Here is a 1,153,433-nt window from a genome sequence, read left to right as displayed (position 1 = left end):
ATTTATATCACCAGCACCTAGTATAATCCTAGAACATACAAAGGTGCTTAATACTTGCTTCTTGATTATTTGCATTGTTTTCTTTGTTTTTGTCAATATTTTATGAACTATCAGTTTGTTATAGGAACTTTTTATTACCTCCTATTATTCAGGAGGACCATTCCATTTTGCCTACCTAAAAGTCTTAATATTAACATCACCTGACCAAAACCTGACTCATGAAATAATAATATTAAGGAAAGTTCAATGCTACTTCTCCTAATTGAGGGGTTGTTGGTTTGACCAAAATCTGTCCCATGAAATGTAAAATTTTACTTAAATCATTAAGCATTTCTTATATAAGAAGTCAGAGAAGCCTCTCAATTATCTCTGATTCCTTCACAATGTGAAAATCTTCCAATTCAGTTTATTTGTAAATACTCTCAATGTAGTTTAATCTGTAACCTAGTTTAATTTGTCTATAGAATTTGTTTGGTGAGGTTTGTTTACTCAGAAGATATATGAGATTATGACCCTGCTTAACTAAGTTTGTTTGGCTTTTATGACCTAGAAATAAACATAGGTTTATAGACTATTTTCTCTAATTTTAATGACTTACAAGGGGAGGGAAAGAACAAATCATGTAACCTTGGAAAAATATTCTAAATTAATTAATAAACAAAAAACTAATGGTTTAAGAGAAATACACAAGATAGCAATGTGTAAAAGAATGATTTCTCTGCCTCTCTGACATAATTTTGGCTATAAGTAGGCTTGTGAGTCCTAATAGAGGTTCAACTTTTTTTTTGAGGACCAACCTATGTTTAATAATAAAACCTAGGTTTTTACCTGTATAATTCCTGCATTGTGCAAATATATAATTGGCAGCAGTGACCTACCATATGTACTTAGAGAAAAGATATTTCTCCCATAATGAGTTTTTATAATTCTTCTCATTCTTATTTGAATTATTCATACTCATTGATTCTTATATAGTGCATGCTAGGATAGCATCATCCCCCACAAGTAAAATTCCATTATATACAAGCTATTTCCTAAATTATGTGATCTGCATCTTCTCAGATCTTTATGACTACAAAGATTACTACTTTGAAGATTTTGGTGTTCATAGGAACTTTATGTCTTGCACTTCCATGGAATATGTGCCTCGTACTAGAATTTTGGAAACAAAAACTATGGACATTTTAATCATTTTAAAAAATAATTCCAAATTACTTAATTGAATAGTTAGAAAGGTACACACAGCTCCACCAGTAGCATATTAGTGTGCCAGTATTTTCTAAGCTGATACTTTTCTAAAAATTCTATTTTGACATTAAATTAAAAGCATTTGGGAAACTCCAGCACAATAGCCAAGAATTTTGACTAAAGCCAAAATGTGGAACGAAAGTGATTCCTCCATAATCACATGTCCAGTGGGGTCATGCCTGGCAACATTTAGTAGAGATTATGTGTCCAGCAGAGACTATAAGTCTAGAAGATATGAGCATCCCTGCATCATTGTAAGCATAAATGGCCCTTCCACATATGTGCACCAGCCATGTCTTCCCTCTATTTAAATATATATATGAAAGTCCTAGCTGTGTTTCCTATGTGTATGGATCTCCACAAATATTCCTTATGTAAAACCACTGATGATGTATGTATCCATAGATACATAGAAATATGTGCCCCAAGTTTATGTGAGAAATAGTATATTGCTGCTTTCTTTTACTATACCATTTCATTAAATGTTTCCCTTTGAAATTATTGTGTCTAATAAGAGTAGGCAAAGAGGAAACAAAAATATCATTTTTTGCAGATAATATGATATTTACATGGAGAACATGAGAGACACAACCAAAAAATTAAAACAATTAATAACTTCAATTAAGTAGCAAGATTTAAAATAAATTTACATAATTCACCAGCAAGAAACCCATGAGGAAAATATAGAGGAAGAATTCCACTTAAAATAATCACAAAAAGTACAGAATACTGGTGAATTCACCTACAGAGACACACAAAGGAACTATATGAATACAACTATAAAACACTCTTTGCAAAAATAAGGACAGACTTAAATAACAAGTGAAAAATTAATTGCTCATGAGTAAGCAGAGCCAAGATAATAAAAATAACAATGTATCCTAAATTAATTTACTTATTCAGTGCTGAACCTACCAAAGGATTGTTTTATCTAGCTATAAAAAATAATAACAAAATTCATTTGGAGTAAGAAAAGGTCAAGAGTCTCAAGGGCAATAATGATGATAAAGCAGGAAAGAAGAGTACTTTATAGCACTGGACCTCAAATTCTACTCCAAAGCAACAACTATCAAAACAATTTGTTTAAAATAGAGTGGTTGGCATTCTGGAAGGCAGTTTTGAACTATGCCCAAAGGGTGATAAAAGACTGTCTGCCCTTTGATTCAGCCATAGCACTGCTGGGTTTGACCCCAAAGAGATAATAAGGAAAAAGACTTATACAAGAATATTCATAGCTGCGCTCTTTGTGGTGGCCAAAAATTGGAAAACGAGGGGATGCCCCTCAATTGGGGAATGGCTGAACAAACTATGGTATATGTTGGTGATGGAATACTATGGTGCCCAAAAGAATAATGAACTGGAAGAATTCCATGTGAACTGGAATGACCTCCAGGAAGTGATATAGAGTAAAAGGAGCAGAACCAGAACATGTAATAAATCCAAATACCCCCAACTACTACAGAAAAAATTGATATTAATAAAAACCTTTGGGAAAACCAGAAAAGAGTCATGCAGAAACCCAGGGTAAGCCAACCTCTCACACAATATAGAAAGGTAAGTTCCAAACAGACATTAAAGTTATCATCATAAATTAGAGGAGCAAGGAAGAAATTACCTTTCAGATCTGTATATACAGACCATGACCAAACAAGAAAGAGCAGAATGCAGAAGATAAAATGAAAACTTTTAATCATTCAGTCAATTAGTTATGCTCTTATTGTGTGCCCTATTAAGGTCCTACTATGTGTCAGAAACTGTACTAAATGTATAAACCAAATCAATTTGAAGGGAAACAACTTGGTAGGATGGGAGAAAGTATCTTTATAGAAATCTTCTCTGATAAAGGCATAATATCAAAGTGATTTAAGGAACTGATTCAAAATCACAGGAATAAGAGCCATACTCCATTTGAAAAATGTTTAGATGTGAACAGGCAGGTTTTTTTTTTTCCTGACCCTACTCCCACTAAGTATTCATCTTTTCTAATCATGATTATTTTTGTTTATATTTTGCATTTACTTTTCTATGTACATGTAGTATAATTTTTATTTATTTATATTTTATTTATTATACTAATTATTATTTTAATTTATATTTAACTTTATTTGTTCATTTTCACTCATAACTAAAGTAAACACACACACACACACACACACACACACACACACACACACAAGCAAAATACTTCCTCCAAAGCTGGCTCCGTTTTCCTGAGGAACTGACTTGTTACATTGAATTAAATGCTGATATGATTCCTGGTTGACTGTGAGAATGCTCCCTAAATATGTGATTCCTCCAGGTAACTGGAACAATTTGAAAGAGGTAGTCAAGGAAGTCAGATGTGAACTTTTTAATGGCTATCTCTGAGAGCCAAGGTAGCAAAAGCAGATCCCTTAACAAGTCCCTTGATTTGCAGGGCTTATAACCTTAGATGACTGAAAACTAGCTTCCCCTCAGTGACACCATTGTTTTATATGGTTTTATGTGAGATTTGAGCTTTCCCCCAAAGAGGACATTACTCTCATTTGTTATTTGGCCTATTCTACTTCTTAGAAGTTCCTCAATTTCTGTCTGTTGGTTGCTTTGATTTATGGGTTTACTTGTTATTCATTACCTGTTAAATTTTTTTTGATCAGTTTTTGGTGGGAGGAAGCTAAATCTGGTAAAAGTAAGCTAAATTTTACCCTTTTGTGAGAGCAGCCAAGAAAACTGGTATTGATCCAAACCTATCAAAATATTCTATGACTAGATTTGAAATATGGTGTATAGATCTAATTCTAGCCTATACCACTCTGGGGAAATAGGTGAGAGAAGGCTTAGCCACAGCTTTCCTCCTGTTCCCCACTAAGGTAGAAATTATAGTTTCCTTTGCAAAAGAGTAGGCCAGATCTGAGATCAGATAACCATTCATGCTATATAGGAGCCCATTGTTAATGTAGATACCCAAGGAGAGAGAAGGGGAGTTAGGGGAGGGAAAGAGAGAGAAATATTTCATCTTTGAAAGTCCCTATGATAGCATATTGCACATAGTAGGTATTTAATGGTTTGTTTTTTTACTTAAAGGACTTAAATACTTTGAATACCTGTGTCACACCAAGATTAGAAGAATCAAATTTGTATGTTTTAAAACTATAAAATGCCATCAATTATAATTTTTACATTGACTAATCACGAATTTTAAATTAATAGCATAACAAATTGATTAAAGGCTTAGAAATTTCATTACTAAAATACTTCAGCTCTAAACTATTTCTTAAGAGTAATCAATGGTATTTATTAAGATTTGTTTAATCTATGATTTTTCCACGTTTTCCTAATCTTGTTGCTTTGTTTTCAATTTTGCTCTGCTGTCCAGGATCAGAAGTTGTAGCTTCTAAAGCCATGTTGTACTTCTGTTCTCTTGGATCTTTTCCATTAAATTCAACAAATAAAAAGAAGATAAGTATACAAAGGAGTTTATGATAAAAGGTTTAAAGTGTTGTGGGTACACAGAGGACTTAGAGATTACATACGATTCAGAACATCAGAAAAAGCTTCATGAAAAGGAGGCATTTGATGCCAGCATCCTACACACACACACACTCACACACACACACAAAGAGGCATTTGAAATCAAGCTTGAAGAATAGGTCTGATGTCAACAACTATAGGATAGGGGTTGGAAGAAGGCAGGGAGTACATTCCATGAAGAAGGAAAGAAACAGAAGTGGGAAATCATTGGGCATATATTTGAAAAATGACTAGTAGTCCACTTGGGGGCTGAGTATATGAATGATAACAGTGAGAAAGGGTACTAGAAGGATAAATTAGAGCCACATTGTGGGAGTTTTATAGCAAATGGATGATATGACCATGACCATATTTTTTGAATGATTAATCAGGTAATGGCATGAAACATAGGAGGGAGAGAAGAATGTGGTGGAGACTCATCATATATTTTACCTAAGACAGAAGGAGGAGGAGGAGGAAGACAATAGAATGACAGATTTAGAGGTAGTAGTGTCATGGGACCCTGGGTTTCCTTTTGTACACCCCAAATCCTAGAAGTGCTTCAGGTCAAACTATAAGCAGGAAAATTCCTTTCCTTTCTTGCTTCCTATAATTCTGAGGAAAAGGTGACTCTGCACATCACTGTCTCATGATAAGGATAGATCTCCTGAGAGAAATCTCCTTGGATTGTCCCCTAGGTTTTGAGATGGACACAGATATACACCATGTCCAGCTATGCTTTGATACCATCAGGTTGTATATAAGACATCTATTTACCCGCTAAACTATGCCAGTCACCCTTGTATCTTCAGGGCACAAATCCCAGTCAGATAACAAACATCCCCCACTCCTGCCTCACCTCATTCCATTCCCTCATCTCTGGACACAAAGTCCATGTTGTCTAAAAGCTATAAAAGACCCAGGACATCTCCTGGAGGAAGGAAGTATATCCCACCTATTCTGTCCTCCCAACCATTTCAACATGAATTCCAAATTAACAAATTTATCTTTTTATTTACAATCTAAGTTACGGAGTCTCACATTCTTTCAAAGGGTACCTGTCCTATATCCAGGGGTTCACCTCAAGCCCCCCTCCCCACAACAGTAGGACCTTTATGGGTGTTCGCTGTTTTTCTATCATGTCTACCTCTTAGTAATCTCATTTGGGGCTTTCATGGAAAAGATATTAGATTCCAAGTCCTCAAATTCCAACTCTCAGACACCTTCCACTACAATAAATTTCTTCTTTATTAGAGCTAGCTAACATTTAAATAGAAGATTAAGGTTTGCCAAATGCTTTGTAAATTTGATTCCCACAACATCCTTGAAAGTAGGTGCTGTTATCATTCTTGCTTTTTAGAGAAGAGGTTAAGTGACTTGTTTAGGAACAATTAGTAAATATCTAAAATTTTAACTCTAGCCTTCCTTAATTCAAGTCTAGCACTTCAGTCACTATACAGTAAGAGACTAAACTAAGGTTGTAGTAGTAGAAATGGGGGCATTTAAGTGGCCCACTATATAGATTACTGGTCTAGAATCAGGAAGACTCATCTTCTAGAGTTCAAATCTGGCCACAGATTCTTACTAGTTGTATGACCCTACACAAATCACTTACATTTCCTCATCTGTAAAATGAACTAAAGAAGGAAATGACAAAAAAACTCCAGTATCTTTGCCAAGACAATTCCAAATGAGTTCACAGTTTGACATGACTGAGAAACAAGAAGTGGAAATAGAAAAGTGAGAAGGGAAGGAAGAGAAAAAAAATAGAGAAAAAAATCTATAAAACTTGACAATGATTATATATGGACTCAGAAAGGAGAAGTCAAAGATAACATCAAGATTTCAAGTCTGGGTGACTGGAATTTGTAAACTCTGTTCTGAGATAGGAGAAACCTGACTTGGAATTCATCATCAGAATTTACTAGCTATGCAATCTTGGGAACATTATTTAAGCTCTCTGAGCTCTAGTTTTCTTATCTATAAAGTATTACTAATAATATTTGTATCATAGGAGTATGTGTTTAAAGCTGGAAAGAACATTAGGGGTCTTCTAGTCCAACTCCCTCATTTTACAGATGGGGAAACTGAGACCTAGATAAATTAAGTGATTTGTCCAAGGTTACAGAGATAAATGGTAGATCCAGGTTTTAAGCCTTGGTCTCTTGACTCCAATTCTGATCAATCAATAAAACATTTATTAAGTATTTACTATGTGCCCCACAATCTGCTAAGTGTTAAGGATTCAGAGAAAGGGCAAAAACAGTCCCTGACTCAATGATCTTATATTTTAAAGGAAGAGGCAACTTTTACATAGACAGATAGATAGATGAAGTCAACTAGAGGTAGCCTTAGCAAGAAAAGCAATATCATTGAAAGGACTAAGAAAGAAATACTGTAGGAAATGGTATTTAAGCTGAGTTCTAAAATAAAACATGGATTATAGGAAGTAGAAGCAAGGAGGGAGGGTCTTCCAGGCAAGGCTGGAAGCCAACATGAAAGGCATGGAAATAGGAGATGGAGCATCACATGTGATAAAGATCAAGGAAGTGAGTAAGACTGAAGGGTACCTGGAGGGGAGTAATGTGTAATAATAGTGGAAAGTTAGAAAGAGGTCAGGCTGTAAAGAACTTTAAAAGCAAAAGAAAAAGTTTATATTTGATACTTGAGATAATAGGGAATCACTAGAATATATTGAGTAGGAGGGCTGACTTGTTTGGCCTAAGTTTTAGGAAAATCTTTTTTTTTTTAACTTTTCTGTGTAGGATTAATTACTGTCAGATGATACTGGAGTCTGGAAAGTGATTATTTGGATATTGCAATATAATCCAGGTGAAGGGTGATGAAAGGCGTGAACCAAGGTGATAGAAATGTGAGTGAAGAAAAAAGAAAATATAAAAGAGATACTATGGAATTAGGAACAAAATTTGGCAACTTTTTAGATATATAGAATGAGTAAAAGTGAGTTCAGGATGCCTCTAAGGTTGCAAACCTGAATGAGTAGAAGGATTGCAACATTCTGGAGAGTAATAGAGAAGTTCAAAAGAGCATTGAGTATGGATGCTAAAATGATAAATCCCACTTAAAACATATAGAGTTTGGGGGGCAGCTGGGTGGCTCAGTGGATTGAGAGCCAAGCCTAGAGATAGGTGGTCCTGGGTTCAAATCTGACCTCAGACACTTCCCAGCTGTGTGACCCTGGGCAAGTCACTTGACCCCCATTGCCTAGCCCTTATCACTCTTCTGCCTTGGAGCCAATACACAGTATTGACTCCAAGATGGAAAGTAAGGGTTTAAAAAAAAACATATAGAGTTTGGGATGTTGATGAGACATTCAGTTTACAATGTCCAATAGGCAGCTAGTGATATAGAATTATAACTCAGAGAGGAAGAAAAGTGCTAGATGTATTGATTTAGGAATAATTATCTTCACTGAGAGCATCATTGAACCATTTGATTGAACTCATGGGAGCTGACAAGGTCATTAATTTAGAGAGAATATATAGAAAGGAGAAGAGGGCCCAAGAAAGAGTTTTGGGGTCCATTCATAGTTAGAAAGCATGTTATAAAGATCCAGCAAAGGAGAATGGGAAGAAATGGTTAGACAGGAAGAAAACCAAGAACAGTTTAAAAAAAAAATCAGAGAAAATACCTAAGAAAAAATGCTGATTAACAAAGTCAAATTCTGCAGTGAAGTCAAGAAGGATTAAAAAAAATCAGAAAATATGATTTAAATGACTAAATTAGGAAATTGAGTGATCATTGGTTCCTTTATAGAAAGCAATTTCAGCTGAATGATTAGATATGAAGCTAGATTTCAGTTTTTAGAAGAGAATCAGAAAAAAAAAGGAAGAACTAAGTTTAGTCAACTTTTCCAAGGCCTTTAATTGAAAAGAGGAGATATATAGGATGCTAGTAGATATGAGTAACTAGGGTTTCTTGAGGATGGAAGAAACATGGAAATATCTATTTGTAGTAAGGATAAAACCAGGAGGTCTGGAGAGATCAGAGAAGAGAAGAGAGGAGATGATTATGGGGACGCTATTGGAGAAAACAGAAGGAAATGAGATCAAGGCCATTTATAGAAGAGTTGGCTTCAATAAGAAAGGGGGAACCTCTTTACCAGTGTAAAAAATAGACTCGAATACAGGACTACAATCCCCATGAGCCTTTGCTCCACTTCCCCAGAAATGCCTTGTAATCTCACCTGGGCCGAGATCGAGAAGATATTTAAGCAAAGGCTTTTGAAGGGCTCGGCCCTTTTTGGACTTCCGTTTTTGGAGCAGAGGCGTCTCTTCCATGATGTGAGGTTATTTTGTCTAGGCCTCTGGCCTAGGCACATGTTTCTTACTTGTATATTCTTAATCTTTAACCTTTAATAAACCTCTAAAAAATATATATTCCTTGCAGAGAGAAACTAATTTCTACCTGCCTCAGTCTCCCCATCTCCCCTAAATTTTAACTGTTACACCAGAGACCATAGATAGTAGAGATTATGTCAAAAGGATATGAGATGTGGGGAAAGGTAGAAGAATTTGTTCCTGACAATTGATTTTACTTTTTTCAGGGAAGAATGAGGCAAGGTATCTCCTGAGAGGGTGAGAGATCTTTATGAAACTCACTAGTAGGTATGTGCAGAGAGAAAATTATGAGACCCAAGTGAGTTTTTCTACATGCACATATATCTACATACATATACAAATATGTATACATTTGTACATGCATATATATACTACTTTGTAAATCTTCAAATGCCATATAAACATCAATTATTGTTATCCATCATAATTGAACAGACACACAGATGCAAAAGTACCACACTGAGTATTAAAATATATTAATCAGAGACTTCTTTTAGATATTAAAGCAAATGAGGCTATATATGAAACAAAAACCCTCTCTCCTCTCCAAACGTTTTGAGATCTGTTAGGTTTTTAGGCAGCATTACAGTAGGATCCTACCTGGATGAGAAACAGACACTGAATTTTCTAATAAAGATATATCAAGATTTGCATCATATTTATGCTGATTCTAGGCTCATTTTCTCAGCAAAAATGAAGATATCAGCAAATGTTAAGGGTATATTTTTCATCAGAGTTAAACAACCATTGTATTTGATTTTCTCTTACAATATACATCTATATTAGTCATTGAATGCCAAACACAGAAAACTTGCCAAGTAGTTATTCCAAAAGACTAGTAAGGTAAAATACCAAATCTTTCATACCTATTCTGGTATTTAAAACATTTGGACAAAGTGCTGATTCAGGTGATTATATTTAAAACTATAGCAATAATCATCATTCTCTTTCTATAGTGGCTTTCTTTTAAAAGGATCCACATGTATTCCACATGCAAGGTAATGAATAACAAATACAACCTTATCAATTTTTTATTATTCTTACTAGCCTTCTAAGCAAAAGGGTACAATGATTTGTTAGGCAATTTAAGACAATGGAAACAGCTATGAATTTGGATCCAAATAATTTGGGTTCAAAGCAGGAATAGCATTCACTCTCATCGAGAGAAATCAATCTTACCCTACAGAAAAGTAAGAAAAGGAGGGAGAATAAGAAAAATGAGAGAACTAGAGGAAGCGGTAGTCAGAAACAAAAATATTTGTGAACAAGAAAAGACTGAAAGTGAAAGGGGGAAATTTGGGTAAATGTGAAGGGCCAGAGACAGGAGTGTGCTGGATACAGAATATAGAATGTAGGCAGAAGCTTGGAATTCTGAGTGAGGAGTTCTGTGTGCCTGGAACTGACATCTGGGAAGAGTGAGGTGTTTGTGGAGGATGACACATCTCCTGCCCTTATCTCTCCAAACTGAGTAGAAATCAACTCAAATTGCCTACATTGGTTCATGTTGTTTCTGAGTGATCCCAGACATCTAACTGACATCGGTTGACTCCCAAGAAGACTCTAATAGTGAAATTGGCTTGGACTTCTAAGTAACCTCGAGTAGGCTGATCCTACAGACTGTGGTGGCTAAGTCATTTCTGTCAACATCCTCCTGATTAATCAATGAGCTCTGACCTTAATTCAAAAATTGATTGAATGGGCTTAGCTTAGCTTATTTAGCCATAATGGTGGGAACTAGATAGAGAGGGTGACAGAGTAGGTCGAATGGTGTTAGACACAGAAGCAACTCCTAAGGGTCAGAAGGTACTGGGAAAGATAGTGTGGGCAAGATTAGAGATCTTCCTAGCCCATTATCCTTTCCTAAATTCCTGAATATCAACTTGAATGAACCTATTTTTGTTCAACAAGAAAGTCAGATCCCATTTTTGAGTGAACTTCAGGCCTGAGGGTATCATCTTGCCTTCAGGCCAGGGAGGAGCAGTTAAACAATGACAAGACTCAACCAATCTTATTACTGGTAAAACTTACCATTTAACAAAAGAAGAGGAAGAGAAGAATAAATGAGGTAAATAAGATGGAGAGAAGCACATTTGGTAATCACAATTGTGAATGTGAACAGCATGAACTCACCCATAAAATGGAAGAGAATAGCAGAATGGAGTAAAAGACAGAATCTCATAATATGCTTTCTACAAGAAAGGTATTTAAAGCAGGGAGACACAGAGTAAAGGTAAAGGACTGGAATAGAATCTACTATGCTTCATGCAAAGTTAAAAAAAGCAGAGGTAGAAAGTCTGATCACAGATTGATTATAACAGAATACTATTGTGCTATAAGAAATGACAGAGAAAATGATCACAGAAGAACCTGGAAAGACTTATATGAAGTGAAGCAAAGTGAAATGAGCAGAACCAGGAGAACATTTTATACAATAACAACAATAAAATACCATGATCAACTACAAAGGATTTAACTATTATCAGCAATGTGTGAATCTTGAAATTTCTCAGACTTGTGAATGTTAAAAATTTCCCCATTGAGGAATTCTCCATTGGAACAATTCCCTACTGGAACATTCCCCATTTAAATGTGAGAACTCTACTTGGATCAGAAATGGGAGGACCTCTACTCCACCCATACTTAAGACTGCTTTAGGTGAGAAAACTCCTTGCTGAACAATGAGAAATGCTTACACCCATACTTATGAGGCAAAATGTTCTTTAAGCCATGCCTATTTTTAGAATTAATACAAAAGGGTGCTAAGTACCTATTAAAGGTCAGGCAACTTGTAAACTTGTCAGGAGAAAAAGGTGAGAAACTTACTCAGAGATTCTAACCTACTCAGGAGTGGATTACTAAAAGGATTAATCTACTAAGCTGTGAATTCAGAATGGGCTGTCCTTTGGAAAACATCTACAGTGATTGGTAGATGGAAGAACTTAGGGGAGGTGACATAGGAGAAAACCCCCTATATAAGAGAGTCTCTTGAGAAGAAAAAATCTCTTATGAGGATCGCTTGAGAAGGAGCTCTTGGGACAGTCTCTTGAGGATAGTCAGAAGAATCCCTCTCTGGAGAAGGATGGCTGGCTGAACTGGTGTCTATATTCTTGCTTGTACAGATCTTGTGGTGAGTGATTAAGAACTGACTGATCTCTCTCTTAAGACTCAGGTCTAGGCCATGTTGGTTTAAGGCTCTTCATACTTATTCCTTTCTTATTCTCTCTCTCTTTCTTTAATTCCTCATTTGTATTAAAATCTCTATAAAACCCAGATGACTTGGGTATATTTGAATAATTGGGAATATTTCCCTGGCAACCACCTTATATTTGATTTAAAAACAAGACACTGTAGTGAAAACATATTTTCTGTGGTCACAATTTACTCACCCACTCTTCTATCTACTACAATTTATATCTTCCGCTATTTTACTCACTACAGTTTACAACTTTCAACCATTTTAATTATTACAATTTATGACCCCAACTCTTTTAACTGCCACAGTTTATGGCTTCACCAATTTTAAATATAACAAATGCAAGGATTCAGGACAACTCCCACAGATTAATGATGAAAAAAGATATACATTCCTATTGAAATAACTAATGAAGTCTAAAGACAGAAGAAGCATACCATTCTTCACTTTATTTCCTCCATTAATTTTTCTCTAGTGTAAGTCACATATGTCTTCTTTCACAACATGATGAACATGGAAATATATATTGTACAATAACACATATACAACCTAAATCATATTATCTACCATCATGTGGAAGAAGGAACAGTGAAAGAGAGGGAGAAAATGTGGATCAAAAAGTGTTGGAAAACTATTATTAAAAATTGTACCGGGGCAGCTGGGTGGCTCAGTGGATTGAGAGACAGGAGGTCCTAGGTTCAAATCTGGCCTCAGACACTTCCCAGTTGTGTGACTCTGGGCAAGTCACTTGACCCCCATTGACTAGCCCTTACCACTCTTCTGCCTTGGAGCCAATACACAGTATTGACTCCAAGACGGAAGGTAAGGGTTTTTAAAAAAAATTGTACCAACCTATAAACTAGAAAAAAATGATAATTAAAAATTTTTTAAAAATGCGGTTCAAGCACTAACCTGTTACTTACTATTTGGGCAAGTCACTCCTAGATTGTGGACAAATTATTTAGCCTCTAGCAGCCTCAGTTTCCTCATTTGTAAAATGAGAGACTTAACCACATGACGTTTGAGGTTACTTATGGCTTCAAATCTATGAAAAGTCATTGCAGTATTGATTTTGGAGGCAAAGTCTTGTGACTTCTGATTCATTTTCTTCTTTCCCAAGAACCATCATCTTCCCCATGCTTCTCCAAACTCTCAAATGAGCATTTTAACATCATCATTTTAAATATCAGTTTCTGAAGGTAGACTACTATGAGCTAAAAAAGACAATTCTATGAAGTGTAGAAAATTCAAAATTACCAGAATGTTCCACATACTTTTAATTTTAATTACAAAGTCATTTTTCATAATAAAGTGTTCTTGCTAGAGCAAAGACAGTTGAAAAATAATTTCTTACTCCAAAGAAAATGAACACATCTTCTTGATCCAAGTTTGACTTGAATCACTAGTTGTTTTTACTTTAAAGTTCAGTTAGCTAAAAAAATTCTTTCTGAAATGTATTACTATGATAGCATAAAGAAATGTCTTACATTAAAAGACAGACACAGAGACAAGAAGACAAGGTGAAATAACATTTTTAAAGGAAAATCCATCTTATTCAATACTTTAAAATTCCACATTGCATCATTATTTTGCTTTTGCCTCACAAGAAACAGATTGGAATCTACCTTATTTCAAAGATATTTTCATGGATGATCACTTGACAACAAAAGAAAGCAAGTTTCATTTCTCTTTCTAGCTGCTAGTTTCCCCAAGCTCAAGGGGAACAGTTCCTAAAAACCAAGTCTTTCCATAATAAAATTGCTTCTTAGAGGAGAGACATGGAGCCATGTATAGATACTTCCTAGGCCAACAGTGCAGGCCAGGGTATTAGTAGAAGGCAGTCCTTATCACCTAAGTTGTGGATGTGAATGTGACATGTCTATAAATGACAGCTATATATTATGGTCTACTCGGAAACATATCTGAAAGCAATTTTTGCACCTGGAGAAGGTGACACAAAGCACAAGATAAACATACATAGAAAAATACTCAAAGGAAGCCACTATAGTAGTAGGGGAGTTAAAGAAGATCGTAGGGAAAGGCAGAAGTAAGGATTTCTCTTGGGGGGCAGAGATAAGGTGAAAAAAAGATACCATATGACAGTTTTCTGCTTTAATTATTCTTGCTAGCTCAATGCTAAGAAATAGGTTCTGTAATCAGCTGTAAGACTACAAGTGCTGTCATCTTCCACTCTAAATTCAGTGTCTATAGTCAAGACCCTGATAGTTCTGCCTAATATGTTGAAGATGAATTATATGATACATCTTCGTGAAAGAAAGGTATCATGGTAAATCAGAGAGTTTACCTGAAAGGCAAGAAGAAGTAGGTTCAAGTAATGCCTCTGAAACATAATAGTAATAATATAAACATTTTTGAATGAAAAAAATTATTATTTTCCCAATTACATATAATATTTTTCTATATAGGTTTTCCAAAAATATAAGATCCAAACTGTCTCCCTCTTTCCCTCAATGTAGACATGGTTAGCAATTTGATATGGGCCATACACGAATTTTCATACAAAACATTCTTCCATATTGGTCATTGTTGTAAGAGCATACTCATACAAAACCAAACACCAAAATAAAATTATAAACTAATGTGAAACAATATGCTTTGATCTGCATCCTACTCCAATAATTCTTTCTCTAGAGATGAATACCACTCCCATTCATAAGTCCTTCAATATTATCCCAGATCATTGCATTGTTGAGAGTAGCCAAGTCTATCACAGTTGATCATTGTATAATCTCTTACTGTATATGATGCTCTTATGGTTCTGCTTATTTTACTCTGTATCAGTTCTTATAGATCCTTCCAGTTTTTTTCAAAAACATCCTGCTCACCATTTCTTATGCACAATAATATTCCATCTCAAACATACCATAATTTGTTTAGCTATTCCTCAACTGACAGAAATCCCCTCAATATGCAATTCTTTTCCAAAACAAAAAGAGTTGCTATAAATATTCTTGAACTAGTAGTCCTTTCCTCTTCTTCTATGATCTCCTTGGGACACAGACCCAGTAATGGTATAGGATCAAAGGATATGCACAGTTCTGTAGCCCTTTGGGCATAGTTCCAAATTGCCCTCCAGAATGATTGGATCAGTTCACAACTGTACCAACAATGCATTTGTGTCCCCATTTTGCCACATCCCTTCTGATATTTATCACTTTACTCTCATATTGGCCAAATATGATAGGTGTGAGGTGATATCACAGCATTGTTTTCATTTGCAAATAATATTTATATAGTACATTAAGGTTGGCAAAGTACTTTACAAATATTACCTCATTTGATCTTCACAACACTTGGATAAGAGGTAAATGATGTTGTTAAATCTGCTTTACAGATGAGGAAACAGAAAGAAACCAAGTGGCTTACCCAAGGTCACCCAGTTAGTAAGTTCCTGAAGCAGAATATGAATTCAGATCTTCCAAATTCTAAGTTCAATACTATCCACTGCACCAACTAGCTGCCACATAATGGTCTTATGACCCTGGAAAGATCGCTTAACAATTCACTGCTCTAAGCAATTCTCTAAGATTATAAGTTATAGCAATGGTGATGACTTGCAAAGGAAAGAGAATCACCTCACCTATGGTCCCCTGTATAAATGAATTAAATCACTGGTCCAATATATTTCCTGTATCTGCTTTATTGTCTGAACCTCTCCTTTACTTTCTTAATACTCTCCCCTTAAACTTTTCTATGAGGACAAAGACCTTATTTTATCACATTGGATAATGCCAGTGAAGCTCCCATTACAGAAATATGCACACAGATGATGATAATGAAGCCCTAATGTCTTCCAAAAAAGGCATAATATAGTCCATTTCTCAAGTGCCTATCTATACCTGACCAATTTTAAGGAAAAGTGACTGTTATTTGTTATTTAAATAGGAAGCATTGTGCATTAGAGTTAGGGAAAGATGTAAAAGTGAGAAAAATCATTGCCAAGAAAAACATTTGATGAATAGAGATGCCTAAAGTATTAGAAAGTCATTTCTGATGATATTGAAATAGTAAATCAAAGGCATGACACTTAGAGAGAAAAAAGTGGCATTGTTTATAAAGAATGCTTAGAGAAATCTGCATATATGCATAATCTCAAGAGGGTAGAGAAAGTACTGAAAAGACTATATGATGTAGAGACAGAGTATAAAATAAAATTATATCAGCTGACAACTCACATTGCAGGTGCAGGAACTTTCTTGTCTATTTAAACTCTGAATGACAAAAAAAAATAAGAATATTGTTAGAAAAATGATTCTCTTGTCTCCATTTGCCCATGTAGCTTGCTTAAAATTGAATTAAAACTTTTCTTTAGGAAATTAGACCAAACAGGGCTTTCTATACTGATCCAGGTAACCAGGATCAAAGATATTATTCACATTACTTGCAGGAAAAAAATCATTATAGCGTGCTAAAACAAAAGAACCAAGTATGCTCTAGGTATTAACTAAGTTATAAAATAGGAAGATTAAAGAAAATGAATAATAAAAAACCAGTTTCCTCATCCCAGTTCCCCCATTGTAGTTTCAATTTGAATTAATAGAGAGAGAAAAACCTATTTTTCCTCTACTGCTTCATTAGGGGAAGGTAGAGAAATTCTCCCACTGCTGTGTAAATCCACAAAGAAATCCCCTCCACAGGATGACAACTGCAGACTTCTAACCTGAGGGTATTGGGGTCATGTTGTAGAAAATATAATAGCCTTCAGATTGAAGCTAAGTATATCTATTTCTGTATCTCTTGGAGAACATACAAGATCACTTCTTTATTTTCATTGGGACTTTAAAAAATTCCTTTTAAGACAATTTTATGTGATTCTCTCATATCTTTCTATTCTATGACAGATAAGGAAGTGTAAGAATAGGAAGCATTATATGATTTACCCGAAATCACATTGCAATGAGATAGTTTTGATTCCATTAACTCTTTCATTCACCTGGCATTTTTTAAACATCTCTATGTAAGGCATGTGTTTGGAGCTATGGCGAACATAAGGATGAATAAGATATAATCCTTGTTCTCAAGAAGTTTATGGTGATTTCAAAAAGTTCTTTAGATAAGATGTCAAATCAACAAATAACTCTAATACACAGTAATTATGACAAGCTTGTATAATCAGGACTTCCCTGCTTATGCTCCTGCTTAAGAACGATTCAGTCAACAAGTATTTATTAAGCATTTGCTAATTCCCAGGCAGGCAGTTAAGTAATATAGTGAATACAGTACCAGGCCTAGAGTCAGAAAGATTCATCTTCCCAAATTGAAATCTAGCATCAGATACTAGCTGTGTGGTCTTGGGAAAGTCACTGAACCCTTTTTGCCTTAGTTTTCTTACCTGTAAAATGAGCTCGAGAAGGAAATGGCAAATCATTCTAGTCTCTTTGCCAAGAAAACCCCAAATGGAGCCACAACTGAAAGGACTGATGGAGAGCACTAAAAAATTTCCCAGGAATTCTGGTAAACACTAGGGATTTGAAGAATAGCAAAAAAAAAAAATGGACCTTTCCCTTCGGGTTTCTAATAAGGAAGCCAACATGAAAAAAAAATTCTATATAGATATACATAGTGGGTAAGTGAAAGATAATCTTCCAAAGCAGGTAATAGCTGTTTGGAGAATGAGGTCACAGTAGGGAAGTGAAGAGGAAAGTCCACTTGCAGATGGTGGAATTTAGACTGAGTTCAGAGGAAGTCAAAAGTTGGAGGTCAAGAGAGAAAACATTCTAGGTATGAGGGATAACTAGCAAAGAGACAGGAATGGTATAAAGTCCAGTGTCACCATATCATAAAGTACACAGAGGAAAGTAAGGTGTAAGACAACTAAAAAGCTAGGGAGAGACCAGGTTAGGAATGTCTTTAAAGCCAAGTGATTTTATATTTGATCCTGGAAATAATGAAAAGGTACCTAAGTCTAGACCCATGATGGCAGCTATGTGAAAAGAGATGCTGTGAAGATGGCAACCACTAACTGCAACAGACTAGATTAATGAGGTGAGTCAAAGGAGGAGTAAAAGATAACACTGAGATTCTTAGCCTGGGTGACTGGTAGGATAATGGTCCTCTACACTGAAATAAGGGAGTTTGGAAGAAAGTGGTTTAGGGGGAAAGATGAGCTCTATTTTGGACATGTTAAGTTTCAGTTGTTGACAAAACATCCAGTTCAAGATGTCCAAGAGGCAATTGTCAATGGAGATCTGGAGAAAGGTTAAAGCTTGATAAACAGATCTAAGAATCATCTGCCATGGGATGACAACTGGACTCCCAAAATCTAAAGAAATCACTAAACCAGAAAGTATATAGAGAGAGAAAAGAAGAGGGCCCCAGGGGTATCTAGGTGACAAATAGATTGAGCTCTGGGCCTGAATTCAGGAAGATGGGAGTTGAAATGTGGCACCAGATACTTACTAGCTGTGTGAGTCTGGGCAAATCATTTTACTTCTGTCTGCCTCAATGTCCTCCATTGTAAAATATAGCACCTACTTTGCAGGGTTGTTGTGGGGATCAAATAAGATAATATTCTTAAAGCATTTAGCCCATGGCCTAGAAAGACATAGAAAGCAATATATGAATGCTTATTCCCTTCCCTTCCCAAGACAGATGTGACCAAGGAATAATTGAATAATTCAATTTGATTAGGGTATAAGGTTTGTAAAAGAAGGCAAAAACAAAGTGAGAAAACTAGTTTTGGAATACATTCTAGGAAACTTTGAGTGCCCAATTATAGAGTATAGATTTTATTCTGAAAAGAATAGTGAAATACACACACACACACACACACACACACACATATATTAGTTGAGATTGGGGTGGTTAAAACTGTGATTGCCAGAATCATATGGATACAGCAGAGAAAAATGTATTTTTGGGAGGGGGGAAATCCTGAAGCTTTAGGTGCCATCCTAACAAATAGACATGTCATGCAAGAATAGAATCTGAGAAAAATTAATGTATTAATATTTTTACATGAAACCTTGCTTAAACATGAGGTTTTGAAGGTTAGCTTGCTTCCCAGCTAAAGTAATTTACTCCCAGGCCTCAAGGCATCTCACTAGACTGAATCCTTTTGTCCTTTGTTAGAGGCAGGGTGAAGCCTTGCTCCTTATTTTTTCTGTAAACAAGAACTCTGAGGTATTTGAAAGCAAAAGTCATTATTTGTCCTTGCTAAATATATCATCTAGATTTGGGGTAACCAGGTCCCCAAAAGGGGATAAGAAACTCTGAAAACTTGCTTTAGTCAACTTATTTTTTTCTAGCCAATGATTGCTAGAAGCTGAACTTCATGAACTCCCTGACTTTCATTTTCTTAGAATATCAGAGAAGGCAACAGTTGTCCATCCTATTGATCTTTGATCCATTTCAGCCCAGTGTCCCAAGCTAGTGAAGACATGGTATGTCCTAGTATTCTTCTTCTTTTGGCAAAGATCCACATCCTCTGTGATGAGTTAATAAGGGAAAATTTGAAGTCTCTAAGTCTACCTCCTCTTTTGAAATATCTACCAGTTGTGGGAACAGCTGTGTAGCTCAGTGGATTGAGAGCCAGGCCTAGAGACGGTAGGTCCTAGGTTCAAATCTGGCCTCAGACACTTCCCAGCTGTGTGACCCTGGGCAAGTCACTTAATCCCCATTGACTAGCCCTTACTGCTCTTCTGCCTTGGAGTCAATACACAGTATTGATTCTAAGATGGAAGGTAAGGGTTAAAAAAAAAAGAAATAGCCACCAGTGAAAAATGTTAGGGGAGGTCCAATGGTCAACCTGTCAGAACAGTTAGAAAGACACAATTGCCTTTATAAGCAAAAGGCAAGATTCACTCACTTTTTTCACAGAGGGAGGTTAGCAAAAAAGGATTCATTCTTTGTTGATGCAAATTACATGACCTCATTAATAAATAATGCTATTCTCAAAGCAATGGCCTCATCTTTATTGGTTAAAATCCAAATGCTATAAATATATTGGAATAAGTGATTGTATGGGGAGTGGGGGGGGCAAGACAAAAGGAGAAATAAAAAATGATACCAAAAATTCAAGTCTGTGTAACTAAGAGAATGGTGGACACATTAACAAAAATAGAGATCAGGAAAAAATTGGAGTGGATATTATGGTCACTCAGTCAATTTTCAGTTGTGTCTTGGGTTTTCTTGGCAAAGATACTAGTGTGGCTTGCCATTTCTTTCTCCAACTCCCTTAACATTTGAGGAAACTGAGGCAAACAGAATTAAATAACAGTCACATAGCAAGTAAATTTGAATTTCAGGAAGATGAGTCTTCTTGACTTGAGGCTGGCACTTGATTCACTGCATGCCACCTACTCACCCTGGGGGGACGGGAGGAAAATAATCAGTTCAGTGTGGAGCATTTTAAGTTTGGGATATTCAAGAGGAAATCAAGCAGGGAACTAGAGATGTAAGATTAGGCTGAAGAGTCAGAACTATAGATAGAAATGATAGTTTGAGATTAGAAAGTTGAAACTGGAAGAGGGAAAAATTAGCATCTTTGAGTCCAATCCTACCTACCCAATCTAATCTAATAACCATTTGTTCAGCACTTACTATATATAGTAAATTTTTAAAGCCACTAATATGCAAAGAAGGCCAGCAACATGCAGTTAAATGAAGAACATGCTGATCATTAAACATCACCTTCTTAAGTCTAGACAATCAACAAAACAATACATCAAACCCTGATTTGTAGTGCTGGCCAATTTCACAGGCATAAATGCACAGAATGGAAATTTAACAACCAAATTGGCTCCAACACACTCCAAGAAGGTGCCAATCTACATTAGTAGATAGAATTTTCTCATTTAGAATTTCCCCATGCCAATTAAATCATAAACCTAGTCCCTCTTCCTATCCTACCATATATAAGGAAAAAGAAATATAAGGAAATAGAACACAATACTTAAATATAAGTAAAAGAGATTATAGCCAAAGGAATTTCACATTAAACATATCAATAGGAACATATTTTGGGGAGGAAGACTTCCAATAAAGGTTGTCCAGGTGTTGAATTTTGACAGAAGCTGGTACTCCAAGATGTAACAGTCAGGAGGGTGTCAACATGGAATCTAGAATTCCCCAAACTTGTAGTTTGGAGGAATTTGGTGATTCCCAATTTATTTAGTTTGGATGTAGAAACCCCAAGTTTCAAACTTGTCACTGGAGTTTTCTCCCTGGGGGAAGGTCCCACTTCACCAGATAATAGACATCCACTTCAGGTGGGAGGCAGACCCCAGCCAAAGTCAGGTAGCTCTTTTGTCTCCAGAAGCCTTTCCCAGTATATCACACTAGGGACCTTCAGCTTGTGAGACTGATGCTCTACCTACTGGGCCAAAGCTGAAGTGGATGTCTATTGTCTGGTGAAGTGGGACCTTCCCTCAGAGGGAAACATCTCCTGTGACAAGGTCAAAATCTGGGGCTTCTACCCTCAAATCAAATAAACTGGGGATTTCTAGATTTCCATGTTGACACAGGCTAACAATAGACATCCTAGTAGTTTGGGTGGAAATAGCCAGTCCCATCAGAAGTATCTCTTTTGTCCCAATGGTTTCTCCCCTTAGGCCAAAGTCCTTTACCAAGGTGGTCCAGCCTTTGGCTGGATCTTTCCCTTTTGTGTCCATTGTAAAGCATCAGCCCCTCACTGTTATTCCTGTCTGGAACTCCTCCTTTTCCTTTCTTACCATTGTAAATTCAATCAACTGTCCATGTCATCCTCAGCCCCCATGTTTTACTTACAGAGGTATTTAAGCTCCTCCCCAACTTTAATGGCTCTTTGGAATTGTAATTCTCTTACTTTGGCATTCCCAGGGGTCAGTGCCCAGAGCAGCCAGAGTTAATCCTCAGACTCTGTGCAGTTGTGTGTGACACACAGCTCTGTGTTAAGGCCTACTAGCACTGAACCCCTTTTGCCCTTGATTAAAGAGTGATTTTGACTATTTCATAGTCCTGTGTTTTTTTTTCCCCAGTCAACAAAGGAGACCATTCTAGACATGAGAAACAACTTTGACATCCCAATCTTAGGGATGAAAAAGTGGGTCACTTTTTTTGTAGTGTTCAAGGGAGTAGTATGAAATAAGTCTAGAAAAATATTCTGGGGACCGCTTGTAAAGACTTTTAAGTAGGAAAAAAAAAGAAATATATATTTTATTCTAAAGACAACAGAGAACCAAAGAGGTACCTTGACAGTAGTAATGTATGGTTACTGAGAATTAGATAATATAGAAAGCAGAATGCTGCAGAATCAACACTTTCAAATTGTAGTGCCAGAACAGACTCCTGAAAGTTCTTTGAACAGCAAGGGAATCAAATCACTTTAAAGTTAAAGAAATTAACTCCAATTATTCATTGGAAGAACAAATACTGAAACAGAAGCTTAAATATTTTTGCTACATAAAGAGAAGACAGGACTTCTTTGAAAAGACTCTGATGCTGGGAAAAATTAAAGACAATAATAGAGAATGGTAGAGAATAAGACAGATAGTATTATAGAAGTAATAAACAAGATCTTGGACAAGTTGAAGAGACAGTGGAAGATAGAAGGACCTGCATGCTATCTTCCACAGATATATAGTCAGATTCTGACTGAATGAGTGAACAACAACAATAGGGCTATCACCTCCCAATTTCTGGAATATATGGAACTCTTAACATAGCCCAAGACCACATTAGCTTTTTCGTCTACCTTATCCCACTTCTGATTCATATTGAGATTATAATCCCCCCCCCAAAAAAAAAAATCTTTTCCAAAACTATTATCTATGTCTCCTCTTTTATCCTTTAACAATTTTTTGTCTCCAAGTGGAGAACTTTTACATTTGTTCTTCCTGAATTTCATTTTACTAAATTCACCATATTGTTCTAACCTATCAAGATCTTTTGAATCTTAATTCTTTTATTTTGCATATCAACTATTCCTCCCAGTTTTGTGTCCTAAGCAATTTGATAAGTATAAAAATCTATGACTTTGTTTAAATCAATGATAATAGGATAACCAGGAATACTATGAAAATCTATGATGGAGAGTGTATCACATCTGTAAAATGGGGATGAAAATAGCCTCTCTCTCTCAGGGTTGTTGAAAGGATCAAATGAGTAATATTTATAAAAAGTACTTAATATAGTGACAGGCACATAGTAGGTACTAGTAGTAGTCTCTCAGTGACTGAGAATGACTATTGTCTTTGTGCATTATCATCTATTGATGTACCCTCATGTGGCTTTGCAGTCCAAAGGCTGAGGCGCAGAGTTTGTGGCACATGGGGCCTGGGACGCCAGTTGTTACGGGAGGTGCGGTTGTGGCCTGGTGTCGGCGTTCACGCGCAGCGGCAAGACGTCGACGTCGCTCATCTTCAAAGGTGGTGGCGGCATGGTGAATGTGGGTTCGCCAGCTGCTTCTGTCAGAGGCAGCGAGTTCTAGTTGCTTTGGTGTCATGCCAGCCCACTTCAAGTTGGACTTTAGCTGATCCTTGAATCTTTTCTTTGGTCGGCCTTGTTTCCTGAGTCCAGCTGACAGTTCACCATAGAATACCTGTCTTGGTATTCGCGGTGGGTCCATGTGGATGACGTGTCCAGACCATCGTAGCTGGGTTTTGAGGACCAGGACTTCGATGCTGGTGGAGTTGGCTCTGTCGAGGACTTCCTGGTTGGTGATTCGGTCCTGCCATCGGATCCTCATGATTGACTGGAGAGAGCGTTGGTGGAATTGCTCCAGCTGTTTCATGTGCTTCCGGTACAGTGTCCATGTCTCGCAACCGTGCAGGAGCGAGCTGAGGACCACTGCGTTGTACACTTTGAGCTTCCTCGCAGTGCTTACACCTCTGTGTTGGAGGACTTTGCAGCACAGCCGCCCAAGTGCCTGGCTGGCCTTTTGGATCCTGGCATTAATCTTGTGGTCTAGGGACCCGTCGTTGGCGATGGTGCTGCCCATGTACTTGAAAGTGTTGACATTAGAAAGCTGCGTGCTGTCGATTGTGCACGGCTGGTTAGTTGGCCTCCCTGGTGCAGGTTGGAACAGCACCTCTGTTTGGCTGAGGCTGATAGTCAGGTGTGGCATTTAAAAGAGTGGATGCCATAAACTGTAAGAGTTAAAATGGTTGAGGTGTCATAAACTGTAGTGATTAAAATGGTGGAAGACTTAAATTGTTGTAGATAAAAGAGTGGATGAGTAAATTGTGACCGCAGAAAATTTGTTTTCACTACAGTGTCTTGTTTTTAAATCAATATATAAGATGGGCGCCAGGGAAATATTCCCAATTATGAATATACCCAAGTCAACTGGGTTTTATAGAGAATTTAATTAATAATACAATGAAGAATCAAAGAAAGAGAGAGAGAGAGAGAAAGGAAATAAATGAGAAAAGAATAGGCCGGCCCAGGCAGCCCTGGCCAACCCAGGCCTAAGCCCTAAAAGAAAAGATCAGTCAGTCCTTAATCACTCACCATAAGATCTGTTCAAGCGAGGATTCAGGGGGACAGAGTCTCCCCAGAGGGAGTTCTAGCCAGAGTCAGCCTCCCTTGAGAGACCTCCTTAGAGATTGTCCTTCTCTCAATAATCTCCTTAGAGACTGTCTTTTGAGAGCTCCAGAGATCCTGTTTTTCAGTTTTTCCTTATAAAGGGAAATTTTCCTTTGTCACCTCCCCTAAATTCTTACATCTACCAATCACAGTAGAGGTTTTTTAAAGGACAGACCATTCTTAGTTCACACCTTCTTAGGTGTGAACTTTTGAGTAATTCAAACTAGGAAAGCTCTGAGTAAGTTTCTCAGCTCTTTGTTCCTTGTAAATTCACAAGTTGCTTGACCTTTATAGGTACTTAGCACCCCTTTGTATTAGTTCTAAAAATAGGCATGGCTTAAGTATGGGTTTAAGTACTTTCATTGTTCAGTAAGGAGTTTACAACTTTATCTTCCCCTAAAGTATGCTTAAATATGTGTGGAATAAGGTCAGAGTTCTCACATTCCGGATCAAGTACCTTCACTGATTAAAATGGGGAATAGTCCCAATAGGGAATTTTTCCAATGGAGAATTCCCCAATGGGGAATTTTTTAACATTCACAAGTCTGAGAAATTTCAAGATTCACACAGGCCAAACAGTTTTGTTGAGGTATAGAACCTGTACACAATGGTTTGGAGATGATTTTCTTGGTGGGCCATGAGAGCACAGTCATCTGCGAAGAGAGCTTCCAGGATGAGTCTCTCTGTTGACTTTGTTTTTGCAGTCAGGTGGCAAAGGTCGAATAGTGAGCCATCCAGTTGGTATTTGATGTAGATGCCCAGGTCTAGATCCATCACAGCATGTCGTAATACTTGGGTGAAGTATAGATTGAATAGTACCGGAGGGAGGACATAGCCTTGTTTAACACCATTGGAGATGTTGAAGCGGTCAGAAGTCTCTACCAGATAGGACTTCCCCTGATATGTCGACATGAAAGAGCTGGATCAGTTTGACGAATTTTGCTGGGCAACCAAGCTTGCTGAGGATCACCCACAATGCGTCCCTGTTCACTGTGTCGAATGCTTTTGTCAGGTCTATGAAGACAATGTAGAGACTCAGGTTCTGCTCAAGGCATTTTTCCTGCATTTGCCTCACCGTGAAGACCATGTCGATGGTGCTGCGATCTGGTTGGAAGCCACATTGTGATTCAGGCAGGTTCTGCTCTGAAACAGATGACAGGAGTCTGTTGAGTATAACACGGGCGAGGATCTTTCTAGCAGTGGAGAGTAGTGAGATGCCTCTGTAGTTGTCACAGGCTGCTCGTGAGCCTTTGTTCTTGTATAGGGCTACAATGGAGGCATCTCTGAGTTCTGGGGCCATGTCTTCCTCTTCCGATATACTGGTCAGCACTATGTGGAATGCCTGAAGCGCCTTTCCATTTTAGGCCTTGTACACCTCTGTTGGGATCCCGTCTTTATCAGGTGTCTTGCCTGCACTCATTTGTTTAATGGCTTTTTGGACTTCCTCTATTGAAGGAGGGACGTCAAGTTGTTCAATGGAGCGGTTTTGGGGGATCTGGTCAAGGGCGCTTTGGTCGACTGAAGAAGGTTGGTTGAGAAGTTGACTGAAGTGTTCTTTCCACCTGTTGCTGATGCCTTTTTTATCTTTTATGAGAGTGTCACTGTCAGAGGATAGCAAGAGAGTGGTGGTGTGTTTTAATGGCCCATAGACAGTCTTGTGGGCACTGAAAAATTGTTTGTAGTTTTTCATATCAGCAAAGTGCTGGATTTCTTCTGCCTTTTTTTTCCCCCACCATCGGTTTTGCATTTTCCTGATCTCACACTGCTCCGTGGCTTGGGGAGACTTGAATCTGTCCTTCTTATGAGCAGAGTTTGGGTTATTTTGCCACTCCATAAAGGATTTGTTCTTTTTGCTCAATAGGTCTTCAGTAGCAATGTTGTTCTCATCGAACCAGTCTTGGTGGTTGTGTTGTTTGGGGCCTAGGACTGCCTTTGATGTTTCCTTTACTGCGTCTCTGAACTGGTTCCATTTCTCAGTTGAGCTTCCAGTAAGTGGTCCCTTGACAGTCAGCTTGTTATCCAGGCAGGACTGGAATGTTTGCAAATAAGATAGATCTCTAAGACAACTCACATTGTAAGATGCGCAAACTGTCTGGGCGCGTTTTGGATGTCGAGGCGCAATGCGCATTTGAAGAGTCACTCTAACTATATAAAGGTTAGCCTCTGTTTACCTTCTATAAACTAGAATAAAAATTGCATTTCTCTTGCAGGATTGGTATATCAAATAAGATAATAATTGTAAGTCATTTGCCACAGTCCCTGGCATTTAGTTAAGTGGGAGAGAGTACTAAATGATATCGAAAGGCCAAGAAGGATGAGGGTTAAGAGTAAGTCACTGGATTTAGCAAGTAAAAGATAACTAGGATCTTGAAGTGAACAATTTCAAGTTAAGTACTGAAGTAAAAAACCAGATTAGATTAGAACAGGCTGAAAATTGAGAGCAAAAGTAAGTAGAGGTAATGAGCAAATACTCATTCTTCTCTGCTGATCCAAATTATATCAAGGTTACGTACCTGTTCCCTAAGAAAAATAAAATAAAATCTCTGCCTTTAGAAGGATTATAAAGTACCAAGTTAGGAAACTTAGAGTCAGTTCAGTTGACATTTATCCTGAGCCAAATACCCGAATGAACAAGGGACTAAGCAAAAGTTTAAGTATAAATATGCCTAATTAACAAACCATACTGACATGTGAAAAATAAGCTATGCCAGGAAAATCTGGAGTACTTTTGTTTCATTCAAAACAAAGATAAGTCATACTAGCTTGATTTTCAATATTGCTACACAATAAACTTAGAAATTAGTTAAATGTTTCATACTTTTTTTCACTGTGGTAGAACAAATAGAGAGCCTGCCTTGGAACCAAGAAGACATGAGTGAATCGAAGTCCAACCTCTGATACATGCTGACTTTGTGACCCTGGGAAATTCATGTCATCTTACTGTGTTCCAGGCTAAACTGAAAATGCAGAGCACTTGTTAGTCCATGTGAATGGAAGTTTTTATACTTAAGAAATTATTGGTTTGGTCTAAAAAAAAGAAAAAAGATTTATGCTTGTATCTTATTTTAAAAGACATCATTTTGATAACCTGTGAATGGACATGTAACCAAAAGTCTCTTCCCACAATTTAGCATCTGTTTCTCAGGTGCCCAAAAGGCTCTAGAATAGAAAACATTCTATCTTCTGGACCTGACTCTAGAAAAAGGTAGCCAAAAAGATCAGAGCTGCCTAGAAGTCTTGCCTCCTTGATCCAAAGGATATTACTTTAGGAAAAAGCAAGAAAAAAATTTTTCTACTACCCTTTTTATTCCAGCTAGAATAATACTTCCACCAACATTACAGCCTGTGATGCCATTACAAAGGAAGAGGGAGAGGGATAGGCAACAGAAAGTAGAGTAGATAGGAAAGATGCTTCCTCCTCTTTTTTATTTTTAATAGGTACTAAATACTCTCCCTTCTGTAGAAAAAAGAATATGTTGATTTTCAATAGGTGATAAAGATGTGGATCTCTCCATGTAGCTCACTTTGGAGCTGTCTTTGACATTCTTTTTCTATCTTTCTCTTTGTGAATCCGCAGGTTGGTTCATGATGCTTTGGAGCCTGAGAGGCATCTTTTCCTAGTCCTCATGTTGCCCAATGGAGTTGTATTATAGTAACTATCATTGCTCTAGCAAATCTCAATGAAGGTAGTATATAAGAGTTATGGGTTCCCATATTCTGGGTCCAGTTTTGCAATTAACTCGCTTTATAACCTTTACAAAATCACTTTTATCTGAGCCTAACTTTCCTTGCAAAATAAGAGGGTTGGAACAAGTGATCACTGAGGTTCCTTCTACTTCTAAAATTCAATGATTCACATTCCATTTTAATTTTTTAAAAACACTAATTAAATACCTATAAGGAAGTAGGAATACTAATGGAAACTAAATAATCTCTTTCCTCAAAGAGGTTATATCCTATCAGACAAAAGGTCAGGGATGGGCATACAACATCAATCATATTGTCATAGATTTAGAGATAAAAGGAACTCAAGGGGTCAATGAGTCCAAGTCCAATACCCTTATTTTAAAAAGGGAGAAACAAAAACACAGAGAGATTATATCATTTGCCTAGCGTCACAGCCAAAAATTTCAGAATCTGGGTTTTAACTGTCAGTGTCCTACTTGGCCAAGGATTAGAAAGAAATTATAGCCTTTAAATACTATTTAATTAATTTTGGCTTCTTTCAATTTTATAAATTTGGTTTTAAATTAATTCAATATTATTCATATTTAGTTAATTGTTGGGAGCCATCAGGCAACGATGCCTTAACAGTCATGCATGGTAGCTGGGGAGACCACAGAGTGGCCCTTGGCAAGATGTGACTGCCCAGTCTATCCCCTTTACATGACCTCTTTCATCAATGCCCCTTACCTATGAATTGACATGATTATTATCCCCCCTAGTCTCAAAAGAAATAATGCAAGAGCAAAACACCTGTACCCTTATTCCCCAAAGCATCACCAAAAGATCAGACCCTTAAAACCAATCCCAAAAGACTATCATGGGTTAACTTACTTAGCTACATAGTTCCCAGCAAAACCTCAGCTATAGGCTAAGGCCAAAACTTTCCCCCTCACAGATGCCTATTCTCATGAAGCCAGCACACAAATCAATCATAAAGGCCCATACAATACACACAGGTACACTATAAGTACATCCAGCTGACTTGAGTATTTCATTGGGATTTAGAATTTAAATCCCTGTTGACCAACTAAAAAATATATTCAGTCTCAACCCTAAAATTTACCCTATACAGAATATAAAAGGAAGACTCTGTTGTTTAATTATGAGAAAAGTGGAATGTACAGGGCATTCAGGGGAGGACTAGCACTTTTGGCATAAAGGCTTGCCATTTTCAGAACTGCTCATCCACCTTTGATGTCACTCATCTCTCTCCTGTGGCTCTGAGAGCTATAGCATATACAGGGACCATATCCCAGCAAAGGCATCTTAACAGGCAGGTTAATCCAGGTTGAGGGTAACCAAGAGGCCTCAAACACCTTTGTGAGTTAGAGGGATGTCTAACCCAAACATATGAAGACTTCCCCTGGAGGAATGGGTGAATAACAATAGTTTTTTCAATAGCCATGAAGGTGGTAGAAGCAAGTGCTATGGAGAACTATGGAGTTTGATCAGATATTGAAGATGCTAAGGGCATCCACTGCTTCCTTGACCATCACCAGTAATCCTGACTTTTGTTTTTCCACAGAACTTCAATGACTCTGGAAGAGAGAGTAAAGCTGACAGCTTTGTGCAGCTCTGCCCGACTTAAATCCCAATCACCCATAAATTCCTCACCTTGTGATGTTGTCGGTCCTCTTCAAAATGAAGTAAAAGCAACAATGAAAAAGTTAATTTTACCCTGGAGAGCAAAGTAGAATCTTAAAGGATATCTTTTAACAATGACTCTTTGATGTATAAATTAAGATCAAGCAAGGTTCCTTAATTACAGAAATAGAAATAACTGTTCAAGAATCAATAAATAATATTACCTATCTGATAAAGTTATAAGCACTGAATGAAATAATATGAATGGAGCACTTTGCAAATGTTAAAGTGCTTTATAAGTACTAATTCTTAGTAGTTGTTATTAAACAATGATATATATCCTCACAAAAGGTAAAGGTGTCTCTGTCAGGGAGAATATCCTGTCCAACATCCAAAAAGAAATAAAGGTTGTCATCTAAAAAAAGGTATAATGGATAAAGCAGTTGCAATTGGGTTTGTCATGTAGAAAGAGAAAATAATGAATAACAAATAGCCTGAATATTTCAGTGAACCCACAAAATGAAGAAAAGACCTAGAAGGATGTTCAAGAACACTATTTAATTCTTCATAGAAGATTTATTGGAGAGCATAGACAACTGCAGAAAGCAAAAACACATAAACGGGTTGCAATTTCCACTAATTGAGGGAATACCTATATTATTAAAGTCATGACTCCAGTGAAAATTGTCTAATTACATTTTTTAACAATGAAACTGACTACTATCTAGCACATAATCCCTCATACATCTTTCTTGTGTGCTTACAAGGCAAAGTCAACAACATGTAGGAAATTATGGAACACAATTCTTAGGAATATTTCACAATCTGTTTTAAAAATCTGTTGATCCAGGAAGAGTTATTTTGAGAACAAAAAAAAAAATAGCTTAATACAAGCTTCTAGGTCCCTTATGGCAATTTGAAGCATATGTGGGCAAAGCTGATTGAATGAAAATTGGACCTACTAAACAATAGGATTTCACTCCAGCAGCGATGAGGAGTGAATATTAACAAGGATACACCAGTTCTGCCATGGCTGTCACACTAACCTGTAGTATGATTATAGCAGATTTTTGAGCTCTGGCCATATCAACTTAAAAGCTGTCAAAAACAACCAAAAAAATCCTTTCTTATAATAGAAAACATATGGCTTCCATGAATATAATGTAGCCTTCATTCTACTGTATCAACTGTGCTACAAAATATCAGGCACAACGGATTAGCCTAATGCCACCTTAAGATTCCAAAAATACATAGTTGACCTTGTTATGTAGTGATAAAAGTATCATAGGATATAAAGCTAGAAAGGATCATAAAACTTATTTGACCCCCTCATTTTAACAAGTGAGGATCCAGAAAATAACTCAAGAGGAAAACTATCTTAATAATCTTCAAATGAAAGTAAGAAGGGGGCAGCTAGGTAGCTCAGTGGATTGAGAGCCAAGCCTAGAGATGGGAGGTCCTAGGTTCAAATCTGGCCTCAGATACTTCCAAGCTGTGTGACTCTGGGCAAGTCACTTAACCCCCATTGCCTCGCCCTTACCACTCTTCTGCCTTGGAGCCAATACACAGTATTGACTCCAAGACGGAAGGTAAGGGTTTAAAAAAGGAAAGTAAGGATGTTGAATTTGGTGACCCATTATTATACCTCACTAAAACAACAGAACCAGTCACCACCTGACACCATCTCAATTCAACCATTCTACCCTCATTCATATTACTAATAAGAATTTGTTCCTGTTGTTTAGTCATGGCCGATTCTTCATGACTCCATGGACCATAACTTGCCAGGCCTGTCTAGCCTCCATTATCTTCCAAAGTCTGTTCAATCTCATATTTGTTGTTTCCCATGGCACTATATATCTAATCCTCCGCCATCCCCTTTTCTTTTTTATTTCAATCTTCACCAACATTAGCATCCTTTCTTTATCTCTGTGATCAGTATCAGCTTTAGTATTTGTCTTTCCAATGAACAGACTGAATTAATTTAAGTATTTATTATTTCCATGATGTCTGAAAGACTCAAAAGTCTTCTCCAATACCACAATCCAAAAGAATCAATTCTGTAATACTAATCTTTCCTTACAGTCTAACTTTCAGTCTTATACTGCTACTAGAAAAGCCATAGCTTTGACCATACAAAACTTTGTCTGCAAGATGATGTTTCTACTTTTTAGTATGCTCTCCAGATAGCTTTCCTTCCAAGTACCAAGCATCTTTTAATTTCATGGATGCAGTAACCCTCTGCTGCTCTCTTTGAGTTTAAGAATATCAAATTGACATTGCTTCTTTTTCTTTTCCCACTGTTTGCTAGGAAGCAATGAGATCAGTTGCCAAGATACTAGTTTTGGTTTTGTTGTTATTCTTAATGTTAAGCTTCAGATCAACTTTTATACTTTCCTTTTTTGCATTCATCAAAAATCTTCTTAATTCTTCACTTTCTGCCATCAAAATGGTATTGTCTGTATATCAGATTATTGGTATTTCTTCCAGCAATCTTAATTCTGGCTTTTGATTCCCTTGGCCACGCATTTTGCAAGATGTACTCTGCATATGCTTTAAAATAAGAAAGAAAGAAAAGAGGCAATGATATTCAACTATATCATCCTCCTTTTCCAATCTTAAGCGAATTAGTTGTTACATGTTCCATTCTAACTGTTGCTTATACAGGTTCCTCAAGAGACAAGAAGATCTGGATATTCCCAGTTCTTTGAGGACTCGCCACATTTTCTTATGATCCATATAGTCAAAGACTCCAGTATAGTCAATGAAGCAAAAGTAGATTTTTTTTCTGGAACTCCCTTGCTTTGTCCATAATCCAAACAAATTACATCAATTTGGTTTCTAGGTTCTCTCTTCAAAAACCGACTTGATCCTCTGGTAATTCTTGGATCACATATTACTGAAGTAAAGTTTGAAGAATCTTAAGCATAACTTTGCTGGTATTTGAAATGAGTGTTCTGTAATTTGAACCTTCGTTGGCATTGTCCTTCCTTATGATTGGGACATAAATTGATCTTTTCCAATCCAGTAGCCACTACTGAGTTTTCCAAAATTACAGGTATATTGAGTGCAGCACTTTAATAGCATCATCTTTTAGGATTTTAAATGCCTCAGCTGGAATTTCATCATCTCCACTAGTCTTATTGTTAACAATGCTTCCTAATGCCCACTTGACTTCATTCTCCAAGATGTCTAACTAGATTAGTTGCTATATTATTGAGGTTATAGGTGATTTTAAGATCCTTCTATTGTTCTGTATTTTTGACAACTTTTCTTAATAATTTCTTATTCTTTTAAGTTGTTCTCATTTTTGTTTTTTATCATGTCTATTTTTGCATGAAATGTTACCTTGATATGTCTAATTTTCTTGAAGTAATCTTTTGTCTTTTTAATGTTTTCTTCTATTTCTTTGTATTGCTCATTTAGGAAAACCTTATCTCTCTCTCCTTGCTGTTCTCTGGAATTCTACATTCTATTGGGCATATCTTTTCCTTTCTCCTTTACTTGTGCTTTCTTTCTTTCCTTAGCTATTTGTAAACCCTCATCAGACAATCATTTTCCTTTCTTGCTGTTTTTCTTTAAAATGCAAACTTTTATTCATAGTTTTTCAGGTACTAAACCAGATTTAATCATTTAAATGTATTTGTCATTTTCACTTGATATGCATAAGGAATATAATTTAGGTCATACCTATACCTTCTGATGATTTTCCTCTCCCCCCACCACCCCCACCCCCGTCTTCAATTTAAGTCTAAATTTTGCAATAACAAACTCACAAACTGAACAATGGTCAATTCCAGGTCTTGTTTTAACTGACTGAATAGAGCTCTCCATCTTTGGCTGCAATAATCAATCTGATTTCAATATTTACCATCTGGTGAAGTACAGGTGTAAAGTTAGGTTTGGGTCATTGAAAGAGAATGTTTGCTATAACCAAGTTATTTTCACAAAAACTCTATTGGTCTCTGCTCTGTACTCCAGGACAAACTTGCCTGTCATTCCAATTATCTTTTGATTTCCAACCTGAGCATTCCAATCTCCTAATGATTAATGTATCTTTTTTCCCTATAAGATGTCACAAGTCTTAATAGAACTTATCAATTTTGGCCTCTTCAGAATCAGTGATTGGAGCATAGATTTGTATCAATGTGATATTGGATGGTTTGTCTTGGATTTGAACAGGTATTATTTCATCATTTTGAGATTATACTTCATTATTGCTTTTTTCACCTTTCTATTGACTGTGAGATCTATTTCATTTCTTCTAAGGGATTCTTGCCCACCATGCTCTATGTAATGATCACCTGAATTAAATTGACCCATTAACATTCATTTGAGTTCACTGAAATACCAAGGTGTTAGTGTTTAATATTTCTATCTCCTGTGTGACCATATCCAGTTTAACTTGGTTCATAGATCTTACATTCAAAGTTCCTATGTAATATTTATCTGTACAGCAACACTTAACTTTCATCACCAGACACATCCTCAGGCAAGCTTCCTTTCATCTTTGGTGCAGTCATTTGGTTCTTTCTGCTGTTACTTGTAGCTGTCTTCTACTCTTCCCCAATCATATGTTGGGCATCTTTTGACCTGAAGGACTCATCTTCCCATACTATATATTTTTTTATGATTTAATACTGTCCATGTGGTTTTCTGGACAAAGATACTGGAGTGGTTTGCCATTTTCTTCTCCAGTGGATCACTTTTTATCAGAACTCTCCAATCTGACCTATTCATCTTGGGTAACCCTACATGGTATATTCATTGACAGGATGAGATATATCATAAGTCTGGAAGACACCTTATAATTCATCCAGTTCAACTGCTCGTTTTACAACTGAGGAGACTAAGACTCAAGTTGTCACTTGTGCAGGTTCAGATCTCCCAAGAGTCCCTGTTAGAATTTACTCCAAGTCTTCTTGACTTCAAGTCTGTATTCATTGTGAGTATGTGTGTTATGGCCCATTTGTAGTCAGTGTGTTTACCTATGAATGGACTCATCTGCTTTGGGGGGGGGGGGGAATATTAAAGGTCATTCAAAGGCAATTAAAATTTGGTCAGCATACTTTGAAAGAGGTCTATTAGTAATGCAAATGTGCAATTACTTGCATTTGGGTTGGGAGAGATAAGCAAAACCCATTACATATAAGATATTCAGGCTCTGAGAACTTGGCTTCCTAAGAAAGAAAGAAAGAAATCCTGTTACCTACTAGGCCAGAGGCATTTGTTAATCCTGGATGTCTACATCCTTTTAGCATCTACTTCTTCCAATTCTCTAAATATGGACATGGCTCAGATTTTGTCTGAATCTTCTGTTCTCAATTACTCTACTCATTTCCTTAAAGACTTCAATTTTTATGGCTTCATCAAGGGGCCATCTGAAAAGCCCTGGCCCCAAGTTCTCTCCTTTACCTCCATATCCCTCCTAGGCATATCCTGCTGATTATCTCACCACCACCTTGAACTCAATACCTAAAGACAAACTATTCATATTTCTTCAAAAATTCTCTCCAGATTATCCTTTTTGTTTGTGGCACTCTCACTTTGCCAAAATATCTAGCTCAAAATCTTGGGGTCATCTCTAACTCTTCCCTCTCCCTTTTTCTTCTACATTGAGACAGTAACCAAATTCTTTCAATTCTTCCTTCATAATGTCTTTCATTTGTTACTCATTTCCGTTTTTTCTGCTTCTACTCCTAGTATTGCTAGAAGAAGGCACAGAACTGATGAGTGATTCCATCACAAATGAATCATTACCAGCACTGCCAACTTTCCTTTAGAATGCATTTTGGGTTTACTAAGCCTCTTTGCAAACATTTTCTTGTTTGATTTCCATAACACTAAGATTTAGGTAAGACTAGAGGTAGCAACTTCCAATCCCTTTCATTTAAGGGCTAGAGATAATATTCCTAGAGGCATTAAATGACAAATTTCTAGGAGTAAGGGTCCTTAGGTAAATTATAATCAATCAACAAGTACTTATTAAAGACATCTTTTTTAAAAAGCCCAAATAGAAACTCAGAATAAAAGCATATAATTGATCACATGGTTCAATGGGAATATGATTGGGGATGTTGACTTTAAATGATCACCCTATTGCGAATAGCAATAATACAGAAATAGATTTTGAACAATGATTTATGCAAAACCCAATGGAATTGCTCATCAGCTCCAAGAAGGGGGAGGGAAGGAGGGAAGGAAAGAACATGAATCATGTAATCATGGAAAAATATTCTAAATTAATTAATCTTTTAAAAGTCCAGACTATGAAAAATTTCATCCCACAACCTTTTTCTAATCTCATTCCCTCTGACTGACCCAGGCTACCATGGGTTTTTTTAAATAGATTTACTGAATGTAAGAACTAAAAGAATAGTAACAATCATCTAGTCCAATCTATTTATGTTATGGCTAAGAAGATATGTACTTCTATATCCTAGCTTTGCTTCAGACTGTTCATATGCTGACCAAAGCAGCCCTTAAAAATACTCATTCTCTGAATTTCTATAGCACATGCAGAACCATTCCCTGGAACCTTAGTTCTATATTATATTTTATAATTTCACGTTTATGTCTCTCCAACCAGATTAGAAGCCCCTTAAGAATAGGCCCTCTAAGTTATACTTCTGTATTTCTAGCAACTATCACAGACCTTTATTGGACAGGCTCAGTAAGTGTTGATCATGATGATGATCTTCCAAATAAAAGCCTATAATCCAAAAGACTTTGACCATTCCTCAATTAGAATACATGTATGCATAAGATGTCCCAAAAATCATCACAGTTTTTGAAACTTCACTAGCTTAAAACTTTGATAAGACTTTGGGGGTAGTGGATATCTAGGTTCTGAGCTCCTTGTAAATATCTGTAAACCTTAAGCATAGGCTGCAAATTCCCTATAAACAAGCTATCTTTTGGCAGTGATGCAATAATATTTGATGATAAAATGATCATGTTAAAGAATCATTGACATAAAAACTGACTATAGTAAAGAATGATCACTGATTTTGAAAAAGTCAATAGAAATTTAACAAGTTCACTAAATCTAATCCTATTATATTTGTACTTTATCATATATTTCAATGAACTTTCCCTTCCAAATGAGGTTTTAATAATGATTCAGTGCTTCCTTCTAATCCCACTAAATCTCCACCTATAGGTTCACCTCTGATCTAGGCTCTGAGATCAATGCAACTCATAATCAGCGAAAGTATAAGGACTCCTGGCTCCCAGTTTAATTAAGTGTAAATCTGGCCTTGCCATTTTTCCTTCTCTTTCCTAGGACACTGCTTGTATTTGATTTCTTGGAATGTGGCTCTGGCCTTTCTCTTTGTGATGAAATCACCTGCCCTACACTTCCACCTAACTCTAGTAATCACATCTAAATCTTATCCCTCCCCACCCTAGCAAAAAAATACCCTTAATTCTGAGTCCTCCTCTAGAAGCTCAGTTCTCCTAGCACTACTGTTTTGAATGGTCCTTCCCCCCAAATCTTTTTGGAGACAAGAGTCCTGTCTCTAGACCCATTGTCCTTGACTTGGTCCCTGCTACTAGTCCATCATATGGTTTTAATGGTGCTTGCCTGGGTCTTTGCCTTTCTCTCTGCTGCTCTGATCTGCCTACCTGCTAAGACATCCACCTGTGGTCTACTTACTGCTGGACTTTGACACCTGTCTGCCTGCCTGTCAGTATTTTTCTTCCATTTCCTGAACCTGGTATTGTCCTTGAATAACCTGTTCTACTTCAACAAGCTTTTAAGTGACTGTTATCATATAGATATGCTTTATTATATTGTGTTTCTTAGATAAATATAGATATCTGGGTCTCATCCATCCTATTTGGGATTGTTTAGCCACCAGCAGAGCACAGTTCAAAAGAAAAATAATACATAATTGATTCATTTAATTTTACTTGCAAACCTAGAAGTTTGCTCATTTAAAAGTGGAATAGATAAGAGAAATCACAAGAATGTACTATTTATTCTTTTCTGTCACTATTCTCTATCCATGATATGTTACAATACTAATGCTTTTCTCTTTGGATGTCAATTTTGTCCCTTCAGTGTTGTATGGAAGTGGCTAGCAAGAGAACAGTAGCAATCGATGAAGGCAAAAGAATATATTCTTTTTCTTTAACTTAATCTAAATGTTCAAGATGCTCTAGAATGAATGCACCTGATAATTCTAAATTCCAAGTTTCTATCTATGATATTTAAAACAGATAATTGAATCCTTTAGCTACAAATCTGTCTTCTTAATTGAGTAATTTAAGTTACTACAATTTTCTCAGATTGTTTCCTGTCCTTCTTGATTCTACATATTGTTATGAATTAATTTTATTTCTATAGACTACTCTTCCCTGCTAAACAATCCACCCTTCTCTATGTGGCAAAATTTATTAAACCAATTGAGAACTCTAAGCTAAATAATAGGTTTATTGAGGAGGCCTACCTCACAATAAAGCTGGACCCTGATCCCATCAGAACCAGAGACTCCAAGCTTTAGAAGACGGCCTTTTTTAATAGAGAGAAATCTTATGATATAGTGACAGTGATACAGAAAAAAAAATGTTCATATCTTTCACAAAGGTGGTTCTTAATTAGTGGCAAGTGCTCATTAAGCTAGTAAATGAAAAAGATCACTTTGAGAGATAACTTAAGCCTATTATTATTGCTGTCCTTTCAATCTTGATGTCTTTTACTGACAATATTAGGAAGCAGCAATTTGGTTAGCAGATATGTAAAAACAAGAGTGGCCCTCCACCTCCAGTGTGACCATCTTGAGCTTGTACCCAACAGGGTATGGTGGGCTTGGTAGTAACTTTTGGTTATAGGCTTAAGATCAAAAGATGTAAACAAGATTTGAGACCACCCTAAACTGTAACTTTCTCAGCTAATCCCTATAATTTTATAAAGCCAACTCTACCACTTTGACTATTAACTCAAAACTAAAAACTAAAATAATCATAAAGGCTAATATTATTATAATAATAAAAGGGGGGTAGGGGACTTCACACTCATACAAGGGAAGAAGAGGGCAGGGATTTCTCACACTCAGTTAAAATCTTCAGAAAAAGACTACAAAGCCAATGTGCACTTTTATGCTAGAATCTACAAAGGAAAATAGGACACAGTTTCATTCCTAATGGAATTTATAATCTGGCATAAAATATGTACTTAAATGACAATAATATAAGCAGGATATTAAAGGGGTATTTTAAGAGGTGAAAAATGTTATGTGAAAGCAAATGAAAAATGAAAACAGCATTTGCTTAAAAAGATAAAGGCACAGGAGTAGAAAATTTACTACTTGCCCATTTCTTTCTTCTGGCTAAGAAATTATATTCAACAGTAAATCTTTACCACAATTTTTACCAAAAAAAAAAATTTTTTTAAGTCTTACCACTGAGCCACCTAGCTGTCCCCTACAAAACTAATATAATCTCTTCCTCTTTCACTATTTAGTCTATGATCAACAAAAAGTAATACTAAGTCTGAGGTCCTACCTTAAGTCCCTAATAATGACAATAAAAATTTAAAGGATTGCACAAATAACGAGAGTTGGCATCCTGAGCATTTTAGATTCATTAGAAATGACAAATTCAATCCCTGTTTCAGACAACCAAAAAAAATATCAATACTTAATCTTAGAACATATGTGTTCTCATCTATAAAATGGGGACCACACTGTTGTGTACTTAAAGCTCTATACTAAAGACTGAAGGCTTAGAAAGTTTAGAAACCCTACAAATAGTCATAAATACATTAAAAAGATAGCAATTTGGAACAGATCCCAATAGATTGTAAATGCTTCTAAGCAGCTATTGATTTGCAAGGGAACAAAAAGTATCTTAGGTTTGTGAAAAAGTATAGAATAACATCAGCCCTAGAAATACCTTAGAATTTGTGGAAACTATAGTCTTCTGAAAGGATTCTCAAAGAGTAGTTTTGTAATCAGAAACTAAGTATGCATTGCAAAGACTTTCTAACTCTAAGTCAGATGCAAGCACAGGCTAGAAATTTTGTCCTGAACCAGCAAAAAGAGGAAAGCCCAAAGACAGACTTAATACTTGCCAGCATATCATATGTTTTATATTCTAAAAGACCTTGGTCCCTAAAGCTGGATGCTCTCCTAAGGGATAAAACAGAAGTAAAATACAGGCAAGGTTTTGAGAACTGACAAATTCTCTTTATGGGGATAAAAGTATTGCTCTGGTATGATGTGTGTGTGCAGAGAGCCACTCTCTCTAAAAGTGCCAAAACTTTAAAGTCTTGCAATTTAATCTAAAAGAGTGTTGGTATGGCCAATGCCTTTTCCTTCAGTGAAGAGATAGCACTCTAGCTGGAAGTCAGTCAATGATCAATAAACATTTATTAAGTGTATATTATGTGCCAGGCACTGTGTAAAGTGCTTGAGATTTAGACATAGTTCTCATTATATATTTACATATATTACTATATTTATAATAATACATATAACCTTGTGCTAAACCTTGTGAGGGTAGCCATCGGGTCATAGTCCCCTGGTGAACTAAGGCTTTGCTCACCAAGCATGTGAAGACTGCTTTGACACTGTGGAGTGCTTAGGGCGTGTTGGAGCACAAAAGACAACATGGCCATCCAATGCAGCTGAGGAAGTCTCCAGGTGAAATGATTTTTAATGCCACTGGACCCAGGCTTCCAATGCCGAGAGAGTGGGACTGTCTCTGTGCATCGACTTTTCCACTTAAATCTCCTTCACCCACAAGTGTCTTTGTGCACACTCATCTACATCACAGATGAAAGAGCACAAAGACAATCGTCATCCTCGATTACCAAGAGACTACTACTAATATTATTATAAGCTCAATAAGCTTTAATCTAGTACAAAAGAAAGTTAAAAGAGGTAGTGGGAGGAGGTACTCAAAGAAGCATGATAAAGCCAAAGAAATATAAAGTGAAAACAAGCAGGTGAGAAATGAGATGTCAATCATATTTCTTTCCCCTTAAATGGAGGAGTTTATGGTTCCTCCCTCCAATCAGAAGGGAAGAGGATACTGATGAGGAGTAACAAGGCGGATTAAACTTTGAAAAATGATGATTTTGACCAATAATGAGTTTACTGGGTATATGGTTGAGAAGCCAAAGAATCCAAAATGAGTACTGTTGTGTAGGAAATGAGGGGATAACTGAAATATCAATCAATCAATACACATTTATTATATACCGACTCTGTTCCTGGGCTAGGTGGGACAATGGATAGAGTACTCAGTCTAGAGCATTAGCTTTAGAAACTTACTAGCTATTTGACCCTTGGCAAGTCACTTCACCATGTTGGTCTCAGTTCCTCATCTATAAAATGAGCTAGAAAGGAAATGGCAAACCATCTAGTAGTACTTTTGCCAAGAAAGCCCAAATGGGGTCATAAAAAATCAAGCACAGCCAAAAAAATGACTGAACAGCCAACGGGTTCCAATCTGGGGTTATATGAAAACTTTGCAGTTTGGGTTTAATTTAACTGTCTATCCAATCAAATTTCTTCTAAGATTCCTTGACAAAATTACAAACTATCAGTACATTGACAAGCCAGAAGCCTAACCTCTTGGGGAAGTCCAGTGTCACCATACCCACTGCACTTCACAGCTAAGATAATGAACTGAGTAGTCCATTTGAATTAACTGAGATGTACATCCACAGGTCTCTGAATGCTCTGTGGGTACCTATACATATTGCTTCTACCCAATGCAAATTGATATTCTCTCTGGCTATTCTTTCTTAGGCCCTCAGGAAATGACCACTGGTGCTTCCCAAGTAGCCATTATCATGAGCACTCAATGCCCATTCTGGTCTAGGTAGTCTCAGTCTATTCTCTACTTTGGACATACTGTCAATTTGGCTGTGGGTAGACATAGCTAAAAAGAGAGTAATTTAAATAGAATAGGTATTAAAGAGTTTCTGGATTTGTTCAAATTTTCTTATTTTGAAGACAAAGGGGAAGTTTTCAGACCTCCATAATTTCTGCTCACAAGGACTTCCATCAAGATCAGAACTGACCAAATATGTGACATGACTCTGTCTTCCTGACTCTAAGTCTAGGGACTTAATCACTATCCCTAAACTGGTATTAAATGCCTTAGGGAACTGACCAAAAAGAACTTCCTGCCCCAAATCCCACTGAACATTCAGAGAGAGTGTGCTCAGGGTGTAGATGTGGCTCCAAGCAAACAGTGGTCTCTAGAGGGAAAAAATATTGCCTTGCCTCACTCTCACCCCCCCCTCCAGGGCAAGGACCGCCATGTCATCTCCATTGCCATTATTAACAAAGTAGACAATTTAAGCATGTGAGGTAGATGGCCAGGGAGGAGAAATAAGGAAAACATCTGCTTCCTGCCCTCTTATCTGTGCATTAGTAGAAAGACAGACAAAGCCTCCAATTTTTTTCCCACAGACACAAAGACAGCTTTGTTGTCCTATCTTGTCAAATAAAATTGAGTCTTTAATGTGCAGCACGTGCATTCCATGCCCCCTCCTCAGCTCTCAATATCAAGGATACACAGTCACAAAGGAATAGCCCACACTCAATTTCACGAACCAATAAACACAGTTTTTGTGTTAATTACCATTTCCATCTCCTTCAGCTCCTTGGCAAATACTGACAAGGGTTATCAGGAAGATATTCATTATTGCCAGGATTTATCTGATGGAAATATCATCAGTCTTTCCAATTCACAAATAGCAGCTTTGTGAACTAACAGGCAGGAGAGTGGGACTGTGCCCTCCTTGTCCCTCAAAATATTTTATCAGCATTACCTGGCTAAGGGCAAGAGGATAGAAACTTGACATTCATGATGTGATTTGTGAACAAGCAATCAAGCCCCCTGCATATTTCCTAATATTGAGCTCAGTATTGGCGGTTCTTGCACTTGTAAATGTGTCCATCATTTGGAGCAAAATTCTTCTTTTAATTCAATTCAATTAAAAAATATTAAGTGCTTTTTAGGTAGAAAGCACTATCAGTCAATCAATCAATAAGGATTTAATATGTATCTACTGAGTGCCAGGCACTATTCTATGATGAGTTTTTTGCAAGGGAATGAGGCTTAGGTCTGTAATTTAGAGGGAGTAGGTAGCATAGTATATAGAATTTTAGACTTAGAATCAGGAAAGTCTGAGTTTGAATTGTGCTTCATATATGTAACACCTATGTGACCCAAAAGTAAGTCATTTCAAAAAATATAATGATATCCCCTCAAACACCCTAACCTCCTAATTCCTCAATTTACTCATTTCTCATGACCTCTTCCTCCACACTACTATAGCTATCCACAGTGAAGATCACAACTTCATTCTTTTCACTATCCACAAGTGTTCCACATGCATGTTCATGAACTCTGAAATTCTATTATCTAATCATCATGTGTTGTCATTCTACCTCTCCCTTTGCCTTATAATTATAAACCTTGTTCTTCATCCTCACCATGATGTCCAAACCTTCCAGCTCTCAGTTCTTTCCCTTTCTGTCACCCTGAACTGACTATACTTTACCCATCTTGCTCCCTGGGTGAACCAAATCAGCCCTACACTGTCTTCTTCTCTGGAGTCTGTTGCTCCTTTGTCCATTGAATATCGTGTTCTAACAAATGAAAACCATGGATTATTTCTACCATCCCCTGCCTTTGTTCCTGTTCATGTGCTGCTGAATAAAGCTGGAAAAATCAAGAAATTATTTTCACTGAGTATATTGCATAATCACAACTGAGTCCTCATTTAGTCAAGACATCCTTTTGATGCCTCCCAAATTAATTTACTAATCTACTCACCACAGCAGCTTTTCCAAGTTCTTTTATCCTTCCTACTTCCTTTCAGATGAGACACTAGTCTCCTATTTCACCAAAAAATGTTTCAGCTATTTGCTCTTTTCCCTGTTCCTCATTCCACATAATTTAACTATGTTCTATGTTCTGCTACTATATCCTCCTTCAGTCCTGTTTCACATAGATATGGTCATTCTCCTTGCTAACGCAAACTCATATACAAGCACAAACGATTCCACTCTATTCCACCTTTTCCAACAAACTGCATGCTCTATCATCCCCAATTTCTTACTTATCTTTGGTCTCTCAATATTTACTGACTATTTCTCTAGTATCTATAGGTGTATGTCTCCCATCTCAAAAAAGCCTCACTCTCAATCCATCTCTGCTATCTCTTATCTCTCCTTTCTTCCTTTTCAATCTGAACTCCTTAAGAAAGTCACCTATAAGAAAGAAGTCCCTTTCCTCTAATTCTCTTCTTAACTCTTTACAATCTGGCTTCTGACTTCATCATTCACCCAATACTGTTCTCTCCAGTTAGCCATCTCTCAATTGCCCAATTTAATGGCCTTTTATAACTCCTTTCTTCTTGACCTCTCCGTAGACTTTGACACTATAACATATCTTCTACTTTATACATGCTTTCGTGACAAGACTCCCCTGGTTATCTTCCTACTTATTGTGAAGATTAAATTAACTCTTCCATGCCCATTTAGATTTAATCACCCAAAGTTTATACACCCCACTTACACTTGAGTGGGGGAGGTCTGTGACCCACATGTGAAATAGTGGGTGATGAATCAGAATTGACTGACTGCTCCCTGAGCAGTCCTAAGCAAAGCTTTAGCTGTAATTGATACATGTAAAATGGAAGGAAGTCACAGGAAGTGATGAAAAAATGATCTTTAAAAATGCCAAGAACTTCCTGTGAGAAGGTCTTTAAGTCTTTCATCTTCAACTTGACCTTGGAGGAGTTCTGACTGAAGATCTCAGATATTTCTATCTTCCTTAGAACTACCACGTGGTGTGAGTGAAAAAGGCTTACTCCTTTCCTGGATTTTCTGAAGGGACTAGCCTCTGGAGAGACCTACCCTCTTGAAAAAGGCTTCCTGCATCACAGGCCAAGGTGCTTCTGACTAAGGACTAACTAGCTCGGCCTCAGTTGAGCCAGGGTTCCAAGCAAAATACTTAGTGTGTAGGTTAGATATCTTACCCTAGCCTCTCTGATTTTCTTACTTTCACTTTTTCTATATTTTATAAATAAATTGCTAAGAAAAACATTTGGAATTGATTAAATTCCTGGTGACCCTATTCTTAAATAATCCAATCCAACCTTTTATAATAACCCCTTACATTTCTGCCCTTCACACTCTCTTACTGCTCCTTCTTTAAGTCTTTTGCTGAAACTTCATTCACATCATTGCTTTTAACCACAGGGGATCCTACCACTCTGTCCCGAGCACTCTTCTCTTCTCCCTCCATGCTATTTCACTTGGTGATCTCATTAGCTGGATTAGTTGGATGTTCCATAGACATCTTAAAATAGACATGTCCAAAACCAAACTTATTATCTTTCCTCCCGAAACCTACCCTCTTCCTAACTTCTATACTCTCAAACATAATATTCTCCCAGTCCTTCTGACTTGCAACCTAAGTGTTAGGTCATCCTTCATTTCTCATTCTCTCTTACTTCTCATATCCAGAATACTTATTTGTACCTTCATAACATATCTTATTCACTCTTCTCTGACACTACCACCATCCCAGTGCAGACTTTAATTACCTCATACCTGAATTACTACTGATTCCTCTTCAATTTTTTTCTCTACTCTAATTCATCTTCTACTCCATAAGCAAGTTGATCTTCCCAAAATGTAGATTTGACCATATTATCCCCCTTTTTAATAAACTCCAGCAGGTCTTTATTTTCTATATGATCAAATATTAAATCTTTTGTTGGACTTATTCTTAAAACTTATTCCCTTCCACATTCTCTATGTGTGATCCAGCAATAATGGCTGCCTTGAAATACTTTCCACATGATACTCCATTTCTGACCCAAAGCATTTTCAACCCTGTGCCTGGAGTACTCTCTTCATCTGTGCCTCCTGATTTTCTTAGCCTCCTACAAATCTCAGCTAGTCCTGCCTTTGCAAGAAGCCTTCTCAGTTCTCCTTAACCTTAAAGCCTTTCATCTGAGACTACTCTCAACTTATCCTGAATCTATCTTGTTTATAAAGTTATTTGCATGTTATCTTTCCAAAAGCTCAAGCTCCTTGACATTGAAGACTGAGGATTTTGTTTGTTTGATTGTTTTTGTGGCCTTTCTTTGTGTCTCCAAAATTTAGCATACTGTCTGGCATATTTTAGCCATTTTTCAGTCACATTCAAAACTGTTTGGGGTTTTCTTGCCAAAGACACTATAGGGGCTTGCCATGTCCTTTTTTAGACTATTTTAAAGGTGAAAAAACTGAGGCAAACAGGGTTAAGTGACTTGTCCAGGGTAACACAGCTAGTAAGTGTATGGGATTACATTTGAACTCATGTCTTCCTATGACCAGGTCCAACACTCTATCCACTATGCAGCCTAGCTGCCTCATCTGACACATAGAAGTTCATTGAATTTTAAACAACTATCTGATCAATACAAAGTAATCCTATCCCAATTCTCTTCTACTGCCAAAAAAAAATTATCTTATCAGATGAAACTTGTTTGATCTATCCCTCTCTAGGTTATCGATTATGGTTTTGTGTTTTACACTTAAGAGGGAGCAAGAGATTTATGCTAAAGACCAGAAGGGCATATTAGAAATTACCTTGTCACTTTTTATAGATAGGAAAACTACTGAGACCTAGAGAAGAGGTCTTGCTCAAAATCACAGAGATAGGCAAGAATGGCAACCAAGGTTTCCTGATTCTTTATCCAGAGACTTTACCACTATACCAAGTTCTTGCCAAGAATGATAGTGGGCAATAAAGAATTAAAGCAATGGGACCACTATGTAGTAAAGCTTCAAGCAACCCACCACTTCTTCACTTGTACCTCTATCTAGAATAGGGGTCCTTAACCTTGTAGTGAATGCCATGGATCCCTGTGGCAATCTGGTAAGGTCTACCGATTCCTCAGAATAATGATTTTTAATACAGAAAATAAAACATCTAGAGTTACTAAGGAAACCATTTGAATCACATTTATCACCAAAACATTTTTTTTCATCACCAACTGCAGGTTAAGAACTTCTGCTCTAAAGGCAAGATAGGATGGTAACGAACTGCTTTGCTTCTTATCCAGAGTATCAGTTGCAGAAAATCTGCTCATTGCTCATAGTCTGTGATGGATTTTTCCAGCAGTAAAGCCATTCATAGCATCCCCTTGCATTCTATTTCTCTTTTCTCAGTCAATCAAGCAAACATTTATTAATTGTTCATCATAAATTAGACTCTAGGAATATAAAAAGAAAAATTAGATATTCCCTGCCCTCAAAAAGCTGACATTTTCTTTGGGTGTGACCAAGGTTCTGTTCTAAGTACTCTTCTCTCCCTTTATGGCATATCAGTTGGTGGTCTCATTAGCTTTCATGGTTTTGTTTATCAATTATTATTACTATCATCATTATTATGCTGACTTCTAATTTTGCCAAAATATATTCTTTGCACTTTAGATTAGCATATTAGTTTTCCTAGAGATCCTCCAGACACCATACTTCAAGAACTTCTTGTCCAAGAGGTATTAAGGTGATAAGCAATGGAGAATTTCTTATTATTATTAATGGAGATGAGAAACAATCTCCCACAATAAAGGCAGAAACCTTTAGTAACGGTTTCTTTTTCAACTTGTAGAACATCAGACAAGTCACTTGGCCATGCCAAGTCTCAGTCTGCTTGTATATAAAACAGAGATAATATTTCCTATTCTAGCTATTCCTCTCCAAGAGTTTTGAGACTCAAATAACTTAAAACTATAGAAACCTATATAGTTTTGCAAATTATTAAACATAATTATAGAAGGTTTTTAAAATGTCATTCAATAGATTCATTGAGAACTTAATATTTATAAGGTGATAGTTGCTAGAGGGGATAACAAAGTATATATGCATGCTCCCATACTACATGAAACTAATAATCCAGTCTTATCTCAAAAGTTTTGAGTTTTATCTAACTCTGAGTTACAGATTTTCTTCTTACATGGGGCTTCACTCTTTTCTATAGAAATAGGTTAATTTAATTTTGTTTTGTTTTAATTTACATTCAAAAGTACTTGGTAACATTTTTTTCCTGCATCTATATCTGTTTTCAATGGTTTGAAAAAAAATAAAATAATTAAGTTTTAAAAGGATTGAATACTAAATTATTACAAATGAGTTTAAAATTCAAAATTAATGCTCCTTTTTATACAAAATAATATTTCAGAATGTCACTTAAGACATCCATATGTGGTATCTACAAAGGTGAGGATGACAACACCAATTTGCTGGAATGAAGTTTAATGGATTAACTTCCTTCCCTTATCCCTGAACAATTTTTGATTTGCATCATAACTAATTAATATTCATACTGCCTTAGTACAAGCTCTGATCACTTATTTCCTGGACTGTTTCAATAGCCTTAATCCACCTTCTTTCTTGAGTCTCTCTTCCCACTTCAATCCCAGCTGTCAAAGCAATTTGCCTTAAACACAGTGATCCTGTTGCACCACAGGTCCTTATTACCTCCAGGATGAAGTACAAATTCCTCTTTCAGGATTTTAAAGCCTTTTATACCCTGATTCCAATATACCTTTACAACACTTCCATTCCAATACTCTATAATCCACCCAACTTGGTCTTCTTGAAGATCCTGGCACATACCTTTTCATTCTTCCTTTGTCCCTTTGGAATGACTAGTTTCCATGCATAGAACGTATTCCCTCCTTAGCTCCACTTCCTAGAGTCCTTCACCTTTCTTTAAGATGGAGCTTCAGCACCATTTTCTTTCATGATCCTCACCTTCTCCTCAAGACCCTCCAAAATCTTCTTTGTACTTATTTTCCATTCATTCTTTATATAGTTAATATATGAGAAACAAGTCCTGACAAGATGGTGGATTCCTCTCATGAATCCATATAATGGAGTAAGAAAAAAAATGAGTTGTTTCATGTTCCTACCTCCTTTTCCCTATATCCACATCAGCAGGAAATGTTGAGGAACAGATGATAAATAAGTCTCCTTTAAGAGGGTAACAGGTGAAGTTGCTTTACTTTAATGTGAATAATTGGGGTTATAAATTGTATCCTGATCAGCTGGCTCTAGTGATAAGATAATAACTCTATAGAATATCCAATGGTCAATGAGAGGAGGCACTGATTCATGTTAATAAAAGGGAGCCCCACCCTTATCCCTCAAGCTCCCATTCCTTATACTTGCTTGCTATAAATCCTGCAAGACTGACTCACATGTTCCCATTCTTGGGAGAATGAAATAAAAGTCTTTGTTACATTAATGCTAAATTCAAGATTCTTTTGAGTAGGTGGTCATTCCTCTCATAATCCATGTTGTCTGGTGGAATATAAACTCCTTTGAGATCAGGGATTATTTCATTTTTATTTTGTCTGCTCAGTACTCAGCTCAGTTCCTGGCACAGATCAGGCCCTTAATAAGTGCTTGTTGACTGATTATACAAGGATCAACAGCTGAAGCAGAGAAACTAGGTCCCTCTATGGTTCTAAGCCTAGGAACTTTGTAAAGAAAGGATCCAGAAGAAAGAGCTCAAGTCAGCACAATAGTTAGATAAAGGTCCATAGAAACTGTGAGACAGCATCATCTAATTGAAAGAGAATTGCTTTTTAGGGTCAAAACACCTAAATTTTGATCTTAGGACTGATTCCCAACAGCTGTATGATCCCACTTATCTTCTCTGGCCTCAGTTTCCTCATCTGTAAAATTGTCTTCATGATAACCATTGTCAGTCAAATGAAGTTTTAGGGAAGTGGTACATGGTGAACATGGTGATGAGGGAAGGTACAGTAGCGGTGGAAGGTTAGATGATGGTTTTCTCTCTCAACCCTGGGATATTGTGAATCTTAAAAATTCTCAGACCCTACTTCAGAACACTTGGTTAAGACCATTTTTACTTTAAACAATGAATGGACTTAGTCAGGAATGTGAGAACTCTACCCATATTTAAGCATACTTTAGGGGAAGATAAAGTTATAAACTCCTTGCTGAACAATGAAAAGTACTTAAACCTATATTTATAATAAGGCAAAAGTTCTTAAGCTGTGCCTATTTTCAGATCTAATACAAAAGGGTGCTAAGCACCTATAAAGGTCAGGCAACTTGTAGACTTACAAGGGCAAAGAGGTGAGAACTTACTCAGAGGTTTTTAGTCTACTCAGGTGTGAATTACTCAAAAGTTTAGTCTACTCAGGTGTGAATTAAGAATGGTCTGTCCTTTGGAAAATGTCTACTGTGATTGGTAGATGTGAGAACTTAGGGGAGGTGACATAGGAGAAAATTCCCTTTAAGAGGAAGTCAAAAAGAGGTCTCTGGAGATTCAGCTGGGAAAAGCTAAATTGGAGGAGGCAGCTGGCTAAAGCTGCCTTGAAGGGCTTGATGGCTGAACTTGATTGAGCTAGCTGAAACTGAACTGGTGTTTCTCTGAACACTAGAATCTTGCTTGGGACAAATCTTGTGGTGAGTGGATAAAAGACTGACTGATCTCTCTCTTAAGGCTTAAAAGCCTAGGCTGGCCCAGGCTGGCCTATCTCTTTTCTCATTGTTTCCTCTAACTCTCTCTTTCATTAATTCCTTATTTTTATTAATTAAAATCTCTATAAAACCCAGCTGACTTGGGTATATTTAATATTTGGGAATTTTTCCCTGGCGACCACCTTATATTTGATTTAAAACAATACACTGTCTTGAAACCATATTTTCTGCAGTCACAATTTAAGCCAACCACTCTTTTATGTATTTTAATTATTACAATATATCAAGAATGGTCTTGCAATGTTGTATCAGGACAACTGCCAAGATCTGCTACCTACTAGGCCACAGAAGAAGGGAACAATGCTGATAGGACAGTCAGTGTTGGCACTGGACTAAGCAAAGTAGCAGAACAAAAGGTGTAGGAAGAAGTGCCCCCATATGGTGGATTCTCTTTAGCCATGTTTAGCAACATGTTCATGTTGCCCCTTCTTAGTGAGGGCTTTACTGGATAATCACAGAAACCCATCTCCCACTTAAACCCTTTTACAAATTTAAACATACCTGATGCTATTAATATATAGGAAACTCCCTTAATTCATCCACATGACTTAATATGAGCCACAGGAATGGAGTGAGGGAGGTAAGGAAAGGAATGGAGGAAGGAAGGAGAGAAATGTTCTAGCCACCCACTGCTTTACCTACTTGCCTCTGAATCAAGAGAGTCTCACATTAGACAATGAAAATGCTCCTTTAATCCTGAAACTTATTTGGGGAACTTTCTTGGTATGTATGACCTAGGCTGAAGACTTACATAGTTATGAATTACTTCACATATACATCAAAAGAATGACCCTGGGATAATTATTTACTATTTGAATATGTGACAGGAATCCAATGAGGAAAAATCTAACTTTATTACTGGAGCTGGAAAAGACCTTAGAGATTATCTAGTCTTATTCCATTTTCACAGATGAATTAATAAACACAGAAATTTGTCCAATATCACACAGGTAACCAGTAGCAGGGGTGGGATTTGAACTCAAGTCCCATAATTCCAACTTTCAGTACTGCTTCCAATGAACATTATGCACCAATTACCAGCTTGTTCAATTAGAAGAGTATATTTCCCATGGAATGAACTAAGACTTTGAATTCTTGTGGAATTCCATGTCAATGATGAAGGGTGATTGTGCCAGGAGATTGACTAGGATGAGGAAGGAGAAGCTGAGAGCACTGTGGCAATAACAAGGGGTCCCAAGTCATCGAATCCAAGAGAAACAGAGCCATGAAGGGGTCTGATTAGTAACCTGCCTGCTAAACTCTGATGCTGACCCAGCAGAAATATGGAAATTCCCAGGGTCCATCAGGGCTGTGTGAAGGTTATGATGGGGTGCAAATATCAGAACCAGCCAGGGGCTGTAATTCCCTCTTGAACTATGCTGGGGAAGAGAGTAATGGGAAATTGCTTCTCTCAGAAATGGGCACTGAAGATGTTTTTATTGTTTCAGATTTTGATTTCTATTCCAATTAAATATTCTAAATTATTCTATGTAGTTATTTGCCTGGGTTTCTAGACAGATATAGTGAGTTTGACTTTAGAGTTTCTCAATTTATTTCTAAGTTGAAGACTCCAGGCGAGCGAAATTCTTTATCAGGAAATGTCGCACACATAATACAAATAACAATCTGTGAGAGGCTAGTAAGAATTAATACAGTAGTTCAAATCTAAGCTCAGCTATTTACTGTCTGTGTGACCCTGGGGAAGTCATTTTACCTGTTTGCCTCAGTTTCTTCATCTTTAAAGTGAGTATAATAATAGCACTCACCTCTGAGGGTTTGTGTGTGTGTGTGTGAAAATCAAATGAGATATGTTGTAAAGTGCTTAACATAGAAAAAGCTGTAGCTAAGTGGTTAGAGCACTGGGCCTAAAGTCAGGAAGATCTGAGTTCAAAACTAGCTTCTGACACTTCCTAGCAGTATGACCCTGGGCAAGTCTTTTTGTCTTCCAATTGCCTGACAAAATGATCCTCCAGATCCTCTCAAGAAGGAAACGGCAAACAGTTCCAATTATCCTTGCCAAGAAAACCAGTGGACAACTATGGACCATGAGGTCAGAAAGAATCAGACATGACTGAACAACAAAAAGGGCTTTATAAATGTTAGCTGGTTTTGCTTAATCATTTTACTTTGATACAAGAGAAATACCAATGGGAAATTTTTGCAATGTAAAAAATAAAATTAATCAATAAAACTTGGAAAAATTAGAAACAAAAACAAAATATAGTTATGAGACTCCAGATATGTGTAGACTGCTATTTTTGTAGGATACTTTTTGAGAAAATAGTTTTAAAAGTATAGAAAAAAATCTTTTGTCCAAACAAGGTTATTCTTATATTTTACTACTGTTAGGCAAGAAGCAAACTTCTTAATAATCCAGCATCCTTCTGATGTATGACTGCAGTTTCTCAGATTAGTAATGCTAATCTAGGCTGATGGTTCAGTCAAGCACTATTTACTTTAGAACAGGCTGATTTGGCTTGGTGGTGCATTATATTCTAGGTGGCTCCTGCAAAGCTGACTTACATGAATGATGAGCTGAGCATTAAGTTAGAGCCACCAAGAAGGAGCAGGAAGACAAAATCTGACTTAGTGGAACCTCTTAAGGGATTGGGAATAGCGATAACTCTGGATAGCCCTAGAAATCACCTGAAGCACTGCTGTCTCCATCAGTCATGCAGAAAAATACATCAGGTTCTGCCAAGCATAGGATAAAATCTTTTCGGCATGTGGTTCCTTTGAAGTGCTGGTACAAATATATCATTAATGATTTTAAAATATGTTTGACCATGGAAAGTAACACTAATCATTACTGCACTAGTTCTATAGCATTAGCACCCATTTTTGGCCCCTGTACCTTTAGGAGCATTCCACTTTTCATGAACTGCCTTAACCCCCCTGAATAATCCTAAAAGGATGTCAGACCTTGGGGATTTTCCCTTCATTCACCTAGGGGATGTGGCATCACCTTCCTACTCTAATTTAGAAGAGGCTACTTGAAAAGTAGGTCAATGCCTCTTGGCTTTGAGCTACCCCCTTCAACGATCATAGATTTTTAAGCCAAAAAGGACATTAGAGCATATTTAGTCCAACCATTTAATAGAAATAAGGACACTGAATCCTAAAGAGGTCAAGTGAGCCCAGGTCAAGCAGGCAGTAAATAGAAGAATTGCAATTTGAACCCAGCACTCTTTCCAATATACCATGATATTACTCAAAGAGTGACTCTTGGAAGCAAAGCTCCACTGACTCCATTTAATTGGTAGATAGACTCTCAGCTATTGTCTCCAATCACTGCTATGCCCTCCATACCAACTTCTCCATGTACCTGCTACAAATAGCCTGGGTCTATAATTTATAAATTTTGGTTCCTGCTCCATGTTGAAATGCTAGAATGAAGCTTAACTCTATGACTGCCCAGATTCCAAGTTTGACTCCATAATATTAACTCCTCTTCTAAAACTCAATGCCCTAGCTACCATCCTTCAATGCCCTTTAGGCTAGAAATCCCCATATACCTCTCATAACCCCAGTCCAACATCTCGCCTCCCACTTCAAGCTATCTAATCATATCTTACCTGCTGGCCAAGCTTGTAAATCTTGAAATTTCTCAGACTTGTGAATGTTAAAAATTTCCACATTGAGGAATCCTCCATTGGAACAAATTCCCTACTGGAAACATTCCCCATTTTGATGTGAGAACTCACCAGGATCAGAAATGGGAGGACCTCTACTCCACCTGTACTTAAGACTGCTTTAGGGGAGAAAACTCCTTAATAAACAATGAAAGTACTTAAAAAACCATACTTATAAAGGCAATGAGTTCTTTGAGCCATGCCTGTTTTTAGAATTGATACAATGGGATGCTAGGTACCTAAAAAGGTCGGGCAAGTTTTCTCTTAATGAGATTAGTCAACTCAGCAGTGTTTTCTCTGGTTCAGATTTACTGAGGGGATTAGTCAACTTAGCTGGAATTCAGATGGGCTGTCTTTTAGAAAACATCTATGGTGATTAGTAGATGGAAGAACTTAGGGGAGGTGACATAGGAAAAAAAACCCTATATAAGAAAAGGAATCTTTTGAGCAAAAGAGCCTTGGAGATAGATCCTGGGAGGCTTGGAGATAGGATCCTTAGGTCCTTGGAGATAGATCCTTTTGGAGGAGGCCCTTTGAAGATCTCTTGAGAAGAAGTCCCTTGGGAGGCTGACTCTGGCTGGAACTCCCTCTGGGAGACTCTGTTCCCCAGACATCCTTGCTTAAGACAGATCTTATGGTGAGTGATAAAAGACTGATTCTCTCTCTCTTAAGACTCAGGTCTAGGCCATGTTGGCTTAAGGCCCTTCATACTTATACCTTTTCTCTTTCTCTCTCTTTCTTTGATTACTCATTGTATTATTAATTAAATTCTCTATAAAACCTAGTTGACTTGGGCATATTCATAATTGGGAATATATTCCCTGGCGACCACCTTATATTTGATTTAGAAACCAAGACACTGTAATGAAATATATTTTCTGTGGTCAAATTTACTCACCCTTTCTTTTATCTACAACAATTTAAGGCTCCCACTCTTTTAACTGCCACAATTCATGGCAGAAAACTAATTTAAATGTCACAAGTTTTTCTTATCAGATCATCTTTCCTTGGGTCCTAAAGGACAAAGGGTTTATGGAGTACTCAGGGAGGAGTAATATCTTTGGTATGGAGAGCTTATCATACCCTCCTAGGGCAGCTCTCCAGCCTCTGACCCTCACCTGACACCCAGCTCTCACTTGTGGCTCCCAGTAGCTGCTAGCATGCGGCAGCGGCCACACCCTGGGCAATGGCTTCGACAGGCCGGCTAAACTTTGTGAGGGTAGTCATCGGGTCATCGACCCCTGGTGAACTAGGGCTTTGCTCACCCAGCATGTGAAGACTGCTTCGGCTGAACAGACGGAAGAAACCAATAAGAAGGTTCAATGGCTGAGAGGGCGACACAGCAAGGCACTGTGGAGTGCTTAGGGCATGTTGGAGCACAAAAGACAACACGGCCATCCAATGCAGCTGAGGAAGTTTCCAGGTGTAACGACTTTTTGTGCCACTGGACCCAGGCTTCCAATGCTGAGAGAGTGGGACTGTCTCTGTGCATCGACTTTTCCACTTAAATCTTCATGCACAAGTGTCTTTATGCACAAACGCACAAAGACAATTGTCATCCTCGGTTACCGAGAGACTACTACTAAAGGACAAGACAAATATCCTAAGATCTAGAGATTTAAAATAGCCAGGAATCATGGAGACCAATGGGGGCAATGACCTCATTTTAAAAGTAAAGAAAATGAAGCTCCAGTAAGTTAAATGACTTCACTAAAATAACCTAGTAAGTAACAAAGCCAGAATTCAAATGCAGGTCTCCCAATAGCAAATCCATTGCTCTTTCTGTGACAGGATCCTATGAAATATTGAATGCCATAGTGGATAATATGATTTTAAAATTGGAAGGAACCTTCAGGGTAATTGAGTTTCAACCCTTTCATTTAACTGATGGACAAACAGACCAAGAGAAATGATGTGACTTGCTGAAAGTCACATATGCTATAACTTATGAAACCAAACAAACTGACAGAAGACACTAAATACCCCAGGATCCATACATCACTTGCTACCCCATAGGAAGAAATGTGGATGCTCAGCTGTGGAAGTCTTTACTTACAAGTGGCTTGTGTTCCACAGTTCATTTCCAAAGAGTTGTTTAGAACTCAAGAATTTTCCATAGAAGCAGTGCTATAAATGGTAGAACCATTCCCAGGCCAGCACATAAAAGCCTATTTAATCCATCATGTAGTTGAAATATTGCTCATTTGCAAAAAAGGATAGTTGAAAACAATACCAGAGCAGTAGTTATAATTAAAACAGAAAATAAAATTGGTGAAGAGTCCTGTATTTATCTTAAATGCCATTACAGGAAAAGCAATTGTAATTAGAAAGAAGGGTGTGGAGATGGATGGCGATACTTAGGGACATTCTTAAAAGGACTTCTGGGTGCCATCAGAGGCTTTAGTCTAGAGATTAATGACACTGGTGTTTGTAATTTAACTTCACAATTTATGGTATACCTTGTCTTTGATACAGCTATCACTTACATTACTTATTATACACCAATCAGGCATGATTAGAAACATACAGGGTGGGAGAAGGAAGAGAAGAAACATAATCTGTCTTTAAAAATGGAACAAAATTATGGGACAGGGGAAAAGAAAAAAACATTCAAAGGCCATCAAATAGAAATTACAAGAAAGAGGGAAAGGAATTAGGGGACAAAAGATGAGCATAAAATTACATTAAAGAAATTGGCTTAAGGAAAGTAAATGGAGCTGAGAGGGAATTTTAAAAAAGGAAAATCTTCAGAGAAAGAACTGTTGGAGTCATCTTTCACATCAGTTTATTTATGGTTTTATTTGGGGATTGTGGTTATGCATGAGTTTGCTCTTACAACAATTACCAATATGGAATTGTGTTTTGCATCACAATAAAAAATGGGGGGAAAGGGAAAATAGGAAATATTTGATCTTGTGACAAATGGGCAAGTCATTTAATCTCTCTGGGTCTAAGTTTCCTCAAATGTAAAGTAAGGGAATTAGATTATATTGTCTATAATGCCTCTTCTAGCTCTAAAGTCTATGATTATAACACTTTCCTTCTAATGGAGAAGAAAGAATATGGTAGAGAAGAATTTAAGAGTTAAATAGTTCCCTATACTGGATAAAAATATTATTCAAACTCTATGCCACTGATTTCAAACAAAATTGATCATGATATGGCACATGCTGATTTTGGAATTAGGAGACCTAGACTCAAATTCTGGCTTGCCACTTAATATCTCTGTGAACTTGGGAAAAGTCACTCCTCTAATTTGGAACTTGGTTTCCTCATGTAAAATGAAAGAAGTAGGCTTTAAGTAGGCTTTATTGTCTATCTCCAAGTCCTCTGATTCTAAGATCGTATTAAGCACTTATTATATATGTTACTTTGTTAGGTATTGTTTAAACAGAGATGAACAATAACAGAGTATGTAACTTGAAAGTAGATGGGGGGGGGTAAGTGATATAAGGTAGGGAGATGAGGCACGTTCATACACAGATAATTAAAGGTTCTTGTTGGTTAGTTCTTTCAGTCAGGCCAGATTCTACATGATGCCATTGGAGGTTTTCTTAGAAAAGATAATGGAGTGGTTTGCCATTTCCTTCTTCAGCTCATTTTACAGATGAGGAACTGAGGAAAGCAGGGATAAATTACTTGCTTGGGGGTCTCAAAGCTAGTAAGTGTCTGAGGCTAGAAATAAACTCAAGAAAATAGTCTAACTGACGTCAGATCTGGCACTCTATCCACTATGCCACCTAGCTGTCCAAAATTAAAGGTAGAACTGTGAAAAATCAATGAGGGTTCAACAGAAAGGAAAGAGACACTCAAGAGAATAATCATTTCTATTTGGGGAACTCAGAAAAAAGTATTTGAGCAAAGGCTCAAATAAAGAAAAATAATTCATTAGACAGCATTGAAGAGAGCACATGACTCTCTTGAGAGGGGAGTTTCTGGACCTCCAATCACTGAAGACCTATATTTTTCTGTATTTTGGGGGGATACCAGGTCATAGACCCAAGTTTCCTGAGAACAGACTTTTCATGGAAGTTTGAGAGATTCCATGAGAAGGAGAATTCCCAAATTTGGTCGATCATTCAGAATCTGAAAGGAGGTTTCCCTAAATTTTCTCCTGAAAAGAGAATCCTTAACAAGATGCCCTTGTTCCTTTGAGAACAAAGTCTACTTTACTTCCTATTTGTGTCCTTAGCATTTAGCAGAGGGCTTAATATTTAAAAAGTGCTTTCCCCCCCACACACACTTATTCTTTCATTCATCATCATAACTTAGAAAATGGAAGACATGCTGAATTAACCTCTAAAGATGAAAGCCTAACTTCCTGTCAGGAACTCAAATCATGCCAGTTGTAGGTCAATGGGGAGAACTTGTTAAGTTGTAAAGGATTCTTTAATTTCCATGGGAGTCTATTGGACTATTTGGGTGCTTTATATGTTTGTACTTCCTCATTGACTCCTATGAGACATTTATATCCTAAGCATTATCTGTGGTGGAGGAAATAAAGTCTGAGAGACCACTGTTGGAGCTGGACACTCTGTTACTTAAATTTGGAGAAATCTAGGCACAAGTTATACTATACGTAAATTCATATATTTTCTTTTCTTTTTCAAAACCTTACCTTCCAATTTTAGAATCAGTACAGTATGTGGGTACCAAGGTAGAAGAGCAATAAAGGTGAAGCAATGGGGGTTACATGACTTGCCCGGAGTCACACAGCTAGGAAGTATAATGAAGTGCCTCCTACACTGAGCCACCTAGCTGCCCCAAATGTGTACATTTTCTTGTAGAATTCTGGGTAGGAGAAACAACTCAAAAAAAGAGAAACTCTTTACTTCTCAGTTCTAGGATGGAACCCAACCAAACCTTATGAACCAAGAATCCAGGAAGGGGTGGTGGTGGCAGCCTGCAGAGAATGTTTGACTCTCAAATCACACTTGTGCTAACACTTTCTCTAACAAAGAAAATAATCTTTGACTTAGCAAAGAAAGAACCACACTAATAGGTAATCACTGAAGTCATCAAAGACAAGTGAGGAAATGATTAAAAGAAGAAGAAGCACTAAGCGATCGTTAATGAGTTGAAGTCATCATGCCAGGAAGAGAGATTTTCCAGGGTTCTGAAAATACTACAAGAAGTGAATTGAAGTTGTTATAGAGGAATTTTTTTGTTCAGATACGGTTTGGACTAGATGATTTCTCAGTTTCCTTTCAACCTTCAGATTCTTTGATTTTCCTCCTTCAGCAGGGAGCCAAGTGTAAGCAGGAAAGTGACATGGTAAAACCTGTGTATTAGGAAGATTGTTTTGGCAGTTGTGTGAAGAATGAATTGAAGAGGGAAGAGACTCTAGGCAAAGAGAACAGTGAATAGTTATTACAGAGGAGCCCAAGTGAGAGATAATAAGGTTCTGATCCAGGGTGGTGACAGTGTGAGTGAAAAGATAGAGATAGATGTAAGAGGGATAGAATGGAAGGGACTTGTCAGCTCAAGTCATAAAATAGTGTAAATAAAATTTGATCCACAACAAAAAATCAGTTCAGTGAAAACTACTTTACTGCACTGAGTATCAAAATTGAGATTAGATTTTGTCTGGATCCTCCCATGTGGAACTTGTGGTGTGACTCTAGCAACTCTGGAACCATATGCTTTCTCAACCTGCTCTCATGCTGAGTCAATGATATTAAAGAAATATATTTCTCTTCAAAAAGATAATTAAGGGGGCAGCTGGGTGGCTCAGACATGGGAGATCCTAGGTTGAAACATGGTCTCAGAAATTTCATAGCTGTGTGACCCTGGGCAAGTCACTTAAATCCTGTTGTCCAGACCTTACTGCTCTTCTGCCTTGGAACCAATACATATTATTGATTCTGACAAAAGGTAAGATTTTTTAAGGGTAATGAAGTCTTTCTATTTCTCAGGGGGTCTTATAAGTATACAACAAGAAATAGTTCACAAGTTGTTAAATTGATGAGGCATCAAAGCTGATCAAGTTTGGTGTCTTCCAAAAATATTTCCCAAGAGAATCAATTTCTCCCAGAGGACTCCATTTGTAATTAGACCAAACCCATTATTTTTAGACCCATTCTAACAAAGAGGGTGTACATGTAATTTGGGGACCATTATTGATCCACATAGACTAGTCCACTGAACTGAAACTTAAGTTTTATAGCTTGCCTGAGGCAACAGTTAGTTATCTCTGGCTCCAGCCTAGGGTTAGCTGTGGCTTCTAGCTTTGAGTCCTCAAGTTAGGATGACTCAAGGTGATGAATTAGTGGTCTTAGAATAGCAATGTTTCCAATTTGCTCCTACTCCTGGTGCCAAGGTTTCATTAATGTACAAACCCTTACTGATACCAAAAGGTTTGGAAACCACTATCAGGAACAAATCCATTCATTTTTATTAGTCAGAAATGAGTAAGTCTAGGCCTATATGCCAAAGAGATCCCTCAAAAGAGGGGCAATGACATATACAAAAATATTAATAGCAACATTTTTTGTAGTAGCCAAAACCTGGAAAATGAGGGCATACTTACCTATTATGAAATGGCTAAACAAATTATGGTGTGTAAATATAAAGGAATATTACTATACCATAAGAAATTATAAAAATGAAGTTTCAGAAGAAATTAGAAAAACAATATGAAATTATGCCCCAAAAGTTACTAACTCCTTACCTTTGACATGGTTAAATTTATTAGGTCTATACCCAATAAAATTTTAAAGAGAGGAAAAGGACCCATATGTACAAAATTATTAAAATAATTTTTTTCATAGTAGCTAAAAACTGAAACTGTTGGTATACAGCTAAACAAATTATAATGTACACATTTAACAGAATATTTTTGTGTCATAATGACAACATTCCAATGTCCTCTAGAATTGAGAAGACTTCTTTGAATTGATGAAGGCTGAAGTGAGAGAAACCAAGAAAATAATTTATACGCTGTCCACACAATGATGAAGAAAACCAGCTTTGAAAGACTTTATAACTCTAATTAATGCAATGACAAACCATGAGAACAATGAACTGAAGAAGTACAGTATTCATCTTCTGCCAGAAAGGTGACAGACTTAAAATGCAGAATGAGATATGATTTTTGAACATGGCTAATGTGGAAATATATTTCAACAGAGTATGCATATATTGTTATAAGGAACTCAGATCACGTAGGTTGTGGGTCAAGGAAAGGAAGGAGTGAGGAAGAGAAGATACTAAACAATAAGGACTATATTAATGACAGACATCATAATGGTCCTTATTACGGTTGAGTCATTTCAATCATGTTTGTTTCTTTGTGAACCCTTTGGGGTTTTCTCAGCAAAGACACTAAAGTGGTTTGTCATTTCCTTCTCCAGTTTGTTTTACAGATGAGGAAACTGAGGTTAAGTAATTTTCCTTTACAGTCACATAATTTGTCTAGCCACTCCATAACAGGAGGGGCTCTCCCTCAGTTTCCAGGTTTTGGCTACTATATAAAAACAGATGCTATTAATTTTTTCATACACATGCATCTTTCCTCCTCTTTCTTTGGTCTCTTTTGAGGATGCACCTAGGGTTAAGATTAAAATTAAGGATTAAGCTAGTAAGTATCTGAGTCCATATTAAAACTCAAGTCTTCCTGACTTCGGGTCTGGTACTTTATCCTCTGTACCACCTAGTTGCCCAGAATAGTTCCATAACTACCAATTTCCAGGGCTCCCCAACCTCTTCTGACACATGCACACCTGAGAAAAGAGGCAAGCACTAACACGGTACTGTTAGCTTTTCTGATCTTGTGACATAGTCATCACTGTATAGATTCTTGGTATGTTTTGTGCCTAGAATATCAATCAGCATAGAGCACAGCTCAAAATACAAGATTTTCTTCAGTAATAAGCAATACAGAAAAATATACAGACACACAGGAAAAGCCACCCAGGTAGCCACCCTCTTCATAGTGACTCTGCCATATCAAAACAAGAAATTATCTGGCTCCCTTACTAGCCCTCGCAGTACAACATATCCCCAGCATTAGAGTATAAGGAACAATCTAACCCTGACCAAGAGATTCAAGCATTCTTTAAAAATGTTATACATTGTCTGCAGGTAGGCTCGGTAGGAACTTTCACTATATCTATGGGCAACAGCTGCTGGTTTCCTGCATCAAAGATCAACTGTTCTGATTCTGATTGTAAACCATGTAATGATGGTGGCAGCTTTGAAATCTTATGAAATTTCTTTTATTTTATATACTGCTGAGGAAAGGACTGCTCTCTTCTTCAATTTCAGCTTACTTGCTCTTGGGAAAGGGCTTTTGCTTCCTTGAAAAGAACTAGAATATATTATTAAACTCCTTCAAAAATAGATCATTCCTTGATCAAATGTGATAGACTTTGCTATTAATAGCAATAGAGTGACTCAAGACAAGTCTGAGGAACTTATGAAAAAGAATCCACATCAAGAGAAAGAACTGGGGGAGTAGAAATGCAGATGAAAACGTGATTTATCACTTGTTTATCTGTGTATATGTTTTGAGGGGTTTTGGTTTTATAAGATTATACACTTACAAAAATGAATAATATGGAAATATGTTTTGTGTGATATATAACCCAGATTGAATTTTTGCCAGCTCCAGGACAGGGAAGGGAAAAAGGGAGGGAGATAATGTGGATCATATGACTTTGGAAAACATGTGGAAATTTGTTACTAAAATAAAAAATTAGAATAAAAAAAGAATGGATCATTCCTTTTTTGATGTGTTTAATTGACTAATAGGTCATGGAAATTCTGTAGACATATCTGAAAAGTCTATCATACTGGTGTTCAGGATGAAGTGCTATGAGCTAGACAATTGTGTAGTTAGGTTCAAAAATGGGTAAATGGCCAGACTCAAAGCGTAGTCACTACTTTTTTTTTTTAACCCTTACCTTCTGTCTTATCAATATTATGTATTAACTCAAAGGCAGAATAGCAGTAAAGGCTAGACAATAGGGGGTCAGTGACTTGACCCCAGTGTCACAGCTAGGAAGTATCTGAATCCACATTTGAATCCAATTCCTCTCATTTTCATGCCTGACTCTATCCATTGAGCTACCTCACTGTCCCGAAGTAGTCATGTTTAGGTCTTTATTTTTTTTTTAAACCTTTAGCTTCCATCTTAGAATCAGTACTGTGTATTAGTTCTAAGGCAGAAGAGTGGTAAGGGCTAGGCAATGGGGGTCAAGTGACTTGACCAGGGTCACACAACTAGGAAGTATCTAAGGCTAGATTTGAACCCAGGACCTCCCATCTCTAGGCCTGGCTCTCAATCCACTGAGCCACCCAGCTGACCCCTCAACATAGGTCTTTAAAGGATTGCTCCAGGAATCCACTTGAACTTGTACTACATAAAATTTGATCTGTGGAGAAAAACATATGACTTATCACTTAGTTATGTGGGTGTAGGGTTTGGGGGTTTGGTTTTAAGATTACTCTATTGCAAAAAGTGAATAATATGGAAATGGGTATCAAGTGACATTTGTGTAACACAGTGGAATTGCTTGTCTGCCCTTGGAGCAGGGAGGGAAGAGGGAAGGGAAAGAAAATAAATCATGTAAACATGGAAAAATATTTTTTAAAAATTTATCTGTGAATCGGAGAAAAATATATATGATGCATACTTAACAAATTTTCAGATGACCCAAAGCTACAAGGACTAGTTCACATATAATGAGATGATGTAGTCAATTTATGAAGATATCTTAAAAAACTAAACCATTGGTCCAAATCTACTGATAAAACCCACGTATAAATGCAAAATCTTGTCTTTGATTTTTTAAAAAATCAGCTTCAAAAATATGAGAGTCAAGTCTATATAAGATCCAAGAATTAATATGAAAAAAACTCTAGAGGTTTTAATGGAGTGCAAACTCCCAGATTATACTATAGCAAAAAGAACGATCAGTAAATTTAAAGACTAAACTGATGGAGGCAGAGTGTTCAGGACTAAAGAGGTGATAGCATCACTGTACTCTCTCTGGCTCATCATTTCTGGAATATTATGTAATTCTGGATATGATGTTTTAGGAAAGATATTGATAACCTGGAGAGTATTCATAGGAGAGTGACCATCAGATGGTAAAGATTCTTGTTTTGAGGGGCAATTGAAGAAATGGGATGTTAAATCTGGAAAACAGAAGGTTTAAGTGGGACATGATAGATATCATGAGGAAATTGGACTAGACGTTCCTGAGAGGTAACAAAGATGGGCATAAAGAAACATTTCTTAACAGGGAATGTTGCTTCAAGAGAAAGTCAATTATTCCTTACTGGAGTTGGGTACACTAGGCAAGTAGAGGTTGAACTAGATGGTCTTTTAAGTCCCTTCTAACTCAGAGACTCTGTGTTTCATTATTTCTCATAACTGTACATATGATTCTTAAAAGAGATCATAGATCTAGAGCTGGAAAGGACCTACAACATCATCCATCTAGTCCAACCCTTTCATTTTATTGTTGGAAAAAACAAGAGATGAAGGGCGATTAAGTTCTTTACCTAAGTCATAAAGACAGTAAGTTGAAGAGTCACAATTTAAAACTATGTCATCTTGACCCTAAATGCACCACCTTTTCCACTACCCCATTTCAATTCAAATAAATAGGCTAAAGGGGCAACTAGAAGGTGTAGTGGACAGAGCACCAGACCTAGAATCAGGAAGACCTGAATTTAAAACTGGTCTCAGACACTTTCTGTTGTGTGATCCTGAGCAAGTCTCTTAATTCCACTTGCCTAGCTGTAACTAAGACAGAAAGTAATATTGAAAAAAAATAAATGGGTTAAATCCTATGTTTTGAGGAATATTGGCTGCTCTTCATGTGCTATTATAAAGCTATATATGAACTGCAAATCCCCATTTAAGGAGAGAGCTAATCCCATTTATCTTCTCTTATTTCTCCCCAAGCTCCACTACTTTTAAATGTTCTCTGACTGAATTCTCCATCATGTCCCAATTTGTGTGACTTCTCCCTGACTCCTGCATTTCTCCTTCATTTTGTGTTTTATAATCATCTGTTAGATTGTAAACTCAATGAGGGTGTGGATTATTTTATTGTATTTGTTTTTTGTATTTGCATCCTCAGTGCTTAGTAACAGTGACCAGGCACACAGTAAGCACTTAACAAATGTTTATTGATTATTGATATGAGAGTAGTTGCTGATGCTTAATATAAGATTTAGAATTGGTTTGACTAAATTTAAAATAATTGAATTGTGGTAGTCATTTGTAAAAAATAATTAACTTCTCTAGTCAGAATGACTATAAGTTTTTTATTTACAAGGTAGAGATATGAAAGTGGGGAATGAAAGAAAGAGGTAGGAAAAAAATCATCTAGCTACAAATACCCTATATCCTAATCCTGATGCCTGCCGACTGGGAATACAGATCAAAAAGCAAATCTCACCAGAATCCAATATCCTAATTAGGAAGTCAAAATCTGAAGAGCCAGGAGACACTGAAAAACCTGCAAATAACTTTCAGCACACATGAGGCTAAGACTGCCAAGAATCTCACCAAAGCTCACACTGAAGACAGTGTCCCTCCAAAGCACCAACCAAGAGAAGAGAGTCCTTGAGGAAGAACCAAGGAAAAGCCCCTTAATCTTCTCTGTCTTGCCTTTTATAGTCCTTTTACTCCATCATTTCCTGTATCTCTCCCACTTCACAGGAACCAATCACAGCCTCTCAATTTGCCTAGCATTGCCTAAGGGGGCTAGTGTTTATGTTATTTCTAGTAAATGACTTATGAAATCTTTTACCTAGTGACCTACCAAGGGCTAAGTAGGGGCACTTTAAATTCTTGATTGAGTAAATTAAATGTTGCTTATTGATTACATTAAAAATAGAGAGTTTGATTCTCTCTTCACATTAACATCTTCATAGAATTAGAGGGCAAGAAAAAAGTCCCCAAAGGAATAGGATTTTGAGATGGAAGTCTTTAGAGTCAGAAGACCTAGGTTCAAATCCTCACTCTGGGTAGTACTCTCTAATTGACCATAGGAAAATCACTTAATTTCTCTGGACCTCTGTTTCCTCATTGTGAAGGAGCTGAAATAGCTGCCTTTTAAGTAACCTTCTGATTCTAAATCTATGATTCTATGAGCTTAGTCTTCCCAGGAATGTCACTCTCTTTGCAACATGGATAGAATCACATTTACTTTGCAACAACACCATGTTATTGTGGAATGTTGCATTTTAAACACAAGATAGAAATTTTCACCATGTCATCTTGCATAATTAAAAGCTCAATTTAAATTGACAATATAATATGGAAGTCAAAAAAACCTAATGGTTGTGTCAAAAGTTATTAATGTCCAGAACAAAGGAGATGACAGTTCCTTCTGTCCTGGTAAGACAACATAGGCACTAGAGAGAAATCTTCACCATTATTAAAAGTTCAGTTTAAGTCAACAATACAATTTGTTCCTTCATTAATTTTTCTCTAGCATAATCAATATGTCCTCTTTCACAACATAATAAACATGGAAATATGGATGGAAAAATAATATACGTTCAACCTATATCAGAATATCTGTTGTCTTGGAGAGGGGTAGAAGGGAGAGAGAGAACTTGATCACAAAATGTTAGAAAACAATTGCTGAAAATTATATCTACATGTAATCTGGGAAAAATTATATAGAAGGAAAAAAATACAAAGCAGTCAAAAGTCTAATGGAAGTGCAAATTATATCATATTACCTGCCATGTTGAAGAAGAGGGAAGAGTAGAGAGAGGGAGAGAATGCATATCACAAAATGTCAGAAAGCAATTATTCATAATTATACCAACATGTAATCTGGAGAAAAAAAACTTTCAAAAAAGCCTAACAGTTACATTGAAAGTTATTAATGTCCAGAAAAAGGAGACAAGGATTCCATTCTCTCCTGGCCAGACCACAAAGGAGTATAATGTTAGGTTTTGGTCACCCCAATTTTAGAAAGGATATAAACAAACTCAAATACTTCCAGGAAAGAGGGACAAAGTTAATGAAAGGATTAGAGATCGTGTCATATAAGAATCAGTTGAAAAAAGGATTGTTTAGTCTAGAGAAGAGAATATACTAGTGGACACCAAATATTTGAAAGATTGTCATGTGGAAACCTTTTTAGCCACCTAGAGCAGGCTGGTTGAGTCCATTATAAGGGTATGATATTAAATGTTTAACACCTGGCTGATGGAGGGAGATAATATACCCACAACACATTTTTTAGTTTAATATACATTATTTCTCCATAACTTCTTTTTTTTATATAAAAACCCTTATCTTCTGTCTTGGAGTCAATACTGTATATTGGCTCCAAGGCAGAAGAGTGGTAAGGGCTAGGTAATGGGGGTTAAGTGACTTGCCCAGGGTCACATAGCTAGGAAGTATCTGAGGCCAGATTTGAACCTAGGACCTCCTGTCTCTAGGCCTGGCTCTCAATCCACTGAGTCACCCAGCCACCCCCTCCATCAGTTTCTTAAGTCTAAGCAATCAACAAAACATTAAATCAAGCCCTTGTTTGTAGCACTTGCCAATTTCCCAGATGTAAGTACTCACACTGAAAGTTTATTAAAAATTTGCTTTCCAGAGACATAGGTCCTGGTTTCTGTACACCCCTGGAACAATGGGAAAATCTGTGAAGAAACAGATTGAGGTCCAATGTAAAGAAATATTGCCTAATAATTCATGTTGTTCAAAAGTAGAATGGATTACCTGCAGGAGGTAGTTACTGCTCCATCCTAGAGTTCTTCCAGAAAATGGTTTAATGCATCTCAGCAATATTTTCAGTTCAGGAAAATTACATCCAATTAAGTGTTGAACTAAATGACATCTGAGGACCTCTCTAAGTACAAGATTTTGTGATACCTTAAAAGAATATTGCTTTCTTTCACCTTTTACTAGGCTACTTTGAATTTTAGAAGCCAAAGGGCAAATGGTAAAGGAAGGCAGAGGAAAATGTTAGTAATTGGTGGAGACTTGAGGGGAGTAAGAATAAAAGGAAGAACTCTTTGGTCAGTGGAAAAGCTGTGGTACTGATATGAACTTTTTAGGATCATTGTTTTTCTAGTTGTAAAACTCTCTGCCATGATATTGTGCTCCACTGGTATTATCTCTGAGAACCTAGAGAAATTTCCATGACACGATGAGACATAGGAATGAACTTTGATAGAAGTCATGACATATGAGTCATAGACAGGATATCCCAAGAGTTTTGTGCTACTAAAGTTACTAAAGCCTAAAGCTGCCCTTAAACTCTTGAGACACCCTGTATTTGTGCATGTATATGTGTGAATACCTCATCCATCTGTGATTTTTGTCAGTGTAAACATTTCTGACATCTCAGGTATGTGCTATCTATGAAGGAGATAATATGTAGGACGCCTACCTTCCATGCATGTTATGAGAATCAAATGGTATCATGTATAATGTAAAGCATTTTGAAAAGCATAAATGACTTTTAAAAAGTCAGTTATTATCATCATTGTCATCAGTCATGAATTTGAGTCAGTGCCAGGCTAATGGCTCATTAGTGAGACAATAAGGGTTCCAAACAAAAGCAATCCATGTGTCATCTGGCAAACTCATACATTTTCAAGGTGGCTCAAGGAAGAGGAGAAACTTTGCCAGTTCCTTTTGAGATTCCTTGGGTACATCAGCTCCATTTATACTAATACTTGTACCAAACTAATGACTTAATATGGGGGCAATTCCATTTTGCACTAAAAAATAAAAAAAGAACACATATATTAATTAATTCTCTTGTCAGACCATGGTAAAGGAATATGCTGACCCCTGGAATTTATGTATAGCCAATGACATTGGTGGATTCAAGATATCTATCATGAAAGAGAAAGCTAGAAACTAGCTTTTCCATCAAGAACTCAATGGAAAGGGAGGACTTTTTATTTCACCTAATCAATATTGACTCCAGTGAGTGATAAAATATATATATATGGGAGATATAAAGAAACAGGGGAAGCTGAACCCATTTTGATATTTTGGTCCATCTATGATCTTATTCAGCAGTTAGTCAAATTAGGCACAATGCTAAGTATTGAGAATACAAATAAAAGTAGAAAAATCTGTCCCAGTCCAAAAGGAATTTATAATCAAATGAAGGAAGATAACTCAGAAAATTATAATGGGGGGGGAGGGAAGACAAAGAAAAGGGAGGGAAGGGAAGAAGGAAGAGGAGAGAAGGCAGTGGAAAGAGGGCATAATCAACATTTTAGAAGTGTAGCCTGAAGAGGAATGAAGACATGGCTGACTTAAACGTCCCCCTTAAACAGGAGGTTCTGTTAGGAATCTGTCAATCAGAAGAGAAGACCTTAAGGGTAGAGAGAACTTCTAGTCTGAGAAGTCTAGGGATAAAGTGAACTTTCTGGGTAAAGAAGTTTCTATGGCAGGGGAAAGAAAGTCTAGGGATGCAGGAGTATAACCTAGTGAGGAATAAAATTCTAGATGAGTCTTTCCCAGAAAAGATGGATTTTTCTTTTTCTTAAATTCATATCTACTATTTAAAAGCCCATAGTTTTTTTTTTCTGAAATTATTAAGAATTACAGATTTTTTAAAAATCCAGATAATCTGGAGCAGCTAGGTTACTACCTAGTGAATAGAACACCAGGCCTGGAGTCAGGAATATGTAGAGTGGGAATGGGGGAGGAGGGTCTTGGTGTAGCAAGATGCACCCCCTTTAATTATTCAAATAAACAGAGAACCTAATATAAGATGAAGACAGACAGTGACTTTATTGCTTTCAGGCAATGGATGGGATATTACGAGTCAGAGATCCAAAAGCAATGTCCAAAGATACAAATGAATTCTGCAATTTATAAGAAATCAACCCAATGCCCTCCACCTGTCTATAAGAGTACCAATTAAAGGCTGGGAAGGGGAAGGTTAGAAGGAGAGCAAGGCTGTATCTAATTAAGCCAATCAAACTTACTCTCCACAGAGATATTGATCTTAAAATGCATTAAGAATAATACAAAAAAAAAAGAATAATACATTGATTTTTAATCCACATAGGATGACTCAAGTTCAAATCTGGCCTGAGACGCTTTCAAATGTGTGACCCTGGGCAAGTCACAACCGAAATTCCCAAGGCTTTCCTGCTTTTCTTAGAATCAATACTAAGATAAAAAGTAGGTGTTACAAAAAATTCCAAATAGTCTAATGAAAAATGCCTTCTGAAAACACCATTGGTCACAGATGATGTATTTCATCTTGGTTTTGTTAAAAAGGATTTACCCATTTGTCTGTGTCATAATACATTTACCCAGAATGGTCTCTCTATATAAAAACGATGATTGGTTGAATCAAATGACTAATTTAGGGAAAGGAATTATTTTATTGAGCTGGACAGTCTATTCAATCATGTTGCAAATCCAGCAGAACCCACCCCCCAAAAATTAAAAAACAAAGCAAAACCTGATTCTAGTCTCTGTTACATTGGAAACTCCTAAATCAAAGACTGCAGAGTAGAGAGGTTGTGCCTGTTTAATTCACTCTGCAAAGCACTCAGCACAGCAGGGCGTTCAAAGAGACAGCAAATGATTTTGATAATGATGAGGTGATGGGTGTAGTAACTGCATGTCCTTTGTCTGCTTTCTACAATACATACTCTACTGTAGTTATATCATCACGGAAATCTGGAAATAGAAAGCCCTCCACCCACAGAATAATTTTCAGCAACAGCTGCTACTATAAACTTTCTGGTGTCTTATCATCCCCAAACAGAAACACAGACCCTTGGGGACTCATCAGCATATATCTCAAGCTGCCTCAGGAGAGAAACCCAGGCTAGCCAGCCGGCTCCATAGCCTCCATGCAATGTTGCAGGATAATTGTCTTTGCTTCATTTCATCCCAAGCCATGGATGGGTGAGCGTGAATTTGTCTCCAGGTGCTTATGGCTGTCATACACTCATCTTCCTCACCTACAAAACTTGGACTCAAGTGCAAATACAGGACAATTTGGCAACTGCATGAAGTCAGAAGTGGTATGGAAATCAAGGTCAGATCTCATTCCAGTAAGTCTAGAGAAAGAATCCAAGTTCTTTGATGGACCTGGAATTTCTTGCATCAATTCCATTTCTTAATAATAACTAACGTGCATGGTGTTTTGAGGCTCACAAAGCACTTTCCTCACAACAACCCAGTAAGGTCAAAGTTACAAATATTCTTATTGCCCCCCCCCCCAAATGAGATTGAGAGTTAAAATATCATAGGAATACAGAGTTAGAATGGGAAGGAATCCCAGAGATCATCTTATCCCCCCATCTCATTTAAAAACAAAGCTGTTGGTCCCTCTCTCTAGAAATAATTTTATGGGTTTATATATTATATGTATATAATACACAAACACACACACACACACATATGAGGCAGCTAGGTGACTGAAGTCAGGAAGATTCATCTTGATTTCAAATACTAGTTGTATGACCTTGAGCAAGTCACTTAACCCTGTGTGTCTTAGTTTCTCTTCTATGAAATGAACTGAAAAAGGAAATGGCAAACCCCTCCAGTATCTTTGATAGGAAAACCCAAAAATAGGCTCATAAAGAGTTGGAAATGTCTGAAATAACTGAACAACACAATGTATACACACAAATCATTTCTTCCAATCAAATATAAACTCCTTGTGGGCAAAAACAGTTTCATTTTTGTCTTTGTGTACTTAGGGGGTACAATGCTTGTCACATAATGAGAACTTAATAAAATGTTTGCTGATTGACTGAAGATCAGAAAGTTTGATTTGTCCAAAGTCACATAGGTAGTAAGAGAGTTAAGCTTTGAACCCAGTTCATCTGACTCTAAATTCAGGACTTTCTTCCTTTCCTTCTTTCCTTCCTTCCTTTCTTTGTTTTTCTACCCTTACCTTCTGTATTTGAATCAAAACTGGGTATTGGTTCCAAGGCAGTATAGCAGTAAGAGCTAGGCAATAGGAGTTTAGTGACTTTGCCCAGAGTTACCAGATAGGAATTTTCTGAGGACAAATTTGAACCATTAATCCATTAAGCCACCCAGCTGCCCTCAATCCAGCACTCTTTCCATGATACCATACTACATCATCCTATGGATCATCTAATCTAACCCCTTTCTTCATTTTTAAGATGAGAAAATAGAGACCTGGAGAAGTTGTGATTTGTCAATGTTACCCAGCCAATTAATGGCAGAAGTTAGCTTTTTGAGATCAAGTCTTTTGGCCTCAAAGTGTTATTTTCACTATTCTATCCTGCTTCTCAATTCAATTTGATTCAAAGAACATTTATTAAATTAGGGACTATATGAAAGACTTTCTCCAGAAATGTCAGGGACATTACTAGAGCAGAGAAATCTTTTTTTTTTTTGTTATGTAGATCTAGTTGTAATAAGATTTTACCTGCAATCATGGAGGTAAACAGTGGCAGGAATGTACTGAGTGGCTGTCTTTCTTCCATACTAGGCAATTATAAATACCCCTTGTTAGTCCTGGATGGTAAGAGTGTAGGCAGAGAGGGAAGGAGGAGAGGGAAAGAGGGGAATCATATACACATTATGGAAAGTAAAATAAGGAAACAAGGGTTAGAGGGTGCCCTGAAATCTAAACACCACTGCCAATGGTTGCAGATTAGCCACTGAACTCCCCACCCCACCAAGATTCTTGAGTCCTGAAATACAACTTGGAACTAGGATGAGCAAGTACAAGAGGACACTCCAACCTGTAATCAGTAAAAAAATAAATAAATAAAACTTTTCTTTTAGTATAAGCTTGCCTCTGAGATGCTAGGGGAAAGATTGTAGGATTTGGAGAATGAGAGAAGAGAGGAAATATTGGAAACTCTATGGTCCCATAGCCTTGTGTTTCTTGCCTTAGAGGTATTTTTTAATTATTTATTTATTTTTTACTCTCTCTTTTTTTAAAAAGTGTTGATTTCCAAATTCTCACTCTCTTTAGCCCCTTCCCTACATATATGAAATCGGTTATACATGTGAAATCATACACATTTTTCATATTAACCATATGTGACTACAGATAGATTTGATTTCCTCTTCAGAAAACTGCTTGTCATAATAGTTGACCATTTGTCAGGTAGGGAAGGACTATTATTTTTATAAATTGGTTCAATTCCCTATATATTTGATGAACGAAGCCTTTATCAGATATGCTTGCTGTAAAAATTCTTTTCCAGGTTCCAATCTTCCTTCTAATTTTGAAGGTATTTTAGTTTTATTTGTGCAAACAAATTTTAATTTAATGTAACTGAAAGTATCCATCTTACTTTCTGTAATTCTTTGCCTCTTGTTTGGTCACACACTCTTCCCTTATCCATAAATCTGACAGGTCCATTTTCCATATTCCCTAAATTTGGTTATGATATTACCCTTTAAATCTAAATCATGTATACTTTTTTACTTTATCTTGGGATATAGTATGAGCTGTTGATCTATGCTAAGTTTCTGCCAAACTGCTTTCTAGTTTTCAAAGGAGTTTTTATCAAATGGTGAGTTCTTATTTCCAAAATTTGGATCTTTTGGTTTATTAAACCTCAGATTATGATGGTCATTTATTTCTGTGTATTATGTCTCTCAGCTATTCCACTAATCCACTACTCTGTTACTTAGCCAGTATCAGATTTTTTTTTTTTTTAATGAATACCACTTTGGTATATGTATGGTGTGAAATCTGGTACTACTAGGTTGCCTTCCTTCATAGTTTTTTTTTTTCCCCCACAGACTTCCTTCCTTGATATTCTTAACGTTATGTTCTTCTGCATTAATTTTATTTTTTTCCAAATCTACAAAATAATTACTTGGCAGTTTGGTACCACATTGAATAAGCAAACAAATTTAGGTAGAATTGTTATTATTATTATTATACTCATTATAAATTGATTTATATTAGCTCTTCCTACCCATGAGCAATTAATATTTTTCTAATTCTTTAAAGCTGTCTTTATTTTTGTGATTGTGTTCATATAATCCCTTTGTTTATCTTGGCAGGTAAACTCCCAAGTATTGTATACTGTCTGTAATTATTTTAAATGGAATTTCACTTTCTATCTCTTCCTGCTGGACTTTGTTAGTGATATATATATATATATATATATATATATATATATATATAGAGAGAGAGAGAGAGAGAGAGAGAGAGAGAGTGAGAGAGAGAGAGTGAAAGTGAGAGTGAGAGAGAGAGAGAAAGAGAGAGAAATAATGATGATTTGTGAGGGCTTATTTTATATCTTACAACTTTACTAAAGATTTTATGTTTCAACTAGTTTTTTAATTAATTCTCTTGGGCTCTCTAAGTATAGCATCATATCTATTAAGAGGCATGATTTTGTTTCCTCTTTTGCTTTAGAGTCTTGACAGATATTGATGGTCACAAGACTAAGAGAGAATCAAATCTTCTCAAGATCCTTCTGTGGTCACTGAGTAGAAGTGGACCTTTCTGAACAGTTGTGGGTTCCCAAAACAACTTTAGATATGAATATATTTTTCAAAACCTCCCTAGCTTCTTGGAAACCCAACTGTTCTTTTCTTTTTCTTCAGCTTAATACTCAGATGCCAAAACATACACACACAAACACATAAGAAAATCTGGGAACATGAATCTGTAGTATGATGTGGTAGCTCAAAATTCTAATTAGATCTTGTTATCCAGTCAGGTCTGACTCTTCACAACCCTTTTTTAGGGTTTTCTTGGCAAAGATACTGGAATGGTTTGCCATGAGGAAATAGAGACATGTAGAAGAGGGATACTGTTTGTTGTGATGACTAATGGAGGACTAAACTAATCACAGTTGATGGAAAACAGGAACATTTCTTTACATTTAAGAACATTTAAAAATGGAATTTAATGCCATGACAAACCACTATACAAAGAAAAATACAAAATAGCTCTCATCACGATGTGTTTTATTTTGAGTGGCAGCATACTTTTGTAAGTCAGATATGGTTCTTGGAATCAAGAAGACCTGAGTTCAAATGCTACTTCAAATCTTTAATAATTGAGTGACCATAGGCAAATCACTTAACCTTTCTAGGTCATATTTTTTTCATCTGTAAAAATTGAGGGGATAAAGCACAGTGACATTCCTTTATACCTATAAACTTATAATCCTATAATTTTTTCCAAGAAGAATGATCTTACAGTGGGGAAACATGGAACAAAAATTGCCAGGAATTTGAAACAAAAGACAAATGAGAAGATGAACCTAACTGCCTTAAACTTCAGCTATAAGAATCAGATAAACTATAACTCGGGGGAAAAAAACAGAACATTATGATGAATCTCACTTTTAACTTGTTTTTTCTTTCTTTTCTTTCTTTTTTTTGACAACTTGCTTTCCTGGTAGATCAAAGGAATCTCTTTAACTTAATAAGATAGATTTCAGCAAAGCATGAGATAGTATCTCTCATGCTATTTTTGTGGACTAGATTGGGACATATGGGCTAAATGATAATATAGCTAGATAAATTCAGAACTGGTTAAATGGCCAGATCCCAAGTGTAGTTATTAAAATGACAATACCAGTCCAAAGTGGAATTCCAAAAAGACTTGTCCTTGACCTGCTCTGTGATGGTCAAAATTTTTATTAATGATTGAGATAAAAATATAGGTGACTTACTTACTAAATGTGTAAAGGATGATTACAAATGTTGGACAGATCTGCAATCTGTAATAGAAATAGATAATCTGTTGGTAACTTTCTGGTGGTGGTAACTGGATACTCTGGCAGGCTAGATAGCTGCTACTAGGGGGACATACCTGAGGCTGCTTCATTAAATGGGGATAGGTGAGAGATGCTGCTTGAGATAGAAAAATACTACACAGGGGAATGCTCTGGGGTTTGCCTACTGATCACTATTTGATGGCCAATGGATCAACATTTTTCCTAACCTCCTCCTCCCTTCACTCCCTCCCTTCTTCCACCCTCTCCCTCCCAGTTTCTTCTGGAACTTGTGAAAGCTTGTGGCTTCACCCCTCCCCCCTGAGTGGACTATGATATTTCTGAGGGAAAACTTCTTCCTTTCTTTTCTCAGGTAAGGGGTTTATTGGGATAACAGGACAAGGAAACTGAGGTGAGAGGAATGAGGGTTTCCCTAATCTAAAATGAAGATTATGAGGGTTTGGGAAGTCACAGCTGTGACAGGGGAACAGTCAGAAAGATGGAGGATAACTGTCAAGTCTTCTTTTCTTCTTTCAATTCACAAACCACCAAGGTCTCTCAGCCTAATTTCAGAAGCACCCCCCCTTAGGGGTCCTTCAGCCTGGGACAGAAGCTAATAGGATCAGTTCAGCTTCTTCCCCCTTCAGTCAGGCTTGCCTCCCTTGGTCAGTAAAAACCCAGAGCAGAGGTTTCTCTCTCCTTTCTTGGTCAGTCAACCCAGAGAGAGAGAGACAGAATCCTTTCCTCTCCCCTGGCTAGCTTCAACTGCCTCCTCCTGGGAACAATCCATCTGGAATCTTCTCCTTGATTGACAGACAGGTCCCCAGCCTTGTTTCTTGCATGACCTGGCTTACAAGTCCTCTCTCTCTTCATGCATCTTCCACAAATCCAAAAAGATTTCAACAAGCTAGACTAAAGATCTAAGAGGACATTATAAGGGATATGGAAGCTACTATATTTAGATTCCAAAAATCCTCTAAAGAAGTGCAGGATCACCATTTTTTTTTGTGGGGGTAAAAACAATATACTAGTACATGAATCAGTAGTATGACATGGAAAGAACAAAACTATAGTATTATATGTAATGTTAATTGACAAAAATTATTAAATACCTAAAATGTGTCAGGTACTGTGTTAAGTCCTGGAGATATAAATATAAAAAATGAGAATCACTGGCCTCAAAGTGCTTACAATCTAATAGGGAAAACAATACACAAAAGGTTGAAAAAGGAAATGGGAGAAGTATATTCCTCACAATTGAGAAATTAGATATTTTGAGGTGAGCACCCTCCTTTAATGGAGATTTGGAGTTCATAGTCCCATTCTTCAATCAGAGGAGTAGGGGATAATGATGAGGTAGAATCTTAATATTGATGGGAATTTGTAGGATAATGAGGTATTCCCAATTATGAACTTTCTGTGACATATAGAGAAATCAGAAAAGTGCCAAGTAGTCAATCAAGAGAGAAATTAGATATAAAAAATATAAGAGAAAATAGAGAATTTCATGCCCATGACCCCACATTCCAATTAGAGGAGTAGGGAGTAGTGATGAGGCTGAGTACCTAGGCTAATGGAGTCTTGCAGGATGTTGTTGTTATTACTGTTTAGTCATTGTTGTCATATACAACTCTTTGTGGCCCCATTTTGAAGTTTTCTTGGCAGAGATGCTGGAATGTTTTGCATTTACTTTTCTAGCTTATTTTACAGATGAGGAACTGAGGCAAAAAGGGTAGATTTGAACTCATGAAGATAAGTCTTTCTGATTCTATGCCCAATGTTCTATCCAAAGGAGATGATGATAGTACTTAAATTAATTGATCACAGGCAATTACCATGATCAGACCATGGTTAGAGTACTATGCTTTGTTTTGGGTACCATGTTCTAAGAAGGGCATTAACTATCTGGAGAGGATTGAAAGGAAGTAGACCATGATAGTGAGGGAACAAGAGACCTTATCACTCAAAGACTTGTTGAAAGAATTAGGAGTATTTAAACTGTTTGAGATTAGTGGGGGAAAGAATAGAAAAACCGTCTTCAAGAATTTGAAAGGTTTTTATGTGAAAGAGATTTGTTCTGCCCAACCTTAGGGAAGAAATCTAGGTGTGATGGGTGGTAGTTTCAAAGAGGCAGACTTTAACATAAGGGGGAAAACTTGCTATTTAAGCTATCCAAAAATCAAATGTGCTATTTCAGTAACTAAGGGACTCTTCCTTACTAGAGGGTTCCAAGCAGACCCTCAAAGACTACTCTTGGGAGGAACTCCTTTTCCAATACAAACTGAACTCATTCATCTGTGAAGTCACCTCTCAAACTGAAGTTCTCTGACTCACCAATGTTTCTAGCATCAGTCAAATGGTGACAACAGATTTCAATAAGGCCTGGCTTGGTTGCTTGGTTCTTAAACATGCTAAAGATTGCCCAAGGAACTCATCTTCCTGAGTTCAAATTTCCAAAGTTCTAGCTGTTTGAACCTGGACAAGTCACTTAACCCTTTTGGCCTCTGTTTCCTCATCTGTAAAATGACCTAGAGAAGGAAATGGCTACTCACTCCAGTTTCTCTGCCAAGAAAACCCCAAATGAGGTCATGAAAAGTCAAACACAGCTGAACAACAACAAAAATATTGATTTAGATTCAAGATCTTATCTGATTTAAATCCTAGGTAGGAGTATCAGCCTCTCCTGAGTGATTGCACCAAGAATATCAGCAATATCAGATTCGCTCTCTGTTCACTAATACTTCAATAAGTACATATATTAAACATCTACCTGAGGTCCTTTAGGAGGACAACCCAGAATGATTCAGTAGTCAGGTAGGATGATATATGAAGAGAATGAGGGAGCTAAATTTATATAATATAAAGAGAAACTCAGAGGGACATAATGGTCACCTATAAATTTTTTCAAGGCAACAGGAAAAACAACAAAGAAAATTATTTGTAGCCTGAGTTATTGTCAGGACACAGAGAGAACTGATACAAAGGTAATAACAATTTAGTTTGAATTATAGGAAAGTTTCATTAAGAGGAAAATAATTGGTCAATTTGTCCTCCTGAGAAAAACACTCAAGTTCTCAGTACTGGATATCAGTGGAAATGAGATGATGAGAAGCCTTGCTGAAAGAATGGAGCTACCTAAGAATTTTTGTTATGCTTCTACAAATTGGAATGTATATATGTGTATAAAATAAATATTACAGCATAGGCTCCTTAGGACCAGGGACCTTGTTATTTATTTTTCCAGATGTTCTAGGCCTTAGCCCAGTACTTCACACACAATAAGACATTTAACAAGGTCTTTTGAAAACAGTTTAATTGTCCATATTGTCAATAGTAAAATAGTCAAAAGTCAATATGTATTTGTCTTTTTTTCTTTACTAAAAGAATTTTATTTTCACAGTTACATGTAACAACAATTTTCAACATAACATTTTCCAAAATTTTAAGATCCAAATTGTTTCCCTACACCCACCTTGGAGATAGTAAGCAATTTGATCTGGGTTATTCATACAAAACATACTTCCATATTAGTCATTGTTGTAAGAGAATGCTCATAAAACTAAAACCACCACAGTAAAATAATAATTAAACTGTGTAGGTTTTTATGCTTTGTAACTGTATCCAGCTCCAACAGTTCTTTCTCTGGAGGTGGATAACATTCTTTGCCAAAAGTCCTTCAAAATTGTTCTTGATCATTGTATTGCTGGGAGTAGCTAAGTCTTTCACAGTTGATCATTGTACAATATTGCTATTACTGTGTACAATGTTCTCCTGGTTCTGCTTATTTCATGTAACCAGCTTTTTCTGAAATGTTCCTACTTGTCATTTCTTATAGCACAATAGTATTCCATCACCAATATATACGACAATTTGTTTAGCCATTTCCCAATGAATGGACATCCTCTCAACTTCCAATTCTTTACCATCAAATGAAGAGCTGCTATAAATATTTTTGTGCAAGTACGTTTCCCACTTTTTAAAAATCTCTTTGGGATATAGACCTAAGAGTGCTATTACAGAATCAAAGGGTATGCACTGTTTTATAGCCCTTTAAGCACATCAAGAAGCATTTTTTAAGCACTTCCTATGTCTTAGGTACTGAGCTAAGTGCTGGGGCTACAAAGAAAGGCAAAAATATTCCCAGTCCAAAAGAAATTTACAATCATGAGAGAATGAAATGTACAAACAGAATTTATACAGTATAAATTGGAGATAATCTCAGAAAAAAGATGCAAACATTATGGAAGACTGAAAATGGCTTTCTGAAGAAGGGAAGATTTTCAGCTGAAAGTTGAAGGAAGCAGGGAGGGAGAGAAGAAAGAGAGAATTCCAAATGGAGACCAGCCAGTGAAAACACATATAGTTGAAATATGGAGTATCTTGTCCAAGGAATAAGGAACCATTAGATCATGGGAAACATGAAGAGAAATAAGGCATAAGAAACCTAGAAAGGTAGGAAAGATTCTCTTTTGAATATAGATATGAAATAGTCTTCAAGAAACTAAATTTGGAAGGAGATTTCTGAATAGTAAAGTCATATATAAATGTATGTAGTATTTACATTAGGTAGTATAATGATCTCCATGATTTTTTGATCTTTAACTACTTTCAATATTTTTTTTTGTTGGTGGGTATAGGGATAAATTTTCCCAAATGCACTTGCCCAGATGCTGGGGTGGATTTAGGTTATAATTTTGTTAAGGGATGATACTTAACTAAGGAAGAGAAAAGTTGAGAGTTCATATAGCTGCAGGGGGAAGTGTAATGAAGAAAAGTATTGAGCTATAAAGGATGAAAGATAAGTGTAATCATGTTGGAAAAAGCCCAATTGTTAACTCTGGGGGAGTTCAGAATGTGATCCATTTTTCTGTCCTCCATGTGGTTGATCATACAACCCTTCAGATAAAGTAGCAGGCCTCTTTAAGTTATATTAAGTAGTATAGTAGATAGAGCACCAGACCTGGAGTCAGGAAGACCCAAGTTCAAATCCAGCCTCAGACACTTACTGTGTGACACTGGTCAAGTCACTTAACCCTATTTGCCTCAGTTTCTTCATATGTAAAAGAAATGACAAGCCACTGCAGTTTGCCAAGAAAATCCCAAATGAAGAGTCAGACACCACTAACACAATTGAATTAGCAATAGCAAAAAAGCTCCTTAGGAGATTCCTAGCTCCAATTTTGGAAACTATTGATATAGAAGTAAAGGACTAGAACTAAAAGACTTGGATTAAGTCTTGACTTTACATGATTTGTTTTGTAAACTTCAAGTTTCAGTTAAAACCCCAAGGGGTTTTAGGCTTCTGTAGAAGGCACTCCATGATCCTTCCTAATTCTAGTGCTGGCAAGTGGCCCAGCACTAGGTGGGCAGGAAACACGCTGCCTGGAAATCCAAGAATTTGGGCTTTCTTTTTGGCTCTGGTCTCTTCCTGAACTCAAGCCTGCTCCTTGACTGGCATATTATTTCCAATTTATCTTGTATATAGTTTTTTGGTACATAGTTGCTTGCAGGAAAGTGAGTTCCTTGATAGCAAGGAACTGACTTTCTTGTACATTTCTCTGTATCCCCAGCACTGAGAACCAGACACTTAATCCTGTCAGTGTCCTTAACATCTCTTTAAAACTTTAGAGTGTAGAGTTATTGCTGATTGGCAGGGAAAGAATTTCCTTATGAGGAACTCCCTACTCCAATGAAATCATCATTCTAGAACAATATAGACATATATATGTAAATATCAGCTATTATTATTATTTATATTGTCCCCTTACCATACTTCATTATCAGGCACATTATGATTTGTCATTGAATTCATGTTTATAGTTTTTTCTGACATAGTTTTACAGTATTGGTAACCACATGATTTCTATGGATATTATTTGCATGACAACAGCAGGACAAAATGAATTTTGCTGCCTTGTTGACAAGATAATCATGAGTAATTCAATAGAGTCCACATACTGGGGGATAGAGATTAAATTACACTGAGGCTACTATTTGGATTGCATACAATTTGATTTTTGCTAGCTGGCTTGGAATCTGATTGAAAAAGGCCCTGTTAATGACTTGTGCATTTTGAGATTCCTGGAGATATTAGAAAGATGTTGACTGGAAATCTTTCTGAGAGCCTGAATATTGTTTTAAAGACTACTATGCATTGAGCCCATAACTCCTCAATGGGTTTAGTCTAGAACATTCAAATGATTTTTTAAAACCATTTATAATAAACAAACATCCATCCTTTGTTTAAATGTTAAAACAATAATGTGTAATCCTTTAGGGAATGTGGCACACAGGTTGAGAATCCAAGAAATCCAGAGCATAGCATTTGTGAAATTCAAGGAACAGAATTTGTTGATACCTAAATGGAAATAAAAGTATAATTAATAAAAAATTAATCTTGGAAGACTTTATATTAGATTTGAAGTATTTATTAGTAAAGAGAAAGAGAGAGAAAGAAGGTATTACCAGCCTAACTACCCAAAGTCTCTAGCCAAATTGCTGCTGCTTCATCAGGTACTAGATGCACAACCTGCCCTGGTCCATTTTATAAGCGGCAGCAAGGGGGACCCAGATGTCTGGCCAGACACATTAAGGCCAGACAAATTAATGCCAGTCAAGGAGCAGGCTTGAGTTCAGGAAGAGACCAGAGCCAAAAAGAAAGCCCAAATTCCTGGATTTCCAGGCGGCATGTTTCCTGCCCACCCAGTGCTGGGCCACTTGCCAGAGATGGCTTACATAGATAAGGCACTGTGCTAAGTACTACATATGCATTTTAAGCAAAATAAATTCCATCATTGTCCCTATACAAAAATGTATATGTCTCATTCTGTACCCTCCTTTTTTTTTGAGAAAAGAATAGTAGTGTAATGGATGGGGAAATGGAGTCATCCACTATATTTACTTAGGACTAGAGAGTGAGAGAGATGGAATGGAGCAAGAAGGTGGAGAGGGGCTCCCCTCTCTTTCCTCAGTAAAACCAGTATTAGTTGTCTTCAGAATTACAGAGTGTATCTCTCCAGAGACTGGAATGAATGTAAAGTCAAGGTCTGAAACTGATTCTTCTTCCTTGAGGAGAAAGTATAGTTCTTCTCCCCAAGCTTCAGGTCTCTCTCCCTGGATATTATGAGGCAGGCACTTGATCTAAAGAATAACTATTTATTCTAAAGGGACACACACAAGATAGGGTAAATAGAGCATTGATTAAGGAAGTGGAAAGTGGGAAATAGGAGATCCCTAAGGCTAACAACTGACCCCCTCCGCAAATCCTGAAGGGTCAGGCTGCCTGCCTGACCCTCCTAGGTCAGTTGTGAGAGCTGTCTTGACTTCTATCTACCCATGTTATAGTACAAAGTTCAAAGACAGACTTCAGGGGATGGAGAGGAAAGTCTTCTTTGGATGGATGGCTTTATAATATCCACTCCTTTTCTCATAAGCTGGATCCAAGGGGTTTGAGTTCTCAGAGAGATGGTCAAATTGCTCAGATATTTCTGCTTCAGAGATTTCTCTTAGACCAACTACCTTGAAGAGTTCCCAAAGGGAAGTGAAGTAACTGCTTTTAAATCTTCTTAGCTCCTCTGTTCCTTCCTGTAATTCTGTCTTCCTTGCTCCTCCTCCCCTTGAGTTGCTCTTTTGCATGTCTGACTTTCCTCGCTTACAGTAGGTTTCTTCATTGGACAAGCCATCTGGAATCATGGATGGTCATCATATTGATGACGATTCTTACATCTACTTGGAAAAGAATTCATCATTTGATAAAAAATGCTGAAAAAGTTTAGACAACAATATAGAAAAATTTAGATTTAGACCAACATTTTACACCTAATACCAAAATAAATTACCAAAGGATTCATGACCTAAATAGTAAAGGTTACAATATAAATAAAAATTAGAGTAAATGGGAAAAATTACCCCTAAAAGTGGAAAATTACCTAGCAGACCTATGGAGAGAAGAAAAACTTATGACAAAATGATGGCTAGTAAACATCATAGAAGATAAAATGGAAAATTTTGACAAGTTCTTATCCGAGCAAGAGTGGAATCTTTGAATCAAGTATCTTTAACAACTCACATTTCCAGAGTATTTTAAGGTTTCCATATGCTTTTCATACACCAGTCCTGGAAGTTCATGTATTTTTAATCCCTATTCTATACTTAAGAATTTGAAGTTCAAAGTGGACAATGACTCATGGGCACACAAGTAGCAACTTTCAAGAGTTAGAATTTAAATGCAGACTTCCTCCGTGAATTTAGCTCCTCTAATCTTACCAATTAACTATCGTCCTTATTGAATACATATAAGTGTTGGTTAGATGTCTAGAGTTCATGTAGGCCACTCAGTCTTCAGAGAATAACATAAAATCTAAAATATCAAAAACAGGTACTGTCTCATCTAATATAAATATTTCTAGGGAAAGAATTAGCAACATTTTCATTAGTAATGCTTGTGGGGATTTTTTTTTTTGCCAAATATATGATAAAACAAGAGACAGAAATGATCAAAGGATGTAAGATGGATAATTTTGATTACATTAAATTAAAAAGATTTTGCACAAACAAAATGAATGCATCAAAAATTAAAAGGAAAGCAAGAAACTAGGTGAGGAGTGGATCTTGATAGCAAGTTCCTCTGATCAAGGCCTCATTTCCCAAATATAGAGAAAATTGAATCAATTTGGTAAAAAATAGATGTAATTTCCCAATTGAGATTGTGAAGATTAAATTTAACTCTCCCCTGATTGTGAAAATTAAATTAATTAACTCTCTCCTGATTGTGAAAATTAAATGAACTCCCTTTCCTATTTTTAGATTTAATCACCAAAAGTATAAACACCCTACTTAAAAGTTGTGTGGGGAGATCTGCCCATTTTTAGATTTAATCACCAAAGGTGTAAACACACCATTCATACTTGAATGGGGGACATCTGTGACCTACGTGTGCAATAGCGGGTGACAAATAAGAATTAAACTAAATGCCCCTGGGCAGTTTTTTTTAACCCTTACCTTCTGTCTTGGAGTCAATTAACTTCAAGGCAGAAGAGTGGTAAGGGCTAGGCAATGGGGGTCAAGTGACTTGCCCAGGGTCACATAGATGGGAAGTGTCTGAGGCCAGATTTGAACATAGGATCTTCCTACTTGGAGTTTTACTTGGAGTAGAGGATGAAGAAGAAAATGCTGACTGGACCTGAGACCCTGTTCCTGATGAGGCTGTTCTTAAATATCTTCCTTTTGGACTGACATGTGGTGAGTGAAAAGGTTGACTCCTTTCCTGGATATTTTCTGAAGAAACTAGCCTCAGGAGAGACCTACCTCTTAAGAGAGTTTTCCTCAGATCCTCAGCTTTGCCAAGGTTGGCTGAAACTAAACTCTTCCCGCCTAGGTTGAGCCAGGGACCTGGAGTAAATTACTTAGTGCTTAGGCTAGATATCTTACCCTCTTCTCTCCCTGATTTTCTTACTTCACTCTTTCTGTATTTTGTGAATAAATCTCTTTGGAATTAATATAAATTCCTAGTGGCACTATATTTAAATATAATCCAATCCAACCTTTTTATATAAATAGCCCCTTCTCTCCCTCACAATATATGGTCAAAAGATTTGAATAGGCACCTTTCAGAAAAAGAAATCAAATCTATCTTTGATCATATGAAAATATTACCTAAATCACTGATTAGGGAAATGCAAATTAAGAAAATGGATGTACTACCCACACCTATCAGATTAACTAATATGACAGAAAAGGAAAATAAAAAAATGTTGGAGGTAATATGGAAAAATAGGTACACTAATACATTGTTAGTGGAGCTATAAAAAAAATCCAATCATTCTGAAGAACAATTTGGAATGGTGTCTAAAGGACTATAAAACTGAGCATAGCTTTTGACTGAAAAATACCACTACTAAGTTCTGTATATCAAAAAGATTTTTTTAAAAAAGGAAAAAACCCATATAGAAAAAAATATTTATAACAGCTCTTTTTTGTGGTGATGAAGAATTGAAAATCAAGGGGGATGCCCATCAATTTTGGAATTACTGAATAAGTTGGAGTATTTGAGTGTAATGGAATAATATTGTGTTATAAGAAATAACAAGCAGAACGATTTCAGAAAAACCTGGAAAGACTTACATGAACTGATGCAAAGTTAAATGAGAAAAATTAGGAGAACATTTTAGATGTAACATCAATATTGTACAATGATCAATTGTAAATGATCTGACTATTCTGATTGAAACAGTGATCCTACACAATTCCAAAGGACTTATAATAAAAAATTCTTTCCAATTTCAGGGAAAGAATTGATAGTCTTAGTGTACATAGAAGTACAAATTTTTTAGCTTTATTTTCTTCTTTTTTTGAAACATGGTTAATATGGAAATATGTTTTATATATCAAATATATAATTTTTATCACATTTCTTGCTATTCCAATTAGTGAGGGAGGATTGGGCAAGTGGGGGAGAATTCAGAACTCAATTTTTTTTAAATGAGCATTAAAAATAGATAATGATTTTTGAAATTTCCCTAACATCTAACATAGTACATTATTCATTTTTCTTAACCCTTTTTTTCCTGTTATCATTAGAGATAACAGCCTTCTTTTTATTTATAAAACTCCATATTGTATTTGACTACTCTTCTCCAGACAAAATATAATTCTTGTTGGTGGGCACAAAGATAAAGCTTCAAATCTCTGTGAAAATATGCAATGGCATATAGTATCCTTTATGAGACCAAATCACAGAAGGGTTTAATTCACTGACTGAATCTCTGAAAATTGAGACTGTCAGAGTAATTTTCCAAACACTGAGAACCAAAATTGGAGTTTTGGAAAACAGTATTACATGACCAAGAAAATTAATCTCATACTAGACACAATAGGAATCTCATGAATAATAGAGTAATGAAGTCATATTGGATGTTACAGATGAAAGGAATCTTAGAAATGACCTAATCCACACTCATTCCTTTACCATACACATGTGGAAACTGAGGCAAGAAAGTTAAGGTAATTTGGTCAGACTAACAGCAGGATAAGGACTATATTATGCTTTGTCCAGGCTTTTGAATGTGGTTAAGTGTAGGTATGGCATAATTAGTCAACAATAGTACAAAAATTAAAGCTGGAACTGAAATAACTCTGACTCCTATTCATTTCCTGAGATAATAGAGTCCTTCATAATTTCTAACAATGAGGAGTTCTGGACAAAGAAAATATTAACAGAGTTGAGGGTGGGTATGACAGATGTCATTACCAAAATTGCTTCAAGCTGTATCTCTCAATCCAAAGTTGTGTTTTCTTTTCCATTAAAGTGCTGCCTGGTCAAAAGGAACTCACTTGTAATACATATATAACTTAGTAGAATTGCTTGTCATCTCTGGAAGGGGGGAGTGAAGAGAGGAGGGAGACAACATGAATCATGTAACTTTGGAAAATGTATGTGTAAATTTGTTAATGGATAAAATAAAGAAAAAAAATAGAAATAGGAAGTCACTTGTATCTCTGAAAACACAAAAAATGCCTGTAGTGGCTAATCAGATATTCACTATTGCATTAGTTGCCTTTGCTTTTTACCCAGCTGATTAGATCTACTTATAAGCAATATTGATAGAAAATACACGCTTTCTCACCTCCCCATGAGTTTCCTTGAAAAGAAATATATATATATTTATCAATACATATTATATATATATACATATATTTTTTAAAAACACACATTTTTAAAGATTAAAAGTCATTTTTAGGTTTTATACAGGCCAGATTGAGGTTGTAGAGATGAAAAATACAGCTTTTATGAGTACCAATATGGCACCTGGCTGGTAGTAATTTGTAGTAGGATGCTGCTACTTACAATAGTTGACATTTATATAACACCTTCAATTTTACTAAGTGGTGTATATAAGAATCCTTCCTTCAACTTTATGAGGTAGGTATTACAGGTGTTATTATCCTCATTAATTTATAGATGAAGCAACTGAAGCTCTAGGAAATTCAGAGAAATATTGGATATATGAGCTTCTTGTGGGAGGCAAAATGGTATCTATCCTGACAGGGAAATATATCAGCAAAATTTAAAATATAAATGAGAAATATTTAACAAAACAAAAATACAATAAAATACAGTTGATGTTAATTTGTGGTTTTCTAAGTCAATATGCCAACTCAGGGATACTGTATCTCTTTCAGTTTAACTCTATTGCCCCCACACAACAGCATATAAATAACAATGTGCTTACCATGTCTGTATAGAAATCAGGACCATGAAGCCTGGGGTTGCCTTCAATATTCTTGAACACTAGCCATATCGTTTCATTGATGCTGGAAAGAGCATCTGCTCAGGTTTCTCATTGACTGTGAACAGCTTGTGGACCTCCCTCCCTCCCCTGTTGCCCATCCTATAAGAAGTTTACATTTATAGCTTGGAAATAGCTTTGTTCTTTTCCCTTAGCCATTTGGAAATAGATTCTGTCTAGGGACTCTTCCAACTTCTGGCATAGGTGGCAAGACAGTATTGGAATTTAACAGAGCTGTTAAAACAGATTGAAGAAGCATTTGCTTGGAAGGGAAATCATTGTTCTTGGTAGGGTTCCTGGTTAAAGAGAGATTTTTATGAAGAGATGGAGAAGAAAGGAAAGAGATTGAGGGTAAACCAAGAGAAAGACCAAGACAGATATAAATTAGAGGGGAAAAAAAGCTTCTTTTCTTTTTCTTTTCTCCAGTACAATCAATTAATTAGTAAAAAGCAAATTTACCAATAAGTGGGATTTCAGATTCCTCGGCAAAGCTAAGACCCCAAATAAGGGCATAGACCTCTTTTATACTTCAGGGGAGTACAGAACACAGAACAGGACCTCTTAGGTGGGCACCAAGTTATAATTGCTTAAGAGTTTGACATCATGAATGGTGCATTGATATGACTGGTTACAGAGCTGTGGCATAAAGAATTGAGTATAAGGAGCTTTCAAGGACCCCTTCCTTCCCTCCTATGGCTAAGAAATATTCATTGTTTGAATCCATCTGCAAGGTTAGAGATAGAAGAAAGCTTATTTTCAAAGCTTAATTAAAAAAAAAAGACTGGAATTTGGTCACAAAAGACCACTTAGCAAGAAAAACTATGCAGGAGAATGAATAGAATTAAGATCCTTCAGAAAACAGTGGGTAGGAGCCATTGACTGGATGGAGATGACATCCCTTTCTATGAAGAGAAAGGAAAGCTGCTATCACTATAGGCATTCTCTTAAATACCACAGCTGGACTAAAAGTAAGTGAAGTTTACTAGAAATGTCACAAATATGAATAATTACTCCTTTCTAATTCAGAGGAAATTAAGGGTTAAAAATCTCCCCTGTGATGTAAAATAATCAATCACCAAGAATTTATTGAACACTTATTGGCAGGCACTGTACCAGGTGCTGATGATATAAAAAATTAAAATGAAAAAATAAATCCCTGACTTCAAGGATCTTATATTCTAATATGAGAGACAGTGTACATACAAGTTATAGTCAAGTTATATAGAAAGATGACCTTAGGGAGGAAGGCATTTGAAACTAAAGAGAACAAGAAAGGTTTTCTGCTTAAGATGAGTTTTGACAATTTCAAGACTATTGTTTTTTTTTTCCTAGACATCCTCACTGAAAGAATGACTAAAATCTAGAGTTAGTAATGAGCAGCCATTCATTCAACAAATATTTATCAAGTTTCAACTGTGTGCTAGTGGAGAAGAATGGAAATGAGAAAGAAAATCAGTCAGGTCCCAACCTCTGAAAAGGATTTATTTCAAAGTTATTATTGATCTGAGCCTTGAGGCCTCAGGAATTTTCTTTTCTCTGCTAATGTGACAGAACCCTTTTTAAAAGTTCTTGGTCTCCCCCATTTTGCTATGATAACCAAAAGAAGGAGAAAGAAAGAAAAAAGCAAAGACTAGAAAGAAGTCAATAAATAGATTTAATAACTCAGCAATCTTGGAAGTTCTCATAGACCTGGCAACAAATTCTAGGCAAAACATATGACAGAGATTTATGAGTTAGAAGGAAGACTCACTTCATATCAAATTAACAGCATGCTTCTTGACTCCAGAGTTATATGATAGAGATTTATGAGTTACAAGGAAGACTCACACTATACCAGGTTAACACCATACTTCTTGACTCCAGAGTTATTTGTGAGGTACTATTAGTTATAATTATAGTAAATTTAAAAATCCTGGATTTTGAGGCAAAAGTCATGAATCAGTCTTTGCTATTTAGGAGCTGTGTAACTATGGGCAAGTTCCTTGTGCTGCCTAGACTTCAATTTCTTCAACTATAAAACGAGGAATTTGAACTAGATGATCCAGACAGACAGTATAATGGAAAGAATACTGGGCTAATGCCAGAGACTTTAAATTCTGTTGATAGCTTGGTGGATAGAACATTGGACTTGGAGCCAGGATCTGAGTTCAAATCCAGCTTCAGACACTCACTAGCTATTTGATCTTGAACAAGAAGTTTAACCTCTATTTGTCTTAATTCACTAGAGAAAGAAATGGCAAACCACTCCAACATGTTTGCCAAAAGAACTCCAGGGACAGTATTGGTATTTTAAGGTTCATAGAGGCATCAAGAGTCAAACACAACTGACCAAGAATAAGCAACTCTGTTATTTATTGCCTGTGTGACCCTACACAAAACATTTTATGTACTTGTTTCTCAGTTTCCTCATCTGTAAAATGAGGACATGGGCAAAGTTCTTAGCATTAATTACCAAATATGTTTCAATGTTCCTGACCAATTAATTATGTGACATAAATAAGGGAGAGGGATAAGCATTCAATTTTTGTTATAGCAATTATTGTTTAATTTTCAGGATCCTCTCAATAGTCAGGAGTGGGCCCAGATGTCCAATGCCTCATCATCCTCCTAGAAATGGGAAAGAAATATAGTCCATACTTTGTTGTTCATACTTTATTTCAAAGAGGACCAATGACATCATGAATCAATGCCTTGACTTGTGCATGAATTGGATTTAAGTGAGGCAGAGTTTTGAACAAAGTCATCAACCTCTACCTCTCTGCAGAGTCATCAAAGTCTAGTGGCAGACACAAGTTAAGACAATTGCTAATGACTTGGGATACAGTAAATTATCTTGGCATCTTTCATGTTTTATTAAGCTCTAGGCTCTTCATGGCCCTTGTAACAAATTGTTTTCATCTACCGATTCTGCCAGAAGTGGACTTCATATGCTTAAGGTAGATACCCCCTAACTCACCAAGGGTTCATGATCTATTGGTTAGCCTCAACCTGGTTTAGTCCATCTGCCAAGATGGTTTTACTGGGATGTGGCCCCTGCATTTGCCAGAGCTCCTTGGAAACACAGTTGAGAGTTGGAGAACAAGAGGACACCAAAGGTGGATGATCATTCCTGAAAATGATTTGACAAGGACTTGCCCTGAAGGAGCTAATCATCCTGGAACACTCCATACATGCCAATCCCTACCTAAGATATACTATACTACCCAAGAGTAGTATAATCTCCTTTGGCTTTTGGAGATGTCAATCAGTTTTGTTCAATAATAATGTATATCTAGAGTAGATTCATGGGGAAGCACAAATTCAAAATGGGGGAATAAATAATTCAAGATGGAAGCAATGCTAGAGTTAAGATAAAAAGACAGACTCAGGTATATTAACAGCTACAATAACAGTTACATTAACATCTTATCACTTTCTAGCTTTTTGGAATACAGTCAGGATGGAAATGTGAAATGTGGGAGAAAAGACATAGAAGCAACTCACATCTTCCTCTCTCAACTCTATAAAAGAAATCTCAACACTGTCTAGACAGAGGATCCCACTTTCCATTATGAATATGGCAAGTATCCCTTGGTTTAGTACTACCCTGTCCCTTGGGAAAGGGAAGGGAGGAGAATTCACTTCTGGAAGAATTTATAATGAAGATTCAATTCAATTCAAAAAACATTATCTAAGGGTTCCTTAGGAATATAATTCTCACCCTAGAGGACCTTAAAGCCAAGACAGGGTTAAGGCAGTACTGAAACCTGGAAAATGGATGATAGAAGAGATAGAAAATTTGCTTTTCACTGGAAATATAGCAAGAGTAGAGTCAAGAGAGAGTTTTCCAGAACTTAGCCTTAGTGTGTGGAGGATAAAATGGCCCAGGATAAATATTTTGAGGGTGGGGATCTTGGGGAAGGGGAATTAAAGTTAGAAGGGAAGGTGACTCAGTGAGAACCAGAACTGGAGGTGGGAGGTTCTGGGTTCAAATATGGCTTCAGACACTTCCTAACTGTGTGACCCTGGAACCACTTAACCTCAGCCTTACCAAAAATCTATTGCCTTAAATTTGATATTTAGTGTTAATTCTGAGACAGAAAGGTTTTTGTTGTTTGTTTGTTTTTTAGATTAGAAAGGGAGCTCTGGCCCAGGATTCATCTTTCATGTGAGGCCTGGAGAAGCTGATTCTAGAAAGCTGAAAAGGTTAGCTCAGTCCAAATAGTCAGGCAACAACCAAGAAGCATTTTTGCTAAGCCCCGGGAGTACAAATGCAAGTAAAAAGAAAGAAAACCTTATCTCTCAAGAAACTTACATTCTAATCAAAAAGAGGATAGATAAAGGGAAGGTGGGGCTTAGGGGTAAGGTTTGGTATGAAGAGTTGACTGGCTTGGGCATACTCCTTAAATTGAAGTTCTTTGGAGAAGTCATCCCAATCCAAGAGAGGAGCCCCAAGGACCAAGAGTATGCATTTTAGAGCTGAAGTGACTTTTCAGGATGAAGACATTTCTGGAACAACGTGGAGAAGATCAAAGGGGTGTTTTCTTATTTATTTATTTATTTATTTATTTATTTATTTATACTTTTAAAAAATTAATTAATTAAGAATATTTTTCCATTGTTACATGTTCTTTCTTTCCCCTCCTCTCTCCCCTCTCCTTGAGCCAAGGAGCAGTTAAGGGGTGTAGCCTAATGGGAAATTAAGGATGCCAAGGAAATGGGGTTGTTCCAAAGATTTAAAAATACTCTAATACCAAGACGGAAACTGAGAAGGAGGGAGAAGCTAAAAGGGGGAAATGTTCTATAGTATAGGACCAGATTTAGCTGTATGTTTAACTATAAGCATATTTATAAATTGTGACTTGCAAACCTCTTCATAGTATTGATATATGCCCCTTCTATTATATATTCCTCTGTTTACTTTCATAATTACTATTATGAATAGGTTTGCAAGTCACAGTTTCCATAGATGTTTATATCTAAAAATATAGTTTAACTATTAACAGTGTGCTGAAGGAGTCACCTGGAAACCTAAACAAGGAATTTCTCTTAGATCTGAAAAATAAGGATACAAAGTGCCTTATTGAATACAAAAATTCCTAGATATTTTCATTGTGTGGTATTTAAACTATTTAGACCTATTGGGTATAATCTGATTCATTTTATTTTGAACTTTCTGGGAAATTTCCAGGGTAGATTAGGACAATGTTTAAACAGATATTTGTGTTCCAAGGCTGAGATACCGAGATTCTCCCCAGGGATACAAGGAGAAGAATTATAGGTAATGATTCCAAGGGTTCACCCTATTGCCTAGGCAACAAGGGCAGAGTAGCACTGTTGGTGGTGTATTGGATAGATGACCCAAGCAAAGTGAATTTGAATTGAGTTCCAAAATAGATTAATAGTTCTGTTGTTTCTATAAGCCAAGCGAACCTGTGAACCTCTCTCCCACCAATTCTAAGAACAGGGCATATTTCCACTAGAACAATTGTTTAAATATGTCATACATAAACTACAAAGCCAGTGCCTCTAGCTCAATATTGGGGTGTAATTGATAGAGTCCCAGGCTTCAAGTCAGAAAGACTCATCTTCCTTAGTTCAAATCTGGTCACATATACTTGTCAGCTTGAAACCTGAAGACCCCAATTTTGCTGCTGTCCCCTGAGAACTCACTCATTTCAGACTGAACAATAGACCTTAAATACTTGATGATCTCAGCTTAGATGGGGTTAGCAGACCTAATCAAATGTCAAGTACCCTTTTAGTCTTAGAAGTTCCCCCATTCTATCAGAGATCCATTCCCAAGAAAACCAACACTTGTGTAGGAACCATCCTTTTATACCCTTTGCAAAGCATCAGCCTCTGAAGATCTTGTCTTGGACTCCTCATTTCCTTGTAGCCATGGTAATGCCAATCAATCACTTCCCTATCTTTAGTCCCCCAAATGGTATATAAGTTCCCCAAGTTCTATTATTCTTTGGATAATCTTCTAATACATTGATCCTCCCAGAGATAATATCCCCAGAGCCCCAGGTTTTGGGGTTTTTTGGTGCTTGACTGTGTAATGCCTGATTATATCTGGATCTCTCTCTTTCCTAATGAAAGACTTGGTTGTTCTGACTACTTTAGTAGTTCAGTGTTTTTCCAAGTTAATATACTTATTAGCTGTGTGATCCTGAGTGAGTCACTTAACCCTGTTTGCTTCAGTTCCCTCATCTGTAAAATGAGCTAGAGGAGGAAATGGCAAAGCACTCCAGAATATTTGCCAAGAAAACCTCAAATGGGGTCACAAAGTTTTGGACATTACTGAAATTACTAGACAACATCATTTTCTCCAACACTTTCTTAAGTCTAGACAGTCAAGAAAAGTATAAATTAAGCCCTGATAAGTAACCACTAAAAATTTAATATTCTCACAAGCCACTACCTTCAACATATTCTTGGTTATTAATTATCCAAACCAGGAATCCAGATCCTACTATTACAACCTCTATGAACACCATACAAAAGGCACAAGAATCCAAAGCCCAAAAGGTATTTAATTTAGATGGAATAGTATGATAAATAAGGGTAGCAAACCTTCTCTGAACTCATGCACAAAACTAAGGGAAAGAAGGCATTCCTCTGTTTGCCAAAGAATACTAAATAATTACATTTAGTTAATTTTTGTTAATAATAATTAGCTAATAAAAAATTAAATTAAATACTGAAGTCAAAGAAAGAAAATCAAGTGTTTTCAAGTCCAATGAATCAGATCAATAAGACTGTTTGCCTGCTGTTGGCACCCAGATCAATATGAGCGTCCCAAGAGCTTTTTGTGTACCAAGAGATGAGGATCATCCAGATTTCTAGTTGAATTTCACTCTTTCCCTCTAGAAATCCAGCAGTTCAACTGGCCTAATTCCAATCTTCTGTAAAAGTCCTTCGCAGGAAGGAGAAAAAGGACATTGAGATTCAAGGAGACTTGAATTTACAAGACTTTTCTGTCATCCAGTTCTTCCCTTGGGTAGATGTACAAATTCAGTTCAGGTTGTGATGATTTTTTTTTAAACCTTACCAAGGTGAAGACTTAGGGCTAATACATCAGGGAGGGTATATGTCACAAAAGTCAAGCTACCAGATGGACTCATATCAGTCCTTGCCATATGTCTCATCTTCTTTTAGAAAATAGCATGTTATCCTGGCTTTCTTCCCTCATTTTCTTTCTTTTTTAAACATGTCTCATGCACAATTCAAATCCTGAGTCACATAGGACTGTAGGATTTTCATACCCTCTAAAACTAATGGTGAATTTGGAATGCCTCAGGACAACATATCCATTTCTAATAGAGTAGAATACAAAAACAGGAAGTTAGAAGAAAAAAATTATTCCATTAGGAAGATTTATTCATCTTCACAAGAATCTTAAAATTAAATCGTATTTAACTTTAAAAAGAAAGCTGATTTTTTCTTTTCTGGTTCAATATTACTTTGATGGATAATTTAAAAAAGGTTAACTTTCTTAATGGGGAGGGGAAAAATACCTGTTAGAAGCTAAAAATGCACAGTGTTCACTTCATGTCTTTCTAGAGAAACAAAGCTAGATGTTCTGTGCATCAACCAAGTTGTTTTTAAAATCCTAAGCAAGTGAAGGGAGATAATAGTGTTGAAAAAAGGAGGAATTTCAAGGGAAAAGATGAGTAAAAGACATTCTGGGCCTCTACAAGGAGACCCCAGCAAGAAAGCCTTAAACATTAAAACTCTTAAGTTCCATAATGTCTTCTAAGGGGTTTGGGTGAACTAGGTAAGGAACTACCTGTTCCTGCTTTTACCAAGGGTGTATTTCCATTTCTGTTACTACTGAAAAATAATAAAAAAAAATTTTTAAATGGCCCTGAGCATTGCCTTGGGGAGGTGAGAGAAAGGGGAGAGAAAAGGCAGAAATAAAACCATCTCTGCTTTCAAGGAGTTTGCACTCTATGGATTCCAACAGGGTGTTAGCCATTTGGAAGAAGCAAGTTGTTAAAGCAGTCATTGTTTTCTTCCTCTCTTGCAATTTTTCTGGCACACCCTCTCCTTCTTAGCACCCCCCAAAAAACTACTACAAAGCTACAAATAGTCAGGCAAGATATAGTCAAGATTGTTATGGGGTTTAGATGAGTACCCCTGGAAGGATACCTTTTGCAAGAATGCAAGACTCCAAAACTTAGCTTAAAAACAAAGAGAAATTTATTAATTTAGAAAGTAATGTTGAGAATGGCCAGGAGGATAGCAAGGTGGGACAGCAAGATGGGGAGCAGTTCCTGGGAGGACAGCATGAAAGGAAAGGCTGTTCCTCCATGGGGGCAGCATGGGTGGAAAGACTGTCCCCCAGATGATATCAGTTCTGGGGATTTTATATGTTATGTCCTGGTGTGGACATGACTTGGAGAGTGCTAGTCCCTCAGGCATTTGGTGGGGTGAAGTAGTCATCTGATTGGGGTCTGCCTGGAGGTATAAAGATTCATCTCTTTGTGCACCTTAAATCTAGAGGACTATCAAAGAGGATAAACATCTCAGGACCCTAGGGGGGTCATTGGGTGTTTCTAGGTTTAGTCACAAAGGATGCAAGGGAGCAAGGGAATTTCCCTGATAATAGTTAGCCTGGGTTTCTGGGGGTACAGTGCCAATGTCAAAGATCAGGGGATAAAAATAATAAGGTTTTTATAATAAATTTCCCTGCTTTTGGACCCTGGGGAACTTATCCTTTTCTTCTAGCTCTGGACCTATGTGCTAATTAGTTGTAAACCTGTTCCTAAGAGAAAAATCCAGATCTGGTTCTTTTTCTTAAATTTTCTGGCACCTGACACCACAGTCCAAGAATCCCACGGAGAATTGGTTAAAGCTTAGAGTTGGCTCAAATCAAAGCTCCCCCCTCCCCAAAGGAGTAGTAGAAAGGTACCCAATATACTGTGTAGGTCAGGGACAGTACAGCTATTTCTTTCCTACACACATAAATGCTTAACATGAATGATTCATAAGCAAGCATTAACAAAGACTTAAAAAGTTCCAAAGAGAGAGAGAGAGAGAGAGAGAGAGAGAGAGAGAGAGAGAGAGAGAGAGAGAGAGAGAGAGAGAGAAACTCCTAAAAGTGCTTAAAATAATTATTATAGTACTTTCCCAGGAAGTTGGTATTTAAACCATCAAAATATAAAGGATTTGTCAGGAGGACTGCTCAATTGGCATTCTATTTTTCAATTCAACTGGGCTCTGTCTTCTTTAAGATACATGTATTCTGGCAAGTGTAGTAGTAGAAAGAAAAAGAGGTGTAGTGGGTGAAGTTATTTCCTTTAAGATTAAGTAGGCAGCTCTTCCTAGCCTAGTAATCGATCCTTAAGAGGACCAGGGGACTCTGCATAATTCCAAATTATCAAATTCTTCCACTCTGAGCTACCAAATCGGACCACTCATAAGTGATCAGGATCCAGACTCAGTAATTCATGGGATGATTATGATTGCACTTACGAAGCACTGTTTTCACAGCCCTTTGAGATAGCTAGGCTATTATCCTCATTTTAGAGCTGAGAAAACTCAGGCTCAGAAAATGTCACTAGTCTCAGAACCAAATTCTTTTGTCTCCAATTCTTTCTTACGCCAAGACTGATGTTCTTTCCACTGTGACACACTGCCTTCTTTTGCTCTTTAATTTCCCATTTCTCTATTCCTGGGTGTTTCACTTTTAACTAAGGTGCTAGAGATGGAAGAAGGAGAATTAGGGTTTACCCATGCTCAATCTTTTAGGTTGAGCAAGTATTTATACTGAACCCTTGCAAGAACTGGTGCCCACCTTACTTTTTCTACTCTTGCCTGTTGATTGAGAGATGATTCCCCGCATAAAGAAAAACAGGAAAATAATCTTGTTGCCTGGAAATAAAGGACAAGTAATTGAAGGGGATAAATGATAGAGATGCCTTTTCCCATCAATCTCAGGTCTACCAATCTGGTGGAAATTGGGAAAAACAACCACTTACTCAAAGGAACATGTTAAGTAAAATATGATCTGGACAAAAAGAACACTGCAAATTTTTCATGTTCATATAGATCAAGAATAAATACCATTAGTAAAAATTATTTTTAATGTACTTTTTAAAAATTCTCAATTTAACTGTTTTCATTGTTTCCCTTCTTGTCTGAATTCAGCTTGTTTTCTCTATATACTGTTGAAATTTTATTTAAATTTGGCTTAACATATTATGAACCTTTTATGATATTAGTGCTTTGAAGAGTTTATGTTCTGGTATAAGTTCCCTTGCAAACATCTTATTTTGCCTTTCTTCCCGGAAATTATAGGACAACCTCTAGAATCTGGCAGTTACATCCTAGGTACTAATGGGCTACATTCTTAGGTACTACTGATCACATTTTATTGTCTTGTCCCATCTGGCTCAGACCAGGGTGAGAGCCTGGCAAATGGGGAACTAGCTATCTTCCATGTATTTGGAATAAAATGAGTTGGCCCCTAGGAGTACTTGAAATTAAAAAAAAAATTTTTGATAAGTGTATTTCAGCATACTTGGTTTCCTATATTATCCCATGTATTTTGTTGTATGTATTTTAAATCATCACTCCATGAAGGCTTCCAGACTAGCAAGGGAATCTATCACAAACATACACCCAAGAACAATGAAAAGAACCATGTTTTAAAAGAGTTCATTCTCTTAGATAATGTTTAGTCCATTTGTTTGTCATTGCTTCATTTTCAGCAACACTTTAGAATTATGATCTGGAAATTGTTTGGGATTTTATTATATTAAATACATTATTAGTAATTTATCAATTTTTAATATTTTAAATAATTTCTAAAATCTATAAATTATTATATATGTAGTATATTATTATAGACTTATTATTATTTTGAATAATTATTATATTTATATTAGTATATTAATGATTAAATATTGGAGTTAGCTTCTCCAACATTTGTCATTTTCCTTTTTTGTCAATCTGATGGGTGTGAGGTGGACACTGAGAATTTTTAAATTTGCATTTCTCTAATGGTTAGTGATTAAGAGAATTGTGGGGGGGAAGGGGGATATACAACAACTTTACTGAAAGAAAAGCATAATTACTCAAAAATTTGAAAGAAGCAAAGAGATTTAGACACTTCCCTTCAGGTAGAGGACCAAGTACAGAGTGCATTTTTTCTGGATGTTCTAATTGTACACACCCATCAGTGTACACACCCATCTTCTAGATGCTTTCTAGCAAAGATCAATCTCAGATGATCTGGGGGAATGATATTTTGGTCCTAGATCTTTGCCTTTACATTTTCAGCGGTATCCGGGTTTCTACTTTAAGAGCGATGATTTTGCTAGTCAAGATCTTCACCCAAATCTGTATCCTATCCCTGAGCCCAAAGTACAGGGTGGATTCTTTCTGGATATTGGAATCAGATGAGATTCTACTTGTTTCTCAGAAAAGATCAGTCTCTGGTGTTCTGGTGGAATATTTTCCTTGTCTTGGATTTTGGACTTGACGTTCTCAATGGAATCACCAAACTCCAGTTCAAGGATGATATTTTTTTTTTCCATGCAAAGTCTTCACAAAGATCTTCATTGTCAAGGGATGGTAATAGCACAGAACACAGTGAATGATAGATTTAATACCTGTCCTTAGCAGATCTCTATTCAGGAATTTTTTTTTCATGGTGCTATTTATTGATAACTTTGATTTCTTCTGTTGAAAACTGACTGGTTGTTGATTCTTGAAGTGCTGGGAACACAGCAAACCACATCTCCCCAATTAATTTGATGAACCACGATTTACATTTTAAAAAATGCAAATCCTAGAATTTGGTTGTTACTTAATAAAATTTATAATGTCTGGTTATTCTTGAGCTCATGTCTGTGGGGAAAAGTTTATAAAACATGGCCAATATTCCTAATAATTCTGTACTTGGAAGTGATTATTTCACTAGTAAGAAAATATGTCTCTCTAAAAAATGGCCTCAGAGTTTGAGCTTTCAGCCCTCCACCAGAAAAGGTCACATTTATGTGCAATTCCTGACTTGTTCTCATTCTGTAAACAAAGGGATACTAGAAAATAGAAGGATACGGTCAACAGGTGTTTATTAGAAATAATATTAAACCTGGTAAGTATATTATTTTATAGAATTTTGCAAAAACATAATCAAGTAATAGTAAGATCACAGTCACAAGGCAGGAATTACCTGTGGTTGTTTTGATTTTTTTTTCTTCGATCCCTTCTGTTACTGGAGTGAGTGAACTGTGGTTTATTAAAAATAAAACCAAAAAAACCCAAAAAAAACCAGTCCCACACCTTTCTGCCTTGTTTATTTTAAAATCATCTTTCACGACCTTAAAGAAAAGAATTGTGAGGCCAGGGTTGCACTACCATGGCATGACCAATTGACACTTTTTCTTTCTTCTCTCCTCAGAATTTCTTAAAATCCCCACTAAGAGCTGTATGTCAAAGATTTATGATCTCCCATCTGATCTCTCATTTGTCTCCTCTTCTCTCAAACTGGGAAATCTCATTGATTTTGTGTCCAGAAGTTGTTACATAATAGCAAAGAAAATAAAAATGATTCTTCTAGATATAATGTATGATTCTGGGTTTACACAGACTAGGTTCAATCTTGGTAGACAGCAACAAAATATTCTCTTTGGTTCCTTTAGCCTTCACCCAGATTCTTCCAGAAATCAATCTCAGAATACAATTTGTGTACACAGATATTAGTAAAAGGATTCCCATTTCTTGTGCAAGAACTTGAGGGAACAATGTATGTTGAGGATTTTATTCTGCACTACAGAAAATACAAACAAAATAAAGGAACTCACAATATCCTATTTAGAAATATCATTACAGTTCTCTCTCCTTGATAGGCTCTTAGGGTACCTAGAGTGATTCATAGCACTATTCTGTGACTTGGACTCCTCTTGGGAGGAAAAAGAAGGTCAGGTTTCCAGAGAAGTAACTCCCTGACATAATTCCTATTTTCACTCCAAGAACTATATAGTCTGTCTTCTATATAGTACCTGTCTGACCATTCCTCAGTTTTTTTTGCTAAATTTTCATCCATGTCATGCCCACTTGCCAGAAGAGTTCCCCAAGGTTATATCCTGGAAAACTTGTCTTCTTCTATACTTTCCAATTTGATCTCATCAATAATTCTTATCTACCTATCTAGCCCTAACCTCTCCCTTGAGTTCCAGTCCTACATAACTGATTGCTTTTTTGGAAATCTCTAACTCCATGTCCTATAGACATCTCAAAATCAACCTCTCCAAAACTAAGATGATTATCTTTTTTAGCTAACCTGTTAATGTCGAGAGCACCAACATCTCCTCAGCTATTCTGGTTCATATACTGGCTTTTTGTCAATACACCTAGCAATCATTGGTTTTGTTCTCTTTTCCTCTTATCCTAAAATTATTGTAATTTCAAAGTTGGTATGTTTACAAGCCCCAGCAGAAAGACTAATCTTCCTTGGGCCTCGGGGGGGGGGGGGGGGAGGGGGGTAATAGAAAATGGAGATTTGAACCTAAGACTTCAATCCCCAGAAGTCCTTGGTACTTCCCAGAATTCCCTATAATCTCACGTGAGTCCCCATCTGGGCGAGATCACAATTTGTATTTAAACTGACTGTAATGCCTACTTCGGCCTCTCTCTCTTCCTCTTCTATGCTCACATGTGGCTTTCTCTTCCTCTCCCCGGCAATTGCAACATGTAGTGAGTAAAATATGAATGGGCTAATGTAACAAGGGAATCACTTTAAAAGACTGATATATATTAATTTAAGGTCGCCAAGGAATCAGCTATGTAATTCCTAAATGAAAAACTCAAGTCAGCCGTCAGCCTTTTTTGGAGTTTAATTACAATAGGAGTAAGAAAGGAATTAGAGATAGAGAGAGAGAAAAAGGGAGAGAAGGGAATAGGGCTTAAATACCCCTTCTGTTTAGGCTGGGCCAAAAGGCCCAAGCCCTTAGATAGCTAGGGCAAAGAAAAGAGATCAGTCCCTATTACTCACGTGTCCAAAATGGAGAAACAGTCTCAGAGGCCCCCACCTTCAGCTTCCTTCAGAGCAAGCCTTCTCAGAGCCCACAGGAACCACACCGACCAACTCTCCACCTCTCCTGGAGTCTTCAGACCCCCTATCTTTAAAGAAACCATCCAAGTTCCTCCCCTCAGTTCTCCCATCTACCAATCACTGTTCATCAATTTCCCTGTGCCAATGGAGGCTCTAGCTTAACCCAGGACCGCCCAGAGGTTTCTGGCTTTTGCACATGTCAGTTGAAGGTCATATTTTCAAATGATTAAATCTTTACTCCTTTGCTACAGCCCTTTCTAAATCCTGTTAACTTGAGTAGGGTAGAGATTGGAATAATTAAATTTTGATCTAGGCTGCAGCCCTTACTCAATCCTATTAGGACTGAATAGGGTGGAGATTTATTCCAAGTATCTCCATTGTATCAATTCTAAAATCAATCAAGACTCAAAGAAATTCCTGTTCTATGCTTAAGCATAGGTCAAAGTCCTTTCCATTGTTCAGCAAAGGGTTTCTGTCCTAAAGTAATCTTAAGAAGGGAAGAGAAGGAACCTCCCATGCCAATGGGGTTCCCATTCCAATAGACTATCAGTAAGAAATTTTCCAAGTATGAAATATCCCAATGGTGAAATTTCCAACATTTATAAGTCTAAGGAAATTTGAGGTTTACACTAATCAGTCCTAGGCATGTGGTTTATTATTTTGTATCCTTGATTTCTAATAATCTTTAACAAACCTCTTAAAATATAATACTTTTATTTACTAGAAACTAATTTAATTTTAACAATATCTTTGGTGTTCTCTTCAACTCTTCACTTCAACTTTGTTTAGCTAAAATGACCATCCTAAGTGAGAGTCTTGATTATGTCCTACAGAAGCCAACTCAATAAACTCTAGAGGCCTCCTATTGCCTACAGAACAAAAAAAAATCCTTAGTTTGGCAATAAAATCCCTTCATAACATGGTCCCTTCCTCCCTTTCCAGTCTTCTTATATTTTTCTACTCTTTACCTCCTCTAAAATGCAACATCACTGGCCCTTCTATTATCTGTATAGAACACTCCATCTCCTAGTGATAGCTTTTCACTGGCTCCTTTTCATTTCTGGAATCTTCATGTCTGCTTCCATCAAGATACAAACCAAATCCTACCTTCTGTTGGATGCCTTTTCTGGTACCCTTTTTGATATCCTCTAGAGCCTTTCTTTTGAGGTTAACTTCCATTTACACTATATTTGTCCTGTATGAAAATAGTTGTTTACATGTTGTATTCTCCATTAGAATGTGAGCTTCCTAAGGGTAGGGATTGCATTTTAGAACAGTGCCTGCCACATAGTAAAGACATAATTAATGCATGATGAGTGGGGGTGGCCATCATTGAAACATTCCCAAAAGGGACTAGACATCCTTGAGAAAGAAACAAAATTGGGGTAGCTACAAGAGGTAGCTTCTCCTTGTCTCCATCTCCATTCTGATGATTAACCTGCAGAAACTTGTTTGACTTCTAAGCTAATGCTTCTTCTCTAAGTGTTCAAATTTCCCTTGGCTTCTTGGATTGTTAGCAAGGCCTTTTTGGGATATACCCTCTTTACCTCAAAGATCTCTACAGGTTTCAAGACTTATGGTATTATCTTTAGAAATTAGATTCCTCTCAGATAAAGAATAAAGTGAAATTCATATAAAGACAATACCTTTTCCATTTGGACTGGTACCCTATGGAAACCAAGGTAATAGAGAGTAAGATATAAATTTTTGTACATCTTTATCATGGAACTTTAAGAATTCTAAATTCTCTAGGAAATTAGAATTATTTAGGAAATAGTTTTTCCCTCTATTCAGGAGACTGGATATAGTTCCATTTTCACCATCTACAGAGAATCCTGATTTGGTTTAGACTGTACTTACTCCACTAGATAAGAGAATATATATGCATATACATATGTGTGTGTGTCACACACATAGATAAAAATATTTATCTCCTTTTTTATACTACATTTGATATTGATGGTCAAAGAGTCATCAGACAAATTTATCTCTATTGTTAAATATTCCAATAAATCTCATATAATTTTGATGTATGCATGGGAGACATCTTGTTGGAAAAGAATCTTTAAAATTTTGCTTTTCACAACAATTTCCCCAAAACATAGAATTTAGTTACCCAAGACAGTAGAATAGCAAGACGTGCATTTCTTCCCCACCCCCAAAATAAACCTCTTCTAAATAAATCCTGAAAATATACCCAATTGAATTCTGCATTCACAATTCTGATTAGGACATCCAAGGAAAAATCATTATGACTCATTTTTCCATCCCAAGTCAGCATGAGGAGAAAGAGGAGTCTGTGGACATTGGGGATGGAGTCTTGACAATGAGCAGTATGGCTCAAAAAGAAGCTTTGAACTTGGGCATAAGTAATTATGGACTTCCAGACCCATACAGGGGCATCATTATTTCTTGTAGCAAGTAGGAATAAGCTTATGTGAGTGACTTATAGGTCACTATATAGACATATAGGCTTATGTTATGTGAGTTGAATAGCTAGGGAGCCTCCATCCCAAAAAGACTCAACATAGGTGTCATAAAGTCATGTTTCTGTGCTATGCTATGGAGGCCAGGAGACCAGGAAATATGACATATGATGACCATGAGCCAAACCAAGGCTCAGAAGGGATCCAGGGGAGGAGTTTAGGGCTAAAAAGCCAACACCAGAAGCTGAGTGGCTCTCTTTGTTTCCTCCCTGTTCTCTGGTCTAAACCTCTCTGGGCTTGTTCTTGGGGGGCCTTTTATCTTATCTCTTAATCTCTGGCAAAAGGTGACCCAAAAGGAACCAAGCTGGCTGCAATGGAGGACAGGATCTTTACCTTAAGTTAGAAAGGCTGAAAACCTTATTTCTCTCTTTCTTTCTCTATATGGATAAATGCTAATAAATTTAGTAATAAGCCTCCAGGATTAGTTTTTATTTATAACAGTGCCAACTAGCAATTTTATTACCCACTAATAGATACATGGTAGAATGTATTATGGGATATGATCCCAGGGGAGATGTTCTAGAATAAACAATGGTCTCAGGTCACAAATGGTGTCATGAGAGAACAAGTTTGTAAACTACTGGGAATCCAGGAGTAGAACAGGGTCTCAGTACCATCTTTTAGCCTAGTCTGAAATGTTCAGAAGAATAACCAGGAGAGGGATTGTATACTTAGTGGGAGTCTGAACTTTTGTCACTCTGAACCAACTTAGCTTCTCAGCTAGCTGATAGAAACTGAGTCTATCAGAATTCTAAGCTTGAGCTATTTTATATCAGCAGAAAATGTGCTTAAACATTTCAATGGGGAAAAGTTAATAGAGGGTAAGTAAGTGTCATTCATAACAACTATTGAATGTTCAAAATAGCTGGCAGTTATTCTATCAAGGCACACTTGAGACTTATAGAAACAATTATAATACATTTCCTAAAGTAATAAAGAATGGCAAATAATTGGAGGGAAATTGATTGTTCGTGGTTGGGTCAATCCAATATTTTTAAAAAGGGATATTACTTTAATTTGAATTTTTGGTGCCACAAAAATTAAATTAGATATTTTATTGAACTTAAGCAATAAAAATTCATTTGAAAGAACCAAAGGTCTAAAATTCTAAGGCTAAAAAACTCAAAAAAGAGGAATGAAATAAGGTGTGACTTAATACTGATTAAAAGGGGGAAAAGTTGATCAGTGAAATAAAATAGATAGGTAAACATCAGAAACAATGGAAATCAATAATCCGGTGTTCAATAACTGAGAATAGAAATTGATTGAGGAAGAATACTCTATTTGACAAGCTCAATATATAGTTAAGAAAACTATACGGCAATTTAGTAGAAATAAGATTCAGACCACTTTTTATACCATATACAATTACCAATTAAAAGGAGCACTTGCCTGAATAGGAAGTCACATCATAAAAAATTAACAAAGAATGAGATCAGGTCCCTTTTACAGTTATGTAAAGAAGCTTTTCATTTATTTATATTAAAGAAGCTATAATCAAACAAGAGACCAAGAAGAAAATAAAAGAGGTTATTTAGATGACACGGCATTCTAAAAGATCCCAATTACTGGGGTAAGGACTCAATATTCACCTAAACTGTTGAGAAAATTGGATAGTCTGGCAGAAACTAAATTTAGAACAAAACTCATGCCATATGCCAAAAAAAATTCTAAGTAAATACAAGGTTTGATTATAAAAGGTTATATCATAAACAAGAAGAAAGGACAAGGAAATTATCTTTCAAAACTATGGAGAGGTGAGGGATTCATGTCCAAACAAGAGTTGCAGGCAGTTACAGGATGAACATGTTTGATTACATAAAATTTAAAAGTTTTAATACAAACTTTAGATAAAGTTTCTATGTAAAATAAATGAAATAAAAAATTAGAAAATAAACATTTACTTGGAAAAAATTTTTACAGAGAATATTTCTGTTAAAAGTCTCAAACCAAATAAGGAACTAATTCAAATTATTAAGAGTCTTTCTTCAATGATTAAATTGCTAAAAGATATGAGCAGATATTTTTCATAGGAAAAAATACTATCAACAGCCATATCAAAAATGCCTTCAAATCACTAGTTATGAATGAAATAAAAATCAAAACAACCTAATGTTTCATCTCATATCCAAGAAATTGGAAAAATGGAAATAGTCTATGTTGAAAGGAGTCCAGGAAGGGAAGAAAAATGATCAATGTAAAGTAGAGGTTTGACTTTCCTGATACATGCTGCCTCTGATTCTGCCACAAGATGCTAATTCAGGTAGGCTAGCTTGTCTGCTTTATGAGTATCAGTTGACTAGCAGTGAGCAGAGATATCTGAATCCTTATTCACAGGAATTCCTTCCCCAGATGATGGTTGTAAGGGCTGAACCAGAAAAAAGACTGGCAATCTGGTAGGTACTGCCATAGCCAACGCTCCTGTCCCTATCAGTTCGGTGACAACTGAATAGTAGTTATTAATAGTGATGATGAAGTGGATGGACTCTCTCTTGACAATGATTTATTGCCATCAAAGATGGTTGTGGGAATGTTGATCAGAACCTGGGTCTGGTATTTCAGAGAACACAGCTATTCCTTAAGGTCAGAAATCTGAGCTGTTTCCATCAGATTTTGAGCAAGGCTATGCTGGGAAATATTTTAACCACTGGCCCTCCAGGAAAAAATACTATGCACAACACACTTTCAAGTTTAATCTACATTGTTAACAACTTCTCCATCACTTTCTTAAACCTAGACAGTAAACAGAACTATAAAGCATACCCTGACTTGTAATATTTGCTTATATAGAAGGAATAAATGCTCACAAGGAAAATTCAATAGTCAACTCTTATGAACCAGTATAAGACATTAAAGTGTGTGTGTGTACATATGTATGTCTGACAGTATAAGATACACCACTGGGTCTAAGGATAGGCAGTGATCAGGGTGATGATGGAGGTTTGATTTGCTTCCCATCTCTCTCATGGTACCTTGATGGGTACCATGGCACATGGGATAGGGTAGTCCCTTCTTCGCAAGAGTTCCTTTCCTAGCTAATGGCTGTAAGGATTGGACTAGAAGCAGAACTAGGGATTTGATACAGATAAATAAATAAAATTAAGGTAATGGAATTATTACTGTACCTTAGGAAATGAAAAATGTGAAAAATTCATATAGCATGAAAAGACATATGAAGTAATATAGAATGAATTAAGCAAAAACCAAGAAAATAATATTTATAAATACAACAATCTAAATAGAAAGTACAATTAGAGATACTAAATATTTATAATGCCATACTTGGTTCCATAGATAAGCTGAGAAAACAGATCTCCTTCCCTTAAGTGAAGAAGAGCAGGACTATCAATATTAAATATTTTCTACACTTCTAGACTCAGTTAGTTCAAATGGTTTAGCCTTTTTCTTCTTTTTCTTTTCTAATTTGTATTATAAGTATTATCCCAGTGGTTAAAGGAGGAGAGGCAGAATATTATAAGGAGCTGTAAAAGCAAAATATTAATAAAAATAAGATAATTTTTAAAAAGAACATTGCAATTTCTCAAAGGAAATCAATGAAAATACGTGTATATAACAAAGGAGGTGACATGGGACTGAATATAATAGACTTAGGAGCAGAAATATATACCTAAGAAACTCTAAAAAAAGAATGGCAAACCCCAATTCAATAAATTATATCATTGATGCTCCTTATTAGTGTATCATGGGAGCTAGAACCAATCCTGGAATGTGAACTTTAAGAACTTAAAAGAACAAACAAACATTCATTGTTTCCATAGGATAGCCTCAGCACATAGGAGCCCCAGCTTCCAAATATTCTGATAGTCTATCCTTTGCAGAATCTCTGAAAAATGCATTTGGGTCCATTCATTCAAGATCATCTTGAGGATTGAAAGCAGATCCATAATTAAATCCGCCTATTGGGCTACTCTTATGGATGAGGCAAAAGGAAAAATCTTTCAACTGACCCCCAAATACTGGTTGGTTTGTGCCCTCAAGCAAGAGGGCTGAATTCCCTCTCCAATTTTATTACCCTGCTGTTGCTTTATTTGCATAGGAAAAATATTTTTTTTTCTTTAAATCCAAACTACTTGTTTCAGTAATACCCTCAATAGAAAGTTTGATAAGTTTAAGACCAAAATATGGTGCTAATTGGTCTAAGGTTTAGGGTTAATTCTCCATAGAAGTCAGTTAGTTTTATTCAGAGAAAAAAATCTCCTTTCATATTCATACAAGCATACCTGATTCCAGGCAATACTGGAGAGCTAGGAAAGAAGTCTTATTACAAAATCATTATCTTATTTTAATACATGATACAGAGAGAAAAATGATGACTGGAGCCTGAAGTTCTGAGTTCAAGACTTACCTTTGACTTCCATTACATATGTGATTTTGGCCAAATTATTTAACCTCCCTTGGCCTCAGTTTCCTCATTTGTAGAGAGTATTCAACTAGATGGGCCCCCAAGTTTCAGCTCTAGACGTCTAATTCAATGCTATACTAAAGCATGATTTCATCCATCAACGTACATCTCATGATTCTCTCTTTGTCATAATAGGACTTCATAAGTACCTGAGACAAAAAAAAAAATTACCCCCTGATAACCAAATTTCTAATGCTGATGACCTTCTGAATTTAGCCAGTCTGGTCTTCATACTTCTGACCTAGTGTACTATTAGGACAATAATCAAAGCTTTTCCCACTTGAGAGTTCCCCTAAGTATTAGCATCTCCATTATAAAATTCAGAAACTTCTCATATAATTCAGGATAGAAATAAGAATGGAGTTAGGGAAAACTCATCAGTATTACAAAAAAAAATCACATTATTACCATGTGGCATTACTTGTCAGAAGTTGGAGAAAGGACAACGGATGTTTTAATGTTTTTCTTAACAGTAACTGTGTCTGCTATCCTAGAAGTAACAGAATTATCTTTGAGAGTCTGTTTTATATTGTGGACCTCAACCTGCCATAAACCAGAGCCTGAAAAATCAGAGAACTGCTTCCTTCAGTTTCAAAGTCTGAGACAAGAAGTGACACTACATTTGAACTTATGTTGAGGCAAGCTTTGATGATGATCCCCATCTCTTTTAATGTGAACAGGAAAACATGTCTGAGAAGATGAAAGTGAGTGGCTTCCTTTAATAAACCTCTCCTCAAAGGGTGAGGATTCCTGTTGCTTCCATTACTCAAAGTGCATATGTTAATTCATCAGCCTTAGAGAAATGTTTCTGGGTGCTTGAAGCCAAGTGCCAAGCCCTAGTCTTAACCTCTGTGAGATATAGTCAGCCAAGCAGCTTAAAAACTCATCTATAACGTTCTTAGAATTATCAGAATAGTTTCTTACCTTCCAGATTTCCTCTGAAAATCAGTAGCTACATGTTTTAGCAAAGCAGGTAGGAACATTGGTAGGAACATTGCACTTTCAAGGCAGAAATCTCCAAATACAGGTAGATGGTTAAAGTGAGGAATATCTCCCATTATGGTAGCATCCCACACTCCTCACTTGGTTTTGTGAACATATAATCACTCTTTGAGTTGGCTTACTTATTGAAATCTGCTCTCAAATGAGCCAGTCTGGGATTCTCAGAAAAGGACTACCACCACGTATTTTCATTCAAACTCTCTCAGGCTCCTAGGAACAACCATTTTGATGGGAAATTACTCTTTACTCACCATTTGGCTACCACTCTCATCAATGTGCTTCTATTCATGCAAAATAATTACATGTTTAGATCTTTTAATATAACTATTTACTAAACAACAAGACAATAGAAATAACAATATTGAAAATATTCTTATGCTAAAGTACATTCTAAAATAATTATGTCACAATCCATTTATAAAACTGAGTCATGTTCTCCCTCTAAAGTATAAAGTATCTGCAGGGGAAACTGGCAACAGAGTTTTCTAACAGAGAAGCACATGAGGAAGGGGGAAAATGCTTGAGGTTAATTGATAACCCTGAACTGAAGGATCTGACAAGAGTATATGCACCATTTAAAATTGCTTTTCTATTCACTATTTGTCTCTTGGTTTTCATTGCTTCCCAGCTTGACAAATATTCCCCTTTTTTCCTCAAAATTAGCTCTTATCAACTCTTTCAATCCACAGTAACCCTTCAAAAGGCAATTAGATAGTATTATCTCTTGATTTCTATAGTAGTTCCATTTAAGACATAGAATTGCAAAGTTAAACAGGGAATGGACTATACTGATCACAAGGAAACTGTCAGCCAATAGCTCAGGTTGATTCTCTGGATAAGGCAAACTGGACTAGCCAATTCTACTTAAATGACAAAGAAGTACTTGTCATTCCTTTTCCTGTTTTTCCCTCTCAGAACCTAGGAGATAGAAAAAGACTGCTCTTCTGCTAAGCTTCATCACTCTTAAACTTTAGGTGGTACAAAAGGGCAATAACCAGAATTGCCTTCATTCAGTCAATTAAAAATTGGCAGCCAAATCCTTGTCCCCCCTACTCAAGTCCAACAGCGCCAAGAAACAACTTTTAGTCTCCTTCTATTTCTTTCATCTCCTGTCAAATTCTTGTCTTCAATCTCATCCTCCTTTCCAACCTCCTAAAACTTTCAATGGCTTAAATCAGAGCCACTCAAGTAAATACCTACCAAATCAATGGTCCTTTTATAAAGATATCGCGGACTCCAAATAGTTATGTAACTGTTCACTGTTTCGGTTTTACCATCTTTAGTTGTGAAACAGCCCTGTTAAGTGAACTATGGGACCATAATGTTCTAAATTCTTGTTTTCAACATGACCCTCCATCTCAATTTTTTCTCCTTGAAACTGTTTCTTTGCACTTCTTATTCCCATTTTAATAAATAAATTCAATAAATAATAAATGAAAATTTAATAAACAACATAAATGAAAGCTAAATACTGAATGAAAATTAATAAATTAGTTAATTTGACAAATAACCTGATAAATAATAAATTTAATGAATAGAATTCTTTAAAACATCAAATTGCTCACCTAAAAATGAAGCATCTTTCCATATCTAGTACAAGGTTATTTGAGTCTTTTATTTATATTGTTGTTCATTTCTGAATTCTAAGCTATGTTTCCATATTTCAGCAGTTCTTATTAAATTCAAATTCTTTTCCTGATCCTTTTAGGCATCAAAATGTTTATCTATAATAGTGACAATATACTATAGTCATTATTATTTTATTTAAGTACATTTTCTGTGTTTTTCAGCACTTAAATGCTCCTTAGGAAAAGAGACTGGCACCATGGAACAGATACAGAAATTGTACTTGGATTTTCCTAACTAAAACCCCAGAGCTTTATCTACTTGTAGAAGGTTGAGGCAAAGAAAGAGATTTCTTGAAAGAAATCTCAAGATTGGTCCAAGTCCATTTGTACCCTAACCTATTTTTCTGGGAGTAAGGGGCATAGGTGATGTAATTATGTGGTTTAACCTTATAAATAAATAGATTCAAGAAAAACCCTTATGATCACAGAGGTTAGACTTGAAAGGCAATTTAGGGCTCATCTTGTTCAATTCCTTTATTTTACACATTAAGAAACTGGTCAGCAAAAAAAAGTGAAACCATTTATTCAAACTCACCTAGAAGAGTTGAGATTCCAACTCAAGTCCCCTGATTCAAATCCAGTTTATTTTTTTTTTAATGCTACACCATGCTGCCATAATGTTCAGTCCACTTTATATACAGGTTGTATTTTATAATAACCAGGTCCTCTGCTTCTTTACTGGACTTCATCCTTGCTTCCATATGAAATACTATAGATAAATTATTGACCACATGCTTAAATTTTAACCCTTAAAGGATGTAATCTTAATTTTATCAATGGAAAAACTGGAAGAAGAAATTGCCCAACTTGTGCTCATAAGCATAAAACTAGAAATATTTTTCCAATTAGTCTGTTCCCTCTCCCTAACCTGGTTCTGATACACATTATGTAGAAAAAGTTTTTGTAGCTAACCTCAGGACAAGACATCCAAATTAATTTAGAAGCTGGGAAATATGGTCATAAGGGTTCTACAAATTTGTGATCTTTAAAATTGATCAGTTATATAAAGAATTCCACTTATTCTGCTTTACTTTCTGACCCACTGTGAAGAACAGGTTATTACTAACCCACAGAGGAAAATGCTCTGGGTCTTTGCTTTGAAGAAAAGGAAGAAGGGCAAAGACAGGAAGGAAGCATCTTTCTTATTGTACTTGAATAGAGCAGCTCCCCACTCACTGGTGGCTCTCCCCTAGGAGATGAGGTGAAAATTGGAGTGAGAGACCTTGAGGGCTCCCTATGGAATTTTTTCCTGTAACAGAGATGGGAGGTGGATAGAAGCACTAGTGTTTAGGTTATTAACTTGATCCTTCCCATGAAGTTAAGTGGGTTTCAAGAGAGAATGAATTGTACTTAAGGCTGTACCCTCTCCTTCACTCCCCAAAAAAGACTGTCCTCAAGACTGAAACAGGCTATTCATTGGTGAAAGTTTGTTTTTATGTTGTTTTTTTCCCAATAACAATAGCTTTTGCTCTTTCCAGAGCCAACCTCCTTTACTGTCTCATCCTTCTATTGGAGAAATGAAACAATCTACTTGCAGAGCAAAGTCGCTCTCAGAGGTCACAGAGGTCTTTCAATCTAGCTTCAAGACATTCAGAGTTTATGCTTTATCATGCCCTGACAAGGCAGGAATATTTTTTTTTCCCCAGGTGTTGGCTCACAAAGGTTTCCTCTCACCAACATAATCTAATATCATCCACAGAGTGTCTTAACCCAGTACATCACCTGTCATGATTAATTAAAGGGAATATCTTAAGATTAGGCAATAGACAGTTCATAGGCACATACTATGTCCTTCATATAGCAAAAGGAGGTGATGCAAAGGTAGCTAAAAAACCTCCATAGCTAACTAGTCGCCATTAGGTATAGATCCCACTTGTCCCTTGTCTTTCACCTTTAAGCTTAAATATTTTTGTTCAGAGCCACAAATGGAGGGAAGAAAATGAGACAAGTGATATTGGGGGGAAAGGCAGCATAAAGCATGACCACTCCTAAAGTTTAGTGGAGACAGAAGTCCTGAACCTTGTGACAGTCAAAGAACTAGATGGTCTGAATCTTCCTACAGAGTGGAGACCATCCAGAGGCTTCTAGTGAATGTTTTAGGGAAGAGGAAAAGGCTATGGACAATGGGATAGTATGAACCTTAAAGGAGGAGAACTGGATAACAAATTATATTCTCCTTGAGAAGAGAGATTGTTATTTTTTGTATTTGGACTTACCACCCTTATCTTAAAGCTTGCAGCATTGGCTCGTCCTTACCACTCTTCTGCCTTGGCTCCAAGGCAGAAGGTAAGGGTTTTTAAAAAAGCCTGCAGATTGGTGGATTGATTGCTGAAAGATGGTAACAGAGCAAGGCTGAAAGTGACTGAAGGTGACTAAAAGTGGGAAGCAAAGAGAATAGTAGCTCCTCTTTCTGGTCCTGGGTATCAAGGGAACATGAAAAAGGAAGGCAGTCTTGGAGATGGTACTCAGAGAGTTTTGTCCTCAAGAAAAAGCTGTCTCATTGAGCACCAGAAGCTGGGAGGAATATGAGAGGGAAAAAAGGCTAAACTAGAGAGGAAAGCTCTAAAGTACATATGGGAAAGGGAGGACTTTAGTAGAAAAGGATAAGGGAGTGTTAGATCTGAATTAATTATAAGGATGGGGAAAACTTCACATTAACTTAAATATCAGTAACATCCTTCTTTTTCCTCACCAATCTTCATTAGCACAGTTCCCCCACTTCTCATGCTCTAACCAGCCATTGGTAACCCAGTATTCATAAAAATATTCCAACAGCTAGTCACATCTGTGGGTCAAATGGCCAAGCCTATGGGGACAATATAAGGCAGCTAGAGTGATAGGCCACCAGATGATGGATGATTAGAATCATCACCAACTGATACTACACAGATTTGTCATGGCAATAATTCGGGAAGCAAAAGCAATTCTGTGGCATTAGGGTTGACAGTTTCATTACTGTACTTCCTCCCAGTGATTTGTCTGGGCTTCTGCCTTTTTTATTTCTAATGCCAGTGGACAGGAGCATTAAAAAAAAAAAAAAAGCTAATACCTCTCCCTCTTGAATTTCTTGCTTAGAAATAAATGATTCTCCATGGGAGCCTGAAACCAAAAAGGCAACCTCTAGTGATGAAGATTTCACCTGCAGATATCAGCCTGTCATCCTGCTCCTCTCTGTCTGCTCCCTCCTCCTGTAGCAGAGGAACATCTGTAGGTCAGTGGCCCACAGCCCTGTTCTTTCCCTCCTGTGGTACTCTGACTTCCCAAAATAGGCAGGCAGGTGCGTACTACAAATCTAAGTACGGCATGGTATTGATACATGGCTTGGCTCACCCTTTTCCTGTTCATGGTGGATGCCAGAGCATTAGGCACAGAGCATTCAATTAAATGAGATTAGAGCTCAGATGTTTCACTAAGCAGCCTGCCCTTTATCGAAAACAGCATTATTTCCAGCCTGGCCACTGAAAGGATGTCCCTTGAAACATGCACTAAGCCAAAGAAGGAAGGGCAAGGTGGATGGTAGTGAAAAACATAATCAGCTATTACGGTTTTCTTTTACCAAAGAGGGAAGATTCCGATTATGAAAAATATAAATTATATGAAAGGATGAATATTCAAGCTAGCAAAGAATACTGCAATTTGTGGCCCCAGTTTTGATTTGGGGAGCATTCTTATCTGTAGCCACAATTGTGCTTTCTATGAGAACAGGAATGTCAGTCCTATGAGGAGACTTAGGCAGAAAAATAAAACTTTTTAAAAAAATCACTGTTTTTTTCTGAGTCACCCAGTGAGTCTCTGGCTATGCCAGGATTAGATCTCACAGACTTCAACGCTCTGGGCCATTGCTTTTTATCAACTACTAGACCAAACTGCCTTCTGGGCTGAAAAACAAGGAGCAAGAAGAAAATTAGCTTCAGAATGACAGCTTAATCATTAGAGAAAAACAAACTGTAGTCCACAGGGACTGGGTCACAGGAGGACAGAACAAGAAAGAAAAGGAAATGCTCAACCCCTAATGAAAATCACTAAAAATATGACACAGTGATAGAAGACTTCTCCCAGTCTGAAGGTGGTAGGTTGGAAAGTAATTGTCTTCCTTGCATCAACACCTTGAGGACAGGCACATTTTAACTTTGCTAAATTTTATCTCCTCCTTGTACCTGACACAATTATATGTAGAGAGGAGCTTAATAAATATTTGTGGAGTGATTTCTTGATTGACCTTGAAGCTAAATGGATCTTGGTTACATATTTGCTAATAAAATGATGTGTTCCTATCTAAATCTAATCTATTGTTCAAAATAAGACTGTCTCTTCCATTAAATCCATTCCAGCAATCTCCTGAATTCCTCTATTTGTTGCCAGTATTCTATACTAAAAGGGCACTTAGGTATTATCTTGCACTGGAAATTATTTTATTTTGTATATATGTCTTCTTTCTCTAATTAGATTACAATTTTGATAGATGATGTAGATATAGTACCTTGAATATTAAGTAAGCATGTATTCATTATTATCATAATTTATGAAGTGTATATTATTCAGATTGGTGGCAGGTAGGTTGATACAGCAGATAAAAATGCTATGCCTGAAAAAATTGGAAAATGAGGGGATGCCCTTCAGTTGGGGAATGACTGAACAAATTGTGGTATATGTTGGTGATGGAATACTATTGTGCTCAAAGGAATAATGAACTGGAGGAATTCCACGTGAACTGGCACAACCTCCAGGAATTGATGCAGAGTGAGAGGAGCAGAACCAGGAGAACATTGTACACAGAGACTGATATGCTATGGTACACTCGAATGTGATAGACTTCTCCATTAGGGGCAATGCAGTGATCCTGAACAACTCAGAGGGATCTAAGAGGAAGAACACTATCCACATTAAGAGGAAAAACTGTGGGAGTAGAAACACTGAAGAAAAACAACTGCTTGATCACATGGGTTGATGGGGATATGATTGGGGATGTAGACTAAATGATCACCCTAGTGCAAATATCAATGCTATGGAAATGGATCTTGATCAATGACACATGTAAAAACCCAGAGGAATTGTGTGTCAACTATGGGGGAGGGTTTTGAGGGAGGGCTGGAAAAGAACATGAATCTTGTAACCATGAAAAAATATTTTAAATTAATTAATTAAATAAATACAACTTTTTTTAAAAAAATGTTATGCCTATAGTCAGAAAGACTTGAGTTAAAATTTAAGCCTGAGACACTTACTAGCAAGTGTCCTCTGGATAAGCTCCTTAATCCAGTTTGCCTCAGTTTCCTCATCTATAAAATAAACTGAAGAAGGAAATGGTAAACTACACTAGTATCTTTTCCAAGAAATCCTCAAATGGAGTCACGAGGATTTGGACATGACTGAAATGATGGAACAACTAAGCCTCCCTCACTACTCAGTTGTAGATATGAAACTTGCAGAACTTTCCCAAGTTATTACAGTTTTTTTTTTATCCAGTAGTTCCCCAAAAGTTTTCTCCTCCTACTAGAACCCTTTATGAATACCAGTATTCCCAAGCAAAGAGGCAGCTGATGGCTCAGTAGATATAGCACTGGGCCTGGAATAAGGAAAACCTGCATTCAAATCCAGCTTCAGGCATTTCCTTGGTGTATGACCCTGGGCAAGTTGCTTAACCCCAAATGCCTTAGCCTTCCTGGCTCTTCTGCCTTAGAAATACATAACAGTGAATCTAAGATAGAAGGTACAGGTTTTTTGTTTGTTTGTTTTGTTTTAAGCCTCTGAGTGTATTGGCCAACATGACAGTAAAGGAAAGTGATAAATGTTGGAGGGGATGTGGCAAAATTGGGACACTAATGCATTGTTAGTGGAGTTGTGAACTGATCTAGCCATTCTGGGGGGCAATTTGTAACTATGCTCAAATGGTTATAAAACTGTGCATACTCTTTCATCCTGTAATACCACTACTAGGTCTGTATCCCAAAGGGATTTTTAAAAGGGAGAAAGAACCTATTTGTACAAAACATGTTTATAGCAGCCCTTTTTTGTGGTGGCAAAGAACTGGAAATTAAGGGGATGTTCATAAATTGGGGATGGACTGGACACGGTATATGATGGTAATGGAATGAAAACTATTGTGCTATAAGGAATGATAAATAGGATGATTTCAGAAAAAAATCTGGAAAGAACTACAGCAGAACTAGGAGAACATTGTGCACCATAACAGCAATATTCACTGTGATCAACTGTGAAAGATTTAGCTACTCTATCAATGCTATGATCTAAGACAATTGTGAAGGACTTATGACAAAGAATGCTATCCATCTCCAGAGAAAGACCTATTATTAGAGTTGGAATGCAGATTAAGGCACACTGTTTTTCACTTTAATTTTTTGTTTTCATTTTGAAGTTTGGGCTTTATATGATTATTCACTTACAAAAATGACCAATATAGAAATGTTTAATGTGATTATATATATATATATATATATATATATATATATATAAAACCCAGATCAAATTGTTTACCATCTCTGGGAAGGACAAAGGAAGGGAAGAAGGGAGATAAATTGAATCATATAACTTCAGAAAACTTGTGTAGAAAATTGTTATTACATGTACTTGGTAAATTAAAATATCTTTATAAAAAAAAGTCCCTGAGCTGATTCAGCTGAATGAAGTTCCCATGGTAATCCATCAGTAAAGCAGATAAGAACCCTCCTGGACCTTATGACTGCTCTATATTTCATTAATAGTTTGAGCACTTAGTCCTTCATTCATGTCAGTGGTATCGGACTTAAATAGAAGTGAGGGTCACTAAACAATATTTAAGGATTCCTACAAAGTTCATTTTGACTAGGAAAACCACATATTGATATTATTTGTATTTTTTCCTCCAAGATTTATATTGATTCAGAAAAAACATTAATATTATTTGTGTTTTGCTGAAGGGAAGCTAGGTGGTACAGATCTAGTGCCCAGTCTAGAATCAGGAAAACTCATTTTCTAGAATTAAAATCTGACCTCTGACAGGTACTTACTATGTGACCCTGGGCAGTCACTTAACTTTTTTTCCCTTCATTTCCTCATTTGGAAAAGGAGCTAAAGAAGGAAATGGCATCCATTCTAGTATCTTTGCTGAGAAATCCCCAAAATGGGTCACAAAAAGTCAAAAAACCAAAATGAATGAACAAGTGTTTTATTGCATTTTTATTTATTTTTGTTAAATATTTCCTAAGTACATGTTCATCTGTTCAGAGGCACACTTGGAAATGTTGCAGGTCACATTTGACACTTCTACTCTAAGCCAACTTACTCTTCAGTAATGTTTTGATGATTTTTTTCATTTTCTATTTCAATCTATATTTTTTCTTTCAAATTTCCTTATTTGGCTTATAAAATTTTTCAGGCATCTCACTGCTTCCCTTCTTTTCTTATATCAAAGAAAGCATCAACAGACAAAATAATATATATATATAAATTACTTCTTTCATGTTTCTATTTATCAATTCACAAGTTATCCTTCAAATGCTAATTCTTTTTAATGTTTTCTTGGTTCTATTTGTTTTGACCTTCATTATTACATGTAAGTCTTTCCAAGTTTTTCTAAAATTAACTTAGTCATTGTTTCTTATGGTGCAGTCATTCCATCACCATCTTTTTCTGCCATTGCCCAGTTGATGGACATCCCCTCAATTCTATAGCCACAACAGAGAGCTGCTCTAAATGTTTTGGAACATACAGATTTTTTTTTTTCCTTTTCCCCTAACCTCCTTGAGAAAGAGACCCAACAACAGTATTGCTAGGTATAAGAGCACACAGTTTTATAATTCTCTGGGCATAATTCCAAAATGATTGGGTAATTCACAGTCCCACCAGCAGTATGTTAGTGTCCTCATCTCAATATCTTTTTTAAAGACAATATTACATTCCCTGAATAGGAAGGGATTAGTATATAACTCCTACCACACTCTACCCCTTAATGGTATGCTTCCTAAGGTCTTCTGAAGAACCTTCCACTACTTTAAATGGCTTTATGACTCTCCTTAGATATTCATGACCTTTTGTATTAAAAAAAATTGATACAGGCAACACTAAATAGGTCACTGCAGGAGTGAGTAAATCTGGCAGTCCCAGCAAAGACTAAACCCCAGTTCTAAATGATCAGATTCATATGGTGGCAATTGCCAAATCTTTGCAGTTCACAGTGGGTCTTTCAATATAGAAATGTGACCAAAAGCAGTAATAGCACCAGAAATGGGCTACAGCAAAGATGATTTTACTGCCTCGCCTCTGGTCCTCATTGCAGGGCAGGAAGAATTCCTTTGATCTACTACCTACTTAATATCACAGGGCCACTCAGCCAGGACCTCAGCCTCCATGGGAGCCACAATGAAGGGACTCTGAGGGACTTCCTCCATCTGTAGGAGCTAATTAGACACCTTCATTTTCCTTTTGTTGCCATAAAACAAGCAAACTCCCTCCCAATGGTCCCCTGGTCCTTTATTCCCATTCTTCAACCACTGTGCTATTATAATGGTGGGAGTCAATCTGTTGTCTGCTACCACTGATGCACATATCACTTTTGTTTTTGTTATTCAGTTGTTTCCAGTTGTTTCTAACTCTCCATGACCCCATTTGGGGTTTTCTTGGCAAAGATGATAGAGTTATTTATAATTTTCTTCTCTAGCTCATTTTTCAGATGAAGAAAACTGAGGAAAAGTTAAGTGACTTGCTCAGAGTACACAGGTATCTAGTAAGTATCTAAGGCTGGATTTGAACTCATAAAGATGAGTCTTTCTGATACTAAACCCAGGGCTCTATCCACTATGTAGCCTGGCTGCCAATGTCTCTCCCAACTTCAGCTGCTAGAAACTGTCTGGCCCTACCTGCTTAGAAGTCGTCTGAAGAGTCATGGGATACTCTTGGTTTCAAATGAACATGTTGTGTTTGCTTCCTCAAATGGAGGTTCAGAGAACAACAACAAAAAAGCACAGTGAGAATGTTCCTAAGTGTAGTAAGAAGACTTTGGGGTCAAAGGTAGATGATTCATTAGCAAAGGAAAGGAGTTAGCCAGACAAATAGGAGAATCAGGAAAACCCAAAGTAGAAAGGATATCCAGGAAGAGAGGATGTTCAAAAGTATGGAGAGAAATCAAGAAGGATGAGGACTGAGAAAAGGACCATTAAACTTTGCAATTAAAATACCATTAATAACTTTGGAGAGAGGAGTTTTAGCTGAGTGAAAAGATAGAAGGGTAGATTGCAAAAGACTGAGAAGTGAGAGGTGAGGGAGTGCAGGCAACAAGTATTGGTGATTTTTTTTCTAGTAGTTTGAGAGAAGAAATAAAAATGAATAGCATGTGAGGATAGAAGGCCTGCTAAAGGCTTCTTTTTAAAGAATGAAAAATATTTGCATATATCTGTAGGCCAACAAGGAGGAAAGAGTGTTAGGGAATTATTAAAAATCAGAAAGAAAGAAGGGATGATGTCTGCTAGAGAAAATGAGAGGTGAGGAAATCAAGGGTTATGGAAAGATTTGGCATTATTAAGGAGTGAGGCTACTTCATCATCAGACTCAAAACAAGAAGTGAAAATGATAGGCAGTTATGTGTCTAAGTATATAGAGTACTGACATAATAAAGCAGCTCTGCTAATGATGTCAGGCAAGGTGTGTGTCAATACAATTCTCTGTATTGGCACCACTGAGTAGTCACAGAGACATTAATAACTCTTCTAACTGGATTGGATTACACATAGTAGGTAATAAATAGTAAGAATGATAGTAATAGCTAGTGCTTATATAGCCCTTTAAGTTTTACAAAACACTTTACAAATACCTCATTTTGTCTTCATAACCATCCTGAGAGGTAGATGTTTTAATATCCTCATTTTACAGATAAGAACAATGAGGCAGGCAGCAGCTAAGTGACTTTACCCAAGGTTATACAACTTGTAAGTTTCTGTGATCAAATTTGAACTAGAGTCTTCCTGATTCCAGATCCAGTGCTCTATTCTCTGGGTCTCTTAGCTTTCTCCATAAATAAATACTCAATAAATATTAAGAGTAAAGTAAGAAAATGTAAATAAAACCAAAAAAAATTCTAATATGCCAGTCTCTTAAGATTCTAAAAGATTCTCTTAAAATCAAATTTCATTTTCTTCTCAGGAGCAGCACAGAGAGGGAGACAAAGCCTATGGTTTAGTAACAGGTTTGAATTCTCTTTCTATCAATACTACTGAGTTAAAGCATTTCCTTGGCGAGTTGTTTCACTTCTGGAGCTTTGGTTCCTCTGAAAAATGAGGACATGACCACTGACCATCAGGTAACATTTGCAAATTAGTTTAAGATAATTAAATGAACCATAGGCATGAGACAGTTGAATAATGACTAGAATCATTAGACAAAGCAGGTCTTCCAATGCTTGAGGATGATTAATAAAAAGAAAAATAGGAAAAAATAATCAGGAAAAGATCTTTGCCATCACAACTGGCTCACTTGGAATCCATGGGAGGCTTTCCACTCAGAACCAGAGGAATGACTTCCTTAGAACAGTTTGCCTGCAGCCCTGTTCCTTCATGGGTCTCTCAGAAATAAACTGGGCTTGTATGATTGCAGGTACTCATTGCTGCCAATCAGTAGATGGAGCACAGATGAGAAGAAGAGGGAGTTTAAAAGCCCAAACCAAGGGTAACCTATTACCTAAGATCATTTCTTGTCATTTCAGTGGAATGTGGGCAGATGGTAAGTGATAACATGCTCCAAAGCTTCCATCTTCCAGAAATAGAAATAGGGCAGAGGAATTCTGTCATATTGCCACTTTTATATTATAAAGGCATCATGGAAAGAACATAGCATTTTATCATTTGAAACCTGGTCTTGATCCCTGGCTCTGTCATTTATTAGCTTTGACACTAGCCAGGTTACTTAAATTTCCTTTTTCTCTTCTATAATACAGTTTAGGGATAATAAAGAGGTTGATTAGCCATTGACCATATTGTTTTCCTCTGATTTGACAACAAAGAATAAAGAAATATTCCAATATACCTCATAGAATTATGGGACTTTGGCTATTTATGGAAAATTAGCGAGGCAACACAAGGAACTTCTGAAGGTCATTGATGAAGGATCAACCATGACCTGAGTGGTCTTTAAAAAGTTATGGTCAGGAACTTCCGGGTAAACATGGCAGCCGTCTAGACACAGGACTCTTCCTCTCCTCACCACATACCAATACAGACTACCTCAAAAAGCCCAAAACACCCAAACTGATATGAATGAAGCGACTCTACAGTAGGGTGCAGTGTTGAAGGTATGTGGAATTTGGGCATTTACACACCATAAGGGGATAAAAAAGCTCCCACCAAAACGTGAACTGATCCACCCTCCCCCAACCCACCTATGGAGCCAGAGTCAGAGCCAGTGCATGGTAGAATCAGTGAGTGATCAAGGGGCAACTCTGGAGTGAGTGAGGGGCACCTCTGGGTCCTTAGCAGATGACTGAGACCACTGAGGACCTACCCTTGAGAGCAGCTAGTCCTGAGCCTTCAGCAGGCTGAGGAGCACAGATCGTGGGCACCGGCAGGGAGATAGCACAGAGAGGGGGCAGCAAACAGCAGCAACTGCAGAGACTCGAGAGCTGGTCTCAACCAAAATCCTTGCTCCTTAGCTCCATACACAGAGAGCCTGACCAACTCACTCAGATTTCTAACCGGAAAGGGAAGGAAAACCCAGCATAGTGATGGCAAACAACACCCAGGAAAAACAAGTTCCCAACACCAAGAAAAACAAGAAGAAGGGGTTGACCCTAGATGATTTTTATGGAGGAAAAACCCAGGCTACAGAGGAAATAGAAAAGGAAATACAAATAAATGCACCAAAATGATCCAAAAAAATGGAAATTGTCCACAAAATCTTGAAGAATTTAAATTGGAGCTTATCAAAAAGATGGAAGCCTTCTGGCAAGAGAAATGGGGAATAGTTAAAAAAGAAAATAATAGTTTAAAGGACAAGAACTCCCAGTTGGAGAAATAGTTAGAAACCACAAAAGGCAGGATAGACCAAACTGAAAAGGAAAATCAAAAGATTCTAGTGGAAAAATCAGTCCTTAAAGTCCATAATTAGGCAATTGGAAGCCAATGACTTTGCAAAATAGAAAGAATTAATAAAGTGAAGTCAAAAGACTGACAAAATGGAAGAAAACATAAAATATCTCATTGAAAAGATGACAGATCAGGAAAACAGATCATGATGAGACAATTTGAGAATCATTGGTCTACCTGAAAACCCAGAAATAAACAGAAATATTGACATCATACTACAAGAAATTATCCAAGAAAACTGCCCTGATGTTCTTGAACAAGGTAGCAAAATAGACATCGAAAGAGCTCATAAAATACCCTCAACACTAAATCCTCAAAAGACAACTCCAAGGGATGTAATTGCCAAATTCAAGAGCTTCCAAGCTAAGGACAAAATTTTGCAAGAAGCCAAAAAGAGAAAATTCAGATACCAAGGAGCACCATTCAGAATTACACAAGATCTAGCAGATTCCACAATAAAGGACCACAAGGCTTGGAATATGATATTCAGAAAGGTAAAAGTTATGGTCAGTCAGCTCTCTGACCCTGGGCTAGTCACTTAACCCCCATTGCCTGGCCCTTGTCCCACTTCTGTCTTAGAATTGATACTGACAGAAAGTAAAGGTTCTAAAAAAGAAGTTTTGATCAGCTCCATTAAAGAAGAGTATTGTAAGCAAGGTGTAGAGAGTTCTCCACATACCTCTCCCAATCAGCAATTGCATCTTATAGAACTCATAGATGATTATAGAAGACACTATACCCAGAAATGGAATCAAATTGTACTGTTGGTTAGAGAAGAGAGACAAAAATGTCTGAAAATTCCAAGAGAAACAGGATAACTGCTGAATTGACAGTAAAGGATGTGTTTCTTTCCAGAAAAAGTCATAGGAATATCTTAGGCTACACATGTCAAACATGAAGTCAAATGGTTTGAAACACTCCTGAGTGCTATCTTAAGCAGACTAAAATATAATTGGGAAATATTTAATCAAATATATAAAAATACACATAGAAAATGTTAATTTGTGTTTTTCTAAGTCAGAGTGAATCCCTTAGGGCAGTGATGACAAACCTTATCAGAGTGAATCCCCTAGGGCAGTGATGACAAACCTTATAGAGTCCAATTACCCAAACTGCAATCCTCACACTGCATGTGAGCCCCCAACCCTACCCCAGAAAGGGGAGGAAGGAAGTTCTTCCACTGGGCTGCTGGGCAGAGGGGCAAGTGCTGTGAGAAATGTCCTTAGGCATTGGGGGGTGGGAGGGACAGCCTGTGAATTTTAGATTTTCTCCCTTTTGCTTAGTCTAGCACCCAGGAATGTAAACACCCACACTTAAGGATTAAGTGTCAGGGAGGAAGGCCTATGACTGGCATGTGGTAGGAAGTGACAAATCAGAGCCAACTGACTGTCCTAAGCCAAGCGTAAGCCACCATTGGCACATGTGAGACACAGGAAGTGATGTAAAGAACTGCCTTTATATTTTGCATCACTTCCTGTAGGGAGGGAACTTTGGTGGAGTTGATCCTGGAACTTGAGCCTGGAGGAGCCCCTCAGATGGTCCTGAGGTGGTCACGTGGTGATGGTAAGACTGACTCCCATTTCAATTGGCTTTCTGGGGAGGCCCCCTTGGCCAAGGCCTCTGAATTCCTGCCTGGCTTAGCCCAAGCTGAAGCATTTTAAATTCTTTTCCTCTCTCTCTCTCTTTCTTAATTCCTTCCTCCTATTGTAAATAAACCACTATAAAATTCCATTATGACTTGAGTGCTTCATTGGGATTTAGAAATTAAATCCCTGGCGACCAACTAAATATATATTTGGTCTCAACCCTAAATTTACCCTTAACAAGCCCCCACCAGGACATGTGTTCCATAGGTTTGCCAAATGGCTCTAGGAATATTTAAATACAGTTTTGTAGCCCTATTTCTATTTAAGTTTGATCCCACTGTATTAAATCAGGCTTGGCAAAGCCAAAAAGTTGGAAGCAGTGAGTAGAACTAAATAGTAAAGGAGCATACAGTGGAAACAGTGACAAGGTTGGCAGCCCTGCATCAGCAGCCTTATATCATCAATGGTGGCAGTTGTTTTTCTTCAACCATACTGCCATGCCTTGGACACATGATTCTTCATCCCTATCATTCTCTGCCTAGAAATACAGTCTTCCCACTAACATGGTATGTATTTGTGAAAGTATTTGTCCCAGGTTACAGTGAGGTTGTTTTGTTGTTAATCTTAATATAACAACTTAATAAATGTCTTTGTTTTAAGCCAGAGAGTTTAGTTTAGTTGTTTTATGTTGTTGTTATTTTTGCAACATGAATCCATTTGAAAGTTTGGTTAAGTAAATAGATCCTTTCCCAGAATGATGCTTTTTTTAATTCATAGAATAAAATACATAGATTAGAAAGAAAACCAATTATAATGAATTAATTACTATTTTTTAAAGGTCATGAACACCTGGTTAAGAACCTTTTCTTGAAGTTGATTCTATCCTGTGCCTGACTACAACTAAGAAAATCACACTGGTGGGGCTCTTGAGTTATAGTTTTAAGAGGGTAAATCCCCATAATACCTTGAACTTGGAATAGACATTCTCATTCCTGTTCTCCACTATGGGGGACTCCAAGCTATGAGGGTAGGTCAAGGGGATAATACAGAGGAGTACTTTTGTTGGATACTATATATTTCAAAAGGTTGTTGTGAAGAGAAAAATGAGATCATTGATACAAAGTGTTTAATAAACTTTAAAGGCAAGAGTGTGTGGGAGATAGCTTGTTAATTTTCAGTGTGATCATTTACACTTCGGAATTTGGCAAAAAATGCTACAAATCAGGGTTTGATTTGCTATTTTGTTAATTATCTAAAAAAAGAAAGAAAAAAACTTAATAGTGAAGAATAAATTTTAAATTATGCCATGCATTTTCAGAAAGTTACTTGTTAAATATTTACTAACACTCTTGCCTAAAGACCTATGTAAGTGGGAATTATCACTATTTTATCCAAAGGAAAATAACAGTCTACAATGCTGTTTGTAACCTTTCGCAAGCCATTTATTATTTCTGAGTTCAGTTTTCTCATCTGTAAAATGGGGAGAATAATATCATTAATCTCATAGGATTATTGTAAGAATTAATGCACCTGCATTTATGTATGTAAAATTATTTTAAAATCTTAAAGCATGATAAATAAGTGTACGATTTTCATTAAGGAGAATTGGAGAAGAAATCATATAGGAATTAGGAGAAGATAAAAGCAAATTCAGGGTCAAAATATCAAACCAGTTCTAACATTGGGTTAGACACTATGAGGACTCTTAGTGCATAGTCTTCCTTATTCTTACCTGGCCTACTCTGGGATATCTCTAAGTTCTCTATAATGTACGTAGGAAGTTCATTATTGAGAAAATATAATCATTTTGCAAGATCCTATCAGTCTTTGTACTCCACCTATGAATTTTAAAAGTCTCCATCTTGGTCTAGCACCCAAAAATTGTGAACACACACACTACACGGGCATGTGATAGTCAATGACAAATCAGAAATAACTAATTGCCCACCTGGGCTGTCCTAAGCCAAGCTAGAGCCACCACTGGTACTTGTGAGGCACAGGAAGTGAGGTAGGGAACAGCCTCTGGAATTTGCACACTTCCTCTGGAGAGAGCTAGACGGCAGTTCGTGTTAGAAGCTTGAACAGAGAGGAAGCCCGCAGAAAGCTTCCCTTCAGATCGGTCATGTGAGTCAAGGACTGATTCCTTCCACCTTGGCCCTTTGGGACTAAACAACCTCTGCCTTGGTCAGAGGTTGAGTAACCCCTTTCCCTTTTCTCCTCTCTCCATCTCTCCCTCTCCTTTTCCCTACTCCCATTGTGATTAAGCCTCCATAAACTACATTCTGACTTGAGTGTTTCATTTTAGGAATTTCATAAGTAAATTCCTTGGCAGCCATTGTTCAATATTATAACAATCTTAAAAGGTGACATTTTCACCACAATACACCTTATCTCCATTCTCTACCCCTTTCATTGAAGAATGAAGCCATGAATGCCAAAGCCTCAATTAAAGGAGGATCAGAATATCTCCTCATTTCTCACCTGGCTGTATTCTAAGACATCTGATTTCTCTACAATGTCCCCCAGTCATATATCTTCCCCCACACCCTTTTCAATTTCCTTTTATGTATTTCCTTCACCCATTAGGTTGTAAGGTCTTGAGGGCATGGATTTTATTTTTTTCCCCATTTGTATCCCTAGTGCTTAGTAGAGTACCTGGTACATGGTAAGTTCTTAATAAAAGTTTATTGGCCATTGTCAGTTTCCCAAAACACAGGCTTCCCAAAGATGATGATGATGATGATGATGATGAATGACAGGGGTGGGACAGAGGGAGGGAGAAAAGGAACACCAAAAAAAAATCTTTCATTAGAATTTAGTCTCCTGAATAACTGTCCTACTCAATTAGAAGCTAGTCTAGCTGCATCTTGTGGAGTGTATGAATTGATATGGGCAAGGTGTGCTAGAACCATTTCTAATCAGGGAATTGATGTGTTAAATCAGTGAGTGCTGCTTCTTAAATTTTCAGTGGGGACATTTACAGCTCTGATATTGTCAAAAGCTACAAATCAGGACTTTGATTTATCGTTTTGTTGATTGTTTAAATGTTAAAATTGCTAATCATGCATATTAAATTTAAAACAGCATGTACATACATTTTCCCCCAAAAAAGCCCAGTTGTTAAACATGCTTATAGAGGGTAGTTCTCTTCTATCTCTTTTTCTCTCCCTTTTCCTCCCTCCATTCCCCCCACCTCTCTCAAAAAAAATTTTTTATAAAGAGAGATAGAAGAGAGAGACAGAGAGGAGAAAAAGGAGAGAGGGAGGGAGGGAGGAAAGGGGAGAGAGAGAGAGAGAGAAAGATAGAAGAGAAATACCCTCTATAACCACTGCTTGAACTATGCAAGAGTATAGTAGAAGGCACAGGGAATGAGTAATCATCAGACTGGAGGTCAGGTGACTAGAGGTTAGTAATACTACTAATAAAAAATATATTTATATAGCACTTGTACTTTACATCACTATCTCATTTGAACTCCTAATCCCTCAACATCACTGAGTTTAGCTCTTTCTTTTTTACCCTGTTTTTCAGATTAATGGCTCAAGATGAGATGGTTCAAACAAACTCCAGGTCATTCCTGGTGTAAGATTTAAATTAATATCAATAACTCCAAGTATTATATTTTATAAGATTTATCAGTAATCACTTGAAGTAGAAGAAATAAAATAATAAAAGTAAAAAAAACCTAGATAAAAACAAGTGGGTAAAATTCTCCTGCCTGGCTATCACTCAACCTCCAGAACTGCCTTCCTGGGAACAGAGAGAGAGGTAGAACTACACCAAAATATATCCTCCCTACATACGTATACACACAGTGTTCACATTCAGAATGAATACACAAATGGGATGCTGGATAAGAGAGTCCTGGGGAGAAAATTCTATCTACACAAGCCCCTTGGGAAGCCTCCCTCCTCTAGTATGAGACTGAAACAGCCATAAAAGGCATGAATTTATATGTCCCATTCTTTGCAATGTGGAGGAGAGAAATACAATAGTGAAAATCACTTCTGATACCTCATCCATTACATTTTTTATAAATGTGGAGGTGGGGAATACAATAGTGCTATTGTCCTTCACTTCAACTACTAAATGCATCCTTACCTCTTGTTACAAACAACTCAAAAGCAGGCAAATGATCAGTCAGAGGTAGTGGTACTCCTAGATACCTGAAAATCACTTCTGAAAACCTGTTAAAACCAAAGGTTACTAAAACAGGTTGCAACTAGTTTGATGGAGTCCATCTATCATCATCTATGTGATAATTAACAAAGGCAAAAAGGAACAAAAGGCCATTAAGGCAACATGTGACCTCAATGGATCTGGTGACAAACTGAGCATCTATAAGGACCTATGGTTTTGCCATAGAAAAGGGTTTGTCCAAGTTGTTTATGTTCTTTTACAGTGGTATTTTGTCCCTTCCAGTCACAGGGGAGGGTACAAATAAAGACAATGTTATAGAACATATAGCTAATGGCCAAAACACAGTAGCTGAAAATGACAGATATAACAGAATATTATAAATTAGATTGAAATGTAAATTCAAAAGCAAAATTAAATTTTAAAACAAACAATCAGCAAATATAATATATGTGACAGGATGTGAGCAATGAATTCAAGAGTCCTTTTCTCCAGTTCTGATAGTTGAGTTACAGAGACTTCTTCACTATTTGGAGGGGAACAAACTGAAACAGATAACATCAATAAGGCAATGGAGTCTGAAAAGGCTTAAAATTCACCTCCAGACTCATTAAGGTTCCTTCCCCTCCTGAGTATCATCATCCATCTAGATTTCTTTGGTCACACTTCTGGGGTTCCCAATACCCAGGGGAATTTCCACACTGAGTATAATGTGGATGAACCCCATATTGGATGTGTTGCAGAGACTTGATAGAATCTCCCTTCTGCATCTTGATTACTCAAGACAACAGCAAGGTATCCCATTGATACAAATACTCCCGGGAAAGGTAGTAAAAAAAGACATCCTAAAGTGGTGATGCACTGCTCTTTCATAGAGTGGGCCATGCTTTTAAATTTAATTATTAAATTGGTTGGAAACCTACTTCCTGTCCATAGGTGGCTAGTCTGTCCTGGCTAGGAATAAAAACCTCACAAGGCTAGTAGATGGAGACACACTCAAATCAGTCTTTGAATGGAGGGTGGTGTTAGGTGTAAAATTTAGGGGTTATTGACTGAATATATTATACTAGTGGTTGCCAGGGATTAATTCAATCCCAATAAAATACTCAAGTAAGTTTGGGAATTTTATGGTGGTTTAATTATAATAGAGGGAAGAAATTAAGAAGAGAGAGAAAAAAGATTTTAAACTGTTCCAGCCTGGGCTAAGCCAGGCAGGAGTTCAGAGGCCTTGGCCAAGGGGGCCTTCTTAACCTAGCTGGGCAACCAGTCACAAGGCCTCTTCCAAGATGAGGGGTCTCCTAGGAGGATAGCGTTTTAGAAGGTAAAGGAAAAGGGGAAAGGAAGAATCACTGACCGAGGTCTTTAAGGAAGATTCCTCACCTATGTAAAAATTATATCTCTAATAATACAAATATTATATTTTTTGAGGTTTATTAAGGATTATTAGAAATCAAGGATACAAAATAAAAACCATGTGCCCATGGATGATTAGCCCATTCAAAATCCCCATGCTTAGCTTACCACTATATTTGCTACATCATTGCAATGGAAGAGAAGAGAGCATGGGAGGCGTTACTGCTAGTTAAATACCAATTGTGATCTCGCCAAAGTGGAGACTCAGGTGAGATTATAGGGAATTCTGGGAAATATCAAGGACTTCTGGGGATTGAAGTCTAGGGTTCAAAATCTCCATTTTTACACCTAATACACACTTACAGAGTTTCTCCCAATCACCTCACCGGCAAGCTGCAAAATGCAAACTGCCAAGGCACCCAGCACGCTGCCATTAGCCACATGAGTCAGAGAGAGAGCCACATCTCTGCGAGAGAGGCCAGAGAGAAGTGATGCAAAATATATAGACTGTTCTTTACATCACTTCTTGTGTCTCACATGTACCAATGGTAAGCTTAAGCTTGATTTAGGACAGCCCAGGGGGTCTGTAAGTTGTTTCTTATTCATCACTTGCTAGTACATGTCTGTCATAGGCCATCCTCCTCAACACTTAATCCTTAAGTAGGGGTATATACATTCCTGGTTGCTAGGATTTTAAAGACTAATCAGGGTGGAGAAAATCTAAAATTCACAGTGGGTGAAAAGCATTAGCCCTAGATTAAATTTAGGAAAGGCAACAAGAAAAGTCAAAAGCTTTCTATTACAGGAACAATGAAGGTAAAAACTCCTCAGAGCCCTTAGCTGAGCTGGTCAGGGAAAGCAGAAAGGTTTTATGGGTATAGAATACAGGCTGTTTGGATTTGAGCATTAAAAGAGTCTATGAAAGCTTCCCTTGGTTAGTTTAAAATCAGCTTGGAAACTTAATGGGGTGGGGCTGTGGAAAGGGCTGCTCTAGGTGCAGTGGAGTAAAGGGCATACATAGTGGTCTAAGAGCCACCTCAACTGAAAACTGGAAGTACAAGCTGCTACCCAGCTCTTGAGACCCATGTAGGGGTGGCTTTTGGGACTGTAAGAGGCAAAAGGCCAGTGCCAGCCACTTAGTTATTAGTAATATAAAGGAAATTTATATTTTATCTTCCTTGTAGGAAAAATGCCTCACTCAAAAGACACAGCATGTAGACTGTGGCTCCAGGCTCTACAAGTACCCCCAGGATCAGTCCCACAAACCACACAGGTGGGTGGAAACTCCACTATCTGGCTTCCATCATGGGTATGTCCCCACCACCAGGGAAAACTCTGAAGAGAGTTCCCAGGAGGAAAAAGACAAAAAAGCCACAGTAGGAGAGAAACGTGTTTTTTTTTTTCTTCTCCAAAATAATCTACTCTCTATCTTTACTCAAAGGCTATCTTAAAAGAAGATCAAGGATTCTATCACTTCATAGCTCACCAACAACATAAGATTTAAATTAATGTCCAATAACTCCAAGTATTATATTTTATAAGATTTATTACAATCACTTGAAGTATAAGGAATAAAAAATAGAATTACAAAGTTTAAGTTTGACCACGTGAATACATATTCCTACCAAGCTCTCCCCCAGCCTCCACAGCCACTTTCTGGGAAGAAGAGAGGAAAGGAGGAGCTACACAAAAATAAATCCTCCCTACATTAGCATATAGCTTGAGAAGGAAAATGGGAAGCTGGGAAAGAGAGTTCTGGGGAGAAAATTCTAATTACACACTGGTCTTAACTACTCTGAAAAGGCTGAATTTGTTCTAAATGCCTGTTGTTAAGTAACCCAAAGCATAGTGGATGAAATCTGGGGAGCCCCAAAAATAACCCATTCTCCACAAAGGGCAATTGGAGAACAGTTTAGAAATCCCAGATCTATTGACAGTGAGACTTGACGTCCTCTGGGTTTAATCTGGACCATACTAGAGTGATCCCGAGTTATTACTGCATGCTTTGTATCACTCATTGTGGTCAGCCACACAATATTGACCTAAAGAGGACAGATATATACAACTCTGGTTTTATCACCTGCAGCTTCCATACTGAGATGTTTGACCAATAGAGTGGACTAGCTTTCTCAAATTTAGGCATGTTCAAATTCAGAATTTCCCTATAAACAAATGGACATTTTCCTCTTTTTGTATGGGAGCACAAGCGTCTTTCCTGCACCACTCATGCAGACAGCTAATTAAATGAAACAAAAGCAATAGCAAACACTGGAAGTTTCATTAGGAAGCCCCCATGGATGATTCAAGTAATTATGTCTGTCAAGGGAAGATATTACAGTAGGAGTGTAATGTTCAGAGAGCACACAGTGTTATTAGTGTTATATTTTGGCAATCAGAGACATGGTAGCATCAGTTAATGTGCCACTGCCTACGCAGAGATGAGGGAAGGAAAAAACCTCCCCTGCCTGCCTTTGCCGAAGGAAATGGAACCAGATTGGAGAATGGAATGTCGGCAGCAAGAAAACTGGAGAGCGAGGTGGGGAATGGCCAAGGGACATGTTGAATTTCATCGGCTCTGCTCTTAATTTCATTTTATTCACTTGAACAATTCCCTTAACCAAAAGCAAGAGAGAGTGGCAGTCTCTTGCCTTTGGGAGGGCACTCTCTTGGTTCAGTGCTCCATTGGCATCTCCAAATCTGCTCCAGGAAGCAGATTCTCAGAGTTCAATCAGAAGGAAGCCACTGCATTAAGCTTATAAATACACACACACACACACACACACACACACACACACACACACACACATACACCTACTTAGAAACCAAGAAACATGTAAATGAGAAATTTTTTTTTTTTCTGAAAAGGTAAAAAGTAATTTAATGGCTTTTGGAAATGAGTGAGTAAATACGGGAGCATTAAAAAAAAATTTTATAAGTTAAGCTCTGACATGTCCTCCAAAGAGAGAAGAGAGGACCTTGTCAGACCCATTCATTAATAAAATAGTCACCTCAGAAAGACAAAGGCAGGACTAGCTTTACTAAAAGGTAAATAAGGAAGTATCAATGTAGCATAATTTCAGTGCTAGATAGGACCCTCTTCCCCATAGAAAACACCTCCGTATTTGCCTCCTGATGTATGAACTTCTTTTAATATGGCTGAAAGCCTTGTAACTCATAATCAGTGGTGAGTTTTTAAGTGAAAATATCCTTGGGAGAAAGAATATTGAAATAATTCATACTGTGATATAACCAAGGGTGTGCTGAGCTGACTTTTATCAGTAGAGCTGGTTGTTAAATTTTCAGTGTGATTGTTTATACCTCAGAAATCATCAAATGCTCTAAACCAGAACTTAAAGTATTGTTTTGTTCATTGTCTCAACTTTAAAAAGTGATAAGGAAAATGGTAATCATTTCTATTCCACTTAAAAGTTCATTCTTTTGGGAGAGCTGGTTTTTAATTGTTTACCAGAATAGCACTGGGTATAACTTAAGCCTCCTAAACATTTTGCTCAACAACCACCTAGCTTCATGGTTATAGCTTTTCCTTCTTCCCATACCTTCACTCCATTTCTGGACTGAATCATGATCAAATAAACTTTGCCATTCAGAATTGAGGTGGGTCATTCTCCTCTCTGTATTCACTATTTCTATACTTTTCTGGATCAAAGTACCCCTCCTTGGATACCACTGCCCTATATATATTGTGTGTGTGTGTTGTCTACTGTGAACCTTAAAAATTCACCCACCCATGCTTCCAATCTCTCACCCTCAACTCTAAGTACACACCCCACCCATGCTTCTCACCCTAATACCTCCACTTCACACCTTACTGATTCCCCCAATCCTAATACCTCTGTATCCTTTCACACTTCTTCCTTGGCTCCTCCTTCCCACTTTGCTCAATTAAATTCTCAGATCTTTCCTACCTCTGATTTTTCTGGCACTATGGGACAACAACAAACCCTCTCCCTTAGTGTGCCCAACTCTTCTATTTCTCATACTTACCCAACTGAGAATGGAGCAAGCAGCCTAGAAACAAGAGTATCAAATAATTCAGATAGCTTATTTCCTTTAAGTGAAGTACCCACTTTTAATAAAGATGGAAACTTGGTATCTGTGAGATATCATACACCTTTTAGCCCCAAGGATTTAAAAAAAATTGAAGGAAGATACGCCATCATTTGAGGATGAACCAATATTAATTATAAAAAAAATTAGAGAACATATTCAGAACTTTTGACCCCACTTGGTTGGATGTTGAGAATTTATTAGAAGCATTATTAACAAAGAGAGAGAAAAATAATATCGTCTCTCTGGCTTATCAAAAGTGAGGTAGAAGAGGACATTATTGGCCAACTGAAGATCCACATTGGAACCCCAATGTTGAACTAGATCACACAAAACTAAACCAGGCCAGAGAAGCATTATTGACAGCCATGAGAGCTTGTTCTGATAGACCTGAAAAATGGTCAAAATTTGAAAGAATCCGACAAGATATTGATGAAACACCCTCCCAGTTTATGGACAGACTTATTGACATAGGAAATACATATATGGACCTAGATTTATCCAGAGAAAGAGACATTAGACAAATACGTAGGCAATCCATTGAGAATTGTTGTTCAGTGGTAAAAGACTACTTTAAAACTAGCTGTCCTAATTGGGACTCTATGGACCTTGAAGAATTGAGGAGAGTAGCAACCTATGTTTATAAAGATCGTATAAAAAGACCCGAGGAAGACATCAGTGGAAGATTTAAAGAAAGAAATTGAAGTGTTAAAGAGACAATTGAAAAACAAGGGAGAGACTATAGCTCCTTTGCGGGAATTCACAAATAAATCAATAACTTGCCACTTCTGTGAGAAGAAGGGCCACAAAATGATGGAATGTAGAACCTTTCTTAAGATGATTGGAAGAAATACACAGTTTAATAACAATTTTAGAAATAACAACTATAGAAATGATGATAATGGTCATAGAAACCAGAATTTCAGAAATTTTAGAACTTATAATAATGACTATGGAAATAACTATAATGAATATAGAAACAAGAACTTTAGAAACCAAAATTATAGAAATAGGAATTGGGAAAATAATGACTGCTCAAAATGAAGAAAATTATAATGATAACACCCAACAACAAAATATAAGAAATGGAGCTCATCCAAAAAATAGTCGAGGTTCCCTTCAGGAGGGTGCCCAAGGAACTTCCCAAATATAATGAAGGTGATTCTTCTTAGACTCTATTGATTTTGTTGATATTAATTAACATTTTTCAGTTTTTTCTCCCCTCCAAATAGTAAGAAAGAATGAACAAAGAACTTAAAACTATGATTGGAAAATTATGCACTGAGACACATTTAAAATGGCCTGAAATTCTCCCTCTGGCCCTATTTTATCTTAGAAGCAGGCATAGAGGAGACCTACACATCTCACCATTTGAGATGCTTTTTGGACATCCACCTATACAGGCTAAACCTTTTTCCCCTGCATATACCTCACTATTAGGGGGAGATACTACTATTGCTTCCTATATACAGGAGTTACAGAACAAACTACGTGAACTTCATGAATCCAGAACTGCAGTACAAGCCAGACCTCTAGACTTTTCTCTTCATGACTTGAACCCAGGAGACAAAGTGTATATTAAGAATTTCAAGTGTACTGAAGCAACTCAGCCTTTGTGGGAAGGACCATTCCAAATATTGTTAACTACTCCAACATCTATAAAAGTTGGAGAAAAGGACTCTTGGATTCATTGCTCACATGTGAAGAAGGCATCTTTTGTTGAGACTGATTGACTCTACCCTATCACATGAATTAGAGATAATAATCCATAGACAAATGGATGCTGTTTTTCAAAGACACATTGAATTACTAATTTTTTCCCTTATTTTTATTATTGCTTTTCTTTTATTTTGATTAGAATATTTGATTTTTTCTCATTTCTTGTACTGAAAGTACATATAATTAATATTATTCTTTGCAGTAATACAAGTTTAATATACATTCATGCTATAATGTCAATGCATACCCAAAAGCTTTAAACTATGGGAACCTGCCATTTATTGATAAAATATTATGAGACTATGATTAGTGTTTATGTATGATTCCAGGAAAAGGGATAAAAAATAAAGAGTACAGATTTAATCTGAAAAGTGCCAAAAAGAGCACACATGAAATACTAATGTGAGACTCGAGGTTGCAACACTTGACATACGTTAAGTCATAGGACTTCCTTGTATCTACACTCTTTGTGAAGTACTCATACAAGTACAAAATTTGACTATCATGCTGGCTCCCTATATCCCTGGGAATGACAAAAATCAGATGCTTCCCTATCAAAATAGAATTCTAATTCTTTCTCTTCTTATATTATGGCAACTTCCTGTAGTCTTGGCTACAAATGGCTAAATGAAATATTACTGCATTCTGTCCTACAGACTTGTGAGATAGAAATTACTTTAAATTGGACCTATACAAAGGCCTATTTTGAATTTTTTTTTCTCCTTATGTTTTTGATTGTGCTTTTCTTTTGATAATTGACTCATACACCCCCATAACTTAACATTGCATCCTGAGCTGAACTGGGTGGTTTTTAACACCTACTTCAGGGGGGATTGTATTTTAATTTAAAATCCAGGAATTTTTGATTTTTTTGTTTGAGATTGTATTTTTACATAAAATCCAAGATTTTGATTTTGTTCAAGAAAAGATCTTCAAGAAAGAAGCTTGCTAACTCCTAAATCGAGAGAATGAATTGTTGCAGAAAGATGCTGGAAAACCTACACTACATCAAGAAGATCAAGAATGAACTTTGGATATGGTTGATTGAACTGAACTTTGATTGAACATTTATTGTAATTGTACACATTTATGCCAAAAGGGACTGCCCCTAATTTGGCTTTCTATCAATGCGCCTAGCAAAACATTGCTTTTGCTTTCTTTCTCCCTCACTACTCTAATTTCTCTTAGAAAATTGAATATTGTATATATCTGTAGTTAGAAGTGCATTTAGGACTATAAGATGATTATGTTAAATGATCAAAGGGGAGACTAGTCTCCCAATGATCATTCAGGGGGAATTGTGAACCTTAAAAATTCCCAGACCCTACTTCATAAGATTGGATTAAGACCATTCCCCATTTGGGCAGTGAACTCTACTTAGATTAAAAATGTGAAGACCTCTACTCCACCCGTACTTAAGCCTGCTTTAGGGGAGAAAACTCCTTGCTGAAAAATGAAAAATACTTAAACCCATACTTAAGCCATGCCTATTTTTAGAACTAATACAAAGGGGTGCTAAGTACCTATAAAGGTCAGGTAACTTGTGAATTTACAAGGAGCAAAGAGGTGAAAACTTACTCAGAGATTCTAGTCTACTCTGGTGTAAATTATTCAAAAGTTCACACCTTCTTAGGTCTGAACTAAGAATGGTCTGTCCTTTGAAAAACATCTACTGTGAATGGTAAATGTAAGAATTTAGGGGAGGTGACAAAGGAGAAAATGCACTTTAAAAGGAGATGAAAAGCTCTCTCTAAAGACAGTCAGCTGGGAAAGGCTGCCTTGAAGGGTCTCTCTTGAGACTCTCTTGGGGACATTTCAGATTAAAGATTGAGCTGGTGAAGTCAGCTGAGATGGAGCTGGCCTGGTATCACTAGAATCCTTGCTTGGACAGATCTTGTGGTGAGTGAATAAGGACTGACTGATCTTTTCTCTTAGGGCTTAAGCCTGGGTTGGCCAGGACTGGCCAGGGCTGGCTTATCCCTTTCTCATTATTCCTTCTTTTTCTCGATTTCTTTAATTCCTCATTTTGCATTAATTAAATTCTCTATAAAACCCAGCTGACTTGGGTATATTTCATAATTGGGAATATTTCCCTGGCGACCACCTTATATTTGATTTGAATCAAGACACTGTAGTGAAAACATATTTTCTGCGGTCACAACTTACTCATCCACTCTTTATATCTATCACAATTTATATCTTCCACTATTTTAATCACTACAGTTTACAGCCTTCAATCATTTTAAATATTACAGTTTATGGCTCCCACTCTTTTAAATCTCACACTACCCAATTAAACTATAAGGCAGAAACTATCTTTATTTTTGTTGTTTTATTTTGTTTTTATATCTAGAGCTTAGAACAGTGCTTGGTGAATGGTAAACTCTTTATAAATGCCTTTTTATTCATAACAATAAGAACAATGGGTTTTTGTTTTATATATTAAGTATTTGTTAATGTATGCTTATAAGTCTTACATTTAAAGCCTTTATTCTCTGGTAGAAAAAAACATCAAATAGTTGTCTTATACCTAATAACATTAATCCATACAATCCAATACACACATGGTAAGTACCTACACATGCCAGTCACCATTCTAAGCATTGGAGATGCCATTAATCAAAACAAAGACAATCCCCATCCTCAACAAGCTTTTGATTTGAAGCAGGAGACAACAAATAAAAGGGGGCAGGAAAAGGGTAGGCAATTTAGACAAAAGGCAGTACCCAATACAGGAGCATCTTGTTCTGGGAAATTGAAACTAGGCAGCAGATGCCAAGTGGAGAGTGTACAATGTATGAGTAGCTTTTAAGACATTCCCCACCCCCAGTTCCTTTTGAAGAGAACCTTCACAGGAATTATACCTAAATTTTGTTCAAGAATTTCTCCCCAAACAAGACCTGCTCCCAGCTATGAGATCAGTGTAGCCTCTTCTGATAACTGCATTTAATAAGAGTTTTTCCCAAAATCTGTAGTAGGAACAATAAGCCAGAAAATGCAAAAAAGGTCAAATGCCCTTCTCTTAGAAGTCAGGAAATATGTAAGGAAATAAACATGTATTAAGCACCTACTATATACCAGACCCTGTGGTAAGAACTTTGCAAATATCCAAAAATTTAAAATAAGCCACTTGACTCTGACCTGGACCCCTTTCATAGGAAGGGGTGTCCCTGCCTTGTTGGTGACAAATTTATCAGGGTATCATGTGTGATTTTAACATCTGCATAAGAAACTTCAGGTTGGAGGAGAGCCTTTAAGATATTTTGCTCTACCAAGACAAATGGTTCTACACATTAAACAGCAAGATCTTTTATTATCACTTCTTTCAGTCAATTGAGCAGCTGTAAAGCTAATATGCAGTCAATTTCGATGGGGAATTGAAATCTAAAATAAGAAGGGAGATGTAGAAAGAGCATCTTCCTGCCCTTGATGAAGTCACTAAACCCAATAACCAAGGTACTAGAGAACCTGAAAGATGTGATTATTGATCCACTCTCAGCGATCTCTACCTGACCCTAAAAAATGAGACAGCCTCCTCCATATTATTGATGAAGGACAAATGTTGTCCTCATTTTTTTAAAAAAGGAAGAAAGATGAGTCTGCAAATAAATATCTAAGAGCTTGACTTTGATTCCAAGGAAAAGGTGAAAATATATTATTAAAGAGATGGCTATAGAATATCTCAAAACAGAAGTAGTGATATTTTTATCCCATCCTCCCCCCAAAAACTACAAAACAGAATTATTTTCCCTTCTATTCTCATCCTTCTACCTCATTCATCCTTAAAAAAATAAAAAGAAATCACACACACACACACACACACACACACACACACACACACACACACACACACACACACACACACACAAAGAAGCTTGATCAGAAAGGGAAAAGTTAGTTTCAAGAAAAAGAGCTCTGTTCAGAAAGCCTTACCTATCAAATACACTAGGCTGCCACACACTGTTGGGAGACTGTAGCCCCAGGGAATTTAAACTCCCTGAACTTAGGTCTAAGGGTTCTAAAGAGAGAAGTTATCAATAGAAGCAGTCATAACCTGGACTACTAATCTAGAATGTCAAGGTAAAAAGATTAACGATGCCTTTGGCTTTCTCCATGCCCCACCCCATCAACACACATGCATGCACACACACACAAACATGATAAAGGAGAAAACAGTTTTTAAAAAACATACAAGAAAACAAAAATCACCCAAAAGAAAAAACAAAAGCATCAAGACTATAAATGCTATAGACTGAGTGAATCAGTTAGGAAGAAATGACACATATGAAAATCAAAACACACAACAAACTTTAGAGATGACATTAAATGGATAAATAGTGCATTCAAAAAATTAAAATTAGATTATGAAATATTAAGAGATTAACAAATCTAACTGAAATAGCATGAAGTAAAATATTTCATAAGTATTAACAATTGAGGTTAGAAGGCACTAAAAAAGTCAAGAAATCATGAAAAAAATTGCCAATGGGAAGAATATCATAGAAAACTTTTTTTTAATCACAGAAGCAACAAACAGTAACTTACTAGAGAAACAGAATCATAAATAAGGCAAAGGAGCTAGAAATATGGATTCAAAAATCACTGAATTATTCAACAAATGTAGAGCACCTAGGCCCAAATGACTCACCTGGATTATGTCAGAATAATCTGAAGATTATTGAAGGTGCAGAGAATATAGAAAAAGAAAATAATATGGGCATTATATTTCAGAAAATTCCCATTAAACTGGAAAACAGCTTATGAAACATAAAAATAAAGAATCCATAGGACATCCACAAAGAAAAACCAAATTGATTTCCAAGACAACAATGAGGAAAAATATAGTATGATCTCTCAGAAATAGAGAAATTATTTATCAAGGAACAATAATAATGATCAAATCTGACATTTCAAGAGGACCAGAATAAGATTACATGAACCAGAACAAAGCATTTATAAAATAAGGAAACACATAAAATGGACCCAGACATAAAAATACACCAAAAGCAAACCAAATAAAAAATCCTTAGGATGCTCTATGAATACAAGAGATTGGTATTTGAGATGGGAACAGACTTTGAAAAGTTAGAACTTCCACTTTAAAAGATGTGTGAAAACCAAATAAGAATCCCAGGCTAAAGAACTAATATTTTAAATGTGATAAAAACAGTAGTCTTCAGAGTATACTATATTAGCTAATTCACTAAAGATTTTAGACAGGTATTTCAAATAAACAGAAGAAAGAAAAAAGATCCAAGAAGTGCATTGTAATCCTAAATTCCAAAATTCAGTCACACTGACCTTGCTCTCTCTTGCACGAAGACACTCACTGATCTGATTATTTTCACTGGCCATCCCCCTTTGTCTGGAATGCTCTTTCTCTTCATTTCTGCCTTCTGGTTTTCTTCAAGTCTCAGCTAAAATCTTCTCTGCATGATCCCTTTACTGGGTCCCTTCTTAATGCTAATGCTTCCCTCTGAGTTTATCCACAAATGTTTACCTGTCCCTATTGGACTATGACATCCTTGAGGAACTGTTTTCATCTTTTTTCATATCCCTGGTTCTTGGCATAGTCCTTGGCACAAAGGAAGGCTTATAAAATGCTTTTGAACTTGGTACTCTGCTACTTACTCCCTCTGTGATTACAGGTAGCTAGGGGGATAGAATGCTGGGTTTGGAGTCAAGAAGTCATATTCCTAAAATCAAATCTGGCCTCAATCACTTAGTAGCTGTTGTGACCCTGATCAAGTCACTTAACCCTGTTTGCCTCAGTTTCCTCATCTGTAAAATGAGCTGGAGAAGGAAATGGTGAACCAGTCCAATCACTTTGCCAAGAAAACTCCAAATAGAGTCACAAAAAGTCAGATACTAAAACAGTGGAACAACAATCCCATATGAACATGGGCAAGTCATTTCAACAATCTAGGTCTCAGTGCCCTTATTTTATAAAGAGGATATTATATAAGACAAACTCTAAGTTTCTTTCCAATTCTAGGTCTATGATCCTATCAATTGATCCAGAAGGAAGAAAACAGAGAAAATGAAAGCACATAAAGTGATAACAATGTAAAATCTGAACATTAAGACAAGCCTCAAATCAAATAAATACACTGAACAATATTGCTGTTATGACTTTAAAAGGTCACATCATTCTGTTCCGTTTACAAGTCAGAAACTGTAAAAGTGTAAAGTGACATTGGTTTCAGTAACATTTTTAGGCAGGTTCCCTTAATTGTTTTCCAGAAATATCATCTGCTGGGGTTAGGAATGGGTTTGTAAAAGTCTGTAGTAGCAAAAACAGAATATTTTTCTTTCTTCTTTTGAAAAGAAAGCATGTTAGGGGTGGGCAAAGACTTTTCTCAATTTTTTTCATTGTATCTTAAAACACAATAAAATTCCATCATATTCATATACCACAATTTGTATAGCCATTTCCCCAACTGATATGTATCTAGTTTGTTTGCTGTTACCACAAAAAATACTGGTATAAATATTTGGGTGCACATGGAGATTTTCTTCTTAGCAATGATCTCCTTGGGATAAAATCCTAGTAGTAGAATCTCTGAATGAAAGGGTAAGGACATTTTAGTCATTTTCTACATAATTCCAAATAGTTTTCCAGAATGGTTCCACTAATTCACAACTGCCAAAATTATTTATTTTATACTAATTGCCTCTATCTCAGGTTTAGAATTCATTATCTATCCATAGCTATGAAATAGGATGTAATCTTGTTTTCTTCTACATTTACATTATGATCTTTAATATTCAACTCAGGCATCTGTTTTGAACTGTGTAAGATAACCAGTGTAGAAGCTTATTTTATTTCTAAGTCAAAACTCTTTCTAGCTTCCCCAGCACTTATCAAATAAGGAGTTCTTTCCTTGGTAATTTCTGTTTTGTTGCTAATTGAAAAGTGTGTTATTGTATGTAATTATTTCTGATTTAACCTTGTCTAGTCTGTTCCATTGATCTGTTTTTCTAATCAATACCAAATTGTTTTGATGACTGCTGTTTCTAATATAGGTTGAGGTTTAGAAGTACTATTCTCCTTCAAATCTTTTTTTTCATTATTTACTTTGATATACTAGATCTTTTTTTACTCAAGATGAACTTTGTTATTATTTTGTCTAGCTCTATGAAGTATTCTTTTGGTAATTTAAATTAATAAAGCATTAAATCTATAAATTAACTTACGTAGCACAGTCATTTTTTTATGTTGTCAGTGATTGCCTGAAGAACCAAATATTCCTCTGATTATTTAAACTGATCTTTATTTCCTTAAGGAATAGTTTTCTTCAAATATTTTAATTTTTGCCAATTACATATAAAAATTTTTAATAGTTTTTTTTTTCTAATTTGGAGCTCCAAATTCTTTCCCTCTACCATCTCATTGAGAAGTCAAGCAATTTGATACAGGTTAAATGTGCTCTGATAAAAAAAAAAAACATATTTCTATAGTAGTCATATATAGGCCAAAGAAAAAGAAAGATTTATTTAAAAGTATCCTTCAATCTATTGGTTCTTTCTTTGTAGGAGAAGAGCATTTTTCACTATGAGTTCTTTAGAATTTTCTTAAATTACTCTTTTTTGATGACAATAGCTAAGTCAGAGGAATATTTTATAAATTACTTTATGCAGGTATGGAGGTTGCTTTGGTAGCACTTGATTCCAAAATATTTTATGCATTCCATAGTATTTTGTTTTAATCAAACTTCCTTTTTTATTCTTGGCTCCTGAGTATTATTATTATTAGCAAATACTATTGATTTTTGTAGATTTATTTTATAACCTACAACTTTCCTGAAGCTGTTAATTCTTTCAATTAGTTGTTTTGGTTTTTTTTGGCCTGGGATTTACTATGTAAATCATTATGTCATCAAAAGATAGATATAGTTTTATTTCATTTTTACTGAGCATTTTGCCTTTAATTTATTTCTCTTGTTTTACTGCCATTGCTAGCATTTCTAGAACTACATCAAATAATAAAGGTTAAAGAAAACATTGTTACTTTACTCTTGTATTTATTGGAAAAGCTTCTAATGTTTCTGCTTTTAACATAATGCTTGCTTTTCATTTTATGTAGATAATTTTTCATCATATCACAAGATCACTCTATGCCTATTCAATATAGGGTTTTTTTTAGCATAAATGTTATGCTTTGTCAAAGTATTTTTTCTACATCAATTAAGATTATATTGTAGTTTTAATGTCATTTTAATATCAAACTTTTAACATCAAACTATCTTTATATTTCTTTAACACAGGACAAAACAAAATTTAATAAATAATTGACTAAAGGATTCTTCTTTTTTAGAGCAAATCTGTTTGATGGATCAATACATGATTGAAAGTCTTACTTGTAAATCATGCAATGGTTTTATTTTTTTTTTAAGAGACACAAGGAGGGGATAATAGCTTTATAGGAGTTTTAGTGTCAGTTTTAGAATATCTTAAGCTTTAATGGAAAGAGGGCTTTTTTCTACATCAAGCAGTATGGTAGAACAAAGGTATTCATTAATTTTCTCTATCATTACTGTTTAGTGTAAGCTTTTATTTTAAAATTACCCCCCCTCCCCCCCCGCAACCACTAGCCATATCATGGAGGAATAGTGTGCCTAGAATCACTAGGAAGCTTCACCTCTGAAATGAAATTTAACACAAAGATTGTGGTACAGCTGTTTTTCATTAGAACTAAATGAAGAAAAATAAGCACAGGATAATGTTTAAAAATTGATGTATGAGGTCACATATTTGCTTGAGGCATTTACTAATTTGCAATGCTTGTACCGGTACCTAGCCATAGGCTTTCTCCCAAATACACATTTGGATTCTATAATCAAATCTTACTCCAGCTAATGACTAGCTCAGCAGTTAGAGCCCTAAACATAAGAGAAGTACAAATATTGGTGGTTTTCTTGACATTAGCCACTTCTTAGCTGTTATGAGGAGTGACTTTCTTTAGAGGAGTGATTTCTAGTATGTAAAATTGGATTGAATTATTGACGAATCTTCCTCTTCCTGTACTACCTTCTCTTCCCATGGTTTATTGGAATTGACCTGTTTTTCTAGCTCTTGGTCACATCTGCTATCTGTTGTCTGCTATATTCTCAGTAAAACTGGTTTCCCTTCTAAGGCTGCTCTTGTCCCTTTGTTTCTAGCTGGTTAAGATAAGAGTCAGAAGTCAGTAATGGGCATTATCATGTTGGGCTAATCTTGACCTTAGAGCTGAATCATGAGATGATAGATTTATAGATGAAGGGGCTGGAGGCTTCTAAGACTCTACTCTCATGCAGTCAGAAGGCAGAATTTAAGGAAAATAATTAGAAAATAATAACATTTGGGTTATTATTATTATTAGAATAATTAAACATTTTAATGTTAAAGTTGAATTTAGGTTATTAGAAAATATATCAGAATATTAATATTAAAAATAATAAATGAAATTAAGATAATGTCAAAATCTTTAAGAAAAAACTTTTAGCAGAAAACAAATTTTAGGACCAAATCTTTATTGTAGAAAAGTAGTTTTGAGTAAAATAACTTTGGCAAAAGCTTATGTAGTTAATCATTCTGTATTTGCTATTTAGGGTTATTTTTCCCCTGATGTAATTGCCCATTAGGCTTACCAAAGCACATTTTTCATGTCAGACAAAAAATAGTTTCAGAAAAGAAAATGAACAGGGGAAGTGGGGGGAAACCCAGTTGATACAGAGAGTGTCAGAACTGCATAGCCAAACATCAACTTTTCACCTTCCATCAATCACTATAAATATGTCAGTCTGCATGAGGCAATGTTTAACTGTCAGTAATACAAGTGAAATAGAAATAGATCATTTAAGCCAAAAAGGCAGTATTCACAGAGCCCAGCATGCCTATAAGGGAACTTCTCACTGCATCTCACCACCCCAGAAGAGATTATATTATTCAAGGGTTTACCTTAAATTGTATCAACTCACATTTACATAGCATTTTTTAGGTTACAGTAGTAAAATAGATAGTCAATTATGGTCCTCATTTTGTAAATCAGTGGTTTTCCAGCAGTCACCCAATAGTTATATAATTAGTATCAAAACTAAGCCTCATCCTCAGATCTTCTGGCTGCCAAACTAGTCCTTTTCCTATCCTACTATACTATCTCTCTTATAATGGATCCAATCCCATCCAATTAGAATTAAAGAAATGCCTACTAAATGCTTGCTATTAGGGATATAAAGACAAATGAAAACAGTCCCTGTTTCTAGGCAGCTTACCTTCCACTGGATGGATATAATACGTAAATTGATCCATGTGCAATGTATAACCAAAGGAAAATGCCAAGGGCCCAAATGTGCAATAAATTGTTGTTGTTGATTTTAAGTAACATAAATTAAACCAGATATTCTTAACTTCTTTCCTATTAAACTTCTAAAGTGATAGGCTCCTCTCTCCTCCTTTCCCCACCAATCTCTTCCTCTTCCCCTTCCCTGCCACATTTATCCCAAACTTACCACCAGATGGTTAACCATTTAGAATAATGAACATTTTTGATCATAGCAACTTACAAAACTTGTCTACTAATGTATGACCTTCCCTGGATTCTGCACAAATAATACCTTTGATGGCATCAATAATAATAATAATAATAAAATTGATACAGTAATTATTATGTCAGGATCTTCCATTAGTTCCCTCCAACCATTTTAAACTATTTATCAAGTCAACTACACCTATTTACAGGTCTTAGAAAGCTTTTACACTGGAATTAACTTTATACCCAGCAGGAAGAATATAAGAATTCTTGGTTCTTGATTCTGGGAGGAGTTACATTATCTTAAAGATTTTTGTCATTTATATTTCTCAGGTCTATTATCTTCTCAGCTTGTCTGGTTACTTCAACCACACATGCTTCACCTTGACCTCTTTTTCTGATCTTTGACTGATTCTGTAGTACCTAGAAGGTACAACTAAGTCCAAGACATTGAATTTGGGGGAACATAAATTTGCTTTCAACGTGAAGCACATTTACTCAGAGTTATACCAAATAGGAATGCACTACATCAAGCTATGAGCTTTCTATCACTAGAGCTTTCTGACAAGACACTTAAAGATGAAATTTTCACCTGCCAACTTCACTTGAAGCCCTTGCCACATCTAGAATTTTAAAATTTTATGATCCATAGTTTCACAGTGGCCCTCAACACAGTTATTGTGATAAGTTCTAGGGATATGAAAAAAAAGATAATTATCCCAAAAGAGCTTATCAGGGAAAGAGGAAAAGAACCTATATGTTCTGAAATATAACAACTCTGGGAAACCGGAAAAAATCTGGAAATTGAAAGAATGTCTATCAATTAGGGAATGGCTAACTAAGTTGTGGCATATGATTGTGATGGAATACTACTGCACAGTAAGAAATGAAAAGCAGGTCAATTTTTTAAAAAAATAGACCTACATGAAATTATTTTAAAAACATACAGAACCAAGAGAATATTATATACAGCAACAGAAAAATTGTTTGAAGAATGACTTATGCATGATCACCCCCAGAGAAAAAATTGATAAATAGAATAAGCAAGACATAGTTTTATATTTACATTTATCTTTTTGTCAAGTGCTATAATCTGTAATGGGGTGAAGAGAAGGGGGGAGGGAATTATCTGGCTATTTTAATGTGGCAAACAAATAAGTAAAATTCCTCACTTGATGGGGGAAAAATTCTGATGGGAGAGACAAGATGCAAAAAAATATATACAAAGCAAGTGATATACAGGATAAATAGGAAATAATTAAAAGAGGGAAGGCACTGCAATTAAGAGGGGTTAGGGAAGGTTTCCTATAGAAAGTAGAATTTTAATTAGGACTTAAAGGAAGCCAGGGAGGCCAGTAGTCAGAGTGCTGGAGGAGAGACCAAGAATAATCGACAACCAAGTAAAATGCCCAGAGCCAATGGAACAGCCAGCAGATCATTGACACTAGATCAAAGAATAAGTGTTGGGGAATAAGACCTAAAAAGATTGGAAAGGGAAGAGGAGCCTAGGTTATGTAGGACTTTGATTGTATTTTCTCTATTCTGTTGTCCTTGAAGTTATATAAATCTCACATCCAGGGAACTTCATGAAATCACTTTATTGTCCTTGACTTTGAATGCTTTGTTCACACATAAAATGGAACTTTTATTTTCTCAAGATGATCTCTATAAGAGCTTAAATTATTTTTTCCAAGTTTTTATTACTTCCTTGCTATAACTTCAAAACAAAAAATAAAAAAAAAACCATGAAATAACTGAGTACTAAGGATAGTTTCAAATTCTCATTCATTGTTTTAGTATTGTGGACTTTTATTTGGTATACAAAGCAAATTCCTCTCTGTGGGAGAATCTTCTGCTCAGTGTTTTTGATGATGCTCACAAATAATGAATTCAATGGTTCTTTAGAACTTCCTTCCAGCCCCTCCTGTGATCCTGTGATCTGCCATAGTCTACCACCTTGTTTCACCAATAAAGAGAAGGTTGGAGTCCTTACAAGAGTCATGCAAATATTTATTCTTTGAAATAACTCTACAAAAAAAAAATCACATCAATTTCAAAAGTCCCTTTTGACAATCTCATTTTATCTAATACTCAACAGGAGCTCTGCCAGCTGATTCTTTTGAAAATCATGAAGCAAATTTAATAACTCCTTTCAGTTTTGATTCTTTAGTAGTTTAACATCCCACAGAATTTTTCATAGAAATATAATTTGCTCTGGAAACATCTACAATTGCCTGAAAGTTCTCTCTTAATACTAGACTTGTAACTTACTAGCAACATTCAGCTGACACCCAGACTCTGTGATAGATCTTAGTATTAATGGGAGAGCCAACCTATGGTGTAGGAAGGGTAGGGTGGATATAATTTCCAGGAGATTCCCTTTCCCTCACTCCACATAGTCAATTTGTTGCCAAATCTTGGTAAGCCTGACTCAACATCTCTCACATCTGACCTTTTACAGCCTCCACTTTAATTTAGGATCTCATTACTTCTCTCCTATGGTATTTTGATCGTTTTCCTAATAATTGGTCTTCTTGCCTTAATCTCTTACTACTCCAGTCCATCCTACATTCTGCTGCTAAAATAATTTTCCTTAAGTACAGATCTAACCATGTCATTCCCCTACTCAACCAACTCTAGGCTTTCCTACTGCTTCTAGAATAAAATAGAAAATCCTCTTTCTACCTTTTAAAGCCTTTTACAGAGTGGTCTCAATCTATCTTTCTAGCCCCAGTCGCTATTTCTCTCATTCCCACAGCCTAAGATCTAAACAAACCAGTCTTCTCTTGTTCCTCAAACTATTTCCCAGCTCCATTCTTTTGCTCTGGCTGCCTCCCAGGTCTGGAATGCATTCCCTTCTTTTCTGGCACATAGTAGGTACCTAATAATACTTACTGATTGATTGAGACTTCTTACTACCTAGAAAGCAAATAGGAAAGAGGGCAGAGGATAAAGAGTATTATATTTATTTAAGCCTGCTAAAGGGCAACTAGGTGGTACAGTGCTGGGGTGCTGGGCCTGAAGTCAGGAAGACTCATCTTCCAGAGTTCAAATCTGGCCTCAGATACTTACTAGCTGTGTGACCCTAGACAAATCACTTAATCCCATTTGCCTTAGTTTTCTTATCTGTAAAATGAGCTAGAGAAGAAAATGGCAAGGTACTCCAGTATCTTTGACAAGAAAACTGCAGAAGTCACAAAAAGTCAGATGATTGAAAAATGACTGAACCACCATAGGCATACATGAAACCTTTGAATAATGCAAGTTACGTACCCAATCTTTAACTTAGTCCCTAAAACCTAGTTCCTCCTTCTTTATTTGGTATTTTCTTGACTTTCAGATCTTTAGCTTGCTCTGGACCAAGGTAAGCTGCTGACTTTCTGCGTCTAAACCTTTCAGATTGTTCTACAGTTGACCACAGTGATCCTGTGATGCCCTTGCCCTTATATTTGGTCTCTTGGCTCCTGGATATCTTGCTGATATCCACACTTGAAAATTGCCCTATTATTTCCTAGCCCCCTGCCTGATCAATCTATTCCACACAAGCTAACACAAAGACACTGACAAAATAATTTAATCCAAGCCTTGTATTGCCTCCAGCTGGAAAAGAGTCAAACTGTGATCCCATGGCCTAGATTTACTATTTTTATATATACACATTAGGATATACTATCCAGTGAACCACCTAGCTGCTCCAAGTTAGGACATACTTGTAAGGAGCTGTTGATTCTGACTAGCAAAATAAGCAATCATTGCTTCAGCTCAAAGTAAAAATTCTTTTCCATCACTTCTGTGTCTTGCCTTCACAAAAAGCTTATTAATCTATGTGTGGCAAGTAGAAAGACAAGTCAAACAAATTCTACACAAATGTAGAAAAGCATCCCCATGCTTATATCTTTTCTTGAGCACTGAATTAACTCTAATTTTCAGGAAGGCTATAATGTTCTTATTCTATCCTAGGCACTATAATGCTTGGGTTCTCAAGAAGAGTATTATTGATCATAGCACAGTAAAGAAGCAAGGTTTCTAAGGAAATATTCTAACTTATTGAAAGTGAGACTTCTCAGTCAATTTTCTATCTTTACCTATAAAGGTTCCATCCAAAAAATGTCTGATGCAGGTATTTTCCAGTATATGTGAATCTTATGTTATTCCACATAATAAAACAAATCTATTGAGAAGTCATATACTATATAGATATTATATATATATATATATATATATATATATATATATATATATATATATATATATATATATACTATAGTTAACAGATGACCACATTCAATGTTAGGAATACCAAGTATGTATGTCACACTCCATGGGAGTTGCTCCCATCTAACAAAGGCCATAATAGTCTAGCATCTGATCAAATGGATAATGGAGTCTGGGGAACAACCCCACAAATAATTAATGGGTTCTTCTAATTAGTCTTGCTAAATTATGATCCTCTGAGTTAGAAGAATTTTTAAGGTTGAACCAACCAATACTCAGCCACCAATGGAATTATAAGGAACCCCAGAAACCCCAACTTTTGACAAAGGCATAGCTTTTTCACTCACTAAGCCTTATTGGTGTCCATTGTCTCCAATCAATAAGCTCCATCTTTGTCTACATCTAGCTTCAAATTCTATTTCTCAAGACTTTTAACTTTTCTTAAGTACCTTCTATTTACTCAGCACTGGTGATACACTAAGCACTGGGGATACAAAGAAAAGCAAAAAAGAAGTCCCTGCTCTCAAAAAGCTCTTAATCTAAGAGTAGAAACTACTAGTTCATAGGATCAGAGAATTTTCGAGTTTAAAGAGTCCTCAGAGAACTTCTAGTCTAACACTTGAAAAAAAATTATCGTTAGGGCATAGCTGAATAAGTAGTCTAGCATTGTATAAATGCTTCAAGGGAGGTGGCAGTCAGTCAATAAACATTTTTAATTAAATTTTTCACATGTTAAAACAATTTTTAAACATTATTTTATTTGGTCATTTCCAAACATTATTCATTGGAAACAAAGATCATTTTCTTTTCCTCCCCCTCCCTCCCACCACCTTTCCCATAGCCAACATATGATTCCATTGGGTATCACATATAAAACAATTTTAATAGTTATTTTCTGATATTTTACAATCTATGTTTTCTCCCTCCCTTGCACCCCTTCCCAAGATGGCAAGTAATATGATATAGGTCATACATGCCTTATCAAACAATATATTTCCATGTTATTCATGTTGTGAAAGAAGATATCACTTACATTAGACCAAAAATTCTTGAAGGCAAAAAAAAGTGAAAAATGGTATGCTTCAATCTACATTGTCTCATCAGTTCCTTCAATGATGGTTGATAGCATTTTTCATCATGGGTCATTTAAAATTCTCTTGGATCATTGTATTTTTGATAATAGTTATCATTCAGAGTTGATCATCCTACTTTATTGCTGTTCCTGTATACAACATTCTTTTGGTTCTGCTCACTTCATTCTGCCTCACTTCATATAAGTACTTCCAGGATTTTTGTAATCATCTTGGTCATCATTTCTTATGACACAATAGTATTCCTTTAGAATCATACACCACAACTTGTCCATCCATTCAGCAATTAATGGACATCCCTTTAATTTTTGGTTCTCTGCCACCACAAAAATGAATATTTTTTGTTCATTTTATATATATATATATTTTGTGTGTGTGTGTGTGTGTGTGTGTGTGTGTGTGTGTGTGTGTGTGCAGATGGGTAGTTTTCCCCTATCTTTGATCTTTTTGGGATACAGATCTAGTAATGTATTTCTGGGTCAGATGGTATGCATAGTTTAATGGCCCCATTGGGCATGGTACCAAATTGCTCTTCAGAAAAGTTGTATCAGTTCACAGTTCCACCAATAGTATATCAGTGTTTCAGTTTTGCCACATCTCTTCCAACATTTGTAATTTTCCTTTTTTGTCATATTTACCAATATGAAAGGTATGAGATAATAGCTCAGAATTGTCTTAATTTGCATTTCTTCAGTTAATAGTGATTTTGAGCATTTTTAAATGACTAAAGAGAATTTTAATTTCTTCATTTGAAAATTGCCTGTTCATATCCTTTGATCATTTGTCCATTGGAGAATGCTTTGTGATCTGATAAATTTGATTCAGTTCTCTATATATTTGAGAAATGAGGCCTTTGTCATAGTAATTTTCTTTAAAAAAATTTTTTTTCCTATTTTGCTGTTTCTCTTTTGATCTTGGGTGCATTGGTTTGTTTATGTAAACCCTTTTTAATTTCATGTAGTTGGTTATCTATTTTACATTTTGTGATGTTCTCTATGTCTTGTTTGGACATAAATCTTCCCTTTATCCATATCCAGCTAAACTATTCCAAATTCCTCTAATTTGTTTATATTACCATTTATTTATAAATAAGTGTATCCATTTTGACTTTACCATGGTATATGGTATATGGCATACCATGGGATATGGCAAGAGGTGTAAGTTTGTACCTATTTCCTGCCATACTGTTTTTTTGTTTTCTCAGCAGTTTTTGTCAGATAATGAGTTCTCTCAAAAACTTGGATCTTTGTGTTTGTCAAACACTAGGTTACTGTATAAAACTTCCCGGCCCGTGAGAAGTTTTATGGTAGGAAAATAGAAACAGGATAGAAGTTTTGAATCCCACAAAGGGCGTGAAAGAGCCGACCTTTGAGATATGAATAAATGAGTCAGTAATCAATTATTAATATTCGGGAGCCACAGCCCTGCTCCGACCACTGGATGTTACTATTAAGGCTATTCCCATCCAATGATCCCAATTTAACACTGCACTGGTCAGAGGATAATACTAGCTCAGTAGGAAAGGAGATTAGAAACTAAAGGAGTTAGATAATGCTAGGTATTAGCATTGGAAAAGAGAGAGAGACAGGAGGGCCAGGCCTCAGGGAAAAAGATAGAGAGGAGAGAGAAAGGGGAGAAGTTGCTCCTTGGCAAACCTGTTGATGTCCTGGAAGTGGGAGGAGCTGGCTGCTTCCCTTTCTTTTATTCTCTTTGATACACAAATGAGCTCAATACATATTGATAAGTTACATGATGCCTCAATACATATAGATGAGTTACATAGTGTATTGCCATTGGATAATTGCAAATTATGACAAGGTGAAGGTGGGATTATTATCCTCAGGTGAGTGAGACAAAGGGAAGCAAGGTTTCATGCCCTAACTTCAGCCACACTGGGAATAGAGTTCATTGCCATGCGCAGAATGGCCATGTGCTCACTCACAATCCTTGTCTCTCCATAATACCTATGGGCTGGACTGCTACACTGTAGTAATTTACTACTGCATGTTGAGTTCCTAATCTATTCCATTGATCTTCTTTTTGATTTCTTAGCCAACACCAGATAGTTTTGATGGTTGCCACTTCAAAATACAGGTACCATTTTTTTCTAGCTCTATAAAATAATCTTTGGAGAATCTGATTGGTCTGATACTGAATTGGTTGTCATTTTTATTATATTGACTCAGCCTATCCATGAGCAATTAATGTTTTTCTAATTGTTTGGATCTGACTTTATTTGTATCAAAAGTGTTTTGTAGTTGTGATCATATAGTTCCTGGACTGTCCTTGGCGAGGAGACTCAATAAATATTTATTAGGCATCTACTATGTGCCATGAGCTAGTTCTAAGCACTGGGGAGACAAAGGAAGGCAAAAAAAAAAAATAGCCCATGACCTGGAAGTAATCAATAGGAAGTCTATATGGCAGCTTTCAATAGTACTAGTGCTTAGGAATTATGCCTCCACATCAAGTCTAAATTTGCTTCTTTGCAAATTCTAATAATTATTTCTAGTTGTGCCTTCTGGGACTAAGCAAAATAATCCTAATCCCTCTGACATGTGATATCCCTTCAGATACTGGAAAATTACTGTTACATTATCTCCAAGTCTTCTGTTCTCTAGGCTAAACATATCAAGATCCATGTCATGCATTTAACAAATATCTATAAGTCCCTGCCATGTCTAAAACATTATACAAAGCACTGACAGGGCTATAAAAATGAATAAAACATATAGACCCTACCTTGGGAGATGGGAACAAAACAAGTACACAAATAACAATGAATAGTAGTTGCCAACTTTTAATTTCTTGGAATATTTGAGAATTCCCAAGTTAGATAACCAAAAGAAACTATAAGGAACCCCACAGTACTATAGATGTATCCATAGAGTTCCTAGAGACCATTTATTAGCAATATCATGGTAAAATGAAAGAAATCATATTGTGTCACTGACATACCTTACATGAAACTTTCTGGTCTCAGAAAATTAGAGTAATGAAAGATCTTTGGGTTTAGTGGCAAAAGACCTGAGTTTTAATCTTACTTGAACTATTTGTTCTGTAGGTAATCTTGAACAAGTCACTTCTCTCAGGACCTCATTTTCTTTGTCTATAGAATTAATGAATATTTTCTAGCTTGAAGTCCTATGATCCTAGGTAAAGATTTTTAGAGCACCACATTCCTCAATTCCTCTCATTCCTAGAAGAGAAAAGAACATTCCTTTTTTCTCTGAGTTATTTCTAAAATTGTCCAATATTTCTACACTATGGATCAAAAAAATGACTAATGTGATTGTCAGTGGGAGAGATAGAAAGAGAAATGTGTTTGTAAATGAGGTCTTCCAAATCATATATTGGAGCAACTTGCAATGGTACTCAATTTCGTTTCAATACCTAAAATGCCTTCCCATCAATCCCAAACTGTTGAAATTCTTCACAAAAAGCCCCTTATCATTCTCCATCAAATTATCAGAAAAGACAAGAGGAAATAATAAGATTTGGTTAACCCTTGGAATATGTTCTAGACATCAATTTATCAACAATTTTTATTTACAAAAGTCCCTGAATTATAAAAGCAAAGTTACCTTTTGAATTGCATGATTACATATATGGGGGTGGGCAGCTAGGTGGTGAGCCAAACTCAGAGACTGAAAGTTCTGGGTTGAAATCTGGCCTCAGACACTTCCTCACTGTGTGACCCTGGGCAAGACACTTAACACCCATTGCCCAGCCCTTGCTGCTCTTTTGCCTTGGATACAATACACAGAATCAATTCTAAGATGGAAGGTAAGGGTTTAAAATAATTATATATGCTTGCATAATTGGGGCAGTGTATAGAGTACTGGGGCTTCAAGTCAGGAGGACCTGAGTTCAAGTCCAGACTTAGACATATTAGCTTGTGACCTTGGGCAAGTCACTTCATTCTGTTTGCCTTAGTTTTCTCATCTGTAAAATGCACTAGAAAACAAAAAGTCAAGCTACTTCAGTGTTTTTTTGCCAAGAAACTCCATATGGGGTCACAAAGAGTTGGACACAATTAATTGACAAAACAAAAACAAAATATATAAAAGTAACATATGTGAATGTATTTTTTGTTTGTTTTGTTTTGTTCCTTTTTTTAAGGATCACTAACTAGACTTAGAGACAAGGAAACTGGGTTCAAATATCATCTGCATGTCTTAGGAAGTTTGTGATTCTGGACAAATTAATTCCTTGTCAGAAACATGGTTATACTAGATAATCAAAGATCCCTTCAAACGCTAAACCAAATCCTGTGATTTGTAAGTTATGATTTATTTATAAGACATAGCGTAAATGATATCAACCTGAAAATGAATTACCTAAGGAAGATGGGCAGAGAGCATGCAGAGGAAAAAGGGGATGATGGGAACAATTTGATTGCAACATAAGTTCCCTCAAACTATTAAAATATCAATACACCCAAGGAAGGCTTCTATCATGTTGACCTACTCTTTTATGGGGGGCATTTAGAAAGATAAAGACAAGGACTATAAAGAGGAGGAAGACATTAACAGACTGTAAAGAAGAAACTGAGGGTATCATAAATTAAGCTAAGCTATGAATTTTCAACTTTGGGTCCATAGACTCCCAATCCCCAAATGGTTTATAAATAGATTTCACAGTTTCAGTGAACTTAGATGGGGGGGACAGGGAAAGTACATCTTTATTTTCACTAATCTTTGGGGGTTCTTGAATCCTATGCATTTTTCTGCATTTATAAACATTATTCTGAGAAGGGGTCCATAGGCTTCATCATGCCGCCAAATGTTATTTATGATAAAAAAAAGTTAAGGTTCTCTGATCTAAGCAGTTTATATAATATTGTAGGGGGTCCTTAACCTTTGTCTGATGTAATAAATCTCAGAATTTCATTGAAGTTTTATGATCATTGCCAGTATAACGTTGGGAGATGGGGAAGAAGTGGGGTAAAGGATGAGGAAGGGGAAAAGAAAAGAGAGAACCACAGAAGCTTAAGACTGAAGGTCACCAATTAGTGGGGGGACAACAACTGCACTTCCTTCCCTTTTGGGAAGTCCCAATCATTTTGAGGAGGACAGTAACTGTCTTGGCTTTCCATGATATGAGGCTTTGAGATTGAACAGAAGCTTAAGAGTGACCCACTGAAGACTTCTGATAAAAGGATTATAACATGAATACTTACTATGCAATGGCAGTCTATAACATATTGTGTTGGCAATCCCTAGGATAATGGTTATTGATTAGAAAGAATTAGGGAAAGACCAGAGGAAGTATGCGATTATCTGTGTTGGAGAGTCTTTAATTGTCTCATAATGTCCAGGCAGGTGTCACAGTGGATAGAGTGTTGGCTCTGGAATCAAGAATTTCTGAATTCAAATCCAGCCTTAGACACTTTCTGTGTGAGTCTGGAGCCTGGACAAGTGACTTAACCACTTATCCTGAGTTTCTTTATCAGTAAAATTAGTTGGAGAAGGAAATGGCAAACTGCTCCAGTATCTTTGCCAAGAAAACCCCAATAGGGATCAAGAAGAATTGGATACAATCAAACAACAATAAAAGCCCAGTTTTCATTTTGCCTTACAGTTGTAAATGAGAAATCAATAGAGAGACCTTTTCCTATCACCTACACCTTACATCATTTGGGCTCCCCTGACCCTGTCCTCATTGATAAAGCCAACTCTCAGGGAATCCTACTAGGTATAAAGATCAAAGTCAAAGCCAAACATGGCTTATAATGCTGGAGTGGACACAGGCAGCTTTGGCTGCCTTGTAGGAAGACTGCACTGGACCAGGCTCAGTGATGAGATGATCTGATCTGAGGCAGTACATTTATGACTCAGGGGTATCTTTTCCTAACACTGCAAATCAAAGTTGGAAGGCTCAGGCAGTCAAAGGAAAAAAAGCTCCAAATAGCCTGTGGACATGAGTTATGCTTTGTCTTGGCCTGAGGCTGTTAACCTTTACCAAGCCCATGTCTTAGAACTGCTTAGGGACTAAGTCCTGTCATTTAGCTAATGGTATCTAAATTATCTTGGGGAAAGTAGAAAAGGTTGTGCTTCTTTGGAATTCTTAAGAAGATAAAAGAAATCAGTCTTTTCTAATGTGATATCCCAGATTCCAAGAATAAGTATTTAGTAAGTGTGTACCATGTATGTGTCAGGAAATGTGCCTAAGCACTGGGGATTCAAAGAAAGGGAAAATCAAACCCTGTTCTAAAGGAATTTGCACAGCATATGTATAACTACACCCATACATATATACAAGTCATATTCAGAAGAGCTAGACCAGGGATGCCCTCCCTACAGAATGTAAACTCTTTGAGAGCAAGGATTGTTTCACTTTTTGTCTTTGTGTTTCCAGTGCCTGAAATAATATTCAATAAATGTTCATTTTTTTAATGTATTGATTGGCCACAGGCTTAATGGCAATAAGAATTCCTTCTAAGCTTCAGTGGCATTAGAGCTGGTTATAAATACTAAGGGGGTCAAAGTAACCTCAGTAGAGAAGATATTAGCAATTAGGGGGATCAGGAATGGTCTTCTGCAGAAGGTGCAATGTTAGTGGCCCCTAGAAGAAAGCTAGGGATCAAGATACAGAGATGAAGAACACTTCAGGCAGAAGGGACAGCCAGTATAATCGCATATAGAGGGGAATCAGAACATTGTTTGTGAGATAGAGCAAATATTTCAATGTAGCTAGATTATCAAATGAGTGAAGGTGTGTAAAATCAAAGGTTACTTGAAAGGTAAGCAGAAATAAGCTTTGAATGGCCCATTGAAAGATTTTATTTTCTATTCTGAAGGCAATAGGGAGCCAAAGACAGTTAGGTACAGTGATTAGAGCACCCAGCTTAGAGTCAAGAGGATCTGAAGTCAAATCCAGCCTCAGCCACTTATTAGCTTTGTAGTATTGTACTAGGGCTTGGAACTTCAAGGGGTAGATGTGGAGTGTTCTGCTGTTGGCTTAGGCAGTATATTGCTATTACTAGGTAGGGGACCCTGGGCAAGTCACTTAACCCCTATTTGCCAAAGTTCTTCATCTGTAAAATGGAGGCACACTAGAGAAGGAAGTGACAAACTACTCCAGTATCTTTGCCAAGAAAACTCCAAGGGTTCGTGTAGAATTAGGCATGATTCCTCTACTGAACAATGGTAGCAATGACAAAAACAATAGGGAGCTATGGGAATTTATTGATAGGTTACTGTGTAAGAAATAAGGAGGCTAATCAATGGAATAGATTTCATACCTAATATCCAGAAACTAACAAAGTAATCTAATGTTTGATAAATCCAAAGAGGCCAGCCATCAGGGAAAAAAAATCACTCTTAAAAACAAACAAACAACCTGTTGGGAAAACTGGAAAGCCATCTGCAGACTAGCATCTCATATCATATGCCATGACAAACTGCAAATGGACACATAATTTAGATATAAAGTATCATATCAAAAACAAATTAAAGAAGCATGAAAGAAATTACCTATCAGATCAATAGCTGGGGAAAGGGTGCATGATCATACAGGAGATAGGAAGGTTGTCAGGAAATAAAATGGACAAATTTGACTGATTACAAAATATGTTTAAGTTTGTGCATAAACAAAATCAAATCAGCTAAAGTTAGAAGAAAAGCAAAGAGTTGGGGGAAAACCTGAGAGGCAAATTTCTCTGAAAATATTCTCATTTCTAAAATATAGAGGGAACTAACTTAAATTTTAGGAATAAAAGATATTTCCCAGTTCATAAATGATATGAATAGGCAGTTTTCAGAGGAAGAAGTCCAAGTTATCAATAGCCACATGGGAAAAAATGCTTAAAATCATCCATATTTAGAGAAATTCACATTAAAGCAACATTGAGGTCCACATCATTATACTCCAAAAGCCATTAAACTGTATACATATTTTGACTCATCAAAAGTATTACTAGATCTATACCTCAAAGAGATTAAAGAAAGAGAAAAAGGGCCCTATACACTATATAGAAAATTTTATAGCACCTTATTATGGTGGCAAAAACTGCAAACTTAGATGCGCCTAATTGGGGAATGACCAAATGAATTTTGACATATTAATATGATAGAATACTATCATGCTGAAAAAAATAATGAAGCAGATAGTTTCAGAGAAACCAAGGACTAATTGTGAATTGATACAAATCAGGAAAACAATTTAAATAATGACAACAATATTATTTTAAAAATCTCAAAAGACACAGGAATTCTGATCAACATAATAACTAACTACAATTCCAGAGAATCATGATGAAACATGGGAAGGGTTTGGGAGCAGAAAATGTGAAAATTGAATTTTAAGATGTGATTTGTAAACTATGGCTAGAGACTAGAGTTACAATATAAGGAATGCCTAGATAAGGAAATTCCCTTCATAATTGCTGATTGGCACCTTATCTGAAACTTATAATATTACTTAGAATTCACAAAAGTGAAGTGACTTTCAAGGGAAAGGACTTAATCCAGGTCTTCCCATCTTTGATAAGAATTTCCTATGCCTTAAATTTATATATAAATGTTAATTATTATATGCTGTCAGACTCGGTTATTTTGTTGGTTAGTTTTAATTGATTGTTTTATTATAAGGGGAAGTTCAATGGAAGAGGTATACTAGGAAATGATTGTGATATAAACAAAAGGCATCAATCAATAAAACATAAAAAAGAACTCTTTCTAGCTGTTTGATTCCTCGTACTTCTCCCCTAATATATACTCCCATCTATACTGAACATATATGTCCTAGTATGTCTCAAAATTTTTCTGAACATCCAGAGATCATGGCTTCTACTAGGAATACACTAGGAGCCATTTTCCCAGGTGTCTACACAGTGTCTTATCCACAAGAGATTGATTTGGCAAATAACCCATCAGGTCAGTATCAGAGATACCATACATCCTAGAGTTTTTAAAAATATAACTCATAATGGTGTACCAGTAACACAAAAAAGGCTGAGTGATCTCTGGGTTGTTGTTGTTGTTGTTGTCATTGTTTTTGTTTTGTTTTGTTTTTAACTTGGCTTGAGCCTCCTATCCAGGGACTTGAAGAAATCACTAAAATGGATGTCTTAGAAGGCTTGTTCCAAATTTGCACAAGAAGGCACAATGATCTCATTTATAAGAGTTTTAATTAGGCACCCCAATAGAAATGCTATTCTGTTCACTCAGCATTAAAAGGTTGAATTCTCCTGCACAGGTGTTGTTTGGAGTCTGATGGTATTTCTTTCTGTTTTTTTTTTTTCATATTTCCATGTTTGTCATGTTGTGAACTAACGCATATATTGCTTGCACTAAGGAAAAATCCATGTAGGAAATAAAACAAAGAATCATGTGCTTCAATCTGCATTTGGACTCCATCTGTTCCTTCTATGGCAGTGGAAAGTCTTTTCCATCATGAATCCTTTGGAGTTGTTCTGGATCCTTACATTACTAATAATAGTTTTCATTCATAGGTGATCATCATACACTATTGTTACTGTGTACAACATTCTCCTGGTTCTGCTCACTTTCCTTTGTATCACTTCATATGAGTCTTTCCATGATTTTTTGTCATCATCTTGTTTGTCACTTCTTATGGTGCAGTATTATTGCATTACAACAAACTATAACTTGTTCAGTCATTCCCCAATTAATGGGCATCCCTTCAGTTTCTAGTTCTTTGCCACCACAAAGGTTTCTATAAATATTTTTGCACTTGTAGGGGTGAACTCTTTCTAGATGCTGCTCTTCAACGTCTTCTGGCATCATTGAAGTTTAATTTCTTTTACTTTACTCAATTATGGATCCCTTCTTTTATAGCCAATCATCCAACAAATATTTTATTAAAATGCTAAACATTAAATTATTGATTTATTATGTGCTAAGTGCACAGGATCCATCAGTAATCATTAGGACCCTACTCTATATCAAACACATTTGTAATACATATACATGCACAAAATGGTTAAATATTACACAGTCTGGAAAAGAGGGCACTAATAGTTTGGAAATCAAGAATAGGCTTCAGACTGAAGATGATTCTTAAATAAAAACTATGAGTAGAGACACAAGGAGGGAGTGCCATACTGAATGCAACATAAATGATTTTAAAATAATAACTGCAAATGAAGTGAAGAGAACCAGGAAAATAATTTACACCTTAACAGCAATAGTATAAAGATAATTAGCTGGGAAACTTAGTAACTGATCAGCTCAAGGACACTCCACAATTCCAAAGGACTCGTGATGAAACAAGGACTTATAAAATATGCTGTCCACTTCCAAATTAAGAACTGATGGGCTCAGATTGCAGATTGAAGCATATTTTTCCCTCTTCCTTTTTTGTCCCCCATCCCCAAACATGGTTAATATAGAATTTGTAATGGGTTTTATACTTCTAGCCTTCTCCAAAGGTAAGGGAGGTGATAAGAAGGAGACAATCTAGAACTAAAAATAAAATTGAATGAAAAAAAAACCCCAGCATTTCTCTAGCATTTCAAATTTTACTAAATCTTTCTTTTGGTACATTGTCCGAAAATAACATTGCCATTTTACAGATAAGAAATTGAGAGAGGGCAAAAGTGACCACTTTAATCACAAAACTAGTCAATACCAATATTCAAATCAAAGTCTCTGGATTACAGGTCCAAATCATTTTACATTTTGTTAAAATAAAAACCATCTAAAGTATAACAAATTAGAGAGAGTTAGGAATCAGGAAAATATGGTCCAACTTTATTAGTGATAGAATCAGAACTTTGATGTTCACCAAAGTCTTCCAAAGGGGCTCAGAACCAGAATCACTCAGTCAATAAACCCGAATAAAGTGCCTACTGTGTCAGATACTGTGGAAAGCACTGGAAATACAAAAAGAGACAAAAAACAAGTCCCTGCCCTCAACAAGTCCAGCCTAATAGGGGAAGACAGCAAGCAAACAAATATATACAAACAAGCTCATAACAAAAGAGGAAATAATTAAAAGACAGAGGGCACTAGAATTAAAAAGAGTTGAGACTTCCGGGTAAACATGACAGAAGTCTAGACACAGGATGCTTCCTCTCCTCAGAACCTATAAATATAGACTACCTCAAAAGACCAAAAAACTCAAATTCATATGAACAAATGGACTCTACATTAGGGTTCAGCATTGAAAGTACATGGGATTTGGGCATTTCCACTCTATAAGGGGGTAAAAATGTTCCCACTAAAACATGACCTGATCTACCCTCCCCCACTCCACCTATGGAGCCAGAGTCAGAGCCAGCGCATGCCGGACTCAGTGACTGAACAAGGGACACCTCTAGAGTGAGTTAGGGGCACCTCTAGGTCCTTGGCAGCTGACTAAGACCACCAAAGACCTACCCCAGAGTGCAGCTATACCTGAAACCTTGCAGGCTAAAGACGGAAGACCATGGGCTCTCGCAGGAAGATAACACAGAGAAGGGTAGCAAACAGCAGAAGCTGCAGAGATTTGAAAGCTGGCCTCAGGCAAAATCCTTTCTCCTTAACTCCATACACAGAGAGCCTGCCCATCTCACTCAGATTTCTGACTAAAAAGGGAAGGATAAACCTCTACAGTTATGGCAAATAGTGCCCAGGAACAACAACCTCCCTCCACCAAGGAAAATAAGAAGAAGGTGTTGACCCTGGAAATTTTTTACAGAGGCAACCCAGCCTACAGAGGAAATAGAAGAGGAAATTCAAATAAATGCACCAAAACCTTCCAAAAAATGGAAATTGTCCACAAACTCTTGAAGAATTTAAATTGGAGCTTATCAAAAAGATGGAAGTCTTCTGGCAAGAAAAGTGGGAAATAGTTCAAAAAGAAAATAACAGTTTAAAGGATAAGAATTCTCAATTGGAAAAATAGCTGGAAGCCACGAAAAACAGGAGAGACCAAACTGAAAAGGAAAACCAAAAGATTATAGCAGAAAAACAATCCTTAAAGTCTAGAATTAGGGATTTGGAAGTCCATGACCTTGCAAAATAGCAAGAATTAATAAAGCAAATTCAAAGGACTGACAAAATAAAAGAAAACATAAAATATATCACTGAGAAGATGACAGATCAGGAAAAGAGACCAAGGAGAGACAATTTGAGAATCATTGGTCTACCTGAAAAGCCAGAAATAAACAGAACTCTTGACATCATACTAGAAGAAATTATCCAAGAAAAATTCCTTGATGTCCTTGAACAAGGGGGCAAAATAGACATTGAAAGAGTTCATAGAACACCCTCTACACTAAATCCTCAAAAGACCATTCCCATGAATGTAATTACCAAATTTAAAAGCTTTCAAGCTAAGAAGAAAATTCTACAAGAAGCCAAAAAGAAAAAATTCAGATACCAAGGAGCACCAATCAGAATCACACAAGACCTGGCAGCTTCCACACTAAAGGAACACAAGGCTTGGAATGTGATATTCAGAAAGGCAAGAGAATTAGGTCTTCAATCAAGGATCACCTATTCATCAAAACTGACTATATACTTACAGGGGAAGATGTGGGCATTCAACAAAATAGAAGATTTCCAAGTATTTGTAAAGAAAAGACTACAACTAAGTGGAAAGTTTGATATCCAAACAAACACAAAGATCAACAGAAACATGAAAAGGTAAATAAGAAAGAGAGGTAAAAGGGGGAAAATGTTTGTTTGTTTTTAATTCACACTTTCTTCTTTAAGGGCTTCAATAAAATCAAATTATTTATATTAATATATGGGGAAAATGTTATTTGTAATTCTCAAAAATTATATTCACTACTACAGTAATTAGAAGAATCATCCAGCAGAAGAGATTGGGATAATAAGTGCTATAAGATGATAAGAAAAAGGGAGTGGGAAATTGGAGATGGCACTAAGAGATACTTGAAGAAATAAAATAAATAGGATAATCTCTATCACACAAAGACACACATGGGAAGGGGAGGGGAAGAATACACTTATAAAAAGGAGAGGAAGAGAGTGCTAATAGGCAATACTTAAACCTTACTCTCAGTGAAATCAATTTTGAGAGGGAAGAGCATCTAGATCCATTGGGGTCTTGAATTCTATCCTATCCTACAGGGAAAGTGAGAAGGGAAAACTAAGGGGAGGATGGGGAAGGGGAATACAAAAAGGGAGGGATAGAGAGGGGGAGGGAACTTAACAGACCCTAAAAAAATAAGAAGGGAACAAAAAGGGAGGGGCCAGAAATGGAAGCATATTAAGGGAGGGGATTAGGGGGATTAATTAAAAGCAAACCACTGGTTTAAAAGGATATAGCAAAAGAAGAAAGGCTAGAACTAGGAGAGGATATCAAACTACTAGGGGATACACAAGTGACAATCATGCCTTTGAACGTGAATGGGATGAACTCATCCATAAAACAAAAACAAATAGGAGAGTGGATTAGAATCCAAAATACTACCATATCTTGTCTACAAGAAGCACACCTGAGGCAGGTAGTCACACACAAGGTTAGAATTAAAGATTGGAGCAAAACCTATTGGACCTCAACTGATAGAAAGAAGGCAGGAGTTGCAATCATGATATCTGACAAAGCCAAAGTAAAAGTAGATCTTATTAAAAGAGATAGGGAAGATAACTCCTCATAAAAGGGAGTATAGACAATGAGGAAATATCAGTAACCAACATGTATGCACCAAATGATATAGCATCCAAATTTCTAAAGGAGAAACTAGTGGAGTTGAAGGACGAGATAGATAATAAAAGTATACTAGTAGGAAACCTGAAGCTACCACTATCCGATTTAGCTAAATCGAATCAAAAAAATAAATAATATAGAGGTAACAGATGTGAATGAAATCTTTTAAAAATTAGAGTTAATAGATATATGGAGAAAAATAAATATGGACAAAAAGGAATATACCTTCTTTTCAGGAGCACATGGTACATTCACAAAGATTGACCATATACTAGGGCATAAAATATGGCAAACAAATGCAGAAAAGAAGAAATGATAAATGCAACATTTTTGGATGATAATGCAATAAAAATAATGATCAGTAAGGGTACATGGATAGCTAAATCAAAAATTAATTAGAAATTAAATAATATGATTCTCCAAAATTGGTTAGTTAGAGAACGAATCATATAAACAATTAATAATTTCATTGAAGAAAATGACAATGATGAGACATCCTTTCAAAATCTATGGGATGCAGCCTAAGCAGTACTCAGGGGAAATTTTATATCCTTGAGTTCATATATTAATAAACTGGGAGGGCAGAGGTCAATGAATTGGACATGCAAATAAAAAAAAAAAACTTGAAACCAAACAAATTACAAATCACCAGAAGAAAACTAAATTAGAGATCCTAAAAATTAAGGGAGAAAGTAATAAAATTGAAAGGGAAAGAACTATTGAACTAATAAATGAGACTAGAAGCTGTTATTTTGAAAGAAAACAAACAAAATAGACAAAGTACTGGTCAATCTAATTTAAAAAAGGAAAGAAGAAGACCAAATTGATAGTATCATAGATGAAAAGGGAGACCTCACCTCCAATGAAGAAGAAATTAAGTAATCATTAAAAACTATTTTGTCCAATTATATGGCAATAAATATGCCAATCTAGGTGATATGGATGAATATTTACAAAAACATAAATTGCCTAGATTAACAGAAGAAGAAATAGAATTCTTAAATAATCCCATATCAGAAAAAGAAATTGAACAAGCCATCAAAGAACTCCCTAAGAAAACATCCCCAGGGCCTGATGGATTCACAAGTGAATTCGATCAAACATTCAAAGAACCACTGATCCCAATATTATACAAACTATTTGACATTATAAGCAAAGAGAGAATTCTATCAAATTCCTTTTGTGACACAAATACGGTACTGATTCCAAAGCCAGGCAGGTCAAAAACAGAGAAAAAAAACTATAGACCCATCTCCTTAATGAACATAGATGCAAAAATCTTAAATAGATACTAGCAAAAAGACTCCAGCAAATGATCACAAGTGTTATTCACTATGATCAGGTGGGATTTATACCAGGAATGCATGGATGGTTCAATATTAGGAAAACCATCCACATAATTGACCATATCAACAAGCAAACTGACAAAAATCACATGATTATCTCAATAGATGCAGAAAAAGCCTTTGACAAAAGACAACACTCATTCCTATTGAAAACACTAGAAAGTATAGGAATAGAAGGGTCTTTCATAAAAATAATAAACAGTATTTATCTAAAACCATCAGCCAACATCATCTGCAATGGGGATAAAGCATTCCCAATAAGATCAGGAGTGAAACAAGGATGCCCATTATCACCTCTATTTTTTTAACATTGTACTAGAAACACTATCAGTAAAAATTAGAGAAGAAAAAAAATTGAATGTATTAAAATTGGCAATGAGGAGACCAAACTATCACTCTTTGAGGATGATATGATGGTCTACTTAAAGAATCCTAGAGAATCAATTAAAAAGCTAGTGTAAATAATCAACAACTTTAGCAAAGTTGAAGGATACAAAATAAACCTACATAAGTCATTATTATTTCTATATATCTCCAACCCATTTCAGCAGCAAGAATTAGAAAGAGAAATTCCATTTAAAATCGCCATAGGCAATGTAAAATACTTAGGAATCTATCTGCTGAGACAAACACAGGAACTATATGAACACAACTACAAAACACTCTCCACACAATTAAAACTAGATGTAAACAATTGGAAAAAACATTGATTGTTCATGGGTGGGATGAGCTAACATAATAAAAATGAGAATCCTACCCAAATTAATTTACTTATTTAGTGCCAAACCCATTGAACTACCAAAAAACTTCTTTATTGAATTAGAAAAAAACATAACTAAGTTCATTTGGAAGAACAAAAGATCAAGGATATCCAGGGAAATCATGAAAAAAAATACAAAGGAAGGAGGACTTGCAGTCCCAGATCTCAAACTATACTATAAAGCAGTGGTTATCAAAACAATTTGGTACTGGCCAAGAGACAGAAAGGAGGATCAGTGGAATAGACTCTGGGTAAATGACCTCAGCAAGACAGTCTATGATAAGCCCAAAGATCCCAGTTTGTGGGACCCAAATCCACTATTTGATAAAAACTGCTGGGAAAATTGGAAGACAGTATGGGAGAGATTAGGTTTAGATCAACATCTCACACCCTACTCCAACATAAACTCAGAATAGGTGAATGACCTGAATATAAAGAAGGAAACTATAAGCAAATTAGGCAAATATAGAATAGTATACTTGTCAGATCTTTGGGAAAGGAAAGACTTTAAAACCAAGTAAGAGCTAGAAAAAAATCACAAAATATAAAATAAATAATTTTTATTACATCAAATTAAAGGGTATTTGTACAAACAAAATCAATGTTACCAAAATTAGAAGGAAAGTAACAAATTAGGAAACAATCTTCATAAAAAAAAACCTCTGACAAATATCTAATTACTCAAATTTACAAAAAGCTAAATCAATTCTCCAATTGATGATTGGGCAAGGGACATGAATAGGCAATTTTCAGTCAAAGAAATCAAAACTACTAATAAATACATGAAAAAGTGTTCTAAATCTCTTATAATTAGAGAAATGCAAATCAAAACAATTCTGAGGTATCACCTCACACCTAGCAGATTGGCTAACATGATAGCAAAGGAAGGTAATGAATACTGGAGGAGATGTGGCAATGTTGGGACATTAATGCATTGCTGGTGGAGTTGCGAATTGATCCAAACATTCTGAAGGGCAATTTGGAACTATGTCCAAAGGGCACTAAAAGACTGTCTGCCCTTTGATCCAGCTATAGAGCTGCTGTGTTTGTACCGCAAAGAGATAATAAGGAAAAATTCATGTACAAGAATATTCATAGCTGCGCTCTTTGTGGTGGCAAAAAAACTGGAAAATGAGGGGATGCCCTTTGATTGGAGGATGGCTGAACACATTGTAGTATCTGTTGGTGATAGAATACTATTGTGCTCAAAGAAATCATAAATTGCAGGAATTCCATGTGAACTGGAATGACCTCCAGGAATTGATGCAGAGTTAAAGGAGCAGAACCAGGAGAACATTGTACACAGAGACTGATACACTGTGGTACAACCAAATGTAATGGACTTCTCTAGTAGTGGCAATTCAGTGATCCTGAACAACTTGGAGGGATCTATGAAAAAGAACACTATCCACATTCAGAGCAAAAACTGTGGGAGTAGAAACACTGAAGAAAAATAACTGCTCAATTACATGGGTCGAGGGGATAAGGCTGGGGATGTAGACTTTAAATGAACATCCTAGTGCAAACATCAACAAGATGGAAATAGGTTCTGATCAAAGTCACATGTAATACCCAATGGAATTGCATGTCAGCTACGGGAATGGCAGGGGGAGGTGAGGGAGGACAAAATATGATTTTTTTAAACCCAGGAATAATATTTGAAATTGACCAAATTGAAAAAAAAGTAAAAAAAAAGAATTGAAAAAGTCTTGCTGTGGAAAATGAGATTTTAGATGATTGAAGGAAGCCAAGAAATTCAAGTGGCATAAAATTAGGAGGGAAATCATTCTAGGCATGGAGGACAGTCATAGAAAATGTCCAGAGTTGAGAAGTGGAACCACAAGGCCAGTGTCATTGGATTATAGAATATGTGACAGGAAATTAGGTATAAGAAGATTGGAAAAAGAGAAGGGAGCTAGTTTATAAAGACTCCAGAACCCCATTAGGCTGCAGAAGCCCTGAATCCATAGATGTATATTCAGGTTGTCTATCAGTTGAAATATAGCTGCTATTGTCCCATGTTGAGGAGCTGGCCAGCAGGGAACTTCATGCTGTTACATACCTGGTGACAGCCCATTAATATTCCATGTGAGTTCTGTTTGAGAAAACAAGAAAAATTGAAACACTGAAATGAGGAAAATTTGTCTTGATTTTGAAAAAAGAGAAAGTTGGCTCCAGGAAAGAGTCCAGTGAGGTTGATGTTGTTCTATTAAAACTGGTACTTAACAGGGTTATCTGTATTTTTAAGTGGTATTTATTAAGTGCCTGTTGATTGAATAAATGAATAGTTCTTGGTATCATGAAAGTTAGTAGATAGAGCACTGTACTCGAAGTCAGGAGGATTTTAATACCTCCAAAGCAAGTCCACTATCCATAATTTAAGTTCTAGGCAAAAACAAACCTAGAAGAGGACATAGATCCACTATTTGATCAATATAGTCCTTTGGGGTTGCCAAGAACTGGAACAATACTTAGAGATCATGATCTATTTTATTTCAGTCATTTTTTTTATCATATTCAACTCTCTGTGATCCCATTTGAGGTTTTCTTAACAAATACTGAAGTGGTTTACTATTTCTCCAGCTCATTTTACATATGAGGAAACTGAGGCAAATAGGGTTCAGTGACTTGCCCAGGTCACACAGCTAGTAAGTGTCTGAATCCAAATTTGAACTCAGGAAGTTGAGTCTTCAGGTTCAGCACTTTGACTTCCTTGGGAGATCAGATTATCCTTTCCTTTTCTAAGTGAAGTAGCAAAAACCAGAAGTGAAATATCCTCTCCAAAGTTACACAATTTACTAGTGCCAGAAAGGGACTAGAATTGGGTATCCAATCAGGTCCCCATTGCTAAAGAAAGTTATGGATTTTCATCTAAGGAAGGCTTTTGGAATAGAATGGACCTGGAGGATTAGGATTAAAAATTTAATCTTAATAAAATTAACCCAGGAGAACCCAGGTTTAGATCCTACTTCAGACATTTAATAACTTTGTGACCGTGGGCAAATTATTTAATATTTCTGCACCTCAGGTTCCTCATCTGCAAAAGGAGGGGATGGGAATCACTGTTCTCCAAGCTCCCTTCCAGTTCTAAATTTATGACCCTAGGGGCATTCCAGAATGGACTGTTTCCACTTTGAATCAGACCTTCAAGAAGGCAACACAGAGAATAAATTCTACCTGCTAGGAAGAGAAAGGAAATTGGGGCAGTTTTCCTAATTCAGTATTGTAATGCTCCTGAATTCTGGTTCGAAAGTAGAGGGAATGTGGCATATAGTGACACAGTCCTGTCTCAAGCCTGTTCCCAGATGTCCCCTGGGGTATAGACTGTCTGCTCCTGGTGCTGCTGCTCTTAATGTGCCCCAAGAGCACCAATCATGTGTATCAACAACAGAGAGAGAGCAGTAGAAAAAGTTGGCATTTCAAACAGAACTGGTGCCAGTGCAAAAGCCCCCTCCCTATCCATCATGCATCCAGCCCCCAGGATAACTCATTTCTGTGTGCCTGAGGGATGTTTCTTCATAGCCGTGCAGGTGACAGAAGAATACAAATGACATGCTTATGGATATAAGCACAGCCCAGTAGGTAGACAGCACAGGGATGTGGAAAGATTTTAATATCCTCCTGTCTAGCCATGGGGACATACGCACACATCTTTAGACTTGTCCACAACCTTGGAAAGGTCATTGAGTGCTTCCTGCCACCTTCAGCATGAGAAAGCTTTAAAAAGCTCAGACGTAGCAGCCTCCCTAGATGGAAATCCACAGCTCTCTTTGGCAATGCTGATTCTGGTGCCTGCTCTGTCACCAATATTTGGTGTGACCTTCGGTAAATTATTTCACTTCTGGCCTCCCTTGTATCACTTTTAAAAATACCTTCTGCCTTAGAATCAATGCTAGATGTTGGTTCCGAAGCAAAAGAGTGGTTAGGGCTAGGCAATGAGAATTAATTGACTTAGTCAGGGTCACACAGCGAGGAAGCATCTGAGGTCAAATTTGAACCCAGGACTTCTGGCCTCCAGCCTTGACTCTCATTCACTGAGCCACAGAGCTTCCTCTTGTATTATTTATAAAGAAAAAATAGTAACCTAATCTGCAAGCCTCTTTCCAAGGGTAACTAGTTGGGACAGAAGAGTGCCAGGCATGAAGTCAGGAAGACTCTTCATTCTGAACTCAAATCTGACCTCAGACACTTACTAGTTGAGTGACTAAGGGGAAGTCACTGTTTGCCTCACTTTCTTCATCTGGAAAATGAGCTGGAGAAGGAATGACAAACCATTCTAGTATCTTAAGTAAAAAATAAAAATTAAATTTAAAAACAAATAACACCCCTCCCAATTACATGATGATACAATTTTTAATAATCATTTTCTGGCATTTTGTAATCCATAACTCTACCTCTTTTGTACCCTTCCCTCTCCAAGATGGCAGCAATATAATTTTCATACATTATATATTTCCATGTTCATCATATTGTGAAAGAAGACATATATCACTTATACTTGAGAAAAATCCATGGAGAAAAGGGAGTGAAGAATGGCATGGAGAATTCATCAGCTCTTTCTTTGGTAGTATATAGCCCTTTTCCTCTTGAGTTCCTTGGAGTTGTCATGGATCCTTGCATTGCTGATAATAGTTAAGTCATTCACAGTTGATCAACACATTTTATTGCTATTACTATGTCCAAAGTTCTCTTGGTTCTGCTCACTTCACTTTTGAAATATTATAAGATTGAAGGGGTTTTTAGGGAAGAAACATATAAATATTTTGATTTTATTAAACAAGGAAAGAGAAGGTAAAAAAGGAAGGAGGGGAAAGAGAGAGATCTTATTTTTTAATTTTTGTTCATAATTTCTTATGCCACAAAAGTATTCCCTTGCGATCATATACCACTTGTTCAGCCATTCCCCAAATGGTAGACATCCCTTCAAACTCTAGTTCTTTGCCACCACAAAAAGAGCTGCTGTAAATATTTAGTACAAATAGGTCTTTCCCCCATCTTTGATCTCTTTGGGATACAGACCTAATAGTTGTATTGCTGGGTCATCAGAGGTTATGCACAGTTTTATGCCCTTAAGGAAAAGGTCAACCCAGTATCTTTGTCAAGAAAACTCCAAATGTGGTCAAGAAGTTGGACATGATTGAAAACTACAGAACAACAACAAAGTTTCCTTCTGGGTCTTGGCAACCTTGATCATCATCAGATAGCTGATCCATGTCCTACTCTTGGCTCGTGTTTGCAAAGAATTTAAATTATGGATAGTGAGCTGGCTTTGGAGGCAAGAAAGATTTTAGTTCAAATTCTACCTGTGGCATAGTAGTTGTGTGATTTGGGTCCAATTCACTTAATCCTTAGTGCCCTAGGTGGATCTCTAATCTTATAAACAGTAGAACAGATCATAATCCAAAGAGCCATGTCCATCACTGAGGGCTCCTTCACATGAATGAAATTGGGGTCATCCTGGTGGCTCTGTGGACTCGGAGTCAAATTAGAGATGGGAGCTTCTGTATTCAAATCTGGCCTCAGACACTTCTTAGCTGCATGACACTGGAGAATTCATTTAACCCCCATTTCCTAACCCTTACCGTCCTTCTGCCTTAGAACCAATACAAAGTGTTGATTCTAACACAGGAAGTAAAGATTTTTTGTTTCGTTTTTTTTTTAAAAGAAACCATTAATGAAATCCAACATGTGGCCCAAAACAAATGAAAAAAAAAAGAGATTTTTTTTAAATTATAAAAGTATTTAAAGTATCTCCATTGATCTTCCCAACAACCATATTAAGTTGAAAGGGTGCATGTTATATAGCCATTTTATTGATGAGGAAACTGAAACTCATAGAGCTGTACTGGCTTGTCCCAAATTAAGCAACCAGTATGTGGAAGAACCCAAGAGGTGTCACTGCCTTCTAAAAAAAAATCATATTTTCAGACTATTATGAAATTTCTGTCTGTCAGTCTTCTCTCCACTAGACTGATTAATATTACATAACACTTTCTGATTCTTAAAATAAACTCCTGCCCTTGGCATTCAAGGTCCTCAACAAGCCAAACTACTTATCTGGTCTTATTTCAGCATCTCTTCCACATCACAACTTCCCCCATCATAGTTTCTTTATATCAGAGATTGGCATAAGAAATGAAATGGGAATTTGGGGGAGTTTTGCAGAAGCCACAGATGGCATGCAAAAAAAGTTTGGAAACTCAGAAATGCATAAAATATATGTATGGTATTGTATGATATCAACATATTTTATCTCTTAATACCATAAAAATATACAATTTCTTTTACTGTAAATGCAACATAAAAAATGAAAAAATTCAGATTTCTTCTCTGGTAAGGAGATTCAAAAATTTTATTGTGGATTTTCTTTAATATGGGAATTGGACTATCCTGGGGGAAGCTGAGTGGCTCAGTAAATTGAGAGTCAGACCTTGAGCCAGGAGGTCCCAGGTTCAAATCTGGCCTCAGACACTTCACAGCTATGTGACCCTGGGCAAGTCACTTAACCTCCATTGCCTAGCCCTTACCACTCTTCTGCCTTGGAACCAATACACACCATTGATTCTAAAACAGAAGGTAAGGGTTCAAAAGAAAAAAAATGGACTCTTACTTTGTGCTCATTCTACTCTTTCTCAGACCAGCATCTTTGATTGTACCATTCTGAAACAAACTTCTCTCCCTCCCCTATTTCCATCTGTCTGATTTTTCTGCCCCTCTCTCTTTCTGTATGTACAGCTGTGGCATCACTTTTTCCATGAAGCTGTTCCTTGAATCTGAGACTGTTCATGCTTTCTACATATTCACATATTAATTCTTTATGTGGATCTCAATTCCAAATTCATTTTTTTAGGAAATAAAACATTTTACTGCTAATTACTGTTCAGATCTCTCTCTGACTCTCTGTCTCTGTCTCTGTCTCTGTCTCTCTGTCTCTCTCTCTGTCTCTCTCTCTCTGTCTCTCTGTCTCTCTCTCTGTCTCTCTCTCTCTGTCTCTCTCTCTCTGTCTCTGTCTGTCTGTCTGTCTGTCTGTCTGTCTGTCTGTCTCTCTCTCTCTCTCTCTCTCTCTCTCTCTCTCTCTCTCTCTCTCTCTCTCTCTCCGTCTCTCTCTCCCTCTCTCCCTCTCTCTCTCTCTCATTCTTTCAGTCCCCCAAAGACCTTAGTTATACTCTTCAATAGCCTGGCCCTCTCCATATTCCATTTGAGCTGTCTGCTTTTCTTTCTTCATTGTCCTGCCCTAAACCTGTCTGTTTCCCTTCACTCTGGTGATATTGTTCACTTTTTCCAATGGCTCCACTTTCCAGATGAAAGTCTAATTCTGTCTTTCATGTTGCTACCATCCCACCTGCCCCTTTGCCTCTCAGTATTTGAAGAGTATGCTTTGTTTTCCATCATCCATATCACAGATGGAAATATTAATCCCTCTAGAACATTGGTGATGTCCCCCACCTCACAGATTAGCACAGATTGATCAATAAGCATTCTCTGCTTTAAATCTCCAGCCCATTGTCCACCCACCTGACAGCTGTATGAGCCAGACCATATGTTCATTGTCTCAGTTTACTGATGAATATGCCAAGCAGGCCTGAATCGAAAGCCTTGTGAAAATCAAACTAAATTGAGTCTACTGCAATCCACTAATCTGGCAGACTGGGTATTCAGGAAACAAAAATAGATTATTTTGACAAGACCTGTTTTTTATTAAAATCTCTATGGTCAGGATTGTCTTGTCTTTAAAAAGTTTACAACTGGATTTTAAGGTTGTTTCCCCAGGTAAAATAGAGACGTTGTTCCCATCTTCATTTTATTTGTTGAGAGTTTATTCTACCCCTTTATATAGCATAGAATTCTGAAGTAGTGGGACTATTCTCATCAAATATAAGAAAAGATCACTTTAGAAATTCTACCAAATTGGTTTCATTTCCAGTCTATTTGTTCTTCTTCTGCTTGTGCCATCTATAAATGTTCCTAGGATGATCTGGCTTATGTGGGTTTCACAGCAAGCTTTCTGTAGGTCCCTTTTCACCTCTGCTGGGTTTTTTTCCTGAAGGTGATAGAAAATTACTCGTAATTGTTCCAATATCTTGTTCTCTTGGGCCAGTGGATAGAGCACTGGGCCTAGAATCAGGAATACTTATCTTCCTGAGTTCAAATCTGGCCTCAGATACTTACTAGCTATGTGACCCTAGGCAACTCATTCAATCCTGTTTGCCTTAGTTTCTTCATCTGTAACATGGGCTAGAGAAGGAAATGACTAACCACTTTAGTATTTTTGCCAAGAAAATCCCAAATGGGGTTATGCTTGTTCTTTAATTTTCTTTTTCAGAAAAGCTTTTACTCAAACCAATATTGTACTTTATTACAATGTCTCTTTTATTAACAAGATCATCTTTTCTAGCTAAGGCAGTTTTTATACAATTTTGGCTTTCTCATGATGACTATTAAATAAGAAACTACTCTTAAGAATAGTAATTATCAGTCAATATTTTTGTATGTGTCTGTTTTTAGTAAACTTATTAAAGCAAAATTAGGGCTCTTCTAATTGTGCATATGTTGTTATCTTTATCCTTTATTGTAATTTAAAAGAATTTGTTTACCTTTGCTGAAATCAGTGTATCCACAGTATAACTGCACATAGTCTGATTCTGAGATGATTCACACATCTGTTACTAGGTTGACAGGCTAGAACGGAAAGGAACTCTAGAGATCATTGAATCCAACCCCTTCATTTCACAGATGAGGAAACTGAGGCCAAGATAGGTTAAGTAGTCCATTCTTGTTTGATGTAGTCAGTCTCAGCTTTTGAAAATAAAGATGGCCTGAAAAGACAGCTGCCCGAGTTCCTGAGCTGAGCGGTCTGGAGCTCAATAAGTATAGTGAATTGCAAACACTTTTGCTCAACTATTTACCCTATCAGACAGTATCATAGGTTCATAGAATCTAATATTTAGAGATTAAAGGGTCCCCAGGGTCCTCTGGATCTACCTCCTTTGTTTTGCAGTAAAGAAAACTGAGGCAGAGAGCAGTTAATCAACTTGCCCAGGATCACACAGTTCATTAGTAGGAGGCAGAATCTAAATCAAAACCCAGTGCCCTAGTCACTATAGCTCTAGGATGGAAGACCTAAAGCAGAGGTATTGAGTCCCATGGAGGACAGTTTCTGATAGACAGTCCAGTGGTTGGACCAGAAGCTACAGTGAGAGTGTAGATGGCAGGAAGATGATTAAGATGTAAAACTATTGGTAGAAACACAGAAGGCTACTGTTCAGGCTTTTTTCAGGTGTATCTGACTCTTCATGAGCCCGATTGGGGTTTTCTTGATGATGATACTAGAGTAGTTTGCCATTTCCTTTTCCAGCTCATTTTACAGATGAGGAACTGAAGCAAATAGGGTTTAAGTGACTTGCCCAAGGTCATACAGCTAGTAAATGCCTGAGAGTCAGATTTGAGGTCATGGAGAGTCTTGTGATAGAGGCTGGCACTAGAGAAAAAGCACCAGACTGGAGTATATGAAATTGATCACCTCGATGGGGGGGGGGGGTCTCAGGAGGGGGAATCCGGAGGAGAGAAGACTCTGGCTGGGAGAAGAGTGAGGTCTCTCCATCTTGAGACATTGAAGAGAGAAGGTGGAAAAAGACTCTCCTGAGGGTTCCCCATTTTTCGTGCTGGTGACTGGAAATCTTTCCCTCTGACACTTCCCAATTGAAGGGACTTTCTGAAGAGAAATCTGAGCAGATTTTACCTCAGCTCCTGTTGCCCAGGAGAGAGTCAACCTGACTTTCTCTGGGGGGAGAGGGGGCTCAGGCTGCCAAGGCCCGAGTTCCCCCCAAACTTCAGGAGGGAGGAAAAGGGTTTAGATAGAGACAGGGACCCCCTTTTCCCACTTTTCTTTTCCCATTATTCCCTGCCCATTATTCCTTTTGATTGATCTGATTGAATTAATATTAAATAACCTGATTAGATAACCTGATTGAGTTAATATTAAAAGTTATCTATTCCCCAAGCTGAGTGTGAATGAATGGAATTGAGGCGAGACCTTTTGGTCTCCAGTACTGGAGGGGGGACAAGAGGGACAAGAGCAAATTGGGGAGAGCAGCTTTAGCTAAGAAGGGAAGACATAAGGGGGAAAAATCTTCAAACCCCCTTTCCTCTCTCTGAACGAACCCTGTTACAGATGCTGTCTCCCCTGAACCCTTCTTTGTGCAGAAGGGGGGGTCTCTCTCATCTCTTTCCCTCTCTATACTTCCGGGTCCAAGCCCTCCCTCAGGGGTACATTACATCCCTTCCCTTTTCTCTTTTTATTTTTTTTAAACACTCTCCATTGTGATATAGCCAATGAGCTCATAGACATGCCTTTGCTTCTGTCTCTATTATGTCTAGTCTTTCATGCTTTTAGGTAAAGGAGTTGAAGATGTCTCTGACCTGTGGAGTCTCAGAGGTTGGAAGAGCAATTCACCAGGAGGATGGAGAGTCGAATCTAGACTGGGTTTTGCAAGTAACCAGTTCAGTATCAAAAGCCTTAAGGAACCCAACCCAGTGGTAGCTGTAATGAGGAGTTACTTTAATTTGAAAGTTAGCTTGGTGGGACCAATGCCATGTAGAAACTGTTAGCCCACTTTCCTTAAGGACCAACATGGCATAAGGGAGAGTTTGTCCCAGACATGTTAGGGGGAATTTTGTACTTCTTTCTTGTTATATCTTCAAAGTAAATATTCCTTTGTAAAAGCTAATTTCAATTTGTTAAATATAACTGGAAAACAAGAGAAGGCAGCCAAACACATTGAATCTATCTCTGATGCAGTATTTATGGGACTACACAGACAAGAATTATACAGGATGAAAAGGTGGGTGGGCAGAGACTGGGGTAGAAGTGGATGGTCTTTTGTGGTGCAAATAAGGAAAAGTACCCACCCCAGTAATCTCACAAGTCCACAAAATAGTGAATGATCCTCCCCACAAGTATTAAAACTAAGCATACAAGATTGCTGTGTCTTATGTAACTTTTAAAGTCCGGATAGTATTATAATGGGAAATTATATATAGGTTTGTTTTTTTTTTCCCTCCTCATCACAGATGAACTGTAGGAATCTTTAAAAATTTAACCATTTTGGCATGACCATAAATAATGCTATTCCCATATATTAGCTTCATATTTTTAATGACTGCTTTATTTTTTTTTAAGCCTTATATCACTAGGACTCATGCAAAGAGTGCTGAGCAGGCACAATCGGCAATATACCATAACTGGCAAAAAAAGAAAACAACTTTCATAAAGCCTGGGATTTCAATCTCTGAGACTTATCCTCCCTGTCCCCTATTCTTATGGGAACACAAAGCTTCTGGTTTCCAGGGCTTATCTATAGCCCTCAAAAATCTTTAAAATTATCATTAAGTTATTGTCCCCATTCAATCTGGAATTTTAACCAATACTGCCCCATTCATTCTCTGTTCAACTCCTCCCTTTCTATTTATATAGATTTGATACATACATGTAAAGTTTTAATATTCTTTTGCCTTCTTTCCTACTTCCCTTCCTCCCCACTCCTCATCTCCCATCTACATTTCTGTATAATTATCCCACTATCTATTCAATTAAATGAACACAAAGGTTTTAAAATCTCAGCTTGGACACTTACTACCTGGATGATCTTCAACATGTCACTTAGAACTTCCTGGCTGCCAGTTTCTCATTTAAAATAAAGAAGTTGGACCAGATGGTCTATGAAGAATCTTCCAACTCAAATTCTATAACCCAGTGGCCTCTTCCTTTGCTCAGAGAGAAGTTTTATTGTCTGAACTTTGGAAGTGATGAGCAGGCCTATGTTACAAAGTAAAATAGATAGAGCACCAGGAACCGGCTATACTTTCAGGGAATCCCTAGTTAGTTTAGTTTATTCATGGAATGAATAAAGAGCCAATGGGTTCAGTCTAGAAAGCCCAGATCATTGAATCATACTTTTTGCCATTTAAGTCTGGTACCTGTGAAGATTGGATTTAGCTATCTCCTGATTGTAACAATGAAGATACTTAGCTCTTCCTTTATTGTGAAGATTAAATTGTAATCCCCTGATTGTAACAATGAAGGTACTTAGTTCTTCCTTTATTGAGAAAGATTGAATTGTAATCCATAATCTATTTTTAGATTTTAATCCCCAAAAGATGGTAACTCAGTATTTGAAGTAGATCTACTCATCTTAATTACAAAAGGTGTCAATTAACCACAAAAAGGTGAACTAACCAAAAAAAGGTGTTAAGTAACCCAAAAGGTATAATCTAATCAAAGAAGATGTGAACTAAAGAATGGGCAATCCTAGAGAAAAGTGTCTACTGTGATTGGTAGACGTGAAATTTAGGGAAGGTGACACAAAGGAAAAAGATCTTTAAAAAGAGGACCAGAGGTCAGAAGGAGATATTCCATATGAGATCTCTGACTCAGAGTTGGACTGGAGGGTCAGTCTCTTGAGCTTGGATTTGATGGAGGATCTTGGACTTGGAGTTGGACTGGAGGAACTGGACCCCAGGAGGAACTCTTGCAGGAGACCTCAGACTACTTTTTCCTTTCTGTTGGGGAGTGAAAGGCTGACTTAATGACCCTGCCTTTATAGAGGCATGAAGCCTCCAAAAAAAGGCCCATTGTCTTGAGACTCTCTTCCCCTGGCTGGGGTAGCAGTGCAAGCCAGAGCTCTCTCTCTCTCCTCTCTCTCTCTCTCTCTCTCTCTCTCTCACTCTCTCTCTCACTCTCTCTCACACTCTCTCTCTCTCTCTCTCTCTCACTCTCTCTCACACTCTCTCTCTCTCTCTCTCTCTCTCTCTCTCTCTTTCTGTCTCTCCCCTTTTCTCTCTTCATTAATATCTTCCCTCTATTGTAAATAAACTACCATAAATTCCATTTACTTTAGTAATTCATTTTGGGATTTAGAAATTAAATCCCTGGTGACCACCTATATAAATATTCAGAGTCTAACCACAGTTAAATTTAATATACCCCAAGGCAAGTACAAGTGCATGGTTTGGGTCTAAAGAAAAGAAAGTGGTGGCCTGAGCCTAGAAAATATTAAATATTCATCAGAAAGCTTTAGTACTACCTAGTCTGAACTGGGATAGTTTTTTATTCCAAGGCAGAAGAGTGATATGAGCTAAGCAATGGGGGTTAAGTGACTTGCCCAGAGTCACACAGCTGGGAAGTGTCTGAGGCCAGATTTGAACCTAGGACCTCTCAAATCTAGGCCTGACTCTCAATCCACTGAGCTACCCAGCTTCCCTCTGCATATATATTTTTTAAACCCTTACTTTATGTCTTAGTAACAACTTTCAGACAGAAGGGAAAAGGGTAGGCAAATGGGGGTTGTGAGTTGCCCAGGATCACCTAGCTAGAGAGTGTCTGAGGTCAAATTTGAAGCCAGGTCTTCCCTACTCCAAAACTGGCACTATATCCACTAAGCTACCTAGCTTTCCACATGCACATACATATCTTTTTCCCACTTTCTTGAATTGCATACTCTATATATAGAGGACTATAAAGAATGTTAGTTTAATGGAAATTACAAGCTCCCTAGATGAATTTGACTGATTTGTTTTTGTTAAACAAATACTAGTTCCAGATAGTTTCCCCAGAGTTTTCTTTGATAAAGTGAACATTGTTTTAACACAATTATTAGTTTTTTTCCTGTTTTTCTCCATTAAAGAACTTCTACTTTTGTTCTAGTCATTCATTCTTACAAGCATTTTTAAGAATCTTCTACATCTAGATATTCTGGGAGATAGAAAGATAAAATCAAAGCAGTACTTCCCCTCCAGGAGCATACAGTCTAAAAGTGGAGATAAGTATGTTTGAGTATGAGTATATTTGCTTTTGGATAGCACAGTGTAGGCAAAGTCATGATAAGTATGTTTTTAAAAATTCTACTCCATCCACCCTGGGAGGAATAGAAATGCAAAGATGAGAAATAGAATGTTGTATATAGGAGGAGTGGCAAATAGGTAAGTTTGGCAGAAACAAATTCATGAAGGGAAATAATGTGCAATCAACCTATAAGAGTAGGCTGAAACCAGGTTTTTAAGGGATCTAAATGCCAAATAAAATTTGTACTTTATCCTAGTGAATCCTAGTAAAGAGCTTTGGCACCAGACTAGCTCAGACAGTGGCACCCAGGTGGGAGATGCCAGGGACCTGCTTCTGATGGTGGTGAACTCTCATGTGTATGAAAGAAGCCTCTTTCCATTGATTCTATAGCTAGAACTGGCTATGGTTTTAAAACCACCAAACTGGAAACATCTCACTTTTTCTTTTCCATGGCATCTGGTCATGAAGGTCTCTTTCAGCCACAACACAAGTACCACAAAATAAGTTAGGCAAGGAGAAGTGCCTTTGCTCCCTCTCCCTATGACCCTGAGAAACAGGCAGAGAGTTTTCATCTGTCTTGTTTGACCTTTTCTAGATGTAGGTTCAGGAAGTAAAATCCCCACATTCAGGAGTTTGAGTCATGGTGCCCTTGAAGTCCAGGATTTTAAACCAGAGGTTGGAACCAGCCCAGCATAGAAACCCTGACAAGTCAGAAGGCTGGGAGGCAAGTCTGGAGTGGGAGTAGTGATGTCCTAGAGGAGATTTGGACTTGGAACTTGGTGGACTAATGCTAGTGAGTAATAAAATTAAGCTGTAAATCTAGTCTTCCTTCTCTCCCCAAAGACTAAGGGGATGTAGGAAGGATTAGGTCCCTAAATATTTGGGAAGGTATTTGGTTCTTTGATTTTGCTAAGCCTTTGAAGGAAATATTCCTTTGCAAAAACTGATCTGAGACATCCTTTCAAAACCTATGGGATGCAGCCAAAGCAATATTCAGGGGGAAATTTATATCCTTGAGTTCATATATTAACAAATTACGAAGGGCAGAGGTCAATGAATTGGGCATGCAAATGAAAAAATTAGAAAGTGAACAAATTAAAAATCCTCAGATGAAGACTAAATTAGAGATCCTAAAACTCAAAGGAGAAATTAATAAAATTGAAAGTCAAAGAACTATTGATTTAATAAATAAGACTAGAAGCTGGTACTTTGAAAAAACAAATAAAATTGACAAAGTACTAGTCAGTCTAATTAAAAAAAGGAAAGAAATAAACCAAATTGACAGTATCCAAGATGAAAAAGGAGACCTCACCTCTAATGAAGAGGAAATTAAGGCAATCATTAAAAACTACTATGCCCAATTATATGGCAACAAATATGGCAATCTAGGTGATATGGATGAATACTTACAAAAATATAAATTGCCTAGACTAAAAGAGGAAGAAATAAATTACCTTAACAACCCCATTTCAGAAAAAAAAATTCATCAAAGAATTCCCTAAGAAAAAATCCCCAGGTCCAGATGGATTCACAAATGAATTCTACCAAACATTCAAAGAACAACTAATCCTAATATTATACAAACTATTTGACAGAATAGGCCAAGAAGGAGTTCTACCAAATTCATTCTACAACACAAACATGGTACTGATCCCAAAGCCAGGCAGGTCAAAAACAGAGAAAGAAAACTATAGACCAATCTCCCTAATGAATATAGACACAAAAATCCTAAATAGGAACTAGCAAAAAGAATCCAGCAAGTCATCACAAGGGTCATCCACTATGACCAAGCAGGATTCATACCAGGAATGCAAGGATGGTTCAATATTAGGAAAACCATCCACATAATTGACCATATTAACAAGCAAACTGACAAAAATCATATGATTATCTCAATTGATGCAGAAAAATCCTTTGATAAAATACAACACTCATTCCTATTGAAAACACTAGAAGGTATAGTAATAGAAGGGCCTTTCCTAAAAATAATAAACAGTATATATCTAAAACCATCAGCAAATATCATCTGCAATGGGGATAAACTAGAAGCCTTTCCAATAAGATCAGGAGTAAAACAAGGATGTCCATTATCACCTCTATTATTTAACATTGTACTAGAAACACTAGCAGTAGCAATTAGAGAAGAAAAAGAAATTGAAGGTATTAAAATTGGCAATGAGGAGACCAAGATATCACTCTTTGCAGATGATATGATGGTTTACTTAAGGAATCCTAGAGAATCAACCAAAAAGTTACTCAAAATAATCAACAACTTTAGCAAAGTTTCAGGATACAAAATAAATCTGCATAAGTCATCAGCATTTCTATATATATATATATATATGTATATATATATAACCCATTTCAGCAGCAAGAATTAGAAAGCAAAATACCATTCAAAATCACCCTAGACAATATAAAATACTTAGGAATCTATCTGCCGAGACAAACACAGGAACTATATGAACACAACTACAAAACACTTTCCACACAGCTAAAACTAGATCTAAACATTGGAAAAGCATTGATTGCTCATGGGTGGGACAAGCTAACATAATAAAAATGACAATCCTACCCAAATTAATTTACTTATTTAGTGCCATACCCATTGAACTACCAAAAAACTTCTTTACTGAATTAGAAAAAAACATAACTAAGTTCATTTGGAAGAACAAAAGATCAAGGATATCCAGGGAAATCATGGGAAAAAAATGCAAAGGAAGGAGGACTTGCAGTCCCAGACCTCAAACTATACTATAAAGTAGTGGTTATCAAAACAATTTGGTACTGGCTAAGAGACAGAAAGAAGGATCAGTGGAATAGACTTGGCATAAATGATCTCAGCAAGACAGTTTATGACAAACCCAAAGATCCCAGCTTTTGGGACAAAAATCCATTATTTGATAGAAACTGCTGGGAAATTAGAAGACTGTGGGAGAGATTAGGTTTGGATCAACACCTTACACCCTACACCAAGATAGATTCAGAATGGATGAATGACTTAAACATAAAGAAGGAAACTATAGGTAAATTAGGTGAACACAGAATAGTATACCTGTTAGACCTTTGGGAAGGGAAAGGTTTTAAAACCAAGCAGGACTTAGAAAGAGTCACAAAATGTAAAATAAATAATTTTGACTACATCAAATTAAAAAGTTTTTGTACAAACAAAACCAATGTAACTAAAATCAGAAGGGTAGCAACAAATTGGGAAACAATCTTCATAAAAACCTCTGACAAAGGTTTAATTACTCAAATTTACAAAGAGCTAAATCAATTGTACAAAAAAATCAAGCCATTCTCCAATTGACAAATGGGCAAGGGACATGAACAGGCAGTTCTCAGCCAAAGAAATCAAAACTATTAATAAGAACATGAAAAAGTGTTCTACATCTCTTATAATCAGAGAGATGCAAATCAAAACAACTCTGAGGTATCACCTCACACCTAGCAGATTGGCTAACATAACAGCTATGGAAAGTAATGAATGCTGGAGGAGATGTGGCAAAGTAGGGACACTAATTCATTGCTGGTGGAGTTGTGAATTGATCCAACCATTCTGGAGGGCAATTTGGAACTATGCCCAAAGGGCAATAAAAGACTGTCTGCCCTTTGATCCAGTCATAGCACTACTGGGCTTGTACCCCAAAGAGATAATAAGGAAAAAGACTTGTACAAGAATATTCATAGCTGCACTCTTTGTGGTGGCCAAAAATTGGAAAATGAGGGGATGCCCTTCAATTGGGGAATTGCTGAACAAATTGTGGTATATGTTGGTGATGGAATACTATTGTGCTAAAAGGAATAATAAAGTGGAGGAATTCCATGGAGACTGGAACAACCTCCAGGAAGTGATGCAGAGCGAAAGGAGCAGAACCAGGAAAACATTGTACACAGAGACTGATACATTGTGGTACAATCGAATGTAATGGACTTCTCCATTAGTGGCAATGCAGTGTCCCTGAACAATCTGCAGGGATCTAAAAAACACTATCCACAAGCAGAAGATAAACTGTGGGAGTAAAAATACTGATGAAAAGCAACTGCTTGACTACAGGGGTTGAGGGGATATGACTGAGGAGAGACTCTAAATGAACACTCTAATGCAAATACCAACAACATGGAAATGGGTTTGAATCAAGAACACATGTGATACCCAGTGGAATTGCGCGTGGGCTATGGGAGAGGTGGTGGGAGGGAGGGGAGGGAAGGAAAAAAAATGATCTTTGTTTCCAATGAATAATGTTTAGAAATGACCAAATACAAATAAAATAAATAAATAAATAAATAAATAAATAAATAAATAAATAAATAAAAATAAATAAATAAAAATAAACTGATCTGATTCTTTGGTGGGGTGCTTAGAACCTCAAAATTGGGGCATTAAAATCAATGTAGGTTTCAGTCAATGGAAGAGATGAGAGACTGCACTCAAAGGCACCAGAGGACCCTGCAGGAGGTATGAAATGTAACATAACTGACCTTCTGGCAGGACAGGAGCTAAGGAGGACTGGGCAGAGAAATCAAGAGGGAACCATTAGAGCTTCCTGAGTAAGAGACCATTTAGGAGTCTTTTGTAAAAGTAATAAGAAACACAAGTAGAGTGGTAGCTAGGTGATTAGATAGATGGCTTCACAAATCCAGGCTTGGAGTTAGAACTCAGTCATAACCCCAGGTCAGGAAATCATTTATTCCATCCCTTGGCTTCTGAGGTGGGTCTACAAAGAGACCTTGGTTCCAGGGGCAGCCTAAATGTACGGGTTCAGGGGAATGAGGAAGACTCCTTTAACGCAACATTTCCTTGTGCCAGCTCTCTTCAGCTGTAGACTTATTTTCAAAGACTCCTCAACCACTGTAGAATTAGGGAAATCCCCTCTGTTTTTGTTATTTTCCCTGGGGATATCAACAGGATGAACCTCCACATTCTCATCAGCAGTCCACCCAGAGTCCTAGGGCTCCCCTTCTGCCATGGAGAGCTCAGATGTTCTGTACTTAAGGGGTCTTCTAGTTCTATCCACCTCTACAGCAGCTTACAATTCTCTCTCTCCTGGGCTGCTTCTGACATCCCATCTGTATTTCTTTTGTTGTGCTTTGGAGCATGTCCAGTTGACATTTTCTATGCAAACCTTTGAACAGAAAGCCTTTGCAAGATGTTTGTGATTCCAATTATGCTTCAGTAGACATGATGCACCCTTCTTCTGTCAAAACCTCTACAGATGGCAGCTTAGGATGCCTCAGTGCCCAATCCACTTTGGTTATTGCTAACTCATGTTCTTAAGTCACAACTACACATGCACCTGCTAATTTTAGAGACAGGTTTAAATGATTTAGCACATTTGCAAATGTCTTCTCCCTCTCCCCACTATGAGAACTATGCTAGCTTGGCTTCCTTGAAAAGTATCTGCCTGGGTCCCTAACACAATATAACAAGCAAAGCACTCCAAGTGAGCTGCACCAGTAGAGAGCTGTTGTTGGATGCTCATTCCACTCAAGTGTAATCCACACTTTTATCTTAAGGACTCTTTAATGCTATCTTCCTAAGCATTTCTCTAAGTAGATAAATGGTATGTTGAAAGTGCATCCCGTCATTTGAAAAAATGTTTGTTTTTGTGTCTTCTAAACATCCCACATTATTTCCAGATTACTGAGATCACCATTTCTAGTCCAAAACAGAACCATCATGATGCTCCCTGGCTATCTTCATCATATATGTTGCTTTTCCTACCCCACCCTCTCCCCTCAAAACTTTTATATCTAGAGATCTGGGACACAAGTTAAGTCAACACTACCATTCCTGGATGGAAAGTGACATGATTCCCTAGAACAAAACATCTCTATGTCTAGGGTATATATAGTGATTGCTGTTGTTCATCCTTCATTTTCAAAGAAGACCAATGGCATCACATCGATCTTTGCATGACATCGAATGACATCTTTACTTGCACATGGATTGGATTTAGTGAGTCAGAGTTGCACAAAATTGTCAGTCTCATTCTCTTCCAGAGACATTGAAGTCCAGTGGCCAACTGGCAACGACTGGGGATACAGTGGATGATCTTGGAAGCTTTGATGTCTTCCCAAGTTCTAATTTGCAGTTCCTAATGCTTGCTTCAGCCACCTTCAAGATCATTGGAACAAATTGTTCTGTCAGCCCATTCTGCCAAGAAAAGTCTTCACATGCTTGGGGTAGGCATCTCTCTAAATTGCTGACAGTTTTAAAGCCTTTCAGGATGTCTGAGGTGTTTAGGGAGACCCAGCATCTCTAATGAGAGGACTTGCTAGCTATTTTCAGGATTGTTTATCCGCCTTTGGTGTCCAATTGTTACCAACTTCTCGTCTTTGGTTCCAAAAAGTTCTAGCATGCATAGTGGCAAAGGAGATGGCTAAATTGGATTAAAGGGTGGTGGCACCCATATATAGAAGAATATATGTATGCACAAGAGTGTGCATGCACACAGTCATCCACGCACACAACCATGCAGTACTGAATGATGGCTATATTAGGGTGGAAATGTCCAAATTAAGAGAGGTACTTCTTCCACCATTTGGGGAATTCCAGGAAGAATTATCAAAGTGTTTCCTTATTCATACCCCTTCACAGAGAGCTGGAAAGGTATAATAAACAGAAATGCCTCAGTAACTTAAAGAATAATGCAATTCTCTCCAAAGGAGGAGGGAGAAGGCTGTCCTCATATGCAACATGTAAATTCTAATTTTCAATCAAGTGAATTTAGCCAAGTGTGGAGGTAAGGAGAGACAGCAAAACCAGAGAGGTCCCTGGATACTTCTTGTCTACTAAAACTGAATCATGACACTTCATAGGGAAATGCACTTATGTTGCTTGATATTCTTTTCTTTCACAACTAGGTCTGGGTTCTTTGCCTCTGAGGGAATTGTGTTCATTATAGTTACGAGAATGGGAAACAAGAGGGAGGAAGTAACGTTTTTATTCAATCCCCTGTCATGCTTGGTCAAGTTTTCTTTCTCTTTTTTTCTCCTTTGCATCGGTCCTTTACATGGAAACTGGATTGGAACTCTAATTTTATAGCCTTTTGGAAGGAAGTAGTCCAGAACCACTCTTTTGATTAAAGAGAAGGCCAAAATGGAGCCATATCAAGGGATAGATAGACACCTGGACAGTGATGTCTTTTGCTGAGTTTTCTCTCATTCTGTCCATTCAAAGTTTAACACTTTCATACATCAACATATCATCAGTGAAAATCCAGGAAATGTAGGCCTAGCCATTTGCATAACTACTATCTCCCCTCTCCCCCCAAAGAAACAACAGATGAACAAGAAGTTATCCTCATCAACTATACCACTCTCCTACCTCTCTCTACTTGCCTTATCCCTCAAAGCCTAAAGTGATGTCCATTATATTCATTCCCCATTTTTAAAGAAAGGATCTAAACTTAATCCCCCAGAAAAAAAATTACCAGCTAGCACAGAAAGGAAGATTGGCACTTCTAACTTACATTCTGCTGTTGTAGCTCTCTACATATCTGAAAATGCAGGCAGCAGGCTAAAAAAAGTGGGCTAACCCTTTTCTTGCTGTGGCCACAGGCAGAATGAATTAATCATGAACTAGCTTTGAACTTAAAGCTATCAGGAAACCCAAAATGAGCCTCACCAACTATTCACTACCCTGCTCAGGCTTCTCCTTCCTCTCTCTTTAACATGGTCCCTATAAACCAAACATTTCGATGATCTGTTCCCCATAGTCCTATATGTCCAATATGACCAAAGTCATATTGATCCAGCAATTCTGGTGCCCTGGACAAATAAAACAAAATGTTCTTTCAAAACAAATTTTCATGACCAATTTAATTATTGGGATAGAGAAAGACAATGGATCTTGAGACCCAAGACCTTGTGCAGGAAGAAACTTGGGATATCATCTATTGGTGGGGAGAGTCGGAATGCCCAGAATTTCACAAGTTGGGAAGGAAATATGGTGGGGCAGTTAGGTAAGAGAGGCCATCACCACCACAGTGGTACTATAGGAGAGAGGAATTTTTAGCTCTTCCTGCTTTAACTGTTCTTGCTAATAAGGTACACTAAGCTCTCTTGTTTCATTCTGCTGAAGGAGTACAAATGCTATCAGTGCCCTCTAAATTTCAGTGTCCTAGTTAGAGGTTTACCTTCTATTTCCTTTACCCTTTTAATCCCTAGCCTTTCATTAGGTTGGTCAGTGTGATGTATTTTTCTATCACAACTTGCAAAGATCATCTATTAAGATAAGGAAAGGTTGTAAGAGGCAGTACTTGTACCAATGAAATCCCTCAGCTTTAGACAACCACCTTGCCCATTTCATTTTTCTATTCCTTGCTCTCTAGCTATCTAGCACTTAAAGAACAATGGTAACCAAAGTAGGGACGTTATACCCTAAGTGTTTGCAAGATGATCCACTGGGGCAAGGGTACAACCAACTGGAAGATGAGTCACATTCACACATTCTGGGCATGCCTCAAACATGCCTCTATTCTTTCTTCAATCAATTAAGCGATAAACATTTATTAAGTTCCTACAATGTGTCACAACACACTCTTTACTCATTATAACCCAATGCCTTTATTACTGATTTGAAGTACTACACAAGTTCTCAGTATCTTCCCTTCTGATCCAAATGTCTGATAGTTGGGGTAGTTAAAACCTGGGCCAGGGGCATATGATCAAAAAAATTTAGACCCCCTCAAAAAGTTTGGCGGAATCATTGGAAGCATAGATAAGTAATTTGTTATAGATTGATGCTACTGAGCCCTTGCTAATGCCCAGAAATCATTTTATATATCATATCATATACTATCATATGGCTCACAGATCTATTCCAAACCCCTTCAAACCCTGAACTAAATCCTCACCTTCCACACTGATTATTACATGACTCTTCCTTTTTTAAATAACAGTTGACATTCCTATAGAACTCATGACTTTTTGGCTTGCCAAAGCAATTTTTGCATACATTTTTGACCCTCCTACAACATCTCTGTGAGGTGGGTATAATTATTACTCCCATTTTGCAGATGAGGAAACTGAGGACAACAGGGCAAATGCTTGGTCATAACCATTCATATACTTAAGTAGCTGAGGTAGTCATCAAGAAGATATGTATTGGAATCCATTATCCAGCACATTGCCTTTACTGGTAAGTTTCTTCAGCTCCCTTCTGTATATTAGAAGCTTTCCTCTGCTACCTGACATAAAAAGATGGCTTCTCCTTAAGGACAAGGATCACTCTTCCAAAGGGACACACACTCCCACTCCTTGCTATCTCTGACATCAATTATACCAATTTGTTGCCTCCTCAATTTTTATTCATCCCTTACCCTCCTGACCGCATCCCCAACAGAATTTAAGATACTTGTGAGCAGGGAAACACGGAAAAGCCAGGTGGAGGCTCAGCTCCCATTGTCACTGTCTCCAAGAAGATGCATGTCTGAAATACATTCTGTCATATCAGAATCCAGAGCCTCCATTCTGTGCAGTTTAGCTTCACAAACACTCATTTCTTTGATATATTTTACCCATCCATCCTACTAGTTTTGATGAAATCACACAAATGGAGGTGATATTTTTTGTCAATTTTTGCCAGTTACCATCTTGTACAATTCCATTGATAATTGTTTGACATTTCCCCCAAAGCTCAGAACACATTCTATTGCATTAAGTGTACTTTCCCAGTCATCTTACTCTGGCTTCTTGATGTCTGGAAGGAAAATCAGCCACCTTGTTGGTTCTGAAGTTTCATCAGCTTCACATTATGTTCCCTTCCCTCAAAAGATTGGGGGAGGATATATTTGACAAAGTTCTTCAATGCCACATCATCCCAGTAGACCTGAGTGAGTAGATTGCTCTGTAGAGTCACTGTGGTCTCTTTGTCCTGGTTCTTCCCAGGACATAGAAAAGTTATGTTTATACTATACTTATTATGTATCTGATTATTAAGTATTCAATGATATTATGTCTCAAAGAAATGGGGAGTCATTAGTTCTCTTGCATGAGCAAGAAGGATAAAGTTGTCCTAACAGCTGAAGGAAGGCAGGTGGTGGCTGTTCCAATGATAGGATGGAAGAGAATGTGGGTTAGTGGAGGTGAAGGCAGAGAGGAGGATTATGGTGGCTCTGGCCAGGGAATTGAATAGCTTTTGTTTAAGCACTATAGAAGGAAGAAATCATGTTGGCTCTCCATCCATGTCTTAGCTTCCCTGAAAAGAATGCTACATTGTTCTTACTCTAAGTTTCTTTGTAAAGAGCTTAGTAAAATTTTGCTAAGATTAACCTAATATTTAGATAGTCATGTAGCATAAAATACAGAACTGATATTGCAAAAAATGAAATTGTAGGAATTGGACCACATGATACAAAAGCGTCCTGCTTATACTCAATTACAACAATCAGTAAGAGCAGTTTCTCTAACTTTTGACCCAAGAAATCTATTTTTCAAAGGCTTTATCATCTAGGATTCCCAGAGGAGCACCCTTAGTTCTTGTTCTTCATATCAGAAAATGTAGCTGTGAGCCACTGAATGCTGTAAAACGTATGTGTGATACTTGGGAGTTGTTTTTACTTAGATATTTGATAATGATGAAATAGAAAAGTTCCCTGGTTTCCTAATTAAGAAAACTGAGAATATTTTCTGATAAAAACAGGAAAACATTCTGTATTAAACATAAGCAAATATATATTCATAGGCAGCTAGGTGGCGCAGTTGAATTCGAAGCCTGGAATCAGGGAGCTCTCATCTATCTCAGTTCAAATCTCATTTCAGACATTTATTAGTTATACGACTGGCCAAGTTGCTTAACCCTATTTGCCTCAGTTTCTTCATCTGTAAAATGAGTTTCAGAATGAAATGGCAAACCACTCTAGTATCTTTGCCAGTAAAACCCAAAATGGGTTCAAGAAAAGTTAGTCATGACTGAAATATCTAGACAACAATATATGTATGCACACATACATATATTCATATAAATATATCTATATGCACATGTGCATATAAATATATTATACACATACATATAACATTGTATGTTTAAATAAAAATTTATATGGATATGCATACTCACATGTGTACATAAATATGCTTATATGTGTATATGAATATAAAAATAAATATGTGTATTTTAAGCACATTTCCATGCAAAAATATTTATATTTCTAGAAATATATTTACACATGCATGTGTATATATGTAAGCATGTTTATATAAATATGCATACATGTGTGTATGTGTATATAGAGAGGGAGAAAGACTCACACAAATGCCTCACTTTATTGCCTTTTGTTTTATTACCCTTTGCAGATATTGCTCTTTTACAAATTGAAAGCTTATGGCAACTCTGAGTCAACCAAGCCTACCGGCACCATTTTCCCCGCAGCATTCCATGTGCTCTTATTATGTCTCCTTATCACATTTTGGTATTTCTGACAATATTTCAAACCTTTTCATTACTATTAAATTTGTTGTAGCAATCTGGGATCAGTGATGTTTGATGTTACTATTTGATTGTTTTGGGACTCCACAAATCATGCCAATACAAGATGATGAATTTAATCAATAATTATGTGTATTCTAACTGCTCTTTTCTTCTCCTCAGGCCTCTTCCGTATTCCCTGAGACACAACAGTATTAAAACTAGGCCATTTGATAACCCTACAATGGCCTCTAAATATTCAAGTGAAAGGAAAAGTCAATTTATGTGGCCAACTTCAGGGTTTAAGAAATTGCCACAATCACCCTAGACTTTAGCAGTCACCATCCTGATCAGTCAGCAGCCAGGCTCAGATGATGGTTAGTATTTTTAGGAATAAGATATCACATTATTTTTTGAGATATAATATCATTGGATACTTCATAATCAGATACATAAGTATAGTATAAACATAAGTTTTCTATGTACTGGGAAATACAAAAAAATACATGACTCTTGATATAGATATATAAATATATTTTACTTCTTGTCCATTAGAATTAGAAATGTGTAACTCTTCATCTTCTAATTCCAATAGATCCTGGTGACCGGGAGTCTGAAGTATTGGGTAAGTCTTTTTTAACAGTTAATAAAAAAAAAAAGGGTTATTTTGCCCTAACATACAAAAGTATACTGTGACATTTAGCTTCATTAAAAAGAGTCCAAAGAAATCAGGCAAGGTCCCAAGCTTATCATGTGGACCTCTTGGGAAAACTTATGGAAGAATGTAATAATTGTGGAGGATGGACAGGTATAAATAGTTATGATTTGAATTACTGGAGGAAATATTTAAATCACTAAGATCATAAACCCATTTGAGTATCGAGGATCTCTTATAAATGATACTTTGTTCAAAAACAAGTTAGATTTTGTATCTATTAAAATTTGTTTTACAAACATATCAACCAGTATCGTTATGAGGAAAGGGTTGTGCATAAAAGGCACATATGTGTTTTCAAGTATAGGGAGAAAGGTTTTTTTATTGGCTGAAATATGGCTTGGCTGCTGCTGACAGTTGTGTATGATAAAGGTATCCATGTAGAAAATAAGTTAAATAATTTTTTTAAAGAAAAGAAACTAGGTCAGTAGAGCAAGGAAATATTTGTGTGATCTTCAGAAAACTATCTAACCGGAAAGGCCTGAATTCCATATGATTGGGACTTCTTATGCCATTAGAAGACTAGGAGATTGTTTCAGGGAAATTGGAACCAATGAAGTTTCAGGGATAATTATTTCCTTGGCTATAATAGGTTGGAGTATGGGAGGAAGGCAGGGAAGGAAGCTACATTAGGAAAGCCGAGGCCAAACACAACCTCGTGGGTGAGAGGAAAAGAGATGTGTTAGGGAAATGGTGGTTAGATCATACTGAGTAAAGTTTAAACTACTCTATTAAATAGCATGATGAAAGGAGGACCACTTAAAATGAGTATATCCTTGTTGATAGGATTTTATAATCTAGTGGAGAATTAGTTCCAATTACTCTTAGACCTTTCCTTGTTCTACCCCTTCCTCCTATTCTGAAAACTATTCATCTTAGTTGAATGGCATCACCAGAAAATATGGACATTTAAAGCAGTTTCAGAAAATTTCCCCTTTGCAAAAATGAAATGAATGAGTTGGCTTACTCTGGAATTCCTTCCAGATTTAAATGTATGAATTATAAAAGGAAAATAAAGTTTCTCTTTTGTTAACTAGAGACAATAGGGTGTGAATGGTGTAGGCTATGGAGTCAGAAGATCTGGGCTCAAATTTTAGCTCAGCCATATATTTAATTTAGGATCAGTGAGGTGATACAGTAAATAAAATGCTAGGTCTAGAGTAAGAAGATTCTTCCTGTATTCAAATCTGGCCATGACCCTTAATAGCTGGATGACACTGTGTAAGCCACTTAACACTATTGACCTCAGTTTTCTCACCTGTAAAATGAGCTGGAGTGGGGGAAAAAAGCAAACCACTCTAGTATCTTTACCAAGAAAACTCCAAATGGATTCATGAAGAGTCAGACATTACTGAAACAACTGATCAACAAAAATATATTTAACCTCCTGATTTCCTCATTTGTAAAATGATAGATGAGATGAGTTCTTGATTTATAATCTGCAAGTTAAATTGACATTCTCCATGTCCCTAGGTCTCCAGGTTTTCCTAAGGACTCAGCTCAGATCCCATCTTTTATAAGAGGTCTTTCCTTCTCACATTGCCTTCCCTCTAAGATTACCACCTAATATGTCTACTTATTTGCATAATGTCTCTCCCATTCAAATGTGAGCTCTTTGAGGACAAGGACAGTCTTTGTTTTACTCTATATCTGCAGGGATTAATCTAGTGTCTGGCACAAAGTATTGAATAGATGTCTACTGACTGACTGCTTTCACCTAGCTTTCTAGATTTCATCTTCCTTCTAGAGTGCTGTCTCTTTTGTTGGTGCAAATGTTTAGAGAGAGAAGTTTTCTCCAACATGGCTACATTCTCCAAATCGGGGTACGCCATCTCATTGCTGTCATTGTCTTGACGTTGCTTTTGTTCAGTCCTTTGTCAGTGATGACTTACTCTTCATGACCCCATTTAGGGTTTTCTTGGCAAAGGTGCTAGAGTGGTTTGCCATTTCTTGCTCCAACTCATTTAAAAATAATTATATATATATTTTTTTCTTGATTACATGTAGATACAATTTTAAATAATCATTTTCTGACTTTGCTATCTATGTTCTCTCCTTCTCTCCTTTCCCTCCCTCTTCCCTGAGACAGTAAGTTATATGAGAGAGGTTGTACATGTGCTTTCATGCAATATATATTCCCTTATTTTTATGTTGTGAAAGAAGATACATATCAATTATATTTTTAAAAACTCATGAAGAAAAAACAAAAGATGATTTGCTTTGATCTGCATTTGGACTTCATTAGTTCCTTTTTTGGTAGTGGATAACCTTTTCTGTCATGAGTCCCTTATCCAGCTTATTTTACAGATGTGAAACTGAGGCAAAGGTTAAGTGACTTGCCTAGGGTCACACAGTAAAATGTTTCATATAAGTGGCTTAGATCCACTGCCTTCATTGCTTTATCTCTCACCATCTCCTCAGTCCTCTACAATCTGACATATTCCTAATACTTTTCTGAAGCTCATCCCTAAAAGGCCAGATATCTACCAATCCACCAATGCCATTTTCTTCAGTCCATATTCTCCTTGGACTTTGTGTAATATTAAATACCTAGAACTTCTATTCCCTTCTGAAAAATCTTTCCTTACTTGGCTTCCATAACATTCTGTTATCCTAAGTCTCTAACAACTTTTTTTTAATCTTTTTTCTCTGTCTTGTCTTCCTTCTCTGATTACTGTAACAGATGATATTGGAGGATATATTTGATGGATACTAGATAACTAATAGATCAGGTATTTATCTTCCTTTGCCTACCCTCCTCCCTTTTATACTTCCCTTCCTCCCTCTTCCAATCTCCCTTCCTCCCCTCTTCTTCCCTTCATTTTTCCCATCCCCCTTCTTCTTCAGCCTCCTTCTAAGTCACTCAGAGTGAACTATGATGTTTCAGAGGAAATACTCTTTTCTTTATCTCAAGTAAAGATTTATTGGGGAAAACAAGACAAGATAGAGGATGAAGATAATAGGGGAGGAGGTTTCCCTATTATCTACAGAGAGCCATAGGTTGGAGGATATTGAGAGAAATGGCAATTCAACCACTACCATGAAACAGAGCAAATCAGAGAGATATATATGTGGACTATTGTCCTTCTTCTTCTGACTTCAAATCAACCAGGCCATCCCCAGCTTGATTATTCCAAGTCCCAGAGATAAACCCAGTTTCTTCCTTCCAAATCACCACCATCAGCCAAAAGTCCAGAAAAAACAGTCACTGTTGGTTTGGCTCCAAACTGCTTTTCCGGTCACATTCCAAATGGAATTTTCCTTTGATTGACAGCTGGTCAATCTCCAGCTTCTTGTCTTTTGCATGCATGCCTCTTTCACATTACCCATCTATGGGCTTCCTCAAGCTTCATTTTTCAGCCCATTCTTTCTTTTAATCCCTCTGTTCTCTTCTTTGGATATCTCATCTACTTCTGAAGCATTTAACTATTTGTGTTGTTGAGTCATTTCAGCTGAATCTCACTCTTCATGATCCCATTTTGAACTCTTGACAAAGACACATTTCTGTGACTGATATGTAGTCTCTCTTCTTCAAAGCTATCTAAGCTGAGTTTTATTATTATTATTATAATCCATACCTACTCTCTGTCAGGTGCTATGGACATAAACTTCTTATGCTTTCAAGGTGCTTACTTTCCAATGGGGAGATAATAAGGGCATATGTTTCAATACATACATATATTTTTCATATATTTATAATATATGTTAATACACTTACATGGAGCCAGGTAATGAAGCAAATAGAGTGCAGAGCTTGAGTAAGGAAGATATCTTCCTGAATTCAAATCTGACCTCAGACACCAGTTAGATGACCTCTGACAAGTCACTTAGTTCTGTTTGCCTCAGTTCCTCATCTATAAAATGAGTTCAAGAATGGCAAACTGCTCCAGTATCTTTGCCAAGAAAACCACAAATAGAAATTACTAAACAACAATTGTGTATATATAACGAGAGAGAGAGAGAGAGAGAGAGAGAGAGAGAGAGAGAGAGAGAGAGAGAGAGAATAAGCAAAAATAAAGTAGTTTAGCAATAAGCGCAACTAAAGTTGGTGGGACTAAGCGGGGCTTTATGTGGAAAACAATATTAGACTGAAATCTTGAAGGACTCAGTAAGGCAACAGTAAAGAGGGAGTGCATTTAAGGGTCAGGGGGCTCCCAGTGCAAAGGCATAGAGTTAGGGTATTGAATGCCACATGTGAAGAACCAAGAGAAGGGGGTGACATAGTTAGACCTACACTTATGTATAATTATTTTGGTAACTGTGTGGGAGAGACCTGAAATAGTGAGACCAATGAAAGAGATTTTGCCAAAACATAGGCCATTTCTAGAAGAGATGTTGAGAAGATTAAAAATGGAAAGATTTGGCAACTGATTGGTCATGTGAAAAGAGAGAGTGAGGAGTTGAGGATAATGCTGAGGTTAAAATTATGAGAAAATGGAAGAATAATGGTACCTTCCAAAAAAATAGAAAAGTTTGGAAAGAGGTGGGGGAAGAAAACTAATGAATTAACATGATTCCAGAGGAAAAATAATAAAGATGGCCCCCCCATCTTCTGACAGAGAGGTGATGAACTAATAAGCAAAATGAGACACTTCTTTTTTTATATAGTCAATATGGGAATTAGTTTTGATTGGCCTGAACTGATTTGTTATGAAGTTTTCTCTCTCCTCTCTTTGGCGGGAAGGAAGGAAGGTTGGGAAAGAGAAAAAAAATGCTTGGCAATTGAAATAAAACTTTTTTTTTTAACTATACTTACCTTAAGGTTAGGAACTTTTTTCATATTGGTATTTGTATCCTCAGAACATTTAGCACAGTGCTTAAGACATTCTAGGAGATTAATATATGTTTGGGTTGTTTTTTTTTAAAGACTATGAGTTCTTTCATATATGGTGACTGCAATATTGTATGATGGGCAACTGTGAAAACTTGGCTCCTCTCAGCAATGTAATGATCTGGAACAATTCTGAAAGACTTATGACAGGGAATGTGGATCAAAATATACAATAGTGTATTATATGGTTTTATTTTGGGAGGGGTGGTTATGTATTCATGGGCTCTTACAACAATGGCCAACATGGAAGTGTGTTTTGCATGAAAAAAATTTTTTTAAAAGATGATGAGTTCAGTTTTGGACTTGTTGCATTTGAGATATCTATGGCATATCTGTTTTAAATGTATAATAGACAAATGGTGATGCAGGACTGAAGTTCAGGGGAGAGATGGGCTGACTCACACACTACCATATTCATCTTTCTTAAATTGTACCATATTCATCTTTTCTAGATTCCACTTTAATAGGTCATTTTTATCCTTTTTTATTATTAATATTGTTTATTGTTTATACATATTTTAGTTCCCCAATTACATGTAAAAACAATTAACATTTTTTTCTAGAATTCTGAGTTTCAAATTCTCTCCTTTCCTCTCTCTCCTCCCTATCATGATCAGCAATTAGATATAGGTTATACATGTGCAATCATGCAAAACACATTTCCATATTGCCCCAATCACCTCTCTTTTTAACAAATTTCCATGGCTACTCATTGTCTACAGAGTAAATTACAAAATCTTGCCATACAAGGTCCTCCACAATATACTCAGGACACCTCACCTCAATTTTAACTCCTCTCCTATTCACTATCCATAGAACATGCTCAGTACACTGTAAAGTATGTGACTTGCCTTCCCTCCTTGCTATTTGACTCCTATTTCACCTCAAATACTTCTGAAGTAGATCATAGAATCATATAGAATCATAGATTTTAGGACTGGAAAAGATATTAGAAGCCATCAATCTGATTCCCTCTTTCTAAAGATGTAGAAACTGAGGTTGATATATTACATGACTTATCCATGGTAATACAGATTCTAAGAATTTGAGGTAGGATTTGAACTCAGGGTTTCTGACTATGCCTATCATTCTTTCCACTGTATCACCCAAACTGATGCTGTGTGTGTTTGCCTTGAAAACCCAAACCTATAAAATGCCAGCAAAAGTTGCCCCAATTCTTTAAGATCCACATGAATCTCTAGGACCTCCATGATTCCTTCCCTAACTATCCCATCTCATAAAGACCTCTCTCTTATGAACTTCTGTGGCATCTCAAAAAACAAATACAGGGTGTCCCAAAAGTCTTAAGTTACTACAAGCCTGCCCTAAGACTTTGGGATGCCTCACATTACATTGTATTTTTGCTTTAATATGTTTAGGAAGTCTTGATTTATTGTTTGAAGACACCCTGCAGGTCAAAAACCCAACCACTCCTTCTCACTTTGTGCTCTTATAGTCTAAGATTCTCTACCTCTTTTATATAATGTCTACACAATTGATACAGTCTGGTTAGACGAGGTCCTTTTCCTCCATGGAGAAAGCCTATTTGGAGAGAGAAGCAACTAGAATGATCGATAAATCCTTGAGTTCTGCCACTAACCCCAAAGATATTCGACCACCTCTTTATTTAGCCTTATTCCCCCACCCCACCCCCATGATTGATGTACTCAAAGTGCTTTGGGTCTGGGTAGACTAGATGGGTACAGCTGAAAATCACTCCAGCTCTTTTGTCTCTCTGCTTTTAAAAGAGGGCTAGCTCACCAGACCAATCAATCCACAGCTCTGGACAATTAGTTTTCCAGCATTGTGGCTAAATGCATTGCTTTGCTTCTTAGGTCCAGAACAAAGGCTAGGACAGGAGATGTTAAATAAGGTAGTAAAGTGCTTTCATTACAATACTTTTTAAAGCCCTTTTGCTCCAGTAGAGAATTCACACCAGCATACCTACTACTTGTAAATGCTCCAGTAATATAGGTTATTTTTGGCTTTTTTGGGGGTGGGGGAGTTGATGTAGACCCCTCTGGAAGTCCAGTCAGTGAAGTCTCAGAACCCTTTCTTAGAATTAATGGTTTTTTTTAAATGTCTAAAATAAGATGTCTGTGATTATAAAGAAAACTGTATTGATACAGTTATCAATTATTTTTAATTTGCCAACCCTTGGTTAAGAACCCCAGAATACGAGGGTTGTGTCAATGTTTTTTGAACTCCTAATTGGGACTAACACACTGAAGTACTGAACTTCCTCCTCCAGGTCTCTTAGTGTTTCATGAATGCTAGTCAACACGTGAGTTGTCTGTCTATTATCCCATGTTCTAATCACATTATGGCTGACATCCTATCACATGTGTCCATTATAACATTGCTATCACCAATCATGTTTTAGTCATTACCAGTACTATGCTACAGCCTCCTTTTGTGAGTCACTCACAACTTTGAGTCTTCAGAGATCACCGTTTTCCTTGATTCACAGTGCACTGTTATTTACATTTACATTTTAAGTATATGCTTTATTTTCTCAATCAGACAGTAACTTTCTTGACCAGATTGCAAAAACTAGGTCCTAAGTCTTTCTGCCCCATCCTTCTTTTAGCAACCCAGATTAGAACACTGCACATAAATGTTTTTAGTAAATGTCCATCTTCAAGAAAGCTCTTGAGTTTAAAAATTGGCCAAAGGGACTTGTAAATAGTGTAAATATTTGGATTTTATTGGCCTTACAAATCTCTGATATCATTTTGTAAAACTGCCCTTTGAATGAGCAGAACTGCTATAATTCTCTGAGTCTTATTGGGTGTTTAAAACCACTAGGCGAAGCCTCTCATTCTGAAGAGCATCATTCCACCTTAAAGAGATGGTTTTAATCAGTAGATATTTCATTAGACCTCTTAAAATATGAATTGGTATTAGTTATTGGTTAAAAAAATAGAAGGGTTTATCAATGAAAAATTAAGTCAGGGAGAATCAGAAACAATGACATTCAATTGCTCAGTATTTAATAAACCATAAAATATATATTGCTTAGAGAACTCTTAAAAAAATCCTTACCTTCTGGCTTAGAATTAACCCTGTATAATTGGTTCCAAGACAGAAGAGCAGTAAGGTCTAGGCAATTGGAGCTATGTGACTTTCCCTGGGTCATATAGCTTACAAGTGTCTGAAGTCAAATCTGAACCCAAGACCTCCCATCTCTAGGCCTGGTTCTTAATCCACTAGCTACCCTGCACTCTCTAATTAATAAAAGTTTCTAGGAAACTAGAAAGCAGGCTGGCAGAAATTAGGCTTAGACTAACATCTTAGAGCATATTCCACAACACATTCTAAGTGGATATGTGACAATATTAAAGATTATTCTACAAAAAAGTTAAAAGAGAAGCATTCTTTCAAGTATTTCTTAATAGTTTGGAATCTTTTAAAAGAAATGTTTGTTTACATTGGGGACCGGCCAAAACAAATTGTGGTATGTTAATGTAGAGGAATATTACTGTGCTGTAAGGAATGATGAATGTGATGACAGAGCATAGAAAGATGTTCATGAACTGATGCAGATTGAAGTAAGCAGAGTAAAGAAAATAACATACACAGAAACCAAAACAATGTAAATGGAAAGAAATATACACACAAATCAAAAGTGAATGTTGCAGAATCATAAAGAACAAACATCGGGACTCTGGGTGGGATAAGAAAGAAGAGTATACTAGAAGATGTAGGTAATGAAAACCAAAGATATCAACAAATTTTTTAATTTAGAAAAGGGAAAAAAATAGAACAAGCAGTGCTCAAAGCAAGAAATATGAGAACACTTCCAACCTATCCTTTTGCAGAAGTAGGAGCTCCACAGGTGTGACACAGTGCATATATTTTCAGACTTTTTAAGTACATTGACTGTGCTCTTCTTCTTCTCCTCCTCCTTCTCCTTCTTCTCCTTCTTCTCCTTCTTCTCCTCCTTCTCCTTCTTCTCCTTCTTCTCCTTCTTCTTCTTCTCCTTCTTCTCTTTCTTCTTCTCCTCCTCCTCCTTCTTCTTCTCCTTCTTCTTCTTCTTCCTCTTCCTCTTCTATCTCTTCTTCCTCTTCCTTCTCCTTCATGGTTTTGCTTTACAAGGATTATCAGATTTTTACTTTCAATATAAAGGTATATTGTGTTGCCTTATACCTAACCATTTGTTTGCCCATTATTAGCACACTAACATTCTGAAATAACTATGATTTATGATTTATCCTAAGAGTTAGTGAGCACAAAAACAAGCCATTGCTTCCCCCCAAACACTAACAAGCTCCCCCATGTAAACAAAATGTTTCATGTTCAAGATTGTAATAGTTCAAAAGCAAAACAAGACAAACAGCATAATATAATCCTTATCCAAACTGAAATTTATGGCTAATCTCCTGAACATAAGGACAATGTCAGCACCAAGAGCCTAGCTGTTAAGATAAAATGGGGAATTCATTTAAAAATTACCTTTTACAATATCTCTAGGGTTCAAAAGGAGTGTCCTTTAAATGCTCGCTTCTAAGTTTATTGCTTTTTCCATTCAAGTTTCTCAATTTTAATACAATGATATGCAATTATGTTCACAGGCCATTTCGTGAAATTGGAAATGTAAACATTGATTGCCACCCAGACACTGGCTCAGGCAACAGCTGTTTGTGTATCTTGTTTTCAATTCACAATTATGATAGCTGTAGACACGTGTTTGGTAACCAAAATGAGATACTTCATGAGACTTGGGTCCATTGAGCTTAGGAAAAACGGTTTGTTGATTGCACTGCTCTAGCATTTAATAAGGGCCTGGCCAGAAAAGATGTGGCTTTAGTCTCTATTCTTGATCAGAAATTGCAGGATTAGATTTGTCGATAGGTTTGAATTCTAAGGGGTATACTTTTTTAAAATGCAGAAAAATCTTATCCTTCAAATTCATAACATCTAGATTCTAACCAGTGTTGTACTATAATTTTTAAAAGTGGAATAAAGAATTGTTGAAATGGTTCTAAAGAAGTATTTTACACATCTTTTGTTTCAACTTATTAATTTTCAATCTTGTTAATTCAAGTATTTTAACTTTTCCTTCTAGTTATTTTTTTTCTTATTAATATAAGCCTCTTAGCCCACCAGTTGTGTTATTAGAGATAGAACTCTGGATATAGATTAAGAAAATTTGAATTCTTATACTGATCTTGATCGCTTTTGTGATTTGGGACCACCTACTTTTAATTTTTGAGCCTCAGTTTATTCATCTGTATCCTTGGCATAATAGCAGTCTCAAAGGCTTGTTATATGGATCAAATTATATGATGAAAATTATTGTTTTTTCCATTTTATAGGGTAGGTGGGCCTTAAACATTATAAGCTTTTCTATTTAGTTAGAATTATCCGTGTCTAGCTCAGGCCATCAATGATTATTTCTTGGCTAGTGTCTAATGCTTTGGCTTCTAACCCATCATCCCCTAAGCAGTTTTGGAATTCATCTTGTCTAGGGTACACTGGATAGGATTTATTTGCCTATTGTACCATCACATCATCAATCAATCAAACCAATCAAGAGGCTTCCTATTGAAATTGTGGTTTGGGGGCATTTTATCATACTTGCTATCCAACTTTTCTTTCCCTTGAACTAAGAGAAAGACAACCAATTAGATAAAGGAGACAATGGGTTCCAGTTACAACTTAAAATCAGAAATAGTTCAGCTTGATGAACTGCCTCAACATTCTCTACAATATTCTTTTCTTTATTTAAGAATGTAATATTAATAAGATATCTATAATAAATATTGTTATAACTCATAGGCAGGCCAAATGACTATTTTTCAGGATTTCAGGGTGGCTGTCTCATATGGGGTCTGGTCCTCAAATTTATCCTGTTCACAAATCTCAGGGAAACCAAATCCTGACTTGTCACAAAAAGCAAATCTGTGAGATATTTATTTATAAATCAGAAGATGAATTCATTCACTGGTAATGGGATATTTTCTTTTTGGGGGGAATGTAATATTTGTGACTGTACTGCTAGTACACTTTACTATCAAGACATGTAGGAAACTGAATTAGTAGTCAGCAGATTTCTCTGCTCTAACACTCACCATAAAAAGGGATTAGATGTTTTTCTTGGGTAGTTCATTTCGGACTTGAGAATGATCTCTATTCTGCTACAGAGTAGACTTTTTCAGTGACTAGAATTCTTGTCTGTCACAATAACTCTTTTCCATTGACAATACTAAATAAGGGCAATTCCCTACCAACTGTTTTTGTGTGTTCCATCAGGACCACTGCCATTTTTATTACTTGCTATTACTTTATTAAAATATCCACAAATACTGTATTAATGAAAGGTCTATGCCTGCTCCAGACCAGCCACATCGTTTCCTCAGATTTTGGTTTTCTTTTCCTTTAGGTAAAGGTATAAAAGTCAGATGAGCCCTAATTCTGTAACAATAAATGCACTATAACATTTTAGAATAATTGCTTCCTGGCTCTGGTAATTGTATTGGTAAACCATCTCTAAAGAACAATGATAAACTCATGATTTCTGGAGTGATTCTGACAAATGGTAAATCTCATCCATGTTGTACTGGTGGTGATTCTACGTAGTCACTATATTTTGTAGGTAAAATTTACTTTGGGGGCCAATAAACTTTTATCCAGTAACTAAAATTGGCATATATACCTCAAAATACTTCAAAATGCAAATTTTTGATTCACAAATAATAGTCTCAAGTTATCTTTGAGACTTTACACTTCTATCTTTGATTAAAAAAATTTAAATGTCACATATGGAACAGTAGTATAAAATAGAACATGTACTTGCATTTACATATTACTTTAAATCTTACAAAATGCTTCCCTCATGCTTCTGTAGGATGGGTTGTATTTGTATTATTTTTCCCATTTTGTACTTGTCAAGAATGTAGAGACTGAAGTTTGAAAGTTAAAGTGACTTCACTGATAAATAACACTTTACAACCATTACTTCATTCAGCCTCACCTCCCTAAGAAGGAAGTACTTTTTTTCATTTTTGATACTGTTATTTCAGTCATATGCAACTCTTCATGAACCCATTTAGAATTTTCTTTTCTTTTTTTTCTTAATCCTTACCTTCCATCTTGGAATCAATACTGTGTATTGGGTCCAATGCAAAAGAATGGTAAGGGCCATGGGGGTCGAGTGACTTGCCCAGGGTCACACATCTAGGAAATGTCTGAAGCCAGATTTGGACCTAGCACCTCCCATCCCTAGGTCTGGCTCTCAATCCTCTGAGCTACCCAGCTGCCCTTCCATCCCATCCCTCAAATCCCCCCATCATTTAGGATTTTCTTGAAGATACTGGAGTGGTTTGTCATTTCCTTCTCCAGCTCATTTTACAGATGAAGAAACTGAGGCAAAAAGGGTTAAGTGGTTTGCTCAGGATCACATAACTAATAAGTGTCTGAGGCCAGATTTGAACTCAGGAGGATGAGTCTTCCTGACTTGGTGTCCGGTACTCTAACCACTGTACCATCTAGCTGCTCTATTCTCATTTTATAGATGACGAAATAGTGATCCCCAGAAGTCATGCACGTAACAGTCACCCAAAAAGTTTCAAAGCTGGAACTGAAATCCAAATGCCCTGATTTGAAGTACTGTTCTTAGTATAAACATGTCACTTTTTTTGATGATGGGTAGTATATTATAGGAAAAGCAGACCCCAGAAAATTAAAGTTTTAATTAAAGTTAAAATTAAGTTTTAAGAAAAAAGTAAGACTTGGACCTAGAAGGGTATTTGAAGAATAATTACCTGCAATGCCCTCATTTTATAACTGACTAGTCTGAGACCTAGAGAAGTCATACTGGTAACAAGGAATATAATTACAGGAGTTGTGCATAAAGTTATTTCATGAGTGTGCTGGTAAATGCTTAATAACCATCTAAGGGCAGGGAAGTACACAAATGACATTAAAGCTTAATTTTCATTATTTAAATTTTCTCCATCATGTTCTAAAGTCCAGACAATCAATACATCAAGGATCAATTCAAAAATAACAAGGGAAGTTCAATTTCCAAGGCGAAAATACTATCACTGAAAATTTAACAATCGGCTCTTGCAAGTCTGCTGGAGCAGACTCCAGCCCACTTCTGCATGGTTTCTTACTTGAGCCCAGGTCCTACAAACTCCAAAGCTATTCATTTGTCACTCATTCAATAAATGTTTATTAAGCACCCACTATATACCAGGCATAGTGCTTAGTGCTAAACGTATAAAAAGAGGCAAAAGTCAGGCTTTGCACTCAAGGAATTGATAATACAGATCTCACATGCTTGATGTATTGAGAACAAAAGCCAGGAAGCACCAGGTGCCTTGACCTACTCCAGTTCTCAGGTTTAATTTCATGAGATCCGATTTATGTCAACATGTAGCTGAACCCTCATCAATTATTTTAGTCCATGATATTAAAAGATTATCTTCTTGTTGTAACTTTAAAAAGAGAGTAAATGCTAAAAATTATGAGCTTGTCTGTTCCTGTAAGGAATTCTAATACGTCTTTTAAAATCAGTATTGAGAAATGAGTGCTATTGAAATTAAATGTGCAGGTTGCATATTTGTGTTTTAGCAATTTATATTTATTTTCTTCTAATTTTTGTTTGTCAGAAAATGCTGGCAAGTTGATGCATCAAAACTGAACAGAATCTGTGCCCATCTCAACTATGGACATGAGTAGAAATAGCAGTGAATTTGGAAGTAGGGGACCCGAGTTTGTATATGATGCTCCCAGTGCAAGAAATATAGTAGCCTTCTCAACAGGCTCCAGGAATACTCAAAAATCCCATCCAAAAATGTTTCCTTGTCTGAATAAAACCAGCAATAGCAATTCCAAACCACCTTTCCTGCTGTCAGTTATCTTGGATATCAACTATTTCTCCATCTAAATCTAAAATCTAAAATCTAAAATCAGGATCTAAAATCAGGCAGACTTGAGTTCAACTTTAGTCTTAGAGACTTTCTAGTTATGACAGTGGTTGTCACTAAACCTCTGCCTCTGTTTCCTCAACTGTAAAATGAGCATAATAAAAGCACTTAGGTTCCATGGCTGTTTGGAATATCAGAAGAGACAATTGTAAAGCACTCACCCTGGTGCCAGGCTAATAAAAGTTGGTTGATAAAAGCCCATGCCCTTCTCTTCCATCCTACTAGCACAAATCAGCACCAGTACTCAGATCCAGGATCTTCTACTTGTCCTCAATGTCTGGTATTACCTGACATAGAGCCCAATTCACCCTTGTTCTCAGTGGATTTGTTTCCATCATTCTTCCGGAGCTCTATGTTTCCTTGTGGGAAATTTTGATATTCCAAATCATCCTAAGTCTCTATTAAAACAATTAGCTTTGTGTCTAAGAACAATGAACCTCTCAATGCCTATAAAATGGGGATAACATTGGCATACACTAGCTGCCTTAAAAAGGAAAGAGTGCATGAATTCAGAAAGCATTATATAACTGTGATTACTATACATTTTCTTAAAAGTGGCAACTAGAATTCTTGAAGCATAAAAATGAAAAGCACATGTAAGGATTATTCAAATAAATGTTCATATTATTTGTAGAGAGGAAGACTTACTTTGGAAGCGTAAAGCAACATGGTCAGTGTGGCCAGATTATTAACAAGAGTTCAAGCCTACGTGGAGGATTCCTCTCTTAATGACAGTCTGTCATCATAGTTCTTCATTTTTTATCTTTTTCATTTTTTATTCAGCTTTCCAACAACAGTCCTGGAGAGATTTTTGCTCTCCAAATGGGTGTGTAGCAGCCCAAATTCAGCTACTCCAGATTTTCTTGAGAGGAAACCAAGGCTTTACAACCCCTTAATATGATCATTTTTCCTTAGGTTCTTTGCCTAAAGAGATATACCTAGGGACTTGACTAGCCCTTTGATCTAGACATAAAGATTCTTCCAGCAGGAGCTTATCAGCAATCAATTTCAATTAGCAACAGGAGGACCAGGATGTTGGCCTTTGTACCATAATGAGCTATGAACTTTAGCTGAGGGAAATTTTGGAAAACTATACATACATACATATATATGTATATATATATATATATAAAAAGATATATAGATATAGATAGATATATGTTATCAAAATACAAGGAAATAATTTTAAGCTTCGTGGTACTACATTCTTGTTTCTTTCCACATTCAAATATTAACCCAACCTGCTACTGGAAACCAGTCATTTTTCTTCCTTTAGTTTGCTTTCAATGAAAGTTACTCTAGAATGCTGGCTAACTTGAATTTCTTTGTTTTTCTTTATTTTGGTAATGTTTTCTTTGAGGATTGGAAAACCTTCATCTCAGACAGAAACAAGCAATATTATTTCCCTTTTAGAAAAGTTCTATTAAAAAGTATATTAGCAATTCTTGATATTTATACTATATAAAACACATGGGTTTGATTATATAAAATATGCATTATTTGAATTCAAGGCCAAGAAATAAAGTTGAAATGGTAATCTATCAATGTGGTGGCATCTCTTATAAAATTATTCACTAGCTGATAGGCTCTATACACTCTTGGCAATATCAATATCACTATAATTCCACCTAAGTCCCATAAAATTGACTATTTAATTTAAATTTGAAAAAAATCCAAAAGTTGCGTGTGTATATAAGGGCAAATGTATGTGTGATATTTGTAAGACAGAGGGGGGAGAAAGAGAAATCACAGAAAATATGTAGATTTATTGAGAAACATTATCTGTATGTATTTTATTTTCATAAATGCATTTTCAAGCTTCTAGTTCTATCACTGAACAATAGCCTTTTAAATGTAATTTATTTCTTAGCTAAGTAATATCAGAGCAATCTTGTGTTAAAAATTACTTTTATTCTGGATGAAAAATAGAGCATGTAACCAGATTAGATGGTGGTGTACGATCCATTCTTTCCCATATACCTCAAAAGAACTACATAACTTTTTCTAATCATTGCTGCAATATATTCCTTTTTTATTTATTATTACTCAGAGGAAGAATGTTACAATGTAGTGTTTTAAGTAGCTTTTACTCAGTAGCAGAGTAGAGGACATACTTTGCATACAAATACAGGCAGAAAAACAATTTAATACATAACCTCTCAAAGTAATAACAAGAAAGACACCAAATCTACAACTGTGAACTTCAGTGTTCAGGGATATTTCTTTTTCCTTAATTAAGAAGGGATGCTTTTCTTTTTCTTGGCTACAGTAGGGTCTGGTAAAAGCTATAGACTTTGCAGAATACAGTAGCATAAAGCTATTTCCAATACTATGAATGAAGATGGGTTTGAGGTAGAAAGGTGGTCATGGCTTTCCTCTTATATAAAACAATTTTTCTTTTCAAAATATCTATGCTGCAAATAGGCCCCAACCCAACATCCCCCCCACCCCCCAACCCCTTCCAAAAGAACAAATTTTGCTAACTTTGCATCTGGCCACATCCCAAAGAATGAGAAGCAAAAGTTAACATGTCCTGATGATTCAAAAGCACACATTCTATAATCCAAGGACTCTAGTTTTGAGGGAGAAGAGTCTCAGTTCATTTGGGGGTTTTCTTATGCATCGATGACTATAACCTTGGGCAGGCTTTTGTATTGTCTGCGTTTGGTAACTATATAGTTAGTTGATTGAATCAGGTATCAACTTGATGCCAAACCAAATGCCTAAATGTACTCAGTGCAGCAGAACCCATCCTCCAAGTGTTCATTTAAATTTTATGTGATCTCCTATAAAATGTTCTTCCCTAAGTATGATAATCAATGAAGGGAAATTAAAAGTCTTCCATTAATTAGACTTTTAAAAGTATTTTTAAAGTAGTCATGTGATTCATGTGATCTACACACTGACTCAAATTCTATGGTTGACCATAGCATTCAGCAACAAGACTTTCAAGTACTGAAAAGGGCTTATTTTTCTTTTCTTTCTTTTTTTTAAAAATACAAAACCAAAACAAAACTGCAAAACAACAAAAACACTCTCAGAAGGACTACAGGACATTCTTTTGCTTTGATAGCACAGTTAGGTATGAGACTAGTTTGTACTTCATGACTGAAAATCCAGACCTTGGAAAGCTGAGAAGGATATTTAAAACTTCGTTTCTGAGTTTTAAAAAATGCTCCTTGGGAAAACATCTATTAAAAAGTTCTTTAAGATTGCACTTATACAATTAAATCTTCTTTTCTTTAGAGCAAAATTTGACATTAATCTTGAAGAATGGACATTTTCTTGTATGACTGGGAAATCAAATGAAGAGAAAAAAAAGATATTCCAAGAGAAACATTGTTCCATGTAGTGAAGGTTTTGGAGGTGAGTGTTCAATTATTAGTGAAGCGAAACAGTTTGCTCATAGCTGCAGTGAGAGCCTATTTCTTAATAAATAACTGAGTGACTTAAGTGAACCTGTTAACACGATCAGTCATGGAAACAATTCCAGGCTCTTCAGACACTAACTTGGTCAAATGGCTGATGTGTATCAATAATCTCAACAGCGTGGTCAAAATGTCAGTAGATAAATGAAGTCGTTGTCAAAAGGAAATGTGAGGAGCAGAAAGGAATGTATAAATGTAACATTTTGCTTCTAATTATTTTATGCAATTCTCTTCCTGGTTATCAAAAAAGAAGGTACAATATATAAAGCCCCCACCCCCTCTCCCAATGCTGTATATTTATACAAATCAAGGACAAATGTATAACCATTTCCAAATAGCTCTCTTCATTAATTTACAGTTGCATAGAAAGGGAAGAAGAAAACAAGAACTTATTATTATAAAAACATGACAACCCCATCTTTGGATCTTCCATATTTTACTCCTTCAGTAGAAGACAGTCAGAGTGAAAGTGTGGGTTTCAAGGTGCCATGCAGAGTCTGATTCAAGGGAACTTGGACTTGGCATTTGCTGAAAAGGGCAGGACTGTATGTCAGGAAGTGTTGGCTGGCCAGATGAAGGCTTCACATTGCCTGTGGGGATGAGAAACAGCATTGTCAAGACAGTATTTCCAAAGAGCATTATAGGTAGCTCAGACCTGTCAACTCTTCAAAGGGAAAAAAATGACGCAGTCCATTTCTCTTTAAGTAGGTCAGGCATTATTTTCCTATATCCAAAAAACAGACCGTCTAATATTGCCTCACTTTTGTTTCTTACATGACTGGCTTCCTTTCCACTAGCTTCATCAGCTAGTCATCTAGTCACTGCCACATTTGGAATCATTCCCTCCTTTTTGGGAGGGAAAATTATTTTGCTAGGAATACAACTGCCCTAAGGTTAGAGCATGATCATGAAAAGTGACAATAATAAGTTAGCATGCATGTTGTACTTTAAGGTTTGCAAATCACATTACATGTATTATAATTCATTTGATTTTCACAACAATCCTGTAAAATAAGTGCTACTATTATCCCCATGTAACAGATAAGAAGTTGAGGCTGTGAGGGATTAAAGATTAAAGATTTCACAGTTTATCAGTATTGGAGTTAGGCTTTGGATTCTGATTTTCAGGTCTCCAATCCAGTACTCTAGACACTCTGCCAACTACCCAACAGGTCCTGTTCCTTTTTGCTGGAAATCCTAATGACCCTCATGAAATTGTTTGAACAAGATTGAAGAGCATGAACAAGTGTCTTCAATTTCCAATGGGTAAACATTACTTCTGGAAAATGGGGAACCTGCGAATTCTAACATCTTTCTCTGAGTAAGCATGAGGTATGCAGTTGTAGATGAAGAGATAACTAGAGAACAGGGACCAAAATAAAAAGTGATTAAAGTTGAAGGGATGAGGGACTGCTATCACTTTGAAAATCTAGGAATGAGGACAAATCTGAATAACAAGAAGGGATCTAGTACAAGTATTTTTCCAGAGTATAGAAAAGTGATGGTCTGTGTTTTGGTTATATCTTCCAAATCAGGACGGTCCTTCCAGGACATGGAGAAAAGCAACTCTGCAGAAACCTGATCTTTCACCTCTGGCCATGTTACCCTCTCTGCATTATCTAGTAAACTGGTTCTGTTAAAAACGCAAGGTGGTACCATTCCTTTCTTCCCTAGTTTGCTTTCCATGTTCCACATAGAATTCCTATTGAGTTTGTACAGCAGAGGGACACATGGCTATTCATGGACAGCTACCTATTCTGCACCCCACATAAAATCACAGGAGGATTTTTACAAGTCCAGATACTCCCAAATGGGAGTAAGTCAAGGGAGACTTTTGTCCTGTTTGTTTTAGAGTTTTATGTGCATTACAGACAATTTACTCCAAATGATTGCTCAAATCTAGATTATTCAGAAAATTTCCTTATTCCCCTCCTCTCCTCATGTGTTACCGCTCAGAAGTAAAAAATTTCCAAGGTTTCTACCCATTATCAATGTTGGCAAAAGTATAGGGGTTATAAAAGAGTTCCTGAATTATTTCTGCAGACATGAGGGCAATGAAATATAATGGAAAGGATGACAGAACTGGAATCAGGTGAGATCTGGTTATGAATCTCCCTAAAACTTATTAACTGTGCAAGCAGGGGGAAGTCACTTAACCTGAGCTTCAGTTTCCTCATTCATTAATAGGGACAATAATAGTTACATTCATAATGGTATTATAAGGATCAAATAAGAATGTATATAAAAGAATGCATCCAGTGGTACAGCTGAAAGAATGCTGAAATCTGAGTTCAAATCCTGATTCAGACATACACTAGCTCTGTGACTATATGCAAGTCTTTTGAACTCCCTAAGGTACAGTTTTCTGAACTCTAAATTAGGGATAATAATAATAATACTGCCTAATGCACAAGGCTTTTGTAAAGATATGTAAAATGCTTAGCAAAACTTAAAGTACTATATAAGTTATAGCTACTATTACTGTTGTTATTAATAACAAAGAACATTATAAGCCTTAAAGCACTTCTTTATTTTATTATTATGAAGTCAATAATCTATGCACATTTTTGTCCTGAATAACTTTAGATGTATCTAGTTTTTTTAAAAGGGCCTAAAATAATATATATTTTATACAAATATTTATATATACATATATCAATAAAAATGGATAATTACAACACTGCAACACTGGAAAGTTAAGAGGAAGCCAATTATGTGATAAAATTCTGTTTTTTTGAATTTTCACTGAAGAAAACACCTGATAAATTTCTTTCTTTTATTTCCTTGCATTATATCCATCTCTCTCTCTCTCTCTCTCTCTCTCTCTCTCTCTCTCTCTCTCTCTCTCTCTCTCTCTCTCTCTCTCTCTCTCTCTCTCTCTCTCTTTCTCTCGTATTTTATCTATTTGTTTGCATATTTTCTATCCTATTAGATTGTATACTCCTGGAGGGTAAGTACTGCCTTTTGGCTCTTTTCATAACCTCAAGGCTTCAGCACAATAGATAATACATAGTAGGTTCCTTAATAAATGTATATTGATTAATTAATTCACTTAGAGACAGAAATAGCAAAACATAATGAAAAGCAAACAACCAAGGAGTCAGAAAACTGGGGTTGGGTTTACTTTTTTGCAACTAACAAGCTTGATAAGCTTAGGGAACTGCCAGCCCCTCTAGGCCTCTGTGCTAGCACATAAAACAAGCAGAGTTGAACAAAATGATCTGGAAGGTTTCCCCTTTTTGTTCTAACTCTGACTTGAAATTTTTCAAGGCTTCAAATTAATGTTAGCACAGAGGTCAATTGAAAAAAGTTTTTACTTCTTTAGTGAAATCAACAGACGAATTCATGAAGGAAAATACTTTTTTAAAGGCTTTAACAATTTTGTGTGGCATTTTTCTATTACAAATTATAACCATGATCTGTTATAGGTAGGGCAGTTATAAATATTGCCATTTTATGAAACAAACTGAAAGTCATAAGGCGAAACCAGTGAAGGGTTATATCCAAGCAAGATTGAAAATTAAAACTGGTTTTCTTGAGGAACAAAAGCATTTTTGTGACATTCTATTAATTTTTTTTTAAAAGTCAGCTACTGTGACAGCTGCATTAGATTGATGTCTTCTCCAGAAGAGGACTCAGAAGAACAATAGTCCTGCATTTTTGTTCTGGGCGATTGCACATCTTGTGCATAATACCATCGGCAAGTCCTCTAATACAACACAGAGCACTGAACACACGCTACTTGGAAATTTCTCTACAATGAAAAGGCATCTTGAGGCATTGACTTTATAGCTTTTTCCCCTCCTCTTTGACAAACTACCATAATGAGTCAAGCAGCATTTAAATGTCAAACAGATTTCCTTATTTATGTGAGCAGCACGGCGTAGGACACTATGAAAAGCGCCACTGAGAAAGCAAATGGAGCCAATCTGCCTCTTCTATCAGCAAAACTAAAACAATCAATTCAAGAAGCTCATTTCTTACCTGTGGCCTGCTAGGGAGGTTTGCTGAAAATAAAAACAAAAGAAATCAATTAGGGAAATGTCAATAAATACTGAATCATCAGGGTTGTCTAATATGCATCTGGTTTGCTGACAACATGATTTCAGATATGCAGATGTACATCATTTACCACTGTGTGTAAGATAATGGCCCAACTGTTAGGCTGAAGATAATAAGAAATAGAGGGTATTTTTGTTGTTTAAATGATTTAATGAATCTTAGTTTTTTTTCAAGTTAGCTTTCCCATATGCTTTAAGAGGCAAATTTCCCATCAAACTATGCAAAACATATGCTAGTCTTTCCAGATTAAAAAAAAAGGGAAAGAAAACATTCAATGAGCACTTGCTTTGCAAAAAAAAAAAAAATCAGTAAACTCCTATTTTAGTTACATCACTTTCTGCCCTGTTAAATAGCTAGTACATCAAAATAGAGCTGATCCCAAATAATGTGCTCAATGGGCAAATTCTGAGCATACTATTTTGGAAGAATGAATTATTTATTATTTATTTTCAACATCTCTTTCCAACAACAAATTTCTAACTTACCATTTGTTCCCATGATGGGCTACATAACCCTCCCCATATCTACACCTTCTCCCATTCACCCACTTTTTTTGCTACCCTACTGGGAAGATTGAGGAAATTTAATACAAGCTCCTCATGTTCACTTCAGATATTTCCAAACTTTTTTACATTTTATTCTATCCTTTCCTTAGTTTAAAAACAAGTCTGGTTCTGCTAAGTTCTGGGAGTTCATTTAAGTGTTATTGTATTAATATGATGAAAATCACCCTAATTTGTTGTGGTCTTCCCACTCCCCTAAATGAGTACACTTTCAAACATGCCTCAATTATACCTTTGGGGCAGAGTACAGAGGGTGTATGACAAATGAAAAGGGACCAGATATTATTTGGATCCCTCTAGTACCACTTTCTTCTTTTTAGTCTTAAGAGAGTTGCCTGGAGGCACTGAGAGATTAAGTGATTTACTCAGTCACACAGACTGTATGATGCGACATATTGACATCATACAGTCAGTATATGTCAGTGGCTAGACTAGATGCTATGTCTTACCGGCTGAAACCAAATCTCAGATTCTTCTATACCTCAAGGAGCAACATACTAATGGTTTGTCACGTATACAATTTCTTGGGGGATATATTTATGTTTTTGCTGTAAGTGACAAATAAGCATGTTAAGTAACCAAATCTATAATTTAATCTACTTTTCACCTTGTCATCATTTCTTAATCAGTAGAGCATACCAGTTGCTTTGCCTGTATATTGTTTATAGGAATTTATTTTTAAAAGACAAGAAGGAAATTACTGAATTTACTAGGATTTTAGTTTTGTATGATTGATACCAACATATAAATATATCTGGTCACAGTCAGAACAAGTCAACAGAGCACAATTAAAAAAAAGGCATTTTGTCAGACCACCAGAAAAAGTCTTGGCATGCTTCATTCAATCCCCAGTCTCTACTTCATTAAAATGGCAGGAGGAAAACAAGAAATGGTTTTTAACAGAAAAAACAAAACAAAACACCCAAACCCAACAAATCCTTTAATAAGTTAAACACGTTCACAGGTGAATAAACCAGCACCACTAAGAAGAAATTTGTTAGCTCTCTCATTCTAAAGTCCAATGGTAATGACCAAAAAAAGAGCCCTATAAAGGTAGTAAATAAAGAATAATTTCAGGATTTGTGGAGTTATCTTTTCAAAGGAAAAGAACAATCATGTGACAGATGTAGATGCATTCTGTTGAAACCATTTCAAGTCAAAACAGTCACTGATGTAATTAAAACTTATGAACTCAGAACTCTGTTTTAATATGAAGATTTCCAACTTATTTCAGAGTAATAACTAACATATTAGTGTTAGCTTTTAATCCACAAAAGAGATGAAAATTCAGGATTAACATGTGGATGAATACAAGCTTTGTCAGGCACGTGACATTTTCTACCTCTCATTAGTTACAGTTGCTATAAAGAATGGTATTCTAGAAAAGTGTCAGTTTTACTTGTTTGGAAAAACCTTCTGAAGAGATCATTGTGGCTTTATGAAATGATTATTCAAGAACTATGACATTCCTTTGAAAATGACAATAGAAAATAGACTCTGCTTTTTTCAAACTGGATAAGCAATAAATGTTTATTGGTGATGACACTGATACAAATTCTATCAGTGAAGCATCTTTAATAATACAAAATCAGCAAGCATTTACTAATTATCTACTGCTATGTGCCAGGCACTGTGCTAGGAGGCCAAAGATATAAAGACAAAAGACAGATTCTGATGAAAGGAGCTTAGATTCTGATAAGGTAATTGTGAATATGTAAGAGTACATGTCAAATTCATACAAAGTAGGAAGGGATGAGGGAGAAGAGAGGGTACCTAATACCTGATAATAAAGGGAGAAGTCTCAGGCAGTATATGGTACCTGAGCAGAGACTTGAAGACAACCAGAGATTCCAAGAGACTGTGATAAGGAGATAGACTTAGTACTGACACATGGAGACAGAAGCTGGAGTTTTTGTATGTAGAACAAGAAAGCAGGCATGGCTAGATTACAGGGTGTGTGGAAAGGAGTAAAGTGGGATAAAGCTGGGAAAGTCAATGAAGTCACTAAAGGAATGTATACAGAGAAAAGAGAAGTGCAACTAGACAGAGCCTTGGGCTATACCCATAGTTAGGGAGTGTAACTTGGATGAGGAGCCAGCAAAGGAGATTCTGAAGGAGTTATCAAGACAGGTAGGAGAACCAAGAGAAAGCATTGTCATGAAAACCATGAGAGGAGATATTATACTGGAAGACAGGGTGATCAACAGTATCAAAAAATGGTAGGAAGAGATAAAGAATGGTGAAGACTGAAGAAAAAAAAATTAAGTTTAGCAACTCAGAGATAGCTGCTAACACTAGAGAAAAAAAAAAGTTTTAGTTTAATGATGAATTTAATGAGGAGGCCAGACTACAGAGGAGTTGGAACAGTCAAGGGCGAAGAAGTGGGGAAAAAATGAGTGCAGTCAGCCTTTTCTAAGAAAGGGAAAAAGAGATAGGATGACAGTAGGAATAGTATCTGGAGAGGATCTAGTAAAGGATGGAGAAGACTTGAATGTTTTTGTAGACAGAATGTGAATAGGAGCAAGGCATATGGATGATGAGAATAATCCAAGGATGGGGACTGATTGGATAAGAGGATAATGGAACAAGGTATTCAAGAATAGTAGATAGTATAGAGTTGAGCTGGTTGACTAAGAGTTCACAGTTGCTGAGCAGGGAGAGTGAAGCCAGAGCAGAGAAAGGGAAGAAAATTTTGGAGACTGTGCTCAGACACAGGAATTTCAGAGTTCTTCATCTCTGAAATGGAAACTTGTGGGTAATGTCAAGATCAAGGTTGTAACTATCCTTGTGTGGAGATGAGGTAGAGTGGAGGAGTGTTATGAGAGATAAGTCGACTTTGGGACTTAAAGGTTAGTATATCTGAAAAAAAAAAAACAGTAATATGTTTGTTGAATTTGCCTAGTTCTTTCGCTGCCTGTCTGTCTCTCTCACATACACACATTTAATTTTATTTTATGACCTTTTTATGTACTAGTTGCAAAATTTTGTGCAAAATTAAATTTTCAAGCAATTAAAATTGTCTATTTTAGTTTTTTTTTTATCTCCTCTATGCCTTCTGGTTAAGAAATGTACTATTAGAAAGTTTAATTGATGGAAATTTCTATAGTTTGATTTAATTTCTTCCAAGAATTATATTTTAGTACTTATTAAAATTTAAAAATTTTCCAAATAATTACAAAAAAGTCTAAACTGTCTCCTTTTTAAAAATAAAGAATTGTTCCTTCCCTAGGAGATAGTTATTTAATATAACATAAGGAAAGTATATACCAAGAAAGTAAAACTAAGCCCCAATTGAGGTTCATTAATTCTATCTAATACTGTCCACTTTTCAACATTTGCAGGATGTGCAGATTATATCAAAAATAGCACGTACTTTGGCTCTTCACACCAGTAAATATCTGTGATCAACACTCTCCATACAGAGTACTGGAATAATCTTGAAGGCTTGCAATTTCGCAGCTGTAATGCCTCCACATGTTGCCCATATAAAGGAGTGAGACTCATACTGAGGCATCTCAGATGCTAAAATCTATTAATAGACCCTGGATATCCTGAAGATCTGCTACAGGTCAATGGGATACTGAGTTAAGTTCCAGTGAAACTTGAATAATTTGTGGTTCTGGAAATTGTATTTTTTAAAAGTCTGACAATATGGGTTATAAGTATCTCAAAACCCAATTTCATAGCCAATGAGGATGCTATCATTTCCTTTGCTGGGATCATTTTAGGTGTGGGAAGATGGCCAAATTTAACCTTCAGGATCTTTTCTTGGTTTATAATAATGTGATTATAGTCCATTGTGGCTTTTAATTAAAATTTTCTCCTTTATTAGGTTCTAAATCCACAGTGCTAAAATACTTAGACATCAAAGTGTATTGTTCAGCTGTTATTTTTTATACATGATTTAACTTCTAGAGAATGAGGTTGATTTACCACAATGATGGAAATTGTAACTATGCATTTTTATTACCATAAAAGCTAGATATTCTTGAACTTTTCATTAAACAACACTGCCAGCTTATTATGGAAGTGAAAATTTCCACAATGGCCCTTTTGATATTTTATAAGGATTTGATTTGTGATCTTTACTTTGGTACAGTAGATATTAGTTTGGTAACATAAAAAGGGCCCTCAGCTGGGGTTTGTAACCTTTGAATGTTTGAAACTCAGCCCTGTGACTTTATCTCTTCCACTATAAAACTTGAGTGTCTTCATCTGAAAAATGGGGATGAGAGTACTTAGATGTCTTAACTCATGGCTACTGTAAAAATTCAATGAGATCATGTATATAAAACATTCTGTAGTCATTAAGCACTACATAAGTTGAATCTATTATTATTAATTGATATGAATTGATGTAAATGTGTCATTGAGTGGACTAATTATGCTAAAATTTCAACCACTCATTAAGTAATTCAAATTCTTACAGCACAAACACTAAATGTGTTAGTGTAACAAATCTGATTTATTTTCTATTGTAATTGATATAATGACTAAAAAGCCACATCCTTTAGAATCAGTGTAAACTACTCATGGTCAATGATCTTAAACTTGAGTTCTTCAGTGATCAGTCAAATAAAATGTGTGTGTGTGTGTGTGTGTGTGTGTGTGTGTGTGTACACTGTGTGTTTACATGCACACGTCCATGCTTTTCACCTTTAGTAAACTAATTGAGAAAATATAACCTTACTTTTATAAGTTTCTTCAAAGTCAAAGAAAGGGCATGTGGAAGGTAAGGAGAATATTTTAATAGGGTTCAGTAGAGTATGAGAAACAGAATAAAAGGATTACATTTAACTGCTTTGAAAGAGATCATACACATATATCTTTTTTGATGGCCATATTTTTCATGTATTAGAGATTATTAAAAAAGAAATCTTTGACATCCATGACTAGATACCAGATGAGTTTACCTTTCAAAGTTAAGTTTCTAGTATTCTATCCTGTCTTTTTCCAAGAAATGACAGATTTCACATGGCTAATAATGTATTTTTCATAATTTAGGATGGTGTTTGCTGGATAGAAAGGGAAGAAATGAGATGCTATTGTTTTAGAAAACAACTCAAGTTTATGTATTTTTACAGTATATATTGTTTTCCCTCACAATAACCCCATGAAGTACATGGATCAATCATTAAATTTAACAAATATTTATATCACGTAAAGAGTATACTATTCTAGGTGCTAAAGATATAAGGATAAAAAAAAAACATAGTCCTTGGCATCAAGGATGTGGACCTTGAAGAACTGGGATGATCATAGGTAAATGGGGGAGCAGGTTCAACTGGGGTAGTGGGATAAAGCATGAACAAAAGTATGAGAATGACTATGATATGGCATGTTCAAAGGTGATTTACATAAAATATAGCTAAGAAATTAGGCTAAAGTCAGAATGCAGAGCATCCTTGAATGCTGAGAAAATGATAATGCAGAGGTAAGAGATAAGCCACAGAAGTATTCTGACCAGGAGAATCACTTAAACATTAAAAAGACAATTCTGACAGCATTTTGTTGGGAGAATAGAATAGAGAATGAATTGGAGAAGGTAAGAATGGTGAAGTACAGAGACCAAAATCTGAAAAGTGTCAGAGATTTCTAAGGCTATGAGCCCGGTGATAGGGTGGACTGTGATGCCATCAATAGAGATGCGAGTACCAATATCCTTATTGATTAAACCCCAAATGACTGAAGAACTGGGCATGTTTAGCATGGTGAAAACTCAAAGGAGATATAAAAGTATATGCAGGGCTGCCATATTTAATAAGGATTAGAATGGTTTGGTTTGATCCCAAACAATAGATCCAGGAATAGTAGATGTAAGCTGCCCAGAAGTCATTTTAGGCTAGATGCCTAGAAGAACTTCTTAACAAACAGTGACCTAAAGTAGAATGGGCTGCCTTGACAGGTGGTAGATTCTTCTCGGAACGATTTGGTTGTTGGTTGGACAATCATTTGTCAGGTATGTCATAGAAAGGAATGCTTTTCATACATGAAATGGACAAAATGATAGATGAGGGCCCTTCCAATTCTCAAATTTTATGATTCAGGAAAAGAAATTAGGAGAGAGAAGTGTTTTTGCAGGTCACTTTCTAAAATGTTGAGTTCGAGGGGGGTCAATATATATATATGTCTAGTTGTAGCTGGAATTTCAGAAACTATGCTCAGGGAAGATTTTGGGGAGGAGATTCAGGTTTAGGTTTCTTTTAAATAGATATATTACTATCCCCATTTTCCTGCTAAGGAAACTTAAAGTTTCAGAAAATGTCTGGAGGATATAGGACAAGTTAATCAAGAAGAAAGCAAGAGTTTGGAATTAAGGTCTGCTAACTCTAAGGTCAATGATCTATTAAACTATATCATGTAGGTTCAGTTAAGATGAGACAATAACAGCTAACATGGAGTACTTCCATACTCCAGGTACTGTTCAATAGTCCCTCCAATTAAGTGCTTTACAAATACTATTTCATTTGATCTGCATGACAATCTTGCAAGATAGGTACTATTTATTCTCCTCATTTTATAGATGATGATGCAAACAGATCAAGTGATTTGTCCTGAGTAAGACAGAAAACCTAGACTGGTTTCAAAGAAATCATTGTCATCTAATCATTGATTAGTGGCTTTCTAGATTTTCCAAATACTTTTTTTCTGATAACCCCCATCAAAATAGATACCAAGTTTTGGTTCTAGAAGAGGGGTAAGGGCTGGACAAATGGGGTCAAGTGACTTCCTCAGTGTCACACACATATTCAAATATATTTTAAAAACAGAATAATATAAAAATATCACAAAGACAAATGTATTTTAACTGATCCCTTGTAAAATTAACATCATGAAGAAAAAAAGTTTTAAATGATTTAAATGTAAAACTACTCTAACATAAGAAATGTTTTTTTTTTTAATAACAAAAGCATTTCAGGGGATTTATTGCTTAAATTTCAAAAGGAAGAGACAGCAGTGTGAGGAAAGATGAGATTTAAAATATTGGGTCAAAAATAATTATCCAGGTCCAGTAATTAATAACACCAAAAAATTTCCTTTTAAACTGTCTCCTGTCACTCTTTTACCCAACTGCTGCCTTGCTCATAGTTAGATCTACAATACTACTCAACCTGTGATGCTCAATACCAATGCTTCCTACCAAAATGGTCCTGTTGCAGGGAAAGAGTGAAAGAAACAGAACAAGAAAATAGGCCAAGTCCTAAAAAACAACCACTTTTTGCAGCTGAATCGGATGATTGTACCTCACAAACTAAAAGGCAAGCATTTCTGAATAGTAAATAAAATTCCATTAGAATCTTGTTCTCTTCTTTGCCATATTACTAAAAGCTCCTTTTTGAAGGAGCGTGGTTTCCTTAATATAGTATATATTAAGGAAGACTATTCCTTCTAAAAAGCCTATCTATGATTTTATCTGGCTTCATTTTGCCATTTGCAGAGCATACCAGACAATCTAAAAAAGTATAGGATTATATTGTCATTTCATCTCCACAATGTGATCTTATCCAGGTTAAGCTCCAGCTTTCTTTACTCACAGAATGTGTTTGTGACTTATTCGCACATAATATTCAGTCTTATTTTCAATATTGCTTTTTATTATCTTACTAAAGATAGGAGAGGGAGGGTGAGGATGTGGGGAATAAAGAAAGGAAAAAATAAATAAAAGGTTCCATGATACTGAACACTTACAGCAGCACGAGGGAAAGGTACTGTGGATTTGTTCCATGACATCTGTCAGATCTGTGCTGGTATTGTGAGGTGGGACCAACAAGTCATCTGCAACTATGACAACCAGGTGAAAAATGAATTTAATGCATGAGGAAAAAGGGATAACACACATTTTGAAACCAATCTCTATTCAACTTTCCAGTTGGACATGACTGGGGTAAAAAATGCTAGATCTCTGTGACAGTTTACTGTTAAGACATCTCACTAAGAACTGGCAGCCTTTGGAGATAAAAGGAAAATTGAGAGATTTCAATATATATATATATTGTAAACCTCAAAATTTCTTAGACTTATAAATGTTGGAAATTTCACCATTGGGAAATTTCATACTTGAAAAATTTCCTATTGATAGTGGGTCTTGGCTATTGGAATGTGAACCCCATTGGCATGAGAGTTTCCCCCTCCTCCCTTCTTAAGATTACTTTAGGACAGAAACCTTTTGCTGAACAATGGAAAGGTCTTTGACCTATGCTTAAGCATAGAACAGGAATTTCTTTGAGTCATGATTGATTTTGGAATTGATACAATGGAGATACTTGGAATCAATCTCCACCCTACTCAGTCCTAACAGGATTGAGGAAGGGCTGCAGCATAGATCAAAATTTAATTATTCCAATCTCTACCCTACTCAGGTTAACAGGATTTAGGAAGGGCTGTAGCAAAGGATCAAAGATTTAATTATTTGAAAATATGACCTTCAACAGACATGTGCAAAGCCAGAGACCTCTGGGCGGTCCTGGGTTAAGCTAGAGCCTCCATTGGCACAGGGAAACTGAGGGGAGGCAACTTGGATGGTTTCCTTAAAGAGAGAGGGGTCTGAAGACTCAAGGGGGTTGTTTTAGGAGTTTGTCGGAGTGGTTGCAGGGTGCTCTGAGAAGCTTGCTCTGAAGGAAGCTGAAGGAGGGGGAAACTCTCATGCCAATGGGGTTCACATTCCAATAGCCAAGACCCACTATCAATAGGAAATTTTTCAAGTATGAAATTTCCCAATGGTGAAATTTCCAACATTTATAAGTCTAAGAAATTTTGAGGTTTACAATATATATTGAATATATATGGTATAAATCGATATATATATGGTATAAATATTTTGTATGAAGGCTCAGCAAATGTAGAAATTTTATTATGGGGAATTGTCTATCAGGATTTTGAGAAAAGGGGAAAAACAAGCCTATTAATAATTTTGTTAATTCCATTTAGCAGTTACAAATGTTTTAGTTTATTTACTTTGAAATACTTTCCAAGCATGAAGGCATATTCTCCCTCATTTCTTCTTGCCTTTTTTTACTTCCCTTTGTTCCCATCTTGTATTTTACTTATAGCTTATGCCCATTCTATATGGCATTTAATATTCTCTTTAAAAGTGGCCATGATTTACAATGTTATTCCAAAGCTAGGAAAAGGTTATTCAGACTTCCTTACTCTGACCTAAGACCTGTTATACATATTACTGATGGAGGGACGGAGGGCTGACATTGACCTGGACTCTTTGGCAAGTACTACCTGGCCTGTGGAAGAATCAAACTTACAACGTGGCCAGAATTTTCACTGTACTTTTCACCAACTAATTGGCCCCAAGTTTGCATGGAGAAAAAGGCCAAGTGAATGTATCAATCACTGTGTATGAGACACACTCACAGAAGCATCTCTATTTTTCCTATATTATTTATTATGCTTCTATGAATGTGTGGAAATCTTATATTTTAGAGGGAAAATCAATAGATGTTTAGTTATAGAGCCATAAATCAAAGGATCACAGATTTAGAGCTAGAAGAGACCTCAGAGTTCAAATCTATTCCAACCACCTCATTTTACAACTAAAGAAGATGAAGTTCGGAAACAGTAATATTATAATAATCATAGCTAGCATTTACATTGTGTCTACTATGTGCCAAGTATGGTGTTAAGCACTTTATAAATATTATTTCATTTGACCTGTATATTAAAGGGAAATTTCAGCTTCAGTGCTCTATCCACTGAGTCAACTAGTTGCCCTCTCACCATGACACCTAGGTGCTAATAAATTACTAGTTGAAACATGAAAACACAGATTGTAAGGATTGGTCTTAGATAGCCGTGTTAGGTATTTTTTTTTCCTTAAGCATTTCTTAGAGTAAAACATGTCCATTTTTGTAGATTAGAGTAAAACAATAACAAATAAATGACTTATTTTGTTTTTGTAGACAAAGAAAAGAGACTTTGAAATATGGACAGAAATTTAGGGTAAATTTCCAGAGCAAATCAGCTCTACACTACAAACAAGGCTAAAATAGCCTGCCACAATCAACAACCTCCTCTTCTGCATTGTTAGGTGACATTTCTGTTTACTTTAGAATATATGAAACTTCTCTTATCTAGAGTCTCCATTATGTGCCTTCTATGTGAAATGATCATAATCTGTTTGTTATTGACTCACTGCCCCTCTTGGAGGATCTGTTACAACACTGACCTGCTGTTTGCAACTGGGAGCTGCTATCTTGATCCAGTGAATAGCCAAGTGCTGAATGTTGTGGAGAAGACCAAGGAGAGACTCCATTGATTCTGGCATCTGATTCAGGCTATAATAAAATCCAAAATACCACCCATGATTCAGAGAATAAAGTAGTATCACTTTAATTCTAATTTTAAAATTTTAAAATAAATGGCTATCAGCCTCAGCCTCATTTATTGAAACTCCTTTTAATGAAGGTAACCTGTCCCAGAGCAACCTAAAAATGAGGATCATAGAATCATTTTTTCCTTTCTTTTTTAAACCAGCCTATCACAGACTTCCTTAGGCTCAAAAGTACATTTAATATTGTCTTGTTTATCAAATAAATACCATACAGGTGGGGAAAGATCATGTGGTTCTTTTGTATCTTTTATAACGTGTCTATTTTGTAAAAAACCTTATGATAATAACACATTTAGGTAGCCCTTCTCATTTTTGTAGAGCACTTTCCTCACAAACTCTGTGTGACAAACACTGTAAGCTTTATTTTATAGACCAAGAATCTGAAGATTACTTGCCCAATGTAACATGGTGAGTGTCATATCCAGAACTCAAAATCAGTTCTCATGGAATGATGGAGAAATTTTGATTTGCAGCCAAAGAAACTGGCTTGACATCCTGGTTCTCCTGGAAAGACTTATAATAGAGAAAAAAAGGGAGTTCTCGTACTGCTACTTACTTTTTGGACTTGAGTACATTACTTCACCTGTGGGGCTTTGATTGCATATTAAAAAATGGAGTATGAGATGAGGAAGATGTGTTTTAAAATATCCAAGAGGACTTAAAGTTAATTCTATGAATCTAAGATCATTGTTCTTTTTAGTTCCCTTTATTACCTCTCTAAATATTATTTAAAATATAGCAGTCACTTAATAAACATCTGTTGGGCTACTAAATAAAAGAAGCAGAAATTTATAGGCAGGAATGTCTTTTTTTTTTAATAACTTATTTTTTCCCAGAAAACACAGAGAGAATTTTTAACACTCATTTTCTGGCATTTTTTGGTTTCATGTTCTTTCTTTTCCTTCTTTCTCTAACTTTGAGTGCTTAAAGGCAAGATTTCAATTTAGAAAGGGAAAAACTTTTGTGTTATATCATCATCATTGTTCTTATCATTGCAGCTAGCAATGAAATAGCACTTACCACATGTCAGGAATTGTGCTAAGGGCTATACATATATTATCACATTCAATCATTACAAGAACCCTGAGAGATACATAATATCATCTCCACTTTACAGTTAAGTCTATAACAACAACAGTTAACATTAACATACCACAGGTATCCTGTCAAGGGCTTTACAATCTCATTTTATCCTTACAACAACAGCCTGAGGAGGTGGATGCTATCCCAATTTTACAGAGAAGGAAAATGAGGCAGATAGAAGGTAAATGGTTTGCCCAGGATCACATAGCTAATTACTTCTCTTAGTTTCTCTAAGATTTTCAAATGTTATCAAATATCATCCCCAAAGACAATCAGTTAGCATTTCAGAGAATAATCTTTACACCTCCTGGAATTACAAAATTACCTCATTTGCCAGCAGCAAATGAATGATATATACAAGCTCCCTTCTCATCGTTATTCTTTCAGAAACTGTATAGAGAGAAACAGAGTTAATGTTTCCTTTGTTGGACTACTTACTAGTTCATTTAGTGAAAGGGGTCTCTCTAAGGCACTTTAAATACATTTTTGGAAGTTAAATTGTTTTAGACAGACAAGGGCACTGTATCTTTTGGGGGGCAGGAGGCTGCATGTCATACCTGCTCAAGCAGCTGTCGGAGTCGGTGAAGCTGAGACTCCAGCTGTTTATTGTGATCTTCCAAAATCTGCATTCTGGCCTCCAGCCGACCTTTGTGCTGCCTGAGAAGCTTAGCTTCTGCTATGAGCTCTGAGTCTTCAGCAGTATGATGGGGAGGTGCAATGGAATCTGGAGGTGAGCTGAGGGGGCTCATTGCCCTTCGAAGGTGTTGCTCCTTTAACTGCTCGTATTCCACTTGCAGGCTCCTAACATGGAAACAGGGGAAGATGAAAAGGGATTTCATTTGGTACCAGCATCCGTAAGTTCCCTTATCACCTGCCTCCTAATTCTACACATCTTTCCAAACATACATTTGAATTGAATAAGAACAACGGAACACAACTGCCATTCTGAAAATAATCTTGTTCTATCTTCAACTTCTTAATTGCACCTAAAAATGTCACCATAAACAGCAGTCAATTTCCCAGTATTCCTCTTCCCCACAAAACCAGTTTCACTGCCAATTGGACTTTGTTGTTTCGTGAACAAGAACAAAAACTGGACATCGGATTCATCACTTAAGTCCAAGGTATTGAAAGGTTGCTGTTATTTTATTGAAAAGTTGTTTTGTGGTTGTTTTTAAAAACTCTTTCCCACTGGGAGGATTTATCCTCTGCAAGGAATAACCCACCTTTGCTCTTCCTCCAAGTCGGCAATGATACGCTCCAATTCTCCCCTTTCTTCTCTTTCCACTGATTTCAAGATCTGTGCTGGACTTTGAGGTTGACTCACAGGGGACTCTCCTCCCAGTGTCTGACAGTACTGCTGGATGAGGGCATGCTCATCCTCTCTAGTGTAACAAGAGCAACAAAAGCAGAAACTCATGTAAGTGTGTTGGCTGTAAAGATTAAACGGGCATGATCGAGTCTGACAGCATGGCCAAGTTTGCCTTGCAGACTAACTTCCCCTGTAATTCTTCTTTGAAGAGGTAAGAACAAATTCACAAAGCAGGAAGTGTACGTATACTAAACACATCCACATTTTCTGGCTCATTTTATTCTAGCAGACATGTCTTATAAAATGCAAAATGAACAGATGTTTTATATACAGACGAGAAAAAATACTCCCATTTAGGGCACATAGTTCTAAATAATTACAATAAAATAATGGATGCTGTTATGCCCAAAAGGAACAAAGGGATGATTTTTGAAAAGAAGATAAAATATGGTAGAGAAAAGGCTGATTTTGAAATAGTTTCTATTTCAAAACTTACAGGTATTTTTTTTAACATTATTTTATTTGGCCATTTTCACACATTATTCATTGGAAACAAAGATAATTTTCTTTTCCTCCCCCCTCCCACCATCCCTCCCATAGCTGACGCAAGATTCCACTGGGTATCACATGTGTCCTTGATTCAAACCCATTTCCGATATGGGTGTTCATTTAGAGTCTCTCCTCAGTCATGTCCCCTCAACCCCTGTAGTCAAGCAGTTGCTTTTCCTTGGTGTTTTTACTCCCACAATTTGTCCTCAGCTTGTGGCTAGTGTGGTATCTTTTTTTAAAGGCTTGAAGATTTTGATATTAATTAGCTACGTCTCATTAAAAGAAATAAAGCACAAAAAAGTGAGGAGAAATAATGCGATCAACCTCATGTATTTGCATTTTTTATTTGCATTTAAATATAATGTTGTTCAATTCACTAACAGAAGACCCTGAAAAGCATCACTTTAACAAGGTATTAATTGACAGGTAAAATTTTGTCTTAGAAATCATAGGGAGTTATGAACAGAAAAATGATATAGTCAGATCTGTGTTTTCATAAGATTATATTGACTTATTTAGAAGTTAATCATTTTATCTCATCTAATCATTTTAAGTTCTTTTTATTTTTCTATTTTCCAGTAGTTAAAGGCTTTAATTGAGGCAGAAATTCTGTGCTGTCTATGCTATGTCTGCTCCCAACAAGGCTGTATGTTCTTTAGTTGATCAACCAGATAGGAAGGCAGCATTGGGGAAGGAAGGTATGAAGATGTTGATAAAAAAGTGATAGTATTGATATTAGACCTAGACAAAAACTTATATAGCACAAAGTAATAATACTTAATTCTTCACTGAAGTAAAAATCAAATCACGCCCCCATTTGTTTTGAATAACTTTATACTGAAAAGAAAACAAAAGCAATTTTCTTTATTAAAAGGAGGGTTCAATGGGAATAGTGGTAGATAAGAACATGAGTAAAAACACAGTAAAAACACTAATGGAATTTTAAAAAAGGAGAAGCATGGCATGTTGTGCTGTCATTTGTAAGGAAGAAATAAAAAGCAAGAGTGGTAAGAAGATGAAATTCCAAAGGAATCATTTAATATATTTGCTTTGTATATACTTGTACATACCCATGTCAAGTCAATAAAACTGACTGCATTTCAAATATTTTTTTTTCAAAAATAGATAAAAAATTTTGTAACTTGGCCTAGCAATAGGAGAGGAAGGTAGTAATTTAAGATCAAATCTTATGGCCCTGGTGCCTGAAAATTGTAGCTTCATAAAATCATTTGCTGCTCTGAAACCTCCCATAAAACACTAAAAAATTAGAGGCAGGACAATATAAAGAAGTGAAAACAATGAGTTAGTTTGAAGAGTTAGAGGATTTTTAAAAGAAATGTAATTGTATTTCCTTGAAAAAATGTGTGTGTGTGTGTGTGTGTGTGTGTAAAATTCAAACTTTTAAGTAAAAACACTAAGTGGAGGATCTTCAGGGCCTTATAATAAATATAACAATATATTTGTAATTAGTACATTCACTATATGTAAATGAATGTGGATAAAGCACTTGAAAACAATGTATTCTTTTTTAGTATTTTGCACATTCTAGTAATTTTGTTTACTTAATAAGTTTTCTATTGCAAGTCCTTTCTTTGTATACAATATAAATGTAAGTTTCATCTCTGCACTGAATTACAAAACAAAAAATGGACAAAACCCACAAACATTTATAATGCTGTATCTTCTATTAAGGTTTATGAACAAAATAGGTTTTAAAAAACTGATTCTATCTAACCAGACAACAAAATATATTCAAGTATTACACCTTGCTGATCAAAAAAAAAACTGTTTTCCTTATACATTTGTGTTCAATTAAAGATCTTCAGAAATCGACAATAAATTTTATCATCAACTCTATTACATTAATTAATCTGAACATTATTTGTACTCTATAGGGCAAAATAAAAATACTTTTGTGAAAAATAGGTACATATTTGTTGGAACATGTTTGTTATCAAGGGAGAGCTTGATAGATTATGCTCTATTAGTATCCATGCCAAATATGTCATGGCAAAACATATAGAACTTCAGGATGTTTAGTGGATCATTTGTCTAGGACTTACAGGAAACCATGAGTAAAAGTTGGTGGGCAAATATGAACATTTTCCCATTTTATTGTTCAAAGTAGCATATATTTGGAATATGGTACTCTTTGGACACATAATAATGCTAATGCCTATTTTTGAAAACCTAAAAGGGAAGCCAGGTAGTAACAGTTGATAGAGTGCCAGTTCTGGAGTTGGGAAGACCTGGGTTCAAATCTGGTCTCAGATACTTCCTAGCTATGTGAGACTGGAAGTCACTTACCCCCAATTGCCTAGTCCTTGGTACTCATCTGTTTTAGAATTAATACTAAAACAAAGGGTATGGGTTTAAAAAAAAAGAAAAGAAAAAAGAAACCTCCAAAGAGTTTGGGTTATAAGCTATGCTTAGAAGTCCTTCATTCCACTGTCCCTTTGCGTAAGAACTCAAATATTTAAAAGGATGTGGGATTTTATGGATTCTGAATGTTCCCTTGACCCTAACCTTCAGCCAATCCTGAGTACCTCTTTTCCATGTCCTCCTATAAGGTTATCACAAACCTTACTAGGTCTTACAAACCTCACTAGGTCTTCCTTGCTTCCTCTCACCCTCAGGAGAAGATCAGAAGAGTACTAGGTCTGACCACTTATTATCCCTGACCCTCACCACATGATTAGCTCATCTGCTTTTCCTGTCACATTTCTCTAATGATGTCTTCTATTCTTCCTATTCTTTGAAATTCTTCACTAGTATTATGTTGCCACATGTTCCTTTTCATCAAATACTTCTCCATTGACTTCTCTGGAATACTCATTTTCAATTCTTTGAAGATTTGAGTTCCTTATCTCAGTCATACACTACTGTCAGGAGAATACTTGTATTTAAAAAGTGATCTTTTTTTTTTTTACAAGAGGCTTGAGGTCTTTAAAGCTGTTTTGTCATTTTCTAAAAGCAATCAGCCCATATTAAATTCTGGGCAGAAGTCATTACCTTTTGGTACTTTTATTCCCAGGTATACATGTTGATGAACAAATTCTGTAGGATATTTTTGCACCCACATGAAAATCAGGGAAATAAATATTCTGCATCCACCTGGTCTATACTATGTGGATGAACAAGGTACACTCATATGGATATTGTCATGGGCATGGATATGAATATTTCTGTAATGTTTCAAGACTTTATGCACCTAGAACAATGCAAACAGGCATATCTAAAAGACCTCACTATTCACAGGGAACCCTTTTTGGGAGACATCTCTGCACTGGAACTTTTCCATTTCAGTGGCAAATAACCTTTGTTAAGTTTACATCTTTGTTTTATTCGTGTCTCACCTAATGTTTATAGTCAGCTAGTTGTTTAATTGGGTTATTTCATTTAAGCTTCAAGGAATCTTTAATGTTCCTATAACTTATGAGTGAGGACACCTTATTAGGAGAAAGATTTTAAGGAATATTTTGCTTGGTTGAATCAAATGCTTTTTGATAATTCACCAAGTATTGTTAAATCTCAAAATCTCTAAATCTTTTAGTCAGTTGTGAAAAACTGCTTAACTAATAACCTTGTTGAGGATGCACTTGATCTGTGAATATAAATGAGTCTCTTGAAGATTTTGTATTGATGAGAAAATAGGCTGGGAACTGCCGATGTTCTCTGAGTCACCTTTTTAAAATATTAATAAAGTTTGAAAACTTCCCCATACATTTTGAATTTCCTATAGATACATGAATCGATCTTTTAATGACCTCATAATGTGCTATCTCCCAAGGATTTGTTCTTATAGTTTCATCTCTACCTCCCCTAAAAGCACATCTGATGATATTAAAGTCTGAGTAACCTCTATTATTGTTCATGATGAAAACAGTTTGCTGTAAAAATGTTTAAAAATCTCTTCTATTTATCTTTTTTGTTTTTGTCTTCCTTTCATTTGTATCCTTAAATGCTCTCAGGATGACTTTAGTTTCACACTTTCTAAAAACTGGTTTTACCCCTTATGGATGTTTTCTTCTAAATGAGGTGATATCATTCAATAATCATCCATCATTCTTTTTAATAAGATTTGAAAGATAAGTTGATGTCCTACATCATTGGCTGCCACCTTTCTTTTTTGGCAAGAATTTTAAATGCTTGATGACTGAGGTGCCTTGTTAAGGCAATTGATTTAGATTTGTTAAACGTTTACATTAAATTATTATATCTAAGGATTGATATAGTTTCTGCTGTCAAGTTCCTATTTTTATTAATATTCTTTAATTTCTTTAATCGGCTCAAGAGTGAACAAGTTCAAGTATGTGCCACATCTTTTTCTCACTATTCTTCCTTCTATTTTTTTAATTGAATCTGATTCTTGTTCTGAGAGGCTGGTAGACTAATTATATATACAAACAGATGATTCAGGATAAAGGAATGAAATAATACAAAGATTTGTACACTACAAAGAAGTCACAAGACTTTCTTTATATCATGGATATTTTTTCAAAGAAAAGAATTGATACATTTTGGATGTGACAAGCACCAAATAGCACAATGAAAATGAGCCATATAATATAATATTGCAGGTAGAAAAAAGATCTATTATTGGTAGATGAGTTATAAGGTACAAATTGATATTATGCTATTTTAAATTCATGAAGATTAGTCTCATGACTAAAAGCTAATGGGAAGTCCTTATACATTTAATGCCATATCAGTGAAATACTAAAAAATTAAAAACTTGATGGGTGAAATTTCATAGTCAAGTCCTTCAATTGGGGGAATGGCTGAACAAATTGTGGTATATGATGGTGCTAGAACACTACTGTGATATAAAGAATGGTGATCTGGAGAATTTCTATATAAACTGTGAAAACCTTAATGAACTGATGCAGTGAAATGAGCAGAACCAGGAGGACATTGTACACATAAAATAAAACATTGTAGAATAATCCAATAAAATGGATTTTGCTACTAGTAGCAATGCAACAAGCCAGGACACTCCTCAAGAACTTATGGGAAAGAATGCTATCCACATTGAGAGAAAGAATTATAGATGTAGAAATGCAAAAGAAAAACATTACATAACTTATCATATGTGTGTGTGTGTGTGTGTGTGTGTGTGTGTGTGTGTATGAGATTTAGTGTTTAGGCTTTAAAAGACTACTCTATACCAAAGATGAATAATATGGAAACAGGTATCAAGTGATAACATTTGTACAACCCAGTAGAATTGCTTGTCAGCTCTGAAAGAGGGGAGTAAAGAGGGCAGAGAAAGAAAATAAATCATGGAAACATGGAAAAACATTTAAAAATAAAAAATATTTTAAGGAAAAAAAGAAGAAATTTCAAGTTCAAAGCTCAGAGCATAAATCAACTTACATTGTTCTCAAATATCTCTCAGTAAAGAGATTCTAGGAATAGCTGTCAGCTTTATGACTTCTTCCTAAGCCTAAAGCTCAAGGATCAGTGAAGTTGCAAGTTCTTCCAAATCAATGAAGAGAAACCATATAATTCAAATATTTTATAGGAAGCTCTCATGCTTAAGAGTTTTAATTTAATGAGGATGATTTTTTAGGATGGGGGGACTATGGAATGGGGGAGTGAAGACCAAGAAAAAAAATCTAAAATCAAAGAGTAGGAAATATAGTAGGAAAGAAAAATAAATATCTTTCTTTTACAATTATCCCTCATTCTAACAACAATGAAGTTTTCCCAGTTCTTAGTGGTTAAGAGAAGTTTGCAGTATAAAAGAAGTAGGTCCAAGTTAACTAGTTCTATGGGACATGAATTATTGAAATTTGAAGATGAATCTGGGATGCTGCAAGAATAAATATACAATCATTTGATGACATTTCTTAAATTAATTGGGCCAAATGAGAAAGGTAGAAAAGTAGAATGAGTACTCCATTTATTCTAACTGAAGCAACTTGATTTCTTTAGGCAGAAATGTTGACAAATGTAAGGTGTTTCATTTAACATAAATGACATATCAAATAAATAAATGTAGGCAATTTATCCTATTATGGCTCAAAAGCATAAAATTTATGCAGACTTTTTTTTTAGCAACCTCACTTATCTACTTTGATTGGGATCAAAATTCAGAGCCACAATCAATGAAGATTACTTCAGACAGCCATAATCAAATGAAATAGCCTTTCCCAGCAGCTCTAATTACATGATTTACTTACACACTTCCTGTGGTAGAACTGCTGTCTGTGAGGAAGGAGCCATTAGTCCTTTCCATCTGGGCCAGTCTGAAAAATGAGAATGAGAACATTAAAAACAGGGTTAAGAAAATTATGCTCATTTTACTTGGACACATTCACTGATTAGAGTCGTTCTTATTACCCAAAATAAAAGACAAGACTTTAAAATTACTTGTAATTCACATAATATAAATTTCTAATACTCGGTTGTTAAAATGGCAAGGCTGCTAACATATTTCTAAAATGCTTAAGAATTCCCAGAGTTTTATTGGATCAAGAGAGATTATGCATATTAAGTGCTTTTTAACCCTAGAATTCCTGCATAAATGCCAGTTAATGCTGTTTTGTAAGGGAGTATATCCACTCACATATTACTTGCTCTTTTTGGAATTAAATTCCCAGAAAAATTGTCCATGAGTAAAATGCTAGGGAAAGTTTTGCGAAGAGTGAGAAACAGAGTTGGAAAAGTATGGGTATAAGCTGGGGTGTGATGGAAAGATGATTTTAGTAACCTCTGGAGTTTTGGTAACCCATATGGACCTCTATGATGACCGGGTAGCTGTGGCCTTAAAGTCTAGTGTCATGGAAGATGACTGGGAAGATGCAGATGCATCTGGATTATCTTACTTTGAAATTCTGAACTAAAGAGATTGGTATACTACGAGTTCAAGACATTACCTTGAATTATACGCTAAGCAGTTGGGGGTTTCACCCTTGGAACTGCACAGCTGCTACTTTAAGATGTCCATAGCAGAAGAAAAGAATAAAAAGTTGGCCTTCATCCTCCCAAAAAGATTTTGCCAGCATAAGTGCATAATTAGTAAGGCATCTAACACTTTCATCTGTAAAACGATGATAATAACAGCACCTACCTCCCAAAGTAGCTATGAGAATAAATTTAGATGATATTTGTGAAGTGCTTTGCAAAGCTTAAAAAACACATATAAAATGCTAGCTATACAGGAAATGAGAAAAGGATCTGATGATACAAAATTCTTGCAAATGTTGATACATTTGGAAACACAAACATAAACATACACACACACACACACACACACACACACACACACACACACACACACCACCACCACCACCACCACCACCACCACAAATACTGACTAGTAATGGATGAATTGGAATATAATGGTCTGAAGCTGTCAGTCACTAAGATCTTCAAGGCACCTACTAAGTGTTTGGGTCATGTAAGGTCTGAGCAGTGAGGGGGTACACAGACCCCAAAAGAGGGGAGCTTGCCAACACGCCCCTTTAAGAAAAATTTTTTTTAAATTTTGTATACCTTTATTTTTAAATTTTAATTAATTAAATTAATTTAGAATATTTTTCCATGCCTACATGATTCATATTCTCCCCCCCCCTCCTGTAGCTAATGAGGAATTAAACTGAATAATTTTTTTGAGTGAAATTTCTACAGTTTAGGAGCTACTACTGGGTATTTGCAAAGAATTATGCTATCAAACCCCCAAATGACTTCATTTGTAGGAGGAGCATAAGAAGGGATAACTTGGCCTGAATCTTCTGGAACAATCTAGAAAGAATGAAGAGCAGAAATGTAAATGGGATTTGGTCATCTGCCTCACATACACTCTGGGGTTGTCTTCTTTAGATTTAAGCAAGTCTTCTGTTCCTCACTGTTTAACATGACCTTGGATAAGTCGCTCAACTCTGGGTCTGATTTTCCTCAATTATAAAATGCAAGTTGGACTTGATAACCTTATCATAGAGAAACTGGGAGTGGTTTTATACCAAGAGAGCAATGTTAACCCAAAGCTTGCATTGGTTTATACATAACCTTCTTACACTGATAATTGTTCCTGCTTAAACAAACTGAAATTCTTGATATTTAAATGAACTTTCTCATGGTGCTCAAATTCAAATTTGACTGGACAGCCATCCACTGAATTATATTTTAACATAATGTTACTGCAGCCAAGCAGGTCATCAGTAGGCATCACCAGCCCAATGTGACTATAAATTAGAGATGGGGTGAAGAAGCACAGCCACTGTTTCACTCCCCTCAGGTTGGTGTCAAATACTCAAATAAATCACCACTAGTCAAGACTAAATATAATATCTGTGAAGGCTGTAGAGTGCATTTCTTTATCTGGGAATATGAAGAAATAGTACCAGTGCATCTCTGGATGACAGAATTGGGACTCAAAAGATGTACTACTTACAATGATTATCTGAAACCAACAAGACATAATCGAATAGGATTGAATGTAAAACACCAGTGTAGGTTAAGATTTATACAATTATACAAATGCTCAAGGGTTGAACCCTGCCAAAAAGGGGAAGGGGGTGACTACATGTTTAATGGTAACAACAGGGTGATGTGGCTGTGAAAAAAACAAACACTACCACCACCTATTCCAGTCTTACTTCACATTGTATTCTTCTTTATGTAGAGCCAAATTGGACTACCCTGCATAAATAATTTCATTTGATTGCCTCAACTGCTCCAGCTGTAAAATGGTGGGGAGTAGCACCTGCCTCTCAGGGAGGTCCCCTCGTTACATGGTTGTGAGGATCAAACGAGATAATATTTATAAAGCACTTAGGACAGTGCTTGGCACATAGTAGCAGCTTTACAAATGCTTGCTCCCTCTCCATTCCTCCCATTCATACTCTCTCCTTTTCTATCTCTGTGATTTTGTTTATATTGTTCTCTATGGCAGGGATCCAAAACAGTTCTTTTTTATATATCTTTCCCTCTAAAGAGAAGCAACACAGAACAGTATATAGAAAACGACATCTTGTCAAGAAGATCTGTGTTGAAGACTCACCTTTAATAGATACTGGCTGTGTGATCCTGAGCCAGCCTCTTAACCTCTTAGCCCCAGGCAACTCTCCTAAGTTTTTAAATTTTAAAGGAGGTTTTGATCTGCACTGGTAGAAGGAATTTCCTCAGTGGAAGTTCCCTATACCAATAAAGGCAGAAGATCAGACCAGACTTTTAAAGTTCAGATAAAAGACATCTTTCTACAAAGGGTTCATCAGTTTCCTCAATCAGTAATGACATTTCCTCCTCCGAAGAATTCACCAAGCACTGACCTCATAAAATACTTATCTATTTTCATTATTTATACGGGGATTATATCTCACCACTAAACTCACTCTGTGAGAGCAGGGACTGTCTTATCTCATATGTGTAGCCGTCCTGATACTTAGCTTAGATATTTAAGAAATGCTAGCTAAACAAACAAACAAAAAAAAAAAGCAGCTGCAGTTTAATGAAAAGGGAAAAGGATTATAGGCTTGCTATATGTAAAATTGTACTTTGATTGGACTTCATATGAAGTATTTAGATGATCTCAGTTCAGAGAAGAATATTTTAAAGCAGGAGAATTGACGAACTGTAGTGTGTCTAGGAGTAGATGACCAACATGATTCAGGGTTAGGAAACTATACCAGTTATAGAATGGTGGAAGGACTTGGGACTGTTTTGTCTGAAAAAGAGCTTTTTTGGAGAGAAAAAGGTAATGGTGGCTAGGTCTAAATATTTGGAAACATCACACTTGTTTTATGAAACTCAAGAGAACAGAATTGAGGTAAATGAGTTAGAGGCAGGCAGGTTTGAATGCCATGTATGTGGTGAGATTTTTGCAACAGTTTTAAAAAATTGGTATATGGTGTCTTGTGACATTGAATTTTTTATCACCTCTGGGAGATATTATAGAGGAGATTCTTGCACTCAGTAGTATATCAGACTAGATGTCTTCTAGTTCCCTTATAAGTTTGAAACTTAATTATTCATTTACTTAACAAAAATTGAGGAAGCTTGCTTAGTACAGTGGAAAGAGCACTGGTTCTAGAGCTAGAGAGTATGGATTCAAATTCTCTCTCTAACATTTTACTGCACGGATGACCTTGGGCAAGTTATTTAATTCCATTGATCCTTAATATTCTCAACGATAAAAGAATTAGGTGATTGTACTAGACAGATGGTTTCTGAGGTTCCTTCCAGCTTTTGATCTGTGATCCTATGAATTAAACTACATTAAACATATACTTTTTCAATAAAAAATTTGTAATGACCTAGAAGAGGGATTTTTAATCTTTTTTTGCCATAATCCTTTAGGTAATCTGGTAAAACCTATAGACTATTGCTCTGAATAATGTTTTAATGTTTTAAAATGTATAAAATTAAAGATATAAGATTAAAAGGAAAATCAATTATATTGAAATATTATCAAAATAAGTATTTAAAAAAACTAAGCATATGGACCCTACATTAAAAACCTATTCACTAGAGAATCAAGGACTTATTGTGAATAGTCTGTCTAACAAAAATGAACTGTTCTCATTAATATTATTTCCTTCTAGTATTACTATAGAAGAAAAAAATATCAAAAGACTCACTTGTTATACTTTCCCTTTAAATTTAAATTTAAAAAAAATTTAAATTCAATTTCTTTCACCCACTCCAAACAAATCTTTACACTTTGTTCAAGGTTTAACTTAAACACATTTCCTTGAAGCCTTCCAGCTGGATCACATATAGATTTCTGTCAAATGATTTTGAATCCAAAGTGAAATCTTAAGTAACAGGTATCATATTATCTCGCATAAGAAAAATTACAGGATCATAAAATATTAGAGCTGAAAAGGTCCTTCTTCATCAAGATCAGCACCCTCATTTCATTATGAGGAAATGGAGGTCCAGAAATCAAGTGTCTTGCCCAAGGTACTAGGTTATTAATGGCAAGGCATAAAATCCAGGTGTTCCAATTCTCAAAGCCTAGCCTTAATCACCAGATCTTACAAAGAGTATAACCCAACTTAATGGAACTCTGTGCTTATGAACTATTTGAGAAGAGACAAAGTCAGACCAATAGTCAGTCCCATCTCAGATTCAGTCGGACTAAAGACTACATACTTTTAATCCTAGAAGGAACCCAGCTGAAAATTGTTGTCCTCCTCAATCCCCCAATCCTCCTCTACCTCTTTCTCTGGGGATAGCAATCGAAGCAAAAGTATGCTTATGGAAGAAGCATATCAAATGAGTTCCTGATACATCAATTCACTATCCCGACTGCTTGCCAGACCAGCAGATCTTTTCCTGGCTGCAATGCCCCTATCTATGCATGTTATCTTTTACATTCCTGTTAGAATGTAGCAAGATTCTTGAGGGTAAGGATCATTTCTCTTTTTGCTTTTGCTTCCCCAGGACTTGGCACAGCACCTGGCACATACTAAGCACTGAAAAAAAATAGTTTTTCATACAGTCATAGAAGCATGGTATGTCCTGAAGATGGGCATTATCATAATGACCAGTTTTAGCAATGGAGAATCAACATCTCTAACTTCCTCTAGATCTCTGCTATAGAGCGTAGCATTTAGCCAACACTTAAGTGGTTGATACGTGCAGCCAAGTATTTACCTAAACCTTCTTGAAGGTATTTTCATTTTCTGCCTGTGCTACCTCTTGGAGTAGAATGAAGTCTACAGAATGTACAACCAACCAACCCATTGGGTAAAGCTGTATTCGTTTCCTCAAGGGGCTAAAAAGCATCCTCGTTTGGGCTCACATGTTTTAAGGGAGAGGGTCCTTCTGTTAAACAGTTAGCTGTGTAGTTAGTATATTAAGAAACAAGTTTGCTCTCCACTAAAAAGTAGTTACTTCTTAATGCATGTGGAAGAGAAGAATGAAAAGAGGTAGGAGAGAGTCCTGCGCCTTCAGCTGAGGGGAGATCTAATTCAAATCCTGTGTCTAATCAATACTAGTCATGGGACCACAGGAAAATGACTTACTTTCTCTAAGGTCAAGTTACTTGTTGATTAGGGGAAGAACAGAACCCCACCAAATGGGCAGAGAGGTGGCCCAGTGGATAGAATGCCCAGGGTCTGGAGTCAGGAAGACTCTTTTTCCCAAGTTAAAATATGCTCTCGGACACTTAATAGCTGTGTGACCCTAGACAAGACACTTGATCCTGTTTGCCTCAGTTTCCTCATCTGTAAAATTATCTGAAAAAGAAATGTCAAACCACTCCACTACCTCTGCCAAGAAAACCCCAAATAGGGTAACAAAGAGTCAGATACAACTGAAAAACTGAAAAACAACTGAACAATAACTCCATAACTAACTCACAGGTTATGGGAATATACTATTGAGTCCCTAGGCAGGGCTATATATAATAAGGATCAAAGGAGATAATTATATAAAGTCTCTTATAAATTTTAAAGTGCTAAATAAATGAAAGCTAGTATTAACTGTAGTTCTTCCTGTTAAGACACATAGAATGCTTCCTTCCTTTGGCAATTTTTGACACTTTCTTTTCATTATATGCATGCATGCATATATGTGTGTATATATATATATATATATATATATATATATATACACACACACATAATATTCCAAAAGTCTCAGTGAAGTTTTATGCTTTAATAACTTTAAGTTTTAAAAGCTTAAAACTGCAGTGGGACATTTGGGATACACTTTATAGCTATATGTAACATGTTTATTAAGTGTCATTATTTATTATAAATATGTGCAAACATTTATTAATAGGATAATTGAGTTAGGATGGGAAATCCTATTAGAGAAAGGAAAAAATGGTGTAAATTACTTGGGTAATAACTTAAACAGTCCAGTTGTGCTATGCTGGATGCCATTTGAGGTACTTTAGTAAGGAATTCCTAGAAATTCTTGACAACAACTAACTTTATTTATATTCCTTATTAACCTAAAACCTGAGCAAGCCTAGACCGTTAAACATTGCTTGTCTGGACTTCTTGGACATGTAGTATTTCTACAGCAAGCTTCTCAGATCTTTTTATTTGGAAAGTTCAATAGATGTGAATTGGGACATCCTGGAGTGCCTTTCTTCCACATATACATACGGCTCTGCTGAGAGCAAAGCTGCAGCAACATTCTGTTAATTGTGTTAAAATCCAGATTAACCAAGGCTGGAGAGGAATGTTAAGGACAAGAAGGACATTTATAGCTATAATGGGGTGAAAGAAGGGAGAGAAATGCTGTTCATATTGGATGGTATGACAAGAACAAGGTCAAGCAATTAGGATCCGACATATGATTTCACAGAGGACTGAAAGAACTGGCAGATGTAATTGCTGAATTGTCAGTTATTTTCAAAAGACCATGGAAAATAGGAGAGGTGCTATAGGACTGGAAGAGGGCAAATGTTCCCATTTTCAGAAAAGGGAAGAGAGTAAAGTCTGTAAATTATAGACCAGTGAGGTTGACTTCAATTACAGATGATAACTAAGAGCAAAGTCACTTCATCAAGAATAGGTCATACCAGACTAACCTCATTTTTGTTTTGGACAGGATTTCTTAAATAGAAAGACCAATTTCATATCTCAAAATTGGCCTAGATTTCAGTTTGGTATTCAATAATCAACCAGTTCATCCAGAAGCATTTATGGAGCACCTATCATTTGCCAGGCACTTTGTTAGGCACTGAGGACACTAAGACCAAAGTGACAGTCCCTGCCCTCAAGGAATCCACATTCCATTGGGACATCATTCACACATATAGAAAGGTACAAAACGCACCTGAGGCTGATATCAGTTAATCTTGTGAGGGTGGAAAGGGAGGCACGAGGAGCTGGGGAGTAGAGGGAGGTCTCATGCAGAATGGGGCACATGAGGAATAAAGAAAAATGACTCTTCCAGGAGGCAGAGGGTATGAGTGAGAATTCTAGCCAGGAGGAATAGCCAGAGAAAGGCCAAATGGTAGGACACAAAGTGCCATGTGTACAAAGCAGCTGAATGGTGGAACGTTAGACTATACGGGGCAGCTAGGAGGTTCAGTGGTAGAGTGTTAGGCCTGGAGCCAGGAAGACTCCTCTACCTGAGTTCAAATCTGGCCTCAGACACTTCTTAGATTCATGACACTTGCAAGTCACTTAACTCTATCTGCCTCGTTTTCTTTATCTCTAAAATAACCTGGAAAAGGAAATGGCAATTCCATCTGAGTATCTTTGCCAAGAAAATCTCATACAGGGTCATGAAGAGGTAGAAATGACTGAAAAATGACTAAAAAAACATAGCTCAACCACAGGATGCATGGAGCAGAATAATGAGTAATACAGCTGGCCAAACTGTAAAAAGCTTTAAATGTTAAATAGTAAAGTTCCTATTTGATCTTCAAAGCAAGAGAGCCATTGGAGTTTGATTAGAGGGGACCTACACTTTAAGAAAATTACTAAAGAAGCTGAGTGGAGAATGAGTTGAAATGGAAAGAGCAGGGGGAACAATGGTGGTATCATAACAGTTCCAGCAAGAATTCATAGGATGGTTGGTGGATGTGCAAGTGACAAGAGGGGGACATGGGCAAGAGGTGTGATGGGGAGAGCAACTAGCTGTGGCAACCGTCTGGACATAGGAGTTAAGGGGCAATGTCTAGTCAAAGCTAGGAAGCGTCTGGAAGTGGTACCATTTGTAGATGTAGAGAAGTTCAGATCAATGGATGAAATAATGAGTTCTGGCTTGGATAGCTTGAATTTGAAATGTCTAAATGACATTCAGTTTGAAATGTCCAAAATGAGGTTGGCAATCTGGGACTGGAATTTGGGAGACAGACCACAGCTGGCGATATAGACTTGGGGGTCAGAGACATCAGTGCCTAGGCAATAGTGCAAACAGGAAAGGGAAGAGAGTTCAGAACAGTGCCTTGGGATGAACGAGAAAGTGCCATCAGATCGACAAGAAATCATTTGTAACTTTGGATGGGACAATTTCAGTGGAATGATGATCTTGGAAGCCAGATGATAAGGAGTCTTGAAAAAGAATATGAAGAGAAGTAGCGGCAATGAGTCTAGACAATTCTCTGAAGGAGTCTGGCTCAGAATGTTAGACCTCTTGATCTTCAAAGTGTGACATGTGTGAATAATGGCAAGCTCAAGGGTGTGACTATCCTTGGGGTAACCGAGATAGAATAAAGAAGTAGGTCACTGTGATTGAGAAACTGGGGAATGAGGTGGTTAGTGTATTTGAGAGACTCTGAAGTATATAAGCTGAAATCCCCTACTTTAGGGTCAGAAACTGCTCTGATCAAATTTTCAGTTGCTATTTTCACTCATGACATGGCAGACTTTGGAGGGAGATGGTTAGTAATACCTGTGACTTACCTGAAAGACCCAGATGAGAGCACAACCTTTTAAACTATACTCGGTTCATTGCTGTATGGAAATTACAAATTCATAACTTCCTGGCTCCTGTGACAGAACCTTATACAGTTATAATCGAAAAAATTTCTTCTAGTAAAGAAAAGTCATTCTACTGGCTTGGTACAAGTACCAGAACTTAAAAGAGGATTGTAGCATATAAATTTGCATTGATATTCATTTTATAAATTTATTATAAACATAATTTTATAATAATATAATTTTGGATTTAGGCATAAGATAATATAAGTAATTACATTATATGTATATAGAATAACATTTTCTAAATTTCTAAAATGTCTTTGGAAATATTTTCTACATTTTTTTCTTATAGAATTATATTTTCTTTGAAGCAGAATGTTCCATTTACACAACAGTGATATTAAAGAAATTCAGGTAAGCCTTCTTGTTAAAAGTCCCTTACCTGGAGGCATACTGCTCTATCCTGGAATGGGTATCATCGTGAAATAGCTGTGGAGACTGGGACGGGCTGCAGAGAAAAACAAAACAAAACATCATATTACATGTTCAAATATATGTTCATTACATAAATAGAAATGTTAGATCAATTAGAGTAATAAATTTGCCATGCAAAGAGACCACTAGGATTGTTAACCAGGGATATATTGTTATTCATACCAAGAGTTTAGTAATTACCACATGCTAATAAAAATGATCTGAGCAGAGCATTAGCCTTCTGCATATAAGGTCTGCATATACTCACTCATATTGTTCTGGCCACATACTGATGAGTGTGATAGGACTGTAAGGAGGGGAAAAAAGGAAAAAAACCACAGAACAAATACTTTAATGCAATTCAAAACAACTAGGGAGAAAAGAAACACTTCTTAATTATGCCCCACCCATACAACTGGATTCAGTCAGGCCCCAAATAAGAAAATCAAGAGAAAGAGAAGCCAGAGTACAGTTACAGGAGAAAGGAAACTATCAACAATATTCTCATCGAAAGGAAATACAATGGCTTATTATTGCTGAGAACTACATTTTAAAATAAGCTAAAATCAAAATTTATAAATATATTCTGGGATGGAATGGTCATTACTGTTCCATTTTCTGTTCTTGTTTTTAAAAAAGAATAGTAGGGGGCAGCTAGACGGCTCAGTGGATTGAGAGCCAGGCCCAGAGACAGGAAGTCATGGGTTAACATTTATCCTCAGATGCTAGCTGTGTGTCCCTGGGCAAGTCACCTGACCCTCATTACCTAGCCCCTACCATTCTTCTGCCTTGGAACCAATACACAGTCTTGACTCTAAGATAGAAGGTAAGGTTTAAAAAAAATAGTAAATTTTAGAAAGCTAAAGGTGGTGGAAGGGAGCAGGTCAATTAAGGGTTCTGGAAATAAGACTAAGTCTTGGAAATAAGAAGGATATTTCTAAAGAGCAAGTCTGATCATGTCTCCCCTTCTACTGTATGAACTTCAGAGGCTCCTGATTATCTCCAGGATCAAAAATAAAATATTCCTGCTTTTAAACTTCATTATCTGGTCATGTCCTATCTTTCCAACCTTCTTATGCATTACTCTCCACCATGTACTCTTTAATCCAGTAGCACTGGCTCCTTTGTTCTTCTTTGAACAGGACAATCCAGTTTTCTACTCCAGCCATTTTCATTCCACCATGCCTGGAACGTGGAAAGCTCTCCCTCATCTCTGCCTTTTGACTTTGACTCTCACACATGTCCCACCTTCCTCAAGCTGAATTTCTCATTCTCCCTTAACATTAGGACCTTCCCTCTGTGGATTCTCTCCAATTCAACCTGCCTATATCTTCTTCACAGAACACAGTTGTTTGCATGTTGGCTTCCTGTTAGACTGTGAGTTCCTCTAGAGCAATGACTGTCTTTCCCTTTCTTTGTATCTCTAGCATTTAGCACAGCGCCTGGAAGATAGTAAGTACTTAATAAATGCTAGAGGATTTATGCCCAAGTTTAATGTAGCACACAAATGAGACTAAACATCCACTCATTTCTTTCAACATTTTCTAAAATATGATCCCTAAAAAACTGTGTATTTCTGCAAATCATCTCAACTCAACAATTGTTTACTAGGTATCTTTGGTGGTTAAAATTATTTTAAATTGTTGACATATATCATTCTGTTCATCTCTAGGTCAACACCTTGATACAGATTTAGATTCCAAGACAAGAAAATGGTGCTGAAAGAAGGAGATTTGTACAAAGTAATCTTGAAAAGGAGTAAATTGAACCAAAGTGAAGACAATACACAATGGTCTTAATAATAATGTAAAAAAAAACACGCATACATATCATTCAGGTCAAAGTAATGATCAGTCTTGATTGTAGAGGGCACACAATTAAAGACATCTCCTTTATTTCAGGAAAGGGGTTGTTGTTTATTATTCATTTCTGAAGAGGACCAAAGATGTCTGGTCTTGACTTGCACTTTAATTGAATTTAAGTGAAGCAGTTGCACAAATTCCTCAGCTTCAGTATCTCTTCCAGAGTCATTGAAGTCCAAAGGCAGAACAAAATTCAGGATGACTGGCAATGGTCTGGGTATCTTCAGTGTCTGACAGAACAAAGCACTTCACAGTGCCTGCTTCAACAACAAACTGTTCTTATCTGCCCATTCCATTGGGGGATATCTTCACATGCTTGTAGTAGAGACAACCTCCTACCTCGCCAGTGGGTTTGTGGCCCATTAGATACCTTTAACTGGATTAGCCCATCTGCAAAAGTGGTTTTCTGGGGTTTGTCCACTGTGCATATAGAGCTATATAGTTTCTTGAAGTTACAAGTGAGAGTTGAGTGCCAGGTGGGCATCACAGAAAAGGGATGTTAGGATACTGATTGTCCAAATATGTGAATTTCTGGACAAGGTCAATGTATTAGGCTTGCTTCACGTAATAGTCCTCCTCTGAGTTCCTCCTTGAAACCTCCATTTCAGAATAAACCCATATCAGCCATGCTCACTGGCCAAGTACCTGACTCTCCCACTCCTATGGGTAATGGCAAGCAAGTTCAAGAGCATAATACCTGTATGTAGGTAGCTAAAGTAGAATGAAAGAGCTGGTCATTATGACTAAGAAACTGAGGAATAAGGTGGTTTATATATTTGCATTTCCAGTGCTTAGTCAAGTGCCTATTACAAACTAAATAATAAATGTTCTGTTCATCACTCCATTGCTCCATCCATCCATCTGTATGTCTATTAATCATCTATCCATCTGTTTGTCTACCTCTCTGCCAGTTCCTGTCTATCACCTGTCTATTATCTATCTGTCTGTTTGTCTATCATCTATCTATTTTTCTCTTCTATCTGTATGTCTATATATTTGTTTATCAATCACCTATCTACCTATCTATTCTGTTATAAGGGAGCATTTGGGTGGCAACAGCAGAGGGGGAACAGTCCTAAGAAATGATAGTGATGAGAACACAATAAAAATAGAGAAAACAAAACCAGAAAGAAACAATAACTTATAGAAATGAGATTCCAAAGCCTCATAGTATCTGAACATCATTTAACCAAATTCATACTCCAGTTTTACATATAAGTACAAATATAAAACATGTAAAAATTAACTATTTGTTCAACTAAACTTAAAACATCTCAACAAAAGCTTCTCTTAAAAAAATTCAAGAGAAAGAAGACTTTGAATTATTTCAATAACACCTACTTTTCCCATTTCTATTATACATTCATCTACAAAGGATAATTATTTCATACTATTATAAAACTAGAGTTAGGCTCAGTAGAGCAAGAACTTACAAAGAATGGAGACTTTCTGATTCAAATGAGGAATTGTAAATTAATTTTCTTTGGATCTATTTTCAAAAGAGATTTTTCAGATGTTGTTTACTGGTAAATCTTAATATCTCCAAGATACTTGTCTATTCATAAAATAAGTATAACAAAGCATAATATAAAGCTCTTAATGTTAAACAATAGTTTTCTGCAATCCTTTTTTTTAACTCTCAAAAAACTGGGTGTACAAGTAGCAAGTAATTATGTGAACAATTTCCTATGCACAATACTTTGGGGCTCTGTAATTTGTATTTGCTCTATGCTTTCCATAAATAGAGACTGAATGAGAAAATGTCTCAAATTCAAATGTACTAGGGCATTTCTCACAAGTTTTTAACATTAAAAAATTCATTTTTGATCTTACTGGAAATGGGAAAGGCTTTGTGAGGCTGCTTGACTAGTTCTTGTGAAGTTAATTCAGCTGGCACAAAGAATAACTCCCTGAACTGAGATAGGAATGGTAGAGACAAGCAGTTGAATGGAAAAATGTTCACAGCTCTTCATATATCTGGGCAAATTTATTTTTAAAAAAGGAAACACCATTGGAAAAAAATTAAGTCAGAGAAGCTAGGCTAGAGGCTCTTACTATATGTCAACTATATCATAACATATTGACATTTTTGCTCAGGGTTAGGAGTAAAAACAAACTAACAACTCAAGGTTAAATCCTTCTTGTATAATTAGGAGGTACCCTTAAAAAGTGTGGCTTGTATATTTATGAAAAGGGGAAGTTAAATAATAAAATGTGTTTCCATATAGCCAAGGTGTGTTCTGGTTAATGGGATATTCTAGTTGGCATAAACTACTAATTTTCAAATATAATGTAATAAAATACACTTAATATAATTATTCTGAATAATTTAATTTTTTCATAATTCATAAAATAAACTTGTGGCCACATTGGAGTTCCCTAGAGTACTCATTATAAACATTGATTCTCTTCATGTTCTAAAGCAGATGGCATGGAAAAAAGGGTTTTGAATCTCTCCTGGCCCAATGCAATTCCCTGTAAGTTGTTTTATTTTAATAAGTTTTTGGCAGTTTTTTTTTTAATTCCTTTTGCTTCTATCTGATTAAGTGATGTAAAGACTATAAAAAAATTTTAGTCATTTGAATTCTGTCCCTGTTTACAGTCAAGAGAAATGAGTAAACTATACTGATTATTATAAATACTGATTAATGATGGCTAAAATAACAATGATGATCTTCTGTACTACAGCCTCATTTTATTTTTTTCAAGGCTCTCTGACATTACAAAGTTATTTGATTCTTATGCATGTACCAGTCAAGAGGATCTGAAGGCACATATTCAGCCAGCTTGATGATGAGGCAAGATGAGGCAGTTAAAATGATTATCCAAATTGAAGGTGGTAGTGATAGTGTTTTGAGGAGCCCTGCTTCTCAGTGCCTGGGTCAGTTGTGACATTAAAAATATCTTTCTCCTCAAGTATCTGAGCATGAGGGATTATTGAAAGAATCTTGAAGACTAAATTGCTCAGGATGCTTAAAGCCTAGATCCTGACCTTCATTTCTTGGTCAGCAGAGGACAAAAACCACAATAAAACTTTCCCCTTCTGCTTGATTGCTATACAGAGGCAGAGGAGCTGCTGTCATCTATATCAGCTTAAGTATCCTGACTGATATCCATCCTCTGCTAGGCTAATTAAATCTCCTTTCATTAACTGTTAGATCTTTCCTGGCTTCCTTTAAGGTTCAGATAAGGCACCATCTTTTATGAGCAGCCTTTCCTGATTCCATAAGATGCTAGTGCCTTCCTTCTATGATAACCTTCAATTTATTTTCCATAAAATCTTAAATGAACGTAGTTGTTTGCCTACTCACTCCCTCTTTTAGTATTTGACATATCTGAAAACAGATTCTGTCTTTCTTTTTCCTTGTATTTGTATAACTAGCATTTAGCATAGGGTCTGGCAATTAGCTTAATAAATGTTAACTCAGAGAGTTTCAATTCATTCTAATATAGCATTTAAATTACCAGTAGAATAATCTAGTCAGGATTTAATCCCATCATAAATGCTTTATAAAAAAATCTTCTCCCAATTTCATTTAATTGTATATTTTAAAGACAAAAAAGTGGGAAAATTAGTATACTTGATTAATATACCAAAAGAACTCTGAAAATATGTACCATATGCAATATTAATAAACTTCCCCCACTCCAGCAAAGGGTAGATAGGGTTGGGGTCTCTCCACATCTTCTTCTTTCAAGCCCTGCATGTTCTTTGTAATTCTTTTTTAACTTCTTTCCTTTTACATTGCTTTAGTCACTGTTGTGTTGGTGAGGGATACTGAGAGAGGGGGACTAAATAGATGTTGACCCCAGGAAGCAGGTTGAGGTAGGGGACTGAATTCAAAGGAGCACCTTCTTTCTTGTTCTCTCTCTCTGCTGGACAGCCCTAATGGAGTCTGTACCTAACAGAGGGTGAGTAACCCCTCCCCAAACCTTCTTCTTTTGAATAGTTTAAATTTTCACTCCTACTACAAAGTTTGAAGACAGTTTCTTATAGTTGAAGGTCTCATTTATTTTCTTTAGGGAAAAGGGAATAAAAGAAATAAAAGGAGAAAAAAATTCCCCTACCTATAACCCCTATCTCTGATTAAAGGCTTCAATTTAATGACTCTTCAAAGAAATAAGATTGACTTCCCCTGGGGGGAAAACAGTTATATATCAGCTGGGATCTTCACTGGGCAAGACTCTTTTCAGTTCAGCCAAGTAAAGGAGGGTAGAAGCCAAGCACTTCTTCAGCCTTCCTCCTTCAAGTGGTGAAGTGATCCGACCAGACCACAGTTCTGGCTAACTGCTCCTCCTCTTGAACTTTCCAATGGAATTCTCCATTCCCCTGCTGGATCTGGAGAATTGCATCCATTCTTCCTGAGCTCATTTTCTTTGCTTTTCATTTCTTTTCTTCTGTCTTTGCCCATTTCTCTCGATCACACTGTATATATTGTTTTCTTGGCTCTGCTTACTAGTATTTCCCCTCTATAATTATACATATGATAGAACAATCTTCTTCTAAGATGAAAATAACCATAAAGAAACTCATGTATTATACCCCATAGTCTCCTGGCTGCTCCAAAATAGGAGGAGAAAGTTTGTGTTTATTATTAAAGGTATTTGTGGAAAGCAATTCTACTTTCTTAGGAGTCAGTAAATATCTTTCTAAAGTGAATAAAAATTTCTTGTTTACCCTGTATAACTTTTGGAGCTCAATTTCCCTTGACCTAAATTGGGGGGAAATGGAAAATAACTTAGACAGCATTTTTAACCACTTCTGACTTATCTATTTTCATTTATTTAGGAAGACAAAGCTGGCCTATCAAGGTATAAAATTCTGCAAACAAATCTTAGAATGGGTTTCCCTTTCCTATTTCGGCAACTGATCTTAAAAAAAAATTCTCAGTAACCAATTACACTTCCCAACACAGTCATGTATAATTATTGGCCACTAAATGATAGGCTGCCACATGGTACAAATAGAAAAAGTCACAATAGGCACTATTAGAATGTCTAATCTGCTATATAAATAACTACAAAACAAGTCACCAGTTCACTGATTTCCTCCCAGTCCCCAGTCACTCCACCCTGACAAGGGCAAAATAAAAGAAATACTATTCATCCACATAAATGATTATTCACTCTAGAAGAGTACAAAAGTGGTTGCTAGACCTTATGAACTTTAGCAATATGACATATTAAGGACGATTAGTTTATTCTAGGCACTAAAATATACTGCCTACTATAGTCAGTATTTATATCTTTTGTTTTTAAATCAAGTATCATTGTTTTTAATTAAGTTTTGCAGAACTCAGGAGAGATCTATTTTCTTTTCCTAATATAAATGTCAGCTGGTCACTGTGTAAGCAATGTGAAGCATATTCCCCATTACTCCCCCCCTCCAAATTATTCAGAATAGCAAAGATCAGATTTGTCATCATGCTTGCTTCTTCAGTAACCTCTGGAATGGCAAGTTAACAAGGAATGACACAACTAATAACAACATTAAATTTGACACAAGAAAGAAAATGATGATACAAAAGTCCAAAATGCTCAAATCCACCCTGACAAATCATGTGAAGAATGTTGGTACTGGGGGCACAAATGTTAACAACTTCTCCAAACTGACATTGTATTTAGCTCAGACTCCTCAAATGATCTCTTTAAATGGCAGTTCTCTGGGATAATGTTTTACAGAATCATAGGTTTAAAGTAAGAAGGGACCTGAGGGGTCATTTAGAGATGAGGAAACCAAGGTCATGATTGGTTTTAAAATTGGTAGTAAAAGTTCCAAACCTACAGCAAGGTCCTGTGAAGATTGGATTTAGCTATCTCCTGATTATAACAATAAAGTTGCTTAGCTCTTCCTTTATAGTGAAGCTAGAATTGTAAGCTACAATCTATTTTTAGATATTAAATACAGAATGGTGTTAAGTAATTACAAAAGGTGAACTTACCAAAAGAGGTGTTAAGTAAGCCAAAAAGATATAATCTAACCAAAAAAGGTGAGAACTAAAGAGTGGGCAGTCCTAGAGAAAAATCTAACCAAAGAAGGTGTGAACTAAAGAGTGGGCAGTCCTGGAGAAAAGCAACTGCTGTGATTGGTAGACGTGAAACTTACACCCAGATTTATTTCCATTTAGACTGTCACCATTGGTGAGTGAAAGGCTGGCTTAGTGACTCTGCTTTTCTTTTCCCCTGGTTGGGGCTTAGAAATTCTAACTGATATCAGAAGAAACCAGAGTTTTCTCTCTCTCTCTCATTCCTTAATATTTTCCCTCTATTATAAATAAACTACCATAAATTCCATTTACTTTAGTAATTCATTTTGGGATTTAGAAATTAAAATCCCTGGTAACCACCTAATAATATATTTCAGTCCAACCACAATTAAATTTAACAGTCCTCTAACTCCCAATCTAGTGCTCTCCTGATTATTGAGGAAGATGAATGAAAAATAATAGCCAAGGAAAATCACTTACACGTAACAGAGAGAATGATGTGTCAGACAAGACATTAAAACAAACAATACTATATATAGAAAGATGAAATAGTTACATATAGGTATAGAGATGCCTAAATATGTAAAAGACAAAAAAAAAATACAAATTAAGGCGATTGAAGTACCATTCCTTTCCTTGTGATTTTTTTAAGGCTAATTCCCTGGAATAATTTTTATTGGTGGGTAAACTTTTAATACACTGAAATCGTTTCATCAAAAACAAAGCAACAAGCTCGGCATGGTGGTATATGCCTGCTACCACTCTGGGGTGGCTATGGCCTACTGTGGAGGTGGAGACTGGCATATCTCATGAGTTCAAGTGGGTAACATAGACAGGTGTCCACAGTGAAGTTCAACATTAATTAATATTAATAAAATTAAAATTAATTTAATAATAAAATAATACTTTGTTTATGAAGAGGACCAATGCCATCATGAAGATGATGTCTTAACTTGTGCACGAGTGGTAATTTAAAGGAGGCAGAGTTGCCCCAAGTCTGCAGAGGGGCTTCCAGGTCATCTAACGAGAGGAAAACTAGTCCTCCTTGATAAGAGTGGAAGTCAAAGCTCTCATGCCTTTAGGAAGTTGGATCATTCTTGTGAGTGTTCCAGGCAAGATAGGATAGAGAGACTAAATCTTAAAAACCAAACCAAACCAAAGCAATTGATGAGACAAATGATTCAGGAAGGTTTATATCCTATTAAGGATTCAGGAAGGCATATATCCTTTTTAGGCTGCCCTGTTTCATTTAAGACAAAAGTTCTGAAAATTGAGATCCATGAACTTGTTTTAAAAATATCTGATGTGAATATTTCCTTTGTAATTTTTTTTGCATTTAAAAACAATACTCTGAGAAGTGGCTCATAGTTTTCAGACTGCCAAAAAGGTCCAGGATGCAAAAAAAAAAAAAGTTAAAAACCTCTGATTTAAGGCCATTTTCAAATATAGGTATTAGTGAATGTATATTTATTTATATTAAAAACAAAAGAACAATACTTTATGTTGTATAAGTAGTTCTCTAGCTAGACAGAAAGGCAAATAACTAAGATTTATGTAGCATTTTAAAGGTATGCAAAGTGCTTTAGCTATATCACCTCACATGTAAATCTCACATATAAACTCTATGAGACTAGCACTACAAACATTATCTCTATTTTATAGATTGGGAAGCTCAGATAAGAGGGTTTAAGAGATTTGCAGGGGGTCATATAGCCAGTGTCAAGAGGCTGGCTTTAATTACATCTCTTCTAGAAGTAGAAAGATGGTGCAATGGATAGAACACTGGACCTGGAGTCAGGAATACCAAAATTCAAATCCAGTCTCAGATTCTTATAAGCTATGTGACCCTGGGCAAGTCACTGAACTTTTTCCTCCTCAGCAAATTGTAAAATGGGGCTGATAGCACCTACCTCACAGGGCTGTTACAAATATCAAATGAGGTAATATGTAGGTATAAAGCATTTAGCACAGTGTCTGGCACATAGTAGGTGCTTAAAAATGTCTGGTTCCTTCATTTCCTCTCTAGACTTCAAGTACATTATGCTTTACTGACAGTATCACCTTTAAAATTTTTTAGGGAAATAAAATTATTTGGAAAATTTTTGCTATAGCTTGTATGGCATCACATGAAAATAAAACAAAGCATTCTATGATTGTACCCAAAGTGAAATAATACTCTTTTTTTTTTCTTCATGTAATATATCCTTGTTTAAACCCAATGGTTTTCCTAACTGATTTCAAAATCTCTAAGGAATTATCTATGAGTTACACTAGAATCTTGCATTTTACCAGGGGATTTTCACCTTTCATTGACAAAATAGAATTAGCTCTGACTTTTCGAAAGGAAAGAATTTTACTTCAGTCAAGGCATTCCAATTATTTCTTTACTATAGACTTTTCCATGGGAAATAATAGAAAAGAGTTATTTTCATTCACTTTAAATGAAACATTGAAATTATAAAAATACATCACCAGGCATTTGACATACTCTTTTCATTCTCTCACTACAAGTGTTTCCTGCTACACTGTCATGAACTCTGATGATTCCGCTTAATGAAAAAGAATGTTTTCCAAATATTCCAAGTAAATGAACAGGTGCCCCAATAGGCGTACATACTTATCTTGATTTTTGCCTGAGTTTCTCACTTTGTTCTCAATAGGATAAGCTAGTCATCCCATTTCCTTTAGTTCTACAATTCATTTTGGGGGAACATATTTTAAACTCAGGTATTTCTTCTCAATTCAAATCACGATCACTTATTTTCCAAATAAACTTCTGCTTTTTCATTTTGTAAAGAGCTTTTTTGAGTGTTGACTTGAAGTATTCCCTTAGGTTATGTAAACCAAAATTCATTTTACTATTTTGAACATTATTTTTATATGGTCTCCAATTGTAGTCTTTTAGTCTATTGTCCTGTAATGTTCTACTCCTTTATTCTTTCATTGGTTACAGAATCAAGACCAAACATTTTAGTGATAACTGGAATTTTGTAACCTTTAGTAAGTTTAATAGCAGAGATAATAAACATATGAACATAATAAAATGCAAAAAAACAGGAGGCATACAATTATTAACAAATAAAAAATAGGAAGAGAACAATTATTTAAAATAAAAATTCACTTGTAACTGGAAGAAAAGAATACACGTCAGGAAAAGGTGGAAAACCAAACATAAATTTCATGAGATAGAGGCAAATAAAGAAGACTAAATTCACATTTTGCACTGATTTTCCAAAAGAAAATGGTAAAACCTTTCCATACATAATGATTTTTACAAGTTTACTGAAAAAATATTTGTCAAAGTTCTTAGTACTGATTTTTTTTTTTGGTATACCTACTGTAAAGAAAAACACTAATGAAGTTTAAGTCAAGGTTATGTAATAAACTGAAACTTACGTTTCTAAGTTGTCACCTTCAAGAACTGTCTGCACAGGCAGGTAGCCAAGCCGGGGGTGTTTAGCAAAGTATTTCTTTGACCTGAACTTATTTTTTAACACCTTTGTGAAATCTCGTACATCTTCTCCCGAAGTTGTCTATGAAAATAAATAAGTTAAACATCTCTAATTAGAGTTACGAAAGGTAATTATTCATAGTAACAGCATAGGAAAGGAAGAAGGATCATGTCTGAAGGCAGCTCAGTTCAGCAGGTTTATTTGGTTCTGAAATACGACACGATTTAAGTTACAAAAGCATAAAGCTATATGGTCTCAGGGATTATTACATATGCTAGCTAGTTTATGAGTTTCTTCTTTCTGTTCAGAAGTAAATTATAAGTGGGAACTTTCTCTAAAGCTCTGATAATAGATCCAGAAACACCAAAATTAAAATTTAAAAATGTAGGTTTTGGAAGTTCTTGTTGCTAACTCTTAAACATACTTTTTAAAAAATCATTAAAATTAAGCTTGACAATGACTGCTTCTGTTTGACAGGCTGAATCATAGTTCCTCTGGTCATTCATGACCTAAAACAAGCAGACATCAGATAATAATAATGATAATTATAACAGTAACTGGCAATGATACTGTATTTTATTCTTTCCCCCTCTGGCTAAACTCCTTTGAACTGAATTCTATCATTCCCACAGGATCCTCTTCATCAGGAAACTCATCATCCTGTGAGTCTGCATCAGCCCTAGTATTTAGACCTCATCAATATCCTCTGCTCCTCTGATTAGAGGGCTGGAGGCAAGAAGAAAGAGCTCCTCTCAAAGTTCCTTCATTTAAAGAGGGTTCACAGGTCAGCCATCTCTTCATTCCCTACATAGCTGCACACCTTCATGTCTCATGCCAGGTATCACATTCCCTTCCTCCCTTTCCAATTTCCTTTTTGGGGTTGTCTTTCCCATTACATGGTAAGTGATTTGAAGGAAAAGTCTAACTTTATTTTTATATCCCCAGCACTCAGCATAGGTGGTTGACACATAGTAGGCATTAAAAAAAATGTTCACTGATTAAAACTTTCAAAGAGCTCTATATACAGTATCTTATAATCGCCATACTGCCTAGTACAGGTATTATCCTCATTTTCTAGGTAAAGAAACATCAAGAGTCAGATGCAGGTTCTGAATGCAAGCAGGTCTTCCTGGCTCCATGTTACTTGATATTTTCCTCCATGTTGTTTCTCTTAAGGTAATGATGGATTTGTGGCAGTTTTGTATGCTCATACAGTGCTATAGAGGATATAAGGACTACCCTAGTAAAAGGGTTGGGAACCAGAGTGTAGTCATTTTGCAAAAAAAATTACTTTAGATCTTTTGTTTTCCCAAATCCCCTATGAGATGCAAGATATTTAACTAAATGAAAGGAAAAGTTCACTATGCTGAGTTTAATTAGTCGTTTATTATTTTTAAGTGTATAGAAATTCTACTAGTTACACTTGCTTCCTTTCAGTGTCCCTCCAACCAATCTACTCTTTTCAATCCAAACTTTTATCTCTGAGAGTTTGAAATACTTAACAAATTCCATTAGTTTCTTAAAGTAAGTCAAATTAGGGCACTTAAGGATAGGGACTGGCCCAGGGATTTCACTGATAAAAGGGAACTTCTAGATCTGGAAACTTTCTCCAGCAAAGTAGGTCAACACTTTCTCCACAGTGTAAATAAAGTATTAGAGTCCCTTAGAGCAATGAGGTTAATTCACTTGTCCAGTCACATAAACAACAAGTGTCAGAGGCAGGACTTGAACCAAGATTTTCCTGCCTCTGGGACCAGATCTCTATGCACTATGCCACTATGCCTATCTCCAAACAGGCAAAATATTATTCTCTCCTTTTGCACAATTATTAAAAAGCATGATAACTTGACTAAGACATTCACAAAGGCAGTGATAAAGCCACTACTAGAAAACTCGCCCCTCCTGATTCCTTGTCCTGTAACCAATGCAATTTAGAAACATGTTAAGCTGTAAATACTGGGGACACAAAGATGAAACAGCCCTTATCCTTAAAGAACCTTCATTTTCAAGGAGGGATAAAACAAATAAGCACAAGAACTGAATTCTAAGTTAAATATTACATTGTAAAGTTTGAAATAGAGTGTCTGAAATGTGAAAAGAGATTATAAAGGTAGGAATACGAGGGAAGGTTTCATGGAAAGTGCCAGACCTTTAAATAAGAAAAGATTTCAGCAAGTAGAAATATGGAGAGATATCATTCCAGATATGGAAGCCAACATAGGCAAAGTCAAAGAGCATTCAAAAAGCATGAAAAGATCCTATTACAAATTAGATTATGGAATAGGAAAGAAAACATTTATTCATCTAGAACATATGTCAATACTCTGCTAAGCCCCAGAAGATTGAAAAAAAATAACATCTACCCTCCAGTAGCTGACAATCTAATCAGGGAAATAAGTAAACAAATATCTGAAAAGAAGCTATAGACAGCATAAACAGGAAATAATTAACACAAAGAAAGCATTAGAATTTAAAAAAAAATGGGAGGCTACCAGTAGAAGGGATTTTAGTTGGGACTTAGGGGATCAAGGAAGGCTAAGAGACAGAAAAATTTAAAAATTAAACATTTTTTAAATTTATGTAGTCTAACCTAGAAGTTACCAATCTATAGGCAGACAACAAATTACTGCAAGGTTCTATCAAATTATATGTTAATACATGTTTGAGTAAACACATCTTCAATAGAATCAGTAATTTTTCTATACATATATTTATTTTTCAAAGCAGATAGCTATTGCTGTGACTAATACAATAAAATGTCAAAACTATTTTAACTATTTAATATTGAACATTTGAAACTATTACTGATATCAGAGCAGCCTCCTGTCTTTATGTATTTTCTCAGTAAATGGATGTTAATTCTTAAGCTATAATATTAGAAATCCATTATTCTGATGTTCTAAAATACTGGTAACTATTGCACTAACTTTAGTCTCTAAGTATCAAGCCATCATAATCTGTGATTTAGCATTGAGTGCATAATTCCTGTATTCTGATAAAAAAAGAATACCTTTGCTTTTTGCTGCCTTTAAAGTTACAAAAGAAATTGGTAAATTTTACAAAGTTTCTCCTTCAGTTAAACATTTTTTTGAAAAAGAAAATGACAAAGGGTGAATTATATTCAAATAAAATATTTGTGCTCTTTTCTCAAGTTTGTGTGAAATATAATTATAAAAATGTGATGAACTGTTCAAAGAATTAAATCAGAATATGTAATTATGTTGTAATATATCTTTATATGTAATATATTGAAAGGAAAATAGGTTTTTGTTACTTTTAAATTATTGATCATAAACCAAGTGATCACATATAATCCTTTAGATAAATGCAGTTATAATTTAAAGAAAAAGTTAGAGCCAGCTAGTAAACTAACTGGGTATAAGATGTCAATTATAACATAAATTAACCATGGTTTTAGAAAGGATCTAGTTTGGTGTATTAGAATATTATAGCAACCAAAAAAATTAAGACTTTCTGAAAGAGGAATAAAAACTTTGGTTCTGTATAGTTATCTAGGAAAGCCGAAACTCATGCAGCAGAAAATAAGCTGTGCTCATTTGGAATGGTGAGTGCACAGATGACCTGATGAGATCACAGGAGAACAACCTTGGCATGTCCAGGTGTTCTTTGATCCTGTGAAGATTTATGCCAACTACAGGCTCCCCAGAATATTATGGCCAAGAGAGGTTACTTTGACCTCACCCCTCCCAGAAGTCGTATGACAGTTCTGGACTAGTAATTAGAGAATTAATAATTTAAATTTCTTATCTTTACCTTGTACTAGAATTTATTACTTCATGTCAACTGTTATAAAACCTTGCTTCCAAATGTTAGCATGTTTCATAACAAAACATGTACCTTCTGCCTTGTTAATGACTCCTTATAATTAACTGTCAAAAACCTTTAAAACATACTGTTGTACATCTATATAAAGTCTTTGCCACAGACTGGATGTGGTGAGGACTCCTGCTTTAACATCCACAATTAAAGTTTGGATCTTCAGCTCTGAATGATGGCCCAGAGATTTCTTTGTTTCTTATAATATGTATGTGTACATAAGCTGTATATAAGTATAAAGATATTAGATGATGGATGGATGGATGGATGGATGGGTGGATGGATGGATAGATGGGTAGGTGGATGGATGGGTGGGTGGATGGATGGATAGATAGATAAGATAGTTAGCCTATGACTAGCAGGTAGAGGAAAAAGAACTTGGGTAACAAGGAAAAAAAATCAAGGTATAAGCAATAAAACTGCATCAGTTGGGCTTGTGAAAAGATTATCATCTTCCTCTGTAAATCCCCAAAGTAAAATAATTTTTGAATAACATCATCATTAAAATGGTTTACTTCATAAAAAGACTATAAAGACAATTTCAAATTTTCATTTATAAGTATCACTGGTTCCAACATGGTGATGTTTAGAGGACAGAGCTCCATGAATGAGAAGAATTTAGTCAAAAATCTCAAAACTGTAAGTCTTATTGGAAAATGCAAAATAGAAAGGCCACTATCAGCAGATTTCAGCAAGTGGCTAAGAACAAGTTGAGTAATAAGTCACCTCCTGTAAAATGGATCTAGTCCACGCTGCACCTCAAAGGTCTAATATAGCACCTTAAAATGCTCTAGATTTATTGAGAGACCAAAGTAGGGCCAGCAATTGAAAAACTACCCCAGTACATTGAGGTCAAAGAAAATTGCAATGATGCTGCATTTTTAACACACTGGCAGTCATCCAGGGTTTCATCAGGAGGATCACAACTGCCAGCAAGAAACTATATTAATTCAATCTGGGGCTCTGAAAAAAAATGAATAAGCACTTTCTTATAGTTTATTTCCATAGCAACAGAAATACAATGATCCTGGGGCCCAGGGTGGGGAACTATTGACAGTATCTGAAAACCATAAATACAAAATCTTTATAGAAAAAATGTCTAAAAATATTTTTTTGTTTTTTTAATGAGTCATTTAGTAGAAAACACATTATATTTAGAGGCAGTAGACCTAGGTTTAAGTCCTGCCTCTGATACGTATAAGTGTAACTTTAGGCAAACATTTAGGCTCTGAGATTCACAATTTGTAAAATGGAGATTGTAAAATTTGTACTGTATTTAAATAGGTCACATATGTTTCTTTTCAGTGCTCCTAAAGGATTCCCAGGGCATAAATTTTGCTTCACGTTTCCATTTACTAATGAATATTAAGAATGTTTAGTTCAACATTGAATGACATAACCAAAAGGACTAAAAAGAAAAACCCCAAAAGATTTTTACAGTAAGGCATTAGATTTCAGCATTTTATAAAAGAGCCCATTAGACAGTGACATATTAAACAGAAAGATAAATAAGCAAATTATGGCTCTCAGCAGATTAGTGAAAGAAATAGATTTTAAGAATTTGCTGAATAGAAATCTAAGCACATAGTTGATATGACACTGTCCTATAAATTGAATCCTATATCTAGCCACTTATCTAGACCCTGTATCTAGAACTAGCTTTATAAAGAATCCACAAATTTAGAAAGGGAGAGATAGATTAAAAAATACAGAGTGTAATGAAGATTAAAATATACACACATACATATATACATATACACATATATAGCTTAGATGTTGGATCTAAAAACTGACCTAACCAAGTCAATACTTTACTCAACAAACTTGTGGTCCTCTTTGGCATCTAGGGATCAAATGAAAATGCTTAAAACAAATACAAAAACAAATCTTCTGTCTTCAAATCCATACCAAGTGTCAGTTCCAGGGCAGAACAGTGGGAAGGGGTAGGAAATTGGAGGTAAGTGACTTCCCCAAGGTCTCACGGCTAGGACGTATCATGAGATACTCACTTGCTCCTTCTGTGGTTCTTATAATACCCTTCACAACTTGGTCTTAGTCTATATTCCAGGATCATTATGCTTATTTCCATTCCCAGACTCTGCAGTCCAGTCAAATTGGATTCTCTCTTCTTTATATTTGAAATTACATCTCTCTTCCCCTATGCCTGCAAATCCTAACCTCTAACTCACAAAATTCTTCTTTTCTTTCAGGACAAAGCTGAAAGATCATTCTCTATATGAAGCATTTCCTGATTCTCCTTAATGACCAGAGCTTGGCCTCCCACACTACCTTGTATTTGTTCTCTTTATATTTTTTCCTATCTAATAGAAGGACCTCATTTTACACGAATTCAACACACAACCAATTCAGTCACATGTGACTGGCAACCAAATAAAAGGGCAAAAAAATACATATAATAAAAATTTCTAATTAAGTACTAAATCCGAGCTACCTTTTGGCATAAAGTCTTGCAGCACTTCACCCAATCACACTCAATCTCACCCTGAGAAGCATTAGAGTGAATCATTACATTGTTTTCCATCAAACCTTAGCTCCCTCATCAGTCTTCACCCAGAAGTTTCCCTTCTAACAAGTTGTGTCCACGTCGGAGCAGGGCTTGTTTTTATTTTACTAATAGTATTTTATTATTAACAATAATACTTGTAGAAAAGTATAGAAGTGGTGATGTTGGTACTTCTGATAAGCCTAAGAAAACTTGTTCAAAGGAACTTGGAATGTACCAGTCACGTAAAATGAGGTTTTAGTGCTTATGTACTTTCCATCTTCCTCATCAGAATGTAATATCCTTTGAAGGCAGCATTGTATCATGTTGAATTTTTATTCCTCATACCTAGAGGAGTACACGCTTAATAAATACCTGTTGAAAGAACATGTTTCGGCAGGATGAAGCATGGGAAAGATATAATGAGTCTAGGTTATATTCAAATAGAGGAATGCCATAGTTTTTAATTAAGAAAGTGGTATGGTGTGGCTGAGATGGAAAGTCCTGGAACTTATGGAGACAGAGGAATTGGAAGGTTAAGGAGTTTGAGGAAACATCTAGATAGTATATAAATATATATAAATATGTATATATATATATACTTTGTATTTTAAAAAATTAAAATATATATTATTTATGTATATGTATACTTTTAAATATATATATACGTGTATATATATATATATATATATATATATAATACATATCTATATCTACACAGACACACTTAGGCAACAACACTCTTAAGAAACCATTCATTGTTAACCCTATGCCTGCCAGTCTCTTTCTGGTCTTTCTCCATAGCTCTGTATTATATAATTATTGGTGGCATAGAAGCAAACTGTCCCCAAACCTGACCTCTCATTCTCTCATCCTCATCCTGCTAAACTCTACCCCAACCAAAGCTCCTGTTCCATGGAAAACAAATATCCCTCGTTGTCCTCACTAAAACCTGGCTCCAATGGGCATCTTCTCCAGCAATGACTAGACCTTCATTCATTCACTCACCCCAGCATGAAGCCACTCCAAATATGGCATTCCTAAAGTAAAAACTCCCAGTACAGATGACTTTACCAATGCATGCTATCAAAAATATAAAGCATAAATAATCTGCAAGCTGCTATAATGGGGAGCAGTTGTTGGTCAGGAGACTCGAAATTAAAGTCAGAAAAACAAAGGAGATGTCCATTTTTTAGGGGACAGTGAAACAAATTGTGGTACATGAGTATAATAAACTGTTACTATGCTTTAAGAAATGATGTGTGTGGGGCAGCTGGGTGGCTCAGTGGATTAAGAGCCAGGCCTAGAGATGGGAGGTGCTAGATTCAAATCTGGCCTCAGACACTTCCCAGCTATGTGACCCTGAGCAAGTCACTTAATCCCCATTGCCTCACCTTTACTGCTCTTCTGCCTTGGAACCAATACCCAGTACTGATTCTAAGAATAAGGGTTAAAAAAATAAAAAGAAATCATGTGATGGAAAGATCTAAATATACGAATGCAAAGTGAAGTAAGCAGAACAAAACAATGCACATGGTAATGACAACAATGTAAATAGAAAGAACAAAGGCACACCAAAAAATCAAATCTAACCAAATTATAAGTTCAAGCAAGACTCATATGAAGAATTATGAGAAAATACCCTTAAGCTACCTCTTTGTGGAGACAGGAGATCCACAGGTATTACACAATCTACATGTTTTTGGACATTTCCAATGCATTGATCAGTGGTAGTGATTTTTTTTTCCTCTAGAAAATACAATTTCTTATATGGGATATTTTTCTGTGCCGGGATACGAAAACAAATTCTGATTACTTAAGAAACAGAAAACAACAATAAACAATTAAAAAAAATTAAAGCCAGAGAGGAGCACATAACAGTGACAAAGAGGTGTTAAGGATTAAACAAAATGCAAAGAAGTGTTTGTACACTGTTCCCTTTACAAGGTGAGAAGTTCTTTAGTCAAGCTAGACAGACTTCATAGCTTAGTCACTGGCTAGCCAGAGTATACACCAGGTTCCTCAGTGGCCTTTAAAAAAAAACAATAAAAGCTTCATTAATGGCAGATCAGGTTGTGAGAGATAAGAACAATACCAGGGATAGCAGTATAAGAAGGGAAAAGGACATTTGGATTCTCAAGAGCCAGAGGTATGCATTTGCCTTCTGTTTCTTTGGTGTATGTTTCTCTACTAGTTTATTTTATGTGTGCCCACATAGTTGTGGGAGATTGCAATTTTGGTAAATATTATTGCTTTGAGAAAATTGTGTCCTCTGGCTGACAAATAAAGTGGATTACATTGGCAGGGTATTGTGAACTGTAGTTTTAGGGCTGTGTACCAAGAAAATACAAGGAATATGGTCATTGCCCCATTGAGACCCAACCTGAGAGTATGAGTTGGGGAGTATAATCAAGAAGGGAAATTGTACCATATATACTACTCTCAAAAATAGAGATGCCATATACCTTCTATGAGACAAATATGATCCTGAAACTTAGATATTATTAAGTTGTTAAAGCAATCTATTTCATGTTTATAGGAATAAGAACGTCCTTCAAGGATCTAATCATTGGTTAGTTTCTTACTTGCATGAATTTTTGTTTACCTGCAGAGACAGAGAGAAGAAAATAATTTAAAGAAGATAAAATCATGGCAGACAATTTGAGGGAGTTTGTATATTTGGGATGATTCTAATCAAATGCCTTGAAATCATAACTTTAATATAAAAAACAGCATTTTTTAAAAAACAAAGATAAAAGCATAACTCACGCTGCATTGATTACATATAATGATAGAGAGAAGAAAGGATTTTGTTAGGTATATGGATTTATGGTTGTTTTTTGACTGGCTCTTGAAGGAGAAATTAATCACTTTAAAGTATGAAATATAAAATTTGATCTATCATTTTAAATATAAGCGGCTTTCTTCTTTCTTCCTTGAGTTGTTCCTTTTCTTTTTCATTAAGGGGGAAAATAATGTTGATTAAAAAAAAGATTCAGCTTTATAAGAATCAATAAATAGTAACTGATGAAAATGTTTTCAGGATCACCTATATAGGAATGCTGTGATATTTAGAAATGATGGAAAAATAGAATGGAACACTTGGGGAAATTACTCCCAAGTTCAAAATAGTAGTAAAAAAACCTTTAGGACACAGCTGAGAGAAGTTAAAATAGTCAATATGGTAAATTCTATTGCTTTTGATAATTGTGTAGCCTAGGGGTTAAACCTTCAATCATGCTAATAAACTTATTAAACTTATTTCTCCCTTCCAGTGTTTTGTTTTGTTTTTTAATGTGTGGCATGCTACCTGTTAACCTTAAGTGGATTAAAAATTCAGCCACCTATACCATTCTATGATTCTTTAATGTGGTGCTTTATAATTATTTTAAATGAACTTTGTTTTTTTATACTTTGTCTAGTCTATTATGCACATCTTTGGGGAAAGATAATTTTAGTTAACTGCATTGCAAATGAAATATTAACAGTACTTATGAAAACCAACTTGAACAACACTTAAGTCATCTTCAGTTCAGAAAGATATTACCATTATAGACTTGTCAAAAAAGATATTTTTAAGTATAACTTTGCAGGGAACAAAGTTCATTTAAAATAATTATAAGCCACCACATTAAAGAATCATAGAATTGTATAGGTGGCTGAATTTTTAATCCACTTAAGGTTAACAGGTAGCATGCCACACATTAAAAAACAAAACAAAACACTGGGAAGGGAGAAATAAATTTAAACAATAAGTTGTTACTTAAGTTCTTCAGAATCACTGTCCCTCATATAAATTATGTAAATATCTGAATTTTTATAGAATCTCTAAATAAAAAGGGACATCTAGTCCAAGTGGAGGAGAAAGGACCCAGTTTTTGCTTGTCAAATGAAAAGAAACCCATTACAACAACTGAAATAGTCATGCCACTATTGGTTAATTTCAACTCAAAATCTATGGCCTATGAGTTCTGCTAGGAAGTTAATCTTTGTGTAAAAATTAAATTTTACTTTTTTCAATTTCCAACCATTGTGCCTACTTAGGCTATCTGGGATCACACAAGTATGATCTCTCTTTTGTGTGACAGCCCTTCAAAGACTTAAAGACAAATACTGCATCCTTGGACTCTTTCCTTCTTCAGGTTAAGCACTCCCTTCAATCAAGCCATTCATATCATATTGATTTCAGTATCCCAAATTCCTTTCTCTGAATGGCCCCCAGTTTGCCGAAATGTGATTCCAGAATCGAACCCAGTACTCTTGGTTTACTCTAACCAAGGGAGAACATAAAAAAAGCTAAAAGCTATCTGTAGTCTAGGAAGTGCCAGAGATCAGTACTGCTATTTGTTTTTTCAGGAATCTAATTAATTCTGCAATTCTGCTAACTTGAAAGAATACTCTTAAAATGAAATTGTAAATTAATGAAATAATATCTAACATATATTGACTAAGTGTCTAAACTTCTTACTTGAAGTGAAGGACAATTGAAAAGTGAAGATGGTGTCCTTTAGGTCATTAAGGACGTTATAACTCATTTGAAAATATAAAATTTAAAATATCTGAAAGTTACCCAAAAAAAGCATATGATAAGAAATACACAATGAAGTGCCAAGTGGTATGGCACAGAGAAGAATATTCAAAGATGCCAAAAGTTGGAAAATAAAGTCAAGAGGACAAATAGATTTTTTTTTTTTTATGTATGGGGAGCTTCATAGATGAGATGGGACCCAAGGTGGGCTTTGAAGGACAGTTGGGATTGATCAAAACAGGTGGAAAAGACAGAAGGAAGGACAAACAAGGAAGGGGAGACTATTCTAAGCACAAAGGTAATCACTGCTTCTTGAAAATGGCATGTTCCTTAACCTAGCCAAAAAAACTCCAATCTGCATGGTAAGAATTCTCAGGATGGTAAGAATCAAAGGAATTTTGTGAGCTTTCTATCAGAATTTACCAGGAATTTTCATGAACTTGTTGGAAAATAATTTTATTTCAAATTATATCCATAAAACCATCTAGATTCCAAAATGCCTCAACAGATATGATTTCCAATTCACAAAGTAGACCCTCTAAGAAAAATTTCACATGTATAAAAATAATATTATCAGAATCTATTGTAATAAAGAACATGACCTGAAAATCTTTAAAGAGGAAACACCTTTGAATAATGCATGGGGGCAAATTTTCTTCAACTTAGAGCATTCAGCAGTTGTCTAGAACATTAAGAGCTTAAATGACTTGCCCAAGGTCACAAAGCCAGTAGGTGTTGGAAACAGGATCTGAACCTAGATCTTTCTGTTCTGAGGCCAGTTTTCTATCCATTAGATTATGTTGCCTCTTGTGATACAATTGAAAAAACAATAATGGAAAAAAACCCTAAAAAACCTCTCCAAATTTGGCCCTGCCTTCTTTACCTCCAAATTCTTAAAAATTTGAACTTGATTTATAATAAGTTAATGTAAAATAGGAAAACTATAAAAAACTGTGACGATCATGAACATCCAAATGTAGTAGACAGGTTTAGCAATTATACGACATTAAAGGCAATGCTGAAATTAAGTTCAAAGCTGTGACAGGAAAAGAAGCATTTTCCTAACTACAAATGAAGGTGTGTTGTATAACATAGCCAGATTGGAATCAAGGTTGGCAGGCTAATCTAATTCAGCACTCATGTAGTTCTTATTACCATCACACTGAAAAACCTTCTCCTGGTGTTCATTTTCTTAGATGGATGCTAAATCAGCTTATTGAACTATTGTGTAAAAGACAGATGAATCTTAAATATATGGAAAACAGAAAAAATTTAAAGTATTTCTAAGAATGTAGGAAGAAAGGGGAAAAGATGGTTTTCAGACACTGAAAAAATCAAGCAAAACAAAAGAATAAAAAATTATTAATTATAAAATTCAGTTTAAAGTCTATATTAAATAAAAAAACTCAGGAGCCTATTTCTGTTGATACAAATAGTTTGATTCAAAGCCATATTGTTTTTTAAAGGGGAATAAAGGATAATAATTATTAATAATGTATAATTAATAAACCAGAGGCTTGTTTCTTAATTTATAGGCAACTTTTCAGACTCAATCTTTCTTTATGAATTGAGGTCTTCTCATTTTTCTATAGTGGTGCCAAGACAGTTAGTGACTTCAAACATTCCTCTCTAGTCTCACTAGGTAGTGTAGCAAGGGAAGTTCTTTACAACTTCCCTTGCTACAGTAGCATAGTCACAAAACTAACTACACAGCTCAGAGGTAAAATCATGCCTTGAAGAGGGCAACAACTGATGTGACAGTTATGTAGCAGCTGTAAAACCCAGTATGGGACGTTTTCTTGGGTTTCTGCCTTGGTTGGTGCTATATAGCTTCACTGCAGAATCATCTGCAGAGCAGTCTCTGAATGAGATAGATAATACTAAATAGTTCATGTTGTATATAACTGTGGCTCTTCTAAGAATATACTGTGGGCGTCTCTTCCCTCTGTGTTTGTCTATCTATGTGTTCATCAGTATTTATTAAGAAGTGCCTATTAGGTATCAGGTTATTTGGGAGAAAGGAGAGGGGGGGAAAGGAGAGGAGAGAGAGTCAGAAACAAAGACAGGACAAAAGGAAATTTATATGAGAAGGAGAGGAAGGAATGGAGAGGGCAAGAGAGACAGGGGAAACAAGAGACAAACAGAGGATATGATTAACTTCGTGTGTGTGTGTGTGTGTGTGTGTGTGTGTGTGAGAGAGAGAGAGAGAGAGAGAGAGAGAGAGAGAGAGAGAGAGAGAGAGAGAGAGAGAGAGAGAGAGAGAGAGAGAGAGATTCCATGATTCCATTCAGGAGATAAATCCCACTCTTCATCCCTCAAGAAGTAATAAAAAGTCTAATTCTACTCTTCCGCCTTCATTCCCTATGATGGAATAGTAGGGACTTTTAAAAAAAGGGGAAAATGAACAGAATGGAAAAAACACATTAGTAACATTAGTAATCTTTAATAACCTTTTTAAAACTGGATTTTTAGCACACATTCTTTTTTAATTTTAATTTTTTGTGCTATAAAACAACTACTCATTTGTATATTTTCATTTATAAGCATTTCTTTTCATTTTAGATTATTATATCTACTATAATAATCATTACATTATTATAATCACCAGTTTGAATTTTAAGATAACATTATATAGACCAGGAACCTAAATTCTTCCTCTTCCAAGAATGTGAGAAAAAATATCTCCAAGTGCACTGTTAAAAAAGGTAGGGAAACAGGATGTTATCAACCCCCTCCCACTCCAAAGGTTACTTTCATTTGTAGGGATTTAATTAATGTCATCTTGATGAAATATCCTCTACATCTTCACAGAATTTTTATGATAGTTATTTCTATTTGAGAAAAATGTACATATTGTGTATTTATATTTTATAGGAAATACAAAAGTGACAGAGGAAGTTTAACTTTACATAGCATGAAGAATACCTTGAACCCTGAACCACAGGAAAGTATCTATCTCTATGATCATTGTAATTCTCAGTTAGAAGAAGAGCTAAGCAACAGATGTCACTAGGAAATAAGGGCTATTTGAATCCCTCTAATTTCAGCAAAAATTATTTAAGTTTAAGAATATAAGGAGAAATAGAATTTCTAATGAAATTACATTTAAAAAATAGATCAAGATTGGGTTGCTACAGAGAATAATTCCAAAATCAAAACACAAATGTGCATAACAGACCTTGATAGACTAATTTACATTAATGATTGAACAATATTTATTCGGTGTACAGAAAAGCACTAAATAAATGTATGTATGTATGTTTAGTTGAATAAGCATATGTAAACAAATTTTGATTTGTTTTTCCAAATAGTAGGAAAATAATCTGATTTACTGAAACAAAAGTAAGAGAGATTTAGACTTTAATGCTAGAACAATTCATTTGAAATGTCCAGGAAATCAGTACTCACAGGTATACAGTATTCCACCATTGGGTAATGCAATTTGTGACCCTTTGCCGTTCGACCCGAAAAGAAACAACTCTGGCAGACATCATAGTTGAAATGCTTTAGGCTTCTATACCTGGAAATGAAAAGAAGTGAACTGGTGAACACTGCTCTAATTTGCCCTTTAATGAGCAACATATATCAGCACAGTACAATAATTTACTATAAGAAATCTCATTTCTCAAAATCAGGATAGTAAATATCAAAGAGAATTTCCCAATCAAAATGGAACCCTTGCACTGACCTACCTAGCAGTTCATTATTAAAAAAAAAAAATAGGTAACACTGAATATTTCAAAGGCAATTAAAGGAAACATTTCCTTGAAATATTTGAAAATAAAGGTTGAAAATACTTAAGTTCAAGATAGTATGAAAGTTTCCATATGTTCAAATATGACATTCAAGGAGCCAATGCCTATATGTTATTAACATTTTGTACGATTCTGAATATGAATACAAAATGTCTGGCCAAAAGTAAAGACAGATTTATAATTAACTATATATTCAGAATGTGTGGAAGAATAAATTATACTTTTTGTAAGAACAATTCTCAAAAACTCAAAGAAGGCTGTTCTTGGTAGACATATTCTAATGGAAAGAGCTTTTATCAGACTACATGGGTTTTTCAAATTCTGCCTCTGACACTATCTTTCTGACCTTGGACAATTTAGTAATCCCCTACGCCCAAGTTTCCACATCTATAAACAGAAGGGATTTCCTGGAATAACCTTAAAGGTCCATTGAAGCTCTAAAATCATAATGTTACCTACAATAGGGATATTTAATTAAATCAGTTATTTGGCATAGTTCTTTTTTTCTCTTTTCAAAATATATGATAATTGGACATGAAAATAACTGGAATGAATTCTGTGAAAAGGAAAAAAATACATGTGAATAAAATTTGGAAAGAAGGCTTAATTCTAAAATATAATTGCAAAGAAAGAATGCTTTGAAATCTCTGGCATGTAAATGACATTTAACACTTACTCTTTTAATTGGACAAAGATGTTGTAACTTAAATTTCTTATTATTCTTAAAGCAAAATTACTTCCAAGAGCATTTCTGAGATTAGTTGAAATGAACACCATAGATTTGTCCATATCTTCTCTATAATTTTATTTTAATGATAACAGAAATAACAAGATGAATATTAGAAAATTAGGAAACAAAGCTGAGTGAGAATAATATTGGATTCTATTAAGAATGTAGATGCCTCATCAAGGAAAAGTGATATAAGGTCTACTACTTAGTAATTAAGAAAAGGATCAGAAAAAAGTAATTGGGAAACCTTTCAGTAATTTGACAAAGGCACTGATTGGTTATCTAAAAGGAAAACCTATAATTAATTATAATACTTTTTGACTTCGTATGACACTTTGGTCAAATAAAATATCAGACATTTTCTTTTAAATTATAAATTTATTTTCATAATTATAATATTCATAGAAAACATGGCTTCATATATATCATCAAGTCAGCCCTTTCATCATATATTTCAAATGAATCTGCTTAATCATTTGTAAATGCCACTAAGTTGATTTTTTTTCACTATTGGTTGTTTTTTAAAAAATATTATATTTATGTATTTGATGTAAAAAAGGGAGCCCTCAATAAACACTTTTGACTTAAGGATTTCAAAGCTCATTTTTTAAAAATAAAATTAATCATTTATGGTTTGAAGCTCATATTGGCTCCAATGATATATGGCAAATATGAAAGTTTCCATATTCCATACCAAGAAATAACTTGAAAAAAATATCTTAGAGTAATTATTGAAACAAGTATGTCTCTCTCCCTCCCTTTGTCTGTCTCCATCCCCTCCCCCCGACATATGCGTTAATTTTAAGTCATCAGAATTGATCCTATCAATGAGAAGAACCACTGGTTCTTATGAAATTGAATAGAACATTATTTACAACAATGTCTAAGGCACTGCTAACGTTGAAGTACTTTTAGAATTCCCACTCTCTGTCTCAGAAGCATTGACATCGTTTTTTTTGTTGTTGTTGATCTTCAGTCTTAACAGAACTCTGCTGGTAAAATATTAAGTCCCATCAGAAAGGCAATGTTGGCCAATGTCAAAGGATATTACCAGCTCCCTTCAAGAGCTGTCTGCTAAAAGAAGTCTTTCCTAATTTCCCCACCCCCAAAAGCTAGTTGCTTCCGGACCAAAACAAAACAAAAATTTGTATTTATTTCATATGTGTATGTGTGTATGTGTGTGTGTGTGCTTAGATAAAATAAAAATTATATGTGTTGTTTCTGATTACTATTCTGAGGTGCTTGAAGATGAGCACATGAAATTTTGAGTGGCACTGTTAAAAACTCTGAGGTTGCAACTTTCATATTTCTAAATTAAATTTGTAAATGCTTATTATTAACCTTCTTGAATGGTGTGTGGAAAAACCTGAATAAGCTTCTTAGAATGATCTCCCTTGGATACATGCTTTCTATGGAAGGGGACTTGTGAAAAGGTCATTGTAACAAGCAATATTAGCAAGGTCCAAATCAAAGACAAATGAAAATAAATTTATTTTAGGCAGAGGTATTGGGAGACTCAAATGAGATAATGGATATAGAACACTTTTAAAATATTTAAGCTCTCTATATAAATACCATTTATTATCATTAGCCTACAGTTAATAATTATATGGGCAGCTAAGTGGCTCCATGGATAGAGCATTGGAACTGGAGTCAGCAAGATCCGAGTTAGAATCTGGCTTCAGACATTTATTAACTTTTTGACTCTGAGCAAGCCATTTGACCCCATTTGCCTCAGTTTCCTCATCTGTAAAATGAGCTGGGGAAGAAAATAGCAAACTACTCTAGTACCTCTGCCAAGAAAACTCCAAATGTAGTCACGACGAGTCAGACACAACTGTAAAACAATTGGACAACCACAACAGTCTTGCTCTGGTGATGACTTCATAACCCACATTTTCTCAGCACTCCTGCTAAGCTCATGAAATGTTTAAGGAGAAATACAGGAGTATGCTGGTAAATGTCTACATATCCGGCTCTTGAGGGGGAACAATACATATGCATGCACACTTTTAAGGTTAGTCTATATTAGTAATACTTTCTTAAGAATAGGATCATCAACAAAAATTTAATCAAGCCCTTATTTTAAACTGACACTTAGTAGTTATAAAGGCTTATAATGATCATTTGACAATCGTCTTTCCCTAGTTAGAGATGGCTCCAGGACACTCCGAGCTTTGGAGGATCAGAAAACAATGATTCCTGGCACAGCGCCTACATTTAATGATACTATTTAGTAAAGCACAACACATGAAATTAAGTAGTAGACTCACTCATTTCTTTAAAGGAAAGTTAAGTATAATTTTAGTACTTCTCAAATGTGCACATCTGGTTGACTAGGAATGAACCGAAAGGTCTCAAGCTCATGTCTCAGAAATACCTCAGCTTTGCTGTAATATGACAGTTTAGTGAATCCCAGTAAGGGTTGTTGCTGTTAACTCTTGTTTGGTGTATTTTTTTTTTCTGTCAGTCATGGAGTAACCATGCATGAATGCTCTAGTAACCTGTGTAAAGGTCAGGGGATGCAAAGCGATGCTGGAACATGGCAGTTTTGCAGAAATACTTAGAACTTCTAAGTCTGGGGATGGCGACGGTGGAAGGAGAGAGTGAGGAAAAATGTGAGCTATAAGGTTAAGTGTCATTGTGATAGGGAAGGGGAAATGCCACAGATTAGAGCCAAAATCTGGCCTTCTTTTACCTGAACCCAACGATGGGACATTCTTTACAGATGTTGCATTTTGCCTGATGTTTGGCTGTCTCTGCAGCTGCTACCCGATGTAAAACAGGCAGCCATACCATGGACTGTGGCTCCAAACGCATCCAATCTATAAATTCTTTTACACTTATCTCTGGCTTATTGTGATTCTGTTAAAACAAAAAGTCTTTTTTAAAATAAATGCTTTAAAAATAAAAACATTTTAAAAGAAATATTTAATAAAATATTTAAATAAATAAATAACAATCTCTGAAAGCAGAGATAAACATTTAACATATATATCAAAATTTATTATGACTTCAGGGGCAGCAAGGTGGCTAAGTGAAAAAAGTGAGATCAGAGGAAGATCCTGGGTTCAAATTTGACTTTGGACACTTCTTAGCTGTCAGGCAAACCATTTATAAAAACAATGCCTAGTTCTCACTACACTTTTGTCTTAGACTCAATACTAATATCATTTAAAAAATTTTATCACAATTTCATATTTGTAAATTTATAAAAACTTTGCAAATCTTAGAGCTTACAATAATGGAAAGCTTAGTGACCCTGGATAAAATCATTTGATTTTTCTGGAGCTCTACTTCTTGATGAGTGAAACAAGAGGTTTGATTTTATGATCACTAAGTTTCTTTCTTCTGCTAAAATTAAATATTTTCATAACTAGTAAGAGCAGAAACAGTCATACAGAATGAAAAGACAATCCTGATGATTTAGGATTCATTTCTTAATATTTTTTAAAAGTGCCTTGAAATTATTGCTAATGCACTTGGTCCAGCCACATAACCCCCATATTTAAGAAGCTCTAGTGGCTTCCTATTATGTCTAAGATCAAATAAAAAAATATGTCTGGTATCCAAAATCCTTAAAACTTACCCCCTAATTGCCAATTTTTGAGTATTTTTACCCATTACCACATCCTGCCCCCACATACTCTTTGATCCAGTGACACTGGTCTCCTTGTTGTTGCCTGAAACTACACTCTATCTATAAACTATGGGTATTTATTCTGGCTGTCTCCCGTTCCTGGAATATTAAACTCCTAATTTCTGCTTCTTGGAGTCCATGGTTTTCCCCAAGTCTTAACTGAAATTGCAGCTTTTATAGGAAATCTTTTCTAATCCTGCATAATTGTAGTGTCTTCCTTCTATAAATCATTTCCTATTTATCCAGTATTTAGCTTGTACATATTTTATTGGCTTGTTATCTCCCTGCATTACATTATGAGCTTCTCAAGGTCAGGGGATATCTAATATCTTTCTTTGTATATTTAGCACTCTGCACATTGCCTGGTACAGAATGGACACTTAATCGGACTGATTATTCCTTTTCACAATTTCATGATCCATATGAAATTTCAAAGATTTTCTCTACGGTTAATTAAATATTTACTAGACAAAATATCCAACATTACCAACACATTTCAAAGGTTGGTATTTAAGCTACATTTGGCTATATCTTCAAATGAAATTTGAAATTTCTGTGTTACCTAACAGGAAAAAATTCTTACTGCTTCTGAAAATGCTCCAAACCAGTATGGGGTTGGACTGGAAGCTGTACAAAATTCTTCTTCTCTGAATTTATTTAATAAAAACTTATAGAGGACAGTATAAAAAATTTTTTATAAAACTTGCCAGGGCTCTGGCCCTGATGCTAAATAATGTCAAAATGAACGAGATTAAATTTTAATAAATTTATTTTTGGTGTCTGAGAGCAATTCCTGTTCCTGTGTGTGAAAATGAATCACACTTCCACAAATAATTTGTGAAGATGGAAATTGCAAGTATTTTCAAATTTGCAACTTCTTTCTTTCCTAACGAAGTTAAGTACCTTGCTGTAAAAACAAACAAATAAATAAATAAATAAATGAACAAGAGTGCCATTAAATAGTAAAACTCTTTAGGTCTAAGAGAAAGTCTATACAACCCCCCCCCCCCGAGAATGAGTTATACATTTTTATATCCTTTGATAAAATCTTGACCATATGTTTTGGATACATGTACAACAGTAATACTATCATTTGAAAATGCTAATTATACATAATGGGGTTCTTCTAATTTTGAACTATTTTTGCTATCTAAAATTTTATAATAGCATTTTTTAAAATAACTCTTTTATCTTAGTATCAATTCTAAGACAGAAAAGTGGCAAGAGCTAGGCATCTGGGGTTTAGTGACCTGCCCACCAGGGTTCTACAACTACAAAGTATCTGAGGAGATATTTGAAACCCATTCCTCCTGATTCTAGAATGCCCCCATAATAATCTGGGGTTCTGGCTCAAATTTTAATTGAATGACTTACTAGTTCTGTGATTTTCTAGTTTTGCTCTTTATCAATTATGAGATCTTAGGACAAACTGATCTTACTTCAATGGACCTCAGTTGGACTACATAATCTCTAAAATCTCTCTCTCTCTCTCTCTCTCTCTCTCTCTCTCTCTCTCTCTGTCACACACACACACACACACACACACACACACACACACACACACACACACCTTTGATCTTCTGTTTTTTAGAATTATTTGGAAAACTTAATAAAGACCAAATGATACTTTCACAGTGAGCCTACTTTTTATTTTTATTTACAAAATGCTTTTGCTTTTTTTTTTTCTGCATGGGGCATGTTGGACTGGAGGCTACACAAAATTCAGTTTCTATGAATTTATCTTATAAAAACTTTTAGGAGACAAAATGATAAAATTCCACAAAACTTCAAGTAGATCCTCATAATTCTCACAACATCCCTAGGAGGCAAATACATTCAAATCACTAAAGAGGAGCAAACTGTGTCACAGTGAGCCTTGGGAATAGAAACAAGAATGGTTAAGTCCACTTCAGTTTCACTTTTATGGGGGAAATGGAAGCCTGAATACAAGGATGTAGGAAGTGGGTGATGAAGAAATATCTGAGTGTAGACTAATCTTTGCAGTTTGAGAGTGAAGAAATGAGAAAGAAATATAGCTGGAAGAGAGACAGATAAATCAGTGGAAATGTTTCAATATGAAGACATTCTTTTAGGTGCTGTTTTTACCTGTTGGAAACAGCTTCTAACACTTGGTTCAATATTACTACCCCCAAAAGCTGCTACTTCCCCCAGCTGCCGAGGGATCTGGATGGCATCATGAAGTAAAAGGCCAAGCTGCCTTTGGTCACACATCTCTGTAGGTCCTGCCACCTCCTTAAAGAGACCTATAACAGAGAAATGTATGAGTTTAATTTCAACCTTCTTAGAATCCTCTTTCTATATATGTAATGTATGCATTTAAACATCTATGTCTATACACACACAAATATGAAAATTTACTTTCCTTTATAATATAATTCAAGTCTAGAAACTAAAACATTTTCAAAGAAGAAAGAACTAGGGAAGTCAACTGATGAGCTCCAAAGCCCCCAATAATGTGGAGTCTATTAATATCGAAAGATATCTGACCATCAGGTAATTGGCTAAATGGCACCTAATTTTGCAGAAAATCAGATTCTGTATGTCAATCATAATTATGAGCTTATCACTAACTAAAATATATTCGTTCAAAGTCACATTATCAGTCTGTGACCTAATTTTATGGACTCAATATGGGTGTACCTTCCTATTCAGAGACAGTGTGTCAAAACAAATTTTCTTCTTCAACCCATCAGAGAGAGATTCTGAATAGTAAACATTTAAATTTTGACAGATCTGTTTTCATTCCAAACGCCAAATACATCACTTGAAAACATACCACATGTACTTTACTATACAAGAATTATAATTAAACATTTTTGCTTCCCGAGTTAACTTTCTAAGCTTTTCAGTCTTCCATTGTTTTAGGAACCACTATCATTCATTCTACTAAAAGAAATACATTTGTACAGATATCAAAGAAAAATTGCTAACAATTTGTGTAAACCCTTAATTCTAAGTCCTTTTTAATCATAGAGAGTGAAACCATAAGCTAACAGCTTTTTAATTATCTTGGCTCAACAACAATTAATGAGCTTTCGTCTTTCTAGTTTTGGCAGCATAATTTATTTTCATTACAATACAACATTTCAAATGCAAAAATGCTTACAATATTTCTAATAATTAAAGCAAAATCGGGCAAACAAGTAACTTTTTTTGAGAGAGGAAGAATTCCAAAAAAAAGAAAATTTCATTTCATGAAGAAAACAATTTCTAGAAATGAATTTCTAAATGTAGGGAGAACAGAAATATGAATGTTCTCCATATGAAGCTTTTGTGGAGAGAAGATATTTCTCATTTACTTACGTAATCTTAAAATATCCTCAAATAATACTGGAAAAAATCTTATTTTGTTGTATGTCTGAATATCAAGCTAACATTCATCAGTCTTGATGAAAAGTAGGCTAATGATGGATCGAATATTGTCAAAATTCTACTCTCAAAGCAACTGAGCCAAGTGTAGGGATATTGACACAGTAATTACAATGAAATATGGCTTTAATTATAAGGATACAAAGGGAAAGGAAATTCAATTAAGAAAAATTTAATTTTCATCATCATTTATTCACATGTATTTGATTAGAACTTCAAATTGTTTAAAATTTAAATGCTAATATAACAAAAAAATGCTTTCCATATCATTTTGATATTGATAGTATTTTGTAAATATTTTATGTCCCTGCTTCTCACCAAAAAAGACCCATCTATTTAACATTCAACTGGTGGTATATATGGCTATAAGTCATGAAACATGACAGTCAGTGAAGAATTAAGAATACATCACAGAGTTCACTGGAGAGTTAGATGGCGAGTATAAACAAGCTACAACATATAATTAAGAAGTTTGAGGAAAAACTGAATTTTTTCAGGGAAATAAATGACTAAAAAAGATATCATGTGGTAAAAACTAAGGATAGCCAGTAGAAAGCCCATGCATTCCACTTCTAGCCTTACAAAGATAAAGGGAAGAAAGGAAGGTTCTACAAAGCTTTGGGTGTCCTCTCTGTGGCAAAAACATTGAAAAAGAGATGGATAGAAGTTGCATGGAGGGATAGGTGAAAAGGGAAGGCACTCTGCACTTCTTAGGGGAAGATTCACCCATTGATGAAAACACAGATCCCTTTGAGCATTTATATCACTAGGAACTTAACATTAAGCCCACAAAATTATTTTTCTCCAAAAAAGAATGTTTCCTCAAAAGCCAAGATTTACTGACTAAATATATATGTATAATGTGTATACATATGTATTTTTACGTATGTATAAAATCATTAAAAATACTCAATTATCAATCAGATTTGACTTTCTAGAACTAAGAATAGTCCCTTTGATAAGACAGATAATTGTTCTGCTGAAGAAATTTCTTATAAAGCAGAAATTAAAATAAAAATTTCTCTTAATCTTTGTAATTTTTCTAAGCATTTTGGTCTGTTTCAACTGATATAATTAGAGCCTTGACTCATGTCCTACCCCACAAGGAATGAAAGTGACCGCACTTCTGTGAAAGGTGAATACAGATGGTGTCACAACCTTTAGGCCTTGAATATGGGAATGGGAATGCAACACGTTCCGAGGATGAAGCTTAGTTTAGAAAAGGTTATCATTAGATTGACTAAAGAGAAGTTAATTCTTCATTCAGGGCAACCCTTGAAGACCATCTACCAAGTTACAGATGGTCTGGAGCCAAATGGGCAGTACTTATGGTGACAAAAGACTGAAAAACAAGTAAAAATTCTTTGTATTTCATCAATTTTTGTTTGGTGGAAGGTTAAAAGATGAGGTTGTTATTTTCCCTTTCAGAATCTAAAAATATGTTTCCACTATGGGAACCTTTCTTGCTAAGACAACTCGGGGGAAAAGAAAAGAAAACAAAAAAATATACCATATATTCTAATTGAAAATATTCATAAAAAATATACATTAAGATTTACTGTTTGGAGACGTCTGCTATCCACTCAGAAACCCTGGATACCTATTTGATTTGGGATTAAACTAACATTTTCGTGGAAGGTGCATGGAACAAAAAATTCCAGTGAGTTCAGAGTATAGTGGATAGAGTGCTGCATTTGGAGGTAGAAAGTGGAAATCCTGACTAAGATACTTGCTAGTTGTGTGACCCTGGAAGTAAGTCACTAAACATCATTCAAGTTCAGCTTCCTCAGATGTAAAGCGAGGATAATAATGGTACCTAGCTAACCAGGTTTGTTATCGGGTATCAAAAAAGATAATACATGTAAAACACTATGCAAATACAACTATATCCTTATTATCATTAGTATTATTTCTACAATCTATTTTCCATAATCTACAATCAGCTTATAAAAAAGTGAAAAAAATATTTACTTAATTTTCAGGGTTCACGAGAAAATTCTTCTATAGTACTAATGTCGACTTCATTTACTAAAACGAAGTGGTGATTTTTACAAAAAGGGAAAAAGACCAAAGTTTTATATGTCTAAAATTCCACTAAAATATTTACATTCTATAAAGAATTAACTCAGTGCTAATTATGTGCTAGGCATTGTACTAAGCACACTTTAAATATATCACTCTAAAAATGACAAAGTAAAAAGAGATGTGATGAAATTACTATTTCCAAACATTTACATAGCAGATTTCAGCTTTCAGGTTGTAAATGAAATAAGCCAACATAATAAGAATAGAAAGACAGAATGATTTGGGGGGGAGGTGGTATTAAATTGGAAGAGAGATGAAATAGTCATATATTATAAGAAAAGGAGATGGTCCATTTTCCATACCCATGCTGATCTATGGTTTCATAATATTTAATAAAATTCATAATCATTAAGTCCAACCCTGGGGATGGCAAAGGATATACATGTCATTTGTACTTGTTTATGTCACATTTGATGCAAAAAGAAAATGAAGATACTCCCTCAAACTTTTTTTAAAAAGGCAAAACTTCCATAATTAGGTTGATATGAAAGAAAAAGGCTCAACTCAAGAAATCAAATGAAAACTTTATAGGAGGAGAGGACACTGGAACGGGATGCTAGAAAAATCAGTGCCAAAGTTGATACCAATTGACCCTGACTGAATTGAAGCTCTGTCATTGAGTTTCAAAAAACAAGATGACTTGAATACTAATGCTACAGGATCTACATGAGGAAGGCAAATAGCATCCAAAACTTTTAAAGGACTTAGAGGAAAAACACATATGATGTTTTAGGTTTCATGTCGTCAAAGTAAAAATATCTCACTTCTTGAATGGAGAAAAAAAATGAATTAATACGCCACAGGACTATAGAATCTAATATCTGAAAGTGAATTCCTTTGTGTTTGTTATACAATAGGTATTCAACAAATACTTTGTGTATCATTAGCTAGGAGGGCAACTAAATTTGCCACAGATGAGGGCTTTCTGATTTGATGTATTCAGCTTCAGAACCACCATATTTTTGATTCATATAAGTTCAGTTCAACAAGGATAAAATATTTACTGTATTCATTAGAGATTCTAAGTCAACTCAAACTGGATCACACCATGTTAAATTTTCAGTGTGAGCATTTTAAACCTTGGTAGTCAGGAAACACTATAATTGGGAGTTATTTTATTGCTTTTGTCGATGTTTTGACTTAGAGGGGAGAAATTGGTAATAATGCAGATTAAACTTAAAAAAATGTGTTGTATATATTTTCCTCCTGGAGAGCCAATTGTTAAACATTTAATCTGTGTACTAAGATGAAAAACATCACCACTGCCTTTCCCAGAATCTTATTATTTAATAGAGGGATAAGATATAACACAGAAAGAAGTATGAAATAAAATTAAATGTCATATGGACAAAGCAAAGATCCAGACAAAAAAAAATGTACAAAATAGATATCTGCTGGGGATCAGGACAGGAATCACAGAGAAAGAGGCATCAGAACTGGGTACTGAAAGGAAAGAATTTTAACATCTACAGATATGATAGGTAGGCACTCTAAATTATGAAGGCACAAATACAACGGAAGAATAAAGTGGAGTAACAAGTTTGGTAGCACAGCTGGAACATTGGAAATATGGTTAGACAAGTAGACAGGAGGGAGAATGTATAGGGCATAAAACATAAAACTCAGTAAGGATACTTTATTCTATAATAATATCTGATATGTATATATCTGCAAAGCTTGCTCTTTTTCTGATCAGAGTATCACAATCATTTTTAAAGTAAAAACTACTGGTACTACTGTCTCTGTTTTCAAATGGGAAAAATGAGGATCAGAAAGGCAAAATAATTTGTTTATTGCCCTAGAACTAGTATCCAAGGAAGGATGTGAATCTGGAAAAAAAAACACAAGTTAGATATCAAAGTTACTGAGAAAGGTGGGTGGGAGATTGATGTGGGAGTTGGAAGATGGCAGCCATAAGGAAGGCTGGTGAGTGATGTGGAGAGGAAGGATCTGAAAGGGGCGGTGAAGAGCGGGAATGCTGATATGTCTACCTGTCCCTGTGTTTTAGGATAATGTGAAAGAAAGAGTCTCTCCTGGAGAGGGTAGTAAGAGATAAGAATATTCAGGAAAAAGCCACGATTTCTGTGCACTATCTTGCATGGAGGCACTTAAATAATGCTCTGAATTGCTTGAAAGACATAGAAGATAAAAGGGTGAAGGACATAATGGAATTTTTTTAATGTACTTTTTAAAAAATACAGAAGGGATGGGAGAGGACACAATGCTTCAAGAGGCAGGAAAAGAAGACTCAGGACTTGAAAAGAGATAGGGCTGAGGTACATGGAATAGACTAAGAACAGAGTATAAAGAGAGGTAGCTGTAGAAAGGAATGGTTTCCTTCACATGGGAATTTAGGGCTCGGTGTATGCATGCATAACTGAACATAAATGGACGCTTCTGTTGTTGTTCAGGAGTTTTTTAGTCCTGTCCTACTCTTTGTAATCCCATCTGTGGTTTTCTTTGCAAAAAATACTGGAGTGGTGTGCCATTTTCTTCTCCAGCTCATTTTATAGTTGAGGAAACTGAGGCCAACAAGATTAAAGACTTGCCTAGGGTCACATAGCTAGAAAGTACCTGGGGCCAGATTTCAACTATCAAAGATGATTCTTGGCTGGGCACTCTTTCCATTGTATCACCTACCTGCACAATAACAATTGATAGATCATTAGTAAATTTGAAGAGAACAGTTTCAGTTGAATGCTGAGGTCAATAATGAAACTGTAGGAAGGCAAGAGAGTGAGAGGACATAAAGGAGGAACACCTACTGTTGAAGCCTTCTCAAAGAATATAGCCTTGAAAGGCAGGAGAGATAAGGGCCGACAGATGGAAGGAAAGGATGGATCAAACGAGGGTTTATTGTTGTTGTTTTTTAGATGGGGGAGACTTGGGCATGTTTGGAGAAAGTAGAGAAGCAACCAGTACACAGGGAGAAAGATAAGATATGTGGGGAGGGGGATAACAAAGGACATTCTGCTGTTTGCCTTGGCAAGCAGAAGGGTCATCTCATTATGTGAGGCAGAAGGAGACAGATGGTGAAGGTGAGGCATATGGGTGAGATAAGATGAGAAGGCTGAGACCTATTAAAAACAGGATCAAGGATGTACTAAGGGGGCAGAGGTTTATTGAATCATCTAGCCCTAACATTTAAATTAGAATTTTGGTGTGCTAAACGTTTTACAGTTCCTTTATACCAACATAGATTCAGATTGAGTATTTCAATATAAAAAAGGTTTTTGTTTTTTTTTTTAATTTAAATCGGAGTCTTAAAGCCATGCAACATGGGCCTTCACATTTCTTTGAGTTCCCTCCAAGAGTCAGAAAGCTTGCAATAATCAATTCTTTGCTGGAATTAAAGCTCTAAATCACTTTGCAAAAAGAAAATTAGTCTCCTGACTGTGTCACATAGTTATGTGTGGCTTTCATGTAATGTTTTTTATTTCTTAAAGTGATACTCTGTTAAATATGCAATCATGTTTATGACATGTATATGATCATCCTTAATATTTGAATTAATTGCCATATCTATTTTCAAATTTCCCATAGTTTCTTAAGATAAGCTTTAGAGCTGAAATTTGGTTTTCCAAGCCAGAGATATGCAATGAGAGAACTTCTCATGGCACCATAATTTTATAGTCTTTCCAAAATTCATGAACATTTGAATAATGGATTTTTGCAAAAATGCTTCTTTTCTATTTTTGACAATTTTTACTTCACTATTTTCTTTTGCCACTAATCATACAAATGACAATTTGTATTCTATAGCTTTGGCAATAATAGCTTTTTGTTTTTCTGTTCCTGAAAATAATTTTTATTTGGAACAAATACTCCACAAAACAAAAGCCTTGTGGAAACCTTTTTTTATATCCCTGAATTGCTTAGTTGACTTGCTCTACCAGGGGTATCTGACCTCTTGATACTGAAATAAACTTTTCATTTCACACAAATCCCAAATCCCATTCCACTGACCCCCCTGGCTGTCAAGCTCTACAAAAAACAACTACCCTCTTCTAAAATAAAACACAAAATCAAATGAACTCAGAAGGTTCCAAATGTTCCATACACACATTTCCAAATTGATTATACTTAGGGTATATTTCTTTTTTTTTAATGATATTTTACATTCCCTATCCACAAAACTTTTAGAAAATAATTGACCATGGTATCCATAAAGACTACTTTTTAAAGAGAAAATTCCTTAAATCTGCATAGGAAAAGATTTTACTTACATCTGTACTTTTCTTCCAGGAGACCTTTGGAGAGAGACATTAATCCAATCTTTAGGGATTGTACTCGGATTTTTCCAGTCCGGCCCCTAAAATCATAAGATTCACAATATGCAAGATGTAAATAAATCAATGAAGAGAAGATTAATTTCTCTCTAAGTATCTATTTTCATAAGAATTATTTGTAAAAACTAGCAATGATAAAAATAAATGCTCATTTATTTATTTCTACAGTTTATTTATATTTCATACTAACCTCAGAAAGCAGGAATTAAAATGGTATATCTTCATGTTGAATTTTGATAATGATATCTGTTTATCAAGTCCAGAAGAGCACACAAACCACATGATAAGAATAAGTCAGGAAGCATGAAATAGCAACAAAATTTCAATTGTCTTTCCCCTTCAGCTAAAACACTTTCATGCTGGAGTACATAGGAATTTAAAGATTCAAATGAAAAACATTAGAAAAATTGAAGGGATTTATCTTTCACAAACTATCAGGGAAACCTGATTTTTGTTCCCATGTTAAAAAAGCCCACTGTTAAGATACTACACCAGGGTCCATTGTGCCAGAGAGGTGTCTGTGGATTTATGAAGGCTAGATCTCAGAGCAGAAGTCCTATCAAAGGTTTTCTGAGGGTGATAACTAAACTGGGTGATATATGTCTTCTGAGGACACACATACCTGACCTAGGCTAAATATGGAGCTGGGTACCAGGTGTTCTACAAGAGAAAGGTCACCAAGTTCTGATGATGGCAATTCTCAAAGGCCATCTAACAAGTTACAGAGGGGTACTATATATTGGTAGAGCAATGGTACATTCATACCAAAAAAAAAAAAATAGAGATCTGAAATATTTAGTGTTTAAAACGCCAACTTCCTTCATAGTTTATTAAGGATATTATTTTAAGATGCCCAGAAAAAGGTTATTTATTGATTAATTGCTTATTGTTTACTGAGTTTAATTTTAAAGACAGTGTCCAGAGAACGACTTATCCAAAGAAATGTCAAAAGTCTTTTAAATACTTAAACTATTTAATGACTTCACATTGTCATTGCCAATGCAATTTGTTCACATCACTATTGCAGTTATAATAAGCTGGATACTGTAATCAAGAAAAGGTTAAGTCTTTCAGTATAGAGAGCAAGAGAAAGAATAGAGACATCCCTTCTCAAAACAAACAAACAAACTCTTCCTTTAGTGCCAGCCTCTGTCATAATACTGGACAATCAGGTATGGAATTCTTATTGACGGAATATCTATCAAAATTTGAATGCAAAAAGCATTTCTAAATCCAACCTGGGAATGGTTTCATACCATGCTGATGACATACCATTCCAATTGCACTTATATAGTGGGCTATGATAACTCATCTCTATATCTTGATTACCAGATAATTTTTAGAAATAACATTTATTCCTCTCTTTAATAAATTATATTAAACAGGCCATTTGAACATGGTAGAATTTAATTAAATATTATATTTGAAGATGGAATGTACATTTTTACCACTTCCTTAAATTTTAAGTATTTTACCTGGCAAATGAAACTCACAACATGGGCATTTATTTTCACAAGTATAAATGAGATTCTTTGATTTCAAAATTATGTAAACTCATGAGTTTTTCATTCAATCAGTATTAAGTGCTTACTCTTTGCATGGCTCTATGGAGGATACAAAATTATTTACCTTCAATATCATTTAGTAATCACTTATTGTGTTCAAAGGCACTTGTACAAATAGGACTAGTCTCTAGGAGGGCAAGGACTATTTCTTATTCACCTTTGTATCAGTCATTAAACAAAGAATGTGCCCTACAGTCACAATGGACTAAATGCTGAGGATACAAAGACAAGCAAAAAAAAAAATACTCTCTGCTCCCAAGGAGCTCACAGATTAAGAGAACATGGGAGAAAACAGGTAAGTGATTATATATGAAGAGGAAATGTATGGGCTAAGTTGAAGATAATCATCTCAGAGGTCTATGGTACTATTACTCGAAGAAGATGGGAGTTTAATTGAGACTTGAAGGAAGCCAGGAAAGCCAGGAGGAAGAGATGAGGAGGGAGAGAGTCATAGTCATGGGGGACAGCCAGTAGAAATACCCAGGCAGAAGATGGGTGCCCTATGTGAGGAACAGCAAGGAAGCCAGTGTCACTAGATCACAGAGTACACTGGTGGGGCTTGAAGGGGTGATCATCATGTATGCGTGCAGTGGTGGTGTTGGTAATGTAAAATATGGGCAGTTTGGAAAGGAAGGAAGGGATCAGAATATGAGAGATTCTGAGTGCCAAACTGCAGATTGTATATTTGATTCTAGAGTCACAGGTAGCCAATGGGGTTCAATGGAAAGGTAGGTAGTGTTGGTAACACAGTCTAATTTGATATTCTCTGAAGCTTGCCATCTGCACACAGTAAAAGATTTATGTTTGTTAAGTTGAATTCAGTGAGACATTAGCCCTCATTCTTAATATATTGAATATATATACATATATATTTATGAAGAAATAGAACTAAATCTGTTTGAGAATTTAAGACATGAAATGTCTAAGAATGTTTTATAAATTATTCTATAAAAATAGACTAAAAATCTTTCAATTCTAAAGTCAATACAAAGCAACATCTTCCAAACTACCAATAAGTTCCTAGGAATGAAACTCTGAAACTTTATTACTAACAGCTCAAGGGATTATAATCTGGACTTGATTTTAAGGTATAAATCAAACACTAAGTGCTGGAACTATATTGAAAAATTCATTTCAAAATAGTTCCCAAAAGTTGAGGATGAGTAATTGTATTATTATTAAAGGTGTTTGAACTCTTATTTTTAAAAAGTGATACTCATTTCTCCTCAAGGACAGCTATGTATAAGAAGAAAATGAGCAACAAGGACAAGGTAATTCAAGCAGGAAAAATATTCAAAACAAAACCAAAGGGAATGAACTGTGTGTGACCTACTGATAATATCTCAAGAAAGGATCTTGAAATTATTTTTGAATATTCTCTTAAGACTTTTTGTTCAATATGTTACCAAAGGAGGAAAAAACTTTCCACTGCAGCACAAAAGATATGGAAATCTCCTTTCATTCAATCAATGGGCACTTATTAAGAAGTCTACTGTGTGCATGAGATTAGTCTATGAACTGTAGAGATTTTAAAAGATAAAAGAAAACATAATTAAGGAGGTATAATGCAATATTTTAAGCTCTTCCTGTTGACTACCTAGATAACTTCATAAGTATCTCAGTTTAAATAATATTAAAAGTATGTACTTCCTAAAATTAATACCACATCTTCACCTACATTGTAAAGAGTATATGTTAAAGTAATAAGCTGAATTGTACAGAATAGTGCATAAATAATGATTTAAATAGTCCTAATTTTGGTTATTCTCCAAAGAACAAATCTCTAAAACAGAAAACAACTTTCAATTAGGAAAGACAAAGATAGGACATGAATTTAATGAGAATGGACTATTCATTAGATATACTATTCTAGGATTAATTCAACATTATTCAGAATAACAAAATTCAGAAATATCTTTTAAAGCTAGAAAACATGAAAGGAGGAACTATTTTATTTAAAGTATAGTAAAGACAGAATGACTTCATGGTAAAAAGCAATGAACTGAGGGGAGGGCTAAGAGAGGTTAGATCCAACTTTGCCAATAACTTCTGAGTCCTTGACTATTTGATGAATTGCATTTATTTATAAAGAGCTTTAAGGTTTGGGAAGCACTTTGCATATGCCATTTCATTTTAAAATTCAATTTCACCATTCACAAAAATGGGCTCCTTTTAAGGTCTAAATTCCATGGCCTATTCTCTAAATGTATGAAACAAATTACTCTACAAGGTGGCACCAACTGAAAGAATAAATACATTTTAGGAGGTTTTCCAACCTTACAGACTATGTGAGCAGGAAGAAACTTCAGAAATCATTTAATCCAACATCTTCATTTTAAAGATGAAGAAAATGAGGCCCAGACATGTAAAGACATGCTTATGTGCATTTATTTTTTTTAAATGGAGGGATATTAAGAAGACATGGAAGACTACGTGAATTATAGTAGTATAAAAGACACTCTCTTGTATAAGATAATAAGTTGGCTATAAAAAATCTTATTTACCCTGGCTAATGGGATATTTCAAAAGTATCATTTGTAGATATAAAAAAAAATTTATGGATGTAAGCATAATTTGTAAGAAGAGAAGCACCAAGAGTTTTTTTTTAGAGAACGTATCATGCCTGCTCTCCTGCTCTGCCTCTTCTCCATTCCCTCCAAATCATGACTCTTTCTCTCCCACCTAAATAAAAACTGTATTCATAGAGACTGCAGGAATACCTAATCTACTTTTGAAATGTTGAGGTTGAAAATTTTTAAATATGGATTTTTGTTTGAAAAAAAATTCAACAGCTTTCAAAGGAAAGGGCAAACTAATTTCAAGAGGATGCTAAAAGCATGTTTGTCAACTCCAACAGCAGCTAAATTGTTGGTGGGAAAAGAGCAAATTTATTATTTGTAATGGTAACTGATAATGTTACTTGTTATAAGCACTTTAATAACTAAAAGCATTCAAGATAATTGCTACTTATCTATCAAAATACTGAAAATTCAACTCAACTGTTTCTCTAGAAATAAAAAATTTTCTTTAAAATGGCAAAGTTTTCAGGAAGATTGCTGCCAGACAAGTGATATTTCCACCTCTTAGTTTCTTGCATCTAAATTTTATTTTCTAAGCTCGAGTATTTCCAAATTATCCAGCTGTTTTGATAGACTTGAAAAGTAGGGTGGGGGGTAAGGCTGATAAGCATATAGGTAATCAATTAGAAGTAAATTTTGGGAGTTGAGAGGAAAAGTAACAGTCAAAAGAATCAAATTTCACTTTTTATATACTTTAAACCCTTAAAAGAAAAATAAATAATTTATACTGTGTCAAAAAATGGCAGTCCATAGCAGGTCTATTTGATATTGATTGTTTTACTAATGCATTGTGTTAATTCAAAAAGGAATAGAAATAGCTGTAGATGAGTGTTACTGTGAAGTCAAAAGAATCCTTTATGTCAACTAGTGAGAACCAATAAAATCCCTGGAATTGATATGAATATTTCTTCTAGCTAGATTCATTACTTAGAAACATTAGGCGACCATAACATGACCATAACAGCAATTATGGAAAAGTCAAATTGATTTCCCCTAAATAAAAACTTTTAAATGCAATTCAAGTGGCATTTTAATCATCCTAGTGAAGAAAGAAGACACACACACATACAAAAGATATAATTCTAACCATTATTTTTTTTTAGTCTAAAATTTGCAACTTTGTCTCATCAACATATTTCATTCCAAGTTGGCAAAGACATATAAACTTACGTGTCATATACATTGAGCAACCAGTTGAGACACATATCTACACAGAGTGGAACATTGACCAGGTCCTTATGCGACTGCTCCAATCCATCATAAGTCGTGGTTAGACAATTGATGACATCAGGGACATTGAGGAGTTGATCATTTTGGTTCAGTTTATGCTGTTTGAAGATCTCATTTGTTGTGTTCAGTTCCAAGAGATCCACTAAATCAAAAGAGGAGAGAAAGAATTCCATTAGTTGACAAATTAGATTCAAGGAACATTGTCTAAAACAAATCAAATTATTAGCTCTCCCAAATTCATATGTTCATCAAGCTTACCTAGTTCCCAATCCTTTTTGCTAACATTTGTTTTAGTGATTTCTTTTATCTCATTCCTTTAAAATGTGGCATTATTGAAAGAATACTGGACTTCAAAGTCAAACACTAATCTGAGTAGGGGAAATGGGACTTGATTGTGTGAGATTTAAAATGGTTGATGTCTTAAACTGTAGTGAGTTAAAATGGTGAAAGATATAAATTGTGATAGATATAAGAGAGGGTGAGTAAATTTAACAGCAGAAAGTATGTTTCACTACAGTGTCTTGTTTTTAAATCAAATATAAGGTGGTCGCCAGGGAAATATTCCCAATTATTCAAATACCCAAGTCAACTGGGTTTTATAGAGATTTTTAATTAATAATGTAAAGAGGAATTAGAGAAAGAGTAGGAAAGGAATAATTATGAAGGGCCTCAAGCCAATATGACCTAGACCCGAGTCTTAAGAGAGAGAATCAGTCAGTCAGTCTTTTAACACTCACCACAAGGTCTGCCTAAACAAGGATTCTAGTGACACCAGGCCAGCTCCATCTCAGCTGACTTCACCAGAGAGCCTTCCAGCCAGAGACTGTTGCAAAAGACCTCTCTCCAGAGCCTCCAGAGGGACAGAGACCCCTTAGAGGAGCTGCAGTGAGACCTCCTTAGAGATTGTCCTCCAAGAGCTTCCCTTCTCCAGAGCCTCTCTCAAGAGATTCTTCCCAAGCAATCCTCATCAGAGATCCTCCAAAAGGGTATCTATCCTCAAGAGATTCTGCTTTTTCTTATATAGGGGTTTTTCTCCCATGTCACGTCCCCTAAGTCTCTATATCTACCAATCACTGTAGACGCTTTCCAAAGGACTGCCCATCTAAATTCCTGCTAAGTCGACCAATCTCCTCAGTAAGTCTGAACTAGAGAAAACACAGCTGAGTCAACTAATCTCATCAAGAGAAAACTTGCCCGACCCTTTTAGGTACCTAGCATCCCATTGTATCAATTCTAAAAACAGGCCTGGCTCAAAGAACTCCTTGCCTTATTATAAGCATGGGTCCAAGTACTTTCATTGTTTAGCAAGGAGTTTTCTCTCCTAAAGCAGTCTTAAGTACGGGTAGAGTAGGGGTCCTCCCATAGCAAGGAGTTTTCTCCCCTAAAGCAGTCTTAAGTACGATTGGAGTAGAGGTCCTCCCATTTCTGATCCTGGAGAGTTCTCACATCAAAATGGGGAATGTTTCTCAGTAGGGAATTTGTTCCAATTAAGAATTCCCCAATGGGGAAATTTTTAACATTCACAAGTCTGAGAGATTTCAAGATTTACAATTGTTTTGAGTCTCAGTTTTCACAACAGTAGTACAAAAACATTTGTACTACTTACATTAGACTAGGAGATCCATTAAGTGATAAAACATTCAGAAAATATGACTTTTAAAAAAGAAAAGTTTAATGAAATAATCACAGAGCACTCTATAGTTAATTAATGACTCAATGCAGTATTTCTCAGATATTTACAATTTCTCAACAGGAAAACTGAAGCATAGATTGTGATGATCCGATATATTAGAGATGATGTCAGGATAAAAATTACAATTAGTTTAATCACAGGGATATAGGAGTCTGCTTTATTCTTCATTCCTATTTATAGCAGTATAATCTGTTTTTAACTTGAAGCTTCTAAAAGACAGGAATTTTGCCTCTGTATAGCAGTATACACACATAAAAATTTATAAGAAATGATATGTGTAATATGGCATGTCTCCATAGTTATTGAGAAGCAGTCATATAAAAATAGAGAAACTGCTAGAAGCCATTTGAATTCTAAAGCTAATTAATTAATCCAGTGACAGAGAGCTATTTTTATGAGTAAAGTACATTCTGACTGCGTGGCCCAAAGCTTTAACCAGTGCCAGCAAGTTCTAAGTTTCCTGGATCATCCTGGATCACGCTTGCATTTCTTCCAGAAAAAGCCTTCTCAGCTACACCACAGTGATAGTAAATTTGCCATGTTTAAGAGTCCAGGATGACTTCAATTTCTAGTGATTCACTTTTACAATTTCTTTGCCTCAGTGCCTAAGAAGGCATAAGATTTTCTGATGTAAATCACATTTAGAGACCTTTAGAGACTGACCACATTCGAATCACTGAAAAATGTGGTTTCTTTTTTCCAAATCAAAAATGACAGGTTGGCCTCAATGTAAAAGAAACATCAGAAAATTAGTCAGCTTCTCTCAACAACTTTCTTAAAACTGATGATTATTTTTGTCTTCCTATATATAATAGAGGATTAACAAGCTTTAAGCTTCTAAGGTCTTAGAGATACAATCCTATGTAAAAGGAATAAGCTATTAATTAACAGGGTTTTAGAAGACATAAGGGGTCTGGGGCAGGCCAGTGCAGTTTCTATCCAAGGGAAGAGAAAGTTGGAAGTAAGCAGCAAAAACCTATGGAGGGCTACAAAAGGAGTACCCCCTTGCTAGTTGAAGTTATCATCATGCTTCTATTTTTTCTTCTTCTAAATTTATTACTTACTTTTAAACATTCTTTTCTTTAAATTTTGAATTCCAAATTGTCTCCCTTCCTTTTGCACCCTCACTTACTCATTGAGAAGGAAAGCAATATAACCATTTATATATGTGAAATCATGCAAAACATGTTCCTTTATTAGCTCTCTCTATATATATATACACATATATACACACATATATATGTGTATGTGCATGTATGTATGTATGTGCAAGAAAAATAAAGCAAATGAGAAAAGTATACTTCAAATTGAACTCCTTTTTCATTAATTATCATTCTAGATGTGGATAGCATTTTTCATCATGAGTATTTTGGAATTATCTTTAATCATTGTAATGATCTGAGTAGCCAAGTCTTTCAGAAATGATCATCACTGCAACACTATAGTCACTATGCACGATGATCTCCCTATTCTTCTCACTTAACTTTGCATCAGTTCATATAGGTCTTGCCAGGCTTTTCTGAAACCACCTCCTTTGTCATTTACAAAGCAAAATTGTACTCCATCGCAATCATATGTTACAATACAGTTATTCCAAAACTGGTGAGCATATGAATTCTTTACCAAGAAAGAGTTGCTACAAATATTTTTGTATATATTTGTCTTTTTCCATGTTCTTTCATCTTTTGGGGGGATATAGACTTAATAGTGGAATTCCTAGGCCAAAAGAGGTATGCATAATTTTATAGCCCCATGGATTTAGTTCCAGATTGTTCTCAAAAATGGTTGGACCAGTTTATCTTTCCATCAATAGTTCATTTCTGAACATATTTTTCTTTTATCCTCTCCAGTAATTGTCATTTCTGATAGGATAAAGTGATATCTCAGAGTTATTTTAATTTGCATTTCTCTAATCAAATAGTGATTGAGCATTTTAAAAATATAAATAGTGAAAGCTTTGATTTCTTCTCAAAACTGCATAATTGTATTCTTTGACAATTTATTATTTGAGGAATGGCTCTTATTTTTATAAATCTGACTTGGTTTTATAATCAGAGAAACTCGTTAAAGACATTTTTGATAGTACTTCATTGTGTTACCTTTTGGTATGATGAAGCTTCTCTGATTAATGTTTTAATTAGATTCATTTTTGCTTCTTTTTTATATCCCATCCCACTTTTTAATCCCCTTTTCCTCCCATTTACTACTGGGTAAGTTACATGTCTATACACAACTTAGTGTGTTTATATATTCTTCCCTTTCTGTTGAGAGTGAGGAACAAGCATTGACCTCCCCTCTGTTATCCCTTGTTCTAAAATCTCTTCCTTGCATGCCTCTTTTTTATGAGAAAGTTTTCTGTTCATCTACCTCTCCTTCTTCATTTATTTTGGGAGATTGTTTCTAATTAATATACTCACACCTATTCCTTCTATGTAAAATTTTTGAAAAAGACCTATTAATGACAAAATTCTTAGGAGTTACATTTATAATCTTTCCATAGAGAATTATAAGAAATTTCATTTCAGTGAATCCCTTATGATATTCTTTCATATTTATCTTTTTATGCTTCTCTTTAGTATTGTATTTGAAAGCCAAATTTTCAATTCAGCTCTGGTCTTTTCATTAGTGATGCTTTAAAGTCCTCTATTTTATTAAGTACCTATTTTTTCCTCCAAAAGATTACACTCAGTTTTGCTGAGTACATTATTCTTGGCTGCAGTCCTAGCTACTTTGCCTTCCAGAATATCTTTATTGTGGCCCCATCTTATGTCAATTGTGTTTTTCTGGCTGCTTAAAGTATTTTATCTTTAACCAGGGAGCTATGGAATTTGGCTATAGTATACCCAGCAGTTCTCATTTTTGGATGTCTTTCAGAAGGTGATTGGAAGTGTTTTCATTTCAATCATGTCTAATTCTTCATTACCATGTCTAGGGTTTTCCTGGTGAAGATACTAGAATGATTTGCCATTTCCTTTTTCAGTTCATTTTACAGATGAGGAACTGAGGCCAACAGGGTTAAGTGACTTGCCCAGAGTCCATATCTGAGGCCAAATTTTACATCTCATCTTCAGACCTGGCTCTCTATCCACTGAGCCACCTACCTGCCTTCCTTCAACTGCCTTTTTTAAAGGAGCTCTGTTTTTAAATAAGTTTTTATAGTTTCTTTTCAAGAATTTCTTTTTTTTTGGTGACTTTTTGTTCCTCTTTTACCATTAAGCCAATTTTGTTTGAGGTGTTATTTTTTTTCATTATTTTTCTGTCTTTTACCAAGCTATTAATTTTCACAATTCGTTTGCAATTGTTTTTCCTCTGTCACTTATTTTTTTCTTTAACTTTTTAAGGAATTTTTGTTAGGTTTTGGATCCAATTAGCATTTTTCTCTGAGGATTTTGTTTTTTTGGGGGAAAGGGAGTAGCTGTTTTCATATTGTTGTCTTTTGAATTCATGACTTCATCTCCCCTGATACCATAGTAACTTTTCATGGTCAAATTCTTTGTATTTGTTTGCGCATTTTTTATTTGTGTTAAAATTGGGCTCTGATTACCTTGGGGTAAGGAGGCAGTGTTGCAAGCTTTAGGTTTTTTTTATGCTGTTTTCCAAACTAGTTCTGAGGTATGTGTGTGTTTGGGGCAGGGGGTGAGTGGGAGCAGGAGTGTTTGCAAGTTTTAAAGTCTTTCAAGGGTATGTGATATTGTGAAATGGAGAAAGATATGTTCCCTGCTCTTTTGAACTGCACTCTGGTCTTTACTCAGGAAGACCCTGATCCCCTGAATCCACGAGTGTTAGTGATCAATTTGCCTTGGAAAGACAACCAGGATCCTAGCCTCTTTGAGAACAACCTCCAGGGCTCTTTTCCACCCTGGAATGGAGACTCAGAACAGTGTATGTACAATAGAGTTGTCAATCAGTTCCAAATGTACCCAGTGCTAGTGAAGGGTGCTAATCTCTTTCTAACCAGTTGCCCAACCTCTTTACCATCTCTGGGCTGACAGCTTCCAAAGTTACTACTACTGTGTGGGCTCTGGACATGCTTCCACTCCAGTGTCACAAACTTCTGTTGACCTCCTAAATTTTCTTAGGCCAGAAAAATATATTACCCTGATCCTTTGATGGAACTACTGCTTCAAAATTTGAATTGAGGCATTGTTTTAAAGTTGATTGGAGATGGATGTTGAGAATACAACGAGGTCGCCTGTAATCCACAATCTTGGCTCCCTACCATCCTATTTTCATCAAAAATAAATTTCTGTTATCTAAGATGAAGAACTCCAGAACTTTCTTGGCACTGGGCAGAGTAGTAAGAATTCAACATATTTGGCCAACTTTAGCCATCCAAACACATTTCATTGCCATTTTTCTTCTTCACCACTCCTGTCCTTTCATTTCCTGCTCTGGAACCACTATTTAAATCAATATTACTATTGTTTCTAGAAAGGGCATGTGAACCAAGAGCCAATAACCATTGTTTATCTTATCATCCCTGGGAAGTTCTCAAACCAAAAATGTTCTTCTCTGGACACTATTCTCATATGTATATTGTCTTCAATTTAAATATAAGAAAAGAGACTATCATTTTTGTAAAATGTAAGGATTGAGAAGAGAAGCCAATAGGATCCTGCAGTCTTATGCAGTCCTTACAACTAGTATACAAAAACAAAAGTGAGTTATAATGCTTAGAACATAGTCAATAAATAATAAATGTTATTCATTCATTAAAGAATCAAAAGAAAGTTTGTCTCTTTGAGTGCTGAAAATACAGACTCACACTCAACTCTGTTTCTTGCCAAGGCCTGTGAATTCTACCTTCACATCACATCACAGATGTGTCTGTCCACTTACATGGTTGCCAGACCCTCATGATATGGATTATCCTTCTTCCACTTGGCTGCCAAAGTGACTTTCCTTACTCAGGCAATGCGGTCATATGCAAAGGGTGTACAAGGAGTTAAGAAGGTCTAACTGAAAACCCTGCCCTTATTTGTTGACTAAAAAACCTTAAGCAAATTATTTCACCTCTGTCTGCCTCAGTTCCATCCATGTATAAAAAGAAGGGGTATAGCAATTGGTGTCTGAGGTCTCTGTTGCCTAGGGAATAATACAACTTTCTCTGCTTTGACCTTTCAAGCACATCATAATCACTTTACATTCTCTCTTTCTCTCTGCTCACTACATACTGTCTCATCTCTAAGTTTTGGCCAAGCTGGGCTAGTCTTCCCTATGTCAGACATTAGATTGTCCACCATATGCCTTTGCTGAAGTCATTCCTTCTCTCTGAAAAGCTTTCCCTTCTCACCTCTGCATTTGAAGCCCAAGGATCAGTTCAAGGGCTCCCTTGTGTAAGACACGTTTCTAGCTGTAGTTTGTCTCTGCAGTGAATTTACTTTCTAGTTAATGTTTATTTGTCTTGTATTTATTTATCTGTCAACATACTGTATCTGCAGAGTAGTAAAGATGGGTTCCTTGAGCATATCACCCAATGAGATAATAAATGTCAAGCACTTTGAAAACTTTACAATACTATATAAATACAAGCTATTATTACACACTTATTTTTTCTCATGCTAACCTCAACATGAAGCACAGTGCATATAGTAGTTACATAAATAAATGCTTGCTAAATTGAACTGAAGTGTTAAAAAATACCAGTTAGCCTATATTTTAGCAACCAAGCATGTCACTACATCTTTAAGCTTTAATGAAGAAAGTGTGGAAGCATATTTAGAAAGCATTTGGTCAATTCAGAATTCCACAGCATCAGCACTTTATGCATTCTAGCTATCTTGGGGCATCATTCTAGATGCTTTAAAGATTCACTTAAGCAAGAGATAATCCTGGCTCTGGGTCAGGCAGATGGCACAGGGATAGTGTTGGGTCTGAAGTTAGAAATACTATCTTTCCAAGTAGAAATATGGCCTCTTACACTTACTAGCTGTATGATCATGGGTAAGTCACAACCCTGGCTTCCTTAGTTTCTTATGTATAAAACAAGCTATAGAAGGAAATGGCAAACGATTTCCATATCTTTGCCATGAAAACCTCAAAATTGGGACACAGAGAGCTGGAAATGGCATGGCTAAATTGACTGAACAACAACAAATCCTGCCATGAATGTAACTTATTATGGATGCCTAATTAATCTCCAATAAACTAATGTTAACATATCTGATTAATAAAAACTACATAAAATTACAAACATAAATAAATGTTAGCAAAGGGGTTTGTGGATGGAATATGTAAATAGAACAAGATTAACTGTGCTTGGAAAAGGTTTTCTAGAAAGATGAGTTTCTAGTTATTTTATAAATCCAATTTACTAAAAGCATTTATTAAGTAACTAATATATATAAAGTATTAAGCCAGGATGGAGGTACAGAAAGTTTAGATAAGAAACAAGTGATGACCTTTTAAGGAATTTATGATTATATAAGCTTAGTAGGAGATATAACATGAACAGATAATTCTACCACAACTCAAATGGGACAAAGAATCCATAACTGTCCCAGAGAGGCCAAAAACAAAGTGGTTTTTGTTACAGGTTTGGGGAAACAGCTGTTACTTATTAAGGAATCAAGGAAGGTTTTGTGGAAGAGTTTATAGTTTTCAGTTGGGCTTTAAAGAATGTGTAGAAATTCAACAGAGGAAAAACAAAGACATCTGAGGCACAGGGAATAGAAGAAGAGAAAGTGCTTACAGAAGTAGGTAAGCCCAAGGCATCCTCAAAGGACATGGGCCAGTTTGAATGAATCAGTAAACTCACAGAGAGGGAAAGTGGTACTAGACTGTGTATGGTGATGAACTGCAGAGAAGGGAGTCTGAATACTATTTAGTGGTCATTAGAGACCACTTGTGAAGGTAATGAAGACTTGTGAAGAAAGAAGTGATCTAACAAGACCTCTGCATAAATTTATCAGTTGTATATAAAATGGTTTGGGAAGTGAAAAAGAGAAAATATCAGAGTAGCCCAGAATTGTGAAAATGAGCAGCCGTGTTAGAGTAGTGGCAATATGATGAAGGGTGGGAGAAGGGCGTTGGGATCTGAGAGAGAATTTGTACAGTTCTGTAAATGACGTTATGAGGTCAGGACAAGAGGAGAGTCAAAATTATTACAAACAATGAAAACTAAGTAATTCTGAGAATAAGAAATAATGAAGTCAGTAGGAAACAAGTTTAGTGGGAGAATAACAACTCTATTTTTGAAATGTTGAGTTTCTTTGAGATGCAGGGCTTCAGCCAGCTAGCCATCAAGTTCATGAATATTTTTAAATGTCTATTATAGATGTTGGAGATACAAAGACAAAAACAAGGATCTCAGCCTTCAAAGAAATTCTGTTCTATGGGGAAGTACAAATATATGCCAATGAAGAAATATGAAGTATATACTAAGTAATACAAAGTGATTTTAGGCAGGACAAGGTGCTATAGGGAATTCAGGACAAACCATAAGTAGAATCAGATCATTATAGATCTAGATATAAAGGAATGAGGAAGGCATTGAGTTAAGCCTTCTGGTCTTATTAATGAGGAAACTCAGGAATGGGGAAAATAAATGACTTGATGAGAGAGTCACAGCAAATTAAATGTGTGATGCAAGATTTGATTTCAAGTTTCCCAGGGTCCAAACTCAGAGCACTCTTTACTCTATCATACCTCTTCAAGAAGTATATCTGAGTGCTTTACAATGAAGCTGGAGATTGTGTAGATAAAGATGACAAGCAAATGCATCCCAGGCCACAAGACAGAAGGAGGAATTTTATGCACAGAGAACAACAAGTCAATATGACTATAGGGAAAGAAGTGTAGTAATAAAGAAGTCAGGAAAGGAAAGATTTGTTTACAGATGGCTTGTTATAGATCTGTGTCTAATATATCTATCATATCAGGCTGAAAACCACTAAATATTTCTGGGCAGGGGAATTCATGGTCAGATCCCTCTTTTATGAACATCACTTGGTTAGCGGTGTGGAAATTGGATTGATATGATGAGATGTGAAGCCAAGAGATGAGTTAAAAGACTAGTCAATTAAAGAGTTGTTTAGGGTCTTTCTCAACTATGATGATGGCTATACAAGTGGAGATAAGGTATTATATTCAAGAGAGATCAGTTGGAATCTCAGACGAGATACAAATCGAAACTAGTTCTATTAGTCATTTGCAAAGATGTCACAGTTGAATCCAAAATTCAATAGATTTCCAAGGTAGAGAAGGTTGAGAGAGAAAAGGAGTAGAGAACCCAAAGAAAACCCAGACCTTAGGAGGTCAGAAAGAGCTCAAAGAGCCAGCAAAGAAAATAGAGATAGAACAGTTAGAAGTCAGAGGGAATCCAGGAACAGATTATCATGTGGATAATGAGGAGACAACAGAAGGATGGATAGTTGATAGAATCAGATGTTACACAGTTGACAAAGATGATGAAGAAAGAAAATGGATGAGGATTTAAGGATGGAATCTGGCCTCCTGGAGAGGAAGAAGGCATTCCAGGTGATTTCAAAAGCTTGGTGGTTCATGTAGGTAAGTACTTATGTGATTAGCACATGGGACAAAGCTGGAATGCAGAGATGGAGAGGACAATTAGAAAAAGGCAGATGGCAAATGAATGAAGTATTTAAAGCTCTGTATGCCCTCAGAGACATTCCAGACAAACATCACAGTATTTTTTTTCCTAAAATAAATGTGTTGGTAAAATTACATTCAATTCACTTCTTCAACAAGAGGAATTTTTAGAAGAGCTGATTTGAAGGAATGAGCCCTGTCTTTAATGGTCATCAGACTATAGAAAAAAAAAAGACTTTTAATATTTATATCCATCCATTTCAAGGCCTTGATGGAAACTTGGACTGTGAATTTAGACTGTGTGAAGCAGTTGCTGCCAAAACAGACTTTGTGGCTGAGTCATTTGTTCTCATTTTATAGCTCATAAAATCTTGGGAGACTGTTACAAACTTGCCAGCTGTGTACTGGATAGGCAGCTGAACCTCTTGAAAAAAAACTGCTGTCACTACTAACCCAAAGAACAGAGCCTGAAGATTCCTTCTGTATACATAGTAATCCATTTCCTTTTTCTCTTCTGGCTCAACATTGTCAACACTAGCAAAAAGGTTTTGTTTTGTTTTGTTTTTTTAATGCTTATGAATCTTCATTGGTTGTGTTGTCTATTGGCATGGAGCTTTCAAGGAAGTTAATGTAAATGGTATGGTGATGGCACTTATCCAAACGAAGGAAATTAGGAGGAATATGACTCAGGGACACATGGAATGAGACCAGTTGAAATCATTGGTTTGTCTAGCTTGAACCCTTCCTTCTTATCCAGCATCAACTCTTTTTGCCTAAACTTCCTCAAAGACCTTTGATTACTACTTTTAACAATGCACATATGTGCTTTAGAAATTATTTCTTGCCCTTAGATTGCCATTTGTTTTTCTGCGATGTCTGCCCAGTTCTTATCTTGGCTGTGACCATCTACACATTAATTTCTCTACTGGCCCCTTTCTCTTTGACCTGGGTGATGGTAAATGGAGAGGGTGACTCAATCAGCACAATGAGCTCTGCTCAGCCACAGTATTGGCTGTGGGAGTTTTGGAGAATAATCCAAGTTTTTCAACTATAATAATTTGATAATAACTTTTTTCTTTGCCATTGAAAATATGGTAGACCGGTTAATCTCATCTTCTGTTTTTCTATTAAAGTTTTCACCTTTAAAAACATTCCTTTTCTGGCTGCGTTGACAATGGGCAAGTCATTTAACCTGAACTATCTGGCCCTTACTGGTCCTCTGCCAATACCTAAGACAGAAAGTAAGCATTAAAAAAAAATTTCTTTTCACATAAGATTTAAGCTCATACACTTTTCCAAACTTTCTCATATTGCTTCTTCCAACTCTTCTAGACTGTTCTCTCAGGAATTTAAAAGTATTCTTCCTATTATTGTTTACAATTTCTCTAAGATTCTAAGAATGAATATTTCTATTTATATTGTTTTCACAAAGGGTGCTTTTAGAAGTTACTTTGAATTGCCTTTATATATAATACCCATGACATGTATGGAAAGAAGCAAATAAGAATATTTTAGGAATTCTTTAAGCATACTTTTTTCTTGAGTTTTAAAACCAAATACTATTTCCTGTTAACAAACAAATATCATTTCCTGTTAAACTATTTGGCAGATCTTACAAATTCTTTCTGTAAACAAAACAATAAAAATTTTAAACAAGGAAAGAACATGATTGCACACTTTACATTTAGCCAATTAGTTATTAAGTCAATAATCAATGAGCATATATTAAGTGTTTACTACCTGTCAGGTATTGTACTAAACACTGGTGGTACAAGTTTTTCAAAAGAGGAAACTATTTTGGATGAAATAATTGTTACAATAAGATCCGTTCTTTAGAAGTAACAAGAAATACTGCAATGTAGCACATTCTTTTCTAAACCATCTATTCTACTATAGACAATGGAACTAGTTTCTCAGGTTACTTTTATCTAGTGTTATTCAGTGCCTGCTGCTGAATGAAAAGGGTACCTCAATTCAGTTCAAATATGTAAAATGGTTCTAACTTCACACTATTCCCCAGACCTTTAAATGATCACTAAATACTAAAAAGACAATGACCTAGGCAAATTCCTATTTTTTAATGGAATCTTTTTGAGCTACATTAAAGCATAATATCTGGACAAATATTTATATTGCTTTTCTGGGTTATGGCTTGTTTAATTTGACAAATAAAAATGAGAAAAGTATCTCCTTTTATGCTGAAATGTTTCATAAGCAATTCCCATCATAATTGATGAGGCAAATGATACAAACTGCAGGGATATGAGCAAACTTTGATGTGCAGGGGGCTGTACATATCAGTCAAATTCTATGGCTTCATTTTCTTCAACATTTAGCAATGAGTAAGACTGATTTTGAAGAACAACTCACAACATAGGGCTTTCTGTAATCTTCGGATTTTAATGGCTGTACGGTAAGCAGAAAAGCGTACGTTGTTCAAGTCACCTGAAACAGAAGAAACACGGGTCAGAAAATAAAAAACTGTTATTTTGCAAATATAAGGAATATATGAGAAGAGTGGACTCTTTTTAAGCTGAAGTTAAAACACTATACATGACCCATAAGTTTCTAGTAAATAACATCCATCTGGCACTGGAAAAACAAAACAACAAAACTATGATCCAATTTTATAACCTGTTGCTTAAAAAAAAATCAAACCTTCCCACCCAGTTATTCAAAATAGCCATTAATATTGTGTTATATCATGAAAACAATTTTAAAGCAGAAATGTACACAAAAGTTTCAAAGATGGCCACATTGGATAAAGACCTAGTCTTGGAGTCTGGAGAACGGGTGTTCAAATCCTACCCCATATATTTAATAGTTCTGTGGATGATTCTCAGTTTCCTCCATGTGTAAAATACAGGTAAATATAGCTCCTGCCCCCCAAAGTTACCATAAGAATCAAATTGAATTTTACAAACTTCCTATTATTTCAAGTATAATCTAAATTTCAATTATTACTATAAGGCTTGGGCAGCCTCGAAGCATCATATAAAATGTGTTGTCTTTTTGTTTTGTTTTGTTTTGACTAGGATCTAAAATTTCATGGGTATGGGTGAGAGAAAACAGCTACTAGTCCAGAGAGACACGTTCTTACAATGTAACTCTTGCAAAGTCAGCTAGAACACTGAAGGGTTATGTGACTTTCCAGGGATCACAAAGTCAACATACATCAGAGGTGGTACATGAACTGAGGTTATCCAGTTAGCAAGATCAGATGTTTATACACTATTCCAAGTGACCTTCTTTGTCAGTCATTATTATTCTACCATTTTTATCTGGACATGAATGGAAGGATTGAGAGAGATGGAATGCAGCACTTTCATTTCCTGATTAGATGAAAAGATGTAGAAAGACAGTGAACTTGAGAGTCAGATTGGAAGTCTTAGCTTCCTACTGTTCACAACTGGATCTCAAGAGACATGCTTCCTGTCCTGGTGATGGCTTTCCCAAGTAGAGTCAAATCTAATATCAATCACCTTGTTCACTCACCTGGAAAATGGAAATTTTTCTGCTTTTTATACCCTGAACCTTTTTTTTTTTTCATTTCTATCTTGACAACTACTAGCTTAGTTTAGAACTTTACTATCCCTTTTCTGAATTTACACAAGATATATCTAACTATTAACACCCCTAACATCCCGCATTCTAATCAATCTTATAAAATGCTGCTAAATTAAACTTCTTGAAACCTTTCTCTAATGATATCATTACCTTGTTTAAAAGAATTATTTTCTAATTTCCCAATGGCTATTGGAACTAAATCTGTATATGAGTCAGGCTACCAGTATTTATTTTGCATTTGCAATGTGACAGCTACTGTAGTAAATACTAAAAAAAGAAAAACAAAAAAAGGGATGAGCAAGGAGCTCAATGTTGATAGATTATACAATGTGTGGAACATAATGAATTATGAGAAGAATGGAAAGATCAGAATACTTTAGGTTATGAAGACCTTTAAGTGGTAGAGGACTTCACATCTGATTCTCAACATAGTAGGGAGCCATTGGAACTAAATGAGGTGGATGGGAAAGGCCAGGAATTGGGGGTGAGAGGTTAGTGACATGAACAGTCTGTTCTTGGCAGTTGAGCAAAGGATGGATTAGAGTAAGGAGAAATTGGAAGAAGGTAAATCAACCAGAAAACTTTTGAAATAGCCCAAAGAAAGGTGACTGTGGTCTAAACTACAGTAGTAGCTCTGAGCATAGAGAAGCAGACAAATATGAGCGATAACATGAAGGTAAAATTACATTATGTGGCAATGTTCTTTATGAAATAGTAATAGTAAGTAATGATAAAGAAATGATGACACTACAATACAAGACTGGGTGACAAGGAAGATAGCTAAATTCTCTAAAGTAATAGGGAATTTGGGAGGAGGGATGGATTGGGTAGAAAGATATTAAGTTCTGATTTGGATATACTACAAAAGAGAAATCAAGTACAAGGTGTCCAAAAAACAGTTGGTGATTGGAGATTATAGCTTGGAAGACATATCAGGACTTGATGGGCTTCTCAAAGTAACATTCAGCATTCAATTCCCTGGCTCATCATTGTCTTTTCAATCTTAATGCTCATTTATTCTAAAAGTACTCTTCTGTTTCAGACAAACTAATCAAATTTCCTAGACAAAATTCCCTGCCTCTGCATTATGATTCATAATATCCCCACCAAGTGGAACACTCATATCTTCATCTCTATAAATTATCCATCCTCTCAAACTTTCCTTGAGATCCTTCCATATTGTACAAGATCTTTCAATCACCCCAATGTCTGCAGAATAGAAAGGCTATTAGACTTGGAGGAGGACAACCATCTGAATACATACATTACAAGGTGGTTGTGAGATGATTTGTGAATGTTAAAATGTCAGGTAAACATGACTTATTAGTATGTGTTGAATTGGCTATCTTTTTTCTAATGGAATTCCAATTTGTATTATACTTCCTTATATACTTGTCTTGTTTCCTTTATAAGATTGCAAGGTGCACAAGAGCAGGAACTACAAATATATCATCTAAATATCCACTCTAGCACCTGGGAAAAATTTTTTCTCAACAAAATGGATTTGTAATAAATAACTGTTGAATGACTGAGGCCCCTATTTCATTCAGTCCCATTTGTTTAGACTCTCTCTCTACAGTATTCTACTGTAGATTTCTGTGCCCTTTCCACTGGGTCCTCTGCAAAGTATGCCTTAGTAATTAACAAACTTTATTTCATCCAACATCTTTTCAATTCTTTACACTCATCCATCAACTGGCAATCACTGAAGTCTCCTAAAGAGTACAATTTAGTATTACTATGTAACTCACTTACTAGTCATAATAAATGATTTAGAATGGTCTTTGATCCCCAAAGGCACTTATATATTTTGTTCCTATCAGGATAACTCAGTAACACATCCTCATGAGGATCATTCTGTACAGCTTTTTAAGTTGTTCTTGATTTCATTAAGGTAATTTAATCTCTACAAGCCTTTTGTATGCTTCAGTTGATTGATTTCCACATGCTTCATATATTTTGTAGTTATTTGGAATGATATTTCCCTGTCTACTGTGGTTTTCTAGTTTTTATCATTATTATAAAAGAAATACAGTTAAGTTTTCAAAGTATATTCTGTAGCCTGTAACATCACATCATTCAATCTAATTATCTTGATTAGTATCTTTGACAATTCCCTGGAATTTTACAAGTAAACCATATTAATATTGGCAAAAGGAATAGTTTTATCTCACAATCTATTGCCTTTGAGAAATACAGGTCTAAGGGAACCAGTTGGAGATGTCTTAAAGGATGGTGAAGATGCAAGACCGAAAGTTAGAAGAAAGAGTGAGGCAGAATAGGTAGATTTGAGATTCTTGAGCATTTATGCTCTTCAGTTGTTTTTTAGTTGTCTGACTCTTCATGACTCCATTCAGGTTTTGGGTTTTGTTTTGTTTTTAATGGCAAGGATTGCTGGTGTGGTTTACTATTTCCTTCTCCAGCTCACTTTACAGAAGAAGAACTAGGGTAAACAAAGTTATGTGACTTTCCCAAGATCACTCCATCAGTGTGTGAGACCATATTTGAACTCAGGTCCTCCTGACTCCATATTACTGAATACTCATGTATCCACAGGACCATTTAGCTTCCCATCTTCAGCATAGAGATGGCAATTATATCCATGGGAGCTGATGAGATCATCAGATGAAGTAATGCAGAGGAAAAGAGAAGAGGGTCCAAATTAGATCCTTTTGGGGCAGTACAGTTAGAGGGATCTGGATGACTGTCTAGCAAAGAAAACTAAGAAGGAACAGTGTGATAGGTAGTAAAAGATTCGGGAAGGAGTCATCTGCTAGAAAGCAAGTTTTAAAAATTGAGGAGAGAGCAATCAACAGTGTCAAAGCCTACAAAGATGTCAAGGAGAATGAATAATTAGATTTGGCAATTAAGAGAACAGCTTCAGTGGAATGGTATGGTTGGAAGTCATACTGTAAGGGATTAAGAGAGAAAGTAGAAGCATCTATGGTAGATGGCCTTTCAAGGAATTTAGCCATAAAGAGCAGAAGAGAGATAGTATATGGGAGTGGGGGGAGAATCAACTGAGGATTTTTTTTCAGGACAGGGAGGCATTTTCTATATATATATATATCTTGTACGTCTTGTACATGTTTTGTCTCTCCCATTAGAATTTGAGCTCCTTGAATGCAAGAAGACTGTTTGTTTTTTTAATTTCTTTGTATTCAAAGTACTTAATATAGTGCTTGGTCTATAATAAGCACTCAAGGTTACTGACTGTCTTTTCAGCTATCTACACTGAAATACAAGGTCACATTTTATTATCAAAAGTCATTTGGGAGCAGAACTCATCTTTTGAATTTTCTCAGTGAATTTTCAAAGAATTTTCATTTTTATTTAATGAATGAATGAATAATATGGAATAATAAGAACTGGCATCTATTTAGAGTTTGAGAGTCAAAACTGCCATATCTAAATTATCTCAAAGGTTGGTCTCTTATGGAGCATACCTTTAACTTTAACCTTAATTATACTCTTATGCATAGGTAATGTAGCATTAGTAAAATAGAAAGAGTGCCAGAATATGCAGAGATGGAATCTTTTTTCTGGTACTAAATAGTTATATGTCAATTGAGCTAGTTACTTAATCTTTTTGAGTCTCAGTTTTCTCACCTGTAAAATGGAAATGTTTATCTTTCTACTACCTACCTAACAGGTCTAAGTGAAGTCAAGGAATATTTATTAAACACCTATTCTATGAGAAGCACTATGCTACATACAATTCCTGCCCACAAGCACTGGATGGGACTTGAGATGCAAAGGGGACATGGATGTTTCATAAACCTTAAAGTGTTCTATAAATGGAAGGTATATGATATCTTCAAAACAATCTTCTGAGATAGAGTCTGCAAATAATAGTATCTCCTATTTTTGCATGAGAAGAGAACATCATGCCCAAGGTTCCACAAAGAATAACAAGAATTTGAATCCAGATTTTTCTTGGCTCCAAAGCTAGCATTCTTCCTGGCAGACCTCAGCTAAAGATAAAAGAAAGACAATACAGCACAAAAATCTTTTCTGTTTAACACAGGTCGACTCAGTAGAATAGAAGAAACTACCCTGTACAGCAATCAGATTAACAGAAGTAAATCTTGTAGAAAGGAAACTGGGGGATACTAATGTCTTGAAACTTCTTTTTGACTCACTCAAATGCAAGTTATGGCTAACACTCAGAACAGAGGTTAAGCCAATACAGTATAAATCCTTTTGATATTAAATTGTTCTTCAAAATGAACACACAATAAATTCATAGCTTCTGTCTATTTCCTGACATGGAATTCTTTGTGAATAAAGCAGAGCAGGTGACTTCTTTTTCCCTTTTTAAAAAAACTACCTTCCATCTTAGAATCAATACAGTGTATTAGTTCTAAGGCAGAAGAGTGGCATAGGTTGGGCAATCCAGGAGAGTGGGGAGGTAAATTAGTGACTTGCCCAGGGTCACACAGCTGGGAAATTTATGAGGTCAAATTTGAATCCAGGACCTTCAGTTTCCAGGACTATTCTTTATCCACTCAGCAAACTAGCTGCCCTGAGTAGGGGCCTTTTGACCATGTCACATGATACCTGGCATGGTGGCAAAGAATTTCACTCGATGAAGAGGACACAGAGCTCAGTAGTTTAATAAAATTCCTTGAGTAACTATTATTTAACAAAATCATACTCACCAAGGGACTGAAAGAGTTCTGTCATTTTAGGATGATCCCAACATGTTGTCTGTGTTTGGTGACTGAAAGAAAAAGGTATATTTTTAGAAATATGCAAAAGTTTAAACAGAGTTATGTGACAAGAAAAATTTATTTCCGAAATGTCTTTGCATAAAATTCCCAAATAGTAAAACCTCCCAAGATGGCCATAATTTAAAAGATAAAAAGAACGGTTTATTATTTCCAATGTGCTGATTCATTATTGTTTTCAGTTCATTAAATAAAGTGTTGAGAAACTGGACAAAACCACAGTGTCATGAAGAAACCTGATGCTCTAACTGCTGTTGAACATTTGGGAATTTGATGATTCATTTGAAAGAAATAATGGAAGGATTTACTTCAACCACTTGAGAAAATTCCAGTTTCTAAAAATAGGTATTAAATATCAAAATAAAAAAAATTTTTGGTATTTGAATTTCAATTTTAATTATAAATATCCAGACTAAGCACCAGGCCTAAATTACATATCTCAGAATATTATAAGTCTTTTTTCTGCCCCAGTTCATGTGCCTTTCCCTTTGTGTTTATCTCAGGTCCTTTGTGTTTTTGTCTTTCTTTATTCCTTTGTCTAATTTTGCTTCTCCTTTTCCTTCCATTTCTTCTCTGACCTTCTGAAATAATCTTGATGACACTGTATTTATTGAATTGTTTTCTATTTTCTTGATTTTACATAAAAAGTAAATGTTTTATATTTTCTTTATCCTAAACAGAACTCTAACCCTCGATCCCTCCATTTTGTCTCTCATTTAAATCTCTTGTCATTATACTATGTGAAAACTTGGATAAATTCATGTTTCTGGTATGCAAATTCTTCACTTATAACCAAGGTCAATTGGTACGCCAAGGATCCAGTGATCTGTATTCTCATCAAATTTGGGTTTTCCTGCCAACATTGCAAACTATAAACTACCCATGATTGATGAACTGTGTAATGCTTATCCCTGTCCTACCATAAATTTGCCCAAGGAGGTCCAAATACCAAGCTGAGGAAGTCTCTCTCATTTTCCTGGTATGTGCATGGATATCAATAAGTGTACAAGCCATTCATTATAAATCTCTAGCTTTCACTAAGTAACTAGTCAATTTTTTTCCCTAGGACAGTCTTTCATACTGTCTAATTTCTTGCTTTTGTAGCTGCCTGATTATGTTCACCATATACTACAACTCTGCCATTGCCCTTTGGTGGATCCTCAAACTCAATTCTTTGGAGCATAAATATTCTTCATGGCTTAAAGTATTATATAGTTACAAGTCAATATAACTCTAAATCACATACACATGTTTTGATGGATGAACACAGTAAGTCATCTATCCAACTGCATATCATACTCTGGACAATAATAAGTCTTTATCTTTTTAATTCTATTCAGTGGCCAGACTCTTTTGAATAATATACTTTCCCATTGTTCCCAGCTTTTGATGCGATGGATACAGTATCGTCCATAATCAGAATCAGCTAGAGTTCCACCTTGACTTGGACTCTGAACAGGACTTCCTTTAAGACAGTGGAAAATACCTTCCATGAACAAACATCTTCATTTTTAAGCTTTCCTTGATGTTAGCTATTAGTCCTTTTGTTCAATCCTGGAAGGTACCTTGTATTTTTTTTTTTAATTTAAACCTTTACTCTCTTGTCTTAGTAGTAACACTGTACATTGGTTCTAAGGCAGAAAGCAATAAGATATAGGCAATGGTGGTTAAGTGACTTGTCCAGGGTCACACAGCTAGAAGTGTCTGAAGTCACACTGGAATCCAGGACCTCATTTCTCTAGTCTAGCTCTCAATCCACTGAGCCACCTAACTGCCTCCAGTTGTTTGATTTTGATGCACATATGATAGTGCTCATTGAAAGAGGACCCTGAAAGTGGCATATGATTCTACAAGTGAATCGGTTTATTCAACACAATAAACAAGGCAGAAGCTTATATGCTCTATACCTTATGGTCAGTTGTAGAGATACCCAGGTACCCAGGTGTAGAATAATACTTTTTTGATAACCTGCTTATTCCCTTTCACTGATCCTTTCAAGAAAACCTCCCCTCATTGAGAATATAAATCACTCCCATAAAAATGTTGTATAGATTGAAAAGCTGAATAATAAAATTTGTTAGCACTCATAAAATTTGTACACTGTGTAGGTCTAAATTTGTAATGAGTTTCTTGAGGATTGCTGGATTTTTTTGTTGTTGTTGTTATCTTTTGTACATAGCACAGAATACCGTATGAGAAACTTACTGAATGTTGATGGTAAGTAGACATTATTATTTTTTGGAATTAAATCATCAAATGAGAGAAAATGCTTAAAAATTAAATGTTTTAAGAAAGACACTGATAAATATCCAGTATCATGAATATACTCATTAACATGTATGCACAGCTGAAATTAAATACCACTAAAAGGACCAAGATATAATCAGTTGTTAGAGAGACCTCTAAACTATAGCTTTTCCAGAGTTTATATAGAAAAGTGAATGGAAATTAATTAAGAATGCAACTTTATTGTGTTGATAATTGGAATTAAATTATCTATTAAGTTTTATTTTGCTACATGTCAGAGACTTATAACTATAATCTAGAAACAGTTTCTGTCCAGTAGTTTTTCAGTATTGTCTGACCATTCACAACAGGCTTTGGGGTTTTCTTGGAAAAGATACTGGAGTGGTTTGCCATTTCCTTCTCCATCTAAACTGACAGACGAGGAGGCTGAGACAAGAAGGGTTAAGTGACTTGTCACATGGCTAGAAAAGTAGCTGAGGTCAGATTTGAACTCAGGAAGATGAATCTTTCTGATTCTAAGTCCAGTACTCTATCCACCATGCCAACTAGCTACCCAGAAATAGTTTTAAGAAGGTAAATTTAGAAACAGTTTGAAAGAAGGTAAATTTGTTAGTAGTCAGTATAAGTTCAATAGAAAATGTCCATTACCAGAATCATCAAATATTATATGAATATTATATAAATATTACATAAACATATTTACATACAAGGGGTATCCCTCCCACAAAAAATGTTCAACTTCCAAAGGTAAAATAATACTAATATTTTTAACCCAGCATATACTTATGTGTATGCATATAAACATATACCTATTATGTACATATACAATGAAAGGCCGGCAGGTTTACTGTAAACTTCCTAGATAAGAAGATCCAAGTCCTACTCTCACTTCAAACATGATAGTTTTGTGACCTTAGGCTAGACATTTTCTCAGTGATCCAAACAAGTCCCTAAGACTACCAGGTGCAGAGTAGGAGTTCCCTCACCTTCCTCCCTCCAATGCGAATAGAGAGGTGATTCATAGGGACATTACCTCTCCATCCATAATATCCAACTTTTTTAAAGAAAGTAAAAATATTTAATGAATGGATGAATAAACAAATCACATTGTCAAAATCTGGCTATGGGGAACTGAAAAATTCTCTAGATTACTCACTAAATCCCCGCTTTCTCTCCTGAGTTAGAAAATAATGAACAGCATCAAACCTATACTCTGCTTGCCCTGCCTCTGGTTTCGCAAGAAGGAAAGAGAAGAATTAAGGATCTGCACTGAAAATACTTCAGTGGGAAAAATAAAAGTCAAGGAGAATAATGAATTTTTTTTTTAATATATTTTATTTGATCATTTCCAAGCATTATTCGTTAAAGACATAAATCATTTTCTTTTCCTCCCCCCCACCCCCCATAGCCGACGCGTAAGTCCACTGGGCATTAGATGTTTTCTTGATTTGAACCCATTGCTTTGTTGATAGTATTTGCATTAGAGTATTCATTTAGAGTCTATCCTCTGTCATGTCCCCTCAACCTCTGTATTCAGGCAGTTGCTTTTCCTCGGTGTTTCTACTCCCACAGTTTATCCTTTGCTTATGAATGGTGTTTTTTTCTCCTGGATCCCTGCAAGTTGTTCAGGGACATTACACCACCACTAATGGAGAAGTCCATTACGTTCGATTATACCACAGTGTATTAGTCTCTGTGTACAATGTTCTCCTGGTTCTGCTCCTCTCGCTCTGCATCACTTCCTGGAGGTTGTTCCAGTCTCCATGGAACTTCTCCACTTTATTATTCCTTTTAGCACAATAGTACTCCATCACCAACATATACCACAGTTTGTTCAGCCATTCCCCAATTGATGGGCATCCCCTCGTTTTCCAGTTTTGGGCCACCACAAAGAGCGCAGCTATGAATATTTTTGTACAAGTCTTTTTGTCCATTATCTCTTTGGGGTACAGACCCAGCAATGCTATGGCTGGGTCAAAGGGTAGATATTCTTTTGTCGCCCTTTGGGCATAGCTCCAAATTGCCCTCCAGAATGGTTGGATCAATTCACAACTCCACCAGCAATGAATCAATGTCCCTACTTTGCCACATCCCCTCCAGCATTCATTACTTTCCTTTGCTGTAATGTTAGCCAATCTGCTAGGTGTGAGGTGATACCTCAGAGTTGTTTTGATTTGCATCTCTCTGATTATAAGAGATGTAGAGCACTTCTTCATGTGCTTGTTAATAGTTTTGATTTCTTTATCTGAGAACTGCCTATCCATGTCCCTTGCCCATTTATCAATTGGAGAATGGCTTGATTTTTTGTACAATTGATTTAGCTCATTATAAATATGAGTAATTAAACCTTTGTCAGAGGTTTCTATGAAGATTTTTTCCCAATTTGTTGTTTCCCTTCTGATTTTAGTTATATTGGTTTTGTTTGTACAAAAGCTTTTTAGTTTGATGTAGTCAAAATTATTTATTTTACATTTTGTGATTCTTTCTATGTCTTGCTTGGTTTTAAAGCCTTTCCCCTCCCAAAGGTCTGACATGTATACTATTCTGTGTTTACCCAATTTACTTATGGTTTCCTTCTTTATGTTTAAGTCACTCACCCATTTTGAATTTATCTTGGTGTAGGGTGTGAGGTGTTGATCTATTCCTAGTCTCTCCCACACCGTCTTCCAATTTTCCCAGCAGTTTTTATCGAATAGTGGATTTTTGTCCCAAAAGCTGGGATCTTTGGGTTTATCGTATACTGTCTTGCTGAGGTCGCTTTCCCCCAGTCTATTCCACTGATCTTCCTTTCTGTTTCTTAGCCAGTACCAAATTGTTTTGATGACTGCTGCTTTGTAATATAGTTTTAGGTCAGGGACTGCAAGGCCCCCATCGTATGTGTTTTTTTTCATTATTTCCCTGGATATCCTTGATCTTTTGTTCTTCCAAATGAACTTTGTTATGGTTTTTTCTAAATCAGTGAAGAAGTATTTTGGTAGTTCAATGGGTATGGCACTAAATAGATAAATAAGTTTGGGTAGGATGGTCATTTTTATTATATTGGCTCGTCCTATCCATGAGCAGTTAATGTTTTTCCATTTGTTCAGGTCTAGTTTTAGTTGTGTGGCGAGTGTTTTGTAGTTGTGTTCATATAGTTCCTGTGTTTGTCTTGGGAGATAGATTCCTAGGTATTTTATTTTGTCTAAGGTGATTTTGAATGGGATTTCTCTTTCTAGTTCTTGCTGCTGAGCTGTGTTGGAGATATATAGAAAAGCTGATGATTTATGTGGGTTTATTTTGTATCCTGCAACTTTGCTGAAGTTGTTGATTATTTCAATTAGCTTTTTGGTTGAATCTCTAGGATTCTTTAAGTAGACCATCATGTCATCCGCAAAGAGTGATAACTTGGTCTCCTCCTTGCCTATTTTGATGCCTTCAATTTCTTTATCTTCTCTAATTGCTACTGCTAGTGTTTCTAGTACAATGTCAAATAGTAGGGGTGATAATGGGCATCCTTGTTTCACTCCTGATCTTATTGGGAATGCATCTAGTTTATCCCCATTGCAGATGATATTAGCTGTTGGTTTTAGATATATACTGTTTATTATTTTTAGGAATGACCCTTCTATTCCTATGCTTTCTAGTGTTTTTAATAGGAATGGGTGTTGTATTTTATCAAAGGCTTTTTCTGCATCTATTGAGATAATCATGTGGTTCTTGCTAGTTTGCTTGTTGATGTGGTCAATTATGTGGATGGTTTTCCTAATGTTGAACCAGCCCTGCATCCCTGGTATGAATCCTACTTGATCATGGTGAATGATCCTTCTGATCACTTGCTGGAGTCTTTTTGCTAGTATCCTATTTAAGATTTTTGCATCTATATTCATTAGGGAGATTGGCCTATAGTTTTCTTTCTCTGTTTTTAACCTGCCTGGTTTTGGAATCAGTACCATGTTTGTGCCGTAAAAGGAGTTTGGTAGAACTCCCTCTTTGCTTATTATGTCAAATAGTTTGTATAGTATTGGGGTTAACTGTTCTCTGAATGTTTGATAGAATTCACAGGTGAATCCATCAGGCCCTGGGGATTTTTTCTTAGGAAGTTCTTTGATGGCTTGATGGATTTCAATTTCTGATATGGGATTATTTAAGAATTCTATTTCCTCTTCTGTTAGTCTAGGCAGTTTGTATTTTTGTATATATTCATCCATTTCTCCTAAATTGGTGTATTTGTTGCCATATAATTGGGCAAAGTAATTTCTAATGATTGCCTTAATTTCCTCCTCATTGGAGGTGCTGTCCCCCTTTTCATCTTTAATGCTGTGAATTTGCTTTTCTTCCTTCCTTTTTTTAATTAGATTGACCAGTACTTTGTCTATTTTGTTTGTTTTTTCAAAGTACCAGCTTCTTGTCTTATTTATTAAATCAATAGTTCTATCACTTTTGATTTTATTAATTTCTCCCTTAATTTTTAGGATTTCTAATTTGGTTTTCTGCTGGGGGTTTTTAATTTGATCGCTTTCGAGTTTTTTCAATTGCATTTCCAATTGATTGATCTCTGCTCTCCCTTGTTTGTTAATATAAGCTTTCAGGGATATGAATTTGCCTCTGATTACCGCTTTGGCTGCATCCCAAAAGGTTTGAAAGGATGTTTCGCCATTGTCATTTTCCTTGATGAAATTATTAATTGTTTCTATGATTTCTTCTTTAACTAAACGGTTTTGGAGTATCATATTGTTTAATTTCCAATTGGTTTTAGATTTGGTTTTCCATGTACCATTACTAATCATTATTTTTATTGCCTTGTGATCTGAGAAGGCTGCATTCATTATTTCTGCTTTTTTGCATTTGTGTGCTATGTTTCTGTGACCTAATGTATGGTCAATTTTTGTGAATGTGCCATGTGGTGCTGAGAAGAAGGTGTATTCCTTTTTATCCCTATTTATTTTTCTCCATATGTCTATTAATTCTAATTTTTCTAAGATTTCATTCACTTCTTTTACCTCTTTCTTATTTATTTTTTGATTTGATTTATCTAAATTTGATAATGGTTGGTTTAAGTCTCCCACTAGTATGGTTTTATTGTCTATTTCTTCCTTCAATTCTCCTAGTTTCTCCATTAGAAATTTGGGTGCTATATTATTTGGTGCATACATGTTGATTAATGATATTTCCTCATTGTCTAGAGTCCCTTTTAACAAAATATAATTACCTTCCCTATCCCTTTTGATCAGGTCTATTTTTGCATTGGCTTTATCAGATATCATGATTACCACTCCTGCCTTCTTTCTATCAGTTGAGGCCCAGAAGGTCTTACTCCATCCTTTAATTCTGACCTTGTGGGTGTCAACCCGCCTCATGTGTGTTTCTTGAAGACAACATATGGTAGGGTTTTGGATTCTAATCCATTCTGCTATTCGTCTACGTTTTATGGGTGAGTTCATCCCATTCATGTTCAAAGTTATGATTGTCATTTGTGGACTCCCTGGCATTTTGATTGCCTTCCCTAATTCTAACCTTTTCTTCTTCGGCTCTACCTTTTAGTCCAGTGATTTACTTTGAATCAGTGCCCCTTGTCCCCTCCCTTGATGTTTCCCTTTTTAGTCCCTCCCTTTTTCTTCCCTCCCCCTCCCCCCTCTCTTTCCCTCCCTTTTTGTTCTCCCTCTCCCCCTCCCCCCCTTGGTTTTCCCTTCTCCTTACCCTTGTTGGGTAAGATAGAATTCAAGATCCCAATGGATCTGGATGTTTTTCCCTCTCAGAGTTGATTTCCCTGAGATTGAGGTTTAAGTAAACCCCCCCCCCTCTTCCTCTCCTTCTTATAGGAGTTTTCTTCCCCTCCCCTTCCCATGAATAATGAATTTTTTAAATGAAGAACTTTATCACCTATAGTTAAGCAAAGCAAGATGTGCCTTAGACAAATTACAATTCGAATTATTACCAGTTAACTATAAACTTTTAAGAAGTAGAGCAAAGATTGGTGGTGAAATTACTTCTCTATTTTATAACATAGAAAAATCTCTTTTTTAAGAGATCAGAAAAGATACTAAAAAGCATTTTTATTTTCTCATATGTAGATTTTGAAAAAAAAAATGGCTGCAAAGAAGTTAAATAAGCAAAGGCCTCCTAAGTAAATCCTCTAATTAAAAAAAGGACAAGGATGCCTTTTCCCATTCTCTGTCACTCCTATCCACCCATCCCACCTAAAAAAACATATAAAAATATACTTTGGCAAAGGAATTCCTTACTCAGCATCAAGGACTTATAGAACAATGAAGGAATTCAGTGTTTCCAAGGAAGTGTAATTACTTTTCCAGCACTGAGGAATGCTCATTAAATGTAATTTGGCTAAGTTGGTTCTGTTATAGCTTGTTTACAGCACATAACAAATGGGTATGGCATCATGCTGAGCACTGCTAGAACGTATAAAGCTTCATATTAGATGGAAAGGGACATAGAAGGAAGATAGGTTACATACAGAAAGGAAAGCTAAATAACAGTTGGCAACAAAGCAGTCATTGGTACTAGGCAATCTTGAAATGCCCCATTCAAAGGAAAAGTTGAAACAGCTGCAACTTGGTTGTCTATAAAGGAGAAAACTATTCTGATGGCTTGGAGAGGGACCAGAAGTGAAACTGTAAAAAGAGGTCAGGACAAGGAAGGAGGCGGACAAGTTCGAAAAAATGTGACCTAGTAAGGATAAACATGTTAGGATCTCCTACAAATTTAGAATTTGGCTGATTTAAATATCCAGACTGCTACTTAAGCAAGAACTCGGACAGAAGGAATTTTCTAAAGAGCAACATTTTCACCTATTAAAGTCGAGAATGAGTCTAGGGGAGACACAGAACAATAAAATTTTAGAGGATGTTTAGAGTTGTTAAACCGCTTAATAATTATCTAGCACACTCCTTTACCCTCACCCATTTTTAGACATAAGGAAACTGAGGTCGAAAGAAGTTAATTGATCTGCCCCAACCAAGTGAATTGCAGGGCTTAGAGTAGAATTGAGGTCTTCTAGTTATAAAGAAGGATTCCTTTCTATCCTGGTATTCTCAGAAGGGCACACAGTAGGACCTTAGTGCTTGTTGACTGATAAATTCTGAGCCACAGGCTAGTATTCATAATTCCTCCTTGGAAAACAGGTCAAAAAAGTCTCTGTGGCTTTGTGTATATTTTGGGAAATCATGGCAATGAAAGAGGTCTCTTCATCTATAAGCTCTCTAAGTCAATTCCACTTAAATCAATTATAGTAATACTTCTTATAAAGGCCTATTTTACCCAAGGCAAGAGGAAACAAAATTCACAGTTAATCCCCAAACTGAAAAACTGTTCCTTAGATGATTCAAACATGAAATTTCTTTGATAAGGAAAGAAAGCTAAAGCCAAAGTCAATTTTCATGGTTTCTTTTGACAACTGCTCTGACCACTCCCTGTCAGTGCTGGAAGCTATTTCTCTCACATTCTCCTTAACTCACTTCCATACAGTGCCTGGAGAAGTCAAAGAACCTTTGCTCCCCAATGCCACTTCCAGGCTCTCTTTAGGACATTCACAACCTCTCTTCCTCTGAAGCACCTGCCTTCACTATGTACAGATGCTAGGTGCTGCCATCTTTCTATTCCATAATGACTTAAGAATCTGGCAAACAGGTCTTCAATTCAATCCTTGCCATCACCCTAGGCCAGTTTAATAAATAAAAATTAGTATTAAGCACATTCTATGTGCAGGGCAATGTCCTGAGCCCTGGAGATCAACAAAATAATTACTGCATTTCAAAGATTTATCTTAATGTCTTTTCTGACACTCTGATCTCTTACTTAATTAGCCACTTCAGCTGAAGAATACTATCTCTCTTCTATCTTAATCACCCATAGGTTGAAGGAAGAACTGGGGAACTCATGGACAAATCACATCTTTCATCAACCTCACCCTCTACCCCTATGTTTCTGCAAGTTTTGACATTTAAAAAAATCACTTTATAATGGAAATGGATTTGAATCAAGAACACATGTGATACCCAGTAGAATTGCGCATGGGCTATGGGAGAGGTGGGAAGGTGGGGGGGGGGGGGGAGAGGGAAGAAAAGAAAATGATCTTTGTTTCCAATGAATAATGTTTGGAAATGACCAAATAAAAAAAATTTAAATCACTTTATATATTCTAATTTCTCTTGAGCTGAAGAGGGCGAGATTATTTTCTTCAATCTATTTCTAGGCTCCAAACAAGGATAGGACTGTTTTTTTAGAGTGATTTTCTTCTATCTTTATTTTCTACCTCTCAAGTCTTAATTCCATCCACCTATTCTGGCAACTTCTAACTATGATAGTGGCTTTGTGATTGTCAGTTTAGTTCCATCTGTAGATGGAATATTGTAGAGATGATCACACACTCACTCACACACACACACACACACACACACACACACACACACAGTATTCTCCATCTGCCCACATTGCTTAATTTTTTAAAACTGTACCATTATCTCCAGGGAACTGAAAAACTGTCTGATCATAATCTTGTGTATTTGAACTTTTCCCACTGTTTATGCTTATTGAGCTTGTTTTTAATTCTCACGATAACTTTCAAGTCCTAGATACTTCCTTGTTTTGGGATTACTTCGTGCCCTTGGACCTACAATGAAGCATTTCAAAATGGTACTGTACTGTCTCTACCTTGCCTAATATCTTTCTGCTACTTCCACTCTATCATTCACTCATCTTCAAATAAAAAATATCATTCACTCATCTTCAAAGTACCTTACAATGTACTTTACATGTTGGAGAAAGTAATGAAAACAGGCTAGCTAGATCAACTATAAATTTATATCATCAATTATTTTAAAAAACATTACCTTTTGTTTTAGAATCAATATTGCATACTGATTTCAAGAACTAGGCAAGTGGGATTAAGTGACTTGCCCAGGGTCACACAGTAAGGAAGAATCTGAGGCAATATTTGAATCTAAGACCCATAGACCTGGCTCTCAATCTACTGAGCTACCTAGCTGCCCTCCAATTTTCTTTTTAGCTAAGTAAAAACCACCTTGAAAAAGCATCTTCCCCAGAGCTTAGATATTGTAAAAAGAATATCCTTTCCCTTCTTGGTGATTCACTTTATGCCTTCTACTTCAAAGAAAAAAACAAAATCTATGGCAAGCAGAGGACCAAGGAAGAACTCAGGAGTCAAACATTCTAGTCATGGCAGCAACATTACTATGCAATTGGTCCTTGAAAGCTAGTATAGTACGAACAGAACCAGAAAGAACATGCTCATTTGGCAACCAGATGGAAGAAAGAAAACCACATTTCCCTTTGTGAATTCAACACCAGTTGATTCATTAGGCAGAATTGCCAGTGCTGAAAATAAACATAGTCTCTGGTTACAAAAGTGCAACTGCAGTTTAATATAGAACATTTTAAAAGTAATCAAGGCTCTTGGCTATAGCTGTTTTTGTTTTTTTTTTCCTAATGAAAAATATCAATCCAACCATCAGCCTTATCAGAGCAGCTGTGAAGCACTTTTCCCTTCAGCCAAAATGATTCCCTTTCCTTCAGAGCAGGAACAGTCAGTTTCAGCATCTCAGGTCTTAAATTGAAATCCATCAGATTATTCAGCTTGAAAAGCTTTTGAAAAAAATAATGGAAATGAAGTCCATTTAAAGTGGAACTAATGCCAGTTTTAAGAAGAGAGATAGATAGTTATAAGACTAGAATAAAATAAATAATTAATTCCAGCAGAGCAGCAATTAACACTAAACACAAAAACTCGTTAAGCACACAAACAACACTTTAGAGCACCTAACATATGGTGGGCAAATCCGCAAATATTAAACAACAGAAATGATAATAATCAAGGCATGTCTAAGCTGTACCACTGAAATAACATTAGCATACACTCTTAAGAAGTAATAGGTAGCATGTGGATAGTTAAGTGGATGAGGTGCAAAATAGGAATATAATGCAAGAAATACTTATAATTCCCAGTTGCTTCTCTCCATGGCAATCCAGGTTTTTACACAATGTAAGACCACATCTTTGCCAGGCACAATAAACAATGTCTTTATGTCTATAATTTCACAAAGTTAACTTAAGATGCAACTTTACACAATAGCTACACAAAATAATTCTCTATAGAAGTAGATATTTTAACCAATTTTATTTATTAATAATTTTCTCACTATTCCCTTATGTAGCTCATAGATTTATAAGAAAAAATTAATATACTTAGAAAGGAAATTTTGCCAAATACTCATGTGTGGGATATATATCTGAAATTAAGACCCTCATTTCATGCTTTTGATTATTAGTTGTAATAATCATTATACCAATCTATGTGGACACAACTTCACATTTGAAGCCTATTTGATAGCAAATGGTGAATTGAACAAGTGAATATGAAAAAGATTTTTGCAGGTCAGTGGGCTAATTTTTTAAGGATGATGTAGACTTTAGAAGAGCAGATTGATGTCCCTCGGGTAAGACTTACAGGTCAGATGTTTATTCTTTACAATGTAAAGTTACATACTAGAGAAGGAGAGGAGAGATTTGTAAAATGGTGCTTGATCTTATGTACTTCAAACAGAGGATAGCTGGGGCCTGTTCCATATATTACCTCAATGTGTGTAAAAAAACAACAAACTTCATGGAAAAATACTCGACTTTGGGCTTAATATGATGGTTTAATTCTTCTCTTTATCTTGCCTAATGTCTTTTCATTCTAAACATCTAAAAAAGCACAGTAATTTTACATTCATTTAATTTAATTAAATAGCTTATTTTAGTTAAGTAAAAGTAATTTGGTTATCTCATGATTATTCCTTCACATAATTGTTTACCAATACATTTTAATTACCCTATCATTTATTCACATTTCTTGGTGCTCTGTTCACCTTGCCACCTTTAACAATTCATTTTCAAGGTTTAAAACAAAAAGCATCTCTTATTTGTGTACATATAAAAGATTATAATAAAACCGTTATACCCAATGAATTTAATTTGTTATTATATGTGCTAAGCACTGCTGCTATAAAGAACAAAAAAAGTAGTCTTTGCCTTCAATGAATTTAGATCCTTATCTTGGATAAAATCTGTATATAAATAGGTCTATGCAAGATACATATGAAGAAATACAAAGTAATCATAGAAAGGAAGGTGCTGGGTGAGGGCTGAGTGGGGGTGAGAAACCGCATTATGTCAACAAAGATCTAATATGCAGCGGCTATATGAATGACAATCAACTTCATGTTCAATGGTGGAGTGCTTTGCTATGGGAGATCATTCAGAAGTATAAGAAACAATCCCTGCCCTCAAAGAGCCAAGAAGTCCCTCATCTGATATTTATACACAGCTAGGTCTCACACAACACTAATACTGAATCCCACTGAATCACATGCACTTCAAATTTCGTTGTACAATGTTATAATTACATAAAATAAAGAAATTAGTTACAGCCCAGTGGAAAGATAGAGTGTAATTTTAAGTCATTTGACCACTTCAAAGGTTCCATTCTTTGCACTCTGGGAGACAAATATAAAAGTTTGTTCATAAATAAATCATTGGACCTTCATAGTTTTACAGTTACTAGAAGGGCATTGGGGGGAAAGTGGGGCAGGGAAAGAAGCTGAGGTTTTAGAGTGACAATGTTTTGGTGACCAAAAATGTCATCTTTTCACATTAAGAAACACCAAAGATAATGATTTAAAGATATCAATCAACTCTGGGAATTACCCAAAAGCAAACCAAATCAAATTAAAAAAAAAAAAAACCATAAAACCCCAAACCAAACTCTCAGGTCCCACCTAAAACCTCCTTCCAATAAGTCTCCAGAGAAGCCAGACTACACTCAGACAGTTTTTAGCCCAAACACCTTCTCCAGGCCTCAACACCTTTTAGAAGTACTAATAACAGTTAAACTCAGCAGTATGGAACTCACACCTATTTAACTCTAGCGCCAGGTGGTAATAAGTATTTTTTTAACTAGAAAACTGAGAGGAAAATAAATTGAGGCAAGCAGACAAAACATCACCATGGTATTCCAGTTGGAGATTTCCTCAAGATACTTTTAGCAATTATCCCTCATTCACTTTAACAAAAAAAAAAAAAAACATTAATTTTATGCCAAAGTAGTAGTTGTAGTTGGGGGAGGGTGGGGGGTTGGCCAGGGGATAGGTTTTGGGGAATGATTGGTAGCCTGAAAAGTGTCATTAGATTATAATGGCCTAAGATATGAATAGTAACAACTAGCTTTTATAAAAATGCTTTAAGGTTTCCGCAATAATCCAGTGAAGAAAGATTTTTTATCCCCATCTTACAGATTAGAAAACTGAAGATGAAATATTAAATAATATGACTAGGTTAATGTGGGGCAGCATTTGAATTCAGGTCTTCCTGATTCTAAGTCCATCATCCCTCTATTTGCAGTGCTACTTGATGGGAAAGGGTTTTACCTGTTATCTGATTAATCTACATAACAATGTAGTGAATAAAAATAGTCCTAGTATATGAATTTATAATTTATTCCAGAGAATGAAATAGTCTTACCTTCAAGAAGCTTCATTCTATTATAGAGGATGAGACAAATGTGCAGATAACTATAAACTATAGTTATAAACTATAAACAGCATCAAAGTTGTAAACAAGTCCAAGGTAAGCCCAAAGACAGCTTTAAAAGGAAACTGAGAGAACTCAGATAGTAATCCAAGAAAAAGGATGACTTTGGAAGGACAGGATCACCAATACTCCAGGCCACTAGTACCCTCATCCACATCTAAACTAGGACTATTTCCTTCCTTCAGGCTGTTGGACCTCCAGAATCCAGGAAGCCTCCCATGTAAGCCAAGGATACAAAGGAACATGGAGATGAGGAAACAGATAGCCCCTATCCTTTAAAAATCTTTTGAGGAATGTTTTGTTTTTCTTTAGTCATATCCAATTCTATATGACTCAATTTAGGTTTTCTTGGAAAAGATACTGGGGTGGTTTGCCATTTGCTTTTCCAGATCATTTGACAGATGAGGAAATGGAGGCAAACAGGGTAAAGTGACTTTCTCAGGGTCACACAGCTAGGAAGTGGCTAGAGCCACATATGAAATCAGGTCTTCCTAACTCCAAGACTGGCACTCTATCAACTGCATCACCTAGCAGCCCTCCAAAGAATGAGCTGAATACCAGACCTAAAGGAGAGAAAAGGTGAGGGGAAGAAAGCCTGGGCTTTACTCTATCATTAAGGTTTTGTGGAAGGCCAGTCCTGATTCCAGTCTTATCTACTACATGGTAGAAGGTAGGGGCTAAGTATCAGACAGAAGAGAGGGCAAGAGGAGCTACATGGGACTGGAGGGGACATCTGGTCAGATCTGGAAGAATCCTTCTCTTACCTCTCAAAGGTCTTTTTCCTTTGAAGCTGAGACTCCTCAAGAACTGGAAAAGTGAGTGCCTAAAACTGACTCTGAACCACTTCATACCTAAAGTCAATCTTTATACCCCACCAACATAAAGAGTGCCTGGAGTCATGCATATACATAGATAGGGATGGTGGTGGCTCCTAACTCATGCAACTGGAAATGTTTTCTTATTGAATTGAAACTGTTTTCTCTTAATTTTTAAATATAATAATTCTCATTTATCACCTTTATTTACCATGACACAGTTGAATATTCTCCCTCCTGGTTTTTTGGTCCTTTATTTGATTTTGTAACATTGCTCTCTCCCATTTCTACTTCCCAACTAGACAATCACTTCCAAAGAATCCTTTTCATGAATATCACTGATTTACAGTCTCTTAACTGTGTTTATTTTCTAGCCATATCACCAGCTCATCCAATGTTTTATTCCCACTCTTCTCTTCATCTCGCTCTATACACTTCTAAAGATCTTATTAGTTCCCATGGATTCAATCATCTCTTTGCAGGAGACTTGTAGATCATTTATTCAGTTCTACTGTCTCTCCTGAGTACTAATTATTCACTGTCTACTGGACATAATATGACAGATTTAGAAATGGCTTAATAGTCCAATACTCTCATAATTCTTAAAGAAAAGAGATTAAACTATTTGTTGAAGGTCATATGCATCTACAATTCAATGTCTCTCAGGCATCTCAAACTCACTATGTCCAAAATGGTATTAGTTATTTTCTCCATTAAATCAACTCCTCCAAACGTCCCTTTTTCTAATTAAAAGCACCACCATATTTCCAATCAACTGGATTCACATCCCAATTCTTCCATGACTTCATAATTTCATCTCTCTCACTTAACAGACCAGTTGCTCAGTCTTGTCTTTTCTCTTTATTAAGCCTTTATCTTCTATCTTAGTCAGGTATTAATTCTAGGCAGCAGAGCACTAAAGGCTAGGCAGTTGGTGTTAAATCAGGGTCATAGAGGTAGGAAGTGTCTGAGGTCAAATTTGAACCCAGGACCTCCCATCACCAGGCCTTGCTTTCTCTCAACTAGGCTACCTAACTGCCCCATGTTGATTTTAACTTTATAATAGCTCCTCCCCAAAAACATGGCCTCTCCATAGATTGTCATTGTACTTAAATTACTCTAATAGTCTCCTGAGTCTTTTTTAAATCACACTAACATCCTTTGTTAAAAGAAAAACAAAACAAAAAAAATTAAGTACTCAATTAATATTTCTCTTTATTCAAGACTCCATTTTAGAACCCGGGGTTACAAAGGTAAAGGAAAAATACAATACCTATCTCAAAGACAATACAGTCTAACAGTGGAACCAGATGTATATATAAATTACAAATAAAATTAGTTAAAAATTATTACATACATAGGAGATATGAGAATAGCATAGAAAATTCACAGAAGAGTCAATTCTACCTCATTGAGGCCCTTTAAAGAAAATCTTAGAAACCTTGAAAATAAAGTGCTACAGATACATTTTACTAATACATATTTAAGGCAAAAGTCAAAAGCACCTCAAATTTACTTAAAAATTATGATAAACAATTATTATTTCTTAATCAAAAGTTAAAGCAAATCCTCCAAAGTTAGAGAAAATTGAGGAGAAACCTTTTAAGCCAATAAATGTAGTCAACTTTCCATAATAAAGAACAAGAACACAACCACAAGGCCCAACAAATAATACCAAAGCATTTAGGTTTGATTTTGAAATCCAGTCAAAAACACTTTGGAGAGTTAGCAAGCCACATCATCAGACAGAAACGAATCACCACACATCTAGTACTATATACTGGCTCGATGCCAGTTGAAAATAAGGCTTCAGGTTACTACAAATAATCTTCAAAGCCAACATTCCATATGTTGATAAAAATGTTTCACATTTTAAGAACCCTGTGAGTTCAGTAATAGAATGAGCTCAAGAAAGATCATGTAGTGCCTTGTAAACCTTAAAGTACAATAAAAATTCTAGCTACTAGTCCTGTTACAGAATCACAGAATCTCATAACTTGGAAGACCAACATTCACTATACAGAAACTAACCTCAGTAGAGAAAAGTGAATTCATTTGGCAGAATTCAGAAATCTGAGGCAAAGATACAAGACTTCAAGACTAGATTTTCACTAATAAAATAGAATTTACATATGCAGATGAATTTTTTGATTTCAAAATAGATTGTTAGTATGTATTAGTGTATATCTGTATGCTTATATTTTCCCCATATCAATGATAAAATTATTTTCGGAATTTCTTGTTGGAATTTCCCTTTAAAAGCAGATTACAAATTAGCACTCATTTAAGAAGGTATCATTACTTTAGTTATATATTATATCCTTGATCTTGGATTATAATATTTAGCTTGCTCATTAATCTATTGCATTTTCATTCTGTTGAAAAAATTATGTTGCTCTCAAAGGGCAATGGTTACCCCTGGGAATAGTTACAAAAATATGTTAAAGGCACATAAAGTGTAAGTACAAGCTCCACCAGGTTAAAGTGATGTAATCAAAGGAGGTTGTTAAATTTCTCTGAACCTCAGTTTCCTTATCTTTAAATGGGAGGGGAAAGAGAATAAGCATTTACATAGTAGCTATCAAATGTCAAACACTATGCTAAGAAAGCACTTAAATATTATCTTATTTGATCTACACACACACACATACACACACACACACACACACACACAAAGGGGAGGCAGGCTAATATCGCCATTTAAAAACTGAAGAAACTAAGGCAAACAAAGGTTGAGTAACTGGCCAGAAGTCGCAGTGTGTATGTAAGGGTCAGGTCACATCTTAACTCAGATATTCCAGACTCAAGATCCAGTGCTCTATCCATTGCACCACCTATGTGCCAATATGGATAGGGATCATTGCCCAACTTTCCTTCCAGGGTTGCTATGAAGATAGACTGAGATAATGTTTATGAAAACAATAAATTGCAAAATATTATCAAATTGACCGTATTTGGTTTCTGGGGGTACAGGGGATAAAGTACCAGCCTAGAGTCAAGACTGACCTGAGTTCCAAACCCAGTCTTAGATTCTTAATAGCTAATTCAGTCTGGGCAAGTCACTTAACTCTCTTTGCCTCCATTTACTCATACTTAACTGAACTGGACAAGGAAATGGCAAACCACCCCCAGTATCTTGGCTAAGAAACCCCTCAGTGGGGTCACGAAAAGTTGGACATCATTAAAACAACTGAACGAGGCCAAGATTATGATTATAACAACAATCGGCTTACAGGCTCCCAAGATGACTAGTTGGCATAGAGACGGCTCATTTAGAAGCAAAAATTCTGTTATGTTTATTAAGCACCTCAAAGTCATTACCTCCTAATACCTGCTGAGACACAGAGGACACAGAGTTCTTCAGGGTTAAGGTGTTAAAAGCTACTATATATACAAACAGAGGTCATTGTCACTGCTGAGCCAAGGTCCCATGACCTTTGTTTTCCCTCCTCTTTAAATTAAATCTCCACACCACTCAGTCTTGATACCTGATTTTCTCTCAGAAGAGGAGCTCAGAGAGAGAGTGTTCAGGACACATTAACAAACAAACAAAATAGAACATGAAAAGACACAAAAGTCATCTAAATAACTAGTAGATAAATTGTAATTAGCAAATGTTTTTCAAGGAAGAAAATTCTTAAATATATGCTCTGTGAACAAGAAAAGAATCTTTTTAAAGAGATTTTTTTAAATGTTAGTATATTGCTGGGATAAAGCATCTGATTTTTAAAAGGTAAACTTCACTGAAAATATTTGTCTTTCCTTACAGACAAGCTTCAATTGGAAAATATTTACTTTCTCCTGTCACAGATCTTCCAGATTTACGAGAAGTGCTTTATTTACAGGGCTTGCAGAGAGTAAGCACTATTTTAATGTTGTTGTTGTTGTTATTATTATTAAATTGCTCAAAGTCAAATTCACCTTTATGTTTTGCTCACATGAGTTCTTGAAATCTTTCTCTTCCTTAAAAGTCCAAAGTGGGTGCCCAGGATATATTCTCTCACCATTCTAGCAGAAAGTAATCACTCTGACTTCTAAAATTTTTATAGTATGTACACTGGATGGTCTTCTTCCCTACCCACCCACTTGCATATACTATAGTTAGTCATTTATATACTTATTTTACATATATATAAAATGCCGATTAGGTTGCAAGTTCTTTAAGAACAAGGTCTTTGCATCATACCTGTCTTCATATCTGTGACTAGTATAGTGTCTTGCATGAAATAGGCACTTAATAGATGTATCCTGAATTCAATTTACAGGAGAAATGCTGTAGTTCTGATGTAATAGAGCTAATCCTATTCCTTAAAAGAAAGTAAGCAATTTGCATTCAAAGTAAATTAAGCTGTTTTGGGTATCACTGCAATTGATTCCTGTAAAGTGTAGGAAGAGACAGGAAGTGATGTGGAAAAAGGACTATAAAAAGTCCTGACAGGAGGGAGGGAGGGAGGAAGGGAGGAAGGGAGGAAGGGAGGAAGGAAGGAAGGAAGGGAGGAAGGAAGGGAGGAAGGAAGGAAGGAAGAGAGATGGAGAAAGAGAGACAGAGAGAGAGAAAGACACACAGAGAGAGAAAGACAGAGAGAGAAAGAAAGAAAGAAAGAGAGAAAGAAAGAAAGAGAGAGAGAAAGAGCGAAAGAGTGAAAAAGAAAGAGTGAAAGAGAGAGAAAGAAAGAGAGAAAGAGAGAGAAAGAAAGAAAGAGAGAAAGAAAGAGAGAAAGAGAGAAAAAGAGAGAAAAAGAGAGAAAGAGAGAAAGAGAGAAAGAGAGAAAGAGAGAAAGAGAGAAAGAGAGAAAGAGAGAAAGAGAGAAAGAGAGAAAGAGAGAAAGAGAGAAGGAGAGAAAGAAAGAAGGAGAGAAAGAAAGAAAGAAAGAAAGAAAGAAAGAAAGAAAGAAAGAAAGAAAGAAAGAAAGAAAGAAAGAAAGAGAAGGAAGCAACACTGAACTATACACAAATGTGACCACACAAATGTGACCACACAAAGTGGTGGAGAGAGGAGAGGAATTCTGGGAAATACTGAAAAACTTCTGGAGGATGAAGTCCAAAAGGCAGAAAATTTCCACTTATACATCTGAAAATCACATCAAAGCTGTAAAACCAAATTCTTGTATTCTTTTATGTGTTTTATCTTCATCTAACTCCAAAGATCTTACCAAACTCTTAACATTCTCTATTTATGAAGTCATCAAGAATTTATTAAGCATGAGCTGCATGCCAAGTACCCAGCAGCATGCAGATACAAACAAAGGCAAAGACAACCCTAGCCTTTAAGGAGTTTAAAGGTTAATAGGGGACAACATGGAAACAACCAGGAAGGGATCCATCTGAGATAAATGGAGATCATTTTGTAGGGAAGGCACTCCTGCATTGAGCTGGAGCAATTGAAAAGACTATTCTCCAACTGAGATAGAAAGGTTTTGAAGAGCTTCTCAAGGGCCCTTCTGGAGACAATGAACTTCATCCTTCACTGATCATTTCACAGGATCATACACTAAGAGATGGAAGGGTTCTCTGAGGTCATTAGTCTGATCTCCTCATATTATAAATGAGGGAACTGAGGTCCAGAAAAGATAAATAATTTATTCAAGGTCATAGAACTAGCAAGGGTCAGAGGTGGGTGTTGGTCCTAAGTCTTCCAACTTCAGAACTTGTGTTCTTACTGTACCATGAGATTTTGTTATGTTTCACCATTGGACTTCTATGCATTTTAGAGAATGAATACTATTTATCAAATGACTTTACATTTGACAACTTGCATTCTGACCATTGTTAGCTTCCTTTACATAAAATCAAGTATTTTCACCTGCAGCTCCTTCTGCCAGGAATATACAAAAAGAGAAGCAGCTACTTGCTTGGTCTCATTAGGAAAATACCAAGGAGAACTGAAAAGGTTCCTTTCACAATCACAGCTAACCTATAAGCTTTGCTTATGTTAAATAGGTATTTTTCACAAATACTAATAGTATTGGTAATCCAGACAAATGAACCATGTGTTTGTTATCAAAGAATAATCATCCTTCGGGAGTATATAATAGGGGAAAAGAAACTTTCAGAGTCCCAAATTCATTGACTAATATTAATTCAGATTTTGTAAAAGTTAAAACTTATCACATACCGAATCTTTCCATCGTTCCATTTTTCTAACTCCCTATTCTTATTCATAGTTCTATATATGCCAACACTGAAACCTAGTTAGCAGATCTTTCCACTAATGGCTTTGAAGATAGTAGATCTAGACAAGGATAAGTAGCACATCCTCTCCTGCCTTGTGCTTTCCCCCTTAGGACTACCTTGTATTTACCCTGTGTCTATAGCCTGTGTGTGTCATTCAGTTGTTTCTGATTCTTTCTGTCTCTATTTAGGTTATTTTTGTTGTTGTTGGCAAAAGTATTAGAATGGTTTGCCACTTCCTTTTCCAGCTCATTTTACAGATAAGGAAACTGAGATAAATAGTGGTAAGTGATTTGCCCAGGGTCACACAAGTAGTAAGTGTCTGAGGTCAGATTTCAACTCGGGTTTCCTGACTCTTGACATGATGGTCTATCCACTGTCCCCTCAACCCCCCAGGTGCCCACAGCCTATATCCTTAGTTATTTTTTTATTTCCCTCTGAAAAAGTGAATACTTCCATGGCAGGGATTAGAATCCTCTCCCATCTTTGGGGACTTGGGGGGGGCAAAGGAAGGGGTGGAGGCAGCAGGTCAGAGTTTAGCATAATGCCTGGTATGAAATTAGCCCTTAAGAAATATTTATTGACTAGCTAGCTGATCAATATACAGGATTAGGAAAATTTGAGCCAAAACATTCTCATTTCTCAATCTTCACAAAACTCCACAGGAGACAAGACCTTAGATCAAAGAAGAAAAACATTTTTGCAAGAATACTCTACCTTAATTTCTCCGTTACTCCTGTCACATTCTAAATAGCCAGTCAGGCAAAAAAGATATATAAAATTCTTACTTTGTACCAGGTGGCATGCTAAGCACTGAGGATATAAAAACATTGTTGGGGTGGGGGAGGAGAAGCAAAAATGTATTTGCTGCCCTCATGGATGTCACATTTTGTGGGGGAAATGGAATGTAAAAAATGTATATACAATATATATTTAGGGTTGATAGGTAGTGTTATCAAAGAGAAGTATGGAGGGATAAAAGAGAGAGGATGGTATCTAGGACAAGCCTTATGAACTATATTTACTTGATGCACATTAAGTTTCCCTCGATCCCCGACCCAGACTAAGTGCCTTGAGAGCAGAGTCCAGGAGGGTGTTTATATTTGCATTCTTTGCACCTAACAGAACACTTTTTTTTAAATCGTACTTGTGAGTATTGGGGTGTTCTTGGTGGGTAGAGATATAAGACATGATTTCATCAATGCTTGGGGATTCTTTGCAGTAAGAGAAGTCAACTTTATCTCTACCAATAGATGTAAAGAGATGCCTGAGGCATTGAAAGATAAAGTGACTAGCCTGTGATCACCCAATGAATCCATCAGCAAGTCTTAATTAAGGGTATACTATCTTGAAGACTCTGTCCTAGGGGTCAGGGTATAAAAAATTTAAAAAACAATTAAACAGTCTCTTTTCATATTCAATTATTTAGCCAGTATGAATCAGAAGCATGACACAACTCAATTTTTCTTAACTTGAAGGCTAATCCTTTATCTACATTGACTCATCTCATCATTGGTCTATTTCCCTGCACATGTATGGTCCAGATTTATGATTTCATTGACATAGGCAGATCCTGATGAGAGAGCTTACTCAGTCAATACAAATCAACATCTGTTCTGTAACTTCCATATTTATGAAGCCAAATTGCAGCAACTACAATGTGCCAGACACCATGCTAAGTGCTGGGGAGCCCCAAACCAATCAATCCCTGCTCTCAAGGTGCTCAAAGTCCAATAGGGGGAAAAATATTCAAAGAACTATTGTACAGACAAACTACAGGACATATAGAAAATAGTTAACAGAAGAGGGAATTCTCTTTCTTGTTTGCATGTTATGATATATGACCTAGTTTCTTGTATAATTTTTCACAAAGTGATTCCTATTAAGATATTTTCATTTACTGACTTTTTATTAATTTATTATTTAAATTTTATTATTCTAACAACTCTTAGAATGAGCTTGATTTAAAAAACAACCTATCCACCTGAAGTATTTTCTATTAATAGGTTCTTATGAAAAGATATGAATATATATTAGATTAATATTAATCAAAGTTTTCATAGAACACAAGAAGAAAATAAAATTGGATGAATAGCATATTCAGGGTAAATCTTCATCTAGTTCCACTACAGTCCCCAATTAAGATTATGTATAGGAAACCAAAAAGAAATGATGGAAGAAGAAACAGTATAATATCAGCAAGTATGGGAGGTATTCATGCAGACCTTAATTCTAGGAAAAGCAGAGCTTTAAATACAATTATCCCACTTTATTTTAGTGGAAAATGATAAAATACACATAATTCCTTTTGGCAAAGGTAGGATAAAGAGTGGGCAAGAATGTTGCCTTTGCCTTCATATCTGATCAGTATTACTTTATCTATATTCTTTTTATTACATAACATAGATTTACTGTCTGTGTATATATTAATCAAGTATGAAACCTATCTGAATTGGCAGAATAGAGCAAAGTTATAGGGTATATTATAATAAATTATTGGTTGCAATACTTTGTCTAGTAAAAGTCTTTATCAGCAAATGACTATGAAATTAAAGTAATTTAATTAAAAAAAAACAGCCAACTCCTAACCCCTTAACAACTACCCACTCCATTTCCAAAGGAAATGCCACAAAAGATATTGACCTCAATTCAGTACAATTAGGTATAAAATGGGGGAGAAGAGGTGACATTTGTCATACATATACATTAATTCATGTAAATAAACATTGATGTGATTATATTATATTAAATGAGTAAAAGAGTGAATAGGAAGAAAAAGCAAAGCACACAACAAAGAAAAGACAACACTCATACAATATAGATTTGTCTAAAGATTAGATGGACAGATTAGATATTTTTAATCTTTTTCTCTTCTTCCTCACCATCTCTAAGCACACAAATATTTGCTTTCCTAAGGAGAGAAATCTAGTATAAACTGAGGGTAGCATCAATCCATGTTTGGATAATGTATCATAAATAGTCTCAAAGAAATACTATATGCAGAAATATTATTTTAAGAATTTCACTGTAATACTTGATTTTATGTAACCAAGCACACACATTTTTAGATAAGCTATGTATAGCATAATAGAGATATAGAGATAGACTAGAACTATGATTTAATTGATACAGGGAACTCCAAAGAGGAGGAAATTTCTATCAATGCAGGTTGGCACCTTTTCTGGAATTCATACATAGTCTTAAGAGTTTCTGAGAGGACAGAGAAAGTAATTAAACTGCTCAAGGTCACACCCAGTTTTGTTTTTCTCCTCCATCCCTCTGCTACTTGTTGCCTGGCAACTACCCAGTCCCCAATTCTCACTTTACACCTCAGTAGGGGCATTTAATAATCCCACCCCACCTCCTCTGTCTCTCTGTCTCTGTCTGTCTGTCTCTGTCTCTCTCTGTCTCTGTCTCCATGTCTCTCTCTCTCTCTCTCTCTCTCTCTCTCTCTCTCTCTCTCTCTCTCTCTCTCTCTCTCTCTCTCTCTCTCTCTCTCTCTCTCACACACACACACACACACTGACACTCATGACACTCACACTGGTTAAGCCTATAGACATGTTTTTATATTGTAAAATAAAATCAACCCTGGAAGAGAGATGATGGATTCAGGGTCCAGAACAAGATATATTTTTTGAACTTTGTCAATAAGGACATTTGTTTTGCTTGACTAATCATATTTGTTACAGGAAATTTGTCTTTTTCTTTTTTCCTACTGGGCTGGGGGTAGAAAGATAAAGAGAAAACAAAAAGGGAGAGAAAACTAATTAAAAATAAAACTATTATTTAAAAATGCACCAAATTTCATAAAATTTAATTATATTGAAATATACTTATCAAAACATTGTTAAAACCACAATCATGGGACAGAGCTTAAAAATTCTTTTCCTGAAATATGTCCAAAGTAAGCTCAGTAAGGACATAACTAATAGCGGAGAAAGAGGGTATAGTGTGGGTCACTTTCTCAAACCCCCATTGATGGCTTCTCCAAGGCAAAATCTTGTCAGTATTACCCATAGATCTTCTTTGACCCCCTGAATTTTACTCAGAATACTCAAATTGTTGAATTGTTTTGGTTTTGCTTTGGTTTTGGCCATGACATCTATTTAATCTCTAAATGTCTGGGAAAAGACTGATTCTAGTATTCCTCTGCCATGGAAATAAATGATATATAATTCACCATTTGTATAATATAATCCACCAATAGAATTGATATGTAATTTTATGTTTCCAATGGGCCTAAATAAAGAAAAAGGAGAGAGAAATTAGAAAAGAAATTTAAGAGTTGTGGGTAATATGATATAGAATAAACTGGCTTTTATATTCTTTTAAACTGTGAAAAAACAAATGGAGATTATGCAAAACCAGTCTATTCAAATTACCACCAACTCTTAATGACATTACAATTAAATTTGTACTACATGAAAAATTTAAGTACTAAGCTTTCCCAATCAAGAATGTTCTATTACCATTAATAATTATAAAAAATACAAGAAACAATGATTATCCAGTACTTGAACAAATCCACTTCTTTAAAATTCTATTGAAATTTTGAGGTAGGAACATAGGATCAACTAATTACCAGCAAATATCTACTCTTCTGGTTTCAACATTTAAACCATGGAACTATGTTGAAAGATATAATGCAGAGAACTAAAAGATCTTGATATCAAATCTGGTAAGAAAACTTTTAACCTTTTCTTTAATATGTATTTTTTAAAATATCAAATTCCTATAAGATATTACAGTTCAGAAAGTGAGATACATTATAAAAATAATTTTTTTAAAAACTGGCATTTCAACAAAAAACTTTTTACATACATTATCTCAGTTTTCTGGAAGCCTAAAGAGGTTAAGATGTGCCAATTATCACATCTGATTCTTCAAATAGCCTTGGAAAGGACGTAATATTACTATCATCTATCTCCATTTTGCAGATGAAGAAGAATGAGGAAATGAAAATAAGGCTAGATTTAATTTTTTTAAAAAGTGAGGGAGAGGGTCATTTTCACAATTGGTCAGCATCTTTGTGAAAATATTAATACTTAATAATATATTTAAATTTTTAGCAGAAGGCATAATATCAATTTTATCTCACTTTCTATTGCCCAAGCTTAAGGGAAAAACCATTTTTATCATTTGGACCAATAATTTCTGCCCACTACCTTGTAATTTATAGTATTGTTGTAGAGTTGCATAGGGATCTTGAGATTTTAGGTGGCTTGCTCAAGATATTCCAACTAATAAATGACAAAGTGAGAACAATAAAATCGTATTCTAAATCATATGCTCTCTCAATTTAATCAATCAAGAGGTATTTGCTACTAAGAACTCCAGAAATTCAGAACTTTATGGAGGCTTTTTTTAGAAGCTTTGGCAAATCTAGACACTAGAGTGCTAAATGTATTCATCAGATAAGACAAAGACATGCCTTTCCAGAACAAAATTTTTCTACTGAAATATGCCATGATAAAAAAGTTGTGGATGTGAAAATAAAAGTATTACAATTATGTTGTGTCCAATTTTTCAAAGAATAGTTAATTTTTCTGACTGCCCTAGAAAAGTGTTGCTTAATCAATTTCCCAGAAATAAAAGCATTAATTGGAATACTACTGCCTAAAATGGTTTGTTTTTAAAAGTAAATTCTTATTTGCTATCAAAGAGGGACAGATAGAGCATTTATTAAATCCTTAATATGTGTCGGGTACTATACTAGGCACTAGAAACACCTATAAGAAAACAAGATAGTCCCTACTCAGAAAGAATTTACATTCTATTAATGGGAAGACAAAATGAAAGGACATTAGAAGAGTTGTCCAGTGGGGCCAGTCTGTTATGGAGGAGAGTTTAGGGAATGAGTTTAGCTGGAAATCATGTATATTTGTGTGTGCTGGACAAAAGCTGGAGCACTAGGACAAAGGTGGGGAGGAGATGGACGAGAGTTGTTTCTGTAATAATTGATATTTATAAGGAAATTTAAAGTTTATACATTTTTGAATTTTCCAGAAGAAACAATGTATATAAATCACTTGGAAATCTTGAAGATACTATCTATTTTAATTATCATCATAGTTAATATTATCATGATAGCAAGATAAGCTCTATAATCCATACAGTAGAATTTTGAACTCATATCTTTTTTACGTGGAAGGTATAAAATTTTACTGTTAGCAGGAAAAAAACCCAAAATATACTGACGCAATGACGGAGAATGGTCAGTGTGATGTTTACACCCATTTCTTTTCACATTTTTAGAAATTCATTTTCCTTCAAGATAGTACAACTGAATCTTGGCAGTTAAAGTCATGCTGTTTTCAGACTACCATTAAAGAGAACAAAAGGAAACTTACTTGATGTAGTATGGTACTTTGTTATGTGAAACAGACCTCTGCCATGGAAGCTGGACGGAAGCTGAGGAAACAAAGGAAGATATTATAACACTGAACTTAAAAACTCTACATATCATTCAAAGCAACTGATTTGGTTTTTATATAAAATTTGAGAGTGCTCCAATTTTCTTGTGAGGTTTCTGTAATTGTGTATAATTCTGTAATTATAATTATAAAATCAGTTAGATTAGAGCATGATATAATGTTTGGTGTCAAAGATGTATTTGAGGCAAAGCAAAAAACAAATGATTTATTCTTTATTACTCCCAAGAGGGGGTAGACATGCTATAACTAACTGAAAGAAAGATGAAAAAAATGTTTCTAGTTTCCAACTTTAAAAAATGAATAGCATGTATATTTTGAGAAATTATGATGAAGTATGTTGTTCCCAGAATATTCAAGGTAATGATGAAATTAAACCCAACTATATCTTTATGAGAAAAACTCAACTAGATTTTTGTGGTCATAATTTTTCAGGCTGTCTATATTGTCTAGTCTACTAGGTGGCACAATGGATAGAGTGCTTGGCCTGGAGTCAGAAAGGCTTCTTTATCTTCCTGAGTTCAAATCTGGCCTTACACTTACTAGCTATATGAACCTGGGCATGTTGCTTAGTCCTATTTGCCTCAGTTTTCTGATCTATAAAATGAGCTGGAGAAGGAAATGACAAACCACTCTAGTATCTTTCCCAAGAAAATTCCAAATAGTTTCAAGAAGAGTCAAACATAAATGAAAATGACGGAACTTGATTCTACATTACCTATTTGACCATATGTGAGCTTAAAGAGTTTAGGAGTACCTCAAAATAGGGAGCACCAAGCAATTATATAATAATGGAAATTAAAGGCTCCTGAAATTCAGCTTTGATGCCCCATCATGGTGTGAAGATGACTCTAGATACCGGAAGACAATGATTATAAGCTCTGAGCTTCTCAAGTTGAAAAAGCTCTGAGTATTCCCCCAGTGGTATGCTGGCTCGCTTTTATCAGAAAGCTAACCTAGCTAGGTCAAAGGAAAATCATTATTACCTGGTGATAAAAAGAGTGATGTGTTTGGTGGGGTTTGTCCAAAAGAACTCCTATAACTCTACTGAATATAAGGAGGAACGTAGTCTGAGTTAGAATATACAGGTGAAATGACAGTTCTTATATTAAAATATGAAATTGAAAAGTAAAAATTGGAATCAACTGGGTGCTTTTTGAAAATGAAAGTAATTAATTAAATTGTTTAGGTCTCAAATAGTTTTAAATGAAATATTAACATATTATAACCTCATAGTTTATACTTCAGTAAATTATTCTGAAGCCTAGCATATTTTTTGAAGTACATTAATTACTTATTGCTTTGCTTAGTCTGGTTTTGAGAGAATGCTGAATACTTTTGCTTTTCAAATAATTTTAAGAAGGCAAGAGACTACAATGATAGCCAAATACTATCGTGAAAATGCTATTTCATTAAAATTGTATGGAATATTTTTTAAAAAGCTCTTACCAATGAAATCCCTATTATGTTAACTATATTTTCATTTTACATTATAAATATTTGTCTATAAAAAAAGCATATTGACAATTCCCATCATCAGAAAATAATCTTATTATGAAAAAAAAACAACACAAAAAAGGGAACAGAACAGAAAGCAAGATTATAGTGTATTGGAAATTAAATTACTAATTGAACCATCTGATTTCTTTTTGGCACAAGATTATTGGGTTAATGTTAATTCCAAAGTTTAATCAAATGAACCTTTTACATAACCTATGGCTCAAGTCCAAATAATAACACAACTAAAGGCTGTAAGCAGCAAGGGAGATCAATTAGTAAATTAATTAAGGTCCTATTTATACTCCTTTTTCAACTTTAATTATTTGTTTGAATGAACTAACCTCCTCAGCCTCAATTAATATCTATAGTTTTAGGCAGTAAAAGGTAATGAGCTGAATTTTCACAACTAAATTCACAATGAATTTCATAATCTCATTCTCAATCACCCCTGATTTCAGATTTGCTCTGTTTTCACAAATGACAGGTTGGTCAAAGCTTAGAGTTTCATTAAAGTGATTAAATAATTCTCAGAAACAGAACTATAACCCATACTCTGACACTTGTAAGTTTACTATTTTCTTCTTTAATCTTTAATTATGAAATATATCATTTTTGGGATCATTAAATTTTATTTAAATACCAGTGTACTTTGAGCTTATATAAATAATAAAAATTTAAACTAATAGCAATAAAAATTGGCATATGGTTCTTTATTGAGATTAGCAAAAGTAAATTTAGACAATTATCTTAGATTTCAGTTCTCAAACAACAAAAATGTCTTAATCTTCATATAAACTAGATAAATTACATAATAGAAGATTAAGGTAAAAGAATACAAGCAGAAAAATTTTAATATTAATATATTCTAGTATAACTTACTGATGACCATGCTAGATCAACAAACTAAGGAAAATCCAAATAAAATAAGTCACAATGATCAGAAATACAAAAGTGGTAGAAAAGGGTAGAACCTAGGTTGTACTATTAAAATATTGAATTCTAATTAGTGATAACAGCTGAAAAAAATACTAATTTAAAGATATAAACTATAACTTATCTTAGCCCAAAACAGCATTAAAAAACATGAAAAAGCAAGAAATAAAGTCACAACTATAGCCGCTAATAACAAGTTTTTCATATCATGATAACAGGCCATGCCAAAAGTTTGAAACTTTACTTAAGAAAATGTGAATTAAACAGATTATACAATAGTCTTCCATTTTTCTAAACATATTGATAGCATCATAAAAGCTTTAAAAATATTAATTAATTACAGTGTCTATCCCAGAGCTCAGGAAGCATGGAAACAATGATCTAAAGGAAGGGGTGATGAAGGTCCTAATATAAGAGTAGAGCAAAGATTCTGGTTCCCTCCAGCAAGGGTGAAGATATGGGAGAAAGTCAGTTATGAAAAAATGGAGATTTGAACCCTAGACTTCAATCCCCAGAAGTCCTTGGTACTTCCCAGAATTCCCTATAATCTCACCTGAGTCTCCACCTGGGCAAGATCACAATTTAGTATTTAACAGGCTCTCTGCCTCCCAAGAGCTCTCTTCCTGTACTAGGAGATTGCAAGATGTAGTAAGTCTGCTAAGGGCAGGGATTCTGAATTGGCTAATCAGCCACAGGCACGTGGTTTTCTACTTTGTATTCTAAATTCTAATAATCCTTAATAAACCACATAAAATATAATATTTTTATTATTAGAAACTAAATTTAATTTTTACAGTTACCAGGAAGAGAAAAGGATAGCCTTTCTGGGGACAAATCCTCCCAGAACTTTCCAGGTTCCACAGTGGGCTTTAGAGTAAATGAGAAAAGGGGAAAGAGAAGAGTAACTTGCTTAAAAGAAAGTTTAAAGAATAGTGAGATTATTGTTTTGTTCTATACTGAATCTTTTAGATATAAACTGTTATTTATTATTATATTATATTTTATATCATATCATATCATATCATATTATATTATAAATTATTAAGGAATTAAGTAGCTATAAAAGAATTCCTAAGTGAAAGAAAACAAGAATTTAATGGTTTAATTATGAGTCCTATCATCCTTACTACTACTTACTGGAGAGAAAATGCTGAGAAGATGGTCCAAAATCTCGATGGGCTTCCTGAAGCTGCTTAAGGCGGTCTTCTACTGAAACCTATAAAGATCAATGCAAGAAAAACAAAATACATATGTTTTGAAACAGAATTCTCTTTATTACAAAGAAAAAATTACAAAATAAAATCACAACCTTAGATATAAATATGACAATCCAGGATATCTTTATGGTTCTACAGATTCTGCCTCAACAATTTTATCATATATACTGGGATAGACAACTGACTTCACAGAAGTAAAAGAGGAAGCCAGTGAGAGCTAGAGGAATTATAGAGCTGCAAAAGACTTTAGAGAGTATATAGTTTATTTAACTCACTCATTTTATAGATTATGGAATTGGAGACTGGAGAAGTTAAGAAACTCATCAGAAGGCAGACAAGTTAGGGGCATATCTGAAACCTAGAAGCCAGGTCTCTTGCCTTTATATCAATTATATTTTCCGTTCCATTTTAGCTCCAGGGAGAAAGTGAAAAAGCCATTCTTTTCATGACAATTTCTTGTCTTAGTTTAAATATCTGTATTCAGCTGGTTCTGTTTAGATCATCAGTTTCATACCTGCCTTTCTAAGAGGGAAACATTTGAGAACATGTATTTCTCTGAATTTCGATGGGTCAGGCTTCATCCTTAAGGGCTAATTAAATTACACTATGACTGGAAACCATCTACGAACCATTCATTATATTTGGAGAAACTAACAAAAAAGCTGTTTCTGTAGTGTTAACAACTTTGCCTCCTATGGCAGATTTCTCTCCAATATCTACTTAGAGGTTCACACTTGAGTTTTGTATCAGCATTAGAGACAAAGATGACAATGTTTTCTCTTTCAAAAATTACATTCTCTCATTTCTTATCTTATAAGATGAGAGGCAAGAAAAAGTGAATGGGAAAGAAATCAGATTGGACTATAAGAATACTATCCAATGAAGAAAGTTTTTTGTTTTAATATTTTTGATTTTAGTATTTATTCCCAAGGAAAATATAATCTTATTATCCCAAGAAATTTCAGCATGAATTAACTATCATATTCATCAACTACCCAAGAATATTTGTACATATTCAGCTTAATTTTGTCAATATCTTCATTCAATTAAGAAAATCCAATTTATCATGAAATTTTTTTAATTTAGTCACAATTTTTAACTTTAAAACACAGTGTGACACACAATAATTCCCTCCAATACTTCACATCACCTTCCTGCTGAGTTTTAAAATTTTTTTATTGTGCTTACCACGATCCACTGGAAATGAGGCAGTCGGCACACAAATGAATAGTCAGTGGTTTTCCCACTCTATAGCTTTAGAAAGACGTCTTTACTAGGTACCTTATGGATTGTACCTTTCCTCTGAGATAATCTCCATCTTATTATATATGTATATATTATGCTTATTTATATATTTAAATATAAAACATGCACATGTGAATTATATGTGTATTCATATGTATGCATTTTCATGTGTTTTTTTCCTCTATAAGACTGAATTCTGTGGGCAGGGGAGATTTTTTGCCTTTCATTGCATCTTTAGCACATAAAACAGTATCTGTTACACAGTAAAGGCTACATGAACTTTTCTTGACTTAAAAATACTTCACTTAATACTAAAATTATTGACAATTAATAAAATAATAGAGAAGAAAAAAGAAAAAAACTACCTGGAGAAAAAGAGGAGAATGGGGAAAAAGTCCAAGGAATATCTTTCCAAAAGTAAAAGAAATGAAGCCATACCTGTAAAAGTTTCCATCGCATATTAAGGTCATCTAGCTGCCGAGACATCTTTAAAGATGGGTGCAAATCAAGAGGAGACAACTGACTGGATAAATCATTCACCGTTTTAACTTTTAAGTTGATTGGTGCAATCTCTTCTCTAAATGCCTGGAATTAAAAATAAAAAGATGAAGACCATTTGAAAAGTCTATAAAAGTAGGTAACATCACATTTTCTATTTTCCCCCAAAAGGACAAGGGATATTTTAGGATAAAAAAAAGTTATAGTGTTATATTCCAAAAATATGGCAAAGATAGCCCTGTGGTGAATGGGGCTACTAATTCCATGAATGTTTCTGTACAACATATATTTAAAATATAACTTCAATTAGATTCTACATTGAACATTACTTTTTATCTATTCTTTGTTTCCTTAATTTTCCCCTTCTTCATAATCTTCAAAAGAATTCAATTGTACAAGAATTCTACTTCACCAGAGTTTCTATTTACATCTACACTGTTTTCTAATTATGGCTAATTATCCTTAACTTAATGCGCCAGATATTTTTTAACTATAACTATGAACAAAGTACTATGCAGGGCACTATTGGGAGTTCCTTGAGGGCAAGGGCTGTCTTTTGCCTCTTTCTATATAACAAGCCCTTATCAAAGTGCCAGGCACATAGTAAAGAATTAATGAATGTTTATTGATTTTACTGAACAAAGATGAACAAAACACTTTTGTTATCTTCAGAGCATAATCTAACAGAAGAGAAGTTCAAAAATAATAACATAAGGCAGAACTGTGATAAATGCTATTGGATTATAGAAAAATGAGAGATTATTTCTATTTTGGAGGGAGGATATATTTAGGAGATATATGTATAATATACATATATGAATAAAAATTTTATATTCCTGTAATTGTATTGTTTTCTACCACTTAAATTACTAACAAATAGTAATTCAGTTAAGTGGTAGGTTAAACAAATTTTTGTAAGGAAGCAATGGGAGGCTATTATCATTTATACCACTGTTAATATAAAAAATGTGTTCAAAATCCCAAAGAAATAACTTAGAATAAAATATCAAGAATACAATCTATTTTAAAGTAGGGAGTTTCCATATTATAGGTGGTGCTTTGTAAGTGATGAGTCTTGAATTAATCTAGATGATTATTAAAAGGATATGATAAGTGGCACAACTATCTTCAAGTGATAATAGAATAATAGAAATTTTCCTCTCTAAATCTAGAAATATGAGAACTATGTGAGGGAGAAGAATATCACCTTCCACTTACTTTCATGGCCCCAATTAGCAGCCATTAGAAATTCAGTTCAAAGGTGATGCTTCAAAATTCTTGCAGGAGGCACAAATAAGTAACTAATGAATTATTAAGAGAATTACTATAATAGCTCTGATAATTTCTTGGCAATCAAAGTGTACCATAGGCAGACTGATGATGGGGGGGAAATGGGAAAAATCTATCTAAGGATTATTTAGCCCTATGAGATTCAGTAATAGATCATTTAATGAAAGTGATTTCATCCCTAAAATTTGTTCAAAATCTCAGCTTAAACAAAACTTTCATCATCTCTCTTTGGAAGTAAGGGCATACCATAAACTAACTTTCAAGGCAAAGGAATATGATATGAATTACAATTACTCAATTAAATATTTTACTTAAGAGAAATTCAACTCCAATTAAACCCCTTAAAACATTAAAATAAGTTGTTATTTTTATAAATAAAATCATGTATCAAACAACTTTGTATTTATCAGCATATGAAAGTAACTGCCTGCTATGACATAGACTGTTACTAAATATTATTTTAAAAAATCAAAAGTTATTGGAAAAAAAGTGGAGTCTTTCTGGACAATTCAATTATTCCATTTTCTCCTGAAATCCCCTATAATCAATAGTATGTTGAAGAATGAACTCCTGGCAAGAACAGCATTTTTACTTTCAGATTTACCTAAAGACTACCAATGGGAGAGGGAAAAGGAGAGGGAGAGGGAGAGAGAGAGTTACAACAAAAATTAATAGAATTTTATTCCATCAAAAATGCCACTGAGATATGACAAATGGCTTCTTAATACCAGAACAAAGAACTATTCATATCAACTTGTTTAGAACTTGCTTAAATGTCAAACTTTAAAAAGAAGCTTTTGGAGTTAGGTATACAAAAGCTACCATGACCCTCTTGAAATGGAGATGAATATCCCCTTTTCCACAAAATAAAGTAATACCCCTAATTCTTTTCTCAGTATCTCCTTCCCCAGTGCAACATTTCTAACAGATGAGGGAAATCATTAATGATTCTTTGCATAATATATGTGCATATACATATTATGGAAATACAAATATTACATATTTAAAATTTAATATGATATAAAAGATATATGTATAACAATAAAGATTAATGTTTGTAGAAAAAATATTACTTTAAAAATGAGTGGAAGAACCATCACTTAAAGTAATAATCTCATAAAACCAAAATACATTTTCCAAATTATAACTAGTTGTCAGTTGTCATTTTTTAAAGCTAAGAATATATTGAAATTCTATAAAAATGCCAAAGTTCTATATAAGAATCAAATTCTTAGACATTTAAAAATTTCCAAAGAAAATAGGGCTAATTCAAACCACAACCACAGAAATATTTTGGGCCTTGAGAAAGGGATTATTCTGGAAGTGAATCAAGGTTTCCAAGAAAATTTGGCTCATATTCCTAATCATACATGGTAGGTAACAAAAAAAAGCAAATGAGATGTTAAAATTATCTTTACTGAATTTCTACTGTCTCTTTTTAGAGTATAAGCAAATTATGGCAGGGGAGCACAGACTCACAAAGTTTCTAACAAGTTAATGAGACATTAACTTAGGGCCCAATAATGAAACAAGTTTGTGTCATCCAAGGAGATGTCCAGCATAAGTAAAAAAAATTATCATGACCAGATGATTGGCAACTGCTAAACTTTAATTGATAAACTTTTATCTTTCCTGCCATGGCTGTCAATTCACCTTCTGGACCTTTCCTTACTTCTTTCAACAATTAAAACCTAGCTTCTATCATTCTCTAGTTAGCTAATGTAATGTGAAATAAATTATTGATGACTAATTGTGTACGTACCCTACCTCACAAGAAACATTTATGTTTTTAACAGTAAACTTAAATAATACAAATCAAATCTGTAAATATTTCAGGAATTTCAACTACCATTTACAGGGTCAGAGTAGAAGATAAACTGGGGCAAAGAAGCCTTTTTTAATGGCATCTAAGTCCTACATACCACTACCACCTAATCTCACACCACAATTGGCTTCTTAGTTCATAAGTAAAAATGGTTTTAAATAGAATTTTTAAGTTAAGTTCTCATGCCTTAAATCAGCAACCTCAAAAAAAAAGAGGCACTACCCCCTTGGAAAGTTGTTTTGTCACCTCTAGATGAAGGTGGGGGAATAAAGATAAATCAATTAATTAGAGGGCTGCAAGACAGGTGGCATTCTCACCATTCTCACCTTCATCACTGAGATAGCAAATGAAACTTGTTTCAAACATAACACATCTATCTTTATCAATTAACATTCTTACTCTTTGTTCCCTTTGCTAGACTAATTCCTTACCTTCCCAAATTTCCATTTCTATAGGCTTCTGGAAAAAAAAATTACCTAATCTCTCCATTCCCCTCAGAAGATTTGCAAGTGCCATTAGGAGAATTCCAAAGTAATTCCCTGCCCCCTTCTTCATCACCTGTTGGCAATCTTCAAAAATTGGGTTCATATTTTGGTGATAAGATAAGTAGGAATGACTGAATCCTAATATTATTCAGAAATCATTATAATATGATTCAAAAACTACTATTCTTTCAGACTTTATTACTGTACCAATCATTCAATTATTGTGATTTCTTCAAACTCAGTGCCATCTTTGATCCCTCACTTTCCTTTATCTCACATCAACAAATCCAATCACTATGTCACACAGTCAAGACCTGAATTCAAATTCAACCTCTGACATTTACTAGCTGTGGCAAGTCTGTCTCAGTTTCCACAACTGTAAAATAGTATCAATCTTCTCTTGTTGTGATAATAATTATAATAATCAAAATAATAATTGCAAAGCATTTTGCAAACCTAAAATCACTATATCAATGTTAACTTTTGTAATTATTTCTCACAATTGCCCAAACCCATATAAAGACTACTCTAGCTTAGGCCTCTATCTGTTCCCACATACATTATTGCCATAGTCTCCCAATTGATATTCCTGTCTGAAGTGTCTCCCCACTCCCATTCTCTTCTCAGCTGTCAAAATGATTTTCTTAAAGGGCAAGGCTGACCATAGTATGTCTCTACTCAATTTAATTCATTGGTTTCCTAATGATTTGGCTCTAGGATCAAATATCATTTCATATTTGCTTTTAATACTTAATGTCTATGTTTTGTGTAAGCTTTTCATTGTTGCTTTTGTTCAGTCATTTCAGTTGTGTCCACTTCTTCTTGAAACCATTTGGGTTTCTCTTGGACAAGATACTGGGCTAGTTTGCCATTTCTTTACCAGTTCATTTTATAGATAAGAAAACCTCAAGAATCAGGGTTAAGTCTCTTGCCCAGGGTCACATAGTTAATATGGGTCCAAGACCAGATTTGAATTGAGGAAGAGGAGTCCTCCCGACTTCATGCTTGCAGTTCTATCCACTGTGCAATGTAGGTGACTTGTGTATACATATATTTAATTTGTAAATTTTGTAAATGTTATACATTGAAAATAGCACACACATTATGACTGATTGATTAGAATTGTTTTCCTGAGGAGTGAGTGATCAAGAAAATTTAGAGGCCGTTGCCCCAAGGAACTGCCTTAGACATACCTTTTCTCACCAGGGAAGAAATATATAATGGGTTATTAGACCATCCCCATTCTCTTTCCTATTTAACCATAGAGCAAATGAAGGTAGGAAGGTAGAGATTTTAAAAAGTCTAATTTGTAGAGATCTTATGCCAAAATAAAATCATATACATTCTAAATTCTATCCCTTTTGTACTGTTTATTTTGCACTACTGCAAATTTCACTCCTTTTTTCCCCCTTAATTCGCTATTTAATGGATTTTCTTGCAATTCCCAATGTTGGTCCTGGATCATTGAAGTTCAAATCACTACTATTTGGCATATGTATAATTTCCCTAAGAAGCATGTAAACTAATTGTTATATTTTGCCAGAAAATGGAAGGCAAGACTGTCATCACTTTGGAATACTTAACTGTTTTCTGGGCATGTTCTAAGAAGGAAAGAGGGCTAGGAAAGTCCATATCCCCAAATAAAAATCTACAGTTTTCAGGGACAGCCATAAATCTTGAACAGATTTTCTAACAAACAGTCACACAGTTAGACTGGAAGTATGAGTAAGAAAAGGCAATAATACCTAGATTATCATGGTACCCCGAGACACTTACTGTGGTTTTTTCAATGTGATCCTGTAATGAGTCAATAAGTAAATCTCCCACTGGTTTCCATCCATTCCGTACAGTCTCAGCTTCTTTCAGGTCAGCATCCAGGTCATCCATGGCTCCTTGAAGGTCTCTTAGTTTCTCTAGTGCTTTATCAACTTGCTTTTGCCAACTACTAGTAACGGCATTCAGGTTCTCCCACTTCTCTTTCACTTCTGAAGACTGTTTGCGCATGGCTTTTGCAATCTTTTGGGCTTTCTCTTCAGGAGTCAATTCTATAACAAGAAATAATATACATTATAAGGGGAAGGATATTGCTGATAGTTGTACTGGTTTACCTCAATATGTAGATCTGAGATCAGAATCTCAGAGTTCAAATGGAACATAGAGATCATCTAGTTTAAAATAAATCTTTTAAAAACTGTATCTCCAGAACATATCCAACAAGCATAATTAGCTTTTGTTTTACCTCAAGCAAGAAAGAACTCACAATCTCTTAAGGGAGTCTATTTCAAATGTGGATATCTTTAACAATTAAGAAAGTTTTCTTTAGATCAAATGGAAATTTGCCACTCTATCCCTTGTACCTATTGGCCTCCCAAGGACATGAAAAACAAGTTTAATCTTTCTTTCATGTAAGCATGAGGGGAGTGGATTAGATGATTTCTAAAAAGTAGCTGAAATAGGAATGACTAACATCAGCCTTCAAAGAGAATCTGCTTTCTTGGAGGGGCAAGGGCAAATGGCAAGAGCCAAAAGAATCTCCTTGATACTTCTTCCTTTAATTTGAACTCTGGGTTAAACCAAGAAGTATCCTTTTTAGTGTGAGAATATTACACAGTGACTTAAGATCATTAAGTTGTGGGGAGTCTATGGTGACTTCAGAATTTTATTATATTGAGAAAAATATTTAGATACTTAAACGGATTCAATAGACCATTTTAGATTATTGTTTGTATTTGTATTCATCTGTACAAATAGAGATAATAGCACTTACCTCCTAGGGAAATTGTATCAAATGAGATAACACATGTAAAGCACTACTTTGTAAACCTCAAAGCACTATATAAATATTATTATTTTAAATGTAATAGAAGAACCCAAAGAAATATTTCAATATTCAGCAGTCCAAACAATGTCTTCATTTAAATGTACAAGGAAAACCCATGAAAATTATATTTCTTTTTAAAGAAATTTAAACTGCTAATACCATCAACCTTGCCATAAGAAGTCTCAAAAAACACAAGCCATTTTTTCTTTAGAAAAACTGAAGATTTTGTGTTCAAAATAATCTCCATCTCTTACTCAACTATAGAGTTCCCATACTTATATGATGACATTACTCGCATCTATAAGTCCAGTAACCTATTGTGCAATCTCTCCTGTGGTTCAGCATAAAATATCATTCTTTCCATTATACTCTAGAAAGCTTTTAAGGAGAAAGTAGTCAAAGCAGCAAAAAGGAGCAAGTCACCGAAGAACACCCCTTTTCCACCCCACAGTTTCAGACAGAATCCACTATTCTCATTCTGAATAGCTATAGGTGTACTGACTTGGGGATCAACATGTCTAAAGCCCTCTGAAATACAAAAGGGTCAAAATTCAAAAATGTAGAATGGAAAAAAAATGAACCTAGGGTCAAGCAAAATGGATCAAATCCAAGATGTTCCATTTATAACACAAGTCACTGAACTTTTCTATGGTTCAATTTCCTCATCTATACAATGAGGATGGTGGACTAGTCTACTACTTAGGGTACTTCCAGTCTTTCTGATTTTAAATCTATGATTCTATGAACTAAAACTACTTGTTTACATAACTAGATGATAATTTTTAAACTACTTGGCATAACCCTTATTATAACAATCACTGGTAACTGCATAAAAGTTAACAAAATATCAGTAATTTACATTTCATTCCAATTGCCAGACATGAACAAGAATAAGCTAAAAGATGGTTTTTCTAAGTAAATCCTGTCTTTCAATTTGTGCAAATTAATCTAGCTCTGCTTGTTTTAATTTTTCATCAATATGGGAATTTTTTTTTTCGTTTTTAGCCATAAAGCTATGATTTAGGTCATAGTAGGTCACTACCTTCACTGTAAATGATTAGTTGTCAGGCACATCCACAATGGGGCTTATACATAATGCTTTAAAGGTAATTTAATCTACTTAGCATCTATCCAAAGTCAGATCCTTACAATATTTTGATGAAAAAGAAACAACTTCAGGGTGTTTTTTCCCCTGGATTTTCCAGAAAATTGTAGTTATAAATTTATGTGTATTAGGCATGTTTAATGCTTAAGGTATGGTTAGTAGCAAAAGTATGCAACAAAACTTTAGAGACTGGATTAAAATTGATGCACATGTGTTTTGAAAAGGAAACCCTATCTTTATCTCTTCTGCAGAAAAAAATGATAATAATTGCTTACATTTACAAACTGCTCTACATATGCAATTGCAGTTTATTATCACAGCAATTCTCAAGTTGACTATTCAAATATTAGAATTTCCATTTTATAAATGAGAACAATAAGACTTGGATTGAATGACTTGTTAGATCACACAATTAATAAACAGTACAACTGGAACTCAGATCTGGTGATTGCAAGGCCACTGAGATTTCTATTATGCCATACTTAAACAAGAAAATACAATTTGGCTGTAAAAACAATAGTTTATAATAGTACAGAGCATTTTACACATTTTATCTTCTTGAGTATCATAATTAAGTGAGGTAAATACCATGGGTAACATTGTTCCCATTTTATAAAAAAAGAGAATTGAAGCTCAGAGGTTTTAAATACTTTGTTTATAGTCTAAGAACTACAAAGTGTCAGAAGCCAACTCACATCTAGATTTTCTTGACCTCAAATCCAAGTTGCTCCCCCTATTCTGATAGGCCACATTCTGATGGACCTGTGTTTTTACCAAAGTCCCTAAAAAACTCCTGAAACAACTTACTGAAAAACACTATGATGGAGATTTCAATTAAAAGAAAATGAGCATGTTGGAGAAATTCTGAACAATGGGAAGAGTAGTCAAGGTAAAGAGAACAAAGTATAAAGAAGAAAATAAAATAAAATTCTTTCAAAATCTTAATCTTTGAGAGTTAATCTTATGTGAAAATTCATGTTGCTAAAATGTAGACTTTGTTATCTTGCTTATACTTATCAGATGAAAATGATACTAGATAAGCCATAAAACTGCTTTTAAAAGTCCCCTGAAAGATAGAGATACCTTTGAGCCTTTTGATTTGATGATTACAATCCAACTGACTCTATAAGGGATATTTTACATGCTAATATTCTTTTGACTAGTGTAAAATTTCAGTGCTTAATTGATCTTTTTCAGATTAGGAGAACTCTTCTAATAAATCAGTCATTAAATAATTTGGCATTGAAACACATAATTTCTTTGTAATGTGACAAACATTCTACACTGTCCATTACTCTTATTGTCTTTGCTTAATATGATTTTTTTTGTTCAAAAGCTTCTTTTTTATACAGTTTATTGCATTATCTCCACTCCAGCAGCTATTCAGAAAGGGGGTGTGGAGAGGAATCTACATTCAACTAAACCATCTGCTTACAAAAAAGAAAGACTAATAATGGATTTAGAGAAAGTGACAGGCAGATGGAACTAAAATTGTGGTAATAGCTTCATCAGAATAAGGACCTAGTCAAGAACCCAAAGTTAGGTAAAAATTGTTTAACACTTTTGTATAATAAGTAATAAGAAATAACTCAAATATAAAATTCTAAAGAATTACCATAGGTTCATAGATCAAGGGCTAGACAGATCTTTGGGAATGTAGTCAGACACCATTACTTTATAGATAGACGATGGGAAAAAAAATGTGAAAGAAACAAAGATAAAAGAACTCCATATTTGAAACTTAAGGGGAAAAGGAATCTTTACAAATGATAGAATTCAAAATAAATTTTCTGTAAACATATTCCAAGATTACTTCCAAGGCCCTTGAGGAAGGGTAAGAATATTTCCATTCCTAATCCTTGGCTGTTCCTGCCCAAAATACAAATTAAGTAAGTCCCTTCTCTAGTGAGATCCTGTTGTAAGTCAGCTCAGAATATAATAAGCTTCCCAGGCTTGAGTTTAAAAAGCATTAAGAGTAGCTGAAGAGCTGACATTTCACGGGTGATAATAATGAAGTTTAGGGCAACAGCCAAATAAGGGATCCAAATCTCCAACTGGAGATCTAACATACATTAATAATGCTTTCAATGGAACATGATATTGTCTCCCTTAGCCCATCCTTCTTCCAAAATTCCCAATTTCTATTGGGAAACACCATCCTAACTGCTCAGGTTTCTCAAGTTTAGGGCTATTCGTTTCTTTTAATACTTACTTTCTATCGTAGTAACAATTCTCAGTGAGAAAAACTAGGCAAATGAGAGTTAAGTGACTAGCCAAGAGTCATACAATTAGAAAATGTCAGAGGCCATATTTGAACCCAGGTCCTCCCAACTCCAGGCATCGATCTAAATACACTGTGCCACCTTAGAATAATTCTTAACTCTTTGCTTTCCTTTGTCTCTGTGTGTAATCCGTTACCTTTGCATTACATTTTACAAAAGTATCAAAAACCATGACCCCTAACTTCCGTGTTAATTTTAACTCAAAAAAATTTGTGTCCTCTCCACCCCCTTCTCTCCACTCCCACTCCCAAACAGGCCTTCCTCACCGTTCAATTAGACTATTATAAGAACTTCCCAATTGAACTCCATGTTACTGGTTTCTTTCCAAATTCAGGTTGCAAGACGAGGACAGAGTAAGCTTCATTTTCTTATTAAAAAATCATTCAGTGGTACTCGATGGTCTTTAAGACTACCACCTCAGCCCTCAATGGAATTTAAAGTTCTTCAAACTGACTTCAGTTTAGTTTTCTAGACTCATTTCACATTACCCTCATGTATTCACATTCTCTGTTCTCTAAAATTACCCTGAAAGCTGTTCTCTAAACTTGGCATTCTATTGCCTGTCTCCATACATTTAGGAAGACCATCCAATATTTCTGCCTTCTCAACTTAGGTGTCACTTGCTCAGAAAAGCTTCTCCTCCCTTTATTTGCTAGTGTTTTATCTATCTTCAAAAAATCTTACATATTTTGTTCATATGAATGCCATTTCTTCTGAAATGAATTTAAGTATCTTTTTTTTTTTAAACTCTCACCTTCCATCTTAGAGTCAATACTGTGTATTGGCTCCAAGGCAGAAGAGTGGTAAGGGCTAGGCAATGGGGGTCAAGTGACTTGCCCAGGATCACACAGCTGGGAAGTGTCTGAGGCCAGATTTGACCTAGGGCCCTCTGTTTCTAGGCCTGGCTTTCAATCCACTGAGCTACCCAGCTGCCCCCATGAATTTAAGTATCTTGAGAACATTTTTATTACTTTGTTTTTTGTATTCCCAGTGCCTAGCATAGTGTCTTAACTTATTAGCTACATAGGAAACTCTTATTGAATCAATTCACTTTGTCCAACCCTTTTATTTTATTGATGAGAAAATGGAATCTTGAGAATGTCAAATTGATTCCGCAACATCACAGAGCTGGTTAGCAATAGATTTTGGACAATTAGGTATATATGGCTCTCAGTTCAGAGTTCCATTGTAGCAGACTAGCTTTCTTTCAGAAGAAAATATTGTAATTCTTCAATATATCCATTTTTACTGCACATGGTGAAAGCATCTTTATGTTTTAATGACTAACATGTAGCTGTTTAAAGCTTGCAAACTGTATTGCCTATATATTATCATATGTGAGTCTGGCAAAACTTCTGAGAAATAAGAGGTACAAGAATCATCAAACTGGGTATTAAGAAGTTAAGTGGTTTGCCCAGTAAAATATAAACTAGAAGGGACAAGATATAAATCCAATTCTTATTCCAGCACTATTTCCGCTCTCAAGTTAAGTTGCCATTCAATAAATAAATGCCACTTTTAATAAATCTATTGGTCATTGAGAAAACATAGTATTCCTACTCACACCACAGGATAGTCCCCTCCAATTGTTCATAGGAAGAGAAGAAACTGGCTTATGTTGTTAAATAGCACATTCTCTTTAAAGGTTAATATCTTGGAAATCATATGTTTCGTTTTAAGTATGTTCAAGATCATCAGACAAGAGTAGCAAGAATCCATATGGGAAGGGGTATTAGAAGAACTTGTCCAAAATTGCCTAGAATTTACTTCACATATATCTTGTTTACATTTATTGGGTTTTATTTTTTTTACCTCCAATAGAACGTAGAGACAGAAAACAGAGATTATTTCATTTTGTTTCTTTGTATCCCCAGGTACACAGTACAATATCTGGCATAGAACAGACACTTAATACTTTTCAAATGACTGAACTGACTGATCTATCAATGTCTATCAATGAATCTATCTATCTCCATTTCCTTCCATGTTAGAATCAATATTGATTCTAATGCAAAAAAGTGGTAGGGGGTAAGCAATGAAAGTTAAGTGACTTGCCCAGGGTCATATAGATAGGAAGTGTCTGAATCTATATTTGAACCCAGGACCTCCTATCTTTAGGCCTGGCTCTTAATCCACTGAGCTACCTAGTTGCCACCCTTATCTCTATACATTTTAAAATTCAGAAATACTTGTGATTTTAGAAATCAGACTGGAAAAGATTCAGGAGAAAACTATTCTCTCCTAAGCAATCTCTGCTGCCCAACTGATTTTGCTCAAAACAAAACAAATCAAGAAAAACAACAAAATTCTAATTTCCTCTTAAAAAAAAAAGAAAGAAAATCTGTTGACTAGGAGAATTTCCCTCAAGTGAAGGGCTATGGTTTAACATTTTAAAATGCAATCCTAAAGTCTTTTAAAATGTGTAATGTAAGGAATAGGACTACATAGGGCAAAGTACTCACAAGTGCTGAGAATTCCTAAACATGGAAGTTTATAATAATTCATGACTTATGGGGAGAGCTACCTGAGAGAAGATGGAAAGGAAGGAATAAAACCGTGGTGTTTTTTTTAAAGGCTTTTTTTTTTTCCTTTTTGAAAGGGTGAGAAAAATAACAACAAAGAAAACACTGAATAGGGACATTAAGAGGGAAGATGCTAGAAGAAAACGCAAATGCTGACAGTAAATATGAGAAAAAAGAGACAAAAAAAAACCCCAATATATGAGAAAGTGGTGAGATTTGTTTCTTAAGTTAAGAAATAAAGGGAACAAAAGCAGATAATGGCACTAGACAAGTCAAAAATTTTGCCACTCCAGAGACCAAAAGGAAGCTAAAGAGAAAATCAGTCTTTGGCCTGCAGTATGGAACCAAACTACATATATACAAATATTAACCTTAAGGGTCAAAGATAAAGGATTTTAAAAAGTAAATAATAAGAAAAAGCATTTGGGACTACTTAAAGCTTTAACATTATATCATTTAGTGAGACTATATGTGCTTGATAATGTCATTCAATGAATTCTAGTGGCTTCCTACTATCTCTAAGATTCAATACAGGACAAGCTCTTCCATTTTACACATTTAAATCCCTTCACAATTTAACTCCAACCTATGACTCCAGGCCTCAGCCTCTGACTCTTCTTAACTCTAGCTCTTCAGATATTGCTTGGAGACTAGAGGAGTATGTAGGTCACTTAATGAATATTCTTTGCTCTACCCTCATACCCTTCTTTTATGGTCAGACTTTTCTCAGGTTAGATCCTTTACTTAGCTTTTTCTAGATAATTTTTGGTCGAAATATATATAGTGCTTTTCCACTGTCCTTTGGCTGACCCGCAACTTTATCTTTTTGAGACACTGGTTTTCTATGCCCCGTGGGCACAGACTATCACCAGATGGACTTTTGCTTCTGGGAGATTATAGTCATTAAAAGCACTGTGCAATTTCCCAAAGAGAATGTAGGCTTGTCTTCTTTCCTTTTCAATTCTGGGTTCAACTCATTGTTTATGGACCAATGTAATTAGATAAGTAAAAGAAAGCCCTAAAGGAATAAAAGCCACTTTATATTTATTTTTTTTATGATTTTTATAAGGTATCATGGCAGAAAGATTCAGCACCATGTAACACATTCACAGATATAGTCCACAGTACTTACTAAATACTATGGCCCCCAGAAAATAATGATTTTGAGGATCACATTCAAAGTGTCCCAAACTTATTGGAAGCAAAAAAAAAAAGTTTGTGCAATGCTGGCATTGCCTTTAAGGACCCTTTAAGTTACCCTTACACTTTGATAAGGCATTGCAGTACAGCTGTAAGCAGGGTTTTTTGTTGTTGTTGTTGTTGTTGTTGTTGTTGTTGTTGTTGTTTGTGTTTTTTTTTTCCATTTCAAATCTAGGAATGGTTTTGACCCACTGCCATTTCAACACTGAGGTAGTAGATGTAGGAGGTATACCTAGAGTATTTGAATACAAGGAGGGATCTGCTCACTGGAATGTTTGAGGAATTTCTCTTATCCTTGACTAGGTACTTTCTTTTGATCACTTGATTCTAATATTTGTTTCTTTCATCTTACCCAATATCGCTGAAACTTAGAGGGAAAAAATGCTCACTCAAATAGAAACATTCATTTCATCTCTACATAAACTAAGCTGTTCTCTTAGCCATTGACTAGTTTTATGACTAATGTTGTATGAGGTCACTAACGGAGTACTCTAAGTGAAAAGAATTTACAACTGCACCAAAAGAGCATTTTAGAACAAGGGTAAAACCTGAAGGGTTCACTATTATAAATTCATGCATTGCACATAAGAAAAATACAATTATTTAGGAGTTCATGCCATCACATTAAGGGATCACATTATCCTTTTATTCTTTATGCTTGAATCAATAAGTAACATACCAGATGTTGACTACAATAAGAAACATACATGTAAATTACTGCCATCTTTTTTATGAGACAAATGTGATTTATGAGACTGGAGTTGCTATAGTAATTAGAAGACACACCAGATGGTGAACAATTAATTTAAAGTGATGTGTCCATTAAACTAACCTTTGCTATCAAGAAACTGCTCATCTAGACTGTTGATCTGCTTATTTAAAGAGATCTCTAATCTATCTCTACATTTTGGAAATTTTTACTCAATCAAGTGGCTTTCTGAGATGACTTAGTTTTCATGAAAGTTGCAGACAAGATTATTACATTATATCAACAAGAGGCTTCTTTATTTCAGGAAGGATACTGGTGATCTGTAGATAGAACTCCTGGGAAAGAAAATAGCTTTTTACTTTACTGTGCTTTTCATGCCCTGTAATTTTCCTCTCATAAGAGCAATTTTCTATAGTTATACCTTATAGATTTGAAAGAAGGTAATTATTTTCAAAGTTCTATATGATAAAAGAAGCCTCAAATAATAGCACCTTGGAAAAGCCTTCATTCAGAGTATGACTAAAACAAAAAGATCATTAATTGTCCTAATGGTGTATAAATTAAATGTACATTGAAATTTGAACTTAAAATAGAGAAAAGAAGCAAGAAGGCAAGGCATCCCCTCTGTAGATACTCATCTTTCAAGGAAATTAGGACAATAAACAGAAGTACAAGGGAAAAAAGGTCTATCTGTATCCTGTGGCTAAGAATATTGATGATAGCAATTAACATAAGCAATAAAGAAAAACAGAATTCTATCTATTAAAAATACTTGAAATGTTATTTGTTATTATGTTATTTGGTATTGGCAAATAAGTCCCAATAAAGAATTATCTAAAACATAATTGCAATAATTACATCAACCAAATCTGACAGTGATTTCACATTTTCATTCAATTGTACATTTAGTAGACATTCAGTGAGTGGCTGGGATTGGGTAATTAAAGCATGAATGGAAGAAGGATTGAGCTTTCAAGAAGTTTACCCTCCAATTCTGACTATAAGAAAACCACACAACCACAGAATACAATGCTATAATGTGGTACAGGTATTGTTTGTTTTTTAACTCTTACCTTCAACCTTAGAATTAATACTATGTAATGATTCTAAGGAAAAAGAGTGATATGGGCTAGGCATTGAGTTTTAAGTGACTTTCCCAGAGTCAAACAGCTAGGAAGTGTCTGAGGTCAAATTTGAACTCAGGACTTCCCATCTCTCAATCAACTGAGCCACCCAGCTGCCCTCTAGAATTTATATATATATATATATATTCCAATTAGAAGGATTAGGTATGACTTCATGGAGAAGCCAGAATTTAAACTGTTCTTTGTGGAATTGTTACAGGTCTTAATAGCCAGAAAGAAAGCATAGAAATTGAAGAGACAATTCAGGTGAGGGAACAAAACTGCAGAGATAGGAAAACATGACACCAAAACAGGTTATTCTACTCAGTGACTAGGTGCCACAATGAAAAGCATTGGGAAGGAAGAAAGTTTTAGGAAAAAAACCTCAGCAGTTCCATTTTGGACATATTCAACTTATGGGGATAAAAGGATATCCAAGTGGAAATGAGATGCCCTTTTCTCAATCTGATGGCACATCACGCGCACTGAAACCTCTACATATTAGTACTCTTCCAGGTTCCCTCCTGGGCCCTCTTTTCCCATTATATATTTTCTTGGTAACCTCATAAACCATCAAAGATTTAACTACCATTCCTATGCAAATAATTGTCAGATCTACATATATAGTCCAATGACCTATAGTTATTTTGAACTCATCTTGTCTAAAATTGAAACAGAGGTGAGAGGTGGCAAGGTGCAATAGAGGACAGAATCCCTGGTCAGTAGTCAGGAAGAACTGAGTTCAAATCCAACCTCATCATTTACTAGTTGTGTGACCCTGAGCAAGTCACTTAATTCTATCAGCCTCAGTTTCAACATCTATAAAATGAGCTGGGGAAATATACGACATACCTTGTCAACAGCTTTGTCAATAAAACTCCAAATGGGGTTACAACTGAAATGACTTAAAGAACAATAAAATTGAATCATTTAGTTCTTTTAAACCCTTTCCTTGTCCAGACTTCCCTATTTCTGACTTCTACTCTCTTAAATTCATAACCTCATCATTATACTTGACTACTCATTCTCCCTTACCCCACCCATGCAATCAATAGTCAAATCTTCACATTTTTATCTTCACAACATTTCTCATATTTAACTCTCCCTTCATATATTTAACTAAAAAACCCTCTAGGCTAGAATATTGCAATAGCCTCCAAAGTGATTTGTCTGCCTCAAGTTTCTTACCACTCCAATCCACTTTACACATAGCTACCAATATAATTTTCCTTCATTACATATCTGATCAGTTGGTTCCATTATTCAATCAACTACAAAGGATTTCTAATACTTCTATAACCTGCCCCCAACTACCTGTCTAAGCATACTAAATAGTATGTCTCCTCCCAAATTGTGCATTCCAGCCCAAACTGGCCTTTTTTAATTTTCATAAGATTTGATCTTATTGTCTGGCTTAACATGGGTACTTTTAAAATGTTAAATGACTGCTCAGAATTCACTCCCTCTTTAATTCTGCATCACTTAATGTTAGCTTTTTTTTTAAACTTTTAAACATTATTTTATTTGGTCATTTTCAAACAATATTCATTGGAAACAAAGATCATTTTCTTTTTCTCCCCCCCCCCACCTCCTGTCCACCCTCCCATAGCCGATGAGTGATTCCACTGGGTATCCCATGTGTCCTTGCTCTGAACCCATTTCCATCTTGTTGGTATTTGCATTAGGGTATTCATTTAGCATCTCTCCTTAATCATATCCCCTCAACTATTGTATTCAAGCAGTCGCCTTTCCTCAGTGTTTTTACTCCCACAGTTTGTCCTCTGCTTGTAGATAGTGTTTTTTATCATAGATCCCTGCAGATTGTTCAGGGACACTGCATTGACACTAATGAAGAAGTCCATTACGTTTCATTGTACCACAGTGTATAAGTCTCTGTGTACAATGTTCTTCTGGCTCTGCTCCTTTCGCTCTGCATCACTTCCTGGAGGTTGTTCCAGTCTCCATGGAATTCCTCCACTTTATTATTCCTTTTTGCACAATAGTATTTCATCACCAACATATACCACAATTTGTTCAGCCATTCCCCAATTGATGGGCACCTCTCATTTTCCAATTTTTGCCACCACAAAGAGTACAGCTATGAATATTCTTGTACAAGTCTTTTTCCTTATCTCTTTGGGGTACAAACCCAGCAGTGCTATGGTTAGATCAAAAGGCAAACAGTCTTTTAGCACCCTTTGGGCATAGTTCCAAATTGCCCTCCAGAATGGTTGGATCAATTCACAGCTCCACCAGCAATGAATTAATATCCCTACTTTGCCACATCCCCTCCAGCATTCATTACTTTCCATAGCTGTCATGTTAGCCAATCTGCTAGGTGTGAGGTGATACCTAAGCTAGCTTTTGTTTTAAGAGAGCATAGCAATCCCTTCTACATGCAACCTTTCCTAATACTTCACTTGAGAAGAATCTACCTTCCAAACAGACTGATATTTAAGTATTTTGAACGTATTTGTGTTTATATATTTCAGATATATATTTTCTTTATATTTAAATGTCCTCTATCACAGAATATAAATTCAATTCCAGAAATTCTTTAATTTTTTGAATTTCGATATCCAGGGCTGAGCAGAGAATGATATATTAATAAATAATTCTTGATTAGCTGACTAGTTGTGAGTCATTAGTACAGAGATTCTACCCAAAACCCTGAGTAGCAAACATATACATCCTGAGCAATTCATACCCACTGAGAAGAGAAAGGGAACTAGTCAAAAAAGACAAGGATCCAAAATGCTATTTCTCCTAGATATTCCTTCCTCCTTAAACCCTCAAGCCTCATACACAGCATCACACAATATAATTAAAATATAACATTCTCTGCTCATAAAAACCAATGGGAAATAAGAAAATAAGCAAAGAACCAGAATAATAAGAAACTAATTTGTGTGGTATGAAAATTAATAATTATAAAGAAAATTCAGTTTCCAAATGCTAAATTAATGATTAGTTTATTGACCAATGTAAGTATATAACCTATAAATGTCATAGTCTAATAAAATGCATACTTATATTCTTTGGGGGGGGGATTTCAATTCTTGTCATCAAAAGCAAATATTAAGTGAAGAACCATTATATATGTATCCCTATACTTGGGAGAAATAACAGTAAAAGTTCAGTTCCATGAAAACATCAAGATTTTTATACACAGAAACTATAAAAAAGTATGGTCGTATTTTCTAGGGAAATGATAGAGGTAAACCTGAGATAGGCATTAAATTTAATGATGTGAAATAATGTAAATAACAAAGACTGATTCCTCTACTTATTTTTCAAATCTCTTGATATTATGAGCACATTATATCCACCCAAACTTCCTTCCCACTACTCCAGAACACTTTTCTCACTTAGATCAGTCCTTAAAAAATAAAAATAAAAAAGATCAGTCTTCAAAATGTTTGACAAATGATGTAACTGTAATTATCATCATCTCATTTAAATTGGACTTTAAGAATGGCGAAGCACTTTACATGTGCTATCTCATTTAATCCTCAGGACAACTTTGTTAGATAGGCAATTACTATCCCCAATTTAAAGATGAAGAACTGAGGCTGAGGAAAAATGACTTGCCTAGGGTCAAATAGTAAATAAGTACCTTAAGTAGGCCATAAACTCAAGTCTTTCTGACTCCAAGTTTAGCATTCTATCCACATATACCATTCTAACTGATTTTCAGTCTATAACACCCTTCCTTCTCCTTAGTCAGTGGAAATCTTGTCCATCTCTCAAGGCTCAACTAAGATCTCATCTCTTCCATTCATTTTTTTTTAATATTTGGATTATTTATTCAGGAATGAATAGTTATCTGATGAAAACTAGTAGAAAAGGAAATGTTTTAGGAACTCTTTTATTTGATATTATTCCTTCAACTTATTCCACTAATTTTATTCATTTCTAGTATCTCATTGATAAAAATCATTTTTAAAAAAGCCAAACTCACCTATTTTAGACTGCAGGTTACGTCTTGGTTCATCAGGGGCCTCAATTGGCTGGTCAGCAAGGAAGACTCGAGCTTGGTCTACAGCATTCAATATAGAATGTTCTTTTTCTTTCAGTTCACGTCTCAGTGCCTTTGCAAAGTAAAACAAGAACCTTGTTAGAACTTAATGTTGTGTACAGAAGAAAATGGAACATCCTCTTCATTTTTACCACCTCTTCCCATACCTGCCGAGAGTGACTAATAGCCGGAATTTAATTCAGTTTACAAGTGAAAATGTAAATTTTACAAATCAGAGAAATGAGAAAAAAATGAACTTGGGCTAAAAGGATGACTCCTATAGGATGTAAATGTCAAAACATAAGAGGAATGATGATGTGTTTAAGATATTCACCTAACAGATATTATTGTACTTGCTGGAATTTATATAAAACCCACTTTTACAGTCTTCATTTCTAACTGCGAGATTGCAAAAAATATAATAGCCTATTTTAGCATACTTTTTTTTTTGGTTATACAGAATGACAAAAAAATTACATCCAATGGAACAGAAGAAGGCAATTTCACAAGTGGTAATGAGATCTCCAGAAGCATTTTACATCCTTTAGAATACATTAAGTAAAAGAAAAAAAATTAAGAGGTAGAAACAAATTAAACTACACAAAATTTAAACTAAACTAAAGAGAATACATTAAAAAACACAGTCTCCAATTATCTTAAAATATGTTCTAACTCACACTGAGGCAAATGCAATTTTTCCCTTGCCAGGCTTTTTCAATGCAAATTTATGATTCTCAGCACAGTTGGTCTTTAACACTTTTGTTCTTTCAAGTCAGTTAAACTTTAACCCCTGCACCTATAAAAATGGATGGTGATTAAGACACTAAAGGACCACAGGCCATGCTAGCTACTTTACTGAGCCCACATACTTGTCTGCATGTAATTTTAAAAGCTTTAAAATCATTAAATAACCAAAGCAAAAGATCTGAATAAAAATGTTTTCACCAACTAAATGGAAATTGCTTTTAATGTTTTGCTGTCCTCTTAAAATCACATGGACTTCTAGTAATGCAGAAGAGTTCTTTCTGGAGCAAAAAAAGTTTGCAAAAGATTTTAATAGATCATTTTAAGATTTCAACTCCCTTCTTTAAAAAAAAAGTTTTGCCGTAATGTCTTTCTTTATAACAATAACAAGGAATGAACTTTTGGGGAAACTATTTTTATTTCTGAAATACATTTCAGATTCTTTACATAGTAGTTGAGAATCTACAATTCTTCTTGAAATTTGAACTGTTTTGGTTGATGGCATCCTCTATTTACATACTTTACTCTTGATTAATTCCACATAAGGCAGACACTTAAGTACCTTATTCTTCTCAACTTTTTGGTCATTTGAAGTTTCCCTGATAGGACCTTAAAAGATCAACTTTTAAAATGCTAAGAATTCCATTTTGTCAGCATATTTTATTATCTCCTCAAAGAAATTTAGTAAGAGGAAGAAACTGCTACTAAAAATTTAGGTTGGTCAACTTTAAAAATCTTTGGGATTCTGATCAATGCAATGAACAACAACCATAATTCTGAACTCATGAGGAAACATGTTATCCAAATCCTAATTGAGATGTTGATATACTTAAAAAAAAAAACAAAAACAGATTGAGATACTTATTTTGTGTGGCAAGGATAAGATATGGCCAATGGAGGAATTTGTTTTGTTTGATCATACATATTTGTAACATTTGTCTTTCTAAATTGGGGGAGAAGAGTGAGATGCATGATGGAGTAATGTAGAAAATTTATTTTCATTGATTGAAAAATTACTGGGAAAAACATTCTGTGTAGAATTAATGGATCTTTAAATTTTTTTATTATTTATTTCATATATTTCCCAAGTACAGGGCAAAGAAAATTTTAATTCATTTAAAATTTTTTTGAGATACAAATTCTCTCCCTCTTCAATTCTCTCCCACCTCTTGACAAGGCAAGCAAAATGATATTGATTATGATGTGGGCTTATAAGTCCCACAAACCCAGCCAACTAGCTGTGCATAATCAAAAGAAGTTATAAATAATAACTAGTTGGCTATAATAGGGATATTTTCAAATAAGACACATGAGTTACTTAGATTCACAATTATGAGAAAATGCCTCACACATCAATGTTTAGACATAAACTGGGTCCTTGTTTAGGGTCTCTGGACAGCAAGTGCAGATGATTCATTTTCTTAGTCACACAGGACTAGGTTCAACAATTCTCAGTTCCCATACTCTGTGCCTTTCTTGGAGTCTGTGCAGAGTAAGGCAAAAATGACCTAAAATTGCCCCCAGGGTATTTAACATACCATTAGCATCCATTTACACTACAGTTTGATCCCTGCAGTGGGCAAACAGAGTGAATCATGGGTAAAATGATATCAGTTTCCAGGAAACTCAAGGTAACAACTGTCCAAACAAGTGCCCCCTTCCTTAGTAACTAATCAAGATAAAATGCATTCCTGAGAACTCCTATACACAGTCTATCTTCCCTTTATTCTCTCTCATAATTACCTTTACTTACCATATCTTCTTACCTTACCTTAATTAATTGCTTACTATATAGCTACTATATTACTATATTCTCTTATAAAGTTAATTCCTTAGAATGGAGTCAGTTTCAGTCATCAGTAAACCCTTTGTAGATGAAAACAAATAGCATTAATCCCATCAGTAACAAATGTAAAGTAGAATTAATAGACCTTTTCGATTCATGTTTTTTTTTTCCTTAAATAGAATCATCAAAAATTGAGATTTGATTGTCAATAATCACTGAATGATATATACTAAATACCAGGGAAAAAAGGAAGGCAAAAGATAGTCCCTGCCCTCAAGAAGCTTAGACAGTGTCTCACAAATAATAGGTGCTTAATAAATGTTTTTTGATCGACTGATTGAAGATTCTCACAATCTAATATTTTTTGCATCAAAAACAAATGGTCAAACTCCAAGTATGACAGTAATTTTAAATAAAAAGAACTACTATTCAATCATGATGGAGAAAAGGGACATTAGTATTTGTCTAGAAATGTAGCTTAGACTCCACAGCTACAAGAAAATACAGGAAAATTTTTGACTTCTACATATCAAAATTTAGAAAGCTAATATATATAGATATAGATATAGAATATATATATATTCTATATGTATAGAATATATATATTCTATATATATATAGTATATAGATATAGATATAGGTATAGATATAGAACTACCTACATATACCTGGCCAAATTAAATATAGGAGTCTAAAGAACATAGACTAAACTTTCATGTACCTTAGTACTATTCAAAGCTAAGTCAAGTAGATCCAAGGAAGTGAAAAGAGGTGAAATCTTAGAGCAAAAAAGCTGTCACAGGCTCTCCTTCCACTCCTATATTTTGGAGAACAAGAAGAAACAGCCCTAAATAATTTGCCTAATTCTGATGACAGGTCAAATCGGTAGAGAGAAAATAGAAAGGTGAATGAAAGTGAGCCTCTGAAATCTAAAAAGAGTGAATGAAATAAGCAAACACAAAGAGAACATGCCTTCCTCACCATTTCTAAAACTCATCCATTCTTTAACTATTGAAGGTCTTCTACTTCTCTGAATAGAATTCAGATTCTGACCCTGAGACATGGGTGAGAATGCAACTACTGATGGCCAGAAATGGGCAAATGGAACCATTTTAGTAAACTATCATCTATTAAGAGCCTACTATGTGCTATGCTTGGTGCTAAACACTGACAAAGAAAACAAACCAGTCTCTGGTCTCAAGGGGAACACATTTACAAACCAATTTAGAACATGTCCACCTTTTAGAATGCAAGCTCCTTGAAAGCAGGGATTATAATATTTATTTGCATTTGTCCATATAGCATTTAGCATAGTGACAGGTACATAATAAGCACCTAATAAATTTCTTTTCATTCATTCATTTATCCATTCAAATTGTAGACATATGTTCTAGAAGCTGGGAGCCTGAGAAGATAGAGTTAGTGGAGACAATATTAACTATTGATTCTACAGGCTTGGTACAAATAATTGTTTAGTTAATTATTTGAGAATATGGCCTTCAACAGACATGTGCAAAAAGGACAGACCTCTGGGTGGTCCTAGGTCAAGCTAGAGCCACCATTGGCACATGTGAGACACAGGAAGTGAGGTAGAGGAGAGCTCAGGAGTTCTCGTGACTTCCTGTGAGGAGGGAGAGAGGTAGTTGGAGCCTGGTGCTTGGAGTTGGAGGAGTCCACAGACTGTTTTCTCCATTTTGGTCACATGAGTGATAGGGACTGATCTCTTTCTTTGCCTCAGCTATCCAGGGGCCTTGGGCCCATTTTGGCTCAGCCTAAGCAGAGTGGGTATTTAAGCCCTATTTCCTTCTCGCCCCTTTCCCTCTCTCTCTCCCTCTAATACTTCCTTCCTCCTGTTTGTAATTAAAACACCATTAAAAAGGTTGGCAGCTGACTTGAGTTTTCATTTAGGAATTACATAGCTGAATTCCTTGGAGACCTTAAATTAATATATATCAGTCTTTTAAAGTGATTTTGCTATCACAGTGTGAGGTTACAACTTGAGGAAGATATAGAAAACATGACAGTATAAGTTGACAATATTGACTTAAGAAATAGAAAACATGACAAAGTAAGTAGAACCAAAAGAACAATATACACATAATATTTACAATAATGGAAACAAAAGATCACAGGGGTAAAAAAATGGTCTCATAGTGGGAAGTTAACAAAATGTTAGTTGACAGACTGTCACAAAGTAACTCTAATGATGAATTGTGGTCCCAGAAAATAAAGAAGCATGTCTCCTTCATTTCTGTAGAAAAGTAGATGGGTTTGCCAATGTCTGTCCAATGTTGTATAATGTGGTCACTGTTGATTAATTTTGCTTAACTATCTTTATTACAAGACAGAATAAAGTCGAAGCTAAAGAGGAGGATAGATTTAAAAGCAAAAGGTATGAAATAAAACTTTTTGTAAAAATAAAAGTATTTAAATGTCACAAAATTAATCATCTGCTTATTGAAAGTCATACTACACATTACCATGTGTAAATCTCAAAACCCCTTGAGGCATTGTTATCTTTAGTTTCCATGATTTTGAAATAAAGGATTTTTTTTATTTGAAAAGGAGACTTGGGAGTAGATTTTCCCATAAAAAAACCCCACTCAAGACTGTTCCATCTCCAAAAAACTGAATTTGACAGTTCTTTGTTACACAAGTTTAAATGGAATAAGCATCAATGACAACAGATAAAGTAAGCACATCAGACACTAGGTGCCAATTTAACCAGAGAACCTATGTTTATCTTTAAAATACAACAGGAAAATGATATGAATGGTGCTCAGCTCTGGCAAACTCAAACATTCAAAAAATCTGCTCATTAAGATAAATTGAATGCAACAGACAATATTTTAAAATAACCAAAGCCAAGTATGGTTCATTGGGAAGAGTAGTGATTTGGTTCGATTTCTACCTTTTCTAGTTACAAGCTATATGACCTTGGACAAATTGTTTTATCTCCTATAATTCATAAAACACAGTCTTTTTTTGTTCTATTTCTCAGGTCCTTGGTTCTCCCATCTAAAAATGAAAGGAGTGTAGCTTTGGAATAAATGATTGTTAATTTTTTTTTTCCCAGCTCTAGATATATGTACCAAAGTTATATGACTTCATTGATGACCCCTTACCAGACTTAAATCATGGCCTATACAAGACTTTAGTAAATAGCCTCCTTAATTCATTAAGACAAAAAAAAATTATTACCATGAAGCCAGCTGGGTGATGAGAGTATCTCAATTTAGGTGGACTGAACCTTAGACCTCTAACATAAAGGCCAATAGTGAAAGCATTTCCAATCAGGTAGTACCTGCCAGTCAGAGCTTAAACTGCTATAGCTAAATAAAAAAACCAAAAATGATTGCCAAAAGAAGTGAAAAAGGGCTGTTTCATTCTGAAATTTTGGTAGAGAATCTCCTGGTTTAAAATGACTTAAATTTCCTTCAGGATCCAAGAAAAGGAATTTTTTTCTTTTTCTTTTTTGCCATGACACATGATGAAAAATAATGAAACTAAAGAAAAACAAAAACAAGGATGAAGTAGAAGTATTAACAATAATGAACAGATTATTTGATGCTACTAATATGGGTTTATCCTTCAAATGTTCTATTTCTTCAGAGCTCATTCCCTTTTGACACTTAAGATGAAGGCAAAATCCTAATCCCTGTGCAAATACACAGAAAACTCTTTAAAAGAACCTTTGTAGCTTAATGGTCTAGGGATAAGCCATGTCAACTACTTCAGCAACAGAATTATAGGTAATGGCATTTAAAATTATAATTTATACCATTTGAAATCCTTAAAATAATAAACTTTAAAAATACCAGTGCCCTAGAGTGTCCATTTCTGAAATATTTCTTGGTATCTTAAACTTATAACATATCAAAATCTTTTTGAATTTAACATCAGAGATGTGTCAAAAGCCTGACATTTTAATGACTGTTTCTAAATAAAGGGGGAGGGGAATTAGAAATTAAGGTTTGTCACGGGGTGTTAATCTACAATTCAGAAAAAGCGTATTCAAAAATTATAAAGTATGTACAAAAAACTCTGAAAGTCACAATTGGAAGGAACATTAGAGTTCTAATCCAATTGTTCTCATTTTACAAACAAGTAAACCAGGACCCATATAATTTTATATTTAAGGCTGAAAGAAGCCTCATAAGTAATCTACACTTCCATTCTCAACCTCATTTTAAAGATGGGAAATCTAGATTTTAGAGACCTTAAGTTACTTAAAACAACTTCACACAGGAAATGAGCAACTTAGTTGGGATTCAAGCCCAAAAGTTGTTTTTTTGTTTGTTTGTTTTTAATTCAAATACAATACTTTTCCCTCCAAACAGTAGCTAGTGAGAAGAGGCACACTAGAATTCAGGTTTCCTGATGGTTGATATCTCATTTTTTTTGGATTATACTCAGAGTGCCTCCTTTCTTTTTTTATGAAGTAAATTATGTGTTTTGATGCTGTTTACAAAATTGCTAAATTTCAGAGTTGGAAGGGATCTGACTGCTTAGCTCAATTCATAACTAAAAAGAATCCCTACTTTAGCATAACCAACAAGTGTTCATCTAGCCTTCAGTAAATTAAGAAAGCCCAACATTTCTCAAGGTAATCTACTTTTGGACTATTCTAATTTTTTTTTTACATCAAACCTAATAATAACGATAACACAAGGAATAAGAACACACTAAAAACTCAGCAAAAGGCTTTTAAAACCTAAATGTATAAATAGCTTCCTAAAACACAAAGGATAAAGGAAGTTCAAAGAAAGAGTCAAGAATTGGGATTGTGAAGTTAATGTAGTAAAGAAGAACTACACATCATTATACAGTCAGGATGGAACAGAATTGGTGAAACATTAATTAAATCATAATCAAAGAAATCTGAAGCCTCAAAGCACTAGTTACAAGGTAGAGATAGAGGAATCAACCAAATCTTCTCACAAGACCAGGAAGGAACCCACTGGTTCTTATATTACTCACTTCCCCACAGTAAAAATTGTTCAATTTTTGCCTCAGAGTAAATACATCTAAAAGTAAGATGACCAGGCAGATGAAGTATGAAAAGTGGATCATCTCCAATATTTATGATGCGAATGGGAAAGATTTGTAAAACCGACAGTACAGAGAGGCAGCTTTACTTTTTTGCTCCTCAGATTCAGATTCTAAAAGTGTGAGGCTTCAGCATTTTATCTGAAGTATTTTTAATTTGCAGCACGTTAGACAATTTATTTAAATATTAATATGAACACACATTCAAAAACCAGATGCAGTTAAAGTGTTCCATTTATATTATAGATTTGTCTGATATATGAGAGCTCAAATCATATTATTCCTGGTATGTTACAATAATGCAAAAAGAAATAAAGTATTTTATCAAACATCCACATTGTTATCATATATGATGCTAAAAGCAGGAGCAATGATTTCACCAAAAATTAATAAAGTTATTGATAGAACAATAAAAAGGTAATCTAAAGAATGAACCACTGGCATTTTACAAACATAGATTCCATTAATCCTCATAATACCCCATACAAGGTGGGTATACAGGTATTATTGTTACCATTTTAATCACTGAGAAGTGGAGGCCAAGAGTTAAAGTCACCTAGGAAGAATTAAACTTGTTCTCCTAGAAACAATAGGCAGCAACTGGTGTTGTAGAAAGGCTGGAACTAAATTGACTTCTGAATTTCTTTCAACCTCTAAGACTTAATGATTCTATTTCTAGTCTATCTTTAGCCAAAAAAGACCATTTCCAAGTTTAAAATTATAGAAGCCATTTGTTTATATTATAATTTGTATCTATAATAAATGTATAATAAATCAAGGATCCTTATGCATGACCCTACTCATCACATTCACTTGCTCAAAAGCCCTCAGAATCTGCTCATTACCTCCTGAGTACAGTTCAAACATTTGTGCCCAACATTCATGGTTCTCCACAATCTATTACTATCCTTCCGTTGTAATATGCATTCTCTCATATACTGTCTGTGTGTGCTATGGTCAGACTGGAAAAACCACTTTTATCCCTTATATATCCTTGTATTTTCTCTCCTTTATGACTCTGGATGCCATTTGCTCATAAGGCCTTTCTTCCCTTTTTTTTCCATTTGTTTATTATCTACACAATCACCTCAAATTCCAGATCCTCAAGAAAGTAATTTTTGATTTCCCTAAGAGGAACAACCCATTTCAGAATTTGTAACTTTTTGTTTTTATATACTCTAATGCACTTAGTATGTATAAGTAAGTGTATGTTAGTTATCTATGAGTGTATTAACCCCTTCTAGGTTATAAGTTCTCTAAACTGTGTTCCTTACTCAAAGCTTAGTACTCTGTGAGCGAAGAGAACTTCGTAAATACATCTTGAGTTGAACTGTACTGACTTCATAGGACCAACTAGACCATAAGCAGAGACTCTGGAAACCTAGGGTCACTTCTTAGAAATGATGAGACTTCACAGAAGGTTTTTAATGAAAACTTTCTCTAAAAGGGATAATTTGTTTAAATATTAGAAGATGAAGGAGGAAAAAAATAATTCCCTATCTAGATGAGAAAATCTTCTGCAAAGGTACTCAAAGAGGTTTATGGAAATATACTATAGTACCTTTTATCTGACTATGGTCTCAAACTGCAAACTAAAAGAATTGATAGAGCCTTAGTGAAAATAAAAATAAGAAAGTGACTTAAAGTGATACCATTAAAGATATAAGGATTATCTCCTAGAGAATTAGAAGCAGTGAATGTGAATGCAAGGTTGTATATTCAGCTTGCAATGTTATGGTAATAAATTTGTAGTAATCACCAGCATTTCTAAAGCTGTAAACTATAATATATATATGAATATATATATATATATACACATGAATATATATGAATAAAAGAAGCTGGAGCTAAAATTACTAGTTGGAACCCAGATTTCTGATATCTGACTCTATGAGAGTCAACTGAGGCATGTAAAAAAAAAATCATTATTTAAATTGCAAAGTTTAAATTCCTTTTGAGAAGAATTTTAGGTAAAGAAGATGCTACCTCTCTGAATCCAGAACTGAACTGTTGGAGAAGCCACCATGAAGAAGCCTCCAGACCACAAGTTGCACAAAATTGAACTTTGGGTGTGGTTGATTGAACATTTATTTGTATGTATACTTTTATGCCAAAGGGGACTGCCCCCTAACTGGCTTTCTGTCAATGCGTCCAGTAATTATTGGTTTTATTCTTTTTTCTCTTATCCTCACACTATTGTAATCTTTTAAGTTTATTATGTTTTTATGATCCTTTTGGGGGAAAATTAATTTTTCCAAAATGATCACACGGGGGGGGGGGGGGGGGGGGGATGTAAAAAAATAGACTCGAATACAGGACTACAATCCCCATGAGCCTTTGCTCCACTTCCCCAGAATGCCTTGTAATCTCACCTGGGCCGAGATCGAGAAGGTATTTAAGTGGATTCAAAGGCTTTTGAAGGGGCTTGGTTTTTTTTTGGACTTCCGTTTTGGTGCAGAGGCGTCTCTTCCGTGATGTGAGGTTATTTTGTCTAGGCCTCTGGCCTAGGCACATGTTTCTTACTTGTATATTCTTTAATCTTTAGCCTTTAATAAACCTCTAAAAATATAATACTCCTTGCAGAGAGAAACTAATTTCTACCTGCCTCAGTCTCCCCGTCTCCCCTAAATTTTAACTGTTACAGGCAAAGGCCTAAACATTAATCCAGGAGAGAACAAAATACCCAGCAACCTAAATTTGGTCATTTGTCTATAAAATAAAATTAAGTTTTCACACTCTGTATCTCCAAATGTCAGCAAGGCATGCTAATGTTTTAATGTTAGAAATACAAAACAAATAATATGACACAGGCATTACTGAATTAGACTGATTCTTCCATGTAAGTCAGCTAAATCCCTCTTTGAAATGATCCACCCACCTCCTACTATCTAAAATTCCCAAGAGTTCATACTCAATTAGAATTTAAGCATCATATAAGAATCTACAACTCCTTCATTTCACCAATGAAGTAGTGAATGCCTAGAAAGCACAAATGACCTATGTAATGTCACATAGCTACTACATAGAAGAGTCTCTATTGGAGCCTTGGTCTTATCTACAAATCCAGAGCTCTCAATCTTCCACAACAGAGGCAAATACTTTTGATAGTTCCACTTCTGGATGTTTTGTGGAAAATGGGATTCATTATTAAAAAATATAATTTTGCTAACAATCATTTGATATCTCCCTGTCAATAAGAATTAATGACATTAGGTACTAGGTTCTGAACTAAGAATTGAGGATAAAAATAAGGACAATCCCTGCCCCAAGAATCTTATATTTAAAAAAAAAAATTCTTGTTTTCTATTTTTTAGAATCAATACTAAATTCTAAGGTAGAGCAGCAGTAAAGGCTATGCAATGGGGATTAAGTGATTTGTCCAGGATCACACAGCTAGGAAAGTGTCTGAGGCCATATTTGAATTAACAAACAGTTATATGACTGGGTAACTAGGATACTAACACAGGACCAGGAACCATTTAATCCCCTGCTTTTCCTATCTAGGATTCCACTCCTAGTTTGTTGTATGTCAAATTAAAAGGAGCATTTATTAAATGCCTAGTGTCATGCCTAGAACTGTTCTACATGCTGGCAAATACCAATACATGGCAAAAAAGAACGATAAACTCTAGCTCAGGGGAAAGAGAGAGGGGAGGAGAGGGAAGATGATGGTTTTGGCATAGTAGAGAAACTCTGAGCAGTCAGGAGAATAGGCTGGAGAGCAATGAAGATATGGTTGACCTGGGTATACATCTTAATATGGAGGTTCTAGGAGGAACCAGCCAATCCAAATGAGTGGTCACAGAGGGAAAGGGAACTTCCAATGTGAGATATGTCCAGGAGTTGAGTGAGCATTCAGGGCAATGAAATTTCTGTGGAATATATGGTAGAGAAAGTCTAGAGTCAAGAAAGCAGGCTACAAAGGGATATATTGTTTTCCCATTAATTAATCCCCTTCAATACAGGGGAAATATGGTCTGACCATGTCTCAAGATAGCAATATCTGTGGGTAGTTCATAGAGGTTTCAGCCAATGGGAAATGGCACAATAGAAAAATTAATTGTAATTATGTGAAAATGTGGTTCTGAGGCTCCTTGTCTTCAATTGAAAAGAATAACATTTCAGGAATAAAAAAGAAGCCTTATGCAGTAAGATCTTATTCATGATATCACATCTCTATCTGGCAACCTCCATATCCCAAATTAAGTAATCACTGCTATGCATTTTTTTCATCCCAGAGTCAGTAATGAAATTCCTTATATCTGCTATTGTCTAGGAATAATCCCAGATGTTCTGGGGAAGATAAAATAACAATTTCTTTAAGCTCTACATTTCTCGTCTGTGGAAGAAGACTCAGCAATGGTACAGTTCAAATACTAGAAAGTTTCTCTTTTGTCTCTGCCATCTAATTCTCCTTGACATCCTCTTGACACTGCCTTTATCAAGAAATACGTGTAGGCTTGTTGAAAGAAAAGAATTCTAAAGATTAAAGCTCTTCAATAAGGATGATGATAATGATGATGATTATCATAGCTAGCTTTTTAGAGTACTTTAAGGTTTGCAAAGTGCTTTATAATACATATATATATAACACATATGTTAACTCATTTGATCCAAAGATGAAATGAGAAAGTAGTGGGTTCCCTTTTAGTGAAAGTTCTTAGGTATATCTGGATAACAATATATGAGAGATGTTATTTAAGGAATTCTTGGTAATGTATGAGTTGGGCTAGTCCTTTTCAACTTAGTGACAAATAATAACAGTAACAGTCATTTATATAGTATTTCCAGGTTTATAATGTGCTTTATAAATATTTCATTTTCTCTTCACAACAACTTTGGGAGGCTGGTGCTACTGTAATTCTTCCTTTTTTATAGAAGTGGAAACTGAGGCAAACAGGGTCACATGACTAGAACAGTAACAAGAGAGTAATGGGTCACTCTCTTTTTTTCCTTTTGCTGCTAATTTACTAAATCTTAACATGGACTGTTAGTTTGTACCAGCTATAAGTCAATAACCCCCTATTCAGAAAAACCAGTAACATGCAGAAATGTCCCTGACAACAATATTTTGAAACTACTCCCTTCTTTCCACTTTTTTTTAATTTTTAAGCTCTGCTGGGTACCTGATGACAGTAGGGCTTCTGGGAACAATATCTTAAAGCTAATCTGACCTTCCTGTTACTCCTTTAGCTAACTTCAGTTAAGCTGCTAAATATTAATAATTATAACAGACTGGAAAAGTCAGACATATGTCACAATCACTCTATATTGTATAGTGTTTTAGTTAGAGACCCAAAATTCTCAATTTCTTATGCTGAGATATATTGTGAAGTAATCACTCTCTCTTTCTTTTTCAAACATAATGAAACCTATATCCAAAATGACCATTAGAAGAGTAGACCAATTTATTTTGGAAAAAATGCTATGCTGCTTATACACTTTTATTATACTCTATATCAAATGTCAATAATTTTAAAAGTTCAATATATAGGAATAGTCACACAAAATAAACATCCAACCAGTGGCACTTTCCTTTTCGCAGACAACTGCTATTTTTACGATACTAGAGTTTTTGTGAGAGATGTTGTTATTGCTCAGGAATATTCTCTAAAATTACTAAAGATTTATGGCAGGTTACTCTAATAATAATAGTCTACATGTATAGTACCTAATGTTTTCTAGGGAAATTAGATTCATTATCTCATTTTATCTTCCTAATAACTCTCTGAGGTGAGGACCAGGTTTACCAGTAGTAAGTTTCTACAATAGAATTTGAATGTAGATCTTTCTCATTCTAAATCTAGCACATTTTAAATTGTAGCCTAGTGTTATGTCGGCAAACATATGGAACATATGCCAGAGGGAGCTGCTCCCTTCCCCCCTCCATATGCCCCTCTCATCACCCTCCCCTCTACCTAGTAGCCCAACTGAAGCACTTCTTCCCTCCCCTGTCTGGGGTAAGGGTGCAGCTCACATGCAATGTAAGGGTGCAGTTTGGGCACTTGACCTCCAAAAGGCTCTCCATCACTGGCCTAGTGCTTTCCCTAGAATGTACTAATATTGCTTCTTGGGCAAAAATACTGTAGATTCCCTAACCATTTACTTAGATTTCCTTAGAAGAGAAATCAAAGCATATGAATATTGTTTGATTTCTGAATTCTTTTGATGCCATCTTTCCTACTTATGTTTTGTGTTTCCATTAATTTTATTTCACATGAGGGATACTAAAAATAAAGTTTAAAGTACATTTAAGTATTATATAACTCATCCATGAAACAAACATTTTACCTATTACTGACATAAAAGAAAAATTGAATTTCCCCATTACCTGATGAAGAATTTAAACAAGATATGTAGATTCCAGCAGAGCTATACAATAAAAAGAACTACAGAATGGCAGACAACTTTTGAATTCTAAAAACAAGTGGCTTTCATGTTTGCTTGCAACAGAGGAATACAATGAACCCCAATTTGAATTTTTCTGTTCTTAATTTGTATTTTCCTCCCAAATACCACAGTCCTCCTTTAGCGCATCCTCATTGAGAATTTTTATCTCAACTGGGCTTTCAGTATAGCAAAGCAATCCTTCTACATTCTCCCTAATCATTTCTCTATCATACATTTTAAAATGACTGATTCATATACCTTGTTAGAATTTCAGGTCTCTTGACAACACTATTTTCAGTACTCTTTTAGCAAAAGACTCCATTTTTTACTTCAAATTCACAAGAAAGGTCAATTGCCTGAGCTTCAGCTCCCTTTTATTCCTTTCTTCACCTTTCACATCTTTTGGACCATCATTTACTCCCTAATTCACTTATCTCTGTAGAAGGGGCTCTTCTTATTGCCAAGTTCAGTCTCTCTTGTCTCATAAACTTGATATTTCCTGTCTTCTCTAGTATACTGTCATGCCTTCTCCCTCTCATCTAATTTCTCTAATAAATCTTGGTAAGTCGGTTTTAGATGGTTCTTATTGGTAAAATAGGTTTTCAGTCATTAGAAGAGAGAAGTTTGCAATGAGTTTTAAAGGCAATAGGTTGACAATTTTTCAATCTACTTCTATTTCTATGATCCATATAATCAATTTGTTTGTTGTTGTTGTTGTTGTTGTTGTTGTTGTTTTTTAAGGATTAACTTCAATAGACATTCTTGGTAATTTATGGATAGTAACTTCAATCAGCTAGAGCAATATACTAAATAAAGTCCAATTCATGGAACGTTTTTGGCTAGCCCTAAATTTATCTCTGGTACAGGACTGTTAGATACAGTCCCAATCTGGCCAACCATATTAAAGATATTGTACATAATGTGTGTATGCTTTGCTAATACTAAATGGGGTAGTGGTGCAATGGATAAAGTGACAGGCCTGATATCAGGAAGGCTAATCTTCCTGAGTTCAAATCTTCAGTGAAGCATTTACTAACTATATGGCACTAGCCAAGTCACTTAATTCCATTAGTCTCATTTTTCTCATTTATAAAATGAGCTGGAGAAAGAAATAACAAGCAAAGGAGTTCAAGGAAACTCAAATGGGGTAACAGGGTCCTGTTTGCAATCACATCTGACTCTTCATCTGAACAACTACTAGTAAATAATGCAAATCACAAGCTCTGCTAATGAAAGGTCAAGAGCATCAATTTTATACGTAAGTGCCTGTCTGTGGAGAACTTGAGATTTAGACACATATGGCGGAGAATTTAGAGATTATCTAGTCCAATCTTCTCCATTTTAGAGATGTTGAAACTGAAATGTGAGAAGGTAAAATAACATGGTGAAGGATGAATGTAAAAATTATGGTCACTTAGGAATAAGAATCCATATGGTAGGACTCATTTGGAAGGGCTCTTTCCTCTATATTCTATGGAACATCATATTGACAAAGATAGAACATTGTCATTTCTATTTCCATATTCAAAAATCACTTCATCAAAGGCTAAAGTCTAGCAAATAGAAAATTTCAAACAAATGAAGTTTTAAATTAACTACTAATTTTTTACATTAGTGCTGCATCCAGTGTCACTTACTCAATGTATATTAATCAATGTATATTTTACTACTGTTATTGTATGTTTGTATCAGAATTTTTTACATTGTTTCTTATAAATCAAAGGCTCTAACACCATTAAGACATTTAAAATTCAATTTTTATTTTAAAATGTCAAAGTATGAAGTTAAACGTGTAATACATAAATGTAAATGTGAGCACACTAATTCAAGAATGTTCTTTGGGGCAGATTCTTTCTTTTATTTTGGTTTTTTAATAATGTTCCTTAAAGAAAACAAGTAAAAAGAAATGAAAAGATAAAAGTACAAGGAGAATTAATTGGAATGCTGTTCATTGCTGTTTAAATTTGCTTTCAAAACTAAATCAGCATATGAGTCCAGGCATTATTGTATGTCAGAATAAAAAAGAAAGAAGGAGAATCATTCAATTTAAAAGTACTAATAAAGCTTCACCAAAAAAGAACACAAGCTTATTTTATATTGGTATACCAAAGCAATAAAATATCTTCTTCTTAGTGCTTTAAAAGAAAATCATCTGGTTAACATTCCTAAATGAAGTGTTAAAGTATAAATTCTTTTCAGTTCTACCACTCTGACAGCAAAAATGATGTGAGTCAGGTTGTTGAGAATGCACATTAAAACCAGGGAGGAAGCCCTCCCTCTATGGAATCTCTGCAGTAGTAAAACACATCTCACAGATTTTGAAAACTGAAAATAAAACAGACTGTAAAGATTTGTGCTTGTTCTCTTTTCCATACCCAGAAGTGGGTAAATACAGTACCCTTCATTTTTGTCTTATTCTTTAAGATGAAACATAAAGTTATGCTAAAATGAATAATTTTATAAATATTCCTGTTGAATGCTTTTACTTATACTCAGTTGTAAGCTCAAATGAGATTCTCTTTTACACACTACTTTTATAATAGATTCAGAGATTCAGCAAGAGAAGCAAATACAGATTAAAGTACCATAATGACTTGCTACAGTCAAACAGGTTTTAGTAAGCATTGGAGACAGGATTTGAACCTGAATCTTCACTTTCATACTTCCATCCTTAGGGATGACCATTTTCCTATATTTTTGAAAATTTGCAGAAAAATATGTTGAGTATTGAATGTTCCTATAACTCATTTGACTATCACTAGTGCCTATTAACTAGTATTATCAATAAGGTCTTCCCCACCCATAATGGAGCATATTTAAATTATTGTATCATCTATTCTGACATGCAAGTAGATACTATGAAGGTTCAATAACATCTTCATTATTTAAAGGAAAATGGGGATGGGGATTTCCATGACTTCTTAATATGGTACAATCCTTTGAAAAAACCTTAACATTACGTATTTTGAAGATAGGGAAATGTATGTAGGAGAAAAGATCTATAGACTAGAAACTGGGTGGTAAAAGACAAACTTCATAATGTTGCCTGAGGGTCAACCTGTGTATCTTCAACTGAGACAGGGTAAACAGAAGCAAAGGAGCTATTTTTGGTATGCAGCTGCAAGAGCAGACAGTTTGGGTTTCCTATGACTTTCAAAGTTATTTTGTAATTTTTTTTCTTTTATTATCATAATTGTTGCTATATAAAATAGTTTCATTCATTTCCAAGAGATATTTTGATTGAGATTTCACTATATGTATTCCCACCAATCAGATCTCTTATTTTTTAAAATTTCTCTTTAACCTCTATCTCAGGCTAGTTGCCAAAAACAAAGTCTCATCAACTTCAATAAGAATTTTGATAAAATTCAACAACATTCAGTGCCCCAAAAGTCTTTGTGCAGTTTTAAGCTTCAATAAATATTTTTAATAAAGACTTTGGAGACACCTAGAAGACAATTTCAGAAGTAAATAAGCTGCTATTTATAAAAAAAAAATCAAAAGAATAAAGATATGCAAATTAAACCCAAAAATTATTAAAATTTCAGCTAGTTTTATAAATGTTAGGTAAAAGCACTAACAGGCTTAATCTTGAGCAACAAGCTTACTAGTAAACAATAATATGATAAAAACCATATATTTGAGATGATAATCAGAAGAAATATTGCATTAGAGGTAGCTAGGTGGCTGAATGGATGGAGAGCCAAACCTGAAGATGGAAAGTTCTAGGGAACAAATATGGCCTCAGATATTTCCTCCTTCTCTGACCCTGGGCAAGTCACTTAACCCTGATTTTAATGTTCTCACTTATCTTTTACTTTAGAACTGATACTTAATATAAACTCCAAGACAAAAAAGTAAGTGTTAAAAAAAAAGTAATATATTGTGTTAAAGAATAGACATGTTATAACTGTAAACTAAGTAAAAAGCTGTTAAATCTCAGTTCTCATCCATATACAAAAAGATATTCCATTTTTGACATTGTCTACTAAATGCATGACACTAACATAAGGTTATTACTCCCACACAACACTCCATCTCTCATCTTCCTGACTTTGTAGTGGCTATATTTCAAGCCTCAAAAACATTCTCCTATTACCTCAACCTCAATAAATCTCTCCTATAAGGATTCAGCAAACGTATGAAATGGTATTTGTAAAAAATATTTAGCACATGGGTGGCTCTATATAAATGCTTATACCTCCCACTCTAAGATAGTGTTTTCAGATTCCCCAATTGCTAGCTAAATCTGAAACAGACCACCTTGTATTCATTGTCCTTACTTTTATTCTTTATATATATTAAATGTTTTCCCCATTTGGAATAAAATTTTTCAGGGATCAAGGGATTGCATTCAGTACAATGCTGGGAATATAAGGAGCATTTAATATATACCTATTTATTGCCTGGGGACAGCTGCTCCTAATTCTCTCTCAGAAACTAAGAATGAAAGAATAATTGTTACTCTTGCACAGCACTTCAAATATATTAAGCCAGCTATCATTTTCTCTAACCCCTCATTGTCTTTTATTCCCTTTTATAACAATCAATCTTACAAAGACACAAAGTGGTTCTAGTTACCTTTTTTTGTATACTCTCTTACTTATAAACATCATTTCTAAAATTTGATGTTGAGAATTGCATATGCAATGTACTCAAGTTGTGGTCTGACCAGATCAGAGTACAGAAGGGCATATCACTTTCTTAGTCCTGGACACTATCCTCTTCTTAATTCCTAGCTCCTTTTTGGGGGGAAATATTCAAAATCAGTAAGTCCTAAATCATTTTAGATATTCCAAATTAAGTCACAGAAATATGTCATTTTAAAACATTTGATTTACTATTATTCCCATGTTTTTTTTTAAAGAAAAGTTACTGCCAACTGAAGTCACTGCCAAAGAGTTACAAAGAAGACAGTAATGAAGCTATATAAAATGGATGAGACAAATCACTTGTCAGCAAAACAATTTAATCTAATTTTGTATACAAGTCTATTCTATGATTTAATATAATCTTAATACAAATCTTTTGACTCCCAAAAGTAGATTTCATTTTTCTTAAGTCACACACACCAAAGAAGTAATTTATTTCTATATTTTAGGCATTCCTTTTGCAAATCATCTACTCAAGAGTACTTTTATAAAATCATGTAAGTTCAGAACTAAAGAAGGTCATGGGTACCATATAGTTCAACCCTATAATGTCAGAGGTTAAGAAAAATAAGATGCAGCAAGAGTTTAGTGACTTGCTTTACAGAACTAGTTTAATGAAGAGCCAGATATCTTGACTCTTAAGTCTAGCAATTCACTTTGCCAGTAAAACAAAATTCAATGATATCTCCATTGTTATATTATTATGTATATTAATGTTATCCAAACAAAAAAAAAACCTTATAAACACTAAAATGTGAAAAACCTTCAATTCAAGAGGTTAATTTTAATCATCAATAGGTACTGGGGCTATATAAATTTCCAAAATGGAACAAAGGACTATAAACATCACAAAAGGGACACATTGTTTTATTTAATTAAACTATGCTTTTATAATACTGGACATTCATCAACAAATACATAGATCTTCTTGTGAAAATGCAATAGTATTAAAAAGCATTGCAAACTCTTTAGTGCTATACAAATGCCAGCTATCACTAAATTATTCCTTTCATAATGTGAATGGAATAGTCTGAAGCTTGTTTTCCTAAGGCAAAAGGCTGACAAAGCATGTGTCTGCATTCAGCAGTTAAAATACAAGGTTAACTCCAAGTTTAGGTAGTCTAGACCTATTCTCACCTAGATGGGAATAAGTTCTTTGGAAAAAAGGCTCTCTTTTCTAAGGAGGCCAGGAATGATTGTTCTCAGTAGACAAATCAGATAGATCTCTCCATGGACTGTTAATCCAGGGAGAGGAAATAATTCTCTCCCTGAGATATATTCATATGCATAACAAGTTTCTCAGATTGAACAGTCTCTGGCATGCTGAAGTAACATGAGAGAAAAGTGTTTTTTTTTCTTTTTTTGAACTTCAATATTATTAGCTCTTAATAAGGGGGTATTTTTAATATTTTCAAAGGGTTATAAAGGAATGTATACCTTTTTATCCAGTAATACAACTACTAGGTCTGTATCCCAAAGAGATTAAAAAAAAGGGGGGTGGGACCAGTTTGTACAACAATATCTATAGTTGCTCTTTTTTGTGGTGGCAAAGAAATGGAAACTAAAGGGATGTCCTTCAATGAGGGAAGGGCTGAACAAATTGTGACATATGGTGGTGATGGGATATTATTTTTCTATAAGGAATGATGAACAAGATGATTTCAGAAAGAGCTGGGAAGACCTAAGTGAACTGATGAAGAGTGAAATTATATTCTGCATATTCAACATTATGCACAGTAACTGCAATATTGTAGAATGATCAAATGTAATAGATATTGGTACTAACAATAATACAATGATCCAGGACAATTCTGAGGTGTAAAGATTAAAATTAGGGAATATGGGGAGCCTGAGGCAGGTAGAAATTAGTTTCTCTCTGCAAGGAGTATTATATTTTTTTAGAGGTTTATTAAAGGTTAAAGATTAAAGAAAATACAGAATAAGAAAAAAACACATGCCTAGGCCACAGGCCTAGGCCAGATAACCTCAATCACAGAAGAGATGCATCTGCTCCAAAACAGAAGTCCAAAAAAGGCCCCAAAAACCTTTGCCACCAGCTTAAATCCTTCCTCGATCTTGGCCCACCTCAGAATTCCCCTGAGATTACAAAGCATTTTGGGGAAGTGGAGCAAAGGCTTGTGGAGATTGTAGTCCTGTATTTGAGTCTATTTTTTACAGAGGAACTTATGAAAAAGAATGCTATCCACCTCCAGAGAAAGTGAGTAGAAATGCAGAATGAAAATACATGATTCATCAAAACTTGTTTATTTTGATATACTGTGGGGATGTGGGGGGGGGGGGTTCAGGTTTTATAAGTTTATTCACTTACAAAAATAAATAATATAGAAAAAAGAGGGGGATGTCCCCACTTAGTAAACCAGTCAAATTAAAGGTAAGATGAGCTGATAAGAGAGAATGGGAATGTAGGAGACAGAAGAAAGCTTGGAAATATTCCAAGTTAGAAAAGTAGTCAGTCAGAGAAAAACAGGATTTCCCTTTAAAATTGAGAGCCCAGTAATCTATAACAAACAAATATCTACTCATTCCTTATCTATCTTCTAACCCACCACTGAGAAACTTTTTGCCAAGGTCACCAATGACCTTTCAAAGGCTTTCTAAACGTCATAGAATATCTTAAGGTCTTACCCTCCTAAACTTTTACAGAGTATTTAAAGTCCATTACTACTACTATTATTTCTCCTCCCTTTTCTTGACACTTAAGAATTGGCTTGTAAGGGCTGGTCAGATGTGGAGAGAAGCCCCCTACCTGTTAACCTGTGCATGCCTCTCTAAATTCTCCTACAATTCTGGCTGTTCCTTTATATTATCCTTCAATGTTTCATCATTATCCTCCTGTCTATAGAGATGTCATATCCCCTAAGATTCCATTCTAGCTTCTCTATATTTATCTTCTTTGGTGATTTCTAATATTCTCTTATGATTTTCATCAATTCTACATAGTTTATCCCCATTGCAGATGATATTGGCTGATGGTTTTAGATATATACTGTTTATTATTTTTAGGAACAACCCTCCTATTCCTATGCTTTCTAGTGTTTTTAATAGGAATGGATGTTGTATTTTATCAAAGGCTTTTTCTGCGTCTATTGAAATAATCATGTGATTTTTGTTGGTTTGCTTGTTGATATGGTCGATTATGTGGATGGTTTTCCTAATATTGAACCAGCCCTGCATCCCTGGTATAAATCCTACTTGATCATGGTGGATGACCCTTCTGATCACTTGCTGGAGTCTTTTTGCTAGTATCCTTTTTAAGATTTTTGCATCTATATTCATTAGGGAGATTGGTCTATAATTTTCTTTCTCTGTTTTTGAGCTGCCTGGTTTTGGAATCAGTACCATGTTTGTGTCGTAAAAGGAGTTTGGTAGAATTCCTTCTTTGCTTATTATGTCAAATAGTTTGTATAGTATTGGGGTTAACTGTTCTCTGAATGTTTGATAGAATTCACTTGTGAATCCATCAGGCCCTGGGGATTTTTTCTTAGGGAGTTCTTTGATGGCCTGTTGGATTTCATTTTCTGATATGGGATTATTTAAGAATTCTATTTCTTCTTCTGTTAGACTAGGCAGTTTGTATTTTTGTATATTCATCTATATCTCCTAAATTGCTGTATTTATTGCCATATAATTGGGCAAAGTAATTTTTAATGATTGCCTTGATTTCCTCTTCATTGGAGGTGATGTCCCCCTTTTCATCTTTGATACTGTTAATTTGCTTTTCTTCCTTCCTTTTTTAATTAGATTGACCAGTACTTTGTCTATTTTGTTTGTTTTTTCAAAGTACCAGCTTCTAATCTTATTTATTAAATCAATAGTTCTATCACTTTCTATTTTATTAATTTCTCCCTTAATTTTTAGGATTTCTAGTTTGGTTTTCTGCTGGGGGTTTTTAATTTGATCGCTTTTGAGTTTTTTTATTTGCATTTCCAATTGATTGATTTCTGCTCTTCCTAGTTTGTTAGTATATGCCCTCAGGGATATGAATTTACCTCTGATTACAGGTTTGGCTGCATCCCAAAGGGTTTGAAAGGATGTCTCTCCGTTGTCATTTTCCTTGATGAAATTATTAATTGTTTCTATGATTTCTTCTCTAACTAAAAGATTTTGGAGTATCATATTGTTTAATTTCCAATTAATTTTTGATTTGGTTTTCCACATACCATTACTGATCATTATTTTTATTGCCTTGTGATCTGAAAAGGCTGCATTTATTATTTCTGCTTTTCTGCATTTGTATGCCATGTTTCTGTGACCTAGTGTATGGTCAATCTTTGTGAATGTGCCATGTGGTGCTGAGAAGAAGGTGTATTCCTTTTTGTCCCTATTTATTTTTCTCCATATGTCTATTAACTCTAATTTTTCTAAGATTTCATTCACTTCTTTTAGCTCTTTCTTATTTATTTTTTGATTTGATTTATCTAAATTTGATAATGGTTGATTTAAGTCTCCCACTAATATGGTTTTACTGTCTATTTCTTCCTTCAATTCTCCTAGTTTCTCCATTAGAAATTTGGGTGCTATATTATTTCGTGCATACATGTTGATTAGTGATATTTCCTCATTATCTAAAGTCCCTTTTAACAAAATATAATTACCTTCCCTATCCCTTTTAATCAGGTCTATTTTTGCTTTGGCTTCATCAGATATCATGATTGCAACTTCTGCCTTCTTTCTATCAGTTGAGGCCCAGAAGTTCTTACTCCATCCTTTAATTCTGACCTTGTGGGTGTCTACCCACCTCATGTGTGTTTCTTGAAGACAACATATGGTAGGGTTTTGGATTCTAACCCATTCTGTGATTCGTCTACGTTTTATGGGTGAGTTCATCCCATTCACGTTCAAAGTTATGATTGTGACTTGTGAATTCTCTGGCATTTTGATAACCTTCCCTAATTCTAACCTTTCTTCTTTAGCTCTAACCTTTTTAATCCAGTGATTTACTTTAAATCAGTCCCCCTTGTCCCCTCCCTTGATATGTTTCTCTTTCTAGCACCTCCCTTTTTGTTCCCTCCCCCCCCCTGCTTTCCCCCCCTTTTGTTTTCCCTATCCCTCTACCCCCCTTGGTTTTCCCTTCTCCCTACCCTTGTTGGGTAAGATAGAATTCAAGATCCCAATGGATCTGGATGTTTTTCCCTCTCAGAGTTGATTCCCCTGAGCGTAAGGTTTAAGTAAAAACTCTCTTCCTCTCCTTCTGTATAAACTTCTTGAGAGAAAAGTGAAGGCCATTTTTTATAACCTTATCACCTAATGGAGTTATCAGTGCATCCTTATGATTGTTCAGTTGTTTCAGTATTGTCCTACTTACTCTTCATGACCCAGTTTGGGATTTCTTCACAGAGACTAGCGTGGTTGGTCATTTCCTTCCCCAACTCATTTAACCGATGAGGAAACAGAAGTGAACAAGGCTAAATGACTTTTCTAGGTTACACAGCTAGTGTATGAAGTCATAATTTGAACTCAGGTTTTCCTGACTACATAACTGGAGCTTTATCCATGGTACCAACAAGTAGCTCACACATATCTGAACATAGTAGTCTCTAAATAAAAGTTTGACAGAGTCAAATATAAAAGTTTAAATAGGAATCTAAATAATAAACTCTAAATCACTTAAGAGATAGGTTATCATTTTCAAAATGGACGACTTGAATGAAGAAAATACTGAGAATTTTTTAAAAAGCATCATACACACACACACACACACACACACACACACACAGTGAATGAACTCTAGGAAAGAGAGACACATTTTTCACTGTCAGAGAACAAAAAGGAAAAGGAGAGTCTAAAACCAGTAAAGAGTAACTTTTAGGCTACAGGTAATAGTGAAAATAATATTCTCTTTGGTATAATTTGTTCTATTCATTAAGACTATTCTCAATCCATAATTTCAATTCAGTTACACATTAACCTTAGGGAAACAACAGTTAATTATGAAATGTTCACTAAATATTCTTATGAGGAGAAAAATCTAATTTCATCTTCAGAATATAATAGATTAATAAGTACAATAATATTATAGGTATTCATTAATAAATCAATAAGAAATTTTATCAAAATCTATGATGCCCATATAAAGAGTTTCAAAAGTTTTTAAACAAAAACTCATGTTGAAAATGTCCATGTTAAGTAATGATTTTTAATTCACTAAAGAAACTATTTTTAAGTTTAACATTTGAATAGCAACAGGTAGATGTAAAAGTTACCAAATCATAACTTTTAAATAGTTTTCCCCTTCAGAGTTAGTCCAAAAAATATCAACTTCAAAGTCAAGGATGAAATGAATAAAATATTTAATCTTGAGTCAATAATATCCTCATTTAAAAAAAAACTGTTTAGAAGCTGAGGAAATCTGAGAACCTGGCAATTCAAATCATAGCCTGCATTATAATAGAATATAGAAAATGCACAGAAAATCCATTTATGAACTATAAACAATTTAAGAATGGATTAAAATAATATTCTGTGCTATAACAATATTATGTTTTAGATATATGTCTTCCTAATGGTAGATTTTTTGGTAAGGGATATTTTTAAATGAAGAAAAGTTATATGATGGAAACAACATAGGTAAAAAAAAAAAGAGCATTTTATGATTCATAGGCAAGGGACACTTTTTATCTCCAACTTATGACCTGGTCATAAGGAAGTTACTCTATGAATGCTGTTTTTCTACCATTGGGGACTAAGTTTCCAAGCCAAATAAAGAAGACAGCTTGCAATGAACAAAGGACACAGTCACTTGGCAAGGACATTGGTAAAAGAAATATGATATAAACTAAAATCATTGAGTAGACATAATTGACTGAGCTGCCTTTAAAACACTTAAGAGAAAGCAAACTTAAAGACCATAAGTAGGCAATGAGCTAATCAAAACCCTTTTAAAGAATTACTGAATCTAAAGAAAAGAAATTAAATTTTCCTGTATCAGATTTTAAACTGAAAGAGAATGTAGGAGAAAAAAGGTTATACCTGTCAGTGCTTGAAAGAAAACTGGAGTTTTAAATAAAAGCTCTAGGGGAGCCAATGGTTTTAGGCACACTGAAAAGTGTGATTTTTTTTTGGACAAAAGTTGAATTCTTTTGATTCTGTATTTAGATCAGTATAGTATCTCCATTACCTTATTTTAATTGACTCTTTTTGAAAAGTTAACAGTTATCTTTTCTTATGATATGAAGGAGTGATTAAAGAAAAGGGACAATGTTGAGAGTTTTTTATTTAAAACAACAAAGGGTAATGTGGAAAATCTCTCCTCTGCACTGAATTAACTTGACATGATTTGAGTGGGATTGTATGCTTAATGATGGCCTTGGCACATACTAACATAGGATCACATGTAGCTTAATTATAAACAAAATGTTTGTAATATCTTTAAAACTAAAAAGGAGGCTCTAGAAATTTCAGACATGCTCCCAATAATATTTTGTATCATGTATCCCATATCAACATATTTAGTTACTGTGCTACTTTGTGTAGCCTAAAAATCCACAATCTGGATGGGTTCTCACTCTATTGAAACTAATTGCTCCAAGGAACCCAAAATATGCTAATTTATAAATCCATTGGCAACTTTCAGTAATTATTCTCTTGTCATTTCAATAACATTTGCAACTACTGATCTCCTTGTTTGACTTTTTTCCTTCCTACTCTTTTTTAATATTTCTTTTTATTCTATAATTGCAGGCATCCAAAAAGCCTGACAAAGAATGAAATAAAATATAGAAAAAGAAGAGGATGGAAAATACTCTTTATTTATTCCCATAGTTTCAATGTTCACTTGTTCACTAATGTCCCCAAAACACATTTCCTCCAGTTATATATTTTCAAATATCTATTGCCAGCACATAAAATGTGATATATACGGCACTAAAATCTCTTACTACTTAACACAGTGTCTAGCACATAGTAGGGTTTTTTGTAATTGATAAATCAATCATCCGCTCCTGAAAATTTTCCTTCTCTTATTTTCCTATTTCTATTAGTGAAACTATCATCTTCCCATATCTTGAAACTACTGATCACAATCTACTCAAGACAATCTGGTTCTCAATCCCCTGGGTTATCTAGTTGTTCCCCATGATAGAAAACCAATATCTAGAGAGGTTTTCTTTCACTTGGTGACTCAGCTTCTTGGGGCCCATTTATCATCTCTGTAGATGACTAGCAGGTTGATATATCTAGCCTTAGATTTACGTGTACTCCAATCCCACATCACCTACTGACATTTCAAATTGGATGTCCCAGGGATATCACAACTTTAACACATCTAAAGTTCATTATCTTTACTTTCAAATCTAACCCTCTACTGAACCTCTCTTTTTTATAACCAAAATTCTTCCATTCTTCTAGGCCTGACTCCTCACAGCTTCACCTTACATTAAGTCAATCAATTATCAAATTTTGTTGTTTCTAAATCTATAACATCTCTTGCATCCTACCTGCAGATGACTCACAGCACTATGCCTTGCTCCAGATTGGTGGGTTACCTAGACTATAGTAATGATTTATTTTTATTCTCCCTGACTCAAGTTTTTTCCCAGTCTCTGGCATAGAGGTCAATCCTCTACACTCGTGATATTAAATTTAAGAAAGAGTTGTCATTAAACTATAAATGAAGATCTCCACTGGCTGTGTGTTAACTTGAAAAACCCATGTGAACATCTATAATTTCTTGTATTTCTATTAATTTTGTTAAATATTTCCCAATTATACTTTAATATGTTTTATTGGCACTTGGAGTACTGTAGAACATGTTTTGATAGTCCAGGTGCTCTGTCTTCCTAACTACATGAAAAAAACAACATCTTGTATTTAGTGATTTATTTTGAACATTATTTTATTTAATTATCAAAAGCTAAGAAATACACTAGGACTTTTGGTACACACTCTAACTGTGCATCCTCACAGAATGCAAGTTCCTTTTGATTGAAGATTTTTTTAATATATATTTTTTTTCTTTTGTAGCACCAGCAGCAAGCACAGTTCCTGGCACATATTAGTCCCTTAATAAATTTTGTCAAATACAAGACTGAACTGGGAGGAAATAGAAAAGAAAGGGTTACCTGAAACTATTGCTTCCTCCTCAGAAATATGTGATTAATTCATTCCTTCTTTGCAATCTCACTATCCTCTCATTTAAAACAATACCCCCCACACATTCTCTTAAATGACTCTGGTGACTTCCTATCTATTTTTCTGTCCAAATCTGCTCTGAGCCATCTTTCACAACACTGCTGGAGTAATATTCCTAATGTAGCATGCTCACCTTATATAAACTCTTTTTTGGCAATAAAGGTCTTATATAATCAAACTCTAACTAACCTTTTCTGAATAATAATAATATCTTATTTTTAAACACTTACATTTTAGTCAAATATCTTCTATTCATTTCAATTCTTATCTGGCCATACCGCTTTCTCACCATTTCTTAAGTTAAAATTTCAAATTCAAAAAGAGGACTTTACATTTAATTTGGTGAAACTGTTTTTACTTAACTAGACCATCCTCTTATACTATCTTAGATCTTTCTTTCACATGTAAACTATGCATTTCAATTTCTTATCATCTGCAAATCTGACAGGTATGCCACATAGGCCTTTAGACAAATCATGCCAAATCCACCTCCTGGTCATGTTGTATAAATCAGAATTTAATGTCAGATATATTAAATGTGTTCATTAACTTAGAAAGTTGTTACAGTACATTATGTCCAGTGTGTTTTTATATAATACTTAATACTTGTTTAACATTTAAATAATCATCTTCCTCAAAACTTCTACTCAATTTAATAAAATTATTTAGTTGGTACTTATTTCCCTTTTATGTCTGATTCCTCTGAAAATAAGAATAGCTAATAATAAATAGCTAATGATAAAAACTAACATTTTATATCATATTTACTTTGTGTAAGAGCCATGATAAGTAATTGATAATTATTATCCCATTTGATATGTTATAAATTAAATTAGCTATTTTCCAGTCTCTAGTCACCATAATACCCTATAAATCATCACAAATGAAAATAGTATAACAATAACTTCACCTAACTCCCTAGCACCCCAAGTTGTAAACTATCACCCAAGAGATTACCATTTCTACTTTGATCTAAACATATCACGTTATGAGAGGGACTTTATCGAGAATAATATTTACAGTCTTACAACATTCTTAATATATAACAGAATTAGAATTATTATATTTCTTAAGTCTACTTTTTAAATTGCTCTTTATTTGTAGTGGTAGGTCACTGAAATTTCCTAAGCCTCAGCTTCCCCATTAATTTGAAATGGTATATAGCCAGTCAAGAAATTCCCCAATGCCTAAATTTTAAGTTAAGTCATTTAACAATTGCAAAACTGTCCTGATAGAAGTTTTCTTACAAAGAAGCACTTTAGAACCACTAACTCAAGATTCTGACCTATCAAAACAAAACAACCTCCTTCCTATACAAAGCTATTGAGGTATGGGTACATTGTCAGCATTTTGCGAACATAAGCATTGTAACTTAACACTTTTAACATTTAACACTATCATTTTATTATATATCTAATTTTAAAGTCTATTTACTAAGTTCAACAAGCATCATTCTAGAATGAAAGTACAATGCAGTAGCACAAAGAGTAACAAAAGATAATATATCAGCAAACAGAAACTGTTAAAGGGATTTGAGAAAATAAGGTTCAAAAATTAATAGTCATTTCACCACAGAATGTGAGATATACTATTTCAGGTTAGATTTTTAGAATATGCCTTAGGCAAGGGAAGGACTAGCTTTGATTGGCTTTCTACAGTTAGTTCTCAGAAGACTGGTATTTACAAATGATAAAAAGGAATTATTTTATATCAAAAGACCTGAAGACTTAGAATATACTAGAGAGAGGGGGAAAATATTGCCCAAAGAATTTCTTTGGGGGGGTAGGGATTTTATCAGGAAACAGATCTCTAAGCTTCAAAACAATCATAGGGAAAAATCATGATACAGTAAATACATTTGCATATAGTTTTAATCTATTTTAAAGCATTATATTCCAGAAACGGGTTCCTTCTACGAAGAAAAAAAAAGGGGGGGGGAGATTTTATATCAGAAGGAAAGGGAAGACAGAACTAAAAACAATAAGATCAATTTTGTGCAGAATTCAAGAAAATTTAATAGAAGATGGGGTCCTGGAATAATTGGAAGCCTAAGACAGTGCCTAGCACCTAGCAGGTTATTATTAAATATTTGTTAATTAATATTAAGACAGCAGTGCTAAGACTAGAACTGAGGTTGTTTGAAAGCATAATTTTTCCACTAAATTATGCTTCTTATGTATTATATTCAAAGATATTTTATTTTCCAAATTATATACTTTAAATATATATTTTCTTAAATTATAATACCTAAATTGTCTCCTTCCCTTCCCAACCCAGGAGATGATAAGCAATTTGATCTGGGTTATACAAGTATTATCATGCAAAACATATTTCCATATTGGTCACTGTTGTAAGAGAATACTCATATAAAATCAAGCCTCAAGATAAAACCATAAATAGTTTACTTTCATTTGCAGTCTATCCCCAACAGTTTTTTCTTTGGAGATGGATAGCATTCTTTGCCATAAATCCTTCAGAATTGTCCTGAATCAGATGAGAATAGTTAAGTGTTTCATAGATGACCATTAAACAATATTTGCTGCTACAGATACAATGTTTTCTTGGTTCAGCTTATTTTGCCCTCCATCAGTTCATGTAGATCTTTCCAGCTTTTTCTGAAGTCTTCCTATTCAGTTTCTTACAGCACAATAGTATTCCATTGTCAACATATCCCAAAATTTGTTCAGCCATTCCCCAGTTGATAGACATCCCTTCAGTTTCCAATTCTTTGCCACCACAAAAAGAGCTGCTATGAATATTTTTGTACAGGCAGGGATGTCCTTTTTCCTTTTTTATGATCTCTGAGACACAGGCAGGGGAATGTTATTACTTTAAAATGTTGTAAGAAGAGATTTTTAAGCATTAATATGCAGGGTACACAGTTGGTACTTAATAAATATTTATTGTCTATTGGCCTAATCCATTGTAGGAAAAGAAGCTAAAAGAGCAATTAAAAGGAGTAACTGAAGTTTGGAGACTGAAAAACTGAGACAGAGAAGGGAGCTATCAAGATGGGCTTGTATAGAAGTAGCTGGTTATTATTATTACTTCTAGGACTAAGGGAAAATTCAAAGTCTATCTTTTCCTTAATTTCCCTCATCTCTGCCTGTCCAGTAAAAGGAAACAAAATATTTTCTGCTAGCTCCTTTCTACTTAAGTGTTTCTCAAATCTTAATTTTGCCCATAATTTGAGATCATAGGTTAGCTAGAATCATACAAAATTTAAATAAGAACAAAGAACCAAACCTCGATGTCAATATAAGTACTTTTCCTAATGGGGAACTCCAAGCTATCATGATTTAGTTAACTTTTAGTCTGATATAAATTCTACCCACTCCCCCTCAAAAAGTAAAGGCACCAAGGACAAATGTATTATTTTTAAACTAAAATGGAGGTAAGTGTTATAATAGGGTGTTTCTAATTAAAAGTCCAGAAAGGAAGGAGAAAAGGGGGCTTGGTAGGATTTTAAGAACAGAAAGCACTCTAAACCACTCCCAAGATGCATCAGACAAGATCTTTCTCTGCATCTTCCAGAAGGGAGGAATAAAAAGTTTCTCAAGGAGAGCCAGGGCCAGAATGAAAAAGGTAAATAAGGTAATGTGTTTTTGTTCTTCAAACAAGGCAACTAGATGATGCAGTGGACAGAACGCTGGGCTTGGAATCAGAAAGACTTGCTTTTGTGAGTTCAAATCCAGCCTCAGACACTTACTGGCTGACCATGAGCAAATCACTTAGCCCCCAAGTCCCTAGCCCTTACCAATACTTAATATTGATTCCAAGATCTTACTTAAGATTGATTCCAAGAAAATAAGGGTTTTAAAACATCCCTACTTCCTTTCTTCCTTTTCTCTGAAAGTCTGAATCTATGATTTTCCAGTTGATGGTACCCTGTGGCCATATAGTCAATTCACAAAGCTTTTCACATACAATCCTGAATTCAATTTTGCAGAAACGCATCAACCTTTCATCAGAAACACAAGCATCCGGGACTAGGACAGACTATTATAAGGTGTAGCATCAGACTAACAGCACTGAACCTGGACTCAGAAAACCTGCATTCAGTCACAGCTAGACATATAACAACAGTGTGATTCTAGGTAAGTCACTTAACCTTAACTATCTGTTTTGTCATTTGTAAAAGGAAGATAATAACAGATTGTGTTTCCAAGCTTTTAGTCCACTCTGTCCTTTTAGATTTCATGATTAAGTTAAATGGGAAAGCAACATGTAGGTTTAGCAAAGGATAAATCTGCATAATCCTTTCTCTTAAGTCCCTGGGTTAGAGGAAAAAAACGATCCTGGTATCCTTTCCTTCTTCCTCTACCCAACAACTCTTTCTTTCCTCTTCTACTTGCTATAGGAATTCTGTGACTAAGACAAGAAAAAAAAATTGATATTTAAAATAAAATGACTAAGAACCTTGGTGGGAGAGTGGACGGTTAAATGATTTAGAAACAGGTATGGTGAATAACTTAACTATCTAAACAAATGATAAATTTCAACACTATTGATAATATACCTGACAGTTTGGGGCTATGTATTCAGAGAATATAAGTACTTATTGGTTTATCACAAGGTTTAGTGAGGGGGGAGCCTTGGGAGCAGAGAGGAGGGTTAGAGGGTTTTGACAATGAAAGGATAATGAAACAATTTTTTTTAAAATAAGGGTATAGATAGAAAGGTCTGCAGGTTTCTTCTATTTTCATGTTCTCTAAGATTTAAACCGGGCCTATTTTCCACACAGTGACTGGTTGCCTCACATTTATTTTAGACTAAGCTTTAAAACTGACACCATTTTTTCTTATCACAGACATTTTGTATTTTTAAAGTTTTTCAACCCATTATCCAGCCATTTCAAAAGATTTAAAAATAGTTAAATATTAAAAATTCTAGAAATATTTCAGGATTATGAATAGAACAATAATTAACTTTATGGGGCCTAGGAGGGAACAATACATGTGGTGTTGAACTATGCTTAAAAATGTATTTAGAATTTCATATTTGGGTCTAGACTTTTTCCTCCAACTTCAAACAACTAAAGACAAATACTATATTAGTAATTTATATTACGGCAGAAAGATTTCCAATAGATTGCAGCAGACTTACTTTACAATGATCATACTGGAGCTGTAAGGCAGGTACATCCCCTCCAATGGGCATTTGTTTTTTCAGCTCATCATCTTTCATATTCAGCCATTTGATCAGCTCTTCTAAAGATGTCAGCAACCTATTCCACTTCTCAGCACTGGCCTCCAAATGAGCCCTGGGAAGATACAAAGTACATCATTTTTAGATGCCTTAATGGCTTTTACAAACAAATCAAAAATTTTCAGTAGCTTATAGACTCTGGAAAATCAGGGTGAATTTGCTACAAAGGAGGACAGTGACTGCTGTAAAGGAAAAAATAAGTATCTTAATTGACAAAATCCTATAATGTAAATTAGGAGGAACCTGAAACAAATTTAAGTCAATTCCATCTACAACAACAAACACTGATAGAGCATCTATTACATGTGTAAAGGACTGTGCTAGCAGTACAGATATAAAGACAGAAATGAAATAGCCCCTGCTCTCAAGGGACTTAGGCTTTACTAAAAGAGAATGTCATATCTACAGAAAGAGGGAGTGAGTGGGGTGAGGGGAGTATTTTGAGAAATACTGATCAAGGGAGACCCGCTTTCAGCTGGAGGGAGGGGCGGCATGTAAATCTGATCTTTTAAGAGAGAAAGTGAGTTTTGCCTGGCAGAAAAGGAGATGAGGAAAGTGTCTATTCAAGGCTTGAAGAAGAGTCTTGTTTAAATGCACAGAGGAAGAAGGAGAGAGAATGAGAAGTTCACAAAACAACTAGGAATGGTGGGAGTGTTCAGAGTAGAGAGCAATGTCTAGGAAGCCTAGGCAGGTACACCAGAGCTGTATTATAAGCTTCAAATATCAGGCTAAGGAGTCTGTATTTTATCCTAGAGACAATAGGTGACTGCAGAAGGTTTTTGAACAGCGGGAAGAAATGGCCCATTCTGTGCCTCAGAAAGATTATTTGGATAGCTATGTGAAGGAAGAAGGAGGGAGGAGTGAAATTAGAGGCAGGGGAGCCAATTATGAAGACATTACAGGCCAGATAGTGTAATGGCTAGAGTGGGTGGACAATAGGGGGCAGCTGTAAGAGATGTTGCCCAGAGGTTGTGGATGAGGTAAGGAAGGGAAAGAAGCCAAGACCGGTGTGAGGTGTTAAACCTAGGCTGACTGTGGAGATGATGTCGGCAACCAAAAACAAGGAACGTTTAGAAGGACAGTGATGGGGAAGAGGATGAATTCAGATTTGGAAATGCTAAACAGAGTGAAGATGCAATGATGTGGGAGCAGAGTTTAAGGAAGCTGAAGGTTACTTATAAAGATCTGGGTAGCTGCCTGGATAGAGGTGTTAATCCAATGTCTGGGAATACTTAAGATTAACAAGAGAAGAAAAGAGGAGAAGAATAAAGAAGGCCCAGGATGGAGCTTCAGGGATGGGGGAGGATTTGGAGAGGGAAACAGATAAAGTCACACATCATTAGGATGTGGGTGATAGATAACGAAAGAGTAAAGGACACAAAAAGAGCAATTAAGCCAGTTAGGAAAAGTAGATGGCAGTGTTGACAAAGTCAAGGGAAAAGGCAGAAAAATAATATAATAATGATTCCAACCACAAACATTCATAATGCTTGAAAATTATAAATTGCCTTGATTATATTATCTCATTTTAACTGAATTTTTAGCTATGTACTATAGGTATGATCTGAAGAATAATCTGAGACTTAGGAAGGAATGAAGGGGGAAATGGTCCTCCATGATATAAAATGTCAAAAAAAAAAAGGTTAAAAAGGTCAATTAATTATTACAAAAACATAAATGAAAAGACAGCTGATGTCTCAATGGAAAAAGAACTAGCCTGGAGATGGGGGGCTCAACGTTCAAATCTGGCCTCATACTTCCTAGCTATATGGCCTGGGACATATCATTTAACCCCCATTTCCTAACCATTATCACTCTTCTGTCTTAGAACCAATATATCATATTAATTCTAATATAGATGGTAATGTTTTAAAAATAATGTAAATAAAAGAAAGTTAGGTTCTGATGAACTGAAAACCCTAACAAAACATATCTCTAATCTAGGGAGAGATGGTGGAAATTATGAAGTCAAAATGTGGTATACCTGTCAGTTGTGGTCTAGGTGTTATTATAGTTTTTCTATGTTACAGAGAAGGGTTCAGTTCTGAGGCTGAAATATGATTGTGGATATTGAGAAGTAAAAACAAATGAATCAATGCAACCTTTTTTTTTATCTCAAAGAGAATACTGGTAATATTTGAGAAAACACTTTTGTCCAGGGGATGCAAGAGTGGAGGGTTTAAGAAGTAAGGACATAGGGATGAAAGCAATAACTCATTTTAGTTGTCTAGCATGAAGAGGAAGGAGATATTAAATAATTTAAGGAAAAAGCAGGATCAAATTAATGCTTTTTAAGGATGGGTAAATCTGAGAATGTCTATAGCCTACAGGAAAAGAGCCAGTATACAGGGAGAGAATGAAGATAGGATGGGATAATGACTAACCAGCAAACTACCAAAAGAAGGAGAGCATTAATAATAACATTTAGCCTTGAATATAAGGACTATTTCTGTCCTATGAAACTGGAACAAATGAGGAGATGAGTGAAGGTGGGCAATGAAAATACACTACATCTGGAATCAAAGCCTTGATTTTGACTCCTTGGTCTCCTTAGTATGTGTGGCTTTGGGCAAGTTTTGTCATTTCTCTGAACTTCATTGCCACATTTATGAAGTGTGGGATCCTAAGTTCCCTTTAGACATGAAATTTATAAAGTTATTTTATGTAGGAATTTCAAAACAAGGAATAGGAAAAATTAAAGAACTAATAAAGCTCTCAATTTTCTAAGTCAAGTAAGTAGGAGGCAAAGTCATCTGCTGAATGGAATCTTGAGGAAAAAAGAAAAGATCCATTATAGCTTCTGTAGGAAATATATTTAGTCCATCACTAATGGATAAAAGGGGAACCATATAGCACTTCTGGCCAAATAACATGAATTGAAGTTGAGTCAATTACCTTACACTGATGGCTTTCTCCAAAAGCATTAAATGGCTTGGGATGTTGTATGGTAGAGATTGATGACAATTTTTCCTTGATTCCTAGCTATGTCTTGGACTCCTCTTGAAAAATTAATGGTAGACCATGAATAGTATAGAAGAAAAAGTGGGAAAGGGAACCAAGGCTTATGGTAAAGGACAGGCTATTCCTGAACTGATCCATAAGAATAACTTTAAAACACAAAAATGTCATCAAACCTGCTGGCAATTTGGTGGGGTGAAGTAATACTTTGTTTTGTTGCCTAAATTCAAAATGAGAAGAGATGCCTAATTTCAATTTTAAGTTAATACAGATATGATTATTTTCCAATCCAAGTTCACAGACCTCTGGAAATCTAACAACGGAAAAATATGTAAAAGATGCCCCACTTCTCACTAATTGTTTTTTGAAAATAGCATTTTTTATGACACTTGTGCTAACATTTAATGGATTTGTTATATATTATTAATAAGTTAACAAATATTTTAAAATATGATACATATTGATATATATAACTATAGACATAGTGGAGCTAGCTTGAAATAGAACTGATTGTTAAAATTTCAATTTGAGCTTTTATATTCTGGAAATCAGGAAATGCTACAAATAAAGATTTAATATACATTATTTTTGGAATTGCTTAGATTTTAAAAAGTGATTGAAAATGTTAACAATGCAGTTTAAACTTAAATGGTATATACTTTTTATTTTCAGCAAGCTGGTTATTAAACATTCACCAGCACACTATAGGATATAACAATCATAAACAGAAGCTCATTACTATAAAGATGGACTGAAGTCATTAGAAGAGAAAATACAGAAAAAAATGTAGGAAGGGTGACAGAGGTAGCAGCAGACCAGAAATAGTTTTCTGAAAGGGGAATATTAGGGTATGATCATGGAGATAAAAGTTGGAGGTAATAATGACATATGAGTTCTACCTCAACCACTGGTTAGTGGCTCAGGAGGATTGGAAATAGAGGTTATCAGAATTTAGGAGATGGATAGACTGAAAATAAGAAGGTATTCCAAAGGTCATCAATGTTGAATAGGTTAAATAGTGTATAGCTAAAATTATAAGATTGAATGCATATTCATAGAGAAAAGATAAATCAGGAAAAATATGCATTTTTCATAATTTCTGCTTTCTAATTTGACAGCTCTACCTATTACTAATTGATACTCAGTAAACTACTTAGAGATATTCTGAATGTCTGTTTCTATCGTGATTTGAGGAAAAACAATGGCTATGAAACAAAAATAATATTGAATATATGACATTATAGAAACAAGTATTTTACTATCATACTATGAGAAAAATGTAATTAAAATAATTTATTTTGTGAAGATTTGCCTCTTAGCCCTTTCTACTGGTTTGACAGCTACTTTCATTAGAGCAGACTGTGGAAAAGGAATGTTTTACAAGGTTCTAGTTCTGCTTAAATTTCATTTTTTCTGTGTTCATATAGATTGATTCCAAGCCAAATGTGTAATTACTTTTCAATGGCAAACATTAATTTCACTTGTCACAGAGCAGAACCAAATACTTTTCTATTAATCTTTCTGCATACTATTTTTGCTATAATACCAGTTTCATAGAATGAAATCAACTGAGGTTCTGTTTATCTCTTTCCTATGTAGAGATGATGTAGAAAAGTCAGCTGAAATCGAGAGTTCTCTAGGCAAAAGAAAAATGGTTTTTAATAGTCATATTTCAAAATAGAATGTAAAATTCTTCATTGAATTTCATGACATTGTTTTTTTTGATAGCCACTATTTGAACAGTGTTTACCATTTAAGTATTTAAAATCAAAATCTCTTCTGTACTTATCTATACTAATATTAAAAGGCTTATACTCCATTGACCTTCTGGGGGGCCAACTAAACATTAGATACTTTTAAGAACATAATCAGCAGGGATGTGCACTTACGCCTTTAGAGAGAAATTTTAACATCCTCTTTTTTAAATAGAAGTATAAAAAGCAAAATTTATTTGAAAATTCAATAAGCAATAATAAGACAAAATTTTACATGGCATACTCTTTAAAAAATCTTAACATTATGATAATTCATAAACACCATACTTTGCTTCTTTCCTGTGTCTAAGGGGAAGCACATTGGTTTGGCAGGATCTCTGCTTTGCAGGATCTGCTCTGGTTATTCTCTGCTTGATTACAACTTTATGTTTAATGGATTACTACCATATGTCAAATCATTGCTTCCATAGTAGCCTACAATGTTCTAGATTAAAATTTGCCCTTTCATCTTTCAAGATTAAAGAGGGTTTAGAGCAATGTCTTAACTACTTCACAAGAAGAATCCTTCATTTTAGATAACACTGTAGTTTATTTTTTCTATTTTTCTTTGTCAATATTATTATGTTTGAAGTCATCTAAGAATACGGTGAATGACTTCTTCCCAAATCATGCTCTAATATCTTCATTCATATGTTTCATCATCTAATTTCATCAATGAATATACTTCTTTTATCTCATTTTTGAATACACATCTGCACAGTTCCATTAATGGAACTACATTTATATAGTTATAATTAGAAATCATAATAGTAAATCTCACACTCAACTTTTATTTTGTGACATTCTCTTATCAAAACACGACTAATGTTAATAAATCATAATGCAAAATATGAATATACTTTAATATGAAGTTTTTATCCCTGTTTCCTAATTAAATTTATTATAGTTTCACATGGGGCAGCAGAGAACATCTTTCAAAATTTTCATAAAGACCATATATAAACATTTTTATAGGATTAACTAAGAGAGAATTAAACATAAAAAAGAAGCTAATAATCTAAAATCAATTAAAAAACACAGTGTGGAGGAATAAGAACTACTTGATGTACTGCTCTAAAATGTATTTAATAGTTATATTAGGCTTTTATTATATGTGTGCGTGTTAACAGTAATAAAAGATCTATAAGAAACTCACTCAAAATACCTATCTGAAGGCAAGCTTACACATAAATAACAAAAGTGAGGTGCTATAGCAGAGGAGCATCACTGGGTTGGCCAGACAATAAGGATTTATTGAGTGACTATTATGTGCCAGGTTCTGGAGACACAAAGAAAAGCAAAAGAGAGTCCCTGCTTTTGAGGAGCTCATAGTTGAATGGGAGAGTCCCACTAACAGATTTCTCAATTGGTAGGAAATAAAAGAATAATGGGCATCTATGTAAGAGGCCATATTGTCTCCAGCAACATGAATAAAAGAACACTATAGACACTTGTTAATATTACATGAATTATGTGAATTGTTCATTATTATTTGCTCTTTTACTATATAATTAGAGCACCTCTTTTTTCAGTCACGTCTCATCAATGACATTCTTTATACCATATCACTTACTATAAACAGTAATATGTTCATATATAACTCGTTCATAATATTCAGTGTCAACATTGCCCTTTTGGTGATCGACAATGTTAATTTTTCAAATAATCTAATATTCTAAGACTCAAATCTGTAGAGAACGAACAAAACACTGATTATTCAAAAATATAGTCCTTTTTTGGGGGGAGAAATCTTGAGAGTGTCCAAAAAAGAAGAAAGCCTGGAGTCTGGGAAAGAATAAAGGAATGAACGTGGCTGGTCTGTACTCCTTCAAATTCCTCCAATTTCACAGTGTGAGCTTTGATGTTAGGGGCCATACAGGGAGGTTGGCTCCACTGTAACTGATGTAGAAAAAAGTTTAGTTGCAGGAATTTTAATTGCAACAATTAAATAAAAGTGTAACTCAAATACAAACCAGTCTGCATAGTGCAATCTTAATCGAATTCAGTTACACTGAATTTTACCATACATGGACAGTATATGTCAAAGATACATGCACTAATAAACTAGTACATTGTCTACCTAAATTCATGAAAAGCTACACAATATGCATTCTTCATCTGTTTTTTTTCCTCTAAGTTTAAAACTAAGCCAAATTCTGTTGTGGGCCATTCTCATTATTAAGTTCTTCAATATTCTAAGGCTTACTACAAGCAACACATTATCATTCATAAATAAGAGAACTTAAGAGAATTTCACCATTCACAAGAAATTCTTCTTTGAGCCTTGAAGAGCAACATAATGACAGCTACAAATTCTTTTTGGCAATCTCTTTTTTATGCCTCACTTGATGTTAATAACTATATTGTTGTGGGGGCTATCAAGGAGTATTTTTTTTTTAATTTTAAGTTTGTTTAAAATCTGTGAAAAACAGTATAATTGTAAGTCATCAAAATTATCCATTTTATCATTGATTATCCTTTACATCCCTTTTTGGGTCATCAACTTTCTTCTAACTAAAGATGTGATTGGTATTCTTTTTAATGTTTCCCTAAATTGATGATGTGACCTTTAGTTTTTAGGTCATATATCCTTTTGGAACTATATAGGGTATGAAATGTTGGTCTCAAGCTAGATCAAAACAATTTGGCAGGTGGTAGTTCTTTTTGCAAATGCTTATCATGAATGCTACAATAGGAGACAGACAGCTATCCAATAAAAACACCCTTAAAAACCCTGTTTGTTTTATACCCATCTAAGAGAAAGCTTCTCCCCCCACCACCATTAGCAGTACAGTTGTGCCCAATTACATTAATAGAAAAGTTTAGTCCTCAATAAGGACTTGTTCCAAATGGAAATGTCTTTAAGAGACCTTCAAGACAAAAAATAGGAAGTTTGCTGCAGTAAGTAGTTAGAGAAAGAACAGAATATTTCTTGTACATTGCCCAGTTTATATATTATTAGTTTGTGTCTTATTTCGAGGTGTAGACCAGAGATCAAGTAATTGAACAGGTTTAATTTCCCAAACATATAAGAAACTAATTCAAATTTACAACAAAGCAAGTTGTTCCCCAATCGACAAATGGCCAAGGGACATTAATAGGTAGTTTTCACATGATGAAATCAAAACTAAGCACATGAAAAAGTGTTCTAAATTCCTCCTGATTAGAGAAATGACACAGTCATTTGAGGACCTGTGATACTATATAAGGAACAAGCCTTTTAGAAACACTCTACAACATATTGATGTTTCCACGAATGCAAATTTATTTGGGGTATTGAGAGATTAAATACTTTGCTTGTGATTTCAGTTAACTAGTTATGAGAGGCAGAACTTTAACTTAGGTCTTCCTCAGTCCCAGGCAGGCTTTTCTACATCATGCCATTTTCACTATAATATCTCTTGCACATTTATTAATACATCAACAGATTCCGTCTACATAATATTACCCCCACCCCCATTCACTACTGATGTTGTTTGAACTTAACTAGACACTTCTTGGACATCATCAACTTTATGACACAGGGTATGACCAAAATATCTTTCAAAAGGAAATAATGCTAAATATCAAAATGCCAACCATTACTCAATTCTACCTTGGTTAATCAAAAATTGTTGAATCACCCAGACAGAAACAACATGGTAGGGAAAAATTTCTCCATCCTGTTGCCTCCCAAACAGCAACAAAAAAGCAAAATTAGCAAAAAAGACAAGAATACTCAGCCACTCTGCCCAGATTCACTATGGAGACGGGACCAAAGAACATGACCAAGGTGGATACCAACTGGTTGCATAAAGTAAAAAAAAAAACTAAAGTATTAGTAGTCTGTCTACATCATATAAGAATTTGATATTGCTAATTGGATAAGAATTAATATCACATCTGTATTTTGCTTCTTTTTTTTTAGTTTAGATCTTTTAATTCTGCATGAACAAAACTATTTTACCCCACTGATGTCTATCACAGTACTAGGTATGTTGTAGGAATACAGTAAATAATTGATGAAGAAAAGGAAGCTAGGAGGTTCAGGGAAAAGAGAACCAGGCCTAGAAACTGGACGTCCTAGAATAAAACACAACCTCAAATATTTCCTAGCTGAGTGACCCTAGGCAAATCACTTAACCCCAGTCCCCTAGCTCTTAAGAGTCTCCTGCCTAGGAAACAATACTTAGCATTGACTCTAAGCCAGAAAGTAAGGATTTTTTTAAAAATTAATGGAGAAAAACACTGAGTCTATACTTGCTGGAGATATTAAATGTGTAATTGTAATTTAGCACATAATATGCTTTTTACACAATGGCAGATATCATTGCTGACATCAGTATATTCCAAAGAGGTCCTTGAGGAAGAGAAAGATTCATGATTACAAAAATAATTAAAGCAGCACTTTTTTGTAAGAGTAAAGTGCTAGAAGGAAAGTGAGTACCTGTCACTTGAAAAATGGTTATACAACTGAAGTATGAAGCATTTAGAAATGCTCAGTCAGAATTTAATGAATCAATGAAGTATATGAAGATTCAGTAGAACAATTTAAACCATAAAACAAGAAAGCAAAATAATACTGAAATAATTCAGAACCTGAGATCAATGTAGAGATAAATTCTAACTTCAGAGAACTTACTAAATTTATTGGTAAAGAAGTGGCGGACAGCAGATGCACAATGAGGCATGGACTCTAAGGGAGAGCCAATGGGTTTATGTTTCTAGATAGCTCCTTTCTCTCCCTCCCGTCACTGAAGAGGAAGGCTGACTCAAATTGAGTATTAACAAAGGATAATAACTTATTAGGAAATCCTTCTTGTTTGGATTTGTGAGTGCAGTTCAAAAAAGAATATACTTGGATAGTCAAAAACACTCAAATGTTTACTTAATGGAGTATTAAATATTGCATCATCTAAATGACATTTTCTCTTGTTTATCTCTTTGATGGTTAGTATTTCACAATATTTCTCAACTAATACCATGTAAGTGACCACATGTGCGATTCATGTATATGAAAAATTAAGCTTCCTTACAACAGAAATCTCAAGTTCATTTAAAAAAATGTATTCCCAATTTAATGATGTAGCATAACTATTACATATATAGATATGTATATAAAGATAAATATAGATATGTACACAAAATTATATATATATTTTTTTATTCCAGTGTGTTTATTATATATATATATATTTATATATGTATATATATATATATATATATTTCCCCCCCAAGTGTTCAGGCTGTTTACACATGGTTTAATGGTATTTTAAAAGCCAGTAAAAGTAGATGTAAATGGAAGTGTTATTAAACCTAACTTTACATTAAGGACTTTTAAAAGGAAGTCCTGCATTTTTAAGAGATTCACATCAATGAATGAGAAGAGACATTTTATCTTTGAGAGGGCTTTTCATTAAAATTGAAATTTAAAGCTCTTCACAGTCTGGCTCCAGTCCACCTTTCCAGACTTTGTTCACATTGTTTTGTTTCATTCATTCTATATGGTAGGCCAAAAAGGCTCACTTAGGTGGTCTTCAAACAATATTCCCTCTGCTGTGTCCATGCCCAGAATGCCCACCCTCCTCACCACAGTCTTAAAAAATTCTTAGCTTCCTTCAAGACTCAATTGTGAAGCCTTTTCCAATCCCCAGGGTGCAAGTTTCCTCTCTATTTCCTCTATATATAATATAAATTGTCATCATCTAGTAAAATAAAAGTTCCTTGAGGGCCAACATTGGTTTTCTTTTTGTTTTTGCATTCCCTGTTGTTGGGCCTAGTGGGAAGTTAATAAATAAATGCTAGTTAAATTGAATTGATTTCCCAGTGGTTTATGAATGATGGGGTTGGCACCTCCCAACATGTGTTTCTATGATCTGTGAAACCATTTTTTAAAAACTTTATAATCAAATAATATTAATTTAACATATAAATAGACACTTGGTCGTACTAAATTATATGAAATTTGATGTGAATCTAAAATACATGTAGCTTACATTAATAAACTGTTTTATAGGTTTCCTAATTAGCAATTTTATAATAAATAACATGGCACTTAAGCATGTTACAATAGAAAACAAAAGATTTGCATGATTTTTTTCTCTTCTTTTTTCTTATTTTTTTAAGCCTTCATCAAAAGGAATGGCTCTCTAACATGGGAAATAGACGGATATGAGGGAAATTGGGTGATATGAAAAATAAAAAACAGCAAAAAACAAAAAACTTTTTTAAAAGATTTCTGTTCTAGAGGTGAATGACCCCATGCATTTCAGTTAACTTCTAGACTGGATGATCTCTAAGTTACTTACTAGAGGTAAAATTCTATTTTCTATAATGTAAACATTCTAATAACTACAAATACTGGTTTATTTAAAACAAATCTACATTTCTAGGTGCATGCAGAATATTTAGAGAAAAGTAGGTACAGAATGAAAATTAATAGTGAACTTAATCCTTGCATAGGCTTGAAATGGCTCATGTACTTCCCATCTCCATCTCGGAATCTTCACCCTCTTTCAGAGTTGAGCTCTGGTGTCCTCCTATTACATCTCCCTAATCTTCCCCTCTTATTCCGAGAATTGTTAGTTGTCTTTCCCTTCTCATGTCATTCTACAATAAATGAACTTGTAGACGTGGTATATATCCCAGCTATAACACCTTCTACAAGAACTTTCATGTAAAAGATGCTTCATAAATGTTAGTTTAATCTAAGTACAAAAGTTTAAAAACTGAGATAAAATAACACATCTACACTTGAGCTAATAAGCAGATTAGGTCAGAAAACTTCAGATATCAGTAGAAACAAGGAGACTAGATGTGCTTGGCTTGAGTGCAATAATACTCTTCTAAGGGAGGACACAGAAACATCTTTTATACTTTTTCTTAAAGACATAAAACAGGTTCTGCTGCAGAGAAAAGGAAAATCAGTATTTGTTTGAGGTTCTGATAGTTTTATTACTGACTAATGACACAAGAATTCATTCATCCCAGTTTATCCATATGTAAAATTGCTTTGTCAAAAAAAAAGGGCTAATTATTTTGTCGTTTTTCAAATTCCACAGCTAACCTTTACTTGTTTCTCTTTCCTGCTAATTGCCCATTAGTTTGTTCACTTCTAAGAAAAACATCCATGAAAAAATAGGTAGTATCAGAAGGAGGAAATAAAATACACCCTAGACTATAACAAAAAGGTTAGATACAGGTGAAGTGGATACTTTTAGATGAAGAACCAGAGAACAATGTATACAATAACAAAGCAATTTTGAAAGACAAGAATTCTGATCAATATAATGAACAGCCATGAATCCACAGGGATAGATTGGAAAGCCTGATGCACAGCACCTGGCAAAAATGAGAAGACAACATGAAGGCTAACTCAAAGTTGCAAAGATGAACATGAGACATACATGGTCAAACCCAAGTAATGAGGGAATTTGTATTGATTGAATATAAAACTTGCCCTCAAAAAAGGTATTGTTCTTTTTTTCTTTTCTTTTTCCAAAGGAAGAATTTTGAAAGTTACAAGACAACTTCATTATATAATGAAAAGGCAAAGTAAGGTATGCATACTAGGAATTTATTGGTTTTCTATACAATCCTCTTTTTATTTTATTTTTTAAGTATAAATACTCATTTTATGTGATGTTACTTAAGGTGAGAATAAAAGTGGTAAAAGTAGCTTAATGAGATTTGGTAAACGTTTTCATTATTTATCAATATAGATGATGGAAAGATAAATCAGAATAGCCAATAATTATGAAAACCATCTTGATGTAGTATGAAAATGATATATGTATTTTCAAAGTATTCACTGAATAGGAATGAACTTATTTTCCTGTGTATTTATGATTAATAATAATTATATTAACAGTTTAACCAAACTAATAAAAGTACTGAAATGAAGTCCAATGAAGCCCAGTCTACTTCAATTCTGATATTCAGAATGTCATTTATCCCAATCAATTACTATTTATGAGGCAAAGTATCTAGTAAAAAGAAGGTACTTTTTAAAAAGTTTTTTCATTCATTCCTTCACTGAATTATTCAATAATTTTTCTGATTTAAAGAAAGTGCTGATATAACATAGCTGATTTAAAAGGCCAGTGACACAAGTCCATTTTGTCATTCATCTAAGAAAGTGAATGAAAAAAATGCCTAATGAATGAAATGAAATAACTGAATGAAAAAAAATATATATATGAAATGAAAATATATATAATATGAAAAAACTGAATGAAAAAAATAACTGAATGAAAAAAATAACTAATTAAGATACCACTGCTCATCAATACCAGTCAAGAACTTGTGAGGTTCCTTTCATTCTTTGTCCAGGAAAAAAATTTCTAAATGAAACATAGCGGTAATTAGATGTTTAGGGTATTTTAGTTATATTTTAAAAATGTACCATGAACGAAATTTGATTGTAGTATTTCACAGACAATAAACTTCATATAAGTCTTTGCATTTAGTGTCATTCTCACGTCAGAGTTCTCGTGACTTGTTAGATTGAATGACAGTATTAGGAACATTAAAATACATGTTAGAGTTCAGAAATAGAAATACTATGACTTTTTTTCTGAGTATAAGGAATATAGGACTTTTGAAAAGCACCAACATTAGAGACAACATCTATAATAACATATAGTAAGACAAGAATACTTTTCTCATTCTGTGAATTAGTAAGCAAAAATACTACTAAAAGATTTTACTCCTATGATAACACTTCTCATACACACTGTCTCTTATTTTAGAAAGCAGAGGGTTTGGTCATAAGTATACCCCCACACCACCAACCATCACTGAAAAGAGAAAGCATGGTGGAGTACCAATCACTCCCACTCAACAACTTCCCAAAAAAGGCAAATAGGCATAGACTTCTGAAAGGTGCAATATCCTATGACCATCACCATTTTTGCTTCAAGCTGAACCCTCAAAGCTGTCTCCTAGAGGAAACAACCTCAGTGAAGAAGGTACCAATGAACCTGGCAACTGTCACATATATTTGAAGCAACATCTCTGGTTAGACCTTAATAGACATAGCCCAGAATCTTGAACCTATAACCCTTGGAAATAGCAATGCTTCCTGCAAAGATGCAGGCTGGCCACTCACTACTCCTACTGGTCTGGTCTAATGATCTAATACATCTAATGAAGACCCAGAAAAGAAAAATCTTGCCACCAAAGTCCTTGACAACATCAAATGAAATCAGAGGAAATTATATCAAGGAAGAAGCTTTAACACCAGCTTTATGAATACATTCTAAGGAGCATAAGGGTTTTATATCACATGGACCATTACACTGTGTGCCCCATGACAGCAGGGACTGGATTATTTTTCTAGCATTTAGCATACTACCATACTGCTTTGCACATAGAAAGCACTTAATGAATGTTTTAGTCATTTATTTCTTCTTTTTTTTATTTCAACCTTTACCTTCAGTCTTAGAATCAATACTATGTATTGTTTCCATGGCAAAGGAGTGATATGAACTAAGACAATTGTGAAATTTAGATTACTCCACCCTACATAGATCTTACTTTATGCAGAAGATGAAATTGTAATCTCCTGATTGAACAATGAAGTTACTTAGTTCTTACTTTATAATGAAGTTAGAACTTTAAGCTAAGTCTATTTTACGATCTTAATACAAAAAGGTGTTAAGTAACTATAAAGGGCAAATTAATCACAAAAAGGTTAAGTAACTAACAAAGGTGAACTTAACAAAGAAGTATTAAGTAACTCAAAAGATATCATCTAATCAAAGAAGATGAGAACTAAAGAAAGGGCAGTTCTGGAGAAAGGCCTCTGATGTGATTGGTAGATGTGAAAATTGAGAGGAGGGGACACAAGAGTAAAAGGTCTATATATTTAGCGTCACTTCCTCTCTCCGGTACCTTTGGCAGCAGAGAGTTGGCTGGTGGCAGCATGCTGGGTCTTTAGGCATGACTACAGCTATTATCCAGTTTGGTGGTGAGTTTCTGGCTGAGGTTTTCTCCTTTACTTTCCAACTTCATCCTCTTAGAAGCCTCTAATCTCCATCAGAGACCTAGCAGTGGAGATCTTGAACTCCCCCTGGCAGAGGCCAGGCGGGAGAAATGCTATACCCTCTTCCCTCATTCTCCTTAAAATCCTCCCCTCTATATTAATTTAAATTACCATAAATTTCCAGACTGACTTGGGTATTTTCTTTGGGATTTTTCCCTGGTGTCCAATTAATTTAGATTTTAAATCACATACCTAAAATTATCACTACACAACTAGGGTTAAGTAACTTGCCCAAAGTGACACAGTTAGGATGTGTCTGAGGTCTCATTTGAATCCAGGACTGCCATCTCTAGATCTGACTCCCATTCTACTGAACCACCAAGCTGTTCCCCATTCATTAAATCTTAAAACTCATCCTGCAGCTCTTATTCACTTCATCTCTAGAAACATCAAGTGTATTTGCAATTTTGTTTTATAATATTTTATAATGTACTTTATACATTAGATTTTCCATTAATAAATTTTTGAGAGACTCAAATGTGATCCTCCATATAAATTACTTTGCAACAAATATTAACAAACCCTATAGAAAAGCCAGCTGTTATTATTATTCACCTATAATCTATAGGTTTTAAGTCTGGTGATTATTTTCTTCTGAGCTTTCTACCATAGGCAAGCTGAGTTCAAGCAAAGTTTACAGAGCAATACAGAGGTAGTAGTTAAATGTTTAACAATTGAGTTCTCAAAGAAAAAAAAATATACACAAATTTTTGTGTTGAATCTACATTATTAACATTTTTCACCAAGGCTAGAAATCAACAAAACAATAAATCATGCTGTGAATGCTCATACAGAAAATTTTACAATGGGGTTTACCCAAGCTAGTTAGAGCAGCCTCCAGTATAGCTAAACCAGAGATGTTACCATCTCAGGAGAATAAACCATTATATTAATCAAGAGAATTCTTAGAACAATGTAGCATTCTAAAACTATACATTCCTAATGTGATATTATTTTTTAAATTTTTTAAAAATTAAGGAAATAAATGATGCTTCATTTGTACAACGTTTGAAGGAATCCATTTTGAGAATTAGCAGAAAAGTGAATAGGAAAACATCTCTAAGGGTAACTTCACAATACTATTTACATATTCAAGTATATAATTTTATGTAAAAATCAGATAATCTGTCTCTACATTTTGCAAGTTGGAGTAATATACAATGCCATAATATACTTTTAAATTTCAGTGAATGGAACTTAGCATAATAGCTCATCCCTCTAAACCGATTTTACTCTAATCCTTCATTCAAGACTCATTATCTGTGTAAGCTAACATTCTTGTCATCTAATACAATTTCATATTGATCATAGAATCTGTATGCCTTGGTGTTATTCCTGTTATTCCTTCAACCCATTGGAGTTCCTTCCCAGTTGGTGACTCTCCTGACTCCAATTCAACTTCCATTCAGCTATCAAGAAGATTTTCCTAAAATTCAGGTCTGACCACATCATTCCCCCCGCCCCTAATCAAAAATTTTGTTTTTTAAAGCTCTTTATAATTCAGCCCTTTCCTACTTTTCCAGTTTGACACCTTACTCTCCTCCACATACTCTGCAACATAGCATAATTGGCCTGATTTCTGTTCTTGAACAAAATATTCCATTTATGACTGAACATACATTGCCTGTCCCAAATATGTGAAATGCTTGCCCTTCCCATCTTTCTTAATATGAAGTCTTCCCCAACACTATAACCAACTGTTCTTGGATATATCTCGTTTGTGTGTAATTGGCTGAATGTTGTCAGGATTTATTTTGCTCTCCCCCCCCTTTTTTTAAATCTCCAGTGCATAGCATAGAAACTGACATATAGTAATAGTCACTTGATGCTAGTTGAATGATGAGCTGACCCTAAAAATCCATTTAAAATTCATCTGATGTCAGTGTATCTAGCCACAGACCCTAACAATCATCGTGACAGTACTCTATCAAAATCCTGGGTGATGTGTTGGTGATCCTGAGTTCTTAAATGTTGTCGATGAAGAACACACTATGAAAAGTCCTGCAAAGGAAAAAAAGGCAGAGAGTACAGCCTAGATAATAGACTATGTCTCTTGTCTAAGTTCAAGATGCTCATTATCAGAAGGTTAGCCACAAATTGAGGATGTTGGCCATAGTACCTTATGAAATGCATTTACCAAAGCTTTGCAGTATTTAACATATGGTAGTAGACAATCAATTTTGAGAAAATCACAGATCTTATTGGGGAAGATAAGAAAGAGAAGTAATAGTAGTAAGAAAAATAATGCCATATTAAAAAAGAAATTTTGCTCTAAAATAATATCTTAATATTTCTTTTACTAACCTGATGCTAGCAGACTTTGCTTTCAAATCATTCCACCTTTGGTTCATATCATCTAGTCGATGTTGGAGGAGGGCTGCTTCATCTGAGTTTCCCAAAGCTTTCACCATTTTCTGTCTGTTTCCATCAATACTCTTAAAGATGTCATTGTGGGCATCAATTTCAGCCTGTATGTCCTATGAAAATGAGTAGAGAAAAATGCAAATGTTAGATACTAATGTTAATGTTACCTATAACCAATAAGCACAGTTAATATAGTTTTATCTTATTTCCAGAACTAACTTTTTCGCTTATCAAAGTATTTCCCTTTATGCCATATTAAATTAAAAAACTGATGTAATTTTTTTTTTTTACATTTCTCTCTTGGAAAATTATAGACTTCAATGCTCATCAGTTTAAGCAGAACTTCAAATTTTTAAAAAATCTATCTGAATTTTACTTGTCTAAGGTCATCTCAAAGACAGTTTTCAGGTTCTATGTAAAGTGAGGATTTTGTTGTTGTTGTTTTATTGTTGCACACTTTGTAAGAAGTAATTTTAACAACTGTCACCAAATCACTTAGCTTTGATTTATTACTGAAGTCAAACCACTAATTCTTGCCAGAAAGAAACATCTACTCATTCTCTCCTTTACACAAATATTTTTAAAAATCTGTTAAAGTCTTATAAATGGATACTGTCAAATAGCATAATTATATATTGTTATTAAAATTTTTAAAAGCAAGCAAAAAGTTCACTATCTAATATGTAAAAAGACCTAAGAGCAAGAAAACAATTCATTTATCTCATTTCTACATTAAAAGAACAACAATATAATTACTTCCAAAGATAGGTAGACACAATCTTTTCATTCTAAAAGAAATATGGCAAGCAGACTAGAAATTTAGTATTTTCAACTGAAAGCTGAGTCCTTTTAACATTAGGCATCTTATAGAGAACAAGATGCAGGATCATTGATTTCAAATTGAAAGAATCTTAAAAGCCAATTAGTTCACATTATTCACTTTATAGATGAAAAAAAATACGCTTAAGAGGAATTCAATGGTTTACCAAGATGCCATAGGTAGTTTCAAAGCCAGGATTAGAACTCACAACCAGTGAATCCAAATCCCATGCTCTTTCCACTAAGAGAGATTATTAGAATGGTTCAAAGAAGATCATTATATAACTTTCTTTTTTTGAGTATTTGTCTAAAATGAACCTCAAGAACCACTAAATCATAATAACAACAAAGCCAATCTCACATTTTTCCTTAGAAGTAGAGCACTTAAAGAAGATACTGAATATTGCTATTTTTACTTAGGAGAGATGTCATCCACTGACACAATGATATATCAAAAAACAAAGAAGGAAATCATAAAGAACACTATATCTTCTCTGGAGACTAAAAATAATATGCCATCAATATGACACTGATTGCCAAATCAAAATAAAAAACTGGCTAAAGAGTGAGATTTCTCCTTAATTTACACATATATACCTATGATGAGAAAATGTATTTAATCAAAGCAATAGTCTAGAGATTTGCTAAATGGACAATGATAATATAATCAATTGCTCACACTGAATGACTGAATAGCATGGAATTTAGTTCTAGTAAAGATTTTGGACTGACCATAATTCTATGGCATGATCATAAAGCACCTTCATAAATGATTGGTGATGTTAATGACAGAACAAATTTTTTGACTTCTTAAGACAGAAAGGATTATTTCCACTAGCTTTATCATTTCAATGGAAACCCTGAATACATAATCAGATAATCAAAAACTCAATCAGTAGTCTTATTTTCAAACAAAAGGAAAACATCTAAATTTTAAAAACTGTTTTAAAATATACTACTTTAACTTTTTAGATTTAGCTTAGAGAAAGAAAATTTGTACATAAGAACTTTGTATATGATGCAATCATATTTTATAATGCATAGTGATCAAAACGTGAATTTAAAATGTAGCAATGAAGGCTAACTTCTTTTAAAGAAAGAATCAGTTTATGACAAACTAAGTAATGTGGGAACTGTTTGACAATTCCTATTTAGATATAAGAATTTAGAATTAAAAAAAAAAACTTGGAAGGACTCAATACAAAGATCTGGCCTGGAATTAATTCATTCTCTTCCTCTTTATTTACATTTTGTTTATTTTTGTCTGGTATATTTTCCCAACCTTCTATGTCATCATTGATGTTTTCTTCTGATGAGGTCCTGACCTTTTTCCTTAGAGTGAAGAAGTGATGACTGCTTAGAAACAACTTCCTTGCTCTATCCCAGAGTTCAGGCCAAACAAACAAAATTAGCTATTAGAGGATAATAAGTTTGCCATTCCTTTGCAAAAAGCAGACAGGAATTCACAGATCATGGTAACTCAGGGAATCACTCATTCATTACACATTCCCCAAAGTCCTTTAGTTTTTAACGTAGGAAGAAATGACTTTTAGAATAGTTAAATGTTACCCATATGAAAAAGAAAATAAATTTACATAGTTGAATATGAGCCATAATATGGTTTTACAAAGTAAATATGGTTATGGGACAGTTCTCGGTGCTGATTTTGGGTGTATAAGATTATTTGGTCAACCCTAATAATGAAAATAAAATTTAAAAAATCTGTTTACTTCTTTCTATCATGACTATATAGGTTTAAATGTCATGACATATAATTATGGCCAGTAATTCTTGGTAGATAGTAGCAACCACTACCACTTGGCCCACAAAAGCATAAAACCAAACCTCTTTTTTGTTGTCATTCTATTGTTTCAGGGTGTATAACTCTTCATGACCCCATTTGACATCTTCTTGGAAAATATTCTAGAATAGTTTGCTATTTCCTTCTTCAACCCATGTTTTACATTACGAAAGCAAGATAAAAAAAAAAAGTTTTGACTTGTCCAAGGCCACATGGCTAGTAATTGTCTGAGACCAGATTTGAACTTATGAAGATGAGTCTTCCTAATTCCAAACTCAATGTTCTATCTACTTTGTCACCTAGTTGCCCCAAACCTCTATAATAAAAAAGGGATTCTTTTCCCTTTTCCTATTAATCTAACTAATGTTCATTTCTACCCCAATACAATAACTAAAACATTAAACAAAGTTAAAGTACCCCAATTCTACCTACCAATTAATTAATTTAGAATTGCATATTTTGATTATGAAAAATCTTGAATCCCATAAGAATCAGCAAAAAAATAATACAGGTCAAATCATATTATAAAAATGACCAAACAAAAGTCTTGCTGTAGCAAAAATAAAAGTAAAATGAATTGCCAAACTCTAAAAAAGTAGCCCAGTTATTTGGAATATCAATTCTATAAAATCCAGTATAACAAAAATTACAATGTAAGTAATAATAATAATAATAGGATAATCACTGAATTTTACATAGTACTCTAAATTTTATGAATATTATTATCTTTGCAAAAATCCTAAGAGGTAGATAGTATTGTTTTTCCTATAGTAATACAGATGAGGAAAGCAAGACAGACCAGTTAAATAACATGTTCAGTGTCAAACAGCTACCAAATGTCTATAGGTGACTTTGAATTTGAATTTGAAATTGAATCCCATTCTTTCTGACTCCTACTTCAGAACCATGTCCACTACAAAAACAAACACCTTAGTAGACTGTAAGTAAATGTGACTTTATTTTTGGAGCAGGGGAAACTTTCTCCTTATCTTATACCACCTAGAAATCCAGTAGGACTATCACTGCTTAGAAATTTCAATCTACTCTGTTTTCCCCACCTAGGTCATTTTGCTCCACCTTAAGGCAGTCTTATGGTCCTCTACTTCTGGGTGTTCATCTCTTCAGTGCCAGCTTTAGGGTGGATACATTAGCTTTAGTCCTACTACAATTCAAACTTCAAGACTTCAGGGAAAACCCCAGTCTCAGCCATTCAAGTAGAAGGAAATACAGGTTAGTTCCACCATGCCTGGACAGTAGGTATTATTCTTATGGAACTTCTTTTCATTTATATTTCCTAACTCCATTAGGTTTCAAATGAGGTATCAAAACTACTAAATACAGGCTTAAGACATTCAATGCCAATAAAATTTAAACCAGTACTGCTAAGGGAAACAGTTGGCTTCTTTTATAAACTACTCATTTTAGCTGCAAAGGAGCCCACTTCATTGATGAAAAGAGCATACACTGGATTTTTCCTCTTAAAATACTATGTATAAATGAATCATATACCAAGATAGCTTCAATTGATTTTTAAAAAGTGGGGAGGGGGTGGGTCTTAAGATTGTTCAATAAGTCAAGTCGTTGCTTTTTCACAAAATAAATCTGCACTCTATATTTTCCTTATCTATAAGGCTGGGATCTTGCTATTGTCACTTTAGAGGATTTCGAAAAGATTCCCCAAGAGAATATTGCTACTTAGGCACAGAAACCCTTGAAGAGAATGACAATTACCATAAATCAACTAGTGGTAGAACTGTAGATATTAAAATAAGACATTAAGTTTCTCAAAAATGTCATTCAGATGGAACTGCCTATTATTATACTCACTATGATTACTATGTAAATGGATCAAAGACATACACAAACCCAAGTGGCTCAAGTGTGACAGTACATTAATTACCATTAAAGTCCTCAGATCCTTTCTTTCTAAAGAATTTTCAAGGGGAATTTAATTACTTTGACTCAGAGTGGGCAATAAAATTGACTTATCAGCAGGATTCAGAAGAGATGCTTTGGGGTAAAATTCTGCCATGAGTCAAATCCCATTTAACATTAAAAAAAAATGCTAGCAATGGCCAAAGGAATTGGAAAATGGCCTGGAATACTGGGCTATATCCATACATCTTATGCTATCTTCTCTTTAATAGCTAACATTTCTATTAGTTTGCAAAGCCCTTTCCATACATCATCTCATTTGAATCTCATGATGTCCATGTGATGTCAGTACTTTTATTAGTTAGATTTTAAAGTTGAAAAAAAAATGAGGCAAAATGAAGTGAGATGAGAGACATCACCATGGTTCATATCGCTGGAAATGCATCTGAAGCCACAATTGAACTCATAGCTTCCCTATTCCAAGTCCATACACTATCTACTACACTTTTTATTTAAACTTTTTTTGTGGAATATGATTTAATTAAAACTAACAAACATTTACTAAATGCTTTATAGTATGCAGAGCTCAGTGTAGGGGGTGATAAAGCACAGACTTCTGAAAAGTAAGTGTGAAAATTAAAATGGCTAAGAGTTATCTTTCTAGCAGCTCAGATCACTGAACCTGAAAAAAAAAAAAGACAACACAGACTAACCCACTTGAGTGTAATGTGATTCTATTTTTGCATATGCAAAGGCTGTCATTCAGCTTCTGGGGTTACCATCTGGCTTCTGCATTATAACCATAGCCTCAGTCTTTTCTTCCAAATGGCATTAGTGTTTCCGGAGTTAAAGCTGGGGGAGGTGCCTGAATTTGTGAGGTGGGAAAGGGGGATATTCATAAAGCAGAAACCCTTTCCATAACACCAGTTTCCCTGGCAATGAATCAATAAAGCACAAGATAGGCAGCATTTAAAAAATGGATGATTTTTTAACGAGTTGGTTTGGGGGTAACCAACCATAACTGCTATTCGCAAATGAAAGTCAGCAAAGGTGGTTCTAATATTCACCTACATTCCACAAAGGAGCCCAACACAAGACACAAAAAGTTATAGGCAAACTTCAGGCTGGGAATTGAAGCAGTATTTACTTTATTTCTAAAAAGAATTTTTTTTAAAAATACTTTGAAGAGGAAGATGCTAGTGAATTTTCTTTTATGATTGTATTTAATAAAGGAAAAAAAAAAAGATGAAAAGTATGCAAACAAGGATCCTGTGAATTCCAAAGAAAACATGAACTTATATCAGTTCTAAACTGTAGATCTATGACCTGAAGTCCAAGACAGTGAGAGGAATGAATGAAGCTTACAAAGCTCTGGTATCTGACCTAGGATCTCAAGACTAATAGCTGCAATTATAGTACAAAAGTCCAGCTATTGCCCACCATTATTGACTCTCTGGGGGACTGAGTATTATGAATTATTCATGAAAACACAGGCAAGAACACCTATTAAGGCAGAAAAAAGACACACAGACAAGCTAACAGACCCCTCTGTTGTCATAGTTTGTCACCTGCTGTTACCAGCTGCCAAGAAGAAAGCATTTCCACCTCCCACCCCACCTCACTCCCCCTCTCCTCCTAAATGGCAAGGATGTTGTACATGACCCATCTTTCACTCGATGGAATTTTGGTGCAACAATGTGTTAAAAAAAAGGTCAAACACCATGGACCATTTCAAACCCAATCCTTTCTACTGTACAATATTTAGAGAGAAAAGTATGTGGGAGGTCTTTCCTGGCCACATGTACCAATTCCACAATGATATTCTATTCTATTAATGAGAGGTGCAACTAGTTTGGTAAAGTTTTCTGATTTTTTGAGTGAGGAATGTTTACATCTTTTTCCTTTAGCAATTGTAACTAGTGAGAAGTCCATTACTTTTTTATAAGACTGTATATTCTTTTGTACATATAGGTTCCTGTAATAAGGAACACGGACTCCCATGTCCAAACCAGTGAATACATTTTATAAAATAACAGATAAAGCAACTAATTTATATATAGGATTAAATAGGAATTAGCACACATTATTTCTGGAGTCCCAAAGGTGAGAGAAGATTAGTAGTTGGCCCCTGCCCTCCCTAAAATGAAGATGTCTAGAGATGCTAAGCATTTTCTCCAGCACTATGAGAATTAGGTTGGTGTTTGGCAAACTCTAAGTCCTGCCTCAGTCCAGAGGAGTGCCAAGAGCCTTCCTGTGGGAAAAAAAAAGAACTAAATGCAAAATTAATAAACCAAATTTAAAAGCCCAGCAGCCTATGCAAGCACTCTTAAGTCAAAAGCAAAGACACTCAGACAAAAATTGAAATGGGTTTGAAGCATTTTTACATAATGACAGTGAAGTCAAGCATCTTACCTCTCTGAAATATCACCAGAAGGGTTCCTGAGAAGGGCACCTCTGACTGAATTTTTTAAGAAGTGAAAGGCAGGGGGAATGGTAGACAGTGCCCCCACCTGATGAAGTCATCCTACAGCTTGAAATATCACAGCTTTTTGTCAACTTAACTTTCAGATAAATTAGCAACAAGATTTACGGGGTGGGAATCTTGAAAGTGACAGTGAGAACAAAAAGTCCTCATCCCAGGAGGGCAGCGTATTTTCTATTTATCTTTAAAGATCAAATAAAAGAGTAGGATGGGGGGAAGGGGTAATCAATTTTTTTTTTACAAATTATTGCAAGAATAACAATTAGGTCATTAGAAATGAACACAACCTGATAAGTCCAATCAGAAAAAGGAGGGAAAACGAGAAAGAAGGGAGAAGAGTGCATTTACAAAGTCTGCTTTCTCCATACCTTTTCAAATTTTGTCAGCAACTCCCGCAAGCCGAAGTTCAGGCCAATCATCGTCCAGTATCCCTTGAAGCCTACATCTTTCTGGTAAGTGTCCAGCAGCCAGCAGCCTAAAACTTCTCAGAAGTGTGTGCTTTCAGGCTATACTTCTAAACCCTTTGTAAAATTCTGAACAAGCCTCTCCCTTGGGCTAGAGTCCCTCAGTCGCAGCATGGACTGAGACATTTTAGTGACCCTGCTATGTGCCCCTGTTTTCATGGACTAGAGGAGTTCACAATGGGTAGACCCCGTTCTAAGATTCCTGTTAAATACATTCCTCCAGTCTGGCATATTCCACCCCCCCTTTTTTTCTCTAGGAAGCCCAGGATTCCCTTCTGCTCACCTCACTAATGACCTGCAGGCCCCAACTGTTTCTCCTGGGCCCCAAGCTTAAAAGTTTGGTCTCAATTACACACAGAAAAAGAAGTTATATCCTGGAAACTTTCAAGAGAAGGGGGTTGGGGGTGTGGAACACATATTACAAACTTCCTCCATTCAGACAATTTTTCCACCCAACTTAAAAAAAAGAAAGAGTGAAAGAAAGAAAGAAAAAGAAAAAAGAAGGGGTGGGGTATAAAGGAGAAAAAAAAGAAACCACCCTGCAAGTCACTGGGTAAGGAGCCAGTTTGGAAAGAGTATTACTTGTTGAGTTTAGAACAGCAGCAGCAGCAGCGTGTACTCATCTGAAGAAACACCAAAACGCTGGACAAGAGGCCACCCCTTCTCACTCACACTCTCCTCCCAGACACCAGAGAACAGCCCAGGTTGCTATGGTAACCTCCAAGCTAGTTTCAGTCCATTTCCTGGGCCTGCCTAGCCTAGGGGATGCTGCTGGGGAACAGAACTATGGCCCATTAAAAGTTGCTTCATGGGTTCCGAGCAAGCTCCAGCCCCAGTCCACTATCCCTGGGTCACCTCGGCCAAGTGGGAGGGTGGAAGAGGCCCCTCTGCCTTCTGCAGTTCCCTTTGCTGATCTGACAGCAGTGTGGTAATCTACTTCTCTTTCCAGGAGTTGTTTATTATTTTAATCAGCATCCTCCCTTCCACCAGCCCTAACACTGCTCTGAAGTTAAGCATACTCCCACTTCCTGGAGGCCTCTCCTGGCTGTACATTTTAGTATCTCTAAAAAAGAAATGAGAAATTCTTATTCTAAACCTAAATGGTTTTGAGACTAACACAACAAATAATCTATTTCCCCCATCTCTAAAATAAGACCAAACAATAAAAAAAAAGTGTGAAAGTGAGCTGAGTCTGGAGAGGAAGGGCTCATTTGAAAGCAAGATTTTTTTTCCCCACTAATTTTATTATTTTAAAATAATTGAACTACATAGTAGTAATAAATATAGAAGCATCCCCCTTCATCTCATTACTATGGGTGCAATTAAGTTGTCATTTGGAAATTTTCCTCATTTATACTAGGAAATGAAATGCAACATTTTTGTTTTCCACCATGCTTTTTCTGAGCTGTCTCTTATTTAAATTATAAGCATCCTTCTTCACCTTTTTGGGGGAAAACATTTCCCTAAAATTCTAAAATATCACTTATTTCCTAATTTCAAATTATTATTATTACTATTATTATAATTGCTCACATCATTCAACTGAGGCATTGTATGAATTTTATTTTGCATTAATTTGACAGAAATGGCATGAAGGAGTTTGGACTTCTTCACTAGCAGCATACAGAATTTCATCAAAAATTTATGAGGCTTTTAAGGTGACAAAGTAACAGGAACTGAATGAGTTTAACCTTAATGTAAACCCTAACTAAATTCAAATTTAGTTTCCTGGTAGAGTATAAAAATCTGAATTTATGAAAGATATTTCCCAGGAAATAAAATATTCAACTCTTTTTGAACATTAAAATTACAGTACATTCTGCTTTTATTAAAAAGTAATTACTTTAACAATGCAATATAATTACAATTTTACAAGGAAGTAAAATACACTTAGTCACTGTATGAGATTGAGTAATAGGCAATACAAATGATCATTTCTAGGACCAGTAAACAGGGTGTTGTGTTATTTTTTTTCCCCTGGGCTTCTCTCTTTCAAGATATTCAGTGTGTAAATGCTTAAAATGCTAAAGTGATAATATGACACTCACACAAACTTCTATTACTTTTTAAGATAATTTCTTTAAATGCTAAAATGCTCTGATGACAGGAGTTTAAAGATATAGTTTCTAATTTTGATTCCTCTTCAGAGCAGGAGATATTAGCATGGTATTATGATAATTGTTTGACTACTCAGAAATTTATATTAAAATGGTTTCAGTTCAGATCTAAGAGGGCATTTCCAAGTATCACAAAATCTACCAACGGTGAGTGGGTTCATGAATAAAATGGGTTCATAAGAAATAAACGTTTTTGTGACTTTCTATTATGTACCTCATTCTATAAAGGCTCACAGACTGATCTTTGAACAACAGTAAATAAACATCTCCTTCAAATATACACACATAAAGAGGGTTAGGAAGAAGAGATATCCATATGGGCAAACTTCCAGATACCTACCACCCACAGTGCTTGGATTAAAGTTTGATCAATGACATGTGTTTACCTGCAATGCCCTACACAGCTATCAAAGGCCTGAATTAAGTGAAATGTTGTTAAACAAAGAAGATTAAGGAATTTTAATCTGTCTGCTCTGAAAGAACTTCGAAGGACTCTGGAGAATGGATGATGACAATGTATAAGCAAATGGCTGTGTCTAAAAAACTCTCCCTGACCTCATTAAAGATCACCTTCACCAAGACAGCTGGGAGCATGGGCACCGACCCCATAAATATATCAATGTGGTTTTAAACCCCACTCCTGGTACAAAGACAAGATGGGCAGTGTGTTGTGGTAAAGAAAACACCAGATATGGAATTAGAATATGGGTTTACATCGTGGCTCTGCCACTATCTACTTGAGTGATCTTGTTCAGTCATTTCAATCATTTCGACTTGTGCCAGGAACCTATACTAGGGGCTCATCAAAATGAGGTTATTTCTGCCTTCAAGGAGTTTAGATTGTGTAATACTTCAATTCTCTAGGTCTTATTTGGCCTATGGGCCAAATGATGGGTCTGGACAAGATCAAAGAGTTTGTAAACTAGGAAAGGAAAATTATTATTTTCTGTATGATTGGATTCCTTTGTTATCTTGTGTATTTTCTGTTATTCATTTTAAAACATAATTCTGAAAAAGGAGTCAATGGGTAATGACAAAAAATGGATGAGAAGAGATCTTGGCTGAAATGATCTCTTAAACCTTGTCAAATTCAGCTCTATGATTGTCTGATTAAATTGACCTCTAAAAATAAGGGATAAAACTCACAGAGTGACTAGACATCATGATATCTAACAATTTAAATCATATTATCATGTATTTTTTAGAATAAAGTATTAGAAGTATACAAAACCACCCAGAAGATTGTGGTAAAAACAATCATTTGTGGTCCTTAATAATAGCATGCCAATTCACTTAAATATCACTTAATAAGGATAGAGCAGGAAAATGCATTACTGACTCTATATAATTTTAAAGCATTTTCTTCACATGACTAGATTATTTATTCATTAAAATTACAGCTATTCACTGTATTCTTATAAAGAAACATTTTATTTGTTTTTTCAAAGAAAAGCATGTTGTGAAAAGTAATGACACCTTAAGTGTGAGACAAATGGTGGATTCTGCACTAAATTTTATAGGATTTAAAACAAAAATATGGAATTCTCTATTATTTCTATAAGTAAGAGCCCTTAGAAATTTAAAATTCCAATTCCCCAAAGATTTTTTTAAAAACACAACAGAAATTGATTTTAAGAGTTAAACATCAACAAAAACATTAAAGAACTAAATGCTAGAATTGAAGCAGTTGACATCCTGCCACTTTAAATTTTCATGCAAATATCTCTTTGCTAATCTTCCAGGGTTGAATCAAACTGAAAATTATCCTTACTAGGAAAGATCCTGGTTTTAATAATTTTCTCAAAAACAAAAACCACTACTGATGAAATCACAACACAGTAGCTCAAATTCTAATGCATTCAATACATTACTATTGTGTGCATTTCATCTCATTGTAAGAATTACATGTTAACATAAGAAAAGGAATCAGAACTTAACATTTCCTACTAGATTTAGAGAGTGAATAGATATTGTAATATGTATGTTCTAAATAAAACATTGTCCAATACATTAAACATGACAAAATGGGACACCGGAATGCCCAATGGAAATGACAGAACTGAACCATTCACAACCCAAGAAGAAGTCAATTTATCATGCTTAAAAGAATACATCTACCATGAACAACTCTAGGTCAGACAACTACAAAGAAGCTCATGAAAATAAACCAGTGGGATCAATAAAGCCCAGATTACTTAATAAAAACCATATTCTATAGTCACAAGGAATCTAAAAGGCTAGAGCTTTTTGGTAAAACTTTTAAATTTCAACTAAATTCAGAACTGTGTAGAGTTTTTAAAAATAATTTTCACACAACTTAGAGCACATTCCCTAACGTAATTAAACAAATCCTTCTATATAAAAGAATGATTTCTCATTCATTCAATATTGACAAATAACATTAATACCTAGTATTTATAGTGAGTTTTAAGGTTTGCAAAGCATTTTAAAAATATTATCTCATTTATCCTCACAATAACCCTGAGTGCTAGTTAAATCAAAGTGAGTACATCCTGTGCAGTGATTCAGTTTTTTTTTTTCATTTTTTTGCTTCAAACAATTAATAAAACCAACCCACATAGCCTGGCTCATAAAACATCTATATGATTGGTGGGTAGGGGAAAGTTCAAGTAAAAAACTTTGAAACCAAAAAGTCAGATTCTGTACATGGGCTAATAAGTTCCTATTTATATGGTTTAAAACAAAGAACAAAACATTTTTGGGGGCGCAAGGGGGGTTTGGGAAACAGATTCTATGGAGGTTCTAAAGGAAAGCATATGGAGAGGTCAATAGGTTGTTACAGCAAATCGGTACATCATGGTTTCACTCAGGATGTATAGCTCCAGGCATGGGTAGGAAAATTCACTTGTTGCAAAGTCACTAATTTTGTGAGTCAAAACTGTCCTGCCCCTTACTAAGAAAGGAAATATATACACAATCTCATTACCTTCTGACACAAGACTTTGCATTCAAAAATAGAATAGCTCCAAGTAGGTCCTAATCATTATATGAAATTATAATTAATTGTCTATTAACTATAACATCATAGTTCCATTAAGAGGCCCTTTCCCCCACTCACTGCATTACAGCTTTCCAGCCAATGTCAGCCAGCAGCCAACCCTGTCAGATGGTAGTTGTTTAAAGTAATATACAACCCCAAAGGAGGAAAAAAAAAACTACAACAAAAATACAGGGCTTTTGCCTCCTGGTGGGGAATATGGAAGTGGGGAGAATGTCCTTTTATTGTAGGAAATCTAGGGCAATGTTTGAAAAAATAACAAATTTTAATTCTGATACCTTTAATAATAACATTTAAAATATATTTGATGATGGCAGTGGAAATGTTGGGAAAGAAATCATGATTTATAAGAAGCAGCTTCAGAATTTTTTTTTTTACTATGTCTGTTTTAAAAGTTTTCCATAGAAGAGTGCCAAAATTTTTCAGTAAACTGGAAGAGAGAAAAAAGGAGGTGGGGAAGGGGGAGAAGAGAGAATGAAAAAGAAAGAATATGAGAAAGTCAAGGAAAGAAAAAGCTCACAGAACTTCCCATGCCCCAACCCCCTCCCATTAGCTAGCTAATATGCTTTTCAATTGGCCAACCAGGTGCAAAGGTCAGAACTAATCAACCCTCAAAATATTTAAGGATTCAGAGAGTCCTTTATTAGGTGACTGGAGATAATGCCAAGACAATTTAAGGTTTCAAAACTATATGCTTCTGTAAAAATATGCATCATCAGATAAGAGTGAAAAAAAAAACAACTCAAGGATCCAATGTGTCAGAATTCCAGATGTCTACTCAAGGCCCAACTAATTGGACAATACAACAAAACCACACAACACTCTTGTAAAGATATTTTTGATTTTAAAAAATTGTGTTTTGTATTGCCAAGTCATAAAAATAATATTATATTGAAGTATTAGATTCATCATTAGTAATAAAAAATCAGGTTCAATCAAAACCTAGAATTCTTTTATACAGAAGAATAAAAAAAAAGTTTCCATGAGGGAATTGGTTCGTAAATCACATTTTAAAAGGCAGAATGGAGATGAAGGACATGCATTCACCCAGCATATTGTAATAGATCACATAGGGACCTGAGACACAGGACCTGGTACAAATACTGAGCCTCTGACACTATTTGGATGGCCATAAACAAGTCACTATGTCTCAATTTCCTTATCTACAAAACGAAGTTACAATATTTTATTGTGGTCAATGAAATAATGCCTATGATTATTTCCAAATTTTGAACTGGCTACAAATATCAAAGATATATATATATATTTGAATCCTTGCTCTAATATTGACCAACTGTGGACAGGTCACATTTCCTATCTAAATCTCAATTTTGTCACTTGAACAATGAGGAAAACAATGCTTGCTCTGCCCTACCCTCACAGAATTGAAAGCAAAGTGTTTTTGGTAAATCCTAAAGGATTATATAACTGTGAGTTGCTGTTATTGGACTTCAGTGCATTTGAGGCAAAATTTGAACTGTTATTTGGTAAATATTGACTAAAATCAGAATAGGAATCTGAGAGCTGTGTCACTAGGTCAATCTAGGGGAAGTTCAAGTTAACACAATGAAATCGGCTAAAATCCTCCACAGAGCACCAAGAAGCCTGAACTCTCTGACCTGAATACTCTCAATTTATTTGCACTCCTCAGGCTCTACATGGCCTTCCTGGAACATTCCACTGGCTGTATAAATCTTATTTTATACAGAAAAGGCAGTCGATGTCAGGCAGAGTTAATTCATCAACATTCAAGGTAGCTAGGTAAACTTTAGAAGTAGCAAAACTATTTATATTTCATACCTACTATCCCACTAATTTGTTTTATAGTGCCATAATATGTGTTATGTAGATATGTAGATAATGTGTTATGTAGATATGTAGATAATATGTGTTATGTAGATAACTATGCAGATATAGATGTTTTTGCTCCTCCAAAGCACCTAACTAAAGTACCATTAACTGGGACCATAGGAACTGGTATTTGTAATATACTATATAAAAGACAATTATTACAAAATACCACCAACATCCATCTGAAAAAAATGTAGACTCTCAGTAATAGGACAGCTAGCCATCTGGATAACTAGGAACATTTTTTTTTCCCTGAAGCCCAAATCTCACAGAAAAAAAAAGAGAGAGAGAGAACGGTTAAAAAACATTAATTTACCCAAGTTATGCCAAATTATGTTACTAAATAAAAGAGTTAAATGTAACATATTTCATCTCCTTTGTTTTACAGATGAGGAAATTAACCTAGAGGAGGCTACATGAGATTTACCCAAATAAACCAATACTTTGAGAGAACAAAAATGTGAACCCAGATTTCCTGATTCTCTAAGTCAATGACTAATCATTTTTAATTTAGAAAGTAAGCCAAAGGACAATGATTTATAGCCTAATGAGAGAAAAAAATTATTTTGAAAGATCAAGGTTGAATTATAAATGAAAGAAACAGATTTATTAAAATCTATATGAAAGTTCTTTATACAACTAAATATCCTTGAAAGGGATCACCCTGGAATACTTTCCCACTTTTTCTAATCATGCATTGCTCAAACCATTTTGAGAAATCCTCTGCAAAAACTCTTCAATTTATAAACCACCAGAGAAACTAAGTTTCATTACTTTATTTATAGTCAAATCTCAGTTTTTCACAGAAAAAGGTTAACTCTTTATTCACCAAATGTAACATCAAAATAGGCCTGAAATAACAGCAAAAAAGTAAATTTCCTTGAACTAACCAAGATTAATCATGACTTGGAGATACTCAAAATTATGTTCTAGAAACTTGAAACAATTGCAAAAAAAAAAGGATTATAAAATACTTTTAGGGCAAATAGGTTGCACAGTGGTGAGAGCTCAGACTCTGTAGTCAGAGAGATATCTTCCTGATTTCAAATCTAGCCCCAAACATTTACTAGCTGTGGGACTCTGGGCAAGTCAGTTAACCGTATTGCCTCAGTTTCTCATCTGTCAAAAAAGCTGGAGAAAAAAATGGCAAACCACTTCAATATCTTTTCCCAAATAATCCCAAAAGGGATCAGACAGAGTCAGACACTACAAGTGCCTAAACAAAACAAAAACAGCAGGAGCAGAGCTGCAGTAAGTACAAAAATCAGGGGGCCCTCCTGAAAGATAATTCTAATTTAGATGTATAATATCAGATGTGGTTACTAAAATATCTTTATTGCCTTTACATATGCTTGGCTCAGGTACACCTCTGAAAAAATCCAGTCACTGTGACCTTCAGACCAGTAGCTTTCTGGTTTTGAAAGACCTTGTATCCCCAGTATCTAGCACAGTGTTTAGTGCTTAATTTGATACTCCTTGGATTGAACTGAAGCCCCTTAAAACGAAATTAGATTAAACAGAAGGGTGATAAAGTAACATCAAGAAATTACACCTCTTATGGATTCCAGGGATGCCAAAGAACAGAGAAAGGGGGCATTTGTAAGAGAGATAGCAGCATTTTTTGTGAAAGCAAATAAAAATGAAACAAAATAGATGGCAGACTCTAAATATCTATATGATGATCTGAGGCAAGTCACAACCTCCATAAATTCTCAGCTTCCTCATTTAAAGAAGGGACTTGGGCTACACAGGCCATCCAAGCTTTAGAACAACCATCCTGTCATCCTAAAATAGGCTCTGCTAAATTAATTTTTAAGTGACAACATACAGACTACATCTGCATTAGAAAGCCAGTTCCCCTTATTAACAGCTGTTTGTTTTGGCTAAAAACTTTTAGAATTAATTCTTCTCATCAAAATTAACATCCATCTCAGGTTTTCCTGACCAAATTAGAAAGTGCCAAAATGATCACAGCCATTACAAATGTCCCTAGTATGCTTTCCTTAAAAAGCCTCAAACATAAGCAAATAACTTTCACCTGAGTTAAGATATAATTCCTACACTTCAAGGAAATATTATTCATATATATTTATATATATTTATGTAAGTTTTAGGCAGCAAATAAAACAGAAGAATGATTTGGAGTCTGCTAATTTGGGCAGATTCCTATTTATATATTTTGGAAAATTATAATGTTTTAGCTGATTTGCATGACTTACTTTCCCCAGAACATTGTAAAGGCTTAATAAATGTTTATTAATTGATAGCTTCATTGATTGTCTTAATTAGTTTTAGAGAATTGCCTAGGGCACTTAGAGATTATGTGACTTACCCAGGATCATGAAACCAGTCTGTGTTAGAAGCAGGGATCTGAACCCAGCTAACTAGGCTGGCTCTCTACTATGCATATGGAAAGCCCCATCCTTACTGATATCTAATTTTAATTAAGGAGATATACTTCTCTTGTTTGTCTCTTTGTCTTCATTCATTCACAAGAAGACCAAAGATATTACCTTGAGTGCATTGGATTTAAGTGAGGCAGTTACCCAAAGTCATAAGCCTCACTCTCTCTTCCATGGTTACCAAAGTCCAGTGGCAAGTAAAATATGAAGGTGACTGGCAATGGTCCAGAATGGTGTCACTTATGTCTAAACAAGCTCCAAGTAACCACATAGCCTACACAGCTGCCTCCATGGCCACTGAAATAAACAGTTTCCAATTTACCCATTTCAGAGAGAAGTTTTCAAATACTTGGGGTAAACATCCCCCAACTCTGCAATAGGTTAAGATCTGTTGGTTCCCCTCCAGCTGGCTTAGCTCTTCCACTGAGATGGATTTGGTGGGGTTTAATCACTGCACATGCACATTTGCTTCTTGAAGCCATGGGTAGGAGTTGAGTGATAGGTGGACACCAATGGTGGATCAACAGCCCGGAAAAGAACTCAGTCAGCTTTTTCATGAGCCGGTTTTACTGGGATATACCCCCATGCCACAATTAAGATAAATAGCAGAGCACTCATATTGTACATATACTTAATCATCTATGGTAATATCTCAGTTTGGCTCTTGTATTTAGAATTCTATGAAATACTTCACAGATGTTCCAGATCCATGAAATTAATTTTAAAAAATTCTGATGGAATGGAAACAACGGTATACTATCTAACTCTTTCCTAACTGGTTTGAAAAGTTCATAAAAGTGATTAAAGAGGGTTTCCTGAAAGTAAAAGAATGATTAAAAGCTTTCCTGGTTTAATGAAGGTTTAATGAAATAGTAGAGGAGAGAGGTAATAGGATTCTGCCACTGACTATGAATTTAGTAGGCATCCTCTTCCTCACTCTACCCCAAACTACTTATTCACATCTCCATCGCTTTTAGCAAAAAAACATCTGCTAAAAGAGTAAGAGATGAGGGACAAGAGGCTTCCTTCAATTGGAGTTAGGAAAAACTAGGTTTAAGTTGTGGCTCTGATAGGTCTTGGCTGTATGATCATGGGCAAAACAGCTGATCCCTCAATGCCCCCAGGCAACTCTTTAAGACAATATAAATTAAAGAAGAGTTAATTACATGCATTGACTGAAAGAGTTCCCACTTCTGAAATTCAATATTTCTCTTACAGAGGATCTCCCTGCCACCCCATGTTATTTTCTACTTCACTATCTTTGTAGAAGTCACATAGAATAATTAAATACATGGACTCTATATCACTCAAAACAGCATGATGTGAAGGAGCATATCTTGAAATGGATGTCAGAAAATCTATTATGGCTCTATCATTACCCACCTAATTTACTCTGTGCCTCAGTTTGCATGAATTTCAAATACTTGGAGAGCTTACATAAGATATTGTCCGTGAGTATGTTATTCTACAGAAATAAAACAGTTATATTTATTTATTCCTTTGAATTAATCAATAATCAGCATGTGTTTATAAAGAACTATGTGCCAGTCACTGTGCTGAAGTGCTAGGAATAAACAGAAATGCCAAAAAGGTTGTGGCCCTCAAGAAGCTTATATTAAAATGGTCAGAGTAAGCCAAAGACCAAGTATTTTACATAGGAAACTAGAAAATAGCAATTTAAATCCTGCATCAGATGCATGAGCTATGTGGCCCTAGGGAAGTCACTTAACCTCAAAATCTGCTACCCTATGAGTAAAATAGGGAAAATAATTGTGCCTCGGTAAATCACTTAACCTTATTTGTCTATATTTCTTCATTTGTAAAATGAGCTGGAAGAGGAAATGCAAACCATTGCAGTATCTTTGCCATGAAACCCCAAATGGGGTCACCAAGAGTCAGACATGACTGAATATCAACAATGCATTGTTATGAGGAACAAATGAGATAATTGTAAAGCTCTTTGGAAATTTCAAAGGTATATTATAATAAGACATTGTTGAGATTGTATACTATATAAGATATACTCAAAGTTTGTCATTGTTTATTGGTTTCAGAGCTATCCAATTCTCCTTGATCCCAGAGTATTAGAAGCTGAGTGACATCTTGTAGAAAATACTGGTTGAAATGAGTCTTATAGGAATCAAGAATCGATTCTAAGAGGGAGAGGTAAGGAGCAAGCTTTAATTGCATTAAAACTTTTGGAACACACTATATATTTCACCTCTGCTATATCCCCTATACACTGAGGATATATTTACAACCTAACAAATATTTGTTGATGCATCAAAAAGAAACATTTGTAATTCATTGAAAATATGTCCTAAAAAACCCATTTCTAAAACATAAATTTGCTATCCTTAATGTGATTTCATCTGAAGAGAAAATTCTGAAAAAGAAACCCTATGGTGTCAAATTTTTGCCCACTGGATATACAAAAAACAAATGCATATAAATATAAAATCAAGAAATAACCCTATAGACAAAAATGTAATCTATGTTGCCATTTTTTTAAAAACTAAGATCACAAGTATCCTACCTAAGATAAAAAATTACTCTACTTTTCCAAGATTTCTATGGATAAAGATTTTCTTCTTTTGAACAATTAATTTCACCCAGTTTATTGAAACACCTAATAGAGTTAACATGAATTGGTGATAGTTCCCAATGGCTAAGTTTTGTATTTTGTTTTGTTTTTCCATAATAGCAAGAATATGAATTAAAAGGTCATAGTGCTACAATTGAATTGGCCAAGAAAGAAGGAACTAATTCAGGTCTTGTCAACATTGTATTTGTTGCTATTTGTGTCACAGTCATTATTAAAAATATCTCATTAGTCTGGCATGGTATGGTCTGGCATATCACATTTCTTATTGTCCCTCTTTCTTACTACATGATCAGTCCATTTCCTATACTAGTTGAACACAGACTACTAAATCCACCTGATTTTCCTGTCTCCTAAGTAAAGAGCAAATGAAAAAAGGGCAATATGCCTACAGGAAAACCCAGAAGCATAGCTTACGGAGCACTTAGAAGGCATCTTATAATTGGCTCTAACCCATCAAGACTCAATTAGCTTCCAAAGTATGCCATCAATAGTCCTTCTCTGTCTTATCTACAGGGTTCAAGGTCTAACTATGTTCTTTTGCACAGGTCATCTTCAATGCCTGTAATGTACTACCTCCTCTCACATCATCTCTTCAACTACCTCAAATAACATTTTATGGCTTGGATTAGAGACTATTCTTTGAAGATTTTAACTTTCATCTCTGAAACTTTTGTCTTGGGAACCCATTATCTTCATTGGTGATAGCCTCATCTTGCTTATTTCAAGGAGACATTCCCCCTCTAGGTCTAGAACCATGAAGAAATTGACACTGCCATTTTTCCTGGAAGAAGCGATTCACCCACTCGTCAGGCCACCATCCATCAAACTTTCTAACCAAAGTGTGCCTCCTTATCCACCATTCCCTTATATGTACTATCTCCCTACTTAGAATGAAAACTGAAAAGTAAGAACTGTCTCAGTTTTCTATTTGTACCTTCAACTCTCATCCTTGTACTTGGCACATAAAAAACTCTTAATAAATGTTTATCCATTCCATTCCATATATATTTACTTCCCTGAGATCTGGATTCTTTCCATTGGGAGATTGGGGTCCCCTTGTAAAGCCCACTGGTGTATGACAGTTCCTGGCCCATAATAAGACATTCATAAATGTTTGATTGATTGATACTTTTCAGAGGAATGATGGAGTAAAAACACTACTGTTCTTGCTCCATAGGGAAACTGTACATAGAGCAAAACAATCACTTCATTTTGTGATACATATAATTTGATATTAAAAACAAGGAATGCTTAATGTAAATTAAACCAAATTTTTAAGTAAAAATTGTTTCTGATAGTCTCAGCATTCAAATCTGTTTATTTTGTTCACGTGTAAGCTTTGTTATGAGCAGAGATTTCTAAAAGTAAATACTATTTCCAAGGATTAGTCAATATTTTAGTTTAAAAACTATGTCTAGGCTTTATCTTAACATATAATCATAAAGAGTTTCCTTAGGCTTTTAATGAGGAGTATTCCTTCTGAGAAGTCATTGCTGAAATTATTTCCTATTAGATCATTACTTTAGCCAGTGGAATTAAGCCTTTGAGAACAAGGGCAATCTTTCTTTTTTCTTCCTTTAAAAAAAAACAACTGTAACTTCAGCATAGTTCCTTTTCATACTAAACACTCAAATAATGTTTGTTGAATTGAATTAAAGGGAACAAAGTATAAAATGACCTTTTCCATTTTTTAAAGTCTCTTATAACCTAAGTTCACAGAACCTAAAAAACAAAGTTTTGTACTGGTAATATGATGCACTTGCACATAAGAGTCCAATTCCAACTCTGATTCTCGGAGAAACAGTTGGGGCCATGGGAAAATATAAAAGTTGTAAGCATAATAAACACATTTTTATCAAAAAAACATTTTCTTTGATTTTTTTAAATAAAGTTGGAACAGGAAAGCCTGATTATCTTACAAGTGTTTTCTATCTACCCTACTTGACTGGTATGAGCACTTTTTAAACCAAAAGGAATTATCTAAAAGGGAGCCAATAACTGAAGAGTTATATTACTTTGTTATATGAAACCTATGATGGAGTAATTCTTGAATTCTCTATTCACAGGTGTACACTTGACCTTAGAGAAGCCTTTAGACATCTTGATGTCTCATTTTGAAAAGGAAGATACCAAGGAATAGATGGACAGAACAATTATGAAACGTTTACTATGTGCCTGGTACTATGCTAAGCAATGGATATGAGAATATAAGCAAACTTATATTTTAATTCGGGAAGACAACACACAAATGGGAACCAGAAAGGGGTCAGAGTGCACTGTTCCTTGGAGCTGGCTGCCTTAATATGAGATGCTATAATTGTTATGGTGGCAATTATTTATTCACACATAAATGTGTTATACATACACATTTTCATATACATATGAAAATATATATTTAAATGTTTTCGCTAGGAAATTGTTAAATTTGTTTAAATATAGTCCTTACATTGCATGACACTGAAAATGAGTTACCTTTTCTTTGGTGACAATAAAAAAATCATTTTTACTTCAATATCTGTAATTACCGAATCCTGGGGTTTTAAGAAAACTATATCTTCTAAAAATTCTAGTGGGTATAAGTGTTGAAAAGAGAAACTATAAAAATAACCTGCATAAGAAATTTTACTAATTCCCCTAACACAAGGATTTTGTGTCAACTTGGATTATTTACAATTCAGTCAGCACCAGCTCTAATCCTCCATGTGACCACAGAAAGGTTATATATTCATTTTCTTTTACATACTTAAGGAAAGTCTACTAGGCCTGTAATTACTACCATAACAATCACTAGCTCCATCACACCCATAGGAAAATACCATAAATTTAGGCTGTGCATACTATCCCTTTAAAAGCATTTGTAGAATGTAGGACAATTTAAATCTACATTCCACATTTTAAGACAGCATTAAATGGTCTTTACACCCCACAAGGGAGGCAGATAACTGTAGTCTAGTTCCATCAAAATGTCTTTCATTTAAACTATTTTGCTCTAGTAAATCAAGGATTAAGACTCAACTGTGGTACCACTTTCTCTCAGACAGTTTCTGTATAACTATATTCCAAAGCTCACTCTGATCTTTGACTTTCCCCCCTCCTTTACATTCCACCCACTCCAATAATAAATCAAACCCAAGATTAATCATTAAATAAACATTTAAGTAAGTATATACTTTGAGCCAGGCAATGTTTTAAGTGCTGAAGACACAAGAAGGAGGCAAAAGACAATCCCTGCTCTCAAGAAGCTGATAATCTAATGGGAGAAAACACACACAAAAAAAGAGATGAATTTGCTAAAAATTACCAGTGAGTAAGGTTTTATTCATTGTCAGTCACTAAAAGTGAAGATGTGTCTATAATGTTCATGGTCTGAATAAGTGCTATGAAAGGCAGAAAGAAAAAGGCTAAACTTAATGTAGTACTTGCTTTCTATTAACAAGGTCCCTTAGGATAAAAAGAAAAATTTGAGATTTGTAAATAAAAGCAAAGCTAGTTAAATAGCAAACCCTTGACTTCTCCAAGATGTTCCAATTACCTCTAACTCTTAACTAAAATAAATCAAAATGACTAATTGTGTGTTATTTGCTCTGCCTTTCTACTACCACATCTTCAAAAAAATGATTTCTTAGGGTTGTTATGAACAGAAAAACCTAAATGATAATCAGATTCCCCTTAACTGTCTTCTCAGCTACATTCTTCTGAAAATAGAATGGAAGTGTAATGTACTTGCACAGTCAGTGAAAGATAGAAAACAATAAAGAAGTAGAATTGTCTCATTCATAAAAGTTAAGCATAAAGAATTCACAAATTAGATAACCAAACCCTGAATTAAATGGAAACCATCTACAGATAGAAGGTAGTCACAGAACAGATGAATTTTGTGATAGTCAAACAATTCTTTAATGCAGAAACTTAAAGGGATTCTACAGATGTATCCTTCTGTAAGACAAAGAAACCTTTTGTAATGTCAATAATCACCTCCAGATTTGTTTTCATAAATTAGAACTTTTGTGAGTTTTATTAGACTGGACACACCAATGATTTCAAGATTGTTAACAGGATAGAAAGTATAAAGAAATTAGATAAGCCTAAAGTCTTCAGAAATATTTTTAAAGACTTGCTTTAGATAAACTTACCCCTCTTATTGCTGTGCCTTTCCCATACATCTTCTGCTTCTTGACTTGTACAAATATAACCAAGATAAATTTACTGTTCCATTAATTCAATGGCTGTTTTTCTGATCAACTACTTTGAAAGCTTCAGAGACAGGGAGTAATATTTCTCTGATTAAATTGGGGGAAGAAGTTTCTCTAATTAAATTGTAAGAAAAGAAAATTAACATATGCCCAATCTAAAACATTTTAAATTAAATAATGCTCTGAACTTTATTGGATTTAGGCAAGTAAAATTAAAATTCATCATACACTTGAGGGGAATGATTGAGACAATTAAATGAAGGGGGAAAAGGGAGGGGGAAAAACACCTCACCTCACAACCCATCTTCTTAAGATTATTTTAGATTACAGTACACTAACAACTTTTAAGACAATTTTAATCTATTATAACACCTGGAACAATCCCAAATTCAACTGGCCCTGCAGAATAGTACAGTACAGTATTATGCTATAGGAGGAACCATATCTAATCCTCCTCACAGAGTATTTAATCAGGGTGAGCAGCAACTATGCAGTGACTCATTTAAAATTCAAATAAAAAATATTTCTAGCCAAATGAGTCCAGTAAAGAAGAGAACTGGAATCAAATGATTCATGCTGAGACACACTTTATGATGGCTCTTATTTTTTCTTCTGTAATAATATTAGTACACACTTAAGTGAAGATGAGAAAGTAATATATCGTAGGCATAGAGGGCATACCATCAGAGCTAAAGTGTATAGGAGAGACAGCGTTATGTATAAGGAACAGAAAAAAAGCCAAACAGGTGAGCCAGAAAAACGAAAATGATGGCAGACTTGCCCTTGGGGCTCCTAGGGACAGAATAACTGGCCTTTCTATCCCTGATGACTTGGAAACAACTACTGAGGTGGCCTTGATAGTGTCTTAAGCTAGATTTTTGAAGAAAAATCGACCTTGAGCGCAAACCTATATCTCTGGGATGCTATCAGGTCCACAGCACTCAACCTTCTTAAGTAGACAGAGGGGAGATTCAAAACAAGAAACCTCTTCTTCCTCTCTCCTATGCCATGAATTCAGATCTCTTGGCTATTTGTGAACTCCCACCAAAAAAAAAAGGCCATTCTAACATTACAGGAGTAGCAACAGCATCACCCTTTCCTGAGAAAAAAAGGATAGTGGAGGGTAGGGTGAGGGGGTAAAGAAGAAAATTTATGCATGATAAGTTTGAGACAGTGAAAGAGAAGAAATTATATCTGATACCAGAGACCAAAAGGGACTCACTAGATTTTACTGATTAGGTAATGAAAATATTCAGACCTTTAGGAAAATCACTTTAGCATCTTTCTATGTGGGGTAAAATGTTATGAGGAAGTACTTGGGGCATGAAGGTGGTTGAAGAATCAATAATTTAGGTGAGAGGAGATGACACCCAAAACTAGTCATGTGAATAAAAAGAACAAAAATATAAAAAGATATTAAAACAGATTTGGCAACATGTAGTTTGTGTGGCATAGGGGATATGAGAGGAGACAAAGATATGCCAAGATTGTGAAGCTAGAGTCTCTGGGAGAAGGTTGATAATCTTAACATAAAAGAGAAAATTCAAATAATGAGTCAATTTAGGAAGAAAGATAATGAATTCTGATTAGGAAATATAGAGTTCAAGATGCCTACAGGACATCTAATTGAAATATGCAAAGGGTAGTTTAGTGATACAAGACTGGACCTAAGGAGAAAGAATGAGAATTAAGAGTTCTGGTAAACATTTATATAGCAATGAAAATTGAATTCATGGGAACTGATAAGGTCACCAAGCTCAGAAACTGCAGGGAGAAAAGGCTGACATTAGAGCCATTAACACTCATGGTTAGGAAATGTAATACAGATAATGAAATAGAAAAAGAAAAGTCACAAGGGTAGGGAAGGAAAAAGAAAATTATATCACAAAAAAACTCAAGTTGAAAGTACAAGAGAGGGTGGTCAAAGGTGGTAAATGCTGCAGAGAGGCCAAGAAGGTTCAAAATTAAGAAGTGTAACAATTAATAGAGACAACCAGTTTCCCTTAAGTTATAAGGCTGGAAGATAGACTACAAAAAGATTAAGGAGAGATTCCATTTTTTGGTGCAGGGGTTGCAATGGGAGGATATCACATTTAGGTCTTAGGATATCTCCTATGCTAGTCTATTGCAAAACATATTATGACTGATTTTGGCTGATATCCAGGGCCCTCATGTTTGATGCTTCTACAGAATTCTCTCCCAGCTAAAGACATTTTTTCCAAAAATTCTGCTTAACTCCTAAAATGTCTTCTTATTTACTTTCACTTCTCACAAAGTCCAGTTACACTGCTTTTTGGTTTCTTAATATCTAAACAAAGTCAGGACAGATGTATACACTGACAACTCACCTTATACTGAAACATAAATATAAAACACATACGTTAAAGCTGTTAGATGTTTTGTTTCCCATCTTTCATTGCAGAAAAACCACCATGTTACTCAATAAAAATAACAAAGTGGTCTGAGGAGACATTAAGTAGAAGAGAAAAGCTTATTCAAAGCAAAGTATTTGCAAAGTAATTGAAGAGAGAAAGATAAAACCCTAAATAAATCAGTTGATTTATTAGTTACTAGATAGATCTTTTTACTAAATAGAGACTTTTTTCATATTTTACTCTTTGTAATCCTATTCTCTAACATAGTGACTAGTACTCAGAGGACATTTAATACACATTTATGGAAGTGAAATGAAAATTTGCTTGTTCTATAAAGCCAAAAGAAAGTAAAACTCAACTACATTAAAAGGAAACATGCAAATGCATAATTATGTTAGCACAACATACAATTTATTACTAAAAATGTTAACTACTTTCAGAGAAAAATGTGACTCAAAACCCTTGAGAACCCTTGATCCAGTCAGGTTAGAAAAATATAGTCATTTCATGGCTCAGAGAAGCCTAGGTTAATTTGAATCCATCTATACCATTTCCTGAGATTGAGACAAAGAAGACTTTTCTAACAAACTGACTCACAACATAACATATAGTTACTAAAATGCAGAGTTTCTGCTACCTTTCAAAATTCCTACCTATTGACAATATTAGACTTCAACAGGGGATGTGAAGGGAATCAGGTTGGCATTTTGATTAATGTTAAATTCTATCAATAGCAAAAGGAAATACATAGTAAACCTTTTGATTAGTATTTGTATTTTCACTTACATAATTAATTTCAAATGATTATTTCATCCTTTGATTACCTATGATCTCATTGATTTGTATACTCCCTCCACAAACTGCTAATCACAAGCTGTTCAAGCTTTCTTATTCTATGTAATTCCTTTCCTTGCTGTGGAAACAGAGAGTTGGCCAATGGAGTCCTAGCTAGTGCCAAACCTCATGGAAGAGTCTTAGCATATTGCTCTGGAAAAGTCATGATGATTGATATGTAATGGAAAACTCCTGTTCTCTAATTTGGAGCATGCATATCCTGAAACTGGTTTGAGACAGAAGGGCAAATATGGGGCACAGGGGATAGAGCACTAGGCTTGGCACCAGGAAGCACCATCTTTATGAGTCCAATATGACCTCAGACACTTACTAGCTGTGTGACCCTTGGCAAGTCACTTATCTTATTTTGCCTCAGTTTGTTCATCTATAAGATGGAGATGGAGAAGGAAATGGCAAACCAGTATCTAGTATCTTTGCCAAGAAAACCCTAATGGGGTCTGGAAGAGTTGGATACAACTTTAAAAAAAAGACTCAATAGCAAACCAGAGATAAACTTCTGATTAATTGTTAAGTCAGATAACAGAGTAGAATACATTCAGAAGTCACTAAAAGGCTAAAACAAATCTTGTGATTTTTCCACTACCTGATTGGTTGTGTTTGGGTATGGAGTTGAGCTGTCTCCAATAGAAACATGAATACTGTCCTTTGTTTTTGCTTACTCAGAAACCCCCATAATTCAAGTATGTATTTAATAAAATAATTGAAAAATATACATTTTAGGTAACAATCATATGCAACAGTTTAAAAAAAGATGACCTTTGTTCATTATTCACTTTAATATACAAAAAGTTACAACATTTACCAGTGAGGGCAATCAGGTACTGAAAAATCAGGACTTTTTTTTTTTAATCATGCATATTACATTTAGCAAGAACTTACTTAAAGTTTCATAATGCATTATACTACTTCAACAATTTTATACATTATATGTCATCTTATGAGATTTCGAATTGGAATTTGGCTAGGGAATACAACCAAGAATTATTTTAGAGTTGGTTTATAGAGAAAAAAGATATTATTTCTAAAAAAGGTATGGTTTTCTAAAATAATCTCACTTTCAGAGTGTCGGGAGAGAAAACTTTTAACCAATTTCCAATTTACCCAGATTGTTTAAAAATATTTGGGCATGTGTTTGTTTTCATTTGCACTGCTAATTTGCAAAGAGTTTTGCTACTTATGTTGGATTTATGCCCTTAGAGAAATAAATGTGTCAGGCACTGACAATAACAGAGGATATAATAACACAGAAGTCTCCATGGATTTTTATCCCTTTTCAAACTAATAAAAAAAAATCAAGTAACCACAAATAGGAAAATATTCAGCTAAAGCTGAACTAAGTGCTATGCCCATTCATTTGAGAAAGAATTGTTCTCAATTCCTTCTCAAAAACATTTAACTCAAAAATATAAAGGTTGAAGGCCTTTTTAAAAAATATATCTGCCAAACATATAGTACAAGTGAATAAACACTTGCAATGACTCCCTTTCATATAGTGAAATTAAATCCAAATTCCTTATTCTGACAATCTGGGTTCTTCTATCAGTTACTCTCACCATCCCTACCCAAACTTCTCTTAGTACTAACCAACCCCAGCCAAGTCTGCTCTAGCAAAAGGGATCCTGCTGCACTCCAGGAACATCCACTATTTTACTATCCTAACACTTTCCTTAATGCTCAACTCAACTGAATTCAATTCAATCAGCATTTATTAAGTGCCAGGGGAGAGTGGAAGTGATAGGGGCTGGGGCATACAAAGAAGAAAAAAAAAAGAAGGCTGTGGAATTTGGTGATATGTGGCAGGCTAGAAATTCCATTCTCTCAGTGGAGATACTCTGGGTGAAACTGGGCAGAACAAGCCCCTTTTCAATGAACAAATGGGAAGGTTGTGTCCAATACTCATCAGCACTACTCTTAAATTCCAGGATCTTTCCAGATGGTGAGATTTTTTACTTTATTAAGTTTAGTTGACTGGGATGTTTGAAGTGAGAGAACTATTTAAAAGGCAGGCTAACTAGGCTCAAGCTCAACTTTGATCACCTCTCCCCATCCCAGCTACATTACACATCAGAAAAATACAGAAATTGTTCGAAAAATATGATTTTAGAGTTGGTTTCCATAACTCGGTATCACTACTCTCAAATTCAGTCTCCTTGGTCATTTTTCAAGACCTTCATTACATCAACAAAAAGAGGAAGGCCATTACAAAGATAATCAAGATAATGAAAATACATGCTAGTTTTATTTGGGGACAAGCAAAAGGGGCATTGCCGTGTCTTATTTCTAGACTTGTTTTATAATCACCAGTATTTACAACAATTTTAGGAGATATGTCAGAATTATAATTAACTTTGATGGGAGTTAGAAAATCGTAATGCAAGGATTAAAAAAAAACATTCTGAAGGTCACAAAATACATCTGACTCACTAGGAATAAAACATCAGAAGCATATACAAATGGGAAGAGATGGTGTCGATCACAGTTTAGTTATACTAAGCTAGAATACAAAATTGTGTGGGTCTAGAGTTATCTTTGAAATATCAAATTCTGCTAGGTCTAAATATAATTACACCAACTAAAATGAAGATGAGATATTGAACATTAATATTTTAACATTCACTAAACAAAGCTACATATTAAAGCTAAAACAAACATTTACAAAATACAATAGGTCATGAGGCTTTAATGTAATAAGTAATAATTTCAACCTTCTCTACCTCCAAAACTTCCCTATCAGAAAACAACCTAATTTTATTCCTTCCTCTCTATCTGCTTCTCTGGCTTACTGTTCTCCTTTCCTATCTCTCCTAAATACAGCTATCCTCCAACGTTCTATCATTAGTCCTTTCCTTTCTCCATGGCAGGTAATTTTATCCACTCCATGGCTTCAAGTATCACTTCTACTGGGGTGATTTTGAAATCTGTCCAATTACATTCTCTGTCCTGATCCCCCATTCAGCATGTCCAATTGCCTGCTGGACACTTTAATCTGTATATCTAATATAAGACAAACTTAACCTATTAAAGCTTGAACATCCTAACTTTTCCCTTCAAATACTTTATTTTTGTTGAGGGTACTCAAAGTTTCAGAGCCATATTTGTCTCTCTTCTCCCAACCTATTCCAGATCCAATCAACTGCTAAGTGCTGCCAAATCCATTTCCCCAACAGCCCTCTAATCTATGCTCACCTCTCACCTCACAATGTTGTCACCATAACTAAAGGTCATTTTCATTAAATTAGGCAACTATACCAGGCTTCTAATCCTTTTTCCTGGATCCAGAATCTACCAAATAATTGTCCCAATGCACACATCTGACAACAGGATCATGAGATTATGGATTTAGAGCTGGAAGGGACTATATTATAATCGTCCTCCAAAAGCTTCAATGTTTCCCCACAGCATGTTAGATTAACAAAATAAAACAAAATTCCCAAACATGATATGTAAAAGCTTTTCATGATCTAACCATACTGTCCCTTCATAGCATTATTTCATATATTCCAGCAAAGCTGGTCCCTAATCTCAGTTGGCACCCCCCCTTCCTTCATGACAGCCCAAGTTATCACCCATGCCAGGAAAGTCTTCCCTCTTCATTTTGAACTGCTGAAATCCTTCTTCTTCAAAGCCAGGCTTGTGTCACTGTCTCTATGAATTTTCACTGATCTCTCTCAAAATAACATAACTGAATTTTCCTAAATGAAATCACCCTGAATGACTCTCTCACCTCTTCTAGATTGCACCTTTACCAGTAATTCTGAGTTGGAAGCATGCTGTATCCTTACTACCACATTTCAAGATCCTGGAAGACAAGGAGTATATTGCTTTTCCTTTTGGTATTCCTAATACCTAGGAAAATGCCTTCAAAGATACATAAAAGTAGTTTATCAAATTGAATTTTAAAGAGGTAGTAGGATCACTACTTGTATTACCTTGGGCATTTTGGGGTGCTTCCCCCCCCCGCATTTATAAAATGAGGTTGGGCTTCTAAGATTTTCAACTCTCAATTTATGATCCTGGGGGTTTAAAGGAAGAAAAGAGACATCAACAACATATTAGAGGGATGGCTAGATAGCACAGGGGATAGTGGGACAGGTCTCGTGTAGGGAGGACATGGATTCAAATCTGGCCTCAGATAATTCCAAGCTGGATGACCATGAACAAGTCACTTAATCCCACCTGCCTAGTCCTTGCTACTCTTCTGTCTTGGAATTAATACTAACAGAGAAAGTAAAAGGCTTTTTTTCCCCCTCTTCCAAATATATTATGCCATATACACATGTAACTCTCAATAAACCAAACTTGGATTTTCCCACATCAATAGATATGATCAGATTGTGAGACAGAGAAAAGTCAAAATGAATCTCTCTTAAACTTATTTTTATAAAACAATAGCTTGGTTTAAGCTATAAGAAAAGACAAACAAGTGTTTTCATTTGGTTAGCATTAAATATAGTTTCCAATTTCATATTTATGTAGATTAATACCTGCATTCCAACCAATAAGATTTCAGTGAATGTAAAAGTATATCATTAACCAATCACAAAAGATTATATTCATGAAAATATTCAAGTTCTGTCTGTTTGTTTGTTTTTTGGTGGATGGAAGAAGGATGTTTTTGCATGGGTTCATGTGAACTGCTTTACATTATGATTTTTTTCATATATTCATATAGTAAATTTTATTCAGTTAATTTAGTGAGAAGCCAAAAGACAGTTAGTGACTGATAAAAAGCATAATTTTTTTGTAAAGAAAAAATAGCCCCCAAATTTACTATAAGGACCTATTAGTTTAGGGTTAACTAAAGGGAAATCTTAATATTTTATCACGGTCTGAATAAGTTATAATGGATAGGATATCAAATTAGTTAAGTTCCTAGGGACTTTTTTTCACAAAACTTTCATAAATAGTGATAAATCACACTAAAGTAGGATTTTAAGCATGATAAAGTGCTTTCCTCATAATGACCCTTTAAGAGAATGCAAATATCATTTTAGAGATGATGGTTAAATCCCTTGACCAGTATGAATCAGGAATCAAACTTAACTTCTTCTAATTTTGTTCTAATACTTATGCTACATTGTCTCAATTTCCCTCTGAACTTTCCACTATCAAATTGACAGTTTGCCTAAAAACTCCTGGTGTCTTTAAAAAAAGAAAGATGAAAGTGAAGAAAATAATGAAAGTTGTGTAAAATGTGAAAATGAATCTTCTGACAATAAAACTTTTTGGATTCCAAAAATATCAAAGATTTTTAAGTAAGCCATTTCCTACAATATTTTGATCTATGATTAACTCAGTCATATTTATTATCTCATAATGATTGTTACTTAAAGAAATAAAAGGTACTTATTTAGTTGTTATTTTATTTTGTTTTGTTTCATGAAAATTCTAAAACTGTCTACAAATAGAGGTGACAGCCATTATCATAAAACCTTCTGGGAAGAAAAGCTCTAAAAAATAAGAAGTCAAAGAGAATTAAAAACAAGTCAGTCTTCATTTCTGGAAATTTTAATTTTACCTTATTGGTAAAATATTTAAATCATATCAAAATACAGACTGCTATTTTCTTTGTTTGCTACTATTTAAAAAAATAAAACATACATCTGTTTGAAACAGAGGAAAATGAAGTTTTCAGGACTCTTCCCCTATAAAAGTATGTTTCTACCTATCTCTTTTTTAATGTCAACTCTATAAAGTTCAAGCGAAATCTAAGTATTGACTTCACATGAAGATGTTGAATGAAAAGGAATATGATCACTCAAAGTGTTTGGTGTCATAGAAAATATCCTATGTGCCTTCTTCAGAAAAAAAAATGCTTCTAGTCAGGGGCATTCTAATTACATGAAGTCCTAAAATGAAGTTTCTTTTGTGGAAACCACAGCACCAAGGAAAAAGACTATTAAAACTATTTATACTAGGGGAAAACACACACAAACATACACAATTGCTCAAAATATGACTTGCAGTTGACATGGCAGAAACAATATAGGAAATTAAAGAAATCTCACAGATCCACAAAAACAACAAATAATCATAATTAGGAAGCCATAGGCTTCCTTGCCTCACACTGGAAAAATGTTTATTTCCAAACCAATCTGACTCTGGGCTAGTTTTCACTTCATTTTTCCCATTTGATGGAGAAAAAATAACTAAGTTAGCTGGTCATTTTAAAAATAGGCATTTTATATATATATAGTGTGAGACTGGTGCACTTTCTTGTCAGACTACATAGAAATTACAAGAAAAAATGTAAAAATACCTAAAATAGGTGCTCTTTGGTGAGCCAGTGCCAGAACACCAGGATGCTTTAGATATGTACCATTTTCAGGGGCCAGCAGAGGGTGGCAAAGATCTGATAAAACAGAGGGCAGCAATAATTTGGCCAAGTTGAAAATATTGCTTTCAAAATAGGAAGGTGGTAGCCAATTGTTTTAGAAAAATATTCACAAGCAAAAAATTTTATAATAAATCTAGCCTCTATGGATGAAAGAAAGAGCAGGAAAAGAAAGAGTTGGAGGAGAAGAATGGCAAAGCCTTAAACCTGGAGGGCAGGTGAAAAATCAACATGATTAGAATCATTTAAAAAAGAGAGAGAGAGTAGGAAGGAAAATGGGAATAAAGTGAACAGGAACCAACTCCATGGGAAGTATCTGAATTGAAGCGAAGGAACAACCAGCAAAACCAGACACATGGTCTTCATAGCAATAGCTAGACCAGATTGAATCACAAGATCTTAAAGCATCAGCTGATCCAGAACTCGATACTTTCCTCAGTAATTTACTTCCTAATTTAAAGCTCAAGAAGCAATTATTCCTTAATTTTAATAGGAAACAACAGCTAGACCAATGGTTTTTAAGGTATTTGAAACTCAAAGAGAAAAGATTCTATGAACCAATAGAAGTTGCTATCTTCTTTGAAACGTAAAGTATTACCTGCATGAACTGATGCAAAATGAAATAAGCAGAACCAGGAGAACACTGTACACATTAACAGCAATATTATATGATGATCAATAGGGAAAGACTTAGCTTCTCTCAGCTATACAATGATCAAGGACAATTTGAAGGACTTAAGAAACAAAATGCTTATCCACCTCAAGAGTGGGAGTCAGAAAGCAGATCAAAGCATACTATTTTTCAGTTTAGTTTATTTGTTTGTCTGTTTGTTATTTTGGAGGTTGGTTCTAAATGTGAATTCTAAATATGCAGTGCATGATAAAACATGTACAACCCAGATTAAATTGCTTACTATCTCCAAGAGGTAAGAGGGGAAAGGAGGCAAGTAGATAATTTGATCTCATTATAACTTCAGAAAATGTATATGGAAAATTATTATTACATGTAATTGGAAAAATATCTTTAATCATAAGATGAAATTAAAGTATATTTTAAAAGTTTATAGTATCTAGAGAGTTGCCTAGAACATTAAGGATTTAAGTGTTTTACCCTCAGTCACAAAGTCATTATGTGTGCCTGAGGTTGAACTTGAAAACTGAAGGTTTAATAAAATTCCACAGAAGTTACTTAATAGCAGTGGTCATATTTTAATTTCATGAAGTCTAAAGTACACAGCCAAGTACCTTTAAAGTTACTAATGGAGGGGGCTCAAAAAGTGATTGTTTACAAAATTCTGAGAAAACATTAAATGGGTCTATAATGTCACCTGCTGAAGCCTTTTTTTAGCTGAAGAAAAATCAACCATATTTCTAAAAAATTCCAAATAAAAATCAATAAATGATAAAGAGAGCATCCTACAGTTGTATCTAGGTATCCTGAACTAAAGTTATTCCTATTCAACTTTTCAAAATAGGTATAGGCCATGGAAATTTTTTCAGAAAGATTGATGTAAACACATACATGCTGAAACTGGGATAAACCTTATAGCAAAATAATCACTGAAATGAAATTCCAGTATATTAGCACCTGTGGGATTACGGGTAAGGGGAAAGTGGCCAGATAAGCAAGGGCAATATGAATGATATCAGGAATATTCCAAAACAAACTTCATGCCAAACAGGACAATAAAATCACACAGAAAAAGACACACCTATTTCTATTTTTAAGTGAAAGCCCAAACGCTAATATTATTACAAAAAGTTAGTAATAGAGAAATTATACTATTGGTAAAATGGAATTTACTATATAATTTTTAGTTTTCTGAAAAAAAAAATAAGTTCCTAAATCCTGAAAAAATAAGTTTCTGAAAAAAAATAAGGAAAAAAGAATTTACTGAATTAATTAGAGGTATGGGCCAGGCATAGTATTAAGTGTTGGGCAAAATAGTTCCTGCCCTCAAGGAATTTACTGTCTAACAAAGGAGACAATAAGTAAATAAATGAGATAGACAAAGAATAGGTGGCTTTTAGCCTTAGAGGGAAAGGGAAAGGAAGAGAATGAAATTAGCATTTATATTAGTGCCAGTAATATACCAGTTAGGAAAGTGGGGCCTGGGATAGAGCTTTAGACTGGGAAATATGAAGTTGGGACTTCAAATCCAGCATCAGAAACTTCCTACCTGTATGACCTTAGATAAGTTGCTTTTTTTTTTTAATTTTTATTTCCCAATGGAAAAGGAAATGGCAAACCACTTCAGTATCTTTTCCAAAAAAACTCCATGGACAGAGGTGTACAGAATAACAGTCAGACATGATTGAAATGACTGAACAACAATCAAAAATAACAAAGTACCAGGCACTGTGATAACCATTTCTTGTAAATATTTCATTTGATACTCACAACAATATAAAGAGACTGACACTCTAGCCATGGCACCACAATTGCCCCATCTCTAAAGGGACAATTTTCCAAGATGAAATGATCATGAATTTATGACTGAAAGGAACTTTAGAGGTCATGAAGTCTACCTCTCTAATTTTATAAATGACGAAACTAAAGTAGAGAGTGATTAAGTGTCACAGAACTAGTAATTAATTATATGAGTGGAGATTAGAACCAAGAACTTATTGATTCCAAATCTAACATTCTAGTCCACTAGTCCATGGTAATAAACATCTCAATCATCCAACAAGGTCTAGACTATAAATTCCACAAAGAGATAAGATAAAATAAGATAAATAAAAATAAATAAGTAAATTTTGTATAGCTGCTTCTCCAAACTGTTGTCAAAATTCTTTAAATGTTAACAAAATTTAAAAACTAATCATCAACATCCACTGTCAGAGTAAAGACTCTTAACTCCTGAATAATCTTCAACCAGATTAAAGCATAATTGAGAAGTATTTAATAAAATACAACATAGATTATGATAATTTGGGGGTTTCTAAATCTATATGCTTCCCCCTAGGAATCTTTTTTTGATACCAAAGACCGCTAAGTTAATCTATTGTGACTAGCAAATGACAATGCAAAAGTTCGTTCTCTCTCTCTCTCTCTCTCTTTCTCTCTCTCTCTCTCTCTCTCTCTCTCTCTCTCTCTCTCTCTCACACACACACACACACACCCCTACCTAACTTCAGTCCAGCTATCTTGCATCACATGAGGTTTGTAATAACACTCAGATTAATTATGAGGTGGATTGTGTGACCCAGCCCACTGTATCTCCAGGAAAAATTGTTCATATGCTTTTGCAGACAAGGGGGAAATTTGTTTGCCTTAGATAAGCCCTAGTGATCATTGCAGATAATGAAGGAATCACAAACAATACAAATAGACAGTTTCCCAGCATTCAGGTAGCATCCATTAGAATACAACCCTTAGGAGACCCCCTTAAACTTGATACCATGAGCATCATTCCCTTCACTACAAGCTCTTTGGATAAATGGTGTCATCCAAAACAAGGAGGGCAGAAGAAATGTTTTAAGTACAGATATAAGATCATGGGGGGGGGGGGGGAACCTTTCCAGGAAGGGTTCAATATCCAGTCATTTTTCCACATCTGAAGGAGATAGGGAATAGTAACAATGCTTTACTGAAAATCTTAAACTGAACACATCTAAAAAACTCCTGCCTATCCACCTTCATCTATTATTTTTTCCAACTTTTCTAATTTCACTCCAGGAGGGTACCACTATCCTTTATCAGTTTCACAACCTTACCAGTCAGTCATCCTCAACTCTTTAGTCTTCCCACAAACATACACAAATGCAATCCATTGCCAAGACTTTAATGACTTTCCACAGCATCGCTTCCATCTGTCCTCTTCTCAACATGTCCATCAAAACTAATGTAGTCCAGAATGTGATTAGCTTATACGCAGACTATGGCAGTGACTGTCTAATTGATCACCATGTCTCCTGCCATCTCCCTTCCCTAATTCATCCACTCCATAGCTACCAAAGTAACCTGTCAAAAAAAAGACAGCTCTAAAAATGACACTCCCCAGTTGAAGAATATTCATTGGTTACCATTGCCTCCAAGATAAAAAATAAACTCTTATATTGACATTAAAGGAACTTAAAGCATACCTTTCCAGATTTATTTCACAGTACTCCCTTTTATGTATTCTACACACTAGGTTATCCTAATTATTTATTGTGCCCCAAACTAAGCGTCACATCTTCCTCCTTGCCACATTTTTATTTCCCTTAAGTGAGATATGCTCTCTCATAATATCTTTATTACCTGTGTGAATTTCTGCAAGTCACAAATTTCCCGAGGCATCAAATTACTCCTCTGTAAAATGGGAGCCAAAAGAGGAAGGGATTAGAGGGCTTCTAACACATTGTCAGCTCAAGATCTATGATCTTCTGGTTAATTTCTTCACATTCTTCCCTCATGGCATGGTTGGTGTCATCTCCTCTAATCCACCTAATTGTTAGTCCTCTCTTTCTCCTTCTCCTTTGAATTAAATCTCATTTATATATCTGTTCACCTATTCCATCATCTAGCAGAATATAAATTCCCTAAAAATACGTATCATTATTCGGTTTTAAGACAGTACATTACGCACAGTGCTTTTGGACATGGTAGAAGTTAAATGCTTGTTAAACTGACATCATAATTTTCTATAAAAATATATTTTTCAGTTCATTAGTGATCAACTTAAAATATTAAACTAAAAAGGGTAAGTAGTGGATAAGACTAGTTAGATGCACTAAATTTTAAAACAAGTTTAGAAAACTTTGGGAAAGGACTCAGTCATAAACTAGCAATTTGAGGAAAGGAAGTAATAACTAAGTGGAACCCACATTACTCAAGCTCAGAAGTACTGGGGCTAAGTATTTCCCACACAAATGACAAATTATGATGTGAAATCATGGCTTTCAAAGTATTATGGACAGAAAAAATGGCATTAATCAGTCAAACCCTGCATAGCTATTCAGAGCCTCATTTGACAGTAATTCCAATAAAAAAGATAAAGACTCTATAAGAATTCAAGATGTTAACCTAGTATATCCTAGTAGAATATACAACTCATAATTATATGATGGAAAGAAATCAAGAGAATTGTGCAATAAGATTCAACACTGACCAAGTGACTTTAGAATTATAAAGTCAAAGGATATAGAGGTAGAGGGGAAATCTGAACCTTTCTAATCCAATTTTTTTCAATGTTTAAGGAAATCAAAGCTCAAATGTTCAAGATCACATGAGTATTAACAGGTAAGAAAGATTTTTTTTTAAAGTAGATAAATATCTTACTAAACAATCTATAACCTTTCCTGATCCTTCTTATGAACAAGAAATCTGTTGAGGACTTGATGGCTACAATTCCTGGAAATACCCCATGATGCCTAAACAAATTATAAAATCTGACTGAAAGATGCCTTCAATGCATCAGACACTTTACTTAGCTGTTTTTTGTCACCAAGAAAACTTGACTATAATAAAGGAACAAAAGACATTAATTATATGTGTTTTAAAATGAATGAAGTATGATTCACCAGTATGCTTAGTGGAACAAACAATTATTTGCTTAATGAACTACAAAGCAATTTGGAATATTTTCTTTGGTTTCTTACATAGTTGAAAGAGCTATGATTCCTCTACCTCAGGACCTCCACACATACAAAACAAATGCATAGAATGCATCTAGGACATACTAGATATCTACAGAAAAGAGCAGGATTCTAACAAAGACCTTTCTGACTCTGAGACAAGAACTCTACACATACTGTGCCTTTAGAATACTGTTCTTTTGTCATTTCAGTTGTGTCCAACTCTATATGATTTCCTTTTGAGGGCTTTCTTGGCAGAGATATTATAGTGGTTTGCCATTTCCTTCACTAGCTCATTTTACAGAGAAGAAAACCAAAGCAAAAAGAGTTAAGTGGTTTGTCCAGGGTTATAAAGGTACTAATTATATAAAATCAAATTTGAAATCATGTCTTCCTCACTCTTGGACTGCCAGTTTATTCATTGGGCTACCTAGTCACTGAAGATTTATAATATTATTTAATACAAATATCCAAGTTAAAAACTATCATTTAAAAATGTTTGTCATATTAAAACTTTTGTGAAAAATAAAACATCAATTAAATAGCTTTAGAAAAGTATAATCAGTATGAACATTCAATTTCTATAATAGTCTTTCTCTATCCTTTTCCCTATCCAGGTAAGCTACTTTCATGATTTAAAATCATAGAATTATATAAAAAAGAATTTTCTCTTGACAAAATCTCTATCAGAGAAATATATTGAGGACCAGAGAAGGTTTCCCAAGTTTCTATAGATGCCGTAGTCAGGAACAAAACATCATCCTTGGGCTCAAATTAGGAGAAAACATATTATCAGTGTATTAAACTATGAATTTATAAGGAGGAGAAACACTTTCAAACTAGAATGCTAGACCTAAAGAATTTCAGTTTAAGAGAAATAATAAATTGATAGCATTCATATTCAGACAGTGTTTTCTCTGGTTGACTGATATTTCAGATAAACCAAGGAAAAAAAAAACAGAAACCAATGAGAAAAATTATTGATAATTTTTAGGTAGAGTTGCTAACGTCTGTTCATTTAAAGCAAAATATATGCTAAAGGTGTGTGTGTGTGTGTGTTTTTTTTTTTAAAGAAAGCTTACAAAAGCAAGAAATTCTAGATTGAAATGACAAGTACTGATAGGGGACAGTTATTTCTTAAATTACAAGATACTAATAGAGATAAACCATTTCATCAACATCATTATTTATAGTAATGGGATTGTAAACAGGATGTTAAAATCCCTTTCAATATCCTAATTTACCAGAAACACTTTCTCCAATTCTTAAGTTATTGAGTATTTTTATCACAATAGCAAAAATAACAAAACTACCAATACAATAACTTTCCTTGAACTTCATTCAAAAACATCTTACAAAAAGACAGGGGTGGGGGAGAGAAACTTTATGCCCCCTAGGAAAAAACATTAACAACCAAAAATAGACACCTGTCAAGTAACTGGAACAGAGCTTCTCAAGTATTAGTTGGAATCAAGCTTAATAATAGGCCAAAACAGAAATCCAGTAAAAGCTTTTTCTTTTTTTTGGTCCCGTCAATAATGGAAGAAGATCTGGAAAGAGGAAATTTAAAAAAAAATACAGAAGACGGAGAAGTAAAAGAGCTGCTTAGTGATTAAGTATAAGGCAAATACATAAAATGTAATACAACAAAGATAAATTATTTGCCAGCCTTATTTGTACCCCCAACATAGCACTTGGTACATAGTACATGCTTAATAAATATTTACTAATGAATTATAATGCCAGGTTATCCCATTATGGAGACAGCAATAAGATTTATCAAAATAATTGAACAGATGGATAAAAGAATGATCTATCTAATTGAAAAAAATCTTCACTTAATCATGCTAATGAAACTTTCGTAGAGGTGAAACGACAATCACCAATCTCAGAAGATGAGTTTACAAAGATAGTCCCAAAATTATTGCCCTAAATTAAACTCAAGTACTTAAAAATCATGGTGTTATTAAAAATCATCATATTCTTCTCAAATGGTGACTGAGTAGTTTTGAAAACCTGTTGCTTCTTAAAAATGAAAATTTAACTTTATATGCTAATAATTGATACAAAATATGAAGAAGAAATTTATACTTAAATATATCAAGAAAATCTTCACATTCAAAGAGACTTCAATAGAAAAAATAATTCAAGGAATAACTTTACAGAAGCAAAACAAGGGGGCTAAAGAGTTTGGGACTGCTAGGTGACACACAGTAGATAAGAGTTTCATAGCTGGAGTGAGGAAGACTCATCTGAGTTCAAATATGTCCTCAGATATTTTCTAGCTGTGTGACCCTGGGCAAATCACTTTAACCTTGTTTGCCTCAGTTTCCTCATCTGTAAAATGACCTGGAGAAGGAAATGGCAACCCACTCTAGCATCTTTGCCAAGAAAAGCCCAAATGGGGTCACAAAGAGACATGACTGAAAACAACCAAACAGTATTTGCAGTGACTGCTTCATAGAACCCAGGAATATCAAATGTAGGATGGTATATAAAGCCTCTAATGTGCTATAGAGATGTCAAAATTATTATCAATTTATTATTTAAGTCCCTTCTAGCTCTAAATGTATATTGCTATATTGCTATCCTCCTCATCTTTTCCAAAAGAGAACAGCCAGAAATGGTATTGATGATGACAATGAGGAGATGATGATGATGATGATCTGCATACTTCATCTTAAGAAATAACTCTTTCAAAATAAAATCCATCTAGAATCTTATCTAACATAAGGATTACTCAGGGAAATGGGAGGTAATTAAGTTGGAAAAGAAAAGTATGAAGTAGGGCATAGATTTTCCTATGAATGGAAAATTAAGTCCATTCTACTTGCTAGAGGAGTACTACCAGTGGATGGAATTTTCAGGGAGGGATAGTTTAGCCAAGTGCAAGGACAAAACTTTTTAATGATTAGAACTGTCCCAACATGAAATGAGCTGGTGGTTCAAGCAGAGGCTAGATGACCATTTGACAGGAATGCAGAAAAGGGCATTCAAGTTTTAAATAGGGGTTACAGTAGACAATATTAAAGGTCTCTTCCAATTCTAGATCCAGTGATTGCTCAAGACATACTCAGGATTACCTTTCTTTTCAGACATTTCAGCATCAGTATCCCTTTTATTCTCAATTTTTCTCCCAGTTTTTCTCTTCTGTCAGGTAAATGACCCAGGGCCTTATTTCTTCCCCAACACATTAGGATTTCATTAGGAAAGAAAGGACACTAAACAAATACAAAAAGGAGGGGATGAGAAGAGCTCAATACACTGAACAAACAGAATGAGGTTTCAATAAACCATGTTGAAACTGATGTACAACAAAGCAGACAAAAGCAAAAAAAAAAACCTACTGTTCACTTGCAATCATGACAAATTTCTTTCAAATATCCCTGATTGCATGACATATCACACATATAAGTTTCCATTTTCCATCACAATTGCATGGCATTTGCTTACCATTTAATCCTGCAAATTGCATTGTAGTTTTGGAAATCTCTAGGGTAAATGAATCATGAACCTTCTACAATTTTGTAAAATGACTTGATCATTATAAGTGTTATGTCTCTTCCCCCTAAATATTTTGTCTTTTCTTTAAGGTGACTCATTTAAATAATTAGAGCTTGGAGAAGCTAAGGGTTATGGAAGAGTTATCATTGTGAGAGAAGGGCAACCATGAATCCAACCCCAACAGGATCATACATGAGACTGAACATATCTGGAGTCTAAAAGATGACCAGAGTGAATTTCACCCAGTAATGAGTCATAACTATGAAGAAAATCTATACCCCACAAGCCAACAAGTTTCCCTTTCTTTCTGACTTCATAAGAAGCAGCCTTAAAAAATGTGAAGTACTGAAATTTGTACCTAGAAGAAGAATGTGCAGCTGCTCCTATACCAAAGATTTCAAAATAACCTTTACTAAAATGATTGTGGCATTCTATCTCAATCAACTTCTAAGAACCTATTTTTGTAACAAAAATTTATAGTAATAACAACAATCCACCCTCACCCCCAATTGTTTAGGAATACAATGGCAGTAAAGGGAGGAAGGGGATAAAGAAAATAGGAAACAGAAACAAAGTTAGAGTTCTCTGGGAAGTAAGTTCTAAAGAACAAGTCAAAATAAATCTCCTATGTCCTTATTGTAAGCTTTCTGGTGGGCATATGAAGACAGCACAACAAAAACTCAATAGGATGTAAAAATGCTGCAAATCAGGCCAAAAGTCCAGATCAGCAAAGAGAAGCAAAAGAATTATCTATTACTTGGGCTAAAATACATCTTACTACAGAATCTAGATTTGAAATGAACAGGTTTTTCAGCCATTGACTTTTTTCTTTTTAACAAATCCACTTGACGCAGAAAAGATTCTTTTTGCCACTGAGAACAGGTTTCTGAGAAAAAAATGAGCAAAACTAAGGGGAGAAGGTGTCTTCCTTTTACGAGATTGTCTAGCTTGTTTTAAGAAGAATTATCAACTTACATTAAAATATAAACTTCTGGCAAGTAATAATTTTTTTTCATTTTTATGTATCATTAACACTTAGCATAGTTAGTGTGTAGTACAAAGTCAACATTTAATAAATGTTTTTAGGTTCCTTGGTTAAGATTATTCAAAATATTCAATACATACACACTGATTGAAATAATTGTGGAGTTATTTAGAATAGAGTCTCAAGCCTAGTAAGTACTTAATAAATGATTATTGAATTAAACTGATTTGACTACATATTCCTATCTCCTATGCAAACTGTCATCCATTTCCTCCTTTATCTTGCAAATATCTTTTTAAAAAGATCTATCTTGATGTAGAACAGTATTGCAGAAAGAGGGCTGGACTTAGAATCATAGGTTCTGAGTTCAAATACCAGATCTGTTATTTATCTCCTCTGTTACTTAGGGCAAGTTATTAACTCTTTAAGTCCAGGTTTCCTCTTCTGTAAAATAAAGAAAATGTACCAGATGAAAGCTAAGATTTGTCATCTGGCTTTAAACATGATTCTTTGATCTTTTTAGCTACCTCTAATTTCCATTAATGGTTTCATTTATCACATATTACTGTAATAGTAAGAACTCACATTATGAAATATTTATAGATCACAAGGTATATTCCCTGATGTTTTGTCAATAAATTAAGATTTATAGATTGGATTAAACAACTTCTAGTCCAGCTAAAGAAAATGAGGTAAAATTATTACTCTCAGGCACACAATTAATAAAAAGCAGAGCTAAAATTCAAACACCGTTCTATATAACTCCTATATCAAAGTTATTCTTTCAGTTATACAAGGTCTAGCAGTTCTTATAAATTCCTACCTTTTGGTCTCACATTTCTTCAATTAAGCCATCCTCAAATTGTCCTCTCCCAAACTTTCCTACTTGATCCTAATCTTGAAAGCCACCAATCCCAGTCTTGCTAAAGCTAAATCCTCCGCTTTCAACCTTGGTTCCCTTCCAACCAGGCTCTTTAACCACTTCTTGCAACCTTCTCCTGTGTGCCCTCAAGACATTCCTGGCAACATTCCTGCTTTATCTCTGCCCACTGTGTTCTGTCTCTTCCAAGGAGCTTCAGCTCTAGTGCTGACCCATCCAAGAAGCCTTCTTTCGTCTTTAGCAGATGGAAAAAATCCTAATCTCCCCCACATTTTTAAAAACATTTTAAGTACAATCTCTTCATTGTCATTTTGGAGGTCTAGTTTTTACTGTGCCTACTTGTGTGTGTGTGTGTGTGTGTGTGTGTGTGTGTGTGTCTATCCCCAGTAGTGACTACATTATTTGGTCATCATTCTTTAAAAACATTTTCTTTAATACATGGCATGAAGACTTGTACAAGAATATTCATAAGACTTGTACAAGAATATTCATAAGACTTGTACAAGAATATTCATAGCTGCGCTCTTTGTGGTGGCCCAAAACTGGAAAATGAGGGGATGCCCTTCAATTGGGGAATGGCTGAACAAATTGTGGTTTATGTTGGTGATGGAATACTATTGTGCTCAAAGGAATAATAAAGTGGAGAAGTTCCATGGAGCCTGGAACAACCTCCAGGAAGTGATGCAGAGCGAAAGGAGCAGAACCAGGAGAACATTGTACACAGAGACTAATACACTGTGGTACAATCAAAGGTAATGGATCCACTAGGGACAATGCAATGTCCCTGAACAATCTTCAGGGATCTAAAAAACACTATCCACAAGCAGAGGAAAACTGTGGGAGTAAAAATACCGATGAAAAGCAACTGCTTGACTACAGGGGTGGAGGGGAAATGACTGAGGAGAGACTCTAAATGAACACTCTAATGCAAATACCAACAACATGGAAATGGGTTTGAATCAAGAACACATGTGAAACCCAGTGGAATAGCGCGTCGGCTATGGGAGAGGTGGTGGGAGGGGGGAGGGAAGAAAAGAAAATGATCTTTTGTCTCCAATGAATAATGTTTAGAAATGACCAAATAAAAATTCAAAAAAAATACTTGGCATGGAGCTTTCATAAGGTGGATATTTAATTAATATTGGATTCTTAATAATATTCATCTATGTCTTGATTCAAGTTGCTAATGAGATCTATGGTCTTCTTTAACTTGGACTCTCAGTTAATTATTGCCTTATATTACTCAGATCTAGAGTTTCAGTTTATTTTTCTGAAAGCTTAAGTTCTTGTGGCCCACAAGTGTACACCACCTACCCACCTACATAGCATTTTATGTATTGTCTTCCCCAATTTAATATAAAATCCCTGATGGCAGAGCCTTTGCTTGCTTCCTTTTTCTATGTATCCCCAAGACTTAGCAATGTGCGTATCATAAAATAATTGCTGACTTACTCTATCTATTTATCTAGCTAACTGTCATATCTTATCCATATATCCATTTATTTAACTGTCTTATCGATCTGTTCACCTATCTTATCAATTTATCCATTTATCCTTCAAATTTATTTTTCTATATGCATTAACAACTTCTCTTGATTCTATTCATAGTTAGTGCCCTTTTCACCTAGTAGTTTTTCTTAGAGCTGAACATTTCATTACATTTTTACCCCTCACTTTGTCAGAAATGATTCCAAATTATTTATTCATCAGAATACTCCCAGAAATAGAAAGCTACGATAGAAAAGAAAGAGAACAAAGGCAGTTAAAATTATAAAACTCTAGACAAAATATCATTTGGCTGAATGATTATTGGGTATGCACCCTTGTGTCAGGCTTGATTTTATACTTTGATCAATTCTTCATCAAAAGTCTGACTGATGACTCAAAAAGTTATTTAAAAAATGTCTGTTCTAAAATTTCGTCTGTCTCTCAGTTGAAGATGATTTTTATTCACTATTCCCTACCTTATTGCATTATACTCTTCACAGGTCAAGTGATAAGAGGGAAATATTTTCAATTGACATAATTATAAATGCTTCATTGAGTTGTTAAAGTCATAGACTCTTTCTTGCAAGGCATGGTAGAAAATGTCTTGATCCTTGTTAGTAGGGAGGTTGAGGATAACAGATCCATTGAGTCTTATAATTGCCAAATGTAGTGGGGCTAAAGCAGATCAAATATCTACATTAAATAGAGTGGTAGTGGGGGAAACTGGTGAGCGACGGTGGGGAGAATTGGCCCAGTCCCAGACAAAGAAATTAAAAGTTTTCCTACAAATCAGAAGTAAGACACTGGTGTACTTCCAGCCTGACCAAAATAGGGAGACCTAGTGTCTCCATTCCCCCACTTGCAGGCAAAAAAATAAAACAAAAAAAAACAAAACAAAAAAAGCATCATATATGTGATGAGGAATTATTCAAATAAATATGATATAATATGGTTGCACACCCAGTAAGCATTCACCTCTAATATTTTGCCAATAGATCTTTTAAACATTTACATTCCACCTTGGAATTAACACTGTGTTCCAGCAAAAGAGCTTGGCAGTGGGGACTAGATGGCTTGTCCAAAGTCATGAAATTAGGAAGTATCTAGAGCAGATTTGAGCCCAGAATCACCCATTTCTGGGCCTGATTTGCATTCCACTGATCCACATAGTTGCCATCTTTCCTATAGTTTTAGCTACCTTTATAAGTACTTACATTAATATAAATCTATAAAAGTATGAGATTTATTTTTTAAAAAAAAGTCATAGGCAGTGGGTGAAAAAAAAACTTTCTTGACAAATTTTCATTAAAAATAACCAATCAAGGGCAGATAGGTAGCACAGTGGAGAGAGCGACAAGCCCAGAGAAAGGAGGTCCTGGGTTCAAATCTGCCCTCAGACATTTCTTAACTGTATAACCCTGAGCAAGTCACTTAACCCCAAATGCCAAGAGCCCTTACATCTCTTCTGTCTTAGAATTGAGATTCAGTATCAGTCTGAAGATAGAAGGGAAAAAAAAGCCATTAATGAGCTTTTAAATAATGATTTTAAATTTTTTTCTAAACCTCATTATTTATATGTAAATTGACCAAAATCCTTAATTATAACTAGTATGTTTAAATTAAACACCAAATCTCTACATACTTATTCATTGGATTTGTCTCACATATACATATTCAGACTTTTTACAAGTTGTAGTAGTTTAATATGATTACATATTCAGAATACCTAAGGATTTTTGCTTCCACAAAATCTTGGACTTTGTGCAAGACTGTAGAGAAGGAAGTTTAAATTTATAATTTAGCATTTGCAGCAATTAAAAGCTATCATTACTTTATAATATAATTATATTTCAGCATATGTGAATATTGGTTTCATTAGCTCAAAATTAAATGAAGTTTGCTATTCTTCAAAACAATGAAATGTTACATGAAAAATTAGCAATGAAAATATACTCCACTGAAGCTTGAAGATAAAGACATCATTTAATATAATATTTATGCTTCTAATAATAAAACTATTCTAATCTGAAATACAAAAACCAAAAGTACCATATGAAAATCTATACATATACACCATTTATAGTTATTAGAAAATTCTCAATGAGTCCAAAACTAAGTCTCATAGAGAACAAAATAACTGCAACAAATCTGTTATGCTCCTTGGTTATGCTCCTATACTTTCCATCTTGTCCATGTTATGATTTGGAAAATCAAAATGTATAATATACAGATAAGTCCCTCTAAACTGTATTTTTAAATGTCTCATTTTCTATACCATTCTCTCCCAACTATGTCAAATATGTAACTTTTCCAGATGTTCAGTAATTCCTACTAGCAATCTCAATTTTTCTAATCATTTAGGCAAAAAGACATTCAAAAAGCCGATTTTAATCCTCAAACTAGAAGTTGAAAAAAAAAAAAAACATTACCAAGGTTTCTGGCTTCTCAGTGCTTGTCTAAAAACCTCAATGCCATCATCTGAAACTTGGAAACTCAAGGTATTCTACTAAAATTAAAAATAAACTTATTTATCAAACTATTTAAAATTTTATTCTGAACTATAAGGAAGAATTCCAACCTCAAATGCAAAACTTAGTTGAGTTGGAAAGAAGGTGAGAAATGGATCATCACCTTTGTGAGATTATAAAATTGGGCAATCAGGCTGTTTGGAGACAGCAGAACGCAGAGGTAGAGAAGAAAATCAGTCAAGTTCTGAAGTTATTAGAAAGAAGGGTGAATACTCTGAAAGCCCACATAAGAGAGCCAAACCATAGTTGAAAAGATAGGATGAACTTTAAAGGAAGAGAGATGGTTGTTGATTAATGGCAAAATGTTTGAAAAAAGCAGTAAAGATCAAGGAGTATGTCAACTTCTTTTCCAACACCTATGTGTTAAAGAGTAGGGGAAAAAAATAACTAGACTTGGAAAGGATATGAAGAGATATTGTATTGTCCAGAAATAGCTAAGCTTCAGTGAGCACCCAAAGGTGGAAAGAATGTGAAAGGAAGAGCTCAAGCATTGCAGGATCATAAATTTGGAACTGGGAGTAATCTTGGAGGTCACTCAGTCCAACTATCTTATTTTATAGTATAAGAAATCTGTTCCTGGAGAGGATAAGTGATCCTCAAGCTCTTAAGAAGCAGAGTCATTACTGAAACACAGATGATCTCATTCTAAATCTGGAAACATTTTCACTCTACAAATCAAAGGGGAGATTTCTAAGGATGTCAGGGAGGGCACAAGAAGGTAGTGACTATGGGACGATGCAGGACTGAGTCTATTATTGGGAAGAGACAGATAGTGTTAATACCAGTTTATATAGAGCAACAGAAATGCCTTTTGGGGGCATCTTCCACAGCTGCTTGCACATTAATGTTGGTTTGTCATTAATTACTGGATCTCATGAATCAATGTGGAATAGGAAGATAACCTGAGAAAGAAACATACAGGATGGCCACAAGACCCTGGCAAGTAATAGCCTTTGAATCAGGGAGAACAACTGGCTCTAAGGAAAAGGAAACCCAAACTTCTAGGATTGGGACATCAAGGTAATGTCCATAGCCAACTCTTGATAATTACAATTCTTAATCTGATTTACCATTTTACTCCTTCCATGGATAATTTGCAAGTTAACTAGGAATCATGCCTATGATCAACTCCAATGATAAAATCTTAGGCAAAAGCAAAAGTTGTTTGATAGAATATTTTTATTTACATGGCATAAGTAACAATTTTGTCCACCTATCTATCATTCTAGAACTTCCTGATGTGCCAGCTCAATTAAAAATTTTTGATTATGGCATTTAAGATATCCCACAATAATATTTTATATCTTAAAATTAAGTAAATTTTGGCCATTCACAGAATTATTTGTCAGAAAATCACTATGATAGGTAAAGGTAAGAGGAGCAAATTTTAAGGTACTATTGCAGGTGGACAAATTCCTTTTACAAATTCCTTGATTTTGTGTCCAACTTGTCTATTACAACTCAGAAGCAGCAGAAGCCTTCCAGATAGACTTCAGAGTCACTGTCATTACAGAGAAAGACAAATTATACCATTATCTTTCAAGAAAAAAACTAATAAAAATAAAGAAAAAAAGAAAACACAAATAAAAGTGGTAGACATGAAAAAATACCATGTGCCTTTCTCTGGGGATCATGTAGCTATGAGAGAGATTCAACAACTTTGATTTTTAAAGAGATCTTTTAAAATATCACTCGATAAAGCATTCATATGATGCTTTAAAGCTTGCAAAGAGCTTTACAAGTATTGTTTTATTTGATCCTCATAATCCAAGGTAATAGATTCTATCGTTATCCTCATTTTGGATTTTCGTGGAAGAGATTGGAATGGTTTGCCATTTCTTCTCCAGCTCATTTTTCAGATGAAAAAACTAAGTCAAACAGGGTTAAGTGACTTGCCCAATATCACACAACTAATAAGTGTCTAAGGCAGGATATGAACTCAGGTCTCTCCCTGACTGAAGATCCAGAGTTCTCTCCACTGTACAATTCTAGGTACTTCAAGGCAAACAAAAGTAATCAGATAACTTAGATTAGAAATAAAATGACCAAAATACTTCTGAATTATAGAAAATAACCAGAAATAAACTCAGTGGCACCAATACCAACATCTCAGATAGTTAGAAGGGTCTCGATAAATATTTGAAGAAAGATCCTGTAGATATATCTTTCATAAAGTACCATTGATCAATATCCTTGGTTTTAGGTGTAACCTATCCTGTAAGTCAAATTTTGGGTTCTAAAAATATCCCTTAGGACAAATATCTGAGAGAAGACCCCTCAACACTAAGGCCAATTTATAGTCATGGCTCACCATAAGGCTTTTAAATGCCAAAGATATTAAATATTTTATATATGATGGATGAGCGGTAGATACACAAGAAAAAAGTTAACTGTTCAGGCAAGATGCCCCCTGTACCCAGCAACTAGTGACAAAGATCCTCATCTGAATAAGAACTCACTTCTCAAGGAATAAAAGAGCATTGGTTATTCTTTTTTTAAATTATGAAATATTTATCTTCTGTCTAAGAATCTATCCTTTCCAAAGCAGAATAATGGTAAGAACTAGGCAATGGCTGTTAAAAGACTTGCTCAGCATCACAGAACTAGGTAAAATCTGAACCCAGGACCTCTCACCTCTAGATCTGGTTCTCAATCCACTGAGAGCTACCTGCCCCTCCCAAAGCCATTACATTTTCCTCATTTCTTTTTTCTATTGGCTCTATAAACCTAATATTCTCTATTATTTTCAGATTTTTCCCCCCATAATTCTGATAGTTCCAACCCAAAATCTCATTTCTCTTTAAAACCTAATGCAAGTATTATTCTTCGATCACACTATACCTGTGAATATGTAGTACTCATATCTGAAATCTGCTGGGTCCTCTAGTTTATCTCTTTCACACAAAACCCAAGCATTACCTGCAAGTAGTCCTTTCCCTATCCTGATCCTCTTGCATTGCCATTAGTCCTTCATTAAAAGTCCTTCAGGGCTGCTAAAGCCACCCTTTCCCATTTCCATTCCTAGTTTTCCTGAACATACTCTATTAACTTATTCTTACTTTTCTTCTAGCTGATAAACTCTAAAGGCTTATATTTCTCTTTCCATTACTACTGTTGCTAGGTGAACAACATTTTCTGCTTCACTAACTTTGTCTTCAGATTTCATCAATCCCATGCCAAAATCTACTAGAGATGGCTTGGAGCTAGGTGCTACCTTTCAGGTGGGATAAATATCAAAAGGCAGATCTCTAACTTTAAGGTTCAGGGGAGATGTGTTCTTGCTCTAACTTGAGGTGTATTGTGGGTTTTTTTTTTTAATTTGACAAGTGCTAGGTTTTCGTTTAATACAGGAAACTCCAAGTGAGGGAGCTCCTCTACCAATACAGATCTGTATTTTCTATAAAACTTACTGTCTTTGAGTTATCTGGAGCACTGATATATAAAACCCACCTTCTCTGAGTCACACAGCCAGTTTATGCCTAAGGCAAGGCTGGAAGCCTGGTCTGTCTCAGAGTAAAGGTCCTCTGTCCTCTCTGTTGTGCTATCTTTTGTAGGCTGGTAGAAATTCATAGCATATGTCACATTTCTTCCATGACAAATATATTTTTACACATTTGAAACATGAAGAAAAAATACCTTCCTTTTATTAATAGTTCCTGTATTTTTGCTGCAAGGTCATATATTTCTGCAGACTTTCAGCCAAAATCCTTGAAGTCAGGTTCAATTCAATTTTCTTCAGGAATGGGGAAAAATATTTAATGCAGTATTCTCAGATGGGCATTTTCCAAATTACACTGCTTTCTCTTTTGGATAGCTCTATAATATAACTGAAAATGATGATGGGTACCACATAAGAACAGAAGTTTCTTTCAGAAGGAATACTTACACTGATTTAAAAAAAAAAAAAAAAGCAGGCATCCAAAAAGGTTTAAAGAAAAAGTCCAAAGAGCATTTAATTAAAAAAAAAAAAAAAACTCGACAAATTGTCTTATAACTATGTCTGAAATACCATTTTTTTAAAAAGTATATTGGGGGGCATCTAGGAGGCTCAGTAGATAGAAAACCAAGTGTAGAGACCTACTTAAGGAGATGTTTTTCTTATCAATTGTATAATCTCTGATGGGGACATCATCACTCAGGATCTTTTCTGCATAGATAAGCTTCTCTATGGACACAGGAAGGCTAGTGTCAAATTTCGCCTTGAGAGGTCCTGAGTTTGAACATGGCCTCAGACACTTTCTGGTAGTAGGATCTTGGGCAAGCCACTGAACTCCCACATTGCCTAGCCTTTAGAGCTCTTCTGCCTGGGAACCAATACACACTATTGATTCTAAGAAATTTTTTAAAATAAAAAAAAACCATTTTATTTCTTTTTATAGAAAATTACATTTACTTGCATGTATATATAGATGTTTATATAAATCACACATAAACACACACACAAATATATATCTTTATATATCTTTATATAGTTTAAACACAAACTAGAAAAATAGGGCTATGTTTCATTTAAATCAAACTAGATACCTAAGAGAGGGTAGTAATAATACATACAGCCAACAAATAAAACTGCTATGCTGACATCGAAAGGATTCTTCTCCACATAAAATAACATATACATGTATGAAGAGGGAGCACACCAACAATAAATGTTCCTCCAAATAAAGACTACCCATGGATGTGTGATTGAAAAGGCTGCCGTTTAGGATGCCTGTTGAAATTCCATAGGGTCTTTTTGTGGCATGTCAAATCCATCTTGTGAGACAAGCGAGCCCATGGCTTGGTTTCTTCTCTTAAAAAGTCAAAAGGCTGTATGGACACTGGCCAATGAATCACTCTATAGAAACATTCACAAAGATGTTGCCCAATTGTCAAGTTATTTTTTTAAAGCATTCAGTTCCTTTGAGTTAAAAGAAATATTCTGATGGCTAGAAGTAAGCAATCTTCCCTTATGAAGAAACAAACAAACAACATTTTTATTAATCCTAAATCCTATGAAAACCCGTGAGGTAATTTCTTTTTTTTTTTTAATCAATCCCTTACTTTCTGTCACAGTAGCAACTATAAAATGGAAGGCCAAGGGCTAGAGAAACTTACCCAGGATCAAACAGCTAGGAAGTGCTTGATGATGGATTTGAATCCAAGTCCTCCCAATTCTAGACCTGGTGCTATATCCATTCTGCCACCTAGCTGGACTACCCTCTAGTAATTTCTATCAAATTAGCATTGATCCTAAACTATAAAATGACTAAAACAATATTTTACTTTTATTCTCTTTTTTATGTTATAAAAATTTATGTATATTAACTAATATATTTTATTATGAAAATAAGTATATAAAATAAAATACTGATATTGATATAATCTTTAAATTAGTCATGTCATCATCAGAGGGTCATTCTTAACTATATTTGTTACATTTCAAAAAACAGGATTAGATCTAAGATAGGTCTGACCTGCTATGAAAAAATTTTACTAATTTCTACATGAAAGTGTAATTGAACTTGACTGTGAAATTAGAAAATAGTTCCTATTACCTAAGATCTATTTATAGAAACATTAGTAAAGTGTTGTATAATTCCATGGTGCAATTTCTGTGTCATTAACATCTGAATTACTCATTTAGACTATTATCTTCCTAAAACCTATACATAATTGGTATGAGATTAAAATGTGCTTCATCATTGAATACTTTCATATACCACATTGTATTTATATGAGATTTTTAGAAATAATATATAAATATATCATTGAGAGTAGAGATTATATCATTCTTTATATTTGTTTATTCAGTTTTAAAATGAAGACTAGCATATATCAGGGAATTTAAAAAATGATTTTGATTTCTTGGGTTTTGGCTCATAGCTATGATTTTATTGGTTTAAGGTACTCCCAATAAGAAAAGTACCCAATTCAAATTAGTATCAACTCTGAAACTTTAAAAGTCTTAAAAAATGTTATATATATATATATATATATATATATATATATATATATATATGCATATATATATGCATAATGACATAATTTTTAATACTTCTTTTCTGATGGGCAGCTGAGTGGCTCAGTGGATTGTGAGTCAGGTCCAGAGACAGAAAATCACTTAGACCCCATTGCTTAGCTCTTACCACTCTTCTACCTTAGAATCAAATCACAGTGTTGATTCAAAGATGGAAGATAAGGGCTTAAGATGAATGGATGGAAGGGATGGATGGATGGATGGATGGATGGATGGATGGATGGATACATACATACATAATTAGATAGATAGATAATTCTTTTCTGATATTTTGTGATCCATTTTTTCTCTCTTTCCCTTCCCTTTCCTCCACCTCCCCAAGGTGGCAAGTATTACAATATACATAGTATATGTGTTATCATCTTATACATATTTTCATTCTTATTATCTTGTAAATGAAGATACATATTGTTTACACTATAGAAAAATTCATAATTGAAATAGAGTGAAGAATGGTATACTTCAATCTGCATTTAGACTCCATCTTTTCTATGATGGAGGATAGCCTTTTTCATCATGAGTAATTCCTTGCCTTAGTAATTTGCCTAGGACACTGAAAGGGAAAACAGCTCACCCAGAGTCACAGTCAATGTGTAGCCATAATGACAGCTTCAGCCCAAGTCTTCGTAACTCTGAGTCTAGTTCTATATGAACTAGACCTTGATGGTTCTTTTAGAAATAAAAAGTATGGAAAATAAGGATTACACTAAGTAATTTCAGAAAGAAATTATGAGAAATTTAACCGTGTTTTTTTTTTCAATTTCCATTACTGAGAGAAGAAAATGAACATTCTTCCTGCTGTTTTTATCTCAAGTCTTTTCAAATGCAATTGAGCTGGAATAAAAGGTAATCTTGTTCTCCATATAACCTAAAGTTATGAGAGACATGAGAAGTCATCCAGTTTAATTCCCTCATTTCACAGATGAGGTAACTGAGGCAATGGATCAGACAGGCACAAAGTAACATTCAAATTCCAGATCCAATGCTCTTAGAACTCCACTGTAGAATCTACCAACTTGAGTCAATCATTTGAGCAAAATTTAGCATTTATTAAGCACTACATGCAAGACATTACCCTACGTGCTAGGAATAAAAGTAAAAAGGTAGGGGGAAAATTCTTCCTGAAAGAAACATATGCTTTTATTTTTTTTTAACCCTTACCTTTCGTCTTGGAGTCAGTACTGTGTATTGGCTCCAAGACAGAAGAGTGGTAAGGGCTAGGCAATGGGGGTCAAGTAACTTGCTCAGGGCCACACAGTTGGGACGTGTCTGAGTCCAGATTTGATCCTAGGACCTCCAGTCTCTAGACCTGACTCTCAATCCACTGAGCCACCCAGATGCCCCCAAGAAACTTATATTCTAATGGGTGGTGGGGACAGAAAGGACTGAGGGAGGGAGGGACAGAGGGGGAGAGAGGGGGGGGGAGAGAGAGAGAGAGAGAGAGAGAGAGAGAAGGAATAAATGAAAGCAGATAAATGAAATCACTTGGGAAGCATGTGCACATGAAGGGAATAAAAAATTCTTGATCATTTTTGGCTTCTGACTTCCCAAATCTTCATAAACACTAATAAACCCCCCTTTGAAGAATGACTGAGATGAGAGTGAGCTAACTATCTTAATGGATAGAGAGCCAATCCTTTCAAATCTGGCCTCAGACTTTCCTAGGTATGTGACCTGGGCAAATCACTTAACCCCAAATGCCTAGCACTTATTCATCTTTTGCCCTGGAATGGATATCAACTTATTATCAATTCCAAGATAAAAGGTAAGGATTTTTTAAAAAGAAAAGAAAAATGCCTATAATGAAATGGAGATTGATTCTTAATGTCACAATTTCCTGTATCATAATCATAATGAAAGCATTTATACAGTACCTGATAAATACCACTGTTCTAAGTGCTTTAAAAATAATGAATGTTGCTAGTAGAACCAATAATTTAAGAAAAAGCTAAACATCTTTCTGAGTGTATTCAATCAAAACCTTAAATTCCTAACTGATAAGTTCCAGAGTGCAGCCTAAAGATGCAATAGATAAATCAGTTATTATGTGGCAATTTCTCAGACAAAAAAATTAAAATCTACATCTGTGCTACATAGACATTTGAAGGACTTTTATTATCTATACTTATTATGATTCAAACATAAAAAAGCAGTTTGATCTATAAGTTTCTTTGAGAGAAAGCTCCCAAGTTAACTATATTTAACAAATTTGATTCCTCAATTGGGTCTTAAATAGACAAAAAGACAAATCAAGAGATAACTAAGTAAAAGGTTTATATGCCAATATGATGTCAGGAAATTTCATTATATAACTAATACATAAAACTTCCAGAATGGAGTGGAGTTTTTCAATATCAAAGATTTCATTTCTGCAATACTAGATGAAGACAAACAAACAAACAAACAAACAAAAAACCTAAAAATAGCTAATGGTTAATCCCATTTTTCCCCCTATTAAAAAAAATCCAAAGCAAAGCGTTATTTTAACTCCCAAGGTTAAAAGACTAACTTCAAAGGGTGAAAAGGTAAATGTATACACATAAACTAGCTTCATTTTTATTTCTTAATATAAAATTAACTTCTGAGACAGGTATACTCTTCAGTCAAAATAAAATTTCTCACATAGCTTTAATCCTGGATTCATAAGCTATCAATTACTGTCAGGATTTTAAAAATCATTAAAGATGAATAAGTAATAATTTTTTATTAATTGTTTCTCAACAATCTACTATCTTTACCCAACAAAATAAAAGAAAAAGAAAAGAAAATTGTAACCTAGTATAATCAATTGGGGCTTTTAAGTTAAGCTTTTAAAAATAGCTACAGTATTGGTTAAAAATTCATTAAAAAAACCAAAGGCATTTTTATCCATGTGCATATTTCCTGAAATAAATGAAGGGAAAAATAAAAGTTTTATGGAAAATAAATCAATATTCAAAAGGAAAACATATTTTTTAAGTTTGTATTCCTTTACAGCCTAGATTCTTTTAAAACCTGAATTATTTAAAGGTTCAAGCTTTATCACCTAAAAGAATTTCATTAGTAGTTCTTTTTTTTCCATAGAGAAAAGCTAAAAAGAGTTTTGCTTTAGAAAAGTAAAAATTTCTTATAATCAAATTTGTAACAAGATCAGAACAACTTAATGATAAATTCTATGTGGTCTTTGGGTTGGGCAGGGCTAAGGAGAAAGGGAAGAGAGGCATTAAATATGCTCCCTGGTGTAGTAGAAATATCCTACTATGTTCTGCTATGCAAATTAGGCTAGTTCTTGGGTCTTGTCCCATCCCCAGCCCCACAAATGCAACAAACTGTCTTTAGGATTTAATTAACCAAGAGGCCAAGGCTAAACTGGCATCACCCTTGAAGCTATTTCCATTTGGCATGGTTCTTGGTCATCTAAGGGCATATTGGTCTCCTACATGGTGTCAAGGTCCTTCAAACTTCATGGATGTCCCAACAGGCACCTCCCATAACCTACAAAGCTAAGTGCCAGAATCTCTTTTTTGAATATACTTCCATATACCGCTCAGTAAACTTCCTGTTCCTACATCTAACATGATTTAGTTAGTGGTCTAGAATTAGATCTGCCGCAAATAAACCCCATAATGTCCTTCAGATTGTCATTAAGCACAAAAACCCAATTCAAAGCAAGAGAATTCCTTATTAACTTGCACACACAGTGAGAAAAGAACACAGCCTTCTAATCTTTCCAATACTTGTTCAGATACTCATGTAGAATGAAATAGAATAACATTGGAAGAGTTGGAAGAGACATCACAGTCATCTAGTTCAAGTCATATGCAGCTAGATTGTACAGTGGATATAACCCTGGGCTTGCAAGACTCATCTTCATGACATCAAATATTCACAGATTCTGGTTGTGTAACTCACCCACAAGCCACTTAACTCTGCCTCAGTTTCCTTATCTGTAAAATTAACTGGAAGAAGCAAATAGCAAGCCACTTTCAGTATCTTTGCCCCAAAAAAGGGTTGGGGGACTACAAAGAGTCATATTTAACTGAAAAAACAACTAAATGACTAAAGTTCATTCCAGAACGTAAAGGAAATCCTATTCTAACACACCCAAGAAGCAATCATACATTTCTTTCTAAGACCTCTAAGGAGAGGCAAATCTGTACCTCCAGAGATAACCATAATACATAATTCTATTCACAAATAAATAAATAAAGAAGGATTTATTAAGTTCTTACTTTATGCTATGCTCTAGTGATACAAATAGATAAAGACAGTCTCTACTTCCAGGAAAAGACAACACAAATAGGAGGAATTCAGCTGCAAAATGCATGGAAAACCTGTGACCTATAGTCCTTAAGAGTACAATGTCAAAGCAGAGAGACAGAAATGAATCTTCTTTAATGTACTTTCTTTTAAGAAAACCACACTGATTTCTGGTGTTGAACTATTTCACAGTATCAAGGACTTTGATGGTAGAACTTTTTTTTCCCCTGAATCTTCAACAGTTGTGGCTACAGGGGAAAAGGGGGATCCAACAAAGTTGCCAAATTGCATGCTCACAAGGATCACAGCCCTTGATGATGGGTAGTGGGGCTGGGATAGAAGCAAGGTTCATGGCCTATAGATATTGCTACTCCTCTAAATCTGCCTCTGCAGCTTTTACCAATCAGTTGTGATTTTGTCCTGTGAAGTTACTGGAATGCTTTGAATACCTCCTTTCCTAAAAAGTCTTTAAAATTTTAAGGACAGCTATTAGATACCAACTGAATATGCTTTGCTCAATGGATAATGTCCCCATTTGCTACTTCAATCAGTTTTCATACAATGACTGAAGGCCCTTACGGATTCTGAATGCCTTTTCTAAACACTATACAATTTAAAAGACTGTTTTAAAACCTGAAGTAAAACTATTTCTTCCAAGGTCGGGGGGTCTGGGGTGGCGCAAAGAGAGGGAGAGGGGGAGGAAGGAGAGAGAGAGAGAGGGAGAGAGGGAGAGAGGGAGAGAGGGAGAGAGAGAGAGAGAGAGAGAGAGAGAGAGAGAGAGAGAGAGAGAGAGAGAGAGAGAGAGAGAGAGAGACAGAGACAGAGACAGAGACAGACAGAGACAGAGAGACAGAGAGACAGAGAGACAGAGAGACAGAGACAGAGACAGAGACAGAGACAGAGACAGAGACAGAGACAGAGACAGAGACAGAGACAGAGACAGAGACAGAGACAGAGAGATTTGGCTAATTTTCACACTACTTTCAGTACAGTAAAGCCCCTTGATCTTTTTCAGGACAACTGCTGCTTAACTATGTCTTCCAAATAATGTTCTTAAAAAATTGGTTTCTTTTACTCAAGAGTAAGAATTTATATTTATTCTTCTTAAATTTTAGCTTAGTAGATTCAATTCACTCCTTAGTCTGGTGGCAAGATCAATATGAATTGTTACCTTTGTGATCTAAGAATTTTTCCTCCTTCTAGCTATCACCTACAGATGTGATAAGCATAGTATCTATGCCTTTATCCAAATCATTGATGATGTTAAATGGTAAAGGGCTATAATAATGGGATGGACAGAGGGGCTTTAAATGCTAGGAACAGGAAACCTGCTGCTGGAGGGGGCTGATTAATGTGTAGCCACTTCCTCCTTCCTCCACTAAGCTGGTCAATCTTAATGAAATCTGAACCTGACCAAAAGTGAGTCAACCCCTCTCAACTTTCTTCTTTGACTTTGAAAATCTTCCCTCCTATTATAAAACTTGGAGACAATCTTCTGTATACTAACTGGCTAATTTGTTTCTTGGGAAAAGAAATATAGGGAGAGAGGGAGAAGAGGGCAGAGGGACCGAGAAGACCCTATTAACTGTTGAGGGCTTTTATCACAAAGTCTCTTCAGAGAAATGTTTTGACTTTCCCCAAGGAGAAAATGAATTTAAATCAGCAGAGGTCTTCAGTGGGCAAGAACTTCTTCTGCTCAGCCAGGTAGGAAAGGTATTGGAAAGCAACTTTCCTCCTTAGCTCTTGTCAGAGGCTCTAGTGAGAGAGTCAGTCAGTCAGTTTATTAGTGAGACAGTGAGTGAATGAGCCAGCGAATGACCAGACTCAACACTGGCCAACAGTTTTCTCCTCCTTTGAATCTTCAAATAGAATTCTCAAATGCTCCCTTCCCCTGCTGGTTGAATGTTCAATCTGCCTCACCTCACTTCATTAAATTTCAGGTTTTACTCTACTTTGGGCCATTCTTCCTTGATTACAGGGCCAAGTAGAAAGGCTTTGATTACTGCCCTGAAAGTTTCCTGTGTCATACTGATATTAAGTTTGCCCATCTGAGGGACATAAATAATCAATTTTCAGATAAAGAAATCAAACCTATTAATAAGCACATGAAAAAGTGTTCAAAATCTCTTATAATTAGAGAAATGCAAATGAAAACAACTCTGAGGTATCACCTCACACCTAGCAGATTGGCTAACATGACAGCAAATGGAAGTAATGAATGCTGGAGAGGATGTGGCAAAGTTGGGACATTAATACATTGTTGGTGGAGTTGTGAATTGATCCAACCATTCTGGAGGGCAATTTGGAACTATGCCCAAAGGGCGATAAAAGACTATCTGCCCTTTGATGGAGCCATAGCACTGCTGGGTTTGTACCCCAAAGAGATAATAAGGAAAAAGACATGTACAAGAATATTCATAGCTGCGCTCTTTGTGGTGGCAAAAAACTGGAAAATGAGGGATGTCCTTCAATTGAGGAATGGCTGAACAAATTGTGGTATATGTTGGTGATAGAATACTATTGAGCCCACGGAATAATAAAGTAGAGGAATTCCATGGGGACTGAAACAACTGCCAGGAATTGATGCTGAGTGACATGAGCTGGACTAGAAGAATATTGTACACAAGGATGAATACACCGGTAGAATCAAATGTAATGGACTTCCCTACTACACCAATACAATGATCCAGGACAATTCTGAGGGACTTATGAGAAAGAATATCTATCCATATCCAGAGAAAGAACTGTGGGAATAGAAACACAGAAGAACAACAACTGCTTGATCACGTGGGTTGATGGGGATATGATTGGGGATATAGACACTAAATGATTACCCTAGTGCAAATATCAATAATATGGAAATAGGGCTTGATCCATGACACATGTAAAACCCAATGGAAATGCATGTCAGCTACAGGAGAGGAGTGGGGGAAGGGGAGGGAAAGAATGTGAATCTTGAAACCATGGAAAATATTCTAAATTTATTAATTAAATTAAATATTCCAAATTTTAAAAAATAATAAAATAAAATTTAGCAGTTCATTTGGAGTAGAGTGTCCTGAAATATTTTATAATATATAAAGTAATTAAAATAAACATTGCTAAAAGTAATAGTAATTTAAACAAATAAAAAAATTAATTTGCCTATCTGACCAATTCTGAATTCGTGTAATTGTTTCATCATCATGTCTAGATCTCACCATCTAGAATCATCTGGAATTCTATAACTTTTATTGTCCTATTTTATAACCCAAATTTAGTTTGCTTATCAATGAATATTTTATGAAGTTAGTTAGATGGAGTCAATATTTTTATCCTTTGTGGGTAATATTTTATTCCCAACCCTAGAATCAAGTGCAATTCCACAAGTATTTATTAAGTAGGATACAAGGATATAACAACAAAGCAACAACAAAAGAACATATTACTTAAGAACTTTACAAAAGATTATTTGAAGAGAAGAGTATTAACAACTAGGGGGATCTGTATAATCTCCCAATAAGAGATAATATATAAGCTGAAACATTCAAGTTAAGAATTCTAAAGAGCAGGGGTAAGGAGAGAGGGTCTTCTTGAAGGGGGTTGATGAAGGGTTTGATTGTGAAAAGAAGAATTCCTAGATGTGTGGTGACTCCTAAATTAACAGGCTTGATTTTATTTTATTAAAAAAAATTTCCAGGAAATCGAGATTAAATGGACAAAGAAGCTATGCATACTCACTTTAGTATCATTTTTCTTCATAAGGGAGGCAGTGAGAAAATATATATGGGGACACTCCGTGTAGTGAATTCAATCCATAAAGTTGAGAACAATTCTGGACTTTTCTCACAGGTAATGTCCTCTACTCCCTGTGTTCTCTTTCTATTGATTGGATGGCTCTCCAAGAACCACCATTTTAGGGAGAACATTGTGGCCATCTCAGTCTTCCCTGCTCATACCCTATGGATTTTCAATACTATGCTTCACCGTTACAGAGTGTACTTATCCACCCTGACCCTTTTCAGGGTCCTTTTACCTATTCTTTTTTCAACATTAAGAATGTAAACTCATTAAAAACATTAAAAACAAGGATCATCAGTCTTGGTGCCCAAATTTGTATTGCTAGCACTTAGCATATGCTTAGTACATTGCTTTTTTTTTTTAACTTTTACTTTTCTGTCCTAGTATCTATTCTAAGACAGAAGAGTGGCAAAGTCTAAGCAGTGGAGAGAAGTGACTTGTCAGGGTCATATAGCTAGGAAGTTCTCTATTTAGCTGCCCCATAAGCTCTTAATAAATGACTGATGACTTAACTAACAATTAGTCCCATAGATATAAACTGGCAATTTTTGGCTTAAAGAACTGCCCTGGGTATTGAAGTTAAGGATTACTCATTAAATATTAAGAGAGAAGACTTGAGAATGAATGTTCCTGACTAAAAGGACCCTTTATCTACTCTTTCACTCTGCCATTACCTTCACAAAGGCTCTAAATATAACTAGCTTGAACCCCTAAAATTGTGTTCCAACTAGTCTCAGAGTTTCAAGATTAGTTTTTTCTTATGTACAGACTTGATCAAATTTTAACTCTGCTTAAATCCCTTCAATGGTTCCCTAATACATGATGAATCAAGTCAAAACTCTCCAGTCCAACATTTAAGACCCTTCACAACTGGACAGCATCTTACCTTTCAAAGTGTATGCTGTAATTCTACATGTTCTTTGTTATAGTCAGACTCAACAATTAGCTGTCACCTGAATACATTACATGCTTTCTTGTCACTTTACAAACTTTACTTCATAGTATTGCAATGTCTTCTACTATCTCTTTAGGGCTATTGAAATCCTACCTGCCCTTTAATGCATAACTAGATAAAAATTCCACCTCCTCCATACAGCTTTTTCCCAAATTCTACAGTCAATAATTGTCCTTTCTGCTTTGAGCCTAACATAACACTCTACAAAGAGAACTTAAGAAGTCTAAAAGGGCCTTAGGGAGATCTATTTCTTATCATGATTATTAAATATGAAATTAGTTTATGTTACCATTGTTAACACTGTCACAATGAACAGACTGTAAATTTCTTGAGAGCAGGGAATATTTTTTGCCTTACTTTGCATCACTGGCACTTTACACAGTCCACAGGACATTTGTTTTATATTCATTTAAGTCCTGGCTGACACTTCCTAACTCTGGGATTTTCTTGGCAAAGATACAGGAAAGGTTTGCCATTTCCTTCTCCAGATCATTTTATAGATGAAGAAATGCAGGCAAGCAGGTTTAAATGACTTGCCCAGGGTCACACAGCTAGTAAATGTCTGAGGGTGGAATTGAAATTGGGTCCTCTTGACTACAGGGCCAACACTCTATCCTCTGTGCCACCCAGCTGCCCTCAGAAAGGACCTCAGAGATCACCTGTTTCCATTTTATGCCCACATGGGATATAGTAGATGTTGAATAAATGCTAATTGACTCACTGATGGAAATGTCATAGTCTTTTTCCAGATGAGAAGTTACATAAAGTGTAGATTATATCTAATTTCATTTTTCTAACCTTTCCCAATTCATAAGATGTCATCCACTGATGTGAAAAATGGACACTTTTAAGTTTTTATCAAATCGTATCTAACATAATATTTCATATCTGAAATACATTTAGTATTCAATGTAGTGAACTCAGATATTCCCTAGGGGAAAGGATATAATCTATGCAAATATTTGTATAAACTCTAAGGTTTAAATCTCTCTTTTAAATCAAAAAACCCTTTTCTTCACTGAATTATATCTACATATCTAGCAATATTTAAGAGAAATTTTCCATTACTACCTAAAATGAATATATTTAAATTTATAAATGAAATTATTAGTGGTAGACAATGAAATATATTTATTTAAGTGGTACTATTTGATTAACTCCTCAAATTTATTCAAGAAATGTTTATTAAAAATTTCCTATATCATGAGCAATGAGCTACGGTGCTGGAGACATAAAAATATAAATAAAACATAGCCCCTGCCCTCACAATTTACAGACTAATGCAACAATCTGCTTTATATGTTCCAAAACAAGTAGCTTAACATGCATATGCATGCACAAATACACACATACCAGCATACATAGTAATATGGAAAGTATAATGATTGGGGTTGGGGTGCTGGATTTATATGCCATTTGTAATCTAAATAGTCAAAGAATCTAAAAATAAGCAAGGACCTCACTAGCCATCTACTATAATTCATGGAGAAAGGAATTCCCACTGAAATGTGCCCCACAAGTGCTCATCCAGCCTTCTTTAGAGACGTTCTATTTTTTGATAGCACTAATTATTAGGAACTTTTCCTGATACCTAATGTAAATGAGTCTCTTAATAACTTGCACCAATTATTCCTGGTTCTGCCCCCTCTAGAGACAAATAAAATAAGCTTCATTTTTTTTTTCACGTGACAGCCCTTCAAATACTTGGAAGAAACCTATCATCTACCCCTAATAAAGGGAATTTCTTCCCTAGAGGCTTCTTATACCAATGAAACTATAGCTTCAACAAAAATCAACATTCCCTTTCCTACTTGGATATCCTAAAGGTGAGGAATTTGTAAAATGAATACATATACCGAAAAAAAAAAAAGATTTTAACAAGCAGTTTATATGTAAAGAGAAGCAATTCCACTTTAAATATCAAGGCAATCCCATATTAACTTGTATTGTTATTTGTGTAAAAGTCATAGGTTCCCTGGGATTATAAAATGATAGTTCTAGAATAAGAAACTTTGAGGTACCAAATAAGATTTATTCTTTTTAAACCCGTACCTTCTGCCTTAGAATCGTAGTACTTAATATAGAGTCTAAAGCAGAAGAGCAGAAAGTTAGGCAATTGAGATTGAGTGGCTTTCCCAGGGATACACAATTAGGAAGTATCTGAAGTCATATTTGAACACAGGTCCTCCCATCTCCAGCCCTGATACTCTATCCACTGCAGTATCTAGCTGCTCCTATCCCATAAGATTTAAACTCTTTTTGCACTTATAAATACCTTACCTATTTTAAGGAACACCATCACAAAAAAAGAGGCAATTGCTAGGAAAAATAATAATAAAACTAACTAGAAATTTAAGAGATTAAACTAGAAGGATCTAACTGGAAGAGGTAGGTAAAAGCCCTGGAAGAAGTCAGAGGAATGAAATATTTTTCTAGAAGTCATTTACCATCCCTTGTCTTATCATTACAGTTCAACATTCATTAAAAATTGTATGAGCTAAGAGTAACTAAACAATGAGGTATTATGGTTCTTTCCATTTAAAGACTTTCTGAGCAACATATTCTGGGATTGATTAAAATAAAGAGGGACCTAATTTCCTAACAATTAAACAGATGGTACCTTTATCACAGAGTAGCAGCTCAAGCTAGGAGGGCAGAGATGTAGACACTGATTCATTTACACAGGTATAAAAAGGAAAAAAGGCATTGAAATTTGAGAACAAACATATTAGGACCAATAAAATTCCAATGGAGAATTTTATTGCACAGGTGCCAACTTGGAAATGATTTATACAAACTGGCACACAGCTATGGCATTTACCATTCTGCAATCACAGCCATCACAATGTGTTATGGTCTCATTAAATTCACAAGCTAGAACAAATGAAGGCAAGGCAGAACTTCTGCATAGGGTCTTTGATGTAATGCAAATACACAAAAGGAACCAAACCCTGTTCTCGATGTGTATATGATGGAAAATAGAAAAAAAAGGATAAAAGGATTAGTGATCAAATTCATAAGCCTGGCTCTAAGTTAACCCTTAGAAATGATACTCAAATACCGTCCACGGGTGGTATTCTATATTCTTGAGTTACTTTTAGGTAGAAAGCATGTCATTATAATGAATTCTTTCAGTAAATAACATTGATCATATTGGGGGGGGGGGTTGTATTCCCTTTACAGTGATGATAGGTGTCTCTTGTGGGACTTACCTCCCACCACTTTTCCCAGCAGGCATTATAGGAGGACTGATATTGGTTTAGAAGTTAGGTTTCAAATTTTTCTTTAAAATTCTTACTTCTACTTTCCTAGTATAAGCACAGAATATAGGGCATATCCAAGATAAATGAAATACAACACATACTTGAATCCTTCTTTCCTAAGACAATTTGAGTAGGGACATTTAACACCCCCTTTGCCAAATTCCCAGCAACTTCAACAGATAAGACTTTATTTCTTCATATTCTGGTTTTAAAATATAATGGAATCTTTCAAAATATAGGACAATAAATTACCAAGAAACAATCGCAATGGTTCAGAAAGTAGTTATGCTTATAAATTAATAGGAGTAAATACAATGATTTCTCAGATTAATGAAAAAAAACACTCAAGGTTCTCTAGGGAAGCAATATAGGAAAAGAATATTTAAAACAGATGTATTTTGAATGAATAAAGACATTTAACTAGATAGCCTATTAATATTCAAAAATACTACTGTGACCTTGCAGAAGGCATTTTTACATCTAAACTTGGTGACCATGATAGCAAAACAAAAGTAAATTATATTCCAGGGTAATGGGATATTTTCCAAGTGTCAAAAAAATTAAATAGTTCTATTTTTTATAAAAAGAGGCAAAGTTTTATATAAATGGCATATTGTGCTTGGTCAATCCAAACCTTTATATATATATATATATATATATATATATATATATATATATATATATATATATATATATATATATATTTTTTTAAACCCTTACCTTCTGTCTTGGAATCAGTGCTGTGTATTGGTTCCAAGGCAGAAGAGTAGTAAGGGCTAGGCAATGAGGGTTAAGTGACTTGCCCAGGGTCACACACCTGGGAAATGTCTGAGGCCAGATTTGAACCTAGGACCTCCCATCTCTCCTTTATATCTTTAATGAAAAGTTTTCCTTTGAAAGAAGCTAGGATGGGAGGAGGCAAAAAATGTACTAAATGCTCTAATAAGATATTAAATGAAAAAAAGTATGCTTTGTAAGGAGCTGCTTATATACATGCATATGCATATATATAAGGGGTAGAGTATAAATCCCAACCCTAATACGACTAATGTTGAGGATCATGTACATGAATAGTCTTAATCACAAAATCCTAAATAATCCTTGCAGGAGGGGAAGTTTTAAGAGAAGAATAGAAATCATAAAACTTGAAATGGCATTCAATCCCTACAAAATGTTTATTAGCCATGTACCATGAGTGCTGTCTGACTTTAATAAACACAAGTCTGAAAAATAATACCTAAAGCCCAATTTTAAATTACTTCATTGTTCAAAAGGTGTTATATAAATCCCAGTGATTACAGTTCACGTAACACACTATTTTTTGCTATAATTACAACCTATCTAATGAGCCCAAATAGACTGTAGAGAATTAGACATGTAAAAACCAGAGATAAAATCAAATGAATGACAATTTTTAAAATAAATATATGTCTATTCTAAAACATAATAATAGCAACAGCAACAATAACGATAACAATAAATTTTCTTGGTTACATGCTTTCATCAATTCTGAAGAATTATAATAGAATGAGCAGCAAAAGAAAAACCTTATGTGTCATTTCTCCAATATATTACAATAACATAAGTTATGACTAATTATAACTCTCAAATGGTTACCAACTACTTTCTTGAATGCTTCCTAAGACTCTGAATTTGCTATCAAAACAATGTCTGTCTATCTGTTAAGTTATAATCAATTGAAAAAAACTCTCACTGTCTTGATATTTCAAGAAAATTAAATACCAGAAGCTTAAAAACATGGACCAAAAAATTCTTTCTATTTTTACATATGAAAACCCAAAAGGTCCAAACTTCTCCAGTAAATTAATCCATCAAAGATGTCAACTAGATTTGAACCATTCTTTAATTAATTTGGAAGCAGGGTGTGCTTTGATCATTGTATTAAAGCAGATGACAGCTCACACAAGTAATATTTTGTGACTGTTTAGATGAAAATCAGTCATTTCCCATGAGATTTGTGTATAACATAGGAAAAAAGTATAGACGCTCAAAACACAGGTAGCAAGATTGATGTTTCAGGAGATTGAGAGCTCAGAAATACCTAGAGGAGGCAGCCTTCTGACCAGGGCTGCAAAGTGGAAGTATTACTATCCCTAAACAACTAACTATCCCTGCCAATGAATGAAAAACAATGAAAAAAGAAAGAGGTGATATATCCACCAGGAAGCTGAAAGACAGAGATAAAATTAAAGAGACAAAGTTAAGATACTTTTAGACTTTCTAAGATGGCAATGTCTTTGGAATAAAAGAGAAACCTATATCTAAAGGAACTTCATGAGGACTCCACTTAGGGAGAAAAGGACTTCCAGTAAATAGATCGTATGATCTAGCTCTGTGGCACCAATGAGCATCAGAAACATAGTTTTCTAAGCTTGAATCTGAATATACCGTGTGACAGTATGCTCGACAAATGTGTGGTGTTGGAGGGTTAGAGAAGGCGGTTTCAGTAGTTCTCATCATGACATAGTACCCATTTTAAATGGCTAATAATTAATGTGAAGCACAACAGTAGAGTCTGGTAGGCAAAAGTATTATAAACCGTAGTGGTCACTAACCTCCATTAATAGGACTCAGCTCATCAGTGGAAGTAATAAAAGTTAAAGTAGCTTCAGAAAACATGTACTTATGTTAAAATTAATGGGGAGTCAAAAAAACAAAAGATAAAAATGCTAACATTGCTCAGATAAAACAAGAAATTTACAAAATTGTCACTCAACTCAAGTTCTTGGTAAGAAGTAGCATCATAAAAGACAAAAATAACATCTTAGAGGCATTATGAAAACACTGCTTGCAGGTTTTATAAAGTAAAATGGAAATAATTAGCCATGTCACTTGTGATTTCTAAATATAAAATAACACCTCAAAATTAAATGGCTTCTTTTTATTAATATGAAATATACCAATAATGCTTGATTGAACTGGTCTAAAACTATTAACCAAGAAAGGAATTCATAATATACCTGTAGCAATATAAAGAATAACCAGAAAAAAAAAACTGAATGCTCGGTAATTATAATTATCAATGATGGCCCCAGAAATGAGTGAAGAAAATCTGTCTCCCTCCAATCTTTGCAGAAGGTGGATTGAGAGACTGCTGATGTTTTGGCTGGTTTTTCTAGTTTTGTTTTTTTTTTAACACTAGAAGGACTAGACATGTGAATTAAGACAAAAAATACAATTTGACATTGAAATATCAATTTTCATCCTAGTAACACTATTTACATTGCATTATAAAAATACTGTAAATTAATGCAACTAGGCTATCCGATGTATTCTATGATTAACAACTATTTTTAATTGCTTGATAAAATAGATTGCTTAACACAGGAGATAAAATTAAAATGAAGATAATGTGATTAAAATACTTAATTTTTTATAACTTATCTAGTGATAAGTAATTATTTTACTGAATTCCTCAAGACTTTCTCTCTATTAGTCATTTATTGGCCTTCATATTGAAAAAGGACCAGAATGACATCACTGGTTGATATTTTTTGTCTTCTGCATTAATTGCATTTAAGTGTCTCAGAATTGCACAAAGGGCTGGTCTCCCTCTCCCAGAGTCATCAAAATCCAGTGGCAAGGAAAATCTCAAGATGGCTACTGATGGCTCAGGATATAGTGGATGACCTTTGCTTTACCACATCTGCCTCTGATATCTTAATGGCTATTGGAACAAACTGTTCTCATTTGGGCATTCCAACAGCTGAAAACTCAGTATATAATGTCCGCTAACAGATTTAATTGGCAATTATTAAATATATTAAAGGACAGATCAAGCATACCTCCCCGCCCAAAAAAAATCATCAACGCTAAGAAAAAATAATATCATCTCCATGATAATTCTAGAGTTGAGGAGAAATGACCTCTATTAAAAATCAGTAAATGCTACTTGCTAAATACCCAGAGAATCAAGTAGTAAATATTATAAAAATGTACCCATACATTCAGATATTATGCAAGAAAAATTTTAAAGGAGTTGCTGTCCTCTAAGAGTTTATATTTTGGTAATCAAATCATATAAATATTTAATCTAGCAGATCAATTTCTTCACATACTGAAGAATACAACTTGCAGCTATTTCATAGTAAAATTCATTTAAAAATTCAGACATTTCACAGGGACCTGCTAGTTTTCACTTAGATGAGATAGTCTCCTGATCATACCTATTTGAATTTACTTTTCATACCTAAAAATATCTCTTCCATTCTAAATAGTACAGAATTTATAATTATGAGAGCTTGAGAAGATAAGAGCTGTTTTCAAAAAAAATCCCTATAATAGTGAAGTGCCCAAAAGGTTACACCATGGATACATATTTTGTAAGGAAAAATATGAATACATTGATTAAATGTTTACAAGAGTTTTTCTGTTTTCAAACTCACTTGGAGTAGTTAACATCACAACATATCTACAGATATTATTAAAATATTCAATAAAAATTAATAATTGGGTAGAAATAGCCAAAAGAATGCTAAATATATCTAATATTTGAAAGCCAGCCTAATGGATATTATAATTACATTCTTTTAAATTGTCCCATTATATCTTTATTAGATCAACTACATACAAAGTTTCTAGACTATATCATCTGAACTCTATATAAAAATGCCTTTTGTGATTATGATTTAATGTTATGCTCTCATCCACTACAAATGGTTCACATAATAACAGAGCATTCGAAAGGTGTTTGTATCTTTTCCAAAGCGATAGTTTAAAAGAGTGAACACTATTTCTCAGTGCCCTTGACACAATGCCCTACATGATGAATTCTTGTTTGAGTTTAGCTGTAGGAAGAACTACTCTCTGCAGGCAAATCTATATTTTCTTTGATCAACTCTTTCCCATTTTGCTTAGCTGCCAGAAATGTTAGAGCCAAATTCAGTGTCAAATGGTAGTAATGCATTTCTACCACACATCCTTGCATGAAGGTGAAGGGAGATGGAAAGGACATGATTTCTCCCCACCCACACTCCCAACTAAGCTAACGTAGTCTCAGAATACACTCACACACAATGAAATTTTAAATATATTGTAAACCTCTTTGCCTGGATCAGGATGGAAGAATCAAGAATGACAAACCGAACAAGGTACTCACATATATGAAAGTCTTTAAAAATTGGTAGATTTTCCAATACAGTTTATACAGTTTAGAAAAGAAACAAGAGGAACACAGATCTTCCACTCTCAACAGAAACAGCAACTCATCAACTGAGACTACCAGAGAGGGTGAATGGGGCTCTTTAGTATCAGAGGAGTGAGTTACTCTGGCCATGCCTTTTTCTTCTGTGATCTTTAATGATATATTCACTACATGTGTGCTTCTAGATGCATGTCATGTGTTCATATGCATTCTCTATATGTGTCTCTTTCCATCTGTTGACACGTTTAGAAATATACATGACAGATCTGGGTGAGGAGCCCAGAGAGGGATTTTCTTAAGAAAGGGGTTATGCTGATTATTTGACCTGGTAAAAAGAAAATAATAAGCATGTTAGTAGGACCTCTAAAAACTATAATTTTAAGTAGAAGTAACCCACAAAGTGTTTTGGAACCATCATGTGAGGGAAAGGCCATGATTTTTTTTTAAATTTAATGTGTAACTTTGTCATATTAATATAGAATGGGTATTATTTTTATGTATATATTGCCAATAAAGTAGATCTTTCTTCTTCACCCAAATAAAAATGAAAGTTTATTTAAATATTGATTTAGCCTAAATGAAAGAATGTTAAAATTATTCCTGTTAAAATTGTATAGTTAATCTTTAAACTAAAAGAAATATATTCAAATGATTTAAAGACTTGGTATAGAAAGGGCAATTTACTATGAGGGAAGGCCAGAAGGTATGACCAAATAAAAAGTATAGTGTCTGAATAAAAAGAAATTATGGAGTCCCTACCCTGGACCTGGAGAATGAACTCCTCTCAATCATTTAGCAGTAAACAGTCTCTTAAATAAGAGGAAAAGATATCATGACCCAAAAGGCAAGAGAATCACTCGCCATCATTTTTAATAATTTAAATAGATTTTCAGGGTTCCCTTAATCAACATTTAATATTACTAAACTAAATTTGAATTTTAAGAGGTTTTTTTCCTACCCACTTCAGTCATATATTTTCATAATCATAGTTTTCAAAATGAAGACTATGGGAAAAAAATGTTCAAGTACAACTCCACAGGTCACGGAGCTGAAAAATCTGACCATGATCACTACTATCTAATTGAAATGCTAAAATAAGAAGCTGATTTGGGGAGAAATTATGAGTTTTGCTTTGATGAAATTATGAATAGACATATAAGCAATTGAAGATAAAGGAACTAGTATTCTGAATAGTTATGAGAAATTTCAGCTCAATTAAAAATAGTTTACCCTTATTAAAAGTCTATTAATGAATTTAGTATCTACAGTACAATATTTACAGAAAAGAAGTATTACCTATGCTTAGGAAATTCACTAAAAAAAATCTTAACTAATTATCTATTAGCTATATAGAATAAACAGCTAGTTATATGCCTAATTGTGTTCCTGTAAATTGTAATTCAATAGAAATATGCAAAAGCTTTTGTTGCTGTTCTTGTTCTTGTTGTTGTTGTTGTTAACTTTTTCTTAGTCATGTCAGACGCTTCAGGACCACACTTGAGGTTTTCTTGACAAAGACAATGGAGTGTTTTGCCATTTCTTTCTATAGCTCATTTGACAAATGAGGAAACTGAGACAAGTAAAGTTAAGTGACTTGTCCAGGGTCACAGGTATAGTAAGTTTTCTGAGGTGAATATGAACCCAGGAAAATGAATCTTCCTAACTCTAGGCCTAGCATTCTATCCACTGCATTACCTAGCTACATATAAAAGAAAATAGAATTAATTTCAATAAGAAAGTTTTGTTAAGAAATAGAAAAAATTCTTAAACTAAAGAAATATTAATCTTTCTAGAAGCAGTTTAAAACCAAACATAACATAAAAGAAAAAATCAACTAAATGGAAAAGACTAGGAATTTTACCTGAAAGAAACTGACTTTGAAGTCTCTTCTGGATTTATAATTGTAAAGTCATATTACTTAGTATTTCACTCAATAATGTGTAAAACCAAATGGAAATGAGGATTCATTATCATTTTCACTGTTGTGAACTTTAAGTATATCCTTTATATATATGTATATATATATCACATTTCTATTTATCAATTCTGCCTTTAAAGGTGGACATTCACAAGTATTCCTTAAATATAAATTCTGGAGTTGTATAGGATGTTCTCATGTCTCCACTCATTTCATTCTTCATGATTGCATGTAGGTCCTTCCAAGTTTTTTTTAAATGACCGTGATCATCATTTCTTACAACAGAATAGTATTCCATCACAATCATATATGACAAATTATTCAGCCTTTTCCCAATGGATGGACAGCCCCTCAATTTCAAGTTCTTTGCCACCTCAAAGAGCCCAGCTATAAATATTTTAGAACACACATGTTCTTTTCATCAGTATAGCTTTTAAATCAAAACATTAGAAAGAAGAAAGAAATCAGGAGCATAAATCCTCAGTTGATCAAAATAAATCACTGACTCTAAAACATCTTATTTTCTACATCAACATTTGTTAAGCAACTAAAGATGAAAACTAAACATCCTTTCTTTTAGCATATAATACAAATACTAATCCAACCAACACTTAAACTTTAAAATAATTTTTAAATTGCATTATAAAAAAGTTAAAATCAATTTAGCCTGTCATCCTATATACTTAAAGTAGAATTAATAAATCTGGATCTCAAAATAAGAAAAGCAAGAAAAATTATAGTTCAAAAGAATAGAAACAAGATAACTAAAAAGATACCATATCACTTCCACATTTACTTGAGGTCATTAGAAATTAATTTTCAAGTTCATCTCCTAATGGGAAAATTTCTTAACACCCACTATTTTGTTGACTGATTTATCAACATGAAATTGTGTTGTACAATCTGTGATGACAATAACTTTATTGGAGTGTGGGGGAAGTGGGATAGAACTTCTCCACTCCATTACATATGCCTACCGTAGCCTAATTACCAAATAATAATTGCATTTAACAGTATATTACTTTTTCACACTGTCTCAGTTTCAATAGTCACTTCCACTACTTCTTAAAATATAAAGATAAGCATCTTTCCACTAGAGAATCACTTTCTTTTTCAAGAAAAAATGAGTAAAATTAAATGTTAACATGGTAAAAGTAAAACTTTCTCTTCTTGGAATCTTTTTTTAATTAAATAAGAATTTTTTATCTACTTGGAATGGTACAGGTATAATTCTGCCTAAAATTCCGTATCTTCATAATAGCACATAGGCACGATAATCTCTTAAGATCTTTTTTTAGTACCATGATTTTCTTTTCATTACAATCCTAATGATACCCAGTTTCAAGTTTTTTAAATTAAGATGTGGATTTCTGACACAATAAAAGGGACATTTGTGTCTCTTTACATTATTAACCTTTATAAAAAGTTATAAATTTGTGACTAACAATTTACATGATTATTACAGCTGAGCATTGAGTAATTTAAGTATGAGAGCTATGTAATTTTAGGTAGCAAAGTTGTTGTCCTGGTCTTCAAAATATGAAGAGCTTTGAAGAGCCTAAGAATTTTCTAAATGACACACTGGCACTAAATGGAGTGATATGATTTCTTTGAGGGACACAGTAAACTCTTGGAAAGTCCTAACATGTTGTGTTCCTTCTATGTGGATGATGGAATCCCCAGTAAAACTCTTAGTCCCTTATACTTCATGAGGAGTCCTTCACTGCCATGGTCTAGCTCCATTTTACTGGGGAAAACCTAGGAGAAAGATGTTTCACATTCCCTGTTACAAGCACAGTCTTCATCTTTGTCTCTCATACTCAGAATTACTTCATTTAGGGTCTTATGCTATTATAAGTGATACATAATATGGTTTTGAAAGCTAAGAAGTCAAGGGGAGCTGGGAGGTTCAGGAATTGAGATCCAGGCCCAGAGACAGTAGGGTCCTGGATTCAAATCTGTCCTCAAACACTTCCTATCTCTGTGACTCTGGGCAAATCATTTAATCCCTATTGCCGAGTCCTTACTGCTCTTCTGCCTTAGAACCAATACATAGTATCGATTCTAAGATGTAAGGTAAGGATTTTTTAAAACATAACTCATGAGTCAAAATATCACATTTATGTTATTTAAAGTAATGTTCAAGATGAGATTCAACTCCAGAGGTAAAAAAAAAGTGTAGATGTCAGTCAAACTGCACTTAGTCTCATGAAATCTATTTAATCTACTAATTGCATGCTTTCAATTTGGGATCTTGGCTTGATTCTGTAGAAAGTTAAACATTCAAACTGAGGATACAGGGGACACGAAAGAATTCTTCATATAAATTTCCCAGAGTAAAAAATCCAAAGCAATGAGTTAAGTATTGGGGGAGGGGGGAGAGAAATCACATCATTCTCCTTAAGAAGATTGGGGGCAGAACAAACATTCACAACATATGGACACAATGTCACATAATTTCTTTAAAGGAATTGTACCTAATCCGCATAATTTTGTGGATTTGGAGCAATAATTTTGGAGCAATACTTCAATGCTTTTAAAATCTAAGTAAACAGTTTTCAAATCTCCCTTTAATTGTCCATATAAATATGTATCATGGAAACTAATGTAACAGAGTCCACAAGCCATTATTCTATCCTCTATGAATTTGGAAAACAATCAGGTCTAGGATTGATTTATTTTCTAAAGATAAATTGAACTAATAAAAGAGCACATTTGCTGACCTGTTATAATTAAGGTACAATATAAATAGAAGACAAATACCTATTATTTATTCTCTCAGATTGACAAAATGTTAAATGTCATGAAATGGTATTTTATGGTTCTCTTAGAATCATAAATTTCTAAGAAAGAAATGATCACAGATAAGTATAAATCAGTGTTAGTATTTTAAAAGAAATAAGGCAAACATGCATTAGAGAACACTTTCCCTTCTTATAAATATGATTAGATAGTATGATTAGATAAGCCAGAGAGTCGTCCATTTTATATTCCATGTTGCAGCAGAGTTAGTCATTTAGGAATGAAATAGGTATGAAGACACAAGACATGACTTGAACAACCTACATATAAATCAAATAATATATCATTCCCACTTAATCCCAATATTTCTTATTTGGCACAGTAGGGAATTCCAAGCTAATGATTCTGTCAAAAGGTGTTTGACAGCTGCAAATACCAGGCCACAACAATTATGCACTTCTAGCCTATGGAATTTCCTATATCAGAAAAATTTGCGTAAAAAGGCAATTATATAGATCTCATTTTTAAGGCGGTTCTCAAAATAATTTTCATATTCGTATGTTTCATATACAGCATAATTTTAGAGTCACAACTCATTTGTAAGAAACAAAATTATTAACAGTCTTTCTAGAAAACAAGAGAACTATGATGTCATCAATGTTGCATTTCCTCCAATAGTACAGATCACTATTTATATACACCTTTCATCCTGAAAGACTGTTTTCCAATTATTTTTACCCAATTTCCTGGGTGCCTTCATCACATATAGTTTAAGTCATATCCATAGGCCAACACAAGCACATAAGGAAGAATATTGAAGTGTTATAACTTTTATTTTTTTCAAGCAATAAAATCATTAAATGAGTTGGACCAGATAGCTTCTGTGATCCTGTCCAACTCTGTGTGAATCCAATGTCAAGTTGTTAGGAATAAATACTTGATAAACTGAATTAACCTCATAGTACTATCTTTCATTATACTCAGAAAAAAATTAGGTATCCAAATAAATAAATCCTTATTCCAGACACCACCTCTAAACTAAGCTTTTCTCATTGCATCCTTTATTCCTACCACAAGTTTGAACTTCTCCTGGAAACCACTCAGGAACTCTCTGACATACAAGATTTTTGGCTTATCCAAACCACAAATCCACAAAAATCTGGCCTCTACAATTGCCAGGCACAAACCTGTTTCTACTCCCCAATCTTTATGTGTTATCTTCACCAAATGAAGCTCCATTGCTTATATTTGTAAAACTAGGGCCTATTAATCTCCCTCTGTCTGTCTATCTGTCTGTCTGCTGTCACTCCTTTGTTCCCTCTCTCTCCTTTTCCCTCCTCCTTCTCTCTTAACCATTTCTCCAAAAGCAACCATTTCTGAACATATCCTTTGTACTAATATATATATATATATGCATATATATATATATATATTCTTATATCAATATATATATATATGCGGTTGTCTTTTTTTTTTTTAACCCTTATCTTCTGCCTTGAAATCAATGGTTTTAAGATAGAAGAGTGGTAAGGGCTAGGCAATGGGGGTTAAGTGACTTTGCCCAGGGTCACACAGTAAGGAAGTATCTGAGGTGAGATTTGAACCCAGGACACCCCACCCCCCATCTCTAGGCTTGGCTCTCACTCCACTGAGCTACCTAGCTATCCCCTGATGTATTATTTATACACAGTCATTCTTCATCTTAGATGTCTACAGTTTTAGTACACATCAATTATATAGTTAAAATTATGTTTGAATATACGACAATCTGTGTGGAATAAAGCTACTCAAATTTTGGTTTGTAAGCAAGAAATACAAATAAAGACTACCTAAGATCAACTCTCAATTCAACTTATCCTTCCTTTCTTTGACAGTGTTTCTTCTTCTCTTATACCAGAGCTAGGGTCTAGATTCTAGACTCTAATTCTTGCCACCCCACCATCAACCCAAATTAATTTTCCAAGAAAGAATGTAAAGAATTCATGCATCATATTTCCTCATAAAGATACTTATCAATATCAAAGTTATGATTAATGATTTGGTGATGCTGACGTTTAAAAAAATAATTTTAAGCCAAACAAGAAAGAAGACAGTTATTGGGTAATTATACAACTAATACCAATAAACATGATTTTGTGCTTGCATACACAGTTGTTTCTAAATTGATTAACACTAATGGTTCTCAGACAAGTGGAGCCAAAATTCAATTTGACCTAAGTCCTTAAAAGCAAAAATCTTTGACCCTGGGGCAAAAACCACTCAAGGCATTCCAACAACTTATGAAGCATATAAAGAATCAGCTATGTCACTTGTGACATATTCAACTTTTGACAAGCTAATGCAGTTGAAGAGCGGAGTAGACACCCCTTTCACCAGTCATTAATGGAAATGGAGTACATGCGGATTTTTAAAAATCAGACTGACTTGCTACATTTGTAAGTACAAAGTGATGTTATATAGAAAGTATAGTATAAATTAGACTTTAATAAATGTATTATGCAGGAGGGAATTTTTTTTAAGATTCCTCCTCTCAGACACCCAAACCCCAAATCACCAAAAAGAACAAAACTACATAATCTGTTGCTTTGAAAGAATCCCATTAATTCACAAGGTCTAGTCCAACAATGTTTTCAATCAATGAGTATTTTTTAATAAATTAGGCACTCTAGTAAATGTTTATGGTATCAAGAAAAAATGAAAAGAAAGAAAAAGCCTTTCCTACCTTCAAGGAGCTCATATTTTATGGCAGAAAGAACACAGAGTATAAGAAAGTGATTCATACAAGTTCATAGATTCTTAATGGTAAAAATCAGTTTTCTTGGCAATCCGATGTTTTTCTTTTTATAACATGCTGTCTCACAATTTCCTATGCCAACTATATGGGTAACAGGTGATTTCTTTCATTATGTAGGTAGCACAGAAGTGAGAATGCTAGACTTGGAGTCAGGAGAAATTTGAGTTTAAATCCCACCCAATAAACTTATTAGTTTTGTAACCCTGGGCAATTCTGCCTAAGTTTCATCATCTGTAAAATGGGAGAAATAATAGCAGATTCTTTCCAAGGATGTCGCAAATAAAAAAATAAATGTCTAAAGTGCTTTGCTAACCATAAATGGCTATATTTGTTATTATTATTATTAAATAGGACCATGCACAAGGATATTATTTATTATTATTCACAAATTATTAAACAGGAATATTTCTAAACTAATATCTTATTCTAAAATGTCATTTTATAATTTATAAGAAATATTGCCAACCTCAATACTTTTTTTTTAATGGCACCAAATTTATAGAATCATGAAGAGTAAAGAAAATTCATTCTTTTTTCTAAAACTTTTTTCAGTTGGATATAGCACCCAGGCTTAGAGTCAGAAAAACATCTTCCTGAGATCAAATCTGGCCTTAGTCATCTACTAGCTGGATAACAGTGGGCAAGGCACTTTGATCCTATTTACCTCAGTTTCTTTATCTATAAAATGAGCCTGAGAAGGAAATGGCAAAGCATTCCAGTAACTTTGTCGAGAAAGCCCCAAATGGAGTCACAAAGAGGTAAAAAGAGCTATACAACAACAAACATTTTTCCTATAATTTATAAGAAATATTATTGTCCTCCTTCATTTTTTTCAATAGTACCCACTTCATAAAATCATAAAGACAGAATAGAAGTGAATCCTTTATTCTAAGCATTGATGCCTAATCCTAAATCATTTCATCTCAGATAACTTTAAAGTGCTTTCCATCTTACCATTAGTATTGTCTACATTCCATTTCTAACATAACTCCTCCTAATTCCTGGGTCTATTTATTGGTGGATACTAAAAGTACTGAGGCAGAATGCCTACTGGATTTGGAGTCCATGACCTGGGTTCAAAACTCAGCACTGCGCCTTATTACCTAGACAGGATAATTAACTTCTCTTGGTCACAATTAGGGAACTGGACTACATGATTCCTTAAGTCCTTTCTGGCTCTAAACTCTCCGATTTGTTAAAGAAGCACTTTTTGCTTCAATATTCTAGGTGCAATAGCCACCCCAGTCTGGTGCAGTCTCCAACATAGCATGGCAAAAGCCCATTAAGGAACTCTGCTGGCAAAATATATCTTATGGCAAAATTCCCAGTACCCTAGTGGGTTCACAGGCATAACTCCATTTCCCCTGCCAACAGGACCATTGCTCCAACACTGTTGGCAGGAGAGACAACCAGAAAAGCCTATGCCCAGTCCCTTGTGCATAGTAAGCACGAAATAAATATCCACTGATGTAAACAAGGGAAAAAAGAATGATTCCGGAGCAGATAATCAAGAGCAAACAATACACTGTGTAAAGGAAAGCTGTCCCAATCCCTGACCCTTTTATTCTGGGTGCATCTATATTATATTCAAACTTTGTTTCTCTAAAAGGATAAAATATTTGATAGACTTTGACAGAGGGAAAATGGAGAAAAATTTCCTCCCTCTTCCCCAAAGCAAAACTTATGACATCTTTTCACTGGCGAGAGGGGAAAAAAAATACTGACTATGGCAGTTTATGAAGAACTGTACATGGTGAGGCATACTCCTTAAAAATAATTAATTTAAGCTGATATTTGAGAGCACCATCTGCTGAAATAATTTTAAATGACCTCTAACCACCCAAAATGTAACAAATACTAAATTAAGAAAGTGCAGCTCCAAGTCACCCCTTGGCAGAAGTTAGGAAAATGTTACAAAAGGGACAGGCTCTTTGTAAGAGTTGTAGAAATTACTTCATTTCATTCATGTGCAAAGAACTTCTCAAGTGTCAAGGCTTATTTGTCTCTGTTAAATAAAAGTTGCCCAGTTGTGACATGGGCATCCCCCTTTCAGCCCCAAAGTGCACCTTGATGAATTCTACTGTTGTTAGTATGAGGACTCAATACTGTTTTCATAAAAAAAAAAAGGATTTTCACTTCTATCCAGGATTTGGGAAATGTTTCAAATGGTGGGTTAAACTATCAGGGTTGAGAGTTTTATCTGAATATTTACATAATTAATGATTCTTTCTACAAATTCTTTTTAATGAAAAAATTAATAAAGTATTAATAAATAGATTAATGAATAAAGGAGGGAGGAAGAGAGATGGAATATTATAGAAACCAGTAATCTCCCAAGTTGGGGAAACCTGCTTTTGCACATAATGTGTACATCATTCTTGGCAAATTACTTCAAGGAATTTAAACTCTCAGGGGTTCCAGTCAATGTTCTAAGGCTGTGGTTTGCACTGATGAAAGGTTTTCTTATCAGGAGTTGTCTGCACCAATGAAAGCACACGTGCATGCATATACACACACACACACATGAATACACACACACACTAGGATAAACAAAAGAATGAACAATATTATACAGTCTCACAAAGTCTTGCCATATATGTTTCTTAGATGGCTGCATGTCTATTCTGAAAGATAAAATGAAAGCTCAAAGACTTGTTAATTTAAAGAAGTTGAAGGAATACCTTGAGACAAGCCAAGTAAATGTTTGTGCAAAGGTAAGTCAAGGCTCATTTGCTTTTTCAATAATCTACATGTGCCACATTTTAACGGAAACTAGAACATATAAGTGCTTAATAATTCATTTTTATGATTCCAACCTTTGGAAAAGCTTTAAAAAATTCTGTTGAAACTTTCCTAATCACTTTTACCATATATATAATTGCTTTTAATATAATTACTCTAGGCATTACATTGCATCAGTATTTTGATTCTTCACTATCACTGTGAATCCATACAAATCTGATGTCTAAGTGATTAATCCTGTCTCTAATTTAAACTTTCATTTGGGAAAATAAATATGCAGGATGAGTATTAAAATTTTAGTTGAAGGAAGAATGCAAAGTATCATTTTTGCAATATTTTTCAACCATAAAAGCCAATGATAACTCATTAATAGATTGTGGTCAAAGGCTATAAACTATTTCTCCAATTTATAAGTAAAAAAGATGTAATTCTAACTAACCTAAAAACTCCTTTTATTATTTTAAAAGAATATACTCTAACTTATTAGAAATATTACCATACCTATTTTCTTTTTTTAAATAGCTCCTCCTTCATAAAATCATAAATATTAAGGAAAATGAATCCTTCGTTTTAAGCTGTCCCATAAACTAGATCTTGCATATGCCTTGAAACCAAATGTGTGCATTATTTGTTTAATGTTTGTAGTCATTACAATAAATCAAGTAGCAGGGTAGGAAGCGAGAGAAATAATTTGAAGGAAAAAAAGGTAGCATGAAATCCTAGCCAAAAGAAAGGCAATATAAACATTTTAACTTGGCTTTAGGTCAAGTTTAAGTTCTGAAGGAAAAAAAAACCATAACTGAGTAACTAAATACCAAATACAATAAGTTTACATTATTTCCCTGCCTAAAAGAAGTGAATAATGTAAGAAATAAATGCATATAGAAAAAAATTGTCTAGGAACACTGAATTCTCAAATCTAAATATAATTTAATGAATTCATGTTAATGTTTATCCTTATTAGTAAAAGGTATGATATAAATTTTTTTAAGTATATTTTGCTTTCTATACTCTACTTTCCTTTGGTACTATTAAAAGTGCAGACCTTTGGCATGGATGGATGGATGAATGGATGGCTCAAGAAGCTTAACTTTAAGCATGTGATTATATTAGAATGCTTAAGACTGTTGAAGGCCTTGATTCACATATAATTCTTGAAAAGAAACAATCAGAAGAAGGATTTGGTGGGGAGGGGAACACTCAGGGGTTATTTAATCCATTTCCCTTTCCTTTAGGAGGGGACAACACATAAATCAACCAATTATGTGGGGATTACGTTCTTTGGGGCTTTGCACCTCAGCAATCAATTTGAGTACATAACAATACCATCAGACTAATCTAAGTCATACTGCCAGGAAATAGTCTCACTAATAACCACACTTTGTATATAATAACTTCCCTAATAATAAAGACAATTATCAGGTTACTTCTCAGCATGCCTTCTCCAAGCTGATCAGTTTTCTATTTTTACATCCTTTAATAATTTTATGATAATTCCCTCAAAACTTCATATCCCTCAAGGTTAAGTTCTAGAAATTATTATAGTAGAGTAAGTTTGGAGGTTAATAGGATAATTACCAGGTATTTCCTGGATAATTCTTCTATTTGCTATCATTTTCACTTACTGACATAAGGGAATCTCTTCAATCTTCAATATGTCTCTTACAAAGAAACCTAGAACCCTTCCTGATAATTGACACAGACAGTTTTATAAATAAGCGTCCAATTTTTATTTGAATGTAGAATTATCTGACTCTCGTTCAAATATTTTCCATTGTCCTATTCTCTGTGACATCATTTGAGATTTTCTTGACAAAGATACTGGGATATTTTTTTCGTTTCCTTCTGTAGCTTATTTTATAGACAAGGAAGCTAAGGCAAACGGACTAAGTGGCTTGCCCAGGGTGTCCATACTAGTGTATAAGATTGGATTTGAACTCACGTCTTCCTGACTTTAGGACAGGCACTCTATCTACTATACCACTTAGCTGCCAGAACTTAATATAATTACTTTAGCAAATCTGAACTTGTAAGCATGTGTGTAATCAATCACCCAAGATTAGATCATACCTCTTTATTCTATGATGATGAATTTCATGATTTTAATATATTATTTTATCCTCTAGTTGATATATATCTACCAGAACCTAAAACAAGCAAGTCTTTTTTAAAATTACAACATGACTCTAATTTTAGAAGGAATTAATACTCTAGAACTTTTCATCTGAATACAAAAGGCATTGAAACCAAGGATCTGGCTCCAAAGATCATGAAAGCTTCTCTAAAGATGTCTCTCAAATCAACTTAAAGGGTTCTATGAGCTAAGAATGAGTATATTAAATTGTTAGGGAATTTCTTTTAGAGGATCTTATTTTATCCTTAGTGTGATCACAGTGCATAACTGATGATAAAGAGGTTTCTGGTTAATTAAGGTTAAATGACTTGCCCAGGATCACACACTTAGAAGTAGGATGTGAACTGAAATATTTCTGCCTTTAGGTCAGCTAAGTGGTACAATGGAAAGAGTGCCAAATGTGGAGTCAGAAAGACACATCTTTCAGAGTTAAAGCTGGTCTCAGATATTTACTAGCTGGTTGTCTCTGGGCAAATCACTTCACCCTGTTTGCCCCACTTTCCTCATCTATAAAATGAGCTGGAGAAGGAAACGGTAAACTACTCCAGAGCCATTGCCAAGAAAACCCCAAATGGGGTCACAAAGAGTCGGACAACTGAAAAAAAAATGGCTGAACTTTCTTTCTCAAAGGTTCACAGTCTAAATCCCATAGCAGCACCTCCTTAAAGACATTAAATAAATGTTTATTGAACTGTTGGACTGAATGTAGATCTCCTTGAAGATGCTTTAGATTCCCAAATATCATCATATAAATGAAAAAGAATTCCTTTCTCCAAAAAAGGAGTCCATTAAAGGGGAGAGTAGCATCCATGGATAAGTAGGTCTCTAAGCATCAATAGTGAGTGTAGCTCAAAGATTAGACAAGAATAGAAAGAGTAAATGAACACATTACTGCAATTGGTCACCTCTCCTAAAAGCTCCTGGAATTTATACAACTACAAAGGAAAAGAGGGCAGTTCTTTACCCCTCACTTCCTATCTGGGTTTGGATGGTAAATTCTCAGCCCGGAACTAACTATATGACCTTGCACTATGACATTAGATTTGAGTTGGTGGAGAAGGCTGACTAGATGATCTCTGAGGGGTCTTCTAGGACTACAACACCCCCACCTTCCCTCCTATTGGACACTATTTTATTTCTTTTTTCCATCTCTTTTGGAAGTCATTCTATGGGGCTGATGTTTTGAGTTGTAGCACTCTTTAGTACAATACTTCCCTGAGGCATGTTTGTTATCTTGCTAGTTCAAATGTGGTACCCTCAGGAGCAAATGAACTTATTCCACTGTGTCATCCTATCTTTCTAGGAATCATTCCAGTTTTTAAAGTAATGTAGGCTAATTTGGCACATGTGTTAATTATCCAATTATTCAATTGTCTAATGAGGTATTGATTCTTAACCACAAGAGCTACTTCCTTAGTTTTGGGTTCACATTATATTTTCTCAAGAACTCTTTCTCACAACCTAGATATCAACTGTGCTGCTAGGCTCTTAGACACATAATAAGCTATTGTTAAGGTTCCATTAGCAGCAATTAGTGCAAAATGAGCAAATGTTTTCCCATCTCTACCATCACACAATATATGCAGTTCCCCTACAAAGACAAGACATCTAATGAGTCGACAGCTAATAATTAATGTACAATACTGTCCTCAAATTAGTTATACATTCAGGGCAAACAAACACAGTGCCTTATGAAGTACCAAATCTTCACTTTATAGATGAAGGATACAACTAACATTTTTTTAAACCATTTTATTTATTTTTTAATTAATTAATTATTTATTTATATAACCATTTAATCATTTTTTTAATTTTTATTCATTCATTTGTTCATTCCTTCATTTATTTATTTATTTGTTTGTTTATTTATTTAACCATTACCACAATTCAGCATTACTAGACAGTATAATTGGACTTAAAATTAAGCCCAGAATTAAACCAAAAGAAAAATGCAGTTTAGGCTGACATAAGGAAATGACAAGGCTTCTTTCATGACATTAAGCTTTTCCCAGAAACAAAACATCATCTTTCAATATCAATCTCTTCTAAAAAGGACAAAAATTTTTAAATACTCTATACTATTTGAGGCATAGAAAACAAGTCACTAAAAAGTTTAAGTAATCATATGGAAAAGAGAGAGGAAGTGCTTGGTGGGTGTAGGCATGCTATAACACAAACAAAAAAGGAACTTTTAAAAAGAACAAGCATGTATAATATCATCAAGGTAACGTGTAATAGAAAGACAAAATGGCTGGTCACACAAGAAGAGTGAGAGATAACAGGAAGAATGAGCAAGGGCTCTATTGGTATCTTTACAATATCAAGAGAAAGACTCCACTATCTGGAGTAGACTTCCAGAGACAAAGTTATCAGATGAATGGGGTAGAAACCAAATGAGATGGACAGGCATAGATTGATTACAAGCTGAATCATAAAAGGGAACATCCAATTCTCTAAGATCACAACATCATCCGAGTATGAGTTTACTGAAAGGAAATTAGTCTAAATATGGAAGCTGGCTATATGCCCCAAGAAAGAGAAAACTGAAAATTACCCTGCATTGCGGAAAGACATGATGCAGTATTTGGCATTCCCCATAATGAGATGAGAGAAATAGAAGCTTTCAGAGGGTTAGTTATATCAGTAATCTAAAAAATTGTGTTTTCACCATGCTCCACTGCCAAAACAATCTTAAAAATGCTTTAGAAATCTGAGAACAAGTTATGAAACTCACTGAATCTTAAAATATGTATACTAATACTTTAATTTTGATATATAATTTATTGTGAATTTTTTTCAAATATCCTTAATCAACACAATAAAAAGAAACAGAGAAAATCAGCAATTGTAACTTAAGTGCTTAACCACCATAAATATTTCTGATTCTTATGATTAGACAGTCTGAGTTCAACAAAATTTTATCAGTATGTATACAATATTCCTCATTCAATCTTTCTTGTTTCAGCTTTTCTATAGTCTGCATATTATTCTAATTTACCATCTTTATGGCACAGTTCTCTGTTGATGTGTCCCAGATGATTTGGCCACTATTCAATCACTGAGTAGTTATTTCCAACTTTTATATAGCAAATGCCACAGCTATAAACATCTAAACAATGAATCTATTTTCTCCCTTTTACACTGTATGTTTTGAATATATATTCAAGTAGAATGGTCAAGTGCAAATGGTAAATTCCATTTTAAAACTTTTGCTGCATAATGCCAAGCATCTTAAAGAAGAATTATAACAATTTGCATTGCCACAAGCAATTTTAAATTTCATTTGTTACTGCATAGCCTAAAAGCCATTAAGACTTTTTTGTTTTTATTTATTTTTCCTAATAAATCATTGAAAGTATTTCAGTTGTTTTTAATTTGCATTTAATTATTAAAGAAGTTAAGCATTTTTCAACTATTCATTTAAAATGAAAAATATAGTATATATGCTTCTGCCTGTTAATTTATTATTTTACTAAATAAAGACTGTAGTTTTGTGATCATTAATTAGCATGATCTTTTAAAATTTATCCACTAATTTTAATCTTCCTTATAATATGTTATTATATATATATTATATTATATGTTATATGTATTACACAAGTATGATATAATATATATTATTAACCTTTTTTAAAACAAGTTAAATGTTTTAAAATAGAAATAGGGGATATCTTCAAAACCTGCCTTTTCTGAATTCCAATCCAGTCCAATGCAACAAATGTTTATTAAGTATTAGTTGTTATTATATGCAACATATAGAAGATACAGTAACTGATTTAAATGCAGTCTTCCACCTCAAGGAGTTGGTACTCTATTGTGGGGCTTCAACACGTAAAGCAATAACCATATATCTAACAAATTGAGAAAGATGCTACTAACTAGGCAAATTAAGATTGGCTGACCATTGCAGGTAAACTCAGTTCAAGTGAATCTGAACCAAATTCTGAATGAAAATAAGAAAGCTAAGACACAAAGATAAGGCAGTAATAATATATTCCAGATACAGAAGAAACCTAAATAAAGGGGCACTTTACAAAGAAGATAGGATACCAAGTCAGGGGAAAGAAAGAGCAAGTAGGCCAACCATCATTCCAGGTACAAGATATGAATAATATAACCTAGTGAAGGAGATCTAGAAGAAGCAATTAGGTGGGTAGGAGGAGAAAAAGAAAAAAACAGAGCCATGAAAACTCAGGAATAGGAACTCATCAACAGTAAAAATGCTAATGAGATATCGAGATAAGTAAGTTCCCAGAAAAAAATTACCACATTTAACAAACGAGATCATTAGTAACCTCAGATAGAGTGGTGTCAGTTTTTTTGTAAACATGGAATGAAGATTGCAATGTGTTAAAAATGAGTTTGAAGTAGATGAGTGGACAAAAATTCTACTTAACTTTTTTTTTCTATTTAAGATATGAAAGGGCCACAATAAAAAATTGAGACCATTGGTAACCTTACAGTTTCAGTTAATTGATAAATATAGAACCCAAACAACTATGAGTTAGAAATGGAGAAGCAGACCTAAGAACTCTACCTAACTTTTTCTAGTTAAGATATGAAAGGGTCATATTTAACAGCTAAAAAATCACTAGAGAAGCAGCAGCTAGCTGGCTCACTACATTGAAAACCAGATCTAGAGACAAGAGGTCCTGGATCTAAATCTGGCCTCAGAAACATCCTAGCTGGGTGACTGCAAAAGCCACTTAACCACCATTGACTAGCCCTCATCACATTTCTGTCTTTGGATCAATACACAGTAAAATGCAATACACAGAAGATATAGATTTTTAAAAATCATTAGAAACCTTATGGAAGTTTCCGCTTATTGATAAAGATGGAGCCCAGACTACGGTGGCTTAAAATGCGAGTTGGAAAAGGATAAGTGGACCCAAGAAGACTAGTTTATTTTTTTTTCTGGTTAAGTTATAGAAAAGTAAAGAGAAAAAGAAAGCAAGGTTCAAGTCTGGCACATAGATATTACAGATTTCCCTTAAAAAGAAAATATGAAATACAATTTCCTTTGGGAGCTTAAAAGTAATGTATAAACTAAAAAAGCTGTGCCACTTCAGAGAAATAACAGCTTCTCTGGCCTTAGTTTGTTCATCTGTAAAATGACTTCAAAGTAGCAGTCAGGAATCTCTAATGTTCTTTCTATCCATAAGGACATGAGTTCATATCTGAAAAATTAAACACCTCTAAGTGACAGGCTCAGTTGATTAACCAATCGATAAATATTTATTAAATCCTTATGATAAGCCAGGAGAGGTGCCAGGAACATAAAAAAAAAAAAGCAAAAATAGTCCCTTATCTGAGTGCTTTTATATCCATCAGGTTGGGAGAAAATGACAGGTCCACATCTAAGCATTTACAAAATGCATTCAAAGGAAGGCAAGAGTGATTTGGGAAGGAGGAAGAATGGGCACCTGAGAGGCCTGATGTAAAAGTGGTGCCTGGGCTGAGTTTATGAGAAAGTGAGGGATACTGAGAGGTGGAGGTGAAGAGGAAATCCATCCCAGAGAAAACAGGGAACACCATGTACTAGAAGGGCCCAAATATTGTGAGGACAAGGCCAGCAGGACTGGACTACTGGAAGGCTCATTAAAATGGAAGTCCAAGATCTATCTTCTTTTTCTAGATAGCACAGTAGATAGAGTACTAGATCAGGAAGATGAGTCTTCCTGAATTTAAATCTGGTCTCAAACATTTACTACCTACATGACCTGGAGCAAGTAAATCACTTAATTCCGTTCACCTCAGTTTCCTCATCTGTAAAATGAGTTGAAGAAAAAAATGGCAAACCATTACAGAACTGAAAAAAACAAGACAACTACACTTGAGGTCACAAAGAGAAAAATACAATTGAAAATATCTAAATGACAATTCTTTTATAGGCAATTGCTTTCAAAACAGCATCCAAACCTATCATGGCTTTTTTTAAGGTAAAGTTTCTCATTTTAATTTTCTGCTGACCACACAGCTTTAATTTTCTAAAATTTAAAAAGGTTCCAATAATATATTATTTCTTTTTCTTCTTAAGAGACATACTTTGTCAAATTAGGCTATGAAAACTTGTTATTTGTGAAGAATTAGAGAAAACTGCCTGCTTTCAAAAAATAAGCCTTGTATTAAATTTATCCTTTTAAAAATAACAAAGTTCAAAATCAATTAGAATGAAAATGAAAAGAAATCCCATGATGTGGTTCATCTGCTCCTCAATTCTAATTATTTGGGCTCATAGTCCATGCTCATGAGTGACTACTGAGTAATATTAAGCAAACTCCTATTGTTAGTTTTGTTTTGTTTTTTTTTTAAGTTTGGTTTTTTTAAGGAATATGTTATATGAAAGAAAGAAAAAGTTGACAATGTCAAGTATGAAAGATACCAGATACTAGATACAGGACATGAATACAATTTTAAATTTGATAGTGGATACTGAAGATAAATGTGAAAACTCTAGACTTTTTCATGTTTACTGAAACACTCAATAAATAGTATAAAGATAAGAGGCAGTGTCAATTATCTCCCTATTCTTAGAGCTGAATGACCTGTTCATAATACTTCAGGATCAAAATTGTTTTATTCGCCTTAAGGAACTATGGCTATACTCATTCATTCATTTGTTCAAATGAACATTAAGCCCAAATGTTTTCTATGCCTTGCAGAAAACATCCATTCTATAGAATATATATGTATGTATATATATATATTTTTTTTATAAACTTATACATGCTATCACCTACTCAAAAAATTACGTCTCCTTATTACATCCAAGCTAAAGCTCTAGAAATATTTTTAGTCTTTTGAAGCCCTCGACAGTCTAGTACCTTCCTACCTTTATAGGTTACTTACAGAAGCAATTGTTGGCACCTTCCTAAAACTGAATTTGATACTATCAGCCACCTAGTTGAATCTCACCCTATTGCAGAGAAGTAACAAATGGTTTGAAAATGGTCAGGAAATGTACAGAGGACACATCTTTGAGCTTCACCTACATTATTGACATTTTCTAAATCACTTTTTAGGTCTAAACAATTGACAAAAAAAAAAATCAATTCCTGACTTGTAATTTTTGCTGATTTTTGACATGTAAATGCTTTCTTGGGTTGAAAACTTAGCCACCAGTCCCAGCACACTCATGGAGTAACTCCCAAATCTATCTACCTGGTCCTCAATTCTATCTAGAGGGATGGTCAAGCATCATCAGTTCCCTACTGACCATTTTCAAAGGTGTTCAAGAAGGCATCTCAACTCATTATATTCAGAACAAAACTCATTATCTCTATACTGAAACCCATTTCCACAAACTTTGCTATTTCTGCTGAAGAGATCTGTCATCATTCTCATTAAAAAAGGTTAGAATCTGTCATCTTTGACTCTTTTCTCTCCCTTCCCCCTTATAGCCTAATAAATGTTTCAAGAGTTACCTCCATAATACAAGATGTTCCCCAAATTTGTGCACAATTATTCAAGCTTAGAATTACACAGACTTTTTGGACATTCTGTAGGTCTTCACATCCATCTGCAGCTCTCTACACACAAAGCCACCAATTTTGTTCAGGAACTCATAATGTAACCTTCTAATTGTGCTCCCAGGCTCTTCCTCCAATGATCCATGCTCCACACAGCAGCCAAATTTACATTCCTAAAACATGTCTGACATATCACTTCCTAGATAAAGAAAGCTTCAGCAGTTTCCTATTGCACCTGAGATAATCTACAAATCATTTAGCTTAGCATTTAAAGGCTTGTACAATCTGGCTTCCTTCCTATTTACAAATTTACTGTCCATTACCCATCTTCACACAGTCTACATACCTGCTAAATTAGCCAAGTTGTTGCTTCCTAAAGTTGGCGTCCCACCTCCCCCATTACTGTATCTTTGCACAGACTTCTCTCATGCCTGGAGTATATTCTCTTCTTCCTTCTTGCTCCCTTCTCTTTTCTCTCAGAAGACACATATACTTCCTTCAGTTAAATTAACTTCCTACAAGAAGCTTTCTTAATCTCCTAATTATTAATCTTCTCTCTCCTCAAATTATCTTCTATTTACTTATCTGTTTACATGGAGTATCCCTAGTATATTGTAAACAACTTGAGAATGGGGGAATTTCTTTTAGTTTTGCCTTTATATCCCCAGTGTATACAAATAGCAAGGACATGGCAAAAACTTAATGAATTGAACTGAATCAAAAAATGAACATTTTTGAGTCTTGAGCTCTAGTTTGGAGAATTCTCACCTTTTCATTTAACAGGTAAGGAAACTGAGACCCATAGGAAAAGAAAGCTTCAATCAAATTTATGTAACTAGTTGTCAATAGCAAGACTAAAACCCAGGTTTTTATAATACTTATTTGCCCAGCATCATTCTATCCCTCACCAAATATCAAAGCCTAAAAATGCATCACCATAAGGAAATGCGTCTTAAAAATGACAAAAGCATCCATTTTTCTCTAAGTCTTCCTTAGTGTTTCACTTTTAACTAATCTAGGGACAGACACATTTTTAAATGCATGTTTAATATTGGACTTACTTTGGAAATCTTGCATGATTGCTTAATTTATTCAGATGAGCTCTTTGATAAAAGATTTCCTATTTTGACTAATACTTTAGTTCATAGGTTAAATGAATGATGTAGCAGAAACAAGAAGAAATAAAGTAAAAGTGATACTTGACACATCCTTTTTTTACACATAAGTTTTAAAATGATCATTTAATATATTGCATTGTTCCTATCCTCTTCTTTCCTGATCTTCTTCATCAATGTCCCTAACCCATCTACATTTTTCATAGATCCACCCATTCTCATTTTATCCTTTTAATCTATTAAATATCACCTCTCTTTAATGTCAATAATACCTGTTCTCCCCACACTAAAAATAAAATCCCTTGTCTTTCTAATATATTAATGCCCTTTCTTTCTTTTTACATTCCACTCATAAAAGAGAGAAAAATCTATATTCCTTGCTCCTACTTTCTCACCACTTGCCCTTTTGGGACTTCTGTTCACAACTTTCTCTAAACCCTCGCTTTGCTTCTTACCAATCTTTTGGCCCTGCTATCACTAATATAGACAACACACTACTTCTCTTCCCATGTTCCTTCTCCTACCCAATATTCCTTCTTTTCTGTCCTTCCCCATCTCTAGAACTCCTTATACCCAGAATCTAATATTATAGAAGAGGCTCTTAACTTTTTTTTAATGAAATGGTCCCCCTCTGGAAATGTGGTGAAGCCTATAGACCTGATTCACAGAATAATGTTTTTAAATGCATAAAGATACATAGGATTTCAAAGGTTAACAAATGTATTCCAATAATTATTTTTAAAAATGTAAAACAAGTTTATTGGTATGTTAAAAGCTGTTCTACTGAAAGGTAACATTTTTCAGATTTCTAGCTGATTGGTGTCATCTCACGTATGTGATATCATGGGTGAGAAATCAATCAGAAATCCTACCTTCTTTATAAAAAACTGATTATAAAATAACTCTGATTCCTGAAGCTATCTCAACCTCCAAGCTAAGCCATTTTCTAGGACCCTCAAGATGAAAAAGCTGAACTGAAACACTGATTTCTAGGGCAAACTTGAGAGTTATCATGCACCGAGTACTAGAAGTAGCTAAAGTACCTGAAGTAGCTAAAGGACTTCTTCTTCTGACCATAGCCTGATGACAACTGATTCTAAAGCTCCCTGGCAACATTTCTCATTTTATACCTACATTCTATGACCATTCCCTGCCCTACTCTGAAAGTGCCAATCCTGGCCTCAGTGAGATTGGGGCATTAGAATGGGAATTAGAGGGTAGGAACTGAAGGAGAGCAGGTTTGCCTAGTATGCTGTTCTTTTCATTCCTGATTCCTACTTCCTTGATTTTTTCCAATTAAGCAAAGTGGTCTTGATCCTTTAGGACCTTCCCTTGAACACAATAATAGAAACTCTTATTCTTTAAGGTACTACATGACTTGTCTAATTTCTCTGCAAAATCTTTTTATTCCTAGCAATGGAAACAGACACCATTTAACAAACACAATAAAATGAATGGAATACAACCTCCTTGTTCATCTCTACATACTTTACAGTAGCTATCATAGCGCCTCTACAGTAGTCATTAAATGAATATTTCCTAAGCTGAAAAGTTTTCTTGGAAATAAAATGTCTTCATCATGGCAAACTATGGCCCTTGGGAGATGAGAAAAACACAAATAACGGGGATTGAATCCTGTTTCCTCTGGGCCATGGATATGAAATATTGAGCAAGGCATTTAACTTCTAAGACCTTGAAATCCTCATGTGCAAAATGGTCATCCATCAATCAAGTATTTTTAAGTACATACTGTATGTACTATGTGTGAAATGTTAAGAGCTGAAGATAGCTGAGGATACAAAGGCAAAAGAACCAGAGTGCCTTAAAATGTGGCCAGCAGTATTGTGGTCCATGGGGATCCTTAGGTATAGTTTATAGGCTGCCATTTTGATATGAGTTTGAAACCACTTCCTTAAAAGAGCTTACGTTCTAATTGGAAGAATAAAACCTGCCTATACCTATCTCTCAGAGCTCTTCTAAGCACCAAATGAGAGGAGGTATGTTCAAACACTTTGTAAAGCACTCTAAAGTGTTTTACAAAGAGAATCTATTAATTATCATTGCTACTAAGGTCTGTATGATTCTTTGTTCATTACTGCTCCCAACCATGCAATGGAGAGCCTACCACCACTTTTAGCATGACAACAGTGATGCCTTCAGAGTTTAATTAAATCTAAATGGCTATTTGCACCTGATACACTAAGGAGCCCTTCTCCCTTCAATATTATCCCTTTTCATCTCTGTCATTAAAGTGTTGGGCAGGGGCACAGTGGAGGCCTGGAGTTGGGAAGCCCCAGGTTCAAATCTTATTTCAGAAATTTTCTAGCAGTGTGACCCTGAGCATGTTACTTAAACCCCTTTGTCTAGCCCTTACTGCCCTTCTGCCTTGGGACCAATACAAAGTATTGGCTCTAAGATGGAAAGTTTTAAGAATAAAGTATTGTATCAAAACTGCATCCCCTACCTTTGTGGCTTCTAATCACATTTTCTTCCATTTTCTCCCATTTCATCTCAGATTTCTTGACTTTCACATAGAAGGGCTAGCTTTTTTAAAACCACTGCAAACCAGTGGGTCCCTTTCCTTCCATCACAAGATATTGTGTGTTTGTACACTCTTTGGAATCTGGCCCTCTTGGTTACTATTGGCGGTCCTTCATGCTTAAAGGCAGGTGATGCCATCAAAAGGTGGGGGTCAGGGTATGGTGTTTGGCTATGGCTGATCAGTTCAACAGGAGCTAGGAAAGCCTCCAACACGGCTCAAGCATAACTCATCCTTTAGAACACCTGGAATGGAGATGTCTCTATTTGGATTGTGTGCCTGTCATGTTTCCTTTGTTCTGCTGCAATTCTGCCTTGCTCAGGAATCATAGCTCCTTCTTTGATGCAGGCATATAATCCTGTGTCAGCTATCTGCTATCTCCTCTATCTCATGATCGATTCTAAAGTTCTTCAGAGAGACCTTGAGACTGTCCTTGTGCCACTTCTTCTCACCTCCACTGAAGCATTTGCTTTGTGTGAATTTTTTCAAGGGAGTTTAGATTAATTTTAACTTTCCACAACAAAAAATAATCTTTTAGGTAAATGTGCAATTGGCAATTGGGCTATGTGGTCAGCTCATGGGAGATATGCTCTCTACAGTTGAGTCTGGATGATGGAGATTCAAAGTATACATCCTCTCTGACAAGGAAATTTTTCCCTTTCTCCAAATTATCAACTCCCTCAGAGATGCAGAGCCATTCTCAAATCCTGAATGTCTGAAAAAGTTCATCTCCAGAGAGCCAGAATTTTAATGAAAGTTTAAACCTCTAAGGCCAAAGTGCTTTTACATACATAAAAGCAGGTAAATAAAGCTTGTATTCCTTAAGGAAATGTTAAAAATGAACACTTAATTGAAGGAACCAGGTATTTAATATGGATATTGCTAACATTTTCTTCTTTTGCCTGAAATAGAGAATTTTCTTCATCTGTTTTTAACAGATATTCAGTAGAAGCATTTCTTCTAATACTGTCTACTCTTCTATTAATTTCTGATGCAACTAGGGGAATAGAAAGGGAAGGCGAGCAGGATAAGGGAGGACATAAGCTTGTATATATATATGGCACCTGCTCTTTGCCAAGAAATGTGCTAAGTGCCTTTTTTACAAATATTACCTCATTTGGCTTACTAACAACAGAATGAAAATGTAACTTTTTTTTTTTTAAACCCTTACCTTCCGTCTTGGAGTCAATACTGTGTATTGGCTCCAAGGCAGAAGAGTGGTAAGGGCTAGGCAATGGGGGTCAAGTGACTTGCCCAGGGTCACACAGCTGGGAAGTGTCTGAGGCCAGATTTGAACCTAGGACCTCCCGTCTCTAGGGCTAGCTCTCAATTCACTGAGCTACCCAGCTGCCCCCGAAAATGTAACTTTTTAAAAAGAAAACAACCTATAAGTAAGTTAATAAAGTTTTCAGCTCATGAATTTTACTGGTGAAATATTTTACTAGCAAAATATTTACATAAGCAAAATATGTATACAGACCAAAATACAGCCAAACAAATTACAAAAGGCAGTGTGATGGAATTCAGAATGTACCTTTTAAGTTCATAGTTTCTAAAGTTAAATATAGGTTTTTAATTAAGTTCATAGCAGTACAATTCAACAGGAAAAACATTTTAATGCTATGAAATAATTAAAGCAACAAACCCATCAAATATATACCACAATTCACATTCCCAACAAAGGTCAAAAATAAAACCTCCAATGTGAAGTAATTATTTAAGGCACAAAGAATTATTAAGTTCTTTTTTAATTTTGTATAATCATATCTCCAGAGAAGTTTCATAAGTTCTAGATTCCTGATTAAGTTCTTTATCTTTTATTTTCACAACTATTCAAAGAAATGGAATTTTCTTGGTGTGGAAATATCCTACTACCACAGCAGATTGTAACCTATGTATTAACATAGAGACTTAGAAAGATGCCCAAATTACCCCATGGCCAAACCATTATGATGTGTCAGAATCAGGACAGGAATCCTGATGTATAAAATTCTCTTCCTCATACCACATTACCTTATGAACAATCTCTACAAAACTTTTTTTCTCTGTTTGTTAACAGGCAAAAAGTATAAATTAAGGAGAAAATAACTAGAGGGGTGCATTTATCTCTGTTTTGAAGTTATCAGTAAGTATAAGTACATTCCCTAACCAATCAACAACTCCTTTGCTGATGCCTCCATAACAGAGCACACATGTGTACATATACGCATACACAGAGAAAACTATTAGATCAAAATTTTTAATAGTCTGTACTTGTTAAAATGGATGCGTGACATGACATTGCATGCATCTACTATGTCCTTATTGGTGCTTTTATAATGAATGACCAAAACGCTAAAGTATCTGATGGAAACACTGAAGTTTTAACCTCTATATTGAGGGTGGAGAAGAAAAGTAAAAGAGGTAAAATAAAAAGATAGAATAAGATTAACAAAGACTGGCAAACACTATATTGTCATGCAAATAAGTTAAAATAGCTAATTTTCAAATTTAATTCCTCAACATCCTTTCCTATTCATCTTATTCTGCAAATATAGTTAGCTAATATAAATTGTTTCCACATTTTCATTAGGAAAAGGTTTCAATTTCTTAGGTTATGAGTTTTAATATATAACCTCACAGAAACTAAATTTAAAGGTAGCAAGGAATGGGGCTAGAATAACTCATAGGAGCTACACTCTATAGTCATAAATAAAGCCTTCTGAAGAAAAATTTACACAAATTATTAATATATTTATCCTCTAGCATACATGAAGATTGATCACAAAAGAAATGCAATTAAACTCTGTTATGGATGACAATACAAAAAAATTTCCTATGCTGCAGAAATTTTTTTGCGTCATCACTAAGAAAAATCTTTCAGAGGGGTAACAATGACTAAGCAACTATTAATACTAGCACTTAATGGTATCTCACTGACATCATATGTATTTCAATACATCAAAATCTAAATAAATATACCCAGTTCAGCAAAACGAATATCACACAGGCATCTCCCACTAGGTCATTTTAATTTACAATATTCATGCTTGTTTCCTTTTTGGTTTCTTGTGTCCTTAAACCTAAGCTCTGATATCACTGCCTTAGGTTGACACCTGCTGGAAAATACTGGGATTGTAATATTTCCCATTCTGTTAGCTGCATCAGCAGCTGATTTAACAGTGGTGCAAAAAGTACATGTCAGGAGAAATTCCTGCACAAAGTTACGTAAATGTCAGTTCCAGACTAAAACATCACATTTATTGTAAAAATATTCAAGTTATAAATAAATAAAACTTTCAATAAATCTACGTAAAAAGGAAACCTCTCTTAATGGCTGCTCTATTCCCACTAAAAGTCAGTGACAGTTCGAGGTAAATAAAATTTTCATATTTGGGACCCTTTATTTGTGATCAATAAGATAAATGATTCAAGAAAGCATCACTCTTTTCTTTATGGATACTGCTTCTGACCAATGCTTAACTTGCCAACTTTCATGGCTACACCTATTGGAATCAATCGACAGTCTGAGAGGGGAGACAAATGTTCAATTGTGCAAGTCTGTACAAATGTATCAGCAAAATGACCCAGCTACAAACAAAAAAGGATGCTTTATGTATTCATGCTTCTAATTTCTTAAGGGGGGGAAAAAAGAGCATGAGTGAATGAGCTTTTCTTCTCTATTAACAAAACTGCCTTATTTGCATGAAAAATGCTTTTAGCAGATCAAATTTATTCTGTGAAATGCACTGAAACACACCATACTGAATCAAACAGTTTGGGATTAATGAGAGAGTTAGAGATTCTCCCAGCTGACATTGTTATTAAATCCTATCTAAGAAGCCTTGCTTAACTGATAATGTGAGTGAGAAATATTTCTAAGGCTTCTTTCAAAGAATGGCTCACTTCTTAATCAATCATAAACTGCTACATATCTCCCAAGGAAAACTTTATATAAGGAAAAACCACTTTAGCCAAATTTTAAAGAAAAAAAGAACCAAAAACAATAAGTTTATCATTTATTTGGTTTTCCATCTCACTTTCAAGTACCATATAAACTAGTCGTGACAATAAAGTTATATATTTTTGTATTCTATATTACTTATATTAAGAGAAAATGTAAAAGCCCAGATTTTCATTCTGCTTAACAGGTGTGTTTGGCAAGGGTTCCAAAGCAAGTTTTTAAGAATATGAAATTTGAAAGTAATTTAAGTACAGTTACACTAATATTGAGGAGTGGAAAAAAGGTTTGACACTACTGCTACTGTTATTCTGAAGCAAGCAAAGCATTACAATTTTTAATTGCAAAAAGTCATACGAATATAAATTTCTAAATCATAAATAATAGCTTCACCACAAATAAAAGTATGACAGGGCTAACTTCAGAAGAGATGCAGAAATTCAAACTTATGGTTAAATATATTTTTTAAATGTAGGAAGTGACAAATTTAATTTAGAAAGTTTTAAATAATTTCTCTTTTCCAGGTCAACTTTTCTTCAATGATAAAAACTTGTTTTACTATGAGTTCTTCCCACTCTGTAGAAGTATTCTAAGTGAGAAAGAGGACCACCTGTCAAGGATGTTTATGAGAAACAGAGATAGAGGAAGGAGGAGAGAAAGACCATGCTCAGATATTGATCAAGAGATAGAACTACAAAACATCTGAGATCTTCTTCCAACACTTAAATATTATTATATTTTATGTAAATATTGACAAAAGTATCTTCCTTGTTAGGAAAATGAAGCAACAACAATTCTAAAACTGAGGCAAAAAGGTCTAAGGAGTAATTCTCCATGGTTCTTTAAATGTACTTCTCATTTAAAAAATAATCAATGTGATGATAGAATGGAAGATGTTTTAGGAAAGGGATTGATTTAATATAAAGAGAGTAAAATGACATTTTAGAGTATCTACCTTTTATTTTCCTGAAACTTATACCAGTAGAATATTTGCCCTAAAAAAATGTTGTTTAGAATAAAAAAGTATATTTCAATAAATATCATTTAATTGTATTCTCTGCAAACACTTCAGTAAGAACCTTTGAACAAGATAACCTTTTGTATATTAAAAAATAAAGCATGCATTAAAGTAGTAGCAGTACTTAAAATTCTTAGCCAAAATTTAAATACACAAACAACTCAGCCTAATGAATTTGATCAGACATTTGCAAAGTGCCTCAATGCCATCATTCTCATGATAGTTTTTTAAAGCTCAAAAGCGGTCAGTTAATCAAGACTTCTGAGGTGCTTATTTTCAATCTATCAATTACCTTACAAAGCTTCTGGTACCGAGGAGAGGAAACGGCCATCCTTTGTAAACGATGCAACAAAACCACAACTTTCTGAAGAGATGTTCTCACCACAGCCATCATTTTAAGTTTGCCACACTTCTGAAGACACCTCAGAATTTGCATTATAAATGAAGAGCAATGCTCATTTCCTCCTGGTCACTGGACAAGGATTTGCCAGTTTTCTGAGCATGCTCGTTTCCAGAAATACATTTGAGAGGTATAAGCTGTAGGTTCCCAAGGAGAAGACGGATTATACACCTTCAAGTTCTTCTCAATCTAAAAAGCACGCATAAATGCCAAACAGAAAGCCCCTGACAGATGCTCCCAGCCAGTGTTTGCTCAGCTCAGCACGGGTAGAAAAGGAAGCAAGTTGTTGAGCCAAGTGCTGTCTGTTGCCGTAGAGGAGCGCAGTTGGTAGCCAAGAAGGACATTAAGTGAAACATTAACGCTGCCGAGACAAAGCAGAAGCCCCTTGGGAAGACAGCTCCAACAGATCATAATAGTTCATCTCTCGGAGCTGGTTTATATTAGGAGATGGAAAGGCATTCTCTCCCTCACTCTGGAGAAGGATGTGTTCACTCCCAGACTAAATGCAGCTCTGGCAGAGCACTGTGGAGTGAGTGAATAATAGGCTCTGTTATAAATCTTGAGAGAACAGAGGGATACCTGGCTCTAATGATACCAAGCCATACGTTAAGGGCTAATCAATCACACAGGAACAGTTCTCAAAGCTAGATTATCCACAAAAATAAATAAATAAGCAAACAAATAAATAAATAAATGACTGCAGGGGGCGGGAGGTTGTCTTTGCTTAAGATTGAAGCAGATTTGTCCAATCAGCTATCAAAGATATACATTTCCATACCTGGGAAGTAAAGATATCACTAAATAAAATTTAATTCAAAATTTGCCTAGTTAAAAAGTAGAATGAATAATAGGATATTACAGCTTACTGGCCATTCTAGAAAACTATGATTCCTTTTTCAGAAAGCTATTTTATAGTCTCGAGTTTATTCCCACAGAACTGTTTTTTTTTAAAAATAGGAATAAGATTCCTGGGAACAAAAATAAGCCATAATTATATGATGAGACTTTATGGGATGTTCTAAACTGTCTAAGAGTCATTGATACGTGCACGCTTAAGACAGAGCACACTGCGGTTACAAGTAAAAACTGAAGTATGCTGAGATTTAATTCCCATTTTAAAGATGAGGAAAATAACAATGATTAAATGCCTTGGTCAAAGATCACAGTCAGAAATAGAATCCAGATGCTTCTCATTATCACTGTCATGCTCAAACTAATAACCTGTGTAATATCCCATTTTCATCATACTATGCGATTGTCTTATTTTCCCTTAAAAAGTAAATCAGAAAAGCAGACATTCAAGAAAGGCTAGAGCTTTCTTGTACAGTTCTAAGGAAAAACAAAATTCTTCTTTATAAATCTCAGAAAATTTTTACCTATTTCCTCAGTTCTCAACTGCCTTTACTTTACCATCCTTCAAATATTGAAATATGTTCCTGTAATAAGGTTTTTTTCCCCCTACTGAGTTACCAGCCAATTGTGTATCTTTTGTTTGTTTTTTGCATTCATATATAAGCACACATTCTGAGCCTATACTGCCTCCCTCTGCTCAAAGTGAATATGCCAAACCACTGATTATAGAACTACCAAAATGGAATGTCAATAATCCAACTAAACATCAAATGATAAAATACACACTGGAGTATTACTGGGTGAAGATACTTTAATAAAATCACTTATTCTACTAGCAGTGTAGGCACACATTAGGCCCTGAATGAATGTTTGCTAATCAGCTTATTAAAATCTAAGCTTTATTCTTAAGAGTATATCACCAAAAAAAAAAAAAGACACCAGAATAAAAGTTATATGTGTTAAGGGCCGAGAAAGATTTTATTTGCAAAATGAGATATACTAATGTCTTACACAAATCAAACAGAGAAAATTTTATATAAATTTCAAAAGCAGAGGTCACCAATTTTTGCCAAGAGAAAAATATGAAGTCATAAATTGGGAAAGATAGGAAAATAAACTACAAGTGAACTGAACATAGGCAATAAAAATACTTTATATTATGCAACTATTCCAAATTCAAAAAGCCCAATATGTAGTAAAAAAGGATAAAAAAATACCACTAATAATATCCTTATAATCTTCAGGATATTTATATTGAATAGCAGAAATTTTATTATTTTCAGATTTACTGATGGATATTGTACAGATTATTACTATATAATATTTACAAAAATCACAATAGAGCAAAATTATGAGTTTTAACCTTGTCTACAGTGTGACCATCATACTAGAAAAATCACTAAACAAAAGGATGACCCACCTATGTAGTAGGATACAATGGATTATAGAGTATCAAGACTAAAGTCAAGAAGATTCATCTTCCTGAGTACAATTTTGGCCTCAAATACTTACTAGCTGTGTGACCCTGAGCAAATCATTTAACTCTTTGCCTCAGTTACTCATCTATAAAATGAGTTGGAGAAGGAAAGGGCAAACCACTCCACTATCTTTGCCAAGAAAACTACAAATGGGTTCATGACGAGTCTGACATGACTGAAACAACTCAACAATTATGAAAATAAATGAAAAAATAAATTGGTCAATCAGTGTCATAATTGCTTCAACAAGCCAAGCTGAATATTAACATCTACCTAAAAAAAAAAAGTCTCAAAGAAGGATTGAAATTCCCAGAACTTCATGAAGAAATTTTTTAGATGATAATATATAATGTCATAGCCAAAATTTACAGCTTTTTTCATTCTCTTCTTCGCATCTGAGCAACCTCTTTTATTCTCCATATATTTATTAAATCATGTACCAACCTTGATTCCCACCTCCAAGCCCAACTCCCAAGAGAACCCTTTCCTAACTCTATCAGTACATATATGGGTTTCTTCTGAACTGTGGTTCACTAACTATACCAGTCAAGGAGTATTTCATTATACACAATTATATTTTATCATTTAATTTTTCATGAGTATACATGTCCTCTCCTTCTAGGGAGATGGAGAACAAGATAAAAGTAAAAGAAAAAGCAGTGACCCAGGAGTCAGAGAAGTTCGGTTCTGATCCAACTCTGGTACTTATTTATTTTTAACAATGGGTAAAAAAAAACACCACATCTCTGGGCCATAACTCTTTCACCTATTGAATAAAGATTTCAGACAAGATATCTCCAAGGTTCTCTCTAGCACTAACTAAACATTTTATAATCTTGTCTTTTCTATCTCTGTACCATTCAGTACTTAATGTTCTACAGTGAAAGTAAGCATAACTGAAAGCATGTATCATAGTAATATCAAGGAATACAATACGGAATGACCAGAATTCTGATGAAAGCAATATCCAATCAGAGTTTCAGAAGAGAACTAAAAAGAATTGGACAATTGTCTCATACCTTTATGCCAAAGAAGAAGTGTATGACAAGTGCAAAATGAGGCATGCATTTTCAGACATGGTTTAGAATTAAAATTACAATTAATTTGAATTGCTCAACTATATTTAGTTGTTATAATGCCGGATTCTATTGAGTGAAGGGTGAATCACTAGAAAGTAAGAGTGACATTTTAAAATATGAATTAATAAAACATTTAAAAAGAAAAATTTATCATGAACACAATTAAGTGTTTAAACTTTTATTAAGTAAGTGGAAAAAATTTTAAATTATTTAATGTAGAATAAAGCTATATTTTAAAATATTAGAGGAAATGAACAAATATAAGTTAGTACATAATCTCTTTATACTTTTTGAGGTCTTATTTCTTTTCCCACTTAAATCCTAATCAACAAAAATCAAACTCAAACATATATCCATTTAAAAAGGATATGCTGGGAGCAGCTGGGTAGTTCAGTAGATTGAGAGCCAGGCCTAGAGATGGGAGGTCCTAGGTTCAAATCTGGCCTCAGACACTTCCCAGCTGTGTGACCCTGGGCAAGTCACTTGACCCCCATAGCCTGGCCCTTACCACTCTTCTGCCTTGGAGCCAATACACAGTATTTATTCCAAGATGGAAGGTAAGGGTGTAAAAAAAATTTTTTTTTTAAAAAGGATATGCTTCTGCTACCAATCTATCACTAAGATATCACTTGAATTATTAAGCCACCTCAGACAGTCTCATAGTGAGGCAATGAAACAAATGTTTCTCAAAATTAAATACATGGCCTACAAAAGAATGAAGCATCCTTCCAGAAATGAAATTAACAACAACCCTGCTTTACTCTATTTCTCCCAAGATACATACCAACAAAGGAAAAATGTCCACTTACTCTTCACATATTTCTATCACAGCCATAAATCAAGCTATCTTAAGACCGAAATTATCTTAACCAGTGAACAAGCTACAGAATCAATTTAATTCTGTGCACTAAACACAAAATATTTGGGACTCCTTATGCCTGAATACAAATTATGCACATAAAAACAAACTCCAACATTGATTTAATTTGATTTCAATTTATTTCCTTTTAAAGGAAATTTCCCAAAATATCTACTTCAAATGTTTGCTTACTTAATAGGAAAATTAACTGATCCACAAATGCAAAAGAAATAAAAAAGTTCTCATGAGACATGTAAATAAGTAAAAGTAGTTTGTATTTTCCTAACAATGCCTCACAAAATGATATGAAATGGAGCAAAGAAAATCCTTAAAATAAAGCAAAAGGGGGAAATATTTTATAATACATTAAATGAAAAAGAAGAAAAATGACACATATTGAAATTTGAAATGGAACAATCTCTGGCTTTCTCTTTCGGTGACTAAATACAATATAACCTCTAACCCATTGTTTGTTTTCTGTAGTCACCCCAAAGGCATGGAGGCCCACCAACATAGTACCAGAAGTGTTCCCTACCCCACCTAATACCTTTTCTTTCATTGTCACTTTTCATCTTAACTTTTTTTTGTGGGGTTAGGGGGCTACAGAAGCCAAAGGAAGGCGCAAGGGAGATAACACATATAAAGGGGGTCAACAGATATTGACTTATATCTGTGGTTTTAGCAATCCATGGCTGTCTTAGAATGTATCCCTCACAGATATGGGAGCCCTACGGCATGGTTTTCAATGATTTTAAATAAGTATTGTACTTTTTGGAGTTTTAAAGGTTGTTAATAAAAATACAAATAAAGTATATGTGTAAATTTATGCCTAATGAGAATTCTTTTATTTTAGTCTACAACCTATATTCTAGCTCACTTTCTGAAAAAGTCCTGACATTAGCATGCTACTCCTCCATTTTTCCCACCAGAAAAAAATGACATTTACCAACCTCCTCTCATCTCCCCCTACATAATTAAGAACATTCTTTAAAGACTTTGAATGATTATGTGTCATTGTAAGAAAATGTTCCCTGACATAAGAACAGAAGAGGGAATAGTTAAACTCTTTAAATATAAAACATTACCAGTATCTAACATTTTTCTTAAAAACTTTTTTGGGATTTAATCACAAATTATTACTGTTTCAAATATATTCTTCTAGATCTCTCTTTAGCCCTGAATGTAAGATTGAGTACTAACCAATGATTACAGGTTAATCTCCTACACGTATTAGAGTCTTTCAAAATATATAAATGCCAAGATATGTCCAATAAAGTAAAAATTAAAAGGGCATGTTGCTTTAATGTGAATAATACAAAAACGGAGATTGTGCATCTAAATATTAAAATGACAAGTTGCATAACCCAGGATAAACTAGCCCAAATCTCAATTCTTTATACTACATCTGTACACAAAAATTATCAATTACATGTGTACAGGGTATTAAAACTAATGATCTCATAGGGAAAAGGGAGGAAGAAGGAGGTACAACGCAAATATGTAAATGTCCTGGACTATCTATCTACTGAGATTTATTTAAAACATAATACACTGTTTTAAAAAATAAGGGATGGAAAATTATTTAAATATTAAAGCAATCTGCACAACTTCTTGAGGCTAAGAGTCAAGTAAACTGGACCCTCTTTAAAGAAAGAATTATCCTAGGGAATAAACAATGTAATATAACATAGCCTCATGATGTAATGAGGTGCTATCTGAAGAATAAAAATAATTATAATCTTTTGACGATCCAAGGATAGAGAAATAGTAAAAGGACACAAAAAAATTTCAAATGAAGAAATGCAAACCAAAATATCAACAAATAAATAAAAAAGTCTAAATCAGCATGAATTAGTTACAACAGTCAACATTAAAGTGTCCCTTTGTATTTTTTTTTTAAGTCACAGATTGTAAAAAATGAAAAAATTTAATTCTGGAGGGACTATGGGAAGGCTGGCATACCAATGACATTTTTATTAAAGTTGAAGACCCAGCCAAATACTTATAAAGGAATGAGAAGCTAACCCAGAAAACTGAATGATTACTAAACTTTAACCCAAAATATGATATAAATCCCAAGAATATTTTAGACAGAGGGAAAGTCCTCTACACATACAAAATATTCATATCAGCAATTTTTAGGGTAGCAAATGACCAAAAATGAAGGGCTTTTTATTTATTCAGAAATGCCTGAACAAAATGTAGGATTGCAAAGTAAATGAAATATTATGGTATAATAAGAAAAGTTAATTATTAAATATTCAGAAAAAACTGATTTGGATAAACTAATGTTGAATATTGTAAGCAGAACTGAGGTAAATAACACTAAAATTATCCATACTCATAGCAATACAATGACTTTTATTTTTTGCTCTGTAGGATTAATGGTGAACAATACTGTCCTTTTTGAAGATGATATTCAAAAGGGGAGGACCAAGAAATGCAATATCACATGGCAGCTTCATTAGTTTGCATTGTTGAACTCCATCAATAAAAGTACAAAGGATGTATTCTAAGTGACTCTATATATTTGGAATATCTGGAGATATGTACATGTAGCCTTTTTTTCTGCTAAAAGGACCTTAGTAACTGTTTTCTTTACTTTTGTATTATTAGCACTTAAGACAGATCCTGGTGATTAATTAATGCTTACTGGTTGATATGAGGCAAGGAAGAGTATTCATGACAGTTTTTAACTGAAAATTTTTTTAAATTTAAATTAATATTCCAGAATGGATAGAGATTAGAAGAAAATAAAAGATTCCATCTCTGCCTCTGAAGAAACACAGAAACTATGTCTGAAATAATACTGTAAAACTGATTTTATAAGTGCCAAAAAGGAAAAGAAATCTGAAGCAATCTGAGGCCACTACATGTGAATACGGAGAAATTCTGAAGTAATGAGTTTTTAAGTGGAGATTTATGAATTAATAAGGAAGTAAAAGGAACATAGAAAAAATGGCACAAGCCAAGATTTTATGGAAATAAAAAAAAAGCATGTTTAGAATGACAGGTCATAGTTTTAACAAATATATCACAAAATGTTCCTATCCCAAAATATTTTGCTATGCAACATCATCTCATCTAGGAAGAAAAACAAAATATACAACAACCTCTACCTATAAACATCAACATAGTAGTCAAGTGAATATTAAACAGTTAATTGTTTAAGAAACTCTTTTAAGTCTGGTACTAGATATTGCATAGTGAACATGATGAGTGCTTTTCTACTGTCCCTGTTTATGATTCATAATGCAATATAAACTTGGGCAAGATACTATACTTTGGTACTGTAGTCTTTCATTTGCTCTCTGCAAGAAATCTAAAAATGGAAAATTGTAAATTCTGAGGTTCTTTCTGAAGGTAGCTAGGTGGGTCAGAGTGGAGTCAAAAGGAGCCCAAGTTTAAATCTGGCCTCAGACATTTACTGCCTATGTGACCATGGGCAAGTCTTAAACTTAATCCTGCTTTCCTCAGTTTCTACAAAACTGGCATCTAGAAAAGGAAATGGTAAACCACTCCAGTTCTTTGTTAAGATAACCTTGACCACTCTTCTGCCTTGGAACCAAAATATAAGCAAAAGGAAAAGGAAAATTGGGGAAGAAGAGATGACTAGATCAAGAATTCTTAACCAGTCTTATCTTGGACCTCCCCCAATGGCAGCCTTTGGACAACCTTCACAGGGTAGTGTTTTTAAATGAATAAAATACAAAGAGGGGAAATATGAAGGAAACCAACTTTAAATCAAAATATTAAAAATCAAAAAACACACTCAAAGGCCACAGGTTAAGAAATTCAGGACTAGATGATCTTTAAGGACATTTGGAAGTCTAAATATTCTAAACAGTAGAGGAAAAATATGTCAGTGAAATGAAAAAATCTACAAAGAGGGTTGCATATAACAATAAAGAAACTAGAGAAATACACATAATGAGATGGGCGCATGATTATCACAGAAACAAAATTATTAACGAATTTATAACAGAAAAAGATTCACTGCCTTCTATATCGATTCCTCCTCCTCCTAACAGGAATAATGTCCTGGGGATGCATTACAACAGAAAGTTCCAGAGAAGAATCAATGCTCTGGTTTCCCAGTCACTCACCTGAATCTGTTTTCTGAGCTCCTTGACCAAACCAGCATCCTGGAGAGCATTCTCCCGCTGAGCTGCATCTGCGAGCACATTCACTGTGGTTTCTGCCTCTGGCATCCACTTGAGGAAGCTCTCCAGATCCTTGAGGGAAGCCTGCACAGTCCTCAGCTCAGCCTCCAAGGCATTCTGTCGGTCACGAAGGCTGCAAACAACAACAGGACCAGCAAATTTTAAATAACTCTCCTTAGGATATCCCACGGTATGTAGATTGATAAATAAAAATTTAGCAGATAACCTGAGAAGAAAGATTCATTTCTATAAATTACCAAAAGTAGCTTTGAAATCTAAGCCTCTGGATGCTCTGCATCCTTTCTTCTGACAGATGGTACAGTGGATCAAGTGTGCTGGCTCTGGAGTCAAAAAGCTTTCATTTCACTTCAGACATTTAATAGCAACATGATCCTGGGCAAGTCACTTAATTTTTGTTTGCTGCACTTTCCTCAATGCTAAAATGGTCATATAGAAGAACACCTACTTCACAAGGTTGTTTTGACCATGTAGTACAGGAACTAGGCACTATTATAAATGCTTACTTAGCTTCTATTCTCTCACTTCTAAGAAGACCAATAAGAATTTTATATTTGCACAAATACATACTAATTTCTTAAATCCATGAAAATTCAAATTACAAAATGACTCCTATCACAATTTGAATTCTCATTCTTATTTGGGGAATAAAATTTCTTGTTTGTACAGATTCCAAAAGGGCACTTGAATGGAAAGAGCAAGTAATTTAGTCATTTAATATCCTTTCTCTAAATATCCAAGCAAAATAAAATTATATAAAGGGCAAATTTTATGTTTTCTCAATATTTCAGATAAATAAACTTCATCTCCTAAAATGGTTAAATAGTAACTTGAGAAGTTGTCAGCTCAACCAAATCTCTACAAACTGGTCATTAAAGATACACCCAAAATTGTTCATTTAAATGCAGAATTACATATTAGCTATTCCAAGAAGGTCCTACTTGTGAAGGTAGTACTTACACATTTTATTTTTTCATCAGCAATTAACACAAGATCTGGTAAATAGTTGATGTTTAATAAAAGGTGGTTGACTAAAGTCTAAAGATTTTTCAATATATATTCCATTACCATACCAGTACAAGGCCCTTATTTCTTTGAATCAGGCAACAATAGCATCCAAAATGTATTCCCTGAATGAAGGTTATCCCTGTTAAATTCATTCTAAACACCACCACAAAATTTAATCTCACCAAAATGCAAATTTCATCAAGTTTCATTCTCTGCTCTAAAAAATCCAATAGTTTCCGAATCCCTACATGAAAATTTCCAAGATAATTACTCCTATAAAAGCAAAACCCAGTGCAAACTTTATTGCCCAATATTGTCTAACATTAAGTTTTTAGCCCCACCAAATTATTGGCTATTCCCAGAACAAATTTTATGTTCAACTCTCTGTTTTTGTTCACATAGTTTTCCCCTACATAGAACGTACCTTATTGCAAACATTCACACATATACACCCATCCTATCGGGCTACCTAAATTCTACTTGTTAAGAGCAAATAAATTTCAACTAAAGGGGAGTCCACTGATTAGGGAATGACTAATAAAATTGTGAGATATGGACGTAATGGAACATAATTGAGCCATAAGAAATGAGAAACATAAAAAATTTATAAAGTTGTATGAGCTGATGCAAGTAAAGCAAGCTCAAAAATAGTACACATAATGACCAAAATAAAGGAACTAGAAAGAACAGTTTTTTAAAACTTGTATACTGGGATTATTCTGATGAAGGCTGATTTCAGATAGAGGAAGAAATGAACCTCCATCCTTTTCTTGTAGAGCTAAGGGGAACTATCAGTGTCAAATGATACATCTACTCTCAGAGAGAGTTTACCTTATTAATTATTTTTACACAATTTTTGTTACTTTTATGTTTCAAGGAAAGAGTCATAATGGTTATAGAAAAGAGGGAATGTATATCTGGAAATGACAAAATTATTAAAAATTAAAATTTTCAATGATTTTTTAAATGCACCCCATTTCGTAAAGTTAATTTCCCTGTTAACCTCTTCAAGGAAGTTTTCATATAACATTCTAGCACCTACTACCCCAAAAGAATAATAACACATCTTTTGTCCATGACATTGTAGTACTGGTAAACTGTCCTAACTTGGGTCATGTACTATCTTGTATTTTTGTGAGCACCTTATTCTTTTTAACATTAACACTGGTACTAAACTTCATGTGTGCATGTGTGTCTGTTTGTATATGTGTCTAATCTCCATCTCTGACCTCATTGTGTGACCCTGAGAAAGTCACTTAGACTCAACTGCCTAGCCCTTACTGTTCTATTGCCTTGGAATCAATACTTAGTATTAATTCTAAGACAGAAGGTAAAGATTTTTTTAAAAAATTACAAAAATAATCTCACTGAGGTTGCTGATTAGAGTGGACATTCTTAATATTTATATGGTCATTTCCTTTTTATATCACATTTGTTTACAAACTTACATATCTAATATTCTAGATAATCATATGAAGAGTGGAACATAAAGTTCTAAAACATAATTGCTAAGACCTCATAATAAAATAAACAAGCATAGTAATACCATTAAATGAATTAAATAATTTTTAAAATACCATTCTAAGTTATTAATAGTATACTTTGTAGACCAAGAGAAAAAGAAAAAAAGATATATGACATTGAAATTTCTTGACTTCTATCAATAAGATCTAGAAAACTATATAATAGAGAGGGAAAGAGATACAAATTCTTAATAGTTCATTCAAAATAAAAACTGAGATATATGGGAAAAATAAGGGAAAAAACTCAGAGGTATGGTCCAAATTCTCAGCAGGGACTACACTAATATTACATTTCTGCCCAGGCTCCAACTAATTCAAAACAGTTTTGTATCATTATTGTAAATCAATATACCTTTGATTTTAAAGTAACAGTAAAGATTTTTGTTTTACAGATTGATTCTGTGAACAACTTTCCTGAAATAACCAAGTTAATTAAATAAAAGTAATCTACATTTTTATTTCATATAAATAAAAGTTCATGTTTCCTTTATGTATGAAAATGAGTAAATTGCCACTGCAGGAGCTGAAATATTTCCATCTCTATTCACTACATTTATTATAATTTGTTTTTAAGAAAAAATGCTTGTTATCTAACATAGCAGATTGGAAAAATAAAACCTGGTTTTAAATCTGACCTTTGCCAATGACTAAATGTTATTTTAAGCAAGTCATTTAAACATTGTTTACTTTGATTTCTCCATATCTAAAATAGAAACCCGAAGTAAACTAGACAGTGATTTAGAAAGAAGGTAAATTTAGGAAGAGTTAATTAGTAAAAATAAAAATTTAATTCACTCAGCAGTGAACCTGTTCTCTCAAATTATCTATCAGAACTAACTGAAATTGAAATTGATAATAATCTTCCCAAAAAGACAAAATAAATTTAGGGATTATATAGCTAAAATGCAATATATTAAAGAAAACCAGAATGTTCAAATGTATGCCATTCAGTTTTTAAAGGTTCCTGTCCATCTAAAAAGAAAATATTGCCTTCTCTTATGGAAAATCTTAAAAAAAAGAATAGGGGCTCAACAAGCCTCAATGTGAATCAATCTTGTGACAGGGAACACACAAAGGAAGGAGGGGAGAGAAGGGAAGAGAAAGGAAATAGAATGAGTGTTTATAAAGTGCCTACCATGAGCCAAGCTCTATACTAAGCACTTTACAAATATGATCATGTTGATCATGTAACCCAGGAACATAGAAAGTTTGTTTTTTTTTTAATTTTGTCTTTAATATTATCAACAGATAATTACAGATGATTACAGAAAAATAATCACTACAGATCAGAAAAATAATACTGGAGTAACAATAAATGAAAACAACAAACAATACATAATGAGATTTCTGGGTTTGTAGTGCAACAAATTAAAAAAAAAACATGAATGGGGTGCAACCATGTGTTTGTTTCTAATCAGTATGAAGACTGGTTTAAGAAGACATATATATGCTGCCTTAGACAGGAAGAAAAAGGGCTAAAACAGGAAATCTTGGTAAAATATTGAACTTGCCCAGACCATAGAACATCTCATGTCAGGCAGTGTACACCTTGGGGCAAGTAACTTATACTTTTTTTGCCAAAGTTTTCTTATTTGTGCAAACAAGAAGGGGTGGGAAGCAGGGTACTGGACTAAATCATCTCTGAGCTACTCTGGAGAGCTATATAATGATCCAATAACATGTAGTATTTTTTCCTTCTTCCTTTGTTTTGGAATGATTAAAATTAACTCTTCCCTGATTGTGAAGATTAAAAATTTAATCCCTACCTATTTTTAGATTTAATCTCCAAAAAAGTGTAAATACCCTACTTAAAAGTTGAGTATGGAGATCTGCCCATTTTTAGATTTGATCACCAAAGTTGCAAACACCCCAATTCACAGTTGAGTGTGGGAGGTCTGTGACCCTCATGTGTGATAGTGGGTGACAAATCAGAATCGATTGACAGCCTCCTGGGCAGTCCTAGAGTATAACTTCAACTGTGATTGATAGACATAGAATTAGGAGAAGGCACAGGAAGTGACACAAGAGAAAAATGTCTTTAAAAGGGAGTTACAACTTCCTGAATGGAGTTCTACTGGCAGTTCTTCATTCTTTAAAGTGGAGGCTTGTGAAGAAATTGATGACTGGACCTGAGACCCTATTTCCTGGTGAGGTAGTTCTACAATCTCTTCCTTTGAACTGACACATATTGAGTGAAAAGCTGAATCTTAGCTGATGGATTTTCTGAAAAAAAAACTAACCTCAGAAGAAACTTACCTCATCCTTCCTCTGATTTTCTTATTTCACTCTTTCTACATTTTGTAAATAAATTGTAAATAAATCTCTTTGGAATAAATTAAATTCCTGGTGACCACACTCTTAAATAATCCAGTTCAACCCTTTTAAAATTAACCGCTTCCCCCCTTACAGTTTCTTTCAGGAAGGGGGTTAGGAAGTTGGAGTACAGATCTGTAACCTTGAGGATGACCAGACCAAAGTCTTGAAATTTAAATATGTTTAACACTCTACTTAATTAAGATTTTTAATAATGCCAGTGATTTCTCTGGTATAAAAAACTACTAGTGAAGAAACCCTCTTTACAAATGCAAACCACAAATTGCTCCACAAGGTACTGTCTTACATTAAAGAAGCAAAAAGCCTGGATCAGGGTCACCTGGACAGTACATGCTATCAGATGTGGGACTTAAAATCTTGTCATACTACTGAATATAAGTCTCTCTCCATGACACCAATGCTGACTGCCCAACTACTCTAATTTAGAGGGGGATGTACAATATAGCTAGGTACGGTTATCAAGTGGGTGATATGTCTTGAAAACATTATGTCTTATAGAAAGAAAAAAATATATATATACATGCAAACATACTTTGAAGGAGAGTGGGGAAGGTAGTAGTGAGTCAGAAGTAGTATGCCTCATTTGATAACTACTACCTTCTTTTCTTTACTTTTTTGATAACCAAGATGGATTCTACTTATAAAACAATGGGGTTACTGCCAAAGTATATTACATATTATATTACAAGGCAGACTGTCACTGACTCAAACGATATCTGGCAATGTCTCCAGAAATATAGGATGAAAACAAGAATGGTTCATGTCAGTACCTTTAAAATTTAAGAATTAGCATTTTCAAGGTAAAGTGCAAGATTATATAATGAAAAATAAAAACAAATTTGCTACTTTGTAGCTTTATAGTATGTTAAAACTATCAAAAACCAAGAGATATGGAAATTTAATTTATTTTCATTTTTTTAATATTTCCCTTCTCAGATCTGAAAAATGTGAAGGGGAAAACATTAAAAATAGAAACAATGATATGAAAATAAACAACACTTTTTAAAAGAAAAGCATTGGAGAAGATGAATCAAATAAATTGACCCAGAAATCTATACCTTAGCATAGGAGCTCAAACAGAATTGCTAACAGCTTTCTGTGGTTTTTGACTTAATATTAGAGGCAAAATGAAATAAGGTTTAAAGTACAAGAGGAACTGCATTCAATTCTTGTCTCATATATATGATTACTGTGTGAACCTGGGCAAGTCACTTACCTAAACTCTGTGCTTTAGATTCCCCATATATAAATTTGGATAAGATGACCTCGGAAATCCCTTACAATTTTCCATAATCTTAATATTCACTAACATGAGTAAAATAATTACTGTCCCAATAATTTTTAGAGATCCAGTATCAAGCTTGTTTATTGTCAAGCCAGAAAAGGCCCTCCCAAAGGATAAACAACTGGCCATAATTTAAGGAACAGTTAAAATTTGAAAAGATATAAATACTGAGGCATAAACTTCCATGTATTCTATTCTGTAAGGTTCCTAATCATTAGTACAGGAACTAACTAGAAAAATTTGTATAGAACATTAGTATAGGAACTAACTAGAACATTCCCCAAATGGTGTCACAGAGTTTGAAACTATTGAAAATGACTGAATAACAACAACATATACTGACATTGACTGATTATTAGGATGAAATCACTTCAATGATCCAAAATAACTTTGATTGTATAGCATGGATTTTGACTCTTCCAAGGCAGATTATAACCCTTTCGTTACCCAGTAGATAGTTTCACATTCATTGGCAGTCCCCAAAAGTATGTTCATTACTCAGTGATGCACCTTTATTCAGTTAGGCTGGTTCTTGGAAAATTGATACAGTTGGATGCTGACAGCATACTCAGAAACTTTCTCTTCTGTAGGGCTGCCAGAAAAATCTCTGTTGGCATAGCCTTTGAGTATAAAGAGTCATTATCAGGCCTGCATGAGTCATTAAAACAGGGATTTAATAAAGATATGTGCATGGCCATGAAAACCTGATCTGACCCCATTTCATCTGATTTCTGGAAGTAAAGCAGGGTTAACTTGTCAGGAGCCAGAATATAAGTCTTTTTTGTATCATATCCTCCTATTTCTCTAAAAGTTTAATAAATATATACTTCAATATTCAATTTTCAGCTGATTAAATTTCACAAATGGTCTTTCTTGGAGAGTGTTTTGTTTTGTTGGTTTGTCCCACATTATAATTTGCAAAGAACTCCAAGTGAAGAAGGTCTTGCTACTAATGAGCATCAACAATTGTTTTAGAGATGGACTAAGGTGCTGAAATGTTAAGTGACATGCCCAAAGCCAGCATATGTCTGAGGAATGACAAGAACTGAAAAATTCCTGAGTCTGAAGGCTGCTTTTTATACATTATATCACGCAGCATCTCTTTGAGAGCAAATATAGCCCCCCAAAAAAATAACTATGGAGCATAACTTAATGATGAGCCTCTCCAAATTAAGGTAGCCTAATCCTCATAAAGCAAACACATGATTCATTACTACTCTCACTTTCTATGTCCTTCTGACCTGCCAAGGACCATCCAAATGGAAACTCAACTAGTAAAGATTTTAAGAACACAAGATCATCTTTTATACCACTCTAAGTCATCAGAGAAGAACTCTGTTGGAGATTATAAATGAAGAGCTCAAGAAAAAGAGAAATAGGCCACTGTCACCAGACAATTCATTTGTATGCAACTGCATTTTAGCTAATGACTTCCTAATGCATTTCTGCTTCCTATCATATAATAACTAATAAGGCAGAAAACAAAAAAATGTGTAATCATATACACATACACATATATATATAAATATGTATGTATAAAAAAATCCAACAAATGCACTTACCTAATGACTAAAGAGCAATGGTCAACATACTCTTGGAAGTTAAAGATAGTATTATATAAACTAAAATTATGTAGCTCTAAAGAAAGTATTTCATGATTTAATTTCAAAATTAATATTTAAACTGCTTTACACTTAACCTTCTACATCACTCTGTAAAGATGAACAAAATAGCAGAGGCATTGCAAGGAAAATATTTAACATTGCTAAAATGAACAATGAGAAATGTGACCAATGAATTTAAGTCAAGGATACAAAGTATACATTACAAAAATAAATAATCTGTAGAGTTTTAATCTATAATTCTTAATCACTTTTCTCCAGTGGGGACCACTATGCGTTATTTATGGCTGTCTGTTTTCTTATAATATCTCAAAACTATTTAGAACTCTTGTTAACAATAGAAGAACTAAACCTATTATCCAGGAGAAGATGGGACAGTTTAAGACAAATTTAATTATGAAATTGTTTTGGGGTAATTATTCTGAAGAAATATTCTGATACTCTTTCATTCAAGGTCCTTCAATGTCTGAGAATATAGAGAGTTATGATAAAATATGGAATCAAGATCCTTAAGAAAGCAAAAAAGAGCCTAGAGGAAAATATGCCTGCAAAGATATTTCACAAAATTCTGGATCATTCAAATAATCAAATTAATAGACAGTTTAGGAAGACAGAATACATTTAAGAAAAGATTGTATGCCAAAGAGTTTTAAAATATTTTAGAGGTTAAATGGGAAAACTCTCAACTACCTAAAATCTCATATAACCAGAAATGATACTCCAAGCATTTAAGATTCCTAAGGATTACAAGGAAGTCTATGGATATTTTTTCAAACATAAAAGGGAAGGGATGTGAGGTAGCAGGAAAGGCAGGGAAGGCTAATGAGGAAAAAGAAAGGAGGAAGGGAGGAAATAAAGGAGAGAGAGAGAGAGAGAGAGAGAGAGAGAGAGAGAGAGAGAGAGAGAGAGAGAGAGAGAGAGAGAGAGGGCATATCTATTAAAAAAGAGTTCTCACATCTGCCTCCAGAAAGCAATAGAACCTTAAAAATCTACCATATGCCTTTTTTTAAAATAAGTACAAGTTTTTCAAAGATTGCTCATGAGAAAGTAGTTTTCAGCATTATTAGCAGCTGAAACTGTGAGTGTTGTGCTCCTCCCTGCTATGACAGATGAAAGATTACCTTTGAGTATAATCCATTTTTAATTGCCTACTCCAGCTAACCCAACTATTGCTGTAGGCAGTCTTAAAATATTTACAAAGCAAAGAGGGGAAAAAATTAGAGGTCTTAAATAAAGCAGGTCATGTACTTACTCCCAAGTGATCAATTTTTCAAGTTTGATTTTTTTCCCCTTTTAGATTACAACTCATCTGGTGTCATGTGGGAAAGAAATACTGAAGTAACATATTTGTTTGCTAAGAAGCGCATTCTGCCATTCTCTTTTCTCTGCGTCACGGGTTCCAGCTCACATGTCCAAGCTCGTTGCCATATCCAATAGGCATAACATCAAAGTAGACCTTTCCTTCAGTGAGTCACAGAAATCTTAATATTATACACTTATTTCTTCTAAAAATCACTTATGAAACATAGCATTTGTCCTTGATTTCTTTCTTGCACACCCAATCTCTTTGCAAGATAGCATGTCAATCAAGTTCAAACCTTTCAATGTGCCCTCGGACTCTGGGTAGGTAGGTGGCATAGTGGATAGAGTGCCAGGCTTGGAGTCAGAAAGACTCATCCCAGGGAGTTCAAATCTGGGCTCAGGGATTTACTGCCTATGTGACCCTAGAGAAGTCGCTTATCTGCATTTGCCATAGTTATTCATCTGTAACATGAACTGCGAAAGGAAATAGTAAACCACTCAAGTGTCTGCCAAGAAAACCCCAAAGGGATTTGAGAAGAGTTGGACATGAACAAAAAACAACTCAATAGCAACAAAAACTCTTATGTACAGAATCTCTACAGAAATTAGCTTCGTTTTAGCTTTTTTTTTCCCTCTTAAATAAAACATCATCCATCAGACTAAATACTATTAGTTTCAAGGCAGAAGAGTGGTAAGGGCTAGGCAATGGGGGTTAAGTAGCTTGCCCAGGGTCACACAGCTAGGAAGTATCCAAGGTAAGATTTGAACCTGAACCTCCAATCTCTATCTAAACCTGGCTCTCGATCCACTGAGCCATCTATCTGCCCTCCAAAAGTTGTTTTATATATTGTTGTAAGTAATAAAAGTTTTTTTAAATGAACTTTCATATCATAGCTGGCTATACTTTATCAATGTAAATATGACTTATAAGGGAGATAAATGTTAACCACCCTAATTGAAAGCAGAAAATTAATTCTGAAAGCAAATGACTTTGAAGGAAATTGCATTATGCATCTAGAGGTCTGTTTTGGGGTTGGTGGGGGACAGACTAATTTCATTTAGAAACATTTTGAGTCATTTTTAGAACCAAGAAACAAGTAAATGTTTTTGAATGATCATAAATATATATTGCATATTTTAAACAGACGCTAAAAACTGCTTGTGATTCTTCAAACCCTAGGTATTCAATGAGGTTGAAAAAAAGTTTTCACACCCAGAGAAAATGCCCCAAAAGTTGACTTAGCGGGGCCAAAAAAAAAAAAAGCTAATCAGCAAACTTTATTTGAGAAGTGCATGATAAGGGCAACAATGATCCACAGGGGATGGAATGTTAATCTTGGAGTCAGAAGGACCTGGGTTACAATCTGGCATCAGCAACTTCTTAGCTAAGTGACCCTGAGCAAGTCATTTAACAACATTATTTAAAAAAAAATACATCAGACTAGATGAAGCATTTTCTTTGCATATGAAGACATTTTAACTTAGAATGGCATGTTCACAGTGTACAGATAATGAATACTGACACAAGCCCACCTCTCAGCTGGCTTTCTATAGTAGGATATGATTACTTATCCAATGGGGTGAGGAGGTTAAAGGGGTGTGCAGTGACTTCACTGATAAAGGGAAATGCTGTTAAGGAAACTCTGCCAATAAAGATCAATTAATATGCATCTACTCATATAGAACACCTAACAAGATCAAAGGCATGGGAAAATGTTTTGAGCAAAGTTTACAGAGAAAAATATGAAAAAAGAAAGGAAATAAAAGTGGAATGAAGAACAGGTTTCAAAAATTGTTTAAGGAGACATTCCACAGCAGATGCCAATTTGATGCAAAGAAGGCAAAAAGCACTCTAAAAGGATGATCTAAACATAATATTAATTCCGTTTGCTGTGAAATGGAATAAAAAATAGCAAACTCGGGGAGGGCAGGTACACTATCGTAGGCATTCAAAAGATGGTTACTTATTGACTTCTTAATGACAAAAACTTATTGAAAGATTAAGTCATAGATAAATGGTTGCCTGAAGACATTTAGATGGCTCCATGGATAGAGCTTTGGGCTTGGAGCCAAAAAATGTATGATTTGTGAAAAACTAATTGTGTGACCCCATTCAAGTCACTTAACTTCTATTTGCCTTAATACACTGAAAAGGAAATGGTAAACCACTCCAATATCTTTTTGCCAACTAAACAAACTCTATAGGAGGTCAAAAAGATTTGGACACAATCAAATGAATGAACAACAAAATGGTTGCATAGACCTCTGATGGTTAAATCTTTGAAATCATTTATTTAAGAAATATCAAAAATTATCTTTGAGATTGACTTTCCATTATTAAACAACAAAGTCTTAAATTACCTTTGATTTAGGTTAATCCAAGAAGCATTCAAGTGGTCATAGGTTTCTTTCACCTTCCTTGTATCATCGCCACTATAGTCTCGAAGTAACTTCTTCAACAGATTACTGAAGGCTGCCATCGTAACTTCACCTTTATTCAACTCTTGAATTAGCATCTAAAACAAAATTTCAGAAAAAAATGGCATTAATGGAATCAGAAAACAACAAAATAAAAGACCATCCAAATATACTGATTTTCCCATACCCTGAATGCACTGTGAGTTCTATCATTGATTAACATAATCTGTAAAATACTAAAAATATTAATAAAAATAATAAAATAGTTACATATTAATCTAATTTTCATAGTCATGTATTTTTAAATAAATCTAACATCTTCTACTTTTAAAAAATTTTAGATGGAAGGGAAAAAATAAAAGCATCTAGAAACAAAGAACTACATTCTGAGGCAAATGCATCAATAATGCATAGATAGAGTACTTGTAGAGAGTAGTACATAGTACACAGAGTACCATAAAAGATTCACCAATAAAAAAGCAACAAAGAGAGCAATCTCCCTGCTTACAACCAGAAATATATTAAGAATAACTATTTAGTACATTTAGTACATCTATTTAATATGAATAATTTAGTATTTCTATTCCCAAGCTTTATATAACAAGAAACTATTGGACAAAAGAGGAAGCAAATAAAGAAGTTTGTGGCAGAGATAAATCACCTAGATGCTGGTATTAATCCAACACTTTAGGACATCAAAGTATTTTACGTTCATTAGGTCATTTGTTCTTCTCTACAATCCTGTAAGGTAAGAAAGGCAAGTACAATATAGATGTAGAGACTGGAAACTAGAAATGAAAATCTACCTGCCCAAGATCACATGGCTTATAAGCGGCCAATTCAAAATCAGGCATTTTCATTCCACTGATCTTTTTTCTAAATGAGTAGTTTCAGGAAAGGGCATCTGGATGGTACAGTGGATAGAGCTAAGTCTGGAATCAGGAAGACCTGAGTTCAAATCCAGATTCATACACTTACTAACTTCTGCAGCCCTGAGCAAGTCCTGTAAGCCTATTAGTATTTTTTTTCCCCTCATCCGTATAATGAGCTGGAAAAGGAAATGGAAAACCATTCCTGTATCTTTGCCAAGAAAGCCCCAAATAGGGTCACAGAGAGTTTGACATGACTAACATAAATGAAAAACAAGCTTTGGCACTTTTTTATAACCATCACACACCAAGCTTTTGACTGAGGAACATAGGTGTGTATATCGTTAAGGATATTTGAAATTAAAATGTATTACTTTGATGATGAAAACTGTCTTGACCGCACAGACACCCGGAAAGGGTGTTGGGCACTCTTGGTTACCCAAACCACACATTGAAAACTTTGCCACATTGCACTATAGCACAAGTGAGTTCAGACCAACCTAAAGTGGATGTGCTGGAGACAGCTCAAATGTGTTCAATTTTCAGTATGACCATTTACACATCAAGAAATCAACAAATGCTAGAAATCAGAGGATGATTTATTGGTCTGTTGACTATTTAGATTTCAGACAGTGATGAAGAAAAACATTGATACTACAGTGGATTGGGCATATATTCTTTTTACAAGGATTAATTATTATTAAACATTTACCAGCACCCTACAGCTTCAAATACTCACTGATTTATAAAAGTTCTTTAGTTGCTTCTATAGACAATTCCCATGAAGATATAAATAAATACATATGCAAAATAGTGACAATAACTATTTTAAATGTCCCTATGACATTCTATAAGTTCAAAAATTCAATATTTATTTTCTCCAAATGATCATCAATTGTGGTAGCCAGTAGATCACAAAGGTACAACAAAGTGTGTTTTACATAAAAAAGTAAATATTGTCTTTAGACATAGAAGTTTACACCTCAAATGGCCAGTAAGTATTTTTTAATCTATTTTTATGTGAATATGAGATAACAATAGAATGATATACTCTAAATAGGAAAAAAAACTCTATAGAATATAAATAAAAGTAATGCTCAAAATAAAAATGTTTCAAGTCACTAGGCATATAAATTTTTTTTTTAATTATTTATGTCTTAACAATTATCATGAGGGAGAGGGAGCAGATAGGGGGCTCAAGGAATGGAGAGCCAGGTTACAGAAACCTAGATTGGGGTCTTGGGTTCAAATTTGAACTCAAACAATTCCTGGTTGTGTCACCCCGAGCAAGTCACTTAACCTCCATTGCCCAGAATTTACCACTCTTCTGCCTTGGAACCAACACACAGTATTTATTCTAAGATGGAAGGTAAAGGTTTTAAAAAAACACAACTATGTGGAATTATCCAGTTTCCAGTTAGAAATAATTTGTTTGTTTGATTAATTTATCTTAAACTACTACTTCCTTCATTTCTCAACATATAAGTACATGAAAAGAGATAATTTAATAAATTTTAGCATTCCTACATCAAGTGTGAGAAAAATGAGGATTTAAAAAAAATAATAATTTCCCTCCAGCTTGCTGTTTCTAATTATTTTTAAAATAGTCTCATAAAATAAATGCTTGGGAAAACATACTGTTCAATACTAATCAATTCAAAGCCAATTATATTTATGATCTGCCACTAGAGTTATCAAATCAGTGGTCATCAAATAGGCTCTGAGATTTAGTAAAATACTGATGATAAACTATAGGACACTAACTAGGAACAGACTTTTGTTCCCCTATCTTTTAAATCAATTAATAAACAATAATTAAGTTCCCATTCTGTGCCAGATACTGCACTAAGCAGTGGGGATGCAAAAAAAAAAAATCTTTTATAAATCATAGATTTCCACTCCTCAGTTGTAATTTGCATGTCAAATCAAGACAATGTAAACAAAATAACCCTACTGATGATTAGAATATACTACCTAAATTGCATTAATTACATTTATTATTCAACATAATATTAATCCTATTTCATAATTTAAGTATGCAGGCACTACTTCTTTTTGAGACATTTAGAGAAAATGGGGAAAGAGAAGGGTCAGAAACATAAAACAATTTAGGAGATCTAGAGTTAAGGAAGCTATTTACTACAAGTTTGGGAAACTTGGAAAATACAGGAATATTGAGGAAATATAGGAAAATGGAAACAATGGAGGGAACATTTCTGTTTCTTTTGTCACAATGAAAAAATAAACTAATCATCAAAATATTTTTTAAAAGTAGAATTATGCTCCTTTTTTTAAAGATGAGGAAATTGATGTTGGAAATGGCTAAGTCCATGATCCTACATGAATCTGTTAAATGTGAAAGATGAGTGTAGAACACAGATCTCTATGATTTTCAAGTCTAATGCTCTTTTCTAAAATGACAAAATGCATGAAAAGATGACTAAATTATTACTGTGAGGTTTTTTAACTTTATCCATCTTTGTCATTAACTCACCTAAGCAATCCTAAAAAGGACCTTTTTTAGGTATATGTATAAATTTTCATATTTTGGATATATCTACCTGATGTACAATGAAAATTCAGTGTACAAGTTTTTTTTAAAAAAACATCAGAATTCTAAATACGGAAAGACTTTATAGGAAACCAATAAAATGATCCTTCACTGAAGAAAATGAAATGCAAACAATCTGATAAATCCTACTTTGTTCTCAGAAAGCTGTCTGATCAGTGGTTCCTTTGGGACCTTTAGGACACTGTGTACTTTGGCTTCATGCTGTGTAATAAGCTCTTCAGTTTCTTCCCTCAGATCATTCCACTGTTCGCTGTCAACAAGCATGTCTTGGAGCTGTTGCTGTCGTACGTCCACACCATGCTGAGTATTGTCCCACTGGTTTTTGACCTTCTCTACTGTGGGAAGCAATGCAAGAAGTTAGACCTTGAAGTTAACATTAATTGAGATCAGGGATAAACTGAATGATGTTTGTAATAAGGATGTCTGACAAAACAAAAAGATTTGTAGTTCACTCCAAGAGAATGAACCAACATGCCAACAGACTTAAAATGTAAGAAATGTTCAAAAAGATTTAGAGGGGCATAATAGGTTCTTACCTGTTGAAAACAGCAATCTAAAATTAGAAGGTAATAGTATACATCAAAGAGACCACCAAAAATTCAACCATAAACTCCATTCTAAGTTAAACCAAAAATTAGTGGATTTTTTTAAAAGTTGTGTGCCTATTAAAAAACACCACTAACTGGTTTTAGAGGTAATAGGGGAAAGATGCATTTGTGAGTTTTATAAATGAAGCACTGAGAAAACATATAAGGGAGTCACTCGTCTCAGATCTTGAAGGAGGTAATGACAAGAGATGATATGAAATGAATCAAGAGGGAGTTTCAGGGGGATTTATGAGATAGACAAAAGTGCAACAGACAACATTATAGACAGGTAACAGAAAAGCAGATGCAATTTGGATAAATCAGAAATATAATATTAAGGAACAATCAAAAGTTATATTGTTGTAGCACTCTATAGCCCAATGAAATACAAGACAAAAAGAAAATTGTGTTAAGACTGCCACATGATGAATGAGAAAACTGCTCGTCTCCTAGGGATACAATGATTCTTTAAGGGCAAAGGAATTTATTTGCTAAATTAACTTTTCCAATTAACTTATTGCTACCTTAATCCACAATCTTAATATACCTTTTAAAACAATTTACTCCAATCCCATCAGTGAAATGAGGCTCAGTAGTAATGCTTAAGTTATAGTAGCACTTTTCTATGACCCTGACTTTATTTTCTTGGTTGCTTAAAAATAAATGTAAATAAGATAAATCCAAAATGTAAGTAACTGTGATCCCCAATAATGCAACAAAAATTTAATTTTAATAAAAGAAAATCACTGCCTACTTTAAGTCAGTACATATTAATATTAAAGAAGTAAAAAATTAAAAGGACATGTTGAGTTTCCATACTGATCTAGCTCACAACTATTCTAATGTTGAAGAGATGAAAATTACTAAAGAAGAATCCATTAAGTTGAGAAAATCTGATGAGTCTCTTCAAATAAAGCTTTCCTACAACTTAATTAACACACAACCTTTCAAACAACAATACCATGCTCAAAATTTGCCATGAGATATCAGCAAAAGAAATGCTTCTGACCAATGAATTTATATATTTGTAAAAATAAGGATTCATATACTTCTTTGTACCAAAGAATTTTTATTTTTAAATTTGGTTTCTTATAAGAACCTTTGCCAAATTTTGAGAGTTCAAAAGAAGATTAAGAGCTTGAAATCTTATTACAGGGTTTCAAGGACACTAGCTCACTTCTTATAACCTGATGGAACATCTGAGGTGGACTTGGGATGAGATCTCAGTATATAACCAAAAACAAAAACAAAAACAAAAAAACATGAAGAATTAAAAGAAATAAGAGTGATCTGATATTTGATACTTAGTGAAATGAGTACTCATAAAAAGAATATTCTGCAAACAATTTTAAGTACAAAACTAAAATATAAATTCAAAAAAGAAATATACTAGTTTAAATATGTATATACTCAAACATAAGTATATTTGGATATGTGTATATGTATATGCATATACATATACATAAACATACATATATGCCTTTTAGAAGCATCATTATTGACAAAGGAAGACAACAGATGGTGTTTAAGAGACTTACATTTTTCCGTGATTGCAGTTCTTATATCTGAACTGGAAGTTTTATTTTTCAAATTCTGAGCCAAAGTAAAAACATAATCCAGTTGAGGGTGGCGTTGCTCTAAATCAGCCTTTGTAATCTAACAAAAAAAAATATACAGCATATTTTTATACTGATAGGCATGTAGAGATTAAATTTAACTTTCCCCTGATTGTGAAAACGAAATTAACTCTCCCCTGACTGTGAAGATAAAATTAACTCCCCTGACCATTTTTAGATTAAATCACAAAAAGTGTAAACACCTCACTTAATCACTGAATGGGAGAAGTTTATGACCGTCGTGTGCAATAGTGGGTGACGAATTAGATCACCTGACTTCCCCCTGGGCACTCCTAAACAAAGCTTCAATTTTTAATTGAAGACATGAAAGTGAAGGAAGGCACAGGAAAGTGATGCAAAAGAAAGTGTCTTTAAAAGGAAGCTGCAACTTCCTGCGGAGACTTCAATTTCATCTTCTTATGGAGTTCTGAGTTTGAGTTGGAGACTGATGAAGAATCTGTTGACTGAACCTGAGACCCTGTTCATGGTGAGACTATTCTTGAATCACTCCCTTTGGACTGACACATGTTGAGTGAAAAGAGCTGACCCCATACCTGGATTTTCTGAAGAGACTACACTCAAGAGAGACCTACATCTTAAGAGAGGCTCCCTGATCCCTGAATCCCCAGGTCCTCAGCTCAAGGTCAAAGCTTCTCTGGCTAAGCCCTGCCTCAGTTGAGCCAGGGGTCTGAGCAAAACACTTAGTGTGTAGACTAGATATCTTACCCTATCCTCTCTCTGATTTTCTTACATCATTCTTTCTATATTTTATAAATAAATAGTAAATAAATCTCTTGGAATTAATTAAATTTTTTTAATTAAAGACCCTAGTTTAAATAATCTAGTCCAAAATTTTTATAAAAACAAAACAAAACAACAACAACAAAAAAAAACATGCATCTCACCCCCCCTCCCTTACAGGCATTAGGGAACAGTGGAAAGGATGCTGACCTCAAAGATCAGCAAGACAAGGGTTCAAGTCAGCTCTGACTTATATTGGTTATATGATCCTACAGAGGTCAATTGAACACCTAGCTCTCTAGGAAAATGCCAACATACCATTTCCTCACCTAGAATTTTCCTCCATCAAGGAAACTATAGTTCCTATCTCTAGTCCTATGTATTATAATTGAACACAAATCTTAAATTTAATAAAAACACTCTAATGAATTTAACAGTTTTTTTACAGAAAGAGATGCATTTACTTATCTACATCCAAATGTGTGTTTAAGATAATTTTTCCAGTGCTTAATAAAGAAATGATGACAACAAAAATCAAGCTTAACCAAGCATTATAAATTTGATTAAAGAGTTCAAGTATATACTAAACTTCAGACTAATTATATCTATGATAAATCACTGCATCAGAAGATTTTGTACAATTTAATGTCATATTAAGTACCTTGATTTTGTACCATACAAAACTGATTAGTACTTAAAGAGAATGAAATTGATATTTGTGTTCAAATAATGAAAATGTATGTGTGTGTATATGCATACATACACACGCACAAATACATACATAAATACATACCAATGTAGAGTATAACGTTTTACAAATAAATGAAAAGGGGATTAGGTTAATAATTGGAAGGGTAAGATGTTTTCCAACATAGACAAATTCAATACAAAAAAACTCCCATTTTTTAAATATCAGCCTCTTTGATTTTAAATTATCATATTCAATATCCAGTAGTAAGGTGCTGTTTTACTGCAGCCAGAACACTTATATATATATATATATATACTACCTGTTTACTTTTTCATTTGTATCCAATTCTTAATCATTGCATTTGGAGGGTTTTTGTTGTTGTTGTTGTTGTTTGGGGGGGGGGGGGGTAAAAGGGTGGTTTTGCATTTCCTTCTCTTCATCAGTTCATTTCAATGAGTAAGGAAATTGAGGCAAACAGGGTTAAATGACTCACCTAGGGTCACACAGCTAATATCTAAGAAGAGATATGTACTCCGGTTTTCCTGTCTCAAAGCACTCAATCCACTGAGCCACCTAGCTATCTCTTATCTATTTAATATAAATTAAAAACTAATTTAAATTCAAATTAGGGAATGTGTCAAGCTACCCTGAACCTTGCAAATAAGTACCTTAATGGATGTTAGCTGAGTTTATGCATCCACTAATAAATAGGTATCCCTTCCACACTGCAACACTACCTATCATGGTATTCATATACCATGGGTCAGCATAAAAAATTAAATGGGAATTTGGGGGGAGTTTTGTGGAAGCTTCAGATGATATACAAAGTCCAGAAGATTACACATAAAAAAAAATTTAGAAGCTCAGAAATGCATTCAATGTATTTATAATATTGTGTGATATAATTTTATCTCTTAAAACCATAAGTTATGCAATTTCTTTTTTGAATTTAAAATAAGCAAAAAGTTTATGAAAGGGCAAACCCAAAATATTGTATGATTTTCCAGATTGCAGAGGTGCCATGCCCCTAATTCCTGGATACCTATATGGGATACCTGAATTAGCAGATTAATCAACAGAGTGAATCTAAAACATAATTTGGTAAAGATAGGTCTTATTTAACACAATTGTTTCAAGTGGGAAGATTTCTGTTCTCTTGTACCAAAAGCTTTCTGAACTCCATGATCCCACGGTTGATAGAACAAATGAGAAGAACTTTTTTTAGCTCAGTCTAATACATTTTTATGATTTGGGGATTTAACTTCACACCACATGCTTACTTTCATACGTTCAATTGTCTGTTTGATTTCTTCTGCATTCCCAACAGTGACAATGTTGGACTTGAGCATTTGGTCAATCAATACCAGCCAGTCGGCTAGTTCAGTGGTAGTTTTATCCAAATCAGCAGGCACTGAAAGTTCCAAAGATGGCTGTGTCTGGTCAAGAACTTCTGAGGTGGATGATACTAGCACCACCTTTTGGACAGCAGGATAAGCTGAAAAGAAATACAAATAAATCAGTAGAAGTTTTGGCTGATGGCCTTTTATTTTTATCTTTCAAATAAAATGTTGAAATTTTTATAAAGCAAATTTCCATTTTATAAACTTGTCACCATCTAATTCATATGTATCCGAAAATAGCATATTCAAGAAGCTGGAGATATGAGGTTTCAATAGATCTGAGTTCAAGTTAAAATCCTGGTGTCTATTACAATAGCAAAGAGTAGTTTGCCATTTCCTTCTCTTATGAAGTTCATGTTACAAACAAGGAAACTCAGGAAAACTGGATTAAATGTTTGCATAGGGTTACACAACTAATAAGTGTCTGAGGACAGATTCAGGTTTTCATGGAAGTCATCATTAGTGGAAAAATCAGAAGCTCTGAATTTCTTCCCAGCCACAACACTTTGTTATATAATTGATGGATTTTGTTTTAATATTAAAAAATATACAGATTCCAATGGTGGTTTTTACTAAAAAATCATAAAATACATAAATGAAATTTTAAAAATTATAACATAATGATTTCATCTAAAAGAGAATACATTCCACATCTGTAATAGCACCTCCAGAGATTTTTAAGGTTTTTTTTAGCAGATATCTCTTACACACACACACACACACACACACACACACACACACACACACACACACCTACCTTCCAGGTCGTTCATAAAAAAGGAAACAAAAAAAAGTATTTAAAAAATCATGCATATTCAAGCACTGGACATATTTTTTTAATCTATTCTTCACCCTAAACCTCTGTCAGACAATGAGTACTATATTTCATCATTTGTACACTGAAATCATGAGTAGTTACTCAATGAATCAGACTTCTACAGCTACCAGAGATGGTGCCTTTATAGTATGGTTTTTTATTATATAACTTGTTGCCTTCATTTTGCTCATTGCAATCTTCATCAATTCATGTTCTTCTATCATTTACTAGGTCTTTTGATGGTGCATAAAAAAGTGGCATGTAAATATGTAAAATTTTAGGGTTTTAATATTTTTCTTCTCCAACATTGGTTTAATGATAGAAGTGTTACCTTGCTAGCAGACAAGTTCTGAAGTATTTTATTGCTGTAAAAACACTATGTAAATATAAGTTGCTATTTTAACAGTGAAAATTTTAAAATGTAGCTTGCATCAGAGGGACATTTAATGCACTACTGGTGGAGTTGTGAACTGATCTAACCATTCTGGAGGTCAATTTGGAACTATGGCCATGATTCTTGTAACCAAGGAATAATGTTATAAATTGACTAAATAAAATTTTTAAAAATTAAAAAAAAACAATAGGTGATCCTCCCTGTGTCCCAGTCAGGCTCCAAAATGGTGGAGAAATTTTCCAAAGTGATAAAATCATAGATCTAGTTCCTAAATATAAGCCCATACTTTGTTGAGAACAATATACACATTTAATGATATGAAAATAACAGAAAATATCTCTACTGAAAACATTAACATCAGAAAGAATGTACAGGCATGATTAAAGATGATTGAAAACTGGCTAATTTAAAATCAAAAGAACTTGAATGCAAGAACTGAATCTCTTCCAAAAAAAAATGATTATACTCTTTGAAGGGAGAACATATGCCTTTTAATTCTTTTGCATCTCTGACAATACTCAAAACCATTCTACTATTTAGCTGGAAGCAATGTGTTGTGAGTTAACATGTTTGCTAGAAAAGTAAGAGACTTTTTCCCCAGGTTCAGTACTGATATAATTAGCTACCTTATCTTCAGCAAATGACTGAGTTTCCCTAGGAGCTAGTTTATACATCTGAAAAAACTAATGTGATATTTATATATTAAATGATAATTTTAATATAAGGACATTAAGTGTCCTTACAGCTATAAGGCAAGATGAGACTAAGGCAGAAAACACTGAGAGAAGTACGCTAGCATGAAGAACATTGAGTTGGATTCAGGAATTGGAAAGATCAAGGTTCAAATCTAAACTCTAACACAAACTAACAAAACTAGTTCATTCAGTTATAAAATGGAGATAATAATATGTAATACCTACATTACAAAGGTTTCGTAAGATTCAAATGAGGTTATGTATTGTTCAAATGTTAAGGTATTTTATAAATGTGTGCCATTATGGTCATTATTATTTTACATTTAAGTACATCTCTCTATCTAATGTGTTCATTGGTTTAATGAAAAATAAAATGTTAGATAAAATATAAAACAGATCAGATATATGGAATAAAATTTTAGATAAAATATAAAACAGATCAGATATATAGAAACAATTTCATAAAAGTGAAGGTATACAGGCTGATATTCTGAAGAGGGGATGAACTGAGGCCTAAAGAATAGCTCAGCGGCTGGCCAACTATAAGATTTTCCTTTCAGTCATCAGAATAATTTTCATAGGGATCCTTCATAATGTATTGTCAGTATGATGTTTGGGGTAGTGTCATGAAAATGTCAATATATAACACGAGAAGCTCTCATCCCAGTCTTTGTTAACTTTGTTAACTAATCCTAATGCTATTATTAACTATTCTATTTGAATAACCTTCACTCGATAGATAATATTTATAAAGACCCATTTGCTAAACTCCAAAAAAGGAAAATATCCTATAAAATTATACTTTTTTAATGAATGGGAAAAATTACTTTAATATGTTCACAGGAAAATTTGACTTAATACAGAAATAACTTAGAAGATTAAGTACCATATAAAATGAAACAAAGCTATGGCATTGCGTATTCTCTTACTCACCAGAGAGCTTGGGGTGCATCACAGGACAAGGTTCAGAAACATCTAATTCTCTTTCCCTCAGGGCGCTAGGGACTTCTCTGTATATCTGTAATAACACACACAATGAAGAACAGGAGAAAATATTATCTAGACAATGAATATTGTTTTTAAGTTCCATTATACTTGAGCTGAATGTTTATTTTAATTAGTATATTTTAAAACTATGCATATTGTTCATATATATTACTTAAAGTCATCAGGAGATAATTAAACCAGATAAATCTATGACTATAGAAGTAGCTATTGTCTCCTTTAGTTCAGGAGCAACTGATTTATAACTCTTCTTCTATGATTCTTTTTCATACGCCATTACATATATGCTTTAAGACTTTCAGTTAGCTAAATAGAGAAGAGCTTATACACTTAAAAATGTCTTAAAGATGAAAATAATTCATAATAAAAATAAAATGTTGTCCAAATGCATCATTTTCATTTAATTTTGTTATCAATAGCTAGTGGGCATCTGCACACAACTTAAGAAAACTCCTATAAGAAGAAATATTGCATTATTCTAAACAAAATAATGGAGAGGGAAGAAAGATGAGAATGGTTGGGATACTTGAGATTTTGCTTCAATTTGGAAATAATATCTACCACCAAGCACTACTTTGCCTATGGAGTCAAACAACATATATTATATGTTATTCAAAACAAATCTTTGTCACTATGCATATGATTAACTGCATACTTCAGTCCCCTTCCCCAAATTTTTGGATTATATAATAGCAGCAAAGGCAAAAAGAATACTTAGGATGGAAAAAATATATCTAAGGAAAAACTGAGATGAAGAGTTCAGATTACAACAAATTACTGGCAAGATGTGAAAAGCAGAAATAAATGCTAATAGATAAGTGAGGAGGACAGTGTCCATAAAACATATGAACAATAGTCCAACCATAAAGACTACATTTAGAGTTTCAGTCCTAAAGGCATCATTTTAGGAACTGCATATATAAGCTGAAACAGAGAATTCAACAACCTTAGAAGCTGCTGATTTAAAGCCTTCCATTTTACAAATGAAGAAACTTTGGCATACAGAATCAAATTAACCTTCACAAATTCACCCACAAAAGAGGAAAAAGGATGATTAGAAGACATGAAATTAGATCTAATAGGACCGTGTGAATAAACAAATATATTTATTTTGGGTAAGAATAAACTTTAATCAGGGAGAAGAGACAAGAAGGATAGAATGGTAAAAAGAAGGGAAAGAGAGAAGGAAAGAAAGAAGGGAAGGGAATGGAGAAGGAACCAGGATAGATGGAAGAGAAAAGCAAAAGAAGGGAAGAGGATAGTGAAGGAGAAAGAAGATAGAAAAAGGGAAAGTAAAAGGAAATTGAGCAAGGAGAGGGCAAAGGTAAATGGAAGAGAAAATGAAGGAGAAGGTAGAAGGGAAGGGAAGCAACAAATATTTATTAAGTTTTTACCATGTCCTAGGCATTGTGCTAAACATTAGACAAATATTATGTCATTTGAACCTCACAAAATTCCTGGGAGGCAGGTACTACTATTATCCCCATTTTGCAGCTAAGAAAAATAATTCAGAGAGAGTTTAAGTGACTTCCTCAGGGTCATACAGCTATTAGATGTCTGAGCCCAGGTTTGAATGAATATGTCTCCTTAACTTGAATCCCAGCACAATTCCTCTTAATGGCCACATAACAATGGTCTTAAGTGGGATCATCACAGGGAAGATGATTAAGATTTGTATTGTTTATTGAGAGGGAAAAACTAGATTCAATGGTAAGATACTTCAGAAGGAGACTTTGACCCAAAATAAGGAAAAACTTCATAATAGTTTCCGTGTCCAAAATAGGAAGGGGAAGTCCTGAGAGGTGGTGGGATTGGATCATAAATCCACTTGCTAGGGACATTGTAAAGGGCCTGGTGTTAATATTATATGATTTTCTGTTTCTTATGTGATAACAATACAGTTTTATACATGAAGTTTTGTCTGTTTTAGATGCTCTTTAAGAGAGTTATTATTTTGAAAAGATTAATTCAAGCCAGTCACTTATAGTTTGTTTCAGATAACACTAAGTATTCATTATTTAATCTACTTCATACCATCCAAATCTGTTATGCAAAACAAAACACCCAACACGTGAACATTTTTTTTACTATTTATCCCTACTAATTTTTATGCGAACCAAATAAAAGTTCTATTATATTCAATAAATATTATTATTTACTATTAAATGAACTCAAAAAAAGAAAAAAGAAGGGCATCCCTTAAGTTGTTTTTAAAAAAAGATTAATTATAGGATATCATTTCTTTACAAAATCATATCATATCAACAAATATTTATTTAAGAACTACAATGTCTAAAGCTTTTCAGGCATACCTTATTCCATTTTATATTAAGAGTTCTTAAATTTTCAGAAATGTAATCTCTTTCTTGAAGATTCAAGTTATTAACTAAAAGAATCTCAGGTTCACTTCTGTTCAACCACTTAAGATTTTCCTCTTGTACTTCTATCTGCTGGGTTAAGTCCTAAAGGGGGCAGAAGAGAGCTTTGGTTAAAACCTAGCCACATAGCAAAAGTAAAATAACAAAAAAACTGCATCTTTAAATCATGAGTTTTGCAGTTTACAAGTGCATTCATAAGTACACTACACTCTGATAGGAAATAATATTAAATATTCTGGAAAATAATTTATTGTAAATGGAAGTTCTTTTCTTGGGAAATAATCTCTAGTAAAAAACCAACACACATACCTAATCTATATAGAAATATACTTAGCAAATATAATACAGGAAAATATGATGCCTCTGGTTTTCCTCATATTTCTCTTACGACTAATTTGACCCAAATTGAGGTAAAGGAATTTCAAGGAACAGAACTATAAAGCAGCAGTTAAGAATCAAAGGGTAATAATGCAAGGGTAATTAATATGCCCATGATAGTATGGCTAAAAACTGGCAGGAGTTATTAGGTATGTAAATCAACTATTTATGAATTTCTTATACAATTCAATGCATATCATAATTGAAGCAGCAGGATCTAAAAAAAATGCAGAAAGACCATGTCTAAGACACAAACTATTACATGATACAAAATATCAGGAGTTGGTTTTGAATACTGAAATGGTGACATCAAGTTAAGCATTCTTATACTAACAAAATTTTCTATAAGTATTGGCATCAAATTTTCCTTTCCTTCAGATCCAAATTAACAAATACTTTTCAAAAAGTCTCTTTATAATATGTTTTAATGGTTTATGTTTACCTCCAAATAGAAAAATAACTTTTCCTACATATTGTCCAACCATAATTTTTCCATTGCTACATTTAAAGGCCAAAGAGGTATAAAAAGAAAGAAAAATATATAACTAGCCTTTAGTTCTTGGATGCTATCTTCATTCTCAGATGAAGGTATCTTTTCTAAGGTACTTTCAGTCTTTGATAACCAGCAACTCATTTCAGTCAGCCTTTTTCTGAATTCCAATAACTTTTCATTTTCCCCTTTGATTCTAGAAAAATCATTATTGAAAAAAAATTGAGTAAAATGACTACATTTGTAGAATATTATATGCAAATAAAGATGAGTTCATTTTTATTAAAAATATAAATGAAACATTTGTTAAGTGGGTTCAAAACTAATGAATTAGCATTCTTAAATACAGTGTAATGCATGATATGATCTTGCGCTTCTTAATTTTCTTTTCTTTTCTTTCCCAAAGCTATAAACAATTAAATGAGCCAAGAAAAACAAAATTTTCTTTTTAAACAGTTATTTTAATCTATGACTTGTTGTCAAATCAATAAATAATATATATTCTTTCAATATCTACAAGTTAATTTTAAAATAGAAAGAAATTATATGCATAACAATATAAATAATGGAACTAGTTTTTTCAAAGGAGCTTAATTAAAAAGAGAAAATGCCTGAGGCACTTAAAGGAAGAGACTTTCCTATTATAGTTATACAGTGAGTATTTTACTAGAGGAGGAATGTGAACTAAAATCTAATTGCAAGGATAACTTTCTAACCACTGTGTGAAAAGGTCTCTCACATAAACACACATAGGTATACAAAAATTATATTTTTGATTAATCCCTTAATAATGGGAAATGAATTATATTTAATTCTGCATATAAAGTACTTGAATGTAAATAGTTTATATTTTTATTTATATAAAGTACTTGAATTACCAAAAAATTCATAAAACAATGTACTTCCTACTCTGAAAGAGATTGCCTATGTATTTAAAGACATTTTATTATTCATTGTAATATATTAATATCTTTATAGGAGTATAATATCTCTTTAAGACTAAATTGGTCCACTATGAAATTCTCATTAATAAACTAGCATAACATTTCTTAGGAAATGATATTATTAGGTAGGTATAAAGAGTAATGGGCTAACCAGACTTTGAATATTTATTTAGCAAACAATGTATTCTTCAGTTCAGTCATTTTTCATTTATATCTGACTCTTCATGACCCTGTTTAGGGTTTTGTTTTGTTTTTTTTGGCAAAGATATTGGAATAGCTTGACATTTCCTTCTTTACCTCATTTTATATATGAGGAAACTAAGACATACAGGGTTAAATGCCTTGTCCAAGGTCACCTAGCTAATAAGCATCATAAGCCAGATTTGGATGCAGAAAAATGAATCATCCAGAGTCTAGCACTCCATTCACTATGCCTGTCTTGTATAGCTGTCTTGTATATTAGCTGTCTTGTATATGCTATCTAATTTTTTTAGATAGTACACATAATTTATTTCTGTATAGAATCTAGAATATCTACAATTATGTAGAGGAAAAAACTACATGGTACCTAAATATCTAAGCATTTAACTATAAGTCTTTAGTAAGTTAATTGTAGAATTGGAAATTTTTATTGATCGATAAAATAATTATGATATTCAGTAGTGATATCAAACTAAAATGGGTTCACACCCTGAAAACATATGAAATTAAAACTAGAAAATCAAATACTTCATACAATCAAAAGAATATTTAATTCATTAAATGCATGACCATTTTAATATGTGAAAGGATGAGTAATTGTAACCACCTCAGTAGTATCCACTCTACAAAGATTTATGAATTTGAAACACAATTTGGAGCAAATTTCCACAAACAACTTAATCATTCTGCCAGCTGGAAAACTTTTTTTTATATTTGGTGAAAAAGGTAGAGAGGAGGAAGGTATTAGTATTTCAAGCTCCTATCAAGTTGAGATTTCCATGATGTACTCCACATGTCTTTTCTAAGAAGTAATTAGCTAATTCAAAGGCATTCATTACAAAAGGATAACCCATCAAAGAATCTTGGTAGGGCACATATAAACAAAATTCATTAAGCCATTTTTTTAGGCATAATGGCTTGGGAACCAAATTAGTGAGGGAAATAGTCACAGGAGATAAATGTCAGATTCCTAAAAAAAAAAAAACTTAAAAAATCCGGGATTTGATAAATCATCAAATATTAGCTCATTATGCCATGATTGGAGAATAGGGACTAACATACCTGAGTCCACATATTTTTCCTATATAAAATTATTTATGAAAATTATCAAAGAAAAGAAGATCCAATCTGGAGAGAACATTATTAGTCAATCAAGTACTGTCCAAGTACTTCTACATGAAGACCTTCTACATGAGGCCTTTCCTTTCTATACTCATTGCTAATGCTATCCCATGCATGTCTCAGATTTCCTGGAATTTATTTTGTATTTAACTTGAATTTAGTGTCCACATTTCCCCTGATAGTTACATTTGTATCTTCTTCCTATTGGAGTGTACATATTATATATTGGAAAAGGTGCTTAATAAATGCTTATTCATTTCAAATGGATAATTATGAACTGATTAGTAGACCCTGATGAATAGATTATGAAATTTCTCTATACATTAAAAACAAAGTTTCATAAAATACTCTTTTACCTATATAGTAAAAATGGATAACATAAATATCTCTCTTAGAATTTCAGATTCAAACTAATGTTTTAAAATTCCCATTGTCTGAAAAATATGCCTTAAACATGGTAAAACTTGCAAATAAGTCTCTTTATCAGTTAATTTCCATAACTTGACTAAAAGTGCATCTAAAAAGATAATACACATAAAAACAATTTCTACTGGATTTACTTGCTGCATTCTGGGGTCATGGAGCCTGCTTTTGTAGTTGGAGTTGACACTGGTTTTCAAGGAAGTTGCTTCAAATTTTGACACAGCACCCCTATCCACCATCCAAGTCTCCCAAGAGTTGGGATTTGTCTCATTTTACTACTAACTTCAGTTTGTTAGAATTAAGAGAGAAAAGCTTGTTAATGCTAACTTAGCTCTTTCATCACCTAATCAAATATGAATGTATATGGTTTTTACTAAAAGAAAGAAGTTCCCTTACCCTTCAAGGGTCAGATTGTGCAGTTTGAAAACAATTTGAAAACTTCTAGGCAAAATAGCATGTATTTATATGCATATCTATGAGTGTTGGTGAATCTTGGATTTGAAGAATCTGAATCTTAGTGCCATCCTTTACAAAATTGTTTCTGAACTAGATGATCTCATAAAGGCCTAAGTCTGAAGACATAATCCATGAGACTTTATAAGAAATTAAGCATATGTCTCATCTCCCAAATAAATACAACATATCACATTTGTAACATACTAAGAAGCCCCATATAATGAGAATTTTCAACTTTATATACTTTAGAGAAATAGTCATGCTTATGATAATTGCATAATAAAAGTCAGACCCTGGAAATAACTAGACTTCTTCATATAGTCAACCTTTAGCAGGGAAAAAAGGAAAGAGAAAATCTGTAGCATATTTAGGTCCAAAACAAATGTCAGATAATTTACTAACAATGGAGGAAAAGATGATCTTAAACTCCTTAATTTGTACTCTAAAAGATTTTGCACAGAATGTAATTCTGAAGAGCCCCTGTTTCTGAAATACCTTTGCTGTCTCTCCATCACTTCTGTCATAATTGAGTTCCAACGTTTATTGAGTCCAGCCAGTTTGTCTTGCAAGAAGCTTCCATCTGCAGTAGAGAGTTTCTGGATGATATCTTCTCCAGTTTGGTTTAGTGATGAAAAGCTAGGCTGGTGACTGCTAACTCCCTCTTCAAGTTCCTGCCACAGATGGAAATGGCAAGATAAATCCTGATGTTTGATTAAATTATTTCAAAATTCTCAAAACACCTGAGTATTACAGTGTTCATTTAAATGTTGCAGAAGATATCAATGGAAAGATTAAAATACCAAAAAAAAAAAAAAACTCATTCTCATTAGTTAGCTCTGAAAAAAAGAGCATTTCAAAATGAAGATTAAATATACTTTTAAAGGAATTAGGTTTTTATTTATTTTATTAAATCAAAATAAAATTTAAAAGGGAAAATAATCAATATAAAATGGAGTATCAATCACACTTCAAAAATTTTAAAAAAGAATTGCTTCTATTTCTCCAAACCTGCTTGTTTTTCTTGAATTACTTTATAATCACACCTATGATCTTTGTTATTTTGATTACTTACTTTGACACAGTACCAATGAATTGTAAATAAAAAGCATAAGAAACTTTTAAAAAATTTATTTAATTCCAGGGTTGAAATTCATTAAGAATTCTTAAGGGAAGTGAGAAAGTCCAGAGGGTAATGGAAGAACAGAAAGACATGTTTACGACTAAGCAAAAAACAGGTGAAGATAACCAAAAACAAACAAAAAATATATAACATATACATTTCCTCTCACTACCTTTAGAATTATAAGCATTTGCCAAATATATAAGAAATTTAATTTTACTTTTACCAATAATATTAAATCAAAATTTCATTTACTAGCATTGTGATAAAAGACTAAACAAAAATGACTTTGCTGGCATTGAAAGTTTTTCTTGGTCTTAATTCGGAAATTATAGGAATATTCATCAAGAATATTTTCTTTCAAGATTAAAGAAAATACCAACAAACTTGCAAGTGAAGCACTTAAATATTTAAATCCATAAAATAAAAAGGAGCAAAACATTTTAAGTTATAATTAAAGTAACTTCATGGGCAAAATAATAAAAAACATGGGGACCTAAATTTGGTACACAAAAATATGTTGAGTAATAATTTCTCTTGAAGTAGCCATGGAAACTCCCATCTTTATTAATATTATTATGCAGAGAAAGCTCTAATCAAAAAGTCATTCCCAGCCCAACACCTCTCTCCTACCAAAAAAAAAAAAAGCTTTAAAATTTCTGTGTTTAAATTTTTGTAACTAACGAAAAAACTACAAATTGTTATATACACATGATCAGGAATATTTTTCATGAATAAAAGACCAAGACGACATGCATGCTGGCAAAATCTCATTTTTAAGTTATTGCATCAAGTACCACTAAAAATAAAGGGAGAATATGACTGGCAAATCCTACTCTGATAATACAGCGCCTACCTGCTGATGTATCCGGGCCTTCTCTATATCCAGGATGCCATCTGCAGTATGTGAATCAGCCAGTAACTGCTCAGCTTCTGCTACCCACTGGGTAAGGTCATTCAGGTCACAATGGAAGTGCCTCCATTCTTCCACAGCCCTATCAAAACAACTTTTAGGGAATAAGTCAAAAAAAGTGGTGGGTATTTTTTTCCCTAAAGCAACACACTTTAACATTTTGGTTTGTACAACAAGTTGTCATGAACTGTTACTTTTTTACTAGAAACTTTATAAAAGATTTGATTTCTCTAATTAAAAATTAATTTCACTGCATTCTGCAGAAATATTCCATTCTTGAAAAAAATTCCAATTTTCCCAGATCAACATCCTACAATGTAGAAAAGTTCTTTTATTTTAATTAGGAAATTCAGATACTTTTTAAACTCCTAGTCAAAAAGTCACAATTCATGAAAAATTGTTCTATGAACCAAAATGTTCCAAACTATATAGTTACTTCAGAAAATCTGGCCCCAAAGTATCAATTTTATGTAATCCCTTCATACAATTTATACATTGGAGAAAGCTCACTATAGCTTCATGATAGCAATTTTTCAAATTATCTTTCGCTCAGGAAAACAAGGTAGATTAATTAGTCATATTGAGCTAATGATCTTCAAAGCACATCAAATTTTTGAAATGGGATCACTTGAATGGAATCAATTGACTTTGTTAACCCATAAAACAATGTAAATTCAGGTTAATTTTGAAAAATTAAATGACTTAGTTATAAAAGTAAGCAAGAACAAAGCTTAATCTATGTTATCAAGCAAAACATCTCAAGGAAATACTTCCCACTGATTCCAACCATGTTCCCTCCTTCGATTTTATGTCTTCATATTTTTACAAAAAAATTCCACCAAGTGCTAAAACAGGGGGTAGGAGGGACTGGTTCATCAAACAAAGAGCAAGCCTAGGTAATGGCTACCCTGTGGAAACATTCACTAAAATATATTAAAATGTTAATGGGACCATCTGGCTGCAATAATGGAAATAAATACAGTGATTTCTGTTTCTGAACTCTTTTCTGGTGAAACCAACATTTATTTACCCTGCAGTTGTCTAGTGAGTCTTCTAAAACACTTCTTTTGTAACTGAAAAGAAATGAAATCCTTTCATTGTTTGGTGACTTGCATGATTAAAGTTCTCAGATACCCAAATTCTGCACTATATAAAAATCCCAACTGTTCCCATACCTAAAAAGTTCTAATTACGATCGTGAATCTGTTAAGGTTCATAACATAGCAATAATAGGAACGTTATTTAGGTCATTACACAGAGAAAGGCATATTTAGCTTTAATTACCCTGTACTATAAAAGAGAGATTAGTAGAAATGCTGGTACTTTGCCATGTTTCGAGAGCCTTAGTTATACACACACAATGCAAAAAGCTTTAATAGGCTAAGATTATAAAACTGTATTGAGTTAGTTAACCAGCATATTATTAACCTGTCCTATTAAAATTTATATTAGTCTGTGCTATAGAAACTAAGAAAAATAACCTGATTCAATGTACATCTGTGCAAGGTTCTGGCCTTGCCTCTGGTACATACTGGCTGTAAGAACCTAAACAAGTCATTCAACCTCTCAATATCCCAAAGAAACTGTCTACAACAATAATTTATAGATGGCTCAGGGCTTTTTGTATGACTAGCTCTCAACAATATGAAAACACAGTACAGACAATTTAAAGAAAAATTAATCCCTTCTCATATCCCATGACTATGGCTCCAAGATTTTTTAATTCTCTTCTTCCATGACAGGTTTCTAATATATGCAAACTGTCACTAAGTAGTCAGAGTAGCAAGAACTATAATAATCAGTATAAAATGACTAATGGAATTGTCCAGGAAGCAATGAAGAAAAGGAACTGAGAGCATCTGCTCCATCACAATTTTTAATGAAAACATGTATAAAATATTAAATTATGGGGGGGGGGGGACTCTTGAAAACAATAAATTCCTATTAGGCAGTTAAGAGATAGGGAAAAAGCAACCACAGCTTTATCACTGGGGAGACCATGGATGAGGGTCATAATCAAGCATCGGACATTCCAATTTGTGTGACCTTAAAGAAGTTACCTCACCGCATAAGCTTCATTTTACTAAACAGTTTTTAAAAAATGAAGGGTTAAAATGATAAATGAGATGGTAGGTAAAGTCCCTTCTACTTTTCAATAATCCAGTGTACATGATTATTCAAATTTTCAGAATAAAAATATTAAGCTAGTCAAACTTCACTACTTAATAAAGCACTAACAAGCTTAATCTCCAAATTATTCATGGAATATATGATAAAGGGATTCCTAAAACCATTGACCATGCTTTTCTATAACCAATTTCAAAGGTGAGGAATGAAAGAGGAATTCATGAAGCTTAATTTTAGGACTATTTAAATTAATCTAGTACAACACACATCTGAATACTCCTAAATTTGGTAGTTAACCTTTGTATGAACAATTCCAATAATAAAGTCAAATTTTAGATTAAACTGTTCAATTCAGAAAAAAATATTTACTGAATCGATAACTATGTAACTTTGCCCACAAATTCTGAGAAGGGGATACAAAGCAGAAAAATTTAATGTATTTTACTGATAACCACTTAAATATTTATATCCAAATATAAGCTACCTATATTCTCCTTAATACAACCCAAATATTCTCAGATACTTCAATCAATTCTAATATGGCACTGCTATCATAGTCTAGATATACTATGGATGGAGGGATAGTTAGAAATGAATAAACCATAAAGAAGGGGGCCTGACCACAATAAAAGCTAACAAAAGAATTCCTTCATATTTAATGCTCTGAATCCAGAAATGTACTCTAAAATCACCTAAGAATTTATTTTTGCCAGTCATATCAAAATGCTAACTGATATTAGGGTCAAAGTCCAAGTAAAATCTCTGTCTTCTAAATTCATATCTACACATACTGACTCACTGTAGCCTTCCTATCCTCTATACTAAGGAGTTGCTTTTTGGAAATCAATTTATTCTATGAGATTTAACTCCAGATAAAAGAACTTGTAAAATTTGTGAATTACAATTAAATAGAAAATAGGGGAAAGTAGCAATGAAATTATAGGCACAAGACAAAGATGGAATATTAGAGGTCTAATGTTAGAGGTCTTCTAATATGAGCACAATGAGGCTTGGTAAGTTTGGTGAACTTGATCCAAGTCACACAGCTAGTAAGTAGCAAAGTAAGTTGCTTGATGGTTCTATTATTTTCTTCTGTCCTTAAATTAAAATATCTTTATTTTTATGGAAAATTTTTGCTATGTATTATATTTATGTATGGTAGTCTATATTAAAATGTAAAGAATTAAAAGCATGGGAAACCATATGAGGTACAAAAAGAGTTTTGGTTTATCTGATTATTTGGCTACTAGTGTTATTGGTGTGGGGTATTCCCAGGAAAGAAATTCTCTCTAATAATGAAGACTAGAAACTGCTCTGTAGTCTTAGAAAGTAGTCTAACACATTGAGAGATTCTGTAATTGTCAGGAGCTTACAATCAGCATGAAGCAGAGATGATGCTTGAACCTTGGTGTAAGTTTAAATCAATGTCTCTCATCTGTGATACAATGAAGTCTCAAAAGACTATTATATAAAACACTATAAAATTTCAACACTTCCCTCTAAAAAACTTTTTGAGAGAAATCTTTTTTCCCCTCTCCCTAAAAAGCAAAAGTTCCAAATTCCTGAAATCTTGTTGTGGCCATGCCCTCAAGGTAGAAGAGGAAGCATTTTCAGAGGAAGCAATTGACTATACCTTTTTGGTTCTTGCTATTTGGTGAAAGGATTTGGAATTGTTGGCTTTTTTTTCCTTTTCCGTTGGAAAAAAATAAATTAACCCATACTGCTCTCTAATTTGAGTCTCAAATAATCATGAAGAAGTTGATTTAGGCAAAAATCTCATGCCTAATATTTCAGTTCATTAGTAAGTATTTATTATATATCTATTATATACCAAGAGTTTTATTAAGCTAGAGAAGAAAAAAAAAAGACAAAAGACAGTCCTCACTCTCATGGAATGCACATTGTAATGGGGGAGAAAACAAGTAAATAACAATGTAAAATAAGAGATAGGTAAATTAAATTGAAGATAATCAAGAAAGCAGTTATCAAAATAAAGAGGCATCAAGAAAGGATTTCTGTAGAAGGAAAGTTTTGACATGGGACCTAAAAGAAATCAGAGATGTCAGGAAGCTGAAATGAGGGAAGAGTGATTTTCAAGCATGGGAAACAGTATGGAAAAGATCAAAGTCAAGAGAGAAAAGTTTATTTTTCAAGGAGCATCAAAGAGGTCAGTGTTCCTGGATCACTGGGAGAGGGAAGATGTGTTATAAAGTGTAAGAAGACTGGAAAACTGGGTCAAATTATGAACAATTTGAATGCCAACAGATTTTATATTTGATTCTGGAAGTAATAAAGAGCCACTAAATTTATTGAGACAGGAGGTGGTGATAGGATCAAGCCTGCCCATATGGAAGATTAATATGACAGATGAGTTTTGAGGATAGACTGGAGTAGAATAATACCTGTGCCTGGGAGACCAACAAAAAGGCTTTGGAATGAGGTAAAGATTTACAACAAAGTAAGGAAAGTGTTAAGAGAGCAAGGGATTTTACAAAGGCAACAGATTAGATATAAGGAGAGGGGGACAAGAGAAAATGAGAAGTCAAGGAGAAATCCTACAATTTGAGAAAGAGGTACTCTTGATACTAATAGAGAAAGGTGAGGACAGGGCAGGAGATAATGAGTTCAATATTTTATATTCTGATTATGTCTATAGGACATCAAGTTGAGATGTCCAAAAGGCATCTGAAAATGAAAGTTTCAAAATCATCCAAGAAATTAGGGCTAGATAAATAGATTTAACAAAAGTATAGAAATAATCATTTAATACAGGGGAACTGATGAGATTATAAAGTGAAACAGTATAAAGGGAGATAAGGGGCTAGGACAAAAATCTGTGGTAGTGGGTATCACCTGGATAAAGCCCTACCAAATGATACTGAAAAGGTGTGGTAAGATAGGAAGGAGAAAAACTGGGAAAGAAGAGTATCATTTATACCTAGGGAGAAGAAGGTATCAAAGGATTTGGATTGAGACCTCCTTTTATTTATTTATTTATTTTGGGGGCAAGGCCAATATGGGAATTTGTTGTATGTAACTTTGTGTATTTGTCAGGAGAATTTTCTTTTTGTTTTGTTTTGTTTTGTTTTCTTGTTTTTCAATTCAAATGAAAGAAAATAATATTTATTAATTGAAAAAAAAAGCAATCGTTTAAAATGTTATGGGCTTTGAAAACTCAACAAGCCTCCAACCTTTCAAGTCCTCTGAACATCCTAAGTTACCAATTGTAAAATGGAGATTTGTACCCCAGATTTCAATTTCCAGAAGTCCTTGGTAGTTCCCAGAATTTCTTATAATATCACCCTGAGTCCTCACTTGAGTACAAGAACACAATTTGTATTTAAACTGACTCTCCGTCTACTTCGGCCCTCTCCCTGCTTCGGCTTCTAAGCACACACATCTCTCAAGATGCAGTAAGTGAAATTGAATGGGTTTTCAGCCCTCCTAGACATGTGCTTTTCTTATTTTGTATTTTCTTTATTTTTTAATCTATAATAAACCTCATAAAAATACAATAATTTTGGCAGATAAACTAAATTTTAACTGTTACACAATGGTACATGACATTCTGAAAGAATTTGCTGTATACAGACCTTCCATTTTATGAAGAAATAGTATTTAGTTAACACACAATTCTTATAAAATAATGTTCCTTAGGCAAGATTCATTAATTGAATTCTTCTATGTGACTCTTAAAATTCTAATAAAATGCCTAATTAAGTCTTTTTGGGAATAAAATATTAGGAGAACCCAAAAAAAAATCTTTGGGAATAATCATAATAATTTCTTTCAACTTCTCTTAGAGTCATAGTCCAACCCAAAATCTCTGCAGATAAGAAAACTGAAATGAGGGAGACAAAACTGATTTGCCCATAAATATGTTGTGGAAGAAACACACCCAAGTTTGTAGAAGGGTCTCACTCCAAGAACAGGAGACTCAAACTCCATTCAATCCAGATGTAAGAAAAGAATTGTATTTGAAGACTAAGAGGGGTGTGTGTGTGTGTGTGTGTGTGTGTGTGTGTGTGTGTGTGTGTGTGTGTGTGTGTGTGTGTGTGTGCAAATAGCTGTTGGAATAGTCTGGGGACTAATCAGGTAGATTAGGACTGATGGATAAGCCCAGGGGTTAGTAGAGCAGCCTCTCTGGGGCTGAAAAAATAGTAAGTCCAGCTTCCTGTGGATCGGGGTTGGCATATTTTTTACAGTCTGGGGGTTAGTGATCTTCTATTCCAGAGAAGGCTTCACCTTGTCTGAAAACCCTGGAAAGTGACACTTGTCAATTTCAGAGAAAGGTCTCACTGCCCTGCCATTTTGAAATGGGTTGAGCAGGGGTACAGTGAGCAAGAGGGAAAAGATGTGGTACATTGGAGGACCACTATAGGTAATTAGTTATGTCTTATAGTTTAGAACTAAAGTAAATATAGAACAATATGAATAATTAATAAAACAGACTACACACAAAGCTGATGGCCCAGTACAGAATATTACTGAAGAAGTACTAATGAATAATGTGTACAATTTAAGCTTGGCTAATACTGCAGTTTACATTTAACTAGTGTTAACTGGTGAGAAATGCAAGATTTTAGGGGATGAAGGTCTAGTTCCTATGACTGCCCAATGCCCATCGCCATCAGTCACACAGATTAAGGGTTAGAAGCAGGGTTAAAATCTAGTGCTTTTATTCCAGAGTCAGTGTTCTTCCTCCTGTACTACACAGAAAAGGATCATTAGCTTTGAGATAGTGAGTACATAAGTAACAATCTGGGCAATGAACAATAAAGCAGAAAATAGTATTATTATATAATTTTCCCATTTTGAGATTTAAATAACTGAAGAGGGAAAGATTATAGAAATAAATACATGAAGCTTTTGTAATTACAAATATTCAATCTGTACAAATTCCTAATTTAATAAAAGATAGCTTGTTCAAAGTTGTACTTATTCCTCCTGTCATGTGTTGATTAGCAAGTGTCTGAAATTGTTTGATAGGAGGATTATTTTGGCTTTTGCATTCCTTCTTTCTGTCATCTGTTACACATCCCTGGACTCTCTCACAACATAACCATTAGAGTTAGTATGTATGCGTAATGGAAAATCAAATCAGCTATCTTTGATACTAGCTTTGATTTGGTATAGTGAAAGTTAAAAGCACTGGCTTCAAAAAAAGTTTTCTGATTACAGTGAAAACAATTATTCATGAAATCTCATCCCCTTTTTTTTTGCAAGAGATCAGACCATAAATAGCAGATTGTATATGAATGTTAAGAAAAATATATATTGTTTTTTAATTAATAGGATATTAATCGTTATTATATTATATATAGACATATAACAACTAATATTTACGTAGCCTTCAAGACTTGTGAAATGCTTTAGAAACATCATTGTTATCTATATAAAAGAGGTGTTGATATTATTTTTCCATTTTACAAATGAAGAAACTGAGGAAGGCAAATGCTAAATTGATTGCCTAGCATCACATACCTACTAAGTATCTTGAGACTAGATTTGGAATTGGGCCTTCCTGACTGAAGGTCCACCATGCTAACTTTTAGGTGTATTATTAATATGAAATGCAAATAGTACTAAGCTCTGCCATAAATAGGTATAATAGACAGTCATGGCATAGTGGGAAGATAGAAGGGTTTAGAGTCAGAAAGATCTAGGTCTAAGATTCATCTCTAATATATACCAATGATGTTTCCATGGAGAAGTAACTTAAGCTGATTGTACCCCCAAAATTCCCTAAGACTATATATTGCAAAACACATGCAAAACTGATAGAGCTTCCATATAAAGCAGTTTCTTATACCAATGAAATAACAAATCCATCCTACTTCTTCTGAAACAGGACAAAGAAATTTGGATAACTTAGAAAAATAGGAATAGAAATTTAGAAAAAAAAAATTTTTCCTTTTTAATTACTGAACTATTCATTTAATATGAAATATTAATTTTAATTCTCCTTAATTTTTTACCACATTGGGCTTGTTATAATCTTTCCAAAAATACTGGCCATGAAATCTTATACACACACACACAATTATATGCTGGAAAAATAATAGCAATTATAGAATACACTCATATTTTCTGTAAGCGGATTTAGGAAAGAGACAAGAAATACAATCATTTGACAAATGTGGGAGGTATGTGTTTTTACTTCTTTTCAAGATCATTGAGCCCACTCACATTTTTTTAAAAGTCTTTAATACTAAATACTAAAAGCTAAAATAGACTTACCCTTTACGATCATTGTACATTCTATTCAGCCTGTCCCACTTTGCATTCAACTGGGTCAGTGTATCCCCAATCTGAATAGCTTCAGGTCCAGAGGCTTCAAGTATAACATCGGGCTGCTTCTCATGAATAACTGCAATCTGTTCCCCGAGTTTGTCCAGGTGATCTTTGATGTTCTATAAACAAAATGTCAGTAGAGTCATGGGTTTGGATATCACCTCAAACAATTATTATATTAATTGTATGACTTTGGGCAAGTCATCTAGCTTCTCAGACTTCGGTATCCTCAACTTTGAGATCAGAATATAAAGAGCAGGAGCACCTACTTCAAGGGGCTACTTGAGGAGCAAAGAAAAGAATGTATGTGAGTTTTAAAGTACTGCAGAAATGTTACTATGGACTATTAGAACTACTTTAGTTAGTTAGAACAGGCTACTATAGAATATTAGAATAGCTTTCTCTTGCTTATGTAGCCATTATATCCAGTGATTAAACTGTAAGCTCCTTGAGGTTTGCAACTGTGCTATTTTTCATCTTTATATCCTCAGGACCTAGAATATTTCCCTGTGTATTATATATTCATAATAAATGTTGTTGCACTGAAAAGTAGAGGCTTCCCTTTATGGTGAGCCACTTAAAGAAAAAGGCTCCCAAAATTTTATCCGGCATACATCTTATATCTATATCCTGAATATATCTACAATTTATCTCATTCGTACATAATTGTTTTCATGATGCCAACCATATGAGAATGTGAGATGCTCCAGAACAGTGACTTTGGGGGTGTTGGTTTTTTTTGTCATTCTTTATATGCCCAGAGTTAAGCAAAGTCTGTTAATGACGATAAATAACCAGTGGAATACCGTGTCTTTAATAGGAGCCACTAATATTCACTGATGATAAATAATTCCTCTACTCTTTGGGATACTATCAGGAATGAATCATTATCTAGTAATGCTTTCATCTTCATCTTAATTTCAGCACAATTCAAATAGTTAAACTAGAATTCAAAATGGGTAGAAAATTTAAAAATATAGTGGCAGAACAAAGGAATGATCATATAGGTTCGAAATTATGTTATCAAGGAGGTTGTAGAAAGTGGAAAACAGTGTAGCTATTGTATAAAGTATTTGTTTTCCTTTATTCTTAGTGGGAATTGAATGTTATCCTTAGTGTTTATATTGAGCTTTGGCGAGACTGCACAAATCATCAGGTGGATTTTCGTGAGCCCCTTCCTTTAGGGTGGGATGGGATGGGATGGAGTGGTGGCAAACAACTCAACTTCTCCAATGGGAAGGTGCTAGAGCCATTAGCTAATCCAAGTCAGATGTCAGGAAGCATGACTTGGCAGAAAATGTAAGAGAGGTCACCTCTAAAAGCATAAGTGAAAGGACATTGGTTCCAGATACTGCCAGAGGGCAAATATTAAGATAGACACTGTCCAGAAAAATTAAGGCACTTACCCAACTATGGTAGTGCAATTCAACGTTAAAAGGGGCAAAGTTAACCCATACAAGTTATAAAGGCTACTTTTATCGGGATGCAGGCTGCCTGAAAATATTCATCTGAGCTCTGCAAGTTTACTGGTTTTTTGGTCTGTGATGTTTTGTTTTATTTTTAATTTGATTTTCCCCCTCTCCCTCAGGTGCTAGTAAAATACTTTATTTAGAATCCAACCTGTCTCTTAGGTCAGCTGAGGAGAAAAAGGATTTGTCAACATCTAGGTCACAAAACTTGGCAGAAATAAGAGTGTCACCAGAGGTCAGGTTAGGGCTTCTGGCAGCAAAACAAAGAGAAAAGATTATTGTACCCAGAACTCTGGGACACTAATTTAGATTTTAAACATAACGAAAATATCAGCTGGGACAGTAAGAAGATTAGTTGTTTAAGTACAGTACCCTACTGTCCTGTCCATGGTTTTTATTTCACTAGCCAAGAAATTAACTATTAGGGCACAACCCTAAATAGCACAATATTCTGCAGTCCCCTAAAAGATAATCATTGTGTCCTTTTGGAGTAGATGTGACTGACTAGATCATATATGAACTCTATAAAATTAATACAAATTATTTCTTCAATTAGGGTCTAGCCAGTGGGCACCAATAATACCTGACTAAATGGAGGTTCAGAAAATCAGAGACAGCTATTAAGATGACCTAGGTATAAAAATAACCACTTTCAAATGGAGGAGCTAAATACAGGTCTGAGGTTGAGTCACAGCTCCATGACGCAGGCATAACGTAAAGAAACGTAGAAAAGCATGCCACAGTCATTTGAGGTTAGCTCTGAGACCTACTGCATTAAACAGAAAACTGTGCCAAATTCAGTAACAAAATCACAGCAAACAACAAACTGCTTTCAGTGGGGGGTAGCACATAAGGAAAAATAGGGTCACCAACCACCTATCTGTGCTTCACAGCTATCCAAAATTAGTTTCATATTGCATTCTCTCAAAATGTCCAAGAACAATTACAAAAATGCATGAGGGTAATGTGAAATTGCAGGCTAAAGTTCAAAGATCTTTGGGTATCAGAGGGCTTTTCAATTCAATTAAAATAATGATATTGATGACGATGATGATGATAATGATAATAAAACCCTGCTATGCAGTCAGGAATTTGTGCCTTATAACAATGATGTTTTCAAAAGCTATGCTTTGGAATGATGTTATAATTTATAATCATGGTATACCATGTAACAGAGTCAAAAAGAGGTTTTTCCTATTTTTAAAAAAGACAAAGATTATTTCTCTTATATTATCTTACCAAAAGACTCCAGCTGAATTCAAATGAGCAGAAAGAATTAAAAAAAAATAGACATTATAGGAGTTGGTTTTAATATTAGAAAGAGAAACTACATAGCCTAGTAGGTAACGAGCCTTCCTGAGAGGTAGGAAGAACTGAGTTCAAGTCCCACTTTGGATGCAGACTAGTTATGTACAGCTAGAAAAATCACTTAACCTCTTATATTCCCTGGTAACTCCCTAAGACTAAGTTACAAAGCTGATGTTAATTTGCATTGCAGAGTCAGTTTGCTCAGAGTTCCCTATACCAATGAAATCTTAATTGTATTTCCCGTTGCCACACACACACACACACACACACACACACACACACACACTCACACACACACATGCACACGCAGAAATAGTACAGATAACTAAACAGAAACAGTAGCAAGCAGAAAAATTCAGAAGGAAATAGCTATGATCATTAATCTTGGGAACCCAAACGAAAGGCACAACTGGGAAGCACTATCATTCCTAAAGGAGTTCATAATATATATGAAGCATAAGAGGAATGCATAAATGGGAGAGGAGGATTAGCAAGGAAGCAAATGAGTTGCTCATGCATGTGGAATTAAACATATTCAGCCATCTGAAATTATTATTGTTAGACTAAAAAGCACAGTCAATATTACCATTCATAGGGGCAAGAGGGAAGAGCAGAAGAAAGAAAATATACCTACTATATACCATTTAAAAACAAGGCAAAATCAAGAACACACAATCATAAGTAAAGGAAATAGAAATGATAATTATTTGAAGAATAATTCTCAAAGGAATTAAGATATATGTCCATATATAATTATCCTATATATGAACATGTGTATATATGTGTGTGTATATTCTCTATATACGCACACATAAAAATCATTGAGGCAAAAGTTAATATGCCATCTTACCTCATCAATGGGATGGTTCATATATTCAACCTGTGCAGAAATTTACTGACATTAAAATTTCTTGGTTCAGTAATTTAATACATTGAATTTAGGAAATTATATTAAGTAGTCTTTATAATGGTGTTTGTAATTTGTATAAATAACAATGTAATCATCTCTAGAATAACACATTGCAAGAAAAAGACTAGTTTGGAAATTGGGAGGCATGGATCTACCTTTGGCTAACTTAAATAAATTCTAAATTTTCTTCCATACCTGTAATTCAATAGATTTCTCCATAATATGTGCTAGTAAATGTAACACAAATAAAAATTAATACATTTTACTCCAATTTCTGCTATTACTATAGGTACATTCCTCAGTCATTTCCTCACCATGCAATCTGGAGCCTGAGCATTCTCCAATGCTTCCAAGAGAAACTTGTGCTGCATTCAAAGGAAGTCCAGCTCTGCTGAGCAAACTTTTTGTCTGATCTTATCCAAAACAAGGTTTCCACATCCATTCCCAGACATCTCATCAGGCTACTACATGCTACTCATCCCTCCAATGTGTGTACACACACACATTCAGTCACTCACCCACTCACTCACTCATTTGCCTTCTCATTTATGTATTCTCTTCCACCATTAGTATTTAAGCTAGTTGAGAGCAGGAAATATCCTTATTATATGTATGTGTGCTCAGCACTTAATGTGATGAATAGCACACAGTAAGTACTTAATAAATGCTTTCCTGTCATTTTTGCTCTGAATGTTGCTCGGTAGCTACTTGACCTTCATTTTATATTCTCTGGTTTCAGTTTCCTCATCTATACAATGGGGATTATAATACCTCAGGACTATTGTACTAGTCAAATTAGATTATATATGTAAAATGTTTTATATCTTGTGTCAAAAATTTTAGCTCTAATCATTTTCAACAATTACTGATTTTTAGTCAATTCATGAAATATAATAATAGTAATTTCAAGATACCATAAGTTCATTAGAGATACATACAAATACTTAGTGAATTATTTAACCTATTAAAAAACTTAACTTTAAGAAAACACAAAATACTTCTCATTTGTCCACACAGATAACCAAGAACCATTAAATGATGGCAGTTAATGTTACATATGATGTTATACATCAACTGACTACCAAATGCATTTATCAGATAAGTAATTTCATAACATGTCCCTAAATTTACAAAACATTGCAAAGTTTCTATAAACAAATAATATTAATTTAACTTATAAAGCTTTAGGAATAATAATGATACTTATATCAAAGAGATAGCAAAAAGTCAAGTTTATTACACCAATGATTTTTTGGTGCCTTTTAATATGCTGCAGGTCAAATATACATTGCCACTTAAACGAACTGCCATCTTAATATGTCATTTCACTGCTTCTCTGTACATATAATATTGATATTTACCTTCAGTGAATCTTCCTGCAAAGAAAAATCTTCATAGATGCCAGTGTTGAGTTCTGGAGAATTGAGTAATAGTTCAACATCACCCATGGCAAGTAAAACTTTGTTAATTTCAACAAGATAATCAACAGGGAGAGGTGTTGATCTAATTCCAGATGAATATTGATCTGTTACCATCTGCTGAATGGGGGTGGCCTGCAGAAATAAAAGAAATATATCAAATATTATATTTCTCTTAAGAAAGAACATTGCATATATATGCTAAAAGTTATGCTACGTGCTAGGAATACAAAATTAAAAATTAAATAAAACAATTCATGTCCTCAAGAAGCTTAAATTCTTATCAAATCAAAGTGGTAATGTTACAGAATACATTAACAATTTTTGAGAGAATATATTTACTAAAAATCAAATTATTAGAGACCAATTAATAAAGCATAATTGTACACATAAATACCCTAACATAATATTAAATATTTAAACTAATTTGCAAAGATTTAGCCATCTCAGTTCAGAATTCATTTAAAATAGACCATGAAACAGAATCAAAACATTATTATAATATTCAATCAATCAACTACATTTAGAAAGGAAAATTTGCTTCCAATATGTCCCCTTTTAAATCTAAGCTATAACACTTCTCAAATCCCTTTGCTACTACTTTGTAAAAAACTATGAAGAGCTTTAGTAAGTTTTTACATCAATTCTTACATATAGTTGTTTAAGAATTCCTATTAAGGGGGAATCAAGAATGGTGAAGGTACAAGTGGTAACTGACTGTCCTCAAATGACATTTCCTTTGATGTTGGTATCATACAAATAATCAGGGCAGAGACCTTTGGATTACTCAAGATTTCTTTTCCCCCTTTTATTTTAAAACAATGCTTTTCACCAACAGAAAGCTCCTACACTTCTCTGGAACTCTATAGTTCAATTCCAATTACTTTATTTTCTTGCCTTCAGCTATTTGTAACTTGAATTTTAAAGAATAAAATGAAATTCTATACACCATCTGAATAGCATTAGGAATTGCCACTAAATACATGGACTCGACAACTGGGTACAAGTTCGGTATAATTTGAAAACACATTAATTCATACTGGCTTGAAAATAAGTACAAAAGCAAAATAAAAGTATAAAAGGTAAAATCTGTCCCATATCATCTTTCCATCTCCACCTACTCTTCTCCTAATTAGTCTTTCTGGAGATTGTAAACTACAGTCTATGGCCAAATTCAAACTGCTACTTGTTTTCATATGGCCTGTTATGGGGAATTTTGTAATTTCATTCTGTCAAGTTTTAGGACAGAGGAAGGTTTTACATTTGTATGCTGTCTCCTTAAGAAAGAGCAATAGGAGGTATCTAGGTGGCTCAGTGGATTGAGAGCCAGGCCTAGAGACGAGAGGTCCAGGGTTCAAATCTGGCCTCAGACACTTCCTGGCTGTGTGACCTTGGGCAAGTCACTTGACCCCCACTACCTAGCCCTTACCACTCTTCTGCCTTAGAAACAATACACAGTATTGATTCTAAGATGGAAGGTAAGGATGAGAGAGAGAGAGAGAGAGAGAGAGAGAGAGAGAGAGAGAGAGAGAGAGAGAGAGAGAGAGGGAGAGGGAGAGGGAGAAAGAGTAATAGACAGCTTTCACCCTTTGTCTCTTTAAGAGGCAGTAGCAGACAGTATTGAACTCCATCTTTTTAAGAGAAAACCATAACAGAGAGAAAATGTCAGTTAGCAAAACTCCATTTTTCTCTGGCTTTGGTCTCAGAGCAGTTTGAAGGTACTGGGTCAGTTTTCTCTCTGTCCAGAGAAACTGGCAGCTTGGGTTTGGGGAGATGGATCTGTGAAGCTAGATTGAAAAGAAGTGTGTTACTGAGGGGGCTGCTGTTTTTTCTCAGAACTCAGAGAGCTGCTTCACTTTCTGTGTCAACTCTGACAGTTCCCATCACTGATAGTTTGAATTTCAGATAGTTTATTAAGGAGGTTGAAGAAGCTTTTATTAAATAGCTTAGGTTAGATAGATAGAGAATATTCATTTAAGATTGTGAGAATAGTTTAAGAAGGCTTGCTTTTTCAGGCAAGAAGAAACTGCAAGGAAAAAAGTTAGATTGGGGGGATTTATTAGATAGATTTGAGTATAAGATTTAGATGTACAGACGTCGTATAAGGATTAAGAGATTTCCTATTCTATTTCCTAACTCCTGTTTCCTATCCCTACTCTTCTGATAATAAGAGTTGTCAGTGGTATATCAAACTGCTTTTAGCCTTCTATCTGCCGCCTACAAAACAGCTTTAGTTTAACCATGACTGCTTGGCTATAATATTTATTAACCATAACAGGCCCCAAAACAAATCGTGGTTAGTTAGCAGGCCAAAAAGAAGCAAGATAAATTTGGATTTCAGGAAATGGTGACCTATTCCTGGTAAATATGCTATCAGAAGACCTTTCAAAGGCATCATCCAATGCTTCTGCATTTCCAAGAATTGGCAAAGGCAAAACTCAAATGCCAAAGAAGTCTTCACTAATATCTCTACCTACTGAAATCCCTCCCTTACATTAAAGCTATGCTCCAATGCCATCTTTTCTTGAAGTCTTCCCTAATCCTAGGAAACCAATAATTACTCTTTTTGTAATGAAATGACACTCTGATATCTCCCATTTGTAACTCACAGTCTAACTTACATTATTTTTATTTCTGTCCTTGTGTTAACCTATAATAATAAAAAGTTATATATCATTTGAGGATAGTGACTATGTTGTTCTTTATATTTCAAACTCCAGTGTATCACATAATGCATTAAACAACAAGCAATTTAAAATATTTATTAAATTATATTGTATTATTTTTCCAAGAAATAATATATGACTACAAGATGATCCTCATATTCTATTAGTCTCCTTATAGATGGCACTGTTGATTGGGAAAATTGAATAAAATAATTGATTTTTACCACTCTAGCCTTATAGAATATCTGACTATGAATTGTGGTAAGCAGATATTACCCCTCTTTTTTTTTCATTTTTACTTCCCATATTACTATTTTTTAATTAATCCTTTGAACCAGTAACCCTGATTCTGAACATTTTTGAAAGAAAATTAAGAGAAAAAGAGGTCCCATACATACCCAAATTCCATTAAAAGTACTTTTTTTTAACATCAAAAATAGTGGGAAGAGAACAAGATGAGTGTTCTACAATTGAGGAAAGGCTCAATAAACTATGACATTTAAATGTTAGAATGCTACTGTGTCATGTGGGAAGGGGTTTAAGAGTTGATGCAAAATGAAGCAAGAAGAACCAAAAGAATAATATACAAGACACAAAATGTGTAACCTGAAACAATATTTAGAAACTCTAGTCATTTGCTGTCACACAGGATTATGACATTGAAAGATCACATGAGAAATTATTGAGGAGTAAATATAGTATATCTAAAAAATATTCAGGTGCTTAAAAGTTTTATAGAACAATTAAAACAGTGATAAATACCACCACCACCCCAAAAAAGTGTACGTATTTCAATAATTTATCATTTAAAAGAGCTACTGGGGACTTCCGGTTAAGATGGCGGCTTAGAGAAAGCTGAAGTTCAGATCTCCGGAAAACCCTTCCCGACCGATCTCAAACTAGAAGCTCCTAAGGCGCCGAAATTCAAAACGATCAACAGCACAGACCCTGGGAACCCTCCTCCTGGACCTGGACCCGGTTCAAAAGGTACGGCTCCCCTTAAAAGCCAGAACCCGAGATCCCTCGGACCTCAGGGGTAGGAGCGCAGAGTCCAAGGCTCCCGGAAGCGGCAGCCGCGCCGGGCTCAGAGAGCAGGGTCTGAGGAACAACAACCCTCAGGGTCTTCTACCCAAGTCCCAGTCCTGGTGAAAGTTACTGCCTGGGGCCTCCGCTGCAGAGAGCTGGTCAAAACAACAGCAACCCTCAGGGCGGGCAAGACAGCCTCACGGGCTGGATCCTGCTATCCAAGTCTCAGTGAAAGTCTGTGCTCTCGGAGCTTGGGGAAGCGGCAGCCCATCCCCCCGCAGGCCGACGAAACAGCCTCACGGCCAGGGATTCTGAAGGCAACTTCCGGAAATCGAGCCAGGGGGAGAGTGTGGCCTCGTGGTCCAACCCTTCCATTCCAGTTCCAGTGAGGCATATTCAGTTTAACCCAGGGAACGCTCATAGAACCAACATCTGCCCAGGACTAAAGCCTCTGATCACCAGATAAAGACAAGAAAAGCCAATCCTCCACGTTCAGAGATGACAAACTCCACAGAAGCACAGAAGCCCCAAAATACCAAGAAAAATAAGAAGAAAGGGGCGACTCTGGACACATTCTATGGAGCCAAAATACAAAATACAGAGCAGATAGAAGAAGATATACAAGAAAATTCTCCAAAATCTTCCAAAGGAAATAGAAACTCTCCACAAACACATGAAGAATTTGAATCAGAAAGGACCAAAAAGATGGAAGCCCTCTGGGAGGAAAAGTGGGAAATGATGCAAAAGAAATTCACGCATCTACAAAACCAGTTTGACCAAACTGTAAAAGAAAACCAGGCTTTAAAGCAAGAACTAATAAAGCAAAGCCAAAACACCAAGAAATTAGAAGAGAACATAAAATATCTCACCGACAAGGTGATAGATCTGGAAAACAGGGGGAGAAGAGAAAATTTAAGAATAATTGGACTCCCAGAAAAGCCAGAAATAAACACCAAACTGGACATGGTGATACAAGATATAATCAAAGAAAATTGCCCAGAGATTCTAGAACAAGGGGGCAATACATCCACTGACAGAGCTCACAGAACACCTTCTACACTAAACCCCCAAAAGACAACTCCCAGGAATGTAATTGCCAAATTCCAAAGCTATCAAACAAAAGAAAAAATCCTACAGGAAGCCAGAAAAAGACAATTTAGATATAAAGGAATGCCAATCAGGGTCACACAAGACCTTGCAAGTTCTACGCTGAATGATCGTAAGGCATGGAACATGATCTTCAGAAAGGCAAGAGAGCTGGGTCTCCAACCAAGAATCAGCTACCCAGCAAAACTGACTATATACTTCCAAGGGAAAGTATGGGCATTCAACAAAATAGAAGACTTCCAACTTTTTGCAAAGAAAAGACCAGAGCTCTGTGGAAAGTTTGATACCGAAAATCAAAGAGCAAGGAATACCTGAAAAGGTAAATATTAAGGAAAGGGGAAAAATGTTATCTTCTTTTACTCAAACTCTCTTCTATAAGGACTACATTTATATCAACCTATGTATACTAATATGTGGGGAAAATGTAATGTATAAATAGGGGGTAAAGAAAGACCAAATAGAATAATGGTTCTCACACAAAGATTCACAGGGGAAGGGGAGGGGAAGAAAACTCCTATAAGAAGGAGAGGAAGAGAGGGGGGGGGGGGTTTACTTAAACCTCAATCTCAGGGAAATCAACTCTGAGAGGGAAAAACATCCAGATCCATTGGGATCTTGAATTCTATCTTACCCAACAAGGGTAAGGAGAAGGGAAAACCAAGGGGGGGAGGGGGAGAGGGAGAACAAAAAGGGAGGGAAAGAGAGGGGGGAGGGGGAGGGAACAAAAAGGGAGGGACTAAAAAGGGAAACATCAAGGGAGGGGACAAGGGGGACTGATTCAAAGTAAATCACTGGACTAAAAGGTAGAGCCGAAGAAGAAAAGGTTAGAATTAGGGAAGGCAATCAAAATGCCAGGGAGTCCACAAATGACAATCATAACTTTGAACGTGAATGGGATGAACTCACCCATAAAACGTAGACGAATAGCTGAATGGATTAGAATCCAAAACCCTACCATATGTTGTCTTCAAGAAACACACATGAGGCGGGTTGACACCCACAAGGTCAGAATTAAAGGATGGAGTAAGACCTTCTGGGCCTCAACTGATAGAAAGAAGGCAGGAGTGGTAATCATGATATCTGATAAAGCCAATGCAAAAATAGACCTGATCAAAAGGGATAGGGAAGGTAATTATATTTTGTTAAAAGGGACTCTAGACAATGAGGAAATATCATTAATCAACATGTATGCACCAAATAATATAGCACCCAAATTTCTAATGGAGGAACTAGGAGAATTGAAGGAAGAAATAGACAATAAAACCATACTAGTGGGAGACTTAAACCAACCATTATCAAATTTAGATAAATCAAATCAAAAAATAAATAAGAAAGAGGTAAAAGAAGTGAATGAAATCTTAGAAAAATTAGAATTAATAGACATATGGAGAAAAATAAATAGGGATAAAAAGGAATACACCTTCTTCTCAGCACCACATGGCACATTCACAAAAATTGACCATACATTAGGTCATAGAAACATAGCACACAAATGCAAAAAAGCAGAAATAATGAATGCAGCCTTCTCAGATCACAAGGCAATAAAAATAATGATTAGTAATGGTACATGGAAAACCAAATCTAAAACCAATTGGAAATTAAACAATATGATACTCCAAAACCGTTTAGCTAAAGAAGAAATCATAGAAACAATTAATAATTTCATCAAGGAAAATGACAATGGCGAAACATCCTTTCAAACCTTTTGGGATGCAGCCAAAACGGTAATCAGAGGCAAATTCATATCCCTGAAAGCTCATATTAACAAACAAGGGAGAGCAGAGATCAATCAATTGGAAATGCAATTGAAAAAACTCGAAAGCGATCAAATTAAAAACCCCCAGCAGAAAACCAAATTTGAAATCCTAAAAATTAAGGGAGAAATTAATAAAATCGAAAGTGATAGAACTATTGATTTAATAAATAAGACAAGAAGCTGGTACTTTGAAAAAACAAACAAAATAGACAAAGTACTGGTCAATCTAATTAAAAAAAGGAAGGAAGAAAAGCAAATTCACAGCATTAAAGATGAAAAGGGGGACAGTACCTCCAATGAGGAGGAAATTAAGGCAATCATTAGAAATTACTTTGCCCAATTATATGGCAATAAATACACCAATTTAGGAGAAATGGATGAATATATACAAAAATACAAACTGCCTAGACTAACAGAAGAGGAAATAGAATTCTTAAATAATCCCATATCAGAAATTGAAATCCATCAAGCCATCAAAGAACTTCCTAAGAAAAAATCCCCAGGGCCTGATGGATTCACCTGTGAATTCTATCAAACATTCAGAGAACAGTTAACCCCAATACTATACAAACTATTTGACATAATAAGCAAAGAGGGAGTTCTACCAAACTCCTTTTACGACACAAACATGGTACTGATTCCAAAACCAGGCAGGTCAAAAACAGAGAAAGAAAACTATAGACCAATCTCCCTAATGAATATAGATGCAAAAATTTTAAATAGGATACTAGCAAAAAGACTCCAGCAAGTGATCAGAAGGATCATTCACCATGATCAAGTAGGATTCATACCAGGGATGCAGGGCTGGTTCAACATTAGGAAAACCATCCACATAATTAACCACATCAACAAGCAAACTAGCAAGAACCACATGATTATCTCAATAGATGCAGAAAAAGCCTTTGATAAAATACAACATCCATTCCTATTAAAAACACTAGAAAGCATAGGAATAGAAGGGTCATTCCTAAAAATAATAAACAGTATATATCTAAAACCAACAGCTAATATCATCTGCAATGGGGATAAACTAGATGCATTCCCAATAAGATCAGGAGTGAAACAAGGATGCCCATTATCACCTCTACTATTTGACATTGTACTAGAAACACTAGCAGTAGCAATTAGAGAAGATAAAGAAATTGAAGGCATCAGAATAGGCAAGGAGGAGACCAAGTTATCACTCTTTGCGGATGACATGATGGTCTACTTAAAGAATCCTAGAGATTCAACCAAAAAGCTAATTGAAATAATCAACAACTTTAGCAAAGTTGCAGGATACAAAATAAACCCACATAAATCATCAGCTTTTCTATATATCTCCAACACAGCTCAGCAGCAAGAACTAGAAAGAGAAATCCCATTCAAAATCACCTTAGACAAAATAAAATACCTAGGAATCTATCTCCCAAGACAAACACAGGAACTATATGAACACAACTACAAAACACTCGCCACACAACTAAAACTAGACTTGAACAATTGGAAAAACATTAACTGCTCATGGATAGGACGAGCCAATATAATAAAAATGACCATCCTACCCAAACTTATTTATCTATTTAGTGCCATACCCATTGAACTACCAAAATACTTCTTCACTGATTTAGAAAAAACCATAACAAAGTTCATTTGGAAGAACAAAAGATCAAGGATATCCAGGGAAATAATGAAAAAAAACACATATGATGGGGGCCTTGCAGTCCCAGACCTCAAACTATATTACAAAGCAGCAGTCATCAAAACAATTTGGTACTGGCTAAGAAACAGAAAGGAAGATCAGTGGAATAGACTGGGGGAAAACGACCTCAGCAAGACAGTATACGATAAACCCAAAGATCCCAGCTTTTGGGACAAAAATCCACTATTCGATAAAAACTGCTGGGAAAATTGGAAGACAGTGTGGGAGAGACTAGGAATAGATCAACACCTCACACCCTACACCAAGATAAATTCAAAATGGGTGAGTGACTTAAACATAAAGAAGGAAACCATAAGTAAATTGGGTAAACACAGAATAGTATACATGTCAGACCTTTGGGAGGGGAAAGGCTTTAAAACCAAGCAAGATATAGAAAGAATCACAAAATGTAAAATAAATAATTTTGACTACATCAAACTAAAAAGCTTTTGTACAAACAAAACCAATATAACTAAAATCAGAAGGGAAACAACAAATTGGGAAAAAATCTTCATAGAAACCTCTGACAAAGGTTTAATTACTCATATTTATAATGAGCTAAATCAATTGTACAAAAAATCAAGCCATTCTCCAATTGATAAATGGGCAAGGGAAATGGATAGGCAGTTCTCAGATAAAGAAATCAAAACTATTAACAAGCACATGAAGAAGTGTTCTACATCTCTTATAATCAGAGAGATGCAAATCAAAACAACTCTGAGGTATCACCTCACACCTAGCAGATTGGCTAACATAACAGCAAAGGAAAGTAATGAATGCTGGAGGGGATGTGGCAAAGTAGGGACATTAATTCATTGCTGGTGGAGTTGTGAACTGATCCAACCATTCTGGAGGGCAATTTGGAACTATGCCCAAAGGGCGACAAAAGAATATCTACCCTTTGACCCAGCCATAGCACTGCTGGGTCTGTACCCCAAAGAGATAATGGACACAAAGACTTGTACTAAAATATTCATAGCTGCGCTCTTTGTGGTGGCCCAAAACTGGAAAACGAGGGGATGCCCATCAATTGGGGAATGGCTGAACAAACTGTGGTATATGTTGGTGATGGAATACTATTGTGCTCAAAGGAATAATAAAGTGGAGAAATTCCATGGAGACTGGAACAACCTCCAGGAAGTGATGCAGAGCGAGAGGAGCAGAACCAGGAGAACATTGTACACAGAGACTAATACACTGTGGTATAATCGAACGTAATGGACTTCTCCATTAGTGGCGGTGTAATGTCCCTGAACAACTTTCAGGGATCCAGGAGAAAAAAAACACCATTCATAAGCAAAGGATAAACTATGGGAGTGGAAACACCGAGAAAAAGCAACTGCCTGAATACAGAGGTTGAGGGGACATGACAGAGGACAGACTTTAAATGAACACTCTAATGCAAATACTATCAACAAAGCAATGGGTTCAAATCAAGAAAACATCTAATGCCCAGTGGACTTACGCGTCGGCTATGGAGGGTGGGGGGGAGGAAAAGAAAATGATCTATGTCTTTAACGAATAATGCTTGGAAATGATCAAATAAAATATATTTAAAAAAAAAAAGAGCTACTAACTCAGGCATTCATTCATTATAGCATGAAAAGATCACAGATTTAGACTTATATAGGACCTCATAGGTTATCTTGTCCAATCCTCTCATTTTATAGATGAGAAAATCTAGGCAGAGAGGTGAAATTAATTGATCACAGTCATAAAGGTTCAAAGCAGCAAAGTCAGAATTCTAAACAAGAACCTTTAATCCCAAAAGCAGTGTTCTTTACATTGGGCCAAACAGTCAATCAGGTCCATACTGCACCTGCAAGGTTTTATTTTAATCAAGGAGAAAACAATGCAAAGTTAATATACTGCATGTCTAGGGATTTGGATTTGTGTGTGAAAGGGGATGTGTTTTTCATTTCACAAGAAGGTATAAATATTAAAAGAAAAATTAGAATTACATATGTTTAATTTATTTAGAAATATGACTGAGAGGAAAACTTTTTTCTTCTTCCCTGATCTGAGAGTATATAAGCTTAGAAATGATTGCCCACATGTTTTAGTTTGGATGCATTATATTTTTTAAAAATCATAAATTACAACCAACTTTCTTTCTCTTGTTTTTGATAAGTCCAAGGCAAAAGGGGGGGGGGGGGGCGTAGAGGGGAAGCTAGATGATGCAATGGATAAAGATCAAGGCTTCAGTTCAAATCTGACCCCAGACACTTCCTAGCTGTGGGACCCTGTCACTTGACCCCCATTGCCTAGCCCTTACTGTTTTTCTGGCTTGGAAATGAAACTTCCTACTAATTATAAGACAGAAGATAAAAGTTAAAAACAAACAAGTGAATAAAAAGATGATATAAACATAATTTTGAAAACATAGGCAAATGGGGGAATGGAAGTTTTGGAGAGAAAGGACTTTTCTTCACAGTATTTTTGAGTCACAAAGTAGAATCACGTCAACCTCCAAAATAGCTGAACTCCATCTTAATTTTAAGAAAGAGACCTCCAAAGAGATTAAGTGACTTTTCCCAAGTTCACATGGGAAGTAAGTCAAAGAATAAGTTTGCAAAGTTAATTCCTCTGAATTCTTTACTGGTCACTACAATCTTCTCTTGTCTCTGCCAATCAATGTATGAAATTAAGCAAGTCATTTGGAACACCAGGTTAAGCATTTGTAAAATGGGAAGACTCAAACTACAACTATGATCTCAAATAGTTCTAAATCTTCAGTAATCTAAATAAGATAATAAACAGATTTTAACCAATTCAATATTTTCATCTAGCAAGATCCTAATGATAATAGTAATTAAAAGTAATCCTTACTCAAGACCTAATTCAGGGGCCATTCATTTTAGAAAATAATTATTCATAGAAAGGCATTAAATACAGTACTAAATATTCTTAATTGGAATATTTTAAACTAACTGGTTGTTTCCTCATTTATGCTAATTAACTATATAGTCACTAAATTAAAAAAAAAACCCTTTCTTCTATCCTAGAATCAATACTGTGTATTATTCAAAGGCAGAAAAGTCTGCTAAGCAATGGGAGCTAATTGACTTTCCAAGAGTCACACAGCTAGGATATGTCTGAGCCCAGATTTGAATCCAAGACCTCCCATCTCAAGGCCTGACTATCACTGAGTCAGTAAGTTGTCCCCCTGGTGGGTTTATTTTTAGGGGCATTTTATTTGAAAAAATTCTGCTCCACTGTTTCAGGTAGAAATTGGTACCTTATGGTATATATGCAAAGATTTATTTAAAATTAAATGGAAGCTCTAAACTCACTGTTCTAAAGGATTTCATGGCCTTGAGACACAGAAATCCAAGGATGATGTAATGGGGTCAGTTTGAACTACACCCAAAAAACCTTGCATATTAAACCTCAGAAAGTCAAATGTATTAAATAATATTTTCTATTCAGACTTTAAGAACAACCTAAGTGAGGAATTTTTTTTCCTCCTTAATATATTGATGGAGGCAGTGAGATGGTTTGGAGTAAAAATATATCTTTTATATGCTCAAAATAGCTCTTTCCCCCAAAGTCATCAATCAAAATGTCCTCTAAGATCTTATCTAGCTATTACTTCCAGGTAATTTTATTTTTGGAGAAAAATTCTAATACAAAGGGATCATAAAATGGTTTAGATTTTAGTATTTATATAAGACAGTAAAAATTACATAATGGTTTTTGGATTATGAAAGCCATTTAGTGCATTTTAAAAGGGTGAAATAATTCCATACCTTAAAGGAACTTAAATCAGATAAAGACAAAGGAAAATAAAAAGTAGCTGAGCAATTTAACAAATACATAATTATGATTATAAATGGTACAGAATTATGAATGATACATAATAGGTATTTTAACTACAAATTGACTTATTGATGGAAATGCACTTCATTTTATGTAGAAGATACTACAATAGAAAAAATCCAGAAAAAGAAAATTTGTATCACTTAATATATTTTAGAGCCACACCAGAAAATGAATATTTGGTGGAAGTTAGGAATAAAAGATAAAGGTATAAAACTCTGATTGACCAGCTTCTGTTTTTAGTTAGGATGCTAATTAAATGACATAAGCCATGGATTCAGGGGCATAGGATGAAATTTTATTCTGCTACTTATTCTCAGATAGATACAAATGGAACTAGAGCTCAGAGGAAAGAATACAGGTGAATAGATAGGATTATCTACATATAAGGGTGTTTAAACTAATAAGAGGTAATGTAATATATTAATTTACGAAGATAAAAATATATAGAGGGAGGAAAGAACCCAGAATATAATTATGGGGAACAGTAATAATTTGGTAGTTCATTTGGGATGATGGGCCAGTAAAGGAGACTAAGATGTAGAAGTCAGAGAGAGAGGAGGCAGATCAGGAGGGAACAGCATCAGGAAAATCCAGGAAAGAAAAAGTACCCAGGAGAAGAAGGTAAGGTCACCAGTTTCGAATAAAGACCATCTGATGAAGCAAGTAAAAAATACTTAGGCTACTAGAATGTAATTTTAGATTTTAAATTTTGAAATTGCAAAACCTTTGACCCACTAATATTACTACTGAGGCTATATGACAGAGGAATCATGGTCAGAAAGAAAATATCCATGTGTACTACCAAAAAAAAAAAAACAATTACAGCAGCTCTTTTTAAAGTAGCAAAGAACTAGAAACCTATGAGATGTCTCATCATATAGCTGAAAAAATAAGAATATGAGTTGAATGTAATGGAGTAACATGGTATCATAAGAAATGATGAAATATATGAGGACTTGCAGGAGTGAGCAGTCCATGACATTTCTTATAATAAAATATGAAATAACATTAAAAGGGATAACTGATAAACACAAATGATCATCAGTTATTTGAAGGAGAATTCATAAAGCATGTTACTCACCTCCACAAAGAGAGGTGATGCATTTGAGGTGCAAAATAAGACATAGTTTTAAGACTTAGTAAATTGAGGAACTGATTTTATTTGACTATGCAAATTTATCAACAGTTTTTCTATTTCTTTTTTAATCTGGTGGTCCAGGAGGGCAAGAGGAACGAAAATAAGTTCTAGCTAATTGACAAAAATACAATTTTTTTAAATCCTTACCTTTTGCCTTAGAATCAATACTATGTATTGGCTCCAAGGCAGAAGAGTGGAAAGTGTCTGAGGCAAGATTTCAACCTTGGACCTCCTATCTCTTTACCTAGCTGCCCTCCAAAATACAATTTTTTCCAAGAAAGATGATTGGTAAGTTTGGAGAGAAAGGATTCCGTTAAATCAATAGCTTTAACAACAGCAAAGGGTTAAGGAGTTTTAAAAAGATGCAGAAGAAATGAGTGTATAAAACGGTTTCCGAGTTTGGCTGAGAAAGGAAGGAGAATGATAGCCTGAGGAGATGGTGTTTTTATGTACTGGTGAGATGGGTTCACTGGAGGCTTCACAGAAGGAATTTATTGCTAGGGAGATGTTTAAAACTCAAAAGAAGGGAGTACTGATAATTAAGAATGCAATTTGCTGGAAATGATGAGAGGGGAAAGGATCAAGTACACAAGTATAGGGCTGGCTTTGGCAAAAAGGGTCATCTCCTTGGTGAATGATGTCAATTTATTCTGCAAATGAAGTCATGGTTCCCACCCAGGGGTAGAGGGAGAGGTCCTGCTAGGCTTTGGAAGGAATTAAGAAAATAGAAAAATTAAAAGGTATATAAGTACGGCAGTCTTTTCAGAGACAAACTGCCTAAATATGAAACTATTCTCCACAAAGCATGGTCAGACTGATATACTCCAACATCTAATATTAAAGGGAAGGAATAGTCTATAAATGCTAACACCACTGTAATATTCACCATTTACTCATTAAAGGAATGATTTATAGATATATAGACTCCTGCAGAGTCTATATTACAAAAGCATTTCCCTCTATTTATGAAAACACATCGTTTTTATGACTTTCACTCCCACGATGTAAATTCCAGAAGTCAATATTAGTACAGACTGCAATGCCAAAACTCTATCCCCATCTAGATATCGAATGTAAAATAATATAATACAGATATACAAAGGGAGTTAATATTCTGGGTAGCAAACACATCTTTCTATATTGATAATTCAAATAGGAAGGAGGTCTCCTTAGAGAAAAAAGAGGAAATTAGTTTAAGTAAAATATGGCTTCAGTTTGTAGCTGATACTACTGAAAACGTCTACTCTTAAAAATCAGTTGCAATTTTGAAGAACAATCATGCATTAACAAATTCCCTTACCAAGAGATATAAAAATTATCCAACTTAAAAAGTTTTCCCAAAAGGTCCAAGTGCAATAACTGATTTTTCCTTCCCTTTTTCTTACAATTCAGAAAAGACCCAGTCTGACAGCATATGACAAGGAAATTCAGATGTACTACTATCAAAACTTGTCCCAAAAACATAAAAACCATAGAGGTGTGATGAAACCTCGGTCTCTTAAGATCTCCTAAAGTATTACCATGAGGCCAATACAAACAAAGAAAAATAAATTAGCCCCACCACCACTACCACAACACACACACACACACACACACACACACACACACACCCAACCAGCTAAGAAAATAATGACCGGCATTCATGTTAAAGGCACAGTTCTGTGAGGTAGGTGCAAAAGGTATAATTAAATTCATTTTAAAGACAAGGAAACAAGTTCAGAGAGTGACCTACTCAACAATACACAGCTAATGCCAGAGATGAGTTGTGAACTCAGGTATACATGATTTCAAGTAGGGAATTGATTCATTATGTTATAAAATTCTCTTTGATGATTCAATTACAGATAAGTATGACACCCAGAGACAAAAAAGAAAAAAAAATTTTAACCCTTACCTTCTGTCTTGGAATCAATACTACGCATTGGTTCCAAGGCAGTGGTAAGGGTTAGGCAATGGGGGTCAAGTGACTTGCCCAGGGTCACACAGCTGGGAAGTGTCGGAGTCCAGATTTGAACCTAGGACCTCCCGTCTCTAGGCCTGGCTCTCAATTCACTGAGTTACCCAGCTGCCCCTTCTAGTTTAATATTTTAATGTGTTTTTAATACAGTTTAAGAAATTGCTGCTTCTGTCCTCTTTCTTAAACTGCTGATGCTTCTCCCAAACCAGACCTGCACCTGCTTCCATTTACACCTCAAGAAAAGAAGCCCAGAAAGCTCTTGGTATTACGGCTAATACCTATGGGTTTTCAAGGGCTCAGTGCCGACATTTTGATTTCCACTTAGTTGGAGGATCATAGAGCTAAAAAGAACATCAAAAATCATCTAGTCAAAAGTATCTTTAAAGATATAATTTGGGGGCAGCTGGGTAGCTCAGTGGATTGAGATTCAGGCCTAGAGACGGGAGGTCCCAGGTTCAAATCTGGACTCCGACACTTCCCAGCTGTGTGACCCTGGGCAAGTCATTTGGCCCCCAATGCCTAGCCCATACGACATTTCTGCCTTGGAATCAATGCGTAGTATTGATTCTGAGACAGAAGGTAAGGGTTTAAAAAAAAAGACATAATTTAAGCTTTTGAGACTAGTTACAAGATTATTTATATTTCATTTTTTTCTAAATTGTTATTGTTGAGTCATTTCAGTAATATCCAACTCTTCATAAACCCATTTGGGGATTTCTTGACAAAGATGATGGAAGAGTTTGCTATATCCCACTCCAACTCATTTTACAAATAAAGAAACTGAGGCAAATAGGGTTAAGGTGACTTGTTCAGGATCAAATAGCTAGGGAGTGTGAGGGTAGATTAAGACTTAAGAAAAGTCTTCTTAACTTCATACCTAGCACTCTATCCAGTACATCACACTTAATCAAATTAATGAACTAGGAAACAATTCAACTGATAACCTATTTTGATTAAAACAACGAATAGTTGATAATATTTTGCCTTCACTTACAAAACATTAATATACCCCAACCTTTCATCATCCATGACTTTATTTTGGCCCCTGTATTTTCAGTGAAATGTCCCTCATCTTCGCATCTATGCTTCATATACTATTCTTTGCAAAACCTGCCCAGACTCATTGATCATGAGATATCTATGGTTTCTCCACTCCTACAGTTCTTAATAATTATAATATTCACATGTTACTCATAATATAATAACCTAAGTTCGAGTTGTTTTACAGACATATTATATTCAAAAATAGATCATAAATACCTAAATGTTCAGTAAGTGTATCTTATCTTATATTCCCCTGAATGTCATTCTAAGTTAAAAGAATAGAAGAAAATTTTAAAAGAACATAATTTTTCTTAAAAAGGAAAGAAACAAACTCATCAAATAAATGATCTCCTAAATAAGTCAGGACAAGAGGGTTTTCTATAACAAAATTCAATAATACTAAAATGTTGCCATTTTCATTAATGTATACTTTATGACCATTTTTTTCTGTCTCAGTCTTTTAATTCCCCCATGCCTGAGTCCAATATAAAACAGCACAAGGAATTATTCTTTTACAGATAAAAACAAAACAAAAAAAGTATCTCTAAAATTCAATGATTCTTTATATAAAAGTTGCTGCTATTTAAAAAAAAAAGAAATAAAAGTTGGCAACAAGAAAGCTATACATGGAAAAAAAGAAAGTAAATACATTTATATTAAGAGAAACAAATAATAGCCAGGTAGGTTTCACTGCATCATAGCTTGCCTAAGTTTACACATTATCTAATTTTACATGCTAAAAATAAAATGGTGAGGAACATCTACATGGTGTAGTGAATAAAGAGTCAGGCCTGGAGTCGAGAATTCCTGGGTTAAAATCTGGCCTCAGATGCTGTGGGGTGGGCCAGTCTCCCACATGGGATGGGGTCTTGGAGGTGGGACTGTGTTAGCTGAATGATGGATGGGACACAGCTTTTGCATTCAATCCGTAGCACAGGTTTCACAGGATAAACTGATTCACCTTGGCTAAGGCTTGGCTTTATTTTATACCCTCATGATCCCACATCTATTTGGCAAACAGTTTCATTCTCAATATATATGTTTCCATAGAACCTAACAACAGAAAAGAAGCCTAGGGAGATAGTCAATGAAACATTGTTGCTAAGGTCAGGATCAGAGCATGTTGCTCTCATCTATTTTTCCTGGGGCTAAGTAAGAATAATAATCATAGCTAAGGGAATGTTAATGAGAAGAGTCACGTTGGGGGGGGGGGATGTTTCAGTGGGTGTTTTCATCCTTCCTGGGGGGTGCTTTGCAGACCCAGGTTTCTACGTGTGACTGTGTCAAAAAGCATGGTCTTTGATGGATCCTAGCACTCAGATACTTCCTAGTTATGTGACCCAGAGCAAGTCACTTAACCCCAATTGTGCAGCCCTTACTGCCCCATCTACCTTGGAACTGATACTTAGTAATGATTCTAAGAGAGAAGGGAAGGTTTTTTTTTTTTTTAATTAACTGGTGATATCAAACAAAGTATAGAAAATAAAAGCAAAAAGTAATAAAGCAGTTGTTCTTCACCAACTGGTAAAAACAGGATAGTCCATTATAAAGTTTTTTCAAGCTATGAAGATGAATGTCTGTATTTGTATGATGGATTATTATTTGATGGTTACTGGTTACAAGTTATATGTCTCTATAAAAGATAAAAGTTAAATTGGAATTACATGAGCTTTGTGAGACATAAGAACTCCTTTTATATCAAGTGTGATTAAATACTCTAGCAAAAAAACAAAGATTATAAAAACTCACTGCCTAATGATTCCCATTTATAACAGTTTACATATCTGCAAAGCATTATAATTCACAAAGCATTTCATATATATTACCTTATTCAAGTCTTACAAATTGATGAAGAAGATCATACAAGTATTATCATTCCTATTTTAAGGAGGTGCCATTTCTCTAATTTGATCTTATTCTGCATATATTTTAATTTGTACATATATCTTAATTTGGAATTTATAACTAGTTGCTTGCATTTTGTCCTCTCCATTAGGCTGTGCACTCTTTAAGAACAGGGAATGGCTTTCTGGTTGATTTTTTGGCTTTGCTTTTTATGTCTAGAGATGAGCAGAGTGTCCAACAAATAGTAAGCACTAAAATGCTTGTTGACTTGATGAAAGAGCCAGCCCCATGATCCTAACCAGTAAATGGAAATGGTGGAATTTGAACCCTAAATATTTTAAGTCTCTTTATTTTAAATCTGGCAACCTTTCCATTATACTGTTCTATAATTCTTTGAAAACTATGTGTCTTCATTGTTTTAAAGAAAGTAAAACAATATAAATTATTATGAATAGGTGATAGATAACAACTATAAATACAAAGCAATAATCATAAAATGTTGTATTGGTTATATAAAAAGCAACCTATTAAAGCAAATGAACTCAGTAGTCTGTGTTCTAGTAAATCCAAAAACCATTGCTTCTGGGGCAGGCAAAACTGGAAAACGGCCCTGAAATCAATAGGGTTTAAATGATCACATGATTGCATATGCCAAGATTAGTGGCAAATGGTTATACGAGTTGGGTTTAAAAGATCACATCATAAAGAAACTGGAAAAGCAAGGAAGAAATCTCTAATCTGATCTGAGGAGTAGAAATCATTCACTGGCTGATACCAGTGCTTGGAATGTTCTCCTTCATTACTGGCCTCTTCTGACTTCCAGGCTTCCTCTGAGACTCAGCCTCTCTCATTGAGAGTGCTTTACTTCTGAGATTAACACCAATTTACAGAACGCTTACATATTTACAAATACAAGCATATAAATTAGACTATACATTCACATGAGTGCATATAAGCACATATATATCCACACATAAATTTTGTATGAACATAATAATTTATAGGTGGCTTCCTCCATTAGAATGTGAGCTCCTTGAGGGCAAGAACAACACAGTGCTTCTTTTTTCCCCTTTCTTTGTAACACTAGTGCTTAGTACAGTGCCTGACAAAAAATCAGTGATTAAGGTATGCTTTCTGATGATTACTAATTAGCTTGTGCTTCCCATCTGCAAATCTTTACTTAGTTCTATTTATACTTCCCATTTAGCACATGGGGATCACTGATGGTAGAATTCAAATTTCATAGTTGCAGTATCATTGGTGAAAAAACAACAATGTTAAAATAACCTTCAGCAGTATTTTCTATTTCTGATTCTTTTTGTTGCTGTCAGTTTCACCTCTAATGCTCTCAAGATGACTGAGCTTAACTGAAACTTCTGTCACGCTTTTTATAAATTTCTTTTTCCTTCGATCTTATAATGCTATTTTTAAGTTGATGGTGTCATTAATCTTTTACCATTCCACCCTATACAATTTTACCAAACACATATACTATAAATCAATGTTGCACATGACTATCATCCCTCCATTTTGGAAAGGAAATTAAGAGGGTTGCCAACAAAGATGATTTCTAGAAATTCTTAGTCTCTTCATTATGAGAACTGATTTATAACAGTTAAATGACCTTGAGAAATGGTAACTCAATTCCTATGTCTCTTCCATTGTACATTTATCATTTTATCCATTAAAAGTTTAATATTTGGGACTGCATTGATTTCAGGATCCATGTTTCCATTTCTAGACTTCTTTTAATATGGTACTAATTTCTATCTCTTATATAAATAGTCAATGGGTTATCCTTACGTAGAAAGCTAATTCAGAAAGTTCCTACATTGATTACCAAACATGTCCTATCAGCTTCTACACAGGTAAATTTATTTTTAATTGAAAGTATGGATTTGGTTCTCTACATTCATTACATTTTGTACCTTCTAATGTTCTTTATGAGGAAATTATTTGTAATGTAATATATGTATATAAACACATATGCATATATCATATACATGCATATGTACCTATAGAGTTAATCTTGGTTTGTATACTATGTATAAGCTGTTGAAAACTTTTTAACTTTATTACTCTGGAAGACCATTTCAAACAAAGCTTTCACCATTTGATCCCAAAGGCTCACATATATATTAAGTATATATTTTATGTTTCTGAGTAAGATTTAAGTATGTAAATGTATGTGGATATGTATAAATATATATAAAAGTAAACTGTAATTTAATTTAGTCAGTCTTCTTGAGGAATCTTGGAGAATTTATAGACCCTTTTCTCTTCTTCAACTGAGAGTATAGCATGAAGTACAATTCCTTTCATGGGGGTAATTTTGCCAATGCTTAAACCATGAACATGGCAATTCCAAATGACCAACTGTTGCTTAAAAATAACATTTCTTCTCTATTTTGATACATGATAAAATCAACTTTATGAAAGTTGTAATAAAACACCTCAAAGTCATTCTTTCATGTAGGGCAATATGGATGTCAGTTATATTAAGAATATAAAGATAAATATGATTCATTGCTTTAATATTATGTTTATATACTTGACAAATGTGCCAAAGTGAAACAATTTTTTTAAAAAATCATCTGATGGAATTTATAGCATAAGAAATAACAGAAAATCTTAGCCAACAATACAAATTTTAATTCCGAGGATTTCTATAACAGATTTTCCAAAGTTCTTTTCCCATAGTACTCTCCTTATCACAGTCTATACTCAAGTCAAACTAGTCAACCAGATAATCAATTCTACCATACCATTTGTGTAGACAACTCAGGACAAATCAGCTTTTTGAAATCCTTCATAGTTCATATCAAGTGCTACCATCTCCACGAAACAACCTCTGTTAATAAAAGTGTTGTCTCCTTCCTCAAGTTTTGTGTGATTATATCAAATATTTTCCTGCAGCCAAGATCAATAAGCATGACACAAATTTTCCAATGATTATACCTTGACATTGTTATGTCTTGTCCTCAGAAGTAGCAACTGTAAACGTATCTCTTCTCTTCTGTTATCCTCCATAGGGTGCTGTAGCATCTGTTCTCCTCTCTGAAGAACTTCCTCAATCTGAGCTTTCTCCTCATCCAACTGAAAATAAAAAAGGAAAAAACTGTCAAAGATTCACTTTGATATCTCTCCAGCAATGTATGTTTCATTACTAGAAGGAATAGTTTCATCATGATGAACTGTTTAAAGAAAGCAAAAAAATATCCCATTAAAAATTTAAAATAACATTTTCATTTTAAAAAACTGATATTGTTCCAGAAATGTTTTAAATTCTGAGGGACCTTTTAAAAATTATTCCTAAAATTTTAATAGGGAATCTCGAGTGAGGCAACTATCTCTACAAACTCATATTATCACCTAATCTGAAAAAGCTTTCTGAAAAAATGAAAGTGATTTCCTCAGGATAACATATCTATGTAGATGTAAGAAGCAGGATCTGAACCTAAGTCTTTTAACTTCAGGTCCATCAGTTGTATATAACAGTAATATATCGCATGGTCTCTCTAAATCCTATGTTAAAATATTTTAAATTTTAAATCATGCACTAAAGTTTACACTTGAAAGGAAATCTACTTAATTTCTTTTAAAAATTAACTCAAAGAATTATATATAAATCATTTACCTATTACCATATCTAAACACAATACCAAAAAACTCAAATTAGAATTTTTTTTTGCCACATGGCCAATATTAACAAAGATATGAGGCATATTGTACCTTTTCATCTTCATCACTATGCTTTTCCACAACCTTCAACATATTTTGTAAATCATGTTCTAGTTTGTCTAGGTCTGCTGAAGGAACACCAGTCTCAAAAGGCTGTGATTTGACAAAAATTTTCTTTGAGAAAAGTTCCTGGTTGATTAACATCTGAAAGGGGCAGGGGGTGGGGGGGTGGGGGGTGGGGGAGAGAGAAGGTATAGTTAAGCTGAACCAAAAATAGAACATTAATAAAATTAAGTCCAATAATCAAAGCTAGAAGGAACAAGCAAATAAGATATAATCAAATTTGAATGATCAAGAAATTTGTAAATATGTAGAAATGTAAGTGCAAAAATTAATTTGTCAATCAAATCAAGTAGAGATAGATCATGATTTTATTATGCTTTGCACATCTGGAATCCTTTAAAATATACTTCATTCATGGTCCACAGGAATAAGAATGAAAATATGATACAAAATCATATATATTGGATGATAATCTAGTAAAGACCCTAGTATCTTGATGTAAACTATTCTAGTGATAGATATATTAAAAGCTAAATCTCTGTAACATTGTATTTTAGTGCCTAGTACAAGATCCCCAATAGTTACAAAAATTCCTTTTTGTCTTCTTAAAAATGGAGCAGACTGAATTACTGCACCAAAACACCAGCTAGAGCATTTAGTGATTATATAATAAAGCTATAGATCCTAACTTTAGAGTTCTTGAAGACAGAGAAGACTGAACCTGAAATTGGCATTTTATCTAAAATGTCTCTATGGCTTTTACTTTATTTAAAGTTTTTACACCTTAGAAAACTGTTTAAATCATATTTATGTCCAATTGATGGCTAAAATATTACATAAGAAGTGAGCAATAAGAACTTCATCAGGGGAACAATTATGTGATATTCAACATGTGTTTTCCACCTATTTCCTCATACTGGCACATTAACCACTTTCTTCATTCTGCCCTTTTAGCAATCTTTTTGTCTTTGGGGTCAAGGTCCATTAAATAATAAAAAGGATCTCATTTGCTCTATTTTTTTTTTTAATGAAAAGAAAAGCAAATATACATTTCTGCTTTATTCCAATCTATAACTATTAAGTCCAAGTAAATAATACAGACACAGAGAGAGAGAGAGAGAGAGAGAGAGAGAGAGAGAGAGAGAGAGAGAGAGAGAGAGAGAGAGAGAGAGAGAATATATGCCCAAAGGGCTCTAAAAGACTGTCTGCCTTTGATCCAGTCATAGCACTGCTGGGTTTGTACCCCAAAGAGATAATAAGAAAAAAAGACTTGTACAAGAATATTCATAGCTGCACTCTTTGTGGAGGCAAAAAATTGGAAAATGAGGGGATGCCCTTCAGTTGGGGAATGACTGAACAAATTGTGGCATATGTTGGTGATGGAATACTATTGTGCTCAAAGGAATAATAAAGTGGAGGAATTCCATGGGAACTGGAACAACCTCCTGGTATTGATGCAGAGCGAAAGGAGCAGAACCAGGAAAAGATTGTACACAGAAACAGATATACTGTGGTACAATCAAATGTAATGGACTTCTCCATTAGTGGCAATGCAGTGATCTTGTACAACTCGGAGGGATCTATGAGAAAACACACTATCCACATCCAGAGGAAAAACTGTGGGAGTAGAAACACAGAAGAAATACAACTGCTTGTATACATGGGTCGAGGGGATATGGTTGGGGATATAGACTCTAAATGAACATCCTACTGCAAATATCAACATGGAAATAGGTTCTGATCAAGGACACATGTAATACCCAGTGGAATTGCGTGTCGTCTATAGGAAAGGGTTAGGGGAGGGGAGTAACTTGTAATTGTAACTTGTAATAATAAAATTCCTTGTAACCAAGGAATACTGTTTTAAATTGATTAAATAAAATTTTTAAAAATAATAAAAAAAATAAAACTCACTAAGTAGTGAATGAAAAAAGAGAGAGAGGCATACAGATAGATAGATAGATAGATAGATAGATAGATAGATAGATAGATAGATATTCAGATAGACAGACAGTAGTGCAAGCTATATACATGCACAATAGAGGGAATGTTAATTAAAAGTAAAACTAAATATAAGATGAAGGAAATCAGCATTAAATAAACAAAATTGTACAGCCATGCTATTCAATATGCATGCACACACAAAAGGTTAATTTTATGTAATGTGTTCAACAGAATGTTTAATAAAATGGATAATATTTTAAACATATATTAGGAACCTAATAGCTGCAATTCACTGTAAAAGATAAAATTATATGTTTCCTACTTCAGAGAACTTGCAATCTAAAAGACAGAATAAGATGTTCACTAACAACAAAAATATTAAAATGCAACAAGATCCCTGAGTATAAAGGGTTAAAAGATTAGAGAAAGATTAATTTTAGATAAAAAAAACCAGAAGAAAAAAGAGAAGGCAATCAAAGATAAAGAAATAATTAAGCTAATATCCAAAAGATAAGCATAATAGCTATTAAAATAAGACCTATTATATAGTGCTTTAAAGTTCACAAAGTGTAATTCACAATCTCCACAGTTACCCTGAGAGGTAAGTATTGTCATTCTCTTCATTTTAGAAATAGTAAATAAGGAACCAAATTCATAGATTCTATATTATGAGAGTACAATATGACATGACTTGTTTTATATGACAATAAACATGCCTTGATAGTTTATTTGCTATTTGGAGATATGGGACAGAGTTTAGACAAATTCAAATAAATACTAATGAAGGTAGTTATTTATAAAAATAAAGGTGGCAAAGACAGAAATGAGGAAATCATGAAGAGCAAGAATTTAAAATGGAAGACAATACATTGAATTTTACATAAAAAGACATTGAACCCAGGATTTGTTTCAGTTAGAACTATCCAGTAGGGAATTAAAAGACTGAATCAGCAGAGAAGCATGTAAAGATTTTTTTAAGTCCACCAATTTGAAAGTTATCCATATAGACATCAGACTTGAAATTAGAAAAACTGATAATATCAATAAGAGCTGAAGGCAAAGAAAATATGGTAAACTAAACATAAAGTCATAGGGCAGACCTACATATAAGAGGCATGGGAGGAAGAGGTAAAGAAACAAAAAAAGAAATCGTTATGAGTGAAACTATAACTGTTTTCCACTAAATACTCACTTTAGCACTTCTGATGTGTTGAGACACTTTTTCAAAGTTTCTATTTAATTCAGCTAACTTTGGCTCCACCAGCTCACTACTTGCTAAACCACGGGCGCTCATCAGCGTAATGGCTTGGTCACGAACATTTTCAACTTGTAGGTTAACATCATCCAGTTCAGATGTTAATCGCTAAGCAATACAAAAACAAAATTATCACAAGTTCAAGAAATAATGAAGTATAACCCAATAAAAAGAGAAATTTGATCTTAATTTCCCCTGAATATGTTAAATGCCTATCTAAATCAAACACTGGAAGAATGTTTAATTTAATTAATGAATCTGGATGGTGGTGGGGGTAAGGGAAGGGGTTTGGGTTTTTCAACTCTTTCCCAGATGATTCATTATATCATTTCTGCATCTTCCACAAAAATTGAAATTCAAAATAAAAGACAAGACAATACATTTACAAACAAGATTCTAAACCCCAAGAAAGACAGTACATATTGCTATAACCGATCAATCATCATTGATGATCTTGGGCAAACATACTTTCACAATTTCTTCACTTTTATTCACTGGCTTCTTTTCAATCTCATCTAACAGAGCTTCAGCTTGGTAAAGCCAAGTACTTATATGAGCAACATTTCCATCAAATATCTCCAGCTGGCTCTGATGGTTCTGAAAAAAAAATGTTGTTTTTTTTTATCCAATCCCATAAATGTTCAATATCATGTACTTTCAGAGATATTTAAATAATCATGAAGTAGCAGGCAGAACTAGATCCAATGAATATTAGCTATAGTTATGAGAATTAAAGACTCTAGGTAAAAAGAATGTTCCTAAAAATTAGAATCATTTCAAAATAGAATTGAGTACCTCAGGATAAAGTAAGTTCCTCTCTTCTAGAAACTCTTCAAGGAAAGTCCTTGACATTTGTGGTGACTGTTACAGAAGAGAATCCTATACATGTATGCTTAAATAAATGGTCTCTTAATTTTAGTCAAATTCTAAGGTTGGTTCTATTATTGTTTGGCTGCTTCCTTTCCTGTCAAGTCTAGCATACCAAATTCTCAAAGGAAAGAATTTTGTTTAAAAAAAAAAGTAAAGTAACAGCAGTGAAAAAAAATGTTGTGGGTATCATGAAAAAGTAATAATAAATGCAAATAGATAAATGTGTGTGTATTTCCAGTTTTTCCACTCAGTACCAAGTCCACATTTTTAAAATTTCACACTGACAGTATCTATCAGGATATTCTACTGTCACTTCAATTTAAAATGTCCTAACTAAATCAAATTCATTCAAAATTTGCCCTCTTTCCCAAAATTTTTTGATGTCTTTTGGTAGCACCACCATCCATCCTCTAACCTACCTAGACTGACTCAAAATCAAGGGTTTAACTCTTTGTTTCTCCCTCACAACCACAACCAAAAATTTGTCAAGTTCTAGCAATTCTACTCATGATATATCACATGACCACTATTATCTAGAAACTCCCACTATCCTTGTTCAAGTAAATGAATGAAAAACTATTTATTAAGCACTATGTGCAAAATACTATACTGAGAACTAAGTTTACAAAGAGAAAAGTAAGGGTGGTCCCTGCTCTTATTAAGTACCTCACATTCCAAAGAGGAAGATAACACATAGGAAAGGTTGGAGCTGGAAGTCAGAAAGAAGATCTCATGGTCTTTATATGATACAGATTATAAAATAGATAGCAAAGCAGATAGTAATAGATCTTCTTTAAATGTTATTTACCCTCATAAAATAATATCCATCTCTAATGTGTAACCATTGGATATTTTTTCTGGGTCACTGCTTGAACTCTAGCACCTTTACCTTTATGAATCCAGGCAGACCTTTAAACTGAAAACTAGAAAGCACTATCTCCATAATTCTACCTATTTAAATATTTCTTTTTAGTTTAGGGTCAAACTCAATAATCAATTATGTCAAGAAACATTTTCTGATCCACAAGCTGAAAGTGATCTCACCCAATGCATATCTTATGTAAGATTTATGTGTTGGCTTGTCTTTTTTACCCTGATCATAGTTTCCCTGATAATATATTTATTTATAAATATCTTATCTCATAAGATGGTAAGTTCTTTGAGGGAAAGGTCACTGATTTTTGTCTTTGGATTCATCTAATACATAAATTAATGCCTTGTATTAGTAAATATTTAATTTGATGCTGTTTGGAGGAATGCTTCAAAACTACTGAATTGGTTCCATGATGTTTTATTTTATTTTAAGCCAAGTATTCTTCAGACTCTATGACTGTTAAGGAGAATAACAATCAAACATACCCTTAACTTCCTAACTTTGTCAATCACATGACAATACTTAATTTTGAAATAAACATCAAGAAAGTCAATGGATGTTCCCTTTTTGGAAATTTCATACAAATATGATTCTAGAATATATTTATTTATTGGTTTGTTTGTTTGTTTTAAGAACCCATAAAATAAATCTGAGTAAATCAGAACAATGGGCAAACTCTTAAAAGTCAAAATAATCCTGCTTTTCAGGAAACATATAACAATAAAAAGTTCTAAATTATAAGGTGCATTAGAAAGATGCATTGTTCTCTTTGTAGTGGCAAAATTTTGGAAAATGAGGGAATCCCCTCCAACCGGGGAATGGCTGAACATCTTGAGGTATATGTTGATGATGGAATACTATTGTACTCAAAGGAATAATAAAGTGGAGGAATTCCATGGGAACTGCAATGACCTCCAGGAAGTGATCCAAAGTGAAAGGAGCAGAACCAGGAGAATTGTGTACATAGAGACTGATACACTGTGGCACAATTGAATGTAATGGGCTTCTCCATTAGTGGCAATGCAGTGATCCTGAACAACTTGGAGGGATCTATGAGAAAGAACACTATCGACATTCAGAGGAAAAACTATGGGAGTAAAAACACCAAAGAAAAAGAACTTTGATTACATGGTAAAGGGGATAAGATTGGGGATGTAGACTCTAAATGAACATCCTAATGCAACCATCAATAGCATGGAAATGGGTTCTGATCAAGGACACATGTAATATTCAATGAAATTGTGCATCAGTGGCAGGAAGGATGGGAAGAAAATAATGTGACTCTTTTAACCAAGGAATAATGTTCTAAATTGACTAAATAAATTAATTTTTTTAAAAAGATGCATTGTTGCTATAAATTTAGAAATAAGATATTATAATAATAAACAAAAAACAAACTGCACTTGCATTATAAATGAGCAAATTATGTTTTTGATGTACAATTCATAACTCTTTTAATCTTCAATAAAATAAGATGACATATAGAATGTGCTATTATATATGCTACTTTCAAAAACAATCTTACAATTAGCAAATAGGAAGATTTTTTTAATGCTCTGGAACCACTAATTCTGGTGTTTTTTTTTTAAACCACATATGAAAAAGATAGGATTATTATATTTTACTTTCTTTAAATTTAACTTTATTTTCTTAAATAAGAAAAAATCTATTTGTTTTCCCTCATATGAATGAAAATGAAAAATGAAAATATATGAAATGAATGAAAAATAATCTCTTATAAATAAAATTATTATCAATCAAAATAAATTCCTACATGTATAAATCATTTTCAGTAAAACTCACCAATAATGTGTTACACCAATCTTCAGTCCATGTGCGAACTCTACTCCAACCAGCATTCAATACACAGATCTTTTCCTCCAAAGTTGCCTCACTGCCTTCTACCAAACCCTGTAGGGCTACTCTTATTTCAGTTATATTATTTAAATCAAATTTTCTCTTTTCCAGTTGCTTCAGCACATTCTAAAACAAAAGTATGTAAAATTTCATGATCTTTTCAATCATTAGGAATTTTGTATATATCTTTTAAATCAAGAAAATAATTCACATTACTCTATCTGATAATATGTAATGGTTCTAGTAAATACTTAAATTATTAATTAGATAGAATGTTTAGAATTATCCTGTAGGATTTAAAACCTCCCTCCTATACATGATTGTTCATAGAAAATTATGAATTCTAGAATTTCCTGAAACCATACAAATTTTTATACTAAAATAATGAACTTTCAAGCAGATATCAACATACCTTTAAAACATAAATGAATAAATTTAACCTTGATAATTATCATACATTTTTCAAACACAGTATGTCCTAGCATTTTAAAAAGTTAAAGTTAATTGCTTTATGTAGCACTTTGGGGAACATAAAAGTAGTTCAGTTCAGATGAATTTGAGCAAAGTGTACATAACATCTGGTCATTTAACATTGCTTCATTACTCTTCTGTGAACATTCAAGTACTGCTTCTAAATATCACACCACAGCACAACTACCAGTAATAAAGGAAGTATGGAACCCACAATTATATTTTGTGCCCTTGACATCCCTGCATTCTCCTAAGATTATTTATTGATTCCATGCAGCAAGTCTTTACTACAACCAATAAATAACTATAAGTAATTCAATTTAAGCAAGAGAACACTAAAAGCAGGGCTAACCTAAAAGGTTAATAATAATAATGATGATGATGATAATAGTAATAATAATAATAATAAACATCACAAAAAAGAGATTTCTGCATGGAAATAATTCTCATTAATTCCAACATACTCTAATAAACCAGGTTTGAAAACATGATGGAAAGCATATAGTAGTTAAAATTAATCATGATTAAGACAAAAAACTAATATGTAGTTTCTAAAGAATACTGTATATTTTCCATTTATTGTAAGTTACATCAAAAAGTATTTTAATTTTTTTTCAATTTTCAGTTGCACTTGGTATTCCACCTTCATAATCCCCTTTGTACCTCAATAAATGCTCATCCTACACAAAATTGCAATCTGTAATCTCAGTTTCTCTTTTTCTCTTACAATTTTCTTCTACTTTTTGAAAACTACCTTAAATATCAACATTTCTTCTATTATTCAGATAAATCTGATGAAGACCTACATACAAATCCTACACATCACAGGATGCTCTTGACCAGTGGAATAATAATTCAAACATTAATGTAAACATTTATGGTAAAGAGTTGGAATGACAAAAACCTGTCAGTCTTGCATGCACATCCAGATGTGAGAACCTATGGAAGCATTTAATCTCAATAGTTGACAGACAACTCTCAAAAACAGTAAACTGCAGAGGAATTTCTATGGGAGTTTTGAAATCCAAAGTTTCCCCAAAACAAAGAAACCAGGAGTTTTACTCTCCCTAATACATCCCAACACTACTCAAAAATCCCATCAAAGTAAATAAACTTAGTTTTAATTTTTTTTTAATTTCTCCGTATAGCTTCTCTAATAAATTTAATTGTTAACTCGGGGCAACTAATAATAATGTATTCCTAAAAATAAAGCATTGTTGTTCATAGTTAGGTGTTAAATAAGGAATGTTGTCCATTTAAATGGATAATCAACTAGAGCTTTTGTAGATGTGATTTTCATTCATCTTTCAAAGACATTGATATTCTTTTACAAAACATCACTTTTTTTCAGCTAAAAAAAGAATTGATTGTCACATCTGTTCACTAATTGATATCGATAATAAAAAAGAATAGACACCAAGTAGAGGTGACAAAATCACATTTTTACTAAAAATAACAAGATAAGCATTTTAAACATAATGACCATATACTCTTTACTTCTCTGCTTTTTTTCAATCCTAACAACTTTTGATAAGCATATAAAATTTCTCATTTCAGCAATCAATGGACCAAAATTACCTCATGACAACTGAAAATGTAGAGGATTCCTTCTGTTGCTTGGGAAGACATAAGCAATAAAAACCACTGAACACTATGAATGCTTAGCTAGGCATAATTTAACAAGAAGGGATGGGAAAGGTCTCCAGTGCAACCAACACAAGTGCCACTAATGTAATAGTAGCAATTCAATTGAATTAGAACTTACCTTAGCCCAGGCAATCTCTGTATCCAGGTCAGAAAGCAAACCTTCTGAGGTTGACTTCTGCACTAACTCCGCTTCAGTAACGGCTAGCCATTCAGAAAGCAAAGCTACCTCCTTCTTCATTTTGCGAGCCAGCTGAGAAGCTCTTTCCAGATCCTGCTTTCCCTCAGTAACCTGCAAAAAAAAGGAAGAAATCAAGAGCATTCCTTTCATCTTTCAAACTGCTTTGCAGTCATGCTCCAATAGGTGCTATCTTGTCTGTACGTTGCCTTGGGTTACATGTAACAGCTGGGTTCTTCAAATTATTCAGGTAAAAACTAGAGTGAGCTCCATCTAAAATGTGGAACATGTAACAGCTCAGTTTATTTAAATCTAATGAAATAGACATCTAAGAACTTCGCCACTGGCATACTTTCACCACTAAGAAAAATTAGACAAGGAGCTACATTCTTCTACTGCTTAAACATAGCCCAGACATTGATTTAGACAGTCACTGAGATGAGCAAGCTAAACATGTAAAAAGTCTTTTGAAATTCTTGGGAGAAAGGTATTACATGAATAAGTTGGTATGTTAGCCAAAGCAGAGATAAACTTGTAGAAGAATTAAATGCATTTAAAAAACACATATGATAATTTATATTTTAGGCAATAACAGATTAACTCCAATGCAATTCTGGTGTAACTTAAAAGAAAGGAAATATAGACCATTTTTTAAAATGACTCAATTCATGTTTAAAGATATATTATCTGTTTGGCATTTGTATTTATAATATATTTATTGTCAGCAATATATAAAACAGGAATTATAAATGTTATAGACAAAAATTAAAAGGGATATATAATCAATAAACAGCCAATCAATAAACATTTAATAAGTATCTACTAATTGAGATATTAAATATCACTGGACAGTAGAAGATAATTTAATCAATATTAATTTTGTAGAATATAAGTATTAAAGTATCATCTAAAATGGAGCTAATTATTACCCCACTGAATAAACAAGTGAAATGCTCCAGTAAATCTAAGCTTTTAGCAAAATCAGAGGAAAAATTTTGAATTCCCATTAAAGCACTAGATACCTAAATTGTCTAATTAATCAGATACACAGGAAGTAACATCATCTAAAAATATTTTTTTTGTCAAAAACTTTAAGAATCATGACAAAAATCCATTTGTGTTAGGCCCTGCAACAAGTTAAACTCGTGTATCTAAATTTCAAAATGTTCAATGTGGAATTAGGAAACCTATTCTTTTAAAACATTTCATTAAATAACTCTAAGAATCAATCAAAAAAAAAGTTTTTGCTTCCTGAGAGACAATAATGAAACTGCCATTTATAAAACATGCAAAAAATGATGGCCATAATGGAGTTTTATATTTAATTTTAACTGTCTGATAATGAGAAGATATTTCACATTGTAACATTTCTGATCATGATATCATTAAACTTATTTGGTCCCATACCTACAATTTCTTCTCAGCACAGTGAGGCTTTAATTAACTGAAAATTCAATGTACAGAGTCTTATTATTAAACTAAACTAAAATGAGGGTGAAAACAACATATTAACTATTTTCCTCTGGGCTAATAGAAATAGTTTGATCATTTTTCATCTGGGTGTATTTAATATTCAATAAACTGCAGCACAATTCAAAACAACATCTATATCTAAACAATGTTACTGCGTCAGAGTTCTTATTTCTTTCTTGATTTGAAGGCAGAGTCTAAAATGAGTCAATCCATTAAGCAAAATGATTTCACCAGTTCCTGAATACAAAAGATCTCACAGATTCTTAACCTGTAGTTCCCCCAAATGATCAATGTCTCTTAGAAGTATTTAAAACTACTAGCATATTAATGTGAACTGCCTATAACTTCTTGTTTAAATTGCAGCATGACTTTAAACAATACTACATAAATAGGACATTTAGGAAATAGAAGAATGGACCTGGGAGTTAAAAGATTTTGGCTGAAATCCTAGGACTTTAGGCAAGTGACTCAAAATTTTAGTGGCCCCTCAGAACTTTTAAATTGCAAGTAGCTAGGAAAAAAAAAAAACAGGGAAGAGGAGAAAGAAGACAAGAAGAGGAGAAACACATAAAGATTTAGAATTTTAAGGAACATTTTTTTTAAAGCACAGCTGGGTGATGCAGTGGTCTACAATTAGGAAGACCTTAGTTCAAATTCAATTTCAAGTACCTACTAGCTATATGACTCTAGGCAAGTAATTTAACCTGCCTCAGTTTACTCATCTATAAAATGAACTGGGGAAATAAATGGCAATCCACTCCAGTATATTTCCCAGAAAACCCCAAATGGGGTCACAACTAAACAAATGAACAACAAAATAACATCAAAATAAGCTAACTTCTTTGACACCTACTTTTCCCACAAAGGTAAAAGTTATTAAAATATCAAGCACAATGGCAAATAAGTGTTCTTAAAAATCATAATAAAGCTTATATTCAATCTGTAAAGAGAATATAGAAAGCAATTCCTTTGAAAATGATAGAGCATATTAATTAGTTTTCAAATGTTCCACAACTCAAAATTTCCAAGATTAGTAAAAAAAATAGAGTAAAATCTACTTTAAAATATTTCAAATGAAATTATCTGTATGTAACAAATAGGGCCTTATATTATCCTAGGAGCAGACTTTTTAAAAGTGGATATATTGTCCTTAATAAAGTATTTCACTTTCCTTACCTGTGCACCCAAGTCATTATAGAGGAACTTTAAAGAAGTTAGTTGTTCATCCATCCCTTTTGGGTTGTCCGTTTGTTGCTTTTGTACAATCTGCCTTCCAGTTTTGATTACAGTCTCTACTTCTAGTTTTACTTCACTCAAAGTTTTATACAGTTTCTTTATTAAAAAAGAAAGAAAATTAGGCATTTCAGGAAAAATTGCAAATCTCTGGCAACTTTGCTCAATAGCAAATATATGATTAAGAACAACATATTCTGAAGTATCCTTTTTTTCATTTCTTGAATTTTAAACTGGAAGTAAAATAAAATCAAGACAGTAAATACATCTTGATTGAAAGTAAAATAAGTAACAAAAAATAAAAATTTTACATTAAAAAGTAAAAATGTATCAAATGTCATACTATGTATTTGCAAGAAAACTAACAGTTCCATGATCTATTTTTCATGTTTTATGAATTAAGAGATAAGAATTTACTATCTTTGTATGAAAAATAAAGTTAACAAAGTGTTCTGACAAAATAGAAAAAATTTATTTTTAGTTGGCAAAAACGTTTCGAAAAGTCAACCCTTTTCCTAATAACTTGCTTTTCATGATTGGCAATGTGTATGAAAAATAAACACAGAAGCACTACAATTTTTATAGCCCCATGTCTAAGTATTATCAAGTTTATTCTATCCATGTACCACCATCAGTATTCAGAAATTTTTAAAGAGCTATATGTTTCTGGAGATGGGAGCTTTGAAAAGTACAGATATCATTACTCAAGGCTAAACAAATATAAAAGTGGAGCTAAAGTCAAGGAAAGAAGGTTTAGTGTTAGTAAATCGCACACATGGGACATCATCTCTAAGATTCCAGATGCTCCATGAGAAAGATTGTTTCATTCTTTGTATCTGTATCTCATGCCTAACATAGTGTTGGGCATATAATAGGTATTTACTGAAAATCTGTTGAATGATTTATTATTTTACTGACTTATGGAATTCACTATAAGAATAACTATGAGATATTACATAAATAATACTTCAGAATGGTAAAAAAAAACTAAGGACAATAAAGTATTTTTTAATGTTTTTTAAATTGATGGGGAGTAAAAAGAAGGCAAAGAACTGCTATCTGGTGAGAGCAAGACAATAAAGGAAGGAAAGGTTCTTGACTTTTTATCCTGCTTTTGTTTTTCTTTTTCTGCAAAATACAATGACCTTTGCAACAGAAATAACAGAAAAAAAAATAAGAGATTACCAAGAAAAATTGATATTATGATAAAGCCCAGGTGTCTTTGTTAAAGTTAAGTAACTGGGCCAGAATAAACTACATCTTCACTACCTAAAGAAATAGAAAACAGGATTACTAAGTCATGGTTAGTAATATATGAAAGATCATGGGAAATGAAAGACTTAAAAAAAACTGGAGAAGGGGAAATACTCCAATTCTGTGGAGAAAAAAAAGGTAAAAGAATGGAATTTGCAGAGTATAAGCCAATGGTACTAACTGTTGATGCCTAGAAAAACACTACAATATGCAACCACATTAACAAGACTTACATACTACAAATAAGCTTAAATTTTAAATGGTGCTTTTGTTCAAGAAAAAAAAATTAAGCAATACAATTACACAGATACATGCAACCCAACAGTGATATTGCCTTACCATGCATTTATCCAAATGACTCTGAATTATATCTGGATCAATATCCTTTACATCCAAAACATGAAGATCAGCCTTTACACCATCTAAAACCCGCTTGCAATCAAGCATGCGCTGCTCAAAATTAGCAGGCTTCTGGAAGAGTTGGTACTTTGTGGATACTTCACGAAGTTTCCGCTTATGATGATAATGATAACATTTACAATGAAGAGGAAGGAGGAGGAAATGACAATAAAATTAAATATTTTGTATCAAAAGAAATTTTAGACCTGATTTTATTAATTTAGCTGCTTTAGATCAACCATTCTTAGTATTACAAAACTTGAGTATAGTAGAATAAATCAAAATAACTACAATGAACCAAGTATAAATCCATATGTAATCAAGCCTTAAGAAATTACATGATTAAATAATCTCCTGAGTTAACTACAACCAATTATCATGACAGATTGTTTATCTTGGAAAAATGAATAATAAAATTTATTACAAAAAAATTGAACTTTGTCATTCTTAGGACTCCGTTTTAAAGGCATCAATTACTACAGCATGATTTTTTTCAAGCATCTCAGGGACAGGACAAATATATATAATATCAATAACTAAATCTGGGGACCCATTAAATTCCTCTAAACTCAGACTGATTGTCTTGGGCATAATAAAACAAAATGTGTATACAAAGTGATACAAGATATGAATAATATTTTATGTAATATATCCCTATGCCATGTCTCATGCAATCTAAGGTATTCAAAAATCTATCCTTAAACCTGCATCTACTATTCAAGGCTCCTTCTTTACTATTCATTTATAATCTGATACACTGGAGAGGAACTAGTTTATGAGCTCAAATCCCAGATGTGCTACTCCCTAGCTATGTAACTGGCTCAGTCCTTCAGCCTCTTAGGATATCACTTTCCTTAATTGTAAAATAAAGGGGTTAGACTAATTGATCTCTCAGATATCTCCCAATTATATCAGTCTATGATTAAACCACTTAACAAACGATCCAGTAATTCTTTGTGTCCACTGATCTTAAAAAGGCAAAAGCAGAATCTCTTGTTCCTTTACCTGCAGCATATCTATCTGACTTCCTCCTCGAGGAGACCTGCCTTCTGGAGAGGTAGGTGGCTGAGAACGGCTATTTCTTCTCAGTTCTTCCAATGTTAACTCATGAGCTGAGATTTCTGCATGAATTTTCTGGCAAAGGAAAATAGTGAAGAAGGTCAAAATGGGAGATGAGTCTTTTGAAACAGATCATTGGAAAGAAATTGTATAGGGAGTAAAAACAGAAAACATTTAGGAGATTTTTCCAATTTGGCAGTATTTGTCAGGAGGAACAACAGGGCTAGATATGAAGTCAGGGGATCTCAGTACAAGTCCCACCTCTGCTACATGGTACCAAAGGCAAAGTACTATATATATCTTTGACTTTCAGGTTTTTCATTTGTAAAATGAGGAAGTTGGACCATGTTTCTCATTTGAGTTTTATAAAACTTAAAGACCCCTATAAGTGTGATTATACTTCTTATTTTCCACAAAGTTCTTAATCAGAGAGGAAGCTAACACAAAGGCTGAAGAGCTAAACACTTGAAATAGATAAAGCCTCTTAGTCCATGACAAATTGCAATAAAATAAAAATGGAAGATGGGCATGTTAAAATTACTACATCTGCATAAAATGGATTATCTCCAAGAATAAACAGGAACTATTCATTGTACCATTATTTTAAGGCTCAGAAAAGTTTGTATAGCTGAAGAATTACCTGAGCCTCCTGTGGAACCTGGAAAGCATCTATCCTATCTGTCAAGTATGTTGTTAGCTGTTTATCCAGTTCTGTTAGGCTTTCCTGCAGGACTTGCAGCATGTGGTCAGTTTCCCTCATGGTCTGAAGTTGCTTTTCCAACAAAATCTGTCTGGACTCTGCCTACAGAAGAAAGTTAATATTAAGGCGCTAAGCATATATTTATTTAGATGCAGCTATCAGAATACAAAGGCCTCCATACATTCCAGGTTACCAAAAAAAAAGGAAAGAACAGAAAAGAAACAGATGGCAAAGCATCACCATTTAGGAGGCTATGGCTTGATTTATACAAGTAATTAACATCCAAGAGCACTCACTGAGAAGATGCTATTGACTCATAACAAAAACACTTATACTTTTCTCTTAGCAAACAGTAAAATACCACACTTCACAAAATTAGATTTTTTTATATAAACAACATTAAACAACAATATAGTATAGTGCAAAAAAGCATGACATGGAGTCAAAAGTATTGGGTTCAAATCCTGGCTCTGAAAAAGAAACAGAATGACACTGGGAAAGTGGAATTGCTTAGGGAGGAGGAAGGGAAAAAGGGAGGGAAAGAACATGAATCATATAACCATGGAAAGATATTCTAAATAAATAATTTTTTTAAAAAAGAATGACATTGGGAAGTCAGTTTTACTTTTCTATTCTTTACCTTTAACTTACCTTAAAAGGCAACAGAAATGTGGGTTATTTTCAGAAAATACTAAGAGGAAATCTGGGCTCAGGAATAATTGTTTATATTTCAACAGATTTTTCTTAATATCATTTCTTCTTACATCATTTAGATTTCCCCTTATATGCCTCCACCTTACCTCTTCCAATGTCATCACTTATAACAAGGATTGTTTTTTGTTTTTAAAGAAAAGGAAAAGGAGGCACCAAAGTGTCTTAATCAATAGAAAGTCAGGTCTGGAGATGGGAGGTCTTGGGTCCAAATCTAGCCTCAGACATTTCCTAGTTGTGTAAATATGGGCAAGTCACTTAACCCTAAATGCCTAGCCCTTAGCCCTTACTGCTCTTCTGCCTTGAAACTGACACTTAATAACAATTCTAAGATGAAAGATAAGGGTTTGTTGGGGTTTTTTTTTTTAAGGAAAAGGAACAATAATTCTACAAAACCAATTAATTCTTGAAAAAAAATATGATGACAAAGAAAATATTACAAACTCATAGATAAATTCACCTTTCTTCTATTGAACCAGACTTTTCTTTATACTTTTCAAATATGTATCATTATTCGGGGACTATTTTTCTTTTCATTTATTTTGAAGTAATCATTATGTAGATATGTTTTCCTGGGCCTCCTTACTTAACTTTGCATCAATACATATAAAAAATCTTCCATGCATCTCTTGAATTCATCATGGTAATCAGTTCATACACCAACATACTACTCCACTACATTTACTTATAATCTATTTAGTCACGGCCTTCAAAAACTAGGCATCTAAAAAAAAACAAAAAAAAAACACTAGGCGACTACTTTATCCCCAGCTTGTAGAAATATTTTCATGCATAAGGAGACTTTCTATTTGCAAATGACATCTTGAATATATATGACTAGTAATGTAATTTCTGGGATAAAGGGACAAAGGTTTAGTTGCTTTATTTGCATTATAACAAACTGCTTTGGAGAATAATTATACTAATTCACATTTCCAACAATAATACATTATTTATTGCATCTATATTTTCAAAAGCCCTCCAAAAAGAATATTTCAAATTTTGCATAATTCTCACCAATTTTTAAGATATTTTGTGAATCAAAATTAAAAATAATTTGATTTTTATTCTTCTTATTAGATAAGCAACTGTTCTTTGATATGATTGATAATAATTTAGAATTTAGAATACAGGTTATTAATAGTTATATTTTTCTTAAAATAATTGTTTTTCATATTTTTTTACTATTTCTCTAATTTGGAGCTAGCTTTTGATCTTACATTTATATATTATCTACCTTCATTATCAAAGGTTTGTGAAATATTTATGAAAAGATGCCAATTGATAGCTTTTAATTCTTATCCTAATTGCTATGATGCATATAATTTTTTGTGCAAAAGTTTTTTAATTTCATATAATCAAAATTGTCATTTTATCATTTTAGTTCTACATATCATTTGTTTGGTTAAGAATTTATCTCCTACCCTTAGCTATGAAATGTATATTATCTCATTTTGTAATATCTTATGTGTATTAACTTTAATGTTCAGATCATGTATCCATTTGAATTTACTGTATAACATAATGTAAGATATTGTTCTAAGTCTAATTTGTACCAAACCAGTTTTCCCAGGAGGTCATGAAGGTAACCGTGACTGGGGTGAGTAGGAGATGTCCTTTCCTTAGTAATTTATGTTTTTGCTTTACCATAGAAAGGGTAAGTGAGCTTCATTGTTTCTAAATGGACAGTACCCAAGTCAATTGCATTGATATCTTTTTTCCATATCTTTTACCCAAATCCAAATTATTTAATAACTGCTGCTTCAAAATATAATTTGAGTACTGGAAATGTTATTCACACACACACACATACACTCCTAACGTTTTTCATTTTTTATGATGATATATCTAGTAATTTATTTTCCCAAGGGACCTGTTATAATTTCATTTTTTCTTTTAAATTTATCTTTTTGATTTGTTTTATTAAAATTCCCAGGTAACTCCCTCATTCACTGTCCTCCCTGCACTACATAAAGTACATTTAGTTAAAAATTAATTAGTATAAAAAGCAGTGTCTAGCTTATTTCAATTTATCAATTCTTTCTCTGGAGGTACATTTATAAAAGTAATTCAAACAATGTTTGTTGCTTTATATAATGGTCTGTTGGTTCTGCTCATTTTATTCTTTATAATTTCATGTAGGTCTTTCCATGCTTTTTAAAAATTAACTTGCTTTGGCAGTAACACTTCATCATAATCATATGCCACAACTTGCTCAGTCATTCCATGATTGATGGGTGTCTGCTCAATTTCTAGCTGAAAATATTTTAGTACAAATATGTTCTTCTGATTTCTCCATCAACACCTTAGGAAATTTAATGAATAGTGGTATTGCTATATCAAAAAAAGTATAATACTTTTGGCATAATTCCAGATTATTCTGCAATGTAGTTAGATATATTCATAGTTCTACCAATACTATATTAATGTCTCCACTGCTCCATATATTATTCAATATTTGTCATTTTTCTCTTTTGTAATTTGAGCTAATCTCAAGTTGTGAAACAAAATCTCAAAGTTTTGATTTGAATTTTTCTACTCAAAAATTTAGAGAATGTTTTCATACAATTTTCTGTTTATAGCCTTTGACTATTCATCACTTGGGAATAGTTCATATTCTCATAAATTTGATAAAATTCTATATGTATTTTATATGAGACCTCCATATATTAAACTATGAAATAGCTTTTCACAATTTACTGTTTGCTTTGTAATCTTGGCTATATTCATTTGTACAAAAAATTTCTTTTTCTTGTCTTTAAATTATATACAGAATTCACTAATCTATTCTTTATTTCATTGATATAGGCATTAAGAAATATAAATTTTCCTCTAATTATTGCCTTTACTTTATCCTAAAGGTTTTGATATGTTGTTTAATTATTATTATTTTCTTTAATAAAATTATTTATTGTTTACATATTATTCTTTATGGTTGAGTGAGTATCCAATTAATTTTATTGTTTCCATTGTCCCTTATGAAATATCATTTTTATTATATTACAGTAGTTTCCCTATTTATCTCTTTTATTTTGATCTATTTTAGTTTTAACTTTGAAGAACCTTATTGCATCAATATTTTTCTGGCAGCTGAAGTATTATATATTTTACTCCATTCATTTATTTTTATTTTATGTGCTTCTCTCATTTTTTTTAAATGTGTTTCTTAAAATAACTTATTATTCAGTTTTAGTTTTTGATCCATTCTTTTATCCGTTTCCATTTTATGGATGTATTCATCCCATTCATACTTGAAGTTATAATTATTAGTTGTGTATTTGCCTCCATTTTCTTTTGCCTCAGAGTTTTTCTTTCTCTGCCTCTCTTTCTATCTTATTCTTTCTCAGAAGTCTAAATTTTCTTCTAATCACCACTTCCCTAATACATACTCCTTCTAAGAGCCCCTCTCTTATGCCCCCTCCCACTTAATTCTAAATCAATCTACCCTTCTAATTTAAGCTACCCTCTATAGCTTCTTCCCCAAACCTTTCTAGTTCTTAATCTATTCATCTTTCTAAGGGACCATCCTTTATCCCTCTTCTTACTCTCTAACTTCTTAATGTGAATTTCCTCTATTATTCTCTCACTTATCTTATTCCCTTAGCTAGTTTTTTCTTTATATCTACATACTGATCTTAAAATTTTGTCATTAATGTTTATCTCTCACCCTCCTATCTCCCCTAAAAGTTCAGAAAATTTTTATTCTTCTATGTGAATTATTTTTTTCTTTTCTAAGTTCTAATGAGAATAAGGTACTAGACACTACCAGCTCTCCATCCTCAACTTCCATTTATTGTAACATTTCTTTCATTCATGACTCTTATATAAGATAACTATTCCATTTTATCTCTCTCCATTGAATTTTATTTCATTTTTTACTCATTCCATTATATTTAAGTCAACCTTGAAGCTTCTATGTTTGCTGATTCAAACTACCCAATTAATATCATTCTTAAAGTTTGTATCATTTTTATAAAGATTAACCACATTAAATCCTTTATATTTGGACTTTCATCTCATTCTTGTATATCAAATTTTCTTTTCAGTTCTGCTCTTTTCTTCAAAATCTGAAAGTTTTTTTTTCTTTCATTAAACAACTTTTTTTCCATACATGATAAGACAGCTTTGCTACTTGGATTATTCTTGGTTGTAAACCCAGTTTTTTAGCTCTCTGAAATACTGTTTCCCTTCCCTTTGTTGTTTTAATGTATAAGTTGCTAAATCTTCTCTTACACTGATTACAGTTAAACAGTATTTAGAATTAGGGAATTTCATACAATAATTTCTGAAAGTACAAAATCTTTTTTTGATCATAACTTTAAAGTAGTCCAAGAATTCTTATATTGTCTCTACTCGATTTATTTCTCAGGTGACTTCCTTTTGCATTAAGAAGTTCCATATTCTCATATTTTTTTCATTCTATTTATTTCTTGTTGTCATAAAAAATTAATACCTTTTCTTTACCACATGATAATTTTTAAGAAGTTATTTTCTTCTGTGAGTTTTTGGATCTCTTTTTCCAATTGATCAAACTTTCTTTTATAATTTTCTTGCATTCCTTTTTAATTTTTCCTCAACTTCTTCCATTTTGTTTTTAGAGTTTTTTTTAAACCTCTTCCAAGAGTTTTTTTTTTTAAAGCTTGTGTCAAGTTTACATTTTTCTTTTAAATTCCAGAAGCAGGTGATTTAATTTCACTGCCTTCTGAATGGAAAACCCTAATCTTCTTTATTTCCAAAAGAACTATCTATGGTTAGGTTCTTTCTCTTTTATTTACACATTTTTTTTATTTTTGATTTAAAGCAATCCATTTCATAATTATTAACTTTATGCTAGGATTAGGCTCTTCATTCTATTTGTGTGAAATAATGTCTCAGAGTTCAGTTTTGGTATTATTATTATATCCTGAATTCCCTGGGGTCATTGACCTCTTTGTTCTTCTAACTTTTATGTTACAAAGTCCTCAGCAATGCTGTCACCTTCAACACTCTTAATCCTTATGGTTTCTCTAGAAAGTGTGGTCTTACCCTTCTGTCTTTGAACTAGGAACCAGGAACTATACACTCCCTTTAACTGCACTCACTTGTGTACATTCACTCTTTCTCTGGTGGGATCACAGCTCCATATAGAATCTAGTCAAGGCAGATAGCCTCTGAAATCTTCTCCAGTCAGTCACCCAACCCCCACGTAGTCAGTTGGTTGAAGGTTCCAAAGGAAAGACTACAGCCCACACAACTGCCTCCAAGCTCTTTCCTCTGTCGCTTATGTTAGACTGCCACCTAGAATCCTCCAAGCTTCTTCTCAAGTTATCTCCCTTGGACAACTATTGCCCTAACAACTATTTCCACTCCTTTAAAGGTCACTCAGAAGCATTATTTTTAATTACTTGTGGAGGAATTTAAAAACTGAGAAAATCATCTGTCCTATAGTGCAATCTCCCTACAATGAATTACTTTATTTAGATTTTAACATTTTTAATTCTACATTATCAAATAGCCAGGCAAATTTTGTTGATATCATTTTTATTATTATAGTATGACCCAGCAATAAGCACTGGTGCCTCTACCTATATAAATTGGGTTCTTTTTTTTTCTTTCTTGAGGAAACATTTTTGTTTTTAAAAATTGCACAAATATTAGAGATACCTTGGTAAAATTGCTCCAAAATGTTGTAAATATTTTATAGTAATACTAAAAATTCCTTTCTATTTTTTATTATATAAAAATATTGTTGATTTTACTGTTTATTATAAAACCCAGAAATATTTTGAAATTAATTGTTATATCAATTAGTGTCTTTCCTAATTCACGAGGACACTACAATTAAACTAACATATCATCAATAACCTAGGATAATCATCTCTTCTTAACCTAACTTTATGAGTTTAATTTCTTTCTCCTATCTTATTGATATTGCTAAAATTTCAAGAACTTTATTGAATAACAATTCTTGAGTTTGTCAGGGATACTTCATAATGTAACACTGGTGTATGTTATGATTGCTTTTGATTTTAGATACAAGTTTTTCAAAAAGCTTAATTTTGTAAATATAAATATAATTCATCATGTTTTTAAAATAGTCAAGATAGGAGAAAATGATGTAATTCTAGGTAGTTTTTCATCATGTTCCAAGTAAGCATTTATAATCCAAATATCATACAAACATCTACACATGTAAAATATAGATGCCAGGCCTGATTTATGTAATGTTTACATTAGAACCATGAAATTCATTCCCTTTCCTTTAATACACCTACTACTTTATGAAAGGTGTCTTTCCTGTTACCACACAATGCTCAGAAATACAATAATGAAATTTATTTCTGTTGATGATCAAAAAAAAAACAACTCAATGACATTCAGATATATCACTGGTTAAGTGAACAAATGAACTATTTGTTTTTTTAATAATTGATACAAAATAAAAGTTAAATAATAAAATTATTAGTAATAATAAATATTTAAATGTATTTCATCCTACTAAGACTGTAACATTCCCTATCCTTAAAGAAATGAAGATACTTAATGCCCAGAAATAATATCAAGGGCATAAATAATAAAAGTAAACTCAGAGAAGATCTATCTAATGGTTTTATTTAACTTCAGCCTATAGGGTAAAACTCTGCTTTCCTTAATCATCTTCCTTTCAACTGATATCATCATTTCTAAGTATTACAATTCTTACCAAGTGACTCAGTTCTTCATATCGACTATTGAAGGTCTCTAACTTTTCACTGATTATGTCATCAAGAATTCCACCATCAATTAAAGTTTGACCAAGTTCACGGATCTGAGTGCGATTATCTGCTGGGTGGCGTAAAACTGATTCCAAAGACTAAATAGGAAAAAAAAAATAATATTATTTCACATCAGGATTGTAAAACTCATAGTGTTGAAACATTCATAGTTTTTTATTGCATTTCATTAAATTTAACTGATTGGCAAATTACTAGCTACTACCAATTTGGGGAATTATCTTGAACTTCTCTATGACTTCTTTGCCCTATACCACTATTCCAATTTAGACCATTTTAATCACTTGCCTAAATTACAACTTTCTCTTCACTATATACCCTTCCCAAAAGTACAAGCCTTCGAATCTTCTAATACTTAAAGAAGAAAATAAATTGACTGATTGATTGTCTGTGGCTTTTAATACAAATGCCAACCCCACCAACACAATCAAAACATGGTATAAATAAACTCTATCACAACATGGTCCTTCTGGTACTAATGTCAAATAAACCTCTCAAATGGGAGACTTGACCAACACTATATCAATTACCAAAAAAAAAAATTAAATGGCTAAAAACAAATCAGCAATAGTAAATGCTGTTTATTATGCTAATTTAAATCACAACATTCCAAGGAACAAAACAATATCAGAAACTTTATTTTCACCCAGGATGAAATCCAATAGTAGCAAGAGGAAATTATCACACATTAAAAAAAGACAGCTACTAAGTACCTCAAGGGCTTCATTGAGAGCATCTGCTTTCTCAGGAAGGGATTCAGTGCTTTGTACTCTCTCTTCCAAAGTATTTAGCCAGGTTGTCTCAAGCTCTAGATAATGAAGTAGTTCAATCCAGCATGACCATACCTCCTAAAAGGAGGACAAATCAAGTTAGTCTGGAGGGCAATGAATACATTATTATATCTCCATATATCTCCATGTTTTACATAATCAAGAATAATTTCATTCAACAAACATAGTCCCACACATTACCATAATATGGGGGAAAATTTTATAAATTTATCCGGTGTGTCTGAACAGGAGGCAGTAAAAATTAAGAGAGAATATTGGGAAAAAAAAACACAATAAAAACATTCTTAAACATCCAGCATATTTTGGTCCACATTAAAACAGCATTTACAACATACTAAACCTCTTTATCAATGATAAGAGATTTTCCCAGACATTTCATTTTCAATCATTATAAGAGGGATAAGCATCAAAAGACAAATTAAGCAATTAAAGAAAACTACAAGAGAGTAAGTTTACCAACAAGGTTACATTAACAGGGATATATGAACTTAATTTTTTTTTAATTTCATAATTACTTAGTTCATTTTTTGTTATTCTCTATATTGTCTTTTTAAAAACAGTATTCTAAAAAAGAAAAAAGTTTTGAGCAAACAACAAAAAAGGGTTCATGAAATTAAAAAAGGTTATGAAATCCTGATTTCAGAAGAAAATCTACATCACAGCTAAGGTTAGAAGTTTGTTTTTTAATTATATTTTTTATTCTAGTCTTCATAGATTAGGCACACACACACACACAGCAAAAGATGATTAGCCATGAAAATGTAGATTACCATGTATATAGTTTGCTTTTCTATTTAAATATCTTGGCTATATACTTTGGAGGAATTATACATAGATGATGAGATTGATCTAAGATTGACAGAGCAAACTCAGTATTTGTGAAATTCTGAAGGAAAGTGAAGGAGAGAAAAGGTATTAGACTGCCTACCAAGCTGAAGGTCTAAAGAGTCACTGTGCTGATCTCATTAAGTGCCTATGAAATCTAGCCAGTATATCAGAATCATGCCAGGAAACAGAATGGCTTCCATTTGAATTGCTTTAGGAAGATTCTGAAGATCACCTGGGAAGATATGGTACTAGACACTAAGGTTCTTTCTAGAGCCAAATTGCCAGGCATTCAAACTGTACCACAAAAAGGACACCTCTTCCAGGCTGGCCACATTGCTCGAATGGCAAAAGTATATTTGCCTAAAATAATATTTTTTATGGAAAATACATGCAAGATGAGTGCTCAAAAAGAGGCCAGATGCAAAGACACTCTCAAGATTTCTTTGAAGAATTTTGATATTGATTGTTAAGACTTAGGAGACACAGGAACAGGAACTTCTTGTATGACATGCCTGCATCAAAAAAGTTGTGCTACTGTGTGAGTAAAGCAGAATTGTAGAAGCTCAAAAGAAAGATAAGATGCACAAATTTAGAGGGAATGGAATGGGTGAAAGGAGGGGGGAAGAGTAAGAAACCAGAGGCAGTAGGGAGCTGCTGCCTATTTTTGAGTAAAAAAATTATGTGACCATATAACAAAAGAAGAATGCTTAATGTGACACTAGGATAAAAATTATATTTTGGATTCTCATTATTAAGAATGATCTCTACCACATGTTCTACATTAAGGATATTTTACAACCTCTAAAAATTGCTACAAATCTTTCTAATGAAATTAAACAAAAGCTAGCCAGGGAAAAACAGAAAAATTTTTACTGTGTAGAAAAAAAAATTACCAAGCTCATCATTCTTAAAATTAAGGGGGGAAATCTTATATATCAAAAAAATTTTTCATATTTTCTTTCATATGAAATATCTTATTTTAGTTCTCTTTAGAATACAAACACACACATGCATGCATGCACATGCACACACACATATGCACAAAATACAACACCATAAGTATTATTTTACAATCATCAGCATTATTACTAGTATATATGTAGCATTTTAAAGATTTTTCCAAGTACTTTAGAAACATTGTTATGTTACAGAATAAAATATCATAATCAAGGAATAAGGTGTGATTTGTTCAAGGCTAAATAACCAGTTTTGCTTTTTTGTTTTGTTTTGAACCCTTGACTTCTGTTTTAAAATCGGTAAGTATTGGTTCCAAGGAAAAAAATGCAGTACGGATGAGGAAATTAGCGTTAAGTGACTTGCCCATGGTCACATAGCTAGGAAGTGTCTGAGGCCAGGACTTCACAACTCCAGGTCTGGACTCTATCCACTGAGCCGTCTAGCTGCCTCAAATCACTAGTTCATTACAGAACAACCACTACATTGAGTCAATGAGAATTCTATCTTTTCAACCAGAATGGAAATAATAATAGACATTCATAATATAAAAGGTCTACATTTTTCCACTAACTCATATGATGTGGAAGGATGCCTGTAATTTTAAAGCATGCTGCTTCATTGTTACTAAAATACCTAACCTTCCCTCTTACTTTTCTATTCTTAATTAAAATGGCTCATTAAGTATAGAAATAAGGAAAAATGTAATAAAAAGTGAAGACTAGGTCAAAAAATAAAAAAAGCAATAAAATATTTTAAAAAGAAATATGTACAACTGGGAAAAGGAGATGATTGAGTCACCTAATGAGAGCAAGAAGAAACTGGTGCCTTAGCCTATATGCTCTATTGCCATGAATGCATTCCCAAAGCATCCTGGGGAGAGCTCTTATAGCAATTTACAAAAAGATGGACAACAGACCAAATGGTTCAAAAGGAGTAGCTGGATTATAAGATGCACCGGTGGAAAATAGTATTTTCCTATCAATATGATCACAGATCACTGACACATTACATTAAAGTAAATATCCTGGGGGAAGCCCAGTGGCTCAGTGGATAGAGAGCCAGGTCTAGAGATGGGAGGTCCTGAGTTCAAATCTGGTCAGACACTTTCTAGCTGTATGACCTGGGCAAGTCAATGAATCTCCACCGCCAAGCCCTGGTGACCACTCTTCTGCCTTAGAAGCAATATACGTTATTGACTAAGAGAGATAATGAGTTTATTTAAAAATAAAAAACTAAATATAGGTAGAAAAGATGTCATTTGATAATTTAATTCTTAAATCTTGATAAATGGCTAAAAATTTAAGGTGGATTTTTATGAAATGGAAGAAAAAAGAAACAAACCTCTAGTGTATGGCATTTCCCTCGAATTCTATTGCAAAGAAGTTGGTAGTTTTCTAACACCACATTCAACTCAGATGTTAATTCTTCACCACCAGATGGCACTTTTGCAGCTAACAACTTGATGCTGTCTTTCAAAATCTTCACTCGCACCTCCTTCTGCAGCACATCCTCTTTTGCCCTCTGCGGAAAGAGAGGTTAAAAACTGAAAAAAAAAGTACTTTTAAACCACTTCTCCATTTAACAGCTATTTTGTAAATGTTTTATTTTGCTTGTTTCTCAAACTTAATTAGAATTCTAATATCTAAATCAGTTATCATAATTGATTGGATTTTGAGACATTATTTTCTTTCTTACACAATGTTAGAAATCATAAATTCAAAATTCTCATATCTGGAATTCAAAGACATTGTGCTCCTAAGGGGATGAGAAAACACAAATCTGAATATAAATCTAAATAAAATACATTCTGCTGAATAGTATAGTAGCATATTGCTGATGACTTCATGATCTCTTCTATAGTTTTCTTCATTCAGTGGACTTACAGATTTCAAAAAACATGTAAAAATTTTAAGTAAAAATTTTTATTCAAGTAGAGGGAATGTGCAGGCTTTTGATTTTTTTTTTGGTATTGTTTTGTTTTTAAGAATTAAGTATGTTTTTCAAATTTGCCCTCAGATATCTCCTAGCTGTGTGACCCTGGGCAAGTCATTTAACCCCCATTGCCAAAAAAAATTAAGTATGTTTTAAAATTAGTCAGTCTCCTAAGGATTGTGATAAAATTATTGACATTTTATGAATACCTAAGTTATGTTCAAGAGCTGCCAGAATTAATTTAGAATTAACTCAGTTATTCTAACCTCATCATTTTATATATCAAGAAGGTAACTCTAAAGGAATTAAAGGGGATTTGACCAAGGTCACAAAGGTCACAGGGTACATGGCAGAGCCAGGATTTGACCTATTCCTCTATTCACTGGAACATGTTTCCACTAAAAATGTTGGAGAAAAAGAGAACTTTATATAATCTCAAATAACCAAGAATTCTTCACATGAAATTTTCTCACTAATTGAAGAGACCATTTCCAAGGATAACACAAAATACCAGATACTCCCCAAAATCATCATATCTGGTTTGGAATTTCCTTCTTTTTATTTGCATATGAATATTGGAAGATGTTACATTATGAGAACTTCTAACATTGCAAACAAAATCATAAAAAGAAGACAATAAAGGCTTGACATAAGGAGTTAAAAGCTTTCACGTTTTTTTTCTTCTCTCTATACCCAAAACTTTTCTTATATTTTGTAAAAAAAAAATCCAGCATCTCATGGAATCCTGAGTATTCTAAAATTGCATTTATTTTTTAAATTTCTACAATTTCTCTACATTTTAATTTCCAAATTTCTTTGAGAAGAATTAAGCATAACCAATAAAATATAGGTAGAAAACAAATAAAACATGAAATTAAATATTTTATTCACACAATCACAATTAATCTCAAAAATAAAAAAGGTATCAGTGTAATGCCCGAAACTGTGCAGAACTTCAAATATTCTTTGTGATTTGAAATTCTTTTCATGCCTTTTATAAACAGTAAGTACTTTCCAAGGGCACTTCTATCAATAAGCACTTATTCCACCCAAAACACTAAGACTTTAAGCAACAAAACTAATTCCACATACAATTCTATTTTCAGCAAAGGTACTAGGTTGATGTTTTGTTCACCTTGTACATTCAGGCAGATTAAATTTTGGCTAAAAAGAGTCATTACTTGTTCTCAAGTGTATCAAAATGCCCTTTAAAGTCATAGTTTCTGTGTCAGCTAAAACACTCAAGGACAACTGAAGCAATACTTGAAAGCTGGGCACCTTGCCCAGATTATTTTTTTAAAGTGCACTGAACAATTTACATAGTACAAACTTGAGGGAAATAAATACTGTGGTTTGACGATAATAAAGTGGTGGTGAAAGGTTCTGTTGCCTTACTAAGTGACAGAGAGGCTATCAGTTAGACTGGCTAGCAATTGGGATGTCCCACGGGTCAAAGAAAAAGGAAATTGTTTCACATATTGAGGAAAGAAGAGAGGACTATGAGACTACAAATCCACAACTGGCTTTTAAAAGGTAAACTCTTTTGTTCCTGGAAACAAAATGATTCTCAAAACAAAAAAACTGAAAGAAATGGCCTAAATCCAATTTTTATGCAATTATATTCCTACCTTCATTTCTTCAACAGCACTCTCTAATTCTTCTGGTGATTTGTATTCAAAATCCTTTTCTAAATATTCTTCTTCAGCCTGAGTCATCCATTCCTGCATCTCTGCCAAGTCCTTCTTCAGATTCATGGCTTTTTCCTGACTTTCAGACAACTTATTCTTCTGAATAGCAATCTAGAGGGGGTGGTGTTACCCCAAAAAAAAATTACTCTGGTAAATGTTTTTTAAATTATTTTGAAACTTTACAATGAAAATCACACTATAAGAAGATCCATTATTTTGTAGCAGTGAAAAGTATAATTTCATCAGCAATAAAATACTACAAATTATTTTCCCAAAGGACAGAAGCTGATGATAAAAACCCAGAGTTGCCCACTGGCAACTTGTAGCACTGTGCTAAATTATTAGAAAGTAACAAATGTTCTTAAGCAAGTTGGAGAAAGTGGAGATAGCATGAACAACCTTTTTTCTCCCAGACTTGGTTTTTTCAAGATCAGGTATGACTCAGATGGAATGGTCATAAGTATTATTGATTTTTTATTGTATTGTTTATGTTGGGAACTGCTGGAATTTTTGATGTAGGAAGGGAGAAGAGCAAAGTGAATTCTATCTTATCATTTATCTTATTTTCTCTCCCCTATCCCAATGACAATTTAAATACTGTGAAATTAAGCCACAGATCTATGAGTGTTTACCTTGGCCCTCCATCATGTGGAAAACATGAGACACTAAGAATTTGCTACAATCAAACAAATATATATTAAGTGCCTCCTTAGGTGCTAAGGATGATGAGACAAAAAATAACCATATTATAACTTGCTAAAAGATTAAGTACATAATGAAGAAGAAATTGAAGGGCCAGAGAAGAACAAGGAAGGATAGGAGAATTCTAAACAGGTAGAATGGAGGAAAAGTTCACAGAGGAAGCAGTACAAGAACTGGAGTATGAGGGAAGGATTAGGTGTTTAAAAAGTAAAGAGAAGTCTTGTGTGTGTGTGTGTGTGTGTGTGTGTGTGTGTGTGTGTGTTCATTCCTGATTTGTTAGAGTATAGAATAAGGAAAAAATATTGGGTTTTTTGAGCAGGTTTAAGAAAATATTATGAAATAGAACAACTTGATGAAAAAGGGATTAGTTAAAAGCATATTATAATAGACCAGGATAAATATAATGAAAATCTGAATTAAGATAATAAAAGGCGAAGTAGAAAGGAGAAAAAAGGGTTGTGGGTTTATTTTATTTTTTTATTTTTCAAGAGACAAATTTATTGGTGTGTCATATCACCAAATTGCTTAGAATTACTTTATAAAAAAGAGAAGAAAAAAACAAAATTCATTTTATAAAAGAGAAAGCTAAGAATAGGCTGGCCACCAGGTGATGAAGGTGTGTTTTACTTCAACAGTTGTAAAAGACTATCTCTTAAAGTGTTGAGGTAATACTATAAAAGTAAATGGTAAAATCATGAAATTTAGTAATATTAAGCAAATGTAATCCTGGTCAAGTAACAATCTCTCATTTATCTAAGGAACTCTCTAATACTGGCTATAAGTTACAGAAAAAGTGATACTTAAAATTGATCGAGGGAGCTTTTTCATATAAGGGTTCCCTGGGCCAATGAAAGCCAAGTTCTCATCACCTATGCCTACATAATCTTTAAGGAGTTTTAGGATTACGACTCAGAAGCAACACTGGAAATCACATGCTATAACCACTCATTTTACAAAGAGATTGAAACACAAAGAGCTTAAATGTCATATGCCCAGTGTCATACAGGTGATGAATACAGGATTCAAACTTAAGTCTTCTAACTTTAAACTTAGCATGCTACAAATTATCATCATGTCATCCACTACAGCAGACCTTTTAACAACTATTGAATCAGAAGTATCCTTCCCAAAAATAATTTTTTTAAAGCATTCATTCCTACAAAAATATTTATGTTAGCACATTTGTGATGGCAACAGTCTGTAATAATTAATTGTGCCATAAGAAATGACATAAAGAATGGTTTTAGAAAAATTTGGAAAGCTTGTATGAACTATTATAGAGTAAGGTGAGCAGAAAGAGAAGAAAAATTCTATTAGACAAGTAAGAAAATATGTTATGAGAAACGGGGTGGGAGGAGAAGAAGAGATGATGGATTTGAGATCCAGAAAGAATGTGACACATCTTTGAACATGGTCTACATTGGGATTTTAAATTGGATATTCATAATTAGGACTAAAGCTTTATTTCGTTTTTATGTGTGTGAAAAGAGTGGTGAAAGGGAAAGGCAAAGATAAATGTTTAAAGATGGATAAAAATTTAAAATTTTTAAAAGCAATGAAGCATGTCAATGTTACAGCAATTGCTAAGTAAATGATCTATAGAAAATTATAATTATAAAACTTACCTGCTTGCTGAATTTTTCCCATTGTGATTGATGGTCTACGAGTATTGTCTGCACCCAAGTTTTAACTCCAGCAACTGGATGGCTTCGCAAAGCAGATTCTATTTCCTTCATTTCCTTGAGGGATGAATCAATTGTTTCCATTTCATTGACAAATACCTAGTTATACAATAAAAACACGTTTATGTAAATAAAACCAAAAGTAAAAAAAGAGAGAGAAATTAGAAGGGCACAAATAATACATTATTTGTAATATATTTGTTGTTTGTCTACTGTTTGTCTTTTTAGTCGGTCAATTAATTTATTCCTACCTGGTAAACTATTAAAAGTGCTCTTTGAGATTTTATTCCTTATTTTATAGGAATTATTGTTTCTATTTATAGAAAATTTTATAAAAAATATTTTTTTAAAAAACATAAAGCTTTAGAGTAAGTAGAAAGAACACTGGAACGAGTGTCAAACTCTTGTCTTCTCAGACTATACTCAATAGTGATGTAATTTTTAGACAAATTGCTTCACTTTTCTTGGGCGCAGTTTGTTGATATATGAAATCAAGGTGTTAGATGAGCTAATCCCCATCATAGACATATTTAAAAAAGCAAAGTTTTTTTTGTTTTTTTTTTTAAACTCTTACCTTCCATCTTCAAATCAATACTATGTATTGGTTAGGTGACTTGCCCAGGTCACACAGCCAGGAAATGTCTAAGGACAGATTTTAACTCAGGACTTCCCATCTCTAGGGCTGGCTCTCAATCCACTGAGCCTCCTCTGCCTCAAGAAGCATAACTTCTAAAAAGAAGTGATAACTCCTATATGTTCTGTCCCACCTAGTCAAACCTCTTATGAAATGTATTGTTTAGTTCCTGCCACCATTGTTAGGAAAGATGAAACAGTATAAAGAGTAGGGGAACCAGGATAGGAAAGGGCCATTTTTGTATATTATGGTTGGTTGTGCTCCTTTGCATTCAAAGAGGACCAAAATGAATCAGTGGTGAAATCTTTGGATTCGCATATAAATAGGATTTAAGTGAGGCAGAGTTGTACAAAGTTATCCATCTTACCCTCTCTTCCAGAGTCATCAAAGTCTAATGGCAAGATAAAGTCAAGATAGCTTATATGTTCAAGACTATAGGTCATATAATGATCAGTTAAAGGAAGATGTTCATCAGGAAGAAAGAAAACTGAGTGGTTGCTACTTTTTGAGTGCATAAAATGCTGAATTTGTAGTCAAGGAGATGAGTTCAGATTTTATCTAGGACAAAATGTATGACTTGTAGCAAAGCACTTAAGCTCTCTGCATTAATTTCCTCCACTACAAAATGGGGATAACAACAATAATAGCACCTATATCCAGGTTTGTGGTAAGGATCAAGTGAGATAGTATATGGTTTGTCCTTAACAAAACATTAAGTCATGATATAAATGGTAGGTAATTTTGAGACTCAGATGATGTGTTCATTATCAATAAGCATCAGAATGCTGTTATGTGGAAGAAAAATTAGACCTGTGTTCTTTAGCACTAGAAGTCAGAAGCAAGTCAGATGAATAATGGAAAGTGAGAAATTTAGACAGATGTTAGGAAGGTTGTACAAATTAATCCAAAAAAAAAGGATCAGATGCATTAAAGAGGAGAGAGTTCCCGCTCAATGGTCTTGAAATAGAAATAGGCAATGACTTCTTTGGTATAATTCATGTGTGACTTAGAATAGTCACTGAAATCTCATCAAACATTAAAATTCTGTAAACTTCTGTAATCAGCTGCATTCCTTGTAAAAAAAAGTAAAATAATGCTTTATTGGGAGGAAGAATGGGATGGACAAATGATATCCTGGGTATGAGGAATTCCTCATATGGAATCTACCTTCAAAATTATAGATCATCCTTCTCTCTGCAATACATTATCCTGAGAGTTGCCTATAATACTTAAAAAGTTTAAGAGACTTGCCACAGTAACAGTCAGGGTAGAATCTGAAACAAGGTATTTCTTATGCCAAGGTTAGTCTTTTGAAAATAGATTAAGCACCTACTATGTTCCAAGCAGTATGGTAAGCACTGAGGATAGGAAAAAGGAAAAAAAAACAACAAAGTTCAAAGAAACTCAAACTCTAATGAAGGAGATAGCGTGAAAACAACTACATACAAATAACATACATGCAAGATAAAATGTGATTAATCAAAAGAAGGAACTAGAATTAAATAAGAGGGATAGAGAAAGACTGGGGCAGCTAAGTGACATAGTGGATAGAGCTCAAGATCTGCATTCAAATCCAACCTCACGCACTTACTAAGTTATGTCACTTTGGATAAACCATTTAACCCTGTTTGCCTCAGTTTCCTCATCTGTAAAATCAGTCAGAGAAGGAAATGGTAAACCATTCCAGTATCTTTGTCAAGAAAGCTCCACATGGAGACACAAAGAGTCAGACACAACTGAAATGACTGAACCACAACAACAAAAAGGGAATGGCTTCCTAGAGGTCAGATTTTAGAAGGGACTTGAAGGAAGCTAGAGAAACCAGAAATAAGAGAGCAGTTTTTTTAATATTCTTCTCTTAGCTGATGGCTCTCTTTCTATATGAACATTTTTTTTAAAATGAGACATTTAACGTTAGTGGTGTTTAGTTATTATTTTGGTTTAGTAATAAGTTACGGGCCAAGAAGTATATCTAACAGTGCAGACTGGCACCTTCCATACAACTTATTATTATTTATAAAAACCCTTTACTCCTGCCTTAGAATTAATACTATCAGTTCTAAGGCAGAAGAGCATAAAGTGCAAGGCTATGGGTCTTGGGTGACTTACCCAGAGTCACACAGCTAGAAAGTGTCTGAGGCCAGAACATAAGTCAGGATCTCTTGTCTCCAAGTCTGGCTATCTGTCTATCTCCTAAACCAACCTTGCTGCCCCTTTTCATCAATTTATAATCTTAAAGCACTGCCTGGATCTCTGAGAGGCTTGACTTTGCAGGTTCAAAAAACTGGATTGTCTCAGAGACTTCAGGTGAGCCCCGGGTCTTCCTTACTCTGAAGCCAGTAGCTATTCCATGATGTCTCTCATAAATATGAAAATCATCTGTAAGTTGACAGATAGCATGTACAAAGACTCAAGAGAAGTTATTGTAATAACAATTACTGCTATTACTTTGATAGTTCTAATGGCTTTCTGAATAGAGGTCGTGGATGAGGATTGCTAGCAAGTGACTTGTTATTAACCTTTAAGTAATTAATTTTGCTTGAGTGCTTCATTATCTGTGGCTATCAAAAGGGGATGTAAATAATTATCCCTTACCAACAAATTGTGAAGAGCTAAGATTTACATATTCTTTAAACAATATACAGCAATCTAAAAAAAAAGTTCACATTTACATGCTGTTCTTAAGAGATAAAAAGAATATAATGAGACATAAAAAGGATCATAAATGTGTTAAGAAGTATTCTTTAAAAGAAAAATGTCAATTTCTTTTAATAAAAGCTAACATTTTTATAGTGATTTAAGGGTTCCAAAATACCTTTTAATTATAATTTTATCATTGCAACAAATCAGTGAAGTAGGGGATATTATTATCCCCATTTTACAGATGTGTAAACTGATGAAAACAGAAGTTAATTGATTTTCCAGAATCACAAAGCTGGTAAATGCCTAAGGAAGTATTCAAAATCAGATCTTCCCCACTCTCAATATAGCATTCCAAGTCTATCTCATTAGCCACCAAGATGTGTCTTCTATAAAATGAAAGGGTTGTATTAGATGATCTGCAAGTTCCCTCAATGCTATAAGTCTTATAAACTGATACCTTAGTTACGAAAACAAAAACAAAATTTAGGTATACCTCTGGAGGCACTTTCATTTTGGTTTTTTCCTGTGTGATAAAGGAAATTTGAAGTCATAATTTCATCAGAATAAAGAATAAGTCATTTGCAAACTCCCTCTCATGCGACAAATCTGCAATTTATATTCTTAGAGAGTTGCCTGGAGCGCTGAGGGGTAAATGACATGCCTTCACAAAGATATTATGGAATACAGGATGACTTGCAACCACATAATTCTTATACAAAACCTAGTTCTCTATCCACAAAGCCTAGCTGTCTCTGTCAACACAAATATGAAGATGAAAATGAAAATGTGAAAACTGCTCAAGTCTTTTTTTTTTAAAACTAAATTCAAAATCCTTTTACAAGGTTAAATATTTTACCTTCAGTTCATCGTCTCATGTATTTATATAAAAGCAGCAAATAATAATGAAGATAAAGCAAAATGTTATTCTTTATTATAGGCTCCTAAGTAGGCTCCTTAAAATGAGCAAAACTCACCCTGCATTGGTCAAGCTGTCTTTGAAGTCCTTCAGAATCTCCTTGGATGGCCTGCTCTTTCATTAAGAAGTCTTTCACACCATTTATCCACTTCTCAATGACTTTAGAATCAGCCTAAATCGAACAAAGTAATGAAAAGGGCTATCAGTCAGTGACAAACTCCTTCATCTCAAGATTGCTACTGAGAAGAGCAACTTTAGTAAACTTTCATTGTATCATTTCCTTCTTTTCTTGATTCCTGTTATACATTATCTACCACAGAATAATTTTCTCTATTCACGAAGGGGATCTTCTCATGTCCAAATGAATAGTTTTTAAAAATGCATTTTATTCTGCAAATTACAAACTATTATCAGCTGAGCATTCATTGGCAAAATTAAAAGCTAAGTTATTAAAAATGTCACTTTATAAATATAAGCACTGGTATACTTATAATACCTATGAGAGTCTCATATTTTCAAACACATGGCATCTTTGTTTAACATTACCTAAAATTTTTTACTATCACATTTAATTGGAGGGAAATCATCATAGAAGCATATTTAATTTTTTTTTTTCCATGAACTGTCCTTAATGGATTGGAATAAATAATAAATAAGTACTTCTTGGTGTCTTTTTTTTTAGTTGGGGTAAGAGGGATGGAAATGGAAAAGCAAATCTGGGATTACCAAAAAGCATCAATTTGTTCATAAATCAAACCATCAGCAAACATTGTTAAAACATTAGATACTATACTAGGCCCTTGGGTACAAGAACAAATAGAAACATTCTTTCATCCCAAAGAGTTTACATTCTGATGGGTTCAAAACAAGTATATACGGCATAAATTTAAAGTTAACAAATTCTCTAAGATGCTCCGGTAGTTTCTCTTGGGAAGGAAAGACAATTTTTTGAAACATTCAAATAGACATAGACAACGTTGAAACATTCAAAAGGATATTTTAATTCTCAGCTTCCTTAACAGCCTTCATTCCAGCATCTCATTCAGAAGATGAACTTACAATTTAAATCTATATAGATGATAACACACACAGAATAGTTTTAGGTTGTGGGAGAGTAGTGGATTAAAAACTCATACACACGCATGCACAAGCATATGCAACTTGCACAAATGTACACGCACACACATGCATGCACATACACACACAAATCTCTCTATAGAGATTATCCAAGTGTCTTAATATAGTAAAATTATTCCTTTCTATATCAACTTTGACATATGATCATAAAGTTTTTCCTCAAATCTTTCTAATGGCAGATAGTTTAGTATGACACAACATAGCTAATTCAATTTCAGGACAGATCAAATGCTTAAAACTGTTGTCCTTACACTGTTCTGAAATGTATTTTCTTTCAATTTGGTTCATTAATTACATACTTTAAAGCTTTATTGATGTATTTTGCTTATATATTATATACATTTACAGATTATTATCATTTTATGAGACACTCATGTGAAAGTAAATGCAATATTTCACATCTATTCCACCATTTACCTCTCCATATTTTTAAATTGCAAGAAATCTATTCATCTCCCATCCCCAAAGAGCATAAAAAATAGAAACATGAATTTCTTTTAACAAATATGCAGATTTGAATAAACCAGATTCCCTCATTAGTCACACAAAAACATATGTCTAATACCATACCCTGAATCCACCTCCTTTCTGTAATGGAGAGCACATTTCATCATTGGCCATCTGGAATAATAGATGACCATTAAAATGATCACACTTCTTAGAGTTTTCCAAGTTGTTTTGTCTTTTATATATAGTGTTACAATGTAAATTGTCTCCTGGTTCTGTTCATTTCATTCATTAACTGTTTACAAAAATCTTCAAAATTGTTCATTTTTAAAATCTTGATGTTATGATATAAATCATTTTTCTGGTTATGCTCAATTCACTCTTCATTAGTACATCAAACCTTTCCATGTTTTGTTGAAACCATCCATTTCCACATTTTTTAGAGCCCAGCAATAATCAAATGCCACAAAAAAAAACCTTATTATCTTATTCTTCAAATTTTAGTGCCCATTTTTTTGACATAAAAATAGCTACTACAAATATTTTTGGGCAAAAAGGTTCTTTTCCTCTTTGTTAAAGCTCTTTTGGTTATAAGTCTACTAGAAGTATAATTGAGTCAAAAGGCATGACTTGTTTAACAACTTTTGTGTATAATTCCAAACTGTTTCCCAAAATGGTTGCACCCATTTATAAATGGATCAATGTGCCTGTTTTCCTACAGCCACACTGATATTGGCATTTTCCTTTTTTTGCCATAGCTACTACTCTGACAGTGTAAGATGGAATATCAGAATTTCTTTAATTTGAATTTCTCTCACCAGTAATGATTTTGGAGGGGCTTTCTTCATATATATAGCTATAGATCACTTATATCTAAAGCTAATTTTTTAAAGAAGAGCTCCATATAGATAGACTCCTACTGATAGGCTGCAAGAGGAAGCTAGATGGAACAGTGAATAATCTCAACAAGTTTTGTTTTTCTTTTTGTCCCTCAATTTAAGTGTCAGGGAAAGAAAAGCCATAAATTTTCGTGTGTGTGTGTGTGTGTGTGTGTGTGTGTGTGTGTGTGTGTGTGTGAGAGAGAGAGAGAGAGAGAGAATCCTAAACAAATATCATTAATCCTGAGTAAGGGTTTCTAAACTTTTTTAAGTTAGCAGACCCTTTGATCTTATTTCTAAAAGAGGGACTAGAAGAGGGACCTTTTAAAACAATTCCTAAATGACTAAACAAACTAAAATAACTAAATTATTGAATATGTATATGCTAGAATAAGAATATCAATGTACCATAAGAAACAATGAATAAGAAGAATTTAAAGATACATGAAATACTCTATATAAACTGATATGAAGTAGAAAAAAACCTGAAAAAATGCATATACAACTATAGAATTGTAAAAGTAAAGAAATGTAAAAAACAAAAAGAAAAACTGTTGATATTAGACAATTACAATTACCAAAACTAGCCCAAAAGAAATGAAAAAAAAATGAATTGACCTCTTATTTTTGCAAAAGTAGAATATTACAGGTGTGAAACATTGTATATACATTATCCAACATGATTGGCATTTAGACTGAAGATTTAAACTAATTTTTCCTCTCTTTTCTTAATCTTTGTTATAATAGATGACAGTGTCATAAGAGTTGGTATTTATGAATAAATAAAGATGATATAAAATCAAAATGTGACATTGTAAAGTATTTTAAAAATACTTTAGCTAAAACCATAGTAATCTGAGCAAAAGAAATCCTTTAAAAGGAAAGAAGGAAAATTTTGCAGCTCAACACTTAGAGCAATAAATGATACCAATACAGACAAGTGATTTTAAGGGTTATATACTCTGTATCCCTTTGAGAGCTCTAATGCACCCTTCAAATTTTCAGAAAAGAGATCCAAAATTATATTGTCAAACAGTTTTTGTCATCTACACCAAATCTTATTCAAAAGTCCAAATCAAGCAGTAATTATTTTGATCCAACTCACGCGCTAGAAAAATCTGAGGTTAAATTCCTGGAATTTCTTTTGCTCCTCCTCCATCTGTTGGAATTCCTATTACTTTAAATTTTATTTTGTGCAGCCAATTCCTAAACCAGGCCGTTGGTGGAGGCAACAAGAAAAACCACAATCAGTTGTTTTAAGAGTGATGGTGGAAATGGTAATTTTTTCCCTGCTGTTTTACAGTATTCATTAACATTCAAAAAGCCTATGTTGAAAACAACTGTCCACATTAACAAATGAGAAATGTTATCACTAAGCTTTCTATCATGCTATGATAACATCAATCCTTTAAAATAGGCTACTTTAAAATATGGTTTAGAACATACCTGCATTTCAACTAAAAAAATTATTGAAAGTTATTACATACACAGATGTAACCACAAGTGAGATATTGATTTTATCTTAAAAGCCTATTAACTGTTAACATGACTCCTGCTTAGATGGTGGTGATGTTCATAGCTTTCTTTACCTCTATCAGTTACTTAGCCTGCAAGTTTTTTCATTTGTAGAATTATGTGCCATACAATAATATTAAATCTAAACTATGCTATACTATAGAACTCAATTATCAAACAGATCTTCAATATTTGGGAAAAGATGATTCAGGGTATGTAATACAGAAAAAAAAAGACAAATCCACAAGTTAATATTTACAGTGGTTGACTAAGATAGAATTTCTACTTATAATTGTTTAATGATAACTAAAAGCATTCTAAGAAAATTGCTAGATACTAGAGTGAAAAACCTTTTAAAAGTTTATGTGGTAGCTGTTTGAAGAGAGAAGAGGTATCAAAGAAATGTTGTAAAAAATAGACTCGAATACAGGACTACAATCCCCATGAGCCTTTGCTCCACTTCCCCAGAATGCCTTGTAATCTCACCTGGGCCGAGATCGAGAAGGTATTTAAGCGGATTCAAAGGCTGTTGAAGGGGTCTTGGCTTTTTTTGGACTTCCGTTTTGGAGCAGAGGTGTCTCTTCCATGATGTGAGGTTATTTTGTCTAGGCCTCTGGCCTAGGCACATGCTTCTTACTTGTATATTCTTAATCTTTAACCTTTAATAAACCTCTAAAAAATATAATACTCCTTGCAGAGAGAAACTAATTTCTACCTGCCTCAGTCTCCCCATCTCCCCTAAATTTTAATCTTTACAATGTTAAAAAAAGTAGAAATGATGAGATTTAACAGATTAGATATGAGGGATGAGTGTAAATGAAGAGTCATGGATTACACCAAAGTTGCTAACTTGGGTATTATCCACAGTTATATGGAAGTTTAGAGGAGAGGAGAGTTTGGGCAGTGTTATTATAATAATAATCTTGGTATTGGCTATGGATCTCTATAGCCAGCTAATATTGATTAGCTAAGCTGTCAGTGAGTTCTGATGATTGGCAGTTGATAACTTGCTGGATACAGTTTAATCCAACAAAATTTATTAATTACTATCAGGAGAGGTAGGGATAGAAAGAGGATATGTGAATAATACAGGATATCTTAAATCTAAACTAAAGTGTCTAACTGTAATCTGAACCGAACCCTTTGTACCACAAGGGATGTCTTCGTGTCTGATGAGAATAAACCTAACCTGACTTTCTCTCTATCTAAAGATCTATCTAACTTACTAAACTATCCTAATAGTTTATCTTAAATTATATAATTTTCTTTACTTATATTAAAAATCTTCCAGCTGCCTCAAACTGATGATCAGTATTTGTTCCATCTCCTCCCTCAGCAGGGGGCTGCAACTGACACTATTTCAGTGAGAGTTAAAAAGCACCCCCTTTCTGCTGCTTTTCCCTTTTGGAAAGGGAAAAGTGGTTACTTAACTCTCTCTTCCTTAGATCTCAAGATATTTTCTCTCTTCTTCAAATTAACTCTTACAAAACTCAGTTATCTGAGCCAACCCTCCAGTCACCTCCTCCCAACAAGGAAGTTCCCAGAGAGTGAGTCATTTCCCAACCATCTTTCCTTTTCTAAAATTCTCTTCCCATCACTCACAGAAAATTCCTTAAAGAGCCCAAAGTGATTTGTTTGGGGCCTTACATAAGAGGGGACTGAAGAAAAATCCTTTCTCTAGTATCTATCTCTCTGTATTCTAACTATTGCTATATAACTAAATTAGTAACAAATTAAGCCTAACAGCAGAAAGATTAAACTTGGTGGAAAACATTGTATTGTATATAATGTCAGATTTCTTTAACATGTTTGTTGCTTTTGAAACATTTTTTTAAATAAAAATTATTTTAAAAAATATATATACATATATTTATTAAGGGCAAGGGGGAATGGCTATGTCTCTCCATCAAAAATATGTAAATATACAATATGATGAATAGAACTAAATGTCCAATCGGGTATGTTTCCAAGGGTTATTCTACAAATTTGAAATAAAAATAGTGTCTGGCAGCTAAGTGAAAGACTGGATAGAACTCTGGGCCTGGAATAAAGAAGACCTGAGTTTACATTCAGCCTCAGACATTTACTAACTCTTTGACCCTGGGCAAATCATTTAACCTTTATTTACCTCATTCATTATCTGTAAAATAGAGATAACACCTACTGCCTGGGGTCATTATGAGGATCAAATTAGATAATTGTAAAGTGTTTATTTAGCACAGTGCCTAGCACATACTAAGCACTATTTAAATATTGGCTATAATTATTATTATGATCTAATTAGAATGGCTACAAGATTCACTAAAATAGAAATAATTCACACCAACAGTTAAGCTCAATATCACTGATTTCTTGGGCATTCATTTGAGCTTTGTGCAAAGATTTGTCTTTAACGTCATTATTTATGATGCTCATCTATAAGGAATACTTCTATAACAGTCAAATGTGCCCTTTGAATATGATACATTTATCCAGATCCCCATAGATTACTCTCTCCTGACCTAACCAGATCTCAAATCTAACAAAGATCACCATCAGAAAACACTGTCCAAATTGAAACCCAAATTTAGAAACAAAAGTAGATCTTGTTATTTAAATGTGGCAAACGCATGATGTTATACTGGGTTCCAAAAAGAGCAGTTTTAGAAGCTAATGAGAAATGGGTAGTAATCAATTTTTTTTTACATTGAAAAGAAGTCCAGCTGATAGCATAAGCTTGGCCACAAAATTTCACGCAAAAAAAAAAAAAAAGCACTCCTGGGAGATGCAAAGACTTGTTCTCTATAGGATTGACACTTAAAATGAAATTTCAGCTGAGAAATTAGGTTTCTGTCATCTGAGCTAGGGGATATTCTTGTAATCCAGCTTTCATTCTAGAATTTCGCTGGAAATCATCAGCTCAAAGGTTTCTAAGACTTTCCAATTCTAATGGTAGTTTCTTTTTTCATCTCCCTTACATCTTCCCATTGGCCCAAAAAATAGTTACAACCTTTCCTTTCACCAAGATGTCTTAATTAACAGTAAATACTGATAGTTTCTCAAGTCCCTCAGCAATATTCTCCTTACTTTTATAAAGATTCCTTTGGAGAACGAATACTAATTATGAAGCCAATTTTTTCATACTTAAGGCCATCTGACCTCACTTCCATACTACTTTCTTCCTGAGACAAGCAATGGCAAGACACTCTACATTAAAATTTGCAGAGCAATGAAGAAAGCATTTAATTATTCCACCAGAGTTCACTGAATCAAATACAAACGCCACCCTTATGGTGATCAGTAAGACTGCATTAAGTACACATCCCATTAGTCACAAAATAATAGCAATTTTTTCCTTTCTCATATCTGGCTCATTATTCTTAGAACCAAGAATGGAAAGAAAAATCAGGCTTGCCTCACCTACTTCCTTATCATTTCAGACCTGGTCAGCAGAGTACAGAGGAAAGAATACAGATTCCAGAATCAGAGAACTTGTTTCAAATGTCAACTCTGGGGCTACTTAGTATGACTTTTAAGTAAATTACTCCATTCCTGAAGGCTTTAGTTTCCTTAACTACACAAATGACAGTTGTACTAAATGACTATAAGGTCCCATAAAGTTCTAAATATTATAATTCTAGGCTCCCTGCCTGTATCTTATATTCGCCTATCTCTAATCATCAATATGATTACATTGTTCTCTTTTCCATGACAGCATCTGTTCCCGTGCTATTAAATTTGGACTTCTAAATCAATTTTCATTCATGTATACAATCCATCCAATAGCCCTGACTCAATAGAGAATGTGAGCCCATTAGCCCAAAAGTTCTTTCATTTTGCCTAAAAACCTAGTGCCTACATGAATCACATGTAGATACTTCATAATACTCAGTGACAAATAGTTTACTTCTCATGCTAACACAATGGAAATCACTAATAGTTTAAGTCACTATTTCTCTGTTAGTTAAGCTAAATTAATCATTGTTCTCTATATTCACTACTTAGCTGATCTAAAGTTTTTCCACATCAACCCAGAGCAAAGAGCCATTATCTATTCCTGCTCAAAAATCTCTAATGCACATCTCAAAGCTTGCCTTCTCTATAGAAACTTTCAAAGACAAAAGAAAAATGAGGCGCTTCTTACCATATAAATGACATACATTTTGCAAGAAAGTTGTGAATGCAGTTTAAGCACATAATTAACATAGTGTCAGAAACTAATGCCAAGTACTGACAAGTAAAAGGTTTCCACTTTTTAATTGCTATTTTACATTGTGAAGGAGCTTAATTAAATGCCTAAACGGGTTTATATTTACCTCAAACACTCTCAGTTTGGGAATAATTTCTTCTAGCAGATGAATATCTTTGGAGACTCTGGCCTTTAGCCTGTCCCATTTTCCTTGAACATTCTCAAATTCGTGCCTGTATTTATTCTTTATGTCATGAGGAGCACCCTGCTCCAGAGTCTTCGTTTCTTCTTCCAGTTTCCCCAGTAAAGGCTTCTGATCCTCAAGTATTTGTTCAAGAGCCTGAAAATATGATTAACATATTCTGATTTTCTGTAGCTCTAAACATGTATTGATATATTATAAGATATAGGCAGTGAGGTTAAAAATGGCACAGTAATAAAATAAACATGAGCAAAACAAAACACAATATTCAAAGAATAGTACTAAATGGTAAATATAAAGAGACAAAAATAATCATAAACCTCACCATAAAAGAACTTATCTTCTACTAAAGGTAGAGTAGATAAAGAATTTGAAGAGATAAAGATAACTTAAAGAAAATGGTGTATTATAAGATAAAGACATCAAGATGGGAAATGCATTAAAGTGATGAGGAAGAATCACCGTTGAGGGATTAAACTGGAAATGGTATGCAGCGTAGGGCCAAGTTAAATTTTTATTTTCTTTAAGAGGCAATAGAGAACCACTGAATATTTTTCACAAAGAGGAGTGATATGTAGTCAAACCTTTATTTCAGGAATATTAATTTGGTGGCTATGTGAAAGAGTAGACAAGAAAAGAGTTAGAAGGGAAACCAACAAGAAGGGCACTGAAAGATACACGAATAGGAGAGAAGAAGGAAAGAATCAGAACAGTGGCTCTGAAAGTTGAGAGAAATCTAAGAAGGTTGGGGAGGTTAATGAATAAGTTATAATAAAAGAACAGACCCTCATGTGAGGAAGAAAAGGGATTCAAGGAGAATTCTTAGATTATGAATCAGGGCAATTTAAAAGACTGTAATGCCCTGAACATAGTGTAATGGGAAAGATGATCCATTATGGTTTTGGTTGTGTTGAATTTGTGGTGTACATGACACATCCAAGAACAGATGTTAAGCAAGCAGTGGAGACAGACAGACAGACAGACAGATAGACAGAACCTTGAGGAACAGCCATATTTAATGGGTGGGAGGAAGATGTAATTATACAGAAATGGGCACCAAGGAGTAGCCAGACTAGAAGAAAAATAATGTAAAGACAGGAGCCAGTGCAGTATGGGAAAGGGGGCTATATTTTTTAATCCCAAGTCTAAAATTCAAATCCTGACTCTGCCAATCAATCACCTATATGACCTTAGATGAGTTATTTAACATCTCAACTTCACTTTATTCATACTTAATATGAAAAAAAAAAGGTTGGACTAGATGACTACTAAGGTCACTTTCAGTTCTAAGTCAAGGTTGCAGGGAAGTCTCAAAAGAGAAAGTATCTGGAGGAAGGGAGTGCTCAACAGTATCCAAACCAGGAAGTAAAATTAGAATGAAGAAAAAGACCCTTGGTTGAAAAGTGTAAAGATCATGGAGGCAACTCAGTGGCTTGGTGGATATAGTGTCAGGCAAGAACTTGGGAGGACCTGGGTTCAAATCTAGACTCAAGACACTTCCTACCTGTGAGACCCTGGGCATGCCACTTCACCCCCAAAGCCTTGCCCTTATCACTCTTCTGTCTTGGAACACATATACAGTATTGACTTTGTTTGTTTGTTTGTTTGGGGCTGCGGAGTGGGGGGTAATTATTTTTTTTTAAAGCATTGGCAACCATAGAGAGGACATTTTCAATGGAGTGGTTTGGTTGGAATCAAAATTGGAGTAAAAAATGAGTAGGATGTGAAGACAATGAGGCAATAAGGATAAATGACCATTTAAGAAGTAGGCTGCAAAATGGATAAAAAACAGAAAGTATCTCAATAGTCTTTTGACCCTTGGGTCTTTACATTTTTCAATTACCATTGGAGGGTAGGACCTTAGTCACAAAGAGATAATAATTTGTATTTTTAACATAGTACTCATTAGCTTTCTGTTTTTTGCTTACTCTTTATTTTTAAAAAATTTCAGTGCCTTTTTTAAGATTGTTTCTCAAAAGAGGTATATATTATGTGTAGTGAAAAGAAAGAGTTAGGTTTGAGTCCTGTCACTGTTGCTTACTAGTTTTGTGAATGTAAGTCATACTTCTCTCAACGCTTAGTTATCTCATCTGCAAATGAAGGATAATACTCCTTCTAGTACTTTCCTAAAAAGGTGGTTGAGGATCAAAAGCAAGAATAAGTGCAGACCTTGAAGTTTTAGATTAATAATAATATTAACCTTTATACAAGCACCCTGAAAGGCTTATGCAGCTTTAAGCTTTAGCAATTTCTAAAGTATAACTTTTATACCAAATTACAGAAAAGATTGGGAAGTTTAATTATGTGAAACTTTCACAGTTGTTTGGTGATTTTGAATAATAAATTTTAATTTAATTTTCTGGATGATACTTTCTAAGATTGATGAATCAGGAGAGAAGATCCACCTGTGTGGCCACCATGATCAACCAATCTATTGCGATTGGAGTTTTTCTTGTCATTTTGCTTCAGGACTCAAGTATGCCTCAGAATCAGGTTCTTTGAATGATTACAGTTACAAATATAATTACAATTACAAATGTAATTCTTTCAATCACTGAGCAGTAGATGATAAGATTTTTACAAAATTCAAAAATATTGTGTGATGTCTATAGCACAAAGGATGACTAAGTGGAACAGTGGAATAGCACACTGGTTCTGGAGTCAGAAAACCCAGAGTTCAAATGTGTCCTTAGACATTTCCTGGCTGTGTGGCCCAGGACAACTCATTTAACCCCTGCCTGAATAAAACTGGAGAAGGAAATGGGAAACCACTCCAATATCTTTGCCATGAAAAACGCATGAACAATTTGTTCCAGGGATACCAACTGAACAATAACCACAACACAGCACAAGATGGTGATTATATTGAATTTTAATTTAAAATATCAATATTTATAAAAGTAAATCCAATTAATTAATTTTTTCCATTTGTCATATTTATACTTATCAAGTTTCTAAAGTTTCAAATTCACACTCCTAAAAAGAACATTAATATTTTTAAAAATTAAAGACTAAGTAAATAACAGAGAGCTAATGGTCACTGCATTAATAAAAATTATATGTTGGTTCTACCCCTTTAAGCACTAATTGAAAAATATAAAGGCTCAAAGGTCAAAAGACTAATAAATGAAAAAAACAAGGCATAAAAACACATTTCAAATTGTTTTGTAATTTAGGGTAATAAAAATGGATTCTGATTTCTAAGATGTAACATAAGCTTACCCTTTTCTCCTGCAAGGCCTTTTCAACTTCTGAAAGGTCATTCAAGGCATTCAGAGAAACTTGAGTCTTATTTTCTGATTCATTTAACACATCCTTCACAGTCTTCAATGTCTGTAAGTAGTCATCTCCAGGTTGGCTCTTCAGATCTGTGTATTTTAGAGCAATTTAATTTAAGTTTCTTTTTTTTTATTTTAAGCAAATAATATTACAAAGACAGTATGTATATATTCCACATATTTCAATCATTTAATGTTGACTGAGCAGATAATCACTATGGATATGAAAGATTATAATTAAAACTAGCAATGTGTAAGTTAAAAATATGGTCAATGATTTAAGATTAACATCATAATTTCAGAACTATTATGACTGAGGGGCATAATCTTAATTCATCTTTCTTCTCTGCATTCATTATGATGAAAGACCTCACTGATGATAAACTTGTATTTTTTTAGCCCAAAATTTCCCCTTCTTTTCCTTTTTCCTCACCATAAAGCTTCAATTTGTAACACTAAAAAAAAAAAGTATAAATGTCTAAAGACACTGTCATTGATTTCAATCACATGGACAAACTGTCACCTACAAAGTAGTACAAACCATTCTCAAATTGCTTACTACCAGTTACTACTACTGGCCAATTATGAGATGTACATAGAATAACGTAGAGTGATATCTATCTATTGTAAGCTTTTAAAATGTCAGAAAAATCTATTTCATTAAGCTCCTTAAAAAAATGAACCAACAATACTTTGAGGGCAAAGGGACTTCCTTTTAAAGCATAAGAAACAGTAGCCAACAGGAAGTAAAGGTTAAGAACTTAAATATTTAACTTTGCCCACTGGTCCATAACAGGCACCAAAGGCTATTTTGCAAAAGCAAGCTGAAAGAAAAAAGCTGTTTGCAGTTCACTTCCCAAGCTTGGTCAATGAAGTTCTCTGAACAAAGAGCTCTAGCCTAAAAAATCCTGTTCCTAAAGGGGGGGTGGGGGTGGGGTGGAGAATGTGATCCATTTTTACCAACAAACCAGGACCATAGTGCCAATGCACAAGCTGAAGCAAGAACTTATGAAATTCCTGTATGTTTATACTGGAAACAATGAGGGAGAAATACTTCATGTCTAAAGGATATTTTTCTATAATTTGCGTACTTCAGCAGATTTCTGAACTCATCGATATTGGTATTCCCTCTATCTGAATAAAATTAATTGCCTAAAAATCAAAATCAGTAGTTGGAGGTGGAAAAATGGAGGAGATCTTAATGAAACTTTTAAAAAATTACTGGGTATTTTTAATATACCTCAAGTATAAGTACATCCACTTTTTTCAATGAAAACAAAATTGAAATTAAACAACAAAGTGAGACTAGCACTGAAATTTGAAAACAATAGTTGGAGGCAATAGAAGGATAGCCTACCCTTAGCAAAAAATATATATATTTTTTTAATTTTTTAAAAAATAAACCCTTACCTTCCATCTTGGAATCACTACTGTGTATTGGTTCCAAGGCAGAAGAGTGGTAAGGGCTAGGCAATGGTGGGTAAGTGACTTGACCAGGGTCACATAGCTGGGAAGTGTCTGAGGCCAGATTTAAACCTAAGACCTCCCATCTCATCACTCTTGTCTCTAGGTCTGACTCTCAATCCACTGAGCTACCCAGCTGCCTCCCTTAGTAAATTGTGTGCAACAGACCACAGCAGAGACAGTGAAAATGGGTTTCTGACCTTCCTTCACCTATTTCTCACACCAATCCTACTCCCCCACCCCAGTCTCCTTCTGCTATTCCTAAAGCATGGAGAAATGGCAAAAAACCCTCAGTAAGAAGAAAATGGTGAGAGGAATGTTTTCTAATGCCAAGGAGGTCCCCCTCAACCAACCAGAGAATGGTCAGAGCTCCCTGTGGACCTGGGATCCCCTGAAACTCCCCAACATTAAAAGTTTCATTGCTCCAGGAGCCTCCCCAGCACCAGATGAACCACATCCCTATTCCAGGACTGCCGACCCCAAACAGACTAATAACAATAATAATAATGACAATAAACAATAATAATGATTTATATAGAGTCTGTTCTATGACAGGCACAGCTCAGTCCTTTATAAATATTATCTGCACATCAACCTTCAGAGGCAAGAATAATTATCTGCATTTTATAAGAGTTAAGTGATTAGCTCAAAATCACACTAGTGAGTATCTGTGACCCTATTTCAACTCAGATGTTTCTAACTCTAGGTCTTGTGCTCTAACCAGTACACCACAAATTCCCCCTAAATTCCAGAACCTCCCCTGAATGAAAGGAAATGTTTGGAGAGGGTAGATTTAGGCACCCAAAGCCCTGCTTGAGGCTGCCCAAAAGGGACAGAACAACAGCCTTATGGCATTTCCCCACTGTTGGTCCCAAGTACCTACTCGTTGCCAGGGAGACGACAATATTGGGGGGTTTTCCATGCTCCATATTTTCCTCTTAAACTTTGTGAATAAGATAGCATGTTGTATTAAGAAGTACTGGATTTGAAGTCTGAAAGGAAGGACTCACATTTTGACACTGGCATTTACTACCTGTATGTGATCTCAGTTTTCCTCAGTATTCTGGTGTTGGGCTACATGACTTTTATGAATCTACCCATTTCTAATTTTATGATAATGATTGCAGTATGATAGATATTTGTGATTTTAAGCATTGCTCTATAATATATTCAAACTCACCCCATCTTTTGGGGGGTTGGGTAAAAAAGGGACAACACAAAATTTGAAAATTATTGCCTCAAAATGTGGGGTTTCATGTTAAAAATGAGGTGTTGTGTTCTGGGACTGATTTTATCTCCTTTAATGTATCTGGGTTTTCCCTAAATATTTATTGTCAATTGTCTTTTATCCTACATTAAGCAGGTTGATAATCAGATTACATAAATTCTCTTAGCTATACCATAGTCTTGGTCTTAAAAAACTAGGCTTGAGAATTCTAAAGTTCTAAATCACTAATAATTAGAGAAATGTAAATTAAAACAACTGTGGGGAACCATCTCATATCTATCAAATTGGCTAACATAAGAGAAAAGGAAAATGATTAATGTTGAAGTGGATGTGGAAAAAATACACTTATATACTGTTGGTAGAGTTATGAACTGGTCCTACTCTTATAGAGAAACAATTTGGAACGATGCCTAAGGGACAAAAAATTGTTCCAAGTCTTTGACCAAAGAAATAGCACTACTCTAAGAAACTATCCCAACAGATAAGAAAAAAAAGGAAATGGCTACTGTATAATTGAAAATCTGTTACGCTAAAAAAGAGCTACATTTCCCGGGAGCACATTGACTTCCTATTTTTAAGTACTTCCTGTAGACAGGGAATATTACACAGTGGCTTGGAGGATCCCAGGATCTTTGACTTCATGGCAAGGATGCCATGATCACATGGTTTTTATTTTGTATCGCTTTTATTCCTTTATTTCTTCTGATTATTAATAAATTTGCTAAAATATAATATTTTTATTATTTAGATCTAATTTAATTTTTTACATTTATGGCAACAAGAAGTTGGAAATGAAATTCTCAGTTTTTTAAGATGGCCTAGATAAAAAAAAAATTTTAAGCCACATTTCTCCTGCCAAGGCTTTTTGCCCACCCCACTCACCCTCTCAAACTCCAAGAGAACTTGAACTTTCTTTGGAGCTGCTGCCTTATTTCTTCTTTCCCTACTTTTTGACAAGGCACCCTCTCTACCATACAGGCACAGTTGTTTTTAGTTTGAGGGAGTTTGCGGAAAAGGGATAAACTGCCTCTCCCTCACCCATCTGCTTGAGCCTGCTCTAGCATTACTGCTGAGCCCCTCCTCCTGCTCCTGAATTCTCCTCCTGCTCTGGCCCCAACCACAGCTGACTGCTAGTAGATGCCGCTATATTTTCGGAACTCACAAGTTTGGAGCCACTCTCTGGGCAACTGGTAAAACTGAAGTGCAATTTCCCTAGGCAATAATTAGGCTCTTCGTGACATGGGAAACAAACTGCTACCTAGCATTTTTCCGGCAGGGGGAAGCGAGGAGTTTACTCTTCCAAATAAAAGTAAAATTATAAGCATGGTGTACTCAATGAAAGAACAGTACCTTGCCTATTCCAAACAGCTTCCAGTTTTGGGATTTTTTTTTCTTACCATTCCTGGGTACACTGAACCTTTCAATTATCTTGCCTGAGATGCAAGGGAGAAATTCATTTCCCTACAACCCTCTGCCATTTGGGTCTGCCCAGTCTCTAAGATTCATACAGTTTGGGATTCCTCAAAACCATGTTCTCCCTTGCTATGGGAGATCCCAGAGCTCTGACTAAAGGAATCTGAACAGATAGAGAAGGAACTTTAAAGAGACTGGAAGTGAAGGCTTAAAACCTTTTCAGACTCCACTGTTTTATGAAAGTCTGTATTTTGCTGGTCATCTGCTTTAAGATTTAATTTTGTTGTTTTTAAGTTCCTATATTAATCTTATCAATACTATTCTGTTATATTGGATAGTTTTAATTTATTGTGCTTTAACTATTAGATATATTCTGTTGCTTTTCCCTTATGACTACTGAACAAAATATTGTAAAATATTGTAAAAGCCCATAAACAGTCTTTTTTCTATTTTGGCTTTGTTGACATAGATGATGGATGGATTTCATCAAAACTGATTACAATTGAATAATAACCTTTGGAAAATTTAATGAGCTAAATATCTCAAATTTATTGTAAGGGGTCTTTTGACATGATTTTTTTTTCATCAACTCTGACTGATCATTTTGCCTGCCTCCGAGTTATTTGTATATACAAAAGTATTTTTAGCCCCTCTTTTTGTGATGAAAAAGAAATGGAAAAAATGAAGGGATGCCTATCCATTAGGAAATGGCTAAACAAGTCGTGGTGTATAATTGTGATGAATATTATTTTGTTTTAAGAAATTATGACCAGGATCATTTCTTCAGAAAAACCTGGGAAGACTTATATGAACTGACATAAAATGAAGTATGCAGAATTAGAAGAGTACTATATAGGAATATTGTAGCAATGCTCTGACAATTCCAAAAGACTCAGGAATAAAAATATTAAATAATTTCAGAAAGAAAACTAATGAACTAAGTGAAGATACAAGCAAAGTTTCTTTCACTTTATTTTCCTTGCTTTTTTTTTACAACATAGTTAATAGGGAAATGTGTTTTACATGACTTCATTTAATGGGTATTATATTTCTTGCCTTCTTAATAGGTGTGAAAGGAGAAAGAAAGAGGAAAATAATTCAGACCAGAAAAGATCTTTTTAATTTAATTAAAGAGATCAGAGAGAGAAAAATAGAAAGAACTAGAGCAACCAGGAGAATACTTGACTTTCTAAACATCCTAAGCGTTGTATCCATGTTGGAGCAATTTTGACACCAAATTAATTATGGATGGACTATAAAGGTTTTTATGGGCAATGGGCCATATCAGAGCAATCATCCTTACCTCCTCCTGACTTCCTTCTAATCCCAGCTAAAATGTGACCTTCTAAAAGAAGCTTCTCACAATACCCTCTAATCCTAGTACCTACCTTAGGTGCTTATCTTCAATTTATCCAGTATTTAGCTCATTTATACAATTATTGACATCCTGTCACAGCCATTAGACTGTGAACTCCTGGAGAGCAGGGACTATCATCTTTCCAGCACACAGCATACTGCCTAACACACATTAGGTGCTCAATAAGTATTTGCTGACTGACAAAATAAAAATTGTCCAGACTATTTAAGGGCTTGGGTACAAGCCACTGCATTTTCTAAAGAAATAAACAAAATCTAGCCTATTTTCTATGTTGTATCTGGTGTTTGCCATGCCTGAATGGGAATTGATGGATCTTCACTTTTTTTGAGAAGAGAAATAAATGGGATTCAGTCACAGGGGAAACCTCAAGTTTTCACAGCAACCAAAGAATAGGACAAGGAAAATGCTCCCAAGACCAAACCTAATAAGCATAAACCCTGAGTTTAGATTCTAAAATATGAGTTACAAATTTAAAGTTTTAAAAAACTAAGAGAGAGGTATCAATGTTGATACAAAAAGATAACACTAGGTTTTTTTTTTAACCTAAATCTTTATATTTAAAAAAGTCAAGTGAAAGATACGAAATGATCAAAATTTCTTTTAACCCTTACTATTAATTTATTTTGGTAATCAAATGTGGGATTCTTTGCCAACAAGATTTCTTAAGTAACTACTTAAAAACTAACTATTACCATAACTTCATTTTTACATAAGATTATCTGAATAACTCCAATTCCAAAATCAGCAAAAGATATTGAGATCACCATCAACGATAAGCACAAAGAACAACACTGTGATAGAGGGAAGAGGGGTTTTCCAGGAAATATGATGTCTTCTACATGAAAGGATGCCCTGAAGTATGATTAATAAGGATAACATGGTCAAAGACCCAAAAGCGATAGATAAAAGAAAACTGTAGATAAAAAAAATGAAAAAAGACAGAATATGGAATGATTTACCTTTCTCCAACTGTTTCTGACATTCTTCCAAATTCTGTTGCACAGATTTGTAGCGATCTATGAAGCTCTCCAGACTCTTCTGAATGAAGCTTGGAGCAGAAGGCTGAGACATAAGAGCCATACAGCTGGAACTCATCATTTCAATTTGAGGGCCCAGACTAAGCAGATGTGTTAGTTCCCACTGTGGAATAGAAAGATACATATATAATGGAAAGTGAGGTAAAAGGATCTACATCCAAAAATATGACCTGCACCAACATTAATTGTAGAAGTAAAAGATCGGTGAAAATTGAAACTGACTGAAGAATGTATCTGTGAGGCAAAGCATTTATCTACCTACCTGGCATGTGTCCTTCAGATTTGGTCCAAACTGCTGAGTAGTATCTGCAATGGAAGAATTTTCCACCCATTCTTCCTTTTCCTTGATAGCCTTTTCAAGCTCATACAAATCTTTAAAGAATGTATTTATATCATCTTGGAGTTGAATTTTTCTTGAAACATCTTCTAAATTCCACACCACATCTTTCCATTCTGACTGCACTTTCTCCAAGACCTTTTTAACATCATCTGCAGAAATTCCTTCTATAACAAATAAAAAAATAAACAAGTATAGTCTTAATTAATCACCAACTTGTCTTAAAGTGTTTATTAAAACTTTGACTAAATGAAAAAAAAAGGATGAAAAGGTGATCTAAACTCTGTGAGTATGGGTGGGTTGGTTTTTCTTTTTTAAAAAATACTATAAGCTAAAGTGGTTAAAGAACATTTTTAAACCTCTTGTCAAAATTTAAAAAAGAAACCTCATGTCAAACTAAGACAAAAATTATATAGCATTGTGGCTCTCTACTGAATAAGTATGCTTAAGAGTTCCACAAATATACATAAGCTACATTCAGGGGAAACATAACCAAATATTAATATTATGTACTATTATATTTTAAATTATCCTCACAATTATCTCCTTTTCCACTTTCTTCCTCTATCAAAAAGTAATTAAAAAATATTGCTATTCATGAACAAGGTTCCAGAGTGGTAGAGTCCTGGACCATAAGTTAGGAAGACATCTTCCTGAGTTCATATCTGGCTTCAGAGACTTAATATGTCCCTAAGCAAATCACTTAGCCGTGTTTGTCTTCATTCCTTCAATATAAAATGAGCTGGAGGAGGAAATGACAGACTATGCCAGTATCTTTGCCAAGAAAACCCCACAGCAATTAGCACTCTATCTATAAGTATTTGATTAATTCTTTTCATACATTCATTCATTATATGATCATAGAATGTCAGAGATAGAAGAGACCATAGACATTATATAGTTACAGCCATTCAATTCACAGAGGTTTTGTGTAGTAGTATTTGAAGTAGAAATACTAGTAACGATAGCAGCTAGCATCTACATAGTATCTACTGTGTGCCAAGCACTGGCCTAAGCATTTTCCATAAATCTCATTCAATGTGCACAACCACCGTGGGAGGTAGGTACTATTATTATCAACATTTTATAGGTGAGGAAATTGAGAAAGAAGTTAAGTCCAAGGTAAGAGAGCTTGTAAGCTAGTAAGTATCTGGGGCCATATTTGAACTCAGCTCTTCTTGAATAAAGCCCAAAGGCATCCACTGATCTATTTAACTCCCCTCAAAGTGACAGAGCTAATCAATCACAACAATTTAGGGTAATAAAGCATTTTATTAAGTTATTTGATTTTTATCCTCACAATAATCTGGGGAGGTAAGTGTTATTTCTATCTGCATTTTAAAGACTAATGCTCAGAAATAGTAAGTGACTTGCCCAGATCACACACAAAGTAAATATCATAGGAGAAATTTGAAGCTAGGTTAGGTTGACTCCAAAGTCAACAGTCTACCCATTCTAGTGGGCTCAATCTCTAGTAGTTAAGCAAGGACTGACACGTCGGTCTCCTAACTCCAAATCCAATTGGACTATCAATATACAAGAATGCCTTGCATAAAGTTTCCACGCCCTTCTTAATTTTAGTTCTTTCTCTATAAATTATTTCCTATTTTTCTTGTATTTAGTATCCCTAGTGCTTAGCACAGTGCTTGGAACATAGGATATACTTTAATTGATCATCATTACTCGTATCACTTAAGTCTGAGTATTGAAGAAAGATATCCCAAGTTTATATGCTAACTAGAAATATAATTTTATTTATTATGTACTTCAAAAAAATTAAACCATTGAACACTAACATTTTTCTCATTATGGTTTTGAAGGTTGAGATCCTTTCAAAAACTATTACAAAAAATATAAATACTGAATTAGAAATAAATCACTATGCATTAAGGGCATCAAGCATTTTCAGATGAATGGTATGAAATGTGCACTGTCTGAGTAGGTGGATGAATAAACAATTCTGCATTGTATACTCATGAAAAAATATCAGTGAGGAAAATCAGTTGATTTAAAAAAAACAGTAATATGCTCAAAGAATACGCATTTTTTTTCTACATAATGTTGTGCCCACTGAATAACTGAAATAACACATCACATAAAGCCATGCAATTTGAACATACTACTGACTTAATATGCTGTCTCCTTATTTCATAAAGTTTTTATACATTTTTATAAATATGACTCATGGACACATATTTTAACTACTTATTAAAGTTCACTTATACGTATTAAGAGGATTTTAAACAGCAACAATTAAGAAAATCAGATAATCTACAAACAGTACATAGTTTTATCAAATCTCCATAAGGAACATTTTATAAAAACAGTGAGAAATATCAAAAATAATATTGTTGGCAAATTTATCTCCATTCAAATTATGAATATATGTATCACCAGTCATGGGGCAGTTAGGGGATACATTAGATGGAGTTCTGGGCCTGAAGTCAAGAAGATTCATTTTCCTGAATTCAAATATGATCTAAGATAGCTGTGTGACCTTGAGAGAGAATCATTTAAACTGTTGGCCTCAGTTTCCTCATCTGTAAAATAATCTGGAGAAGGAAATGGCAAACCGCTCAGTTTCTCTGCCAGGAACACCACAAATGGGCTTATGAAGAGTGAGACACAACTGAAATGACTGAATAATAAACACTACTCATATACTTATAGTCATATTATTTTATTTCAAGCTGAATCAGTAATATAAAAGTAAATTTAAAAATTAATAGTCAATACTCCAAATATTGTAGTTAATGATATTTATTAATACTTAACTTGAAGCAAAAGGAAAATAAAAAAACTAGAGAAACAGATAAGAGCTCACCAGCCTCCCATGTAGAAAAAGAGAATGAGGGAGGCGTTACCCACAGCTTAAAAACCATAAAGTAAGGACACATGTAAACAGAAAGGGGAAAAGGATTTTTGGAATATGGGAAGAATTCTGGGAGATGAAGTCCAAAGGATACAAAATTTCCACTTATACATAATCCAATATACCTATGAATCTTTAATGACATTGATGCAAATAATCCATTGATTGATGCAAATCACAACCCACTCCAACTGGCAACAGCTAGGTGGCACAGTGAATTGAGCACTGGCCCTGGAGTTGTAAGCCCTCAATTCAAATCTGATCTCAGACACTTACTGGTTGTGTAACCTTAAGAAAGTCCTTTAACTTTGCCTAGGTTTCCTCAAATGTAAAACAGAGCAGGTAACAGCACCTTTTACCTAGGATGGTGGTGACAATCAAATAAGATAATTGCAAATTGCTTAATCAAGTGCCAGGCACATAATCTTGGGATAATTCAGTCATTTTTCAGTTGTATCCAACTATTTCTGAGAAATTTGAAGGATTTCCCATTTCTTGAGAAAACTGGGGAGAATAGGGTTAACTGATTGATCCAAGAACATACAACTATGAAGTGTTTGAGCTCAGATTTGAAATCAAGTCTTCTTGAGTCCAAGCCCAATGCTCTATCCACTGTGCTATCCTAGCTGCCCCTTGAATAAAATAAGCACCATATATGTCTGTTATCCTCATCCTCATCATCATCTTCTAACCAATAAGATTTTTGTCCATAACTACTCATAAACAGCCAAAAGAGTATCTACAAGGAGCTATAATACCAATATTTTGCTGGTAAGTCATCAAATAATGTAAGAACAGCAAAAATTGTAGCAAATTATCTAAAGTTTAAAGGGTACTTTATGGTTTCCTCACCACAATTAAAATGAAGGTTCAAAAAGCATAAGTAACTTGCCAATGGTCACACAGTGTAGTATGTGTAGTCCTAGATTTGAATGCAGGTATATCCTTGCTCCATGTCCATAATTCTTTGCAAGCTACCACATTGCCTCAACCACATACATTATTGCCAGGAGAGTGGACTAATTAAATATTTTTGTAGTAATCAGGCTGGTAAGCAGAGTTAATGTTGAAGAATAAACAAAGGCTATTTTCTCCAACATATCCTTCACACAACTTCTAGAATATTCTTGAACATGTATTTAACAATAGTATTCCCTTAGGTAAAAGTCTTTAATAGTTTCTATTACCTCCAGAATAAAATAAAAAATCCTCATCCCAACATTTAATGACTTTCAAAATACGTCTGACACCTACCTTCCTTTCCTATCTTATTTCATATTATTACCCCTTCACATACTCTATTTCATTCAAGTTGGATGTTAGCTGCTCCCTTTACACACAATTCTATCCTTCCTATTATGCCTGCTTTTTTGAAATGATTTACCACATCTAAGATGCACTGAGGTAACTCTATCTTGTAGAATTACTAGGGACCTTCAAAGCACAACTCTGATAAAAACCTCTTGCCCAACATCTTTCGTAATAACTTCCATTTGATCACTTTCCTAATCACAACAGTTGTACCTGGTGTGTCTCCAAGGAAGTAATTTTTTTATTACTGTATTATAATTTTGAACTAATTACTCTCCGAACAAGTTACTTATCCTCAGTAGAAGGTAAACTATTTGAAGGAAAGGAGCATTCTATTTCTGCTTCCATATCCCCCAGAATCTAATACAATGAATTTTTCATATATGAATGCTAACTGATTATTGAATCAAAGGTTCAGTAAAAGGGACACTAAAATATACTACCATGTCTAAAATGGCATTTTCTCAAAGTACTCCAATTCTAAAGGGGTAATTTTATCTTAATTATACAAAGTTTTCCTGTCTTTATAGCCCATACACACTAATATATGATATAGTCAAAATTCAAAGGAGGACTAATAACTTTTTTTAAGTTATACATGGCTCCTTATTGTAGTTTTGTTTTTTAAATTCCAGCATCACGTTCTCAGTCATAAGTTCCATAACAACTTTCTTTGTTCCATGTAACAATTTGTTCCATGAAGTTTATCAGTAAGAACTAAAATAATTAATTATACAAATACTAAAGTCATTGACTCATATTATAGAATATACCTATACAAAACCTAAACATCTCAAAACTAAATGACCCAAATCTGGCCTCAGCCACTTCCTAACTGTGTGACCCTAGGCAAGTCACTTGACCCCCATTGCCTAGCCCTTACCACTCTTCTGCCTTGGAGCCAATACATAGTATTGACTCCAAGATGGAAGGTAAGGGTTAAAAAAAAAAAAACTAAATAACCTTTTCATTGGTATGATATCTTTACAATACATTTAGAAAATATTTTTAAATATAAAACTTTCAAATTTCATAACATAATGAAAATATCCCCAAAGAGGCTACATAAAACTCATGACATTTGCCAGATGTAATGAGCTTCAATTTTTAAAATCAAAATTGTGTGGCTGCATAACTTTTATTAGCAAAAGGCATATCCATGATCTGGTATTACCTAGAGGTCTCTTGGAGGAAAATATTGACCCTGTCAAGCAAAACAAACAGTTTTCTCCAATACTTCTGTATAAAAAACGCAGCATGAGACCACTAAGTAATTAATGACTCAAATACATTAAGCAGAAAATTCCTCTCAATCTCCACTATGGTAGCATTTAAGATGGAACCAGTTCAAGAGGAACACCAGAGCATTTGAACATCTGTTTTGCTAATAATTTGATATGCTTTTCTAACTGATTTTTATCATTCTCATCTGCATCATTAACTAACTTGTCTTTGAACAAACTGAAGCTAAGCTTTACCGCATCTACATTAATTACCAATGTTCCATGAGAACACATTGATACAAAAAACCATTCATGATAATGAAAGCTTTACTTAGGTTCTATTTTTTGGCTTTATACCAGAATAAGTAATATCCCTACTGATGCTGGGAATTAGGAATATTGGATCATAGATTTAAAGCTAGAAAGAAGCTTAGCGCTCATCTAATCCATGAGTTCTTAATCAACAGTCCATGAATTTAAAGGGAGAGGGAAAAGGGAGAGAGAGAGAGAGAGAAATAACTAGCTTCAATATTACTGTTTTCCTCTGTAAGTCCATGTATTTTATTTTATTCATTTAAAAACTTTATTTTGAAAAGGGCTTCACCAGACTGCCTAAGAAGTCTAGACTAAAATGAGCAAAAATGAGCAAAAGGGGCCACTATACTGTACAGTATATAAGAATATCTGTGGGGCCACATATTAATTTAAGAAACCACAAATTAATAATAACCATGTTCTTTTATATTTTTATATTTATTGTTCAATGTTTTCAAATTACATTTTAATGTGGTTCGGTCCATCAGGAGGGTTGGGACCAAACGAGGCAGATCATATGTTTGATATGTCTTATCTAAACCAATCCTCCTCATTTTACAGATGAGGAAAATGAAGCCAATAGAGGTAAAGTGACTTTCTTAATTAAGATCACATGGATAGAAAGTAATATATAATATCAACCATCTATCTATCGATCTATCTATCTCCACTTCCTTAACAACTCTGCCTGTTTCTATTCAGTAAGTAAGCTGATATTCCAACTCGAATATAGTCACCTTTCCAGTTCACTAGACTGGAGTACATCAAAATAATTCAGCGTGTTCAGTGTGAGGAATGAAGTTCACATGAAAAATTTCTTTGGTTCCCCCAAAGACCAAAAAGCAGTTAAAGTTAAGGAATAAGAAAAAACAGAGGCCAAGTATGTTTGGTTTTTTTCCCCTTGTTTTACAGATGAGAAAATGGATGTTCAAAGAGACTGTGACAATCTCAACATGCATTCCTCCCCAGGGATGCTGTAAGGTAAATAGTTTGTAAGAGTAAAGCACTGTATGACTCAGAGGTATTATTATGGCCAGACCTCATCTGGAGACAATTAGTTCTAGGTGTCACATTTTAGGGGGTGCCCTGGCTCGTTAAGAGCATAATCACAAGAAGAACACTAGGATTTTGAAGGGATGACTACTCCATGTCAGAATCAGTTTAAAGAACTTGGGATGTTTAGTCCAGGAAAGAGAAGATTCAGCAGGCATTTGAAAGTGATATTCAAAAAAATGAAAAGCAGGTATGTGGAAGGTGGATTAGATGGGTTGTGGCTGTGCCATGGGGTGGGGGAAAAAAAACAGAAGAAGGGGTGATAGGTAGAGGTTACAGAGGAACAGATAACAAACTTAAAAGGAAAATCCTCTTAACAAATTGAAGCAGTGGAGTGTTTCCTTTACTGGAAAGCCTCCAAACAGAGGCATATGACTAATTGTCAGAGTTGTCAGAAAATTCAGAGCTATTTCAAACTCTAAAATTCAGTGACTATTATTTTCAAACTCTGAAATGATCATTGTTACTCTATTCACATAATTGTCATGTCAAATCAAGTTAGTCTTTCTGGTTAGAATTCAAATCAATTTAGACAAACATTTATTAGACACCTAACATATATAAGGTCCAGTAACAGAGATACAAAAAGAAAAAGTCTTGGAGCTCAAAGAGTTTATTTTTAGTGGAGGGATATGATGAGTACAAATTAAAATAAGAGATCCCTCTTTGGGACTATCAATGACTTATTCTACTATGACCATCTTGCTGTCTATGCACAAGACTCTCCAGAATACCTAACAAACTCTATCAGTTTTGGAACTCCAAACCTGGAACCCATTTGGACTTGAAATTTAAGTAGGAGAGCAAAATCAAAAGGCCAATTATATCTGGACATCTGCAACATTATCCCTCATATTTCAATCTAGATATCTTCTTGCCATCTTCTCAATGGGAATATATCTGTCACTCTATCTATACCCAATCATAGTAAAATCAATAGTGCCATTTCTATAATAAAAAGCATGTCAAGCCATAGGGGTAGCTAGCAGGCACAGTAGATAGAATGCCAGACTTGGAGCCAAGAAGACTCATCTTTATGAGTTCAGATCTGACCTCAAGCACTTACTGGCTGTGTGAATCTGGTCAAGTCACTTAAGCCTATTTGTGTCAGTTTCTTATCTATAAAATAAGCAGGAGAAAGAAGTGGCAAACCACTCCAGTTGCCAAGACAATTCCAAATGGGATCACAGAGTCAGACATGATTGAAATTACTAAACAACAACATATCAATCAACTCTTCCCTGGTTATAACTTTCATTCCCATTACTTTCCAAATAAGACTGACCACTAAATGCATTATCTTCTCCCATTAAAATTTGAGCTTGTTAAGGGCAAGAACTTGTTTTCATTAGTATTTGTATCCTCAGAACTTACGACAGAGCTTTAGGAATAAGTTCTTCAAAACTGGATATTATTTGACTGCTTATTAAAATTTTATTTCCTTTGCCATCTAAATAGACCAGATAAAAAAGGCTTAAGCTTTGGGCAATTTAGAAATATTAAGACCTGCTGTAGAATAACCAAGACTGGAATATGAGAAAATTCAGAATATGATAAGACACGAATGAAAGGGAAAATATATAGTCTAAGCCTTTAGGTCCCTATAATTTAATCATGCCCTTTACAAAATCAAAAGAATAATGTGACATTAAATTGGCATGTTATACTGCCTGAGATAAGAATGGTAGTTTTAATCAAAGACAATTACAAGAGATAGAGATTATATATGTGCTACCAAAATCCTGGTAACAAGACTTTTAAAAATTATTCTTATAGTCATTAAATAAATGAACCCATTATCAAATAATATAGAGAAGTTGGGTTCTATTCCCATACTCTCTCCCACAGAATGGGACTAAAGAGAATGGAGAACTGAAGATTTGGTCTTCATGTCATGAAAGACCATTAAAGGATAAAAAAGGTAGAAATTCTCAAAGTTAGAGGTGCCATATTAAGTCTATATTTATCTTATTATAATAATAAAGACAAACTAATTAATACCATGATAGTAGAGCTACAAATGAATCAAAACATTCTGGAAAGGAATTTGGAATTTTACAATAAAAATTGACTAAAATATCCACCACCTTGAACTAATGAACCCTTTGGCAATTATATATCTATGACATCCATTCAAAGAAGAAAGGACCCATATATTATTGAGATGTTCAATGTAGGCTATTTTGTGGTAACAAAGAATTGGACAAAAATAGTTGATGCCCACGAATTGGGAAATGACTAAAAAAATGTGGTGCATGAATTTAAAGATTAACTGTGTCATAAAAAGTACCAAATATAAAGACTCTGAAAAAGCAGAAGTCTTATATAAATGGAGACAATGTGAAAAGAAGCAAACAGGCAATATACACAATGACAACAGTGTCACAAAATGAACAATAAAAAATTTGAAAATGAACATGGTATAATTTTAATGACAAGCTTGGCCACAGAGATGAGCTAAGAAAATTTCTACCTCCCCTCCTTTTAGGAAGAGGAGGGCAATCAATATGAAACACTGCAAAGACTGTCAAATATAGGTCACATCTACACTGATATCCATCTTCTCTAGTGGTTAGGACCCAAAGAACGGGGCATTGTTTGGCAATGTGTCATGAGTGGGACAAGTCAAGAAGAATTCCAGAAAGGTCTTTTAGGAAGCAAGAGAAATTGCAATGGCAGAAAGCTGGATGAGTAAATAGTTTTCCTCAAAATATACTTGCCATCACAAACAGCTTGCCTGGAAAAGAGATGCCACCAGGATGAATTGCCTTCAAGGGGAAGTGATGCTATAGTTTTGGCCATATAGGGAATTTATATGGAGGCTAGAATAGGACCTGTGCAGTCATCCCCTTCACTGTCATTGGACTATCTAGGCCCTAGGTGAGAGGATTACATATGATCAGAGTTTTATGTATGATATCAAGCCCAGGGAGGCAGGGGAGGAGTAAAAGAGCACAAATTTTATAATACTAATTAAACAATACTAAGGTAGCAAGGAAACATACAAAAAGAGAGGCAAGGACTGAATCTATTATGACCCCAAGGTAGGAAGAAGGAACCAAAAATTACTATATTTGGATTGAATCTGAGCTCCCTCCCCCTTTTTATTTTTTATATTCTGGGAAGAAAAAAATGGAAGGATATACATGGATGTGAAAATAATGTAAAAACAAAATATATCCAAATAAAAAATTTAAACAATGGCTCTGTGAGCAGCTAGCCAAAGCCACCCAAAATATTTAGGTTCCCAGGAAAAAAAAATAATTTGTTTTCTTTAAGTTCAACTTGAGCAAAAAGGCTTTACCTGATTTCTCCAGATCTTAACCAGCCCACAAAAATTTATTTAATATATATCTATATATATATATATAAACAATAGCTACTCAATATATAATAAGACTTTACAGTTTATGAAACTGTTAACAAATCTTACCTCTTTTTATTCTTACAACAACCCTGAAGGGGAGGTGCAATTATTATCCCCATTTTACAGATGAGGAAATTGAGGCAAAGAAAATGTAAATAATATGTCTAGTATTATACAGCTAGTAAACATTCACAGAAAATTAAAATATTATGTCCAGGATCATACAGCTAGTAAACCTTTATGGCTGAATTATCATTCAGGACATCCTGACATAAAATCTATCCACATCTCATTTACCTGCATCTACAGGTTACCTACTCTGAAATAACCATTCTGGAGAGCAATGTGGAATCAAGCCCAACATTAAACTGTGAATATCCTTTGCCCAAGCAAAACCACTACTGGGTCAGTATCCCAAAAAGATCAGAGATAAGGGGGAAGGGACTGCCTGTACAAAAATATTTTTAGCAGCTCTTTTTATAATGACGAAGAATTGGAAACTGAGGGGATGTCAATCAATGTGGGGAGGGGGGAATAATCAAGTTGTAGTATATGGTTATAATGGAATACTATTGCCCCATTAGAAATGACAAGCCACGAATTCAGAAAAACCTGGAAAGACTAAAACAAATTGAAATGAGCAGAACCAGAACACTGCATATAGTAAGACTCTGTGCAGTACCAGAAATATTGTACGATGATCAGCAAAACTATTATCATTACCAAAGCAAATTCCAAGATATCCACAAAGGACTCAATGAAAAATCATAGTCACAGACAAAGAAAGAACTGTGGGAGGCTGAATGCAGATCAAAAGCATCCATTTTTTTCCCAATTTAATTCCTTCATTAGTTTTTTTATTATGTGTGTGACGTGTTTCTTCTAGCACGTCATGAGAAATACGGAAAGAAGTATTACATGAAAATACTAGTATAACCTATATTAGGCTATTTACCACCTCATGGGTGGTGAAGGTAAAGAGGGAGAGAATCTGAATTGTAAGATATCAGAAACAATTGTCAAAAATTGTTTCTATATATAATTGGGAGAAATAAAAAGTAAAAAGGGAACTAGAACAAAGGAAGTGCTTAATAAATGCTTTACTTAAAAAGTGAATGGAACTCTTAGGATTTTCATTTAAGGTTACCTATTTATGTCTTTTCAGTGAACATAAATCAGTAGAAGAAGCTATTTTAAACATAAATATTTAAATGCTGGTCACCTTGTTGAATGTCAATACACTTTGTTGAATTTACATATCTATTGTCCCCAAACAATTGCAAACCAACATGACTGTGAGCCTGAAATTACTTATGGAAAGAAAATCAGGTGAAAAGTAATATTATTAGCATCTTACAAAACTACTTATTTTACAAGAATTTATCAGTGGGAAATTATTTTATATGTATACTGACCAATTTGTTTTTCAAATTTGTAACCTCATGAGACAGAAAGCAGATGCTGAAGCAATAAAAAAAAATCATCTAAACTATACACACACACAAAATGTAAATATATGTTTTTTTTATAATCATGTTATCATATTGTTTAATACAGTCGAGATCTTGGAGGAATAGAAATATAATAGACTTCACCTTTCCCCATTTGCTCCACAAGATTTTGTCCACGGTGCTTTAATTCATTTAATTTGGGGATTCTTTCAGTTTGCTCTTTTTCTAGTACCTGAAAAGCGATTACAAGAAGAGAGTAATATATACAGTATTTTCAAAATGATCTTAATGACTAAGAGAATTTACAAAATACTAATAAATAAATGCATTTAGTGGTTTAAAGTTTATAAACACTATATAAATTATTTGATTTGATCATTCATTATGAGGAAAAAATAACAAGTATGACTATTCTCCACTTTACAGTTAAGGAAATTGAGAATAAGAAAGATTCAGTGACTAGGGGTCATTTAGGCATTAAGTCTAAAGAGATATTTAAACCCAGGTCTTCCTGACTGCAAATACAGTGCTGTATCCACTAAGGGATTTCTAACTGTTAAATGTTCCTATGTATAGTTCCTTCCAAATTCATTGATTCAATTATTGCCTCTATGCAGTTATCCTAGATTTTATTCATTCCTTTGTCTCTCTGCTGAGGTACAGTCTAGCATCACCAGATACAAATGGAAGTCCCTTAGGCATCTCAAACTGTAAAAGCACAACTCATCTATCCCATACAACCCATCCTAAGAAGGGCATCATTATCCTTCTTGTCACTCAGCCTCACAAGTCTGGAATCATCTTCAACTCCTTTCAGTCATATCCAAGAAGTTTTCACAATATAAAAAAGCTAGATCTAAATGCTAATAAATCACAGAAAACTACAACACTAAAAACATTTACTGTTTTTTTCCAACAGTATAAAATATGAAGCATGATAACTTCATTTTCTGTATATAGAAAGTTATCCTTGTCTTAGAAATGTGGCATTTTTATTAAATAATAAGAAGTATGGCTTTTACGTCTCTCTAGTTTTGATCTCCCAAACTCCTAAGCTTGTCTCTGGTCTGGTAATAGTAAGGAACATTCAGTTACTATACACTTAGCAACAAAGTTCCATAAAATCAATCTTCAGACCTTATGCTTTTCTTCTTTGTGACTCGTCTTATTTACACAGAGAATTTATCAACAATTTTATGTATCTTATATTACTTCCGTTAGACTTAATAAACAAAAGGTATCACTGTTCAAAACATGAACTAACATTTTAATCAGATCAGGTGCCTTCTGACATTAGCCAATGAATTTCCTTTACTATGTTTTAATCCTTATAAACTTTAAGGTGATTGGGGTCTTGCATTCTCACATCAAAGATCAATAAATACAAATCACAGAAAAGAAAAATGACAAATGTTGGCAGGAATGTGGCAAAGCAGGGACCAGAATGTACTACTAGTGGAGCTGTGAACTGATACAACCATTCTGAAGAGCAATTTGGAACTATCCCCAAAGGGCTATAAAACTGTGAATACACTCTAACCCAGCAATACCAGTACTAGATCCAAATGCCAAAGAGATATTTTTTTACAAAAGGATAAGGACCTCCATATACAAAAATGTTTATAACAGCTCTTTTTGCGGTGACAAAGAATTGGAAATTGAGGGGATGCTCACCAACTGTGAAATAGTTGAACAAGTTGTGGTATGTAATTTTAATGTAATACTATTGTGCTATATGAAAGAATAAGCAGGATGCTTTCAGAAAAACCTGGGAAGACTTACATGAAAAAGTGAAATGAACAGAACTAGGAGAAAATTTTACACAGTAAAAACAATTTTATACAATTATCAGTTGTGAATGACTTGGTTATTCTCAGTAATACAATGATGTTAAGACAATTCCAAAAGACCAATGATGAAAAATATTATCTACCTCCAAAGAAAGAACTTATGGAACCTGAAAGCTGATTGAAACATGCTTTACTTTCTTTATTACCCTTAGGGGTTTTCTTTTGGGTCCACATTATCTTTATCAACATGAATATTATGGAAATGTTTATCATAATTGCATATGTATAATCAATATAAAATTGCTTGCCTTCGTCAGGAGAAGAGGATGGAAGAAAAGAGAGAATTTGGAATTCAAAAAAATCTTAAACAAATGTTAAAAAATTTTTTGTTTACATGTAATTGAAGAAGAAAATTAAAATTAAATATGAAAAAATGTCATGATTCCACCATGCTCAACTTATAGATACTTTGAAGGGTTACATTGGTTTGAATGTAGGAGATAAAAAAAGTCTGCTTCTCAGGACAAGCAAAAAAGCAATTCAGAGAGATCTGGTTTATGGTGTAGTTATTCCTGAATTGACAAATGTTATCAAAGCCTGCAGTCCTAAATTATGAGTTATACAAAGTACATGAGTTCTCTTCCCTTGTATACATTCCTGCCATGATCTCATTAAGAGAGTATCTCACTCTCACCACTAGTTGTACACAGATGAAAGAATGTGATTCATGTATATGTGGGCATTGTGAATGTATTTTCTTAATAATGTCTCTGATAATATATCCATATTTGTAAGAGTATTATTACTTTCACTTTATTTCTTAGTAAATGGTTATGTTTAAAATAGAAGTATTTTGAGTTTCTATAAACCAAAAAAGGCATCAATGAGAAATCAAGAACTAAAGTGGTAAGCAGGGAAACTGTATAGTCTCTTACTGGGATTATCCTTAGGAATAAAGACAATTTTAGTGTATCGTGGGGTAGTGGACTTTCAGAATAACCACCATTTTATAAGAGCAGAATGGAGAAAGTATATCAATGCAGAGCCCAAGTAGGTTTCTACATGCCTCAGTGAGCAGTATGAGGACCCATAGTATAAGTACCCACTCTACCCAGGTTATATGTGTAACTTTGAACACCTTAAAATACCAGGGCCTCAGTTTACTAATCTATAAAATTAATGATTTGGCTAAATGACCTCTGCATTCTACCTTGCCACTGGATATTAATTCAAAGACTTTCTATATAAACTGCAAGGTATAATCTAAAATTTCATAGCTTACTACAGAATCTACATTTTACAACCATGACAACTTCCTTGATTTCATGATAATTTCAAAGAAAAGATGAAGCACTGAAAATTTTGTTATCAGAAAAGAGAATCCAATCTGAAAGCATTCCTATCAAAAATGCTGAGTAAAAAACTAATCATGGCTTAATCATCCCACAAATTCTCTTTTTGCCCAGCTCAGATGTTACTATAAAATAGAAAGGGGAAGAAAAAGAATTCTATTTTTCCTACTATGGATTTTTAAGCCAAATATTCAATTTGAGATTTAAATACAACATAATTAAAATAACTTATTAGTGCACTGTGCTATGAAGTTCAGTCCCCACTCTCTCCCTTCATGCTGACAGAAGCCACAACATAACAAAATATTTTATTCATAAGAAAGCATTTACTTTACCTTCAATTTTTTCTTCATGTCCAAGGTGTCTCTTGTCTTCTTATATTCTTTGATATCTATAGCTTGAATGGCACTGTTTGATTTTGAAATCCAGTTCAATAGTTCAGTGCTTACAGCATCAAACCTGGTTTTAAAAGTTCAGATGTCATTAGTTTTCTTCCAACTTTTCTCCCCTCTGGAACATGCATGGAAGTATTAAAAATACAAATTGTTCTTGTGCTATGTGACATCTACCTAACATTTACATAGAAAATAAATTCACACAATCATAAATTAGTCAAAATGGCTCAGCATTTTGATAATAGTTATACCTGTTGCAAATTGTTTTAATGTGTGCTAACTACACAGAATCACACACACACACAAATTAGCTCTAAAGAATTTCCCAAAAAAATCATAGCATATGAATATAATTATGTTATAAGAAGTGATGACTATAACAAATTCAAAGAAATACAGAGACACTTTTATGAAGTGATGGAAAACAAAGCACACAGGGGGAAAAGGACAATATATATTAGAAAGATAGTGTTAAAATTCCCTACTAGTTTCTTGATGTCCCAATGGTATAAAGGTAACCTTTCCAGAAATCACTGGAGATGAGTAGTTGCTCTTCTGAAGCCTTAGTGAAAGCATAGTTAGGCCCCCAAAATCACTTATTTAAGACCTTTCAAATCTTAAAAATATGTTGAGAGAAATTAGATGTCCTAGTGAAATACCGATCATATGTAACACTTTGAAAAAAAATGTCTTTTCCATTAAAAGATTATTTAAATTAGGGGTTAAAAACAAGCACATAACCAGTCATCAAAAACTGCCACAAAGTTATACAAATCTTGAAATTGAACTTCTAAACAAGAAGCAGGAAAATTTTCATTATAGCCTTCAAAATCCAGGGTTCTCAGAGAGGTATGCCAGGACCTCTTTGTACTAAAAATTCTCAAAAGCAATTTCTGTAAGCAACAGAATTAAATAGTCGTTCATAGATTTAAAGGCAGCCACCATTTCTCTTCCTTGCAGATGGAGTATCTCTCAGATATCTCTTTCTAAGAGGATCCCATCTCATCAACATTAAATGCTAAATGAACTCTATAGATTCTCTCCTTAATTATAGCAAGAAATTTCTCAAGAAAATTACTGGCTCCTTTTCTTTAATCAGTGCTAGCAGTGTCCCCACTCAATCTAACATTATGTCTGCTTGCCCTGGGTTTAAACCTCTTCTATGACACAAATGCTTTGAAAGCTCTAGAAATCCATTTTGGTTCTATAAAGCGCTTATTAAATGCATACATACTATGTAAACAGCAGAGTACTAAGGTCTAATAATGATATGTATATAAAATATGAAACTTCTCTTGCAATCAGTGAGTTTATACTTTAGTAGTGGAGTGAAAAAGACAAATACCAAAAAAAGACAGTAATACATAATAGAAAGTATTAAGTGAAAAAGAAGATATGAGTTCAAAAGAACACTTGTACAAGGGAGATATCATCAGGGAACGTTTTAAGGAGGAGGCGGCATATAAGCTTTATTTTAAAAGTTGGGTACAATTTCTACAAGAAAAGATTATAAAGAGAGCATTCCAGAAACAGGAAATTACATGAGCAAAAGCATGAGTAAGGAAAAAAGACAAGTATAGAAAACCAATGAATAATTCATTTTGATGTGGAGGGTGAAGGAGAAAGATGTGGAAGAAAACCACAATGGTTGGTTAGCCTTATATTGGTCAAAAGAATCTGGGTTATATTTGTTAAATGATTAGGAACAATTATATGTTCCTAGGCAAGGAGTGGCACATTCAGAGTTGTGTGTTATGAAAATTATTTTGGCAATGAATGATAAATAGGATAAATGAGAGCAGGCAGAAACTGGAAGAAGGCAGAACAAGCTGCTGAACAAGTCTAGGCAAGAGACGATACCGGCCAGAACTAGGGGAGTGAAAGTGATAGTGGAAAGGTGAGGATGTAGAGATAAGAAAGATATTTGGGGAATTTAGCAAATGACTTGATATAGAAGAACAAAGCAGAGAGAGAAATGTCAAAGATGTCTAAGACTCCACACCTGACAAAGTTTTTAAAAAATGGTTCTTTCATGATTAGGAAGAGAGGAGTGATGAAAAGGCACAGATTTGGGGAGAACTACAAATAGTTTGGTTTTTATTATGTATTAAATTTGGCGTGATGTCAGGATACCCATGTGAAGATATCTAAGAAGAAAATGAATTTCCATCAGAAAAAAATCTGGTTCTGAAATGTTTTTAAGTATAGGCAAAATCATGAGAAAATAATCTAAAAAGAAGCAATAATTAAAGCCATGGGAGTAACTTCAGCAAGAGCCCAAAGATAAAAATCAAATACTTTTAAGACAGAGAAATATTTGAGATTAAGAGAATGGGAAGAGGAAGATAAACTATTGGTAGAAGACAAAGAAGGAAGCAGAAGAAGAACCAAGAGAATTCAGTATTAGGAAAGTGAAGAGGGAAAATTAAGAAGAAAGTACTGGAAAATGGAACCAAATATTGCATAGAAAGCAGAAGGGAAAAGATTGAATTTAACAAGTAAGTGATGACTCACATTTGAAAGGACTGAGTCAAAGGAGTAGTGGAAACAGAACATTATTACAAAGAGTTGTGGAATGAGAGGAAAGGGAGGAAGAGGAAACATAGAACATAAACTATTCACCCTAGAAGTCTGGCAGAAAAAGAAAAAGGCAGTGGAGTGAGAGTCAGGGCAAAGAAACAGAAGATGAAGAAAGGAGGCTATTAAAAGGAGGGCACATTCCTGGAAAAATCAAAAGAAAGGGATAGGTAGGTTGCTCAGTGGATAGAGTCAGGCTAGAGACAGGAGATCCTGGGTTCAAATCTAGCCTCAGATACTTCTTAGCTGTGTGACTCTAGGCAAGTCACTAAACCCATATTGCCTAGCATTTAACACTCTTCTGTCTTGGAACAATAACATAGAATTGATTCTAAGACAGAAAGTAAGAGTTGAACAAAATTTTTTAAAGGAGGGAATAAAAATTAGAGGTGAAAGGTAACCTAGAATTAGTCTCTAAAGAAATATTGGTTACTTCTTTCTTTGATTCAGAGAGGAAAAAAATGAAATGAGAGATAAAATTAAAATCTTTGAGATAGAAAGAAGAGATAAAAGAACTCTTGATAGAGGGCTTTGATATTCTTTGGAGGATACAAGGTGATATCATGCACTGAGATAAAGTGAAGTATGGCAAATGAGACTGTAGTCAGTCACTAAGTCAATTTTGTAAGCATTTACTATGTTCCACATAGAAAGCCATGGCTAAAGTCAGGAAAAACTCATCTATTGAGGTTAAATCAAACCTCTAGCTATGTAACCCTGGGAAAGTTAATTAACTATTTGCCTCAGTTAGCTTATCCACAAGATGGGCTGGAAAAGGAAATGGCAAGCCATTCCAGTATCTTTGCCAAGAAAACTCCAATTGGGTTTGTGCAGGGAGATATGACTAAAAAATGATTAAATGAACCAGCATGGGAAATGGTCTTAGTCTGGGTATAGGGGAAGGGGAAGCAACTCTATTAAAGGATGTTTTTAAATTAAATGTTCATTATTAAATAAATATTTTCTTCAAATAATAATAAAAGTTAATATTTATGTAGCACTTACTGTATGTAAGGCATTATGGTAAACAATTTACAATTATTATTTCATTTGAACCTCACAACATCCTTGAGAAATGAGAAATATTATTATCATACACATTTTACAGATGAGAAAAAAACAGATTCAAGTAACATGGCAAGAATCAGAAAGCTGGTGTTTGTGGCAGAATTTGAATTTAGACCTTCCTGGATGCAAGAATAGTGTTATTTCTATTATATCACATGGCAACATGGCTACACTCTAATGACTTTGCAAAATAATTACAACGTATACAAATTAAATATGTATATTAATAATAATAAATAATAGCCAAATTAAAATTAATAATGTACAAGAATTTTATTCAAAAAATTATATCACTTATTCTTACTTTTTCTTAGCATCAAGGTCCACATGTACTTGTCTCTTCTTTGGTGGAGGAGGGGGAGGCAATTCTTGTTTGGATTTCTTAACAGTGACTTTTTCTCTAATGCCAACTGTTTCTAAAAGAAGCTTCTGAGGAACTTGGGACATCCCTAGCTTTGCTACTGCCTGAGTCACCTGTTTTAAAAAAATAAAAACAGAAACATAAAATCCTAAACTTTGATCTTACAATAAAATATTTTTGAATCTTTTATTATTTTAAGTTATTGGTATTTAGAGAGCAATAAACTATTGAGATGTGATTAAATGATGAGGTACAAATATGTTTCTATTTTTTTTCTGTTCATACTAAAATAATAGAAAAGTTTTAAAGGCCAGAAACTTTAAAAAAGAAACACATTCCTACTTTATGATAAACTAAATATCAGTAATCTAAAGGAGTCATCTTTGAAATTTATCCTAAAATCTTTACTTTAAAATAAGATTATATAATATATTTGACACAAAGCATTACCTGGTTCGAGTAGTCTTCTAGCCTCTGAACCAAGCTATCCCACCTCTGAGTCAGTTCCTCTGAATCACTATTGATCTTCTTAGAAGTCCTGGGATTATCAAGGAGTTGACATACATCTTGACCAATCTCACTTAGTTGGTCTAGGGTCTGACGTTTCATTTCCATGTCTTCCTTCAGAATCTAATATTTAAGATGTTGATTAGATGAGTTTGTCTTAACAGGAATATGTCTTCCTATTCTCTTAATTTAGAGTTATGACATAAAAACAGCACAACAAATGGTAAATGATATGATAGCACAAAGTAAAAAGAAATAAGACTTCTGCTACTAGACAGATTCAAAATTACATAATTAGCTTACACTAAAAAATACTAAAAAACCACAAGCCATCCTAGGCAGTTGCATAAAAGGGAATGCTGGCAAAGAGAGTACTCACTGCCAGTCGCCGAACACTGACACTCAGCTCCTTTTGGTCTTTGAAGTTGCTTGTCTGCACTTTATTTAAAGCCTCTTCTTTCTCAGTTAGCCAAGCTTTCAATAAACACTGCAGATGAAGAGGATAATACCAAGTGGATAATATAATTAAAGAGTAATTTATTAAATCAAAGTCACCAAGTGTTTAAAATTATCAAGTCTTATTTCGTTAGAAGCCCCTTGTAAGACAAACAGACTTCAAACAAAAAAGTTTAAGACACATATAAAAAAAAATTAAAACAAAAATAACATACTAATAAATCAGACAAGATCATGATAGTGACTAACTAAAGAAAAGGGAAGACATTTAATACAATTAAATCATACCTTTAATTGAAACATTATGCATTTTATATTTGCAACAAATCTACCCAAAAATAAATAAATGCTGGAGTAAATAAATATTATTCCTGGGTAGACAGGATAGTTTTGAGACATAGAAATGAAGTTTACCTTTGAGCAAAAATGAGAAACTGCAACTTACAAATTCAGTATCAAAGTTACCAGAGCTATAGATAAAAGAGTGGTTTCAGAACCATACAAAGATTGTCCAAATCATTAACTTTGAATTTCCATGGCTTTTAACTCTTTCAATTAATAATTTACAGTATGGACATTCATGAATTAAGTAGGAGTAAAGACTAGGTAGCCTTTTAATTTAATTTAATTTAAACAATACAGAAACCAATCAAGGAGAGCTAGAAGTCTAAGATTCCTTTCCTGGACCTTCTTGCAAGGGTCAGAAATATAAACTTAGACTGTATGTAATTATTTCTATTTAAGGTCCTTCCAGGGGGGGGGGGGACCTCATCAAACAAAAAGATTTAGAACCTGACCCATATCAATATTAACCACTCAACTAAATAATTATGAAAACATGGGAGAATTAGGGGATAGAAAAGCACACCAATTATTTTTATTTTTAATTCTGCCTGGACTGTAGCTCTTTCCTTGTTTTTAAAACTTCTTTTTATTCCTTTAAGAGAATTATTCACAAGTAATCCATTTATGCTCTCATTTCTCATGCTGCCAGAGTGGTTCATGTGATTTACCCTTCCTTTAGCATTTGATTGGTGTATTGGAAGGAAATGACAGTATATAGAGTTAAAATATTTTGCCGTTTCCTAAAAATATTTTGCTGAAGTTGGAACTAATTCCCAGAACCCATTTCCAATTATCTTGAAGTTTCTGCACCTGGGTGAACAATAATCCCTTGACAGATTATTTAATCGAATACAGTACGGCACTTGGATTTAGCTCATGCATCTACAAGGGATCAATATATCAAGCAAAAATGATGACTTCAATTTTCCCAAGAGAGTTTCATTGCTAGAGCATTTCTGTCACATCTGAACAAGACTAACTTCTTCCTACATTATCTAGTGGCAGTATAGTTAAAGTGGCTAGGTTCTGTAGCAACATCTTGAAAGAAACAGAAGGCTCAGCTGCTTGATATTGTCAAGAGACTGTTTCTACTTTACTTACATAAGGCAACAATTTTCAGATTTAAGATGATATTACTCCAGAGTATATTTTGGAACAACCAAAAAGCACAATTTAATAGTCAGATATTTCTTCCTATCATTAGGGTAAAATGCAAATTTTAGCTTTAAATCCCATTTTTAAGAAAAAGCCAAAAATACTTAATCAGAATTATTCCCAGAAATTGATCTTAGAATCCCTGGTCCTCCTATTAACTTTCTTTCTCATGTTAACAGAAATGACATTCAGGGGGCAGCTGGGTGGCTCAGTGGATTGAGAGTCAGGCCTAGAGACAGGAGGTCCTAGGTTCAATTCTGGTCTCAGATACTTCCCAGCTGTTTGACCCTGGGCAAGTCACTTGACCCCCATTGCCTAGCCCTTACAACACTTCTGCCTTGGAGCCAATACACAGTATTGACTCCAAGATGGAAGGTAAGGGTTTTAAAAAAAATGACATTCACTTAGTCAATGAAGCTCAACATTTCAGTTTCCTTTGAAACTTTGAATCTAGTTGAATCTACTGATGCTATGATGAATGTAGACAAAGACAAGTCTATCAACTATTTATTGTCCTACAGATATCTTTCCTAAACTACATCTAAAACATTCTGTCTTGCACTATAGTGAACTTCAAGTCTACATTTTAAGCAACTAGAGGACAAGAATAGTATTTTATTCATCTTTGCAACTATTTTGAGTACCAAGCACACAATGCCACAAAACCAGTAGTTACTCAGTAAATATTATCTTATAATGACCAAACATATTTTAAAAATTAACAAAATATACTTGTTGGATTATTTTATTTGAGCAATTTTCATTTAGCTGTTCTCAAATATTATACACATGCATTTTTTTTAAATTATCTGAAAAACAGGTATTACTTTTATTAAAAAATAGCATTAATGTTTGTAGAAATAACTAAATAAATTTTAAAATCTTAAAATGAACGATTGAACAAATATTCTAGAAACAAAATTGGAATGTGAGTGTTAATATTGTCTGTTATTTTATTTAATGTTTAATTTTATTTATTTAATATTATCTGTGGTTAATAATGTATGTTATTTCACAGGAAGATAAAAATGATTCATATAATACAGTAATATTTAGGCATGATGGCAGAGTCTGTGAACAAAACAATGACTAGGTCAAACTACTTGAATTAATCCAATAAGTATTTCACTGAATAGATACTAAATGATCAACAGTCCAACTTGGATCAGTTTAATTCATTAGCTTCTAATAACAGACAAAGAACATACTCAAAAAGGAAGTTATTGTGCTACCTGTGATAGGGAATGTGTGGGGAGGATAGACGGTTACAAAAATGTGTGTCTTTATCTGTACAGAGAATGAGCCCCGTCAGATTTTACATCCAACAATGCAAACTATCAACTCAACAATGGCTTAGAGTTTAGGGAGTTTCCTGGGGTACTTAGTGAAAGGTTATCCAGTTCTAAGATCTATCTGAATCAATAGTTACTCTTATCTGTGCCATAACACTACATCCTATACAACAAAAAGATAATATACTTACCCTCATGTAGCATACAGTCTAATAAGTAAAGAAAAATGTATCTAATCATGAAACAAAATATACTATATACTACATTTTAATGGACCACCATAATTTGGAAGAGGAAGAGAAGATTATAGTTACTAATTATAAAAATTAGTTACTAATTTATCAGTAAAAATTGAAATCTTCCCTAAATCTATGGAAGTTGTTTATATACCACCTGGTTTAACAAATCAACATTTATAATTTTTATATTTTAAAGAAAAATAATGACCCAAGTATTAGGGTTCTACACCCTGGTTATAAAACAGTGGACAAAATTAAAAGAAACTATTACTACAAGGGCAGCTCAATGGTTCAATGGATAGAGAGCCAGGCCTGGAGATGAGATGTCCTAGGTTTAAATCTGGCATCAAGACACTTCTATCTGGGTGGCTCTAGGCTAATTACTTAACCTCAACTGGCTACCATATAACACTCTTTTGCCATGGAACCTAAACTTAGTATCAATTTTCTAAGACGGAAAGTAAGAGTTTAAAAAAAAAATCATTACGTCAAAACTTTTAACTGTAAAATGGAGAGGCAGAACAATTCTGAAAAAAGTCATAAAAGTATAGCTATTAATTTTTAACAGCTGAAACTATAAAAGCCTGAAAGCATGCCTTAAAAAGAAAATAAATATCTAACATATACATTAGGTATTATTTATCTCATAGAACATCCCTAATATCCCAAGTGTTTTTAAACAATTTTTTCATTTTTAATAACATAGGAAAGGATCATATACTTAAAGTTTTTGCAAATAAGTCATGATTAAACAAAGTTTTCCTTTTCTTAATTTCTATTTTGGCTCATTAAAAGGTAATTATCTCTTACCTGTTCTTCCAACAGTTCCTGCCATAATACATTAATCTCCTGCAATCTGTTCCAACGTTCTTCAGTCCAACGGCAAACAGCAGTCCAACGTTCACCAAGTTTCTGAGAAAAATATTAAATTTTTCCTCACTAAATCTAAATTTGACCACTATAATGTTAGCTTCTCAAAAAATGCATGGTTCTTAAAAAAAAAAACTCTCCTTCATTGTTTTTTTTTAAATCTAGGAAACAACTAAATCCATAAGACTATTTAATTTTTCATAATCTTATATCCTAATAGAATTTTGACATTATGACATTTCCATAATGGGAGTTTCAAAGAATTTTATTTATAGTCTTAATTACCAAAATAATTACTACTTAAATATCTATTATTGTCCATAAGAGAGTCTGAAATTAAACCGACATCTTTTCTTAAACCTCTCCCTCATTTTCTAGTATATCTCTCCTCTATCCAGAGAGCCATGCCTCAAATCAAAGTACAAAAGAAGAACCAGAAAAGAAATTCAGCAAAACAAAGCAACCTAAAAATAAAATCTGAAAGTATAGGTAGCATTCCATAGCCATAGTGTCCCCTACCTCTGAAAGGAAAGAAGAGCAAGGTACATTCTTGTGTTTTCTCAGAGACAAATCTGTTCACTGTATCATATCGCATCTGGTTCCTGCTATGTTGTTTGATCCATATGCATTGTTACAGGAGTTGAGTAAATTATTTTACAGTTGTATTCACTTTACTTAAAGAATGTTTTGCCATGCTTCATCATTTCTAACTACACAAGAATGGTCAAATTGTATTCATGCCTCATAATTTGTTTAGACATTCCCTAATCAATGGGCATCTAATTTATTGCCCATTTTACTACTATTTAGTTTACTACTATAATTCAAAATGCACTACTAAAATTTATTATTTTACTACTATAAAGAATGGTCCTATAAATATTTTAGTTCATACAGTAGACTTTTCATTTTGGTACCTTGGAGTATAGGTGGAGGCCATATTGAAAGGTAAAAAAAGGCCTGTGTAGGATCTGTCTCATCTTCTAACACAAATTTTGTAACCACTGGGACTTTATAAATTTCTCTAGGAAATTTCATCATCTAGCATCTGTGCATAAAAATACATGAAGCTATCTATTCTCATAGGTTGGCTGGGATGATCCTTGGCCTTGAATAGCCTATTAAATTTTCAACTTTAATTAGCTTTTCTCTACATCATACAAATGAAAACATGGGCATAAAATATAACTGTGTAATTATTTATAAGCAACAATATGAAATTGTGCAAAAAACACTTCCAGCTCTGGCTAACTAAAAAAATTACTTAGGATTATAAAAGCATAAAAATTAGAGCCAAAAATGCAAAGTGGTATCATCTAATTGAGGACTTCTTGATCTTTTTTGGGTCACAGAATCCACATGCAGTCTGATAAAGAATATGAACCTCTTTTTAAAATACTATTTTGAAATACAGAAAAAGGAAACCTGGGATTTCAAAGAAAATTCATTATATTGAAACAATTATCCAAATTTTTAAATATTTTACCCAAAAAAAAAAAGTTTATGGACTACAGTTTCAAAAACCTGTGATCTAATCTGACATTTGGCAAACTAAGAATCAGAGAATGTGGATCTCTATTCCACCTTCCCCCCACCAAGGTCATATAAGCAAAGATTGTAAGTAGCAGAGGTCAAATTCAAATCTAGGTCTTCTGGCTACAAATAGAATGCTTTCCTACTATACTCATTTATGGTGAATTCGAAATATATTCTTGATTTTCATTTTCAGCATTAGGAAGAAAGAAACACTTGTCAGAAAGAAATTTCTCTCATTTGAAATTAGTATTCAACAAAGAATATTTCTATTTGTTTTTACCTTCCTTCAAATAATATCATCTTCAATAATTTAGCTGTCATTCATTTATATTTATTCAGTTAAGTAATAAAGAGCAATGTGATTTTCTAAAAGGGCTCCATACTAGGAAAATCACATAACTATATTTATTGAAGAACAGGTTTTAGCTAAATAAGTAGAAAACAGGCTCTTCTACTGTCAAATACATTGAATTAGGGCACTGAAGCATGTTTGGCAGAGCTGCCCCACTTTATGAATACACACAAAAAAAGGGTTCTGAAAGTTGAATTTATGGTATGCTAAGTGTACAGAAATGGGTGGATGTTTCAATCAATCAATCCAATGTTTCAGAAGGGCAAACAGTTCCTGGCACAGAGCAAGTGCTTTATAAACATTAAATGCTCATTGACTGATTAAAGGATAAAAGTAGAAACATTCAATAATTAGACGTAAAGTGGGCTGCTCCTAGAGGGAATGAAATCTGAGGTCATCAATAGATGGATGTTGTTGATAAGAGAATAAATGACAGGAATACTGTAGGAGTTCCTGTCCAATTATGCATCTACTCCAATAATATCTAATGGGCAATATATCTACAATCTGTAATTCACCAAAGCACAACCCACAAATTCACTAAAAATTATGTATATCTTTGTCTTTTCAATTACATGGAAAACATCACATTCAAAGAACGGTTGTTGGAGCTTGTCCACAGCCCAATATGAATAGACATGTAAAACCATGAGTTGGTAAAGTAGTAGAGGAAAAGATGAAAAAGGCTTACCTAAGATCAAAGAAATACTGGGTCATGGGCCACATGTTTTATACATTTGACTATTTACAAAGGACTCATACCTGCAGTTGATCTTCCAAGACAGCTGTAGCACTTTCTCCACTGTTCTCATCAACAATTACCACCATGTGAGTTAATGAATTTACTTTCACCTGCTCTGTCTCAAGATCATTTTGCAATTCCTAAGGGAAGGAAAAAAGACCAAGGATTATAGCCACTCTTGCATATTTTCCCATTTAAAAAACCACTAAGTTTTCATTAGTAATTAAAAACACTTAATGGGGCAATGTATTTAAATTTCCAACCATTAACTTAACGGTTTTACTAATGGAACCAATACTCCACACATTTCTAAATTTCAAGGCAAATCAAGGCAATTTGAAAATCTAATAAATGCCATGCACATTTCCATAAAAAAGTAAACACCATTTTTCTGGGACCTAACTAAAAATGAAGCATAGAAATGACTAGTACAATGCTGAGTAGAGTAGATATTTCTTCCTAACTTTTCTATTTATATTGAGAATGGCACAATTTTTTTCTAGTTATCTAAATCCACAAAACTCAAACCATTCTCTGATTCTTCACCTCCTATCTTCAGTAATCACCAAATTTTGCCAACTCCATGTCGAAAATATTTCTTCCTTCTGTATCTTTTCTCCATACATATGACCAATGTCTTAACGTGGGCCTTAACCATTTCTCCTCTGTCCAATACAATCTCTACACAGTTGCTGAGCTGAAAAACCTATAATACAGACCTGATCATATAATACCTACCTTCTCAATGCGCCCTACTGCCTCGAGGATAAAATACAAACTTTAGCCTTTAGCATTTAAAGCCCTTCAAAATCTCTATCCAAGCAAACATTAAAGATTAATCTCATATTAATTCCCCTAACACACTAAACATTCTGGCCAATCTAGGCTACTTGCTATTCTCTCCAACATTCCATATTCCACCTATACACCATTCTACAGGGTGTTCCCCAAGACTGAAATGTTTTCCCTCCTCACCGGTTCTTTAGGAAAAAGCCAGCAAAAGTAGGACCTCTTACACTAGCCATTTTCTGATCTCTTCAGTTTTTGCTGCCCATTCCTCTAAAAAATTACTTCATCTTTAAATTGTAACAATGTAGGAGTTTTATCTGTATTATGTGTTGTTTTCCCATAGTAAAAATCTAAGCTCCTTAGGGACATGAGTAATCTCATTTTTTGCCATTCTATTTCCCAGCTTAGCACAATGCCTGATACGTAGTAGGCTTCTGATGAATTAACTGGCATTAATTAATTGGAGAATGTAAGAAGTGTTGAGTTTAATTGCATAACTATATAAAATCACAGTTTAGTGAAATTACAAATGAATAAACACAGAAAAATCCAAAGTTATATCCTGAAGGGGAAGGAGCAAGGGAGCACACTGGAAACAGACAGTGAAGTTTCTAAGTAAACTTAGAAGCAAGAGTAGAAAGAGACAGGGACTGGAGAGAACCAAAGGAAATCATTTAGCTTTGTCCAATTTCTACATACTATTGCCACTATCCCTCCCACAAAAAGAGAGAGAGAGAGAGAGAGAGAGAGAGAGAGAGAGAGAGAGAGAGAGAGAGAGAGAGAGAGAGAGAGAGAGAGAGAGAGAGAGAGAGAGAGAGAGGGAGGGAGGGAGGGAGGGAGGAGAGAGAGAGAGAGAGAGAGAGAGAGAGAGAGAGAGAGAGAGAGAGAGAGAGAGAGAGAGAAGGGAAAAAAATCCTATTATTTCTTCAATTCACTGGATGCATTTATATGAGAGAAAGGTGAAAATTCTCTGCTTAATTTACTTACCTTGACCATGTTCTTGAACAATAAAAGATAATAGGATATGAGAAACCATACAAGATTATAAGACATTCAAATACTTTCTACAAAGCAACATATAGCAGATAACTTAAATGTTCCTTTTTCACAAATGATCAAGAAAAAGGAACTGGACAGGAGGTCCTAGATTCAAATCTTGCCTCAGACACTTTCCAGCTATGTGACCCTGGGCAAGTCACTTAACCTCCATTGCCTAGCCCTTACCACTTTTCTGCCTTGGAACAAATATACAGTATTGATTCCAAGATGGAAGGTAAGGGTTTTTAAAAAATCTATTTAAAAAAAAAAGGAATTAGCATATAGGAGGGGTGGTGTGGGTTGGAGGGAGTGGATGGAGAAGCTTAGTGGACAGTGGATTGAGAGCCAGACCTAAAGATAGGAGGTCTTGGTTTCAAATCTAGCCTCAAAAACTTCCTAGATGTGTGACCCTGGCTAAGTCACTTAAACCCCATTGCCTAGCCCTTACCTCTCTTCTGCCTTAAGAATTAAAAAATAAATAAATAAATAAGGACTGAGTTCAATGATCAATCCAGAATTAGTGTAAATCAATTTTTCATGCTATAATTAGAATCGATTACCCTAAAAACTACAATTCCCAGCACCCCACTCTCCTCATGTTACATGCTTATGTAGAGAGGATATAAATTTGTTGTAGCCCTGCCTCTCATGCTCTTCCCTTCCTAACGTGACTTTGGTGGAGCAGGGCTTTAAAACAGGCAAGGAGAGCTTGGTCACGTGGTCTTATTTTGTTAGATCATTACCTTTTTATTCCTTTACTTCTAGTGATTATTAATACACTTTATAAAATAGAACACTTGGCGTATTGAACATTCATTTATATCCTACAATACTAATAGTGCTGATATGTGACAAAATTATCTTCTCAGTCTTATTACCTCCAACCATGAGCAAATTCATATTTCCTGACCTTTCCTGCAGAAGAGATGAACCATTAATCTCCATTAAAAATACTAAGGCTATGGGTTCACATCTGGTCTCAGATACTTCCTAGCTGTATGACTCTGGACAAGTCACCTAACCCTAGCCCTTGCCCTTCTGTCGTAGGAGTTGTTACTAAGACAGAAAGTAGTAAGGTTTAAAAAAAAAATACTAAGGCTACAACTGAGTAACATTCTCATCTTCCTCACAGTCTCTTCCTTCTGCTGCATATACAAGAAAAGACCAAGAAAGAGAGGGGAGAGAATTTCCACAAAAGCTACCCTGAGTTTCTAAATAAAAAGAGAACACTTTACAGATCTCTCCCTTTCTGCACTTCTAACAGAACAAGTCAGTAAAATTTTAGAAGGCGAAATGTTGCTTCTTGTATTTGATATGGTACAGAAAAAATATTAGAAAGATTTACTTTGTGTTCTTCCAACTGCTTCTTTAAAGACTGTAAATCATCATCCAAGGGGCAAGTTTCCATCTTCTGAATGCGCTCTTCTGTAAGAGTCAGCCAATCAGAGAGTTGCTGTAACTGCTTCTTCTGTAACTCCATGAGTACATCATGTAGCCTGCCCACAGAAGAACAGAACGCAGATTGACTCCCACTGGCTTTTTCATTGTCAGGAGAAAAGTAAAATCCAGGCATCCCAAGAGGACAGAAAAATACAACCGGTTTTAACCACTCAAAGCAGCTTGAGGATTAAATCTTTGTTCTCTCAAAGGCTGAAGTCAATGAAACAGAGGCAAAGAACTAAAATGACCACCACCCTCAATTCATAAGAGAATCATTGTTTCACGAATCAGGAATTCCTGTTTATTAAATAGGTGGAAACTGCTAGGAAAGCAGTTTGTCCCTTAATGCACAATACATGAGATGAAATGAAATACACTTAAAAAAAAAAAAGCTTCAGAACCATTTTATATAATTTGACAATAAAATATGGAAATGTTTTCATACATTTAACAATTTTGGTAGATAGCAGTAATCTCTTTTATGGCAAATTAGTTTTTCTAACACATATTTTAACTCAGATTTTGATAATGGGTGAGAAAAAAAAAATGAAAACCCAAGGAAATTTAATTGCAGTTTTCATTGGAAAATATTTAATGAATTTCTGGTAAAAGATTTATTTTTAAATCATCATTTTTTTACATGCCACATAAACTCTATTACTCAGATTAGTCCAAGGAATAAAATCAAAGGTATCCTGGATGTTACTTACCGAGACTGCCTATCCATACTTTCTACTCTGAGAGCTTCCCACCGAGAGTTCAGTAATGTCATTTGTTCCTGAATCTCAAATTCTTCTTCATCTGTTAAGGTGCCTTGTGTAATCAGTTGGTTTCCAGCTTGCAGGACACTACCAACACTGCTCTGGTGTGCAGTCAACTCCATCATAAATTCCTGAAATGATACAATATTACTATGCCTTGTGGGCTGCTCTTTCTAAGGAATCTTAATAAATTGGGAGTTCTCAAATGCAGCACATTTCATGCTATTTATTTCTAAATATTAAGTCTCTGAGAGTGAATATTAATACATTCCTTTAGAAAAAAATATAAATGGACTTTTTCACTAGTAATGTTGAAGGATATTAATGAATCAAGAAAGGGTGATGAAGTTAAATGATACACTTTGAGACACATTGCTTCAAAAAAGGTAAAGTAAACAAATGAACCCAACTTTTGCAAGTAAATTCGAGGACTCCACCACAAGTTCCAAGAAATTAATTCAAAGTATGAGAAATAATGCATGAAAATGGGACTGTTTTCAATTATTTTCACATCTGAAGGACAACCAATGAAATCAATTGTCAAAAGTATGCTAAATAAAAAACTATGAAATCATTAAAAAACATTATATGCATAATATCTTAATATACAGTATAAACTTAGGAAGTGACTATTACAATGTAGTTTGGAAACTCTTTAAGAGCAGAATTCTTTTACTTTTTTCTTTATATCCCCAGCCTTCAGTAAAAGTGCCCTAAAAACAGTGGGAGCTTAATAAATATTGTTGAATTATATTAATAATTCAAACCTTCAACTTCATTCAGTGTTTACTAAGCAGATTTCTAACTCAAAAATTTTGTTAGCTGATTGAAAATAAAATTTAAGAAAAAGCTAAATATGGTACCACCTACAGCTTCAACAAAAAAGGAACTGATCAAAGAACATAAAACAATGATTTGGGGCTTCATTCTTTTAAGGAACAAACTTAAAGACAGAAATCAGGGGGAAGGGAGGCAGCAAGATAGGTAGCACAGTGAATAGAGCACCAGGGCTGAAGTAAGAAGGACCTGAACTCAAATCTGACCTCAAATACTTCCTAGCTGTGTGTGACCCTGGGTAAGTCACATAATGCCCCACCCACCCCCATCCCTCACTTTGGCCTTCTGTCTTAGAGTTACTAATGAGACAAAAAGTAAATGTAGGAATAAAAAAAAGACCAAGAAATCTGTGTCATGACTTTCAAACACTCCTACTACAGGCTATACAATTTATAAGAAGATTAAAATTCTAAAGCTAATTCCACTCCTCAGTTAATCATGTGCCCAGAATTTCATAACAAAGTACAATTTAAATATCACAAGCCTGAAAATATGCCATGACCTTTCCAAAGAGCATAATTTAGGAAAGATAACAAACACTACTGAAAAGCCTCTCTAATAAAGTAATAAACAATGTGCTCCATGATTTCTCATAGTAAAATGCAGATATTTACTTCGTGAGTAGCAAACTGTTCTTTGACTTCCTCAACATCATCAGAAATGTCATCTTGGTCTTGAAAGGTGTCTTCAGCAGAAAGTAGCCATGTCAGAACTTCTTCCAGAGCCACTTGGTAACCATCGAGGTCCATGTCCATTTCTGTGACTGTACTGGGGGTCTCAGCTCTAGAACCTTCATGTTCTTCTTCTTCGGGTGCCGTAGTCTATAAATATAAAGTTGGGGGGAAATGATATTTTGACAGTGAATAGAAGAGGCTGCCTGTCACTAAAGATTAAGCCCTTCAATCAACCAAACAGCATTCATGAAACACAAAATATATATGAAATCCCATAGTCTCTTCTGATCTAGATGAGGGGAAACAATTAGAGGGTTATATGCTACAGAATACAGATTAACTAGGTGGTGCAATGGACAGAGTGCTAGACTTGAAGTCAGAAAGGCTCATTTTCCAGAATACAAATCTGGATTGAAAAACTACTCAGTGGCTCTGGGCAAATCACTTGACCCTGTCTGCCTCAGCTTCCTCATCTGTAAATTGAGTTGGAGAAGGAAATGGCAAACTATTCCAATATCTTTGCCAAGAAAATCCCAAATGGGATCAAAAAGTGTTGGACATGACTGAAACTACTCAATAACATTAGCACTACAGAATATAGATGCCATAGGAATATAAAGAAGAGAGGAGACTAGGAAGGATGAGAATGGCCAAAAAAACTTTCATAAAAGAGGTATAACCAAAATAATATCTTAAATATAAGAACTAGAGAACTAGAGATGCACAAGGAGAATATTCTGAGGGAACAGCCATTGACAGAACTAAAAGAGATTGAACAAAAATGAGGCATAGATTTTTGAACATAGCTAATATGAGAATTTGTTTCTCTCAAATAAGCATATTTATTATATTTGGTTACGTGGTTCTAACTAATCATATATCTTGTATTGCTATTATGTTACATATTAATGTTTAATTTTTTTTAATGGTGACTCCAAAAAAAATGAATGAATTATGCTTGGTAGTTGTCTTGTGGAAATTAAAAATAGATGGTTCACTGTGGGAGTAAAAACATCGATGAAAAGCAACTGCTTGACTACAGGGTTGGAGGAGATAAGACTGAGGAGAGACTCTAAATGAACACTATAATGCAAATTCCAACAACAGGGAAATGGGTTCCAGTCAAGAACACATGTCAGTGGAATCATGCATCGGCTATGGGAGAGGGAAAGGCGGTGGGGGGGGGGGGGGGGGGAGAAAATGATCTTTGCTTCCAGTGAATAATGTATGAAAACGACCAAATAAAATAATGTTTAAAAATTAAAAAAAATTTTTTTTAATTAAAAAAAAAATAGATGATTCATAGTATAACGCTTTAAACACTCCACTTGCTTAAAGTTCATTGGAATCTGGACCAGAATACTGAATGCTTTGAAAACTAGGCAAAGACCTAGAGACAAGAAGTCCTGGGCTCAAATCTGGCCTCAGACACTTCTTAAATGTGTGACCTTAAGCAAGTCACTTATTCCTCATTGCCTAGCCCTTACCACTCTTCTGCTTGGAACCAATACACAGTATTGACTCTAAGACAGAAGATAAAAAGGAAGGAAGGGATAGAGGAAGGAAAAGGGGGAGGCAGGGAGTGAGAGGGGGACAGAGACAGGAAAGGGAAGGGGAGGGAAAGGGGGGGGAAGAAAGAGAAGGGAATGGGAGGGAAGGGAACCAGGCAAAGAAATTTAAACATCAGATAATAGGTCAGAGAGAAAATTTAGAAGTTTCATGAAGAAAGGAATGGCATAATTCAAATTATATTTTTAAAAGATTATTCTGGATTAGGATTAACAAAAGAAAAATGAGAATAGAATCAAAGAGAGAAAAAAGAAACCTTTGCCATCAACCAGTCGCAAAGTGATTAGGCTAATGAAATAAGATTAGAGAACACACACTCCCCCCTCCCCCCCTCTCTCCTACATGAGAAATATTTTTGAAAGAAAACTAAAGAACTGGAAATAAAAGAGGAAGGACAGTGATTAATCAAAGATGACTCTAAGGATTCATGCTTCTATAACTACTAAAAGGACAGTGCTGCTACAAACAGAGACTGGAAAGCTATTTCAAATAAAAGAGGGAAATGAGGACATACTTCATTTTATAGAGGATGAAACTCAAGTCCAGAGATAGTAATTTGTTAAAGGTCACTTATAAAGCAATTCAGGGGTGCAGTGGGTAAGGTTTTGTGGCCTGGAGTGGGAAAGATTTGAATTCAAATTCAGCCTCAAATATTCATTAGCTTTGTGAGTCATTTTACCTGTTTGCCCAATTTTTCACAACTGTAAATTGGGGGTCAATAATAGCACCTAGATCACAGGATTTTTGTGAGAATCAAATGAGGTAATATTTGTAAAACAATGCCTGGCATGGTACAGACACTATATAAATGTTTATACCCTTATTTCCTTAATGACAGACATGTTTATTTTAAGATCAAAAAGCCACACAGAAATATTAGCCAAAGAATGTGATGTTATCCTAGACTATAATAAGGAAAGGAACATACAGAGAGAGGGAAATGGCAATCTCATTATATACCTGATCAATGCAGAATCGTTGAATTTAGTTTAAGGTACTATATTGTAGGCAAGAAATAGATGGGCTCAAGTATAGCCTCCTTTTGAATGCTACTATTATTATACTAGCATGAAACTGATCTAGGCTTCTCTTTTTCTGACAAGGATACCATTTACCATCTTGTCCCTCGAGTGTATCATTCAAAATTGCTAACTCTTACTCACCTCAAATGTCAAATCTGGTTTCTACCATTGAAAAATATCTGGCATTAGATACCTCACTACTCACATGGCCCTCTGAACATCCCTTGCCTAGACAATTAATTGATCTTTTTTTTTCCTTTTACCTCTCTATAATTAAAATAGTTCAAACGTAAATCTATATTCCCTTTATTCAGCAAACTCTAACGATTCCCTTTTACACCTAAGATCAAATACAAATTCCTCTGGAAGTCATTTTTGATGTGGTTCAGTTGTTTCAGTTATATTCAACTCTTTGCGACTGTATTTGGGATTTTCTTATTTCCTTCTCAAGCTCATTTTACAGATGAGGGAGTTAAGAAATTGCCCCTTGTTCTTTGTCACATAGCTATTAAGTGTCAGAGGCCAGAACTGAACTTAGATGAAGCTCCTTGACTCTAGGTCTGGGCACTCTATCTATTGAACCACCTAGCTGGAAGTTCTTCAAAACCAGATCTGATCCTACCTTCCCAATCTTATTATTAATCATTACTGCTCTTCATACAATCTATATTCTAACAAGCAAGTCTTCTAACTGTTCTCAATTCCCCATCTCTCTTCTTTGGCATTTATTGTCCCCTACATCTAAAATGCATGATCCCTTACCCTCTCAATTGTGTCTCTAAGAACCCAGTTTTCTTCAAAGCCACCTTTTCCATAATGCCTTTCCAAAACACCCAAAGCACTAGTACCCAGACATCAAAATTACCTTCTATCTATTTGATATAGATCTATATATTTACATGTTGTACCCCTAGCTCAACTATGAGCTTCTTAATAGTAGAAGCTATATCATTTTTGTCACTGTATTCCCTCATTTGGGCACAGAATAGGCACTCAATACAATTACAATAAATGGGAACATGCAAAGAGCAGATAAATCAGATTAAAGCTTTAAAAAGTTAATACAAAAGCCAAAGGGCACATAACGAATCATAAAGAGCAGCATGAACTTTAAAGAATAACAGAAAAGCCAAATTCTGAAATTAACTGAAATTTAATCTCCCCAAAAATCAAACAAAATGTGGAGAAAGCAAGCAAGTGGGCAATAAAAGCATATGATGAGCATTGTGCTAAGGAGTAGATAGGTGCACAAAAAACATTCAACTTGGATTTAGGAGACCTGGTTCTGCCATTAACTAGATTTGTTACCTTAATCCAGTTATTTACTTCTCTGGAATTCAGGTTCCTCATCTATAAAATGAGGAGGTGGAGGTTGTTTAGTCATTTCTCAAACATTTCTGATTCTTCATGACCTCATTTGGGGTTAACGGTTTGCCATTTCCTTCTTCAAATCATTTTACAAATGAAGAAACTGAAGCAAACAGGATTAAGTGACTTGATCAGGGACATTCAGCTACTTAGCATTAGAGACCAGATTTTAACTCAGGAAGAGAAGTCTTCCTGACTCCAGTTTCAGCATTCTATTTACTATGCCAGACATGGCATTAGATGACTTCTCAGCTTTTCTTTGCCTCTAAACCCTAGTTATCGTATGATAAAACTAGAGACTAGATTGGGGGGAAGGGGGAGAAGAATGGTTTATGAAAACTCTGATCAGAAAACAGTGATCTTCAAGAGCCAGGTTGGGTTCACTAAGAGCAGTTAAAGTCAATATAGACCTCAGTTACATTTCTGCCAAGTGTTCCTAGATGGAGAGATATCAGTACAATACAGAAGATAGTTTAAAATAGCCAAGATATTTGAAAAAGCAGACTCACAAGATCCTTGTAAACACCATAGAGAAATAGAACTCAAAAACAGTATAATAAAAAGGATTCATAACAGGCTTTTGAACCAAACCCCAAAGAGTATTAATTAAATGGCTAATGTCCCAGAGAACTCAATAGCAGACTACAGGACTCATACTTGGCCATTCTAGTTTAACACTCATATCCAAGTCTCTAAAGACAAAAGGAAAATCATAAAATTCAATTTGGCAAATAAGCAAATTTGAAATTAATAGTCAATACTGTATATTAGCAAACTCAGAATTTTAAAGATTTTGATAAAGTAGGATGGACGAAACTAATCTGTCATAATTTATTCACAAAAGGGCTAATATATTTAGATTTTTATAAATCAACTGGGGGAAAAAAGAATTGGGAAGAAATAATTCCAAAACATTTCTTTTTTTTTTTTTAACTCACAAATGAGGGACATTAAGTAACTACAAGATAACTCTTAAGTCAACATCATACAGTGATTTGGAAACACATCATAAGAAGGTCATTGGCAAAGTATAATAATGAGTAGAAAGAAGAGTCAACAAGATCATGAAAGGTCTGAAAATTATGTCAATAAGAGAAGACATACTATATTCTCAAGGATTAGCCTAGAAAGAAAAGTTAAAGGAATATGATGATCTATCTTTAAGTATTTGAAAGATTGTCATGCTATAAAGTGAAGCATATCTCAATCTAACAGGGGGAGGGGGACTACAAAAGAAAAGGTTATAGGGAAGAAGTCTTCAGTTTATTGTAGGGAAAAAATTTCCAATAAATGAAATTATTTAACAAATTAATGAGATTCCTTTGTGAGTACTCAAAACAGAAATCATTCAAGAAAGACTGAACCTGCCAAAATTTCTGCCATGATTAGAGTAGGTGTTCTCTAAAAAAATATTTCCAACTAAAATACTAAGAATTAAAGAACTGGACAATTGAAATATAGGACTAATTCTATTTGGATAAATTCACAGTGAAATAAGAAAGGAAAAATTCTACATGAATTCTATTTGTTTTTATTTTAAAATAACTAAAAATAAATAAATGAAACTGTGGGGAGGGGGAGTGACAGTAATATAAATTTATTCCTACCAAATGAAGGGAAAGAGGTTTCAATTATTTCAAAATACCTTTTGATTTTAAAAGACCTTGCAAAATCAGAGAGAAAACCATTATTTGGCTGGGGAAGGAAGAGTAAAAGTGAATCAAGATGAGAGAATGGATCTTAGCAAAATAATAAAAAGTTGTAATACTAAGCAAGATGAAAGCATATTATGTCGTTTGAATATTTTGCCTCATTTTTTAACTGGCATCTATAAACTTGTGCCTCGCTTGACTAAGAACCCAAATAACCCTGGTGTATGGCTAGAGTGAAAAAGAAAATCCTCTGATATTATCAAAGTGCAATACTCCCAAAGTGAGCACCTGACTGGTTCCTGTATTTTCTCTACTCCTAGATTCCTTTGTTCAAATGAAAATTAAAGGGAAGGAATCAGATCACAGGACTCTATTTAAAAGCTCAATGGTAAAAGGAAAGTCAATACCTGAAAGTGAGCATCACTTCAGACAATACACACTAGTCTTTTTGGCAGTTCATGCAAGGAAGCTGCTTTAAAAACAAACCAAAATCTGAGGAGCCAGATGGAATGGAGACAACATAGGACAGGGAAAATTGTACTGGGCTGGGAATCAAGAGTTTAAGCTTGCTTCTTCTCTCATGTGACTTTAGATAAATTATTTAGTCTCTTAATAATACATCATTTGCACTCTTACATCTCTAAAATGTCCTTCTGTCGCTATAGATAAAAATTGGGAAGCCTTGTAACATGCCAAGAATTTGAATTTCTTGGAAAAAACAGGGGAGGGCAACTGAAAAATTGTGAATATTTTATTGAATTCATTTGAAAATACTGGCCAACTGTCCAATTCTCTCTGAGTAATTGGTAGTGATGGTGGTGATGGTAGTAGCAATGGTAACTAGAATCATAATATCCACAATAAAAGCAATGGATGTTTATATCCTGCCTTAAGATTTTCAAAGCACTTCATATACAGTATATCATTTATCACCGTTCTATAGGTAGTATTATTCCATTTTACAAATAAAGCAGCCTGGGGCTCAAAGAAGTAACTTATGCTAATAATAAATTCTGTTAAAATAAACATAACTAGAAGCTATCTGTTAAGTATGAGACATAGCCTTCCTGATACCAGATTCAAAGTATTCTCTAAAAATACACTTTTTTATTGCATTCTTTACCAAAAAGAGATCAGGAAGTCAAAGCAAATCTAGGGGAAAGTCAATCAATGAGAAAGTCTTTACTAAATTCCTACTGTGCTCTACTCACTGTGTTAGGCATTAGAGATACAATTCCTATTCACAATGAGTTTATAATCTAATAAAGGAGCAAAGTTCATATAAAAACAGAATAAGCATAAAGTTAATAATACAAATATGAAAAGTAATTAACTCTAAGGAAACTTAAGGGAGAGAATATTTGCCAATTGGGGGATCAGGAATGGCTTCAAAGAAAAAAAGATTCAGCTTGAATTGAGTCTTACAGGCAGGGACTCCAGGAGGTTAAGAGGGACCAAATATCTTCAAAGGAAGACGATGGAAGGTAGCATGTCTTGAGTAAAAAAAAAATACACAGCAAAGGCCAATTGGTTGGGTAGCCAGTTGGCTACCTACTAGAAAGGTAGCCTGGGATCAGACTGGAAAGAGCTTTAAAAGCTGACAAGAGGAGTTTCTATTTTACTTGAGAGGTAGCACGGAATCCTTAGAATTGGTTGAGCAGAATAATTACATGGGGGAAATTCTGCTAAAGGAAAATATATAGAATATGCTGAAGTGCTGAGTGACTTGAAGCAAGGGGATCAACTGAAAGGCTACTGCAAATATCTAAAGTGAAGGTGATAAAAGCCAGAACTAAGGCAGTAATGTTTGAGTAGAGATCTAGTTAGCTGGCATTCTAATACTCAAATAAACCAAGTTCAAGAGAAAGAACTGTTGCAGTCATCTATCACATCAGTGTATCTTTGGTTTAATTTTGGAGTTTTAGTTATGTCTGAGTTTGCTCTTACAAAGTGACCAATATGGAAGTGTGTTTTGCATGACAATGAAAAATGAAAAACAAAGTAAAACAAATGAAATGAAATAAAATAAAATAAAATAATAAAATAAACCAAGTAAGTGTTATAATAGCAGACCATATCAGAAATCACTTCTGAATTTAAGTCTTCCTTTGTTCAGGGCCAGCATTTAATCCACCGTAACATATAGCTACCTCAACTGGCGACAACACTGGCACTTGACAACTTGAAGATACAAAATTCTCATAAGGAGAAGGATTAGATTGCACTAAACTGTGAAGCATCTTCCAGACATATGACTTCTCACATACTTACTTGTACAGAAAATTCCTCTTCTTCACATTCTTTCTTATATCTCCTTGGAAGAGTTTCAACTTCCCGAATATCTTCCATGGTGACTTGCTGAGGAAGCACCTCAAACAAAGATGTTAAATACATAATTATGGATTTCTTGTCTGGAAGAGGAACTGCAACATCTATAAATAGAAGAAAATAAGAAAAAGCTTAGACTCCTCGTGTAAAATATGTGGATGGAACATATTGGAGTAATCACTCAAAGTTACAAATAGTAGTCCTGCTTGCACATGAACAGAACCTAGCCAATAGCATATGAAGTGAATAAATGATTTTTTGAAATACTCTCAGTCACTAAAATGTTTATCTGTATGATGTGATCAGAGACATAAAATATTTATTTTTCATCCAGAAGTTTTGCAGAAAGTTCTGTAATCATATCTCATATTCATTTGAGCAGATAATGTGGCCTGATTCTCGATAGCCAAAAGTAGCTACTGAATATTGCCTCTATTAGCAAAACATTTTGATGGTTGCAAACAAAGTTAAATATATATAGAGAGAGAGAGAAAGAGAGAGAGAGAGAGAGAGATAGATAGATAGATAGATAGATAGATAGATAGATATAGATAGATATATACATACACACACACACACATATATGATATAGTCCAAAAAGTAGTGAGTTACGGAACTTCAAAAAAAATTAACATTTTTACATTTTAATTTTAAATTGGCTTATTATATGTTATTTATACATGGTACATTATATATACAAACACATCAATTTTTCAGTTGGAGAGAAATAGTGAATAACATTTTCATATATGATAAACCAAAAATAGCGATGCTATAAAGCATTTATTGTTTGAAATCGATGTGTTACTTAGGTAAATAAAATGAATATCTGAAAAATATTTTAAGTAAAAATTTCAGTGGAAACCCATGGTCTTGACATTTTAAATTAAACAAATGAAACTGACATTAAATTATATGGAGAAAGCTGTTCAACTGTCATATTTTCCCAATGGTAAGAACATCCTCAGGAGGAAAAGAATTACAAAACTAATAATAATAAATGACCCAATACCACAATAGATACTTCAACTTTTTAATGGTGTCATTAGCTCAGAAGAAATATTTTAGATCATTCCTTTTTAAATTCAAGGGCCCAGAAGTATGTTTACTGCCAAAGTGAAATAAAATATTTTAATATACTTGAATATATGATGCTTCTCAAAGGAACAAAAATTGTGCCCACTTTCCCAAATTGCACAATGAATTCAAATGTTTAAAAATTATTAAGGAAAATCATGTTTAGTACCTTCAGGATCTAACAGCTTTTCAATTCCCAGATGTTTTTGAGCCTTGTTAAAAGCATGTTCCAGTCTCTCAATTGGGGACATTTTAGTAACTCTATCCCAGTTAAAGAGATCAGGTCTGAAAACACAAGATAAAAAAGGTCAACACAGAAAACAACAGAATTATTATTATATTCAAATCAAAACTGAATTTGGTCTTGTGATTTTAATAAGTAGTAATTTGTCTTCTATGTCTCTATTGTCTATAATCCAAATATTATTAAATATATTTTAAATCTCAAATGAAATATGCATATAAAACAATATTTGAATATAATTCTTAAAAAGAAATGTCAGAAAAATTAGTTTACTCAAAATTTATTGAGCATCTACCCACTAAGGAAAAATGATTGATCACATCCCTATTGATTGAATTGTCATTTTGCTAAGCTGCCCAATTATGAGCCTTATTTTTAGCTAATGGGCTAATTTTCTGCAATAAAATCTGTCCCTCCTTCTAAATTCTGTTCACTGCATCAATTCCTGGAGGTCCTTCCAGTTCACATGGAATTTCTCCAATTTATTGTTCCTTTGAGCACAAATAGTATTCCATCACCAACATATACCACAATTTGTTCAGCCATTACCTAATTGAAGGGGATCCCCTCATTTTCCAATTTTTTGCCACCAAAAAGAATGCAAATATGAATATTCTTGTACAAGTCTTTTTCCTTATTATCTCTTTGGGGTATAACCCAGCAGTGCTATGGTTGGATCAAAGGGCAGACAGTCTTTTATCGCCTTTTTGGCATAGTTCCAAATTGCCCTCCAGAATGGTTGGATCAATTCACAACACCACCAGCAATGCATTAATGTCCCGATTTTGCCACATCCCCTCCAGCATTCATTATTTTCCATAGCTGTCATGTTAGCCAATCTGCTAGGTGTGAGGTGATACCTCAGAGTTGTTTTTATTAAATAACCTCCAGGAATTGGTGCAGAGTGAGAGGAGCAGAACCAGGAGAACATTGTACATAGAGACTGATACACTGTGGTACAATCAAATGTAATGGACTTCTCCATTAGTGGCAATGCAGTGATCCTGAACAACCCATAGGGATCTATGAGAAAGAACACTATCCACATTCAGAGGAAAAACACAGAAGCAGAAACACAGAAGAAAAACAACTGCTTGATTACATGAGTGGAGGGGAATATGGTTGGGGATGTAGACTCTAAATGATTATCCTAATGCAAATATCAACAACATGGAAATAGGTTCTGATCAAGGACACATGTAATACCCAGTGGAAATGTGAGTCAGCTATGGGAAGTGGTGGGGAAAGGGAGGGAGGGAGGGAAAGAATATGATTCTTTTAACCAATGAATAATGTTCTAAATTGACTAAATAAATTTTTCAAAAAAATAAAAATAAATTCTGTTCACTGCACCACTATTCACTCTGTATACCATGTTCAAAACCTTAGGGCCAATTTTGACTCTTCTACATCATCTCTTTTAGCCACATCATCTCTCATATCTAATCAGTAGCCAGTCTCTATGGAATGGACTTCCATTATTTTTTTAATGACTGTCTATCCTTTTCTCTACCACTCTCTACCACTACCACAGCATTCAGAATGATTTCCACTACCATCCATTGGACTATTGTAATAACATATTAACATGTCTTTCCAGTCCCATTCTCCATCTCCAATTAATCCATTATCTGTGGTCAGGCTAATTTCTTCCTGCATCAGATCAAATCCTTTTCTTGGTTTTACTGCCTACCAAGTAAAGTTAAAATTTCTCTGCCTAACATTCAAAACTTTCCAAAACATGGCACTAGGAGATCTTTCCATTTTCATCTCTATTACTCAAACTTCTAGCTAATCATTCCTCATAAAGGGCACCATATTTTCTCACATTGATGCTTTTCATCATCCTGTGCCCTACACCTAGAATAGTCTTTCTTTAACAAAACACTCCCCACTTGCTCAATCCCTACTCGCATTTTAAAAATTAACTCAAAATAGCACCCTCCTCCAAAAAACGTCTTTGAGTTGCTAACCAAGCAACAACTATTCCCATACAGTTTCTAACAATGCACTTTTCATTAATGCTTTTATGCATTTAGTTTCTTCTAATGGTTATTTGTGGACATGACCTATCATATCCTTCTTCTAAGCTGTAACTTTTATTGAAGACTTTCCTAAACTTCTATCAACCAACATCTAGAATAGTCCACTATAAAGATGGATGAATTGATTTTATAAGATCATGCAGCTAATTAGAATGAGTAAATAATTATGATCAGGAGCTGGAGTCTCCCTCCATGTATGAAAAACATTTCTAGAAAAAACTTGGCATATCATTAGCAAATATGGCTTGTATGCCCATTTTTCTTCTACCTACAAGGATGTGTGCTAACATATGAAATGAAAGAGGGATAATTAATCTTGCGGGGAATCTTAAGCTTAAATAGATAATATTTTAGATCTTAAATGTTACATGAAGGTGCTAATTATAAAGATATCACAAAGTTAAGGGCTTTCTTTATTTTCCAATTCTTATCATGAAGCCTTCCTATCAACATCAATGTATACATCAAATCTTGTTAAGGGAAACATAAATATTTTCATATTTTTTTCATATTTTTGTTTTCTTTATGGTCACTGGTATCACAAGATAACTAGCACATTTTATAATCTCTTTAAGTCTATGTAAATTACAACTTAATTTTCATTTTTTGCTATAAGGCAAAAATAGATCAGTATGAAAAAAAGATTAAAATCAGTATTTTTCCTAGTCAATTAAATTTGCTATAGCTAAATACATATAATATTATAACTATATAACACAAAGATAGCTCAGTTATAATATTTGCACAACAATAAATGTTTACTCTATTTAATTTGTATAACCTCTTTTTCCCACCAATGAATATAAAATACAATGTATAATTTATGACTCAGACCTGATGGATATGTGGGTATGTGTATTTTGGTATACATATACAACCAAAAAATAATTCATTTTTACTCTCATTATATAAATATCACAACTTTGAAACCACTTATTTTTCAACTAGTCTAAATTGAAATTTATTGTAATTGTAATAATAAATTGGTGACTTTCAAAATACTTGAAATATACATCGAAAACTACTTAGTATATTAGGAGGAAATAGTTACTTGGGCATTATTATATATTTGAAAATAAATGTCTAAGCCTAAATGCTACATAATTTCTGTTTAGTAAAAAAAAAAGAAAATGTCTTCAAGTACACTGAAATTCTTTTTTCCCCTCAAATGCCTTTGAAAAAAACTTTTGGCAATAAGGATACTTGAAACTAACAAGAACTATTGTTTATGCATATGACTGGCTAATGTTTAAAGAGTGGGACTAAAGCATGCCAAGCATTTCAACTTTTTGTTTAAATTAGAAAGTAGGTGGAAGAAATCAAGGAAGCTATATTGTAGCTTTAGTGTCCCTTTATATAAGAAAAATCTCCATTGGTATTTTCTAAATCACTATTATTTCAATAAAATGATACATTATTTGGCAAAATGGGCAGAGTTAGGAGCTATAATTACACACAAGAAAAATCACACTTTACATATAGATTTGGTCTACAAGATCTCTAAGGTTTCATCCAAATCAATCTATGACATTATTCTTTTTTGATCTAAAACAGTGTTAAATTTACTTACTTGTGTCGATGGAGAACAGCATTAAAAGCCAGTCCATCAGCCCAACTTGTAGTGAAGTTCAGTACATTGACCTGACTATAAGGCCTTGTTGACTGCCGAACCCAGCTCAGAAGAATCTTTTCACTGTTCGTCTGCTGGAGGTCTGACATGATATCTTTCATGACATCTTTTACCTGTTTAATTAGAAAGGCATAGTTGTTCAATCATTTGGGAAAATTACTTAAAAGAAATACGCTCCATTCCTAAATAAATACCAGGCATTTTATAGCAAAATAATTATTTTTAAAACAAAGTCTAAAAGATACTGTATAACAAAGCCATCATTTAAAAAATTTTAACAGTTGGTTTACTGTGAGAGAAGGAAAAGGAAAAAAGGAGGAAATAAGGGAAAAAAGAAAAAAAGAAAATAGAAAAGGAGGGTAATTTTTCCACAAAAAAAACAACCCTGAGATGAAAGAATAAAACCTAAGTATACAAAAGCAAAAGAAATTGAAATATAAACAAAGGTATTTAACTGGGATCCAAAAACTTTTTTTATATTCTTTTTAACTCATTTTTTCTCTTTTTAAGAAAAATTAATACTATAAATATATTTAATATTTGTGGTATTTGGTCTATCTCATACCCTATACCAAGATATGGCCAAAATCAGTATATTATTTAGATATAAAGAGTGATACCATAACTAAAGTTGAAGAACAATGAATAGTTTACCTGGCAGATCTATGGAGAAGGGAAAAATGTATGACCAAGCAATAAATAAAGAGCATTATAAATGTAAAATGAATAACTTTGATTACATTAAATTAAATTTGTACAAACAAAACCATTGTAACCAATATTGGAAGGGATACAACAAACTGGGGAAAATTTATTAGAACACATTTCTCTGATAAATGTCTAATTTCTCAAACTTATAGAGAAATAAGTCAAATTTTAAGAATACAAGCCATTCTCCAATTGACAAATGATCAAAGGATATGAACAAGCAATTTTCAGATGAAGAAATTATCAATAATTATATATTATATTATATTATTATATATAATTATATATATTATAAATAATAATAAGAAGTTATCAATAATCAAATGAAAAAAATGTTCTAAATCACTCATGATTAGAAAAATGCAAATTAAAACACTGTCATCCCTATCAGATTGGCCAATGTGACAGTATGGAGAAGTGATAAATGCTGGTGGTGATGTGGCAAAACTGAGACACTAATACATTGTTGATGGTGTTATGAACTGATCCAACCATTCTTGGGGGCAATTTGGAATGATGCTCAAAAGGTAAAGCTATACATACATTTTGATCTTGCAATACCACTACTTGGTCTGTATGTAAAAGAAATCATAAAAACAGAAAAAAGACCTACTCATATACAAAAATATTTATAGCAGCTCTTTTTGTGGTGGCAAAGAATTGGAAATGGAGATGTCCATCAACTGGGGAATGGATGAACAAATTGTTATATTTGTTGGTGATGGAATACTATTGTGTTATAAGAAACAATGAACAGGATCATTTCAGAAAAAGCTGGAAAGATCTACATGAACTGATGCAGAGTGAAACAAGCAGAACCAGGAAAGCACTGAACCCAGTAATAGTAATTTGTGGGAGGATGACCTGTGAAATACTTAGGGTACTCTCAGCAATACACTGATCTGTGGTAATTCTGAAGGATTTATGACAAAGAATGCTATCCAACTCCAGGGAAAGATCTGTTGGAGTTTGATGCAGATCAAAGCATAATATCTTTCACATTAGATTATTTATAGTTTTATTTAGGGAATTGGGTTTTATATCAGTATTTTCTTACAACAATGACCAACATGGGAGTATATTTTGCATGGTGATACATGTATATCACAGGTCAAATTATTTACCATCTCTGAGAAGAGGGAGGGAAGAGGGGAAGAGAGACAATTTGGAACTTCAGAAAACAAATGTTGAAAATTGCTATTGCATGTAATTTAAAAAATAAAATATCTTTGAAACAAAAAAAAAAGATGACATCTAGTAGAACTATTAAAATAGGAAGCAAATGGCATAATGCTCCTTCCTCAAATCTTTAAAGGACATATCATATAGTTCACCTTTGATAAAATCATTTGCATCCTGAAAAAAATTGTTATTTGAATAAAATTAATTTCCTTTTTAATGCTACATAATATATTTTACACTTTCAAAAACCAGTTTTCTGACAAGGGATCCAGAAGCTTCACCAAATTGCTTTAGGGATCTAAAACACCAAAAAGTTTAAGAACCTCTGATCTAAAATATGGCAAAACTTTCTTCTATTATTCAAAAATTAGAAACTAAAAAAATAGGACGGGAAAAATGAAATTATAGGCTTGGAGGCCTCATATTCCTAAAGATTGTCTATTTTTAGTAAAAGAAAGGCCTACAATTTCCCTACCTGCCAGTGCAAGATTATACTCCAAAGTAAACCCAGTGTCAATTTGTGATTTCCATCCACAATATCAGTTCCTCCAATATTCACCAGTTCTACCTGTGTAGGGAAAAAAATGTCTAAAATTAATTATATCAATATTTTACTTTGTAGAGTACTTAAAAAAATAATACTGGAAAATCTCAATGACTCCTTCCATTTCTTCTTACACTAAACAAAATACTTCCTTTTTAACAAAGAATAGACATGCCAAAGATCCAGTGGTTTGACTAAGTAATGTGAGAAATAATATTTGTGAGTCAAAGCCAGATGTCAATACTGTTATTACTAAACGACATTTAATACTAGAGACTCCACTAAGGTGTTATTCAGTGCTTCAATTCATAGTTGATTCTTATTTCACAAGGGCTCTATCAGCAAAGGACAGGTTGCAACAAGACCTCCCCAAACTGGCAAGGCTAAAAATATAGCCCACTGGTGGACTTTGTGCCTCTCATCTAAGGAACAATCTAGGAAAAATCTGAAAAGCCTCGCTACCAGAGGGTTAATCAACAGGTACTGAATTTTTATGATCACAGAAATTCATTAAACTGTTTATGAGAGGCTTAAGACCAGCCACATCTGCATCCATGGCAGCAATGCCCACCATAAGAAATTATCACTACTTTTATTATTAGCTATCAAATTATATATCTTTGGAAAAGCAACAACTTTCTACTTAGTAGAGCAAATGACTAGATAAGAAGTCACCGAGAAGAAGCTTAGGGTTTTTTTCTTATAGCTTGCAGGCAGACATAATGTGTTAAAAAAAAAAACTTGAAAATTAAATTTGCAGAGGAATAGCATATCTTCTGTTTCATAAAACTAAGTGATGCTTTCCTACATGTCAGTGGGCATGAAGAGTCCTAAACGCCCACAAGTCTTGGCTAGCACTATGATTATTTAAGAACATCAATGATTCATTGCATTTCCTACTACATATAAATGTCAACCACATTACCTAAGAGCAATGAAAGTCTAATTAGTGCTCAATTAAGAAATTTTATATTCATTTCCTTTTTGAATCCCTCATTTTGTTTAATACTAACCACTATTTTCCTGAAACCTCTTATTCAAATTTTAAATATATATATACATGTACACATATACATATATACACTCTCCTATTCAAGCATAAAGTATCTCCTAAGGTCTTGCTTTAGCCAGTGTTACTAGTTTAAGTGTATTTATTTATATATTGATACATTTTTTATATCAGTCATTTCAGTTATGCCCGATACTCTGTAATCCCAACTGGGGTTTTCTTAACAAAAACATTTCCTTTTTCACTTCATTTTACACATATGGAAACTGAGATAAACAGAGTTAAGTAATTTGCCCAGAATCATGTAGCTAAGCCTAAGGGCACTTTTGAACTCAGATTTTCCTGACTCGAGGCTGTGGAATTCTAACCATTATACCAACTAGCTGTCTTGGATATCAGTCACATTCCTTCTAAAATATATTTTTTAAAAACATTATTTTTACTAAATTATTATGTTTAATTATTATTTATAAACAATCTTATTACATTGTCTTTATGTGACACATGAGCTATATGACAGGCTCACCTTAGCAAACTTGTAGAAAACAATAGGTTATAATAAAGACCACCATATATGTAGTTAGTATATAGAACAAATCATTTATTTGGGAATTTAAAATATCATTCCACACTTACATTGTTCTGATGTAAAACCTGGAGGACTCTGTTGACGTTATTCAAGGCATGTACTCTCGTGGAACCTCGTTCTTTAGGCTAGAAAATAAAAACAGAAACAAAAATTATTGAAGGTTTTCTTCTCACATAAGCAATAAAAAAAGCTCTTAATATAATTTAGGAAGACACTTCTATTATAGTACTTTGTTAGATGTTAATTTAAATGCACAGGTTATTATGTGGTGCATGTGCTTAAACTACTATAATATCCAAAAAATCCTTTGGGAATAAAGTTCCTTTCTGACAAAGGTGGACTTGTACACATTGTGAATAAGAGAAAACTGGCCTTCTCAGAAAGAACTAAGTACCTGGGAGCATTTGAGAAGGAAATAACATATGGAAAAGGACCAGGGTCGCAGTGAGGAATTCTTATGCCTAAGTCAAGCAGGAGAACCAGCACCCAGAGTATGAGGCATGCTCCTAGTTAAAATAAAGAAAAAGGAAAATAGAATACTGGCCTTCTAGAAGGGAAACAGAGCTTGGGAAACTCAATGTGCCCACATCTAAGAGTTTACTATGAGTAAAGAGAAGAAGATCACCCCAGGATGTCATCTGATATCAAAATGATTACTTTATATTCAGTAATTAATGATAAAATTATTACTATTAATTTTAAAATTCTAACATTTATAATAATCCAATAATGAAATGAAGTTTCTCAGGATTTTAGGGATTTCTCTTCCCTGAAAGTGTTGGCATAAAGGCTAGATGACATCTTTTCAGGAAAGTTGTAGAGGGGATTTTTTTTTCCTGTAATGCCTTAGACCTGATAATCTCTAAAGTCTCTTCTTACCCCAAAATTGCGTGAACTAAATGCTATAATGCTGTTTTTTTTTTTCTGCTCCTTAAGGAATACAAGTGTTATTAGCCCTGTCGTTCTCTCCCCTCTCCTTAAATTCAGAAACCTCTAAATTCAGCACACTTGGGTTAGAGACCTGGATGTTCTGTCCTCTTTCTATAAAGGACACAGTGACACTGATTCACATAGAAAAGCCTCTTGACAGAAGGCCATAAGCCATGACCAAGTCTGGCTGCCAGAATAACCACAATGTGAAGACATAAATATTAAAGAAAGTTCCAAATAGTGAAATTCACAAAAGACTACATGGTTCTGCATAGGGTTCTGAGTCAGTGAGAGAGGGGGCATCCTTCCTCTGTTCTTTCTCTGTTCCTCATGCCTATAATAAGGACCTGGCAGTCAACATCCATGTGGCATAGAAAGAAAGAGGGAGGATAAGAAGCAGGGAGAACAATGATAAGGCACAGAAAAGAGGAATCCACATGATGGAATTCCAACAATGCATACTATACTTTTTTTTTTAATTCTTATAACAAGGTTTTAGACAATCAAGTGTGCCTATGGAATATAATTTCTTTTACTTATAAGAACAAGAATGTACAGAATGACAGAAAGGAAGTTTATAGCTATTTTTATAAATATCAACTTTAAAACTCTCAGATAAAACCAACAAAATGTTTTGAAATATATAGTTAATGACATAATTGCACATATACTTTTAAATTATATCCAAAATATGCACACATATATATCATGCAATCTCTAATAAAATCATCCTATCTCACCTAGCCTTTCTTTGTAATTCGAAACCCTTTTACTGTTTTTCATGGTCTTATTTAAGTAAGTTCCTTCCTAAACAGACACAGCACCATGATTGCTTTCATTCTCTATATCAGGACAATATATTGTTAATATCTTTACAGCCATTTATCCATGGCAAAAGAAAAGTTCTTAAGATGTCAGAATGAGTAATAATCTGCCAAATAATTTGAGAAAAGATCACTAAAACTACATCTACATTTATGTCTAAAATGACTTGGCAATGTTCACTCCCGTCATTATGAAAAATGCTTAATCTGTAACTTAATTCTTAAAATGCAGCTTTTCTTACCAGTGAAGTTCCTGTGAGTCCCTCTAGAAGATCCAAGAGCTTCCTTCCATCTTTAAGATCTGTAAACATATCCTTGATGGGTGGTTTTCCACTCTATTAAATGGAAAAAATAAAACAAAAGGTTACATAGAAGCTGAAAATACCTAAAACAACTAGCAAGTAAAAAATTTAGTTATATGTATGTATATGTATAAATATATGCACATATCTGTGTTATATATGTGTATATGTGTGTTTGAATATATACTGTGTGTATATGTTTATATATTAATTCATGTTCAATTATAAAATATGCCTACTATTTAAATGATCCTTAAAAGTCCTACTGGCCATATGATCAATGACATATACCATAATGCTCCAGAGTTTCACCTAATTTATCTGTGAAATAAGGGATAGGTATTGCTGGATAGATAACTCATCAGCTCACAAAAAGAATAAACTGAAATAATATATGAATTCACCTTGAAAATAATATATGAAATTCACTTGAAAAATAGGGAGGCGGTATAACTAAAACATGTTGTTAAAGTTGTTTTTAATCAGGTAATTCTCTTCTGACAAGTGATAGAATAGGAATAAATTGAACCTCACAAGAGATCTTGGAATGACTTAGTCAGACTTAGGGACATAAGTTCAAGCATTCATCTCTTTAGAAGAAATACCAATGAAAGAGAAAAAAAAACTTCCAAAAGAACATAACTCTAAGTTTAAAAGACTGCAACTACATTTCAATGAATATTCACTGTTTTTGTCAGATAATCTTTTTTTTTTAGGTAATTTAGTCCACTCAAAGAGGATAGACTGACATGACTGGTTACTCTTTTCTCTGTGGAAAACAAAAAGGGATTTGCTTCCCCAAGGAAATGTTTATTATCTGTGATGACAAAAAAAGAACAGATTCCTAAAATGACTGAAATTCTTTTGAAGTGTGAAGCTTAGGAACCACCCTCTCCCCAAATTAAGTGCTGTTAATGTTTTTGAACATGATCTATAACTATAGCAACTGTCCTTTTTCTCAAAAAGGAAAATCATTTCTCTAAATTCACAATTATAAAAAATAACATTTTCAATCCTGAATTCCCAAAATCTTTTCTTTGCTTAGTACTGCTTTTCACTCTTTATTCACACATAAAATCACAGGCTCTTTCTTTCACTCTCACCTTGGCAGGACAACAGACCCAGGAGTCCAAACTCACTGTAACAAGGACAAGGAGACCTTGGTCTGACAATATGATAGCCTCTTCTTGCAAGACTATGGTGCACTATGTCTTCCTACCATAGCCTAAAAAACATTCATTGCCTGGCAACACCCCAGGATGTCTATTTCTCAACTTTACTATCTTCCTTACCCTCTCCACTGCCTCCCTATCATTTCCCTGCACCCTAAAACCCACTGCCTCCTAATAAGATTTCTCTGTGTGGGGGAAAAAACAACAATCAAATATATGTTGTAGAGATTCCATAACTGACTAACCTAATTCTTCTGTGAAGTCCCTTAAAGGCCCATCATTAAACCATGACAGACACGTATTTTATAGATGAGGAAGCTGTGGCTCATAATAATTAAGAGACTTGTCCAGGATATTTCAAGTCAAACCCATCCTAGCTATATGACCCTGGGCAAGTCATCTAATCCCATTGGCTTAGCACTAGAAATTCTATCTTAAGAGTTGTTTCAAAAATGAAAAGTAAGGCTTTAAAAGGGAAAAAAAGGAAGTGATAAAAACTAAACACCACTGGAAGCAGATGTCCTCTCTCCTCCTATGTGTTTGTTCTATGAATGATTCTATTAAAAACAAGTATGTATAGAAATTCACATTTTCATAGGTAACCCTCTTTTTGTCTTTGCATTCTTCAAAGTTTGTTCATAATTAAGTTCAATTTCTATTTTTAAAAATCAATTCCAGATATTTCAATAAATTCTGAGTTTATCAATAAATATTTATAAATTGGATATTATTGGCTGTGTAATTCACTTATGCACTAAGGAAGACACAAAAATTAAATAAAATTCACTCCAGTTAGAATGTAAGCTCCTTGAGGGGAGGAAATGCCTTTCTTTTTTGCATATATTTACATTCTCAGAGACTCCTTCAGTACCTGATATATATTAAACACTTAAAATGCTTAAGAACTTACTACTTATTGGCATGTTCCCTGTCTCCATGGAACTTGAGGAAATACAACATATATATCTGGGGCCCTAGTGGCTCAGTATCTGACAGAGGTCACAAACTCTGTCTAAGCCTCAGTTTCTTTAACCATAAAGTGAAGATAACAATACTTCTATTATCTACATCACAAGTTATACTGAGAAAAATGCCTGAATTGAATAGGTGTGACCCTGGGAAAGTCACTTAAACATTGTCTACCTCAATCTCCTTATCTGTAAAATGGAAGTAATAATAGTACCTAACTCCCAAGGCTGTTGGTGAGGATGAAATAAGCTAACATTTACATGGTGCTTTGCCAACTTTATACACACACATACACAGGCATGCTATTATCATTATGAAACCAAATAGTGTTATATAAATATTGGCTGCTCTGATGGTGGTGGGGAGGAAATTACCATGCTAAAACACTGTATTTAATCCTTTTATTAAATGAAAAAAATGCATAATGGAAAAATTACTCTAAACACATCTGGGTTTTGTTTCTATTTTCATATATCAGGCTTCCATAAATCAGGGTACTTATAAAGTTAACATTTATTAAAGCATAAGGGAGAAAGCAATCTGATGTTCTATAGGAATACTATTGTTGTTTTCATTATGCTAGCTGTGACAATGGTAGGTGCTGAACAAATGTGAACCTCTCAATGCCCTCTGGTAATTTTATGAGATAATACTTTTCAGGGACAATTCTTTTCTTTTTTTTAAACCCATACTTTCTAAGATTGAATGATTAAGAGGATTAAGTGACTTGCCCAGGGTCACGCTGCTAGGAGGTATCTGAGGCTAGATTTAACCCCAGGTCTTCTTCCCTCCAGTCCTGGTGCTCTACACTGTGCTGCCTAATTGCTTGAGAAACAATACTTTTTAAGATAGTCAGTTGCAGGTCTATACAGGTAGGAGGAGGTTCTTTGTTTGGAGTTGGTAAATTTCCTAGAAAGATAGAAACTTTTCACTCTTTTCTCTTTAGCCCCTCATTCCCTTCTCCCCACAAAAAAAAAAAAAATCCCAGCACCTAAAACAGGACCAGTACAGAATATTCATATAATAAATGCCACCTGAATTAAAATTTTAGAATAGAAGTCATTAGTTGTCAAAGACTTTAAAAAGGCAAATTATATCTGTAGATCAATATAATAATGAACCCTGCACATTAAAGTAAACATAATCTATTTAGTAAGGCACGTCTATTGTTTTCACAAAACAAGCATACTACATGGGAATTTGATCTGGGAAAAAATTCAGAAATGTCAAATGTCATCTTCTAACAAAAATAAAAAATAATGCATCTTGCCAGTTTTCAGTTCAGTTTAGATTTTTCTTCTTTTTAAGAAATCTTATGTAATTACTTTTTTAAAAATACAAGGAAGACAGTTTTTCAATTCAACTAATATTTAATGAGCCTTCCTATGTGCTTGGCACTATGATTCCTGTGTGCTTGCCACTATGCATAATAAAAGAGAATTTATTCTCTTTACTCCTTAGGAGTTCACTAACACACAACTCTACAAAACTGTACATTATGAATGAAGCCAGGAAGGACAGGGTCCTCTCCTGGTTTTATTCCACCAAACAAAATAATGTAAGACCTCAATGGGAAAACATATCTTCTATAATGAATGAGATTCTCCCTCTCTCTGCCTTGCTCCCTGGCTTCTCAAGCTATATGCCTTTCAACACAGTATGTAACCTGCCCCAAAACTAATACCACGTCCTCTTTAAGCTAAATCCTTCTTCCCATTCTCCCTGTCTTTCAACTAAAAAGACCTGCTGCTACATTTTTTAGGAATCTCAGGTATGATTGAGGCAAATTTTCTGTGTGTCACTGAGGAACAAACTATTATCTTTAAGTATAGGAAAATGAAGGTCTTTTCCCTTTCATGCAGTGAATACCACAAATATTAAAAAACCAAAAAACTAGAAATGGGGAGGTCCAACTGTGTAAGATGTGTTTATTGTCTAAGAGGACACTTCTGAATATTCTTAGTCAATAAGGCAATTCTTTTTAAATGAGCTATTTTATTCCATCAACTAATTTACTCAGAGGTTATAACTTAAGTTTCTTTGGAAATTGCAAAGTCTTCTTTACTTTCCCAAAATGAAGACAATAAATCCAAAGGAAAATGGAACCCAAGTCATTCCACTAGAAAATGGAACCCAAGAATTCTCTTCTAGCACTAGTTAAAAAATGATCATCCACAATGCAGTCGAGCTTTATTTTATAAAAATTGTGCTATGTTTTATTTTTAGGAGGATATATTTTTAGATATGCCATATAAAGCTTAGCTATGGGTTTTTACAGTAAGAGGGAACAATAAAAATAAAGTAATTTGACTGTAGCGTATTTTTTCCAAGTTTTATAATCATTTAATATAAGCTCTCTTATCTGTCTATGATGTAAAGGTACTTAGCCAACACAAAAATACCTGAAGAACTGTCCAACAAAATTATTGATGATTAATAAATTCTAGGTTGATAGAATAAAAGAATCTAGATCTAGTTGAAGAGGACTTAATAGGCCATTCCAGATCAATATTTTATTTTTACATAGAAGAAAATTGAGGTACTTAGCCTTCTTAGATCACACCAGTCATAAGTGACAAAGCCAGTTATTTTCGTTCCAAGTTTAATGCTCTATCCACTATCGCACACTACTGTCTAGAACATAATAAAATAAATCAAATGCAGTGATTCTATTTGGAAAACCAAAAAGGATGGCAGAATGCCAATTAATTAATGATGGGAATGATCAGAACCTTAACAACAACAAGGATTTATCAAGTTTCAATCCTAGGATAAAAATCAATGTATAACCAACCACCTAGAAAAGACCAAATACCAGAAAGGAGCAAATCATGGCAATCAAATTAACTCCTTTCTGCCTTAAAGGGACTGGCTATTCAAACAAGAAGACATGGCAGAGTTCCAAAATCCCCTTAAGCTTTTCATTTTATTCCACATACTACTGATCAAAGATTCTAGTTAAACCAATGGCTTTCCATTTTTATTCCTTGAAATCACAGGGTTTCAATATTATCTCTAGACATCACAAGAAACATATCTAAATTTTACCTGTCTTAACCCAGCAGCAGAAGCTGAAACTTTAGAAAATCCAAAAACAATACAAACCAGATTATATATTTCCAGAAAGATAAAAACTCAACTGTTAAAAGTGCCAAATAACTAAATGGTTTGAAAGTCATTTCAAAGGGTGTTTATTAATGATTCAGCATTGACTTGAGCATACTATGGCAGTAGTATTAGTAATGGTAGTGGTGGTGGTTCCTGGGTGGTGGTGGTGGTGATGATGGTGGTGGTGGTAGTGGTAGTGGCAGGACTAGTAGTAGTAGTAGTAGTAGTAGTAGTAGTAGTAGTAGTAGTAGTAGTAGTAACTAAACAATTATATATACATTTTTAAATTTTTGATATTTAAAATTATGATCTCATTTGATCCTGACAATAACCTTGAGGGGTCAATCATTATTATTCTCATTTAACAGATGTAGAAACTGAAGCAAAGAGGGGTTAAATGACTTGCCTAAGGTCACAAAGCAAGTGTCTGAGGCTGGATTTGAACCCAGTTTTTCTTGACTCCAGCTCTATCCACTGCTCCACCTAGTTGCATAGCTACCTAGAATGGAATCAAATCTTTAATGACCATTTTCTGTGTAAAAGGTATATTGTCTTAAATATCATTTAAAACTTTCAACAATAGGAAGAATAAGACTCTCTCAGTTTGCTCATCTATAAAATGCAAATAATACTTTTAACACCTACTCCAGAGTGGTAATGAGAAAAGTACTTCATAAACTTTAATGTTATGATATGAAGGATATTTATTATCATCTTCATTCAAGAATGATTCCTGAATATAAGACGTTCAGTTTTGACAAGTATAAGAAATAAGGGGGTGGGGAGGGGTTCAGAGAACAACAACAAATACTAGGAATACAAAACAGGAAGAAAACAGCTGGTACCATTATAGCAAAAAAGAATACCTATAATCAGTAGAGCAGAAAACAAACCAAATGAAAGTCAACAATATAGTTCATTGAGATCCAGGAATTATATTTTGAATTGGAAACTCTGATCATCTTTGAAATTGAGAACATTATGGGAAGGAATCAGATCAGAGAATCTCAAAATTAGATCTAAACAATCAACAAATATTTATTAAACACTAAGTATGAGTCTGGCACTGCTCTAACTACTGGAAACAGAAAGAAAGATCTCTCCCTTACCCACCACCATAACCAAATAGTCCTCGTTCTCAAGAAACTCAGGGTAATAAGGGAAATAATATATTAATAATTATGTAGATATATGCACAAGATATAAAAAATGGTCAATGGAAAATAATGCAAGTGTAGACATTAGCATTAAGGGAGGAAAGGAAAAGCTTCTTATAGAAGGTGGGATTTTAACAGATTCAAAGGGGACAAAGAAATTTGGGAAGCAAAGAGAAAGAATTCCAAGTATAGGGGATTGTCCGTAAAAATGCACAGCCAAGGAAATGGAGTGTCTTGTATTGTGCAAGGACCAACAAGGGCTAATGTCATTACAACACAGAGAGTGTGGGGAGGGAAGTAACATGTTAGAAATCTAGATGGGTAGTGTGAGACCAGGTTTTAAGGGCATTTAAAACCAAGCAGGATGGTATACATGATCCTGAAGGTAACAGAGATCCACTGAAGTTTATAAACAAGGGAATGATACAGACACACCTGTACTTTAAAAAGATCAGATTAAAAGCCAAGAGAAAAATGTCCTGGAGTGAGGACAAGCTTGAGCCAGGGATACCAACAAGAAGTCATAAAAAGTCCATATATGAAAGTCTGCACCAAAAAAAGAATTCCCTCTACCCAATCCAGTCTTGAAGAACTCTGATCCCTCTTCCATATTAAAACCCTTCAATTTGTCAGGGTCTTAGATAAATTAATCTACTTATGTTTTCAGAATTACATGATAGATATGTAGAAAAGAAAGGCTTCTTATAAGATTAATGACTGCCAACCTGGAATGTAAGCTCTTCGCCTTATAGATAACAATGAGAACCGAGAGCTTTAAGGTTTACAAAAGAATTTCCTCAAGTCAAAGTACTATTATCTGAATTTCATAAATGAAAAGATCTGGATGGAGAGATTAAATGACTTAGATCACAGACCTTCTAAAAATCCTAAGATGAGACCCCAAATTTCCTAAAATCAAGTTCCTCACTTTTTTGAGTTCCACATTCCCACACTGAATCTTCCTGTACCTCCTGCCCCAGGACTCTGCAAAATTCAGTCCCTTTTTTTGCACAGAGTAAATGCTGATTTAAACAATGAGTGGAAGAGTGACAATAATTTACTCCATCAAAGAATTGGCAAACATGGATAAGCTGTAATCCTGAAAAGAACATTAAAATGAATATGAGCATGAGTCCATTTGAGGTTCTGAATATGGTATATAAAGAATTATTTTGAGTATAATCTTAAGGAGGAAAAAACATTATATAGATATAGATATAAATTTCACCAAGAGGGTTCAGTTGACATGGAAAAATGTAAATATGTAAACAAATGAGGTTATAGATTTTCCATCCTGGAAGATCTCTTAAAAACTCTTTTCATTGGTATTTTAGGCATTCACCTCCATAGAGGCCAGGGTCTAAGTCACAGGACTTTTTGATTCCTTATAAAACTCAACTGTAGAGATGTAAAGGGATTAGCCTGACCTCTGGCTGTACACAGATGGCCTGACAAAGCTTCACCTGATTTGCATCCTGAGAGCCTTAGCTGTTGGAATAATGGAAGAAAGAAGACAAGAACCACAGATGAAAAATGAAGAAGAAAAGGAATCAATATCGTGGGATCACACCTATTCTTCTGCCGCTCACAGGGTTAGACGTTAGTTAGACTACAGCACATGGATCTGGTCTATGGAATATTTTATCAGAAATCTGGTTTCCGAGCTAGGGCTGTAAAGGACAGGCAGGGGTACAATAAAATTTCAAATGCTTCAATAGCATTCCTGAAGTTTCCCAGCCAGAATATTGCTCTCTTGTTTGCCAACATGAGCAAGAAAAGAGGAAACACATCCTTTCTAAACAAGACACAAATTAAATGCATGTATCCAGCTCCAGTTTTCCTGGGAAGCTGGCCATTTATAACCAGACATTGATTCTTAGCAGTACTATGAATAAGAGCTTGACACAAAGAATACTGTAGCAAGGGACAGGAAAGAAAACCCAAATGTTTTTAATTCTTTCTCCTGCTTAGGGACTAAATGAAAAGTCCCTATTAATGAAACATATGGATCATACTCTGAAAAGAATATTTTGAGTTATTTTATCACCTCTTATTACTTTTCTAAATTAAAGACCTTGGCAGTGGTGATTTAATAAGACATTCAATTGTCCACTAGATTGTGAGCTTCTGGAGGGTAAAAGTTATTACTCTCTTTCATTGTTTTTGCCTGGCATTTAGCATAGTGCCCGGCACAAATGAAGTCTTTAGCTTGTTGACTTGTTATTGACATGGTTCGAAGATCCAGAATGAGAAAGCCTAATAAACTGGGACCTGTGCTGAATACTTTGAATGATAGAGACATTCATGCATGCACAAACACATCCCTGACATTCCAAGTGGGGTGATGGCAGAGTTAAGGAGTTAAGTCAGCCAACTGTTCTTGAATTTTGCTTTTCATAGCAGTTATTGTAGGGACTGTACTTCAGTCTACTCATAGATAGGCATCTTTCCAATGCCTTTTGAATCACTTAAAATTGGGACTTTTAAAAAGAAAAAGAAAAAACAAATTGTGACTCATTTGAGAATATATAGTTTTCCATACTTCACAGTTAAAGAACATCATGAAAAGAATAACAGTATTTTGAAAAAAAAATCATGTTTTGATGACAGGAAACACCTTAGAATCACTAAAAGGATGATGCAGTTTCTAAAATGTGATCAGCATGTTCTATTATTCCTACTAATTCTTGGCCAAGCTCATAGTCCACATCCAGTGTGTTTTCAAGCCATGTATACTAAAGGCATAACTTGGCTGTTTATAACTGCATGCTAAAACCCAAGCAACATATAATCTTCATTAATTTTTTAACTGTATAGCTCTCATGATGGAGGAAAAGGGAAAAAAAGGTAGAAATAGAGGAATTTCTAAACTTTTCTAGATATGAGCAACATCTCTTTCAAAACTTGCCAATTACCCTCTTGAAATAATAGTGGAAAATCATTAGCCTGGACAGAGAAAAGAAAAACGCTAATTTTTCAATGACTATTGAGTGGTTTTCTTGCTTTCAAAAGATCCTAGCAAATATAAATTACTCTGGAGCTTGAAGAAATGCACCACTGGATAGATTATGATTGCCTAAAGCAATTAGTTAATTTGTTTAAAGTTAAACACAGACAAGAAATCATTAGTAGATCCAATAGAACTCTGGATACTCTACAATATAGCGGAAACTCCATATTGAGTCAGCATATAAGAGTGAACAGGAAATATTTCCTTACACTATCTTTGTTAACAGAAATGGCATATTGATGAAAAAAGACCATGAATGCTTTGGTTCTACTCATTGTATAGATGCCCATGTATATCTCAAACCATTTATATTATTGGCACAAACTTTCAAAGTTACCATAAATCTTGCTCCTTCAGAGTTCCATTTTCTCCATTAATATTCAATATTTTTATTCTAGTCAGCTTTTTAAATTATTCCATGAAGAAATGCTTCAAATGTCTTAAATCTTGGGAATAATATTAATCTCAGTGCCAGAATTTGACATTGTGGTCCTTAATTTAACATAAAGTCTCCAAAAGATTGAGAACTAAATATGGGGTCAATGAACAAAGGTATAGTGGGCATTAGCCCACAATAAGTAACTAAAAAAAAAACTAGAATCAATAATGTCATTTTTTTTTTTAATGTATGAGTGGAAAGGGAAGTGGGCAGGTCACATAATCAGAATGAGAAGTAATCAGACACCCCTCTGGTTCTCCTGGTATGTTCATGAGGTACAAAAAAGTATAATCCCAAGGAAGGTCTCCAGCAAATTTAATGAAATCTCCAATGCAAATTCATAGGAGAACATGAAAGACTTGCATTTTCCTAGATGTGTGATCCTGGTCAAGTCACAACCCCATTTGTCTGGCCCTTACTGTTCTTCTGCCTTAGAATCAATACACAGTAATAATTCTAATAGAGAAGGTAAGAATTAAAAAAAAAAGGTATTAATAGATAAAAGAATAATTGAATCAACAGGACCATAGAACCATTCGAATATTGAGATATTTTAAATGCACACATTTCATTTTATCTTTGTATGTATCCCAATTACAACCTTGAGCTGTTAAACATAGTGGTTGTTTAATAAATATTGGTTCCATATAACTGAGAGACTTTACAAACTAAAAGTAATCAATTGTGAAAATTTACATCTTCTCTACAATTTTTCCTTCTCTTTTGCCTCCCTTTTCCAGGATAACTTTAAATTTTCCTAAGAGGGACTCTGCAATTTGGGCCACCTAACTACGGCAAATGAACACCAGTGAAAATGAGACAAGAAAAACACAGAATGAAAGTCAGATGAGATTTCTTAACAGACAAGTAGCAAAGTCTTCACAGCCTCCCTTGGGAGATAAGTCTACTAATAAACTAAATGCACTTTAAATTAGAATGGACAAAAATCTCAGGAATATTTAAGCAAATACTAGGCTAGAATAAAGTGGGACTAATGAATCAAGATTTTTTTTCCATCTTTAATTTAATTTAAATGCTAAACAGACCTATAATACCACAATTTAGAGATGCATAAATTTTGGCATTGAGAAATTCCATTATAGTTTGAAAAATGCATCACAATAATATTTATCTATTACTTTAAAATAAGAGCAGCTAAACTTATTTTATAAACATATATATTGCCGACATGCTTGAAATAACAGTAGCTGATATTCATGTTATCATTAAAGTTTTTTTTAATTTTAATTCAGAATTTTTTCTAGAATTTATAATATTTTTTCCATGGTTACATGATTCATGTTTTTTCCCTTGTTTCTTCCTTCCCCACTCTCATAGCAAATGTGTAATTCAACTGAGTTTTATATGTATCATTGATCAAGACCCATTTCCATATTATTAACATTTGCAATAGTGATCATTTAGAGTCTGTATCCCCAATCATATCCCCATTGACCCATGTGATCAAGCAGTTGTTTTTCTTCTGTGTTTCTACTCCCACAGTTCTTTCTTTGGATGTGGATAGTGTTCTTTCTCATAAGTCCCTCATAATTGTCCTGGATCATCGCATTTCTACTAGTAGAGAAGTCCATTACATTCAATTGTGCAACAGTCTATCAGTTTCTGTGTACAGTGTTCTCCTGGTTCTGCTCCTTTCACTCTGCATCAATTCCTGGAGGTCGTTCCAGTTCAGGTGGAATTCCTCCAGTTCATTATTCCTTTGAGCACAATAATATTCCATCACCATCATATACAACAATTTATTTAGCCATTCCCCAATCAATGGACACTTCCTCATTTTCTAATTTTTTGCCACCAAAAAGAACATGACTGTGAATATTTTTGTACATGTCTTTTTCCTTATTATCTCTTTGGGGTACAAACCCAGCAATGGTATGTCATTAAAGTTTTACAGATACTTTGTATAAATTATTTAATTTAAATTCCATAACACTACTTCGAGACAGGTACTTTAACATATTTTAGTATTAGATAAATATCAGCTATTATCCTCCCTAGGAGGAAACTGAGACTTAGAGATTATATATTTCACTTATCTCATGATCACACAGTTGGTTAGATTCAGAGATGAGACTTAAATATCTCTCTAACTCCAAGCTCAAGACTCCTTCCACTCCACAATATTGTCAACAAAAACAGGAGGAAGATTTTCCCAAATTGTAACAAGACGTAAAAGGCAGAAAGAGGCCAAATTGTAAAGTATTTTAAATGCAAGATAGAAGATTTTATATTTGATCCTATAAGTAATAAGAAGCCACTGGAGCTCACTGAGCAAAGTGTGTCATAAGACAAATACTTCATAAAAATAGACCTTACATGTAAATCAAGATAGATTTAAAGTAGAGATAATAGTAAGGAGGACACTGTCATAGTCCAGGTAAGTGCTGGTGATGACTTCAACTAGAGTTGTAGCTGTATGAGGAGAGAGGAAATAACCTACACAAGAGAGAAAAATGAAAATATTTGGCAGCAGGTCACAAAGTAAGAAATCAAAAATGACCATGAGGTTGGACTAGGAGAATAGTGATGTCCTCAAAAAGAATTGGAAAGTTAGGAAGAAAGGAAGAGTTTAAGAAGAAGAATAATGAATTTTTCACATTCCTTTTTTCCCAATTCTGTCATGAAATTATCAAAAAGCCAATGGCAAAAATATTGGTTAGTAAGCAGCTAAAATCTTCCAAGTTTCATATAGTTTTTCTAGCAAAACAAAATGTAATAATGTCCTAGGAGATATCAAGCAATTAAAGGATTTTTATGATTAAAAACAACAATAACAACAATAACTATCTACAAACAAGGGCAAGAGGTGCAGCTGGGTGGCTCAGTGGATTGAGAGTCAAGCCTAGAGATTGGAGGTCCTGGATTCAAATTTGACCTCAAATACTTCCAAGGTATGTGACCCTGGACAAGTGGCTTAATCCCCATTGCCTAGTCCTTACTATTCTTCTGCCTTAGAACCTAAGCTTTGGTTCTAAGACAGAAGGCAAGGGTTTGTTTTTGGTTTTGTTTTTAATTAAAATATGGACAAATTTATACAATCCAACTAAATCCAACTAAAGATAAGTTCAAAGAACAAATGCCAATATTCACTTCTTGTTCATATGCTAAATTCTATTCCATCACATGAAACTACCATCCACTTTTTCAAAAAAGTAGTCTCCCATAAAAATTTTCCTTACTAGTAATAAGAAAGATAATAAATTTTCTCTCCTTACATAATTATAGCACTCCAATTTTTTCCTAGAAATGTTAAAGCTTACATACCATGTAAAATATTTCTTTTAACATAGCATTTCTTTTACTTTTGTTTAATGTCTTATGTATATTTATATCAATGTCATCCAAATCAAAACAAAAGATCCCAAATATTGAGTTTTTAATTACTTTGTAATCAAGTAAACACAAGTACTATTGGCACTTGGTACTTTAATCAATACTAATAATAATTTGGTGAAAGCTTATCAAACTCCATGGCCTGGCTATTAAGACAACAAACTCAGTTTCCCATTTTCTCTTGGAAAAAATATAATGTAAATAAATATGATTGTCAAAAAAGGAGGTGGGGAGAACCTATTTTTGTAGCAGTTGTAGAGATTCTTCATTTATCCTCTAAAATATCCAATGTAGCAGAAAATTGAAACATATTTTTCATAGAGAAAAATTTTTTTAAAGTTGAAGTCTAGCAAATGCTATCCTTGCCAACAATGTAAATAATTATCCCCTTTTGAAAAGTTTTCAGTGACCTTTTCCCTCAATTACTAACACTAAAGCTTCATAAAGATTACTGAAAAAAAATCTAATGAAATTTCATATACTGTTTTTTGTCTTATTATTAAACGTTCTTAAAATTTTCAGTTTAACATAATCTGAAGTACCAGAAGTTCTTTATGTTTATTTATACTTTGACAATTATTTTATTTTGTAATGTTATGTATTTTATCTTATATATTACTCTGGAAAGGGGGTCTACAAGCTTTACTGTGTGCCAATGAAAAGTAATCATGAAATAAAAAGGTTATGTGCCCTGTGAGTGTAGGTTTGGTCACATTTCCTTTGCTCTCCCTCTACCTCTATTCAGAGAAATACTCTAAATGGCTAATGGAGCTAATAATGGAATTTTGGAGTTGTGGAAATTTTCTGGGGTCAAAGTCTCTTTTCCAATTAAACCTAAAGGAAAGTTGATTTTTTTAAATATGAATGTACAATTGTGATTTTAAAAAAATAAGACAGAAAATAACCTGGCACTTTCTCTTAATCTCCTTACATGATTTTTCAGTCTTTGGAAGCAAAGAATTTCACATGGTTTGTGAAGTAATGTTTCCTTCCTTTTGACGAAAGGTTATCTGTCATTCAGTTCAGCGTTTTATTTTTTTTGGTATTTTTGGACGGTGTTTTGTTTGCTTGGCTTTTGGGTGTTTTGGGAGGTGTATTTTTGTTTTGTTTTAAAGAAATGACATAACAATGACTAACCAAACCTAAAGGAAAATGATATGTCAAGACTCAGGTATGCTGCCCATATGGTCAACAGACCCAGGGTTCAGTTAGAAGGAAAGGAATTCAAGGTAAAATGAAACTTTTAAAAAGATTCCTTTTCTCCAAGTTCTCTAGACTCAACATTGAAACTCATTAACAAAATGTTCTGGAATTTCTTTTCCTTCTAAAGGAAAATAAAGATATCTAAGGGGAAAAGTAATCTAGTCATTAGGACAATGTTCTTTGCCTAACACAAAAGAATCACAGTGTTAGTGGTATAATATACATTATAGGAGCAGCTAAGTGGCTCAGTGTATTGAGAATCAAGCCTAGAGATGAAAGGTCCTGGGTTCAAATTTCAGATACTTCCTAGTTGTGTGACCCTGGGAAAATCACTTAACCCCCATTGCATAACCCTTATCACTCTTCTGCCTTAGAACTGGTACACAATATTGATTCTAATACAGAAGAGTTTTATAAACACTATAACACATAGTAAAGCACTTAATGAATGCTTCATTCATCTATAAGTTTAAATTTTCTAATTTATACTCAATATCTTTTATTATACTTTTATATATTATATTTTACTTTAAATTTGTCATACTTTCTCCTTTGTTTTATACCATATGTTCCCTTTCTTTGATTTTCCACATCCATTTGTTAAAAGCTAATACTATCCTAAATTGTATTTATAGAAATAATGCCCAAAAAAGGAGAAATAATATTTCTGCTCTAATTTGCTGTCAACATCTAGAATACTCTATTCAGTGTGGGCACTAAGCTTTAAAAACAGTTGTGCAATAAGCTGTAGCATGCCCAGAAGTCAGTGACTTCCTAGAACAAGATGGTGAGTGAAGTAGAGATATAACAGTCAATTTTTGCTCATGGAGAATGTGAGTTGTAATCATCTCCATTCCCCAAGACACCATAGGCTTTCTTAACTACAAGTGCCCTGAAAATAGGAGCCATTAATCATCATAAGACAGGGGCAAGGAAAAAAGAAAGCACACCCCAGGGGATAGTGCTGTTTACAACCTCTAAATTTTCTGCCCTGGGCAAAGCCCCAGTTGTTTTGTCCTAGTTATGACTCTGGTGCAAGGACTGGAAAAATGAGGTAGCAGGCTGAAGGAATGGGGCAAGTTTATACTAGAGAATTTAAAGGAATTAGAGGAAATAAAATAAATTGTTTCCAAGTCTGTGAAAAAAAAATAAGAAAAAAGAAATAAGACTTGGGATTCTTGGCCCAAGAGACCAGAATTAGAACCAGTGAGTATAAGTTGCCAAAAAGAGAATTAGACATAATGGAAATTAACATCTCCTAACAATTAGAACTAGAAGAAGTAGGAGAAGATGTTGCTGGAGGTGGAGGGTCCAGTACCTAACCATTCTTCCTTTGGAATTTTCAAGGCAAAGCTAGATAACCAAATCCTGGGGATGCCACCAAAGTAAATTATTGGTCAGGTTGTAGTTGGACTTGATAGCCCTTGAGAAACTTTCCACCTCATAGATTCTGTGCTAATTTAGTCCATAAGCATCTTATTAAGTGACTCCTAAGTGTGAAGCACTGTGCTAAGTTCTAATGATACCAAGTAAGGCAAAAGACAGTTTGGGACTGGGAGGATACTGATGCCTTTGGCATTAATGAAGAAATGCCTTAGTAAGATTTTTTGCAGGGAAGATAAAAGAGTACAGTTTTGGACATGTGATTAAGATGTCTAAAGGACATCCAATTCAAGATGACAGCTTACCTAATTCTTACTTCCTAGGTAATAAAAATCTTTTCTTTCAAATTTATCTTCAAAACTAGGGAGGTTCTTTTTCAATGTTTAAGTTAAATCCCTAGAAGACAAAATCTTTAACTGCCTTGCTCCAAAAAGAAGGGCAAATTCTACTGAAGCTAAACTCCTAGGTATATGGGTAGTTATATTTTTTTAGGCAAAAAATAATGATTACCACTAAGCCTAAAACATCTAACAAAAAAACTCACATAAAAATTAACTTTTTCCTTGCCATGCTCTTTTCTACAAAAACCCCCTTAAGCAGATATCATATACACCCTTGGTCCTCTAGTCAAAGCAGGTTTTCACATTCCTCTTCATTAAAGATAAGATGAAAACTTCTAAACCTTACTAAATGGAGATTTTTTGCTAAGGGTATTTCTTTTAAAATGTTAAAAACCTAAAATTTACTTCAAATTATGCTGATTATGGATTAATTCTTATAATTATATTCAACAATTATAAAGTTTTATACAGACTGATTTTTCCTAAAAGAATTACAAAGATACTAAGATAACTTTCCTTAACTCATTATCCCACCTTTTAAGGATAAAGGTTAGAGGAATCAGATGAGTAATTTGATAATTAAAGGTGTTTCCCACTGAGGAAACTCCTTTTTCCAAAGCAGATGGGCAATTCATAGTAGTTTTAGAAAGTTGTCTGAGGCATTGAGGTTAAGCAACTTGCCCAAGGTCATAATGCCAGTACAGGTCAGAGGCAAGACTTAAAAACAGATCTTGCTGCCTGAGAAGCCAAACTCTCTATCTACTACCTCAAGATACACATAACTCTATATCTTACCTTCTTAAACAGAGAGGTCACCTGCAATTTAAATTAGTCTCTTCCTATTCATGCAGACCACCACACTATCCTTTTCTAAGAATTTTTGAAGATTCCCAAAAAACCTTAACTTCCTTCTTCCCTCTTCCCACCTCCATGCTAGGAAGATGAAAATGTACTCAACACTGGAGTCAGCTGGACCATCCCAACAAAGGATTGGAGGGAAAGCCCCAGAACTCCATAGAACCCAGCTTTTACCACCTGGAAATATCCATCCATTGCCCAGTGCCTCTTCATCTGATGTGTCCCTATTGATCAAGGATTGATAAGCAAATCAATATTAAACTTACTACAATGATGAACAAGGTGATGTAACTACCCTAAGGGCTCCACTAAGAACGTCGATGATTCTAAAATATAAGTTGCCAGACTAAAATATCTTTTCTAAGCCACCTCTCTCCTGACTGTAAAATGGATATTTGAACCCTAGACTTCAATCCCCAGAGGTCCTTGGTATTTCCCAGAATTCCCTATAATCTCACCTGAGTCTCCACTCAGGTGAGATCACATGATTATTTAACTGGCTATAATGCCTACCTCTCCCTCTTCTATGCTCTCACATCTCTTCTCCTTCCTGCTTTTACAAGATGTAGTAAGTAAGCTTTGAATGGGCTAATCAGCCCTAGGCATGTGGTTTTCTTATTTTGGATTTTCTTTATTCCTTGATTTCTAAAAATCTTTAATAAACCTCTTAAAATATAATACTTCTATTACTAGAACTAATTTAATTTTTACATTATTCCCTAGGTCCTCTTTATTATCAGTCTTAGCCTTCCGATATCCAATTCCACTCTGCTCTTCCATTATGCCTTCTAAAACTGCCATTCTACTATTAAGAGAATGTCCTTCATGTTAGATCTATGTCCTTCATTCTGCCCCATCTCATGCCATTACCTTTATCAGAAGAGAATTTTAGTATAGCTGCCATTTTGCTTGAGAGAGCACTTCACTTAATTGGCTGAAGCCATTTGAATTTAACTGACATGTCTAACTTTAGATCTCTTGTTATCTGGTCAATTCCTGTAGCCTGTTTGCAAAATATGAGCTGCAGTGTTTATTGTATGTAGATCTTCCCCTTCTGCTGCCTTTAATATATAAATCTTTACCCACAGTAAAAAGTCCAATTTTATTCATCTGATCATGTTCTATATAAGATATATGAAAAGGCTATTCATGGCCCATTGTTTTTAACATTACCATAGGAGTGCCTTCAGACATATATTAAACCAGTAATGAAATGTCTCTGTGGTTGACAATTATGATTGGCAACAATATTTATCAAAGAATCTCTGAATATTTTATGTAGCTTTGTGTTTGTATGTATGTGTATATGTATATCTGTACATACATATATATTTATTTATTTATTTGTATATTTACATCTTGTTCTCCTACCACTGCCCAAAAGAATGTGAGCACCTCGAGAAAGAAATGTTTTGCTTTTTTCCTTCCATCGTTACCACCCACCCACCATGGTGGCTGGGACATAGTGGTCAATTAATAAATATTTGTTGAATTTAATTAAAAACTAGATTTTTCCAATATGATATTCTGTATTATTTAGATAACCAAGAAATTGTGTCATCCCAAAGCTGATGGATCCAGACTCTAATCTCAGTATTTTTTAATATATTAACCCAATTTTTAGCCTGCTGCCATTTAATAAAAACAAAACAAAAACCCATGGCTAAGATACTGATTGTATACTCTCCTCTCTAATTGAAAGGTTAGAGTTAGAAGGTGAGTACCAAATTCTTCCCAATGCTTTTCTTTACAGAGGACAGAAAGACTTTTGAGCTGATGCCACTCTGCTTCATCTGGTCTCAACTCCATACAATGAGATGCCCCCACATCAGGTACCTCTTAAAGTCCTCCCTACGCTTTTCCTGTATTGTTTTATGTATTGTTTCTCTTCCACATCCCTATTACATTGTAAGGTCCTTAAGGGTAAGATCTGTCTTTTTTTTTATTAATTATATCCTTGGTAAGTACTTAGCACAGTGCATGGCACATAGTAGGCACTGTTTATTTGAAAGGATGTGGTGAGCAATGAGAGGTACTGGAAAATGCCAGAAGTGAAGAGAAAAATACAAAAGAAAAAACCATGTAGCATATTATTTTCCTTATATCAGGAGCTACAAGAAAATCCATTAATCTTGACTGTACTGGACAGAAATAATACCCTCTTAATGGTGCTATCATTTTAAATGGGCAAAGTTGAACCAATGCTATTTTAGCTAAGTGCTCAAAGAGTCATTTTCCAGTTGTAGGATGTTTCATAAATGCCCTAAGGATTCAGAGTCAAAAGGAGCAAACAGTAGTTAGCTGATTGCACTAAGATATGCAGAAAACACTGAAATAATGAGAATCGTGCCAACTGACTGCTCTTGGATTTCCATTCAGTTTTTCTCTGTTAGAGGATATGAACAAAGATATAAATTGCCCAATTTTGCCTAAACTTTATCTTTTAAAATTATTTGATAGGCTACACATATACATCCTACTAGGAGGTCTTATTCTACTAAATAAAGCAAGTCAATAAAGTACTTTGGTGTACCATAATTTCCCTTTTCAGACTGCACTTCCTTGCTACCATAGGAGTTCTCAAAATTGATTGTTACCTTTGAAAATCGAGAATTTATCCATTTGGTAAAGGTTTTCTTCTGAACATCATTGTGCTCATCTGGAGGAGAAAAAAAAAGAAAGGAAGGATGAGAACTTGTGCCATTGGTTAAGTGTACTAAACAAGATTATCTCTATCCTGGGGAGTTTTAAATTGTCCTATTAGCAGAGCTCATGAAGCATAATGATCCAAGTCTAATGAACAGTGTGATGGCTGAAAAGTTAATCATTTATGGAGTTCAACTTTACTAGGATATTTCATAGAGTTGCGTTCACCTCTCCCTCAAAGATCAGTCTTAAGCTTGTGAATAACTGGACCCAGCAACTGTGGCCTTTAATGTGGGTATTCTCTGTGAATGATTGAAAATAAAAACAATCTGGTTCTCTGCTTTTGTAAACAAGACGAACACAGGACATAAAGCTTGACTACAACAAAGGAGGTTCTTTTGCCCTACCATTCCATAAATAAGTTTTGAAGTTAAATCTAAAAGAATGTTTGCCTTCCTCTATCAGGGGCTCCATTTCAAAAAGAGAAAGGGCAAATCAGAATTTACAGATTTTGCAGTACATTTTTCCTATAGTGTGGAAGAAGTAAAAATAATCACATGGCATTGATCAAAATAATCTATAGCATTTTACAGGAAAAGGAAATTGAGTAGGAAGAAAAAAAATCAATGAACTACAAATTTTCCTTTTTTAACAACAAACTATTTTCTCAGTTAAATGCAGAAATGTTTGTTCTGAACCCTGTGGGTCATCTTATTTACTTTGGCATTCTTTCAACTCAAAAGATATGAATGTTTCTGTGTCCTGGTGAGGAAACAAGACTTAATGGATAGAGCACTGAACTCTTTATATGGAAATTTTGAGTTTTTGTCTTGATTCTGACACTAGCTATATAAGTCGCTTTGAATAAATCATTTAAACTATTCATTACCCTAACAAACTTCTAAAGATGTTATGTAAAAATTTCTAACCACATTACTTTTAAAATACTAAGTGATAGTACCTTAGAGATCATAGAATGTTAAAAATAGGAAGGACTTTATAAAGATAATACTCTCCAATAGCAAATACCCTCAATTTACATGAAAAAATAAATCCCACATTTGAAATCTGCCTCATGTGTACTTTCCATCTCTTTAGTAAATGGAACAACAACTCACATACAGGAATACACTGGGAATAAAACCCTAGACATACCACTCTCCCCAACTGTTTGCTCAAACCAGGCAAGATAATTGCTTATCTGTAAAAGTCAACCCAGTTACAAACTAACAGGACCTAAGGGACTCAGAAAGTTGTCTCTAAAAGCAAAGAACAAGAGCTATTTTACCAAAATGGCAAAGAAATAATCCCAGAGTATATATGATAGCATATCTATTACCATTTATATTTGAGATTCATTCATTTATTCATCCAACATTCAATATTTTAACAAAGCACTAAGTTAAATTCAGAGAGAGAAAAAAAAATAAGAGACACACATTAGCTTCAAGGAAATCAACAACAATCACAAAAAAGGTGTCATGTAGCACAGAGGGTTCAATCACACTGCCAGCAACACTCCTTCATACCTGGAATCAGATTAAAATATATAACAAAAATAAAAATATAGTAAAGTATATTTTATTAGACAATAAAAATGTTTATACGCAGCCATCAGGTATCATTATAAAAGATTAGTGGTTCCTATTTAACATCACTGATATAGCCCAACCTAAGCATAACCACTTTAGATATAGATCCATGAGCAGATCCAGAGATCTAAGGGAAGATTCGTCAGCTCATTAGGTCAATTCCTTATAAGAATTTCATAGGATGAGCATGTATAGATGGGCTATGGTCTATAATGTCAAAAAATGTCAAAATAAGATAATGAATGAGATAACAGATTCATCATTTTCAGAAGAGGAAAAGAGAGACAATATCCTAATATCCCTCCTGGAGTGGAAGTAACACCAGGTTTTTTTAAATAATTAAAATTTTGGCTACATAACATGTTAATACAATTTTTAATATTTGTTTCTAACATTTTATAATCCAAGTTTTCTCTCTCCATCCCACCCCTCCCAGGTCCCTCCACAGGTAATATGAAATAGGTTGCATGTATATTATCATAATACATATTTCCATGTTCATCATGTTGTGAAACAAGACACATTTTACCTACACTAGAGAAAAAAATTAATGGAAGAAATAAAGATTAGTATGTTTCAATCTGCATTCAGACTTCAAATGTTCCTTTACCAGCAGGTTTTCAAAGGCTACACCAGGGGGTGGTAATCTAATATTCAAGTGCCAAATCTCACTGCCAGCCAGTCTGCTTCTATATTTCCCTGTCTGTTTTGACACTTTAAGCTAAGAATTATTTTTCACATTTTCAAAAAATACAATAAAATTCTATTTTTAAATGTAGAAATCATTCTTAGCTTGCAGGCTTGTAAAATAAAAACCATTTCTAGCTGTCCCAGGTCATACTGATCCCTGGACAACACCAACAGAGTTAAAGTTCTGGCTGGCACTCCCAAATGCATGAATGAATAGTCTTTATTAAGCACTTTTTAGTCCTGTCTGATGCTTCATGACCCCATTTGGGGTCTTCTTGGCAAAGATAGGAAAAAAGTTTGCTAGTTCCTTCTCCAGATTATTTTATAGATGAGGAACTAAGACAAACAGGATTAAGTGACTTGCCTAGGGTGACAGAGATATTAAGTTATGAGGCCAGATTTGAACTCATGAAAATGAGCCTTCCTGATTCCAAACCCAATGCCCTTATCCTCTGTGCCAATTAGTTGGTCCTTATTAAACACTTACTATGGGCAAAGCACTGTAATACAAATAGTCAAGTAAGACAGTCCCTTCTCTCAATTAGAGAGTTCAGTTACAAAGCAGATGATAAGGGTCACTTCTTTAATGTAATCTCCACTGACAAAATCATATCAATTTCTGATACTGAACCATAATAGAGCCGAGGACTTTAGTGGCAAGAACTTTCTCTCCTCAGTCATCATTAGGTGTGGCTGAGGCACCTAAAGGAACAATAACTAGGTTGTATCTTCCCAGGGATTGCTTCCTAAAATGATGGGCGAGGACTCTGAGCTGGAAGCACTGATATTCTCAAGGATTTTTGATTGAGGGTTCCATATTGTATCCATTATGGGGGAATAGTGATCAAGGGGTAGTATCTGACGGTGCCATTCCCCTTTGAGGTCTCACTGTTCAAAAACCTCCAAAAGTTCTCTATTTCCTGCAGTATGAAATAGGAACTCCTTAATCTACCATTCAGGGACCTATAAAATCTCATTCCAACTATTCCAGTGACAAAACATACCTCTCTTATTCAAGAACTAGCCTACCCAAACTTAGAAAAAAGTTTTTTAAAAGGTTGAAAAAAGTTTATGTTATCAGGGAAGGAAATATCATTATGGAAAAACAGATTACTGAACTTAAGTACTGAAAGAAAATAATTATCTTGTCATTATCTTCATAAAACAGCAGCTTACTTATATAGTTTAAGTATACACTTTTATATACATAATCTTCCTACTAGCCATCATTTCATTTAATCTTCAACCATCCCAGGGAGTTAATAGATAAGACACAGATAAGCAACTGGAAAGATTTCATCTTGTAGAAAATAGGTGAGAAAGGCAATGTCAGTATGAAAAGTGCAAAGATATGGGGCTAAAGCACTGAGATATGAAATGGATAGTCCAGTAATCTGACTAAGCATGAAGAAGAGCAAGAGTGCAAATAGAACAGACTAATGAAAGTGTTAAATGTCAAAATGAAGTCAGTAAAAAGGAGTCATGGAAGGCTTCCAAATGTGGAAATTATATGATCAAAGCTGTGTACTACTGCAAAATGACTTGGGCAATGATGTGAAGGATGTACTGAAGATAAGAAAAACTGGAAGCAGGAACACTAGTTAGGAGCCTAATACAACTAGTTAAGTCATGAAGTGATTGGGATTTGTAGTAGAATGACTTCATTGGGCATGGAGAAAAGGAATCAGATGCAAGTTATGAAGGTAAAATGGACAAGATAAAGCAACTGACAATTTGGGTAGAGAGGGAGAGAGAAGAGATATATAAAATTCCAAGTAAAGATTAGGAAATGGGGGTAGTATCAACAGAAATAGTAAGAAGAATTATCTCCAACTTACTTCTACTCTGCATTTCCCCTCATTCTACATACCCAAACCATTGCCAAATATTATGGATTCTACCTTCACAATGTATATCACACCATCCTTTCCCTTCTCTCCATTAAAAAGTTAGTTGAGCCCCTCATTGCCTAGACTATTATAATCTCATTTAATTGATCCATAGCCTCAAGTATTCCCCCAGTATAATTCATCTGCCACAATTGCCTCCAGGGTAAATTTGATCATGTCACTGCCCTATTCAATAAACTCCAGAGGCTTTCTCTTTACTCTAGGAACAAATATAAATTCTTCTATCAAGAATTTAAAGCCTTTCACAATCTGGCTCTAACTTACCCCTTCAGCTGCCTTATTACACAATACTCCCTTTCACATACCCTAAGATCCAGTCAAACCAGCTTCCTTGCTGTTTTCCCCTAAATAATTATCTTTTCACCTTGCCTATGTGCTATAGAACCCCTCTAACTAGACAGCACTTGCTGCTTATCTCAGAATTTCTAGTTTCTTTAAGAATACTCTAGGGCTATCTTATACAAAAGATCTTTCCTGATCCCCCAAGTTGCTTCTGTTCTTCCTTCCAAAAATACTTTTTATCAATTTTGTATATACTACCACATGTGTACACACACACACACACACACACACACCACCACCACCACCACCACCACCACCACCACCACATTCTGGGGGACAAAATGCTGCCCCAAAGACTCTTTTGTCTTTTCTTGCAATCCAACCATATCAAAATCATCAAGATTCCTTGAAGATTTGACGACAGAAATAACCCTATTAGATAACAAACATCAAACAGGACCCAAAACATTGTAAGCCTTGCTCAGAGTATTAAACAAGGTGAAAGAAAAAGATCTACTGCAAAATCCAAGTCAAGGAGGGATTCCGTAGGGATGATGAGGTCCCCTAGATAGAGATTTCAATTACTACAACCCAGTATGAATGGGCCCTGAACTAGATTAAAATGTAATCAGAAACAAACAAACAAACAAACAAATAAATAAATGAATGAATGAATGAATAAATAAATGAATGAATAAATAAATAAATGAATAAATAAATGAATGAATAAATAAATGAATAAATGAAAATGCAATAAAATATAGATAACTTTAATATGTGGTTTTCTAAATCAATATGCATTCAGTAGGGATCCTTATGTACCTTATATGATTTAGTGGTCCTGTTTCTATCTGAATTTGATACCACTGCTCTAAGATATTCCTGTTTGCAAATAACATTCTATTATTGAGTCTAAAAACATTCCAGAGCTTCCTGGAACAGATCTGGAATCATCCAAAAGAAATTGATCTGCCCATCCACATAGGGAAGATCAAATGGATAAAGAATATCTGTAAACAAGGATTCAATATGCATTCTGAATGGATATCCTGAAAAGAAGGAGGAGATAATAAGGCTGGATTATTCTCAAGAATTTACACAATATCTTCACTGACCAAGATTCCTATGATAGCAAAAGAGATCTTTTCAAAACACGTTTTACTGGTGTGTATGGCAGTGAAAGCTGGACTACCACTCCACTATCTCCAAATAATTAAATTAGAACATTATACATAGAAGAATTTTAAAATTTAGATGTCCAGAGGGCTCCACTGACATTATCACAATGTCAGGAAAAAATAAGAAAGGACATCAATATGCTGAACAAACAACCCTTCCTCCTTTTCCCTTTTCTCCCCTATCCCTATAAAAATAAATAAATCCTAGGAGGACACAGTATAGAGATGCTGTTCTGCCTAGTTTCAGCTCCAAAACACATGACGCCCATTCGAGGATGAGTTAATCACTTTTAATTTTATCGCCTTGCTACTAACTCAAGCCTTAACTGATATCACCTCCCGGCGCTTCTTCTCCCTCTGATATAGAGGGAAGGGAAGAGTTGGGTCCATTTTCTCTTACTGACTTTATTTTTTTAAGAGATCGGAAACTGGATAGTCAGTCAGACCATTCCACTTTGCATCTAACTCAATGCTCCAAGGAGCAAGAAGTCTCCTGCACTCTGTATACACACACACACACACACACACACACACACACACACACACACACACACACTTTTTTATTAATTGCATCCCTAATGCTTAGCACAATGTCTTGCACATAGTAGGCACTTATTAAAAAACATTTATTGTATTACTGGATTGGACAGACAAGCACGGATGAGATTCTATCTACATATTTAGGAAGAAATTCCAAAACAATGCAATCACCCATCCATTTGAGTATTTGGACATATGTAATGCCTTCCTTGTAAAGCATCTCACACATAGTAGCTTAGTTTGCTGAAGGAAACTGATTGGAAGTTAATATTTGAAGGGCAATAAATTGAGAGAAAAAAAAACACGGAAATACGGGGCTTCCTTGGAGTCGACAAGGGAGCAAGCACCATGAAGCTGAATTATGTGAGATCCCAGAGGTCAAGAACGAAGTGGCCCATGAACAGAACCTATACATTGTGTTTTGCCTTGCCATATTACCCTGGCTTAACAATTTAACAAGTCAGCAAAAGAAAAATTCCATCCCACCTCTATATAAATCTCAAAGATACTTCCATTTTTACAGAAACCTCTTTACAAATTGAGATTCACAATTACTTAGAAACCTCTAATGACATATTCAGCAGGTCAACTATGATTTCACAAAATCTGTTTCATTCTTTTTCTGCCTTCTGAAAAGAGAGTTTGAAATTAAAAGGTCATGGTGTGTGTATATATAGCATCTTCATCGAATTGGTTCTTTTACAAATCTATAAAGGTAATTGGAAACTGACTCCAAGACACAAAGGAAGGAACTGGTACCAGAAACAAAAATGCCCTCTAAGAACCTCCTTAATATTAATGATGCTGAGAAGCTGACCTTCCTGGGCCAAAAGGACAATGCTAAAAGCACCAGTTCTGGTTTCAGATATCCTACCATTGCTCAATATAATAAGTAGGCAGTTTATCAACCATGACTGCTCATATGCCACATATTGCATTTCTTAATCACTTTGGCAGATGGATCCTGAAGTATGGATCTTTACCAACTGAAGCTTTCCAGTGTAAAGCAGCTCTTTTTCACACAGAAAATACTTTCCAACTTAATAATATCAAGAATTCAGAGCACATGAAAGCCCCAAATCACAGTGATTTTAATACCTTTAAAAGTATCAGGTTTTGGACATTAATTATGAGCTATTATTCTTGACTCAAAGAGAACATTATTGAAAAATCTTAACTTCCAGACATGTATGGGGTCAGAAGTAGTTCTTGTCAAGTTCTAATTTGCTAAATATTTTTACTTCCATATGTCTTGTGAAAGTTAATAAATAGAAGATTGCTTACAGGAGGTTGGTGACTCAGAATATTGATAGTATCTGAGGCTCTAAAGTCCACTTAAAGTAACAGCAATCCTTCTTTATCCATTTATTGGGGCTGTATATGTTAAAATAACTTTCACTCTTACCCAGAATTATTATAATCCATTCAACACCATCCATTCAACAAGCATTTATTAAGTGTCTCCTATTATAGGTGCCAGGGATGCAAAGGCAAAAAAAAAAAGAAAAAGAAAATTCTTACCTTGTCTGCCTAAGACTATATTCTACTAGAAGGGAAAATATGGACATAGATGAGAAAGCAATAAACCAAATCTGAAGGGAATGAAAACTTACAAATCACAACATTTAACTTGAGTCTTGAAAAAAAGTTAGAGATTCTAAAAGTTAAAGGTGAGGAAGAAGGAGAAACAAAATGAAATGGAATGTATAAGGAAAAGAAAGTAGATCAATTTAGTTTAAAAAATTAATTTATATTGCCAGGTTGAACTTCCCTGGAACCCAAGTAGCTAGTAGATAAAAGATGGATATATGTATATATATAAAAATACTATAATATACATTGTATATATTATATAATATAACCAATATATTTTACCACTCTGATATATAAAATAGCATTGAAAATGCAGAAATGTCTAAATTAATAATGTTTATAAAAGTTTTTAATATTTGAATGAATTCAATCAAAGTCTCAATAGTAATGTTGTGGAATAATTTAATGTAAAATAGAATATTTAATGACAAGGTCGCTCAATTTCTCTACATTAATGTGTACTCACACAAAGAAACAGCAAGTATCCATAGGTTTAATATGCATATTTATTTCTATATGTTTTAACTATAAGATTTTGTGTGTTGACACACACATACATATACACATACACATACAATCTGGTTGTGAACCCAAACCTTATAAATTAGTACCTTAAATTCCTCAATGAAAAAATCGTAAAAATGCCCGCTAGACTACTGTTAAAACTTTTATAACACTTAAACATGAAGTTTGCACTATTTCTTTAGACTTTATATTTCTGAAAGTGAGTAAGTTTAGTAAAAGCTATTGATCAGACAATTCTAATCAAAGACAACAACAGAGAAAAACATAAAACGGGAAATGTGTTTGACTTCTTAAGGGCTAGGGTCTGTTTTTTTTATTTTTAATCCTTCCTCAAAACATCTGGTCCTTCTTTGACATGTTCACACAAAGCCAGGTGTTTCACATTGTTGCATAACTTTGAATTTTATTTCTGGAACAAGTATTTTTTGAAAGACAGAAACAACAAACCCACTGGCGAAAACTTTTAAGAAAACTGTTTTGAAAATGATTCCAAAACCCTGGCTCAATGCAGACCAACAATACTTTTGGCAGAGCAACAAAATTTTGTTTAACTCCAAAATTTGAAGCCTGGAAGAGAAATTGAGTTTGTTGGGGGATTTTTGGTATGGCTGTGTGTGTGTGCAGGCACACACATATACACATATACACACACACATGCACATGCATACATCCACATCCATTGTAACTCAAATAAATGTAGATGTCTGAGACATATTTACCATTAGTAAAAAACTGTTATATTATTAGAATCCTGGTGAAAACAGTTCTTTAATATATCTCTGCATAGTAATTTGAAAGTACCCAACTGGCGCTAGGTTAATATGGGTTCCATAAAATGCAGATGTCCTGGACAGAAAGTTCCTACACTTAAAAAAGCCAAAGAGGCATGTCTTCTAGGATGATTTAAAAGTAGTGTTGAGTTGATTATAGACTGAACCACAGATACAAAATTTGATCCACCCCTAGAAAGCAGACATCTTCCTAGCAAGAGAGATCATTTTAGAAGCCAAGAAGGCAAATCAGACCACACTCAATTATTCATGTTTTAGAAACTATGTTTAAGTTACCCCAAAATAAAACTAGTACAAACAACTATGACTTAGTCTTGGCAGCTCTTCCCTCCCTTGCTTCTCCTTTCTCTATCTGCTAGTCTCTGCATGACAAGGTTACCTTTCAAGAAAACTTTTCTGTAACATGGAACTCTCTTTCTTGCCTCTTCTTTCCAGTGACACATAAGAATTCAAATTCAAACTCCACACCTGATCTAAAAACTGAATATTTCATAATATGTAATTATACATTTGCAGCATAGTACATTAACTGGAACTTATCTTTAATTTGAAGGAAAAGATGTTAAGAAACTTTGATTTAGAGGAATGTGTATGTTTGCTTCATATAGCTAAAGAAAAGTTGTTTCCTTTTAGAAGTGAAGAAAAAAGTATTTAACCAATATCATGCATTTCCTTTGAAAATAATATAGATTCTTCAGGAATCAAAGGTAGTGAACAAAGGAGCCCTTCATAATGGAATCTCCCCACCCCCAACCCCCGGAACAAAATGAGTTTGGGCATGGAGTTTTAGATCTTAACAAAACACCACCCTTACCCAAAAAGAAACAGAACATTGTAAATGATCACCCAGAAATTTGAATTATACTGAAAAGCCTCTTATATAGATCTGACAGGAATGACAAATTCCTACATTAATTTGGTCAATAAGAGAAGAATTAGCCAAGGCAAGCTGGTAAATAAAAAGTTCCAGGACTACATGCTTAATGGAAGGAAATAATACCAAATTTTACCTAAAATAAGTTTGTAAAACATTCAGATTTTTAAAGTTGCAACATTCTTCTAAATAGTTTTTATGTGAGTGGCAATGTTTATACGATTGAAATCAAGAAAAATGGCAAATACATTTATGGCTAATAATACAATATAAAGAAAAAAAGTGACATAATATTGGCATGCTGCTTCTTCCTACCTCTCAGACATAATCTACCTTCCAAAACTCAAAAACAATTTATTTCATGGGGGAAGGGAGGCCAAGGGGGTGGAGAGAAAAAGAAAGTGAGAGAGAAAGAGAAACAATTGAAAATAACATGAAATTTTAATAATTATTCTATTTTTCATTTAGTTTGAATGCTTTAAATAACACCAAAAATTGATTTTTAAAAAGGCAATTTTAAAATAATGTTTTTAAAATATTATTTAAAAATCACAAAATTAGGAGCTGAAGGGTCCTCAGACACTAGGATCATGGAGAATACCTGGAGATTCCCTTCACAATATCAATTAATTAACAAATATTTATGTATCAAGCCCCTATTGTGTGCTGCATTGGAGCCTATCAGTAGGAATGCAATAAATAAAACAATCCCAATGCAGAGGACAATAACTACCTACATACAGAATAAATATAAAAATATTTTTAAAGAAACACAAAAAAGTTCGATTCACAGTGGTTTCTAAAAGGAGGTGCTAGCAGTCAAGGTGATCAGGAACAGGTTCAAGGAAAGACAGAGTTTGAACTGTATCTTAAAGCTGGTCAGAGGAGAAATGGTGAAGATTGCAATATGTTCAAGAAGAGAGAAAAGGAGAAGATGATTAAGGCCAAATCAGAGGGGTTAGCCTTTTCAAAGGAAAGAATTACCTCAATGTCAGAGATTGAGGGAAAAAAGCAGAGATAGTGACAATTGATGTCAAGGGAATGGCCTTGATTTTCTCAGCAAAATAAAAGAAAATGCCCTAACAAGTGTCTAGGAATGAGAAACTCAATACTCTTTCAAGTAACATTCCATTTCTGTCCATTTCTAACTTAAATTTTCTTCTTAAGTGAAATTGAACTCTTCTCCACCTAGTACCTTCTATCTACTATCCTTCAAGGGCCAAGCCAATCAATTTCAATACTTTTCCCATATGATGACCCATAATTTAATATAATCAAGCCTTCCCCAATTTCCCCTTAAATATTTTCTCCAGCAGACTAAATATCCCCAGTTCACCCAATGGATAGTATGCCGATATGCTATACACAACAAAGGGCAATGTGTTGAATTTGGAAAAAGCAATAGATTTCTAGTTTCATTGACTGGTTATGATTATCAACTCTACTCTTCTCTACCTCTTTCCACAATGAGCAAGTCAGTTAAATTCCCTGTGCCATAATCTTAATCTGGAAAAGGTAAACTACGTGTTCCCCAAGATACCTCCTGGCTTCTAAACCAATGGTTCTGATTACCCTCCTCTGAATGTACCTTTGATTTTTTCAATACATCTTCCAGATCCTATCAGCCCCAATTATACACAAGAGATGGCACATGGTCAGTCAGCACGCATTTATGCCAGGCATTGGGTTAAGCATTAGGGAGTCAGTGCTGTCAATGAGCTCAATCTATAGAAATAGCATGCAAACAAAATAAATATAATATAAATTGGAAATAATCAATATGGGGGAGGCACTAATGAAAATTATGAAAGGCTTCTTATAATAGGTAGGATTTTATCTGAGACTTCAAAGAAGTCAGGACAGCTAGAACATTGAAATGAGAAGGGTAGGAATTTCAGACATAGGAGAAAACCAGTAAGTCAGAAAATGGAGGACTAAAATCATCTCAACTCTCACACTATAATTTAATTAATGGAATCTAATTCTAAACTATCTTTTTCTGTTCATCACATCATAGCCCTGACATGTATCAAGTCTAGGATACACTAAAACAACCAATTCTATTTCATATGAAGTGTTATCTAGTCATGTCTCTAACATCTTGTACCTTTTCAGCTGAATTTCTTAAAGATGGTACAAGACTTCACTTTTATCCCTATTCATATTCATTTTATTAGTTACAGGAAATCATAGGATAGGAAAAAAAAAACCTCAGAGACCATCTAACCCAGTTTATACCTGAAAAGAAATCCCTTCAACTATATTCCTTAATATATATATGTAAACATATATACATATATGTGAATCCAGAAGAAATTATATAATATTTACTCAATACTTACTAAGAAATAATTGTTCAGTAGTAGATAAGTTTTAAAGACAGTCCTCATGAAGTCTATAGGCTAGTAAGTGAATGTGAAACATAAAAAAAGAATGTTAAGGAAGTTTCTTAAGGGAACCAGGACCATAATTTGTTTTTTGTCTCTCTTTGTTTATAAAGCTCCCCAGCACTTACCACAATGTCTACCATATAAGATGGGATTTAATAAGTGCCTGCTGATTAACTGATAAAAAAAAATACCTAACTACAAAATGACAAATATGTGATAATTGTATCATATAGGAACCCATTCCCAAATTCCCCTAGTTCTCCTTAGGTCAACACCCTCTCTCTACATCTCCAAAGATGCTAATCTCAGAGTTATCCTTAACCCTTTCTTTACAATCATTTGGGGTAGCACAAAAGTATAAGTGCTTCAAGTGCCTATCTGGAGGCATTTGCAGAGGGAGAAAATCCTGAACAAGGATGAGTTTAAATGACAATGAATGTGCATAGACATTTAAAAGAGATTTAAATGGATTTTATTTCCTTTCCAATTATTAATTTTGCTGGGTCTTTCAAAGTTTTCCTTCTTTAAAACAGTGAGTTTAGATTGAGAGCCAGGCCTCGAGATGGGAGGTCCTAGGTTCAAATCTGGCCTCAGACACTTCCCAGCTGTGTGACCCTGGGCAAGTCACTTGACCCCCATTGCCTAGCCCTTACCACTCTTCTGCCTTGGAGCCAATACACAGTATTGACTCCAAGACGGAAGGTAAGGGTTTAAAAAAAAACAGAACAGTGAGTTTATGAGGGAGTAAAGTCCTGTCTCACCATTTGGAGGGTACTATACTTATATTAGAAGGATTCCTGGGAGAGAAGTCTTCTCCAACCACTATTAATTCCAGTGCCTTCCCTCTGATAATTATTTCCTCTCTGTCCTGTAAGTAGGCTAATTTGCATAAATTTGTTCCCATGTTGTCTCCCACATTAGATTATAAGCTTCTTGGAAGACAGGGACATGAGAGCCCACTTATAGTCTAAGACAATCCCAGGTCCATGCTCTGGAGCTAGGGTGGCAAACCTATGGCACACATGCCAAAAAGGGCGCACAGAGTGCTCTCTGTAGGCATGCCTGCAGTAATCTGCTAGAGTTTGTTATTAAAAAGCCAGAGGGATTCAGGGGGGAGCTGTTCCTGTCGCCATCTCCATGCACCTGAGGATATTCCTCACTTCCTCTATCCCTCTGCCCAGCAGCCCAATGGGAGTGTTTCGTCTCTCCCCTGTCTGGGGGAGTGTGGAAGGGGAGTCACCATTACATTTCAAGGTTCACCATCACTGTTCCAGAGCATCTCAGAGAGTTCTGGGATCAAGACATCCAACTCAATTGGGATGGAGCTAAAGGAGGTCATGGAAGCTCCTCAATGAAAGCTGTTCATCTCTTTGTTTTACAAGGAGACATGATTTTGAATATTTTGACTAGTTTCCAGGCCCTAAAATCATAGTCACAAAAGCTAGGAAATCAGTGAGAAAACTGAAATATACAAAACAGGAAAATCATCATGGATGCCCCTTCAGATCATGCCCCTAGCCCAGGCTGCCTCTTATATCCTATTCCTCCTTTCTTTTAACAACATCTTAATATTTCATTATATTAATATACCACAATGGGGAGGGGGAGACATCTATTTTTATGTACACAATAGGAACAAAACCGCAATAAATTATTCCCTAAAATTTCTCACTAAAAACCTCTTTTTTCAGGTTGAAAAGGGAAAAAAGGCTAGGAATATAGATCAACAGATATCTTCATTTCCATCACTTAATATGTTCTGAACAAAGCATAAATATAGCATTCCAAAAAGCAATGTGGAAAGTTTGGGAGGCTTTATCTTTAGTTTCTTTGTTTATTTGTTTGTTTTTTTAATGTTGGTCCATGGCAGGTCAAAACCAGAATAAAGCTCATGAAAGAACTATCAATGAGATCATGAAAGGGAAGGAGGAAATAAGAGGCAATATTTAATAATTAAAATACCAAAAAGTCAAGTCCATTAAAATTTAACCTTTTTGTCCAAGATAAATATTCATGCTGAGCAAAACAAGAGAATGGAAAAGAACATCCTGTCTTTCCTGTAAAATACAAAGGTAAAAATTTCTTCAGAGGGACCTCAAAACTCAGAAATAATAGAATTTTAAAATATAAAGTTCTGCTTGAGTTCATCTAGACCATGCAACAAATTGTTTTTCATGTGTGGCCTTCAAAATTTTAACATCAATAAATTTTAAATAAAATACTTTCTTATGTTTAGTATTATAAATCTAGACTGTATAAATTCAAGAGGAAAGCAGAAAGAAAAAGGGAAATGTCTTAACTAGTAAGCAGATAGAGAGCACAGTGGATAGACAGCAGGGCCTGAAATCAGGAAGACCTATGTTGCTATACAGCTTCAATTACTAGCTACGTGACCTGGGACAAGTCACTTAACCTCTGTTTGCCTCAATTTCTTCATCTGTAAGATGGGGATAATAATAATAGCACCTACCTCCCATGGTGATTCTTAAGATTAAATATGAGATAATAGTTATAAAACAAAGGGCAGCTGGGTGGTTCAGCAAATTAAGAGTTAGGCCTAGAGATGAGAGGTACTGGGTTCAAATCTGGCCTCAGACAAATCCTATTTGTGTGACCTTGGACAAGTCACTTAACCTCCAATGCCTAGTTCCTACTTCTCTTCTGCCTTGGAACTAATACAAAGTATTGATTCCAAGATGGAAGGTAAAGGCTTTTAAATAAATAAATAATTGTAAAGCACTTACCACAGTGCCTGGAACAGAGAGCACTATATAAATATGGGTTGTTATTATCATCATCGTCATCATTATTATTATTAACTCTTTGTGAGTTTCAGTATTCTGATATTCCCAAAGAAAACCTTAGGAAGAAACATGAACTCGAGAAGTCCTCTAAGATTACATCTGAATCCATGGAAACTTAGAGCTTTGGTTTTAGGCCACAAATTACATATATCAAATATTATCATCATGTACTAACAAAATTTTTCTAGCATCACAAGGGATGGGAAAGTTTTTCTCGTAAGACAAATCCTTTGCTACTTACATGAGATAAAATATAATATTCACTGTAAATAGAATTACTATCCTGTGTGATCCCATAAGCCCATTTAACTAACATTTCTCTGAAAGTAAAAGAAGAGATACATGGTTGTCCTCAATGATGTCAAACTTTCCATTTGGGGAAGCAACTGACAAAAATCATTACCTACCATTAATAATAATATTTAACATGATAAGGATGACATTTAATAATAGCCTCTTATGGTTGGCAACTGTATCTACTGAAACCCTTTTTGTGCCTAATTCTATTTTCAGCCAGTATTAGCTTTTGAGGAATCAAATTCTATAACTATTATTTATGTAAAATGATACCTTCTTCCCATTTGTCCTAACTGTGCCTCATGTAAGCATCAAAAATGTGGAGGGTTTGGTCTTTGGGATTATGGACTCCACTACTTATTTAAATATGATTGAAGACTTTTATTTTTATACTATAATCATTTCCAAATAAACTCTACTCACCACCCCTTTTCCATTAAGAGAAAATAACTATTAAGCAAAGACGACCATCATATCTGTCTCTATCCACTGAGCCATGTAGTGCCCCAGCCTTATAGTTTCTGACTACGTGAATACCAAAAACTTTAACCACCATGACATGTACTTACTGATATGATCACAATCTGCCACTGATATCATCTGGCACCTGTAAGACCTTAAAGCATCAAAAATTTGCTCTCTGTCATACATATATATTGCATGTGGCAAATACTCAATTAACATTCATTCAATTGAAATAAATTATTTGGTCACAGAACTATGCTAAATTAATTGCACATCATTTACCCTTTTTCTTTTTTTCTTTTAATTTTTAAAAATATTTTTCCATGTTCACATGATTCATTTGCTTTCCCTCCTTTCTTCCCTCCCCACCTCCCAGAGCCAAGAAGCAATTCCACATGTTATAACCTATTTCCATAGCATCATTTACTCTTACACAAAGCATGGTGCCTTTCTCCCAAAATGTTATGATGCAAAACATGCAGTCATATTGCTCTTTGATCTATCAGACAGCTAGGGAGCATAGTAGCTAGAGCAACAGACCTTCAGGTTGGGAAAAAAAAAAAAGCCTTCCTGACTTCAAAAACATTACTAGCTGTGTGACCATGGGCAAGTCACTTAGTCCTTCTTGCCTCAGTTATATCAACTGTAAAATGAGCCAAAAAAAGAAATAACTCCAGTATTGCCACCAAGAAAACTCCAATTAGGGTCACAAAAAGATGAACACTTCTGGGGAAAAAAAAAAGACTGAACAACAATAACATGTTGCCTTTTATTAAAAATTCATGTTATTTTACAAATCTAAATCACAGTTCTATATTTCTGACAGTCCTCTTGGAGCCATTCTAATGGAGAAAAATCCCATTGCCAAATTGTCCATCCTTCAAAACTGTGGCTACAATCATTCTGCAATTTCACCCTTGAGTTTTCTCCAAAGTCTCCAGTGGTTCCAAGTCATTTATCTATGAAGAGTTTGTGGATTCACTCTGGCACACCAAGTACATTTATCATCATTTGAGCTAATTCATTTCTCTATTAGGCAAGGTCACATAGTACACACAGACAAGGAAAGTTACTGAACTTGAAACTGGGGTGGGGAGGGCAGAGACAACCTAGTTCTCATTGGCTACCTACCTGTGGGGCTTGGCCACATAACTTTACCTCTTGGAGTCTCCATCTCCACGCTATCTCTAAAGTGAAAGGCTAAAGTGGAAGAACCTTCCAGAAGAACCTCGAATTATGATTCAATAACCGGTCCATTTCAAGATGCAACTTGAGACTGAGAATCATCGAAAGACCACAAAGATCATTTAATCTTTCATTCCTCCACTAAGCTTTTACACTATGATCCTCAAATCATCCCACTGACAGTAAGACCTAGATTCCTTTCTATTTAAAAGTCTCTAATACCAGGGGAAAAAATGAAAAGAATAAAAGAATTACTTTTATTTTCAAAGAAGATGCTTCTTTAAAGTGCAGCAGAGACATAAAATTCTATACTTAAAAAGCTGAAATGTCCACCACATATTCAAGTTAGGAACATATAAGCACAATAGTTAAAATTTCTATGAATAATTGTTTTTGTTTCCACATAATCCAGCATGATTTAGAACTCTTTCCCAGTTGGGTTGTTGTGTTTTTAACTAATGCAGAAATCAAACATACCCACTGATGGGAAAAACCACCATCAGAAATACTTATAAGGACATTCTGAAGTCTAACTCCGACAAGGAAAAGCTCCTCAGTTCTGGGAAACAACACACTGGCATGAGACCAAAGATTGGGTGGATCAGAAACTGAGGTTATGAGGTAAAGCAAGACTCACTACAGTCCCACAATAATGCCTGCAGCTTCTGACCAAAGAAGAACTGGATACATATTCACTATGGAACAAAATGCAGATTACACATCAGAATTTCCAACCACATAGATAATAAACTGGCCAGCACCATTTTCAAAAAAGCTTATACATTCCTACAAATATATATACATGTGTGTGTTTGTGTATAGATATATTTTCCCAAATGGCACACAAAAGAAATATATATGTATATATACATATATATGAACATGCCTAACAATGGCATAAATTTAATTTATATGATTTACATATATTACATTAATTTACACATAAAACACATGCTATGACATAACATGCATATTATACTACATGATACAAAATATATGCATATTTTTCTTTTTTGGTGGTCAAAAATATGGCTTTGATTTCAGTGGAGATAGGATTTTTCTCTGAGGAAACTTCTACTAAGGAAAAATAGTTCTACATAGGGCAGCTAGGGAGTATAGTGGATAAAGAACCAGGCCTGGGGTCATGAGGACATGGGTTCAAATCTGGCCTCAGATACCTCCTAGTTGTGTGACTCTAGGCACATCATTTAACCCCAATCACCTACTCCTTGACACTCCTCTGTCTCATTATTGATACTAGGATGAGGCAAGGGTTTAAAAAAAGAAAAGAAAAACAGTTCTACAATCTAGAGAACTCCGTGAATTACCAAGAAATGAAATGATTCTCTTGTCTACCCAAGAGCACAGAACTCAAAGGTGTGAGAGAAAAGTTCAGTTCTATCCACAATGCTACCAACAATTCATAAAATATTGGCAGTTTGTGGTGATGAAGAGCTGCTGGTGGGAAGCTTCAAATCAATTCACACATGTCATAACTATTCCTATTCTAGGTGCTAACATACAAAATCAAATCTTAAAAAATACATTTAATTGTATTCAGTATATGTGATGTATACAAATAGGCCACATAACTCCACACAAAGGAATTAAAAAACTACCAGACCCATCCTATTAAATTACAAATAAAACATGTATTACACACATTATTCAATTGTCTTAAAAAACATTTTGGGACCAGATTTCTGATTTCTGTGCTATGGGGACAGGAGGAAACTTCCTCTGCCAATAGACACAGCATCTGCCCCAAAACGTACAACCCCAGAGAGTGGTCACAGAACCGAGGGGGCTTTCCTGACTCAAAGCCTGATTATCTTATCTCCTACCTTATCCTAATCTCTAATTAGAAAAATCTTCATTACAAAATAGCAACAATAAAAATTTTAGAGAGCACAAAGATTTCAGATGATTAAAGTACCCAAGAAAGGAGACTTAATAAGCCATGAAAATACTAACCATATGGAATTTGTTCTACGTAAATATTATTAAGAGGCAGCAGAGTCTAGTGGCGGATGCCAGAGGGTCAGGCTGGCCTTGGTGTTAGGAAGACCTGGTGTTTGAGTCCTGCTTCTGACATACACTAATTCTATAACAAGGGGCAATTCCTATAACCTCTCAGTGCCTCAGGTGACTGTCTAAAACTGAGTTACGGAATAGTAGATTGCTACTCCTGCAGTGTTCTCTAGACTCAGAGCAAAGAAGGGGTACCAGCCTGGAAACTAAGTCAGACACTCTAGGAAATAATTAGACAGTAGATAGGAATCCCTGGCCCTCCAGATGCCAGAGGTCAAGGCAATCAAGGGTTTGTAATGAAGCAGGCAAGCTAAATCCCAGAACATCAGGACCTGATGGAGACTCAAGAGAAAAAGCTCAAGCTGAATATTTCACTACAACTCAAGACAGACAGGAAGGAGAAAGGAACATAGTCATGAAAAATCAAAGTGAATCAGATCAAGAACTCAGGCAAATAAGGCAGGCATTAAAGAGCAATTTCTGGAAATCAAAGCATAGTATATTCAGAGATCCAGGCCAAAAAAAAAAAAGCAAAAACAACAGCATAACCCAGTAAAGTAAGTAACTTGGGCAAAGAAGACCAAGAATTATATTAACAATAAAAGTTTGCACGAAACTCTAAAGGGTGTAAAATGCTCCCATGAGGTGGAGAGTATAAGAGTTACTATCTCCATTTCATTGATAGGGAATAAAATCATGCAACTTTCCCAAGGTCCTATGAACAATACGTAGCAGATGTGCGATCAGTAATGCAAGGATCCAGGACAGCTCCAAGGGGCTCACGATGAAAAAGGCTATCCACTGACAGAGTCTGAATGGAGACTAAAGCATAGCATTCGTCACTTATTTCCTCCATGATTTTTTTCTTGTGTAAATGATATGTGTCTTCTTTCACAACACAACAGACATGGAAATATATTGTGTGTGATAACATAAGTATGACCTCTACCATATTAGCTGCTGTCTCGGGGAATGGGGATGGATGGGAGGGAGAAAGAGAACATGCATCTCAAAATGTCAAAAAATAATCATAAAAACTGTATCAACATGTAACCTGGAAAAACTCTTTAAATAATAATAAGTAGCACAATTAGGCTTCAAACCCAGGTCTTTTGATGCTATACTAATTAATATTCTTTCTGGAACACTATGCTTGTTTCCAAATAGAAATAATAATGCCTTGAGACTGATAAAAATGAATATATATTGTACACCTATAAAAATGGAATGTCTCTAACTAGAAGGTCCCAAGACATAGTCCTTTGACTCTAATAAAGTTTTCAAAACCATTGTGTGAACCATTACATTGAACCCACTAATACATCTTCATCAAGTTTCTAAATGACATTTAAAATATTTCGATTGTTAAACTACACAGTAACAGGAAAAAATAATAGGAAAGACAACCAAACCCTCTGCTTAAAAGGGGGCTCTAAAAGATTTCAACATTGTTAATGAGATATTCTTGAAATGGGGCAGAAGGACGAGGATACTGTCTCATGGATTGGAAGAACAAAACAATACAAGACACAGAGAATAATTTCAAACATAAAATGACACGTTCTATTGTGCCCTCTTCCTACTCCTTTTTTTGTTTCTATTTGATGTTTAACATCAGCCATTAAAGTCTATAACTATAAATAATTAACTTGCACTTATGGAAAATATTCTGATATTAAATAAAAGTGACTCAAAATGTATAAAAGTATTTATGGAAAAGATGTAAATCAAAGATGGAGAGCTAAAAGGGAAAAAAATCTATAAATACCCCAAGGCCTGTCAAGAAACAATATATTTTATGTTGCAGAATATGCAAAGGAAGCAAAGAGAGAGAGGAAATAAAACACTTTGAAGGTCTTATGTCACTGTACACGTCTGGAGATGCAGATCTTTAAATGTTTTCCAAATGCTAAGAAGTTGCTGGGATAGGTATAATTTCACCAGTAGAATGAAAAACTTAATTCCACATGCCACGGTCGATCTTTTTATCTGCCTGAGACCACAACCAAGTTAGGTACTACAGGAAGAGCCAGAATAGGAAGGAAATAAAATAACAGAGCACAGTTTTTAAACTCACTACCTCACAACAATGTTACTAAAAGGGGAAACAGACATGTACGCTGGAGTCTCTTGTCGCTTTAAACCAAAAGTCTAACTCTGTTTATGTACTTAGGGGAAAGTAACTTAAAATATAAAACACAGATGGCCTTAAAAGGAAAAACTTCATCTCTACAAAGAATCTGCATTTTTTTGATAGGAGAAAACCAAGATTCTTCTTGAGCAAAGTGGAGGAGCTGTTGTCTTTCAGTTCTGAGCATTTTGAATAACTCTTTGTGATCCCCTCATGGAGAGGAGAGCCAGGGGGGGAACAAAGATCCTGGAATGAGTTGCCATTTCCTGCCCCAGTTCATTTTACAGATGAGGAAACTGAGGCAAACAGGCACAGGGTGACACAGCTAGTACATACCAGAAGCCCCAGTCACTCTGTCCACTATTCCAATCTGTCCTAAGTAGAGGAATACTGAATAAAAATGAAATTTTGCCTAGGATTTGAGTGATGTGAATAATCACCAGTGGGTGCTTGTCCAGTGGGAATTTACTCCTTCAGATACTGCTACCAGCTTCTCTCCTATGATCTTTACTTGTTCCCCTATCACTGGCCCCAAAATTCCAGAGAACTAGGTTCTCAGGGAATGAGACAGGGCAGAGTGCTGCCTATAAAACCACTAATGCAGAGGTTTAGAGGAAATCTCATTTAAACTGTTGCAAGAAAGAGTCCACTGATTGACCTCACTGCTTCAAAAGCCTCTCTATTCCCACTCTTGTCCATCCTTACTGGGTTGTCAAAGTGATCTTTCTAAAGCACAGGTCTGAGTCCACCCCCAAGCCCTTTCACTATCACCTTGAAAATCAAATATTAAATTATCTATTTGGCATTTAAAATCACTCAAAAGGGGCATCTGGGTAGCTCAGTGGATTAAGAGCCAAACCTAGAGATGGGAGATCTTGGGTTCAAATCTGGCCTCAAACATTTCCTAGCTTCATGACTCTAGGCAAGTCATTTAACCCTCATTGCCTAGCCCTTTCTACTCTTCTGCCTTGAAACCAACACCCAGTATTGATTCTAAGATGGAAGGTAAGGGTGTAAAAAACAAATAAAATAATGTAAAAATGAAATAATTCCTAACCTGCCCCCCCCATCTTCCCATCCCACAACTCTTACCACCATCCAGTGACATTTGACTCCTTGCTTTTCTTCCAATAATACACATTTATTTCCTAACTCCCAGCTAATCCCCATGGCTAGAACACACTTCCTCTTCATCATTACCTCCTGGCTTCCTTATCCCACCATCTTTGAAAAGCTTTTCCTCATACCCCTTGATGCTAGCACCTTCCCTCTGTTGATTATCTCCAATTTGCTGTAGTTCTTCCTTCATTCCATCATGTCCCACCCTTTGGGGCCCCATGGACCACACTGACCACAAGGTTTTCTTGCCAAAGATACTGCAGAGCTTAGCCATTTCCTTCTCCAGTGGATTAAGGCAAACAAAGGTGAATTGACTTTCCTAGGGTCACATTTACTAAGCGTCTAGGTTGGCTTTAAACTCAAGTCTTCTGGACCCAGAGCTCTATCCACTGAGCTACCTACTGTCTCCTCTCTCCAATGTACTATGTATATACCCCATTTGCACACAGTTTGCATGTTGTCTCCCCACATTAAACGATGGGCTCCTTAAGAGCAGTAACTGTTTGTTTTGTCTGGGTTGTTTCTTCTCTGGCTTTTCTATTTATCCTCATTATTTAGCGTAGTGCTTGACATGGCTTAATAAACACTTATTGACCATAGAAGAAACTGCAAAGGTCTTCTTACTCTCCCTCCTCATTTTAAAGATAAGTAAGGGGAAGAGACTTGCCCAAGATAAAAAGGACAGTATGGAACTGAGCTGGGGTTCTACCACCAGTCTTATAACTCCAAATCCATCATCTATTCCCCCACTGCATCATGCCTGCTCCCCTGTATTGACCTTCCTCCTCCACACTGTGAAGTAGCTGACACATTCAATATTAATAATCATCTAAATTTAAATTAATTATAAATAATTTATTAATTTTAAATTTAATGAAGATCTATTCATTAAAATCTAAATGAAATTAAGTTACATATGTGAAAATGGTTTCATATGATCCAGATTATGAAAGTCTTTAAGAGGAATGAGACGGTTATCCCCCTGGAATAGTGGGGAGAATATAGTTTCAAACTCTAACCTTGATATTTCTTTCCCTGGGACTCCCTGTGCCCCAGTCTTCACCACTATAAAATGGCTTCTACATGAGTTACATGGCTTTTGAGGTACTCTCTATTTCTAGAGTCATGAACCTAGAAATGATACTCAGATTATAGCTCCAAGCTGTCTAAGGAAGTCATTTTTGCAATTTTTTTAATGCTATAAACAAGGGTCAGCTAAGGGGCTCAGTGGGTTGAGAGCCAGGCCTAGAGACAGATGGTCCTGGGTTCAAAACTGACCTCAGACACTTCCTAACTGTGTGACCCTGGGCAATCCACTTAAACCCCACTGACTTGCCCTTACTGCTTGTCTGCCTTAGAACCAATTCACAGTATTGATTCCAAGCCAGAAGGCAATTTTATTTTAAAATAAAATAAAGTACTATATCAATAACTTGACTGTACAAGTACAAAATCCTATTGAAGTATCAACGAACATGAATATATTAGAAATCACAGGCACCAAACTCAATGGTCTGCACAGTTTGATGCTCATTTTTAGAATCCTTCTAAAATAGAAGTGAAGGCTCCTACTGGACTGATTCTTCTGACCTCCTAGGCAGTGGAAACAAATGACCCTGATTAATTTGTCATTTCCATTACAGAAGAACAAGTCCATATTTGGAGAGAGCATTTCAAGTGCCTGATTGTTTTATAACCCTAAAGAAACATTTATTCAGTATCCTCATGCAAGAAACTCAAAGCAAGATGTTGTTTTTTAAATATTTTACTGATTCCTTTTGTGTTTATATCAAAATCATTTCTAGATATACCACAGGAAGGAGTTTCCCATGAGGGTCTTCCCACCCAGGAACCCTTACAACTCACCCAAATATTCTTACCTTATAATAAAGAAAAAAAAGTTTAAGCAAGACCACCCAAATGGGGTGCCATGTTTAATAGCATATACAATAATTCACATCCATTGTCCTCCCCCTCTCTACAAAAAGAAGGGAGGTGTATTTTAATACTTCCTCATATTTCTCCTACAGAGCCAAGACTGGGCTTCTATTTTCAAGATGCTTTCATTTTAGGGTTCTTTTTAATTACATTAGTATAATTATTGTATATGTTGTATTGCTGTTCTCAATTCATTCTGCCTAAATTCAAGCAAAATTCCCCATGTTTCTCTAGATTCCTCATATTCTTCATTTCTTATAACAAATTAATATTCTACTACATTCAGATAACATCCTTTGTTTAGCAATACCCCACAACTAATGGACACTCACTCTGCTTGCAGTTTTTTACTCCCATAAAAGTGAGATTACCAGTATATTAGTGTACATAAGATCTTTCTGCTTTGGGATCTATGCCCATTGGTGGGGTCTCTACTAAAGAGAACAAAGAGTTTAATGACGTTTTTCTCCTTCTTTCATATTGTTTTGCAAAGTAGCCAGACTAACTAGTTACTTTTTGAATTAAAGTCTTCCGGAAAGTTTTATTGCTTACTTGTCCACATACAAAACATAGGTGAGCATCATACTTTTCGTATCCAACCAAAAAGGCCAAGGACAATGGATGCTAAAAGATTACTAATAATAGGGAGCATTCATATAATGCTTTGCAAATTTTATCTCATTTGATCTCCACAACATCCTTGGGATCAAGGGCTCTTTTGTTGTTCAGTGATTTTTCAGGCATATCCAACTCTTCATGACCGCACAGGGAGTTTTCTTGGCAAAAGCACTGAAATGGTTGGTCATTTTCTTCTCCAGTTCATTTTATAAATATTCTCAAGCAAACAGGGTTAAGTGACTTATCCAGAGTTAAGTCTGAGACTGGATTTGAACTCAGAAAGCTGAATATTATTGACTCAGGGCCCAGCACTCTACTGTGACACCTAGCTAACCTGAGGTTATTAGTATCCCCACTTTGAAGATGAGGAAACTGAGGCTGAGACAGATTCAATAATTTGCCCAGCAATGGTCACGTTGCTCCTAAATATCTGAGGTAAGATTCCAACTCGAGTCTTTCTGAGTCAAAGTCCAACATGACATCTACTGTATCTTATAAGTATGTGATGAAAGTAGAAAACTAATTGACTTCTACTAAATCCTACAAAGAAGACCATGACCTTCTAAGAATAATAAGAAAATTTAATAAGCAACAAATCCAAGTATGGAATTCTTATATAAGTGTGTATGCAAATACCCATCAATATTCATCCAGAGTTACTTTCAATTTTATAACCTACCCTTTTAAATCAAAGGCTTTGGTTTTTTATTCCTTATGTAAAAGGGAAACAAAGAAAAAACCTGCTGGTACATTCAGTCAATGAAACCTCTAAATCTTGCTGGCATCTCCAACCACCTTAGATTTTTCTAATGAATTAGTTCATGTCATTCTAGCCCAAGTTTTGATGCCAAGTTTTGTCAGATAATTGCGCCCCCCCCCCCCCGTCTGCTAATTAAATATCCATTGATTCAATTACCCTGGTTAACTATAGAAGAAAAATGAAAAAATTTGGAAAATGTGGAAAATTATAAAAAATAACAAATAAATGGTTCATAATTTTCAAATCACCCACCAAATGGGTAGAGGCTATAACATGGTAAAGTCTGCCAGTCCACTACATGACTAGCTCTCTTTGTCCCCATACCCAGTTTCCAATAAGAAATTTTCCTCCAGTCTGCCTTTAATGTTCTAACTCATTACATTCCATATAGTGTTATCACAGTGCCTTTAATTAGGAAAGCCCTTATTGGGGCAGCAATCTGGCTCAATGGACAGAGAATCAAGCCTGTAGATGGGAGGTCCTGGGTTCAAATATGACCTCAGACACTTTCTAGCTGTGTGATCCTAAGCAAGTCATTTAACCCCCATTGCTTAAGCCCTTATCACTCTTCTCCCTTAGAACCAATAATAAGTAATTCTAAGATAGAAGGTATGGATTTTTTTAATAAAAAAGAAAGGAAGACCTTATTTACATAACCAGGGCTCCAAAGTGTAAGAGTGGTTGTGCTGGTGATGCAATTGTGTCCCCAAACCCACTAATTTGGTAAGCCAGTAATCAATTTCCCATGGTTAACAGCAGTGTCCACTTACATTGGCATTTTCAGCCATCCATGGTAGGTCTTGGAATGTGTCTACCATGGATATTGGGGCTCTTGTGTATTTCAAATGCATGATAAACAAAGCCTGGCTCAACCTAACAAGCCTGTGGACCCCCCTAAATCCTTCAAAGAAAGATGATTTATTTATCTTATATTGACATGAACTCTTCACAAAAGCCTTGCTAGTTATTCATCATGGCAGACATTTTTAAAAATGATCAACCTCAAGATGCTACAGTTAGTAGGTAATATATTAATTTCAAAGCTGTTGATAGATTTTTTTTTAAATAATGTCTAAGCCCACAATGGCAAAGAAGACTGCGTGGGCAGTTTCTCACTGCAATTGTCAATGTAGAAATAGCTATAATAGCAGTAAAGAATCATTGGTAACAATCGGCTTCTGACAGAGGCTGGCACCAACACATCAAAATTTGCTCACTCCTGTGCTACCGCTGACTAGAAACCAACAAACAAAATCTCTACCCTCCAATGAATAATTCCAATTTTCCTTCTCTGAAAATCAAGTATGGGCTTCAACAAGTAGGACCAATGTAAAAGAAATAGCAGCAAAATAAAGAATTCTCTACCTATAGCTATTGCTAAGTAGAAAGATGGTCCCACATCATTCTGTAGATATGAAAATATTTGATGAATCCAACAATTAGGATACCTGAGGTATGAAATATTGTACTGTTATGAAAAACAGCTCTATAAATACCTTCTTTCTTTTCACTCACTGATATGCTGAGATTTCTATTCAGAATAAACACAAAAAGTTATGAATTAGATTCGGGAACGGTTAAAGAAAGGAACAAAGAAAGTGAATTATGTTGTTAGAAAGGATATAAGAAACCAACTAATTAAACCCTTTGATTTTACTGTAAGAAAATTTAAGATCAAGAGAAGAGGGAAGTCCTTCATTCTTCTTTCCTCTGTTTCACTAAAAAATCTGCATTTGTCTAGTAAAGGGAACATGGTTACTACCTTACCCAAACAATCTCTTCACTTCACATGGGTCTGAGAAACAGTAAGACTCTGTCCTTCAGAAATTTATTTATTTTTAAACTAATAAAGGATAAGTAAATCATTCCTGAAATTTAAACTTATACCATCAAATAAAAAATCATATGTATAGTCTTTTATTCCCTAAGTCATCTTTCAGAAACACTCTTAAAACATGAACTGAAATAACATTACAAGCTAACATTTGCATGCCAGTTTAATATTTACATGGGGTGGCAAGGTACCTCAAGGGATAGAGAGCCAGCCTAGAGACAGGATTCAAATTTGGCTAGACTGTGACCCTGGGTAAATTACTGAACTCCAAATGCTTATCACTTAATACTCTTCTGTCCTGGAATCAACATTTAGTATGGAAGATAAAGGTTTAGAAAAATGTTTACAAAGTGTTAGAATTATCTTATTTAATCCTCAAAATAATAGTGAAAGGCAAATAATAAAGATATTGCCCCCATTTCGCATAGCAATAAACTGAGGGCCTGTGGGGATAAATGACTTACCCATATCACATAGCTAGTTAAGTTTCTAGTAAGTATCAGAGACTGGATCCAAAGTCAGGTATTCACTGAATTCAACACTTTTTCTACTGTGCCACATTAAGTCAAAGAAGAAAGTAAATAAGTTTCCAAAGCACTGAAAGTCAAGACAAGAGAATTAATCAAATAAATCATCCTCTTTTGGAAATAACAGTCTATAATATCTAAATTTTCCATTTCATAAGACCAAATAACAGCATCCAAAATGCAAAAGAACCAAGAATCTGTCATCCCAAGGAGAATAAAATTCCAAACACTTTATATGATATCACTGACTAAGGCTGATTCAGAGAATGAAAGGAGATTATAAATTATCTGCATATGTACTGAAAGCTCCTATGAATTTTCTGCATTAGAGAAAGTCTGGCCCACTTAAAGATTTTTTTTCTATGTCCTATTAATAAATGAACCTTGGTTTTCTAAGAATTACTCTGGAGGAGAGGCTGAATTATATACAGGATGAAGAAGAGTAAAAGATTATTTTTTAAATCTATGGAATTAACAACAAATGACAGACAGAAAACTCAATTCATTTTTTTCGGTAAAGATTTTTCTCTCACTAAAAAAGCTAGTAAGTCCTAGAGTTGGAATCAGGAAGTCTTTATTCAAAATACTAATCACAGGCTCATAAGGTCTGTCACTTTCCTGCCCACTCCCAAGAAGTAATTTAGGTTAATATAATCCTCACATTTCAAAAGATTCTCTTACTAGCTAGGGAAGTAGGCAGTACAATGAAGACCTGAGTTCAAAACCAGCCTCAGGCACTTGTCAGCCATATGACCTTGGACAAGTCACCTAACCTCTGCCTGGCTCCATTTTCTCATCTATAAAATAGAGAGGTCCTATGTTGGTGATCAAATGAGGATAATGATACACTTTCCTCCAAGGATTGTTGTGAGGATCAAAAGACAGAATATTTGTAAAGTATATAACTCCGTTTCTGGTATATACTAGATACTTAATAAATCGCTATTTCTTTTCTTCTTTCAATCAGAATCCTTATCTCAGGATGCAACAGCTGTATCTCCTGGAAGATGGACTTTTAGAAACTTCTTCCAATGACTGATGTTCTCTAGATCCAAATATCATGCTAACTGAAGCCCCTTGGCCATATCTATTTCGGGGCTGAGGGTGAATCTATCCCAGAGACACAAATGAGATTATTTGGGGATCATTCATTATTATGAATTTTCAGCAATTACTTTAGTAGTACAGAAAGTCAAAAGTTAATCTGTAACATCTCAGGTCAATTTTCATTACCAATGAATGCCATTCTGACAGAAATACAAAAATAGGAACAGCCAAAAGGACAAGCCTGTTAAAGACCTAATCACTAATACAACTAGCGCAGTCCCTTTTAGAAACTGATCCTTTGGGCAGCCTGCTCAAAGGATAAAACTGCGTGGCACCAGCGCAGGGAAGAGGATGACTAAAGGAGGGGCATTCCAACTCAAGTTAGAAAGAAGAAATGATTCAAAGGCACAATGGGATGAAATCTGAACTAAAGAGTTCTTTACTTCATCAACTGAGAAAGAGCCACAACAGAAAGGCAGTGCTGGCATGAGGAACACTTAAGAGAAGCATTCAGAGAGTAAATGCAAGCAGGTCAGGGAAGAAACAAGTTCAAAGGGTACCAACTGCAGTCTTAATCCAAAAAACTAAATACCTTAAATGCTGCCAGTATGAAGGACTGGGGTGGTTTTACAGCACTCTCGGTGCATTACTTACAGCCAAAACCTCAGCAAAGAAAGGATGATGTGAATTTTTTCTAGCCACCAAAGAAATCCATAAATAAATAAGCTAATGCAATTAAGATGAAAGAGACCAATTTGTGTTTTAAGAAATTCAGGGAATATTCCATGAGCTGGAGAAATGAAGAGCCATTCATTTAAGAAAAACAATCATTTTTTTACTTATGACATGAAACTTCAATTAAAATCCTAATTTTTAAAACTCAGAAGACATTTTTATTCCTTCTCTGCAACAGTTATTGATATCATTCATCTAAATTCCTTTAAAAATGATATTTATATTGGTGCTTATATGTAATATATATACATATATTAGTGTTTTATATATACTTGTTTTTCACCACAGCCCTGTGAGGTAAATATGAAAAAGGCATTATAATCCAAATATTGTACAGTTGTTTCAGAAATGCCCAACTCGACTGTGGGAGTAGAAACACATATGATTGATCACATGATTTGATGGGGATATGATTGGGGATGTTGACTTTAAATGATCATTCTATTACAAATATTAATAACATGGAAATAAGTTATGAACAATAATACATGTAAAACCCAGTGGAATTGCTCGTCGGCTCTGGGAGGCGGGAGTAAGGAGGGGAGGGAAAGAACATGAATCATGTAACCATGGAAAAATATTCTAAAATAATTAAATAAAAGTTTTTTATAAAAAGAAAAGAAATGCCCAACTCTTTGAGATCCCATTTGGGGTTTTCTTGACAAGGATACTACATTGATTTGCTATTTCTTGCTCCAGTCCATTTTTCAGTTGAGGGAACTGAGGCAAACAGTTAAATTGCTTGTCCAGGGTCAGTATCTGGGGCCAGGTCTGAACTCAGGAAGATGAGTCTTCCTTATTCCAGGCTTGGCACTCCATCTACTGTGCCATCTACCTGAATAATGATATAGATCACCAGAAAGGATGAGTGAATCATAAGCTTGCTTAATATAACAGCATGGCCAGATGAACTCAGCAAAGTATAAAAGTTTTTAAAATGTGAAATGTTTGGCAAAGAACTAACCTTGGAATTATAGAAGATTTGTGAAATACTCTGTAGGCACAATAGCATATTGACCTTAAAATCAACAATTTGATTCTATATTCATCAAAATCACTATATACCAGATATAGAGCAAATGAGAGTAGTTCTGCTGATAAAGGAACTAGAGAGAAAACTGATCTGGAACTAGAAAGGCGCTCAGATGCCATGGATCCAATCTTGTTTTGAGGAAACTGATTCAGAATCAGGTGTGATTTGAACACAAGTCTTTGACTCTAGAACAAGTGTTCTTACCACAGCACCATGCCAAACCTCTCTAATGAGAGTCAGTTTAAGAGTAAACATGTTGCACAGCCAAGTAGGAAATTCAGATACAAATGTATTAACATTTCTTTGTAAAATGTGCTTTGAAGGATGCCTAATATTTTTTGATGTAGACACTCCTACACCACAGATGACAACAACCCCTCTCTGACTTAGTAAACCATTTTTGACAACTGCTATGACTCCCAAGATCCAACCTCTTGCCACTTAGGGTTGAGCTCCTCTCAATTTAGCCCAGCTGGTCCCTCAAATGGAGACAGTCTTGAGTTCACACTCAAAGCTACTTGTTCTAACTTGGAAGGACCTGCCTGAGCTAGAGGGAGCTAGGGAGTGCAGTGGATGGAGCCCTGGACTTCATCTAAGAGACCCAAGTTGAAATCTCACCTCAGCTAGCATTCCAGAGACTTTCAAAGACCAGGGGTCCCAAAATGCAGTGATGAAAAGTCAAAATAGGACTTCAAGAAACCATCCACTATACATTTCAGATAATGTATTGAATTTTCATGGGGATTTTTAAAGTAAATCTGTATTTTCTAAGTGTATAATTTTTTAAATTATCTTTATTTAATTCCAATAACAAATTTACAGATAATTTTTCCAAAGTTACATGATTCATGTTGTCTCCCTTCCATTTCCCTCCACCCTCCCGGAATTGACAAACAATTCCACTGGGTTATACATGTATTATCGCCAAGTATATACTTCATAAACATCAAATACCTAAAGAAATAATGGTCACTATTCTTTTGAATATATACAAGTAGTTGGGTAGAATTGATTTTGCGGGACCAAGGACAAGAAGCTAGAATATTTGCTATCTCTCTGATTCAGTTGGGTAATTTAATTCTATTTGGAACATTATTAAGTCTCTAAATAAGCTCAGAGTTCAAGATGTCACACTTGGTTCATCAGGCAGCTGATTAATGGCTAACAAGAGGTTCAATGAGAGAATAGAAACCAAAAGTTTTCAAGTAAACAAATGGAGAAATTAAGAGATACACACATTCTGACCTAGCTTCAAATATTTTACAATATACATTTATTTTTACAAATATTTATTGTCTTTCCTCCCCATTCTCTCCACCACTACCCCTATACAATACAAAAATAAAGACAAAACCCTCATTAAAAATAAGCATAGTCCAGGAAAAAAAAATCCTGTGGTGGGAATGCCCAAAAATAATGTCTCATTCTGAATTTGAAGTCCATCATTTCTCTGGAGGAAAAACAATAGTGTTTGCTCTGCAGTGCTCTGGACTAATGATTTATCATTGGAGTGATTCAGATCAACATTTCATAGTTGTCGTTCCTTATAATATTGTTGTCATATAAATTATTCTACTTTTTCTACTCACTTCATTATATGTTGTTTCATAGGCCTTTCTAATATGCTCTAAAACTGTTCATTTTGACATGTTGATACAATAATTTTCCATTATATTCATAGACCATAATATTTTGAGCTATTACCCAATAGGTGGGCATTCCCTTTGTTTCTAGATCTTTCCAACTTCAAAAAGAGCTGCTATAAATATTTTGTACATATAGGTCCTTTTCCTCTTTCTTTGATCTCTTTGAGATATATGCCTAGCATTGATATAGTTGGGACAAAGGGCATACGTACACAGTTTGGCAATTTTCTGGGCATATTTCCAAAATGCTTTCCAGAACAGCTATATCACGTTACAGTTCCACCAAGACTACCTCCTTGTGCCTGTTTTCGCACAGAACCACCAACATTTGTCATCTTCTTTTGCCATCTTTGTCAATCTGACAGTTGCAAGGTCTAAAACCTCAAGAATAATTTTAAATTGCATCTCTCCCCATTCATGACTTACTTCAAACATTTTTAAAAAGTTATTTGAATTCATAAGTAGAATGTGAATCACTACTGTAGAATTCTTCAGAAACAAGTGATTTACATATATTTATTTAACCATGTAAGTGGATATGTATCTGAACTTAATATAATCCAAAGAAAATAACTCATCATCAAGTAGTATAACTCAGTAGTTCTGTGTGACATGGTAAACTAAGAAAGAAACTTCTGGTGCCAGCTGCGTCATTAGCTAGTTATATGACCTTGAAACAAATCATTCAACCTTTGTGGTCCTCAGTTTCCTCATATGTCAAAATGTAAGGGCTTGGCTAAATGATTTCTAATTTTATCTTTCAGATCTAAAATTCCTGCTTATAACTTTTGGAAACCAGAACATTGTACTAGTCTTATAAAATATGGTCAAATGGATAATAATATGCCAACAGAAAAAGAAAACAGTCCCAACCTAAACACAGAAATTATGTACTTTTGGATGTGGCCCCAGCACCAGAACATACACACCTAAGACAGGATAGCTTAAACTAGGATGGAGCCACAGGACTATAGAATAATAGACTAAGAGCTAGAAGGAAATTACTCCTTCCTTCTCATTTTACAACTAAAGAAATTAAGGACTAAAATAGCTAAGTGATTGCTTGAGGTTACATAGCTAGTAAGTAACAAACGCTGGAATTCAAGCTTTTAATAAATCCTCAAGCAATCATTAAAAGTTTGACTATGCAAAATGGGCATATTTCCAAACTGCTTTCAAGAGTATAGGGCAGCTAGATGGCACAGTGGATAGAGCACCAAACCTAGAGTCATGAGCACCTGGGTTCAAATCTGGCCTCAGATATTTCCTAGCTGTGTGACCCTGGGCAAGTTACTTAAGTCTGTTTGCTTAGCCCTTGCCCTTCTGTCTTAGTGTTGTTACTAAGACAGAGTAAGGGGTTGTGGGTTTTTTTTATTGTTAAAAAGAAATTCTTAAGAGTTTATCCTGTACAAGGCACCATACTTAATCCTATGGATACAAGAACAGAAGTGAAACAGTCACTGCCTCGACGAATTTACGCTCTAATGGGAAAACAACATGTACACATATAAAAGTAGGCATAGACAAAGAGAGAAAGAGATATGGGGTGCAAACAAGGGCTGGGTCTATGATTTCATTGTTTAGAAAATTCCGAAGTAAAATAACACCAACACAGATCTCTGGAATTTATAGTCTTAAAAGAATTGCCTAGAACAGTAAGGTGAACTGACTTGCCCAGGATCACAGAGCCAGCATGTGACCAAAACGAGACTGGAGCCCAGGCATTGCTGGCTTCAACAGCAAAACCAAAACAATATTTATAGCTTACTATGTGCCAAGCACTGGGCTGAGAGATAGGATTACAAAGAAGGTAAGTATACAGCCCCTGCCCTCAAGGAGTGCCTATTCTAATTGGGGAGAAAACAAGTAGGACTCTCTCAACTGATAAAGACATAAAGCTCCCATTTTTAACTGAGCAGTCAGCATTACTTTGGGGAGGCACCAAGTGCCCCCAGGGACCCAAAATGTTGTTTTAAGCTTGTTTACAGAAGCTATCTGTCCAAGCTAGGCAGGACATCACTGATAATAAGAATGTGAAACCGTTCCAGCAAGTAAAGACAGATGGACCTTCTTTGATGTTCTTTTCCTTTGAAGATACTAATTTCCTAGACCTTGTCAACAAGCTATAAATGATTCTAAACTGATAACACTTTTCACATTTCTGTGGACGTACAAAAACCTGTGTGAAACTTACTCAGTAAGGGAGAGCTTTCTACCAGTCTTCTTCCCTGAAACTAAATTTACATTTGAGTCTAATTCATTATTAGTAGATTTTTTTTTTGCCTTAACACTATCCATTATTTCACACCTTCTATCCCTAATATAAATATATGTATATAGAGATATATAATAACGGGTAGTTTGGGATGTGAGCAAGTAGCAGTTAGAGGGAACTAGAAAGGATCCATGAAAAGGGGAGCAGCTGAACAACATCTTGAGAGGAGCCAGGCAAGCAGAGGAGGAATCCCAAGAGTAAGGGATAACCATGACAGAGGGACAGGAGATGGAATGTCTATGTGAAGAACAAGTAGGCCAGCACAGTTAGAGCTCAGAGGAAGAGGAAGAGGTGTAAAACATGAGAAAATTGGATAGGAAGGAACCAACTTTGTGAAGAGGTCTTGACTGTAAAACTAAAGAATTGATATTTGACGCTAAAGACAATTGGGAGCCAAAGTTTGTTGAATAGGGAGAAAACGTGTTTTAGAAATATCAATTTGGCAACTATGTTAGAGCAAGATGGATTGAAGTGAGGAGAGATTAAAGGCATGGAGATAAAAAAGGATACCATAATGTCCAGGTGAGAAAGGAGGAGGTCCTAAATCAGGAAAGTAGTTCTATAAGTGATTAGAATGGAATATATACCAGAGAAGTTCTAAAAAGATAAATAAGGCTGATTTCAATATTCTTCCTCCCATACCAAACTATTAAGAAAAGACCAATAACAATTTTCAGGACAAGCACAATATCTTAAAAGGACAACCACGTATATTAACTTCTTAGGTGGCACAGTGGTAGAGCACCATGCCTAGAGTTAAGAATAACTGATGTAAAAGTTAAAATTAAATCTTAACAAATAAAATATTATATTTCAGGAGATTTATTAATGATCATTAGAAACCAAGGAATAAAGAAGATACAAAATAAAGACCACATGCCCATGGCTGATCAACCTCTTGAGCTGCATTCTGGTCTTAGACACTTCCTAGCTGCTTGACACAAAGACAAAGACAACTGAAAAAAGACTGAACAGCAACATCAAGGCAAATGCTAAAACAGTTCCTTTCAAGATGTCAAAGATATCAGGATAAGAATTTCTACCAATTTCTATAACAACTAATCCATAAGTTAGAAGATAAAGGAAGATGTATTGCCTTAGAAAACTGAAGTGACTTCCAGATGGTTAGACCAGTTATTCAAGAAGGGATAAAGGGAGGCAGAAAAGGTGAGGAGAGAGAATTTCTATATCATTGTGCTAAGCACTTTACCAATTTACCCCATTTGAGCCTCACAACAACCCTAGGAGGGAGATGTTGTTATTATCCTCATTTTACAATTGAGAAAACTGAGACAATTAACGGTATTTATTCAGGGTCACAGAAAGACCTAGTAAGGTGGGATTCCAACTCAGGTCTTCCTGACATCAGAACCAGCACTCTAACCACTGTGCAATCTGCATTAGCCAGATGTTACCAGAGATGGGATTGGAATTCTGATCTTCTTAACAAGTCCAACACACTATATACCATGCTGCTGCACTACATGGGCAGAGTAAGAAATACAAGAGTACAAATGTCCATAACACAGTGAGAATAGAGATTATTTCATTCTTGCCACTCCCATTCATATTTCTAGAATCCAGCAAAGTACTTGCAACTTGTTAGATGCTTAATAAATCCTAGATAATGATTAATAAGGAAATGGGTTTTGCATGATTGCACATGTATAATCTATATCAAATTGCTTACCAACCATCCCATACAGGCTATTTGTTCCTGACCTGTGGTAGAGTCTTCTGAGCTCCTACTGGTCTGATCAACCATAGCTAGATACACTATACCTTGACCAAACATAGTGTAGGAATGTAGGTAAGGGATAGAGTAAATTCATGAATAAGTTTCTAGAGGAAAAGAGCTGATTTTGGATACAAGCTCTGGGAGAGGATTCTGAGGAGAGAAGGATTGTGGGAGTTTTATTGGCATTAACTGTCAATCACTCACTCTCTGCCCTGTTTCCACTGAGCTGGAAGGAGATTTTGATCTGACAGATTTTCCTTGGATAGTCATAATCTCATAGAAAGATTAGTGACTCCTTGGTTGAGAATCTGCTGTAGAGTGGACTGTTTTCCCTGAGGCACAGAGACCATCTGCCAGTGATCCAACTGCCAGAAATCCACTTGGCCAAGATAGTCCAAAGATTGTCACCTGGGTCTTTGGTTACCTAGTGCAGCCAAATCCAGGCTTTGGGTAAGGGCTCACATTCACCTGTGAGTCCTTTCCTCTTCCTTTTTGTTAATACCAATATTCGGTAAATTAGTTTAGAGTCAGATAGCTTTGGGGTTTCTTAGATAAGAGCAGGAAGATATAAGAAGAGCTTGAGAAGACCAGAAGAGCGAGCCCCATGAGGGGAGGAATAGATTGGGGGGAGGAGATATAGCTGGATAAATTTAGGACTGCATTCATCATTTCCCTACCCTTAATAAACTTGGTTTTACTATTTTTAAGGTTTGTGCTTTACTGGCCCTGGGGAGGTTCCTAGGTGGATTATATCCTCCCACATCCATCTAGGAAGGTTCCTTATTTCAATAGTGATGTCTTATTATGGTCCTCATCAAATATGAAGAACAACCAACAATCAACCAACTGGCTAATAATCTCAGAGAATAGAAGAAAAGGGAGGGATGGAGAGAATTTAGAACCCAAGAAAAATTTTAAATGAATGTTTAGTATCAATTCTAAGACAGAATGTAAAAGGGTTTTTTTTTCAGGAATGTTAAAAATTACTTTTGACATACAATTGGGAAATAAAATTATATACATAATTATTTGTTCACCGACTAATCTAAAAAAAAATAATCACTGTATTAAAAGTTTCACAGAACAGACATGTAAATTATTTGAAATGTTGCACATTTTTTCTACCATACATAAAACTAGTTTACCTCACTATCTTTTTAGGAATTGTACTTCTTACCTCCAGAGGATAAACAGTGGCTAATGGTCAATTCATACCAATTTATTTTCAAACTTCTAGTGAACAAGTATAGGAAAGGAGTTTTGACACTATGAATTTTAAGAAATTTAAGAGATAATCGATTGAAACTCAAAACATATAAGTATCTATCTAAAGTCTGGGGGAAGCCTTGGTTCATACAGCAGTTCTGTCCTACCAGTCAGTCATGTTTGTTACATGGAATATAAAGCAAATGGCCCCTGTGGGTAGTAAGTTTGTTTTGTTAGAATAATAATAATAAATATCAAAAGAAGCACCTTGTACATTTAAAAATTTAAATAATAAATCAATATTTTTTATCCAAAATATTTAGTATTTCTCAACTGGAGGGTTGGGGAAAGGCTGTCAAAAAAATTTTTCCACCAAAAATGGTGGGATAGATGACTTAATGCTATTGATTTTCAATTGGTTTTCATTTTCTTATGGGCTTTTCTGTTTTCATGAGTATGAGGATGTTTTCAAATTATTAATGTTACTACCAAAATAGACAACTTAGGTCCATGTAAGTAAGAAGTATCTATTGAAAATAATTTGAGCATTTACTTCTGATGGATGGAAGAGCAATCAATAGAAATGAAGGTTAAACAGTAAAATTCTTTATACATGTGTTACTTTAAATATTTCTAGTACTACCCATACAATCATGTGTACACTAAAAATAGATGATGACACTGACAAAGAAAATGCTATGCATGTCAGTGATCCCTGAGGCATGGATTAACCTAAAAAAATACCATGAATCATATTCTTAAAAACATATTACCATGCTGAAATGTTTGGAATTTAGCACAAGTCAAAAATAAAGAATCTCTCTTGCACTAAGAGGCTATCATCTCCAGAAGGTCTGGAAGGATGGGGGGGGGGGAGGGGAGGGGGGGGCGGGAGGGAGAGAACAGTCAGAGCAACTCTTTCTCCAGCAATTATATCCACTCTTTAAGTAGTTTCACATTTCAGGAGGTCAAAATGAAACCTGGGAACAATGAGAGAGCAGGCAAGATAACCAAAAGAATCATCTTCTAAAAAACAGTGTTTGTCTTCCTCTTGATCTAGAAAAATGCTCCAATCTAAGATATCATTGGTAGTATAAATTCATGCAACTCTTCTGAAAAAGAAAAAAACTGAAATTATCTGGGAAAAGAGATTCAAGTGTTAACTTAGCTTAACTTATTAATTTAACTCAGTCATTACTCCTGAGTACACATGCCAAGGCAGACCAAGAAAGAAATATGGGTCAAATATACACAAAAATATTCATAATGGCACTTTTCATTATGGCAAAGAACTGGAAATAATGCAGAGACCTATTAATTAGGGAACAAGTTAATAAAATAGGACATGCATGTATATATATATATGTATGTACAATGAATGTAAGCAATTAAAAGACATTATAGTAATACTTATGAATGGATACAAGGAGAAATAAGTAGAAACAGAACAATATGCACAATGGCTGTAACAATATAAATGAAAAGATATTCCAAAGGAAGCTAACTCTAATAAGAATAATAGCCCAAACATATTTTTCTCCTTTCAGCAGAGAAGCAGTTAGGGAAATATGTTTTTTACATTGTAAAAGATAGTCACTGGTCAGGTTACTAGTGAATTGATTTTTCTTTATTTTTTAAATAATTTTAAAAAAATTAAACCCTTATCTTCCATCTTAGAGTAAATACTATGCATTGGTTCCAAGGCAAAAGTGGTAAGGGCTAGAGAATGGGAGTTAAGTGACTTGCCCAGGGTCACACAGTTAGAACATGTCTGAGGTCGTATTTGAACCCAGGACCTCCCATCTCTTTTCAATCACTTCAACACAGATACCTTTCCTTAAAAAATCTTCTTAACTAACTACTTGAGAGTTCCAGACCCAAATCTCCAAAATCATATTAAAATTAGAAAAAAACATTCTACTCATTTTTTATGGTTGTACATCACGAAACATGACAATCTCGAGGATGAAGCATGATGTCACTCAAAAAGCAATGAAAAAGCACTAGCGGTGAGCAAGTTATGGCACATAACAAATAAGAAACCACAAAGAACCAAGGAGGGCATGTCAAAGAACTGTATGATGGTTACATGGCAGATAAGTAATAGGCAACCCAAGCACTTTTATACTTGAAATGTTAAGAAAAAGTAGAGAAAGACTAGAATTGGGGGCAGATGACTTAGGGCAAATTTCATTATCCCACCTTCTTAAAAATAATTACCTCTGTTAGGTAAAAACACTTCTTGACTGAATCAATCAGGATCCAATGTGAACAGTTACTGTAAACCTCTTTATATCAATCAAAATCAGTATAGAAGATTTGCTCATGCCTTAAGAAACCAGATATAGATTCTGAGGATCTGAAGCAAGGAGGATGGACCAATGTTAGTCAAGAACCAGCAGACCAAGATCAAGCAGCAAAAAAAGGAAAGAGATGGTAAGATTGAGCTGTGGCAGAGAAAGGTTTTTTTTTTTTAAGAGGGTCATGAGCTCTAGAGGATCTCAAAAACCATTAATGTACTTAAGGACTGAGAAAAAAACTAATCTTTCTCCACTTTCTCTTTCCTATCCATGTCTATTCATAATACTATAAAATAATCTACTGTTTTATCATCCAAATGTTTCTAATACTTTGACTTTTGCCTCAAACAAAAAGGTCATATTAATTAGAGATACACATAAACATATTTAGGCAAAGAGCCAAACCCCGAGGCTTAAAATGAGCTAATCAGTGTAACAAGTTAGAAAGGAAAATCCACAATGATAAGATCATAGATCTATTTGACTGTTGAACATCTCCAACTAGAAATGTTGCCAGAACATGAAATTCAATTCAGTGTTTAATGTCTTCTGTCCAAAGTTCATTTCTCTGGCTGGCTTATTCTAACTTTAGCTAACAGCATCAACAATCCTATCACTGTATTGTGTAAAAATATCTGCTTCCCTCACATTTGGTCTTCTTTTGTTTTCTGTTGAGGAGGAAAGAGAATAATTGCAGCAGACCTGTGATTCATTTATATAGGAAAACTTTCACTACAGAAACTCCTTTTCCAATTCCCATCTCCTCTAAAATTGTCTTACAGAGCATCCTGGTTAAGTTAGAGGTTAAATGCCTTCCTCAGACTCACATAGCCAAGTATGTGTCATAGATAAAACTTGAACCCAGTTCTTCTAGACTCCAAAGACAGCTTTCTGCCAAAAAACACTGATGAGATCAGTATTCGATAAGTACTTTTTTAATAAAGGTATTCCTGGCCCGTTTAAAATAATATTTTTTATTCAAAGCTTATGATAGGTAAAACATGACAAATATTCCATTAAACTTATCCTCTTCTTCCTGTCTAGATTTTCATATATCAGGTTTGCTTACAGAGTGGAGTATAAGCAGCACTATAAAAAGTAATTCCGGAGTTATAAAGAATCATAAAATCTAACAGAAACCAACCGGCTAGTAAATAATTAGTTTTCAGGAAGGCTAGCCTATCTCAGAAGGCATATGTTTACTGGCCCATGGAAGAAAATAAAACTAAAAAAAAAAAACTTTTAAAGCAATAGATAACTAGCCACTGCTGGAAACCCTGACTACTGTTCAAATGGCATATGCCAAGCCCATTTTATAGAGATTTTCCTGTTCAGATTACAAGATTAGAATTTATTTAAATGTCACCAATAAAATGATTTCCTGAGCAATGCAAAGAAGGACATCTAAAGAGATGAATCCCTGCCATTGTTCCATGTCCAAAAACCTGCCTATTGAGAATTTAAAAGATTAAACAGATGCTAGATATTTAAGAACTGTATAATTATCAAAAAAGAGCATAAATAAAACTAATGGAAGAAGAAAAAACCTAATATGAATCATTAGTACTATAAGGTACCAATTAATTTATTAATTAAAAACAAAAAATGCTCAAAGTCCACTGGAGTGTATCTATGCTTTACCTATACCTTTTGTTAGAGATTGCCTGTTCTAGACCCAGACAACTGCCTACTGGATCATCTCACAGATGCAAGATGTCCTCAATCTGATTGATCAACAAAAGACTGAGGCACTCAATGCATCTTGAATGGTAGCAGCTATAGGAAAATTAGGAGTGAAATTAGAAATTTAGGTCACCTATAAGCTTTGGCACATTTCTTTTTAGTATGAGCTCATGACCACCTGTGCAAGAGAGAGTTTCTCAGGGCTCACGGCACCTCCCTAGCAATGGCTAAGCAACTGGCCATGGAACTGGGAAGTATAGAAAATATTTCTCTAGTTGAGTTCCAACTGTGTGAGCTATGATAATAATCACTTCTTCTCCAAAACTGGGACACAGGAAGATGAAGAAACAATAAGAAAGAGGATCTTGGAATTCTGCAGTAACAGAAGCATGAATAAAGTGCCTCAGTCATTCCCATGTGTGCCTCACTACCAGCTTCCAATATGGCGCACGGCAACCTCCTCCCATTAATGGGCTGCCTATCTTTGGTGGAGCATCCCAGGTTTGGAGAGTACATGTTTTATCACTATAATCCTCACTGTTCCATCTGAGAAAACTCCTTCACTTTGTATCTACTGGCTATAAAGATTCCATAAGATATAGGTAAGGCATTTTTTAACTTAAAGTCTAACAAATGTTAGGTAGCAGCAGTAGTAGTCCCAGTATTGATGGTATTTAATATATCCCAGGAGGTCATGAGTTGCAGTTTTAGAAATAGAGACCCATGAAGTACCTCAAATCCCAGAGTAGCAAGTCAGCCACCTGTGAATGCCAGGTTAGGGGTAAAGGAATGTAAAACATGGAGACTGAACTAAATGACTATTTAGTCATTTGGTCCTTTTTGTTCATATCTAAACTAAAAAAAAAAAAGTGTAATATTTGGAGACTTAACCAAAATAAAAAGCCTAAGGGACAGAAGTGGGATTCAACAACCTCAAATGCACTAATTGCAAATCCAAGATTTCTTACTATATGAGTGGAGTCAGACTCAAAGAAACTAAACTGGACATCCATATTCTTACGGCCACATACTGACTTAGAAAAACCATATGTTCGGAGAGCTAGGTAGCACAGTAGATAGAATGTCAGGCCTGGAGTTCGGAGGACCTTGGTTCAAATCTGGCTTCAGATATTTCCTATCTGTGTGACACTGAGCAAGTTATTTAACTCCAATTGGTTGGCTCTTACCACTCTTCTGCCTTAGAATTGATACTAGAAGATAAGTGATTTAAAGGGGAAAAAAAGAGAAAAAATATTTATACTAACACAATAACAAGCATTTTTAAATGTATTTATATATTCATATTATATAAATGTTATATTACATATAAAATCTATAATATAAAATACATTTTATATATTATACATAATAATATATAATTATAGAGTGAGTAATAATAAAATGTAATTGGGAAATATTTAAGACAATAAATAAAAATACTTTTATATTTATAAAAATATTTATACTTATATAAATATTTATATATTTACATAAAATATTTTTATTTATTATATATATCATTTTTATATTATGTATATAAAATAAAAGTATTTTAATTTATTTTCTTAAATATTTCCCAATTACATTTTAATCTGGTTCAGGCATATTTGGGTACATTCCAGCAAGCCTCATGTTTAAGACTATACCATGCAGCCTCCCTAGATGTTAAATAAAGATCAAAGAAAGCCAAGCCCTTATACCTCTCAAAAAGAATTACAAAGATAAATACTAAGAAGTGGAGAAACAGCTAAAAATAATTTAAAACAAGCAAAATAGTACATGGATAAATAAAATTTTCAATTAAAAAATGTAGAGCAAATGAATTAGGAAAAAATAATATCTAACATTTAAATAGGGTTTTCCAGTTTGAAAAGTTCTTTTTTTTTTTAAACCCTTACCATCTGTCTTTAAATCAATACCATGTATTGGTTCCAAGGAAGAAGAGTGGTAAGGGCTAGACAATGGGGGTCAAGTGACTTGCCCAGGGTCACACAGCTGGGAAGAGTCTCAGGCCAGATTTGAACCTAGGACCTCCCATCTCTAGACCTGGCTCTCAATCTACTGAGCTACCCAGCTGCACCCTGAAAAGTTCCTTTACCCATATGATTTGATTTGATCCTAATAAAAAGCCTTAGGGGATTTAAGTATTTTATTTAAGTATTGTTTTAATTTAACTATTTGCTATTTATTATTTTAATTAAGATTAAGTATTTAATTAAGATTTAAGTAGCATTATAATTATTTTAGGAAACACTGTTCAAGGTTAATCAAATTGCCAACAGGCATATGGCCTGTAGAAGGTCAAAAGCTCATGGTGTAAGCATGTTTGCAATAATAGTGTATCACATATATAATTGGCAGGTAAAATTAATTATGGACTTTTTTAGAAAAGAAAGCTGTATTAATATTCACATTTTCACATAGAGGAATCCTCTCTCTATGTTTTACTTTGTATGTGGAAAGATTTATTTTGCAGTTTGTTAAATTCAGAACTTTTATTTTTAAAAATATATCAACCCTTCTTTCTTATTCACTGGTCCCTTGGAATCTCAGAAATCATCGGCTACTGTAGTTTTATCTAAAATGTCATCAATTTAGCAAAGATGGCCAGCAATGGCAATGTTGGAGAGGTTACTTGAAAGCAGGCATCTTCTTCAGTTCAAATCTAGTCTTGGACACTTACTAGCTATGCAACCCTGGGCGGGTTATTTAACTTTATTTGCCTCAGTTTTCTTCCCTGTAATATAAGCTAAAGAAGGAAATGGCAAACTATTCCAGAATCTTTGCCAAGAAAATCCTAAATGGGGTCACAAAGAGTCAGACACACAACTGAACAAATCTTTGTATCAACTGTAGTTATCCCATCAGAACAAATCATTTGAGTCAGTATTTTCACGTAATTGGAATGAGAAGTGGATTTGATTTCCATCTTCTTTTCTCATTTAATCCTTGCTTAACTGGGTCCTTTTCAATATCTACACCTCCACCTTACATTCATACCGAACATAGTTAAAGATATATTCTTTTTGCTTTTTATAATTAGAGATTCCAATCAGAAAGTATATACTTAATTAAGATATTTTGTATATAACTTATATACTAGGTGATGCTACTTATTTTCTCTTTACTTTTCCACCCAAAAAATAGAAATAAGAGTATTTTTCATTCCTTTTAATGGAATTTAATTTTTATTATTTGCATAAGTTAAATAGTGCTATTTGTGCAAATCAAACATTTTAATTAGAAGAGATAGAAATAAATGTTGCAAGTAAAGGCTATGCATATAAAATATTGACAGGCAGCATGGGGGGCTACAGGGTAAAATGCTGGGCTTGGAGTCAAGAATATAAAGGTTCAAATCCTACTCTGATTCACTCACTCATTAGCTGTGTGGCTATAGGAAAATCACTTAATATTAGTGGCAGCTCTTTAAGACTATGAATAACTGATTTTAGGGGGAAGGAGAAGGGAAAAGACAGGGAAGGAGTTTACATACTAGGAGCTACCTATTCTGATGAAACCAGAGGTTCATAGATTTAAAACTGAGAGAAACCACCTGGTCCAACCCTTCACTTTACAGATAAGGAAAACTTGGCCCAGAGAGTTTGTGTTTGGATGCCTTAATGTTAGATAAGAAATAGGCATCAAAGGTGAGATTTAAGTCCTGAGCCATTGATTCCAAATCCAGTGATCATTCCTAGAAAAAGATAAATAGATGCATAGATTGCTATATAAAATTCATAGATATATATGTAGATTTATATAGATATATTGAGAAAAATATAAAGATATATAAATACAGATACGTACAGATAGAATAGAGCCAGATAGACAAGTCAGATGGATGGATGGACGAATGGACAGACAGACAGACAGGCAGACAGACAGACAGACAGACAGGTAGATAGATAGATCTACATACAAATAAAGCAGAAATGGCCAGAGTTATGCAGGGTCAACTTTAAACACTGGAGGTCAGTCCACAATGTTGGTTACCCTGACCATTAAGAACCAGAGATTTAGGGGGCAGGTGGGTAGCTCAGTGGATTGAGAGCCAGGCCTAGAGATGGGAGGTCCTAGGTTCAAATGTGGCCTCAGACACTTCCCAGCTGTGTGACCCTGGGCAAGTCACTTGACCCCATTGCCTAACCCTTACCACTCTTGGCCTTGGAGCCAGTAAATAGTATTGACGTCAAGATGGAAGGTAAGGGTTTAAAAAAAAAAAGAACCAGAGATCTATACAATAGGTACCAGTTACCCAGAGTCTCTTCTGCTTTTACTTGTAAGAATTACGCTTTAATTTTTTTTAATTTTTTAATTTTTTAAATTTAATTTATTTAATTAATTAAATTTACTTTTAATTTTTAATTTTTTAAAGGTTTGAGGGGATGGGAGGGGACTGAGGGGCAGGAGCAGGGAGAGAGACCACATGTATATGTGGTCAGCAGGTGTTCACATCTATCCATGGTTTCACCCATCCATGGTAGGTATTCAAATCTCTTCCCTGCAGATACAGGTCTTTAATTGATTTTATTTATTATTTTATTTTATTTCATTTATTAATTTTAATTAATACTTTTAAAAGATATAATATTTAATATTATATGGTTAATATTCATATACTTAATATTATCTAGTGTTAACATAATATTAATATTTATATGTTTAATATTAATATAAAAGATATAAAATATACAGTTGCAATAGAACATTCTGCTCAATTGAATAAAAAGAATTACTGTCTATTCTTTGTAGAGGGATATCATCACAAGAGAAGAAGGAAAAAAGGAACTTACATACTTGGGATTCTATTACTCTGTACTTGGAGTCAAGAGACTCCAGTTCCAGTCAAGGTCAGCTCAGTATAATCTTGACTAAGACCACGGTTTCCTTATTTGTAAAAGATGAGGTCCTGAGAGCCTTAAGATCTTCAAAATGTTTTGATTCTTTGAATTTTGATTTCCATGTTCTAAGGAGATATCACGCAATAGGATTAAAAGGACCAGAGAGGAGGTAAAGGATCTAGATTCAGATTCCTGCTCTTTTGCTTACCATGTAACCACAAGTGAGTCACTCAGCCTCTCTAAGACTTAGCAGTTTCCTCTTCAAAATGATGGAGTTGGAGTAGATGCCCAGTATGATCCCTTCTTGCTTTAAGCCCAATGATAAGTGAATGGAAAGTTTGTGCAAGATATCCAATTTATAACCTTGATGGAATTTATACTCAAGATACTATAGTGTTCAACAACATTAAAGGATGTAGGGGGTAGGAAGAGAAAAATAGAGTCAGAAGATCATAAATCTAGAGTTGGAAATGATCTCAAAGGAAATTTAGTCCTTTATAGATAAGGAAGAAGGGCAAATAATTTATCTAAGGTCACTTGAGTTCAAAGGGAATTCCAATTTCTTTAATACAAGATGGGGTAGGGAAAGAGTTTTCTATGAACACAACCAAAGAATTCATAGAAATATCACACCACAAAAGATATGAAAGGCTAATAGAACTGTTGCCTCTGCTTTCTTTACTTGATGACTATAAGTGTACAATGAAAATGAACTCTAAAGCTAGCCAAACATTTTGGCATCTTGCCACCAAGATATCCTCCCAGCAACACCAAGCTATTTTTTATTTTAAATAACACTATGCTTGCTGCCAGTTACTGGCACCGAAACTGAAAGGGCTCTGCATAGACTCCTGGGCTTAATAATATGATGTGAATAATCATACTGCTCAACAAACTCACCTCTGAAACTAAAACTGACCAATTATACAACAAATCTGGTACCATGAGGTTTTTTAAGACATCCTGAGTTTTCATGCAAAGCTAATCATCTCAGCTTCTCAGAAATGAGCTTCTTTGTTTTTGTTAAACCCTTACCTTCCATCTAAGAATCAATAATGTGTATTGATTCCAAGGCAGAAAAGCAGTAAGGGCAAAGTAGGGGTTAAGTGACTTGCCCAGGGTCACACAGCATTGGAAGAGTCTGAGGCTAGATTTGAACCCAAAATGTCTTATCTCTTGGTTTCACTTCTTTTAAACTGCCTGAACAATTAACATGTTCTAGAAACAAAGGAGGATCACTGGATCACAGAATTAGGACTAGATGCAATTATCAATATGGAAATAGGTCTTGATCAATGGCATAAGTAAAGAATTGTATATCGGCTGGGGCGGGGGGGGGGGGGGGGGGAGGGAGAGACATGAATCATGTAACCATGGAAAAATATTCTAAACTAATTAAAGAAAAATTTTCAATTAAAAAAAAATTAAGACTAGAGCAGTGATGGCGAACCTTTTAACAACCAAGAGCCCAAACTGCAACCCTCACCCTGCATGTGAGCCCTCCCATCTTACCCGACAGTGGCAGGAGAAAGTGCTCCCATTGGGCTGCTGGGCAGAAAGGTGAGTAATATGAGTAATGTTCTCGTGTGTGTGTGTGTGTGTGTGTGTGTGTGTGTGTGTGTGTGTGTGTGTGTGTGTGTGTGTGTGGAGAAGGGAGGGGAGCAACCCCCTCCAGCACGGGTGCCATAGGTTTGCCAACATGGGACAAGGGGGTAGGAAATTAGAGATCTGATAGACCTGGTTCGACCCCCTCATTTTAGAGATAAGAAAACTGAGGGCAAAATGGGCTAAGTAATTTGCCCCATATCACACAATTAAAAAAATAGGAGCTTGGTCAAGATTTGAACCTGGTCTTCTGACTACAAATCCTTCTGAATTGTTCTCACAAAGCTCTCCCATACAAACCTTGAAAGAGAAAGGGCTCACCCAGTACACAAATCTTGCCTGAAGTAATCAAACCTGTTTCCAGATTCTGTTTGACTCCTTGGCTCCAGTTCCAGAGTATCACTTCCTAGATCTCCCTCACGGGAAAACTCTGCCCTCTGCCTCTGCTTTCCCTTCTTTCCCTCCCCCAATCTTCCTCACTTCCAACAAGGTATCTTCTCTGTTTCAGGCACTGACCTGACTGAAATAAACTTTGACCTAAAAAACTAAGACTTGTCATTTCTATGTAGGTAAATAAATGATTAACAAAAACACTGTCAGGAGTTCCAAATAATCCAGATTTCCAACATAATCCCATGAATCCTAGCTTACATAGCAAAACTGAAATGCAACTTAAGGTCCATTTCAAGAGAATTAATCAAAATAGTCTCCCCAAATCACTGAAATAAATATGACCTATATGCTAAGAAAAACAAAACCCACTTAGAAGTTTCAAGAAAAAATACTGAATATCTAAAATTTAGAGTTCAGTGTCTAATCCTATTTGAGAATTAAATCATTTAACTTGAGAAGTACTCCACAAAGATCAAGTCTGCAGTGATTCTTGGCTAACTAATCCATTATTCTTCAGTTTAAGCAGAAATCTTGGATCTTATTTCTTTTTTTTTCTTTTTTAAATTTTATTTAATTATAATTAAGAAAATGTTTCCATGGTTACATGATTTATGTTCTTTCCCTCCCTTCCTCCTACTTCCTCCCATAGCCAATATGCAATTCCACTGGGTTTAAATGTGTCATTGATAAAGACCCATTTCCATATTATTGATGTTTGCACTAGGGTGATCTTTTAGAGTCTACATCCCCAATCTCAGATCCTATTTCTAATGTCTTATATAGATTACTAGGGGTTTTTTGAAATATTATTTTAGCACATCACAAAACATTGAGAATCAATTCATTTTTTTCATTACAAGAAAACTTCCATGAAACATAATTAAAATGTGTAGTTAATACATAAGCAGCTAGGTGGCCAGAGGGGTAGAGCGCTGGGTTTGGAGTCAGAAAGGTATCAGTTCAAAGCTGGCATTTACTAGCTGTGTGATGCTGAACAAGTCACTCAACTATTGTCTGCCTCAGATTCCTCTACTGTAAAACACAAAGTATTGACAGGGTCTACCTGTCGGGAGGATAAATTGAGAGTAAAATATTTTGTAAACCTTTTGAGTGCTCATATAAATAGCAAACTCTTATTACTGTTAGCTATTCAAATCACTTCACTTTGGTAGTTTTCTAAGATGATTCCACAGAGCAAATGCAATGGACACAGCAGGTCACTTGAATTGTACTTGAGCCAAATCCTGGACTTGAAAGTGGTTACAATAGGAAGCACCTGGTGCCCTGCCACAGGGTCAGAGAATTCAAGTGAAAACATGAAACCAATCCAGCACTAAATACGTCAGCCTTGTTATGCACTTCCAATGGAGGTTAAAAAGAAGTAAAGGAAGAAGACCTATTAAGTCACAGCTTTAATTTTTTTTTAATGGATTAAGTAACAGTGTAACATAACTAATTTCTGATTTCTTGCAGGATAACAGGATCAGAGATTGAGAGCTGGAAGTGCCTTTAAAGCTCATCAAGGCCAATCCCCTGATTTATTTATTGTTTATGATGAGTAAATCAAGTTACAGGAGTAGTAAAGTCACACAGCTAGTGTCTCAGATTCAAGTCTAAATACCAACAGTTTTCAAAGTGTTGTCCAAAGATCTTTTGGCATCCCTTAGACCAGTTCAGGGGATCTGTAGAGTCCAAACTATTTTCATAGTAACATAAAACATTTTAATTTCTAATATTGGAAAAATTGTTAGTCATAGCCCACATAAACAAAAGCTTTAGGAAGAGAGTACTCAATAATTTTTAAGAATGTAATGGGGAGAAGCCAAATGGCTTATAGTGGAAAGAAAGATAGACCTAGAGATGGAAAGCCTTTGGTTCAAATCTGACCGCAGACATTTCCTAGCTGTGTGCCCCTGGGTAAGTCACTTAACCCCAATTTCCTAGCCTTTACCAGTCTTCTGACTTAGAACCAATACTTAGTATTAATTATAACACAGAAAGTAAGGGTTGGGTTTTTTTAAGCATAATAACAAAAAAGAGCAAAAGTTTTGAGATCAAAAGGTTTGAGAACCATTGTGCTATTAAATGTAAATTTTATCTGCTCTTTATCAACCATCAAGACCATACCTCTCCAGTCTTTAATCTTATTCCTTTCAAGTCTCTGCACTCTAGCCAAACTCATCAGCTTCCCATCCCACACTCCCAGTTCATTAAATTATGCCTTCTATTCTTAATTCCATGTGTCTCTTCTGACATAAACCTCTCAGGCAACAATAAGCACGATAGCCTTCAAGAAGAAACAGCTAAATCCCCACCAAACTCCAAGGCAGCTTTTCCCAATGCTGTCTTTTCCCAATAAAACTTCTTCCTTTCACCAGCCAAAAGTCTTTTCATTCTAATGCCATTTACCTTCCCTAACATTATACAAACTACAGAATTTTGCATAAACCCACAACAGTAAAATGAGTAAATGCTAATAAGCAGTGCTCAAATGATTGGGATGGGGGGGGGAGGTTTGCAGGATAGAGAATGTAAATATGGAAGACTGCCTCAGTGGGTCATATTTCAATTATCAAATAAAAGGTCTTCATTTCATTTCTTTTTTTTCTTTGTTTCATTAATGCTATTTAGTTATTAATAATGACCCCAAAGTACAAGAGTAATGATGCTGGTAGCTCTGAATGCTTAGGAATATTCAAATAAGAAGTACTATCAAAGAATGAGATTTGCTATTATGCATGTTTTTTTAGCTAACACAAAGAGTCTTGGAACATATTGGTCTTATAAAATGAGTTCTTATTGTACACATACACACATATGAGAGAGAGAGGCGGGGGGAGGGAGGGTAGGAGGGAGAAAGAGAGGGAGGGGAAAAGGAGAGAATAAGAGGGGAGGGAGGAAAGGAGACAGAAAGAGAGAGAGGGGAGGGAGGGAAGGAGGGAGGAAAAGAAAGAGGGAGAATGAAAGAGAGGAGGGAGAAAGGGAAAGAATGAAAGAGAGGAGGGAGCAAGGGAAAGAATGAGAGAGAGGAGGGAGAACGGGAAAAATGAGAGAAAGAGAAAGAGAAAAATGAGAGAGAGAGAGAGAGAGAGAGAGAGAGAGAGAGAGAGAGAGAGAGAGAGAGAGAGAGAGAGAGAGAGAGAGAAAGAGAGAGACACTTCTATGCCACTTCTCCACGTATTAAATTGTAAATAGATATGGACAACATGGTTGAAGAAATGAAAGTAGAACTCAGATAAGAAACATATTTTGGTGAAATCTAATTCTGCTCCTGTATTCCACAAAACTCTCTGTAAAGATCAGGCTATACTGATACTATCCTGTTATCATTAACTTCCACCTAGTTCCCTGAAATATTTCCCATGGATGCATTCATTCTGAACTTCTTTGACTTCATCAAGCACTGCGCTGGGTGTCTCCCGCACACATTTCAGCTTTCTTTTGTGTGTACTCTTCCCCCAGTTGGCTTGTAAGTAAGCTACTTTAAGGCAAGGAATGTCTTTTTCATATTATCCTCAGCACTTAGCATAGTGCCTAATGCATAGTAGGTACATAGTAAATGTTCACTAACTATTGGCTATTAGATAAATCAGTATCGGAAAGCTAAGTGATTCGGTGGATTAAATGATGTGCTATATGTAGACAGGATGACATCAACTCAAATCTGGCCTCAAGATACTTATTAGCAGTGAGACCCTGGACAAGTCACTTGATTTCTGCTTCAGGTTTTTTTTTCTTTTTAATGTAAAATGGGAATAATAATAGCACCTTCCCCCTACAGTTGTTTTAAATATCAAATGAAATAATATTTGTAAAGCACTTGCACAATAAATGTTAGTTACTGCTGATGTTGTTATATGGAGGCAAATCCATGCTAAGTATTACAGTGCCCTTAATGAATTTATTTGGGTTTTGTTGTTGTTGGGTTTTCTTGCTGTTTTATGCTATAGCTAAATAAACCTTTTTTTCTCATTGTTGTTAACTGTTAAATGACCTAAGAATACCCCTGCCTGATACCCCTAACACCACCATTTCCCACTTTTTCATATTCCTCTATTTCAGCAATCTCCCCTCCAGTACTCCCCTCTGGCACTCATTCCTTACCCTCTGGAAACCCTGGTCTACCGTAGACATGTAGACCTTCATATTACAGCTGTGTCCTCCCTCTAGAAATTACTGGGTACGTGTTCCATAGGAAATGAAAAGTAGAGGCACTTAAGCCAGAGGGCATTTTTTTTTTAAATGAGGCATTTAGCTAAAAAAAGGAATAATATACAGGATAATGGCTGGCAAGCATTTGGGGTGGTGGGCCCTAATGAGGGCTTTTTGAGGAGAGGGGAGGTCTTGGACCTGTTCACAGATAGCAAGTACAGAACCAGTAGACAGGAAGAGTTGAATATTATCTTAGAAAGTAAAGATGGTAAAAGGGCTATACTCAGAAGAAATAGGTCCAAAGGATTGGCTTTAGTACGGAGAAGTCTTCTCTTGAACAGAGCATTGAGTGAAGGAGAGATATGATTTCAAAGGGCTGTAGGTTAAGGAAGGGAGAAAGAAGGAGTTCTTGGTGACTGGCCTCAAACACTAGGTCTACGAAATAAATGTGCCACTTCCTTTAGAGGAAATGAGAAAAGGAAGCAACATTCAAACAAAACTTACTGAATGTAAAGCTTTCTTCCTTCGTGGCATTTTTATTTCCAAAAAGTAGTAAGTTTCTCTTCTCACCTAAACATAGTTTTATCTGCTCCTAAAGGGTGAATATTTGCTTTTATTAATTGCTATGATTTACACGCTGTGTGGTTTAATCAAAGTCATCTCTAAAATCATTTGAGTTCTACTTAGCCTTTTTTTCTCTTTTTAATAAAATAACATGCTTTTAGTATCTTCAAACTGATTACAGCTGGTACATTACCCCAGATTTTTTCTAAGAAAGACCTACTTTTCATTTCCCTGAAAGGAAAGGAGAACTTGGTCACTGCCTCAGGCAAGAAGAAAGGACCTGGCACATTGTTAGTGGCAACCCCCCATCTCTGCTGGGAATCACAGCAAAGTATAGGGCTCAAGGACATGGTAGTCAAAACCAGAGTGGAAATTTTAATATTTTGACTGAAAACTCTTTAATTTTATAGCTGGAGATACTGAAACCACACTAATGTGAGGTTTTGAGATTGACTTAGAAATCCTGACAGATCATTAAAGTGTTGCTATTCCTTCATTTAAAAGCTGTATTTTTATATACAACTTTTCTTTCACTATTTCTTAATTAAATCAACTATAATGACCCACTAATCCCTTCAAACTAGGACCAATACAGAACAGAGTGACAATTAGAACTCAGGGAAGAAGTGGGAAGGAAGCAGAAAAAGTAAAGACCAAAAGAAATCTCACCAGAAACTTTGACAGTTCACAGTTGAGAGAATGAAGCCCTGGAACATGGGTTCTTAACAGTGAACAATACCTTAATTCTTTATCAAAGATTGTAAGAAAGAAAGAGGGTGGGGGCACATCTTAGAGGAATAAGATACAGCACCTTGGTTGGAAAAGGTACAATTGTATTAAAAATTGTAAATGTACAATCATACTGAGTTTGGACTTGTGCAACCTCTATAATATATGCCTTGAATCAATGTAGCCTGTCAAAACAAATCAATAGGCATTTAGGGTATTAGTACCTACTATGTGTCAAGCACTGAGTTAATCACCCGTGATTCCAAGAAAGACAAAATGGACTCTCAAGGACTTCATTCTAATGGAAACGATAACATGCATATAACCATGTAAAAAAAAAATATATATATATATATATATGCACACACACTCACACACACAAAAGAAATGGAGATAATCTCAAGGAAGGAGCAAAAAAAAAATCTTAACAAAAAAATTCTAAAGAAAATTCTATAATCCTAACAAGCCTAGAATTTTTAATAATCTGTAAATTAAATAAGAGGCAAGGTCTTGCTATGACTGCTAAGGTTACCACTTCCAAGCCATGAATCTATATTACTGTTTTGGACTATATGTTGCTTAGTTTCCATTTGAACTTTTACAAAGATAATTAATACACAAGGACTAAAACATAGAATTTTGAATATATGCAGGAAAACTAAATATTTGTCCATTTTTCATAAATTAATTACTACAAATCAGTCAGATAGAAAAGTTTTGAGGGAAATAAAAATATGTAAGAGCACTCTCACACGTTTTGAGTTTGAGACTCACATGGTTTGAGTCTCCAGTGAGCTCAACAACTTTTCTATGATTAAAAAAATAGTAAAATGATTCATTACACACACATTCCATTTCCAAACTCCAATGCTCTCCCTTTTCAGAACTAAACTATTATTGAAAGGGAAAGTGGGATCTTTTTAGCCAATAAGTAGCCATTTTAGGATGGTAAAATGTATTACTCAATCACCACTGTATTCCTCTGACACAAGAGATTATTCCACTGAGAAAGCAAACAAATAGCCACTATAAAAAGACAGAAAGACTTTTCAGACTTATCACAAAGTTCTTAAGTACCCTTTCTGAAAGAAGTCAGTAGTTATCAAGTTACTCCCATTCCTTAGGAAATTGTGGAACAGATTTTAACCTATGACTCTTTGAGGTGTTTGTTTTATAACAGAAGGTATATCATGAAGAAGAGAACAGAATGAACCCCTTCACCTATCCCAGGAATACCTTGAGAAGTTAATGAAATGTAAAATTGGCTTCCTGAGTTTACGAAAAATGGCAACATGATTGGGAGTCTATGTTCACTGACATTATCTATGTAGAATGCCCTGCTGGTCATGCACTTACCTGGTGAAGGATCACAAGCCAGGGTAGAAGAATCACTTGGCAAAGCAAAATTATACTTTTTCCATCGAAATGCAATAGCTGCCTGTACACTCATCACCTAAGATATGTTTAAGCAGAGAAGGTAAAGATGTAGAGGAAGCTGATAACAAAAGCAGTATTCGAATTGCATACTGGGATGTCCTGTTTTTTGGTTTTGTTTTTTGTGTGTGTGTGTCATTTATTTTTCCCATGAGAGGATCCGACTACACTTAACCCACCCTTCTCAAAAACCAGACAGGAAGCTATGCATCACAGTTAAAGTAATCTCCTATTGTTGGTTTTTTGGTTCACCTTTTTTTTAATTATTATTTTTATAACTAATTATATTCATTTAAAATGCAGCTAACAGATTGGTAATGCAGAATAACAACTTCACAATTTTGCTTCCTTTTTTAAAAGTAGCTGCCAAACACTACTGGTTGCTGGTAAATGGGACAATATTGATTTATGAAGCACTTTATAAACATTAAAATGCTATATAAATGCTCGCTATTATTTTTATTATGACTATCATGAATGGATAAATCTTTGCCCAGCCCCCATCCACAAAAAAGTGGGTTATCCTATAAGCATGAAAATATTTTTAAAATATTTTTAAAATAAATTAAATTTCAAAAATTTAATTGTATTTTTTTATTTTATAGGCACAAAAATTAAGGGGAGGGGGGACTCAAATGGATTTTGTAATAAGCCTTAAGATTTAGTATTAAAACAGAAAGCATCTGTTGAAAGCAGCTTGATTACAATATCTGAGTGTATTTACTATCTGTAAATACTTTTTTCCTTTTATTGCACAAGTGAAAAACATTTCCCTCAATAATTTCCACCATGAGGTTCCCCATTTAAGCTTCATGCTTTCCAGACTTCTCCGTGTGCCTCTTCTCTCTGCCCAAAATGCTCTTTTTCCCCCACTAGTTTGTTAGATTCCTATTTATCCTTCTGTACCCATTTCAAATGAAACATTCCTTCCTCATACCCTACTTTTTCATTCATTCAACAAACATTTACTGAATGCCTTTAATGTACAGATAATACAATAAAATAAGCACCAAGGACCATATAAAGATGCTGAACACATGAACCTTTTCCCTGGGAGCATACCAGCTAGATTTTGGAGTTATGGATTATTCACTTCATAAGATTTTCACTTTACAAAATTAAATTCAATGATACTATATTTATTTATTGGCCATCTTTCTGCTTTAGTACAAAATTTAGTACAAGGTTCTATACTGGGGCTGTCAGTATGGAGCAGGGTGGGAAAGAGGTGAAGATGAATATAAAAATAACTGTAATGCAAGTCAAAATATAATGAGATGTATAAGAATGATATGGTGATTCAGAATAGGAAACGCTTATTGGAGAAAGAAATCTAGGACAGTTTCATGAATGTGAAAATTAAATAATGCAAAAAAAAATACTACTTGTTGTTTGGTCATTTCAATCACATCCAACTCTTCATAAGCCTATTTGAAGTTTTAATGGCAAAGATACTGGTTTGCCATTTCCTTCTCCAGCTCATTTTATAAATGAGGAAACTGAAACCAAAAAGTTTAAGTGACTTACTTGCCCATGTTCACACAGCTAGTAAGTGTTTAGAGCCAAATCTGAACTTAGATAAGTCTTCCTGATTTTAGGTCTAGCACTTTACCCACTGCACCACCTTGCTACCCAAAAAGGCATGCAAGGATATATTATGAAATAAAGAGTGGAGATAAATTTGTAATAGAACATAGAAGACTGATTTTAAGACAATGAAACAATAGAATTGGTAGAGGGGCATCCAGATAGAGATATCCAATAATCAATTTGAAAAAGCAACACAGACATTAAGCTGTACCTGTCTTATATTATGATGCCATAAGAAATGATAATGGCGATGATTTCAGAAAAACCTAGGAAGGCTTGTATGAACTGATGCAGAGTGAACTAAGCAGAAACAGGAGAATGATTTATACAATAACACCAATATTTTAAAGAAAAACAGCTTTGAAAGACTTAGGAACTTTCATCAACTGAAATGTCAACCATATTTTCCAAAGTTCTCATGAAGAAATGTGATATCGTCCTCCAGTGAGATAAGTGATGGACTTGAGTGCAGACTGTACCATGATTTCTCATGGGAGGTAAGGGAGCATGGCTAACGAAGGGTTTTGTTTTGCTTGACTCTACATATGTGTAAGGGATTTTGTTTTTCTTCTTAATGAGAAGAGGTAGTGGGAAAAAATTAGAACTGAAAATAAAATTGAACTTTTAAAAATGCAAAGTAATACTTAAGCAAGATTATAGCTAAAGCTAGAAACCTGGAAATCATTTGCAGAGAGGCATAAAGTACAAATGGATAAGAATACTAAGGGAGAGAGTGGAGAGAAGAACAGAGAATAGGTTTAATGACAAAACCTTGAAGAATGCCAATATTTAGCATGTAACAATCATTTTTTTAAAGTTTACTAAGTTTCTACTATGTGCCAGACTCTCTGCTAAGGCACTGAGAATGCAAAAAGAGACAAGACAATCCCAGATCTCAAGGAGTTTACAATCTAATGGTAAGAGATAATATGCAAATAAATATATGAAAAGCAAATATATACAAGATAAATGGAAAAAAATTAAAAGAGGGAAAGCACTGGAATGAAGAGGTTTCTTAGAGGGCAGATAGGTGGTTCAGTCTATAGAAATCCAGCGCCAAAGACAGAAGTCTTGTTCAAATTTGACCTAGCTGTGTGACCCTGGGCAAGCACTTAACACCCATTGTCCAGCCCTTTCCACTTCTTCCTTGGAATCAGTGTACAATATTGATTTTAAGATGGAAGGTAAGAGTTTTTAATAAAAAAAAAAAGTTTCCTCTAGGGAGAATTATATTTAGGACTTAAAAGAAGCCAGTAGTCAAAGTGGAGGAGGGACAATGGCCCAGAGATGGAATGTTTTGTTTATGGAACAGCCAGGAGGCCAATGTCATTGGATCAAAAAGTACCTGCTGGAAAGTAAGTTATAGGAAGAATGGAAAAGCAAACGGGTTCTAAGTTATGAAGGGTTTTGAAATACCAAATAAAAAATTTTATATTTGCTCCTGGAGGCACTAGAAAGCCAATGTTATGGAGAAGGGGAAAGAAGAAGTGATATGGATGGTCTTGAACTTCAGAAAACAAACTTTAATGCCTGTAGAATGGATTTGAGGCATATGGCAGGCTATTGCAATGATTCAGGCTTGAAGCAATGAAGGCCTGAACTAGAGAGAAAACAGCATCAGGGGAAGGAAGAGGGCTTATTCAAGAGATGTTGTAAGGGTAAAATCAACAGGCTTTGGAAACTGGATATGGCAAGGTGAGAGATAGTGAAGAATCCAGGGGGACTCTGAGGTTGCAAACCTAAGGATAGTGTTGCCCTCTATGGTAAGAGGAAAGTTATGAAGAGGAGAGGGCTTAGTAGGAAAAATGAGTTCTGTTTTGCACACGTAGAGTTTAAGATGTCTTGTGGGCATCCAGTACAGGATATGTGAAAGGCAGTTGGAGCTGCAAGACTGGACGTCAGCAGAAAGATTGTGGCAGGAAAGGTAGATGTAAGAATCATCAGCATATCTTTTTGTAAAGGAAAAGAATTGGAAACTGAGGAATTGCCCGTTAATTGGAGAATAGCTGAACAAGATATGGTATGTGACTGTAATGGAATACTATTGCAATATAAGAAATGACAAAGGATGCGTTCAGAAAAGCCAGGAAAGACTTATATGAGCGGATGCAAAAAGAACTGTGAAGATTAAATTTAACTCCCCTGATTATGAAAATGAAATTAACTCTCCCCTGATTGTAAAGATTAAATTGTAACCCCTGCCTATTTTTAGATTTAATAACCAAAAGTATAAACACCCCATTCACACTTGAGTGGGGAAGGTCTGTGAACCATGTGTGCAATAGTGGGTGACGAATCAGAATTAAACTGACTGCCCCTGGGCAGTCCTAAAGCAAAACTTCAACTATGATTGGTAAGATGTTAAAAGTAGGGGAAGGCACAGGAAGTGACATAAAAAAAAGTGTCTTTAAAAGGGAGTTACAACTTCCTGAGTGCAGATTTTTACTTGAAGTTCTACTTGAAGTTGAACTTCCTGTTAGAGGGAGTTCTTCATTCTTTGGATTTGAGACTGGAAAATGGTGACTGGATCTGAGACCCTATTCCTGGTGAGGCTATTCTTAAAATTCTTCCATTGGATTGGCATGTGGTGAGTGGAAAAGCTGACTCCAGACTCCTTTCCTGGATTTTCTGAAAGAAAAAAAAAAACTAGCCCCAGGAGAGATCTACCTCTTGAGAGTGACTTCCCCAGGTCCTCGGCTTTGCCAAGGTCAGCTAAGTACTAACTTTCCCTGCCTGGGTTGAACCAAGGCCCAAGAGTAAATTACTTAGTGCTTAGGCTAGATAGCTTACCCTAACCTCTCTCTGATTTTCTTACTTCACTCTTTCTATATTTTGTAAATAAATTGTAAATAAATCTCTTTGGAATAAATTAAATTCCTGGTGACCCTATTCTTAAATAAATCCAGTTCAATCTTTTTATAAATAAACCCTCTTCTCCCCTTTCAGAACACTGTATACAATAATAACAGAAACACTGCACAATGATCAACTGTGAAGGACTAAACTATTATCAGCAAAGCATATTTTCAAGATATTCAAAAGGGACTCATGATGAAAAATGCTCTCCACAATGAAAGAAAGAACTGTTGGAGTCTGATTGCAGCTCAAAGCATGCCATCTTCCACTCTATTTCCTTTAATAGTTTTTTTTTTCCCTCAGATCTACTGTCATAGCAAGATCAATATATGAAAATACGCATTGTATGAAAGTACTGGTACAACCTATATCAGACTATTTACTAGCTGGGGCAAAGAGGAAAGAGAATCTGAATCATAAAATGTCAGAAAACAATTGTCTCTACATGAAATTGTCTCTATGTCAAATATGTCAAAAAAAATTATGAATAATTTTTTAAAATATTTTTTTAAGTGACTAAAAAAAATCATCAGCACAGAGATTGTAATTAAGTCCATGGAACTGATGAGATCACCAACTGAGGTAGTATAGAGGGAGAAGAGAAACCTTGATCTGGAGAAGGATGAAGCAAATGAGACAAGAGAAGGAGTGAAAGGGAACCAGGGAAAGAGAGAGAGAAGAAAAGACATAGAAAGTAGTAGGTAGACAAACCAAGAAGCCAAGCAGAGAAAGATTTTTTCACAGAAAAATATCCAGAGCATCAAATGTACCATGAAGGCCAGGGGAACAAAAACCATAAAAAGACCACAGATATTTTGCTTGTAGAAGTCATCAATGACCTTAGAAAAAGCATCTTAGCTCATCAGCTCTAGGAGGGGGAGGGAAGAGGGGAGGGAAAGAACATGAATCATGTAACCATGGAAAAATATTCTTAATTAATTAATTTTTAAAGCATCTTAGTAGAGTAATGAAAGTAGCAAAACTGAAAAGAATGAGGAATGAATAAGTGATAAGGAAGAAGAGAAACTAAATGTAGATTACTTAATCAAGGTGAAGGGAAAGAGAAAGCCACAGAAAAATATCTTGTAGAGTATCTTGGAGTATCAGAAGAAATCTATGCTTATGTGAGGCTGCTTCCCTGGTTATCATACTTAAGGGATATTATTAGAGGGTACCTCAGAATCCATATATCAGACAATTCCTAACTTGCCCTAATCAAAATTCATCATAGGCAACTTTGCCCTCTTCATCAGACTAGCTTAAAACATTTTCTGGGTCCCTCTTCTTACCCACTAATTAAAAACAAAACAAAACAGTAAGTAGCCCCCTCTAAGAACTCAAAATCCTTCCAGAACATATATATATATATATATATATACACACACATATACATGCATACACACACACATACACACACACAAATACATACAAGATAATAACATGACATAAACCTAAATAGAAAGACTTCAAAAAAGTCACAAGTCACACAAATGATCAGTAAGAGATGAAAGCTCCAGACAAGGAACTCTGCCATCCCAATAGTCTTCTGCTTATCATGCTGTAGGGCATGCCAGATTCAATTCAATAATAACCTTCCCTGAAAAAGCAGAGATGAGGAGCCAAACTAAGTCCTCATCATAGCTCCCCTTCCATTGGACCTTATGTGTTCCTTTACTTCAGGAGGCTCACTGAGTGAATAAAGCTCTGGTCTGGAGTCAGGAAAACCTGAGTCTCAGCCACATATTAGCTGTGTGACCTTGGGGAAGTCACTTAATCTTTCTTTGGCAAACCATCTTTGTCAAGAAAACTGCATGGAAGTATGGTCCCTGGGGTCCCAAAGAGTTGGACGTGACTAAACAATACTTTCAGCGGAAGTAGCATTAATTTACAAATCACCAACTTCATTATGTTAGTTATTTCACCCTTTCCAAACAGGATCTATGCATTTCTCTCCTTTCTGACTCTATTTTCACAGAAAACTTTTAACTGAGCATCCTTCTATGAAGTATTTAGTTTCCATTTAAATTACCATGGTCTTGTTTTCTAATTATCAATTAAGGTTATTGGTTAGATGTTTATAGGATTGGGGGAAGCCTTAACATTTAAGATAGGGAAGGTATAATTAATTAGTGAGATAAAGATATTTGGAGAATGAGGAATGCAAAATCAAATTCACATGCAAAGAGGTTAGCATTCAAAAGGTAAAGTGATGTTTCTCTTTCATTTTAGGATACCAAAGGTTTTTGTAAGCAAAGGAATTAATGGAAATTGTGGGATTGAAAATGCCACAGGAGGAAAAGGATGAAATATCTCCTTGCTTTGGAACAACATAGCCTAAAATTCCATAATAAATTTTGTCTGTCAGTAAAAATAAAGAATCAAAGTAAAGGAATGCCCAATTACTTGCCACTGCCTGGAGGAAGGGGAGGAGAGAATTAATGAGCACCCACATCTATCTGCCTTTTTTCGCCCCTATCTAGGCAGGTAGGCAGGTAGTACATAGCTATTAGTCTAACAACTTTGGGGGAGGAATATCAGGAAAGTGGGCTTGCAATAGTTACCTAATCCTTCCTCCAGTTCTAAAAATGTTTTGGTTTTTTTTTTAAGTTTGAAAAGAAATGATGAGTATAAATACTTTCCAATCATTTGGAATCAATTCCCTCTTTTTACCTGCCCCTCTATCTGACAAATATAAGCAGCCTTAATTAAAGCACTCTTTTGTAAGCAGCAAAGAACTGCTAAAGAAAAAATATTAGGCGGCCTAGAGTCCAATCAACTTTACCACTGATTGGTATGTAATTCTGAGTGAGTCACTGTTCTTTGTTAAATGGGGGTACAAATCTAAAAGATTTATTATGAAAGTGTTGTCAAGGACATATCTAGAAAGGAACCAGATGCTTGCTTAATTATTCCTCCCTCAATTTAAGAAACCTTTTTTCAAACTCAGAAGGGGCATGATTATGTAAGTATAGCACACAGGTCCAAAGGCACCAACATTGTCTCTTTCCTTAGAAATTATAGGATTCCACACAAAATCTCTGCATTATAGTCTGTCTTAACACTATGGAAATTACAAAATAATTTTTAAAGTCTCTTCTTTATAATGTCTCATTTTGAAATTTCAAAAATGAAATCTGAATCCCAAAACTCAATAAAGAACAAAAGTAAAAAACCCACAGGATACATAACATTGAAAGAAATATATGAATACTATTATGTCAAAAGAATAATCTCTCCTCCTTTGAATCCTAGATAAGTGTTCACTGGGTTCCTCTCATCTTCAAAGAAAGCTCCATGAGATTACAAGATGCCTTCAAAGCATTTATATAAAGAGACAAGGCAAGTATACAAATAACTAGAATAGCAGATGTTAAATGCAAAATGTTTTCTTATGCACAAAATGCTAAGAGAAGAGAGGAAGAGAGATCCCTTTAGAATAAGTGTCTCTAGAAAAGCTTCCTCTTAATCTTTGAACTCATTTGCCTTCCTTTCACCATAACAGTTTAAGCATTACTATGTGTAATAATTAATTGAATAAATCAAGTGCCTAATTTTTTTTCACATCAAGGTAAAATACCTGTGTAACCCAGTACTGTCACATTTATTGTCATAACACAATAGAATATGGAAGTGACCATTGAGTTTACAGATGTTGACTAGAACTTTCTGCTGTAAGAAGCTTTGAAAACATTGATATTAATAAAAGTGGAAATACCAGCCTCTACCAAGAATAAATGTTAAATATGTTATCAATGTCATATACATATATTATGTGTAACCCAGTAAAACCTATCTAGCATCTATATCACAAGATTATTTTAAAGTCACTTCTTTGTTGATTTATTTTACCATTTCAAAAATGAAATATGAATCCCAAAAAATAAAAAAACACATATAGGCATGTATATACACATACACACACTAGCAGAGAAGGTAGATAAACAATTTTTAAAGTATAATCTAATGGGAACGAAAGTCACAGCTACCATAAAAGGACAAATGGGAAATAATTTTTACATAAATAAACAAGTCCAAACAGTTGACCAGAATTAATATAAATGTCTGTGTAGAAAGCATACGTCAAGTGAGAACAAGTTAGCAAAAGATGCCAGATTCCTGAAAGGAAACTCAATATCACTACAATTTTTTAAAAGCTCCTCCTTCCTGTCATATGCCCACCATCTATCTATAGACCACTTCATTCATTAGAGAATATGATGGCCTCATTCCTCCTATTCCTGAATTCAATAGACCATTGATTTTACAAGTATCTGTCTGGGGCATGCATTTTTTTATTCAATCTGGTGTTGACAGCAGTAATCAAATTTTGTACATACCACTGGCTCTATTATAGCTCAATAGCTACTGGCTGCCTGCCTAGTTCTCTTATCAGGAAAGAAAGGAAAAAAAAAGGATGGGGAGGAGGGAGAGACTTCCAAAACAAACCATCTGAAACTACAGGAGGTGATGTAGAAAAGAGAAAACAAAGCATTAAGTTTGAAAAAATCTTCCTGCTAGTAGTGTGTCCCATGCAGAGCAGCTTTTGCACAAAGCTAAATCCAACAGAGCAGGACCTGGCCATTAAGTACACATTTTCTTCATTCTTTCCATCACCTACAAATACACACAGCTTGCAACTCGTACCTTTATCTGTCAATTCCAACTAGTAAACACAAAAATGTTAGGATCAAGCCTTGTCTCCTTCCCTGCCCCCTCCAAGCATACACATCTTGGGCACCAAATACAATAGAATATATGATTCACTGCACTTCTTGCAAAGTTTTAAGCCTTCAGTTTCAATAGGTAATCCACTTTTGTGTATAAATAAGCATGTCAGAGAATTTACATGGACCATTAAGAAAAAAGTTGTTGATCTTAGTTATAAAGACATGGTTAAAGGCAACCCAAAAAGAGTCTAGTTCAAACATTTTTCTTCACATGAAAAATAAATTGGTGGGGAAATCTTAACTTGGAAATCTATGACATGTTTGGAAAAAAAGTTCCTACTATAATTATTTTTAAGAATTCAAAAAAGTATTTTCATAAAACTAAGTGCTTCCTAGCAAATAGACTTTCATCAATATCAGGATTGAGGATTCAGTATACTAAGTAGCCAGTTGGGTTTCTTTTCTTCATTTTGATTTTTTTTTAAATCCTTTTCAATAAATTACTCCATTTTCATGAATTAGTGAATTTTTCCTACCGCTTAACAAAAAGTATAGTTGTCTTTGATGTCAATGTAAGGGAGAGAGGGGAAGGAAGGAATTTCATAGCATCCAAATACTTTAATCTCTCTATACACCAAAGGCCTAGGTATCCCTCCCTTAAGAGAAATCCACTTCACAGAAATATGAATTTCAGGGATTTCTACAATTTATACTGTTCAATTTTCCTTCCAATGCTCTGTAGGTATTGGGGAAGAAAAGAATCGAAGAAGGCTCTCACTTAACTGGAAAGTGACTGATGTCCAACAATGGTCAGCATTTTGTCCACCTAACAGTCCAACATATTAAATACCGTCTAATGAGGACACCAGAGACTGCTTAGGGGTGCTGTGGATAGAGTATCAGGCCTGGTGTCAGAAAGACATTTTCATTAGTTCAAATCAGACCTCAGACACTTATTAGCTGTGTGACTCTTTTTGCATCGGTTTCCTCGTCTGTAAAAATGAGTCAGAAAAGGAAATGGCAAACTACTTCACTATCTTTGCCAAGGAAACCCCAAATGGGATCACAAAGAGTCAAATACAATTGTATTTAATGGCCAGGGTCTGCTCTGTTGGACTTAGCTTTATGCAAAAGCTGCTCTGCATGGGACATACTACTAGCAGGAAGATTTTTCCAAACAGTAATGCTTCATTCTCTCTTTTCTGCATCACCTCCTGTAGTTTCAAATAGTTCTTAAATAAGCAAACCATTAAACTGGGAACAGAATGGTCAACCCATGAACAATACATTAATGGGCAGTTTTTCTCAAAGCATATCAGCCAGTGATCCAACAATTTTATATCCCAAAAGACAATGAAATGAGTTTCTATTTCTAAGCAAAAACTGAACAATTTCAATTCCTTTATGGGCCATTATCTCCTATAGAATGAACTGACAAATTACACAGGTGCCTCAGAAAGGTCAGCAATTTCAAACGATGAGCAACACACAATTATAAAATTGAAATAATTACTGAGGGGTAATTTCAAGTCTTAAATTGAAATTTGGGAGATGGGAAAATTTGCTAAAATGTAATTGGGGGTTATTTAAGAAAAAAAAGATCTGATTAGAAAACACTTCCACATGGATTCAAATACATTATTTCACCTACATAATACAGAATATTGAGACAACTAGAAGCTCTGCCACACAAGGAATTGAAGATGTTTTCTTCAGGAAAGAAAATGGGGGGCAGGGGGCACGCAGAAATCCTAGCTCTGTTAAAGTCTCTGAAGATTATTTGCAGATTAGACTTGTTCTACATGGTCCCAGAGGGCAGAAAGACAAGTTTTGGCACAATATGATGAAAAACTTCCCAAAGGATTAAAGTCATTTTAAAATGGAATGTGCTGCCTCAGTTACCTAGTTAGTTCATCATCACTAGACATCCTCAGAAGTGGGATGACCATTTGTCAGGGCTTTGTACAGGGTTTTTCTGATCAAGTATGGCTTTAGTTAGATAATATCTGAGGTCCCTTCCAGCTATAAAATTCTGCAATGTGAAAGCAGATGCTCATTTTTCCTCAGGATTCCAATTTGTCAAATTCTTAGATTTCAATATCATATTAGGATACACATTTTTTAGTATTGCTATTATTCGTTTATTAGAAATATATCATTTTATTTTAAAACTATGTGAATTTCAACATTTTATTGAAACAGAGCTTATTATACTAAGAGCAACATCTTTCTCCAAGTAATAGCTCTCTGATTCTATAGCAGAATGAATAGGAAAAATAAAATTCCTTTGCAAAGTCTCATAATAGTAAATTTTATGGGAATGCTTCCTTCCGTGCAGACAAATGATATCCATCTCAGGATTCCTTTATTATGCCAATATATTCTAGATTTAATTATTATCTTTGTTTTTGGATCACATTAGAATTTGCCATCAAAGCATCCTGCCCCACTTCTAAAGTGTTTGCTTTAAAAACTTTTAACATCAAACATTTAAAGTGAACTATTACTATAATGTGGTTCAAAGTTAAAGCAACTCCAATCATCTTTAAAATAAAAATTTTAATCTTGAGTTATTTAACTAACTAGATTATTTCTCATGAGATTATTTTTCCCACGAATGTAAATGTAAATTAAACCTGAGTTTATTGTTCTCACTATAATACATAGCAGAAATGATCAATATAATTATTGCTATGTATAGTAAACTATTGGGGAGAAAGAAGAAAGAGATCGGGATAGTATATTGAGCCAAATACAACAAACTTTCCACCTATAGGCTTTTTTTTATCTTATAAAAAATGTTATTGCTGTATTTTGGTTTTGCATCACTGACATTTAAAGTTGAGATCTCCCTCCCAGTCTATGAGAGGACTTTCATATCAAAGTAAAACACTTAACAAAACCTAGTAATAACATGACCTCAACTGAAAGGACGTGAGACATTCTACCACTATAACACATACACTCCAAATCTCAATTTAAAAAAAATCTTAAAAATTTATTTGTTCTTCCTCTTACACTCTCAACATAGGAAAAGAAGGGGGAAAAGAAAACAAATTAATCCTAACAAAAATTCATGGTCAAGTTTTTTGCTAAATAACCCTAAATCCATCACCTTTCTATCACCAAGAACATGTTTATTTGATCATCAGTCCTCTGAAATCATGAATGGTGACTGTATTAATCATCTTTCTTAAAGATTTCTTACATAGTTTACAATTTAACATAAATAGTACAGATTCAATAATAATAAAGGCAAAGACAAATGAACCAGTTCATAATTTAAATGAGCAGGCATTTAATCATGTTCAGAAAGTCAAGGGCATCTAGTGGATCTGATGAATTAGTAGAGAAGGAATCTTAAATTACAACCTTCTTCCAGTTAAATAGAGAAAGCTTCATAAGGAGTAAAATTAATACAAAATAATTTTGCCACTCAAACCTAAAACACACAGCTGCTTGCACAACTTCTATTTAGAAAGGAGGAAAACTAGCCATCAGCTAGTATTTCTTCTCTCATAATGTTCTGTCCATGAGGCCAGAAGCACAGAATTTTCAAGATAAAAGGGAACTCTGAGGTCATCTAATTAAACTTCTATCTGAAGAGGTTCTCATCTACACCCTACCCCACAAGTAGATATCCAACTCTTTACTAAAGACCTGTAGTCAAGAAAATGTTTAATTCTGCAGAAAAATTTGAAGGAGTTGGTAAGTTTTCTCCTATGTAATAAAAAAATAGAATATTCCTTCTACCCAAATGAAGATGAAGATAATGCCACAAATCCTGCTCTTCTGTTATATAAAACTAGTAGCAGCCAGTTCCTAGTTTAGGTCACTAATTACAGGACTTCATAGACTAAGATAACTCTGTTGGTTCCTTTTAGCTATGATTTCTAATTTGCTAAAAACAATAATATGAAAACAATACTCCTTGGGGGCAGCTGGGTAGCTCAGTGGATTGAGAGTCAGGTCTAGACACAGGAGGTTTGGGGTTTAGATTTGGCCTCAGACACTTTCCCAATACACAGTATTGATTTCATAGTGCAAAGTAAGGATTTAAGAAACAACAACAATAATACTCCAACACCTCTACCCCACCACCCAAAAATTTTAAATAAAATTATATGTATATATAATTTTATGGTATGTTTATATTATAATTTATATATAATTTATAACATAACTATATATATTTTAGATCTATGCATCATGGCTTTCCCCAGGCAGAAAAAGTCAAGTTCTTCCAAGGAATCTCTGTATACAGATCCAAAAATGACAACAATTTACATCTCAAGTCTATGAGGTGATTAATGGCATCCCTCTGCCAAAAGAAGCCGATTGCATATGGGTGCCAGTCATTGGCAAGAAGAAGTACTCCTGGCGAGGAATCTAGGATCTGAGCTAAGTGGAATTCACAAGGGAAGATCTGTGACAGCAGCTGGGATGCTATTTGAGCCAGATCCTCCTATCTCTACCAATTCACCAGCAAGACTCTTTATGAGAGAGAAATGTGGGAGGTTCAGCCTTCAGTCAGCCAATCAACCAGCACTTAGCAAGCACTAACTATATATACAGGTAGAAAGGCAGCTCATTTAAGGGGCTCAAGAGTAGCCATTCATTGAAACTCAGTCCCTTCGATCTTACCCCATCCCTAAAAAAATTTTATTTATTTTAAAAATACATACACATACATATTCAGTACTATAGATATAAAGGGAAAAACAATAAAGGGCTCCTATACGGATTGACCTGCATTTCAGAGCATTGTCATTGTGGCTCAAGAAATGGTAAGTGCAGGGGGTATCTGGGTGGCTCAGTGGATTGAGAGTCAGGTCTAGAGAAGGGAAGTCCTAGGTTCAAATCTGGTCTCAGACACACTTTCCAGCTGTGTGACCCTAGGCAAGTCACTTGACCCCCATTGCCTAAAATTAAAAAAAAAAATTAAAGGGGAAAAAATATAAAAAGAAAAGGTAAATACAGCCTATCTGGGAGGTTTGGCTAAACACACCCAACCATAGACCATCTGTGCCAAGCACATGATTACCAGATGACCCTCCACACAGAACAAGACTTAATTAAATGATTCCCAAATTCAGAGCTCCAATGCATAATTTCTAGGCTCCAGATGCCACCTCTTCCATGAAGGCTTCTGACTCCCTGCCCTCATAGCCCAGATGCCATTAATACTCTCTTTCATTTCTCAAGTATTCCTAAATTAACTCTACTTAATCTCTCTTTTACCACTTTAAATCCCTATCAATCAATCAAGGACTTAACAAATGCCTACTATTTGCCAGGCATTGTGTCAGACTTAGGATACAAAGACAAAGATGTAGCAACTTAAGTAATGCCTATTCTCCCAAAGAAGACAGCCTGCTCATATAGAAATAATACAAAATAAATACCATTGGGAGGTAAGGAACAGAAAAGCACCCTTACCTGTGTACATATCAAATCCACATGCACACATATATACAAAAACACTCAGGTGAACCATTCAATTATTTGATGGTAAGCACTTTTTTGCCTCTTTATTTCCAGAACCTAGCATAATTCCTGGCACATAAGAAGACACTTACTATGTTTGCTGTGTCTATAAGAGAACTGACAAAAGTGTTCATGCTGCATAGTTAGGGAGAAAAATTCTGTATAAAGTAGATGTGTGTCTGTGTCATATTCAGAAACTATAACTGACATCATCCAGGTTCCTATGTAAATATAAAGAAGGCTGGAGAACCAAAAGAGAGAGCCTTTAAAGAGACCATATGATCTAAAAAACATGGGCTAAAAATTCATTTTTGAAATATCTTCTAGGAGAACACAGAAACATGAGAAGAAATGTGGCACTTCTGTTCTAGAGACTTGGGTTCAAAAGCCATTAAAAAGACCCAGATGTGAAAGAAAAAGAAAATAAAAACCAATTCTGAGTCATAAGGCAGCATGGTAAAAGAACACTAACCTGGGAATAAACTATCAAGAGTAGTTGTCCAATCTGAGCCCTGCTACCCATTCATTCATTTGCCATATAACCATGCTAGCTCAGCTTTCAGGGTCTAAGTTTCCTCATCTGAAAAATAAAAGAATTGGAATAGATGTTCTCTAAACTGTCTTTCAGCCCTAAAATTTCCAGCCTAATCAAAGTACTGAGTTTACTATCTGATAATATATGAGGACAGATATGTCAAGGACAGTATAAAAAGGATTCTTGCTTCTAGTCATGAGTGGACTAATATATAAATTCTCTTCTAAATCTAAAACTCAAACAGCAGTGGTTGTGAACCTATGGCATGGGTGCCAAAGATGGCATGCAGAGTGCTCTTTGTGGGCACATGTACCACCCTCCCCCACGCCCACCCCTGCAGAGTTCATTAATAGAAAGGCAGAGGGACTTGAGAGGATCTGCTACCGTCCGCCTCTCCACCATGCCTGACAACACTTTTTCACATCACCCACCCCTCTGCCCAGCAGCCCAATGGGAGCACACAGGGGATAAAGTTGGACAGCTCACAGGTGGCAGAGCTGGAAGTGAGTAGAGTGCTCAGGCAACTCTCCTTTTTCCTCTCTACACTTGCTGAGGGCATTCCTCACTTCACCCACCCCTCCACCCAGTAGTCCAATGGGAGATCTCTCTCCCTCCCATGTATATGTGTGTGTGTGTGTGTGTGTGTGTGTGTGTGTGTGTGTGTGTGTGTGTTTCTGGGGAGGAAGGGGGTTGGAACTTGGGTGTGGGGGGGGGGGGACAGCATATCATCTCTTAAAGGTTCACCATCACTGCTCTATAGGGTAACCTCAGGGCTTAGTTGGTTCTTTCAGGCCACATAAATACAGCCAGGCACAGCCAGCTAGATGACACAGTAAAAGGAGTACCTGACCTGAAGGCAGAATGACTCATCTTCCTGGGTTTAAATCCAATCTCAGATACTTATTAGTTGTTACTTTTCCCTGTTTGCCTTAGTTTCTGTATTTATAAAATGAACTAGAAGGAAAAGGCAAGCCATTCTAGTATCTTTGCTGAGAAAATTTCAAATGGAGTCACAAAGCTAAACACTATTGAAAAATGGCTGAACAGAAAGACTATCAAATTGCTGAATTGTCAGTGTATTTACACTTCAAAACTGACAAACACTATAAATAAGGGATTGACTTGTTGTTTTGTTGATTGTTTAGACTTTTGAAAGTGATGGAGAAAATATTAATAATGAAGATTAAATTTAAAAGTAGAAAGCATTTTTTTCTAGAGAACTCATTGTTAAACATTTATCAACACATCCCTAAATAAACATATTGAAAGCAATGTAGTGCCAGCTGAAGAGTTAACCTAACTCCCCAAATACATAACTGATCTCCAAACTATAATAGCTAACTGAATTATAATTTTTAAAAATATTAATATACTCTGATAATGGAAGAAAAATTTATATAAAGGGCTTTAACATTTCTTATCTCATTTAACCCTTCAAATACTCCCAGAAAGGAGAACAGATATTACAGACCTTATTTGAGGGGGTAGCAATAGAAGCAAGAAGCATGACATCATTCTTCTGACAACCTCCACTCTCCACCCAATCCAATGTTTCTTGCATTTCTCCACAGTAGCTATTTTATGTGTTGTTTATTAGAATACATTAAAAATTCTAAATATATCAATAGGGTCATCAACCTGTATAATTGAAAATCTGTTACCCTAAAAAAAAGAACTACATTTCCTGGGAGCCCACAGACTTCCTGTCATTACATACTTCCTGTAGACAGGGAATAATTATCCAGTGGGCAGTTCTATCTGCCTCTTCCTTTGGCATGCAGTCAGTGGTGATGATGGTGAGTGGGGATTTTGAAAATGGCTAACCAGCCATGGGCACATGGTCTTTATTTGTATCCTCTTTATTTCTTGATTTCTAATTTAATTTAATAAAACTCCTAAAATATAATAATTTTATTACTGACATTAACCATAAATTCATAAAAGTAGTAAGATAAATAGCAAACAATTATACTACAAAAAACTCAAATACAGGCATCTTACATAGTCTCTCCTTCCACTGAATGAAGAGAAAGCTTTCCAAGCACCAGATTCATCTGGTGCTTCTCTGAGTAGATTTCCTTTCTCTGGGTGCAGAATTACAGAACCTCAAGAGTTGAAAGAGTTAAAACAATTGAACCTAAGAAGCCATACTGTCAACATTATATCTGAACAAGACTTCCTCTCTACCTCTCCATACAACACATGAAACAAGTGATCATCCAATCTTTTCCTGAAGATCATTAGAGTGGAAAGGTAGTTTCATGATCAAGTTCAACCTCTTCATTTTTATAGAAGAGAAATTGAGGTTTGGAGAGTTAAAGTTTTAATGATTTGCCCAAGGTCATTCAGGTAGTAAATAAATAGTAGAGTTCAGAGTCAAATTCAGGACCCATGAGCCCAAGTCAGTGCTCCTACACTGTCCCACACTGCCTTCCTAATCCTATCTTACACAGACCAAGAAATATTGAGGCAGAAAACCACTAAATCAGTTTGACCATATTTTCAATGAGAAGCAGCATCCCATTTTTTAATGCTTTAACTTGATCTAAAAGGAAGTCCCAAGAAATTAATACCATTTTTCTAAAAGTAAATTATATTATGTAACATTTCCTCTCTCCCTCCCCTCTTCCTTCATAGGAGTACCCAATGTCCAAATGCAACAGAAAGGAAATGCATGTTCCTCAAAGGCAATTCTGTTTCAGATATCAGGTAGCAACAGCTGTTGAATCCCACCCATCCCTCCCCCCTTCTGGCAAAGACACAGAATCAAACAGCCAATTCAAGACTCAGTCTCTTAAATGAACTAAGGTTCCAGTTTCCCAGCAACAGCACGTTAAGTGATCTAGCACTAGCTTGTTCTCTCAGATCTCTAAAATCATAAACCTCAATAAAGTTGCCCTTTCATATGTGTTATTAATCTGTTCATCCTCTATAACGGAAAGGCTAAAAGTATGGGGGAGGAAGAGGAAGTGAACGAGAGTGACTTGGGCTATGGATTTCATACAGCAAGAACAGCCCACAACAGGTGCAGCATTCAAATGAAATTAAGACTCTCAAAATAAAGTCATTAACATTAAGCCTCAGTGCACAAAGAAATAGGAAGCCAGACATCATTAGACAATAATGCAAGAGCTGCCTGGTATTATTATACTCTTCACCACCAGCAGCTTTATACAGTTTTATAAAACATTTAATGAAATATTACTGGGCTCATATAACTTCTTTTCTATACTCTGTTCCCAAATCTGGAGTCAAAAGCTTGAAATAACTGAAATATTGGACACACATGATACTTTGGTAATCTGTGATTTCCCTGGCCTATTAGATAGTCACTCTTTACTAGTCCAAATAATAAAATTTTGACATTCTCTCCACTTGTGCAATTCCTGCTCATTGTTGCTTCATCAAACAGCTAACTAGAATACCGAAGGACTTCTACAACTTCTATTATCCCAATGTGCCCATGCAGCCACCAACGTAGCATTGGCTATTCATCTGTTTTCCTTCATTCTCCCTACATGGCCAAAACCAAACACCTCCAAGATCATAAAAGGGTACATGATTTACAGTGCATATTACTGGGGGTGAAGGTCAAGAGAAATAAAGGGGGCAGAAGGAGGTGAGGAGAAGAAAGCTGGCATTAGAGGAATGAGCTTTAGATTCAATAAGAAATTTAGAATCACTGAAAGCACTGTACCATTTTTCTAAATGCATTGGAGCCTAACCTCCTCACTCCTCAATTCTGAGAGCAATTCAAGGTTCACCAAGAATATCTATCCAAAATAAATATTTTGACAGATCAATTTGCCTGGATATCCATCCAATTGCAGGTCACAATGGCAGTGAAATGTGGTTTTAAATCTTCTTTATTGCCATCCTCATCCCCAAGTAGACAATAAGACTAAACTCATTGCTTAAGAATCCACTAAAGAAGATGCCGATAATGAATACATTGCCATCTGTGCAAAGGACTATCTAGAAAACTCAGCATCATAGAGCTATTTTTTTGTTATTACTGTTGTTGCTTAGACTTTGTATGTAGAGCATCTCCTAGACAAATACTCTAAGGTGAAGATATGACCCCCAGTTTTATGCCTCAAGTCAAAGGATCTTGACTTTTAGTTATCTGCCAATTACATAATTATAACAAATGCATGGGAAATATCTTGTTTCATAAAAACATTTTGTTCTGAGTCAAATTTTTTTCCTAAAATATACAATGTCCTTATGCTTCCTGAGCTATCGACCATATAACTGTTAAAATAAGATCTGCTACAGCAGTCATTTATAAAAGTTTCTCAAAGTATCAGCAAAGACATCTTAATGAATGCATAGACCATCCTCATTAAAAACCTTCAGCAGGGCAAGCTAGATGATCAGTGGATTGAGAGGCAAGCCTGGAAACAGAAGGTACTGGATTCAAATTTGGCCTTAGACACTCCTAACTACATGATCCAGAGCAAGTCACTAAATCCTAATTCGGGTTTTATTTTTAAAGTTTAGGAAATAAAAAAAGAAGATAGTATATGGATCAGTAAATACTGATGGGTTTGTTTTTTTTAATTTTTGAAAAATCAGGAAATTTTACTTTTTTCTAATCTTTTGAAATATTTACCTCTTACTTTGTAGTAGTAGTGGTTCTATTTCTGTAACCTTTAGGAAAGGATCATTTTATAAAAAGTGGCAAATCTGTTCTACTTCATGTGATTTTGATATTCACCTGTAAGTTTCATCTACAAATATTTGCTTCAGGATGATCTGACTTAGATAATTTTCCTGCCAAGATTCATTTTCCTCTTTTTGTAGATCTGTAAACTGCTATTCCTCAAAATATTCATCATCATCCTCTAATCCTTTTTGTTCATTTTTAAATACTTTTGTTCTTATAGCATCTTAATTTCAGAAATTATCCCTCCTCTTATATATATAAAAACCACCCCAAATTACAAAAAAAAAAAAAGTTGTGGGGAAAATCAATTGAGTAAAACCAATGAACACATTAATCATGTCTAACAGTATATACTTATCTCTGCAAAGAGGCCTTCCATAATATTTTTCAAAGAATCACATATTCTGAATAAGCATTACCACTGACTGCCATTACCTTTCCACCTGATATAACCCTTTTAGTCTCCTCACTATGGTAACTATTATGCATTTGAGAAACTTTTCCAAGAAAGTATTAGAGCTCATGTTTGCTTTTATCAATTTCCTTTCCCCTCTTCTCCCCCCATCCCCAGGCAAATATTTGTATAAAAATAGATAGCAAAAGAATGAGAAATAATATGGGTACCCATAAATTATAAGAGAGCAAATAACCTCTGGTATATGAATGTATTAGAATATTAACACATAGTTCCAGCAGGTCTCTTTCATGTAACAAAGAACTAGAAAGAAGAAGGTATCCATCAATTGGGGAATGGCTAAAAATATTACAATGCATGTGCATATGAATAATACATATGAACATGATGAAATACTATTGTATTATAAGAAATGATGAAATGGACAGTTTCAGAGAAATCTGGAAAGATTTCTTTGAACTGATGCTGAGCAAAACAAGAACAAATTCTATAATAATAATGCTGTAAAAACAAACAACTTTGAAAATCTGAAGAATTATGCTCTACGCCATAAAATTAACTATTCCAGATAAGTAATGAAGAATCATTGCTATCAATTTTCTTGACAGAGAAGTTATAGACTCAAAATGCAGAATGACATAGATTTTTAGTTATAGCATCTCTGTATTTGTTTTGTTTGATTATGCCTATTTATAAAAAGTACTGTGTTTACTTTTCTTTCTCTGATGAAATGAAGAAATTTGATGGGAATTGATAAAATAAAATAGGGTCCTTGGAAAGAATTTTAAATTGTACATACAGAGAACCAGGAATTTCAGAGGGAATCAGTCAACAGCAACTAGGTGGCTCAGTGTATTAAGAAGTAGGCCCAGGGATGGGAGGTCCTGGGTTCAAATTTGAAATCAGATCGTTCCTAGCTCTGGGCAAGTCACTTAACTCTCATTGCCTGGCCCTTACCACTCTTCTGCCTTTTTATTTATTTATTTTGCTTATTTCATAGATCCTTGAGTCCCATAAAAATAATAATCAAGCATTATTTAATGAAAACCAATATTAGTTGATATATCTCTCTACACTTACTTAGACTAATCCTCAGATAGCAAACACAACCTGTCTCTGAGATACTGTTGTGGAAGTCTTTACAACTTGATAGACTTGTAAATGCTAATACTTCTAGAAAAACCTTCAAGAACCCATAGCCATCTCCATGTCAAAATGAGTCAGTAGACTAAGACCTTTGTCAATGGATGGACAATATCATAGGTCAATAAACCTGGAAACTTCCAGCAAAATGACTAAGAAACTAAATCTTGCCTAATTACATTTCAGGATGTAAAATCACCTAAGTTATATCCTTTCTTTCCTTAAATTCATCCACAGCAGAACAAAAGTTACAAAATGTAAACGAGTTAAGTAAACATTTAACAGTGTAATTCATTATTCCTTTCTTTCTGAAGTTTGTGGATCATTCAGTCCTATATAGGGTATTTCGGAAATAAGTGTATATCAATTAACTCAAACCCCCATCTTAACATCAACTAGAAACCCCTGAAATCACATCAGTCCACTGATACTGAGCTTAGGCCATTCCAAGAGCATATTTTTACAAATAAAATATTTTATTGATTAAAGCAATCAACAAGAGAATAGTATAAAATACTCTTTGCAGATACTCAAGGAATTTAAGTCTTCCCTAAGTGAATAGTGGGAGGAATATTATATGAAAATCCATCCAGAGACTCACCCTCTCAGGGTAAACTACTTCTTAGACAGACCAAGTCTGTGGGGGAAGATTTAAGTATATAGTTTCTCTCATGCTATTCACAGTCCACCAGGAGTAAGTACTATCAATTAAAGCAGAGAATCCTATCTGTCTTTCATGTCCCTCCATTTATTCTCAATAGCCAGAAAACCAGATTTTGTGGATGAGTGCCCCTTCCTACTGAAACTTAGGGTGCCATGAATATGCCTGGGACCCAAGTGCAAATGAAGAAGTGGACATAGGTATCATGTAAAATATGGCAACTGATTTCATTCCAATGGAAATATGCTATCCAAATTCAAATAATTTGACTACTTCAGGTGACTTCTCAATCACACTAATCAGAATGGACTAGCTGCTGCATGACTCTCCCCTTTCCCTCCCATTCTACAATCAAAGTCCATGCTTCCTAATGTAATCTTACCACATCTAGGTCCTTACTCTCATAGAAAAAAAAATTAAATCCTGGCAGCATTTTCTAATGAAGTTATCTTCAGTGCTCAAGCATTATGGGAAATGTAATCAGACAGATATGTCTCTATTACATCATAAATTCATTTGTGGTTGAAAAGTGCCCATGTGCTAACTGCAGATGGGTATCCTTACACTGTTGCTCCTTTTATATTTAGCATTTTTTTTAAATACCATAGAGAATGCAAGGCTTGGGGCAGGAGATGGGGGGAACGCAGAGACAGCATATAGCTTACTCCAGTTATCAAAGAGTATGCCTTGGCATATTGCACTAGGTTTCTCTCTAAAAGTCTAAGAGGTCCACATTCTCCAATCCCTGTCCCCATCTCCTATTTGCTACCTAATCTTCATGACTTGGCATCAGGTAGATAACAAAAGCATCGTGTCTCTATCCAGGGCACAAAGTTGCCTCTTTCACTACAAGTCCTGAGAAATTAAAGAAAGAAGTATAGGAAGGAGAAGACGAGAAATTCCAAAGACTGGGCAATGGGTTCACAAGGCTTTTCTCCAGGGAACCTCTCTTTGTAGCCAACTTAAACAGTGTGCCACATTATCTTATGCCAGTGCTATAGGGGAAGGGAATTGATAATCACTGACTTAAACTATTCAATGCTACTTTCTACTACTTTTTTTTTATTAAGACAGCTTTATCATAAAGTCAGCTTATTCAATTTTATTGTAATGGATTAAGGTAAAAATGTGTGATGAGTAATTTACACACAACACAAAATATATACAGAAAAGCTTATAACATGGAGTTGTTGCCTCTAGAGAACAGTTGACCAAGAAATGCAAGTAACCTACAGCTTTAAAGGAAAAAAAAATCCTTATAAGAATAGTGATGATAATACCAAACACACTGATATATACCAGAGGAATTTTAACTGAGTAATTCCCCTGAGGCTTTAATTTTTTAAAAATTTTCTAATTAAGACTATTCATGATCACAGCTAACAGTGTAAAGGCTGACCAAAGATCATTATTAACATTTTGGCTTAGATAACTGGAAATTAATCAAAGTTCACTGTTATTTACTTCTAGTTTACTCCTTTAAAAAAAAAATCTTACCTTCCATCTTAGAAACAATACTGTATTTTGGTTCTAAGGCAGAAAAGCAGTAAGGGTTAGGCAATGGGGTTAAGTGACTTGTCCAGGGTCACACATTAACTGTGTAATTGAGACCAGATTTGGATCCAGGATTTCCCATCTCTACACTTGGCTCTCAATTTATTAAGCCATCTAACTGCCCCTATCTCAGTTACTTTTAATCCTAATAGTGATTTTCTTTTAAATTTAGGGACCATATCTATGATTTCATCAGAATAAGGGGCACATCAGTAAGAAACCTCCCTCTGCCAAGAGAAATGGGTATGTTCTCTGCAAATTTTAGTTACCAAAAGTTACAGGGAGCAGTCAGAGGTGAACTAACTTGCCCAGGGTCATTTAGGTACTATGCATCAGATAGGACTTGAATAAACACATTCGATTTGTGACCAGCCCTCTTTAAATGGTGTCACTACTTTATACTGCCTCTTTTTTATATAGTATTGACAATGTAGTTATATTTCAAAGAAATCTAGAAATATGGAGCAAGTAAAGACCTCAGTCTACTGCCTTCATTTTAGTAATGAAGAAACCGATACTCAGGGAAGTTATATTCATTAGTAAATAGTCTTTCTTCTGTTTGTGAACTAATAACATTCAGAATCTGATGTATGTTCTATCCCTGTATTTTACAGAATCCTGGAGGGTACCAGACTGTGACTCCAAAACTACTTGGCAGGAGTATCCTAAGGGCATAGATACAATTCTTAACTGGAATGTAAATGCCTAGTTAAAAATTCTTTCACATTTGAAGCAGTATAAGTGGGTGTTAGAAAACAACACAACAGCATGACCTAGGAGTTATTGTTTTTCTGGACTTTTTCATTTGGGGAGAGGGTGTTTTGCTTGTTTTTTAAAGGAAAGTTCCTCCATGTCCATGCATGTTTGCATGGCCACTATAATCTCAAAACCTTAACAATTAATTAACCATTAATTAAAGTTACAATCCACAAAAACACTAGGATTAATTCTGCTATCTGTGATGAAATTGAAATCGTCATCGAGCATAAAAGCCATCCAAAGAGAACTGTCTGGTATCTTTAAAGCCCATTACGGCTTTTGGTTTGGCAGGGCAAAATCATGGTTATAAACATGAAGTCCTCCCTCAATTTCTTACCAGATACAAAATAGCTGGTAAGAGTGCTAGATTTGGATGCAGAAGACCTGGCTGGGTTTAAATTTTATCTCTACTATCTCTGGACAACTTCTCACCTGGACACAAAGAAAGTGGGACTAGATTACTTCCTAAGGTCATCAAGATCTCAAAACCTCTTAAAAAAAACATCAACTTCTCTCTTAGAATAGATACTAAAAGGATAAACTATGGGAGTGGAAACACCGAGAAAAAGCAACTGCCTGAATACAGAGGTTGAGGGGACATGACAGAGGATAGACTCTAAATGAACACTCTAATGCAAATACTATCAACAAAGCAATGGGTTCAAATCAAGAAAACATCTAATGCCCAGTGGACTTACGCGTCGGCTATGGGGGGTGGGGGGGAGGAAAAGAAAATGATTTATGTCTTTAACGAATAATGCTTGGAAATGATCAAATAAAATATATTTTTAAAAAAAAAGAATAGATACTAAGTTCCAAGGCAGAAGAGTGGAAAGGGATCTTGAAGTTAAGTGGCTTACCCAGGGATCATACTCTAGTAGTGTTTGAGGTCATATTTGAACCTAGGACCTCCCTTCTCCAGTCCTGGTGCTCTATCCACTGAACCACTCACTAGTGCTTAACCTATGATCTTATGCTCTAATGAAAAAAGGGTACTAAACCAGGAATCAGGATAAACTCAGAATTAAAAATCACCTTCCAACACTGAGTGATCATGAGTTGTCAGTGACTAAATTCTCTTATTCTCAATGTCCTCATCTATAAAATGGGGATAAGGATATCTGCAGTATTTATCACAGAGGTTGTTATGAGGATCCAATATTTCAAGGGCTATATGAATGTCAGGACACAAAACGGCTGATTTCCTAAGTGTATCCTTATACATCTGCTCCCTTCAGCACACCTCTGATATTAATAAGGACTTTTACTCCCAAGAAACAGTTAAAAGAATTGTCCAAGATTGAGAGGCAAGTATTATGAATTTTACATTTACTCCACCCTGCTTAGTCTGACAAAACAGGAATGTCTACACCCCTACTTAAAGATTAAGTATTGAGAAGGATGGCCTATGACAGACATGTGCTAGCAAATGACAAATCAGAAACAACTGATAGAGCCCCTGGGCTGTCCCAAGTCAAGCTTAATCTACCATTGGTACATGTGAGACCCAGGAAAGCGATGTAAAAACGGTTTACATATTTGGCATCACTTCCTCTCTCCAACCTCTTTTTGTGGAGAAGTGGCTCTAGCATGCTGATCATCTTGGCATCTTGCCATGGCGGAAGCTATTGTCCAGGTTAGGCAGTGAGAGTCCTTGATACAATACTGGAGAATCTTAATAACCTAGTTCAGGTGAGGTGTCTTCTCTGAGCTCTCTCGGTGTTTAGGCTGATTCTTTTCTTTTCTTCTTTACCTTCCAAAACACTATCCTCTTAGGAAAGCCTGAATCTTCTGAAAAGACCTTGTGGTAGAGGTTTTTGAACTCCCCCTGGCACAGGTCAGGAGGGAGAAATCCTATACCTTTCCCCTCTCTATTCTCCTTAATTTCTTCCCTCTATGTTAATTAAACCACCATAAAATTTCCAAACTTACTTGGGTATTTTATTTGGGATTCCTGACCTGGTGACCAATTAAATTTAGATTAAGTCACAACCCTAAAATTTCCACTTACAGTATCAACAGTGGGATGAAGGTCTTAAGATTAGAGAGATGAATACTTTAAAAGACTGTCTGCCCTTTGATCCAGCCATAGCACTGCTAGGCTTGTACCCCAAAGAGATAATAAGGGAAAAGACCTGTACAAGAATATTCATAGCTGCGCTCTTTGTGGTGGCAAAAAACTGGAAAATGAGGGGATGCCCTTCAGTTGGGGAATGACTGAACAAACTGTGGTATCTGTTGGTGATGGAATACTATTGTGCTCAAAGGAATAATGAACTGGAAGAATTTCATGGGAACTGGAATGACCTCTAGGAATTGATGCAGAGTGAAAGAAGCAGAACCAGGAGAACACTGTACACAGAGACAGATACACTGTGGTACAATCTAATGTAATAAATAGGCCTCTATTAGCAGCAATGCAATGATCCAGGACAATTCTGAGGGACTTCTGAGAAAGAACACTGTCCACATCCAGAAAAAGAACTGTGGTAGTAAAAACACCAAAGGAAAACAACTGCTTGATCACATGGGTTGATGGGAATATGATAAGGGATGTAGACTCTAAATGATCACCCTAGTGCAAATATCAATAAGATAGAAATAGTTCTTGAACAAATGACACATGTAAAACCCAATGGAATTGTGCATTGGCTAGGGGAGGGGGAGGAGGAGAGAGAAAGAACATAAATCATGTAACTATAGAAAAATATTATAAATTAATTAAATAAAATTTTTCAAAAAAAAAAAGATTAGAGAGATGGAAGGGACCATCCAAGCGAATCCACTCATTTTCCAGACAAAGCAATCGAGACCATGAGAAGCTAAACAACTAATCCAAGGTCACAAAGCTAGTAAGTATCTGAGGCAGAATTTGAATTCAGGTCTTCCTGACCTCCACAGCTCTAAACATTGCACCACCTAATTACAGCACTCTAGTTTTCACATCATTGTAAAATTATTTTGCTCCTTAAGTTTCATTTCTTAAGTCAAGCTGCTTCTCTGTAATTTCAACCTAGATCTCATCTATGCACTGACCCCGGATTCATGTTTCTTTTAGCTCACAGCCAAGAAGGAAGGGTTGGGCACAATTGTGTAAAGCACAAGATATCAAGAAAACCTCCATCCCCATGGGAGATGCTTAACACACGTCTCTCAAAAACAGATGTCTACTTATAAAAATCTGATGTGAATTGCATTCTTTCCCTGACTACACAACTTCTTTTTGAAGTGAATTTCCAAGTGGCCAGTCTTAACTGAAATGACAAAAACAGATTTCTGACTTCTTGTGTTGAAGAATGCGCTTTTACTAAGCTGAGTGGAAAACTGGGCTTCTGTGCTATTGGGAAAGTGTACCGATGAGTCTATCCCCGAACTTCCCTGACCAGAAGGATTACATTCCTTCTCTCCACAGTACACAGCCTCACACTGTACTACTCTGTCAAAGTGGCTGCCAGACACTAAACCTATCACTTTAAAAATTGGACTAGTGACAAAGTACTTACTTGGCCTGAGGTGGGGTGGGGGTAGGGAAATAGAATTCTACTAGTAATATCCAAGTTCCTTATAAAAAAAAAGTACTTTCCCCTCTTCAATTCTCTCTCTCTTTTGGGGGGAAGTGGGAGGGTGAGGGAAGGTTGGAGGGGAGTTATTAGTCATTGTGATTTCATCACTTTAAGCAACTAACTCCCTTCACCAATGCAGACCCTGTGATTGGCCTAGAACTCAAGAGTCTTAAGCTTGCATACAAGAGAAGGTTCAATGATTTGCCCAGAGTCACAATAAGTTTGTGGCAGGGATAAAACTTGAACTTTCAGGTTTTCCTAACAATTCTCAAACCAAACCCTCTAACCATGACTTCAACATTAACCCTCTATTTTAAAATCTAGTTTTTTAAAGATCCAAGTCAAAGAAAACGCTGGATAAAATGGCTTAAAATGCTAGAAAGAACACAGAAATTCATACTTTCTACATCAGATCTTTTTCCATTTAAAATTTCCATATAAAAAAGACAATTGGGTCTTTTTAAATGTTTTTTAAAATGTCCAGAAGAGAGCTGGCACTCATGAATTTTCCATACCCCCCAATAGAGGCTCTTCAAATTAAACACTGAAAAATTACAGATCTATGTGGTACTTTAAAATTCCTTAAATGTAAAGGAAATGCCATTTCTTCAACCAGCATAATAATATTTATGTGGGAATATAGATTTTAAGTGGCTACTTCTCATCTTTCTTTTAAAATATAAACAATGTGCTATCAGATTCTCATTCTGAAATAAAAACAATGAGTTTGGAGATTTTCATCTCCTGAAATAAAAAGAGGATAGTTTTGAAAGAATTAAACTTTTTCTGATACAAAAGATTCTATATACCTCTTAAGAGAGGGAGTGGGAAATCTTTCAGAGATTTCTTGTTACTGTAATACTTTGAGGATCTGGAATTACAGAATTACAATTGTTACCTAGATTGCAAACACCTTTCATTCAGTCAATAGTCTTCCAGAGCAATAGCCAAAAAGTTTTTTTTTTAACCTAACCATTATAAAAAAAACTGAACTTAGATTAGATACAACAACCAAGATCAGTCCAAAATGGATCATTTATCTTAACTCCAAACCCAAACACTCTTCTCCTCACCAAATCTCTCCAGAAAATTTGCCACATTATAAAAACCACCATTTTACCAGTTCAACTAGAGGACAACCTCCCCATTCACAACAATATTCCTAGTGCAACTGTGTTAACAACTCATATTCTCTCCCCAAACATATTACAATGGTGACATATATATCCCTCTTTTCAGAAGACAAGACAGAGACTCTGGGTACAATATATTACACACACTATAACAATATATCTGCTCTACTGTTCTTACTTACTTGGAGATAAGAGGTATATACTGGAAAACAACTCTGCTGTTTTTTTTAAAAGGCATCAATATTTTTCAAAGAGCCTACCATACAACTGAGACATACTTAAAGCATTTCCATGTTGAAATGATAAAACTTGCCAGAGCTTGTGCTGCACTGGCAAAAACAAAATCTCTGAAATGCCACAATAACAAATCAAGAGTTGCATTTTACTGGGAGTACTATTGTTATTTAAATGTAAAAGTTGAAATTATTAAGAGGTCTATGTCATGAGTTTAACACTAGGCACAAACCTTTTATTTTCTCATTTATTTTAGCCCTGAACAAAACGCTCTTCTCCCCCAACAAATCTCTCAAAAAAAGCTTGCCAGGCTATTATAACTACCATTTTGCCAGTTCAACTCCAGGATAATTATCCAGGATGGCCTCCCCATTCACAACAATATTCCTAGTACAGCTGTGCTAACAACTCCATGTTATCTCCCCAAAGCTGACCCTTTGTTTGCTGGGGGAGAAAAGGGAAAAGAGAACTAATGCAAGTGATAGAATGCAGCTTTAAGGCTAATCGCAATCACTTTACACCCTATATCCACCAAAATGTAGGAAAAAATAGTAAGTCCACAACTAGTACCTATCCACTGTACTACCTAGCTGCCTTCTACTGTTCTACTCTAAAAAAAACAATGACTCCAGAGTTGGATTGGGGAACAAATCTGAAATTTATTATCTATATGACTTGGGCAAGTCACATCATCTGTAAAATGGGGGCAGAGGGAAGGGGATTAAATGGTTTCTGAAATCTTCATCAAACTCCAGCTCTATGATCCTCTTATTCCTTCAATTCCCTTAAAATATAAATGCCCCTAGGAGATTAAATCTCCTGGCCATTCAAATCTGGGTATAAATTACTTTAATTCAACAATCCAAATCTAGCCTAGAGGATTAACACCATGAGAAACAAGCTTTTATAGAAATGATAGGCACAAGTGAGGTGAAGGAATTCTGGAAAGCCAGAAGGCAAGAGGGGTAGGGCAAAGGGGCTTAGAAAAGAAAATAGAAGGGCGCTGAAGAGAAACTCTTCAGTTATGGTTACGGCACAATAGTGAATGGGGATGTCTAGACTGTAAGCCACAAACCCCAATCTCATCTGATCCATTCACTGCTCACTGGTATGCATGCAAGGAAAGAGGAAAATAGAGAATTCAACTGAATAAGGGTTTACGGTATAAAAGACATTTTGCTAAAGTTTCCAGGGATACAAAAACCAGGAATAAGAAGTCTCTGTCCTCAAAGAGATGTCCTTCTATGACTGGGAGAAACAACATTGAAACAAAAGTAAATATAAAAATATACAAAATAATTACCAATGGAGGTAGGCACTAACTGAGGAAATCGGGAAAAGTTTCCTAAAGGAAGTAGCAATGAAGCTGAACCTGGAAGAAAGCAATTACAAAAAGTAGATGATCAGGAAGAGTTATCCAAGCAGGAAACAACCCATGCAAAGGTACAGATATGAAGATGTAATGTACAAAGAACAGCAAGGAAGTTAGTCTGACAAGAATGCAGAGTGAATGGCAGGAAATAATGTGTAATCATCCTAGTAAGACTGGGTGAAGACAGCCTGGAAAGGCCTTTAAGCCATAACAAAGAAATTTGCATTTTATCTTAGAGAGAATAGGGAGTTATTAAAGTGACTAGCACAAGCAAATGATCTGGTCAGTTTTGTGCCTTGGGAAAATCAACATGGCACCTCCATAGTCTAGAGACTGAATGAAAGGAATGCCAATATTGTAGTAATAAAGACAAGAGGCAATGAAGGACAGACTTGGGTATCAGTCCATAAAAGTATAGAAAAGGAAATAGATGCAGGAGATATGTAGAGGTAAAAGTAATAAAACTTAGCAAATGATGAATAAGGGGGGGAATAAAGAAGAAAGAGTTAAGATGGCTCTGAGGTCACAAGCCTAAGAGATTATAAGGATAATGGTACTCTCCACAGAAATAGTGAAGTTAAATACAAAGTTAGGTTTAAGGGGAAAAGTAGTAACAAATACTTCAGACATGTTGAGTTTGAAATGCCCATACTACATCCATGCTGAGATTTTATTAAGTAGCAAGTAGAAAATGTAAAACTAGAACTCAAAAGAAAACTAAGGGCTAGATAGGTAAGTGTGAGAGATTATCTAGAGAGAGAGCTAATTGAATCCATGGAACTAATGAGAACGCAAGAAAATGTAGAGAAAGAAGAGAAAGTTCAAAACAGAATCATATGGTAGTTAACATATATGAGACAACAATGAAGATGATCTCTTAAAGGAGATCTTTGAAAGATATAAAGGTGTGTGTGTGTGTATGTGTGTGTGTGTGTGTGTATTTGTTTTTGTTTGTTTATATATATAAAGGATCAACCAAACATGAAAAGGAATCAGGAAAAAGCAGTTTTACCAAAAAATCAGGGAAAAGAAGTTATCAGAAAAGAGGAGAGGAAAAAGAGAATAGTCAACACAGGCAGATGTTGAAGAGAGATCAACAAAAATGAAGACTAAAAAATGGCCACAAGATTTAGCAATTAAGAGGTTAAAAATCTTAGAAAAAGAAGTTTCATTCTAGTAGGATCAGAAGCCAAATCACAAGGAATTGAAAAGGGGATGTGAAGCAATGAGTATAAAACAAGCATTGTAGAAATTTGTACCAGATGGGACATGAAGATGGCAGATTTTTCTTTTTTAAAAATATTTCATTTTTAAAATGAAAAAATGCAATTCAGTACTTCATGATTGAAATTTTCAAAGGTTATTTTGACTAAATACAATTTTTATCTTATGCATAATTTAGAACCTATCCATTTATTCCAAGAGAAGACCTCCAGAATATGCAGATCACTTTACTAGAAAAGTAAATAGAGTATCTGTTTTAGAAATCTAAAACTCCATTCTGTAATTTATTTTAAAGGAATTCAAAATAGAAATTAGAATCATTTGGGAAGCTTAATTTTTTAAAAAATATTCATTAGTTATATAAGATTGGTAAGAAAACTTCAGATTCTATTATGTTAGATACTGAAGTAATTGTTTCAGAATATAAGAGCAACAAATGAGGCAGCAAGATAGAGATGAAATTATATTAGACTTGCAAAAAATTAGAAAACGCTAGACAAGCTGTATGCTCTTGGATAAATAGGAACCTCTTTGGGCTTCAGTTTTTTTCTCTTTACCTAGGAGGAACTGAACTAGATCCCTAAAGAACTCTTCAGGATGTTAAATTCTACATTACAACTAAAGTAATTCCCCAGAACTGTATTAGTGGGAGGAAAGTGCTGGATTTTTTAATAATAAGAACTGCCTTTGAATCTGAACTTTGTTTGCTACCTGGATAACCTTGGGCAAATCAGCTAATGTCTATATATAACAATTTATTCTTCTGTAAAACAAAGTTGCCAGTCTAGATAAATTTCTAAAATTCCCACCAACTCTAATCCTAAATCACAAAGTATTTATATAATCATATTAGGAAACTCAAAATTAGATTCGTCCTCTATAAAGAGGGAGGAGGAAAGGAGAGTTAATAAGCATTTATTAAGCACCTGCTATATTCCAGCCACTGCAATAAGTGATTTACAAATATTATTTCATTAGATCCTCACAACAATCCTAGGAAGTAATTGCTATTGTTATCCCCATTTTACACTTGAAACTAGGAGAAAGAGAAGTAAATGACTTGTCACACAACTAGAAGCTTATCTAAGTCTAGGTTTGAACTCAGTTCTACCCATTATGTCACCTAGCTTCCCCCACAAGAAAAATTATAGGCAAATGTGTGATATCGAGTTACTTGTCTGGAATTCAGAATAGAGAAATAAATGTCATATAAGTGCTTAGGTTTCCAGGCTAATCAACAAAGGGCTACATAAGCCACCGTGTAACTTAACTATGGTGACTAGTAATACTATCCAGAATTATAAATGAATACCCAAAAGCCTAGAGGTTATTTCAAGCCCTGACCAAATGAATGAATCCCTTAGTTACAGTATTGTAAAAAGATGATTATCAAGCCTGTGCTTGCACATTTGAAGTAATGGAGAAATTAATTATCTCAAAAGGTGGTTCATTCCATTTTTGGTTAGGTCTACTTATTCAGAAGTTTTTCTTTGTACTGATCCAAAAAACTATTTCCTCATAATTGCTCCTTTCTGCCCTCTACATCCAAACAGCACAAGTTTAATCCCTTTTCTATGTGGCAATCTTACAAGTATTTGAAGATAACTATCATATTCCTTATAAGTCTTCTTCAAGGCAGATACCCCTCATTCCTTAAATTGTTCCTCATATGACATGATAGTAGGTGCCCTCACCATCCTGGGCATTCTTCTCTTAGGGTGTTAAGACTGATCAGCCACTAAAACTGTAGAAGCCCTAACTGACCAAAATACTATACATGTGGTTAAACCAGAGCAAACTACAGAAACTATCACTGACTAACAAACTATCACCGACTTTTTATGCATACTATATTTTTATTTCTCAGCCCAAGATCAACTAACAATTTTTATTTTTTGTTTTTTGAAAGACCTGCTTTGTTGCTGTTGTTCAGATAATTCAGTTGAGTCCAAGTCTTTATGACCACATTTGGGTCCAGATTTGAATACAATAAGATGAATCTTCCTGATTTCAGGGCTAGTATTCTATCTACTGCACCAACTACTGCCTAGCATACATACTTTACATCACTTTAAATGTCCAATTCTTTTTCCCATGAAATGCTATACAGAGTTCCCCTATGCCAGTGATGGTGAACCTTTTAGAGATGGAGTGCCGTGCCAACTCCCCTCCTTCCCCTCTCCTGTTGAGTGTCAAGTGCTTCTTGCCTCCCCCTCCTCCTTACTCCACACAGGGGAGGGAGGAAGTACTCCCATTGGACTGCTGGGAAGAGGAATGGGTGATGTGAAAAAATGTCATCAGATACGGTGGAGAGGGGGAGGGGAGCAGCTGCACCCAAGTCCCTCTACCTTTCTAGTAATGAACTGGGGGGCGGGGAGGGAGAGGGCATATACCCACAGAAAGTGCTCTGCATGTCATCTTTGGCACCCATGTCATAGGTTTGCCCTTATTCCCCTATGTTATATTTGTAATTGCTTTTTTTAAGGTGGAAGAATTTACATTTGTCACTACTTAATATCATATTGTTAGACTAAGCCCTACTTAGATTCTAATTTAGTTATCCACTTGAAATGCAATAATCATTCCATCAACATTTACACTTAATTGGTTGATAAAAAATATTGAGCAGAGGGGTAGCAAGGTGGCTCAGAGGATAGAAAGCCAGATCTGGAGATGGGAAGTCCTGGGTTCAAATCTAGCCTTGGACATTTCCTAGCTGTGTGACCCTGGGCAAACCTGTTAATTGCCTAGCCCTTACCACTCTCCTGCCTTGAAACCAATGCCTACTATTGACTCTGCAGAAGGTAAGAATTTTTATAAAATAATAATAATAATATTTTTTAAATGTTTAATTATTGGGCAGAACAAGCCTCAGAAAAAAATCTCACAGACTCTTTCTAGATTGACATCTTTCCATTTATCAATACTTTCAGTCATATGCAAATCCTCCTAATTGTATCATTATTCACTCCCACATTCTTCTAAATTATCCATAAGGTTATCATGAAAAACTGTAAAATTATTTGCTAAAATTCAGGCATACTCTTTACATATTATTTTCCTAATCAACCTAGTAACTGGTATACCTGTCCAAAATAAAGCAATAAGTTTAAATTAGTATAGTCCAAGGTTGTTGGATTTTTTTTTTTGTTGGGGGAGGGACTTTTGGAGAGTGAGGGGAATTTGGTTTATAACTTCACTGGTATAAAGAACAATGCAAAAATTCCTCCTATCAATATAAGAGGCACTTGCTTTGGAACTGAATAATCTTGAGAGTTGCCTGGGATATTGAAAATTAAGTGACTTGCCAGAGTCATACATAGCCATGAGTCTGAGGAAATACCTGAATCTGTGTCCTTATAACTCAGAGGTCAGCTCTTTGCCATGCTGCCTCACGTAACTCTTTTATCGCATTTCCTAAAACTTTTCTGAGAATATCAAGGTCTACTCAACCCTATGAAACAAAGCATGAATTAGAGGCTGGAACTCTAAATTCCAATATCAAACCATTTTTCCTTCAAGGCAATAGGGGAGTGGGGCTGGGATGGGGGACAGCATAGAAGTGGTAGTTTCTACTTTTGATTGAAAATTATCCAGGATTTTGAAATTAGCAAAAATAAGTTATCTTTCCTTCCATATTCCTTCCTGCACTCTCATACTGGTCTATAGTGAAACATAAACACAGACACAGACAGACAGACGGACACATACACACATACACACACACACACACACACACACACACACACACATACACACCTCTGTTTCATTCTAAGCCCCTTTACATTAAAACCACTGAACACAACAGCTTCCTTTCCTTCATAAAGCAGGAAATAAAAAGGTTTGTACGGCCAGAACATCCTCCCTACTAACTCCCTTTCTCTGGACCGCTCAGTGTTGTTTTGACCAAAGCTGCTTGCTGATCCATCTCCCTTGGGTTCCCCATCTGAAATTCTGAATGTTCTTGGGCTCTTGCTTTGGATATGCCCTTCCAGCAGGTTTATCTTGGACTAACTGTCTTCCCCAGAACATATGGCATTCTGGATGCTTTCTATATAAAATACTGCAATACTCCACTCAAGCCTGTCTAATCTTCAGTGGATTCCAAGCTAAAAAATTACTTACTGCCTCGTCTCCCAAAGGAAACAGTATGCAGATAAACTCAATTATGTTTGGACAAGACAGTAATTAGCATTGAACTAATTGATCCTAATATAAACCTGTGATATTCACATTTTTTAAAAAGGCAATTGTTAATCCACATAAACCTTTAATTGGTACTATTTCCAACACTGTGGATACAGTGAAATTAAAACACAGGGGGAAGGGTGGTACTTGGGGGCAGAATGCCAACACAACTGACTTCTCTAAGTTGTTCCCATTAAATTAGTCTTCCTAGGTTCTCTCTTTCTCCTAAGTCTGAACCCACAGGCTCTCTAAAACTTCCAGGTTTAGGAAAGGGACAGTGAGAGCAGTATCAAAGCAAGCAACCAAGCATCTTTACCTGGCAAACAGGTGCTTGGTACACTGGATATTTAGCAGTTTTTTGTCTGCCCCTAGGGATTTTAGTATTCAGCTTGACCATCTATTCACTCTCAACTCAGCACACCCAGAGAATTTTTAGTTCTTTGCATTTGTTTTTCATTACTCATGTGCTAAATATATTACACATTTCAAAACATCTAACAGAAAACATTCGCATAAACACTGGCAATATGGAAAATGTTTGGTTGTAATGTGAGGAGGAAGAAAATTGTCTTAAAATAGCTTGTATATTTACAATTCACATTCACGGTGAAGTTATTTCCAAAGTCAGGGAGCTTGTTCAGGGTAGCAAAAGTGAGAAATTACTATGCTATCTAGCCTTAACAGCAGCAAGAAATTGACCATTTGATAGAAAGAAACAAGAACTTTGAGAAAGTTAAAAGCTGACAAAAGAATTATTCATAGGAATTTAGAATCTGGTTTTCCAAAGGTCAATATTTGTACTCCAGATATTGAAGGATATGTGGCTCCCCACCAAATATAAATAAAGTACTGATCCAATCAAGGCACAGAAAACATTTTGACGTCTTTCATGGCCTAGATTTAGGATGTTTGAGTTGGTTTGTTGATTTTTTTAAGTTTCACTAAAATGGTTCTATCAGATTAAAGTTCTCTCATTACATTACCACTTCACTAAACCACATCCAGTTACAATCTTGGAACAAAGGTTTAAACTCATTTAAGTGAAGAAATGTGATCACAATCTGTAAGATTATTCCCAAGTAAATAAGGTTATTAAAACTTAAATCACCAGTGAATATTTTATTTTAATATTTGATTATAAAAATCAGAAATCTATGTGTTACTAACTGAATTTAACAAATATTAATACCTGGTTAATTATTCTCTTTCTTGTTTTTTAACCCCTTACTTTCTATCTTAGAATCAATACATTTGAAACAGAAGAGCATTAAGGGCTAGGCAATGGGAGTTAAGTGATTTACCCAGTGTCACATAGCTAGGAAATGTCTACAGCCATATTTGAACCCATATTTAGTCTTGATTCTAAGACAGAAGGTAACGGTTAAACAAATATACATATACACACATATAATACTTACGTTATTAATTAATTAATGATTATTATCACTCATATATAGTAGAATATAATATGTAAATACATATAATATATATTTATTCATATGTATGTATACATACACCTGTGTGTATATGTGCATATATATATATATATAAATATAAATCAAAGTAGCTTGGGATCAGAAACTTTCACTTCTGTCTTTGACTCCCCAAACTCCTAGAACAGTGCTTATATATTTAATAAATGCTTTTTTAACTGAATCTCATAGAGAAAATAGAATATGAAAAGTATCACTTCACAAAGCATATATGGTAGAGAAAAAATAAGCTAAAGAAAACAGAAAAAATCTAGACTATCACATCATCCAGAAGGCATTTAGACATGAAACTGGAAACAAGGCAACAAAAACAAAAACAATTCCCAAATATAAAGAGAGAATTATCAGCAAGACCACATATTTCAGAGGATGCTGACAATCTGGTTCTCAAGATATCTGAATGAAAGAATACCAAATTATCAGAAAAAAATGTAGATGCTATTACTGCAGAAAAAAGGAAATTAAGAAGTTACCAATAGCCATTGCTCCAAATGCTTATTTTTTCCTTTTCACAAAGATCCTGAAGTAATAGATAAGAAAGGAATTGGCAGGATTTCAAAAGTGGTATTCTATAGTATATAGCATCTTTACAGTCATACAACTGACTGGTGGGTGCTGAGAATACAAAATGCAACTTTATTGTTTATTGAATATTTTAGAAACCATTTCATTCAGTGAAGCATATGTAAGTCATTATTAAAGTCTCTCCTCCAAAATGACATTTTACATGTATATGCTTGTGTTTCAAGGACAAGATAACTTTCTTTGGTGACCCTTTGATTATTAGTATCAAGTAATGCATAAAACAGAAAGGCAAAAAACCAAAGATGTTTACTCCTGTCATGGATGATGAATCCAAATGGAAGAGGAACTTCCTAGAATGAGTGAGATCCTACAAGTGCTCCAGATTGTAAATGACATTGTGCTAATTACAGCAAGCCCTAGAATAATGAAGAGTCTTTTAAATGAAATCTATAATCACTTAAGAGTTCTGCCAAATTATTCTCAAAAGAAAAACAAAATTGATGAAGAATATCTCTTGTCAAACATTCCCCTCCAAACAAGCTTAAAATAATGCCTAAAAATTTTTTTGCAGTAGCACAGCCACCAAAAGATGAGGATGAAACATTTTTCCAGTCAACGAAAACTTAAGAGGTCAGCAAGAAAAGTCTGTAGTAGAGGCCCATTCTGAGTCCAAACAGGCAGCAGCAGCAGGGGCAACTTTAGGAACTCTCAGGGCAGAGATGAGAAGGGGGTCACAAAACTAAATAGAAAGAGATTATAAGTGATCCTTTGTTGGCCCTGAGTACAACTGACATTGATTTGCAACTCTTGCCTATATGCAATTTTGAGACACAGTTCCAGGATAGAGAGGAGTGTTAGGGGTCTATCACAAAGGGGTCTGGTCCCAGTTACAAGGAAAAGAAAGGATTAATGTTTGTAGCTGCAAGAGATCAGGGGCCATTCTTGGGTAAAGTGCGCAGACTGCAGGCAAAAAGAACATTTAATAAATCTCTTCCAGGATTACACCATTTGGAAGCACCAAAAACTTATAGATTTCCAGAACTAGCTTTAAAAATAGAAACACATAAAAGCCAAAAGCTGCAGACAATGCCTTCCCATCCCAAAGGGAACAGAACTCAATTTTAATATAAAGTTCAAAGTCAAGAAATAAGCTAGAAAATGAGCAAACAAAAAATTTTAATCTGAGCATAAAGAACTAGGAAAATGGTAGGGAACACTGAAACATAAATTCAAAAGATGATGAAATTGTGAAAACAAGTCCCAAAAAAATCTTAAAGAAAAATGCTCATTATCCCCAAGCCCTATAAGAATTCCTAGACAAGTTAAATAAAGAGCCAAGAGTGTTAGAAGAAAAATTGAGAAAAGAAATGAGAGTGATATAAGGAAAATATGAAAAGAGAATTTGGCCTAATGGTAAAAAAAGGGTTAGAAATTCACTGAAGAAAAGAACTTTTTAAAAAGCAAAGTAAGTCAAATAGAAAAGGAGGTACAAAAATCCGTTAAAAAAAAAAAAGAATTGGCCAAGTGGAAAAATGGAAAAATCTCACTAAAGAAAATAATTCCTTAAAGATTAGGATTGGCAAGTGGAGTCAATGACTCCATAAAATATAAAAAAACTATTAAACAAAGTCACAAGAATGAAAGAGTAGAAGAAAATGTGAAATGCCTCATCTGAAAAAGAATTGACCTGGAAAATAGATCAAGGAGAGATAATTTAATAATTACTGGACCTAGAGATGGGAGGTTCTAGGTTCAAATCTAACCTCATAACCTTCCTGGTTATGTAACCATGGGCAAGTCACATAACTCTGTAAACCTTAAAATTCCTTGGCGACCTTAAATTAATATATATCAGTCTTTTAAAAGTGATTTCCTTGTCACAACTCCCACTGCCTAGCAGTTACCTCTCTTCTGCCTTGAAACCACTGTACAGTGTTGATTCTAAAACAAAATATAAGGGGGAAGCTGGGTAGCTCAGTGGATTGAGAGGCCTAGAGATGGGAGGTCCTAGGTTCAAATCTGGCCTCATATACTTCCCAGCTGTGTGACCCTAGGCAAGTCACTTTACCCCCATTGCCTAGCCCTTATCATTCTTCTGCCTTGGAACCAATACACAGTATTGATTTCAAGAATCAATAGGGGGTTTAAAATAAAATAGGGTAGGGGGTTTAAAATAAACAAACAAATAAATAAACAAAACAAAAGATAAGGATTTTTTTAAAAGAATTATTTGACTACCTGAAAGTTATGATCAAAGTCATAAGCCTAGACATCACTTTTCAAGAAACTATCAAGGAAAACTGCCCCAATACCTTAAATCTATGAGGTAAAATAGAAATTGAAAAAATCCATCAATCATCTCCAAAAAGAGATGCCAAAATGAAAACTCCCAGGAATAGTGTGGCCAAATTCTAAGGCTCCCACATCAAAAATAAATTACCAAAAAGGAACAGTTCAAATACTGTGGAGTCAGGATCACAAAATCAAAGGTTTGGAATATGATAATTTGGAAGGAAAAGGAGCTAGGATTATAACCAAGAATCATATATACAGCAAAACTAAGTATAATTCCTTCAGAGGGAGGAAGAGGGGGAAACACACATTTAATGAAATAACTTTCAAGCATTCCTAATGAAAATCCCAAGTTCAATAGAAAATGTAACATTCAAACACAAGACTTAAGAAACATAAAAAGGTAAAAATAAAAAAAGGAATCATAAAGCTCTCAATAAAGTTAAGTTTTGCATTCCTATATGGAAAGATGATAGATATAACTCCTAAGAACTTTATTAATGAATACTTCAAATACAGAGAAAGAGGGTGTGGGTGTGACTCAATTATATCTGAATGATATCCAAAAAATAATGAAGCAGTGAGAAAGAAGCATGTACTGGGAGAAGGAGAAAGGGAGAAGAAGGATGGGGGAAATTCTCACATTTAAAAAAAGCACACAAGGAAGAGCTTTTACAGTGAGGGGCAAAGTGGAAAGGAGTGAAAATGAGCAATGCTTGAACCCTACTCTCATTGGAATTGGTACAAAGAGGAAAGACTATATATACACACCCTCAGTTGCATATACAAATATAATTTACCCAAAAGGGAAATAAGAGGGGAAAGCAATATGAGAAAAGAACACAGATGACACAAGGAAAGTAAGATTAAGGGATTCAATGGCCAGAAGCAAAATAGGACTTTTGAAGGACAGGATAAAAAGAGAGGAGAAACAAAATAAAATGGGATGGAGGGAAACCACAACTGCAAATGTGAATGAGATGAGCTCATCCATAAAATAGAAATGAATAGCAGAATGAATTAGAAACCAAAATCTAACAATGTATTGTTTACAAGAGGCATACTTCAAACAGAAACACTATTTAAATAGAGTTAAAATAAAGAGCTGAAGCAGAATCTAATATGCTTCAGCTAAACTTAAAAAAGGCAGGGATAGCAATTATGATCTAAGATAAAGCCAAAGAAAAAAGACATAATTAAAAAGGGATAATGAGGAAAACTATATTTTTCTAAAATGTGGCATAGAAGCAGCCAGGTGGCTCAGTGGATAAAGAAGAAGACCTGGAGAAAGAAAGTGCTGGGTTCAAATCTGACATCAGACACTTCCTAATCATATGACCCTGGACAAATCACTTAAGCCCAGCTGCTCAGTCCTTACTACCCTTCTGCCTTGGGGCTGATATTTAGTATCGCTTTCTAAGACAAGGTAAGGATTTTTTTTAAAGAAATAAAATTTAACATAGACAATGAAGTTAAAGGCTTCATTTCTCAAATATATGATGGGCATAGAACTGAGTCAAATTTATAAAAATAAGGAACATTCCCCAAATAATAAATGGTCAAAGGATAGGAAAAGGCAGTTTTCAGAAGAGGAAATCAAAGTCACGTATAATCATATTTTTAAAAAATATTCTAAATCACTGTTGAAAAGAGAAATGCAAAGTAAAACAAGTCTGAGGTATCACCTCACATCTATCAGAAATGACAAATGCTGAAATGTCTGAGAGAAAACTAGGTACACTAATAAAATGTTGGTTGAGTAATGAACTGGTTCAATCATTCTGGAGAACAATTTGGAACTAAGCCCAAAGGGCTATAAAACTGTGCATAACCCTTGAACTAGCAATACCACTATTAGGTCTGTATCTCAAAGAGATGAAAGGAAAAGGAAAAGGACCTACTTATATAAAAATATTTATCGTAATTTTTTTTTTTTGTAGTGGCAAATAACTGGATATTTAGGGGATGCTCATCAATTGAGGAATGGCTAAATAAATTGTTGTATATGATTGTGGAGTAGAATTGTGCTGTGGGAAATAATATGGGGAGATGGTTTCAGAAAAATATGACAAGACCTGTATGAACTAATGCAAAGTGAAGTGAGAATCTTTAGATCACTGTGCACTGTCACAGCAATGCTGAAAGAATGATCAACTGAGAAAGACTTGGGCACTCTGATTAGTACAATGATCAGAGACAAGTTCAAAAGACCCTTGATGAAGAATGCTATCTACCTCCAGAGAAAAAACTGATGAACTCTTGAGTGCATATTGTAGTAAAATTTTCTCACTTTATTTTTTATTTAAAAAAAAAGGCTAAGATGGAAGTGTTTTTCATGATGTCACATGTATAACTGATACCATTTTGCTTGCCTTCTCAGTAGGTGGAAGAGGGGGTAGGAGGAAGGGAGAGAATTTTGAACTCAAATTTTAAAAAGAATTTTAAAATAAATGATAAAATTTTTAAAGAAAAAATAAAGATTTAATGAAAACCAAATGGACAAATAGTATCCATTACAGGAAAGAACAATAACTAAAAAGCACTAATTATAATCCTGTGTATTTTTTGAATATACAAGTATTTTCTTTCCAATGTATTCATGCCTATCAATGATAACATGCTTCAGTTTCACAAATATAAATATATTTTTGCTTGATGGTAGACTTGTGCTTTTATCAATATTTTTCCCATTATGACAGTTATAATCAATATAAAAAAATCTCAATTATGCGGAAAAAAAGATATTTCTAATGTAAATAATCATATGGATGGGAGCATGGTACAGTGAAAAGAACAGGGGATTTGCTATGCCATTTATGAAAGGGATCATGAAGTCAATTCATTTAACATTTATCCTCTTGTTTCTTTGTCTTTAAAATAAAAGAGAACATTAAGGTAGGCCACCTTTAAATGCTCTTATAATTCTAAAACAGGTGTATGGATATGCAGTTGAATGAACTACCCATATACTAGTTTATTGGTGTGTGTATTAGATACTACCCATCGACAATAAAGTCAGTCAAGGACGAAATAATATAGAGAATAGACCAAAAATTGCATTTGTAAAACTTTGCAGTGCTTTCATTAACCTCGAGCTTGTTCCTGAAACAAAGGCTATCTCTTTCAAATTAATATTCTTCTGATGATACTATATGACTGCAAATCATAGAATACAATAGCTTCTTCAGAATTAAAGTTGTAGGTCAATCCAAGGGCAATGAAAGACTCATGGTGGCCATCAACAGGCTGCCATATGTTACTAATGAAGAAAAATTGGTCACCAAAGTGGAGTGAAATATATTATCAACAAGACATATCACTAGAAAATGAGCTGGGTTGATCATCTGTTGATAGTGAGAAACAGAGACAGTCTTTGTGCTTCACTATTACTCATATAATGTCAAAGAGATACAGAGGAAAGTCCTTGGCAAAACAGGTGGACCACCTAAGAAGGAGTTATGGGAGGATACAGCTATGAGTCTGCCAAAAGTCATGTATGAATTATTTTCTGTAACACTAGACACTTCTAACATTGTGACAACATATATGTCAAAGAAATCAGAGATCTATCAAAGTATTTCTTTCTATTCTAATATTTGTGTAATATCTTAATATTTTAAAAGATATAATTTCATCAGGATAATATATATATATATGTTTGCAAGAGAAAGTTCTCTGTAAATGTATAAATGAACAATATCAAATTATACTCTAGAAGTGCCCAGAATGGGTTCTGTGTCTTCCTTGCTTATTTTTCCAACCCAATTTCTTCTAACTAAAAAAAAAGAATAGATGCATGCCACACAAGTCACACAAAAAAAAGAAAGAAAAAAGAAAATAGCAATCCCTAACTTGGCTTCAATAGAGCACATATGTTTCTGATAATAACTTATACTGAAATAAAAACAGATTGCTTTTAAAGCAGCCTATATACTAAAAGGAACTTCACAGTTGTGTGCCAGGTCACCCCACAAAACCAGGGAGCCTGTCTGTGGTTTCCCAGTGGGGTGGAGACTTTTCAAGTCAATACACAAATGTAAGATTTTCCAGTACGTTCACAAAATTGCCCATTTTGCACCAATTATTCAGTTAAGAAGCTCACATAACTAATTTCATTAACCCATTGGAAATACAAAAATTATGCAAAATCATTTTTACAACTCAGAAACAGCAAAGATTGTTCAAGTAAAATTAGCTCTAGAGTGATCTTCTAGTCTAACCTCCTCATTTTAGGATGAAGAAACTAAGGCCTAGAGATGAAGTCAATTGTCCAAGTTCACAAGTTTGTAAATTGATAAGCTCATATCTTGAACTCAAAACCTGTGACTCCTTGTTCAGGAATCTTTTCACCTAAATTGGTTAAATGACTGAGAAGGGAAAAAGACAAAAAACTATTGGGTCCAACCCAAGATCCTTATATTATGTTGGAGTTTTTTTGTGGTTTTTTTTTTTACATTTAACACCTTAGATCCTGAATGTTCTGAAATAATGTGAAAAAAAAAACAACAACTGGGAACTTAAGGTCTCAAAATATTTAGAGAAAAGGATAGGGACTAGACTCATGATTTCATTGGTATTGTGATGTCTCAGGTAAAGAAATTCTTTCTACAAATGTAGACTGATCTCTCTGTAATTTACAGAATTGCCTCTAGCACTGAAGAGTCAAGTGACTTCACTAAGGTGACAAATCCAGGATGTGTCAGAAAATAAATTTCAACCCAGTTCTTTCTAGCTTCAAGAATGGTTCTCTATACTCTAAGTAAGTCCAACCTGCTTCTTTTTTAGAGAACTAAAAATATTAATTTCCAAACAGTATTACAATTATTTTACTGCCGATTCTTAGTAATTCTGTAACTCAAAGTATTTATTCTTTATGCTCACCTCATTAATTCTTAGAGAAGAATGAATCATTCAGAGTCATGAAGTAATAATTCAGAGACAAAGAAAAACAACTTTGGTTAAACTAAAAGTGTACAGAGAATACCAAGTATAGCAAAAACTATCAACATAAATTCTAAGAATGTTTTCAAATTTTAAACGACAATTTACTTCATGGTACTGACAATTTTTGACAGCATTTTACATTAAATGTTATCACAATTGAAGATTAATATAATCATAAATGTTGCTAGTAATAAACTCTTCCTTTTCAAGAACACCACATATGACTTGTTTAAACCTATTCCTCATATTGTAAATTGCCAAGAAAATCAGTTTAAGGCTTCATAAAATGCTACCACTGTTCTCTAGTTAAATAAGACATTCTCAAAGAAAATTAAAGGTATTCTCTTATTACTTCTCAAGCATTTTTGCTTAAAGATAGAAACAGCTTTGTCACTTTCTCTACACACTGCCAAGCCCTACATGCCTCCAACTTAACCTGAATGGGCTGCCAGGCATAAACGGCATTTCCCAGTCTCTACTAATAGGCAGATCCATGAGCACTGATGTGAATTTTGTGGTGAGAGATTACTTGTCACCTAAATAAACATTCCAAACTATTTTTTCTATAGAAACCAGACAGAGCAAGGCCATTCATTCACCAATCACAATTTAACTAAATTATGTATGCCTCAATGATTCCAAGATAAGATTACCTTTGAGTTGATCAATAACATTCAATGAGTCCCCCCTTACAAAAATCAAAATGAAACGTTGCAAAGATTCCAAAACCTGCACAGAAAACTACCATCACAAAAGCAAAAACAAAAATAATCATAATAATCTTCCTAAAACAGAAATATTTTGAAATTCCGTAAGACCCACTTACCTTAAGCCATATTCAATAAGGTAAAATTCCAGGAAGCAAAAGGAATGAGGGTCCTTTAAAATGGAACTAACTTTCATAAAACAACTTCCATAGCACTGAAGGGCTCAAAATGTAAATCAAGGGTTAAACATTAAAATCAATCTCATTTACTAGGTCTTTTTAAAAATTATATAGGTCAACAGTAAGCTTATCCTGTGTCTCCTTTATTATAAGAAATCTTCCTTATAGGATATTACTGGGTTAATTCAAGCTGAAACTACAATTTATTTGGAGTTTAAGTCTGCCAGTATTTTAACATGTCTTCTCTGAGTTGAGTAAAAGTTATTCACATTTGTCTTTCTGATTTACTTAAAGTTGATTATACCAGAGAAGTATCCTCACATTCTCTACCCTTCCCCAAGAATATCACCAGCCTCAGAACCTCCAAATCATCCTTAGATCTTCCATCTTACTAAGACAGCCAATCAACTGTGAGACCTCCTCATATTCATCCCTTCCTCTTCACTAGGGTGACAACTAGCTTGGTTCAGGGCATCTTTTCCGGTATTTTCATGGACTTCCTAACTACTCTGCTTCCCACAATCTAGGAGCTATAATACTCTCGCCTGGAATACAGTATAAAGCTCTACAAAATCTAATTCTAACGTAGCTTTTTCCACCCCAGTATTCACCTTCACATATTTTCTGCTCCAACTAAACCCAAACCAGCAACTGTTCCTTCTATCTTTTCCTGCCCCTTTTCATCTTTGCATTTAGACAGCAGCTATCCAGAATGAATGTTATGCAGTCCTTCCTCATTTCTGTTCTACTGAAATCTTCTCAGGTAAACTCTTCATGAAACTGTTTTTGATGCCTCCAACTAAAATCATCTTTCCCTCCTCAAATTTTTCTTTCAGCATTGGACCTGGATCTCTCCTTAGCTCCTAACATAATCTACCTTACATTATGCTTACTTATTAAAGTTTTAATTTAATATTCATTAATATTGTTTAATAATTAAATTTATTAACCTAGCCTTCCTAACTCTTAAATTCCTTAAGGTGAGGGATTACATCATTTTTCATCAATGTATCACAGCCCTAACATCTAACAATGCCTTACCCATTACAAGTGCTTGTTTAATGTCTCAAAGTATAATGATGTTATGATTTACAAACAAATTAAATGTAAAGTTGCTCCACAAATTCCAAATTCAATATTTCACTGTACTGTGAGTCTGCTTTTAAATTCTCAAAGTCTATGCCAAAGGAGGGCAATATCCAATTGTTCTACTATGCCAGAAAGGCTCTGAGAGAATTCCTAGCAACAGAAAGTATCTGCTATGTGAGGACTTGACTAGCTAAACACAAAAAGGCAATCACCACAACAAACATATCAAAAAAGGACCTGGAAACTGCCTCAGACAGCATCCATTTGATCTCTTTGTCAAAAGAAAATATAAAAGTCAAGAGTAATAGAATATAAACATTTTCAAAATCTATTGGGAGAAAGTAGATTATAAGCACTATAAAGTTCATCAAAAAACAAAGAAAAATAAAATAAAACCTAATTAAGCCAGATTATTTTAAGGTAAATTAAGATCAAACTGGAAAAATCAAGAAACAGGTTCCCCAAAAAAGAAAATATCTCAAAAGGTTTTTAATAATTTCTTTTCTCTATCAACAAAGGGAAAAGAAGGGAACACTCTATCTAAGCACCTACTATGTGTAAGGTACTGTCCTAATCACTTTTCACAAATAGCATCTCAAAGACTGGAGTCAGCATATTTGAACTCTTAACAGGATATTTCCCAATGTGCTACAGAAAGTTAAACAACAATCATTAATAAACATACTGAAGAACAAGTTTCCTAAACAAAATTCACTGTCATTTAAAAGAATTTATCCTAGCAATTCACCCGGGAAAAACTAACAGGATGACAAAAGGTAATATCGTATGCTGGATAAAGTTATAGACTTGTAGTCAGAAAAACTTTCATTCAAATCTTAGTCTCTAACTATAAATTAGACCTATGACAAATTCCTTTACTGTTTATGTCCTGATCTCATCTGTAAAATGAAAGGAATGAACTCTTAAGTTCCCCTTCTACATCTAAATCCATGATCCTAAGAATGTCTTATTCAAACAGTGATATATACATTAATGGCCAACCCACAGAACCAATCCATCTATATATCTAGAATGGATATTTTAGATGAAGAATTAAGTAGGCTCAGAATTTAAGGAAAGGAAGGAAGTGGCCTAAATTGCATTTGCATAATTGTGGAATGATTTCAATGATCCCAAATTTCTTTCTAAAATAAAAACTCATCTTTTTTTAACATCAATATTTTTCCACTGTTACTCTATAGCTGTAAAGCAATCCTAAAGGAGAAACATTTTAAGACAGCCAAAGGCAATGGAGAGAAACACAGTGGGTGTAGATTGCTGTCACTCATTACCAGGGATGAACTGTATGCATGTAGCATAAAAGATATCACAAAAGAAATACATGATCAGAAAAAAGATGTATGTCTGTCACATTCTGCACATGTGCAAATAACAGATAGAAAACTGAATTGATTCCTTTCTAATGTAAAAAGGCCTAGAAGAGACAAAGTCCCTCCCAAAACAGGTTGAATTAAAAGGCTTTGAAGGAGGACAAAGAGAAGTTCCATAGTATGAGAAGGCACAGGTAAGTTGAGATCTATACTATTAGACACAGTGTGCATATTAATGAGAGCACAAAATCACTGAAGCATTAACTCATTTTTAATCAGAGCAAAGAAGCCAGGAGGCAAACCTCAGTAAAGGCTTGTCTGGTAATAGTCATTAGAAAATACATTTAAAATTCCAGAAATCCTGTATCAGGAAACAGAGACTAAATTATTCAAGTATTAAAATTAAGTCTATGCTATTCTGTCTGAATAATAGCTTACTTACTGTTTGAAGTATATAGAGCAGAGAGAGACAGAGAGACAGAGAGACAGAGAGACAGAGAGACATAGAGAGAGAGACAGAGAGACAGAGAGAGACAGAGAGAGACAGAGAGAGACAGAGACAGAGAGAGAGAGAGAGAGAGAGAGAGAGAGAGAGAGAGAGAGAGAGAGAGAGAGAGAGAGAGAGAGAGAATGATTATTTTCTTTTAGTGGGTTTTAAATGTGCTCCTCTCCTTCTGAAAAAGTGCCAACCCTTCTGGGACACTTCTCATACCTTCCCTGCCAAGTTTCTAAGGATCATAGATTTAAAGCTGGAAGGAATCTTGAGGTCATGTAGTCTAACCTTCTAATTTTACAGTTGAAAAAAATCAGGAAAATTTTATTTTTTAATATAAAATGAAATTACATGAGTATTTTTTAACCTCATCAGGAGATCAAAATCACATGGGGTACTCAGAGATTGCATTATGGGATTATATCTCAATGAAGTTTTTGATTTTTAAAAAAAGGTCCTCATTCATATTAACCAAAATATTCATAGAAGCACTTTTAGTGATAGCAAACAAATGGAAACAAAATAGATGCTCATTGACTCATGAATGGTTAAACAAATTGTGGTGTTGAATGTAATGGAATATTACCATGCTATAATAAATTATTAATGTGATGACTACAGAGAAGCATTGAAAGATCTACATGAAATGATACAGAGTGAAGTAAGCAGAGTCAAGAACACGCACTCTATACAATGACTACAACAATGTAAATGGTAACAACCACCATGTACATGCTCAAAAAAATAGCAAAAACAAATGTTGCAAAATTATAAACAACTAGCTTAAGCCATTCCCCAACTGATAAATAGTAAAAGCATATTGATATGCAGTTTTTATGAAAAGTCAAAGCTATCAACAGTTTTATGAAAAAAATGTTGTAAATAACTAGTAATTGCTCATTTTCAATCATGTCTGATTTCACAACCCCATTTGGGATTTTCATGGCAAAGATACTAGAGTGGTTTGCCATTTTCTTCTCCAGATCATTACAGATGAGCAAACTGAGGCAAGAATGATTAAGTAACTTTTCCAGGTTATACAACTAGTATCAGAGGTTGAATTTTAACTCAGGTCTTCCTGACTCTGGGTTCCATGTGCTCTGTCTACTTCACCATTTAGCTAACTCTTACTAATAATTAGGGAAATGCAAATTTAAAAACCTCAGCAGTTATGAGGCAGTGAATTGAGAGCAAGGCCTAGAGATGGGAGGTCCTGGGTTCAACTCTGGCCTCAGACACTTTGTAGCTGTGTGATCCTTGACAAGTCACTTAATCCCCATTCCCTAGCCCTTACCACTCTTCTGCTATTTGATTCTAAGGCAAAGGTAAGGGTTTTTAAAAAAATTTTTAATAAAAAATAAATAAAAAACTTCAGTGGTACCAACTCATACCCATCAAATTAGCTTTAAAAAAAAAAAGCAAAAGGAAAAAGAACATGAATTACAACAATTAATTTTCCCCCCTGATATACTGTCCCAAGCTTGGAGTATATATATTTTCAAATCTTTGCTAAGCCACCCTAGGGACTAGACATAAAGACACAGGAATAAAGTGGCTCAAAGAAATGTTATGAAAAATAAAATCCTTTGTAATAGCATATTGGAATTTCTCATTTACAAAGGTAACCATGCAAAACCAACGAGTAGGAAAAAACTGAATTGTATTAGTCAATCAAATTACTCTTTAAAAATGCATCTAAGTCAATAATAGTACTTACTAAAAATTTTTAGGAAACAAATACCTCCAATGCATTTATTCAGCAAATTGCAAAGTATCAAGATCTTTGGCAAAATTAGGAAACTGTTGACATTCCAAAAAAAGGTCACCCACAAAAATAAATACTAGCACATCTTGGTTATCCAAATGGAAGTCAAAGTAGCATTAAGTGAGTGCTTAATGAAAATGAAATCCAAATGACATAATTTTTTAAATTGGGAGAAATGAGTGAAGCCACGCACAACTACACATGAATAAATGAACCATCTTTTTAAAACTTCAAAATGTAACTGTTTTCTTAGAAAAGATGAAAAATAGGGCTAATTTATACCTCCTTTCCTTCCAAATACTCAAAGATCAAAAGGTATAGAGTGGGGGATGAAGAGTCTGAGGAAAGCTTTCATAGCTAGATAGATAAATAGATGGATAGATAGATAGATGAAATATAATAAATTAATAAAGTACTATCAAAGTAGAAATTATAATCATGAAACATTCAAAATATTTCAAGCTATTATAATAGAGATAGTATTAGATTTGCAACCAGAAGTCTAAATGCAAAACCCTATTCCAACTAGGGGATAGTACTTACACTCCAGTTATGGGATTGTGTTCAGGAAACAGCCAATTGTGAACTACTAAATGGGGGGGGAGGAACTACAATTATTAGCAGAATTGTAATTCATTTTTATAACTAGATGGATGGCAAGTATTTTTGAGCTCCATATTACAAAGAAGGAAAATGCAAGGTAATTATTTCACCTAAGTATTGCTGTCAATGCCAAAATCAAAACCTGGTAAGAAGAGAGAAGTTCAAAAGATGGTAAGAAATAAGGATTTAAACCATAAAAAGGAAAAAAACAAAAAACAAAAATCACTTCTCCCATCACCATTTTAATTTGCAAGAAGGAAGATAAAGCCCTGAAGAAATGATGCTCGGGAAAAGATTATGGCTATAAGATATTATATAAATGGTCATTTAGATATAACACTTGAAAGAATATTAATGATGTCTACTCAGATGCGACGGGGCTCCTTGTCAAAAAAAGGTTTGGGAACCATTACACAAATGGTCAATGAAAAGAATTATATCATGTAGAATATCATCCATTGCTGGTTTCATTTGTGAACTTGTCAGGAGACTTGCACAACTCATAGATCAAGTGGATTTAGGGAGTACTTGCTCAATCCCAAGTCAATTTCCCTCTTATTCTAAATTTACCATACAATAAATGAGTTCCCACATTGCTAGCTCTTATGGAATAACTAACTGGATGCAGTTTGAAAAGGTTAATGTATATCAGGAAGCTTTCCATGAACCATCCTGACTTAAGCTGAGGCTTATTATTAAGAGGCTCTTGGTAACCATATATTATGTGAAGTAAAAATTTAACAGATCGTGTTTAGTTTTAATCTGCTTCTGGTTAATAATGAAAATGCTAACAAAAGCCTTGGTCTCCTAAATACTTCTAACCAGGAATTTCTGGTTTCCCAGTGTTATACTTTGAAGAGAACTACATTTTCCTAAACAAGTATGAGTACACACTAGGAAGCTAAGCATTTATAGTCATTGACTGAGCATATTTATATTTTAAATCCTAAGGACTGGCAATTGAATTCCACTTTACAGGTAAGAAAGGTTGTCAGGTATATACCTAAGTAAAAGCCAATACTGACTAGTTCATATGCATCTGAATCAGAGCATAGATAAAAGAAATGAAGGTGAATAAAAACTATTTGTAGTTCATTTTTCATTTTTTTCAAAGAGGACCAACAATATTAAGGGGTGAAGTCTTTTTTTTATTAATTTATTTATTTAGAATATTTTTCTATGGTTATATGATTCATGTTCTTTCCCTCCCTTCTTCCCTCACCCATTCCTGGAGCTGATGAGCAATTCCACTGGGTTATACATGTGCCATTGATCAAATCCTATTTACATATTATTCAATATTTGCAATAGAATGATCATTTAACATCAAAATCCCCAATCATATCTCCATTGAATCATGTGATCAATTATATGTTTTTCTTCTGTGTTTCTACTCCCACAGTTCTTTCTCTGAATGTGAATAGCATTCTCTCATAAGTTCCTCAGGATTGTCCTAGCATTGCTGCTAGTAGAAAAGTATTAAATTTGATTGTGCCATAATGTTTCACTTCCTGCATACAATATTCTCCTGGTTCTGCTCCTTTCACTCTGCATCAATTCCTGGAGATCTTTTCAGTTCACATGGAATTCCTCCAGTTCATTATTCCTTACAGCACAATAGTATTCCATCACCATCAGATACCACAATTTGTTCAGCAATTCCCCAATCAAGGGACAGCCTAAGATGTCTTGACTTGTGCATGAATTGTATTTAAGTGAGAGAGTTGCACAAAATTGTCAGTTTCACTTTCTCTTCCAGAGACATCCAAGTCCAGTGACAAGACAAAAGACAGGAGGTCACCTGCCAATGGCCATTCATACAGTGGACGTCGGACCAAGCTCTAGGCATTCCAACATTCCTGTTTTATGGCCTTTGGAATAAAGTGGACTCATATGCTCATTTCACTGGAAGAAGTCTTCACATGTTACATGCTTCTTGGAGCCATGAGTGAAACCAGGGTGAAAGGTGGAAGCCAAAAGTGAATGTGCAGCCCTGAAAAGGGCTTGGCATACCCTAACAGTTTAAGTACTAGTCCTCCCTGAAAACCATAAGAAGACCAGAGATAAGTGTATAGATCACTAAAAAGGACAAGTTATAGACATAGTTGCAATAGAAAATCCCCTAGAGGATATGACTGGGGTTGCAGACTCTAAATGATCACCCTAGGGCAAATATTAATAATATGGAAATAGGTCTTGATCAATGACACATGTTAAACCCAGTGGAACTGCTCATGGGCTACGGGAGGGGGAGGGAAGGAGGAGAGGAGGGAAAGAACATGAATCATGTAACCATGGAAAAGTATTCTAAATTAATTAAATAAACTTTTTTTAATCCCCTAGATTTGATATCAACATTCCAAAGTAGTTTTTGCAATAGCTGACCTAAGGCAAGGTATGTAGTTCCTCTAGACAAGTACTACATATTCAACTTGTCTCCACTACTGGTAGACTTCCCAGCTCTCCCAGTCTTGGACAAGTCACAACCTGTTTGCATCAAATTTAGAGTCCAAAAACAGTGATTATATTACCCTCAATCAATATGAACAGCAATATGGGTGCTGAGCTTCAACAAGAATTATCATAATTCCTTTCTCTCAGAGTTCTAAGACTAGGGATCAGTATCCTGCTGTATTCCATGATGCAAATGAAATCCAAGAGCATGTAGAGAGGGAATGCAATCAACATTCAAAACCCTACCAAGTGGCACTGGTTACCAAAGCCCTCAAGCTAGCAATTGCATTCTTCCAACTACTACAGTAATCACTCTTTTAGATTTCTCAAACATCCTTCAAAGTGAATGCAGTTCTCAGTAAACCCCGGCTCCCTTCAGTCTGGGCAAGTTGCCACTGAATCACAAGGGCCACACTAAGTAAAACGTCAACTTGAAAAGATTAAGGGAATATTCCTCGATGTACCACCACCATCAACAATTACAATGGCATGCACTATTGCAATGCTGAGGATAGTTTTCCTTTCCACAGGGAGACCATGTATAAAGATGTATCTTTTATGTGGATAATTCCCATATTACCCTTTTTATCTCTACTCTCTCCTCTCCACCTTCTCCAAGACTATTTGAGCCCCAGACACTTCCATTAAGATATGAATTTACAAACATATACATCTCCCTACCACTGAAGTCATACTCCAGAGTTTCCATTTGATTTAGGGATGATCCTAGCTTCTAAAAGGTAATGTCAACAGATTGTAGTATCTAGAGGTCACCTAGTCTAATCTACCCATGAATAAGAACTCCCTTTTATAACAACCCCAAGAAGCTGTCATCCAGGATTTACTTAAAGACCTATAGTAAACAAAATACTTTATTTCTGCAGAGAAAAAACTGATGACATTTGTAACATTTTCTTTATGTCTGATGTGCAGAGCTGATAAGAGTCCAGCGTGTTTCTACCACCCAAATGAAGAGCAGGCTATCAATTAGGAAGAAGAGCCTAATATTCCTCACCTCATATATAAGTTACTCATTCCTGGTTTCTCCAAGTCAGACAGGTCTCTATTAAACAAGTAACTGAGGATTAGTTTTGTACATTAAACTAGCTATGAATTGCTTGTAGTAGATTGATGACAATATCACCTCTGTTTCTCCCTTCTCCACTAATCTTCATCTAAACGTTCCCCATCATGCTTTCCCTCCCCTTCTGGGTTCCTTGGTTTCCTCAATGTTGTCTTAATAATACAATGGTATTCCTCTGCTTCCTATCCTTACACTTACACACATGTGTGTGCACACGCACGCACACACCTATGCTGTGGCCATTTCAATAAGTTATTTCTAATAGTAGAGTTTATTCATGGCTCCCACCAACATTCATGTGGTATCTGAGGAGAAACTTGCCTCTATAAGTAGTGATCTCAGGTTCATCTTTCTGATTTATTACCCATATTTTAACTTATTTCTAAAAATATGAGACCAGAGGTATTTCGTCTGGTTTGTTGTTTATTTCTTTGTTTTGCTGGTTTCTTTCTTAGATTTTGTTTCCTATGGATTCTTAGGTGTCCATTCTCCCTACACTGTAGCTACTGTCTCTGGAATCTAGTTCAATGGATACATATAGGCAATTTTCTCCCTCTGTTTTACTATTCAATATAAGATTACTGATGCCTATATTCTAAATCTCACATAAGAGAGTCTCTGAATAAGCTAGAGGACATCATCTTCTGGGGACTAGTGTGTACTTGGGTTATCCAGATGTTGTCTCCATTTCTCAATGCATGACCAGCTCATCTCCTTGTCCAGTCATGTAGTTTCAGTGATGTTTCCTTTTTTTTTTTTGCTCTGTTATTTCTTGCAAAGCAATCCATGACACATGCTTATTCTCACCATGAATCTATCTACCTTGAGTTTCAGGAACCAGTTCATTTTTGTCTTTGTTCCTTGTAACTGGCACAGTATCTTGCCCACATCAGATGATAAATAAATGTATGAATTGAGTTGAAATCGTGATCCATCATTTGTAGACATACAGTATTCTTGGGGAAGCATGAGTTTTTACAGTAGTGAGCATTTTGTGTTCATTGAAAGCACTAAGCAGTTTCCCAAATGCAATATGGCCTCTATCTCCTCCTAGTACTACTACCCAGTTCTTTATCCATCTGCCACAATTGCCCAAGATGCACACATCAATAGACTGATTTGACAAGCTATCCATCCAGCTGCATATCATAATCTGGGTTATATACATTTTTCATCTACTTTGCTTTTCCATATTGGATGGAAGACTAATCTCTTTTGCATGATAATATGCTTTGTAAAGAGTCAACTCCAATTTAAGTCAGCATATACTCTCAGTCTCATCAACTTCTACTTGAAAATGGGAACACTAGAAAGCAGTAAAAATTGTTCTTGGAAAATATGCAACTCTCAGAGGACTTACACCTTTAAAAAGAAGGAAGGTATTGGATGTCACAAATGCCAAATGAATACAATAAAAAATTTAATGACTATAATCTAACAGATGCAAAACAGCTGTGTATGAACCCAAGTCATTTCAAAATCTCCCTTATGTATACAGTTGGTCCATTGTGGATGGTTAGACTGATCTCATTGTCATTATTCATCATTTTAATGATGAGGTTACTCCACATTAGGCCAAGTGTAAGTTTCTGTGCAAAACACTGTGGGAAAAAGTAACAACATAGTACAATAGTATCAGTTTCATTTTTTTTTAAGTACTTTCTCTCTTGGTCAAGATATGATTTCATCAGTTTCCTGATACAAAAGCCACTCCAAGCCATCCCCCATGCAAATATATCTCTCTTCTGTAACTGCTAGTCTTAGAGTCATCTGCCCAGGACCACAAAACCAGCAAGGGCAGAGAAAGAGCCCCAAACTTCCACTATCTACAGATTTTACCAAAGCATTCAGCCCATTGGAGGCATCATAAAAGAGTGGGAAAAGCAGTGGATTTGTTGTCACTTCACTGCCTGGGTAGCCTTAAGCAAGTCATAATGAAGTGGTTAGTGTAGCTCCTGAGGTCTTCCAGTTCTAAATCAACAACTAAAAAAGCAGAACAAAAATCTAGCTCAAAGGCTCTCCTCAGACAAAGTCTCTCTCATATACATCTGCCCCCAAACTCAGGTTGGGTTTGGACTTTATCTAAGCATGTCTCCACACTTCCCAGCAGTTCCAAGATGTCGCCTCGCCTCGACTCACGTCATTGTCCTCATCCCCATCCCTCTGGATCCTATTCTGTCCCAGGGAATATGAGCTCTGACGGGAGCTTTTGGGTTAAACCATCTTGCCCTGAACAAGCCCTACAAGTCACTTTCTTGCCATTTCCAAATAATGCTGCCCCCATTCCAGCTCCCCTTTGTGTGTGATCTCCTTTTAAGAGTCTAGGAAACCTCTTGTGGACAAGAACTACTTAGCTTGCTAGTCTTTGTAAACTCAGTGCTTAGCATAGAGTCTGGCATTTATTTGTAAGTGCTCATTTTTTCCCCATAGGCTTATTTTATTCATGATCTTTTAATATTAACATCAAGAGAGATAGTATTAAATTGGCCACATGAAATTGGCCATGAAAAATGTCTGTTAAGACTGAAAGCAGGAATTCTTAACCTTGAGTGTGAATTTGTTTTATTTAATATTTTGATGATTATATTTCAATATAATTGATTTCCCATATAATCCTATGTATTTTATTTTATGCATTTTGAGACATTATTCTCAGAAAACAACCAAAAGGGGCAGGTAAGTGGCTCAGTGGGAGGTCCTGGGTTCAAATGTGACCACCAGCAATTCCTAGCTATGAGGCCCTGGACATTCAACTCCAATTGCCTAGCCCTTACTTCTTCTACTCTGGAACTGATAAGGCAGAAGGCAAGGGTTAAAAAAAAAAAGAAGAAGAAGACAACCAAAGGTTTTACCAAACTAACAAGAGGGGCATGGCACAAGAAAGATTGAGAACCCATCTTAAAGAAAAGGATTTCTTACTGATGGTGAGGTTCTCAAAATTCCCTATTTGAAAATTAAATAACTTGCCCAAAACAAAAAGGAGAACACAAATGGGAGGGAAAAAAAGCACAACCTAGAAAAGTCTTGGAATCCCATTATTATCCAAATCCAACAAGCAGAAGCACAGACTTCTTTAAGTTCTTTGGCAGTATCACTTCCTATTAATGACATGATGATTTGTTCTTTAGTTAAAATATTCAGTGGCATCAGTCTAGAATTTTCTAAAATATTATCTTCATAATTAACTAAGTAACAAATAGGTAGGAACAATGAGTACTGCCTCCTATTCTGAGATCTAAGTGTTAAATCACAGCTATTTTGCTTTTCGAATAACATAGCAAAAAAAACCATTCCTCGTTTCTGGCATGATGTGCACAAGATCAACATTATCTCAATTATACAAAGTGTAAGATAAAATGGGAGGTGAAAACTGAATATATAAGTTTCACATTAGCTCTCTTGGCTGATAAAAATAAAATCACCCAATTAGTCCCTCGGGTAAAATAATTATCTGGGAAAACAAAAATGTTCCTATGGCTAACCAGTTTTTAAGTTAAGCTTAAACACCAAAAAGGCTACACCTTCAAGGTTGTGTACAGAGCTGACAGAGTTCTTAAGGGAGACAGATGTGTTCAGCCCAAATTTCTTGGAGGGCAGGGACCATGCCCCATTTGATCTCCAAAACCCAATAACAAATGTTTATTGAAATTAATTGAAAAAAATTGGGAGATATTTTCTAAGTACTTTTATTCCCATTAGAAAAGCTTTCTCATTACAGACATATCTAAGAATCATCTCTGTTTCAACCTTTCTTTCTTAAAAGTTATTTTTTATGGGAAAACTGCTTATGAGCATTCCATTCAGCCTGGATGACTTCTGATGGAGGGAGGTGTATTCAGGGGCAGAAAGTGGGGTGGTTAAACCACCTAACAGCATATAATCACATCAAATCTTCAATAATAGCACTCATTTCCACACAAAATAAATGATATTTTCAATTTGGAGATCAAGGATGCAACATGCCTTGCTATTGTGAATTTTAAAAATATTCTACCCTAATCAGACCATTCTTTAGAAGATCTGATTTAGCTATTTCCTGATCAATAACAATAGAGATATTTGGAATAACAGAATCAGGTCTTGGAAACCCACACTCCGTGTAACAAGATTAGGAAGGGGTACATCAAACTCAAGATTTAATTATTTGAGAAAAAGACCTTCAACAGACATGTGAAAAAAAAAAAAAAAGGTCAGACCTCTGGGTGGTCCTAAGTCAAGCTTGAGCCACCATTGGCACATGTGAGACGCAGGAAGTGAGGTAGAGAACAGCCTAGGGAGTTCTCGGGACTTCCTGTGAGGAGGGCTAGAGTGCAGTTCAATCCTGGATCTTGAGGTTGGAGGAGCCCCGCAGACTGTTTTCCTTCAGATTGGTCACATGAGTGATAAGGACTGACCCCTTTCCCTGCCTTGGCTCTCCAAGGCCTTAACACCGGTATTGCCTCAGCCTTAGCCAGAGTGGTTCTGAGTTAAACTCCTTTCCTTCTCTCCCTTTTTCCTTCTCTCCCCCTCTCTCTCTTTCTTCCTCCTGTTGTAATTAAATCACCATAAAAATTTAGCAGCTGACTTGGGTATTTTATTATTTGGGATTTCCCTAGGCGACCATTTAAATTTAATTTTTTTCAGTCTCAACTATAATTTTAACTGTTACACTATCCACCTCATGTCTGAGCCTTTAGGATTTCCAGGTAGCATAACTTGTTTTTACTAATGGTCTCCCCCAATCAGAATGTGAGCTCCTTGAGAGCAAGGACTGCATAGAGTTTTCTATTTGTATTTCCAGGACTTAGCACTGAGCTTGGCACTCAGTACATAATAAATGACCTTTCATTCATTCATTCCTTTTATTCCTCCTTTTCCTTTCCTGGAAAAATAGCCCCAACCCACTGCACAGGGTCACCATGTTGGGGAAAGATGCATATGAAAGTGACACTCTATATCACAGTATTTTTCCCAGATATTCCCAAATAGACTCCCTTTTAATCTCTACCCCTCTACATAAAATGCTATGATCAAGTCTGACTTGTTTCTGCTCTGTTTTCTTCTGTCTCACATTTTTAAATACCAAGCGCTCCACAACTGTCAAAGAAGACTTAGGAAAAAACCTCACTACCTTAAAACCATCCCAATAGCCAAAATTTAATTCCCACAATGACATCCAAGACCCATCCACTCCCTTACTCCCACCATCAAATCTAGATCTCCTTTTGTTGATAGTAGAGCGGAGGAAGCTTTTCTTGCAGCTTCTCCTTAAATTGGGAAGGGAATAGTACAGTAGAAAAAATGTAAAGATTTCACAGGACAGTAGAAAATGTTTATTGACTAACTAAATTATCATTGATACCTAAATACAGCAATCAACAATAAATATTAAATAGAGACATCAGAAATTATACTAAACTGAAAAAAACTTTTCAAGGTTATTATGCTATTTAGTATATCAAGAATAAGTAATTATAGAAACAAATATAGTCAAATTATTGTATTGGGAGTCAGAAGACCAGAATTCAAATCTTAGATCTTCAAAGTTCTACTTATTCAGTCTTAAACAAATCACTTTACCTCTCCTCCTATGTCCTGGTTTTCTCATCTATAAAATTAGACAATTGGACCAGAGGATCTCCAAGCTCTCTTCCAAATCTAAATCTCTCTCTCAGTCCTGGTATAAAACAACAAATTTATAGCTGAGGGAAAACTGTTCTCATCATATTTGTATATAAAGTCAGGAATCAAATTAAAACTACTTTAGCTATTAATGATTATTCCCTTTTGTGAGGTTCTTAATTTTTCTTATATTTCACAATTACTTTTGGGGGGGGAATGAGATATCTTTACTTATGTAAATTGAATTAGAAGGCGAGAACCCCAAGGACAGGGAATAACTTGGGTTTTTCTTTGTGTCCCTAAGGCTTAACTCAGTATCTGGCACATAGTAGGTGTTTACTGACTTACTAAATTATCACAGATGCCTAAATACAGGGATCAACAGTAAATATGAAACAGAGCCATCAGAGATTATAGTAAGCTCAAAGGACTTTTCAAAGTTGTTATGTTGCTGGTATATCAAAAGTAAACTATAATTACAGGATCAAGCCTAGTTGTACATTATTGCAAAAATAAAAACCTCATTCCCTTGTTTCATTATAATACTTTCCGTAATAAATTCCAGTAGTCATTTTGGAATCCTGCTTGCTTCTTTCCCTCTCCTTTGCTATAATTGTACTATAATCAACTAAAACTCAAAATATACATTTCAACCAACAGTTTGTCAATGAATAAGCATTTATTATTATACACCTACCATGTAGTGAGGCACTATGCTACAGGAATGGGGAAATTGTGATAATACCTGCTATCAAGAAGTTTGGGGTGGGGGCAGCTAGGGTGGCTCAGTGGATTGAGAACCAAGCCTAGAGACAGGAAGTCCTACGTTCAAATCTGACCTCAGGTACTTCCTAGCTATGTGACCCTAGGCAAGTCATTTAACCCCATTGCCTAGCCCTTACTGCTCTACTGTCTTGGAGCCAATACAAAGTATAGATTCTAAGACTAAATATAAAGGTTTTCAAAAAAAAAGAAAAGATGCTTTAGGGAAAGGAAACACTGTGTTTATATATAAGCAAAAACAATACATACAACATAAATACAAAGTGATATGGGCAGGGCTCAACAACCAGAGTGAATAAGAAAAGGCATTTTTAAGATGAAAATTAAACTATATTTTAAGGAAATTAATAGTAATAGAAGACCCAGAATTTAGATCTCTAAAGGAAGGGGGTTGGGGTTCTTTAAAAGATGACCTACTCTAAACCTTTCATCCGGGTACCTATGTGGTTTAGTGGAGGATAGAACGCCAGACTTGTACTTACAAAGAACTGAGTTCAAATTCTACCTGTGATCCAAGGCAAGTAATTTAACTGCTCTCAGACTCATTTCTCCCCCCATAAAATGTAATAATAATAGCACTTATTTCACAGTGTTATTATGAAGGTCAAATGAGGTATAAGAAGTAAAGTGCTTTGCAAATCTAAAAGAACTATAAAGGATAGGTTATTGTAAGTGGTTAAAAGATATAAATTCTCAAAAGAAATGCAAAATATTAACAACTATATTAAAGAATAGTCCAAATCACAAATATTAAGAGAAATACACACACAAAAAAAATCCTGAGGTCTAACCTCTCACTTGGAAAATTAACAAGGTCAAGTACAGGTATCCCTTTCACACTGCAACTTGGAAACCATCAAGGTTTCAATATATGGGGGTCATCAGCATAAGAAATTAAATAAGAATTGGGGGGTGGGAGTCACAGATGATCAGAGAAGACCAGCAGAGGCCATAGAAAAGAGTTAGAAACTCAGAAATACATAAAACATATGTATAGCATTGTGTATCAACATATTTTGCCTTTTAATGCCATAAATCTACACTATTTTTTAAAGTTAAAGTAAGTAAAAAGCTGAAGTTTGTGAAAAGAACATAAAAGTCAGCAGTGCCACATAATGGCTAGACATGTAGAGATATCTTTAAAAGTTCAGTAACTCATAAATAAATATAAAATACTATAAACATGCTACAAAAGAAAAAGAAATCATTCCAATTTCTCTGGTACAGAAAGAGAGCCAAAAGATTTTCCAAATTGGTGGGGGAAGGGAGTACTACATCCCTAACCCCCTCATATCCAAGGGACACCTACAGTTTTGTTGAAGATCACACAGTACATGGAGGAGAGCAGTTAGGAAGTCAACAAACAATAATGAAGAGCCTTACTTATGCTGAGTACTGGACCAAGCCATGGAGATACAAAGAAATGCAAACAGTTCCTACCCTAAAGGATCCCACAGTCTAAAGAGGGAGAGAACATGAAAACAACTACATACAAACAAGAATTAATACATACGTGTGCCCATATACACACACACACATTTTATATTTGATCTTGGAGGTCAATTGAATGGGCATTTGGAGGAAAATAACATGTACCTTAGGAAGACTGTGACCACCGCAGTGTCAGATGACAGACTGAAATGAAGACATACTGGAGGTCACCCAAAGTTATTGCAATAGTCCAGATGTAAGGAATATCCTCATCAAGTATTGAGAGGGAGAGGAGAGTGGCCCAAGAGCTCTGCTCCCTTCCAATTCTACCACCTGTGAGCCACCCACCTTACCCTTTATGCACTCCCTTTGGGCTACTGGACAGAGGGGCAGGTGATATGAAAAAAAATGTCATCAAGCACAGTGGTGAGTGGGAAGGGAGCAGCTCCTCCTGAGTCCCTCTGCCTTTCTAGTAAAGAACTTGGGGGGTTGGGGGTGATTGCCCACAGAGAGCTCTCTGCATGCCATCTCTGGCACCCATGCCATAGATTCACCATCACTAATCTATATCAAAGATAGTGGCAATATCCCAAGCTTTTTACTTCCCAGTCCAATGTCCTTTTCTCAACATGTCATTGAGGACATAATGAGTTAAATACTGTCACTAAATAAACTAGGCATAAAATGGACTCCTTGGAGAAACTCTTTCCAAGCTTAGTGTAAATGTAAACATTAAAATAATAAATATCCTTAACAATAACTAAGAGAATGCCCCCAAATTATCATAGTAATTTTCAAGCACTATGAAGGTAGAAAATGTATTCTGATCTATGTGTGCCCATGAGTAGAAAAACCATTTTCTTCCACAAAAAACTGTAAAACAAAACAAAACAAAAGCCAGGGCAGAATTGCTTTACTTTAAAAAAAAAAAAGGTAGCTAGAAAGATTTACTTAAGTGGGAATGCAAATGGAAGGAGGAGGACTAAGAATATTGCATATTACATTTGGGTAGTATTCAAATATTTGAAAATCTGTAAAATCCCCCCAATGAAGCTAGCTAAACTTCTCCCAAAGCAAGTAGCCACTATCTTTGCAAATGATAGTCTTATAAAGAGTTGCCTAGAATAGTAAGTAGTTCTCAAGTTTTGGAGTCTCAGGATCCATCTATATTCTGAAACTGGATTCACTAATAAGAATCAAAAGCTTATAGAATAAATTAATTGGTGATAGCCATCTCCTATAACAGGTTCTTTTACTGAGGAATTCTGAAATGAAATGAAGAAACTAAATTCTTCCTGTATCATATGAATTCGCCTGTCCCCAATATCTCTTCTTATGTACTGATTTAGGCTTTGTTTTATTAAAGCATACTGATAAATGCTCCTCCAAAATTGTTCAACCATGTAATTTTTTTTAACATAAAAATCACCAGCAATGATGCCACAAGTCAGGAGCTAGAAGACACTTTGACAAAGTCATCCACTATGGGGGTGAGGGGGAGCACGCAGAGACAATCACAGTAATGAAAATGTATCAGTTCAATTTTCCTCACAATGTTGCCCTAGGAAATGCCCTAGGAAAACATGTTGTGGTGGCAGACAACTACATTAGTGTCCAACTTGAGGTTAAAGTGAAACATTGTCCAGAAATGGCAAAACAGGTCTAGTTTTATTTTTTGTGTTAGTAGCTCCTATTAAGTATTTTTTTAAAAGGATTATTTTCTTCTACCTAGCAAATATCAAAGTAACTAGGTGGTACACTGGATAGAGTACCATGCCTAGAGTCAGGAAGATTCATCTTCCTGAATGCAAAGTTGACCTCAGATACTTACTAGCTGTGTGACCCTGAACAAGTCACTTAACCCTATTTGCCTCAGTTCTTCATTTGTAAAATGAGCTACAGAAAGAAATGGCAAACCATTCCACAGTATTTTTGCCAAGACAATCCCAAATGAAATCACCAAGAATTGGACAAGACTGAGAACAAATGATCAACAAAAAGCAAAGGGCAGATTCATAAATCTTCCTGACTCAACTTTATTCAGCTTATCTTGTTAACAAAAACTGTTAAAGATCATCACAGGATTTTTTGACAAAGAAAGATTTAAAAATCATTGTCTGTCTGTATACAAATCTATACTTGCTCAACTTTAGCTCAATCTGTTTTTATTCCCAAGATGATTTTTCTTTTGATTAATCCAAGAAACATTTAGTAAAGTCTATGTGCAGGATCATTCACTCTTGTATATTTTCTGAAATATTCTGATTTGTAGAATTTCTCAAATTTGTGTCTGAAATATTTGCTTAAATAGTTTACTCATTATTTATCACTTGTGATGCTCTTTTGTATAACCCACTTTGGAGGGAAGGAGGAAAATCTGTGACACACTCTTCCCCCTATAACAAATAGGGGCCAGGAAAGCTACTGGCTTTGTTGCTTTTGAACCTAAAAAAGCCATGCCCCTAGGCTAGTAGTATTCAAGAGGACAAGTGGATATAATTCTAGTTCTGTACCCTTCTCTCTCAGAGGGGAACAAAGTAGCCAGCCACATGAGGACCAGTTCATTTAAGGGCAAGAATCAGTCTCCCTAGGAGAAGGGTGGGGAAAATTCCAGAATTACCTAACAAAGCTTCCCTCCAGCAGCCAGTCTATATAGTTTAAATAGTCTATGTTAAGATGTACTTCTTATAAAGGCAGCATATATCTTACATATTCAGTTTCTGTGATTTAATTTTATCATGAATTTTTTCTTAAATGTCACTAGCTATTTATTCAAATCTTTTCTGGGGTCTCAAAGACCATCTAAAAGCAAGATTACTAAGTACCTGTGCAACCAAAAGCTCAAGAACAAAATAAATAATACTGAGAGACTTTTTCAATGCCATTTTATTGATGGCCAATGAACTGTCACTGTTTGATGTTCCCTAGTCTACTTTGAAAACACACAATCATTTATTGAGGACTAAGCCTAAGGGCAACAAGAAAGATCACTGGATAAGAGTGTTAGTTCTGGAGTCAGGAAGAAAGACCAGAGTTCAAATCTGACATCAGACACTCACTAGTTGTGTGACTGTGGGCAAATGAGGTACTTAATCCTGTTTGCCTCAGCTTCCTCATCTGTAAAATAAGCTGAAGAATGAAATGGCAAGCCACTCAGGTATCTTTGCCAAGAAAACCCCAAATGGGTTCCAAAAGTGTCAGATACCACTGTAAAGGCTGAATAACAAACCTGAGGGCAAAGAATTCTACTGGGGAGATAATAATAACATTGTCTCTGAGCAGCCATAAAAGAAATATTTGACTCAGAATGTAGAAGTTCAATGAACCAGAGATCAACAAACTAGTCAACCAATTTAACAATTAGGAAACTTAGGTGCAAACTTTTCTAGTCAGAACTATATCTATGGAGTATAAATACAAGTCTTTCTGGTCTCAAACCCATTGGTGAGTTAAGGGGCTACCTACCCTAGACATGTAAAGTCTTCCATCAGTAGAAAGGCTGGATTTTGTTCCAATGGCCATGAAGTTGGCTAAAGTAGGCCCCGTGGTATGCTTAGAGCTTAGTCAGATATCAGACACCAAGGTCATCCACTGAAACCTGGGCCATAGCCAGTCATCCTGACTTTTGTCCTGCCAATGGACTTGGATGACTCAGAAAGAAAGAGCAAAGCTGAGGCCTTTTTGCAATTCTGCTTCACTTAAATTCACTTGATGAACAAGTCCAAAGACATTACCATGATGTTATTTTGGTCCTCTTTGTACAAAGAACAACAACCGGAAACATTCTACTCTTTCCTAGGGTTCAATATTATAGAAGTTGATTACATACAAAAAGAGAACATCTAGGGACCCTACTCTTAATCCCCCAGATGTTTTCTTAATTTATCAGAGGGGCAAATTATCCTGGACTCCTGCTTTTTCCTGATTGAGAGAGTAAACGTCTGACTTCATAGGTTTAAAGAATTCCCCATTGAGGAAACTTCTACCAATGCATTCTATCACTATCTTCAAGAGTTGCCTAGAACAGCAGATCTCAAATTCTGGGGTCTCAGGACCCATTTTCACTCTTAAAAATTATTGAGGTTTCTCCCCCTAAAAGAGCTTTTCTTTATATGGCTTATATTTATCCATAATTACTACAGAGAAATTAAAGAGAAATTAAAACATCTTAGTATTGTGGTTAAAATAGCTTTGACTTCATGAACCCCACCCAGGGGTCTCAGGGACCCCTAAGAGTCCCCAGACCAAACTTTGAAAAAAACAGTGGCCTAAAGGTTAAGTGACTTACCTATGGTCAAACAGGCACAATATGTCATTGCTATAATTTGAAACCAGGTCTTCCTAGCTTTGAGGCCAGCTATAACTACTATACTTCCCTAAGTGTCAATGTAATATCAGCTTTTATTTTCATTTGTCATCAGAGGAAAAGTACTGATAGCTGTATCTACTACAATTTTACAACCAAAAGGAACAGCACTAACATAGGAACTAGAGGACCTGGGTTCAGGACCAAATTCTTGCTGGCTTGGCTTACTTGAGAGACTACTCAATGTCCTTAGATTAACCACTGAGCCCTACTGTAACTATTTTTCTCCCTCAAGAAAACAGGTAAAAGTGCTTGTGTTCTCAACAAATAAATCAAATAGACGAACTTCTTGGAATTCTTTTTTGTGGAAAGGAATGAGATAAGCACAAAAAATGGTAACTTATATTCCACCAAAATACCATTAATATACAATGCCAAGAGATGAGCTGGTATGGGAAATTTTCACTGGCCAGCTCTTCCAAAGACAAACAAATCAGAAGCTTTCATGTATCAGCAGGAGTCTTTATCTGATAGTGTTGTTATATAAGGAAAAGCAAAACCTTTTTATACCACTCACCCAACCAAAGTTGCATCAAGCAGAAGCTCCATTAGAAATATAAAAGCAAAACAAAACACCTGAACAAGCTTCTCTGTTAATGAGTAATTTATGTGTGATTATTTTCTACTTTTGGCAACAAAATGGAAAGATTCATCAACAAATAAAAATTCATTGTATGCAAAAACTAGGTCAAATATTATCAAGAAGAAATTTTGCCCTTCAAACTTTATAGCAGACTCTCCTAAACTGGCTAATTCCAGTAATACCAGCTTTTGTTTTCATTCATAATCACAGGAAAAGTACTGATCATTGTATCTGCTACAACTTTACAATCAGGAATTAGGAGATCTGGTTTCAAGACCAAATTCTAGCTGGCTTAGCTTGCATGAGAGACCAAAAAGAATGATTAGCTTCTCAGAAAAATGAGGGAGCCAGTCTAAATCCTTTGCAATGCTAACATTCTATGAGTCTATTTCTCCCCCAGAGCCTCTTTTGCATTTTCTTCAGACTGTACCTTTCAGCACAAACCTAAAGAGAGTCATCATCAAGGCAGCTAAGTGTCAGAGTAGAAAGAGCACCAATACTGGAATTAGAAAGATCCCAGATCAAAAATGACTTCAGACATTTCCTAGCTGTGTGGTTTGGTCATGTCACTTAACTGCTGTTTGTCTCCATTTTCTCATCTGTAAAATGGGGTCTCAGGAATTATTTCCACTCTTAAAAATGACTGAGGTTCCTCCTCTTAAAAAAGCTTTTCTTTATATGGCTTATATTTATCCATAATTACTGCAATAGAAATTAAAACATTTTAGTGTGATTATTAAAATACCTTTGAACTTGGGAACCCCTCTATCTACCTCCCCCGTGGTGGTGAAGATCAAACAAGACAGCAATTGTAAAGCACTTAACCCATTGATGTGCATATAGTAAACACTACATAAATACTAGTTGTTATTAAAATTAGTTATTATTATTTATGAGCCATCCACAGAGCCAGGAAGACCAATGTTCAAATCTTGCCTCCAATAGCCACATAATAGCTATGTGCCTCAGGATAAATTCCACAATTTCCCAGTGCTCCAAGCAATTCTCAAACTGCAAACTACTGATCTACCTTAGCAAAAGGAATTTCCTCACCTTGCAAGTCCCATATCAAGGAAATCACAGGTCGGAACCAAAATGTATCCAAAACATAGGTGTAATAATTACAGCAAGTTTACTTCTAAATACAAACACAATAGAATATTACTATGGCACCAGAAATAGCAACTCTGAGAAATATAATAAGATGTCTATGGGGATAAAGAGTAAAGAAAACAGAGCCAAAATAGAACCACAAAAACCCAACCAAAGACAGCACAAATGTAAATGATAGCTATACAACAAAGCTGGCAAACTGACCCACTCTAAGGAATCTCTGGTCCAGGAGACTTGAAAAGGAAAAGCCCCTCAGGATAAGTTTCTCATCTCAATAGAGAGGCTGGAAAGTCTTCTATCCAGTCAAGAGGGTTGGTTTAAATACTTTCTCTGCCTCTCAAGGAGGGGCAAGGGAAATAGTATAAAAACAAAAGGCAACAAAGTTTTTTAAAGTTATTTACTTCGAATAGGAGAACAAAGAAAAGAAACAAAGAAGCTCTACCAGTTTGCCTAAGATAAAGATTTAGAGCAATAAATTCCCAGATTCCACCCAACCAGTAACATTTGTACAACAGGCCAGAATACAAATAAATTTATGGCTTAACCCTTTTCTCACTCTATCAGTCTTCATGCATTCTGGCTGATTCTGCATTTATTGAGTCTTGATCCTTTTCATAAGAAATTAAGACTATCCTTATTTTTTGTAACTTTGCCCTCTATCAGTGATCATGAGACTAGTACAATGACTTCCTAACTGTCTCCTTACATCCAGTCTTTTTCCTCTCCAATCCTTCCTTCACATTCTGCCAAATCAACACTACTAAAAGGCAAGTCTAATCATGTCACTGACCATGTCTATTCAAGAAGCATCAGTAGCTACCCACTGCCTTCAGAATGAAATGCAACTCATTTTAACATTGAAAGCCCATCAGGATCTGTGGCTAACCTATCTTTTCAAGTTTACTCCTCCTGTTTCAGACAAAATAGACTATTCTATATCCCACTGTACTGCCTATGAAAAAAAGCAATCCTCTCTATCTAGAAAGCTTTTTTTTCTGTATCTCCAACAGAGGCAGCTGATGACAGACTGGATAAGAGTGCTGGGCCTGGAGGCAGGAAGACCTGATTTGGAATTAGACCTGAACTTGACTGGATGTATGACCCTGAGCAAGTCATTTAATCTCTCTTTGCCTCAGTTTCCCCAATTGTAAAATGAAGATAATAGCAGCTACATTCCCAAGTTGTTGTGAGAAACAAATGAGATAGTATTTGTAAAAAAGTACCTGCTATGGTGCCAGGGACATAGTAGATGCTATATAAATATTTATTCCCTTTCCTCCCAACTCTCCAAATACCCTGGAACTCTTCAAAGACCACTCAAATGTCATCTCCTTCAAGAAACCTTTCCTGATTTTCCTAGTTGTTAGAACCCCTACCCAATCACTATTTATTTTGTATGGATGTATATCTCCTCAACACAATATAAACTCTTTGAAAACAGAAACTGTCTCACTTTGGGCTTTATGTCATTCAAACCTTGTACAGTTATATTCTACTAGACTTATCTGCTTGGTTATTGGTCGAATGATTCATCAAAAAACCTAAAATGCATCAAAATCTCCCAAAATCCAATTCTAAATAATGTGTAACATAAAATGCTTTGTGATGATTTAATAACATATTGTCAAAAAATAATATGACATAGCCAAAAGAACAAAGAGCAATAAGTTATGTGAAGATTTAAGATTTTAGGTCCCAAATCTCCCAAAAACTTTATGGGGCAATACAGCATAAAATTGTGGTGTTTTTTTTTTAAACTCTTACTTTCTGTCTTATAATCAATACCATGTATTAAGACAGAAGAGCAATACTGTCTAGAAAATGGGAGTTAAGTTACTTGCCAAGGGTCGTGACACAGCTAGGAAGTGTCTGATGATACATTTGAAGCCAGGATCTAGGCCTGGCTCTCAATCTACTGAACCACCTAGCTGCCAGTTTTCCTTAACTTGAAAGGGCACATATATTGGGAGGATGGGGGCGGGGGGGATAGAGAAAGAGAGAGGAGAGGGAGAGACAGGTAGACAGACAGATAGACAGACAGACAGATAGACATAGCAAAGGAGGCAGATAACTGAACTACAAAGAGTGAGGGAAACTGCCTCAGAAATTTTTTACTGAGGTCTAAGAATCTACCCTCAACCACCAGGATAGTTAATTCCCTAAATTGCATCTTTAATGGAAAAAGAAGGGAAAGACAATAAACTATTTTTTTTTTTACATCCACACAAGAGAACCTCACATTTAGAAAGCATCTGTTACCTGAATATTTATGATTTCTGAGAATCCAGAGTTTACTGGCTAAACCTGGTTGGCCTTTCTACTACTTAATTATTCCCCAAGTGAGCAGTGTTTCTCAACATCTGCTCTTAATTTGCTTTTAATTTCCATTTATTCTATCTTACCTGTATGAGGCTGAAATAAGTAATGTAGGCTGACATCTTCCCTATGTCACATTAAGCATTCTATACTTCAATTACAGTGCACCTCTGCAATGTTTTTTTCCAGGCTTTGTTCAAATATAGATTTTGTGGGCCTGTCCAAACCAATTAATTTCACATTTATTCATATAAATGTGAATTCATATTACCTTTTTTAACTTTTCAAAGTATCTGTATTTTAAGGTTTACAACACTTGAGTTTTTCCTCATTTTAACTCTTGCATTTTTAGTTCCTTAAAACATGACCTTGACTTCCAGTCACCTTTATGCAAAAAGGTGCTTCTGAAATCCAATATATTTCACAATTGCCTAAATAAAATAAAGCTAAATAAATAAATAACAGGCAGCTTGCCATTCTGGGGGGTGGGAGTGGGGGAGAACTACCCTAGGAATCAGGATTGTAGGATTTGAAGACCAACTCTTCCAATGACTGTGGAAAAGTGACTCAGTTTCCTTTTCTGTCAAATGGTAGGATAATGATCTTCAACGTCCCACCTGCCTCTGGCATGTTACAGTTTTCTGAAAGCATGAAGAATCAAACCAGATAAAGAGTAAAAGTAACCTAAACATGTAGACAAACAAATGAATAATACAGTTCAGTGCTAGTGATGAACCAGTGACAATTCCCTGAGCTTTACACACATGGTACTTGTCTATACTATCTCCAAAGAGACAAATCAGTCCCATAAAGGCAATGCCCATTTTTACAAATCAAAGAGAGGTGTTTAAAACCACTCTAAAAAACATAAGCTGATATGGACATTTACTGAATTCCTCTGCATGTAGGGTATTGTTCCCTACTAGAACTACTTATGTTCTAATTGAACAAAGATACATGTACCTTTTTAAAAAATGAGAATAGAATTATCCAAGCTAATGGCAGGAATGGATAACAATATCATTAAAAATAGTGACTGTTCTGGAAACTTAAAGCCTGAGGCGATTTATTTTTAATAGCTGCCCAAGAGAAAAAGACAAAGGTTTTCAGTTTACCAAAGTTCAGTATGAATCAAGAGCATGAGATATCCCCAAAAGCCATTGGTAATATTGGACCGTAACAGTAGAAGTACAGTGTCCAGGGGAAGTGAGGGGGCACAGTGGATAGAGTACCAGACCTGGATTTGGGAGGAGCTTGGTTGAAATCTGGCCTCAGACACTCCCTGGTATACAAATAGAAATTTGATATACCTGAACTACATTTACCCAGCATCCTTTTAAGTTACGTCCTCACTTTGCGTCCTGACATTTAGGAGATACATTTTGCTGCAATCCACACTATGGGGCTTTGGGGGCTTTTTCTTTGGTAAAGTGCAGCAGGTATGGGTCTCTGGCTCTGTGCTCTGCTCACTCGGCTGAAGGAAACCCCTTTCTCTCTCACTTTGTTGTTATTAAATGCTATAAATTTAATATTATAATATACATATATTATACATATAATATATATAATAATAAATATACATTCTCTGAGTATTCGTTCATTTTTACTCTCAAACTGGCTATGTGACCCTAAGCCCTTGTTGGCCTGAAGGAACTGATGATGCCTCAAGCACAGGATAAATCACTTAACTTTTTTATGCCTCACTTTCTTTCTCTGTAAAATTGGAATAATAGCATCTACCTCCCAGGATCTTTGGGTGAAATAAATGAGATAATATATGTAAAGGGTTTTACAAGTCTTAAAGCTCTCTAAATGCTAGCTATTATTATAGTAAAGATAAGATTTAGGAGGGATGACATAACTCAAATATAAATCTTTGAAAGCCTATGTGGAATGGGAATTGGCCTTACTGTATCTAGCTAACAGAGAAAAGAACTCAGTCAAATTTAGAAATTAGAGGGGCAGATTGACTTAATGTAAGAAAAAAATAACTTTTCAACAATTAAAATGTTGTAAAAAAATGGCATGAGCTGCCTTGTGAGGTAGCGACTTTTTTATCACTGGAAGTGTTAAGAGCCTGACCGTTTTAATACAGAAGAAATTCCCACATTGAATGAAAAGTTGAATAAACTCTAAAGTCTTTTTCAAGGCAGCTAGATAGTGTGCAATGGAGAGAATGCCAGGTCTGAAACTAGGGAAAATTCCTGAGTTCAAATCCAGCCTCAGACACTTAACTGTGTGACCCTGGACAAGTCACTTAACTCTGCCTCATTTTCCTCATCAGTAAAACTGAGCTGGAAAAGAAAATGGCAAGTATCTTTGCCAAAAAAAAATCCCAAAACAGAATCATGAAGAGTTGGACACAACTAAACAAAATGAGATTTTTCAATCCTAAAGTCCTATGACTCCTTGAAAGAACATGAAAAGAAAAGACTTTTTGGAGATGGTTCTCCATCTAAAATGAGCACTGAAAGATTACAAGTAACAACATGAGTAAAAGCACAGAACGGTAAATATATACAGGGGCTAGAGAAGTATAATTTGGCTCCAAAGTAGAATACATCAACAAGAGTGATAGGAGATAAGACTGTAGGCTGTGGTTGATTTGCTTTAATATTTAATTTAAGCAAATATGAAAATTTCATTTATATAATTTCTAAGCAAACATCATGGTTAATTTACATCGGTGCCAAGTCATCCAGATAAAGATGTTTTGCAGACAGAATGCTACATAAGACTAGACTGAAAGGGAGGCTTGAAGGGACAAGGAGATGAGTCTCATGTAAATATACTCAGGCTTCTCAGGCTTCTAAATTCCAGTGGAACGCATGCCTGGAAAACACCCTACATATTTAAAGGCTTCAAGTCAGACCCGACTGTCTCAGAGAAACTATGTGATAATAAAGCATAACATCCCTGAACATGCATCATTTTATAGAGATATGGTCATAAATACCTTATTTAGAGTCAATTGTAAATTATATACCTTATATACTTTTCTGTGTATAACATAGCAAATCAATGATAAATATAATAATTTCAGCAATATAAAATCAGTTATAGAGGATGATAAAAATAATTGAATAAGTTTAATTTGATGATCTTTCCTGAGGTCCTGGAAGAGAGGAGACTAAGATCCATAAGAAATACACGAGGAAGAGGCAGCTAAGTGGCTCAATGGTAGAGAGCCTGACCTAGAGATGAGAGATCCTGAATTCAAATCTGACCTCAAATACTTCTTAACTATAACTAAGCATTCCAAAATCTTGAAGTGTTGGATGGTGAGTTTGCCCTAGAGCTGATTTCAGGTTCAGGCATCTTAGCTAAGACTCTTTGGCAGTCAAGCTGATTCTTTCCTCCTCCACACTCAAACCCTTACTTTCTAGATTTCCTATCTTCCTGCCTGGTATTAGCCCCTTCTTTCCTCCTTCTTAAAATCTTCTCTATTATATCAATTAAATCACCATAAAATTTGGCAGCTGACTTGGGTATTTTATTATTTGGGATTCACCCTTTACAAAAGGTAAGGGTTTAAAACTGAAAGAAAGAAATACATAAGGAAGACAGACTATGAGAAGCTATGAGCCTCAATACAAAATAGACATTATTTTACTGCTACTCTTGCTCTATTTCAATGCTTTCATTTTAATTTTGTACTTAGTACTATTACTGTCAATTGTTAATTACAGTTTTAACCCTTCCTGCCCTCAGCTTTTAATTATTTGATACTCCGTTCCAATATAAATATTAGGCAACAATTAAGTCTTAATGAGCCAAATCTTTATTCTCCACTCTCACAAATGAATGATGAACCTTTTACTAAATTCTAAGGGATTGTCTCAAATTCCACACAATACCATATGGAGAGGCAATTATGCATCATAAACTATCTTGACAACTTTTAAGTTGATAAGGGCAAAGAAGATCCTTTCCTTTTATCTTCCTGAAGATTTAAAGATTTGGGCTCAAAAAAACATTACCAAAAGATCTAAGGATTCTCCAAAGGATAATATATTTGTTTTACTAATGGAAGTGACAACTCAGCAAGACCTCTAAGTTTTAATTATAGCTCTCTGGGTGATTTGCCTCCATTAGTTACTTAAACCTCTTAGTTCTCCTTCAATGTGAAAAATATTATTCTTTCTTTGTGGGAAAGCAGATCATTTTTTCCCCTCTAACTCAAGATCTCAAAAGAACTATGTCAAACCAAAATAATTACATTTTGAAAAGTTGGTAATAAAATTAAGCACAAGCATCTACTATCTACACCATCTATTTAGAAGTATAAAAAACAGACACACAATTCACAAGTAGATACTTACTAAATGTTCTGGTTGAATCAGGTTGGCTAATGTCTTTTCCCTAAACTTTATTTAGGGAGAAAAGTCAGAAAGCATAAAGAATGAATGTGGGCTCCTTCCAGTCACACAAAAACAGTTGTAACTTTCAACTGCTATTTTAACAATTATCTTTCAATTTTTAAGAATGTATGAAAAGACATCAAGAAACTACTTTCACACATTACTAAAGAAAAGTCAAAGATAAGAAAATTTGTTGATTTGGCAGGTATCATCACAGTCCTAAATAAAGCAAAAGAAAAAAACAAAGTAGCCATTCCTTTGCTAGTTGGTTGTTTCAGTATCCTTATGATTCCATTAAAGGTTCCCTTGAAAAAGATACTGGAGTGCTTTACCATTCATTTCCTTCTCCAGCTCATTTTAAAGATGAGAGAGCTGAGACAAACAGCAGTTAAGTGACTTGCCCTGGGTCATACTGCTAGAAAGTGTCTTCAAGCCAAATTTGCACTCAGGAAGAGGTCTTCCTTGACTCCAAGTCTGGCATCCTCCGGGCTACCACTCATCTACTTCACCACCTAACTGCCCCTACTCATCCCAGCTGGCATTTATATAGCACTTCAAGATTTGCAAAGTGCTCATTTGATTCTCACAACCACTCTGCAATTTGATGCCATATCTGATGCTTGGACAATCACACACATTTCCACTTTAGTATCTATGTTCTGAAAGCTGACTTACTTATCTACACAGACAATTCACTGTCTCTACAAGGAGTAGTGAGGTAGTGTGGTATTAAGTGTGCTGATCTCAGGAACACCTGAGCTTTAATTCAGCCTCAAACATTTCCCACTTGCGTGACACTGGGAAAATTCTTTATCATCTCTCAGAATCGGTTTCCTGATCTTTAAAATGAGAAAACAATGGGACCTTCTCCAACAGGGTTTATTGTAAAGATCAAACAAACTAGCATAGTTGAGGTACCTTGCAAACTTTAAAATATTACATAAATGCTGCTACTACATATGGTAAGTAAAAATAACTTTCAAGGTGAAAATAGAAAAGTCCTAAAATATTCATTCATGTTATAATTAATGGCTTCAGTTAAAAAAGAGAATTAATCAATTAATGTCAATATCAAGTGTCACTCTCTCCATCTCTTCACTAGCATACATATTATGCCCTTAAAACTAGATATTCAAAGAAAGGGAAAAGTTTACAAGCTACTTAATGAATGCTTAAATTACTGACAAACTTTCAAATTATGACACTAGAAGGAAAGGAATTTCTACAAAAATAAGATTTTGGAAAAAAATAATCTTTTATCACAATCAAAATAAGTTCTTAGAGGGCAAAGTTTTGGGGAGTTTTTTCTGCACACCATTGCAGTAGGGAGCATAGTGTTTGTCACATGTCCTTAATACAGTAAATAGATAGTGTTGAACTTGGAAGTCAGGAAGACCTGAGTTTGAATCCTGCCTCATTTCATTTCTTAAGTGTGACCCTGGGCAAGTCATTAATTTCTATTAGCCTCAGTTTCTTTATGTGTAAAATGGGATGATAACAGCACCTGCCTCAGGGTAAGTGTTCAGATCAGATGAGATAAGATGTATATGGTAGATTGCAAACTTTGGAGCACTCTATAATTGCTAACTATAATTACTAAATTAAATTGAAGATAAAAATCCAAGAGCCACTCTTCAATAAATAAATGGCCAAAAAAGTTAAGAAGTTTTTAAAAATTCAAACTATAAATGATCATATAAAAATATTTCTAATTGGACAATCAATAATGGTTAACAGTAAAAGAAATTCAAATTAAAATGCAACTATTTCAACTTAGATTGCCCAAATTAGCCAATGCAATCAAAAGAATTAAATCAAGAAACAGAGCACCAAGGGGGCTAGAAGAAGACAGTTAATACTTATGCTAATTTGTTTGATCCTCACAATAAATCCTGACAGAATAGGTTCTATTTTTTTCACATTTTAAAAATCAGGAAACTGATTCTGAGAAATGGTTAATTACTTTCCCAGAGTCACATAAGTAGTAAATACATTGTTGGTAGAACTGTAAATTGGTCTAACCATTCTAGATATCAACTTGAAATTATGCAAAAAAAGTAACAAATTGTCCATACCCATAGTACCCAACTGGAGGATAATATTCATAGCAGCACTCTATGGTATCTAAGAATTGAAAAGGAAATGAGTCCCTACAATTAAGGAATGGTTGGGGAAAAAAAAATGTAGTTTGAATTACAAAATTACAAATAAAAGCAATTCAAAAAAATAATGTGAAAATGGTTTGAATTGCTAGAAGATCCAAAATAAACCTGAGCAAAAGAATAATGTGTATAATAATACTGCAATGTAAATAAAAAGCTCACTAAAAGGAATTCCAATTCTTAAGTTACTGAAAAGGCAATAAAGGCCAATAAAGGTTCTGGAAAACATTATTCAGAGCACCATATATAAGTTCTCAGATGCAATATTTATATTATTGTATCAGATATTTTTGCTTAATTGTTTTTCTTTGTCACAAAGGAAAGATTCCATCTAGAGTAGGAGAAAGGTTTAGTTTGTTTGTTCCTCTTACCCCCCCCCAAATAACTATTCTGTAAAGACAAAAGACATTAACAATTAATGGATAAATTAAATTGAAAGTGTTGGTTCTAAAAGGTAAAATCTATCATTAGCAGACTTCTTGCTTATACTTTTTAATCTCATCAGAGAATGTCATTTTTTAAAATCAGTGGGTCTTTCTGATTTCTATTTGGAAAACATTATTACTATGCAAAAATCCAAAACTTTATTAAAATTAATATGTAATCATTATAATTTTAGAAAATAACTCAAAACTAATAACTACAAGCCTTGTTTTAGCCAATAGAATAGAAATCTACTTAGTAGATATAACTGACTTTTTTTTTATTGAATTCTCCAACCCTATATGGAATAGCACCAGACCTTAATCTTAGCTGCCAAATACTCCATACTAAAGTCGCCTTCTTAACCCTATTAACTAAGCCAGCAGAACAGGCTTCTGATAGAGAAACCCCAGAGGTCTGAAGTCTCAGATATCTGGTCATTCAAAAGTAGAAGTTGAGAAGATGAGAGAACTACAGGGGAAAAGGAAATTGTAACCTTCCCCAAGAAGCAATGATTACTAAATTTTGGAGGCACTGGAAAAGAGAGAAATAATTTGGGTCCAATTTAACTTCAATCTTTTATTGAAAAAATATTTACTGAAAAGCCTATGTCCCATGTAGTATGTGTTTAAGCAGAATTTACTTCTTATTCATAAAGGTTTTTGCTAATTCTATACTTTCACATATTTTCATTATTATTTCCTTCTTTGCAGAAAAATGTCAGCTACAAACAGCAGATTCAATTTATGTTGATATAAAATGTAAAAAAAGTAACTTCCCAAGTCTCTTTCTGCATAATGAATTCTTTTGCTTGATAAATTTTCAGCAATTTTTATTCAACTCTTAACAGATCTCGAAAAGCTCTGGAGTAGAAACAACTCAATAGAACCACATTATTATATGTGTGATGGCATTTCTTCAGGGTAATGAAATAAAACTGGGTCTGTTTTCCTACAGGTAGCAAGAATTGCTCATTTTCTCTACCCTGGCTAAATTTCCATGATGTCTATCACAACAAATCTACCTTGTACACAGTAAAAGCCAAATCTACTTGGGGACTGTGCCCCCCAAATAGTGACGCATTACTATTAACTAAAGCAGTAGGAAGAATTTACTGCCCCATCAGTGGGGCTGGGAGAAGACAGTCAGCTACCTAAAATAAAATTTAACTAGCCACTGAGTTTCTTTTCCAAAGAGAATATGAGAAAGATAAACTGATACTGTTCTTGGTTATTTTCATAATATAAATCTTGTTAAGTGTATGTACTTGAATATTCTAAGCATAGCATTGCACATATTTTTTAGGAGTCCTGATATAAATGGAAACAAGTATAGCTTTCTACATTAGCTAGTTAACTTTATTTCCCTCTTTCTTTCCCCTTCACACACGTGCATGCACACATACACATACATACACACACACATATATACACACACACAAAACCTTCTAATAGACCATCGTTCTTTTGATTTCTCTATTTCAGAAAGAACTAGATCTAAGTTCTAAAACAGGGTTTAAGTGATACCAATTTTAAAGCATGAGATCCAAATCTATCTCTCCCTCAATCCCCTGACCTCACCACCACCACTGACTGTTAAAGAAAAAGAGGAGGAGGTGTGAAGGTAATAACAGGAAGGAACTGTTTGGAGGGTTGAGGGAAGCACAGGGGAGGCGACCATATCCAGAAGACATTCTAATACTCTCCATCCTGGGCAATGACAACTCTCTTGGCTCATTCTCAGAGAAAAGATAAGAGCCAAGGGCAAGGAAGGAGCTTTGAACAGCTGGGAATACATGCAACAAACTAAATCTCTTGAATAGAGTTCTACTCCATTGCAAAATAATTTCAGAAATGATCTTTTAGAGGTGCTGCTTCTAAGACCAAGTACCTCAGATTCTCTTCTAGTCAGCCCAATAACCCTTGCAACAGAAAGAGGAAAGTAGGCAAACCAGAGGAAGTGAAGAAGTGGACAAAGGAACACTGGCAAGAGAATGGATTAAGATATGGGTAGGATTTCTAACAATTAAAGCATTCTGAAAATGAAACAGGCCACAGCTAGGTAGTGCAATGATGAGAACTGGGAGTGAAGTGAGGAAGACCGCCATTCGAATTCTGCCTTACATGCTTACAAGAGATGTGTTTCTCTGGGCAAGTCATTTATCCTATCTGTAAAATGAAAAGGTTAGACTGAATGGCTTCCAAGACCTCTAATTCTAAATATGATTCTCTAATCCCACAAAGTCCTGAGCTCCCCATAACAGGAAGGATGAAAGGATTTATTTAGTGTTAGACAAGATGTTTAGAGACCATTTAGTCCAAGGGCTCTTAAATTTTTTCTGTGTCATGGTTCCCTTTGGCAGTCAAGCAATACCTACAGATGCCTTTTCAGAACAGTTTTTTAAATGCATAAAGTAAAATCCACAGAATTACAAAGGAAACCAGTTATGATGAAATGGTTATATGCATATATAAACATATTGATATATACATATATTGATAGACAGTTGACAGCTCCCAGGTTAAGAAGCCTTGATCAAGTGTGACTCCTTCATTTAATAGATGAATAACTAAAGACCAAAGCAAAGAAATTATTTGCTAAATGTCAAACAAGACATAAGCAAAAGAGTCAACTTTCAAACTCAGGTTTTTGGAGTCCAAACTCCATGCCCTTTCCATTAGGCCTTTCCATTGAATCTAGCAATCAAGCAAAGTCTAGATGAAGACCTGTTGGGGACATAAGAAAGGGATGGATGTGAGGCTGCTCTGGGTCAAAATTTCATCTAATTAATTTCTACTGTCCCTTCCAATTAATTAAAGGGAAGAAAATGGAAGAGTATAAAGAGACAGCAAAGGATTGCCACCATTCAGACTTGTCTCTTTATACCATCATATTGGTTTGTTTTTTTTTTTATTTTAGACTAGACCTGTGATTTCACAGGTATAAGAAACTTTCTAGTGAGGAGACTCAATATATGTGCCAAGAAAGATTGGCTCCTGCTCTGCAATTAATAATCTTAATTTTTTTACCCTGGAGCACTGAAAGGCTAAGCAATTTGCTCAGAATCACAAAGAGAATTATGTGCCAGAGGTGGGACCTAAATCCAGGTCTTCCTAACTCCTTCCTAACTTCCTAACTCCCAGAATCACTGCCCCAAGCTGCCTTCATCTTGGAAAACCTTTAGTTTGAAGATCATTGACTCTTAAGTCATCCATCTAAAAAGTAATTATTGAACATCTATTCCTACATACCAAGCACAGTATAAGTGAACTAATAGTGATCAGTGGCAGAAGTAAAGGGAGGCAAAATTGTAATGAGCCTGGGCAAAATCTGCCCCTCCATCCCTGCTCTCCATATCCTAATATTGATATCCTTCCCTCACCCCACAGACCCTGGCACAAAACTGTTCTAAATCAGTATCCTAGACCCCAAGAGGAGAAAAAGGAAGAAAGTTACAGAAAAAAAATATGAATCTGAGGATGTTCTTCAGAATCTAAGAAGTAATAAGATGGTCCCCCAACCTCATTTCTTCCATACTGAAACTATGTACAAGTATTCATAATATGTGCCAAAGTTGTATAAATTCATCTATCAGAGACATTTTTAGATGAAAAATATAATGGGTAGTAATAAATCAGTGATCTTTGAGCTCCAGAGCTGGCCAAGAATGGAGATGACTCCAAGATTCACCCACTTCAAAAAATATAAAAGCATAACTAGAACCAGGAAAGACCTTAAAAGCCACTTAGTTCAACTGGTTCATTCATTTGACAAATAAGAAAACTGAGACCCACATCACATTACCCTTGGTTTAAATAGGCTTGTACATTCATTATAGTTGGAGGTGTGACTGAACAGTGCATCTGTCCCCTGCCAGACCTTTCCAGAAGATATTCAAGCCTCCAGAGGGGAGAAGATATTCAAGCCTCCAGAGGGGCAAGGGAAAGCATAATCCTGCCTAAATATTTTTTATTGTTCAGTTGTTCCAGTTGTTTTGAATCATATGACCCTTATGGAGTCTTTTTGGCAAAGATACTAAAGTGCCATTATCTTCTCTAGCTCATTTTACAATGAAGAAACTGAGGCAAACAGAGTTAAGTGACTTGTCCAGGGTCACACAGCTAGTAAGTGCTCAAGACTGGACTTGAACTCAGGAAGAGAAATATTTCTGATTCTAGGCGCTGTCATTCTATTCTTCACACACCCTAGCTGCCCTTGAGATGAGGAAACTGAGGCAAACAGAGTTATATGATTTGTCATAGCTTTTGTTTCCCTCCATAGCTGTCTGAAGTCACATCTGAACTCGGGTCTTTCTGACTCCAAGCTCAGTGCTCTATCAACTGTGCCACCTAGCTATCTCCTAAACATTTTAATCTCATTTTAAAAATTCTTCAACTTTCCTTGCCATAACCTCCTCCAAGACTGAGTTCATCTCCCAGTTTTTGCAAAAGACTTTCTGAGTTCCTCTCCTATCTCACTGTTAGTGCCTTCCCTCTGCAATTAATTCCATTTGCACAATATAGATCTCATATGTCCAGTTATTTGCATGTTAAAATATGAACTCTTTGAGGGCAGGAACTGTTTTTACATTGGTATGCCCAGTGCTTAGCACAGTGTCTGACACATAAACACTTATTCAATATGTAGCTAGATAGAGCAGCTACTATGTGCCAGGTATGTGCTAAGCACTGTATAAATATTGTATGATTTGATCCTCACAATTAACCTAGGGAGGTAGATAGTAGTATTATAATAATCTCCATTTTACAGATGAGAAAACTGAGGCAAATATCAAAGAATTTGAGGTTGGATTTGAACAGAAGTTTTTTTTTTTCCTGATTTCAAGCCTGCTACTCTATCTAATGGAAAGTGAAATTTATGTTTCCTAAGAACAACAACAAATGTAATTGAGACAAAATGACTAAGAAAAGGCAGGCTAATTTAAGTAAATATCATGGTAGAATGGGAAAAGCCCTGCACCTAGGTTCTAGTCTCATCTTTGCTACTACCTACTTGTGTGACCTTGAGAACTGAAGTCTTAGCTTCTTCAATCTGTTAAATGACTGGGCTTTACTTCTCAGATCTCTTCTACATCTAAAATGTTATGATTCCATATTTGTGCCAGCAAGACTATGAACTGTTTGTGAGACAATTATTAGAACAATTAGTAATCTGCATGTAGGCATGCTTTTAAAAATATACAAATCCATTTTTATTTTCAGCACTATAAGACCTAGCTTAGCTCAGTAGCATGAAATCTCCCTGATTCCCTACCCCAAAGACAGTTTAAAGGGACCTCTTATTCCTTAATTTTTGACATTACTTTGTAGCAATATCTCCTTTACTATAAGTCTATCTCTTATAATATTTATTTATAAGCATATCTTTATTTCCTCTATTCTCGCATGTTACACTGTAAACTTTTTAGGAGCAAGGACAGAATAATTTTTCATCTTTTATTCCATGAGCCTAGCACATACAACACTATGCACAAAGACAATGTGTTTGTTGGATTGGATAGCGGTAATGTAAAATTTAAAATTGAATCTTAATAATAAAAATATTATATTTTAGGAGATTTATTAAATGATCATTGGAATTCAAGGAAATAAAGAGGGTACAAAATAAAGACCACATACCCATGGCTGGTTAGCCATTTTCAAAATCTCCACTCACCACCATGATACAAGGCACCATAGAGAATCAGTCTTGAAACAGGTAGACCTGGATTGAGTCATTCTTCTCACACATAGGACTGATTTGTGTCCATGGGTGACTCACAGAACCTCTCAGTGCCTCCAAGCAATTCAATAAGACTATACATTTCAGACCAATTACCTAACTTCAGAAATGGAAGGAGAGTTTCCTATCTGGATGTTGTTGTTTGTCCTTCCTTTTTCCAAGAGGACCAATGACAAAGCAGGGGTAATGTCTTGACTTGCTTGGGAACTGGAGTATGTGAAGCAGAGTATAACAGATCTGAACTCCACCCTATCCCATTCCCTTGGTTGATATTTCTATAGAGCTTTAAGGTTAAAAAAGTGCTTACATTCATTATCTTATCTGATCCTCACAACAATCCTAAGAGATAGGGAGTGAAAGTACTATTATATTCACATTCTATAGGTCAGGAAACAAATTCAACTAGATTAAATGATTTACCATAGTAACACAACTATTATTTTATGGCTCCTGAACCAGAATCCAGGTATTCTGACTCCAAACCCAATACTATTCCCAAAATACCATAGCTGCCTCCCTATAGCAGAAAGGTCTTTCCGCTTTAGGAATTTAATTCATCCTTAATTCATCTACCTTTGTGCCACATTTTACTGAACAACTAATGCCAAAATAATCTTTCTTCTTAAAATGATAATGCTAGTCTACCACAGCACCAAATTAATGATAAATAAGGGCAAAGCAACCAATCCCATGAGCTTAAAACAAAATATCCAAATAAGACATTCTATTTGTCCAAAATGGACTTTCTCATTTTTTGAAAAACAAGTGAGAATAATGTCTACACACCCTGACAGATTTCCTTTGCCCCTTCCCCTTCCCCTCAGGGCAAAGGAACAATGGGCATATTCTCTTAGGGTCTGCCAGACACACTGAGCTCACACTTCTAGCTCATACTCCAAGAAAACTGATTTCCCTTTCACTGAAAAAGAAATCTCCTTATAAACCAAAAGAAAATCAAATTTATTAAGACACTCTCAAGTCCAATCACACAGTTCCTTCTCAAAATAAAGACATTCCTGACTAGAATAAGAATAACATACTCTGTCTAAAATTTGTTTCTTATGGTTGCCATGTCTAAGACCAGTTTTTTAAAATCACATTTTATTTTTCAACAATATAACCCTCAGGTCCTTCTCCAAGGAAAGATTTGGGGGCAGGAGGGGTGGAGATTGCTATGTGACATCTTTCTTTTATACTCTGCCTTAGTGAAAGTCAAAGAATCAAGAATTAGTTAGCAGTAGACAGAAAAGAAGTTCTGAAGGACAATATGAAGAGACTGCCTTTCTCGACTCCATTCAGACCTATATTTATCCTAACTGATTTCGTGCACTAGACCACAGGCACTAGGCAGCTGCTCAGCAATGTGATTCATCTCTCAGATATGCCAATGGCTATGTCTTCAATATGCTCTGGAGTAGGTACTAGTCAAACGAGATTTATGCTATAACTTTAGTATTAAACTTTCTAAGCTATTTAAGAGTCTTTAATTTTAATATCAATCTGAAACTTATACAATGCTGTATAGTATATATAATAGTACATATAAAGGTTATATAATTACCTTTTTATGGCTAAGTATATATTATAAATAGCAAAAGGAAATTATGGGGTAGTTAGGTAGCTCAGTGGATAGAGTGGGAAGTCCTGGGTTCAAATCTGACCTCAGACAGTTCCTAGCTGTGTGACCCTGGCAAGTCACAGTTGCCTAACCTTTACTATTCTTCTGCCTTAGAATACACATGGTAGAAAGTAAGGATTTTTTTTTTTAAAGAAAACTGAGTCAGAAAACCATTAAGAACAGACTTCCCCAATCTTGTAAGTATGGAAAAGGAGATACTACAACACTTTCTTTGTCATGATTTTCCACTATGTTACCCTTCATTTGGATATTCACTGAGGGTGAAGACAATGATAACACTCTACACTTATATGGAGTATTCAAACATTTAAAGTCATACCATGAATTTCAGGGGATTAAAATATATTCCCGGCACACTTAATTTTAGGAGTATTATAGTATTAAGCTCTACCCCACCAGAAGATTCTTGCATTCAGTAAAATGACACTGACATTAAATACTAAGTACTGTTTATTTAAGGCCATGTCTATACCAAACATCTTCACTACCCCTGGAGAGAGTTGTGTATTTAAATAAAGCACATTATGGAGTAACAGGGGAAAAGGGGGGGTGGGGGGAACGCTGACTCACAAAGACCTCCAAGCTCAAGTCCTTTCTCTAACACATATTAGTTGTGTAACCAGAGACAAGTCACTAGACCTTCCTAACTCTCAATTTCTCCACACATAAAATTAGAATACTAATAATACCTTTAGTACTTCACCTCACAAGGCTGTTGTGAGGTTCCAAAGGGATGATGCATATAAAGTACTTTGCAAGCTTTAAAGTTTAAATAATTAAATGTCAGTCACCAAAAAAGGGAACTTCTAGGAAGGGAGTTCCCTATCCCTATACCTGTGTTATCACAGAGAAGAAAAAGAGAAAGTTCTGAAGGGGGGAAAAAAAGTCCCCTGTATGACTTGAGACAAGTTACTCATTTTCAAACTCATTAGAAAATTTCTGAAATCACTTAAAGACAAGGAATAGGGTATTTTTTTAGAAAAATAATGAAACTGGAATATATTTTATAAATTTTGAGAACTCTGAAAAATGTTTAGTCTAGTACTAGCATAACAAGCCAGAATAAGGCCCTGATTAATAAAATGAGTTGTCAAAAGCCTTGACTACCCCCCTCCAAAACTGTCTTTTAAGCTTTCTAAAACATGGTATATACTGGGGTAGGTTGGGGGAATGGGGAGGAGGAGAAAGGGAAGTAGGGAAGAAATATTTTAAACCAATCAGGAACTTTTGATAAAGATTTACAATACCTGAAATGACTACCATTAGATAAATGGATTATAAAATAGAGGAAAACACTGTCTTCAGAAAGTCCCATTTAAATGTATGCATTTAAATTATTGATCATTTAATACATGTATAACCCAGATCAAATCACCTATCAGCACAGGGAGGGAAAAAAGGAAGGAGGAAAATAGATAAGTTCAATAATATAACTTAGGAAAACTTGTGTGGAAATTTGTTATTGCATGTAATTGGTAAAAAATAAAATAAAAATATGTTAAATTATCGATCATTATTCAATTATCAGATTAGCTAGTTTACAGTTGCACAGTGCTGGAGTAAGACATGAAAATAGCAAGTTTCAAAGTTAGGCAAGAATTGTGAGCCTAGGGTCTTTTTTTTTTAAACATAGTAGCCTTTGTGATGTAATGAAGTCTCTGGGCCCCTTTTTCAGAAAAATGTTTGTTGACTATATTTATAATCAAAGAAAATGCTAAATTTCAGTTAGAGGTTAGTAAAAAATAAAGATGTGAGTTTTTTTCCCACCCACCCAACTTCTCTGAACCACAAAAATCTATCACAGATCCAGAATAAGATTCTTGGACTAGAGGATGGGGATGGCTGGTAATAAATGTTGAGGGCTGAAAATGAGGAACCACATCATGTGGCATTTCCAGTACCCAAATTTTATGCATAACCTTTTCCAACTGAGAAATCATCCTACAAACTGCACCTTTATATCTGAGTATAACACAAAACATTTTCACAAATGAAAGCCAACTGAATACAGGCAACAGTTTTATAAAGCAATGCAGTTCAACAGAGAAAGGTGATTAAATTTGCCACAAGGAATTCAGGTGGAAAACTTGAACATACACTATAGCCTCTCTTTCAATAACAGAACTAATTTACTGCAAACAGATGCCAAAAGATCGTTCATTCACTTTACAGGAAAAAAACAAAGCAAAACCCCAAAATTAAAGGATATCTGTTCCTCTCGTACATATGATAATCCACAACCATCTTGAGGAAGAATTGGAAAAGGAAAAGGGAAAGGAACTCATCATCTACCTGATCTGGACTTAATGATGTCACTGAATTCATTCTGTCCCTCATTCGGTCTGTTCTCTTGCTCTCCATATTTGGCCATCTTTGCAGAGACTCAACTCAGTCTAAAAACTTTGCAAAATACTCTTAAGGACTGTGTCTTTCTTCACGAGTCTGATTTGGCATCAATATCTGAAAAAAAATGAGAAAAGTACTGAATTGTATAAACTATGTATATTTGAATACAAAAATATGCACATATATACATACACATACATGCATTCAGATATACGTACAGACAAAATCATCACATTCCCAGACATACAACCTTATTTCAGGAGCATACAAGTTCTGTTCAGTTAACAGAACTCAGTCTGAAAACATTTATTAAGTGCTTATTACATGCCAGACACACTGTGCTAAGCACCTTAAGAAAGTCATTAATTGTCTCAAATTCACTCTTAAGAAAAGCATCTCCAGAATCTGTGGAATTCAGGGTTTTATCTTTCATCCACTAGCCTCTACATCTACCACTTGTCAATAACTGCATTGCCTAGCTTGCCCTAATGTATTACCTTGGGCCTGGGGCCAGTCATCCCAGCACCCAAAGAGCATCAGGATTTTTCCTAAGTTCAGCAATCCCCTGAAGCAAGACAGCAGCTTTCAGATCTATTAACTAACCATTAGTTTGAAAATATAATTGTCAATTCACATGTGATTTGCTCTTTTTAATGTTTGCTAGACTTTAGATGAGAATCCATTTGACATTAAGATTATTCACCACTACTCAATAAAGACTAGACATTTCAGCCCTTTGCTTATCTCCTACTATCTTGGGATACTGTGCTAACTGGACATATGTCACTACGGAAAGATGCCTAGAAAAAGAATTATAAATTCCAATGATGAGAAATTACAAGAAATGGTTTTTGAAATTCTTTGGATATAAAGTAGTTTGAGACAAGCTTTTAGCATTAATATCTGGTCCAGAAGACAGGAGAGATAAAAGTGATGCTACTGTTATTTTGAGTTCCCTATATTATCAACTTTGTAACTATCTTTAATATAGTAACTTATGTTTAACATTTTGCACGTTTATAAAAACGTTATTTTTTTCTACAAATGAGTGATCTCAAAATGTTTGTTATATGTTTAAGTGTGACTTTGTTACACAGAGATCTTTTTTTTTCCTGTACAATACAATTCTGCTTAACAGAAATTCTTAGATCTATCTCATTGAGAAGAGGCACAGTGGCCTCCACCAAGATATTCTCAAAGGGATATTATGCTTTGTATGAGACAAAATTAATGAAAAAGCACTTTTTTTTAAAACCCTTACCTTCTGCCTTATATTCCTATGTATTGTGTCCAAGGCAGAAGAATGGAAAGGGCTAGGCAACAGTGGTTAAGTGACTTGCCCAGGGTCACACAGCTAGGAAGTATCTGGAGCCAGATCTGAACCTAGTGAAGAAGCACTTATTAAAGCACAGTCATGTCTAGATCAAAGATACAACGAAGAATGCAAATGCAAGTAAGCAAAATAATTCCTGCCCTCAAAAAATTTACATTCTAATGTAAAGGAAGTAGTGGCTAGAGAAGTGTGTTCATTTTGGAGAGAGAAGGTAAAGAATATGATTCTTTAGTAATAGGGCTATAGATTGAGATGTTGCAGCTTTACACACACATGTATACCTGTCTATTATACAATATGTGACTTTAAGGCTTCCAAAATGCTTTCCTCACAACACTATGAGATAAGCAATATTAAGTATTACTAAATATTATTAACTAAGTATTATTGGCAGTTTTATGACTATTACTAAATATTTTTAACTACTATTAACAGTTTTCTAGATGAGAAAACTAAGGCTCTGAGATGCTTTCCCCCCACAACAATCACAAAGCTCAGAAGGGTTAACACCTGGGATTCCCATCCAGATCTCCTGATTGGAAGTCCAGTTTTACATTTCCATACCTGCCACTCTGCCTCTACATGGAATGGATAATGACAAAGCACCACCACTCAACCTTGCAGGGGTTATTAAATACTACCAAAATTCTGTTCTCTGATATTTTTGTTCTTCAGATTTAGTCTAGCAAAAGTTTCTAGTCTTCCTTATTATGAATCTACTCAATAAGCTCTTTATTTCTTTTCTTCCATATACTGACATTTGGAATCAAGAGATCGCCAGTCTGAATACTAACTGCTACTTTTTAAATCTTACCTTAGGCAAGTCCAAAAAGCCTTGTTTCCTCAATAGTAAAATGATGAGGTTGCATTAGATTATCTCACAGATCAAGGAGATCCTAAATTTAGAGCTATTTAGAGCTGGAAGGAACTTGAGGTCATCTAGTATAACCCTCTCATTGTACAAAAAAGTAACCTGAAACTTAGAGGTTAAAAGGCTTTTCCATCCATGTTCACAAACCTAGAGTCAAAAGGGGGATTTAAACCCAGGTCTTTCCATCTGCAAATCCGTCACTCTAGGTACAGTCATACTACCTCCAAATGCCAGTTCTAATTTCTATGAATTTGTCGGTGTGACCTGTCGAATAATAAGAGAAAAGAGAGGGAAGCAAAAAATGCCCGGGGTGGAGTGTGGGTGGGAAAACTTCATATGAAATTCAATTAGGAATAAATTGTAGTTATCTAAGAATACACAAAGTGGTGTAAACAAATGTGAATACACAGTAGGCCTAAAGGAAAAGTCAATCAAGTATTCATTTCCAATAGAAATCACTATTTTTAAATTATTAGAGAAATTGAAATTGAAAGATGAAGTGGAGAGGATCGTACTTCAAATAGTAATGTAACTTAAAAAATTAAAAAGTTTAGGAAACTCCTAAATGTCCACACAGATCGAAGAGAAGTAAGTATATGCACACAGGGCAGCCTCTGGGGAAAGTTTATACTAGTAATTATTGCTCTAACAACTCGGGCAATAACTTTTATGTAAACACTCCGGGACAATTAAAGCTCTGTCTCATCAGCCACATAAAACACTCCTAAATGGAAGGAGGTAGGGAGTGGGGGAAAGGTCTCCACTTCAACTTCATCTCTAGCTAGCCGGGTACTCGGAATCCTCAGCACAAATAGTTAGCCAAGCTCTAACTTAAGCCTCTAGCCCAGCCTAAGTCCCCAAAGTCTCGCCTCCAACCTTTCCGCGCCCACCAAACAGAAACCAACTGGGAGGGGCCAGGCGAACTTCCTCTGGCGTGTGCAAATTACAAAGGAATTGCGCCCAAAGGTAGTCCGGCAGCCCCGGGAGACAGGGGGAAGAAACGGCGAATTCGGGGGAGCTTCCAGGAATCCGTGAAACTCCAAGCTCTTCTTTTAGACCCCTGAGCAACCTAGCCCCATTTTTTACAGATGAACCTTGGAAAGCCTGTTATTATTTGGTACTCCTCTTTCTTCCTTCCTCCCCACTTTTACCCAAGAAGATGAGCTTCAGAGTCTCCAAAATAAATAAAACTCGAGGATTCCATCTCCGACATCCACCTGCAGGGTGTTAAAAAAGAATCCTCTTTGGAGGAAAAGATATGAAGTTACTGGGGGGGGGGGGGGGGGGGAAGGAATAGCCTTTGCGCTGTATGTTTAAAGTACAGTTCAGGTTTGGAAAGCTGCTGGAATAGTCACTTCTAAAAAGGCTCTGCAAAACGGGATATCATTCTATTAGTGAACAAGCATGTATTATGCGTCCACTATGTGCAAGGACCCGGCTAAGCTCTGAGAAAGTGGCACACTGCCAGAGGGTTGTTCACACACAAACACGCACACGCTGCCGGGGGTTTGTATACACACATACAAGTACATACATACACACTCCCACCAAAGTAAGCCATAACAATGTCAGTAACCCAAGTTCCAAAGGATGGTGATACTTACACCAGAATGTCATTAGCGCACAAATCCGGAATTCCTCACGCACGTAAAGGGCCAACCCAACCCCAATCACCTAGCAAAGGAGATAGAAGTGGCTCCTGGCCAAAATAATAACACTCTCCAATGCCCCACCCTCTAGATCTGTTACAGCTCTGAAGTCAAGCACGCTTTCTCCCAAGCCACCGGGCTGAAACGCCCTCCTTCTCCTCCTTTTCTTTCTGGCTGGGCAACCACAACTCCCTCCCTCTCACTCACCGCTCCCTCACTCTCTCACTCTCTGGTCCTCCCAAGCCCCAGCCCTTCCGGGGCTCTGGGGTAGTACTACGCACCTGCAGGTCAAAACCAGCCAGCAGCTGGTAGAGGTGGTCTCTTCCCACACCCGAAATCTCCCCACCCTCCACCCAGAGAACAGAAAACTAATCCAGCTCCAAGGCACCTTAGGGATCCTTGGGCGCTGACTCACATTGTCTGGCTGAAAGTGCAAAAAAGAATGGGATGGAAGAGAAAACACAGAAGTGGTCCCATTAGCAAGGAGGGATTTTAAGGGTCCCTTCTTTAGCTTCCCACCTCTGGTCTTCTCTCCCGCCAGTCAAGCAGTCTCAACTTCTTAGGAAAGTGTGCATAAAAGTTGGCATCCAGACTGGGTAACCCAGGAGGGCAATCGTGAGCGGAAAAGCCTAGCCTGGCAGCCGAAGAGCTCAGACTTGTACCTAATCCCCTCACCCACCCCCCCTTCTTTCCCTGCTCCCGTGCGGTAGTCACATTACTGTCCCGGGGCCATCAATAATGCATCTGCTTACCTGTTCCCGTGACCCTCCGGCCCACTTCTCTCCCCGACCAGGTCCCAGCTCAATTCCAAGTTTTTGCTGGATTTATGCAGGATTTATTTCCTTTTTTTCCCTTCCTTTTTATGAGATTATGAAACCAAATCAATAAGCCCTCAGACGAAAAAAAAAATTTTGACAACCAACTGAATGCCGCCCCGGACTTATGCAATCTTCCTGCTCTCTAGTTCCGCCAAAAACATTTTTTCTAAAAAATACAAAAGCAAACCTGGAACAGGCGCTCAAGCACCAAGTTTGCCAAATACTAAAGTGTTTTCCTTCTGCAGAAAGGACCAAAAAAAAAAAAGTGGGGGGGCTCTCCTTGTAATTCCCCCAATAGGCTGCCGATTGCTTGCTAGTTGCTCCTCCTTTTCGGTGGAATGAAGCTTCTCCAGAGGCTGCAACTGCCCCCTTCCTCCTAGGAAAGGCGGACTCCAGAACTTTGTGTACAAAAGCCGCCCCAGTTCTTCCCGGCTCCTCCTGCTTTTCCTCCTCTCCCCTAGGCTTCCCCCTTTGTTGGAGGGGACTGGAAGGGGCGAGGCAGCAGGAGGAGTAGTCCCACTGCCCCCGCTGGGAAGCTGAGGCTGCAGTCTGGGCAGCCACTCCAGACGGTGTGCGTAGAAGAGTAAGGAATAAGGGGCAGCAGTGTCCAATCCGCTGATCAGCGCAAATGCCAGCCCTCCTGCTTTGCTCCAGATCCTCCGGCCGCCCCTGAACTTTGTTCGCCGAGCTCAGCCCCAGCCGCTCCGAGGTTCCCGGCTTAAGACACCGCTGCAGCCACGGCCGCCTGCGGCTGCTGGGCTCCAGCGCCGGGAACGTGGCGCGACTGAGTCACCTGACCGCGCGCTCAGTCAATCATCCCAGCTGGAACCCGGGAGCTCCCCTCCCCTGCGCCCTCCTGGACAGCCCAGCGCTTGCCGACGTGCTTCGGGTGCCCCAACTCTGGCTAGAGAGGTTAGGAAGAAGCTCTCTACACACTTCGGAGGAATTAACCTTTTGATGCTTGGATCTGGGCGTGTGTGCGAGGAAAAGAAAGTATATCTCATAGAAACAAGATCCCATTTATTCAAATTATTTTCAACTATGAGACATGCCTCTCCACCAATTTGGCCTCTAGTTTCTAGTAATTTTCCCTCTTTCTTTAAAGATTAAAGAAATCGCTCCGGTTTTGCCCCCCAAGTTAGCTTCACTCCACTTTTCAAAGGTTGCAACAAAAATTTCCCCCTACACACAAAGATAACACTATAATATATTTCATATATTCATCACAATTAAATTATTTTCTCTATTCATAACTGCGCACGGGTAAATGCTTTGTCCCTTATGTGGTCTCAAAGTGCTTAGAATATACTTTAAAATTTATAAATAAAGAAACTATTAGAGCCCTGGCCATGGTAAGGAAGACGAATTCAAATCCAGTTACTAATTATGTGATCCTGGGCAAGTCACTTAACCTCTGTTTGCCTCAGTTTCCTCAAGGGTAAAATGGAGATAATGGCACCTATCTCTCCCCAACCCCCATCCAGGTTACTGTAAGGATCAAATGAGAAAATAATTTCAAAAGGCTTATTACAGTACCTGGCACATAGTAATCGAAACATAAATGTTAGCTATTTGCTATTATTGGTCAAAAAGGATTTGAAGATAATTTATGTGTTATATATTTCATGAGATCATAGAGCTAGAGCTAAAAGTGATCCATTTCTCTGAATCTGATTTCTTTAACTCTCAGATTGCTCTTTGGAATTCTTTTGCATTTTGCTCTTCACCACAACTCATTTAAGAATTTCAGAAAGATATTGAGAGAAATTTTGATGACGAAAAATAAAAGCATGAATAAAATTTATTTTTAAATTACAAGAATAAAAAAGGATAATAATATTTCACTATTATAAAAACCTTATTAAGGGATCCAAACAACAATAAGGATTGCATGCCTTTGTACCTTAGTCTTAATAAGTTTCTGGAACCAAAAGAAATCCATCATTTGGTTTCCTGTCTCCATTTCCAACCCAACTAACTCCCATGAACCTCTCCAATTTTACGAAAGCTAGTCTTGGAGGAATATTCCAAAACTAGAACTTCCAATTTATTGGCATTTTAAAAACTATACTCACACATATACCAATATATGACATCGAATAAGACTTTCTTGAAGTAGTAAAAGATTGGGAAAGGGATAGGATCAAAGGAAACTTCAAGTTAAATTGCTGTTTTTTTATCAGATAGAGATGTTTAAAGAATAAATAATGACGATATAGAATGAATAGCTTGCTAAGTAATATAATTGGATTTAAGATGCAAGTTCAAATTCCATATCAGAAATTTACTTTCTATGTGACCCTTGTCACTTTTTTCTGTTCAGCCATGTCTGACACTTTATAAATCCATTGGGGTTTTCTTGGCAAAGACACTGGAGTGGTTGGTTTATTTTTGCTTATGGAGTGGCACCAGCTTATTTTACAGATAAGAAAACTGAGGCCAGGGGGCAGCTGGGTGGCTCAGTGGATTGAAAGCCAGGCCTAGAGACGGGAGGTCCTAGGTTCAAACCTGGCCTCAGACACTTCCCAGCTGTGTGACCCTGGGCAAGTCACTTAACCCCCATTGCCTAGCCCTTACCACTCTTCTGCCTTGGAGCCAATGGGTAAGGGTTTAAAAAAAAAAAGAAAACTGAGGCCAAAAGGGTTAAGTGACTTACCCAGAGTCATACAGCTAATAAGTGTCAGAGATTGGATTTGAACACAGGCCTTCCTGACTCCCAAGTTTAGTGTTCTATCCTCTATGCCAACTAGCTTCCCTCTTTACTGTCTAAGAGGTTATTTATGGTAACCTTTGAAAGTATTGTCAATAAAGATGCAGGAGACATTACTAGAGATTAAAGAGAGTAGAATTTATTTGTAAAATTTAGCAGTGTGGGGGAGAAGACATCAATTCCTTGTCCTACCAGCCTTCCACAACTCCTGACCTTTGAATCTCTATCCCTGAGTAACAAAAGCTCTGTTTTTAGTTTCACTATTTCTCTCTATTAGAGGCAGTTAGGTGGTGCAGTGGATAGAGTGCCAGGCCTGAAGTCAGAAAGACACCTGGCCTCAGACACGTACTAGTTGTATGACCCTGGGCAAGTCTCTTAACCCTTTTTGTCTCAGTTTCTTCATCTGTAAAATGAGCTGGAGTAGGAAATAGCAAACTACTCCAATATCTTTGCCAAAAAAATCCCAAGATCCTACAAGAGTGAAAAGCAACTGAAGATCAAAAAATTTCTTGCCAGAGCTGCTGAGAAGAAAGTTCTCTCCAGAACTTCCCACAAAGAAATTGCTGAAATCCAGCTGATTTCATGCAGTTGAGAGTTATCATCTTTAAACTTCTGCTAGGTCTGCCTTTACCTATACTCAAAAATCTCTCTAGTTTACCCTTATCAGCTTTTAATTTGATTTGGCATAGTGACTGTTCCAGACCTCATTTGATTTGCTATAGGGTGATTATAACCTAACCTCTTCCCAGCAGCCACAACAGCAGCTAGTCAGGTACCAGTTAACCAGTCAATAGGCATTTATAAAGCTCCCAGTGGGGGAGACAACATGAAAGCAACTATGCACAAACAAGTTATATGCAGGATAAATTGGAGATAATCAACAGGGGGAAATCATTAGCATTAAAGCAGATCAGAAAAGGCTTCTTATAGAAGATCAAAGTCTAACCAGTGCTTGAAGGAAGCCAGGGAAGGCAGGGGACAGAGAGGAAGGGAATAAGTATTGATATGGGTCCTACTATGTGCCAAGTACTGTGCTAAACTCCTGAAGAATACTACTTCATCAGATCACAGATGAGGAGGAAATAGGCAAGAGACAGTAAAAATGTCTAAAATTTGGGAATGGAGCATCTTACCATCCCTGCCTCTTCCTACCTATCACAGCAGGCACACAGGAAAAAAAATTACTGATGGGGGACAGAATCAAAGTGAGCAGCTAGGTAGAGTAACTGATAGAGTGCCAGGTCTGGAGCCAGGAAGACTCATCTTTCTGAGTAGAAATTAGACCTCAGACACTACTGTGTGACCCTAAGCAAATCATTTAACCTTGTTTGCCTCAGTTTCCTCATGTCTAAATTGAGATGGAGAAGGAAATGTCAAATCATTATAGTCTCTTTGACAAGAAAACCCCAGATGAGGGTCTTGAAGAGCCAGACAGGACTAAAAACCACTGAACAATAACAACACATAATCCAAAAAGTTTGGAGACCATCAGTGTAGGGAGAGCTGTGAATTGACCCAGTCAACTTGGGGGGAGGGGGGGAAGTCATTGAGAATAATACTGATATTATAATATCATATATAATATAATAATAAAACTGATTAAAATGTCCATACCTTTTAAGGGAGAGGTAACTTGATAATTTTGGTGTTATCTGAGACTGTTTCCTGTATTTACCTCTCATATCTAATCCTGTGGATTGCATTTCCACATCTCTAGAATTTGCCCTCTCCTCTCTATTCCTAACCTAGTACAGGGTCCTCATTCTCTAGTCTAGACTATTTCAATATAGCTTCCTAACAGTTCTTTGGATTTTTACTCTTTCTCCCCAAATCCTTCCTTCCACTTCTAATCTTTCTAATGCAAATGTAAGGATGAGCTCAGAGCCTTTTCAGGTTTCACTGGCTTTATCTACATAAGAAAAGCCAGGAATGTGGCTGGGCAGATAGAAGAGTCAAGGACCTGACCCCCTAGGTCTTTTGTACCTTTTTTCTTGATCTCTTCTACTTCATAGAACAAAGTGACTTAGAGAAGAAAAACTGGGGAACTTGGAACACCAGAACTTCCAGAGATCAAAATCAGGAAGTTTATAGAGATCTCTTATGCAGCTAAAAACCACTCAGAAAATAGATTTGAGCCCAAAGGCAGTAGATACTTAGCTAAGTCCCCATTCTTTGTTCTGAAGAGCTTAATGCCAGGGGCTGGGAATTTTCTCTGTGAGTTGAGAGGCCTGAGAAGCAATACAAACTAGAAAAAGTATGGACTGATGACTCCAAAACAGCAAAGAAAGGGAGGGAGCAGAGGGTGTTGTTTCCCCTAGAGCTACTGCTGGTCCCAGACTGAAGCAATTCCTTTTATAAAAGAGCTATTTTTAATAGCTTGTCAGTAGGACAGGACTGAAATGACTGAACATCAACAAATTTTTTTTTTAGTTTTTGATGTGAAGTAAATGTGCGTGTGGAAGAAATAGCCAAGGTCTTGAGCAGAAGTTAGAAGCTGGAGGGGGAAAACAAACACAACTCCTCAGGCATTTGCCCAATGGGCCCATTTTCATTGCTGTTCTCTCATGTCAAAGCTCTTTGTGACCTCATTTGGAGTTTTCTTGGCAAAGATACTGGAATAGTTTGTCATTTCCTTCTCCAGCTCATCTTACAGATGTGGAAACTAAGGCCAACAGAGTTAAGTGACTTGCCCAGAATCAGACAGCTAGTCAGTGTCTGAGGCCAAATTTGCATTCAGGTCTTCCTGACTCCAGGCCCAGAGTTCTATCATCTAGCTGCCCCCAATGGGCCCTTACTTGGCAGCAGATTGCAAGGATTATGCATCCACAAGGCTATGCTCTCATTCATTTTCTGTTTCCCCCTCCTCTCACATGTGAAGATGAGGGAGTTAGAATACTCCTTACACCCCACCTTGGAAGTTCAATCATTCCATACATACCAATCAAAATTCTGGTAGCTGTGGTCTACCACCCTCCAGAACACCGCACCCCCACCCCTTCTCTCCTAATCAAATTTAAAGTCTGACTCAGTTTTTTTTTCCTTCTCAACTCCTGCCCTCAGACTAGGGAACTTCAGGGTCCATAATGATAGTCCCTTAAACACCCTAACCTCAACTTACTCATTTCATATGACCTACTTCTCAAAAGAAGAAAAGTCACTGAGGGCTAGTATTTAAAGAAAACTCTAGAAGCATCATTTGGCAGCAAGTATGCCAGTCTTTTTTCCTGGTCTTGTAGTCTTGGAAGATAAGAAAGAGGACCAACCACAGTTGATATGGTGTCCTCCAGAAAAGATGAAAATAATGTTTCATAGAAGTACTACTGGGTACAAAATAGAAAGAGAGGGGATAACCATGGAACATACCTCCCCTAGAGTGGACTATACATGCTGAATGAGTCATATGTTGTTAGATGGAGCCAATATGTTGGTTTGTTTTTCTTAACTATATTCGTTACAAGTAGAGTTACTCAGGTTGCTGGAAAGTGAGGAGAAGGTAAGAATAAAGAATTGATAAACCATTAACTATAAAATAAAGAAAGGCTGTCAGGAGTTTGCTTTGTATTAAGTGAGAGTTCCTAAGGACACCTTAGAATGGGCTAGGAGATTGTGAACTGGATTGGATTAGTTCTTGGGAAGGGTAGGACTGTTTGTTGTTCAGGCACAAAGTCCTCAGCCTTATTCCTCCAGTCATTGAAGTCTAGAGGCAAGACAAAAATCAGGACAACTGGCAATGGCCCAGAATATAGTGGATGACCTTGGCAACTATGATGTCTGACCAAGCTCTAGGGGCTTCACAACACCTGCTTCAGGGACTGTTGAAATAAATTGTTCTCATCTTCATGTGCTTGAAGTAGATATCTCCAAATTCACAGAAGGATTTGAGACTTGTTGATTACCCTCAACCTTATTTAGTCCATATGTTAAGATAATTTTACCTGGGTGTGGCTGCTGTGGCACCAAGGACAAGAGTTGGGTGGACACCAAAGGTGGATGAGCAGCCCTTAAAAGAGCTTGGCAAGTCCTCCCACTAAGGTGCTTGTCTTCCCTGAACACCCCATCCACCCCAGGATTGAAGGCTTAGGTAGAAATAGAATGAGAATGCTACTTATCCCTGGATGGTAAAACTAGATGAACAAGCCCAGGAACCAGTACAATGGGAAGACAAATGGTGTGAAATGTTTCAACAAAGAAGCATTTGCAGAATGAATGGAGAATTGATCTTATTCAATAAGAAATTCAAGACATCAGAGTTCTAAATATTTGGAACATGAATTCTTTGGCTGAACCCCATAAAGTTTCTTTGCCAAGTGTGATTTTTCCTTTGATTGAGGAAACTGGGTTTCCAGGATCTGGTCAGAAGAAAACGAGAGGATGGTAGGGAATTTGGTGCTCATCAAGGCACACACACAAAACCTTATTATCTTCTGTTAACTGCAAATTAAACAGATTTGCAGTAATTGATAATTCATGGACTACTTGAGTGAGATATTGCCATATGTGAACAAAGAGAAAAGCCACTAATGGGCAGTGTGCCTAACTGTAACTCTAGCTTATTGTTTATCAACTTTTATTGCTTTCTTCATGAAGATCAAAGCTCCATGGGCAGGGACAGTGGCTGTAGTGTGAAAGAAAGAGGCCAGGACAGGGAATCAGAAAATCAATATTCAAGTCTTGGTCCATCTCTTAGTCTGTGAGACATCCACCAAATCATTTCATCCTGATAGGTCTCATCTCCCTTATCTGTAAAATCAGAAAGGAACTATCTAAATTCCCTTCCAGCTCTAATATTCAGTGTACCTAAATAACTAGACCATGTTCTGCAAGTGTGGAAGTCTTAACTAAAGTTTAAATGTAGTATTTCATGGAGTTTTTCATATCTCTGATCACACTAGATAAGTATCCTTTATTGATATAATAGAATATTTAATTATGCAAGAGATTACCAAGGCTAGATTATTAACCTTTTTGAGACTCTTCTCTGGGCCTTCAAGTTGATACAGTGTCTACAGATTGCTGAAGCCACGGGAAAAGAATTATGCAGATAAGAGTTTCTTTAAGAAACCAGCTTTTCTTCCCCTGGAATTCTGTGGTATGTACTATTTTATTTGTGGAAACATGCCCTTTTGGCTTCTTCCTATTCTCCCACTGATGCAGAGAATCAGTGACTACAAAGGATAGTGGGAGGAAGGGGGAAGAGCACATCTCAGGCTCCCATTCTTACCTCTCAACAGTTTAGGAATCTCTAGGATTAAAGGAATCTCAAAGTGAGGACCTCATTTACCTGATTTCAATTACTGGTGTCATTATTATTTTTTAACTTGTATCAGTTTTAATGCAAGGCCAGTACTGTACTTGGTTTGCATTTTCATAAGATACATGTTTTCATCATCCCTTCCATTGCTCAGAAACTGATATAAAAAATGGAGAAGGAAGAAAGAAAGAGGGTAAAGGGGACAGGAGAGTCAGCAGGAATTGACTGAATCGTTATTTTTGTCAGCCTCACCCTTTAGTCTCTAAAGGATGACTATTGGTGGCAGAGGTGATTGGTTTTAGTGGATATGATGCTAGTAATTAAAGATTTCCACAGCCCCTCCCCTTTCATTCTCCCTTTTTCTTTGCCTTACTAGCACCACCAGTACATAAAAATACAAGCTTTTTATATTCCCTACATTTCATTGAAATTCATTCATTCAACAAATATTTAATGGTGAAATACTGGTGGTGAATGGTGAATGGTGAAAAATTCATATCAGAGCTTTAAAGTTTACCAAGTTATTTACTTTGATCTTCATAATAACCTTTAGAGACTGCAAGTATTCTTATCTCCATTTTCTAAAAGAGAAAACTGAGATTCAGAGACATTAGATGACATTTTTTATCCGTAGTTCAGCAACTAATTAGTGTCAGATGGATACTGATTAATCTTTACTAATTAGTCCAAGGCTTCATGACTCCAAGTCCAATGATCGATTCCACTACTCCCAATCTATTCCACTATTCCTCTTATGTACAATATAGGACAACCCAATAGGTGAGAGAATGAAGGCACTGGACAACTGCCTGTCATAAATACTGATCATAGTTGACCAATTACTCATTGGTTGTGCTTGTTCAGTCATTTCAGTCCAACTCTTTATGATCCCATTTAGGGTTTTCTTGGCAAAGATATTGAAATGGTGTGCCACTGCCTTCTTCAGCTCATTTTATAGATAAAGCAACTGAGGCAAGCAAGGTTAAATGATTTGCCAAGGATTGCACAGCTAATAAGTATTTGAGGCCAGAGCTGAACTCAGGTCTGCCTGCCTTCAGGCTTGGTACTCTATCCACTGAGCTATCTAGCTGCCTAGTTACTCATCAGATTTTCAGATCCCCAGATGAAGACAGACTATGTGATTCATAGATGGAAATCAATAAATTTTATGATTATGACCCTTTCCCTCAATCACAAGTCTGAAAATATTACTTTTCCAATATATTCCAGAGAGTTTATTACCTTTTATTACCTCCAGGATGAAACATAAAATTCTTGTAGGATATTTAAGCCCTGTTTCCAAGCTTATTCTTATTTATTCTCCATGGACACATACAGAGTGTACTAAGTGTGCCCAAATACAATGTGCCAGCACTGCTATTGGAACTATCTGGGTTCTTCCAGGGCTGTACAGATTTATGGAATTTTAAGGACACCTAGACTGTTGCTTCCTCCTATATTCATTTTGACTGCTGGTGAGGAGGAAAAAAGACCTTGGTCTAGTGATTTGATATCCTTCAGGCTTGGGACTTCTTCCAGACATTCTGTCTTGCTACTACACCTACTCAGAGTGGCATGTCAGTGGTGTAGAACCCAGTTCCTGTCCTAGTCAAGTGGAATGTCTCCCCCCACTTCTTCCCATCCTTAGTAGTCTGAAGGCTTTGTGAAGACTCTTAACAGCTGCAGCTGGGCCACTGAAAAACCAACCAGATTTTGTTTTCCTTTTGGATGCTTTTGGCCATTTTATTTTCTGTTGGCCATTGTGGGTTGGACTCTAAAGCTCTGGTTGGTATGGATGATGAAGGCAAAAAAAGTTTAAAATTTGAAAGGGTAGACCTCTATTCACCAGACTTTAAAATCTATTGGCCCCTTCATGACAAAGGATTCCCTCCCCATCTCTGCTTCCTGCCTTCCTTGAGGTCTCAGCTAAATCCTTTTTTTCTACAATAATAATAAATATAAATAATAAAAAATATGCATATAGTACTTATTATGTGTCAGGCACCATGCTAAGTGCCCTACAACTATTATCTCAGTTGATCCTTACCAGAACCAGAAGTAAGTGCTATCATTATAACATTTTACAGATGAGGAAATAGGCAAAAAGAAGCAAGTGATTTGCCCAAAGTCATACAGCTAGTCTGAGGCAATATTGTGAACTCTGCTCTTCTTGACTACTGGAGGAATGCTATACCCATTGCACCATCTAGCTGCTCCAAGCTTTTCCCAGTCTTTCTTAATGTAATGCCTTTCCTCTATTGCTTATCCCCAATTTATCCTGTATGTGGCTTGTTTGGACATAGTTGTTTTCTTGTTTTCTCTATTAGTGCAGAGACTATGTTTTGTCTTTCTTTGTAAGACACTTTAACACAGTGTACTTTTGCTCATTCTGCCTATATTTCTATTATTTGGGGTGTTTGATAAGTAAATAATCTCTTCATGTCTGGCTTTCTTTCCAAGAATATTTCAAATGCTTCAATAATTATTGAATCTATTATTATCTCTTTTTCATTCATGGTTAAGTTCATATTTGCAAGGTAGATTGCCATACACTATGGACTAAGCTCCATTGCTCTTTGAAACACATTATCACATTCCCTTCCATGTTTTCTGTTGGATACAGAATAGTGTTATTCAAATTTCCATCTTTGCATTTGAAGGTCTTTCTCCTTGTCACTTATAGTTTGTTATTTCTAAATTTAATTGTTAAATTTGACCACTATGTGTTTTGGAGTTTGCCACTTTGGTTTGTTTTAGAGGCAATTTATGAATTTTTTTAAATTGATGTTTCATTTCCTATGTTTTGAAGTTCCAGGCTGTTCTCATGTTATTTCTTGCATTATGGAGATCAGGGAATTTTACTTACATTCTTCTATTCTTCTGTTTGCCTATTTCCTCATCTGAAAAATGGGGCTTATAATAGCACTGACTTTGTAGAGTTCTGGTAAGGATCAAATGAGATAACAGTTGTAGGGCACTTAGCAGGGTAATTTATAAACACTATAAAAATAAAATATCCTATATTTTACTTATATTCTATTTCTACTTATATTCTTTGGTTGTCTCTACACATCTTGCCTTGGAGATCAGAATATTTTGTTCAGAAAGAGTATTTTTATGTTATTATTTTTCATTTTTCTACTAAATCATCCTTCATTTCTATGTATTCCAATTTGAGTGTTCACTCATTTCTTTGGTGAGACTTGCTATAGCAGATTCAAGTTTTTCTAATCTACCCATTATTTTTGCTATGTGAACGACAAGTTCTGCTTTTCTACCACTCTGGAAAATTGTGTTGAGGTTCCATGTTTTCCTCAAATTCCATAGGATCTTCTGTCTCTTCAAGTGTTAAGAGAGTTTTCTGTTGTTTTATAATATTTATTCATTAATTTACTAATTTATTGGAGCTGGAGGCTATATTTATTTCTGTTAGTGTTTTCTCTTTTGATTTATCTGCTTATGTACAAGGTCTCTTGAGTTTTCTTCTTCTTGAAATCTTTATTCATTTCTCTTTTTTCCCCCTATGTTCACTTATTACTCACTTTCTGACCATAGCTTTCCTGGGGTCTGGATCTCAAAGTATCTCAAACCTTCTCACATGCTAGGTAAATCATGATTTGCCAAACTAAGTCTCTGTCCCAAGTCACTTTTGGGGAAACAAAACTGACGCCATCTGGCTTTGTCCTTCAGGTTTAGTGGAGAACAACACCAGCACCTTGCAAGACTCCCCACACTCAGTGTTCTGTCTTATTTATTCTTCAGTTCCCTAACCAAGCAGTTCAGAACATTACCACAATGGTGCTATTGTAGCCAATGGCAATTTCTGTCTTTTAGAGTTTGGGTCACCAAGACTCTAGAGGTAGAGGTGGGGTTGGTCCTGTGCCTTTCCTTCTGTTCCTTTGCTTTCTTGCAGAAATCCTTTGTAACACAGAACATTGCCCAACACTAACTTGCTATTGCTGGCTGCAGCAACAAATTTTCACAGCCTGGAGCCTGGTACAGGCATTAAAATGGATGGGGGACCAGGGTGTATTGTAGATTTGTGTTTTGTTACAAGTCCTCAGGTCAAGTTCTTGGGTCAGCTAGTACAGCTGCACTGCCATTATTGTGGTGAGCAGTCAGGGAGACTACTGGGAGCTCAAGTTAGAGTCAGTTCATAGTTTCTTTTTTTTTTAACCACCTTTTGGTTTCCAAGTGTCCTAGACCATGAAAACAGCAAAAGTTACTTTGTTTGGGTTAAATTTTTCTCTTTTGGAGAAATTTGAGAGGTCCTGGGGATCAGAGAAAATGTTTAGTCCTCCATCTTGTTGGCTATATGATCCAGAAATCCCCAGTAAATGCTAAATAAATGTTTATTAAATAATTGAATGATGGGTAAAATGGAAAAATATTATTTTTAGGCAGAAGGTAAGGCTAGATTTCTGTCTTTAAGGGAAAGGAGAAAGATTTGATTATAAAGAGGCCTTTTCAGCACTTGTATTTTCTTTTAGTAAAGCTTAGTTGTTACTTTTTTGAAAATTAAGTTGTTTCCATTTCTTTATTCTTGTTGATGAATTAAAAATATCATTGACCATTAAATACTTAATAAGTGTTGTATGAATTTAAGCTCCCTGAAGACAGGCGCTAATTCATTTTTGTCTTTGTAGTCCCGTTCCCTGCATAAAATAGTTCCTTAAGAAATGCTTGTTGGTTGGTTGAAACTATAACTAAACCATTTACCTTTGGGTTGTGTAAATAATATTCTTGCCCTTTTGGTCTAGGTGATGAAATTGAAATTCAGGATCATACAAAACAGTAAATTATAGAACTAGAACTTAGCTTTGCCACTCCTTCTGGTTTTAAGTCAGGCTCTTGATCACTACCCCACAACTCATCACTGATTTAAGACAAGACTTAGTTGGGAAGATAAAATAGAGTGTTCAAATTGGAATAAAGAAGACTTGAGTTGGACCGGGTCTATCTCAGATACTCTATGACCTCTTGACAAATCATCTAACCTCTCAGCTTCAGTTTTTGCAGCTATAAAATGGTGAACCACATCTTCAGAGTGTCTCTAAGACATGCTATGTGGCAAAAATTCCCCAAATCATATGGAATCTGCCTACATACCTAACTTCAGAGACAAGCCCTTTTTAGAGTATTAAAAGGGTTCAAAAGCTTCTCCTACCCAAATATTTTTAAAATGTTTAAATTATTCCTTGCTGCACTACCCCAACCTCCCACCCTGAACTTATTACAGAGTTTGAAATTCCCACTGTCAAGCTCTTTTCTCATATCATATCCAGAAAGTCTTGTAAAATGCAAATATCCTCTCTGGAAAGGATAACATATGAAGTCATTAACAATTATTAAAAGTTGGTGAAATTACACTTATCGAACTAGACAATGTTTAAAAAGAGGGTAGAGGAAACTAGAGCCCTGAGGAAATCTGCAAAATAACCTATGTTTTGATTAGGGTAGAGAAAGGTTAGAAGCGTGACAGCTGTAGTGGAGCTTATCTTGGGTAGCTAAGGGGAAACATGAGAGCATAGACACCTGGGAAATAAGGGTAAGAGAGATGTCGAAAGTGGGGAGAGAGAGCAAAGGAAGATGGAAGAACAATGCAGTCCACTACTTCACAAGTTTGCCTTGAGATAAGAAAGATGTCTTTGGAAAACAAATGAAAAATTATGAATTTATTGTGGCTTTTGATCTAAATTATATAATCATATACTTTTTTTGTTAGAAGAAATTTGAGAGTTCCTTTAGTTTAGAGACCCAGAGTCGTTGTGACTTAACATAATAAAAACTTTTCTACTGACAGGATTTAAGGGAATATGGCCTGAATTATTCAGAAGTTAAAAACAAACAAACAGAAAGTTTATACTAACATTAAAATAATATTAAAGTAGTAGTAGCCTTTTATAAAACCCTCACATTTGTTTTCTATGTCAGAGTTTTTTAGGTATTCTGACCAAAAAAAAAAAAAGATTGATTCTTTACAGTTATAAAATGAACTGGTCACTTAGGATTTGGTTCTTTATTTTGACTTAATACCTCATTAAGACTATTTTTGTAGCAATTAATCAATTCAATAAAAAAAGGAGTCAAATCCATTTCTTGGCATCTCATAAAGAAGATAGCTGTCTGATTATAGGATATAGCTATGGATCTAGAAAGATTTTTATGGATCATCTTTTCAGAGATGAGGAACCTAAGTCTTCAATTGTCTGAGTAACTTCTGCAAGGTCCCAAAGATGTCACAGAAAGCATCTGAAACAGGATTTGAACCAAGGCCTTTCTATCTTCACACAGAGTACTCTATTTACTGTAGTGCTTGCTGATTAACAACATTTAAAATACCAAACTTTTCAAAAATTTTCTATTGAGGCCATTGTTTTGCAAAATCTTTCTTTATTTTTGAATTAAATTTTTTTTCTAAGAAAAAAATCTGTCTTCTTCCCTTCCACCCCCACCCCATCAATTGAAAAAGATAGGAAAACAAAACTCTTCTTACCAATATAAATAGTCAAGTAACACAAATTTCCTCATTGGCCATGTCCAAAAAACCCCACATGTTGTCAATTTTTACTCTGAGTCCTTCATCTCTCTATTAGGAATTGGGTAGCATATTCATCATTACTCCTCTGGAATCATAGTTGGTCATTACATTGAGAAGAGTTCCTGAATACTTTCACAGTAGTTTGTCTTTACAATATTGCTATTGTATCAATTGTTCTCTTGTTCCTATTTCACTCTATATATCAGTTCACACAAATCTCAGATTTCTCTGAAACTATCCCCTTCACTATTTCTTATTGAAAAATTATATTCCATAATATTTATATATTATAACTTATTCAATAATGGATAACCTCTCAGTTTCTAGTTCTTTGCCACTGAAAAAAGGAATTACAAATATTTTTGTACACCCTTAGAGTTTTTGGGAAGTGAGGTGGTCCAGTAGATAGATAGAGGGCCAGACTTGGAGTCAGAAAGACTCATCTTTATTAGGTCAAATCTATCCTCAGACACTTACTAGCTGGATGATCCTGAGTAAGTCACTTAACCTTGTTTGCCTTAGTTTCCTCATCTGTAAAATGATCTGGAGAAGGAAATGACAAACTACTCCAGTATCTTTGCCAAGAATATACCAAATGAGATCACAGAGTTGGACTACTGAAAAGTGACTGAAAGAATATATTTTGCTAAGGACTAAGTCCTTCTTAAACTACTTGTCCTCTTATTTCTCCTCTTTTCTTCCTTTCCCCTCCCCCACTGAAATATATTTCCATGCCCAACTTTGTGTATATATCTAGGTATTATATGAGAGTGAGATTCAAATGTCAGAAGCTATTGATAGATTTCCTTGATCTCTTTTCCAAGTCATTAGTTTTTGCTATGCAATACTTTATATTTTCTTCTATTTTTTTACCCATCTTTTGACTTTGTTTTAATATTTCTTGTTTTCTCATGGAGTCATTAGCTTTTATTTGGTGCATTCTAATTTTCATGGACTTTGGTGCTTGGACAATATTGTGTACCTTTTGTGCCAAGCTGTTCATTTCTTTTCCAATTCTTTCTTCTATTGCTTTCATTTCTTCTCTGAGTTTTTCTTCCATTATTTTCACTTCATTTACTAAAAAAACATCTTTAAAAAAACCTCATGCTTTGTACTTTCTAGGAATTCTAATAGAATTTATGTCCAAGATGTATTTTTCTTTGAGACTCTGCTTAGAGATATTTTCTGGTTATTCTCTTTCTCCGAGTTTGTGTCTTGAGCATCCCTGTTACCATAATAGCTTTATATAGTAGGATTCATTTTTTTAAAAACTTGCTTGTTCTTCCAGCCTACCTCCTGACTTTAAACTTTATTTTGGGGTCAAGTTTTTCATATCTCTGGAGAAAGAAGTAGTTAGGAGATGGGAGATCCTGTGCGCAAATTTGACCTCAGACACTTAGCTGTGTGGTCCTGGACAAGTTACTTAACCCCAATTGCCTAGACCTTGTCACCCTTCTTAGAATTGACAGTATTGATTCTAAGACAGAAGGTAAGGGTTTAAAACAGCAACAACAACAGCAACATTTCTGGGCAGAATGCCTGAACTGGTCCTGTTGGTGCTTTCTTCTAATATTGAGTATTGAATTATTTTAGGCACTCAAGGATAGAAAACACAGCCTAGGGACCTGAAAGCTTCCAGTGCTTCCAAAGTGATCTGATCCAATGCAAATTCTGATCACTGTCCCTCTGAACTGAGTCCTGCAAGCTCCTGACCTGGTTTTGGATACAAGCAAAAGGCCATTGGGCTCAATCTGTTTGGAGTTTCAGTCAACTATTGCTGGTCTTGGCTATTATCAGCCAATTGGAAAATTCTAGCTGGTTCAATTGGACAGAACTACTGACTCCTTTTTGGTATGGAATTCCTAGGTTGGTTATTACTATGCAGGCTTCAGTTTGGGCTGTAGGCTGGAACTGAGATCCCACTCTATGCTCCAGGGGTCCAAGGTGCACTGATGCTGTTTGCTTCCACACTTGCTTGACTCTCTAGGTTCATAACCTAGGGCCAGCCACTGCTCCTTACATTGGAATTCTACTCCTAAACACCTTCTTAGCCCTGTCGCTCTACATTTATAGCATAGAACTAGGTAATGAAATACAGAGCTGCCACTTGGCACCTATTCCTGCACCACACACTATGATAAACCCCTCTGTACCAGACTTGTGACCTCCTTTTGCCCTAGTGCATGGTCTCTTCCTGTGCTAGAATACTTCTCAAGGCACCTGGCCAAACCTGGTCCCTAGTTTCCACAGACTTCCCTGTTTCTCTCCCTGTGCTATCTTGGGCTAGACAAAATGACTTATTGAAAAAATGTTTTTAAATTCAAAATTGGTCTATTGCATTTTCTAGATTTGTTTAGAAGAGGCTTTTTTTTTTTGAGAGGGAGGATTATACTCTATTCCTATTTTTATTCTTTATTTTTTCCATATTTCTATAGAAACATTTAGGAATTATCCTTGAAGAGTTGGGGGCAGGGGAGATATACATATTATACATGCAAAATTTTTAAAAATAAGCTACTATTTAGGCTGTGTTGCAAATAACACTAAATGCATTATATCATAACTTAAGTCAGTAAATTCAAAACATTTTATTTTTTTAATTATATAGAACTACAAAAAAGACACCCTATTTTTCTGATGACCCTTTTAAGCCATAGCATTTCTATTTCCCTTTTCACTCATAACATTTCCCTGAAAAGCTCTTTTAAAGGTTTATCAATGAACAAAATAATTCTCTGGTTTCCAATAAGCACACCAGTGTATCAGATTTCATAGGTTTAATACAATGATAAATTTCTTTAATATTTCTCACATTAAATTGAGGAGTTTGAGTTGTTTTATTATAAACTGATAATGAAGAAATTGCAGATACTCAAAGTCTTGAAAAAAAACAAAATGTGAAATAACTGTCTTGCCCAAGCAAGGGAACAGGATAAGAGGGGAAAGAAGAAAAACACTTGACTGTAAACATCATAATCCACTTTCTAGAGAGAAAACACTGGAATTAAGGGGTTGGGTTAGGCTTCCTGTAAGAAAGTAGGATTTTAATTGGAACCTGAAAAGAAGTCAGGAAAGGGAAGTAGAGAAGGGAGAACATTCCAGACATGGTGGACAGCCAGAAAAAAATCCCCAGAGCCAGAACCAAGAGATGAAATGTCTTGTTCAAGGACAGGAGGAAATACTCACTGCCCTATTAAGTAAGAGATTTGGGAAAGAAGGACAATGCCCTTTGTTTTCTGGCACTTTTTAACAACTGATGCCAATAGCTAAGAAATGTTACCTCCTACTGGTAGAGGAAGCATGTTGGTGGTGGCTCTAGTTCACTTGCAACATTAGGATGAAGTGAGGCTTCTTCAAAGTCTTTGAAATGTTAGCCAAAGGAGATTTACTTTGCCATAACACACAGCAAGGCTATAAAACCAGGGTCGAATGGCACTTAGTTTCTCTGGACAAGGCCCCTTTCATCTCTATATGGAAATGACTATGGTCAAGAGAGCTGGATATGGTGAAAGACATTCTGAGGCTAATCGTCTATAGAAATCTACCAAGCCTGAGGGGCCCCAATTCCACCATGGTTGGACTCTATGCTTTTAGATCACCAGGAAGCTGTCAGGAAAGCTTGGGCCAATCAGGTCACAGGGTAAATTCATATTGTAGGAGGGAAAGAGGAGAGGACTGAGTGTATCCCATGTTGTGGGGGGCAGAGAGAAGAGAGAAGAAACTATGTCAGGGAAAGAGTAGACTGGGGTCATTTTATTTCCTTTTTGGGAAGGATAACCATGTTAAAGAAGTGAAGGAAGAAGAGTTAATCCATGTTGTAGAAAAAAGGCAGTAGATATCAGTCCTATTACAAAGTTATACCCTCTAAATTTGGGGTCATGAGGCAAAATTTAGGCAAAACCTTGCTTACTCCATTCCTTCCTAACTCTGACTCAGAGTAAGATACTTTTCCAGGAAGCAGTGGAGCCCATTTGGTGGAGAGCTATTCAATTCACCATTTCCATCCATCATAATTTATGTGGTTCTATTCTTTTTTTTTTAATGTGGTTCTATTCTTAAAGGATTTCCAAGTTCAAGAAAAGCATATATTTCCTCTGCAACCAAGTTTAGTATTGGCTCCTGATGTTGACTTAGCAAACATGCAGTCAGTTCAGACACTACGGCTATATCTTTACCAGAAAGATAAAATGGAGCTGATTCACATAAAAACTGACTGATGAAAAATCATTCCTTTGGCCTAAATTATCCAGAGCAGCTGTCAATGTTGATTGAATTTATGTGACAATAGCTCAATGCTCCACTTCCCTTTGCCAGTATGAATATGAGCAAGAGGTTGTTTTTTTTTTTTATCATAAAACTGCTTATCAAACTATCCCTCTCCAATCAATCAAACTTCTCTAAAATCCCACAGCCTCCAGGATACTCTGAATGAATCAGCTAGAAATCAACAACTTCTCAGTACTCAACCTATATTGTTTGTTTTTTTAATCAGATTCAACTTGAGTGAATAATCTATGATTTCATATGTGAGTCATCAATCAACCAATCAAGAGTGATTTGTAAACCTTCTATGTGCCAAGCACCTTGCTGGCCAAATGGGCCTTCACTTACTTCCTCACTCATGACATTCCACCTATTACTTGTGCCATTTTGCTGCCCACTCCCCATGCCTGGAATACACTCTCTCCTTACCTTACCTCGTAGTCCTTGTTTTTACCTTTTTTAAAGATGCAGCTCAGAGTAGCATTTTCTGCATGATGTTTTTTTCTTTTTTTTAATTTAATTTTATTAAGAAAATTTTTTTATGGGTACATGATTCATGTTCTTTCTTTTCCCTCCTCTCACCCTCCTCCCATAGCCAGTGCAATGATGCTTTTTTCTAACCCAATCCCAACAACTACTGCTCTCCCTCTAAACTCTCTTGAACCTATTTGATTTATTATCTAAAAATATATAGTTATTTATTGACTTTATATTTATGCTGTGTATATTCTTTTGTGTACTAGTCCCTCCCATTAGAATATAAACTCATTGTGGGTACGGGTTGTTTCATTCCTGTGTACCTAGTATTGTGCCTGTCACAGAATGGGTACTTAATAAGTACTTCTTAATTGATTAAATGATCAATCAACAGATGTATAAGAAGAAAAATGAAGCAGCCTTTGCCCTATAGGGATTCACATGCTATCAGAAAACTCCCTCCAATGATAAAGATAGGTACAATTTAGTAGATAAGCCACGCTGTTACTTGAGGCAAAAAGACATGATGTGACTTTTCCAGAGTCCTATAGCTAATAAGCTTCGGAGGCAGAATTTGAAACTGGCTGTTAACACCAAAATAGCAATTTCTCCACATTAGACCCCATTAGCTAGCTGAAACCAAGAGCAACCATGGCAATAAATTAAAAGGCTTCCCACTAAAACAGGATTGTTTGTTGATCACCTTAAAATCCCCAGGTATCTTCCTCTCTCCAGCACAATGGCCATTTCTATATTACATAATTTTAGAAATGCTATAAGACAGGGAAAAGTCTCAGTGAAGAGGCTTAAATGTATTTATTTACAAATGGAATGGAGTAATGGAATGGAGCCTGGTCCATTCCAATGAGTCTTTGTGCTTGGGTCACTTGTGGTGACCCCCTGCTCTAACCCCTTGCTAAAGGGCAGGCACAGTCCAAGACTCACAGCCAGACTGATCTCATGATTGTTGTCAGGGAGGCTTGTGTCAAAGACATTTGGCACCCAATCAGGAAGCGTTGTGCACTCAGTAGAGAAGTACCATTTAAAATCATGATATGTATCAAATATTTGAACATTCACCGACCATGATGTACAGAGACTTATATAAAGACAACTCAAAAATGATTTTGCTCAAAATAAAGGAAGAAATTAGCAATTGGAAGGATAATCCCTGGCTATAACTACAGTGAAATAATATAGCAAAAATGTACATTTGTTGTTGAGTCATTTCAGTTGTGTCTGATTCTCTTTTACCTAGTTGAGGTTTTCTTGGCAGAGATCTGGAGTGCTTTGGCATTTCCTTTTCCAGCTCATTTTTCAGATGAAGAAACTGAGGTAAACAGAGTTAAGTGATTTGCCAGAGGTCACACAGCTAGTAAATGTCTGAGATTGTATTTGATCTCAAGTCTTCCTGACTTCAGGCCTTATTCTCTGTCTACTGCTCCATTTACTGACCTCAAAAATGTTACTATTTCCTAAATTAATTTATAGATTTAATACCATATTAATCAAAATATCAATGGGTTGTCTCATAATTAATTAATTAATTTTATTTTTATTATTTTTATTTTTAAAAATATTTTTCATGTTTATATGATTCATTTTCTTTCTCTCCACTTTACTCCCCCTTCTAGGAGCCAATAAGTCCTTCTGCTGGGTTATACAAATTAATAACAAAATTTATAGGGAAAAACAAATGCATAAAAACAACAGTCATAGGGAACTAAAAGAACAAATAAAAAAACAAATAAAAAACAACTTAAAAGACTTCAAAATATAACTAGCAATTGTAAAAATGAACTGGTAGAGGCACCTACGTGCTCAGTTAGAAAGAGAACCAAGCCTGGAGATGGGAGGTACTGGGTACAAATCTGACCTCATATACTTCTAGCTGGGTGACTCTGGGCAAATCACTTAATCACAATTGCCTTGCCCTTAATACTCTTCTGACTTGGAGATTTAATAATTAAGAAAACAAAACAACTAACTGATACTAAAAAAAAAATAGAAAAAATAGTTTAGTGGAACAGAATAGAGAATCCAGAAATGGAGTCAAGTATGTGTAAGAAGTTCATGTCAGTACATTCAAAATGTGCAAAACTGGGGATTGGGAATATTTACAAAAAAATTATTGTGAAAATTGTTTAGACTATGGGAAGAAATGAGTTTATGGCTACATATCACAAGAAATAAATTTCTACCTATTATTGAATTAATTTTTTTAAACCAAAGAAAGATTGTCTTGTGGAAAGGAGAAAACTTTGTCATGTATTGAGCGCATGTACTAAATTATTGTCAACAAATAAATGGATTGGGCTATATAAAAATACTTATTTTTTGCCCCCACAAGGTATCAAAATGGAAAAGAAAAGAAACAAATTGAGAAAAGTCTTTATGATAAATAATGACATCTGTTATCAGGCATCTTTGTTGAAGGTTACAAATTTCTGAGACTAATAGTCAAAACTCAGGTATGGACAAGTTTAGAATCAAGAAACACATACTCTTAATTCATTGAAATTTTATCAATAATTAGATAAACATAAATTGAAATAACTTGAAAGTTTTGCTTTACATGTATAGTTAGGCAAATAATTAAAGAAAACAAAATGACATTATGAGACATTCTATTATATTTTTGGTGGAACTAAAAAATGGAGAAATCTTTTGGCAAAGCAATCTAAGAATAATAGTGACAAATGAAATCCTACCTTTTGACCCAAAGATCTCACTAATCAGTTTACATCCTAAGGATCTCATTTTAGCACATGTTTATCAAGGGCCAAAGATGTTCAGGGTACTATGCTAGGCCCTAGGGATATAAAGACAAAAATGATAGTCTTGATGAGCTTGCATTCTGCTAGGGAGGTGCAACATGTACACAGATAGGTAAATAGTTATTAGAGAAAAGAAAGAGAACATGAGTAAATGGAAAGACAGGGAAGGTTTCATGGAGCAAAATCCACCTGAAATGAGCCTTAATGGGGTTAAAGAGTTCACGATGAGAAGGGAGTGATTTCCTAAAATCTTGAATGCACAGAGATTAGAAGATGAAATGTTCAGTTCATTTTAACTAGAAAATAGTGTATGAAGAGAATATTGTGGAATAAGGCTGAGGAGACTGGAGTTAGTCTGTGGAAGGCTTTAAATGTCAAGTTGAAGAGGGTATATTTTAACGTGGGGTAATTGGGAATATCAGAAGTTCTGAGCAAGGAACTGATACAGTCAAACATATTCTTTTAAAAAATTCATTTTTATTGCAAACTGTACAAACAACAAAATGAACATTCTAATATGCAAAATATAGGGAAGAGGATTATGTATGAAACTGTGAACTGTCTAATTTGTTCTTTCAGGAAATTGTTTTAGAAGCTGCAGAGGATAAATTGGAAAAGGTAGAGGACTGGGAGCAGGGGGACCAATTAGAAGACCACTGCAATAGACCAAATGAGAAGTGATAAGCTCCTGAATGAGACTGCTGACAGCTAGGTGAAGGGAATGGATGCAAGGGTGGCTGTGGTTGAATCAACAAGACTTGGCATTTAATTGGGAAGGAGAAGTATAAGAGAGGAAAGAGAAAAGAATGATTCTATAGCTATGACAATGATTGATCTAAGGATCATGGTTTCTTCAGCAGAGATAGGGATGTTTAAAGGAGGGGCAGGTGTTCCAAGAAAGATCACAGGTCCTTAGAGGTCATTAAAACCAACCCCCTCATTTTATAAAGAGGTGTAATATAGGCCAATAAGGGAGGTTACACCCACCTACAGTGGTGAATTGGGGAGAAAGAAAGAAAGAAAGGGTTGAGAGAATGAGAGGGGAGAAGAGGTTGATTTTCCCCTCTCTTTCCCTTGGTGAAGACAACCTGAATTTGTCTGAATTTGTCTTCCTGAGGGACAGAATATGTCTCCTCAGAGAATGGGGTTGGGAGGTGGATGTTAAGGACTGGAGAAGAGGGCTTTAGGGAAATGATTCACTGCCTCCCTTCTTGATCTTAACTATTCTTGAGAGGCAGGATAGATTTTCCTGCCTCTGGATCCTCCCAGTACCCCAACTACCACTTTTCCCTTTAAGATCTGAGTTCACTCCTTAGCCTTGGTCTTGAGCTAGTCTTCCTCTTTGGGGAGAGATATAGTTCTCCCCAAATCTTCAGTCCCCTTCTTTGGCGTCAGAAAGTAGGCAGACTTGATCTAACGAATAACACTAATAGAGAATCACACAGGGAAGGGAAATTGAAAGTTGGGTAAGGAAAGTAGGTGGCAGGAGACCCCCTAGAGACTGGCAGACTGACCCCCCCCAAATCTCGGGGATCCAGGCCCTCAGCCTTGACCTCTCTTCTGGTCAGCTAATGATTGTCCCTACTCTTGAGCTAATCTGATTAAATTCCTAGAGCTCAGGATGATTTAGGGATAGAGAGGTGGAGAAAATCCTTAGAGAGGATTTTCTCAGTAGATGCCTTCTTTCAAAGTCTAATCTACAATGTTTGAGATTAGCAAAAGATTTCCAGGTATCACTAGGAAGCAGTTGGTGTCCAGAAAGAGATCTCCAGCCTCTGTGATCCTCTTGTCAGGCTCTCAGCTGAAGGAAGAGAATTCAAGTGGCAGGTTGAGTTCTACTCAGCCTCTGTTCTCACCTTGGAATCCTGGGTCTCTTCTTTTCTGCCCCTCCACCACATGACTGCTTCTTGCTTCATTGGATCAGATTTCCTTCTTTTATATCTTCTTCTCTTTTGCAAATTCTTCTCTTATTTCTAGAAAGATAGAGTAACCTGCCCAGGTCATACAACTACTAAATTACCAAGGAGGGATAGAATGCCTATGGGACATTCAGGTAGACATTGTTCAGTAGGCAACTTGTGATGTAGAACTAGACTACAAAAGAGATTCTAGTCATGGCTTTATAGATTTGTGAATCGTATGCATAGAGATGGTAATTTCAGCCAAGAAGGCTGATGAGAGCACCAACAAAGAGAATACCAAGAAAAAAGAGGGACTATGGTGGAGAAGGTAAACAGACCCACTTAATCTCTACAAAATTACTCTTCAAAAAACTGGGATTCCTGGTCATAGTTCTAAGACTGAAAAGAGTGTTTATGGTTACTCACAGATCAGAGCACAGACGGGGAGAGTATTAAACACATCTTTCCTTACATTATACCCCTTCACAAGAACTGAAAGCAGATAGATCCCCATAACTTCTTCTGAAGGTAGCTACACACAGAACCTGAAGAATAGAACCATGCTCCCTTCACCATAGGTACAAAGCTCAATTTTAACATTTTTTTTTTTATTAAAAGAAAGGAAAAAGGCTGGAAAATGAGCAATCAACAACAAAAAAAGAAACTCAACTAAGAAAGTTATTTGGGTGATAGGGAAGACCAAAACACAAACTTAGAAGAAGCTAATAAAGTCAATACTATGGCTTCCAAAACCTCCAAGAAAAATATAAATTGCTCAGAGGAACTAAAAAAAGATTTTAAAAGTCAAATAAGAGAGATATAAGAAAAAATTGGGGTGGGGGAATGAGAATGATACATGAAAAAAGTCAACATCTTGTTAAAGAGGCACAAAAATATTAAAGAAATTAATATGTTAAAAAGACACAATAGATAAAAGAGGCACAACAATACAAGGAATACAAGTGAAGAACTTTTTTTTTTTAAGCAGAATTGGCCAAATGGAAGAAGATATTCAAAACTGCAGTGAAAAGGAGAGCTTTTTAAAAGGAAGAATTGGGACTTCCGGTCAAGATGGCAGCTTAGAGAAAGCTAAAGTTCAGAGTTCCAGAAACCCTTCCTTACTGATCTCAAAAGGAATGCTCCTAGGGCATCGAAATTCAAAACAAACAGCAGAATAGACCCCGGAAACACTCCTCCTGGACCTGGATCAAAAGGTATGGCCCCCCAAGAGTCGGAGCCCAAGATCACTTGAATCTAAGGGGAAGGCAAAGGGAAGGTCCCAGGACCCATCCCCCCCAACCCAGAGTGCTGAGTCCAAGGCAGCAGCAGGAACCTCAAGGCAGGCAAGGGGGCCTCTGGAGCAGGCTGTTCTGAGGGCCGCCCCCTGAAAACGACCTGAGCCAGTTGCGGAGGCACCCAGACAGCAGGGAGGCAGAGAGAGGGGGGTGGGGAGCCTGTAGCGCCCTGACCAGAACTTTCCATCTGGGTCTCACTGAAGGCCACTGCCTGAGGGCATACTCAGTCTGAGGTTAATCCTATCACCAGCCCTCAGAGCTCCTGGAAGCCAAGGCCCCTCCCCCCTCAGAGTGCTGAGGCACAGAAACAAGGGCCAAGCCATAGAATGGACAATCTGCCTAGGGCTAAAACCTCTGAACACCAGACAGAGATAAGAAAAGCTAATCCTCCCCACTCTGATAGAGATGGCAAACTCCACAGAAGCACAAAAAACCCAAAATTCCAAAAAAAAAAAACAAGAAGAAGGGGGTGACTTTGGACACATTTTATGGAGCAAAAATACAAAACACAGAGGAGATAGAAGAGGAAACACAAGCAAATGCTCCGAAACCTTCCAAAGGAAATGAAAACTCTCCACAAACCCATGAAGAATATGAATCAGAAATGATCAAAAAGATGGAAGCCTTCTGGGAGGAAAAATGGGAAATAATGCAAAAGAAATTCATGCATCTACAAAACCAGTTTGACCAAAGTGAAAAGGAAAACCAGGCTTTAAAGCAAGAACTAATAAAGCAAAGCCAAAAGACCAAGAAATTAGAAGAGAACATAAAATATCTCACTGACAAGATTTGGAAAATAGAGGGAGAAGAGATAATTTAAGAACAATTGGACTTCCAGAAAAGCCAGAAATAAACAGCAAAATTGACATCGTAATACAAGAGATAATCAAAGAAAATTTCCCAGAGATTCTAGAACAAGGGGGCAATACAGCCACTGACAGAGCTCACAGAACACCCTCTACACTAAACCCCCAAAAGACAACTCCCAGGAATGTAATTGCCAAATTCCAAAGCTCTCAAACAAAAGAAAAAATCCTACAAGAAGCCAGAAAAAGACAATTTAGATATAAAGGAATGCCAATCAGGGTCACACAAGACCTTGCAATTTCTACTCTGAATGATCATAAGGCATGGAACATGATCTTCAGAAAGGCAAGAGAGCTGGGTCTTCAACCAAGAATCAGCTATCCAGCAAAACTGACTATATACTTCCAAGGGAAAGTATGGGCATTCAACAAAATAGAAGATTTCCAACTTTTTGCAACGAAAAGACCAGAGCTCTGTGGAAAATTTGACACCAAAAAACAAAGAGCATGGAATACCTGAAAAGGTAAATATAAAGGAAAGGGAAAAGGAGAAAAATGTTATCTTCTTCCTTTACTCAAACTCTCCTCTATAAGGACTACATTTATATCAATCTATGTATACTAGCATGTGGGGAAAATGTAATGTGTAAATAGGGGGAAAAGAAAGACCAAATAGAATAATCATTCTCACACAAAGATTCACATGGGAAGGGCAGGGGAAGGAAACTCCTGTAAGAAGGAGAGGAAGAGAATTTTTACTTAAACCTTAATCTCAGGGAAATCAACTCTGAGAGGGAAAAACATCCAGATCCATTGGGATCTTGAATTCTATCTTACCCAACAAGGGTAGGAAGAAGGGAAAACCAAGAGGGGGAAGGGGGGGGGAACAAAAGGGGAGGGAAGGAGGGGAAGGGGGAGGGAACAAAAAGGGAGGGACTAAAAAAGGAAACATATCAAGGGAGGGGACAAGAGGGACTGATTTAAAGTAAATCACTGGACTAAAAGGTAGAGCTGAAGAAGAAAAGGTTAGAATTAGGGAAGAATATCATAATACCAGGGAATCCACAAATGACAGTCATAACTTTGAACGTGAATGGGATGAACTCACCCATAAAACGTAGACGAATAGCAGAATGGATTAGAATCCAAAACCCTACCATATGTTGTCTTCAAGAAACACACATGAGGCTGATTGATACTCACAAGGTCAGAATTAAAGGATGGAGTAAGAACTTCTGGGCCTCAACTGACAGAAAGAAGGCAGGAGTGTTAATCATGATATCTGATAAAGCCAAAGCAAAAATAGACCTGATCAAAAGGGATAGGGAAGGTAATTATATTTTGTTAAAAGGGACTTTAGATAATGAGGAAATATCACTAATCAACATGTATGCACCAAATAATATAGCACCCAAATTTCTAATGGAGAAACTAGGAGAATTGAAGGAAGAAATAGATAGTAAAACCATATTAATGGGAGACTTCAACCAACCATTATCAAATTTAGATAAATCAAATCAAAAAATAAATAAGAAAGAGGTAAAAGAAGTGAATGAAATCTTAGAAAAATTAGAATTAATAGACATATGGAGAAAAATAAATAGGGATAAAAAGGAATACACCTTCTTCTCAGCACCACATGGCACATTCACAAAGATTGACCATACATTAGGTCACAGAAATATGGCACACAAATTCAGAAAAGCAGAAATAATAAATGCAGCCTTTTCAGATCACAAGGCAATAAAAATAATGTTCAGTAATGGTACATGGAAAACCAAATAAAAAACTAATTGGAAATTAAATAATATGATACTCCAAAATCGTTTAGTTAGAGAAGAAATCATAGAAACAATTAATAATTTTATCAAGGAAAATGACAATGGCGAGACATCCATTCAAACCTTTTGGGATGCAACCAAAGCGGTAATCAGAAGTAAATTCATATCCCTGAGTGCATATATCAACAAACTAGGGAGAGCAGAGATCAATCAATTGGAAATGCATATAAAAAAACTCAAAAACAATAAAATTAAAACCCCCCAGCAGAAAACCAAACTAGAAATCCTAAAAATTAAGGGAGAAATTAATAAAATTGAAAGTGATAGAACTATTGATTTAATAAATAAGACAAGAAGCTGGTACTTTGAAAAAACAAACAAAATAGACAAAGTACTGGTCAATCTAATTAAAAAAAGGAAGGAAGAAAAGCAAATTAACAGCATCAAAGATGAAAAGGGGGACATCACCTCCAATGAAGAGGAAATTAAGGCAATCATTAAAAATTACTTTGCCCAATTATATGGCAATAAATACACCAATTTAGGTGATATGGATGAATATATACAAAAATACAAACTGCCTAGACTAACAGAAGAAGAAATAGAATTCTTAAATAATCCCATATCAGAAAATGAAATCCAACAAGCCATCAAAGAACTTCCTAAGAAAAAATCCCCAGGGCCTGATGGATTCACCAGTGAATTCTATCAAACATTCAGAGAACAGTTAATCCCAATACTATACAAACTATTTGACATAATAAGCAAAGAGGGAATTCTACCAAACTCCTTTTATGACACAAACATGGTACTGATTCCAAAACCAGGCAGGTCAAAAACAGAGAAAGAAAACTATAGACCAATCTCCCTAATGAATATAGATGCAAAAATCTTAAATAGGATACTAGCAAAAAGACTCCAGCAAGTGATCAGAAGGGTCATCCACCATGATCAAGTAGGATTTATACCAGGGATGCAGGGCTGGTTCAATATTAGGAAAACCATCCACATAATTGACCACATCAACAAACAAACCAACAAGAACCACATGATTATCTCAATAGACGCAGAAAAAGCCTTTGATAAAATACAACATCCATTCCTATTAAAAACACTAGAAAGCATAGGAATAGAAGGGTCTCCCAAGTCATTCTTCTCTTCTCAAGCTGTTTGAGTAATTGGTTCATAGTCTTCTCCAACCCAACTTTTTAGTATTCATTTATATATTGATGTCCACATTAATTCTATTCACAATTCATTGACCTCCTTCACAACCATGTCTGTAGCTTCCCTGCACCTTAGCCACAGGAAGGATTATAGCCTTGATCTTGTAATCACCCACAAGTTTTCCACTTCCACAATCCATAATTCTGAAATTCCTCTATCTGACCAATACTGCCTGTCCTTCTTCCACTTCCTGTGCTTCAGATCTCACCACAACCTCTGATATTCTTCCCCTCCTTGTTTTCTCAGACTTCTAGACTCTCTTCACTCTTCTTCCCTTAAAATCATGACCTTTTGGTTAGTCAGTTCAACTTTCATTGTTTCCTGCCCTTAAATTCCTTTTCCCCTTGTCTTATTACCACACCAAATCCCAACCCTGTATTACCTCCATCCTTTGCCTTCTCTGCTCCTGCTCTCAAACCACTGAAAGCTGTAGGAGGAAAATGTAAAGTTTTGCTGATTGTGTTCACTACAAATGTGTAATGGATTTGCACCTGGGTTCTCATTTCTGCATGCCAATTTTTACTTTTCCCTGTATTACCCTCTACTATACTCTATACAGTAGCTGTTCCAAACTGTCTCCCTTTCTTTTCATTCCTTTCTTTTCCTTCTCTCTCTTCACTGGTTTTTCTCTATCCTTCTTTCTTCCCTTCCTATCTTCATTCCCTTCCTTTTCTTTCTTCTCCCTTTCTTTCCTCTCCTTTCTCTACCTTTATCCTCCATCTTCATCTCTCCTCTTTTCTCTTTTGCCCTTCCCTCCCCATCACTTCACTTCTCCCTTCTCTTAGCATCTACACCTACCTCTTCTCTCACTCTAAGCAGCCGACATCAAGAAGATACTGAGACCATTGTCTTGAGTTCCGTGTCCCTAATTCTAAATATCAAATCTCCTTATTATCATCACCATTCTCTCCTCTTTGGCTCTATTCTCAGAGAAAAAAGTGAAGAAAAATGTTAATGTTCTTTGCAGCTCTAAATCTATGACCCTATGACTCATGATGGACAGAGAAAAGAACTTAGAACAGACTGGCAAAGATGACCAAAGAGGAAAATGACAAATTCTGGTGCTGTAGGAAAACCAGCACATTACCACTCTGGAATAGAGCAGAAAATAGCTCCAGACAATCTGTAAAACAATTGGAAACTATGCCAAAAAAAAATACTAAACTATGCATACCCTTTAACCAAGCTATACTACAACTAGGCAAATAACCCAGAGAGATCAAAGAAAGAGGAAAAGGGCCTATAAGTATAACATTATTTATAGCGCCTCTTTTATGAGAGAAAACTAGAAACTAAGGTGGCGGCTGCCTTTTGGGGAATTGCTAAACAAATTGGTACATGAGTGTAATGGAATATTATTGTCCTAGAAATCATAAAGAAATAAACAACTTAAGGGGAAATTGGAAAGACCTCTGAACAGCTGTAGAGAGAAGTGAGCAGAACTAAGAGAATAATTTATACAATATTAAAACAAAAAAAGGCTTCGAAAGACTTTAGAACTCTGATCAATGCAATAATAAACCATGAGTCCAACATACTGACAATGAAACAAGATGCTTTCCTCTTGTTGTAGAGGCAATGAACTCAAACTGGAGAGATTGAAAAACATATTGTTGGGCCAATGAGGTCAATATTTTGCTATGCATATTTAAGATGATAGTTTCATTTTTTTTGTTTTATTCAATTGGAGGAGAGTAGGTAGCAAGAAGGACAGATTATAAATTCATGTAAAAATTTTTAAAGAAAAGAACTGAGTTCAAGTCCTTTAGCTCTGTCACTAAATAGAGGTATGACTTCATCCAGGGAGCCACTTCATCTCCTCAGGGCCTTAGTTTCCTCATCTTTCAAAGGAAGGGTTTGAACTAAATAATCCCTAACATCCTCTCCAGCTATAACATTCTACTGAATCTATTTCACCCCAAAGGAAAACACAATCAGTACACCATCTCTGGAACTATGGAAGAAAACAATCTGGCCCCCTTCCCAAATTCTCTGCTCAAATTAAGTTCATTTTCTGTGGCAATTGCTAGACAAGTTTCATTTTGCTTTGTTTTGGTTTCTCCCCATCAGTCCAAAAACATCTCAGAAAACTGGTGTGGCAGCTGCTGATTTAGGGAATTGGACTTCTCCACTTCAGCTAGACCTCCTTGGAGGATGAAATTTGCATTCAGGTAGCTTTCTGATATAACAGCATTGCACCCAACCATGACAGGAGGGATCAAGTCTCCAGCAGAATCATAGGATTTTAGCACTGGAAAGGGCCTTAGAGATCATCCAGCCCAAACTTTTAATTTTACAGGTGAGGAAAGAGAGGTCCAAGTAAGTAAGGTGACTTTGTGAATTCCACAGCTAGTAAATGGCAGAGCTTAACTAAGAATCCTCAAATTCAAGGTTGCCTCTCTCTCCTCTAATGCTACTAAGGCACATATCTTTTATCCTGCAAAGGATGGGGATGGAATTAATTCAGATTGCAAGTTTAGGACAGAATTTGACAGCTAGAAGGTATCTTAAAAAGTCCTCATTATTTTCCAGATGCAGAGACTGAGTTAAATGACTTGCCCAAGGTCACATAGTTAGGAAGTGACAGAGACACAAACCTATCCCTTTACATCTCATTTCCAGTACTCTCCAATATACCACCCCTTTTCAGTTTTCCAACTCATTTCTTTTCTGCATTTGCATTGATCTTTTGGGTAATTTCCATCAGTTTCACTTCAGAAATTTACTTTTGTGGTTGTCCATGTTTCTGGAGAGTAGTTATTCTATAAAGTTGTTTCTGTTTTTTTTTTTGAGTAACAATGCATCGCTAGTTTCTGTCTTTTCACATCTTTTACTTTAATTACAGAAGCCATACCTTTGAACCCAGGAACACAATGGCTAGATTGTGAAAGAGGATAATAAATACAATGTTCGTTAATGTCTAAAGGAAGGTATGCTATTTTAAAGCCTCAAAGGCATAGCTTTAAAATATGAAGGCTTGTAGGGACAGAGAATTGTCACAACGAATGTAGGTTTCTTGATGCCATTATTTGCCAACAGATATGAACAAAAGGTGAAGCTGAAATAAATTTGGCTTGGCATCACAATACAGGCAACTAATTTGGGTAAGAAGTAGTCATTCTTTACTGTAACACTCTTAATCCTCTTATAACTAATGCAAAACACTTGGCTCTTTTCCTTGCTGCTGCTGGAAGTTCCAAAGAGTTAGTTATTCCATTAAATGACACAATGATGGTCTATTGCAGCCTTCTGTGTTTCTTTTATCTTCTTGACTGGCTAATAATAAGGTAATCAAAAGAAAGATGGATGCTTTTTGACCTGTATTAACTTGATCTGTCACCACATTAATAGATCCAGCATTCCCTGAGGCCAACTCTCTAAATTCTAGGGGTAATTCAAGCTGTTCATTCTTTAAGTCTTCATGATCAGTTGTCTCCAGTTTGCTATCCCCAATAGAATGTGGTTTAGCTATGGAGCCTATATATACATGCTCTCCAGACTCTTCAGTGGTTACTGTGAGTAAGCCAAAAGTTTGGCTCTTACTAGATATTCTGTGGTTATAATCAGTTTTCTTGCTGAATTTTTTTTAAAAGGAGGCTCATGATTCTGCTACATCTTTGCCAAATAGAATTTCTTTTTTTTAAAAAAACTCTTCTTTTCTGTCTTAGAATCAATACTGTGTATTGGTTCCAAAGCAGAAGAGTGGTAAGGACTAGCCAATGAGGGTTAAGACTTGCCCAGGGTCAGAAGTGTCTGAGGTCAGGTTTTAAATACAGGACCTCCAGTTTCTAGGTCTGGTTCTCAATCCACTGATCCACCTACCTGCCCCCCAAATAGAATTTCTTTTGAAATTGATTAAAAAAAACAACATCCCAGCATCAGAGGAGATTATAGTAACTCTGAAAAAGAAGAAAAGAATAATTAATTACACAGAATACTTTTACTTCAAATCTATCATCTTGGATATCAGTACTTGAGAAGAAAAAAAAAACATGGCAGGGGTAGGGGCTAGACTTGTGATTTCACCAGTAGAAGAAACCCCCAAAGAGGGGAACTTCATATACCAATGAGGTTTAGCACTTTCTCTGCAATTTATAATCTTAGAAAATTGGCTAGAGCATTGGAGATTAAATTACTTGCCCTTGGTTACATAGCCAGCATATATCAAAGCCAGACTTGAACTCTGGCCTTCTTGGCTCCAAGGCCAACTCTCTGTCTTTTTCAGGAGGAAGAAAATCAATTAAAAAGTGATTTTTAAAAAATGATTGTTGACACTGATACACTATTAGTGGAACTGTGAACTAATCCAACCATTTGGAAAGCAATCTAGAATTATGCCCAGGAAGTTATAAAATTGTGTATATCCTTAAACTAAGCAATACCACTATTGGTTCTGTTTTCCAAGGTTATCAGGGAAAAAGGAAAAGAACCTATACATTCTAAAATATTTATAGCAGTGCTCTTTGTAGTAGTAAAGAAATAGAAATTAAGGGGATGTCCATCAACTGGGGAATGACTGAACAAGTTGTAGCATCTGATTCTGATAGAATACTATTAAACCATAAGAAATAAGGGGGAGGTTAATTTTTTAAAAACCATGGAAAGACCTACATGAAGTTTTGAAAAGTGAAATGAATAGGACCAAGAAAACATTATATACAGTTACAAAATTAATGTTTGAGGAATAACTTGTGAACATTCGCTTCTAGAGGAAGAAATGATAAATAGAAACAGGAAAAACATAGTTTATATATAATTTTTTTGAGTCAAATGGTGACTTTTCTAGTATTAGGAAGGGAAAGGAGGGAGGGATAGACATTGAGAATATATGCCCAAGAGGAGCATTCCTGGGACAAAAGATATAATGAATATACTGGTGCCCTTTCATGCATAAATCTAAATTATTCTCCATTTGGGTTGGACCAATTCACAATTTGACCAACTGTGTATTAGTGTGCCAGTCTTCCTTCAAATATTGACAATTTCTGCTTTTTTTGTTGCCATTGCCAATTTAATGAGTGCAATTATTATCTTTCCCCTTAAATCCTGTTCCCTCTTGTTTTCCCTATTAAGGCAGAGGGTAACACTATCCTTCCAGGCCCTCAGGCTCACAATCTAGGAGTCATCATGGATTCCTCACTCTTTCTCATTCCCCATATCCAAGCTGTTATGTCTGCCGGCCTCAAGTTTCTTCCCACTTTAATCCATTTTCCATTCATTCACTAAAGTAATTTTCCTAAAGCTCAGGTCTTGTCTCTCGTCCCCTTCTAATTCCCCCTCAACCACTTAATAACTCCTGGGGCTTTCTATTACCACGAAGGACAAATATAAAATATTCTGTGCTTTGTTTGGCATTCAAAGGTCTTCATGATGTAGCCAATCTCCTACCTTTCCAGTCTTTTGCACTCAAGAAAATGACACTCCATTTCTCACCCCTGCACATTTTCTATGATTGTCCATCATGCCTCAAATTCTCTCTTCTCCATTCCATTCCATTGACTTCCCTAGCTTCCTTTAAGTCCCATATTAAAACCCCATCTTTTACTAGAAGCCTTCCCCAACCCCTCTTAATTCTAGTGTCTTCCATCTGTTAATTATTTCCTACTTATCTTTTACATAGCTTGCTTTCTAGAAATTTGTTGTCTTCCCCATTAGATGATCAGCTCCTTGAGGGCTTTTGCCTCTTTTTATATTTCTAGAGCTTAGCACAGAGAAAACATTTAATAAATGTTATTTGGTTGACTGATTGAAGTTGACATCTCAGAGTTTATTATTCTTGTCAGCACTGCAAGGGAAGATATCCCAAAGCCCTATGAAATGATGGTTCTTTTCTTATTTAATATACACTTCTCTTTTTAATAGTGATCTGAAACGGTCTTTTATATAGTTGTTAATAGTTTACAATTCTTCTGAAAACTTCATTTTCTTTTACTCCTCATCTATTGGGATGACTCTTGATAATACATATTTGGTAGTTCTCTATATATTTTGCAAGTCAGAACTTTATCAGAAATATTTAATCCAAAATGATCCTATGATCAGTGTTCTGTTCTTAGCTTCATTGATTTTCATGCAAAAACTTTTTAATTTGATGTAGTCTAAATTATCTGTTTTCTCTCTAATGATCTCTTCTAACCTTTATTTGATTAAGAAATCTCCCCTTGGGCACTATTATGAAAGGTACCTTTCATTCCATTCTCTACTAGTTTATTTGTTGTTTTTTTTTCTTATGTGACCTTTTATATCTAGGTACAGTATTGCTTTGGAACATATTGTGGTATATGATGTAAGACTTTAGTCTAAACTCATTTTCTGCCAAACTACTTTCTGCTTTTATTAGCAAATATCAAATAGTCCATCTTTTTTGATTTACTAAGCATCAAGCTAGTAAACAATTGTTTCAGATTGTTGCATATCTAATTTATTACACTGATCTAATTTTCTATTTTTAAACAGTACTAAATACTTTTGATTATTATGTTAATGATAAAGTATATTTTTCTTTAGATGTAAAAAAAATTTTTTTAAACCCTTACCTTTCCATCTTAGAATCAATACTATGCATTGGTTCCAAGGCAGAAGAGTGGTAAGGGCTAAGAAATGGGGGTTGTGACTTGCCCAGGGTCACAGAACTAGGAAGTGTCTGAGGCTAGATTTGAACCTAGGACATCCTATCTCTAGGCCTGGTCCTCAATCCACTGAGCCACCCAACTGCCCCATCTTTAGATTTTAGAACTATTGTTTCTCCTAGTGAATAATTATTTTTTTCTATTTATACAAAATAATACCACTCATAGTTTGGTTTAGCATGAAACCTATACATTTCTTTGGATAGTATCATGAATTTTGTTATATTAACCCAACCTAACCATGAGCAATGAATATTCCTCCAATTATTTGTCTTCCTTTATTTCTATAAATAGCATTTTGTAATTATGTTGGTACGTCTTAAAAAAAAACAACAACCCTTACCTTCTATCTTAGTATCAATTCTAAGGCAGAAGAGCAGCAAGGGCTAGGCAATTGGAGTGAAGTGACTTGCTCAGGGTCACATAGCCAGAAAGTATATGGTCAGATTTGAACCTAAGTCCTCCTGACTCCAGACCTGGCATTCTACCCACTGTGCTACTTAGTTGTCCCTGATATACATCTTGACCATCTCTTAGTAGATTGAATTCCAGATATTTTGAGCATTTTGTCATTTCCCATATAGTTTTCACTGTCTTTCCTTGTGTCCATTTTCACTTTAAAGTCTCTGAGTGTCAAGGTATAAGTTAACTTATTTTAAAGGCTCTACTTATAGTCTTCATATTTCTCTACTTTATTCTCTACAGTAGTTGTGGGCACAAAATTTTTAATAGCCTTTTTTTTGATAGTTTATTATTCTAGTGAGCACTGCAAGACAAGATGTCCAAAAGTCCTATGAAATGATGGTGTTTTCTTTTTTTTTTTTGCCTTCAGGTACATAATAACACTAGTTCTTTTATCCATCTCAATAAAGAGAACTTGTGGATAACTTTTTCATTTAGATGTTACTTTTTTATGTCTTCTCATTTTATTTTTAGTAAGAATATCAATATAGTCTCAGCCACTTCCCAACTGTGTGACCCTGAGCAAGTCACTTGACCCCTATTGCTTAGCCCTTACCACTCTTCTGCCTTGGAGCCAATGCACAGTATTGACTCCAAGATGGAAGATAAGGGTTTAAATAAAAATTTAAAAAAAAGAACATCAATGTAGGTGACTTAATTCTTCCAGTATCATGTTATCTCATTGGCCACTAATCAATGCTTACACCTGGTATTGGATTATCAACAATGAAATGTCTTTGTACTTAAGACTGTGTGAATTGGAATATACTCTTTCCAACTATCCTGCTAGTCCTCACTGTAAAGAAAAAAGGATACAGGAATGATGACTGTTTTGTATTTTAGATAGTCACTGCCAAAAAATTCATGACATTGACCAAATGTGCGATATTCTATTCTTGTGATTCTGATATAAAACATAATTTATTGGCAAGAACCAAAGTTTCAGGAGAAAAGAAAATTTATTGCAGGAAGGCAAGCATACAACCTGACTCTCATGATACAGGAAGAGGATTTCTGTGGAAGAGACTTAGCTTGGAAGTTGGTCTGGAAAAATAAATGGGTCTGGATATCAGACTAGAAGGCTTCTATCAGCTTGCAGAATGGAATATTCTATACCAAGGTGAGGATGAGTTGATCAAATGTATCAAGCTACAGCCAGCTTCTCTGGTCTTTTTACTAATTTCTAAATCACTTCATTTGAATAACAACCAATCATTCTAAAGGTAATAAAGATGTTATTTATATAACAGGAAACACATGGCTTTTCAAAACATTTTTCCATACATACTTCAAAATACTCCCAAGATATATTTACACACTATGATGATAAGTAAGCATTCACTGGAATAAGTGGCAAGGTTAGAGTGCTCACATACATGGTACCAACCTTCTAGCAATGATGAAGCTCTCCATATTTAACTCTGCCACACTTGGGTAGCAGAAACAATGCATCACCTGGCACAACAGCTTTAGATTTTTAGTTCATATAACCTTCAGAAAACTCAGCCACATCGATGGCATATTAAGACAATGATGTGGACTTTCTCAGTACCATATGGAAAGTAGGTCTAAGTGATGAGCAGTTCATGGTCATCATTTTAATTAGTATTACTTTTACATGGATAAATTGGTTGCAAGGGAAGGAAACATTCTTGCTCTAATGTTTAACCTTTTGTTTTCCAGTCTCTAGCCTATAGCACTTTCCCCCTACATAAGATTTTTACCTATATCCCTAATGCTTTATTTACTCACTTTCTTCCATTTTTTATTGCTCTCTACTCAATAGTAACTAAAAGCTTCTCTTTCCTACTCAAATTCCTAGTCTTGCCTTCTCCAACATTCCTATACTTCTGAACCTGTTTGGTTGTCTCCCTCTCTCCCCCAAGGCAAAGCATGGCAAGTTCAATTTATTATCTATGTGCCTACACATTATATATATATATATATATATATATATATATATATATATATATACATATATATATATGTCTACAGCATTGAGTGAAGATCTGTAAAATATCTAGTTAATTAAGTCAGGTATATTAAAAATGAAATACAGCATGACCTGATGAAAAGAAGACTGGCCTTAGAATTAGGAAGACCTGGGTTCAAGTCCTATACTTACTTATATCCTTGTTGCAGTTACCTAAGCAAATCATATATCTCTATAAGACTACAAGCTATGGATGAGCTTGCTTACATGTATCTGCAGCAAGAGTTTCCATACTGGGCAATCTCTATACTGATGACATTTCAGGTCAGGACCAACATTTATTCTAAATTAAGTGAGAAAAAGCATTCACTTGGAAAAAATACAATTCTAGTCCCAGTGAGCTGGTCCTGGAGTTACAGGATTTTATCTGAATTGTCAGTTCTGTCCAGAATTAGGAGAGGGAGAGGCTTTCAGAGCCTGTGGACACTCGAGGCCTCTCTGTCCCTTTGGTCCATATCAGTAGTATTCCAGGAAATCTCAAGAAAGGAGAATTCCTTTAATGAATCTAGGTTCAGGGATCCCAGTGGAATGCATATATGTGTATATATTCTCTCAAAAAACCCAAGTGGAAAGGGGGGAGAGACAAGTAGCCCTGAATATATAAAATTGGCTTTTCTGACCACTAAAATAAGACAATGAATTCTTGCCTTGGAACAAATGATCAGAGCAGATCTCTTTAACCTGCTACAGTTAGCTCTTTCCCTAAATCAGACCCCTTTCACCCTTATGGATAGTTTGAGATTCTCTATCTTTTTGAAGAGCATCTTATCTCTTCTTTCTGTCTTTTTGAATCAGCAGGGAAGTCTTGTCTCTGTCCTTTGTTCTTTTGTTGACATTAGGGCTGCATTTGGACTCTGATCCTCAGAAGTTAGTGAAGGTGCTCATACACTCTGCTGCATTCTTGGTGGGACCTGGAACTATATCAAAGAGTTGTTTAGGGCAAAAATGGACAAATTCCAATCCTTCTTCCCTGATTGCTTGAAAACCAAGCCACTAGGTCAGCAGGGCCCATTTTAACATAACTCCCAGGTGTTTCCTAAATTATCTGGAGAACAAATCCCTTCAATGATGCCATGCAATCACTTTAAAACTATGTTTTCAAAACCTGTTTAAATATTCATAAGTAGGACCCTGAATACTCTTTTTAAGAGTAGTTTCTCAGGATCTGTGGCAATAAAATTTTGAAAAAGTTATTAAATAAACTATAAGAGAAGCAATTGGATTTAAGTAAGTTTCAATCAACAATTAGCTAGCTAGTTAGATAGATGGGTACATAAATGGATGGATGGATGGATGGATGGTTGGATGGATGGATGGATAGATAGGTAGAAAGACATTGAGAAAAACATTTAAGTGCTTACCATGTTAGGCATTGTGCTAAGCACTACAGATACAACTAGAAACAAGCAAGATAATCCAAGTCTCATATAGAGAGGAGGAGGAGATAAAGGTCAAAGTAGAGAGGCTGCATGATCTGGAGATAGCCTAAACTGTGCTCCCTAGACAAAATAATTTTGATTCTCTGGGATTTAAGTTTAGTGCCATTGATGTTTCCTGTTTTTTCTTTAACATTTAACAGATTTTTCTCCAAGTGTTATACTCTGTTACTTCTAAGAAAATCTGTCAGTCTCTCTTTTGCCTTCCTTCATTTCTAGATTGGATTCCTTACTCAGAAGCTACTCTCAAAAGAAGTCCAGTCAGATGGAAGGGGAACAAAGAGAAGAGACTCCCATCGTCTTTTGTCTCGGGGGATCTTGCTTTGGAAACAGAGAAGAAATGAAGACAGCCTGTAACTGATGTAGTCACTGAATTGAGGAGCTGTGTACAAGCCAGAGGGTTTCAACATCAAAACTGGACAGAGTAAAAGAATAGGGAATACATTAGCTAAAGGTCAGTGAGAAAAATAATCTGTGCTTAGGTGTTATGTTCTTAGAAAACTTGCCTTAAAGTTATCATATTTAATTTTTTTAATGAGTAGAAAGATATTTTAATCTCTCAAGCTTTGCCCCATTGCTCGAGTCTGATGGCACAGATCCCTTAACCAAGTCATTTTACTGCCCTCTGGTAATAGTGTACCTTAATTTTCAATTCTGTTCTTTGTTGAATCATTTACCATTCCCTCAGTTGGAGAACTCCTGGTATGGAAATTTCCCTTGCCAATCACAAATTGTTCATATATATCTTAGTAGATAACATCTAGGGAATTACTTGAAATACAGTGGTTAAATTCTCTGCTGACTAAATGTTTTGAAAGTATAATCTACTGATGTACACATACAGTAATAGCACAAGTGCAACTTGAAGGGAGAAATTGCTGTGTGTATGGGAGGGGTGGCTTAGAGAGGTTTGTTAACAACCAATTGGAGGTTGTAAAGATGAATTTTGTCCTACCCAAAAAATGATAGTCATTTGTGGGACTTGTCTCAGATAAAAATGACCTTCCAGGTCTGCCCAGAGTGCTCCTATAATCCTATGTAGAGCCTGGCTCTTTTTTTTTGGGGGGGGGGATCCAAAAGAGGAGTGCTTTCCCTGCAAATATCTGCCTCTCTGATTTATGTTGCTTTATTTGGAACTGCTTGAGATGAATATTTCTAGATGCTTTGCCTAAACTTCATTCATTCAAGTAAAGTCTTATCACCAATTTTCCTCTCATGTTCCATTCTTACAATAGTTTTCTAGACAAGAATTATTAAATTGAATCATAGATCCTTCTGTTTGTACCACTAGAAGCCTTTTGATAGGAACTACTTCCTGGAGGATTCTGTGAAGCCATAGTAAGCATCTCTGTGCCATGCCTAGAGTCGTGTACCATATTTGTAATCATGTATTGAGTTGCTGGGTTACCATGTGGTAAAATGAATTCTCCGCCCTCCCCAAACCTTTTATAAAACCAAAGAAGGGTCTTTGGATCAATTTATGCTGTTTCTACAGCCATTAAGCTGGAAAATCTGACTCAGTAAATAATAAATTCTGTTGAAGATTTTATCGTAATCCCTCTCGTCCACAGCGATTAATTAACTTTAGTTCTAAAAAAAAAATCTCTCCTTTCCATATTTGAAAATAATCAGTACAGTATGAAACTTCTGTTCTTATTGAAAAGTATCTTCCATAAGGACAGTCTTGCTAGTAAAAGCCTTGGTGGAATGCCATTTCATTTTTCTTCAAACACTCTGACCCACAACATCTGATACCAGTTTATGGATTCCATTGATTCATTAAGTATTTTTGGTCTGTTCCTACCCTTCTCCTCCTCTTTCTTCTCCCTGAATGAGCAGATTGTTTCCTCTGATTTTTTCGATGTTTGTTCTGTGTGGTCTCTTTTCTAATTCCACTGATTTACTGCTGGTGGTGTAGGTCTTACTAAGTTCCTTTCTGGGGTGGAATATCATTTTTGGCTTCAGATTGGAATGTCCCAGAATAACTGATGTTCAAAAGAGCCCTTGTCTGTTGTAATTTCAAATAATTCCCATGACTGAGACTAAAATCTATCTATAGGCACCAATTAGAGTGGAAATATTTATGTCCTCCATTTCTGACTAAAGGACTTCCATTATTTGCAAGTTAATGGATTCTAATTCTCCACTCAGGCCTGAAAGGAATAGGTCATCTTAAGAGTATGTAAGTAAATTAAAATTAGAGCGTGGGGATGATTTCACTCCCATTCATAGATATAATGCTGCTGCTATATGTTGGAACTATTTCCCTTATATATATATATATATATATATAAATATATAAAAATACATATATATATATAAATGCTTATACCAGAAATTCATCTTTACAACCTCCATTTGGTTGCTAACAAACCTCTCTAAGCCACCCCTCCCATACACATATCTGTTTGGCTTGCAAAGTGTTTTACATGTTTCTTTTTTCTTTTTAAGTGCAATTTTGTTTTGTAGCTTGGAAATTCCTATACTAGCTATATCTGGGGGGAAAATAAAGAGAAGAAAATATATTTCAGTCTGTACTCGAAGTATATCAACTGTCTATTTTAGAGGTGAGTAGCATTATTCATCACAAATCTTTTGGAGTTGTGGTTGATCATTACATTGATTAGCTTTTTAAGCCTTTCAAAGTTGTTATTACACTATTGTAAATGCATAAATTGTTCTGGTTTTTGTTCACTTCATTTTGAGTTAGTTCATATGTCTCAGATTTTTTTGAAACCCATCTTTGTCATTATTTCTTATAGCACAATATTATCCCTTCCCATTTGTAAACTATAACTTATTCAGCCATTCCCCATTTGATGGGCATCCCCTCAGTTTCCAAATCTTTGCCACTACATAAAGAGTTGCTATGAATACTTTGGTACACATGGATTCTTTCCCTTTTTCCTTTGATTTATTTATAATATAAACCTACTAGGAGAATCACTGGGTCAAAGGTTATGTACAATTTAATAGTTATTTTGACCATAATTCCAAATTGCCTTCTAGAATGGTTCAAAATTCCAACAATAGTGAATTAATATTTCTTTTTTCATATATCTCCTACAGCTGTCATTTCCCCTTTTTGTCATCTTAGCCAATCTGATGCATCAGACGTAGTAACTTAGAATTAGTTTCATTTGCATTTCTCTTATTATTAGTGACAGCATTTTTTTCATATGGCTATTGATAAGTTGGCTTCTTCCTCTGAGAACTACCTGTTCATATCTTTTGACCATTTATTATTTGGGGAATGGCTCATTTTCTCTTAAATTTGACTTAGTTTCCTATGAAATGAAACGTTTATCAGAAACATGATGCAAATATTTCCCGTTTTCTTGTTTTTCTTCTATTTTTAGCTGCATTGGTTTTGCCTGAGCAAAAACTTTAAAATTTTATGTAATCAAAATTATCCATTTTACCTTCAATGAACCCCTCTGTCTCTTGTTTGGTCATGACTTCTTCCCCTATTCATAGATCTTATGGTTAATTTTTCCTATGCTCCACTAATTCACTTGTGATATCCTCTTTTATGCCCAGATCAAGTATCTATTTGGGGCTTATCTGGAATGCAATATGAGATACTGGTCTATACTTAGTTTCTATTAGATTACTTTGGGTTTATCAAACATTAGATTACTCTGCTCATTTCCTTCTTTATATTCTCTATCTCATTTGTTCCATGGAACTCCCTCTCTATTTTTCACCCTGTGCCAAATTGTTCTGATGATTATAGCTTTGTTGTATAGTTTGAGATTGGTAACACTAGGTGCCCTCCTCTTTCTCTCTCTGTCTATCTTCATGTCTCTCACTTTTATTGATTCTCTTGATATTATTTTTTCTTTTTTTTAACCCTTACCTTCTGTCTTAGAATTGATACTAAGTATTGGTTCCAAGGCAGAAGAGCAGTGAGGGCTAGACAATTGGGGTTAAGTGACTTCTCTAGAATCACAGGGTTGAGAAGTGTCTGAGGCTAGATTTGAACCCAAGACCTTCTGTCTCCAGGCTTGGCACTTTATCCTACAAGCCACCTAGCTGCCCTACCTTGATATTCTTGACATTTTGTTCCTCCATATAAATTTAATTTTTTTCTAGCTCTCTAAAGTAATACTTTTGTAGTTCACTTGGTATGAAAATGAATAAATAAATTTAGGTATTCTTGTCATTTTTATCATATTGGCCTGGTCTACACATGAGCAGTTAGTATTTCTCCAACTATTTGGATGTAGCTTCTTGTGTGAAATGTTTTGCAATTTTGTTTATATGGTCCTTATATGGGTATTCACAGGTAGATTTTCCATAGTTATTTTAAATGGAAATTTTCTCTTTTTCTGCTAATTTTATTGATAATACATAAAACATGAGGGCAATATGTATGGATTTATTTTATATCCTTTAACTTTGCTGAATTTTTAAATAATTTTGATTATCTTTTTTATTTTTCTCTAAGTAAATCATCATATTACCTGCTGAAAGTGATAGTTTTATTTCTTTTTTGCCTTTGTGTATTTTTTCTAGTCTTACTGATAGCTAACATTTCTTTCTTTAGTCACATATTTTATTTTCCCAATTATATATATGTTATATATAATTGGGAATATATATAATATATATAATATATATATAATAAATATATATAATAACAATTTTCAACATATGTTTTCTGAAATTATAAGATCCAAATTATTTCCCTTCTTCTCTTCCTTCCCCCCTCTTGGAGATGGTAAGTCATTTGATCTGGATTATATATGTATTATTGTGCAAAACATACTTCCATATTTGTCATTGTTGTAAGAGAATGCTTATATAAAACCAGAACCCATAAATTAATGTGGAAGAGAGTATGCTTTGATCTTAATTCTCACTGCAACAGCTCTTTCTTTGGAGGCATTTGGATAGCATCCTTTGTCACAAGTCCTTCAGAATTGTCCCAAATCATTGTATTGCTGAATATTTACAGTTGAATCATCATACAATATTGCTGTTACTGTGTACAATGTTCTCCCAGTTCCAAATATTTCACTCTGCATCAGTTCATGTAGATCTTTCCAGGTTTTTCTGAAATCATCCTGCTTATTATTTCTTATAGCAGAATAGTATTCCATCACCAACATATACTATTCCTTCTTTATTTTTGAAACTTTATATATAGTGTTGGAATTAGTTGTCTTCTAAGTATTTGGGAAAATTTGCTTATATATCAATTGAGTTATTTAAGTATTTTATTTCCTATTCTTTTTATCTGGGCCAACTTTTATTTTTATAGGTATCCATCTGTTTCTTTTGGCTTGCCAGGTTTTTTGGGAGGGTGAGGGGTTGGCATATAGTTGGAAAAAATAACTCACAATAATTGCTTTTATTTTTTTCCATTGTTCATAAATTCATCTTTCTTATACTTGATACTGATAATTTCTTCCATATTTCTTTTTAAATTAAATTATCCAGGGGTTTATTTTATTGTTCCATTTAAAACAGCTCCTAGCTTTAATTTCTGATTTAATGATTTTTTAAAAAACTTTCAATTTTGGGGGCAGCGGGGTAGCTCAGTGGATTGAGAGCCAGGCCTAGAGATGGGAGGTCCTAGGTTCAAATCTGGCCTCAGACACTTCCCAGCTGTGTGACCCTGGGCAAGTCACTTAACCCCCATTGCCTAGCCCTTACCACTCTTCTGCCTTGGAGCCAATACACAGTATTGACTCCAAGATAGAAGGTAAGGGTTTAAAAAAAAACTTTCAATTTTGTTACTCTCTCCTTTGACTTTCAGGATTTCTATTTTATCATTTAATTGAGGGGTGTTAATTTGTTGGTTTTCTGAATTGCATGCCCAATTTATCAACCAAGACTCTCTCTCTTTTTTTTTTAATTGATAAAAGCATTTGGAATACATTTTCCCTTAAGTAGTGCTTTTGGTTGTATCACACAAATTTTGATATGTTGTCATTTTCTTTAATGAAATTATTGTTTTCTTTTCTTTGTTGTGTTCTTTGACCCATCCATTCTTCAGGATTAATTTATTTACTTTCCAATTAATTTTAATCTATGCTTTAATTTTTACTGTTTACTGAATGTCATTTTTATTACACTGTGGTCAGAAAAATAGGCACATAATGTTTCTGCTTTTCTGTACTTTGAGAGCCATTGATCTAGACTTAGAATGGACCTCAGAGGCCATCTAGTTCAACTCCCTCATTTTATTTATGAAGAAAATAAGTCCCATAGAGGGTAAATGATTTGTCCAAAGTCTTCCTGACAGTAACTGTCAGAGGTGGGATTATAATTCAAGGCTTCTGATTCCAGAGCCAAAGCACTTTGCATTGTATCATACTGACTCCAAATCAATCAAAACAATTTGGTCTAACTAGCAACACAAGAAAAACTAATTGGATGGATATTGTCTAATGTCCAGGATGTTATGTGTACTTATAACTTTGCCAGACATAGAAATTAGATAATAAACTGGCATAAAATTGAATCAGAGGAGAAGAACAGACTGGATTATCTTTGGGAAGAAATTACATAGCACTTTTAATGGTCCCAGTTTTCTCCTTGAAATAAAGACATGTTTTCTTTCTTTTCTTTTTTCCTTTCTTCCTTCCTTCTTTACATCTTTCCTTCCTTCCTTCCTCTTTATTTCTCTCTTTCTCTTCCTTTCCTTCCTCTTTATTTCTCTCTTCCTCTTCCTTTCTTTCTTTGCTTCCTTCCTTCTTTCTTTGCTTCTTTCTTTCTTTGCTTCTTTCTTTCTTTCTTTCTTTCTTTCTTTCTTTCTTTCTTTCTTTCTTTCTTTCTTTCTTTCTTTCTTTCTTTCTTTCTTTCTTTCTTTCTTTCTTTCTTTCTTTCTTTCTTTCTTTCTTTCTTTCTTTCTTTCTTCCTTCCTTCCTTCCTTCCTTCCTTCCTTCCTTCCTTCCTTCCTTTCCTTCCTTTCCTTCCTTTCCTTCCTTCCCTTCTGTCTTGGAATGAATAGATTCCAAGACAAAAGAATAATAAGGGAGACAATTGGGGTTTAATAATTTACACAGGATCACACAGCTAGGAAGTACCTGAGGCCATATTTGAACCCATGTCCTCCCATCTCCAGGCCTGGTGCTCTATCCATTGGGTCTCCTAGCTGCCTTTATATCTTTTCTTAAAGTGATACAGAAGGCTATGAATCAAGGAATATTAAGATCTCTGAAAAAATTAAACATGCATACACAAAGGGGAATGGAGAAATGCCTCTTACCTCTCCAACAAAGAGGTGGTAGGTGACAGGTACAGAATACAATATGTATTTTGAAACATGGCCAATGTATTTTGTTTGATTGTAGTTATTTGTTACTAAGGGGGTATTTTACAAGATTGCTGTAGGCATGGCTCTAAAGCCAGCACACTCTTAGTTCATGCTCCGTATTAGGACAAAACGAAGCACTCACAAGTCACTGAACATTTAACAAAAGATTATTTTATCCTAAAATAGCAAGCATATGTAGCAAAGATATAGTGGCACTTCGTTTCTCTAGAAGTAGCCCTCTTTATCCCCAAATAGAAACATGTTTTGTTAGTTAATCAGCAGGTTCTAGTGGCTTTCACGGTGTTGGGCATTGCCAAATCTGAGAAGCTGAGGGTATACCAGGTGGGACCTTTTATGCCCCTGAACCAGGAAGCTACATTGGGGAAGCTGAGGCTTTGTTTTTGGGGTAAGGGAAAGTGCATTAGGAAAATGCTGTCCTACCACAAGGAGGAAGTCACTGAAAAATGACTAATGTAAACAAAAAAAGAGCATCAGTAAAATATTTAAAAAATAATTGCGAAGGAAAGTTTTTTAAAGGATATCATAAATCTCTTCAGTGTGCGTTAAGAATAAGGTAACATTGATGGACAGCTTATCCTTGTCTGATGTCTATGAAATATCAAGAAACTCAGGATGTTGGTTGGAATTTCTAGAGAGGTTTTGTGGAGAATGTGAACAAAGTCTCACAAGATACCTGAATGGGTTGTGTTCTGCAATTTGGGAGGGAATACTCACATCCATGAGAGCACAGGTCCATTGATATATCAAAAAAGTACCTTTTGTTAAAAAGACAAAAAAGTCTTTTATAAGAGCTGATTTGCTGGGTAAGGCAGAAGGGAAAGATATATACGAAAGTAACAGTGACATATAAAGCAAAGAAAGTAACTTATTTTAAAAGCTGGGAAACCATATATTTGGAAAAACCTTCCACAAAATGATTTTTTAATTGGATATTTAAAGAGATAAGCTTCAGTGTTGAATTTATTTAAGAGTAGGCATTACACAAACAAGGCAATTGACTGGAGCACAACATAGAATATGAAGGAGAGTATGCTTGTAATAAGAGACACTTTTAGTATTACTTTTTACTAATGCATGTATTTCAATATCAGAAAATTTCAGTCTCTGTGGCATTTGTGATAGATGAATAGAAAAGCAAAAGAGTGAAAGGCTCAAATACTGATGCACTGTAGCATATGCCATTTCAAACCTTAAACAGGGCACACGAAAGCCTTGATCTAGCTCTGATTTCAGTTATCTGGAAAAGTCACAGGTAGAATAATACATTTCCATGACACAGGAAAAAAAATGAGAGTTCCTATTTTGTTATTGTTGTTGTAGGAAAGATCTGGCAAAATGATATCTGGTGACTCAGTAGACAGAGCCCTGGACCAGGAAGCAAGAAGACCTAAGTTGAAATATGACTTTGGATGCTTATTAACATGTGATCCTGGAGAAGTCATTTAATCTCAATCTGGCTTAATTTCTTCAACTGTAAAATGAATTTGTGATGATAAGATGAGATATTTATAAAGTGTTCTGTAGAGTTAAAAACCCTATATAAATGTTAGCAATGATGATGATAATATAGATACTCCATAGGTTTATTCTGAAGGGTGATGAAAGCGCTCAAGAAGAGAAAATGTTAGCAACTTTCCTGATTTTAAAGGTAGTGTGGCCTGGCATATGGACTGATGCCCTACAAGCTACAAGAGATCATGTCCAAATTCTGCCTCTGACCTCAACTGTATATAATGATGCATAAGTCACTTAATCTCTTTTTGGGTCTCAGTTTTCTTATCTTCAAAATGGGGATGATAATAACTATGGGATCTACCTAGCAAATTGGTCATGAGTTTCAAATGAGATATAGTCTGTAAAGAGCTTTGGAAAAATTTAAGCACTATATAAATATACTTTATTGTGATTCAGTTGAATCATTGACAAGCCTGTCAGCAAGCTTTTGTTTATGACCTAGAGAGTAAGCAATTGACAGCGAATCAAGAGAATTTGACAGCAGAAAAATTAATAGTTTATGAACCAAACCTGAAAACAATGGTGCATGTTTAGAAAAGGGGTTGGGAAGGTAGGAAATAATGTTAATGTTGTTGCTTTTTCCTACCCCATTGTATTAACTATGTTTTCCTCTCTGATTCTATGTTTGCTACTCCCTATGTTCTTGCTAAATCAGTCCAAGATTCCCATTGGGTCTGTCCTCAATCTGCATCAGTGACTCCATTACTTGAGAGGAATATTTCTTCTACTTATTAAACTGATTTTTAGAAACCTATTTTTAAATCTTCCTATTAGGGAGAAGATTGCAAAAACAAAATTTGGGGTGCTGGCATTAAAGAGATTAAAGGTTACTTGATGTAAAATAAATTACACTTCTAAGAGAAAAGATGTAGGGCATATGAATTGGTCAGGATGACCCTAATCAATTGATTTCTAACCCAGCATGGTTGATACAACCACTGAAGAGGTGAGTAATAGAGACAACAAGGTGTTGATATGTTAAGTAAAGTGCAAAGATGTGTCTGTGTGTCTATCCCCTGTTTACTCCTTTATGAAGAATGAAGAAATTCTCTTTCATAGAGTAAGAGAACAGTTAACTATTATCTGGCCAAAGGTAGACCATATTTCTGTTAGTTTTTAAGAAGTAGGACAAATTCTCTAGCTGGCCCGAAGCAGCTTCAAAGAATATGATCCCTGACAGATGGAGCTTAAAGAGGGAATCACTTCTCCCTTCTTTGGAGAGAAGAGGATTTTTCTCACTCTCCCCTAACTCACCATTATCCACTAAATCGTAAAACACAGCTTACTTGTCTAATAGAACACTTTGTACCTGGCAGGAAATAGATCTAGTCAGTGGAGGTAACTCCTGGAAGCAGAGAGGCCATCCATCATTCAGGAATTGAACTACAGGGAGAATCGGACAGAAGGAGCCTAGCTGAAGGACCTGTCAAGATCAAACATTGAACCCAGAGGGGAGCAGTTTCAAGATACCATAAGAAAGAAAGGACATCAAAATGGCAGATGAGTGAGTTGCCTTGGCTATATGTATTCCCAGCATGTTTCTCTTCTTACCCTTATATTCTTTGAATATGCCCTTGCCTCCCATTGAAACTGTATATTTGAGGGAGAGTGTGCTCTAGGCTTGTAGGGGAACTGCTTTATTTTTTAAAAATTTTTATTACTTTTTTCCATTTGAATTCATTTATTTAGTCAATTTAGAACATTATTCCTAAGTTGCAATAATCACATTATTTCCCTCCCTCCCTTCTACCCACTCTTCCTGCAACCAACATGCAATTTCATTGGGTATTACTTGTGTCCTTGATCAGAACCTATTTCCATGTTGCTGTTTATACTAGGATGTTCATTTAGAGTCTACATCCCCAACCATATCCCTTCGTCCCATGTATTCAAGCAGATGTTTTTCTTCAGTGTTTTTACTCCCACTGTGTTTCCTCTGAATGTGGATAGTGGTTTTCCTCATAGGTTCTTCCAAGTTGTTCAGGGTCATTACATTGCCACTAATGGAGAAGTCCATTATATTCGATTGTACCATAGTGTATCATTCTCTGTATACAGTGTTTTCCTGGTTCTGCTCCTCTCACTCTGCATCACTTCCTAGAGATTGTTCCAGTTCCCATGGAATTCCTCCACTTTATTATTCCTTTTAGCACAATAGTATTCCATCACCAACATGTACCACAATTTGCTCAGCCATTCCCCAATTGAAGGGCATCCCCTCCTTTTCCAATTTTTTACCACCACAAAGAGCACAACTATGAATATTCTTTTACATGTCTTTTTCCTTATTATCTCTTTGGGGTACAAACCCAGCAGTGCTATGGCTGGATCAAAGGGCAGACAGTCTTTTAGCGCCCTTTGGGCATAGTTCCAAATTGCCCTCCAGAATGGTTGGATCAATTCACAACTCCACCAGCAATGAATTAATGTCCCAACTTTGCCACATCCCCTCCAGCATTCATTACTTTCCTTTGCTGTCATGTGAGCCAATCTTCCAGGGGTGAGGTGATACCTCAGAGTTGTTTCGATTTGCATTTCTCTGATTATAAGACATTTAGAACACTTTTTCATGTGCTTATCAATAGTTTTATTTCTTTAACTGAAAATTGCCTAATCATGTCTCTTGTCCATTTATCAATTGGAGAATGGCTTGATTTTTTGTACAACTTGTTTAGCTCTTTGTAAATTTGAGTAATTAGACCTTTGTCAGAGGTTTTTGTAATGAAGATTATTTCCCAATTTGTTGCTTCCCTTCTAATTTTGGATGCATTAGTTTTGTTTGTACAAAAACTTTTAATTTGATGTAATCAAAATTATTGATTTTACATTTTCTGATTTTTTCTAGCTCTTGCTTGGTTTTAAAGTCTTTCCTTTCCCAAAGATCTGACAAGTACACTATTCTGTGTTCACCTAATTTGCTTATAGTTTCCTTCTTTATATTCAGGTCATTCATCCATTCTGAGTTTATCCTGGTGTAGGGTGTGAGATGTTGATCCAAACCTAATCTCTCCCATACTGTCATCCAATTTTCCCAGAAGTTTTTATCAAATAGTGGGTTTTGGTCCTCAAAACTGGGATATTTGGGTTTATCATAGACTGTCTTGCTGAGGTCATTTACCCCAAGACTATTCCACTGATTCTCCTTTCTGTCTCTTATCCAGTACCAAATTGTTTTGATGACCACTGCTTTATAGTATAGTTTGAGATCTGGTACTGCAAGTCCTCCTTCCTTTGCATTTTTTTTTCATGATTTCCCTGGATATCCTTGATCTTTTGTTCTTCCAAATGAACTTTGTTATGTTTTTTTCTAATTCAGTAAAAAAGTTTTTTGGTAGTTCAATGGGTATGGCACTAAATAGGTAAATTAATTTGGGTAGGATTGTCATTTTTATTATGTTAGCTCATCCCACCAATGAGCAATCAATGTTTTTCCAATTGTTTAGATCTAGTTTTAATTGTGTGGAGAATGTTTTGTAGTTGTGTTTCATATAGTTTCTGTGTTTGTCTTGGCAGATAGATTCCTAAGTATTTTATATTGTTTATGGTGATTTTAAATGGAATTTCTCTTTCTAATTCTTGCTGCTGAAATGGGTTGGAGATATATAGAAATGCAAGTTTATTTTGTACCCTGCAACTTTGCAAAAATTGTTGATTGTTTCAACTAGCTTCTTGGTTGATCCTCTAGGATTCTTTAAGTAAACTATCATATCATCTGCAAAGAGTGATAGCTTGGTCTCCTCATTGTCAATTTTTATACCTTCAATTTCTTTTTCTTCTCTAATTGCTACTGCTAGTGTTTCCAGTACAATGTGTGATGATTAAAATAGTGGAGGCCATAAGCTGTGATTGATAAAAGAGTGGTTGGCTTAAATTGTGACTGCAGAAAATGTGGTTTCAAGACAGTGTCTAATATAAGGTGGTCGCCAGGGAAAAATTCCCAAATATTAAATATACCCAAGTCAGCTGGGTTTTATAGAGATTTTAATTAATACAAACGAGCAATTAATGAAAGGGAGAGAGAAAGAAAAAGGGAATAATGAGAAAAGGGCTAGACCAGCCTAGGCCAGCATGAGCCAGCCTAGTCTGAAAACCCTAAGAGAGAGATCAGTCAGTCTTTTATCAACTCACCACCAGATTTGTCCCAAGCAAGATTCTAGTATTCAGAGAGACACCAGTTCAGCTTCAGCTAGCTCAATCAAGTTCAGCCATCAAGCCCTTCAAGGCAGCTTTGGCCAGTTGCCTCCTCCAATTCAGCTTTTCCCAGCTGAATCTTTTCTCAAGACCTGCTTTTTGACCTCCTTTTAAAGGGAATTTTCTCCTATGTTACCTCCCCTAAGTTCTCACATCTACCAATCACAGTAGATGTTTTTCCAAAGGACAGACCATTCTTAATTCACACCTGAATAGACTTAAACTTTTGATTAAGTTCACACCTGAAAAAACCTCTGAGTAAATTCTCACCTCTTTGCTCCTTGTAAATTCACAAGTTGCCTGACCTTTATAGGTACTTAGCACCGTTTTGTAGTAGATCTAAAAATAGGCACAGCTTAAGAACTTTTGCCTTACTATAAGTATGGGTTTAAGTATTTTTCATTGTTCAGCAAGGAGTTTCTTCCCCTAAAGTAGTAGAGGAGTAAAGTAGTAGTAAAGTAGTAAAGGAGTAGAGGTCTCACATTCCTGATCTAAGTTCCTTCATTGTTTTAAAATGGGAATTGGTCTTAACCAAATCTTATGAAATAGGAGAAGTGATAATGGGCATCCTTGTTTCACTCCTGATCTTATTGGAAAGGCTTCTAGTTTATCCCCATTGCAAATGATGTTTGCTGATGGTTTTAGATATATACTGTTTATTATTGTTAGGAAAGGCCCTTCTATTCCTATACTTTCTAGTGTTTTCAATAGGAATAGGTGCTGTATTTTATCAAAGGCTTTTTCTGCATCTATTGAGATAATCATGAGATTTTTGTGGGTTTGCTTGTTAATATGGTCAATTATGTGGATGGTTTTCCTAATGTTGAACCATCCTTGCATTCCTGGTATGAATCCTACCTGGTCATAGTGAATAACCCTTGTGATGACTTGCTGGAGTCTTTTTGCTAGTATCTTATTTAAAATTCTTGCATCTATATTCATTAAGGAGATTGGTCTATAGTTTTCTTTCTCTGTTTTTGACCTGCCTAGCTTTGGGATTAGTACCATGTTTGTATGGTAGAATGAATTTGGTAGAACTCCTTCTTTGCTTATTCTGTCAATTAGTTTGTATAATATTGGGATTATTTGTTCTTTGAATGTTTGATAGAATTCATTTCTGAACCCATCTGGTCCTGGGGATTTTTTCTTAGGGAGTTCTTTGATGGCTTGTTCAATTTCTTTTTCTGATAAGGGGTTGTTTAGGTAATTTATTTCTTCCTCAGTTAGTCTAGGCAATGTATATTTTTGTAAGTATTCATCCATATCACCCAGATTGCCATATTTGTTGCCATATAATTGGGCATAGTAGTTTTTAATGATTGCCTTAATTTCCTCTTCATTAGAGGTGAGGTCTCCCTTTTCATCTTGGATACTGTCAATTTGGTTTTTTTCCTTTCCTTTATTTAATTAGATTGACTAGCACTTTGTCTATTTTATTTGTTTTTTCAAAGTACCAGCTTCTAGTCTTATTTATTAAATCAATAGTTCTATGACTATCACTTTTATTCATTTCTCCTTTGATTTTTAGGATCTCTAATTTAGTCTTCATCTGAGGATTTTTAATTTGTTCACTTTCTAGTTTTTAAATTTGCATGCCCAATTCATTGACCTCTGCCCTTCTTAATTTGTTAATATATGAACTCAAAGATCTAAATTTCCCCCTGAGTACTGCTTTGGTTGCATCCTATAGGTTTTAAAAGGATGTCTCATCATTGAAATTTTCTTCAATCAAGTTATTTCCAATTAATTTTTTATTTACCTCTCCATGTACCCTTACTAATTATTATTTTCATTGCATTGTGATCTGAGAAGGTTGCATTTATTATTTCTGCTCTTTTGCACTTGTTTGCAGTGTTTTTATGCTCTAATATATGGTCAATTTTTGTGAATGTACCATGTGCTGCTAAAAAGAAAGTATATTCCTTTTTGTTCCTATTTACTTTTCTACACATGTCTACTAACTCTAGTTTTTCTAAGATTTCATTCACTTCTCTTACCTCTTTCTTATTTATTTTTTGGTTTGATTTATCTAGTTCAGATAGAGGAAGGTTCAGGTCTCCCACTAGTATAGTTTTTCTATCTATTTCATCCTTGAGCTCCATTAGTTTCTCCTTTAGAAATTTGGATGCTATGCCATTTGGTGCATACATGTTGAGTACGGCTATTTCCTCATTGTCTATACTGCCTTTTATCAGGATGTAATGACCTTCCCTATCTCTTTTAACTAGATTTATTTTTACTTTGGTTTAGTCAGATATCATGATTGCAACTCCTGCCTTCTTTTTATCAGTTGATGCCCAATAGATTTAGCACCATCCTCTTACTTTCACCATAAGAGTATCTACCTTCTTCATGTGTGTTTCTTGTAGACAGCTTATGGTAAGGTTTTGGATTCTAATCCACTCTGCTATTCACTTGTGTTTTATGGGTGAATTCATTTCATTCACATTCAGAGTTATGATTACTAGCTGTGTATTTCCCAGCATTTTGATTTCTACTCCTGGTCCTGCCTTTTCTTCTTTCACTATTTCCTTCTACACCAATGTTTGTTTTTAATCAGTCCCCCTAGTTCCCACCCTTATTTCACTTCCTTTCTATCCCCCTTCCTTCTTATCTCCCCCCCCTTATTTTCCCTGTAGTCTTTCTAAAATTACTCCCCCACCGTCTCCCTCCCTTGTACTGCTTTCTTCCCCACCTGTTCATTTGTTACCCTTCTACTCCCCTATAGGGAGCAAACCTATTCTCTGCTCCCAATGGATTGGGTTGTTCTTCCCTCTTTGGGTCAATTCCAAAGCATTTAAGAGTTGAGTATTTCCTATCTCCAACCTCTTTACCCTTCCAATGTATTGATATTCTCCACAATCCTGCCATGAGCTTCTTTGTGACATATAAATGTACCCCCATTTCTTTTAGTATTAACCTCTTTTTTAGCTCTAATTGTATATGTGTGTATATATATATATATACACACACACATATGTATATGTATATCTATATATCTAATTATGTCTTGTCCTTTCATCCTGTACAGTTTGTCACTGTTCCCTCTAAGTGTAATTCTCCTAGATGCCTAGGTGATAAACAGTTTTTAAGTGTTACCAATGACCTCTTTTCTTATAGGGATACATAACATTTTAACTTATTGAGTCTCGTAAAAAAAGGGGGGATTTTTGTTTGTTTGCTTTGTTTTGGTTTTTCTTTTGTCCTTTTTAAAAAAAAATTACCTTTTGATGATTCTCTTGAGTTCTATGCTTGGGCATCGAATTTTCTGTTCAGGTCTGGTCTTTTCTTTACAAATTCTTGGAATTCTTCTATTTTGTTGAACGACCATACTTTTCCCCTATAAGAATATAGTCAGTTCTGCTGGGTAGTTGATTCTTGGTTGTAGTCCTAGTTCCCTTGCTTTCCAAAATATCATATTCCATGCCTTTCAGTTCTTCAGTGTGTGGAAAGGAAACAAGACCTCTTTGGACCCCTGCTGTTTCCTCTCAGCAGGGGGCATCTCCCTCCCTTGCCTTACCAAGAAATATACACTCTCTCCTATAAATATTACAAGTGTGGATGCAGCCAGATCCTGCGTTATCCTCACTGTGGTTCCTTGGTATCTGAATGACTTCTTCTTGGCGGTTTGTAATTTCTTTTCTTTGGTCTGATAGTTCTTGAATTTGGCTATAACATTCCTGGGTGTTGTCAGTTGGGGATTAAGTACAGGAGGTGATCTGTGGATTCTATCAATCTCCACTTTTCCCTCTTGTTCTAGGATATTGGGGCAGTTTTCTTTAATAATTTCCTGTAATATAATGTCCAGGCTTTTTCTTTTGTCATGGTCTTCTGGTAGGCCAATGATTCTTAAATTGTCTTTCCTTGAACAATTTTCTAAATCCTATGTTTTGTGAATGAGATGCTTCATATTTTCCTCAATTTTTTCATTCTTTTTGTTTTGTTTTATAGTGTCCTGCTGCCTTGTGAGGTCACTTGATTCCAGTTGTTGTATTCTGGTTCTTAAAGACTGAGTTTCATCCCTGGATTTTTGGTCATCCTTCTCTTTCTGGTCTAATTTTCTATGGAGGTCATCTTTCATCCTCTTTATCTCATCTTTCATCTCCTTTGCCTCATTTTCCAGCTCGTTGATTTTGGCTTTCAAGTCACTATTTTCTTGTTTTAGTTCAAGTGCCTCTGTTTTCAGATGACTTATCTTAGTTTTTAAATTCTTTCCCCAATTGTCTTCAGCCTCTCTTAATTGTGTTTTGAATGCCATTTTGAGTTCTTCCAAAGCCTGTATCCAATTTGCTGGGATTTCTGATTTATCATTTGCTGATCCCTCCCCCTCTGGTCCAGGCGTTGTGTAGAAGTTGTCTATTGTAATTTCTTTCTTATTTTTCTGTTATTTGCTCATATTCACCCCTTCTTTGCTCCCCATATTTGTCTGTGCTCTTGCTCCTCTCATTCTTTTGGTTTTGGGGGCTTCTGTCAGTCTCCCCTCTTGGAGCTTTGACAGAAGATCTCTTGGTGCAGTCTGTGGGGGAGGGTGGTTGGAATTTTGAGCTTCCCTGTCCTCTGGAGGCTTTTTATTGGATTAAAGTCCAGCAGTCAATGATGAAGGGGTGTGCAGCATGGGCTTCCCTCAGTTCTGAAGACTTTTGATGGGATTAAGTTCAGCTGGATTGAGCTGGGTGTGCTCTGAGGCCAAAACCTCCTGGAAAGCTGGAGCAAATATGGAGGATTTCCGCAGCTCTGGCCAAGATGCCATCTTTATGCTCCCTCTCCAGCTCCTTCCCCGCCATCTGCGTTCGATGCTCTGGGCTTGGCATAGCCCTGCCCACAATGTACACCCTCCAGACTAGCACCTTTGCCCGCCCAGAGGTTCCTGCTGCCACTAGGGGCTTAGCACTCTCAGTGGGTGGGGGGAAGGGTCCTGAGACCTTCCTTCTGCCTTCCCCTTAAACCCTAGTGTTCTCGGATTCCGGCTTTTGGGGGGGGGGGCATGCCTTTTGAATTTAGTCCAGCAGGAGGGTTCCTTGGCTCTGTCTTGTTGTTAGGTTTGATTTTCAGTCTCCTTGGAGCATTCAGTTTTGATTGGTAAGGAAAGGTATTCAGAGGTTTGAACTTCTGCTCCTTCTAGGCTGCCATCTTGACTCCACCTCTGAATTGAATTTGGGAACTGCTTTATAAGTGCTCGTTTTATCATGTCATCCAAGCAAATAATTTTCTATAATGTCAGTTGTGTTTGCTAGCTTTTGATGAAAGGTAAGCATAGTTTGTAGGGGACTCACAACCTTTATTTTAGGATTTTGGAGCTAAACATTATCTTGAATCTGAGGGTAATGGTTGTGTCCTGGAGTTGCTGGGATTGAAGTAAGGAAGATGTCTTCCTAAGTTCAAATCTAGCCTCTGAGATGTACTAGCTGTGTGAAGCTGGGCAAATCACTTAACTCTACCTAAATCAGTTTCTTCTTCTGTAAAATGAGCATGAGAAGGGAATAGCAAACTAGAAAACTCCAAATGGGATCACAAAGACTTGGACACAACTGAAATGACCCAATAACAACAGGGTCCTCAACTGCAATTTGTGAATGCCCAAGTTGGAAAGTCTGTGCCCAGAGAGGCTAGATCTCTAATTTATAGTGCTCAATTTTATTCTGCACTTCTTTTCCTTCTCAGTTTTTTTTTGTCTTATTGCCAATTCTCTTTCCTAATATAAAATATTACTGAAATTACAATGAAGGCCCTGCAATCCATTGAAAAATGCATATAAAATATATAGCTATAGTTTATACTTCTTGAAAAATAAAATTAAAATCACCCTGCTTATCCAGTGTAAACCTTAATTATGTCAAGCTATTAAGGAATCTGAAACTTTAGAGCTGGAGTTAAGGGTTCATAGCAATAGGTTTCCAAAGTGTCAATCAGGATGGGCTGAAGGTGCACATTAATTTGGCTTCTGAACCTCCTGTTCCTTTTCAAGAGTATAAATAATTACAGTGAATTATCTGTGAAATGTGCAGCTTGGAGCTGGTTGTGAAGAATCTACATGATGGTGGCAAAGCCTCCAATTGAGGTAAATAAAGTGCCTGCAATATATTTAGCAAACAATAATACAAGGCAAAAATGAGAATAAGAAGTTCTCTATAGTCTAAGGTGTTATTGAAAAAGAACTTGGGAGCAAATGGTGTTAGGAGTCACTAGCCCTCTTTTCTTTTGTATACGCTACACTATGGGGCACATAGATCTCCTGAAGTATTATTTACCTCAAGAAATCAAGAGTTTCTGTCCAAATCCTTGAGGCAATCATTTGAAAATTAGGAAGATTATGAAAAAGGACATGAAATCTAGCAAGCATTGTTCGGTGTCATTGAAACATCTAGCCAGTGAGCCTGTCCAGCTAGTTTTGTGGATCCTTATAAGGTTTGGATATGTTTTGGAAATAATATTCATGATCCCACCAATTATTTAAATCAGGAGGTCTTAACCTTTTTTGTGTGTTCTGGATCTCTTTGGCAATCTTTGGGTTAAGTCACTGGACATCTTCTCATCAAAAAATGTTTTTAGATGCACAAAATAAGATTTGTAGGATTTTTGGAGGAAATATTGAAATGCATTTATCAAAATATTTTTTAAAATAAAATGTGTTTATGAACCTCAGGTTAAGAAGCCCAATGGCTTAAATGAATCTGGGCATAAAGTCATAAGACCAGGGTATTTTACTTTAAGGAAGTTGAAAACCTCAAAAGGCTTTAAGCATTGTTGTCTACATATATATAATCAAAGGCAGGAGTGTGGCTAGGCTAGAAGAAAATAAGCACCTTGCTGCAGGGATTGGATTTGTCTCTCAGTCTTCTTCCACTCCCACCCATAACCACTCATTAAAGGCAACAGGAATTTTGGAGTTGAGGAACTGGGAGACAGAAAGGTCTTGGCAGTTTGTTGGGAGAGTGGTTTAGGAGAGAAGCCAAATGGGCTTAATAAGAAAGTCAGCAGAATGCCCACTCGAAACTCATGTGAAGTTTCTTCTTGATAGATAAAACCTAAGTGGTTCAGGAAAGAAAGTTTATAAGATAGAATCTGAAGGCATCAGGTATTTAGGTTGTCTCAAGAACTTGTCATTGAGGCAAAGAATCTCTTTCTGGAGATGAAAAGATAATTCTAATCAAGGATTTGAGAAATTGACAGACTTGTTCTTTAAGGAAAAAATTGGTGAGGATTTTTGCCCCCCACTCCAATCAAAGGACTAAGGTGTTAAAAGGGACTAATCTGAATGAGATATGGAAAACCTCAGGACTTCACATGTAAGAGCATGGAATAGCCCACTTTTTTCAGGAAAAAATTAGAAGCTACAGGCAGAAAGAAGTGCCCAGTGGAGATTTTCCTAGCACCAGACTGCAGAGAATAATTATCCAGAGGAGTGATACCTGCTAGAGACAATCTATTTGATGGAGACTATATATCAAACAGGGATCTGCTGGTAGCATGCCCAATGACAGCTGTGCAAAGAGTTCACTAGAAGACTTCAGTGATCTTGCAGTATTGGAGGTCTGAGTCTCTCCTCTATTTATGTATCCTGGTGACATATAGTCCCCATGTATCTGTCCCTCCATATTTATGTGCTATCATACATGGGCCCAGCATGGATTCCTATGTGTGTCCATTATTCCCATTTAATGGTATTTGTGCTTTGGGTATGTGTACCCCAGGTTTATGGAAGAAAATTCTATTGTTATTTTTCTTAAATGTCTTTTCTTTAAAATAATTGTGCCCTAACTGATCACTGAGACTGGAATCAGGAAGACCAGAATTCAAATCCAGCCTCAGACATTTACTAGCTATGTGACCCTGGGAAAGTCACTTAATCCTGTTTGCCCCAGGTTCCTCATCTCTAAAATGAGCTGGGCAAAGCAGACCAAGAAAACCCCAAATGGGTTCACAAAGAATCAGACCCATCTGAAGTAACTAAACAACAGTTGTGTAAACCACATTGATGGAAACTCATGAGGCTGTGACTTTGAGAAGTGGGCCCATAAGGTACCTGATATAGCCTTGTCTTGTGGACCCACTCTGTAATTTAGGGAGGAGGGGTGCTCACGGTTGCTATATTACCTGATTAGGTTATTGCATTTTGTGAACTTAAAAGTTCTTAAAATCTTATGTGTCCCAATGCTTAGAACACTGCTTGGCACATAGTTGGCACTTAATAAATGCTTATTGAGTTGCCCAGGGTCACAAAGCTAGTAAATGTCTGAGGCTGGATTTGATCTCCAATCTTCCTGATTCCAGTCTCAGTGATCAATTAGAGCATAAATATTTTAAAGAAAAGACATTTAAGAAAAAGAGCAATAGAATATTTCTTCCATAAGCTGACTGACTTATTGAGTGACATACACTTATTCTTCTTCAAAGTAGTACTGAAGCTAGCCCTAACTTATTTTTATTTTACCATTTGAGGAGTGTGTGTAACAGTTAGATGTCTAAGCAATAGTTACATTGTGATCTCAAGAGACAGTTATAAATAAGAGTAACACATTCTTACATAGATATACAGGAATAATACAGCATATTAGATGATAATTCAAAAAGTGGACATTTGAGCATGTGCATCAGTGGAGAAGTGACTCAGCTGGCAAAAAACACTTTTCAAAGTTAATAACTGCTATAGCGAAAGGATGGGTAAACAATAGACACAGCTGTTAACCCCCAGGACAAATGAATGATTTCTTTTTACATTTCAGTATGGAGAGAACATTAAGCAGAGAGTCTTTTTAGGCAAATTCACATTCATTTAGAGGGATGGAAATAACATCAAATGTGAAGAGGGAAAGCAATGAGACATGCATAGCCATTTGGGAAATATAAAAGGTATCAATATATAAGGTTTATCAATATTTCTAGTGTTATTTTTTGTAGTATCCAGGAATTCTCTTAAATGTAGGATCCCAAAAAGCTGACCTATGTGTGATGCACTCCATGGGGTGAGCTCCCATTCAAAATCATAGCTCAAGAGCCCCAACTGACATGTTTGCATTTACTAATCAAACCAGAAAGGACATATTAACTAAAAGCAAAAGACAGTCAAATAGCATAAGAGATCAAAGAAAAGAAAAGATTCCCCCATACTCACAGGAGAATACTCTTCTGCATATTACCTACCATACAATCAATGGGAGTGGTACAGAGGAAAAACATATCAGGAAATGTGTGAAGGGCCTGTGTAGGAAGTGCATGTGACCAAGGAACATATATATGGAACTTGTGTGGCATGGACACATGTATGGAAGATCACACCTTTAAGCACACAACCAGCCAGCATGCAGGCACAGTAGAGATAACTCATACTTCCTCCAGTGATGCAGGGCTGTCAGTGCCTTCCAGAGATGTCTTTGATCTACTCTCTGCTGCTCTTCTATTGGCATCGTCTCCATTCATCACATTCTACATTAGGTATTGATGTTGGCGGTCATTTATGTTCTTTTAGTAACCTTTTTCAAGGACCTAATAAGGTCAGAAGGGTTTTTTCTATGCTTTTAGTATGCTCTATTCCTATACTTCAATGAATTCACAATTGTATCTTTTTCTAGTGTCTCTCATGTCCACTTGGTTCAATCACGCTATTTTTTCCTATCCTCATTTTTCTAAATCCATATTTTTACCTCCTTTATAAGTACAACTGAAATTGAGATATAGGGACCTAAGTAGGATAGATCTACTGTTCTTCATAAAAGAGAACAAAATACTATAATGACTTTTGTAAATATTTTCCAGTTTTCTTTTTAGTACTATTTTCATTCTTGAATGGCTTTGGGATGATTTTGCTTAACTTGATTTCTTAAGAAACCTAATTTAAACTGGTTTTACCCTTTCTACCTTATATGATGATACTTCTCAAAATCATCCATCACCCTACTGTGACAAGGAAATCACTTTAAAAGACTGATATATATATTAATTTAAGGTCGCCAAGGAATTCAGCTATGTAATTCCTAAATGAAAACTCAAGTCATCAGCAGTCAACCTTTTATAAAGTTTAATTACAAACAGGATGAAGAAAGGTATTAGAGATAGAGAGAGAGAGGGAGAGAGAAAAGGGAGAGAAGGGAATAGGGCTTAAATACCCCTTCTGTATAGGCTGGGCCAAAAGGCCCAAGCCCTTAGATAGCTGGGGCAAAGAAAGGAGATCAGTCCCTATTACTCACGTGACCAAAATGGAGAAACAGTCTCAGGGGCCTCCACCTCCAGCTTCCTTCAGAGCAAGCTTCTCAGAGCACCTCTCCAACCACTCAGAGCCAAAACTCTCCAACCAACCCCCTCAGTCCTCAGACCCCTCTATCTTTAAGGAAACCATCCAAGTTCCCTCCCCTCAGTTCTCACATCTACCAATCACTGTCCATGTCTTCCCTGTGCCAATGGTGGCTCTACCTTAACCCAGGACTGCCCAGAGGTCTGTGGCTTTGCACATGCCTGTTGAAGGTCATATTCTCAAATAATTAAATTTTGATCTATGCTGCAGCCCTTCCTAAATCCTGTTAGGACTGAGTAGGGTGGAAATTGTATTTTCCAAGACCTGGTTCTGTCATTCCAAGTATCTCTATTGTATCAATTCTAAAATCAATCATGACTCAAAGAACTTCCTGTTCTATGCTTAAGCATAGGTCAAAGCCCTTTCCATTGTTCAGCAAAAGGTTTCTGTCCTAAAGTAATCTTATGAAGGGAGGAGGAGGAACCTCCCATGCCAATGGGGTTCACATTCCAATAGACTATCGGTAAGAAATTTTCCAAGTATGAAATTTCCCAATGGTGAAATTTCCAACATTTATAAGTCTAAGAAATTTTAAGGTTTACACTACTATGTAAATTTTTAAAGAGTTTGTATTTTAATCCAGTGTTCCCTTTTGCAGCCATCTATTTTCATATCATTAAAATGTATATTTATTGTCTTTGGCACTTTCTAGGCTGTTTGGGTCTCCTTGTTGTTGCAATTAATTTTCACTGGCTAAACTTCTGGATAATTTTTTTTAAGTGTTGCAGTATTTGGTGGTCTCTAAGTGCCACATTCATTAGCTACTTTCTGCTAATATCTACTAGGGTACAGTTCCAGAACAGTTTCTATTAAGCTTTTTAAATCTACAAATCTCCAAGGCATAGCACATGGGTTACATTTAGTCAGTTTTTTTTTTTAATTCTTCAACTATGGCTCAAAATCCCTAGCCTCTGCACACTGACTCGGAGTTAGAAAAATGTTTTCTCTTTTTTCTCTTTGCATCTCTTCAGATCATTTAGAGATTCTTCCCAACAAAACCACAAAGGACCTGGGCAGGGCTAAATAACTGCCCCTCAGCCCCACCCCAAGCACACATCAAGCTCCTGATTGCCATGCAAAACATGGGTGGAAAAAGTTAACAAAAGGAGAGACTGATCTTCGTCTTAGATTTTTTTTAAATAAAGATCTGCCTTTCTTATGTACACATGTCCATAACAATATTACTGGTCTTCTTTTATCCTCCCCATTTGACAAATCAAATCTCAGTGCTCTATGAGAGATACACAGACAGTCAGGAGATGTAATATGTATCACAAATACTTGCCTTTATTTCAGTTGAATTCTTTGCTCCAGAACTGCTTTATGTCCCCACACCTCAAAAGTCAGGTGATATCTCTATACACCAATGGTGACTGTTTTGATGGACCTGTTAGTTTGGTCTTCTCTTTTATGGAGAACAATGGTGTCCCCTGTCATTAGCTCCTTTTAGTGCCTTTGTTATCACCCTAGAGGGCAGTTAGATTGTTGTGCTCAGGATTCAAATGTGATCTCAGACACTTAACTAGCTGTGTGACCCTGAACAAGTCACTTAACCTTATTTATTTCAGTTTATTCCTCTGTAAATGAGCCAGAGAAGGAAATGACAAAGCCACTACACAGCCAAGAAAACCTCAGATGAGGCCACAAAAAGTTGGAAGCATCTATCTCCTTAAAACTTTCCTGTTTTTTTCACTTTTTCTTCCTTCACATTTCAGGACAAGAGGGGAATCCCATCCTTATCATCATAATGATTTATAACTGAGCTCATAAAGTTCTTTCATCTAACTCTCTCATTTTACAAATGAAAGAATTGAGACTCAAAAGAAAGAAATGATGAAAGGCACATTGGTAACATCAGAGTTAAGACTCGCACCTAGGTCTTCTAGTTACTAAATCCTATGCTCATTCCACCATACTGTGTTTTTTTTCACTCAACTATTCCTTCTACTTAAGGAAATTGCCATCCTGATGCCCTCAATTCAATTTCCTCCAGTCTCCTTAGGGATTTCACTTCATTCTTTTCTTTCATGCATCTTCAGCCACTCTTTCCCTGGCCCCTTCCCATTTACTCCAAAAAGTATTTGACTTTCTGTCCTTATACGATTGGGGTATGGCTCTGAGAATTGAACTTCACAAATCAGATTGGTTATACTTAAAAATTCTGTCCCTCAAAGTATTGTGCTTTCTCTTCCACTTTACTACCAAATTTTTTGAAGATAGAGTCTACCCCAGGTTCTTTCATTTCCTTAACCCTCACTTCCCTTAATCCCTTGCAGTTTGGCTTCCATGTCCACTACTCTACTAAAACTGCTGTTTTGAAGGAAACGTGGTCTTCTAATTGCCCAAGCCAAGGACTTTTTCTCAGTCTTCATCTCTCTTAATCTCTCTATAGCATCAGATACTGTGGACAATTCCCTGATTCTAAATGGGTTGTGTTTTTTTTTTTTTCTGCTGAATTTGAGACTATAAAGCAGCTCTGGGGTAAAATGATTTTTTTTTTCTGTCTCCTTTATGGGTTCACTTTCTTGATTTCCTCAGTGGTCTGAATTCTAAACCCTGCTCAGAGAGACAGGTTCATTCACTTCAAATGAGTTTTTTTGTTCTGCTCCCACAGATGTTCCTAGTGATATACTGAGCTAAACACCCAGTAGGAGAAAATCTTACAGGGAAGGGAGAACTTTGCCCTACTTAATTTAGAGCAAGTAATGTGTAGAAGTCTCTTGTGCATGGCAATGCCTATATACATAGGAGCATGAATATTGTTGAGTCATTTCAGCTGTGGCTGACTCTTTGTGACCCCATTTATGATTTCCTTGGAAAAGACAATAGAGTGGTTTGCCATTTCCTTCTCCAGCTCATTTGACAGATGAGGAAACTGAAGTGAACAGGATTAAGTGATTTGCCCAGGGTCACACAGCTAATAAGTATTGAAGCCAGATTTGAATTCAGGGAGATGAGTCTTCCCGACTCCAGGTCTGATACTGGAAGAAGAGGCATGAATAAGACTAAACAATTTAGGAGAATTTATTTGACATATAAAATTAATTATAAGATGTGCTGTAAAAAAAATCCTACCTAAATGTCTAATGCTTCATTAAGTCTTGAGTAATACAAATGAGATTTAAGAAATTAGTCCTTAGGGGCAGCTGGGTGGCTCAGTGGATTGAGAGCCAGGCCTAGAAAAAGGAGGTCCTGTGTTCAAATTTGACCTCAGGCACTTCCTAGCTGTGTGACCCTGGAAAGGTCACTTAACCCCTATTGCCTAACCCTTACAACTTTTCTGCCTTGGAACCAATACACAATATTGATTCTAAGATGAAGGATTAAAAAAAAAAACCTAATTCTTAACTTCAAAGGTTTTACCATCTAAATGATTAGTCAAAATGAATATGTAAGAAACAATTAAGCAATACATTGTGTGGCATTTCTTTTTTTAAACCAGAGGATAAAGAAGTGGGTCAGTGACTTCATTAATCTAGAAATCTCTCTCTCTCTCTCTCTCCCTCTCTCTCTCTCTCTCTCTCTCTCTCTCTCTCTCTCTCTCTCTCTCTCGTAATACAGATCAGCATCTGTTCATCTGTTCTGCATCTTATTTCAGAAAATTGCCTGGGAACACTGAGAAGTTAAATGGTCACATAGCCAGGTACAAGACATAGGACTTGAACTCAAGTCTTCAAAGCACCACCTCCAGAATATTTGCCAAAAGATCACCATGCTTCACCTTAGATCAACATCATTACAGTGAAAGTTCAAAGTCTCTAGTGAACAGCAACTCCAAAGGGAGCAGTTTCTATATCTTGTTTTGTTCCAGCCTTCAGTGTTGATAGTGGGAAGGGGAATGGAGAGAAAATTTTTCAAAAGAAGAAATGGGAGGTCTTGAAGACAAACCAGATCTAGGACCCTAGACTTGAATCATAGATTTAGAGTTGTAGGAATCTTAGAGGTCGTCTAATTCAATACATATAGTACTTTTTTAAAGTAAAATTTTAAGTAAAAAAAACAAAACAAAACCCTAGGTTCAAGTTCTGCCTCAATGGCTACAAGTTGTGTGATATCAGATAAATCATCTGGGCCTCAGTTTCTCACTCTGTAAAATGAAGGGATTGAATTGAGAGTACTGGATTCGATGACCACTCAAGTCCCTTCCAACTCTAATTTGTAATTTTGCCACAAGAAAGAGAAATCTAAGCCCAAGGATTCTAACTAGAAATTAGAAAGTGGTGATAACATTGAACAAAATGGGTCACTTTTGAGAGGAGTATAACAATTTCTCTTTTGGACATGTTGGATTTTAATTGTTGGTGAGACATCAACATGGATATGTCTGATTAGAAGTACATAGAAGCTGCTTTCAAGGATATTGTTTAGCTCAGCAGTTTGATGTTTGTTTTCTTGCTTGGATGTTCATCCTTTGACATACTGTTTAAGAAGGAATAAAAGCATCTAAGGTTTTTTTTTTTTCCTTTCTGGCATCAAATCAGATATGCAACCTTTATTAGAAGAATGACAACCTCTGAATATAAGGCTTCTCTTAGGCAGCAACAGTAAATCAGAATATAAAAGATTTATTTGAATAATGATGAGAATTTTGAAGGATTCCTTTAACATGTCCTGTTGGTAGATAAGAAATATCACTTTGAAAGTTAAATAACTATCAAACACTCAAAGAACCATTAATCCCAATACTATATAAACTATAAGGCAAAATAGGCAAAGAAAGATCCTACAAAATTCTCTTTATGATGCAAATATGGAGCTGATTAAGAAATAGAATGGTAAATCAATTAGAGGAAAATGACCATACCAACCTAGTGTTTGATAAACCCAAAGATCCCAACTTTTGGAATAAGAACTCTCTCTTTAACAAAAACTGCTGGGAAAACTGGAAAATAGTATGGCAGAAACTAGGTATAGACCAATATCTGATACCCTATGCCAAGATAAGGTCAAAATGGGATTATGCTGTAAATATAAAGAGTGATAGTGTAAGTTAATTAGGGGAACAAAGACTAGTTTACCTGTCAGATCTATGGAAAAGGGAAGAATTTATGACCACACAAGAGAAAGAGATTATAAGATATAAAATGAATAATTTTGATTATATTAAAATCAAAAGGTTTTATGCAAACAAAACCAATGTAACCAAGATTAGAAAGGAAACAATAAACTTTTTGGGGGGGGGCGGTTGAATTTATAACAAATTTCTCTGTTAAAGATCTCATTTCTCAAATATAGAAAGCTAAATAACTCTCCATGTTACTCACATGAGGCAGATGGGGAGGTGAGCACCTGGTGGTCCACAGCAATCTTGGGCCCCAGAACTCATTTTTTCTAAGGGCCCAAAGGGAGTTCTCTCTTCTCTAGCAAGTTCATAGAACCATTCAGTCATTCAGGCCAGATTTTTATAGGTCATTTTTTTCCCTAAACTGTTGCTGCCAGTGTAGGATTGCTCTATATTCCCCACAGTAGAGTCTCTGTTATTTTGTCCAATTCATTGCAAAATTGTTCAGATTAGGACATTCACCCACCACTTTCTCTAGTTGCTTATTCAATAGCACTATAGATAGTACTATAGTACAGTTGGGATTTTTTTCTTATTACACAACTTGGAGTTTTTCTTATTCAGTATCTTTCTTTTATCACTTTGCCATTTACTCCCTTCAACATGATGATAGTTCGAGAATGTGAATTTTGAGCACCAAATTCTGCCCTATTCAAAAAAGTACCCTTTGATAAATAGCATATGAAGTTCAGAGAGATTTGCATTTTGTGCTCAAGTATACCCGTGTGGTTTGCCTTTTTTGAATACTGAGTTAACCTTAAGTTATTTATTGGGCAGCTAAATGGTGCAATAGATAGAATAACAGGCCTGGAGTCATGAAGAGCTGAGTTCTGGTCTTAGACACTTATTATCTGTGTGACACTAGACAAGTCATTTAACCCTGTTTGTCCTAGTTTCCTCATCTCTAAAATGATCTGGAGAAGGAAATAGTCAACCACTTCGATAACTCTGCCAAGAAAATCTTGAATGACATCAGAAAGAATTGGACACTACTAGAACTCAAAAAGTTGCTTATTTGTAGTTATTACAAACTTAAGTTATTGACTCGAGGGGCTATGAGAGAAGGAGGTGAATTGAGAACCACCACTGGAGACAAAGACATGAGAGTTTGGCACTTCTCTTTGACAGATAGAGTCTGTGTGACCTAGTCTCTGAGACTGTAATTTGGAGGAGAGCAGTTGCCAGTCTGCTTTGGTAGAGTATATCACTGAGAGTTCCTTATGCCAATGAAATCATAGGCCCCTTAAAAAAGGTTTTAAATAATGATCTCATGTAATATTTTTGCTATGTGGAGCTTAAAGTTGCTTTAATAATAACATTTTTGCTATTTAGCACTTAATCTCTGACATAATCATATGAATTTGTCTATCGTATTAGAATTTAGGAAATTGTAAGACAAACATCTCCATCTTATGGATAAAGAAATCTAGATTCAGAAAACTCTAAAAACAAGGGAGCTAGTATATGGGAGAGACAATACTGAAGTCCAGGTCTTCTAACTTCTAGTACAATGTCATTTCTTCTACCAAGCTGCCTTTTTGAAAGTGACAACTAATTACTTCATATACACAGAAAGTTATCTAACAAAGGAAATGCCTCTGAGATTACAGGGGCTGGCAACCTTCTCCTCTCTATCCTCTCCCCAGCCAATGGGTTCCTGGACTGGGGTAATTGCTCAAGCATCCTGCCTCTAATTAGGGAAAGTAGGTACACTCACATTGGCTCAATATCAAATTCTAAACCTTACATCTTTAGGATGCTTACTGGGAAAGTTTTGGCTTATGCCTAGGTCTCCTCAAAGGGGAAAGTAAAATGATATCCAATTCACAATATGAATCAGGTATGGGACAGGTAATTTATTCCTATAGAGAATGCAATGCTAGCCCTAGGATCATAGCACACATAAACAAAAGGATTTAAATAGGATTCAGTAATGATTTGTAATTATAGTTGTAATCTTTGAGGATAGCTGACAATTAAACCTCACCAAGGCAAGGCATAAACCATTTTTAAAAACTTCTAAGTTGCTTTTTAATACTTTACCTTGGCTTGGCTAACTCCTGATGAAAAGGTCAAGCTGGACAGTCCTCTTCCCAAGAGCCTCTTTCCTGTGCATAAACTTACCTTGTTATCACTACTGTTGCTTTGGTGGATGCCACTGCTGTTGCCAGGCCAGTAGATACTGTTGGGCTACTGTGCCAGGAGAGATGCTTCCACCACAATCAAAGACATCTAGACCTTTCAAAATTCACAAGGTCACTCCTGGTTTAGGGAAAGGAAGCACGAAAAAGGGATGAAGGCAGCCAGTGTCAGCACAGGCTAACCTGGTTAAAGTCCTCTAGCACTAGTTACCACCTGGATGGGACCATGTAGATACCAGAGCAGAAAAGAGCAGTTCTTCTATTATCTGGTAGGCTGAAGTCAAGAAGCTCTGTGGGAAGCTGCTGTTTCTTTTAAAAGGTCTCCTGAGTCCTCAGTTTTTCTGTATTACTAGCCAAATAGAGAATTCCTAGGAATGAACAAAACACGTTCAGAAGCCAGCCCCCTTGGCTCTCACATGGTTCTGCAGAAAGCAGGCAGAAAATATCTGTGTAGACCCATGTTATATTTAATTTCACAAGTGTCATACATATTTTAAGAAAACTTTCAGTTGTTCCTTATTGCCTACTGTATAAAAATATATGTAGCCCTTGTTCCAAAACCCATTGCTTTGGAGAATTCTCTCCTTATTGATGGAGATGAAGGCCATGTCCTGCATGAAGGGCAGTGTGGCACTGGTAAGACAAGAGAGCTAAGCATTCAGCTTTGAGAGAAAAGAAATCAACCTCACTTCAGTTTAATGAAGGAAAAAATTATGGGAAGATGTGAGAAGAGATGGCAATGTCCATTGTATTTCTATTTCTAGTTTGTTATACTAGAAATTGTGAAGAGTTTCTCCTTGAGTGAGATCCAGGACTCTCCCTCTTGGGTTGAGCTGAATTATCTTGCTCTCAATGGGAAAGCCCCTTCACTCTGTATCATCTGGTATAAGTTCTCCTACAAGTACTTTCTCTAATTTCTCTTTTGCTAAAATTTGGATTAATGGGCTTTTTGCTACTCTCTATGTCCCTTTATCATGAAACTGGTATTAGGTGGGAAAGGAGTTAAACCTTGAATATAGAGCTTAGGGTCTTCCTCTTCTCCACAAAAATGATTTTAAAGTGAGAGAAATGCAAATTAAAATAATTCCAAGGTACCACCTCATGCTAATCTGATAATAAAGGAAAGTGATAAATGTTGGAAAAGATATGGCAAAATTGGGACACTAATGCATTGGTGGTGGAGTTGTAAACTGATACAATCTTTCTGGAGATCAACTTTGAACTATGCCCAAAGGGCCATAAAACAATGATCCAGTAATACCACTACTAGGTTTATAACCCAAAGACATTAAAAAAGGGGGGGGGGATGGAAAGGACCTATTTGTACAAAAATATTTATAGCTGTTTTTCATGGTAACAAAGAATTGGAAATTGAAGAGATGTCATCAAATGGGAAATGGTTAAACAAATTATGGTTTATGATGGTGATGGGATATTATTGTGCTATAAGAAATGATGAACAGGATGATTTCAGAAAGAGAAGGAAAGACCTACATGAATTGCTACAAAATTAAATTAGCAGAACCCAGAGAACATTGTATACAAGAATAGCAATATTGTGAAATGATCAACTATGATAGACAACTACTCTCAGAAATACAATGACCCAGGACAATTCTAAGGGACTTATGACAAAGACTTCTATCCTCCAGAGGAAGTTGGAGTCCAAATGCAGAATAAAACATACAATTTTTCACTTTAATTTATTTAGGTGTTTATTTTGGGGTTTTGTTTTTGTTTGGGGTTTCAGTTTTTTATGATTATTCTCTTACATAAATGAACAATATGGAAATGTTTTGCTTGATAATACATTTATAACCCAGATCAAATTGGTTGCTAGGTCTGGGAAGTCACTAAGATTGAGGAGGACTAGAAAAACTTCTTTTAGAAGATGGAATTTTAGATGGGACTTCAAGGAAGTCAGGGAAAGTAAGAGGCAAAGATGAGGAGGGTAAGTGTTTCAGGCATGAGGATAGGAGTGAAAATGTTTGGAGACGTGAGAGGGAACATTTTATGAGAAAAGTAGCAAGGAGGTCAGTGCCTCTGGATCGCAGATTATCATTAAGGAGTAATGTGTAAGTCTGGAAAGGCAAGAAAGAGGCAGATTATGAAGGGTTTTAAAAGACAAATAAAGGATTTCCATCATTTTCATGCCAGCAACCAATACCTCTCAGTGAAAAAATGGAACAGAATTTCTCTTTGCCTCTTTTGTTTGAAGAATAAAATCATCATTAAAGCAAATCAAGAAAGTATGGGCTGTTCTGCTTTTGGCAGAGCAAGTTATATATCAGATGTCTGCATAATTGAAGTCTGGATAGTTGAAATCGTTTTTGTGATGGCTAAAATAGACTGCATTTTAAAATATGTTGTTTTACAATGTTAAAAAAAAACTGATGGAATATTAGAAGGCATTTTAAAAAGTAGTGTCCAGAGCAAGGGAGATAATAATCTCACTATATTTTGTCCTGATTGGTTCATATCTAGAGTACTATATTTGGGTTGGGGGGGAGGGGGGAAGAAAGGATTCTAGGCAACTAGAATGGTGGAAGCCTTGGAAATGATTTAATATAAGGAACAGTGGAAGAAGCTGGAGATGATTAGACTGGAGAAGAGAAGGCAGAACAAGAATATGAGTGGCAACTTCCAAAATCTGATTGGACTACTAGATGGAAGAAATGTTAGATTTGTCTTATGTAGTTTCAGAGTGTAGAGGCAGGACTAAAGGTTCAAAGTTTCAGGGAAGTAGACTTTGGCTCAATATAAGAAGAATTCTCCAATAAACAAAGCTGCCCATAAATAGAATGGGCTCCCTTGCAAGATGGGCAACTTCCCATCATTTGAAGAGTTCAAGTAGAAGCTCGGTGACTTTCTGTCTGAAACAGTGTAGAAGGAATTCTTGCATTGATGGAAAGTAGAAGATGGTGACCTCAGATGGCTCTCAATTCTAATAATTTCTCCTTTCTAGATAGGTAGGCTTTTGGGTAGTTACATATTCACACAGGCAATAACCCTGCCTCCCTTCCCTATAAATGTATAGTCATACATTCATGACTTTGATTTGATTCAAAGAGTGTTTATTAAAAGTCTGCTATATTCTAGACCTTGTGCTGCACAGATATACACTTTGACTATCCAAAGTCACCTTCACATGAAGGTTAGACAGTGAGATCTGGTATACATGAGCTCAGAATAAATTCCCAATAACTAAGGTATTGATTGTATTATATTGCTTTGAAGTGTCTAGAACAATATCTCTAACTAAAAAGACCCTGGGAAGCTTGCTTTTGGGAGAGCTGTGTTCATGTATAAGGAAAATAGCTTGAAGATACACGCTGTGGATGGTAAGTGAACATTCTTTAATTGGTTCCATTTAGCTAATTATGTGTTGAAGAGGAGGCTCTTTGGCTAAGGAGTCATTCAAAAAGGTCTGTCAGCTTCCATTACAGTCTCTTTGTCTCATTCATTTCTAGGGTATCTCAGCGATTCTTGCTCATGTGCCTGGTGAAGAAGAAAAAGTCTACCTTGAGAGAATTGAGATGTTAGAAGAGTGAACCACAAGAATCCAAGCGTCAGAACCCCAGCTGAGTTTTATACTCAGTTTAACATTGATATTTGGAGGAGTAAGAAGCAATCTTTGGGTGGACCTTTGGGATCCTAGCCCAGTGGAAGACAAGACCAGTATCATTTCATAGAGATGCCACCTTTACATCTAAACTTAGGACAAATGCTGCAAAGGAATGGAACTAACTTCAATCTCCTCCCTCTTGGAAACAGAAGTGGTACAAAGGAAATTATACTCCAAGATGCTAGGGGGAATGTTTATGTGTTTGTTCTGGCTATGTCTTTGAAATATTCTTTTGTAAAATTTAACAGTGGGGAAAACACAGCTGTGGGAGCTTCGGTCTATGGCAAAGAAAAAAGACACCCACAAACCTTCATAATACTTGAGAACCCTGAGGGGGAGGTGTAGCAGGCCTGGCCCGAAGAAAGCAAGCATGTGTTACAGTAGTTCTGCTTCTTTCCTATCGCCTAGCAATTGTAACTTACAGATAGACCTTAGAAAGTTTCTTCTTTTAAAGCTCTTTCTCTGAATTCAGGAACACTCCTTCCAGGTGTGGGGTCAAGGAGAAGAAATGTCTTCTGCCCCTCTTTGCACTCTAAACCATCCTACATACTTTAAATAAAGAATTCAATTCCAATTAGTGCCTCATATTTTGTGAGAATTATTCACTTACTAGCTCCTAGTTGGAAGTTCCTCAGTCTTTGGCTTGGATATTTCTCTGGGTGGCTCTCAGAAGAAAGAAAGAACTTGGAGAAGAGGGTAGAGGACTTGAATGTCATGCTGCATTACATGCCTCTCAATGAAGACTTCTCCCCAAATTGCTCTAGTTCATAACTCATGGGATATTGTTATTTTGTAGACATTAAAGAGCCTTGCAAATGTTGAGTTATTAATTTTATATGCTACCTTGTTTTATGTGTATCATGAAGATATTAGAGACCAGGAATGAAATCAGATTTGTTTGTTTGTTTGTTTCTTTCTTTTTTGTCTTATCTCTCCAGCTCATAGAGTTCCTATCATGGAATAGATGTTTAACATATTTATTGAATTAAACCACACATGTGTATAATACATATTTACATGTGCATGTATGTGTATACACATGTGTATTCTTAGCCTGGGGGTTCACAATACATTTTATTATTGTTGAAAGGGGTATTTGAGGCAAAAATATTGAGAACCATTAATAAATGTTATAAATCTTAGACTGAGTTCCTTGAGAGGAAGAATTATTTCTTGCCTTTATTTTTGTTGCTGTTTGCTTTTAATTATATCCCTGGGTACTTAATAAATTCTTGTTAGCTGACTGGTTGACTGTTTCTCTAACAGCACCTTAGCACATCACTTAATTTATACTGGGCTTTCAATAAGTGATAGTTTAATGAATGAGTGAATGAATATATTTATGTAATGATATCTCTCTTTTGTCTGAGTCCCCTGTTTATGAAGAACTAAAATTAGCATGAAAGAAATTGACTAATTGATTATCTCTGAACACATTTCATCCAATTATACCACTTAAAATTTCATTTTGAGTTCATGGACCCTTTTAAGTGGTGATGTGGTCATGGAAAAAACATGAACTCTGGGGTTAAAGGATTTGAATTAAAATTCCATATGAGCTTTGTGACCTTGGGCATGTCACTTACTTTCCCTGAGCTCTGCTTTTCCTCATTTGTGAATAAGGGTATTATACTAAATAGCATCTAAAGTCCCTTCTCACTCTAGAATTATCTTTTGTTCCTCAATTGCCTATGATGAACTGATGAAATCAAGCATTTCATTGAATCAAAGTAAAACTTCCTTTGAATTTTTTTCTTTTTTCCCATCTTTTTCTCTTTGGTTCTGTGTTTCTCTCTTTCTCTGCCTCTGTCTATCTGTGTCTCCATCTCTTTCTCTTTCTCTTTCTCTGTCTCTTTGCTTTTTCTCTCTTGGTGGTGGGAAAGGTAGCAGTCTGGACCTGTGATTTCAGTGGTACAGAGAACTCTAGGATCTGCTCCACTGAAGTTTCAGTCCATTTGTAATTTTGAGTGTTAGGGAGTTTCCTAGGGCACAAAGAGGTTATACATAGTCACTGAGGCAAGACTTGAACCTCACTCTTCCTGATTCCAAGACTAGCCCTCTTAACCACTACACCATACTAATTGATTGCCTCTTTTCTGAGTATTCACTGTATGAGAATAAACTACCTCTATCAGAGGCAGCTGGTGACACAGTGGATAGAGCATTGGGCCTCAAGTCAGGAAAACCAAAGACTTACTAGTTGTGTGACTTTGGACAAGTCATTTAACCTCAGTTTCATCAATTATAAAATTGGGAATGATACTATCCCCTGCTTTATACTGTTGTGAGGAACAAATGAGATACTATTTGTTGTTCCAAGTGCTTAGCATAGTGCCTAGAACACAAGAACATAGTTGATGCTACGTAAATGCTTATTCCCATGCATAATGTTAAGTATGTGATAAGAAGGGAAGAGGGATTGATTTTTAGTCAACTGGAGGCCAGTTAGACAGTTCTAGTGCTCAAATGCTATCTTTGAGATGTCAGGAAAAATTGAGGAAGGCCTCCATTGCTTTAGATAAATATCTTGTGGTGAACCAATGAGAGGACATGGAAAAAAGTTCCATAGAATGGTTAGACGTGAGTGGGTAGTGAGCTGCATCATTGGATGAGACCCTTCCAAGAGGATGAGATCATGGATCTATTTCGATTTTTCAGCTCGATCTTATCTTACATAGTTTCTAAGCCATTAGAAAATTTTCTAAAATTCTCTATGTAATAGAAGTTTGCAGTTGGATTGAATACTGAGGTTGAACTGGGTGGGGCCAATGACTTGCTGGTGTTGAAAAAATGTGAACAACATCCTTAATATAGCTTTTTGTGACTAACCCAGTGGGTGTGATACTCAGGAGAAAACAATAAATTCACTTACCATGCATTTTGAAGACTTAAAATTTGGAACCCTGCTTTATCTTTGATCCTGAAGATTACTCAAAGAATTAAAAAACATTTTCCTTAAGGAGTTGTTGATGGTATGTTAACCACAAATGAGACTTGAAGTAAAATAACTCCCACAATTTCTTTATGAAGCTTAATGAACAAAGCAAACTAACATAATCTCGAAAGATAAAAACCCTCTGGTCTTTACTTTGTTTTGTATTTCTTTTCTTTATCCTGTTTTTATGGATACCATTTGTTTCTACATCATCTCCATTTCCAAATATAACTCTCTCCCTTGTCCTGCCTAGGAGGCCATTTTTTTTGTGACAAAGATTGGAAAAGAAAAAGAGCAGTTTAGCAAACCAAATAACATATGGGTTTTGTTTGAAGCATCTGCAATATTACACACTCATGGCTCCCATTTTTCCAAGGAGGAGAGAGATGCATTTTCTCAGCAATGTTATTGTAATTACACAGAGTTTTGTACCTCTTTTTTGGTAACCATTGTGTACAGGTATCCCTTCTACACCATGACTTTCCCCATCACAGCTTTAATATATCTCAGATCAACATAAATTAAAAGGGAATTCTGGGGGAATTTTGTGGATGCTGTAGACAATATGAGAAGGCCAGCAGATGCCACAGAAAAAGTTTACAAACTTACAAAACATAAAATGTATATGCATAGTATTGTATAATATCAATGTATCTCATCTGTTAATACCATAAATATACACAATTTCTTTTTTTAGGTTAAAATAGGTAAAATATTAAAGAAAAACATGAAAACAAAAAAAATTTTGCATGATTTCCCAGAATGCTGGTGGAATGGAGGGGCCATGCCCTAACCCCTATGATATGAAAGGTGGAAGGGATATCTGTATATTGTTCTTCTGGTTCTGATTACTCCACTTTGAATCAATTTGTACAAATCTTCTTAGGCTCCTCAGTTTAAATTATTTCCTATTTTATTTTGATGACCTTGAAAAACAGCAATAAACATGAACATTTCCATGTACAAAGAAAATAAAGAGCATTGCATGTGAAACTTTGTATCTTTACTTCATATCAGTTGTTTTTTCCTTGTAATTAAAATTTAACATAGTAGTTCCAACATTGCCTTACATGTCTGTGTCCCTTTCTGAAGATCTCTCTTTTTTGTTTTTCCCCCTTTTAAACTCTTGCCTTCTCTTTAGAATCATACTAAGAATTGATTCTAAGGCAGAGGAGCACTAAGGGATAGTAATTGGGATTAAGACTTGCCCAGAGTCATACAGCTAGGAAGTATCTGAAGTCAGATTTGAACCCAAGTTCTCCTAACTCCAGATCTCCCTCTAGCCACTGTTCTATCTTGCTGCCCCTCTCTTATCTGTTTATAACATGATTCAACAATGCTCTTTTCTATTCTTCCTTTTTTTGTATCATTATCACTATCACTATCCTTCATTCTTCCTCCTCACTTCCTTCCCTACCCCCCAAAATCTTCTGTAACAAATAGAGTCATGCAAAATACATTAACATATTGGTCACTTGTGAAACTGTATGTCTCATCCTTTTCCTCTAGTTCTCATGCTTCTCTGAATTCTTTATAGTCATCATTTTCTCCGGGATAGTAATATTTATTATTTATAGAACTCAATTTGGTTGATTCTTCAATTAATGGACATCTACTTCATTGCCAGGCCTTTGCTACTACAAACAAACACACAAACAAACAAACCCTGTCACTGCTGTTATATATGGACAATTTCTTCTTGCCATTGACTTTGGGTTACATGTCTATATGATAGTTGGGTAAATGGAGGTACGGGGCCTCATACCTCTCACACAGGCATGTGGTTACCTTCTGACTCTGGGTTGGCTATTCTCACATGGTCTTAGTGTAATAACTATTATATAGTTATACAGTCAGTTCTGTCATAACTAATGTTTTGAAAAGGTAAATTTTCTCCAAATAGACTGATATATTGGGGAAATTTTTGAGCTTCCTCAAGAAATAATGAGAATATAGAAAATTACATCACTTCATAATAACTCACAAGCTATAAGCCTTCTGATGCCCACTTCCACAAGCAAACTTCAGGTCTTTATCAACGTAACGTACTATATTTATTGTATATCTTGTGGTATAGTAGGAGCTGTTAAAAGAGAAGGGCTGGTTGGTATTGGTCCTAGCCTCACAGCCATAGCTCTGGACTACCTATTATACATACTTGTGCACCCTGGGGCACAGAACAGCAGAAGAAGTCATTCTTTATTGTAGTATTTATGTATTTTAATCAATTAATATGCATAAAACTGTGCACCATTTTATTAGGTTCTAATCTCTTTTTTTATGAGTTGCTGACAAAGTTTTGAGTGTTATGCTCCCAAACCCATCTCCAAAAGCTCTGTGATTTTTATTATGCAATTTTGCCTAGTGCTGTGCTTTTTAGAAATTTGTATGTCATGTTATAGCAGAAGTGATTATACTTTATCCTGAAAGATCTCATCAAGCTTGGTACTTCACCTCATCACTACCCTCTGCTTCACAGATTGGAAGATTGGACCCTGAATTCCAAACTTCCATTTAAGGAGAGAATTCAACTCTGACACCTCCTCAGTTTTCATTTGGCTTTACTATTTTAGGATTTTAGGACTTCTCTGATTAACTTTTCCACCATACACTCAAGTTGAGGGCCTCCTCCCCTTCTTTTCAACTTTCTTTGTGTGTCATCTTCCTCCACTGGAGTGTAAGCTCCTTGAGAGAGGAAGTGTTTGGTTTTATATTTATATTCCCAGGGCTTAGCATAGTGCAGAGGACAACTTAATAAATGTTTATTTGCCACCATTCTTTCATCTTCAGCATCCACTAATGGATTTCTATTCACAAAACCACCTACTTATAATGAAGATATTCTTAATACAGTAAACATAACCATTAACTTAATGATTAGGCAAAAAAAATAATATAGGTACTCACATAAAAAAGATCAGAACAATCTCAATACAACTTAGAACACTCTCTCATCATTGTAGTCAGTACCTGTAGGGAAGAGTGAACACATAGTTACATATTTACCTGGCAGAGAAGCATATGAAGGGAGGGAAAACTCATGCGCTCACAAGTATGACTTTGATGCAGATTTTGAAGTCAATGGTCCATTCAGGAATAGCTGTATCTCATAAACTGCTTCTCTGCTAACTGTTTATCTGCTGATCCTCACCACATTCCAGCTGGGTAAATCTTTTCTTTTATACTCAAACTGACAGAGCATTTACAAGTTCTTTTATCTTACAGTCACTCTTAAAGGGACATTCAGAAAGTATTACCTCTTAATTTGAATAGTAATTCACTTCAAACCCCAGTACTACAAAACTCTTTAAGTCAGCAATCTGTGGACACCATAGACAAGTTAAGATGCTGAATTGTCTGATCAAGGCAGGGCTGGAAGAAAACAGCAAAGGTTTACTCTCTGAGCCTAGCTTGCTTCACTAACCAGGATTCTATGTCATCTAATTAAGTTTCATTAATAGTAAAGCACATACAAAAACTGCCTCCCCCTCCCCCAACCTAGAGTGGGACAGAAAACAGCAATAGGAACTTTTGAGAGACTTCATCTAGATGGAACTGAAGGGTAGTAACTGGGATATTTATTCTGCACATTAGGAACTAGCAATCAAAGCCTCTATGCCACCTCCCATTGCTGGTTTCTTCAAAATCTCAGACCAAACCATCATTCTGACCCTTTGCTGTTTCTTCAGCCTTCACTTACCCTATCCATCTTCCATAATCTTTAATAGTTTAAATCAAAGCCTCCTCATGATAGTTAATCTTGCCTGTGAAATTGAAAGTTCTTTAAAAATCACACCCCAGTCTCTAAATATCTAAATGATTTCTTTTAAAATTGTTTTAACTCTTTTAACTCTTAAAACCTTTTAACTCTTAAAACAGCTACATGCAAATGAGCTGAGGGACCACAATAACCTACAGCATTCAATGCTTCTTTGTACTCATAATTTCCAGTTTTTAATAAGGAAAAGACTTTTCCTGCCCCTTTAAAACACATCAAACTGTTCACATAGAAATGAGGCATGATCCAACCTATTTCACAAGATCATTTAAATCTTAAATATTTATGTCATTTTTCAATTTCTATCCCAAACTACTGAAGTCACATTTAAAAACTTTTTTTCATATGTGTATCTTAGAAGTTATAATAAGACAAAGGGTTTTTTTCCTAATCCCTTTTGACTTCACAGTAATCATGTATGACATTGTCAGGACCTTACATCAATTGATTTAGTAAGTGCTAGGTTAAATTGGAGACAAAGTGCAGAAGTCTGAGCACAATTTCTACTCCAGTTCCTCTTTTCCTTTACATAAAAATACTTTTTTCTGTCCTTTTTAGTACTAAATTGCTTCATGTGAAAAGACCCTTGAAAGAAAGTTTCCTTACACCCCCTAGTAATGGGATCTCTGGGCCCAAAATTTATATTTTTAGTCACTTAATTTTTTTTATTTGGTCAATTTCAAACATTATTCCTTGGTTACAAAAATCATATTCTATTCCTCCCTTCCCTCCCCCCACCCCTACCATAGCAGACACTCAATTTCATTGGATATTACATGTGTCCTTGATCAGAACCTATTTCCATGTTGTTGATGTTTGCACTAGGATAATCATTTAGAGTCTATATCCCCAAACATATCCCCTCAACCCATGTATTTAAGCAATTGTTATTCTTCTGTGTTTCTACTCCCAGAGGAAAAACTCTGATTGTGAATAGTGTTCTTTCTCATAGATCCCTCCAGGTTGTTCAGTGCATAGCCACTAATGGAGAAGTCCATCACATTTGATTGTACCACAGTATATCAGTCTCTGGGTACAATGTTCTCCTGGTTCTGCTCCTTTCGCTCTGCATCACTTCCTAGAGGTTGTTCCCAGTTCACATGGAATTCCTCCAGTTCATTATTCCTTTGAGCACAATAGTATTCCATCACCAACATATACCACAATCTGTTTGGCCATTCCCCAATTGAAGGGCATCCCCTCATTTTCCAATTTTTTGCCACTACAAAGAACTCAGCTATGAATATTTTAGTCACTTTTTAGCATAATTTCAAATTACTTTCTAGAATTATTGGAATAATTCACAGCTGTTCCCAAAGTTTATTAATGTGCACACTTTTCTGCAGCCCCCCTAACATTAACTATTTCCACCTTCTGTGAATTTTCAACCATGTCTCATTGATTTCATCTCTAAATAATCATCTCAATTATGGCTGCTATGAGGCTAATAGAATCAAATTACCCACCAGATACTATTATATATATATGTGTATTATATATATGTATATGATCTCAGAAACATTTTATTCAAAAGACATAGTTCTTTTTTCTACACTGTCAAAATTATATAATCAATGGGTTGCCCATATGCTCCATTGATATCTGTTCAATATTAAGAAAATTAGAAAATTCTAATCATACCTGATTTGGAGGACAGGAAGAAAGCCATGGTCAAGATGTCATACAGAATGAGAGGGCATCAAATGGGCTATAATCTGTACAGCTGCAAGACATGGATCTATTATGAGATCACAGATCCATTAAAATATAATGGATATAGGCTATAATGAAGAGAGCTTTCTTATGGAAAAGTTTCCTAGATGTAGACAAATGAATTTTCAAAGGTAGTCTAACTTTTTTTAAACCCTTTAGAATCTATACTGAGCATTGATTCCAAGGGAAAAGAGAAATAAGGGCTAGGCAATGGGGGTTAAATAAATTGCCCAGGGTCACAAAATAGGTAGTCTGACTTTTAACACAGTCAAAAAGCTTATTACTCAGTAACATTTCAGTGATGTTTGAAAAGTCTTCTGCAATCAAGGCGTAAGTGCCAAGTTAAGCTGGAGACAAAGTACACAAGTCTGAGCACATCTCCACTTAAGTTTCTAGACCAACCTCTTATGAAAACCCCCTGGCTTTGGTTTTAAAGCCCCTATCATATAACTTTATTCAAATGGCACAGAGGTATCTTAGGTTAGATTTTAGAAAGCTTGAGCAATTAACCCTTTAACTTGCTTTTTTCCTCTTGTTTATATATATATATATATACATATATATATATTTAAATTCAGTAATATCCACCAATACTCTTTCATCACATTGAGCCTTCTTTTGTAACAGAGAGAAACAGTTGAGTAAAAACTCCTTTTAATATAGCCAGATCTGAAAATATATCAGACATTCTGTACTGATGGATTCTTATCTCTCAACCAAGAACAGGGATGTGTATATAACTTTTCTTCAGGACCAAAAATGTTCCAGATTCAATTACCTTTCAGTGTTGTTTTCAATTGGATTATTGTAATTATTGTGTAGGTTCAAAGGATCATAGATTTCTAAATTTTTTTTTTGTAAAATTCTGTTTATTTTTTTCTTGTTTTTTAATTTTCATGCAAAACATATTTCTATATTGGTCATTGTTGTAAGAGCAGGATCGTGGCTTTTTTTTTTAAACCCTTACCTTTTGTCTTAGAATCAATACTGTGTTTTGGTTCCAAGGCAGAAGAGTGGTAAGACCTAGGCAATGGGGTTAAGTGACTTGCCCAGGATCACACAGCTAGGAAGTGTTTAAGACCAAGGTTTATAGATTTTTAGGGGTGTAACAGACTTCAGATGACAGCTTCTCCTTAGACAGGTGAGGAACCTGAGGCAGCTAGATCGCACAGTGGATAGAGTACTGGGCCTGGAATCAGGCAGACTTGAGATCAAATTTGGCCCCAGACAGTTACTAGTTGTAGGACTCTGGGCAAATCATTTAATTCTGTTTGCCTCCATTTCCTCATATGTAAAATGAGCTGGAAAAGAAAATGGCAAATCACTCCAGTATCTTTGAGAAGAAAATCCCAAAATGGAATCAGGAAGTCAGATGACTAAAATAACTGAACAAACTGGACCCCAAAAGAAGTTAATTACTCACTCAAGCAATGTAAGTAGCAAGTGACAGACATAGGATTTGAACTCAGGTCCTATGATTTCAACGCTAGTATGTTTTCTACTATGTTATGTGATTCTTCTTTTGGTTTCCAAGCAGGTTTGTTGCTGGGTTTTTGTTGTTGTTGTTTTTGTTTTTTTAAGATTTGCCCAGGTTCATACATCTAGCAAGTGTTTGAGACTGCATTTGAACTCAGGCTCATTGTTCTATCCATTGTGTCAAATAACTGCCTAGAAAGGCAATAAACTTTCTGATGACAGGTTCTGAAAAAGGGGCTGCAATCACTGTTTCTGGAAGGAGAACTCACACCAAGACAATTAGTGATTATTGAAGTATTTAAGTAAGGTAAATTAATCATCATGTAAAATGGTTTATGAAAAAAACATATCATCATTCCCCATGTCAAGTAGTAATTATGAGACATTCCTACATTTAAAAAAATAATTCAATAGATTTGTGATCTAATATGTATAAACTTCTGCCAACAGACTAGATAGTGACCCACCCATGCCTCCTGGATGTTGTCAGATGCCTCATTGCTGCATAGTGTTGACCATTTTATCAAGGCTATAGTATCATTAAAATACTCTAGGAAAATCACCTTTCCCCACACCCAAAAGGTTCCCTGCAAACTATTTAAGTATTTTTCTTTAATATTCATTTGTTTTACAGTATGTCAAACCTAAAAGACTAGGTTCACTTTTTCAAGAAAATTTTTCAGTCCTCCAGGCAACTCTCTAATATTATATAGAAGCTGCAGAGAACCTACCTATGTCCATTAGTAGAAGAAATTCTTTCACCCGGGAGTTCTCTACATGAATGGAATTTCAGGTCTAATTCCCATCCTATTTTCTGCCCAGCTGTAAAGATAATTTAATTAAAGAGAGGTAAATATTAATTCAGGTTTTGAAAACCACGCTTGTTCCTTCTAATCAAAAGTTCCTGGTGAGGGGGAAAAGATCGATAAGACACTAGAGAAGTGATAAAACTGTACATGGGCAAGCAGTTTCCTAAAGCTCCCCATTTACTCTTCTTTTAATCCTTAAGAGAGAGTTCCTGGCATTCATTGCTTTTGGGTTAGAGAGCAGAGGCACAAATCTCTGGTTTAAAACTAAGAACTTGCCAGGGGCCAACCAGAAAGAGACTTTTGACTGGCTGATTCTGGAGTCCACATGGGGAATCATGGTAACAAGGTTGAAATAAAACTGGAAACCAGATCATCCAATTGGGTGCAAATCTGAACTGAGTGGCAAGCTGGAGTAATTTATGAAAATATCAGCAATGAGGGAGAAGGTCAGCAGTCAATCAAAGCCTTGATGCATCTCCTGGTTTCTTCTTTGCCTTCTCTATTACAGTCCAGGACCTGAAGTTGAGCCTTGGATGCTAATATTAAGTAGCTCCCCACTTTCCACAACCAGTGGGAAAATGGATTCACTTTTCTTCACATAAAGATGCTTGATTTTTTTTCTTCCACTTCTTTTTTTTCTTCCTAAAACAAGCCAGATAGAGAAAATCAATTGTGTGATATAGAGGTTATAGACCTAGCTAGGAAATTTACATAGATGTGAGGTGGGAGTGGAATCAAAGAGATTTCTCTGATTTTTTTTTTTTGAGAGACACAGTTGTTTCAGATCTCCAAACATGTAAAACAAAAATAAAATCTACTCACATGATTACAAAAAAAAAAAAAAACATTAAACTCTAGGATAGAATTCAGAGCCCACTCAGCAAGGTTTCTTTCCTGTTTGGTAGTTTAAAAGAGTATGGTTTAGTCACAATCAGAAGTTTGTGCATTTGTACTGGGGGGCTCTTTTGTGCATGTTGTTGCTGTTGCTTAGTCATTTTTCAGTCGCGTTTGAGTCCTCGTGGCCCCCTTTTTGGGTGGTTTTCTTGGCAGATACTGGAGTGGTTTGCCATTTCCTTCTCCACATGCATATATATGTCAGAAAGGTCTTGAAAAAACTACGAGGGTGGTTGCTTGTGTCTGGCACCACCTGGTGGTCAAATACTTTATTTCATTTTCTTGTGGGCTAATGAATAAAGTTACAATCTTGATGCGATTTGAGGTTGTTCAACAGCCTCTGTACACTGTTAGTGCAGAATCCCAATAGCCACATGGGGCACTCACCGAGAGTACACACAGCCAACATCACACTCTTTTTTAGGGCAGGTCTTCAATGTTTTAAAACTACCCAAAATGTTTAAAAGCTTTGCAGGAGTAGACTTGAGTGGAAAAAGATACATAAACAATCCTTTTAGTGGATTAAAATGTAATAGGAAGTATATTTGTGTTCATTGTCCACTACATGACATTCTAAAGTTCAAATTCATTCAGAAACATTAGCATACCATTACTAGACCTGTACCCGAAAGAGATCAAAGAAAGAGAAAAAAAAGGTTTGCAAATACAAAAATATTTATAGAAGTTTTTATCATCAAAATCCAAAATGTCTTTTTTTGTGGGTTAAGGAGTATTTTTAAAATAAAGAAATGCTCATCAACTGGGGAATAGCTAAACAAAATAATAATGGAATTCCTCCCTTCCTTCTTTCCTCTTTCCCTCCCTTTCTCTCCCATTCTCTCTTTCTCTCTCTCTCTCTTTCTTTCTCTCTTCTCTCTCTTTCTCTTCTTTCTCTCTCTTTCTTTCTTTCTCTCTCTTCTCTTTCTCTCTTTCTTCTTTCTTTCTTTCTTTCTTTTCTTTCTTTCTTTCTTTCTTTCTTTCTTCTTTCTTTCTTTCTCTTCTTTCTTTCTCTTCTCTCTTCTTTCTTTCTTTCTTTCTTTCTTTTCTTTCCTTTCTTTCTTTCTTCTTCTTCTCTCTCTCTTCTCTTTCTTTCTTTCTTTCTTTCTTCTTTCTCTCTTTCTCTTTCTTCTTTCTTTCTTTCTTTCTTTCTTTCTTTCTTTCTTTCTTTCTTTCTTTCTTTCTTCTTTCTTTCTTTCTCTCTCTCTCTTTCTTTCTTTCTTTCTTTCTTTCTTTCTCTCTTTCTCTTTCTTTCTTTCTTTCTCTCTTTCTTTCTTTTCTCTCTTTCTTTCTTTCTCTCTCTCTCTTTCTTTCTTTCTCCTTTCTTTCTTTCTTTCTTTCTCTTTCTCTCTTTCTTTCTTTCTCTCTCTCTCTTTCTTTCTTTCTCTCTTTCTTTCTTTCTTTCTCTTTTCTCTCTTTCTTTCTTTCTTTCTCTCTTTCTTTCTTTCTTTCTCTCTTTCTTTCTTTCTTTTCTTTCTTTCTTTCTTCTCCTTCTTTCTTTCTTTCTCTCTCTTTCTTTCTTTCTTTCTTTCTTTCTCTCTCTCTCTTTCTTTCTTTCTTCTTTCTTTCTTTCTCTCTCTCTCTTTCTTTCTCTCTCTCTCTTTCTTTCTTTCTTTCTTTCTTTCTTTCTTTCTTTCTTTCTTTTCTTTCTTCCTTCCTTCCTTCCTTCCTTCCTTCCTTCCTTCCTTCCTGTTTAATTGGGAATAGAAATGGAAGGAAGACAAAAGGAATGTTTGAAAAAAAACTTTAATGCAAAAAAAGGAAAAAATAAAATTAATTATAGTGGCATTATGGGTTAAATAGCCAATTCTTTGGTACCTACTAAAATAGCATTTTCTAAATGAGAAAGTCAGTTTTATTATAAAAGACTAAGCAAATATAAGTATCAAAACACATGCAAAATAAATGATAATTTGTCATTGATTTGTGGATTTTTCTTTCAATTCAGTAATTCAAAGCTCTTACACTGTCACCCATGCTCCCCCCAGGTATGTGAGAGAGTCTTTCTTGAGTTTTCTACTCATAGAAATATATCAATGAAAAAATAATATTGTTAATACATTATTACTAACCCCCTGCCAAACAAAAGCAGTTTCCACAGAAACACTATTTTATTGATTCCCTTTATATATATATTTATATTTATATATATAAAGTTGTTTTTGTGATTTAAGTAAATATGTACTTTTTCCAAAATGATTCCCTCTCTACTCTTCCAAGATTCAAACTCCTTTCCTCTCCCACTCCTATACTCAAAACTGGATCCTTAATAGAGGCTGCTTGAATTTGCCTCAATAAGTTTTATTGGATGGAGGAAGGGTAGGTGAGAGGGAGAGAAATTAGATTTTTGTTATTTGAAAACAGTAAAACAAAAGCAAAAATCATTAGATTTTTTCAAAGCTCAACTCAAGGGCTACCTCTTATCTACCTAAGTGCCATCTATATCCTCAATTACTAGTACCCTCTCCCATGGAAATTACTGTGTATTTACTTTGTGTATATTTTAGGTAACTGGTGTTCCTACTATACCATATTATCTACCTTAAATTATTATTTGTCCTAAAGCCTAGGGTGATGATAGTTTGGGTAAAAAAAAAGAGAAATACTAAGGCTTTTTAAGATGTTTGTCATGCTTTTTTCTCTTTTCTATCATGGGGAAAACATGAGAGTACACAAGTGTATTCAGGACAGGATGAAGCCTTGGGAAGAAGATGAGATACGGTAAGTTTTGGGACAACTAGGTATATTCAGGTCTGTGTTTGTTCCATTTGCCTTTTTTTTTTAATCCTTGAGAGTAAGGACATCAAAAGGTTCATGTCAGGAGCAGAGAGATTACTACTGCTGTGTTCTAAACTAGGAGTGATTACCAGTCCAAACATTTGAAGCTGCATGGTAGCAAGGGGCTCACATATGCATAGAAGATTGTTCATTCTCTTCAGAGGGAAAATAGAAACCTCTTGACTTAGATGTAAAGCTATTAGGTAGGAAAAAAAGAAACTTATACTCTCTTGTAAGATAATAAAGTGACATCAAGTAGGGTTTGTTTATTTTTTTTCAAACCCTTACTTTCCATCTTGGAATCAATACTGTGTATATTTTAGGTAATTGGTGCTCCTACTATACCATATTGTTTCATTTAAATTATTTTTATAAGGAAGAAGATTGATAAGGAATAGGCAATAGGGTGTGTGACTTGCCCAAGGTAACACAACTAGGAAGAATCTGAAGCCAAATTTGAAATAAGGACCTTGTCTCCCTAAGCCTGGCTCTCAATCTACTGAGCCACCTAGCTGCCTCCCATCATAAAGGTTTAAAGAAAGAAGTACACAAGAAATGTAGATTGCTATTGTTATTATAGCATCTCAGTTATCAGATGAAATACCCACTTGGTGTCCCATGTACCCTATTTTACTGTCATATATTTGCTTTTCTCTCTACTTCTGATTTTCTTCTCTCCATGTAAGTTCTTGTAAAGAAGCAATTATTTCATTTTTGAGTCTATATTCCTATGAACTAAAAGATAATAGGCACTTAATAAATGCTTGCTTGATGATGATGATGATTATGATGATGACCTTGATGATATGAGATAACATTAAAGACCAGATTTCTTGAGCAAAAACTAAAGTGGAACCCTAGCAACAATCCAGTGATTTTGAATTACATTGTCAATCAGTTCAGCTAAGTCAAGCATAAAATGGAGAGGTGACCTAATCCAGTCTCACTTCCCACACAACTAGATCCTTTATAAAGACTTAGCTGAAATCTTCCCTGGTAGATTCTTTTGGATGGGGATAAGAGAAGGTGTGGGGGAAATCAAAAGCAAAACAAGTAAGTCCCTTAGATTGCTCAATAGTAGGCAATATTTGAAATACACTGCTATGCTTAAAATTTTTTTAGGACGTCATGTTCTATCAGAGGTAATAACATGGGAGAACAAAGAACTCCAAAAACACAAAATTAAATCAAAATGTGTTAAATGGATAGGATTTTGGATTTTGGACAAGGCCCATGATTTCATCAGTTTAGAGAAGTCTTGCTTCTGGATGAGGGTCCCATCAGGCTTCTCCATGCATTTTACACAGTATTTTAAAAAGCAGTAATTTATTTGAGCCTCATAACAAGTCTATGGAATAGGAATTGCAGGTCTTATTATCTCCATTTTCCATTAAGGAAACTGAGAATCAGAGAGGTTATGATGTAGGAGAAGCACACCCATGTTTGTAACAGGGTCTCCCCCAAGAATGGGAGGCACAAACTCTGTTCAGTACAGAAGGAAAAAAAAAAGAATTTTATTTCATGTAGCAGTGGTTTTCTTGATATAAACCTTTGGGCCCGTGGAAAAACCCAGGGGCTAGTAGAGTAGCCTCTTTGGAGTTGATAGCATGGAATAGCAGCTCCACCATAGGGTGGCAGCTTCCTCGGAAGAATTGAGCTTCCATACCCCATGGATAGGGCTTGTCATATTTATTGGGGTCTGGTAGCTTAGCATCTCCCTTTCCAAACTCAGATGAAGGTATGTTTTGAGGTTTGTTGCCATAGGGAATAAGGAGCATATGCAAGATTGGGAAATTCTTCTGGAACGCCAGAGTTCCTAGTGAACAGGTTCCATGTTCTTCCATTGTGCACCTTGTCATCTTTTGTCAGGAAGAAGTCTTATTGCTCTTCCAGTGCGGGAACATGGGAAGAAGATGTGGTACATATTAGAGGACCATTTTATATAACTAATTATTTTTAAGAACAATATAAGCAATAAATAAAACAGAGAAAGTACAAAGTTGATGCCTAGTATAGAATGCTACAGATCTAGTACACAGAATGGATAATTGAACAATCTGCAATTCATGCTTGACTAATGAGGAAACTACAGGTTTTACAATTGATGCTTAACTAGGGCTAACTAGTGAGAAATGCAAGATTTCAGAGTATGAGGGTCCCATTCCTATTACTGTTCCTTATTGTCCACTATCAGCCCACATCAGTTAGGTTTCATATTCAGTCTCCAAGTCTCATAGCTATTCTAAGCCAATAGTTCCTAACCATTTTGACTGTTAAACTTTTCTTTTTCAGACTTTCTGGATACCTTTTATGTGTGATTATTATTTATTACTGACCAGAAAATTCCCTCTACCAATGCTATCTAGCACCTACTCTACAATTTTTAGGCTTAGCTGCCTGGAGGCAATAAAATAGTAATTACACTTACTCTGGATCACAAAGCCAATACACATCATAGGTGTGTACACTGCATCTTGGTTGAGAGGTATTTGGGATAGCAGATATATAAATAAAATGCTATGATAGATTAGAGTGGGGGGAAATGGTTTTTTTGTTAGGTATTTTCAGGGAAGACTGCATGTAGGTGGTATTGGATCTGGGCTTTGAAGGATGGGGAAAATTCCACTGGATAAAACTTGGGAGAAGGCAAGGGAGAAAAGCATGAAAAAGTCATGGAGGCAGATTCAAAAAATTTTGCTAGCAGTGCCTAGTACAAAGGAATTAAAATTCTTTCAACAATAGGCCACATGATCAGAAATCCATGTGTGCTTGACCTGAATAAAAAAATTTTAAAGCCTGTAAGCTTTTTAGAAATAAGAATTTTTTAGCAGTAGTACAAAAACAATCCAAAAACATATCTTAGTTTTGTTGTACAGGGACAGGGATAGTGCTAGTCATTGATAATTTTAATCATGTTCATTAATATATTTGGCATTTAACATGCTGAGATTATTCCCTAGAACTGTGGGATGTAGTCAGTCAGGACACATCTCCATTTCCATTTATAACACTAATTGTGACTCTAAATTCTGATTTCTAAAAATTTTTAAGAGTGTACTCTTGATGAGCCAAGTAGACGCAAACATTACCTGGAATTTTTCCACAGAGTCTTAGCTTTTAGGGGCTTCTGATTTGTAGCATATTGAATTAAAATTCTTCTTCTGATACTAACTATGAGCCTTTGAATATACTACCTAACCTTTCTGAACCTCAGTTTCCTTAGTTACAAAATGTGGATGAGACCTGTATTACAGCCCTTCACAGGGCATTATGAGGCTCAAATGAAATAATGTTCTATAAAATAATCCTATATAAAATACACCCTGAAGCCTGTTGGTATTTAAGGACAAGTCTCAGCAAGAGAAGCTAGACTGAGACAAGCACAATAGGATGCCTTCCATATCTGACAGCCTTGCACTACTCATCTAGAAAGCCCTGATATGATTAAACTCACATCATGTTAGAGAACCAGAAGACTAGAGGGCTCCAAGGAGGAGGCTCCAGGTGGTTTTAGTGTCTAGGGGGCATGGAACCTGGATGTGGGATGGGAGGCATTAGATCAGCAAAGGTCCTCCTGAGAAAGAAAAAGAGGGCAGTGATCAGTCCAGGTCTAGGAACTCTGCTTGTAGCAAGTTAACATGAGCACTTCTGACTGACACTTAGTGTACAGCAGAGTGTAATATATGGTCAGTCAGGAGGGTCACACCCACCTACACTGGGGAACTGGAAAAAGGGAAAGAAAGAGGTGAGAAAATGAGAAGAGAAAGGGATGGATTTTTCCCTCACTTCTCTTTGGGAAAGGTAACCCAGTCAGGTCTTCTTGAGGGATTGAATATGTCTTCTTAGAGAGTGGGTCTGGAAAGTGGAGGTTAGCTTATAGGCAAAAGCTTTAGTGAAGTGATTCACTGCCTCCCTTCTTGACCTCAGCTATTTTGGAGAGACAGGATGGACTTTCCTGCTTCTGAGTCCTTCCAGTACCCTAAATGTCACTTCTAATGGAGATCATTTCAGTTCACATAGAATTCCTCCAGTTCATTATTCCTTTGAGCACAATAATATTCCATCACCAACATATACCATAATTTGTTCAGCCATTCCCCAATTGGAGGACATCCCCTCATTTTCCATTATTTTTGCCACCACAAAGAGCACAGCTATGAATATTCTTTTTTTTAATTCTTTTTTTAAATGAATATTCTTGTACAAGTTGTTTTCCTTATTATCTCTTTGGGGTACAAACCCAGCAGTGCTATGGCTGGATCAAAGGGCAGTCTTTTAGTGCCCCTTGGGCATAGTTCCAAATTGCCCTCCAGAATGATTGGATCAATTCACAATTCCACCAACAATTCATTAATATCCCAACTTTGCCACATCCCCTCCAATATTCATTACTTTCCTTTGCTGTCAATTTGCTGAATTGCTAGGTTTCTGAGGTGATACCTCAGAGTTGTTTTGATTTGAATCTCTCTGATTATAAGAGATTTAGAACACTTTTTCATGTGTTTATTAATAGTTTTGATTTCTTTATCTGAAAATTGCCTATTCATGTCCCTTGCCCATTTATCAATTGGAGAATGGATTGATTTTTTGTGCAATTGATTTAGCTCTTTATAAATTTGAGTAATTAGACCTTTGTCAGAGGTTTTTGTTGTGAAGATTTTTTCCCTAATTTGTTGCTTCCCTTCAAATTTTGATTGCGTTGGTTTTGTTTGCATTAAAACATTAATTTAATGTAATCAAAATTATTTATTTTTCATTTTGTAATTTTTTCTATTGCTTGGTCTTAAAATCTTTCGTTTCCCAAAGATCTGACATGTGTAATATTCTGTGTTCACCTAATTTACTTATCGTTTTCTTCTTTATATTCAAGTCATTCACCCATTCTGAGTTTATCTTGCTGTAGGGTATAAGATGTTGATCCAAACCCAATCTCTCCCATACTGTCTTCCAATTATCCCATCAGTTTTTATAAAATAGTGGATTTTTGTTCCAAAAGTTGGGATCTTTGGGTTTATCATAGATTGTCTTGCTGAGGTCACTTATACATCCCCCTGGGGTCTGTGGAAGACTAGTTTCTCCAATGGATCTTGTAAACATAACCAACTTTGAAATTACAATAATTTGAGGATAAGAGGAAAAGAAAACAAAAATCAGTGATTGCTAGTCACTTGCTTCTAGTTCTTGTGTTCTAGTTTTTAAAGGCTGAATTTCATCCCTGGCTTTTAGGTCATCCTTCTCCTTATGATCTGATTTTCTTTGGAGGTCATCTTTCACCGTCTTTGCCCCATCTTTCATTTCCTTTGCTTCATTTTCAAGCTGATTAATGTTGACTTTCAAGACACTATTTTCTGTTTCCAGATGATTTATTTTGCTTTTTAAGTTCTTTTCCCAGTTGTCTTCAGCCTCTCTAAATTGTTTTTTGAATTGCATTTTGAGTTCTTCCAAAGCCTATTTTGAATTTGCTGGAGTTTCTGTGTTTTTGCTTGGTGTTCTTTGATCCTCCTCTGATTCATTTGCTCTTTGTTCATTACCTGGATAGAAGCTGTCGATTGTAATTTCTTATTCTTTCTTCTTATTCTTTATTCTGTTGTTTACTCATACTTCTCCCTTCTTACCCCACTGTAATTGCCTATAGTTTTGCTCCTCTAATTTTGTGCTAGATCTGTGAGTTTGGGCTGTTCTGTCCTGAAGGGACTTCTTCTTTGTTCTTCTGTTTGGTCAGGTAGTCTGATCTTCCCTGGCTGACAGCAGAAGCTGAGAAGGAGCTGGGCTTACTGCCCTGTTATCAAGGTTGTTGCCTTGTGTTTGATGCTCAGTTACTAAGGTATTTAAGTTAAAAGCAAAGACTGGAATAATCACATAGGGAAATACAGTTATAGGAGAGATTGAGATTTTCATTCTTCCTCCCCCTACCCTCTTTCTGGTTCCTTCTGTTGGTTTCAACAGTGATTCAGAGTTGGTAAGTTGACTGCAGCTTTTAATAGACGAATCTCACTCTATAATACTGAAAACAGGGATTTATTTTAAAGGAAGAAGGGTAAAGGGGTGGGGTTATGAGAGAGGGAATTTAGGGTTTCCCTAATCTATTATAATTTCAATATGAGTAAGGTTGAATAGTCTTTAAGGGATATTGTTAGTAACTTGAAAAGATCTTCAGAGCTGTGCCACAGATCTTTCAAGGAGAAGTCAATAACCAGAAAGGTAGAGTAAATCTCTCTGATAGCTCCTTCCTCAGAGCCCAAGGAAGAAAAAGCAAGTAAAACAGTTTGTACCAGCTTATTCAAATTGCCTTCCTCCTGGCCACATTCTCCTTTGGAATCTTCCTGGTTTACAGATCTTCAAGCTTCCATTGCTTGCAGTTGCTTGCCAGTCTTTCTGTTGTAGTAATAAATTCTTCACAGCCTGTAATTTATTGCTGCCTTTGCCCCTTGGAGCTCAGTCAGTGAGGCTCTCAGATTAGTCTGTAGGGGCGGGGAGTTGGAACTTGAGCTTCTCTGCCTTCTGAAGCTTCTTATCTGCCCTATTGATGAGATTCAACCAGGGCAGAGGAGTTGACCTGCAAAGCTGGCTGTGCCCTGAGGCCAAAACCTCCAGAAGTGTGTGTGTGTGTGTGTGTGTGTGTGTGTGGGGGGAAAGATGGAGTGTTTTGGCTGAGACTGGGCTGCCTGCTCTGTGCTTCTCCTCCAGCTGCCTTTATGTGGCCTGTGTTCTAAGCCCTGAGCCTGGCACAGCTTTGCCAGTAAGGTTCTCTCTCCAGACAAGCACCCTTGCCCACCCAGAGATTCTGGCCATGGCTGGAGGCTCAGTGCTGTAGGGGGGAGGGGTCCTGAGACCTTCTTCCTTCCCCTTAAACCCACGTGTTCTAGAGTTCAGGCTTTGGGGGTGGGGCTTACCTTTTAATTTGGGTCCAGGAGGAGGGTTCCCTGGCTCTGTCCTGTTCTTAGATTTGGTTTTCAGTCCCCTAGAAGCACTGTTTTTGATCAGTGAGGAAGGGTTTACAGAGGTCTAAATTTTTGTGACCTCTAAATGGCCATCTTTATTACAAGCTTCCTGATTATCAATTTTTATTAAAAGTAACATGATTTTCTTTCATTGTAAACTCAAGCACCTTATAGGTTAATGAGAAAATTAAGCCACCTGTGACGAAATCATTTATCTTTTGTAAAACCTTTGTGCATCCTGTCAGAATCAATAGTAGCAATACAAGTGTATAGAATGATCTCAGAATGTTAATCAAACAATTTGTTAAAAGTTAATGTATCACTTGTACAGTTATCTTTATTCGAATACATATGTTGAGTAATGTAGCTATGTGCCAAAAAATGAGTATAAAAATAATAAACCTGGGCATGGTGAAGCTGCCACTTCATGTAAAGCCTTGCCCCAGGCAGATATACATACACACAGCTGCCTTCCATCATTCATTTCTACCTATTCCGTTCCACTTGCCAAGGTCCCCTGGAGCAGGACTGGACCAGGGCTTGTGGCATTGGTTCCACAGGGTCTTGTGCTAATCCTCCTCTTTGGGGAGAGGTGTAGTTATCTCCAAATTTTCAGTCCCCTTCTTTAGTGTCAGAGAGCAGACAGACCTGATCTACGTAGTAACACTTTTAATTAGGATCACCCAGGGAAGGGAGGAATGAAGGTATTGGGTGAGGAGAGTGGGTAGCAGGAATTCTTATTTACTAGCAGACTGATCCACCCCAAATCTCAGGGGTCCAAGCTTTCATCCTTGACCCCTTTTCTGGTCAGTTACTGGGTTTGTCCCTACTCCTGAGCTAACCTGGTTAGGATAATGGAGCTCAGGACAAATTGGTGATGGAGAGGTAGAGAATAATCCTTGGAGAGGATTTCCTCAGTAGATGGCTTCTTTCAAAGTCCAGTCTACAATATTTGAGCTGAATAAGAGATTCAGGGGTTCACCAGGCAACAGTTGATGTCCAGGGAGATCCCCAGCCTCAGAGACCCTTTTCTGAGGCTCTCAGCTGGAGGAGTGGAGTTGAGCTGCCAGTTTTGAGTTCCCACAGCTTCTGTTCTCTCCCTGGAATCTTGTTTTTTTTCCCTTTCTGCCCATCCCCATCATTAGCTGCTTCTTGCTCCACTGGATATGATTTCTCTCTTTTTGCATTTTCTTCTCTTACAAGAGCCACTGGGAAGAGAATACCAGCATCAAGACTCCAGTCAATATATAAAGACCAATCTGGGGCCCGCCATCCTTTAAGAGGAGAAGAACAGTTAAGAGACTGTCCTTGACAAAGCTGTCTCAATTCAGGATATTAAAGCTGGAAACATGAATAATCAAAAGAAGACACCTACAAAAATATGTTTTATGTATATGGGGATATATAAGACACAAGTCTAAAGTAAAAGAATAACTATAGCACCTATGGGGCAAGTCTCAAGTAAAGGTATAACTTAACCACAAAGCCTACTAGCATCCTTGGAAGAGATAAAAAATGATGTTATAAATGAAAGATCTCTAGAAGAAATATCAGGGAGAATAATCAGTTTAGAATAGTTGACACAAAAACTTGAATAAGTACCAAAGAAAATGCATCATTAGAATGACCCAAACAAAAATCAATGACTCCATTACAAAATAAGAAATATAAACAAAAAAATTTAATTGAAAAAATAAGAAACTTTAAAGTTTCACTTATCAAAAACAATAGACCTAGAAAATAGGTCAAGGAAAAATAATCTAAAAATCATCAGACTACGTCAAAATGACCAAGAAAAGGCCCAGAGATGATATTTCAAAAAATCAATAAGGAAAATTGCCTTCCTAGAGTCAGAGGACAAAATGAAAAAAGATAGAATACAATCACCTCAAGATGGGAACTAGGAAAGACAAAGTGAAAACCCAGAATTCTGGATTAAAGAAACCATACTACAGGCATCCAGAATAAATAGTTGAAGTGGCAAGGCAAAATTATAACTTGAATTAATAATTTATCTGGATAAACAATAAAATATTATAGGGAATTAAAGGAATATTTAAAGAAATAGCAACCACAATAATTCTTTATTATTTTTGTCAAATTAAAATTTTAATTATTACATTTGGCACCCAATTTTGATGATTACAAGCCTTTAAATTGATAAGTAAATTTAGGAGCTTTTAAAAAAACAATGAAATAAAAATGTAATGAATCTCACTTTTAAAAAGGAAAATCCAGATATGTCAGTTTAAAAAAAATTACAAAAGAAGAATTCACAACAACCAGAAAAGAAGTAAAGAATACTGGCTAAAAATAATTTTGCCCAGTTGTATATGAAAAAGGAATAATTCATATGAAATGGATAATTACTTGTATATAGCTCAGGTAAACAGAACAAGAAGTAGAAGGTTTAAATAACCAAATTTCAGAAAAAATAAATTAAACAAGTCAGAAATGAACTTCCAAAGAAAAAAGTTCCAGCAAATTCCTCATAAAAATAATTAATTTCAATATTACATGAACTATTTGCAAAAAAAAAAGAAAAATAAGATATCTAATTCTTTTGATTCAGATATGATCTTGATTCTTAAATCAAGGAGAGATAGAGTGGAGAAAGAAATGCATAAACTACTAATCCCAAGTAAATATCATGCAAAAATTAAATAAAATATTAGTAACAACATATTAAAACTATATTTCAGACTATTTTGGATTTATAACAAGAATGCAGAGTTGGCTAAACATAAGGAAAACTATTTTTAAAAGAATATATTAATAAACAAATAAATCATATTAGATACATTATTTTTTAACAAATATTATGAATAAATTATGGCATAGTTAGCAATAAATATTAATAAAGCAAAAATCCATTTAGTAATAAACATTATTAGTAAAATAAATAAGTAGATGATATGAAAAAATGATTATATCAGTGGATATTAAAAATATTTGTATTTCTTTTTAAAAACACATACAAAAAAGCATTGTAATAAATGGAGCTTTTCTTAATATGATAGTGTCTATCTAAAACCTAGAGACAACATTATATATGATGGAAAAATGATAGAAACAATTCTGATAAGAGTAGTAGTGAAGTATGAATGTCTATTACTGTCACTATTATTTGACAAATATTGCATTTGCATTCCAAACTATAGCAAAAAGAAAAGAAAAAGAAATTGATGGACTAAACACAAGTGAGGATTCAAACTATTGCTTTTTTGTAGATATGATGTTATATTTATATAATCCTAAAGATTTGACTAAAATTAAGTAATAATGTTATCAAATTGACTAACTTTCCCAATTTTTAATTGTTAAATTGAACCTATCCACACAAAGCATTAGCTTTTCTTTATACTGGCAAAAAACAACAACAACAACAACAACAACCCAAAAACCCAAGAGGTAAGAGATTAAGATAGAGAAATCTAATTCAAAATATTACAAAAGAAATAAAATATTTGGGAAGTCTATCGATATATACATACTAATATGTATACATGCCAATATATGCCATATAAACAATAAAATATCCTTTATAGAAACAAAGACAAACAAAATAAATTAAGAAATAAATTTTTCAGTGTTAGACCATGATCATATTTTAAAAATAAGAATATTAGCTAAATTAATTTATTCTGTGTTATACCAATCAAATTCCTAAAAATTACTTCCTAGAAGTAGAGAAAAATAACAATGAAATTAATCTAGAGGTAAAAGATAAATTCAAGGGAAACAATGAAAAAGAGGAGGGCCTAATAGCACCAAATCTCAAATTACAATACAAATCAGTAATAAGCAAAACTCTTTGGTACTGGTTAAAAAAAGGGGGGGAGTGGATCATTCAGTGGATCAGACTAGATATACAGCATACTTATAAATAAATATACATGTTATCATGATGTTTGAGAAGACCCCAGCTACTATTTGAAAAAAATTGTTGGAAAAACTGAAAATCATTTTGGCAGAAATTAGGTTCAGAACCAACATCTCATATCAGACAACAACTTACATTCAGGAATGTGCTAGCAAATGTTTAACAGCCAAGCTCTAGGGAGAGGATTACACACTTTCAAGCTCAATTATTCAAGCTGAATTATTAACACTTTCTTCATTTCTTAAGTCTAAATAACTAACAAAGCAAAATATCAAGCCCTGATCTATATCTTTGGTAATTTCCAAGTTGTAAATACTCACAGTGAAAGTTTAGCCATCAGCTTTCACAAATATATTATGAACTGCTTACAGTATACTTTAGAAATAGAAAGAAATTAGAAGAGGGAAGAAAATACTTCTCATAACTATAAATTATGGAAATTCAAGACCAAAGAGATAAAATTGGCAATTCTGATTACATAATATTGAAAAGGTGTTGTTTCTTTAATGAAGTAAAATCAGTGCAAGTTGAAATGAGAAGAGAAGCAATTAACCAGGGAAAAAACCAAACCAAAACAAACATTTCTCTGATAAGGCACTCATATCCAAGATACATAAGAACCAAATTAATAAAGACAAGAATAAGAGTCATTCCCTAATGAATAAATAGGCAAAAATATAAATGGGCAGTTTTCAAATAAAGATATTCAAATTATCAACAATTATACAAAAACAATTGATCCAAATAACTAATAAAGAAATTCAAATTAAAACAACTCAAATTCTATCTCATGCCCATCAGATTGACAAGGGGACAAAAAGGAAAATGATAATTTTTGAAGGGGCAATGAGAAGGCAGGCACAAAAATGCATTGTTCAGGCTATGAATTGCCAGTCTTTCTGGAAAGCAGTTTGGAAAGGAATGGGAACTGGATAGAAACAGGGACCCCAAAAGTCACTAACCTGTACATGTATTTTAATCCAACAATATTACTACTAGGCCTATACCCCTGAGAGATCAAAGAAAGAAAGAAAAATATTTATTGTAGCAAACAACAGGCACCCCTTAGTTGCCCACCAATTGGGGAGTGGCTGGACAAATTACAGCATATGAAAAAATGATGAAGGGTATGGTTAGGAAATCATTGAAGACTTGTATGAATTGGGGCAAAATGAGGTAAGTAGAAGTAAGATACATATTTCTACAATAAAGCCAATATTGTAAGGAACAACAACTTTGAAAAACTTAAGAAATGTGATCAGTAAATGATCAACCATGACTCCAGAGGACCAAAAATTAAATATATCACCCATCAACTGGCAGGGGTGATTGAGATTGCAAGGTGCAGAATGAGACATACATTTTTAGGCATGGACAATAGGTGGATATGCATGTCTATGCATATTTATTACAAGAGGGTTTTTGTTCTTCCTTCTCTCCCCCCATTTTTGGAGGGTGAGGGGGTAGAGGAGGCGCCATTAATATTAACTTTTTTATAAACGGAAGTGGGTCACTACAGCATTTTAAAATTTCTAGAGGGAAGTTCAGAAGGGAAGAAAGAGAAGCATAACAAATTTGAAAGTAACATTGAATTTATTAAATACTCAAAAGGGAAAGCAAGTTGCAGTAATAAAAAATTTTGGTTTCATGTAAAATCTTCACTCTGCTGTACTTTGTATATAGAAATGCTTATTTTTATTTGATGCTTGTTAAATTCAAATTTTAGAAAATAAATTGCTATGTCAGTTTTCAGCACCCTTAAGTTATTATTTGCTGTCCCCCTTCCCCAAGTTGGATGCCTGGGGTTTAGTAAGAAGATCCCTCAATTAGCAGTCAAAAGATTTAGATTCTAATCTTATCTTAGCCACTTACTGAATCTTAACTCTTTTTACTTCTCTGGAATTCAAATCTCCCGTGAATATATTTTCGCAAGTTTCATGCAGAAAAAAAATGGGAGTTAGAGGTCTTTACGAGCAATGCTACACGTCCTATTTGCATATCCTGCATCCTGTGTGACTTTAATTGGGTCACTTCACCTCTAGTGAGAATCTTTCAGATCTATAAAACAAGGGGGTGCTGATGAGATTTCTAAGATCGCTTTCAGCTCTAATATTCAATGACAACTTTTTTTTTTCCTTCTCCAAAGTGTTGCGCACACACCCTCACTCAACATCAAAAGAAAGTAGAGGCTAATGAGTCGTTTGAGAATGAGCAACCCTCTAAAGGTATCTCTGACCATTGTCTCCTATTGTAAACCTACGTGAACACTTGCACCTGAACCCCAAAATTAAAATCACCACCATAAAGGTGCCCTTTTATGTTCCTTTTAATGTTCAGCCTCACTCATCGGCGTAGGCATTAACATCCCTAATTTCTATCTGCTTCTGCATGAACACTAGAGCTGAACCATCTCCGCCTTCTGCCGTTTTGGTGGCTTCTCGGTCCTGGAACTCCACAGGACCCGCCGAGGAAGACAAACTGGTTGGTCTGAGAGATGAAGTTCTGCGAGACTTGGATCTCGCTGCCTCTTATCAGGTCTCCCTACTCCCCGCCCTCGCACAGCTCCAGCCACCACATTGCTCGGCAAACTGTGTCGGGTGTCTAGGGGGAAGGCGCGTATCTCCGCCCCAGCACACCAGGAGGAACGCGAACCTACGTCAAACACTCACCGTGGTTCCTTAGGAATGTTTTTATTTTTAAGATTAAAAAAAAAAAATCTTTGTACCAGGAGTGGGGTTCGAACCCACGCGGACATATGTCCATTGGATCTTAAGTCCAACGCCTTAACCACTCGGCCATCCTGGTGCAGGTACAAGTGCTTCTCTCCGCTCGCCCTACAAGGCTTAAAGGGCGGGCGAGCGGGCAGGCAAGAATTCTTGATTTTTTTTTCTTCCTTTCTCTCTCCTTCTTCCTCTTTTTTTCCTTTCCTTTCTTTTATTATTATTTTTGTCTTATCCACTGCAATGCACCTTCTTTTCTAGGGAAGACTCCCTCATATCCCGCCTTGTTTATTTACTCCAGATTTGCCTCCTCTTTCTCCCGGCCTCCCTCTCGCCGCCTCCTCCGTGAGGCGAGGGAGCCGGGAGTGAATGAACGGCCCTGTCGGTGGCGGCAGCAGCGAAGGCACCCCAGGCAGCCCCAGCATTTCCGGCTCTGGTGGGAGCGATTCTTCGCGCTCAGCTTTCAGACTCGAGTGCCCTTAGGTGGCGGCCGGGCGCCATAAACAAGCAAACCAAACGAACAACGTCCCTTCCCCCTCCCCGTTTCCTCGCGGCTTCTGACTTTAGGTCAGCGCGTGGGGAGCCAGGAACTGAGCCCCGAGCTAGATGGGAGACGGCGAAACAACGAAAGGTTTGCTTCATTCTGTGGTTAGGGGTTGGGAAGCACGTAACAAAACCATGGCACAACCCCCGCCTTTATTTTAGGGACGTTTGGATAACTGTTTTGTATGAAGACTAAGCACTAATAAACAACCACCATTTTCTCTCAAACTGCTTAATTCTGGAAGGCCCCGTCATTTTTTATTCAAAATCCGCAGGACGGGACTAATCTCTTCAACCAATCCAAACTCACTTCCTGTGTGTCGTCATTTTATTTCATCCAATGGTTGTTCCTAGCCTTCATATAAACGTCTTTTAGCACTTGGGCCAAAACATTGTTCAATTTTTTTGTTTTCTTTTTCCAGAATGATGCTCTTAAAAGCATAGAAGATATAAAATTATAAGGAAAACAAATCACATTGTTTGTATAAACTATTAGAATTTGAGCTCCTAGAGAGCAGAGACTTTTCTATTTGTATCCCTGGGGCTAGGCATTGTGCTTTGCACATAAGGGTTTCCACTCATTCCTCTATTCACTCATCCATCCTTTTTTTCTTTCTTTCATTCATTATTGAAATGCAATGATCAATAACATACAATAAATTGTCAACTATAATAATTGTCAATTATTTTAAATACAATATTGAAATATAATGATCACATCAAATATAGAGTATATAGACACATGTAAAATCAGCAGACCTTTGTGTAGAAATAATTGATTAGTGGTAATTAGGTCTTATTCACACTAGTTGGCACCTTTGTTATATTCTTATGTGATTTAGGTATGACACTATGCGGGTTCAGGTAAAATAACCTCGCCATTCTTACAATAGCAAAAAAAACAGTAAAGAAGTTTTTGATTGTCCATCCAGGCTCTTTGTTCCCCATTGACTTGACAGTCCTCAATTACCTGTGACACTTTAAGTCTTGGAGGTCTCAAGATATGCTATCTTTTTTTAATCTTTAAAAAAAATGTAATATAGTTGCGTGTTTTGTTGCCATTGCTTGTTTCACGTGGTTTGGTGTTGAAATTGTAAGATTTTGACACATTTTAACAATTTTCATCATTATACTATACTTTTTATCCCGTTAGATATTAAGCAAACCTTTGATGAACAGCTTACTTATCCATTTCTGACTTTGAATAGAACACATAGGGTTTTTTTAATTCAATTTTATTTTATTTTCAGACTTGTATTCTCTTTGTCCTCTTACTCTTCCCCACTCCCCCTCACTGAGAAAGAAATACAAAACATAGTACGTAAATATATATATATGTGTGTGTATGTAACATATATATATGTATATATATGAAACTCATGTACTGTCAAGGAAAACAAATTAAGCCATATTTTTAAAGAAAAATATGCCTCAATCTGTACCATATCAGCCATCAATTCTTTAAAAAAAATTTTTTTTAATTTTGTTTATTACATTGAAGTTCCCAGGTATCTCCCTCTTTCCCTCTCTTCCCCATACTAGAGAAGGCAATGAAGTGAGGTAAAATAAGTCGTTGACCAGAAAAATCTGTTTTTCCCTGGAAAAGTAGAAATCAGAACTGAGCTTTCCTGTGAAGGTTAATCAGCTCAGAATAGTTAGAATTCATGAGAAAATAACTCCTTAGTGCCCGATAAGATATATAATGGAATGCCCTGTACCCCACACCACTGACCAATATAATTTCTAGATTGCTTGCTCCATCAAAGTTATGTCTCATAATGAACATTGTTTGCTTTGTATCTTATACCCTATAAAAACTGCATTGTAACTTCAATCGGATACAGCTTTCATTATGAAGGTTTGCCCTGGCCAGGAATAAATAAATATTGGTTCCGTTAATTTGAACTTCTGGGTGTCTGGATTCACTTTATGAAGTGCACCACTTCAGCGACATATCACAAAAAGATATCTGTACATATAAAACTATGTTTTGCTTGTTTCTCTCTATCAGAGCTTTCTATGGAGGTGGAGATACATGAGTAATTCTTCAAACAATATTTCTGTTGCTGGAGATGGGTAGCATATTTCATCAAAAGTCCTCTGGAATTGTGGTTGGTTATTAATCTTGATGACAGTTCCTACCTTTTTCAAAGTTATTTGTCTTCAGAGTATTATTGTTATTGTGCAAATTGTTCTCCTACTTCTGCTCACTTCATTTTGCATGAAGTCATACAAGGCTTTTTGCTTTTCTCCATAAACCATGCCCTTCCTCATTTCTTACAATATAATTGTATTCTATTGCATCCCTATATCCCTATATTATATAAAATATAATTTGTTCATCCATTCCCCCAATTGATGGACACTCTTCTCAGTTTCCAAGTCTGTCAGTACAAAAAGATGCTATAAATATTTTTGCTTGTATAGGTTCTTTTCCTCTGGGTAAATGAAGTCTTGTATTCTCTGGAGCCTGACTTTATCTCAGTGATGACCCACATCATTTAAAACCTTACCATAACATGTTTCAAAAGCACATTTAGGATACTGAACTCTGTCTACATAATAAAAACATAATGCTCTAAAGAGCAATCTTGAAAGCTGAGATTGCAGAAAATTAAATATATCCCACTGGAAGAGTTGTATTTTCCATGAATAATAAGATTATAGGTGGGGTGTATGTGTGTATGTATATGTGTATATGTGTCTCTATGTGTGTGTTTATACATATACAAGGATGTGTTAAATGGATAACTATTGCCTATGTAGGACTCCAGATGAGACAGATAATTAACACTTATTTTGTTCACTGGATTCAACTATCCTATTTTAAAATGGAAAAAAAAAAACCCTCCACTTTTCTGTTCTAGCTACTGACAAATCAAGATATAACCATGACAATTATTAGGAAATCAAATTCTTCTGTCTTGGTTAAACATTGACTGACACCACTCCAACCCCTATATATCTATCTCACTAAAATATACATTTTCTGTTTTCTATACCAAGAATACACTGTTACTTTGTTTCTAGGCTTGTGAACTGAATTCAAGCAGAGTAGTAACATCTTGACTTTATTCTGTGCTTATGATCACAGACAGAATAAATGCCCTCCTTCTTCTCTGATACTTCCCCATGCTTAAATCCTCCCTACCTTCAAAATGTAATTCAAATTAACCTCCTTTATAAAATTTTCAGTGTTTGACAAGTTGTAAGTAATCTTTTGTCCTCAGAACATCCAAGATCCACACCTCTTAGCTACCTATATTTATTTTGATTTGTAATTATTTCTGTATACTTCCTACTCCTCTTTACCCTTCACCCTTTCTTGAATGTAGCCTTCTCAAGAGAATGGACTTACTTCTTATTTCTCTTTTCTTTCTTCCTTTCTTAGTTTGTTCGTTGGATCCTTCTTTCTTCATTTCTTTCTTTCTTTCTTCTTTCCTTCCTTTTTTTTTAAACCATCACCTTCTATCTTAGAATCAATATTATATTGGTTCCAAGGCAGAAGAACAGCAAAGGCTAGACAATGAAGGTTAAATGATTTGCCTTGAGTCACACTGTTAGGAAATAAATGTCTGGGGTCATATCTGAACCCAGGACCTCCAGTCTCTAGGCTTGACTCTCAATCTTATTTCTCTTTTAGAGAAGCAGTTTGATGTAATAGAAAGAAAGATGGATTTGGAGTCTGAAATCCTGGGTACAAATCCAGCTCTTCTACTTAGCAATTTCATGTTTGTGGATTAAATTGTTAACCATTTTGGTCCTCTGTTCTTCAAATGTGAACTGAGAAGGCTGGATTAGATGACTTTTAAGGTCTTTTCCAGCTCTGTCTATGATCCTAGAACTTCTGCTGAAGTCCTACTCCTATACCCTATAATGATTTTAAAGATCAACAGATTTTCAAAGACTGCATTATCTCTGGAGAGTGCTTGATCAAGTCCTAAAAACTTTGAGTATTGGCTTATAGGATTCCTCACTAGAGGGTTGAACACTCAGGGAAGAATTTTTGTGTCCATGGCAACTTATAAAGATCCCTAGTACAATTTTTTTTATGTCCCTTCAGGACTTCTTAAAAGTGAATATTTAATAAATGTTTGATAAATGCTTAGCTAAGATTCCTAGCAATCTTTTACATATATTTAGGTTTTGGGTTTTTTTTTTTGCTTTTTTGTTTTTTTAAGGTTTTTCTATCTCTTTAAGAGAGTGTGGCACAGTGAAGAGAGTAGAGTTTGGAATCAGAGGACCTGTTGGTATACTGACTCTATCACTAATCACTTAATGTAACATTGGACAAGTCACTTAATCTCTGTAGACCTCAGTTTCCTCAAATGTGAATTTAAGAGTATGAACCTCTCATGTCCCCTTTTGGTTCTAAATCTCTAATTCAATCTAGAGCTGACACTGAAGAAGTTATCTATTTAGGACAGCTAGTTCATTCCTTCCAAACTCATAGTTTCAAGGAACCTGTTACCAGTGTGCTGTTACTGTTGGCTGTGATAGATGTCATGAATAAATGCATTGCTAATGTAAGAGTAGGTCTACTCAACCTAATCATTTAAAAGTAATTGCTGCATTAGGTGAAAGTTTAAAAAGAAAAATTAAATAAAAATAACCCCCCACCCCCATTGACTGGCCAAATCAGTAGATCAGAACTATATGTGACTAAGGTCTGGGCACCATCTTGAATCCATCAGACATCTCTACTCTGTGCCACAGTCTGATGGACTTAATTATGCTCTTGTAGGGCCTATGTAAAATGAATGAACTAGTTTTGTTTTTTGTCCTAGAATCCATTTATTTTGGGTACCAGCCTAGCAATCCATCTTTTTCATGTGAATGAGCTAGTTTAGATCATGGGAGATTCAAACAATCAGAGAAAAGAGATTATATTAGTCAAATCCCTAGAAAATTCTTGATTGGGGTAGAGACTCAGTCCTCAGCCACAGATGTGGTGTCCCTGTTTTACTCCTCTATCTTCTTGCAACCCTGGGAGAACCTGGAGAATTTGGGCTTCCTATATTCTCATAATTGCTCTTGTAGGGTTACCAAAATGGCTAGTGGTAGTAGTGTGTTCCTTGGGAGCCAAGGGACAGATTTAAGGTTACATAGAGAGCCTATCAGAAAAGCTTCAATATACCTAAGGTCTGCATCTTGAGGACTCCAACAAAAGGACTTTCAAGTATATCAGTTACCTTTTTCCTGAGTTACCTTTTCCTCTAAGCTCCAGAGCCCTTTTTCCTTTGAAGCCCAGGTGGGAGAGCTTATCACAGACTTTTAGGGGGGAGGGCAGAGAGGAATGTTTTATGCCAAATACTCCATGTTGGTAAATACCCTTTTAAAAAGCTAATTAAGTCTGGTTGATGAATTATTATTCAACTGATAATCATGTCAGGAAGCAGATTGGTGGGAGTTTGTGAGCTATATAGCACTAGAACAGATACTCCCCCACCTACCATTCCCCCCAGAGTTACCTTTTGGTCCCTGAGGGGATAAATGTAACCATGCTTTGGGGACCTAGCACTATTGTACGTGTATTCAAGAAGAAAAAACACAGAGGTAAAGGTATATATCAAGATATTTAAAGCATCATTCTCTGAGATAACAAAGAACTATTAGCAAATTGGTACAAATTTATTAGAGAATGCCTGATCAAATTGTAGCATATTAATTTAATGAGATATTGTCATAAAATAATGAATATAAAAATTTAGAAAAATTGGGAAGACAAATGAACTGATGCAAACAGAATTATGAAAACAATTTAAACAAAGACTATCATAATGTAAGAGAAGACAACAGAAAAAGAAATTGGAACACCCATCAAGGTAGTGATCAATTTCTTCAGGAGACTAGTGGTGAGGCATAACACCCTCTCCTTAGAAGAAAGGTGATAGATTGTAGATGTGAAATAAAGTTATATATAGATTATCAGAAATAATAAGTGATTTGTTATGCTTAACTTCTTTGTTACAAGTAAGAATTCTGGAATGTTAAGATCAGGTCATTGGGAAGTAATAGTGATATAAATAAAAGAACTAACAAAATATTTCTTTAAAAAAATTTTTTTTATTTAGAATATTTTTCTATGGTTACATGATTCATTATTCCCTCTAACCCCTGTGCTCTTTCCTCCCCCTCCCAAAGCTGACAAGCAGTTCCATTGGGTTATACAAGTCTCATTTTTCAAAAACCTATTTCCGTGTTATTTATATTTGCAGTAGAGCTATCTTTTAACATCAAAACCCCAATCATATCCCTATCAAACTACATGATCAATCATATATCTTTCTTCTGCATTTCTGTTTCCATAGTTCTTTCTCTGGATATGGATAGCATTCTTATTTATAAGCCCCTCAGAATTGTCCTGGTTCATTGCCTTGCTGCTAGTAGAGAAGTCCATTACATTCTATTGTGCCACACTTTATCAATCTCTGTATACAATGCTTTCCTGGTTCTGCTCCTTTCACTCTGCATCAATTCCTGGAGGTCTTTCCAGTTCATTTTAAACAAAATATTTCTTAAAGAAAAAAGAATTATGCAAATTTAGTTTCCACTGTCAAGTAGAAATTTCAGATGTGACACACAGAAAGAATGCAACTGTAATTATTCACTGACATAATTGGACTGGGGTGAGGGCTCTCGAGAGGGTTGTTCTCTGTGGGTAGAGTAGTTTGCCTCACACTCAAACTCTTCCTACCCTTAGATCTCTAGTGCTTAACTCTTTAAAGTTTTTTTTTCTGAAAAGGTCCCAGATGACCTGAATGACCTTCTTTTGTAGTACTAATTGCAATTTACAGAGATAAGAGTCATCTAAATCATCCCTAATCTGTGGAGATTTAAAGAGAGAGCTTCAATCTTAATAAAATGCCAATTGGCATGTCCATACTCTCCATGGGAATACAAAGTCTCCCCAAAAAGCTCATCTTCCTGTAAACTCACCAAATTCATTGTGATCAACTTCTGAAGGATATATATATATATAACAAAGAAAATAAGAAAAAGGAATGTATAAAAGAAAATAAAATTATATGTGTCTATACATTTTTTATTTATTAGTTGTTAACACCAGTATCAAAAATGTATACATTGATTTTTTAAAATACTGGCACTCACATTGGCTTTCTTTTAATCTCTCCAGTGTATTTAAACATGGGTTAATGTTATTTATCATTGTCTTTACATGGTTATAATCAGCAGGAATAATATTTTCTGCTATCTTTCCTATGCTACTTCATATAAATTCTTCCACATTTCTTTAAACTTTTCATAATCATTATTTTATTGCACAAAAATATTCTATTACATCCTAATTCAAGAATTTATTCTGTCATTCCTCAATCATTGGATGCCTTGTTTGCTTCTATTTCATTTTGCTTTCTTTTTCACAACAACAAATGATGCTTTTGGAAATAGTTTTGTACAGATATATCTTTATTTTCCTATTAACATTCTTAGGGTTTAGTCCCAGTAATGAGTCAAACAGTATATGTACTTTTGGAACCCTTATATAATTCTAGCATATAATATTTTAAATAAAGGGGAAAGATGTGTTTTGTATTGTAGTATATAGTGAAATGAGCACTAATTCTAAAGTTGGGGGGAACTGAGTTAAAATTGTAGTCTGGTTACATATGTGAACTTTGAAGATTCATTTAATCTCTTTGGCCCTTGGTTTTTTCATCTCTAAAATGAAAAATGGCACAGCTAACTGGTAGAGTGGATAGAGTACTAGGCCTAGAGTCAGGAAGACTCATCTTCCTGAGTTTAAATCTGACCTCAGACACTTACTAGTTGTATGACCTTGGGTAAGTTACTTAACCCTGTTTGCCTCAGTTTCCTCATCTATAAAATGAATTGGAGAAGGAAATAGCATAACACTCAAGTATCTTTGCCAAGAAAACCCCCAAAGGGGTCAAGAAGAGTAGGACACAACTGACTAACAAGAAAAATAATGAGAAACTTCAGACTAGTATCAATGCCTGGAAAGTGCAAAGTGGTAAATTCATTTATTTATAATTTTTAATTTAAAAATATTTTTCCATGTTTACTTATTTTATTTTCATTTTCTCCCCTCCCAGATCCAATAAGCACTTCCATTGGGTTATACAAATGTTATTACTTATATCTATTTCCATATTATTCATTTTTGCAATAGAGCAATCTTTTAAATCTGAAATCTCTAATCTATATTCATATAAACAAATAAGTCATTTGTTTTTCTTCTGTGTTTCTAATCCCACAGTTCTTTTTCTCAGTATGGATAGTGTTCTTTCTCATAAGTCCCTTGGGACTTAGCAAAGTTCATTACATTATATTGATCCATAATGTTTCACTTTCTGTGTATAATGTTCTCTTGGTTCTACTCATTTCACTCTACATCCGTTCCTAGAGGTTCTTCCAGTTCATATAGAAATCCTCCAGTTCATAAATCCTCACATCATTCCTCCATCCCTATCATATACCATAATTTGTTTAGCCATTCCCCAATCGAGGAACACTCATTCATTTTCCAATTTTTTACACAGTGACAAATTTAGAAAAACTTAACTAAAGTTTTCAAAAAGCAATATGGAGGATTTCCATTGGTAATGTGTTCCATTTTCACTCAAAATCTTCAAGAAAAATACTCTATGGTCCCAAGATCATAGATATAGAGCAGGAAAGGGCTTTAGTGGCCATTTATTTGAATCTCCCCATTTTATACATGAGAAAACCAAGACCCAGAAAAGTTAAGCAACTTTTGAAGAAAGATGGCAGAAGCAAGATTTACAACCAAGTTCTTTAATTCCAAATACAATACTTGTTCCACTAAACAATAACACAAAGTATCTGGGCAAAACTGTAGTGGAAGTTTCTATTTAGAGACAGATTAGGTTAGAACAATCAATCTTTTCAATCTGCCAATCAACAAGCATTTATTAAGCAGCTACTATTCACCAAGTACTGTTCTAAGTTCTGGAGTTAAATTGTCAAGAGAGACAATATGTGCACATATAAATGTATACAAAATAAATGTGAGATAATTTTAAGGATAGCTAGGTTGGACAGTGGGCCTGGAGTTAGGAAGACTCATCTTAAATTCAAAACTGGCTTTAGATACTTACTAGCTGTGCAACCCTGGACAAGTCACTTGATTCTGTTTGCCTCAGTTCCTCATCTGTAAAATGAGCTGGAGAAGGAAATGGAAAAACCATGTCAGTATGAGACAGGGTCATGAAGAGTTGGATATGACTGAACAACAATTTTCAGGGGAGGTATAAGCAGCTTTTGGGGTCAGGAAAAGTTTCTCTGAAGTTCCTTATAACTGAGGTTTTATGATATTATTATCTGCTTCTCTTTTCTTTCTCTGAAGGATCACTCAAGATTGAGACATTAAAATTTCACATTTGTAAAGCCCCATGCATTTTGAGCCAACTTCCCTTTTAGAGTTTCAGGCTATGAGTTCATTCCTATTTTTGAAATCCATTTTCCTGAAGGCTGAGAGAAGTCTTAAGATTCTACCAGTTCTATTCTAAGATGACAGAGTAACTTTCTACTCATGCTCTTGTGATTCCCTCTTCACTGTCCAGTTCTTGATTGTGGGTCAGAATTAAGACCAGAATGTCAGAGTCTCTTCTTGGTGCCTTTGTTCAGATGACACCACTGCCTCAAGTTCATCCTTAAAATAAGCTTCCCTCGAACTTTACAATGCCTCCTAGGGTTTAGACAGGAGAGTAACTGAGCAGCAGATCTCAGCACCAATACATTGTTAATTTTTATCTTTTACCTCTCTCTCCCTATGGTGCAGCTTCTAAATATCAAAGAATCAGAGGCCATTTTCACTGGAGCTTTTCCCTCTCATATACCTACCTACCTATCTTAGCTAGGCCTGATTCTTTCCTCTACCCTACAGCATAGGGAACATATTGCTATCTCCCCACTTTTAGAATTAGTCAATATGAATTCAAATCCTGTCTTGATAACACAAGCAAGTTATTTAACCTCTCATACTGCATATCTCTCATATAGCAATTAGAATGTGCAGTGGTTAGAACTCTGGGCCTGGAGTCAGAGAAAAACCAGAATTCTGAATTCAAATCAAGCCACAGACACAAATGAGATAATATTTGTAAAGTATGTGTACATAGTAGATACTTAATAGATATTTCCTCACTTCCCTTGTTTTCCCTCTTAGTTTATTCATCTATAAAATTTTGCATACCTTGAGATCATAGGTTTAGAAATAGAAAGGACCTAAAACAATGGTTATTAAAGTTTTTTTTTTAAATCTTGTGTAAAAGTCATAGAATTATACTAGTGATATATGAGACACAGAATGTTAGAGCAGGAAGGTACCATAGAGAAGAATAATGGTCTGTAGTCAGAAGACCTGGGTCTGAAATTTATTTTGCTACTTATTACCCATGTGTCCTTGGGAAATTCATTGTATTTCTCTGGGCCTCATCTGTAAAGTGAAAGAATTGTGCCAGAAGCACCTTTAGGTCCCTTGCTTCCCCTATAACTCCCAACCCTCAGCTCTGAAATATTTAAAGGTCATATAAGAAGTAGGAAGTGAAGCCAGAAGGAACCTGGGTCTTCTGACTCCTAGACCAAAGCTTTCCCCACTTACCCCATGCCTCCTAGAATCTGGATTTGGACAAAGGAGGAAGAAATTTACATGATCTACAAATGAAAACAAGTTCTCTTGAACTTGCTAGAAATTATTGGTTTGGAGGCAGAGGAATTGGTTTTGAATCCTGGCTCTGCTATTTGTGACTTTTTCCACTGGGTCCCATCTTACTCTGAGAACTGAGAAGTTTTGACTAGGGCAGTGATGGGCAACCTTCTGAGCGTGGTGTGTCAAAATTCGCTAAAAAAATGAGCATAACTCAGGTGGTGTGTCACTTTGAGAAAAAAAAGTCCTTCTTGGCATGCAGTCCCATACTTTTCTGTATGTGGCTGCATGCGGCCACATGTCATTGAAAATGACTACATGTGTCAGTGTTGACACACGTGTCACCAGCATGGGACTAGAGTGATCTCTAAGGTTCCAAACAGTTTTAAATTCTATTCTCCCATGATTTTTTTCCTTCAAAAATTAGAATATATCCTGGAAGCTTTGATGGCCTATTGGTTTATAATAACTCAAAATGGCCATCCTTTTTTTGTAACTGTATAGTCTTCCCAATTGGAGTTTTTTTATTTAGTTTGGTTTGTTTTTTGCTTTTAATTATTTTGCCTTGGAATAAAATATTGTATGCTAACTTATGTGTTATGCTTAGAGAAAAAAATAGTTCTTAATCCTTTTATGATACTCTGAGAAAAATCAATATAGTTTGATATTGTAAATGAAAGATGTTTAATCAAAAATGAAAGTTAATCTGCCAAGAGACACAGAGAAGCTAGATAAACATGGCTATGAAGCACTTTTTACACAAATAAAAGCCTTTAATGTAGTTGAAGAAATATTAATTGTTCATGGGTAGGCTGAGCCAATATTATAAGAAATATATAAATTATTTTATATATAAATATAAATATGAATTATATAAATTATAAGAAATATATAAATAAGAAAATTATAAGACTACTTCAGTTAGTTTACTTATGGTTGATTTATAGAATTAGAAAAAAATAACAATATTTGTTCAAAAAATCAAAAGGTCAACATTTCAAGGGAAATAATGAAAAAAACATGGAAAGGAAGGGTGACTACTACTATGGATCAGATCTCCAAGATCTACAAAACAGTAATAATCATCAAACAGCTTGGTACAGGTTAAGAAATGGAATGGTTGTTCTGTGAAACTGATTAAGTACACAATATATAGAAGGAAATGAGCACAGTAGCATAGTGTTCAATAAACCCAAAGATCCAGCTATTGGAATAAGAACTCACTATGACAAAAAAATTATTGGGAAAATTATAAACCAGCTTGGCAGAAACTAGGTAAAGATTAATATTTGCACCATATACTAAGTTCCAAATGTATTTATGACTTAGACATAAAAGAGATATAAACAAATTAACAGAGCAAGAAATTACCTTTAAAATTTATGGAGAGGGAAAGAGTTCATGACAAATGAGAGATAGAGAAGAAAAATAGGCAATTTTGCTTTCATAAAATTAAAATTTTTGCAGAAATAAAAAGAATGGAGCTAAAATGAGGAGAGAAACATAAATGGGAAAATAAGAAATTTCTATGATAAAGTCCTCATTTATTATATATATGTCTGTATATATTTATATATATTGAATTGATTCTAATTTATAAGAAGAGTTATTCTCCATTTGATAAATGGTCAAAGAATATGAACAGTCAGTTTTTAGGGGAAGGAATATAAACTATCAATAGTCATATGAAAACAGCTTTGAATTACTAATAATTAGAGATTGGAAAAGTTGGCAAAAAGGGAAAATAACAAGTACTAGAGGGAATGTGGCATTTATGCATTTTGGAGCTATGAACTGGTCTAGCCATTCTGGAAAGAAATTTGCAACTTTGTCTAGAAAGCTATCAAACTGTACATATCCTTTGACTGAGCAATACCATTATTAGCTCTATACTCCAAAGATATACAAGAAAGGGAAAATTAACAAAAATATTTATAGAAGTTCTTTTTTAGTGGAGTGAAGGAATTGGAAACTGAGGGGGATGCTCATCTTTTGGGGAATGACTGAACAAGTTTTATTACATGAATGTGATGGAATACTATTATGCAATAATAAATGATGAAGTAAATGGTTTCAGAGAAACCTGGGGAAATTGTTATGAACTGATGGAGAATGAGTTAAGTAGACCAAGAGAACAAATTATGCAGTCATCTCTCTTTTATTAGGTTATAAGCTCCTTCAGGATAAGATTAGGTTCCATTTCATTTTTGTATTCTTAGCACCTTGGATAGTACCTTATACATGTATTTACTAAATGCCTTCCTTCTTTTGAATAGAATTGGATTTGTTGAATTGATGTATGTTCTAGTGCCCTTTAAAAAAATCTATAGGGTTCCTTGTTGTACAGTCATTTAAGTCACATCTGATTCTTTGTGACCTCCTTAGGGCTTTTCTTGAGAAAGATACTGGAGTGTTTTACCATTTTCCATTTTCCAATTTACCATTTTCTTCTCCAACTCATTTTACAGATGAGGAACTGAGACAATACAAGGTGAAGTGACACAGCTATTAAGTATCTGAAGCCACATTTGAACTCAAGAAGTTGAGTCTTCCTGACTTCAGGCCCAGCACTCTATCCATTGTGCCACATAGTTACCCTATGGGGAGTTCTAGGGCTCAGGAAATGATTTACAGAAAGACTAGCATAGCAATAGTGGACTTGGATCAAGAAGTTCATTACTTTTCTTCATCAGGAATCTTAATGAGCCTTTGAATGTGTGTGATGGGGGCAAAAGGCTACCCTAGGCTTCCACTACTAGAAGATCAAGTAATTGGATTTCACTCCTTTCTCATTGTTCTCTGATAACCTTAAAGAGATTAGGCATCTCTGTGCTTTCTATAAATGGCTTCAGCCCCAGTATATGGTGTTCTCCCAAGTATAGAGAGAATCTCCTTCACCCTAGTTCTATTTTGCCTCTGATAGTCACATTAGCTTTTACTAAAAAAAAAAAAAGTTTACTTCCAAAGGTATAATCACAAACATAAAAAAACTTACACTCCTAAGTCAAGGAGGTATAATCATCAGTTAGAATGTGGCAAGGGGAAAAGGAGAAATGCGAACTATTCTAGAAAAATGTAAGGAAGGAAAGTTCACTTTCAGCTAGAGTGGTCTAGCAAGCAATATTTTGCATAGAAGTTGAATGAATGAGACATTTATTAAGCCTTTACTATACTAAGTTAAAGCAATGGGTATAGAAAAAAGAAAAACAAGACAGTCCCTGCTCTCAAGGAGCTCATATTCTTTTTTTTTTTTAATATATTTTATTTGATCATTTCCAAGCATTATTCGTTAAAGACATAGATCATTTTCTTTTCCTCCCCCCCACCCCCCATAGCCGACACGTAAGTCCACTGGGCATTAGATGTTTTCTTGATTTGAACCCATTGCTTTGTTGATAGTATTTGCATTAGAGTGTTCATTTAGAGTCTATCCTCTGTCATGTCCCCTCAACCGCTGTAGTCAGGCAGTTGCTTTTTCTCGGTGTTTCCACTCCCATAGTTTATCCTTTGCTTATGAATGGTGTTTTTTTCTCCTGGATCCCTGCAAGTTGTTCAGGGACATTACACCGCCACTAATGGAGAAGTCCATTACGTTCGATTATACCACAGTGTATTAGTCTCTGTGTACAATGTTCTCCTGGTTCTGCTCCTCTCGCTCTGCATCACTTCCTGGAGGTTGTTCCAGTCTCCATGGAACTCCTCCACTTTATTATTCCTTTGAGCACAATAGTACTCCATCACCAACATATACCACAGTTTGTTCAGCCATTCCCCAATTGATGGGCATCCCCTCGTTTTCCAGTTTTGGGCCACCACAAAGAGCGCAGCTATGAATATTTTTGTACAAGTCTTTGTGTCCATTATCTCTTTGGGGTACAGACCCAGCAGTGCTATGGCTGAGTCAAAGGGTAGATATTCTTTTGTCGCCCTTTGGGCATAAGGAGCTCATATTCTAAAAAAATTGGCATCTGAGTTAGGCCTTACAGGAAGGTAATATTTCAACTATGAAGGTGACCCAGGAGTGCATTCCAGGCATGAAACAGAGGGAAGGAGGGGGTTGGAGGGAACACAAGAGAATGGAGGGGGGGCAATCATCACAAACACATAGGGCCAGGATGTAGCAATCCAGTCTAACATGAACACAGGCAGCATTAGGAAGATTTCATCAGAACTCAAAAGAATAGATTATAGAGGAAGAGACAAGAGACAGGGGAACCAGTTAGAAGACTATTACATTAGTCTAGGTAAAGTAGTATGAAGACATTAACTAGAATGATGACAGGAGTGTAAAGGAGGAGATGGATGCCAGAGTGATTGTGCACATAAAATCAACAGGACTTGACAAGCAACTAGACAAGTGAGTCAAGACACAAATCGGGGAAGGGCACAGCATGTAGATATGTCTCTTCATATCACTAAAAAATAACAATTCTTTACATTTCTGTAGTGCTTGGCAGTTAACAGAGAACTTTCTTATAAGCTCCAGTATTTAAAAGAAGACATGTTCTTAAGAATAGGAGCAGCATATAACTTAGCTTGTTTTTCTTGGTTTACCGTGATCCAAACACACCCTAAAAAAGCATTGATGAGGTGACATTTTTTTCCTTTGCAATCTTTAGGTTCATTTTGTAATCTTGTTTCTGGAAGGAGCCTGTCTAACAAGAAATATTTCTAAGCGGAATGTTGTTACAACATGCACTTAGACTAATGAAGTTGAACTAGGCAGGAGTAAATAACTGAATAGAACTAAGGGTACTTTTGTTTTTTTAAATATTATCACTGATAAGCAGCACATTCTATTGTTCAGTGTCTGTTCTTTTGGATAATTATCAACAAGTTCATTAACTTTCTTTAGTAGTTTATTTCCTTAAGAAAACCATAAATTGACTAGGAACTGTTTCATCATAAATCATTCCTACTCTTACTGACAGAATTTGAAAGTTCTCATTAAAAAAATAAAGATAAGCAAAATATTCTGTGGTTCAGGAAAAGTGTTAAGTGTTTAATAATATAAAAGAAAACAGAATGTTTAAAAAGTTTATTGATTCTTTTAAAAAACATTATTCATATTTCCTTCTAATATCCAATTAAATCCTCCCTTCTAACAATGGAAACCAATGCATTGATCCTATCTGTCACTCTATGCTTCATTCTGTACCTTTAGTCTACCAAATTTCTACCACAAGGAGAATGATGTTTCTGCACCAGTCCTCCATAGTCGATAGGATATTGCACTGATCTGAATTAAGTTGTCTTTAAATTGAATATTCTTTTAAAAAATTAATTTTTAAACAAAAATCTACCTTTATTCCTTCCCATATCTCAGTAACTTCCACTCTTGAAGTTAAAAAAGCAAGAAAAACCAAATTCCTATTACAAATATAGTCAAGCAAAAAAAAAATTCCCCCAAATGTTAATATGCAAAAAATAATAATAATAACCTCTGGGTCCATCACCTTTTTATCAGGAGATAGCACATTTCATCATTAATCTTTATCATTCATCATTGTGGTTGATCAGTACTTTGATCAGTGTTCCTAAATATTTCAAAATTGCTTGTCTTTACTCAAGTTTGAAAATAGGCTGCTCCAGAACCACAATTCCTAATAGATAGAAAATCAGCTTTTGTTAACTTTTATCTGGGCTGCATTCCACATTTAATCTCAGAATAAGATGAAATTGTTCAAAATTTTAAAACAGGAAATCTGCTATCAATATTTGATTGAGCTTCAAATATGTATAATATTTTATTCTCTTCTAATATTCTACTCATTTCCCAAAGCATTCAGAGTATCAGAATGCTTGATTACAACAATTTGGTACTGGCTAAGTGACAGAAAGGAGGATCAGTGGAATAGACTTGGCATAGATGATCTCAGCAAGACAGTTTATGACAAACCCAAAGATCCCAGCTTTTGGGACAAAAATCCATTATTTAATAAAAACTGCTGGGAAAATTGGAAGACAGTGTGGGAGAGATTAGGTTTGGGTCAACACCTCACATCCTACACCAAGACAAATTCAGAATGGATGAATGACTTAAACATAAAGAAGGAAACTATAAGTAAATTAGGTGAACACAGAATAGTATACATGTCAGACCTTTGGGAAGGGAAAGATTTTAAAACCAAGCAAGACATAGAAAGAGTCACAAAATGTAAAACAAATAATTTTGACTACCTCAAATTAAAAAGTTTTTGTACAAACAAAACCAATGTAACTAAAATCAGAAGGGAAGCAACAAATTGGGAAACAATCTTCATAAAAACCTCTGACAAAGGTTTAATTACTCAAATTTACAAAGAGCTAAATCAATTGTACAAAAAATCAAGCCATTCTCCAATTGATAAATGGGCAAGGGACATGAACAGGCAGTTCTCATCCAAAGAAATCAAAACTATTAATAAAGCACATGAAAAAGTGTTCTACATCTCTTATAATCAGAGATACAAATCAAAACAACTCTGAGGTATCACCTCACACCTAGCAGATTGGCTAACATGACAGCTATGGAAAGTAATGAATGCTGGAGGGGATGTGGCAAAGTAGGGACACTAATTCATTGCTGGTGGAGTTGTGAATTGATCCAACCATTCTGGAGGGCAATTTGGAACTATGCCCAAGGGGCGATAAAAGACTGTCTGCCCTTTGATCCAGGCATAGCATTGCTGGGTTTGTACCCCAAAGAAATAATAAGGAAAAAGACTTGTAGAAGAATATTCATAGCTGCACTCTTTGTGGTGGCCAAAAATTGGAAAAGGAGGAGATGCCCTTCAATTGGGGAATGGCTGAACAAATTGTGGTATATGTTGGTGATGGAATACTATTGTGCTGAAAGGAATAATAATGTGGAGGAATTCCATGGAGACTGGAACAACCTTCAGGAAGTGATACAGAGCAAAAGGAGCAGAACCAGGAAAACATTGTACACAGAGACTGATACACTGTGGTACAATAGAAGGTAATGGACTTCTCCATTAGTGTCAATACAACATCCCTGAACATTCTGCAGGGATCTAAAAAAACACTATCCATAAGCAAAGGACAAATTGTGGGAGTAAAAACACCGAGGAAAAGCAACTGCTTGACTACAGGAGTGGAGAGGATATGATTGAGGAGAGAGAGACTCTAAATGAACACTCTAATGCAAATACCAACAACATGGAAATAGGTTCAAATCAAGAACACATGTGATACCCAGTGGAATCTCGCGTCAGCTATGGGAGAGGTGGTGGGAGGGGGGGAGGGAAGAAAAGAAAATGATCTTTGTTTCCAATGAATAATGTTTGGAAATGATCAAATAAAATAATGTTAAAAAATAAATAAATAAAAATACAAACAAACAAAAAAGAATGCTTGATTACATAGTTTATTGTACACCAAGTACAAACAGCAACCATATGGAAATATTCACCATCAATTATCTCCCATTCCTAGACCTCCTCTTGACTTCCTCCCAGAGTTTTGAGTACTGAAGGTATGAAACCTTACCTTTGTTCTCAGTTCATGGAAAGGAATGGATGTAGTGAATTAGCATTTTTCATTTTTCCCCTTGGTCTCATGGACTAAAAAGAGAAAGCAGTTACCCCGAGTTGATCAGTCAAAAGGAATTTTTAATAGCTAATATCTTCTCAAAACTCTGATCACTGTCTCAACTCCAATGCTCAAAAGTTCTCAGGTCTGGGCAGACTTTCCTCCTGAATGGCCTCAGTCCTATAACTAACCCAACTTGGGTTTTTTCTGGACTGTGCTGGTTGTGATATCAGTATCTCTTCATACAGGCATTAGTCACCCTACCTACTCCCATCTCACTTTTGGAAATCTGAATGGGGGAGGAAGAAATGAAATAGAAAACGAAAGGAGAACATGTGGCCATTAAAGATAGCAACCTTTTATCTAATTGTAACCAGGTCTTGTCCAGGCACACCCAATTCAGGTGAAATGAAGGCATCCCTGAGGGACCTTTAGGGCATGTCTAGTTTGCTTTCCATGGAGGCCTCTGAATCTCCTTCCATGTAGGTGGGAGATAGCATTTTTTTTCCTCCAACATTTTCTGCTGTCCTCTTTTCCTCCAATCTCTTTTTGATCACTCTTATCTGTTGCATCCTGAGAATGAAATCTCAGTTCACCTACTAATTGGCACCATGGACCAAACCAGTGAGAGGGAAAGGATGCCTTCCCCTGCACTCTATCTTTTTACCTGTGCTCTGAGAAAGGGGCCTAGAGATTTTTGTTTCTGTTCTATGCTATTTGTCCTCAGTTTCAGGTGCCAAGGGTGATCCTCATGGGAACAGAAGTTCAAGTCATGTTGACCTTGAAGCCAGGATTGCAGGTGAGCTGGTACAGGGTGCCAGTCCAGTGTGGAAGGCAGAAGAAGCCAAGGGTACCTGAGATTCAAGCCGCAGAGGGGTTATTATATACTTGTAATTGGGACTGTACTCTATGAGAATTAAGTTAAGTTAGGAATCCAATGCCCTTCTCCCCAGAGACTGAAGAGATTAAATGTGAGATTCAGCCCAGAGACAAGTTAACAAAAGTTGGTTTTCTATGAGGAATTGTGATTCTGGAACAGCCTATTTTCAAATTTGAATGCCTTGTAGTGGCCATGTGTGGATACTGCAACTTATTAGGGAGAAAAATGTCCACCACAGTGTGCAAATGTCAAAAAAGCAGGGAAATCAGGGCTGATATCTCAAGTAGGGCACTACCTGCTGGTTAATATAAATACCATGCTTAACTAACCTCATAATCAACTCCCTTGCTGGATTATTAACACAGTGACACCCTGCCTCCCTGAAAGCTTAAGAAAGTACTTTAGCCACATAGCCACAACCAAAATGTTTCATATGGGCCTATGTACCACTTGCAAAGAAGTTACCTAGAGGAACAGTGTAGTCTCTATTGCTGGCAACTCAGAGAAGCTCTAGTAATATGAAATTGCCAACCATATCCTCTTTCATTGTCTTTAGTTATATTTGTGGGAAGAGGTAGAGGGAGATATTCTATCATCTTTCTCATCATAAAGGAAACCAAGGGTATTCTTATGATAGTTTACTCTTCTCCATGCCATCTATTCAAATTAATAAACATTTATCAAATGGCTGTGTGCAGAGTTCTGTTCTTGGTACTGCACAAGAGACCAAATTAGTATGGCATTGTTCATTGTAACATATAAGGTAATAGGGAGGTATAATATATATGTGAATAACTGGTAAAAATTAATATGTGAAGTACAAGCAGAATGCAATGTATCTGGGGGGATTAATAATCAAAAGACATAGAATTGGAGTTGTTTCAGAGAATTAGAAAAAAATAGTGGAATGGGAAAGGAGGCCTTTCTAGGCTTAGGAAAAACTTGAGTAAAGACACAGATGTGAAAGTGTGGAGTGTCATGGAGGAATGTGAATAATTCAATTTGACTGGTACAAAGAGAATACAGAGGGGAAAAGATAAGGGAAAATAAGGGATAACGGTAAACATAATTGAATGCCCATCAAAAGATAAAAGTTTGGTGGGTCATAGGGACTCACTAAAAGATTTTGAGCTGAGGAGTGGCGTGACTGGGTCTTTGTAGAAAGATAATTTCTAGTCATAATGTGAAGGATGACTTGGATTATGAATGAAGAAGAGAGTAGAAGTAAATGATGTAGAATAGGCAGTTAGAGGAAGTAGCTTTAGTAAGGACTAGGGAGATGGCTTCTTCTGAGGTAGGAAAAAAGGTGAAGGAGCAGGTGATGACATTGAGAAATTTGAAGGAGTACAGGAAAGTTGATGTCAGATGGCTTCAATCTTCCCAGTGAAGTAGCAGATCAAACTATATGCTATGTGTTTAGGATAGAGCAGATTTAGGGAGAAAGTATAAGGTATTGGAACAGTTGCCATAGGGAATGAAACAGGCAGTCAATAAAATATTAAAGATGAAGGAATGTGCCTATCAGGAAGTTCAACCTCCTTCTAATAAGATTTTAATTGGATCTCTTTTATAATTAGGTAAAATAAACATTATGCTTTGTCAAAAGGTGGAGGCAAGAGAAGGGAACTTTGTATGATAGGTGGCTGGCTCATCTAAATGAAGCTCTCACTAACTATTCTTTTAATTTTGAAAATAGACTAGCCTTGGGACACAAAGCAGTTTATTATATATGGTTCCAGAATCCTTTAGTACTCCAAGTTCAGTGTGATGATATTTGGGATAAATCATAGGACCATTCCTTCTGAGACAACTGTTCCCACTTCATATTCACAATAGTGATTTTAAGGCTCCAGAGGACTAACATCTCTTCTCCTTACACATGATTATGTAAATATAGGTCAAGTCCCAATCTAAAAAAAAAAAAGTCATCATCTAGGATCAAGAACCATAAGTCAAATAGCAAAATGTAAAAACAAATTTTTCAGTCAGCAAAATAAATTCTTTCCCTCTTAAATAGCAAAACTTTTAATTAGGACAAAATAAAAGTAAATAGTATGAGAATGAATGAAAAATCATTCTATGTGTCAAGAGCTGCACTTAGCCCTGGAATACTAAGACAAAAGCAAAGATAATTCCTACCCTTCAGAAGCTTACATCCTTTTTTATGTTATGACTGTTTTATTTGTTCCCATTTACATGTAAAAGCAATTTTTGGAGTTCCTTTTCTGACATTTTGAGTTCTACATTCTCTCTCCCTCCTCCCACTCCCCTCCAGAGGTAAGCAACCTGCTCTTAGTTATACATTTGCTATCATACTAAACATATTTCCATATTCTTCATGTCATGGAAGAAGACATACATTTAAAAAAGAAAAACCACCCTTGGAAAAAAAATTAAGTTGAAAAATGACCTGCTTTAATCTGCATCCAGACACTATCAGTTCTTTCTCTGGAGGTGGATAGCATTTTTCATCATATGCTCTTTGGGATTTTCTTGGATTATTGTGTTGCTGAAATTTCCAGTTGTTCATTGTACATTATTGCTATTTCTATGTATAATATTAGACACTTACATTCTAATGAAGGGAGAACAATGTTTATAGAAATGACAGTATGGGGATATTTTGGTTTGGAAAGTTACTGAGTTGGTGTGTTCCCTAGTGTTCTTCCACCCTTTTCCATATACAAAGTAGGACAGAAAATTATGATTATATGTCTAACAACAATAAATTAGCTCTCTAATTAGGATTGATAGATTCTGAATGCTTTATCTCATGTAGATTGTAGTTCTACTTTGTAGAGAGTAAGATGACTATGGGTTGGGAAATCATTCTTTCCCCTCTATCAGAGATATTTGGGGTTGGAATATCTGTCTAATATACTTCAGATATTTCTAGAGTATATTTCTTTTGGGGGGGGGTTGAAATAAAAGTATTTTTCCTGATTATTTGGAGTAGAGAAAAGTAGTGATACCCAGGGAAGGAGAATAACAGTTTACTTAATCTTGGCATGCTTAGCTTCTTCTCCCATCATATCCTTATAATATAAAAGATATATATGTATATTATATATATAATATACAATATATATTATACATATAATAATATAAAAGATAATTACAGATAGTGAGCAAACATTGATCAAATAAGAAGTAAAATTGTAGTCAGGAAAGCCATAGGCAAAACTCAAAATCTGGACTCTGGAGTGATATGAAATATCAACTTAGCTGGGGAGAGAAAGATCTTGTTCTCCAAGATCATCATTCATAGCAGTCTCTGACGTTGCAGATGCTAGGAATCTGTTGTCATTTAGGGGTGCCAGTTTCTCCCCATAAGCCAAGGGGCCTACCATTTGCCATTCAAAGTCACAAACCTCTCTCTCTTGCCTCATTTCTCTTCTCTCTTTTTCTTTCCCACATCTCCTTACATATATGTAGTGTAATAGGGTTGTCCTGAAGGGGCCATGAAGCATGATGTCTTCTGGATGGAACTCCACCTGTAAAATTGTGGATGTCTGTCATACAGCTGAGCTGAGTCTTAAAGAGATCCAGGGATTCTAAAAGAGAGAAAACATTTGAAACATGGGAAATAGATGATACAAAGGCTTACAGATGGGAGCTGGAGAGTCATGGGTAAAGAAGGGCAAGCAGGTCATATAGCTAGCTTATAGAGTTAGAGGAAGGGAGTAAAGTCTGAGAAGATTGTCAAGGTAGAGGATCTGGGAAGCTAAAGAGCTTTAAATGCCAAATATAGCATTTTATATTTCATCTTAGAGGTAATAGGGAGCCACTATAGTTTACTGAGTGGGGATGATGTTACAGATGGACCTAAATTTTATGAAAATCATTCTGACAGCTGCTATCCAACTTCTTCAAGGAAATGGACAAAAACAACATAAAATGGGGAAGGAGAGGGAATGCCTATATTGATAAGATAAACAGTTCATCTGGATATTTGAGAGTACATTAAAAAAAAAGACAGTTTTGGGTAAGAAGGGGTGAGATGGCAGAGCTAAGGGGAAAATAAAACACTATATACATTGCTCTTAAATTAAGAATAAAAAACAAAATTCTATTCAATCAATACAAGAAATAAAAATATATATCTTGGGTTTATTTTAATGTATAATTAAAAATAGAAAGGCACAGCAGCATAGTACAGTGGAAATAGCACTGACTGAGGTCAGAGGTCAGTTCAAACCTGATACAAGAAGGGAATGGAGAAAGGAAGAAGCATTTTTCAAAGCACCTACAATGTTCTAGGCATTTTATTATCTCATTTGTTTCTCATCACAATTCTGCAAAGTAGGTTTTATTATTATCCCCATTGTATTACAAGCCAATTTAAGTGACATCACACATACATATATATATGCAATGTATGTGATAGTTAATAAGTCAATTAACCTTGTTGGTTCTCAATTTCCTCATCTGTACAAAAGATGAGATTGAACTAGATGATCTCTGAATTCACTCTTCTAGGTCTGTGATTCTATGAAGAGAGGGAAAGAGTGAGAAAGAGATAGAAAGAGACAGGAGACAGAATAAAGTGTTGAAAGAGAACGTAAAGAGAAGAAACAGGAGAGGCAAGGAAAATTATGTGAAAAGTGGTGCAAACAGAGGTTCTAAAATACTCTCTTATTTTCTACCACTCCTTCACACTCATCCCCATAATTTCCTTTTCTATAAGTTTATAGGGGCAGCTAGATAGCACAGAGGATAGAGTGCCAGGTCTGGAGTCAGGAAGACCTGGGTTCAAATTTAGCCCCAGATGCTTCCTAGCTATGTGACACTGGGCAAGTCACTTAACCCTAATTGCCTAGGCCTTTCTGCTCTTCATCCCCAGAACCAATACTTAGTATCAATTCTAGGACAGAAAGAAAAAGTTTTTTAAAAGGATGTAGAGAAATAATTAATTTGGGGCATTTATATCTATAATTTTTATATCACTTTCATTTGAAGACTGATCCCTTCCTCTATCCTATCTGTTATAATCACATTTTTTTAGAAAAATGTTTTCTTTTACAAACTTGCAACTTAGAGCTTTTTAAAGGTACTCCTACCTAAAACTTATACTTTTGCAACCATATATATGAAAAGAATTACTTACAATAATACTCTTAGAATCAGAGAATATAGGCAATCAAAATGCCAGGGAGTCCACAAATGACAATCATAACTTTGAACTTGAATGGGATGAACTCACCCATAAAACGTAGACGAATAGCTGAATGGATTAGAATCCAAAACCCTACCATATGTTGTCTTCAAGAAACACACATGAGGCGGGTTGACACCCACAAGGTCAGAATTAAAGGATGGAGTAAGACCTTCTGGGCCTCAACTGATAGAAAGAAGGCAGGAGTGGTAATCATGATATCTGATAAAGCCAATGCAAAAATAGACCTGATCAAAAGGGATAGGGAAGGTAATTATATTTTGTTAAAAGGGACTCTAGACAATGAGGAAATATCATTAATCAACATGTATGCACCAAATAATATAGCACCCAAATTTCTAATGGAGAAACTAGGAGAATTGAAGGAAGAAATAGACAATAAAACCATACTAGTGGGAGACTTAAACCAACCATTATCAAATTTAGATAAATCAAATCAAAAAATAAATAAGAAAGAGGTAAAAGAAGTGAATGAAATCTTAGAAAAATTGGAATTAATAGACATATGGAGAAAAATAAATAGGGATAAAAAGGAATACACCTTCTTCTCAGCACCACATGGCACATTCACAAAAATTGACCATACATTAGGTCACAGAAACATAGCACACAAATGCAAAAAAGCAGAAATAATGAATGCAGCCTTCTCAGATCACAAGGCAATAAAAATAATGATTAGTAATGGTACATGGAAAACCAAATCTAAAACCAATTGGAAATTAAACAATATGATACTCCAAAACCGTTTAGCTAAAGAAGAAATCATAGAAACAATTAATAATTTCATCAAGGAAAATGACAATGGCGAAACATCCTTTCAAACCTTTTGGGATGCAGCCAAAGCGGTAATCAGAGGCAAATTCATATCCCTGAAAGCTCATATTAACAAACAAGGGAGAGCAGAGATCAATCAATTGGAAATGCAATTGAAAAAACTCGAAAGCGATCAAATTAAAAACCCCCAGCAGAAAACCAAATTAGAAATCCTAAAAATTAAGGGAGAAATTAATAAAATCGAAAGTGATAGAACTATTGATTTAATAAATAAGACAAGAAGCTGGTACTTTGAAAAAACAAACAAAATAGACAAAGTACTGGTCAATCTAATTAAAAAAAGGAAGGAAGAAAAGCAAATTCACAGCATTAAAGATGAAAAGGGGGACAGCACCTCCAATGAGGAGGAAATTAAGGCAATCATTAGAAATTACTTTGCCCAATTATATGGCAATAAATACACCAATTTAGGAGAAATGGATGAATATATACAAAAATACAAACTGCCTAGACTAACAGAAGAGGAAATAGAATTCTTAAATAATCCCATATCAGAAATTGAAATCCATCAAGCCATCAAAGAACTTCCTAAGAAAAAATCCCCAGGGCCTGATGGATTCACCTGTGAATTCTATCAAACATTCAGAGAACAGTTAACCCCAATACTATACAAACTATTTGACATAATAAGCAAAGAGGGAGTTCTACCAAACTCCTTTTACGACACAAACATGGTACTGATTCCAAAACCAGGCAGGTCAAAAACAGAGAAAGAAAACTATAGACCAATCTCCCTAATGAATATAGATGCAAAAATTTTAAATAGGATACTAGCAAAAAGACTCCAGCAAGTGATCAGAAGGATAATTCACCATGATCAAGTAGGATTCATACCAGGGATGCAGGGCTGGTTCAACATTAGGAAAACCATCCACATAATCGACCACATCAACAAGCAAACTAGCAAGAACCACATGATTATCTCAATAGATGCAGAAAAAGCCTTTGATAAAATACAACACCCATTCCTATTAAAAACACTAGAAAGCATAGGAATAGAAGGGTCATTCCTAAAAATAATAAACAGTATATATCTAAAACCAACAGCTAATATCATCTGCAATGGGGATAAACTAGATGCATTCCCAATAAGATCAGGAGTGAAACAAGGATGCCCATTATCACCTCTACTATTTGACATTGTACTAGAAACACTAGCAGTAGCAATTAGAGAAGATAAAGAAATTGAAGGCATCAGAATAGGCAAGGAGGAGACCAAGTTATCACTCTTTGCGGATGACATGATGGTCTACTTAAAGAATCCTAGAGATTCAACCAAAAAGCTAATTGAAATAATCAACAACTTTAGCAAAGTTGCAGGATACAAAATAAACCCACATAAATCATCAGCTTTTCTATATATCTCCAACACAGCTCAGCAGCAAGAACTAGAAAGAGAAATCCCATTCAAAATCACCTTAGACAAAATAAAATACCTAGGAATCTATCTCCCAAGACAAACACAGGAACTATATGAACACAACTACAAAACACTCGCCACACAACTAAAACTAGACTTGAACAATTGGAAAAACATTAACTGCTCATGGATAGGACGAGCCAATATAATAAAAATGACCATCCTACCCAAACTTATTTATCTATTTAGTGCCATACCCATTGAACTACCAAAATACTTCTTCACTGATTTAGAAAAAACCATAACAAAGTTCATTTGGAAGAACAAAAGATCAAGGATATCCAGGGAAATAATGAAAAAAACCACATATGATGGGGGCCTTGCAGTCCCAGACCTCAAACTATATTACAAAGCAGCAGTCATCAAAACAATTTGGTACTGGCTAAGAAACAGAAAGGAAGATCAGTGGAATAGACTGGGGGAAAACGACCTCAGCAAGACAGTATACGATAAACCCAAAGATCCCAGCTTTTGGGACAAAAATCCACTATTCGATAAAAACTGCTGGGAAAATTGGAAGACAGTGTGGGAGAGACTAGGAATAGATCAACACCTCACACCCTACACCAAGATAAATTCAAAATGGGTGAGTGACTTAAACATAAAGAAGGAAACCATAAGTAAATTGGGTAAACACAGAATAGTATACATGTCAGACCTTTGGGAGGGGAAAGGCTTTAAAACCAAGCAAGATATAGAAAGAATCACAAAATGTAAAATACATAATTTTGACTACATCAAACTAAAAAGCTTTTGTACAAACAAAACCAATATAACTAAAATCAGAAGGGAAACAACAAATTGGGAAAAAATCTTCATAGAAACCTCTGACAAAGGTTTAATTACTCATATTTATAATGAGCTAAATCAATTGTACAAAAAATCAAGCCATTCTCCAATTGATAAATGGGCAAGGGAAATGGATAGGCAGTTCTCAGATAAAGAAATCAAAACTATTAACAAGCACATGAAGAAGTGTTCCACATCTCTTATAATCAGAGAGATGCAAATCAAAACAACTCTGAGGTATCACCTCACACCTAGCAGATTGGCTAACATAACAGCAGAGGAAAGTAATGAATGCTGGAGGGGATGTGGCAAAGTAGGGACACTAATTCATTGCTGGTGGAGTTGTGAACTGATCCAACCATTCTGGAGGGCAATTTGGAACTATGCCCAAAGGGCAACAAAAGAATATCTACCCTTTGACCCAGCCATAGCACTGCTGGGTCTGTATCCCAAAGAGATAATGGACACAAAGACTTGTACAAAAATATTCATAGCTGCGCTCTTTGTGGTGGCCCAAAACTGGAAAACGAGGGGATGCCCATCAATTGGGGAATGGCTGAACAAACTGTGGTATATGTTGGTGATGGAATACTATTGTGCTCAAAGGAATAATAAAGTGGAGAAGTTCCATGGAGACTGGAACAACCTCCAGGAAGTGATGCAGAGCGAGAGGAGCAGAACCAGGAGAACATTGTACACAGAGACTAATACACTGTGGTATAATCGAACGTAATGGACTTCTCCATTAGTGGCGGTGTAATGTCCCTGAACAACTTTCAGGGATCCAGGAGAAAAAAAAAAACACCATTCATAAGCAAAGGATAAACTATGGGAGTGGAAACACCGAGAAAAAGCAACTGCCTGAATACAGAGGTTGAGGGGACATGACAGAGGATAGACTTTAAATGAACACTCTAATGCAAATACTATCAACAAAGCAATGGGTTCAAATCAAGAAAACATCTAATGCCCAGTGGACTTACGTGTCGGCTATGGGGGGTGGGGGGGAGGAAAAGAAAATGATCTATGTCTTTAACGAATAATGCTTGGAAATGATCAAATAAAATATATAAAAAAAAAAAAAGAATCAGAGAATATAAGTTCATATTGAGAAGTGGAAGGGACCTCAGAAGCTGTTTAGTTCAACTCCCTCATTTTATAGATAGAAAATTGAGGCCCAGAGAACTTAAATGAGTTGAGAAGCTATTTGAATCATCAGTGTGGCTGCAAACTGAAGAGCAGTCCTAAAATGTGTATATATTGAAAGAGGTCAGTGCCAGTCAGTTAAATTCAACTGACACTTTTGTTCTTTTTAAGCAGGGCACTTAACGTGCTGGAGAGGGAAGAAAAAGGGGTGGGTTGGAAACACATTTAGATAAAACACTATTTTGAGCTACAGATTGAGATCATAAACAGGAACATCATCTTTAAATATGGAGAAGAGTGAGATAGCAGAGCAAATCATATGACTTAAAGGCAGAAGGAACTGGCAAGGTCATTCAGTCCAACCCCCTGATTTCATATTCTTAAAAAAATTTTTTAATCTTAATAACAAATTTCCATATAAGTTTTTCAAAGCCATATGATCCATATTATCTACCTCTCTTCTTTCCTCCCCCCTCCTGGAGCTGAAAAGCAATTCAACCTGGGTTATGCATGTATTATCACACAAAATATATTTCCATATTATTCACTTTTGTAAGCAAATAATCTTATAAACCCAAACCCCCAAACATACTAAAATAAGCAAGTGATAAATCATGTTTTCATCCGCATTTCTACTTCAACAGTTCTTTCTCTGGATATGAATAGCATTCTTTTTCATAAATCTCTCAGAATTTTCCTGGATCGTTGTATTGCTTTTAAATAGCAAAGTCTATCACATTTGATTGTTCCACAATATTAGTTACTGTATGTCATAATCTCCTGGTTCTGCTTGTTTCACTCTGCATCAATTCATATAGGTCTTTCCAGCTCTTTCTGAACTAATTTCATATTCTTAACTATGATTTTATCACCATCAAAGGAAAAAATCTCTTTTCCCCAAATACAAATGCATATTTTATAGAAGGGTTTGAACAGAAGGAGAATATTGTCCCCCACCTTGTAACTTGCTTTGGAAATAAGAATACTCAATATTTTTCTTCTCTAAAGCTCTTAAATGAAAAATTACTTGAAATAATGTGCTAGTGTCTATCCATTCTCACATATAGCCTTCCTCTTGATTAATTTCTATTTCTTCTATCAATAGCAAGTTAATTGGTTTCATATATGTAAACTTGGATTCCAGATTGTGGCTAAAGATACTTTGCATATTTCAAAGATGAGGACTATAAATGAAGGTTTTTTTGTACACGTATTGGGGTAGACAACAAAAAACAGATGTTATAATTATAGCATGAAACTTTAGTCCTTCAGTGTCTTCAGTCATTTCCTGTCCAGATAAGTTCTTTAGATAGCTCTGCAAAATCAGGAGCAAATGAAGGGTCTATAAAGCAATGTGACTTTTTAAAAAAATCAAGCATGCCATAAGTTACGTGAATTGTTCCCAGTAAAACAGTTGCCTGGGGAAGATCGTAACTTAATTCCAGCAGTAATGTCTTTGCTGAAAATGTATCTAGAGACTCTTCAGGAATTTCCTTCAAATTCTTTAGTCCATTATTTTGGACATTCTCAGTCTTGGCAAAAGTTTGCCCCTTGTGGATGGATTTAACTTTTAGACTGACTAAAAGTCATTTACAGTCAAGTCTGATGAGGTAAGGTGGGAAAATAGGTTAATCAATGCTGTTTGGGTTCAGAAATGTGATATAATAGAATGATTTCCTTGTGTGGATTGTCACCTTGTTCTGAAGGTAGTAGTAGCAGTAGTAGTAGTAGTAGAAGAAGAAGAAATGACTTTCAGAAATGTTTTGGATAGTAGCAGTGTTGTTAAATGAGGACACAGCCTCCTGAAATGACCATTTTGAAGATAAACACAATTCAGATGTAGACTTTTTTTGTGTGTGTGGAAGAGTATGCTATTTGTGTAAGGTATATATATATATCTGCAGAATATGTTTAAAATATATACTAGTGGCTCGAGGTAAAGAGCATCGGTAGCTGGAATCTGGAATCTGGTCTGCCACTCTCTTCAGAGTCTTTTATTATTTTCTGGAGGGCAGCAAGAGAAGGAGTCACAAAGTTGTTTTCCTTTGAGATGTGGTGCCAGAGTAGAATTTTATCTCCTCTTCCTCAATTAAATATTGATGGTCAAGAACATAATTTTTAGGTTTAAGCTGGTTTCTTGATTACTATTTCTTAAAGAGGGAAGGTACTTTAATTGTATATCAACCAGGCTGGTCCCTTAACATCAAATACTAGTTGCACAAAAGACCATCATGAATAGTGAGTAAACTCATTTATCCAAGCAGATAGCAAACAGAAACCAAAGAGTTCTACAGATTAGAATATGTCAGAAAATATACAGAATGAATGGACAATCTCTTTAGGAACAAAATATTTCAGCTCAAGAGAATTTCTAATTTCACTCAAGGGAATATTCCCTGAAATCTCTAGAGCAGCAAACTGGAAATCAGAGCTGTGTTGAAGTACTGGCTCCTTTATATATCTTGCCAGTTTCCAAAGTATTTTTTTTTTTGCTCTCCACAGGTTTTTCCCCCAAGAGAGTCTGTCTCTCCTAAAGAGGAAAGGAAAAATGTTTTTCTTCTTTAAAGCTCTCAAACCAGCTCTACCACACAGGCAATGCTGTATTGTCATCATTCCCTCCACCAATTCAGAGTCACACCTAAGAAGCAATATGCTTAAAATAACCCCATGCTTGGAACCCAGGCTACATTCACAATTAGTTTCCTTAGGATATACCTAGATGAAATCATTATACTTACACTTAAGAAATAAAATGATGAAAATATTTAGTGTGAAGTCTTTCCATCACTCTGTTTTGGGATAGCTGAATTATGTCAGATTTAACTCTATTTTCTAAAAGACAAATAGTCTAGAGGCAGCAAGGTGGCACAGTGAATAGAGTGTTGGGCCTGGAGTCAGAAAGTTCTTAGTTCAAATTTGTCCTCACACACATAATAGCTATGCAACCCTAGACAAATCATTTAACTTCTTTGTGCCTCAGCTTCATCAATTGTAAAATAGGAGTAATTAGAGCACCTGCCTTCTAGAGTTGTGAGAATCAAATGAGATAATATTCATAAAGCATTTAATAAAGTGCCTGGCATATAGTTGATATTTAATAATTCTTCCTGCTTCTATCCCTTTCTTCCTTCCTTCCTTCGTTTCCTTCCTTCCTCCTTTGTTTCCTCCTTTCCTCCTTCATTTCCTTTCTCTCTTCTTCAATCTAAAATACTTCTCTAATGCTTCATCTTAGCATGCAGGTGGAGTTTTAAAGCCTATACTAGCAGAGTGCAAACTCTACTAGGTCTTACCAACCTGGAAATTCTTTGAATATAGGCCCATCCAAAAACCAATTCTATTTTTCCCACAGACTAGCTAAATATGATGGGATAAGGCCTCAGAAGTTTGGACATTAGATGATGCTAATTTTTTTTTACCTCAGTAACTTAAAAAAGGTGAGAAGGGGTTTCAACTTGCATAAACAGGGGGAGTACCCATAATGATGAAATCACTTATCTTTTGAAATGTTGGAATGAACAAGTAAATCCTATTTAACATTATATTGCTATGAAACTTATTACAAACCAAAGTCTAATCTGAGGTATAATCATGACACAATACTAAACAAATAAATGAATTTAAACAATAGACAGAATTTTAAGTTGGTGACATTATTACAATAAAGCATATATTGATGAAACTTTTCTTATTCATACCTTTTCATTCTTTTTTCAATACCAACAGGGAGAAGTATTAGTGAATCTAATGTAGCAAGTCTATCAATATCTCCTTGGTGTTGTAATCAAGGGTTAAGTCTTTCCGTATATATATATAGAAAAAGAGTGAAGACCTTCCTTCTCAAAGTGGGGTTCAGGGGAGACAGCAGATGTAATTGAAAAAAGGTTTGGGATGGTAAAGGGAACAGGATCTAGGCGAGGACAGCTGATGTTTAGGATTGGCTCAGAGAGAGGAGAGGGGGTTTGAAGATTTTCCCCCTTCTTCCTTCATTCCTTAGCTATGACTGGTCTCCCAGATTTGCTCTTGTCCCTCTTGTTCCCCCTCCACTACTAGAGATTAAATGTTTCTTCTTAGGAAGATGTCTCTCCCCTTGATATGTTCACTCACACTTGATTCACAGCTTGGGGAAAAGATAACTACTTTAATATCAATCAACTCAATCAGGGTAATACAAAGGAATGGCTGACAGGGAAAATAATGATAAAGGAAAGTAGGGAAAAGAGGGTCCCTGTCTCTATCTAAAAGCCTTTTCCCTTCCTCCTTGAATTTGGGGGGAACTCAGACCTTGGCAGCCTAAACCCCCTGAGACATAGTCAGGTTGGTCGACCCTGGGTTTGGCCCTTTGGCCACAGTTCAGACCCAGGGCAACAGAAGCTGAGGTAATGTCTGACAGAGATTCAAAATGCCTTTTCTCAGGTTTTTCTTCTCTGAGTCCCTTCAATTGGGAAGCATGAGGGGGAAGGATTCCCAGTCTCAAGCAGGAAAAAGTAGGTAACACTCAGGAGAAAGTCTTAATCCACCTTTTCTCTTCAGCTTCTCCAAACTGAGAGACAAACTTCTCTTCCAAAAGAACTTCCTGCTTCTCCTCAAGATTTAATCCTCCTAGGACTTCCGGTCAAGATGGCGGCTTAGAGAAAGCTAAAGTTTAGATCTCCTGAAACCCTTCCTTACCAATCTCAAACCGAATGCTCCTAGGGCACCAAAATTCAAAATGATCAACAGCATAGACCCCGGGAGTCCTCCTCCTGTACCTGGACCTGGATCAAAAGGTACGGCCCCCCCAAAAAAGCCAGAACCCGAGACCACTCGGACCTAAGGGGTAGGCAGAAGGAAGGTCCTAGGACCCATCCCCCCCAACCCAGAGCACTGAGTCCGAGTCCGAGGCAGCAGAGGCAACCTCAGAGCCCCACGGCCTGCTATTCTGAAGGTCGCTTCCTAACCCAGTGGAGGGGGCACCCAGACAGCAAGGAAAAAGAGAGGGACAGGGGAGTTTGTAACCCCCTGGGAGGAGCCCTTGGAGCTCCGGGAAGCTGCGGCCCCTCCCCCTCAGAGAGCAGGGTCTTCTGAAACAACAGCAACCCTCAGGACTGGCAAAAGGGCCTCAGGAGCTGGCTATTCTGAAGGCCACATTCTGAAAACAACATAACCCAGTCGAGGGGGAACCCAGACAGCAGGGAAACAGAGAGACAGGGGGAGCTTGTAACCCCCTGGCTGGATCCCTCCATCCAAGTCTCAAGTCCCTGCGTCAGGGAACACTCAATTAAATCCAGGGAAAGCTAATCTTCTTATCAGGAGCCCTCCCCCAGAGCTCCAGGAAGCCGCGGCCCCTCCCTCTCAGAGAGCAGGGTCTTCAGAAACAACAGTAACCCGCAGGGCTGACAAAAGGACCCCAGCGCTGGCTATTCTGAAGGCCACACCCTGAAAACAACCTGACCCAGTCCAGGGGGGCACCCAGACAGCAGGGAAACAGAGAGAGAGAGGGGGGAGCTTGTAACCCCCGGCTGGATCCTTCCATCGGAATCTCACGAAAAAAGTCCCTGCCTCAAGGCATACTAAATTCAACCCAGGGAAAGCTAATATCATTAGGAGCCCTCTGAGCTCTGGGAAGCCACGGCCCCTTCCCCCACAGAGTGCAAGTGCTGGCCAGCTAAGGCATAGGAACAAGGGCCAAGCTAGGCTTAGAGTGTGGAAGTAAGGCAACGGAGAAGCATCAGGAGGGTGCCGAGGAGAGGAAGGCAGTAACAGGGACACACCAGCAACTCCTGGCTTCCCGGGAAGACAGAACAACAACTGCATAGAATGGACAATCTGCCTAGAGCTAAAACCTCTGAACACCAGACAGAGATAAGAAAAGCTAATCCACACACACACACACACACACACACACACACACACACACTCAGATAGAGATGGCAAACTCCACAGAAGCACAAAAGTCCCAAAATTCAAAAAAAAAAAACAAGAGGAAAGGGGCGACTTTGGACACATTTTATGGAGAAAAATACAAGACACAGAGGAGATAGAAGAGGAAACACAAGCAAATGCTCCAAAACCTTCCAAAGGAAAAGGAAACTCTCCACAAACCCATGAAGAATTTGAATCTGAAATGATCAAAAAGATGGAAGCCTTCTGGGAAGAAAAGTGGGAAATAATGCAAAAGAAATTTACGCATCTACAAAACCAGTTTGACCAAAGTGAAAAGGAAAACCAGGCTTTAAAGCAAGAACTAATAAAGCAAAGCCAAAAGACCAAGAAATTAGAAGAGAACATAAAATATCTCACGGACAAAATGACAGATTTGGAAAATAGAGGAAGAAGAGATAATTTAAGAATAATTGGACTTCCAGAAAAGCCAGAAATAAACAGCAAATTCGACATCGTAATACAAGAGATAATCAAAGAAAATTGCCCAGAGATTCTAGAACAAGGGGCAATACAGCCACTGACAGAGCTCACAGAACACCTTCTACACTAAACCCCCAAAAGACAACTCCCAGGAATGTAAGTGCCAAATTCCAAAACTCCCAAACAAAAGAAAAAATCCTGCAAGAAGCCAGAAAAAGACAATTTAGATATAAAGGAATGCCAATCAGGGTCACACAAGACCTTGCAAGTTCCACTCTGAATGATCGTAAGGCATGGAACATGATCTTCAGAAAGGCAAGAGAGCTGGGTCTTCAACCAAGAATCAGCTATCCAGCAAAACTGACTATATACTTCCAAGGGAAAGTATGGGCATTCAACAAAATAGAAGATTTCCAACTTTTTGCAACGTAAAGACCAGAGCTCTGTGGAAAGTTCGATATCGAAAATCAAAGAGCATGGAATACCTGAAAAGGTAAATATGAAGGAAAGGGAAAAGGAGAAAAATGTTATCTTCTTCTTTTACTCAAACTCTCTTCTATAAGGACTACATTTATATCAATCTATGTATACTAACAGGTGGGGAAAATGTAATGTGTAAATAGGGGGAAAAGAAAGACCAAATAGAATAATCATTCTCACACAAAGATTCACATGGGAAGGGGAGGGGAAGAAAACTCCTATAAGCAGGAGAGGAAAAGAGTTTTTACTTAAACCTTACTCTCAGGGAAATCAACTCTGAGAGGGAAAAACATCCAGATCCATTGGGATCTTGAATTCTATCCTACCCAACAAGGGTAGGGAGAAGGGAAAATCAAGGAGGGGAAGGGGAGAGGGAAAACAAAAGGGGAGGGAAAGAGAGGGGGGAGGGAGAGGGAACAAAAGGAGAGAGACTAAAAAGGGAAACATATCAAGGGAGGGGATAAGGGGGCCTGATTCAAAGTAAATCACTGGACTAAAAGGTAGAGCCAAAGGAAAAAAGGTTAGAATTAGGGAAGGTTATCAAAATGCCAGGGAGTCCACAAATGACAGTCATAACCTTGAATGTGAATGGGATGAACTCACCCATAAAACGTAGACGAATAGCAGAATGGATTAGAATCCAAAACCCTACCATATATTGTCTTCAAGAAACACACATGAGGCAGGTAGACACCCACAAGGTCAGAATTAAAGGATGGAGTAAGACCTTCTGGGCCTCAACTGACAGAAAGAAGGCAGGAGTGGCAATCATGATATCTGATAAAGCCAAAGCAAAAATAGACCTGATCAAAAGGGATAGGTAAGGTAATTATATTTTGTTAAAAGGGACTTTAGATAATGAGGAAATATCACTAATCAACATGTATGCACCAAATAATATAGCACCCAAATTTCTAATGGAGAAACTAGGAGAATTGAAGGAAGAAATAGACAGTAAAACCATATTAGTGGGAGACTTAAACCAACCATTATCAAATTTAGATAAATCAAACCAAAAAAAAATAAGAAAGAGGTGAAAGAAGTGAATGAAATCTTAGAAAAAATAGAATTAATAGACATATGGAGAAAAATAAATAGGGATAAAAAGGAATACACCTTCTTCTCAGCACCACATGGCACATTCACAAAAATTGACCATACATTAGGTCACAGAAACATAGCACACAAATGCAGAAAAGCAGAAATAATAAATGCAGCCTTCTCAGATCACAAGGCAATAAAAATAATGATCAGCAAAGGTACACGGAAAACCAAATCAAAAACTAATTGGAAATTAAACAATATGATACTCCAAAATCATTTAGTTAGAGAAGAAATCATAGAAACAATTAATAATTTCACTGAGGAAAATGACAATGGCGAGACATCCTTTCAAACCTTTTGGGATGCAGCCAAAGCAGTAATCAGAGGTAAATTCATATCCCTGAGTGCATATATCAACAAACTAAGGAGATCAGAGATCAATCAATTGGAAATGCAAATTAAAAAACTCGAAAGCAATCAAATTAAAAAACCCCAGCAGAAAACCAAACTAGAAATCCTAAAAATTAAGGGAAAAATTAATAAAATCGAAAGTGATAGAACTATTGATTTAATAAATAAGACAAGAAGCTGGTACTTTGAAAAAACAAACAAAATAGACAAAGTACTGGTCAATCTAATTTAAAAAAGGAAGGAAGAAAAGCAAATTAATAGCATCAAAGATGAAAAGGGGGACATCACCTCCGATGAAGAGGAAATTAAGGCAATCATTAGAAATTACTTTGCCCAATTATATGGCAATAAATACACCAATTTAGGTGATATGGATGAATATATACAAAAATACAAACTGCCTAGACTAACAGAAGAAGAAATAGAATTCTTAAATAATCCCACATCAGAAAATGAAATCCAACAAGCCATCAAAGAACTTCCTAAGAAAAAATCCCCAGGGCCTGATGGATTCACCAGTGAATTCTATCAAACATTCAGAGAACAATTAATCCCAATACTATACAAACTATTTGACATAATAAGCAAAGAGGGAGTTCTACCAAACTCCTTTTATGACACAAACATGGTACTGATTCCAAAACCAGGCAGGTCAAAAACAGAGAAAGAAAACTATAGACCAATCTCCCTAATGAATACAGATGCAAAAATCTTAAATAGGATACTAGCAAAAAGACTCCAGCAAGTGATCAGAAGGGTCATCCACCATGACCAAGTAGGATTTATACCAGGGATGCAGGGCTGGTTCAATATTAGGAAAACCATCCACATAATTGACCACATCAACAAACAAACCAACAGGAATCACATGATTATCTCAATAGACGCAGAAAAAGCCTTTGATAAAATACAACACCCATTCCTATTAAAAACACTAGAAAGCATAGGAATAGAAGGGTCATTCCTAAAAATAATAAAGAGTATATATCTAAAACCATCAGCTAATATCATCTGCAATGGGGATAAACTAGATGCATTCCCAATAAGATCAGGAGTGAAACAAGGATGCCCATTATCACCTCTACTATTTGACATTGTACTAGAAACACTAGCAGTAGCTATTAGAGAAGAAAAAGAAATTGAAGGCATCAAAATAGGCAAGGAGGAGACCAAGTTATCACTCTTTGCAGATGACATGATGGTCTACTTAAAGAATAAGTCATCAGCTTTTCTATATATCTCCAACACAGCTCAGCAGCAAAAACTAGAAAGAGAAATCCCATTCAAAATCACCTTAGACAAAATAAAATACCTAGGAATCTATCTCCCGAGACAAACACAGGAACTATATGAACACAACTACAAAACACTCTCCACACAACTAAAACTAGACTTGAACAATTGGAAAAACATTAACTGCTCATGGATAGGACGAGCCAATATAATAAAAATGACCATCCTACCCAAACTTATTTATCTATTTAGTGCCATACCCATTGAACTCCCAAAATATTTCTTTACTGATTTAGAAAAAAACCATAACAAAATTCATTTGGAATAACAAAAGATCAAGGATATCCAGGGAAATAATGAAAAAAAACACATATGAAGGGGGCCTCGCAGTCCCAGACCTTAAACTATATTACAAAGCAGCAGTCATCAAAACAATTTGGTACTGGCTAAGAAACAGAAAGGAAGATCAGTGGAACAGACTGGGGAAAGCGACCTCAGCAAGACAGTATACGATAAACCCAAAGATCCCAGCTTTTGGGACAAAAATCACTATTCAATAAAAACTTCTGGGAAAATTGAAAGACAGTATGGGAGGGATTAGGAATAGATCAACACCTCACACCCTACACCAAGATAAATTCAAAATGGGTGAACGACTTAAACATAAAGAAGGAAAGCATAAGTAAATTGGGTAAACACAGAATAGTATACATGTCAGACCTTTGGGAGGGGAAAGGTTTTAAAACCAAGCAAGACATAGAAAAAAATCACAAAATGTAAAATAAATAATTTTGACTACATCAAATTAAAAAGCTTTTGTACAAACAAAACCAATGTAACTAAAATCAGAAGGGAAACAACAAATTGGGAAAAAATCTTCATAGAAACCTCTGACAAAGGTTTAATTACTCAAATTTATAAAGAGTTAAATCAATTGTACAAAAAATCAAGCCATTCTCCAATTGATAAATGGGCAAGGGACATGGATAGGCAGTTCTCAGATAAAGAAATCAAAACTATTAATAAGCACATGAAGAAGTGTTCTAAATCTCTTATAATCAGAGAGATGCAAGAGGACTTCCGGTTAAGATGGCGGCTTAGAGAAAGCTGAAGTTCAGATCTCCGGAAAACCCTTCCCGACCGATCTCAAACTAGAAGCTCCTAAGGCGCTGAAATTCAAAACGATCAACAGCACAGACCCTGGGAACCCTCCTCCTGGACCTGGACCCGGTTCAAAAGGTACGGCTCCCCTTAAAAGCCAGAACCCGAGATCCCTCGGACCTCAGGGGTAGGAGCGCAGAGTCCAAGGCTCCCGGAAGCGGCAGCCGCGCTGGGCTCAGAGAGCAGGGTCTGAGGAACAACAACCCTCAGGGTCTTCTACCCAAGTCCCAGTCCGGGTGAAAGTTACTGCCTGGGGCCTCCGCTGCAAAGAGCTGGTCGGTCTGGGTGAAAGTTACTGCCTGGGGCCTCCGCTGCAGAGAGCTGGTCAAAACAACAGCAACCCTCAGGGCGGGCAAGACAGCCTCACGGGCTGGATCCTGCTATCCAAGTCTCAGTGAAAGTCTGTGCTCTCGGAGCTTGGGGAAGCGGCAGCCCATCCCCCCCGCAGGCCGACGAAACAGCCTCACGGCCAGGGATTCTGAAGGCAACTTCCGGAAATCGAGCCAGGGGGAGAGTGTGGTCTCGTGGTCCGACCCTTCCATTCCAGTTCCAGTGAGGCATATTCAGTTTAACCCAGGGAACGCTCATAGAACCAACATCTGCCCAGGACTAAAGCCTCTGATCACCAGACAAAGACAAGAAAAGCCAATCCTCCACGTTCAGAGATGACAAACTCTACAGAAGCACAGAAGCCCCAAAATACCAAGAAAAATAAGAAGAAAGGGGCGACTCTGGACACATTCTATGGAGCCAAAATACAAAATACAGAGCAGATAGAAGAAGATATACAAGAAAATTCTCCAAAATCTTCCAAAGGAAATAGAAACTCTCCACAAACACATGAAGAATTTGAATCAGAAAGGACCAAAAAGATGGAAGCCCTCTGGGAGGAAAAGTGGGAAATGATGCAAAAGAAATTCACGCATCTACAAAACCAGTTTGACCAAACTGTAAAAGAAAACCAGGCTTTAAAGCAAGAACTAATAAAGCAAAGCCAAAACACCAAGAAATTAGAAGAGAACATAAAATATCTCACCGACAAGGTGATAGATCTGGAAAACAGGGGGAGAAGAGAAAATTTAAGAATAATTGGACTCCCAGAAAAGCCAGAAATAAACACCAAACTGGACATGGTGATACAAGATATAATCAAAGAAAATTGCCCAGAGATTCTAGAACAAGGGGGCAATACAGCCACTGACAGAGCTCACAGAACACCTTCTACACTAAACCCCCAAAAGACAACTCCCAGGAATGTAATTGCCAAATTCCAAAGCTATCAAACAAAAGAAAAAATCCTACAGGAAGCCAGAAAAAGACAATTTAGATATAAAGGAATGCCAATCAGGGTCACACAAGACCTTGCAAGTTCTACGCTGAATGATCGTAAGGCATGGAACATGATCTTCAGAAAGGCAAGAGAGCTGGGTCTCCAACCAAGAATCAGCTACCCAGCAAAACTGACTATATACTTCCAAGGGAAAGTATGGGCATTCAACAAAATAGAAGACTTCCAACTTTTTGCAAAGAAAAGACCAGAGCTCTGTGGAAAGTTTGATACCGAAAATCAAAGAGCAAGGAATACCTGAAAAGGTAAATATTAAGGAAAGGGGAAAAATGTTATCTTCTTTTACTCAAACTCTCTTCTATAAGGACTACATTTATATCAACCTACGTATACTAATATGTGGGGAAAATGTAATGTATAAATAGGGGGTAAAGAAAGACCAAATAGAATAATGGTTCTCACACAAAGATTCACAGGGGAAGGGGAGGGGAAGAAAACTCCTATAAGAAGGAGAGGAAGAGAGGGGGGGGGGGTTTACTTAAACCTCAATCTCAGGGAAATCAACTCTGAGAGGGAAAAACATCCAGATCCATTGGGATCTTGAATTCTATCTTACCCAACAAGGGTAAGGAGAAGGGAAAACCAAGGGGGGGAGGGGGAGAGGGAGAACAAAAAGGGAGGGAAAGAGAGGGGGGAGGGGGAGGGAACAAAAAGGGAGGGACTAAAAAGGGAAACATCAAGGGAGGGGACAAGGGGGACTGATTCAAAGTAAATCACTGGACTAAAAGGTAGAGCCGAAGAAGAAAAGGTTAGAATTAGGGAAGGCAATCAAAATGCCAGGGAGTCCACAAATGACAATCATAACTTTGAACGTGAATGGGATGAACTCACCCATAAAATGTAGACGAATAGCTGAATGGATTAGAATCCAAAACCCTACCATATGTTGTCTTCAAGAAACACACATGAGGCGGGTTGACACCCACAAGGTCAGAATTAAAGGATGGAGTAAGACCTTCTGGGCCTCAACTGATAGAAAGAAGGCAGGAGTGGTAATCATGATATCTGATAAAGCCAATGCAAAAATAGACCTGATCAAAAGGGATAGGGAAGGTAATTATATTTTGTTAAAAGGGACTCTAGACAATGAGGAAATATCATTAATCAACATGTATGCACCAAATAATATAGCACCCAAATTTCTAATGGAGAAACTAGGAGAATTGAAGGAAGAAATAGACAATAAAACCATACTAGTGGGAGACTTAAACCAACCATTATCAAATTTAGATAAATCAAATCAAAAAATAAATAAGAAAGAGGTAAAAGAAGTGAATGAAATCTTAGAAAAATTGGAATTAATAGACATATGGAGAAAAATAAATAGGGATAAAAAGGAATACACCTTCTTCTCAGCACCACATGGCACATTCACAAAAATTGACCATACATTAGGTCACAGAAACATAGCACACAAATGCAAAAAAGCAGAAATAATGAATGCAGCCTTCTCAGATCACAAGGCAATAAAAATAATGATTAGTAATGGTACATGGAAAACCAAATCTAAAACCAATTGGAAATTAAACAATATGATACTCCAAAACCGTTTAGCTAAAGAAGAAATCATAGAAACAATTAATAATTTCATCAAGGAAAATGACAATGGCGAAACATCCTTTCAAACCTTTTGGGATGCAGCCAAAACGGTAATCAGAGGCAAATTCATATCCCTGAAAGCTCATATTAACAAACAAGGGAGAGCAGAGATCAATCAATTGGAAATGCAATTGAAAAAACTCGAAAGCGATCAAACTAAAAACCCCCAGCAGAAAACCAAATTTGAAATCCTAAAAATTAAGGGAGAAATTAATAAAATCGAAAGTGATAGAACTATTGATTTAATAAATAAGACAAGAAGCTGGTACTTTGAAAAAACAAACAAAATAGACAAAGTACTGGTCAATCTGATTAAAAAAAGGAAGGAAGAAAAGCAAATTCACAGCATTAAAGATGAAAAGGGGGACAGCACCTCCAATGAGGAGGAAATTAAGGCAATCATTAGAAATTACTTTGCCCAATTATATGGCAATAAATACACCAATTTAGGAGAAATGGATGAATATATACAAAAATACAAACTGCCTAGACTAACAGAAGAGGAAATAGAATTCTTAAATAATCCCATATCAGAAATTGAAATCCATCAAGCCATCAAAGAACTTCCTAAGAAAAAATCCCCAGGGCCTGATGGATTCACCTGTGAATTCTATCAAACATTCAGAGAACAGTTAACCCCAATACTATACAAACTATTTGACATAATAAGCAAAGAGGGAGTTCTACCAAACTCCTTTTACGACACAAACATGGTACTGATTCCAAAACCAGGCAGGTCAAAAACAGAGAAAGAAAACTATAGACCAATCTCCCTAATGAATATAGATGCAAAAATTTTAAATAGGATACTAGCAAAAAGACTCCAGCAAGTGATCAGAAGGATCATTCACCATGATCAAGTAGGATTCATACCAGGGATGCAGGGCTGGTTCAACATTAGGAAAACCATCCACATAATTAACCACATCAACAAGCAAACTAGCAAGAACCACATGATTATCTCAATAGATGCAGAAAAAGCCTTTGATAAAATACAACATCCATTCCTACTAAAAACACTAGAAAGCATAGGAATAGAAGGGTCATTCCTAAAAATAATAAACAGTATATATCTAAAACCAACAGCTAATATCATCTGCAATGGGGATAAACTAGATGCATTCCCAATAAGATCAGGAGTGAAACAAGGATGCCCATTATCACCTCTACTATTTGACATTGTACTAGAAACACTAGCAGTAGCAATTAGAGAAGATAAAGAAATTGAAGGCATCAGAATAGGCAAGGAGGAGACCAAGTTATCACTCTTTGCGGATGACATGATGGTCTACTTAAAGAATCCTAGAGATTCAACCAAAAAGCTAATTGAAATAATCAACAACTTTAGCAAAGTTGCAGGATACAAAATAAACCCACATAAATCATCAGCTTTTCTATATATCTCCAACACAGCTCAGCAGCAAGAACTAGAAAGAGAAATCCCATTCAAAATCACCTTAGACAAAATAAAATACCTAGGAATCTATCTCCCAAGACAAACACAGGAACTATATGAACACAACTACAAAACACTCGCCACACAACTAAAACTAGACTTGAACAATTGGAAAAACATTAACTGCTCATGGATAGGACGAGCCAATATAATAAAAATGACCATCCTACCCAAACTTATTTATCTATTTAGTGCCATACCCATTGAACTACCAAAATACTTCTTCACTGATTTAGAAAAAACCATAACAAAGTTCATTTGGAAGAACAAAAGATCAAGGATATCCAGGGAAATAATGAAAAAAACCACATATGATGGGGGCCTTGCAGTCCCAGACCTCAAACTATATTACAAAGCAGCAGTCATCAAAACAATTTGGTACTGGCTAAGAAACAGAAAGGAAGATCAGTGGAATAGACTGGGGGAAAACGACCTCAGCAAGACAGTATACGATAAACCCAAAGATCCCAGCTTTTGGGACAAAAATCCACTATTCGATAAAAACTGCTGGGAAAATTGGAAGACAGTGTGGGAGAGACTAGGAATAGATCAACACCTCACACCCTACACCAAGATAAATTCAAAATGGGTGAGTGACTTAAACATAAAGAAGGAAACCATAAGTAAATTGGGTAAACACAGAATAGTATACATGTCAGACCTTTGGGAGGGGAAAGGCTTTAAAACCAAGCAAGATATAGAAAGAATCACAAAATGTAAAATAAATAATTTTGACTACATCAAACTAAAAAGCTTTTGTACAAACAAAACCAATATAACTAAAATCAGAAGGGAAACAACAAATTGGGAAAAAATCTTCATAGAAACCTCTGACAAAGGTTTAATTACTCATATTTATAATGAGCTAAATCAATTGTACAAAAAATCAAGCCATTCTCCAATTGATAAATGGGCAAGGGAAATGGATAGGCAGTTCTCAGATAAAGAAATCAAAACTATTAACAAGCACATGAAGAAGTGTTCTACATCTCTTATAATCAGAGAGATGCAAATCAAAACAACTCTGAGGTATCACCTCACACCTAGCAGATTGGCTAACATAACAGCAAAGGAAAGTAATGAATGCTGGAGGGGATGTGGCAAAGTAGGGACATTAATTCATTGCTGGTGGAGTTGTGAACTGATCCAACCATTCTGGAGGGCAATTTGGAACTATGCCCAAAGGGCGACAAAAGAATATCTACCCTTTGACCCAGCCATAGCACTGCTGGGTCTGTACCCCAAAGAGATAATGGACACAAAGACTTGTACAAAAATATTCATAGCTGCGCTCTTTGTGGTGGCCCAAAACTGGAAAACGAGGGGATGCCCATCAATTGGGGAATGGCTGAACAAACTGTGGTATATGTTGGTGATGGAATACTATTGTGCTCAAAGGAATAATAAAGTGGAGAAGTTCCATGGAGACTGGAACAACCTCCAGGAAGTGATGCAGAGCGAGAGGAGCAGAACCAGGAGAACATTGTACACAGAGACTAATACACTGTGGTATAATCGAACGTAATGGACTTCTCCATTAGGGGCGGTGTAATGTCCCTGAACAACTTTCAGGGATCCAGGAGAAAAAAAACACCATTCATAAGCAAAGGATAAACTATGGGAGTGGAAACACCAAGAAAAAGCAGCTGCCTGAATACAGAGGTTGAGGGGACATGACAGAGGACAGACTTTAAATGAACACTCTAATGCAAATACTATCAACAAAGCAATGGGTTCAAATCAAGAAAACATCTAATGCCCAGTGGACTTACGCGTCGGCTATGGGGGGTGGGGGGGAGGAAAAGAAAATGATCTATGTCTTTAACGAATAATGCTTGGAAATGATCAAATAAAATATATTTAAAAAAAAAATAAAAAAAAAATAAAAGCAAAAAAAATCAGAGAGATGCAAATCAAAACAACTCTGAGGTATCACCTCACACCAAGCAGACTGGCTAGCATGATAGCAAAGGAAAATAATGAATGCTGGAGGGGATGTGGCAAAGTAGGGACATTAATTCATTGCTGGTGGAGTTGTGAATTGATCCAACCATTCTGGAGGGCAATTTGGAACTATGCCCACCCAAAGGGCGACAAAAGAATGTCTACCCTTTGATCCAGCCATAGCACTGCTGGGTCTGTACCCCAAAGAGACAATGGACAAAAAGACTTGTACAAAAATATTCATAGCTGCGCTCTTTGTGGTGGCCAAAAACTGGAAAGCGAGGGGATGCCCATCAATTGGGGAATGGCTGAGCAAATTGTGGTATATGTTGGTGATGGAATACTATTGTGCTAAAAGGAATAATAAAGTGGAGGAATTCCATGGAGAATGGAACAACCTCCAGGAAGTGATGCAGATCGAGAAGAGCAGAACCAGGAGAACATTGTACACAGAGACTAATACACTGTGGTATAATCGAATGTAATGGAATTCTCCATTGGTGGTGATGTAATGGCCGGGAACAATCTGCAGGGATCTAGGAGAAAAAAAACACTATTCATAAGCAAAGGATAAACTATGGGAGTGGAAACACCGAGGAAAAGCAATTGCCTGACTACAGCGGTTGAGGGGACATGACAGAGGAGAGACTCTAAACGAAACTCTAATGCAAATATTGACAACATAGAAATGGATTCGAATCAAGAACACATGTGACACCCATGGAATCATGCGTCGGCTATGGAGGGTGGGGGGAGGAAAAGAAAATGATCTTTGTCTTTAATGAATAATGCTTGGAAATGATCAAATAAAATATTATTTAAAAAAAAAAAGATTTAATCCTCCTGGGACCCCTCCCCCATCGAGGTGATCAGATCCACACACTCTTCAGCCTGGCACATTTCTCATGTGCCAGCTTCTGTCACAGTGTGCAATAGATCAAGTTAAGTGTATAGCTCTCCTGGCTTCCCTTAAATCTTTCATGAAACAACTGGGAAATTTGGGTACTCTTTATCCACATAGTCCAAGGGAAATCCAGGTCGAATAAGGAATAAATGGAAAGGGAGTAGAGGAGACAGACCATCAAACTATAGTGTTATTTTGAACCAGAAAGGAATTGGGGAGGCAGCTATGGTTCCATCATGTCCTACTCTTCCAGACCTCATTTGGGGTTTTCTTGGCAAAGATGCTGGAGTGGTCTGCTATTTCATTTTCCATCTCATTTTACAAATGAAGAAACTGAGTGACTTGCCCAGGCTATTAAGTGTCTGAGGCTAGATTTGAACTCCTTCTGACTCCAGATCTAGCACATTATTCACTGTACCACCTACCTGCCCTGGGGAAACATCTACTCATAATGTCTAAGGGAGAATTGTTTCTTCTGACAGAAGACATCTTAGTGATAACACATAGAGCATAATAGAATATAAAAATCCTCTTTAATAGAAAATTTTGTAATTTTTCACAGCTATTTCAATTTTTATCATTCATAAAACAGCCAGCATCTAATGAAGTCCCTCATATATGGAATATATATGCTGTCATGGAAGCAGTATCTCCTCCATGAGTTCATGTGTTAGATAACTGCTGCCAAAAATATATTTAACACAATTAAGAAACAATAGGGATAAAAACTTGGGCTTTTAAAAACCTATGCTCAAGCATAAGTCCAGGTCTCAGAGAAAATAATAAATCTAAACAGCCATTAGGATTCTAACAACTCTTCTTATAGGTAAAATGATGTCAGAGTTACAGAGAAATCATTCTTTTACATATTTGCTATCTCATGTAGTCTTCTTATGCCAAAGAAAGTCTGTGTGTCCTGGAGAGGAAAGAAAGAATATTTTTCTTCTCTAAAGCTCTCAAACCAATTCTACTACACAGGCAATGCTGTGTTGAATCTTCATTCCCTTCAACCAATCTAAGCAGCTTCATGCAAAGCCAATACATTCACAATTAGTTTCCTTAGTATATACTCAAATGAAACCATTGTACTAATGCAAGGAATTCTTATGGCTCCCCAAAATCCATGAACCAAAGCTTTAATTTGCTCCATCTTCACTTTGGGCCAGTTTGCTCCTAACCAGGTGGTCCATTGGCCTCTGTCCTATAAGGAGCTCATCATTTTAGTGTTGAACTTAATGCTGACAACCAAATGGGATAGCTCAGAGCTCCTAAATCTAAGTGATCTACCAGCTTTATTATTTATATTTATAAATAAATGTATATTTATACATAAATAATATTTATTATTATAGCTGAAATTATAGGCCTGAGCTGCTACTTCTGGACATGGTTCATCTGGCCATTTTTTTAATAAAAGGAAAAACATTTGTAATATCTGCTCATCTTAGATCAATGATCTATTAGATGATGCATTGACAATTTCACTACTTTTGTCTGTGAGAGTGAATGAGAGTTAACTAACTCATGTTTAGTGAGCACGTTTTTCCCATTGCAAGTGCATCATAGTAAAATGAAACTTTGGTTTAAAGCTTTAGTCTTTGCAGGCCCTACTTGTTGGCAGTTTTGAGTCCCAAAGAAAACAGGATTGGTACAAAAGTCTGATTTTACAAAACTAAACTTGACAATGTTTGTCAGTAGCTCTCAAATATTTCACCCCATAGCCATATTAAGGGATTCTTCCATATCCTCTCCCACAATTCCTACTTGTTTTAATGTTTCAATACATCTATAATTTCATTAGTATATATCCTTTCCCCAATGGTATAGATAAACCCATCTGTGCTTCTTTTCATTGTGTGATGTTTGTTTCTGCCCTCCCATAAATTCTCCAAATAAAATCCACCTAATATGCTGATTTCCTTCTCCTAGGACTAATAATATTATGTGAGTAACAATGTAGGTCATGGGCTATCTTTGTTCTCACTGTGAACTTTCTTTTCTGGTCATGAATTATATTTAATGATATCACTCATGCCATTTCCTTTGTAAAGGTCATCAGTGGAAATGTGTTTCAGTCTCCTTTTTTCTGCCATGAGTCTTTCCATTGCCCTATGAATAACCTTTGATGATTGTGGTACTATAAAATTTGTAGCCCGTATCAGAATAATATTAAAATTAAAGAGAAACTCAAGCATCAGATGTCTAAAAATTATCTTATTTTAACCAATAAACCAAGCAATTTTATTATGACTGAGTTAAGTTAGCACCTTAAAAGCAACAATAAATTACATATAACAAGTTCATGGTTCCATATGCCATCATTTCTTTTGTTCTGTGTTGACTGAAATGCCCATGTCTGCTGATTATTGTTAAATGTATAATAAAATACATTTAAATTAAATTAGATAGTATTCTGATTGAAATAAATTTAATCTCCCCAGCACTAAGCACAAAGTTATAGATACCATTGTTAATGCTCATTCTTTGTACTTGAAGAGGGCCAATGATATCATGATGTTGGGGCCAGGGTACAGTGTGTTTTACTAAGGTTAATCAGTACAATACAAGCTTAGAAGATTCTACCACAGTTCAGGCACTATTTAGTCTGAACATGTAGGATGGAGATGTTTCTAAATTTTCAAATCTCACATTTCTTTTGAGTTATTGTAATTCTTCTTTGCTACTAGAGCAAAGTTTCTTATCTGATGTGGGCATACCAAGTCTCATAATTGATACTAAAGTTCTTCAGAGAGACTTTTAGAGTATCCTTGCACCACTTTTTTTTTTTTAAACCCATACCTTGTCTTAAAAATCAGTACTGTGTATTAGTTTCAAGGCAGAAGAGTGGTAAAGGCTAGACAATGGAGGTAACTTGCCCAGGATCACATAGCTAGGAAGTGTCTGGGGCCAGATTTGAAACCTCATTTCTACACCTGACTCTCAATCCATTGAGCCAACTAGCTGTCCCCTCCCTTCTACCACTTCTGATTTCTGTGTCAGTGTTTGCTCTGTGCCAGTTCTCTCTAAAATAGTCTTTAAGACAAAACATGCATTTGGTTTTCAGGCTACATGGCCAGCCCATCTGAATTGGGCTCTCTGCAGGAGAGTTTGAATACTTGTCAGTCTGGCTTAAGAAAGGACTTCATTGTCTGCTACCTTATCTTGCCCTAAAAAGTATCTTGTGGGCCACTGAAAATGCTGCGTATTTCCCAAATGGAATCTTGACATTCTTTTGCTACCATTTAATTTGGGGCCCATTGCATTGTCCAAGGCTAGTTGAATGGCCTGTTGTGTCAACTGCATATTCCAATTTATACAATAGATATTTTATATGCATTTGGGTGTTTGCTGGTGTATGGAATTCTGAGTAGAACTTGTACATGATTGAATCTCATTTAGGTATCTCTGTAATGTTCTATAACTTGACGAAATTGACTTGATATCATACTCAAACAGGAGCATCTGGAGGGTTTCATTTTATCTAGGGAATCACTTTCCCTTTGGATCCTCTGCTGGGTGTCTTCAATTATGCTTCATTTGAAAATAATCAGAGCAGGATGCAACTGGGTAGCTCAGTGGATTGAAAACCAGGCCTAGAGATGAGAGGTCCTAGGTTCAAATCTGACCTCAGATACTTCCCAGCTGTGTGACCCTGGGCAAGTCACTTAACCCCCATTGCCTAGCCCTTACACTCTTCTGCCTTGGAATCAACTATTGATTCCAAGATGGAAGGTAAGGGGTTTTTTTTTTAATTTTTTTAAATTAAAAAAAATTAAAAATCAGAGGGTGGTTGAAATAATCTTAATATATGTGTATATAAATCAACACAACACAAACATATGTAAAATAGCTAGCAGTTATATAATATTTTATTTATATTATCTTATTTGACTCCCACAACTTTGCAAGAGAGGTGCTATTATCATGCCCATTTTATAGATGAGGAAACTGAGGCTGATAGAAGTTCAGTGACTTGCCCAGGATCACATAGCTAGTAAGTATCAGAGGCTGGATTTGAACTAACATCCAATGCTCTATCCACTGAGACAACCTGAACTCCAATTCTGCCTCACCAATTGCATATTTTACATCTCAGATTGGAAGTCCCATTAGCACTTCAAATCCAACATACCCAAACAGATACATGCAGACATTTTGTTGGGAAAAAAACCCCAAAACATTTAAGGCTGAATAATGCTCTACTATAATAAATACCATTTTAGAATTAACAAATAAAACATATAAGGGCTCTTGTCTCTATACCTATTAATTGCCAATTGTGAAGAGTGCTCTAGAATATAACTGTCAAAAGTCTCTATCCTTTCTCTAGTTTTATTATGCATGCTGTGATAGCAGTGGCATTATAAGTTAGGTTTCCCCTAAAAGACAAGGAAATCATCTTTGAGTCATAATTAGACCAGGAGATTAAGGCTTGAATCATTATATAACTTCCTGGAAGGACCAACTAGGTGACACAGTGGGAAGAGGGCTGGACATGGAGTCAGGAAGATCTGAAATCCAATTCTGCCTAAGACACCCAAGCTGTGGGATCTAGACAAGTCCCTAAACCTCTGTCTCAGTTTTCTTAAAATATATAAGATGGGGATAATAATAGTACCTATCTTATAAGGTAAGAATCAAATGAGGTAATATGTAGAGTGTAAACCTTAAAGTACTATATAAATGTTGACCATTATTTATTCTCATAAAGAATTCATAGAAGTAAAAATGTAGGTAGGTGAGTCATTAGTTACTGGTGTTTTCATAATCCTTTTTTCCCCCAGTAGTAAAATGAACTATGGTTTTTCCGTTAGGTCTAATGCCATGTAGGAAATGAATTAAACTATGAACCTACTTCCCTTTCCCAAGGTAATGTGGGGAGGTTATGTTCCAAAATATCAGGGAAATGTTTCTATATGTTTGTTCTTGCTGTAGCTTTGAAGTAAATATTCCTTTGTAAAAACTAATTTGACTGTTCAGTGGCTAAATATAATTCAGGTGCTCAAATACCTAAAATTGGGAAGGGATCAGTGGAGGCTTGAGCCAATGGCAGAAACAAGAGGCTTTCCTGAAGCAGAGAACCTTGAGGAAGGGATGAAATATAAAGCACCTGGTCTTCAAGCTGTGGAGGCAAAAGAATTTCATGTTACACATGTTGACAGATCTTTTCCATTTTTTCCTCCTTATTTCATCTTTAAATATTCTCTGTCTAATTTGGTTTAACTGAGTCTCAAGCCACAATTTCTGCAAATTTGTTTTGCTTTCCATTGCTCCTATTAAAAATATATTGATACAACTTGTTTTGGTAAAAAGATATATTCCAAATACTGTTCCCAACTATATTTCTCCTAAACAGTTAATTAAGCAAATTAGCCTACTGGTGCTTACTCTCTCACCATCTTCTTCATTTGTATACTTTGTATGAGTTCGTAATCTATACTGGTGTTATTCTTTGTTATCATGTCTTGCCATTTAGCAAGAAACTTAAGTGTTTTCTGCCTGAAGTAACTGTTACTTGGCACTTTTGGCCTCCTCATTTTGGCATGTGCTTTACTTCAGTTAAATTTCCATAGGAAATGGTGACATCTCTCATTGTTAAATTTCCCAATTTTGATATTAATTCTTCATTTAGACAAATCAGTTTGGGCTATTTTAATTGCATGCTCATTATCCTCTCTTCAATTCTGGTGTTGATTTTGATCTCTTTAAGCCACAAACAAGTCAGTGATCTTACTCTGCACAGAGAGCTGACTCAGAAAAGCCTACCACATCAATAACCAGTCATTTCCTGTCTACTGAGTCATAGTTCATTTCTATTTGGTAATGTTATTTAGGGTTTTATTCATTCATTGTACACTCTCCTAAATAGTATCCATAATAATTCAAAAGAGTTCAGCTTAACTGTATACGTGAAAAAAACATGTTGATGAAGTGTCTATTGTCTCAACTATGATCTGCAATTGGATAGACAAATCCATTTAAAACTGATCTATCAGTACCTATATCTTGCAGAGATGTCATACATGGAAATTAAACTGGGCCCAAAGCTCAACAAAAGTAGACTAGTATAAAATTGTGAGAAATTGTGCTTTTTTTAAGAAGTGTTTTTAATGATACTAAAACAAAATGACCCCTCCTTTCCAAACAACCATATTCTTTCAGTGGATATTATATGTCTGTGAGTCATAGAATATTATAGTCTTAGGAGAATATGCATTTGTCTAATTGAATTGAATCCAATTAAAGATGCAAGTCACTCAGCAAAAGAGAGACTCATGGTGAACATAGGTAGTCTATAAGAATACAAATAAATAATGGCATAGTCGAAGTGGCATAAAGGATGATGTCAGATTGGTATATGACTTTGAAAAAATATGGGCTGACCATGCATTGACAGGGACAACTCATATAGTACACTAATACTGATGAGACATCGGGAGATGTAGGGAAAGACACCTTCATACATACACCCTCAATATTTTGGTGGACCCCTAATGGAAGAGTTATGAGACAATACTGGCAAAACTAGAAAAGGATGCCTATAAACATAGATGGGGTAAAATCTAAACCAAGGGAGGAATTTTCTGAAGAAAGTGTTCACACAGAATTCATGACATATAAGATGTTCCAAAAGTCTTAGTACATTAACTGTAGTAAAACCTTTGGAATACCCTGTATAAGTGTGAAGCTTTGCCTGGTCTACATAGCATATTCTAATAAGGCCTTTTTTTGGTTTGTTTTCTTATTTTCCTGAGCCTTATTTTCCAACATATTTTTGTCCTTTCCTATGTGCACCAAAGATTGAAGTTGCTAATTATTAAAAGATACATTGATGCTATTTGAAGAATCTTACTGAATTTTTTAAAGAATTGATTTCTTTACTCATCTTCTACAATAGATGATCCAATCAATGTTCATTAGACATAACTAATTTCAAGGTGGTTTTTTGTTGTTGTTTATAATATCATGAAGTCCTAAAATGTTCCATTAAATAACAAATGTTTCATGAAATAACATTTTTTAAAATGCATTTTTGATGCATAATAAAACCAACTGTCAACCCACAAAGACTTTCAGATTCACAATTCCTTTATCAAAGGAGCTATCCTTCAATTGAGCTATGACTTCCTCTAGTAATCAACTCATTGGATGTGGAGAAAGCCAATTCACTCTTTTCATTTAGTCTACTACAGCTAACTGAAGTATGCATCTCATTCCTATAACTCCAAACTCCAAACTTCTTTTTCCCTAATCCCTACAGATTCTGACCTCTAGTAGAGGGAGCATTAGAGGAAACCTATATGAAATTATTGCTTAATTGAGTAAATAGTTCCTACTCATCTTTAATTTTTCTTCTGGAGTTGGACACAGTCCCTCTTTTCCAGATAAGCTTGTATATAGAACCATACCCACAGTTATAAAAGCAAAAAAACATCCTTATCACTGCAAGAAAAAAAAGTTTCCTATACGTAAATTAGTTACTTTCTAATCCTTGCTAGAACTACTATAGTCATTTTATTAAGGATCATCAATTAAGCCATTCGTTCTTTTATCTTTCTAAAATATTTAATAACTGATCACCTTGTATTAATTTGGGGTTCTCAGGCAGAAAGATCCCGAATAGTGCTGCTACCTGAGCTGCAGAGACTGAAAACTGGAGAGGTAAGAGGGAAGTCCTACTCTTTTTAAATGTAACTGCTAATTCTCTATGTGAATTAAAATGTAGGTTTTACCCTATCTATCAAGTTGAAATGCATGAAATCCAGGCATACTTCTGACATGCAAGTGCATTTTCCTTTGCTACAGGCCTGTTAACTTGGCCAAAGTTTTTTCTTAGACAATTATCTGAATTCAGAATACCATAGCATTTAGAACTGGACCAGACCTTAGAGATTATCTAAATTTTTTTTTTGAGTAGGTGGGAAATATGGAATAGGTAGTTTATTCCTATTCAAAAAAGGGAATACTAAGTCACAGAAAGAATAATTATGCTTTACTAAAATGATTAGAATAGCATTCCATAACTTAATATATAACTGTAGTTATAATCAGTTGAGAGGCTAGCCTTTCTTTTTTTTTTTTTCAGAAGCCTTATCAGAACATTTGGCATTCGTATAATACTGCTAATTAGATTAGGCTCTTCATTTTATTTTGGCTCTAGATGCAGCTATCAAAAAAAAAATTGTTTTTGAGTTCAGTGCCCATAGACTAAGAACTTTTGATTCTAGTCCACTCTTTTTGTTTTCTAGAAGTGGTAAGTGATACATACCCATCGTTGATTCCCATTGAATTCCTTGTCCGGAGTCACAGAAGTACTACAAAGTGGATAAGTATAATCTTAAACAAAATATATGAATAACTAGTTCTTTGCTGCTGTGGGCAATAATAGTTGATATTCTTTAGGTGTAATAATTACTTCTATACCATATAAAATACAATGTAAATGAGTAAAAACTTTTTCTAATTTGTGAATGAGGATTTTCACATGCAAGAAAGAACAGATTCATTAATGGTGAAGGAAATGGATCAAAGCAACTTTGATTCAAAATGAATATAAAGAGCCTGGTGCCACATAAATTGACCCAATATTTCTATAGGACAGTGGGGCAATATTTGGTAGAGTCATACAACAGTTCTTTGACCTCGTAATTCAGCAAAATACTTTCTTTCCTACTATAGATGTCACCCTCTGGACAAACAAAATTGGTCATCTAACTAGTTTCAAACTTCTTGGTACCTATTTTAGATGCCAAACACAATCAGTTGACTGGCACATTCCCAAAATCTTTCAAATTTGTGAGGATTTGGCACAGTTAATTCTATGCCTTAGAAGACTCGAGTTTACTTTCATACCAGGATGAGTTATCAAAGTACAACTTTAATAAAGGAAATAGTCTTAAAGAAAAAATAATTTACACAAAAATGTTTATAGTAATGTTATTTATAAGCATAAAGAATCATAAACAACCCAAATGCTTTCGATTAAGGCAGCAGATTAGCAAACTATGGCATATTGATACTCTGGAATATTATGTAGCTATAAAAATGACAAGTATATAAACTATATGTATGGAAAGATAAATGAAATAATGTTAAGTGGAAAAAACAGAACTATATACACTAATTACAACTATGCAAAACTACAAGTAGTGACATAAACAAAGGTTGGAACAATGCATGGAGTGATATAAATAGTTTACTTTTCATTAGGTTTTCATACAAATTTTGCATAAAATACATATATACAAAAAAGGAAAAGGGAATGAAAATCGAATAACTCTTAATTTACAGTCTTAAGCTAGAAGTAGTCCAGTTACTAAAGAGATTTAGAGTCGGAAGAATCTACATCTAGTCCTACTCCCTTGTTTTACAAATAAGGAAAGTGGGGTCCAGAGGGGTTAGCCTGAGTTTTTCTCAGGATCGAACAGGCAGAAAGTAGCAGATCTGAAATTTGAACCCAGATAAATATAATGACTGTGGAGAGAAGACTGATGGGGGTTTAAAGTCTAAAGTTTCTCCTTAGATTAACCATTAAAATAATAAAGTATTCTGGTCTGCAATGGCACAATGCTCAAAAAAAAATCAGTTATTGGAACTAAATAGGTACTCTGCTTTATCTTTTTATCCATTTTTAATCTGAGTTTTCCCAAGAATCTATTTGTTAGAGAACTGAATGATTTATCGTTGACCTGGTTTGGCAGGGAGCTGCAGAAAGCCATGAGATTGATTGGTAAGAGGTCAGGGCAGATGGTTAACGTGAGTAGTGCAATTTCTGTGACCTGATGATTTTGGTCCCTGGTATAAGTTTTATATTCCAAGCCATCACAAAGCTGACAAGAGACAAGGTATTCTCCTATGAAATACTTTCAGTTTTCAGTATGATTTTTTTCCCTGATAGCTTCCTCCTGGACACAGTCTAACTCAGCAAATTTTCATTTATAATAATAGATAAAATTATATAAGGCCAAGGTTTAAAAAGATGTGACATAACAATATAGGAGAAAACTGTAATTATTACTTACAAAGATGGCCCATGAAAAAAGATTAGTAAATAGTTTTACTTTAAGGTACCTTGAATTCCTAAATATTTGCATTGTACACATAGTTCAAAATTCTAAGAAAGAATGGCTCACATGAAATAGTATTAATAAGTTAAATGAATAAAATCTAACAGATAGCAAGTACTTAAAAGATCATGTAGGTCTTGATTGTCCTTATTAAATTCTAATAATAGATAATAATTTTACTTTTGTAGCCATGATTTTCAAATATTATAGAACCAATTATCTTACAGATGAGGTTACTGAAGCTAAGAGAAGTAAAGTACCTTGATGTATGTCATATAGATACTGAAGTGGCAGAGCAAGATCTAAGCCCTCAGGAGCCCTCACTTCTAGGCTAATGCTGTGGCTAATCACTTGTCATTTGTCCCAAGACATTCTTGAATTAATACTGATGTATTTTGTTCTGTATATCTTTCTGGCTGTTTCCTGCTATTTTTGCCATATGGAATTGGTACAAAAAGCACCAAAATGAATTTTTTTTCTAGGTTTTACAGGATAGAGAAGGGATTTAAGAAAAACAAACCCACAACCAGGAGAGGTATGGGAATGAGAGGCCTTCTTAGAGTACTGGGCTTTACCTAGAATTTCTTTTTAATAAGGGGTATTCATAAATCTATAGGAATGTGAGCTGGCTTAGCACTTTCATACAAACAAAAGTGAATACTAATGTCTACTCCTGTATGTGCCAGGATATTCATGTTTGCATAAAATTGACAAGTCAAAAAGTGAATTTTGTGTTTTTGTGATATATATAGATATCTAAAAACATAGGTGCTGTATCCAAGTACCTTTGTACCTATTCAGTCTTCAGTGTTTAAGAATATTTGAAAACTGTCCCCATAATGTTTTTATCAGAATGGAGACTGGGAACTAGTGAGTGTTTAATACAATTTTAAAGACTAGGTCATGAGATTCTCTGGGTTGTGACCTTAAAAAATAAAAAACAAACAAAAAATGGATTCAACAAGGGAGAAAAAACAAGCAAATTTACATTTTCTTTGTTTCCAAGTGAATTAAATTCTTAAGGAACAGGTCCCAGGAGAATTCTAGGATCTAGTTCTGTGAGGAAATAATTTAATAAATTTCCAGTTCTGCTGCTATACTATGAATCAGCCTACTTAACCATGATCAAGTAACTAAGAAACTTCATAATTTTAGTGGACCCATAATTGGACTTTCCCCTGCTGAGAAAGATGCTTATAATACTAACTTTCCAGGAATAGGGTTACTATTTCTATCTGCATTTTTTTTAAACCCTTACCTTCTGTCTTAGAATCAATACTGTGTATTGGTTCCAGGTAGAAGAGTGGTAAGGACTAGGTAGGCAATGGCAGTTAAGTGACTTGCCCAGGGTCACACAGGTAGGAAATGTCTGAGGTCAGATTTGAACCCAGACTCTCTCATGTCCAGGTCTGATTCTCAATACATTGAGCCACCTAGCTGCCTCCATCTATATTTTCCATGATAAGAATGAAAGCATTTTGGATACACTATAGACAGAGCTAATATGAATTCGTATTATAGCAAATCTTGTTTTTTTACTGATGTATCTTGTAAAGTAGGAGGAATTGAATATTTTAGCCCAACTGTCTGCTGCTGCTGCTGCTGCTGCTGCTGCTTCCTTTTGAGAGATACAAAGACCATCTCTGAGGTTCTGTGACGAAGGTCAAACTCACTTTTATTCCGGACCTTGTCATTTAAAAATTTTTGATCAAAATGTGTTCATTCAGCATATTCTAGTCACAGTCAGATGGTGGTGATAGAGACCCCAGGGGTTCCAGTCGCTTCTGTCTCAGTTGCAGCACCGACAGCAGCAACAGCAAAGTGTCCAGCAAGGATTCTTCTTCTTGTACTCCACTGCTTTCTTTACATAAGCTTTTGCCTCTCCTGTGTAACTCTGGGTCTTTTCCACGTTTAGCTCTATGACATTCAGGGTTTCCCCCTGCTCCTCCACGAGCACAGCCATCTGGAGAAAAAGACCATATACATCCCTGATGCGGCTTTCCAGTTTCATTAGCTCCTTGTGCCGGCTCTCGATCTCATTCAGGGCTGACCTGGCCCCTTTCACATCCGACAGGAGGTTCTCTGAGAAAACATCCCACTTGCCTTCTTCGCACATCTCTTCTATCTGAGCTCTGGAGACATCTTTGCCCATGATCTCCAACTGGCGCTGGATCCGGATCTTGCAGTTCTCTCTCTGGTTCATCTCAACTTGGTTGTAGTCATGCATGGCCTGCTGGAAAGTCCAAGTGAGAACATTGTACTGGGCCTTGGAGATTCGGGCCATGGCGGAATTAGCGCCATGCTTCAGCTCTGCTACCTCACAGAAAGTTTTCATCATCTGGAGCTTCTTATGGATGGCTTCTCCCCTGGTTTTGATATCCTTGGCAATGGAGTTGGTGTCCCGCTTAATGCTACTGAGGCGGCGCATGGAGGTGAGGAAGCGGAGGTTCTGCTTGCCCAAGCGTTTGACATCCACAATTAACAGGTGATTCTCTGTCTGGATGTCTTGGATATCTTTGTACAATGATTCCAGGATGTGATCTGTCTCAAATATAATGTTCTCCTGGGAACCATTCCTTTCATTAGCTTCATCAGGAAACCGTTGGTCATATTGCTGGGATAATTCCAGCAACTCTGGGAGTCGGTCTTTCATCTTGCCTGCAAATTGAGAGAATGCAGAAAGGGATGAGTTCAGCAACATTTTCATACTTTGAAGAGTTCCTTCAATGACTGACAAATGCTTGGAGAGGGGCAACAATGTATAATAATAATAATAATAATAATACAAATAATAACTCATACCTACATAGTGTTTCAATGTTTCAAAGAACTGTCTTCATCACCCCATGAGGCAGGTAGCACCTGTATTATTCATACTAATTTTAATATGAAGAAAGTGGGGTCTTGGGGAGGTGATTGATCTGTTCAGGGTCTTATAGCTAGTGTGTGAGATGGAAGGGGACATGGGTATTTTGACTCCAAGAACAAGCAGTTACGTGGCACAATGGATAAAGCTATGGACTCAAGTCAGGAGAACCTAAATTTGAATCATGCCTCAGACCCTTGACCTTGGGCAAGTCACATAATCTTTCTGAGTCTCAGATTCCTTATCTGCAAAATGGGGATGATAAAAACAGGGCTATCGTGAAGACTGAATGAGATAACATATGCAAAGAACTTTGCAAGCCTTAAAGGGTAATAACATTGTGCTATAGTAAAAAGAATGATAATAGATATTATGATACTATAATACAGAATAATATTCTACATTATAATAATATTAATTACCAGTGTTATAGTATTGGCTTCACTGTTTCCTATTTGTCTTGGAGAACCTAGTTTCCTCCTCTGCAAATATAGATAATATCTACCCTCCACTGAGTAAATGTGAGGAAGCATTCTCATGTGAAAGAACTTTGAAAATTCTACAGCAATATATGTGTGTGTGTGTGTGTGTGTGTGTGTGTGTATACATATATACAGAGAGACAGAGTTTCTGGGGTTCATAATGATATGTATGAAGAAGAGACTCCCTTAGTTCTCTTACACGATTTTTTATGGGTGATAATCAGTATACTGACAATAGCTGCTGGCTTCAGAGCCTTTTTATTTTGTGGAATAGTGATACAAACATAAATATTGCTGTCAACCACATCCAAAGACATATATAATCTGAGCCTTTCTGTGTCTGGAGTTCAATGCTGCATTTCTGCACAAATGGTACTTATCAACAATTTGCAAGTTCAAATTTCAATAGGAAATTGCTCTCTTCACATTTTCCCATAATAATAAATGGAAATAATCTAAACCAAAAAAAAAAATGAAAAGGAATGCAGTCTTTTTTTTTTAACTCTTACCTTCCACCTTGGAATCAATTCTGTGTATTGGTTCTAAAGCAGAAGAGTGGTAAAGGCAAGGCGATGGGAGTTAAGTGACTTGCCCAGGGTCACACAGCTGGGGACATATCTGAGGCCAGATTTGAACTTAGAACCTCCCATCTTTAAGCCTGGCTCTCAATCCACTTAGCCACCCTGCTGCCCCCTGAGTGTAGTCTTTTTTAACAAGCATGACCTGAAGAGGCACTTGATCAAATCACAAACATTCAATCATTCAACATTTAAGTACTGACTGTATACTTGTTTTTGTTTCATTTTCAGTTATTTCCAATTCTTCATGACTCCATGACTCCATATGGGGTTTTCTTGCAAAGATACTGGAGTTGTTTGCCATTTTCTTCTACAGCTCATTTTACAAATGAGGAAACTGAGGGAAATAGGGTTAAGTGACTTGCTCAGAGTCATACAGCTAGTTAGTGTCTGAGTTGAAATTTGAACTCAAGAAGATTAATCCTCTTGAGTTCAGACCCAGCACTCACTCCATTAAGCTCCCTACTTGCCCCAACTATGCAAGGCACTGTTAATGGATCTGATGAAAGTGATTAATAAGTGAAAAAGGCATGTTCCCTCCATCCAAGTAGTTTACATCTAGGAAGAATTTTTAAAAATACACATACATACCCATATACATACATACACAAACAAGAAGGAGCAGTGAAGCAGTGAAGGGGAAAGGATGCTGTATTTGGAGACAGAACTCCCAAATATCAATTCTGCTATTTATTATCTGTATGATTTTAGATGAGTTACAACTTTTCTGGACCTAATTTCCTCATATGTATGATAAAGAGACTAGAATCAGCCTCTGAAGTCTCTTCCAGCTCTAAATGTGTGATACTTTAATACAAATTAAAATGTAGGGGCCACTCTGGATTCCTAGCTGTGTGATCCTGGGCAAGTCACTTAACCGCCATTGCCTAGTCCTTACTGCTCTTCTGACTTAGAACCAATACCTAGTATTGACTCTAAGACAGAAGGTAAGGGTTAAAAAAAAAAAGATGTAGCAAATCAAACACTCTACAATTCAATCAAATGATGATTAATTGTTATCTGGTCTTATCCTTTCTGATAATCTGTGAATTCATACAGGCCATGCTTCATTGGTTTACTGAAATCCTTCTCTCCCTTTAAGATCAAGCTCATGTTCTTCCACAATGAAAATTTCCCCCATCTCCTAATTTAAAATGATTGGGCCCTCCTAAAATTTTCTTGTGTCACTTTGACTACTGTATCTCTCCTTTACTCCCCCTTACATTCATACTTATTATCATTCCATAGGATCCTAAAATCTGGAATTATAAGGGGCCTTAGAGATTATCTTGTCCAAATGCCTTGTTTTACAGATGGCATATTCCCACACTATATCATAAGCTCCTTAAGGACCAGACAGTCATTTGTCATCTTTATAGCTCTAGTATTACAGAAGAGGGGTATACATGATGCTATCAAATAAGAAGGAGCAAGAACTTCAAAATGTGCTGAATAAGGGCAAGTTTCATGGAGAAAATGGTAAAATGGGGAGGATGTTAATCAGCAAAGGTAGAGGTTGGATAGGAGTAGTGGGATGGAGAGAGCATTTCAAATATAAAAAATAGCATAGATACAGAAGTAGGAAAGTGTCCAATATGCTCTATAATTAGGAACAGTCCAATCTGACTCCACAATATGGTATAGGATAAAGAATAGTGTAAAAAACACTAGAATTCTCTTAGCTGAGTACCAATAACAGCCTGTGATGTCTCTACAAATCTGAAAGTTTAAAGTAATAATTAAACTTGCCTTAATATGGTTGAATAGTTGTTATCTTTGAGATCGCTTTCAGCTTCTTCCTTGATGGTCCATTTCATAACATTCTGTGGTGTAGCGAAATCCTTATCTATTAAGATTTCTATTCCTTTGCATCAATGAAACTGATGTCCTTGGTTAACAAGGCCAGAGAACATGCCCCTACATCTAGTTTTGTTCCCAGTGGAGACAGGAAGTCCCTAATGTTTTTGTTTGACGAGTAGTACCATTTGCTCAAAGTTCTGATAATATGGGCCCTGCAGGGATTTTCATAGCCTCAAGTATGGGCTTGCATCTCTGGAATTTGGACTCTAACTTCCAGTTAGCTGGAGCAGGAAATAGGGTACTTGGCAGATTGTTATTCAAGGTGGGAGACCTCAGTCTGCCAATCTCACAATCTAAAGGCCTCAATTGCAGTTAAATTGTTTCTTAGCAACATTAATGAGGTGCTTGGTGGCTATATTTAGTGAGAAGCAGAACAGAAGAAAAGGTATCCCTGTATCCTTCTACTACCATGGTCATTATTTATAGAAGTTGAATTGAAAGGTCTTGCCCTGTGGCTCCAGTTTTCAATGCCATTGGTTATCTTGATTACAAATATAGCTTTGGCTGGTAACCACATAGCTCTATTCATAAACAAAATAGGAGACTGCCCTTCTGGTGTGAAGCAAGTGGGTCAGGGCAGTGAAAGGCTCAAACCCAAACTATCAGACCCAAATTCTCATGTGTGTGTGTGTGTGTGTGTGTGTGTGTGTGTGTGTGTGTGTGTGTGTGTGTATGTTGTCTGAAATGCTTACCCTTAGCATTATTCCTTAAGGAACCTCTTAGAGAACTATGATTTTAACCAAGTGAAGGCTGGGCCCCTCCTCTGTAGTTCTCCTGTGATGTCCTAATAGTTCATTGTGCTGTGATAATGACCCTATGTTCTTGAAAGCTATGCCTCTTGAAAGGACCTCAGTTCTAGCAGGTCCTACCAATCTGAAAAGCCTTTGGAGACAGGTTGTATATTTTCTTCCCAATGACCAGCCTGACTGAATTTGGAGAAGTTCAGTATCAGATTGGCTGAAGGTCAATGAATTGTTTAGTCACAACTCTTCAAGACCATCCGGTAAGGCAGCAGCAGTTTTAAAATTTTTTTGGTCTCACAGACCCTTTAAAAATTAAGATTTCCCTCTCCCTCAAAGTGGTTTTATGGGTTAGAAATGTCAATTTTGACCCCATTAGAAACTTTAATGTCTTTGAATTATAATGAAAATTGCTTTAACTTCACAGATCTCCTGAAATAGTCTTAGGGAACTCCCTTCCAAGGGTCTCCAGAGCACTCTTTTACTAAGATATAGAAGGCTTATCATCCAGAGGGCAAAATCAGAAATCTTTGACATATTGACTTAAGGCAAGGTTATGACTAATTAGATGAAATATTAACAAGGATTAATTTATCTGATTAACAACTGCCATCTTCTCTTATAGAATATAGTGCTAGGGAAATAAAATAAGCACTTGACATATTTTGCTGGGAGTGGGAAAATTAGGGAATGGGACTGTATTGTGGATTAATTTAGAAAGTTATAGGAATGAGGGCAGCTAGGTGGCTCAGAGCCAACCTAGAGATGGGAGTTCTTGGATTAAAAATCTAGTCTCAGACACTTCCTAGCTGTGTGTCCTTGGGCAAGTCATTTAACTCCTATTGCCTAGCACTTACCACTCTTTTGGCTTGGTACCAATACACGGTTTTGATTCTAAGACAGAAGGGAAGGGTTAAAAGTTATAGGAAACTTACTGCCTCCCTACAGGGTATACCAGAATACAGGTACAATAAGATCCTAATAATACTGAGATAGATCTCATTCTTCTGGAATTCTTTAATCTTTTTATCCCATCAAAATTTACCAATCCTATCCTATTACCAATGGGTCTTTCTCTCTGTTCCCCTATTTCTGTCAGTGGTACCATTCAGGTTCCAAAACTTAGCATCTTTTCTGACTCTTCATTTTTCTTTATTTCCCATTTCTAGGTATTATCATTTTTGGATTATTCCTTGGAAACATTATCTGTATCCATTTCTTCTTTCTTATTCCCACTACCACTAATCAACATTCTACACTGAGGTTGTTTTTTTTTTCTTTTTTAGTTTCTTAAAAGGTCTCCATTATTTTTTCAACCCACCCTGAACAGACCTCCTACACTTCAATGGTTCTGTGATATGAGAGATGGGGATTCCTTCTCACAGAAAGTCTTCAAAGAAAGGCTAGAAGAGAGCTGGCCAGTAATGTGGCTGAGAGAATTCCTGTTCCAGTATTGGTTGGCCAAGGTGGTCTCTGAAATTCTCTAATTCATTTGTTCACACCATTTCCCATAGCTAGAATTATTCCCTGATCCTCTTCATTAATCTTAATACCCTGCATTTCAGGTATGGCTATGAGTAGATGCTAACCCAAAGTACACCATGAATAGGTGGTAGTTTCAAGGCACCCATAATTGAAGAGAACCCATGCTACAATAATTGTATGACTCACTACTTTGTCTGGAGCTGGGGTTCCTAATCTCTGTTATGACATAGGTCCCTTTGATAGTTTGGTGAAGCCTATGAAAGTCCTCTTTAAATGCACAAAATGAAATCCATGAGATTACCAAGGAAACCAATTATATTGAAATAAAGATGTGATTTGTTTCTGTTATATTTAAAATTAACTTCCCTTGACACAGTTTCCTTTTCAAGTTCATGAACGCCCATGAAGACTTTCTGTGGCCTCCCTTGGGGCCTGTGGACTCCAGTTTAAGAACATGGACTTGAGTATAAAGTTTTTAAACAGAAATCTTTGTGACACACTTCACTGATAGTTGGAAGCTGTGGCTAGCAGAGTGCTATGTAGTTGGCCCTCATATAGTGACAAAATAAATAAATGTTAATATTTCACATTTCTTTCAAAATTTCCCTGTCATTATTTTCCTCTTCTCCATTCCACACTATATCTAGAGAACCTGAATAGCTTTTTAGGAAATAATTGTCTTTTCCCATTATTTTTGCTTATGAACATATGATAAACCATGCTATTATTTGGAAATGTTTCTTATAATCAGAGCTATCATGAATTTTGCTTCAATTAACAGTATTTAAATATGTTGGTTTGCTTTTTCCAGAAAAGGGTAAGTATGGGTAGATGAATGAATCTTCCATAACTGTTGACTTAAAAAGATATATTTTTCTTTTTTTATTAGAGAATCTTTCTCTTCCTATTTCATGTGAATCAGATATAGAATCAGAAATGGGTTGTTAGAATTAGAAGGGACTAGAAGAGAGAATATAGCCTCAGGATACTTAATCTGGGATCCAAGAACCTCTAAGTCCTCCATGGATAGATTTCAAAGGGATCTTTAAACTTGTGAAGGAAAAAAAATTTCATCTTAATTTCCACTTACCTCTAATTGAATTTTTTTTCAACCCTTACCTTCTATCTTAGAATCAAGGCAGAAGAGTTGTAAGGGCTAGGCAGTGAGAGGAAAGTGACTTGCCCAGGGTCACATTGTTTGGAAGTGTCTGAGGACAGTTTTGAATCCAGATCTCTGGGCCTGGCTCTCAATACACTGAGTCATATAGAGTTGCCCCCACCTCTAACTGAAATTTAAAATTTCCTCCAATTGAGAACACATACCCACACTTTCCAAGATGGGGTCCATGGATTTTACCCAACTGCCTAAAGGGTCCATTGACACAAAAAGAATTTCTGAAATCTCAGATTTCACAGATTCCTGTGACTGAGGCTCAGAGAGAGGTGAAGTTACTTGCTCCAAATAGAAAAGCTAGGATGTAGCAGAGCTAGATTAAGAATGCAGATTTCCTTACATCTAAGCCTTCCTTAAATCTAATAAAACCAGTCCATGGGAATATCCTAGAAAGAAAGAGGGGTTATTATATTTGCTACTGGTAATTCAAATAAAAGAATTAATTTAACAAAACTAATGAATTAGAAATCTTGTAAAATACTCCTATCTCCAAGCCAATTGTTTATCAATACAGTTATGACTTAAGAGATTTCAGTCTCTCAGAACCTTAAAAAAAATGCAAGGCTCATTAGGATTCCTAAAGAAACAATGTCCATAGGTCACTTGTACTATCACTTGGGTGCTCTGAGGATGCAACTAAATAGTTATAAGCCTCTTGAAGGCAAAGGTTCTATTGGTTACTTCTTTAATAGATTCATATAATTTCTATTTTTCTTTATTCAAAGATATTTCCCCAATTACATATAATAAAATAACACCTTTCAACATATGTTTTCTGAAAATATAGGATCCAAATTGTTTCCCCTACCCCCCCCCCCCAGTCCTGGAGATGGTAAATAATTAAAGTCATGTAATTTCAATCCAACTGAACAGTTCATTCAGTTCAAATCAAGGCAACTATTGAAACAGTGGTCTGGGAGTCAGAAAAACTGAGTTCAAATGTGTCTTTAGACACTCACTCTTTGACTTCCCTCTGGGCAAATCACTTAACCACTATCTGCCTTGGTTTCCTCAACTGTAAAATGGGGATAATGCAATCAAAATCCCCAGTGGTATAATAATTGGAAAGCACTTAGAACAGTGCCTTACCACTAGTAGGAATTTAATAAATGCTTATTCCCTTCCCTTTCCCTTCTGAACTGTACCTGGCTAGGAACAGTTTCTACAATCTCCCTGACAATTATACATTCAGTTTCAGTTTATTTATAACTGTCTATTAATGTTATTATTAATGATGGGGATCTCACTGCCTATGAGGCAGCCCAACCTACTTTTGTACCTTTGATGTCATCTACTGCTTTACACATAGGTCTCCTCAATAAATAGCAACTTTTTTGATAAATAGAATTTTTGTGTCCTCATCTCTTAAGTAACTTGGGATTTTGGAGAATGGGGAGAGATTTCCAAATAGGACAAAGCTCCCCAAAGTGCCAGTGTGATGAGCAGGAGTCACATTGTAAATAAGAATTTCTGAGGATCACAGCAGTAGAAGTGCAAAGAGATCATCTAGTGTAATTTACCACTTTGTAGGTGAGGAAGCCAAGTCCCAGAGAAGGGAATTGACTTGGCTAAGATGACACAGGTACTAAGTACCAAAGCAAACAAAGACCTTATGCCTGCATGTCTCTCACTTTGCTCCTAAAAATGTTCTTCTATTGGCTTGCTCACAGTTTGGTCTCATGTTCATTTAAAAGATACCTAATAGATTTAAAAGCTATCAAGTCACTTAACTCCTTTTGCCTAGCCCTTACCACTCTTCTGCCTTGGAATCAACACACCATATTGATTCAAAGAGAGAAGGTGAGGGTTTAAAAAATAAAAATATCTAAGAGAAAATGCTTTTTTTTTTTTGGCTGAGCAATATGTATTTATGAGAGGGAATTGGTAATAGATCCTTTTATTTCTTTAGCTACAAAAACCAAGAGGTTAAATTTTTAGCTAATAGATTGTTTCTACAGAGCCATTTGGTAAAGCCAGAGCCTCAGCAGCTAGGTGGTACAGTAGATAGACCTCCAGGCCTGGACTCAGGAAAACTTAAGTTCAAATCTGGCCTCAGACACTTTCTAACTGCATGACACTGGGCAAGTCACTTACCCCTGTTTACCTCAATTTCCTCATCTGTCAAGTGACCTAAAGAAAGAAATGGCAAACCATTCTGGTATCTTTGCCAAGAAAACGTAAAATGGGCTCACAAAGAGTCAGACACAACTGAAAAAAAGACTCATGGTATTCATGATGACTTCACAGACAGTTTAGAAATAACTTTCTTGTTCAAGTTCCTCCTTAAACAATGGGCCCTTTGAGAACTGACAGAAATTCTATACTTATTTATCATGCTAATCCATAACAACAAATAATTTCATTCAACCAAACAAAACTCATTTCACCTGTGCTAAAATTAGGAACACTTGCAGCTGTCTCCCTGAGGAAATCCAATCCTCCTTTACCCTGCTGTTAATGACCTTTTTAATGTGTGAGATTCAACTCATCATTCCCTACTCAAAACTTGTAGTGGTTCCCAATGCCTAGAACATAAAATACAAGCACTTTAGACTCATATTCAAAATTCTCCACAAACTAATCCCAACCTAATTTTCTAGAATGATTTCATGGTACTCTTTTTCCCAAATAATCCATGTGAGACAAGGTGTGTGGCATTCTCCCTTCTTCTACCAACTATTACTGCACATTTTAGCTCCCATTGCTTGGAATAGATACTAGGGTATACTCTTTTTTTAATTGTTATTTTTTTATTTTTTACTAATTATATGTAATAAATTTCCACGCAAGCTTTCCTAAATTATATATGATTGAATTTATCTCCCTCCCTCCCATCCCTTTCCCCTCCCAGTGCCAGCAGGAGATTCCATCTGGAAATTGAAGGGATGTGCATCAGTTGGGGAATGACTGAAAGAACTGTGATGGCCTTTAATCTTTATGGTTAGGCTATGATTTTTTTAATCTTGAATCACATAGTACATAAAGTACCTTGCACATAGTAGGTGTGCAATAAGTTCATTGAATGAAATTTGGATGCTCACTTAATTACTGGCTTTATTTTAAAATTCCCTTACAATCATACTTTGCTTTGCAAAACAACCCCTCTCACAGATCCATGAAGTCAGAGATTGTGTATTTTGTCCATCATATTTATACCTTGCCCCATTGTTAAGAAGACAGAGCTAGTCAGATATTTCACCCAATAGCCATTATGGTTTTAGAGCTCACTCAGCATTGATAAGAAGCTTTGAAATTTCTTGGTGATAATTCTTCTTTATCAATAGACAATGAACTCTAAAATCATACAAGTTTAAATGAGTCAGCATTCTTTTATGAGATTTTTGGAGGACAGTGTTTTATAACTATAAAGGTACAGGTAGTTCTCCCCCCTTCCCCCTTTTGTTGCTTCATTCATTGAGTGCTACCTATCAAAGACCTATATTTCAGTTCTCATCACAGTCTGTTCTGCAGGGGACAGAATGATGTATCCCTTGACCTCTGCTTTCAAAGTCTTTCTGCTTGGTTGCATCTGCTACCGCTTCTATTAAGTCCCCCAAATAGACCTTAGAGCATCTAAGCAGAGGTTTTTACCTGGGGTCCATAAAATTGCTTTTCAAAAATATTTTGATAACTTCCTTAATATAATTGTTTTCCTTTGCAATCTTAACAACTTCATTTTCTGCATTTTAGAAACATTCTTCTGAGAAGCTCATAGACTTTCCAAGGTTGCCAAAGGGTTTCATGAGACACACACAAAAGTTAAGAACCTCTGATCTAGGATCACCTCAACCTCAAAATGAAGTCTTATGTAGAAAAGAGGTTAACACTTGAACAAGATTTTGAAATAGTAGAAAAGGAGGAGAGGACATTGAAGGTAGAGACAACAGCACAAATGCCATTGCTGCCCCTGCTGTTCATTTACCTAAACAAAAGCAATTTGGATTGGGAAACAGAGTAATGTTCAGTCAGGATTTCACTGTGGGGCTCTTTATTTTAAGAGGACACTCCTAGGAACCCTAAAGCAGGGACCGGATTCCTTAATCTTAGTGCCTTCTTCCCAAATATACCTAGCATCACAATGGTGATGGCAAACATTTTAGAGACCAAGTGCCCAAACTGCAAACTGTGTGGAGAAGGGGAGGGAGCAGCCTGTCTCTGTGTCCCTCTGGATTTCTAGTAAGGAACTCTGGTGAACTCCATGCTGGGGTGATGGCAGACGTGTCCCCAGAGAAGGCTCTGAGTACTCCCGTCTGGTGCCCATGCCATATGTTCACCAACACAGTTCTATAAGATTCCTTACTCTCTAACTAGGAACCCACATATTTATAAAGATTTTTAGTCTTATAAATTAAACTGGTGATTTTCAAATAAGTAGGTATTAACTAATAGAAATATTTTTCTGCCCTCTTCCCTCCAAATCTTCTCATTTTTTCTTCCTTTCTTCCTTCCTTCCTTCCTTTCTTTCTTTCTTTCTTTCTTTCTTTCTTTCTTTCTTTCTTTTTTTCTTTCTTTCTTTCTTTCTTTCTTTCTTTCTTTCTTTCTTTCTTTCTTTCTTTCTTTCTTTCTGTTTTTACCTTCTATCATAGAATCAATACTGTGTATTGCTTCCATGGCAAAAGAACAGTAAGAGCTAGGCAATTAAGGTTAAGTGATTTGCCCAGGACCACATGGCTAGGAAGTATCTGATGCCAGATTTGAATCCAGGCTCATGTTGTTATTTCTACAAAACCACATTAAGAAGTGATTATTACAACAATCAATCCTGGCAGTAACTAAGCTGCAGTTTGACAACATCCATTGAACAATCTCTGGAGGCAAAGATTCTTTGTGGTTACATATTACTGACCAAAGATAATCATGGTAAGTTACAGCAAGATAGAATGAGGCAAGTATTTCCTTGTCATCCTTCATGAAAGTGCTTCTCTGATGCTTTGACATGGTATTGAGGTGATCCTAGATTCTCAAAGACAATGCCAACAGTGCAAGGTCTGGCAGATTCTACCATGTTGGAAAAAATTTGAATATGTGTCCATGCTGGACTAAATGACTTTTGTCTGAAAACCAGGTTCAGAGTCTTCTCCAGAGGGCTGGCCAGAAGGCAGTGAACCATTTAGACAATAGGAACTTGTTAAATGATCCAGTAAGGTGGTGGGGGTTTCAAAGCAATCTAAAGGAGCAGAAAATCCTTGAAACATTATAGTTGATTTCAGAAAAACAGGATGGAACTTCTACTACGATGTTAAATTTAATATGTACATTAAAATGCTGTTATAATAATGATTCAGTTTCATATGCATTTTTGTTCTTTGTGTATTTTTAAGTCATACAAACATTTTTAAAATCTTCATATTTGTCAAGACTTGGTGTCAAGATCGTGCCTTATTTATGGAAAAGGTTAAGAAGCCAGGGAGAATTCTAATATCCAAGTCCTGACCTCATCCTATTTATTCCACTTGCTTAGGTCAAATTGGACTACTCAGAGTATACTGTAGGTATCCAGGACTTTTCTAGCTCCATGCTTTTGTTCATGCTGCTGCGTATGCCTGCAATATCTCTAGCACTTAGCATAGTACCTGGCACATAGTAGGTACTATTATATTGAGTGACTCCACTCAATTCTACCTTTTAAAACTTTGCCCAAATTCAAGATTCATTTTTGATGCCACCTCTTTCCCCACTGTTGCTTCATTCTGGTATTGGGATGACTTTCATTGTCCAAAGGCTGTGCTAACAATGCAAACTTTGGCCAATCCTACCAAATTGAAAAGGCTTCAAACCCTTCCCAGGGACAAACTGCAATTGTCCTTTAAGAATCAGTCTAATTAAATAATGAAAAGTTCATTATCATCAGAGGATTTGATTTGATTTGTTTTCTTTAATCACAAGAATTCATGAAGGTACAGAAGACTTTAGTTCTATATCTATCACTGGAATATTTCACCACAGTGATAAAGCATGGCCCATTGGAATACCAGAATACGTATGGAATTCAAGAAGGAGTAACAGAGGAGACTTGCTAAAACTAGCAGTGATTATATGAAATCATGATCATTTACATATGAGGGAAATGAAGATGAGAGTTTTTTTTTTTTATAAACCCTTACCTTCCATCTAAGAATCAATACTGGGTATTGGTCCCAAGGCAGAAGAGCAGTTAGGGCTAGGCAGTGGGGGTTAAGTGACTTGCCCAGGGTCACATAGCTAGGAAGTATCTGAGGCCAGATTTAAACCCAAGACCTCCAGTCTCTGGGCCTAACTCTCAATCAATTGAGCCACCCAGCTCCCCCAAGAGAAGTTTTAAAAATGACTTACCCAAGGTCACAAAGATATTAAGTCTGATTGAGTATGTATATAAGTGTATGTGTGTGGTGCAGAGTGAAGTTATAGTGAATATGATCTCTCAGCAGAAAGAAGAGCAGAGGGTCAAAGTTTGGGACATCTTTCTAGGTTCTTCCCCTTTTGAACTGCACTGAACTTTCACAAACTAAAAACAAGTATTACTGCAATTATATCTGATTTGGATCTAGCAAGGTATGTCAAGCCATATACTGAGTGGATAATTCAAACAATTAAAGAAGCCAAAAATCTGTGGAGTAAAAAAGGGTGGAAATTAAATTACTGGATCCAAAAGAAACATTCATTGTCTCTTCTTTCAAGTTTATGATCAGTATAAGGTATGCAATATTTTTAAGCAACACAAATCAATGGAATTTCCAGAATCATCAGAAGACTGTTCAGTTGTTTCAGTCATGTCCAACTCTTGGTGATCCCATTTGAGGTTTCTTGACAATTTGTCATTTCCTTCTCTAGATCATTCTAGAAATGAAGAAACCAAGGCAAAAAGGGTTAAGTGACTTGCCCAGGGTCACAGAGCTAGGAAGTATCTGAGGCCAGATTTGAACTCAGGTTTTCCTGATTCTAGGCCCAGAGACCTATCCATTATGCCACCTAGTTGCCTCCAAAGACTTCTATTTCTCTACAAATAACAAGAGTTAAGGGAAACCCATTGTACTCTCTAGAGAAATCTTTTGTCATTGATGTTATGGTCATGGATTGGCTATTACATTTAACTTATATTACAGCTATTCAGTATCTTAGAGGATTATTTTTGGCTATTTTTTTTCATGTAAAGTAATAGCAGTAGCACTTGATATTTTAAAAAATCTTGTAAGGTTTCTAAAGACAATGTAAGGAAGGGGCAGCTAAGTGGCTCAGTGGATTGAGATCCAGGGCTTAAGATAAGAGGTCCTTGGTTCAAATCTGGCCTCAAACACTTCTTAGCTGTGACCTTGGGCCAGTCACTTAACCCCCACTGTCCAAACCTAACCACTCTTCTTCCTTGGAATCAATACACAGTACTGATTCTAAGACAGAAAGTAAGAGTTTTTCTTTTTTTTTTTTAAAGACCTTACATGGTAGATATTACTATCTCAATTATACAGGTGAGGAAATGGAAGTTTATAGAATATAAGTGATTTACCTATGGTCACACAGCTTTTCAATGCCAGGTAGGATTGAATTTAGGTCTCTCCCAACTTAAAGTCCACTCATCTTTTCTGCTACTCTCTCTCTATAGTTTCTCAATATAAAATCTGTCTAGCATTATAAAGGAATATATTTCCAGTCATTAGTGAATTTTCCAAGTAACTGAAAACCTGCCTTTCAGACAAAAATTTTTTTAAAATTTGAACTATTTTGATAGAATCTTTCTAAATTGACTGTTTCCCTGCCCTCTTTCACTGCTTCAGATTCATTAATATTAAATTTGATCACTTTATTATGAAGTAATACTGTTCTGTGTCTTTCAAATTTTTTTCTGCCTTGCCTCATCATATAAAAGTTGCAGTAATGCCTGCCTCCAATAGCTTTCCTCCTTTTACCTCTAATTGGTTACTTCTACTCAGTCAGAGGTTGGGAAACAAGAAAATCAGGCTTGTTTGTTACTGTATTTTAACTATGTCAATAAGCTCTTAGGAATTAAGAGCACAACTGTGGGTCTAGTTCTTTTTGGCCATTATTTTAGGGTTCAGGGACATTTTTCATGTACATCTTGTTAGGGACCCTGTTCTAGAGAATGGACATTGTTGGGTGTTTGGCTATTAATCACAATAGAATTTTAGAGTTCAAAAGAACTTTAGACAGAACTTGGCTTGATTCAATTCAACTTAGTACATTTTTATTGAGTACCAACTGGGGCACCTTGGTGCTGTGGTGGACAGAGTGCCAATTCATAGTCAGGAGGAGCTGAGTTCAAGTCCAGCCTTAGATTAGCTTGTGACTTTGGGCAAGTCATTTAACCCTGTTGACATCAGTTTATTCATCTGTAAAATGAGCTAACAAAGGAAATGGGGAAAAAAAAACTATTCCAATATCTTTGCCAAGAAACACCAAATGGGGTCATGAAGTTATAACCAGTTATAACCAACTGAAAAAAAACAACAAAGAATTTTCCATGTGTGAGGCACTGTATGCTGCATACAAATATAAAAGAGAGTATCTCTGCCCCAGGCACAAAGCTCTAATCCAGAAAGCAAGTGAAGATATGAACAGAGGAAAGTAACAAATACGATGAAGAAATACTGATAACAGGATCATGGATTTAGAGCTATAAGGGCTTTAGAGGTTACCCAGTCTACTTTCTCATTTTACAGAATGAGAGGACTGATGCTTAATGACCCACCTAAGGTCAGTATTAATTCATGGAAAAGAAAAGAAAAAAAAACAAAATATATTTTAATAAAATTTATATTCAAGAATCTTTAATTATCTTCTTTTTGTATATATGTGTGAGGGAATCTAAACAAAACAGTTATATATTATACATATATACATTTTGATATACCACGAACAATCAACGAACAAGTATTTATTAAATACTCACTATGATGTGCCAGGCACTGTGCTAAGCACTAGGGACAAAAAGACAAAAACAGTCCCTGACCTCCAGAAGTTTACATACTAATAGGGGAGACAACATGGAGGGAGAGAAAGAGGGAGGGAAAGATAGGGGGAGGGAGGGAGAGACAGAGAGAGACAGAGAGACAAAGAGAGAGACAGACAAAGAGAGACAGAGAGAGTCAGAGGCAGAGAGAAACAGAGACAGAGACAGAGAGAGGCAGAGAGAAACAAAGGGAGACAGAGAGAGACAGAAAGAGGGACAGAGAGAGAGAAAGGAAGGGATGGAGGGAAGAAGAGAGGGAGAGAGAAAGACAGATACAATAAATTCAAAGTAGAAGAAAGGTAGCCTTAGAAGGAAAGGCTCGGGTGACAAGGGACTAGTTAAGGCCTCAATTAAATGTCATTTTAGTTGAGTCAGAGGTGAAGAAATCATTCCAGGCCTGGGTGACAAGCCAGTGAAAATAGAGAAGGAAGATTTAGTATTATGTGTCATGAAAAACAAGCAGGTCAGTATGATTGAACTGGACAGTCCATAGAGGGTCATTAAATGTGAGAAGATGGGGCAGTTAGGTGGCTCATTGACTAGAGAACCATATCTAGGATGTGGGTTCAAATCTGATCTCAGATACTTTATAGCTGTGTGACTCTGTGCAAGTCACTTAATCCTAACTACCTAGTCTTTACCACTTGGAACTAATATATACTTATCTGACTAATTGTAATACTGATTGATTCTAAGAGAGAAGGGAAGAGTTTAAAATGAATACAAGTATAAGAAACTAGGAATATAGGAAGGAGTCAAATTCTGAAGAGTTTTAAATACCAGAAGACTTTATACTTGATCTTCAAGGTAAAAGAATCACCAAAGGTTAGGGAATAGCAGATTGACATGGTCAGGACTACACTTCAGGAAAATCAGAGTATTAGTCAATAAACATTAAGTGTGTACTACCTGCTGGGTGTACAAAAAAAAAAAAAGACAAGATAGTTCCTGCCTTCAAGGGACTCACAATATAATGGAGGAGACTCCAAGAAAATATGTACAAATAAACTATATACAGAATAAATAGGAAATTATTAAAGAGAAGGAAAGCAGGAGAAGAAAGAGGGATCAAAAAAGGCTTCCTGTAAAAAATGGCATTTTAGTTGAGAAACCAGTGTTATTAGATCAAATAACATGTGCTAAGGAATAAGGTGGAAGAACATTAAAAAGATAAGCTGATGCTTGAGTATGAAGGACCTTGAATACCCAGCAGAGGATTTTGCCTTTGATTATGGAGGCAATAGGGAGCCAGTGGAGTTGATTAATTGGGGAGCAAGAGAGTATGAATGATTAGACCTGTGCTTTAGGAAAAATCATTATAGTGGCTGAATGGAAGATGGGTCGGAGTGGGGAGAGAATTGAGGCAGGTAGATCTGCCAGCAGGCTCTTGCAATAGTTCAAGTGTGAGATGATGAGACCTCTCACAAAGTTGTGGCAGTATCAGAGGAGGGAAGGAGATGCATCAGAAAGGTGACATCACCATCCTTGGCAACAGATTGGATTTGGAGGGAAGGTTGAAAACCAGTGATGAGTCAAGGGTGACACCTAAACAGTCAGCTGGAGAAGGCTGGGAAGATGATCATCACTTTGGCAAGTGATGAACTGGAATGAGGGGAGGTTTAAGGCAGGGATGCCAATTAGAAGGCTATTGCAATAGTCCAAGTAAGAGGTGATGAGAACTTGAACTAAGATAGTGGTTGTTTGAGTAGAGAAGGGGATGAATATAAAAGCTATTGTGAAAGTCTATATGATGAGATCTGGTAACTAATTGGACAGATGGAGTGAGGAGTACAGGATGACTTCAACATTGTGTACCTATGTGACTGGTAGGATGGTGGTGCCTTTGAAAGGAAAGGCTTTGGGGAGAAAGATGAGTTTTCTTTTTGATGTGTTTAGTTTGTGATACCTATGATACATGCATTCCAAAATGTTTAAGAGTCAGAGACATGGGGTTGGAAATCAGAAGAGAGATTAGGGCTAGATATTTAGTTCTAGGATCATCTGCATACTACGAACTTCTGATATATCATTTCCAAACTAACATGGCCAATAATTTTCAGGATATAATGGCCATCAATACACCACTCCACTTTCTTTTCACTCCTACCCTCAGCCCTAGATTTCTGTCACACACACACATGCACAGTATGAATATGTTGGCATAGATTTACTACTATGTGTTGGGGACTTACGGGCAAAAACACAAAACTAGACCATGTCTTCAATAAGTTTACATATGAATGAGGGAAACAACATATATGTGTATATATGTGTGTATATATATATATATGGGGTGTATGGGGTGCTCAGGGAGGGGTAGTACTTCTGTTATGGAAGGCTTGTCGTGCCCCCTTAGGGCAGCGCTCCAGCCTCTGACCCCCACCTGACACCCAGCTCTTCCTTGTGGCTCCCAGTAGTGCTAACATGCGGCAGTGGCCACACCCCAGGCAACGGCTTCGACAGGCCGGCTAAACCTTGTGAGGGTAGCCATCAGGTTGTAGACCCCTGGTGAACCAAGACTTTGCTCACCCAGCATGTAAAGACTGCTTCGGCCGAACAGGTGGAAGAAACCAACAAGAAGGTTCAAAGGCTGAGATGGCGACGCAGCAAAGCACTGTGGAGTGCTTAGGGCATGTTGGAGCACAAAGGACAACACGGCCATCCAATGCAGCTGAGGAAGTCTCCAGGTGTAATGATTTTTCGTGACAATGGACCCAGGCTTCCAAAGCTGAGAGAGTGGGACTGTCTCTGTGCATCGACTTTTCCACTTAAATCTCATTCATGCACACATGTCTTTGTGCACACTCATCTATACACCATAGATGAAAACGCACAAAGACAATCGTCATCCTCAGTTACCAAGAGACTACTACTATATATATCTATAATGTGAAAAGGAAGGAAACCTTACTGTTGAAGGCTTAAGTAGACAGAAAGCAGTAAAGACTTCCTACAGGTATCTTCTTGAGATGAGTCTTGATGGAAGCCAGGGATGTCAAGAAGCAGAATGAAGAAAGTGAGTGAATGTGTATGTGTGTGTGTAGGGATATCAAGAGGTGGAGGAAGAAGAGTGAATATGTATGTGTGAGTGTGTATGTGTAGGAATAGCAAGAGAGATGAGGAAAGAGAGCAAATAAATATATATTGTGTACATATACACATTATATAAGTATATAGATTTACTTTCTCATCTCTCTCTCACACACACACACACACATATTCATATATGAACCTAGAGAGAGGACAGTAAATGATTGCGCAATAACTGCCCTAATAAAATAAAATCAATGAATGTATACTCTAACAAAATGTATATTGTAATAAAACTAAACATGCATAGAGAAAACTATTATGTTGCTCCTGACAATTCCATACGTTTGATTATGGCCTTTTCTTTATTTCCTAGTAAGGACTGTGATCACAGTAATGGGGAGGGAATAGATTGTGGCGATGTTCAGAAAGGGACGTGTTCTCACACTCCCAACCACCACAGGAAAGGCAAAACAACAGCTGTTTTGTAACCCAAAGGAGATAGTGAAAGTTCTTTTGCTTCTGCTGCAGGTCAGGTCAGCTCTTGAACCACTTGGTTGCTTTGACCCTAGCTAGGTCTCTTTCTGAGAAAACTTTTTGAGAACCAGACCAGCCGGTTGTGAAAAACATGAGTTAAGCACTTCTCCTAAGCATCCACTGATTAGACTACCAAAGTTGAAGAGGGGTGATGTATTGCTTCTCAGAATACTCAGTGACTACTGCCAAATTCTAAGCACTCCCTTTTTCATTGATAGAATTTCTTTGGGTGCTTAAAAACAACAAAACAACAACAACAATAAAAATAATAATGGTCTCCAGAATTAGAATGTAGTTGATTACTTCAGTATCTTTCTCTTATGGAAACATGTTCAAAGACAAAGCCTACAAAGTATAATACTTAAGAATTGAAAAGGACTGTTAAAGGTCATCTAGCCAAATTGCCTTATTTTGCAATATTGAAGAAACCAATGTCCAGTGAAATTAAATAACTCATCCTGGATTACAAAGATATTGTCACAGAGTTGAAATTTCAACACGGGTCTTTTGACTCTAGATTTGCCACTATATGGAGAGAGAATTCCAGGTCCAAAGTCAGGAAAACTAATCAAATCTGGCCTGACACTTACTAGCTGTGTGACCCTGAGCAAGTCACTTAATCCAGTTTGCCTCAGTTTCCTCATCTGTAAAATGTTCTGGAGAAGGGAATGGAAAACCATTCCAGTATCTCTGCCAAGAAAACTTAAATGGGGTCACAGATAATTGGACATGACTAAAATAACTGAATAACAATAAATACAAAGCACAAATAACATGTATATGTATTATAGACTCTCATCTACATGGACATATATGCATATATGTATATATATGTATATTTGATGTTCCAAAAGTCTTTGTGTGTTTTGAAGTTACAAAAGCATCAAACCACACTAAGCTGTTTTAGAATTCTTTGTACATATTTATGCCTGTGTCTGTGATAACGTTGGTATAGGGAATTCTCAGAGAGGATATTTCCTCTGCCAGTGAAGATGAGAGCAACTATCTATCAATTTATAATCTCTGGAAAACTCAAAAGTTAAATAACTTGTCCCTTGTCACAAAGCTAGTATGTGTCCAATGCTAGACCTTGCCTCTGACTCTATATGGGGATAATCATCTTTACACTGCCCTTTTCATATGATGTTGGGAGAAAAGTACTTCACAAATGAAAAATAATGCTCTACTATAACTATAAATGTGTAATATAGTTATATAGCACAATTATATTAATATAATTTAATTTTATATAATATTAAAAGAATCTTCTAACTTTATTTTGGATCTAATAACTTTTCTATTGTGATAATTTATTTTTAAACACTTAATATATTCCTACACTAGTTCCCTGGATTAGAAAGAACCTAATAAATTCATGCATATTAAAGAGAATTGGTGTGCCAGGGTTTTGAATCATAGGCACCATCCAGTCTATGGATTTTTCTTTTGCTTTGTCCTCAGGAATTCTGAGGAATATTCTCTTTTTAACAAATTTGGTTAGTAAACAAAGGCAAGTATTCTTTCTCTGTCTTTGTGTCTCCCATCCAGGATGAAGAGGGGCAAAATGTTTGATAGACCACCTTCTAATTATCTATTTCGATTAGACATATCTTAGGACAGTGTTGGCAGATGTTTTCAAGGTCACCTGCCCAAACTGCAACTTCAAGCTGCCTGTGAGCCCCCTACATTACCTCAGACAGCAGAGGGAGGAAGTGCTCACATTTGGGCAGCTGGACAGAAGGGTGGAACATGCAAAAAATGTACTTGGACACTGTGGAGGAGGGGAATGGAGCAGCCCTCTCCCTGCCACCCCTGGCACTTGTGCCATGACTTCACCAACACAGTCTTGGGATGTTCAGGGGCTTGGGGGAGGGGGGTTGAATAATGAGCTCCTAAAACTCTATTTATAAATCTGCCTAAGGGGCATTCAGAGTCTTTGGTCATCCAGAAGGACACTGACATATCAATCTGGGCGACTTTAATTAATAAATTGAAATTCTTAACCCAAATCAGTCTCTTTATATACATAACACTATAATGCTTGTTCATGATATACGTATTGACATACATTCAGGTAATGTATTCAATTTAATGTCATAGTAGAGGCAATGGGTGTTTTTAATCCACTTTTTTTTCTCTGATTATAGATGAAGTCCAATATCGTTTGAATTCCTACAGGTTTTACAATGGATGTTTGGTAGTTCTATTTATCAAATACCATGCTTCCCTTTTATTTTTCTATTTTATAAATTGTTGTTGTTGTGGCAGGGGAAATCGGTTGGGGAGAAGCAATGCTGGTGGAAGTAGGGAGGACTCACACCTCAGAGATCTGAGGACCAAAAATATTTATGAATCACTGACCTAGGATGACCCCAAATACCGGGAGTTCCTTACACTACCAGGTTCATATTTCATCTAAAAGCATTGAAGGGCATTTTAAACTATTGCCACCCATAAACAGGTTATTTAAACACATACTGCATTTTAAATCATTCGTGGCTGTGTTAAGCAACCCTGCTATGCATCTCTCCTCAGGAAGTCTGGCCAGTTATTTGGAAGATGTAGAATTTAAGAAGTGATTTTCAAAACATAAGTTGTTTCTTCATACAGATTTTTAGTAAGATACTTTCACTCTTGTATTTTCTTAAATATGTGGATAAATACACAATCATACATGCATAGATACTCAACATACATAAATGGAGAAATATGCATGTGTGGCAGCCCTGAGTATTCTGTTGATAAATAATTTACTGTAATGAATTCATAACTATTTGATCTGTTTCTAAAATTAATACTCAAAATTTGTTTAGATACTAAGGAAAGTTTATTAATTTCAAAGCTGGCAGCATCGTTATTTGCTATGAAATGTTTATTATAGATAATACAAACATAAATTTAGGCAATAGTAGAGAAGCTGATTATATATATATGCCCAAACATATACATATATAAGTATATATGTATCATATGTGTGTATATGGTTGGGTTTTGTTTTCTCTATATTAAAAAATGTATGAATGCTCAAAGGGACATGTATTTTCTTAACTGCTGAAAGTACAGAGAGCCTGGAAAATAGATGAATAAATCACTCACAAGCATCCAAAAAAAATGACTTATTCAAAGTTATGTAACTTAAGGATCAGGACTAAAACTTAAGCCTCCTAATTTTGAATCCATTATTTCATCCATTAAAAAGTACAATAGAATTATTAGATATAGGGCAGGAAGGAACTTTAGAGATGAGATTCAACTCCCTAATTTCACAGGGGAGAAAACAGAGGCTCATAGAAATGAGAATCACAAGGTCATATATTTAGTAAATAGCAGAGTTGGGAACATCACACCAGACAACGGACCAGTCATTAAGCATTTCTAGGTTTTTCTTCAAGAGTTCTATTTTTCAAACTAGTGGAAAAAAACCCCAAACTATTAGGCAACCAGTTAGTTTTCTAGGTGATGCAGTCGATAGAGCTTTGGGCTTGGAGTCAGGAAGACTCATCTTCCTGAGTTTAGATCTGACCTCAGACACTGACTAGCTATGGGACCCTGGACAAGTCACTCAACCCTATTAGTTTCAGTTTCCTCTTCTGTAAAATGAGCTGGAAAAGGAAATGGCAAATCACTCAGTATTTTTCCCGAGGAAACTCCATGTGGGGTCAATGAAATTTAGGATATGACTAAAATGATTCAATAACCAACTTTAAGATTCTCCAAAGTATTTTAAATAATGAATTTTTCTATTGAAGTCAAAAATATATGTATTTGATTGCTGCCTTAGATGTTTACTAGCTGTGTGACTCAGGGCAAATTAATGTTTCGGATCTCAGTTTCTTTACCTGTAGAATGAAAGGGACTGGACTCAGTGATCTCTAAGGTTCCTTTCAGCTCTAAGCTTTGATCCTTTGGTCCCATGTTTTGGCATAATAGAGGCTATTGTAAGCTTAAATGCTAAATATCTACTTGTTTGTCTTTTGGGGTCTAACAGTATTTTGTAAGTATTTTTACATGCACACATTTTAAAAGGAAAACTGATAATGGATGAAATATATAAAGGATCTTTTAAAATAATGACTTCTTTTTGGTAATAAAAGTGAAACCAAAATGATATCTCTGAAACTTCCCCCACTGTTATCTACTTCTCAATATTAAATTTGGTAAATGGGGGAAGTATTAGAGTGTATGAACTTAAGGGTGGAGATGGGGAAAGCTCACTTCCATTATTTTGTGTACACTTTACAGTTTTCTCAGCATCAACTATTGGAATGGACCATGCCACATATCTCAATCCCTCTTCTGTCTCCACCTAGCATCTTTAGTAATTCTCTATTATCTACAGGATAAAAATATAATCCCTCCAGTTTTGCATTTAAAGTCTTTCTTAAGCCTTTTACTTATCATCCTTTTCTCATTCCTCAAATAATCTTGTATTCATTCATCTATTCATAAATTGTGTTTCCTAGTAGAATGTTAGGTCTTTGAGGGAAAGGTCAGTTTTTCATTTTTGTCTTTGTTTCCCCAACCACTTAGAACATAAATTACATTTATTGTTCAGTTGTCCAATTCTTTGTGACCCCATTTGAGGGTTTTCTTGGCAAAGATACTGGAGTGCTTTGCTATTTCCTTCTATAGATCATTTTCCATATAAACTAAGGCAAAATGACTTGCCTAGGGTGGCACAGTTAGTAAATTTCTGAGGCTGGTTTCAAACTCAGGAAGCTAAGTCTTCCTGACTCCAGACCTTGCACTCTATCCACTGCACCACATAGCTTCCTCAGTCTTGTACGTACCATATACTTAATATAGGATGTCTCCAAAAAGTGTTCGAGGTCTATCCTGATTCCAGGCCCACTGCTTCATTTACTGTACCACATAGTAACCTCCAATTTAGAGGCAGGATTTAGAGCTGAAAGACATTGTAGAGATCCTTCAGTTCAACATTTTCATTTTACATCCTTCATTTTACATACAAGGAAGCTAATCCCAGGCAGGTCTTGCCCAAGACCACAAAGAGAGTAAATGGCAGAGCTCAGATTCAAACCCAGGTCTCCAAATCTAGTCCTCTTTTCACAATATTGTGCTCCCTCTTGGAGAGCCTTGATAAAAAGACAAACATAATATTTGGTAGGCTATTATAAATTCCATTCAGCAAGCAAAAAAAAGGATGTTCCAAAAACCTTTGGAACTGCCCTCTTCTGGTAGATGAATAATAATTAATGTCTGATTTCTAGCCTACTGCTTGTCCCCAGTCTTCCCAAGAGCTATACTGGCCATCTGCCCAGGACTGTCCCAGCTCTGGAGGATTAGCATTTTCCAGTGGATTCCACACATGCCTGGTCCTTATGCTAAGAGAAACCTGTTGGGCTTGACATTTCATTCCATACACATCAGCAAAAGGTGGGGATTTGAACTGTACAATTGTGATAGAATGTTAGCTACCTCAAATTGATGCCTACAAGGCATCACTTTTCAATAGTGATATTTCTGGAGATAGCAGGGAACCAATGAAGATTTGTAAGCAGAGATGTAATATAACCTGTTACGAAAGAAGACTAGCCTGGTAGTAATATGATGGATGATTTAAAAGGGAAGAGAGTGAAGATGATAAGACTTTTTTGAATGCTATTTCAGGGATTCAAGTGAGTGGTAATGAAGACCTGCATTAGCATGATGACTGAGAAGAGGATGATTATGAGAAATGTTGCATAAACAAAATCAATAAGATCTGGTAACTAATCCACCACAAGAGGTATAAGAGAGGAAAAATTAAGGCTACCCTTAAGGTTTTCAACATGAGAGGGTGATTGGAGCATCATAAACCAAAATCATCATGGGGGGAATAAGAAGCATGTTTAGCATAAAAGATAATATTTACATGGGAATAAAAAAGTGAAAAATTAATGAGAAATTAAATCTAAATCAAAAAGAAGCTAAGACTCCAAAGCCAGAAATGCCTACTAAATGAGATAGAAGCAATTGAAAATTACTAGAAAGTCCTACTTCATTTTTTGACACCAACAATAATATAATTATATGATTTTTACCTACTTGAAAACATGATGAAAATTTTTTTCACATGGAAGGATGTACTTCTGATGTTCCTGAATCTAGTAGCAATAGTCAATGAGTTAGTTACATGATTTTTTATTACAAACTTATTTCAGGAATTCACTCTTCTATCAGATTTCCCTTAATGATACTAATGCATTTACACTTACAATTGTATCTACATGGAAATTCTCACAAACAATTGATTTTATGTGGACTAAATTTAAAAAATACCTAACACAAATTATTTAGATGTAGGAATTGATTGATGAAGAAAACTATATTTAGAATGAATAATAAAATACTTATTCAACACCTACTTTGTGCCAGGCACTGTCAAAAGCCCTAGAAAGAAAAGCAATTTAAGACAGTTCCTACCATTGATGAGCATACATTTTAACAGAAGAAGACAAGATAAAGATGAACCAGAGTTGGAAGATGGGACATTGTGTATGTACCACAGTATGATTTAGAAATGGCATGAAAGTGACATAGTAGCCTGGTATCAAGTAAGATAAGTGAAAGTACATCTACTAGAACAGAGTCCCAGGGGTGAAGTTCCCTGGGAAAGAACAAGTCCAGAGCAAGGCAGCATGGATTGAAAATGGTTCCTTAGAAAATCCAGGAGCTTCTGCAATGGCAGCCAAAAGCTTACCAAGATTCAGCTTTATTAAAGATGCTAGTTTGAGGAAGTGCCTTTTTGTATATGTTTTTAATAAATTCAAAGAATTTATTAACATACTCCATCCATTTCAAATTTTCCTACAGAGATTTACCAGACCCCTTTTCCCCTTTTTTAATTTTTCTTATTCCTCCTTGAAATCTTCAGCCATTGCATTTCTGTTAGCTAGTTCATAGGATTTAGAGCTGACAGTACCATTTTGGGCAAAAGCAAAAAAACAAAAAGAAAAGAGTTTAGTCCCTTGTTGGCAAGAATAATGATTTAAATAAAACATAAAACTGGAAAAAATTTCCTCTTCCCTCCCCTCCCCTGGTGGTAGGCCATAGAGATGAGCTCAACCCCACCTCATTTGCCATCTCCATCTCCCAAAGTCTTCTCAGAGGGCATCTTATGCATTATGGTTTGTGTTAGTTCAAAAATGGTTAGTTGTCTAAAATCCTATGCTCACTTTCTGGCCCTTCTGGCAAAAATGATTTCCCTCTTTAGATTTTTTTAACAGTACTTTGCTGGACATTCACTTTTACCACATTTTCCCTTAATTACCGTCATGTACATATCCACTCATCCCTAGGACCCCATTTTGTCATAAGCTCCCCAACAACAGGATTTGTGGGGAATCTGCCTTTCAATCCCCAATGATTAGCACATGGCACATAGCAAATGCTTAAAAAAGCATTTGTTGAATATTGTTAAATCGTTTTACCATGACATTGTGGCCTGATTGATTCTACATTTGACTTAATTTTATTAATAATTGAAATGCTTATGGAGATGAAAAAACAAGCTGAAGTTTTCACATGGTAGACTTATTTTTTTGACTAAAGGTAAAGCACAAGCTAGGTTCTTCCCAATGAATCACTCTACTGATCTTAAGCTTGGAACCACATCTATACTTAAAGGTTCTATAGAAGGAAGCCCATTCCACAGACCAAACAGTGAAGGGAAGACTGGAAACACCCTGTGAAAGGCCAGGTTGTGACAGAGGTCTGAACTCAAAGAAAAGAGACAAGCTGAATGCTGCTGAATCTTCTCACCTAGTCAGGGCAGGGGCCACAGGAGGTCTGGAATTTTGAGAAGCCAGAAGGTTCTGACTGAGAGGCAGTTAGCTCTCTCAGCCTTGAGACAGCCAAAAGAGAAGGTCTTATTAAGACTGGATCCTGAGGAAAGATTCAAATCTTTCTCTTAGTACCTGATCACCATCCCCCACTGATTTCCCAACTGAAAGTGACCCGCCTGAGAAGAAAGTGTTATGCCTCTGACAAGCCTACCTCACAGCTCCTGGTGCCCTGGATCTGAACTGTGCCGGTTGGGCCAAGACCAGGACTAGCCAAGCCTGATTGTCTCAGGGGGCTCAAGGCTGCCAAGGCCTGGGTTCCCCAACTTGAGGAGGGAGGAAAAAGGGGTAGCTAGAATAGGGTTACTGTTCCCCTTTTTCCTCACCAACATTTCACTGCAGCCATTTCCCTGTGTTCTCCCCAACTGAATTAGTTTAGAATAAAGGTTGTTGTCTTTTCCCAAATTGACTTGAGTGTGAGTGGGTCAGCTTGACAGGGAGAGAAAATCTCCATGAGAAGGAAAGCTCTTGACATTTGTAGTAGAGGAAGACAAGAGCCAGTTTGGGGAGCAGCCATAGCTGAGGAGGGAAGGCTGAAGGGGAAACTACTCAAGCTCTCGCTTCTATCTCTGGACCAACTTTAAACATCATCTGCCTCTCCTGGATTCTGCTTTTAGGGGGATATGTCCATTTCTCCTCTATCCCTTTTACCACCAACTAATTCCTCCATTACAAGGTGAAAACTGAGGCTTCCACTTGCATGTGGGCCAACACACCTTCAGCTCCACTTTCCTACATTTAAATTCAAATGCCAGATATCCAGACCATTTGGCTTTGAGTCTTTTTCCAGATTTTTTTCCAATTAGTAAAATAAGTTCAATTTACACAAGCTTTTCAGACCTGCAAGATATTTGCAAGCCAGTACTTTGCATTTGCTGTGTTGAATATTTGAATGCATATAGCCAAATTACCTCCACCAACACATTAAAAGCAAAGCATTCTTCTGTCTTAGAACTGATACTATAACAGAAGGTATGGGTTTAAAAAATGTCTAAGTTGTACAAAATTCTGTGCGAGGCATTAAAGATATGAAAATATAACACACAGCCCAGCTTCTGCCCTCAATGTGTTTGTATTCTACTCAGAGGATACAAGCTATTCTCAGGAAAGAGAAAACAAAGTTATACAAAGTAATTTCAATAGAAAGAAAGACTTCTACCAACTGGGGTGGATCAGGAAAGGGCTTCCATAGGAAGTGACAGTTAAACTGGGTTTGGAGGGAAGCTAGGGAGTCCAACAGATAGAGGTGAAAACAGAGTGCACTCTAGGCATGGGGTTAGCCCAGGTAAAGGTGAATAAGTGACAATGTCCAGGGAACAGCTTGCAGGACTGTTTGGCTGTAATGGAAAATATGTGAAGTGGAATACTATGAAAATAAGATTAAAAGGTAGGTGGAAGCTACCTTTAAAAATGCCTTTAACTGCCAGGTGAAGGATTTTGTATTTTATCAGTGAAGACTTTTTAAAAGAAGTTAATTTGGTTAAGTCTGTGTTTGTAGTTGAAGTCATGGGAATGAATGAGTGCTGGGGACAGCTGGGTAGCTCAGTGGATTGAGAATCAGGCCTAGAGATGGGAGGTCCTAGGTTCAAATCTGACCTCAGACGTTTCCCAGCTGTGTGATCCTGAGCAAGTCACTTGACCCCCATTGCCTAGCCCTTACCACTCTTTCTGCCTTGGAGCCAATACACAGTATTGACTCCAAGATGGAAGGTAAGGGTTTAAAAAAGGGGGGGGGGGGAATGAATGAGTGCTAAAAAAGACATTATAGCCCAAGAAGAAAAGACTAAGGACAGAACCTTGAGGAAAGTCTCACTTCTAGTTTCCAGGAAGACAAGGATTCAGTGAAAAAGATCAGCCAAGGGACACAGTAGAGTGCCTGGGCTAGAGTTAGGAAGACTTGAGTTCAAATCCAGCCCTAGATGCTTATTACAATGTGGTCTTGGGTAAGTCACTTAACCCTGTTTGTATCAATTTCCTCATCTTTAAAATGAGCTGGAGAAGGAAATGACAAACCACTCCAATATCTTTGCCATGAAAACCCCAGATGAGGTCATGAAGAGTTAGATATGACTAAAAAACAAAGGAAGAACAGCTACAAAAGGTTTAGGTTAGAATAACATAGATTAAACAGTCTTTGTTGATCAGGTTAAAAGTGATTGTTAATCAACCTCTTTGCCCATCTTACAAGTAGGCAAGAATAGGCAGTCATATAGATGCTAATATCTATATGATTGATAGGCTTACAAACCTTCCCAGCTCCCTAGGTCACCCCAACACTAGCCTACTACCAAGCCTAATATTCTACCCTTTAGTAATTCAATATTTAGATTGATGGATTTGTGGTCTTCAGGAACCCTCTGTTAAAATGGAAATACTTAAGAGAGTTAACACAATTAGTCACAAGCTTAAGCAGGGATTAGTTTATCACTAGCAGTCATTTAAGAAAGTAGAGAGCAAGAACTTGGGGGATTCATACAGAGGCAATTTTTAATAGAAGAAAATGAAGAGACAAGTCTACAGGTTGGGATACTGAGCAAGGAGGGCAGGCCCAAGAATGACAACCAAAGTAAGGGATTTTTGACAATCAAAGGGTCACAGGAAGACTTTGTCTAATTGGAAATATTCTATAGGGTCAGCTTTAATTCAGAAACTAATTTTAGAGCAGCTTTGTTTATTTTACTACTAAACAAAACAAAAAAAATGTGATGAGCTCATTAAAAAATTTAAATTTAAGAAGGGAACAGAAAAGGGTGTTTATGTTTATAAACATGCATAAATATATATGTGTGTATATATATACACACACAATATATTGTGTGTGTATATATCAGACATGGAAATTTTTCTTAATACTTCCCTAATAGTGGAATGGCCCTGACTTCCACTTTGTTTTGTACTTATATAACATAGTAATCATGAAATGTTGCCTACTATAGCTAACCATATTTATGCCTTATCTCCCTAGAATGTGTGGACCATATCTTGTCTAACCTATTTAACAGCAAAAATTAGAATACATTTCTGTGCAAAAAACAAGGCCTTAAGTTTTTTTGGCTGATGAATAAATCTCCTTCCCCTTTCTCAAAGGAAATAAAGTTAGTAAGTAGCAGAGCTAGGAGTTTTAACTTGTCTCATTTTATTCCCAACTTTAGTACCTTTTCTACTATGTAATGTTTCAAGATGGTGAATAATATGTAAGTATCCATCAAGAAATCTTTGATTCTAAGCTGTGATTATTTTAAGTCCATCAAAAAAAAAAAAAACCATGAAGTTCCTTTCCAATTATTTAGATCTAGTTTTAATTGTGTGAAAAGTGTTTTGTAGTTGTTTTCATATAATTCCCATTTGTCTTGGCAGATAGATTCCTAAATATTTTATATTGTCTAGAGTGATTTTAAATGGAGTTTCTCTTTCTGACTCCTGCTGCTGAGTTTTGTTGTAAATATACAGAAATGCTGATGATTTATGTGGGTTTATCTTGTACCCTGTATCTTTGCTAAAGTTGTTCATTATTTCCACTAGCCTTTTAGTTGATTTTCTGTGATTCTTTAAGTATGTCATCATATCATCTGCAAAGAATGATAGTTTAGTTTCCTCATTGCCTACTTTAAATCCTTCAATTTCTTTTTCTTCTCTAATTGCTACTGCTAGTATTTCTAGTGCAATGTAATAGAGGTGATAATGAGCATCCTTGCTTCACTCCTGATCTTACTGGGGAGACTTCTAACTTGTCCCCATCTGCAGCTGCTTTCTAAGAAAAGCTTTTATCATCCATTTCACCTAGGCAGATTGTATATATTCTTTTCATTTTTGAGCATTTGTTTTTGCTTTTAAATGAGACCACCTTCCTCATTCCCTTAAAGTTGCATTTAAGTGCACTTTTACTTCTATCACTTTCACTTCTATTAGTCAATTTCACTTCTATCAGTCAAAAATAGGGAATTTTACCCAGTGCAATGAATTTAGAGAGTGCTAACAAAAAAAGCACTTCCTCTCCTGCCTGTTCCAACCCTAAAGCAGCAGAAATTAGTGGTTTCATCCCAAGATTACTTCCTCCTACCTTCAGCATTCCTTCACCACTATATTTTCAAATGCTTGAAGGACACTTTCCAATCACTACATCCCCTTTCTTGGTACAGAAATTGCTAGTTAATGTTTTTCCTCTTCTCTGCTCTTTTTCTCTCTTTTTCCTTTTCTCTCTTCCTCTACAGAGGCATTCAGTTAGCATCTCATTATTATATGAAGTCTCAGAAAAGGTTCCTCTCTTTTTTTCCTAGAAAAGTTAAGGATGACCAGGATATAAAACTTTCTTCCCTCAGATAATCCAACTCGCATAATTCTTCCATGCCAAAAAACAGGTCTGAAACTAGAAACTCAATCTGAGTAATTATTCCTCTTCATACTTAGACAATTCAGTCTAATTCAATCAATGTACATTGATCATCCATCATACCCAAGAGGACAGAGTCCAAGCACTGGCTTGTTTGCCAGAATGTCTTGAAGGGGGCACAAAATAGGGTGAAGGGAAATATAAAATGCTGATTCAGCAGGCCTGCAAGCTATTTCATGTGCTTATGTATCATTCTCAACTCTCCAGCAGAGTAGACAAAAAGCCTTCCAACTGAGTTGAACAATAAATAATGACCACTAAACAGCTTTTCTGTTGATTTGTATTGGTGAAAGCATTTCACATTAAACATTTCCTTTGTGGAAGAAAATAAATACCTTTCCCATACCTTATTTACCTCCCAGAGTGAATATTCTACTCCCCACTTTGGGGAGATGCTAAACATAAGCCAAGCCTAAGCAGTTAGTGATTTCCCAGGGTTGCCAGTGTGGAGATGTTATAACCCAAAATGTGTGAGGAAAAGAGGCTAGCCCCTGTTATTAAAGGTCAGGCTTTTTCAGAGCTGAAACTAGTCACTGCATTTATAGATTCAGTGAGAAGGATCCAGTGGAGAGGGGAATTGCAAAGCACCCCAGCTTAAAGAGCTAATAGCATGCATTAATTATTAGATAAGTAAATATAAAATATATACAGCAAGTCATTTCACCTCTTAGCACTCTAGGCAACTCTTATACAAATTATAGAGGGAGCAAAAAAAAAAGGTGATTGCAGAGTTGGAGGAGAGACTAGCAACTTGAGGAATTATAATAGTTAATATTTATGTATCATTTTGTAAAGTTTCATATATGTATGTATATGTGTGTATGTGTTATATATATTATATATATAAATTCTCAGTTGTCCTCCACAATAACCTTGTGAGGTAGGTATTAGTTCCCCATTTTATACCTGATGAAACTAAGGATATGAGAGTTTAAATTACTTATCTAGAGTCACACAAGTAATTTGTCTTTGAGACAGGATCTGATTTTTTTGTTTCTAAGACTAGTGTTTATTCACCACATTACCTAGAATATGTACACTATGTTCATATGTATATATATTTAAACCCTCATTTAGGAGGTGATGCATGAACTAAACTCTGAAGGATGCTAGTGATTCTAAGAGGTAGAGATGAGGACGAAATATATTCTAGTTATGGGAGACAAGACAGTTTGTACACAGAAAAAGGAGAAGAAATGTCACCTATATCGGTTGATTTAACTGAACTATGGAGTGCTTGGAGGAGGAATGTATAATAAAGTTGTAGAAGTAGGCTATAGCCAGTTTGTGAGCAGACTAGTTGTTGCAGGAAAAGGGAATCAGGAAAGGCTTCCCATATAAAGTAATGTTTGAGCTGCACTTTGAAGAATTTGAGGAATTCTATGAGGTAAGATGAGGAGGAAGTGCATTCCATGCATGAGCTTCAGATGCTAAGCACAGGAGTTTGTATATGATCCCAAACACAATAGGGAGCCACTGGAGTTTTTTTGAACAGAAGAATGAAGCATGCGTGAGTTGCAGCTGACATACTTTGTGATGGATGTAAATAAATTGGAATCTTTCTAGAGGAGGAAGATCAAGGCAGTAAGAGGACAAAAAACAATGTCATATGAAAATGATGAGAAGAAAGTTGGGCTACTTGGCTTGGAAAAGAAAAAATGGAGGGGAGATATAATATAACCATTTCAAGTATTCAGAAAGTGTAATCCAAAGAGACCAATGAGTGGAAGTAATGGGGAGGCAGATCTTGGCTTAGTGTAAGGGTGACCTTTCTAACTATTAGAGCAGCCTAAAAAATGTTATAACAACTGGACAGTCACTTATTAGAGATGATTTGAAGAGACATATATAAGATAATGGTTAGACAGAGCGTGAGTCTTAACCTGGGATAGATTTCAACGGATCTGTGTTCTGGATAGAGAAAAATTATAAATAAAATCAATATAATTAATTTCCTTTTTAATCTTTGGTATGGTATTTTATATTTTTAAAGACATTCTGAGAAGGGATCTATAGGCTTTATCAAACTGCCAAAAGGGACAAAGACAAAAACATTTTTAAACTTCTGGACCAGATGATATAAGTTTATCCCTACCTTGAGATTCTATGGGTCTATTATTTTATAATTTTGTGTTCCTCTATCTGCCTAGTGCCCAACAAGCTCTTGAAAACTGTACATAACCAACTAGTAGCAAAATATGAGTCTAAATATATGATTACCACACAAAGAAATTAAAAGATGTATAATAAAAATCTAAGGAGTTACATCTATAGTAGGTTATATGTCAACCTATAAAAATAGACCTGGAAAGAAGAATATTACTCTATCCCACAAAAACTCAAGAAGACTGAGGATAACTAACTCAGAAGACAAAATCCACAAATGAATCAAGAACAAGTTTAGATGAAGAAATTGAGTTGCATAGTATTTGCCCAGAATAAACTAACCAAGATTAGTTACATAAAAATTAAGGTAAAGTTCTCTTTGTCTCCTTCCTCATATATTTCCACCCCCAATCACATGGAGTAAAATAATGTTTCAACATTTAGGAATATCTATATTCAGTTTTGTTCACAGAATAGACATGTGGCAGAATCAGTATTCTGAAAGTACTGCATATTTTTGGGGAAGGCAAGGGAAAGATTGAAAGTAAAGGGTGGAGATGTGCTTTGGAGAAAGTGTTTTTCTGAAGGTACCTGCAATATCTGGCCATTTGGTAGAAATGGGGAGGAGAAAGGGAAAAGAGAATAATGGAATATGTTTAGTATAGTTTTTAAATGACAAAAAAATTTTTTTTGATTCAAAATGGTAATAAATTTGGAAGGTTTTTTCCCCAATTATCAAGATAGGATGTTTACCACTGACAACTGCTAAAAGCACGTAATGATGGAAAATTCAGTTAACAGGACCCATATAACAAGACAACTAGCAAAACAACAGTATGTTGGCTGATATAATCAATTTATAAAATACCTACTATACCCCAGGGACTGTCCTATATAATGGGAATGAAAAACCAGAAAATTAAATAGTCCCTACTCTTGAGGAACTTCCATTCTATCAAGGGACTATCTGTCTGCCTGCCTATTTGTCTGTCTATATCTATCTATCTATCATCAATCAATCAATCTATCTATCTATCATTATATATAAAATAAACACAAGGTAGTTAAATATAGGGCCATTTGGAAGAGAACAGACTAGTTGGGGGAAAGGGAAATCAGGAAAGGCTTCCAATATAAAGTAACAAATCGAGCTGCACTTTCAAGATTGTGAGGGATTCAAGGAGGTAGAGATGAGGAGGAACTCCATTCCAGGCATGAGTGGCAGTTAGTGCAAAGACAGAAAGAGCAATGAAAGTTGGAATGTTATGTGTGAGGAACAGAAAGAAGGCCTGTTTAGCAGGATTGTAAAGGGCAGGAAGGAGGGTAATATATAATGAGACTAGAAAGATAGGTTGGACTCAAGTTATCAAAGGTTTTTCAAAGCCGAACAAGATTTTATTTTTTATCCCAGAGGCAATAAAGAACCTCCAGAGTTTACTGAGGAGGAGGGCAGTGGGAGGGTCAGATACGAGCTTAGATGGAGGATAGTTTGGAGTGGGGAGAGGCATAAAGCAGGTTAGAACAATTAGGACATCACTGACACAACACCTCGAGTGTTGTGTATTATAACAAGCAGGCATAATTTTACTAAGATTATCTACAAAGAGTCAAGATTCTGTTGTATTCATAAAGGAACCATAACTATGAGCCTGAGGATATTTTTTAAAGCTACTATAGCACATGCTGTGAAAGAACTAAAATAACAAACTAATGAATCTTGTTCATCAAAAAATACTCATCCTGCTATTTAAAATAACAACGCGGTGGAACATATGTCTCTAATTTTATCACTTTGTAGAATACGCTATTCCTATGCAGGAAAAATGAATAAGTGCCTGGTTCTGGCATAGGAATTGAGATGAAGGATAGTCTAGTTAATCTGAACTAACTAGAGGGGTTTCTCATCATCTGGCTTCCCATACATCAATGGGGAGAAATCTATCATAGTTTAATATCAATTTTAAGTTAGGAATTAGATGAATTAATTAACTCATTTATTTATTCATAAATTCAACCTTTTATTAATTTCCTATTATGTGTACACTTCTATGGTAGGCATTGAGGAAGATACAATGATAACTAATCTCTATTCCTGACTGTTTAGGAAGTCATCCCAGCATAGAGGTATATAAAAACCATTATGCCATTCATGTATTATTACTTTCTTCAAAATAGAATTGTAATTAGAAGTAACTATTATTCCCTAGCTTCCCTAAGGAATTGATTTAAAAATAGAAAATAATATGAATCTAGATAATTAAATATCTTTTAAAACCTTTACTCTTCAAATGAAATTCTTGACTTTCATAAAGATGAGGCTTATATTTAAAAAAAGTGTCTGTGATTTTACCACTGTTGTTTAAGATATTTCCACCCCAATCACCTTTCTACACATGTGAGCACTGATATAGACCATGCCATCTGCCAATTCTGTGGTAATTTCAGTGGTATCACCATAGTTCCTCCATTGACTACAGTTTCCTTCTTTCAGAAAGACTCTCTCTTTCCTTTTCCCACTTTTGATGATAAATGCTGGCCTTTGGTTTTCATCCAGAATTTTACCATTCAAAAGCAATGAAGACTTCAAGCTTGCTAAAATGTGAGGTACTGTGGGTATAAGAACTTTGATGCATAGCTCCTGCTCCTGAAATTGTCCCTTGGCTTAGGTACCAGTTATTATACAATGACAGTACTGTGGACAGACATGTAGAGGGACACTTGAGAAACCTAAAGATTAACATCATCTCAAGGGATATATTAGCACTATCCAAAAGCAAACAAAATGGTGAAATAAGGATGAGATGAATTTTCTTTTGGGTATGTGTGTGGTAGAGCTTATGATTATTTATTAGTTATCTTAGTTCACTCTGACAGAAAGTACCAACAGCCACTTTCCAAAGGAAATGAAAGCCTGAATTGTCACTTTCTATACAACTCATCCCAAGTCTACAGTGTATGTAACATATCTGTAGTCTTATTTTGAAATATGCTCAAAGCAAGTCTAGTTTTTCCAAAGTTCATTAACAAAAGCACATAATTAAATCGCACAGTGACTCATTTTAAGAAGCCAGCCTGAAATAACAACTCCTCCCAGAGCTGAGAAACAGCAAACCAAACTACACAAGTGCTTAAGAAGCACAGGAAGTAAAGAAGATCTTGACTTATTCCAGGAGGAAGAGTGAGTCTCTGGAGAGTCTGTACTTCTCTTACTCCTGGCACTTACTCCTGGCACCACAAACATCTCTCCTCCATTCCTCTAAAAGCCTAGTGAAGGAGCTTCAAGGCCACAGCAGTTTCCTGTTAACTTCCTGTCCCACTGTCACTCTCTGTCAAGACAGAGTAAGTAGTGGGAAAGATATTTAGCCTAGTAGAAAGCTAAAGAAATAATCAATGGAATGGAACTTTCCCATAAATTCTCAGAAAATTCAGTCTCCTTAATATTTTAAAGCAGTTTTCAAATAACTTAGTTAATGAAGTATTTCAGTGGCACATTATAAGAATAACTTGTTAATAATTTCTTTATCTAGATTGAGTCATTTTATGTGGCCTTTTAATAAAAATAAATGTAGGCCTCTCCACTCCATCACCTCAGACTCATACGCTGAAATTAATGCCTCTAGAAATCCCAAAGAGCTTCCTTCTGCATAAAATAAAGTTGGAATAATACTGTATTTTACTATTTAAGAGATCAGAGTGCGTCAAGTGCTGTTTCTCTTTTTGGTACAAGTCACCCCATGGACCAGCATCTTCCCTCCTCCTACCTACTGAAAGTGACTCCCAGTGGTCACCCCCCTCCACAAATCCACAAGTTCTGAGAGCTTTCGTTTTCTTTCCCCCTGGGGTACGTACTATCAGAGAGAAATCGCAATATGAAAAGGGGTAAAAACTAACCGGGAATTGAAATCGCTGCCTTTTCTCTGTCTTCTCAGGCGCCCCTCCAAGTTGGATGCAGAGGGCGAGTAGGAAACCTGTTGCCTAGAAAAGTGTGTTCTCCCGCTGCGCTCTCGGGATCTTGGCACTTCTGGGTGCGGCTCTACTTGCCAGGCCCTCTGCCAGACTAGAGACTGACTCCCCACGAGGTGCCACAGTTGGGCACCTTGACAGGGCCACCCTGTCCCTTCCCCCAACCCCGCAACTCTCCCGCGATACGCCTCCTCTGAGAGGACTAGGCGGAGCGCGCTTGCTAAGATGGGATGGCGACTTCCCTATAGCCCCATAGAGGTCAAGAAGTAGTCGATCCCCGAGTATTTTTTCCTCCTCGTCTCTTTCTTTTGTTTTCCGTCAGATCAGCAACTCAGCCCCAGGTGGGACGGGGGAAAAGGAGAAGGACCCCACACTGATCCTGTTCTCCCGGGGGGTCTCTCCAACTAGGCGAGAGGAAAGAGGATGGAGGACCAGACAGGTCGGAAGGAGGACGGAGTGTGACAAGGAGGAGTGTGGAGAGGAGCCAGCCCCGAGGGCGTTGGAGGGGCGTGTTTCTGTGGGTATCTAAGCGAGGGTTTCCTTCCAGCACGACCAGGCTCCCCTAGGGGTGGGGGAGTCATGGTGGACTTTCCGAGCCCTCGTGGAATCTCCGTGGTGCAGTGTGAGATTGACTGTCCAGCTCATTTCCCAGCAACTGAAGAAACCCACACAGATGTGAGTAGCAGTGGCGTGGGTGGTGACAGCGAAGGGCCAGCCCCTAGCAGGGTCCTGCAGAGGGCGCGGTGAGTTTGAAATTGGCTCGAGGATAAACTTAGCCCCAGTCTTCAGCCAGCTGTCCTGTCAAGGTACTGTAGAATTCCTGACTGCAGTCTAGCCTTTAAGAAGAGTGCTTTCTTGGCCTTGGCGTCCCCACATCTCCCAGACCGCGTAATTATCTGCTCTTTGTCCTCCTCCAGCCTCTACCGTGATGGTCTTTTCATCGAAAGTTATGTTCATTACATGTATGTTACTTTCATATCACTGAGAGCTGGTAAATATTTAACTAGATGTCTAGGGGGGATATATTCGCAAGACACAATTTTAAGATGAATATGTATTATTAACATTTCCATCACTTTTTAAAATCTAGACAATCAGCATAACAGTAAGCCAAGACCTGATTTGCTGCAAATGCTCCTAATGAAAATTTAACAATTGGCTCTTGGAACCTGGAGGAGACTCTACAGCACCCCTGCTGGAGAGGCCCTTCCACTTCTGGGTCTAGAAACCTTTGACCTCATCCAACATCTTTTATTTTACTGATGAAAAGGTGGAATCCGGAAAAGTTAAGTCATTTTCCTTAAGGGCACATAACTAGTGAATGAGCACAGTTGAAACTTGAAACCAGCCCTGTCTTAAGATTCCAAATACAGTGAATTTTCCATTACATCTTGTTACTGTTAATAGGAGCTATACATTTTTTCACTCCCTCCCCCTCAACAGAGATAGTTTTCATCCTAGAGAGATGAAAACTAATTTTATTTGGGGGGAGGGGACCTGGGTGAGAAAAGACATTCAGCAGGAGATGAGATTGATATTTAGTATGAAAGATGAGTGTATCAGAAAAAGCAACAGATTTGGGGTCAGGAGAGACCTTCTCTGAGACAAATTGTTTAATGACTCTAGGCCTCAGGTTCTTCCTTAAATAAATAGATTAGATATAAATAAAATAGTAAATAAAAAAATAAATTTAGTAATATCTGCATTACTTTCCTGACATCTCAAAATAAAGATAATGACTTTAAAGCACTATGTAAATCTTAGAGCCCTATATAATTGTCAGCTGTTTAGGTATCTTGATATACACAGCCATATTGGATTGCTAGCTACTTGCAAATGTAGCACCCCAGGACTTATCCTCTCACTCAGACTCCTGAATTGGGTTGAGTGCCCCAGAGAATAGTTACTGCCCTAGGATTAAAGGGTTCTGGCTAGATTCCTATTCCTAAAACTTGCTCTGAAGCCACAATAAGTATGTTTACCTTTAACAATAAAAGTAATAATACTAACAAACATGTATATAGCACTTTGCATAATTTATAGTTATAATAATGTGCTAGGCATTTTGCTAAGTGCTTTACAATTATTTGTTAATTTGAGCCTCACAACAACCCTGGAAAGTAGGTACTTTCATGACCTTCAATTTAGTACTGAGGAAATTGAGGCAAACAGTTTAAATGACTTGTCCAAGGTCACAGAAATAATAAGTGTCTGAGGCTGGATTTGAACTCACATTTTCCTAACTCTAGACCCAGATCCTTTCCATTGTGCCACCAGCTAACTCAAAGCAAATGTATTATTAGTAAGGTAGAATAGTAAAAATAGAAGCTATACAGCCTTCTTCTCATAAACTGGGGATATTCTCTCCCACAAATACATACACCTCAGTAGAAAGAGAAGGTACAAAGTACATCGATAGAGAGGTTCCTATATAGGGAACCTTTTATAGCCAAGGCAACTCACAACTCCAATGCTTCAGGGCCCTAACATCCTTTCTTTTAATGCTCTCCTGTTGCTCCCCATGGAGTACAGTGTTTCTCCTGGGTGAAGCATTCAGTTCAGTTCTTTGGGCATGATATCCTTTTTGTGGACGGCTTTCCTTTCCTCATCATTGGAGATAGCAATCAATCAGCAGATCACTGGATTGACATGGGCTAGTTTTCTCTTAAATCTCTTCTCTGTAGCCACAGCTTTTATTCCTTGGAGCTGTTTCCTGAATGGAATGCTGCTCTTCTCTGTACTTGTGTCTCCTAGGCTGTATGGCTCTGCTTTCTGATAGATGGTGTCTTAACTATATCTTGAACCTTCTCCCTGAGGGAAGGATTGTTTTCAACTGAGGAGATAATAGCTCTACTGTAAGACTACATGGCTGATGGCCGAAGAAAGACAGGAGAGGAGAGGAGGAAAGAGAAGAGAAGAGAAAGGAGATCTCCCTCCCTCCCTACTGCCATCTAAGAGAAGTACAAGGGTTCCACCCCACAAAGCTCTTTCTTACCTCAAATGCTCTTATCTCAAACTTTTTCTGGATTTCCTTAGTCTCAACTAAAATCCCATCTTCTACTGGAAGCTTTTTTCAACCCCTCTTAATTCTATTGCCTTCTTGTGTTAATTATTTCCTATTTATCCTGGATATAGTTTGTTTGTATATTGTCTCCCCCATTGGAGATTGTTAGTTCCTTGAAGGCAGAAGATGTCTTTTGCCCCTTTTTATATCTCAGGCTCTTAGCACAATGTCTACACAGTAGACACTTAATAAATGTTGATTGATTGACTGGTTGATTGACTGTCAAACTTAACTTTTAAGATCCTTTTGAAGTCTGGCCAATCTTTTCCCAAACAATGGCCAGATTCCCCTTCCAATTCAGATAACTTTTTTCCTACTTCTGTAAAGGGGCAACTGGTTAGCAGTCAAGATTTTGTCCTTCATTGGTATACTAATACTGACTTACCTTTATTATATGTCCCATATTTTCTATGGTCATATTAACTAGCTCAGAGGATGAAGGAGAATTAAATCCCATCTAATATCTAAAAAAATTCACTTCTTTTTTAGGAAGACATCGAGACTCCTAAAAAGAAAATAAATAGGCCTCTACCCTCTAGCAAAATGTGGTCTTTTCATATGACCCCTTTGCTCTTTAGAATTTTTCATTTCTGCATTAATTCAATTAATTCAACAAACATCCCTCATTTCATCCCAATGTATACTGTATTCAGGTGGTTTTCCCTCCTTGTCTATCCTTGGACAGAATCTAACTGACAGTCTACCATCCATAAGCCTTCCTTTTCATCTGAGCATAATTATAAGCTCCCCTCTGGGCCTGAAACTGTGCTGTGTGCTTAGCATACAGACCGACAGAGCAGACATTCTCTTATCTTGGCATATCCAGCCAAAAATGAGGACAAAAGAGAAAATGTCTCAAGAAGAGTCTAGAGGTCATTCCAGAAATAATAGACAACTTCTAATAGCTAAAAATAGCAAAAGTTAATATTTACATAGCATCTTAAAGAATGCAAAGTGACTTACATATTATCTCATCTGAGTCTCAGAACAACCCTGTGAGCTAAATACTCTTGTTATCTCTATTTTATAGATGAGGAAGTCAAGACTGAGACAATTGTTAAGTGATTTACTCCAGATCACATAGCTAATAAGTGTCTGAGGAGGAATTTAAACTCAGGTTTCCCAGACTTAAAAGTCCAATGCTCTACATTGCACCCAACTGCCTAAATGATTTGTGTTGTGTCATAGTGGCCAGAGAAATTTTTGAAACCATATTATTTCTCCATTAGGAACATTTATTAAATATTATTAATATCTTTTATAAAGTTTTATTTATCAATATTTAATCATTGATATGATAAATTCAATAACTAATAATTTGTTTTAATTCATATTTTATTAATTCCATTAAATGCTTTTTATTTTGGTATGAAACCTCTTGTTTAGGCCCTTTCTTTCCATTCACACTAATATATGTTTAAGTTGAGACTATTTACTAAGATCATAGAAACTTTCTCAGGCTAATGACAATCATTGAAATAAAGCAAGGTCAATACTCTGGAGTATTCTATTCCATTCCAAATATAATTTTCTGGAGTCCATTTTCCTCATCTATAAAATGGAGAACTTATATGCTATATATCTAAAGTCTCTTTTAACTCTAATATTGTATGGTTCAATTTTAACACAGAAATGATGCTTTTTAAATTTAAATTTAAAAAAATTTAGAAAGGTCATCTTAAAATATTCTCTTTCTTGAAATGTCACATTGCCTCCATTTTACACTATAAACTCCAGGACACAAAATTCCATATTGTTTACAGATATAGATCTTCCCATGTCCTGAGTTTAATCAGGCAAATGAGATCAAATTGTAAACTTCTTTAGGGTAGAAACTATTTTTTCATTTATTTATGTAATTAATTACCAGCACTTAGCACAATACTAGGCACATAGTAGATGCTTACTAAATGTCTATTGGATTGGACTGGAAATATTCTACTTATCATAAACTTAAAATCTGCCACCCTTGAATCTTTTTATGGGGGTATTCTTTTTGTGTAAAGCTTTCCTTCTAGCATCCTTATAGTTATTAATAAATCAGTCTATTAACAAACATTTATTAAGGAAGGAAACAAATATTAAGTACTTACTCTGTGACAGGCATTATGCTAAAAACTGTACAAATATAACCTTGTTTGAACCTCACCATAACTTTGGGGAACATAGGTTCTATTACTATCCCTATTTTACAGTTGAGGAAATTGAGGCAGAAAAGGTTAAATAACTTGCCCAGGAACTGATTTGAACTCATGTCTGATTGATCCCAGGCCCAGTGTTCTATACACCACACTTTCCAGCTGCCTCATGTATTTACTACAACATGTGCCAGGCACTTTCCTAGGCTTTGAGGATTAAAAAGACAAAAATTAAGCAATTTCAGCCCTTTGTTGATCAGTTGTTTTTGCAAGGGTTTATATAGTCAGACCTGTGCTTGAAAAACATCACTTTGGCAACAGTGTAGAACTGGTTGGATCAGAAAGGGAAGAGTCTTGAGGTGGAAAAACCAGTTATGAGCTATCATAAAAGAGTTCAGGTGAAAGATGTCAAGGACCTGTACTACAGGGTAGCCATTTAAGAGAGAAGAGAAGTGATAGAAGAGATGTGGAGGTATGAGCCATAAGATCTGGCAATTGTTTGGAGAAGTGGGATGTGGGAAAGTAAGGAGTTGGCTGACATCTAGATGCAAATTTATGAAACTATAAAAAACATAAATCACATATAAACTAGATGCAAGTTTATAAATTTTGCTTATGGCTAACTTGTGTCAATATTCATAGAAGTCTTAAAAACATTTGTTGGTCAAAAAATATCATATTTAATCAACTATTGGTTCTCTTTCAGCTCCAGGATCAAATATAAAATCCTTGATTTGTCATTCAAATACATTTGCAACCTATCTGCTATCCCCCAACCTTTCCAGTCTTCTTATATCTTCCATCCCACCATATATTTTGCTACCTAGTGACACCAGCCTCCTTGCTATTCCTAAAACAAGACACTCCACCATCCAACTTCAGGCATTTTCACTGGTTGTCTCTGTCTGTGTCTGAAATAACTTTCCCCATCTCCTGATTTCCTTTAACTTTCTTCAAATCCCGTCTTTCCCCCAATCTCCTTCCCTCTGTTGACTAATTCCTACTTATCTTGTGTATAACATGTCACTTCTTGGTTAGCTTGTTGTCTCCTGCATTAAACGATGAGCTCTTAGACAGCAAGGACTACCTTTTGCCTTTCTTTGTATTTCTTGTACTTAGCACAGGACCTGAAAAATAATAGGTGCTTAATAAATGTTTACTAACTTATTCAAAATGAGAAAAATACACCCATGCCATTGGTTTATTGTAGCGTTCATTCATTTATCCACATAATAAACATTTGTTAAGTGCCTACTGTCTACAAGGTAGTATAGTTAGTGCTGAATGCCCACAAGGTACTCTTTGGCTTTGTGGGAAGAACAAACCCTGGACCTAGAGTTAGGAAGCTCTATTGGCTGTGTGGCCCCAGATGAATTTCTCAGCCTCTTTCATCTGTTGTTTCCTAGTTTGAAAATACCTAACTTACAGGACTATTATAAGGGTCAAATGAAATTATCTGTAAAGTGCTTTGTAAACATTAAAGCACTATACAACAGTGAACTATTGTTATGACATGCCACTGACTGACTCCTACTCTTTTTTTTTTTATCTCCCCTCAGAGCAATTACAAGGAATTCTAGCATCTAAGGCAGATTCAGTTGAGTTAGGGTGTGGAGGTCGAGGGAGGGAGGTAGGTATTTGGTATGACCACACCTGTTCCTGTGTGTGGTTTGAAGTATCCTAGTGAAAGCAGTTAGGAGAGGAATGAGAACTGGGAGGTCAGGGTGTTGGAAGGGAGCAGGGGTTGGGGTGGAGAAGATGGAAGTCAGGTACTGAATAGCCCGAAGAGAGTTACTATCACAATAATCTTTCCTCAAATCTATACTTCCTTTTCCCCCTTTTTTCTACATTCTCCTTCTCTCATTAATTTTATTCTTCCCTTTACTGACAAACACTAACACATGCTGCCTTGAATTATAAGCAATTGGGTAGCATTGGGAATTGGTTGATAAACTAGGCTGTGGAATCCTTTTTCCTGGAGATCTTTAAAGATGAAACATAGCTGTGTGAATGGGACAGTTTAAGCTAAGACCTGTTTTGAAGCAGGAAGGTGTGGAATAAACTGGTCCTGTGATTTCATATGTAGAAAGAATTTTTAGTTGAGGAAGCTCCTGTCAGTGCATGTAGGTACATTGTCTCCAGGTTGTTATCCTAGAGCTCTCTAGAGCACTTATAAGTTAAATGACTTGTCAAAGGACACATAGCCAGTATGGGTCAGAGGCATGATATGAACCCAGGTCTTCTTGGCTTTGAGGGGAGCTCCCCTTCAGAACACCATGTGGCATCTAGACGTTGTTGTTAGTCCTTCATTTCAGAAAGCCAATTATATCATGAGGTGATGTCTGGACTTGAGCATGACTTGGATTTAAGTGAGGCAGAGTTGCACAAAGACATAGGCTTCACTCTCTCTTCCAAAGTCATCAAACTCGGGTGACAAGGGAGGAGGAATGGGAGGGAGAGAGAGTACATGGATCACAAAACGTCAGAAAAGGATGATTAAAATCACATCCACATGTAATGTGGGAAAGAAATATAAAAGAAAACACACTGTCTACCCTGTGACAATTTTAAAAAGAAAGGCTAGAAGTGGAATGGCAAGACAAAAGTCAGGATGACTGGTAGTAGTAGTGGTAGTCTCTTGGTGATGGAGAATGACTATTGTCTTTGTGCAGTTTCATCTATGGTGTACCCTCATGTGGCTTTGAAGTCCAAAGGCTGAGGCGCACAGTTTGTGGCACATGGGGCATGGGGCGCCAGTTGTTACGGGAGGTGCGGTTGTGGCCTGGTGTCAGCATTCACGCGCAGCATCAAGACGTCGACGTCGCTCATCTTCAAAGGTGGTGGTGGCATGGTTAATGTGGGTTCACCAGCTGCTTCTGTCAGAGGCAGCGAGTTCTAGTTGCTTTGGTGTAATGCCAGCCCACTTCAAGTTGGACTTTAGCTGATCCTTGAATCTTTTCTTTGGTCAGCCTTGTTTCCTGAGTCCAGCTGACAGTTCACCATAGAATACCTGTCTTGGTATTCGCTGTGGGATCATGCGGATGACGTGTCCAGACCATCGTAGCTGGGTTTTGAGGACCATGACTTCAATGCTGGTGGAGTTGGCTCTGTCGAGGACTTCCTGGTTGGTGATGTGGTCCTGCCATCGGATCCTCATGATTGACCGGAGGGAGCGTTGGTGGAATTGCTCCAGCTGTTTCATGTGCTCCCGGTACAGTGTCCATGTTTTACAACCGTACAGGAGCGAGCTGAGGACCACTGCATTATACACTTTGAGCTTCATCACAGTGCTTATACCTCTGTGTTGGAGGACTTTGCAGCGCAGCCGCTCAAGTGCCTGGCTGGCCTTTTGGATCCTGGCATTAATCTCGTGGTCTAGGGACCCATCGTTGGCGATGGTGCTGCCCAGGTACTTGAAAGTACTGAAGTTAGAAAGCTGCGTGCTGTTGATTGTAATGCACAGCTGGTTAGTTGGCCTCCCTGGTGCAGGTTGAAACAGCACCTCTGTTTTGCCGAGGCTGATAGTCAGGCCAAACAGTTTTGTTGCGGTGGAGAACTTGTCCACAATGGTTTGGAGATGATTTTCTTGGTGGGCCATGAGAGTACAGTCATCTGCAAAGAGAGTTTCCAGGATGAGTCTCTCTGTTGTCTTTGTTTTTGCAGTCAGGCGGCGAAGGTCAAATAGTGAGCCATCCAGTCGGTATTTGATGTAGACGCCCAGGTCTAGATCCATCACAGCATGTTGTAATACTTGGGTGAAAAATAGGTTGAATAGTACCGGAGCGAGGACACAGCCTTGCTTCACGCCATTGGAGATGTTGAAGCGATCAGAAGTCTCTCCACCAGATAGGACTTCCCCTGTCATGTCGACATGAAAGAGCTGGATCTGTTTGATGAATTTTGCTGGGCAACCAAGCTTGCTGAGGATCACCCACAATGCGTCCCTGTTCACTGTGTCGAATGCCTTTGTCAGGTCTATGAAGACAATGTAGAGACTCAGGTTCTGCTCAAGGCATTTTTCCTGCATTTGCCTCACCGTGAAGACCATGTCAATGGTGCTGTGATCTGGTTGGAAGCCACATTGTGATTCAGGCAGGTTCTGCTCTGAAACAGATGACAGGAGTCTGTTGAGTATAACACGGGTGATGATCTTTCTAGCAGTGGAGAGTAGTGAGATGCCTCTGTAGTTGTCACAGGCTGCTCGTGAGCCTTTGTTCTTGTATAGGGCTACGATGGAGGCATCTCTGAGTTCTGGGGGCATGTCTTCCTCTTCCCATATGCTGGTCAGCATTATGTGGAATGCCTGGAGCACCTTTCTATTTAAGGCCTTGTACACTTCGGTTGGGATCCCATCTTTACCGGGTGCCTTGCCTGCACTCATTTGTTTAATGGCTTTTTGGACTTCCTCTTTTGAAGGAGGGACGTCAAGTTGTTCAATGGAGCGGTTTTGGGGGATCTGGTCAAGGGTGCTTTGGTCGACTGAAGAGGGTCGGTTGAGAAGCTGACTGAAGTGTTCTTTCCACCTGTTGCTGATGCCTTTTTTATCTTTTATGAGAGTGTCACCATCAGAGGATAGCAAGGGAGTGGTGGTGGGTTTTAATGGCCCATAGACAGTCTTGAGGGCACTGAAAAATTGTTTGTAGTTTTTCATATCAGCAAACTGCTGGATTTCTTCTGCCTTTTTTTCCCACCATCAGCCTTGCATCTTCCTGATCTCACACTGTGCCGTGGCTTGGAGAGACTTGAATCTGTCCTTCTTATGAGCAGAGTTTGGGTTTTTTTGCCACTCCATAAAGCCTTTGTTCTTCTTGCTCAATAGGTCTTCAATAGCAGTGTTGTTCTCGTTGAACCAGTCCTGGTGGTTGCGTTGTTTGGGGCCTAGGACTGCCTTTGATGTTTCCTTCACTGCATCTCTGAACTGGTTCCATTTCTCGGTTGAGCTTCCAGTGAGTGGTCCCTTGGCAGACAGCTTGTTGTCCAGGCAGGACTGGAATGTTTGCAAATAAGATGGATCTCTAAGACGACTCACATTGTAAAATGCGCGAACTGTCTGGGCACATTTTGGATGGTGAGGCGCAATGCGCATTTGAAGAGTCGCTCTAACCAGTGGTCTGTCCAGCATTCAGCTCCTCTCATGGCTCTGGTGATCTTTACATCCTGGATGTCTCGCTAGCGTACAATGATGTAGTCAATGAGATGCCACTGTTTTGATCTTGGGTATATCCACGTTGTTTTATATTTGTTCGCCATTCTGAACACAGTGTTCATGATGGTGAGTTCGAACTCTGAGCATTTGCTGAGTAGCAGTAGGCCGTTGTTGTTCATTTTGCCCACGCTGTGTTTGCCAAGCACTCCTTTCCATCTTTCATGGTCCTGGCCAACGCGGGCATTGAAGTCTCCCAGTAGTATCAGCTTGTCATTTGTGGGCACTAAGTGCAGGACGGCACTCAGGTCAGAGTAGAACTGCTCAATGGTCCCCTCTGTGCTGGTCAGTGTTGGGGCATATGCGCTGATGATTGTGGCATACCAGTCTTTGCTGAGAAGCAAACGGATCTTCATGAGCCTCTCGCTGATGCCCACAGGCAAGTCTGGCAGCTGTTTGAGCAAACTGGTCTTGATAGCCAGGCCAACACCGTGGATTCTGTCTTCATTTGAGGCTCTACCTTTCCAGAAGAAGGTGTATCTAGTGGTGGGTTCACTGAGTGATCCCTCTTCTGGTAAGCGTGTTTCGCTTAAGGCTGTGATGTTGATGTTATATTGCTCCAGTTCTTTACCGATTAGAGCTGTTCTTTTCTCAGGTCTTGGGGTATTCTCTCTATCAAGTAATGCCCTGATGTTCCATGCTCCTAGGATTTTCTTTGTATTTTTTCTTTGATTTCGACCGCTTAGAGGGGATGACCTGCCAGCCGCGGTGTGCTGACCGGGTGTTTGTAGGGCAGGCAATGTTTGGGACACCTTTTCTATTCCCCTCCCTTGATTAGGGTGAGCAGTGCTGTCCTAGAGAGGGCTGCTCAGTTGCCCAGGATGCTGCCGAACGTCCCTGCTGCCCACAGGGCCGAGCGACCACTGGCCCGTGGGCCGCCTACGTGCAGGATCGTGACTACAACTGCCAGTGGTCACCTCCACCTGTTGCGTCGTCACTCCCCCATAGCCGCAGGTCTTGAAGAGGGTGGACAGGGTTAGGATAGATGAGTGTGCACAAAGATACTTTTGCGTGAAAGAGATTTAAGTGGAAAAGCCGATGCACAGAGACAGTCCTACTCTCTCGGCGTTGGAAGCCTGGGTCCAGTGGCATGAAAAATTGTTATGTCTGGAGACTTCCTCAGCTGCATTGGGGCACGACAAGCCCTCCATACCAGAAATACTACCCCTCCCTGAGCACCCCATACACCCTTGATGACTGGTAATGGCCAGGGAAGCCACAGATGTCTGACCAAACTCTGTGTTCCACAGTGCCTGCTTTCATGATCTTTGAAAGAAATTGTTCTCATCCATCTATTCCAACCAGGATAAATCTTCACATACTTGGAGTAGACATCCCCCTATAACTTACCAATGGATTTGAGACCTGTCAGCTAACCTCAACCTGGGTTAGCCCTTCTCCTGAGACAGTTTTACTTGGGACTAGCAGTTGCACACGTACAACTTTTTGGAGCCACAGGTGAGAGCTGGGTGAAAGGTGGACACCAAAGGTGGATGTTTGGCAAGTGTTCATACCAAAAGTCTTCTCTGAATATCTCAGATACTCTCATCTATAGACATAAGGAATTATGGAGGTCCTGTAGAGCACTGGGTCTAGAGTCAGAAAAACATGAGTTTAAATCTGGTCTCATACACTTACCAGCTATATGACTCTGGACAAGGCACTTAACCCTGTTTGCCTCATTTTCTTCATCTGAAAAGGAAATAGCAAACCACTCCAGTATCTTAGCCAAGTAAACTCCTAATGGGTCCATAAAGGGTTGAATGTGACCAAAATAAATGAACAACAATAACATGCACTAGAGATCCTGTTCCTTCTAATTATTGCTGAACCCAACCTTGAAACATGACCACCACCATACCTACACCTGAAACCTTTCCAATTGTGTACAACCTTCCAGACCTTATATTTTATTGACAATACTCTCATGAGCTCAGTCACATTTCTACTTTGATAAGGAATCAGAGTAGAACTTTTGTATTTCACGGACAGACTTCACTGCCATTATCTGAGGTCCAGTCTAGTTAAGTCATGTAAGACTTCTCATTAGATTGTCCATCGGGTGATGAATTCTTTGGCCACAGCTCTTAAAGTTGAAGAGAACTTGTAGTCAGGGATGGAAGAAGTAGTATTCCTCAATTAAACCAGATCATTGAAGTAAATAATCCTAATAATATTATTTCCTGCTATCGACCTTGACATAGATGGCATAGAATTGTTATGAGGATAAAAAAGATATATATGGATATATATGCATTGAAAATCTTAAAAACATATGCATGACAACCATTAGTATTATTATTATATTAAAGGAGCACTTAGGTGGCACAGAAGTTAGTTCTAAACTTAGAGTTAAAAAAACACCTGAATTTGAATCCTGTCTCAGATGCTTGCTAATTGTGTGATCCAGAGCAAATCACTTAACTTTTTCCAGCCTCAGTTTTCTCATCTGTAAGACAAAGATAATAGTAGCATCTACCTCGAAGGGCAATTGGGAGGATCAAATGAGATAACAAATTTAAAATGTTTTGCAAGTCAGAAAGAACCACATAAATGCTGGTTCTTATTGTTGTTATGTTAGAGGTTAGACCTAGATCCTAAGTCTTCATGAATTCAAGTAATTGCCTTTACTATGACACTCTTTCACCTCTGATAAATACTGTCTATTTAAACCTGGACAGATCACCTAACATTCTCAATTATTTAGACAATTCTCTAAAACTGTAAGCTGCAGAGAACATGCCATTCTGCTTTAGGTAGAGGAAGTTCCCTCAACCAGGAGTTTCCTATATCAACGAAATCAAAAGTCTAGTTCTCATCCCCATTTTAATGTTTTTCTTTTCTCATATCCCAGTGTCTTAAGGATAAACATAATTTTAAATAGTTAAATACAAATATAAAATTATTAAATGTTATGAGAATGAAAAATTTTTAAAAAATGGAGTAAAATGAAAGGATACTCTAAACCTAAAGCATTATCCTCTTCTTTTTGAATGTTTTCTTATGATTCGTACAACAGACACAGTAAGAAGTCACTAGTCTCAGTTCGCAATGGACAGTTAGGATTTATTATTCCTGTTTTCAACTTTAGCTTCTCTCTTGATAACAGAGGGATGAAGTCCTTTGATTTCAACACTTCCCAAGAATCATAAAACATAACTAACTGGCCACACAAAACTGGATCATTCATCTATTTTAATTCATTGAACAAAAATCAATATCTTAATCAATATCCTGGTATCCTTACTACATATCAGAGACAGATTTCTCTTTAGATACTGTCTCTATTAAAATTGTCATGTGCAAGAATTAAAAAATGATAATTTAGGAAAGAATTGAGTGTCAGTCATTCTGTGCCAAATTAAATGGCACAATGGATAAGAATGCTGGACATGGAGGCAAGAAGACCGGAGTTCGACTATTGCCTCAGATATGTATTAGCTTTGTAATGCTGGGCAAGTCACTTAACCTCCCTCAGTTTCAGTTTCCTCAGCTGTAAAATGAGAAATCTGGACTCCATGGTCTCTAATGTCCCTTTCAGCCCTAAGTTTATGCTATTTCAAGTTTTAACATTCCATGAGTTCTATACAAGAGAAAAAAATTCTGCAACACAAAACATGTTTCTTTCTAAAATATATTTTATTTTGTTTGTCCATATTTGGAAACATTTGATACTTGGAATATAATCATTACTAAACTTTAAGGACTTTTTATCAGGAAAAAAATGTATAAAACTAGTAACAAAATAATCCATCAGAGACTAGAAAATGACAGAATTAAGGAGAGAAGTGCTAAAACTAATACTTTCTTTTATCTGCCTACTTGAGAAAGAAATAATGCAGACCACTTTATAGAGAAGTATCATTCCATTTTAAGAGTAGTATAAAGGGGATAATTAAAGCAGCAAACACAGGGATTACTAACAAACAAAAAAATGGAAGAGAAAGAAACATGTATACTTTTCAAATTATCAAGCAAAAGAACCCAATAATCTGGAGGAATATTGCCACTGCATGGCATGGTGGATAGAGTGCTAAACCTGGAGTCAGACCTGTGTCCAGAGTTCACCAACAACATCCTTGCTTTCTATGTGATCAAGTGAGCATGAAGGTAAATTATCTATTCTCTTAGAGCCTTCTCCTATAAAATGGGGATAATCAAGTCTATAGACTAACCTCACAGGACTGTTGTGAAGCACAGATGAAGTAATATAGGCAAAGTGTTTTGCAGACTCTAAAAGGCTATAATGGACCCCTTGTAGTAAATTTATGGGAAGATGGGAAGGGGAATCAGTCAGGTGGAAAGTCATCAGAAGATCACTGTAAAGAAAAATTACAAGGGGCAGCCAGGTGACACAGTAGATAGAGAAACAAGCCTGGAGTCCAGGGGACCTGGGTCAAAATCTAGCCTCTAACATTTCCTAGCTGTATTACCCTGGGCAAGTCATTTAACTCTGTTTGCCTAGCCCTTGCTTTTCTATCTTAGGGTTGTTTCTAAGACAGAAATGAAAAAGGCATTGGATGGGTTGTAATTAGCATTGTTGGAGAGAATACCCTTGCTAAGTTTGTAGACCCACTGGAATGCTAGAGTATAAATGCCAGTTATTATTAATCATTGAAATTACTACTAATAATAGCAACAATAATGATGATGTCTTTGGCAATGGTATAGGCTCCACGGGCATAACAACTATGTTGAATCATGACTGTATCTTTTCCTAGCCTCTAGCACAGTGTTCTGCATGTAATAGATCCTTGGTAGATGTTTGTCGAATTGAATTGACAAAATTTAATTCTGAGAGAAACATAACCAATAAATTATATGGAAAAACATCAATTTATGATAGTTTGGTAAAGTTATATAAATAGGAAGATGAAAGGATTGAAGTTTCATTATCTCATAGTCAAATACTCTCTATCACTACCCCCCAGAAACTCTTTTTTTAAAGACCTTAACTTCAAATTGATCTCAATGAAAACTTTACTCTGACCCATTTACAAACCAGGAGTCATACAATTTAATACACCCCATCAGATTTATCCTCTCAAAGACAGTTCAAAGAAATTTGTTCAAGAGTTCTCAGAAGTCCTTTAGGAAAAAAAAATTTCTACCCTTGAACTCATCCTTAGTCTACTCAAAAGCAATTTATGAAAGATGAGCTCTTTTGCAGTAGGGTATTTTGCATAATAGTTGCCAAAGATTTTTAAAGCAGGTGTTACTCAATGCTTTGTTCTCGGAAACCCCTTTTTGCACCATTTCACAGTCTTACAGGAACTCATAAAAAGAGTGAAACTGTACATTTTAAACAGAAGACCCATCACTAATCCTCTGCTTTTATTCCTGAGATTGGCCTTGTCTGGTTTTAAAGTTTAGGGACTTCAGAGACTTGCTTTAGCAACCAGATTACAACTTTAGTAATTAATTTCTTGATCAGCACCATTTTCAGAAATAGACAATTCTTAAGCCCTATTCTGTTTTTCTGCATAAATTACTGTAATTAATTACCGTAAACTTCATATGTAGGTGTATTAGACCCACATATGTAGATATGTAGAATGAACCTGTGATTTTACCAATATAGGGAACTTTCATATTAGGAAATTCCCTTTCCCCATACAGGTCAGCAACTTTTCTGCAATTTAAGACCTCAAAGAGTTGAATAGAATCTCCCTCTCTCTCTCTCTCTCTCTTTCTCTCTCTCTCTTTCTCTCTCTCTCTCTTTCTGTGTGTGTGTGTGTAAATATATACATATCATATATAGGTTGTCTCAACACATCCACAGACATGTATGTATATATTATATGGGTGTTATCTTAAGTCTTATTGCAGGTTTAAATTTTAGTAGTTTAAACCTGCAATAAGACTTTGGAGATATCCTGTGTATGTGTGTGTATATGTATGAATGTCTGTATTTGTATGGTTGTAAGTACATATATAGGTATGCTAATAAAATCTGCACCCATACTCAAAATCCTTACTTTGGAGAAGAAGTATATTCTTCTCTTTCTCTTCTTCATCCTCGTCTTCCATGTCTCTCTCTTGCTGGTAATCCAACTCTTTATTCTTGTTGTTTTAGTCTTTTCTTTTATGTCAGTCTTCAATTGGAATGATATTGTCTTCAGAGGCTTGTTTGCAATATTTTTCTTCCTCAGGTTCCAGCTTCTTTCTCTGACCCCTGAAGAAAAGAAAATCTAGATCAGTTCCATTAGAAACCATGGAGACAGTTTCAAAGTGTTTCCAAACGGCAGTCTTACTATATGATCAGGTAGAGCAAAAGCAGACTGGTTGGTGCTATGCCAAGGGATCTAGCTGATCCAAGTGACAAAGTATTTCTATATGAGCATCTGCTATCTGTGGTAGATAATACTGCCAAGAACAATGTGGAGACCTTGATAGCTTTTCTACTCTGTTGTGGGTACCTGGTTTTGCTCCAGTGATCTAAGAGTTTTTGACAGTATTTTTGTAAGTGTTGACATGACATTGCATCATATTTTCTGAATGTTGAAAGTGGGAAGTGCCTACTGGTTCTTTCCCTTTAAATCTTATTTTCTATAATTTTGTTATGGAGAAAAGGGTATATTTTGAAATAAAGGAAATTTTGTTTGCCATTGTATACAAATCTCCCAATAGAAACTGATATTTGCCTCAGATGATTAACAACAGTAGGAGTGATGATGATAAATAGAGTGTCTTGGGAGGTAGTTTCTCTCTTTTCTAGAGGTTTTTAAGTCCCTCTATATCTGTGCACATATAGTATGTACAAAAAATCCTTATGCGCCATGACAATCACAGTGGAGTAGGAGATCCAAGACAAGGCTCCCAGCTGCTGTATTTTCCCACTTTTCATATTGAAATGGATACTTGAAACTGAGTTGCTTGATTTTCATTTTTGTACTGAAATGCATGCTTAAAACGGAATTCTTTTGATCACTGGCTCTTCTCCTATGAGTTGGTTCCTCAAACTCTCCAGTCTGACTCCTAAACACATGCACTGTCACTGGCCTATTTTCTGATTCTCCTAAATTACCCTAGTAGAAATTGTATCTGTGCCTTGTCTTTCAAGGTGCCACTGCAATGTCAAGAGGTGGGAAGGGAATTCTTCCACAAACAGCTTCATTTTTCCCATAGAATGTCAATCTTCTGATGTTTGTTGCCATCAATTAAATTGGGTGGATATAGATACCAGCCTGACTATACTTGTCTGTTAGTGAGTCTTCATCTGTGTCTTTAGTTCAAGGTTTTTCTTCAGTTGTGATCTAAGCTATGACTACTTATTCATTTATTCAAAAACTTGTTGAGAGTGTAGGATATCTTTTGACTCTGACCCACAGAGATCAATGACTCAAAGAACTGGTAAGGGGACCCACCTTCTGGCTGGGAAACTTTACCTCAAATTCCCTGGCACATAGTAGATGCCAAGGTACAGTTTGCTTGTAGACTGACTGACTTGTTGACCTTGAACTAGAATGGTCTTGTGAGAGTCAAGTAGGTGATTTAGTGGATTGAGAACCAGACTTGGAGACAGGGCTTCCCAGGTTCAAATCTAACCTCAGACCAGCCTAGCTGTGTGACTCTGGGCAAATCACTTAACCCCCATTGTCTTACTGCTCTTCTTCCTTGGAACTGATACCTATATTGATTCTAAGACAGAAGGGGCAACTACCTGAAGCATTTCACTGTGTATCAGTTTTCACTGGTACACAATAACATTCTATTGCTTTAATATATCATAATTTGTTCAATAAATCCATAATTGATGGGTACCCCTTATTTCCAGTTCTTTTCTACAACAAAAACAACTACTATAAATATCTTTGGACAAATCGATTTTTTTGACCTTTGGTTAATTTGGAAATTAGCCTAAACTGGGTCAAATGCACAATTTAGTGATTTGAGGGAGTCTGCTATTCAGAAAAGCTTGTAATAGAGGAGTGTATTTGATGGGATAAGAGGGAGAGAGAATGGAGTCCTCTCCCCCTCAAGGCAAGGCAGAAGAGGCATATTTTAGCCTATTTATATCCTATTCTGAAACCTCTTCTATGCTAAGATCTGGGGTACAGGAAAAATTTTAGGGTGGCTACATAAGTATTCTGTTTTGTATAATGTAACCATTTTCTTGCAGTTAAACAATTTTTTAACAGTATGCACTATGCATATCCCTATGCAATAACAATGTAACAATGTCTAAACTCTATAATAACAATATACTACATGACTATGAAATCAATATATTTTCTTCTACTCCTTATCTTTTATGCTTATGTAAATGTAGCAATTATATTATATATGTATGTACTATTCTTTCATGTACAGGTTGATTCATTCTTTCTCTATATCTAACTCTCTGTGTACAGAATTTCCCTTTCCTCCCTAAACTATTCTGTCCCTATCTGTTAAGGGTTAATATATTAATTCTTCCCTATCTTATGTTTGCTTGTTAGTCTGTTAGTATTTTACATATGTAAACATATGTTTCCTATACAAATATTACATATGCTACACACATATTACATATATTCAGCTCCGTTTTAAAGTCATTCACAGACTCACCCTCCTTCTCTTTCCTGGCCAAACTTCAATATCAGATACCTCTCCTTTCCTTGAGAGGAAGAGAACTCCATTTTCTCTCTCTCTTTCTCTCTCTCTCTCTCTCTCTCTCTCTCTCTCTCTCTCACACACACACACACACACACACACACACACACACACACACACACCATCAAAGACACTCCTCTATTACAAGCTAGACAAATTCACAGCTCCATCAGCAGTTTTGTTATTTTCTTAAACACTTATGTTTAATCTTAAATGGTTAATCTTTGATAAAGCTTATTGGCCAATAAAATAAAATTGAGATGGCCAGATTAAGATAAGGAAAAATACCCCCACAAATGTGTGTTTTGTTGTTCAGTTGAGATGTACTTGGGATTGAACCATAAGAATAAGGAGAGGGCTATGTTATCTTCCACAAGCTTTGCAGAAAGATATCTGTAGGTTTATTTTCTGTTTCCTTTTTGCCTAACACCCAGTTCCTGAACACCATCTAGAATGGAAGTATCTACAGATCAGTTTACCTGCCATGTGGATAAAAGGAGGGGATATAATATGGGCTTTTCCCACCTATTTCTGGGCTTAACAGTTCAAACTACCAACCCACTGTTTCTCATACCATCAAATTGTTTTGAGGATCTAACTATTGGTGGATTCAAAGGCTTCCAAGTTCTTTAAAGCTTCACTTTTTATCATGCAAGAGCAAGTACCCCTGTAACTCTGAACCTCCCATATGGTAGTTGAAATAATTGATTAGTAACCACCTTGATTCAAATCTATGATCCAAGGGCCTGGGGCAATGTAGATCTGATTTGAGAACTATTGCAGATTGCTCTGCCTGATTTTAATTCTAATATGGGCCCAATGGAGACCCACAGTACTGCACAGTCTAAGCATTGCATGGGTTCTAGGTGATGCAGATGACTCCTATGTCTAGACATAGCACCCTCAGATTCCAATTAAGAGCTTTCTCTTTAGCTCCAGAACTATCATGCCATTTGAAGCCAGCTATATCTACCTCTGGGGCAAATATTGTGGTTCAGCAGGAATCTCAGGGATGGGGAAAGACTGGCAGAAGAAATTTATTTTGCTCTCACAGTATTATTTCTTGTAAAGAAGAGCATGTAGTTAAAACTTTACCATGAATATAGATCCCTGATGGCTATCATTACCTGCAATTAATATTTCCTGTCCTTGATAATCTACATGCTGGATCAGCTGAAAGCATGAATGTATAATGAGAAGATGGTACTTCTGGGGAATACAGTGGTGTAGTCTAAAGTAGGATAGCACACATGCAAATGCTTATGTAGGGAATTTTATTTCTTAAAAAGTTGAGCATTTATTGAACCCTGAAATATGAAGGACTTACTTTTAATGATAAAAGTAGAGAAACTAAGACTTTAAAAATTATTTATTGCATTTTGAGTTCTAAGTTGTCTCTCTCCTTCCCCCTCCAAACTCACATTAGAAAAGGTCAACATTTGATATAAGCATATTTATGGAATTATACAATACATATATTCATATATCAATTCTTTCTCTGGATATATATATAAATTTTTCTTCAGAAGTCCTTCATAGTTAATTTAAATGATTATATTAATCAGATCAACTTAGTAAGACTTTTTAAAAAATTATTTAAACTTAAAAATGTATCAAAAGAATCTGCAATCTTTCTGCCTTGCAAATTCTCTACAATTCAGATTCAAAACACATCCATTGTGACTCTTACCTATGCTTTCACATATATTTGACACAGGTGGTCCACCCAGTGTGCAGGAGGTCTTTCTTTCTCCTGCTATCTAGAGGGTACCAGTGGAGCACTTTGGCTAGCAAACATTATCCTTTTCTCTCACTGTGTGACCAGCTCATTTTCTTTTCTTATCCTACAATTTACTGACATCTTTTACTCCTCTTCTTCAGAATTCCACACATCTATCCCTCCATTGCCCTCTGTATGATATTAATTTTTAATTCTTTGGAGACTATTGTATTCTATATCTCATCACCATATAACAAATTATTAGTATGGATCCACTCACCAAAGTATGGGAGGTTCGATTGGTGTGGTTTTAGGAGAAAGACAAAGAATCTCTACAGTGCTTCCAAGAGCTAAACCTAAGAGGGAAATGACATGGAAGTTCAGACATCCTGGTTTTTTTTGTCTCCCACATGACCTATCTGGTAATGTAAAATCTTAGAGATAGGGATTGTACTTGTGATTTCATTTGTATAAGAAACTAACAAATGAGGGAACTCCCTCCATCAGTGCAGGTCAGCACCTTCTTTGCAACTTATAGTCTTAGAGTTGAGTTGCCTAGAAAATTAATAAGTTAAATGACTTGCCTAGGATCATATAGCTAAAATAAGTCAGAATAGGAACCTGAATCCAACTTCCTGACTTTGAGAGAGCATCTTGCCAGTCTTTTTTGCATTTCAGTATGATATGGAAAACCCAATCTTTAAATATTAAATTTTATGAAATACTAAATATTAAATTCACATTAAATTATTAATAAAATTTAAATTAATAATACTAAATATTAAATTCAATAAAATAAAACAACTTGTGTATAAAAATTAATAGGACAATAAAGGGTTTTTTCCATTCCAAAGGTAAAGTCATTTTTAAAAAGAAGTCTTGTCAATACAATGCCATCTTTTTTCCCCTTTTTAAACATTACAAAGGAAAATGAAAGTCACCTAAAGAGTAGAGGACCCAAAGAGTCTTAAGCCTCTATTGTCAGACCAATGAACTATATTACAGTTGGATTTCTTATCCTGTGATGTCTTACCAGATATGAGAAGATCTCTCCCAGCTTCCTTCACCCTGGGCCCATTCAGGTTGGATAAAACTATGACTGATTTTCATTGGGCATAAAAGTTAATTCAAATATTTACTGTTTTTGAGTTTTGGCCAAATTTTATTTATTTAACTGTTTTCTGAACTTTCTGATTTATATATTTATATATTTATTTATAATATATATTTATATATATTTATATATACAGCATTACATCAAAAATAATGAAACCATTTTGTTTAATTTTGAACAGTTTTGTATCATAGCTTTCACCCACCAACAGTTTCAATGAAATTCTGGGAGCAATTAAGGTAGACTTTATAGGTTAACTCACTCACTATAGCAGGGGTTAGCCAGCAGCACTCATTAGCCTATATGTCCATTGTTGACTTTTCAGTAGTGTTAAAAAGCAAGTTATTATTGCATCGTTCATAGCATGCATATTATATTGCATCATTCAGACCCAATTTCTGGTCTTCTTCCTGTTCGATTCTGAGCCCAGATCAATGTTCCTCTCTAAAGTGCCCAGCATAATACCTGGCATGTAGTAGCTGCTATATTAATGTTTACCGTCTTCCATTCCTTTACTTCTGCATTACCTTCCCAAGATACAAGTACTGATGGAAGAACTCAATGGGTTGCCCAACCAACTACATGCCTTAATCTGAGCAATATGTATTGTTAACATAGGACCATAGATTTAAACCTATAGGACACAGGACCTTTGAGTCAAAACCTGTCTTTTTACAGATGAAGGAATTAAGAGGTATGGCCAGGGTTATAGAGCTTATCAAATATATAGAGCAGGATTAGAATCTAGGTCTTACTGGCACAGTCATGTCCCTTATCCACTAGTTCATGTTGATTTTCATCTACTTAGTTTCTTATTATGTGAAACAATGAGCTAGTCTCTTTTGAATTGCCATGGATCTCACCATGAATGATGTCTTGCAATGTTCCATGGCTTGATGTTATTAATACCACATCATTCAAAAACAGGAGAATCTGGAGAAATTTACCAGCCATAAGGACTCTCTCTTCCACTTAGGCAAGACATCCTTAATGACAACAGTCAATATTTGTGATGACTATATCTTTCTTTTTTATGCCTTCCTTATTATTAATAATCAGAGCATCAAGAGGAAAAATTATCTATGTGGCTATATCTATCAAATGTTGTATAATCTTAATATTTGTACATGAGGCATTTTGTTGGAGGACAACATGTAGGATTGAGAATTGTTTTATAAAATTTTTATGATCAATAAACAATAAAAATATGAATCTTGTATTCTCTGTACCTCTTACTAAATTGTTTGCAAAAGAGTAATAGGCTCTAGATAATTGTAAGGGCCTGCTCATTCCTTCCACATACTTACATTAAAGCTAGCCTTGATATAGGCATTGATTATTCTCATAAGGATTTCTTAGAGATAAAAAAAAAAAAACAGAAGCTTCTGTTTTTTCTTATTTACCTTATGACCTTTTTGGTCATACTCCCCTCTGTGATTGTTTCTGTTTTTTCAAATTGTCTATTTTTTCAGATTATTAAAATTTTTTTCCTTGATAATTTTAAATTTGTGTTATCTCCTGTATATACTTCCTTTCTATATAATTTGGTCCAGCTACTCACCATTGGCTGGACTAGATGGACATCCTGTGAAATATTAATGAGAGTACATAGACAAAAATCATCCAAGGTAGAAGAGCATGAATGGGTTGCAGTCCTCACACTATTGGGGAATATATGCATTAATGAGGCCATGGAATCCTTTGATTATTGTAAGCACTTAATAAAATACTTGTTGATTTGTCTTCTTATAACTATTCTAAATTGCTTCATATGGACATGTGGAAATGTTATACCAGCTACTGTAGTTTGTAAGTTGTTGTCTGGCAAGAAATTCTTTTTATAAAAAATCTGTCCTCTCCTTTAATATTCTCTAGTAAAAACACCAAAGTACTTGTTCATTATCTCTTTTCTAGGTTAAAGTTTTTTTTAATACAAACTGTGAGCTCTTTCTAACTAGTAGAAAAGTAAAATCCAAGAACATTTTAGTTTATTAAATTGAAAATATAGAATTTATGATAGGGAAAATATCAATTTTATTTTAAAGGATAATTCTCTGCTCTTTTTAGTTTTTTAAGTAAAAATTTCTCAAATACAGCTCTCTTTTCTTCCTTTTATCTCTCCCCACCCACAATGAGAAAGAAAAACAAAACCCTATTACAAACACATAGAGTCAAATACAACAAATTCCCACATTGGCTATGTAAAAAAAAAAAAAGTCTTGGTCTGCACTCTGAATTCATTACCTTTTTGTCAGGAGAAGGATAGCATGTTTTGGTATGAGTTCCCTAGAATCATTGGTCATTGTGTTGGTCAGAATTCTAAAGTCCATCAAAATTGTTTATCTTTATAATAATGTTAATGTATAAATTATTCTCCTGACACTGCTCACTTAGCTCTGCATCACTTCATATTAGTTTCCCCATGTTTCTCTGAAACCATATGCTTCATCCCAATAGTATTCTATCCCATTCATAACATTCATATACCATAACTTATTTAATTGTTCCCCAGTTCGTGGGCACCCCTTTAATTATGAATTCTTCCCCTTTACAAGAAGAATTGTTAAAAAATTGTACAGTGGAGTTAAAGTTGGGCTTTTAAAATAAAGCATATAAGTGAAACTTTTAGGCTCTGATATCATTAAAAGTTAATAAAACTAATTTACTTATTTAGTGCCATACCCATAAACTACCAAAAATTGTTTTTACTGAATTAGAAAAAACAATAACAAAGTTTATTTGGAAAAACAAAAGATCAAGAATATCAAAGGAAATAATGGGAAAAAAATGCAAAGGAAGGTGACCTAGAAATACCAGATCTTAAAATGTTTTATTGATCATCAGAACAATATGGTACTGACTAATAGACAGAAAGGAGGATCAGTGGGATAGACTTGGGGCAAGTGACCTCAGCAAGACAGTCTATGATAAACCCAAAGATCCCAGCATTGGGGGCAGACATCCACTATTTGACAAAAACTGCTGGGAAAAATGGAAAATAGTATGGGAGAGATTAGGTTTAGATCAACATCTCACACCCTACACCAAAATAAACTCAGAATGGGTGAATGAATAAACATAAAGGAGGAAACTATAAGTAAATTAGGTGAACACAGAATAGTATACATGTCAGATCTTTGAGAAACAAAAGATTTTAAGACCAAGCAAGAGTTAGAAAAAATTACAAAATGCAAAATAAATAATTTTGATTACATTAAATTAAAAAGGTTTTGTATAAACAAAACAAATGCAATCAAAGTTAGAAGGAAAGCAACAAATTGGGAAATAATCTTTATCATAAAAACCTCTGACAAAGGTCTAATTACTCAAATTTATAAGGAGCTAAATCAATTGTACAAAAAAATCAAGCTGTTCCCCAATTGATAAATGGGCAAGGGACATGAATAAGCAATTTTCAGATAAAGAAATCAGCACATGATTTCTATAAGCACATGAGAAAATGTTCTAAATCTCTTATAATCAGAGAAATGCAAATCAAAACAACTCTGAGCTATCACCTCACACCTAGCAGATTGGCTAACATGACAGCAAAAGAAAGTAATAAATGTTGGAAGGAATGTGGCAAAATTGGGAAATTAATGCATTGCTGGTGGAGTTGTGAGTTGATCCAATCATTCTGGAAGGCAATTTAGAACTATGACCAAAGGGCACTAAAAAACTGCCTACCCTTTGATCCAGCCATAGCACTGCTGGGTTTGTACCCCAAAAAGATGATAAGGAAAAAGACTTGTACAAGAATATTCATAGCTGCTCTCTTTGTGGTGGCAAAAAATTGGAAAATGAGGGAATGCCCTGCAATTGGGGAATGGCTGAACAAATTGTGGTATATGCCAGTGATGGAGTACTATTGTGCTCAAAGGAATAATAAACTGGAGGAATTCCATGTGAACTGGAATGACCTCCAGGAACTGATGCATAGTGAAAGGAGCAGAACCAAGAGAATATTGTACACAGAGATTGGTACACTATGGTAAAATTGAATGTAATGGACTTCTCTACTAGCAGCAATGCAATGAACCAGAACTATTCGGAGGGACATATGAGAAAGAACATTATCCATATCCAGAAGAAGAACTATGGGAGCAGAAACACAGAAGAAAAACAACTGCTTGATTACATGGGTCGATGGGGATATGACTGGGGATGTAGACTCTAAAAGATCACCCTAGTGCAAATATTAATAATATGGAAATAGGTTTTGATCAATGACACATGTTAAACCCAGTGGAATTGCACATCAGATATGGGAGGAGGGTGGGAGAAGAGAAGGGAAAGAACATGAGTCTTGTAACTATGGAAAAAATATTCTAAATCATCTAATTAAATAAATTTTCAAAAAAGTTAATAAAAAACTCACCCTTCTGATTAATGACTTATAAGACATAACAAACTTAAAGCTTCAGAGTCCCTCTACAGATGGAAGATTAATAGGTCTTATGCCTTGTTGAAGTAGCATTAGAGATTGAAGCTTTGTTCATTCATTCACTCATGCTTGTATGCATGCATGGATACATCCAATGAGTATATGATGAATGCCTATTGAGTCCCAGCACCTCAATTCCAGAGCATACTAATATAATATGTCTGAGCATTGTCCTGCTTCCTTCTTTCCACATTGACGTGACCCTATGTTCATTGATGTGTGGTAAAAGCAACATCTAATAATAATAATAATAGTAGGCAGGTGGCATTAATATAGTGCTTTAAGGTTTGCAAAGCACTTTACAAAAATCTACCATTTGATTCTCAAAACAACCCTAGGAGTTAGATGCTATTATTATCCTAGTTTTACAGATGACAAAACTGAAACAGAGAAGTTGTCACTTGCCCAGGATTATATTACCATTAAGTATTTGATGCTGGATTTGAAATCAAATTTTCCCAATTCTGGTCTATTGCTTAGCACATATAGAAGGTGCTTATAGTATATGGTAGATGCTTAATAAATGCTCATTCCCTTCCCACTCCTGACACATCCCACACTTCCACCTTAGGACAAGAAAAAGAATATGGGGATGGAGAATGTGGTGATGGGATGCTCAGTAATAAAGCCCAGGGCCAGAGGTTTTATGGAGGAAGGGCAGAATTGCTCTTGGGCTCCTCAGATTTAACATTGGTTTGACATCTCTGATGATGCAGGAAAAGAGATGCCAAGAACTGAACAAGAGAAGTTCTGCCCACACCTATGGAAGTCACAACCCCTCCTTTCCCAGCAAACAAGGGACATTAAGGTTTCCAACATATACATTTCCTCTAAAGGTGGGTAAATATTAGGAAGAAGGGAACATATCAGAGCAGAGATTGCAAGAAAGATTTGGCCCCCAAGAAACCAGAATGATATTTTAAATTCTCATCTTACTTCGCATAGATGCCAAAATAAAATTTTAAGGCATAGACCTAGTCATGACATTCTCCTGCTCAGACACTTTCTGTCACTCCCAATTATCTATATCTATATCATAAAACAAAAATTCCTGAGTCTGGCATTTAAAGCCCTCAGCCTGGCTCTAATTTAGCTTCACCAGTTTGTTTCACATTATTCCCTTTCATTCACTTTAGATTCCAGTCAAACTCAATTGTTGATCTTCTCCAGTTTTGTTTTCATTTCCACCCTCTATGTGTTTGCTGAGGCTGAGTCAAGATTCCATGCTCTCTTTATTTTTCTCTTCCCCCAAAAGCTCAGTTCAGATGCCACCTTCTCCAGAAATCCTTCCCTAGTTTCCCCCAAGTGGCAGCAGTAGCTCCCTCCTCAAAAATAAACTTAACAAAACTGTGACTAGCATTTATAATTCATATATAATACTATCTTATATTGTTCCTGACATACTGGAATGTTTATCTTTGTTGGTGCTTAATAAAAAAGAAAATTCATATTATAAAATTTTAACAGAAAAAAAGATTGATCTGTCCCTAAAGGCATTGTGGTATGTATGATTTTGTTGGATTAATCAACCAAAAAGCATTTTTAAAACCCTTACCTTCTGTTCTAGAATCAATACTAAGTACTAGTTTCAAGGCAGAAGAGGTAAGGGCTAGGCAGTTTGGGATTAAGTGACTTGCCCAAGATCACAGAGCCAGAAAGTATCTGAGATCACTTTTGAACCCAAGTCATCCAGATCTGACTTTCAATCCACTGAGCCAACCAGCTAACAGCAAACATTTCTTTAACATCCACTATGCCAATGAAGTATAAACTCTGGTGGGAATATGCCAAGATATTCTTTTATGTTAGGACTAGCCTAAGGAAGCACAAGAGGATTTGCATATCAACCAGAAGGCTGATATTGTGAAAGAGAATTCTTTATTCTATTGTCTATCCTGAGTTAAGGTTAACTTAAGTACCCCTACTTAGTACCTCATTAGACTGAAGATAGGCTTAACTCCCCCTTGTCTACTTTTGAATTTAATCAACAAAAGATTAAACACCCTGCTTAGTACTAGGTGAGAAGCTAGCAAGGTACTTAGAGAATTCAAACCCTTAAAAATTCAATCAATGGGAATCTGTGAATCTTTTAATGAGAACTTAACCTTCAGAAGGTGAGAAGTATATCTTACAGACTCACCCCCCCACCCCCAGTACTAGACAATTTGGAAACTGTGATTGGCCCCTATGAAGAGGAGAAAGGACAAGAAGTCACCATAAAAAGCAAGCCCTGAACTCCTTCAGGGCAGATTTTCTTTGAGAAGAGATTCTGAAGAGATTGTCTTTTGGAGATAATCTTAGATAGTCTTCAAGGGAGCTTTGCTGGAGACTATGGCTTGGATTGTAGGCTCAGAGCCCTACTTCTATTTGGACTCCAACTCTTGGATTACTTCATTGGGTGAGTAAAAGGCTGACCCCCTTCCTAGCTTCTGGAGAAATTAGCTTCCATCTTGGAGGAGGACATGTGTGATTACTCACTACCAGCCTTCCTAGTTGAGAGCTAAATATTCTCTGCCTGGATTAAGCAGACCTGGAGCAAAATTTATGTTGATAGGATAGATAACTTCTCTATCCCCCTCACATTTCTCTTCTTTATTGTTTCCTCTCTTTTTGTAGATATTTGTAGATAAATTTCTGACTCAAGATATAATAAATACTGGAGATCACATAATTTCATATAATCATTGTCTAACCATTAATTTTAACCTTTACAATTCACAATTTTGGCCCTAGAAAAAGGGAAAACAATTGAATGCTGCTGAGGCAGATTATGAACTCAGATCTTCCTAACCCCAGGTCTAGTGCTCTCACCAATGCAAAACCAAAACTCAGGCTATACAACAGTAATCAAATAATTAATATTAAAGATAAATTGACAGAAAGACTTCTGAATTATAGACTATCCAGAAATAAATTCAGTGGTACCAATACCAATATCCCAGATTGTGACCAATAATTAGTAGGCTTTTAATGAATACCTGATGAATGGTCATGTAGATACATCCTAATAGAGTAGCCCTCCTGGCATTCCTGTAAATATTCCCTCTTTCCAGTTGTACATGTAGGTTCAGTTCAGAAGCTAACTTCTCCAAGAAGCTTTCTCTGATTTCTACAAGATAGAAGTAATCCTTATCTCCTCCAGTTTTCCTACAAGCACATTAAGTTCACCTCTTCTTAGACATTTTCATGGTCTATTTTTTATTGGAAGGAAGGGAATCCAGCAGGAAACGTTAGAGAAGCTCCATTTATAGTAACTAAAAGAATGGTGAAAACACTTGGAAGTCTACCTACTAAGATACTCATAAGAACTATATGACTACAACTACAAAGCACTTTATAGAAATAAAGACAGATATGAATAATTGGAGATATATAATTTGCTCATGGTTAGAGGGTGTCAATATAATGAAAAGACAATGCTATATAAATTAATTAATTTACTCATTGTCATACCAATCAAACTACCAAAATATTACTTTGTAGAATTGGAAAAAATATTGAAATTAATCTAGAGACAAAAAAAGGGCCAAGAATCTCAAAGTGGGGGGTGGGTGGGAAGGAAGAGGATCTGGCAGCACTAGATCTCAAACTATAGTACAAAGCTGTAATTCTCAAGAAAGTACTGGTTCTTTTTTTTTTAATCTTTTTATCCTTAGCACCTAGCATAGTGCCCTCTTTATACATGGTAGGCACAAATATTTGCTGAATTAAATTGAAGTGAATCTAACATGAATGGAGAGCATATGTTTATGAAGTCTGATTATTGAGAAGCACTTGAGAAAAATCTAATATGCTTATGTACAAGGTGGGTTAAAGACAGGAAACATAAGAGACTGGTAATAATCTGGGTTTGGCTAAGCTCCCTCCCTCCACTCAAACCACCTTTACACACACATGCATGCATACATATCAAATAATCAATGATTAGTCTCTTATAAAAATATTTGAGAAAATATTCTATTCCATAATTGGCTTTCTAACTATTTGTAAGGAAAAATTAAAAGACTAACTATTTTTTTTAACCCTTACCTCTCTCTTGGAGTTAATACTGTGTATTGACTTCAAGGCAGAAGAGTGGTAAGGGCTAGGCAATGGGGGTCAAGTGACTTGTCCAGGGTCACACAGCTGGGAACCTAGGAAGGCCCATCTCTAGGCTTGGCTCTCAATCCACTAAACTACCCAGGTGCCCCCAAAAGACTAACTATTAATGAGTTGATTCTGCATGATTTAAGAATTATATTTAATCATGTTGTTCATTCAGCACTTTTGAATCTCTCATGACTTGAAGAGTTACTTTTAAATTTCATTACAGCTTCATGAATTCTTAATCACTACTTAATCACTTAGCTGGCTGGGGAGTTCCTAGAGATGAGCTACTTAGGCACTATTCAGGGGTGACTGACTTCCCTATTTCTTTTATACATACATATATATATATATGCAATATATATATTTACTTTTAAAAATTTTTTTTAATTTAGAATATTTTTCCATGGTTACATGATTCATGATTTCCCCTCTCCACACTTTCCTCCCTGCTCCTAGAGCTGACAAGCAGTTCCACTGGGTTATATATGTATCATTGTTCAAATTCCATGTTATTCATACTCGTGGTAGAGTGTGGTAGAGTGATCTTTTAACATCAAAACCTCAATAACACCTCCATCAAACTACATGATTGATCATGCTTTTCTTCTGCATTTCCACTCCCATGGTTCTTTCTCTGGATGTGGATAGCTTCTTTTCTCTTGTATTCCTCTGGATTATCCTGGGTCATTGCATTACTGCTAGTAGAAAAGTCTATTACATTTGATTGTGCCATGATGTATCCATCTCTGTGTACAATGTTCTCCTGGTTCTGCTCCTTTTGCTCTGCATATTGATATATATTTTTTAAAAATAATGTTATTATTTCCCAACAACCTCCTCCAACTTTCATTTCCAATCTAGGAGATCCTTATTCCTTGTAACAAAGTTGTAAAGCAAATTGAATCAAAACACTGGCCATGTTTGAAAAAACACCTCATTTTGTATCAACAATCAATCTATTACCTCTGTTGAAATCATGATTGGTGAGTGAATTGATTGGAGTTCTTCAATCTTCTGCAAAGATTCTTAAAATATTATTTCCTTTACATTGTTGAAAGCATAGTGTATGTAAATTGTTTTCCTGGTTCTCTTTTCTAAGAAAAAAGTAGAAAAAGTATAAATTATAGTGTAGGTTAGTACTACAACTAGCTAGTAATGCCTTAAGGTTTGCAAAGTGCTTTACAAATATCACATTTTATCCTCATAACATTCCTGGGAGACAGGAATTTTTTTTTTGCTTTTTTTGCTTTTTGCTTTTTTGCTTTTTGCTTTTATTCTAATTTTAAATAGATAAGAACATTGAAAACAGATAAAGATTAAATGACTTATCTGGGGTCACACAGGATTACATGACTGAAACTGGCTTTGAACTCAGGTCTTCCAGGGCCAACTCTATCTCTTCTCACCTAACTGCCTCTATCTAGGTTAACCATAACTAATTGATATATGAGGTACTCCAGTTTCAAAGAGGTCTTAAAAATCATATCATGTGCTCATTTTACAGGTTCATACAGCTAATTTGTACACAGGCAGGACTTGAACCTTCTCTTTCTAAATCTAGTCCAAATTCCAAAATCTCAGTCTCCTGACTCCAAATCCAATGAACTCTCCATGATAACATACTGCCCCCCAGAACAGAAGATAATAGAACCTATCCAGATCAAATTTTGTTTTTACTCCAAAGAGATATCTAGTGCTATAGCCATAAATGTTTTGGTTTTGATTTTTTTAAATAAAGAGCACAACTGGGAGATATTTTGCAACATCATAGTAATTTTGCTGACTCTACTGTATTTCCATTGATTCATGCATTGATGCTTGCTTATTCCCATGTTGAAATACATCATTGTGGAGTGAACAGAGAGCTAACCTCAGAGTCAGTAAGAATTTTGTTCAAGCCTTTCCTCTGACATTTGTTGGTTGTTATATCCTGAATAAATTATTTCATGGTTTTCCTATACCACAAACAATTCTCTAAGATTAGAAATTATATAATAATTGTCCTCTTTTATTGGTAAAGAAAGTTTTCCTTACCAGGAATTCCCCACACTCTGGTAAACCATCTCAGCATATAGGCTAAACCAGGTTGAAGGTAGTTGCTGGACCACAAACCTGTCAGTGAGTTAGGGAGATGTCTACCCCAAGCATGTAACGACTTCTTCCAGTAGAATAGGCAGATGAGAGCAATTCCAATGACCATGAGAGGTGGTTGAAGTAGGAGCTGATGAGTGCTTAGAATTTGTTCAGCCATCAAAGAGAACAAGGTAATCTGCTGCATTCTGGGCCATCAAAAAGTTTTGACTTTTGTCTTGTCCCTGGACTTCAATGAAGAAGAGAGAATAAGGCTGCTGACTTTAAGCAATAATATCTCACTTAAATCCAATTCATGCACAAGTTAAGATAGCACCCTATGATGCCATTGGTTTGTTTGGGTTTTTTTTCTTCAAAAAAGAACAAACAACACCTTTGATATTATTAATCTGTGCAAAATAATTCTCCAGGTAATATTTTGAAATTTTGCTTTGTTTTTTGGTACTGATCTGCAACCATGTAAATAACTCCCAATTTAAACAACTTCTACACTAATGCAGCCTGGCCACTGGTCTAGAACTCATAGTGTTAGAGAATTGTCTTAGGCACTGAGTAATTAAGTGATTTGCCCCTGGTTATATAACTCAGAATATTCAGAGGCAGGATATGAATCATGATCTTTTTACTCCAAGGCTGGATCTCTATCAATTAGCAAAATTGCCTTTCTCATGATGTCATGATAATGCAAATCATGGACTATTACTATTTCAGACGATTCAGAAGAGTTGACTCAAAGAATAATCTAGAGATGTATATTTACTATGCCCAGGCAACTCTTTAGTATAATAGAAAGAGCACTGATCTGGAATCAGAGGGTTTGGATTCAAATTCTGTTTCTACTTTTCACTACTTATGTGAAGTCAGACAAGTTATTTTCCCTCTGTGAGACTCAATTTCTTCATAAATCAAATAAACAGATTAGACTAAATGACTTCTAAGGCTCCTTGAAATACTAAATTTGTTATCCTATCATTTTTATTCTTAAATGGCATAAAAGACATGAAAAAAGATGTGTGTTTGGAAAAGTAGATTGGGCAGTCTTTAGCCAGAATAAAAGATAGGATATTTGAGTGATACATTAGTAATCAAGATATACTAAAAAAGAGAGAGAGAAAAGCACCCAGATCATTGGCTAGATGCTCTCTGGGGAATTCATGAAAAGATACTAAATCATAGAATAAAAAATGGGCAGTTTCAGTTACATAAAATTGAATACTTTTCATGCTAACAAAATCAATACGACTATAATTTTTTTAAAGAGTAGTTAAGGAAAGTCCTGTAGCAAATTATCTTATAAATTATGGTGAGAATTGATACAAATATAGAAGAACAAGAACTATTTCCAATGAATAAGTGGCCAAAGGATATAAATAGGCAGTTTTAAAAAGTAGATGAAAGAGATAAAGTATATGAAAGAATTAAAATCACTCATCATAAGTGAATGCATATGAAAGTAATGTTGAGATTTCACTTCACATCCTTCAAATTGGCAAAGATGACAAATGGCAAAATGTCCAAGGGACCATGAGAAGACTTGTACATTAATAAATTATTGATGGAATTGTAAATTAATCCAATCATTTTGGAGGAAAAATGAAATTATACTAAAAAAGGTCACGAAATTTTAGGTATCATTTTACCCAGTGATACCACTACCTGTCACACACTCCATGAAAGTCAAAGGCACAGGAAAAGATATCATATATCTAAAATATAGAAGCTCTTTTTATAGTATCAAAATTTTATAATGAGTAAGAACTTGTCATTTAAGTAGTACCTGAAAAATTGTGAGATATGAACATAATGAAATGTTGTTGTGACATGAGAAATAACAAATATGAAGAATTCACAGAAAATTGGAAAGATTACATAACTTCATGTAGGATAAAGTAAGTAGGGCTGTGGGAAAAAAACTTTTACACAGTGACAATAGCGTAAAGGGAAACAACATTTTAAACCTTCAGTTTTGAAATGCATAACTAGACCCGACTTCAAAGGACTTAATAGTGAAATAAGCCTTCCACTTACTGGCAAAGAAGTGATGAACATTAATTACAAAATGAGACTCACATTTTCAGACATGATTGATGTGTTGATTTTTAATTTTTGCTTGACTATTCTTATTTGTTACAAGTTGAAGTGTTTTGGAGTCAGTACAGTCATGGGGAAGCACCAAAGATTTTTTTTTAAATAAAAGAACATCAATAAAAAATTTTTAAATAAAATTTGTGGACAAGAATCACATGAGATAAGAAAATATGGTTGAATTAAGATCTATCTTAATGAAGATAGTGCCCACATGGATGAATTCATGAATTATGAAAAAGCCCAAAGTATCAAACTATATTAATTTTGTTGTGCAAGCCCAGATTTTTTGCATTGGAATCTTGATTTTTCAAGTTGCACACTAAGTAATATACACTTTCACCTTTAGAATATATTTAAATTAAGATTTTACTACCTGCCCATAACTTATTATTATGAAGGGTGCATGAAGAATGGAGGGTTGAGTTTCCTATAGTTAATTTATGAGTAGCTTATGAGAGGAATATGATAAATATCCATAAGTCATTTTAGTGAAAATTAAGACACTTTTATTATACAAATAATTTATAGAACAATATTCCATTTGGAGAAAAATAAAAATTAATGATACATATCAGGATTGGGGACATTTGCCAAATAAGTTTTAAGACTAATGGAAAGAATCACTTTTCGTGGAAGATATAAATCCAGCAACATATTGTTTGCTATTATGATTATTTCAGTATTATTTCAATGAAATGTAAAAGGACATATTGGTTGTACTGTCCATAAAGCAGATTTTATATTTGACTTTACCATTTGAGATTATATGGCTAAGGGATATGGCTCCTGTCATGTTGAGGCCAGATTAAGCTTTATTAAAGCATAATAAATGTTATTTTTTCCCACATCATTCATATATAATCTATAAATTATTGTTCCAAGCTCCTTACTTTTTGGACCTATTTTGATGGTGGGTATTTCTCTAATACTATAACTTTTTGGTTTATTTTACTCTAATTCAGACTTACCTGTGACAAATCTAAGAACATAATTTGTAGAGCTCACTTTTGGGTCTCTGCTGATGTGGGTGAAAGTTTACCCAGTTCTTGTTTAAAGAGATAACACGTTACCAGTATATTGAAGGTCTGTTTTTATTTCACTCCATAGAAAAACAACAAGCAGTCAATACAGTTTTCTTCCTTCTCTTATATAGGCATCCTTCTAAGGGCTTGTAGAAGTGAAGCCAACAAGGCTTGATTAAGTACCTACTAAGTGCCAGGCACTGCGCTAAGTACTGGAGATACAAAGAAAAGTAAAATATAGTCTATTTATTCTCAAGGAGTTTATAATCTAACAGGAGGTGCAAGATTCAAATGTCTATTTACAAAGATATATACATGCATATATGTAGTACATACATATACATATGTGTGATGAAGTGGAAATAATCTCAGAATGAAGGCACTGGGAAGACTGGAAAAAGTTTCTTATGGAGGTAGGACTTTAGCTCAGCCTTGAAGGAAGCTAGGAGATGGAGGTGAGGAGGGAGAGAATTCTGGACATGGGGCACAGTTCCTAAAAATGACTGGAGTCAGGGGTTGGAGTGTTCTGTGTGAGGAATAGCAAGGGGATAATGTCCCTGGATTAAAGTATAAAAAGACTAGAAAGGAAGTTATTCAGAAGGATTCTTGGAGCGGTTCCAGCTTTTGTTGTTACTAATCTGCCATTGTTGGAAGCAGCTAGGTTATAACAAACTTTAAAAGCCAAACAGTTGATTTCATATTTGATCCTAGAACTAATAGGGGACCATTTGGAGTTGACCTGGTCAGATTTTCACTTTAGAAAGATCAATTTGTTAGCTGAGGATGCATTAGAATTGGAAGAGATTTATGGCGAGAAGACCAACCATAAGGTTATTCCAATAATCCAGGCATAAGATGATGACTACAGAACAGATGTTACAAAGGTAAAAACAATGGAACTTGACAACTGATTGAATATGATTAGATATGGATAAAGAAATTTTAACAACAGCAAAGGGGCTCAGAATCATTGGGATGAGCAAAGAATGACAGAGTGGGTGTTATGTTCATCTCTGAGTACTGGATTCAAGTAGGTTATCATTGTCCATAGGGGTCAGCCAAGGGGTGTTTTCCCTGTGTGTCAAGTAGTTGTATGTTAACTGGAAAGAAGAATTAGAGAGACTTCCTGGTACACATCAAGGCAACTACTGAGGTGTAAGAGTCAATAAAAATGGCCAAGTAGGGAAGCTAGGAAGCCTCTCTGTGCAGGTACAGGCAAGGTAACTGTTATGGAGTTGAATGAAAATGCTTCTGAGCTGCTACTGAGGAATCTCCTTCCCATCTGCCCCTTTTTATTCACATAATTCATGGCAAGAGTAGACAGCAAAATCTACATCTTTTGGACTCTGTCCCATTTTTCTCCTTCAGGTACAGGGTCATGCGTTCAAACTTATTTTCCAAAAGAAAGAATTGTCCAGGAACTCCTTCCTTCTCAGTAAGACAAGATTGTAGAACTTAGAGTCCAGGAATTCTCTTGGTGGATGTCTAATTCCACTGTACCTCTTCCATGAAGCACTCATTAGCCACTCCTGGAGTGGTGTTCAAAACCATAGATTCCCCTCAATCTCCAAGTGTTCTTTTACCTCATGTTGCTCTGTGGTAGTCTCTGAAAAGAAGCCAAAATGGTCTTTAATCTCTAAGGAAGACTCCCTTTTATAGGCTGACTCCTCCCCAATCATCTCTGTTCATCTTCAATGAAGTAGGAATAGGTCATCTAGTGCCAATGAGCATGCCCACCCCTTCCATAGAGAGAATGTTGTAGTATCAAACAAAGGCCTTATGGGTCTGTAAGCTCATCAAATTGACCAAGAAACTCTATTGAACAAGTGCTTAGATGTTGTAAAAATAAATGGCAGACTGTAAAAATAATAAAGCAATGGGTTTGTTATGGATTTATAAACTGATTTGCTGTGCTTACAAAGTATCTTCAGTTTATATAAGTGAAGTGAAGCTCATAAGTGAACTTCTCTTCAGAGCCAGGAGCAAGAATGCTAAGAAGACTCTTGTTATATAAAAATAAATTATTTATTGAAAATATAAGGATAAAAATGATTGCTAACTCTAAAGCATTCTAACTCCACCCAAATAAAACTCCCTGGTTCTGCAAGGAACCACTACTCCTCACCAAAGAATAGGGTTGTTGGGTTTGTTTTTTTTTTAAGTATGAGTGAGGCTGGAAAATAGAATGGTACCAGATTGGAAAGGGCCAATCAAGCATAGAGGAGAGGGAATAGGAGGTGGGGAAGTTTGAATGTGATTTCCCCATTTGCCAATTTAAAGATTTTAATATTACAGGATAATAGCAGAAGAATGAATATATGATAAGCATTGAGCATATTGAAATTTTATATAGTTTACTTAACCAATATATGAACTCAAATCCTTCACATTGAAATTTAAGCTTACTCTCTTTTTGATTTTAGTAGAGATAAAGAAAATATAGTCATCACCTTCTATCATAATTATATATTTGAAGTTCATCCAAGTAGTTCTTTAGCCTTTTCTAGGCTAAATAATTCTGATTACTTTAAACTTCCGAAAGTCTTTATCTCTGACACTTCAATCATACTTGAAATTCAACAATGAACTCTCTTAGTTTACTGCCTCTCTATAAAAATTATTGAAATCCAAATTGAATTTATTTATACATATAAATATATGAATAAATACAGATATAAATATAAAATTATATATAAATATAAATATGAAACAGATGAGGGTGAAAGTGGAGGATATAGTATCATTCCCTGAAGCTGTGTTTTTCACAGCATTTTAATTTTGAGGTGGCAAGGAAATCAAACTCTTTTCCCACTTGTCTCACATTAGCACTCATTTGCTAGGCTGTTCTGTAATGTTCCTCTTGAAATTTAATGCTTTTATCCTAGCTCTAATTTACAAAGGTAAATTAGTTAGGCAATAGCCTATCTATCTGACAAGTAAAAAAGACATCTAAAACTACCTGACTTTCAACCAAGAAATGACTTTTAAGTCCTAGAAAAGTATTCTTCCTTGAGTGTTCATAGTTTGCAGAAGGCAGATACTGTATTTTCCTCAAGATTTTTTTAACCCTTCATTTCTGCTCAGGAAATTGAACAGTTGAAAAGTTGGAGAATTAGAGAAAAATATTTTTGATTTCCAATGAATGAAATAATCATTCATTCAGTTTTGTTTCTTTTGCCATCTCCCATAATTTCCAATCAATATTCTTTACATCTGTAATTATTCATTTGTTTTAGTTCTGTGCCATTTATATTAAAGTCACCATGCTTTATTTGGATTTGCATCAATAAAGCATGCATGCAAAAGTTATTTTGGGTTCTAACAGTGAAATAACAGTTTTTCAATTTTCAGCAGAAGCATTTTAACTTATCTTAGTCAAACACTTGCCAGCTAATTTTGCATGTTTTAGTTCATTTTTAATTTTATCTCATGAGACTTGTAGAGACAATAAAAAGAAAAATAAATATGTGGTTTGATTTACAGCTACTTTTTCTTATAAGGGAAAAAGAATAGTCTTCAATGTTGAATTGCCTAAGTGCCTTAAATATCAACATTCAGCAATACTTTATATTAGCGTTTGTACTGTTTGTCCTAATTTCTTTACATTGATAAAAAAAATAGACAATAATAGAATTCTGAAGATTCAGCAAGCTCTTTTTTGAGTTTAATAAGACCAATAGAATAACAGCTCGTGTAAATAGTCAGTGTTGTAGGGGTTCTGAAGTTCAGTCATTCTGAAAAGCAATTTGTAATTATGCTAAAAAAAGTGCAAAAATGGCAATGGCCTTCAACCCAGATATTCTCTTACTCTGCATAAATTCCAAAGGTGAAAGGCAGAAAAAAGATCTAATATATGTCAAAGAGTTCAAGGCAGTATTTTTTTATGGCCGCAAATAATTGGAAACAAACTAAGTGTTAATGAATGAGAAATAGCTAAACAAAGTATGTCATATGAATATTACTGAGACAAAACAAATGACTATGAAGAATTCAAAGAAGCATGGGAAGAAATATGAAATAATATAAAGTAAACAGAACCAGGAAAACAATATATTTAATAACTACAAGAATATAAATGTAAAGATCAAAAGCACCAAATGGAATACTATATACTTATAATGATCAAGAAGCTTGGTCCTAAAAAAGGTGAGAAAACCAGGTTCCTTCTCTTCTTTGTAGACATGGAATGTGATGAATATGGATATTGCATATACTATCTGACATACCTGAAATGTTTGCTGGTTTTGACTCAGTGATATTTTCCTTCTTTCTTTTTTTAATACTTTATTAAAAGGAATGGCTCTCTAGGCAGGGTAATAGGAAGTGAAGACATTCAGAAATAAAAGTGATGTAAAAACAAAGGATATTAATTATTGTCTTGGTAAGAAACAGAAAAAAAGACATCTGTGCCTGCATTGTGAAATGCTATAAATACCCTCTTGCAATTATATCATTTTTACTTCTTGTTATCATCCACTTCCTCTGTTCTTCTATGTGGACTCTGTGTAGTGTCCTTTGGGGTTCCCAAGGAGATAAGGATGCTGGAATTGGAGGTCTACTGGTTAGTATAGAAATCCTCCAGAGTTCCTTTCTTTGAACCTTACAGAATTAGTTCTGACCCTGGACTGACAGAAAGAATTCAACAGACAAGCCAGTCCCTCCCATCGTTAGGGAAGGGGTAGAATAGAGCTGAGAAGAAAAAAAAAGTTGGGTGGGAGACACTCCTACCAGCACAAGAGGTCGGCCTAGACTGGAACATCCACCACTAATGGCTGTTGCTTTGGGACACAGGACACTCTCTGGACAAACTATATATTTGTTGAAACAGAATGAATTACTGAAACCAATACTGGTAATTCCTCATTCTCCTTTGTCCTTTTAGAAGATTGATTTCTGAATTTCCTAAGAGCTTATTTTCTTTGTTTCTCTTGAAAAAAAAAATTCTTCCTAAAGTAAAGAAGGCTAACCATTCTATTTCTGATTTTTTTTTTGTTACTGAAACGTAGCAAAGATAATAGAAGAGGAACATGAGTCCATTTTACAACTACCCAGACCCCCCCCCAAAAAAAATAGGGCTAGATATTTCTAGACAAAATGAGTCATCAGTTCCAGTGGGAAGAGTCTGTGGTGCACTGGGACTGATATGAAAGATGGCAGCTTAGTCATTTTTCCATCTAATTATCTTCCTGTAGTCATTTTGAAAGGAAAAGCATTTTTCCAGAGGAGAAGCTAGAGAAAAAAGCCATGACAGTGGAGGAGAGACCAGGGTAAAGCTAGGAAAGATAGATCCAATCCCTACAAATAAGAATAAGGACAAATAAGGATGACTAACAACTCCTACTCATTTTCTCAGCAAACCACCACCACTACCCAGTACCACTGCTAGGTATGTACTGTGGTTCTTTCCCTTTTTTATGTGATTTCAAACATCTATTATACATCAGAACACTAGTAATCATATGGGATCAATTGCATCATATCACTGTAACTGGTATTTTTATATCCTGGTTTTTTTTAAAGGTAAAATAACATGAGTTCTACCAGCAAAATTTGGATTCTTCTGTACTTAACTCCCTGGAAGAGAGGAAAAATACACCATATAAATGATTCAGGCAGTGTTCCACAGAGAATAGATAATACTTTTAGGAAGAACAGTCTTTTGTAAGTAATATTTTCTAGATTGTTATTCTTGGCTCCTTAAATTTAATCATGCCCATTTGGAATTGAATTAAAATCACCTAGAATGTGATTTACTTGAACATAAGAGTGGGCCAACCCATGCCATGGATGGCTGAGTGCCACCAAAGAAGAATATTAAGGACTCCCCAACAGAAGAACCAAGTGGTACTAGATAAGATGGTTTGGTGGCCCTTTACAGAACCACAATCAGAAAACTTCATGTTGGTAAAAAAACCTTAGTGGCTACAAAATATAAAAATGTAAAAAGAATCTCTACTCTAATATACCTGGCAAGTTGCTGTCCAGTCTTTCCTTGAAGACCTCTAATAGTAGAAAATGCAATATCTTTCAAAGTCATCCATGTCACTTTTAGAGGAAGATCTAATATTTAGAAAGTTTTTTTCTTGCATCAAACCTAAATTTTCCCCTATAACTTATGCCATTGATTCTAAGTCTCTGGGGTCAAACAGAATAAATAAATTGCTCCTCTAGTGACAGCCCTTCAAATACTTAAAGGTAGTCATCAAATCCTTGGAATCATTTCCAAGCTAAATATCTCTACTTCATTCAACCAGTCATTCTATGGTGTGAATTCAAGACCTTTTACCATTGTGTTTCCTCTCTTCTAAATAGAAAGGCAGGCAAGAAGTATTTACTAAGTGCTTACTAAGTGCTAGGCACTTTGCTAAGCACCAGAGATCAAATATAAACAAAAAGAGAGTTGAATCACACTTTGATAACCACTGGATTCATTGATCTCTTTCAGCTCCAAATCCTATGACCTATGACTAATGAACAGGATTCCTTGATGATTCGTTTTGGAAAGCAAAAGAATATTTTTACTTTGAGTAGTCATTTCCCATAAGCTAAGAAAACTCTTCCACCACGCTATATTGTAAAGTATACAAAATTTGAAATAAGAAGATCTGGATTTGGAAACCAACTCCCCCACTTCTTGACCTTGTGATTGTGAGCAAAGCTTTTAAGCTTCCCAAGTTTCGGTTTCCTATTCTGTTGAACAGAGATATAATATTTCCCATGATTGCTTGAGGCTCAAATGAGATATATTTCACAAATCTAAAGTGCTTTGTAATCAAGAAAGCCCTATATAATTGCAAATTCTTGTTCTTATTCCATGATTTTAGCTTTTTTCATATATGTATATACACAGGTCAGAATGCATCTGTAGAGAAATAATTTTGACTTTAGCAACTGTGTTACAAAAACTTAACTTAAGGTCTAGCATGCTTCTCAGTTCACCATTTTCATGTGGTAATATTCTGCCTGCTGAGTCATTGGATGGAATCTTTGTCTCCCTTTTAATGACATTATAATTCAAAGTCTATACAAGACTCTATTCTCTGTTGACAATACCCATCAATCCTGCTAAAAAAGCACCATTTAGAGGGATATGTGATGAATGTGGTGAGGAATATAAACCAACATATGGAGCGGATATCTTTTATTAAAATGTCTAAATCAGTGTATAATGGAGTTTCCTCTTCCAGACCAACTATAACAAGGTTAGTTTTCTAGACACAAACAAATCACAAGTCTAGGACCAAGAGGCAGTAAGATTTGGCACTGCAAAGACCCCTTTTAACTCTAAAGATTTCCCACTATGACTTGCTGTGCAACTACCCTCCTTTCCTTCCTGGCCTGAAACTCACATGATTAGAATGACTCTTTTGCTAAGGGATTGTCTCAAGAAAGCCACTGTCTGGGGGCAGTTAGGTGGTTCTGTGGTTTGAGAGCCAGACCAAGAGATGGGATTCCTGTGTTCAAATCTGCCTTCAGACACTTCCTAGCTGTGTAACACCAGGCAAGTCACTTAGCCCCAAAGAGATCTTGTGCCTTGGAACCAATATAAAGTATTTATTCTAAGATAGAAGGGAAGGAAGGAAAGAAAGAAAGAAAGAAAGAAAGAAAGAAAGAAAGAAAGAAAGAAAGAAAGAAAGAAAGAAAGAAAGAAAGAAAGAAAGAAAGAAAGAAAGAAAGAAAGAAAGAAAGAAAGAAAGAAAGAAAGAAAGAAAGAAAGAAAGAAAGAAAGAAAGAAAGAAAGAAAGAAAGAAAGAAAGAAAGAAAGAAACAAAGAAAGAAAGAAACAAAGAAAGAAAGAAACAAAGAAACAAAGAAAGAAAGAAACAAAGAAACAAAGAAACAAAGAAACAAAGAAACAAAGAAAGAAACAAAGAAACAAAGAACTGTCCAAATATTATGTTATCTGAAAGGTAAGAGAGGTTGGAGAATTTTTCTTTACTCTCTCCCATGAGCATTTTAATTTTTTTTTTGGAAACCAAGTGCAAGCACTTTACATTCACTTTCATATATTAATGATCCATGGGTCACTCCATCAATGTAGATACTCCTCCCACTGGAACACAGTGCAGTCTGTTCACACAGCCTCATCCTGAGTAACTCCTATCTATGATCTCCCAGAAGGCACAGAGAGTCTGAGTCTAAAGGGAGTAGAAACAGAACATATAAATTTCATTGGATTAAATCATGGAAGGACAATGAGTAAAGAGCTTGGTAATCTAGCTAGGTGGCTTAGTGCCTAGAGTGCTGAACCTTGATTAAGGAAGATCCAAGTTCAAATCTTGTCCCAGACTCCTGTACCCAGACTCCAAACACTTGTCCCTTCATGCAGAGGTCTGTTTCCAAGCTTGCTACAAATTTATGCTGGAATTTAGTTAAGTAGGTAACAAACCATGTTTGTAAGCCAAGAGTAAATGCATTTGTGAGGCAATGAATGAGGGCATTTCATGTTTTCTTAGTATGAGGTGAAAGCAGCAGCAACACTGGAAAGAGGACTAAGAGAATCTGACTTTAAAACCTTTTCTATGACCTTTAGTAGAACACCTAACCTCAAAGAGACAAAATTTCTTTTTGTTAGAAGAAAAGGGTTGGATTAGATCTATGGTCTCCAAGCTTTTTTGGATGTGCATGTCATCAGTAAAAAATGTTTGAGCACACATCCCTAATATATGTATAATGTTAGTCAATAAACTTAAAGTTTCCACTATGTATCAAGAACTGTGCTAAATTATGGGCATACAAAGAAAGGCAAAAGATAATTTCTGCTTTCAAGGAACTCAGTCTGTACTACTATACTAATGATTATGTATAATTCAAAATAAAAAAATAGAAATAAAAAATAAAATGAAAATGAAACAATAGTAGATCCCAGAGCCACTAGAAAACCACTGGAGTTTATTGAGTAGGGGAGAAAGATGTTCAAACCAGAGCTTTAGGAAAATTCCATGGACAAACGCTTATAGGATAGATTTTAGTGTTGGGACAGATTGACACGGGGTGGGGGGGACAGATTGCAATAGTTCAGGTGAGAGATAATGAAGAAATGAACTGTTGGGGTGGCTGTGTGAGTAGAAAGAAGGGATTGTGAACCTGAGTGTCCAGAAGAATGGTGGTATATTCTCAATAGTAATAGTGAAGTTTGGGGGCAGGGGGAATATAAAGAAATCTGTGATGTGATGCAATCCATTCATGCCTAGTCATCTTGTGTGATTCACTCTCCTATTCAGAATAAAATCAATTTAGGTTATCTAGTTTAAATACTAGTTTGTGGGACCATAAATTTGTGTTTAAGTGTTTTGTTTTTTTAAATAATGTTTCCCATTTGTACTTAGCATTATATTTTGCATCCTTGACTGTTTGGCAGTTATGCTGATCTGTGTCGGGCACTCTGCTATAAAACAATAAATTCACAGAACATTAAAAAAGTCTAACCTGGATAAATCTTACTGTTCACAGATTATCCTTTGGGAAAGGAGCAGCTGCTTCAAGGATGTATTTTACCTTTTGAATTTGATTTAAGCAAATGCAAAACTTGTGTAACTTCCTCAAAACCTTCACTTATTTCACTAATAAACATGATTTTAAAAAACAAACACTTAAACACAAATTTATGGTCCTACAAACTAGCATTTAACTAGACAATCTAAGTTGCTCTGCCTCTTTGGACCCACAGTAGCTATTAGTTTCTCCAAACTCAATTACAATCAATATATCAAATCATCATCAATTCCATTGTGTGAATAATGGATCACAATAAATGAGTCCCTTTTTTTCAGAACTTTTCTTGGCTTCTCTACAAATATGATCTAGCCTGGATTAAAAAAAAATAACAGGAATTTCTTGAAAGTCAGTGGTCCAAAATGCCAAATATGGTTATATATTCTACATGATCTTTAGTCACTGTTTCCATTTTTAGTTAGGATTTACTCAGATGATTTTCTTCAATTCACCATACAGGACAAACATGAAAGTTCTATCTATGCCTATAAGAACACTGGACAAGGCACCCTCGAAGAGAGCTTTGCCATTCTCATATGTAGCAATCTTCCTCCAGCAGTCAGGTGCCCCAGTGTACATGAAACCAGCTCCTTTGCCCTCAAATTACATTATCATTCCTTGCTTTATTGTATCAAAGGAATAGGAAAGCACACTGGCTACAGCAGTCACTGTTTGTGCAATCATTCAGCTTACCCTAGTGTCACTTTCTTGTAATCTGGAAGCACATTTTTTGCTATATCACAGATTCCAAAATAGTCTGCTATATAGATAATAAAAGCCAGCACTGTGTCATTGGAACCTTGATTCAAGCCCCAAATTCCATCAGTCTTGGTGATTTCCACAAGGCAGTCTCCCAGGTCTCTGAGTTCTCTTTTCAGTTTCAGATTTCCCAACATCTGCTACCAATTGGATTTTCAAAAAATCCAACAAGTAGACAAAGCAGTTGCACCACCAGAGGCAAAATTACCAGCATAATACCTCCCAAAGTGTGTGTGCTTGTCCACACGTCCTCCAATTACCTGCTTATTCTTAACCTTAAAGGCAAAGTTAAGGGCCTGGGTGGGGAAAGAATCTGATGGCATTTGCTAAGTTGCCCCACCAGAAGGAATGCACCCCTTGTTCCTTTGGAATTCAGACTATCCATTCTGCCTTAGTACTGTTTATCTTCATCAGACTGTTTATTTGCATGCTGAACCTGCTATAGTTCATTCTTCATTCTTTCAATCGGGGCCATCACAACCTAGAAGATAGAAGCAGGGAATCCCCCTGGCCAAGAAGTCTTTGGGGAAGGAAATGGCTTCTTCCATCATGATTACAGAGTGGGCAGGTGGTGGAGTTGGAGGCAGAGAGCCAGTGTGAAGGGTCTGAAAACTGGAGAACATTCTGCTACCTGCATAGCCCCTGGTTTTTATCTAATCAAACCTTAAGGAAGGTAGGCTGAACCTATATTTCCTTAGGAGAGGGAACTTCTAGGCAAGGAAACTCCTTCCAATGTGGGTAAATGCCTTTTCTGCAACTTATAACCTTAGAAAGTTGGCCAGAGCACAAAGAGGCTAAGTGACTTACTCAAGGTCACATAGGCAGGATGTGTCAGAGGGCAGACCTGCATCCAATTAGTCTTGACTTTTGAAGACTTTTGTGACCAGCTGACAAATAAGAGACACTTACATGCTATTGAGAGAAATGTGTCAAAAGGGAGATTTATAATGGGGGCAGAGAAATAATGATTTATAGTAGGAAAAAAGAGAAGGTTTGAAATAGCCCTTGTTAGAAGTAGGCAAAAAAAAGACAATGAAATATGAATAAAAATTTGGTGTCTAGCACTGAGACTCCATGAAGGAAAACTTCTATGAGGGGGATGATTTGACCACTGTTGGAAAAGATATTCTTTATATCCTAGAAGCCCTAAAAGACATGGAACCTTTTATGAAGGAAAATAAGAAGACTATAGCATACAGGAATGGGCTTTGGTGTGGTATACTCTCAGTTCAATTCAAAACAATATTCCATAGAAAAGTCAAAACAAAAACCTCTAGGATTTAGGGCTGAAAGTATTAGAAAGTTATTATAGTAGTTCTGATGAGAGATAATGAGGGATATGGGTCCAGATGTAAGTAGAAAGAAGGGGACAACAAAAGTGACATGTGTTATAGTGTAATATACCATCCCCTCTTCAGTTATTCCATCCCCACTCAATGCAGTATTATTAACTAGCTTTGGACCACTGCTAAAAAGAGCATTTCGCCTCTATGAACCACATTTTGAGGATGTACAAATTCTTTTATCTGAACTTTTTACACCCCAGGAACATAAAAACTTTATTGAGCAAACTAGAAAAGATTCCTCACTCATGATCTGGCCAGAAATTTTTGAAGATGTGGATTTTTCTAATCCAAGATCAATGACTTATCTAAGAAAATGCTGTGAGGATCTGTTGTAGGGAATGAAGCAATTATCAGAAGGACCCAATGCATGGGGAAAATTTGACTCATCATCCAAAGAAAAAAATGAACACCCAAGCACATCTATCAATCACCTTATAGAAAAAACTGAGGGACTGTTAGGCTTTAACCATGATTCAAAGGAATCAGAAGTACATGTGAGGAGACAACTTCTCAAGGACTGTGATAAACACTTGAGGGATTTCTTCAGGAACTATTAACCCAAATTTGACACCATCTCACTTAATGAACTTAGAGACACTGCCACCTATCTTCATGATAACAAATCAAGAAAAAGAAAAGAATGATCTAAAGAAAAAGCTCCAAGAGACCTCTGCAATATTAAGGCAGAAAGAATTAGAGGAGGTTAAGAACCTGGCTACAATTAAGACATTTAACAGACAAACCACACAGTATAGACAGACACCCCAAAGTCAACAGAGGGTGAAAAGAGATGCCAGGACTTGATTTTTGTGTTCTCGTCAAGGACAAATAGTGAGAAACTGCCCAATGAAACATCACTATAAATAGGTCCAAAATAAGAGAGATGGAAAATGTCAAAATGCATATTATGTGGGAAAAATATATAACGAAAACTATAGGAGACAGAACTCTAATAGCAAGCAGTATTGTTCTCACTACAGACTGAGAGAACAGGAGACCCCAGACCTGAAATCCATGGAAGCAGCAATAGCTTCTGGAGCAAAACCCCATTATTCAGAAGTTGTAGCAAGGAATAATCATTATACCACATGATGCCAGGCTCTAGCATTATCTAGTAAAAAAGAGACAAATGGGGGAGGTACCCCTGGGAGGAAAGATGAGGGCATAAGCATAAAGGGAAAAAAGGGAGATAGTAGAAAGGAAAAAGAAAGCATTAAATTTTTAGTGGTGAGAAACAGATAGTTGGGCAAGATGCCAAGGGAAGCAACTTAAGTACAAAACAAAAGTTTATAATTGAGATGAAGAATGAAATTGCACAGATATTAGCAGACATGAAACATGACATTTATGGTTCACAATACATGGGCACACAAAACTGCATGGAGAAAAACAAAGAACAGATTAAAACCTTCTTGGAAAAATTCTTAGCTTGCAGAATTGGTCTAGGGATTAGAAAATCAAACAAGGTTAGAAAATCTTTAAAACAGCAACTTAAATATCCACACCATTCTGAAATTCTAACCCTAACCCTAACCAAATGAGACATTATTGCAAGAAACATTGGAGCTGATACATTTATACATCTAAGAGGGGAAAGAAAGACAAATGAGGGGAGAACTAACAAATACAAAAGTCAAAGACTTTTACTCATGTCTTTTACTCAAAGACACCAGTTCTGGGAATGGGTTTAGCACAGATCAATGACAAAATTCCAATAACTGTCTATTCCCTGAACCAGAGACTGCAAAACAATTTAAGGGAGTGGGAACAGTAGAATCTTTGATAGAGAAACACCATCCAAGCAGTTCTCAAACTGAAATTAACACAAACACAAACCTTTCCTCTGAGCAAGCTGTTAGCTCACAGACAGCAGTGGTCCAAAGTGATACAAAGCTATTTAATAATACTGCATCGAATGGGAATGGAATAACTGAAGAGGGTCTGTATTAAAAAGGGAGGTTAATTTGTAATGGAGGGGTTCAGAATTTCAGTATAGAGATGGGAAAAGAGAGGAGAACCTACGTTCTCAAAGCAAGATTCAGGGAGACAGCTGATGTTTAGGGTTGGCTCAGAGAGGAGAGAGGGTTTGAAGATTTTCCCTCTTCTGCCTTCCCTCCTTAGCTAAAGCTGCTCTCCTCAATTTACTCTTGTCCTTCTTTTCACCCCTCTCTACTTGAGACCAAAGGGTCTTCCCTTGATCTGTTCGTTCACAGGCAGCTTGGGGAACAGATAACTATTTTAATGTTTTCTCAATCAGGATAATATAAAGGAATAACTGGCAGTAAAGAATGGAAAAAGGAAAGTGGGGAAAAGGGGTCCCTATCTCTATCTAAACCCTTTTCCTCCCTCCTCAAGTTTGGGGGAACTCAGGCCTTGGCAAATTGATCCCCCTGAGAGACAGTCAGGTTGACTCACCCCTGGGCAACAGGAGCTGAGGTAAAGTCTGCTCAGGTTTCTCTTCAGAAAGTCCCTTCAATTGGGAAGTGTTGGGGGGAAAGATTTCCAGTCACCAGCAGGAAAAGTGGGTAACCCTCAGGAGAAAGTCTTTTTCCCATCTTCTATCTTTGGCTTCTCAAGACCAAGAGCCACCAACTCCTCTACCAGCCAGAGTCTTCTCCTCCAGATTCCAATCCCTTGGGGCCCCTCCCCCAATGAGGTGATCAATTTCACACACTCCTCAGCCTGGCACTTTTTCTTTAGTGCCAGCCTCTGTCACACATATACTGTAGAGATAGGATTAGCAGCAAAATTTAACAATTCATTGGGATTGGGTTTGAAGAAAAGGGAAGTGTCAAGCATGACTCTAATGCATGAAATCTTGAATACTTTTTTTAAAAAAATGAGTTTCCATTGTCCATCAAGAATAGGTTCAGGGACTTTTAGCTGAATAAATTGCCCTGTGTTGAAATTTAAATTTAGTCACCAATCGGCCTGATCAATTAATACATTGGAACCTATTTGCACACATTTTTTTTACCTTAACTTCTGTCTTAGAATTTATATTGGTTCCAAGCCAGAAAAGCGATATGAGCTAGTTAATTGGGGTTAAGTGACTTGCCTAGGGTCACTGAAGTAGGAAGTGTCTGGGATTAAATTTGAACCCAGGTCTTCCTGATTCCAGGTGTAGTAGTCAATCCACTGAGCCGCTGTCCCCTGTTTGCATACATTTGATACTTTGTTATTTGAGAAGAAAACAGTCAAACCTTAGATATAGAACTTGGAACCCCCCCCCCAAGGCAAAGTGATCAGAAATTAGATGGAACACAATAATGTCCCCTCTATTAACTATTCAAGGGAACTGAGAGATATACTTCTAGCCCAGTATGATCTCTTTGAAGAGAGCAGAGTGATCTCCAACCCCAATCTCCTTTCTGCTCCTCTTCTTGGCAAGAAAAAAAGTTTCTCTTGTAGAAGATGGCGGGATGTGGGGATGGGAGTGGTGCATTTCTGTATGCTGAAAATTCCTTTTCATGACTTACCTTTGCTCATTCATTCAACAAACATTTGTGCCTATGATGTACAAGATTTAAAAAGATGAAAACTGATCTAGTCTCATCTTTCATGGCTCAGACAAAAGAAGCAGGATATCACTGTAGGGGAATGATTCAGGAGGGTGGTGGGTGGTGGGGCTGGACTTCCTCAGAGACTAGAGATGGGGAGGGGATGGAGTTTGTCTCTGGAAGCTCAGTTTCAGAGACCTGAGAAACCTTTAGCATGTTGGAGTTCTGATGACTAACACATCACAGATAAGAAGAACAAAGGCTAAGAAAACTTTTCTGGGTGAAGGAAAGAATGCTTGCTAGCTTGGGGAAATCAGAGTTGAGGGGAGCAGGATTTCTAGGGGCAAGATCTCTAAAGAGTGATGTTTATACAGCAGCAGTTAAATAGTAGAGGAGTAAAAATAGGAGGCATGGCTATTTGTGGCTGCTACTGACTCAGGCTTTGGGGCTTTCTGGACAGAGTCATCTGTTTATCTTCTATCATTCTGCTCTAGACTCCAATATAGGCCATGGCATCAAATCTGTGTCCCCAAATGGGAGTTGTTTATCTAAAATCACTGACCTGTTTTCATTCACTCTTCTTACTGCTTGTGAATGGAATCAGTGCGACAGCAGGCAGTTCTCCACAGAGTCCTAGTGGGATCCCCCTGGCTCCAGGACTTGGTGCTAACCTTAACTAGTAGCCATCAGAGCCATTCAATAAAAGTTCAGAGGTTATTTAGAATTAGAATTCCATGTGATGGTTAAAGGACTGGAGGCTACTAATTCCTATAGCCCTCCCTTCTTTTTCATTCTGAACCATTCTGAGGACTTCCCATCTTTCTGGATATTTTCAATTCAACAAATTCCATCAAGTTCCATTTTTTTAGTGATTTTTAAAATTTATTTAGCATATTTTCCCATGGTTACATGAGTCATGATTTTCCCCACACCTCTTCCCTCTCCCCTCCCAAAGCCAAAAAGCAGTTCCACTGGGTTATACATGTATCATTGTTCACAACCTATTTCCATGTTATTCATATTTGTGGTAAAGTGATCTTTTAACATCAAAACCTCAATCCTATTCCCATCAAATCATGTGATTGATCCATATGTTTTTCTTCTGCATTTCTACTCCCGCAGTTCTTTCTCTGGATGTGGATAGCATTTTTTCTCATAAGTCCCTCAGAATTATCCTGGGTCATTGCATTGCTGCTAGTAGAAATGTCCATTATATCGATTGTGCCACAGTGTATTAGTCTCTGTGTATAAGGTTCTAAGGAGCAGAACCAGCAGAAATATATTTATCTAATTAAAATTATATTCCTACCTAATCTACTTATTCAATGCTATCCCAATTAAATTACCAAAAAAAATTATTTTATTGAACTAGAAAAAATAATAGCAAAATTCATTTTGAAAAACAAAAATTCAAGAATATCAAAGGAAATAATGGGGAAAATGTTAAGGAAAGACCTCTAGCAGTTCCAGATTTCAAACTCTCTATATAGTAATAATTATTAAAACTATATGGTATGGGTTAAGGTAGAAAAAAGTAGGTCAGTGGAACAGATTGGATATGTAATAGTCATAAAAGATTATAATAACTTTGTGTTTGAAAAAGGTAAAGTTCGAAGTTTCAGGAATAAGAATTGTCTATTTGATAAAAATTTATTGGAAAAACTGGAAAGAAGTTTGGCAGAAACTAGATATGGACTAATATCTTATACCATTTACCAAGATAATGTCAAAATGGATACATGATCTAGGTATAAAGAGAGATAACATTAACAATTTAGAAGAACAGGGATCATATTACCTATCAGATTTATGGATAGGAAAAGAATTTATGAATAAAGATGAACTGGAAGGTATTGTGAAATGTAAAGTGGATAATTTTGAATATATGAAATTGAAAAGGTTTTATATAAATAAAAATATAAATTAATATAAATTTTAAAAAAATAATGTGAAAGGAACTTTATTTTAACTCAGTCAGTTACTTAGAGAGCTCCACCCTTTTAACTCAGTCAGAAACTTGTGAATCCTTCTGATAAGAGTTTACATCCTCAAAAGACTAGAGATGGATTCCACAGATACTGCCCTCCTGGACAGTGCTAGGCAAATTTGGAAGCTGGGATTGGTTCCCGTGAAGTGAGGGAGAGACAGGAAGTGACATGTAAAAAGGACTATAAAAGATCATGTCTTCCTGGATTCATCTCTCTTCTGGCTTGGAGACAATCCTGCCTTGGCTTTTGGAGGGGTGCTTTCTTTGAATTCTGTGTAGGTGAGTGGAACTACTTTCTTTCCCTTGGAGTCATTCTGCATTGGTGCAACTCTGGCTGAAAACACCACCAGGACTTTTGGCTGAGGATTACTGGGAAATCCATGTGGAGATCCGGACTTGGGGAAGCCCCTGTCAGGGACTGACACAGACTTCACCAGAGAAGGACTGGTAGGCTTGTTAAGGCTCTGTCTCTTTTCAACATTTCCCACTTCTGCTTTTTCTACCTTGTTGTAAATAAAAGCTAACAGTCATTTTGACTTAAGGGCTAATATTTTATAAACGGTGACCACTTTTATAACTCTCATATTGAATCAAAATCTAAATTCAAATCTTATACTAACATACACAGTATTAGAAGGAAATCAGTAAGTTTGGGGGAAATTTTATAGACAATATCTGATAGAGGTTTCATATCTAAAATATAAATAGAACTTTATCAAATATATGAGAATATGAGTCATTTCTCAATTGATAAATGGTCAAAAGATATGAATACACAGTTTTTAGAACTTGAAGCTATATATAACTTTATGAAAATGCTCTAAATCATTATTGATTAGATAAATTTAAAAAAAAAACAAATCTGAGATATTACATACCTATCAGATTAGTTAAAATTATAAAAGGGCAAAATGACAAATGTTAGAGAGGATATGGAAAAATAGGGACACTAATGTATTGTTGGTGAAAATGTGGACTGTAAGGGTAAAAATTAGGGTTATTGACTGAATCTATTATACTAGTGGTCTCCAGGAATTAAAATTCAATCCCAATAAAATACTCGAGTCACTTTGGGATTTTTATGGTGGTTTAATTACAATAGTAGGAAGAAATTAAGAAGAAGAGAGGAAAAGGAATTGGACTGCTCTGGCAAGCCAAATGGGAGTTGGAGGTCAAGGAAAGTAGGAAAGGAGGAATCAGTCACCTCACCACCAAGCTGCAAACTCCAAAACCCACCAAGATGCCAAGTACGCCGCCACAAGCTCCCAACGTGGAAAAAACTCAAAATCTCCAAGAGAGTGAGAGCCTCTGAAAAAAGAAAGTGACATGAAATATATAGGCAATTCTTTACATCACTTCCTGTGTCTCACATGTACCAATGGTAGCTTAAGCTTGGCTTAGGACAGCCCAGGGGGTATGCCAGTTGTTTCTTATTTTTCACTTGCTAGCACAGGTTGGTCATAGGCCATCCTCCTCAACACTTAATCCTTAAGTAGGGGTGTATACATTCATGGTTGCTAGAATTTCTAAAGACTAAGCAGGGTGGAGTAAATCTAAAATTCACAGAACTGATCCAATCATTTTGGAGAGAAAGCTGAAATTATACTCAAAGGGTTTTGGAACTGTGTATAACTTTTGATCCAGTTAATACTACTATTAAGTTTATCTCCTAAGATGATCAAGGCAAAACAGACCTTGCTATAGGAAGAACATAAGAAAAACATCATCAAATGAACTTTATAGTAAAATAAGAAATAGTATACTCAAACATGTAATTCACATGTACAGAAATAAATGCAGATACACACAAAGCAAATTTCTCATGGGCAATCTTTAATATTGTTGACTAGATATATGTGTAACTATCTTCAGGTTTATAAGTAACATCAAAATTTAGTCTAGTGACTGATCTCATGGATCTTGTTCTCTTCTCAGGATCCTTATAGTCTTGTTTATCTACACCTGGGCTGGCAATAGGGGCAGGTAAGTTATTGATATTTCATGCCTTATTAGTTTAATTTGTATTCTAGGAATCTCTTTAGCAGTTTTGGGTAGGAAAGGAGTTTCTACTGAGATAATATCTTCTGCCCTCTAACAAAATAGTCTTCCTCACTAGATACATCACTTTCTGTGTCTGTACCTGGATCAAAAAGTTCTTGTACAACTGGTAGACAATCTCTTTTTTTCTCAGCCTTCCCATTAATCCTCTTAAAGGCAATAAATTGTACTGAACAATTCTGACAGGGCCCCCTTCCATTCTGTGGGGCTATAGTGTCAACAGACAAGTTGCCCAGTCTCAATAATTTTATATGGCCCAATTTTCCATTAGTCAGCTAACTTCTCTTTTTTAAACTGATAAATGTTTACTGTTTAATGTAGGGAGATGATACACTTGAATCCTCAGAACCCTATCATCATCAATGGCTATGAAGTGAATCTAATCAGAGAAAAAGTTTGGGTTATATTTTTATTTTATTTTCCCCCAATTGCACATAAAATCAGTTTGCAACATTTTTCAAAGACTTTTGAATCTCAAATTCTCTCCCTCCTTCCCCATCTCCACCACGGGCCTCCACTGAGGTGGTAAGCAATCTTTTATAGATTTTCCATGAATCAACTAACTTCTGTCACAATTACCAAGGTTTCTCAGAAGAATTCTCTCTTCTTGCTACTTATAAATATCCTACTACAATTCTGAAAAAATTGGAATTAGTTCCAATCCATGCTAATGCTCTAGTGAGCATTGGAGGATCCAGACATATCAGTGCCAGAGAGCCACAGTGTCTTCTTTTCTATGGACACAAACAACTTCTTTGAGAATTTTAAGCTGTCCTCAAAGTATCCCAGGTATGAATAGTCTTAATTACTTGTTCAGTTGTGCCTGACTCTTTGTGATCACACTGGGGATTTTCTTGGCAGAAATACTAGTTTGCCATTTTTCTCCAGCTCATTTTACAGATGAGGTACTGTGGCAAATGGGGTTAAGTGACTTGCCCAGGGACACATAGCTTAGTTATTAAGTGTCTGGATCTGGATCTGAACTCATCTTACTGATTGCAAGCCCAGTGTTTTCCCACTATGCCACCTATCTGCTGTGTCCAGGGCTTTTCAGGGAATAATGGTACTTTTGGTGTGAGAGCTTGCTGAGCCCATGTCAGAGCTGCTTTCCATCTTCAGTATCCACTTGCCACCTGGCTCTCACCCGTGTTTCCAAAAATCTATAACATGCCCAGTGGCCACAATCTAATGAATTGTCTTGGAAGAGAGAATCAAAGTAGGTTGAGGGTACCTGATAGATCCCAGACCCATTGGCGAGTTAGAGGGATGTCTACCTCATGCAGAGGAAGATTTCTTTTGGAGGAGGGGACAGATGAGAACTATTTGTTCCCATGGCCTCATAAAGGTGGTGGAAGTAGGCACTGTGGAGCACTTAGAGCCTGTTCAAACACAGAAGAAGTCAAGCTTAGCCACCACATCCCAAGCCATCATCAATCATCTTGACTTTTGTCTTACCACTGGACTTTGATGACTCTGGAAGAGTAAAGCTGACAGGTTCGTGTATCTCTGCCTCAGTTCAATTTGTATGCAAGTCAAAATGCATCACTCTGATGTAAATTTGATCCTCCTTGAGTACAAAGGAAAACAATCTACCATCTGCCAACCCACAAACTAACCAGTCTTTATCACTCAAATCAAGTACAAGCCAAGTCAAAGACTTTAAAGATACTTATTTCAATCTCTGTCCTAACAATACTAGAAAATGATGGTAACTTCAGATCTACTGTCCAAAACAGCACTGCAGGCCATTTTTTACCATCTCCTCTACATGTGAGTCTTTCAATCCACATAGAATAGCCACAAACAGAATTGATTACGAATGTCAGCATGACTATCCTCAAAGCCAAAGGGGATCTCTTCCCCTGGCTTTGCCCTGCTTTTCTGAAGCTGGATCAGAAAAGATTTTAGCTTTTACATGACAAAGATGCATTCTTTTTGCTAGTACATGCCATATAAGCATGAGTATAGGATCCTTAATTATAACAAATATGAGTCTATTACTCTGATGATTTCCAGGGAGAAGGTTTTCATGTTCTCTATTCACTTGCTCCTCTGCATCTCCAAGGAGAATAGGAGTATGAACTGCTTTACCTCTCCCCTGATTCTCTCCAGGTCTGTGCCTATAGCCAGTGGTTCTCTTGGCTTGTTTATACTGCTGAGAAGCCTTGGGGTGTGCTGAAGCTGAGCCTTTCCTATGAGGAGTTCCTGTCTCACCTCAGACACTGTAAGTTACAGCTTCTCTGGCTGCATAGCTGTAATGGGGCATCTAAGTGGTACAATGGACAGTGTGGTGGGTTTGAAGTCAAGAAAACTTCTCTTCCTGAGTTCAAATCTGGTCTCAGACACTTACTAGCTGTGTGATCTCCAGCAAGTCACTTCACCCTGTTTGCCTCAGTTTCCTCATCTGTAAAATGAGCTGGAGAAGGAACTGGCAAACCTCGTTAGTATCTTTGCCAAGAAAACTCCAAACAAGTCAGAGGTGACTAAAAAACAACTAAACAAAAACATAGATCTAATCCAGCTGATACAGGAGTGTCATATACAAAGTCCTGGCTCAATTTTACCTGCATTCTCAGTATCATCCACAGTGCCTATTAGAATCCATCTCTGTTCACATTGCTCTACTCTGACAAGGCATTCAATAAGCTTTTCTAGTATTAGAGACAAAATTAGTGCAAGCCTCTTCTGATCTGCCCTATTCGTCTAGCAGCAAAATTTGTATACATTCATGCCATATGACATCTGGTCATATATCAGTGAGGTTATATTCCCTGCTCCTGTGGCTGGGACCTCCTCCCGATCTCTGTCAGTCTCATCATTTTGTTTAGTTCAGTACCCTTCCAACGTTTCAAGCTGATCCTTGCCTGTTCAACCAATGTCTCCCAGTATTGCTCATCTATACAGAGAAAATGCCGATCTGGGGTCTACCACTAATACCAGTTCATGTAGCCTCAGCTTTACTTGTGGATGAAGAGAAATTGTTCTTCATGGCATTCTGATTCTATGCCAGAATGTCTCTTTTGATTAGATTACGTCTTTAAGCAATTCGTGCTCCTCAGAGGTTAGAGTAGTATAAAATTTCAAGGAATTTCAATTCCTCAGACATCTCTGATGGCCAAAATCCTCAGACATGCCTACAAAAATTCCCAGAGTTTGTTTACTTCACCTAACAGTGGCCTTAAGTGTACATTTTTCAAATCCCTTTACTCTGCCCAATACCCTTAAAAGGACCTCATTCTTAAGGCCTGATTCTACTCCCAATTTTAAGGGACCTTGAGTTTTTCAACTGCAAAGGTTAGATAGAACCTCTCAACTGCCTTTGTTCTCATCTCTTCTAGAAATTGTTCTACAGGTGCCCACATTAATAGACAAATATTAATGCAAAACATAAATGTGCAACAGTATAGGTTCTAGTACATGGTCTAGTAGATTAATATTCTGTGCTTAAACAATATAATAACACAGCAAAAGACATGAAGTTGAATCAGAAAAACAATACCTATTACTTTTTGTGTAGCAATATGAAATAATTATTTATACATACAGTAGTATTCATACTTTCAAGAGACAACATATCAATAAACTTGGCAACTTGCCTAACAATATTTTCCTTCTAGCCTCAAGTTAAGATAAAGTCAAGTCAAACTGAGTAAGCTCATTACTTCTCAAAAAATAAAAATAATTACCCTACAGATCACAACCAGAAATAAACAAAACTATCTGTACCTCTTAAAGAGAAGCTGCTTCTGATAAAGAGAAAAGAAAAATTAAAAAAAGTATTTTCTAGAATTGGAAGATAAAATCATTTCTTGAGCCAAAAACAATCACAAAACAAATGCCTGAAATTTTAAAGTCAAAAATGTTTTCTGTCATTCATATTGCTAACCTATGGCAAAAAGTCTCATTAAAATGTGTGGTAGAGGCATGGAGAGAGAGAGGACTTGCAAGCCAAGCATGCAAGAAACAAGCTGGGGACCTGATCTGCAAAATCAAGGAGAAGGTTCCAAATGGAATGTTCCCAGGAGGAGGCAGTTGAGCTGGCTAGGGGGATGATCTGTTTTTGTCTCTCTCTCTGGGGTTTGACCGACCAGGAGACTTTGGCTCTCTGGGATTTTCTGACCAAGAAAGGAGGCAAACCTAACTGAAGAGGGAAGAAGCTGAGAACTATTATTTAGTTTCTGTCCTAGACTGAAGGACCCTTGAGGGGGGCTTCTGAAATTAGGCTGAGAGACCTTGGTGGCTTTGTTAAGAAGAAAAGAAGATTTTAAACAGTTGTCCTTTCTGACTGTCTTGGAGTCACATCTGTGACCGGACTGATTTCCCAAATTCCTCTTATCCCTCATTATATATTAGGGAAAACCTCATCCCTCTTACCTCAGTTTCCCATTCTGTTGTTTCCCAATAAACCCCTTACCTGAGAAAGAAAACAAGAGTATTTTATAGTCCACTCAGGGGGGAGGGAGGAAGCCAAAGGCTTCAAGAAGTAGGTGGTTAAGGGAGGGAGTGAGGGAGGAAGAGGATAGGAGGAGGTTAGGAAAATATTGATCTATTAGTCATCACTAAAGATCAGTAGGCAAACCCCAGAGCATTCCCCTGTGGCAGCATCCCTCTATCTGTAGCAGCATCTCTCTCTTTCTCTGAAGTGGTACCTTCTATCTCCATTGTAACTAGGTACCCTCAAATGTCCCCATACTATTAGAACCCCTCTAGTCTCAATCCATAGTACATTAGTTACAGCAACAAGAAATAGTCACACAGATTAACTTTTCTATTTCAAGTGCAAAAAGATAGATAAGGAATGAAGGCAAAAGAACTGCCATCAGAATTCACCATCACAAAAAGAAAAATGTTCGATAAAAATAATTTCTCCAAAATTGTTCTCAAAAAAATTGTGAGTATATACATTTAAATTATAAGCCTAGCCATAAGCTACAAATTTGCTTCTCTATTATTTTGGCTATATCCTATAGATTTGATATGTAGTGCATGCATTTCCATTATATTTTATATAAAATATTATTTTTTATAATTTTCCCTTTGACTTAGTCATTATTTAACAAATAATTGTTTTAGTTTCCAAGTAGACCTGTACATTTTATTAATTGTCATTATTAAATCATTTAATTTCATTATGATCTATAAATATAACGTACAAAATTTTTGTTTCCCATATATCTGTCTTCTCTGTGACTTAAGGTGTAATGATTTCTTTAGTACTTCTCATGTATGCTGAATAAATATATACAGTCTTTATTTTTTATTAAAGTATCTTCATATGCCTATTAAATCTAATTTGACTATTATTCAAGTTTCATAATGTCTCTATTATCTTTCTTTTATTGAATTTATCATTTTAATACTGGAGTATTATAATTTCCCACTTATTATTTTTTAGATCATAGACTTTATAGCTCAAAAAAGACCTTAGAGGCAATCAAGATTATCCTCCGATTTTAGAAATGAGGAGACTGACCCTCCGCCAAGATAAACTCAAAATGGGTGAATGACTTGAATATAAAGAAGGAAATTATAAATAAATTAGGTGAACACAGAATAAATAGTATACTTGTCAGATGTTTGGGAAAGGAAAGATTTTAAAACCAAACAAGAGCTAGAAAAAAATCACAAAATGTAAAATAAATAATTTTGACTACATCAAATTAAATAGTTTTTGTACAAACAAAACCAATGCAACCAAAATTAGAAGGGAAGCAACAAATTGGGAAACAATATTCATAACAAAAACCTCTGACAAAGGTCTATTTAATCATATTTATAAAGAACCAAATCAATTGTACAAAAATCAAACTATTCTCCAATTGATAAATGGGCAAGGGACATGAATAGGCAATTTTCAGTAAAAGAAATCAATATTGTTAATAAGCACATGAAAAAGTGTTCTAAATCTCTTATAATCAGAGAGATGCAAATCAAAACAATTCTGAGGTATCACTTCACATCTAGCAGATTGGCTAACGAAAGCAAGGGAAATTAATGAATGCTGGAGGGGATGTGGCAAAGTTGGGGCATTAATGCATTGCTGGTGGACTTGTGAATTGATCCAACCATTATGGAGGGCAATTTGGAATTGTAAATCTTGAAATTTCTCAGACTTGTGAATGTTAAAAATTTCCACATTGAGGAATCCTCCATTGGAACAAATTCCCTACTGGAAACATTCCCCATTTTGATATGAGAACTCGCCAGGATCAGAAATGGGAGGACCTCTACTCCACCCGTACTTAAGACTGTTTTAGGGGAGAAAACTCCTTGCTAAACAATGAAGGTACTTGGACCCATGCTTATAATAAGGCAAGGAGTTCTTTGAGCCATGCCTGTTTTTAGAATTGATACAATGGGATGCTAGGTACCTATAAAGGTCAGGCAGGTTTTCTCTTGATGGGATTAGTCGACACAGCAGTGTTTTCTCTGGTTCAGACTTACTGAGGGGATTATTCGACTTAGCTGGAATTCAGATGGGCTGTCTTTTAGAAAACATCTACGGTGATTGGTGGATGGAAGAACTTAGAGGAGGTGACATAGGAAAAAAAACCCTATATAAGAAAAGGAATCTCTTGAGCAAGAGAGGCTTGGAGATCCTTGAATCCTTGGAGAGCCTTAGATCCTTGGAGATAGATCCTTTTGGAGGAGGCCCTTTGAAGATCTCTTGAGAAGTCCCTTGGGAGGCTGACTCTGGCTGGAACTCCCTCTGGGGAGATTCTGTTCCCCAGACATCCTTGCTTAAGACAAACCTTGCGGTGAGTGATAAAAAACTGACTGATTCTCTCTCTTAAGACTCAGGTCTAGGCCATGTTGGCTTAAGGCCCTTCATATTTATACCTTTTTCTCTCTCTCTTTCTTTGATTACTCATTGTATTATTAATTAAATTCTCTATAAAACCCAGTTGACTTGGGCATATTCATAATTTGGGAATATATTCCCTGGCGATTTAAAAACCAAGGCACTGTAGTGAAACATATTTTCTGCAGTCAAATTTACTCACCCTCTCTTATATCTATCACAATTTATATCTTCAACCATTTTAACTCTTTTAATTATTATAGTTTATGACCTTAAAATACAGTTTATGTCTTCAACTATTAACTGCCACAGTTTACAACCACAACAATTTTAAATATTACAGAATTATACCCAAAGGGCGCTAAAAGACCATCTGCCCTTTGATCTAGCCATAGCACTGCTGGGTTTGTATCCCAAATAGATAAGGAAAAAGACTTGTACAAGAATATTCATAGCTGTTCTCTTTGTGGTGGCAAAAAATTAGAAAATGAGGGGATGCCCTTCAATTGGGGAATGGCTGAACAAATTGTGGTATATGTGGGTGATGGAATACTATTGTGTTCAAAGGAATAATAAACTGGAGGAATTCCATGTGAACTGGAATGACCTCCAGGAACTGATGCATAGTGAAAGGAGCAGAACCAAGAGAACATTGTACACAGAGACTGATACACTGTGGCACAATCGAATGTAATGGACTTCTCCATTCATGGCAATGCAATAATTGTGAACAACTTGGAGGGATCTATGAGAAAGAACACTATCCACATTCAGAGGAAAAACTGTGGAAGTAGAAACACTGAAGAAAAACAGCTGCTTGATCACATGGATCCAGGGGGATATGGTTGGGGATGTAGATTCTAAATAAACATCCTAATGCAAACACCAACAACATGGAAATAGGTTTTGATCAAGGACACATGTAATACCCAGTGGAATTGTGCATCATCTATGGGAAGGGGGAGGGGGAGGGAAGGGAGGGAAAGAATATGATTCTTGTAACCAAGGAATAATGTTCTAAATTGACTTTAAAAAAAAGAAAAGAAAAGAAATAAGGAGACTGAGGCACAGAGAAGTTACATGAATTGCCCTGGGTCATAAAACTAGTAAATCTATGAGATGGAATTAAACCTATGTCTTCCTGAATCCCAAGTCAGTGCTTTATCTACCATAATGTGCTGCCTCTTTTTAATTATGTTTTTCTGCTTATCTGAGGGTTTTGTTGTTGTTGTTGTTGTTATTCTACTAAAGAATTAAACATATATATCCTATAAATTATCTCACTTTTATAGAACATTTCTGGTAATTCAAAAGAAGTCCTTGTTTATTTTTTTCAATCCTTTCTGACTTGATTTCACCTTTTGTAAGATATAGTTTCATTTAAAATATAACTAGCAAATAGAATGTTGTTGAGCCATTTTTTTAATCTAGATTTTTTTCCATTTTATTGTAGTTTAGCCCATTTGCATTTACTATTACAATCATTGGGTTTTTCTTTCCTTCAGTCATTCTCTTGTAAGAGAATACATATTTTTTTATTGTTTCTGTTATTAACTCAAAATAAAACCACTCTAAATAAATACCCTGACATATCAATAGCTATGCAGGGTTTTTTTTCCAGCTTAGTTTCCCCTGCATTTAAATTTCATCTTCCTGTGCCCCTTCACCTGCTAAGACAATATTGTAAGGGTTCTACATTTTAACAATTGATTTGTCTTGATTTGAGAAATATCAATTGTTTTAAATACTTTGAGATTATGAGACTACTTTGATACTCAAAGACTTCCTCAAGATATATGTATCTCCATAATATGTTCAAAGTTTGAGTGCTTCCCAAATGTTTCCATTTCGTCTTCACAATTTAATTCTTAAGACTTTCCCCATTTTGCCTCAGATAATTTTCCTTGTAGAATTTTTATTTATCCTTATTTTTTATTTTAGTCCAGGGTATCGTATATAATGTTCCCTTGAATTCTTTGAAATCTATTTTTCAAAAATCTAGGTGAATTTCAGACAAGGGTGACCTCTCTTTCTGAATGGCAAATCATATAATTATATACTTCCTTCCAAACTTACCATCATTTTTAGTTTAGCAGCCAATTTCTCTTTATTGAGAGGAATTATGTGGAAAATAAAGGTTCCTTTTGATATTCCTTCATCTTTTGAGTATGAAATTATCATTAGAGCAAATCAAGAACATATTTGCTTTTCTGCTTTTGGCAGACACTACTCCAGGAGATGTATTGATAAATAAAGTCCCATCCCCATCCCTCAAAACTCTATCAAGGCTCTGGCTTTCCATGATTCCTAAATTTCTTGATTATTTTCTCCTGTTCAGATGTAATATATTCCCACAATAACACTACTTACTTTTTTTTTACCTTCCATTGATCCTTTCTCAACTCTATCTGCCATGTCTGCAAGAATTAAATGTGATAATATTTATAAAGCACTGAGTATAGTGCCTGGCACATAGGGGGTCCTTGGTAAGTAATATGTTCTCTTCCCTTTATCTCTGGTCTCTATATTCCCTCCAATGAATATAATTTATTAAAATATATAGCTACTAGCAACTTAGTGTCTCCTTTAATTAATTCTGTTCCTTATGAATAATACATGCCATATAGCACTCATGGTTCCTATCCCACTTAGTTTCAATTATGCCAATAAGATCAAATTTGTTTCCTTCCATTAGAATCTCTAGCTCCCGGCATTTGCTCCTTATAATTTGTGTGTATACATAAATACATACATACACGTATATATGTTATAAATATATACCTACTACCATGAGTTTTTTGTTGGCTATTTTCTGATGTTCTCAAGTGGGCCTGATGTAGTCTTGTCCTCTGGTAATTTATATTCAGTTCTGGAGTGAAATGAGACACTTGTAAGTCTATTAATAAAGTGAGTTCTAATTAGTTGTAAAAAAAAAAACAACAACATGATATTCTACAAGGATATGCACCAAAAATGGATAGCCTGCATTGATTCAATCAGCTAAATTAAGTTCCCTTTTCCAAGCTGCCCATTGTGGTCCACCAGTGAAGCATCAGAGAGCATTTGTTTTATACTCAGGTGACCAAGAAGTTCATATGGCATGATTAAGCCAACTTTTAAAGAAATATAATATTCCTCTTGGTCCTATTTTTCTATTTACATTCCAGAATAAAAGAGTACATGAATGAGTGATTGGAGAAACGTTTTTAATGTTTCAACAACAACAACAACAACAACAACAACAAAAAGGAGCATGGATCAGGCTTTTCTATGTCTAGATATTCCTTCATTTCAATTTATTTTCAGCATGTTCATTTGTAGTTAGTGATGGCTATGGATTGGTGTGGTCAGGTTTATTTAAGTGAAAATACTTTTAGGAACTCTTAATCATAAAATATCTATTCTTTTCACTAAGCCTTATTATTTAAAAAATGTTCCTCAGTCAAGGGCTAACTAGATAGGTGGTGGATTTCCTTTTCCAGGGTTGAACTGGAGATGGTCCATATTGGCTTGTTAAATTTTTACTTTCTTTTTTTCTTTTCTTTATTTTTAAAATATTTTTCCATGATTTCAGGATTCGTTTTCTCTCCATCCCTTTTTCCCTCCCCGCTCCCAGGGCTGAGAAGCAATTCTACTGGGTTAGCATGTATACTTTCAAAATCAGCAAATGTTACAAATTAGGGCTTGCTTTATTATTTTTTATTTGTTCTAACTTCAGAAAATGATGAAGAAATGTTAGTAACTCTGATTAAACTTAAAAGTGGGCATTTATACTCCCTGCTCCCCAAAGAGCCAATTATTAAACATTAATCAGCACATTCCTAATTCTTTATACCTGGAAGTCTTTGAGCAAAATCTGTATGGTCATTTAAGGAAGATTTATTGAATTTCTTTAAGGTTGGACGAGATGGTCTGTGAAGACTTTTCTAGTTTTCAAATACTATGATTCTATGATTTTCAGGCAGTGAAGAGCCTTTTTTTTCTTGAACCCTTATCTTCTGTTTTAGAATCAATACTATATTGGCCCCAAGACAGAGGAGTGGTAAAGGTTAGCCAACTGGGGTTTAGTGACTTTTCCAGAGTTACGTAGCTAGAACATGTCTGAGGCCAGGTCTGAACCTAGGACCTCCCATCTTTAAGCCTGGCTGTCGATCCACTGAGCCACCTCGCTATCTCAGTGAATAGCCTTTAAACTAGGTAAGACCACAGAACAAATCAAGTAATAAAGACGTCACCTTTGTTTGATAGACTATTGCCATTTTATACTTGGATTCCCAATAATGAGAGTGACAAACCAGTGTGTCTAGCCTTAATATTTCCAGTACCAGTGGACCAGGAAGGTAATGTTTTGCAAATTTAGCATGGCCAGAACTCATCATTAAGAAGATAATGTATATATTCTTTGCCTGCTCATATTTGAAAATATTCCATCATTTCACAAAGGTGAAATATCACAGGGTTCCTATCAGGAAGTCTGAGGTAATGAGAAAATGAACCACCAAATAAAATTAAAAACACCAAAGCTTATCAGCACAGATGGTCTTGAGCAGCACATCATTTTTCTAATCACTTGATATCTCCTCCTTCATTTAACTTGACTTCACATAGACTTTTTTTTAATCTAGACTTTTGATATATGTATATATTAGATGAAGAAATCCAATAGTTTCATATATCAACAATATAGAAATCCTATAAAGTTATACATGAAGTTTTTATATAAATTGGTTTTTTTGAGGGATTAGGTAGCAAATGAGCAATGCTGAAAATATTTACTAAGGACAATTGCTTCCAGTAAGTAGTTAAATAATGTTTTAGCGTCCCCTAGTGCCAAATTTCTTTTCTAACCATCTATCTACTAAAGTTTTTGATTGACATTTTAGTACACATATCTTAGTCACTATCCCTATTAGCCTCAATTAACTAGAATCAGAATTAAATAGGAAGAGAAAAAAATTCTGAATTGCTTTTAGGATAGTATGCAGTACTTTTTTTTTAGATTGGTATGAAATTTTGGAAGAGTTTCCTTTAATACTACCCATCTTTTAACATTGTAAATCTTTTAGTTACCACTTAAAATAAAAATTTAATTTCTTCCATCTATATAATTGCAATAGTCATATAATTAAAGTTTTATTTATGAATCCATAAAACACCGGCCATTATTTGGAAATAGCAGAATAGTCATTGAATTCATTAAGATCTAAAGAGGTTGGAATTAAGTAGTGTTTACAGTGGTTTGTTGTGTGTGTTTTTTTTGGGGGGGGGGATTGCAAAATAGAAAATATAGATATCATCATGATTTGAAATCATCTGCCTTCTTTGTATACTGTATTATAAATTGCATTCTTTTGACTCACTAGAATCTATTTTTAGGTTACTTTTTTCTTCTTCAAACTTATCTGATTAATAATAATTATTATTGTCAATAATTTATTGAGAGATAGCATGGCATAGTGCATAGAGAACTGACTTCAGTCAGGAAGGCTGGAATTAGAGGATTGCCTCTGATATATTCTGATAAAGGAACCCTAGGCAACTCTAAGATAATAAATTGCAGAACGATCGCTAACATTCATTAGTCAAATGGCATTTTATTCACTAGGAGTTTTCCATACAACTGAAATAATAGGTCTAATTAGGAAAAATTTTTAATTAATAATGACCCTCTGGCTAATTATCAATTAAAGCATGAAATACAGAGATATGTGGTCAACAAAGGCTTTTACCACTATCAAGGAAGATATGCCACAAACAATAACTATCCTAACTATCTACTAAGGAAAAACAAAGTATATAAAGACTATTTACTTTCATATTATGTTAAACAGTAAGATGAACAAACTATGTATTTGTAAGGAAAATTTTAACTCTCTGTAGATCTATCTACTGCTGATAGAGCTCTTTTAATAATAGAGAATCTGTTAAATTCTTGACGTGTCTTCCTCATAATTTACTATTTCAAAAATTTAGAGGAAATGCTGTGAGATTATTTTTTGGACCTAATTTTTTTTTAAAGGTCAAAGTGGTGGGCGAAGTGGAAATCATGAGGATATAACCATGCCATCTTAGAGATGGTAATAATCACAAGATAAATAACCAGGCAAGTTGGGGAGATCTTGAAATCAGTGGTAAGAACTGTATTTTAAAAGTTCCAAGAAAGGAAACTCGTAGTAAAAAAGGTGGACCTTTGTTTCTGGAAGAAGTTTAGGATACAACATACATATAATAATACAACAATACTTATATATGCATATGGATAACCAGAATGATGTCATCCACAAACAGGAACATCTGAATTATCTCACTAGATGTAATCTTTCTTTGACTTGAACTTTGTGCTAGATTTTCTCTATCATGGTGGCTAATATTATTTCATAAAATAATAAAAGCAATAGAGGTCAAGTTTGTAAAAGACTGATATGTTATCCAACTAAGTAACATCTTCTCAAGTACATTTATAGAGGAAACTGAGAAGAGGACAAGAAGTAGATCTAAAATGGAGCAGAAGTGTCAACAACTTTATAATGGCCTTATTTCATTATTAATAACAATGTAACCACCATATTCAGAGCCTAACTTCCCAATATCTGAAACAGAAATAACACAGGAGAAAATTAAGTCAGAAAGACTAGTTGAACCAGACAAAGGAAATATGTGGTGAAGGTAATTACACAAGATTAGAATAGGGGAAATGCAACTAGAGAACAATTCATTTGAAAAAAAAAAAGATTTTGGAATTTTATTGGCTTATAAGGTCAAAATGAAACAATAGTATTATGACAGTCAAAAAGGCTTAGCCTATATGAATAGAGGTAGAGTTTCCAGAATGAAAAGGATGATAGTCTCACTCTGTTATGCTCTAGTCTAACCACATTTAGAGTGTTGAGTTCCATTCTAGAGAAGACATTTTTAGGAGCATATTGACAAAATATAGCATGTTCAGAGCACAGTAGTCAGAAAAGCATGCCAAATTAGAATCATTTTTAGCCTGGCAAAGACGTAAGGGGTACAAAATAACTGTTCTCCAAAATCAGAAGGGTTGTTGTGTAAGAGGAATTAGATCTGTGTTACTTGGTCCCACAGCACATTCCTGGGGCCATTTAGATGAAATTAGTGAGAGGCAAACAAAAGAGAAATTTTTCTAATGATTAGAACTGTACAAAAGTATAATGGGCTGCCCTAACAGGCAGTGGGCTCTCACCAAGATAGTCACATGTTAGGAATGTTTTGGGGATGTGTAAAGCAGGTATGGATTGAATTAGCTATAATGCCTATTTATTGAGTACTTTGACATTAGATATGTGACTTTGGGCAAGTTCCCCCAGCTGTTTTTTGAAGAATAAATATTACTAGATAGAATTATGAATAAAAAACTTGATTCCTAAACTTTAAAGTACTATATAAATGTGAACTATTATTATTTATGTGGGTTTTTTTCCTAATCTGTTTGGGTCCCAAAATGAACCCAGTCAGTGACTCACAGCCTTGAGTCTCTTTCTTCATGTGCAAAACAAATGAGTTAGATAGCAGTGTGGCATAATGGAAAGTGTTGGATTTGTAGTTAAAGGACTTGGGTTCAGATCCCTGCTCTGTTACTTACTAATCACATGACCTAAAACAAATTGTTTACACTTTCTGGGACTCAGTTTTCTTTTCTGTAAAATGGGTTGTTGGACTAGATGACCTTTACATGCTTTTTTCACTCTGAATCTATGATCCTATGTCCAGATAATCTGTAGGCTTTCTTCCAGTTCTAACATGTCCTATGAAAAGAGTACTGAATATCACATCTATTTTCTATTTCTGGTATTGCTACTAGTTAGCTATACAACCCTAGATGAGATATTTTAAATCTCTGGGCTTCCATTTCTACACCCATAAAAAGAGGAGGTTATTCTAGATGATCTCCTAGGTTCCTTCTAGCTCATATATGGAGTTATTTTTATTTTTAAAAACAATAACAACACAGGATTGATAAACTGGTAGCTCTAGAAAATGCTACAGATATCGTTTACATGGATTTTAGCAAAGGATTTGCTAAAATGTCTTATGCAGTCTTGAGCATGAGATGTGAACTAGATAATAACAGATTAAGATGGACTGGGAACTGGTTGATTGGATCTAAAGAACTGAATGATTGGATCTAAAGAATTGTAAAGGAGGGAAGGAGGTGTTCATGGGCTGGTTGGTCCTTGAATAGAGCTATTTGGGGGTATTTCCTCAAATGGAGACTGGGGAAACAATTTGCCAATCTGAGGACATGGCTATAGGGGTGAAAGTATTGTCAGCATGAGAAAAAGAAGGTTTCCAAGGTGGAGGTCAAAAGGTTGAAAAGTCATTCAAGAAGTCAAGTATTGTCCAGGTTTGAAAAACAGGCATGCTTATCAAATTTTTATCTAACACAAAGTTGGAGGACCATGTACTCTGCCTGAACAGACTTAAGATGAAATTTAATAAACTTAAATGAAAAGTTTTTAATTTGATTTTTTAGAAAATCAACTTCCAAATCTATATATTGAAGAAGGGATGGCTACATAGCAGTTCACATGAATTAGAGCTGGTGGTTTTGATGGAACACAAGCTCAATATGAGATAACAGGGTGAGTTGGCAGCCAAGAAAGCAAATGCAATACTAGACAGCATTGAGAGGAACCATGTCCAGAAATAAGGTGGCAATGCTACTATTTTCTACCCTACTCAGAATACATCAGAACACAAGTATTATACTTGCATTATGTTCAGTTCCAAGCACATTTTACAAAGAGAAGATGTGGATAGCCTTTGAATTCATGCTATAGATATACATATGGATTAGTTGAAAAACAGTTAATAATTTAGCTGGAGAGTAGTGGATGAGCTACCAAGTAGAAGAGGGATTCCAATTACAGAAAAGCAAATATATAAGCTGAAATCTGAGTCATCCAAAAGTGGAAAGGGCTGCCTCTGGAGGGTTCTTCCTTACTGGAGACATTCCAGCACATACTTTATGGGCTCTTGTTAGGATTATTACAGAGGTAACATACATAGAGGGCTACATAGTAGGTGCTTAAAAAAATGTCTTTTGATGTAAGATAGTTTAGATAGTCTCTAAGGTCCTTCCCCAGTCTGTGATGATGCCAATTTTTTCTTTTTACATTCTTTCCTGTTACATAGGTGTCAACACAGATTAAGAAGTCTACCGTTTCCTATTCCCTAATTTTTACTTTAACTGAACAAGACCCATAAAATGAAACAAAATAAGAGCGTTTACAATCCCGGCCTAAGAAATTAATCTTTATGACAAAAGTCTTAGAGGTTCCCCTCCTTAAACCCGCATCTTACGTCGACTACAAATCCCAGCATGCAGTGCTCCTGCCCAAGTGCCGCTAAGGGATCCAGAATGCAATAGACCCCTGCCCCCCACCTCCCACTTTCCCACCTCCCACCCAGTATGACGGGATATGTAGTTTGTGAGCAGATTTTTGAGACGTCCCAGAGTAGTCTATGAAGCCATTTCTGTTTCCGGTTTCGGAGAGAAAAACCGCGGATATCCATCCGTGACGTTTAACTCCTGCGACTCTCGAGGGTTCGGCGTGCTTCTGGGTGAGCTTTCTCGGGTTCCGGGAAGGACCTCTGCTCGGGAAACGTCGAAATTCAGAAGGGTACCTTCTGAACTATACGAGCAGCGTACGGCGCGTCCTCGCCACCATGACGGACCGGTACACGATCCACAGCCAACTGGAACACCTTCAGTCCAAGTACATCGGCACCGGCCACGCTGATACCACCAAGTGGGAATGGCTGGTGAACCAGCACCGTGACTCGTACTGCTCCTACATGGGCCACTTCGACCTCCTCAACTATTTCGCAATCGCAGAGAACGAGAGCAAAGCGCGCGTGCGCTTCAACCTGATGGAGAAGATGCTGCAGCCCTGCGGTCCTCCGGCTGACAAACCCGAGGAGAACTGAGCTCCCAGGGCCCTCCCGACAGCCGCCTCTCTCCTTCCTGAGAATAGATCTCAGATCCTTTTGGTAACCGCGAGGATAAGCCCCACAGAACTCTATACCTTTTTTATGCCCCTTGTGGAAAGGCGACTCATACTTCCCGCACGTCAGTTTGGCAAGTGGATCCGTAGCCCCATACTCTGTGCCGGGGTCTGGGACTGTGAAACTCAAGATGTGCTTACGCAGCAGCTCCGGAGCGGGGAGAAACCGAGAAAACTCGAGAGATTTGGGGGTGCCCCACACACGTCCACAACTCACTCTGAAGTTAAAACCAACTTACGGGCTTGGCAGAATAGCTGCAACGAATTGGGGGAAGGGGGGACGGAAGCGGGGAGGCCTCAGAAGGCCTATAGACCACAAGAATCTAAGGACTTAAAGAGTTTGAAGAGACTTCACATCTCATATCATCCAGGTTGTTGTTGTTTTTAACCTAGGGCCTATAAACTTGTGCTTCAAATGACTTTTGATATCTGTATTTCGATGCAATTGGTTTCTTTTATAATCGTAATGTATTTTGTTTTGTGCATATGAAAATATTCTGAGAATACTGTATTCAGGGCTGCTATAACAGTTTGCAGCACAGACACAAGAAAAGGTCAAGAACATCTGATTAATCCAACAGATTTATTTTATTTATTCAAAAATTGGGGTTTAGAAAGGAAGCCATTTACCTAAGTTCAAAATAAACATTTGAATCCACATCTAATTACTCTAATTGTGCGTTTTTGCACACTATGTTATACTGCTTTCAAACAATAGTTTTAAGTTCTTAAATTGTATGTCCCATTAAGTATTCCTGCTTTTTATTTAACCTCTGAATCTTATTTACCGTTCTCCTTGAGATGCTGACTTGCATTCAGGATATCAGCAGATAACTTGGTACATATGATAAGGGAGACAACATGGAAAATAGTAAATGGTCTCAGAAAGACCTGGGTTTGAGTTCTGCCTCAGCTTATAATAGCTGTCACAAAGCCATTCTGAGCTGAGGCCAGACTTGAACCCATATGAAATCATTTAACAACTTAGTGTCTAAGACCCTTAATGATTTGCAATAGTGGAAGATTCTTTAATGGGTATAACCCACACAAATGAAATCACAGATCCTGACAAAAAAATGAATGGATAGCAGGGCAAAAACTGGGGTCTCTTTTTTTTTTTCTCATCTAGTAGTTTAAGGGCAGTTTGTCTAAATCACAGCAAGCATTGAATATCTGTACTATATAGGACAAAACCCATGAGCTCTGACCTAAAGGGGATTAAAATCTAGTTGGCTCTATATGTAGGTCAAAGAAAAATTAAAAAAATTTTAATTCTAAATTCCAAGTTACAAATTGGTGAGTGACCTTGTTGGAGCTCAGGAGAAAGTTATCAAGTCATGGACCGTGAGTATTGGGCTGGGCTGTGGCCAATTCTTAGCCCATTTTTAGCAATTTTTGGTCCCAATAAAGGGAAAGAATGGAGGGGCTAGATTGGAAAACAGTTCAAGAATTTTCAGAATACAAGTAGATAGAAAGCAAACCCTCACAAAAGAAAAGAAAATAGGCTTTTTAGTACAAGAAACTAAGAAGGAATAACAGCATACCAAGTAGATTCAATGATACTTCTGCTTTTAGAGGAAAATATTTTCTCAAAAATGGATTAAAGACAAGCAAAAAAGCTTTACCAATGAATCTTAGTTAAGCTTGCAAAAGTGAATAGAAATTGAAATGCAATTACTTAATTGGGTCAATAGAGTTTGTTTTTTTCATTTGTTTACTTTCTGTTGATATAACTTTAAGAGGGTTTTAGTCATGGAAGATGGAGGGCTTTGGAGTGGAGATTTTGGGTTTAAGTTCTGCCTCTGATATACTGGCTGTGTGACCAATAGCAGGCTATAGAATTTTGAGGTGTCTTGGGCATCTCTTAAAATGCATTAGTGGAAGTTTTCTACACATACATACACCTTTTAGTCTCTCAAAGGAAAGAAGGAGATGCTTTTCCAATAATTATACTCTGTTGGGATGGATTTTAAAAATCCATTCCTGCCATCATGGAAAAATGGATTGCAACAATATTTAAAAAAAAAAATATATATATATATATATATATATGTATACAGCTTTTGTTGACTATCTCTCTCTAAGACTATATAATTGTAGACCTGGCCACTCGTGACCATAGAATTCTTTTTCATTCCTATTCATGTTGACATTTACATTTCAGTAATTCAGTGGATGAGTGATCCCATTGAAGTCAGTACTCCAACAGTTCAGATTAAAAACTATACAAGTTATCCTGTTTGACTCTCTTGTCCAGGTCCTATAACTCTCAAAAGAGGGATCAGCCCAACATGTTGTGACACTTCCTCAGTCTCCAGCTAGACACAACTACAGCATGTAGGCTGTCCAACTGTTAATCCTTACTCTGGCCACATATTATAGTCAAAAATGACTAGGGAAGAATTTTTCTTCTCTGTTCCCAACCTTGATCACTTTTTTCATACAGTAAATGGAATAACAAAAGGAAATGAAGCTTCTTGTGTTAAGCAAAACTAGTTATACCTTCTTTTAAAATATGCCCTTCCTAATTTCCTAATAGTAATAGCAGATATTTATGTTGTACTTAAAGATTTAAAAAGTACTTTTGAACCTCACATCAACCCTATAAGATAAATTGCATGGAATCTGTTCATTTTAAAAGTATTATTAGCTACTCTGCGAAAGCAGTTGAAATACCATTCTGAGACTTCAAGTTGCAGAACCATTGCTGATCTGCAATTTTAGTGGAAGTTTATTCACAGGGAATTCCTTACACAAATGAATTCACAGATCTCTACAAATATATGCATGTATGTGTACACTTATTTGTTCTATGCATGTACCATCACTTAATTCATATTCTAGAAACTATAAACTCCTTCAGAGCAGGAGTTATTTCATTTTTGTATCCCTAGGAGTGACTTGCCCAGCAATACACAGCTAGGAAGTATCTAAGGTCACATTTGAACCCAGGCCTTCTTGACTCCAGACCTGGCATTCTATCCTCTGTGCTACCTAACTGTTCCTCCATTCATTTTCAGGTCACAAAATTACAAAATTTGAGAGTTGGGATTTCTATTAGTGCATGAAAGAAATCTCCACAGAAACATAGCTGTGGTCATGCAGGCTCAACTTAAATGCCTACAAGAAAGAAGATTCCTCTCTATTGATGCAATGCATTCTGCATTTGGAGAGCTCTAAGAGTTAGGAAGATTTCACTGACATTACACCTAATTTTGCCTCTTTTCAACTTCCACTCATTTCTCTTAGTTTTATCCTCTGGGAACAAAAACCATGACTACTCCCCATTCCACATGACAGCCTTTTAAATGCTATCATTGGTGTCTTCCCTGGTCTTCTTTTCTCCAAGTTAATGACAAATTTCTTCAGTCAATGCTCATTTGTCATAAAATTGAGGCCCTTCTTGTCATCCTGATTGCCCTCTGCTGGACACTCTCAAAGTTATGTGTCTTTCAATGATAAGAGTCCAGAACTGAACAGAATACTCCAGATGAGGTCTGATGAGGGCGGATTATAATGGGACTTTAACTTCTCTATTCTTGGAAGTTAAGTCCCTCTAAAATCATCTCAAGATTTCATTACCTTTTCTTAACTGCTTCTTCACACTGCTGATTCATATTGAGCTTTCAGTACACTAAAATTTCAGGATCTCTTTCAGAACTGTTGTTGATCCATGCCTAACCCATCTTGTAAAGCTGATTTTCTGAACCAAAGTGCAAAAATCAACATTTTTCACAGTTTAATTTTATCTTATTCGATTCAACCCAATGCTCTAGCCTGTCACATCTGTTCTTTAGTTTATTTTAGCCACATGACTTTAATACATCTCGGGAAGACAGGAAACAAATATAGCAAGAAGAAAGTAAAAGCAACAAGTAGAATCTGCTCTTTATAGAGCAGAAAGATTTGTCAGTCTTCATCCTTTTTGACCTCCCTGCAGGATTTGTCATTTGACTATCTTCTCCTCCAGTGTGTTTTCTGTGGGTGTTTATAAAAGGCATTTTCTTAAAATACTGGGTTTTTACCCAATATTCCTACCATATTGCCACTAGTCACACAATGGTAGGAAAACGAGAAAAGTTCCAGAATATTACATATAACCCCTTTGGAGGACTTGGGGGCAGACATAGAGTAACCTCAGATAAGAGGGCATGAATGGGCCAGGATCTGTCTTATTGGAGAGAGTATCCATTTGAATTCATGGATCTGTTGAAGTACCAAAGAATAACGGCTTTTCCCAGCTGCATTTTTTTTCCTGATTTTACTGAATGAGTTTTCTCCCTGGACTAGACCTGTTTATTTCATTAGTATTTGGGACACCTATGGAAGAAAAACTCAAGTGCTCTGCTCACTTGGTGTGATTGCTAAAACAAATTTATTAATTAAAATTCTAAGTATGGTAAGTTGTAGAGAGGAATCCCAAAAGAACAGTGTTTCTTCATACCATTAAAAATCTTCCTGCCACAACCATTCTGACTTATACTTTTATATGAATCATAAAGTCAAAATTCCATTTTCAGGATTAAAATAGGATATAAAGTTTAAGTTCAAAATTTGGAGCAACTTAGACAAAATAATAGTAACTTGATTTTGACCTACAGGAGAATCACTTTCCTAAACCCATTCATCCTGGTCAAAAGCTCCTGCTTTTGTCTTGTCACTATTACCAATTTCTCTCCCAGAGATCAGAGTTTCTTGAACTTTCCCTTTAAAAACTTGTTAGACTTTTGAAAATATTACAAAAGTATTTCAGTCTAAGATTTCAGTCAAAGCTGACATATTAAATCTTAATATTTTAGAAAGATATAAGGGGGAAGAAGAGTTCATATACCCACTGAAGAAACTCTCTCCATCAATCCAGATCAATACCTATTCTGCAACTTAAAAGTCTTAGAGGTTAAGTGATTAGCTCAGTCACACAGACAATGACGTGGGACTTGAACCAGGTCTTCCTGCCTCTGAGGTCTTCTCTCTAGCCACTACAATACCATGTGACCTTTTCTGAATGGCATAAGCACATACCTGTAAACAATTTTATCCTTAGAACAGGAGTTCTTAATCTTTTTTGGGTTATGGACCCTTCTGGCAATCTGGTGAAACCAATGGACCCCTTCTCAGAGTAATGTTTTTAAATATATAAAATAAACTACACAAATTTACAAAGTCAACTAAATTTTATTAAAAATAAAGATGTAACTTTTTTCTCATTCAAATTTTCAGAGCCGCTGAAATATAGCCACAGACCTCTTGGGATTGCATGGATCCTAGTTAAGAATTCTTGCTTCAGAATACATTTGAATTGCATTTCATTGCCTGCTCAAGATTTATTATGACTCACTGCTTTAAAAATGAAGTTATACAAATATAGATAATTTATGAATAGTATAATAAGAACCTGGAAAATATCCATATACTAACTTTCAACAAAAAAAGTCACATTTATCTGTACAGACGATTTATAGAGCAATTTTCTACTTACAGAAAAATAAAAATTAATGGTACAAATCAAAATCTGGGCATATATATCAAATGTTTCAATAACATGAGATAGAACCACTTTCCATGAAAGATATAAACTAGGAGAAAGATTGCCATTATACTTATTTCAGTCTCTTAGTTAAGCATAGGTTGTATTAATAGTGCTACCCACAAAGCAGTGCTGATATTTACTTCAATTTATAGAGATTATATGGCTGGAAAATATGGTGGCTGCAGCACTGACCCTAAGTTAAGCAATATCCAAATATAGAAAATATATGTGTTGTTTTTCTGTATCACAAGTGGACAATGTTAAACATCCTGCCTATCCCAATGCTACTAAATGCTACTAAAAATCTAAAATGATCTTAAAAAAATAATCTTTTATTGTCCAGTCATTTCATTTGTGGCCAACTCTTTATTGATCCCATTTGGAAATTTCTTAAGAGTAGTTTTCCATTTCCTTCCAGTTCTTTGACCAGATGAAGAAACGAAGACAAATAGTTAAGTGACTTGCCCAAGGTCACACAGCTAAGTGTCTGATACTGGATTTGAACTTGGGCTTCCTGACTCTATCCTGGTGCCCTATTCACTGCCCTGCCTAGCTGCCCTCAATAAATAATCTATCGTTAGTTTTATAGCTAACTACCTTGAAAATTTCTCCTTTCCTAAGGTATTCAAAATTATTTGACAATATCCTTGATATGTAACATTATTTTTGTCTTACCTTGCCTCCAATCATTAAGATATTATTTGATGAGTTTAGGTAGCCAATATAACTAATTTGTGGCCAATAATTCAAAGTATTAAATTTGTTCTGAATTACTTAACTAACCTAACTAGAAAGTTGGTCTTTATTTTCTGAATTATTCAGAGTGCCTACCCACACTACCTACATCTTCCAGATAACTTACATTTGACTAAATTTGAGTTCAAAAAAGTAGTCCTACTCACCAAAATATATCACCATTCAATGCATATTAGCTAATTTATTTGAATTTGAAACCTTTATCTAGTCTGAATAGTCAATTGTGGAAAAAAAGAAAAGAAGGACCATCCTATTTAATACTTTTGATGGCAATGCCTGAAGCATAAAATATATAGGAGTAGAGTGAAATAGCATAGGAAAGATAAGATGGTGTTAAATTAAAGAGGGCCCTCAAAGTCAAGCAAATAATTAAAATATACTTATTAGGTCACTGAAGGATTTATTAAAATTTAATTTTTTTGCCAATGACAAATAATAACAAATTTCTCACAAGTTTTCCTTAGTTATATGATTGAACTCATCTCCTTCCTTCTCTTCCCTTCTCCTGGTGTTGGCAGATGATTTAATTATATGTGTATTTATCATGTAAAACATATTTCTATATTGTTCATTTTTACAAATGAGTAATCTTCTAAAACCCAAACTCCCAAAATATAAACCCAAATAAACACTTCAAAAATCAGATTCCAACAGTTCTTTCTCTGAAGGTGGCTAGCATTCTTTGTCATAAGTCCCTCAGAATTATCCTGGATCATTATATTGCTGATAAAAGCTAAGCCTATCACAGTTGATCATTTCATAATGTTGCTATTACTGTGTAAGGCGTTTTCCTGATTCTGCTTATTTCACTTTGCATCATCATCAGTCTGAAATTATCCTCTTCCTCATTCCTTTATAGCACAATGGTATTCTATCACCACAATTTGTTCATTCATTCCCCAGTTCCCTGAACGATTTTAATCAGAGATGTCATATTATTACGTCTGGTATAAGGATAAGGCTGATAGTAGCATAAAGAATGTATTAAAGGAAGCATAGAATAAAGGAAGTAAAATTAATAAGGAGGCTATTGAATAGCCAGTGATGGTAAACATTTTAGAGACCAAGTGCCCGAACTGCAACCCTCATGCTGCATGTGAGTCCCCGGACTTACCCCAGACATGGGAGGGAAATAGCACTCCCATTGGGCTGCTGGGCAGAGGGGCAGATGATGAGAGAAAAGTCCTCAAGAGCTCATGGAGAGGGGAAGGGAGTAGCCCTCTCCATCACACTTGCAATAGGTTTGCCAATGCAGGAATAATACAAGTAGATGCTAATGAGGTTTTTGTATTAGAGGTGATGACCTTTAGAATAGAGAGGAAAGGGCAGATGTGAACTTTGCTATGGACAGAATCAACAGGACTTGAAAAACAACTAAATTTCAAAGAAGGAAAGAAAGAATCAAAGGCAATTACAAAATTTCAAAGATGGGTTCCTTGGTGAATGGTGAGACTACTGAAAGAATGTGCTGCAATGGACAAAGCACTAGCTCTGGAGTCAGAGGACCTGGGTTCAAATTTTACCTCTCATGTTTACTTTGGGAGAAACCTATGATCTCCATGGATTGTAGTTCCCTTAGCTATAAGACCAGTGAATTAAATGGCCTTGAAGTTCCTCTATACTCTGACATATGGTTCTATAATAGTAAAGTCAGAATAAAGCAGATTTTGAAGAAAAGATAATAAATTCAGCTTAAGATATATCAATGTTGAAATTCTGGTGGATTATACAGAGAGATAAATCCTATGAACTGTTGGAAATGTGGGTATGGAACTGTGACCTCTGTTTGGAGCATTCCAGCCCTGCTAATGGGATGGGTCAGATAAGAAGAAAGTTCACGACCCTGGAAGGAAGAGGTTCCCTTTACACAATCCCCTATGTGATTCTATTGGAAGATGAGAATGGTGAAATCTCCCTAATTAAGCATTTCAGGAGATTAATATGCCTAGTCTCCCTAATGAATCATTTCACATAACCAGCTTATGCCTCTAAAGATCTTCTGGCTAGAGGTTGCTTACTTAGAATTTTTATATACAATTTAATTTTGATATTTTTTTTCAAAATTTAATGTTTTTTCTATTTTGTTTATTTGGGTTTTTTTATGTTTTTGGATTTTCTTTTGACAATTGATTTATATACCCTGTAACTAAGACATGTATCCCAGGTTGATCTGGGTGATGGTCAACACCCTCCTCAGGGTGATTGTATAATTTTCGTAAAATCCAAGATAAAAAAAAATTTTTTTGAGAGAGATTTCAGGAAAAGAAGCTTGCTAACTCCCCAAATCAAAAAAGTGGACTTTTAAAAGAAGGAACCATAAAGAAGCCTGCAGAAACCACACACTGCATCAAAAGATCCAGAATGAACTTTGGGATGTAGTGAATCTAATTGAAGGGGGTTGAACACATTTACTCTGAATGTAAGCTCTTATGCCAAAGGGGATTGCCCCAATTGGCTTTTTGTCAATGCACCTGCCAATCATTTGTTTCTCTCTCTCTCTCTCTCTCTCTCTCTCTCTCTCTCTCTCTCTCTCTCTCTCTCTCTCTCTCTCTCTCTCTCTCTCTCTCTCTCTCTTTCTCTCTCTCTCTCATATTTCCCTCTTATCTCCAAATATTGTAATTTCTTCTTAGATAGTGCAATATTGTATATACCTCTAGCCAGAAACTCTTTAGAGGTATAAGCTGATTATGTGAAATGATTCATTGGGGAGACTAGGCATATTAATCTTCTGAAATTCTTAATTGGGGAGATTTCAACATGCTCATCTCTCAATAGAATCATAGGGGGGGATGGGGAAAGGGAACCCCTTCCTCCCAGAGTTGTGAACTTTCTTCTCATCTGACCCAGGGCTAAAACACTCCAAACAGAGGTCACAAGTTAAGAGCCCTAGGACCATGACCCAGAACTAAGGGTTACAAGTCCAGGTCAGGGAGACTTTGGTTCCTGAGAGGGGATAGATCAGCAGAGAGAGACAGGAAGGGACATGGAGAAAAGGGCTAAAAAAGATGAAACCAAAGAGGTCTAAGGGGAGTCTTTGGAAGTCCTTGGTGTGAGTTTTCTGGGATTGATTCTTCTGCTCCTCTTGGCATTGGTAGCTTGGGTGGAAGACACCCTCCTGAGCTGGTAAGACTCTTGCTCTGAAGAGACTACCAGACTTCCATGTGGAGATCAGAACCTTGTCAGAGAGTGAGCTGAAATTCTATGGGCCAGACTTTAGAGTTGTAGGCTAGAAATTAAATTTTCTACTTCCTTTCTCATTTCTTTCTTATACTATATTTATTTTAAATTAAATTGTTAAAAGCTACTATCATCCTCATGACTTAAGAGTTAATTTTATAAATGGTGACCACAATAATTTTTTTACTAATATTATTTAACAAAACCAATTTCTAAATATTAAATGTTTAAATTAAATTAAATTAAAATGTAGCATTTTAATTATTACATATTACATTTTTTTTATTATTACAAAGCTCAGGAAAAAAATTAAGGATATATCTCTAGGTCTGGAAGTTATCTGCTCAGAAGAGATAGCTGAAGTCATGGTAGTGAATAAGAGAGCCCAAGGAAGGATTATCAAGACAGAAACGAATACAACTAGAACTTTAGGTAATATCCACCTTAATAGGTCATTTGTGTGAATGTTAGATTTACTCCACCCTGCTTAGTCTTTAAAATTTTAGCAACCAGGAATGTATACACCCCCACTAAAGGATTAAGTGTGGGGGAGGATGGTCTGGGACCTGTTTATGCTAGCAAGTGACAAATTGGAGATGACTCACTGACCCCCTGGGCTGTCCTAAGCCAAGTTTAAGCCACCCTTAGTACATGTGAGACACAGGAAGTGATGTAAGGGACTGCCTTTATATTTTGTGTCACTTCCTGTGAGCAGGACTTTAGCAGCTTTTTGTGATGGTTCTTGACTTTGAGGGCTGGGGTGTGGAGATCTGAGGCTGTTTCCCTTAGGCAACCATGTGGTGAGTGTTAAGGCTGATTTCCCTTTCCCTTGACCCTTTTAATGGTTCCAGCCTCCAAGGAGGCCCCTCAGCTTGGAGGAGGCCTCCTACCTGGAAGCCGAGCTAGATTTAATCTTCTGGGAAGGTCCCTTGGCTCAGATGCCTCTGAACTCCCCCTGGTTCAGGCCAGGCCAGAGTAGATCTTTACCCCTTTCACTCCTTCTCCTTCTTAATTTCTTCCTTTTATTGTAAATAAACCACCATAAAATTCCATTCTGACTTGAGTATTTCATTGGGATTTAGAATTTAAATCCTTGGTGACCACTAAATAATATATTCAGTCTCAACCTAAAATTTTACCCTTAACATTTGGTTGACCTATTCTTCTTAATGAAGCACCAGCAAAGGAAACTGAAGGAGTAGTTAGAAAGGTAGGAGAGCCAGGACGGTGTGCTGTTTCAGAAACCAAGCAAAAAGAGAATGTTCAGAAAGGGACAGTGAGTGGGGTCATGTCCATCAAAAGGGACTGCCACTTTTAGAGCTGGTCATTAGGCCAGTAATTCTGGGATTACTTTAATCCAATTCACAGCAAATGTATAGAAAGGTTTGTAGCTTTTAATTGAGGAAAAAGTATTAATATGTGGGCAATGACCATCTGTGAGAGGTAGATTTCTAGAGCTAGGGGTATAAGGAATAGAAAAAGAGTCCATAAACCAAAGACTATACCATTAAAAAAAGGTAGACATTATTAGAAAACTAAGTATGTCTGGCTGTGGTTGTTTTAGTAAGTCATTGTTCAAAGTGTAGATCTTGAAGTAGAGGATCACACATTAGAGGCAAAGCATTTTCTGTAGAAAAGTGAGACTTGGATTACCCAGATTGTATTGCTGCTTTGCCCCCAAAACTTCAATGGAATATTAATTATTACATGGAATGAAGAAGCACTGACATGCTAGCAATTACCTTGGGAATAAGGGCTGTACAAGTCCAGATTCAAATATGCTCCTTATTTAGAAATATTTCAGGAGGTCCTTCTACAGTCATGTTCCTTGTATTCACACTCTTTCCAAGGTTTAGTTGTTTGGTTTATAAGTCAATGAACCATTCTTAAAATGTCTAGGGAAGTGCCTGGCTAGCTCAGTCAGTAGAGCATGACACTCTTAATCTCAGGGTCGTGGGTTTGAGCCCCATGTTGGGCGCAACTTTCTTCGACCACTTTCCAGACAACAAAGTCAGCTCAAGTTTTGGGGGCAGCTGGGTAGCTCAGTGGATTGAGAATCAGGCCTAGAGATGGGAGGTCCTAGGTTCAAATCTGGCCTCAGATACTTCCCAGCTGTGTGACCCTGAGCAAATCACTTGACCCCCATTGCCTAGCCCTTATCACTCTTCTGCCTTGGAGCCAATACACAGTATTGGCTCCAAGGCAGAAGGCAAGGGTTTAAAAAAAAATGTCTATAACTCATGTCTGAAGAATCAAACCATCAAGCATGTAACCCAAAGAAACTGCAGACATAATAGTAATTGGATAATTTTTCTGTGGTAGCAAAAAATTAGAAAACAAGTAGATGATCATCCATTGGGCAATAGTTAAATTGTAGTAAATCAATGTAATGGACTATTACTAAACCTTAAGAAACATGAATATAAATTTAGAGAGGTAGAGAAATGTATATGAAGTGATACAGCAAGAAATAAGAGCAGGAAAACTCTAACAGTAACTACAACAATGGAATGGAAATAACCAAAACTAAAGCTGAACATTGTGTAATTACAAGAACCAAACTTGGTTTTGGAGAAGAAATGAGAAAATAAACTTCTCCTATTTCCTTGCAGAGATGGGGAACTATGAGTGTGAAACACTGAATATACTATGAGACTTAGTTAATGTGTTGGTTAGTTTTTCTGAGTAGCTGTTTTGCTTTCTGTTACAAGGGATGACTTCCTGCACAGAGGAGGGAAGTAGAATACATTTAGAAACGAAGTCACTGTTAAATATGTGCTGCTCAAGTAAGCACTGAAGTCAATGCTAAAGCAAAAGGTATAAATAAAAAATGCAAATTCCTTACTAATGGTTTATGTTGTATAAAAATGATGTAATAGGTTAAGTTTCTATAAGTTAGAGAAATTTTGTATCTACTAGAATCCAATTAAAAAAGTAGAACCCAGCTGTGAAGCAGTTGCTCCTATCCCAGGAGATCAGCTGTAAATGTCAAGCTTTATTCTAAGAAGACTTTGAATGGAACAACCTATTTAATTAAATACCAGTTAATGGGGGGGGGGGGGGGGAAGATCCGTTTCTATCCTTTCTTTTCCCCTTGGAGTCTGCCCATATTAAAAATTATGGCTGTTCTGGGAGCTCAGCAATGAAAGATTGTCCTAGTTATTTCCCATGGGTTCTTTTTGGTTAATAACTCACAGAAGCCGTGCTAATCCAATTAAAACTTCTGAACATGTTTGTAATTTTGCAAGCTCTCATTATGAGGTCTGCTACTATGAAGCTGAATTCTTCAGAGAAAATTGAATGTGCCTTCACTCTGAAAGACTTACTGAAACCACAGAAAGTGCATATGGCCCCAGAACATCTCTTATGTCTGAGTTCATTATAAACGTATTGGACAGTTCATCCCCAGACATAGATAATACTTTGATGTGGTACCTTAGTTGAAGACAAGTTGCTAATCAAAGTATACTACTGGATATCGTGATGCTTGTCTTCCCCTAAAGAATAACAGACTGAATTTCAACCCTGCATATTAGATTCAAGAGAGAATTTAAAGGCTACTCCAATGAGAGGCGAGGCAGGGGGACTAATTATATTTTTACATTATACCAGCTAGCATTTATATTACACTTTGTGGTTTATAAAATGCTTCACAAATATTTCTTGTTTGATTCTTACAAGAATCCTGTCAGATGGGTGCTATCTTTATCCTCATTTTACAAATGAGGAAACTGAGACTGAGAGGTTGGAACTTTCCCAGGACTACATAGTAAATATGCAAGGTAGATTTTTAATTCATCTTCTTGACTTTTCAGTTCAAAACTCCATTCACTCATGTTACCTAGCTGCCCCCTATGCTCAACATCCCTGTGGCTACTACATATATCTTACTCATTTCCATATTTACTTAAGGCATTTTGCAATACTACTCAACTTAAAGTAGGGCACATCCCCCCCCCCTTTTTTTTAAGTGATTATCTGGGGGCAGCTGGGTAGCTCAGTGGATTAAGAGCCAGACCTACAGACGGGAGGTCCTAGGTTCAAATCTGGCCTCAGATACTTCCCAGCTGTGTGACCCTGGGCAAGTCACTTAACCCCCATTGCCTAGCCCTTACCACTCTTCTGCCTTGGAGCCAGTATTGGCTCCAAGGCAGAAGGTAAGGGTTTAAAAAAAAAAATTAAAAATAAAGTGATTATTGCCTATTTTTATATCATTTTCATTCCTGAAAATGCCCTTCCCTTATTCCTTATTCATAATTTTTTGTAACAAAGATTTGAAAATAAAAAAGAAATTTAGCAAAATTAATCAATATATCAATTCAATCTTATATACAAATATATAATGCTTTTACCCCTAATCCTCTGCTTCCACAAGGAAGGGATAAAGGTGTATTTTCTTTCTTAATTTTTAGCCAAAAACAAACTCGATCCTTTTAATTAGACAATGTTGAGTTTTAGTTTTTTGTTGTTACAGTATTTCTATTTCTATTACTGTAGTTATTTTGCATATTCATTTCCTGTTCCTCCTCTGCATGTCTTCTATACCTCTGAATTCTTCATATCTGTTGTTTCTTATAGTCTAGTAATATTCCATGACCTTCATTTCATTTACTAATTTATTTAGCTATCCTTCAATCAATGGTTATATACTTTGTTTCCAGTTTTCTGTGGACCACATTTTTTTTAATCATTTAGACTATTTTGTAGCAAACCTCTAAATCCTTAAAAAAAAGCTAAAAACAGAATAATTACACATATACTGACAAGTTTTTCTAAATAGAAAATGTGTTTATGTTATATGTCACAAAATATACAGTTTCTAATTCTGATAAATGTAAAGATGTTTTGACAGGGCATAGATTTTTTTTAATTAAAAAAACTTTGTTTTCAGTTACATATAGAAACAATGTTTGACAACTGTTGTCTGATATTTTAGAATTCAGATCTTTTTCCCTTCCTTCCTTCTCCCCCTTTCCCCATGGTGGTAGATAGTCTGACAAAAGTTATACCAGTACTTTAATGCAATATAAATTTCTATTTTGCTCATGTGATGATAGAAGACATATCATATATACAATAAAAATCTCATGAAGGAAATAAAGTGGAAGATGGCATACTTTGATCTGCACTCAGACTCCTACAGCTTCCCCTTTGGCTATAGATAGCATTCTCATCATGAGTCCCTTGTGGTTATCTTGAAAACTTGCTCTGTTTGATAATGGTTTAGTCCTCAATAGTTGATCATTTTATAATAATTCTGTGATTGTATACATTGTTCTCCTGATTCTGCTCACTTCACATTGCATCTGTTCATATATGTCTTTCCAGGTTTTTCTGAGCTCATCCTGTTTATCATCTCTTAAGCACAATAGTATTCCATTATGACCATTTACTACAATTTGTTCATCCATTCATTCCCCAAGTGGTGGACAACCCTTCAGTTTCTAATATTTTTGCCACTGCAAAAAGAGCTGTTAAAAATATTTTGGTACAGTTAGTGGGCCATATAGTTTTGACAAGGTCTGTGTAGTTTTTTTCCCAGTGATCCTTAAGGGATAGGGCCAAGTGTATTATAACAACATTTGTCATTACATAGCAAGTAACTTATACCCACTTTTATCCTTAAGCAACCTGAAGTGAGGGGAGAGGTCAAGAGTCAAATATTCTCAAGAAAATCCCAAATAGCTGAGAAGATGTTGGGGATGATGAGGTTGATCAGAGAAGAAAGAAAGGGTAGAGAATAGAGAGACACCATTGCAATTTCCATACATTCAAAATCAGTATGTCCTATTACTTAATCTCACAATTTTCTCTTTAGAGAATATACATGAATGCAAGGTCATTAGCAAAATACTAAGGCATTAAAGCCCAAATATTTGGGAAATATTCTGGAAAATATTTTGGAAAATATTCTCCCCAACTCATGGATAAACAGATAATAGCAGGAAATATTGTTATATCTTAAAAGAGAAATAGTATTCCCATAACTGTCAAGGCAGAGAAGAAATGAGACTGGCATAGTGTTCAGATGTAATACCTGGTTGTGGCAAAACAGTATTTCCACCATGAATGTGTTTGGGGTGAGGAATGGGGTGGAATGATTTGGATGTCATAAAGAACCAGAATGTAGACTTGGCTCGAAAGGTCCTTAGAAACCATCTAATACAGCCCCCTTATTTTAGAGATAAGGAAACTGAGACAGATGATTAGGTGACTTGCCCAAAGTCACATAGCTAAGTGAAAGAGATGCCTTGCCAAATCATGAAGTTCTCATAGAATTTTACAGAGATGACAGTGCGTTGCATTTCTTTCTTCTCTCTGTGATTCTTAGACATTCAGGTATCAGAGCAATGAGCATTTGAATTGTCAGTGAGGCAACAGTCACCTGTATATGGAATATACTGGTGATCTGCCATAGCCTAGCAAGAGAAGGTGCATATTTGAGTAGAGACTGACTTGGGAACAATGAATGGTACCAGCCCCCTGGTTGAAAACCAAGACAGATCTAGTTTACATCCTCTGGTAACACAACTTTAGCTCAAAAATAGACACTGATGAAATAATTAACTTAATTAAATAAGTTAATTTTTAAAAGCTGGACATTTTAGGTGTCTGAAAGCTCAATATGTCAATAGTGTGATATGGTAACCAAGAATATTCATATTCATTAAATGCAATCCTCTACTGCATTGGAGGGCAGTGTCCAGGAATAAGAAGGTGATATTATTGCCATCTTCTGTCTCCATCAAACCAAAACTTGAAAGTCTATAAGGGCCAGCATGTTTTCATTGTAAGAATGAACTTAAGTTTCTAGAAGCTGGAGAGGGAGGGCCACATTGAAATGCAATGGGAAAAGTACTGAACTTGGAATTAAGGGACCTAATTTTGAATCTTAGCTGGGCTATTTGCTACTTATATAAATTTAACACATCTCTTTGGGCCTCAGTTTCCTCATTTGTAAAATGAGAGAGCTGGAACCTCTAAGATCCTTTTCAGCATTAATTTAGGATCTTTTGATCCAAAGGAAATAATTAAAAGCGGCAGAAGACTTAAATTCACTGAGGACTGGATGAAAAAGAAAAAAACCAAACCAAGAAAGTTTAGCCTGGATTGGACTTGGGCAGCACTGGATTTAAGTGCTAAGTATTTGAAAAGACTATTACTTGGGGCACAAATTTGATTTATTTTGCTTGGCTCTAGAGGCCAGAGTAAGAACAATGGGTATAAATTGCAAAAACAAACAAAACACAACAATAAGAAAAAAACAAAACCACAAGTATTAATGACATCTTCTTAGTGCCTTAACCTAAGGCAGTAATCTTCCTAATTAAAGTTCAAGTAAACGCTGAATGAAATCTTAAATACTTCATAGAAAAACTTGAAGGATTCTTTTTCAAGTCAAAGAGCATTTAACTGCTAATGGTGTACCTGCTACAGAGCAAAGAAGCAGTTGGGTATATAAAGCAAAATTTACTACACCCGCCCCCCATAAAAAAAAAAAACCCAGTTCTCCCTGCCCTTTGGCATCACACATTCAAATGGGAAAGACAACATGGCAGCATGGAGGGGTTGGGCTAAATCCAGAGTTCTTAAGATAGACTCCTGTGGCTTGGTGAAACCTCTGGATCCTTTCTCCGAATAATGTTTTTAAATGTATAAAGAAAATCTATAGCATTACGATGGAAACCGATTATATTTTGAAAGTTATCAAAATATTTCAAAAAAACAGTTCGCTGATCAAGGGTTAAATATGCCTGCAATGACATTAAGTCTGAGGCCTCTTTGAGTCTCAGATTGGATTCTATGGCTCAGATTCTTTCCTTTGCTTTCTCAGGATCACAAGTGAGGTGTCTCTCGGCACCAGTACACGAACTACGGTCTAACCTCACTGTAACTGAGTCACCGGTCTACCTAAGCCTAGAACTACGAAGGTCAGCTCACAACATTCTTCCAAGAAACAAATCTTAGAATTTCAGGCCTTAAGTTTTTTTAACCCGGATCATGCGCAGACTACAAATCCCAGGATGCAGCGCTACCTAAGGAAGGGAATTTGAAGAATTGAGATATCACGCCACACTCCTGTGATTAAGCATCATGGGATTTGTAGTTTTGAAAAGGCTTTTAATGCGGTTGAGAGCGAGTCTATAAAGACAATCCCCCGCTTCCGCATCCGGTTTCCGGGAAGACCCAATTAGGAAAGCGTCCCGATCTGTGACGTCTAACGCTTGAGACGCCCCAGGTCCCGTAGTGTAGTTTCGGGTTCTCTCTGGCTTTCTCTGGGGGTTCCGGGAACTATCTCAGCTTGGGAAACGCCGCGATTGTGAGGTACGCCTCTTGAAATAACGAGCAGCGCAGCGCCACCATGACGGACCGGTACACCATCCACAGCCAGCTGGAGCATCTGCAGTCCAAGTACATCGGCACCGGCCACGCCGACACCACCAAGTGGGAATGGCTGGTGAACCAGCACCGCGACTCGTACTGCTCCTACATGGGCCACTTCGACCTCCTCAACTACTTCGCCATCGCAGAGAACGAGAGCAAAGCGCGCGTGCGCTTCAACTTGATGGAGAAGATGCTGCAGCCCTGCGGTCCGCCGGCTGACAAGCCCGAGGAGAACTGAGCCCCCAGGCCCCCCCCAACCCCTCTGGTTATGCCCCTGGCGCAGACGTCCGCTCTTTTTGATTTCCCGCTTCGCGAGGACTGAACCCCGCTAGGCCTGGGCTGATCTCTGTTCCACGACAAAAGGCAGCGTTGTCCTGCTGCTGCCACTGTTCCTCTGCTGGACCTATTTGGCTGTTAAGAGCCCAGGGACTGTGATTATGGGGTGTCACCAATGCTGGAGAGTGCCCGGACAACGACTCCGGAGAGGGAGATTAACTTGAAAACTTGTGTTTGGATTTTGGTGTGTTTTTCTTCTCCTCATAAAATTAAAATTTTGTTGAGTAATCAAACGTGTAAGAGTATATTTGTTGGGAACGAGGGAGACTGGCAAATGGGTGACACACAGGGTGGTTTATACTTACCCAAAGCTGAAGATAATAGGATTGAAAGCTTGAAAAGTATTCTTAGAAGTCATCTAGTCCCATTACCACATTTTCACATTTCAGGCTATACCATTGAGGCCTTGTCAAGAAATTACTTATTCATCAGTCATAATTTGTTTGAACCCAGGTCCTAGGACTCCAAATCCAGTGCTTTTACCACTATCTTTGGAAGCTAGTAACACCAGTGTTTCTTATTGAGGTTTACTTGTGTCATTCCAAGGCTTTTTCTCTCTCCTCCCCTTGATTTAGTTCCTGGGGTGGGAAGGTGACTTGATTCATGCTCTTTTGAGTACTTGGACCAAAGTTCTGCCTCCAGTTTTGTCCAAACAATAGTATGAAGTCCTTGATTACTACAGAACACTTATCTTTCACATTTCTGCTCCTGTTCTTTCTGAGAAATGCTGTTGGGCATTTGTTTTCCTTGGGATTTTGGCTTTCTGTCTACAGGATAGCTTATTTATATTTTGACATAAATTAGGTGACACAAATGAGCACAGGTCCCAGCCTTCCTTTCTTTATTGTAAGGTGAGTTTGTTTACAAAACATTACAGCCAATTTCTGCTATTCTCTTGAGGGCAACTGAAGAGAATTTAAAGAGGTAAAAGATTTTGTCTCTGACCTCTCAGTGGCATGTTAAGCTGAAGATAAAAAGATAATGCAAAATTCTAAATTAGTGGCACATACTTCAGATCTGAGAAAATTATCCAAATGAAGAAAGGTAAGATTTGGTTGGTCAAGGCCTTGAGTAGTTCTCATCTTTTATCTTTAATAGTCTGTAGTTTTACAAAGATTGTAAGATCAGGGAAGAGTTTGGGCCAAAGAATTTGGAAATATCTAGTTCCTGGATGCTAGGCATAGTAGGGAGACTCCTAGGTATAGATAGTTTCCAAGCACTGCCAGGATATAGTGATGAATAACTAATTGAGGAGGAAATATACTGTCTGTCTTGTTCAGTTTTACATTTACTTTTAACTTCAAAAATCTAATGATATGTGTTAGATTAAAAGGCGGTTAAAGGGAGAGCAAAAGCTATTCTTTAAAAGTTAATATAAAATATGTGAAAATTAAATGTAAGTTGATCTTTTGAACCAGTAATTTTTTGACTAGCATGTTAGCATTTTTCTCTCCAAACACAGGAGGTCAGCAGATAACACTAATAGAAATGCTACACTAACATGAACTCTAAAATATGAATTATTGCCAACTTGGGAGAAATGACTGTCTTTGGGTTTTTATATTATTCTTGTTTATATGATATGTAAAAAAAACTTGTCTCATAGAGGACCTGGCAACTCAGTACCAGTCAAGTCCATGAGCACTTATGGAATTTCATTCTTGTTCAGGTTGAAATGACTCCAACCAAAAGTGTCTGGAGAAAGAAGATTCTTTACTGTGTTTCCAGTTTTTAATGGAAAAAAAATTTTTTTGTCTTGATTTGAATTCATTATGAGTTCTGGTCTCCAAAGCCCCACCCACCCAAATATCTCATTCCTAACTTCCTTATTTCTATTGAGGATAGTATTTTTTTTCATTTCTTTTTTTTTTGAAAATTTTATTTAATTAGTCAATTTAGAATATTTTTCCTTGATTACAAGAGTCATGCACTTTCCCTCCCCTTCCCCTACACCCTCCTGTAGCCAACGTGCAATTCCGCTGGGTTTTACATGTGACTTTGATCAAAACTTATTTCCATATTGTTGATGTTTGTATTAGGGTGATCATTTAGAGTTTATATCCCCAATCATATCCCCATCAACCCATGTGATCAAGCAGTTGTTTTTCTTCTGTGTTTCTGCTCCCACAGTTCTTCCTTTGGATGTAGATAGTGTTCTTTCTCATAAATCCCTCTGAATTGTTCTGGATCATTGCATTGCTACTACTAGAGAAGTCCATTACATTCAATTGTACCACAGTGTATCAGTGAGGATAGTATTTTCACAGCCATCCAGACTCAAAACTTTTGTTTGACCTTTCACTCTTTATCCTCCCTTCACCTACCACATTCAAACAGTTGCCAAATCTTGATTCTACTTCTTTCTTAGCTCAGACCTTTTTTATTTTATAGGTCTTCCTGCCTCCAGTGATATCCCCTCACAAATCCAACCTTGTAATGTACAAATTAGATTATGTCACTCACTCAAAAACATTCAGTGACTAATCTCTGGGAAGCAGGAGGAAATCAACTCATGGACCTTCCAAATTCTTTTTTTCTTTCCTTCCAATTCTTTTAATTTGACAGTTTGTCTGAAAGTCAAGAATTTGCATGGGGATGTTGAGAAGTCCAAGGTTCTTGACATGACCAAGATCCTATTGCTAACATATAGCATAAGCATAGCTGGAATTTGGGTCACCAAGGCAGACTTTGGCCTCTACATGAAGCATCTTTTCCCCTATAGAAGAAAAAAAGCTCTTCATCCTGATGTTCAAGATCCTCCACTATCTTAGTCTTTATTTAACTATTATGCTCTATTTAATAAATTCAGTTTTCCCCTTCCTCCATCCCTCAATTTCAGTAACAATTGATTTAAGTTTTTTCCATAATTTTGGGCAAGTCATTTTTCTCCTCTGGGGTCTTAGTTAACTTTTCAATTAACAAATATCTATTAATTGTAAACCTCAAATTTCCTTAGACTTATAAATGTTGGTAATTTCACCATTGGGATATTTCATACTTGGAAAATTTCTTACTGATAGTCTATTGGAATGGGAACCCCATTGGCATGGGAGGTTCCTTCTCTTCCCTTCTTAAGATTACTTTAGGACAGAAACCCTTTGCTGAACAATGGAAAGGACTTTGACCTATGCTTGAGCATAGAACAGGAATTTCTTTGAGTCTTGATTGATTTTAGAATTGATACAATGGAGATACTTGGAATAAATCTCCACCCTATTCAGTCCTAATAGGATTGAGTAAGGGCTGCAGCCTAGATCAAAATTTAATTATTCCAATCTCTACCATACTCAAGTTAACAGGATTTAGAAAGGGCTGTAGCAAAGGAGTATAGATTTAATCATTTGAAAATATGACCTTCAACAGACATGTGCAAAAGCCAGAAACCTCTGGGCGGTCCTGGGTTAAGCGAGAGCCTCCATTGACAGGGAAATTGATGAAGAGTGATTGGTAGATGTGAGGACTGAGGGGAGGCAACTTGGATGGTTTCCTTGAAGATGAGAGGGTCTGGAGACTCGAGGAGGTGGTGGTGGAGTTTTTGAGCGGTGTGGTTCCTGGGCTCTGAGGAAGCTTGCTCTGAAGGAAGCTGAAGGTGGGGGCCTCTGAGACTGTTTCTCCATTTTGGACACGTGAGTAATAGGGACTGATCTCTTTTCTTTGCCCCAGCTATCTAAGGGCTTGGGCCTTTTGGCCCAGCCTAAACAGAAGGGGTATTTAAGCCCTATTCCCTTCTCTCCCCTTTTCTCTCTCTCTCTCTCTCTATATCTCTAATTCCTTTCTTACTCCTATTGTAATTAAACTCCAAAAAAGGCTGACGGCTGACTTGAGTTTTTCATTTAGGAATTACATAGCTGATTCCTTGGCGACCTTAAATTAATATATATATCAGTCTTTTAAAGTGATTCCCTTGTAACATAAGTGTCTACTATGTGCCAGGTACTGTGCTAAGCACTGGGACTACAAAGAAAGGCAAAAGACAGCACTTCCTTTAAAGGGACTTACAATTTAATAAGAAGGATAACATACAAACAACTACTAATGAATAAGCTATATAGAAGATAAATAGCAAATGACAGAGGAAAAACAGTAGAATACAGAGGCATTAAGAGAGACTTCTTGCTGAAGGTAGGATTTTAGCTAGGAAATGAGAAGGGAGGGCGTTTCATGCATGGGAGCCAGTCAGTGAAAATGCCTGAAGTCAGGAAATGGAACATCATGTTCTAGAAATGGGAAGGAGGTCAGTGTCACTACATTGGAGAGTATGATTGGTGAATTATAAGAAAAGTGGGAAGGGATGGGAGGAGGGTGAATAGAGGACATGACGTGTTATGAAAGGCTTTTAATGCTAAATAAAATTTCATAATCAATTCTGGAGATAAATAACCAGCCATTGGAGTTTATTGAAAAGGGAATGACATAGTCAAAGGAAGATTTCTTCTTACAGCACAATGGAGGATAAACTAGAGTAGGGAATGACATGGTAGTGAAACCAATCAGGAGGCTATTGCAGTAGCAATATGTAAGTGGTGATAAGAGTCTATATCAGGGTGGTGGCAATAACAGGAGAGAAGGATATATATATATATATACACACATATATTTGAGATATGTAACAAAAGTAAAATTGGTGGGTCTTGGCAACAATTTAGATATAGAATGTGAGGGACACTGAGGAATTAAGGATCATGCTTACGTTGCAGGCCTGA

The 1,153,433-nt window shown here is 35.4% G+C and overlaps 4 protein-coding genes, 3 long non-coding RNA genes, 2 other non-coding genes and 1 pseudogene across 25 annotated transcripts; 5 read left to right on the top strand and 5 right to left on the bottom strand.

The window, feature by feature from the left end:
* Positions 1-209,924: 209,924 nt before the first annotated feature.
* UTRN (utrophin) lies at positions 209,925-861,247 on the bottom strand. 15 transcript variants are annotated; one of them, XM_056818903.1, is made up of 77 exons: positions 860,395-861,241; positions 859,598-859,667; positions 855,736-855,903; positions 712,408-712,469; positions 692,757-692,849; positions 690,808-690,885; positions 689,094-689,186; positions 686,669-686,841; positions 682,979-683,094; positions 681,676-681,836; positions 673,734-673,940; positions 672,232-672,413; positions 671,427-671,577; positions 668,275-668,394; positions 665,565-665,666; positions 661,647-661,754; positions 661,211-661,390; positions 660,704-660,873; positions 656,695-656,818; positions 653,362-653,449; positions 641,551-641,792; positions 641,211-641,391; positions 634,713-634,858; positions 631,416-631,628; positions 623,202-623,315; positions 618,894-619,049; positions 616,507-616,677; positions 614,288-614,467; positions 611,084-611,218; positions 610,301-610,450; positions 602,848-603,009; positions 602,154-602,282; positions 601,089-601,262; positions 599,439-599,594; positions 596,733-596,903; positions 594,443-594,622; positions 591,364-591,492; positions 590,833-591,003; positions 587,685-587,837; positions 586,911-587,048; positions 565,854-566,045; positions 564,433-564,462; positions 560,752-560,924; positions 552,328-552,478; positions 550,847-551,022; positions 547,266-547,401; positions 546,272-546,421; positions 543,888-543,972; positions 540,929-541,143; positions 538,139-538,256; positions 536,143-536,348; positions 532,516-532,670; positions 521,006-521,195; positions 412,199-412,371; positions 395,057-395,213; positions 362,123-362,252; positions 348,175-348,443; positions 342,739-342,885; positions 340,976-341,054; positions 337,325-337,385; positions 309,088-309,149; positions 303,230-303,304; positions 290,557-290,758; positions 285,180-285,265; positions 277,585-277,742; positions 274,537-274,703; positions 270,762-270,873; positions 256,430-256,566; positions 245,453-245,491; positions 245,153-245,218; positions 235,558-235,623; positions 228,738-228,896; positions 228,069-228,312; positions 226,264-226,372; positions 223,776-223,868; positions 215,446-215,468; positions 209,925-212,051 (listed from the first exon to the last, which is right to left on the bottom strand). In XM_056818903.1, exons 3-77 carry the CDS (start codon positions 855,812-855,814, stop codon positions 212,043-212,045), a joined length of 10,338 nt encoding a protein of 3,445 aa, XP_056674881.1. In that variant the 5' UTR covers positions 855,815-855,903; positions 859,598-859,667; positions 860,395-861,241; the 3' UTR covers positions 209,925-212,042. The 15 variants fall into 15 exon arrangements, with proteins under 15 accessions (XP_056674881.1, XP_007484743.2, XP_007484746.2 ...); XM_007484681.3 differs by lacking the exon at positions 859,598-859,667 and having other exon boundaries at positions 860,395-861,247; XM_007484684.3 differs by lacking the exons at positions 564,433-564,462; positions 859,598-859,667.
* Positions 228,309-249,236, top strand: LOC103098586 (uncharacterized). The gene is made up of 3 exons (XR_463055.3): positions 228,309-228,635; positions 245,063-245,124; positions 246,857-249,236. It is a non-coding gene; the product is annotated as an uncharacterized LOC103098586 (long non-coding RNA).
* Positions 861,248-962,045: 100,798 nt separating the features above from the next.
* Positions 962,046-962,128, bottom strand: TRNAL-UAA (transfer RNA leucine (anticodon UAA)). Its single transcript has one exon. It is a non-coding gene; the product is annotated as a tRNA-Leu (tRNA).
* An 18,472-nt stretch (positions 962,129-980,600) lies between these two features.
* LOC130457473 (uncharacterized) lies at positions 980,601-1,025,612 on the bottom strand. 2 transcript variants are annotated; one of them, XR_008916702.1, is made up of 5 exons: positions 1,025,486-1,025,612; positions 1,017,210-1,017,255; positions 1,013,951-1,014,062; positions 985,025-985,207; positions 980,601-983,563 (listed from the first exon to the last, which is right to left on the bottom strand). It is a non-coding gene; the product is annotated as an uncharacterized LOC130457473 (long non-coding RNA). The 2 variants fall into 2 exon arrangements; XR_008916703.1 differs by lacking the exon at positions 1,017,210-1,017,255 and having other exon boundaries at positions 1,025,486-1,025,608.
* On the bottom strand, positions 1,017,799-1,059,695 carry STX11 (syntaxin 11). 2 transcript variants are annotated; one of them, XM_007484678.3, is made up of 2 exons: positions 1,058,932-1,059,695; positions 1,017,799-1,021,665 (listed from the first exon to the last, which is right to left on the bottom strand). In XM_007484678.3, exon 2 carries the CDS (start codon positions 1,021,658-1,021,660, stop codon positions 1,020,797-1,020,799), a length of 864 nt encoding a protein of 287 aa, XP_007484740.1. In that variant the 5' UTR covers positions 1,021,661-1,021,665; positions 1,058,932-1,059,695; the 3' UTR covers positions 1,017,799-1,020,796. The 2 variants fall into 2 exon arrangements, with proteins under 2 accessions (XP_007484740.1, XP_007484739.1); XM_007484677.3 differs by lacking the exon at positions 1,058,932-1,059,695 and adding an exon at positions 1,024,683-1,025,432.
* On the top strand, positions 1,025,596-1,042,709 carry LOC103098471 (uncharacterized). The gene is made up of 2 exons (XR_463054.2): positions 1,025,596-1,025,796; positions 1,042,249-1,042,709. It is a non-coding gene; the product is annotated as an uncharacterized LOC103098471 (long non-coding RNA).
* Positions 1,059,696-1,104,384: 44,689 nt separating the features above from the next.
* On the bottom strand, positions 1,104,385-1,105,376 carry LOC107651195 (ADP/ATP translocase 3-like; annotated as a pseudogene).
* Positions 1,105,377-1,129,970: 24,594 nt separating this feature from the next.
* On the top strand, positions 1,129,971-1,131,211 carry LOC100026503 (splicing factor 3B subunit 5). The gene has a single exon (XM_007484676.3). The coding sequence runs from the start codon at positions 1,130,209-1,130,211 to the stop codon at positions 1,130,467-1,130,469; it is 261 nt and encodes an 86-aa protein (XP_007484738.1). The 5' UTR covers positions 1,129,971-1,130,208; the 3' UTR covers positions 1,130,470-1,131,211.
* Positions 1,131,212-1,141,914: 10,703 nt separating this feature from the next.
* Positions 1,141,915-1,141,987, top strand: TRNAK-CUU (transfer RNA lysine (anticodon CUU)). The gene has a single exon. It is a non-coding gene; the product is annotated as a tRNA-Lys (tRNA).
* A 6,155-nt stretch (positions 1,141,988-1,148,142) lies between these two features.
* Positions 1,148,143-1,148,963, top strand: LOC100026480 (splicing factor 3B subunit 5). The gene has a single exon (XM_007484675.3). It carries the CDS (start codon positions 1,148,372-1,148,374, stop codon positions 1,148,630-1,148,632), a length of 261 nt encoding a protein of 86 aa, XP_007484737.1. The 5' UTR covers positions 1,148,143-1,148,371; the 3' UTR covers positions 1,148,633-1,148,963.
* The last annotated feature ends 4,470 nt before the right edge of the window (positions 1,148,964-1,153,433 follow it).

This window comes from Monodelphis domestica, chromosome 2, assembly GCF_027887165.1.
Source record: "Monodelphis domestica isolate mMonDom1 chromosome 2, mMonDom1.pri, whole genome shotgun sequence".
NCBI classification, from domain to species: domain Eukaryota; kingdom Metazoa; phylum Chordata; class Mammalia; order Didelphimorphia; family Didelphidae; genus Monodelphis; species Monodelphis domestica.
The sequence above is the reverse complement of the archived record's forward strand: the minus strand, read 5'-3'. Positions and strand labels throughout refer to the sequence as shown.

What these genes read in the sequence shown, in the direction of transcription:
- UTRN (XM_056818901.1), bottom strand. Translation starts at nt 767,930, where the DNA reads ATGAGTGTACAGGCAGCTATTGCATTTCGATGGAAAAAGTATAATTTT. An exon ending in AAAGTGAAGAAATTGTGAAA is followed by an intron (nt 591,004 to 591,363) that starts GTATGTTTGCCC and finishes TGTATTGCTTAG; the next exon opens with CGATTAACATCTGAACTGGA. An exon ending in TTAATATAAAATGGAATAAG is followed by an intron (nt 543,973 to 546,271) that starts GTATGCCTGAAA and finishes GTGTTATTACAG; the next exon opens with ATATACAGAGAAGTCCCTAG.
- LOC100026480 (XM_007484675.3), top strand. Translation starts at nt 1,148,372, where the DNA reads ATGACGGACCGGTACACCATCCACAGCCAGCTGGAGCATCTGCAGTCC.
- LOC100026503 (XM_007484676.3), top strand. Translation starts at nt 1,130,209, where the DNA reads ATGACGGACCGGTACACGATCCACAGCCAACTGGAACACCTTCAGTCC.
- STX11 (XM_007484678.3), bottom strand. Translation starts at nt 1,021,660, where the DNA reads ATGAAAGACCGACTCCCAGAGTTGCTGGAATTATCCCAGCAATATGAC.